We start from the raw sequence: 1,153,433 nt of genomic DNA on the forward strand, positions 1-1,153,433 counted from the left end.
TCATTAACAGGAGGTAACCAGCTACTTCTGAACCTCTCCTTGGGGGATACCCATTCAGTACAACAAATCACCTAGGAGCATTAGATACGCCCCTCTTTATAAATACACGGGTGGTATGCCCTTCTCTCTTTGTGTTAATATACCTTGCTTGGGCATAACCCAGTTCTAATGACGGACAAGCGTTTGAAACAATCAACCCCTTATTCTTTGTAACCCTCTCTTCACTTACAACCACATCACTTTTCCTCTTACTCCACAGAGTAGTGTCTGGATCACCCTGGTAGATCCCCAATAAGATAACTTTTAGAAAGGCCCCCATGCTCTGAACCACCACAGTTTTTATTTGGCCTAGTACACGAAAGCATGGTTAGTCAAAAGTGCTTTCCACGTTAGCTGAGGTAGAGCAAACTGCACATTAACTGAAAAGGCATCATACAAAAACAAACATGATGCTGCTTCAACATGTGCACTCTGGGCTCCCCTGAAAGGAAAATAATGGAGAAGTTCTGTGCTGGCCCCTTTTCGTCCTCTACGTTTTCTAGTGGACTCTCCCATTCTTGCTTCGTCTTTATCATCCCTCCCAGATGACTTAATTGGAATTGTCAAATGTTTTCTCAAATATTTGCTAATCTTCTGGAGCCCTTCAGCATTGAAAGTAAATTAATGTTCACTCATGGTAAATGCTGTGACCTGCAAAGACTCATTTTAGTGGGAATATAATTTGAGAAACTTGCCTTTGGGTGCTAAACGATGCTAGGTTTTAAAATGAGATAATGTGGCTGGTACAGAAGGGCGAGTACAACACCTTGTTAATACACACTTGTTTATGCTTTCCTCATTTCTTAGTACAGATATACTGAACAAAAGAGACTGGATAATTGTAATTTTTCAATCTATTTTTGTGTTGCTGTGTGTGCCGTGTTGTTGCAGTCCCGGGCCACGGCTAAGTGCTTAGTGTTGCTTAGGCCAGGTTCAGATGCAGCACAGTGGAGACATGCACTGGAGAAATACTGTAGGTCTGTAGTCCCTATTCCAACATGAGCTTGTCCCTTTTATCCCCTGCTTGCCAATATCACGACTGCATTGTGTGTGACAAAGTCTGGCAAACGAGAGGTTGTGGCTCAGATTGTACATGGCACACCTCGTCTGGATCTGGCTGCACTCCTTGTCTTCACCACCTGTGTATTGCGTTCCCTTATTCCCCTGTTCTGCCTTGTTTTGCCCCTCCCACCTACTATGTACTGCAGGTGCAAAGGTGGGATTGGTGTAACCTGCGGCTGCTCTTAATTCCCTTGAGGGGTAGGATCCATGGGCCACGCTGCTGCTCATTCACTCTCTGTTTGACGTGGAGGAGGGGCGGCCGAGGGCAATTCACTTTCTGACTCTCACTGGCTCAGCATCTATTGTTGCCATGCCAGGTACCCTTCCTCGTCCTGAAACATCTTCCATAACTCTAATATGGCCATTCATTTGCTTAACTTGTTCCCCTTGTAAGCCTTGTGTATATATGTGTGCAATTGTTGCTGCACACATTTGGAGAAGCTCTCCTCTTTTGGCCAGGGCTTTGCCAATTTGCCCTCTGTGCTGATCGTTCATTCCATGCTATATTTACAGATGATGTGCTTATATCACGGGACAGACTTGCACATATGTTATAGGGGTGTGACCCTCATGATTTCACCTGATTACATTATATATCAATACTTACTTTGTCCCAAATCGGATTTCAACACATTCACTATTCAAATATACTAAATTTCGTCCACCTCAATATCAGGTAACAAATACCTCTCATGACCATAAAATCACCACTTTCTCAGGCTTCTCTGGCTCTTGACCAAAAACACAGGTCTGCTCAGCGCACCGCCATCTGCAGCTCTCCGCCCCAAAGGCTCCACTGACAACTCTACGCATGCTCTTTCCACGCTCCTGCCCAAAGACACAACCACTGTTTCAGAACTCTCTTATCGTTCCCTGTCCACCTAAAAGGTTCTGCACCTCCCGTGCACTTTAAGTCCTATACAACAACCTCACTGGTGACGTCACCTCTACAGTAAGGAAGAAAAAGACATTACTGATACCTGTCATCCCAATATGCCCACCTACACACTCCTCAAACTCAATTACAAACCTGACAGAACATAAATAACATATACACAGCCATCTTCCTGCCCTCCTAACACGGAAAACCAATAAACCACGTGATCTGCCTGTACCTACAGCGTCGCCTTGTAGATAAAACGCCTCCTTGAGACTTAACCAGGAGAACACCTCCCATGACATTAGCCTATTCACAGGTATACCTTAAGTCATGATGCGAGCTACAATGCTCACTCCACTGGAAATCTGATGTTTACATATCTTCTGTCATCTATACCCTTAAGTCAATCATCTAAGCTGACTGCCGAAAATGATCGCCCCAAGACCGAATATTCCATAACCAAGAACAAAAGTTAAACAACAACACTCCTTACAACTCCCAAAACTCCAACCCAAACATCAACCAACACCTATCCACCCCCTCACCTGTTTGCCATATAGCTGAACCTATGCTTACACTGTGTGGTCCACTGACGTCGTTCATACACCAACTCCACCCCCTACCTGCCACTCTGCCTTTCCAGTCTGCTGGGTGTCCCACGGAAATCAGGCAGGAATTTCTCCAAGGTGGTTCCTGAGGACCTCTTCACGGCGTGCACCTTTCATGTGATGCTCGATATCCGTGGGTCACCTCACAGCCCTCCAGGCATGCAGCGGGATGAGACGGCCTCCAGCCGAGCGATCATAGCATACATCCTCTGCTGCCATCTGAAGTACACCAGAGAAATTGGGGATTTACAGCAATAAAGTCCAAAATTAGCAGAGTGTCTCGAGCCCATCAGAACTCCCCAATGATCAAATGGAAGAATCAGCCATGGGCAAGGTTTACTGTCCTTATTTCTACAATACACAGGGCTCATTCAGAAAACTGCAATTGTCTAGCAATCTCAGCTCGAAAATGTTTGTCACCAGTTTTTATGCCCTAGCGATGTTACAAAAATCCAGTCCACCCCAAAAACCTATGAGGTATCCCCATTGGTCAGTTCAGGTTCATCACCTATAGAAATTCCAAATGTTAGTTATCGCATTGGCTTACCAAGTCTTTGACTAACATGTACATTGTCATAGAGGTGAGATACGGGAGATGTGTACATCCATATTTTCTGTATGTAAAAGACGAGTCGTATTGCTCGCAACCGTGCCCGTATGATTCAGCGTTGAAATGGTTAGTCTGAATATCTCCATCCATCCAGTAAATAGGTGAGACCTTTCCACATAATTAGTTCTTGGAAGTGCTTCAAAGAAGCCTAAGCAATATGGGCAGGGTACATATAAAGATGACACTCGCACTCTAGAAAGAAGACAGTCCTGAAGAAGGTGGCACAAACAAATAAGCACACCAAAACCGGTTGACAAAACACTGGTAGACATTGGACAGGTTGCCACTGCATTTCTTGCTTTTCAGCACCCGGGATATCCTCTAACAAACGGATCTGCCCTTAGTTGCTGAGTTTTCATATATTTCCTTTTTAAATTGCTCTATTGAGATGGCCTTTTCCTCCTTTTTTTTATCATGGCACAGTCAGCCACAGTATAGGCTAATAAAACAATAATTGCCAAAATACCTGTGTGGGTCTCTGCCCTGTTTTTGTTGCTATGTACCTATCTCATGGTCACATGATCAACACTGGCCCTCTCCTGGCTACACCTGTCAGAGTCTTGTACCACACCACAGCTACAAGAAGACTATTAAGAGATTAGATAATCAACATCTACAGTTTAAACATTTTGATTAAGAAAATAAAGCAAATTGACGTACTTCTTTGCACCTCTTCTTCTATCCACTTTTAGATAAGCGACCCACCAGGGCTGCCTAGGGAAAGTGGCATAGAGACGTACGGCCAGATAGAAGCTTCTTTGTCCCCTCTGTATCCTTCTTCTCTTCTCAACACTAATCGTTGCAAAAATATGTATAAATACATATCTGAGGGACTGACTCTGTGATGTCATTAACAGGAGGTAACCAGCTACTTCTGAACCTCTCCTTGGGGGAGACCCATTCAGTACAACAAATCACCTAGGAGCATGAGATATGCCCCTCTTTTTAAATACATGGGTGGTATGCCCTTCTCTCTTTGTGTTAATATACCTTGCTTGGGCAAACCCAGTTCTAATGACTGACAAGCGTTTGAAACAATCAACCCCTTATTGTGTGTAACCCTCTCTTCACTTACAACCCTGTCACTTTTCCTCTTACTCCACAGAGTAGTGTCTGGATCACCCTAGCAGATCCCCAATAAGCTAACTTCGAGACAGGCCTCCATGCTCTGAACACCACAATTTTTATTTGGCCTAGTACACGAAAGCATGGTTAGTCAAACGTGCTTTCCAGGTGAGCTGAGGTAGAGCAAACTGCACATTAACTGAAAAGGCATCATAAATAAACAAACATGATGCTGCTTCAACATGTGCACTCTGGGCTCCCCCGAAAGGAACATTATGGAGAAGTTCTGTGTTGGCCCCTTTTCGTCCTCTGGGTTTTCTAGTGGACTCTCCCATTCTTGCTTCATCTTTTTCATCCCTCCAAGATGACTTAATTGGAATTGTCAAATGGTTTCTCAAATATTTGATAATCTTCTGGAGCCCTTCAGCATTGAAAGTAAATACATTTTCACTCATGGTAAATGCTGTGACCTGCACAGACTCATTTTTGTTGGAATTTAATTTGAGAAATTTGCTTTTGGGTGCTAAACGATGCCAGGTTTTAAAATGAGATAATGTGGCTGGTACAGTAGGGCGTGAGGACAACACCTTGTTAATACACACTTGTTTATGAATTCATCATTTTTTAGTACAGATATATTGAACCAAAGTGACTGGATAATTGTCGTTTTTCAACCTCTTTTTTGTGTTGCTGTGTGTGCCCTGTTGTGGCAGTCCCTGGCCACGGCACTTAGTGCTGCTTAGGCCATGTTCAGATGCAGCACAGTGGAGACATGCTCTGGAGACATACTGTGGGTCTGTAGTCTCTATTCCAACATGAGCTTGTCCCTTTTATCCACTGCTTACCAGCATCACGACTGCATTGTGTGTGACAAAGTCTGGCAAACGAGAGGTTGTGGCTCAGATTGTACATGGCACACCTCGCCTGGATCTGGCTGCACTCCTTGTATCCACCGCCTGTGCTCTGCATTCCCTTATTCACCTGTTCAGAATTGCTTTACCCCTCCCTCCTACTATATGCTAGATGTGCAAAGGTGGGATCGGTGTAACCTGCTGCTTCTCTTAATTCCCTTGCAGGGTTTGATCCATGGGCCAGGCTGCTGCTCATTTGCTCTCTGTTTGACGTGGAGGAGGGGCTCCGAGGGCGAATCACTTTCTGCCTCTCACTGGCTCAGCATTTATTGTTGCCATGCCAGGTCCCTTCCTCATCCTGAAAAATCGTCCATAACTCTAACATGGCCATTCGTTTGCCTAACTTGTTCCCCTTGTAAGCCTTGTGTATATATGTGTGGAATTGTTGATGCACACATTTGGAGAAGCTCTCCTCTTTTGGCCAGGACTTTGCCAATTTGCCCTCTGTGCTGATCGTCCATTCCATGCTATATTTACAGATGGTGTCCTTATATCACGGGACGGACTTGCACATATGTTTGGCGGGGTGTGCCCCTCATGATTTCACCTGAATACATTATACATCAACACTTACTTGACCCCAAATAGGGATTTTACCACATTCACCATTCAAATATACTAAATTTCTTCCACCTCAACATCAGGTAACAAATACTTCTTATGACCATAAAATCATTACTTTCTCAGGCTTCTCTGGCTCTTGACCAAAAACACGGACCTGCTCATCGCACCACCCATCTGCAGCTCTCCTCCCCAAAGGCTCCACTGACAACTCTACTCATGCGCTTTCCATGCCCCGACCCAAAGGCATAACCACTGTTTCAAAACTCTCTTATCGTTCCCTGACCACGTAAAAAGTTCTGCACCTCTCTTGTACTTTAAGTCCTATACAAGAACCTGACTGGTAACGTCACCTCTACAGTAAGGAAGAAAAATAAATTACTGATACCTGTCCTCTCAATATGCTCCTCTACACACTCCCCAAACTCAATGACAATCTTGACAGAACATAAATAACATATACACAGCCATCTTCCTGCCCTCCTAACGTGGAAAACCAGTAAACCATGTGATCTGCCTATACCTACAGCGTCGCCCTGTAGATAAAACGCCTCCTCGAGACTTAACCAGGAGAACACCTTCCACGACATGAGCCTATACACAGGCATACCTTAATCCATGACGCGAGCTACAATGCTCAATCCACGCGAAATCTGATATTTACATATCTTCTGTCATCTATACCCTTAAGTCAATCATCTAAGCTGAATGCCAAAACTGATCGCCCCAAGACCAAATGTTCCCTAACCAAGAACAAAGGTTAACCAACAACGCTCTTTACCACCCCTGAAACTCCAACCCAAACATCAACCAACACCTATCCACCCCCTCACCTGTTTGCTATATAGCTGAGTCTATACTTACACTGAGTGGTCCACTGACGTCGTTCATACATCAACTCCACCCCCCAACCTGCCAGTCTGCCTTTCCAGTCTGCTGGGTGTTCCACGGAAATCAGGCAGGAATTTCTCCAAGGTGGTTCCTGAGGAACTCTTCACAGCATGCACCTTTTATGTGATCCTCGATTTCCGTGGGTCACCTCACAGCCCTCTAGGCATGTAGCGGGATGAGACGGCCTCCAGCCGAGCAATCGTAGTAACCATCCTCTGCTGCCATCTGAAGTACACTAGAGAAATTGGGGTTTTACAGCAACAAAGTCCAAAATTTGCAGAGTATCTCGAGCCCATCAGAACTCACCAATGCTGAAATGGAAGAATCAGCCATGGGCAAGGTTTACTGTCCTTATTGCTCCAATACACAGGGCTCAGTCAGAAAACTGCAATTCTCTAGCAATCTCAGCTCGCAAATCTTTGTCACAAGGTTTTATGCCATAGTGATGTTACAAATATCCAGTCCACCCCAAAAACCTACGAGGTATCCCCATTGGTCTGTTCAGGTTGATCACCTATAGAAATTCCAAATGTTAGTTATGGCATTGGCTTACAAGTCTGTTACTCACATGTATATTGTCATAGAGGTGAGATACGGGAGATGTGTACATCCATATTTTCCGTATATAAAAGACGAGTCGTATTGATTGCAACCGTGCCGTTTGATTCAGCATTGAAATGGTTAGTCTGAATATGTCCATCCATCCAGTACAGAGGTCAGACCTTTCCATATATTTAGTTCTTGGAGTGCTTCAAAGAAGCCTAAGCAATATGGGCAGGGTACATATACAGATGACAGTCGCAACCTAGATAGAAGACAGTCCTGAAGAAGGTGGCACAAACAAATAATCACACCAAAACCGGTTGACAAAACACGGGTAGGCATCGGACAGGTTACCACTGCATTTCTCGCTTTTCAGCACCCGCGATATCCTCTAACAAACAGATCTGCCCTTAGTTGCTGAGTCTTCATATATTTCCTTTTTAAATTGCTCTATTAAGAGGGCCTTTTCCTCCTTTTTTTCTCATGGCACAGTCAGCCACAGTATAGGCTAATAAAACAATAATTGCCAAAATACCTGTGTGGGTCTCTGCCCTGTTTTTGTTGCTATGTACCTATCTCATGGACACATGATCAACACTGGCCCTCCCCTGGGCTACTCCTGTCAAAGTCTTGTACCCCACCACAGTTACAAGAAGACTATTAAGAGATTAGATAATCAACATCTACAGTTTAAACATTTTGATTAAGAAAATAAAGCAAATTGAAGTACTTCTTTGCACCTCTTCTTCTATCCACTTTTAGATAAGCGGCCCACCGGGGCTGCCTAGGAAAAGTGGTGTAGAGAGGTGGGGCCAGATAGAAGCTTCTTTGTCCCCTCTGTATCCTTCTTCTCTTCTCAACACTAATCGTTGTAAAAATATGTATAGATATTTATCTTTGGGACTGACTCTGTGGTGTCATTAACAGGAGGTAACCAGCTACTTCTGAACCTCTCCTTGGGGGATACCCATTCAGTACAACAAATCACCTAGGAGCATTAGATACGCCCCTCTTTATAAATACACGGGTGGTATGCCCTTCTCTCTTTGTGTTAATATACCTTGCTTGGGCATAACCCAGTTCTAATGACGGACAAGCGTTTGAAACAATCAACCCCTTATTCTTTGTAACCCTCTCTTCACTTACAACCACATCACTTTTCCTCTTACTCCACAGAGTAGTGTCTGGATCACCCTGGTAGATCCCCAATAAGATAACTTTTAGAAAGGCCCCCATGCTCTGAACCACCACAGTTTTTATTTGGCCTAGTACACGAAAGCATGGTTAGTCAAAAGTGCTTTCCACGTTAGCTGAGGTAGAGCAAACTGCACATTAACTGAAAAGGCATCATGCATCATACAAAAACAAACATGATGCTGCTTCAACATGTGCACTCTGGGCTCCCCTGAAAGGAAAATAATGGAGAAGTTCTGTGCTGGCCCCTTTTCGTCCTCTACGTTTTCTAGTGGACTCTCCCATTCTTGCTTCGTCTTTATCATCCCTCCCAGATGACTTAATTGGAATTGTCAAATGTTTTCTCAAATATTTGCTAATCTTCTGGAGCCCTTCAGCATTGAAAGTAAATTAATGTTCACTCATGGTAAATGCTGTGACCTGCAAAGACTCATTTTAGTGGGAATTTAATTTGAGAAACTTGCCTTTGGGTGCTAAACGATGCTAGGTTTTAAAATGAGATAATGTGGCTGGTACAGAAGGGCGAGTACAACACCTTGTTAATACACACTTGTTTATGCTTTCCTCATTTCTTAGTACAGATATACTGAACAAAAGAGACTGGATAATTGTAATTTTTCAATCTATTTTTGTGTTGCTGTGTGTGCCGTGTTGTTGCAGTCCCGGGCCACGGCTAAGTGCTTAGTGTTGCTTAGGCCAGGTTCAGATGCAGCACAGTGGAGACATGCACTGGAGAAATACTGTAGGTCTGTAGTCCCTATTCCAACATGAGCTTGTCCCTTTTATCCCCTGCTTGCCAATATCACGACTGCATTGTGTGTGACAAAGTCTGGCAAACGAGAGGTTGTGGCTCAGATTGTACATGGCACACCTCGTCTGGATCTGGCTGCACTCCTTGTCTTCACCACCTGTGTATTGCGTTCCCTTATTCCCCTGTTCTGCCTTGTTTTGCCCCTCCCACCTACTATGTACTGCAGGTGCAAAGGTGGGATTGGTGTAACCTGCGGCTGCTCTTAATTCCCTTGAGGGGTAGGATCCATGGGCCACGCTGCTGCTCATTCACTCTCTGTTTGACGTGGAGGAGGGGCGGCCGAGGGCAATTCACTTTCTGACTCTCACTGGCTCAGCATCTATTGTTGCCATGCCAGGTACCCTTCCTCGTCCTGAAACATCTTCCATAACTCTAATATGGCCATTCATTTGCTTAACTTGTTCCCCTTGTAAGCCTTGTGTATATATGTGTGCAATTGTTGCTGCACACATTTGGAGAAGCTCTCCTCTTTTGGCCAGGGCTTTGCCAATTTGCCCTCTGTGCTGATCGTTCATTCCATGCTATATTTACAGATGATGTGCTTATATCACGGGACAGACTTGCACATATGTTATAGGGGTGTGACCCTCATGATTTCACCTGATTACATTATAGATCAATACTTACTTTGTCCCAAATCGGATTTCAACACATTCACTATTCAAATATACTAAATTTCGTCCACCTCAATATCAGGTAACAAATACCTCTCATGACCATAAAATCACCACTTTCTCAGGCTTCTCTGGCTCTTGACCAAAAACACAGGTCTGCTCAGCGCACCGCCATCTGCAGCTCTCCGCCCCAAAGGCTCCACTGACAACTCTACGCATGCGCTTTCCACGCTCCTGCCCAAAGACACAACCACTGTTTCAGAACTCTCTTATCGTTCCCTGTCCACCTAAAAGGTTCTGCACCTCACGTGCACTTTAAGTCCTATACAACAACCTCTCTGGTGACGTCACCTCTACAGTAAGGAAGAAAAAGACATTACTGATACCTGTCATCCCAATATGCCCACCTACACACTCCTCAAACTCAATTACAAACATGACAGAACATAAATAACATATACACAGCCATCTTCCTGCCCTCCTAACACGGAAAACCAATAAACCACGTGATCTGCCTGTACCTACAGCGTCGCCTTGTAGATAAAACGCCTCCTTGAGACTTAACCAGGAGAACACCTCCCATGACATTAGCCTATTCACAGGTATACCTTAAGTCATGATGCGAGCTACAATGCTCACTCCACTGGAAATCTGATGTTTACATATCTTCTGTCATCTATACCCTTAAGTCAATCATCTAAGCTGACTGCCGAAAATGATCGCCCCAAGACCGAATATTCCATAACCAAGAACAAAAGTTAAACAACAACACTCCTTACAACTCCCAAAACTCCAACCCAAACATCAACCAACACCTATCCACCCCCTCACCTGTTTGCCATATAGCTGAACCTATGCTTACACTGCGTGGTCCACTGACGTCGTTCATACACCAACTCCACCCCCTACCTGCCACTCTGCCTTTCCAGTCTGCTGGGTGTCCCACGGAAATCAGGCAGGAATTTCTCCAAGGTGGTTCCTGAGGACCTCTTCACGGCGTGCACCTTTCATGTGATGCTCGATATCCGTGGGTCACCTCACAGCCCTCCAGGCATGCAGCGGGATGAGACAGCCTCCAGCCGAGCGATCATAGCATACATCCTCTGCTGCCATCTGAAGTACACCAGAGAAATTGGGGATTTACAGCAATAAAGTCCAAAATTAGCAGAGTGTCTCGAGCCCATCAGAACTCCCCAATGCTCAAATGGAAGAATCAGCCATGGGCAAGGTTTACTGTCCTTATTTCTACAATACACAGGGCTCATTTAGAAAAATGCAATTCTCTAGCAATCTCAGCTCCAAAACGTTTGTGACAAGATTTTATGCCCTATTGATGTTACAAAAATCCAGTCCACCCCAAAAACCTATGAGGTATCCCCATTGGTCAGTTCAGGTTGATCACCTATAGAAATTCCAGAATGTTAGTTATCGCATTGGCTTACCAAGTCTTTGACTAACATGTATATTGTCATAGAGGTGAGATACGGGAGATGTGTACATCCATATTTTCAGTATATAAAAGACAAGTCATATTGCTCGCAACCGTGCCCGTTTGATTCAGCGTTGAAATTGTCAGTCTGAATATCTCCATCCATCCCGTTCAGAGGTGAAATCTTTCCATATAATTAGTTCTTGGAAGTGCTTCAAAGAAGACTAAGCAATATGGGCAGGGTACATATACAGATGACAGTCGCTACCTACGTAGAAGACACTCCTGAAGAAAGTGGCACAAATAAATAAGCAAACCAAAACTGGTTGACAAAACACAGGTAGAGATCGGACAGGTTTCCACTGCATTTCTCGTTTTTCAGCACCCGGGAGATCCTCTAACAAACGGATCTGCCCTTACTTGCTGAGTCTTCATATATTTCCTTTTTAAATTGCTCTATTAATAGGGCCTTTTCCTCCTTTTTTTTATCATGGAACAGTCAGGCACAGTATAGGCTTATAAAGCAATAATTGCCAAAATACCTGTGTGGGTCTCTGCCCTGTTTTTTGTTGCTACGTACCGAGCTCATGGTTACATGATCAACAAAGGCCCACTCCTGGGCTACACCTGTCAGAGCCTTGTACCCCACCACAGTTACCAAAAGAGTATTAAGAGATTAGACAATCAACATCTACAGTTTAAACATTCATTTTGATTAAGAAAATTAAGCAAATTGAAATACTTCTTTGCACCTCTTCTTCTATCCACTTTTAGATAAGCGGCCCACAAGAGCTGCCTAGGGAAAGTGGAATAGAGAGGTAGGGCCCGATAGAAGCTTCTTTGCCCCTCTGTATCCTTCTTCTCTTCTCAACACTAATCGTTACAAAAATATGTATAAATACTTATCTGAGGAACTGACTCTGTGGTGTCATTAACAGGCGGTAACCAGCTACTTCTGAACCTCTCCTTGGGGGAGAACCATTCAGTACAACAAATCACATAGGAGCATTAGATATGCCCCTCTTTTTAAATACACGGGTGGTATGCCCTTCTCTCTTTGTGTTAATATACCTTGCTTGGGCATAACCCAGTTCTAATGACTGACAAGCATTTGAAACAATCAACCCCTTATTGTGTGTAGCCCTCTCTTCACTTACAACCCCATCGCTTGTCCTCTTACTCCACAGAGTAGTGTCTGGATCCCCATGGTAGATCCCCAATAAGCTAACTTCCAGACAGGCCTCCATGCTCTGAACCACCACACTTTTGATTTGGCATAGTACACGAAAGCATGGTTAGTCACAAGTGCTTTCCAGGTGAGCTGAAGTAGAGCAAACTGCACATCAACTGAAAAGGCATCATACAAAAACAAACATGATGCTGCTTCAACATGTGCACTCTGGGCTCCCCTGAAAGGAAAATAATGGAGAAGTTCTGTGTTGGCCCCTTTTCGTCCTCTGGGTTTTCTAGTGGACTCTTCCATTCTTGCTTCGTCTTTATCATCCCTCCCAGATGACTTAATTGGAATTGTCAAATGTTTTCTCAAATATTTGCTAATAATCTGGAGACCTTCAGCATTGAAAGCAAATTAATGTTCACTCATGGTAAATGCTGTGACCTGCAAAGACTCATTTTAGTGGGGATTTAATTTGTGAAACTTGCCTTTGGGTGCTAAACAATGCTAGGTTTTAAAATGATATAATGTGACTGGTACGGAAGGGCGAGATGACACACCTTGTTAATACACACTTGTTTATGGTTTACTCATTTCTTAGTACAGATGTATGGAACCAAAGTGACTGGATAATTGTCGTTTTTCAACCTCCTTTTGTGTTGCTGTGTGTGCCATGTTTTGGCAATCCCGGACCACGGCTAAAAGCTTAGTGCTGCTTAGGCCAGGTTCAGATGCAACACAGTGTAGACATGCACTGGAGACATACTGTGGGTCTGTCGTCCCTATTCCAACATGAGCTTGTCCCTTTTATCGCCTGCTTGCCAGCATCACCACTGCATTGTGTGTGACAAAGTCTGGCAAACAAATGGTTGTGGCTAAGATTGTACATGGCACACCTCGGCTCGATCTGGCTTCCCTCCTTGTCTTTGCAGCCTGTGCTCTGCGTTCCCTTAGTCACCTGTTCAGCCTTCCTTTGCCCCTTCCTCCTACTATATGCTGGAAGTGCAAAGGTGGGATTGGTGTAACCTGCCGCTGCTCTGAATTCCCTTGCGGGGTATGGTCCATGGGGCAACGTTGCTGCTCCTTCGCTCCCTGTTTGACGTGGATGAGGGGCAGCCAAGGGTGATTCACTTTCTGCCTCTCACTGGCTCAGCATCTATTGTTGCCATGCCAGGTCCCCTTCCTCATCCTGAAACATTGTCCATAACTCTAACATGGCCATTTGTTTGCTTAACTTGTTCCCCTTGTCAGCCTTGTGTATGTATGTGTGTAATTGTTGCTGCACACATTTGGAGAAGCTCTCCTCTTTTAGCCAGGGCTTTGCCAATTTGCCCTCTGTGCTGATGGTCCATGCTATGCTATATTTACAGATGTTGTCCTTTTATCACGGGACAGACTTGCACATATGTTGTAGAGGTGTGCCCCTCATATTAGCCACCACTAGCCCCTAGCTGCCCTGCCAGACCTACAGCTGCCACTGCACATGCCACAACCTGCCCCTAGCACCAGCCCTGTACCGCATAGCACCACCCAGCTCAGTGCTCTAATGCATCCCCCTGCCACCCACCTCACAGCGCCCACACCCCTCCTCTCCTTCTCCTCTATCTCACTCACTACTCTCTCTCTCTGGGCCATCAGCAGCTTGCTCCCTGCATACCCAGACCTCCCTCCACCGTCCTCCATCATGCCTCACTCCTCCCTATCCACATCACCACACACCACTCTCAACCACTGCATTAAAAACCCTCCTGGACACCTTCTTAGGCGTTAGACTAAGAACCTGCACCAAACCCTCATTTTTGCTTCACAGCTCCCCACCGTCTACCCTCAGTAGGAACCAAAAGCTCAGCTATCGCACCCACACAACATCTTTACGCTCACACCCTCCAGCCCACGTACATTCCCACCACCCCCATGCGCTCATACATGCACCCCTCCCTCCATCACTCACAACTGCTCCCACCACCTCGCTCTCACCGAACACCAGCGCTCAGGACCCACCACCTACCAACCGCATCCTAAAATGCGCACTCATTAATGCACGCTCCATCCATGCCCATGCCATAGAGATCAATGACCTCATCACCACCCACAAACTAGACATGTTAGCAGTATCCGAAACTTGGCTCCATGAGGCATCCAACCCATCCCTACACCTTGCCCTCCCACAGGATTACACCATCCTTAGGCAGGACCGCAAAACCTCTAAAGGTGGGGGCGTTGCCCTCATCTATAGAAACTCACTTGCCATTAGGCAGTGTAACCAACATTGGGACAACAACGCTGACCTTCTCTACGCAAAACTAGCTCTCTCCCCTAATTGCACCATCAAACTCTTAGTCACATACAGACCACCAGGCTCTCCTCTGGACGTCCAAAGCATCTCCTCCAAATCATTAGCAACAACCTGAAAAGCTCCACCAAAACCATTCTACTTGGTGACCTTAACCTTGGCTTAGATGACCCCAAGGACAAATCTGCCACACACCTGGCCAACGATCTTTCCAACATGGGCTTCATCCACAAAATCACCAAACCTACTCACTGCAAAGGCCGGTCCATCGACTGGGTAGCAGAACATAACTGTTCATCATCCATCACCTCCATCTCAGCCCTCCCCTGGACAGATCACCATCTCATCCAATTCTCCATCCCCACCACACCCACCCGTAAAATCCTTACTTATGCACCCCCCGCCAAAGTCAGAAGCTCCAAAAAGCTCACAGCGACCAATCTCGCTCCTCTTCTTGATATCCCTGAACTCAAGCATCCCTTTATCCAAGATCCCACCTCTCTTGCTAACATCTACAACAACGCCCTCACCCAAGCCTTTGACTCTATTGCCCCGCTGGAAGACAAAAAAGGAAAAAAATCCATGCACTCCAACTCTTGGTTCTCTATCTATCTGTCTTGCGCACCTTGAAGTGCAAAGCCTTATCCAACTGGCAGTCTACGCCCAACCAATCCTCTCTCAACAAGTTCAAAGAAATCTCACGGACCTACAAAAATGCCATCTTCGAAGCTAAATCTGAATCATACAATCAAAGAATAAACAAATCCAGTTCCAAAACCAGAGAAATATTCTCTATTTTCAAAGAACTCACCACTCCTGAGTCCAGCCCAGACGAAATCATCAAGGATGAAGCTTGGTGCACAGGCATCCAGACAGCCCTCCTAAATAAAGTCAAAACGCTTCAAGACAAAATTGCATCCCAACGTAAAGCACTCAATACCTCTGCCACGCCTCCCTCTTTCCCCCCTCACAACCCTCACCCGCAAATACCCCTCTTTGCCTTCAGAGAAGTTACAGAACTAGAAACCGCTGCTCCACTCAAAAACATCAAACCTTCCACTTGCAAGGGAGACATATGCCCTCCCACTATCATCAAAGAGTGCTCAGAAGCCCACACCCCCATCATCACAGCTTTCATCAATGCCTCCTTCTCCTCAGCAACCGTACCTCATTGCCTGAAAGAAGCTTGGGTTCGCCCACTCTTAAAAAAAACCTCCTTAGAACCTACCTCCCCCAGCAACTATCACCTCATCACCACCGTCCCCTTCCTCCTCCAAATCCTTGATAAAGCAGCCCACAACCAAATTCAGCAATACATAGAGACCCATTCTATCCTAGGCAGAAGACAATCGGGCTTTCGCAAAGGCCATGGGACCGAAACTGCCCTACTAGATTTAAAAAATCAAATCACCAGAATAATGGACACAGGCAAACCTGCTCTCCTCCTGCTACTCGACCTCTCCACAGCATTTGACTTAGTGGACCATGACATCCTCACATCTCACCTTTTTAATGCAGCCCACTTCTCCCTTAGAGCAACCTCTTGGATCACCTCCTTTCTAGAAGGCCGAGCTATGAAGGTGTATTCTGACCAGGCCAATGCTCCTCCGACCACCATAAATTGTGGAGTCCCACAAGGGTCATGCACTGCACCGACTCTATACAACCTCTTCACTAAACCCCTCTTCGACCTACTGGACTCCCTCGGCATAGCTTACACTAACTAGGCCGATGACACACAAGTCCTCCTCCCCTTCACTGGATACTATGCCCAAGACACAGAAGCCCTCCTTAACATTTACTCCACGATCCAAGCATGGATGGCAATCAACGGCCTCTGCCTTAACGGAGACAAAACAGAGATCATCATCCTGGCCCCCAGCGAAATCCTTTCCAAGCTCAGCCAAGACTACTCACACATAACCATCGACAACACCAACATACCTGTCTCCACTGCTGTGAAGACCCTAGGAGTATACTTAGACGCTACTCTCTCCATGACAAGACAGGTTAACGCCACCTCCTCCTCCTCCGCACTGACTCCCAACTCATCTTCGCCATAAAACCCTATCTTACCACTCCCAACTGCCTCTCCATCGCTAGAGCCACCATAGGAGCCAGGCTAGACTATTGCAACGCCCTCTTAGCTGGCACTTCAACTAAAAATCTAAATAAGCTCCAAACAGTGCAAAACAATGCGCTCTGCGCTGCCCTGCACATCCCCAAATTCAACCATGTGTCGCAGGCCAGAAGAAATGCTCACTGGCTCCCAGTTAAAGAAAGAATTAACTTCAAAGTACTCTCCCTCACACACAAATGTATCAATCATACCGCTCCCTCCTACCTAGCAGAAACCATCACCAGGAAATCCTCCCTTCGTCCTATAAGAACCCCCCATGACAACCAACTCCGAGTTCCCACCATAAGAAGAGCTAAAGCTCGAGGCATTGGCCTCCCACCCATAGCACCTAAGCTCGGGAACAACCTCCCTAACTTTCTCAGAGCGGAACCTTCACTGTTTTCCTCTCGGAAATCCCTCAAAACCATGCTCTTCACATAATCACCTCCAACCCTTCCCTTCCGACATGAACGACACATATTTTAAACGCCATGATGTCTGCACTGCTAAGTTTGTAACTAAAACATGATACTGTAAATCTAATGCCTTGTAAACGTATATATCTAAAACATGATACCGTAATTCAAAATGCCTGTAAACTTTAACAACCTTCCTTCTGTAACCAGCCAAATGCTTATATGTAACAGTGCCACGATGCCCACGGGCTGAGCGTGCGCTTTAAAAATATGAATAAATAAATGAATAAATAAATATTTTCACCTGGATACATTATAAATCAATACTTACTTGACCCCAAATCGGGATTTTAACATATTCACCATTCAAATACACCCAATTTCTTCCACCTCAATATCAGGTTACAAATACCTCTTATAACCATAAAATCACCACTTTCTCAGGCTTCTCTAGCTCTAGACCAAAAACACGGGTCTGCTCAGCGCACCGCCATCTGCAGCTCTCTGCTCCAAAGGCTCCAATGACAACTCTACACACGCGCTTTCCACGCTCCGGCCCAAAGGCATAACCACTGTTTCAAAACTCTCTTATCGTTCCACCTAAAAAGTTCTGCACCTCTCGTGCACTTTAAGTCCTATACAAGAACCTGACTGGTGACGTCACCGGTACAGTAATGAAAAAGAAATTACTCATACCTGTCCTCCCAATATGCCCCCCTACACACTCCCCAAACTCAATGACAATCTTGACAGAACATAAATAACATATACACGACCATCTTCCTGCCCTCCTAACATGGAAAACCAATAAAACACGTGATCTGCCTGCACCTACAGAGCCGCCTTGTAGATGAAACGCCTCCTTGAGACTTAATCAGGAGAACACCTTCCATGACATAAGCCTATACAGAGGGATACCTTAATCCATGATGCGAGCTACAATGCTCAGAACAAGGGAAATATGATATATACATATCTTCTGTCATCTATACCCTTAAGTCAATCATCTAAGCTGACTGCCAAAACTGATCATCCCAAGACTGAATGTTCCCTAACCAAGAACATAAGTTAACCAACAACATGCCTTACCACCCCCAAAACTCCAACCCAAACATCAACCAACACCTATCCACCCCCTTACTTGTTTGCCATGTAGCTGAGTCCATACTTACACTGCGTGGTCCACTGACGTCGTTCATACACCAACTGCACCCCCAACCTACCACTCTGCCTTTCCAGTCTGCTGGGTGTCTCACGCAAATCAGGCAGGAATTTCTCCAAGGTGGTTCCTGAGCACCTCTTCACGGCGTGCACCTTTCACGTTATGCTCTATTTCCGTGGGTCATCTCACAGCCCTCCAGGCATGCAGCGGGATGAGACGTCCTCCAGCTGAGCGATCGTAGCAACCATCCTCCGCTGCCATCTGAAGTACACTAGAGAAATTGGGGATTTGCAGCAATAAAGTCCAAAATTAGCAGAGTATCTCGAGCCCATCAGAACTCCCCAATGCTCAAAAGAAAGAATCAGCCATGGGCAAGGTTTACTGTCCTTATTTCTCCAATACACAGGGCTCATTCAGAAAACTGCAATTCCCTAGCAATCTCAGCTCCAAAACGTTTGTGACAAGGCTTTATGCCCTAGTGATGTTACAAAAATCCAGTGCACCCCAAAAACCTACGAGGTATCCCCATTGGTCAGTTCAGGTTGATCATCCCTAGAAATTCTAAATGTTAGTTATCGCATTGGCTTACCAAGTCTTTGACTAACATGTATATTGTCATAGAGGTGAGATACGGGAGATTAGTACATCCATATTTTCCATACATAAAAGATGAGTCGTATTGCTCCTAACCATGCCCGGTTGATTCAGCGTTGAAATGGTCAGTCTGAATATCTTCATCCATCCAGTACAGAGGTGAGACCTTTCCATATAATTAGTTCTTGGAAGTGCTTCAAAGAAGCCTAAGCAATATGGGCAGGGTACATATACAGATGACAGTCGCAACTTAGATAGAAGACAGTGCTGAAGAATGTGGCACAAATAAATAAGCAAACCAAAACCGGTTGACAAAACACGGGTAGACATCTGACAGGTTTCCACTGCATTTCTCATTTTTCAGCACACAGGAGATCTTCTAACAAATGGATCTGCCCTTAGTCTCTGAGTCTTCATATATTTCCTTTTTAAATTGCTCTATTGAGATGGCCTTTTCCTCCTTTTTTTATCATGGCACAGTCAGCCACAGTATAGGCTAATAAAGCTATAATTGCAAAATTAACCGTGCGGGTCTCTGCCCTGTTTTTTTTGTTGCTACGTACCTAGCTCATGGTTACATGATCAACGCTGACCCTATCCTGGGCTACACCTGTCAGAGCCTTGTACCCCACCACAGTTACAAAAAGAGTATTAAGAGATTAGACAATCAACATCTACAGTTTAAACATTCATTTTGATTAAGAAAATTAAGCAAATTGAAGTACTTCTTTGCACCTCTTCTTCTATCTACTTTTAGATAAGCGGTCCACCAGAGCTGCCTAGGGAAAGTGGAATAGAGAGGTAGGGCCCGATAGAAGCTTCTTTGCCCCTCTGTATCCTTCTTCTCTTCTCAACACTAATCGTTACAAAAATATGTATAAATACTTATCTGAGGAACTGACTCTGTGGTGTCATTAACAGGAGGTAACCAGCTACTTCTGAACCTCTCCTTGGGGGAGAACCATTCAGTACAACAAATCACCTAGGAGCATTAGATATGCCCCTCTTTTTAAATACCCGGGTGGTATGCCCTTCTCTCTTTGTGTTAATATACCTTGCTTGGGCATAACCCAGTTCTAATGACTGACAAGCATTTGAAACAATCAACCCCTTATTGTGTGTAGCCCTCCCTCTCTTCACTTAAAACCCCATCGCTTGTCCTCTTACTCCACAGAGTAGTGTCTGGATCACCATGGTAGATCCCCAATAAGCTAACTTCCAGACAGGCCTCCATGCTCTGAACCACCACACTTTTGATTTGGCATAGTACACGAAAGCATGGTTAGTCACAAGTGCTTTCCAGGTGAGCTGAAGTAGAGCAAACTGCACATCAACTGAAAAGGCATCATACAAAAACAAACATGATGCTGCTTCAACATGTGCACTCTGGGCTCCCCTGAAAGGAAAATAATGGAGAAGTTCTGTGTTGGCCCCTTTTCGTCCTCTGGGTTTTCTAGTGGACTCTCCCATTCTTGCTTCATCTTTTCCATCCCTCCCAGATGACTTAATTGGAATTGTCAAATGTTTTCTCAAATATTTGCTAATCTTCTGGAGCCCTTCAGCATCGAAAGTAAATTAATGTTCACTCATGGTAAATGCTGTGACCTGCAAAGATTCATTTTTGTGGGAATTTAATTTGCGAAAATTGCCTTTGGGTGCTAAACGATGCTAGGTTTTAAAATGAGATAATGTGGCTGGTACACAAGGGCGAGAAGACAGCACCTTGTTAATACACACTTGATTATGCTTTCCTAATTTTTTAGTACCGATATATTGAACCAAAGTGACTGGATAATTGACGTTTTTCAACCTCTTTTTGTGTTGCTGTGTGTGCCTTTTCTGGCAGTCCCGGTCCACGGCTAAGTGTGCTTAGTTAGGCCAGGTTCAGATGCAGCACAGTGGAGACGTGCACTGGAGACATAGGGCCTCATTACGACCCTGGCGGTAAGTTACCGCCAGGGCCGTGACTTTACCGCCATGGTGCTAACTACGTTAACGCCATGGCGGTAAGGGGATTTACCGCCCCATTCCGACCTTGGCGGGGCGGTAAATCCCCAATCCCCATTTACCCTTCCCCATTCCCATTTTTGCCCCATAGGGCATAATGGGAGTGGGGAAGGCGTTAATTACGCCACCGTAAATTACGGTGGCGTAATTAACACCAAGTTCCCTTACCGCCATGGTTTTTTACACCCGCTAAAAGCAGGTGTAAAAACCGCCATGGCGGAAAGGGAACTCGTGATTGGCGGTAAGGGGTCGGCGCAGCTAACGATGGCGCTAACCCCTTACCGCCAGGGTCGTAATGAGGCCCATACTGTGGTCCTGTAGTCCCTATTCCAACATGAGCTTGTCCCTTTTATCCCCAGCTTGCCAGCATCACAACTGCATTGTGTGTGACAAAATCTGGCAAATGAGAGGTTGTGGCTCAGATTGTACATGGCACACCTCACCTGGATCTGGCTGCACTCCTTGTCTTCACCACCTGTGCATTGCGTTCCCTTATTCACCTGTTCAGACTTGCTTTGCGACTCCCTCCTACTAAATTCTGGAGGTGCAAAGGTGGGACTGGTGTAACCTGCTGCTGCTCTTAATTCCCTTGTGGGGGTATGATCCATGGGCCACGCTGCTGCTCATTCGCTCTCTGTTTGACGTGGAGGAGGGGCAGCCGAGGGCAATTCACTTTCTGCCTTTCACTGGCTGAGCATCTATTGTTGCCATGCCAGGTCCCCTTCCTCGTCTTGAAACATCTTCCATAATTCTAATATGTCCTTTGGTTTGCATAACCTGATCCCCTTGTAAGGCTTGTGTATATACGCGTGTAATTGTTGCTGCACACATTTAGAGAAGCTCTCCTCTTTTGGCCAAGGCTTTGCCAATTTGCCCTCTCTGCTGCACGTCTATTCCATGCTATATTTACAGATGTTGTCCTTATATCACGGGAGGGACTTGCACTTATGTTATATGGGTGTGCCCTCATGATTTCAACTGAATACATTATACATCAATACTTACTTGACCACAAATCGGGATTTCCACACATTCACCATTCAGATATATCCAATTTCTTCCACCCCAATATCAGGTAACAAATACCTCTTATGACCATAATATCCCCACTTTCTCAGGCTTCTCTGGCTCTTGACCAAAAACCTGGGTGTGCTCAGTGCTCCGCCCATCTGCAGCTCACCGCCCCAAAGGCTGCACTGACAACTCTACTCATGCGCTTTCCACGCTCCGACCCAAAGGCACAACCACTGTTTCAAAACTCTCTTATCGTTCCCTGACCACCTAAAAAGTTCTGCACCTCTCGTCCACTATAAGTCCTATCCAACAACCTGACTGTCCTCCCAATATGCCCACCTACACACTCCCCAAACTCAATGACAAACCTGACAGAACATAAATAACACATACACATCTGCCCTCCTAACACGGAAAACCAATAAACCACGTGATCTGCCTGTACCTACAGCGTCGCCTTGTAGATAAAACACCTCCGTGTGACTTAACCAGGAGAATTCCTCCCATGACATAAGCCAATTCACGGGTATACCTTAATCCATGACGCAAGCTGCAATGCACTCTCCACTGGAAATCCGATATTTACATATCTTCTTTCATCTGTACCCTTAAGTCAATCACCTAAGCTGATTCCCAAAACTGATCGCCCCAAGACCGAATGTTCCCTAACCAAGAACAAAAGTTAACCAACAACACTCCTTACCAACCCCAAAACTCCAACCCAAACATCATCCAACACCTATCCCCCCCTCCCTGCCATGTAGCTGAGTCCATGCTTACACTGCGTGGTCTGCTGATGTCGTTCATACATCAACTCCACCCCCCTAACCTGCCACTCTGCCTTTCCCGTCTGCTGGGCGTCCCATGGAAAACAGGCAGGAATTTCTCCAACGTGGTTCCTGAGGACCTCTTCACGGCATGCACTTTTCATGTGACGCTCGACTTCCGTGGGTCACTTCACAGCCCTCCAGGCGTGCAGCGGGATTAGACGTCTCCAGCCGAGCGATCGTAGCAACCATTCTCTGCTGCCAGCTGAAGTACACTAAAAGAAATCGGTATTTACGGCTATAATGTCCAAATTGAGCAGAGTATCTTGAGCCCATCAGAACTCCCCAATGCTCAAATGGAAAACTCATCCATGGGCAAGGATTACTGTCTTTATTCCTCCAATATACAGGGATCATCCAGGAAAATGAAATTCTGAGCATTCTCAGCTCCCAAACCTTTATCAAAAGGGTTTATGCCCTAGTGATGTTACAAAAATCCGGTCCACCCCAAAAATCCTACGAGGTATCCCCATTGGTGAGTTCAGGTTTATCACCTATAGAAATTCCAAATGTTAGTTATAGCATTTGCTTACCAAATCTGTGACTCACATGTATATTGTCATAGAGGTGAGAAACGGTAGATGTGTACATCCATATTTTCCGTATATACAAGACGAGTTGTATTGCTTGCAACCGTGCCCATTTGATTCAGTGTTGAAATGGTCAGTCTGAATATCTCCATCTCTCCAGTACAGAGGTGAGTCCTTTCCATATCATTAGTTCTTGGAAGCACTTCAAAGAAGCCTAAGAAATATGGGCAGGGTAAATATACAGAAGACACCAGCAACCTAGATAGAAGACAGTCCTGAAGAAGGTGGCACAAATAAATAAGCACACCAAAACCGGTTGACGAAACACGGGTAGACCGTGGACAGGTTTCCACTGCATTTCTAGTTTTTCAGCACTAGGGAGATACTCTAAAAAATGGATCTGCCCTTATTTGCTGATTCTTCATATATATCCTTTTTAAATTGCTCTATTAATAGGGCCTTTTCCTCCTTTTTTTATCATGGCACACTCAGTACAGTATAGGCTAATAAAGCAATAATAGCCAAAATACCTGTGTGGGTCTCTGCCCTGTTTTTTGTTGCTGTGTACCTAGCTCATGGTTGCATGATCAACACTGGCACTCTCCTGGGCTACACCTGTCAGAGTCTTGTACCCCACCACATTTACAAGAAGACTAGTATTCCTGACTTCTCATATGTTGCACACCCCATCACAGCACTTTTGCGAAAAAACAAACGCTTCTTGTGGATCGAAGAGGCTGAAAAAGCCTTCCAAGAACTGAAATTGAAATTCACATCGGCACCTGTCTTAAAGCATCCACGCCCCGAGCTCCCATACATAGTTGAAACGGATGCATCCAGTTTAGCCATGGGGGCTGTCATGTCCCAGAAGGATCCAGAAACCGGTCAACTTCATCCAGTAGCATTTTGGTCCAGAAAATTCTCGGCCCCCGAATTAAACAATGCGGTTACCGATAAAGAGTTGTTAGCCATCAAATCCGCCTTCAAGGCTTGGCGGCATTATCTTCTCGGTGCCAGGCATACCATTACTGTAATCACCGATCACAGGAACTTGCAGTATTTAAAAACAGCCAAGGCCCAATCATCGCGTCAACTTCGATGGGCCTTATTCCTTGCCGAATTCAATTTCGTGATCACTTACCGACCAGGTTGTAAGAATGATAAGGCAGACGTTTTATCCTAAATCGGGATGGGAGAAGCATATTAGAACCCGGAACCGGTGCCTATAATTCCTGAACAAAGAATTCTTGGGATAACTACTCTACAGACCTTAGAAGATATTCATCTAAAGATCCAACAACTTTTCGATTCAGCAGCCCTGCAGGACTGGGTTAAAAAGGGCCAAGATTATTCAGTTTTCAATGACCTACCTTACTATCAAGGGCGTCTATTTCTACCACACAAGGAACTACAAGAACAAGTCATCTCCAATTACCATGAAGCTCTGATGGAAGGGCACCCAGGTATTGCAAAAACTGAAGCTAAAATTAAAAGACAATTCTACAACCTTTAGATATTCCACCCACACCATGGCACACTTTGTCTTTAGACTTTATTACAGATCTACCGCCATGTAATGGATTCAACACCATTCTAGTTATTGCAGATCTTTTTTCCAAGTTGGCCCACTTTATTCCTTTAAAAGGATTACCTTCTGATTCAATCTTGGCCAAGGAATTTCTCAAAAATATTGTTCAAATACATGGATTTCCTTCCGTATTGATCTCTGACCGAGGTAGTCAGTTCATTTCACAATTTTGGCAGAAGTGTTGTCAATTGGCACAAATCGACGTAAGGTTTATCAACCAGTCACCATCCCCAAACCGATGGTCAGACGGAGAGAACCAACCAGACTCTTGAACAATACCTACGTTGTATGCTCCACCAAATCGAAGGTAATTGGAAGGACATTTTATGGATTTCTGAATATGCATACAATAACTCTGTACATTCAGGAACCGGACAAAGCCCCTTTTATACCATATATGGACATCATCCTCGAACCTCAGAACTCGATTCGCCCCAGCATTTAGAAATGCTGGCAGTAACTCATCTGCATTCTACTATTAAACAAGCCTTTAAAGAGGCAACAAAACATTTGAAACAAGCAAAAGAGAAATACAAGAAAAATGCTAATCAACATAAAAGTGAGACCCCACCATATCGAATCGGAGACCAAGTTTGGCTGGCTACAAGACATATTCCTCTGAAAGGAACTCAGAATTTTAATTCTAGATATTTGGGACCTTACACCATTAAGGCCATTATCAACCCGGTGGCCGTCAAATTAGAATTACCCTCTAATATGCGGATTCATCCTGTCTTTCATGTTTCACTTCTAAAACCAGTTCAACCCGGGACAAGATAAACCAAACCACCTGACCCCATCCATTCTTGGGGTTACCTGTGTTTTAGGCTTTCGCCTTGGCGCCTAGGTAGGTGCACCCACACATGTGAGGTACTGTTTTCATCGGGACGCCTGTGGGAATGCGGCACGGTAGACTATGTGTTGTTGGCGGCATGTTTCGGTGGGTGAGCCGAATGAAATGTGCAGAAAATGCATTTTTTTCCCCACATTTTGGAATTTGCGGGGTGTCTCTGTAATAAATTCTGGGCTGATTTGCGCAAGTCAGACCTCTGCAGATTCCCACGGGTGTCCTCTTTTTGGAAATGCATGGGGTTTCCTGTTTTCCTTGTTGGCTTGGACACCCGAGGCCCATATCTGTATGGTGTGCCCATCTGGGTAAAGTGTGAAATTCAGGTGTCAGAACAGACTTGGAGTTACCTGTGTTTTAGGCTTTCCCCTTGGCGCCCAGGTAGGTACACCCACACATGTGAGGTACCGTTTTCATCGGGACACGTGTGGGAATGTGGGACATTAGGCCATGTGTTGCTGGCAGCATGTTTTGGTGGGTGAGCCGAGTGAAATGTGCGGAAAATGCATTTTTTCCCCAACATTTCGGACTTGCGGGGTTGTCTGGGTAATACATTCTGGGCCGATTTGTGCAAGTCAGACCTCTGCGGATTCCCACGGGTGTCCTCTTTTCGGAAATGCATGGGTTTCCCTGTTTTCCTTGGTGGATTGGACACCCGAGGCCCATATCTGTATGGTGTGCCCATCTGGAAAAAGTGTGAAATTCAGCAATCAGAACAGACTTGGGGTTACCAGTGTTTTAGGCGTTCGCCTTGGCACACAGGTAGGTGCACCCACACATGTGAGGTACCGTTTTCATCGGGACACCTGTGGGAACGGGGGCATCCAGGCTAAACACACAGAGCAACAAATATTTCAGTTGGCGACTAGATCCGACTGCAGAGGGAGTGGATGTCTTCCTCCATGTCTGGAAGGGAATCCGTACACTATGCGTTTCCCCCGTTCATAATGATGAGCAGAGTACTAGCAAAAGTTTGCAGGGAGACAGCGAACCTGGCCGTAGTGGCTCCGATATGGTAGTCACAGGTATGGCTCCGGATATTGATGGAGCTACTGACAGACAACCCGAGAATACTACCAGCAGGAGAACACTTGCTCATGGACCCAATTGGGTCATTTCATCCTCTGAGTGTGAGAGGGACTCTCCCGCTGATGGCGTGCAAGATAGCCAGAGATGCTGGTTGCTCCCAGTCATTTCTATGCAAGCTGCGCAACTCATCGCGGAATAATGGTCCCCATCCACTAGATGGAGCTACGACACAACTTGTAGTAGATGGTCATGGTGGTTTAAGAATCAACATTTTCCTCCCATTTAGTAGCGGTCCTGATCTTCCTAGCAGAACTGCTGCAGGACAGGAAAGCGTTCCGAACAATAGGTGTATACAGACCTGCCATATCAGCAAGGCACCTCCCTGTTGACAGAATTCCCATTGGAGAAAACCCTGCAGTGGTTAGATTCATTAAGGGAGTCTGTTCAGGAAACCCCCTGAGCCGAAATAGGTACACTTAAGGGACATGACAATAGTACTAAAACTCCTCACCAGCTGGCCAGGAAATAAGTATCTATCCTTGAAACAGCCGTCAGGGAATCTCACAATGTTGCTATGTCTGATATCATGCAGAAGAGTAGCGGACATTAAAGCACTCGACGTTCACAGAAAGATGTACAGACCAGAAGGGGTTACCTTCACATGGGCCAGGAGGACCAAGACGTGTTCCACCTCAACATCTTATCCCTACCTGCACAACCACCCCAAATGGTGCTTAGCAGCATGCATAAGAGAATACGAGAATAGGACAGCTGAAATGCAAACAATTATTAATAGCGGGTAGCAAACCGTGTAAAGCAGTCGCGTCAGCTACCATAGCCAGATGGGTGCATGAAGTAATGCAATTAGCAGTAATAGATATGTCGATATTTGGAGCACATTCAGTGAGAGGAGCAATGGCATAAATAGCGCTAGCGCAGGGAGCAAAGCTGCAAGACTTCATGCAAGCGGCTGACTGGGCCAGCGATAACACCTTTAAAACATTTTATTTCAAGCCTATCCAGTCAATGGCAGCGACAGTAATGAGAAGCTTTGAACAAACATAATGCTCACCTCCAGTCTTGAGATAGAATGAAGATTACCCCTGTTAATAGCGCAAGGAGTCTTGATTCTATTAAAGACAAGGAGGCGAGCATTACTTTCCAGCCCGGGATACACTGGAGTGAGGGGGAAGTGTTCTCAATTGTAATAACTTTTACTCCTGATGTCGAATAGGGTAGTGTATCCCCCTTCCTAATGCATTCTTTCTATCTTGGTAGGTGATGACCAGAAGAATAATTGAGCCAGCATAGCAAGGGCACATTATGAGCGACAGAGTCCATCGTTAATAACGGGGGAAAAACAGAACAGACCAGAAGGAAAAAGGCTGAGCCTCCATAGTTCTACAAGTTGAAAGTTCTGTTACAAATCAGTGAGCAGTTCCGAGCACTCAAAGAAGATGAGGAAGGAAGGAACAGGAAGGACTAAGAGCACGTTATAGGGAGCCGAAATGACTACAGAAAGGACTAGATTTGAAGGGAAATGTAGTTAAATAATTGTGTTTGAACATGAAAAATGTGGAATTTGTTACATTTATTGAAACATCTGGAGACAGGAATAAATAAGAAGTTGAAGCATAATGCTTACTTCCTTGGGCCTCATTACACGGAAGGCGGTGAGCCATGGCGCTATTAGCGCCATGGCTCATGCCGGTAAAATACCGGCACCGCCTTGGCGGAAAGGGGATTTACCGCCCCATTCCAAGGTTGGTGGGGCGGTAAATCCCCCTTCCGCCATTGCCCTTCCCCATTCCCATTTCTGCCCCATAGGGCTCTATGGGAATGGAGAAGGCGCTAATTACGGCACCGCAATTTTGCGGTGCCGTAATTAGCTCTGAGGTCCTTTAGCCGGTTGGTTTTTAATGCCTGCAAAAAGCAGGCGTTAAAGCACCAACCCGCTAAGGGACCTCGTAGTACGGCGGTAAGGGTTAACGGTCACCGTTGCCATTAACGGTGACCGTTAACCCTTACCGCCGTCCGTGTAATGAGGCCCCTTGTCTTTAATAGAATCAAGACTCCATGCGCTATTAGCAAAGGGAACCTTCATTGTACTATTACACCGCACACAATTCCTGATATCTTAGCCGTAGGATTCAGCTACATACTTTGATTGTGTATGCCCAGATCTAGATTTAAGTGCCTTTTCTCTGTTCACAATATTGGGTGGTGTGATGATTCACCCAGTATCGTCACTTCTCCCCATGTGGGAGGCCTTTACCATGAGGCTAAGGAGGTGTAGCTGCTAACCAATAGTTCCCCTAAGGTTGATTAAATGTGAGAGGACAATGTTGGGATGAACGTCCAATATTCCACCCGTGAGAGAAAATATAAATGAAGAAAACCCATAAAACACAAGTCTGAACCTTCACCAAAGGCCAGAGGCCCAGACCACACAAAGATCACATTGTCAATCCCTCTGTATCCCTTCACCGTGATCTAAACAGTACAAGCACTATAGATATGTTTCCACTTCGAGTTAAGATTCGAAGAATGAAGCAAGACATATCTAGCAATAAAAATACATATAGAATTAACATAGCACAAAGCCATTCACACATTTAAGAAGAATAGACCCCAAGAGACAGGGAGCACATTAGGCAATAAGGTGAGTATTAATGAAGATAGAGTAAGCAGTAACAGGTCCAGGCAACATGTAAAATATCACCTAGGTTATACCATGAAGACTTAATGGGAAACATTGCCCCGCCCATCAGGACCCTTCAAAGAACTCCATGTTGACGTTACGGACATGGTGAACAAGTGCAGTACTTATAGGTACATGATTATTGTTATATGCCCATGTTCCCGTCGGATTGAGGCTGGTCCCTGTGTGAACGCTGATGCAAAATATGCAGCCAAATATTTGATCAGGGAGGTATTTCCAAGGTGAGGAATATGCAGTGTCCTGAAGGCCGACAACGGCCCTCATTTTTCAAATTAATACTTCAATGAGATAATAAAATTGCTGGGTATCAGGCTCAAGCTATGCACAGCGTACTACCTACAGGCCAGCTTTATTGTCGAAATATTGAATGGCTTATTGAAAAATAAGCTTGCAAAAATGTGTGGCACATTAAAAAAGAGCTGGCTTTACTGCCTACCATTGGCACTGCTCAGTTTACGCAAGGACGACCACTTGTCAACGCATGAGGTGGTGTCAGGTAGGCCAATGCACACGCCGGTCACTCCGATGCAACAACGACAGACGCTTACAGGGTGGATGTTCTTGGTCCAGAATTCAATGCATATTTTAGGAATCTGTCAACATACGCAAAGGTTTTGTCTCATCAGGTAACCTTAAAGACACAGCAAAGAGCCCCAGCAAACTCAAATGACAAAGAAGCAGCACAGCCAACACAGCTACGTCCAGGAGGCCAGGTCTACAAGCGATAGCACAATCGCAAATGGCACCAACACAAATTGACCAGATAGTATTAGATCGTTCAGTCAACTTTCACCTAGTAAAGTTGAAGAATTACAAGATGTGGGTCCACCTTTCGGATGTCAAAAAAGATACTAGCACAGCAACAGAGCTCCAATGAGACCAAGATGCTGAAACCAATACCATTAATCAAAATTGAGTAGCAAAAGAATATGAGATTATTTTTCAGGAGAGCACAACCATTTGGGCGAACAGGAATTCGAGAGGTTGACTTGAGTAACAAAAACAAATTGAATGAAACAGCTCTTCATAGGGATTTGTTATTTGTTTTTCTCTCTTCTCTCTCACTCTATTATGAAACTAATGACTGTAAGGAATATACATAATAATAGTAATGAAATTGAAAGCATAAATGTAACAGAATTTAGAGGTAACCTCGTGACCAGATACAAAAAAAGTTTTCAAAAAGAAGGAAATATAAATGGCAATATAATAGATGAACATCATTCAGAAGGTAACAATGTTTGGTATAGTGCCATGAAAGCAATTGGTACAGCTCAGTAGAATGATATGACATGCAATTTATAACGCTGTTGTACAAAATTGCTTCTAGGCGCGACAAGACAAGGAGGGGGAAACAAAGGTAGGACAAAACAACGATCTTACTAGGCCTTGTGTCATTCACATCGCACAAGTGTAGCAAAACCGGACGAGGAGATGTGCAAGGGGGGGAGGGAGAAGTGCAGTTAAATCAATAAGTGCATAGAGCAGGTGGCTCATAAGTGCAGAGAGAAGGGACTGCAGGGTTGCAGGAACAGACCCTTACGTGCTGGGGGATCCCGGAGGCAGTGCGAGGGCAGCTGGACATGTAGGAGATAGAGTAGCAGTTAGAGACGATGGGAGAAACAGCAAGCACCATAGAGGCTGTGAATGAGGTAGGAGGAAAGAGACGGACCTGAAGGAAAGAGAGAGCTGCACAGCCCTATGGCACGAAACTCAGGATGCACAGTGGTGGGGGAGGTAGCAGTCACAACAACGGAAGACACAGGGGGAGAACAAGTAACACATAACAGTGCACGGCATGCCTTGCTGGGAGTCTAGGGCGAAAGGGAACCTAAAGAGATCAAGTGACAGTGCCACAGTTACCAGAATGCAAAACACCTAGACTGGTCTGTGCTTTTGAGGGGCCAGTAGGGCTAGAGGAAGAGTACATGTAGGGAGTGACTGACTCTGACTGGTACCACTGTCCAGACTAGTAGACTACACTCATCTCAGAGACACTGACCTGTTTCTAAATGGCCTCCCTCTAGGCCAGTCGTCACTGTATTAGGCAAAGGACAGCTGTACAAAATGATGCCATTCAGAGGTCATGACCCTGCTGCAGGAGCTTTTAGGGTGTTTTTCTGCCACGGGAAGGGGCGGACAGATGGCAAATTCTGTCAGTCAGTTTGGGGTGTGAGGTGGCTGCGCACTCAGGATTCACACAATATTCAGTGAATTCTCACCAACACAAACCTTTCAAATTTCAAAGGCACTTGAACAAATTATCAAACATATACATATAGGACAAATATGAAAAAATAACCATGCAGAAAGAAACTAATAGGCCCATGTTCCTTACCCATGTCATAAATCACCAGCTTTCGCCTTACTTATATACCCCAGGGGACAAGCTGTGCTGCCCTAGCTCTTCCTAAATTCTGCAGACAGCCCACCCAAGAAATACGCACACCCCACCTCCCCCCTCTCTCTAGATTGCTGGTCTTCAAATTGGGGGGCTGGCTCCCCTAGGGGGGCCCGAAGGATTTCCAGTTGGACCCAGAAGACTCTTTGAAAAATGATTAAGATGACTGCTTTTATTAGCATTTATAAGAGGACAATCTGCTTATATTTTAAAAATCCTGATGGGGCCTGGACATCCATTGGGCCCTCTTGGGGAACAAACCCCTAGTGGAGGGCCAGACACGATATCACTTTATCACTTAATAGGGTGTTGCGGGAGGGCTTCCAGGCTAGTCAGTGCGGTATGTTATCATCAGGAGAGTACATGTGATTTAAGCCCCCTGGCACCGTATATGTAGCAGATAAAGGATGTGCCTTCATTGAATTCAGGCCCATACATGAATTGAGAAGGCAAAAATGCTTCAGTAGATAATTGGAACTCTAGCACCCCAAGTCAAGTACTTAAGTGCCAGTAAATCATTCTAGATCTTTACTCCCAAATAGCCTGTGGTGAAATGCACCCCTTTCCCCCACGTGTTGGGAAGATACTAGACACCCACAACATAGAATGCGTATTCGTCACACACTCCATTCACCCAGGTCCCACCCACAGGCGTACCCACAACATATGGTCATTGAGCAGGCTCCAGCCAGTCTGGTCAGCTCTTCCCTACACTACCATATATGGAACTTCCACCCAACAGCCAGTCAGGGGGTAGGGACAGAGGCAGGGCTTCCCGGGACTTCGGGAAGATCAAGGTAACAGGTGATGTAAGGCAAGAGGCCATGTGGGCCATTTTGTCTCCATCAGAAATCTACCGATTCCAATGACAGTGCCTGGTCATCCCAAAATGGGGGACGCACAGGGCATCAGTCATTTCAGCACGGAGCTGCCACCAGCCCGTACCCTGCTCTGTGGGTCACTCACAGGTGCCCAAAAACATCCACTAGGGGCACAGGGTTGCACCCCTACCGATGGGTGCCATAAGGGTATCCCATGGGTCTTTTCACCAAACCAAAAGAGAGACCTGCACCGCCAGGAGTGTCATGATGCCTACCTCCAAGGAGCCAGGTCCGACCCAGCGACCCCAGAGGCAGCCATCATTCCCCCCAGGGAAGTGCCAGCGGGCCCAAGCTGGGGCCCTTTGGACACAGTCCTGGCGCCTTAGGCGCCAGGCTCATGTTAGACCCCTGTCCTGGCGCCTTAGGCGCCAGGCTCATAAAGCTAGACATGTGTTCAAGTGTTTTAATGTGCACTTACCTGATGCAGACCATGCTGCTACATCCAGGCACTCTTGAGGCCTGAATGGAACTACTTTACCTGTGGGACTACTTTCCACCTGGGTGTGGTCAGGGAAGGATACATACCTGATCGGTGGAAGGATACATACCTGGAACTTCTTCCAAAGCTATTTAAACCACGCCCGATCAGCAACTCACGCTTCGCGTTGTTCTGCTCCTCGCAGCTGGACGCTCACCGTGTCAACTCCTGCATCTGGACTTCAGCCACGCCTGTCAGCATCCTGGGTCGCCTGCAAAGGGAGATAAGAGAGAATTGGGGAGAAAGAAGACCTTACCAGCTAAAGCTGCATCACGGAGACATCACACCGACGATCCTGAAAGGGAAGACATCATTTTACAAGCATTTCGCTTCGATCGCTGCAGCGCTGCATTTCACTCACCTTTCCTGAGCGCCTCCATCTTCAGCAGCGATCATCCGGATCCGCACCCACTTCCCAGAGCCTAGAGAGAAAAAAACAAGAAGACAAGGTGAGAGAAGGAAGGGAATAGGAAAGGCTCAGTTTCCTTCTAAGACTTACCTGTTTGGTCATTCCCATTTCATTTCGGGTCCTGCCGCTTCCTGGCATTCCGGACCCCGGCCCCTATGGGGAAAAAAGACAAAGACATTGAGTGAGCGAATGCAAAGACATTACCAGAACGCTCATCCAGAACTTACCTGTCATTTACTGGAACTGCACGTTTCATTTCGGGTCGGCGCCATATCTCCGACATTCCGAACCCCAGCCCCAAAGGGGAAAAAGACATAAGCATTAGCGCTTGCTGCAATAAGACAATGAACATTATTATAAGCTTGAACTTTTGAACTTGCAACAGAACTCTTACAGTGCCTCACCTGAATAGTCAAGCTTATTTTGAACTCCCATCAAACCTCAATCCAGTGAAGTAACTGGGTTTCAACGCGCCCCTGCATCAGAAGCAGGATGGAGAACTCATCCTTCCAGACCCTAAGGGGAATATTCCTGCGAGCCAGAAAAGCCAGAGTAGAGGGGCCCTTCCTGTCCATCTTCTGAGTCCTGCGCTTCACCATTGAAGAAGCATCAGCACTCGTAGCCGGACCTGCGCCTCCGTGGGAATTAGGTGAGAGTGACAGAACGCGAAGCCTACCCACAATTTCCCACCCGGGCGCTAAGGAGACTTCCGAGACAGATCAGCTGGCCCAGCTTTTGGGGGAATTACAGGCAGAGGTGCACTCAGCCCGCCAGGAGACTAACGCTCTCAAAAGAGAACTGATCCTATCAAAGGAAAGAACAGATGACCTGGCCAAAAGGTTACTGCAGGCCCAGGCAGGGCACACTCCTTTACCTAATCCCGGAGGTACTTCCACATCAATGGGTTTGAATAACCCGGTACAAATCAATCTACCTGGACACATGCCTTTGGCCTTGCATGAACGTTTTGCGGGGGATCCCAAGAAATATGCCGTCTTTATGAACCAATGTCGTTTACACTTTCGATGCAGACCCGGGGCCTTCCCTAACGACCAGACCAAGGTAGCCTTTATACTATCTTACCTCAGTGGCAGTGCTGCCGATTGGTCTATTCCATTGGTAAATCAGGATGATCCCATTCTCCAGGATTTTCAGGGCTTCCAGGCCAGCATGGAAAGATTGTTTGCTCGACACTCTCAAGGACAGGCCCTTGATAACGAACTGTTATCCTTACGACAAGGTAATCAGGATCTCCTGTCCTAAGTTGCCACCTTTAATAGACTGGTTGTGGAAACTGGATGGCCAGAAAACAAAAGGATTACATTGTTTCATCGAGGTTTGCGCGGAGAGCTTAAGGATGTTCTAGCTCAGATTGTAAATCTACCCCAGGTCTGCGCAGACTACATAGACTTGGTGGTTCAACTTGATCACAGACTTCAAAATAGAAAAGCAGATCGGTTCAAGTACGAAACCCGAGTACCGATCAAAACCCACGCTAACTCCAAGAGTACCGACGTATCCGAACCTATGCAAATCGGCGGTGTTAAAAGGACCATTAACGCAGAAGGAACGAGAGAGAAGGCGGCAAATGCAACTTTGTCTGTATTGCGGGACTTCCGGTAACTTTCTTCGAAATTGTCCGGTTAAACCACCTAAGAAGGTGGTTGGAGCCACTGATAACGATTTATTGACACCTGATTCGGGAAACGACCTAGCCCGACAAGCGTAGGGGTCCGCTTGCCGAGCTTGAAAACAAACTCTTTGACCTCGCATTTTGTCATGCCAATGGTGCTCGTGGACCCAAAAAAGCCTCAGCAGTTGCATGTTATAAAAGCATACATCGACAGTGGAGCTATTGGAAATTACATAGACCGTGAATTGGCTTCCAGGATTAAGCTCCCTCTCTGCCCGAAAGTAACCCAAGATGTCATTACTACAGTAGATGGAACCGAAATAGCCTCAGGGCCTGTAACGCATTCCACTGTTGAAATGACACTGGTGGGTCAGGATGGACATCGGGAAGCAATTGTGTTTGATGTGATCAAGGCCCCACAATTTCAAGTAATTCTTGGAATTCCTTGGTTAGAAACACATAATCCCAGAATTGACTGGCGAGCAAAGAAGATAAGTTTTCCTGATTGTGAACCAACTTGTTATCCAAGAAATCCAGTTATGGGTCTAGCCTCAGCAACTTCCACCACTGTACAGCTACCGTCAGAATACCAAGAATTCCAAGACGTTTTTCAGAAGGAACAGGCTAACACGTTACCTCCCCATCGGTCTTATGATTGCCAAATCGATCTGGTACCCAATGCTCAACTACCTTGTAGTAGGATTTATGCTCTTACGGAACCTGAGAACCTGCATTTGCGTCAGTATTTATATCAGTACCTAGCCAATGGTTTTATTCGCCCGTCCAAGTCTCTTGCCTCCTCAGCTCTGTTCTTCGTGCCGAAAAAAGAGGGCGACCTTAGAACATGTATAGACTATCGCGCCCTAAATCAAATAACGATTAAAAATCGTTATCCTCTGCCCCTGATCCCTGAGCTTATCGACCAGGTGAAAGACACTTGTGTGTACACCAAGTTAGATCTCCGAGGAGCTTATCACCTGGTGCGTATAAAAGAAGGCGACAAATGGAAGACTGCATTCCGCACCAAATTTGGGCTCTTCGAATATCAGGTGATGCCCTTCGGTTTGTGCAATGCACCTGCCGCCTTTCAGTACTTTATGAATGATGTTCTTCGGGAACTTATCGATGTCTGTGTCATTGTTTATATTGACGACATCCTTGTGTACTCTTCTTCAGAATCCGATCACAGAAAAGATGTTATGGCAGTTCTTGAGAAATTGCACCAGACCAGACTATTTGCAAAGTTCGAAAAATGCGTTTTTCATACCACAGAAGTTGAGTTTCTCGGATTCATCCTGACACCTCAAGGAGTCCGAATGGACTCGCGAAAGGTGGACGCCATCCTCAAATGGCCATCTCCTAGCTCGGTGAAGGGAGTTCAGAGCATGCTCGGCTTCGCCAATTTCTATCGAAGATTCATCCCGGAATTTTCCCGAACAGTCCAACCCATCACAGCTCACCTAAAGAAAAACAAACGGTTTGAATGGACTCTTGAGGCCGAACAAGCCTTTCAGGACCTGAAAACCAAATTCACCTCTGCACCTGTATTGAAGCACCCGCACCCAGATCTCCCTTACATTGTGGAAACCGACGCATCCAGTTCAGCCATGGGAGCTGTCCTGTCGCAAAGAGACCCAGAAACTAACCAACTACACCCTGTGGCCTTTTGGTCCAGGAAATTTTCTCCTCCTGAAATCAACTACGCAATTACCGACAATGAGTTACTTGCTATTAAATCTGCTTTCAAGGCTTGGCGTCACTACCTTCTCAGGGCAAGACACACCATCACCGTAATTACGGACCACAGAAATTTACAGTATTTAAAGACGGCCAAAGCTCAATCTTCACGACAACTCTGATGGGCTCTATTCTTTGCGGAATTTGATTTTGTAATTACCTATCGCCCTGGCTGCAAGAATGGTAAAGCGGACGTCTTATCCCGGATTGGCATGGAAGAACCCAATTCGAGTTTAGAACCTGTGCCAATCATACCTGAACAAAGAATCTTAGGCCTAACTTGATTGCAAACTATTGAGGACATCCAAACGCAAGTAAAACAACTTCTAGACTCTTCAGCCTTACTGGAATGGAGTCAAAAGGGTCCTCATTACACCGTTAAGGATGATTTACCCTACTTCCAGGAGCGGTTGTTTCTGCCAAGTAAAGAATTGCAAGAACTTGTTATTGCCCATCATCATGAATCATTAATGGAAGGACACCCTGTTATCGCTAAAACGGAGGAAAAAATCAAACGCCACTTCTGGTGGCCTTCTTGGAGAAAAGACATAAAGTCTTTTGTATTGTCTTGCGGAATTTGCGCCCAAAACAAGGGTCAAAAGAAAAGGCCAGCCGGCCTACTTCAACCCTTGGATATTCCACCGGCACCATGGCAAACCTTGTCAATGGACTTTATAACTGACCTGCCTCCTTGTGCTGGTTACAACACTATCTTTGTAATTGTGGATCTATTCTCCAAAATGGCCCACTTTATCCCTTTAAAAGGCTTGCCTTCAGCTTCCACCTTGGCCAAGGAATTTCTGGAGAATATAGTTTGCATACATGGTTTCCCTTCCATATTAGTCTCGGATCGTGGAAGTCAATTTATCTCCCATTTTTGGAAGAAGTGTTGCCAACTAGCACAAATAGATGTGCGGTTATCCACTAGTCACCACCCCCAGACCGACGGACAAACCGAGAGAACCAATCAGACTGTCGAGCAATATCTTCGGTGCATGTTACACCAATCCGAGTTAAATTGGAAAGACATCCTTTGGATCGCAGAATATGCATACAACAATTCAGTGCATTCTGGAACCGGACAAACTCCTTTTTATACTTTGTATGGTCACCATCCTCGGACCTCTGACCTATAGATCCACCTCTGACCCTGGAAATGCCTGCAGTAAATCATCTGCATTCCACAATAACCCGAGCCTTCAAAGAAGCTGCAACTCATTTACAGCAAGCCAAGAAAAAGTATAAAGAAAACGCTGATTTGCACTGAAGTAAAACTCCTCCTTACCAAGTAGGAGACCAGGTATGGCTAGCAACGAAACATTTACCCCTCAAGGGCCCTCGAACCTTCAATCCCAGATTCATAGGACCTTATCCCATCAAGGCTATAATCAATCCCGTGGCCTTTAAACTGGATTTACCGTCTAACATGCGTATTCATCCAGTTTTTCATGCATCACTTTTGAAGCCAGTACAACCAGGGACCCGACTGTCCAAGCCTCCAGACCCAGTTCAAATTGAAGGGGAATTAGAATTCGAAGTTAAAGACATTTTAGACTCCAAGGTGTTAAAGTCAAAACTCTTCTATCTTGTTGACTGGAAGGGATATGGACCTCAGGAGAGATCGTGGGAGCCTAGTAACTATGTTCACGCACCTCGATTAATACAAAGGTTCCACCGGAGATTTACAAACAAGCCAAAACCCCAGGAGGGAACAACCTTGGGAGGGGCCTTGAGGGGGGGTACTGTCATGATGCCTACCTCCAAGGAGCCAGGTCCGACCCAGCGACCCCAGAGGCAGGCATCATTCCCCCCACGGAAGTGCCAGCGGGCCCAAGCTGGGGCCCTTTGGGCACAGTCCTGGCGCCTTAGGCGCCAGGCTCATGTTAGACCCCTGTCCTGGTGCCTTAGGCGCCAGGCTCATAAAGCTAGACATGTGTTCAAGTGTTTTAATGTGCACTTACCTGATGCAGACCATGCTGCTACATCCAGGCCCTCTTGAGGCCTGAATGGAACTACTTTACCTGTGGGACTACTTTCCACCTGCGTGTGGTCAGGGAAGGATACATACCTGATCGGTGGAAGGATACATACCTGGAACTTCTTCCAAAGCTATTTAAACCACGCCCGATCAGCAACTCACGCTTCGCGTTGTTCTGCTCCTCGCAGCTGGACGCTCACCGTGTCAGCTCCTGCATCTGGACTTCAGCCACACCTGTCAGCATCCTGGGTCGCCTGCAAAGGGAGATAAGAGAGAATTGGAGAGAAAGAAGACCTTACCAGCTAAAGCTGCATCACGGAGACATCACACCGACGATCCTGAAAGGGAAGACATCATTTTAAAAGCATTTCGCTTCGATCGCTGCAGCGCTGCATTTCACTCACCTTTCCTGAGCGCCTACATCTTCAGCAGCGATCATCCGGATCCGCACCCACTTCTCTGAGCCTAGAGAGAAAAAGACAAGAAGACAAGGTGAGAGAAGGAAGGGAATAGGTAAGGCTCAGTTTCCTTCTAAGACTTACCTGTTGGGTCATTCCCATTTCATTTCGGGTCCTGCCGCTTCCTGGCATTCCGGACCCCGGCCCCTATGGGGAAAAAAGACAAAGACATTGAGTGAGCGAATGCAAAGACATTACCAGAACGCTCATCCAGAACTTACCTGTCATTTACTGGAACTGCACGTTTCATTTCGGGTCGGCGCCATATCTCCGGCATTCCGAACCCCGGCCCCAAAGGGGAAAAAGACATAAACATTAGCGCTTGCTGCATTAAGACAATGAACATTATTATAAGCTTGAACTTTTGAACTTGCAACAGAACTCTTACAGCGCCTCACCTGAATAGTCAAGCTTATTTTGAACTCCCATCAAACCTCAATCCAGTGAAGTAACTGGGTTTCAACGCGCCCCTGCATCAGAAGAAGGATGGAGAACTCATCCTTCCAGACCCTAAGGGGAATATTCCTGCGAGCCAGAAAAGCCAGAGTAGAGGGGCCCTTCCTGTCCATCTTCTGAGTCCTGCGCTTCACCATTGAAGAAGCATCAGCACTCGTAGCCGGACCTGCGCCTCCGTGGGAATCAGGTGAGCGTGACAAGGAGTCCCACATGAACTCCTGCGTGGAAAACACGACAAAACACACGATAAAAAGCAGTAAAGGACAAGGATACGGAGGCCCTGTCTCTCTGATGCATTTCAAGCATCACAGTCGACCCCCCCTCCCCCAGACTGAGGTTAGGGTGCCTATTCTCCCACAAGAAAGACACCCTCATCCAGATGATCAATATACCTTCTGTAAAGGCCATTTGCATTATCGTGACTCTTCCCTGGTCTGTGCTCTATGGTGAAGTCTAGTCCTTGCAGGCTAATGGACAACCTGAGCAGTTTCAGATTTTCACCCTTCATTTGCGTAAGACACTTAAGGGGCTTATGATCTGTTTGGACCTTGAAGGCAGACCCGGTAAGGTAGGGTCTAAAACACCCAAGGCTCCAAACTATACTAAAACATTCCTTTTCAACAGTAGCCCACCTAAGTTCCCTACCCTTAAGTTGTCTACTGATGAATATGATTGGATGTTCTCTTCCTTTGTCATCTAACTGGGACAAGACAGTTCCAATTCCGGTGTCACAGGCATCAGTTTGAACGATAAAAGGCTTGCTGTAATCAGGCGCACACAGCACAGGTGCCCTACACAGACTTTCTTTCAAGCCATCAAAGGCCCTCCTACAGTCTTCAGTCCAATTAACCTTCCTAGGCTGTTTGGGCGAAGTCAGAGCTGTCAGGGGTGCACCAGCTGGCCAGGAAATAAGTATCTATCCTTGAAACAGCTGTCAGGGAAGCTCACAATGTTGCTATGTCTGATATCATGCAGAAGAGTAGCGGACATTAAAGCACTTGACGTGCACAGAAAGACGTACAGACCAGAAGGGGTTACCTTCACATGGGCCAGGAGGACCAAGATGTGTTCCACCTCAACATCTTATCCCTACCTTGCCAACCACCCCAAATGGTGCTTAGTAGCATGCATAAGAGAATACGAGAATAGGACAGCTGAAATGCAAACAATTATTAATAGCGGGTAGCAAACCGTGTAAAGCAGTCGCGTCAGCTACCATAGCCAGATGGGTGCATGAAGTAATGCAATTAGCAGGAATAGATATGTCGATATTTGGAGCACATTCAGTGATAGGAGCAATGGCATCAATTGTGCTAGCGCAGGGAGCAAAGCTGCAAGACTTCATGCAAGGGGCTGACTGGGCCAGCGATAACACCTTTAAAACATTTTATTTCAAGCCTATCCAGTCAATGGCAGCGACAGTAATGAGAAGCTTTGAACAAACATAATGCTCACCTCCAGTCTTGAGATAGAATGAAGATTACCCCTGCTAATAGCGCAAGGAGTCTTGATTCTATTAAAGACAAGGAGGCGAGCATTACTTTCCCGCCCGGGATACACTGGAGTGAAGGGGAAGTGTTATCAATTGTAATAACTTTTACTCCTGATGTTGAATAGGGTAGTGTATCCCCCTTCCTAATGCATTCTTTCTATCTTGGTAGGTGATGACCAGAAGAATAATTGATCCAGCATAGCAAGGGCACAGTATAAGTGACAGAGTCTATCGTTAATAACGGAGGAAAAACAGAGCAAACCAGAAGGAAAAAGGCTGAGCCTCCATAGTTCTACAAGTTGAAAGTGCAGTTACAAATCAGTGAGCAGTTCCGAGCACTCAAAGAAGATGAGGAAGGAAGGAAGAGGAAGGACTAAGAGCATGTTATAGGGATCCGAAAGGACTACAGAAAGGACTAGATTTGAAGGGAAATTTAGTTAAATAATTGTGTTTGAACATGAAAAATGTGGAATTTGTTACATTTATTGAAACATCTGGAGACAGGAATAAATAAGAAGTTGAAGCATAATGCTTACTTCCTTGTCTTTAATAGAATCAAGACTCCATGCGCTATTAGCAAAGGGAACCTTCATTGTACTATTACACCGCACACAATTACTGATATCTTAGCCGTAGGATTCAGCTACCTACTTTGATTGTGTATGCCCAGATCTAGATTTAAGTGCCTTTTCTCTGTTCACAATATTGGGTGGTGTGATGATTCACCCAGTATCGTCTCTTCTCCCCATGTGTGAAGCCTTTACCATGAGGCTAAGGAGGTGTAGCTGTCTCAGTACTTAAGTGCCAGTAAATCATTCTAGATCTTTACTCCCAAATAGCCTGCGGTGAAATGCACCCATTTTCCCCCATGTGTTGGTGGGGGTGGCGGATTTCCTCAAAAAGGCTGGTGCTCGGCCTAGTATGTTTTAATTGCAGTTCAGTGAAGACACACAGTAACAATAGAGGTATTTGTGACAGCAACATCTAGGCAACTGCCCTGAATTTAAATAATTACCATAAACATAAGATGATAAATATGAATTCCTGTTTTCCTGTTTCTAATACTGCCCTCTTTCAAGTACAAATCAAGAAAACATTATTTAAATTGCAGGAGGAGTAGCAGTATGAGAGGGAGCAATGTGAGGCGGGTGCCTATTCTGGTGTTTTGCCATGGGCAATATGGTCTAGAAACTGACCTGGAAACGACGGTACAGCTATTAAAAGATTTGTTGTGGGCCTATGGGCTTGGTATGAAAATGTTTGACTACCACTGCATAGATAATGAAATAGCTCAGGTAGTAGAGTGCGAGTGCCTGCTGGCTGCAACGATCTGTGTGGAACCTGCATGTGGCCATTTCAATGCACCATTACCAAGTGCCTAGGCTAGAGGCTGATCAGCTTTGTTGCACAAAGCATTTATTTGGGCATTTTCTAATGTGCCACCTATGATGGCAGGAAGCGGGCACGTCATGGGCAGTGAGCGAGCGGTGGTTAGTAGTAGTATAGCGCATAGCGAGCAGGCAAGGTTGGGTCCATTTTCTTTTTCTCAAAGTGTGCCACTTTTTTGACCAATGTGAGAAGTTACTTCGCCATCACCGTGCTGCTAATAGTTTTGAGGAAGAGGCTGTGGCAGTAGCCCAACCTGGAGGAAACCTGGGATCTGGAGACGTTGAACTTCTTGGGGAAGGTGAGGAAAGGTATAATGGCTCTAAGGAGGTGGAGCTGAAAGTTAGACTTCTTGGCATGGTCTGTGATATGTGGAGATAAAGAGAGAGAGAGGAGTAAAAGGTGATCCCAGGGTTTTTTGCCTTATATGTGGGAGAGGGGAGGGGGGCCCAGGAGGGGGGACAGAGAGTGGCAAGGAAACAAGGAGCAGGCGACCCAATGAGTAGGATCTCTCTCTTACTGGGATCAAGGCAGAGAACATTGACAGATCACCATAACTGAATAGCAGTCAGGCAGTCAAGTATGAGAGAGGAGGGGAGCAGGTAGAGCATGGCAGCTTAAAGGAGAGCTGTGTGTCATCTGCATTACACTGGAAATGAAGGGAGAAGGAGGAGATCAAGTGGGCCAGAGGGGCCAGTTAGATGTTGAAGAGGCATGGCGATCGGATAGAGCTCTGAGGGAAGCCACAGGTAGAGAGTGAGGTGGAGGAGAGAAAAGGAACATTTTATACTTGGAAGTGCCCGGCCCGGGATGCCAAAGGTAGGTGTCGGAAGGGGCCATAAAGTTGTCTCAGCACCAATGAAAAAGTGGTCCACAGTTGCAAATGGCTATTCATTCCTTTTGTGACACTACTTGAATAGTAACTAAGGGTGACATTTTTTTGATAAAGTGTGATGGAAATTGTGCATTTTAAAGAACATTTACTCCGCAACACTGGTCGAAACTGGTGGGGAGTCATAATGTCGAAAAATAAATGTCGACAGACAAAAATGTCGACAAAATAATGTCGAAAAAAAAAATGTCGACTTTCGTTTTTTTTAATTATATATTTATTTTAGGGGTTCGGGAGTAAAAAAAAGGGAAAAATAAAAAAAAAAATTAAAAAAGGGGGGCTGGGGGGGAACCCCCCCATTTCGAAAAAAAAATGCATTGAAAAAAAAGTCGACATTTTTTTTTTCGACATTTTTTTTTCGACTTTTTGACTGTCGACATTTTTGTTGTCGACATTATGACTATAAACCGTCGAAACTACTAGCTGCAGAGTGAATTAACTCATCAAACTGGCTCAAATTCGCCAACAAAGTAAGTGGCCCACTTTGATCAAAATAAGTTGCCCCATTGTAGAGGTTTGTGTTTTTGGTTTGGCCACGAGCCTATTGCCCTAAAGGCCAGTCTGAGGATGACCAAGGGTATCATGGAGACGAGTTATGAGGATGGAGTGGTTGACTGTGTCAAAGGCAGAAGAAAGATCGAGGAGAATCAGAACAGAGCGAGTGTGTGAGTCTAGGTTTGAAAGCGGGTCTTCACAGGTGTTCAGGAGAGCAGTTTATGTGCCTCTGAATGCCCTGAGGCAGTACTGGTTGTCATGGAGGCAGCCAGCTGTTTTGGTGTGGAGGGTCAGTTGGAGGATGACCAGCCTCTCCATGTGTTTGCCCAAGAATGGAGTGATAGAGATAGGATGATAGTTAGACGGGCAAGAAGAGTCAGATGTTTTTTTTTAGGAGAGAGTGTACAAGAGAGAGTTTAAGGGTTTGTGGAAAGAATCCAGCGGCAAAAGAATGGTTGCAGAAGTTAGCCAAGGCTGGGTCAATAGAGGCAACGTTGTCCTTGATGGTTCTGGACGAGCAGGGAAACACCTGTTTAGATGAGACTTTTATAGAGCGGACAACTCTAGAGACCTTGTCTGGTGCAATGGGAGAGAAGGAGTAGAGTGTGGGTAGGGGAAGAGGAGGGCCATGGGAGGCAAGAGAAGGGGTGCAATGGGGCAGAGATGACAGTGAGGACAGGATGTCCAGAGTTTTGGAGAAGTGTGCGGCCAGTGCAGTGCAGAGGGCCTGACAGGGAGGAGGAGAGGAGGAGACTGCAGTAGGATTGGCAAGTTCCTTGTTTATTAAACACTACAAATTGAATGTTGATGGGTGCAGGTCAACTCCCTTTGGGGTAGTGGTATTGCAATATGGGTTTCACTGTGTTATGACACACAATAACATTTAGTGATGGGAAGGTTATGCATCATATTCTGTGTATGAATGTTTTTTCTCATAAGTCCCTTCCCAGCTGGATTGCTTTGATACATCTCAAAGGTAAGTGAGGGGATGAGGAAGAAGGACATGGAGGGAATGAACGGAATACTTAATATTAATCTTCATTACTCCTAGTCCAATTCTTCCTCCTCTCGCTACATGAGTCCCTCATCTCCCTCTCTTGGAGTGGAAGGGTTCCGGTCCCATGACTTGTCTGCTGGGCAAAAACTGGAGCCCCATCGGTATGCATCACAAGTAGGGATGCACCAAACAAAAAGGAAAGATTGGAATAGGGTTTCCTGAAATGGAGGTGGACCTCGTAAAGTTAAGTACTGGGACGAGTAAGCATATCTTTCGGAGTAATGACGATTGCCGGTAAGTAATCTGACCATTACCTATGTTGTAGGTGCAAAGGCAGAGCAGGAGGAGGACACCACAAATTGTGTAAAGCAGAAGACCCTTACGGTGCCTCCCGGCTGCCAGCTGCATATATGTATATTTATATGGCAAGCTCGAAAGTGCCAGGAGGAGCAGGAAGAAGAGCGAGGCACAGAGCAGTCTCTGCGGCAGAATTCAGCACTGCGCAGTTCGGAAGAGCGTCAGAGAGCAGAGATGGATGTGGCGGCAGATCGCTGATTCAGCACCTGCACTTAACAGCTCTATTAACTGCTGACCCAGTAGAATCAATAACCGACGCCGTGTGCCAGCGCCAGGTCAAACTCTGCACTGCATCTGCAGCGAACGTGTCGGACAGAAAACGGAATCTTGCACCAGCTGTGAGCACGCCCAAGTGGGAGTGGAACAGGGATAGGGTGCGCGTTCAAAGGGGGGGGGGGCATGCGTTAGTAGCGAGTGAGAGTCATTGAGGGATCGTTTGTGCTAGGGAGTGGTGGTTGCACATGTTCATGAAGTTGCGGCATGTAGATCCGGCTGAAGCTCTGTCATAGCGCGTGGAGGTTATTGCAACATGGTGCTTACCCCTCCCTTGCCTTACAGTCCGTACTGGAAATGTACAACATGTACTGGAGGAACTGTCCGCACCCATTCTCCTTGGCTCGCTCGCGCGCTCGCTCGCTCGCTTGTCGGTGGTATAGTGTAATGTGGGTGGCCAGAAGATAGGAGGCTGCCTGCTTGCATTTCCGGAACATACGAATGGCCACCACGAGCATTCCTTCTGAGCATGCAATGCATACTGGGTATGGCGCTCATTTTATCTTTCAGAAAAGTCACCATGACAGTAAAATGTGTGCAAAGCATGTGGCATATGTACAGCTTCTGACCATTTAGGGCAGTTTTAGTGGCTTCACTAGGAAGCAGTGTTATGTGGTGTAAACTAGGGGGCATGTATACAACAAGGGAGTGTCGGGGTGGGTGCACATCAACCAATGGTTAACAGGCCAAACCAGTGTAGGTGTACCTATATCTTACCAACCTGGTTAAAAATAAACGTCATTAAGCATGTACAGAGTTGGCTTAAGACAATAAAATTGTTGCATCAAGTTAATATACATCCTAAAACGTGAACTCATGTTCAACAGTTGCAAAAATGCCCTATGCGCTCAGCAAGAGAATGCATGCTTCAGCAGACATCACTCCCAGCACAGCTTCAAATAATGTGCAATTAGAGGTGGAATTTAGCAGAAGACACATTGCTTCCAGATCAGTTTTAAATAATAGCCAGTCAAAAAGAGTCTAACAGAAGAGATACAACTCGTACCTCAGCAGTTTCAAACGATAGTGAAGGATAGTCTAACAGATGAAATATCACCTACAGGGGGAAATGAGGTAACTGCTCTCTTGATTCTTTAGCAATGGTTGCAGGAATCTCACTTTGCGCCCATAGAATCGTTTACAGTTTTCAGTTTCTGGCTGTACACCTCAGTGGCGATTGGTTAATTTTTTTATTGCAGGGTCATAAATATTTCCACCAAATATGCCAGCGCGACCAATCGTAGCGAGGGAGCCACAACCAATTGAGAGGTTTGGAGCTGTACACCCCCTTCACCCTCCAAAAGAGAAAAGTTTTAAAATGTTGGCTTAAATGGTGCATTTTACAGCACAGCTTTAAAGAAAACAAATTGGGTAAAAAGCTAAATAGTTTGCAATTGGTTTTGTAGAATATCTCAGGAAAAAATAAAATAGATGTAAGTCACCAACAGTGCACAAGAGCATTTCCCCAACACATTTTCATGGTGCCCTTGACCACAAAATATGCCAGTATGAAAACATTTCCATGCTGGCTGTGCCACTTTGTGGGCCTCATCACAAGTTGGGTGGTAGCCCTTAAATGCAGCGGTGACGCTATTACCGCCCCATTTAAGGGTCTGCCCAATGACGAGTCTGGCAGAATTTACCCCCAGCTTACAGCTGGGGGTAGATGCACCAACTTAAAGGCCATTTTTGGCCGCAATTAGCATGGCGCTATTAGCAATGGACCCAATGGGCAATGGGGAATACCCATTACCGTCCAATCCTTGATCCAGTGCTAATAGCGCCGGACTGGGTGGCAGTAACGCTATTATCCTGGGTGGTATCGATACCCCCCAACTCGTGATGAGGCCCTGTGCCGGTATTCCCATAGAAGAACATACACATTTTGATTTGCACATTTTAAGAAGGCATGTTCATGCTTGTTCTGCCAATGTATGGCAGTTTCCCCATGTAAGAAAATACTCTGGTTGGCGTAACCATTAAAATGCCATGCCACAGTATGAAAAAATGTCCAAACTAGCTGCATCAAAACAGCCAGTCTAGCCACGTAATAACACGTATCATGCTTGCTTTATCAAAGATGCCCAATCCAAAATGTCACGCCGCATGAAAAAATGGCTAGACTGGCTGTATTAAAATTCTAGTCCAGCTACATAATAGCACTTATCATGCGTTGTTTACAAACGTTGCTCATGACAAAATAGCATGCAACAGTAAGAAATGGCTGGACTGAATGCACCAAAATGCAACATCTAGCTACACAATAACAATTATCATGCTTGCTTTATCTAAGATGGCTGCACCAAAGTGCTGTTCTAGCTACATAATAACACTTATCTTGCTTGCATTATTAAAGATGCCCCATACAAGATACCATACCACAATAAGAAATGGCTAGACTGAGTGAACCAAAATGCCAGATTAACCATGTATTAACACCTATTATGCTTGATTTATCAAGGATGCCCAATACAAAATGTCATGCCACAGTAAGAAATGACTAGACTGGTTGCATTAAAATGACAGTCTAGCTACAGCTCCATAATAACACTTATCATGCTTTCTCTATCAAAGATGCCCAGTAAAAAATGGCATGCCTGCCACCTGTGCCCCTAGCACCTTGCAAACACACAATGTGATTATGAGTGTGTTATGAGTGCATGCAAGGGTCTGGGTGGCCCAAGGGGCAGGAATGGTATTTTTTACTCCCCATATCTCGTAGATGGCAAATAGAAACATACCATGCCTGCCCACGGTCCCCCAAGCACCTTGCATGGATAGTTGATCTTGGCCAGTGGGTGTGATGCTGGAAAAGCATCGGAGGGACAGGGCTTCCGTATCCTTGTCCTTTACTGCCTTTTTATCGTGTGTTCGTTTGTGTTTTCCGTGCAGGAGTTCATGTGGGACTCCTGGCAGTGCAGCTCTGTCATGAACTTCAGATCACGCCCCTTTTGGACCTCCTGGTCCTTGTCTCAATGGGCTTACATTCCGTACTACTTCCAATATGGCCGTCCAGAGCTGAAGCCCTTGCTCGCTTCATGCGCTGAACGCTGAATCTATAGACCACGCCTTCCGCGGCTCCGCGCGTCTCAATGCTATTGCAGAGTAGCCCAGACGTGTGATCGTAGCTCGCGGTATTGTTTCCTTTGTCCCAGTGCTATTACCCGCTCCTGTCCCTTTCACCCTTCCTGGCTCAGAGCATTTCTAGCCTTTTCCAGAATCCCGGATTCCTGGACTACGCGCTCCCGGAACTAAACGCAACCTGGAACCAGACGAGACTCGAGCAGCGCTGTTCAAGACCAGGAGCGTTCGCAAGAAGGCTGCGATCAAAGACACCGGAAAACTCTGGACCCAGGTGAGAAGGGGGGAACTCCTTGACAGTTTGAGACGCCACCTGATCGAACCTAAAAACGAGATGGAAGCTGCCGTACAGGACTTAATGCGGCGCATGCAAGAATTATCAACCGAGGTTCAAAACCTTAAGGCGGAAAACACAGCGCTCAAACAATTGGTCTTATCCCGGGATTCTGCTACAAAGGAGGGCGTCCTGTTGGGCGGTATTGTTGACAAGTATGATGGTTCGGCAAAAACACTTCACGGATTCCTGGATTCATGCCTGGTCCACTTTACCTTAAAGCCCTATTATTTCTCGACTCCTAGGGCTAAAGTGGGTTTCATTATAACCCACCTTTCCGGCAACGCCTTTACTTGGGCAACACCCCTTGTTAACTCCCTTGATGCTCTCCTAGACGACTATGATGGGTTCATATAGACCCTTAAAGGCATGTTTGACCGTCCAGAGCAGGTCTATACTGCCCAAGAACGCTTGCTGGACTTTCAACAGGGCTCCCAAGATATGCTCACTTATGTGACCAGATTTAAACAATTGGCTAAGGAAGCAGACTGGTCCTCTGAGGCTAGTTTTACCCTGTTCAGGAGAGGCCTAAACGATGAGATCAAGGATGAACTAGCCAGGGTGGCCAGACCAAATTCATTCCAGGCACTAATGGACCTGGCCTTGCAAATAGACTTCCGCATACAGGAAAGGAAGGCTGAAAGGAAGAAATCCAAGGGAAACCCACCCAAGACCTCTTTTGAGAGTACAGCCAGAATGGACGCAAACCCAAGTCCAGCCCCAGAACCTGAACCCATGCAAATTGGAGCCTTTCGTGGACCCATATCACCTCAAGAAAGATTGAGAAGGATCCATACGGGTTTGTGTATGTATTGTGCTTCAGACAAACATTTGGTCAGGGAATGTCCTCTGGCACCTCCTCAGCGTTCGGGAAACGCCGGCTCCCGATCTTAAATGGAGCAGAGATTCGGGAGAGAGATGTTTGCTCCACATCAATTCCATCCTCGAACGCTCCTGGATAAAACAGTTTGGTGATACTACAGGCCTTCCTGTCGCCCTCCAAAGCCAAGACCTATCCCATTCTGGCCTTGGTGGACTGCGGAGCTATGGGAATTTTCATTGATCAAGACTCGGTGGTTAGTCATCATATTCCATACGAGACACGAAACACCATGCAGCCGGTGGATGCAATTGACGTAAGACCCCTCTCTTCAGGGCCCATAAGCCTGCAGACTAAAGAGATCCAACTTTCCCTAAACCATCATCAAGAGCGGATTACATTCGACATCATTAAGTCAGCCCATTACTCCATGGTATTGGGAATGCCCTGGTTACAAAAGCACAATCCGTATATCAATTGGACAGCAGGATCATTATTCCTGGGATCAGAGTTCTGTATGTCCCACTGCCTAACCCTGGACCCCTCCTCGGTAACTTCTAAAGAACCACCAAGAGACCAAGAAACACCACTCATGGTTTCCAATATTATACAAGTTCCGGAGGCCTATCAGGGATATGCTGATGTATTTTCTATTGCCATAGTCCAAGTCCTACCCCCTCACAGGCCCAAAGACTGTGCCATAGATACGGATCCCTCAGCTGTAATTCCCTTCGGCAGAGTATTCATTCTTTCCGAACCCGAGAAAAAGGCCCATCGGGAATACCTAGATACTAATCTTGAAAACGGCACCATAAGATCCTCGAAATCTCCAGCGGGTGCTTCGTTGTTCTTCGTTCCCAAGAAGGATACAAAGGAACTCAGACCATGCCTCGACTATAGAGGCTTAAATCAATGCACCCTCAAGGATCGGTACCCACTGCCCCTGATCTCGGATATCCTGGAAGCTGTTAGAGGAGCCGTAATATTCACCAGATTGGATCTCAGGGGTGCCTACCATTTGATCCGTATCCGGGAAGGAGACGAGTGGAAGACCGCCTTTAGAACACCCTTTGGCAACTGTGAGTACCTGGTCATGCCCTTTGGACTAGCCAATGCCCCAGCAGTATTCCAACGTTTTGTGGATAGGGTGTTCTCTGATATGTTGTTTCTCTTCGTCATTGTCTATCTGAACGACATATTGATTTTTTCCAAAGACCCTCTGAAGCATGAAGGACATTTTAAGGCAGTTCTACAAAGACTCCGGGAACATCACCTCTTAGCCAAGCCTGAGAAATGTTTGTTTCACGTTACCTCTGTGCACTATCTGGGATTTATCCTTAGTCCAGAGGGGATTGGCATGGACCCTTCAAAAGTAAAGGCCATTCTCGCCTGGCCTACTCCCACATCGGTGAAACACATCCAATCCTTCCTAGGACTAGCCAATTTCTACCGAAAGTTCATAGCCACCTTTTCCGAGATTGCACAACCCATAGTGGCTCTGCTAAAGAAGGACACCCCATTTGTCTGGTCAACATTACAAGAAACTGCATTTCAGCTTTTAAAGACCGAGTTCACACAAGCTCCCATTTTGGCTCAACCCGATACAAGTCGACCCTTTTTAGTGGAAACGGATGCCTCTAATTACGCTATAGGAGCAGTGTTGAAGCAGAAGATGGAGGACGATTTAGAACACCCCGTTGCTTATCTTTCAAGAACCTTAACTCCTTCGACGCTTCTTCGAAGAACTCTGCTCCACCAGGTACATTGGGGGGGTAAAAACATTATAGGAGAAAGTAAGACTATTGAGCAATATATGGACTGGGCTTGTGCTATATCTTTGTTTTACAGGTTGCCCAGGTGGGGGGGGGGTCTCCACACAGAACTGTGTTTAGGTAACTGACTCAGTATTCTGCCTATTGTCTCAACCATCTTGCTTTCCCTCGTCTCTCTGTTGCTGGTTTCCTTGTTATTGATCTGTGTGACATTCTAACAGTATAGTTGATGTACTTTAATGAGATCTGATAACATTGGTGGTACCACTATAGAATTGTATATATTTACCATTGTTGATTTCTGAGTACAAAGTGCGTTATTGTGATAGTGTACATACCTTTGAATATTAATTATATAAAGACTGTGTTTTCAGTAATACAGTGTGTGGACATTCCTTTGTGGGGGCTTGGGGACTACACTGTACTTAAGAACCAGCCTACATCACCTCCTGAGAAGCTAGGCCTTGATTGCTCGTCCATTGCTACCTTATAGAGAATCTTGGCTGGGTCCTCTGTGCCTCTCCTCTACCATATAGAGAGCAGAAGTACAGACCCCCCCTCCAGTCTTTACAATGGTGGTAGGGGTGGGATGCTTATGGTTTTAAGAATCAGTGTATAACCGTGCCACTTACAAAATATCTGCACTTTATTAAATTAATGTTTGGTTGTGTACAAAATAACTGCATTACAAGCAATGGAGTCTATTGCAAATGGTAGATTGACTAGGATGAACATAGAGGCTCTCCAGAGTGCTTGTGAAGCCAGGGAGTTAGACTTTGTGGATAAGTCTAGGGCTGAGCTGATAGCTGCCCTGGTTGACTACCAGACTGATGGTGAAACTCTTGATGAGGGGGGAATGCAACCAATGAGGACTCTGCCCCTGGGCTTTCTGCTGAATCTGTTTCTGGGAATGCCACCATTCCTGCTGCCTCTGTTCCAAACCCCAGCACTGCTCTTCAAATTGGAGCTACAACGGGAACAGTTAGCCCTTCAATACAAAAAGTTGGCAACAGAAGCTGAGTTGAAGAAAGAGGAGTTGGCACAGCAAGTGATACTCAAAGATAGGGACACTGAGCACCAAAGAATCCAGCTGGAGAAAGCTAGAGTGGAGACTTCAGCTAAACCAGTTGAGAGTGGCATGTCCCCAGCCACCAAGTTTATGAAAGATTTGGTTGGTGTGTTTGTAGAGGGTTCTGATATCCTCCAATGGATTGAAGCATTTGAAATGGCTTGTGCAATTCATGATGTTGACAAAAGAGATTGGGATAAGTGTTTGTTAAGCAGAGTGCCTCAAATTGGGTATGACTGTATTCTGAAGCTGAGTGTGGAAGACAGGGGTCAGTATGAGTGTATGAAGTCTGCTTTGATTGCCAAGTTTGGCAAGACACCTACCCAATACCTTAAAAGTTTCAGGGAATTTAAGAAAAGAGAGACTGTGTCTTGGGTTGACTGGGTGAGTGCTGCGCACATGAACATGATGGGGTGGATTGATGGTTACAAGGAGAAAACCTTTGTTGAATTGTCCCACCTGTTGTTTTTTGAGCATTTTTCTGAAGCCTGTTCACCAGAGCTGCGTCAGTATGTTGCTGACCAGAACATTTTGGATCCCTTTAAGATGGCTAGGTTGGCTGACAAGTGGGTCTCCCACCGGGTGTCCCCTAAGGACTCCAGTGGGAATGACAAGGACAAAGAGAAGGGGGCTTGTTAGAAAGCTGTGGAGCCCCAAAAGCAGTCACAGTCGGGTAAACCTAAACCCACCTCTCCTAAGACCCAAAAATCTGGTGGGGATAAGTCATCTGTGGGTGGGAATAAGAGTAGTGGTCTAACTGCTGCAAAGCAGGCTCCCAGTGGTTCCAGTACCGTACTGTGCACTCCCGGCACTTTCTGGGATTGTGGGGCTCTGGATCACAAAACTGGTGACTCCAAGTGTAAAGGTAAGGCACCTGAAGTACAGGCTGTCAGCCTGACCTACCCTTACCCCATGTCTGAGGTGGAGGCCACTGTCCTCCCCTCCTCTACAGTGATCACATTTTGTGCTGCTGTAGAGATTTCCTTAGTGTCCCTTGGGGCCTGGGACCAGTACGTGGAAGTACTGGCGACTATCCCACAGAACACCCGCAGATTTTTGAGAAGTTTCCTCTTGAATGGCCAGCCTTCTACTGGTTTGAGATACACTGGGGCAAGCATGACAGTGGTGGACAGGACCCTGCTCAAGCCGGAGGACTATGAAGGAGCTCCTCTGAGAACCACCAGGTTAGCTGGTGGGCCTCCCAAATCATCGCCTGTAGCCTTAGTCACGCTCATAATTGGAGACTAGACAGCAAAGCTTCCTGTCCTGGTTCAGGACAATGTCCCTGCTAACATTCTGTTAGGAAATGATCTAGTAGAGTTAGGGTTGATCTTGGATGGTCTTCCCATGACTGCTGCTGCAGTCACTAGGTCACAGGTGACACAGGGTTTGGCTGTGAGTCAGGTACCTGAGCCAAAAGCGAGGCCTAAGGCAAGACGAAGGAAGAACAAGAAGGCAACCTCTGTGCCAGGGGCTCCTTCTCTTCCTGCTGTTCCGACAGCACCCATTGGGATCCATGCTCCGGACGGGCTGGATCCAGTGGTAAACCCCATCTCAAATCCTGTGGGAGAAGAGCCAGAAGACTCTCCTGTGGGAGAGCTTCTCACCCCGGAGTATCATCCCGACTTTCAATTCTTGTTAGTTGAAGGGGGACCCTCCCGGGCAGACTTCTGTAAGGGACAGAGAGAGTGCCACTCTCTCGAGGGTCTGAGGAAACAGGCCCTGTCCCACGCACAAGGAGAAGTGCCTAGGACCTTCCGGATATATTGGGAGGGTGAGCTCCTTGTTAGTGAGCCCAATAAGCCTGAACCTGGTGCCCTCAAGAGGTTGGTGGTACCCCAGGTTTACAGGCCCTTCCTACTGCAGTTGGCGCATGAAGTGCCCTTGGCTGGTCATCTTGGTACCAAGAAGACTAAGCAGAGGCTCTCTGCCCATTTCTACTGGCCTCGGATGGGAGTAGAAGTGGAGTCCCACTGCAGGACCTTCCCAACTTGTCAGCTGTCTGGCAAGACTGGAGGCAGTGTCATCGCCCCACTGCAGCCATTGCCAGTGGTTGGCACACCGTTTGAGAGGGTGGGCATCAACATTGTCGGTCCCCTGGACCCTCCCACTTCAGGTGGACATCGGTTCATCCTGGTCTTGGTAGATCATGCCACCAGGTACCCTGAGGATATACCCCTTCGGACTGTTACTGCCAAGGTGGTTGCCAGGGCTCTCCTGGGCATTTTCACCTGTGTTGGATTCCCTAAGGAGGTTGTCTCTAACAGAGGATCCAACTTCATGTCTAATTACATGAAGACCATGTGGAAAGAGTGCAGAGTAACCTACAAGTTCTCCACCTCTTAACATCCCCAGACCGCTGGTCTGGTTGAGAGATTTAATAAAACTCTCAAGGGCATGATAGGTGCTTTGGAAGAGCCCCTAAGGAGGAAATGGGATCTCCTCCGGCCATGCCTGCTGTTTGCTTACCGAGAGGTACCTCAAGAGGGTGTTGATTACAGCCCCTTTGAGTTACTCTTTGAACATCCCGTGAGGGGGCCCCTTGCTTTGATCAGAGAAGGTTGGGAGGCCACCCCTCCAGGTCCCGCCAAGCAAGTGGGGGACTATGTGTTAGGCCTCATATGGAGGATGACACAGATGATGGGTCAGGCAACAGCGAATCTCAAGGCCAGCCAGGAATTGAACAAGTACTGGCATGACCTTAAAGCCTCGCAAGTGGATTGGACTCCGGGACAGGAGGTCCTCGTGATGGAGCCTACCAAGCCTCGGCATTGGCAGATAAATGGACTGGACCCTTCAGGATCATCTCCAAGATGGGCAAAGTCAATTATCTGGTTGACAAGGGAATCCCAGGGGTAGCCCCTCAGGTATTCCATGTTAACAGGCTCAAGCCTTTCCAAGGGGGAGCAGAAGTCTCATGTTTCTTGTTAGCATCAGAGCAAGAAGACGATGAGAGAGAGCCCCTTCCTGATTTGCTGCATAGCAACCCTCAGGATGGCTCAGTGGAGGGAGTGCATCTCTCTCCAGATTTGACAACAGAGCAACAGAGGGCCTGCAGGACTTTGCTCCAGTAGTATGCCTCTCTGTTTTCCCTGACGCCAGGCATTACACCGTGGAGTAAGCACGAGATTGACACTGGTGACTGCGTGCCTGTCAAAAGCAGGAGCTACCGTATGTCAGATACTGTTAAGAACCACATCCAGGCTGAGGTCGCCAAGATGTTGGATCTGGGTGTTATTGAACTCTCAACCAGTCCCTGGTCCAGTCCCGTGGTCCTTGTCCCCAAGGCAAGTTCCCAGGCAGGTACCAAGGATTGGAGGTTCTGTGTGTACTACACAGGAGTCAATGCCGTCACCAAGACTGATGCGCACCCATTGCCCAGGGCTGATGAGCTTGTGGACACCATAGGTGCTGACAAATTTGTGAACACCTTTGACGTTACCTCAGGCTATTGGCAAATAGCTCTGATGGACCATGCCAAGGAAAAGACGGCGTTCTCAACACCAGAGGGACACTACCAGTTTAGGGTCATGCCTTTTGGGTTGAAGAATGCCCCTGCCACCTTCCAGAGATTGGTCAACTATGCGCTCAGTGGGCTGGAAGCCTTTTGTGTGGCTTACTTAGATGGCATTGCCGTCTACAGTTCCACCTGGGAAGAGCATTTGACACATCTGGATAAGGTGTTGCAGGCCTTTAAAAGGGCTAACCTCACTATCAAAGCCACCAAATGCCAGATAGCTCAGGGGAAAGTTACCTATCTTGGTCATGAGGTAGGAGGGGGTCAAATCCAACCTCTCCCCAGTAAGGTACATGATGTACAGGACTAGGAGACTCCCACTGCTCAAACCAAGGTTAGAGCCTTTTTGGGCCTCACTGGGTATTATTGCAATTTCATGGCAGACTATGGAACCATAGCTGCACCCCTGACAGCTCTGACTTCACCCAAACAACCTAGGAAGGTTAATTGGATTGAAGACTGTCAGAAGGCCTTTGATGACATGAAAGAAAGTCTGTGTAGGTCACCTGTGTTGTGTGCGCCTGACTACAGCCGACCCTTTATCGTCCAGACGGATGCCTGCGACACCGGAATTGAAGCTGTCTTGTCCCAGTTAGATGACAAAGGGAGGGAACACCCTATCATCTTCATCAGTAGACAACTCAAGGGTAGAGAATTTAGGTGGGCTCCTGTTGAGAAGGAATGTTTCAGTATAGTTTGGAGCCTTAGGCGTTTTAGGCCCTACCTTACGGGGACTACCTTCAAGGTCCAAACAGATCATAAGCCCCTGAAGTGGCTTATGCAGATGAAGCGTGAAAACTCAAAACTGGTCAGGTGGTCCATTAGCCTGCAAGGGCTAGTCTTCAACATAGAGCACAGACCAGGGAAGAGTCACGATAATGCAGATGGCCTTTCCAGAAGGTACGTTGACAGTCTGGATGAGGGTGTCTATCCCGTGGGAGATTAGGCACCCTCCACCTCAGTCTGGGGGGGGGGCGACTGTGATGCTGGAAAAGCATCGGAGGGACAGGGCCTCCGTTTCCTTGTCCTTTACTGCCTTTTTATCATGTGTTCTGTCGTGCTTTCCACGCAGGAGTTCATGTGGGACTCCTGGCAGTGCAGCTCTTCCTGTTTTTGGTTTGGTGTACAGACCCATGGATACCCTTATGGCACCCATGGGTGGGGGTACAACCCTGTGCCCCTAGTGTATGTTTCTGGGCACCTGTGGGTGGCCCACAGAGCAGGATATGTGCTGGTGGCAGCTCCATGCTGAATTTGACTGGTGCTCTGAGTATCCTTCATTTTGGGATACCCAGACCCTGCCATTGGAATCAGCTGATTCCAGATAGAAAACAAGATGGCCCTGGTGGCCTCTTGCTTTCGATTATCTGTTACCTTGTTTTCCCAAAGTCCTGGGAAGCCCTGACTCTGTCCCTTCCCCCTGACTGGCTGTTTGGTGGAAGTTCCATATATGGTGTTGTTGTGAAGTTCAGTCCAGACTGGCTGGAGCCTTCCCAGTGACTGTATGTTGGGGGTACACCCTGTGGGTGGGACCTGGGTGAATGGAGTGTGTGACCAATATGCACTTCTTGTTGTGGCTGTCTGGTTTCTGGTATGAGAGATAAAGACTGAGACAGCCCTGCCCATGTAACGCTCACCTGGTATCCCCGGGGATGTCACTCAGCCGGTCCTGGCCTCCTATGACCTCATACCCTTCCCTGGAGGCTATTCGACTGGGCCTGAAACACAGGATTGGTAGAGTGTAACTCCCTATTGTCTCTGTGTGCTTGAACCCCTTCCTCCCCGGGGTCCAACCCTTCCCTTTGATCCACAGCTCACCTTGTTTTCATGGATGGTCTGCTCTCCGTCCTGCTTTCAGCGCAGGGGCACGTTGATTGATGCAGGCTCGTTGGTGCCTAGTTACTTCACTGGCGAGAGTCCGACTGGTAAGTATAATGTGTCTTTGAACAGTTCTCTAACTTCGTTCCTTTCCTTCTTAGATGATGGCTGGCGTCCGGGGATGGCGGCGTGCTGCTGAGATGAGTGGCGCTGAAGGTGAGTGAGAGCGCGATCCGCGATGCACCCTTTTCGTATTTGTATTGAACTGAGTTCTTTTTCTGTGTCTTTTAGGTGCTGCAACGTTGTCAGCGTGGATGCCGGTTATGAAGAACAAATGCGGTGAGTAAGCGCGGTATGCGGTGCCTCTAGATGTTTCCACGCTAACCTGGAGTGTCTTTTCCCCCTTGCAGATGGATGAGAAGTTCCGGAGACACAGTTCCCCCAGAGCGGCTGGGATTCAGTTAAGCGTTTGAAGCTCGTACTGTATTAAAAAAAAGCGAAGAGCTGTAAAATGCTTACTAATGCCTTTTCTCTGTTCTTTTCCTCTTCGTTAGGAAGCGGCGTGCCGGGATGGGAATGACACCACTGAAGATGCCCGCAGAACAGAAGGAGCGCTGAATGATGGGCAGAAGGGCTGCAAGGTAAGGCTGTTCCTAACTGTGTTCTTGTTCTTGCAGGAGCTGAGCGCATAAGAAAGATGCAGGCCCACTGGAGACCGATCCGAACATGCTGAGTGTCACGCTGCAGGTGCAGAAAACGCAAAGCATGCTTCTCAGCCTGGGTGTGGCTTAAATAGTCTCTGGGTATCCCAGGTGCCTCTGGGCTGAACCACACCCAAAACACTAGACCGCACATGCAGTTCTGGGAACCGAAATATGTAGGGGCATCCATCTTGTCCCCTTCAATGCATTAAAGTCCAATCCCCAATGTTATCCTATGGGAGTGAGTGAGTCTGGTGCCACAAGCGCCAAGTCTGACTCCAAGTGAGTCTTTGGAGGGATGGAGAGGCCCTTGAGGGCGATGTAGGTGATCGTGGCCTGGCTCCAGCCTGACATCTTGGAGGGCTGGGGACAAGAGGGGCAGGAATCATGACAGCACTGCCCCCCAAGGCCCCTCTCAAGGTGGCTCTTCTGTCTGTTACTGGTTTGGTTGGATGCTTTTGATGAAACCGTCTAAGCAGGCGAGGTTAATAGATGTACTCACAAGGCTCCCATGTCCTGTCTTGTGGACCATTTCACTTCCAGTCTACTAAGTAGTATAATCTGGATCTGACGTACTTTGAATCTAAGATGTCTTTGACTTCGAATTCTGGCTCCCCAGCAACTACTTCTGGCTGCGGTGGTGTTGCTACCCTGGTCCCAGGTTGAACAGGTTTAAGGAGAGACACGTGGAACACAGGATGAATCTGCATGTTTGACGGCAAAGCTAGTTTGACCGCCACAGGATTTATCACGGAGGTGAATGGACCCAGGTATCTTGGACAGAAAGTTCGGGGTCCTTTAATGGACACGTGTTTAGACTCCAGCCAGACTTTGTCTCCCACTTGGTAGTTGGGGACCTTTGCTCGTTGTTGATCAGCAAACTTCTTTTGGTGATTCTTCGCTTGAAGTAGGTGTTCAGCTGCCCTTTAAAGGTTTGAGAAATGGCCGTGTGCAAGGTTTTGACTGCTGGCATTTCCAGGGTTGTAGGAATGTCCAACTCAGAAGTACGCGGGTGCCTGCCATACATGGTATAAAAGGGCGTCTGCCCGCTGCTGGTGTGTAGGGAATTATTTTAAGCATATTCAGCAATCCATAATAGGTCGAACCAGCTTCCTTCAGCTTGGTGTAACAAGCAACGCAGATACTGCTCGAGCATCTGATTTGTCCTCTCAGTTTGACCATCCGTTTGGGGATGGTGACTGGTGGAAAGATGGATGTCAATCTGGGCCATAGAGCAGCATTTTCTCCAGACGTTTGATACGAATTTAGTACTTCGGTCTGAGATCAAAACTGAAGGGAACCAATGGAGCCGTACGATGCCTTCAAGAAACACCTTTGCCAGAGTGGAAGCATTTGGGAGCCCCTTAAGAGGAATGAAATGTGCCATTTTTGAAAACAGGTCCACGACCACAAGAATAGTGTTAAACCCTTGACTGGGTGGTAAGTCAGTAATAAAATCGAGGGACAACGTGTGCCAGGGTGCTGGTGGGATTTCCAATGGTTGTAATAGCCCAGCCGGTTTCTGCTTGGATGACTTGTTTTGAGCACACACTCCACAAGACAGGATGAATTGGATAATGTATTTACGCCACGTGGGCCACCAATAATTTCATTTTACCTTGGCTAGGGTTTTAGCGATTCCGGGGTGGCCCTCGATCAAGGAATCATGATAACCGGACATGACTTGTTCTCGTAGTTCTTTGTAATCACGTAGTCATATTCAGCAAAAAAAAGAGCCCAACGCAGTTGTCGTGAGGATTGGGCCTTTGCCATTTTTAGGTACTGGAGTTTCCGGTGGTCAGTCATTACGGTGATTGTGTGTCTGGCACCCAAGAGATAGTGCCTACATGCCTTAAAGGCTGACTTAATGGCTAGGAGTTCTTTGTCTGTAATAGCGTAATTGTGTTCAGGGTGTGTGAATTTACGCGAACAGAAGGCAACAGGGTGTAACTGGCCCGTTTCGGGGTCCTTTTGTGAGAGGACGGCTCCCATAGCCATGCTTGAGGCGTCAGTTTCCACTAGGTATGGGAGATCAGGGCGAGGGTGGCGTAAGATTGAGGCAGATGTTAATCTTGCTTTGAGTTCCTGGAAAGCCTCCTCGGCTTCAGTTGTCCACTGGAACTTTTTCTTGCTTTTCCTTAGTAATGACGTAATGGGATGCACAATTTGCGAAAATCCTGGGATGAACCGGCGGTAGAAGTTTGCAAAACCCAGCATACTTTGAACCCCCTTGAATGAAGTTGGGGATGGCCAGTTCAGTATGGCATCTACCTTGTGTACTTCCATTCGGATTCCATTCGGGCTGAGAATAAAGCCCAGGAATTGCACCTCGGAGACGTGGAATGAGCACTTTTCGAGCTTGGCGTAGAGCTGGTTTTGACAGAGTTTCTCCAATACGGATCGGACGTGTTTAACGTGGTCCTGCTTTGATGTGGAATACACTAGGATATCGTCGATGTACACTAGAGCGCAGACATTAATCAATTCCCGTAGGACATCGTTCATGAAGTTTTGAAATGCAGCAGGCCTGGACTGCCCTTGTGGGCGGGACAAAGACTGATATGCAAATGGATATTTCCCATCTGTGAAGGTACAGTGAGCAAAAAGCAATGGCTGCGAACTCTCAATGTGGTTAATAACCACTGAACAGGTTATCATGCCTTGTTCTTTCGAGAGAGGGGCGCCTGCTACCTTTTTTTGTATTTTTGAAAGGAACTTGGGGTTGGTCACCCTAGATTACCTGGGGGCAACCAGACGGTGGACTCCCTGCTCACTGTGCTTAGAGAGGCTCAGCTTCACCTCACTGATGATGCCCAACAAGGCTGAAACACGTGTATGGGGTTGCTGATGGTACTCTTGTTCAGAGAGGAATTGCCATAGCATTTTGGTGCTGGACTGCCCTTGTGGGCGGGACAAAGACTGATATGCAAATGGATATTTCCCATCTGTGAAGGTACAGTGAGCAAAAAGCAATGGCTGCGAACTCTCAATGTGGTTAATAACCACTGAACAGGTTATCATGCCTTGTTCTTTCGAGAGAGGGGCGCCTGCTACCTTTTTTTTGTATTTTTGAAAGGAACTTGGGGTTGGTCACCCTAGGTTACCTGGAGGCAACCAGACGTGGACTCCCTGCTCACTGTGCTTAGAGAGGCTCAGCTTCACCTCACTGATGATGCCCAACAAGGCTGAAACACGTGTATGGGGTTGCTGATGGTACTCTTGTTCAGAGAGGAATTGCCATAGCATTTCGGTGCTGGACTGCCCTTGTGGGCGGGACAAAGACTGATATGCAAATGGTTATTTCCCATCTGTGAAGGTACAGTGAGCAAAAAGCAATGGCTGCGAACTCTCAATGTGGTTAATAACCACTGAACAGGTTATCATGCCTTGTTCTTTCGAGAGAGGGGCGCCTGCTACCTTTTTTTTTGTATTTTTGAAAGGAACTTGGGGTTGGTCACCCTAGGTTACCTGGGGGCAACCAGACGTGGACTCCCTGCTCACTGTGCTTAGAGAGGCTCAGCTTCACCTCACTGATGATGCCCAACAAGGCTGAAACACGTGTATGGGGTTGCTGACGGTACTCTTGTTCAGAGAGGAATTGCCATAGCATTTTGGTGCTGGACTGCCCTTGTGGGCGGGACAAAGACTGATATGCAAATGGAAATTTCCCATCTGTGAAGGTACAGTGAGCAAAAAGCAATGGCTGCGAACTCTCAATGTGGTTAATAACCACTGAACAGGTTATCATGCCTTGTTCTTTCGAGAGAGGGGCGCCTGCTACCTTTTTTTTGTATTTTTGAAAGGAACTTGGGGTTGGTCACCCTAGGTTACCTGGAGGCAACCAGACGTGGACTCCCTGCTCACTGTGCTTAGAGAGGCTCAGCTTCACCTCACTGATGATGCCCAACAAGGCTGAAACACGTGTATGGGGTTGCTGATGGTACTCTTGTTCAGAGAGGAATTGCCATAGCATTTTGGTGCTGGACTGCCCTTGTGGGCGGGACAAAGACTGATATGCAAATGGATATTTCCCATCTGTGAAGGTACAGTGAGCAAAAAGCAATGGCTGCGAACTCTCAATGTGGTTAATAACCACTGAACAGGTTATCATGCCTTGTTCTTTCGAGAGAGGGGCGCCTGCTACCTTTTTTTTGTATTTTTGAAAGGAACTTGGGGTTGGTCACCCTAGGTTACCTGGGGGCAACCAGACGTGGACTCCCTGCTCACTGTGCTTAGAGAGGCTCAGCTTCACCTCACTGATGATGCCCAACAAGGCTAAAACACATGTATGGGGTTGCTGATGGTACTCTTGTTCAGAGAGGAATTGCCATAGCATTTCGGTGCTGGACTGCCCTTGTGGGCGGGACAAAGACTGATATGCAAATGGATATTTTCCATCTGTGAAGGTACAGTGAGCAAAAAGCAATGGCTGCGAACTCTCAATGTGGTTAATAACCACTGAACAGGTTATCATGCCTTGTTCTTTCGAGAGAGGGGCGCCTGCTACCTTTTTTTTGTATTTTTGAAAGGAACTTGGGGTTGGTCACCCTAGGTTACCTGGGGGCAACCAGACGTGGACTCCCTGCTCACTGTGCTTAGAGAGGCTCAGCTTCACCTCACTGATGATGCCCAACAAGGCTGGAACACGTGTACGGGGTTGCTGATGGTACTCTTGTTCAGAGAGGAATTGCCATAGCATTTCGGTGCTGGACTGCCCTTGTGGGCGGGACAAAGACTGATATGCAAATGGATATTTCCCATCTGTGAAGGTACAGTGAGCAAAAAGCAATGGCTGCGAACTCTCAATGTGGTTAATAACCACTGAACAGGTTATCATGCCTTGTTCTTTCGAGAGAGGGGCGCCTGCTACCTTTTTTTTGTATTTTTGCCAAAGGGCATTACTTGATATTCGTACAAGCCGTATTTGGTGCAAAAAGCGTTTTTCCATTTGTCCCCCTGTTTTACGCGAACAAGGTGATATGCTCCCCTCAGGTCAAGTTTCGTGTAGATTTGGGCATCTTTGACTTGATCAAGCAATTCAGGGATCCGTGGCAGGGGGTAGCGGTTTTTTATGGTAATCTGGTTCAGTGCACGATAGTCGATGCACGTTCTCAAGTACCCTCCTTTTTCGGTACGAAGAATAGAGGACTGGCTGCTGGAGACTTCGAGATACGGATGAACCCGTTGGCCAGGTATTGATCAAGATAGGCCTTCAGGTGGTGGTTTTCTGGTTCTGTGAGTGCGTAAATTCGCCCACAAGGGATTTGTGCGCCGGGTATCAGATCGATTTGGCAATCGTATGGTCTATGCGGTGGCAGGGTATTAGCCCGTTCTTTCTGAAAGACATCTTGAAAATCCTGGTATTCACTTGGGAGGGTGCCGATTGCCACTGTCGCAAGCGTGGAGGTTCTGGTGTCTATTGGTTGTTTCTCTTGGCGATAACATGTGTGGGTGCAAGTCTTGGGAAAGGCCAATTCTTTTGCTCGCCAATCGATTCGAGGATTGTGAGCTACCAACCATGGCATTCCCAAAATCAACCGGAACTGTGGTGCCTTAATGAGGTCGAAAACGCTAGATTCTTGGTGTCCATCCTGGCACTGAAGGGTTAGAGCTGCAGTGCATTGGGATACTGGACCAGAAGCTATTTCCGTGCCATTGACAGTGGTAACAGTGTCGGTGGTTGATTTAGGGCATAACGGAAGCCCCATCTTTGCTGCAAGATCCTGGTCGATGTAATTCCCAACGGCCCACTGTCTATGTACGCTCTTACTGCGTGCATCCGAGATGGTTGTTGGGGATTGATCAAGACCACAGGTAGTGCAAAATGGGAGGTCAGTAGTTCACTTTCTTTGCTCGACAAGTGGACCCCTACACTTGCCGTGCTGGGGAGTTTTCCAATTCCTTGATGCTATCTTCCTTGTCTGTGGCCCCTACCGTCCTCTTCGGTGGCTTCACAGGGCACTCTTTAAGGAAATTATCTGACCTTCCACAGTACAGACATAACTGCTGCTGTCTCCTTTTATCCCTTTCCGCTTTAGTCAAGGGGGACCTGACCCCCCCCATTTGCATGGGTTCTCCTGAACCTTCCGCTGTTTGGGTAGTATTGTCCTTTGAACACACATACATAGGGCGAGTGTCCGGTCTGGTTCGGTCTGCTCTTCGGTCCTGCAACCTATGATCCAGTTGAACAACAAGGTCAATGAATTCTGAGCAGTCTTTCGGGGGTTCACTACTTGTGCGAGAACAATGTGGTTCTCTTTGCCACTGGCCATTCTGCTTCAACTACAAGTCTATTGAACGTGGCTATGTATGTTAATAAGTCTTGATTCCCCTGGCGTAGGGACAGAAGTTCATTGTCTAATGCCTGCCCATGAGCACGCCGGGTGAACAGCTTTTCAATCTCCTGCTGAAAGCTCCTGAAGTCATGCAGCATAGGATCGTCTTGGGCCACAAAGGGTACAGACCAATCCGTGGCGCTACCACTCAGGTAGGATAGCACAAAAGCGACCCGTGATTGGTCATCGGAAAGGCCCCTGGCCTACAAAGCTAGTGCAGGCGGCACTGGTTCATGAACGTTGCAAACCTCTTGGGATGCCCCGTAAATTGTTCAGCGGGGCCAAGGGAACTGCCCCAGGAAGGGTTATCTGAACGGGATTGGCTGATGGCGCTGGCATCGAGGGCACGCTTCCCGGCAATGGTGCATGCCCTGCTTGTGACTGGAGAAGTTGTCGGCTTAAATCATCAGTACGTTCTTTGGCTACTATCAGCTCCCTTCTCAGGGTGTTGGTCTCCTGCCTAGCTGCATGTACTTTCGGAACGTAGCTGTCCCAACATTTGAGCTAACTGGTCGGTTTCTGACGTTTCCATGACGCCCAGGTGGATTTTGATGTGAGGCTTTGCGTTCTGTAATGCTCACCTGGTATCCACGGCGATGTCACTCAGCCGGTGCTGGCCCCTTACGACCTCGAACCCGTCTCTGGAGGCTATTCGACTGGCAACTGGGCCTGAAACACAGGATTGGTAGAGTTTAATTCCCTATTGTCTCTGTGTGCTTGAACCCCTTCCTCCCCAGGGTCCAACCCTTTCCTTTGATCCACAGCTCACCTTGTTTTCTTGGATGGTGTGCTCTCCGTCCTGCTTTCAGCGCAGGGGCGCATTGATTGATGCGGGCTCGTTGGTGCCTAGTTACTTCACTGGCGAGAGTCCGACTGGTAAGTATAATGAGTCTTTGAACAGTTCTCTAACTTCGTTCCTTTCCTTCTTAGATGATGGCCGGCGTCCGTGGATGGCGGCATGCTGCTGAGATGAGTGGCACTGAAGGTGATTGAGAGCGCGATCCATGATGCACCCTTTTCGTATTTGTTTTGAACTGAGTTCTCTTTCTGTGTTTTTTAGGTACCGCAACGTTGTCTGCGTGGATGCCGGTTATGAAGAACAAATGCGGTGAGCAAGCGCGGTATGCAGCGCCTCTAGATGTTTCCACGCTAACCTGGAGTGTCTTTTCCCCCTTGCAGATAGATGAGAAGTTCCGCAGACACAGTTCCCCCAGAGCGGCTGGGATTCAGGTAAGCGTTTGAAGCTCGTACTGTATTTTTAAAAAAAAGCGAAGAGCTGTAAAATGCTTACTAATGCCTTTTCTCTGTTCTTTTCCTCTTCATTAGGAAGCGGCGTGCCGGGATGGGAATGACACCACTGAAGATGCCCGCAGAACAGAAGGAGCGTTGAATGATGGGCAGAAGGGCTGCAAGGTAAGGCTGTTCCTAACAGTGTTCTTGTTCTTGCAGGAGCTGAGCGCAGAAAAAAGATGCAGGCCCACTGGAGACTGATCCGAACACGGTGAGTGTCACGCTGCAGGTACAGAAAATGCAAAGCATGCTTCTCAGCCTGGGTGTGGCTTAAATAGTCTCTGGGTTTCCCAGGTGCCTCTGGGCTGAACCACACCCAAAAGACTAGACAGCACATGCAGTTCTGGGAACCGAAATATGTGGGGGTATCCATCTTGTCCCCATCAATGCATTACAAGTCCAATCCCCAATGTTATCCTATGGGAGTGAGTGAGCCTGGTGCCACAAGCGCCAAGTCTGACTCCAAGTGAGTCTTTGGAGGGATGGAGAGGCCCTTGAGGGCCATGTAGGTGATCGTGGCCTGGCTCCAGCCTGACATCTTGGAGGGCTGGGGACAAGAGGGGCAGGAATCATGACAGCCCGAAACTGGCCTGAATGCAGTGTGTAGTGTTGAATGACTGGGCACTTGTCCCTATCCACATTCCTTGTTGTGAGTGTCTGAGAGGGAAGAGGATGGCCTGAATGCACTGTGTGCCTGATTGGCTGACTGACTGCATGAATGCCCTTCTGTATGATTGGCTGCTGAGTGTGAGCCAGCAGTGTGGATGAGAGACAGGATAGTATATCTGGGGACCTCTCACCACTGGAAATTGTTCAGAAGCTGTGTCTACACTTGAAGAGTAACTGGAACTGCTGATCCTCGACGCCCAGCTGGAAGAAGAAGACTTGCTGTTGCATTTGCTTCGACCTGATCTGAAAGCTGCCGAATTCGTCGAAGACTGATCCGAGAGAGGACCTCGTAAGGCTCCCTCTTCCTGTGCTGCCGAGGGACCATCGAGCACCGCTGACCTTCGCCGAAGCTCCCTGGAATTCAGACCCTCGTAAGGCTGCCGACCCGAGACAGGACCGCTGAGGAGAACGAAGTGAAGCACCAGGACTTTGCTGCTGTCGAAGTCCATTGCCGTCGACCAGGGTTCGCAGGTTTGTGTAACCACTGGAGGCCCGTCGAAGTTGTGTTGCCCCAGAAGAGGGGACCGCTTGATGCCGTGCGGCCAATGACCGGAGCCGCCCGCTCCTTTGCCTAAGTACTGAATCGAAGGACTCCCTTGTCCACACCGATGACCGCTTTATCCTGCCAGAGAGAGTCAAGGCCGCTGATGCGCCGAGGGGAATCCGCCGGTGGGTTTCCCGCCACTTGAAGGCCACAAAGACTCCGACGGCTCGATGCCCTTGCTGGGCCACAGTTCTTCTGAAACTCTTTGTGGTCCAGAACTATCACACGCCGAGGTGCCCCGCACACCTCATCCTCGCAGGACGTCGCCGACAAGCACCGCCTGGATCGACGCTGTGGTCTCGGTACCCTCAAACTTCTTATCGACGCCGTCGATGCCAAGTTCACTTTCTTCGACGCCTCTCGACGATCCGTGACTCCTGCTTGAAAGGGGGTCACTCAAGAAGGATTCGTCGATGCTTCTTCGAAGAACTCTGCTTCACCAGGTACATTGGGGCGGTAAAAACATTATAGGAGAAAGTAAGACTATTGAGCAATATATGGACTGGGCTTATGCTACATCTTTATTTTACAGGTTTCCCAGGTGGGGGGGGGGGTCTCCACACAGAACTGTGTTTAGGTAACTGACTCAGTATTCTGCCTATTGTCTCAACCATCTTGCTTTCCCTCCTCTCTCTATTGCTAGTTTCCTTGTTATTGATCTGTGTGACATTCTAACAGTATAGTTGATGCACTTTAAAGAGATCTGATAATATTGGTGCTACCACTATAGAATTGTATATATTTACCATTGTTGATTTCTGAGTACAAAGTGCATTGTGATAGTGTACATACCTTTGAATATTAATTATATAAAGACTGTGTTTTCAGTAATACATTGTGTGGACATTCCTTTGTGGAGGTTCGGGGACTACACTATACTTAAGAACCAGCCTGCATCACCTCCCGAGAAGCTAGGCCTTGATTGCTCGTCCATTGCTACCTTATAGAGAATCTTGGCCTGGGTCCTCTGTGCCTCTCCTCTACCATATAGAGAGCAGAAGTACAGACCCCCCCTCCAGTCTTTACAGTGGGGAGGGTAGTTGTGCAATAAACTCCCTCCTTCCAAAATCAGCTCCATAACCCAGCACAAACACACATGCGCACACACATGAACACACATTGACACATAGCATGTACTTCTTCATTGCCGCGCGCACCCATCATGAAACACTCATTATGCACAATAAAAGCATACATGCATAGATACACATATTTAAATGAACTTACCTTCTGCGCAGGCCCTGAAATTTCCTCCCAGTGCTCCAGCTCCTGCATAGCACAAACAGGAACCATGAGGTAAAGAGCCCCCCGTTCTGTATGTATGGAACACCTCCTCGCACATGCAGTTCTCCAGCTAGCATCCCCAAAGAGCCATGTAAGGTTGCACCCTCAATAAATCTATGCACAGGGTCAGTGTGGCTGGAGATGAAATATTGCTGACTTTGAAGTCATGTAAATGAACTTAACTGTTGGTAATGCAGTGATGTATTAGCACATTAATAGACCCATGGACTCACTCTACAGTAGAAGGCTACAAAATTAGCTCAGCATGTTGAATAACAGTGTCTGAGATGTTATATATTTAAAACTGGTTGAATTACCCGTTCCATCGCAAATACGAAGAAGTGTCATATAACACTACTCAAGACATATCATCTGTATCATAACCACCAACAACAAACAAACTCCACTGGTCGCTATGTACCTGGAACACAAGGGGTAATATCCATCTATTCAACCAGCCAGCCCAGGATCTAGAAGCAATAAACATAGACTGCCTACAAGAAACGTGGCTGATGAAACCACCAAGCTGCGACAGCTTCATTACTTTTTTGAGCCCTGAAATAAAAGGAACAAATGGCAGACCTGCATCAGGCCTTCTGACACTAATCAAAATTTTGCTGCAATGGTCAATTGTAAGCAGTAAAAACCTTAACCCATGGACACAAAACACCATAGTCCAAATTCAATCCACTGGCAAAAACAAATGTGATCGACTTATATCCATTATGAATGTATATTGGAATCCTGCAAGTCTAAACGATAACACATTCCTAGATGGAGTATTTTTAACCATAGATGAAACAATCACAGAACACCAGCATGTCGAATTCCTCATATGTAGTGACTTAAACATACACCTCTACAACAAGCTTGGTCATCGAATGGAGCATGCTGAGCTGTCTCTGTGTGCAAAAAAGTGGCAGAAAGAAATCTTCATAAGAAACCTCAAAGAAGTAGAACAAGCTAAAGATCATATGAACATAATCTTACCGACGTGGGTCAGTGGCAAAGCAACAGCTATAATAGACTATGTATACCTATCAGTTGAACTAATGGAAACCATCACAGAAACTTTAAGTAACCCCACGACAAGAAGTGACCATCATCAAGTAATAGTCAAAGGCACCGTTCTGCCCCAAACTAGGAAGACAGACCCGAGCATACAGTTAGAAGTCATTGGCAAAAACTGTAGATCGCGCCTGACCTCTGAACAAATAAGGGATCTTACAAACCGCATCCAATTACCAACAATGCAAGATACAGACAAACTCAATTATGAAACCTCTCTGATTTCTTTTTTAAAGCCAAACAAGAGGAGGGAAATGAAGGTACATCACCACCACTATAATCTTGAACTTGCACAGAAAAAAAAGAGATGCGCAAGGCCATACGCACCCTAAAACCCACAAATGGTATTTCACCAGTTTACAGAAGAAAAAAGTAAAACAAGCCTATGTGAACTGGAGAAAATCCTACCGGGCAATACTACTACAAGATGATGCAAAAGCCACCATGAAGTCATGTAAGAATCACAATTCAAGAGTGCTGTGGAATCTTCTAAATAATAACGACAGTAACCAACAACTGCAGATAGCAAATGTTACGAAACAAAACTGGATAGACCATTTCACAACTATACATAACGACCAGCCTATTGCCACATCTTCTGTTGAACAAACTCTGAGTAAAACGTGGAAAATAAGTTACGACAAAGAAGACCTGTCTCAGATTTTCCACAAATTGAACACCTCACGAGCCCCGGGAACTGATTGTCTTTCAAACGCGATTCTAAAACAAAATGTTGAGTTATGGATCTTCTTTATGATACAACTGTTAGAAATCATAAACAAAGTGAATAAAATGTCTCCATCGTGACGAACAGTGACTATCGTCCCAATATACAAACAAGGCTCACGCAACAATCCGCAGAATTTTAGACCAATTGCATTACTGGACCCATTAGGTAAAGTCCTTGCCGTATTACTCCTTAAAAAACTAAAGGAGTGGGCCACGAAAACAAAGCGATTTTCAGTGAGGCAAACTGTTTTTGCGCCTAATGTTGTAACAAATGTAAACCTCCTCATAATTAACCTGATTAAGAACGAAGCCATAGAAAAGAAAACATCGATCTACGCGGCATTTATAGATCTACATATGGCTTTTGATTCCATATTGAGAACAAAGTTATGAGAAAAGTTATCAGCATGGAACTGCCCGCCTGAGATCTTAGAACCAATAAAAATATTATACTCTTAACACCACAATTGCAGTGAGACTTGCAAAGGATGGCACAACTACCCCCTTGATAAATACATTGAAAGGTTTTAAACAGGGATGCCCCTTGGCAGCCACCTTGTACAACCTATACACAGCAGACTGCGAACATCTAAACAACTTGCTCTAAACCCTCCGAAACTGAACTCCGTCTCAGTGCCAGCATTGTACTATGCCGACGACATCATTTTATTGGACAAAACTATTTCAGGTCTACAACAGAGTCTACACCTTATGGTGGACTACATAAAGGCCAACGAATTGCGTATCAATACTACAAAGACCAAAGTCATGGCTCTAGTCAAACTCGCCTTCAAGAAGCAAAGACCATTGAAATTGACAATTGACGACATCTGTCTAGAAGAAGTGTCAACTTTTAAATACCTTGGCATCACGTTAAATGAGTCGAAAATTGAAAAGCAATGGTTTAACACTCTAGAAAGGAAAACTCAATCGCTAGACAGACAAGGATGTGTCCAACATCGGAAATATGGCAAATTTTAATTCAAGCCTATCATATCTTTCTATAGACAGAAAGTAATTCCGGGAATCACTCATGGTAGTGACACAATGATCCATTCACAACCAATAATCTAAACCAAACTGGAGTCAATGTTCTGGAGGAAAATCTTAAAACTGCCGGATTCATATGCAATAACAAGAATACACTATGAAGTCGCAACACAATCGCTATCATCAATAGTTACATGGATATCATCAATAGTTACATGGAAACAAATAGACCTCTTGCGAAAACCTCTGATGAAAGACGACATACCAGCTATAGAAATCTTGAAATACAATCCAAACGCCATGAACAATACAGTTCTGCGGACCCGGAAAGAACAACTACTGCAACACTTAAAGGACGTAGAAATATCAATCGAAATGCTTACGAATAGACTACAGCATGCAAAAATCAAACTGGCAAGCAATGATTGGATTAGAACTTGCAATATCAAAACCCTATATGCCAGAAATCTTCAATGTTAAACAGACATACGGGCATTAAATGAAATTCCAAAATACATGGAAATATTCTCGGACTATAAGGTCTGCGCAATCTACATGGAGATTCGACTAAACAACCTACCTGCAAGAGAAAAACTGGCGTCCATACGTCAAATTCCAAAAACAGATCAATACTGCTGTTTCTGCAAAAATAACAAAGTCCCAGAAACAATTCACCATTTATTAATGATATGCCAAGAACTAATGCATAAAATGCTGATCTTTGGCAAATATTTTAACATATCGGCTCATCAGATGGACAAAGATATGTGGTGGTCATTAATAATGAATGGTCGAGAAAATAAACTTATCTTTACGATAGTGCAATTCTTACAAAATGTCTTGGGACTTGACTACAGACCATTAACAAATTATAAGGGAAGCTCCTGATGACTAGACATTTTCTGTGCACTGAGACTAACATCAAGAAAGTTTTCCTTTTTATTTTGCGTGATTATTTGCATTACTTGGTTGACATATTTGTGTTTTATTTTATCATCTAAGTTTCCATTTCTTTGCTTAATTTAAGAAACTTCAATTGTAAATATCTATAAATGAAAAGTTTGTAACAAACTATATCATTTTAATAATAATGATTAAAAAAACTAGTTGGTAATCTTATGGCTTTTTGCAATTCCTTAAATTAACAAGTGCTATAAAATGTGCCTGGCCAGGGGATAGATTGGGCTGGTCACTTGCTTATATTCAGGGTGGGTGTGGGGGAATTATTGAAAATCCATAGTTGGCATATATGAACTCACATTTTAATTTCCTAATACCTGATATCAGCACAATAGAAGAATTTATTTGTGATTAAGCAGTTTGAGAATCATATCAAATGTTTGTAAATATATCATGTGATAAAACACAAAAGAAGGTGTACAAAAATCACAAGTATTCCGGTGGCAGGCCGACAAAAAAAACACATTTTAAAGGAATGGTTCGCCCAAAAAAATGATTTGCAAAAAAAGATGGCCAATAATAAAAAAAATAGATTGGCATTTTTTTTTAAAGTCCCTATGTAAAATTTTGAAATCGATGCCCGCCTGTGCTTGCTTTTGTGGCACTAATAAAGGAAAAGCCAGCCAGCTGTAGTAAACCAAAGACTACAGGCAGAAAAGATTCCTTTTCTGCCTGTAGTCTCCGGTCTGCGTCCTCCGAGTCCCGGCGCCAATGAAGGAACAGCCACACAGTGGTAGCTTTTGTTTACTACAGCTGGTTGGCCTTTCCTTCGTTAGTGCCGCAAAAGCAAGTACAGGCGGGCATCGATTTCACAAAATGGATGCCCCCATGTGCTTCCTTTTGTACATTTTGAGCTTCATTTGCTTAAAATTTTACATAGGGACTTAAAAAAAAAATGCCAATCTATTTTTTTTATTATTGCCCATCTTTTTTTGCAATAACATTTTTTGGGCGAACCATTCCTTTAAAGAAACCCAGTGAATGTGAGTTTAAGGAGCGTGTTTCATTTTGGAAATGTATTTTGTTTTTTCTTAGACAAGTGTATGATTCACATTTGGAAAAAAAATAGTGAGCCCTGCATGTAGGAATCCTGCTTTTAACAGTGATGCCTCCACCCCAGTAATATTCATGGCCTATTGATTCCCATGGTGTCACTTTCAGGCCAGAAGAAAGGGCACAGGCTAAGCAAATAGAGCCAGAAAACGTGCAAATGACATCTGATCAGAGGAACACTTTTAAGACTCCTGCAAATAGTTATTTGCCAGGGGGTAGCCGGGGGGCAGTGCAGGCCACCAATTAGGGGGGCAAAGTAGCAAATGTGGGGGGCAATTGCTCCCTTTGCCTCCCTCTAGGTACGGCTATGGGCAGTTTGTCAACTCGTTGCACATCGCCACTGGCATTGAGACTACAAAAAGTTTAGATTTACAGCAGACTTCAAATGCAAAACATTGAAGAGATTTGTGGCAGTTAGGTGCAGAGAGCTTCCTCAACAATTGGGGTCGAGGGAGCTCCGGCAAACAAGTTTTGCAGGAGCAGAGCTCTGGCTTGTTGCTGGCCAATTCCTTCCCCGCTTACAGCAGCAGACAACAGCAAACAACAGTTTGAGGCCTAAATTATAATGAAATAAGAATACAGTGAGGTAGTTAATTGCTGCAGATTATAACAGGACAGACAGCCAGAAGAGGGCTGAAACAATAAATGTCAGCTGAAAAGCTTTTAATTGCTGTTTGACAGCAGGTTGCTAATGTTGGGAAAGCTTAGTAAAAAGGCAACTTGATAATAAGAAATTGCTGAAAACTCTAAGAGGAAGGTGATGGCTGTAATGTATGCGCAATGCAAGTTTAATGCCCTGAATTAAAGGATTTTGTTTCTGTGTCACGAGACTGCCAACATTGGGCAGCTGCGCAGGACCACTCAGAGTCCCACAGCCCATTTCAACTGTAAATGTTGAAATGCCCTGCCACAGTCCCTGGACTTAAGTTTGTTTTAAGCATCATGTCTGATGTATATTGGTTCTGAGGCTGTGCTGCAAGCTGAGGAAGTGAGGATTCAAAAGATAAAGGGTCAAGAAAAGTAACCTGGTACATTGCAAGATGCTTGAGAATTTATGCTAAAATTCAAGGGAACTGCACTGCATTCAGCTTGACAGATTTCAAGGGCACTCCAAGGTTCAGCCTAGAATCACTTCTCCAACTAATATAAAACATGGCCTAAAAGCAAAGGAATAGAAATCATCAACATGGCACTATGTGTGTGGTGGCATAAATGCTTCCTTTGGCAGAGAGGATACCAACTGATGCTCCATTTACATTTTTCATCATGAAAGAACCTCTAACTAACCATCAGACTGGAAATGTTCCACTTTCCCTTCTTGAGACACTTACTTCAGCCGCTATTATAGAGCAGGCAGCCTGTGTTTCAAACTTTGTCAGGTTTGAGTAATTGAAAGCGGACCTAAGCATTTCCAGAAAATAAACTATTGCGTGTTCTGGGCACAGCAAAACAGTGCACTGTTTCTCTGTGTGTAGAATCATCTCTTATTACAGGAGTAGTAGAGTGAGATACTTTTCATCAAGCGTTTCAAGTGACAGGTGGCCATGCCCTTTTACCACACCCCTGATCCATTATACATTTGATTGAACCCCTATGAATCAAATGCCCTACAAAAAATGTTATATACATTTTATGTAAACTGAGTAAGAGCCCACTGTAGTGAATATGACATTTGATAGAGATGTATCTGAACCCCTATTCATTTGACTGAACCCCAATAAATGTAGTCACCCCAGAAATGTAATAAAGGTTTTATATGAATTTGATGTATATAACATGAGATAGAATTATATCTGAACCCCTCTACATTTGACTTACTCCAATAAATGTGATGACCTCCAGTAAAAACAGTGTATATGAATTGTATATAAATTTGATGAGAATCCCAATGAATTTGATATAGATTTGCCTGAACCACTTTAAATGTAATTGAACCCCAATAAATGTCATGACCCTCCAACATGTTTTATATATATATTATATACATTTGGTAAAACCCCCAATGGGCTTGATATAAAAATACAACTTTGATAGCAGCGCTATGGTTTGATTGGGTCTATGTGTTAAACAGTCATGTGTCTTTGGTCAGCTCTAAGGCTATGATACTATTAGGGGTGAGGTCTCACAATACAGATATATCATGCGCTTTTCAGACTTCTTTGGGGCTATTCAGAGTGATGTCAAGGAGACTGTAATAATGATCAGATACACTTGTGATGAGGAGGAAACAGCCACCGGCAACCCCAGTGATCCCAATGATAGTTATTTAGATTATTGCCTTAGAAGAAGATACAACAGTCTTGATGCAATGGATGACTCATATGCTTTGATGGTTGACCGTTTAGATCGGGAGCTCAGTGGGAACATGTCTACACTTTCTGTGGGCAGTCAGCCACCTCTCATCACCATTGTCATGGTTCGGTCTGTTGAAGATGTCATTCAAAACACTCAGGCTATGGCTAATTTGCAAAAGGCTAATAATGCTGACGGCTCTGTTCTCGAGCAGCCCATGGGTGTAGAGCCTGTGCTATCATGTTTATACATCCAACATGCTGAAATGGAGCTTAAAGACAATGGACATGAGTCTTTGATCATGCAGAATGACAGGTTTGAGGAGGGGGAGCGTGACCCCAAACCCCTCAACATTTGTAGAATACAGGACATGGATTGTCGATATCAGATGTCGTGCCAGCCAGTGGGTATATTTTTAAAGAAAACACATGTACATTTTCTAGGGGTGTGACACCTAATCCAGTGTTAAAACCGTGCATTTCTGTTTCTGTTTTTGCATCTAGCTGACAAAATGGATGGCAATGAGGAGAGCCTTGGTGTAGCAGATACTGTCGATATTTGCTGTGTTTGCTGCTCAAATCAAATTGAAAACCCAGGGAATCTCAATAATATAATGTATCTCGATAATGAAGACTGATAGTGTTATAGGCGATATGGTCACAACCGTTGGATCCTGGGCTGATATTATAGCCATTCAGGGCTTCACAGCCAAAGTGGTGAAAACATGTTTAAAACAATGGTATGGCAGGCAAAAGAATTGACAATACGCAGCAGGAGGCTCATGAGTGTTTGCAAATAACCTATACAGATATATCAATACCTAAAATGTGCTAGATGTTGAGCCCTAAATGTCTTGTAAAAAGTATGCATCTAAGACAGCCATCACCCCAGCTAAAGATTGGGAAAGGGGTGGAACAATGCATGTCTAAAATGTTGTGGGCTACACAAGTGGTAGATAAGCTGCTTTTGAAAATGAAGCAGTTTAGACGGGGGTGTATCATGTGTGCTAGAAGTATAATTGAGAAAACTGCAAGCCATCACAACAGGGAAATGTGCATGGTGCCTCATACACTGACTTTTCAAGATTGAGAATGTAGATAATTTACATGTATTTACGCTTATTTATAGGAAATAAAAAAGAGCACCTGTTGGGAAACTGCCATTTTGATGTGAAACCCCCTAGGGGATGTGTACAGCAATTAATGTTGGATTTACTTGAAGGGCATTTTGGCAGTATATCCCCAAGAATGTTGTGTTATCTGCAAACACCACCAAAGGCATACAAAGGAGAATGTAACAATGTTCTATGTATCACAAACATATGTTTCTACAGATGCCACCCTCCAATGGACATCTACTGGCAAAATCACTGCAAAGGGGATTTCAACGATTTAAGGCTGCCGGTGGACTTTCATTGAAGCTGGCGGTGTACGACATGCAACATATTTTCCTAGCCGTTAAAGGATATTGGCTGTTTGATAGGGATCTTTATGAATTAATGTCCACCACCACTATACTATGTATGTTTGCTTATCAATGTGGTGAACGGCAGAGTGTGTATGAAGTAATTGAGCATACTGCAGAATGTGTAGACTGATTGATAACCGTACAGCAACAAACAACCCCAGGTATTCAATGTGAATAAAAACCTGATGTTGTAAATCTGAATACAAATCTGATGTTCTAAATGCCAATACAAATCTGTTGTTTGTAAAATATAGTTGTATGTTTATGTCCAAAGGCTATGGGGTGAACATGTCTGGTGTAAAGCTGTCCAAAATATATTATGGTGCAGATGGTGTTTGTTAGGCAGAATCATATGCAGTGCCCTTAGGGACCACTGCACACAATTAAGACTACAAGTGGTAATACAATTTCACCTTTGGTACAAGCCCGTACTACACAGTAAAGAGGTAGCAATGGCTGAGCAGCCAGACTTATCTCAAGAGCAAATGAGCAGTAGTAGAGAATACACCAAGGTCTACAATTACTGTGACTCAAACAAACACTGACTCAAGGTTTCTGGTTAAAAAATATAAGTGTATTTATTTTGAAACCATCTGTTCACAAAACACTTCACTTCTATTAAATAAAACCACACTAAAAATATACTACACACAACCAATTCCTCTAGTTCAGGTCAATTCAAGGTGGTAAGTACATTAGACTCTGATAGACAAGTGTTTCGAAAGAAAGACATTACCGGGGGTTAAAAACGCTATAACTTTTTGACAGTAATGACAGTTTGGTCTTACGAAAAATAAAGCGTACCTGCGGAAAGTACTACACCCAAAGTTAAACACACTTAGCACAAAGAATGAAAACAAGGGAATAGGGAACAAAAATCATAGGCAATACTTGTGTCAAGGCAAATGGAATCAGAGGACATGTTCTAAAAAGTAGATAAAAGTCAATAGGTCTGCGCCAGTGTCAAAATGGGACAGGAATCCTGTTGTCGAGGATCACAAGGTTAGAACAGTTCACAATTTGAGATTGACAGGAGTACTTGGATATTGTCAAAGGGAAGCAAAGTTATAAGAGGGAAGAAAGCAAAGGACAAGCCTTTGGCAAGGAAAAAGGGTTCAACCCGATTCCTCAAGGTCGGAAACAGTACCTTATTGATTTGAAGAAAGCTGGTTCTACGGCAGTTGTTCCTGGTAGTTTCTATAGACTCACGGTTCCTGGAGCTTCAGTTGTGGGGACAAGAAGGAGGACGTCTGGAGCGATCTGCACTACCCAGGGATGAAGCCAGCAGCAGCGAAGCAATGGTGTATAAAAGGTGCGCTCCTTTAAAGCAGGAGAGGGCTCTTCAGATGGCTATCCGGACCACCACAGCTGTTTGCAGTGATTTCAACCAAGAAGAGGATTCTTTGGCTGTTGAAGATGATCTGGTTGATCTCACCAGGCTCAAGGGAAGAAGACTCCAGACTGGATCTTCTCTGTCGTCGAAGGGTAGATAGCTCAGGACTGTAGCAGGGCTTCATCGGGACTCGAGAGTTGCAGCAGCCGTCTTCTTCTCTGCTTCTCTTCGTTTCTTCCAGTTCCAGTGGCGACTCTGACTTCCAGCCCAAGAGTCCTGCCTCATCCAATCGATGCAAAGTGCAACCTGGGTCTCCAAGGAGACCCTGTGCAGGGGGTTACTAAACCCCTCCCTCACATTCAGCCCTCCTAGACACCCAGATGCCAAAGGAGGGTTTCTGGGCAGAAGCCCAACAAAGGATGGCGAACAAAGAAGGCAAACCTGGTTTGGAGCGAAAAGTAAAACACAAGAAGGATTTTAACAAAAAGAAATGGCGACTAAACCCAACCGGAGCCAAAAGAAAATGTTTTTGGTCAAGCGGGTTTATGTTCGAGGCTAATACAATAGCCTAAAACAGTACCACGTTTATATACTATAATCGGGGTAGAAAGGTTAGGGTAGATACCACTGCCACCAGCCAAGTCTTAATGTTAAGGGAGCGAAACAAGGCTCCAAGAGGCAAACACTAAAATAGATAGGAATTAACCCTTTCCAATACTCCATGTAAGATGGGGTGTACTGGGTCTGCAGTTTAAAGAGAGTACATAAAGTTAATGGCAACTTTATCTGTTTCTGGGGGACAGTAGTCAGCCCCAGAAAAATGGAGTCAGGGGGAAGTCTCAAAAGACAACCCTTTGTCACTGCACTGAAGGTGCTGTGTAACACACACAAACAGTGGGGCCCATGGAGTGGTGTGGCTCCAGAGCCCAAGATCACACAAAAAAGTAGAAATACACATGGCAAAACACAAGTAAGGGTGTGAAACAAGGCACACACTCTTACCAGGTGGAAAAAATAAACCCCAGAAATCCAGCAAAGCTGCTGAGGGACTCACTAGGTGAGGGAAATTAGCCATAAATGAGAATTCTCCCTAACACCCCCCGCCCCAGAGTAAGGGACAGGAATATCTAATCCACTCCTGGATGGATCTCATACCTCTAGTCAGTTATAAACATCCTAGAGAGACCGTCCACAATTTAGTGGTGACTTCCTGCTCTGCGCTCTATGGTAAAATCAAACCCGTGCAGGCTGATTGACCATCTTAGTAGTTAAGGGTTTCCCACTTTCATTTCCATCAGCCATCTCAAGGGTTGGTGGTCAGTCTGAATAACAAAAGTAGATCCACACAAGTATGGTCTAAACTTTTTCACTGCCCACACAATAGCAAAACATTCACGTTCTATTGTTGCCCACCTTGTCTCAGGATCCTTTAACTTCCTGCTGATGATACAAATGGGATGTGCCCTACCTTTCTCATCCAGTTGACTAAGGTCTGCACCTATACCTGCATTTGAAGCATCTGTTTGTACAATGAAGGGTTGGTGGTAGTCAGGAGCTCTTAGGACTGGAGCTTGACAAAGGGCTTTCTTCAGGCCTTCAGAGGCTTGAGTGCACTCCTCATTCCATCTGACCTTTTTTAGGAAATTTGGGAGAGGAGATAACATTCAGGGGAGAATCTTTGGTCCCAGAGTTCTCTATGAAGTTCCTGTAGTACCCAGTGAGACCTTGGAAGGCTCTCACTTGGGTTTGAGTAGTAGGGGTGGCCCAGTTTTGTGCAGCCTGTACTTTGCTAGGCAATGGCCTTATTTCACCCCCACCTACCTTCTGTCCAAGGTAGACCACTTTGCTCTGACCAATTTGACATTCACGTGCCTTTATGGTCAGATGGGCCTGTTCAAGAGCCTGCAAAACATATCCTTGGTGATCAAGATGTTCTTTCCAAATAGGGCTGAACACTGCAATGTCATCCTAGTATGCCATGCAGAAGTCCTCCATCCCATTCAGAACTTGATTGACCATCCTCTGAAATGTAGCATGTGAATTCTTTAGTCCAAAAGGCATTAACTTAAACTGGTAGAGGCCTGCTGGGGTGGAGAATGCAGTTTTGTCCTTGACATGGTCTGTCAGAGCTATTTGCCAATAGCCTGAGTTTAGGTCAAATGTGCTGAGGTACTTGGCTGCACCAAGTTTGTCCACCAGCTCATCTGTCCTATGGAAAGGATGGGCATCAGTCTTTGTGACTGCATTTAGAGCTCTATAGTCCACACATAATCTCATCTCTTTGGATCATGCCTTTGGTACAAGTACAACTGGGCTAGACCATGGGCTAGTAGAGGGCTCTATAACCCCGAGATCAAGCATCTTGTTGACCTCAGCCCTTATATGGGTCCTGACATTGTTTGACATTCTGTACCCCCTGCTTTTCACAGGCAAACAGTCACTAGTCAGGATATCATGCTGGCCCCAGGGGGTCAAGCCTGGTGAAAGTGAGAACAGGGAGGCAAACTGATTTAACAGTAATTTGCACTCCTCCTGCTGGTCAGATGTTAGACTTGAAGAGAGATTAACTCCTTCCACTTTCTCATCTAAAGGTAAGCCTCTGAGGAGATCAGGTAGAGGTTCACTCTCCTCCTCCTCCTGAGCTGAAGCTAGAAGCAAAGCTCCCATTTCAGGTATGGAGACATAAGCCTTCAAACGGTTGGTGTGAAGAGCCTCCTTAGGATTGCCTAAATCCACCAGATAGTTCACCTCTCCAAGTTTACCCACAACTTTGAAGGGTCCTATCCATGTGTCCTGCAAGGCCCTCTGCCTTGTGGGCACCATAACAAGAACAAGCTGGTCTTAAGTAAACTCAACCATGTTAGCCTTCTGGTCGTGCCAATGTTCAACCAGAGCTTGACCAGCCCTCAAGTTATCACTTTCCTCTTCCATCATGTGTGACATTCTCCTCCGGAGACCTATCACATAGTCAGTCACTCTGACTGGCTTGAGGGAAGGAGCACTCCCCAACCCCTACTTAATCAGGGCCAATGGACGTCTGACTGGATGGCCATAGAGAAGTTCAAAGGGACTGTAACCTACTCCCTCCTGAGGGACTTCTCTATATGCAAAGAGAAGGCATGGCAGTAAAAGGTCCCACTTTCTTTTAAGGGGTTCTTCTAAAGCACCTATCATGGTCTTCATAGTTCTATAAAACCTCTCAGCCAATTCATTTGTTTGTGGATGGTAGGCAGTAGAGAACCTGTAAGTGACTCAACAGGTTTTCCACATGGCTTGCATGTAGTGGGACATACAATGTGATCCCCTGTCAGATATCACTTCCTTAGGAAAACCTACTCTAGTAAAAATAGCAAGTAGGGCCTTAGCCACAGCCTGAGCCGTAACAGTTCTCGTAGGTATGGCTTCAGGATACCTAGTAGCATGGTCTACTACAACCAGGATAAACCTGTTACCTGAAGATGTGGGAGGATCAAGAGGACCAACAATGTCAATCCCTACCCTCTCAAAAGAAACTCCCACCACTGAGAGAGGCACCAAGGGTGCCACATTCTTGGCTGCACTCTTGCCAGAAGTTTGGCAAGTGTGACAGCTCCTGCAGAATTGATCTTCTTCTGAACCCATCTTAGGTCAGTCTTCTTAAAACTTAAGTGACCAGCCAAAGGTATCTCGTGGGCTAACTGTAGGAACTGGAGTCGGTTCACTAGAGGTACTACAAGTCTTTTGTAGTCTCCAGGAGTTGACTCAGTCGGTTCACTGTAGAAGAGGCCATCTTCCCAGTGCAACCTATATTTCCTATGCTCTTCCCCATCGAGTTGAGAAGCTGCCTGTAGGCGAAGACCTTCAAGAGTAGGTCACTCTCTTTGTCCTCTGCTGAAGTCTGCCCTGTTGCGTCCACCTTCTGCCAGTAAAGACTGCAGCTCAGGATGTCCAACAGGGTCTAGATCTCCGACTAGAGTAAGATCTTCTTCCAGATCTGAGCCCTCAGTATCTGGTGGAACCACACAGGGTTGGACCTCACACTGAGCCTCAGCTGGTGGAGTAGTCACAGGTCTCAGGGATGACCTTGTAGGCACAGGGGTGCTTGCTGTTTTCTTGCTGGTAGACTTGGGTTTTCCCTTTGTCTCTTTCTGTCCTGCAATAGCAGTAAGTAAGTCCTGTGGACTTGGGGTGATAGCTTCTTCTATCAATTCCTCAGGGGAGCCTCTCAAGGTTCTCTCCCTAGAAGAATTGTGTTAGTAATTGCCAATTAGGAGCTTTACAATTGATGGGGTACAACGCATAGCTGGGACCAATGACCTGGCATCGCAAATGGAGAAGGCTGCCTACGTATAGGGTCGCACCAACCAGGTACTTGGATTTGTAACCTATGTGATGTACGTCGCTTTTTACCTTTAACAACTATTGCTCATGATGATTTTGTTAGAACTCTCTGGCAGCAGAGTTCTTTGCTGGTGCGTACTTGTCTTTTTTATGAGAATACATATTGTTCTCCTTGCAAGAGGTGTGCTGGCCTTTTTCCTTAGCTGCTTGTATGTTTTCTTTTGTGAACATTGAGGGGCTTCTCTACACAAGCAAAACAATCAAATGGAGACCACATTCTTTAATAATAATAAGACATTACACAGCATGTATAGATCTCTCAGACTTTTTATCTTGTGAAAGAAATGCAGATGTGTGTGTTCTATTTAGTGTTATCGTGTATGAATAAAATAACGTTTTGTTTTTAAATCAACGAATGTCATGTGTGCCATACATAGATACATACATAGATGTGGTAACGTAATAAACAGCCAATCCATTTATTACTTGTAAAAATATTTATTTATAAAAGACATATTTAATACAGGAGAAAAGGCATCAGTTATACTTGTAACAATCATTTTATAATAGAGCTAAACAATGATTTGTTCGCATGAATCAGACAACAAACTGGTACTGCGAGGCATAGGCACTTCAGAGCTATAGATGGTAGGGTCATCATAGCATATTGAGGTGATAGGTAAAGTCTTTAAAGCCCAAGTTATACCACCTCATTCAAGACTGGGTGATTGGATCTGCTTATGGAGGGGATTGGCCAGGGTGTATTGACAGGACTGTGCTGGTGTGGGGTATCGTAGTCTGCAGCTTTTTACCTCTCCAGAAGGCATTGTTGGGTAACATTACCTACAATGGATGTTGGGATATTTAAATCAGCAACCACCTTCACGAACTCATTCCACCCATTGGGGGCATTTTGTATGGAAATGGGGTGTCGACATATAATACCCTGTACAAGATCATACAGGTTTGAGCGCATTACAACCATACCTCTGTAGATAAATTCTCCTGTATCGGTCCATGCCACCACATCCTTTTCAAACTCCATTTTATGCAGCAGTACTTCTGTTTTGGTCAATAGCGATGACTAAGCGTGTTCATCATGTTCGCCACAGCCGTATCTACTGCCTGTGGAACATTCATACTGTTAGATTCAACGGGCGGCACATATAATGTTAGTTTGTTCTTTTCTGCTTCGCCATGCCGACTGTGAATTAAGTATTTAAGCAGAATATTTGTGTATAAGGCTGCTTTATGATGAGCCATTAAATCAGGATATCTGTGAAAATCTTGGAAAAAAAACAAATGGAGAAATGACTTAATTTCTTTGACCGAAAAATGAAAATTACTTTTCTTTTTTTTAATAATGGTTGGAACCCCTACTATAACTAATACCTTACCCCACCCCCACCTATTATTCACTGTACATATACAAAAATACCTACCATTTTTGATAAAATAAATTTGGTCATCTCTCCTTCATTCGTTTTTTTCTACATATTCGGTTAAATCAGGCCTGTTTAAAATATCCTTCATTTCAGGTTTGAGCCGCATGATTGCAACTTTTCCGTATATTCCAAACCTCTGGGGGTGCCAGGGTTTCTAACTGGTGTTTGTCCACCAAATATATTTTGTGTGCTTGCTCCATCACTGGCCCTCAGCAATCTGGTGATTAGAGGTAGGGCTATGCCTATGAGAAATTTTATGACTCCACCGGTCTGAGAGACTATTTTTCTTTTAGCGCTTATGGATAGCCGCTTATTGACCAGTTTCTTGAAGATGCCCTTTTTTTCAAACACTAACTTAGTGTTGTGTTAAGGGGACGTGTCCCTTTAATGTGTTCTAGGAATTCTCCAAGATAGCTTCCACCCGATCATCAGAGGCCATAGATAGAATGGACTTGCGTTGCTGGATGGTGGTGTATACAAGCATTTTGAGCAGCGCAATGTTTCTCTGTATGCGTGCCAACATGATGAAAGATGTAACAGCTAGTGATGCAGTATTGTAACAAAGGGTATTTACTAGCTGTTTTAGTTGTTTTTTAGGAGTATAGACAGCAGGTAGATGGGGTTGGAATATATAAGTGTGCACTCTATCCTCTATAGTGGTTGTTTTTAAATCAACCAAAAGATATCTGTATAGTTTACTGGTAGCGTCTTCAAAAGCCTCCATGAAGAAATGCATTTTGGATGGACACATCTGTTGAGTTATCACAGCTAGTTGTTGTTTACCATGGGGGTTTTAAATAACACTATGTAGCATTTAGTGTTTATCATTTAATGTTATAGATCTGTTACTCCTACCCTTGTTAAACAGGTAATGCATAATATAGCAAATGCTTAAACTGTGGTGATGTGAATACTGAATAAAGGCTTTTTCTAATTCAGCACTCTGGCCACCCTCTTTCATCAAATCATCGATGAGGACCATATTCACCCTGCTCGGTGGTAGTACATGATCATCATTGAGACTGTCCAGCATACCTACTACAAATCAGAGGTGTTTAAACCGGTGCTGTAAAGTTGTATAGAGAGGCTGCCAATGTTTGCAAAGCCAATCAATTTGTGTTGGCATGTGTGAGATTGCTGTGTGTTAATTTTCTCAATGTTTTCTGACAAAACAACTCTCGCCACAACTGGCAGGTCCTGCCAGCAGATGCTCAAACTGATGTTTTGGTCTGGCATCCATAACACCTGGTAATCAATAGCTGTAGGGATGTGTCAAGCCTCCTGCTGCTAATGTCTTGGACCATTTTAAGCACTTTTGGGGCCCATAGCATGGACACCCTTGGGGCCCCCACTCTACCGAACCAAAGGAATTTAGAGATCTGAATACCTGGTTGCGCCCCATTCATCTCGATCACCACCAATAGCTTGTTATGGTGCCTCACAGAGTTCAAAATAAGCATGGGTACTCTCTTCCAAATCCCTCATTCCTGCTGCAATCAGAATGATAAACAAGGAGCATTTCGATGGCAACATTACCTGTCCACAATAAGGATACTTGTGTTCTAGTATAAGTACAGGACACTTTCATCAATAGACACAAGGAATGTATACTAGCTATTGTATTAAAGACGGACACAGATAGTATGAAAAAGGTGCACATAAACCACATTAGACAGATGACTCAGGACCTCATTACACTGAAGGCGGTGAGCCATGGTGCTATTAGCGCCATGGCTCATGCCGGTAAAATACCGGCACCGCCTTGGCGGAAAGGGGATTTACCGCCCCATTCCAAGGTTGGTGGGGCGGTAAATCCCCCTTCCGCCATTGCCCTTCCCCATTCCTATTTCTGCCCCATAGGGCTCTATGGGAATGGGGAAGGCGCTAATTACGGCACCGCAATTTTGCGGTGCCGTAATTAGCTCCGAGGTCCCTTAGCGGGTTGGTTTTTAACGCCTGCAAAAAGCAGGCGTTAAAGCACCAACCCGCTAAGGGACCTCGTAGTAAGGCGGTAATGGTTAACGGTCACCTTTACCATTAACGGTGGCCGTTAACCATTACCACCTTCCGTGTAATGAGGCCCTCAGACTAGCTGCCTCACAGAATGCAACAGTGTTGAAGCATTGATAACAGAGACCAATTGGAAGCAAGGATAAAGCGACACATACCAGAGCATACATAGTGGATGAAGATTAGAAGCTACCAGGGAGGTGTCCTTATCCAGACAAAATGAGATTAGAATTGGGACATGGTTTTCAAGTACAGTTGCCATTAGTGAACAAAGAAACTGGTGGCTTGTCTCTGCAATTTACCAATGTTCACAATTATTATAAAGGAAGAAACACAATAGCCAATGACACCAGGAGTGAGGCTTTTTTGAATATCAAACCCTGAGAACTGAATCACTCTGAAGAGCTGAACATTTTCAAAGGTTTAGAGACTGGTAGTTTTGACAGATTAGGCAATGCAAGATTAAATCAGATGAGGATCACACATTGGTTAAGAGGTTGCACTGGGATTTGATCCCACTGTGCAATTTCTGCACGTTTCCACTTTTTTTGCAGTTCTTACCATTAACTAAAATAATAACATTTTATAGAACTGACTTGGAAGGAACACAATCACGTAACCCAAGATGACAATTTGTAAAAACAAAATGTTATAGAAGCATATTAGCCAAAACGGGAATGATTCTAGCTTCATTGTCTCCATCATCAAGTGACGTTTATAAGTATCACCATTCTAATTAATGTGATCTTAAAAGCTTTTGTATTTCAAAGCTTTAAATATGTCCAAAGCACAGGCTTGTGAAATTGTTATTTTTAAACGTGCAGATACGCCTTTGAATTGTACCAAAAAGTTTAACTTTTTTGTGTCAAATTAACAAACCTTAAAATATGCCTACAACCCCCTCTGCTCGAATAGCCTATATAAAAAAAAGGAAGATCAGGTAATGGGCTAAACAATGCCAGCAGAGTGAGAAGGCTAACATTTTCACAGAAGACAGCACAGTAATGGCATTGATGTAAGATGATTTGTCCAGGTTCACTGTACCGTCTGCTGGAAAAGCCAGGATGCGAGAATGAATGCTTTGGTTCTGAAGCTCTTGATTTTGTTTATCTAATCACCTCTCCAGACTAACAATTTATGCTGATCATTAGGGGTGGATTCCTAGGTTTTAAAACTATTCGTCTGAAGAAACTGATTTCTAGAGCTTCACCATACTGATGCTATGTTTTTTTTTTGTTTTAGCAAACATATCTGGTGCAGGTACTTGCTGATGTGCTACAAAATAAAGTACATATACATGCAAGTTTATCAACTTCAGACATAGGAAAGACTGAGTCGGCCTTGATGTTATTTGTTTTTCTAACATTGCATATGAACACAGATTTCAGCAATGAGTGCTTAACACACTGAGCTAGCTTCTGAACCGTTGCAGCACTCACATTCATCGATATATGCATTTCAACTTTGGCTATCACACATGATCAATATAATCCCCACAGAAACATGAGCTGCTATGAATGTGGCTGTGAATATATTGGTTTTGGGAGATGTTTCTGGGTATTTCTCAGTGTACCGCCAGCACAAACGAGCTGTAAACACGCAGCCACTCACATCATAAGAATTATTGAATAAATAAGCATGAAGCTCAGTGGGGTCAGTGATGATGACTGTGTTTGACAAATCAACTCTTTGTGCAAACTTGCCCCACAAAGAATTACTTGTGCTTACTGCTGCCAAGCGGGGTTGTCCTAGCTGTGTTCCATATGCAAGCGTATGCCCTGATGTTTGTAATAATCATCCTGGTCAGCCTGTTTAGTGGCATTGTCCACAAACCATGTTGGAAAGCCACAGGCCCCTTGTTTATGCTGCAGAAACATTTGAATGTACTCGCAAAAGAGTGATAGGGTGATTGTTTTAAAATGCCATATCTTGTATATGCGCCCCAGCCGATAGCCACGCTTTAAACCGGCCTGTAACTTGATCATACACCAAGTGCCTGTCAGCACCCGCTCTTCATTCATGTGTTTACACCCGGCCTGTTTTTTCTTAACACATGTACAAGAAAGTAGGAACATTATCGGTAGTGTAACACAGGTAAGTAAAGACCTCAGGGTGGATAGACCTCCCACCGGATCAAACCAAAGTACTTTACTAAATCTCCAAAATTGTCACAGATGATCTATGGGTGTCCAAGAGGATGTGGTTTTTCATTGTTCACCGCCGGGCATAGACTGGTGAAATCAAAATAGTGTATTTACTCTCCCTACGAGATGCGATGGTGTAACTTCAAAGCATTCATACAGCCTCTGAACAATGCATCTCTGGGTTATATGGGGTCTGGCAGTTTCTTATTTTTAAGAAACCTACCCACTTTTGTGTTGCTTGTACCATTACTCGCCACTCATGTTCCCAAATACTGACAACACAAACCCCTTGACTGGATAGAAACATTTGATTCCGCAGGGTGCGTCTTTGCAACTGATCATAAGTAGTATTGATAATGCAGGCAGGGTCAAATACAGGACACGCGTGATAAAAACAACTGTTGAATTCATTTCCACACCCTGAACTAAAGCATATTCGTCCAGCAAGTTTTACTGTAGTGTTTCTCACTGCTACCAGTCAGTGTATGTTCCATCACAATGTTTTCGGTCTCTGTTATGTATAAGAGCCATTGACTAGCCACTGTGGAATAATGTTTTTGGCACTTGTGGTGTAAATCGTGGGGCTGCAGCACAATCGTTTCAGGTTTTATAGGTGTTTCCTGATGGGTTTGAATGATCACTTCCCTAAACAAATGACATGCCTGTCTTAAAATGTTGATGTCTTCTTTACAGTAAACCTTTAAATCCTGCTGAAAGCCAAATAGGCTGTGCTCACTTGCCTTATGCCATGTCATGAATTGGTCTTTTTCGCTAGGCACCATGTACCGAATGATATAGTGATCACGGGCCGGGAATCGGGCCTACTGAGTTTTGATTAACCGCTGTGTTGAAAAGATGTGGAAAGAAGCCCTTTGAACCAGGAAAACTAAAAGATTTTGGGAGTTTACTGATTTTTATGGGTAGGAAGTTCAAGGCATCGATAAAAACACCTTTTCAATGTTACCACAAACATTGCCATGATGTTAGCACCTTGTGTGATAAATTTCATTGTAATTCACTCCTTCACCAATTGTTTAAGTATAAAGTAGCAATCGTACCCTTTGTTGTTGTTACAAAAGTGCTAACAAAATCATTCACATATGAGTCACTATAAAAAAAACTATCACATGTTAGATGTCTGGCATAAATGTAGTTTGGCTGGTGTGTTATATTTTCTTGCAAGGCTTCAGTGTCATACAGAATATAATCCTTACTTTTCTTTTGAGGGCTAACACGTGTCATATAACTAAGGTGCTCAGCCATGTTGACAACAGGCGGTATGCACACCGGATAAATGAACCCATTTTATCTATGACTCTTGGGTGTAAATTTCACCCGACATGAGACAGTCAAAATGAGGATCACACACAACAGCCCCCGTGGCCTCTTTATCAATGCGAATGGTTAGGCAAACATGCACAATCGCAAAGGTGTGACATTGCAGACATTTTGATGGTCTCTCCTTGAGCACTTTGGACTCATCTCTTAAATCCACGCAACACTCATAATAACAGCCATATTTATTTTTGTTGTTGAAAATATGGTGACCATGCAAGATTTTTAGCAGCTGCAGATTTGTTATACCATAGAGATAGTCATTATGATGTAAACAAATACAACATATTTTTGCTATTTAGCCATTAGAGGGAAGTATCTCCATACACCTCTGTTGAAGTACAGCATTTTAATGGCTCTAACGAAATACCGCTCAAATAGAGCCAACTGTCCAAAGGTTACAGATGTGTCTGTTGGAATACACAGCTATCTATGGGCTTTCAATTCTTTGTCACATATATCTGCATCTGTATAACTCTGCGGTTTGACTATACCTATGAGACTAGATGCCAGACACACATTTAATGGCCTGTGATTGAAAAGTAATAGCCATCTGCTTTTAGATTTTATAATATGATTGTGAATGAGTGTGTTCAAAGTTTGTAAATACCTCTGGAACAGGGCCTGACAACTATCGCAATGATTCTTAATGATGCAAAACACATAACTCCACATGGGCCCCTCAGATTGTCCAGAAATTGTAAAATGCAGAAGACATTGTGCGTGGATCTCCTTGTAAATAAGGGCCTATCTAGTTAAACCATTAGCATCCATATGTATCTGTAGTAAATTGCTGGTTCCAACAGCTAGTCCATGTCCCAATGACCGTAACTGAGCCGAGTTTACAAATGGGAATTCTCGTAATACTTGACAAATGCAAATTACTTTAGACGCCCGTTGATATGTCTGGGCCCTTTCTAAGTACACAGCAGCATCAGGATGTGGGGCCTGGGGTTTGGGCGTATTAGGACGATCACTTCTGGATATAACCAACGTGGCCTTTTTGAAGATTTTAAATAACCAACACCACAGGCTTAGGATCTATACCATTTTAAGGATCGTTCAGTGACTTTACTGTCCCTCTGAACTGGGTATCCACCACCACCATGTAAAGACTTTTTCCGAATGTAACAGTGCATGTGCTTTAAAATTCACATGCTGAATCTCTCCTGCTGCTTCGGTTGCTGTCTTAAATGCAAGACTGCTTTAGAGGTCTGCTGGCTTTTTAAAGACATTACTGCTTTGTAATGTGGCATTTCATTTTCAGGTGTGAGCTATTTACTACTCACAAGTGTTTGCTGTTATTAGACCCTGGTACAAATGGTGATTGTGATGTCGCTTGAGTGGGTATCGGTGGATTAGCAACTGCACTAAGGCTGGGTGTCATTTTCAGTGTGTATCAGCGATGGAGAAGAGGTGTTATGGATTTCTAACTGAACAGGCCCCTCTTTCACTAGTATGCTATATTCTACATTTTGAGCATTGCATGTTGCGCAATTAGGGTAGTTGAGTTGGCTTACCATGGATGTCCCATAAATCCCCGCCGCTAAGTCTGTAGTGCGATCATCCAGCCATTGTTATTAATGTGCAAACTACTTGCTCCACATATTGAAAAGAACCCCTGATATCAGGTTCCCTCAATTTACTTTTACAATAGGGCTTCAAAGTTCTCATGACAACCAGCATTTTGTTTATAGCTCTGTTTTAAGGTGGGGTGTCTACATGTTTCGTTCTGTTCCGTTTTGCTAGAGTTGGGTGGTTTCTCACCCTACTGGGGCCTGCACATATGATGGGTATATACCCACATACCTAAGATGTGTCATCTATTCTGATCATGCTAGGGTTAAGGCCATTTTGAATGTTAGTGGGTCCACTGGGTGAGCATCACACACACACTCCGAGACATTAACACTGTTCTTCTGAGTTTCAGCAGCATGATTAATGTATGAATTTGTGTAATTTATAATGGTAATACTGACAACGCCACAATCTTGAACGTCAGTGGGGGCAGCATGAGTGTTATCACACACATTATCTGAATCATCGACACAGTTCTTTGAGTTTCAACAGTGTGATCGTTATCCGTAATAGTGTTTTTAGTGCTTGTACTACGGTCATCAACAAATGTCCCAGGGGTAATTTGGAAGAGATTGTAAGTCATTTCACAAACCTCCTGAGTGGACATATTAATACAGGGTTGTAACTCATCAATCCTGCACCCAGCGCTGCATCTGTACAATCCATCTGCATACTCTCATTAACTGGCCTATCACAAGCCCCCACAAACAAATCCTCATCCTCCCAAGGACTGATGATTTCATACAGAGGGAGATCTGGCTCATACTAGTAAATAGATCCTATATGTGCTGGCGAATGATCGTCCCGGGGTCTGGTGGTGTTGTTGAATGGGTTAACTGGGGCTTTGACTACAGTATTTGCAATCATTTGATCTTTACAGTTACCTATACTATTTTCAAATGCATAACCAATACCTAATACACTTTGCCAATTAGTTAGCAGAGAAGACAGTGTTATTTCAATCAAACTGTTACTTGCTATAGTGGCGTCACCATTGTCATTGATTACCACAGCTTGGGCTGTCTCATCGCTCTGTTGAACATATTTGTGTTGCACCCACATATAGCGGTTGCCTGTTGTTGCAGTAGCCTGAAGACCAGGTGCATATCAATGCCGATTGTCAGCGTATCACCCACTGCTAGGTGCACATTTATTTATTTTATGGCTCAAGCATGTACCTTTAGACCTTGGCCCAACTTCAGCAACATGTTAATTTGTAAGATCAATCTGTACCAGGGTTTGAGGCTTTTTCTTTTGTGAGAGTGGGCAGTTAAAACAGCTTTTTTATTCACAGACCCCAGCTCTTTCTTAAATTGCATTCTCACATGAGGCTGTTGAATGCTCTTCAAGGGTCGTTTCAAGCCCAAATGATCCACTGTCCTGCATGATGGCATAGGACTTTCAAGTTGTCCCAACCTCATTCCTACACATCAGTAACGGGCTAAACATCTAAAGGAACTGTCGATCTACAAAGATTGGGTACTTTGATCTTAGCCCATCGATTAGTGCTTGACATAAAGACATTTTCTGGCAATGTATGGGTCCCAGTTCAAGGGCTCTTGGTGAAACAAGATAGCAACCTGCAGCAGGCCCAAGATGCAGATCGTCCCCATGGAAAAGGCACTCTGATCTGTTGTAGGGGCCCCAGCTACAGGGTCCCTAGGTAAAAGAAGATTGCAACCTGCATCACCCCTGTGATGCAGATCAGCACCCATGAAAAAGGCACTCGGATCTGTTGAAGGGACCCAGGTTCCAGGGACCATTGGTATATCAATAAAGAAATGATGTTCAGCTGTAGCATTCTCCCCACTGCAGCTGTAACCAAGAGGCATCATAGGTGCTTGACTTCTTTTAATGTATCTAGGATTGCTTTTGATTGGCAGGCTCCGTTTCTTGTTGTTAGCCCCAGTCTGTGGACCCCCACTGATGGCCGTGCAGCGTCACAAATGGAATCCGTTTTAACTTTAGACAGAGTCAATAAAACAGGTGTTTTTAAAAGGTTAAAATAGCTATAGACTAATAACATAAGGCATGACATCTAGCTATTTTAAGGAACGTTCGATTACCCACGCTTATAAAAGGGCTGTGCAGTAGATATGAGTTCCCGTGTCATGCAATTATATCCAGTAACATGAGCAGCTTGCAAGCCTTCTCTGTACGCGTGCACCAACGCTTCATCGTGTACAGTGGTCAAAGGCTCTTAAGACTTGTTATCTTCAGAGACCCAACCCGGCTGCTATCTCCATATGGCAACAGCAATGCCTAAAGAGAAAAAGAAGGTTTGGATTTAAAAATACGATCTCAACAGAGGTTTAAAATAGCTATAGATTAAGAGCACACCGCCGGCCTGTGGCTATTTTAAGGATTATTGGTTTACCTGTTCTAACAGGAGGGTTTGGCACCGGTCAAGTCTTGTAGGGCTGTCCTGTAGAGGAGATGACAATCATGTTGTAACTCTACATGTGCTCCAGCACGTAGTTATGTCCTCAGCATAGATAAGGCGTTACTCCATAAAGGGGCCAGCTCATCATTATAACCGTGGAGCAGCTCAACTGCTTTTTCATTGTGCCATCCCATGATCCAAAGTCATCTTTTAAAGGCTATGTTAACACCCTGTTAAAGGTTATCAGAATGTGCCCAGATGCTATGCAAGGGGTAGCAATTGTGCTGTTTCATGTGACCCTCCAATGACCCGCTGCCGTTGCTTGAGCTGTTTTTCATTTTGAAGTGGGCCCCACCCTGTAAAACGTAAGGACTGTTGTTCCTTTCTCAGGAAGTTGGAGGCTGTCTCATCTTCCTCAACCAATACTGCAACCACACAGGCTACTCCTGTGGGGCAGGAAATCCCACTAGCTACCTTGCAAGCCATAAAAGAGGCTGTTGGTCGATATCTTTCAAAGACAACAGAGGACGTTGCTATTTTCCAAAGAACGTTCGCTATCCTGCACCATAATCTATTGGCACTGCATGTCTTGGAGGACTCTTGCCACTAAGTCGTGCTCGCTTCCTGGAGGAGGCGGAGCCCATCGGCGGTCACGCGTGCAGTCACGTGACCTGATTCCACCTGAAAAAGCAGCCTCAACCACCCTTGCAGCGTTAAGCCCGGCTGCGGAGTAAAGGGCGGTGCATTTTATTTTTGCAAGAACTGTTATGCTGCTGTTTGGCTCTGAGAGGCGCTGATTCCGGGACCTGGCAGTCAGACGATTTGCTGCAGGTCTTACACCTTGGACTCGTCTCCCCCCTCCTTTCCTCAGAAGCGGAGCAGCAGACAACGCCGTAGGAGAGAGAGAGCGAGAGAGTGGGTGTGAAATCACAGGCTCTGGCGTTCTGACGCGCTCGCTCAGAAACAGAAACTATAAGTAAGTGTTCAAACTAGCAAATGAGCAAATTACTGAGTGTGAAGACATAGAAGTAACAAGAGGAGAACTGGTGTTTGGTAGCGTGAGCCTCTTGATAACAGATATGTCAAACACCTTTTTACCGTGCTATTGCAAATCACCATAGCAGATTTCTAATCAATAACTGGAGTGTAGTGGAAAATCAGAGCGAGTTCCGAGGCAACAAGGATGACGGCCAAACAAGGCCACAGACAACGACAAAGACTATACAACAATGACATCAAACAAATCCATGGTCGGTAGCAAAGGCAGGTGCAGAATACCAAAACCCCACGACTCGAGTACATGGGGGGACGGCAGTAGATACTGAAATAGTCTCTACGGAGATCGGTGACGAGAACACAGGACGTACTCAGCAATCACCTTTGCCTTCTCAAGCAGAACTTGCTCCACTGGGCGACGTGGCAAACATTGAAGCTACCTCACCTAATGAACATTTACAACAGAGCAAAACGAATGAAAGAGAAACCAACACAAAACAGCAAAGAATGCAAGAAAAAAAGTCTCAATCGGAGAGTGTTACTGAACTTGACACACCAAAAGAAACATCAAAGTAAAGAGTGAACAAATCCAAGGCATTACTATTACTGACGGACTTGGTGCAGATCTCACAAGATGCCAGTGGGGTAGACAAAGTTCAAAGTACAGATTGCATGGAGGAGTTCTTTACCCCCTTTGAAATCACTGATGTAGACTTACTAGGAGTGTTACATACTAAGTTAATAATGGAGACCACTGAAAGCACACAAGTAACAAACACAAAGCAAACAGTACAAACTTCAGACATCCTAGACCCAAACTCAGAATGCATCAATTACAACACTCAAACGGTACTTGAAAAACGTATCAATCGACCAAGTGGAAAACTAGCACAAACTGTAAAAGATACCCTTACACAAGGAGCACTTACCTGAAAAGTGGCTTGATAAATGGTTCCGAACAGGCATCAGCAATTCTTGATGAAGCAACAGTGGAAGCAATTTCACAACTTGCAGCACGTCTAGGGAAAACAAGTTCCCAAAGGCCGAGCCCATCGGGGACAAAAAACATAACAAATAAGGATATCTCTACGCCTAACGGAACATCACAAAAAACAAAACAGTATCTAACCATCAAAGAAAATAGCGAGAAACTAGGAAATAAAGTGAGTACACCAAGATGGCACGCGAGGACACCTGTGCTGGAAAAACCGAAACAACGACAACCTATCGAATTGAATTCTCCCATGGCGCACATGAATGAAGAATCACCGAACCTACAAACAACGGTGAGGAGGGACTCACGTGAGGCAGCAACGAAATCAAGCCTTTCAGCAGCCGCTGCCATGCAATTACATAATAATGTATTAGCAGCGTCATCCCTAGCCATGATCCCCTTTGTTAAATTATATGAAATCCTCAATGAAAACATTAAAGATCAAGGAGCGATGCTAACCAACTTAATGGAAAGGATGGAAAAACTGAACGCATTCACAACTTTTCTCAAGAGTCAACTGGAGAAAGAAGCAGACGTATCTGCCAACTGGCAAATGTGTCTTGGTGACTTAGCAGCAAGGTACCACTGTGACAATGACAACTTGTCTACAGGCTTACTAGAAGTGGTGAAATGGATGAGACACGAGGGGCGACATCCTGCTTCAGCAAACCTACAAGAAGGACATGGAAACATCCAGGCAATAAGGGCCAAAAATGACAAGTTACAACAAAACTCATGTGCACCAGGTCTTGAGAGCCTGACTCTAGAATCAACTCAGAATGGGTATAATGGTCGCCAAATGAACAAAAAGAAGAAAAAACATGCTGAGGAAACTAGAGCAAACCAAGCCATTACACAAGAATTATCTGAGAAGCAAACACCCGTTCAGAAGACACAAGAACAAGAAAAGGCTGAAAAAACACAGACACAAACCACAGTCAGACCATCGCGATGCCGTGAGGAACTGATGGCAGAAACATCCTCAGCTTTCTCTCAAACCAACTCAGGAGAAGTTGCCAAGCAAACAGCTTTTAAAATCTTCACTGGTGGAAGTGAAGAAAAAGCAAAAGCTCCAAAAAGCAAACCTAAAGAAAGTATAATAAATGACGGTCCTAAGGAACCACTCTTCTCCGCAACTGGCTTGCGTAAGAATAAGCGGAAAAGAACGTTGCATGCAAAATAATTCATAAGGAACCTGCCACTACCAACTCGACCAGCAATGTTTATACGAACGGAGAAACTAAATCAAAAATCAACAATCTCAGAAAATCAAGCTCGTGGCAAAAACACTGAAATTAAGAAACCAAGCAGGAAACGAATGAGGGGAGATACCTCGGGAACAAGCTCAGTGCAAACTATCTCAACCTCATCAATAGAGTTTTGCAATCTGACAACATACTCGCATAACAGTGACAAATACGAAGACGAGGCAGTGTTTGACAGTGAACGGCAAGAAGAGGCTCAACAAAAACAACACTCACCAATGAGCGTTCCCAACCGAAGGCCGAACGAAAGCAACAGAAAGTATCAAACAATGCAAAACTCAAACTCAGAGAAAGAAAGGAACCAAGCACAAGCTGCAACAAATTTAAATCCAAAATTAACAACAAATCAAAGGAAACAAGCGGTTCATTATATGTCCAAAACACAACAGTACCAGAAAAAGAAAATTGCAACACAAACCATAAAGCTTCGCCTTCAAAACATCCACACAGACGAACACGAGATGAATCTAAATCGGTCAAATGTGTTGAAGCTATTTAAATGCATACCTTCTTTATGGACTATCCACACGGATGATATCAAAATAGTGGAATATGCTTCTGAAAACACCACCGACCAGGTGCTATTGCACATAACTTCAAACGCGGTGCGATCCACAATTTTACATGCTCTAGACGAATTACTGGCATACGGCTTCGACCTGATGGTAGAACCTCCAGAAAGATCCAAAGCCGAAAGAGCCCAACATGATGATTTGGTCACTGAATCAACAGAGTCCAAAATCAACGCATTGCGTCATTCGCTGGCCAACATTCAAACAAAGCAAGGAATACAAGGACGGCCCAATTAGCAATGACTGAGAAGACAAGAAGGACAAGGCAATCTCTTATCTTGGAACACGCATAGTTTCTCACACTTGTTCAAAGAATTCCCTGTCCCGTCCGAAAACACACTACTCATCTGCTTACAAGAAACCTGGCTATGCAAAAAACCATCAAAAGATGTCTTTATTGTATTCCTCAATCCCGCTGGTAAAAATAGAACTGGTCGCCCCTTTTCGGGACTTCTAATGATGATCAGAATTAACGAAGGGTGGACACCAGTACAATCACAAAATCCAAACCCCTTTGTGCAAGGAACACTAATAAAATATCATCAGCCAAACAAAGGGCATTGTGAACACATGCTAATAATCAATTGTTACTGGAATCCAGCTGAGATCGCAACTGACAAATTCATAAAATCTGTGATGGAGCTCATAGATAACGTCATCCTAAACTATAAGAACGTATGGATCGCCTGCTGTGGAGACCTAAACTGTGCATGGTTTAAACGGGACCCAATCTCAGAAATAAATCAAAGAATCCCAAAAAAACAGCTATGTAGAAGAGCAAACGCCTGGCAAGTCATGATCGAAATTGGCGCATGATTAACGGAAACATCAAAGGAGACATCCCGGCAAAATGTAATTGGAGAGGTACTTGCAAAGGGGCAGCCAAAATACTAGACTACGTCTGGATGTCTGGAGAGATGTATGGGAAATTAATCGACATGGAAGTGATCACAACAGAAAACAGTGATCACGAGTTGATTCGTCTGAATCGGCGGGTTTATTGGAACAAGAGTGATCTAAGTACAACAGCTCTGGTAACAGCAAACTCTGCTGGAAACAGACTGAGAATAAACGGTCCGCAGATACAGCAAATTACAGCAAATTTCTGTGGAAATGAGGATCAAAGAACATGCGAATATGTCCCATTGCTATCGAATCTCGTAAAAAACCATTCATGCACAGCCAGTAAAGCACACAAACACAGCTATAGCAAGGTGCTTCAAGATGCAAAAAAAGCACTAAGAAGAGATGTGAGACATCTGAAAAAAAATGACAAAGCGGATGACGCCCAAGGAAGGGTAAAAACACGGCGCCAACAATGTAGGAACTGGGCAAAATCACAGAAGGATATTATTGAGCAAGATCGTGCGGAAAACATGATGAAACTCATGATAAAGAAAAATTCCAGAGACATATGGACAATACTAAATGCTGGAAACTCGAAATGCCAGCCAATAATTGTAAATGGCTTAGCAGGTAACAGTTGGGTCAAACATTTTGCAAATGTATATAAAAAACCCCACTGGGAAACACCAATAAAACTCAAAACTAGAATGATGGACTGGGACATAAAAACAGATGCACACGAGATTGCCCACGCAATAACCCAATTAAAAAACTCACGAGCGCCGGGCCCAGACTTGATCACAAACATAATGCTAAAACAAAATGTTGTGGAGTGGTCAGTCTTTATCGAAATTCTCTTCACTTGACTGGCCTCAACTAAGCAAATACCCGAATCATGGCGGAAAGCCATAGTGGTGCCGATCTACAAGAAGGGCGATCAGGACGATCCAAACAACTATCGACCGATTGCCCTCGTAGACACCATAGGCAAAGTCTGTGGATCCTTCTTGAGGAAGAAACGTGCGAAATGGGCAAGCGCAGAAATGATCGCAGATCCAAGACAAACGGGATTCACCGCTGGCGTTGGAGTCGACGTAAACCTTTGCATCATAAGTATATTAAAAATGGAAACCATCAAAGCAGGTCAACGGATGTTTCTAGCCTTTATAGACATGAAACAGGCCTTTGACGGAATAAATCGTGGTAGGCTATGGCAGAAACTAACATCTTGGCGATGTCCGGCAAACCTACTCGAACCCATCATAGCCCTCCACACTAATACATCAAAACGTGTGCGACTCAGTAATAATGGAGAACTGTCTGAAATTATTCAAACCGAGAAAGGAGTAAAACAAGGGTGCCCTCTTGCATCAGAACTATTTAAACTGTTTATAGCTGACTTGCCAACTCACTTGAGAGATGTTAATTCATTTCCACCAAACTGAACAACACACCAATTTCCTGCATAACATACGCCGATGACTTGGTAATATTAGATCGTACACAAGTCGGACTTCAACGACTGTTAAGTAAATTGTATGAATACTTGACAGCTAATGACCTCGAAATAAACACGGCTAAAACAAAGATACTAGCAATAGGCTCTAAAGGAAACAAGAAAGATTGAGCCTTTTCATGGTCAATAAATGGTGAAAAGATAGAAAGGGTAACTTCTATAAAATATCTAGGTATCCACTATAATAACTCCATCAGCGAAGGACCCTGGATTGAAGAGCTAAAAAACCGGATGAAAAAGCTGGCGCTTCAAGGACCAAAAATAGAGAAAGAACATGGCAAATTCTCGCGGGCTCCTGTCCTACTGTTTTATGTCCAAAAAGTTGTACCAACAATAACGTTCGGCGCAGAAGCTGGGTGGAATATCCCAGAAACAACATGCCATTTTCTGGAAGGTATCTTCTGGTGTGGAGTGTTGAACCTACCCAGACATGTCCCAGCTGCTGCAGTGAGGCATGAACTATCACTGAATTCGCTACACTCTAAAGTCACATGGAAATCGCTCATAACATGGAGGAAAATTAACCTAATTCCTCCAATTCCAGCATATGAGATCTCCAAGAAAAAATCTGGAACTCAAATGAATCTACTAACTGAATGGAACTCCAAACTAATGGAAATACTGGCAACAGCTGACATCAAAGAATCAGAACTGCAAAATACACCTCAAATTGCGAAAAAAAAGTTTGAACGATGGTCCTGGATTATTAACAAAGGAACATGAGACACATTTAAATCATTGGCAAGTCTAGGGTAAAAAAACAGACTAAATACGCCAGCGTGATTTAAGACACAATGCTCTTCAAAGCACCACCGTATGCAGTTTTTGAGATTGAAATTAAACGCACTAAGAACAAAAGAAATATTATGGAGACAAAAAGACACAACAATAAAGGACAGGTTCTGTAGATTTTGTAACAACGTGATCGAAACCAGTAAACATCTAATTACAGAATGTACAGGAACAATCTCTCAGTGTAAAATACATTTGGTAAAGTTCGCTCCATTGAACAATGACATCGAAAGATGGTGGAAAAACCTGTTATCAGGTGAAAATATACAACTAGTCTGCGCAGTAATAGATTATATGGATATGCTGCTAAATTAGGAATCTCGAAAATGAACTAGAGAGTTGGCAAAACGCAACCATAGGCAAAAACAGGAACAAGGACATGAAGAGTGATGGACAAAATTGGAAACTGTAACAAAAGTTTTGACATAAAATATGTATAAAACAGTAGTTTTACAATAAAAAAAAAGACAACAGTACTCTGTATATAGTGCAACACACCACTCTGCATGGGCGAGCAGTTTCGAAGTGCTTTTGCGGCTGCGATCAAGGAGCATGAAAAACACTGCCCCCTACTTTACATGTAATGAACACCCAAACTCTTCCCTGTTCACCTGACCCTCCATAGCTGTGCTTGCTGCCCCTTCCCTTAGTTCCCTCCCCACCTTACTTCCTGGTCTCTCCTGCAACAACAAAAAAAGGTTCCTTTTAGGAACCACTTTTCACAGTAAAAAAATAAGCTTTTAGACTCCATCTACTTTACATTTTCAGTAAAATAGGGAGACTTAATAAGATTCTCCAACATTCCCATTCACATTTTGTACTATGCTAATGCGAATAATGGACAATTGTATACTAGAGAAAAAGAAAAGAAAAAAGCACAGAAACTATTTTCTGTTCCAAATACTTTTCTTTAGCATACAATTAGGACCATAATCCATGACCGTCCATGACTATCCACGCTTTCCACAGTCTCCTCTCTAGGCCAGGCATTATTTAAAAAAAACAGATTGCACGTGTAAACCATTGCACAAGACAGCCCTTCTGCCTTTTTACTGTTATGTTTGTAGCACTCCCTTATAGCCTGCTTTGAAACAGTCACACTTATATCCACTAATCAGTTAAAAAAACCTCTACATATAACCCTATCAACATATTAAACTTCAACACATCAACTGGCACTTAAAAATGTTTTACAAATATTTTGCATATGCATTTTACTTGCTTATCCAAAAGAATTGTACACACTGCTGCTATAAATGCATATATGGATTCTGCAGTAAAATAAGTGCATGAATGGAAAGAGTAGTAGGGATTGCCAAGTGCTTATACAAGCCCAGGAGGAAAGTGCCAAGACATGTCAAACTGGGAGAGCACTAACTACCTGCTGGAGCAGAGGAGGCCCAAGGGTGTGGTACACATCCGCCAGACATTAGACCTGCAAGGACAGTGCTGAAGGGGTAGGTTTGTACTGGTGTCAACAAGAAATGGAGCCTGGAACATGTGAGGTTCATGAGGGACCAGGCCACTAATCTCAGTGACAGTGGCATGAGTTATCAGGGAAGGGATTAAGTAAAACAGGAACACAAAAGTAGAGTTTTCCTAAGTTTCCGCAACTTAAGGAAGTCCAGCTCAAGTATCACAGGAGCAGAGAGGCTTCTCCAAAGACAATCGTCGTCAGAAGACAGACACATGCCTCCCGCTTTCTGTTTCAAAAAGTGTTTGACAAGCAGACTATTGGAGTTACAGCAGCGGAGAGCTCTATTCAGGGAAACAAAGCTGGACATAGTGTAGTCCTTGCAATTAGCAAGAGCCAATGTACACATTTTAGGGCTGCAGCAATACGATTCCTAGGCTTGAGGCCAACCATAAGACTTGTAGCCTTACTCTAAATTAGCCGAAGGGGGTATAGACAACAAAGGGGGAGGTTAAGGAAGAGGCTGTTGCAGTAGTCCAGCCTACACAGTCCAGGGTTTACATACGTTCAGCTTTTGGGTGAAGGTGAGCAACAGTGCAATGCCTGTAAGTAGGTCAAGCTGAAAGCATGGGCTTTCTTTACAAGTTCCAAAATGCAAGGAATAAAAATGCAAGGAATATAGGAGAGAGAGGACTTACATATAGCCCCAAGATTTTAGGCCTTACATGATGGTAAGCGTAGAGGGCTCAAAGACAGCGGTCACAGGGTAGGAGAAAAACAGGGCACAGGTGGCACAGTAAAAAATATCTCTGTCTTACTGGCATTAAGACACAGATTGTTAGTCGCACACAATGCCTCGATGGCGGTCAGACAATTAGAGATAAAAAACAAGGACAACAATTTAGTTCAGAGAAGTTTTAAAAACCTGGCTGTCAATAACATAACACTGGAAATGAGAAAAGAACAATGACATCAGGTTAGCTAGAGGGATGAAATAAATATGATAGAGCCACAGTTATAGTCTAAAACCCTAGGGTACTCTACAGGTAAACTGTGAGGTAGTGGAGTACAAACAGCTCAGTTGCAACTGCTAAAGGCGGCTGGTGAGGAAAACAAATCAACCAGTCCAGCGCTTGCTCCAGGATGCTAATGGTATCATATAACCGTTTAATGAGGATACAATTTTTGACTGTGTGAAATGTGCAGGACACATCAAGAACCACTGTCCTCAATTGTACTGCAATTAGTGGTTGAAGCAAAGAGGAGTGATTGGGAGCAGTGCGCCTCTGCTTTTTTAATAAAGTTTGACTGTTCCTATACTTTGATTTTAAAAAGAAAACGTTCTGGGAATGTTTTCGTTTTAAAACTAAAGTGTAAGAAGAAGCTGAAACTTGCACTTTCAGTATACTACACTCAGCGTTCCCTTAAACAGCAGGTGCATGTGTTTGGGGGTTTGTATTGTGTGTTGGGAGGTGGTGATGGAGTTTGTGGGGAGTGGGTGCAGGCCAGCAGGGAAAATAGTGCTACTACTTCTTTTCGTACACTTTGACCACTGACTACAATTATAAATACCATATACACTTTAATTATATAATTCTACCATATTACCAATACTGTATACTCCCACTTCATTGCCTATAATTACTATACACAGTACTGTTGTGGTGGTTGTGGTCAGGGGGCAGATTTTTGGGGGTGTGGCCTATAGCCTATAGCCACACCCCCAAGAATCTGTCCAGCGGCCACAACCACCGAAATAGAATTAAACCATATAACAAGTATGTACAATACACCTTCAAATAACAAAACTCGCCCTGAACCACTGGCAATCGAAATTATGTCTGTGGACACTAAAAAGGATGTTAGCCTCGGCGGCATCTGCAAACCCTTTTTTCACCTATAAAAACAGCTCCATATCATCTTTATTCCACTCCTCCATTCTTTCCAAGCCCTCTTTCAGCCATCAAATAACCTCAAATGTGTTTACGCCGCTATTCGCGGACTACCACATTGTCTGTGAAGCGGGCAGTATGCACGCCCACTGTATTCACTTGGAAAAACAGCTCCATATCATCTTTATTCCAGCCCCTCTTTCAGCCACTAAATAACCCCAAATGTGTTTTCAAAACTTTTACCCCACACTGGCCGCTGTCTGTGGATCCAATATGGCGACCGTTTAAAAAAATATGACGTACCTCACGCTTTTCTCCATCCAATCATGTCCGCGGAATTGTGCTGCCCCCTAATTGGTCCAGGGGGGTGTCTGTGGAGCAAATAGGGACGTGAGTCTGCAGATCGAACCCAGATATCGCTAATGCTTTTTACATACTTTTTGGCAGTTTAAAAAAACTGGGCGGATTTACACCAAATTTACAAAAGCATGCCTTTGGTACAAAGCCGCCACTCCTACCACAGATTTGGTGAAAATCCATCCAGCTGTTCGGGCTATAGGCATGAGCAAAACTCTTTCTGCCCTGCCTCTATGAGGATTTCCACAGATTTGGGACCCTCTCTATAACTTTGCCCCCACTTGACAAAACTGCACTAAACTTTACAGAAGCATTCCGAGTGGGCGTTACCCATATACTCTTGTTTGCATTGTTTGGTGCAGATTTGAACAGGCAGGGCAAAGTTATGAGCCACCCAATAAGTGCTCTTTCTATGAGTTGGGCAACTTAACCATAACTACACAGCCGCTTCTGCAGGCGGTGTAATATATATATAATACAGGGCCTGTGGTAGCAGCCCTGAAGTTATGGTCAATTTGCTGAACCCATAGGAAGAACACTTTTTTGGGTGGCTTATAACTTTGCCCCTCCTGGATGAATCCTCCCGAAACTTTGTATAGGGCCCGTCATATCGATCCTGCAAAGTTTGCCGAGGTTTCGTGCTGTGGGGAAAATCTATAGGGGGGTCCCAAAATGTGAGGTTTTCCCCTTAGATGCAATGGTAAAACAATGTTGCTCACACCTACAGCCCAAACCGCTGGATGCATTTTCACCAAATTTGTGGCAGGAGTGGCGGCTTGGTGTTGAAAGTGTGCTTTTGTAAATTTGGTGTAAATACATCCAGTCGTTTTTTATTTAAACAGCCAAAAAGTAGCTACAAAAAAAGTGTGATATCTGGATTCAGTCTGCGGACTTACTTCCAAGTTTGGTCCGCGGACGGACCTCCGATTGGCCCGGAGGATGGTGTGATGTCTGCAGGCATCAGATGCACCCGCTGATTGGGTGGTGAAAAGCGTGAGATGCGTCAGAATTTCAGAAACGCCTGCCATGTTGGATTCTCAGACAGTGTCCGTTGTGCGGGAACATCGCAGTAAAAACAGATAAAAAAACACAGCATTGCACTTGCCAACTAAAATAACAATCTCTGTAGAGGTGAGGGGTGATGAGGATGGTATGGAATATGGCCTTAAAAAGCCAGAAAACTGGCGTTTTTGTTCTCCCGTGTCCACGAACACTCCGGGGAAGTCCTTAGATGTTTGAGAACATCTGAGATGTTCGGGTACGTATATGCCTAAATCTGCATTACAGGGTTGGTGAAAAGCAGTTTTTGGATGGTTTATAACTTTGGTGGAACAGCATGAACAGCATGAACATTTGGAATACCTTTGTAGACCTGATTCTGAATGGACTTTCAAGGTGTGGTGCTGTTTTGTCAAGCGGGAACAAAATTAGAGTGGGTTCCAAAAATATCGTAAAGGCTTATAAATGTGGTGGCATTTGATGATTCTGCACAACAGTTTGCATAAAGATTTTTGATCTAGATATGAACGTCTTTGCAAAGTTTGTTGCGATTTTGTCAAGAGGGGGCAAAGTTAGAGGGGGCTCTCAACATTTTTAGATGGCTTATAACTTTGCTGCCATTTGACAAATGTGGACGTAGGTGTTCAGAGAGGTTATTGACCCAACCTTGAATGTTTGTGTAAAGTCTGAATGTATTTTGTGAAGTGGGGGATAACTCATATGACTATTGCATGCACGTACATTTTGAAAACAAAACATGGGCGGATTTGCATCAAACTCGTGTAAAGATCATTAGCAAGCACCTGAAAGCATGGTTTTGCAAATGTGTCTGTGTTATATTTTTTGAAAAGTGTCATAATATAGGTACAAAAAATAGTGATACACATTTGGTGAGTGAGGTATAGCCTATGGCCATGTCCAGCGGCCAGATTGTCTGAGCCATGAGCCGTACAATTCGTCTACTGCCCATGACCAAGAGGGAACAGCAATTGGGTTAAAGTGGGCATGGCTACCAGGGACAATGTGGTCACATTTTTCAAAATTGCGATAGGTTTGAAAGGGAAAAAATTTGCTTGTAGGTACAGGTTGAAGTGCTGTATGGGATTGCAGCAAATATGCACGCAGTGAGCCAGGAAGAACTGGAAAAGCATGGTTTTGCAAATATGTGCAGTGTTTTATTTTTTTTGAAGTGTAAATACACAACAATTTGCTTACTGGGGCATGCAGCATAGCCGAAGCAGTAGGTTGGATTGGGAAAAAATATTCTGCTTGCTGTTACAGCCTGAGGTGGTGGATACTACATTACAACAAACTTGCTCGACGTGCATTAGCAAGGACCTGAAACCATGTTTTTTTTAAATATATATTGTGTTTTATTTTTTGAAAGTGTAAGAATGTAAGTGGAAAACCTAGTGATATACATTTGGTGCCTGGGTAGTGGGCCTGGCCCTCGGCAAACGCAAATGTGTACTCTGATTTGCTCATTGGGGAATGCGGCATGGCTGAAGCCTATGCCACATGAATTTGGTTACATAATTAGGGTATAGTGGAAGGACACTGAGGCTGGGTAGGTGCAGTGAATAATAGGGTGGTTTGGTTGGGCTGGGTTTATGGTTGAGCCTTATGACATAGGCAAATGAATGATGATTTGCATCCCCAGCATGCACTGTTGATAACGGCAGACATAAGTATGTGGTGCAAAAAATATGTTTCTTAAAGGAGGTTTATACTTGTTTAATATATATGACAAGATGAATTATTAATGTTTTATATATAGTGATGTAACATAATGCAACATTTTCATTTATGAAAACCTATTAAATTGACAGAAAAAACATTGTTAAAGGGATGTTATGGTTAAGATGCATCCCACCCTTGGGACGGCTGTGCTCCAGTAGTTACACAGTGGCGTCCCACCTTGGCATACCTTGGCATTTCCTCCTGGGTTCTCATGTGCACTTGTCCATCCATACTGCCCCTTCTATTCATGAACTTCTCTCACTGCACAATACATATGTGCATTTATAGGAGCATTGTAAAAGATTGTTAACTGGCAGTTGGTGTGTGGAAGCTTAATATAGTCATAGGGTTGTATGTACAGTTTTTGGGAGTGATTGGTGGATGGATGTGTAATTATTTGAAAGCAGGCATTGAGGGAGTGTTGCAGATATAAAATGAAGGGCTGCCCTGTGCAATGGTGTGCACGTGCCACCTGGGTGTTTTAAGGATCCATAACATGGAAAGGGGACATTGGAGACTGTTGATAGTTATAAAGGTCCATCGATTATGGCCCTTATTGTATGCTAGAAAAAAGTATTTAGGACAGAAAATTGTTTCTGTCATTTTATATTTTCCTCGATTGTACAAATGCACATTAGCAACCTGGGTGGTGGAGCCAAGCAATGATGTAGCTAGGAACGCTTGCTTGAACCGCGGGTACAAGCCCATGTTCCAGGACACCTGACAGCTGGCTCTTCCCGCCGCCAACTTCCTCCCCACCCTCTGTCCCATTTTTCTTTCTTCCCTACTTACCCTATTTTGCTCCTTCTCTTCGCCCACCACAGGCCGACATGGAAAGGGAATAGGGGCTTCGTATGAAGTCCCACCTTCCCTTTCCGCGGTGGACATCTTGGAAAAGGATTTTCCTTTCTACAGCGGCACACTGTGCGTGTTCCACTGTAGGAAGGTAAATCCTTCTTTTTAGCACCCCGGGTTACCGCCTTGGCAACCTGGGGTGAAAAGTGGCCTTCATCCCTCGTTGCAGGGGCTGGAACAGGGTATAGCGGTCCAGAGTCCTCGTAATCTGCCCTTGCTTCCCTTGGCCCGATAACTCGGGCTGCCAGGCCGTTATCCCCCGTTCCAGTCCCTGGAATGTGAGATAAACGCCACAACATTTCCATTAGCATAAAACAAAATGCTAATGGACATGTTGGAAAATCTTATTGAGTCTGTGCACTTTACTGAGAAATGTAAAGTAGATTGAGTCTATAAGATTATTTATTTTAGTTCTATTTTTTAACTGTGAAAGGTGGTTCCTAATGGAACCTTTGTTTGTGTTATTTTTTTATTTTTTTGCAGAAGAGGTCAGAAAGTAAGGTGGTGAGGGAAATGAGGGAAGAGGCACGAACCACAAATATAGAGGGGCATGTGGACAGGGCAAGATGTTGCGTGTGTGTTACATCTAAGGTAGGGAGCAGTGTTTCTCATGCTGCTTGATTACAGCTTCAAAAGCACTTTGAAATTGCTTCCCCCTGCAGAGTGGTGTGTTGCAGTATTTACAGAGTACTGTTGTCTTCGAAAGATATGGATCAACAGCCTCTTTTATCACTTACAAGGTAACTGGTGGGTTTTTGTGTCCTACAGAAGTAGGCTTTGTTGTTACCGTATCGGTTGAGTAAAATGAGATGGAGGAAGACAGCCTACTACTTCCTAAGAAAGCACAGCCTTTCTGAGAGCATTGCAGTGGTTGGATTTGGTGTGGCGGCGCATGGAGGTGGTCCTGTACGAGTACTGTCCAGGTACTATGCGACTGGGTACAATGTAGCACTCAGTGCATTTTACTTTGGTAGCTTTAGCCTTTGATACATTCCCAATGGTGGTAAAGATCTACCACACCCATGATTCTCTCCGGTTGCTAGAGGTAGGCTCTTCATCAACCTCATCTTCTTGGTCCTCTTCATTGTCTTTTCGAGTAATGTGCTTTTTTTTCTTGTGTAGGTCCTCCAGCTGGTGGCGGTGTTGGCTCTTGGGGTGGAGGGATGGCAATAGCTGATGCCATTTTTAAGATAAATAGCAGTTTTGCTAATATTCTTCCAAGTATGTGCTGTGTGCTAAATTGTTGATGGATAATGAGTAAGCATAGGTGTAGAAGCTGTGCAAGGGTACATTTTGAGCTTCAAAGTTCATACATCAGCTGAAAATGCAATTTCAAAACTGTTTGCGAAGCACGGACCCGTTCAGGAAGTGCGGACGCATTCGCGAAAATGTCATCATGCCACAAACGTGGCCATGTGACACTGTCTGGAAAGTCTGTGATGACGTCAAATGTTCGCTGACGTCGACGTACACAAAAACAGTGGAAAAAGTTGCAAAAAGTGTATAGAGGTGTTAAAAATTATGCTAAAAGCTGGGGAATGGCAGTTTTAAGGTGAAACTTTGTAAATTGGGCATACATGTTGCTATATTGGAGTAAGTATGATATTAGTAAGTTGTACGAAATTAGCGTGCACTGGTAAAAACCCATGAAATTCACTAAATAACATTTGTTAAAAGGACCTTATGACACTAATAAGAAACTATGATATTCATTGAAAAAACGTTGTTAAAGGGATATTATGGTTAAGTTACACTAATAAAAACCTCAGAAATTCAATGAGAACTTTGTTAAAGGGTCGTTATGGTTACAAGTAAAACTGGAAAACCTCAGAAATTCGCCAGTTATGGTAAGCTAAGCAACCATAACTCGTGCCATCACCATGCACTGCTAAGACTAACACCCAGAAAATGCAAGATTACATCACAAATATCATTGATGACAACACTGATAACATCACATATGAAATACATGTTAATATACTATCCCTAAAAGGGCCTGAGTTTATAATGTTGGAAACACAATGTTAGGGGTTAATGGGAGAACTATTATGAACTAAATAATGTACTAAAGAATGTTCTCTTGTGAAAAAAAATCCTTATATTCTAGTGTTGTTAGAAGAGGGACCTAATGATACATATATATATAGGCAATGGTTGAAGCATACACTATAGAAGTACAATATTTTTTAACTGGTAATTTTCGGTAGTAAAATAATGAATGCTACCTTAGGAGGGTTTTGAGTAATGTTAAACATGGAATACATCGGTAACAATTGAAAAGGTACCACACACTTGCATTAGTCCAAAAACAAATTAATATAAAAACGCACAATGCATACAAATTAGAGGCACAAACAGGGAAACTAAAGTAAGGAAGAAAGAAACAACAGCACCAGAAACATTGCAGTTAATAATAATGTACACAAATTAATTGTGTGTTTGAGGCATGCTTATCCCCCATGTATGTGCACTATGAGCTCAGATGATTAAACTCTTTAAGAACGTATAAAAAGGTGAATGTGCAGAAATATAGCACCTTTTACATTTTGGAAATTCTCATTTTCAATAAAAACAAAAAAGTAGCCTAATCATGTCAGTAAACAAAAACAAGTGGCCCAGTTATTTGATGTCATCAGTGATGCCATCAATGTGTGATGTCATATTTCATGTCCTGGGTGTTAGTCGTAAACACACAAATCATTTGAGTATTTGATGATGAACTGTAATGTTATTGACATTTTGTATGGATGTTGTTTCTGTCTTCTATCCTGTAGTTTGCCCATATAAGCCTCTAATTTGTATGCATTGTGGGTCTTTATATGTATTGTTTGTACTAACACACGTATGTAATAAGTCTTGACTTATTACCTATGACTTATTACCTATGGTTTCCATGCTTAACATTTCGGAAAACTCTCCAAGGATATCTTTATTTTACAAAGCAAAATTCCCACAATACAAATATTCTACTTCAAAAGTGTATGCTGCAGACATTTCTTATGTGCATGTATGATTAGCTTCCTCTATTAACAACAACACTGTAATATAATGTTTTGTCTAGACAAGTACATTCGTTCATACATTAAGTAATTTCTCATAGATCTCCCGATCACCCTGAACACTGTGTTACCAATATTATAAACAGAACCCCTTTTAAGGACTTGAAAATTGTGATGTCATCTTTGATGTCCTGGGTGTTAGTCTTTGCAGTGCATGGTGGTGGCACAAGTTATTGTTGCTTACCTTACCATAACTGGTGAATTTCTGGGGGTTTTCAATTTTACTTGTAACCATAATATCCCTTTAACAAAGTTTTTCCACTGAATTTGTTAGGTTGTTATTAGTGCAACTTAAACATAACGTCTCTTTAACAATGTTTTTTCACTGAATTTCATGGGTTTTTCCAGGCTACCCTTAATTTTTTTAAGTGTTGCATACATCATCTCTTTCCCAATTGGATGTATGTTTTTATTTTCAATAAATATGTGTGTGTGTATTTCTTTTTAAAAGCCCAATTTGGAGTCTGCAAACTGTGCATCTGTCCGGGCTGTAATTAACCAAAATGCAGGTGCCCCCAGACACTGCGCCTGTCCGGACATGTCCACTCAATTGTGTTGCACTTTTAATTCGTTTGGGGACTCTGCCCCTGTCTTGCGAACACTGGCACGCATGCGCACCTGATCTCACTGTGCCCCTAGACACTACGCCTGTCCGGGCATGTCCGCTCACACGTGTCGCACTTTTAATTAGTTCGGGGACTCTGCCCATGTCCTGGGAACACTGGCATGCATGCGCACATGATCTCACTGTGCCACCGAACACCGCGGCTGTCCGAGCATGTCCACTCGCATGTTTTCAACTTTTAATTACTGTGGGGGCTCTGCCCCTGTCCTGCAGACACTGGCATGCATGCATACCTGATCTCATTGTCTGGACATGTCTGCTCGCACATATTGCACTTTTAATGAGTTTGGGGACTCCGCCCCTGTCCTGCCGACAATGGCACGAAAGCACACACATCTACACCCAATAGGTGTCCGCAGGTCAGCTGTCATGTCCTTGGATGTCCATGGACGTCATCATGTGACCGCACCAACACAGATCTATCCGCAGACAGTGTCAATACCCCCGGACACTTTTGAACTGCATTTGAGCCAATCTAGGGAGTTTCAAAGTGAAACGTTATCTTGAACAGCTCCTAGACTGTGTCTTTGTTGATCTGCCAACTTGTCATAACTTTGTAAGTGCTATTTGTGCCTCAATAGACCTGTTGGTTCTTCTGTGCTTCTTGATGACCACAATGGCATCTTCTATTGCCACTGCATCACCCTCACCACCACCACTACCGCCACCATCTGGAAGACCTGGAGAGGGGAACAGGCATGGTGATGCAGACGTGGATCAAGAGGAAGATAAGGAACGGGTACTAGAAGTGCCTCTCTCCCGCTCCCATCGTGAATTCTGGGTGTGGCAGCTTTGTACTGCTGTTGGCTTTGTACCAAAGGCTCGGGCGACAAGTTTCGATGCACTGAGTGCAAGGTTTTACTCAGTCGCAGAGAACCAGGTCTGCACACCTAGGGGACCACCTCTATGTGGTGCCACCTCAGGTCCAATCACAAGGCAGAAGTTCAAAAGGTCGTAACTTTCAAAGAGACGAGTAGGCCGACCACCACTACCTCCTCCTCATCAACCGCTCCTGTCACCACAAGGGACACTACTGTGGAGCAGAGGATCCCCACGGAAGCCTTGCAGGCCATCCATAGCCCAGTCGACCCTTTGAGTGTGACAGCAATGGGCATGTACTGTGACACGCCACTCTGTGGGGGGAGCAGATTTGGAGTGATTTCGAAGCCGTGGTCAGGAGCACGAGAAACACTGTCTCCTACCTGATTAAGGGCCACCCACCATCTTCCTCTCTCCACCTGCCTCTTTGTCCCTGTGATTGGTGCCCTTTCCCTCCTGCCCTCCCTTGTCTCTCCCACAAAAAAAGCCAAAAAATATAAAACACAAAAAATACAAAAGAATTATCTTTTCAGAGACACATTTCACAGTTGAAAAATAGAAGCACCCCATAAAGTTACAAGCACCTACACAGCCTGTGGAGTCTGTGGACAGCGCGGTAGTCTGTGGACATTAGAAAATGTTTATGGTGGTGGCATCAAAAACGATTAATTCTTTTGTGTGGCAAAGTGGTGGCTCTGAAAATAACCTTTTTTTGTATTTTTTGTTTTTAAACATTTTTTTCAATTTTTAAAGTAAACTAAACAATATTCTATTTAACAGAACTTTTTCTTTCAACTTGCAAAGAAGTAGGTGTTTTGTTTTTCCTGTGTGTCCATGTATTTTTTTTTCCTATTGGAAAATTATTTCTTTATTTACAAAAAGTGCTTCAAAGCATTTGAAATGTTTTGCAGAAAAGCAGATTACTGGCATAGGTAAGATGTTCTCCATCTCTGTGGAAAATATTTGCAATGTCAAATTTAATATTTTCATTATGGAAAGACATAATGCAATATCTCCCAAAAATGCACACACAGTCTTGTTGACATTGCGCCTCGCTTTCTCCAATTGTGGATCAGATGAACTTGAGCACATCCACATCTGTCTCTGGGCAATGTGAAAAACATCAATCTAGAATTCAGGAACATTTCCTTCAATTTGCCAAATGTGTCCTTATTTGAAAATGGCAGTGAAATTCCAGTGACATACCCTAAACTGTTCCCTCCACAATGAACAGGTCCGGATGTTGCAGTGTGACTATATCTACACAAAATGGAAGCAAGACCACTCACTTAATGCAGCACACTCCATACCATTGCACATGAACATCATTAAATCCAGGATTTTCAGCCACTCCACAGTGCTCTGCATACACCTTTAGCCAATGGATCCACGAGTCCCCAAAATCCACACACTCTGCCTCCTGTAAGACATAGCCACAGCAATCTGCACTTGTCTCAGCAAACATACCTTCTGCCAGACTCTCTCCTTGCATACCACACACAGGAAACCTGATTGGCTATTACTCTGGGCTTCACAGTCCAATTTCCATTCCTGGCATCCCCAAAAGACCCGGATGTGGCATGTGCCTTCTGAAGACCACCGCAGTGTCCTCAGACAGATCATCCAATTGAAGGGGTGGGGGGAGAATTTAAACGCAATGTAAGTTATTTACTCTTTAGTGGTGGCTCTGAAAAGAACCTTTATTTCTTTTCCATTTTTTGTGGCTTTTCAGATTAGTTTTCCTACAACTACTCACATGCACTCAGCATAATTTTCATAGGAACCTTCTGAGTGCATTTTGAATGTTTTCAATAAAGGTTGCGTTACCACAATCAGTAAAAGGCATGCCATCACTGAACAAATTATGTCCACCTTCCAGCAGAATGTTCTCATTTGGGAAGGAAGTCATCCAAACACCATTCAAAAATGAACATAACCCTTTGTTCACAAGGCACATTCCTGCATCTTGTTGAGGACAAAACACATTGGTGCATCACCATAGTGCCCTAAGAGCCATGTGTGAAAAGATCATATTTCTATGTGGGAATAGTTCCATTAGTGCTTTCAGCATATGTTTCAATGCAATCTGCAAAGATATTGCACTGATGTAGCCCAAACTATGTCCTCCACAATGGACCACAATGATATCTGGAAATTGGAAATGAGACATGTTTTTACTTTGTGCAAATAAAGTCTCCCAGTTTTGGCCAGGCACACCATACCATGAAACCTCCACTCCCTCCAATCCAATGTTAGCAGAAATGCCATACATTTCTGTGTACCTTTTCAGATTCACCATCCAAGAATCTCCCACCATCCACACAGTAAACCTTCTCTTCTCAAAAACCACAGCCATCTTCCCTACATGCAGCAATGAAAATAACTGCTACCCACTCTTTCTATAAACCACAACCAGAAGACCTCATTGGCTAATCCCCACAGTCCCCTTGCCATGCCATGCATCCTTAAAAGACCTGGATGTGGTATGCCCTCTTCGCGGACTACCACACTGTCTGTGGACCCCGTAACACAGAGCAGCCCTTCTTCCCTTTCCACTTTAATCTTTGTAGCACTCCCTCATTGGCTACTTTCAAGCAGTCACACACCCATCCACCAATCAGATCCAAAAATTGTACATCTAACCCTGTCATCTCAGTTCAACATTTCAGATGTAGCGTTAAACTCTCCGATTACATGTCTCCTGTTATTCACAAGCACCTGAATCAAACACTACTATATAAATCTCCAAGATCTCTATTTGCAGATTCAACCACATCTGCACCTATCACCACAAAGTACAGGTATGCTTACATTTAAAAAAATATATTTCCAATTCTTTTACAAATGTATATAAACGGGGGTACTGCCACTTACCCCGCATTAACCTACTCAATAATCATACTCTCATTTGTCCCACCTCCTGGCATAAAATGGCAGTTACTAGCAATGCTTTTGGGTTGCAAAGTTTTCTATTAATGAGCATTTTCATAACAGTTTAAAAATACATATTTGCAATTTCAGTAGCACTGTCTCTGTCCTTTTTGTTAAAGAAAAGAAAACCACATTTAAAACATTTCTACAGCATGTTTAAGTGACAGATCCTGTGAGAAAGTACAATATATAAACAGTACATGCATACTTGACAATATCACCCATTCTAATCTACCAAGTGTTATTTTTGTCTTTTATTTTGTCACTTTTAATACCATTTCTCCCACTAACAAAGTTACACTAAAAATCCCAGATTGCAAAGTCAAAACGAAAACTGCATGTATGTTACTAAAGCATGGCATGTACATGGAATGAAAAATGGCAAAATGCAATGTGTTTAAAAATATTTATTTTGGCACCATTTCAAGTCCAACAAATAAATGCATGTATACATTTACAACAGTACTGTGCGTAATTTTTTTTAAATAAATGGAAGAAAATGGAAACGATTTCACCAACATTTTGAAATAACACTCAATGTGCCTCATTACAAGTTTGACAGTAGCCATGCCGGTAAAACCGCAGGCTGCCTCCAAACTTGCGATTTTTTCTGGCACCCGTGAATGGCCAATTACCAGGTCATTACAGCCCCGCCGGACCCTGAAATCGCCCATTCACGGGATAAAGAAAAAAATGCTCCCCATTCCCATTTGAGCCCTATAGAGCCCTATAGGGCTGAAATGGGAATGGGGAGGTCGGATGCACCAGCACCATTCATAATGATGCCGGTGCAGCCGACATGCTCTGCTCGCGGGTGCCAGTATGCCTGCCAGGTCAGACCTGGTGGGTGGAAAGGCACCTGCGAGCAGAACTCGTAGTTTGCCGGTCCGGTAACAACTGTACCGGTAACCTTACTGGTACCGTTGTGACCGGACGACAAACTTATAATGAGGCCCAGTGTGTGCAATGTTATTAACTTTCAGGCACATGAATACTTACTAACATTATCCTTTCTAATCTGCTCATGCCTATTGGCTCCTCAATTTTTCTCTGCATTCTGGGACTTGTAGTGCACCTTTTCTAATGCAAATAGTGCAACCACAACTCCCACAATACAAACAAAAGAACCATCATTTAATACGCAACTACACATTAGAATGCATCACATTTGCAAGTATGCGTGTACTAACAACATGATAAACCTTCACACAAGTGCCACTTAAACGTGTTCTACAAATATTTTCCATCTCCATTACTTTTTTAAATAAAAATGTTATGCACAGTGCTGCTATAAATTCACAAAACCATTTTTTTTACTTTCATGTACAGCGTCCCAAAAAGGACAGCTTTTTAAAAGCTCAGAATTTTCCATGTTGCATTGTATAAAAATGTGACTCTTTCCTGCTGCAGCCCTGTTAGGCATACTTATCACGAGACCACTGGCCGCATTAGCAATGGTGCCAGTGCTGCCATGTCCCCATTCCCATAGAGTCCTATGCAACTCCACAGTATTAGGGATTAAAATTTTCCAGCACTTGATTTTCCATGCCAACAGGACTTGAAGTGTCCTGTTGGCACCGGGAAAATAGGTGATGAAAAATGATTTTTGGAATCTGGTGGCAGCATGGGAAGGGTTACCTCCATACTCAGGGCCAATGTTATTAACTGTTCTTCCCAATAACTCCTCCTACATTCATAAATAGTGGGCCTCATTACAAATCAGGCGGTCCGGAAATAACGGTGGCGGTAAACCTGCCGACACCGTTGTTTCGGGACCGCCTGATCCCGACTCCTGCAGGCGGCCGAGGAAACACCGGCTGCATTACGAGATGCTGCCGGTGTTTCCATGATCCCCATTCCCATTGAGTCCCATAGGACTCAATGGGAATGGGGATTAACACCATTCCGCCTCTGTGATTCCCGGGAAACCGGGGTTGTAATGCCCCGGTAATTCCAGGAATCACGGAGGCGGAATGGTAATACGAGTCTGGCGGTAACCAGGCGGTTTTACCGCCTCGGTTACCGCCGGACTCGTAATGAGGCCCAATGTCTTTTTGTACTAAAATTACTTCACCATTACCATACATAGCCACTAATATACTTCTTTCGCAATTGCAGTGAACAGCAACCTCCTGGAAGACACCAACCTGAAGAAAACTACTCTTCACATCTTACAAAGTAAGGGCAGTACTGTAGTAGTATTCTTTCTATTACTCATACAGTATAGTTCAGCTGCATAATAGCCTACAACATTCCTTTCAAATCAATGTGTGTTTCACTCTTATTCATTACACATCAACATGTACACTCTTTGTATTCTCATTTAAACACCATTATTATAACACCCACTATTATCCTGAAAACATTGTAATGTTCTTAATTATTCATTGACACTACCACTCTGTTACACATTAACCAAAGCCCTTCACACATCTACACACACAGCTACTCTTACAACCTTCCCAACCACAACTAGCAGCCCATTGCACAATCACACAGCCCTCTATGTATGCCTGCCATCATATTCACACACTCATTCACAATACACGCAAATATATTCCACAACTTTCAAACCCACACTTTCCTTTTTTCGTCAACAGACAGAACAGAATGCCTACTAGAAAGCAACTCTGTAGAACACAAAGATAATATAGAGCAGATGCAAATATAAGCATGCCAAATACTCATCCACCTCTAGCACAATTTATAGTAAATATTCAAACAAAACTGCTAATACAGTCAGTCAACAAAACTAAACCAGCAACCACCAAAAAAACAAGGGCCCTTTTTCCAAAAACAAAAAATTAAAATAAATGTATAGAGAAGAAGAAAACTGCTAATGACCCTACCACTATATCTAACAATGTTAACATAGCCAGAGTTAAGCATTCCAAACAATTAATTTGATAAAAGATGTTCCACTGTAGAGTACTTCACAATCTTATGAAAACAGCTGAAAAGTCACACACTACCCTTAAAAATTACTGCAGAAGACTAATCCTGGAAGCTCTCATTCACAACGCAATTCTCATCAAAAGAAAACTGTCTACATTATTATTAAACAGAATTAAACCATTAACAAAATGAATCAGTAAATTACAAAAAGTACCTCTAAACATGCGCAAAGTCAACAAAGATACCTTTTCAAACTTCTGTGAAGGTTAATGGATTCACACAAGCAGCACAGAACCATATTTCAATGAAGAGGTTTATAAACAAGAACACAAAAACCTAATTGCCATAAATAGTAAATGCCGAGGGTATGAAATGCTTGTTAACACCATTATGGCACAAGAAACCCTTATCGATGAAACATTCCCAACTAATTTTCAATGAACTGTTCCTTTCACCCAACCAATCCGTCCAGTCTACAAATGGCCATGCAGTTCAATGTGTAATGTACAGCAAAAATCCTTCAAATACTTATGACAATTCCTCAATCACTATGTGAAAGTAAAAGACACAATTTAAATACAAACTTTACAAACCATGGACTTCTGTCCAGTGTGCAACTATTATGGACTGCAAGGACATTCAATAGCCTGCATTTCGGGAACTGTTTGCAAAAGCACTCACCACATCAAAATGTTAGGAACACACCATTCCACTATAAGGAATCTTCTGGAGAGACTGCACTATGCAAAAAGTCCTGCTATACAGCTGTAACATTTTAATAACATTATCCTGCATAGAACAGCCAAAGAACTCCTTCAACAAATAGAACACATCCAAAGTAAATCTTTTGTAAGTGAGGATGATTTAGGAAATTCAGCGGAAACCTTACAAACACCAATCTTCTAAAAAACACATACAAAAAAGAAAGTGCAAAGTTTAAAAGCACATCTATCTGCTCAAGTACCAAACCAAGTATGTGTGTGTTGTCACAGAACTTTTTATAAAAACAGCAGAAAAGAGGAATACCAATGGTTCCAATTAGCTTTATATCTTATAACAGAAAATAAATACAAAATAAGTGACCCCTCTATACTTTGCACATAATGCAAAACAAAGTTGGATAATAAACAAATGCCATCACATGCTGTCACTAATAACTTGGAAATACTCCAAAACCTCTCCAACAGCTTAATTTGTATGAGAGCATTATAGTCCAAACAGTACATTTGTGGCAAAGTGGTATATTTGCAATTAAAACTTAACGAAAATGTAGAAACTCTTGGAGGGCAACGGCCAATAGATCAATCTTTGATTATCCTAGTTAATGGTGTACCAACAAAAGACAAATAAATTTGACAACAACTAGTAGACTTAAACAAAGTTAGAAAAGCCCTACAATGTCTAAAAGAAATCAATGAGTACTACAAAGATAAAAACATTGAACATAATTTAAGAGAAACCACCCAAATAATTCAGGATTCATCACAAACTGGCCAACTTGATCTTGTAGATCCAATTACTTCATTCAATATTTTAGAACAGTATACAATTCACCCACTACACTCCAAAGGCACCATAAACGATGCATTAGAAACATATCAGACGCGTCAAGCCAAAGGATCTCCAATCAGCATATGGGAGAAAAGTGTAGAAGCACGTGCCTTTCCTCTACTCGTTCCCAATGGAAAATGGGGAAGATATGATGAAAGATCCACACGAATAACAGCATCAGAATATCTCTCTTTACAAATGTATTCTGGAGACCACAGATTCAGACAAAATGTAGAATACATTTTCCATCTCCTGTTCAAAAGTGAACTAGCAACTCTATGTTACAAAGTTGCACACACATTAAAAACAGGCTCCATTTTTTTAAAAACATATCTGCCACCCAACTACTTCAAAATATAAAAGACAAAATGAAGTTTTGCAGTCAAGTATCACAAATCTCTTGGCAAACATGTGTGGTACAAAAGAATACTGGTTCCGATGTCACACTGATATGCGGTGTATGCTAAGGAACCTTGGCCCACCCACATTGTATGTCACTTTAAGTTGTGCAGAATATGCATGGGATGACTTGCATGACTTCTTACACATAGCAAACCAAAAGAAAGAAGCAATAAACATAAAAACACCAGAAGAACTCTGATCTCTTGACCCTGTAAATGTATCAAGATACTTTCACCACCTCTTTATTGCCATGCTGCACTTCATGCTGCACTTCATCTGTAATAAAAATATCCCTCCGTTCGGAGAAGTGGAACACTTCTTTTGGAGAAATCAAAAGCACCACACATCCACATGCTTTTATAGATACAAGATGCTGCTGAATTTGGTCATGACAGGGATGCCAATGTTTTGCAGTTTATTCACAAATACATATCCTGTGACATCCTTTCAGAAACCACACATACTGAGGTACGTACACAAATGTTACGTTTCCAAGAATATAAGTGTGGCAAATACTGCTGACGCAGATATAAAAGCAAAGGTAAATACTACACCAAATACTGCTTTGGTTTAGGTAACCATTACTCATTTGTTTCAATGCAAATTAAAGCAGTAAAACAAATGTCAATTTCAAGCAATACAAAAACATGTTGCATAATGAATGCTAATAAGAGGAAGAAGTTAAAGCACAACTAAATGAAGACACTCCTGGGGGCAGTCAACCTTCTGTTACAGGAAGCCAAGCCACACATTATAAATGAAGCAGAAATAGCCATGACTCAAGTAGAGAACACCATTTATCAATGTGAACAATCAGAATAAAATGTGTCAGTGCTGAAATCATAGCTAAATGATGAGCAACTTAGCGCTTACATAGAAGAGACTAAAGAAATTGAGCATGGGTTGAAGCATGAAGTAAAACCTGTAACTGTTTAAATCATAAACCTCTACTCCTCTATGTAAGTGGTGACGCTTGTTCTGGAAAAACATTCTTAATTAAAATCATCAGTATGGTTTCCAACCTAATGTTGGCTTTAATTCACCTCAAATTGCAAGAGGTCCATAAAACGGACTCTGAAGAACTCTTTCGTGGAAAACACGTCACTGTTTTTGGAGATCTCCTACAATTAACACCAGTGAACGGTGAACCTATTTTTAAAACCTTAGCACACAAACAGTACCGCAACTCACTTGGCAGCATAGGAAATGTAAATCTCTGGCAACATTTCCAATACAAAGAACTAAATCAAAGCATGCGTCAGTCTGCAGACCTCACCTATGCTAACATTTTAAAATGCATTTGGACCAGTCTTCTTTCTAAAGCTGCACAATCCGTCTTAAATAGTAGACTCATCCATGAGCTATATGGGCATGACACATCTGCTCCTGATGTCATGGAACAATTAGCACAATAAAATGTTAATGTATGTCTAAATGCCAACCCTTGCAAGCTGTATGTAATCCAATGAGACAATGTTAAAAAAAGAAATGCAAACAATAGTGCATATTAGCTCCACAAACAAACTGGAAGTGCACAGCATGACACTACCTATCTGTCAATAGGCAACACCATGACTAAATTGCTTCAAAAAATGCATCTCCAACACAGCTCGTTTGGAGAAAATGTTAATATTGTGTTTAAACTGCAGAGTAATTCTAAATTCTAAAACGTAATCTTGACGTGGAACAAGGTTTAGTCAATGGAGCAATTGGTACAGTTGTTGGCTTGCAAACGTATCCACATGACAACAACATTCAGTTTGTCAACATCCGCTTTGACAAACGTTCAGAAGTTAAAAGGATAGGACGCTCAACATCACAATTCCTTCTTTTCAAAGACAAGTATGTACACAGATAACAATTCTCTCTGTCTCTTGCATATGCAGTCACTATTCACAAATTGCAAGGTCTAACACTAGATCCGGCATTGATTGACATTGGCAGCACAGTATTTAAAGAAGGTATGAGTTGTGTAGCACTTTCACGTCTAAATACACTCGAAGAACTATTTCTAGTCAATTTTTATGCAAACCAAGTCAAGGCTGACATTCCTTGCATCCTAGAGTACAACATACTACGTGCACTATACACATCCCATATTGATATGTACCCTGTTCCTGAAAAAGGTAAAGTTTTGAAAAGACAATTAATGCAAACAGAACTTATAAGAGAGCTCCCAACAATACCACTAAAGAAACTAAAAACAACTGCTACTCCATCAAGTAGTACAACCACAAAACTATCTAGTGCAAACACAACTGCACATCCATTAGCAGATATGAAGAGAAATATTTCTTATAAGAAAACAAGTGGAGGTCCAGCAAATGACACAGAGACAGAACTCTCTGGTCCATTTACATTTTGGTGTAAATTGCTATGCAAATTTAGCAATCAATCTTCTGTTCAAAACATTTACTTGAACGGCTCAGACCAGTTGTGTTTACAAATGCTTGTCTTTCATAGAAATGTCACAAATAATCCTGACAACACTTACAGTGTCTCCGGAATAAGGCAAGATTTGGACTACTGTGCAGGCATGGTAAAATTCACCATAAACACACGGGACGATGCACAAGAATTTCTAATGTACTTACTGCAAGTAATAGAAACCAAAAACATACCTATAAATGAAATCTTGCAGATTGCATACACGTGGAAACATAGATGCAGTTTCTGCAGCCATGTTGCACAGGAGCACATCCCTAAGGAACGATTTGTTTATGTATCTATACCAAATTGTGAATCCATTCCATTTCATCAGCTGGTGCAAAATACAAATCATGCCATATTATGCACTTTTTGCAATTCAGACAATCGTTCCACCTTGTACATAAACTCACATAGCCAAAATGTAATACTACTGCTTTTAAGGTCCAACACAGATGGTACCAAAAACAACTGCAAGTGTACTTGCTTCACACACGGCCAAGTATCTCTTGCCAAGAAAACCATCACAACAGTAGGCATGATCTACCACACTGGTGCCACAACCACTGCAGGTCACTATACTGCATACATTAAAAAAAATATGGTTGGTTTGAATGCAACACTTCCATTACACTAAAAAAGAGATTACCGGCAAATCTAACAAATACCTACTTAATATTTCTTAAATCTAAATTTTGTTACTGGCCTCTGAAACTATCAACAGTTAGTGTACTTTAAACATTCCCTTAAGTACTGCACATTTCAAACAAACATACTGTGAAAGTTAAACTCATATAAATCTAGTATGTTTTTTTAATGATGTATAGATCTTTTTCCCAAAGACCCAATGATTATGCAAACAGAAACAACAACTGTGCAGAACACACAATAAAGTTGTTTCAAACATAGTACTTAAAATGTACTGATTATGAGGGTCTACAAAGTTTAGTCACTGAACTGGAGAACAGTTAGAATATGCCAGCTGGTACCTAACTGCATCCATAGAACTGCAATGCTACTTTTGAATAGCAAACTAGTTCGAATACACCAACAGGTATCTAACCACTTCAAAAAATATCCTTCAGAATTGTAAAACTATCAACAGTTACAATACACCAAATGGTTATCTAACTACATCTACATTACTGCAATGCTGCATTTGAAATGAAAAACAGTTTCAATACGTCAACAGCTATCTAAGTACTTCAAAAATACCTTTAAACAAAGAGCACCACAGCACTTTTGAAAAGCAAAGCCGTTAGAATAATACCCTTCATTGCACTTCATTGCAAATACACCATTACGATTCTTCCTACTGCAACACTGCTTGTAACAAATAAACTCATTTGTGCACCTTAAACATTCCCTTAAGTACTGCACACTTCAAACAAACATACTGTGACACGTAATGTCAAAGAAATGGAGTAGATTTCTTTTTTTGGCCTGTATGGATTTTATTCCCAATGTCCCAATGATTATGCAAACAGAAACAGCAACTGTGCAGTACACACAGTAATGTGGTTTCAAAGGTAGTGCTTAGAATGAACTCATTATGAGGGCCTAAAAAGTACATGAACATGTGAGATTGTATGCCTAACATATTATACTGTGTTTTCTTTACAGAAAAAGAAGCAAAGTTGTCTCCTTCATTACCATATACAGCACACTCGACCTGTACCCCCAATGATACAGCAATCATAAGTACAACTGTATTATGTCACCATGTTACAAATACTAAATACTACCCACACGCTATCTATAATTACTATACACATAGTATTATAATGGTTGTATCTAATGGCCGGATTCAGTTTCTGTAGACATATTATTATAATGGTTTTGGCCAGTGGCCAGTTATTTGGGTGCATGGCCTATGGCTTACAGTCATGCACCCAAGAATCTAGCTGCTGGCCACAACCAACACAGCATAATACACCCATGCACCCAATAATCTGGCCACTGGCCACAACCACCACATCACAACTTGCCCTAAACCTCCCAATTCAAATGACATTTGCAGACTTCGAAATGGAGCGCCAACCCTATTTTTCACCTATGAAAATATCCCATATCACCGAGATTACACTCCCCTACTCTGACCAAGCCCTCTTGCCATCACAAAATACATCCAAATGTGTGCCTTAAGCTGTCCACCCAAGCCATCTTTCAGTCACTAAAAAATACTCGCTGTCTGCCCAAGCCCTCTTTCAGTCACCAAGTAACCCCAAATGTATGTCTCAAGCTGCGAGCCCAAGCCCCCTTTCAGTCACCAAATAACCCAAGCTGTCTGCGCAAGCCCTCTTTTAGTCACCAAATAACCCAATATTTGTGTCTCAAGCTGTCCGGCCAAGACTCTGCCTGTGGACTACCGCGGTGTATGCAAACTACCAAACCCGTATGCTCTTTTTCCACCTAAACAAAGAGCCCCATATGATCTTTTTTCCACTCTCTCACCCTTCCCAGCCCCTCTTTCCAACATCAAATGACCCAAAATATGTTTTCCAGACTTTGGCCCCACAGATCCGTCCGTGGTCAGTTGCGGCTGTCCGCAGATCCAACATGGTGGGCATTTTGGAAAATATGACGCACCTCATGCTTTTCACTATTCAATCAGCGGGCACGTCAGATGTCCGCGGACACATCGCTCCCTGGACCAAGCGGGGGCCCATCCATGGAGTGAACAGGGAAGTGAGTCCACGGACCGAACCCAGATATCAACATTTCTTTTTACCTACTTTTGGGCTGCTTAAAAAAAACTACGGGACGGATTTACACCAAATTTATAAAAGCACACTTTTGGGACCAAGCCGCCGCTCCTGCGGCAAATTTGGTGAAAATCCATCCAGCACATTATTTTCCATTGCATCTATGGTAAAAACCTACATTTTGGGACTCTCCCTACAACTTTGACCCCCCTTGATGAAACCTCACCGACCTTTACAGGATCAATCTGACAGGGCCCTATACTTATTTTGCAAAGTTTGGTGAGGATTCGTCTAGGGAGGGCAAAGTTATAAGCCGCCCAAAAAGTGCTAATCATATGCAACTGCTAAGACTAACACCCAGGACATCAAAGATGACATTACAAATGCCATTGATGGCATCACTGATGCCATCACATTTCCAGGTCAGGTGTTTTTGTTCACTAACAGTCAGAATATGAAAATTCAAAATGGTGTTATATATCTAGACGTTAACCTTGTTGTATGTTCTCAAATACTTCCCTTAGGGTTCGATCTCAGCAATTAGCAGGCCACAAGCACACAATTTATTTGTATACATGAAGGTGAACTTTAATGTTATTGTAATTTTCTGGTGACGTTTTTTATTTCTTTCTTACTTTAGTTTCCTTGTATGTGCCTCTGATGTGTCTGCATTGTTGGTCTTCATATGCATTGTTTGTAATAACACAAGTGTAAGTGTTGAATTGTTAGCTATGTATTCCATTTTTAAGATTACTTAGCCATGCCCCCAAGAATCTGGCAACGGGCCGCACACCCTATAGTAATATGTATATAGAAATTATAGGTACTGTAGGTACTGTAGGGGGATTATACAGTATTTGTAATATGGTGGAATTATATAAATGAAGTGTATATGGTATTTATGATTGTAGTACAATTGAGGATAGTGTTTATGGAATATATATTTGTTTATGAAGATAATGCATAGGATAATACTTTGCCTGGTTGCTTAGTTGCATATGGTAATAAAGCTGGAATCTCGGATCCATTTCTGTGAAAAAAACAGTATGATTTGTTGAACAAGCTATTTTAAAACCTCTTAATGCATACAATTGTACATATAGATTTACTTTTTTGACCGTCATAAATAGTACATACTACGTACTATGTTTGGTACACCATTAGTGCACACTATACTGTTGTTGTATTGACATGAAATACTCATTGGGTCATTGGGAAAGAAATCCATAGTGTATTAAAAAACCCTACTGTAATTAAAAACAGTTTTTGGCATTTACATAGTTTTAAAGAATGTACATGTTACCGAATAGTTGTGTGTGGTAGCATGGATATATTATGTGAGTGTAAGTGTGATAGTATGTTTGTATGAAGTGTGTTTTAATTAATGGAATGTTTAACACCTTAAGTGCCAAGGACCAGTACTCGTCCTACGTGCATGGGAATGTCCATTCTGAGCAGACTCCTTAGCAGTTAAGTGGTTAAAGTGGTTAGACACTCATTGGCGTATTCTAACTATATTGGATTTTGCAAGATGTTTGGCAGTAACAATAACTGTGATGGCATATTTGAAGTGTATTACATTGAAGGGTGTTTTAATGTAGTTAGATACCCATTGGCGTATTCTGTCTTGGATTTTGAAAATATTATTATAGTATTTTAGATATAGTAGAATACCTGTTGGCATATTCTAACCGTTAATTGTACTATGCTTTAGTGAGTACATTTGGTGTGAAGGGATATTAGGTAGGTATTTGTAGGATTTGTTGGTAATGTACGCGTATTGTAATTATATTTGATTTTATAAGAAGTATTGCTCTCACAAGAACTATGATGGCATATTTGAAGTGAATTTCAATGGAGGGTAGTTTACCTGTTGGTGTATTCTATTTGTCCTGGGTTTTAAAAGTACTATTGTAGTTTCATGGATATAGTTAGATACCTGTTGGTGAATTCTGTTGATTGTACAAAACTTTTAGTGACTAAATTCGGGTTGAGGTAATATTAAGTAGGCATTTGTTAGATTTAATGGCAACCTATGTTTTGCAGTAATGGTAGTGTGGTGTTACATTCAAACCAACAACTTCAGTTTTTGACAAATGCAGTATAGTGACCTAAAGTGGTTGTGGCACCAGTGTGGTAGATTATGCCCACTGTTGTGCAGGTTTTCCTTCCAAGAGATACTCGTATGTGAAGCTAGTAATCTTACAGCTTGTTTTGGTACCATCTTCACTGTACCTTAGAAGCGTTAGTATCACATACTGGCCATGCGAGTTTATGTGTACGATAGGACGATTGTTTGAATTACAAAAAGGGTACAATATGCCATGATTTGCATTCTGTAGAAGCTGGTGAAATGGAATGGATTCACAATGTTGAATGGATACATCAACAAATCATTTTCTAGGATGTGCACTTGGGAAACATGGTTGCAGAGAGTGCATGTATGCTTCCACATGTATCTGGAAGATTCCATTTATAGGGATGTTTTTGGTTTCTAGTACTTGCAGTAAGTACATTAGAAATTATTTTTGATCTAACTGTGTGTTTATGGTGAATTTTACCATTCCTGTACAGTAGACCAATTCTTGCCTGTCAGGATTATTTGTGGCATTTCTATGAAGGACGAGCATTTGCAAACACATCTGTTCTGAGCAGTTTAAGTAAATGTTTTGAACAATTGGTGGCAAGTGGAAGAGAAGATTGATTGTGACATTTGCATAGCAATTTGCTCCAGTTGTGTTGCTGAATTTAAATAGACCACATAGTTGTGCCTCTGTATCCTTTAAGTGGCATGTAGTTGTTTTTTGAGAAGAGACATTTGTCTGTTTGTCTTCTGATGGAGGTGCAGTTGTTTTTGGACTAGAGATTTTTGTGGTGGTTTTATTTGATGGCGCATCAGTTCTTTTTTGTTTCTTTAGCTTTATTGCTGGGAGATTCTGTATAGCTTCTGTTTGTATTTGATATCTTTTTTAAAGTTTTTTTTAGGCCAGGGTACGTATCTAGATGGGGGTGACCAGTGCACGTGGCCTGTTGTAGTGTACGATGCAAGGAATGTCAGCATGGACTTTGTTTGCATCAAAGCTAACTAGGAATAGACCATTGAGTGTGTGCAAATATGAAAGTGCTATGTAACTCATACTTTCTTCAAAGACTATGCTGCCAATGTCAATCAATGCATGATCTAGGGTTAGACCTTGCAATTTGTGAATAGTGACAGCATATGTAAGAAATAAAGAGAATGGTTCTCTGTCTACGTACATGTCTTTATAAAGAAGGAAACCTGGTATTTTGTGGCCTATTTATTTTAACTACTGCAAGTTTGTCAAATTGGATGTTGACAGACTGAATGTTGTTATGTGGATTTGTTTGGAAGCCAACAACTGTACCAATTGCTCCATTGTTTAAACCTTGTTCTACGTCAAGGTTACGTTTTAGAATTACTCTGCAGTTTAGACACCGAGTTAATCGTTTTTCTCATCTAGCTGCGTTGGAGATACATTTTTTTAAGCTATTTAGTTGTGCTGTTGCTTGTTGACACATAGGAAGTGTCATGCCGTGCACTTCTACTTTCTCTGTGGAGCTAATATGCAGAATGGGTTGCATTTCTTTTTTCAACATTGTATCGTTGAATTGACTATAGCTTGCAAGGGTTGGCATTAAGGACATGCATTTTATATTTTGTTGAGTTAATTGTTAATTGATATCAGGAGCAGATATGTTTCACCCACAAAACTCATTGATTGGTATACTATTTAAGTTGGATTTTTAATCTTTAGTAAGCAGACCAGTTCTAAGTTTTTTTCAAAATGTTAGAATAGGTGATATCTGCAGACTGACACATGTTTAGAGTATGTTCTCTGTAGCGAAAATGTTTACAGAGATTTGCATTTGCAATGCTGCCAAGTGTCCTAGCGCATTGTTTGTATCCTAATGTTTTGAAAATATGTTGAATTTACTGGTGTTAACTGTAGGAGGTCTCCAAAAACAATAATGTGATTTATTCCGAACAGTTCTCTGTAGTCGGTTTTTAGGACTGCTTTCATTCTTAGATTAATTAAATCCAACATGAGGTTGAAAAACATGCCTACTTCATCTATCAGAAGTACTTTCATTTGTTTTAGAATTCTCCGTACTTCAGTAGCAGCTTCTGCTGATAATTTTAAGTATTCTAATTTGTTTTGGTGTTAGTCGGTATAAAGTGACATCTCCTATGTTGTAGGCAACTAAACCTGTGGTGTCTGTTACAACAGCTGAAAGTTTGTTGTTTGTTAAGTCTTGTAGAAATGCGCTGATTATTTTAATGAAGAAAGATTTGCCAGATCCAGCTTCACCATTTACATACAGAAGCAGAAATGTATAATTTTTACAGCTACAAGTTCTCGTTTCATGTTTAAAACCATGTTCACTTTCTTCAGTGACTTCTAGATAAATAGTGAGTTTTTCAGCATTTATCTGTGATTTGAGCACTGACAAGTCTTCTTCAGATTGTTTAGATTGACACATGGTATTTTCTACCTCAGTCATGGCTATTTCTGCTTCATTTAGAATGAGTGGTTCTCCAAGTAATTTTTGACTTCCTGTAAGAGAAGGTTGACTGCTTTCAGGAGTGTCTTTATCAAGTAGAGCATTAATTTCTTCCTCTTATTGGCATTCACTGTGCAACATTTGTTTGTATTGTATGAAATTGACATTTGTTGTACTACTTTCATTTGCATTGAATATAGCTGGTCAGCTAATCATTCTTCTTATCTCCAAGGTTTAAAAAGTTTCAGTAGGGTCATTTAATAAAGTTCTCTATGTTGTGGAGATTTAAATGATAACTTTGTATGATTAATTAGACTTACATTTTGTTAGGCTTTCTTTACAAGTTGAGACTGTATATTTGCCAGTTGTCTCATCTGGTGTGACATTGCTTTGTAGTAGTAGTAGTTTTGGGCTATGTCATACAGGCACATGCTTTGCAAAGCAGTATTTCTGTTTGGGTAATATGTGTCAATTACATTGTTTTTTAAATGTCCTGGCTGTTGGAATCAATTGTTGCAATTGTTTCTATTTCCTGGTAGGATTTTAGTACTCTTTTGTGGGGGGAAGCAGGACCAAGGTTTAGCCAGACAATGTTTTCAGATTTGCCATATAAGGCTTTATCTGTTAAACGGTTTGCAGCTTCTTCGTACACCCACATTCTCTATTGGTGAGCATTTTTATGCCAAAACTGTACAATTTTTGGGACAGTGTTTTGTCAAATGATATGTCATCCTAGGTCTTTTAGCTCTGTTTTCTCAGCCTTGGTTAGATAGGCTGTGACATACCTTGCAACCGCAATGGAATTGTCTGCAATGTATTGTATGTCTATATTTTCATTCCACAAGAGGGCAGTGATTGCTTTGGAATCATTGATGTACTTGGAAGCTTCGTCCCTTTTAATGTTGTATGTGTTTTTAGGGGATTTGCCTTTTAAATTGTGTCTAACTGAAGACATCAAGCTATTTACATGTGTTTTTGCGCAAACTGGTCTAGGGAAGCCAAAGCGGCATTTAATAATAATAATAATAATAATAATAATAATGGAGGGTTCGTTTTATTGCAGATGAAGTGCAGAATGGCAATAAAGCGATGATGAAAGTACAATGATACATTGATAGGGTGAAGAGAACAGAGTTCTCCTGCTGTTTTTGTGTCTATTCCCTCTTTATATAGTTTGTATTGCGTAAGAAGTTGAGCAAGTCATCCCATGTGTATTCTGCACAACTTAAATTAACAAACCATGTTGGTGGACTTAGGTTCCTTAGCATACAACGTACATCAGCCTAACATCAGAACTAGTATTCTTTTGTACCACGCATGTTTGTCAAGAGAATTGTGATACTTAACTGCAACACCTCATCTTGTGTCTTTTGAAGCTTTTGGGTAGCAGACATGTTTAAAGAAATTAGAGCCTATTTTTTTTTTATCTATGTGCAACTCCATAGCATAAAGTTGCTAATTCACTTTCACAATGGAGGTGGAAAATGTATTCTAAATTTTGTCTGAATCTGGGGTCTTCAGAATACATTCCCAAAGAGCGATATTCTGATGTTCTAATTTGTGTGGATGGTTCATCCTATCTTCCTCCTTTTCCTATAGGGAAGAGTATGCTCAGAGGGGATCCTTTGGCTTGACGCAGTTCATATGTTTCTAATGGATCTTCTATAGTGTCTTTGGAGTGTAGTGGATGAATTGTATACAGGTCTAAAATGTTGGCTGCAGTAACATACACATTCAAATTGGCCAGTTTGTAGTGAAGCTTGAATTATTTCAGTGGTTTCTCTTCGGTTTTCCTCTATGTTTCTATCTTTGTTGTGTTCATTGTTTTCTTTGAGATATTGTAGGACCTGTCTAACTTTGTTTAAGTCGACTAGTTGTTGCCATATGGTTTTGTCTTTTATTGGTACACCATTAACTATTACTATCAAAGATGGATCTATTGGCCTTTGTACTCCTAAAGCTTCTACATGTTCTTTAAGATCTATTGGCAAATATACTACTTTGCCACAAATTCCTTTTAGTAATTAAGGAGGAAATTTGGCTGTTTTTGGTTGGAAGCATATTATAGCATGAAATGTGTATACTGTTGATAATAATGCTCTCATATAAGTTACGTTGTTGGAGAACCTTTGGAAGTGGGAATATTTCTAAGTTGATTGTGATAGCACGTGATGGCATTTGGTTATTGTCAAGCTTTGTATTGCAGTACATGTAAACTATTGAGGGGTCAGTTATTTTGTATTTATTTTTTGTTGTTAGATGTAAAGCTAATTGGAACCATTTGGAGTCCTTATTGTCCTCTATTTTGTAGGCCGTATCTACTATTTTTGTGCTCTTTTTATAACAAGTTCTGTGACAACAGACACATACTTGGTCTGGTATTTCAGCAGATTGGTTTTAAAACATAATGATTTATTTTTTCTATGTGTTTGTTCAGTATTGAGTATTTTGCTAATGTTTTCTGTTACTGAATGTTCTAAGTCAATTTCAGATCCAAAATATTTACTTTTGGTGTGCTCTATTTCTCAAAGGAGTTCTGTGGCTCTTTCATATAGGACAATGTTATAAAACTTTTGCAGTTATAGAGCATGCATTTTTTCATAGTACAGTCTATGCACAAGATTTCGTATAGCGGAATGGTGTATTGCTAACATTTTGATGTGGTGGAAGGTGCTTTTGCAAGCAGTTGCCGAAATGCAGGATAATGAACCTCCTCGCAGTCCAGTATGGCTGCGAACTGGGCAGGAGGAGCACATGGTTGGTAAAGTTTTAATTCTACTTTTGTCTTTTAGTTTCACATAGTGATTGAGGAATTGTCGGAAAGATTTTAAGGATTGTTGGCGTATGTTACATATTGAGCTGCATGTCCATTTGTACATAGGACAATTTGTTTGGGAGAGGTTTTGTCTATCAGGGTTTCTTTTACCATAATGGGGTCTCCTACCATTTCATACCCTCAGCCATTACTGTCTATGGCAATTGTTTTTTGTTCTTGTTTAAAAGCTTCTTCATTTAAAATGGTTCTCTGCTGCTTGTGTGAAGCCATTCACTTTCACAGAAGTTTGAAAATGTGACTATGTTGACATTGAGCAAGTTTAGAAGTACCAATTTAGTTAGTGGTTTCTTTCTGTTTAAAATTAATATAAACAACGTTGTCTTTAGTCGAAATGAGCTGTCAATTAGAGCTTCGAGGATTAGTCTTATGCAGTAGTTTTGGAGGGTAGATTGTGATGTTTTAGCTGTCTTTACAAGATTGTGAAGAACTCTGTGGTGGACTTTTTTTAATAAAATTAATTTCTTGGAATGCTTTACTGTGGCTACATTAACATTGGTAGATATGGTGGTAGGTTAATTAGATGGTATGCTTTTGTTTTTATATCTTTTTTACTATTAGTTTTTGCAAGGGGGGACCTTACTTTTTTAGTGCTGGCTAGTTTATTTTTGTTGAGTGATGTTACTAGCTGCTTTGTTTTAATGTTTTCTATACATTGTTTTAGAGGCAGATGACCATATGGCTTGCTTTTATTTTTTATCCACTTTATATTTCTTTGTTTTCTATGGAATTGGTTTTTAGTAGGCATTCTGTTCTGTCTGTTGGGAAAAAAAGAAAGTGTGGGTTTGAAAGTTGTGGAATGTATATGCATTTATTATGCATGGGTGTGTGGGTTTGATTGCAGAGGTGAATAGAGTGCTGTGTGATTGTGTAGTTGGATGATAGCTGTGGTTGGGAAAGATGTAAGAGTAAGAGTTTGTACATGTGTGATGGGCTTGAGTTAGTAGTAAGGGAGTAGTGGTGTGGTTGAATGAGTTGGGACATTATGATGTTTTGAGGAAAAAAGTGGTTGTCATAATGGTGTGATTTAGTGCATAGGTATGTGGTTTGTGTGGGTGTAATGGAAAATGGGTGAGAAAGTGTGTGTGCCTGTGGTAATGTGAGATAGTGATTTGGAAAGCAATGAGTTTGAAAGTTGTTGGGTTGGAATTAGGACCTTATGTGCATAGGGGTAATAATATTAAGGAAGTGAAATTGTGGTATAGAAGTTGTTGAAAGATAGATGTTTTGTTAGGCAGTAAGTAATGGGCAGTGTATTGAATAAAGAACAGTGTTTAGATGGGAATCAGAAGAGTGTGAATGTTGCAATGTAATGAGTAAGTAATTCAGTGTTGTTGACTGAAACATAATATTCTAGGCTAATATAGTGAAATGACATTGTTCAAATTAGAGAAATGTACATGCTATATTAATCCACTTACCTACTAGGATGTGAAGAGTGTTCTTTCTTTGGTAGCTGTTTTCTTCAACCTTTTTTTCCCTGTAATTGTAAAAGAAAGTTAGTGGATACATGTGGTAATAGCGAAGTACTTTTAGTAAGAGTGTTTGTAATTTATTAAGGTAGTATGAGTTGTTGGGAAAGAGAGTAAATAATGTTGGGTTATGGGTAGTGTAGTAAAGTATGTTAACTTTGTTGTTAGAACAATTGGACTCTGGCTCTCATTTTGAAGGAGCTGGTCTCTAAATAAAGGCACCTTTTATGGAGTGGCTCAATCTAGTCCCATCAGGTCTGACTTGCTGGGAGTTCAGGATGCTGCCAGCAGGCTTTACACTGAAGCATTGGTACCAATGGTGCCGGTTCTTTATGGTTCCCATTCCCATGGAGCCTATGGCACTCCATGGGAATGGGAACTTGGTGTACCAATGTCGCTTGTGATATTTCGATATCACTGGGATGTCAGGCGGCAGTAACGGTACTACAGGGTTGCTGACTAGTGTTGTTTGGCACATTATAAGGTGCAGGGCAAAAATGGGTGTGTAACAAAGATGCATATCTAGGTTATTTTTGTGCTGATGATTTTAATAAGAGAGATGCTGTGCTGTGGTGCAATGTATTTGGAATGTGCTGCAGTGTTTTTAAAGAATATTGAAACTGTGGTCTAGTGGTAATGCAATGGCAGACTGTAGTTGGAGCAGTGATTGGTGTGTTTGGAAAATAACAATAGTTTATATGTAAGGTGTAGTGTTTTATATAGGTACGTTGGGCTCGATTCATCAAATTATTTGCTCGGTCAAAGTGACTATGCACTGCTGAAAAGTGAGTTTTTGCAGTACAAAGTGACTTTGCACTGACTTTGAACTGCAGTAATACACTTTGCACAGTTCCATGAATCAGGGTTTGTGTCGGCAGTGCAAAGTCACTTTTCAGCAGTGCAAAGCCACTGTGCACTGTGCAAAATATTCCATGAATCCGGCACTTTGGTAGTATACACATATGTGAGAACAGGTGGAGAATGGTGGCACTATAAGGGGTGTGATGAGAAAGGTTGGAAAGTACAACGTTTATATTTAATGAAAAATTTAAAATACTGTACATTTAAAAGTTTTCTTTTTTGGAGCATTTTGTTGAAAGTTAAAAAATGCATATGTGCATTTACAGCAGCGCTGTGTCTAAGTATTTCGTAAAAGAAAGGCAAAGCTGATGTGAAAGATTTGTAGAACATTTGTAAGGGCACTTGGTGAGTGGAAGTTTAATATGCTAGCAGTACATGTAAGTATCTGCCACTTGATGTGAGCAGGTGCTGAATGCTGCAATACATGGGATTTGCTAGAGTGGTCAAAAACAGAACATGCTTATTGAGCAGCCTATTGCAGTGTACTATATACATTTTAAAAAGTGCTAAAATAATAATTACAAAAGTATAAGCACACCTAAACTATGGGCCTCATTACTGGTTCAGCAGTAACCCTTACTGGCGGGTTGCCAACGGACCCGCAAATATTTACTGTTGTTCAACTTCCCGATGCCACTGGGAGATTATAACCCAGCTGGCCCGGAAAGTCAGGCGCCAGTAAATTGTAAGTCCCCATGGAGTTAACAACGGTGCTGGTGCTTCCATGAAGGCTTTGCGTATTGTGACCACTGTGCCCGGCAGAGTCAGACCTGTCAAGCACACCAGTCACCGCATGCAAAGCCATACTTTGCCGGTCTGGAAACAAGGGTGCCAGTGAGCTTACCGGCAGCCTAATTTCCAGTCCAGAGCGGCAAAGTCAGCATGAGGCTCTGTGTCTTGTTAGATGCAGATGTTCTTAAATCTGCAAATAGAAATATTGAAGAGTTTCACAGTAGTTTTTGATGCAGGTGGCTGTGAGTAACAGGAGATATGTACTCTGAGAGTTGAAGAGTACATTTGAAGTGTTGAACTGATATGACAGGATTACATGTAGAGTTTTTGGATGTGATTGGTGGATTGATGTGTGACTGTTTGAAAGCAGCACATGAGGGAGTCTTACAAACATGAAAGTAAAAATGTTTAGAAGGGAAGCCTTGTGCTACGACCTCCACGGACACTGTGGTAGTCTGTGAACATCAGACGTACCATCCGGGTCCTTTAAGGATGCATGGCATGGAAAGAGGACTGTGGGAATTAGACATTCAGGTTTTGTGGTTGTGGTTTACAGGAAGACAGGGTAGCTGGTGTTTTCTTTGTTGTGTGCACTGAAGATGTCTGTGGCTATTGCTATTACGAAGAAAAGTGTATAGATGGTGGAGATTGTTGGATCCATTCATTGAAGGTTTATACTGAATCTTGTGGCATCTCTGCTACTATTGGATTGTAAGAAGTCAAAGTTTTGTTGTATGCAGTCTGTGAGTTAAACTGGGTGACATTATTATCATTTTGTGAGAGTATGGCCTATTTTAAATGTCCTGATATTATTATTATTATTATTATTATTATTGTGCATTGTGGAGGCAAAGGTTTGGGCTATGTGACTCCAGTATCTTTGCAGTTTGCAATGAAGGATATGCTTAATAGAACTATTTCCGGCTGTGAAGATTATTTTTTCTGAAATCAATCACAGGCAAATATGGAGGTCTCCAAATTTCATTTGCTCATAAATGGAAGAAGCTAGGCAGCCTGTGAATATAATTGTATGTGCATTTTTGTTTGGTTTAGGGATGGCATCTTTTGACAGTGAAAATATCAAGTTGAGTGGTGTATACTTTTTCGGAGCGATGGAATGCATTTGAATGATGTTGAAAATCAGATTGTTCTTTTGAATGTTCAAAATGCATTGAAAAGGTTTTGGTGAACAAGTTAAAAGGGAAGATGGAATATATAGCAAATAATTTGTTAGTAGGTGTTGGACATAAAAATGAGAAAAACAAAAAAAAAATGGAATCAGTTTTTGTTGAAGTTTTGAAAAACAGCATGTGTTACTATACTAGATACAGCAAAAAAAGGAAAAAACAGTATTTTGAAAGAAACCCAAACTTTAATTGGCCATGCCGTCCACAGATGAGACGTTAGTTCACGGACACTGCACATGACAATCCGGGTCTTTAAAGGATGCCAGGCATGGAAATGGGACTGTGGAGACCGCGGACGGTGATGGATATCCGTAGACATCGGGGCATCAGCCAATCAGGTTTTGTGTGGGTGTGGTGTACAGGAAGATTGAGTAGCAAGATTTATCTTTGTTGTGTGCAGTGAAGATGGCTATGGCTTTGAGGAAGCAGAGTGTCTAGTTGGTGGGTGATGTTTGGGTCCATTGGCTAAAGGTGTACTGTGAGCTGTGTGGATTATGTGTGGATTATGTGTGGATTATGTGGGAATATTGGATTTCAAGAATGTCAAGGTTCCTGGTATTGAGTCACAGAATGAAATGGGAGGAATGGCTCACATTTTGTGAGAATATGGTTCATTTCAAGCATCTGGACATCATTGTTGTTCACTGTGGAGGCAACAGTTTGGGCTATGTCACCGGATTTCCTTACAGTTTGCCATGAAGGATGCATTCGCAGAGTTAATGGAACTGTTCCCACATTCCAAGATTGTTTTTTCTCGGATAGCTCAAAGACAAATGTGGAATCATTCTAATTTATTTTGTCCACAAATCGAGAAAAGCAAGGCGCAATGTAAACAAATCTAAATGTGATTTTTTGCAGGATGTTGGCATGACATCTTTTCACAATGAAAATATAAAATTTGACATTGTCAACATTTTTCAAAGAGATTGGGGCCGATTCATGGAATTTTGTGCACGGTTGAAGTGACTTTGCACTGCTGAAAGAGTGAGTTTGCACTGCAGACATAAACCCTGATTCATGGAACTGTGCAAAGTGTATTTTTGCAGGGCAAAGTCAGTTCAAAGCCAGTGCATAGTCATTTTTGCAGTACAAAATGACTTTGCACTGCATAAATACGCTTTACACAGTTTTGTGAATCATAGTTTTTGTCGGCAGTGCAAAGTCACTTTTCAGCAGTGCAAATAATTACATGAATCAGGCCTATGGGGTGCATTTCACTGATGTTGACAATGAGATTTTTCTTGAAAATGTTCAAAATACATTGAAATTGTTTCTGTGAATACACAAAATATGGATTGAAGTATTTTTTAGTAGTTGAAGTAAACAAAAAGGAAAAACAGAAACAAATCAGAAGCACTTTTTGTGAAAATTAGAAAAAAATTAACTTCATAGAACATCAGTATTATAAAACCAAATAATCTGAAAAAATATAAAAGCCAGAAAGAAAAAAAAGGATTATTTAAAAGTTAGTTTTTTAAGTTAATTGATATTCATCCCCCTACCCCACGCCTGGAAAATTCCAGATGTCTGCAGACTTTCGTACTGTCTGCTAACTATGCAGACTGCAAAAGGTCCTGTGATTTTTATTGTGAAATGTGGCTACTAAAGGAACCTTTATTTTAGGATTTTGTTTTTTTTGTGGGAGAGGCAAAGTGATGTGGGGTAGGGAAGAGAGAAAAGGGAGGGAAGGGGTACCAACCACCGATACCTAGGGGCAGGTAAACAGGGGAACATTTTGGGCATGCCTTAATTTTAAGGTACGTGGCAGTGTTTCTCGTGCTCCTTAACTGCGGTCTCAAAAGCACTTTGAAACTGCTTCCGCCTGCAGATGGGGGTGTCACAGAGTACTATAACCCTCAAAATGTAAGGGTCAACAGCGTTTCGTATGGCCGGTGTGGCCGGTGAGACGGCTGACGGGATCCTCTGCCCCAGAGGAGTAGCCTGTGTGGTGGCAGAAGTGGTCAAGGAAGATGGGGTAGAGGACGTTAACCTGCTTCTCACTGAGAAAGAAACAGCCTTTCTCAGAGCATCCTGGTGATTGGATCTGGTGTGCTGGCGCATTAAAGTGGTCCCATTGGAGTACTGGCCAGGTTGCCTGTGACTGAGTACAACATTTCACTCGCTGCATTTCAATTTGGCCCCTTGAGCCTTCGATACACCCCCAATGGGTGGGAGATGCTAGGCGTATGCAGAGGGATGTCTGCAAACAGGCAGGCTGTCCACGGACCAATTAAAAATACGCCATGCGAGATTGGACATGTCTGGGCATGGCGCAAAGTTTGCGGACAACACATTTAATAAACTGGCTCCCCAGGCAGCCTAAAAGTCTGCAGAACATTAATTAGGGTTTAAAAAAAATGATCACATAATAATATACAAGATATATAAAGCAACAAAAATAAATGTATTTATGAAAGGGGTGGGGTATCAGAATTGGAAACATAAATGGTAGAATTTGAAATTTCTAGAAAGTCATCATCGGGGAGGGAGAGAAGTTTCATCAAACTGTCTTTCATTTATCAAACTGTCTTTCATTTATAATTTGTGAATTTGATTGGAGTGATTGCTGGGGGCAAGGGAGAGAGGTGCAAGTAGGAAAGTGATAATTAAAATGTTTAATAACATGATTTTTTACATAGTTTATATGTTCTTTAAAGTGATTACTAAGTACATCCAATTGTGCAAAGAATATCATGATTTCATTGTATACAGTTGGGGATTGGGATTGTCTTTGTGATTGTTGAGATTCTTCATGATTAATTTGTGATGCAGTTTATTTAAGTAAAATATGTACTATAAGAAAAGAAGAAATTATTATTTCAATGAGCTGTATACAAATTACATTATTTGATTATTTACCACTAGAGATGTCATCATCACTCATTTCTTCTTTGAGAAAGTTTTCTTCTAGCCACTCAAGTTTGTTTGCCATTTCTGTCAAAATAAAAAAATGCTATATATGGTTATGAGAAATGTTTATATAATGGATGGTTATAATACAGAAATAAATACACTGTACTCACTATTTGGTGAGAGGTTGTTTAGCTAGGAGCTGCTGGTGCATCTCAGTCTGAATGACGAGTTGAACTGAATTGATAATTTGAGGTGTACAGTTATGGTTTGTGCTTGGTGCATTGCATAATATGGTGTGCTAAATGAAAAAATAGTTTGTACATTCTGACATGTTGAATTGTACAAATAGGTATATTTGGGTGTAGTAAATATAAGTACTGTTGTCTTATGTATATGTTTATGTTGTCTCCTGTGCTTTTGGGTTCTGTAGATACTACCGCTCTCAGAAGACCTTCGTACTGACCATGGACTCAAGATTTGCTACATTGGGCGTGAGTATAATATAATGAACTTGTAACAAATGAAGGGTGCACTGGTAAACCCTATGAAATTCAGAGCAAAAACTTTGAAAAGGGACGTTATGGTTAAGTGCAGCCTTGTGCTGTACTTGTAACTTTAACTTGTCCGCAACACTCCTGATTGACCTTTCTCAATACAACGAGCGCTTAGATCCCCTTGGGTTATGTGTGCTTCTATAAATACAAAAAATAAATTAAATAAATAAATAGTCCAATATAGACCACCTAATTGTAAGAGTATTGGCACACCTGCTATTTAACTTCAGAAATGGAATCAGTCATGGTCATCCCTCCTCCCCAGGGGCCACCACCAGCAAAACCACCACCAGCTGGAGGGCCTGGACAGGGGAACAGGTGCAATGATGCAGAGGAGAATCAAGAGGACCAGGAATATGAGATAGAGGAAATGCCTACCTCCAACACCCAGAGAGAATCATGGGTTTGGCGGTTCTTTAAGACTGTACGAGAGGTAGCAAATGTTCAATGTATTGTATGTGGAAACATACTCATTTGTCGACAACATGGGCAGTCCTCATTTGGTACCACTTCAATGTGCCAGCACACCCACTCAAACTACCTGGGTGCTCTGAGAAAGGCTGTTCCTTTCTCAGGGACTAGTAGACTGTCTTCCTCTATCTCATCTTCCCCAACTGCTCCTGCCACCACACAGGCTACTCCTCAGGGGCGGAGAATCCCACCAGCTGCTCGACAAGCAATAAAAGAGGCTGTTGATCCAAGACAAAAGTACTCTGTATATACATTCATGAAAATATACAGAAAGATACCAATAAGCAAAGAAAAAATAATATTTTGTTTTCAATACTGTCAATTTGCTAATGACAACTGTCAAGCTTTCACAGACGTCAATGAGACTATGGTTAAAATCAAAGATTTTATTAATTGCAAAACATGCCATGTAGTTTATGCCATTATTTGTGTCTGTGGTAAGCTATATATAGGGAGCACCATTAGACAGCTGAGAATACGAATAAGAGAACATTTGGCGAGTTTGAGGAGTTTAGAACCAAAATCTCCACTGGCAATTCCCTGGCAAAAAGAACATCAGATGAACAATAAAGAAGATATCAGATTTATTGGTTTGATGAAAGCTAAGAGGGGCAAACAAGGTGGTAACCTGGAACTGAAACTGAGACAAATGGAGAGTAAACTTATATGTTTCATGCGAAGTACGGAAATCGGACTTAATTGTGATCATGAGATGCACGTTTTTCTGTAGAAATTTGACTAACAAATGTAATGAATGGGGTAACTACATGAAGTAAATCGAATGACGATTGTGAAGCCATCCAGTCAGTACTTTGAATCACCAATAACTTTTAATCATTCATTTTTTAAATAGAGTGGACCGGGATTCATTGGCAATATGTGGGTCTCAACAAAATACAAGGAAGGTTCACAGGATTCTGCATGTTCTTATTTACAATTTATTAGACAGCACGTGAAAATATTATGGGTAGACTCACTTTTATTTTTGGTTAATGGATAATGTTCCAGATAGCGCTTTTCGCTTTAAAGATTTTAATACTCTATCCATCGAATGAACTCCAGTAAATATGGCACACGCTTTCTATTTTAGTTTTCGAAGGCTTTACTTACCTAACAAAGCAGAGTGTTTACATTTACATCATACGTAATACATCATACTTTTACCTCATACGTCACGCGCAACAGTGTGTGACATCATCACGCAACAACATGATTTTCCTGCGACTACTTGTCAGTAGGACGAACGATTCTGAAGGAAACGGTTTACACGGGATCAACCCCACCATTTCAGTGACGGTACCTAAGGTAATGATGATCAGGGGTTTCCTGTTTTTTTGGGCAACACAAATATAATTAGTGGATGTGTTAAAAGGTCCACAATAGAATATCAGACTCCACTTTTACCAATTTGTCCTGATGCCGCGATTAACATTCTGCACTTGGAATTGGCTTACATTACTATGCCATAGTTAATCACATTTAATATAGTGCTATAAATTGTGTGAGGATTTTTTCATATGATAAAGAGAATTCTTTAATAACGGTCTAATCATTACTATTTATATAGGTACTACATATCATTTTCGTTTAATATGACAGTAATTTTAACAAAACATTATAAGGATAGTACCAACATATCCTATTATATACATAGGTGTCAAGCTATTGGAAGCAGTGACTTTCATTTTGGGCATTTCTAAGCCACAGAACATTTGGCTCCAAAGAGAAGAACAGACTTGTTCCTGAACATTCACAACACTTTGGTAGGCTATAAATCAATCTTCTTTGACATTTTTTTAATGTCTATAGTAATCCCTTTCCCTTTAGGGACTTAGAATTATATTTATTTTGGTCTTTTTCCATAAAGGATGTATATAATCTATACCTTAAGAACAAAAAGACTTAAAGAATTGATGATCAACAGTTATTTACTTATCTCATATTGGGACCAATGATTTAATCTTTCGACAACAAGACTTTTGCCCATTTCAACAATTGGCTGGTAAACTCTAAATTATATTCATTGACATCACCATTGGGTGTATCTAAGAACATGTTTTTCAGAAAGCACACATAGAGGTGATGTTAATAGATAAACTGTATCACATGAATATGTGATTGAGTGGCTTCACATTTTCTGGTACATTTCAAATCATTGTGTGATCATATTATTACATAAGAAAATGAGACTTCGATAGTCTAAGGTATAAATGAATACTTTTAAAGGGTTTGTTCCAACCACGATCACTTATCATATATGTATCATTTTTCTTCCCCTCCACCCCGAACCCACCCGTTTCATCTTGTCTCGATGGTGTGACTCAAATATGGTATGTTTTTTAACCTTTTCTTATGTCCATCCAACCTTCGATTCATATTTGATACATGTACTTATGAATAATTCATATATGCTCTTTAATTTTTGGAACCAATGTATTGAAAACAAAATATTCTTTTTTCTTTGCTTATTGGTATCTTTCTGTATATTTTCATGAATGAATTACTATGAAAAACAGCCTTGAAAACGAGCAGGGGTCGAAACACGTGTCGGCTGTATAGCATATTAAAAATAATTTCTGGAACTTTTGGATTTTTTTCTCTTGAATGATTTTGGCAACATTGCCTTTTCCTTTGGACTTTGTAACTTATAGGGTTTGAGCGTGGGACTTGATAATCCTCCCATTCTTTCAACGAATCAAGTATCAAGTACAGAGCTTTGTGGGAAGCTCTGTGGGAGGTGTTTTTTCTGCAGCCACCCATCTTCTCACCTTAATTTTGTCATTTCAATTTGAGGAAAATATTATATTGCTGAGTTATCATATGAGTGGTCACTAGCGCACATTCCATATACGATCCCACATCACACAGATACTACTCTGTATATACTGCAACAATCCACTCTGCAGGGGCAAAGTGCTTTTGGGGCTGTGGTCAAGGAGGATGCAAAACACTGCCCCCTACCTTAGACATAAGGCACGCCCAACATCTTCCGGTCTATCTGCCCATGCATATCTGTGGTTGGTGCCCCTTCTCTCCTTTCACTTCCCTCCCTTCCCTACCTTATATCCTTGCCTTTCCTACCAAAAAAAAATGCCCCAAAGATTTGAAAGCCAGAATTACCAAAAAACAAGGTTCCTTTTGGAGCCACCTTTCACAGCTAAAATAAGGAACTAAAAAAGAAAATCACAGGACCTTTAGCAGCCTGCATAGTCTGCGGAAACTATATTAGTCTGCGGACACCTGGAAAATTCCAGGCGCGGGTGGCATTAAAATCAATTAAATTGTTTTTTGTTCAAAAATGGCTCTAAAAGAAAAAGATTTGAATTTTTTTTTTCGGGTTTTAAATACTGAATGTTCGACTGAATTTAATTATTGTTTCTAACTTTCACAAACACTGCTCATAATTATTTTTCTGTTTTTGCATTTTATTTACTACAATATTTCACATGTTCATGAAAACTGTTTCAATTCATTTTGGATATTGAAAAGAAAAATCTGATTTCCAACATGAGTTAAATGCACTCCATTTCCTCCAAAAATATTCACAACATCAAACTTGATGTTTTCATTGTGAAAAGCTGTAATTCCAACATCCTGTAAAAAAACACATACAGCTTTGTTTACATTGTGCCTTGCTGTCTCGATTTGTGGACAATATTAATTACAACGTTTCCACATTTGTCTTTGACCTATCTGAGAAAAAAACTATCTTTGAACGTGAGAACAATTCCATTAACTTTGCAAATGTATTCTTCATGGCAAACTGTAAGGGAATTCCGGTAACATAGCCCAAACTGTTGCCTCCATATGATGTCTGGATGCTTCAAAGTAACCATATTCTCGCAAAATGGGAGCAATACCGGCCACTTCATTCCTCAAATCCAAGATTCACAGGTAATTCACACTGCTCTTAGTACACCTTTAGGCAGTGGATCCAATAATCACCCACCATCCAGACACTCTTATTCCTCAAAAACATAGCCATAGCATTCTTCACTGCACACAACAAAGATAACTCTTGCTACCCTGCCTTCCGGTACACCACAACCAGGAAACCTGCTTGGATAATCCCCTGAAACATGATTGGCTAATCCCCCAATGTCCTCGGACATCCTTGGCACAAGGCAGCCCTTTTACCGATTTTCCTTGTATGTTTGTTACACTCCCTTATTGGCTGCTTTCAAAGTTTATCTCCATATCAACTTTTTTCAAGTCCCCACCCTTTTCAAACTCTCTTTCGGCCACAAAATAACCCCAAATGCATTTTTGCATACTTTTCTCTGAGTGCTCTGTCCATGAACTATGCCGTAGTCCACAGATCAAATATGGCCAATATGGCGACCATTATGATGCACCTCATTTTTTGAACATCTAATCAGCATGTGTCATTGGTGTACGCGGACACCAACCCACCCCTGATTCGTCTAGAGGTCGTCCACGGACTATGAATCAGGAAATTAGTCCGCGTCTGGACCCAGATATCACAAATGTTGTTTGACCAACTTTTTGGCCATTTTTTAAAAAAACAACTTGATGGATTTACATAAAAATTGCAAAAGCATGCTTTCGGACCAAGTTTCACACTGGTTTGGTGAAAATCCATACAGCAGTTTGGGCTGTAGGCACAAGCAACATTTTTTTCCATTGTGCATATGAGGATTTTCAAAAATGTTGGGACCCCGGTATAACTTTGCCCCCCTGGACGAAACTGCACTAATCTACGCGAACTAATTTCAAAGTGGCCATATGCTTTGTTTGCAAAGTTTATTGAGGATTCGTTGAATGTCGCCTAAGTTTTAAGCTGCCCAAAAAGTAACATAACCACCACTACAGGGATACTACCGCAGGCCCTGAAATATATATATGTATATATATTACAGGCGGTAGCGGGCGTGTAGTTATGGTTAAGTTGCTAAATCCATAGGAAAAGCACTTTTTGGGTGACTTATAACTTTGTTCTCCCTGGACGAATTCTCACCAAACTTTGCAAAGTTATAGGGGGCTCCCATAATGTTTGTTTTTTTCTATAGACCGAATGGAGAAAAACATTTGCTCACGACTACAGCCGTTGGATGGATTTTCACCAAATTTGCAGCAGGAGCAGCGGTTTGGTCCCAAAATCGTGCTTTTTCAAATTTGGTGGAAATCTGTCCAGTAATTTTTTTTAAAACAACCAAAAACAGGTCCAAAAAAATGTGTGATATTTGGGTCCGCTACACGGACACATTTCCCTATTCGCTCTGCGGACAGGTCACTGATTGGTCAATGGCTTACATCATGTCTGCGGACAAGCAACGTGTTCGCTGATTGGTTGGAATGAAGCGTGCGGTGCGTCACATTTTCCTGATGCGCCCGCCATGTTGGATCTGCGGATATCCGTGGACAGCGCGGCGTGGAACAGAGCAGAAATCTACTTTTGGGGAGTGTGTTGGTGTGGAAGAGTGGCTGGATAGGGCGAGGGAGTGAGAGATGGGTCAATTGATGTATTTCTTTAGGTGGAAGAAAGCTGTGATGTGATTGCAGTGTCCACGGTCACTGCGGTTGTCCGTGGACACACCAACCACTGACCGCACTACTGGGTATTTTACTATGCTCTGATGTATTGGTTTTGGGTATTAAGTAGAGTATTGGGTGGAGAGAGCATGCATTGAAGAGCCTGTGCATTGGCTGCAACTACTGTGTCAGAATGTCAAGTGAAGTGGATAGGGCTTGAGGTGGTTGTGTTATGTTTTTGGGTTGTGGTCAGTTGGCAGGTGTTTTCTTGCATGGGTTTGTTATGCTGCGGTGGTTGTGGCCAGGGCCTAGAGTCTTGGTTACATGGCAAAGGCCGTGGCCACAACCACTGCAGCATAACACACCCATGCAAGCAAACATTTTGACTGTGGTATGTGAGCTGCATAATGGGTATGTTTTCAAAAGTGTGTGTACTGGTTGCCAGTAGTATAGTAGTATTTATAGGACAGTGGACATGGTGTGTGTTAGTTGGTTTGTTGGACTGTGTTCAGAATGTTGGTATCTAAGACTGTAGGCATTTTGGGTTGTAGTTAGTGGTCAGGTGTTCGCTTTCATGGGTGTGTTATGTTGCAGTGGTTGTGACTCCAATCATTGTATGCTTACTGTTTGCTTTGTCGAGGCTGTTTGCAGTGTGTTGGCCAGGCCATGCACCCATGACTGTAGGCCCTGGCCACAACAACCACAGCATAACACACCCATGCAAGCAAACATTTTGGGTTGTATTCGGTGGTCAGGTGTGTCCTTGCATGGGTGTGTTATGTTGCAGTGTTTGTGACTCCAATCATTGTATACTTATTGTTTGCTTTGTTAAGGCTGTGTGCAGTTTTTTCATGGTATGGGAAATTGGAGCAGACATTGGACCTCATTACAGGTTGGGCGGTCCGGAAATAACAGTGGCGGTAAACCTGCCGCCACTGTTAATTCCGGACTGCTCGATCCCGAGTCCTGCATGCAGGAGGTGGCGTTCCCGCCAGGTCTGACCTGGCGGGTTTACCACCGCCCGCCTGCAGGCGGACAAGGAAATACCAGCACCATCACGAGATGGTGCCGGTGTTTCCATGATCCCCATTCCCATTGAGTCCAATAGGACTCAATGGGAATGGGGATTTACACCATTCCGCCTCCGGAATTCCTGGGACACCGGGTTTGTAATGCCCCGGTAATTCCGGGAATCACTGAGGCGGAATGGTAATGGTAATGGTAATGGTATATAGAGTGCACGTATTGTACTCCACAATGCAAGTAATATCAGCGTTTACTTTACTTGCATCAAAGTTGGTTAGAAATAGTCCTTCAAGTGTACGTAGGCGTGATAGTGCTACATAGCTCATGCCTTCTTTAAACACTGTGCTGCGAATATCTATCAATTCTTGATCTAGTGTAAGACCTTGTGATTTAAGAATGGTGACTGTGTATGCTAGAGAGAGAGAACATTGTTTTCTGCGTGCATACATGTCTTTGAAAAGAAGGAATCAGGCTGTTGAGCATCCTATCCTTTTAACTTCTGACAGTTTGTCAAAGTGAATATTGACAAACTGAATGTTGTTGTCATGTGGGTATGTTTGAAAGCCAACAACTGTACCAAGTGCTCCATTAACTAGTCCTTGCTCCACGTCAAGGTTCCGTTTGAACATTACTCTACAGTTTAAAGATAACTTTAATATTTTCTCTAAACCAGCTGTGTTAGATAGAGTTTTCTGAGGTATTTAGTCGTGCTGTGGCTTGTTCACACATGAGTAGTGTCATACCGTACACGTCCAGTAAATTTGAGCTACTGGTTGCATTTCTTTTTTCAACATTGTTTCATTGAATTGTGCACAGCTTGCAAGAGTTGGCATCAAGGACATACAGTTTATATTTTTATGAGTTAATTGTTCCATGACATCAGTAGCATATGAGTTATGCCCGTAGAGTGCATGGATGTGCCTGGTATGTATTATAGATTGTGCTTCTTTAGATAGTACACCAACTCTAACACTTTTTAAAATGTTGGCGTAAGTGAGGTCTACAGACTGAAACATGTTTTTCAGTTAATTCTTTGTATTGGAAATGTTGCCAAAGATTGACATTTCCTATGTTGCCAAGAGTTTTACGGCATCGTTGGTGCGCTGAGGTTTTAAAAATAGGTTCACCTTTAACTGGTGTTAATTGAAGAAGACCTCTGAAAACAATAATGTGTTTTCCTCCAAAGAGTTCTTTGTAGTCTGTTTTGAGGACCTCTTGTAATTTGAGGTGAATCAAAGCCAACATTAGGTTGGAGACCATGCTCACCTCATCTATTAGCAGCATTTGCATTTGTTTCAAAACTCTGAGTAGTTCCATTGCAGCTTCTGGAGAAAGTTTGTAGTAGTCTCATTTGTTTTGGTATTCTACTGGAAGGAGTAATAATCGGTGTAAAATGACACCACCTATGTTGTATGCAGCTAAATCTGTGGGGGCAGTTACAAAAGCTGACAGTTTGTTGTTTGTCAATTGTTGGAGGATCTTGCTGATGATTTTTATTAAGAATGTTTTCCCTGAAGCAGCTTGAACACTCACATATAGCAGTATATGTTTGTAGTCTTGACAGGTACAAGTTTTAGTTTCGTGCTGCATACCATGTTCAATTTGTTTTGTTATTTCTTGGAAAATGCTACGCTGTTCATTGTTTAATTGTGATTTGAGTATAGCAAAGTCTTCTGTAGACCCTTCACATTGGTACTGGTGTGTTCTACTTCAATCATGGCTAATTCAGCCTCATTTGCTATGAGTGGCTGTCCAAGTGGTTATTGGCTTCCTGTTGGAGAAGGTTGACTGCTGTCAGGAGTGTCTATATTTAGTTGTGTCTGGAGTTCTTCTTATTGCTGTTCATTGTCTAACATTGTTTTGTATTGCGTAATGTTTATATCTGTTATAGTGCTTTCATTTGCTTTGAAAGCATCTTCATAAGAGACAGAAGTTTCTAATAAATCTTCTTCTTTTCTCCATGGTTTAAAAAGTTGAATTAGGGATATGTAATACGGTTCTTTATGTTGAGGAGTTTTATTGACAATTTCATATGATTAATTAGGCTGCCTTTGGTAAGTTTCACTAGGTTGCCTTCACAATTTTCGACTCTGTATCTACCTTTCTTCTCATCTGTTTTAATATTATTTTTGTATGTGAAGTTTTGGGCTACGTGGTATAGACACATGGGGCCTCATTACGAGTTTGGAGGCAGCCATGCCCTTACTAAGGGCATGGCTGCCTCCAAACTCAGGTCTGTGGTCCCTGAATGGGGTAATACCTGGCCATTCCGACCTTGGAGGGCCCGGTATTTCCCCATTCAGGGAACCCAGACCCGGACCATCCCCGTTACCATTTGAGCCCCCATAGGGCTCAATGGGAATGGGGAGCATGCTAATAACAGGCCGTTAATGACGGGCCCGTTGTTAGCATGCTGGCCCCCTTGCGGGACACGCTAAGGATGTCTGGTAAAACCAGACGTCAAGAGTGGGTCCCGCAAGGGGACTTCATAATAGAGTGGTATGGGATTAACGGCTCTGGCGTCTTAACAAGCGCCGTTAACCCCTTACCACCCACCTCATAATGAGGCCCATGGTTTCCAAAGCGGTACTCCTGTTTGGGTAGTATGTGTCTATTGAGTTGTTTTTCAAAATGTCTTTGCTGTTGAGATCATTTTTGGCAAATGTTTCTATGTCTTCATATGATTTGAGAAGTATTTTTCTGTATTTAGCAGGACCAAGGCTTAGCCATACTATGTTTTCAGATTTTCCACACAAGGCAGTACCGGTTAAATGGTCTGCGGCTTCCTAGCAGCCACATTCTCAATGGGAGAGCATTTTTATGCCTAAGGTGTACAATTTCTGTGACAGTGTTTTGTCAGATGATATGTCATCCCAGTGGTCTTTGAGGTCTGTTTTTTCTGCTTTGGTTATGTAGGCTGTGACATATCATGCCAGGGAATTGTCTGCAATGTATTGCACATCTATATGTGCATTACATAGAAGGGCAATGATTGCATTGTAATCATTGATGTACTTTGATCATACTGTTCTTTTTATGCAGTATGGGGGTCATTATGACCTTGGCGGTAAGGGGTTAACGGCACCGGTAATGGTGCCGGAGCTGTCAACCCCTTACTGCCTCATTACTAGTCTACTCAGGGACCCGCAAAGGCGCCCTTAGCGGGTCCCGCTAGCAGACCAGGGAGCTAACAACGGGCCCGTTACTAACGGGCCCGTTACTAACGGGCCCGTTGTTAGTTCCCTCCCTATTCCCATTGAGCACTATGGGGGCTCGAATGGGAATAGGGATGTACCGGGTCCAGGTTCCTTGAATGAGGAATTACCGTGTCCTCCAAGGTTGGAATGGCCTGGTAATTCCTCTTGCAAGGATCCCGGACCCAATACCCACTAAGGGGGTAACCATGCCGCAAATTGTGGTATGGTTACCTCTAAGGTCATAATGACCCCCTATGTGTTCTTAGGTGATTTACCTTTGACACTATGGGGCTCAATACAAGGTTGGAGGTAGCCATGCCACTATTTGCGGCATGTCTACCCTCATACCGCATACCGGGCCCTGGTTCCCTAAAGGGGAAAATACCGGGCCATTCCAACCTTGGATGACCCGGTATTTCCCCATTCAGGGAACACATCCCCAATCCTATTTGAACACCCATAGGGCTCAATGGGAATGGGCACCATGCTAACAATGGGCCCGTTAATAACGTACCCATTGTTAGCATGCTCGTCCTTTAGCGGGACCCGCTAAAGGACCTCGTAATGCAGCGGTAAGGGGTTGACAGAACTGGCACCTTACCGGCGCCGTTAACCGTTTACCGCCAACCTTGTAATGGCCCCCAATGCCTAACTGAAGACATGAAGTTGTTCACTTTTCTGTTGTTGAAACTGGTCTAGGGAAACCAAAGCAGCATTTGGTGTAGTATTTCTCTTTGTTGATATATTTACGCCAACAATACTTCCCACACTTGTGTTTTTGAAATTGTAAAATGTGTGCTTGTAGGTCACAATGTGTAATTTGTGAAGGGATTTCACAAGTGACATATTGCTGAATGAACTGCAAAACAGTGTCATCACTGTCCTGACCAAATCTAGGAGCATCTTAAATCCACAAAAGCATGTGGATGTGTGCTGCCCCTCTGGCTTGGTATTCTTTTCTCCAAAAGAAGTGTTGCACTTCTCCGAGGGGAGGAACTGTTTTATTACAAATGAAGTGTAGCATGGCAATAAAGAGATGATGGAAATATCTTGATACATTTACAGGATCTAGAGAGCAGAGTTCTCCTGGTGTTTTATATCTACATTTGTTTTGTTTTTTTTTGCCATGCGTAGGAAATCGTGGAAATCTTCCCATGCATACTCTGCTCAAATTAATGTCACGAACCATGTGGTGGGCCAAGGTTTCTTATCATACAGCATACTTCTGTGTGTCATTGGAACCAGTGTTCTTTTGTACCACGCATGTTTGCTAAAAGATTTGTAATGCTTGACTGTAAAACTTCATCTTTTTCTTGCACTTTTTGTAGTAATTGCATAGCAGACATATTTTGAAAATTGGTACCTGATTTCAATGTGTGTGCAACTCTATAGCATAGCGTTGCTAATTCACTTTCAAAGAGAAAGTGGAACATGTATTCAACGTTTTGTCTGAATCTGGGGTCTTCAGAATACATTTGTATAGAGCGGTATTCTGATTCTGTTATTTGTGTGGGTCTTTCATCGTACCTTCCTCCTTTCTCAGTAGGAAAGAGTAGAGGAAAGGCTCGTGCTTCTACAATTTTTTCCCATATGCTGATTGGAGATCGTTGGCTTGGGGCTCTGGGTAAGTTTCCAGTGCATCATCTATGGTGTCTTTAGAGTGTAATGGGTGAATTGTGTAACGGTCTAAAATAGTGGCTTCTGTTTTAGGATCTAGAAGTTGAAATTGGCCAGTTCCTTATGAGTCTTGAATTATTTCGGTGGTTTCCCTCAGGTTTTCTTCAATGTCTATTTCTTAGTAGTATTTATTGTTGTCTTTTAGATATTGCAGGGCTTCTCTAACTTTATGTAAGTCCACTAGTTGCTGCCAAATCGTTCTGTCTTTTGTAGGTACGCCATTTACTAGGTAAATCAAAGATTGATCTATTGGACATTGCACTACCAGAGTGTGTACATTTTCTTTGAGATCTAATGGCAAATAAACTACTTTGCCACAAATGCCTTTCAGTAATTCAGAGGGAGGTAGTTTTGCTGTTTTTGGTTGAAGATGTATTATTGCTTGAAATTGGTGCACTGTTTGAATTATAATGCTCTCATACAAGTTAAGGTGTTGCAGCGGTTTTGGTAGTGAGAATATTTCCAAGTTATTAGTGATAGCACGTGAAGGTATGTGGTTGTTGTCAAGTTTTGCAGTGCAGTATCTACAAAGTACTGAGGGGTTAGTAATTTCATATTTGTTTTCTGCTATAAGATAGAGATCTAATTTGAACCACTTGGAATCTTCATTTTCTTCTATTTTGTACCTTATGTATACAGTTTTTTTCAAATGTTTGTAAAAAGTCCTGCGGCAACACACACCCACATGGTTTGGCACTCCAGAAGATGTGCTTTTAAACTTTAGTATTTCTTTTTTGTATGTGTGTATTAAAAGGTTGTCATCTGTAAAGTAGTTGCTACTCTCTTCTAAAGATATTGCATTCTGTAAGTGGGTTTCACTTCCAAAATATTTTCTCTGGTTATGCTCTATTTCTTCGAGTAGTTTTTTGGCTGTACCATGTAGAAGAATGTTATTTAAATTGGCCAGTGCTAAAGCAGGACTTTTGGCATAGTACAGCTTATGAATGCGATTTCTTACAGTTGAATGCTGTGTTCCTATCATTTTGATATGGTGGAAGGTGATTTTGCAAATAGGTCCAGAAATTCAGGCTAATGAATGTCCTTGTACTCTGTGTATTTTCGCACTGGACAGGTGTCCATAGTTTGTAATAGTTTTATTTTCAATTTGTCTTTGCCTTTCACATACTGATTGAGGAACTGGCGTAAAGATGTGAAAGATTTTTTGCCTATGTTACACATTGATGTGCACAGCCGTTTGTATACTGGACGTATTGGTTCAGTGGAATGGAGAGTTGATGCTAAGTTTGCTGGAGATATTTGTGTGAGCAGCATTTCTTGTTGCATGATGGTATTATTAACCTTTTCATACCCTCGTCCACTGCTATGTATGGCAATTGGGTTTGTTCGCTTTTGTTTGTATGCTTCTTCATTGAAATATGGTTCTGTGCTGGTGGTGTGACTCCACTCACCTGCACAGATGTTTGCGAAGCTATCTTTGTTGAAATTCCATTTGTTGAGAAGTACTTGTTGTAGTCCAGTACTTTTGTTAGTGGTTTCATTCACTTTAAGACACATATAAATAATTTCCTTTTGAGAAGGATTGCACTGTCTATGAGTGCTTCAGGATTACTTTTCTGCAGTAGGTTTTAAGGATTGAGCATGATTTCTCTGCTGTTTTTATAAGGTGCTGAAGGACTCTGTGGCAGAATATTTTTTGTAAAATAATTTTTTTAGTATGCTTACTTGTGGCTACATCAAGATTTATAGGTGCTGTGTTTGCACTAGTGGTAGCTGTAGTCTTTGTAATAACTTTCAGTTTGGTTTTACATTTTGAAAAAGGAGTCAAAGTTGCTTTACTGCAAGCTGCTTTAGTTTCCGTTAGTGACTGTATAAGCTGTTTTTTAAAACATTTTTGTATAAATTCTGCTAGAGGCGGATGCCTATTTTGTACACTTTTATTTTGATTTGCTCTATTTCTGCGTTGCTTTCTACAGAGTTTCTTTTTGAGAGGCATTCTTTGGAGTCTGTTGTAGAAAAATAGAAAGTGTGGGTTGGGACATTGTGCAATGTTTGTTTGTTGGTTTTATTACTTGTATTGCTCACCAGACCTGTGAGTATTAGGGTGGATTGCATAAGATCGCTCACAGCTTGGTTACAAATAGAGATATACTTTTACATCAGGCAATTAGATTACATACGGCCAAATTATATATATACAGAATGTATACATACATAGGGTGCAGGCTATTGGCTCAGAGCAGGACAAGGATCCAGGGGGTGGTTTGTATGTGGTAGTCTAAGAGAGAATAAACAGTAAGGTGGCCAGTGTTAGCATATATACAATGTAGTGGGCCAGTAGTCTAGGTGCCATGGGTCAATTTATTGATCAGCGTCTTTAAACCGCATTATAAGGCTCCAACGGAATTTTTGGTATGAATGTTCAACTCTTAGTAGGGCGGGTAGCAAATTCCATAGTTGGGCCGCCTTGACCTGGAAACTGCTGCCTCCCACTCTGGTCAACTTAAATGTGGGGATCAAGAGGCAGGCCGAATTAGAGAGTCTGGTTGTTCCGGTCTCAGGTTTTGTTGTGATTCTATCTGAGATGCAGAGAGTAGCTGTATTGTTCATGCATATATGTGTGCATAGTGCATGACTGTCTGAGTATGAAGGTAGGCATGTATGTAGAGATGTGTGATTGTGGAATGGGCAGTTACTTCAGGTTGGGAAGACTGTTCTCGTATTTGTGTGTTACTATATTTGTGTTCAGATGACAATACAAAGTGTGCACCTGCTGAGATGCAATCAGTAATACTGAATCTAAGGCTGTAGGGTTGATACAATTGTTTGTTCTACAATACTAGAATACTACAGTGTTTGAGTAACAGTTAGAATATAATGACAGTATTGCACTTACTTTGTTGGATGCAAAGAGTAGGTTTATTTTGGGTTCTATCTTGTACTTCAGACGCCACTGGTTATCAGGAGTGTGGTCTTCACTGCAATTGTGAAAGAAGGAAGTTAGTACATATGTGTATCAATGTCACAGTAATTTCACTTGAAAAATAGATTAGCTACATTTGCAAAATAAATTCTTCCTAGGAAGAGGTACTGTATTTGTTAAATTGCATAGCTTTGTATATGAATGGGGATTTTGGAGAATCAGCTTTATTGCTAAGAGGGTTAGTGGAGTATTTATAGGTGTGTCCTATTAGGTGCACCTTTGAAAGTATGTGTTGCTGTTGCACTGTTTAATGTGGTGATAGATTAGTGGAAGTTGAAGTAGGGCGAGAAAAAAAGCTTGGAAAAATGTACAGATTTAAATGGGAATATTTTTGTGTATGTAATTCCATTAATTATTATGTGCACAGATGTTTCCGACATGAGTGCTGGAAACCTTTCAGTTCTTTGACTTTGTTATCCACATTCCTATTAGCACTGTTCTGAATGTACACTTGTATTTGTTTGGTTTTGCAAGTATGGCAAGTGTCAGGCATTCTGTTTAAATGAATGCATTTTATGTACTTGCAATGCTTTTGTAGGATACAAGCTGGTCTCCTGATTTGTGTGCATTCTAGGAATTTATAATAGTGTGTTAAGGGGTAAGTGGTTTTGAAAATGACAGAAGGAAATAAGATAATTATCGGTTGGACATTGAAATGAGTAATATGGGTAAATACAAATTTGGAAAGCAGACAGATTTGTAAATGAACTTGATAATAGGAGATGGGAGAAATAATAGTATGCTTTATTTGCAGATTATGCAGGGTCAATGGCAGGTGCATTTATAAAAGAGTTGCACATTTAGTGTAGACACAATATTCATAACTGTAGTTTGTATTTCTATATGTAGATGTAGTTGAATCTGGAAGGAGAAATCTTGAAGCGTTTTACTGTAGATTTAGCTCTAGGTGCTTTGCAGTCACACAACACTTGCACTCAGAGTGATGAACAGTTCATCTAAAGTGCTGAATTGTGATTACAGAGTTAGATGTAGAGTTCTTGGATGAGATTGGTGGATGTTTGTGTGACTGCTTATGTGTATTCAATGAGAGAGTGGTGCAGACAATGATGTGGAAAGTGGAAAGGGCTGCCCCTGTGTTGATCACATCTGGGGTTTCTCAGCATATCTAGCATGGAAAGGGGACTGTGGGGATTAGCCAATCAGGTGTTGAAGTTGTTCTTTGCACGAAGAGAGGCTGTGTGTGTAGTGAGGATGGAAGAGGTGAAGAAAGTGAGGGTGTTGGTAGTTGGAGATCTGTTTGTAAATGTTTTAGAGAGGTATGCTATGTCTAAACATATCGTTGCCAGTTTTGGTTTTGAAGGAGTGGAGGTTTTGTGGTCAACTGTGCCTGGTTCCAATATGCAGACAGTGGTTGGAGTTTGGAAGAGTTTCTCCATGTGGAAAGGTCCAGATGTAGTGGTACTGCACTGGGGTGCTGTCCATTTGGGATACATCAGTGTTCCTAGTTTTTTGAGTGCTTTTATAAACCTGGTTCAGGCATTGATGGTGGTTCTTCCAAATGCCAAGGTGATTTTCTGAAATATTGGCTAGGGTAGTATGGGACAATTGTTAAGTTTTTTGTCCCCAGAAAAATGGTGCAAGGTGTTTGGTTAACAAAGGGATGTCTGTTTTCTTGTTTAGAGCTTGGATGTTGTCTTGTAAACATGACAATATTGATTTGATTAATGGTGATTATTTCGGAGCAGATGGCATTTCTTTATCTATATTGGGAAATGCTATGGTATTTCAAAAGATAAGAAATGCTTTGCAGAGGATAACGTGAAGACATCAGGAAGAAAATAAGTGAAAAGAAATAACAAAATGAAAGCTGTTTTTAGAAGCATTTTCAAAAAACCAAAAAAAGGCTCTTTTCAGAGCCACCATCAAAGGGAAAGTGGATTACACTTTTGAACTTTTTATTCCCCACTCTCAGATTTCACCATTCGTCCGCGAAGACTGTGGCTGTCTGCGGATGGTGCGTGTTACATACAGGGATTGTGAGGCTGAAAGGCATGCAAATGAGACTGTGCAGGCCAAGGGATTGGTCAATAAGGTTTACGGGGTGTGATGTGTAAGGAGAGACTTTGGCAGAAAGTCTGTTTCCTGAGAGGACAGCAGATAGTATGGCTGTGTCTTTCAGAAGGCAGATTGTCTGGATTTTTTAGGTGACTCGTGGATAAATTGGTTGGAGGTGAAAGCAGATCGCTGTGGAGTGGCTGCACATCTTGGATTCCCTCATGTGATTGTGCAGTGGCATGGAGTACGCGGAAGGAAGTTGTTAGATATGGTTCTTGTTTGTGCCACTTTGATGACACACTGTCCTCCAGACATTATTATTATTCATTGTGGAGGGAACAGTTTAGGACATGTCTCTGGAATCTCCTTGCAATTTGCAATGACAGAAGAACTGTGGACATGTTTCCAGTCTCCAGAGTAATTTTTTCTCGTATTGCGCAGAGACAAATGTGGCTGTGTTCTTCTTCATTTGGTCCACAACTGGAGAAAGCGAGATGCAATGTCAACAAGGCTTTTGTGCTTTTTTGAGGGATGTTGGTATGTCCTCTTTTCACAATGAAAATATTATGTTTCGTAGCATACACATTTTTCACAGAGATGGAGTCCATCTTACTCATGCTGGGAATCTGATTTTTCTGCAAAATATACAAAATCCACTGCGATCCTTTTTGGAAATATAGCAATCCTTTTTCCAGTAGGTGTTGACCACTTGAACATTTCGAACCCTAAAAAACACCACAAGGCTCTTTTCAGAGCCACCACTTCCTCCCGGACAAGAGTGGAATTGTTTTGATAGCACAGAACCCCAAAAATGTAAATGTCCATGGACTTCTAAAAATGCACAGGGCCCTGGAGCGTTTCATTGGGACTTCTATTTTTAGGAAGATGTTGGGGGGGCTTATTCAGGTAGGTGGCAGACGTTCTCATGCTCCCGGACTGTAGCCTCAAAAGCACTTCGAAGTGTCTCCCCCTGCAGAGTATGGAACAGAGACAACCCTTCTGGACTTAAAAATTCAGATGGATGAGGCGAAGGACAAGGGCAATCACGCCATTCTCCTGCTGCTTGACCTCTTGACAGCCTTCGACCTCGTTGACCACAAGATCTTCATGGAACATCTGACGGCTTCAGCTGCATTCTCCAGTCAGGTGACCGCCTGGATCCAATCCTTACTAGCCGACCGAACCACCCAGGTCTTTTCGCCGGGGGCTTCAGCCCACCCCATCCCCATCCTCTGTGGCAACCCACAAGGTTTGTGCGTCTCGCCGACCTTATACAATATCTTCACAAAGCTATTGTTCGACCACCTTGATAACCTGTGTGTCACATACACAAACTATGCTGATGATACCCAGGTGCTTATCACCCTATCAGGTTGCTATGAAGAGGACTCCATACGGATCAACAACCTCTACCTAGAGATCCAAGCCTGGATGGCAGAACACGGCTTATGCCTCAACAACGAGAAAACTGTGCTCCTTCTCTTCGGCTCCCATCCACGGCTAAACAAACCGGACCCCCATTATGCTTCTATCAACAGAGACGGTAACCTAATCACAGTGACCAAAGAAATTAAAACCCTAGCAGTTTATTTAGATTCCACACTCTTGCTCAAAAAACAGGTAAATGCAATAAGCTCATCAATGCCTCCAAAGCCTACCTATCTCCTTCCAGCTGCATTACACTAGCCAGAGCGGTAGTGCTCTCAAAAATCGACTACTGCAACACTCTCTTCCTTGGCACCTCAGAGCGCAATTTGAACAAACTGCAGGTGCTGCAGAATAATGCCCTCAGAGCGGCTCTAAACATCCCGTGGCACTCGCACATCTCCAGCTTCAGACAAGATGCCCATTGGCTCCCTGTACGAGACAGAATTACCCTTAAATCACTCATCACCGTCCACAAATGCCTCTCTAATGACGCCCTCAAATATCTGGCCGACAAGTTCAACAAACACATATCAACCAGACCAACCAGAACGTTGTATTCTCACTGCCTATCCATCCCCAAATTCTCACTTAAAAAACGCAGGTGGCTCCAGCTTCCTGGTCTTGTGTCTGCCATTTGACCACCATGTAACTCGGTCATTTGCAATTAATGTTATTATCTTGTATGTCTATAATCTGTTGTAACCTGCTCTAAGTCTCTCATGCCCAGTTACCTCAGGGTTTGGCGTGCGGTACAAATAAAGAAACTAAACTAACTAAACTAATGCATCACATTACATACACAATACAGTGATCCTCAAAAGGTAAGGGTCTAATGCGTCGCATATGGCCTGCAAGGCTGGTTCAGGGATGCGCTGCCCCACAGGAGTGTCTCTTGTGGTGGCAGAAGCAGAAACAGTGGATGTTGTATAGGAACTCAACCTACTACTTTGATCCAAGGGGAAGACCCTCCGAATTGCCGACCTGTGGAATGACCTTAGGTGTCACTGCATGGAAGTGGTCCTGTAACTGTACGAACCAGGTTTGCCATGACTGAGCACAGTGTTGCACTCAGTGAAGCGCACCATGTGTGCACGTGCCTCGGGTACCCCTCCAACGGTGGCAAAGAGCCACCCAAGACTCACAGTGGCTGACAGTAGTAGGGACTTCCACTACCTCATTCTCATCATCCTCTTCATCACTCTCTACATCTCCACGCCTGTTCCCCTCTCCAGACCCTTGGGAAGGTGGTGGTGATGATGCTGAGACAGAAGTAGCACCAGCAGCAGCAGCAGCCAGGGATGCCATCAGAAAATGCTGTCAGGAATGAGGAATAGCCAAAATAATTCCTGGTATTTTGCAAAAGGAATTAAGGCAGGAGCAAAAGCAGGTCCAGCAAGGATCAATCTGCAGTAGTGCTCTGTCACAGAATGAGGAGCAGCTCTGGGTTGTGGCCTTTTATAGGGGTGTTTCTGGGGAGCACTCCGCGAACAGCCGCACTGTCTGCGGGCAAATCGAACACCAAAAAGGGCTCAAAAAGTTCCAAAAAGTATCGAGATCATTAGGGCCATAGTCTGGGACCTCTACAAGGGTGAATTTTCATTGAAAAACATCTTGAATTGTTCAAAAAAGTGCTTTTTCAGTGTATGGGGGCACAGACTCTGTCCACGGTCAAGGGCCTACGTTAAGCGATGGGTGCGGTGACATGATGACGTCGTGGATATGTTTGTGAATGGGACAGGTGTCCGTATGACACCTAATGCGCGGGAACGGTTGTATGCATGCGCATGGGTGTTTGGGTCCCCAAACTAATTAAAAGTGCAACACATGTGTGGTGGACAGTTACGGACAGGCGCGATGTTCGTAGAACCCCGAGGATGGGATGCTCATGCGCACAAGTGTCCGTCAGACAGGGTTGGGGTCCCCAAACTAATTAAAGGTGAGTCACAACTTTGCAGACATGAGGAGGGGTTATGTGTTCTATGGACACCTCCATTTTGATTGTGGACAATACGAACAGGGAGAGTGTCCTTAGGACACCCCCATTTTGGTTAATTGCGGACAGGCAGACAGGTTATGTGTCCTACAGACACTCCCGTTTTGATTGCGGACAGTACAAACAGGCATAGTATCCTCAGGACACCCCCATTTTGGTTCATTGCAGACATCCCGGAGAGTTGCGTCATCCTCAGACTCCCAAGCAGCCTTTTAAAAAAAAAAAAACACAGACACATATAGGAACAGTAAACAAAATACTTTATTAATATACAAAAATATAGAAGTTATGAAAGAGAGGGGGAAGCAGAAATGGAGACATATACAGTGGAGTTAGGGTTTTCTCCATGTAGGATAGTAGGCGAGGAAGGGATTGAGGTCTCATCATAACGTTTTTGGTGATGGGTAATTTTTGAGGATGGTTGACTGGGACATGGAGAAGGGGTACAGGTGCATGTGGGACAGTGATATTTTTTTTCCATGATATGCTTTTCTACAAAGTTCTTCAAAATAATGAAATTGGTCATTCATTGATCCATTTTTTGTTCTAAATGCTGTAGATGATTTCCCACAGAGTCTGTTTGTTGTTCCATTAGTAAATGATGCACTGTTTGAATATTATTCTTATTTTTTGTATGCACTGTTGAAGAAAAAAGAAATGTGTTAGGTGCATGTGAAATAATGTGTATTACTTGGCTTACTTTGAAAACTGTAGTGTCTAAAATTAGTATCACTGTTTTCACTAATTTCATCCCTGGGAACATTTTCTTCAAGCCACTTCTGTGTAAAAAAAAGAAAAAAATATTTTTTAGTGTATCCTACTAAAGAATGTGTATCCTACTAAAGAATGTTTAAAACTAGGAATTACCAGTTTGTTTTTCAGTTTTGCTGTTACTGCTTTGCAGGTGTGCTGTTGATACTTGCTGTGCAGTTTCTGTATTAAGCATCAGTGAGGTAATTGTGCTGGAGGCATATGTTATTTTGTTTTGGTATGTTCCATTATGTTTTATATGCTATGTAATTGGACTGTTGGTGTCTTACATATACAGTTTGTACGTCTTATTTATTTTTTAATGTAATTTATTTATATGGTGCTCTTTGAACATGTTCAGTGTGTTTGTTTATAAAACAACAATGTAAGATACCCCCTGAGCTTTTGAACAGTGTTGATGTTGACTTAGTCCATCTGCAGAGATTTGCATGGTCCGCGGACATTGCAGCCACTAGCATGGGACAGGGGGTGGTCAGTATGTTGTATGGTTTATCTATATAAACTCAAATTCATAAAATATATATCTATATTCAGTGAAAATAATTGTTTAAGGGATGTTATGGTTAAGTTGCGCTACTAAAAACCTATGAAATCCAGTGAAAATACTTTGTTAAAGGGACATTATGGTTAAGCAGTGCACGGTTGTGGCGCGAGTTATGGCTGCTTAGCTTACCATAACGGCAAATTTCAGGGTTTTTTTGGTTTTACTTGTAACCATAAAGTCCCTTAAACAAAGTTTTTTCACTGAATTTGAGAGGTTTTTAGTAGAGCAACTTAACCATAACGTCCCTTTAACAAAGTTTTTTTCCACTGAATATATATATATATAGGGTTAAGATAAGCTAAGGTGAGTCAGACTCCCATAGTAAACCCCAAAAAATGAATTGCTAATAACCTTTCACTTGTGCAACGGATGTGGGTGAAAATCAGGAGACAATTTGTGATGTGCACCTGCGCCGCTCCTCCCCATGCCCCACCTCCTCCAGACTGCAATGTTTGTTAAAGATTAGTTAAAAAATGTTTTTAAGAAAACTAAAAAATATGAACCAAATGTTCAGCCTACTTCCCATTCATGTTGTCATGGACAAAAAATGTCAATTTTTCGCCGGACCGTACAGTACAAAACTCTGGAAGGATTTGGACCAGGTCTGAAACAACTTGAGCACGAAGCGTTGACTTGAGGCCTTTTTGTCTTTTGGGGTTATTCTGTGCAGTAGTTTTTCAAATATTTGATGGAGAAGGTGGTACCCCCTTCTCCAAAATAGAAAGCTATATCTCGGGTAAATTGCCAAGATGCCGGGTGTTTATAAATGAAACAGTCAGCATCTTTTTTTTTCTCAATGCGAGAGTTAGCCGCAGCTATATATCAGAAACTGAACGCAGAAAAAAGCCATTTGCAGGTAAAACAACTATGCAAATGCAATCAGGCTCGAGGTGGGGTGTTGCAAGTGAAATTTGGGAGTTTTGTGGGGGTCTAGAGACTGAGTTTGCAACACAAAGCTTTTCAGTAGCCTCGGCACTAGTCGCAAATTGCCGATTAATTCATAGGAAACAGCATGTGTTGTGAGGTAACTGGGAGAAGGCAGGGGAGGTGTGCAGGCCTTCATGGGTGTGTGGCAAGCAGGCACAGAGGAGGGGTACACTTGGTGAGGGCACGGGGGCAGTGAAGAATGTTTTTGTTTCTGCCATTTTTCCAATTTTTACAGCTATAAGAAGGACTAAAGACAGCCAAGGGTATCTGTAGTTTTGTACCCACATCTATAGAATTATTTATTTATTTTAAAGCTATTTTTACAGCTACAGTGATATCAGGGGTGAAAAATCATTGCCATGGCCAATAACACGATAGGCATATGGGACTCCCATCCAAGCAGAAACCTGGACTGATCCTGCCTACCTTCAAAACAAGAATATTGTATCTTCATCCTGTATGCTGCACACAATGCCTATGTTTCTGCATGAGTAGCTTAGTATACTGGATAGAACTTCATAATAGAATGCTATTTATATCAATGCATTGCTTAATGCACTAATTAGCTCATGATATTTATTCCAATGATCCTTGACACTTTTTTCTCAACATTATAAGAATCCCTTGTACAGATATTTCATGAAAAGTAAATGCACATATGATTTCATCAGTGATGTCATCAATGACATTTGTGATGTCATCTTTGATGTCCTGGGTGTTAGTCTTAGCAGTGCACGGTGGTGGCGCGAGTTATGGTTGCTTAGTTTACCATAACTGGCGAATTTCAGGGGTTTTTCGGTTTTACTTGGAACCATAACGCCCCTTTAACAATGTTTTTTACTGAATTTCATAGGTTTTTAGTTGCACAACTTAACCATAACGTCCCTTTAACAAAGTTTTTTTCACTGATTTTCATAGATTTTTAGTAGCGCAACTTAACAATAATAACTTTGACTTTATGTACATGTAATATGAACATACTGAACCCCTTCTACTGAATTTGATGTCCGCAAACTTTTTTGATGTCCGCGGATATGTTCGGACAACAGTACCACTACCTAAAAACTCTGGGGGGTATGTTTAATTGTTATATCATAACATAGGAACATTTAACAAATTCACAAAGCAGCACACATACACATTATATGTAGTAATACATAAGAAATGTAACCCATATATGTAACACACTAACCATTCATTTAAATACAATATGTTCTAAAATGGAATATACCAAAAGAAGATAAATTGGCTTCCAACATAATTACCTCACAAACACTCCACAACTAAAAGCAAGACCAGACCTACAGAGTACTCAGAACATATCTTACCTGAAATAGTAAGTGCACTTAATTTTACTCATATATTTATAAACTTTCTGTATTAGATAAAAAAAAATATATTATCTTTTTTTTCTCACAGAAATGTCTAGTACTCTGGAATGGCTAGAGGAGCATTTCCCACATGAGGAAGATAGTGAAACTAATGGTAGACACGTTACAATATAAACCATGTAATTATTATTATTTTATATACATTTAACATATATATATTTGTTTTTTGTACAGAGCATACCAAAATAGAAAATACCTCTGAAGAAACTGTTACGGATAACACTCTTGACAGCATAAAAGAAAAAATGGATTTATTGTTGACAAATTTTAATAATTTTAAAACTTTTGTTGAGGATCATTTTAAAACAACCTCATACTATTGTCCCACATGTACTTGTCCCCCCTCACCATATCCCAGTCAATTATCCCCAAACCCTCTCCATACCCCAAAATGTTTTGATGAGACTTCCATCCCTTCTTCACCTGATACCAATCATGTTGAAACCCCTAATTCTCCTGTTTTTGTTTCAGTTTGTGCCTCACCTTCTCTGTCATAAATTGTTAATATATGTTAAATAAAGTTACATTTTTATATTTTGTTGTAATTAGTTTCAGTTTAAAAAAAAAACAAGAATTTAGGTGTCTGCGGACAGCACAGTTGTTCTGAAATGTTCGTAAATAAACAAAAATGGAGGTGTCCTGAAGAACACTATACCTGTCCGTACTGTTCGCTAGCAAGTTGAAACTGTTCTAGAACACACGCGATGTCCTGAAATGTTCATAAATAAACAAAATGGGGGTGTCCCAAAGAACACTATACCTGTCCGTAGTGTTCGCTAGCACGTTGAAACTCTTCTAAGAACACAAGTGGTGTCCTGAAATGTTCGTAAATAAACGAAAATAGAGGTGTCCTGAAGAACACTATACCTGTCCATAATGTTCGCTACCAAGTTGAAACTGTTCTAAGAACACAAGCGGTGTCCTGAAATGTTCGTAAATAAACGAAAATGTAGGTGTCCTGAAGAACAGTATACCTGTCTGTACTGTTCGCTAGCAAGTTGAAACTGTTCTAAGAACACAAGCGGTGTTCTGAAATGTTCGTAAATAAATGAAAATGAAAGTCTCCTGAGGACGCTATGTCTGTCCGTATTGTTCGCAAGGAAGTTAAACTGTTCTAAGAAGAAACGGCTGTCTGTAACTGTTTGTTTGACGTGTGACGCACTTTTAATTAGTTCAGGACCCGAACAGTGTCCATAGAACATCTACGCGCATGCGCAAACCAATGTCCGTGCATTTGGTGTCCTGTGGACAGCCGCTTCCTTCACGAACATGTTCGCAAAGCGATCATATGACCGCGCCCACACTGATCGCGTGTTCTGAATGCGGACACTGTTTGTGTCCCTGAACAATGTAAAAGTACTTTTTCAAGTAATCCACAATATTTCTCAATAAAACTTCACCATAGCACAAGTCCCACATACTAATCCTGAGTTTCTACATACTTTTTGAAACTTTTTGAACCTTTTTTCGTGTTCGATCTGTCCACGGACAGCGCGCATGTCTGTGAACCGCGTACAAGCACCCCTATAAAAGAACACGCCCTAGAGCTTATTCTCATTGTGTTTCTGGCTATTCCTCAGAGCACAGCTATTTTTCCTGCAACTTGCAGATTATACCATCATCGAGATGGCATCCATGGCTGCACTACTGCCACCTGGTGATGCACCTGCTTCAGCACCACCCTCAACCCCTCCACCACCACCACCTCCCCAAGGGCCTGAAGAGGGGAACAGGAGTGAGGATGCAGAGGAGGAAGAAGAGGATGATGAGAATGAGGTAGTGGAAATCCCTACTACCCGCACTCGGCGTGAGTCTTGGATGTTGCGGTTATTTACCATTCATGGGAATGGTCCTAAGGCTCGTGCGAACCGAGTCACCTGCAATGAGTGCAAAATGGTACTCAGTCGCGGGAGGCATGGTTCGTATAGCTTTGGGACCACCACCATGAAGCGACACCTCAAGTCATTCCACACTGGGGCCGTTTGCAAGGTTGTACCTTGTGAGGACCGTAGCAGGTTGATTTCCTCTACTTCATCCTCCGTTTATGATCCTGTCACCACAAGGAACACTCCTGTGGGACAGCGTCTTCCTCAAGCTGCCTCACAGGCCATACGCAATGCTGATGACCCTTACCTTTCGAGAGTCACAGTTGTGTGTATGTACTGCAATGCAGTACTCTGCAGGGGGGAGCGACTTCGCAGTGCTTTTGAGACTATCGTCTCAGAGCACGAGAAGACCTGCTCACTACCGAAATAAAACCCACTCTACATCTTCCTCTCTCAGCTCGCCCTTTCTTATCCCTGTGGTTGGTGTCCCCCCCTTTACCCTCATTTCCCCTCCTCTCCTAGTGTGTCGTGTATAAAAAAAACAAAAGAAATATAAAATAACAAAAATCAAAAAGAAATAAGGCTCTTTTCAGAGCCGCCTTTCACAGTTAAAAAATAGAAGTGAAAATAAATGAAGCAGGGCCCTTTGTATTTTTTAGAAGTCCGCGGACAGTCCGCAGACATCTAAAATTTTGGGGTGCTACCCTATCATAACCATTGCAATTTTCTCTGGGAGGAAGTGGTGGCTCTGAAAAGAGCCTTTGGGAGGTGTTTGTGTTTCAAAAATTATAAATACTCAACATCTACTTCAAAATGGATGCTGTAATTCTAAAAAAGGTCGCAATGCATTTTGTATGTTTCTTAGAAAAATCTGATTGCCAGCATAAGTTAGATGTACTCCATCTCGGCGAAAAATATATGTAGTACGAAATATAATATTTTCATTGTGAAAAGAGGACATGCCAAAATCTCTTAGAAAGGCACAAACAGCCTTATTGACATTGCGCCATGCTTTCTCCATTTGTGGACCAAATGAAGAAGAACAAAGCCACATTTGTCTTTGCGCAATCCGTGAAATAATTACTTGAGAATTTGGAAACATGTCCATGACCTTCCCAGTCCTTCTTTCATTGCAAATTGCAAAGAAATTCCGGACACATGTCGTAAACTGTTCCCTCCACATTGAATTATAATTATATCTGGATGTTGCTCTATCTCCAAAGTAGCACAGAGCGGTAACACTTCATTCCACGTACTCCATGCCAGTGTACTTCCACATGTGGGAATCCAAGATCTACAGCTACTCCACAGCTTTCTGCATGCACCTTCAACCAATGTATCCCAAAATCCAAACAATCTGTTTTCTGAAACACACAGCCATAGCTATCTGTTCTTCTCTCAGAAAAAAGAGTATCTGAGAAACTCTCTCCTGGCACAACACACCCACTAAACTTTCCTAACCAATCCCTTTCTGTGCTCATTCTCATTTGCATGACTTCCCAACCCAAAAATCCCCAGATGCAACACCCGATGTCCGCGAACTACTGCCATGTCCGCGGACATATCGTAACATGGACAGCCCTTCTACCATTTCCACTTCACTCTCTGTGCCATTCCCTCATTGGATGTAGCTAAGAAGTCACATGACCATCCGCCAATCACATTCAAGACCTCTACCTCTAACTGCATCACTATAGCTCAGCACTGCAAATGTACTGTGAATCTCTCTGAGTACAAGTGTTATATCATTGGCAAGCACCATCTACAAGAAATACTGTACAAGTCTCCAAGATTTCTACTTGCAGCTCCATGCATATCCATATGCATGAACACAAACTACAGGTATGCATATTTCCTATACAGTACATGAACACATTTTCTAACTGACTTTTAGCTTGTCTAATCTGTAAAATGAATCTACTGTTTTTTTTCAATCTCCTAAAATCAACTGTCACTTACAAACCTTTATACTATTTAATTTCTTTATACACACACACACTCAAATCATGTTAAACTAACATTTTTGAAATAAAATATATAGACTACATATAGTCAAACAAAATTGCATGCACACTCTATGTTCATATCTCAAACAATAATACTTGTACATATTTTTTTTTAATTTCTATATTTATTTAATTACTTACATTTATATAGGAAAAGCAGCCCGTGACAATGAGGCACTATTACTTGGAAGACCTTAGTAACAAGAATAGTGGTATTCAGTGGTACATTATGAATTTCACAAGGCATAGTAAAAATATTTTGTTTTCTACAGTTAGTCATTGCAATACAATTTATTCATTAAGAACATATCATATGTATTCAACTGGTGCGACGTATCTTATGTAAACGAGATAGTTTTAATGGTTTTGAGGAAGGAGCTGAGGATTTCAATTAAGAAAATCAATGTCTAAATTAAAAACAGTGCTATATACAAACAAAATTACTAATTTGTTTCTTTTACAATTGCAGTGAAGACCATTCTGCTGAAAAGAAGCAGCCGAATTTGAAGTACAAAGAACAACTAAGAAGTAACCTGCTCAGTTTAGAAAAAAAGTAAGTAGAATATCACCATAATATTTGTATTATTACTCAAACACACTGTAAGGTTAATTCATGCTATTTCTGTGCCTAAAAATAGAGATTCTGCACCATTCTGTCGAAAAATCCCCATGTCTTAAACAGTGATTTACAGCCAGAATGGCCCACAAATTCCTATTTTTCGACACACAAATTACCCAACTCGGCTGCTAGAATTTAGATGTTATAGAACAAACAATTGTTTTAATTGCATAGCATTAGATATACTATTTATACTTCTCCACACCACTAGCTTACTTTTTCTGTCATCTGAACCCCAGTTTAGTAACACATTAATTCAAGAACCCCCATCCCTACTAGTTGAAGTTCCCAATGCACAATCACAAACCATTACATACATCTTTATCATCTTACTAAAACACTCATGCACATAGCACACATACATTGCAGAACACCCCAACCCATACCTTCTTTATTTTTTTCAACAGACCCTAAAGAATGCCTACCAAAAATCAAGTCCGTAGAAAGCAACGCAGACGTAGAGCAAATGAAAATAAAAGTGTCCAACATAAGCATCCATCTCTAGCAGAATTTGTAAAAAAAAAGTTGAAACAAAACAGATAATACAGTCATTTAGTGAAACAAAAGAAGTTTCAAGTACACAAACTTTGCCTCCACTATCAAAATGTAAAACAAACCAAAAAACAATTAACAGAAAATCAGCTATCACTGCAGATAAAACTCCTTCTTTAAATCTTGATATAGTGCAAAGTAAGCATACCAAGAAAAGTATTTTAGCCAAAATGTTCCATCACAAAGTCCTTCAAAATCTTATAAAAGCTGGAGAGAAACCAGGTTCAACGCTTAAACCCTATCGTAAGAAATTAATCTTAGAAGTGTTGATAGACAGTGCAATTCTTCTCAAAAGAAATGTATTTATTTTAGTGTTAAACAAAATGAAACCACTAACAAAACTAATAACTAAATATAAAAAAAGACTTCTCAATAAACGAAATGTCAACAGAAAGAACTTCTTAAGTATCTGCGGAGGTGAATGGAGTCACACTACGAGCACAGAACCATACTTTAATGAAGAAGCATACAAACAAAAGCAAACAAATACAATTGCCATACATAGCAGTGGTCGAGGTTATGAAAAAGTTAATAATACCATAATGGAACAAGAAGTACTCCTTACAAAAATATGCACTGAAAACTTAGAATTACCCCTCCATTCAACTGAATCAGAGCGTCTAGTGTACAAATGGCCATGCACGTCAATGTGTAACATTCCCAAACAAGTTTTCAAGTCTTTACGCCAATTCCTCAATCAATATGTGAAAAGCAAAGACAAAATCAAAATTAAACTACTGCAAAATATGGATGCCTGTCCAGTACGCAAGTACACAGGACTACACGGACATTCATTGGCCTTCATTACAGGACCTACTTGCAAAACCACCTTCCATGATATCAAAAGGATATCAACACATCATTCAACTATAGGAAATCTAGTTTATAAACTGTACTATGCTAAAAGTCCTGCTTTGGCACTAGCCAATTTAAATAACATCCTTCTACGTGGTACAGCAAAAGACCTACTAGAAGAAATCGACTATATCCAGAAAAAATATTTTGGAAGTGAAACCCACTTACAGAATGAAATAGCTGTAAACCAAATTAGTAACTATTCTGCACATGGCAACCTTTTACTACACACATACAAAAAATAAATACTAAAATTTAAAAGTACATCAGCTGTGTGTGTATGTTGCCGCAGAACTTTTTATAAAAGTAACACAAAAACTGTAGACATATCATACAAAATAGAAGACAATGAATATTCTAAATGGTTTGAATTAGCTCTCTACCTTATAGCAAAACACAAATACGAAATGACTGACCCCGTGATACTTTGCAGTTACTGCACTACAAAACTTGACAACAACCAAACTCCTTCACGTGCTATCACAAATAATTTGGAATTATATCCACTACCAAAACCCCTTCAACAACTTAATTTATATGAGAGCATCATAATTCAAACAGTGCACCCATTTCAAGCAATAATATGCCTTCAACCAAAAACTGCAAAATTACCTCCCTCTGAATTAGTGAGAGGTATTCGTGGGCAAGTAATGTATTTACCATTAGATTTAAAAGAAAATGTGCACACTCTAGGAGTGCAACGTCCAATGCAACAATCTTTAATTATCTTGGTAAATAAATTACCCACAAAAGACAAAAAAATTGGCAACAGCTGGTAGATTTACATAAAGTTAGAGAAGCCTTGCAATATCTTAAATAGAATAATGAATATTACAAAGAAATTAATATTGAAGAAAACTTGAAGGATACAACTGAAATAATTCAAGAGAGACAAGAAGCTGGTCAATTTGAGCTCCTAGTTCCTGCTACAATATCAAACACTTTAGACTATTATACAATTCATCCATTGCACTCTAATGATACCATAGAAGATGCACTGGAAACGTAACAAATGCGTCAAACAAAAGGATCACCAATCAGCATATGGGAAAAAAATATAGAAGCACATGCTTTTCCTCTACTCTTTCCTACTGGCAAAGGAGGAAGGTACGATTATAGACCTATTCAAATATCAGCATCAGAATAACGCTCATTACGGATGTATTCTGAAGATCCCAGATTTAGACAAAATGTGGAATACATATTCCACCTACTCTTTGAAAGTGAACTAACAACTTTATGTTACGGAGTTGCACACATATTAAAATCAGGATCGCACTTTCAAAATATGACAGCACACAATTATTACAAAAGGTTAAACAAAAAGATGAGGTTTTACAATCAAATATTACAAATCTATTAGCAAATATGTGTGGTACTAAAGAGTACTGGTTTCGACATGATGGAGATGTACGTTGTATGATCAGAAACCTTGGCCCACTCACTTGGTTTGTTACTTTAAGTTGTGCAGAATATGCATGGGAAGATTTTAATGATTTCCTACGCATATCAAACAAAAACAAAACAAACATAGATATACTAACACCTGGAGAACTTTGTTCTCTGGATCCTGTTAATGTTTAAAGATATTTTCACCATCTCTTCATTGCTATGCTACATTTTATTTGTAATAAAACTGTTCCTCCCCTTGGAGAAGTGCAACACTTCTTTTGGAGAAAAGAATACCAAGCCAGAGGAGCACCACATATCCACATGCTTTTATGGATTAAATTTGGTCAAGACAGTGATGCCACTGTTTTACAGTTTATTGCAAAATATGTCACTTGTGAAATTCCATCAGAATCCACAAATAGTGATCTTCATGCACAAATTTTACAATTTCAAAGACACAAATGTGGCAAATATTGTCGTCGCAAATACAAAAACAAAGGGAAATACTACACCAAATGCCGATTTGGTTTCCCTAGACCAGTTACAAATACAGGTCAAGTGAACAACCTCGTGTCTTCAGTAAGACATAGTGTTAAAGGTAAGTCACCTAAAAATACATATTACATAAAAAGAAAAGAAGAAGAAAAATATATCAATAATTACAATGCAATCATTGCCCGCTTATGGAATGCAAACATAGATGTGCAGTACATTGCAGACAATTCTACTGCAGTTGCACGATATGTCACAGCATACTTAACCAAAGCAGAAAAGACAGAGCTGCAAGACCTCTGGTATGACCTGTCATCAGATAAAACAGTGTCTCAGAAATTATACAGCTTGGGCATAAAAATGCTGTACCATAGAGAATCTGGATCCTATAAAGCAGCTGATCGTTTAACTGGTGCTGCATTGTATGGTAAATCTGAAAATATAGTATGGCTAAGTCTTGGTCTAGCTAAATCTAGAAAAAGAGTTCTAAAATCATACGAAGATATAGAAACAATAGCCAAACATGATCCCAACATCTAAGACATTTTAAAAAACAATTTATTGAATGCATACTACCCAAACAGGAGTACCACTTTGGAAACCATGTGTCTATACCACATAGCCCAAAACTACACATACAAAAATAATATAAAACCTGATGAAAAAAACGGTAAATACAGAGTGACAAATTGTGAAGGCAATTTAGTAAAACTCACCAAACCAAATTTAATTAATCATATTAAATTGTCATTAAAGACTCCTCAACATAAAGAAGTATATTACATGTCCCTGCTACAACTCTTTAAACCATGGAGAAAAGAAGAAGAAATACTAGATAACTATGACTCAATAAGCATGCACACAGTGTCCACGATCTTATTTTAGAAAGGGATCTGGACATTATGTGCATCACGGAAACGTGGCTCAAAGACCCAATTGGCCCAACTGGCATTAATGCCACACCAGAAGGATATATCTTATATAATAAAAACAGAGAGTTGGGGCAAGGTGGAGGCGTAGCAGTTATAGCAAAAGACATGCTGCATCTCTTTAAAGCAAATTTTGACTGTTGTGGTTGTGATACCCTGCAGTTAAAACTGACCCATACACCCAACGACTGCCTAAACATTATTGTGGTTTATAGACCCCCCTCCTTGACCTCCGACTTTGAGAGTGAATTAGGTTCACAGCTAAGTAAACTGGTCTCTGATAATTCATCCTCCCTGTTAGTTGGGGACATGAACAGATGGAGAGGAAACCCTAATGACAAAGAAGCTATTGCCCTGGAAAATGCCTTGCACAACTTGGCCTTCCAAACAGTAAATAATGAACCCACTACGCCACAGGGGAACCAATTAGACTGGGTCTGTACCAATAATCTACTCTCCTCTGAGATAAAGACAGAGATTTGGTCTGACCACAGTTTGGTGACCCTGGAAATAAATTTAATTTCCCCAATTAAGTTTTCAGAGAACCCACATGTGAAAGTCGCAAATAGAAACTTCAAAGTAATCGGTCCTGAGCAGTTAAAACCGTGCCTGCGTCAGATTCAGGAATCCTTTTCAGTAGATGATGACTGTGAACACATGTTAGCTAAATACACCAAATCCATACAAGGGATGATGGATAAATATGCACCTCTTAAAAATAAGTTGGTAAGGGAAAACAGCTGTAAAGCAAAATGGTATAACGAACACACAAATGCCCTCAAACAACTCAAACGTGCCAAAGAACGAGTATGGCTTAAGTCCCACACTTCGGAGGACAGAGAGAATTGGAAATGCGCTGATCTAGCGTATCGGAAGGCAATCAGGGAGGCTAAGTCCAATTACTACAATAAGGAAATTGAGGCAGCCCCAAATTCGACTAAAAAAACTTTCGACATTCTTAAAGATATGGAAAAGCCTAAAATCCTCTCCCCCCCTCACATCCGCACGAAAGAGGATTGCGAATGGGTCCAAGAGGGATTTGCAGCCAAAATAACCAAAGCCAGGAACAACATAATCCTGGCCAGAGACAACATCAGCATAGAGTTCCCTGTTGGGGAAAAACCCATATCAGTAGAAAGGGAAAGTTTCAGTTTCGTAGAGGTTTCAGAGGAAGAGCTATGCAGGGTAATGTCAGGCATGAAACCCACCTCTTGCGCTGAAAATATCCTCCCCACGAAGATCATTCTGGGAAATAAAGAACTCTTTGCCCCTGTACTGACAAGGCTAGTCAATGCCTCATTTTTAGAAGGGGTAGTCCCTAAGCACTTAAAAAAAGTGACCATTACGCCGCTTGTCAAAAAGGCAGGCTTGGATCCTAAGGACCCTAATAACCTCCGTCCGATTACAAATTCCAATTTTATCCTAAAAATTCTTGATAAAATTGCCACTAATCAGCTGCAGAAACATGTGGAATCTGCAGACGTGTTACACGACCAACAATCTGGCTTCAGAGCCGCGCACAGCACTGAATCCGCCATGCTAGACCTACAGACGCATATGTTAGAATTGACAGAGAAAGCTAAAACGGGGTTACTTATGCTGCAGGTCCTCAGCGCTGCCTTCGACCTAGTAGACCATCAATTGTTACAATCAGCACTGGATAAACTTGTAGGGTGCTCAACAAAAGCACAGGCCTGGTTGGCCTCTTTCTTGAAAGACAGGATGGCAAGAATACATTGGGGCAAAAACTTCTCCGAAGCAACCCCGATTCTATTTGGAGTTCCCCAAGGCGCTAGTTTGTCCCCTCTCCTTTTTAATCTTTACATAAGAAGTGTATGCTCGCTGTTAGAAAACATTGAAACATTGGCGTGATCTTCACCAATTACGCTGACGATACGCAGCTAATTTTTGGGTTAACTGGGGACCATGCAGTGGACAGCGCCATGATCGAGAAAATATATAATATCATTGACAACTGGATGCAGAGGCACTGGATGTGCTTAAACAACACGAAGACGGAATTAATTATATTTAGATCCAATCAGGCCATATCCAAGTTAGAGCCGCAATACAAGACATTCCGTATCAAAGATGCTGTCATACCAGTGGTACCCAAGGTAAAAACCTTGGGCATGATGGTTGAAGCCTCATTAGGATCAGGAGCACAGGTTAGTTACCTATATAAAAACAACCTGTAATACCTGCGTCTCCTGAGAGCTATTAGACCATACATTAACGAGATCAATGCAGCCTCGGTAGCCAGAGCTATCCTGCTATCACGCCTGGACTACGGAAATGCGCTGTTATTAGGAGCCTCAAAAAAGGAGTTAGCCAAATGTCAAGTTATGCAAAATGATGCAGTTCGCATCATTAAAAAGAAAAAACAAAGGGACCACATATCAGATAGCAGGAAGGAACTACATTGGCTCAAAATAGAGGACAGAGTCAAGTTCAAAGCACTGACGATTGTCCACAGATGCCTATTCGGAAAGGCGCCAGCCTACTTCAAGAAGCATTTTTCTTGGTATGTCCCCCGAAGAGGCCTAAGATCGGCAGATACTGGCCTCTTAAACATCCCAGAAGCCAAGAGGGCAACGGGAAGGGGCAAGTCCTTCCCCTTCAAGGCAATCAAATATTGGAATGAGCTCCCTGCGCACCTAAGACAACAAGAAAACTACGCTAGTTTTAGAAAAGCACTGAAAACCAGACTTTTTCAATAGCTGAAGATAACCTTGGCTCCCTCTCACCCAGCGTAGTCATACTCTCAGCTAATCTACCAGAGTAATACTAAATGCAAGTAGTCTTTTTGCGCTCCACCGCGCCCTGATGCCTGTGGGCTTTCGGCGCGTAACAAGCATAGAGTAAAGTAGAGTAAATATGAAGACGCTTTGAAAGCAAATGAAAGCACTATAACTGATGCAAACTTTACACAGTACAAAACAATGTTGCACAATGAACAGCAACACTAAGAAGAACTCCAGGCCCAACTAGATAAGGACACTCCTGACAGTAGTCAACCTTCTGTAACAGGAAGCCAAGAACCACTGGGAGAACCACTAATAACAAATGAGGCAGAATTAGCTATGATAGAAGTAGAAAACACCATGTGTCAGTATGAAGATAAAGAAGACTTAACTATACAACAATCAAAACTAAACAATGAGCAACGTAGCATTTTTCAAGAAGTAACAAAAGAAATTGCACATGGTGTACAACATGAAAACAAAGAATGCACCTGCCAAAATTACAAACCTATACTATTGTACGTCAGTGGTGAAGCTGGTTCTGGCAAAACATTCCTAATCAAAATCATCAGTACGTTCCTTCAACAATTGACAACCAACAAACTGTCAGCTGTTGTCACTGCCCCCACAGGTTTAGCTGCCTACAACATAGGTGGTGTCACTTTACACTGATTACTACTCCTGCCAGTAGAACACCAAAACAAATTAGACTATTACAAACGTTCTACAGAAGTTGCAATGGAACTACGCAGAGTACTGAAACAAATGAAAATGCTACTAATAGATGAAGTGAGCATGGTGTCCAACCTAATGTTGGCTTTGATTCAACTCAGATTAAAAGAAGTACTCAAAACAAACTATGAAGAGCTCTTTGCAGAAAAACACATTATTGTTTTCGGAGATCTTCTTCAATTGACACCAGTAAAAGGTGAGCCTATTTTTAAAACATTAGGACACAAACTTTGCCGTAAAACTGTTGGCAGTATTGGAAATGTCCACCTTTGGCAACATTTCCAATACAGAGAATTAACAGAAAACATGCGGCAATCTGCAGATCTCACTTATGCCAACATCTTAAAAAGTATCAGAGTTGGTATACTTTCTAAAGAAGCAGAAGCAATATTGAAAACCCAGCACATTCATGCACTTTATGGTGATAATGCATGTGCTACAAATGTTATGGAACAATTAGCCCACAAAAATGTCAATTGTATGGCCTTAATGCCAACTCTTGCAAGCTGTTTCAAATTCAATGAAATAATGTTAAGTAAAGGAATGCAACCAATAATGGAAATTAGCGCCGCAGACAAACTTGATGTACATGGTATGACACTACCCATGTGTGACCAAGCCACAACAAGACTAAATAGTTTAGAAAAATTAATCTCAAACACAGCAGGCTTGGAAAAGATATTAAAATTATCCTTAAATTGCAGAGTAATGCTTAAACGTAACCTTGACGTGGACCAAGGACTAGTTAATGGAGCACTGGGTACAGTTGTTGGCTTTCAAACATACCCACGTGACAACAAAATGCAGTTTGTCAATATTCTCTTTGACAAACTTTCAGAAGTAAAAAGGATAGGACGCTCAACAGCTTGATTCCTTCTCTTCAAAGACATGTATGTACGCAGAGAACAATTTTCTCTAACTCTTGCATACGCAGTCACCATTCATAAATCACAAGGTCTTACCCTAGACAAAGCAATGATAGACATTGGTAACACAGTCTTTAAAGAAGGCATGAACTACGTAGCACTATCACGCTTACGTACACTTGACGGTCTATTTCTAATCAACTTTGATGCAAGTAAAGTAAACGCTGATATTCCTTGCATTTTAGAATACAATAGACTTCGCTCACTATACACCCCCACACTAAACACATATTCTGTACCACAAAAAGTAAAATGTTGTAAAAGAAAACTAAATCAAACAGAAATGCAACAGGATGTCACTGCAAATCCTCCAAAGAGAGTAAAAGAAACTAACACTTCATCAAGTACCACAGACATAAAAGAACCCATTAGGGAAAGTAAACCAGGTACTTCATCAAAGAAGGAAGACAAACTAAAACGAAATCAATCAGATACAGAACTACCTGGACCATTTAAACTCTCAAATATAGTTGGAGTAAGTTGCTACGCAAATGTAGCAATGAATATTCTATTTCAATTGCCACCAATTGTTGACAACATTTACTTACACAATACAGACCAATTGTGTTTGCAAATGTTAGTACTTCACAGAAATGCAACAAACAATCCTACTGTGCTGGAATGGTTAAATTCACTGTAAACTCACAGGAAGATCCACAAGAATTTCTAATGTACTTAATACAAGTACTGGAAAACAGAAACATACTTATAAATGAAATCTTCCAGATTTCATACATGTGGAAACATACATGCACTCTCTACAACAATGTGACACAAGAAGAAATCCCCAATGAACGCTTCATATATATATCAATACCTAATTGTGAATCCATGTTAGTAATACAAACACATAGTAAATATGTAATACTAATGCTTCTACATTACAATGCAGATGGTACCAAAAACAACTGCAAGCTCATTGGATTCACACATGGTCAAATAACACTTGGTAAGAAAACCTTCACAACAATAGGTATAATCTACCAAACAGGAGCCACAGCCAATTCAGGTCACTACACTGCATATATAAAAAAGAAATGTGGATGGTTTCAATGTAATGATAGTACCATTACTCTAAAGCAGAGATTACCAGCAAATCTTACAAACGCTTATTTAATGTTCTTAAAACCAAAATTTGATAACGAAACTGTACTTAAACCTTTAGTTAACTTGTAGTAAAAAAATATAAACTGTTAGAATAGTCCAAAAGCTATCTAACTGGCCAAAGATTCTACAACAACTAATCAGATAAATGAATACCACTAAATTAGAGCAAAAATAGACAGTTAGAATACGCCAATTGGTATCTAACTGTCCCAAAATTTAACAATATCCAAACAGATAAATCAATACAACTAAAATATATAAAAGAATAGACAGTTAGAATATGCCTACTGGTATCTAACTGCTTCAAAATTTACAATATCCAAACAAATAAATAATATGTTACTGCTCCAAAAAACTGCAACAAGCCAATGTATAAAGCATTAGCCGGAAACAACAAGTGAACACTGAAAACAAACAAACAAATAAACTGTAGCATAACAGAAAAAGTTTTTTTTTTTAATCCAACATGGATTTTTTTTTCTCCCACAGACCCAATAATTTTAGCAACAAACACAGAAACTGAGCAAATTGCACAGTACTCTGGTTTGTAATCTACTAAATATGAGGGTCCAAAAAAAGAAATGTTGATTATACAATGTAATAAGTCATTACAAAATACTAAGACTAACATGCTATTTTCTTTTATCACAGAAATGAACAAGAAATACATGTACTCCAGTTACTAAACCAATCAGTAAGTATATTATAATAAGTACAACCATTGCAGCATATTACATATCAGTAAGTATATTATAATAAGTACAACCATTGCAGCATTTCACACCCATAGTGGCTTACAACTTTGCTCCTTATAAATTTGTTTTTGACCCAAAGTTATAAGCCACTATGAGTGTGATATGCTGCGGTGGTTGTGGCCAGGGCATAGAGTCGTGAGTGCATGGCCAAATGGCCATGCACCCAAGACTCTATGCCCTGGCCACAACCACCGCAGCATATCACACCCATAGGGTCAAACATTTCAACTATGGCCTGTGGAAACTTTTAATGTCAGCGGACATAATGAGTGTTCTTAGAACACTTTCAACTTGCCAGCGAACAATACGGACAGCGTCCTCAGAACACCCCCATTTTCTTTATTTACGAACATTTCAGGACACTGCAAGTGTTCTTAGAACAGTTTCAGCTTGCTTGCGAACAAAACAGACACATATTGCGTCCTCAGAACACCCCCCATTTAGTTTATTTAGAACATTTCAGAACAGCTGTGTTGTCTGCAGACAAATCGAACACAACAAGAGCGTCTACCACTTTAAAAAACACAACATTTAACCTATCTCATACTATCCCACCCTCCCTAAACACTCTTACACACCAACACACTCTACTAAATACAAATTTTAAACCAAGTTTCACCACGCTGTCCGCGGACATCCGCAAATCCAAGATAGCGGGCGCTACCGAAAATCTGACGCGCTTCACGCTCCACGCCGTCCAATCAGCGAACATGTCGCATGTCTGCGGACATCACGCAAGCCTATTGGCCAATCAGGACACTGTCCGCGGAGCGAATAGGGAAGTGTGTCCGCAGACCGAACACAGATATCACTAATTTTTTATGACCTACTTTTTGGTCATTTTTTAAAAAACTACTGGACGGCTTTTCACCAAATCTGCAAATGCACGCTTTCAGGACCAAGCCGATACTCCTGGTCCAAATATGGTGAAAATCAGTCCAGCGGTTTGGGCTGTAGGCGCGAGCAAAGTTTTTTCCACATTCAGTCTATGGAAAAAAAAAAGTTTTGGGACCCCCCCTATAAATTTGCCCACCCTGGACGAATCCTCACCAAAAATTCAGAGTGGGCCATATACTTTTTTTGCAAAGTTTGGTGTGGATTCGTCCAGGGGGAGCGAAGTTATAAGCTGCGCAAAAAAGTGCTCTTCCTATGGAAACAGCAACTTAACCATAACTACATGGCCACTACTGTGGCCATGTAATATATATATATATATTCAATGAAAAAACTTTGTTAATGGGACGTTATGGTTAAGTTAGCTACTAAAAACCTTTGAAATTCAGTGAAAAAACTTTGTTAAAGGGACGTTATGGTTCCAAGTAAAACCGAAAAACCCTTGAAATTTGCAAGTTATGGTAAGCTAAGCAACCATAACTCGCGCCACCATCGTGCACTGCTAAGCCTAACACTCAGGTCATCAAAGATGACATCACAAATGTCATTGATGACATCACTGATGGTGCACGGATGAGCAGGTGGCTTAATTTAGGTGCACTTGAATATGGTTTTAATTTTGTTTTTAAGTTGTTTCAGTTTAGTTCGTTTAGTTGGTGTTCATATATGTGTTTTGGCATTTTAGAGTTCTTCAATCACACCATTTTGCTAACGACTGCAGGAGTCTCTGCAGGGATCCTGGTTTCTGTGCATGTTATGCAGGGACGTACATTTAATATTCTTTGGCAATACTTTCTATACAAGGTACATAATAATGTTTTTTTACTTGGGCATACTCTTTTTGAGGTTTACTTTTGGAGTCACACCAGTTGCATTACTGTGATTAAACATCCACATGAACATGTATAACTTCTTTGGATATGTGTGTAGACATGACATTTAATGAATAGCTTTTGTAGAATTTGTTTAGGCAGGTGAAACTTTGAGTGAATCATGAGATGAGTGTTAACTCTGTATATATCTGTATTTTGCAGATCTTCTGCTCCTGAAGAAGGGGTTATTCCCCGAAACGTGTAGAGCTTGAAGCTGTATTCTAAAGTTGGGAGTACTTTTCCTTATCTGTTTTGTTCTGTTTTCCATGCTGGCCATATGTGAAGCCATATGATATCTGTTTTTCTTGATTCTAGCGAATATATGCTGTTATTTACGTTTTAACCTGATATTTCTGTATATAAAAGTTTAAATGTTCTGAAAATAAACTGATTTATTTCAGTATGTAAGGTGTGCAGGGGACGGGAGTGTCTTCAAGTTTAGACACTTTTTATATTATATTTAACACAGGCTCCAGTGTCAGGGCGTGTATTCCTCCCCAGCACCGATAATTGTTTACATTTATTTCTCAAACTGTGTATCTATCTTTTGTGAAATAGATGTGCTCCGATTGATATTACTTTCATCACTGATGACATCACATGTGCATTTACCTTTCATGAAAAGTCTGTATAAGGGATTCTTAGTGTAATGTTAATTAAAAAATGTCAAGGATTTTTGGAATAAATATCAAGTGCTAATTAGTGCATTAAGCTATGCATTGATATAATAGCATTCTATTATTAAGTTCAATCCAGTATACTAAGGTACTCATGTAGAAACATAGGCATTGTGTGCAGCATACATGATGGAGGTGCAATATTCATAAGCTTGCCATGTTGAATAGTGAAATTATAATTGTTTTCTTATTAGAGTTTTGCGTACTGTGAAACATGTGATAAGTAGGTAATAAAACCCACTTACTACATAATTGCATTATTATAGACGAAACACAAAGAGACAACACCACATACAAATATGAATATATACAAGGAATTAGAAGTAAAAAAAACAGCAGTAGTAGCAGAAAGTGTTCATAACCTAACTGATTATCTTTATGCAGAGAAATGATTGCTCTGTTTCTAAGCTGTTACTTACCCTATGTATATATATCACATGATGTGCTTGGACCCTAAGGTAAATAGGGGTACAACATATAAAAATAGGAGCATAGACAGGGAAAGTACAGGGAAAGTACAGTAAGAAAAAAACATCAGAACTATCAGAAAATGCTGATAACTCTACTAATTATTTTAATGTACAAAAAGGATTGCTGTCTTTCAAGGTTGTGTCTTCCCCTATGTATATGTTTCATATGATATAACTGGACCATAAGGGAATTATTGTAACAACATACTTGAAGGATAAGTGTACAAATATAGTATGTTTACAATTCTTAGTTCCTAACTGTTACTGAAGAAAAACATGTGGCCTAGATATGTCAGTAAAGAAAAAGGGGGAGCCAGACATGTGATGTCATCAGTGATGTCATCAATGACATTTGTGATGTCATCTTTGATGTCCTGGGTGTTAGGTTTAGCAGTGCCCGATGGTGGCGCGAGTTATGGTTGCTTAGCTTACCATGACTTGCGAATTTCAAGGGTTTTTTTATTTTACTTGGAACCATAACGTCCCTTTAACAAAGTTTTTTCACTGAATTTCATAGGTTTTTAGTAGCGCAACTTAACCATAACGTACCTTTAACAAAGTTTTTTCATTGAATTTCATAGGTTTTAATTAGTGCAACTTAACCATAACGTTCCTTTAACAAAGTTTTTTAATTGAATTTCATAGTTTTTTATTAGTTCAACTTAACCATAACGTCCCTTTAACACATTTTCTTTTACTGAAGTTCATAGGTTTTTATTAGTGCAACGTAATTACAACGCCCTTTTCAATGGATGAAGATCACTAGCATCCTAGGTTCTCAAAGTGGGTACCCATGGTGGTAAAAAAAAAAGATTTTTCTTCCCAAACCGGAATGCCTGCGGCGTCCCAGTGTAGGAAGGAAAATCTTTTACCAAGATGGACACCATGGAAAGGGAAGGCGGGGTGTATAAAGAGAACACAACAGGGCATCAGCGGGGGGTGGGGGACCAGGATAGAGACACGGGGCATGATCTGGGGGTGGGGGGGAAAAGGGGAGACACGGGGCATGAGCAGGGGATGGGGGAACAGGGGAGAGACAGGGGGCATGAGCAGGGGGTGGGGGGAACAGGGGAGACACGGGAAAAGAGCGGGGGGTGGGCGGAACAGGGGAGAGACACGGGGCATGACTGGGGGGTGGGGGGCAACAGCAGAGATACACGGGGCATGACCGGGGTGTGGAGGGAACAGGAGAGAGACACAGGGCATGAGCGGGGGTGGGGGAACAGGGGAAAGACACGGGGCATGATCGGGGGTGGGGGAAACAGGGAGAGACACGGGGTATGAGCAGGGGTTGGGGGCAACAGGAGAGAGACACGGGGCATGAGCGGGAGGTGGGGGTACACGAGGGAGACATGGGGCATGAGCAGGGGGTGGGGGTAACATGAGGGAGACACGGGGCATGAGCGGGGGGTGGGAGAACACGAGGGAGACACGGGGCATGAGTGGGGGTGGGGGGAACACGAGGGAGACACGGCGCATGAGCGTGGGGTGGGGGTAACACGAGGGAGAAACGGGGCATGAGCGGGGGGTTGGGGGAACAGGAGGGAGACACGGGGTATGAGCGGGGGTGGGGGAACAGGAGGGAGACAAAGGGCATGAGCGGGGGTGGGGGTACAGGAGGGAGACACGGGGCATGAGCAGGGGGTGAATAGAACAAGAGAGACACGGAGCATAAGCAGGGGGTGAGGGCACACAAGCGAGACATGGGGCATGAGCGGGGGTGGGTGTATAGGAGGGAGACACGGTGCATGAGCGGGGGCTGGGGGTAACACGAGGGAGACACGGGGCATGAGCGGGGGGTGGGGGAATGGGAGGGAGACACGGGGCATGAGCGGGGGGTGGGGGGTAACACAAGTGAGACGCGGGGGGTGGGGGGTAACACGAGGGAGACACAGGGCATGAGCGGGGGGGTGGAGGGAACAGGGCAGACACGGGGCATGAGCGGGGGGTGGGGGGTACAGGAGGGAGACACAGGGCATGAGCGGGGGGTGGCGGGGAACAAGAGAGAGACACGGGGCTAGAGCGGGGGTGGGGGAACAGGAGGGAGACACGGGGCATGAGCGGGGGGTGGGGATACAGGAGGGAGAAACGGGGCATGAGCAGGGGGTAACACGAGGGAAACACGGGGCATGAGTGGGGGGTGGGGGGAAAACGAGTGAGACACGGGGGAAGAGCGGGTGGGTGGGGGTCAACAGGAGAGACACGGGGCATTAGCGGGGGGTGGGGGGTACACGAGGTAGACAAGGGGCATGAGCGTGAGGTGGGGGTACACGAGGTAGACACGGGGCATGAGCGGGGGGCGGGGGCACCATGAGGTAGACACGGGGCATGAGCAGGGGTGGGGGGTACAGGAGGGAGACACAGGGCATGAGCAAGGGGCGTAACACGAGGGAGACACAGGGCATGAGCGGAGGGTGGGTGAACACGAGGGAGACACGGGGCATGAGCGGGGGGTGGAGGGAACACGAGGGAGACACGGGGCATGAGCGCGGGGGGGGTAACACAAGGGAGACAAGTGGCATGAGTGGGGGGTTGGGGGAACAGGAGGGAGACATGGGGCATGAGCGGGGGGTGGGGGAACAGGGGAAAGACACGGGCATGAGCGGGTGGCGGGGGAACAGGGGAGAGACACAGGGCATGAGCAGGGGGTGGGGGCAACAGGAGAGAGACATGGGGCATGAGCGAGGGGTGGGGGGCAACACGAGGTAGACACGGGGCATGAGCGGGAGGTGGGGGGTACAGGAGGGAGACACGGGGCATGAGCAGGGGGTGGGGGGTAACACGAGGGAGACATGGGGCATGAGCGGGGGTGGGGGAACACGGGGCATGAGCGTGGGTGGGGGCAACAGGAGAGAGACATGGGGCATGAGTGAGGGGTGGGGGGCAACACGAGGTAGACACGGGGCATGAGCGGGAGGTGGGGGGTACAGGACGGAGACACGGGGCATGAGCGGGGGTGGGGGGAACACGAGGGAGACATGGGGCATGAGCGTGGGGTGGGGGGTAACACGAAGGAGACACGGGGCATGAGTGGGGGGTTGGGGAAACAGGAGGGGGGCATGAGCAGAGGGGGGTACAGGAGGGACACACGGGGCATGAGCGGAGGGTGAGGGGAACAGGAGGGAGAAACGGGGCATGAGCGGGGGATGGGGGGTAACACAAGGGAGACAAGGGGCATGAGCAGGGGGTGGGGGAACAGGGCAGACACGGGGCATGGGTGGGGAGTGGGGGGTACAGGAGGGAGACACAGGGCATGGGCGGGGAACAAGAGAGAGACACGGGCTAGAGCAGGTGGTGGGGGAACAGGAGGGAGACACGGGGCATGAGCGGGGGGTTGGGGGCAACACGAGGCAGACACAGGGCATGAGCAGGGGGGTGGGGGGAACATGAGGGAGACACGGGGCATGAGCGGGGGGTGGGGGACAACAGGAGAGACACAAGGCATGAGCGGGGGGTGGGGGGTACACGAGGTAGACTCGGGGCATGAGCAGGGGGTGGGGGTACAGGAGGGAGACACGGGGCATGAGCAGGGGGTGGGGGGTAACACGAGGTAGTCACAGGGCATGAGCAGGGGGGTGGGGGGTACACGAGGAAGACACGAGGCATGAGCGGGGGGTGGGTGAACACGAGGGAGACACGGGGCATGGGGGGTGGGGGGAACACGAGGGAGACACAGGCATGATCGCGGGGTGGGGGGTAACACGAGGGAGACACAGGGCATGAACGGGGAGTGGGGGGACAGGAGAGAGACACGGGGCATGAGCAGGGGGTGGGGGGAACAAGAGAGAGACACAGAGCATGAGCGGGGGGTGGGGGGAACAGGAGGGAGACACGGGGCATGAGCAGGGGGTGGGGGGCAACATGAGGGAGACACGACAAATGAGTGGGGGGTACAGGAGGTAGACACGGGGCATGAGCAGGGGGTGGGGCGTAACACAAGGGAGACATGGGGCATGAGCGGGGGTGGGGGGTACAGGAGGGAGACACGGGGCATGAGCAGGGGGTGGGGGGCAACATGAGGGAGACACGACAAATGAGTGGGGGGTACAGGAGGGAGACACGGGGCATGAGCAGGGGGTGGGGCGTAACACAAGGGAGACACGGGGCATGAGCAGGTGGGGGGAACAAGAGAGAGACACGGAGCATGAGTGGGGGTTGGGGGGCACACGAGAGAGACACGGGGCATGAGCGGGAGGTGGGGGGTACATGAGGTAGACATGGGGCATGAGCGGGGGGTGGGGGGAACACGAGGGAGACACTGGCCATGAGCAGGGGGTGGGGCGTAACACGAGGGAGACACGGGCATGAGCGGGGGATGGGGGAACAGGGGAGACACGGGGCATGATCGGGGAGTGGGGGGAACAGGGGAAACACGGGGCATGAGTGGGGGGTAGGTGGGAACGGGAGGGAGACACGGGCATGAGCGGGGGATGGGGAGGAACAGGGGAGACACTGGGCATGAGCGGGGGATGGGGGAACAGGGGAACACGGGGCATGAGAAGGGGGTGGGGGAACGGGAGGGAGACACAGGGCATGAGCGGGGGTGGGGGGAACAGGGCACACATGGGGCATGAGTGGGGGGTGGGGGAGAACAGGGGAGACACGTGGCATGAGTGGGGGGTGGGGAAAAGGAGGGAGTCACGGGGCATGAGCAGGAAGAGGGGGGTAACACGAGGGAGACACGGGGCATGAGCGGGGGGTGGGGGGTGCAGGAGGGATACATGGGGCATGAGCGGGGGGTGGGGGGAACACAAGGGAAACACGGGGCATGAGCGGGGGGTGGGGGGAACATGAGGGAGACACGGGGCATGAGTGGGAGGTGGGGGCAACAGGAGAGACACGGGGCATGAGCGGGGGGTGGGGGATACACGAGGTAGACACGGGGCATGAGCGGGAGGTGGGGGTACACGAGGTAGACATGGGGCATAAGCGGGGGTGGGGGAACACGAGGGAGACACGGGGCATGAGCAGGGGGTGGGGGAACAGGGGAGACACGGGGCATGAGCGGGGGGTGGGGGAACGGGAAAAACGGGGCATGAGTAGGGGTGGGGGGAACGGGAGGGAGACACGGGGCATGAGCGGGGGGGTGGGGGGAACAGGGCACACATGGGGCATGAGTGGGGGGTGGGGGAGAACAGGGGAGACACGTGGCATGAGTGGGGGGGTGGGGAAAAGGAGGGAGTCACGGGGCATGAGCAGGGGGGGTAACATGAGGGAGACACAGGGCATGAGCGGGGGGTGGGGGGTACAGGAGGGATACATGGGGCATGAGCGGGGGGTGGGGGTGACACAAGGGAAACACGGGGCATGAGCGGGGGGTGGGGGGAACATGAGGGAGACACGGGGCATGAGTGGGAGGTGGGGGGCAACAGGCGAGACACGGGGCATGAGCGGGGGGTGGGGGGTACACGAGGTAGACACGGGGCATGAGCGGGAGGTGGGGGGTCACGAGGTAGACATGGGGCATGAGCGGGGGTGGGGGGAACACGAGGGAAACACGGGGCATGAGCGGGGGGTGGGGGAACACGAGGGAGACACGGGGCATGAGCAGGGGGTGGGGCGTAACACGAGGGAGCCACGGGCATGAGCGGGGGTGGAGGGTAACACAAGGGAGACACGGGGCATGAGCAGGGGGTGGGGGAACAGGGGAGACATGGGGCATGAGCGGGGGTGGGGGGAACGGGAAACACGGGGCATAAGTGGAGGGTGGGGGGAACGGGAGGGAGACACGGGGCATGAGCGGGGAATGGGATGGAACAGGGGAGACACGGGGCATGAGTGGGGGGTGGGGGGAACAGGGGAAACACAGGGCATGAGTGGGGGTGGGGGGGAATGGGAGGGAGACATGGGGCATGAGCGGGGGGTGGGGGGAACAGGGCACACATGGGGCATGAGCGGGGGTGGGGGGAACAGGGGAGACACGTGGCATGAGCGGGGGGGTGGGGAAAAGGAGGGAGACACAGGGCATGAGCGGGGGGTAGGGAGGAACAGGGGAGACACGGGGCATGAGCGGGGGGTGCGGGGTACAGGAGGGAGACACAGGGCATGAGCGGGGGGTGGGGGGAATGGGAGGTAGACATAAGGCATGAGCAGGGGGTGGGGGAAGAGGAGGGAAACACGGGGCATGAGTGGGGGTAGGGGGGAATGGGAGGGAGACACGGGGCATGAGCGGGGGATGTGGTGGAACAGGGGAGACACGGGGCATGAGCGGGGGTGGGGGGAACAGGGGAAACACGGGGCATGAGTGGGGGTGGGGGGATTGGGAGGGAGACACGAGGCATGAGCGGGGGGTGGGGGTACAGGAGGGATACATGGGGCATGAGCGGGGGGTGGGGGGTAACACAAGGGAAACACGGGGCATGAGCGGGGGGTGGGGGGAACATCAGGGAGACACGGGGCATGAGTGGGAGGTGGGGGGCAACAGGAGAGACACGGGGCATGAGCGGGGGTGGGGGGTACACGAGGTAGACACGGGGCATGAGCGGGAGGTGGTGGGGGGTACACGAGGTAGACATGGGGCATTAGCAGGGGGGGGGGAAATGAGGGAGACACGGGGCATGAGCGGGGGGCAGGGGAACAGGGGAGACACGGGGCATTAGCGGGGGGTGGGGCGTAACACGAGGGAGACACGGGCATGAGCGGGGGTGGGGGGTAACACAAGGGAGACACGGGGCATGAGCGGGGGGTGGGGGGAACGAGAGGGACACACGAGGCATGAGCAGGGGTGGGGGGGAACAGGGAAGACACAGGCCATAAGCGGGGGGTGGGGGGAACGGGAGGGAGACACGGGCCATGAGCGGGAGGTGGGGGGAATGTGAGAGAGACACAGCGCATGAGCGGGGGATGGGGGGAATGGGAGAGAACATGGGCCATGAGCGGGGGGTGGGGGGGAACGGGAGAAAGAGACAAGGGGCTTGAGCGGGGGGTGGGGGGAGCGGGAGGGAGACACGGGGTTTAAGCGGGAGATGGGGGAACAGGAGGGAGACACGGGGCATGAGAAAAGGGTGGGGGGAGCAGGAGGGAGACACAGGGCTTGAGCGGGGGGTGGGGGAACAGCTGGGTGACACGGGTCATGAGCAGCGGCGGGGGGAACGGGAGGAAGACACAGACCTTACTATGCAGTGCTCTGATGCAAACGGTAAACATAGATGATGGGCGTCTCTCACAATGCGACGCACTGCACGCTTCACCACAGCCAATAGGAAAGCACGTCAGATCTCCACGGACGTCACGCAAGCCGCTTGCCCAATCCCCGTCCTGTCCGCGGACAGGGAAGTGTGTCCGCGAAGCTACTGGATGGACGAAGCTACTGTGAACTACTGGACGGATTTACACCAAGTAAAAATAGCACGCTTTCGGGACCACGCCGCTGCTCCTGCTGCAAATTTGGTGTAAATCCGTCCAGCGATTTGGGCTGTAGGCGTGAGCAAAGTTTTTTCCCATTATGTCTACGGGAAAAAAAGAAGTTTTGGGACACCCCTATAACTTTGCCCCCTCTGGACCAAACCTCAACAAACTTTGCAAAACAATTCAGAGTGGGCCATATACTCTGTTTGGTCCAGGGGGAGCGAAGTTATAAGCTGCCCAAAAAGTGCTCTTCCTATAGAAACAGCAACTTAACCATAACTACATGGACCGTGGCCATGTAATATATATATAGATGTATATATTTATTACAAGGCCTGCGGTAGCAGCCGTGTAGTTATGATTAAGTTGCTAAACCCATAGGAAGACCACTTATTCGGCGGCTTATAACTTTGCTCCCCCTGGAGGAATACTCACCAAACTTTGCAAAAAAGTATATGGCCTGCTCTCTTTTTTTTCAGCAAGTTTGGTGAGGTTTCGTGCAGTGGGGAAAAGTTATAGGGGGGTGCCAAATTAATTTCTTTTCCATAGACTGAATGGGTGAAAACTTTGTGCATGGCTACAGGATGAATTGCCGGACGGATTGCCACCAAATTTTCAGCAGTAGTGGGGGCTTGGGTCAGAAAGCGTGCTTTTATGTGTTTGGCGTGAATCCGACCAGTACTTTTGTAACAAAGAACTCAAATGTATGTCTAAAAAAATGAATATCTGGCTCCGCTCCGCTGACCCATTTCCCGGTTCGCTCGCGGAGAGAATGCTCATTGGCTTGCAGTACGCTGTGCTGGCGGCGAACTTTGGACGCAGCAGTGATTGGCTGAAGGGAAGCATGCTGTGCATCAAAGTTTTTGGGAAACGCCGACATGGTGTATCAGAGGACAGTGCGGTGTGGAAAGGGACTGACAAACATAATGTGCGGCATGTGGTGGTGGAGAGATGGGATGGAAAGGGTGGGGAATAGAGAAGTGGTTCAAATTTGTTCATCAGAGATATGTGATAATTAGGTGTACAAAGATGGTTGTGTGCCTGCAGTATCTGTGCGTACTGCACCAATTCACTGGTCCCTTCACAGGCAAATACCATGTGTGGTGAATACAGGCAGCCTTCGTTACGGCATGATAGATTGTGCCGCAATCTCTTACCGTGCTGACTGATGGTACCTGAATAGCAGATGGGGATGGCATTACAAAACATATATTACGCCATGTGGTGGTGGGATGAAGGGATGGAAAGGGTGGGGGAGTGAGAAGTGAATCATCTGAGATATGTCAATAGTTAGACGAATACATTGAAGTGCCTGCAGAGTCCTTGCGTGCAGCGCCAATTCGCGGGTCTCTGCACAGCTGCATGCAGGCCGGCTTCATTACGCACAATAGCTGGTGTGGAGAAATCTTTCCATGGTGACTGGTGGAAGCTCAATTGCAGAAGGGCAGTGCATTGCACATGACATGCACATTGTAAGATAGCGTGTACTCCTGTGTTGCATGGATAAAGGCCTTGCAGCGACAACTATGTGCCATGGTTGGAATTAGGTTTCACATTGTTCCCTTCTGTTTGTGGTTCGTCAGCATTGCATAGATGGTTGATTCCATGGGTGCAGTTCTTCCCGCACATCCTACAGTGTTTACTCCATGGCTGCAGCTACTGGAGTGAACAGTTGTGCAGTGAGTCCACTGAGTGCAGTGTTGTAATACTGACAGTATCGAAGAGGGTAGGGTGGAAGTGCACCTTCTATGTGCATTGATACTGCAGTGTGTGAAGTGGCCGCAATTCTTCAATAGTGTGTGCATAGAAGTGGATACGGAATAGACGGCATATCACATAGGAGAACGTAGTGTTCATTGTGCCGATTGGTGACTACTGTACTGCAGTATGACAAATTGCTTTTGTGTACGGAATAGAGAGCTTGAAGACGTACTATTTGAATGAAAGAGGGTATGGATGCCAGGGGCTGTGTTATGTTTCCATGCATAGCTGTATTATAGTGTGGAGGATGGGTAGTAGTGGCGGAGGCTGTGATACGTGTGTGCAGTATGATTCCATGCATGGCTGCATTACGTGGCAGTGGGGGTGGCCAAGGCCTAGACTATTGGATGCATGGCCAAAGGCCGTAGGCCGTAGGCCGTAGGCCATGCACCCGAAAGCCAAGGCCTTCACCATGCCCACCGCTGCAATGCAGTTTTGACTGCATCTCTTAGAGGGTGATCACCTTCGCAGAATGGTTGTGAAGCAAATGTTACTCTTCATAGAGCAGCAGGGGTGCGCTGACATGCATACATTGTTGGTTCCATGGGTTCTGTCATTACTAGAACATCCTACGGTTTTCACCGTATGGCTGGAGATTGTGCAGTGAAAAGTCTTGCAGTGTGCCCACTGGATGCAGTGTTGGAACACTGTCAGTATAGAAGAGGGTAACGTTGAAGTGAATCTTCTATGTGCTTGGACATTCTGGTTTATGTAGCTTCCTGGGAGTAGGCCCAATGTTGTGAGGATTGTGCGGTTTGGTTGCCAGTGACATAATACTTTGTGAATGGAAGTGGTTAGGGGTGACGGAGGCAGTGGTATGTTTGTGGAATCTGCTAACTGGTACATGTTTCCATGCATCGCTGTGTTATGGTGCTGGGGTTGGGTAGAAGTGCCGCTGGCTATGTTACATTTGTGGATTGTGGTTTATGGCCACATGTTCTCATGCATGGCTCCATTATGTTGTGATGGGTGTCGGCAAGCAGTAGACTCTTGTGTACATGGTCAAAGGCGTGATGGGTGCCACTCTGGACGATTTTGGATGCTGAAATTGTGCTTTTTTCCCATACTGTTGTACGGAAGGTGCTTTGGAAGCATATGTGACGTGTATTCAGAGTGCTGAACGGCAAATTAGGAGTGCTGTACAGAAATTATAGTGTTGGATGCAGACTTCTTGGATGTGATTGCTACATGCATGCGTGAATATTTCACAGTCCTCAATCAGAGAGTGCTGGAAGAAGAACAGTGGCGAGGGGAGAAGGACTGTCCCTGCTTTACTTGAGTGTAGTTCTTGCTGTAGCTGGGAAAGCGTATGATCCACATCCTGCCATTCTCAGCATGGTGGGCATGCGAATGGAACTGTGGGCATTATGGAATCAGGTGTCAAAGGTGTGGTTCACAGGAAGGTGTGGCACTCCTTTCTCCCAATACTCTCTGTGTAATGAGGTTGGTGGACATGGAGAGACGCACAGTGCTGATTGTGGTTGATACATTTGTGCAAGATCTAGACAGGTATGCCGTGCAAAGAGGCGTTGTTGCTAATTTCAGGTTGGAAGGAGTTGACGCCTTGTGGGCCACTCTCGATGCATGCAGTTTTAGCAGGATGGTTCGCCTTTGCAGATATGTGGCCTCTATCGTTACTTGTGAAGTTGTCGTGGTGCATTATGGAGGTCTACATTTGGGTTTTATGCCGTGTGGACGTTTGCCCCGTCACCTGAAGAAGTTGATGAATGTAGTGATGCAGAAATCCTCCACTGCCAATGTCGTTTTCTCACCCATTCTCCCAAGAGGAGTATTGGACCATGCTGGTGTAATTTGTCCCCAGCGACAGCTCGAAAGGTATCTTATGTACAGAGGCATGTGTGCATTTATGTTCACTGATGGGATTTTCTCCACCCACTGTGAGAGCATGAATTTCCAAAACATACACTGCTTCCATGCAAATGCCATTTTTTGAACGCCATTGGCAATACAATTTTCTTGTACACTGTGCACGAAACGTTGCCCATAATTCGGTAGAAAATGAAGGGGGAGAAGCAAACAGAAAGTCGTACAAAGAGAAAAAACAAAAAAGGTGGTTTGAAAGCACGTAAATAACATTAAAAAACAAAGGAAAAAAATACTTTTCAGAGTGACCACTAAAGACCCAATCGCCTAACCTGTTTCCCACCCCCCCCTTCCTAGCACGAAAACTCTGTGGATTACACTGTAGTTTCAGGATTACACGTGCCGCATCCAGCCATTTTCAGGATGGGAGCCATGGAAATGGGACTGTGGAGCAAAAGACACTGCTCAATAAGGTTTGTGGTTGTAGTGTGTACACATAAACTGTGGCAGAAAATCTTTTTGTACAAAGAAGTGCAGAAGGCTATGATGGAAGTGTGCAAGGTAATGGACAGGCATCCTGGGTATATGCATGAACTGTATGTACTTGTTTGAAGTTCGTAACATGCATGCAGTGCTGTTTTTGAGCGATCATTTTTGAAAAGTGTGAAGTGGGGTACTGCAGAAAAAAATAAACCTGTGTACATCCTACTTTTATGAATGCAATCTGTGTATGATATCAAATGATGTGCAATTGTATGCTACGGCATGCGGAATGCACCTATACACACATTTAGCAAAGCACAACAAGGCAAGGGAGGGGGCAGAGAGTGGAGACAGAAACAACGACCCTACTAGGCCAGATGTGACTTAGATCGCCCAAATGCATGGGTGGGGGGAGGGAAAGGTGCAGTACATGGGAAGAAGAAGAAATGACAATAATTAAAAATACGGGCTGATTGTGTCAAGTACAAAGATGAGTGCACAAATCAGGTGGTGGAGGAACTGTTAGGGATACAAAAAACAGTCCCCAAGTGCAGGGTTTGCTAGAAAGGCAGTGCAGGGTTTCCCCTGGTGGGGGGAGGTGGCGTGGGCCCGACATCATAGAGTCACCAGGTATCCAGTGCAGAATCAGTTTACGCCAGGCAGTCAGCTGGGGAGAGGAGGAGAAAAAGCAGACGCCAAGAGAAAGGCTTTGAGTTGCTTCCAGAGCCGGCGATGGTTCTCCTCAAGTTTCAGGGAGGCAGGGAGGCTGTTGCAGAGTGGGGGGCCAGCAGAAAAAAAACATCTACCACCAACTGGTTGCTTGCAGAAGCGACTGACCCTGAGCGAGTTGGAGGTGGATGAGGGAAGAGCTCGAGCACGGCGATATATAGGAAGTGAGAGTTGATGGTATTGAGGTCCCAGGGCCCAGAAGGCATTGTGCATAATGCAGAGGGTTTTCACCTTATTCCTCACAGCCACTGGGAGCTATTGCAGACATTTCAGTGCAGGAGAGATATAATCCAATCAGGTACTGTGGGTGTGGTTCACAGCAAGGGGCAGTCATACTGTTGTACAACACTCTGCATAGTGAGGCTGGCTGACATGGCTGGCGAAACGCACTGTGTTGACTTTGGGTGATGCCTTTCTGATATATCTGCACAAGTGTGCCCTGGAAAGACACTTTGATGCCACTTTTGGTTTGGAAGGAGTGGATGCATTGTGAAATGCTTTCTATGACTGCAGTTTTGGCAACATTCATGCACTTTTCAAAGACCTGGCCACTTTTGCTACTGCCGATGTTATCGTCATCCACTACGGTGGCATGTACATGGGTTACGACTCTTGTTTACATTTGTTCTGTTGACTGAAAAGATTGGTAAATGTAGTGAAGAGGCGTTTCCCCAATGCCAAGGTGCTTTTCTCATCCATAACAGCACAAAGAGTATGGGACAATGCACCTGGATGTTTTTCAGAGCCAGATGCAGGAAGGTGTCTCATCAACAGAAGCATGTTTACTTTTTTGTCCGCTGGTGGGATGTACTACTGCAACAATTACCTCATTAGTTGTGGAAATGCTTCTGTTTTCAGCATGCTACCCATGAGATTGGCACAGTGGGGACTGTCGCACTTGCAGGTGTGGGTCACAGGAAGGGCCGTTCATAATTTTCTCCATTACTGTGCATACTGAGCCGGACTGACATGGTTGCTATTAGTTGCAAATGCAATGTAGCACAGCTGATTTGGTCCACCACCAGTTACCAGGCAAACTTATGTGGCCTGCTACTCTGTTCTGAAAAGCTGCAAACAGATTGGGGATCAGTTCTGGGGTGTGGCCTTTTGTAGGGTTCCTGTAGAGAACCTGCACCTGGAAAACAGGACTATATTGTTCAAAAACATACATACATGTGCAACGGCACATTGTAAAGTGTTTGTAAGCATGTCATTTCCAAAAAAACACTCTGTACATTGCTGAAAAGTGTACTTTGCGGCTGTCCGAGGGTCCGGGTCGTGTCCCCCAAATAAGGGCCTGTGCGCAGCGTGGGTGCGTTCCTATGGTGATGTTGCCACTGTTTTCATTTGGGGTGGCTGTCTGCAGGACGCGGTTTGGGCGTAATACTTTGTGCGCATGTGCATAGATGTCATATGCACACTGTTACCACTTCTCTACTGAATAATAGTGCACCACACGTGCACAGACCATTTTGGGAGACGGTGGCTGTTTATAGGGTATAGCAGGTGCAATGTGTATCTGTATAGCTACCTGTAAGACGTGGGTGGGCACCTCCACCTAATTAACATTCCTTTGCATAACAGATACACAAGTGTGCACTTGCACAACCAACAAACGTCCGCTCCCATGCGTAATCATAGGTGGTGGACAACATGCGGACATGCAGAGCGTGCTGGCATCGTACGGATGCCTCCATTGTCATTGTGGATAGGCCGGGCTGCTGCGGTGTCGGTAGGACATCTACCTTTTCCTTAATTGAGGTCATTCCAACGAGGACTGTGTGCCGCTGAATCAGAATGGCATTTAAAAAAAACAATGCCACATATACACACAGCTACATTTTTTTTAAATATTAACGTTTACTTATACACATTCATACACACTATTAGGAAAGGGAAGGGGTAGCAGAAGTGGATACTTATTGTGGGGAATTGGGGATTTGCACAAGTTGGTTGTGAGGGGAGGATGAGATTGCGGTATCAACGTAACGCCTCACCTCACACAGATTTTGAGGGGATACCAAGCTCTGACATGGGGAAGAGGTACATGTGCAGGTCTACCAGTGCTATTTTATTTTGTCCGTAATATACGCTTGTATGCTACCTTTACGGCAGCACAATTTTTCACCAATTTTTCTGCTTTGGGTTCCAGGCTGTCCATTTTCCTATGCTTTCCTTTCCACTATGTTCTCTTACAGAAAAGAAAATGTGTTTGGTGTACATGCAGCTATATATATATTACATAATGTATGCTTTACACTACTGTGAGTACCAATGGGGTTAGGACGATAAGTCATTGCGTCATGAGGGAAATTTTTTTCCAGCCACTCTAAGGTGCTTGCCATTGCTGCGTAAAACAAGAAACGTTATGCTTCTCTACTATTGTATACTGCAGCACCTGTGAAATTATCAGACAAACTTTAGTGTGCTTACTACATTGTAGTGATGTTCTGGTCTTACTACTTTCCAGTCCTTACTCTGGCAGTTCATTCTTTGTTCCTATGTACAGTAGCAGTGCGGTAAGATTGTTGAAGGCAGACGTCACTTCCCTTGTTGGTGCATTCCGTTATGGTGTACTCCCGATGCCTTTGTCTTGTTTGCTTCATAAGTACACAATTTGCACACCTACTCTATTTTCCCTTGTAATTCTTGTACATGGGCTGTTTGTATATGTTCTTTGTGTTTGGAGATTTGTACCACTATGCACCTACATTCCTGAGCAGGTTGGATGCCACCCGATGTCCGCAACCAGACACATAGTCAGCGACTACTGTGCACATTAACATGGAGCCAGCAGCTTCACAATGAAGCACAGTACATCTTTACAAACTAAGGGTATCCTGCTAAAACCAATGAAATTCACGGACAAAACGTTGTTAAAGGGACATTATGGTTAAGTTGTGCTACTAAAAACCTATGCAATTCAATGGAAAAACATTTGCTACAGGGACATTATGGTTACAGGTAAAACCGAAAACCCCAATAAATTTGCAAGTTATGGTAAGCTAAGCAACCATAACTCCTGCATCCATTGTGCACTGCAAGGACTATCACCCATGTCAAGGACTAACACCCATGACATCAAAGATGACATCACAAATGTCATTTGTGATGTCATCTTTGATGTCATGGGTGTCAGTCTTAGCAGTGTACAGTGGTGGAGCGAGTTATGGTTGCTTAGCTTACATAACTGTTTTTTTTTTTGGTTTTACTTGTAACCATAATATGGATAGGTTGTTATTAGTGCAAAGTAACTATAACGTCCCTTTAATAAAGTTTTTGCACCGAATTTGATAGGTTTTTATTAGGGCAACTGAACCATAATGTCCCTTTAACAACGTTTTTTCACTGAATTTGATAGATTTTTAGTAGCACAGCTTAACCATAATGTCCCTTTAACAACTTTTTTTCACTGAATTTGATAGGTTGTTAGTAGCGTAACTTAACCATAATTTCCCTTTAACAAAGTTTTTTCACGGAATTTCATAGGTTTTCACCCCAAGCCTGTCCGGCAGACACTTGGGGGCATGTGCATCTCTCCCCCGAGTCCTACGAACATCCTGCTATCCGACATGTCCGCAAAATAGTGACATACTTTAATTCGTTCAGGGAACCCACCCATGTCCGGCGGACACCTGAGCACGTGCCCATCTTATTCCCTACGGCCTTGGTGTTCGGAACTGTTTGTTGCACGTGTGTCACACTTTTAATTAGTTTTTGGACCCCAACCCTGTCCGTCGGACACCTATGAGGATGCGCACATGGATCCCGCACTATAGGTGTCCTGCGGACAGCGGTCCCATTCATGAATGTCCGTGACGTCCCCATGTAACTGCACCCATGCTGAGCATCGGTCCTTATTCGCAGACAGGGTCTGGGTCACCGGATACCAAAAAAGTGATTTTTGAGCAATCCAAAGTGTTCTACTGTGAAACTTCACCCTTGCAGAGGTCCCAGACCATGCCTCTGAAGATCTGGTCACTTTTTGGAACTTGGGATTCGAAGGGTCAGTGGACCGTGCAACTGTCTGTGAAGCACTCCCCAGCAACCCTATCAAAGGCCACATACCAGTGCTGCTCCTCATTCTGTTTTTGGATTTCCAGAACAGGGCACTTGCTGTCATTGGCATTGCTGCATTACTTGGCATTACTGTTGGTTGTGGCTGTCCAGGACTATTGCTGCAGATTGCTGTTCAGCTATTTAGCACATTGCTGTATTCCTGCTGTTCCTGGTTCCAGACAACTTTATTCCTGAAAATGGCAGTCATGGCTACCCCTCCTGCTGCCTCTGCCTCAGCAGCACCCCTACCCCCACCAACACCACCACCACCTCCCCAATGGCCTGGAGAGGGGAACAGGCATGATGATGCAGAGAAGGAAGAAGAAAATGAGGTAATTGAAGTCCCCACTACCGGCTGCCCACGTGAATTTTGGGCGTGGAGACTTTTTACCACTGTTGGAGATAAGCCCAAAGCTAGTGTGGTCAAGGTTTGCTGCACTGAGTGCGGCATCGTACTCAGTCACAGCAAACCTGGGCTATACAGTTATGGGACTACCTCCATGCGGTAACACCTGAGATCCAGCCACAAAGCAGCAGTTTGTAGGTTCCTCCCCTTCGAACAGGGTAGTAGGTTGAATTCCAGTACAGCATCCTCTATATCTGCTCCTGTCACCTCAAGGCATACTCCTGTGGGACAGAGGATTTCTCAAGCAGCCTCACAGGCCATACACACTGCAGTAGATCCTTACCTTTCAAAGGTCAATGTTTTGTGTATGTACTGTGACACGGTACTTTGCAGGGGTGAGCAGCTCAGGAGTGCTTTTGAGGCTGTGGTCAGGGACCATGATGAACAATGTCCCCTACCTCAATGACGTGCACCCAACCTCTTCCTCTCTCCATCTGCCCTTTGTCATCCCTGTGTTTGGGGCCCCTTCGCTACCCACCCTACCCATCCCTCCCTTGTGTGTCGTGTTTAAAAAATCCCCAAAAATACAAAAAACTGAAAAATCAACCAAACAAAAGGCTCTTTTCAGAGCCACCTTTCACAGTCTAAAAATAGAAGTGCCAATGAGATGGTGCAGGGCCCTGGGCATCCCGAGAAGTCAGCGGACAGCGCAGTAGTGCACGGACTTCTCAGATATGTAGGGGGTGACGCCATGAAAAACATTGCATTATTTTCCAAAGAGAAAGTGGTGGCTCTGAAAAAAGCCTTTTTGGGGTTCCCTTGTTGTTTGTGAAAGGTTTGATGTGGACAACACCAACTGCAAAAATGCTTGCTATAGTTGTAAAAAGGGCTGCAATGCATTTTGGATATTTCGCTAAAAAAGCTGATTACCAGCATCAGTAAGATGGAATCCATCTCTGTGAAAAATGTTGGTGCTAGGAAATGTAATATTTTCATTGTGGAAGGAGGACATGCCAACATCTCTCAAAAAGGCGCAAACAGCGTTCTTGACATTGTGCCTCGCTTTTTCCATTTGTGGACCAAATGAAGAAGAGCGCAGCCACATCTGTCTCTGGGCAATGCGAGAAAAAATTACTCAGGAGTTTGGAAACATGTCCATGACTTTCCCAAGTGCCTCCTTCATCGCAAACTGCAATGAGATTCCGGTAAAATGTCCTAAACTGTTCCCTCTACAATGAATAATAATAATGTCTGGATGATGCTGTGTCACCAAAGTCGCACGAAGAGGAAGCAAATCTAGCCACCTCATGCCATGCACTCCATACCAGTGTACATCCACATGAGGTAATCCAAGATGTGCACCCACTCTACAGTGCTCTGCATACACCTGCAACCAATGTATCTACGAGTCCCCCAAAATCCATACACTCTGCCTTCTGAAAGACACATGCATAGCCGTAGCCATCTGCACTCCTCTCAGCAAACAGACCTTCGTCCACAGTCTCTCCTTGCAAACCACACCCAGGAACACATATTGACCAATTACCTGGCCTCCACAGTCCCATTTCCATGCCTGCCATCCTCAAAAGCCCCAGATGTGGCAGGTGCGATCTGCAAACTACCATAGTGATCGTGGACATATCGTGCTATGCCCGAGGGTGTGCAAAGAAATTTCAACCAAGGTAGGGAATTTCCTCTTTAGTGGTGGCTCTGAAAAGAGGCTTTTTTTGTAAAGGTGTCTGAAAACAAACACCTTTTATTTAGTATTTTATTCTCTCCTTTTCCTCCTTACTGCCTAACAGCAACCTCTATAAAGCATTCCTTAGATTCTGAAAAAAATGAGTGTTTCCAAGAACAGACAATGACACGCCATCTGCAGTAAAATAGTGCACACTAAGGGAGCCAATGTTGTTGTTGGAGAAAACAGATATCTCAGCACGCCGCAGAACTATACCCATGCCTCTATTCACAAAGCACCTTGCAACATTTTGCTGAGGATTGAAGACATTGGGGTTGTTCCATTGTGCTCTGGGTAGCATTTCAGAAAAAAACACCTTTGCACTTGGGAAAAGCAGCATTAGTTCCTCCACCAACACCTTCAATACAGGAATCAAACTTGGGGCACTGATGTACCCCAAATGCTCTCCTCCACAGTGCACCACCAAAACATCAGGACTACCAAAAGCCATGTTTATACAAAGAGCAAGCAGTGCCTGCAAATTGCAGCCCGGCACACTTCACCATAAAGCCTCCAGGCCTGGAAAACCAAGATCTGTAGAAACACCTCTTGCCTTTGCATAACTCTCCAGATCAGAAACAAAGCAATCTCCCACTATCCATACAATAACTCCAGCCATCTTCACCACACAACCAACACAGCAATGAAAAAAGTATTACCCTTCCTTCCTGTAGAGCACACCCTTAACACTTAATTGGCTAGGCCCCATAGTACACTGCCATTTCCATGGCTATGCTGAGAAGCCCCGGATGTAGAATGTGTGATCTGCGGACTACCACAGTGTCTGGTAGTCCGCAGGGGACGCCCTTCTTCTCTTTCCACTTCAGACTTTGCAGCACTCTCTCATTGGCTACTGGTAAGCAATCCCACACCCATCCATCAATGGCAACTTTTTATAACTTTTTAAGCCCTGTCTGTGGATCGACTGTTCACTACAGTCGCGCCATCCACGGACAGCCCTGCTAAAGGGACCCACCCACTGCTGCTCCTCATTGTGTTTATGGCTGTCCAGGAGAGAGCACCTGCTACTGATTTTGGCTGTTTTGGTATCTCTACTTTGTACTTCTTGGAAACAATGGCACCCATGGCCACTGCAGCTGCCCCACCGCCACCACCATTTGGAGGGCCTGGAGAAGGGAACAGGTGTGGTGATACAGGGGTGGATCAGGTGATGAGATACTGGAAGTCCCTCTCTAAATCTCCTGATGTGAATCTTGGGTGTGGCAGCTTTTTACCACCATTGGGGATGCACCTAAGGCTCAGGTGGACAAGGTTAGATGCAATGTGTGCAAGGTTGTACTCAGTCATGGAAAACCGGGTCTGTACAGCTATGGGACCACCTCTATGTGGTGCCACCTCAGGTCCAATCACAAGGTAGCAGTTTGGAAGGTTGTACCTTTCGAAGGGACAAGTAGGCTGATGGCCAGTACTGCACCCTCATCATCCGCTCCTGACACCACAAGGGGCACTCCTGTTGGGCAGATTATCCGTGCGGAAACCTCACAGGCCCTAGATGACACAGTCAACCCTTATCTTTTGAGGGTGACCGTGTTCTGTATGTACTGTGACACACCGCTCTGTAGGGGGGAGCAGTTAAAAAAGTGCTTTCAAGGCTGTGGTCAAGGAGCATGAGAAACACTGTCCCCTACATGATTAAGGCCCACTCAATATCTTCCTCTCTCCACCTGCCCCTTCGTCCCTGTGGTTGGTGCCCCTTCCCTTCCCTCCCCTCCTTTGTCTCTCCTGCAAAAAAAGCCACAAAAAATACAAAACACAAAAAGTAAAAAAGGTTCTTTTAAGAGCCACCTTTTACAGTTAAAAAATAGAAGTACCCAAAAGAGTTACAGGCCTCTGCGCAGCCTGCGAAGTCCGTGGACATCTGAAAAATGTGGGTGGTGGTGCCATCAAAAACAGTGCACCCTTTTGCATGGGAAAGTGGTGGCTCTGAAAAGAGCCTTTTTATTTTAGTTTTTAAACGTTTTTTCAAGTTTTAAAGTAAGCTAATAAACATTCTACTGAACTAAACTTTTTCTTCTAACTCGCAAAACAGTAGTCATTTTGTTTTCGCCATGCTTCCATGTATTTTTTTTCAACTACTGGAAAATGCTTTCCATATTTACAAAAAGTGCTTCAAAGCATTTTGATTATTTTTCAGAAAAAGCTGATTACCTTGATCAGTTAGATGTATTCCATCTCTGCGAATAATATTGGCAGTACCAAATTTAATATTTTCATTATGGAAAGACATCATGCAAACATCTCCCAAAAATGCACACACAGCCTTGTTGACATTGCACCTCGCTTTCTCTATTTGCAGACCAAATGAACTGCAGCTTATCTGTCTCTGTGTAATCCGAGAAGAAATTAGTCGAGAGTTTCCTTAATTTTGCCAAATGTCTCCTTCATTGCAAACTGCCGAGAAATTCCAGTTACATACCCTAAACTGTTCCCTCCACAATGAACAATGATAATGTACGGATGTTGCAGTGTGACCAAATTGTCACAAAATGGGAGCAAGTCCACCCACTTCATGTCACGCACTACATACCATTGCACATTAACATCATGAAATCCAAGATTTTCCGCCACTCCACACTACTCAACCAATGGATCCATGAGTCCCCCAAAATCCACACACTCGGCCTTCTGAAAGTCATAGCCATAGCCATTTGCACTCCTCTTAGCAAATACACCTTCTGCCAAACTCTTTTCTCACATACCACACCCAGGAAACCTTATTGGCTAATCCCCTGGGCTGCACACACTCATTTCCATACCTGGCATCCTCAAAATACCTGGATGTGGCACGTGCTGTCCGCAGATTACCGCAGTGTCCGCGGACAGATCGTCCAATTCAATGGTCTGGGGCGAGAAATTAAATGCAATGTAAGTTATTTACTCATTAGTAGTGGCTCGGAAAAGAACCCTTTTTCTTTTGTATTTTGATTTTTATGGGGGCTTTTCTGATTTTGTTTCCTACACCTACTCACATGCACTGTACCTCATTTTCACAAGAACCTTCTGAGTGCATTATGAATATTGTCAATTAAGTTTGCATTGCATTGTCACAATCAGTAAAAGTGATGCCATCACTGAACAAAGTATGTTCACCATCCACCAGAATGTTCTAATTTGGGAAGGTTGTCATCCCAACACCATACAAAAATTAACATACCCCTTTACTCACAATGCACCTTCCTCTGTCTTGTTGAGGACAAAAGGCATTGGGGCATCTTCATAGTGCCCTAGGAGGTATATGTGAAAAGATTACCTTTCCACATAGAAACAGTTCCCTTAGTGCCTCAGCAATTCTTTCACTGCAATCTGCAAACCTATTGCACTGATGTACCCCAACTATGTCCTCCACAATGCACCACGATGACATCTGGACATTGGAAAAGAGACATATTTTTGCAATGTGCAAATAAACTCTTCCAGTTTTGCCCAGGCACACCACACCAAAAAGCCTCCACTACTTCCAATCCAAGGTTAACAGAAATGCCACACATTTCAGTGTATATTTTCAAATTCACCATGAAAGAATCTCCCAGCATCCACACAGTAATCCTTCTCATCTGTACAACCACAATCATCTTCCCTACACACTGCAATTAAAATAACTGTCACCCCCTCTTCCTATGAAGCACAACTACAATATCTCATTTTCTAATGCCCACAGTCCCCTTTTTTGCAATTTAAGAAGCACTCTCTGTGTCTTGTTTGGGGAATAAAACCACATTTAAAACATTTCACAGCATGTTTAAGAGCCAGATCCTGTGTCAAAGTTCAATATATTACCAGTACATGCATACTTGCCAATATGACCCATATACCAAGTGTTATATTTTGCATTCATTCTGTCACTTTCAATACCACTTCTCTCACTAACAAAGTGACACTAAAACTCCAAAAATGCAAACTCAAAAAACGAAAACTGCATGTATGTTATCAAAGCATGGCATATAGCATGGAATGAAAAATGGCAAAATGCAATGTGTTTACAAATATTTATTTCAGCACCATTTCAAGTAAAAAAAATGCATGTATACATTTACAGCAGTGCTGTGTGTAATTGTTAATAAATAAATGAAAGAAAATGTAAACAAGTTCTCCAACGTATTACACTAACACTCAGTGTGTGCAATGTCATTAACTTTCCCACACATACATACTTGCTAACATTCCCCTTTGTAATCTGTACATGCTTATTCGTTTCTCGATTTTTGTCTGCATTATGAGACTTTCAGAGCACTTTTCTAATGCAAATAATGCAACCACAACTCCCACAATACAATCAAAAGAACCATCATTTAATAAGCAACTACACATTACAATGTATCCCATTCGCAAATATGCATGTACTGACAGCATAACAAACCTTCACACAAGTGCCACTTGAAAGTGTTCGACAAATATTTTCCATCTCCATTTCTTTTTATTTTTTAATGTTACGCCCAGTACTGCTATAAGTCCACTAAACCATGTTATAACCTTTATGTAAAGCCTCCCAAAAAGGACAGCTTTTTAAATGCTCAGCATTTTCCATTTTGAATTGTATAAAATGTCACTCTTGCTACAACCCCATTGGGCAAACTTATCACAGGACCACAGGCCCCATTAGAAACACTGCGAGTGCTCCTGTGTCCCCACTCCTGAGGAGTCCTATGTAATTCCACAGAACTAGAGACTAACATTTTCGGGCACCTGACTTTTCAGGCCAACAGGACCTGTAATGTCCTGGTGCCACTCGGGAGCTAGCTACCAAACAATTATTAGGAATCTGGTGGCAACCCATTTGCTACAATGGCAGGGTTACCACCATACTCGTAATGAGGTCCAATGTTACTAGCTCTTCCCAAAAACTCCTCCTAAATTCCAAAATTATGTCTTCTTGTACTAAAACTACTTCACTATTATCATACATACCAAGTAATTATCTTCTTTCCCAATTGCAGTGAAGAACAACCTCCTGGAAGACAACAACCTGAAGAAAACTATTCTTCACATCCTACAAAGTAAGTGTACTAGTGTAGTAGTATTATTTCTGTTACTCATACAGTAAAGCTGCATAGTAGCCTACAAAATTACTTTCAAACCAATATTTACTTCACTCTTATTTATTGCACCTCAGCAGGTACACTCTTTATATTCTCATCTGAATGCCATTATCATAACACCCACTATTATCATGAAAACATTGTAATGTCCCCACTTATTCATTCACACTAGCACTCTCTTATGCACTAACCCAAGCCCTTCGCACATATACACACACAGCTAATCTTACAACCTTCCCAACCAGCACTAGCAGCTCATTGCACATTCACACAGCCATCTGTTTATGTTGGCCCTCATATTCACATACTCATTCACAATGCACACAAATATATTTCACAACTTTCAAACCCACAATTTCCTTTTTTCTCCAAACAAACAGAACAGAATGCCTACTAAAAAGCAACTCTGTATAAAACAAATAAAAAATAGGGCAGATGAAAATAAATGCATGCAAAATACTCATCCACCTCTGGCAGAATTTAAAGCAAATATTCAAACAAAACCGATAATACAGTCAGTCAACAAAACTGAACCAGCTAGCACTAAAAATACTAGTGCCCCTCTTCCAAAAAGTAAAAATAAAATAAATGCATAAAGAAGAATAAAACTGTGAGCAACCCTACCACTATATCTACCAATGTTAATGTAGCCACAGTTAAGCATTCCAAAAAATGTATTTTACCAAAACATTTCCACCATAGAGTACTTCACAATCTTATGAAAACAGCGGAAAGGTCATGATCGACCTTTAAAAATTACCACAGAAGACTAATCCTGGAAGCTCTCATTGACACCGCAATTCTCCTCAAAAGACAATTGTTTATATTCATTTTAAACAGAATGAAACCACTAACAAAATGAATCAGTAAACTACAAAAAGTACTTCTAAACATGCGCAATGTCAACATAGATACCTTTGAGAACTTCTCTCAAGGTGAATGGATTCGCACAAGCAGCACAGAAACATATTTCAATGAAAAGGCTTATAAACAAGAACAGAAAAACCCAATTTCCATACATAGTAGTGGCCGGGGCTGTGAAATGCTAGAAAACACCATTATGGCACAAGAAACCCTTATAGAAGAAACTGATGTATATGTTTTGGCTGTGGCACAATTATTCGTGGCTGAATTGACCATGGTCAATTCGGCCACAAAGCCAATTTTGCTGCAGCCAAAACGGCCCTAATCAAAATCCTGCAAATCTTTTGGACAATTCCTCAATCACTATGTGAAAGTTAAAGACAAAATTAGAACAAAAACTTTAGAAACCATGGACTCCTGCCCTTTGAGCAATTACACTGGACTGCGAGGACATTTATTAGCCTGCATTTCGGGACCTTCTTGCAAAAGCACCTTCCACCACATCAAAATGTAAGCAACATACCATTCCACTATACAGAATCTTCTCCAGAGAATGTACCATGCACAAAGTCCTGCTTTACATCTGCAACTTTTTAATAACATTCTCCTACATGGGATAGCCAAAGAACTCCTTCAACAAAGTAAATATTTTGGAAGTGAAGATGACTAAGAAAATTCAGTATCTTTAGAGAACATTAGTGAAAACCTTACAAACGGCAATCTTCTAATAAACACGTACACAAAGGAAATAGCAAAGTTTAAAGGCACATCTGCTGAAGTATCAAACCAAGTATGTGTGTGTTGTCACAGAAGCTTTTATAAAAATAGCACAAAAATTGTAGCTATGACTTACAAAATAGAAGACAATGAAGAATCGTAATGGTTTCAATTAGCTCTATATGTTATAATAGAAAACAAATACAATTTAAGTGACCCCTCAATACTTTACACATACTGGAATACAAGGCTTCATAATAACCAAATGCCTTCACGGGCTGTCACCAGTAACTTGGAAATATTGCTACTTCCCAAACCTCTCCAGCAGCTTAATTTGTATGAGAGCATTATAGTCCAAAGAGTACACCCTTTCAAGCTATAATACGGCTTCAACCCAAAACAGCCAAATTGCCTCCTTCTGATTTACTAAAAGGCATTTGTGGCAAAGTAGTTTATTTGCCATTAGATCTTAATGAAAATGTAGAAACTCTAGGAGTGCAACGGCCAATAGGTCAATCTTTGATTATCCTAGTTAATGGTGCACCAATGAAAGACAAAGCAAATTGGCAACAACTGATAGACTTAACCCCTTAAGTGCCAAGGACGTGTTATCTCGTCATTGACATTGCCTCTGTGTTGCCAAGGACGAGATAGCTCGTCCTTTTTGGCACCTTGTTTTGAGCAATCCCTGCAGAGCAGGGATTGCTCAAAACTGTAATCCAACCCCCGGGCTATGTGAGGGGGAGGTCCCTGCTCACTGCCCAGGGGCTGGATTACTTTCAGTTTCATGTCAGCATGCGTAATGCACACCAACATGAAAGTGAAAGCATTATCACTGCGGCAGCCATTGTCAGCTGCCGTCGTGAAAACACAAGGTGAGTCTCCACCTTGCTCTGCCTTGATCTCCGGCTGTATTTCAAGCCGGAGATCAAGGCAGGTGTCGTTGGAAAGGGGAGATTCTGCCCTTTCCAACGACACCTTGTGTGACAGCATTGCTGGTCACTGATCGGGCGCAGAACGCTTGATCCGTGGCTAGCAATGCCACTAGACACCAGGGATGTCTTTTGAATGCGATGGGACGGGGGCTGCTTACTAGGTATGCAGCCCTCCCCCCCGAGGCCCCAAAGCATGGGACCACATGTATGAAGACCCCTGGGGGCAGATGGGTGACCATCTGCCCACAGGGGTTGGCATATGAAAACATAAAATAAAAAAAAATAAAAAAAGGAATGCAATGGGAAGGGGGCAGGGGTTTGGGGATCCTAGCCACCATGGATTTTTGTTTGCATGGTTTCGTCGGAAAGGGGAGAATCCAACAACACCTTGTGTGACAGCATTGCTGGCCTCCCGTGGCTAGCAATGGCCACTAGACCACCAGGGATCTGTTTTACAAGCGGGGGGAGGTGGGGGCTGCTTACAGTAAGCAGTCCTCTCCGCCTGGCCCCCAAAGAATGGGGGCACATATGGATAACCCTGGGGCAGATGGCTGATCATCTGCCCCCAGGGAAGGGGCAAATAAAATAAAAAATGCAACAGGGATGGGGCTGGAGGGGCCACTAGGCACCAGGGATATTTCTGACACACGAAAGGGTGGTGGCCCTCCCCCTCCCACACCAACTGGAAAGGGGGCCACCCCTTGCAGCCCTCCCTGGGGGCAGATTTCTGCCCCCAGGCAGGAGTACATGAGGTGGCCCCCATCCAAGGGGGGGCACCAGGAATAAGTGTGCAGGCCCCCCAAAGGATGGGGCCTGCAGTTTAGGGCCCCCAAGGCCCCTAGGGAATGGGACTTAGTGGGAAAAAACAAGGGAAATAAATGGATTGTGTTGGGGGAGTGCCCCCCCACTAGACCACCAGGGAATTGTTTTTATGGAAAGGGGGTGCCCCCCACCCAAAATAGACTGGGAGCCATGGTATGCACCACTCCCTGGGGGCAGTTATCTGCTCATAGAAAGGGGCATCTGACCCCAGGGAGGGCTGCATGAGATGCCCCCTCTTATCTGCCCCCTGGGAGGTCTGATTGAGATGCCCCCCTTTCATTTGGTGTGGGGGGAAAGGGACACTCCCCATTATAGTGTAAAATTCCCCAGAGGTTTAGGGTGCCCCTCAGCCCCCCCTAAAGTGTTGTGCACCATATTCAATGATTTTCTTTGTATACCAAACTTCCCTTGGCACAGATGGGCACATTAGTGTGCCAATCTACCCCCAGGGTGCCAAAACCTTACTGCCCCACCCATTGGGGGGCCTGTTCCACATTTGTTGGTGGCCCTCTCCCCCCACCTCAAATGGAGGTGGGTGTACCTCATGCAGCCGTTTGTAGGAGGCACATGGAGGCAAACACCCAATCAAACCAACCATTTTTTTCCTGCCTAAGGTGCATAAGACTTTCCTGACTATTCCAGAGGGAGGTCCTATACTTAGTGGCATAGGGTGGACCATAGAAAAAATATCCGAATGCATATTCAAATGGAACATGGGTATTTTTGATTCATTTGATTTCATTAATTTCTTAAAATACAAACTCTTCAAAATTAATATCGTGTGGTGCAGTTATTATGTGTGAAAACAATAAACTCTTTGCGTATCCACAGTGGTAGGGGTTTTGGTCCTCCGAAACTCTTTCACACTAACGCAACACATCTGAACAAAAAGGTTAACTTGGTTGCTAGGCATAAGGAGTTGTACTCCCACAGCAAAACCCCTCACAAGAGATTATGTACTCCATAAACATGAACTGCGTGTTTCCTATCCCTGCACCCCACCAGTGTTTCCTTGTCTGGACGTAAGGCAATGGATAGGACTGGACACACAAGGGATCTCTGTGGGCTGTCTTAATCTGGGTGGGTGTTTGTTCCCTGGCAAGAGAAAAAAATGTCACTTAGCACACACGTTCCTTGATACGGTGCTGGAGTACTGTTAGCAGTGGTGGCAAATGGGTTTGCATGTATGTGTATGATGTGATTTTACTGTATTGGACGCGTTTGTACAGTGTCCCCTTGTGTGGGCCTATTGTCGTGCAGCTCATCCTGTGTGAAGGGGCCCATGGAGTCCATACTGGCTACCTGGGTGTGGGTGCCCATACTGCTGTTTGCTGCTATACCTCTGGGTGTTCTGGTAATTTGCTACAGGTTGGATACGACATTCCCTTGCAAAGTGTTCTCACCTCCCAAATGACCAGCATGGTCCTGGTCCACTCCCCCTTGGCCTCCATATGCGTATACTCCCCCTCCTCCTCAGGCCCTCGATACCCACCTCTTCCTCTCGCCAGTCTCCCCTGCCATTGAGGTCCTCTGTACCGTTCCTCTCCACCCCATTGCTCTTGACCATTGTCCACCCATGTAGATGCCATCCTAGCCTGTAGCAATAGCGGCCCCTCCCCTTCTTCTCCCTGCCGTTCCAAGGAAGGTGCAGCAGTTACTGCTGCAACCTTCACTAACTTACTCTGTACCAGCTTTGCTTCAACAGCTAATCTCCTCTGAACTATTTATTTTTCCCTCTCTTTGTTCCTCCTGCAATGGTGCACTATAATGCTCTCTATTTCTGGACACCCCTTGGCCTCTATCCCAGAGATTTTATCAAGGGCCTTCTGTACCTCCTTTGGGAGGCCCCACTTTATGATAAAATAGGAAAGGGAGGTAGATGTGTCCCAGGCCGTGCCCGTGTCCGCCCGCCAAAGCTCCTGCACCCAAAGAATGAACTGCGCAGCATCCTCCTTTCCCCCATGGTACATTGCATTACCGAGTGTAAATCTGGGGTGCCGGAGAAGGTCCTCCGCAGTGCATCCCATACTCACGTCCGCACATGGTTAAAGGACGTCCCGTCATGCATGTCATTCCCCATAATCAATCCCACGAACCCTGCCTTCACTCACACCGAGTCTGCCGTATCTTCCACTGTGGAATCTGATAAAATGAGGAGCCTGGAATTGTTATCATTAGAGAATCATAAGAGAATCAGTACTCTTTGTTACAGAACCACTAACCATTAGTACCCATTGTTAGAGAACCATTACTCATTGTTACCCAGTATTTTCCCTTTAGGCATGATTGCATCATGTTTAGTAGTACAATGAAGAAGTAGCATCATTATATTATCCACATATTAAACTGCCACTTTTGTATGCATTAGCCATATGCCTTATGCATTTGAAGAGAGAAATAGGCCCTGTTTTATGAAGGGTTTGCTAGTTATGACATTGCCATATATGACAGAGAGAGATGCTTTTAGAATGATATGTTTGCATTATAGCGCTCGCTATTAGGAGAGAAACATGCTAGACACTAGAGTTTGCAATGGAATGACACTTGCACTGTTGTATTTGAAGTGCCATGTAGTGCTTTAGAGACACGGTATATTTGCATCATGACATGTAGAGATGATTTTATGTATTATGCATTAGAAATAGTGCTTAGGCTGAGAGAAACGTATTGCTTGCTGGAGCGAGAACGAAGTAGGCCTGAAATGACACACTGTGACATTTGAAAATGACATGAAGAGCCATTTAATATAATGACACATTGTTATGCTTTGTAGAGACACATGGAGAGACTGTCATGTACGTATGTATGCATGTTGAGTCTGCACTTAGAATGAGTTTGCATATAGCTAGCGCTTGTATTGCGAGAAGAAAGCGTAAACGTTAGAAAGCATTTGGCTGGCATTTGAATCCATTTCTGATGGAGACACAGAAGCGCCACTGGGCTCTGTGCGGAGAGATATTATGGTACAGTGAAAGAAGGAATTTGTAAAGAGTTGCTTGGCAGGCAGACAGAGACAGCGAAGGAGGCTTATCAGCATCCGCTTCAGCTCTGTGCCGCGGAGACAAAGGTGGAGGGGGGCGACATGGGGAGATGGGAAAAGTGCTTTTTGCATGAGGAGAGATGTGTTATTCTCTGACAGAGAGAGGGATTTCATGATGCCAACAGTGGAGTGAATGGAGAAATAGACAGAATTAGATGGTGTTTTGCACTGCAGACACAGAAGGCCAAGGCAGAGATATGATGTCCTATGTCAGATTGACACAGCACACGTAGTGACCAGAACACGAGACAGAACATAACACAGACTGGCAAGCACTCCCTGAATATAGAATGCTGAAGAGACATTATTAGTAGAGAATGTTTAAAGTAACCATGGGAATGAGTGCGTCATTGGAAAGTATACCCAGAAGCCGAGAGAAGAAAGAGCAGTTAGTTGCTGTGAGAGAGTTGCAGTAGTTCTTGGTAGTTCCTGGTAGTTGTGGTTGGAGAATGGGGTTAGATACAGATGGAGTTCGTTCGAGTTAATTGCTGATGGAGTTTTGGATGGATGCATTCCTGAGAATGAGGGAGAGATGTCTTGGTGCAGCAGAATCCGTTGGCTTGGCAGAGCTTGGCAGAAGCAGTTCGAGTGACCAGATCTTGGGGCATGCCACTGACTTGTTGATTGTAGAATTGTGCATAGTGGAGAGACTGACAAGGACAGAGCTGGAGACAGAGAGATGCACAAACAAATGGGAAGTATGGTTCAACCAGTGGAGTGGCTTTGCTGATGGGTTTGGAAAGGACATGGCATCTGAAAGGGAGGTGACTGAGCCAAAAATGAATGGGAACAGAATGGTGTGCCATGGAGGTTGGGGGGTCCACCCCCCTAGAATTATTCCCATGATTAGAATGTGACACCATCTAGTTGTTGGACAGACAATCACACAAAGAGCATTGGGTTGGGAGAAAGGGGAGATCAGACAGAGATTGTCTTAAGAGAGTGAGTGTGAAGCATGGTGTGGATTGGATTGGAGAGGTTTGATTCTGCATGAAGGAGAGGATGGCTGGATGATTGACGCTTGCATTTAGACTGCATTAGAATCACAGGCTTGCATCACAGGCTTGCATTAGGAACCTGTAAGGCTTATAGTTATTGCATGGCAGATTTGCACCAGAAGCATCAAAGGTGCAAATTCGATATTGGCTAGAGTTTTAGCATTGTCTGCATTATGCTTTGCTGTGCATAAATAAATGTATTCCATTGTTATAATTGAATCGATTCATGTGTTTTATTTGTGTCTTGTGTTTTGTGTCCACAGTAGTAAGATAGGAGTATGTTGGTATGTTGTTTGAAATAATCTAGGAGTAACACAGTGTACATCAGGCCTGAGATACGAGAGCAGGGGGGTGTAGGGATCCACACACCCCCCAGGGCGATTGTCTAAGACTGGCGCATGGTTGCCCAGGGGGGCAAGACCATGATAGGATTTTGTTTTCCAGACTAACACCGCTGCAGATATTAACAGGCTCTTTATGTCCCCTATTGCTAGTGGCACACCCGCTGCATTTTTTTCAAATGCATATATCCATGTTCCCGCACCCCTGAAAGCGGTGGGAGTGCCTTGAGAAGATTGCTCTTGTCCATCAGTGCCTAAGGTATATAATGAGGTCATCCCGCTCCCTTGTGGATGAGGGGCATCTGTAATTTTGATCTCACCTTCCCCTTACTCATCTTCAGTACTTTGTTTGCCAATGCCATTCTTCCTAGCCTGTTTCACAGCCTTCCCTCCCATCCTTCCTCTGTTGCCGTTACTTGTGGGGTAGCGCATTGTATTGGCTGTACGCCCACCCACTGCCCCTTCTTCGGCCTCATCAAAGTCACTCCAACATTCCTCGTCCCTTTCTGATGCTACTGAATCGTATCCCAAACTTTCTGCCTCGCCTTCTCATTCCACCCGTACTGCTTTTATTGGGGGACTGTTTATTCTGAAAAGGAAATCCATGCATTTCCATTCATTTTTGGGTAATGCAGAGGTACTTATTGGCATGTGTGGTAATGGTGACTGCCCACCCCTGGACAAGGGCTGTGTTGTTTCGCATTGTGTTCATAATCGGGCCAGCTCTGCTTGGGTGGATGTTAATACTACCTCTACATCTCGGCTGGTGGGCCCGGTGGGGGGCGGAGTAGTGTTTGATGGGACGTATGGAGGAGGTGGTGTAGTGGCCGGAGTCAAAGGCATAGTGGCCCCTGGTACATATGCCAGGTTTGTATACCCTTCTGCGGGTCTTGTAAGCAATGGGTATTTTTTCTTGGGTTCTTCCCTTTCTCTCCCCTTATCCTCACCTTCATCGTTTGGCAATACTGTGTGCTCTACTTCCTTTTCCTGTTTATTTGTAGGGGGCATTTCCTCAAACATCCTCCACAAATCTAACACATCTCGTATATTTTGAAGTGGTTTCCCTTTGTATTTTGCCATCAAATAGGTCACTACATGGTCCAATATCCTTTTGTCAAAAGACCCTCCTTCTGGCCAAGTATGAGGTGACCCCTCCCCTTTTATTTCAGCTACCCACTGGACATGGTATTTTTTTTTATCCAATCACTATACAAGGGGAGATGCTTGCAAATATGTGTAAGTGGGGTATCCAGAGCCATATTTATCAAAAAGAGTCTTTTCCCTCTCCCCTATTTTGTCTGTGCTGTAACACCTCAAACTCTAATGCATGAATCTTAGTCTCAAATTATTTACCTTTCAAAACATTAGTTATGCATTTTCATGTCACTTACACAGAACACGATCCAGTAAACATTTATACAAGACAAACCAACAATTGCATCGACAACATTGAACAAAGAACATAAAACACTCTAAAATAAACCCCTACGCCTCTAGTCCCCTTTTCATCACAACCTTGAGTTTTCCTTCCCCACACTCAACACTCACATCATCCTTGCCCCTCAAAGGCATGACTCCACAAGAGTTATAGAACAATATAGATGGTAAATACTACTAATTTCCGAGCCCGCTAAATATATGAGGCTCCTACTTTATTCCATGTTGTCACTTATTTCCAGCACTGGTCGGGACAGTGCTACATGGCGCCGCCTTCCACTCCCTTTCAGAGCTAGGTTCCCGTATCTCCTCTTATTTTCTCACTGTACTCTTTTATATAAAAACCTAATGGCCATGAAAAAGAAAAAGCACTTGGTTCTCAACAATCACTCCATCCAGTCACACTAAACCCAATTCTCGAGTGTTCCCCTTTTTAATCTGCTCCATACCTTCCCTTTCACTCATTTACTTCCCCTTGCAATCAATACTCAAGGACCCATGGTATTCTGAGAGCCTCCATTAGTGGTCTATCCACAAGTGAGGGCCTCCCAGTCATGGCCCTGCCCGGGGAGCAGTTGGGTATTCGCAAAGCCGGGACCCACAAAACCTGCCTTTTTGCATACGCATTTTTGTTTGAATCTGGTCAGCCGTAGGTGGGGGTCGGCCTTTCTAGGGAAGCCTTGGAACTCAACGCAGTACGGGACATCAGGGAATATCACATTGGATGGTCACTAAATGAAGGCTCCCACTGCCTGACACAATATCCAACAATCAGAATAATGGACACACTACAGAAGGGAATGAGACCAGGAGATAGATTGCAAGTTGAACAAAGTTTATATAAGGTACATTGTGCACGCAGAGAACTCTGCTGCCCGTAGAGCGCTTTGCCAATCATTACATTGGCAGCACATTAAAATGGTCAGTCGAGTCGTCAGTGCAGTATGGATCCATAAGTGTTGACCACATGGGATTGGTGGGTGCTTAGGCGTAACTGATCTTGCACTAACAGCATTTGAGAGCATGAGACAAATGACACTCGTAAAGTCAGGTAGGAATGTGGATGCTGCCCAGAGTTCATAGACAAGTTATAGGCAGGCAGTGTACCTTCTGCACCCCGGTACCCATAAACCCAGAAACTCCGACCCAAGTGCCCACCATGGAGGTTTTTGATCTACCTGATGCCTCATGATACAAATAGACAAGTGTTAGCATTAGAAAGAATATATGAGTGTCTGGGGTCTGGGACCTCAGCGGTTCCTTGATTTGGCCTCTACAGAAGGTCAGATGTGTATCTGTATCAAAGAGCAAAGGGGCATGGGTCTGGTTTTTAACAGCTTAGCAGGGTGGGGGTCGAAAGGGACATGAGTAGGTTAGTGGAGATGGATGGGCCCTCAGGCGGGGGCCTGTTCTGGTCTCACACAGTGCAGTGAGCTCATCTGCTCTGGGACAGGAATGAAGGTTGCACCAATGAATAGCTAGACTTCCGTGAGAATTAAGGTGTGTGCGAAGCTGGCAGGAGGCAGTGGGGTGGGGGCCTGGGCTGGTGGTGTGAGTCGCAGGACAGAGGGAGAAACAAGCTTTTAGAGATAATTGTTGGGCCTAGTAAAAGATGGAGTCTGGTGAACTATCTAAAATTGAGTCTTTGCACGTTTGTAAAGCCATTTTACATGATTTCTTTGTTAGTAATTAATAGGTGATTAACACAGATTACAGTTGGGAGGAAGGGGGGATGCCTACCACCTTCAGCACAAGTGAGATCCATGATGCGGGAGTGGTGAGAGGAGAAGGATAGACCACCTCTCTCCCAACATTTGTTATTATTGGTATGATCGTACATTAGTCATGCTCATTGTGTATGGCTCGCTGTTTATACAGGTAGGAACCAGGTCATTACACGTGGGCCATCTGTCACTTTCATCATGAGGCATCTGTTACTTTCATTATGTCATAAATGCAGCCAATCTAGTCTCTTTTTCTCTCTTGGGGTGTCGTGACTCAATTTATTGCATTTATGCACAGGTTGCTATCGGGGACATTTGTGTTCTGTCATGGTTATGGTGCCCTCTCCACATGCTCAACATGTTTGTCAGGGATAGGCATATGTGATGTTGCAGCCTATGAGGTATAAAGGCATTCATCAAGATGTGTTCCCTGTTGATGGGTGCTCCATCTTACTCAGGCCTTGTTGTTAGTGTGTCATTGTAGCTGGATTCTGTATGTCTGACAGGAATGTTTTTGAGGCATGGGAGGATGTCAATTGCCCAGCATAATGCAATCAAGCATCATTTCTTTCAGAAGTGCCAGTCTGGTTTCTTCATGTCTTAGGCATGCATGTGTGGGAGATGACATGCTATTGTAGTGTATTGTATTGTATTGTAGTCGTCATTTATATAGTGCTATTTTCCAATTCGTATGGCTTCAATGCGCTTTGTGTTTGGGATGCCCTCGGGTACCGAAGTACAGGTGTGGGGATAGTGTTCTAACTGTAGACTTTATGATGCATGTGTGCATTTGGCCGAGATTACGACTTAGTAGGGCAGGCTAGGCTCTAGTTAGCAACCCAAGAGGTCAGGTATGTGGACAGTGCTGTGGGTGGTTATGACAGAGCACTAGTGCAGGAGACTCGATGTATACCCAGCTAGACCAAATTTGTCATAGGTTTTCGCTACATAATAATGGCAGAGGTGTTGAGGCAAGCCTAGGGTTTCAGTGCGATAATTTCTGTCACCAGCTAGACCGAATTTGTCATAGCCATAGATGCATTCTAGAGTGCGTGGATGGAGAGCCATGCCAGCGGCAGATGTCCACAGAAGTGCTGCATTTATACATACCTGTAACTCGGATGGAGTTCATCTTTGATGTCGCTGTGACAGATCTTTCTGGAGCTATGGGTCGGCTACCCCTAACTCTCCCAAGGTGATATGCTAGCTGTCCGACAGCATCTTCTAGTAGGGATAGAATGCTACCATGGAAAGAACCAGGCTAATCGGGTTCTTTGAGTCCAATAGTCAAATAAATTAAATAGACATGCCGACTATATGTCTTCCACGTTCTAAGGAAACTAGCCAGGTAATCTAATAAGTGCAATACCAAGGGATACTTGCATATAACCAGTGTGCGTATCAACGGCTAACCTAAGCAGTTATAAATGCATGGCGGGTTGCTAGTAAGTAACTTGGAGTGTCATGGGTTAGGGTGAAACCTTGTGGGTGTAATGCTCTTAGTGGGGGCACATTTGTTAATTTAGATGCAGTGTCAGGCCACCCACATATCTTGGCCCAGCCCTATGGCTTGTCATTGCCGGTTTTGTAAGGGTCTCACCTATGACCTATGAAATATTTCCTGTCCCCAAAACATCCATCCAAGTGCTTAGTTTTTTTGCCCCCAGAATCATCTTATTGCATCACTCTCCAAATCCATCACTCCACAAAATCCAAGTGCACACTATGATATGGCATTTATGACAAACCTATACACAAGTGTTTCAAGGCGCAGCGAGGTAAAGGAGTGGAAAAAGAAGGAGGACAAAAACAACGATCTTACTAGGCCATGTGACATTGAGGTCACGCACGTACAGGGGAGAGGGGAGGGGAAAAGTGCTAAGGGCATGATGATGACGGGCAAGTGCCGTACAAGGGATAAAAAAAACAACAAGATGTGCTGCCAGCAGATGGCAAGTGTGAGGGTTAAGTGCAGACAGCAGGTGTCCAATAAGTACAGGTAAGGGGACTGTATGGTTGCAGATACAGACCCAAGTGCAGGGGTTCCCAGGAGGCAGTGCTGGTGTGCAACTGGGCAGGCAGGGACCTGGGCCTGAATTCAGAAGGTGGCCAGGTGACCAGTGCAGTGTCAGAAAAGAGATCAGCAGGAGAGAGGAAAAGAGAAGCCAGAAGTAAAGAGGAAGGTCTTGAGGTGCTTCTGTAACCAGAGATGGTTCTGCTCAAGTTTCAGAGAGGCAGGGAGGCTGTTCCAGAGGGAGGCACCAGCTGAAGAAAGAGATCTACCCCAACTTGTTGCTTGGAGAAGCGACTGACCCTGAGGGATTTGGAGGTAGATGAGCGAAGAGGTTGAGTAGGAAGATATTTCCAAAGAGAGAGTTAAATGTATTTCGGTCCCAGGCCCCAGATGGCCTTGTGGACAATGCAGAGGGTCTTGAACTTGGTCCTTGCAGCAACTGGGAGCCAATGGAGAGATTTCAGGGCTGGATAGATACAATCCCTGGGCTTGAGACCAAGGACAAATCTTGCAGTCCAGTTTGGGATGAGTTGTAGAGGGCGAGTAGAGAGGAGAGTAGAGACAGGCAGATTAAGAATGAGGCTGTTGCAATAGCCCAGCCTATAGAGAACCAGAGCACTGGAGACAGTGAGCTTCTGGGGGAAGGTGTGGAAAGGAATAATACCTCTGAGAAGTTGCAGTTGATAGTTTGACTTCTTAGAGATGTCAGTGATGTGAGGAGAGAAGGAGAGTATGGAGTCGAAGATGACCCTTAGGTTCTTAGATTAACAGGTGGCAGCCAGAGAGTGACAGGAAAGGAAGGGGCAGGTGTGCCAATGAGGAGTATGTCAGTTATACTTGCATTAAGCCAGAGATCAATGGGAGCACACCACTCCTGGATTGCAGACAGACAATCCAAGATGAGAGATGGAGTAGAAGCAGCAGAGGGGATCCTGAAAACAAGCTGAGTGTCATCCACAAAGCACTGAAAGTGGGGGCAAAGTGGTGGGTGAGAGGTGCCAGGTATTGGTTGAATAGCCAAGGAGAAAGGTGAGACCCCTGGGGAACACCACAGTTAGAGAAAGAGATAAAGGAGTGGAAGGACCCAAGTTGGACCTGTGAGGGTCGGTCTGAGAGTAAAGAGGTCAGCCAGGCCAAAATCGAATTCAGCTATACACAACTTCAACAATGCACACTTCATTTCTACCTCCAGTGAACCCATGAATCGAGTGATCAGAGTGCTTGGACAAGCCCCTTTGATAATTAAGTAGGGCAATCCATCTAAGTACATAATATGTTTTATTCCCATACTCTAACTAGGTGTGCTTTATTTGTTACCTCCCGTTATTAATCTAATAAAGCATTCTGAGTGTTTGGGCAACCCCCTTTTGATATTAGATAGGACAGGATCTGCCGGTGCAGGGTCTTTAAGTGTTCGCCTGAGGCGGGAGTTTGGATAAGACCCCATTGCATATATCAAGGCCTGATCAGCTGTCCAGACACTTTCCAGTGGTAACGTACAAGCTACTATCAGATTGTCAGGTGTTCTCCGGTAACCAGAGTGTACCAGTTGGAGTGCAGGAAATCCCTGGGGCTGATGTGTGATCGTGTGTGGGATGGTCTGAGTTTAGCAGGGTGGGTCGCTGAGAAAGCAGCCAGCATCTGCTGTAATGGGAACTGCTTATGTTTTGGTGAGTCTGGCCGGTATTTGTGTCCAAGGGTAGTCAAAGAAAAGTGGTGGGAGGGGATTCAAGAAGAGGAAGGGAATAGTCTAGTTTTTAAGGCTTTTTGTAAATGTGAGGGTGTTGTCAGTGCAGCAGATATCGAGAGGTAGAGAGTTCCTGATGGTGGGAGGTCAGATGGAGAATAAGGATCCTCCCAATCTGATGGAGTTGCTATGGGAGATGATGAGAAGTGCTGCGCCCGATCTAAGGATCCTGGTGGGTTGGTAGCATATATGTTTATTGTGGAGGAATTCGGGACTGGTGCTGTGGATGGCACAGTGAGTGATGCACATGGCCTTAAAGGTAGTCCGTTCACCAATAGGGAGCCAGTGTAGGACTCTTGAGTGCGGGCCTGATGTGTTCTATAGGCAGGAGGCCAATTAGGAGACTGGCTGCAGCATTTTGGATTCTTTGGAGTTTCTTAATTTGGAAAGCTGGTGCACCTAGATAAAGGCAGTGTGCTTAATATAAGCAGGAGAGGATGATTGTGAGGATTGCAGCGATTCGGTTTGGGTTGGTGAAGTACGGAAAGATTTGTCTGAGGATGCGTACGTAGAAGAAGCAGGTTCTGGATACGGAGTATATGTGTTGGGAGAAGGATTCATTTGAGGTTTCTCACCGAAGTGGAAGTTGTCGGGTGGGGGCTGGAGCCCTAGAGAGTGAGGCCAAGGGATAGGTTGGGGAAGGAAACGGTTCTATTGAATACTAGGATTGGTGTTTTTTATGGGTTGAGGGGGAGTTAGTTGGTCATCATCCAGTGGTCAATATCAGAGAGGCATGATGCAAGCTCTGGACGGGCGACACGTGGCGATTTGGGGATTTTGAGGTTGATCTGAGTGTCATCTGAGTAGTTGTAACAGATGAGATTGTATGAGCGAATGAGTGCAGAGAGGGGTTGCAACATTTTGTGTACTCTCCCCTCTTGCTTCTCCACTCTTTTGACTGCTAACTCTCTGTTCTCTCCTCCTTTCCCTTCTCCCTTTTCCTATCTCCTCCCCTTACTTTCTTCTATGCACTTACTCTATCAGAATTATCCCTGGACCTAGTATGATAGCAACCTCGTCTGTCTGCTCCCCCCTCCCCTTACTTGTTTTTTCCTCCCCACACCCCCTCCAGCACTATCTGAAATGTTGTCAGGCTGAGTACGATAGTTAATTTCACATCCTTAATGTTCATGACCTGCAAGAATGTTATTGTATTTTGCCTTGTTCCCTCCCTTGCCTTGAAGCGCTTTGAAACACAGTGTGTATAGGTGCTATATAAATAAACTATCATATCATATATCATATCATATCATATCAGGAGGATAAGATAGACATTTAAGAGGAGGTGAGATAGGGATGCTCCCTGCGTAACCCTGAGTGTAGGCTGTCTAGGAGTATGGTGTGGTCAATGGTATCAAAGGCAGCTGAGAGGTCAAGAAGGATGAGCACTGCGCATTCTTCCGCATCTGCTGTTCTTTTTAGGTCATTCCAAATGGACACCATGGGGGACTCAGTTCCTCAGGGTGTCTGAAGCCTAATTGGGCTGGGTCAATAAGGTTGTTGGCTTCTTTGAAATGGCAAAGCTGCTTCTATGCTGTGTGATTCAGGAGTTTTTCAATGAAGCGGCTGCTGGAAATGGGCCAGTAGTTCTGGGGAATGAGTGGGTCGAGCAAGGGTTTTTTGCGGAGGGATTTGATATAGGAGGTTTTGAAGACTTTGGGGAATATCTGAGGTGAGGGATTGTTTACGGATTGACCATGAAATGCTGCCTGTGCAGGAAGATGTTAGGATGATCTTGAGGAGTGATGGCGAGCATGGGTCTCCAGGAGAGCCTGAAAGGCATCTTTGCAGTAGGAGTGTGAGGAGCTATTGGTGTGAGATTGGGTGAGAGGAGAAGACTTGTAATGGGAGAGAATTGGGACAGTGAACGAGTAGAGGGCAGGAAGGGGCATCATTGATATGGTGGATGGAGAGGGACCAATGAATGAGTGTACACTTTAGGGTAGTGGTGCTTCATGTCAATGTCAGGTTTCCAATGTGTCATGCCTGCTATATCTTAGTGCAGGATCCATATGGATGTGATCTCCTTTGGGCCCCGATAGAGGGGATGACTATATTGATTTTGTACATTGTGCATTTGCATTCCCTGTTCCAAAGTCAACAGGATTTCAGACAGTGCATGGTTTCCATTTGTACAGCATATGTCATTGTCAAATGGACAGTTGTCTATTCTCCACAGTCTGTCTGGGTGCAAGCCCCAACCTCAGCTAATGCAACAACTTCCAGCCCAGCCCTCTACAGTATGGTGTTGACATTCTACTCCCATGTTTTATTCCCTGGCATGCTTTTAGCCTCCTTGCACAGGGGATGGCAGCAGGAAGTGCTTGATTTAAACTGGATTCTGATTTCAAAGATGGCCACTGCTCAACTTCTTGTTTTGGTTCTGATGCTATTTCTGGTCAGTGCTAATTCCACTGGCAGAATTACTGTTCAGTAAAGCCTCCAATGTTCCAGCATGAACTCTAATCCTGACAGAAATTGTCGGATTTAGCGATCAGTGTTGGTTTCTATTGCTAATTCTGCTGAACAAAATTGCTGCTACCGCTGGCTGTGTCAAGCACACATGCACTCATAATTTTGTCGTAATTTCACCGAACACTGTGTTGGTAATGGTAATCCCGTTGGTATTAGTGCAATCACTACTGCCAAACTCATAATGAGGCCCACTATTATTTAGTCTGTCTGTTCTATTACTGAAGCAGACTTGCCATATGCACGTTATTTTTGGTCGTGCAACCAGTATTCTATGCAAGGGTATACCAGCAACACTGGGCCTGTTTCAGACTTGCGTCATCAGTGCATTGCAGCTGGGTTCTTCTTCTTCTTAAAGATTTCACAGGGGACCTTTCCATCAGGATGTTTGATGGTTTGCACCATCTGCATTGTGATTTAAATGTCGACTTTATCTTCCCCCACAGAAGATGATCTGGTTTTTCCAGTGTAATTGTTTGCTTCCATCTTCTCTCAAAATGTCTCCTACTCACCTGATCCTTCATTTCCCCTGTAGATGTATTCACTAAGAACAGTGAAAAATGTCTGAGCATACCTCCTCTCACTTAGGAGGCACAATAGATGCCAAAAAGGGATAAAAGGAAGACCTTGAATTAAAGGCAACCACTGCCATTGATGTGCGTGATGTTCAATTCTTTGGGTGTAGCCGTTCTGTCGGTTTGCAGAAGGGGGGCAGCCATATACAAATCCATCTGTGGCCTGCCATCAGTAGGTGCGGCCCAGTGCAACCTGCAGACCACACCTCTTCTGCACACGTTTTTATCTTGCTGGGGGTCATTTGATATAGCTACTGTGTGTGTGTGAAGCTAGAAAGTCTGCTATCTCTGCATTCGGTGAATAGTGAGTAGTGTGTTGCTGCTCCTTGTGATAAATGAACTGAGCTATGTATGTGTGTGTGGTGCTTGCAATGCCTGTAGAACATGAGTGCACAACTTAAGGCCCTCAGGCCAACTGTAGCCCACCATGAAGGGTTCGGTGGCTCACCCAGGCTTAAAGACTTTCCTAATAGAGGGTGGCCCACAAACAACATCATAACAAAACGAAGGCTGCCATCCGTTAGCAAAGTCTTCAGTGCTTGGAAACACTACTCGTCCTCTATTGGCTCAGTACATTCACTAAGTTGTTGTATGTCTTATGAGCCACCTAGTTCCATAGTCGCCACTTCTTGGAGGAGGCCGCCTGCCTGCTGTCTTGACTTGAGGCATTTGCTGCGCAGGCGTACTCACATACCACCCTTAGTTGCTTACCTACCCATGAGAGCTCACCACTTAACTTGAGAAATTCACCCTCTCCTTTCACAGTAAGTGGTTGGGACTTGGCCTGCGGACACAAGGCCATGCTGGTTTGCGGTGTGGGGCAGGAACAGGGAAGTGTTGTTCTGTGGGTGTGGGAAATGGAGCCATGTTGTTGGGGCGGGATGGGAAGGGAAGGAAACAGGGCCATGTTTTTGAGGGGTTGGGAAGAAGGCCATGTTGTTGGGGGTCGGGTTGGTGGGAACAGGAGCATGTTGGGGGTGGGATGGTGGTGAAGTATTGGCGGGAACAGTCACATGCTGGGAGTGGGATGGTGGTGGGAACAGACCCATGTTTCTGGGGGTGGGAACAGGAACATGCTGTTGGGGATCTGGGGGATGGGAACAAAGTCATGGTGGGGGTAGGAGGTTGTGGGAACAATGCCGTGTTGCTAGGGGGCTGGGAGAGTGAGAACAGTGACCTGCTGGTGGGGGTTGTAGAAACACGGAGAAGTTATTGTGGGTTGAAAGGGGTTGTGGGTATGCCATGTTGTTGAGGGGTGGGATCAGGGACATGTTGCTGAGGGCTAGGTAGTGAGAACATGGCCATGACGTTTGTGAAGTGGAATAGGCCATGCCATTGGGGGTTGGGGAGGTTGGGAACAAGGCCATGTTGCTTACAGCAGATAGACAAATGCCAAAAACAGCTGCTCCACCACCAGCACCACACCTCTCATGTCCAACATTTACAGTCTGTCCCACTGTGGGTAGCAGGAAAGGTGCATTAGCCCAACACCACAGCAAAACCAATTGTGCACCCCTGCTCTAGGTTGAGTGAGAGTAAGGATTGGAGCTCTTTTTGCTGTCCTACCTTTCCAATGGATTGCAAATGTGTTTTCATAACTAGGTGGCTGGCCTCTGATTTGAGCACACATTAGTAATAACCCCTGAAATGATAGAGCCACGCAGAAAGGCAGTGGAATCGTCATTATCTATGAAAACACACTCTCCATCTGTGGCCTACCCTCCATCCCTCTCCCAAACTGGCAATCACTTATAGCGAGCTAACACTGATTCCCCCCTCCACCATCACACTACATATCAACTATCACCCACCTGGACCCACCACCACTTTTGAGGACAGCCTCACTCAGCTCCTGTTGTGTATTCTGAAACCTAACTCCAAAATCATCACACTGGGTGACCTCAAACTCGGCTATGCTGACCCCCTCGTCAAGGATGCTGCATATCTTGTCAGCACCACCTCCACCTTGAACTACTCCAAAATATTTCTCAACCCCAGACACACTCTTGGATGCACACTTGATTTGCTACTTGACTACAATTGTGACACTGTGGTCCTTTCCCTGTGCATGGTCAGATCATCATGTACCCCCCCCCAAAAGTAAACCCATCTCCCTTCCTACCCGACCCCCCTATCATCTCAAGATGCACCTGTAACCTTGCCAGTGACCGTTTCTGGCTACTTCTTGCTAACAACCCCCCACTCAACACCTCTGATGTAGATGTCAAAGTTAACCACTGCAACACCTCTCTTGCATCAGCCATCAACACACTTGGCCCCCCTCAAAGAACATACCCTAAATGGTCCAAGCACACTAGCCCATGGTTCCACCCCATCTACACATGCTGCACTCTGAGAAAAGCGCCATTGAGGCCATTTGGTGTAAAACACCTCTCAGCAGAAAACAAATCCCGTTTTACAGTCCTGTCTAGGAACTACAAAAATAATATACAAGCTGCAAAAGCATCTGCTTAGAACACTCGGATCGTGAATGCTGGGTCAAACACGACATCTGGTGCAACAATGTCCAGAATGCTCTTCTAAGCAGAATCACCCTACTAAAAAACAAAATCCAGCTCAAACTGTCCACCATCAACTCTACAACCCCCTCAATCCCCCTTCTGCCCCAGCATACTCCCCTCTTCTGTACTGTTCCTCTAAAACTCTCAAGGACCACATTGATACCCTCGCTCCGGCCCTTGCCGACTTCTGCAACCACTCCTTTGCCTCAGGATCCTTCCCCTCCATTTTAAGCACTCCCTTGTGCATCCTCTCCTCAAGAAACCCACAGTGGATCCCTCTTGTCCGGCCAACTATCACCCAATTTCCATTACCCCCTTCTTAGGCAAACTCCTTGAAAAGCTGGCCATCTCTCAGCTAAACCTTCTTTCTGATTCTGTTGGCTGTCTCCATGACCATCAGTCTGGCTTCAGATCTGGCAGAAGCAAGGAAACTGCTCTCCTGAACATCCGAGAAGATCTGCTTTCCAACCTTCACTCTAGCATTCCCTTTGTTGTCATCCTACTTGATCTCTCCTCTGCCTTCAACACGGTCAACCATACCATGCTGCTCAACCGTCTCCGGGATAACTTGGGCATCACCGATCAGGCTCTGGCCTGGCTGACCTCTTTCCACTCTGATCGATCCTCCCAGGTCCAACTTGGGTCCTTCCTATCATCTGTCTTCCTCTCCACCTGTGGTGTTCCCCAGGGGTCTAACCTCTCGCCCTGGCTTTTCAACCAATACCTGGCAGCTCTTGCCCGCTGTATTGCCATTTTCTGCTCAAACTTCCAGTGCTACGCAGACGACACTCAACTCATTTTCAGGCTGCCCTCAGCCACCTCCTCCACCTCTCTCATCACTGATTGCTTAACCGCCATCCAAGATTGGTGTGCCGCCAACGATCTTTGTCTTAATTCCAGCAAGACAGAGATCCTCCTCAATGGCACACCATCACCTTCCTTTCCCTCACTCTCTGGCCGGCATCCCTTGGCCCTCCTCCTATCCCCACCTGCGAGGCCAAGAACCTTGGTGTCACCTTTGATTCCACACTCGCCTTCTCCGCCCACATTGCTGATGTATCAAAAAAGTCAAACCTCCTACTGCACCTCCTCAGAGGTATTCTTCCTTTCCTCTCATTCCCCCAGAAGCTCACTGTCTCCCAAGCTATGGTTCTCTCTAAGTTGGACTATTGCAACAGACTCTTTCTAAATCTACCTGCCTCTGATCTCCGCCCTTTACAACTTATCCAGAACAGGACTGCGAGATTTGTCCTTGGCCTCAAGCCCTGGGATCATATCTCTCCAGCTCTGAAATCTCTCCATTGGCTCCCAGTGGATGCAAGGATTAAATTCAAAACCCTCTGTATTGTCCACAAGGCTTTCTGGGGCCTGGGTACAACATACCTTCAGCTATCCCTCGGCAAATACCTCCCATCTCGAGCACTCCGCTCCTCTACCTCTAACTCCCTCAGGGTCAGTCGTTTCTCACAGAGATGAGCTGGGGGTAGATCTCTGTCTTCGGCTGGGGCCTCGCCCTGGACCAGCCTCCCTGCCACTCTAAAACTTGAGGAGAACCATCTCCTGTTCCAGAAGCTCCTCAAAACCTTCCTCTTTGCTTCTGCCTTCTCCTCCCCTCTCCCGTGTTGATTCTACTCTCCCTCTGCACCATGTACCTGGCCATCCTCTGTCCTCTGGGCCCAGGTACCTGCTCATCTTGCCACCCTCACGCACTGCCCCGGGCCATCCCCTGCACTGGGGTCTGTATCTGTACCCATACAGCCCCCCCTTTTCTTCCTGCACTTTCAGACCTACATGGCCTGCTGCCATAAACCCAGCACTTGCCACTTGCCACTTGCTGGCTGCACTCCCATTGTTTGTTGCCTTTTTATTTATTATTTTATTATTTTTGTTTTTTCCTTCTCGCTCCGCACTCTCCTTTTGTTACCCCTTCCCTGCACTTCTCCCCCTTCTCCCTCTACCCTGCACTTGCACGTTCTCAATGTCACTGGGCCTAGTAAGATCGTTGTTTTTGTTCTCCCCTGTTCCCTTTCCCTTGCCTTGTCGCGCTCTGAAACACTTGTGTATGAACGCGATAGAAATAAAATATCAATCAATCAATCTTCAATTTCCACCCAGTTACTGAAGCCGACATCGCCAACATCCTAAAAGGCCTCAAACCCTCCCGATGCAAAGGAGACACCTGTCCCACAATACTCATCATTGAATGTGGTGACCTCCTACTACCACAAATCACCTCCATTATCAATGCCTCCTTTGCCTCCGGCTCAGTCCCCACATCGCTAAAAGAATCCTGGATCTCACCCCTCCTCAAGAAGCCTTCACTTGACCCAGCTATTGCAACCAACTACTGGCCCATCACCACAGTTGCCTTCCGGTTAAAAATCACTAACGAAGCTACCTCCATCCAAATCCAGCAACACCTCGAGCAAAACCATATTTTTAGCCCTTGCCAGTCCATCTACTGCCCCAGACATGGCACGGAAACAGCACTACTCGATCTCAAAAACTAGCTCAATGATTCTAGTGACTCTGGCAACTTCACCTTGTTCATGCGCCTTGACCTATCCACTAAATTCGATTTTTGTGACCACTACACCCTCTGCCACCACCTCACCATTTGCCTCCTTCATGACAGCTGCCACTGAGTGGATTGCTTCCTTCCTTGCCGACCACACTTCCAGAGCCTCCTCTGACAGCCACTCCTCAACCCCCAAACATCTACATGTGGAGTTCCCCAAGGTTCCTACGTTTCACCAACGCTCTACAATGTATATACCAAACCTCTTTTTGACCACCTTGACTCACTCAAAATCAAGTACATAAACTAGCTGATGACACTCAGATTCTCATGCCACTTTCTGGCGACCACCACCTGGACTCTCAGAAAGTCAACTCAATCTATGAAACCATTCAAACCTGGATGGCCACCCACCTCCTGGGCATTAACAATGAGCAAATGGAACTCCTTCTCCTAGCCAACCCAGCCCACTTTTTCAAACTGAGCCGGGCCTACCAATCATTTACAATTGACGTCCATACCATCCACATCTCTCCTGTTGTCAAAATGCTTCCACCTAGACACCACCTTGAGAATGTCAAGCCACATCAATGCTATTGCTTCTTCAGTCTTGTACACCACAAAACTCTTCAATGCTAGCAGACCCTTTTATCAACCAAATTGCATGTGCTATTATCGGCTCAAAGCAGGACTACTGTAATGCGTCACTTGGGGGTACCACTTAGAAAACCTAAACAAGCTGCAAACCATACAGAACAATGCTCTCCAAGCTGTCCTCAGCCTCAACAAGCGCAACCATGTCTCCATGGCAAGAAAAGAGGCACACTGGCTCGCACGTCAGAGAAAGAATGCCTCACCATCACACACCGCTGCCTCCCTGATACTGCCCCCAGCTACCTGGCCCATAGGTTATCAAGACCCACCTCCACCAGACTGATATGTGCCATCTATTGCAACTGCCTGTCCGTTCCCAGATTCAAGCGATCCAAACTCGTGGTTCCAGCTTCTCAGTCTCTGCTACTACACTTTGGAACTAGCTCTCTCCTTCCTTGAGGGCAGAACCACCTTACAGATTGTTCCGGAAACAACTAAAGACTTACCTGTTCAATTAGCATCCCTACTGCTTGCTGTTTTTTTATTTATGCACATTTGCTAACTGCCTGTAACTAGACCCTAGACACCCATGGATTCATTGTGCTCCAACAAATGTAAAAAAAAAAAAAAATAAACAATGTTGGATACAGCGCTTCATGCCACATTCACCCCAATGGTAGTAATAGATGTTATTCTTACCCAATGTAATGGTCCTCAATTGCCCATGGAAGAATGAACAGCCTTGTTGCCCCCGACCCCGACCACCACATACCCCACAAGATTCATGCATTCATCCTCAATGCTGGACACTGAAGTCCAGGCAAGTGCTTAAATCACTGAGCTCTCTTGATGGCTTGACAGGATGTTGTCACTTCAAACGAGTAGACTCCCCTGTGTAACTCCACACGTAAAAGAAAGTTCCACTGCACAGACTGTGATGTTAGAATCTCTTTATTTCATAAAACGTACAGTGATTTCTCAAGTTACAGCATAGAGCAGCAACATCCTCGGATCGACGCTCCGAGTGTAGAGTGGCAATGAGGGATGATCGTGCTGGCTGAGGTGGATGCTGGGCTGGCAGCACTGCATGCCCATGCCATCTGCTGCCAGTGTTTTCCAAGCAGAAATCTCACAAAAGAGTAAATCCACCCATTGGCTCGTCTTAGAAAATCTTGAAGGCGTCCATTTTACATAAGGATTTGACTTCCATATTTAACTAGGAAGTGTTCAAAATTGAGGCTTTGGTGGAAGGAGCGGGCTGTAGAAGCAGTAGAGACCAAGACAGGAAAGTCTCACAACCCGTATCCCGGCCTTGTATCTTGCAGTGACTGATGATGAGATATCAGTCCCCTTGAACTAGGGTTCGCAGGAAAGTGCTGAAAGCTTATTGGGCAATTAAGAGAAGCAAGGGAGCGATGCTTTGGTGAGCTGGAGCTCTAAACCCCTCTTGAAATGAGGTCTTGGCAATGATCGAAGTGAGCCGGAATAGTCGGGAGTGGTGTTCCACTACTTTTATTTTTTTATTTTTACCACTTCTCTACTTTTTACAACCATATTCAGCATTCTATACAGAGGATTTGTCCAGTCATATCCTTGTGCAAGTGGAAAGTTGTGACAGGAGCCTTAGTTACTAGTCACTTAGTCTATTGCAATGCTCTGGCTGCAACACCTTGTCACATGTTGCACTATGCTTCCTCCTACACTCTCCCCTGTCGAGACTACAGTGCCACTACTTTTTTCGGTACACTTCTACCTACCACTGGGTCTTGGTATTGCTTGCAGGCGGCAGCTGTACAGAGTGAGCCATGTCAGGGCCAATCCCATATCAGTCATCAGCTTATCTGTGGAAGGTGAAACTGATGGCTATTTTGTAGATTGTGGTAGACTGCAGCCTTCAAGGTGACCCACTTCGAATGTGAACCTGCCTGGCCAATTGTATGCAGTCCAAAAGGCTCTCTTTAAATAGTTACAGTGTCCCATTCCTTTGGATTTAGCACATTATGTTAAGTAATGACTGCACTAAAGATACTGCACTAAAAAGAGAGCTAGAACTGATTGTATACTTCTCTTTCTACACAAATGGGCACTACTCCCTTAAATACAGGGTTCGGTCTATGGCTGCCAGTGTAGGAACTACGATTCATGACCTATAACACATTTCCACCCATAAGATGTCCTTTTCATTTTAACTGATAACCGCAAAAATCATTTCTAAATCACCTCAAACCACAAAGGACAAGTCAGGGGAAAGTTCCAGAACACGCGGTCAGGTAACCATGGCACTGCAACCTCTTTGCCGTAAGGAGAATGTGAAGCTAAAGAAACATCGCTGGACACACTCCCAGGAAAACCACAATCTATTCCTTACACCTGCCTGCAACCGCTAATTATTTGTACACAACTCCATCCTTTTAAACATGTTTCCGGGGCACAACCATTTTCCATTCTTTCATCATCACTAGTAACCACTATCACCCTACTGCAAAATGGCAATCCTTCCTTCCAGCTGGCACAGCCCCAACCCACATCGGAGGCCGGGAAGCTGTGAGACAACAATTTGGGTGGTGGCCGTGGGATTGACAAATGGTGGGATCTAGGTAGTCACAGTCCAGGAACTCTCTTCTAATCCTGCATAGTCAGACAGATGGTTTATCTTGTAATCCTTTGTTTCCCTTCTATCCCCCATTTCTTACATGGATGGTTTGTCTGGAGCATTGGTCAGTTTTGCATGACCTGATGTAGAACCTAGGGACCTTTCAAATATGTATTTATTTGTTCATTTATAACATGCTTATTACCGGAGAGTGGTTTCTAAACCAGGATCGGGATTGGAACCTGTGTTGTACTGCTTTGTCTTGCTTCCAAGACAAACACGTTGCCTCTGAGATATCCTTCCTCCCCAGCACGGGATTGGGATTCGAATATGTGTATGTCTAGTTTTCGCTGGTGTGACTGGTCATCCCTTGGAGTTTCTAAAGGAATGGGACATGTTAGATTGTTATTGTTTAGTTCTTTACGTAATCATGGAGTTAGGCTGTGATTTTAAGTTAGGTTTAGTTAATTTGCTTTTGGAAACGTCGAGAATGTTTGGTTTGCAGTTTTCGGAATATCAGGCTAACCTAGAAATAAGTTCCTGGGCCAAGGTCACAGGCATATTAGCCGACTCCACTCAAAAAGGACCAGTCCCAACTGAACTGCCAGGCCACAGTTGATGTCCAAAGAACAATATGAACTAATAAGTGATACCAATCACGTTTCTGTCTCTTGAGATGTTATTGGTAAGGGTAGCTGGATTGCTGTATGTGCCTTGCTTAGGTAGTGCAATAGATCCTCTTGGAGAGCTTGACATGGCATTGTGGGAAAGGAAGTAACTAATTTCCCTAGCTGGAAAATGAAAGAGAATAGATTTGTTTGGACGTCAAAACACTTCCATGCTCAAAACTTTGAAGGTAAATAACACGCATGAGGACAACATGGGTCCCAATATTTAGTATAAGGAGCCAGTGAAATCATGACTTATTTTTAGTCGAGTCGAGACAAAATATGAGATAGAACGAACGGGCAGTTGAATTTGTAGTAGTCCCAGTCAATCTATGGACACGGAATGGAGGGAAGGGGCTTTGTGAGATATTCAAGGCTTAACACTTGGCCATTAGCAGTTTTCAGAATACTGCTGAAACTATGCGGCTAGAAGCTATACTTTAGCTGGTGTGCAATATAAGGAAACCATAAAGTTTCTGACTCGTGTGTCTGGAGGTATTTTGTCTTTGTCTAGATATAAGAACATCTAAAAAGGGCTTTACTGAAGCACAGTGTGTGTCTAGCCCCCTGTTTAGCACCGAGCTTAAGCTAAACCGCAATGGTGAAGCCCAGGGCACTTGGCCAGCACCCCGATCTATACAGCTTCAGGCAAAGTGAACCTTTGGTGACCCATCCTTGCATTGGGGCCGGATTCAATGCTTTCATTCAATATGGGGATGTCTGTAGCCCCTTCTGCCTGCCAGCTTCTGAGCTGGCTGGAACCACCTGATTGGAGAAAGGGCCCTGCCAAGGTAACAGAGCAACACCTGGGCTTGCTGGTTCCATTCGAAGAGGTTTGGCCATAGGAAATGGCTTAATTCGAGGGAGTTCAGATCCTTTGCATAAATGACTAGTTCACTCTCTTGAGAGCAAGTCAGAACATAGGAATACATGATAAAATGTAGTGCCTAGGGGATATCCCCAGGAGTTGGCAAGGGGGAGATCCAAGAGCTCCCATTTCAACGTTGTTATATTATTGAGCACCACAATGTACGGTTCTATGTCTATTGGCAACGCACAAAGTTTTGCACCTGTGATTGCAGAACAAAATGCTGCATTCTGCAGGTGATAACTTTTGTGCGCAGCCCTCGACCGGTCCCTGTCGGGGGTCCCCTACAAACCCTCAGCGGCTATGTGGCACCCTCCATCCTCATAGATCCGGCTGCAGGCTTCTCTGTTTCTGGTATGTGCTCTGCATACCGCAGCCCCAAAGGCCCAGGGCACAGCACGGTGCACTTTTGTGCAAGGCCTGTTGTGCAACGGGCTTGCTGGGCCACGGTATGCCTACTGCATTTCCGATGGTAATCACAGCTTGCAGTCAGCACTGCATACAAATCCCAAATAAAATTAAGCAAGAATGTCACGTCACCAAATTCTGCTTTTCACTTGGTTTACACCTCAAAATGGTTCACTCCGTATTCTTATTGGGAGCTTAATCTGTAAGACTATGGCAATGGATGAATTGCCCCTGAAAGCCAGTGTTGACTTTGTGCCTTCCATATCAGGGCAGTTATTGGCTACTAAATAGAAAAACACTTGCTGATTTTAAGCGTGTTGACCTTTTGACATCAGCCACCCAGCCCGAAATGCATTCTCTTTGTGTACTTTGTTCATAATTTTTAAGGATTATTGTGGCAATGTTGGTCTTTACTGACACTGCTATTCTTTCAATGTTTAACTTAGATCAATTTCATGGATCGTCAATTTCAGGAAGACTTTAAATCAAGCAGAGGTATTTGGCTTTCTGGTTATTTATAGCATCAAGAGAAAGATCATAATTCCAAAGAAATGCTTCATCTGTCCTATTCCCATGTCTTTTTCTGCAATTTGGGTTACAAAACATGAAAACCCCCTTAATTCTGCAGCTGTCACCACAGCAAATTCAATGCCGTCTAGATGCTTTCTCTCTGCACCCTCTACCAACACGTAATTCACAGGTGGGAATAAAAGGCGAGGTGGACTTTTGGGACACTGGAAGATTTGCAGGCATGCGCATCGGGTTGACAAGGCTCCCTGGAGAGCTCACAAAATATTTCCGAACTAGTCCGTGTTTTTGCTACCAAGGTCATTGTCAAGGACTCTGGGGAAAGAATTAAGCACTGTTCACAGAAACACTGTGTACGTGGGATGAAGACCCTAAACTGAGACCAAACACCCTTCAAAAGCAACTTCTGTAATATCAAATGTGTGAGTAAACTGAAGGTGGCTGGGGCTTTCTACTCAATGGTGTTGATCACCCATTGCGGGCCTAAGGTCACTTTCCTTCCCCATAACTTTAATACTTTCTGTTACACACCTGGGATTGCAGCGCCTACCAACAGATATTGTCCTAGATGGCAACTAATAGAAAATGCAGGCCACTTACCTCACCCAATGCCCCAAAGCTCAGGACAATAAGAGACCATGAGGAAATCAAAGATAAAACATGTACAATCTGTTTACAAGGAACACCAGAGGCCTGGGCGTTTCCAGTAGATGACATCACCGGTATTGTGCCTGTCCATTCCAAGCATCTGTCTGGTGAGGTTGGTCATGCTACACTCAGGTGTGGGTACGAGGGTAGTTTCCCTTTACCACAGAACATTGTACACCTGACCTAGAGAGTATTGCCTTCTTGGATAGTCTGTTCATGCGGATGAAGCTTCTTTACCTGTGGGGCACCTTACATGGTCATGGTGGGGGGCAGGTAGACGCTCTTCCTTGTGCAGTTGAGTTCACCTCCATCTGGCCCGTGTTCATGACCTTCACCAACGTGAGAGTAGTAGACGCGTCTCTCACTTCTCTGCCTCATGTAGACTACCCTATCCACATAGGCCTGTCTAGTGGTGTCATCTGGTGGGATGGAATCCAACACCTCATTTCGGAGAGGGTTCCCTGGGAAGCAGTCTGCTTGAGGCAGCGTAGGAGCTCAGTTCACCAGAGCTTTCCCCCCTTGTTCCCAGTCGGAAGATGCTGATGAAAAGAAATGTATGGATGATGTCAATAATCAATCCTGCGTCTTGAGGAACCCATAAAGTATACAACGTAATCATCAACATAAAATACGACCAAAAAAAAGCTTGCATTGCAAGGCAGCAGCAGCCATATTGCTATATACCATCATGCATTGCACTGAGGTCGGCTACGTGGTAGCCTAACAAATAAAGGTACTAAGGGCAGAAGCAAATGCACTGGCTCCCCTTGATAAGGCTCCCTGGTATGTCCGAGTTTAGGCCGAGCTTTCACTGTGGGGTGGGCACCGAGGCCTGGATGGGTAGAGTTAAAGCAAAGATTGCTTGCAGGAGGTCCTGAGATCAAGCTTGGCTCTGCTGCTGACACAGTGTGTGATATTGGGCATATCCTAAAGGTTATGTGCAAGTCAGTTTACTCAAGAGTGCCCGGGTAGTAATGAAGGCGTCATTCCTCCGTTACTTCCTACAACATGCGAGTGTTTATTAAATGACATAAGGAAGAATAGGTCCATGATCATTCCACCCCCTAGTTGCCTTGAACACAGTTTTCAGGAGGAGAAGCTGAGCGGTGCAGTGGCTTTCTGACTGGATGAAAGGCAGGCATTAAATGTGAGCTCTTAGCAGTGTCCTTCATTCAGAATCAGGCAGGGCTTCTTAGAAAATTTGCTCAATTAAACCAAAAAAAACGTGCGTAAAAGTTTTAGAAAGAACACATAGAAGAGCTCTGCTGGTGAAGGTTTGGGGTTAATTAGGCAGCGGGCATAGAGTACTAGAGTAGGATGCGTAGAAGCGAAATGCATTCACAGAGAGCCAGTCCATGGCCAAGGGAATGCTGCTAAATACTTGGGACAGGAAAAGGCTCTTGGCTACAGAGAGTGTGTCAGCACCACTCTTGATCCTAACTACAAGAAGTGATCTAATGTTGCCCCACGTGTCTAGATCGGTCGGACCCTGCATGTCTCGTTGCATGCTGATATTTGGAAGTGTTCAGGTTCCCTTGATAGATGCAACGGTGCAGGTGCCAGGCTGCAGTGTGTGAAAAGGAAGGGGAGTTGAAGCTGCCAACAGAACACCACTCCTCTCACTATCCTACTCCCTCTTCACCCTACTAACCCATCCCACCTTCTCGTTTGCAGATCTGCCAGAGCGCCTGGGGACCAACGCCATTGGTGATGGTGCGCGGTACAAATATCTTTAACATTTAACATTTATTTGCTATTCAGAGATGCATGTTAATGATGAATTACAAGCTGTTGGAGAGCAAACAAGATCGGACCTCCTTAAATCAAGGACGACCTTAAGGAGGAGAAGCAAGAACTGGATCCCGAGGGTTGAGGGAGGAAGAGGAGGGGCTGCAAGGGCCCAGAGTTAAGTGATGTGGAGGACAATAAAGGAGGTTGCACTGTAAACTGGCTCCCGTGTATTTGCACACAATGCCCCCCACGGGGCCCGCGGATGCAGGTAGGCCTGCTGACACACTACCGTGGTCCAGACGAAGGCCACAACACAAGCAGGGATAATTTTTAATTGGAAAATAGAAAGGAAGTATTTCCAACGCTAATACCTTTGATTCTTCATTTCAAAATGCTTGGGATTTTTGTGTCTAAATTATTCGCATGAACAGATCCAGCTCTGGCAGCGGAAGGTCACAGGACTGGGGGTAAAACAGTCATGAATCCAGTCTCGCTGTTTACTGCAGCGCTACAGAAAAAGCAAGCAAAATCGCAATTAAAACCAGCGCAAATATGGGCACAGGGCGAAATGATTCGGTAAGCTGTAAACGTGCCATTGCCCCCTTGGTTGAGATATGAAAGAGTACGCAATCGTGGCAACATTACTGGGTACACGAATCTGCAGTTTGGCTCTGGTGTTTACAAAAAAGCGCATCCGCTGAAAGTGGTAAACGCCTGTCACGAGGAGCATTTCAATTCACACTTTTCAGCTGCCCCGCCATGGCCACTGGGTGGAAAGTGTCAGTGGAGATTTTCATCGCAAGTGTCATCGAGCTAGGTGGCTATTTATTAGGAGTGATAGTTTGGAACAATGCCTGGCCGTGGAACCATACAACTGGGAGAGTCTCAGGGATGGTGCTTAAAGATTGTACCTTATTGCAGCGTGCCACTCATTTTAGTGGGAGGAGCATGAGCACCCTTGCATCACTGTGACCTTACAGCAACCTTTCTGTTGTATTTCTGGTGCACAGGGACCCCCTGTCCTGTTTTCCTCTTTTTCTATGTCCGCCTGGTTATTTGCAACGCAGCAGAGCTAGTATCGATGTCAAACAGCATGGCACAGAATCGCGATTGGCTTGTGGTCCAGGATGCGACGCCTGAATGCCTGAACGATTTCAGGCACGCTGGCGACAGGACCCTGAAGCAGTCATCATGACTACATTCCTAGACGACCAATTTAAGAACGCGGATCGGAGTGTGGTGTACGGCCGGGAGTGAGGCTTAGCCTCATAGGCCTCTCATTGCATAGCTTTATGGACAAGCCTTATCAGGGGGAGTGAGCACACCTCTTCACATTCATTCATATTCAGTGTAGTCCATATTTAGATTTTTTTTGTTCATTATTAAAAACTACATGCTCATTTAAGACATGTCCTCCAACATTCTCTCGGAGTGATGTCGGTGGGGCTGACGGCAGCAGTGGACGCAGGATCCAACACCGTCCTCCGCTTGTGGCATGGTTTTGCGTGTGTGCGGTGAGTGGCTTCAGTTCATTGCGGGAATATGAGGAAGCCTCGAAGGAGTCTCTCTGATGTCCTCTCTTCTTACTCGTCCTGTTTCCCACAATTCATGACCTGCAATGTGAGCAAAACCGCATTAGTTTTGGAAAAGTTCTACCAAGCTCTATGTGCTGCCCTTCTCACAGACATGCAATCATACAGATATGTTCACCAATAATTTAAATAGATGAAGCAATGAAGAATGTAGTTTTTGGTCATCAGTTTTGTAAAGAATGGAGGGGGTATTTGTACTTCTGCCCTCTATATGGTTCGGACAAAGGCACAGAGCACCCCAGCCAAGGTTCTCTATATGGGAGCTTGGATGAGCAACCAAGGCCTAAGCACGCAGGCGGTGATGGTGGCACAGTGAGTCACCAAGCCCCACAAAGGAATGACCACACACTATGTTAAGTGATAACACAGCTTCTTTATATAAATAAGGTTCAGTAAAACACACACATATACATAATCACACTTTGTACTCAGGCAGTTCTATTCAACAAATGACAAATACATACACTCTATGTGGTACCACACACTACTTCAGTAATAAATGCACCAACAGATGATAGTTGAAATAGACATGTGAATTCTTAAGTGAGGTGTAACAGCAGAGCTCTGGTCCTCTCCAGGTTGGACTACTGCAGGGCCCTCCACCATCTTGTGAGACCAAAAACCTCAGAGTCATGTTTGACTCCACACTCTCCTTCACCCCTCACATCATGGACCTCACCAAGAAGTCCCACTTCCAGCTCCACCTCCTTAGAGGGATTCTTCCTTTTCTCACCTTCCCCCAGAAGATCCTTGTCTCCAGAGCTCTGGTCGTCTCCAGGTTGGACTACTGTGCCAGTCTCTTTCTCAATCTCCCTCTTTCCTCCCTTTGACCCCTCCAGCTAATCCAGAACAGTATCCTTGGTCTCAAGCTCAGGGACCATATCTCTCCATCCCTAAAATCTCTCCACTGGCTCCCGGTGGCTGCAAGGATCAAATTCAAGACACTCTGCATCATCCACAAGGCCTTCTGGTGCCTGGGACACGCTAGCGCCAACTTTCTCTCCCTAAATATTCCCATCCTAGAGCCCTACGCTGCTCTAATTCCAACTCTCTGACTCTCAAACGCTTCTCCAAGCAAAGAGTGGGAGGCAGGTCTCTCTCCTAGGCTGGTGCCTCCCTTTTGAACAGCCTTCCTGCCCCTCTCAGACTTGAGCCGGACCTCTTTAAGTTCCGGAAACTGCTAAATACTCTGCACTTCTCTACCTCTTTCCCTTCCCTGCTAATCACCCCAATGCCGCTGTGACTGGTGGCCTGATCCCCATGAATCGCACAGGATCCCAGGCCCTACCTCCCAGTCAATACCAGCACCCCTCCCCCGCTGCACTGCCCTGCAGGCCCCTCTCGGTGGCGCCACATCCCAACTTTGAGAGTCACCTGTACCAGCACTTATCCTGAGGTTATCCTCCTCAGCTCCCCTTAGCACTTCCCTTCTGGGCCCTCCTAGAGCACTTGTCCACTCCTCTGTACCACGTTCCATCCCCTTCCCCTGCACTTCTCCTCAATGCACTTGCTTGGCCGAATGATACAAAGCCTAGTAGAACCATGACTGCATATTACTGTTTCGCCATTGTTTTTATTTCCCCTGTTCCCTTCTCACTTAGCTTTGTGGTGCTATGAAACACAATTCTGTTGTAGAAAGTGCCTTACTAATGCACAGTAAAATTAAAATAAATGTAAGAAAAGCTCACAGAAGAAAGGCAGGTTCATTATGAATAGTGACAGAATGCTTTCTTTAAACTAGATACACAATTCTGTGTGCGGGTCCCTCTACCTGGGCAACCTTTAATGGAAAAGTTAGGAAGTAACTTATCTTATCTTTTACAGCCCAGTCCAAAAATGGTCAATAACACTCTACTTTCTTTTTACAGGTTTGACCACCCCAAAGTACCTGAGAGGCCACGGGGGATCGGGATCCAAGACGAATCTGGGACCCCTGGACGACTCCTGAGGCTAGAAGATGCTGTTCCTTGTCACAGTACCTTTTGTACCGTGGCAGGTGAAGTGGCAGAGTTTCTCAGTTTCACTCAATGATTCCCTTCGAGGATGGCCACCCTTGGAAGAAGGAGCCACTGGGATGTTGAGTCCAAGAATAAAAATGAAACCAAAGTCTTTCTGAAGGTCAACAGTTTTGCTCTTCTTAGTGCTCTCCGCTGGTTGACGATTACTCTGACTGTAGGAGTCCTGGTAAGATGAAACTTGTGGGCTCCTCAAAGGCTTGGCAGGTGAGAGTAGGACCGATGGGGACCTTTGATGACTTCTGGCTGCGACGGATGCAAAGGTCACTTTTGGTTGTCAGGTTTTGGGATTCGCAAAAAGGATATCTGGATGGCTTCTGGTGACCTGGACTCGACCACTGGAGCGAACCACAGACAATCACCAAGCCTGGACCCTGGGGACATCTTTGTTGGAATCTGGTAGCAAGAAACCCACCAGCAGACCTTGCTATGCACTCAGTGCACCTTCTCCGGTGGGATAAAGTGGTCAGTGATGATGGCAAAAATGTCCCGTAAAGTATTCTTCAGTAGTTTGGAACTTTTGCAGCTCTGGGTGTCAAGCAGCACTATGCCAGGGTACCCCCTCTTCTGGGTGCTACACTGCAACAGGCTTCCAGTGGTCACCCACGCTCCGCGAGACTCTGGGTGACACCACTGGACTTCTTCGATTCGATATGTCCAGGCACTCCTCTTCTGGATTCACGAAGACCCCTTCTCCGGATGGCAGGAACACAGTACTGGCTTCCAGGGTACTTCTGGTGAAGAGCAGCAGTTTTTACGATGGTCCCTCGTAGCTCGGGGAGAGGTCTCCTATCCAGGTCCTCTCTTGAATCAGTCCATGGAGCGGCACAGCAGCTTTTGGGTTTCCATGAAGAGAAGCAGCCGCAATCTTCTTCGTCCAGCTGGACTTCAGTGATCAGCTTCGGTTTTGACTTCAGCTTCTGAACAAATTGGTGAGTGCAGGGACAATAGCTATACACATTTGTTCCCAGTCTCAGTCAACAGACCACACAGAAGGGCATTCATGCAGGCAGGCAGCCAATCAGACTTACAGGCATTCAGGCCATTCACTCCACCCAAACACCCATATGACAGAATATGGATTGGGGTAAGCACCCAGCCTTTCAGCACACCCCACTGCATTCATGCCAGCTTCAGTCAGGGCTATCTCAGCATTGTGTCACACACAGAACCCAGACACTCACAACACAGAATGGGAGTTCGCCTAAGACTCCATTCACACAGGTCCCACCCCAAGGGTGTTCCCACAACACACAGCCCCCTGGAAGCCTCCAGCCAGTCTGACAGGAGGCACCTCCAGAACCACAAATTTAAAATTTCCACCCAACAGCCAGTCAGGGAGAAAGGGACAGAGGCAGGGCTTCCCAGGACTTTGGCAAACAAGGTAAAAGGCAATAGAAACCAAGAGGCCACAATGGCCATCTTGCATTTCTTCAGGAATCCATTGTTTCCTATGGCAAGGCCTGGGTGTCCCAAAAATGGAGGACACTCAGAGCCACTTCCAAGTTGACATGTAGCTGGCTCCACCCCATTCCCTGCTCTGCGGGCAACACACAGGTGCCCAAAAACACACATAAGGGATATAAGGGTGTACCCCTACCCATAAGGGTATCCCATGAATGCTGTTCTCCCAAATGAAAACATGAAGAGCTGCACTGCCAGAGGGCCAGGCTGGACCGCAGTGTCAGAAAACAAAGAATACACACACAGGGAAGTGGCAGGACAGGGACTAGGAGGCATTTCCAGCATCACAAGTTTGATCTGGTCTGCACAGTTCCTTGCCTGATTCAAGCTATGCAGATCTTACCAGGGTTCCAGTTTGCTACCTTGGTCTCCAGCCAAAATCTTGTTCGGGGGCCACTGCATGTCCAGAATGCAAGAGGGTCCTCAAAGTCATTCTTCTTGTCAAAAACCTTTATTTCTCTTCCAGCCAACTGGAATCTTGCCCTTGGACCACTTCCACATCCAGATGACCATTGCTAGGACCTCTTTGTACCCGTCCAAATTTAGCCCATCCCACTACTCTATCCTCAAATACATGTAAGATTCTATCCCATCCTACCTCTCTTGTAGCCACCAGATTCCTGCTGCTAGTCCTACCTCTCCTAACCTACTTTGCCAAATCTTTTGATTCCGGGTTTATATGGCTCCCATCGCAATGCAAGATATCTAATGTGAGATGTCCAATGCACAACAGCAAGATGTGTAAACATTTCTGATATTGTATCCACACTGCCCTAGGAAGCCCTCCAAACCAAACCCCCATATGTCCATTTTGGTGCAAAATATAACACATCACTGCTAGAAGGCAAACCTCACTCAAAAAAGGAATGACAAATTCTGAACCATACACAGCTTCCAAACACACCTTGCCCTAAATGTCCCATCCCAATTTCCTATCCGACTCACTCAACCTTTTTTGCACTGGAAATGTTCTCTTCATTCAAAATGGCTTTGCAATCCAATAGTCGGTGTTGCTGCCCCCAGCTTTAACCCAGAGCAGAACAAAACCCCTTTTCCCACAGGTAATTTATATGATCCCAATCTGCTCTGGGCAGATTTACGAATGGATCCCCACCTCCTGAAAGGCTACCATCTGCTCAAGAACTGTGCCAACTTCTTCTAATAAGAAATCCACCCACCCTCTAAAAAGCATTCTCTAGGTGCACAATAGGTGACTATTGCACCTCACTGGCATATTATGGAGCTAAAAAGTAGAATGATCACTCTGGTACAACTGTTGCCCTAAAGTATTATATTCTGAACAAATGCCTGTCCTACATTCAAATCAAATCAGCAACCACCCTCATTTTAGTATTGAATGACTTCATCGATTGAACTGTTTACAACTCCTTACCTAATGTTTACTATAGTTTTGAAGTGAAGTTCCTTAACACTAATGCTGTTTAAGGAAGTCCAAAAGTTTAGCATTCTTGAATGAAAAGCTATATTTTCTTAAAGACCCAGTAGAGTTTATGTTAATTTTTGGAGAAGGCTGGCAGGTGAATAGACACAACACTCTTTACATATTCTGCTTGGATTTGTTGAGCAATCTCCTACTTCCTCTTCTCAAACCCAACACCAAATTTCTGATGATGGGTGATCTTAATGTTTGGCTTGGATGCGATACCAACACCACAGCCACTGTTCTAGAGGATGCACTGGGTCTTCTTGGGTTTCAGCAAATGGTTTGAGATCCCAGTCATGTCAAGGGACATATGCTGGATTACATGGCTTCCCACAATGTTAATATCACTGCACTTGAAGTTCTTCCGAGTCCATGGTCGGACCACTCATTCATTCACTTTCAGATCAATAAAGTAATGCCTGTAAGGAAGATATGTAAAGGCTGGGATTGCATTCGAGCAAGAAATGTTAAGAAACTTACATCAGAGACATTAGAACCATGGGTTTCCACCCTAGCTCCAGAGATTCTAAATACTGTTGCATTGCAAGATATGACCACTCTTTTTCTCTATTCCTTTCACGAGATCTCTGAGACCCTAGCACCACTAAAGAAAGAACAATTTTCTGATGACAGGAAAGTTAATATGTGGTTTATTGCAGATTTACAAAAACTTATATCAACTAATCTAAAATAGTTCTATGCCTGGAGAAAAACTCAAGATAATTCTAGCCTGGAATTATATTGGAATGCGGTCAAGGCATACAAAACCGCCATCTTGCTTGCAAAAAAAGAGATGCTTAATGTTAGAATTGGAGATTCAAGCTCAGAAAGTAAGGAATTGTTTAAAATCCTTAGAGTACAAGAATCTCCCAAGGGTCCGAGTAAGGACTCCTTCTTGAAAGATGACGCCTGGTGTATCTCAATTCAGGATGCCATGATGGGCAAATTAGATAAAATCAAAAAAGGCTCGAGGCTAAAAAGCTCACTTTAAATAAGCTGCTTGAGATAGACAATTTAGATACTTTATGTGGGTCTATTTCTCAGCAGTGCTTTAACGTCTCAATCATTTATGAATCAGATCTGGCGAAGATCATCACGCAGCTTAAAGCCACCAGATGCAAAGGGACCCTTGCACATCCTTGATCATTAAAGCATATTCGCCTATACTAGTTTCTGCCCTGTGCAAATTTGTAAATTTCTGGAAAATCACATTCCCGGGGGGTAAAAAAAGCATGGATTACTCCCCTTCTAAAGAAACCAGGGCTTTGTCCACTCACAGCAACAAATTATAGGCCCATCACGAGATATTGGATAGGGTGGCATGCAATCAAATTTCCTCCCATCTCAATCACCACCAGATTTTGAATAAATTCCAATCAGGTTTCTGACAAAGTCATGGTACTGAAACCACACTTCTTGGCTTGAAATGCAAGTTACTTGAGGCCATGGACAATGGCCAAGCCTCGCTCCTTATGATATTGGATCTCTCCGTGGCCTTCGACCTAGTGGATCATTCCATTCTGACCACTAGATTGAAGGATGTGCCTAATTTCTCAGAGAACGCCGCCCAGTGGGTCGCATCATTCTTGAGCGATAGACAGTGCAGACTTTCTAGTGGAGAAGCTGATTCTAGGTCAGTTACATTATCATATATCGTGCCTCAATGAGCATGTGTCTCCCCGTCCCATTATAATATTTTCACAGTCCCTTTCGATGAGCTATTGGAGCTCAAATGTATTACTTTTGCCAATTACGCAGATGACACACAATGTGTCATCCCGCTAACAGGTTCCCATAGTGAGGATGAATCAACAAGTTTATGACATCATTCAAACCTGTATGGAGCAGAGTGGACTGGCTCTTAATAAGGAAAAGAATGAATTCATGCTTGTGGGCACTCGGAAGAAGATCTTGAAGTTGGGTCTATTGTATAAATGTTTCTCTATCACAGATTGTAAAATTGAGGCCAAAAAGAAAGTCAAAACCTTAGGTATAATTTTGGACCAGAACCGTAATATGAAAGCACAGGTCAGTAGTTTGGTTTCCTCTTCGACGTACTGTATAAAACTAGTAGCTCACCTTAGGCCCCTCATCTCCCAGAAAAATGCTGAGTTTGTTGCAAGGGCCATAGTAGGCTCGAAGATTGATTATTGCTGCAGTGTTCTCATCTGTATTCCGCAATCAGAGTGTAAGCGTTTACAGGTTATTCAAAATAGTGCAGTTAGGATGGTCAAAGGCCTAAAGTGGAGAGACCGTGGGCCTCATCATGAGTTGGGCGGTAGCCCTGGTGCTACTACCGCTGGGGCTATTAGCGCTACCGCCAAACCACCCGGCGCAATTAGCGCCGGATCACAGGTTTGGCGGGACGGTTGGTTCCCATTGCCCATTGGGCCCATTCGGCAATTCCTCATTCTCCATTGGGCCCAATGGGGAATGTTCACGCTATTACCACCAGTGGATTTCCCGCCAGCGGTAATAGCACCGAAAATCAGCAGATTTGCAGCGGATTTGCCCCCAGCTCAGAGTAGGGGGAAAATCCGCCAAGCCCATGATCTGGTGGACCCTTAAATGCGGGGATAATAGCGCTACTGCTGCATTTAAGGGTTACCGCCAGACTCGTAATGAAGCCCCATGTGTCGGATACAAGGCAGAGCCTGCACTGACTCCCGGTGAGGGTAAGAGTTCAGTACTGGATACTATTAGTCACGCATAAATGTTGCATGGGATTTATGCCAACCTACCTGAAGGATCGTCTGGTGAAGAAACAGAGTCTCAGAGCTCTAAGATCGAATAATACCAATCAATTGATGACTCCTCATTGTAATACCAGCTTAGTCCTAAAAGGAGCATTTTTTACAGCTGCCCCGAGAGCCTGGAATTCCCTCCCTGCGGATTTAAGGGAAGTTAAGTCTACTGATCTCTTTAAAAATAGAACCCTGCTATTTTGTCAGGACTCTTTTGCTTGGACCTTCCTCTTTGACTTCCCATGGATAATCTGTTGTCTCTCTTACTGTGGGGTTGTACTGTGTTGTGTCTTTATGTGCGCCCTTAAGCCCTTGGGTCCATGGTGCGCGGTACAAATGTATTGTAAAGTAAAGTAAACTGAGAAGAGCATTGCTCTTCAGTTGAAGCTGTCAGAAGGCCTAGGCCATTAGGTGGTCGCTGGTGATTTCAGCCACTAGAGGTGAACCTGCACACAGATGCAACATGTTCTCAATTTTTTTTTTTGTATAACAACAGCACCAAGCCTTTTAAAGAGATACCTGGAGCAATGTTTTTTCTGAAAAATACCGTCATGTGTTTCATAAAAATCTATGTGCAACGAGCAACTTTCAATGACTCACTCGTTACACAAAAAAATGTATGTAGAAAATTAGCTGAATGCTCCTGCCACTGCACCTCTAGTAACTGAAATCACCTTATAGACATTGTTTTTTAAAAAAAACAATGTCATGTCGTGTTAAAAATCAAAATATGTATGAATTAGACAAACAGTGACTAAATGAAACTTTGGTAGTTCAATTAAAGAAGATGATTAGACTTAGGCGCTTAAACAATTAGGTACAATTAGCTCTCCTTAATACCGACTTGAAATGGCTACAGGTGATAGAAGGACAATTTGGGCGTTCTATCTTGGGTCTACCACCAGAAATTCCCATGGCAATAATAAGACTAGAACTGCGATTGATCTCACTGAAAGCTCAAGTCCTAAAAAAGCGAGGCTTACTATATCTGAGAATGTGTGGTGAATCAAATAATGGGCTGCTAAAGGCCGTCTACCAAGAGATCTCTAAGGAGAACCCCAAATGTCCTGCGAAAGAGCAAATGTCCAAATTGTTGTTGGACATTGGTTGGCAAACCGGGGTGGGAAGTATTACAGAGGAAGCACAGAGGGCCCTGAGTAAACGGATAGATCTCTGGGATTGGCTTGAGAACTATGCCCATCTCTGGAAACTGAAAAGCTAACAGTTTGTCCAGTATAGACTTTACAATTTTAAAAAACCTCAGAGCTACCTCAATTTGTGCCCTGATGTGAGACTTAGACGGTTCATCTTACTTCTAAGGCTCGAACAACTACCCACATTAACGATCACCGGGAGAAGAGATAGGATCGCTCCTGAACTACGACTTTGCCGTTTATGCAAGGAGAGGAATCAGTCTGAGACGGCCAGACATTTGTTGACTGAATGCCACCAGATGCTAACTGCCATAAACCTTGGCTTGGGCAATTTTGTACATAATCATGGATATATCAAAGAGGAATTATTCTGGCATCATTGCATCAATTCTAACAGCATGAGATTTCTGATGGCATTATATAATATTTGGCTAAAGGTGGAAAAAAGTCTTAATATAACCATATAGGAGGACATAAATATAATCTATTGAACATTTACTGTTTAAGCCTATTGGGCTCTGACATTTATCATGGGAATGCATTTATGCAAAAACTATTATAACAGAAAACTACTATTATTGCCATGTTAACCATATGCTGGAAGCTCGCCCTGAAGATTAGCTGCCATTATGAGGCATTACATGCTTTTTTTTTTTTTTAAACTGTAACTATTGCTCTCCTAAAGCTATGAGATGAAGACATGAAGGCTTGATTGTTTAGGGAATTTGATATAGATTTAATGATAATTTTTACTTTATATATGTTCTTTTTCTTGTTCCTTTTATGTAAAAGTTATATTAATGTGTAAAGTATCAACGTAAACTATATCACAATAAAAAAAAAATATTATTAGGTACATCCTCAGAGATGAGTGTAGGCACTCACTTCCTTTTTGTAAAAAGAAAACAGAAACGCAATGCTCATCAGACTGGAACGCTAAAAAATTACTTCTCACCATTTGGGGCTCTGCATATTCACTGCCCGGCAATCTATCGATTGGGGGCAATTCAAAATAACAGTTTCTATCCACAATCAGTCACCCAACCAAAATCTCGACAAGATCAAATTTGCAAATCATCCATTAAGTCACTACGAACCCCAGAGCAACCTCCAGGGATCTGCAGGTTAAATTTGTGTTGGCTAATGTGGACGGGCATGACGTAACTATCAGAAAAAATGAATAAGTATGAGATTAATGGACAGATAGCAAGAGGGAACTGCTGCTCTCTCAAAGAAGCATTGCTGCCTGCCCGAAGGTTGCCACAGAGAACATAAATGATAGACGCAAAATACAAAAGTAGAACTATTTTGTGAAATCTCAAACATGGCTTTTGACACAAGATCCTTGTTGCAATGGTAAAGCATGGTGGTTCGAATGTGATGGTTTGGACCTGCCTCGGGACCTGGTAGCTGGCCACCATAGTCGAAACCAAGAGTTTTTAATTGTATCAGAAGATTCTAGAAGAGAATGCCAGATCACTCTGTTGGTGAGCTGACCTTGCACTTGTGCAGATAAAGACCTTTCACATTTTAGGATGCCCTCATTACAGTCTGGAAATACACCCCATTAAAATCATGTGGCAGGACCTGAAATGAGCTCTGCATGGAAGGAACTCTTCAAATGTTAAGCGTTGGAGCAGGTGTGGAGAGAGGAATGGGTCAAATGTCCTGAGAACCACAGTGAGCAATTGCCTAAAGGTAATAGTAAACCTATAGTTGGTGTGATTTCTGCTCTTGTTGGGGATAGGGGGGTTGTAAACAAGTAAAACTTCACTTACTTTTTCTGCTGAATCCTTTGTTGATCAATAGATTTTATTTATTTTCTGTGGGTTTTTTTCAGGTTGGGATACAGTATTTATTTTTAAAAAAACTGTACATAAGTACAACACGTTATCAAAAAACTTTTGACGTTAGAAGGGGCTGCATTAAACTAACCAAAAGTTTGCAGAAGTCAACAACTACATTTTTTAAAAGTTAAACCCCCTTTCAGTTTAACTGCATGATGGCGTCTATATGTACCATCAACAAGAACATTGGGTCAAAAGCAGACTTAAAACCTCAGTCACATTGGAAACGGGCAAATAACCATACAATAAAATGAAATAGTGCTGCTTCTTGGGGGCAGACTGAGTGGTGGCTGCTGCAATGTCTGTTCGGAATGATGAAGGCATTGGGATCACTACATTCAGGCTGGACAGGCAAAAAGCTCTGCACAGACCCAATTTGCACAAAGCTGTTCACTTTAAATAAAACCTCTATGTGATAAATGACTGCTGTGCAGCTAACTTGCAGCTTTGCCCACAATACAAAAGCATGAAAAAAAGAAACTCTGGCATATATGCAATGCCCTTCCCAACAACGAGAAGGGGACAAGATCTAATATCTACAACGCTTATTGGGTCTAAAATCTCCACCAGGGGGTCCTCTGTTGAAACCAGGTGGTGCCTGGCTTGCTGCCAGGGCTCCGGCAAGTCCTTCATTGCACTGTTCTGACTAAAGCGGTCCGCAGGGAGCGATGTCCTATCGTAATGGTTGGTTCCTGACCAACACTTCTTTTATTGTTGGTATGTTCTAACAGCTTGTATTGCTTTTAACAAAATCATTCCCATGGTGGAGCCCTCAGGCATCAGTGCCTGAGTCATTGCTGCACTTGGTGTTCCGGTCCCTGCAGCTGCAGCTGCACTTGCTGGAACACTTGGAGCACTTCTCATCGCACTGCGATTGTTCATCTGCATTGCACCTGCCATTCCCATCTGTCCCATCCGCATCTCCTGCGCCCTCTCTCATCCTGAACTGCTTCTCTGGATATCCGTGCCAAGTGCATGACCTTGCCTTTAAATGTAAGCTGCCACCTCCTAGACCACTTTGAGCATTTGAGTAGCCGGATTCCGAGTTAGCAAAGCTGGCCTTGAAACCTTCTTGTTGACACCTGATCATCTCCTCTTGCTGTCTGCGTGCTTCATCCTCACGCCGTTTATGCTCTTCTTCAATCCTGAGCTTGTACTGTTTCCTTTTCTGCATCTCTGCGTTGTGGGTTTCCTCCATTCTCCTGAGTTCCTCTTCATGCCACATCAGATCTTGCCCAATAAGCATGACCTGGTGCCGGTGACGTGCAGCCTCCATCTCAATCTCCATCTTCTCATGTGCTTCCTTGATGTTCCTGTCCACCTGCTCCTGCTGCTGCTTTTCCATTTCAATGAGAGCTTTCCAGCACATGGCATACTCGTGCTCAAAGGAGCCAGGCTGAGCAAAGCCAGGAGTCTGCTCTCGCTCCTTATGATACATTTGGTCTCAGGCAATCCTTCCTCATTGTCATACTGATCCATTGGTTCGACTGTCACTGGGTTGGGAGAAGTAGTTAATAGAAGAGAGCCATCGCAGCATCTGTCCAGGGCCTTTCTGGCAGCCGACTTCCCCGAAAACTCGACAATGCCTTTGACCGTGGCACTTCCCCGGTAGTCCACAATTACCACTGCTTGTTCAACCAGGCCAAATATTGAGAAAGCTTCCTCCAGGAGCTCATTGGAGACAATGGGAGGCAAATTGCGGACCTGGAGGGCAGCGCTGAGACAGGCAAAGTGAACACGAAGCTGCTTCCCATGCAATGGCAGGTTATCAAGCTTAACCTCGGCGATCTCAGCCAATGTGCGAGTTTCCAGTCGAATGAAGCCAAATCCCTTGTCCTTGTGAATGAAGACTTCCCCAGGCTTGCCATATTTCTCAAACAGCTTCCTCAATTCTTCCTCTGTGATATCCTGGGGAAGGTTGCCCACAAAGAGGTGACTGCATTGCTTGTAGGTCTTCTCTCCTGGTTTCCTGAAGTTGGTTAAATCTATGGTGAGCCCATCATTGACGCTGGGGACGGGCTCCTCCTCTTCCTCCCCGTTGGTGGGGGACAGCGGCTCGTCCTCCATGATGTAGTGCTGCAGGAAGGGGTTTATCTGGTACTGGGGGTGCCTTCGGGGGGCATGAATCTGCCTCTCCATGCGCCTGCCGCCGTAACCGCGGTTGCCGCCTTGCATCATCTTGATGGTGTGGCATCAACTGTTTCCGTGCAAGGTGCTTTGGGCACTGCCCCAGAGGGGGACGGGGCGCAGGGAGGGTAAAGCCGCGTTCGGGGGAGGGAAAGCCAGGCCTGGGCTCAGGCCGTCGTTTCCTCAGCAGCATGCAAGTGTCATGCTTGTGTCATTTGTAAGTCTGGGTAAACCTCTGCCTTGCTAAACTGGGCAAACCGAGTGCCATATTCATGATGTGGTGCACCCGCCAACAGTCTGGATTCTCACCCAAATCACCTACATTTCAGCTCCATAAATCACATCACATTGATTTACCTGCTGCACATTGAGTGACAGTCACTCACATGCAAACTCCTTCCTCCATTCAGCTGTGGGGCGTTCTCCTTCCTAGCAGTCACTAACCACAAATATCATATAGACATGTAAGGTGTGGGGGTCACCAGTATTCTCTCCTTCCTAGTAAAACATCTGTCCCTCTAAGCTACAGCCGCTGCCTCTAACAAACTCTGGTATTTTCAAATATGTACCCATCCAGTTTTCTACCTCTCCCTCAGCTAAATTCTATTTACTTTTTGTCTCACTCTGCATCAACTACCCTAGTGTCGCTCAAAGTAAAGGTCCATCCTTCCTACCTACGCTAGCCAAGCCACTAGCACGCTTTTGCCTATGCCATTGCTTGCAATACTGATTAGGAACACCAACCATGCCGACCTCACATATAAGCGCAGGAAAAGCTCAGTCAAATCTCCCCATCCAAACCCAGAGGGTGATTTGGAAAAGTTTGGATTGGCGGAATCGGTGCACTCTAATAACATTTTAGATTTGTAAATTGATAAATATGTTAAAATCCTAAGAGGTTCACAATCGTCTTCACAATATAGAGTCTAATTCACAGAAGCGCACAGGTACTCCTACTGAAAGAATGCAGGATGACACAAGATTCTACACCACCCAAAGAACTGGTGGGCATGTGTGTTCTGTGCGGCTGGTCAATTAATGAAAATGGCCTTTTCATCTCAAAATCCACTTGAGTTACACTGGACATGATCTCCTGTCCCTCATCCTAACTTTTCACCCATACTCCAACACCTTCATGATCTATTTTAAAGACACTAAGGCAACTAGCAAGCAGCACTTAAGTATATCTAAAGTAGCAGGCTCACGCTATGTGGTAATGAGCTGGGTTCTTTTTCGTGGTCCCTAGCACATTCCCCCCTCCCAAACACACCTCCCCCTCCCAATCAGGGGTATTGCCTTGAGTAGATAGTCTTTGATATTCACTCTGTTCCTCCACTTATAGCCCCTGCACTTCAAATCCATCTGGTTATTTAAGGAATACTGCCAGGTCAAGTGCTTCATTGTTCGTTTGGGCCCCACTCTTATTCTTCTGCTCTGACCTTTCAAGCCTAATCGCACAATTTACACGCCTCCTCCGTCTGTCTTTATTCTTTCTCACTCTTTCCAATTTGCCCACATAGATTTTATTTTATTCAGTTTTTTCCGTTTAGTGCTGAACACCACCATAAGGTTGTTTCTAAGTGCTGTGAGAAAAGCAAAAACATGAGGTCAGAATGAAGAGACAGCAAGTAATACAGTCTAAGCCCCTCATTACGAGTCTGATGGTAACCTGCTGGTGCTACTGGTGGGTTACCGGCATGCTTGCCTTACCATTACTGGCCCCGATATCCTATGACGGCAACAGCGGTAAATTCTCATTGCATGGTGTCCCCACCCTATCGCCAGCACTGGTAGTACTGGTCCCGGTGATAGGGACAATTCTTTGCTGGTAGGTAGTTCACTGCCCCTACCGGCAAAGTCGAAATGTGTCGGTCTGTGAAAATTGCCAGATCCGGTATTAGCGGCTGTTTTGCAGCCATTTTTCCCAGACCGGCACACTCATAATGAGACTCAAATCTAAATTCAGTTCTAATTTGTTCTCTCATCATGTGTGTCCATCTCAATATGAATGTGCTTGCTGACTCATTTCTGCCCATTATGTGCCCTAAACTATTGCCCAGTCGTTCATCATTGCCTTTGCTCCAGCTCCCAATTAGGAGCCCCCCCCCCAATTGAGCATTGATTAATCCTGACCCCTTGTGAAGTATTACAATATGGCAAGTGTGTTAAAGCAGTACATTGTATGATTTTTAATAATAAAATTATGCGGGTAATCCATCTCAGAAAGAGGGGTCTGATAACGAACCCCCTTTCACCAAACTCTATGCAAAAACATAGTGTACACCTTTGTTTACTGTACTCGTATTCTGATCTGCAGACCCTGCTCTCCCGTGGCAGAGCAGTTTGAGGAGTTACAGGTACAATATTTGGCAGCTGCTGTCATAGGAAAGGCATTCCAGTACTAAGGAAGCATTTAAATTTGCACTTCTGTCCCAGACCCCATGAGTATAATAAATGATCAACCGAGTGGCTGGATAATCTGTGAATATAAAACCATGTCTAGGTTTGGGCATGGTGTCTGGGAGTTCACATAATTATTAAACCCACCTCTGATTTGCAGCATACCAGTCTCATCCCTCTGAGCTCAGACCAATCATGGGAGGCTATATGGATTTCAAGCACTTGCCTGTCTGCATTCTAGTGAATGAGACACAATGAATGATGCATGCCTCTGTGGATTCTCTGGTAGGAAAGGTAACTACTCGCTTGCCAGGTGTGGAATCTACCAGCCGGAGGTGTTCTGAAAGCCTGGCTTCAAAGAGAGAATTCCATGACAAAGGCCTTCCCTACACTAGGGGGCTGTGCATCAGAGAAACTTTGAAGCTGCAGGCTGAGAAACAGGCAGCGTTATGGCAGTCAAAACGAACAACTGGTTTTGAGGAAGGTTGCCTACATCTTACTTTTCTTTGGCTATTTCTTTTGTTCCTGCCCAATACACTACCTGCGGAACAAGGCACTATAGGAATGACATTAAGAGACAAGGGTCACTTGTCTGTCTCAGGGATGGGGACTGTAATCCTTAAAGCAGGCTTGCTTTCCTCCATCCCATGTGACATTGTACCTAACAATAGGGTGGTCTCCCGCACCTTCTTTTATTCACATTTATACCTTCAATGACATCATGAGGAATTCATCTGGACCCTGTTGTGAAAGCAGTCCTTCCAAGGTCCTTTGCCAGAGATGCAGACAGGTGTTTCAAGGGAGAGGAAAGCTCTCCCCCCCCACCCATCCCCAAGGAACATTGGTGGTGACTTTGCTGAGGAACAAGACCTACCACTCTGTTAGAAAACAAACCTCCCTATGGCAGAGCAGAGACTGAAAGGACTCACCTTTCCTGAGAAACCCCTGCAGTGGGACACACAGAACTGAGAGTGCTGAAACAGCCATGTCTCCTATTTGTCATTGCTGAAACCAACTCAAACTGCATTGGAACCCTGTTTATCATTCTTGAACATTCAGGACCCATAGTGCTGTCTTTGGCCCTCACCTTTAAACTTTGAAACAGTGCTGCTGTATAATCTAACCAGCTCTATGCCACCTTGCCCCAGGAGAGCACTGTCACCACTTCACTACAGCAACACCGTACTGTGCAGATGAATTTGAAGCACTGTATCAAACCAAGCATCGAACCAGCAGGAATATGCAATGCACTTCAACTCAATTTGCTGGATCATTGCATCAGTCATCGATCTGATCCTGTGGTACTCATCATTCAGTCTTTGATTTGCTCAGACCACCATTTAAACCAATGTGATGCTGATGCACCACTTGGGATCAATACGACCCCCACAGTTGAACCCAGATCTACAGCACGTCGAAGCCTGGTTCAACAATGCCAAACCCCGTAACATTGGAATCAGGTACTTTCAAATTACCCTGTCCCCCTCTGGTCCACCTTTCGGGGACCTAGAGACTGGTGGAGTCTCATTTGCACCAAGAAATATAAATTTTGTATAAACATTGCTGCATTGCCTGTCTGTATACTCTTTGACAAAGTATCTTGAGTGCTGTAAAGACCGGAGGGGGGTCTGTACTTCCGCTCTCTATATATTAGAGGAGAGGCACAGAGGACCCCTGCCAAGATTCTCTATTATTGGTACGTGGTCGAGCAATCAAGTCCTAGCTTCTCAAGAGGTGATGCGAGCTGGTTCTTAAGTACAGTGTAGTCCCCAAGCACCCACAAAGGAATGTCCACACACTGTATCAGTTAAAACACAGTCTTTATATAATTAATATTCAAGGTCACGTACACTATCACGATAACTCACTTTGCACTCCGAAAATTAACATTGGTAAATATATACAGTTCTAAAGTGGTACCACTAACGTTATCAGATGTCATTAAAGTGCTTACGGTCAGAATGACACACAGATCAAAGTAAAGAGGAAACCAGCAGTAGAGAGAGGAAGGAAAGCAAGATGGTGGAGCAATTGGCAGAATACTGGCCCCGTTTACCTAGACAAAGTTCTGTGTGGAGATCCCCCCACCTGGGCAACCTGTAGAAGAAAGATACAAGCCCAGTCCATATATCGTTCACACTAGACTTTCCAATAGTTCTGCAGCCCCAAAGCACCTGGCGTTGTAGCGTTCCTCGTCGGGGAATCGACGGCCCTTCTTGAGTGTCCTCCCTTTCAGGCAGGAGTCACAGGTCATTGAACGTCCGACGGTGAACAGATGGAGCTATGACGGTGAAGTGGCCGCGTCATTCCTAGCGGTGCTTGTTGACGGGGAAGCATAAATGTCCTGCAAGGAAGAGGCGTGCGGGGCACCTCGGTGTCGATAGTTCTGGACCGCAAAGAGTTTGAAGAACTATGGCCCAGCAAGGGTGTCGAGTCGTCAGTGTCGCTGTGGTCTTTGGGTGGCGAGAAACCCACCGGAGGATCCTCCTCGGCGCGTCGACGGTCAGGCCTTCTCCAGCAGGATACAGCAGCGACGATGCGGACGAGAGCGTCATTGGATCAATGAAGTTCTTAGGCAAAACGGGAGCACGGCAGCTCCAGTTGGCGACAGTGGCGGACAACAGTCCGGGCGCTTCTCCTTGGAGATCCGCAGCAGTCCCCGTATCGGGTCCGCAGCCTGTCGAAGGTTTTTCAGCACGGAGCTGCCACCAGCCTGTACCCTGCTCTGTGGGTCACACACAGGTCCCAAAAACATACACTAGAGGCACAGGGTTGTACCCCTACCCATGGGTTCTATAGCGGTATCCCATGGGTCTGTTCACCAAACCAAAAGAGAGAGCTGCACTGTCAGGAGTCCCACATGAACTCCTGCGCGGAAAACACAACAGAACACACGATAAAAAGCAGTAAAGGACAAGGATACAGAGGCCCTGTCCCTCCGATGCATTTCCAGTATCACAAGTGCCTATACATTTCTCTTTTTAGTGTATGTCTTCTTTTTATGGGGTGGGTTTTGATAGTGTTTTAAATAGTCAGGTGAATCTAGTGATATCATCACTGCATCCTGGAAGGAAGCTTCCTTACATGGCCAGAGAAAGACAGAAGCAACCTGTCTCTGACCCTGTGGGTGGCTATCTGCGGGAGGACAACATGAGGAAGGACACATTACAGGGGAACAGAGTGAACTCACAGGGTCAGAACAGACCATTACCTGATTTTTACTTGGTAACCACCATTTGTATTTTTCCCATTCTTGTATGGCATACTGTAGCATGGAGAATGAATCTCCATTAGTTACTGATCACCAAACTCATTTCCATCCTTCCTACTTCTATAATAATGAGACACCAAGTAATGGGACTTATGGACATTTCCCTACCTTTAACAACACTAAAACAACAAGCACTGAGACGTATGTACGCCTTTGATACCAGTGAGAGGAGTAAGAGGGATGGAGTAATGAAGATTGCTATGGACGGCAAGCCAACGCCGCGGTCAACACATTGGAGGCTGCTAACAGGTGCTGGGACATTCAAAAATAGAGCACCTGAGCAGACCAAGAGACTCGAGCCTCCAAACACTGCTGGGGACACGTGAGGAACAAAAACTGCAGAGCAAGGAGATGGGAGAATACAGCATCCAGAGAGGTCGGGCCAAAGAGTGTTCGCCGCCCTGTCAACAGGAGCAGCAGGAACTGCCAAGTGAAGGAGAAGGCAAGATGGACACTGAGAGGCCGATGAGACATGCTCCCTGTCAGCAGACAGACCGCACAGGAAACAGAGAGATGCGAGGGACACTGAAGCTGCCAAAGACAATTGGTAAGTCCAGATAAGGAGATTGGGATATCGAGGTGCTTCAGGCTGAATGCCACTTACTGTTGACAACAACCAAAAGCCCACTGAAGGGAAGTGGACCATTAAGCGCATAACTGGTGAAGGTTCAGGTACCAAAATATAAGAAATATAATTACTTGTATAGAAAAGCAAGCAAATGGAAGTGAAGAGAACAAACATGGCATTTGCACTTGTAGAGGAGCAGCTGAATGCCTCTGCAAGAAGCCTTGCCCACCTACTACTTATATGCTGGAAGCCTGAAATTGTGCCATGTGTGACACTAGCAGTTGTGACTATTCCGTGTCAAAACTTCCGTGACATCACAGGAAATGAGCATGGCACACAGAGAAGACTGGCTGAAGAAGAGGATGTATGGACCTTATAGAAGCTGTTGACGAAGTAAAGAATCGAGTAAACGTTCATGTGCGGAACGAAAATTGCACGTGTGAAGAGCACTGTAGAAAATGCAAATCATTTGAATAATTGTACAGATGCAGCAACGCAAGTAGCTCAAGAAATCATAGAAGCTTGCTATAAGTGGTGAATAGACTGCAGGCGAAGCTGCCATTATATATAAGCTGGACATTGGTGTCACCATTTTTGTAAGTTCAGACAAAGAAGAGAAGGGCTGAAGACTGTGTCGCAGCAAAACATTTGCTGGGATCATGTAAGAAACGAGAAGGGCTGTCTGGCCTGGTGTCAAGACTGGAAGCAGCCAAGACCGGTTATATATTCTTGAAGGCAGAGAACGTGAGAAGCTGATTCATCCCTTTTTTAAGGTGCAAAGAAAGAATACCATGAGTGCCAAGTTTATTAATTCAAGACAATTAAATGCTATAAAATGGGCCGAATTGCGGTCTCCTGTCTCATGAGCCCAGAATGGAAATAGAGTCATGCACGCAGTGCTAGAACTTTGATACAAATGTGCTCATACTCCCTTATATTCCCAGAGATGAGAATACATTGCAAGGCCAAGTTCAAAGACAGTCTTCATGGCAGAAGGCATCGGTGATGAGAGATGCTGGGCTAACTGGCTGCGGAGGTACAGTCCAGTTCACCTCCCGGCACCTAGGTCTGAGCTCACATGTTGCTAATTGAACCGAATGTTCCAGACATGGCATGGGAGTACCAACCAATTGTAGAGGGCCATATAACGAAGGGCCTTATAGTTTGAGAGCCAATGGAGTACCGTGTTTCTAATAACTGTTGAAGATGACTTGCACTAGGGGTGGGCATGAGATGTCCACCTGACCGTATAGACCCAAACACAACCCAACCCCTTATAGAACGTATTCTTAGATATTCCCCTTGAGGCAACCACAATCCTCTGTAGGTTTTCCTTATTTGCCACGTAGAATGACATCACGTATGAGGAGTTTTTGCTATAAAAGTGTTGTTTTTTATTAGATGCTTTGAGAGAGAACACTGTGCAACATCCGTTGATATGCGTTGTAACTCCCTGTTTTAGACAATTGATAATAAAACAGAAAAAAAAGAACTTTGCCATCTTCCTGAATGGTCTGATTATTGGTATACAGAGTTATTCTGTTTCCCATCCACCGGCATGACATGTTATCTAAAAAGGGCCATAAGCTCATGTGGTAGCAGTGGCGGGATGGTTAAGACCCATCGCCCTGTTAGCTCCAGATTTTCAGACAATCGGACATTCTCCGCCATTTAGCTGAAAGATTGCAGGGTTTCCTATGGAGAGCAGCCGAAGAGAAATCTTGCAAGAAAACTGAGACGGTGGGTAGGGTCCCTCTTTGAGGAAATCCCTAGCTGGTTTTCACAGGCGCTTTGTGGACAGAAGGCGAAGGTGGTCTGTTGGAGGAGGAGACAATACCGAAGGCCATGAGGCAAATGACTGAATGGTGAGTCGACTGAGGGAAATGGCAAACTAAGTGGACAGGATTGTAATAATTTAAAAGTAGCGGGAAATGTTTTGTGGAGATAGAGATAATAATCACCCAGAAACCTGACCTAAGGGGGTCCAGAAGAGGTTGTCTCACACTTCAGTCAGAGTAACCAGACTACGTACAAACAGGTTCATATAAGGAGACAAGCTAAATCCTGTGACAGGATATTTGATTAGGGCTGAGAAGGAAAAAGGGGATCACAGAGTATTTTTTAAGTAAATGTGTAAAGTCGACTAGTCTGTCTATTTTATGTGTTGGGTTAAGGTGTTGAAGAAGTGACAAAAGTTGTGAAAAAATTGAAACGAAGTTAAGGAGCTAAAAAGACTACCTAGGAAAGTGGTTGGTACCAATCCGGTGATAGACAGAGATCATTGAAAAAGTAAGAGGCTTGAGCGGCGATTGTTGGAAGGCGCTCATATTTGTTGTTTTGAGAAATTGAAAAGTGGTGAAAGTGTTTTACAAAACCTGGTAAATATTGACAGTCAATTGAGACAATGAGAGATACACCTCTGATGCATTTATGTAAGACATTGGCAACATATATGCCCAAGCTCAAACAGTATAGTGCAGAATGGGTGAAAGGCACAGCAGATACGATGTTCATGCCGTGGCCACAAGGGGGATCATTGTCAAAAGCTGTATTGCAACACATGATCACATACTTGCACGCTGTTTACAAGGGGAAAAATTAGAGAAAGGGTTAGCTATTCTAGAGCTCTGGAAAATGTACCAGGAAGAAAGAGAAGATCTGCCACCTGAGCAGTGGATGCTTAATCAATGTAAGGAGGAAGGTGCTGAGCCCTCAGCTCCCCTTGCCTCGCCTGAAGTAAAAGGCAGTAGTGCGGAAGAAGAAGGGTTGTATCCTTTAAAGGAACTGAAAACTGTGACAGGGTATAGTAATCCAATATACAAACCGCCCGCTTATAGCAGTGATGATAATCCAGAGGAGGGTAAGAGAAAAGAAGAGATCTTTAAGATCATGCATATTAAAGAAGGGAATAGTGAGCGGTCAAATATATTGAGAGAAATAGAAAGAGAGATTAAGAGATGTAAAGGGGAAAATGACAAATCTGACGAGGTAACACTTGTGCAAAACAAATAGATGGGAGGACAGATATTACTCAAGCTAGATGGGAAAAGCATTGAGGAGGTAAGGCAAAGAGAAAATAAGGATGAACAAGATAGAAGGGATAAGGAACAAGAAAAGTGGCTGAAGGAAGATGACCACAAAAGAAAGAGCAAGGAGCGACGAGAACATGTGTATCAGGAGGAGCAAGAGAAAAAACAGGAACAGGCAGAGGAGCAAAGAAAGTATGACAATAGACAGAGAGCAATAGAAGACAGGAATAGAAAAGAAAGGAAGAGAGAGGAGGTGGAAGCGCAGAAAATAGGGGACAAAAGGATACATGGATGAAGAGAAGAGGAGGAAAGGAGAGCAGAAGTGAGGAGAGAAGAGTGAATACAAGAAGAGGAGAGAATTAGAAGGGAAACAAGAAAACGAAGATAATTAGATGAAGAGATAGTACAAAGAAGGAGACAGCAGGACTTTGACATTATCATTGTTCGAAAGTCAAGCCCAGCAATACGATGGTACAGAATAGAAGTGTTCCTTCCGTTAAAGGGAGCGACATCAGGGGCATCTAGAGTAGCATTAGAAGAAGAAAACATTGATATAGGAAGTATCGGAGACAGGATCGATAAAGCCTGTCACAAGTTAAAAGAAGGTAGCAAATCTGGAAGCAGAGAGAAGGAAGATCATTCCCTAGTATTCCAATCACGAAGCGAAGAAGCAAAAATACATTTAGCCTCGAGCACAGAGCCTTATCCTTAAGCAGACTGGACTTAGATAAGAGTGAAGGGGATGAGAGTCACACTAGTTGGGGACTAGACATGTCAGATGAGGAAAGAGAATCCTTCCTTGGGGAAGAAGGAGGGAGAGCGTGAGCCCCAGAGGAATGTCTGCAGATGGACAAAGAAGTAAGATCTAGAGCAACCTAAGGATAGAATGCCAGATCCTTTTGCATCTCCAAAGCATCCCAAAGGATGATCGTATAGTGAGAGGGGAGAATCACCGCCATATGTGAGTAGGTGAAGATTGCTACCGGCGAGGAGAGGGACAAAGACAATTGTCCCTGCCATGAATAGGCAGAGGATGTGAGCCAACTGCGGGTTGGGGTTTACGCAGTTTCCCTTATTGGAAAAAGGGGGAGCAAGACCACATTATATTCCATGGCCACAAATGGATAAGTACAATTTAAGGTGCAAGCTCCCAGGTTTGACTTTGGGTGCCCGAAAATGGATATATGAGTTAGAAAAAATGAAAGGAGGAAATATGGTGGCCATAGGGGACATTAAGTGTCTCTTGGCAGCTATTGTTGAGGAAAGAGCTGATGACATGTGGAGGAGAGTAGGCTATTCAAATGTGACAGCACAAAACACAGCGGACGAAAGAGCACCATTTAATAATTGCAGAGCAAATGTTTGGAGGGTCCTCAAGGTGCAATATCCAGACACATCAGATGTGGGTGCAATCATGACATATAAGATGAAAGAAGAAGAAGACCCTATTGCTTACATTCAGGACATTCAAGAGTGTTGGCAACTTGAAACTCGCGATCTATGGGTAAAAACAGTGGCATTATTTTACCACATTTTACGTCAGGGGTTACCTGAGCAAGTACAGTGGCAAATGAAAAAAACAAGTGAAAAAAGTTAAACCGTGGGCTGAAATACAGTTGACGATAGTACATCACTGTCGGCTTTTGCAGGAGAAAAACAAGAATGAAGATGAGGCTAGGAAAATTGAGGAAGTCAAATTGGTACAGAAAAAATTGTCAAAATGTACCATGGAAGGGGCAGTATTGACAAGCAGAGAAAGATTGGGAATGCAGCAAGCTGTGGGTGCATCGCAGGTGAATAAAACATGCCCGATGGACCAAGGAGAGAATGGGTTCATGCCACAAGGCAGAGGTATGGGCTATAGAGGAAGGGTTGGATTCCAAATCATTCAAGGTGGGTTTCAAAATGTGCAGAATGTGAATCAGAATGTGAGAGGAGAATTCAACCCAGGAGGACTAGTTAGGCAGCCTCCCCCTGTATGTTGGACTTGCGGGATGAGAGGACACATTGCACGCGTATGTGGGAGTCAAGGGAATGTACAGAATGGCCAATTCTCAAGAGGGGGGACATCTTATTCTCCACCATATAGCACACACGCTAGGGAAGGGTTTGCCAAAAATCAGACAGTGTATCAGACACAAGCACCGCAAATGCAACACACACAGCAACCAGAGCAAGTGCAAATGAATCCGCCACAAGGGCAGTTGCAACATGCCCCTATACAGACATAACAGTATGCAAACACGGGACAGTTATTGACACCTAGTATAAGAGGTGCCACTGTGGTAGGGGGAAATCCCTTTACAGGTACATGGGTATGTATGTACCCACAATAGAATAGCTCACAGGGCAACTTGATGTAACCAATGTCGGGAATTGCCATGAATGCTCAAGGGTTCTCTGGAGCTACGAGTCGAGTTCCTTTCACTGATAAATTACCAGTCTCTTTAGGAGAGTGTGACATGTCTGTTACATTGTTGTATAGACACCAGTTAACATTTTCGGATGATATTTGATGACAAAACGTAACATGACGATTTCCTTTACTGATGAAGGAATAGTTTGTCCCACTCCTGGAATACACTACTTAAATGTGGGCGAATTCATACTGGTGATAACAGGGCAAATGGTGATGCGTTCCAGTAGAGCCAGAGGTTTTCTTTTATGGGGTGAGCATTCTATTAACATGGCTACCTGCTTTAATGGGAAGGCTGTGAGAAAACCTGACAAATTCTTTTTCAGACCACAGATACCAATGGACGAAGAGGGGGGGACAGACTATCCCTCCAGAGTTAGAAGCAGTCATAGTACAAAGGGAAATAGTGATGCTCAAAAAAACAGATGATGAGGGTAGACCATGGAGGACTATAGTAGCTCTCGAAGAAGGGTGTAGGTTGACGGATATTACTGACGGTGATATTTTTAGAGAAGACCCAACAGATGAAGTAGTGTTCTTTATGAGCATTACATACTGGATAAGAATAGAGAAGAGGGAAATCCCACAGAGAATGGCAATAATGCGGCAGAGTTTGGCATTTTTTTTAAAAGACTTAGAGAAGATGTCAAGTGTCCTATTGACTACAGTCCTTCATGACGTAGGACTGTTAAAGGGAATAGGGAAAGTTAAAATAAAGTTGAAGCCAGGAGCAATTTTACCTCGAGCAAAACAGTACCCCATGTCTCTAGAGGCTGATGAGGGTATGTTCAAGACCATTTTAGCACTGATGAAACAAAGTATTCTGGTGCCATCAGAATCATTGTGCAACACCGCAGTGTATCCTATCAAGAAATCAAAGGGATGGTCGGGAATATTCATACAAGATATGAGACCGATTAACCAGATTGTAGAGGCAGGTTTTCCTGTAGTTACTTACCCAGCCACGATACTATGCAGTATCCCTGTAGAAGCACCATATTTCACAGTGATCGATTTGAAAAATGCGTTTTTCTCAATCCCGTTGTACAAGGTCTCACAAGACTTGACTTCATTTACGTTTCAACAAACTCGTCTGAAACACACTTGTTTGCCACAGAGATACTGTGAGTCTCCATCAATCTTTAACAGGGTCCTCCAGATGGACTTAGGCAATGTTGATTGGAAAAGCACAGTGATACAATACATAGATGGCATTTTCATTTGAAACACTACAGATGATGAGTGTAGGCAGGGCTCAATTGAGTTGATGACTATCTCAGCAGACAAAGGATACAAGGTAGACAAGGAAAAGCTACAATATTGTCAAGAAGAGGTGTTATACGTAGGTCAGTAGATTTCACATAAGGGAAAAAAGGTGACACCAGTACAAGTAATTACACAGAAGACTTTCAATCACAGTGGTTCAAGTAGACACTTATGCTCAAGGTGTCTTGCTAAAAGACTTATTAATTTATTGCACAATCATTTAGAAAACATTTCACTAGAAGGAGGCAACTTACTATTATATACATATACACTTCAATACAAAACTCTAAGATTTTGAGACAGTTTGAACTCCCCTGAAATAGGAGCCAAATGGCAGTCCAGTTACTTAGACGTGAGCAAAAGGGAAAAGGTAAGTAGAATAGATCACATATACTTTTTATACAGTGCAAATAGTTTCAGTTCACCAGAAGAGTTCAATTCAAGTCAATAGGCCCGGCCAAAGTCAATGGGATAGTTTTCTGGATAGGAAAGAGCAGTTCTGGTATCAAACGGTAAAGTTTTTGCAAAAGTTCTCAGAAGTAGCTTAGGCGAAAGAGAATCATATGTCGGGTCACAAGCTGATTAGGCCTGCAAGTTGGGAAAGTTTCACAAACTTTCACCACGAAAGTGGTGTTTCTCGAAGAATCAAATGCAGCTGAACTTGTTGGTTCCTGGTAGTTCCTGCAGATCCCACTGTTCCTGAGCCTCAGTCGTGGGGACAAGAGGGAGGATGTTGCAGGACTTCTGCACTGCACAGGATCATCGAAAAAGCAAACAAGATGGAGTGACTTCAGTTCCAGTAGCTGTAGATTCAAACACACAAGCTGGTATCCCTCTCCCTGGTTAATCCTAACCAGCCTTGAGAGTGTTATCCAGGTGGATTACGAGTTGATTGGTCCCACCAACTCAAAGGAAGAAGTCGTCCTTGAAGGGGCTTCTCTGTCGAGATGAACTTGGAAATTTGGACCTGCAGCAGGGCTTTCCCGGGCAAACCAATGGTCCAGGAGTTGCAGTAGCCGTCCTCTTCCAGCTCTTCTTTGGTTCTTTCGTTCCAGTGTTCGACTCTGCTTTTCAGTCCACGCGACTCTCCTTTTAAACAGTTCTCTCCCTTTCATTCCAGCCTAGCTGTCACTCACCCAGCAGGGTGGCTGTTCTTGCCATACAGTCAGCCAGCCAATCACGCCAGAGTGCATTTGGGTCTCCTAGGAGACTAAGCACAGGGAGTTTTGGGCACCTCCCTCACTTCCTGCCCACCCCAGACACTCAGCCGCCAGAGGTGGTCTTCAGTCCTGAAGCCCGCCAAATGCACACAAACAAAGGGACCAAACCTGGTTTGGCGCGCAAAGACAGACACTATAAGGAACTTTTCCAAAAAGAAACAGTGAAAAAAGAAGACCGGGACCTGTTTAAACAAAGGGCTTAAGGCGCCATCTTGAAAAACATGGCTCACGTGATTTTTAGCTATCGGTATTCGCGGTCGGGAAAAATCATGGTAGTTCATTGTAAAACCACTGCCACCAGCCTTTTCAGTAGGAAAGGGTAGCATTTGACTGCTACATGAGTACTTAGACACAGGGGATACTATTTAACCCCTCTAGCACTCCATTGTAAGATGGTGTGTGCTTGGTCTAGGAATTTGGAAAGACTAGTAAAGTCAATTTCACTTTACATTCTCTGGGAAACAGTAGTTTATGCCAGAGAAGGTAGTTAAACCTTTCGGAAGTCTTAAAGACATTCCTGCGTTACTGCACTGAGGGTGCTGTGTAACACACATGAAAACATGATGCCTATGGAGTTATCCAAAACGCCATAATCTAAGAACACTAGTGTAAAACACACATCAAAATACATGAAAGAGTGTGAAAAAAGGCTCACACACTTTCAGGTAAAAAAATCGGGTCTTCAAAATCCAGTAAATTTGCTGGGGTCTCTAAGGCGAAGGGAATTAGCACATTCATGAGAATTCTCCCTAACAGGAGGGGAAATTGTTTTTATTGATGGTTCTTCGAATATTGATCAGACTAGTGGAGAAAAGCGTTCTGGCGGAGCTGTGGTGAGGCATATTGCGAATAGTGAGTTTGACATTGTCGCAAGTGCAAGGCTACATCTCACTTTTCAACACAAGTGGCAAAACTGGTAGTGCTCATTGTCGCGCTCGAGAAACACAAAGGGCAGGAAGTGGCAGTGTACAGTGACTCCACCTATGTGATGTCATCCGTACACGCAGGTCTAGCACGTTAGAAAAGGAGGGGCTACCCCTGAGTGAACGGCACTCCAGTGCAGCGCGCATCTTTATTGGACAAGCTTATTAAGGCACTACAACTCCCAGTAACCATAGCGGTTGTTAAATGCACTGCTCACACTAAACAAACAGATTTTATTTCTTGCGGGAACAAAGCTGCAGACACAGAAGCCAAAAGGGTTGCATATTCCTCAGATATTTCAAATTTTGACACTCCACATGTCAAAGAGAAAGTAGTCATGATTATGGTAATACAAGAAGTGTTTAATCACTAACCAAAGACCCAATTAATGGAGATTCAAGGGAGTGCACCACAGGAAGAGCAGGAGCTATGGAAATGAAGGAGGTGTTCTTTATCCCTCATGGAAGCATTATGGTGACAGGAAAGCACTGGAAAGCCGGTGTTGCCATTAGCACTGTTAAAGGTAGCACTTGGACAGCTGTACTACCCCACGCATGTAACTAGGGAAAGTCTTTCTGCAATGATTGCGGATTTCATTCCAAATTTGTTAGAACATGTTGCATTCTTTGTAGTGAATTGCATCGTGTGTCAAAAGTTTACAGCCGGGCATACACTGGGAACGTTTAGAGGAGTAATACTTTGACCGAATGGTCTTTTTCAGCATTTACATATTGATTATGTTGATATGTTGCAAGCATGTAATAGATACAGATATCTGATAGTGGTGGTGTGTCCCTTCTCTAGGTGGATTGAGGAAGGTCCGTGTACACACTCAAATGCCACTAGTGCAGTGAAGATGGGGTGTGTGTAAAGTGCTGAGATCCGATAATGGGCCACATTTTGGTAATGAAGTGTTCAAATAGATAGGACTATTATTGTGTATTAAGCATACCTTTTCTTCAGCTTATCACCCACAAGCAAACAGAATATGTGACAGACTCAACAGCCTCCTTAAAGAAAGGATTGCCAAGATCAAGCTAACTTTGAAGAAGAGATGGCTATGTTGCTTTATATGCCCTAAGGAATCAACGCAATACGGACCACCACCTCACCCTGCACGAACTAGTGACAGGGAGACGAATGAGAATGCCTCTTATACCTCCATCAAGGAGTAGAAGTGATGCCCAGAGTACATCAAAACTGTTAGTTGATGAACTGCACAATTATTTGACATGTATGACCTCTAGCATCTCTCTCATTTTAGATTAACTCAAGCGTCAGGGGGGTCGGTACCAGAACACACATGAAGACAATCCAACAACTGGATCAAGTGAACTATTATCGACACCCAAACTGTTTATTGGTGACACTGCTCTGATCAGGAACTTCACCCGAAAGTGTCACAAGCCACAATTCAATGGCCCCTTTATCATTGAAAATATAACCCTTTCAGCAGTAAAAGTCCAAGGCAGACGTGCTTGGTTTCATTTGAATGACATAAAAAAATATAAATGTGAGACCTCCCACCATTGCCGATCCAGAAGCAAGGCAAGAAGAAGAATTTCAGTGTGTGCAGACTCGATCGATGATGAAGAAGAAGGACGATACAGCAAGCAACTGATAATACAGATTTTGCATTTGGACTAAAGCTCGATCAGACACTCCTTATGGGTATTATAGCAGGAGTACAAACCCTCGCTGAGAGCTTTAAGAATCATATGAAAAATGAAATTTAGAGATTTTTTGACATATCAAAGCTATGCCTAAATGACAGTTCCTCGTTAAAAACTGGAAAAGAGCACTGTATCCAGACTAATTTCTTGGTGCATATTTGTTCTAAGAAATCGAATTTCATGGTGTTGACCTCTAGCGATGTGGATTGACTTGTGCTTGCTGTTTTTGTATTTATCCTTCAAGCTTATTCTGCTCTTGTCAGAAGAGACGTTGATGTTCACACTTTTTTGCAGGATCCTAACAATGGCCCTGTAATCAGGAGACTGCTCATTGCAATAATAGAAGAGATATTGCAATTGCAGGAGTAAAAAAGTGTTTCTTTTTCCTTAAATGATCACAGCAGAAATGAGGAATGATGGGGCAAACACGATTTTAGGGAATAAACAAGTACGACTAGTACCAGTACCAGGATGGGGAGAAAGGTGGATGTCAAAGTTCTATGCATATTGTATGCATTTTCAATTTCTATTTTTGTCTTCCTGTTTCTCCTGATTCACACTCTCTATTTCATTGATCCAAATAAGGCAGATATCCCTTTGATCCTCCCCACTACGGGAACTACTTCTGATTTGTTTATTTCCACTGAGGCAGAGGCACCTATGATACCCCCCGCTGTGAGAACTGTTTTTGGCTTGCTTCTTGAGTAATACACACCAAAGCATACATTTGGGAGATACAAGAGTAATGCAGATGAAGATAATGAAGGGATAAACACTTATCTAAATATTGAGGCACACTTGGTTATTAACATTTGGTATCCGCACATGAACAAGGTGGGAGAGAGAAACTCTAAGGAGGGTTGCTTCGTGTGTTCCATCAGAGCTTATGCTTTGGAAACCTCCAAAATATTCATAGCCAGAGAAGTATCAGTGAAAAAAGCCCATTGCCTGACACATCTCACACTTGGTATGACTAGAGGACAGTTCCAAGCAGAACAGCTTCCATGGTGTGAATGAGTAAAGCGTCATCTCAAACAGAAGACAATTATGTGCAGGATTTAAAGACAAGGGAGAAGCCAGAAACAAGTCATCAAATAATAAAATATGACCAGTCTGGAATGAATGGAGCTGGAATCAAGATTGAAGAAAATGCGAGGATAAGAATGGGAAGGAAATACGTGAATGTTCGGAAAGAGGTCAACTACGTATTAAAGGAACAGTGCTCACTCACGAAGGATGGGTTGATGGACTGGTTGTGTGCAAAGCAGCAGCATTAACCAGACAGTGGGTATCAGTTGTTGAATGGTACAAGGAAAGTTGGAGGGGATCGCCAAAGCAGCTGAATTTTTGATGTGCCAGGTATGAAGGAAGGAACAGCTGTCCTGATGGATCATTATTGGGCTTGTGCATCTAGAACCTTCATGAAGCTGCACAAGTACTGGGAAGGGACGTGTTCCTTAGTGCTCATCCATGTTTCATTGTTAGTGATTCCTCAGAGTGAACTGAACATTGGTGAATTTGCGAAAACAGATGCCCTTTTAAGAAGGAGAATATCACTTGCATTTCTCAATCGAACAAGGAGGGAGAATTATTTATCAGCAAAATCAATACAAGCCTTTGATGCTTTCCCGTATGAGCACAGGTTGTACAGCAAAAAAGCCTCAATATTCACGATTATCTTTATGCCTGGGATCCAGACGATGGCCTATGACAAAAGGTTACAGATTACCAGATCGGAACCTCTGCATACCATCAACACCACCATAAAGGGATTCAATGCCATCAGGGAAGAGCTGTGAGTCATAAGACTAATGACCCTACAGAATAGATAGGTCCTTGACATGATTACAGTGATGGATGGAAAAGTTTGAGCCAAAATTGTGCCATCATGTAGCACGTTCATACCTTCTCACAATGAAGAGAATGGGTCCTTGACGGAGGCCATAACGTTGCTAACTAACCTCCATACCAAGATGGGAGACGAGACAGAAGACATCACAGATGACAGATGGTTTGCATCTATTTTCTCATGGGTTCCACAGTGGATGGCGAACATCTTCAAGTTTCTTGGAGAAATATTGGTGATGGTGATGTTTGGATTCTGTGTGATCAGGATAACAATTACACAGTGCAAGAAAACAGTACGAAGGCAGTAGAAATGAAGATCATGATCAATGTCGAATCAGGGTTAAGATCCAAGGATTTGACAGATGAAGATATCAGAAAATACATAAAGGCCAGCATCGTAGCACCCGAGGGAACAAAGTTCCTGTAACTGAAAAAAAACAAGAAGTACGTGGGACGATGGGTCTATTGTAATCCAAATGGACAGTGCAGTAACGTGACCTAGAGTGTGGATGAACATGTTAAATCAGTCGGATCCCTAAAAGGACTGATGAAGATTTGGACCTGAAAAAGCACTTCTTCAAGAGAAGAAATCAAGATGTGGAGACAGGTGAAGGTGTGGTTGATGAATCAACCAGAGGGGAGAGTGCAGAGGAGCAGCCAAATGCCTCTGCAGGAAGTCTTGCGCCCCTACTTATATGCTGGCAGCCTGAAATTGTGCATTGTGTGACACCAGCAGTTTTCACTATTCCACGTCTAAACTTCGAGAAAAGGTATCCATTAAGAAACCCTATCAGATGTATCCCTGAAGAGATGACAATCTCTAAGAGGAGATTACTAAAGGAATATGAAAAAGACAGAAAGAGAAGTTGGTGACATTACAAGAAATGAGCATGACGGACAAAGAAGACTGGCTGAAGAAAATAATGTATGGACCTTAAAGAAGCTGGTGACCAAGTAAAGAATTGAGTAAACTTTCATGTGCAGAACAAAGATTGCACATGTGAAGAGTACTGTAGAAAATGCAAGTCGTTCGATAATTGGTACAGATGAAGCAACGCAAGTAGATCAAGCAATTATAGAAGCTGGCTATAAGTAGTGAATAGACTGCAGGTGAAGCCGCCATTATATAGAAGCTGGACATCGGTGTCACAATTTTAGTAAGTTCAGACCATGAAGAGAAGGCCTGAAGTTGCAGCAAAGAATTAGCTGGGAGCATGGAAGAAACAAGAAGTGCTGTCTGCCCCGGTGTCAATATTGGAGGCAGCCAAGACCGGTTATCTATTATTGAAGGCAGAGAATGTTAGAATCTGATTTATCCCTTGTTAAGGTGCAAAGAAAGAACACCATGAGTGCCAAGTTTATTCATTCAAGACAATTAAATGCTATAAAATGGGCCGAATTGTGATCTCCTTTCAACTGGGCCCAGGATGGAAATAGAGTCAGAAAGCATGTGCTCATACTCCCTTATATTCCCAGAGACAAGAATACATAGCAAGGCCAAGTTCAAATACAGTCTTCATGGCAGAAGGCATGGGTGATTAGAGATGCTGGGCTAATTGGCTGCGGAGGTACAGTCCAGTCCACCTCCCGGCACCTGCATATGAGCTCACATGCTGCTAAGTGAACCGAATATTCCAGACATGTCTCGAGCGTGCCAACCAATTGTAGAGGGCCATATAACGAAGGGCCTTATAGTTTGAGAGCCAATAGAGTACCTTATATTTAATAACTGTTGAAGATGACTTGCACTAGGGGTGTGCATGAGTTGCACACCTGACTGTAGAGACCCAATCACAACCCCACCCCTTATAGAAAGTATACTTAGATATTCCCCTTGAGCCAACCACAATCTTCTGTGGTTTTCCTTATTTGCCATGTAGGATGATGTCACGTATGATGAGTTTTTGCTATAAAAGTGTTGTTTTTTTATGAAATGTTTTGAGGTAGAACGCTGTGCGATGTCCATTGATGTCTGCTGTAACTCCCTGTTTTAGACAATTGATAATACAACTGAAAAAAAGAACTTCCTGAGTGGTCTGATTATTGGTGCACAGAGTTATTCTGTTTCCCATCCACCTGCATGACGTTACCTAAAAAAAGTCCATAAACTCAAACTGGTATATTGATAGGACTTAAAAAGCCCTGGCAGGAGAGTAAACCAGGTATTCAGCGAGTCTGGGACTCACACTCAAGTAAAAAAGCAGAAAACCCTGACAGGAGAGTAAAGCAGGCACACAGCGAGTCTGAGAATCAACCATGTAGAAAAGTAAAAACCCCTGGCAGGAGAGTAAACCAGGGATTGGAGAACCGGGATAGACATCTTCCAGAAATCATGGAAAGCTGAAAAAAGCAGCAAAGCTACCTGCCATTTTGTATTGTGGATCAAAAGAGAAGATCTGTACCCCTTTTCTGTAAAGGCCAGAGCAAGAACTGTAAAGTATTTGTGTAAACAGAGAAAACCCAAGGGAAGAACCATACTGCTTGGGTATTGTGAACTATACAAAAAAGAGTGACATTGTGACCAGAGAAAGAACTGTAAATACTTGTGTAAAATGAGAAAACCCAAGGGAAGAACACTCCTCCTTGGATCTATAAAATATAAGTAAGTGACATTCTAAATACTTAGGAAAACACAGAGAGAGTCCAAGAAGACACACCTAAGGGAAAAGCCATATTCCTTGGGATTGGGAAATATCAGAAAAGCAACATTTTAGCTAACAATAAAAATCTTAGGGGAACCTTTTCAAATTTTCTTCACGTTCTAGACTTTATGTTTGGAAATTTTGAATGAAGCTGTAGGTGTTCATACTAAAGGCATTCCCATTTCACATTATTTTGAGTTTAGTGTGTGAGGGTCGGCTCAGAGGACGAAGAACCCTTTTGATTTAGACATCCTGAGACAGGCGTTCATTAGGTTTGTTGAGGCAGGGAAACCCCTCTGAGTTAAGGACTGAGAGGAGTTCCCAACCCCTTTTTTTGATTGGATAATAAAAGCCATCTTTCAACGTGAACCATCTTACTGTGTCCGAGTCTTACTCTAGATGCCTCACATATGGTGTCAGGGGTGGGATCTATTTTAGCTGTCACAAACCGGGGAACCCACATGAATAGTAAGCTAGATAGTATAAGATCTAGCCTCACAATTGTTACATCTGGAAAAGAGCGGTCTACCATCATCTTTTCCAACAGTGTGTCATCTTCCTGCGAAACAGAGGTCGCAAAACCCCACTTCATTGGGTCAAAATCACAAGGTCAAATCTGATCAAGAGACCATCAACCCCTATGCACCTAAGCTATAGGATAGAGGTTAGTTTCCATCTGTTAACCTCACAGGCCATTCTCCCCTGAGGAAGGCCGTGGAGGGGAACACTTATGACCTTTTTTGTCCCCAAGATCATCTGGTACAAGAGAGAGAAAAGGTAATAGTCTCTTTAAACTTAAAGTTAAGCTTCCCCAGTGGCTTTGCCATCCATACTATGTCCCACAGGAAAGGAAAGTTAAGGATACTCCCCCTCCTCTCCTGTGGAGACAAAGTAAAATCTGTTCTTTTGAATTTTTCTTCAACTCCAGTCAAGCTCAGAAGGGGTGATTGATGGGAAGCTTGGTGTGTGAAAATGTGTGGGAATCTCCCTCCAATAAGACCCACAGAGAAGCAGAAGAGGGCGCTGAATCCGATCCTAACTGTGATCGTGATCAGGCTGATGGTGAGTCCTTGTGGATACTTAACAACCTTCCCAGCTCATTAACAACTTGGAAACATTTGGTCCCCTTCAGAATAGCAAGTCATGAGTTAGGAGCCTCAACATCCTTCTACAAGTGTGACATTAATATGGGATTTGTAGAAGATGAAAATACAACTGTATAACCTGAATCAAAAGAGAAAGCCCAGCCCGCTCTCCAGACCCTATTGGTGATACCTGCCAGGGAAAGTCTTAGCCAGCCAATTCCCCTAGTATAATCAATATCCTGCACTGGGGGATCCATAGAAATTCCCAGGCCCGAATTAGGACAGAAAAATAAGCCTTGCACTTTAATCACACCATATACACAAATACCAGTCTCCATATTGCAGGGAGGAGATCCTGAATTGTCCCTCCCCACTAATGAACAGAACTCTCTTGAAGTGCCTTCTGTTGGAACTTTCCATCAATCCAACTTCCTGATGAGACAGGAGAAGAAAGGACAACCACCTGTCCAATTAAAACTCCCTTATAAACCTAAAAAAAACTGCAGAACCCCAAATATCTCATCAATAGAGACCCACATATGGACATTCCTATAGTGGAAGGAGAAGATGAAAATATACCATCCTCTGGACCCACATCTCCTACAAGAGATTGTAATTGTTTATTTGTACAGCGCTTATACACAAGTGAAGTGCTTCAGAGCGCTTCAGGTCAGGAAAGAAGCAAGGGAATACAGTAGTCAATCTTAGGCCTTGAGGTTTCCAAACTAGATCTTCCATGGGAAGAATTTGGATCCCCTCCAAGATAATGGGCCCCATCACGAGTTGGGCGGTAACGCCGGGGCTATTAGCGCCGGCACTAATAGCCCTACCTCCAAACTCCCCGGCACTATTAGCGCCGGATCACGGGTTTGGCGGAACGGTTAGGGCCCATTCGGGAATTCCTCATTCCCCATTGGGCCCTATGGGCCCAATGTGGAAAATGTGTGCTATTACTGCCGGCAGATTTCCCGCCGGCAGTAATCACAGCAAAAATCGGCAAATTTGCCACGGATTTCCCCCCAGCTCTGAGCTGGGGGGGAATCCGCCATAGCCATGATCTGACGGACCCTTAAATGCGGCGGTAATAGTGCTACCGCCGCATTTAAGGGTTACTGCCAAACTCGTGATGAGGCCCATTGTCCTTTAGACCAGGAGGAGCAAGAAACATATACCCTAGGAATACCCGTTAGTAATTCACAGAAACCGGAACCACCTGAAAGGCCTAAAGGCAGAGAACCAGGTTTGAATGCTAGGGTGATATAGAGGGAAAAGGGAGACATACCATCTGTTATACCCCTATCTCCTACCTTAGACCAGAAGTTATGTTTCTCTTGTGGAGAGTATGGTCATCTAGCGAGGCATTGCACCTCGAATACGGTTGATCTCCAAACCGTAGCATTGTTAAAAGCACCATGTCAGAGTGGGCGGAGTAAGGAATCAGGAATTAAGTCATCTTATGTGGGTATCCTCTACACTCAATCTAGTGAGCTAATGGAACATTGGGAAAAGAACCCAGAGAGGTACCTCAGAGAGAGAAGAAAAAATAAGAGCAGGAGACAATCCAACAATTTCCTGTTTTTAGGCAATAAGACTAAATATTGAGTCCCCGCACATTAAATGAAAGGAAGGTTAGGGCCCAGCTTGACAACTGGAGCAAAGGGTTTTCCATAAAATTGGAATTACTTCCCCAAGGGTGGAAGAGGTTAGGAGACAGAATAGAAGGTTGTGTTCATGGCCAAGTTAAAAATCACCCGCAGACATAAATCTTCATCACCATCATAGGAAAGGAATTACATCTGGCTGTGCAGCAATTCCCAACTTTCCAGCCCAAATAGTTATAGGGAGTAGCATGCCCCAGTTTTATTGGTGGGTTTCACAGGTTATACAAAATAAATATGAACCAAAAGGGTGGGCCTACCTGTTTGAAAGAACACTCTAACCCACAGGTGGGAGAAACCATATCCTGTTTTCTTGAGGGAAAGAACAGCAGGATAAGACACTGGTCTCTTGACCTTCAAGAATTTCATAGATAGGAAAGAGCCAGGAAGACTGAACCTCTTGGAATATGTCCCTTGAAGGACAAAGAGATCAGTGTTTTAAGGGGAAGGCTGTGTGGCTAATCTAGTGATATCATCACTGCTTCCCCAGAGGCACGCTTCCCTTTCATAGGCAGGGAAAGGCAGAAGTAGGCTGACTCTGACTCTGGGGGTGCCTATCTGCGGGAGGACAAACTCCAGTGGAAAAGAGTGAACCTACTAGGTCAGAACAAATCTCTACCTGATTTCCTTCATAACACCCATTTGTCTTCTTCCCATTCTTGTATGGCATGCTAGCGTGTGGAGAAAGAATCACCATTAGTTGCTGATCACCAAACTCATGTCCATCCTCCCCCCTTCTATAATACTGAGAAACCAGTTGATGGGGTTTATGGACTTTCCCCTCCCTTTAACAGCACTAAGAGAACAAGTACTGAGACTTATGTTCTCGTGCAGATTTTTATACCACTGAGACAAGGAAGAGGAATGGAGTAATGAAGATCACCAGGTGCAGCAAGCCAATGCTGCGGTCTTGTCGTTGGAGGTTGCTAACAAGTGCTAGGACATTAAAAAAAGAGCACCTAAGCAGAACGAGGGACTTGAGCCTCCCAATGCTGCTTGGGACACAGGAGACTGAGAGCTGCAGACCAGAGCGAGGGGATGGGAGAAGACGGCATCCAGAGAGGTTGGGCAGAACAGTGTTCACTGTACTGCCAACAGCAGCAGCAGGAATCGCTGAGTGAAGGAGAAGGCAAGAAGGGAACAGAGAGGCTGACGAGAGGCGCTCCTAGTCAGCAAACGGACCGCAGAGGAAACCGAGAGATGCGAGGGGCCCCAAAGCTATCAAAGACAACAGGTAAGCCCAGAGAAGGAGATTGGGATACCCACACAAATGAAGTGGGACATTAAGCATAACTGGTGAAGGGTTGGTTGTCCGAAATATAAGAAATATAACTATATGGATACAAAAGCAAGAAAATGCAAGTGAAGACACTAAACATGGCATTTGCACTCGTATATTGAATGGACTTAGAAATCCCTGGCAGGAGAGTAAACCAGGTAGTCAGTGAGTCTGGGAGTTGCAATCAAGTAAAATGGCAGAAAGCCCTGGCAGGAGAATAAACCAGACACACAGCAAGTTTGGGACTCACACACAAGTAAAAAGGCAGACAGCCCTGACAGAGAATAAACCAAGCACACAGCAAGTTTGGGACCCACAGCCAAGTATCAAAGTAAAAACCTCTGTGGCAGGAGAATAGACCAGGGATTGGAGAACCAGCAGTAGAGAGCCCCCCAGAAATTGTGGAAAGCTGAGAAAACGGGACGAGATTCCTCCCATTTTGTATTGTGGATCAACAGGGAAGATCCATACCCCTTTGCTGTAAAAGCAGGAGAAAGAACTGTAAAGTGTTTGTGTAAACAGAGAAAACCCTATGGAAGAAGCATCCCCCTTAGGGATTGTGAAATATACAATAAAGAGTGACATTGTGACCAGAGAAAAAACTGTAAAATAGTTGTGTTAACAGAGAAAACCCAAGGGAAAAACCATCCTCCTTGGATATTTGAAATTTATACATACAGGACTTTGTAAATACTTAGAAAAACACAGAGTCCAATGAAGGCAACCCCAAGGGAAAAGCCATCTTCTATTGGATTGTGAAATATCAGAAAAATAATCTTTTTAGATAATAATAAGAATCCTAGTGGAAGGGAAGACCCGTTCTCTAGTGGAATGTTTCCCCTTTTCTTTTCTTAACATTCACGATTTTATGTTTGGACCTGTAGAAGGGAGCTGCAGGTGTTCAGCTTAAAGGCATTCCCATTTCACATTATATTGAGTTTAGTGTGTGAGGGTCAGCTTAGGATTTTTGGACACAGGATGGAGAACTGTTATGTTTTAGACATCCTGACAAGAGGTTCATTAGTTTTGTTGAGGGAGGGAAACCCCTCATAGGGTTAGAGATAAGATAAGATTTCCCCAAACCCTCTTTTTTTTATAATAAAATCCTTCTTTCAACTTGAAACCCGTTACTGTGTCTGAGTCATACTCTTGATCCCTCATAATAGTTAGATATATAATTGATTTCAATAATTAAAGGATAGAACCTTCCTTGATTGGACATTCTTTTATATTGGAACATTTGCACTATTGCTGTTGGTGTTGCTATGGTGTCACATTCACACCCCTTCTAAGAGTATAGCCTTCCCTCTGCCCAGGTTACCACGAAAGCAACAGAGGTATGTGTCTTGACTGTGCATGTTTGCCTTTAAGATGTGTCTTGACTTGTTTTAGCTTTAAGATTGAGATCAATGTTGGTTTGTGTAAGTGTGAGAGCTGAGTAGGCGGTTTAGCCACTACCCTTCCTTTTCATCCTGCAGAACAGAAGTAATTTCATCACACCCCTTATACAAATGAAATTCAGAAGTTCATCTAATGAGACTGCATAATATAATCCCTAATGTGTGTTGGGATGCACGTACAGCGTTCCAAATAGCAACACGTTTCAGGCTGAGAAAAAAATATTAGCACGTATCATTGTGAGAGCAGGGCGAGGTTGGTGTGCCAGAAGGCGCATGTATAGTTTGAAGATAGTTTTGACACATATTAGATACCCACATATATCAAAACAGAAGGAGCAACAAACGTATTAATGTTGCGGTTGGAGAGATTATGGATAGGGCAGTATTATAGGTCCTTTGTTTAGTTGCTGTATCCAAAGTTATGTTTTGTAGTGAGGCATGCGGAAAGATTTGAAACAGGTGGAAAATGGAATCAGAAAAGTTCTGTCGTGTAAGTGAGGTCAGCATGTTAACATGGCAGAAATGTCACCATATTGGATGTTAAGGCCTAGTACATGATGAACAGAATAGAATGCAGGCCCTGATGTGGAGCTGCATCTCTGTTTAGCTCATTTCTAAAAAACAAATCCTCTTTCCCGTTCCCCAGGAGAGAAGTAAAAGTCAGAGGCAATGTTATTTATATCCAGCTGCAGGGCCTGAACTGGTGGGAATGGAATGTTAGTTGCTGAAAGAGCTGGAACGGATGTACCCTTCGTAGAACACATTCATGGGAATAGGGCATGAGGTTTTGTGATACCACGGGGCATGGAGAAATTTAGTGCACTACTGCCCTCACCTAAGAGCGATCATCCCATTTGAAGTAGACACTCAACTGAAGTAAATAAATCCCTGAAATTCAGACACAAGTGCGATGCCCCAGTCACATCAGTACTGGGCACCAGGGGTTTGAAGGAGATAAGGGGGGCTGTGTCTGGAATGTTCCATGAATTGGGATAGGAGGAGCATAGGTGATGCCAATACATTGAGTACAAGATCGAGGAGGCATCTTGTGTGCGCTGCTGCATATGGTATAATCAATAGGCCTATTGTCTTACCGAAGCAGAGTTGGCCTTGAAGGTTTACTTTGATTGTGTCTGGATCAGAGGGGTGCACATCACGTGATGGTCACTATTTATAAATGTTTCAATATGTTCAAACAACCAATCCCATACCAGATTCAATAGTGGCAATGTAGTAGACCACATGTTTAGGTGAAGGGGGTTAGATAAGTTGTGGCCAATCAATCCAGGCACTATAGGGGGATATTGACATGTTTTATAGGTGGTAGCCAATGAGGGTGGTAGGATAACATTGTAACCTATGTATTCAGATTTTGCGGTTTTTCACAATATAACCTGTAACTTCTTGGAAAGTGATGAGCTGCGTCAGTTTGGTTCTACGGGACCATCTGAGAAATGTTTGCATATAATGAACACTGTTTTACCTTTCAAATAGGTGCACTGATTATTTGGCCTTTCGGAATATTTTTACTGCTCCGATTTTGGGTTGCCTTCCTCTTTACAAATTGGTGACCCTGATATGCTCCCAGATTCTCTGTGAAGTCTGGGAGGTCCCAGACGTGCATCCTGGGGTGCCGTGCCCATTTGCAGTGACCAGTTCCCAGTGCAAGATCGGAAGAGGTTTGCAGGTGCTGTTTTGCCAGAAGGCCTGTCTGCTTTTGGAGTGTGATGCTGCTCCCAGAGTTATGGACCCTCTGGTCCCCTGCACACCCAAGAACTGAAAACAGTCAAAATGTCAACTTATATTCTACATAGAGTTCATAATACATATAGTGCCCGATTCAAGTACTGTGTTATTGAAAACATCTTTTATTCAATTGTGATTCATTGAGGAGGCCAATAAGTGAATTTCATGCTCGACGCGTTTCAGGGATATCATCCCCTTCTTCAAGAGCAATTCACACTATAAAAAAGAAAATCCAAATGAGCTGATAAGAGAAAGGACTCTAAAGTAATCATATATATAAAATTCTAAATGCATTTCTGCTCTCGAAAAATTATGAGACTGGCCACCGTCCAAGATACATATTTGGTATAATGGTGAACCAAAGGTAGTCACGGAGGGTGACTACTCTCATAGTTTTTCGAGAGCAGAAATGCATTTAGAATTTTATATGTACAATGACTTTAGAGTCCTTTCTCTTATCAACTCATTTGTTTTTTTTTTTATAGTGTCAATTACTCTTGAATAAGGGGAGGTTATCCCCAAAATGCGTCGAACACGAATTTCGTTCATTGGCCTCCTCAATGAATGACAATTGAATACAACATTTGTTGAATATCACAGTTCTTGAATCATGCACTATATGTATTATGAACACTCTATGTAGAATATAAATTGAAATTATGGCTGTTTTCATTACTTGGGTGTGCAGGGGATGGGAGGGTCCTTAGATTGGACTCTTGTTTCTCCTTGTTGATATTACAATCTCGTGGCAGGGTCAGTATTTCTCCCCAGCACCCAAATTAAATACAATTTCTTCTCAAAAACTTAGGATCCATTGTAATTTGGGTGGATGTCACTAACGACTTGTTTCACTTTGTTGCTCCCAGATTTTTCAGGCCGTGGACGAGACCCCATATCGGAGGCACTCGGGAGAACTCATACATGTAGATGCACCTTTGCGTGAGGAAACAACAAGAAAAGAGTGTGTATATGTGGAGTCAGTTGATGGTGAGTGTGTGGTTTTTAAAAGACCATGTGGCAATATATATATTGCTTTTATATGTAGAAGGGGCCAGAGGGATCGTCTCTGCTGAGAGGAAAGTTGCAATCACATCATATATTGTGAGGAAAAGAGAAGACAAGAGAAACGGGATCTCCTCCATTGCGGAGGAAAGGCAGCTCTGCAAGTAAAATAGAGGTGAGGTCCAGTAAATGGAGGACCTGGGATCCCTTCACTGGGAAAAAAATAGTGTGAGGAGGTTAATTCCCTCTTCCTGATAAAAGTGGGTAGAAGTAGGGTCTAAACCATTGTGTAAATAAGTGATTTTATTGTGTAGGCTCATTATATGACAGGCCTTGGATCCCTTAGCCCGGCATAAGAGGGTTGTAAGGAGGTAAATTCCCTCTTCTCGAAGAGGAGACTGAGGGTGGGTCTACACCATTGTGTATAACTGTGTTATTATTGATTTGTGATTTAAGGTGTTTTGGGAGTTGTTACAGTGTGGATTAGTGGTGTTTGATTTGTGTGAAGAGAGGTGTGGTGTGATAGGTGTGTTGTGTGTGGGGAAAAGATAATGTGGAGGGGTGGGGTAGATCAGTGCTGCTGGATCGGTGTTTAGGAAGCAAAAGATTACTAGAGGTACAGGATTAGACATAACCCTGAGTTCCCTTACCCCACTCGAATACACTGCTGTGCCAGGAGAAAATTGTGAAGTACCATAGGGAGTGGGTCACCGGTACAAACGGAGGGATGTACAAGACATGGCCAGAAGAGGGAATGAATAATAAAGATGTTCTGGGCTGCATGTACACATATTTAGCTAGAAAGTATAAGGAAAGGAAGCTGAAGAATAGAATGGGTAGTTTGAAACTTTGGAGAATGGTTGAGGATTTGGAAGATATTTCTGAGGACCCTAAAAGAGCAGACATAATACAATCGCCCTCTGTTACCCCCTCAACTAGTGTAGCTCCTGCGTCCTGTTATACACCTATATCACCCACAGCCCAGCTAACCCCACAGAGGTGTTACCTACGCATCAGCATGTTATGCCAATCATGGGTTTGTGCCCCGCGAAAGGGAGCCCGCGCAACCTATGAAAATGTGCCCCAGCAGTGGATGTCACGTGGAAGCCTATTAGTTATGGAGATAGAGAACAGGGCACAAAGAGACTTAGAAACAGCATTGTGGAGGACAGAGACAGAGCTTGCGTGAGTACATCTAGAAAGGGAAGACTGGTGAAGAGCACCAATAGGCACTGATGAATGGAGAGCGGATGATATTTTATTTAGAACTGATAGTACTGTGATTAGGGATTTACATGTTGAAAAGAAAGATGATGGCCACATCAATGAGAGGTATTTAGAGGGATTACCACGGGCAGGCAGTTTAGACTATGAGCCTCATCATGAGTTGGGCGGTAACGCCGGCGCTATTAGCGCCGGTGCTAAGAGCCCTACCGCCAAACCCCCCGGCGCTATTAGCGCCGGATCACGGGTTTGGTGGAAGGGTTATTGCCCATTCCCCTTTGGGCCCATTCGGGAATTCCTCATTCCCCATTGGGCCCAATGGGGAATATTTGCACTATTACCGCCGGCGGATTTCCCACCGGCGGTAATTGCGCTGAAAATCGGCAATTTTGTCGCAGATTTCCTCCCAGCTCAGAGGGAGAAAATCCACCAAAGCCATGATCTGGCAGACCCTTAAATGTGCGGTAATAGCACTACTGCCGCATTTAAGGGTTACCACCAGACTCGTGATGAGGCCCTATGAGTTGATTTGATCAGATGCCAATGCAGGAGCAACAGAGAACCAGGAATGGGGCCCAGATAGGAGGAGGGAGATGAGATGCCTCCTAGGGTAACACTGAGAGTAGAACGTTTGTGGGGTTCAAGACTGCGAGTGCGACCAGGTCGCATAGTGGTGGTAACGGGGAAGATAGTTGGTAAAAAGGCATCAGCTATGCAGGTGGGAAGGCATTTTCCATTGTTACATAAAGGTCCTGGCAGGGCACAGCATGTGCCCTGGCCAAAGGTGGATAGAAGGCACTGAATTGCTCACAGCAGGAGCAGGCAAAAGGGTATATGCACTTGAAAAACAGACCACAGGTATTAAAGTTGCGGTAGGAGACTTGAAATGTTTGTTTGCTACATTAGTAGGAGATCAGGCGGATGCTAAAAAGTTAGGGGTACAAATAGGCAATGACAATCATGATGGGGAGCATTTTAACAATTGTTGGGCTAAAATGTGGGCTGCCCTAAGAGCAGCATATTCCGATACATGGACATACATTCAATAAATCCACAAACTATGAAAGAAGACAAAGACCTGGCACAATGCATACTACAGATTCATGAGATGTGATGGGCTGAGACAGAGGAACCATGGGATAAGACAATAGCAATATTTGATCATATGTCAAAGAAAGCACTTCCAAAAGAGGTGCAGAAAGATTTGGACAAGGTAGTGGGGATCGAGGCTAAGGATTGGGCAGAGCTTCAGGCGATTACAGTACATCACTGCAAGCAAAGGCAGGAGAAAGAGAAGGAAGTGGTGGACAATGCATAGAAGGCTGAAGCAAAGTAAGTACAGAATATATTAGTGAAATTGAGCATTGAAGGATCACTGATTATGGTCCACCTGTATGGTAGGTGAATCTGCTAATAGCACCAGTGGAAACAAAAATAGTACCGGAGTGGACAAAAGGGTATGAAAGCTATCCATACAACAGAAGTTATCAGGGAGGTTACCAGGGAGGGCACCATGGAGGGTGTCAAAGAGTGCCAGGGGGATTCCAAGGAGGGTGAGGAGGTAGAGGAGGACGATCTGGTGGGATGGGGCCGAGATTTGGTGGACCAGGACTGTGTTGGTCATGTGGGAGAATGGGCCATTTTAGCAGAGAGTGTACTAGCAGGCAGGCATCTGCGTATGATCCCAGCAGCACCGGTCACAAATCAACAGCAGTATGGAATAATGGCTCCAAGCGCCCCGTATGGTCCAGGGCCTGTACAGGTGCCCCAGCAGGGGCAACAACCCCATTATCAATATGAGGCACCAATGCCACAACAGATGCAACCCCCAATGCGCAATAGCATGCCAGTGTATGGGCAGCAACAGCCAGCACAACAAGTATGGGACATAAATGCTTTGCCGCATGGCACAGTGTCACAATATACATGGGCGAGTTTAGTGGGTGTTAACCAGTTTGTATTCTCGGGGTTGAACACATACACAGATCAGGAAGCCCACATATTACTCTGATGTACCCAACTCTATCAATCACTGCTGACCTGGAAGAGGAACCCCTGGTAGGTGTAGAGATAGGCAACAATTCATTTGTTTTCATGGTTGACAAAGGGACAACAAAATCCTGCATAAAGGAAGGGTGCTTCCCCTTATCAGGAAAGGTAATGGACATGCAAAGGTGCTCTGGGACAATAAATTCAGTTCCATTTACAGAACACTTTCCCATCAAGGTAGATAACCAAGAAGTATTCTCTCATCTATTGTTTTCAACTGCAACACCAGTGAACTTGTTAGGTGGGGATCTGTTAAGCAAACTACATATGACAATTTTGTTCATGGAAGAAGGTGAAGTATGTTCTACACCATGAATTTGTTATGCCAGGGTTCTGGTGATAACCCAAGCATTGTACAGTGATGGTGCCTCGAAAGGAACAGCATTGCAGCCTGATGTGTTCATGTATGGAGCAACCATGTTGGTAAATTGGGTGCCAGGCATCAGAAAGAAACCATTGAGAGTGCCCTCTGAATTTTTGTTTAGGCCAGCAGCTTCCCAAGATCGTGCTCCGGGTACCAATATTAGACGAGATTTGGAGGGTTACTAATTGCAGAATACAGGCTAGTGTTGATATGGACCAACAAAGAGGGAGATGAGTGGCATGCAGTTGTTTGTATTAACCCAGCTCAAACACTGCATGGGGTGACAGATGGGCAGTTCTTTGGGGATGCTGATAATGATGGTAAAATTATACTGGAGGTTTGTATCCCATGTAAAATAATGATCCCGCATAGGAATGCCCCTTGCCCTATACTTATTGTCAAACTCATGCCTGCACACCTACAGTTAGACCTGTTACAGGACGCATGCACTTTATGGGCCAACAGCCCCCATTATGTAGTGCTCCTGAAGAGTATAGAAGTGGTGCATATCAAGCTGAAGCAAGGCACAGTGTTACCCAGAGTGTGATAGTATCCATTGTCAAGGGAAGCAGATGAAGGAACACATGAGACAATTGTGGTGTTATGGCAGCAGAGCATTATAGTACCCTCACAATCTCCATGCAACACAGCAATATATCCTCTCAGAAAGGGGTCAAGTTGGAGGATAATACAGGACCTATGTCCATTGAATAATATTGTTGAAGTAGAGTTTCCAGTAGAACCAAATCCTGCCATAGGTCTTTACAATATACCCATTGAGTCCACACATTTTACTGTCATTGATTTGAAAAATGCATTCTTCTCCATTCCGCTCCACTACATCCCAATTCTCAATATCTCACTGCATTTACCTATCAAGGGCAAACGTTCCAACACATCACACTGGGTTCATGTGAGTCCCCAAGCATTTTTAATAGAGTACTTCATATGGATTTGGGCAACATACATGTACACAGTATGGTCATTCAGTATGTAGATGATCTCTGAGTGTTGTAAGGAACTCAGTGTGGCAACAGTAAAGACAGACACAAGTAATCACAGTTCAGGGGTATTTATTAAACTGTAAATGCAGGGTGGAAAAAGCCTAACCTAAATCTAGGATGGGGCCACGCGTCACCATCAAATGAAAAATAAGTCAATCCTTGTGGCGTTGTGTCAAAATAAAAGGCACTATACTAAGAAAAACCGTTTGCCAATTTCTTGCAACTAATTACACAGAGTGTGGGATAAGGGCTCAATATAGAAAGAAGTGTTCCCAAAAAATAAGTCAGGATGTGATTGCCAGGGGCCTCCTTTCCCCACGTTTTTAGCACAGGACAAGGTGGGACCTTGGAGTACAACACACGCTTGAGCTTTCTCAGCATGAGCCAACAATTCCATTCTAGCTATCAGGTTCTTCGATGGTTAAGTCTCCTTTCAAACAAAAGTATCTTGCCTTCGAGGGCCTGAGGCATTCAACAAATAAACAAACAAAGTTCTGTTCCCCAATACTTTGGGGGATGGCTTCACCCGTTGGTCCCCCTCTTCCAGGCGCAGACCCCTCACCAGTCGTATTCCGCAAAAAAGACTAAACATTTCCTTTTCTCAATGAACTTTGGGTGATGACTTTTCACCACTGGATCTCCCTAGGTCAGGCTCGGACCCCAAATGACAAGGTGGACACTGCCCTTCCCCTTGTCTTGTAATATTTCCTGTTTGCACAAATTTTGATATCTTTTCAAACAATGCAATGTGACTTTCCTTCAATGCGGTTCACTTCTGTTAACACACTGTTCACTGGGACTTCAGGCCTCACCCCTTTTGCATTAGTATCCTTATTCCGGGGTCACTCCTGCAAACTTTAAGAAACCAGGTTCATTATGGGACTTTAGAATTTGCCCTTCTCGTTAGCATCCCTCCACCGGGTTCATTCCTGCCAACTTTATGAAACACAGTTCATTGCGCTTTGCCTTTGGTTGTCGGCTTTCCTCTGCCTGGTTCACTCTCATCGACTTTTACCAAACAGCTCACTATGGGACTTTAGTCTTCGTCCCTTCTCGTAAGCATCCCTCCACCGGGTTCACTCTTGCCAACTTTCACCATGTGGGATTCTCTTCCCCTTCTTCACAATCATCTGTCAGTCAAAGACTTTTGACAGTACAGAGGATTTTACCACTTTGACCACTCTTCACCTCTTCCCGGGGCCTTCTAGTTATGGTAGTCTCTACCTTCATGTAATTGCTCATTCAAGTTTTCTGTGTTAGCACCCACGTGGTGCCAGACACCTCTATTGCAGGCTTTCCCCCCACGTTCTCAATAGTTCCTTTGTTTACTCAAAGTTCTATTAGCTGCTTGCTACTTTCGTTCAACACAGTTCGGTTGTGTTATTGCCTTTACCCTCGACTCACCAATTGTGATGTACTGCTCTCTTTTCTTGTCTGTAGAGTCATGGTCTGTACCATTGGGTCATTCATCTCTCCACGGCTTGGCTCTCAGGGGAGGAGGCGCCAGGGCACCATTGGCATCTGCTACAGCACATGCTGGCTATTATTCACAGTCTTACAATTTCTTCTCTTGAGGCTTCACAGGCCTCTGTCGATAAGGGCAAGGTCACTTTTCCCCTTGGTATCCTCTCGACTTGCATTGTTTTTTGCCTCCTCTAGAACTGCCGTGCTGAGTTAGCTCTCATGTTGTGCGGTCTGCCTTGCTCTCCCTGTGCTTTCCTGTTCCACCTTGTAACCCTGTGGGTAAAGGAAAGGGTCATCAGTTGTGTGTGATTCAGGTTAATTGCCTGACTCTGTCAGGTAAACAGTTTTAGGGTTAGTCCGTTGTTTTCTATGGTGTGAATAAGTATTTAGGTCGTAAAAGGGGGGGTTTGGAGAGTTAACATATCCTATGGGGTAAGATGGGGAAGAAGTGTCATAGGGAATTACAACCCTCATATCTGGTGGGTTGATGACCTTAGAAGGGGGAGATTAATAGTAACTGGTGGACCCATATGCAGGTAGAAATGTACATTTGTTATATATGGGTGTCTGTGTGTCACTTACTCCCACCCTCCGCAAATATCACACCACACGTTTGTTCCGGTGTTGGCAAGAAAAGGCTGTGGGCTTTTATTTGTACAGATATGGTCATAAAAAAACATAGTAATAATCACATATTATAGTATCTTGTACTTTTGGGCACCGGGTCCTAAGGTTAGCCCCTCTGGCCCATGCCGCCTTCTTTGTCCAATGACTTGTGTGTGGTCACTCTACGGTGTCCTGTCTTTTCTTCCATTAGTTCTCTCCCTTTTTCTAGGGTGGGAGAGTTTTGTGGAGAAGAAAAATTAAAACGAGACTCTGTGTGCACAGTGTACTCGCTTGTGTTTGGGTCCTCGTGCAGGGTCCCAAACTGTTTGTGTCTTTCTTGCTACATGCAGCTCCTATATATGGGACCCAGGGATAACCCTGGGTCCTTGTTGTGTATGCATGGGGGCTGTGAAGGCCAGCCGCCAGACTGGCATGGCGCTGACTGTCTGGGCACCCAGGGGGTGCCTACCTTTGTTGTTTCCCTGGTTCCCTGCTTCCCCCATTATGGGTGCTTAGTGCCTACTATGGGAAGGAAGGGCGAGGTTTTGCTTCACACCTCGCCCTTCCTTTGTGCCCTGCCACGTTGTGACTGCGTGTCGCCTGGCCCTGGTGGGGGGAGAGAAGTGAGCCAGCCCTGTTTGTGGGCTGCTTCCCTTCTCCCCTGTCTGTCTGCCGTGGGGCACGAGTTACCAGGCCTCGCTTGGTTCCTGTCAGCATTGCCCAGAATGACCGGGATGGTTATTTTGAAAAGAACAGGGGGGAATTGTGGGAACAGTAGTGTTTAGTCCAAGTAGAGTTTGTGTTTGGGCAGAATAACCAGAGGCATGTGGCGGAGAATGATTGTGAGTATTCGGATAGGGAACAGGAAAGCAGGAATTCTGAGAGAGATGGTTTCTGGTGTGTTCGATCCTAGCCGATTTGTTATATACGGAAGGGTTGGTAGATTTGGGTAGGATATTTTTAATGGGAGAAAGGGGGGTAGATGTGGTACAGCTCACAAAAGCCTCAGGGAATTCACCCTCCTCTCATTCTTCCTCAGTACAATACTGCGTCTCACCTGGGCTATTCCCCCAAGCATAACCCTGAGTTCCCTTACCCAGGTGATTGTCCCTCACTCGTCCACCCCCAGGGTTTGGATCTGAAAGCATCAGCCCATCCCTGGCCACCTGAATAAGGCATTCTCAAGGTCTTCCTGCGGGAATACCCTCCGGTTTCTCACAGTGTGCAGCACAACAGAAGACCTATGCAGAGCAGATTCAATTGCATTGCTAAAACTGCTTGCGGACAAAGGACACAAATTAGACAAAGATAAAATGCAATATTGCCAGAAATAAGTGGCGTATTTGGGACAAATAATATCAGCAGGGAAAAGAGTAACTTCAGAAAGAGCAGCTGCAGTACAGAACCCACCACAGCCCACTATAGTTAATAGTTAAAGAAATTCAACAGTTTTGGGGTTTGTGTAATTATTGCAGAGCATGGATTTCTGACTATGCTAGTTATACATGAAACATCTACTTCAGGGAGCACAAAGGAGCAAAGGGTCATCACATGGACAGAAGAAATTATATTATGTTTCCAGTAACTTAAAAATGCAATTGGTAATGCACCAGTACTAGCAACCCCTGATTACATTAAATAATTGCATTTGTTCTCACATCACATTCCAATGGTCAAGTAATGACTGCTGTGTTGGCTCAGCAAACACTCTAAGGACACAAGCCCAAACCCTATGATAGTGGCATAATAGATTCAGTGATGCAGGGCCAGTTCCCTTGTGAAAAGATACTGGCCGCTGCAGCCTTTGCCATTGAAAAGTGCTCATCCATAACTATGGGTTGTTCAGTGATATTATATGTAGGGCACGCAGTGTTGGCAATTCTTGAGTGATCCAAATCCACCTTAATCACACATCGTGCCTTGGCATACGAGGTTATTGTGTCAAGCCTTTCCATTCTTATGGTGTTGCCCAATGACCCCCGCCACATTTATTGCAATGCCTGTTGGAGAAGGGGAGGAAGGGAAGAGAAAGGGAAGATGCACTTGAAGAGGGAGAGGTAGGTCCTCTTCATTAATGGGTCATTGGGAATTGACCAGAACATGAGCTAGAGATACACAGGTGAAGCAGTGGTGCACCTTGTAGATGGGGAATATGAGATTGTAGTTCAGAAAAGGTTACCAACACATTATTCGGCCCAGGCAGCAGAACTGATTGCTTTAATTGAAGCTATAGAAGCATCCCAAGGTGCTAGTGACCATCTATTCTGATTTTCATTTACGTGACCCCCACTGTACATTTAGGATTGTCCAGATGGAAAAGGAGGGGATTTCTGATGTCGGACAGCACGCCTATAAAGCATGCAGCATTGTTGGAAAGACTGATTTATGCCCTGTCCCACCAGACACTAGTAGCTGTGGTTAAATAAACTGGCCACACTCAAAATACAGACCCTATTTCACTTGGAAATGATGCAGCAGATAAGGCTGCCAAAGAAGCAGCATATCACAAAGAACCACATGTCAATGCATATCCTGAGGTGGCCAATCGACAGTTACAGTTGGACATTGCATACACTGCACTAGCACTCACACTACCATTCACACAAATAATTGAGTTACAGGGTCAGGTACCCCAGGAAGAGAACGAGGTATGGGTAAGAAGGGGGTGCTCATAGTCACTGACCAATTTGATATGGAGGCAAAACATTACAGGTAAAGTAGTAATGCCTCATGTTTCGAAACAGCATGTTGCAGCAGATGTTCAGGAGGACTGGTTTCTCCCCAATCTGCAGGAATACATGAACCAGTGTGTGGCAAATTGCATGACATGTCATCTTTACAGCACTGGACACACCCTTGGGATGCTGTGTGGCACATTGCCCCACTCAACTGGACAATTCCACATTGATTATGTGGACATGCTTAAAAGGTTCAGTAATTATGTCTATATTATTGTTGTAATTGTAATTGGCTATTTACAACACGCTTCATACCCGGAGATTTCTAAGTATGGACCCGAGGATCAAACCTGTATTGCTCTGCCTCGTCTTGCTTCCAAGGCGAATGTGTTGCCCCTGAGCTATCCTCCCGAGACATGTCTGTATTATGTTCGTTATCCCATTGGGTTGAGGCTGGTCGTTGCATACAACCTGATGCGAAATCAGCAGCAGAATTTCTGGTACGCAAGGTCTTTCCTCACTGGTCGGTATGTGAGGTCCTAAAATCTGATAATGGAACTCAATTGTTTAACAAATTGTTTAAGGCGATTGCATGCCTATTAGGAATAAGGCAAGCACTGTGTTCAATATATCAGCCTCAGGCCAATGGCATTGTAGAAAAAATGAAAAGTCTATTGAAGAGTACATTCTTGATGATATGCACTATGTCAGGGAGGAACTGGCTGCACTGTCTCCCTTTGGCTTTGTTTAGACTGAGAACGCAGCCCAGTAAAGACCACCACTTGTCCCCACATGAAATAGTGATGGGGAGAAGAATGCACATACCTCTCACTCCTACACACACAGCATCAGATGCTCACAGGGCAACAGGAATTTTAGGGGAGGAGTTTAAGGGGTATTTGAGGGAGCTAACAAAAATTATAAAAGTTTTTGTCTCGCCAGATTGCTCCTAGAAGAGAAGACACAGCTGAAGCATCGCCAACAGATTTACTGAACTTGCCAGTCCCACAACTATACCCTGGAGATCAAGTATACTTCAGGAATTTAGTTCAGTGCTGGAATGACCAACATTTCCAGGGCTCTTTCAGTGTTGTGTTTGCTACTCCATTTGCAGTTCAGATGAAGGAGTTGTCATTTTGGGTCCACTTATCCGATGTTCGGAAAGCACCCAGGATCACTCCACCTTCTTCCCAGAATGACCAACTCTCTGGGTAGTATTAAAAAATACACGGCTGCACATTTCTTTATGATACTATAATTGGTCAATCCTTATAATATGATGAACAGTATAGATTTGTATGCATGTTTCCCTGATTTTACTATCCCTCTGAAGGTTCAACATTACAAGCTTATAATACATATGTTATGTTGTATGTGTTCTTTTCTTTTTGGAGTAGGCCTAGTGCTTCTGTGTGGTTATTTTTTATGGTTGGGGCATTGAAAGGGGGATATGGAAATGAAAATGACACATTTTGGGGATGACACACACCAGGAGGGAAACAGATAGAGATAGAGTATAATCCATATAAGGGGGTAATATTGAATACTGTGGTGGGTGTGCACTATCCCGAATTGGATAAAATGTGGTATGTTGACATGTGCGAAGTGGGGAGGGAGTGGTCAAACGAGAGCTGCTATGTATGCTCTTTGATACCTCATGTAATAGGTGAATCCAAGTTGTTTACACCTCAAGAAATGATGCCTCTAATAGCCCAATGTCTCATACACCTGACCCTGTGTCGAGTATGCAGTCTTTTACAAATTCACACAGTCCAAGCAGTAATAATGGACTGAAATGATAAAGAATGTGCCATGAAAAAAGAACATGCCAATTGTAAAATAAAACCATTACTGAAGATGGAAGGAGCATTGTTTTCTAATGGCAGATGGGGAGTGTAGAAGATGTAGTGGCACGTGTCAATTGGCAGAACATGGGGAAATTATGCACAGAAATTGAGGTAGATGGAGCTAAGCGAGATGCCAGCAACAGTACGGAGGCCAGAACAGTATGCCGTTTGGTTTTGGGAGGAATGATGCTATACCTGTAGGAATGAACATTCATTGTAACAAGACCCTTTTTATCTCCGATATGACTGAAGGCACAGTGGCGTTAATTTAATGTGTATGTCATGCCGCGAGGCGGGTGGAGCCTGTGGAGCCGCTGGCGGCGTAGATACTAGCACTTCACACGCCCCGCTCACTCGTCACGTACTCCTGAAGCTCCGTTCTAGTGTTGCGCGCTGACGCGACTCGGAAGCTTAAAAGCCTTCCGCTTCCGGTTCGCAGACGCGTTGCAACACTTCCGATTTCCTTGATCCCCGAGAGTGCTCTACGCTCTGTGCTTTTCGCAGCTTTCTAGCTCGTGTATTTTCTCCGTTCGGTCCCCGATCCCTATTCGGGTTCCGTTCCTACTCTCCTACTAGCCTGTTCCTTTTTTTTCACTGAGCTCGTTGTTCCCCCTGTTTTTCTTTTCTGTTCCTCTCATTTTCCCCTTACTCTCCCTCCAGTCTTCTAGCCCACCCCCGTCCCATCTTACTAACTCCGATTTCTTTACCACTGCTCTGTTCTGCCTTCTGTTTCCGTCTCCTCCTTTGCCTCCTCTCATCTTTCTGCTGGATTCCCTGTGTACCAGACGTCGGCCTGTTATTTTCGGATTGTCTACTCTTCTGCTTGGGTAACTTCTACAGTTGCTTTCTGTGTACCAGGTCCTGGCCCACTATTGGACTGCCGGCTACTCCTGATTCTTTTTCCTTGGATTGGGTTTCCACCTAGTGATCATCCTTTCTCTTTGGACTGCCTTCCTCCGGAGCTCCTCCAGTATTTCTTCGCCGACCATCTTATCTGACTGACCCCGTCTCAAGACGACATCTCAGGGGTCGCTCAGGGGTTTTTTGTGCCTTAGGGCTTTTTCCCCTTGTTGGCATTCCCGGAGGGGGGCCCCGGGCACCCTTTCTTGGGTAGCACGGTGGCTTCCTTCCGTGGCCGTCCATATCTTCACAAAAAAAAGGAGCGACCTAGAAAAAGAGGAGAGAAGGGTACGGAAAGGAAAGAAGAAGGTGAGGAGCTAGGGGAGGGTGGAGAATCTGAAACAGCGTACTCTGACGAGGATTTCGCAGACCCCAGTGACAGTGTAGTAGGTGTGTGGACAATATGCATACCTAAACCTCCTGACATCATGGGGGGTGTATTTTCACTGACCACCTAGCACTCAGAAGTTCTGGCAATTCATGATGTCCATTTGCCTGGTGTCAATGCGCCGCCCCCAGAACCAAACAAGCCTCCATCTGACAAGTGTGACCATCACACACTAAGGCTTCGCCGTCAGAAAAGATTGAACTATCTGTCCAAAGACTCCTAGGATAAATTAAAGGCGATCCCAGGTCAGGACACATTATTTACTAAAACTGAAATTTGTTTCACCTCCCTCTTGATGATAGGTATCCAGACTACAGCCAATACCAAGTTGATGCGGATCACCAGGTGGGATATGCTCCATTCGGCGAACCAAACGAAGCAGCGTCTTACTTCCATAAAGACTGAATTATGGACCATCATGCCTATGAACCTCCAGAACAGATATGTTCTGGATCTGCTCACAGATATAGATGGACGGGGTTGTAAAACCAGGGATGTTGAAAATAGAGCAGGCCTTTGGATTCCTGGGTACCTTGACCACACCCCCACCAGACCCAGAGATTTCCAAAGAGCACTGGGTGGATGTAGCAGGGGATGGAGTGTGTTGCTTTATGATGGGTACCCCTGGAGAATATGCCTGAGAGGGGTGTTACATCATGCGTGTAGGGCGTGGATACCCAAGGAGGATGATGATTATCGAAGGAAGGAGGCAGCAGGGTTAGTTAATGGAGTATGAACTAAATGGGGGAATGTTGGGATGCATGTTCATCATCCCAGCCAGGCAAAAAGATACAGGTTGAGCAAGGCCTATTAGCAAGTATCATCATGTGAGCAGGGCAAGGTTGGCAAGCATGTATCATTTGTAGATAGTTTTGACACATATTTGATACCCACAAATAGCAACACAGAAGGAGTAACAAACTCATTAATGTTGCAGTTGCAGAGGTTATTAATTGGGCAGTATTGTAGGCCCTATGTTTAGTTGTTGTATCCAAAGTTATGTTTTGTAGTGAGGCATGCGGAAAGAGTTGAAACAGGTGGAACATGGAGTCAGAAAGGTGCTATAGTAGAAGTGAGGTCAGCCTGTTAACAAGGCAAAATTGTCACCCTATTGGACACGATAAAAGGAATAGAATGCAGGCCTTTATGTGTAGCTGCGGCTCAGTTTAGGTCATTTAAAAAAAACAAATCCCCTTTCCCATTTCCCAGGAGAGAATTTGTGGTCAGAGGCACCCACAGTGCACAAATAAACGCTAATTATATCCAATTGCAGGGCCTGAATAGTTGCTGGGAGAGCTGGTAGGGGTGCGCCCTACAAAGGCCAAATTCATGAGAGTAGGGCATGAGGTTTTGTGAGGCCAGGGGCCAAGGAGAAAGGTTAGTGCACTACTCCCCTCACCCAAGAACAGTCATCCAATTAGAATAAGAAGTAGACACACAACTAAAGCAAACCAATCCCTGAAATTCAGAGTCAAGAGCAGTGCCCCGGGCACCTGGGGTTTGAAGGAGATAAGGGGGAGCTGTGTCTGGAAAGTTCTGTGATTTGGGATAGGAGGAGCAAAGGTGATGCCAATAAATTGAGTACAATGTCAGGGAGGCAGCTTGTGCGCTGCAGGGTCTGGTATAATGAGAAGGCCTGTTGTCTTATCAAAGCAGAGTTGACCCCGCCAGTTTACTTTGATTGTGTCTGGGGGTCGAAGGGTGCACATCATGTGACGGTCACGATTTATTAATGTATCAATATATTCAAAGAACAATCAATTCTGTACCTGGATTCAATAGTGACGATATAGTAAACCATGCGTTTAGGGCAAGAGGCTTATAATAAGGTGTGGCCAATCACTAGAGGGCCTATAGGGGGAAATTAGTAGTGTTCTATAGTTGATAGCCGTTGAGGGTGTTAGGATAACATTGTAACCTCTGTATTCAGATTTTGTGGTTTTCCGCTCTATAACTTGTAACTTCTTGAAGTGACAAGCTCCATGTCAGTTCAGTTCTACGCGACCTTCTGAGAACTTTTTGAATGTAATAAACTTTGTTTTCCCTTGCAAAGAGGTGCAGTGATTATTTGGCATTTTGGATTATTTTTACCGCTCGGGTTTGAGTTGCCTTCCTCTTCACTTGTGAAAAAACCAGTGGTCGAAGTGGGCGGGAGCGGTTTGGGAGCGGTGCTCTTCTACTTTTTTTAATTAAGTTTTACCATTCCTATACTTTTATTTGAAAAAGAAACCGTTCCGTGTAGGAAGAAGTTGAAACTTGCACTTCAGTGCACTGAACGTTGCCTTAAATAGCAGGTGCATTTGTTTTGGGGGTTTTGATTGGGCATGGGAGTGGTTGTGGTGATGGTGTTTGGGGGAGCAGGGCAGACTAGCAGGGAACATAGCTCCATTACTTCTTTTCGTACACTGGAAAAAAAACACATTTGTGCTGCATTCTACTGCACTGACTTGTATCAGTTTGTACAGTTCTAATGTTCAGAGTTAAGATGTCTCTTGTTTTGTTAAATGTTGTTGTGCCCTGGTGCAAAGTACAGAAGCTGAATCAGCACGTCCATCCCACATGTCAGCATTCAGTTACCTGCAAACAGAGATGACTCCTCTTTCCTCGGACTCCCAACGCTAGGGCTCCTCCTGGACACCTGTGCAGTTCTCTTTACTCTCCGAGGTAATGGCTAGGTAGTCAGACCTGCAAATAATTAGAGAAGTAAAATAGCCAGCATTATTATGCAAATCTGTCCTTCCCGGGTTTTAATGCTGACATTTCAATGCTAAATTTCACATCTGTGCATGTTTTTGCGTTTTCCACCACCGAGTGCAAAAGTGAAGAGTACAACATAGGCAAAATCTCTTTTACTCCTACCTTTTCCACTACGGTGGTGGAAACGTGTAAATGCCTTCTACAATGAACCGTTGTGGGAGTCTTTTGTAATGGAACCCTATGAAATCTGTCTGCTTTTAACAGGTCCTTTTTTTTACCAGACGGATATCATAGGAATCCATAGCATTACTGCCTGCATGAAAATCCACGCTGGCTTTAAGAGAGCTCTATTTTTCTTGCAAAGTAGGAAAAGGAGACAGACATGGGGGGGTAATTATGAGGTTGGAGGTAGACATGGCGCCATGGCTACCCCCTTACCGCATACCGGGTCTGGGTTCCCTGAATGGGGAATTACCGGGCCATTCCAACCTTGGAGGACCCGGTATTTCCCCATTCAGGGAACCCAGTCCCATCCGAGCCCCCATAGGGCTCAATGGGAATGGTGACCATGCAAACAACGGGCCCGTTGTTAGCATGCTGGTGCTTTAGCGGCTCCCACTAAGGGCGCCTGGAAAAACCAGCCATACTTAGCGGGACCCGATTAAGGACTTCGTAATGCGGCGATAAGTGGTTAACGGCACCGGCACCTTTACCGGTGCCGTTAACCCCTTACCGCCTAACTGATAATGACTCCCATGGTGTGTTTGACCACTCCCCAACTCTGCCGTGCAAATGCTGGACCATGAGACGGATCTGTAGAAATGAAGGTTAATACTTTAACTGCATTTGTACGATCTGCTGCCCAGCAAAGCATACCCCCTTTATCTTTCAATGGGTTTAATGCAGCCTGCACTAATACCACGTTCTATCCATGAAGATTATAACGCTGACATAGCTGATACAATCTGTGCTGAAATGTACATGCGATCCTTTCAGGTTATTGTTCAGGCTAGCAATGCATTACTCATAACATGTGTTTTATCGTTGCAGATGTTACTGCTGACCGTGGTAATACAGGCTGCACTTATACCACGTGTTCTATCCATGAAGATTATAATGAGCGTGATACAATCTGTGCAGAAATGTACGTCATTCTTGCAGGATATTGTCCAGCTAGTAATGCATTACTGATAGCATGTGAGTTATCCTTGAATAATATAGTGCTGACACTGCTGATACAATCTGTGCTGAAATGCATGCCGTCCTTTCAGGATATAGTTTAGACTAGTAATGCATTACTGATAGCATGTGTTTTATCCTTGCAGTGGTTGATGCTGACCGTAGAACCACTGTCTGTACTAATAGCACATGTTCTCTCTTTGAATATCAAAATGCTGACACTGCTGATACAATCTGTGCAGAAATGCACAAGCCATCCTTGAAGGTTATTGTTCATGCTAGTAATGCCTTACTGATATTATGCGTTTCATCCCTGCAGATTCTAATGCTGACCATGGTAACATAGTCTGCACTAATACCACGTGTTCTATCCATGACGATTATAATGCTGACATTGCTGACTCTGTGCTGACATGAACATCCCAACCTTGCAGGTTATTGCTCCGGCTAGTAATGCATTACTCATAGCATGTGTTCTATCTTTGCAGATGTTAATGCTGACCGTGCTACCACCGTCTGTACTAATAGCACGTGTTCTATTTTGATACCGTGTTTACTGATAGCACGTGGTGGAACCTCTCCACAGTGTCACATGGCCACCGGTAATGGAGTGTGCACTAAGCACAAATGATTTATGTTCTCATCACTGTTTAATGCTAATAGGGCAATCTGTACTAATAGTACATGCAATATATCAAACATTAGGGATGCCATCAGTTTGTTATTAATAATTAATGTGAAGTTTATGTTCCACTTTTAACTGCAGATGCAAAAGAAATTTCTGTCCCATATTTTCCAGATCACAATTGTATCATTTAAACAAGAGCTCAAATGGAATATACTATAAACCACCTGGCATGATTACAATTTAGAGTATTATCCTTCTATAGTCAAAGGCCTGGCATGACCAAATAGTAACAGTGTAGGACTAAAAATATTTTTGGGAATAATGTACCCATCTGCCAGTGTTTTTGTAATGCATAGTAACTGCTCTAGTCTAAAAAAAGATGACTCTAGAGGCCATCCTGGAGTCATTTAATGGTCATCGAACTACATTAGAAGGTATTCGCTCATTATCAGAAGTCATCAGCAAATCTTCAGAATTGTGTGTGATGATTTGGGGATGATTTTAGGATGACTTACTAAATACACCAACAGTATCCCCATTTTAGGAAGCGCTTTTTTCCTGATGATTTTAGGGTGACCTGCTGATTACTTCAAGGTTGTTGCCATTTTGTTCATGATGATTTGGGGATGATTTCAGGATCCCTTGCTGATTACTTCAAGGGCTTGCCATTTTAGAAAACTGTTCCTGATGATTTGGGGATCATTGTGGTAAGCCTTGGTGATTACTTCAAGAGCATCACTAAATGTGTTCATGATGATTTCAGGATGACTTGCTAATTACTTCAAGAGCATCGCTCAGCTTGTTCCTGATGATTTTAGGATGATGTGCTGATTACTACAGATTGTCCAGCAGTTCTGCTTAGCCTTTATTACGTTGCACTCGTGCTGGTTCATTTTAGAATTCTCTGCTAAAAAATACGTTGCAACGGACATTGGGCCTCATTCCGGGTTTGGAGCTAACCATGGAGTAATTAGCTCCATGGTTGCCTCCGAAACCGTCCCAAATCCGGCATGGTGAATGGAGTAATTACCGGTCCATTCCAGGGTTGGAGGGACCGGTAATTTCCCATTCACCTTTTGCCCTTCCCCATTCCCATTTCTGCCCCATAGGCCTCAATGGGAATGGGGAAGGAGGTAATTACGGCACCGTAAATTACGGTACCGTAATTACCTCCGAAGTACCTTTGAAGATCCGGTACTTTACTCCTGCTAAAAGCAGGAGGTAAGGAAGGACCCGCAAAGGGACCTCAGAATACGGAGGTAAGGGATTACCGGCATCGGCACCCTTACCGGTACCGGTAATTCCTTACCTCCAACCTCGGAATGACCCCCATTGCCATTTAAATTGGATCAGAGAATGTGTTAAATTATTCAAAAGGAGTCACATTTAAAAAGCACATATGTCTCAGAAATAGTGTTCGTTCAGTGATAAGTGACTGATGCACGTGTAGGGGAATGCACTGCTAAGTACATTCTGTAGCCAACATTATTAATTAGTTCATGCACACAGCCAAATCAAAACATTGTGTTTCAAGGCACATATTTGGTATAGCCTGCCATGCCATTCATGTCAAGCAGCTACCCATTAAGCCATAATTATTCAACCGTAACATTTCTTATATAGTAGCCAGAGCACTCATTTCCCACTGGGTCTGTGACAAAACGACTGCTGGACTGCAGGAGTATTGGAATGAGTAGTATCTAAAATGGCTACTCACCCCCACACTACTATGAAATCAGCAGTGATCTCCATCACAAGGTAAACAAGGCTGTCAATGGCAGTCTGCATTCCTCCAGACGGCAATGTGAGCTAGTAAGAGTTGTAACCCAAACAAAATGACTTTAATCAATTCAAAATAAAAGAATGTCAATCCAAAGTTCTATAACAAAATAGGATTTTTAATGAAACAACGCACACATCTAATACAAAATACGAAACACCCACCACATTGAAGGAGATTGCAGACTTTAGAAAAAAAGGGGGCACTCTGGGTGAAGACAGGGTTGCAGGCCAGGCAAGGTTCAGTAGCAATGTCATAGAAAATGATCGATAAGTATTTTCAAACGGTAGCGAGTAGGATCTTAACGGTCGCTGTGGCCTTCAAAGCCAGACATGGGGGAAGGACCAGTAACAGTACATTTAAAGTCTTCCCTGAAGCCCACATGCCTCACACAGACTGTTTGCTATCAACCGGGAGTCTGGGCACTCTTGGCACCTTGCCAGAGCAGAGTCAGGGAGTGGCATTGAAGGCATTGTGTGGCACAGTGCAGTACCACAGCTGCACTTGTGTGCAAGTGGAAGACCCTGGATGCGGCTGGCAGTGTCAGGGAGGTAGCACTGAAGACTCTGTGGTCTTGGGTGCCTTCAGCTGGGAGTGGAGGTGAGTAATCATTGCATATAGAGGCTAGTAAGCAAGCAGTGTCGAGTTGGGGCACTAGAAGACTCAGCCGATCTCAGATGTGGAGACGGCAGAGCATCTGCATCGAGCAACACTTGGAAATGGCACAAGCAGTTAAAGTCGAATGCCAGCCCTGTGCCTGCTTGGTTTTTCTCATTAAAAACTCAATCCCAGTTTTGTGGAAAGCGAGCGTGGCGACTGACACATTCCGGACATGATTGCAATGAGAGATTACATCTTCAAAAACTACAAAAATGTAACCTTATATATAAGCCATATGAACATTAGAATAGTTTCATAATTGGGCGCAATCGCTTAAGTCAGAGCCCTGCCCCAGGCATTGGGCTCGAACCACCAACCTTTCATGTATCATCCACATGCAGAGGGGCTCAGTTGAGAAGGACTGTCCTTGCCAGAGGGAGCACAATGTGCCCACTGATGTGCAAGCCTAGTCCTGACATGTGCAGCTACGTTTTGCAGTGCAAACTGGTAAGGTGCAGTGTGTTGAGCGTAAGGGCAGTTACTGAACAGCAAGGGTGATAGTGACTAAGGAATGGTTTTAGCAGTGCATTGTGGTTTGTGTGGTGATTGCACCAGCCATCTTGGTGATTGGGTGTATACTAGGACGAGGAAGAAGGATGTGGAGGTAATGTGGGAATAACTCGCCAGTAATCCTCATCACTCCTAGTCCTGATTTTGCTCATCACAGTATTTATTTATTTATTTTATTATTTCTAGGAGCGTGCATAGCCCATGGGGATCTAGGCACTGGTTACAAGAGAAAAAATCTATAGGGAAAGGTGCAAGTTACAGGAGGACAGTATTTGTTCAAGTGATGGCAGAGTCATTGCCAGGTGTACATTTCCTGAACTGAACAGGTGGTTCTATACAACCTGCAACCCACCGCGCCCAGTTCAGTAGAGATGTCTGGGTACATGTGATTATGAAGTATGGAACTGTAGGCATATGGGCGGTCACAATAATGTACGTGATGACAGAAAGTGGCAGAACAAAAAAGAGATGGCAGAAGGGTCCTGCTAATGGATGTAGGGCCTCAATGAGCAAATACTTTGACAAGGAAGAACATGATTAGGAGTAATGAAGATTACCAGTAAGTAGGGGTGCACCAGAATACAGCTTTGAGTAAGTATTCAGGTGAATTCTGGCTGAAATTTAGATATTCAGATTTGGCCAAATAATTCAATTACTGCTTTGACTATGTGTCTGCAATAATTCTGGCATGTGGTATTTATACTTTGAAAGCATCATTAAACAAATGCTGCTGTCACTTTCTTGATTGAGAGCAGGTAGAGCAGAATGTTTAACTGCAAAGTCCCTGTCCTTCATGTGCACAGACAGACTTTCATCAGTTGGTTTGCTGGGGGACGAGAGCTCAAGCAAAGCTCTAAATATTTTTAATGTGTCTCTGATCTCCCGTGTAGTTTTCAACTGAACACTATTGAGCTGGAACAATATTTTGTGAAGTCGCTATTGGAAAATGGTTGTTTGTTTAGTTTCTTATCGATTTTCTTAGGACATGTGTGAGACATCTGAAAGTTATATGTTCCAGTGCCATCAATTCCAAACCCACATAATATAATTAAGTGGATTAATGTAGCTGCGGCAGAGATCTCAGTAAGTTCCAAAGCCTGAGGTAAATAGCTCAGGAGGTAGCGTGCCTGTAGCAAAGAACTGTATTCCACCTGCAGGCCAAGGTTATAAAGCAGGTAAGATAGCTCAGTGGGAAGTGTTCCTGCTGCCGAAATGTGCTTGTTATATAGAAACATGAATCACAGTTCCCGGCCTCCAATTTTCTCATGTTGACAAAATTAGTCCTTTGAATTGAGTAAATGTGACAGATGTCACTAAACAACATGGTAAAAGATTTTGTAACCAAAATTCCCCAGTCTGTGGCAGAAATATTCCTCCCAACAGTAGGGTTAAAAAAGAGGGATATTTGTGTAATAAAGTAAAGGAAATACAAGTTTGCAACTTAGAAACATTGGGCCAAAAGAATTTACGTGCAAATCAAATTAGTAAAATAAATAAGCAAATGCAAATTAAAGAACTGAAAACGAGCCCTGCCCCTTCTTTGTAGGGTCAGCCGAGAGCCATGGAGGACTCAGCATTCCCTCTATGTTTTTTCTGGTGTCTTTTAACATGCCCCAAAACATCACAAACATGCCCCACCAAAAAAAGAATGCGAAATAATAGGTTCTAATAATAAGGCATTTTTCAAGTGCCTCATCCCCATTCAGTACCACGGGTATGTTTGTATGCAGTAACACTTCAGCAGTCAGCAGGTTGCTAACTGATGTAATCACTCCTTTTGTGTTTCAGTACATTGCTGGAGCCAGAAGGCTCAAGATGGCCGGGAAGAAGGACTAGAAGTATATCCACTACAAGAGACACAAGGATTGCATGATTTTCTGACTAATGCTGCCTATTGAGGAACTCATTCTAGATTTTGCTGGTGTGCCGCTTATCTGAAAGTGGATAGAATGAGAAGAGAAGAGAAGAGTACTATCTTCTATGTTCTTTAAAAGTCACTATCTTGTGACTATTTACCAAATCCCCCTTTTAGACCTCTCTCTGTCATTCGTGCCTGCAAAGTAAACAGCCATGGCATAGTTCTGCTGTGTATTTTAGGTACAATTCAATGTATTAGCCTGTAGACATACTGAACGTTTTCCCTAGAATCTCTAAAGTTAAAAAAGTGTTCAATGTAACAGTAGCTTTATTTTGCTATAATGAAGACACTGGCTCTGGGCTCTCTCTGGGTCCGTGAGGAGATCAGAGTGAGAACTGCTTCAATGGATGAGGATGCTAACACCCCTTTTGCAGCCTCTGCTGCCTACCGGTTTCATTGGTGTTTGTTTGTTAGAACCACTTTTCTCAGGACAGTCTTCAGTATGAGCAGTGATATACTCACTGGTATCTGGAAAAGTGGACAAATGTCCTCTATTGCCATACTTGAGAAACTGAAGTCGGAACCCTGCAAAGAAAAGAATGCGCAATAATGGCTTTGCTGCAAAACTAAATAAATTAGATAGGGCAAATGCGCATTTATTCACATTCCCTAGTCGCACAATCTGTCTCATGAACACCATACACTTACTACCCAGCGTCTTATACATGTAAATAATTCAAAATCACCTTCTATTCCATAGTGATACTTAGAACTCATGCAACGCATAAGTGCTCATAGCTTTCTAAGTAAGTGAAAGTCGCTAACCTGAGTCGCATCCGCATCCGTGTGCCAGGCCACTAGGTTAGTAGTAGATCAGGTTTCCCACACAACTTGAGCGCTGAGCAAGAAGTGGGTCTAGATGACACAGAAACAGAAAGGGCGAGACGTAGGTTTCAAAGCATGTTTATTTGCTCAGACTCTCTGTCCATCGCAAAGTCTCTTTCCAGTGCGCTCGACAGTGATTTCACGCTTTATTTTTCTGTGCTAACTTTTCAAATAATAAAATGAAGGTGTGGCCCACTATTTACTTCATGAGTGGGTCTCCTGATTGCCATATGCCTATGAAGCCGACCAGCGTTTCGAGCAGAGAGGACTGCTGCTTTTCCATACTAGACCTAAAGAAGGTCATATGATTCTCTGCATGGGTGCAACACGTCAGTTACATCTCGCGTCGGAACGCACGTTGTAGTCAAGCCAGTCAGGCATTGACAGGTGCCGGTATAGTATCGCTGTACGGTAACGGATATTGCCACTTTGTAGACAGACAGTTGTAATGTCTCTTGGGTAGGACAGTATGTCTGCACAGTCTCTAAAATGTGCCCCTCCAATATGATTGAATTATGGATTCATTGTGGAATGTACTGTCGTTTGGAAAATTCTATTGTTAATTGATTCAACCAAACCTAATGCCCATGTTCGGCTCGTAGATGGCAGTGCCATGTTTCTTGCCAGAAAACACCAGCTAGCAACGCCACATCCATGATGCACGCAGGAGAGTAATATATGCACCTGTTATAATTCATCCTGGAAGCACACATCTCTTTGTTCGTACCACTTCCTCTCATGTGGTATCTTTCTCCCCTCGGTCACATGAATACCACATGGGAAAAGGTGTAGATGCCAGATTAAAGCTCCATTTGAATGGAGCGTGGCTAATGTCTGCCAGGGTATTGCTTTGTTGAGACCCACACGGTCGGTATGCAGGTGGAATATCCAGTTCTGCTCTCATTTCAGTAGCAAGGACTGGATATCCCCTTCAATTACTGTCCATTGGATATCAGCAGCTGCATGTTGTTGTTGGAAGTGGGCCACCATGGGCGCGTGTTGTCAGCCAGGTCTGATACATGACGTATGTTCTTGGATACATTTTTCTAATGGGCCTGCTTGTCCAGTATATTTCAATTGAAAAAGGCACTTAATTAGATATATCACATTTGAAGTGCTGCAATTTGTAAAAAATGTCTGTTTTCATGGCGTTTTAAGGGCAAGATCTAACGTTTTGGAGCGTGTTGTCAACTAACAAACATTTCATTGCCCACACGGTGAATGTCCCGAGGATGGTTCAACATCAGATAAAGTACCCTGTTGTACAGTCAGATCTGGTGGTTGGTATGATTGTACTAATGTGTCCCATAGATTTTTTTTTTCTCTTTTTGATCGCAAATCTCTGTGTCTGTAAATTGACAGACCCCACATTGAGTATTGGCCATAGTTTCAGAATTTCTCTTTTGACTCTATTTATCTTATTGGAGTGACTGAATACTGCTGTAATAAGCTGTGGTCCCTGTGGGTCATATACCTGGAGTGTTTCTATCCGAAAAGCCTGTAAGATAATCTACCGTTTGGCCAGTTCCAGGCACGCATGAGTGGTTAGTGTGTTCAATGATTCAGAGTCCATAAGAAAGATTTGTTGTACAAAGCCTTGCTGGACCATTCTTTTTAGCTACCTAGCTCACTGTTGTTTTATTGGAAGCATCACTGCTGATTGGCATCTCTGAAGAGTATATAGCTTGCACAATGCTGTGAGTATAGAAGGGAAGGGGTATTCTATTTACTTTCTATTTGTTTACCGTTACCATTGAAACACAACTAAGTTGAGGTGTCCCCGAATTCAGGCATAGCCCTTAAATGTGTTTGCTCTCTCTTATACTTCTTGTGACCAGCTTCGGATTAGATCACACTTTCAGAGAGGAGTGCGTGAAATGTGTGTGTGAAGGTTAGAGTGCCAGAGAACCTCCTTTGTGCCTGTTTTAAGGTCTGCCAAGTGCACTGGATGAGTGATAAGGTTGCTGTATGGTAAGAGTATAATTAATTTGTTTTCTGACCTTCAAAGCGAGAAGATGATCACCACAGTCCCCACGTGACGGAAGATGGATGGATAGGGCTGGAACCAAAGGCCTGGCATCCCTTATGGGGCAGGTGGATCCTGTATAGGTGCACAACAATCAGCCGTGCAGGATTTTACCCTATGTATTGCATCATATATGATGATGTTTCACTTTATAAGATTCTGCTTGTACTATTTTTCGGGCACAACGTTCTTAGCAGAAGAGTTCTTTGTTGTTGCTCTCATCTGCGTGGGAGATGAAAACTTGTTATCCTTACAAGATCAACTTGGGCCTTTTTCCCCTAGCAGGTTGTATTCTCTCTGCTTTGAGCGTTTATGGGCGTGCCTTCAATTAATGACTCCAATGTGATCCAAGCACCCCCATACTTGTGGAGGCTTCCAGGCCGCTTCTCCAGAAGGTGCCGCACCCACCTACAGTGACCAGTCCCAAAGAAAAACATGTGTCGAGTGATTTAGCAGGAGACATTTTAAGAGAAGTCCTTTCTGCACTTTGAAGCGAGCCGTGGCATGAAGGAGAGTGTTGGAACCCTGTGACGGAAGAGTTCGAGTGAGCATGCACATGTGAGTAGACACTTGTAAGCAATACAAAGTAAGGGAAAAGAAGGAAGGGGAAGTGTGAAAGGTGTGAGTATGTGGAGAGAGAGGTCATCGATGTGGGTGAGGTCATAGTTATTTGTTGTTAAAATGTGTACTATGAGGAGAGTGTTTTGGTAAGGCATTATAAGGTAAGGCAGGGAGCCCCTCCTCGGAGTGGAGGGAATGTGGTACCACAAGACAATATATTATTTAAAGGAGGAATATGGAAATAAAACTAGTGGTGTCATAACAGGCTTGGAATAAATAGTGATTGTACATTAGCTTGTTATTTTATCATATTATACTTGTGATTTATTGAATAAAGAACAGACCCTAGATGGAGCGGTAATAGTGTGCGTCGTGGTCTGGTTGGTATTGGATGGCTGCGGGGTCAGCAAGAGATAGCAATAACTAGCATGGGGGTTTAAACACCAATAGAACATATGTATTAGGACCTTCCACTGTATCATGGCAGGGAGGAGAAATATCATAAGCAGTGGATTGTGGAGACAGGAGGAGGGGGGATGCTCTGCACATGGCCAGGGCAGGGCTCACATAACAAGAGCATCTTGGAACATATGTCCACATTTTTAGTAGTAAAATACAAGGGGAAGCAGCTACAGAAGAGAAAAGAAATTCTAGATCTTTGGTGGATGTTAGAAGATGCTTAAGATCAAGGGAACAGAGTAGAGGTGCAGAGACTGAAAGATGGGAAGTGCAGGAAAGGAGAAGGAGCGGGTAGGTTGCCAGTGGAGTACAGAGGATTATATCCCTTGGTAGCATATGCCGCAGAAGGGTACACCAATCCAACCTATGTATCCGTTGGTAGGGTCCCCTTCAGCACCAGTAATACCACAGGATACTGTTGCCCCACCCCCGTATACTAACCCGCCTGAAGTATCGGCATCGGTGGGTTTCAGGTCAAGGGAGTTCGAAGATAGGATGACAGGATTTCTAACAGAACTAAGAAGGATACAGACATCCCCAAGAGCAGTAAGGGATATAGCGGCATTGACAGAAGGGGCAGGAGAATGGAAATCAGGGGAAATGCTGCTTAGGATTGATACTGAAGGAAGAAGACATGTAGGTGTTGAGAAGGAAAGAAGGCCGGGTGGGTGGGTAATCCTGTTAGAGGAGAATACGGTGTTGGTAGAGAATGTGAAGGAAGAGAACAATGATACGTTTGCTGGTGATCAGAACAAAGAAGAAACAAGGGGTGAGGAGGCAGCTGACAGTACCCCCAAGTAGGAGGTTTGTGGTGGGGGCAGGTTGAGGAATAGGGCCAGCTGGATGGTGTTGGTAAAGAGAAGAAGAGTCATGAAGAAGGATGTGGGGAGTAGGGTGAAGATGCAGATGCCACTCATACATAAAGGGGCAGGGAGGACACAGTATGTGCCCTGGCCCAGATGGATAAGAATAATTTAATTAAGGCCCTCCTGCAGCTCACAGCAGGGACGAGCAAGTGGATATATGAATTTGAAAAGCAAACATCAGGGGTCCCCTTGGCAACAGGAGTCCTTAAGAGTTTGATGGTAACTGTAATTGGGGACCAGGCTATGGATGTGTGGGTTAAGGCCGGATACCCAGGAATAACCCTGGGGGACAATGCACACATGATGCACCATTTAATGGAGTTAGAGGTATGGGATGCACTATGGAGGGCTTTCCCTTTACAGTCCCTTATGCAGTACACTATGGGTGATGATGAGGAGCAAGCTAGATGTATTCTTAAAATGCAAGCGATGTGGAGAGCTGAAATGGAAGAGCTGTGGGATCAGTCAATACCATTTTTCTATTCTATTGTAGAGAGGGGCTTGCCAAAGGAAGTGCAGAAGGTGTTGGATAAGATTGTGGGTATTGTAGCTTCTCGCATAACAATGCAAATAGGCATTAAACCCCAACTCGGTTAGCCTCCAGGCATCACTAAACCCGGTAATACCCCGACCGGGTGAGGTTTATGGCTACTACTATTCTGGAATGCTTTTCTGGGAAGCTAATAGTTGTTTTTTGTTAAGTTGAGAAATGGCATGGTTGCTGGTTCTCAACTTAAAGAAAAATACAAAATAAGATAGCAGCCATGGACAAAGGAGACGGGAACTACACATAGTCCTCTCTTCCTTTCCATGGTGGCCGTTGCAGTGACAGGAAAGCGCCGGGTTCACTAACTGTTCCTGGTGCTGGTGAGGGGTGGGAAAACTGAAGGTAAGGGGTGGTGGGAGGGTTGATGGTGGAGGAGTTGAGGGAGGTGGAAATTGGGGACGGGGCAAAGAGGAGCACTTACGTTCATCCCGGCAGGGAAGATGGCAGCATCCCATTTCTAAGGTGGCTCAGAATGGGGGCTTTACCATGAGTTAAAGTTGTGTTATGAAGTGCAATTTATTCAATTTTTGCTGGACTCTTGGCATAGGGTTCTGGAAGAAATGGGGGGAGCTGGAGGGGAGGCAGAAGTTCTTAGGTGCTGATACCTAATTTTTGCATTCCACACTTTCTCCAGGTGGTTTATGGTGGTGCCACTAAGCGGTCTTTCCTTGAGTCACAAGCCTTTTCGTCGTTGTAACAAGGGTTCCACCCTTAATGTGAGGGTCTGCTTGTGACTCAATTTTTTTCCCTCAACCTCTTTGTGTTTATCTGTGGTGCCACTAAGGTGCCTGTCTATCTAGAGGGAAATGTTCAGCACAGATTAGCTACAAGCACTGAAAAACTAGAAGTGCCAATAGCCTATAAGAAGGGGTAGCTGGACAGTGCAGAGAGATTTGTCCCTGACCACATTTTTTAGCTTTATCCTTGATTTTTATCACTCTCCTCTCCTATTTGCCTGATGGTGCTTGTTTGAGGTGTGAATGGAGAATCATGTTTTCAGAGAAAGGTCAGAAAAGATTGAAACATTGAGTAGAAAGAAGGAAGTGCAAGTAAAAAGGAAGAGCTAACCTGGTGCATTGATCAGAATGGGTGGGGTCCTCACTGTCCCTGGTCTCGTTTTGAAGTTGATTGTTGGGTTGGGACATTTTGGTTGTGTTTCAATTACTCTGTCCTGACCCGGTGGGTGCTTGTGAAATGGATCTTAAAAATTCCTGTGTTTGTGGCAGATGGGTGGGACCCAGTATTGTTTCATCCAGCAGGCATAATGCGAGAGAGTGATGTTTGAGAAGAAGAGGGGGTTTCAACTTCTGTGTCCAAGGTGGAAGCTGCTTGATGGACACCCACTGGATTGGAATAGTCTTTGTCTTACAGTCAACATAGTTCTTGCTAGGTCCTGTTTTTCTGCTTTCTGGGCTGGTGTTGATGTCATGGGCCTGTTAAAGGGTTGTGCGAACTGTTATGGTTGTCCTAGACCTAGGGTACCATTAAAGTCTCATGTCTGTAATCGAGGGCACATGGGCAAGTCCAAAATGAACGAGTTTGAACTCGGAAGCACTTCTGTTTTCAGCACTTACGTTTTATTTCTTGCTGTCTTGAATCTGGGATGGTTTCTAAACTGAAACGGTGCATAGGAGGCACATCCTCGCCAACCACCCCTTTTTTCATGTATTATTGAACTATTTTATTTAAACCTAAAAGCACATCACTACGGGGGTCATTTTCCAAACCCCTGGATTTTAGTAAAAGGTTACGATAAACGTGGCAGTCATGGTTACACCACTTTATCTGCCACTTTTACAGATCCGGGGGATTTTGTAGTATTTGTCAGGTTGTGTTGGGGAGGAGGGCAGACTTGACATTTCTGCCCCATTTTCGGCTATGCATGACGGATCCACCTGGTTTACCAGCATCATGGAATTTTCCTGCTGGCAGTAAACCAATCTATTCTTATGGAATCTACCTCCATTTACAACTGTTGAAAGCAGATGGACGCCAAAGGTTTTAATTGTAATTGCCACCTGTAGGCCTTTACATATGTCTAAACATGTAGTGCAAAATTCAAGAGCAAATTCCCTTTTTCCTATGTTTTACTCTTCACTTTTCCACTACGTGGTGGAAAGGATTATAAGGGCATGGAAGGAACTTGTGTTGCATAAAACTGCAAAAGAACCCAGTCTAATACATGAAATTTCCACTTTGTGGTACATGGCCCCCTTTCTCTTACATGATGGATCCAAGGCAATGAAGAACACTCCCAGTGAAATTGCAGAAGCACAATTCCTTTACTAGCTTCCAGTAAAAGACATCATCTATCTTTTCCAAAGAATATCCAGCAAGATAATGTATAATCTTAATGAGAAACATAGTACTTCTGCAGTCATCCATAACTTCATGAGCTGTAACCAAACAAGGGTGTGTAGGATGTTCCTTCTATTATTAATGTATTGTGTGTTGTACTCCTAAGCAGAGGAAATACTATTTGGTCAGACAAATCACCCATAAAACTACACCTTTTTCCAGCATCTGGAACATGAGTGAAGAGTCACAGAAAGGGAAAATAATTATGCCTGTACAAATCTATTATCAAACAAGCAAGACAAACTATGATCTTTCCCACCAAATAAACAAGAGACCACTCTTTCTTATCAGGCCTTGATGCAGGCACGTCAGTTTACCCAAATGCCGGGGTAGAGGAACTGACATCATGTAGCTGATTAGATCACTGGGAGTACCTTCACATGTCCTTTGATGTTCAAAACATCACCGGCATTGATGCCATATGGCCTTTGTCACCAGCTAATTGGCAAGAATTGGCATCACAAACGTGTTTTAAAACTGCAATAAGTGAACAATGCATGACATTGGAGAAAGGGCGAATTGTAATTTTCAAGCATACACTGCAGTGCTGCCTCGATGAGTAAGTGATACAGTCATGCAATGCGGGGCACATCTTGCAGACCCAGCATAGGTCAGGAGCACTGCTTTCTTGTGCCAGACGACCTCATATGACCAATTCTTGACATCTTACATCTATAAAATTCTCACATGCCAGGTATAGTCATAACTTGTTAAATGATGACTCAGATGTCAGGCACTGTTTTAATAAGCACAAATTCATATACCCAGGTGGTGCCATATTCTATTTGATTAAGCCTCACAAGTCTATGTTCTGTCATCATATGTACAGCGAGCACCTGGTAAGGAGGTTGGTGTCTATTTGGAGGGATCTATCTTTGTTTTTAGTGTGATTTACAATCGTTTTTTGTGCTGTACTGCTTCTAAAGGGCACTGCCTTTGTGGTCCAGTCCTTTGTTTGTCTCTGTCCCTTCCCTCCTTCCTCCCACTCTCCATTTCTTACCAATAGCACCCAGGGCAGCCATGTCCAGGCAGCTGGCGAAGGGCACAGGCTCACAGCGCCTCCTCAAGGTGCCAACCATCCCTGTTTGCCTGTTCACCAGGCTCCCTAGCCCTGCCAGACACCTCAGTATCCATCTACCGCTACTTCCAGGTAAGGGAAGTCTTCATTGAATCTCACCACTACTGTATTGTGCCACACCTGCATTGAGCTTTCCAAGGTGTTATAACAGGGGGATTGTTCCATTAAATCTCACCACTTTTTGCATTGCAGCCACCAGGGTGTACAAAAAGTAACCAACCTCATTTTCAATTATGCCGCTGTGTGGTTTGTACCACAGTTGAATTTTTCTTCTGCCTAAGATGGTTAACATTGCTTCTGAATTCAGAAGCACTAGGATTGCAGCACTGTACTTTGAATTTAGCCACACTAGAACTGAACTGAATTGCTTAATGCTGCTTTTGAACTTAGCCACACTAGAATTGCAAACTGCTTCTTTTGTATTTAGCCACACTAGAACTGTACTTAGTTAGTTTACACTGCTTCTTAATTCAGCCACACTAGGAATGCAACCCACTGCTTTTGAATTTAACCACACTAGAATTTGAGTTGGTTAATGTTGCTTTTGAATTTAGCCACACTCACTATATTGTAACCCACTGCTTTTGAATGTAGCCACACTACAACTGCAACCAGCTACTTTGGCATTTAGCCACACTAGAATTCAACATTGAACTGAGTTGGTCAATGCTACTTTTGAATTTAGCCACACTACAATTGCAACCCACTGCTTTTAAATTCAGCCACACTAGAATTGTAACGCACTGCTTTTGAATTTAGGCACACTAGACTCATTTAGATTTAGTTTAGACACGTCACTCTGCAAACCATATGCCAGGACCAAAGCAAACAGACAATATAGAAGGAAGAACTGACAATAAAACTACTCAACACCCAGTGATCACCTCAAACCAACTTTTCATCTCCACTCCCTTACACTTCTCACATGCTGCACACGCCCAAAGGGTTAGTGAAACAACCCACCCAAAAACATGAAAACCGCACGCCCCTCTCTAATCATACTACAAACCCAACACCTGCAAAAAATATAGAAATCAGATACTGGACGCCACCCTTATGGACACAATAATTCCAGTGCACATAAGAAAGCACACCCAGAAAGATCACACACACAGATGCCAGTTCCTCCTGGTTCTGCATGCATCAACAGATGAGCGCAAATTCTATCATATCCCTCTCTCCCCACTAACCCACTTTTCCTACAGAGCCACGTGAGCACCTGCAGAAATTTGCAAATGGCAGTGGCGCACAGTATAAATCAACATGACATAACATATCATCTTGAAGATCCCCAAGACCTCTTCAATTCTCCATCCTGAACTTGCCTCACAGCTAACTACCTCCTTCTCAACCCTAGAATAACCAAAATCATGATCTGTGGGAAGATGGTATTCTTCCCCAACCCACCCCTTGGCCCTCATCCCTAGGGCCTCCTTCCACCAAATCCAATGCAACCTCGGATGCACCATGGATGCTGATCTGACACTTTCACACCACATCAACTCTGTCTAAATCTTGCTACCTATATCTCTACAAAGCTGCATTTTGAGATGCATGTTCCCTTCCCTCTCCTACCCTCACAGAGTCACAGCAATCATGGCAATTGTCATCTGATGCTTAGACAACGCCAATTCTCTTTACCTGGACATTCCTGCATAGCAACTCATTAAGCTCCAATGGGTACAAAATACTGCAGTCAGGCACCTCCTGGCCCATGGCCCCAGAGAGCACATCATACCCGCCATCCGTGTCCTGCCAATGCGCCCTATCGGATGTCACGTTCAAAGCCATATGCATTACCCACAGTGCCCTCCACCAGACAGGCACAGAATACCTTCAACATAAACTCATCCGTTACCAACCCAATAGAAACCTGCAATCAGGCATGCACTTCTCCTTGTGTCCCGCCCCACAAATTGACACGAATAGGGCGATCCTCCTTCTCCGTCCAAGCGCCCTCAATCTGGAATGCCTTGCCTTGCAGAGGGCCATCAAGACCTGGCTCCTCTCCACCCCCACCCCCGCATCCTGACAAACCGATGCCTCTCTTCAGGCTATTTAACCACCTCACAGGTAGGCCGAGGCAGCAATGAACCCACCATGAAATGTCCTGCGGGATGGAGAGAATAAAAGTCAGCAGACCACAGGACAGAATCCAAATTACAAACCAAGAAATCAGCCAGCACATACAGGTACGTATCCAACCCAATGCTTATAGAAGATAGCCGAAGGCATGGCCATCCACCCACACGCATCTGCTATCATGCAATACTTAAGACACATCTTGCAACACCTCTGCTATATGAATGCCGCTATCCCCAAAAACCAATGTTTGTTCTAACTCGACACATAATGAGTCTCCTACACTTGCATACTCTCCAGACTGCCTCACAGCACTAATCCATATGCCCTCTAGACATGGGTAGCTAATAGGTACTTGGCCACCTCTACCTACTTACTGTAAGTGATTTCAATCCGGCACACCCCCCAAGTCACGCCCAGCATGTAGTGCGCAAATGAAACCCTTATTTATTTGTATCTATAAGTTCAATATTCTGAACGATATACCGCTCATATCACACCCTTCTGCTGAGACCCCCCAGTCACACTGAACCAGGAATCAGGCTAGTTTGCAAAGGTAAATATTTATTTATGTATTTAAAATGTAATCACAATATATTTTAATAGGTAACAACTATCACCAATGGGTGACGAACATTGAATAATATCTTTAATACACTAGGAATCAAGTAATGAGCACAAGAACAAATGCAGCATAGAAAAGAATACTGTTGAGTTGGTTTAGAACAGATGGCACTATGGTTAGGGGTTCCCCCTGCAACACCCTTCAATTCCCCAATAGGCAATTAAATAGATGTGAGGAGAGAGCAGGTATTCAGGAATAGCACAAATCAAACAGAATATCACTCCCACCTTTCCCTTCAAACACAATAGAAAAACGGAATTGACTTTTCAGCTGTCAGGATGGCTTTGAAATTGTCTTTTGAATTGACTGAGCAAAAACACCAAATGTGGTCAAAAATACTTAAATTATTATTAATTCCTATGGGAGCTGATTTGAACAGTTGCACAAATCACAAACAATGTTTTAGTCAAAAGAAAACATTTGAAATCTCGAAGCCAAATGGGAAACAATTTAATGCTAATTCACATGTGTAAAACCTTTCAGAATTTCTATTTGCAGCAAACTTTTCCTTATGCGGTTTTTGCTATAACGGGACAACCACACTGTTTTGTACTGTGTTATTGGGTTCTATGGATAGCTAAGGGTGTTAGGTACAAGGAGGAGTTGAAATTGCACTTCTATCATGAAAACGGAGGGAGTTACAGAGGTTTTCGTAAGAGACATTTTTGCAAAATAGGCGCAAGAATGGAAAACAGAAATGCACTTTTGAAGATGACAGATGGGTTTGATTACACTAGATTATGACCATGAAAAAGCAAATGCCACAGATGGATCCTACAGTCACGTGATCAGTGTAACCTGCCTGTTGTGGATACTCTACTTCTTCCTGGGATTTACTTTTCTTAATCAAATCACTAAGAATTTAGAGTTTAATAACACAGATGAGAAACGAGTCAGCGCAAAGATAGTTCTAATAATACTATAGTTCTGAATTAAAGATGGGATGGGTTTCAGATTGGGATCATACAATGCAGATATATTATGGGTCACTGTTCTTCCTATTAATACTCACAGAATAAGTTATTAAATTGGATCGTCAGTTCTGGTCATGGGTTGGATCTGTCAAGGAAGAACAGAACATCAGGTGTGGGACTGGATAAGCTAGGCCGGTCACCGGATTTGCACAAGATCTGCCCTTCTTGGTTCTGGGTATTTCAAACCAGCGGGATAGCGAGTTCCTCAGGTAAACCTTGTGGTTGCAAGCCAGAGAGTTTCAGGATACTGGTTCAAAAGGCCTTCTCACACCACAGCGCTTCACTGGGTTGCGAGAATAAGTTTGAGATTTAGGCCTTGCTGAAAATAAATAGTTCTCTACTGCTTGGAAGAGTTTTGGCCTCTTGATCTGGAAGGATGTTAAAGCTGGATGCAGAATGCTGGATCAGATTGCTTTGCCAGAATCAGGAAGGTGAGTGAATCAGTCAGTCCCTATGTGTTGTCCGCTGTCTCTATTTATCCTTTGAAATGACATCACAAAATGGGTGTATGGGCCGGCTTAACTAAGCTTGTCCCTGTGAGTTGGAATTGGATCAAAACCTCATCTCCACCTTGCATCTAAGTGATTGGATGAAGGCCGGATGATGTCACATTTTATGGTTTGCTTTACAGTCCTTAGAAACCTCTGTTTAGCCACTGGTCTCAAAATCGGATTTCATCCTAAATACATATTTCTACATTGGTCACCTCTACACAAATCACACACAAAGATTCCATATTTTATGTAACATCTGTTCCTCAAACTCCCACAACTGTGGGATCTTGTTTCACCTTTCTACAGAATGTTGTCCTTTTCGCCATGAACACAATTTTCAAACTTTCTGCAACTTTCCACAAATGTGTGTGTTTACCATAGGGATGTGTGTGTAAAGCTTCACAATTTTAGCATTAACCCAGTTCACATAAAACCACATATATTGCCTTCCCTGTCCAGAATATGTTACACAGTTCTACCGCCTCTTGAAATGTGCATCCAAAAATTAGACTAGCAGATCTGTCCTTTTTATATTTTTCATCACTTTGAATCACAAGTTATGAGTCTTTAAAAATTGTTCATTGTTCATGCTTAACAGCAAATGGTCCTGCCCCTTTGTCTCTCCCTGCAGTCCAGAAGCAGCCCCTTCCCTTAGGAGTTCCTTCCAGGAGCAGTTTATGACCCCTTTCACACCTCTATTTCCTGGGCTGAAGGCTCTGCTATTGTTCATTCTCTTTCTGTAGATAAAAGTCTGGGTTAACCCACAATTATCATCTACCAGTGAGTTTCTGCTGAGAGGATTTTCCCCTCCCTTTGGAAGAAACCTGTCTGTTTTTCCACTTCCAAAGGGTTGCAGCTCAGCCAGGCTAATTTATTCTGAATTATAAATCCAGCAAAAACCAAACATGTTGCATCAAAACACATAAATATATTACTTTCTTAGCTGTACATCTGTGGGATCAAAAACACAACTAAGATCTGTTTTCCTTTTAGCAACAATCCTTTTATGTTTGCTAATCCGGCAGAATTTTAGTTTAGATACTTTGAAGTTTCATCAGGAACTCATCAGACAGCTGTCATTCACAGGTAGCCCAGGGTACTGCATTGAATGGGGCTATCAGTTTACAGACAATCTGTTTTTCTGAAGAAATGCTTTACTCTTTACACTTTAGGGCTTTATATATTCACCATGCTTCATTGCATTACATAAATGTTAGCGCCAAGCAAGATTTTGAATGTTTGAGAAATGTTGTCTATAGACATTTTGGAGTTTTTCGCAACAAAGCAAATGTCATTTATGGGCACATTTTGGAGTTTCATTTGCAAAGTGCTGCTTCTCTCTCTGCACTCTGTTTGCTGGTCATGGAGCACATTGGCACATTTTCTGTAATGTGTGCTCTGTCCCATCACACATGCACCATGGGTGGCAGGTTGTGCATCCATCTTTTTGTTGTGTTGCAGAACACGGTTTTTGTAGGTTTTTGGCTCGCACAAGGGTTTTGCCACCATTGTTGCAGTTTCTTGCACCATAACTATCAGAGTGGTGCCGCATAGCACAGTGGAGTGGGTCAATACATCCCACATTACATATTTGCTAAAATGCACACACACATTCTAAACTCATCTGAATTTCCCATACCTTCGACTTTAGCCCCCGAGGGTGTTCCCCTACAGCGCTTTGAGGCCATACCAATGGGAAAGGGCACTATGAAAAGACAAGTTCCATTACATTACACATGTCAAGTGCAGAATCAATTGCCAAAGCACTGTAATCTTATGCAAAGAAAACATATTATGCTAGATCAATGGTATAGTGTGTTTGTTTTATATAGTGCAAACTGAACTAAATCGCTTTAATGTGATTTCAATTTGAAATGGTAATGAAAATTAGGCTCCATCAGGTAAAGTGATTTAGTCAGGATCACACATGTTGGCCAAGTGGAGTAGCCAAGATTTGTGCCAGGTTATGTCCAAACCTATTTTATTGTCTCTAAATTACCCAGCAGACAAAATGTCCTATCATCTGTAAAAGCTTTACTTTTATACCAACATATTAAGATTTCTGCAGTGTGCTTTTCAATGAACAGAACCAGTATTTTGGTTTAAAGTCAGTATGTCAAGCACCAAACCACATTTGAAGTCAATCTGTAAACATGAAAGAAATATTTATTGAGTCCTATTGGGTAAAACTAGTGTGAATTGATGGGATGAAGAAGGTTAAATACAAAGTTTAATTTCCAAACGTATGTAGAGATATGTGTCTACACATTTCAAAATGAAGTGTAATAAAACGTCATACTTTAGCAAACTGCAAGCACAGAGATGAGGTTGGCGCAGGACCCCCTCCCAGCTACCCACCTACACACATTTCCCTACACAATAATAATTCTAAAGATGTCATGGCAAGTGCTACTGTGGAAAATGTTTGTTTTTCATGTGCCAATGGACAAAGCTTGCACGCCTCCGGGAATTTTTTGTGGAGTTGGCTCTCCCTATATCTGTAGTTATAATTGTGTAAAGGTGAATGGGAACAAACACACTTAGAGCACCAAAATCAAAGTAATGTATTTTAGGCCAACAGTTTTTTTTTTCAGTGATCCATTAGTCACCTTTTCACATGTAAGTGTGAGAGCCAATAGGCCAGGTGTCTCGAAGGCAGTAGCAGGGGTAGCAAAATAATTGCCAGCAGTAATGATATGATTGGTTATTTATAACACGGTTAATACTAAGAGGTTTCTAAGTGTGGATCAAACCAGTGTTGTTCCATGTCGTCTTGCTTCCAAGGCGAGCATGTTGCCCCTGAGCTATCCTCTCGAAACAATCCTTGCTATCTGTAAATGACAGCCAGGACTTGGTCACAAACAGGGCAACATCTTTTAAGGATGACTTTAATGTGACTACTGCATGTCACCAGCAGGGTGCGAGCATGGGTCAAGTGTAAAGTATTAATAAACGAGGCAGCCAGCTTCATGCCTGCGAGTTGCCTCCCAGAGCACCCTCATCACAGAGGGCTGTATTGGCCGGCCCCATAAAAACTGGCATTGAGGGATGGGATCCGTCACCCCCGATGATCCCGAAGGAAGGGGCCACAGCCTTGCCCTTGCCGCACCATTCGGGCACAGCAAGGCTTGCTCCTGAAGTCACGCAACTCAGAGGGGGAGCCAGGGCCCAGAGTCCTCGCCACCCTCAGCCTCCTCGAAGTGGTCTGCATCGCCGGCCTCCCTGGCATGCAACCCGGTCTCCTACCAGATACGGGAGCCCTGATAGTGCACTGCCCAAACCGCTGCACACATGGTCAGCTCACAATGGACGCAGCCAAATGGAAGGCTTGATTAAGACCACTGCTAAATGGAGCAAGATGGTGCTGCCACATGGTCGGCACGGCAGAGGCTGCTGCCACATAGAATGTGCAACTCAGACCGCTGAAATGGTCTTCTCTCACCTGGGGAGCTCTGGCCTGGCTGGCATTGAACTACTGCGCCCCATACCAATGCCAAATGGAACAAGATGGTGCTCCTGCATGGTCGGCATGGCAGAGGCTGCTGCCAAATAGAATGCGTGTTTCAGACCACTGCAATGGCCTACAACCGCAAGGGGGAGCACTGGCCTGGCGCAGCCTGAACTTCTGCTGCTGCCGCTCCTGCCTGGGGAGCATGGATTTTGGTGTAGATAACTCCTGCCTGGAGGAGCCTGAATGTGGCGCGGCCGGGACCCCTGCCTTTGCATACTCCTGCCTGGGGGAGCCTCCACGTGTCGCGGCCCAGACCACTGCCTGTGAATACTCCCGCCTGGTGTGCCCTGAATGTGTCGTGCCCTGGACCACTGCCTGCAGCCCTTCCCCCACACCAATGGATCCTGGATTGCCGCTGCCAGGATCCACAACATGACCGCTGGCCCCAGATGCTCCGCAGGGCCTGCCTCCTGGCCTGCTAGTAATCCGTTCCCCTGAACTGCTCACTTCTGCTTGTGGTCCCAGACCACATGGCGCTGCCTCCCGCCTTGTGCGTGGAAATGGGCGCTCATTGTCAGAGCTATGGGCTGGTGCTCCTTATACCCAAGAAGCCCAGGGAGACTCGTCAGCCATAGATGGCAGACGTACCCCACCCAAACAGGATGTGGGTTTGTACGTGGTAGCATCACAAGGACTCACCATCACCGCCATGGGCTACAGCGTTGGCTCCATATGCAACCCCAGAGAACCAATGATTATCGCAACCCTTCATGTATGAACTGTAGAATAAAACATTCAATGTACACTTGACAATGATAATGCTGAGCAATGAGATGCATTTGAAACTGTGATCCTGCACATGGCGCAATGCTTAAAATGGACCCAGAAAACATGCAGTAAACATATGATGTTGTTTTGTACTGACATGTATTTGAAACTGTGATCCTGCACATGGCGCAATGCTTAAAATGGACCCAGAAAACATGCAGTAAACATATGATGTTGTTTTGTACTGACATGTATTTGAAACTGTGATCCTGCACATGGCGCAATGCTTAAAATGGACCCAGAAAACATGCAGTAAACATATGATGTTGTTTTGTACTGACATGTATTTGAAACTGTGATCCTGCACATGGCGCAATGCTTAAAATGGACCCAGAAAACATGCAGTAAACATATGATGTTGTTTTGTACTGACATGCATTTGAAACTGTGACGCTGCACATGGCGCAATGCTTAAAATGGACCCAGAAAACATGCAATAAACATATGATGTTGTTTTGTACTGACATGTATTTGAAACTGTGACGCTGCACATGGAGTAATGCTTAACATAGATTCAGTAATAATATATGTTGTCATTGTCTTATCATTTACCTTTGGCATGGGATCTTGTGACTACAGCATGTCGCCACTATGGTGCGTGCCTGGGTCACGTGTAAGGTATTAATAAACAAGGCGGATGGCTTCCCGCCCGCCAGTTGCCTCCCAGAGCATCCTCGTCACAGCGCGCCATCTTTGCGCCTCTCTCTGCCGTCTGCGTGCGCTAACACTGCTTTTCTGAATAACAGGACCCCCTCCTGTCAATCCATGAATAGGAGTGTCCGTGTCGCAGCGCAGTCCTTTCTCCTCGCTCTGTGTCGCAGTACCATTGATCTTTTGCTCACACCTCCTTTCTCTTTTGTCTGCCTATCCCACAGACTCCCTGCTTTTCCGGCTAATTCTTCCCCTCAGCACTTCCTTTGTGTATTCTGTATGCAGAGGAGAGAAGACTGCTCTGACCACCGGTGTCCCCCATGGACTCTAGGAAAATAGTTGCTCATTTTCAATGAATAAGCACAAACACAAATGCAAAATGCAACATGCAAGTCACACTCATAGGATAGCTCCTTAGCAGCACCAACGCAGACTTTCATATGCCCAAGAATGCCCAAATTCGTGCAACTGGGTTGGGGGAAAATGTTTTGCACCACACTTAAGTGATGTTGGAGTGAGACCATTGGGAGTTCATTGGCACTGCCATTGGCATCAGCTATTATTAGTACTATACTCTGTCTCCTAAATATTGTTATGTTAATATTAACATTATAATGTTCATTATAGTTGTTCGCACCACTTCTCTCAAACCTTCTCCTCTGCTTCGCATCCCCTCCGCCCCCCGTTCTCCATCATCGCCTGTAAGATCAGTTAACTAAGGGAGGTGTCTTTCAACCTGCGAAAGCCCCATGGGTACGAGTACCAGCCACGATCATCTTTTAAATGCCAATGCCATATTTGTCACTTGTTAATTTGATCGATGATATGGGAAACCTGTTCCGTTGGGTAACATGTATATATGTAAACGTATATTCTGTTCCCTATATTCACCAAACATTTTAATTATTCTTCCTCTTGCCTGTCTAGATTACCAGCACCTATATTTCCCCCTCCCCGACCTCTCCAGTGTCATGTTTTTCTGCCATGTCCCATTTCACTCGCTCGACACTCCCCTCCCCTTTCTTTGTCCATGCACTGCACCATTCACCTTCTAAAGTAATTTTCTTGCTCGTTGCCTTTCCCTTTCTCTCCGCTGCTGCATTGCACCTCACTCCCACCTCACCCCAAACCCCGCTCTCCAGCCCCATCTTCCCTTCCTTTCTCCAATATCTCCTCCCCCTTTTCAGCGTGTGTTTGTCACGGGCTGCCGCCACTCTCAGGAGCCGGATCCAATGATTCAAGGAAGCTTTCGCAAGCACGGAGAGGTCAGGCTGACCCAGCAGAGAACGTAAATCACTGGCTCAGTGTGATTGGATGAGCCGTAAGATTTAATGACCAATGATTGGCAGTGCCCAATGACCTCACTCAACAACCCCCTCCACATCGGATGGTAGCTCCCTAGCCCACACAGAAAAATGCCTTCTGAAATCATTCTTTTATTGGCAGGCAGCCGGATCCCTGCAGCTGTTCCTTTTTGATTCCCCCGTTATGGTAAAATGTGTGTGCTGCAGTGAAACTAGCTGGCACCTAACTCTATACATGAGAATGTGTACGTGGAAGTGTGTGATGCATTGTATTGTGTTAATAATAGAAGCACAAAGGTGGTAGAGTTCATGAGCGTTCATCAATTATAATAATAATTGTTCATTTATAACGCGCTTAACACCAACGAGCGTTTCTAAGCGCGGGATCGGGTTTCGAACCCGTGTTCCGCTGCGTTGTCTTGCTCTCATGACAAATGCGTTGCCCCTGAGTAGCTCATAGGTCCCTTGTTCAGATGTATATTTTGCCTTTATATGCATTAGCAGTGATGGGCTTCTAGCAGAGACACTGCACAATAGGTCATATTGGCAGCATTGTGGATCCCATCACTAGATGCGTTACAAATGGGACCCAGTTAGCGGCAACTCCTGTGTACTGTGGCGTTGCCCCTTTAAGGGTACGCACGCGACGGAGTGACGTCAACTCCGTCGCGTGCCAGTTTAAATAAACGGGGCGGCTCCTGGTGACGTCAGTTCACCGGGGAGCCCACACCGACAACATCTCCGTCTCTGTGTCTCATTACCACAGGGGGTGGGGGGCTCACGGAGGCGGCCCATCGGAGACCGCTAACAGTGGCGACGAGACCGGGATCGCTTCCTGGGACACGCGGGGGAGTTCCGCCGCAGCGCAGATGATCGTATGTGAGCGCGCGACGAACTCCGACCGCAGAGAAGGAAGCGACGCACGCGGCCGGCGGCCATTTTGATGAACAGGCCTCGGAGACTCACGGCTTCATAACGAAGCGTCGGTGAGCCATCCGGGCTTAATTTTTGGAAATTTCAGCGGCGGATGGTCGCTGAACACAGCACATGTCAATTTCGTGAGGAAATTTTGACAATTTTCACGATTATTGTCGAGCAGAGGCAGGGAGACTCCATGGGGAGCCTGCTGTTGCAATAGGAGTCTGTCTCTTCCTCTACTCAATTTTTGGACACATCATTGTCTGCATGCTGGCTGGAGTGACACCTTCACGAAGATCACGGCTGGTGGTGAGTTGCGGCCCCTTTCTTGCCAATCTTGTGGGGTGCCTGTGCGCTTTCCACCATGAACCAGGATGCTGCTGCTGCTGCTGCTCCTGCTGTTGTGGGTCCGGCACCGCCTGTGCTTCCACCTGCCCCTCCGCCGAAACCACCGGGGTCCCTACAGCCAATGCCTGAGTTTGATATCTCGGGTGCTCCATCGGGCCTGGGACAGAGGTGGAAGATGTGGATGGATAGGCTGGAGATGTACTTCAGGGCCACAATGGAAACAACGGATGATGGCAAGCTGGCCACCCTCCTGTACTCTGCTGGTCCGGCGGTGCATGAGGTATTTATGTCCCTGCAGCCGGTGGACGGATCGTTTGCTGCGGCAAAGGAGGCACTCCATAATCATTTTCTGCCAATGGCCAATGCGGACTATGAACGTTTTCTTATGGAAACGGCTCGCCAAAAAGATGATGAGACTCTGGATGTATTCTTTGGGCGGCTGCGGCGTCTGGCAGCACCGTGTGCCTGGAATGACCCCGAGGTCATGATTAGGAACCAACTCATTCAGGGGTGCAGCAACATGTACTGTCGTCCATTGGTCTGGGTGTTTGCTGTGTGGCCACGGCCTGGAGTATTGCCTCGACCTGTGAGCCCGAGGTCAAAGTGTGCTGGGTACCCCCCCCCCCACTGTAAACTCAGCGGGTGATTAAGCTGCCAGAGGGTGCTTCCTCTGCTGCAATGGACTGCGTGCCCGCAGTAAATCCAGGTGACCCTGGAACCCGTGTCCCGCTTCGGTGCCCCGGAAGCGGGACATAACACCCACTAAACCTATGTAGCTAGAAAAAAAGTGGTAGGTGTGAAATATATTGAAGTGTTTGGGTTTTGTAACATGTTTTGTTTTCATTCATGTGTTTACCTAAAGCATTGATATAACACCACGTCCAAGTAAGTACCGACGGGCTACTCATTGAGCACGAAATCAAACTCCTTAATCACTGTTGAAAGGCTTTCTAATATGTCCGTTATCTTAGTGCTCCCTTAAAACCCTTTTGGAAGACAATCCGTAATCCACTGTGGTAGCTACGGTAGCGCCATAGCGCTTGCCACAATATCCTTAGCACACTGTAACCAAAAAACATGCATGCAAAGGGCAACTTGCAGAGTAGTTTTGTATGTGCCGAGATGTCTGTATGCTTGCTGGCTGCACTCAAATTTCAAATGCCACTGTTGTTTTAACCAATTCTGTAACAGGTCAAAAAAAGTGCCTTTTTGCCCGCTGTTTTATCTGGTGGCACATATATAAGGCCTGAGATGCACTTCGGGGTAAGAGGGTTGCAGGGGCACAGAGGTAATGATGGGGACACCTAAACATGTGTGGCTGGGCCTTCCATGAGTCCTATAGAAGCCCTATGAAACCATAACTAGCCTCAGAGGCCATCACTGCGGCATCTGACGCTGCGCTTAGCATATGATGGCATCACGTAGACATTTGAGGCTGCAAGTTATATATGGCAACTATACCTGGTATGCAAGACCTTAACTGGCATTGCATCACATTACTGGGGCATTGGCCAGTTAACCTGGCACATGGCAGAACACCAGGACATATAAGGATATCCCTTACATATGATAACTGTAGAAAGGTAAATGAAGGGCTAACTGCCATTACATGGCAGTACTGGGGAATTTTAGGCTACACTTCGTATATAATAGCAGTACCTGAACATATAAAGACGTAACTTACTTGTGATGACTATGCTCAACACAGGAGGCTTTATTCGTCATTGGATACCACTCCCCAGAAATCTGATTTCTCGCTTGAAATATGATGGTAGAACTTGGACATGTTAGGCTGCACATGGTGTCATCTTACACATGGCAACTATGCCAGGTATATGAGGCCTTAACTGACATAAAGTGTTGGTCCTGGGTATTTGAGACTGCACCTGAAACATGGCGTTATCACTTGGACATGTGAGGCTCTCCCTGCAATTTATGACAGTACCTGGCATCAGGGACGTCATTTCGCCAAAACGCCAGGGGTAGCGGATGTGACATCACACAACCCTTGACCTCTGATGACATCACAGGAAGTGATGTAATTTCACCCCACCCTGAAGTGATATCGCAGGTAGCGATGGAACACGACCTTTCACCCCTTGACAAAACGGGAAGTGGCATCACATAGCATTGATCCTTAGTACACTACGAAAAATATGGTTACTATATCTTTATAATGTGATATGCATTTCATACAAGAATGGATAACCATGTGTATCATTAAGATCAATGTGTATCGGCCCATATTACCAAATTACTGTGAATGCAATCAGGTGTCCATGGCAAAATGATATTGATGTGTTATTATATAGCACTTATGCTTAAGCGCTTTATATAGAAAAGATATACATACAACATCATCCAACCTGTGTTGGTACTCATTTATCGACCTCAGAAGAATGAAAGGCTGAGTTGAGGTGTTTAAGAACAGACTAAATCAGTGACTCACCCCCTGAAGTGTGCCTGGAATAAACCTTTAATGAGTCTAGCAATTATTGCATAGAATTCCAGAAAGACACATTATTTGGTTTTCCTATTCTTTCTTATTTAGGGTCACTGCTGAAAGTGTTAGACCTGTGGAACCCCTGTTCATTTTTTTCCCCATTTTTTTTTTTAATAAGAGGCCTGAACAATAAAGCCAGCCACTTCAGAAGCAGACCAGGAGCTTGCATTAAAAAAAAGACACATTTTCTTTTTTTTAGGGGTAGCAAGAGATACCTCAGGGGTCGCATTTGGCGGCCCCTAAATGACGTCCTTGCTTGGCATGTCTGGCATGAGTAGCATAAGCTGACAGTATATACACACTGAAGACTAAATGCACCTTATTAAGGCAGCACTTAAGTATGTGGGGCTCAATTAATCATGTAATGAGTATACCTGGTGTGTGTGAGGTTATCACCGGCATAACATGTTCATTTAGTACTGTACAGGCATCTGAAAGTGCCCCTGGCCTGAGGCGATATTAATGTGTGTGGACCCTTTTCCTTCCATAAACACTATCCAGGGCACACCAAGGCAGTTCCCTGCTTAAAATGTGGTGTTACTGTATCAGTTTTGTCACCTTTGTCATCTGTCATGTCGCCTCCTGCAATGTCATTGTGGACAAAAGGTGTTTGATATGACTGCATATGTGATGTCACCAGAGGCAAAGGGCATGTGTTGTCACATCCGGTTACATCATCAGGCGAGTGATGTCACTTCCTCTGATCCTGCAAATTTGATTAATCAACACTGCTGAGGTCGGGTAGCCATACTGGCCAGATAATGGTGCTGGGGGACACTTTAATACCCTTGCCTTTATCGGGGGTCATTGCTTAAATATCACACATGCCTACAACCAATTATTGAGTTGAGCTTCATGGAACCTTTGTGATGGCACATGGTGGCAAATGAAGAGGGGTAGGATCGTGTATGTTCAAGGCCAAAGAGTCTGGGCCAATCTCTTTCTAGCCATGAGAGCTGGAAGGAACCAGCATCTGCAAGTTTTTTTAAACATTTTTTTTTTTACAAAGAATGGATGGAGCAAAGTGCTGCAATTGTCCTGTAATTGTTAACATCACAATGCATTTATCGCTTTATGCCAGATGCCTTCCACTTATGAGCATAGTAATAGTATATTGTATCAATGTCTAATTTAATGGCTCACACAAGAAGGAAGGGCTGAGTCGACAAGATATGCATTTTCAAACTGCCTACTTAACCCACATGTGAGGCAAGCAGTTATCTTGCTGAGCTATTTTCCATTCGACTGTTGATACTGGCCCTCTTGTACCACAGCTACAGAACTTGAAATATCTGCCAAGATGGAGGACAGAAGACAGAGGATCCCACACACATGCTGCTGCCGCTACCTGCCCCTGATCATCAGTACCATTATATATACACAACACCCCAACATACTTCTCCTCTCCAGTTTTCAAACGGATACTGTAGCGTTGTATAGGTACACCAATATCCACAGCATATCGCATTAATATATATTAGCATGTGGAAGTTTTAATTAACCTCCTCTCAGCCAATCAGAATTGTCGGAATGATTCAATAACTACTGATAGTGACTGTACTCCGAGTTTTTTGACTTCAGAATCAGACAGGGAAACATCAATACTCGTTTTCTCTGCATTCAAGAAACAGCTATGCAGTTTCCCAGCAATACTTCTTTAAACGAGACACTCCATTTTAACACACATAAATAAAAGTTAAAACTAAACAAATACGAATAATGCAAGTTTATGTTCCGGTACAACCCAGTCTACAATTAAAATGCTTGCTCTTTAAAATAAAACGTGTTATATAAGTATTACAAATTAAAACCACATATACTTTACTAACACGCTTTGTGTATTTGCTTTACTCACTAATATGTTTAACTGCCCTACTACATCTCCAAAACGTAAACTGCTATTGCCACTACCTGGTATACGGCTCCTTGACTTTGGAGGGGTAGTTATCTCTTGGGATAATGACCCCCTACCAACTAATGACCTAGGGTGATCCCACGATACAAACGCACCTCCTGCTCACCGCCTATAAGACTGTAGTACCTGTGGATACATTTCAAAATACTAACATGCTACACAGGCTAAATTATATAGAGTTCAGAAACATTCCCAGGAAGTGAAAATTAAGATTGCTTTAAAATAAATTAATGTTATTTTGCTGTATAAGTGATAACTTGCACTCGTTGAATATACATGTTGCTGGGTGACATATTCCATAATTTGATTTTGATATTTCAAATGTGCAATCAATGTGATTTTTAATAAATGTAAATACAATCTGAGCACACATCAATTACACGTTACGAAACGGAAAACGTAGAGGGAAACTATGTAAATATTGTACAGAGTAATTTTATTATTATTATTTTAAAATTTGTATAAAACACTGGCATCAGATACAGTGGGATCAAAGGAGTAAGAACAATAAGGTTAACACAGTGCAAGAAGCACATTCCTTATTTTGTTGAACAACAGATACTCTGGGTGGGTTGAGGGCATGTGGAGAGCGACAGAAGGTAAGTGCCTCAAAGGACAGTTCACACATGCAAACAGTCCTGCACAGTGCACAGATCAGATAAAGTTCAGTCTACAACGATCTTCAGTCAAAAGTACTGAGAGGATGAAAGCTCCACCCGTAAACAGACGCAAGGAAGGTAAGTGTGGGGAGAGACATGTATATGGTGTAATGGTTTATTGAGAGACCACCCTCAACACAGGGAGTTCCTTCCCTTCCCAAGCTAAGTGTCACACAATAAATGGTTACTGTTAATTCTTTTATTCAGACCTATCTCCACTTCATCTAATACCCCTTGGATGCCTCCCCCTGAGATACCAATGAGCCAAGAACCGGGCCGGTGTACAGTAAAAATATTTATGTTTATTTGAATGAGATGTTAAGAAAATCACACAAAAATATCAAACACCACTTTATCCATGGCACAACACAAACTCCTCTCAACATAAATAAATCACACAAGTGCGTTGAAAAAATAGAACACATATCACAATTCTTTACTTTCTACAAAATTTCTTTCAAGAAATAATTAGCGCTGGCAAGTGAACAGAATTTATAAACGGAATGCTGTGCAATTTCAATTTTCCTGCGTGCTTAAAAGGCTAGCAGTTTGGTTTTTCAGATTTGGGCAAACGCATATGACAATTGATTGCACCCATGCAGTTTGTTTTAAGGCTCCCCTCACTGAAAGGTCTGTGTTGGGGAAGTTGGACAGTAAAAACTGGTATGATTTGAGGATTTTGGATTTCAGAACCTCCTGCACTTACAGGCCTATGGTGGGGAAGTTGGATGGTAACAATTGGGATGATTCAAGGATTTAGGATTTTCAGCCCCCCTGCCCACTTAAAGGCCTGTGTTAGGGGAAGTTGAACAAAAAGATTGGACTGATTTAAGAACAAAGACAACCCTCTTCCTTAAAGAAGTTGGGGTGACCAGGATGAAAAAATGATTGCCCGAATTCAGAAAACATTGGGAAGTGATCTTTAATTTCGAAATTTATCAAAAATCACTAAGGATCTACAACGCCCTCCCCCCCGCCCGCTGTAAAGGGAGAGGATTTAAGGCCAGCAGATTCCCCCCCTTTTGTTGCAAAGGGTTCACTTCTGCTTATATAGAAAACCTCTATTTAAAATTCAGGAACGCCAGTTGCATGTCAGGACCCACTGGAAAAATAGGGCAGGGGTCTGGTCACTCCAGTCTCAAGGATGGCCTCCTGCTCTCCACCATAGGGTCAAGTCAGCTTTCAGGCCTTCCCAGAAATAGACAGCTCATCCCAAAGAGCCAATCTCTGCAAGATCTCCTTTTGTTGTTTCCGGGCAGCTGTCAGATGGTAATTTTCATCAGCTCTCCCCGATGGTAATTTTCATCAGCTCTCCCTGATGGTAAATTTCAGCAGCTCTGTTTGATAGTAATTTTTAGAAGTCCAGTCTTCCTCATAGTGCATCTCTTTAATATTGCAGTGATGACACCATCAAGTTTACAATCCTGGGGAGTACCCTGCAAGAGTTCTCGCAAATAGGATTGGTCAGTTACACTTCTCTCTCTGCCCAACTCCAGCCTATCTCTAAGGATTGGTTTAGGAGTTTGGATCAGACATATGGCAATTCCCATGTGTAATCGCCATTTGTTCTCATGTCACAATTTTGGCAAAAACTAGTTATGTATCAAAAACATTGTGATTTACTAGTAACTGCCATCATATAAATATTTTCAACTTCAGCTAATCAGGGGGTATTTAATCAAACAACTGTCAGGACCGCACCATGTTGCACAGCCGTGTGGCAATTTTCTGCCATTTATACAACAGGCATAATTGTTAGGAACAGGCCATTTATTATCCATATTTCTAATTTCACCCACCACTAGTTTGCCAATTCTTAAGTTAGAGACAATTTAAAATCAGCCAGGAACCTAGTTTAACTGACCATTACAGTTCCCTAAATTGCAGGTGGATGAATTATATATCACCAAAATTGCCTGGAAATTATCTAAAAATGACATATAAAGAAAATCTGAGTTATGGTTGCTGGGAAAATGCCTAAATGATAATTGTACTTTTAAACAAAGGTAATCGTCATATCTGCAAATATGAGCTTCCCTTCCTTCATGCCATTTGCCTTTCTGAGGCAGCCTGTAACTAGAGTTTTTATTAGTTTCTTTGTGTTTGGAGTTTGCTATTTGAAGTTGTTGTTTCAGCCTCCATTAATTGTAGTCCCTGTTTTCACACCTCTTTCTTACATTGTGGGCGTGCATCAGCCAAAGCAGTTTTCCTGCATTTAACTGCTGTTAGAGACAGTAAGTCTAAAGGACACTTGGTTTCCACCCCTTTCAGGCAAGCCACATGTTAGTGTTGTTGTAAACCACTGGAAAGCGAGCCAGTCTTTCCATTTGGGGGAGTCCTTTGTGACATTTGTCCAACAGCAAGCAAACAGGGTCGGCTTTGGGCCTGAATGAACATTTCATGGCAATAAAGTGGGGTTTTCTTTTCAAATGTTTTCTGGTATTTTGCATGTGAAGCATAATCTACCTTACTTTTTGTCAACACACACCATGTCTTTTCCCTGACATGTTTATATTGGCAGGGGGACATTTCTCTAATATCTTGCTTTAACTTGCAAACACACATGCAAACACGCATGCACAGCTGTTTTTGTGTTTACAAATCCTGTTTTTCATGTGAAAGGGACCTTTGAATTTCTTCTACCTTTTGTAATGACAGGTAGGCCTTTTCACATGGCCCTTACTTGTGTTAGATGCAGAAACCCCACAGTCTGCCTTAATAGGTCAATATCTGGTGTGAAGAGTTTTGATATATTTGTTTGCAGGTCAGTTTCCAAGTAGGCCCTTCATTCAGTTAGTTTGAGCCTTTGATTACACTCCACAAAAGAAAACAATGTTTAAAAGTCAAGGGCTCTTGTACACCCTACACTGTGGTTGTCGGGTTTGGAAATGCTACTGAACAAAAGCCTGCGGGAGAAGCTAAGCTTTCAGTTTCATTTGTAATCTCTTGAATATTTAGTTGGATCAGATGTCAAGGGGAAGCTTTTTCCAATTCTTGGAGTGGACAGCAGCCAACATCTCTTCACCAAGTCACTTCCTCTTGATCTTGGGGTGGTAATTAGTTGAAGTGTTGATCAGCTGAGGTCCTTCCAGGGATGTGCCTGTTGATACTTGTGTTGGGAATGCTTGGACCGTTATTCACTAATCCTACCCATCTACCAAAATAAATGTCACTTATCGTTTCTCATTCAAATGCTACTCTCTATCTTCCTAGATCCACTTTTCCAGAAAACCAAGTCCTGTTTATTATGATTTGTAATATAAATGTGCGGAGTGCGCATTCACCAGGAGATACCTTAGCACTTATTGTATTGATGTTCAGCAAAAAGAAACTCTGCAACATCTGCTAGTAGACTCTCCATCACTATTGTTGGTGAGAGAAAGATATTTTCAGAATATTATCACCTTTCACACTCGCACTTCAAGTGACTACAAATGGCAAATTATGTTTTCGACCTCAAGAGAAAAATTACAGATCGTTATTGTCCAATATCTAAGAATGATTTTGCCTGTTGTAGCCGCCTGAAATTAAGGTTGTATGGGGTCCCAATGGTCCATGAGAGGTGTTCAGTTTGGTTATTTATTATCCTTTGATATTGTATTTAAATTATCTGGAAGGTATATGAAATGTAAAGTACTTTGTTTTTATCTATTGATTTTGTTTAATATATTTATCTTTTGTACCCTTGGTATTTTATTTCCTTTTTCCTTTTTTGTTGCCTTTGTATTAATGTGGATTTTTGTATATATTTGAAAAGTTGTGTATCAACTAAATCAAATAAAAAAAAAGATACTTTAGCACTCTTTCCTACTGAGTTTAGCCGGTAATATGGCTCAGCGCATTAAGCGCTCGTTGATGTGATCTATGTTTGATCTGCAGGTTGCAGTTTCAAATCCCGGCAAGGTCATCTCAGTCTTCCATCCTTCAGAAGTCGATAAAGTGAGTACCAATTTCGATTGTGTAATAATAATAATGTATGTAAACATGTGCTACGTAGAGTGCTTTGGTTCAAAGCACTATATAAATATCAAATTATTATTATTAAATTATTACTGACAGAAAGACAAAGTGCGGAAAGTCTAGCAAGCACAGGAAAAAATATAGGTTTTGAGATGGTGGTGGAAAGACCTTAGATTAGACACAGAATGACGTTTGAATGAAATCCTTTTCCAATCTTGGGCAGCAAGCACGGAAAAGATTGCCTACCAGCCCAATAGCAGTGGAATTTAGGCACGTGAAAAAGGAGAATCTGAGGGGAGTGAAGGAACTATGAAGGCATGCATTTAAAAAAAAAAAAAGAGATGTCAACAAAATATGTCCGGTTTGATAGAATCATCCGTGAGCTGCTCAAAGAATCTTGGAAAGAATTCTGGAGTGGATGGTGTGCCAGTGGAGGGAAGGAGCAAAGAAATGGTGTGATTTTGACAATCAATTAGGATGCTATGTGCATTTTTGTGTGTGTGTGTTTGTGTGTGTGTGTGTGTATACACGCATGTGTTTGTGGAGCCCTATTCTCTCACACTGTTCTGACCTCCAATTATGTCCTTTTTTGCAAGTTAAATACAAAAGGTATACCTAAAGTGCCTCCCCTCAGCCATGAGTTCTTTTAACCTCACACCCCTGTGACTATCTTTAAAATGCAGAGGTCAAAGTGAGGTCGAAGTTCCACTACTTTTCATTTTTACTGTTAACAATTTACCTACTGTTTACAATATTTTTCACACTTCTGAAACTGTACATGTTGCAGTAAAAGCATATGACCGCTCTTAATTTCACATGATAGGCCTTTTTAATCTCATCACTACACTTGGGCTCCTGCTAAGGTGGTTAACAGTATAACAAAGCATGCAACTTTTTAAAGTGCTTCTTTCTGTTTCCTGTGTGGGGTGCAAGTGAGCCTGCTATGCTTGAAGAGACACATTTTGGGATAATGATAATAATGTGTTATTTATATAGCGCTTAATCCAAAGCGCTTTACAGAGCACATATTTACATGCAATATCACCCAACCAAAATTGGTACTCATTTATCGACTTTGGAAGGATGAAAGGCTGAGTTAGCCTTGCTGGGATTCGAACCTGTAACCTGCAGATCACACTCAGATTGCATCAGTGAGCGCTCAACCCGCTGAGTTATCTTACCAATGTACAAGTGGAGAACTGAACACTCATCATATTATGTATCTATATTGATGTTATATATATATGTATATATATATATATATATATATTCAGTGAAAAAAACTTTGTTAAAGGGACGTTATGGTTAAGTTGCGCTACTAAAAACCTATGAAATTCAGAACTTTGTTAAAGGGACGTTATGGTTCCAAGTAAAACCGAAAAACCCTTGAAATTCACCAGTTATGGTAAACTAAGCAACCATAACTTACGTCATTGTCATGACATCACTGATGACATCACATGTCTTGCTCACTATTTTTTCTTTTGCTGACATATCTAGGCCAAATGGTTTTCTTCAGTAACAGTCAGAAACTAAGAATTTTATTTTATTTGTAGACATATCCTTCTAGTAGGTTCTTACAGTAATTCCCTTAGAGTACAGTCACATCATATGAAACATATACATATGGGAAAACACAAGCTTGAAAGACAGCAATCCTTTTTGTGCATAAAGATAATCATTAGACTTATGAGCACTTTCTGATAGTTCTGTTTTTTTTTATGGCTGTACTTTCCCTGTATATGGTCATATTTGTATACATTGTACTCACACTACTTTCCTTAGGGTCCGATCACATCAAGTGATACATATACATAGGGTAAATAGCAGCTTTGAAACAGGGCAATCAGTTATTTGCATGAAACTAATCAGTTAAGTTATGAATTGTTTCTGCTACTACTTGTGCTTTTTTGCTAACTTCACTCTCCCTTCATATACCCATATTGGTATGTGTTCTTGTGTCTTTTTGTTTTGTCTATAGTAATGCAATTATGTAATACATGGGTTTTATTAGCTACTTATTACATATTTCACAGTACACAAAAATCTATTAAGAAAACAATTATCATTTCATTATTCAACATATTAACATTACGAATATCATACCTTCATCTTGTACGCTGCACACATTGTTATGTTTCTGTATGAGTAGCTTAGTATACTAGATAGAACCCCATAATAGGATGCTATTTATATCAATGCATCGTTCAATGCACTTATGAGGGTATATTTCTTGCAATGATTCTTGACACTTTTTTCCAAACATAATAAGAATCCCTTCTACACATATTTCATGAGAAGTACATACACATGTGATGTCATCAGTGATGTCATCAATGACATTTGTGATGTCATCTTTGATGTCCTGGGTGTTAGTCTTAGCAGTGCACGGTGGTGGCACGAGTTATGGTTGCTTAGCTTACCATAACTGGCGAATTTCAAGGGTTTTTTGGTTTTACTTGGAACCATAACGTCCCTTTAACAAAGTTTTTTCACTGAATTTCATAGGTTTTTAGTAGCGCAACTTAACCATAACGTCCCTTTAACAAAGATTTTTCACTGAATTTCATAGTTTTTTAGTTGAACAACTTAACAATAATGACTTTGACTTTATATACATGTCATATGGAACTGACTAGATCTCTTCTTATGAACTTGATGTCCGCAAACTTATTTAATGTTTGCGGACATGTTCGGAGAACAGTACCACTACCTAAAAACTGTGGGGGGGGTGGGGTAACTTTGATTGTTATATCATAATATAGGAACATTTAACAAATTCAAAAAGCAGCACACAAACACATTATATATAGTAATACATAAGAAATGTAACCCATATATGTAACACAATAACCATTCATTTAAATACAATATGTTCTGAAATGGAATATACCACAAGAAGATAAATTGGCTTCCAACATAATTACCTCACAGACACAACAGAACTGAGAACAAGACCTGACCCACTGAATACATAGGACTTATTTTACCAGAAATAGTAAGTGTACTTCATTTTACTCATATATTTATAAACTTTCTGTATTAGATTAAAAAATATATTATCTTTTTTTTTTCTCACAGAAATTTCTAGTACTCTGGAATGGCTAGAGGACAATTTCCCACATGAAGAAATGTCACAAGATAGTGAAACTAATGGTAAACACTTTATAATATAAACCATTTATTTATTATTTTTTTATATACATTTAACATATATATTATTTTTTTGTACAGAGCATACCAAAATAGAAAAAACTTCAGAAAACCCTGTTATAGATAACAGTCTTCACAATATAGAAGAAAAAATGGATGTATTGTTGGCTAATTTTAATAATTTAAAAACTTTTGTAGAAAATCATTTCAAACCAAAAACCTCGTACCATTGCCCCACATGTACTTGTCCCTCCTCACAATATCCCAGTCAATTATCCCCAAACTCTCTCCATAATCCAAAACATTTTGATGAGACTTCCATCCCTTCTTCACCTAATACCAATCATGTTGAAACCCCAAATTCTCCTGTTTTTGTTTCTGTTTCTGCCTCACCTTCTCTGTCATAAATTATTAATATATGTTAAATAAAGTTTAATTTTTATATTGTATTGTGAATAGTTTCCGTTTTTTTTTTAAAAACAATAAAAGTGTCCGCGGACAGTGCGAGTATTCTGAAATGTTTGTACATAAACGAAAATGGAGGTGTCCTGAATAACACCACACCTGTTCGTACAGTTCGCTAGCAAGTTGAAACTGTTCTAAGAACACACGCGGTGTCCTGAAATGTTCGCAAAGAAACAAAAATTAAAGTGTTCTAAAGAACACTATATCTATCCGTAATGTTCGCTATCAACTTAAAACTGTCCTAAGAACACAATTGGTGTCCTGAAATGTTCGTAAATAAACGAAAATGATGTGTCCTGAACAACAGTACAACTGTTCGTAGTGTTCGCTAGCAACATGAAACTGTAATAAGAACACACGCGGTGTCCTGAATTGTTCGTAAACAAACAAAAATTAAAGTGTCATAAAGAACACTATACCTGTCCGGTACTGTTCGCTAGCAAGTTCAAACTGTTCTAAGAATGCTATTGGTGTCCTGAAATGTTCGTACGTAAACGAAAATGGAAGTGTCCTGAAGAACACTATACCTGTTCGCAGTGCTCGCTACCCAATTGAAACTGTTCTAAGAACACAATTGGTGTCCTGAAATGATCGTACATAAACGAAATTACACGTGTCCTGAAGAACACTATATCTGTCCTTACTGTTCACTACCAAGTTTAAACTGTTCTAAGAACACACACAGTGTCCTGAAATGTTCGTTTCACGTGTGACGCACTTTTAATTACTTCAGAACCCGAACAGTGTCCGCAGGACATTAATGCGCATGCGCTAACCAATCTCTGTGCACTTGGTGTCCTGCGGACAGGCGCTTCCTTCGCGGACTAGTTCGCGAACGGATCATATGACCGCGCCCACGCTCATCGTGTGTCCTGAAATGCGGACACTGTTCTTGTCCCCGAACAATTTAAAAGTACATTTTCAGTTAATCCATAATATTTTTCAATAAAATCTCACCATGGCACAAGTCCCACATAGCAATCTTGAGTTTCTATATACCTTTTGAAACTTTCCGATCCTTTTTTTTGTGTTCGATCTGTCCGCGGACAGTGCGCATGTCCGGGAAACGCGCACAAGCACCCCTATAAAAGACCACGCCCAAGAGCTTATTCCCATTGTGTTTCTGGCTATTCTTCAGAACACAGTGATTTTTGCTGCCACCTGCAGACTACACCATCATCGAGATGGCATCCTTGGCTGCTGAACTGCCACTTGGTGCTGCACCTGCTTCAGCACCACCCCCACCCCCTCCACCACCACCACCTCCACAAGGGCCTGAAGAGAGGAACAGGAGTGAGGATGCGGAGGAGGAAGAAGAGGATGATGAGAATGAGGTAGAGGAAAACCCTACTACCCGCACTAGGCGTGACTCTTGGGTGTGGCGGTTATTTACCATTCATGGTAATGTTCCTAAGGCTTGTGCGAACCGTGTTACCTGCAATGAGTGCAAAATGAAACTCAGTCGCGGGAAGCACGGTAAGTACAGCTTTGGGACCACTACTATGAAGCGATACCTGAGGTCATTTCACTCTGGGGCTATTCGGAGGGTTGTACCTTGCGAAGAACGTAGCAGGTTGATTTCCTCTACTTCATCCTCTGTTTCTGATCCTGTCACCACAAGGACCACCTCTGTGGGACAGCGTCTTCCTCAAGCTGCCTCACAGGCCATACAGAATGCTGATGACCCTTACCTTTCGAGGGTCACAGTTGTATGTATGTACTGTGACACAATACTCTGCAGGGGGGAGCGACTTAGGAGTGCTTTTGAGACTATCGTCTCAGAGCACGAGAAGACCTGCTCACTACCCAAATAAAACCCACTCTACATCTTCCTCTCTCAGCTCGCCCTTTGTTATCCCTGTGGTTGGTATCCCTCCCTTTACCCTCCTTTACCCTCCTGTCCTAGTGTGTCGTGTCTGAAAAACCAAAAAAAATACAAAATTACAAAAATCAAAAAAAAATAAGGCTCTTTTCAGAGCCGCCTTTCCCAGTTAAAAAATAGAAGTGAAAATAAATGAAGCAGGGCTCTTTGTATTTTTTAGAAGTCCGCGGACAGTTCGCCAACATTAAAAAAATTGGGTTGCTACTCCATCACAAACATTGTAATTTTCTCTGGAAAGAAGTGGTGGCTCTGAAAAGAGCCTTTGGGTGGTGTTTGTAAGTCAAAAATTGTAAATGCTTAACATCTACTTCAAAATCGTTGTTGTAATTCCAAAAAAGGTTGCAATGCATTTTGTACATTTCTCAGAAAAATCTGATTGCCAGCATAAGTAAGATGGACTCCATCTCTGCGAAAAATGTATGTACTACAAAACATAATATTCTCATTGTGAAAAGAAGACATGCCAAAATCTCTTAAAAAGGCACAAACAGCCTTATTAACATTGTGCCTTGCTTTTTCCATTTGTGGACCAAATGAAGAAGAACGAATCCACATTTGTCTCTGCGCAATCCGTGAAAATATCACTTGAGAATTAGGAAACATGTCCATAACCTTCATAAATCCTTCTTTCATAGCAAATTGCAAAAAAATTCCAGTCACATGTCCTAAACTGTTCCCTCTACAATGAATTACAATTATGTCTGGATGTTGCTCTGTCTCCAAAGTAGCACAGAGAGGTAGCAAGTCCAACCACTCCATTCCATGTACTCCATGCCAGTGTACTTCCACATGTGGGAATCCAAGATCTACAGCTGCTCCACAGCTTTCTGCATGCACCTTCAACCAATGTATCCACAAATCTCCTAAAATCCAAACAATCTGTTTTCTGAAACACACAGCCATAGCTATCTTTTGTTCTCTCAGCAAAAAGAGTATCTGAGAAAATCTCTCCTGGCACAACACACCCACCAAACTTTCCTGACCAATCCCTTTCAGTGCTTATTCTCATTTGCATGACTTCTGAACCCAAAAATCCCTGGATGTAACTCCCGATGTCCGCGCACTACCGCCATGTCCGCGGACATATCGTAACATGAACAGCCCTTCTACCATTTCCACTACACTCTCTCTGCCATTCCCTCATTGGATGTACCTCAAAAATCACATGACCATGCACCAATCACATTCAAGACCTCTACCTCTAACTGCATAATCATAGATTAGCACTGCAAATGTACTCTGAATCTCTCTGAGTACAAGTGTCATATCATTGGCAAGCAGCATCTACCAGAAATACTGTACAAGTCTTCAAGATTTCTGCTTGCAGCTACATGCATATCCATATGCATGGACACAAACTTCAGGTATGCATATTTTCTGTATAGTAGATGAACACATTTTCAAACAGACTTTTACCTTGTAAAATCTGTAAAATGAATTTACTGTACTTTTTTCAATTTCCTAAAATCAACTATCACTTATAAACCTTCATACTATTTACTTTCTTTATACACACACACTCAAATCATGTTAAACTAACATTTTTTAAATGAAATATATAGACTACATATATTCAAACAAAATTGCATGCAAACACAATCTATGTTTAAACCTTTATAAAAATACTTATACAATTTCATATTTTTTGTTTTTATTTATTTATTTACTTAATTACTTTAAATTAGACATGACATTGAGGCGCTATTACCTAGAACAGTTTACTTACAGAAATAGTGGTATTCACTAATATATTATAAATTTCACAAGACATAGTAAAGATTTTTTTTTTGCTACAGTTAGTCATTCAATACAATTTGTTCATTAAGAACATATCATATGTACTGAACTGATGCAATGTATCTTATGTAAATAAATTAGTTTAATGGTTTTACAGAAGGCACTGAGGATTTCAATTAAAAAAATCAATATCTAAATTAAAAACAGTGCTATATACAAACAAAGTTACTAATTTGAAGCTTTTACAATTGCAGTGAAGACCAGTTTCCTGAAAAGAAGCAGCCGAATTCGAAGAAGAAAGAAAAACTAAGAAGTTACCTGCTAATTTAAAAAAAAAGTAAGTAAAATATCACCATAATATTTGTATTATTAATCAAATACACTATAACGTTAATACGAGCTTTTTCGGTTTCTAAAAATAGAGATTTTGTACCATTTTGTCCAAAAATTTCCATGTCTTAAACAGCGATTTACAGCCAGAATGGCCCACAAATTTCTATTTTTGGACACACAAATTATCCAACTGAACCACGAACCACTACAATTTTCATATTATAGAACAAACAACTGTTTTAATTCTATACATTAGATTTACTATTTGTACTTTTCCACACCACTAGCTTACTTTTTTTTGTCATCTGAACCCCAGTTTAGTAACACAAATTCAAGAATACGTATCCCTACTAGTTTTAGTTCCCAATGCACAATCACACACCATTACATACATCTTTATCATCTTACTCACACTCATGCACACATACATTCCAGAACACCCCAACCCATATCTTCTTTATATTTTTGAACATACCCTAAAGAATGCCTACCAAAAGTCAAGTCCGTAGAAAGCAACGCAAAAGTAGAGCAAATGAAAATAAAGGTGTCCAACATAAGCATCCATCTCTAGCAGAATTTGTAAAAAAAATTGAAACAAAACAGCTAATACAATCATTTAGTGAAACACAAGAAGTTTCAAGTACAACAACTTCGCTTCCTCTATCAAAATGTAAAACAAACCAAAAAACAATTAACAGAAAATCAGCTATCAGTACAGATAAAACTACTTCTTCAAATTTTAATATAGTGCAAAGTAAGCATACCAAGAAAAGTATTTTAGCCAAAATATACCGTCACAAAGTCCTTCAAAATCTTATAAAAACTGGAGAGAAATCAGGTTCAAAGCTTAAAACCTATCGTAGGAAATTAATCTTAGAAGCATTGATGGACAGTGCAATTCTTCTCAAAAGAAATTTATTTATTTTACTGTTAAACAAAATGAAACCACTAACAAAACTAATAACTAAAAGACTTCGCAATAAGCGAAATATCAACAGAAAGAACTTCTTAAGTATCAGCGGAGGTGAATGGAATCACACTACAAGCACAGAACCATATTTTAATGAAGAAGCGTACAAACAAAAGCAAACAAATACAATTGCCATACATAGCAGTCGTCGAGGTTATGAAAAATTGAATAATACCATAATGGAACAAGAAGTACCTCTTACAAAAATATGCCCTGAAAACTTAGAATTACCCCTCCATTCAACTGAATCAGAACGTCTAGTGTACAAATGGCCATGCACGTCAATGTGTAACATTCCCAAACAATGATTCAAATCTTTACGCCAATTCCTCAATAAATATGTAAAAAAGCAAAGACAAAATCAAAATTAAATTACTGCAAAATATAGATACCTGTCCAGTGCGCACATACACAGGACTACAAGGACATTCATTGGCCTGCATTACAGGACCTACTTGTAAAACCACTTTCCATGATGTCAAAAGGATATCAACACATCATTCAACTATAAGAAACCTAGACTATAAACTGTACTATGCTAAAAGTCCTGCTTTAGCACTAGCAAAGTTAAATAACATCCTTCTACATGGTACAGCAAAAGACCTACTTGAAGAAATTCACTATATCCAGAAAAAATATTTTGGAAGTGAAAGCCATTTACAGAATGAAATAGCTTTAAACCAATTAAGCAACAATTCTACACATGGCAACGTTTTGCTAAACACATACAAAAAAGAAATACTAAAATTTAAAAGTACATCAGCTGAAGTACCAAACCATGTATGTGTATGTTGCCGTAGAAATTTTTATAAAAGTAACACAAAAACTGTGGACCTATCATACAAAATAGAAGACAATGAAGATTCTGAATGGTTTGAATTAACTCTCTACCTTGTAGCAGAAAACAAATATGAAATAACTGAGCCCTTAATACTTTGCAGATATTGCACTACAAAACTTGACAACAACCAAACTCCTTCACGTTCTATCACAAATAATTTGGAATTATACCCAGTACCAAAACCTCTACAACAACTTAATTTATATGAGAGCATCATAATTCAAACAGTACACCCATTTCAAGCAATAATACGCCTTCAACCAAAAACAGCAAAATTACCTCCCTCTGAATTGGTAAAAGGCATTCGTGGAAAAGTAGTTTATTTACCATTAAATCTAAAAGAAAATGTGCATACTCTAGGAGTGCAACGTCCAATGCAGCAATCTTTAATTATATTAGTAAATGGAGTACCTACAAAAGACAAAAAAATATGGCAACAGCTGGTAGATTTATATAAAGTTAAGCAAGCCTTCCAATATCTTAAAGAGAATAATGAATATTACAAAGAAATTCATATTGAAGAAAACTTGAAAGATACAACTGAAATAATTCAAGAAACACAAGAAGCTGGTCAATTTGAGCTACTAGATCCTGCTACAATATCAAATACTTTAGACCATTATACAATTCATCCTTTGCACTGCAATAACACCGTACAAGATGTACTGGAAACTTACCAAATGCGTCAAACAAAAGGATCGCCAATCAGTATATGGGAAAAAAGTATAGAAGCACTTGCTTTTCCTCTACTCTTTCCTACTGGCAAAGGAGGAAGGTATGATGATAGACCTATTCAAATATCAGCTTCAGAATACCGCTCATTACGGATGTATTCTGAAGATCCCAGATTTAGACAAAATGTGGAATACATATTCCACCTACTCTTTGAAAGTGAACTAGCAACTTTATGTTACGGAGTTGCACACATATTAAAATCAGGATCACACTTTCAAAATATGACAGCTACACAATTATTAGAGAAACTGCAACAAAAGGATGAGGTTTTACAATCAAATATTACAGATCTATTAGCCAATATGCGTGTTACTAAAGAGTACTGGTTTCGACGTCATGGAGATGTACGTTGTGTGATCAGAAACCTTGGCCCACCCACTTGGTTTGTTATATTAAGTTGTGCAGAATATGCATGGGAAGATTTACATGAGTTCCTACGCATATCAAATAAAAACAAAACAAACACTTTGTTATTTGGATCCTGTTAATGTTTCAAGATATTTTCACCATCGCTTCATTGCTATGCTACATTTTATTTCTAATAAAACTGTTCCTCCCCTTGGAGAAGTGCAACACTTCTTTTGGAGAAAAGAATACCAAGCCAGAGGAGCACCACATATCCACATGCTTTTATGGATTAAAGATGCTCCTAAATTTGGTCAAGACAGTGATGCCACTGTTTTTCAGTTTATTGAAAAATATGTCACTTGTGAAATTCTATCAGAAGCCACAAATAGTGATCTTCATGCACAAATTTTACAATTTCAAAGACACAAATGTGGAAAATATTGTCGTTGCAAATACAAAAACAAAGGCAAATACTACACCAAATGCCGATTTGGTTTCCCTAGACCAATTACAAATACAGGTCAAGTAAACAACCTCATTTCTTCAGTTAGACATAGTGTTAAAGGTAAGTCACCTAAAAATACATATTACATAAAAAGAAAAGAAGAAGAAAAATATATCAATGGGTATGATGCAATCATTGCCCACTTATGGAATGCAAACATAGATGTGCAGTACATTGCAGACAATTCTACTGCAGTTGCACGATATGCCACAGCATACTTAACTAAAGCAGAAAAGACAGAGCTCCAAGACCTCTGGAATGACCTGCCATCAGATAAAACAGTATCTCAGAAATTATACAGCTTGGGCATAAAAATGCTCCACCCAAAGAAAATGTGGATCTTATGAAGCAGCTGATCGTTTAACTGGTACTTCATTGTATGGTAAATCTGAAAATATAGTATGGCTAAGTCTTGGTCCAGCTAAATCTAGAAAAAGAGTTCTAAAATCATATGATGATATAGAAACAATAGCCAAACATGCTCCCAACAGCCAAGACACTTTAAAAAACAATTTATTGGACACATACTACCCAAACAGAAGTAATACTTTGGAAAACATGTGTCTATACCAAATAGCCCAAAACTACACATACAAAATAATATGAAACCTGATGAAAAAAAGGTAAATATAGAGTGACAGACTGTGAAGGCAGCTTAGTTAAACTCTCTAAACCATATTTAATTAATCATATCAAATTGTCATTGAAGACTCCTCAACATAAAGAAGTATATTACATGTCCCTGCTACAACTCTTCAAACCATGGAGAAAAGAAGAACAATTACTAGATAACTATGACTCATATATGGATGCTTTCAAAGCAAATGAAAGCACTATAACTGATGTAAACTTTACACAGTACACAACAATGTTGCACAATGAACAGCAACATAAAGAAGAACTCCAAGCCCAACTAGATAAGGATACTCCTGACAGTAGTCAACCTTCTGTAACAGGAAGCCAAGAACCACTGGGAGAACCACTAATAACAAATGAGGCAGAATTAGCTATGATAGAAGTAGAAAACACCATGTGTCAGTATGAAGATAAGGAAGACTTAACTATACTACAATCAAAACTAAACAATGAGCAAAGTAGCATTTTTCAAGAAGTAACAAAACAAATTGCACATGGTGTAAAACATGAAAATAAATAATGTTCCTGCCATAATTATAAACCTATACTACTGTACGTCAGTGGTGAAGCTGGTTCTGGCAAAACATTCCTAATCAAAATCATTAGTAAGTTCCTTCAACAATTGACAAACAACAAACTGTCAGCTGTTGTCACTGCCCCCACAGGTTTAGCTGCCTACAACATAGGTGGTGTTACATTACACCGATTACTACTATTACCAGTAGAACACCAGAACAAATTAAACTATTACAAACTTTCTGCAGAAGCTGCAATGGAATTACGCAGAGTATTGAAACAAATGAAAATGCTACTAATAGATGAAGTGAGCATGGTCTCCAACCTGATGTTAGCTTTGATTCACCTCAGATTACAAGAAGTACTCAAAACAGACTATGAAGAGCTCTTTGCAGGAAAACACATTATTGTTTTTGGAGATCTGCTTCAATTAACACCAGTAAAAGGTGAACCTATTTTTAAAAAAATTAGGGCACAAACTCTGCCGTAAAACTGTTGGCAGCATTGAAAATGTCAACCTTTGGCAACATTTCCAATACAGAGAATTAACAGAAAACATGCGCCAATCTGCAGATCTAACTTATGCCAACATTTTAAAAAGTTTGAGAGTTCGTATACTTTCTAAAGAAGCAGAAGCAACATTGAAAACCCGGCACATTAATGCACTTTATGGCGATAATGCATGTGCTACAGATGTTATGGAACAATTAGCCCGCAAAAATGTCAATTGTATGGCCTTAATGCCAACTCTTGCAAGCTGTCTCAAATTCAATGAAATAATGTTAAGTAAAGAAATGCAACCAATAATGGAAATTAGCGCCACAGACAAACTAGATGTACATGGTATGGCACTACCCATGTGTGACCAAGCCACAACAAGACTAAATAATTTAGAAAAATCAATCTCAAACACAATAGGCTTAGAAAAGATGTTAAAATTGTCCTTAAATTGCAGAGTAATGCTTAAACGTAACCTTGACGTGGACCAAGGACTAGTTAATGGAGCACTGGGTACAGTTGTTGGCTTTCAAACATACCCACGTGACAACAAAATTCAGTTTGTCAATATACTCTTTGACAAACTTTCAGAAGTAAAACGGATAGGACGCTCAACAGCTAGATTCCTTCTCTTCAAAGATATGTATGTACGCAGAGAACAATTTTCTCTAACTCTTGCATACGCAGTCACGATTCATAAATCACAAGGTCTTACCCTAGACAAAGCAATGATAGATATTGGTAACACAGTCTTTAAAGAAGGCATGTGCTACGTAGCACTATCACGCTTAAGTACACTTGACGGTCTATTTCTAATCAACTTTGATGCAAGTATAGTAAACGCTGATATTCCTTGCATTTTAGAATATAATAGAATTCGCTCACTATACGCTCCCCATCTAAACACATATTCTGTTGCACAAAAACTAAAATGTTGTAAAAGAAAACTAAATCAAACAGAAATGCAACAGGACGTCACTGCAAATCCTCCAAAGAGAGTAAAAGAAACTAATACTTAATCAAGTACCACAAAGTACCACAAACAAAAAAGAATCAATTAGAGAAAGTAAACCAGGTACTTCTTTAAAGAAGGAAGACAAACTCCAAAAAAAGCAGTTAGATACAGAACTACCTGGACCATTTAAATTCTCAAATATAGTTGGTGTAAGTTGCTATGCAAATGTAGCAATGAATATTCTATTTCAATTACCACCAATTATTGACAACATTTACACAGTACAGACCCTTTGTGTTTGCAAATGTTAGTACTTCACAGAAATGCAGCAAACAATCCTGACAACACATATAGTGTTTTTGGAATAAGACGACAATTGGACTACTGTGCTGGAATGGTGAAATTCACTATAAACTCACAGGAGGATCCACAAGAATTTCTAATGTACTTACTATTAGTACTGGAAAACAAAAACATACCTATAAATGAAATCTTCCAGATTTCATACATGTGGAAACATACATGCACTCTGTGCAACAATGTGACACAAGAAGACATTCCCAATGAACGCTTCATATATATATCAATACCAAATTGTATATCCATTCCATTTCAGGAACTTGTACAAAATGCAAACCATGGTAGATTATGCTCTACCTGCAATTCAGATAATCGCTCCACGTTAGTAATACAAACACATAGTAAATACGTAATACTAATGCTTCTACGTTACAATGCAGATGGTACCAAAAACAACTGCAAGCTGACTGGATTCACACATAGTCAAATATCACTTGGTAAGAAAACCTTCACAACAATAGGTATAATCTACCACGCAGGAGCCACAACCAATTCAGGGCACTACACGGCATATATAAAAAAGAAATGTGGATGGTTTGAATGTAATGATAGTACCATTACTCTAAAGCAGAGATTACCAGCAAATCTTACAAACGCTTATTTGATGTTCTTAAAACCAAAATTTGATGAATAAACTGTATTTAAACCTTTAAGTAAATTTGTGTTAAAAAAAATATAAACTGTTAGAATACTCCAAAAGCTATCTAACAGCTCAAAGATTCTACAACAACTAATCAGATAAATGAATTCCACTAAATTAGGCCAAAAAATACACAGTTAGAATACGCCAATTGGTATCTAACTGTCCCAAAATTTAACAATATCCAAATAGATAAATCAAAACCACTAAAATATATTAAAAAAATAGACAGTTAGAATACGCCAATTGGTATCTAACTGCTCCAAAATTTTATAATATCAAAACAAATGAAGAATCTGTTACTGCTCCAAAAAAAATACAACAAAGCAAAATATAAAGCATTAGCCAGAAACAAGTGAACACTGAAAACAAACAAACAAATAAACTGTAGCATAACAGAAAAAGGTATTTTTTAATCCAACATGGATTTTTTTTTCTCCCACAGACCCAATGATTTTAGCAACAAATACAGAAACTGAGCAAATTGCATAGTACAATACGGACAGCGTCCTCAGGACCCCCCCTTCGAACACTCCCCGGACACCGCAAGTGTTCTTAGAAGCGTCTTCAGAACACCCCCATTTTGTTTATTTGCGAACATTTCAGGACACCGCGGGTGTTCTTAGAACACATTCAACTTGACAGAGAACAATACGGACAGCTTCCTCAGGACACCCCCTACGAACATTTCAGGACACCGGGAGGGTTCTCAAAAACGTCTTCAGAACACCCCCATTTTGTTTATTTGCGAAAATTTCAGGACACCGCGGGTGTTCTTAGAACACATTCAACTTGACAGAGAACAATACGGACAGCGTCCTCAGGACACCCCCTACGAACACTCCCCGGACACCGCGAGTGTTCTTAGAACAGTTTCACTTTGCTTGCGAACAAAACAGACACATATTGAGTCCTTAGAACACCCCCCAGTCAGTTTATTTAGAACATTTCAGAACACCCGTGATGTCCGCAAACAAATCGAACACAAAAAGAACGTCTAACACATAAAAAACACAACTTTCATCCTATCTCATACACTCCCACCGTCCCCAAACACTCCTACACACCAACACACTCTACAAAATACACATTTTGAACAAAGTTTCACCACGCTGTCCGCGGACGTCCGCGAATCCAAGATGGCGGGCGCTACCGAAAAATCTGACACGCTTCACGCTCCATGCCGTCCAATCAGCGAACACGTTGCATGTCCGCGAACATCACGCAAGACGATTGGCCAATCAGGACACTGTCTGCGGAGCGAACAGGGAAGTGTGTCCGCGAACCGAACACAGATATCACTATTTTTTTTTACCTACTTTTTGGTCATTTTAAAAAAAACTACTGGACGGATTTTCACCAAATTTGCAAACGCATGCTTTCGGGACCAAGCCGCTGCTCCTGGTCCAAATTTGGTGGAAATCCGTCCAGCGGTTTGGGCTGTAGGCGCGGGCAATTTTTCTTTCCCATTCAGTCTATGGGAAAAAAAAAAGTTATGGGACCCCCCTATAACTTTGCCCCTCCTGGACGAATCCTCACCAAACTTTGCAAAAGGATTCAGAGTGACCCAAATATTTTCTTTGCAAAGTTTGGTGAGGATCCGTCCAGGGAGAGCGAAGTTATAAGCCACCCAAAAAGTGCTCTTCCTATGGAAACAGCAACTTAACCATAACTACATGGCCACTACCGTGGCCATGTAATATATGTTTTTTTTTTAAACAAGCAGATTCCCAATGGCCAAAATATTTTATGGATCTATGTCTCTTTCTAGTATTTTCCATGTTTGCTAACTCAAAGGTGTGTACATTTATTGGTCAACATAACTGTCCCTGGACCACTTTGGGGTAATTATCAACAACTCCGACAGCATCTGTGATATCCTGTACAGAGGAAGAGGGCAGGATTCTAATTTTGTATTTAGTTATTGTCTAGAATATAGGTTATTTCACTACTAGTTTTTCTTACAATTTAACTATTATATATAGAGAGTGTTTTGAACTGTTGGAAAAACAAAATAAAATGACATACAATGTTCAATAATTCAATACAAATCTAAATAGACAGATTCTTTACACATTTTCTAGACTGTCTACAACTTTCAGGAGAAAAAACGTCCAACCCCACCTATAGCAGTTAACTAAATTCTGAAATATTGCTTTACTAAAGAACAAAATGAAAAACAATCTAAAAAGTACCCATCTTTTGCATACCTTTAACAAGGATCCATTGGAGGGCAAGTCTGGTGCCATCTGGTGCCATCAGCCTGTCCCAACCCCTGCCTCTTGGCGCCCTCTTGATGCTGTTGCCTGAGTGTCCTGGCGGTCCGAAGCGTTTACTTGAGAAACAGCTTTAGGGGCTGGTTAAAACTCTGTGAGTAGTTGTACATTCATTGTAATCCATTTCTGGCCTGTTTCATGTGCCCTGTGAAGGGGGGTTGAGTGTTTCTTTCAATCGTTTTTTGACCAGTTTGTGGTATTCTGGTGGGTTTCTTTTGTGTTTGTGTTTATGTGGCTTCTCATCCTGTTTTTCTGAGTTGGGTGCACCTAGAGTGTGCAGTCCCTGGGATGTAGTCCTTTGTTTGTCTCTGGCTTTCTCCCAGTCCACACCCTCCCCCCTTGCAATTGGTTAGAATAGTCAGGTGTGTCTCTGCCTAGCTCCTGCCAGCCATTTCCACTTGCCTTCTGGACTTTATCCATTTCTCTGCTGCACCTATGTGACCTCTCCTTGTCAGTGATTGGCTGTCTACCTCCAGGAGGCTGGCTCATAACCACACCAAGGGGCAGTTCCCAAAGAAGCAGCTCCAGACCGTGTTTGCCATGTTCGCCTGAGAAGCCAGTACCCAGCCATCAACCAGCAGCGACTGACAAGATAAGTGTGATCTGGGTGGAGAGTACAGAACTCACTGTATTCCAAAATGACCTGCCTCTCTTATAACCTACACAACATAAGCATACCAAAATCAGCCAAAAAACCTGCAATAATTGCACCAATCACACACGCATTCCTGTGATATCTTCTGGGAAGACCAGTGGGAATCCAGGCAAACTTAAATGCCCTCAGTATTTTGAAGCCTAGGCCTTTCTCCCACTGTTTAGGAATCTCAAACATAGCTGTGTTTGTATCTGTCATTCTTTGAAAACTAGGCCTTTCTCCCACTATCTAGGAATCTCAAATGTAGGTGTGTTCATATCTGCCATTCTGTGAAAACAAGGCCTTTCTCCCACTGTCTAGGAATCTCAAATTTAGCTGCATTTAGGTCTGCCTTTTTGTGAAAACTAGCCTTTTCTCCTGTTGTCTAGGAATCTCAAACATAGCAGTGTTTAGATCTGCCACTCTGTGAAAACTAGGCCTTTCTCCCACTATCTAGGAATCTCAAACATCGGTGTGTTCATATCCGCCACACTGTGAAAACGAGGCCTTTCTCCCACTATCTAAGAATCTCAAATTCAACTGTGTTTATGTCTCCTTTTCTGTGAAACCCAGGCCTTTCTCCCACTGTCGAGGAGTCTCAACCTCTTCACCCCAGAATCAGAAGGGAACGAGTAGGAATCATATATTCTGGCAGAAACAGGAAGGCCAGGAAGGGACCTACAATCTATTGCCTAACCATCCCCAACTGGTGGGTGTAGGGAAGACATTTTGGACCTCTCATACACACACACCTCAATCTAACAGCGGAATTCCACATTAGGCAGGGACCCCGCACTAGAAGTCAAGGGAGTGACCCAAACCCTTCCTAACCTAACCATCTCTAACCCTAGGGCGGGGGGAACACACCTCCACGACCCATGTCCATATACCGCTAGACTTCTACAGAAGATAATTACCATACCGCAGTGTACCTACCGACTAGGATGCCAAATAATATCAAAGCACACAGGATGGTCATAGATGCCGACCGCAGAAACCAAAGCATAGAGGCAATGAAAACAAAAACCTGCTTACCCAATACTAAAACCACATTTTTCTGCAAACTCTTCTCCTACAGAAACTCAGACGACCACATCTCTGCACAGCAAACCGCACGTACTTCACCACACTGCAACAACATACAAACGACTCATAACTATGGGCAACAGCACATGTGATCGCTCAAACTCGAAAATCGCACCTAAGCTCAGCGAACGGTGCAAGCCGAACTGAAGCTGCCAACAGAACATCATATCTCACTTTCCTATTCCCACTGCACCCTACTAACCACTCCCACAGCCACCCTGTTTCACAATGTCCCTTTTCAGATCCTCCCAGAGCAGCAGGGGACCACTCCAGTTGTGATAGTGCGTGGTACAAGTAACCTTTAACATTAACATTAACATCTTATTTGCATGCCTAGTGGTGGCTGGTGAATTTGGAAACTGGGGTGGTATAAATGTCTGAATATGTGCGTGCGACTGAGTGGAGTGAGGGAGCCTACACCAAACAAGGGTAGGGTCGGGGGTGGGGGATTCTCTCCCTCAGAAAATATTTAAAATAATAGGCTGAAATGGTGTATTTTAAAGCACGTTCTGTGAAAGATTTGGTAAAAAGCCAAAATGTTTGAAACAGTTTTGGATGGTCGCCCATGAAAAATAGATGCAATTCACCAGCAGTGCACAGAAGCATTTTTCAACACATGTTCAAGATACCTTTGGCCACAACATATGCCTGTGTATAAAAACATTCTTTATGCTGTTTGTACCCATACATGCAAATGCAGGCTGCAGCAATATGTGCCAATATTATTGTATAAGGACTCCCAGTCAAAACAAATGCCATGCCACAGAAAGCTCTAACAACATAGGCCAGTGTACCATGTTTGTTTTTACCCTTGATGGCCAATACAAAAATGCAATGACACACTAAGAATAGATGGCCACCAATGTAAGCCAGTCAAGTTGTCTAATAACACTCATCATCTTGGCTTTGCCCTGGTTGGCAAGTAGAAAATGTCATGCATAATAAGAAAGAATATGGAGACTGGCATCACTAATGTTGGCCAGTCTAGCCATGTAATAACACTTATCATGCTTGCTTTACACTTGATACCAAGTACAGAATGCCATGCCAAATTAAGAGGATATATGCAGACTGACACTATTAGCAGTTCCAGTTTGTATATACACTCTTAATGTGGCATGACATGTTTTGCTATGCATCAAGGGTAAAGCAAACTTAAGTGTTATTACATGGTGAAATTGGCTTATAGTCAATGTAAGCCAATCTAGCCGCACAATAACACGTATTATGATTGCTTTGCCCTTTATGCACAATACTGTGCATGAATGGTAAAGCAAACATATGTGTTATTAGCCACATAATAGCATGAATTATGTTTGATTTACCCTTGATGCCAAGTAGAAAATACCAAGCCACAAAAGAAAGTAAATGCAGACTGGCATTATTATTAGTGCCAGTCTGAATATACCGTCTTAATGTAGCATGGTATTTGTTACTGTGCTTTAAAAGAAAAGCAACATTAAGTGTTATTACCCACATAAAAACACGTGTTAGAGACTTTGAAGTGAAAGACCATTCCCCTGGAGTAAACTGAGAACAGAGAACAGAAAGTGTTCAGTATGGTCAATGAGGTGCTGTTCACAAAATTATATTCTGTGTATGTGATTTCTGCCTGTTGCTCGCTACAGGGCTTGCGGGGCACATGTGAAAAGCAAATAGTTGTCTGCACACCCGAGGAATATTTTTCAGCAAAGTAAAATAAACCTTCACACACTGTAACCATTTCTTTTTAAATACAGATCATTGTCAGTGCTAAGGACATGCAGAGAAATGCTTCTGGAGTATGATTATCAGCAAAAGAACTCAGTCCAGGCCCCAGAACACTTATTTTTGTAGACCTGAAGCGTAAAAAGAACTTGATTTCTCAGCATTTTCCTATAATATTTATATAATTCAGATGCCAGGTGTAGAGAATATAAATGTGTACTTTTAAAATGCATTATTTTCCTTTCAGTGTTGAACTCATGGTAAAATGCAATTATAAATGAACAATTCCAGGATTTCATCACCGTGCCATGGTCCTAATATTGTTAACAGAAGGTGTTCTTGTGAATTCTCATAGAAAATCACATTTTATTCACATCCTTTTTTATTTTAATGACATTTTCATGTGTTTTTGTTTTCATGTACTTTTCACATTTTATTGTAAACATTATTTAGTTTTACAAAATTACCAAATTGCTATTATTTTAATACATTAGTTTGTTAATACAAATCATAAAATGGTTCAAAATCATCCATTTAAAAACATATTAAACGCATTTTAAATATATCATATAATAAAAAACAATATAAAAATATAAAAATATCCCCTTTCTGATCAATCTATTTAAAATAAACCCATCAAATATCTTTCCGATTACTCTATCCACTTAGTAACAACTAACCACACATTATAAACTGCTATGTGGAGCAAATTTTTTCCTGTATTCAAACAGTAGCCCGAGAATGCATCATTCATTATTCCTTCATAGTTCCTCAAAAAAGTCTGCAACATAATCATTATTATTATTTATTCACATTTGTTGAGCGTACAGCAGTGGTGGTGCATATTACAGTGGGTGATCGTGGCTTAGTTATATACAAAGATACAGACAAGCATACTCGGAATAGATAGTATGCCTAGTAGAGGAAATACACAGATAGTGGGTATATGAGTGTAGACAGTTGAAGAGAGCAGTTTTAAGATTTTTGCGGAAGGCATAGATAGACATTTCGGCTCTGAGTACAGTAGGGAGCGCGTTCCATAGTTTGGGGGCAAGATAAGGGAAGCTGATTTTCTCCTGCCTTGGCCCTGTTGATGCGTGGTACCGTGAGTTGGTTCGTGTAGCATAGTCTAGTAGGCCTTGTTGAGTGTGATCTGGATAGTGTGTCTGATAGGTATGAGGGTGCTGAGAGGTTGATGCATTTCTGTGTGGTTGTGAGAATTTTGAATGTAATGAGGTCTTTGACTGGAAGCCAATGAACCGTCTTTCTTGCTTGTGTGCTGTGGTCTCTTTTGGATATACTCAGAGCTGCTCTGATTGAGTTATTTTGGGTAGTTTGGAGTCTAGCTATGTTATTTTGGAGCTGCCAGCTAGGAGTGCATGGCAGTAATCCAACTTGGCTCCTATAGTAGCTCTGGCAATGGAGAGGCAGTTTTCCTTGGTTAGAAACGGCTTAATAGCATTAATAAGTTTAGTTCTCAGGGCGGAGGCAGAGACAATGGCGCTGACTTGTTTATCCATAGATAATGTAGCATCAATGTGGACTCCTAGACTTTTAACAGAGGATAAGACTGGGATGACACAGTTGTTGACACAGAAGTTGAAGTAGAGCGAGTCAAGATTAGCTAATGTGGACTTTTGACCAAGAATGAGGATTACTTTCTTGTCCCCATTGAGGCAAAGGCCGTTAGTGGCCATCCAAGCTTGGATGGTGGTGTAAATTTGCTGTAGGGTTGTAGCGTCTTGGTGATAGACCCCTGTAAGGGGAAGGAGCACCTGGGTGTCATCAGCATAGTTTGTGTATGTGATCCCAAGTGCACCCAGTTTATCAAAGAGTGGCTTAGTGAAAAGATTTTCAAGAGTGGGGGCAGTACATGATCCCTGGGGGACACCACAGTGAATGATAGTGGGCTCTGCATTTGCTATATTAGAGAACACTTTCATAGCTCTGCCTTCTAGGAAGGAGGTGACCCAGGTCGCTGCATGATTGGAGAAGTGCGCAGCATGCGTGAGATGATTGGTGAGGGTATTATGATCAACCAAATTAAATGTCGCTGAGAGGTCTAAGAGGAGGAGGAGGGCAGGCTTGCTCTTGTCAAAGATGTGGGTGATTTGGTTTTTTAAGTCTAATAAGGCGGTTTCAGTTCTGTGCCCTTTGTGAAAATCAGACTGTCTTTCTCCTAAAATAGAGTTAGTTTCAAGGTACAGTTGGATTTGCCTGTGGGCAGTTTGATCTAGTATTTTAAGGAGAAACGGGACGGTCGTTATGGGTGGGTCGGTAGTTATTAGGTTGAGAGGGGTCTACGTAGGTTTTTTTAAGAGCGGGCGCTCCCAGGCCTCCTTAAGGCTGTCAGGGACTGAGCCTGTATTGGATGAGGCATTGATGAAGGCGGTAAGGAGAGGAGCAAGTGCCTCCACACATTCCTTGATGGTTTTGGGCGGGCACACATCGCCCTTGCATTGTGATGGTTTCAGATGTTTAAGGAGTCTATGACATCTGCTTCTGTGATTTCTGTAAATGTAAATTTTGGAAAGTTGCTGTTTTTGGAATTAGGCAGGGTCTGGGTTGGATGGTTCTGCTTAGGCAATGCCTTGTAATGTTCTAAGATTTTGTTTTGGAGGAGGTCTATTTTTTTAGCATAGCAGACTGTATGGTGGTGCACCATGCTTCATCTTTAACAATCTCGTCAATGCAGATGGGAGGAACTGTTAGTTCTTTAAAGATAGTAAAGAGTTCTTTGGTTTGGGAGTTAGCATCAGTGATTCAATATTTGTAAGCTTCGGATTTAGCATTGAAGATGGATTCTTTGTATTTTTTAGCAATGGTTTGGAAGTTTTCTTTAGTGATGCCACAGGGGTTGATCTGCCAAGTTTTGAACGCCTGGCGCTTGCTTTTGCGCAGGGTATGGAGCTCCTCTGTGAACCAGGAATTGGAATGAAATGATTTTTTCTCTTTTTTATTTTCAAATGGGGCAACAGTGTTAATTGCCCGGGTAAAGGTGTCTTTGCATATCTCTGCTAGGATGTTAGGGTCTGGTGAGAATGGCGGTGCCAGGCATGGAAGGTCATGGAAGGCACGGTTATTATCCGCGGTGAGTTTTTTAGCTCTTCTAGCTAAGGTAGCAGGTGCTGTAGTAGTAGATTTGGTACAGAGCGTTAATCGGACAGTGAATTGTATGCAGTTGTGGTCTGACCATGGGAGGACAGTGTTATAAACGATGGCTGAATCACAATTATGGTTGATCACCCAATCTAGGATGAGACCTTTGGAGTGAGTAGGAGAAGTGATTTTCTGTGAGAAGCCCAAATTGAGGAGGTCCTTGGTGAGATAAGTGCCAGTTTTTTCATTCTGGTAGTTGAATCCTAAGTTGAGGTCACCTAGGAGTAGTGTTTTGGTCAATGTTTTAATATTGTCTCTGAGAAGGTGGATGACTTGACCTTGGAAGTCAGCAGGGGGTCCCGGTGGTCGATAAATGACATGCATGTTTATAGTGTCTTTTGGAGAGAGTGATCATTTGGCTGATAGGATGTCTACCTTCTCTTCCCCTTGGTGAGGTATGAGTCTAATAGATATGGCCTCTTTGAAGATTAGAGCTACCCTCCCTCCTGTTTTGGAAAGCCTGTCCTGTCTGAGGATTGAGTAAACTACAGGTAGGGTTAACGTAATGGTGGGGCCGGAAGTCTTGTGAAGCCATATTTCCATGATGGCTAATATATCTAGGTCTTCACTAGTGATTAGTTCATTAACTTCTAGCGCATGGGAATTAAGAGAGCGTACATTGAGTAGGGCGCATTTGTACTACAGAGGTTGTCAGTTCTTTTTTGATAGAGGTGGGGAGCCTATTTTAGTTGAGAAGGTATGTTGTTTAGTGGTGTTGTGGCTGGGCATTAAGTGGGTCACCTTAGTATTACTGAATTTGCGGGCAATTAAGCAGTGGTGACTGGTGTTTGCTCTGAGGGTGGTGCGTGAACCCAGTCGGGTGTTTCTGAGTGCTACCAGTGTGGGAATGGCAGAGATGTTCATGGGGTGGGTGCGTGTTCTGAGTCTGTGTAGTCTGTACGGATGGTTAGGTGCTTGCGTGACTACATGCGTAGTGTGGTGAGTAAGGTGGATAGGCCTAGGCAGGATGTCCATCATGTGAGAATTGAGGCTGATGGAGTTAAAATGGTTGGCGGGCTCTAACCTGTGATGATTCAGTATGCTCTTAAAGGTGAGCAAGATGCCTAGCATGCATAGGTAAAGTGGCAAGGCGTACATGCTGAAATAGAGGTTACAATGCATTTAATAGGTTTAATATTAGAGCTTGACTAGCGATTGCTGTCTAATACTGGTATGGATAGCTGTTGGCGAATCTTGTAGTCTGTGGCAGGATATGTCTGGCACTGGTAGAAAATACTATTTGGGACCCTAATGTATGCAAATAGTACTACATGCAATATTAACTAAACAAGGGAAGCTATGTAAAAACATGCATGAACAACATGAGTGAGCTATTCCGAACATTTCCTAGATATAAGTAAGAGATAGCACAGCTTTGAGCAGCATTTGTTCAAAACACATATACTTGTTACAGGGCGCATGAGGCTGCAGCATATGGGAGCTAACAGAGCATTCACTGCTTTGAGAGACAAGCTATGTCATTAGCATTGAATCGACATCAACAATATTTCACCGGACATGTGGGAAGAGAACATTCTGGTGAAGCGGCGTGCATGATTGAGGCAAAATAAACTTTTAAGAGGCAAGCTTTACATTGTATAGCGTTCTGCTTTATGTCCTGTACGCCTAGCGTTGGTCGGACGAGTATGCTGCTGCGTAGTTACCATAATGGCAATGTCATAATTGTGGTATGCATTCCAGTTCCCAAGAGTATGCTGGTAGGCAGGGAGAGCGTACCTTATCCTGTATGGGCGTATAGTACTATGGGGTCAAGGTGTGTCTCTAAGGGGGTAATTTGGCAATCGCTTACCTGGAAGCTGATCTCGGGCAGCGTTCTATGGCCCCAGGCTCCTAAGGCTCTGACAGGCTTGATACAGGGGTAGCCTTTGTGTGTAGTGCCTTTGTGGGGAGGGCCGACTCTCGCCTGCTGGTTTTGATTGGGCACTAAAAACGGGGCAGCAGCCAATCGGCAACAACATTGGTGTAGCTGAGGCAACAAAGGGTTCTGATGGTCGTTAGATTCGGCGGGCGGCCATATTTGAAAAAGCCTCATAGTAGGCAATGGAGGTTCGCTTCTCATGCAGAAGTAGCTTGATGCAGGCGATCTACTGCACAGTTGCAGTTACTGGCAGTACAATACCAATAAATTCACGGCGATCCCGGCGTCAGGAAAAAATTATTACTTTGCTTGTAATTATATGTGGAATGAAGCCATCCGGCTTACCTTGCAACAGGCATTTGCAGTGGGCATTTTCTTCTCAGTAGCACTGCTCCTGCAGTGTAAAGGGGAGAGCTCCTGCTCCTTCACGGGTTAGAGAGTGGGCCATGTTCCCAACATTCTGTGAGTACATGATGAGCTGTTTCTTCTTTGCCTCTAATCCCACACATACAACATATCCTGTCCTCTTTCTCTGTAATGAATACAATTCCTGTATTTGACAACAGTGGGAGCTTATCTATAGTCTTAACAATAGTATAAACCAGCGCAGTGAGGGTGAGGAACACAACTTCAGGTAACCTTGGGGATTCTTATAGGTGTGAATTTAGTTTTTAGTTTCAGAATGGCTTTTCAGTTTTTCCAGATGTATATAGTTCTGTGCCCAATCCCACCTTTTTAGTTTGGATATTGTTATTGTTTTGTAATGTATAGTAATCAACTTCCCAGTTAAGGTCTTCATGCGATTTTCACCAAACGCTGTGTTCATCAACTGATCATATTAATCTCCCGGGCTAGTATTGTCTCCCAATAATTTTAACAACTGACATTAAGATCCAGTCCTAGATTTTATGTATAGGAGATACCCAGCTCTTCAGGGCTTGTGTAGGCAAAGAGATAAGCCCCAGTTCCAATCTTATCAGTTCTGTTGGTGTACTCCGCTCCAGGACTAGGATCCACCTTCATTTTATTTATTTAATTGCATTTTTAAAGCACTCACACAGCCTGCGGGCATTGAGGCGCTGTTACGTGAATATGGGCCTCATTACGACCCAGGCGTTAAGGGTTAACACCATTGTTAACCCTTAACGCCTATTCTGATTTTAACAGTGCTCTTAGCAGCCATTAAAATCCATGGCGCTAACCTGCCATGATGCTAATTACGCCACCGTAATTTACGGTGGCGTAATTAGCGCCTTCCCCACTCCCATTATGCCCTATGGGGCAAAAATGGGAATGGGGACGGGAAAATGGGAAATGGGGATTTACCGCCCCACTCACCTTGGAATGGGGTGGTAAATCCGCCATCCACCATGGTGTAAACATGGTTTACACCATGGTGGTAAAGTTGGCGCAATTAGCGCCTGGGTCGTAATGACCCCCTATGTCTTAGTTGCATATTTATAACGCTGTTAATACCCAGAGGTTACTAAGTGCGGACCCGGGGAATGAACCTGCGTTGCTTTGGGTTGTCTTGTTTCCAAGGCGAGCACGTTGCTGCTGAGCTATCCTCCCAGGACAGAAATGTCAGAAATTTCAGAAATGTCCCTCTATCACCTTCAGCCATGTGAGGTCGTGCATGCACAAGGCCTCTAATCCATACAACATAGTGGCACAGAAGCACATTTTATATAACAGCAATATCCCCTTTAAGCTATAGCCTGAGTAATCTCTAGTAAATTTCTCAGCTATAATCTCAGAGTAAACACCTTTAGTCATTATCTCTATTCCTAAATATCTAAAATGTCTTACATTTTCAATATGGCTCCCTGCAATCATAACTTTTGGAAATTTCATTTCTCGGTTCTCGATATGCATCATCTGTGTTTTATCGTAATTTATCTGCAATCCACTGATCTTTGCGTACCTCTATAGTTCTAACAAGGATCTTTAAATACCAGAAAATGTCAGATCGCATTATACCAGATCACCCGCATATGAAATGCAGAGGACCCGTTCACCATGAATCTGCAATTATGCACTTTCCCCAGTATAACCGGGAGATCAGCAATATATATGCTCAGCAACAGAGGCGCAAGCATGCAACCATGCTTCACACCTCTAGAGGTATGAATGGGACGTGTGATGGATCCCCCGCTGTCCAATCTCACCTGCACAGTTGTATTCTCGTAAAGTCCACACACTTCCCTGAAAATTTGACCATAATCTATCTCTTTTGACTGTGTCGAATGCTGCTAGACCCAGGTCTGAATCCCATTTGAAATGTGTCTAGCAAATTAATCGAATTTCCCCATCTTGTCAAATCATACAGGAATTATGATGCAAACATTTTCCATGTAATTTCTAACATCACTACCAATCTAAAATTTACCGGGTCAGTACGTTTTGCCTTTTTATACAAATGGCACTAACAAAGACTTCCTCCATGAATTTGGTATATTACCTTCAACACACACTTTTGTGTATAATATTGGCAACAGTTTTGACAATGTTCAAGGGCCTTCTTTAACACAATATTAGCAAGTCTGTTTGGACCCGGAGTCTTTTAACGTAGCTATTTTTTTCTTGATTACCTCAGTGTCAAGGTGTATTTCAAAGCTGTTTATTGTACTATTTGTCTCTTTGTCTCAATATTGCTGCTAATGTATGTGGCTCATTCATGTGCCCTGATAACACTAGTAACTTGTTTTTCTTTATTGTTTTTTATGCACCCTAACAATTGCCCAATCTTCCTTGGATCTTTGGTTTTAGCAATGGCTACCAAATTCTGGCACTGGGCATTTTTACAGGAGAATGTATTATCGCTCGTATTACCTTATACACATTTTGGCTAGGGAGCAGAACCTTTTTTCTCGGCATTTCACTTCTCATCTCTCTTTTTACATCTCTAATCTTTCCATCATAATATAGTTTGTTGTTTTTTCTGGAGGTATGACCATAAATTCCCTTTTGGTTGCCCGACATGGTCTTTTTTATCCAGGCTTCGATCTCTCCGCAGTCGAGCCCTTAAAATAATTCAACTGTACCTGGAAGTTCCTAGCTATATAACTACCGGCCTTTTCAATGTTCTTCTGTGTCCAAGCTATTCTATTACCACCAGAATTTATATTCAGATGCCCAACTCCTGTGAGTTCCTCCTGCACCTCTTGATTCTGTAAGGAGAGAGTTAGAACTGCGTGATCACTAAAGTCATTTTCTCTCACTGTTGGTTTTCTTATAAATGGTTTCACAGTGTCATTTGAAAATACATAATCTAATGTTGCCATTTTAGTGCCATGCTTCCAGTTTTTTTCCCCCTGGTTGATCACCAATTACTCAGCAATTCAACATATGACAGACCCAATCTGCAAGGAAATCACAGCATAAGGTGCCTTCCTGATTAACCAAGATTTGCTCCATTGTACACACACTGCACACATAGTCTGTTTCTAGATTTTTACTCTGACATTTGCAACAAGCTTTCAAGTCTCCGCCAATGACCACTGCTTTCCTGTCCACTGGGACATCCATCCAACCAATCATCTCAGACACTGTTTCCATAATGTTATCTGTGTGTGAACTCCCCAGGGGTCGTAGACATGTATTATTATCGTGTTTGTTTCAATATTAGGAAAGTTGACTTTCATCGCTAATGCAGATGAAACATCACGGATGTTTTTACTCTTTTTTCAACTTTTATATTGCATCTTACTCCAATTACCAGATCCCTGTAGGGGCACCCCCGCCCCCTTTAAGCCAAAATTAGAAATATTTAATATCCATCTATGTGAACAGCAGTGGTAAGTCACCTTTCCTGCAAGGGGTAACTTCTTCCAAAATTTTTAAACGGCTTAAGCAGCACTTTCATTGCAAACTGGACTGATGCGAGCTGAGCATGCACTTCATTTTTGATTTCATTTGTTTCTACTGTATCATGTGTCTCTCTTGAGCCTCCATTATCCACACACAAGTGGTGAAGCAGAGAGTCTTTGGCTATTAAGAAAAATTGCATTAGGAGTTGGCTCTTGTACTACAGCTTTCCTCGATTTCACACTGGCTTCTGATCTTATTACTTCTGCACCTGTGCAAACAATTGTTTGCCTTTCATCTCCGATCGTTTTCTTGAATGTGTTACATAACTGAAGTAAAGAGTTGTTATTATCTAATGCAACCAACCGTGGATCCAAAATGACTTCAGTGTTGTTTCTCTCTAAGCATGTTTTCAGCTGTTCATTATGAACTTCAACTCGTGTGGTTTATTTTGCAAATGTTGCAGGCTCAATTGGAAATAATGCAGTTATTCTCCCAATTTCATTTCTTTTTGGGTCTTTGTCACGTGGTGAGCTTGTCACTGGATGTTTTCATTTCTGCCTGTGACCGCTGGTTGCACTAGCTACTTAATTTTTCTCGTATGGGGCACTATTCCATAAATTATAGTTGTTAGGTCTCGTTCTTAATTTACCTGGCATGATTTCCCTTTGCTTTTTCTCACCACCCCTTTTCTTATCATGATGTTCCTATGAGCTCTTCAGGTTTTTACAAGAACACTGATAGGTGGGTAGCGCCAGCCGCCTGGTGGAGTGTCAAGCCGTATTATATGTCAGGGCTGTAAATTATATGCAGTCTATGCGTATGTTATAATTACCGCTCCCACTGTGCTTTAAGATCTATAGTGCACTACAAGTCAGAGATTTTTCGAAAAGCAAGGTTCCCACACAGTCATACAAGCTTAGTGTTTCTTCAATAATGCACACTGCTTACCATCTAACTGTAGTAGCAGTTCCTGACGGCTCTGAGCAATCAGGCTGCCTCTTTGGGTGCCAAGCTATGACGGATTATGTTTGGCGGTATTTCTGGACATAATTCATTCAGCATTAGTGAGTTAGAGAACCTCACTCAAATTGGGGGACAGGCTGTCCAGCCAGCACCGCAACACACAGGTCCTCTATGGCAAACTCTGCATGCTTACCAGTACTCCCCCCACCCTGCCTACCGCTTAATGCTGTAAACACTTCTGCAACACTTTGCTGCACTTCACGGTCTCGCAAGGTTTTTGGGTAAAGAGATTAACGGGATTTTAAAGTGACAAGCTCTGTTTCATTTTCCAGGAATAGCAAAGCCGAAGTGGTGAAATGCGTCCTTCTCCTAAAAGACCATAAACACTTCTGCAGCACTTTGCTGTGATTCACAGTCTTGCGAGGGTTTTGGGTAAAGAGATGAAAGGCATTTTAGTGGCAAGCTCTGTTTAATTTTCCAGGAATAGAAAACCAAAGTGGTGAATTGCGTCCTTCTCCTACACCACCGTAAACATTTCTGCAGCACTTAGCCGCAATCATTATATCTTGCTATACATTTCATTTAATTTTGACTAATACTGCCTGTTATTTAACTTGGAGTGGATTATGACTAATTCTGCCTGTTATTTAACTTGGAATGGATCATGCTTGAACAAGTAACTGGATTATGGTTGGATCAGCAGCCCCAACCTCAGTAATTTGTCATAGGGCTTCAGATCACTTGCCACAGCTTTATTTACTTCAAGAAAAAATCACATGGCAAGCAAGGCCTGTTAAAACTGTTTTCAGCCTCTATTCATAAGACAATATTCAATTTGAACAGTCATTTTGAACATGCTATGTCAGTAAAATAGAGAGGAATCAATTTCCCATACACCACCAGTGACATCTGCTGGCTGAAATCAGCATGTATTTGTGGGCATTTCAAGCTAAAAAAAAATGTAATTTGAAAATTGGTATCTCCATCATGGAATTTCTTACCAACTTAAAACAAATTGCTAATCATAGATAAACATCATATCTTGAAAGTTATATAAAATTGTCTGGTGCATAAAAAATGTAAAAAGTAGGAACAATAATTATCTCTACAAATACATATCATAAGGGAACATTCAGCACCTTCACGTGTGCATTATCTACAGAATATAATGATCTGTATTTTTTTAAACTAGCACATTTTAATCAAAGGTTATTACAATTGAACAAAATTCCTCTCCTTAACATTAGGGGTGACATCCCCTCCTACCCTTTCAGCCATAGGACTTGGAGGAAAGAGTATCTTCTGTAAAGTGACAAGAGGAGGGGAGGAGTTGATGAATATATAATAGCTGAGACAAAGTTTGGAATTTTGGGAGGTTATTATTGAAGAATATTTCTGGATACAGCTGGGAGGAGGTAGAGTGAGGGCACAGCTGAATCAATCTGGATGACTGGTTACCAGACAAGCAAGATAAAGGAGCCCTATGAGGAATTGGCGAGTAAGCCTTGCTGGAAACTGGGTTCCAGACAGTCAGCTGAATAGTACCTTGCTTGGGACGTAACTCCAGATTGAGGGTCCAAGAGGATTTCCCAGAAACGAGAAGCCACATTTAAAATCTAAGTTTAGAAACCCCATTATTTAACTCCAAATTGCCTATAGTGTGGTTTGTGGTACAATTATGTCAATAAAGGGGGCTGGGAGCAAAAGAGGATGCTAATCTGACAGGGATACAGGTGCAGTATTAAATACAATGCCATGTGTCTTCTATTTGAAATTGAATGCAAGTGATATTTAATTACGCAAAAAACCCAAAGCATTTTTGTATTGAGAGGCACAGTTTAAAACTGACTGCATTTCTGCAACTGAACAGCAGAGTGGTTTTGCAAAATCAGGCATGATTTAAAATAGAATCCACTGCTCATGGCAGCATAGAATCATGCAGGCCATAGTATCCTCAAGAAAAGCCATTACCTAATGTGATATTATGCACATTTGTGGCCAGTGGGGAGCCTTGTCATAAACTAGAAATGTGATCAACACAAATTGATACTGAGAAATAATGCCATTCACAGAAAATGATTTGCAGTATTAAACCCCTGTAGTACCTTTTCTTGAAATTCACAGGTTGACCTGTGCGAATGTGAAAGGGCAAGGGTGCTTTCACATGGTACCTTTTAGTGAAGAAAATTACTTCTACAGCCCAAACTTGTAGGGCTGAAGGTAAATGAATAGGAATAGATGGAATGTTGCATACACATGTGCACTGAAAGTTGCACACACATATTCAGAGAAGATTGAATACACATGTACATATCCCCTGTGCCACATTTAATGTAGAGAAAGCATTTTGATCTGTAAAAGGTGGGTGTCATTGGGGAAAATTATGACTGCATTTTGATTCTATTAAACATCAATTTTATGCCTCATGTTGAAATGCTATGACTGAAGTATATTGCGTTGTTTAGATAGAAACAATCATAAAAGGAATGCATTTAGAAGGGCTAGTATCTTTTAGAATACAACATATATATATAATTGATTATGGAAACTGATGCTTGTGTACATTGATATTAGTGAGATTCATGTAGCAGTTCAAATTGCTCTTTACTGAACAATTGTTTTTCTACCTATAACATTGTAGTGAATTCATTGGTACAAAGTTGGAGACCACCTTTGTTTAGATTAACTTTAGTATTTTCCTACATTTTGAGGACTTATTTAAACATATATGCACACATATTTCTACACACTTATCATGTTTGCTTTACCCTTGATGCACAATGCTGCACTGTGCATCAAGGGTAAAGCAAACATGATAATTGTACTGTGGACTTGGAATCCGCTAAGGGAGGGTGGCCGTGATGAGAGAAACAGACTGTGCCAAAGTAGCCTAGCCACAGATAGTACTCTCTTGCATTGTGTTCCAGTGTCGTGCACCCTCTAGCAAGGAGTGTTCCAGTGAGCACGCGAGAAGAAAGCATTGAGTCCTTGTATATGGGTCAGTTACTGTTGCAGGTTTACTCAAGTGACCCCAGGGTTACAGGTTCTTGCAGGTTACAAACAGGATATTTCAGGGTGACTGCGTTCTGAGGGTATACCGGGTATCAGAACAGACTGGGTCCCTGTGTGTGCAAGGCTTCAGGGTGTAAGTATTTTCAGGGTGTGCTGGTGTACTCCGGTATGCTGGGTTCCTCAGGGGCCACTGAGTTCCCAGGGTGTACCAGGTCTGAGAGGTTACTCAGGGTCTCAGGCTAATTCAGGATCTTGGGATCTCAGGGTGGGGCACTGGGTTTCATGGTGCCAGTGGAACCTTGAGGATGATGTGTTTGATGGTGAAAGAGAGGGGGTAAAGATAAAAGAAAGTGAGGGAGAGAGAAACAGCGAAGGGGACGAAAGCGAGGGGAGAGAGAGGGGAAAGGGGAAGACAGACAGAGAGAGAAAGTGAGAAAAAGTATGCGAGATACAAAATAGGACAAAGATCCAGCAGAACTTCACCTCAGCAGCATGACCAAGCAGTTTTCCCCTGACTATGGGCTGAGGGGCACTATTTATCCCCCCTCTGCGCTCTGCAACCACTGCTGAAAGTACATTTCCATATGGGGTTTTGCTTTTGGGGTGATTCTTATTAGTACAATGAAATTACCCCTTAGTTAGTTATATAACTTTTGCGAGGGGTGCTGCAGCCACAGTATCAAAGACCACGGCCCCTAGAGATCTTTGGTCAGGCTTCTGCAGCTTTTTGGACAGGATGCAGGTGTGGTGGACATCCCCAAACATACCGGTTCACAGGGAGCGGGCTCTGGGATCAATACTGAAGGTGAGGAAGGGGATAAACATGGCTGAAGCATGACAAGATGGCTGCAGAGAGTCTTGGGCTTAACTGGGCAGAGGAGGCTGGTCAAGTGCACAGGGGCCACCAAGGACAACCAGGGACCGCCACTAGACTGGCAGACGGGGCAGGGGTGACCTGAGCACACCAGACCGTACATAGATAATACTGTGATACAGACAATCATAGCAATATACACAATCCATAACAATGAAGAATCAATACATCTAGTGCAGCCAACAATACTCCATAATACCAGGTATAAATATTATGCGTACCAAGGTACAGGCGAATACATGCATAGACACAGTGGGCCTGAGTCATGGATGTGATTTATAATGGCGCAATGCCATAGGAAAACGTTCTGCGAATCAGGCCCAGAGTGTCAGTCATTCGTTAGTAAGACAGGCATTTCCACAATCACCCCTCTGGTCCTAAGAGGGACCATATTACAGCTCGATCTTATTCAGTCTCTGAAGTTCATATTTAAAGTCCAAGCTGACAGTGGAAAAAGTGTAGCCCCTGGCAGTTAGGGGAGACGTTGGTCATGATCAGCAATTTCTTCTTGGTCCGAAAGCATCTAATAATAACAATTCTGAAAGCTACTAAACCCACAACCAAAATGAACACACCACACATTATATATGATGCTATTTCCCATCCTACAGATCCAAGGAAGTTTCTGATAATCTGGATCCAGGACACAGAATTTTCTTGAGGCCTAGAGCCTTAGGAGGCAATAAAGGAGGCATAATTGAACGTGGAATCGAAAATGTCTGGTAAAAAAAGGTAGAGCATTCAGTTCCTATCAGGGCACATGCACTCAGTGTGATGCGAGCAACATGTCCAATGTGAGGCGGTTCTGCAGAGCCAACTTTCAACCTTGCGTTGTTCAGTGGCCAGGGTCTTGAAGGTGGCAGCAGTTTCATTAGCCAATAGATCTATTAGGGCTTGCAGTCTGTAGACGGCCCAGCCTACTTGGACAACACCCATCTGGGGGAACAGAGTGGCACTACTATACAGCTCACCATTGGTCAAGGACAGGTAAGTGTTCACAATGCCCATGAAGTGGGCAAGGTCTATGGTGTTCCTGATGCAGCCAAGCGGCAGCCCCATTGTCACTCTGATGGCAGAAACAACACAGCCCAGTGCACAGACTCCAGTCCAGATTCTGGATAATTGCTTGCAGGTGGTGTTGCCACATACCCACTAGAGACCTTCTTTGGCTAGCCAAGTGATGACTGGCTGGAATCCAGGCACAGGCAGTCCCAAGATGCTGCAGTACATGGTTGAAAGTGAGAGGTCCAGAGGCTTGGTACTGTTGGCGGTTGCTGATGGAGAGTAGATGAATTTGCAAGGTGAATACAAGGGTTTGCTGGTGACAGTTGGGCTGATGGCTGTCTTTTTCTGACAGTCTGACCTAGGACCGCCATTCCTGGCAATCCTTCTTCTTTGTAGTCACTGTGAGGATCATGTGTGGTCCTGGGACCTGTGCACAGTGGAGCTGCACTGCCTGGTGGTGCCAATGTTGTGGGCACCTTATTCTCCTTGCTGGGCAAATCATACTGTGAATGAAGTAAAGTGCCTAACTTTTATGACATCATTGTCTTAGTGGGCAGGCAGGGGTTCACTGGAAGCTTGCACTTGCAGTGACACATTAAGAGGCACTGACTGGAAATGGAATTCTTCTCCGTAGCTGGGTTGGCATGTTCGCGCAGACCGAGCAGTTGGTCTGGTTCAGTTCCTGTGCTGCTAGGTGACAGGTTTGCACAAAGGTGTTCTCTTGGTAGCTGGCAGATGCCTTCAACATCAGGGTGATGGCCAGTCAAAAGAGGAAGCAAGCCTGACTTTTGAGCATAAATTCTTCCCCTTCGTTTGCGGTGGTGCTCTAGCACTGTCAGTTCCACAGTGTAACTGGTGTGGCAGTACTTCTTCCAGAGGTGTGTTAGTACAAATCTCTCTTGACAGTGTACCAGTTTTTTACTCTTCCTACTATTCAGATATTCAGAGTAGTTCAAGTTCAGTGAACAGATTGGTTTCAAGGAACCAGTTGCTTTACGAGAACAATATCGAGTTCAGGATGCTTCAGTTTCAGAGCAGTTTCAGATTCAGAGCCATTCCTTTCTGGACAAATGAGGGTTCAGGGCACCACTCAGTTTCTCCAAGCAATGTTCACTTTCAGAGCAAGGACAGTTGGTCAAAGCGGCTTCAGGTTCAGTGCAAGTTCAGCTGTCGATTCAGGACAACTTCAAGTTCAGATCAAAGTCCAATTTTCGGAGCAATTTTAGAGACAGTACCTGCGCAGGGTCACACTGAAGTTCAATTTTCAGAGCCGGGTTGAGTGTCAGGACAGTTAAGGTTCAAGGCACAGTTCAATCTTGACCTTTCAGGGCAGGGTGTGGGGGGTACCCAGGGACCAAACAGCTGAGTAGGCAGTTGAGCTGGGCCAAGTTCAGGTTCTGGGGTAGGCCTCACCTTTTTAGCATGTAATGTATGTACCCAGATCTTACCGCCTAGCACCCTGAGAGCATTGTCTATTGTCAGTAATACAGTAAAAAGGTAATTTCAAGCGAGGTTTCAGGCAGGAGTTGCGGGTGAAGTCTTTCACCTGATCTCCTTCTTGGACGTTGTGCAATTTATTCTGACAGCGGACAGGCTCACCGCACTACAAATCTAATTTCCTCATGATCAAGGTTAAGGTTTTAAAATAAACAAGAAAAATGTCATCTGTCAGAGCCAGCAGTATCCTATTGACTGTGGGCAGTGCTGCAGCTGGGAGAGAGATAGGTCTGGCCATGATGATTTCAAAGTGAGAGACCTGCAAATAGAATGGGCATTCCACTCATCTACACCAAAGCAAGAGGTAGTTCATCTCTCCAATAGATACCTGCCTGGGCACAATTCTTCACTAGCTTTCCCTCCTGTTTCCCATTCTTCCTATCTATTTTTTCAAGAACTCTGTGGCTGGTATGGGACATGCAGTTTTTGGATCAATGCCTAGGACCTCAGAAATCAGTGTCATAACCTGTTTGTTAAAATGTACTCCTCTATCATGACACTAAATTTGAGAGGGAATCCCATCCAAACCACCATTAGGTGGCAGCTCTATCTTATAATGGGTGATAGACTAAATTTTAAACAAGAGATAGAAAGCTTGTATCAACAGTTACAAACATTAAACTCCAACTTTTAATATTGACATATAAAAATATTACTTTATTCAAACATAAAAAACACTGTATGTAAAATTACTCTTAACTTGATCTAGGAACTTTCTTCAGGAGTAATTGTCACATGCTATTCATAAAAACCTAAGACTTCTGCACTTATTGCACCGCGCTGGAGTTTTTTCTCTCCCGCGTCTTGTAAACAGTGTGAAGTCTTATGTTTTTATGAATAGCATATGACAATTGCTCCTGAAGAAAGTTCCTAGATCAAGTTAAGAGAACTGAAACATGTCGAGTGTATAACAATGGTATATGCCTGATCCATTGAAATTCCAGAGTGATTTCGATAATGACATTTTCAATTTAGAGAGATAGTTTAGTTTCTCTATAGACAATATCATAAAGGTTGATTTAGATCCTAGCCTATCTTAGTAGGCACTGCTTGTCACAGTTTCTTTTATTGGTAATTTTACATACAGTGTTTTTTATGTTTGAATAAAGTAATATTTTTATATGTCAATATTAACAGTTGGAGTTTAATGTTTGTAACTGTTGATACAAGCTTTCTATCTCTTGTTTAAAATGTAGTCTATCATGAGACATAACCAAATCCACCCCCCATCTAGTACAAATGTTTTTTAGAAGTCTTCTTGCTACAGTGATAGCATCATAATGAATGCAGGGAAATACTTCAATGTACCCACTGTAGAGGTCGACAATCGCCAAGATGTAACTATACTTGGCCACTGCTGGCATGTGAACAAAGTCAAGTTGAACGTTGAAAAATGGTGCTGGCGGGGGAACATGGGCCAAACCTGGTGTTATCCTAATTGCTTTCCCTTATGTGTATCTGACAAATGTGGCACTGCTGTACACATCTCGTTGCTCTTTCTCCTAACCCAGGGGCAAACCATGTGCTTTTGACATAACTGGTCATGGCATCCCCTCCTATATGTGCAGTGCTGTGTGCAAGGCGGATCAAGTATTCCTGAGCAAATGCTGGAGCAACTGGTTTCCCATCTACACTACACCAAATCCTTTTGAATCCATGGTAGAACCTTTCTTTTTCCATTTCTCTGGCTCAAGGGGTTCGTGGGTGGCCTGCGGGATACAGAGCAGTCGGGCAGTTTCTGTGCTGGGTCTGGCATGGGTTGGGATTGTAACACCGTGGCGGTATTCTGATGAACGTCAGGGATGGTCTGTGCTGCCTGTTTGGATGCTTTGTCTGACATAAAATGTCCTTCTACCTGCCAGGACACACCAGTCAGATGTGCCTTTCAGTGCATGAGGGAAACTTTCAGCTTTCAGGGCATTAACAGGGCATCAAGGAGGGAAGCTACATGAGCGACATTACGGAATGTGGTCCATGCTGAAGTCAGGTATCCACTTTCCTTCCAGATGATAACAAAATATTGGCAGACTCCCAGGGCCTACCGGCTATCAGTCAGAATTGTGACTTCTTTCCCAGTCATGAGAGTGCAGGTATGGGTCAGCTCAATCAGTTTGGCTAACTGGGCAGAACACGGGGGTACAATGGGGGATGCCTCAACTACAGAGAAGACATTGGTACTTTCCTCCTAGGACACAACAGCATAGGCAAAGACCAAGGAACCATCTTCTACCCATCTTTGGACTGAACCATCCACAAACAACTCTGGGGCGCCAAGGTTAATAGTGTCAGTAATGGCTGTGCGGACAGTTGTCTGCGAGTTTACTACTTGTGAACAGTCATGCATATTCAAGTATTCACCACAGACAGGTGCTAGAGATGCTAAATTAAAGTCAGGGGCTCTTTCAAATCTAATGTTATCATTGTTAAACAGAGCTTCCTCATACCTCACGTTTCACGCTGGGGACAGGTGTTGGGTTCTACTGTGGGTAAGAATGGCATGGACAGAATGGGGCACTTTCACAATCAGCTTACAGTCAAGCACAATATTGCAACTTTTCTGGACTAACAACATAGAACTGGCAATCGCCTGCGTATAGGAGGGCAGGGCTAAACCAACCTGGTCTAGCAGGGTTACAAGTGGAATCACTCTTTCATGGCACTGGTATGTTAAATACAGTGGTATTTATTAAACCAAATCGAGTTATAAAAAGAACACAGCCGACACGTGTTTAGACCCGCTGGGTTGTATTCTAGGCGCGTTGATTCAAGACTACTAGAATAGCAAAATATGCAGCAAGAGAGTAATAATCTCTTGGGTCTATATCCTTGGTGCAGTGACTTATCCGAACAATAAAGGGGGCAAATAGCAGCATCTGGATCCAAAACGAATCAATTGAATCTCAAACAAGCCTCTACGGCTGAATGAGGGAAGTAGCCGACAATGCAGAAATGGATGGTTGAACCGTGTTGAGCGACCGCTGAGCAGTGTTTGCCTTTGCAGAAAGGCTGCTTGCGGTTGCTGGACATGGCAAACCCAACATGACTGGTTGGGCACCAGATCTCTTTCATTCACTATCAACTGCAGCAGGCAGTTTTAGCATTTTGTGTCTAGCGAGTACTGTTATAAGCACATGGGATGCTGTTTCTAGTGCCCACGCTTCTTTTTCAGGGATGTAACGGGGTTCTGAAGTATACAAGGGGATGCACAGCTCCACTGTGGTCCTGCAACAGAACATCTGAAGCAACTCCTTTCCTTTCATGGCAGTACAGGACAGAGTCGTTATCATAGTCTGGGAGACCTAATGCAGTGTGCTACAGAATGCTGCCTTTACATTCTCAAAAGCTAACTTCTAACCGGGGTCCAGGAAACAATGGGCCTCATTCCGAGTATGGCGGTAAGGGATAGCGGCCACCGGTAACGAGACCGGTGGCGGTAATCCCTTACCGCCATACTCCGAGTTCCCTTTGCGCCCTCGCCCTTAACGCCTGCTTTGAGCAGGTGTTAAAGTCGAGGGCGCAAAGGGGCCTCCAAGCCAATAACGGTGACCGTAATGAACGGTCACCGTTATTTGCATCTTCCCCATTCCCATTGAGCCCTATGGGGGCTCATTTGGGAATGGGGAAGAGCCTTGGTGAATGGGGAATTACCGCCCCGCCAACCTTGGAATGGGGCGGTAATTCCGCCATCCACCAAGGCGCTGCCGGTCCGGGTACGGCGTCAACCAAGGCGTTAATAGCGCCATTGGTTAGCGCCGTACTCGGAATGAGGCCCAATATCTGGTTTTCCAGTCAGTACTGCTTCTCGCAAGGGTCTCATTGCCAGGGCATAATCACAGATCCACTGTCTGCGCTATCCTACTAATCCCAGGAATTATCTCAATTCACTCTGTGTCACTAGGGGAGGCAGAGCGACTATTGCTTTCACTCAGTCAGGGTCCAAGGATCGACTACCTTCCTTAATGATGTGCCCTAGGTATTTGACCTCAGACTGCTACAACTGCAGCTTAGCTTTGGGGGCCGTGTGGGCATTCTCAGCCAGTGCAATGAGCAGTGCACAGTGTCCAGAACACACAGCACTTCACTCTTTGAACACACTAGCAGATAATTCACATAAACCAGGAGCTCACTTTTCCCAGGCAACACTATTCCTAGCAAATCTGCGAGAAAACGGTCAGTGTATGCGCATACTCCATTGGCATTCTCATCCAAAACATTTGCACTCCTTTGAAGTTGAAGATGAACAGATTCCAGGAATCAGGGTACAGGGGACGCTGAAAAATGCACTACACCGATCCACCACACTGAAGAAAGTAGCATCAATGGGGATAGATAACATAGCGTGGCTGGGTTTGGCGTTACGCCAGCTAGGGGCTCAAAAATGACATTAATGGGCCGAAGGTCCACCAACAATGGTACACATTAGAATGGGGTGTCTGGACAGCAATAATAACAGTGTTGGCAGGCGACTGAGCTACTACACAAATCCCCTGGAAAAACAGAGAATTGATAACAAGGACAAGTCCTTTCTCTGCTTCTGGATTAATAGGGTACTGGAGGATTCTGGGCAAAACATTTCCTGGATAAATCCAGACATGCAGAAGCTGGGCAGACCGGACGAGAGCAGCTTCAGTGTTCTGTGTGGCCCATAAGCAGACAAGTACTGTATCTAACTTCTTCAAGTCCTCTTCAGTCCAGGAAGTAGCAACCAGGACAAGAGAGAGGTCCCTGACAGCATGTAACCTGGACATGGGAATTAGGCCTTTGCATATAGAACTCATTAGGCCTATCTGGGATAGTACACAGTGTACCTTGACCTTCTTGGCAAAAGATGACAGCAGCTACTTTTCCCAGAGGAAAAATCAATCCTAGCAAGTTTGCCAGGGAAGGGGCACTCAAAAGGAATGTTTGGGATCTCCTTAGTGGACCCAGGTTGATCCTGGGTGGGACAGTGATAGGCACCCTTGAGGGCCTACCTTCCACACCTTGAGCAGTTGCAGTGTGGCAGACGGTGGTGCATCCAGGAGCTCCCTCAGTCTCAGAGCCCTGGATGTTGCTCCTGTGTCCACTAACATCTCAGTGGTTCGCCCTGCTACCCGGGCGGTAACATAGTGACCAGATTCAGGAAAGGGGATGCTCAAGGCCAGGGGGTCAGGTGCTGGATCACAGTCAGGATTGGTGTCCTGTCATGCCTGGGGAAACTGCAATGGTTCTTGATCTGACTGGAGGTACCAAGACTGCAGGGTAGAGCTAGGTGCGGCATTCTGGTGGGACAGATTACCATCAGGTGGTCACATGGACATGGCTGGGATTCCTGAGGCAGAGGGCACTGGAAATAACCAGGAAGGGTGGGCTTTTCTAGGGTCAGGTTGCTGGGCTGTGGGCCCATAACAGGTAGGTGCAGAGTGCAGCACCTAGGGCTGTTACTGGGTTGGAGCAGTATGTGGTACAGAGTTAACCAGCACCAGATATGCCTCACCTCCTGGCCTCAATCTCTGGGGGTACTCTGATTTACTTTGGCCTATTTCCTTACAATAGGCACACTGGTCTGGGTGCATCTGAGGACCGGACTGGGACACAAATGGTTGGGGTCCTGGCTGGGGCATAGAATGGTGGGCCGCAAGGGCCCTGGCTCTAATGCGACCACCTCAACTGCTCTGACCTCTAAAGTTACCATACTGCATTTGAGAGGGCACGTATCATCTGCAAGGCAGGGCCCCCCAAAGTCTACTGGAACTCACAGGGCAGTGGCATTTGCTTCAGTCTGATGTTCAAGACTGGTGGCCTGTAGGTGCATCAGTCTATCCTTAGTTTCCTGCTGCTCTTTCTGGTGCAGATTACAATAATGTTTGGCCTGAGCTATGATTGCATGATATGATCTGTTATCCCAACCAACACACAAACTTTTAATATCTGCGCTAGCCTGTGGGTGATTTCCCTCCACAAACTGGGTCACAATCAGGGGTCTGGCAGACTTGGCAGGATCTGTCATGCCAGAATACTGCTGCAATGCTTGTTTAACTCTTTCTAAGTAATCAGCTACATCCTCTGATCTCATTTGTATACAAGATTTTATTCACTCAAAGTTTGTAACAGGCGGGTACAGAGCAATCACTGCATTGGCTATTTCTTCAAGCTTGGCAGACAGGGCAGGGTTAGGAGAGACTACCTCAACATTATAATGTTTCCTTTCTGGTATGTTCCTAAAGTCCATCTCAGTAGTCCAGTTTGGTTTAGCCATGACAGTGGCAAGCTGGTCAGAAGACAGTAGACCCCTGAGTAACTGCCTCATGCCTGCTAGGGATGGGGCTTAAGTAGCAATCACATCTCGCAGGAACACCACAAATCCCTGTGGGCTCTTCCTGACCCTGGGGAACTGACTTTTCAGGCTCATCACTTCTGCTGATGACCAGGGCTGGTGCAACGTAGCCAAAGTGAAAGCCTTAGAGGCTGCAATCAAGAGCAGGGTTGACACTATTTGGATCTCTGTGTCGCTTTCATCAACAAAGGACAGATCACTATCCCTGTCCTGGGACTAAGCCTGATCATGGAGATAATTCAGGACATCATCTTCACTGGGCTGGGAACAGGACAGGGTTTGGGCTAGGAAATCCTGTGCCTGCCCGATGTCTTCAGCCTTTTCAGAACATTATTGTACAATGGGATGATCTATTGCACAGTTCTTGATGACAACCTTGGTCCTACTCTGGTTGGTGCCGGCAAGGAGCGTGTCTGGCATATGGGTGGCTGGGTGCTGAAGGGCGAGCACTTGCTTAGGAGTGGGTGCAGGTGACCCAGGAGCATTGGGGGCGGCTGGTGCAGGTGGCGCAGTATGGGTTGGGTACAGAGTCAGTGTACAGGCACATGGGGGGCAGAGGGTTGGAAGCAACTTCAGGAGCTGAGGGCAGTACGGGGTACAGGTGAACTGCTGATTTAGGAATGGGCGTTTCCCTAAGTGTCTTTATCTCTATATTAGATTCTAACTTTCTCTCCAAAGACTTCTGAGTTTTAAGCATTCTTTGCTTCACTTCAGTGGCACTTTGTTGAGACCATAGGACAATGGCCTCCCATTGCTTGACTATGGATTTACCACTACTCTTCTGCTTCAGAACAGTGTGGACAGCTTCGATATGGTCAGGATTAGAAGAGACCTCTAGGAGCCACACAGACACTTTCTTAAGCTTTGTCCGTTTTTGCCACAATGGCGGCCACTGTTTAATCTCAAGACAACGCTGAGAAGCCATGACAGAAGCTGATGAATTGAGGGAGAAATCATCTACCTTACAGGAGAGTCTGACAGAATTTCCCATACTGACTGACAGATTCAACTAAAACTATTAGCCAAAAATAAACTACTATCTCCTGGGTAATACCGCCAACCCACTAGGGGAGCAGTCAACCTGCTGAGAATCAGGGGTTAAGCAGGCGTTTCAAGATAGGTCACTCACAGCAGCAAATCACACAAGAACACCTTCTCACACCCAAACACAAGAGCATGGTGCACTGGGCAGGTTTCAAAAGGCACAGTTTTAGGCATTATCCTGTTCACAAAATTGCAAGCGCTACATCCTTGGTGTCCCCAGACCAACTAATGAGGCAGGTACACGTCCAGGCAGGTAACAGGTCAGGCAGGTACAATTGGTCAGGCATCAACTACAAACGTAATCAAGCGGATAGAGTCTGCTACTAGTGTCCTCTTACCAGGTCATTAAATTGGCATTGCAGATGCGCTCTATAAGCTTACTCTACAAGAGCACAGGCATGCCGTGAAACCTAGTACTGCAGAAATCAAATATCTACAATAGCTAGCATGTTAAAACAGGTCAAACAGATGAATCAGAACAACTTTCCTTAACAAGCTAAAAGTGTGTTACTGTCTACCCTGAGACAGGGTATCCAGTGTCTCACCCCCCTCAAGAGGCTAAAATAGGTGGGGAGGCTGGGACTCTGACTTGTGGAACGATTCTAACCTCCTGACCCAGAAGTTGGTGGTGGCAGAAAGCATCAGTCAGCGGGATGCAGCAGATAGACAGCTGCGGGGCAGTCAGCGAGATGCAGGCAGGCGAATGTAGGTTATCCTCGGTTCTTGGTCTGAGTCACGCCACCCATATTGTGGACTTGGAAATATGCCACGAGAGGGTGGCCATGATGGGAGACATGGACCGGGCCACAGTAGCCCACACACAGATAGTACTCTCTTGCGTTGTGTTCCAGAGTGTCCGCTCCTCTAGCAAGAGAGTGCGCCAGCGAGCACACAAGAAAGCAGCACTGAATCCCGTATATGTGTCAGTTACAAGTTCAGGTTGATTCGAGTGACCTCAGGGTTGTAGGTGCTTGCATGTTACAAACAGGAGATTTCAGGGTGTTTGGCTTCTCCGTGTATACTGGGTTTCAGAACGGATGGGGTCTCTGGGTGTGCGAGGCTTCACGGTGTACATAGTATCAGGATGTGCTCACTTATACGGGGATGCTGGGTTCCTCGGGAGCCGCTGGCTTCCAAGGGTGTACCGGGTCTGAGGGGGCCGTCAGGGCCTCAGGCGAGTTTGGTATCTTGTGATCTCAGGATGGAGCACCAGGTCTCAGGGTGCTAGTGGAGCGGTGAGACTGATGTGTTCGATAGGGAAAGAGAGTGGAGAAAGAGAGAGAGGGAAGAGAGAAAAAGAGAGAGAGAAGAGAGAGCGAGAGAGAGAGAGGGAGAGAGAAAGAGAGAGAGAGCGAGAGCGAGAGCGAGAGAGAGAGAGAGAGAGAGAGAGAGATGCAATGGGACAAAGATCTAGCAGAGCTTTGCCTTTGCAGAATGACCCAACAATTTTCCCCTGACCACAGACTATCTCCCTTTGCGTTCCGCACCCACTGCTGGAAGTACATCTGCATATGGGGTATCACCTTAGGAGTGATTCTTCTTGCTACAATCAAATTACCCCTTGGTTATCTATATAACCTTTATGAGGGGTGCCCCAGCCACATGCTCAAAGACCAGGACCTACAGTTGGGGCTTGTGCAGTTGTTTGGTCACGAAGCAGGTGTGGTGGACATTCCCAAACCCCCCAGTTCGCGGGGAGGGTGCTCTGGCATCCCTACTGAAGGTGAGGAAGGGGACAACGATGGCTGGAACATGGCAAGAGGGCTGCACAGAGGCTTGGGCTTCACTGGGGAGGGCAGGTTGGTCAAGTGCACAGGGGCCAACCACGGGCAACCAGTGATTGACACCAGACTGGGAAATGGGGCGAAGGTGACCTGAGCATGCCAGACCAAGGATCATAATGTGATATAGACAATCATAGCAATGTAAACAATCCATATCAATGACAAGTCAAAGCATCCAGTTCTGAAAGGAACATTCCATACTACCACAATTAAACATTGTGTAGACACAGAAAGTCAGCCATTCTTTAGTAAGGCAGGCATTTGCACAGTTATTATATGCCTAGTAATAATGATCATGTTTGCTTTACCATTGATGCACAGTACTGTGCAAATGAGCTGAGAAGGGTGACTTCTTCATTGATTCAGTCGCATGAGTTTCTGTGAAATGCTCAAAGTTATTCACCTATTGTGCTGCCCCACTGTTAGAATGTGGGAGACCTAACCAAGGTCAAGTCTGCCACACTGTATGTCATGACATACAACATAATATGATGGGCTATCACCATAATAAAAGGGTACTGTATAAAGCATCTGTAAGTATGTAGGTCAAACCTTTGGACATAACAGAGCTATAAAAAACTCCACTTACCAAGCAATCAGTGAAAATGGATTCCCATTGACAGCAGCACTACATTGAACACCAGCATTTGTATTATACATCTCTCGCTATATATTACATATAGCTTTTGGTGCGTTTTGGTATACTTTTACTTTGGCCCCTGGATCAGATTGGGGGAGCAAAGCCATAGCGCATACCAATATTCTAGACTACTTTTTCCATCTGGCACAGTCCCTCTCTCTCTGCCACTGTCTCTCCCTTCCGCTCACACACTTCATCTCTGTGTGTCTCTCTTTATCACAGTCACTATCTCTCCCATTCATTGTGCTTCTCTCCTCCTCTCGCCTCACTCTCTGTGTGTTTGTGTGTCTCCCTCACCCTGTCCCACTAGCACACGCGCGCGCACGCGCTGTCCCTGCTCTTTTTCCGGATTTCTGTCTTTGATAGGCGCGCTGGGATGCTTCTCGCTGTTTGCGCAGTCATCAGAACCGCGGTAATTAAATCCTGGCCAGTCGAGCATTTCTGTTTCACGTGCTTTGCCCAGGGGAGCGGGGCTGGAGCCGATGAGCGGTCCATCGGATTTACCGAGGCACCCACCGTACCCTCCTAGTGTGATCTGTGCAGGTACTGCATAGCCTTCAAGATTAGCACCGAGTCGTTGTTTTACCCACAAGCACCGAACGTTCGCACATCTCCATATACGACATACTGCACTGCACACCCTGAGGAAGATGATAGCACCTTTAGAAGATACCTTATGACGAATAGCCGATTTAAATATAGCCTAACATTGATAGCAGCAACAGGTTTTCATGCAAGGATTCCCCCAGCTTCTAGGCACTATAATAGGTGTTATTAAATTCCAATTAAATGGTACCCCATGTGTTGTTTTCTGAATGATGAAGGGGTGGGGATTTGAACTCGTGAAGTGCAGGTTTGCCCACTGTCAGGGAGCGAGCTAACTGTGAGCTGTCCATCTGGGGATTTCCAGAAGGACACGACTCAGCAATGAATCCTTTGAGTAGGAGAGAGATGCCATGTCCTGCTCCTTCACAGAAATGCAACTAGTTATTACAGCACAAATTCGCTTTAAGCAACACGGGATGACAACACACTCGTCTTCTTCTGCCTTGTGAGCAGTGTACAGTAGGGTGGCAGATGTATAAAAAAGCCATAGTTATAGCAGAGTGTTGTCTTTGCATCACTTTCCTGTAAACAAGCCAGTACCTTGTCCGTCACTAAATGCGGCACAGGGTGAAGGCTCTGTGTTCATCAAGCCGTCATGGGCTGGAGCTGCCTAACCTCTGGGATTACCCCGGAAACTAACCTCTGGGATTACCCCGGAAACTAACCTCTGGGATTGCCCCGGAAACTAACCTCTGGGTTTACCCCGGAAACTAACCTCTGGGATTGCCCTGGAAATTAACCTCTGGGATTTCTCCGGAAACTAACCTCTGGGATTGCCCCAGAAACTAACCTTTGGGATTGCCCTGGAAACTAACCTCTGGGATTGCCCTGGAAACTAACCTCTGGGATTGCTCCGGAAACTAACCTCTGGGATTGCCCTGGAAACTAACCTCTGGGATTGCCCTGGAAACTAACCTCTGGGATTGCTCCGGAAACTAACCTCTGGGATTGCCCTGGAAACTAACCTCTGGGATTGCCCTGGAAACTAGTCTCTGGGATTGCTTTGGAAACTAACCTCTGGGATTGCCCCGGAAACTAACCTCTGGGATTGCCCTGGAAACTAACTTCTGGGATTGCTCCGGAAACTAACCTCTGGGATTTCCCCAGAAACTAACCTCTGGGATTGCCCCGGAAGCTCTGGGTTTTCTAGCTTTTCCCCCGGTTCCCACAGAAGAGAGTAGAGAGGGCGACGTGAAACAAGACTGACCCACCCTAAGGGGAGTGCATGAGTGGTGCAAACCTGAACAATAAATCAATATTAAAAGAACAAGCTGGTATTGGGCACCAGCCATGCCCGCCCTCCCTCGAGGATCTGGGGAGGGGCGCCAAGGAGGAAAGACAGGATACATCCGCTGTCCAACAAAGGTGGTGGGCTGGCCTGCTTAGTAAAGGAAGACAGGCAGACCACGCTGATGGCGAAGAAGCGGGCAGTCCGAATGGGACGCGCAAAGTCCACCAACACAAAGAGGGCCAAGAAACACCTAAAGGAGACAGTAGGGCACTGAAGGAAGGATGAGTGGAGAAGGGTCAAAAGGGGATCGAACAAAATGCCACCACAAAGGAAGGAGAACAACCACAAGGAAGGACCCGGGACCAAGGTGACAAAAGAAGAACGGCGGAAGCACCTCCCGAGTGTGCAAAGACCATAGCAGAGTACAAGGTTCACAAAGAGGAAATGAAACAGAGCAAGACGAGGATAAAAGAAGTGGATGAGCAAGTGCATCGGGCGGAGGCCGTGCATGAAGTAGGACTCACACAAGCGGACGAGGCAAAGGATGGGTTGAAGACTTCAAGGAAATGGGACTGGGCGATGAAACCAGAGAAATATCACTTCTGGTGGGACATAGAGTGAGTGAAGAAGGTGGAAGGACAACAGAGAGCAAGGAATAAGGATGGAGGAAAGAAGAAAAGGAAAGCCAGTTGAGCAGTAATTGTTTTGGGGAAATGGCCGCAGCAGGAAGCGATCCTCTTTGCCAAGGTAGAAGAGGAATACAGTGAGTGGATACAACAGAGTGGACAACAGGATGAAGATCCCACCTCAGAAAGTATCCCTGAGCTACCACGCAGGTCTCTGGGTGGCGTGAAAGATGGGGAGCAGCGAAAGGAAACAAGGAGAACACCACGCCGGCCACCAGAAAACAGGAGAAGAAAGACCAATCCCTGCAAAGATGATGAGCAGGGGGGAGGTGTGGTGACGTGAAACGAGATTGGGCCACCTAAGTGGAGAACCATCTTAAGGAACAAGAGAGGAAGTTAAGCACGCAGGGGAAGTAGGGAGAAAGAGGAGGGGCGACTGGAGCCCGGGAAAGAAACTTGGAGAGGGGAATAAAGAGTGGTTCTGGGGTACCCTGGCTCTGTGTGTCTCCAAGTATGGTGTGTGAAGTTTGAAGGAAGCGTGGCTGAGAAGTAGCTGTCTCCAGTGTAACACCGGACATAACAGCGACCTTAGGGGTTTCAGGCCTGCGGTAAAAAAAGGAGCAGTCTTGCATGCACTAATGGCATTCGAACCCGTGTGTTTCAACATGTTGACAAACGGATTTAACTCACTGAGCTAAATTGCTGGAATGACATTTTGTGACTACTGACTTGTCAACTGATACCTGTCCCTCCCCTTCATATAAATTCAAAGTAGTACAGACATGACAGGCATATTATGCAAAGCGAAGATTGGGAGGGGAAGAACGCTTCAATTCTACTATTTTTGCTAAAGCAATTTGCATACGGGGATTAACATAATTGGTAAGCTGTTTATGATTTGTGTACTTTTCAAGTACTCGCTATACAACAGTGTTTGTTCTGTTTGGGTTGTAAACTGTCACTTGCAGCCCACCAGTGTGCACATCAGTGAGTGCGGGGACAAAAAATTCGCCCGTTTTCGGCCATTTGCAATGTGCATGCATTGTGACACCAGTCCTTTGAATGGACCAGCGTTACATAGCACATTTGACGATAGCTTCTAGTGGTGCAGGGGGTGTTTGTGGGGATCTATTCCCAGGACCCCCGACGGCTGCAGGCCCTGAGAGTAAAATGCACGGCGGTGCAAGGGATTTGCCGCCCGGCTTGAAAGGTCCGTCTTCCCCCACCTCCATACCTCCACATGTCTGCCGTACCTCTCAACGTCAGGGTGTTGACTCCACTTAACAATGAACGCATCAGTTCGAATTAGAAATAAACAAGCATTGGCAAAGCCAATGTTTTTGGTGTTTGGTTCTGTGCAGTGATTTTGTTTTCACAGGCAAGAAGGGGAGAGCGAAGGTGTGATGGAGGAAGCAGGGGTGAGGGAATGAGAGAGTGGGCATTGGAGAGCAAGATCGTGTTAGCAATGGTGGCCAGGAGGGGCTGCTAGATGTATGATAGGAGGGAGGCTGTGGGGAAAGTATGCGCGAGAACGTGGAGGTAAAAGGAGAGGTGGGATCAAGGGAAGGGTGCCCACAAGGGTGCTAGTGAGAGGGTCAGAGTGTGAGGCTGCACGTGAGTGAGAAGAGGAGGAAAATATGCGACAGCCATGGAGGCTCGGAGGGGAGCGAACACATTTGAGAAAAGTGAAAGAGAAAACGCAACAACAAGGAGAAAGAATGAGAAAGAGGGATTACGGGAAAAGGGCGAAAAGGGGGGAGAGAAAATGAGGAAGAGAGAAAAAGACACTGTGCCCAAAAGAACAATCAAGGCCTGTCGCAAAATATATGTCAAAATCACCCTGAGTGGAAAGTCAATCATTTATAGTAATTAATATTAGCAATGCATTTGAACGTTCTAGTTAACATTAAATATTTTCCCACCAGCGCTGATATATGGATAGGCCTTAAGGCCTGGCAGCTGGAAAACCCTTCCCTCTCCACCACTCTGTGTGGGGCTGTTTAGCTGTTAGTACTCATAATCCTATACTGGCACACTTCAATATCCACATTTCAGGAGCTCGGAGTAATACGGGGCTGTTACCAAGCACCTTTTATGCGCCATTTTATATTTCTAACAAACCACAGCCTGGAATTACAATGTTGGCTTTCCACAGCATAATACAGTATAGCCAGATGCACCCCAGAATGTGGAAGAAGCACACCACCCTATCTACTGTGCTAGACCCTGATCAGAAACCAGGGTACTCATTGTGCGAGTGCTTCTGTTCCATATTTTATATTAGTACCCAGCGAGGGTCAATGAGCTTGTTAGAAGCAAGCTCATTGGCCCTTGCTGGGGCATTAACCAACCAGGAATCCCTCTCCCCACAGTGTTCCGTCCCGAGTAGGGGGTGGCATCCACTCAGCCAATGAGGGGGCTCAGAACGGGGTAATACCCGCTCCGAGCCACCCCATGGCTGGAGACTGCCATCTCCCCCTGATGGGGATCGAGATAAGTGTTTCCCCCTCACCCTTCCGCTCTCCCCAATACAAAGAATTCCCTTCCTGCCCTCCCAACCTTATACCTTCTTTTTTGTCCATTTCTGTAGCGGACGCGCTGGGAAACCTTCTATCCCCAGTGCATCCGCTCCTGATCCGTGAAAGGCCGTCATGGAAAGGAAGAAGGGACTACACATAGTCCCTGCTCCCTTTCCATGGTGGCCCATTTTGTTTGTTTAGCTTTTTACATTAATTTTCAATGGCAACCATGGAAAGGGAAAACAGACGTCCCCAATGGCCATTCTTTAAAAACATTTTTTTTTCTGTTCCGAAATGCTAGAGCATTTCGGAAGAGAAACATAATGTTCTTAGTACTCCGGTCTTACGGGCCGGGATACTAATAGCAATAGACCCTTCGCCGGGGGGGCATTACCACGTCAGGTAATGCCTCAGGGCTTTCATTAAGGTCTTCCCTTCACTTGGGCCTGTATCGATGGGCCCCAAAGCATTATCTGAAGTGGTAATGGACCCCCCCTGCTCAGGGGCCTATTGCTTAATTATAAACTACATGGCGCGGCTCACAATGCCCTAGCCACCCACTTTTCGCCCCTTGCATAGAGGAGGACTCTCAAACCTGTGGCCTCCATGCATCACATATTTCTGCTGGTCATATTGCCGGAAGAGGTTACGCCCTGCCACCCCATCTAGCATAGCACAACCACCTATTCCACCTGCATCTGGCATTACCTTCCAACCGATCCCTTGGAAACTTTACACCAAGCCACAATTCCTCAAGCCGTGACCGTGCCCCAATAATATATACATTTTGCATTTTTATTTGTTTATTTTTTAAGAAGTGTGACTTAGTTTAAGAATAAAACATTCCACACTAAATAACTTCATATCAGCAAATTAACACATTTGAAAACATAATGGCCCTCATTACGAGTTTGGCGGTAGCCATGAGGCTATTAGCCCCATGGCTGCCACCAAACCGGGCATGTTTACCGGGTTCCTGCAATGAGGAATAACCGGGTCATTCCAACATTGGAGGACCCAGTAATTCCTCCTTACAGGAACCATTCCCCATTCCCATTTGAGCCCCGATAGGGCTCAATGGGAATGGGGAGGGAGGTAACAACGGGCACATTACAGGTGTCCCGTTGTTACCTCCTTCTTCCCCTCGCGGGACCCTTTTACCAGGCGTGCGATCCGGGTTCCGCGATGGGAAGCTTGTAATCGGCCCTGACGGAATGAGGGGGGCCGGTCCCGTACCAGCCCCCTTCATTCCGTCAGCGCCAGCCTTAATGAGGCCCATAATGTGAATAAAACACATATCCAAATCCTGCTGTCTGAAGGAAGGCCAAGTGTAGACCCCACAGGAGCTAAGCATGGCAACATGTTCAGGCATAATAATAAAAACAAACGTCTAATATGCGGGGAGGGACATTTCAATAGATATGGTTGCAACTGTCCCAGAAGATAGGTTAAAAGCAACACGTTCCTGCATGGTCTTCTTCTTTAAGGCCAGAGGTTCCTAAAGAGGGGCCATTTTTTTTTTTTTACCAATAATGCTTTTAATTGCTCGTAATTTAAGTGCCAATCAACTTGCAACTCAATTTTTGTGAAGAAGGCTTCAACTCTATCACGTGATGTTTTTAATCATTCATATGTGTGTCTGTCTTTATTACTTGAGATATCAAAGACCGAACAGGATTGCTTGTATCTACCTATCTTTAAATATACTGCAGAAGCTTCATTAATTAATCTATAACGATGTAAGGGGATATTCCCCAGTTCTGGTCTTGTATCGGACACTGGTACGCAATTTGGAAATCCTAAAATGTTTTTCACTCAAGTGTTTCAAACCTGCTTTTCGGATGTTCAAAGCCAACTTCCTTACCGTAGGTGACGGATAAGATAATACAGGTGTTTTACAAACTTGAAGAATATATCCACTGCAGTGGCTGATATGACTACGGATCGCAGCCATCCTCATTTCATTATGGCTTTATTTACACATCTTTCCCAAATGACATCTTCATTGTGAGGATTTATGAACACGACCATCCAGGTAAACATAGGCATCAATAATTAGCGTGGAATTATTGAAGGGCCAATATTTACATGGACTATGGGCCTCATTACGACCCAGGCGGTAAGTTACCGCCTGGGTCGTACCTTTACCGCCATGGCGTAATTACGCCATGGTGGTTGGCGGACTTACCGCCCCATTCCGAGGTTGGCGGGGCGGTAAGTCCCCAATCCCCATTTACCCTTCCACATTCCCATTTTTGCCCCATAGGGCATAATGGGAGTGGGGAAGGTGTTAATTACGCCACCGTAAATTACGGTGGCGTAATTAACAGCAAGGTCCCTTAGCGCCATGGATTTTAACACCTGCTAAAAGCAGGTGTTAAATCCTCCATGGCGCTAAGGGACCTCTGAATCAGGCGGTAAGGGTCGGTGCTGTTTACGCCGCCGTAAACCCCTTACTGCCTAGGTCCTAATGAGGCCCTATGTTTTTTCCTTCTGAAATACATGACTTTGGTCTTTCCCACATGAATACTCAATTCTTATATTTCACAATATTTCAAGGTCACGTTCAAAGATCGCTTAAGACCACAGGCAGTGTGCCGCCATCTGAGTATAAAGTTGAATAATCATATTTAACAGTAACAACGTGATCCCTAATGTGTATGCTTGGTCCAAAGAAGGGGTCTGTTCACACTATCAAAGGCGGCAGCATAATCATTAAATGCCACAAAGAAGGATGCTTCATCTTGTATGGCCTGGTTAGTAAGTCATTTTAACATCAGCATATAGGATACTTTGCAGGGGGCTACACAGTTAAAGCCTGCCTGATTTCTATGTAATAGAGAAAGTTGCTCTGACCATTCAGTGAATTCCCTAAATCAGATATTAGCACATATTTTGCTTGGGAGTCTAAAAGGTCAAGGAGCTGATAAATAGGGGGATTCGCGCGGTGATTCTCCCTAAAATCAGGGACCAACAGAGATTCCTTCCAAGGGGTCGGAAGGAAATTGGAGCTGAAGTAATGCTGTAATATCTTGGCTCAGCTGACTGGGTTCGTCTTTGGGGTCCTCTTTGCCAGGCCGCGAGTTCTTAAGCGTTTAAGCATAAGAGGGAATAACCCCTTCTGTTTAGCATCCAATATCAAAAGCAATCCCAGAATTCTCCAAGTAAACAGGCACTTGTCCTGCGCTTTATAGACGGTTTCTCAATATGTCTACACCATGTCATCTAGAAGAAGATCTATATTTATTGACTAAATGGCAAAATGTGTTGGTAGCTAAGGTTCAAATCATTATTTGCCACTGTGCATTTCTTTTTAATAGAGTGTGCGTTTTAATCCAGTTATTATAACACTCTTTGCAGAACCTTAACACTTTGTCGTTTCCTTCAACTTAAAGAAGGACATTTCTTGCATCAGAATGAGGCCACACCTCATTCCTCATTTATTTCTGGCAATCACTGCATCATAGGGCTCTTGCCTTATGGAATTATTCCAACCTATACCCAAACAATTCCCTATTGGGCAAAAGGAATATGTTAAGCTATCGATCCATCCAGAAAAGTCCTCTTAATTATTGTTGTTCAGTACATCTACTGTGGTGTGCCTTAATTTATCAACATGCTTATTGATTGGCAAAATATTGTGCTCAATCCAACAAATTCTATTACGTTACCAATTACATGTACTGGCCAGATATTACGCTTCCTTGGCACTATTGTATCTATCGCTAGTGTTTGGGTTACTATAGCATGGTCAAATAAATTATTGGGATCGATTCCCAGCTTCTTAGCCCTACTTAAGGAAATCCTTCCAGCTAATAGAAAAGTCATCTGACGTGGACCTCTTCTTATCCACTGACTAGGTGTAGTTTCCAGGCATGTCTCCTGGAATAAAACCATTGCGTGTGCAGACAGAACGCTCTCTCATACATGTTAACCATCTAGTGCCCCGTTTATCATTCCTTTCACTGGAGGTATTTGCTTTGGGGACGGGTGGAGTCAATAGACCAATTACTCTTTCCTCATCATTTAATTTGCAGCATTGTGGGTTAAAGCCCCCACCTATGCTGATTGTACAATCTCATCTATTTTGCCGACAAACATTTACAATTTCTTCCAGAGTGCACATAATTTCACTAGTGGCCCGCCCACCAGGAGATTCGTGTACATTGATCAATCATACTGTCAGATCATAATTGATCTTGGCCTCTGCGGGCATTAAAAATGGGATTGGTTCATTTATCATGATTTCATTTGATTCGTAGTAACATGCAATCCCGGTAAACAGTGCGCCCGAGGGTCGGCTTTAACTCACTTTAGTGGCTAAGCGGGAATATATTTTATTACCGTCTAAAATACTTTTTCCCTAAGCCAGCATACTTAAAAAAGGAACATATCACTATCTAAAACGACTCCAACTCCCTTTTCTTTGTTAGCCAAGTGTCCAAAGCTCTGGGTAGTCCATGTGCGAATTATAAGATGATTGATATTTTATTTCTATCGCGCTCGTACACAAGTGTTTCAGAGCGCGACAAGGCAAGGGAGGGGAACAGGGGAGAGCAAAACAGCGATCTTACTAGGCCCAGTGACATTGAGAACGCACAAGTGCATGGGAGAGGGGGGAGGGGAAAAGTGCATGGAAGGGGGGGAGAGGTGGAAAGTGAAAAGCAGAGGAGAAACAGATAAATAACAATAAATAAATAAAAAGGCAACAAACAGTGGTAATGCAGCCAGCAATTTGCAAGTGCTAGGTTTAAGGCAGCAGACAGGGTAGGTCCGATAAGTGCAGGAAGAAAAAGGGGGGGCTGTATGGGTACAGATACAGACCCCAGTGCAAGGGGTGGCCCGGAGGCAGTGCAGGAGGGTAACAGGATGAGCAGGTACCTGGGCACAAAAGACAGAGGGTAGCCAGGTGCACGGTGCCAAGAGAGAACATATCAACAGGGGAGAGGGGGAGTGAAAGCAGAATAAAAGAGGAAGGTCTTGAGGTGCTTCCGGAATCGGAGATGGTTCTCCTCAAGTTTTAGAGTGGCAGGGAGGCTGTTCCAGAGGGAGGCCCCAGCCGAAGACAGAGATCTACCCCCAGCTCGTTTCTTAGAAAAACGACTGACCCTGAGTGAGTTGGAGGTAGAGGAGCGAAGAGCTCAAGAGGGGAGGTATTTGCGGAGGGATAGCTGAAGGTATTTTGGACCCAGGCCCCAGAATGCCTTGTGGACAATGCAGAGCGTTTTGAGTTTAATCCTTGCATCCACTGGGAGCCAGTGAAGAGATTTCAGAGCTGGAGAGATACCATCCCAGGGCTTGAGGCCAAGGACAAGTCTTGCAGTCCTGTTCTGGATTAGTTGCAGAGGGTGGAGAGTAGAGGCAGGTAGATTTAGAAAGAGGCTGTTACAATAGTCCAAGCTAGAGAGAACCAGAGCTTGAGATACCATGAGCTTCTGGGAGAAGGAGAGGAAAGGCAGAGTACCTCTGAGGAGGTGCAGTCGGAAATTTGACTTTTTAGAGACCTCAGAGATGTGGGCGGAGAAGGAAAGGGTGGAGTCAAAGATGACCCCGAGGTTTGTAGCCTCGCAGGTGGGGGTAGGAGGAGGGCCAAGGGAGGCCGGCCAGATAGTGAGGGGAAAGGATTGTGAAGGTGTGCCGATGAGGAGGGTCTCTGTCTTGCTGGCATTCTGTCATGATGCCTACCCCCGAAGCACCAGGCCAGGCCCAACACCCCCGGAAGCAGGCATCATGCCCTCGGGTAAAAGCCCAGCGGCCCCTTATAGGGGTTCTTTGGACTCAGTCCTGGCGCCTTTGGCGCCAGGCTCATGTTGGACATCAGTCCTGGCGCCATAGGCGCCAGGCTCATAAAGGGAGGTGTTTTGTGCACTTACCTGATGCAGACCATGCTGCACGCTTCAGGCCTCCCTGAGACCTGAAAGGGACTATTTTTTCATAGGCACTATTTTTTCACTCGGGCGTGGCCAGGGAAGGATACATACCTAGTTGGGGAAGGATACATACCTGGGACTTCTTTGGAGGCTATTTAAGCCACGCCCAGACAGCAGCTCATGCTTCGCGTTGTTCTGCTTCCTGCAGCTTAACGCTCACCATGTCTGCTCCTGCTCCTGGACTCCAGCCACGCCCGCCTTGAACCTGGAAGACCTGCAAGGAAGGAAGAGAAGAGAAAGGTGAAAACGAAGGACTATTTCAAACTTCTTACCTGCATCCGGAATCTTCTCGCCAGCATCCCTGAAGAAAGACTTCCATTTAAAAGCATTGCGTTGCTCGCTGCAGTGCCACGCTTCACTCACCTGTCCTCGAGACATCTCCCGGCTCCATCGCGGCTGTCAGCATCGGACGCCACATCTCTGCACCTAGGGGAGAGAGGAAGAAACAAAAGGTGAGCAGAAGGAACACAGAAGGAAAGCCTGATTAACAGCCATAATACTTACCGGCTTTTCTTCCACATTTCAGGTTGGCGCCGCCCCGTTGGCAGGTACCGTACCCCGGCCCCTATGGGGAAAGGACAAGAGACATTTCTGGGGAATGATAAGGACATTTAGAGGGATCGCCCTCATCACTACTCACCTCGGCAGTTTAACCCCTCGACGCATCGCCTTCATTCTGCACCTGAAATAAAGGACAGATCACAGGTTAGAAAGACAACATAAAGGGGGCCTCACTTGAACTTTGAACTTTCATACTTACGGCGCATCGCTCAGGACAGTCAAGTGGATTTTGCCAGCGCCATTCTGAAAACCAGTGAAGTAACTGGACGAACACGCGCCCCTGCACCAGAAGCAGGATGGAGAGTTCATCCTTCCAAACCATAAGGTGAGCTTAAACCGGGGTTTGGAGGAAGGTAGAGAGGAACGAAGGGGGAAGGGGGGGCTAGCACACTATTCTGCAGACTGTTAATCCCCTTTCTCATCTGCAGAAGGATATTCCTAGGGGCCAGGCAAGCACGATTTGGAGGTCCTGTCCAATCAGTGTTCCGGGTCCTGCGCATCACGCTAGAAGAGGCCACAGCAATCCAGACTAGACCAGTGCCCCCGTGGGAACCAGGTGAGCGTTACACATTCAGACAAAGATCATTGGCGGCACACCAATCTTGAATGGCAGTTAGGCAATCAGAGATGAGAGATGGAGAGGAGGTGGCAGAGGGTAGCCTGAAAATGAGTTCAGTGTCGTCAGCGTAGCACTGGAAATTTGAGCAGAAAATGGCAATGCAGTGGGCGAGAGTTGCCAGCTATTGGTTGAAAAGCCAGGGCGAGAGGTTAGACCCCTGGGGAACACCACAGGTAGAGAGGAAGATAGATGAAAGGAAGGACCCAAGTTGGACCTGGGAGGGTCGATCGGAGAGGAAAGAGGTCAGCCAGGCCAGAGCCTGATCAGTGATACCCAAGTTTTCACTGAGACGGTTGAGCAGGATGGTATGGTTGACCGTGTCGAAGGCAGAAGAGAGCTCGAGGAGGATGAGGACAGAGGGAATGTTAGAGTCAAGGTTGGTGAGCAGATCTTCACGGATGTTTAGCAGAGTAGTTTCCGTGCTTCTAGCAGCTCTGAAGCCAGACTGGTGGTCATGGAGACAGCCAACAGAATTGGAATGAAGGTTAAGCTGAGAGATGGCCAACTTTTCCAGGAGTTTGCCAAGAAAGGGAGTAATGGAAATTGGGCGATAGTTAGCTGGACAAGAAGGATCAGCTGTGGGTTTCTTGAGAAGAGGATGCACAAAGGAGTGCTTCAGAGGGGAGGGAAGGATCCAGAGGAAAAGGAGTGGTTGCAAAAATCAGCAAGGGCCGGAGAGAGGGTGTCAATGTGGTCCTTGATGGTTTTAGAGGAACAGGGATGAACCTGTTTTGAAGAGGCTTTCATAGACCGGACTTGTCTAGCAACCTCGTCAGGGGTGAAAAGAGGAAAGGACGAGAAGGATGTTGAGAGGGTGGCTAAAGGAGGGTCAGCAAGCGCAGATGGAGAGGCAAGAGGAGGAGTGTGGGTGGAGAGGGTGGACAGGATGTCCTGGGTTTTTGAAATGAAGTGAGAGGCAAGGACATTGCAAAGAGCCTGGGAGGCAACAGGAGGGGTAGAGACTGCCGCAGGGTTGGCCAGCTCCTTGCAGATTTTAAAGAGTTCAGCTGAGTTGTTAGATGCCGCAGAGACACGAGCTTGAATGTGGACTCTCTTCTTGGTGAGGACAGAGAGTCGGTATTGCCTTTGTAGCAGGCGACAGGCTAGTTTGTCAGAGGATGAACAGGAAGTCCTCCATTTCCTCTCAGCTGCCATACACTTACGTTTAAGTGTAGCTAGGTCAGATTCATACCAGGAATTGCACTTGGCTTTGGACTTCAAACGGATCATTATAAAACTAACAATATGCCGTGATCCCCAGGGCATCATCGAGCTACGTAATGGTGTGCGATCAAACAGCTCCACCCAAGTTATGTCCGAAGAGGTCACAACCCTCAAAGTAGGATTCACATGGAAAGTCAGAACGATCTATTCAGAGGTTGACAAGCCTTAGATTTAAATAATGTGTGCATAGTAACACTAGTGGGTTGATATTCTTCCTTCGATGTTTCCATTGCACTTTTGGGGTTGTCAAAAACTGGCTCTTCAGTACGTTTAACCACTAATAACGATGAGGAAGTTGCTAATGAGCAGCGTGACTTCATAGCGGAAGTGGATTTGATACCCCTTTGAGCCTCTCAGAACACATTTCTAACAATAGAGATGATTGATCTAAATCTTCCAATCCACTCCTGCAGTCCTCCGCAGGTTTCTTTATGATCCAACTATCGAGATTCAAATTAAGGGCTGTGCCCATTCCTTTTAGTTGATAGCTTTTTTTTTTTAAGTTTCCTCGACTATGAAGTGAGAGTCTGTTTCCTTTAATGGAGGTTTCGACCAAAATGAATGACCAAATCTAAATGACGTACACCACCAGAAGTTCGAAAATAGATACTACTAAATGTCCTACTGACGAAATGTTCATAGAACAATTTTTAGTATCTATTTGGTGGTGTAGGTAAAAAAAAAGGTTGCAGGGGATACATGGGTGTGCCCCGCAACATCCCACTCACTATGGACACCCCCTCAGCTGACCCGACCAAAAAAAGGCTGCAGGGGTTGCGGGGGTGTCCCCCACAACACCCCACTTACTATACTATACAGCTTAGTGAGCGGGAGTTGCGGCGGACAACCCTGCAGCTGACCCGACCAAAGAAAAAAAAAAAAAAGAGAAAAGGACCCTGCCGCGCCGGTTCCCGATCACGGAAGTGAAAGGGAACCAGCGTCGCAGGGACACAGCGCGTCACAATTAAAGCTAAGTAGGGAGTGGGGATCGGTGTGTGGGTGGTGATTAGTGTTTGTATGGATTTGGGGTTGTTTTACCATGGATGTCCGCATGGAAAATGTACGAACAATTTTGTATAACGTACATTTCTCATGCAGTCATTTCCGTCGCAGACATTTCAGCCATGGTAAAACAACCCCAAATTTTAATTGAGGCTGTGCATTCGCGTTACGAGATCTTTTAAAGTTTTTCCTTTTTTTGTTGTTGGGTTGTTTTTCTTATTATGTTTTCTTTTAGTAGTTAGAGACGGACCACAATTCTCAGCCTGATAGGCAATAGGGATAGAGCCAGAAACTGGTGAAGGTATGTGTAGGGTTGTTGGGGTGATTACACTGCCAGCCTGAGAATCCTTGCCAAACCGGTTTGGCGTAATGCCAATATTCTCGTCTTGATTGATAATTCCATTGCCACGTGTGTTGGAGTCATCCATATCTGCTTCTTGGTTCGTTTTAACATCTCCTCTGCATATGGCCTCATTCTATTGTCCATAGCAGAAGCCCAAGAGTCAGCTTTTGTCGATTAGAGGCGCCCCGGATGAAGTAAAAATTGGGTCATTGCTTTGCACCTCTGCACCCGTGTTAACAACGTATGTGCCAAATTAATCAGTCATTTTGTGGTTGGCGGGAACGGCTTTTATATTTGCCGGTGAAGATTCACATATATTCCTCAATTTTAGGGCTGGTCTTAGGGCATGGTCGCTCATGCGACCACACAGGGCGCCATTAGCCCCCTGCTACGCCAGTTCAGGGGAGTCTTTCAAGGTCTCCCTCGAGCTGCCATGGTGGGAGAAGGTGCGGCAGGCACCCATTGAAATTAAATGCGGGGCACATTTTATAACAATATGGCGCTGATGCTTTGGCTTCGGCACCTATTGAAAAATGTGGTGCCCTCCCGCATGATCAGGAGAGTGCGGGAGGAGAAGTGAGGGTGCCACATTTGTTTTTTCCTGTCTAGGGCACTGCTGCCGCTAAGGCCAGCCCTCCTCGCTTTAATGGGCTTCATATATGTCTCCATGTCGGTATTATCCTTGCTACGAAGATTATAAGCCATAAAGACGACCTTACAAAGCAGTTTAGCAGCAATAACCGGAAGAGGAAAGCGACTGCCCATTGCAGTACACTTGGCGTTCACCACCAACTTATATAGCACAACCCAGAGGTAGGAGTAGTGTAATAGTCAGGCCCATCAAAAAAAAGTGCACGTCTCGTACTTTGTGGATCTAGGTTTACCAGAACAAATACTGAATGCACTTTAGCATACAATAATGTTGCCATATTCTCCAACAATGAATGTCTTAATGTGAGAAAAACTATTTAAATGTACACTTTGCACCACATTGCCCCATTATCAATCCAAGTAGAAGGTCACTTACCTTGCGTTCCTGGTCACCTAAATTGTGCACATCCTATGCATCCACAAAAGCCCCCTTGTTTCCACTACACTTCCTCAAGAAGCAAGATTGACACAAACCTCGCTGCAGAGCTCGTCTTTATCTGCCCAGAGAGCGGAGGGCTCCGCAACCATTTTGCCGAGTCTGAGCTGCTGGCCAGTCCAGCATGTCACTGCGTTTGAGCCTGTCCGAAAACCACCTCGTTAACTTGCAGAACCCAATATGGTCAAATGAAATCACTCCCCTGCGCATAAAAGCGTGCTTATTTCTCACTTATCTGGGACAGCAGAACATTACCGTGGCCAGGGATGTCATTTAGGGGGTCGCCAGGGGTTGCACCTGCGACCCCTGAGGTTTCCCTTGTTACCCCTGTGGTCTCCCTTGCTACCACTAAAAAAATAAAAATGTAAAAAAATATTTTTTTTAATGATTATTTTTTTTATAAAATGAGGCTCCTGGGCTGTGGGCAGCAGCACGTGGCTCTTTGTTTCTGGAGTGGCTGATTTTCTGATAGCTATAGCTGTTAAAATAACTCCGTGGTTTGAGCGCTCGCTGCTGCAATGTTTGTTTGATCTGCACGTTGCAGGTTCTGCTCCTGGCAAGGTCAACTCAGCCTTTCATCCTGCGCAGGTTGATAAATGATTTACCAACACAGGTTGGGCAATATTGTATGTATATTTGTTCTATACAATTTGGGGTGGGGTCCAATGACATCACTTGCTGTGATGTCATCAGAGGTCGAGGGCCATGTAATGTCACTTCCGCTACTCCTGGCATTTTGGTGAAATGACGTCCCTGCCCTCTTCTCAGCCAATTGAAGATGGCGGGATCTCCAAAATTCGCATTCCTTTCCTCGACACAGGTCGCCATTTCACTTTTGAAGGCTCCTCGACCATATTGCTGAGTCTTGGGCCTGCTTTGATTGTAGCTTTACAGGAACCTGCCAGAAGTACTCTTCTCACCGATCTAACTGAGCGAATAATTGAAACCCTCACGCTTTACCGTCCGAATACTTTGCAATGCTCGTGGTTGTGCATTCCTACCTCCCTCCATAACAAATGGCATGAGTCAGCAAACGGAAGTCGCGAGACAGGCATCCGTTGCTGCTGCTTAACGTATTGCCTTTCAGAGGGATTTGGCACTGCATGCATTGCGTGTTGGTGCTGCGCAACAGTAAATAGCATGCAGCCACCCTTATCCAGACATTACTATTAATCATTAAGCCATTCCCTGCCTGGCTCAAAAGGCAGCCTGGCAACTGAAATTATAAATCGAACAGACCACGCTACCTTTAAATGTCATGCCAATGTACCGTCCATGCCATGCTCATGCCTCAGTTACACTGGACAGCAAAGCATGACCGTGCACCCGATCAGCCCACCCTGCGCCACGCACAATTTCTGAATTCTTGTCCCTTTCGTTGAAACTCTTCCCCTTTTAAATGTCCTTTCCCAACTTGTCTGGCCCCTTAAAGCAAGACTTTTATCGGCACCAGCAAATGTGTCTAGGCCATTGAAATACTGCCTGCAATAAACCATGTGCAATATTGCAATGTCCTAAGCAGGACTTTAAGTGGGTTAAGAAATTGAGGGGGGCCCCTCATTGGGGGCCTGATTTATGGGATGGGAGTGGCCTAAAAAGTACACAGACCATAGTAAGGTACGCAAACAAATATATATAAATTATTACATTTATATATTTGTTTGCGTGACTTATGGTTTGCATACTTTCAAGCCATCTTTTTAAAAGATTTCTATGTTTATAAAAGATGGCTTGAAAAGTGCACAATTCAAGCCATATTTTATAAAGCTTTGATGATGGACAAAGCCCGAGGCGTCTTTGTATGTCGGCAAAGCTTTCTAAAGGATGGCTTGAATAGAGTACTTTTCAAGTCATCTGTGATAAAACTCGAAATATTTAATGGAATCACGAGGTTCGCTGAGAGTTAAAATATCTCGGCGACCTGGGGAATCAAAGGCACAGTAACTTCCTCTGGTGACCTCTTGACGCTGATGCTGGCTGGCACTTCGATCAGCACGTCATTCATCTCGCCTCAATTAATGCCGGCCGCATCTCCCGTCGCAGCTGCGGCGGGATAATGCGTCCTGCCCTGGCTCAGCCCCACTTTCTGGAGACTGACAGGGCCCAGCCTTGGCTTGCCCCGGCCCTCTTAAAGAACTGGTCCTAGGTACCAGCTGGAAGAATAGGCCCACCAACACTACGCTAACTTTGTCAATGGGAGGCAGATGAAAGGCTGAGTAACCTTCGGCGGTGTTACCAATACTGTTTTAAATAAGTAAGCCACAATACAGAGCACAGAAAAGGAGGGCGGTGAAGGTGTGTGCAGGGAAATTTGGTGGCCGCAGGCAATAAAGACATAAAGCTGAGAGGAGAGGGTGAAACGGAAAAAAAATAACAGCTAAAGCCAGGAGACAGTTAATACCTACATCACAGAGGCTGAAGAACGGAAGACGGGTTAGCGTGCTGGGCTTTAAGAGTAGTTCGGGAGTAGAGGGAGCATGCAAAACAAGGCGGAGTGGGCAAGAGTGGGAATATGTCGGGGAGCAGGGCCGGCCTTAGGGCAGGGCTGCTCGGGCTATCACCCGGGGTGCCATCAGCCCCACATCATGCCAGCTCTGGGGAGTCTCTGAAGGTCTCCCCAGAGCTGGGGTGGTGGGAGAAGGCTCAGCAGGTGCCCTATTGTAATTAAATGCGCCCTGCGCTTGTGCTGGCAACAGGCTTTCCTGCATGGGTGCTGGGCACATTAAATAACAAATTAGGGTGCTGATCTTTTCATATCGGCACCCTATTGAGGTTATTACCTCCCCGCTCCAGAGCAAGAGGGGGGCAGTTTTCATTAAAATAGGGTGCTGACCAGGGGCGAGTGGGGTGGGGCACCACATTTATCTTTCACTGCCCAGGGCGATGTCGCCGCTAAGGTCGACACTGTCTGGAAGGTTAAGAGGGCAGAGATTGTTGTGTGGGAGGTGAGCAAGGGTGACTTGCCAGGCGGATGTTCAGAAAACCACATTGAAAAGCAGCATCGGACCTCGGAGGGTGGTGCTGTACAAAGAGAGGGGAGTACAGTCTGGCGGCGAAGGTTGCAGTGTGGTAGGGGAGGACCAGCGAGTGGAGGGACCACAAGAAGGTACAGCAGTAGCATGCCTGGAAACCAAAGACCACAGGAGAGGGGTCAGCCAAGGTGGAGGATCCCACCACCATGATACAAACAAGGGAGAACCCAGAGGAATGGTGGAACATGACAGGACTTTTTTTTACTGCGTAATCAAGGATCAATATCACCTCAAGTGAGAGTCGGAGAGCGGTGCTCACAAAAGAGAAGCCGTGCTGGAAGAAGCTGGTATTTAAGGAGGGAGGCTGAGCACCAGCAATGGAAGGATCACTATGGGGTCTGGACAAAACGAAAAGCACGTGATTTGTAACGAAACTCCTGATTGCGACAATAACCCTAAAAAACGCTTGGGTTGGATTAAAGGGCGTATGGATACAAAAATGAACACTTAATGATGAACCAAATTCCTGCCTAGAATTTTCAGTTACCATGGCAACCAGATATCCTGCTTCTCAACATAAAATCTTCTCTCTTTTGTGTCAGCAATGCTTTGGCACATAGGTGGCCCCACTGCCACGAAATGCTCCAAAACCAAACATGCCCATCTGGGGTTGGATTCAAAGCAGCTACAACATCATTTAGGATTAAAACATTAAAACATTAAACAAAGCAGGCAGTAATATAGCAATCACCCCCCGGGTCTGGGAGTGGGGCATAATACAGGGCTGGTAACGGCCCACTAGCCCAATCCATTATCGCCCTGTACGCCGCCCAACAAGGGTGTGATAGCTATTCGAACCCGAGGCTTTGGCTAGGGATGTGTGAATAGTATAATATATATATATATATATATTTTTTGTTACTGGAGACAGGCGTCGGAATCTTGTGTGTACCCAATATCCCATCAGAAAAAGAAAAACTAGATGGATGTCACCATAGAGAAAAGAAGAGAGTAAGTCCCTTTTTAATTTTTATTGTGACAGCCAAGTGCAGACAGGAAGAAGCGTGGGAATCGAAGCCGGGCCTGAAAGTAAGTAGGAGAGTAGGAGTGTAGATGGCGTGTTGGGGATGACATTGGAGTTGGCGGCACAGGTAATGGGTTGGGAAAGGGAATGATGATGGGTAAGGGTGTGGCTGGTAGAGTGTGGGAGGTCACTGGTAGTCTCCGCCCATGTTTCCAGACACCTGATTGGATAAGTCATCTTCCTTGTGTGCCAATAATAAATAGCTACATAAGGCAGAATTTGAAATAAAAATATAAGACAGAATTTGGATAGAATGGTATTATCACAAATAAAAACTTTCATGCACAACCACCCCACAGAACCACGGGAAAACTGTATTTTTAGCAACAAGGCACGCTTTCCTAATGCCTGTACGGTTCTCTACCTTTTCTCTATGCATATCAATGTTGCTCTGCTGCTGGCAGTGCCATACTAGTTAAATGTTACTAGTATGGCAGTGCCAGCAGCAGGGCACCATTTATATACATAGAGAAAAGGTAGAGAACGGACTTCAGCCTAACAAACCGAAGAGTACAGTTTGGTCAGTACAAGCCCCCCATGCAAACATGATGGCTACAGTATGGGCAGGGCAAACGCAAGCTTTCTCCACACATCGACTAAGTACTGCATGGGATGGGACACTAGGGTCATATATTATAAACAAAACAAGAACAGAATGGACAGATTCGGATTCCACCTGCCTTGCAAACAGACCAGCTAGATCATTTCCATTTTCTACACACAAGTAGCACGTTCAGGATCAGCATGACAAGTGAGAGCCTTCCTCACGCAGAAGAGACATCCATTGCATGGGCAGACACACAGTAAGCGTCTCTAGCTGGCCAGTGTTATTCAAGCTCAAAAACAGAGCATGCACAGCACTGGGCAGCCACTGTAAACGTTCCTCACAAAACAAGCTATATACAGTAGGACCATGATCAAGTGAATCTTTCTTCACACAAAGAAGTGGGGCAGTAAGGGCAGGGCCATTTCAATCTTCCATCACATGCCAACGGGTACAACATGAGCAATGCCAGTCCAGGTTTCACTAATACAGAACCACTCAGCAGGATACCTGGGCGTCTGAGCAGCAGAGGCACAGGGAGGACCAGTGATATTCCCAAGAGCACACAGTGCATACACGGGTGTGTAATTAACTCACAACTCTGCTGCAAAATACAGGGCTTTAATCACTAGCTGTTACCTCTTTCCACACCACAAAATTACTAAAGCCCGCACAGCTTATACAGCAGCATCGCAGAGATCAAGAACTATTGTTCAGTTATGCGTATATTACACAGTATGTCATAATTAGGCAATATATCCCGAGGAGGGGGGACATTACTGGCAGGATAATGCCCCCGGGCCATAGTTAGAAGCCCGAGAGCCAATGGGCTTTGGGGAGTCCAAGAGCCACGGACCTGTTATCAAGAGACTTGTATCCAGAGGTAACAAGAAAAATCTTTTGTTTTTAACATCAACATCTGCCAAGAAGAAGTGATCTGTTGGAAGAAATGGAAGAACTATTTTTCCAAATCCTGGGCCAGGCAGAAGCCACAGACAGAGGCTTTTTCTTCGGCCTCCCTTTTTCTCTTAGGTATTTTCTATAGTAGTTTGGCCAGTTAGTCTGTTAGGATTTGGATGAAAAATCATTGCTTTTGGACTTAGTTTTAGTTTTCATAGGTAGGGAACTTCCCTACTAGAAACAGGTCAAGTTAGGAGTTTTTCTTTTCATTTGAATAAATCCCTTGAAACATGTAATTAACTAGTCCCACTTGTTCTTATGGTTCACCACAGTGGAGAGACCGTATGAATGGGGTGCCCCATGGTTACATTTGCTGAGATGTAGGGGTGAAACTTAGCAGTGGGAAGTGAGCAGAGAATGAGTCATATAGTAGGCATTGGAAGCAGTAGAAGGTAGTGTTGGTGGAAGAGGTATCAGGTTTGAAGAAGGAGAGTGAGAACTGTAGGTCAAAGAGAAAGGGAAGAATGGTAGAAGGTTTACATTTTCACCTCTGCCAGTCAGTTGAGGAGAGTGAATGAAGGATAGTTTGGAGACACGTAGCGCTGCCAGAGCGGCAGTGTCAGATGGAGAAATCCAGGTATCAGTGATAGCAAGAAGGTCTAGTGGAGGAGAGCTGGAGTGAAAGTAGTCAGTGATAAAGGGCTTTTTGTTGCATACAGACTGAGCGTTCCAGAGTGCCATGTTCAATTGATGCTGTAAGGAAGAGTAGAGAAGTTGAATCTCAGCGGAAGAGAGGTGAGATAGATATGTGTTAGGGGATGTATGGTTATCCCATTGGCTTTGCTTGTTGGAAGTAGGTGGAAGAGAAATGGAGAAGTGGGAGTTTCGAGATGTGAGTTTTTTATAATAGGTGTAGGAAAGTAGGAAGATGTTGAGTGATTGGAGAAAGCAGAGGGAGAGCTGAGTAGCAGGGGCACCAGGAGGAGCAGGAGTGATTTCATTATAGGTAAGTACCACAGTATGTAGAGACAGCACAGTAATCAGGAAACTTGGTGTACTCACAGGTGCAGCATGGAGGAAGGCAAAAGGAGAGGCTCACAGGTAAAGAGTCAAAGAGGCTAGTCAATGGCTGGTATTCAGCCTTAATTGTAACGCCCTTAACTGGGATGCCCCTAAGGAGTTAAGAAGGGGTGACACACAGCCCTGTCACCTGATCGCCTAGTCCACCAGTGGTTGCTCTCACTGATTGTGTCCCTGGTGTTACCGGGATGAGGTGATTACATCCTTATTGGTGTTCCCAGAGGAGTCTCTTGTGACCTTCAGCTGGAGAGTGGGCCAACGCAAGATGGTCACAGGAAGTGATGTCACTGATCCAATATGGTGGCAGGAAGTGATGTCACTGATCCAAGATGGACAAAGGAAGTGATGTCATTTATTCAAGATAGCGGCAGGAAGTGATGTCACTGATCCAAGGTGGCCACTGTAAGTGATGTTACAGACAAAATGGGAAGCCACAAACCAGAAGTGATGACACATGGTCTCTTCACCTGATTGCCTAGCTCATCAGTTGCTATCTCTGATTTTGTCCTGGTGTTGCCGGGATGAGGCTATTACTTCCTGATTGGTGTTCAAAGCAAAGTCACTTGTAGCCTTTAGCTGGAGAGTGTGCCATTAGAGCAGAGGAGAGTGACAGTGTAGGAAAGAAGGAAAGGAGTTCCATGAGAGAACGAGAGGGAGAGTACTTGGTTGCAGAGGAGGATGCATCGGGCTGTAACCACCTAATAAATCCCTTTGTGGAGAAGGGTGAATTCTGAAACAAACAAGGGGCAGGCTCGGATGGGGGGATAAATGACCATATGACAAATGTTGAAGCGGTCATAATGACGGACAAGAATAAAGGGGTGGGGTATGGGAGAATGCAGCAAAACCTTCAGAAGAAGATATAGTGTGTGTTTGTGTCCACAGATCCAGGGCCTAGTAAGAAAACAGTGGAAAGTATAAGGTGGCTTCCTTTCCACTTATGGCTCTATGACATGCTGAGGAACCAGCTTTGATTCAATATTTGCTAGCGAATCCGCTGCCAACTAGCACTGCAGTCCTGAAAGCCCGGGAGGAGTTGTCCCCAATGTATACAATGTATCCAAAAGACTCCAGCCAAGAATGCAGGAACTTCAAGAGAGACAGAGATAATTCGTGCAGAGACTGTAAGTTAAGGGGTGAGGCCCTGCAAATCCATGAGAGGTATTGAGAGAGAAGAAGTTCTAGTTTAACCTCTGTATGTCCTTTTTTTTGGTCACCAGTTTAAATAACCCTTGCTTAACTACCTTTCTGACGGTGTTCCTTTTTATAGAAACCACTTGGCTTTGAGACACCTGGAAGTATGCTCTGAAATCTGTGCAAAGTACCTGTATCAATGAGTGGCCAGGAAATGCATACCTGAATTTGCTACAGCAACTCCATTTGTATAAACATATGCAATTGTTTTGGGAAAAGCTTATTTGAGAAAGGATTAAAATGGGTAAGGTGTATCCTTTCCAACTCCTTTCCTGTCTCGGGAGGATAGCTTAGAGGTAATGTGCTCGCCTTCGAAGCAATACGACGCGCAGCAACACAGATTTGACCCCCGGGTCTGCGATTAGAAACCTCTGGGTATTAAGCACGTTATAAATAACCAATTATAATTATAGCAGACAATATTTGCTATTTGATTTGATAAGAATCTAATTTCAACATCAGAATGAGGATCTATTAAGCTACCTGGAACTTTGTGCAGTGTTCCTACTTGTGAGCTGACATCAACAAATGAAGTAACTTTTAACTTTCAGCATGGCGATGTGTATCAAGTGAGAGCTCAGTTCCTAAGGCTAAACAGCAAGTAGGCTGAGACGTTTATACAATTACCAGAGATTAAGAGCCACATACCCAATGAATGAAGGTCTACAAGCAAAAGCACGATGACCATCAACACGAACCCGATGACAAAGTGTGAAGGTCAATCTGGTTAACGGTTCTCCCAATACCTGCACATCTTACTCTATATTGCTCTTGATATCTTGGTCAAGCTACATTTAATGATGTGCTGAAGTTGCTGACTCATGCTGGTTATATATGAACTCACCTCTTTCCTTAATTCATATGTTCTTTCTTTGTCTCTTTGTAGGGAGGCTCTGGAATACTATTTGGAACAGGTTGTGTTCTGCTATTGTCTGCAGCTTCTCCTCATACCGACTGAATGCAAAGCTGGATGGCTTACAGATATAGGAATCAAAGGGGAACAGGCCGCTTGACCTAGTGATGATCCTCATATACTGATTAATGTGCCAAACATTAACTATCAATTCTAATGCCATCTAATCTAATAATATTAATAGTTGTGATGTTTCATACAGTGCTACTATTACTGTGAGTCCAGTTTAATACTGTTTGCTAACCGATGTTACTTTTTGCTGTCATTATTACCCATAAACTGGTGTACTCATTTTATCAACCAGGTGGTATTGCATTCTGGATATCGAACCCATGATGCATGGCGTTATCCTGTTACCCGGGTGAGTGTGTTGAACTTGAGCTATGCACAAGGCTAGATATTATTCACAAACCCTCAGGATTAAAATCTGGAAGATCACCCCAGATGGTTAGAAAATATCGGAGTGTGTGGGATCGTTTGCTGTAAACATCTTGAAGACAAGTGGATCAAGCTACATTGAGCGTGACACAAGCACAGAATGTGAGGTGCCACATCCTCCTCCCTCATTTGTGATTCCTCTGTCTCAATTGTTTTGCTTGTTTAACCTATTACATAATAAGGGTGTTAATATAGTGTTGCCATTTAGCAGAATTTGCAGCATCTGCAGATCTTTCCAAGTAGCAAAACCTAACAATGCACCTTGCTATGTTATTTCTCAGTAGATCTCTGATGGTAGCATGTGCAGGCTTTGGACCTCTGTTCCCTGTGTATATAGCTCTATATCTATTCCTTGTTCTGCTGACTTAATTCCTAGTTCCTTGCTGGATGTTTGGGATTACAAGAATGTTTCATGATTGCTACCCACACTTATATGGAGTTATATAATGCACGTATAGCGTAAACATAGTTGTGTATATTCAATAGTCTGTAACACCGCTTACTTATGGGCTTCTGAAAGTAACATAATTCCAGTTAAGTGATGCATTGGAAAGGGTGAAATGTACTTTCTATCAATGCCAGATAGATAAGGAAGGCCGTGGGAAGGCACTCACAAAGTTAATTTAAAAAGGTACGTTGGTCCCCCTAAATTATGTTAATTATCTGCCACCTCATATGCTACCTCATTTGCCAAAGACATAGAAACAGACTGATCTACTAGTAGCGAGTGCTGTATAAAGAAATGGACCCTGAACTCTGGATTGGAGCAAACAGCATGTAGTGTTATGAAATAAAAGTACCTCAGCAGTGGTTTAGTAATTACGTTGTGAGTTGTGCAGCTAGGAATAATACCTTGTAAACCCTGCATTCCCACTTTACCAAAGTGCATGATTTTGGCCACTCCCTTTTTTGGGCTTCATCAATTGACCCAATTGTGTGAATTTGATATGGATAGTCTTGGGAGGATACCTCAGAGGCAAAGTGCTTGCCTTGGAAACAAGACAACACGGAGCAACACAGGTTCGATCCCCGGTTCCACACTTAGAAACCTCTGGGTATTAAATGCGTTATAAATAACCTATCATATGATCCTGTGTCTTTATCTTTAAAACAAAATGACACTCAGCAAATAGTGAGATGCAGGCACAAGTGCCATATCAATGCCAAAGAAGTCCCCATACAAAAAGAACATTATCCCAGCCACCCTTCAGTTAATCTTATCCAAACTAGACACGTTGAACTGTGAACAACACAATAGTGCCTAGGGTGAAGACAGGCGGCTAACAGGTCTCGTCCCTTACCTCCCACAAAGATTTCCAATAGAGTCAAGTGCTCACTGGATCTCTAATATGCTCCCATACAGGGTCAAATTCCACGGCAGGTTTACATTTAATATTACAGTCCCTTGTTAGGTTGGATGGCACAATAAAAGAAGATGTTTAGAAAAATTGAGGCTCCCCATCATGAGCTGAAGGGAATGATTTGTGAAATCTGGTGGAAGAGCTGCATTTAGTTTCCAAAGCTGCACCAATAGCAACGAGTGTGCATACGGCAAAAGGGAAAAAAATGATCAATTAGAAGCTCTAAGGAAAAAGGGAACATACAGAAAATAAATATAAGAAGCTTGTGCAAATTCCTTAGTAACCTGGATATTGCGGCCAATTAATGGTAATTCCAGGGGAGCAGGCCAAGGAAATCACTAAGGGCAAGGAGAAGGAGCTAACTAAGAAAAAAAAAAGACTGGTTCTAAGAAATCTAATGTGGGATCATCGTTGGCACTCAAAAATGGAAAGTCGCAATCCATCCTGCCAATTTTAATACGTGAACCAGTGGAAGAACACATAAAAACTCTAGAAAAATGATATCTTTCTTCCAGCCCACAGCCAGTCAGAAGGAAAAATGTGGTTGTACTACATCAAGGAAGGTAATCAACATTCACACGGATGGAATTGACATGAATGGCCCATGATGGAATTGCTAAAAAATCAAACATTGGTAAATTATGTTCACACTTCCAAAACTCTGCATTCAAAACCTTATCCAATGTGCTTGAATGGGTATTTAGAGTTCAATGTGATCTAACACTCCATTGTTCCACTTTATTTAGACTATTTGCAATGATACCAGCTTTGAGAGTTTTTCAATCTAGTGATGCGACTGAAGTGGAATTGTTAAGGAAAGAATGACTGGACTTGGTGGCAGCTCATATGATCTCTAAAATTATTTTTAATTTAATAATGAAGAATGCCACCACATTTTTATCTTTGGGCTTTGACATTTAACCTTTTACGCCTTCAATGTTGGCAAAAAAAGATGCAGTGGCACGTGGGACTTAAAACAGTGTGATCATGGGAAGGAGGTGGGGTGTAAAAGGCAAGTGCTGAAAGAAAATATAGTTTGTGTTGTTGGATGGAATGGATTAAGAAATGTACAGTGGGAGGAGACCAAAGAATTTGGGCACAATTTAACAGAGTACTGTAAGTGGATACCTGCTACCTCTAAAACAGATACATTTGTTTGCCAAATAAATATTTAACACTGAGAAATGTAAAATCTTATGTTGGAATTTCAGAGGATTCAATAGCTTACTACAGCTCAATTATTCCCACTTGGGGTTCTGTAACAAAAGAATGGCACTCAGATTTGTGAGTCTATTCTGGTGGTAAGCCTTTGAGTGGGACCAGCAACAATCACGGTTGATTATTGTTTATTGGGTTACGGTAAAAGTGGGTTGCTGGAAGCACTGTCTTCTCTTTTGTTAGAGTGCTATACAGAAACCTCCTCAAATTGGACAGTTATTGGCAGTGATCTAATTGTTGGTGTCCAGATACTCTGAGGGTATAGGAAGGCAGATTAAGAATGTTATGTTATGTTAAAAGACTTTTATACTGTGCATATCCCCACCGTAGGGGTCTTAAAGCACTGAAACCTGGTACGAAAGGTCGAAATGTGACCCCACTCCAGAGGCATAGCCAGGATTGTCTAACACGTGGGGTCTGAAGCTAATGTAGTGGGGCCCAGTGCAGTGACATTAACATCTGTAAATGCACACAAATGGCGCTGCTGAGTGGGCATTTCAAGATTTTGGGTGGGCCTTGCCCGCGCAGACCCTACCCTGTATACGCCTCTGCCCCACCCAGGCTGTAAACCAGATTGAGGGGTGAAAAAGAAACAGGGGAAACAAGTAAGCAGGGAATGGCAAAGGGGGAGAAAGACTGAGAACAAAACAGGCATGGATGACAACAATAGGGAAAGATAGCATATGGTTGAGTGATAATGATCACAGGGATGTATGTATAGAAGTATGTGCTTAGACCAAAAAGGTCACAAAAAGAATAAAAAGGTCCTTGTTGTAAACATTGGATTATTTTACCACTCAGCAATGCAATGTGTTGTTGATATTTAAATCAATTATGGTTGTGTGATAGCCTTGAGATGTGCTCAAGAGTTCCTGTGAGATGTGGGGCTTACAAAACAGGTATTCGGAATGAGTTCCCTTATGAGGGCTACTCAAGGGCCCTGGTAATACTGAGCCCGCTTACAGAGGTGTCAGAGCTAAGAGTTGGCTGTGCGCTGAATTAAAGTTTGGAGAGACAAAAGGCAATAAGACAAAGAATCTACCCACCCTCATCTAACAATGATAACTAGGTATGTATCCCCTTTTCTAAGCTCCAGTGTCAAAAGTGAAGTCATGTGCTTTTATATTGAGATTGTGTGGTAGGCTTGTGAGCAGCTTGAATGATAGAAAGGTTCTCTTCAGAAAGCTCAACATGACAGACTGCCCGTATTTCAGGAACCACACCACCAAGTAGAACTATCATTGGGAGAGACGCAATATTAGACAGTGGTTCTGATTAAGCAGATTCAGTAGATCCAGCAGACATATTTTCTGATGAAACAAAAGGCTCACCAGAACTGAAAACCAGAACATGGCCAGCCGCCAAGGGGCAAGGAAAGGTAGAATGCAATTGGTTACCCTTTTGCGTTTTAATAAAACTCAATATATTAGAGGTAGAGGAGGAAACACCAATGCAGACAGGTTCAAAGACATCTCCAAGTGATTTGGGGCCTATACATCCCGAGGTATACATTGAAAGTTTCTTGTTGTCATATGTTGTAAATAAATAGATTGTCATGGAGTACACAGCTCTGAAGGTCTGATCTAGGGCATCAATGTGCAATTCCCTCTTGTGGTTCACCGTTGCCATGCAATTGAGTCCACAGTCGAATTCTACAATCCGGGAATGAGAACTGCTTGCAGCCATATTCTGCTCTGTATCTCTGTACTGCACATTCACAAATCTGTACCTCCAGTAGTATTAGTGGGTAAGACTTGGTGCCTCATTCTTTGTTCACTTATAACATGATACTGCATTGTCGGTTCAAATGCAAACTGTTTTGTTCATGATGTTTTGATGGAAGGCTATGAAAGTCAAGAAAATTGCCATTAAATGAAAATATTTCCTACGCTGGAAGGATACCAAAGATCGAATACCTCCAGGTGATCTAGAGTCGCTCCCCATCCCAAAGATGAGTCTGCTGTAATGGGAACCTGAGGGACAGGCTTCGAAAAGTGAGCTGTCACTAGGTTGACTGGGTTAGGCCACCAAGCCAGTTTGCCTCATCGTGGATGGAATTGGAACTAAGGGACTGAGGAGCTGATGCTTGAGACCATTCCTGTCTCAATGCTACCTGGGTTCTTCTCATTTTGAGCCTCGCTAAAAAAGGTACTGCAAGGACACAGGAAGCCATTAGCCTTAACAGCCTCTGAAACCACAAGGCGGTCATGTAGGCACAATATAGGAAAAAGAAGAAAGTGTGATGCAGGTTTAATATACTATCTGTCATAACGAAGAGCCTGCCAATCATTATATTCCAATGAAACTCTGTATAACTCAGGTCCTGGGAGACAATCATGGATGGTTTCGATCAGTTTGCTGAAAGGCCTAGGCAATAAAGCAGCTGAAGCAAGATTGAGGTGGAGGCTGATTAAGATGTGACAGTGGGGCCTCAGGAACCAATTGTCCAAATATGGACATAGATGATTCCAGAACCTCATGAGCTACGTAATGCATGCCAAGAAGAGGAAGGTTCATCCTCATAGACCTGAACATGTATGTCATTTATCTGCAATTTTGCAGAGAAGGCCTCTTCAGAGGATTGCGGCGGTTGAGGGGATCATACTGGAAAAAGGTTTTGTGTCTATGAATCAATGGACGCCACTTGCTACTAAATCCCTCCTAACCACAGATGCACATACTTTAAAGGGGACGACATGGGATTAGATACTGTAGATGGGAACGACATTTTGGTATGTGTTGACCACTCCACCCTAGGCCCAATGGAATCTCTGCCCAAAGATGCACCAGGCACAGCTCTAGGTCTGGTATCAACAAGTATACATTCTGAAGAGCTAGACGAAATAGCCACCACCAATATGTCTTATGGTGGGTCACCATTTTGAAAGCCGAAATGAAGTACTTTGCAGCATTAACTAGGGTTGGGGGCTTGCGCAGTTGACTTCAAACCTTTTGGTTGAACCCTTTGAGGATTCCAAGAATGTAGGGGTTTTCCTCTGAGTTTTTAGCCCCATTGATGGGATCTTCGGCAATTATGGTCTTCGGGCAAACTTCCAGTGTTTTAGGATCCTCAGCGTAGCCAGAAATCTATTTTGACCCTTTGCAAAAAACAAAAAAAAAGAACAAAAAGGGTGTGTTGAGGGGTCGAGCCTGGGTGAGATTTATGGAGTGCTGGCACCTATACACAATTATTCACAATTTGAAGGGAAACATTGAGGCGTGGGCAAAGTACTTTCTTGTTAGATTACTTTTTTGGCTAACAGCAAGTGTTTATATTACTGGGCTCCTTGCAGATCAGGGATTCTTCTGGGAGCGGCCATGCTAAATGCTAGCGCTAAATGCTAGCTGTCTTTGTCTTGGCCGTTATGCTGCGTTTTGTTAAACAAAATACAGTAAGGAAGGATACTGACCTCCGGAACTATTTAGGTAAACGGGAATTGACATCAGAAATAAGGAGATCTGTGCGCAGGCCTGCTTGCGCCAAAGTAGGTCTCAGACATCATAGCTGAGGCTTGACAATTAAAACATTGACAGACATTATGTGAATTTGGATAAGTATTAGACGTGTAAACATACATAAGTGAGATAAGAGAAGCTTCTGGACAACAAAGGATAACACATAAATGATAGCACGCGCGCAGTGGAGCTGCAAAGGCTCTACAAGGCTCTACAAGGGAAACGTCTTAAGGAAAGAAGTCGGAGTCAGAAGTCTGACCATTATCCATGCTTTGCTTACACGAGTGCTGGCGGAATGGAGCTGGGATGTAATTATCACGTAAAACTGGCTATAAACATCGATGAATTATGCAAGCTGTTGCCGAAGAGCAGACAGTTTGTCCCCATACGGCAGTCGCTGAAACCACCATGTCAGCAGCATGAAGAGAGTAAGAGCGACATAAAATGAGCCTTATTTCACCATACAACTTCACAAAGAGCATTCGGAAATCCTGTGACAAACCGATAAAAGAACCGGAAGTCCGATATGTTAAGAAATAAGACCTTCCGAGACATTTTTAATGTGATGAAGGTACTTTCCATTTACCAGCATGATCTCCCTTTCCCTGTCACGCTCTGATCAATACGTTATCTTACATTGATAACAACATTAAGTCGATTCATGGCAATATTGTGATTCCCTGGGATAAAAAGCCTGCTTCTTTTTGTTCTGTCCTTCTCCCCGACGGATCTGGTTTGAGTTCCTTCTCTTTTTCGGGAGGAGGTCTCACTGCTTCTGTCCCATCTTAAAACCACGTTCCTGTTGGATACCATCCCGGTGAAACATTCTTAAATTCGATTTGGAAGCAATAACCGGTCAGATTATTCTCTTAATGCCTCTCTTGGTGAGGTATGGCTTCCTACACTGTTTACATCTGGTGCATTGGTGCCTCGTCTAAAGAAAACATGCTCTGGACCCTTTTGCCGCTAAACCCATTGATTGTTGTTGTGGGCCTTCTTCTCCTTGGAGGCACCTGCACCCTCCACCCGGGTCAGGCATGGGTTTTGTGCTGGTACCTGCCCTGGATGACCTCCGCAGGGCCTCTGATGTCAACCGTGTCAGAGCCTTCAAAGCCTTGGTCATGTTCGACTTATCGGCAACCTTTGGCACTGTTGACCACATCATTCCTCTAGATAGGCTTGCATTGGCAGGTGCTTGGGATTGTACTTTCCTGGCTTATATGCTTTCTAACTGTACATATGTGGTAGCCTCTGTGGGTATGAAGACGCCTGCGCACACCATCAATACAAGTAAGTTTATTTTCCACCAGGTAAGTGTCATACAGGTAAATCCAGAGGGCAGTAACACTGGCAGATCCACCCCAGCCAGCTTCCAGGTCTAACTGACACTTTACAGAACTTTTACAACAGTTGCACAGCCAGCATTCCATGTGACATCACCACATTCCACTCACCTACCCCTACATCCAGAACCCAGGCTACAACAGAATACGTAGTCAGTGACCTTGACGTCTTTTTACTAGCCCGCTTTTCCCCTGCTCTGCTGAGCCCCGGGGTATTTCTGCTGTCCCCCTCCATGTTAACATGTACCTCTCTTCTTTGATCCAACTAACCAGTGACGATTCTGATGGTCCCTTCTATACCATGATGACGCTCAGATCCTTTTCTGGTTGGATCTGGGCACTTTGTAGAGTGTAGACTTGCCATACAGCAATGCCTTGCGTGTTTTTTTAATAATGTTTAAACTATTCATGTGTGCAAGTAACTGAACAGTCACCTAATTTCTAATTACTATTTGCATGCAATGTAATGCTCTATTATTGCCATATTTGCACAGCCTATGTTCTTCCAAAGGGCCTTCCACCCAAGAGAACTTCAAAGCCATAGTAATAGTAGTAGGCGCTATACAAATATCAAATAATATAGCATACAGCAGTTAATGGCTCATGATTGGTTAATCAGTGGCCGAAGCTCAACACTTACAAGGCCGAGGTGTGGATTTCTAGGGGTGGCATGAAGCTATTGGTCTCTCACTCGTACAACCACCCCCCGCCCCCGCCCCACGAGATGGATCATGCATTGATCGCTGCCTCCTCATTTTACAATTTGAGCAACCACTTTCATAGCTTCTGCATCTTAAGGTGGTAACGAGTAATTGTTTTACGCAATGAAGTTCCTTTAAAAAATACTTTTCATTCTGCCTCTGGTTCTCAGAGCCTGACCTGTCTCAGCTTTAGCATCTTCCTGGGTGGATTATGGGACTGCCCTGTGTGACTTTGTGGTGTGTCATCTCCGGCTTATTCAGAGTGTGTCTGCTTGATGGACTCTTAAGACAAATGTGTTCACCGTTGTCAAGTCTTCAGTGGTTGCAACTGCACCCGAGGGTCTTGTTTCACTGCCTGTTCATAGCCTTTCCGGCCATCCTCTACATTGGCCCTTTCTTTTAGACTCTCTTGGCCTCATTACGAGTCAGGCGTTAAGGGGTTAACTTAACGCCTGATTCCGAGGTCCCTTTTCGCCATGGTGAGTTTAACGCCTGCTTTTTTCAGGCATTAAAATCCATGGCGCTAAGGGACCATGGTGCTAATTACGCCACCGTAATTTACGGTGGCGTAATTAGCGCCTTCCCCACTCCCATTATGCCCTATGGGGCAAAAAATGGAATGGGGAAGGGTAAATGGGAAATGGGGATTTACCGCCCCACTCACCTTGGAATGGGGCGGTAAATCCGCCATCCACCATGGTGTAAACGTAGTTTACACCATGGTGGTAAGAGTACGACCCAGGCGGTAACTTACCGCCTGGGTCGTAATGAGGCCCTCACTATTCTTGTTTATTCTCCTGGGCACTCTCTCTTGCTTCTAAAGACTTGCATATTATTTGAATATAAAAATCAGTGCATTGTTATGCAAATTAATATTCTGGCATGAAATTATGAAATATTGTTACGCAAGTTTAAAAAGCTACATTTTGAACTTCACAAACTGTGATTTCTCCCTAAATTCAAGTTTTAGTACATTATATTCTGCACATCTCCCGCACAACTCACACCTAAAACAGAAACTCTGCACAGTCCTAGACAAAGGCTCAGAGGCTCATATTGCAAGCTAGGCCTCATTATATATGAATGGTGAGGTCATGGGATAACCTGCAATATTTGCCAAATACCATTGGTTTCATCACCCTCCCCATGATATGTTACGAGGGATATATCGCACGCTGCATTTTAAAGAAATATCTCCAGTAACACATACAGCCCTACAGGTTGGATTATTTCACACAGATGAAGAAGGTAATTGCAACTGTTTCTCTTAAATAAAGCTGCCAAAGTTTTAAATGGGGATTTGGGAGGACGGTGAAAATATTGACCTCCTTCACCATGAAATTCTGAAAATGGTCATTGTAAAGACTGGAGGGGGGTATCTATATTTCTGCACACTATATAGTTTGGGTAGAGGCACAGAGTACCCCAGCCAAGGTTGTCTAATGTTAGCAATGAGCGCCCAACCGAGGCTGAGACTGAAGGGATCTGATCCAGGCAGGTTCATAGGTACAGTGAATCCACAAGCCCCCACAAAGGAATGCCCACACACAACAGACACTATGTTATGGGCTAACACAGTACTTTAATATAAAAGTAGGTTTAGGTAAATATATACATCAACAAATAACACACTTTCTACGTACGCAACAATATCCTAATAATGGCAAATATTTACACCTATATGTGGTACCACAATATACTTAGATTCAGGTAGAATGCACCAACTACTGACAGTTATTAAAAAGCATAAGAACTACTAAGCAATGTGTAACTTCAGAGATATTACTCTAGAAAGGCAAGTTAGATTAGGAACATTGGCAGAATGCTTTCTCTATGATAGACAATGCAATGCTGTGTGAGGATCCCCCACCTGGGCAACCTGTAAAGAAAAGGTAAGGTGCACTTTATCTTGTATATTAAAGCTCAGTCCAAATATGTTCAATAATAGTCTTTCCACTACCCCAAGGTACCTGAGAAGTCACAGGAGAACAGGATCCAAAACAAGTCTGGGACCCCGTGATGAATCCTCAGGATGGAAGGTGCTCTTCCTTGGTGTCAAAAAGAAGGGAATCAAGCAGTATCAGAAAGGCTGCACTTTCAGTCTTCACAGTGGTCTCCGTTGGTGGATCATTACTCTGGCTGTGAATGTCCCATGAAGGTGAAACCTACTGTGACCCCTGATAAGGCTTGTCTGAAGAAGATTCAACCCTTGGTAACTTTGGATGAAATTCGATGGCGACGGGAGCAGTGGCAGAAGTAGGTGCATTTTACCAACTTTTGGTTCTTTGGTGCTGCTGCAACACGGACCTCAGGATAGCTTCCGGTGGCCTGGACATGACCGCTTCACTGGACTGCATCTCGCACCAAGTTTGGGCACTCAGGACATCTTCTTCAGATTTTGGTGGAGGGAAACCCACCGGCAGACACTTGACTGCAGGCAGTGGCCCTGGACCTTCTCCGGCATGGACAAGTGGACAGATATCATGGCAGGGATGTCCCATGAGGGGTCCTTCAGTTATATGGAAGTTTTACAGCTCTGGGTGTCAAGCAGCCTTATGTCTGTTTACTCCATCTTCTTGGTGATACTCAGCAACCTGACCACTCCTCCGGACCCTGGGTGACACATATGCACTTCTTTTCTTAAAGATGTACAGGAACTCCTCCTCTGGACCCAGATCCTTTCTCCAGATGGCAGGCACACAGGACTGACTTCCTGAACACTTCAGGTGAAGAGCAGCAGTTGCACAATGTTCCCTCATAGCTACGGGTAGAGGTTGCCTATCCAGATCTCTCTGGTTCAGTCCTTGAATCAGCAAACCAGCCTTTGGATTTGATGGAGAGACTTCTTCATCCAGCTGAATTCCAAGATGCAAGCTTAAGATGACTTCAGCTTCTGCTTCAGGTTTCTTGTTCCAGATTGTGACTTCAGTTTCAACTTCAAACTTCTGACAAGGAGGTGAGTGTGAAACCCCTGTTATGCAAAACACTCCCCATGCACTTAGGCTGAGCCAGGCACAGCCAGCCAATCACCCACAAGTGCATTCATGCAGGCAGAACCTAATCAGGCTCACAGGCATTCAGGTATACCAGAAACCACACACCCACCTCACAGGATGTGGATTGGGGGCAAACACTCCAGTCTTTCAGTGCACCACACTGCATTCATTCCAGTTTCAGTCTGTGCTGGCTCAGACATTGTGTCACACAACCAAAACAAGACACCCACAACACAGAATGCAAATTGACTTCTCATACCATTCAGGTAGGCTCCACCGCAAGAGTGTACCCACAACAATCAGCCCCTGGGAAGTCTCCAGCCAGTCTGGCAGGAGGCAATCCCTGAGACATATGTCGTCCTTCCACCAAACAACCATTTAGGGGAAGGGAACAGAGCCACAACTTCTCAGGACTTTGAGAAACAAGGGGTTACGGCAAAGGATACCAAGAGGCAACCAGATTCCTATGGCATGGCCAAGGTATCCCAAACATGGAGGATACCTAGAGTCACTGACACATCTGCATTTATCTACCATCAGCCCTACCCTGCTCTGTGGTCAACACACACGTGCCGAAAAACATACATTAGGGGTACAACGGTGTACCTCTACCCATGAGTGCTCTAAGGGTATTCCATGGGTACTGTTCACCAAAAGGTAACAATAAAGAGCTGCACTGCCAGGGGTCCAAACTGTACTCCTGTGTATAAGATTACACATAAAACACCAACAAAGAAGTGGTAGGACAAGGACGAGGAGGCCTTGTCCCTCCAACAGCATTTCCAGCATCATAGTTGTAAAATAGAACCTTTTGTGAAATAACAAAATGTACAATAGTAGTATAAAGCACTACTGTATACTAGCCAATTCCAGCATCAAACTGAGGGTGGAAATTAATTGAAACCAAGATCTAACATATGATATTGCTGGAATACAACACGTGGTATTCCAGTAAATCCATTGCCATTATCACTAGGGCAGTGGTAGTCATGTAATTGGGTGGTGCTCAGGAATACAGACAGCAATAATGGCATTTACCTCTGGTTGTGTTCATGCTAAAGCACACAACTCGCAGTGTGGCACAAAATGAGGGCTGTGAATTAAAAAAGAAGGATTCTTGTGGCAAGCTGAGGAATTATAAGGGTGCTCCATCATGTGCCACCGTTTCTATAATTATTTGGCTTTTAAATAAGAATTTACTTTTTTTAAATTAAAACTCAACTGTACACTGACTGTTTCATCAACGAAGGAGCAAATTAATCATTCACAGTGGAATCTGCAAGTCAGGAAGGAGGCTACTATTCTAATGCCAAAGAGAAAATGAATCCATCCTCGCTGCACAGTAGTCTCCAGGATAATGTGAGCCTGTATATGCCAAATTATGCTCTAGGTATAATGGTTTATGGTCATAAAACCGAAAAAATTAATCTAAAAAAAACCTTTTTTTTTAATGACGTTTTTTATTCGAAATGGGGGGTTCCCCCCCAAGCCCCCTTTTTTAATTATTGTTAGTCGAGATTTTTTTTTTGAGATTTTGACTGACCACCAGGTATAATAGATCCAGAAGTCACATTTGACACATTTTTCACAACCTAATAAATATTACCCATACTACACAAATATCATCTATTTCTGCTCTGTTACTGGCCCATAGTGTTATGTTCACTCCCTGCAGCGGATCGAACCATCAGACAATCTGAGGGCAATCTGAAGGCAAGGCGAGCTGGTGTAGCCCGGAAAGTCTTGCAGAGCCCACAGATCCTTCCATACTTTCACACACACTCGCACTCTCTGCTGTCCCCACCCTCATTAAACACAGTGCTCTCCGGCAGGCCCACGTACATGAACTGCAGTGCTGTATGTACTGGCATCCTCCGTCAGGTCCTCAAACTCCCTGCTCCGCCCCGATGCCTCCTCCTCACAGGCCCAGTCAGATGAAAGAAGGTGCTGCTCTCCAAGAGAGCTAGAGCCATTTCTTTGAATCTTTCCAGGCGGATCATATTTACAAACAGGACGTACGGCTCAGAAAATTCCCCTCAACCGCCCAGGCAGAATCACCTTCAATTGCACTAGCTATTGTATTTGGCCATTTGAAACAGATTATGATATCTTAATAGACCTGGGCCAAGGGCTGTAGAGCAAGTTATGGGCCTCTAGACCGTGTTACACTTCTTTGCTTTCTCAGATCTTCCTGGCACATAACTTGCAGTATGGCCCTTGTGCTGGGTCTTTATAGCTATATTAGCACATGTATGCCATTGCAGACCGCTTCCCAGACAATCAGAAATGCTCAGAATTCTGAATATAATCTTTGCTATAGACCTCATTCCAGACATTCTGACTTCAGCAGCAGCCTGGCAAGCAGCCCAGAAACAGTTGTCTTCAGCTGTGTGATGGCAGAGGGTGGTATGCAAGACCTTGGCATGAGTTATAATCGCTCCAAGCCCACTGTTAGTGCAGTCTTTCTGACAATTCTTTGCAACCACGCTGACAGATGTATGTACTAAGAAGCCATATTTGTATATAGCCTATATTCTTTCAAGGCGTGACAAAATTGCTCCAAAGCGCCCACTATTGGAATGCACCTGGCATTATGGGCCCATCAATCTTATAACATGCCCTTAGAAAGCTGGAGCATGTATTCCGGTCTTCAGTGCCCATAATGTCTGGTAGGGCTCTCAGTTCGGTTCTGTAAAGCTGCATAAGCACACCGAAGTATTAACAGAACAGGGTACAGGAAATCAGAATGTGGTCTATGACAACCGATACAGACTGCACCCTGAGCATTATGCGCCCTCTAGTGTTAACTATCTGCCCTAAATTCCTCCGCTTTGCCTGTTTTTACTCTTCGATTGTAAACTAATTGGTCTCATTAGTGCTAATGTTGTGGGCAGTCTCCTGCATGCAAATCACACGTCCTATAGAATTACCTTCACAACCTTAAGTAAAGAATAAAAAGGGGATAAATCACCTTACCCTTTGGTTTTCCTATCCGTTTTGTAAAAAATAGAAATGTTGCCTGCACATTACACTTTCCGTGTGGCATTTAGAATATATTCCTATGTAATCCTCCTGCTTTTAGCAGGTGCTAAATGGTAACAGATTCCACAGGAATCCATTTGTTTTGTGCCTGCATGAAAATCTCATGCAGGTGCACAAGGAATTGCACTTTGGACAAGGAGGAGGAAAGCACATTGGAAAGGTTAAAGGGACTGCATGTCACTTCTCTTTGTTCAAAGGGGATTAAAACAGGCCGGCCAAATCGGTCAATCAAGGCGTAAAAGCATTGCACCTTGCTTTTATGTTTGTTTACCTATCCTCCGTTACACAATTACCTCCTTAATCACCTTTCCATTTAAAAAGTGTAAGACAAAACTGCTCAAAGAAACTATTGATATGCTATCCCAAGAACAAGTAACATTCACCTGGAAAAGCAGAGAGGATGGGTGATCAATGAAAGCCTACTCGCTGTGATCTACTCTAATTGCATTACTCTTAGCTTGGACCCCCAATGTCAGCACTTGCGTGCTTGTGAGTCCGCTCCATGCATTTCCCAACCTTTACATAGAGCAGTGTAAAGGTAAAAAGCACGAAAAGCCATAATTGCATGAATTATTTGCTTTTACTCTTCGTTTTGTAAAACATGAAAATGCTGCCTGCAAATTACACTTTGCCGATGGCATTTACAATGGATTGTTCTGGAATCCACTTGATTTTAGCAGGTGTTAAAAACAAGTAGGTTCTATACATTCCTCCTATGCCTGCATGGATATCTCATGCAGGCTTAAATGTATGAGCCCTTTGAAGTTGGAAGAGACATTCATGGCAGTAGCGTTAATTCCATGTTGTGCTCCTACTCTGCCTCCAAATGGTTAGAACATGCCCTGGAGTGCAAAAGTTAGACGGGCATGGCTTAGGTCTTGCTTTCACAGCTTCTGTTTGCACTCTGTGGCTAAAACAATGAAACTCTTAGCAACATTGACATTTTAGTTCCTAAGAAATAGCAACAATAGAAGGGAGAGTTTTGGGAAGTATTTTGAGGTAAGGGTGGTCCCTTTGTCTTTCCTGAGATTCCGTGGAGAAGAGTGTGTCAATATGGTCCTGGTCACCGTACAAGGGAATGCCCTCCCCGGTGCCTTCTCTGGCAATGAGTGCTCCAAACCCAAAGGGTTATGGCTCTGTCGGAATTTTAATGGTGCTTCTAATTCTCGAAGAACGTTAGCCCATGATTATGGAGAAGATGGACTGGTCTCCGTATCAAGCATCTCCTTGTTTCTGGTGTCACCTCTGTCCTTCTTCCAGCAAAGGTAAGCTACTACATGGGCTTCAGCCTGAAACCACTCTAGTCCTGGTGCCAGGGTGCAGAGGTCTTTGTGAGAGCAGGATACCAAGGTCCTCACTAACACCAGGCACAGGATCTTGACATCCTGTCCAAGTTAAGACATTGACTTGCCTGGGCTCTTTTGAGTGTTCCAGCTCAAGCCTTCTTCTGGCTCAGGGGTAAAAGGTCACCACAGATAAAAGTCATCTTGCTTTGCAAAGACCAGGATCCACATCCGACATTCAGAGATGGGCATGGGTCTCAAATGAACTGACTGCCCTGCAACCAATCCTTCCCAGCATAGTTGTGATTTTTTACATTTCATTGGGGAAGTCTATGACGCCAAGTATGTGAAGTAACTCACTTCAGGGTGCACAAATGTAAGAGACAAGGGTAAGTGGCGAGGAAGGAGATGCATGGAAGGAGGGAGGTAAGGGTTAAAACACTCACAACACAAAAACAGTTAAACAGTCTAGACTAACGTAGTGTTGCAGTTAGTGTAGCGCTTTGAATTCCCTGTGGTTAAGGAATGGAAATGTCTTTTGTCTGAGCACAGAGGTTAGGAGCCTGGTGAGAGGGAAAGGGAGCCAGTATAGGCAAAGGCCACCTGGCAGCACACCAAAACCTTTCCTTATATGTGTGTTTGTTATATCTTCTTCCAAAGGAACTTTTAGGACTGACTTGTGTTATAATAACGGACCTGAAAGAACAACGCATTTGCAAAACTGAATGTGTGTTTGGTTTTCTAAACGTACACTCCCTAACCAAGAACTACAATACTATCTACCTGATTGGCTGCTTTCCATGATGACCATTAAGCGCCCACCAATTCTTCGAGTTTGCTGTAGTGACCTATGTTCTCTCGGACTCGCAGATTCCATATCAGAAATTGCACACCTGCACCAAAGCATCCACTGCCCTCATTAAGCCTTGGGCCTCCACTAACTGCTCCCTGTAACGGATGACAGTCCATAAGGGACTATTCATTAAGCTGGTTTGGGGCATCTCAGCTTCAACCCATGAATCACTCAGAGTATGATCAGGAAATGATACCGAAGCATTCATTCTATTGATCAAGTAATAATTGGATTGAGACTCACGCATTCTCCTGTATCACCTCCTCCCCGGCCGCCGCTATCTTCTTGTAGCAGTAGATCATTTCCACGACCAGCCAGATGGTCAGGACCACAATTAGCACGTACATCATGATCTCCGACACAATGGAGGCTGCGTCTCTGTTTGCTAGTTTAGAAAAAAACAGCACATTAACCTCGACAGCACATCACCCTGCACATAATCAACAGTCACCTGGTGAGGTCTACAATTGCATCATGACAGCACGACGCTAAACAAGACCACTGTGACTCCCATCACATTACATTCATGCAACAAATAATTTCAGCCAAGAACCTCAGCTGATCTGAGTTGGTCACAAGAGATACTGAGGCAGAAATAATAAAATGCCATTTTATAGCAAACAATGAGCACATAAATTGAGGTTAATTTATGTTCAATTTCTTTTTTTTTGGCCATACTGCTAAATGGGTTCCTCCAACTGGATATACTCAGCAATCAATATTCAACACCTTATCCTAAGGCCTGCAGAAAAGCATCGGTACCCCAAGAAATGTTAATGCCTTCCTTCCAGCACTTTCATGATAAAACTACTAGGTGAGTTAGCCCGGCTTACTCTCATCTCTGACTATGCTCACTCAGCTCTTGTGACCACAGGTGTGCCAACTGTTCGAATGACTGCCCTTTCCTGATCTGAATCTTCTCCTCTAGCTCTTCGCTTTTCTCAGGAAGCGCTGAATGCTTTTCCACTAGCGCGCAACAAATCAACAATAAGAACAAATCCAGGCTGATGATCCTTCATGGGCAGCATCTTGAGAGTGAGGCAGCTGGCAATCCACCACTTGCCTCACCTGATCTGGAGATGTCTGTGGGGACTTGGTAGAAGCGCAGCCACGACCTAGCGTTGGAAGGCTGGGCTCGGCAGGAACCTGGCAATGTTATGATCTTCGACACGGAGAGGAAATACCCGAAAGCAGGGGGGTATGCTTAGAGTGCTCCAGGCTCTAGAATTAGCGGTAGAATTGAGGGCCTCAATATTACTGTGCATGAGAGCAAGTGTCTTGCACTACATTCGAGACTTTCTGTGCAAGGAGCTACAATAGATAAGGTCCCAACCTGGACTGCCTAGATGAGCGTTTTAGCCAGGCTGGCTCATAGCACCTTTGATTCAGCAAAACTGACAATGTTCTTTCGGTCAGCGAGGTGGTACAACTGTAACCTTCTTAAAAAAATGTTTGCTGAAAGCCTTGGTTGCTTCACTGCAGTGGATGAGAGGCGGAAGGGCCGTGACTAGGACGTGGAGCTTGATTGTATTTATTTATTTATTTTGTTGCTTATATAGCGTGCCAAGCCCAAGGGCATCTGGGCGCTTGCTTGCATAAAAGAATCTTATAGTTGTTGCACAGGTTTGATTGATTGATTGATTGATTGATTGTTTATTTATATAGCGCCTATACACAAAGGTTACAGGCATACAGACATATTTACATTTATTTTACAATTTATGCAATTTTATATATTTTCACATTTTATAATATACACATTTGTGTAGGCTGATTAAAGTACATGCGTTGGAACTGTTTGTACTTCAGAAATACAGTTTATTTGTGAAGAGGTGAGTTTTGAGCTGTTTATGGAAAATCCAAAAGGATCCCTGGGCTCTAATATGGCGTTCCAGAGTTTGCAGGCCATAGTGGGGAAGCTGCAGCCCCCTGCTTTTTGTAGCTTGAATTTGGGGGTGACAAGGCGGTGCTTGTAGGCTGCTCTTGTGGGTCTGGTGGATTGAGGTTTTGAAATGATGTTTGCCAGGTAGGCCGGGGCTACCCGGTGAAGACATTTGTGAGTCAGCCTGAGAGTTTTAAACCAAATCCGTTCTTGGATGGTAAAGTTTCAGTCTATTTTCTGAGATGTGTGCTGACCTGGGAATGTTCAGCGCTGCTGTGATGGCATTGTTTTGAAGGATCTGGAGTGTATGTATGTTGTAAGTAGAGGTGCCGGTGTTGAAGGCGTTGCAGTAGTCTAAACGGATAATTTTGGATAACCCAAATATGAGTAATTCTTCTACTAAAGCAGCAGTGAAAATAGCTTTCAAGGAGTGGTCGTTGGTCAGACTGGTGTATATTTGCGCATAAAAGGCCTGATTCACAAAGCCCTTTTAAACAGGATTTTTACATTGGAAAACGCTCTGAAAATCAGAGCCCAAGTGTCTTATCCTTGGAATATTTGCCACATAAAGAACCTGTGGGATTTGAGACTTATTTGGAAGATGTTCAACCTTTTTTACTTTCAAATATGTAAGTAGGAGTGGAGTTACTGCCTATAGCAACCTTCCCGTCTTCTTGGAATTATTTTAATTGTCTGTTCAGTTGACCTCTCTACGTGTCAATTAGAACAGCCTGCCTAAGGCCCGCTCTAAAACTATTAGGAGTTAGAAGCACCTCATCGACACAGAAAATATATGTAATATTTTTGTGACCCTTTGCCCAAATTGGGCCCGGCTGGGCAAGGCTACATGCTTGTCCCCTATGGGAAATCTAGAAACAAAGACACACACCCCAGAGTGTATGCCTAAAATACTTTATTTAGTGTTTATGTAGTGTGTACGTAACGTTACTGCTTTGGTGGACTCTCCTGGACTGATCCATCCAGCCCAGCAAGGGGAAAGATGGAATGTTGAAGGATCAATGGAAACGAAAGAACAATAAAGAACAGACCTCCCCTGCCCCAAAGTGGGCTGTATAGAGGATAAGAAAATAGAGAAGAAAGAAAAGAAGAAAGGCAGAGAGGAATGAACAGTCAGCTGTCTGGTAAGCATTGCACTTGAGCAGTCCCCCAGGGCCTAATCATTACTGTGAGCCCATGCTGCATGCCCAGGGCATCCCAGGTACCCATGGTGCAGTGATGCTTGTCGGCCTGCTCGGAGTCCAGACTGGACAGGCTCATCAATAAAGGCCTGGACTGTATGGGCGGGGCAGTCTGCCTCGAAGACTGAGGAGACACCAAGTCCGGGCCAGGTTAATGGGGCGGACAACCCGGCCATGTGCCCGGACAGTTCGCCCTGTGGCAAGTTGGGGGGGGGGGTAGAAGATAAGTCCTCCCGGGCTGCATATGCCAGGGCGGGCCAGGAGGTGAAGATGAAGGAGGGGGCAGACGCCCTCCCTACCCTGGTCCACCGGAGTGGGCCAGGAGAAGAAAAGCCAATATCCGCTTATGAGATGTCCCAGGCCGTTCTGTCATCATGGCCCGGGTGGAGACAAGGCCTGGGCTGCTTTTTCATTGCGGCCTGGGTGAAGATAACACCTGGGTGAAGACAAGTCCCAGACTGCCAGGATGCGGGTGACAATGTGGCCCTCCAGCACACCACCTGGAGCCCAGGTGAGTATGGGGAACACCCCCTGCATCACTCCGATAGAACAGAGTGGGGGCGGGGCAGCGAGGCCATAACCAGTGCCACGGGTGCAGTGGTTGTTGACGGCAGTGTCCCCATAGCAACAGGTACACCACCTGAAGAATGAAAGGCACTGGGGTGCAGCATTGATTGTGGCCAGTGCCCCAATCACAGGGCCGCCCAAGAAGGTGAAAATGTGCCACTGGCTTCGGCATTGATCATGGTAGGTCCTACAGGGCATGGGGACCCTAAAAAAGCTGAACATGGACTGCTGGCTGTGCACAAGGGGCTCACAGTGAGCTTGGGTGGCCCGACATGCTGGACGGGGCCACCCAAGAACAACAGTCTGGGGACATCCTCCTATAGACAGATCCCACAGGTACTGAAAGTCGGTGGCTGACTGTAGCTAAGGAAGGGTAGGCTGATGGGGCAGATTTCTTTAGGACGCAAATGAGAGGAACCTAGAAGTAGGATTAGTGTAAGGTAAGGACTCAGGGTGTCGCCCATGTCCTGTTAATTAGTGATATTATATGCAGGTGCACAGCCTCTCCCTATCCAGCTGGCCTGGGGGTGTGGGAGTGGTTGGTTCTTGTGGCTCTGTCCCTGGCCTAGAGTGAGGTAAAGTGCAATACAAGTGGCAGCCTCAATCGTTCATCACCAAGCATCAGTTAGGAGAGACTCCTGTCTATAGACTGCAAGAGAAAGGACGGCCAAGGAGAATCAAGACCTTGCACCAGAACCACTGGGGGTGAGGTTGAGCTGAACTGGCAGTAGCAGAAGAGGAATCAGCCAAGGGGTCAATAACTAGACAGCAGGGACTCTGTCCTGATAAGCCCAAAATGGAAGACCGCAAAGGACTGTTTGCTGTGCTCTGCTGCTCGCTGTCTACACGCCTGGGCTTCGTCTTTCAGCTTTCAGCTTTCAACTCCTGTTATACTTGGGCTGCTTTCCGTGCCTGGAGCAAGTCTTTACGAGTGACACCGCTCCTTGCCTGACTCTCAGCAGAATCAGGTGACCTGTGGACTCTGCTCTCCGCCCCCTGGCCGTGCAACGCCCTTTTTTCTGCCTCTATTTAGTCGCGGCCCTCCAGCGCACCCGCGCTGTGCACCGCGAAGCACTGCAAAGGACTGTTTGCTGTGCTGTGCTGCTCGCTGTCTACACGCCTGGACTTCGTCTTTCAGCTTTCAGCTTTCAACTCCTGTTATACTTGGGCTGCTTTCCGTGCCTGGAGGAAGTCTTTACGAGTGGCACCGCTCCTTGCCTGACTCTCAGCAGAATCAGGTGACTGTGCATTCTTCCTGCATCCGTCTCAGAGTCTCAAGACGCAAGGCTTAAGGACTGTGTGCCGAGGGGACTATGTGCGGTGGGTTTTGTAACTCGAATATTACCCGATATACTTATCTATCTTTTATTGTATATTTTTCCCAAAAAGGTGACCTGTGGACTCTGCTCTCCGCCCCCTGGCCGTGGACGCTCTTTTTTCTGCCTCTATTTAGTCGTGGCCCTCCAGCGCACCCGCACTGCGCACCGCAAAGCACTGCAAAGGACTGTTTGCTGTTCGCGGTGCGCGGCGCGTGGTGTCTGGATCTCCGTGCGTTTTTGTGGACATTGTGTGTCTAGCTTGGGTTGAGGTGTGATTCCTTGACCACCGAGGCTATTGGGGGGTTCATAGGGTATTTTTGCCTGCTGCTTATTCTGGTTGTTGCCTTATTTTTCTGAGTCCACTTGATTCAGGCTTAGTTCCGGATGGATTCCACCTTTAGCACCCTTAGGAATGGAAAATGCCTGAAAGAGTCAGTAAAAACACCTCTGATTATGAAGCCACTTAAACCAAAAACGGTGGTTATTCCTCCCTCAGAAGTTAGCCAACAAGCCCCTCCTTCGAGCTCCACACATGTTGCTGTCCTTCAAAATTCTACAATGAACCCTGATTCGCAGATCCTTGAGCCTCTGCCCAATAGTTTACAATTGCCTGAGCTAGCGTTGGCTGAAAAAGTAAAACAGCTAATGATGAAGACCTCAATGCAGAGGTCTTTTCAGGAGAGATTGGTAAAGCTCCGCTTCCCATTTCTGATACCTCAATGCTTGCTCCTGGCATAATTGCTGCCCTAGAAAGACATATTAGTCTGTCTTTGGGGCCTTCCACCCCAGCTGGAGCCTCATGTGGGACGCGCGAACAGGTTCATTTTCATACCATTCCTCTTCCCAATCCAGTTACCTCTCACATAAATGTCCAGACTCATTGTGCACCTAGCAATTTAGTTAGCTAACCCACAAGTGAGCTCCTATTACATAGGAAACTACAATTTGAAGAACCTTCCATTCATGACTCTACATTCAAACAGTTACCACAGGAATTTAATACTGTGCCACTTTATCCGCAATCTTCAATTTCTCCTATTCCAATCGATGGGAATTCTTCCCATCTCGTGGAACAGGAACTTCACTCTTTCCCAGTTCTTACCCGAATTCTAAACCTATTAGATAAAGGTCATGAATTCACACATGTACTTTTAAAAGATCTGAAAGATTCGATGCTTTCCAATTCACTTCAACTTGCTAAGATCGAGGGATTTATGTTGGCTCAAGAAGTCTGCCACAAATTTCATGCAACCTGTCCTGAATGGATGGCCGAAATTGTAAGAAGGAGTCTGCCTGTGTCCACCTCAATGCAAGCTTCTATATCTCAAACCACTCAAACGATTGATGCCCCCCTATTGTTGAACGGCATGCCTACTTCATTTACAAATGCAGTTGTTAAACCCGAAGTAATGGCACACTCACACTCTATCTCTCCTCCAATACAACATGATAGAATTCTACAAATCGAACAAATCATGTATAACTCCAAATTATTTAATTTGGAAATGCTTGAATCTTTGAGTATTTCTCCGCCGATTACCACGGCTGCCTCCGCTCCTGATAGTCCGTCTGCTCTCACAAACTTATTGGACTTGGCTGACTCACACGAGATCTCCCAAGGTATTGAGGGGCCTAATCACATGTATCATCCTTCTCGTAAAATGAAAAAAGCGTATCAGAGAGCGGTAAAACGCAAAAACAAGGCAAAACAGAATAAGAACTGCTTAGCTACCAACACGAATGCAGCCTCCTCCTTCCAAAAGTCAGCCTCAAATTGTGTAACAATAAATGCTTCTTTGAACACTTCACATATTGGAAATTAAGATCTTCAGCTGAATTCTAGTCAATTAACTGAAGAGAGTCAAATTGCACTGCAACTGAAATCCTCCAAAAAACGCAAAAAGGTAAGAAGAAAGGCTCCTGTACCTCCCTTCTTCCACCAATTTCGGAAAATACTTTTGAAGATCAAGGTGCATTGCGTGCGTCCTTTTGTGATGCAGGCACTCTGCCACCTGCTGCCATGAGTTAGGCAAATTTGAATACGTTCTTTCTTCCTATGGAGAACAAAAGAACAACTTGCTACGCAGGCATAAGTAATCTTAAGAAAGTTGTTGTTGCTACTGATGCCTCGAACTCGACTTTAGTTCAAGCAATAATTCATCAATCTTTGCCTGGCGCCGCACTGTTAGATGCGCAGGGGTCTCCTCTGCAAAACCGCGAAATGCGCGCTTCCACGTCTGACGTATCTGAACAAAGGCCTAATTTGCCTAGACTGGAGCCCGAAGTACCTCTTGCTCAGGCTGGGAACATAATAACTCCCTTAAGTTCTGGCTCAATGCTGGCGACAGTAACCCAGGGGGAAAGACAGGATGTCTCTGTGCAGCCTGCTGCAATTCGTTCTTCTGCATCTCCTTCAATAATAATTAACAGCAGTGTTGCTTCCTTTAATGACATCCCTGAGGAAACTCAAACATTAATTGGATGGTCGAGCAATCCCCAAATTAATGGTATGGCATCCATCAATCGCACTTTCCTGATGACCACTCTTTACACAATCCGTCCTTGCGTAATTTAATCTCACAAGATATGGATTGGATAAAGTTGCCTTTGATCAATAACAATTGGATGCTCTGCAAAGTATTATCGCCCATTATTGCGAAACTTATTTGGGAGCATAAAACCGACTTTCTTTTTCTGGGACTCGAATTACAAGCTTTCCCCTCCATTGAAAAGGCCATGCAATTTTTGGAATTTATACCCCCTGTGTTGATAAAACAAAATAATACCACAAAGGATGCCTTAACTGATCCATCAGAGAATGCAAAAATGTTAGCACAACTCGCTTCTCTAACTTTAGCTCTGAATGGTTTAATGGGGGTACTACCTAAATTAAATTCTCCTGTTCAGGCAACTGCTTCAGTCTCTATTCCTCCTACAAAGTCTTAATGTAAAAACCTCATCATCCAATCTTGGAACTGTTGTGGCTTTAATAATCTTTTAACATGGTTCTCAAATATCGACATAGCAAGCCTACCATCGATTTTCTTTTTACAAGAGACCATGTGTGTCCATAACTTTCAATTAGATGTCTTTACTGCCATTCACAATGCAGCCTCACAACCTCTAGTTGGTCGCCCAATAGGTGGAATTAGTATTTTACTTAACAATGATCATAGATTTGTAATAAATCACAGTGTTTCTACTCAACTGTTTCTATTGTTAGATGTCACCATAAACATTGTTGAGCCAAGGGGAGTGGTGTTGATATCACTCTATTGGAATTCTCATACTCTGCCTATTGTCGATGCCATGAACTTATTAAACGATTCTATTATGGATACTCTATACACACAACCACCGGCAGAGCTAGTGATTGGTGGTGATTTCAATGCATATTTATATGCATCTCCTAATGCTGCTCTACCTACTTAATCCTCCTACCATTTTAAAACTGCTTCTGCAAATGGCCTGAGATGGATTAATTTCTTTTCCAATTGGGATCTATGTATAAGCAAAACATCTTGTTCAAAGTCTCCTTTCACTTGGCATAGGGGGAATGCTTTTTCGACCATTGATTACATAATTACCTCAAAATACCTCTCCGGACTTTTATCTATGATTAAGCCTTGTTTTTCTCCGTTTGGAGATCATGCCATCTTAGAGGGCACTCTGTTGATACAGACAGAATCCTTTGATAGGGTCCAAGTGCTAGCCTTGGCCCACTCTGACAGACCGTTTCTTTCTATTTGTTGGAATATGTACACTTGTCAACGTCTGACATTTTTAGTCAATCGAGACTGGTGGCCTGATTCCTATACGGCTGAGAAACACTCTCAGGTCATTCTCTCTTGGAACATCCACATGATACAGCATCATTTTAAGGCTTTAGCTGACTCCTCGCTGAGCCAGCATAAGACTTATCAACCGTCCAACATCTTACCAACTATCCTTGCTAAATTAAAAAAGGAAAAAAAATCTGAATTACGTATGGGGAGGAGGAACTTTGGTATCATGAATTGGAACAGTTGGCTGATAGCCAAAAAGGCTATTCAAAGAAAATATAAAAACAAGTTAAAAGCGGCTCGTTCAGCGTTTTATCTTATTGGTAATCAGAATATGGTCCGCTTAATTTGTACGCGCAACATTCGGGATATTTGGAAAATTCTGAGGGGGTCACATAATTCTTCACAGCCTCTTTTGGAATCTGCAATAGATGGTACCTCCTGGTTTAGATTCTTTGAACAAAAATACCTACTTCCAGAGAGATTTAATCAAGTGAACATCCCTGATCTAGTGGCACATATTCCAGAGACTTGTCCTTGGGTTGTAGAAGATATTCTTGTCGCAATAGCAAAGTTAAAATCTTCAAAGTGTGCAGGCCCTGACGGACTACCACCGTGCGTAATAAAAGATGAGCCGGTATTTGGGGCTAATGTATTTTTGAACATTTTTCATTCGATTTTCAAAACTAAATCGCTCCCCCTTCTTGGGTTAGTTCGATTATCATTCCTCTTCATAAAAAAGGCCCCTTGAACAATCCTCACAATTTTAGGCCAATCGCCCTTATTGATGTTGCTGCCAAGATCTTCGCTTTTCTTTTACTTAAAGAGGTGGAGAAACATATCAAAGCGAGGAACATTCTGAACAAAGTCCAGACAGGCTTTAGAAAAAACATGGGGACGCAACTGAATGCTACCATACTAGCGCATTTAATTGCCGTAGCCCATAATCCAGTACATGGACCGATCTTCATTGCCTCCCTGGACCTATCTTCTGCATTTGACTGTGTAATCCGTGGTAGACTCTGGGACAAAATGCCAAAACTCAATTTCTCCCCTGGTTTGGTGGCGCTGATTGCGCTTTTACATCACAACACGTCTTTCAGAGTACGCATTAACAATAAAGGCCTCTTGACACAAGCTATTCCGACAGCAACTGGTGTTAAACAGGGCTGCAATCTTGCAGCAGTTCTGTTTAATTTATACCTCTCTGACATTGAAGGTATTTGGGTGAAGGTATTTGGGATCCCTCTAAATCTAATGTAGTTAAGCTGGGTAAGCTTCATCTGTCTTGGCTTGTATATGCTGACGATGTGCTGTTATTTGACAGCACTCACTCGGGTCTCCAAAATAAATTAGAAGTATTCAATTCATTTTGTAGAGGAAACAACCTTACCATAAATTCTTCCAAATCAAACATTCTTGTACTTTCTTCCAAAAAAAAGTTCCGTAAGTTTCGTTGGCATTTAGATTCCAAATACCTTCAAATTGTCTCTCAGACAACTTATCTAGGGTATAACCTTGCAAATAACTCTTCTGCAGTCTTTTGGCAACAAGCCATTGCTGAAAAAGTATTTCCTTTGCAAAATCAAATGAGAATCATTTTCCGCAAATATTGTAAATTCTCCCTAGTACCTCTGCTAGAATTTTATTCCAAAAAGGTAGAGGCCATCATCTTATATGGACTTGATTTGAATCTATTAGATCTATCAATGTTCTTAAATAAATTGCAAGCCAAGTTGTGGAAAGTAACTTTATGCCTTCCGGCATATCTTCCAAATGCAATTTTACGCCATGAACTAGGCTTAAACTCTTTGGCTTCGCGCCACACCTGGCGACTCCTGAAAACTTACCTCAATATGAGTTTCCCTGTGGAAAACTCATTATATGAAGACTTCCTCACTATGTTGAGAGAATCCCATCCTAGGTCTATTGCATGTTTTCAACAGCGCATATGGATTATTTTATCTAACATCAATATTCCTGCAGAAGATTTACAAAACAAACTCAATATTGCTCACAGGTGCTTATTTTTGAACGATTGGGCGACCACTTGTCTACAAATATCGCAATCTCCCTCCTTCGCGGAATACGCGACATATAGACATGCTCAGGTACCCCTCTTGCAATACCTTATGCTCTCCCCTAGCGCTGAAACTTGCGCATTGTATATGCGTTTTCATTTAGATTTGCTACATACTAAAATGAGAATCAAACATTGGTTTAACAGGGGCATCAACTCAGACGATACCATTTGTAGATTCTGTAAAATGCCAGAATTCAATGAAACCTTAAAACACCTTTTCCTCATATGTCCAACTTTCGAAGCTGAGAGACTAAAAATTATTACTTCATTTAATTGCACCAACACTTTAAATGCAAGAGAATTAATTTGGACTTGTTGTATGTGGGGATCTTGTAATGCGATCATTTTGGCAACTGTCCGATTAGTGAAAATCATTGATGAAGCAATCACTCGGCAGGTGGAGAACTAGTGAACATGTGAAGCGTTGAGGTTTTGCTCTTTTTTCTCTCTAATGTTTTGTTTCATTTTATAAGTAAAACATGTTGATCGGTATGGTAAAAAAATGTTATTTCTGAATAGATTTGCAGTCCTATGCGCGTTACGCGCTGCTCCTTGTTCATTTTGGTAACTGTTTTTCCTGTTTGAGGAACTTTTATGAATTTATAAGTTAACCTTTGTTGTATTTGTATATACAATTGATATGTTGGATAAGCTTTGTCTTTTTTAATCTTAAGTGGAGGAAAAACACAAAAACATACTAGGATGAATGTAAAAAGTATTATATAACCATGTAAATATTTGTTTTTTTAAATGATGCACCAATAACAAAAAACAATTTTTTTCTGTATGTAAGGATGTGAAACGATGTATGTTGTAAAGAAGAGAAAAATAATTTTGTAAAGATGCGTATGCGTCAAAAAACAAAACAATTTAATAAACTTTAAAAATAAAAAAAAAGTGGAAGACCTTTCACTGGCTCAATCCCCAGAAACCTCTCAAGCTACTTAGACCATTAGACCAGTCGAAGGCCAAACAGAAGCCAGCGATGATGATAAGGGTGATCAGTTTGGCATTTACCATGACCCTTTCGTAGATCAGACGCTAGTATGGGTTCCTAGGCCCATCGTGCCAAATCCCACTCCTAGGGAACTTGACCCCCAAAATGAAAATGCTCCTTCGGAGTGTAATCCTGACCCTGTTCCCATCGCTCCTGCTACGCTGGACTTGGCAGGGGAACCATCTCCATTCATCCAATGTTAGATGGACCCTGACTCAGTACAGTGCATGCCGCTGGATTGGGGGAAACCCTAGATGAGTCCCGGCCACTCTCCTTCATTCCACTAGGTAGAGCATTCCTGTGATGGAATTAATATGCAATTCACCAGGGGTCCAGCATAAGGTTCCCATTGTCTGGTACTCACAGTTTTCCGTTCCTCCCTTAGAGGAGGTACCTGGGAGTTCAGGGTACTGTGGGAGGTGCCTCCGTTTCAGAGTACTGGAAAGCAACCGTTTGCCTCTAGATCAGAAATCATGGCTAGACAGATCTCTAGATCAGGCAAAGGCTATCCTCAGGGCTGGTGATAGTTCAAAGGGGAGATCATGTAGCCCCATGCAGGGGGGAGAAACAGAAGGAAGGAAACTCTGGCACATAATGGCATGTGGGGGGCCATTCATTCAAAAAGAAAAAAGAATGGAGTGAGCGGCGCAAGCAGAGCGCCGTTAGAAGAGTTCACATTGGAAGATGGGGCAGGCACTCCACTTAGTCCTTAGTCACTTAGTCAAACTGCTTACCTGGTTGACCCTGCCATTGCATTCACTGAGCAGTGTGGGCTTGAAGTGTGGGGCTCCCCATGAGAAGGAGGGGTCTGCCTAAAGCCACTGCCACCTCCTGGAAGTTCCTTCACCGCTGCGGCCCAACTTACCAAAAAGAGCTGGGTTTTGTATCACCTCAAACAGCTTTAACCAAAAATGTAGAAACTCTTTTAACGAGGAAGACTGTTTCTGGAAAATATCTCTGAAAACACTAATTGCTGAAAAGATGACCCGCAGATCATTAACAATTACTTCCAGGTCAAAGGGGTAAACGAGACTGATGAACATTCCATGGACTGCAGGCAGCCACCTGGCTTGGGAATGTATCACTTCCTCAGTTTCCCTCAGGTCTGGGCAGTGTTCAATAGGACATCCTCATGACTGGAGGAATGTTTTGACCCATTGCTTCTGCTGTTTTCTGTTCCTTGAATTTCTCAAGCTAATAAACCAGTTTGTTCTTTTCGGTAAATTCTGTTAACCTTTTATCGGAGGTTGTGGATAAAGAAGTGCGCCACATGTTTTAATTGTTTTAATAATGTTAGCTCCTCCTTGGCATATCCAATTTGTTTTGTGATCTCGTGTTCTCTTTCTATCAGAACGTCTTAAGCTAGGAAACGTGCTCACGCATGCGCGTTTCAACCTCCGCACATTCATGTTTTTGAGGATTGTTGGCAGCAATGATAGGGGGCGCGAGATTTCATCCAAAAATAGTTCAGCAGTCAAATACCTTCATTCAAATGTAAAAGTGAATCTTTGCAACTGTGCCCAGCTTTATAGTCGGGAACTTCGCACAATTCTGCAGGCAGAAACAAAACTCTTCACCCCCATATTAAAAACCAGGATTCATGTAGACATTTTGCAATCCCTCCTCTCCAGTCCACCCTAGAGAAATGTTTATTCCTCTATAGCTTGCTGTGTTTGCATCCTGGCAATACTGTATGGGACTATTGCATACTGCAAGGATGACCTCCAGTGCACTTCCATTTTCCCAGGAGGATAGCTCAGGGGCAACATGCTCCCCTTGGAAGCAAGCCGACACGGAGCACCACAGGTTCGATCCCCGGCTCCGCGCTTAGAAACCTCTGGGTATTAAGCGCGTTGTGAATAACCCATCATATTCATGTTTATTTTCACAACTATATTGTCTAGAAATCACCCCCAGGCTCTATGGGAGCTCTTCCCTGATGTCCCATGATGTTTCGCTTGCTGCCTCGCTTCCCTGTACCTTTCCACCCAAGGACTCGAGAGGACGTTGCTTCCATGGAATGTGTTGCCTTCCCTTACCTGAGGGAGGGAAAGGAACCACCAGAGAGGGGTGATTTCCGTCTATGAGGCCAGCTGGCTTGGTCGTTCTCCGTTAAGCGAGCAATGAGGATATTATCACTCCTCGAGCGACGGAAATTCTTCCGATGGTGGCAGGGTAAAAATGCCCACGTGGACAATTACATGTTAGGCCTGAAAAGGTCTCAACGCAACGTACAGACCAATAGAAGATGAGTATTGGAGTATTCGGGTTAAGTGTCTTCTGTAGGTGAGGGCAGTAGCAGATGCCCCCTGTGATGGAGCAAAATGTGCTGCTCAAGTGAAGGTTAGATTAAATATATCTCCTGCAAAACATGGAATGCTCCATATGTAAAGTATGGGGAGGAATTGTGCAGTTTAGATGTTAGAGCGGACATACTGCCCTAATCGGGGGAATGAAGCAACCATCCAATTGGTGGAAATGTTCAGGATTTTCCATGAGTAGACTGGCTTGGAAACTGCTAAAACTACAGGTGCACCACTTAACAATGAAGAGACAAAAAACAGCACCAAGTTTCTCAATCCTGGGGGAAGAAGTATAGCTCCGGGGCAGCGCGTTTGTCTTGGGACACAGCACAACACAGGTACGAATCCCGATCCCACACTTTGAAACCACTGGTTGGTATAAAACACATATTTAAAAGAACAGTTATAATTATAATCATGGGTATTACTCCATGAAGGTAACTGTCTCTGTTTTAAGAGCCTGAAAGCAATGGCTTTAGTACTGGTGATGCCGAGTATAGAATAACACAATCAACTTGAATCGCAATCCTTTAAATAACCCCAGCTACATAAAAAAAAACAAAGGGCTTAGATGTAAAATATGACCCTGATGTAACCTTTCCTCTCAGTTCAAAATAGTGGTCACTGGTAACAACAAATTGCACTGGCCCATACTCTTATAGTCAACTGACCCCTAAAGGCCATTTCAAGCCATGGCGCATCTAGCCTACCTCTGTATTGTCTCCATGGACCTCCCAGTCCAAGCAGTGATTCCCCCAGCAGCCATACTGTGCCCTAATAAACAAAGCACACTGAAACCTACCCTACAGGAGCTCCATAACCAGTGGTGGAGCACCAGATGGAATTCCAATCCTTCTGCGCCATGTCTAAGGATGGCTCAACATGTGTCCTGCATACCTGTGGCAAGTGACGGACACTAGAGATCATCCGCGTCCTGCAGGGGGAGTATTACTCCTATCTGCCAACCAATGTTCAAGAGCAACGCTAGGGCTACAGGACCCCCAGGCTCATGGAAGACCATATGTCAGCCATATGGCCATCATAAAGGCCTCTACCGTTCAGAAAATCCTAAAATAAAAAAATAAAAACTGTTTGTTCAATTAAGGCTCTTGGAAATAATTAAAAATACAGATTTCAGCAGTTGTATTATCTGCAGGGAGCCCCTCTTTCTGCAGGGTAGACATAACTGCCCAATTCATGGTTCATAGAAGGTTTCCCACTGATTTATAAAATACCACCTCTTAGTAACATTTGTCTGATCTTAAACCCATTGACATTCTATTGGACCCACCTATGCCTATTGACCCAGTGTTTATTTTTATCAAAGTGTCGGGAAGGGGCCACAAAGTGACATGCTCAGTTATTCATGAAATAAATTAAACACAATAAATTACATAAAGAACATGTGTTAGGAGCATATGTGATTAAAGGAAAATGCTAATGTTTGGCCCAATTCTCATACCTTTGTTGGGTGCAACTGATGGGGTGCGCTAGCGCACCCCTACACCTGTGCCCAAGAATGTTGTCCATAATTCAAAAAAGACAACTGACTGTGCACATCATTGGTAGCCTAGATGTTTGAAACAGGCACGGGGGGTTGTGCAATGTATGAGAGGATCATTTTGGACCTGTTCATTCATTTCTTGAAGTGGTGAAGCAGCGGAAAGAAACCCTGTGATCCCACCTCTATTTCTGTCCCTCAAGCAGGGATATGCCTTTGTCTTTTTTTGATATTTCACTAAGACATTTGTCACTGTGAAGCCTTCTGCCATCACTCACATGTGTGGTGGGTATGAAAGGAGGCTGACCGGTGCATCATGCGTAGTGCTACACAGCCCCCTGGGAATCCACAGACGACATTTGTGAAAAAGCTGATCCGTGCTATTCCGGAAAATTGAGCATCTTATAAAGCTCATTGGCTATGCTCAGTGTGTGTCATTATGGCCAGAGTAAACAGACATCTGAACTTGCGCCGCATAGCAAAGGAACTCACCTTTGGGCACTACGTTAAGGTGAATACGTTTGGTGACATTCACATTGTAGTCGTAGGTCTCAAAGAGGAGCGTCCGGTTCACCCGGCATATGTACTCCCCAGAATGGTTGAAGGTGACATTGGTGATGAAGATGGACATGTCCTGAAGGTCTTCCGTCTTTTTGCTTCCGTTCCACACCAGCCTGTCCTCAAAGCGTTCGTCCAGGACCTCTTCCGTCAGGTCCATGTAGCGGTAAATCTGAGGTGGACAGGAAATAAAAGTAACAGGGTTTCAGAGGAAGAAATACCAGAAGCACTGGCGTGTAATTAGTTATACGACTCTTCAAGGATCTTGAAGCTCTCATCATCATCAGCAACCAAAAACGTACATAACACAATCACAGTGCATTATCATCTATGCGTTTGAGCTATTATAAGAACCATCCAGCATTAAACTTCTAAAATTGTAAAAGTAATTTCGCATTAAAATGCTAAAGTAAGCCGCTATCATGGCCGCACACTCATTTTATATTAAAATATTCTTGCACATGCTACGAGGTTAAAAAGGACTATAAACAGTCCATACATTTGAGCATGGTACATGCCCTTGAAGTGAGATAAGATAGTGAACGATCCCATATCTTGCAAGTGCAGTACTACGTTGAGATCGCTTCCATATGGTTCCATGCGCCCCTCTCTCCAATTCCCATATCGCTCTTAAGGTGCAGATCTTTACTGTGACTTCATTTCCCATGATTCTTCTGGGCTCCTGCACCGCTCGATCTGCTCAAACGAGGGTCTGCCCCTTTCATCCCCATCTCACCACCTTTTGAAAGGGTGTTTCCTTTCTTCACTCCCCTGGTTGCTTTGACTTCCCCTCCCCACTAACCTTCCCTTTTGCCTCTGGTACTTTGTCCTTCTTCTCTCTCCACGCCACTCTTTTGCAGCCTTTCTTCCATTTCCTCCCTGCCTTGATCCTTCCCTTTCCCAACCTCTCCCCACTCCAGATTCACCATTGAGTCGACTCTGCCATTAGCAATGCGTTAAATACGCGCTCGCCAAGGGTGGTGGGGTAAATTCTGTGCTGCTAATGGCAGCATGGTGAAGACAGTAAACACGACCATGTTTTCATCTCCTACGTCAACGGCAAGCAGTTTTTGTGTCTCCAAATGTGTTGGACTACAACTCCCATAATCAACACCCAGCATATTTAATTATGAGGGATCATGTAACTCGTAGTCCAAAATATTTGAAACGCCGAATGTTGCAGACCTCTGACCTAGACAATATATTTGCATTTATAGGAAAATACTAAACATGGCTTAAACCCAATGCAGGAAATGTAATATTCTGATCCAGATCCTAAAATGTGTAACACAATACTTGAAACAGTTGTGCATTTCACAGAAATTGTGCATTTCCTCTGTTGCTAACTTCAGAAGATGAAGTGGGACAGACCAAATATATATGCAACATTTCAATACTTATGTTATGACAAAATGGATGTGTAGGGTGAGTGTCAAGAGCAGAAGGAAACATGCATTTGAATGTCTATGAAATAAGCGCCATCCCCACAACCACACGACGACAATCAACCACTTAACAGCCTTTATGGGGGGAACCAAATTAATATAATGGTGGGTCTGTGGTTTTGTGTTTAAGGCGGGGCCTTGGGTGAGCTCTTTCGAGTATGAAGTTCCAAGTCTGTTGGCAATTTTAGCAACGCGGCTAGTAAATGAGGTATAGGCGCGTGGTAGTATTTTAGCGTGTTTAGCCCTTCAGGCGTAGTGGTGGCAAATGCCTTCACTGTGTAACACTTTGGTGTATTGGTTGCCTATGTCTGCAGATGACTGTCCTTAGGGTGTATTGAGGAGGTGCCCTGGGCCAGCAAGAATACAACTGTGAGATAGACGCCACCTGCAAAAGGAAGGTTGTGAGTTAAACTACCAGCAAAAGAAGGAATAGTTGATGGACCACACAAGCACCATGAAGAGACTTTAGTAGCCCCATTGAGCAGGTACAGAACCGAATGAGAAAAACATGTCAATCAATGGCCGGCAGATAAACGTGCCTCCGCTTGGAATGAGAGGAGAAAAAAACAGGACCCTCTTGTAACTGAAAAGTAAGTCAGAAATGTGCAAATGTAAACAAAATAACAGAAACGTTATATTTCATCAGCAAAATAAAAATAAAAAACACACATGTCGATGAAATGTAAAACCGTCAAAAAGACGTGCTTGTATTAAACTCAGGGATGCACTGGGTGTGTGTGTGCAGAGTGCAAGGCGACCTTTCTTTTCTTGGATTTCAGATAGCAAGCAGGTCAGTCAGATCAGCCCATCTCAAAAAACACATACATGCATATAATGGATGCACCTACCCGGAAATGGCAAACACAGACAGAAATATATTAAAAGGTCTACCTTCCCACCCAATAAATATGGCTATACAAAACAATATTAATAGCTGTCACAGAAGCATCTCCTTGACTCTCTTTCCAGATTAAATATCCAGAAGCAGGTCTATTGGAACTCACCAAGAACACTGGCCTACGTTTACTATATTTGATCACTGCCCCTTTTTACAAACAAATGAACCCTGACTGGAAGAAAAAACATAGCAACTGCGGCATACAATTTTGGGAAATCAGTATGTGGCCAATTAAAACACATATACTGGCTTCCTTGTTCCCCGTGGAGTCAATGTTTTTCTTCATCAATGGTATAACGCTATGGCAAGGGTCCCTCATCAGTACCTTCTTTTTCCAATTTGCACCCCGCACATGCAGGCCGCTGGGAAGACTGCATGTGATTTGTGTGGCCTGCGAGGCTGCGATGAAACAAACCCTGGCTCAGAAGCGCACGGGGGAGCACATCACAGAGAGGCAGGCATGGCCCTGGAGTGAGGGTGAACGTATCTTGTCATTTATTCTTGTCATTACTGTTGTATGTCTCCGCTCACGGTGTACCTTGAGCCCCTCCCCCAGCTGACAAAGGCACCCGGACACACTCGCTGCTGATTCGGGGTCCCTGGTCGCATTGCCGCGGCCAGGAATGCCCACTTTATTTATAGTGCACGCAGCGGAGTGCAACGTCACTTTGCCGCGTGTGTGTGCCCTTGAAGGGGGAGCACCACACTCCTCCTTTTTCATAACAAAACAGAGAACAAAGTATGGCTATCTACAAACCATCAAACCACACAACACACTTCAATAACGGACCCCTTTAATCACAGCCACCCCCGTCCCGCATGTAAATTCCAGTCCACGGGGTATTCCCGCCAGTTCTGGGGTCCAAAACATAGTCATTCAGGTGGCCAGGCTTCCCCATCCCGACCTTTTGGGGATAGCTCCTGCCCGCCACCCGGATCGGGCCCTCCTCACCTGAGCTCCCCCAAGCCGGGGAGCTTGCCTGATCTACCCCATCCAGGTCAGCAAGGGCACAGCGGATGATCTTCTGGAAGACCTCAGCTGCCGATGACATACCAAAACTTTTGTAGCGATAGACGCCATGGTGCGTGGTGAATTTTGTGATGTACCGCGACTCAGGGTGCAGCACCACCTGATGGTATCTAGCTCTCAAGTCCAGTTTTGAGAAGACAGAATAGCGTAGTTGGTGGAATAGAATCGAAGAATCTGTGCGCTTTTGTTCGCTCTAAGATTTAATCTTAAATTAACAATAAGAAGTTGCGCAATGGCAGCAATCACACTAGTCCCTCCAACTCATCCACCAGGGTTGGAATATGAAAATATAAGGATTCGGAGTGTGGGACGGTGATACGTGCTCAAAACCAAATTGAATATAAGTGAGAACTAATTTCAATGCACAATCACTATCAGTTACAAAGTTGAGAAATCATCCTTAATTTAATTCAAGTTGCAAACAGCCGACACATGTTTCGACACACTGGTCGTTTTCAAGGCCTGAATCTTGGGTACAGTAGACACATTATTTAGTAGTCCTGAATGGCCAAAATTCTTCTCATAACGATAGAGTATCCATAATATATAAGCTGTCAAGATCCAGATTTTTGATTTATGCAAATTGCATCCTTGACTGGATAGCTGACCTCAACTGCAACACTACCATCCGTTCCAACACTCCATGCACTTGGACTGATCACCACCTTATTACCTTCACCATCAACAAAGGCACTCAAACACCAGGGCCTTCCTCCAATGCCCCACCCACACTCACAAGAAACAACAAAAATATCACACTAGAGAAACTCCTCCCGTTACTCCAACCCATCATCGACTTCTCACCCACCATGACCAACCCTACTGAACTAGTAGAGTTATACAACACAACTATCCTTAAGACCATAAACACCATAGCACCACTCAAGCTTCGGAAAGCCAAACCACAAGCACACCTCAATTCTTGGTTCACCCCCAAACTAAAAACACTCCGCAAATCCAAAAGACAAGCTGAATTAGCATGGAAACAGTCACCATCCACTATTAATAAGACATCTTACGCACTGGCATCGAACATCTATAAATCAGCCATCATCCAGTCTAAAAAAAACATGTACAATGAAAGAATCAGCAACGCCAAATCTAATACCAAAGAGCTCTTCAATATCCTGAGAGAACTCGAATCACCCTCCCCCACTCCAGACACTTGTAACAAAGACATCCACTGGTGCACGAGCATCCAGGAAGCACTCCTAGGCAAAATTGCCACAGTACAAGCCAAAATCCTGACAAAGAAAGAAAGCCTCACCCTCACTGATAACATCACCCCCTCTACACACACCCACACCACCCCCCAAAATGATGACAATAACCTCTTTGAGTTTTCCACCATAACCATCAAAGAGGTTGAAGAAATAATCTACTCTCTTAAACCGTCCAAATGCCAAGGCGATACCTGCCCAGCCCCAGTCATTAAAGATGCAGCCAAACAACTTGCTCCCTTCATCACTTCCCTCATCAACTCATCTTTCACCTCCAACATAGTGCCCAACAACCTCAAGGACTCCTGGGTTCTTCCTTTACTTAAGAAGCCCACCCTTGACCCTAATGTCCCCACCAACTACAGACCCATTACGACCGTACCCTTCCTACTAAAAATCCTCGACAGAGCTGCCTATCTTCAGATACAGAACCACCTTGAGAAAAATAACTTACTAGGACTCAGACAATCAGGATTCCGCCCCAAACACGGCACTGAGACCGCCCTGATTGACCTTAAGATACAGATGGACAATATTAAAGACAATGGTAAACTAGCCATCCTTCTCCTTCTTGACTTATCGGCCGCCTTCGACCTGGTCAACCACGACATCCTCTGCAAACATCTATCCTCAGCAGCCAAATTTTCAGATAACGCCAACGCATGGATCCATTCCTTCCTTAACAACAGATCCATGAGAGTCTACACACCCACAGCCTCTGCCATCCCAGCCCCAGTCACTTGCGGTGTCCCCCAGGGCTCCTGCCTCTCCCCCACTCTGTATAATGTGTTCACGAAACCCCTCTTTGACATATTGGACCGCTTGGGTGTCATCTACACCAACTACGCAGATGACACCCAAATACTGATCCCTTTAACAGGCGACTACTCCACCGACCTCACTGCTCTCAACAACATTTATTCCATTATCCAAGAATGGATGGCCAAGCATGGCCTATGCCTCAATGACGACAAGACCGAGCTTCTTCTCCTAGGTTCCCAACCCAGACTTAATAAACTCGACAAACTCTATCAAGCATTCACTATAGACGGCAATAACATCATCGTCTCTAACAGCGTCAAAACCCTAGGAATCTACCTCGACTCCTCCCTCACACTGACAAGACAGATCAATTCCATCTCATCAGCCACTGCTTACACCTGTAAACTCATCAATGCCAGCAGACCTTACCTCTCACCATCCAACTGCATCACCTTAGCCAGAGCGCTAGTCCTTTCCAAAGTTGACTACTGCAATGCGTTATACTTGGGAACCAGTCAGAAAAACATCAACAAACTACAAGTCATACAAAACAACGCCTTGCGAGCAGCCCTGAACATACCCAAACATGAACACATTTCGGACGCCAGACGCACCTGCCATTGGCTATCCATACCACAAAGAATTGAATATAAAACCATCTCACTCACACACAAATGCCTAGCTAACCAAGCACCCAGATACCTATCCGACAATCTCAATCACCACACCCCAGCGCGCCCTACCAGATCAGCTCAAACACATTGCTTAAATATCCCAAGATTTAAGCTCCAAAAAGCAGGTGGCTCCAGCTTCCCCGTGCTTGCTTCCAAACTTTGGAATTCACTTCCACTCGAGCTGAGATCAGAACCTTCCTTTCACAGATTTAGACACAACACCAAAACTTGGCTTCTATCCAAAGAAACGTAAACTGCCTAGCCCTACCTTACTAGCATGCACCAAGACTGTAAATTTGTAAATATGTAATCGGTTTGTACATTTCTGTTGTATTATTCTTGTTGTATTCATCGCAAGCGCCTGGATGCCCTAGGGCCAGGCGGCGCTATACAAATAATAAACTAAACTAAACTAAGCCAAGAATTCACAGAGACCCAAATGGTAGTTATTGGGAGTCTGTGCACGGCACAGTGTGAGAAATTCATACATTCCCCTTGAGGGAAACAGTATCTAATGTAGCTAGTCGCTGTGAGCACTTTAAATCCCAAAAATGGGAGAATTGATATATAAGCGGGACAAATCCCCAGAGCAGAGTCCACTTATATTCAATTTGGTTTTGAGCGTGTATCACCGTCCCAAACCCCAAATCCTTACAGTTTTGAGAAGAACCTGGCTCCTTGCAGTTCGGTGATGATGTCGTCTATGATAGGGTGCAAATGGCATTCCCTTTTAACGGCTGTGTTTGGAAGCCTCATGTCCACACCTGTCCGCATGGGGTCTGGTTGCTTAGGTTCCGGCAATGACAATGAGCGAGGCCTATGGTGTTGGGCCTTCCACCTTCTCAATGATGTCCAACGTGACGAGATTGTCCAACTCTTTGTCAAGCAAGTCCCGCAGATGAAATGGGACTCAGCGAATTTTGAGAGCAAGCAGTTGAATGGACTAGTCGATGTGGAGCCTCACAGGGTTACCTGCCATGCGCCCAATGCTCTCGAACAGACGGCTGTACTTCACCAGTAGCTCCTGCACATCCTCCATGTACACCGAGTAGGCAAATCTGACAATACCTAGCACCACTGCCGCTGCGTAGCTCAGCAAAGTGTTACTGCTGACAGTCATCATGTAGAAGCGGGCTTTGATCGATGCTCCTCCACGATCCACTTTGGCAAGGAATTCCCCATCCAGCAGGATGGGTTGTGCCCCACCAAATATAAAAAAAGCAAGCTTTTGGAGTCAATAGCTTTGGCGGGCATTCCATGGCGTCATAGTGTTCCAGTGCCATGACGTTCACCGAGGCCCCTGTGTGTACCAGCAATGGAACAGATGAAACATTGACCTTCACCAGGCACCTTGGCTGCCTCCTGGTCTTGGATCGCAACATGCTTACGGTGGACACGAAGAACACATTCTCCTCCTCTTCCTTGCCATCGCCCTCCTGAATCCCGCCCTAACGAACCCCCTTGGGAAAACGACAGGCAGCTGAGCCCTGCACATTTGAGCGTAATGGTCTGACGCTCCACAGCGGCCACATGATTTCCCGTGCGCAGGTAACTCTGCAGGGTGCGGGAGATCATATCCTCATTTCCTTCTTCCGACTTCCCTGGGCGCACACCCGCCTCCATTCTGGATGCTCTCACCTCCAACATTTCTTGACACCTTCCTAGCTCCAAGATGCAAGGCAGCGTGATCCCTGGCTCACGCAGCACCTCCCTGCGTAACTTGCATGACGCGCACCCTTGGATCAGTTGGTTATGGATCATTACATCTGGATTGTCCCAAGCGCATGGCAGAGCCAACCGGCGCAGCCTGCCATAGAAAGTGTCCAAAGTCTCATCATCCTTCTGGCGAGTGGGGCCCATGACAAAACGCTCATAGACAGTGTTTGCCAGTGGCAAAAATGTTTCCTGCAGAGCGGCCTTCGCGGCATCATAGGAAGCATTAGGAGGTTGCAAGGACTGGAACACCTCATGCACCGCAGGCCACGCAGAATACTTCAGCGTCGTCACCTTGCTGTCATCATCGGTCTCCTTTGTGGATCTAAAGTAGATATCAATCTGGTCAATCCACATCCTCCAGTGTGGCCCCAGACTGGAGGGGGCACCTGAGATGTCAAATTCAGGCATTGACTGGAGTGCCCCTTGATGTCTCATCCCAGGTGGTGCCACGGGCACCGGAGCCTGGGGCACCAGAGATGCCCCCGCTGCTTGATCAGCCTGCATAATGGCGAGCACAGGCACCCCACCCAAATCAGATGGGGCCGCAACTCACCATCCAGTAAATAGAGGATGTGTGGCGATATCCGTCAGGCAGAGAAGAAGTTGCCCACAAGGATGAGTGTGACAATGATCATGAGCCTCTGCTCCTGTGATCTTCAGATGACTCCTTCCACCATCAAACAACCAGCAGGCCTGTGCATCTGGCAAAGCCCCCAAATGTCCAGAAAGATGAAAAATTGGGGCACCAGGAATACACTATTACCATAAGTGCACAGGGTGGGCAGATGTTGCTGCCAAGGGACCACCTAGCCACTCCAGTGACTCCAAAAATTGAGTAGAGTAAGGCCAGGGAAACAAACAAAGGAAATTGCAGTCCTCCCCCAGCTCCTCACCTAAAAAGTGATGTAAAAACTGAAGGAAATGACTTCAAAAGCACCATATGTGCATAATCAGCTGTTCCGCTAATAGGATGTCCAAAAGTTAAGCCCAGATGGCGCACAAGCACTCTAACAAAGAGCAGCGACTATCACAAGCGTGTGATATAAAATGACGGCCAAACCGCATGGCTCTCTCTCTCTCCACGGGATTCGGAACGCTGAAGTTAAGATCAGAGCATCAAAACAAAAAAAATTACCTCCCCATCCTCACCGCCATGCCCGGGTCAAAGATTACCTGCCACGTCGCCACTGTTGTATGTCTCCACTCATAGAGTATTGTGAGCCCCTATCCCAGTTGACAAAGGCACCCGGACACACTTGCTGCTGGTTTGGGCTCCTACTTTATTTAGAGTGCACGCAGCGGAGTGCAACTTCTCTCTGCCGCGTGCGTGTGCCCTTAAAGGGGCAGAACCACAATTACCTCGTCATGTGCTCAAAGAGCATGGCAGTAAGGGAAAGGATCCCTCTCATTCGAGTGTGCAGTAGGGCTTCAGCAGGAATGTGGGAGGGAGCAGCTGCACTTCAGCGTCTTCTTTTTCTCACTCCCACTCACAGCACCATGGCGGCCTAGGCCGGCGAGTGGCTCAGAAGCGGTTTGGCTAGCACTGAGGGGATGCAGACCCTCTGGTCATCTCTCACCGCCACAGTGGCAGAGGGTATGCTCGACAGGCTTCAGTTGGGGTTAACTTTCAGTGTCAACCAGCACAAGAAGTGCAAGATTCCCGTTATCTTCTCTCTTTGCTAGGGGTTGATTGGGCAGCGTCAACGAGGTAAAGTAGTGGCACTCCTTATCAGTGGTGCGTGTCCTATCCAGGTTTCTTTCTCGTTTGTTTTGGCAGCAGAGTAGTGTGGTCTCAAAAGGCTGGGGGTCTGCTGTGTAAGGGCCCAAGAAGTGGGCACACCCCATCTTTCTTTTCCTTTGAAGTGTGGGTGTCCTTGGAATAACAGAAGCGTGGCTACTACACTGACTTCAGTGAGATGTGGGCAGCTTTTTGGGGTCACAGGAGCGAGGTGTGTAAGCGAGGTGTTTAAAGGCCAATGCCAGAGTAGGAAGCCTCCCGTTAGACGGGCCATGTTGTGAGGTCCCTTCTATCTTCCGCACTCCCCTGAGGAAACCCACAAAATTCGTTAATAGCATCGGTGCCCACACAGAAGTTGGTTAATGCAGTGTTGGAGTGCCCAGGTGTCCCCTAAGAAGGGGATGAACCAAGGGCATCCATTTATTTTCTTGGCCCTTAAGAGAGGCACTATTGGCACAAAATTAAGCCCTGTATGTTATTTCTTTCTCTCAAAAGGCATAATTCCATTAGTACAAATGCAACCAGATAAAACTGTCCATTTGTACAGATAACAAAATGCAGTGAAAGCACAATGACATGACCACCCAACTGTATACCCCCTTATGTGTTATAATAAAGAATTGTTTTCCTAAACTGTGTGTTTGTGTTTGTACTTGTTAATGTGAGTGTGCATCTCTATGACCAAAAGCCTTAGCCTTAGTTGACAATTTTAACAACATAAGTCCCAGGGACATCATTTCACCAAAATGCCAGGGTATTGGAATCAGCATCACCCGACCCTTGACATCTGATGCCATCACAGGAAGTGACATCATTTGACACAAGCCTGAGGTGACATCACGGGAAGCGATGGAACACAACCTTTCACTCCTTGACAAAACAGGAAGTGGCATCACATAGCATTGTTTCTAAGTACAATAAAAAACATATTGTTACGATATCACTGTAATGTGATATACATTTCATACAAGAATGGATCACCATATGTATCGTTAATATCAGTGTGTATTGGCACATATTTCCAAATTTCTGTGAATGCAAGCAGACGTCTAAGGCCAAATGATCACGATGTCTTATCATATGGCACTTACACTTAAGCGATTTATATACAACAAATATACATACAATATCACCCAACCTGTGTTGGTACTCATTTATTAACCTTAGAAGGATGTAAGGCTGAGTTGGCCTTGCTGGTATTCGAACCTGCAACCTGCAGATCACACACACATCACAGCAGCAGAGTGCTGTGGTCTTAAAATGCTGGGGTATGCTGTGTAAGGGCCCAAGAAGTGGGCACACACCATCTTTCTTTTCCTTTGAAGTGGCGGTGTCCTTTGAATAAAAGAAGTGTAGCTACTACACTGACTGCGGTGAGATGTGGGCAGCTTGTTTAGGGTCACAGGAGAGGGGTGTGTAAAGGCCAAGGCCAGAGCGGGAAGCCTCCCATTTGATGGGCCATGTTGTGAGGTCCCTTCTCTCTTCTGCCTCCCCCGAGGAAACCCACAAAAATCGTTTATAGCATCGGTGCCCACACAGGAGTTGGTAAATGCGGTGTGGAGTGTCCAGGTGTCCCCTAAGCAGGTGATGTACCAAGTGCATCCATTTATAGTCCTGTGCCCTAAGCGAGGCACTATTGGAACAAAATTGAGCCCTGCTTGTTATTTTTTATCTCAAAGGGCATAATACCATTAATACAAATGTAACTAGATAAAACTCTCCATTTGTACAGATAACAAAATGCAGTTAAAGCACAATGACATTTCTCCCCCATGTTATACCCCCTTATGCGTTATAATAAAGAATTGTTTTCCTAAACTGTGTGTTTGTGTGTTTCCACTGAGCTATTTTACCGGCTAGAGCTATTTTACCGGCTATAGTAAAATGAGCAATTACATGTCTGAATGTTCTCAAAGTCAAAAATCAAATTACACTCTGTAGTGCATACCATTAATCTGGTAACTGAGATTTAGCAACAGGTAAATTCATCTGCTGCTCTAGTGCAAAGGTGGCCACGTGTCAAGCTTGCATGGATCTATTTTTCATGCTTCAAAGGCTCTCAAAATACATATCATCAGGAGGGTTCATAACTGTGTATTAAAGAATTTATAGTAGCGCAGGGAAAGAAGCACACTCACACGGCATCCTGTACTCTGGGCACTCGTTACCTCATGCATTCAAACACTCATCCTGAACAGAATGCCATGGAGATAGGAAAGATAGACACATTACAACAAAGCATTAATTGTAGTACAATGAAATCAGGGGCCACTTGATGTGCTATGGTCAAACATGTCTACACTGTACACAATCCTTTAGGCACAAGGATTTTGTCAAGTGACCGAGGACACATAAATGGAATGTTTTGTGATGATGGTAACAGAGACAACAGCAGAAAAACACATGCTAGAACTGCAACTTGTGAAAGGCAAAATACATAGATCGAAATGGATGCTTAGTCTACTCTAAATGCTTTTGGGAAGTTTTTGTCTGCATTGTGAATTTGAGGTGTTTAAGAATTGACTAAATCAGTGACTTAATCCGTGCAGTGTGCCTGAAATAAACCTTTAATGAGTCCAACAATTAATGCATAGAATTCCAGAACGACAAATTATTTGCCATTGCTATTCTTTCTTATTTAGGGGCACTGCTCTAAGTGTTACACTTGTGGAAACCCCTGTCTTTTTTGTTTTTTCTAAGAGGCTTGAACAAGAAAACCAGCCACTCCAGAAACAAAGACCCACATGGAGCTGGCCACAGCCCAGGAGCTTCCATTATTATTATTTTTTTTTTAATTTTGTTTAGATGTAGCAAGGAAGACCACAGGGGTAGCAAGGAAGGCCTCGGGGTCACCTGGCTACCCCCAAATTACATCCCTACTAGGTCCTGACAAATGTTTTTAGGGATATGCAAAGCTCCTGTATGTGCAAACTAAGATCTGAGCGTAGTCCAGCGTAGTCAGAATACTGACGACGCAGAACAACTGATTAGTTCTTAGATTGAAGGATTTTGAATGAGGGGAAGGTTTTCCAGCACTGAATATGCCCTTGGGTTATGATTTCCTGGCCGTTTACATTACAGTGATGTTATGAAGTGTGGGTTCATTATGCCACCCCAACCTCAGCTTCCTAAGCGGGATGTTTTTAAGTCAGCAGTTGGATCATGGTTGGATTTTGGGTTAGTCATTATTTCTTGAATCATGATTGACAAGCAACCAGCTCCCTACGTAGGAGGTCCAAAATGTACTATGTTGTGAGAAAGGTAAATTAACAACAAGGCCCTGTTCTTACATTCCTTGATATTTGGAATATATTGGAAAAAACAGGGGCTACCAAACAGATAAAACAGATAAAAGTTACTTAGATCTGGGGAATGTTTCCCCTTGAAGGGTAATATGGATATCATGGCAAAGTGAAATAGCTGCTTTAATTTGACAGGCCAGTGAAGAGGCTGGAAATCTCCCCATTGCTATATGAAGGCTTGACAAATAACCTAGTGGTCACCTTGGATTGGTTTGTAGACATTGACTTTTTTGATATGCAGAAAGGACAAACAAATCAACGTATTATATGTTCACTGTTGAATTTTCATGTGCATGTGTATATATTGTGATTGTATTGTTGAATTTACATTTGTATGTACATTTTTAAATTGTTCAGGGTAAAACCCTCAATCAGCTGAATGTAAAAAAGTATCTTTTTTATATTTGTTAATTGTGCAAATTATACGAATGTAGATAATTTTTCACAGAAACGTTGCCCCTCAGTAATTCCTATATCCTAGCATCCATGCCGGATTGGCTGATATTCTGATATGGGAATAGAATATTTGTGTGAAAGTATCAAAGAATATAAAGCAAGAATCTGTCACACAGACATCACATGTCATGCTGAGCTACGAATAGTATCATTTGATTCAACTGAGTGAGAGCAATTTGCAAAACTAATTAGTAACTTAATCACATGGCCGGAACATACTGTTTAAGGAAATCACAAATGTTTAATATAAAACCCCCCAAGACGACATCACATCAAATGGGAGGAATACTGTGTTTAGAATTTACTCCCATTAGACAGTCCTCCCCATTAATATGCCCAATGAGTACAAAGGGGTTCGTTCGGGGGGTTGTGTGATGTCACGTTTTGAACACTGTCCAATGTCATAGAATGACCAATCAAAATAGAGAAATGGTACGCACCTCAACAGTGAATGGTTTCTAATCTATAAAAATCCAAACCCATAGATTGAACAGTACTCACTCACTCACTGATGGGGTCACTGACAGACTGACTGGGAGAAGGAGATAGAAAGAAGGATTGGCAACAACAGGAAGGAGGATAGAATGGTTGTGGAGGGAAGCTGACTTGTCTTGCTGACTGAAGTTCACCTGATACTAGAATGGTAGACTTAAACCAATCCTTGACAGGATATATCCACTGTCTGTGAGACAGACAGGAGAAATTCCTATGTAAGCATAATGCCGAGTGGAAATATAATTCAATAGTTCTTAGCTACATCTATCCATACGACAGTTAAAGCTAATATTATTGTGTCGACAATCGGGAGATATTGTTGCAGTTCATTCAATGTATAATTACCTCTGCTGCTCTAATTGTTTGCATTTCTGTTTTGGTTGTGTTCATTCTTCTTCCTTATATGGAGTGATATGTGTTGTGATTTACCTTTTCCCCATCCTCTATGCTTAGTATGTATGTGAATTCATGAATGCCTAGAAGTGGCATGTTGTGTGAGTGCTCTCTGATGGATGTTCCTTGAATGACAGTTGGTGAGAGGCTGGCTCAGAGAGAGGGTGGCCGGTGAAGGGTTACCTATGCACCAGAGTCTTGTAACTTGTAAATGAATCTATCCATCTTGTGACTTAATTAAACAAGTTTCCTTTTGTACATGGGACACAGAGTACACAAGAACTTTGCAGCACGGACCAGGAGCTTAGAAAGCTGCACGTACCAGGTCAAATCAAAGAAGCAGATGGAATAGGGGAGAGGAATGCATCCGCAGAGGTCCAAAGAAGCAGGAAGCTTCCCTGAGAGGAGGACATGGTCTTGCAGGGAGCAGAGACCGTCGAAGCTCACAAGACCCACCGTCGGGCTGCTGGAGAGGCTCCTGGAAACCCGGAGAAGGCTACGGACAGATGTAGAGGTCATGGAAGACCCTGGTAGACCCAAAGGCAACTGGGGAGCAACCGTCAAGACCCTGCAGGTATTGGGGTGGCCAAGCCTGAGATTGGAGACACCCAGAGAACACAAGAAGTCTTGAAGAGCAAGACAGCAGAACATTTATGGATGCACAGCAGCACGGTAAAGGGGTTTGAGGACCCTCGTTAGGAGAGCACATCCCAAGACACAATAAAAAGCAGGACAGACTTTACACTGGCGACAGTGTTCCCAGGCCTTGGCAGGAGAGTACACCAAGGCAATGGCACAGAGAGGACTGTGGAAAAAAGCTATGTGAGGAGGGACTGTGTCGGACATTGGGAGGTGCACCCCTGATAGTGGTCTAAAGAAACACAAACACTGCATGCAGGATTGAATACCGTACTTGGCAGGAGAGTGGATCAAGGAGGGGTACTGACCAGGAATCTGCTCACAGTTGTCTAGAACCCCAACAGAACTGGAAGAGGAATCAAGGTTGTTCATCTTTGTCACAGTACCTGGACATCGGGTCTACTCACAGGAGTCTGGGACCCCAAAATAACTTGGAAGAAGAATCCAGGTAGTTGTTTGTCATTGAAGTACCAGGAATCTGGTTCTGCTCACAGGCGTCTAGGACCACAACAGAACTTGGAAAAGGTATCCATGTGGATCTTCTTTGTCACAGTACCTGGAAGTCGGGTCTGCTCACAAGGGTCTGGGACCCCAGCAGAAATTGGAAAAGGCATCTAGGTTGAACTTCTTCATCGCAGTACCCAGAGATGACTTGGTAGAGACATCCAGACCATCTTACCTTCTTACAAGACCGGGGAGTCAGTTCTACCAAGATGGTTGGAAAGACTCTGGGAAAGGGAAACAATCCCTTGAGTCTTGACAAACTTTAATCTGCAAAGATGGCTGGGGGGGAAGATATCCAGGACATTCTACTTCTTACCCAGCCTGGTAGACAGGTCTACCAAGAAGAGTGAAATGACTCAGTGGAAAGGGAATTAACCCCTTGAGTCTTGCGGAACCTTTGTTTGCATTCTACACATTTTGGAAATGTTGTGTGGGACTGCAGAGCTGGGCTGCAGGCGGACAACCAAGAGACATTTCCCTAGCATGTTATACTTAGTTTAGTTTGTGAGGGATAGGTTAGGATTTAGACACATGGCAGTGAACCTTACTTTGGGACATTCTGAAACACACTGCTTTCATTAGCTGTTTTCTTAAGGCAGGGAAACCCCTCTTAGAGATAGGGTCAGTTAGGTTTTCCTCCAACTTTTCCCCATTTTAGGATTTAATAACAATCTTTGTCAATCAATATGCCACCTGTGTGCCCATCTCTTACTGCTAGACCCTCACAAATTCCTGGATTGAGGAGAATATGCTGACGCGAGGAAGAAAGCAATGCTGTTAAACAACTTGGCTGTGGAAGGACACCGAATATTAGAAAGTCTCCCAGTTTACCCAGCGCCAACAGCAGATGCAGCCCTAGATGAATTCACGGAAGCCAAACAGCTCATGAACTAAAGATTTGCAGAAGCGCCAAATATATTACTGCACCAAACCAGATTATATAGCAGAAAACAAGGTTTGACAGGGTCAGTAAATTATTTTGTGCTCCTATTGCGAGAATTGCAGACTCGCTGCAACATCAGCAACATGAATGACGAAAGGGTCAAGATATGCTGATAACAAACTGTAGAAACCTGTAAGTGCACGTAACAATGATAAACGCAAAGTATCCAACAGTACAAGAGGCAATTCCGATAGCGCAGACAGCGGAGGAGATAGTGGTCCGAAAAATACTGATGAAAAACAGGAGCAGACGGAAGTTGGGCTTGTATCGAGATCAAGCGAGTATAATAAGAATGCAGCGACAAGAAGCAATACATATTCCTACCAGGGCAAAAAAATGGCAAGAACCTTTGAAAGTTTTAATGTGGTGACGACCGATGTTTAGCTAATTATGAGAAATGTCCTGGAATACAGTAAACATGCATGAGTTGCAAAAAAAAGGCTGTATGTTCAGAAAAAGGCAGAAAGTCAGTGTAATTGATGTGTCATCAACTGATTCAGGAGAAGCGCCGAAAGGCGCATCTGTGCTATTTGAGTGACCAAAATGGAAACCCAAGCATTAAACCGTTCTGTGAGGTGATGGTCCATAACGTGAAGGTCTACATGTTGGCAGACTCAAGGTCAGATCTTACTATACTTCCCTTAGAACTTTTAATACAATGTGTGGGTAATGAAAATATACAGCTCAAGCTGTCAGTCATGGATCAGGGCATTTACGGCTAGAACAAGGTCCGGCTGACGGGGTATACTTAATGAATGTTGATGTTCAAAGGAAGTAATACAAAAATACAGGTAAATGCGACAGATGTCAGCTACCTGAGTTTAGGATGGCATGAGCAGAGGAGCCTTAAGATAAAACTTGATCCTTGTAAGTGAGAACACGTGTACTCAAAAACCACGAGAGCATCAGATAAAATAATGAACGTACACAATGAGCACTCGTCACAAGAAAAAATATGCCTATGTGATTGTGCGAAAGAAGGACGCAGAACCTGTGAAGCACAAAGTAAGGGCAGTTCCCATTAGGGCAAGAAAGGAACTACAAACCTTGTTGGATGATATGGTTGTTGAAGGCAAAGCTGAAGCCATTGAGGTGACCAGCTGCCTCAGCCCACTGGTTCTCATGAAGAAGAAATATATTTAGAGACTTTATCTTTGCATTGATCTCTGGAGTCTTAATAACAATATTGTAATGGACAGCTACCCATTGCTGAAAATGTCAGAACTAGAACATGTCATAGGCGATGCAAAAGTGTTCTCGAAACTCTACATGAGAAATTCATACCACCAGGCTCCTCTCCATGATAAGTCCAAGAAAAGAACTGCGTTCCTTACGTCTCTGGGAGTGTACCAGTGTACCTGCATGCCCTTTGGCCTGCCATCGGCAGCGTCAGTCTTTCAACGCCTTATGGACAAGATACTGAAAAAAGTCGATAATGTGACACACTTTCAAGTTGACATGTTGTTGTTCGGCGTCAATCTGGGAGACCACAATCAAACACTGCACGAGGTGTTCACAAAACTGAGCAAAGCAGGCGTGTGTCTACAGAAAGAGAAATGCTGTTTTGCTGTACCTATGTTGGAATACTTAGGATATGTGATCGCGGGTGAAGGTTTCACCCCAAACGAAGACATGGTGAGAGCCATTAATGAAGCACTATCGCCTGACGATATAGATCGGATAAAATAATTCATGGGTCTATCCGAATATCACACTAAGTTAGTCAAAAAGCTTTCGAGCAAAACGCAACCTACGAGAAACCTTCTAAAAAAAGGAGTTACATTCCTGTGGACATGTGAATGACAATGCTCATTCGATTGCATCAAGAATGACAAAATGGCAGCACCATGCATTAGGCTATTCAACGACCTTCTGGAAACAAGTGTCACAGTGTATGTCAGCGCTTATGGAATAGGGTCAACCCTCAAACAGCAGAACAGTCAGTATTAAAGAGTCATTCATCTAATGCATTGAAAGCTCTAACGACAGTGGAGTCAAACTACTCAGTGAAAGAGAGAAACATGCTTGCTTCTGTGTGGGCTGTGCAGCACTTACTTCTGTTACAAGACCAGCTACACGTCAGACATGCTGCATAATACATAAGATATCATAGCTGTACATTCCAAGTAAAGAGGCTGCCAGTTTCATTTGCAAGGGAGGCCATTGTCCATGTGTTGAGGCAAGCATTAGACAGCAGCCAGTTAGGTGACCAGAAGTGTTTTGAGCTATTTGCGAAAACGTCCAGTAGGAATGCTCAGCTCTCATGGAAGGAGGGAGAAGGTTCCAATGTTCGGCAAAAATGTGGGGGAAGCTGGAGCCTCCCACTTTGGCTCGTTGGATTTTAGGTTGGGTGAGACGATGAGCGTAGTCAACTCTCATTGGTCTAGAGGAGACAGGTTTTGCAAATGTTTGTGCAAGGTAAAGTGGGACATCATTGGAAAGGCATCTGTGAGTGATGGAGAGTGTTTTAAAGAGAATCCGCTCGCACAAAGGGAGCCAATGGGCTTGTTTTCTTGCTGCTGTGATATGCTTCAATTTGGGGATGTTCAAGGCTGCTCTTAGTGTGTTATTTTGTATAACCTGCAGCTTTTTTGATGTTGTTTGCTGAGGTGCCTGCAAAAAGGGCATTGCAGTAGTCAAGTCTTGATCCTATTGTGGCCCTGGCTATAGTGAGGCAGCTATCTGGGGAGAGGACGGGTCTGGCTGAATTGATTCATTTGGTTTTGTAGGGGGGCTGAGTAGTCACTAGCACTTACTTGCTGTGAGAAGGGTAGTGCATAATACAGGTATACTCCTAGCGTTTTGACAGAAGGTGAAGCTGGTATTGTGGTGCCATCAATATTAAAGGAAGAGTATTGTGGTTCAGGCTTCTTGATCATAGATGGGGTCCCCACCAGTAGGATTTCTGTTTTGTCATCATTTAAACTCAAGCGGTGGGTTGCCATCCATGCCTGGATAGATGTGTAGATGGGGTTTAGGGTAGTAGATTCTTGAATATAATTGCCAGAGAGAGGGGGTAGTATTTGTGTGTCGTCTGCATAATTTGTGTAAGATATGCTGATTGAGTCTAGGAGGATGAAGAGTGGTTTCATAAAAGTGTTGTACAAAGTGGGGGATACACATGATCCTTGTGGTACACCACATGTGATGGGTGCTGCAGGGGTGCTGGCATTCTCTCTAAGTACTCAGATGACTCTGTCGCTTACCAAGGAGTCAATCCAGGTCGAGGCCTCAGGGGAAAAGTTCACTACAGATGAGAGGTGAAGACCTAGGATTTTGTCGTCCACCAAGTAAAAAGCAGCAGCCAAGTCTAGGAGTAGCAATAGTGCCAGCTTTCCATTATCCCTCATCTCACCAATCTGAATTTTTAGATCAAGTAGTACTGATTCAGTCCCATGGCCAGGGTGGAAACCCGAGTGGTGCAGGCCTAGGATGTGGTTTGCTTCCAGATAATTTTAGATTTACAAATAGGCTGCTCAGACCAGAATATTTAGTGAAAAGGGGATGGTAGTGATTGGGCAGTAGTTGGTGGGAATCATGGGGTCCAGCAAGGGTTTTCTGGTGAGGGGGAGAACCCAGGATTTTTTAAGGCTAGTGGGGACCATTGATATTGATATTGATATATTATTCCTATCGCGCTCGTGCACAAGTGTTTCAGTGGTGAATCAGGCATTAATGAAGGAGGCCAAGATCTCATCGCAGTCTTTGATGAGGCTTGCAGGGCAGATGTCACCTTTACAACAAGAAGGTTTAAGGCCTTTTAAAATCAATTTAACATCAGCTTCTGAGACGTCAGTGAAGCGGAACATCTGTAGATCTTTTTAGCACTAACTATTGCGGAAGATGGCGAGAGTTTGAGCACGGCTTGCTTAGTATCAATCTTTCTGTGTACAGTTTGAATTTTAGAGAGCATGGCATTCTGAATATTGGTCCACCAGGCATCATCTTTCAAGATGGTGATTGGGGGGTTAGTGTGGGTTTCCAAATCCCTCAGGATAAACAGACCAATTGCCTTTCTCGACTCACTGCATTTTCCAGGAGTGATCCTACCAATGTTTTGAATGATGAATGCATTGTAGCATCTATCCATGATTTAAGTGAGTGTGGGGACTTCACCATTGACCAATGCACCTGAATGCCTCACGACGCAGAGGACTCAGACATGGATAATTTAAGAACATTCTCAACCTCAAGGTGACCTGATGAGAGAAGCCTGCACCACTGACTGCAGCCCTAATGAAAAGTTGCAGTCCAAATATATGTGGAAGGCAACTTTGTTAAGAGAGTGGACACATTCATTCCACCCAACGGTATATGTACTCATGTAGATGCAAAGGCCCCTGAGGGACATCTGATGGCCACGCCCTCAAAGAAGAGGGTCATAGAAAACTATTGGTGTGCTGCCATTGACATTGATATTGATCAACTGATACTACATTGCCAAGCTTGCAGGGTCAGTAATAAGCGACTGAGGAACTTTGAGAATCTAGATCAGGCATGCAAGAAGTTGGGTCTCGATTTCATAGGTCCCCTGTATAGGATGGATGATGTTAACTGCATATCCAAGTTGATTGAACTGAAATGTGTGCATGACAATACCACACAGATGACCTTCATCTTTCTTTCTAGAGTCTTCAGAAGAGAGGGATGTCCCTCGAACTGGTCATGGACAATGGTATTCAGCTTGTCAGCCATGACAGGAACACATTTCTAAAACTAAACAACAAACGACAATGCAAGGCAGCATACTGTCATCTGCAAACTGGCAAGTCGAAAGGGCCAACAGATGAATTAATTTAAGTCTGCAACTGGCAGCTGCCTCTGGTATGGATGGCAAGGGAACAGCCCAGGCAATAGCGTCTCACAGAGCCACTCCCAACGGCATCAAAGGTGTTTCACATTTCAAGATCATGCGAGGGAGAAAAATGAATAACATAAAGCCAAATTGGCTGTCAGAGATCAGGGATCGTCCATATGGCCTCTACGAGCAAATCAGTTAGAGAGCTGTCAAGAAACAAGCCGAAAGAAATGAGAGACATGACTCTTACAAGGTAATGTGTGCTCCTGGAATAACTCCTGGTTATTTGGTTAAGATAAGGCTCAATCACAAGGACAAACAGATGCTATCCAAATAAAGCTAGTAGGTGTGAATAGAAAAAGCAGGCATGAATGATACACTCACTGAAGAAGAAATTAGTTGGAACATAGAAATGGGAGAACTATTCCAACGCGAACTCGATTTGAGACACAACAGCAATACAGATAGGACAAACACAGAAAGTGTGAGTCAAGCAGGATCAACCACGTTGGGAGATGCGAGACAGATATCCCCACTAAAAGAGACACAACATCATCAAGGCGTGGACACAACCGGCAGTAGTAAATAAATGGGAAAATTCGAGACAGTGAGAGACGAGTATCAGCAGAGGATCAAGCGGCGAGAGAATATAATCGACCCCAAAGAAGCTGAACAGCTCCAGCAAAGTTATGCAACCAAAGAGAGTTGTGTGGTGTGAGGCTTCCCTCTCGCATTGTGTTGAATGACATACTGACATAATCATGGAGTGTGGGGAGTGAAGCCAAGGATGACAGCACGAGTAAGGAGCACACAAGCGGCAGAGGAACCCCAGAGAGAGCACAGCGGATCTCGCACTGCTCTCTTGCCGCTAATAATGCTGTCTCCTCCATAAAATGAATATATCCTAATGCTCGTCAAGAGAAACCAAGCAATATAGAAGAATTTAATTAAAACAAATCCAGAGTTTTGCCCTTCAATGAAAAGTGGATATATATCTAATCACACTGAAGAGACAGGTAGGAGCACCAGGCACTGCTCACATTAAATGGCAGCCCCCTTCTGCACAATCCCTGTGGAAATGTCTGTATTTCATATGTTTGCCTGATTGGAGTTCTGGGTAGTCCATTCCATTAGCTCTCAACTGCAAATGGCACAGCACCTCTGAATTCACTACTCGCTCCTCCTTCACTGTAAACAACCTCCTAGTGGTGCCCTGTGCTCCACCCTCTCTCATGCCAGCAGTTCAGGGTTCCCAAGGAAAATATGTCCATCAGGTTATGAGCCAACAACTAGGGAAGCTTGTCTACTGGCACTATTTTGGGAAGACGGGGTGAGCTGCATGTCTCGGTCCTCTCAAGCAAATCCACTTCACACTTTTCACTGTTTATTTTTTACTCCAACCTGTCTTCCCCCTTCCTTCTTATTCTGTACCTCCACCAACTCCCACCTTAAGCTGAGTAAAGGCAGCATTAAGAGCCTTGCACAAAAAATACATACATAACAGAATGATGGTGCATATGTCCCTCCTTTCCTCTAACTACCTTTCTCCTTTCTCACCTTTGCTCCCAGTACTCAGCAGGTGCATTAGAAAAGCCTAAGCACCACAATAACAAACAACTTATTCACACTTGTAGTTTGAATAAAACACTCTGGTGATCAGGGCCAAAATTACAGCATTAGCATAAAATACAATACTCAATACTGGAGTACTCAAAGTGCACGGTAAAATCAACTTTTTTCAAAACACAGAATAAATGGCTGGGACAGGATAAAAATAGCTCTCAATTAGTACAATGAGTATGAACATCTTTTATATCTAAAATACATCATCAATGGTGTCATACTACAATTTGTTTACAAAACTTATGAATGCTTTTAATTGGTTAGTATCCCAAGCTACATAAAGAAGACATAAGGCTAAGTTTTATGACAGGTTCAAACATATCTGATGGCTCCACATAGACCCAGCTCCTTACAGATACTAGTTTCACTACATAACTACATTAGCCCTAATTGGCTGGCATCATTCCTCATGAGCGGTATGGAAAGAGAGGATTCTATTGGTTGGTCATTTGCTCACCAACCTTGGACACCTTGACAAGGCGTCAAGATATAATAGAGACATATTGTGGGCGGTGAGAAGTCCATGGTTGGCACTAATGTCAATAAAACATAATATTATCATTCCCAGGCCATATGCCCTATCTCTTTTCTTTGTATTTAGCCTTGTGTATCATTGTGTGTCTGTCTGTGTGTTAGGGAGTACAGCAGGTGTCATATCTGTATTTGGCTCATAATGAAAAGCTAGTGTTCTCTATGTCTTGATGACATATTAGGGGGCCATGATGGATAATGATTGTTCTTCTTATTTATTGAGTTTTAGCTCGTTCTAACGTGCATGTTATATTTCTTGTGGCCCCTTGGAACATGGTTAACCTTTTCTCTACAGAGTTTTTTGGTATGATATTCTCATGCACCTGGACATCAATGGCTGTCTGTGTTTCTATCAATTCAATGAACCTGGGAACTGTTATCTAGTTGCCGTGTTCTGCATGCCCACTACTGCCTTCTGTGATCGACTTTGGAACATGCTACAACCTTTGATTGGGGCAATTTCACAGCTTCTAAAATAAATGTGTTTTTGTAAATTCAGCATCTCATCTGAGACCTTACTAACTTCTAACTTCTAGGCCTGCTGTGGCCTCTGTGCTGGGAAAAGGGCTGTACTCTTGCACTCCTGTTGCTTCCATGTTGGTGATCTATATTTGCATATATTCATTTTACACTTGTCTTTTATGTATGCCATACGTTGGGTTCCCGACAATGTATTCAGCATCTAAACTGTCAATACTTTCTCCTGCCCTATCGATGTAGTGAGTCCCACTCTTGGCATTCCAGAATCCTCCTCCCTCGTGTGAGATATACAGCACACCACTTGTGTTTTCTATAATTTAACTACAATCCCTACTTAGTGTTGCACAACCTAAACATAATCTTTATGGGAGAAGTGACAATATTGATTGTTTAAGGCATTGTTTCTTGAGTCTATCCTAGTTTGTTTCGTCTTCCAACCCTAGAGTCTTGGCCGGGTAGAGCTGTCTCAGCTGGTATAATTTGTCACCTGGCATGAAGCAGTACTTGCATACTCATCTGAGTAGGGGCAGTAGGAGTTACCTGCATATTCATCTATCTTATTACAACTCAATAGCAGGTGTACAAAGCTGCTTAGAGAGTAATAGAGAAGGCATACTTTTTTAGCAAGCTATGATTGGCCTACAGGCAATAGGGCAATTCCAGAAGTGTCAGCTCAACATTCTCGTTTGGATCAATTTTTGGGGTTAAGCTGCGCCAGTTTTTCTGATCAATATCGGCCAGTGAGACTTACTGCACTACTTTCAACCAATGTTACTTACATGTTCATTCTGGAGAGGAGTGCCTGCTACTTTCTTTTTAATTACTTACCAAATATGCTTTGAAATGCATCATTTACAACACATTTTACCAAACAAGTCCCTTGGGGTAGTACTAAAACAAAATAGGGACTAACCAGGTCATTCCAACCTTGGAGGACCCGATAAATCCCCATTCCGGGAATCATTCTCCATTCCCATTCGAGCCCCCATAGGGCTCAATGGGAATGGGGATGGAGCTAATAACGGTACCGCAATTTGCGGTACCGTTATTAGCTCTGAAGTCCCTTGACGGGTCCCATCCTTAACACCTGGTCAGACCAGGCGTTAAGGAAGGGACCCGCTAAGGGACCTCGGAATAGGGTGGTAAGGGATTACCGCCACCGGTGTCCTTACCGGTGCCGGTAATCCCTTACCACTTACCTCGTAATGAGGCCCATTGTGTCCCAAAAATTGCATTGGTCCCCAGGATGAATTTATGTCCCAGTCCGACCTTGCTTAGAATAGGGGTCAGTGTGGAGGAACCTCAGAAAATGGTCCTGTGTCAGAGATACAAAACTTTCTTCATTTTGCTGCTGTCCCCTTACAGTGGTGGCACATAAGGTCACTCGTAGCTCCTGCCCCAAAGAGGTCAAGCCTGAACCAGCAACCAACATGTGGACACCCACAGATCGCATGGAACACACTGTGGCCGTATTTGCAAATTGAAACAACAGCAGACTGGTTAATTCGATTCACTTGCATTTCTAGGAAACAATAGTCTACTTGGGCAAGGGGCTCATCCAAAACACTGAAATTTGGAGCACAATTTCCAGACCCAAGGACTAACTCTGATGATTGCCTTGTAGTGTGAATATGCCTTGAACAGGTACCCACCACACGCTCCCCTTTCAAATCCCAGCAAGGCTGTTCTAATTGACAACCCATTGCCCACATGCAACACAAAGCAACTTCACCTGCTCCGCCTGCCTTTTGAGATGCATGTTGTCTGGCTCCACCTCGCACACCTTGCCTAACTATTATCATGGCAAAGGCATAGAGCGCTGTTTTGAAACCCATCATCCCTGCCCACGTCAGTATCTTGTCTCACAGAGATGACAATTAAAAAGCAAACCGCGCCCTCAGGCACTCTCCTTGTGGAAGTGTAGACACCCATACTCTCCCAGGTTTTACTGTCCAGGTCACGTGCCCACAAGGGGGCACTGCTGCAGTGGCTGTTGTGCCTGGGGAATTGTCAAAGTGCAGAGTGGCAATGCAGGCGAGTTGCATGTTTGGTTTTTGTATTTAATTACAAAATAAATATCTAATTCAAAACGTTCTCTAGTGTTGTAATATAATAAAGTAAGTTTAAAAAGACCTTACAAGTTACCAGGAAGATCTTTACTTGAAGTGTTGTTATTACAACACAAAAGCTAAAAACACTGAAATTCAAATGTTAGGATTAGCGTTTTAACCGAAACCCCCCAGACCCCCGCTATGCACTGCTCACATCTTCCCTAATGGCACCACGTATGGTATCACTAATGAAATCATCAAAGATATCACTATGGTCACATATCATGGTTACTGAGCAAAGGGATTGCCATGCAACCATACCCAATGCACACAACCCATACCCACAGTACTCTCATGGCAAAAGCTATGGCACAGCCTGAGCAGTGCCTGGCGGGGTGGCAAGTTGTGGTTAAGTTCCCAGCCACAAGAGCAGAATTTCCGTGGTTTTCGTGGTTTGATAAAGCGGTAGATAGATAGATTATTTAAGAGTTTTGAAGAAAAAGCAGTTCTCTCCAGTGCTTTGCTAATCAGCTGCACCTGTTGAGAATGCTGCAACCGTGATTTAAACAATAATTGCACGAGGGTCGTCTTTTTTTCTATTGGTCCTCACCTTGACTCTGAAGAAGATGTAATAAAAAAAAATCAATTTGCTGTATCCCCTTATGGAGAATCATGATTAGTATGGTAGTAACACCAACAACATGTGGGACTTTGAAATCTTCTGTTTTTTAGACGTCGACGTCATTATGAGGTGTGATTGCTTGGGATGTCTACTGCAAGTGGCACGTAGAAAGTACGGCATGGAGGCTACGGCATGGAGGCACGTAGAAAGTACGGCATGGAGACATGTAGAAAGTACGGCATGGAGGCACGTAGAAAGTACGGCATGGAGGCACGTAGAAAGTACGGCATGTGGCACTTCCTACGTGTTAGGCCGTGGTTCCAACCACCTAAATCAGGTCCTTTACTATTTTGTTCGTTCATTCATATGTATGTTAGGGTTAGGGCTGTATATAGGTGGCGGGCGGAAGGGGACAGCGAGAGAGGCGGCAGGGTGCAGAAGCAACCAAATGAGGGTCGTTGTACCCACTTAAAGACGTCATACGTAGCATGTGCAGTACATGGTTCATTTCATCCCACCTCATAACAACGTGTTTTTAAAAACACGTGGTATTTAAATTGCCAGGTGTTCGTAGCCTTTGAGCCATGCTCCTAACGTGACCTACAGATTACAAAATGATGCTGACCTCCCTTTCAGGAGGCACAAGCCCTTCCAGGTCAACGGATGGGGAGCAGGTGCAAGTGGATCGAGGTCACATGGCCTAAGCCCTGCCCAGCTGGTGCCTTCCTGGTTGCCACTCTTTATCCCTACTTAAGGAGCCCTCCAGCCACTTTTCCTTTGAAGATGGGGAGCTGGTGCAAGTGGATCAAGGTCACATGACCTAAGCACCATCCACCTTCTTAGCCCTGCCTGTTCCTTCCTGCTCTTAACTCTTAGATTAAGGGCATCTCTCGCCCGGGCGTCCAAAGCGAAGGGCAGCCAAAGAAAGGTCAGGCCAGGAGGATCCAGGGCCTGACCCCCTGCTCAGATAGCAGGTAAGCATCCACCAACATGTGTTTACGCCCTCTGTCCCCACAGGCCATCCCCACCTCCTCTGGTCCCCCGTGATGTTCCCTTGTGCCCCCCTTCTCGCACACAGGTGTTGCCTGTTTTGCTTGATTCTTCTACCCTGCTCCCCCTCCCTCCCCTGTCCCTCCATCCTACTTCTGCAGGACTCTGCCTGATATATTCTGGTTTCACCATCACCATCTTGTGGCCAATGCTGAATTTGACTTTTATTGACTTCATTGATTCGCGATGTGTCACCCTTTCTCAACTCTCATGCAGGACTTCCTTTGCATCTTGTACTCACGGTGGTCCCGAATCATGCTGTTCCCATCTTCATCTTGTATATTGGCAAATCATGTGTTATTACTGACTTCTGCAATTGTGTTCACTCTCCCATCTTGCTTCTCCACTCTTTTTTGACTGCTTACTCTCTGTTTTCGTCTGTCTCCTCCCCCCTCCCCTTACTTGTTTTCCCTCCACCTTTCTCCGGCTCTACCAGAAATGTCGTCAGACCTAGTACGGTAGTTGCCTGTCTGTTTCCATTTCCTTCCCACTCTCCCCCTCCCTTCCTTAGCTATGTCTTAGCTCTTGCACTATCTGAAATGTCGTCAGGCCGAGTACGATAGTTAATTTCACATCCTTACTGTTCATGGCCTCTAAGAATGTCATTGTATTTTCCCTTGTTCCCTCCCTTGCCTTGAAGCGCTTTCAAACATATTGGGTGTATGCCCTACATAAATAAACTCTCATATCATATCATAACGCGCCGCACCTGATAGAGTCGGTTGCTACCTCACTTCTTGGATCCGTCGGCTCGCGGCACGGTTACTCTGGCTTAACTAACAAAGAATCAGCACTGCATTAATACTTGGCAGGCTCCTTCTAACATTCCTCCCTTGCACCCCTGGTGACCATTCTTTCTACTATAGTTATGCGCAAACCTAACATTTTCTCCTTTTATACCTTTTTAATACCTAATAATTTACTAAACAACAGGGTTCTTGCCACTATAAAGTCTCAGTTTATGCCAATTTTCGTGCCTGAACGTCTGCGTGCGCGGGAGTCCTATTTGGGATTTGTAACATTGTATTTGTCAACGGATGTCTATACACCAAGCCGTTCAGCAGACATATTTTCATGCTGTGACTTAACTTTGAAAATGAAAACCCCCTAATGATTGTAATTCACACTCTGAATTGTATTTCATGTTTTGTTTTCATTTTTTTGTCTATGGTTCTGAAATCTGCAGCTCAAGCTTTCGGCCAATCCCATCTGCCTGGTTTTGTTTATTTTTAATTACTGAAAAGGGGGATGGATATCAGAGTTGTGTGTTTTTTAGGTTGTCACACTGCTTTCCTGTTTGCATTGTGATTGCTATTTTTGCTTGCCATTCCCTGGGAATGACACAAGAAGTTTGTTTTGTGTTTGTGTGTACAAAGAAAATGTTTGCTTATCATGCAGATCTTTTTTTTTTTTAAAATGGTCGATTCGGCCACCTCGAAAACACATCTCAGCACTTGTTTGGACCAATTGATTTCTGATACACGCTGGAAACAGCCTATCAAAATTGTATTTATCATTTCAACACTCGGGGGCTCCTGGCGTTGAACGAGCTGGAAGGGCATGCGCCTTCATGTGCTGTCCCTGCCCACAGGTGACCTGCCAGGAGGAGGAGGAGGAGGCGAGTGGGACATAGGAGTCCTGTCAAGCACATAGGCGTCCAGATACTCACCACTCTCTTTAACTGCGGTGGATACAGGGTTCAGTGCATAGCTGGTGTGTTCATGATAGTGGGTGACCAGTGTTCAATCCTGGTGCACACCTCATGAACTGGATTGAACACCACATACACTTGGTGATCCCTAATCTAATTGCCTCCAAGATCCAACATTGTTGTTTTGAATGCCTTTGGTCAGTAAATAGTGCACGTAATACTTGTTTCATTTATTCAATTAATACAGACTGAAACACCTGACCTACCCCTACACCTCTGCCACTAGCATACAGCGACCCCCCGCCCGAAAGGAACCCGGTATAGCTGGCCTCACATAGACTCTCTTGACAACAGCAATCTATCTCTAACCCTCAAGAGCACCCTCCCACATGTCTGACGTCTACCTGGGCGGCTTAGTCGAGCCTTGCCAGCCACCCAAGTCTTAGAGTGGCAAACATGCACACACGCATCTAAGCTAATCCCCCTAGAATCTCTGACCGTTCCGACTACGGTCACCAAGGGCTGTCCAACCAAGGAAAAAGCGCATTGAGGCCACACAAGTGGGGAAAGAACGCCATATAAATAACGAATACAATACAATACAATACAATTGTGCCCGTGAATGTGTGCAGTGTTCATTGTTACTTCTTTATCATTTATTCTTTTTATCCTCTATTTCTACAGTATATATTGTTGTGTTATTGGTGTGCTTTATGCCTTAGACTCTCACAGCTGCATTCTGTGTTTACCATTATAGGGCACATGCTTCAGGATGGATGGGGCATGTTGTTATGCATTACCCACAGAAGGCGTGTTCTGAACTAAGCTTGCAGAGGCATTTGGAAAGGTGTGCCATACTATACACAGAAACAATATCCACTTCTCGGTGACCCGCCCCTTCCTCATACCGCCAGCTTGCTCAAAACCATTCGTGTTCATGCTCAAAGTTGACTGACTGAGTTAGGAGTGCAGAGGCTTACATTTGTTTGCCATGGCACTACAATGCCATCCTTCAAGAGTGCAATGTAGGCAGGCTTTTCAGACACATAGCTGTTCGTAATGCAATTTTAATGGTAAGCATTGCCACTAGTGTGTTTATTAATTGTCCTTTTTATGAGCTATGGACTCACAGATACATTTATATGTTTTACCATTAAAGAACTACTTGGTATAGAATACATGGGGCAGATTGGTATGTAGTACAGGCAAAGCCTGCATCCTTAGCTTGCTTCATTTCCCGATGAACTCCCATTCCCAAGTTCAAAAGTGCTCTTCAGCTGAAGCTGCCCTTCTCCCACTCGCCTTGATTTTCCTACCCATTCCCACCTGCCAGTGTGGTGAGGGCTGAGGACTACAGTTTTAGGCCATTAAACCCACAGTACGTTTGCACAGCAAGTGGGTGCATTGTTTCAATTCGTTTCGCCATGGTTATTTTAGTGTGTTCAGCAAGTAACACGTTTACTTCCTGAAGAATGATAGGATAGGTTATTTATAAGGCCTTAATACCCAGAGGTTCCTAAGGGCGTACCCGGGGATTGAACCTGCCTTGCTCCGTGTTGTCTTACTTCCAAGGTGGGCGTGTTGCCCCTGAGCTATCCTCCCGAGCCTGAAGGTAACACTTGCAGTATGTATTTATTTATTGGTTTGATGTATTGCATCCTTTTTATTCGATGTATCCTTTGGGTGCTGTTTACAATAAGCATAAAGAGACGATCACAGCAACCCATGGGATGCCAGTGAGTCTGTGCAGTATTTGCTGTTACTTGTTTATGTAAAGGGTGTATATCAGAAGGGCTGCTTTAAGAGTACATATTGTCATTTGTTAGTGTGCTCATAATTTCTTGTTTTTTATGAGGCACAGACTCTATCAGGTGCCTTTCAGTTTGTATGATTAGAGCGCTAGATGTCCCAGAATGCATGCAGCGTGTTGGTATGTGCCACACATAAGAGAGAAACACACAGACACAATGTTTACCTTTTTGTTTTATTTTTTATTTACATCAAATATATTGACACGACCAGCAAGTCATCATATAATATGTAATTACATACTGCACAGAGCGCTCTACTGTGTGAAGAGCACGGGCATTGGTATGTGAGGGTACAAAGGTTGAAGTCAAGGAAGACAGGGAATCTTCAGAAGCAAACCATGGGCACGGTGTCGAGCAGAGGCAGGTGGGCACTGGCATGATGGCTTGACATGTGAGGGTGCTGGGTTTTTCGGCATGAAAGACTGGGTGAGAAGTCATTGATTATTCAGAAGAAGTGCCTCACTTCAAGATGCCTTTGATTGTACAGTTCCTGAAAAGTCTCACTAATGTGTACCCTCCAGTTCCTTTTCAGGTACACGTGTGGGATTTAAATTTAGTTTTAAAGTTCCTTACATGCATTCCTTTTGATGGCCTGTTCTTCCAAAAATTGAAATCATTGGACCACAAAACAGCAAACAGTACTGTCATCCCATATAAAAGTCTCACAATGCCAGTGTAAAAGGAATAACTCCCCTACAAATGAAGAACGCAGCACACAGAACTTTACCCTCATAGACAAAACCTCCAGGGTCCTTATGACAGAAAAAGATTGGGGAAGTATCCTAGCTAATACTGTGCTATAAGAAGGAAAGATGTGGATAGGGAAAGTGAACACAATACAGAGTAACTTACCCTCCGTGATCAAGAGGTCCTCTTCTTTGCCTACGCCTTTTGATGGGCGTTCTCCTTGCTGTTTGACTTCCATTCAGTGATCATTTCAGTTAAAAGATCAGGTCTGGTCAAATACTGTACTGTGTTCTCACATAAACCAGCTGGAATGGTGCCACTTAGAATCTCTCCCTCTCTTTTAAGTGGCACCAGGACCATTGTCAAACAGCAGAAGTTCCCTCATGTAAATCCCTGACAATCAATGCCCATCTCCCACACATCCAGTACCAGCTTCTGAAAAAACACTTTTGACCCGTGCCTGCCCTCCCCAAGCTGCCCTCCCCTCCACTACCCGTTCACACGGAGCTTAGTGCTGAGTTTACTGAGACCCATAGTAGCTTTGTCTTAGTGTTAGGAGCAGTATGGGGGGGCTCACTCTGGATTTCTATCCAGGTCTCATGAGTACTTTCTTGCCAGCTCTCTATTCATGACTCTGCCCCTGGTTTTGTCTCCATTTCCTTTTGTTTTTTTAATTCAAGACTGGAGCATCAATATTCTATCCTCTTTCCTGTCTCAATTTGGGACTCAGGACAGGGATGTCATTTAATGGTCACCAGAGGTCGCAACTGCGACCTCTGCCTTAAAACAAATGGAAAAAAAATCTTTTTTTTTCTTTTTTTTGGTAATGCAAGCTTCTGGGCTGTGGCCAGCACCATGTGGCTCTTTACTTTCTGCAGTGGCTGGCTTTCTTGTTCAGGCCCCTTTAAAAAAAAGAAGACAAATGAGAACAGGAGTGCCACAAGTCTAACATTTTCAGCACTGACCCTAAATAAGAAAGAATAGGAAAACCAAATAATACGTCTTTCTGGAATTCTATACAATAATTGCTAGACTCATCAAAGGTTTATGTCAGGCACACTTCAGGGGGTGAGTCACTGATTTAGTATGTTCTTAAATGCCTCAACTCAGTCTTTCATCCTTCTGAGGTCGATAAATGAGTACCAACACAGGTTGGGTGATATTGGGTGTACATTTGTTCTATATAAAGCGCTGAAAGGTCGTGTTCCATCGCTTCCCGCAATATCACTTTGGGGCGGGGTCAAATGACATCACTTCCTGTGATGTCATCAGGGGTCAATGATCGTGTGATGTCACTTCCGCTACCCCTGGCATTTTGGTGAAATGACGTCCCTGACTCAGGACAAATTTGCATGATAGTTTAAGGAAATGCTTCACTATTGTTTTTATGTATTCCCTGTATTTTGTCTTTAAGGCTGAAATTGATTTGTGTGACGTCCCACCAGCTTCTTCTGAATCGCTTTTCAGCAGCACTCCCCTCCCTTTGCTGTGTTTCCGTCCTATATGTTTCCATCATTGTTGAGCTGGGAGTAAGACCAAGAAACAATGCCCAAAGTGAGAATGAGAAAAGGTCATATTTTGTATTACCTCCAAGTTCCCAGCAAAGAGCAACATAAATACAGGCTTTCTAATAATCCTGCAGCAGAGGAACTTTGAGGTTGTTTTCGTGCATTAGTCTTAATTGTACAGTGCCATGGGAATATTATATATTCACATGTGGTTCTACCTCTCCTGATACAATGCACTACGTATAGAAGTCAGTGACAATTATGCCCTTATAGCTGATGAAGGGACCTAAACTATTCTTGGAGATTCTTCTGGGATAGATACCTTCACTCAGTGCTTCAGCTGTGGTTTAGTTGACAGGTACCCTGTCTTCTGAGCCATCAACCAGTTGAAAATCCCTAGAGAGTCAGATGTCTCATCTGTGCACTGTATGTCAATGAAGTTCTCACTTGTCTCAAGCCACTGTTGTGTATGCACCCATTTCTCCTTAACATCACAGATCATATGAGAGAGTCTAAAACATCATAGAGACACACCATTACTGAGCGCTGTAGCATTGAGGAAGCACGGGACTGACGAAGAAGAGAAGGCAGGTTTTCCAATTTTATTTGTTGCACAAAAAGAAAAGGCCTATCAGTGCCTATTCGAAGGTGGTTTCCCTACCTAACAAAAGACAAACTGGGGCGGTCTGGTCAGTCGAGGCAGAAAAAAACTTAACATAAATATAAGTTCTCCTATGCTCCAAGGGATGACTCCCTCCCCCTTGGCAAAATGGACAGTTTATCGGGATAAAGGAAAAAGTCTCAAACCAAACTTCCGATAAACCTGGGAGGATGACTCCCTCCTCCCAGCAGACTCCTCATAGAGACAAACGGTGTTCCTTGTGACCAAAGGAAAAAAGTTCCAAAGGAATGTAAGGCTCAAAGTGTTCTTGTGTACCAAAAAAGTTCAACGAAAAATGTTCCAAAGCAAACCATCTCAAAAGTCTATGTGGGCCCACCTGCGACAATAAGGATTTTAGTAGTAGTGGAGTATCCTCCAGTCCCTCAAGTATAACCTCTTTGTGGTATTGGCCAGGTACTTGATACCGAAAGTGATCTACACTATGGGTTATTTGATGGCTAGGATCCCAACCCCCCCCCAAACCAAACTTTAGCGTACCCAACGTCCTTTGATTTCAGTGAGTTTTCACTGGTTCTTCCTTGAGTTTTGGGAACTGCAATACTATTTGCCTCTTTGCCGTCTTTAACAATTCGGCACTCAACATCAGGAGCCCGATGTTGGTTATAGGTTGACGGTCTGCTTTCAACCCTGGCTCCCTTTCCTGCTGCTACTCAAAGTTGGAAGACCAGCTTCAGCAGTGATTGCGGACCGCATGGTCCACCCTCTACCTTTCGTTGTGGTAGGCCTCTCTTCCAGTGTCCCGGCTTTACCAAGGTGCTCTATTATCACAACTGTACACCGCAGGTTCGGAAGGGTCGGTCACCATATCTTGCATCTCCCGGCTGTCCCCTCCTGCCCAGACCTCCTTCCTTGGGTCAGGCAGTATTGCGGTTCAGCGTGATACCAGTTCCATGGTATCCTGTTGCTTGCACCCCAGATCGGACTGCAGCTTCGGGATAGAGAAGGGAGTGCAGGCTCTCTCTCCCTGCTTCCCTGTACTCTCCTCTCCCAACCGTTGGTTGCCTACCTGGACCCACGCATCCCTCCTGGATTTTTCTCACACTTTTGCTGGCCTGTGTTGGCTTACCAGGTCGGGATCTACTGGCTGTATTTTCTCATTGCCGGTCTTGCCGTCGATGGATATTGGCTCACCAGCCAGATTGCGGTATAGGACCTTTCGATATTACGTAGGCGTCACTACTGCTCCTGCTACTATGACTTCCACTCATCGTCTTCTCCTTTGCCGCCATCTGCTCTTTCTTTTTGACTTATATAGGGAGCTCTGACGTGGCCTATCATTACATTCTTGACCTTTGGTTTGTAAACGTTCTTTCGTTAATCCTTTACTTTTTCTCTATGAGTGGTCAGTGATATGAAGGGAAAGGATATGATGAGCCAAAACATAATTGCATGTTCGGTTATCAGCTAAGGTATGATACTGAATCTTTTTACAACAGGGCACGATCACGTGACCATGGTTCTTAAAGGGCCCATACCCTGGGTTAGCGTCACTCTTTTTAAGTGGGTTTCTCCATCCCATGGGTTCCTTCTACGTTGTAAGATCGTCACAGTGCCAAAACACAAAAATGACATATAAACACTGGACAAAATGTAGGTCTGTCTTTTTATTCTCTCCATTTACAGCCCCACCCCCTAGGTTACATATTTTCCCATTAAACATAAAACTCCAAGTCTCAGAATGCAAGACACATGCCTGCACTGGATGTATCAATAGATTTGAATGGGCTGGAGCATGTTGGCACGTACAGTACGTCACTGTATGTCTATGTATGTGTACTGTAGAATCCCCTAACATAAACACAGCACAACCCGGTCCTACACTCCACCCAGCCCAGGGAAACATTTCCAAATGAGAGCTTGCTGATCATGGAAGATGACTCGATCCATACGTTTAATCTGCTGATGAAAGAACAGTAGAGATTTGAGCTGGGTCATGGCTTGCTCATCATGTTCATGAATCATGCTGTCCTTGATCTCACAGAGCCACCCACCAGCACAGAAAAACATTACTGTATAGGCATGTTAGTGTTCAAAAGCATGTAAAGTGTTTTTTTTAGGTTTTCAGAGGGTTACTGTAAGAACTAAAATATATACTTTGACTTACGTTGGGTTTAGTGTCATTTTGGAGTCTATACAGTTGGAATGGTTAGGGTGAATGGGCATGTCAGCTCCTACAGTGTGCAATGTAGCACTGCACCTGTCACAGTATACAATGAAACACTCACTTGTCCTGATGGTTAATTGTTCTCTTCTGCGGGTGCACTCTTACAGTAGTGTGGTAGTTAATGACAGACCTTATAAGGGATATCCTAGGAGTGAACAGCCATTGATGGAGTTTGGTAATGAATACAAAGTGCCTAAAATCTCTCCCAGCTTGTCCCTTATTTCTGCACCAATTAATGTAGGCAGTGCATGTCGGCCAGGTACACAAGGTGAAGTAGCATAATTGTAAAACAATAGAAATAACTAAACAGTCTTCTTCAAAAGGTCATGCTTTAAATTGGGTAAGAAGGCAGGAAGAGTAGGACACAAAGTTTGTAAAGGTCTTCAGTTTAATTGCTTCATAGAGTACACTTGGAAGTTGATTTTTGCACCAGGCCGTAATTTTGCGGCGGGGAGCCGTTATGTTCGCATTGTAATGTAAACGAGTCGCTGCTGCTGACATATTTTGGACATTTACATGGAGAGTGCAAATTGAGTAAACACTGCCTCCCAAGTAGGCAAGGCAGACAGCATTTAGAATGGATCCCTTTGGGTCTACTTGCTTTTTGTTGGCAGATAAAGTCGGCAGACCCCGTAGGGATTCACTGCGTTTGAGCCGGCATAAAAATCCATGCCAGTGCAAATGCTGCTGGATTTGAATAGCAAAGAAGAAGGGAGGTGGCAGAAATGCAAGTTGTGTTCCACCGCTCTCTTTCCGCCATACAAATCATTGCAAATATGTTGTGACATAAGAAACATGTCTAAAAGCCTTACGCAGGGCTTTTACGCATTTCTTCTTAGGTTACGGCTCATTGAAAATAATCGCATTGGTGTCTTTTTCAGGGACTACTGACATTATTCATCTTAGGTACATAGAACTCACCAGCCTGAAAAGGTGCAATCACGTTACAAATGCAAACACTTTGTCTATGGTTAACATCTCCATATCGGTGAGGTCCCTTCACCCTGCAGCCACCCAAAAATAAAATTCAAAGATGAGAAAATAATAAAGGTGGACCAAACCATGGCACATATTTCAATAAAAACCATTATTAGTATATACAAAAGTGTAATATGCTTACAAAATAATGAATTTGAAAGTGGCATTCATTGCCAGTCAGTGCTGAATCTGTGCTATTTGAGCCTTGGATGGAATAGCTGGACCCGTCCTTGGGCTTTTGACAGATAGAGTGATTATCGCCAATAGACATTAGGTGCAGAATACTTCTTGGCAAACCAAACTGTGATGCTCATTTATTTATTTATATCAGGTTATTTTGTAAGGTGCAGTCTGGGGCCTCGTCACTTTGTAGTGCCCCAAGTAGAATTAACTGGGTGAAAGGGAACCTGATCTTGAAAGCCTTGGAATATTCTGAACTTCAAAGCCTTGGAATATTCTGATCAGAAAGAGAGTGTACAAGTGAAGCATTTCAGATTTAAACAAAACACAGAAAAAAAGTGTAAAGGTTCATAGTTGGACCAGGCAGCCCCTGGCAAATATTGCAAGACAAAGGCGACTGAGGAGACCCAAAAGCCAAGATCAAGACCAAACTGAAATGAACTGCCTCAACCAGTTTCTCAATGGAATTACAGTAGACCAAGGTCCACCAAGGGAAACAGGCATAGGGTCCACCGGTCATAGTTTCTTCAAGACAAAATACTTTAGAGTTATTCTAAAACAAATATGCTCCTCTTACAACCTGAGGCTGGTCGGGAGATTGTTACACGGGTTACCTGGCACAGCACCCACAGCACCCAGAGTCCTGCCAATGATTCTCCTCCTCTTAGGCCGTCAGACAATCGGGGATATGGAGGAAGCACAGTCTAAGGGCTTGGTGGTGCAGCACCTGGCCCTTTCCTTCTGAATACATGCAGGGCGTGAATCACAGTAGGCCAGAAGTATTAAGAAAAGGGATTTGCAGGTGACACTAGCTTCAACAGGGAACCACTGATGAATTTATGGTCCAGAGTGATGTTTTTTCTAGGCTTCAGTTCAAAATAAGTCTGATTGCCTTGACTTCAGGATCTCTAGAAGTTGGAGGAGAACGTTAGGGAGGGTGAACTTACAACTGTTGATACAGTCATTTCTCAAGAGGACCAGAGTATTCGTTACTTCAACCCTGAGAAAGAAATTCATGAAAGGGATGATGTTTTTCAAAGCATTGCAGCTGGAAATTGATTTTTTTGGTAGGTTTGAGATACTGTGTGGTCAAGGAAATAGAGTTTTTGTAAATGACCTTCCAGGTTTTTACCATGCTGGGACAATGAGAGAGGGGCATCTGAAAGAGCCAGCTAAAAGGTAGAAAAGACAATATAAACGGCCCTTTATAGATGATTTAAGTTTTTCCAGCATTGTGGTAGAGTCTGTACACATCATCCAGATTTGGACACATGAGAGGCTCATGTTCAGTCTGGATGCCAGCGGTCTGGAAGGACCAGGAAAAAAAGGCAATCAGCATGGCCTACAGATAATTGTTAAAAAGCCCTGGGTTGTTCATGGAGCCCTGCTGAAGTCTTAAATTCTGGTTTCTGTTTGAAAATGGCCAGAACTAGTTTGTACCTCTCTATCCTAGAGGGAGTATGGAGGATGCAACCAATCCAATGTCACTGTTGCTGTTGCCAAAGGTGTTCCTTCATGCAGGGTGGCATGGTCAACAGTATCAGAAGCTGCAGATAGATCTAGTAGAATGAAGGCAGCTAGGGAATCACTATCTAGAGACCTGGGGCCAGATTACAGAAACGTTGCACTGGTGCAAGTGCAAAGTTGCACAGTATTAGCACCAGGGCAAAGTTTGTCCTATTTTTAAACACACTGGGACACATTTGAAAACTATTGCACCATGACAAGTGCAGTTTGACATATTAAAAGCACCAGGGCAAAAATTGACCAAGAACAAAAAAGGTACCTTTTTGATGCATTTTTGCATGTATGAATACCATTCCGTATTAGCACTAGGGCAAACTTTGCCCTGGTGCAAAAATGCAGTAGAAATATATCTTTTTTGCACTAGGGCAATATTTGCCCTGGTGATTTTAATATGCCAAACTGCCCTTGTTATGGTGCAGTAGTTTTCTAGTGGGTGCCACTGTTTTTAAAAATATGGCAAACTTTGCCCGAGTGCTAATACCGTGCAACTTTGCCCTTGCATTGGCGCTGCAAAGTTTCTGTAATCTGGCCCCTGAAGGGTTTATCCCTCATAAAGAGGTGGGCAGATTCAACGCCTATGGCTGTACGCAACCATGTTGGAGTTTATGAAGAAGGATTTTAGAATCAAAGATGTTCTGGAGTTTGGTGATGGCCATTTTCTCATGCATCGTGCCAATGAATGGTGTCATGGCCATGGGACTTGACAGATAATTGGATCATGATAGTTCCTTGAGCAGTGTATGAACACGTGCAATTTTCACTTCCAGTCAGAAGGTTCCTGTCTTGGAACGAGGCAGGGGAGTTGCTAGGTCTGGAAAAGACCCGGGGCTACGCTGATGTCGGAACTGTTGGGACTGGGGGCTAGCTAGCCTTTTGGCTGTAGCTCCCGATATTCTATCCGGGGCTACAACCAAAAGATCAGGGGCTATAGCCCCCTTAGCCCCCCCCTAGCAACGCCCCTGGAACAAGCTATGAAACAGGGCCTCTGTACAACAGCTAAATTACAGGTGAGGATGGTGATGCTGCCTATCACCGTGATGGAGGGACTAGGAAATACATGCTTGCATAGGCTCTCATCTGATTGACGTCTTTGGTGACTTCCAAGCGAGAGATCAGTAAGAAATATGGATATGGATTTGGTAATAGAGGCCATAGGGAAGATAGGGATAGAGTTATACTGGTTAGAAATGTTTAACTGAAAATGCCAAATCTTTCAGGAGAAGAAAAGCTGACAGGTGTTCCACTAAAGCTTGGGAACAGATGGGCTCGGAATTGCATTCAGAGGGTGAGTGCATCTCCTAAAATTCTTGAATACCTCTGATGACTTGATAGAGTTGTGATCGATGTTGTTGTGCAGTAAAGCCCTTTTATTTTGTTTTGTGGTTGCATAATAAGTAATTATGTAGCTGTGGCATGCCAGCTTGTCATTCTTTCACATAGTGTTATGCCAGCGGCATTCAAGGGCTCTGTTCTTCCTCATCAAGAGTGCAGGATTAGTATAAAACCATGAGTTGCATTTTGCTTTGTTCTTTCTACTTATTGATGAATATTTGTACATTATTGTTTGACGCATGGACCTAGATGATGGGAGCAAGGATATCAAGGTAATTAGTGAGCTCACTGAAGAAGTTGAATGATTAGGAGTCTGGGTGGATAGACAAGATGGCAGTGCCAGAGACAGGGATGGTGAACTTTGCAGCAAAGTCAGCCCTGGATACCAACCCCATTAATAAAGTGTCATCAGCATTAGAGACAAGAATAGAGTTTTGTTCACTGTCCATTTTTTTCAGGCGGACTGCCAGCAGGTTATGGTAAATCCATGAAAATGATGTGGTGCAGATGCTGGAAATCAGGAAGGAAGTATAAAGGAAGGCATCAATGGTGTCCCCACCACTGTGGGTGATAGCTGAGGGCAACGCCCTGACAGAGAAGCTTTCACATGTGTTCAGAAAGAGAGTTTTGGACTTGCTCTCAGCGGAATCCAACCAGAGATTAAAATCCCCAACAACAAGGATTTTAACGGCCACACATTGAATGCAATTTGGCCATTCATTAAGGAAGAGAGTGGAATCAACTGGTGGCTGGTAGGTGGTGACGACTGTGACACATGTCATTATTCAGTAAGCATTTGTACACTGGAGCTTCTGGGCACACTCCTCAAAGGTCAGGATATAGCCATCCACCACTATGCAGATGATACTCAGTTGTACATGCAAGAAAAAAGCCCACAGGACATCGTTCATCTCAACAATTACCTGGGCATAATCCAGTGCTGGATGTTGACTGCCTACCCCACACTTAAACCGTTGAAGACAGAATTTGTCCTCATTCCTCCCCTCGATGAACAAAAGCTTGTCCAACAAATGGCTCAATGGTGTGGACTGAGATGGATTTGATCCATCGCTCTCTGATTCAGCAAAATCATTAGGCTTCACCCTTAATAAGAGCATGTCCTTCCAGAAACACATAGCCAAATAATACTCAACCAGCCTCGCTCCAGATCTCCACCCATTGCAAAATCAAACCCTTCATCCAGCCGCAGGACTTCTGGACCGTAGTACAGGCCCTTGAGGTCTAGCAGATCGATGGGGAAAACACCCTCCAAATGGGGCTGCCAGGCACACACTTGGCTTACTTAAAATCAGTCCATCACACCACAGCATGCATTATAAAGGGTGCGTGGAAATTTGCCGGAATCACCCTGTCACATTGGCTTCCCTTTCAAGACAGAAATACTGCTCATGAATGCATGTATCTACAAAGCAGTAACAAGTAGCACACTAGTGTACCTGGCGGCTAATCTCTACATATCTTGTGACACATGCTCCACATGCAGCAAATCATCCAAGCATCTCCAATCTCAACTCATCCACAAAGAGTATGTGCAAGAAATTCTTCTCTTGTCACGCAGCCACCCCTGGAACTCGCTCCCAGTATCAGCTCCGAATGCCCCCACAATTCTCCAACTTAGCAAATCTCTCAGAACGTGGCTTTTTCAACAACACCTGACCAAAGACTAATTCAATGGAAACACAGACCACAATGCACAGTACTGCACTCCTGTTAAAGGACACTAGTCAATTTCTGGATACCACTACCCAGTGGAGCACTGTATTGCTCTAGACCTTGTCCTTGCTTTAAATAATAAAATACAATGAAAATAAGTTCTCAAAGAAAATTGTGCCACCATAGAGATCGTAGCCATTGTCATACGAAAAGGAAAAATAAGGCCAACACCCCCAACTTCTGTATTGGGTAGTTTGTTCACGAGAATGTTGAGACCCTCCCAAAGCACAGTGTCAACAATGTTTGTGTAGTTTCTGGTGTACCAAATCTTCATAAGGCCAAGAAAGTTGATGTCATGCTCCACCCGCAGGTCGTGGATCCTAGAGTCATGCTTGTTAGAGTATCTTTCATCAAAGGTTTTGATTTTAAAGACATTCATATTCTCAAACAAGGTTCAATCTATTCTTTCATGGCCTGCTTCCACATCAGTTAAACAAATACAATCCTTCCTGGTACTTGCAATTTTGTATAGGAAGTTTATTCCTACATTCTCTGCTCTGCTATAGTTCAACCTATAGTTTCATTGCTAAAGAAAGACAAACCCTTCAATTGGTCGGTTGATCAGGAAACCGCCTTCCAAGAACTAAAACAAAGGTTTACTCAAGGACCCATCATGGATCAACCCAACATTACTAAACCCTTCCTGGTAGAAACAGATGCTTCAGAGTATGCTATTGGGGCTGTGCTAAAGCAAGAATCCGAGGATAATAAAGAACATCCCATTGCATACCTATCTCGAACATTGAATCCCAGTGAGACACATTACTCACTACTGGAGAAAGAATTACTTGCCATCCGACAGGCTTTTACAGAGTGGCGTCATCTACTTTTGGGTGCCAAGTTCCCTGTACAAGTACTAACTGATCATCGGAACCTACAGGTCCTATATATATATATATATATATATATATATATATATATATATATATATATATATATATATATATATATATGTCCAATATCAGTTTCGCATTCAACATGTACCTGGGACAACCAATATAAAATCTGATGCATTATCCAGACGTCCTGATTACGAAGCGGATGAAGACCACACCTTTCCCAAGATGTTTCCCGACACTGTATTCATAGCCCAGGCCTCCCCCCACTTACCTTTCACCGTCCTCTTCACATCTGACCCTGCAGCGTCAGTTCCTCCCCTGCAACGTGGGTTGGAACCAATGCTGCAGGGTCCCTTACTCTGTTTTTTACAATGTCCTGGAAGCGGGGGAACCCCCCCGGAACCCCTTTTGTCATTATAGCGAGCAAGAGGAGCAGGGACACCACCACAACCTCCATTCCCCGTGTTCGCTATAATGGAACTGTATGGCCCATTTGACCAAATTTATTGTTGTACAATCATTTTGTACAGCCTAAATTCGGTCAAATTGGCCATACGGTCAAAGAAATTCTGTCAAATTGGCCAAAGCCAGATAGGGCAGGGGAGACAAGGATTGTGGGTGAGAGAGGATGGAGACATGTATAGTAGAGGGTAAAAAAGGACAAAATGACTGTTGTTGTGTCAGGATGGTCAGTTTATGCACTTGGGCCGCACAGCCCTGGAAAAGGGGACAGATACCCCCAGGACACCATGTACAAGGGTAGGAGAACAAGGTTAGGGAAAAAGGAGGGGAGAAATAGATCAAATGTTAAATGGTTCTTCTCGTTGCCCTGAACCTTGATTGCCTCATATTGAAAGATGTTAATAAAGAGCTTCACATCTGTAGACGGAATAATGAGGATGTCCCATTTGGTGCCCCCATTGATTTCAGTGGACCAAGAGGTTGAAAGCTTAGATAACAAGGATGGCTGCCAGGCAACTGGTCATACTTGACGATGGGAATGTCTTCTGTATGCGTCTCTGACAGGCAGACAAGGGAGGCCTGCTAGCAATTACTGTAAATTCTGCCAAAAGCCATAAGGAAAACTGGGTCAGGGTGTCACTCTGATCAAGCTTGGGCTGATCATAGCAACTCCTCTCTAGTGCTCATTTATGAAATTGTTGTTTTAGTAAATATCAAAGAAATCAATGTGAGTCTGTTCAGAAAATAAGAATGTATCTTTAATGAGCCGTATCAATTTAAATGAGTTAAGCATTCCACCTAAACATTATTAGACTTAATTGAGCGACCAATTGCAATGATTCGGGATGTATCCCTCCATCAGGTCAGGTTATAAATAAATATGTAAACAGTCATTGCTATCACTTCTATGTCTATCCACTCATTAAGCTTTTCACCAGGACTTGGGGTTTTCCACCCCATGTTACCACCGAAATAGAAAAGGTGATGCCATGTAATGTCCCACCTGAGATGTGTCATAACATTTAAAAATTAAAAAGGCATACTGCAAATAAAAAGGTAAATAAAGTCAATTATTAAAATACATCCCAAGAAATGTCACATTTAAACCTGAAGAAGTCTGTGTTATTAAAAAGATAACCCAGAACACTTTCTTCTTTTGAATTGTGCTTCATGGTCTAAATATTTCACGTGTGGTAAAATGAGTACCAATATCCATTAGCGGGCTTAAGGATAAATGCTTGACGACTAAAGACTTAAGGCATCCTTATGAGTTTCGAGACATTTCTAGTGGAAGTAACACCAACCCTGTTTACTATTACAGCAACTTGGTAAAATATCTGCCAAGTTACAAGCAGCAGTAGTGTTGTTTTACGAGCAGCAGTAGTGTCGTTTTACGAGCAGCAGTAGTGTTGTTTTACGAGCAGCAGTAGAGTTGTTTTACGAGCAGCAGTAGTGTCGTTTTACGAGCAGCAGTAGTGTTGTTTTACGAGCAGCAGTAGTGTTGTTTTAAGAGCAGCAGTAGTGTCGTTTTAGTTCACATTCATGAAGTTCCGTGGACTCCACTTGGTATTTGGAGCACTTACCACAGACGGTAATGTTCCTCCCAGTAAATCCTCAATTATTTGGCAGTAATGTGGAAGACAACTTCTAGCAAACTGCTGGTGGTTTTCCGTCCTTATTATTATTATTATTATTATTATTATTATTATTATTATTATTATTATTATTATTATTATTATTATCAGGGTAGTTACTGAGTGCAGACGTAGCTTCGGGAAGCAGCAGAGTGCTATACAAATACAGGGGGAATAACACATTGAGGGAAGCAGAGAGAAAGGGAGCAGGGAGCTAACAGGGGAGGGTGACGGTGGGAAATTGGCTGCAAGGGATCTACAAGCAAACAGGGGAGGGCACAGTGGGGAGCAGAGCACTGAGTCTCAGGTAGAGTGGGGAGTGCAGGGTGTGTGGACATAGGTGTTAGGGAGGAGCCATTCCTTGAAGAGGAAGGTCTTGAGCTGTTCCCTGAACTGTAGAAGTGAGGGCAAATTTGATGTGGATGGGAGGAGGTTCCAGAGTCCTTGAGCGTAGACAGAGAAGGACTGTGTTTTGGTTCTTTCCTTCATGCACCGTCAGAGTTCAAGTCTACATATTTCCTTACTTCTGGTGGATCGTAGGTCTCCAAAGATACTAAGTTTCTCAGTAAAACATTAACACTAAATGTGCAATTTGGCAGTGAGGCTAAAACAGCAGTAATACGGTTTTGAACACTTTTTACCCACATTGCCAAACTCAGAACAAGCCCCTTACTATGCATCCTAATGTCTGGTATTTGTGTTCAATTATGGGTGCTTTGGTTAGGCGAGTAGTTTCTTGCATGAGTCACCAGTATCAAGGACAAAGAATGGCATACCGAGTGAAAGATGGTAAACTGATGGTTTAAAGCTTGATGTTGCTTAAAGTCTTTTGGTGAGTAAAAGATGAACCTTTAATCAATTTATGACATGTTATGTTATGTTATAAAGTCTTATAAATCGCAAGCGTACACGCAAGGCCATCACAGTGATGCAAAAACCCAGCTGAAGCAGAGCAAGCTACACAGGAGAGACCAGGTCACTAAAAGATTAAGGGTTTCAGAGATCTTCGAAATTGGGGATCCTCAGTAGCCCAAAGTGGAAAGGAAAGAGAATTCCTCCATTTAGCCACAGCTACTGAGAAAAAATGGCCACCCACTCGAGAGAGTCTGAAATGGGACACGTTAATGAGAAGTGCCTAATGAGAGCTAAGTTATTTTATGTTATGTTAACAGATTTTATAAAGCGCACAGTCGCCCAGAGGCCTCATGGCGCTGAGGGAGAAGAGACCAGAGGCAGAGAAGAATTAGAACAGATTTTAAACTCCAAATAGTTGGAAGTTGTTTTGATAACAAGCGGGAGGCCATTCCACAGGACAGCAGCAGAAATGGAAAACACCCGGCCACCCACCCAGTCACGGGAGTACTTAGGCACGATGAGCTGCTCCATCGTGGCCGAGCGAAGACTCCGGGCGGGGAGATAACGGGGGAATTTAGCTTGGAGATATTCCGCTACTAAACCATGAAGGGCCCGGTAAACAATACACAGGGCCTTAAATTCCACCCGCTGAGCCACAGGGAGCCAATGGAGTGACCGCAGAACAGGAGAAATATGCGAGCCATACGGAATGTCAGTGTCCACCCGTGCAGCCTGATTTTGGAGCCGTTGTAGTCATTTAATCAGGTTCTTAGGTTGGGCTAGATATAAGGAGTTGCAGTAGTCTATGCGTGAGAGTACTAAAGCTGCAACCACTGGCGGACGCAGAGACGCCGGAATCAAAGGCAGTACCTTCCTCAGCATTTTCAACTGGAAATGACCAGCCTGACATTGACAGTGAGGCCCACAGAACGACGCCCAGATCTTTTACCTTTTTTACCGGGCACGGCAGTGGTCCCAAGGAAGAAGGCCAGAAGGAGGACACCCAAAGAGTGAGATCAGGAGGGTAACCCACCACCATCACCTCAGTCTTATCACCGTTCAGCTTGAGCCAGTTGTAGTTCATCCAATCTCCAACTGCAGCCATGCAACCCCGCAGGCTCGATGACACTTCAGAGCGATCCAGGTCTAAGCGGATCAGTATCTGAGTGTCGTCGGCGTACGAGTAGTAACTGACGCCGAAGGAGCAGATGAGACACACAAGGGCCCAAATATAGATATTAAACAGAATCGGCGACAGGGATGAGCCCTGAGGAACTCCACAGCTGAAGTGACACAGGGGGACAGAAAGGGAGGCATGGAGAGGGTCTGCGTCCAATCTGCAAGGAACGACTGAAACCAGGCTAGCACCTGCCCAGAGATGCCAAATTGTGCCAGGCGGGACAGCAGGATGGAGTGGTCGACCGTATCAAAAGCCGCTGAGAGATCTAGCAGGATAAGGGCTCCAACTGCCCCAGTATCCACCAGCCTGGTCATTTCGTCCGAGACGGCAACCAATACACTCTCTGTGCCTCGACCAGGACGAAATCCAGATTGAACAGGGTCTAAAAGATTAGTGGATTCAAGGAAAGTAGATAGCAGAGGAGACACCAGTGATTCTAGGAGTTTAGCCAGGAAGGGGAGAAGAGAAATAGGGCGGAAATTAGATTGGACAGCCGGGTCCAAAGTAGGCTTCTTTAAGAGAGGGATCACCCTGGCTGACTTCAATTCACACGGAATAAAGCCTGTCTGAAGAGAGTTGTTAATAGCTCTCGTAATCTCAGAAGAGAGAGTAGGGGCAATCCCCTTTATGACCCGCAGAGGGATCGCATCTGAGGGGGAGCATGATTTGATTTTCTCAATAGCTGACATTACCTTTTCCTCTGAAAAGACTGGAAAGCTTGCCCAGGTATTGGCTGTACTGGCATCAACCTTGACTGGGGGGGAAGAGAGACAGTCTAATTACAAGGTACCTGTAGTAGTGGACAAGATCTTTAGCCTGATATTATCAATCTTAGTGATAAAGAAGTGAGACAGGGTATCACAAAGATCTTGAGTGGGTGTGACAATAGGAGTGAGTCTTTCTAACGAGGCCAGGGCCTTGACTGCAGAGAAAAGAGCCCTAGGTTGATATAGAGAAGTCTTAATGTTGGTGGTAAAGTAGAGCCTTTTAGTGGCTTTAATTTTAGCAGAATAAGCGACCAGGCAAGTGTTATACTCTATTTTGCAGATGGAATCATAGGCTCTGCGCCATTTACGTTCAGCCTGGCGGAGTATAAGATGTTCCTTTTTCAGGAGGTCGGTAAACCATGGCTCTGGTGGAAGACTGCGTGGTTGAATCAGACGAAGGGGGGCAGCGGAATTAGCTACCTCCAGAAATGTTTCTGACAGTGAAGACAGTGACACAGCAGACTCCTTACCACATTTGGCTTGGATTGCGGTCGCCACATTTAGTGTGTTCACTGTGCACCAAGAGCGCTGCCAGATTTTCTCGGTGGTGCTTTTGGTGGGTTTACCAAATGGGTGCTTAGGGACATAAGGACAGAATTTAGCTTGTAGATATTCTGCTCCGGTACCATAAAAGAATGTGATGAACACATCGATTTGAATTGAATCTGTTTACATATGGGAAATCTGTGTAATTTCCAGAGAATGGGAGAAATATGTGCTGTAATAGGAGTTTGTCATCACTCTGGCTGGTGAGTTTAGGAGGATTTTCAGATGCACGGGTTGGGCTAAAAATAAAGAGTTACAGTAATCAACTGTACTCATAACCAGGAAGGCAACCACGGGAGCATGGCACTGTGGAGGAAGAAATTAAAAAACTTTCTCCAATATTCTTTGGTAGAAATGTCCAGCTTGACAAATAGAAGAAACCTGAGTTTCATTAGAAAGAGAGGATGTCATTTTAAACCCTAAATCCCTAATTACCTAAACTGGAGTAGTGGAAATGCTCAAGAACAGAGGGCTGGAATGCATGGGTCCAGAGAGAAGAGGCAGAAGGGGGGCCAACCACCAGTACCTCCGTCTTGTGCCCATTCAACGTAAGCTAGTTGTCGCCCATCCAACAACCCACCTCCTCCAGGCACCCCCTAAGCTGAGAAGCAGTGTCCAGCTGGGATAGATCAAGCCGCACAATAATCTACATATAATCAGCATATGAGTAGCACCGGAGGCCACGGGAGTGGGTGAGCTCAACTAAAGGTTGAATTTAAACATTGAATGGAATGGGTAACAAGGGAGAGCAATGAGGAACGCCACACAGAAGAGAAACAGATTCTGAATGAAAAGTAGATAATGAGGTGGATTGGACCCGTTCCGTCAAGAACGACTTAAACCAGGATAAAACCCAGCCAGATGGACCCGCTATGGCACGGCGGTCTAGCAGAATAGAGTAGTCCATGGTATTGAATGCTGCTGACAATCTAGTAATATCAACGCACCCACTCCACAGTGATCGGATAGCCCGGCAACATCATCCATAACAAATACCAGGACACACTCTGTACCACGGCCAGTGCCAAAGCTAAACTGAAACAGATTAACAAAACTGAATTTTCAAGATAAGAATAAATGAAAGGAGTGATCAGTGACTCAAAGAGCTTCATAAGAAAAGGTAGTAGTGATATGGGGATGACATTTGTCAGAATAAATGGATCTAAGGACAGCTTTTTCAAAAGTGGAATGACTAAGGCATGTTTCAAATCTGTAGGAATAATCCCAGATGAAGAAGCATAGTCTGCTGCATGAGCTACCCAGAGGGCGATGTCAGGCACAACATCTTTCAAGATGGATAGAGGGATAGAATCCAGCGGTAAAGCAGATTTCATTTTCCTCGTGGCCAGTATTATATCCTCAGGCGAAAAAGAGGGGAAAAGTGACCAAGAATGGACTGCCACTGCCATTGAAATGGCTGAATCATATTTTCCAGTCTGCAGGCCAGATAAAGCAATTGTATCACGAATGTCCTCAATTTTTCAGACAATATATTTTGAGAGAGAATCGCATAAAACCTGGCAGGGAGAAACCCCGGCTTGCATAGAGGCTGCTGATGAAATGGAGGGAACAAGGCCAAATAGCTCCATTGGCTGATTAAGGGCTGTTTCCACTTTATTTGTGTAATAAGTACGCTTGGCTACTCAAATTGCATTGTGATATATATTAGTAGCTTGCCGCAGTCGGATGGGGATATATCCTGCTGAGAATATGTTCTCTGCCATTGCCGCTCAGCCTGCCTGTGTTCATTCAGAGTGTTTTAAGGTCCTCACTGAAACAAGGTTCAGACGGAAGACCCCGTTGTTTGCAATATTTAAGTGGGTCAAGGCAATCAGCAGTGGAGGTTAAAGTCTGAGTGAGAGTAGACAACTCTACATGTTGAGAGGAGGCACAAGAAATATCAATTTGAGCAGAAATAACAGCAGCAGAAAACTGACTACCACTTGCGCTTCATCACATTAGGCACCATGAGGCAGTGGAGCAGGACTTTTACACCTGATAACAAAGGGAACAATAAAATGATCTTTCCAAGCTACCCTAAAGCTGGTAAAGATGGTAGTTAAAGATTTGGATGCAAAAAAAAAATCAAGTGTATTACCCAACTGGCATTTTGGTGAAATGGCGTGCCTGCGATAGGAACGCTAACAGGGTGCTGGGTCCTTGGGAGGAGGCACTATTTCTTTCCCTAGATATATGCTACTTATGATAATAGCACTGAGAGAAAGTAACCTCTTCCCCCATTGGTTTAGGGGACACCACAGGTGAGGTGGTACCACTTGGTGGCATACCGTGCCTATACTTGGTGGATGCTTGGTCGACGTGGACGTGTAGTGCATTGATTGATCCCAGCCAGTGGTGTGCATGCGATCTCTGAAGCGGTCTCAGGAGTTCTCAAAAGATTGAATCAGAGTGCAGCGGATAACATTTAAAATATAAAGCATCTCGGCGTGCACTACGAGTGCTGTCAGCTGTCTCAGCTGGTCTCCCTGCTCGCCGCTTTCCTCCTCGCTGTGCTACTGCAGCGCACCTTCAATCAGCAATTGACTGCCTTTCACCCTATTCTCAACTGACCCACGTCCTGGTATATGGACTTACATACCGGACTTTGAACTATAATTCAACTATTAGCTTCAACTAATTCTGTTAATTTCTTTTATAGATTAAGCCACGCACCCTGAACTCTCCCTCACTACAAAAACAGGAATCTGTCCGCTGCGCTGTGTGCCTCCTCCTCTCTTTTTCTCCTTCTAACCACGCTTCTAATATAGCTACCCCACTATCTTACTCGCATGGCCTCATACCGCCTCACATTAGCAATGCCTCGCTTATCCTAAATCCCCCTAAGCTACAAAGCATGCAATCTTTCATTCCTCGCACTAATCTTACCTCGCGAGCAGCTGGGCACAAGCAAGTCCAAATTTTGTAAGCAGATATACATCAATTCTGCCTGATGAATAAAGTCAATGCTGTTATACAGCAAAGCCAACACGCAGATCTTACCAGCTCCCACCAAGCCACTTCTACGCAACTGCACGGTGTCACGGACCGACCTTGCTATCAAGCTGCCTAAACCACAACATTTCTGATACAACGTTGCAAGCATACATTACTCCCTCTGCATTAAACCAAGACAATGATGCCTTTTTCACCCCCTCCGCAAAAATAGACCCCATCTCACAACCCAGAGCAGCTGCCACAATTCATTCAACAGACTCCAGTCAGATTCCTCCTCTTTACTCTCAAATTGTCCAGGGCTCTGTGACTCTAAAAACGCTGGGAGGGCAACCTCAAGTAGGATTGCACCCAGGTTAACAACGTCTGATTTTCTCTCCATTCATACTAGGATCTCTCCCACTATTCCACCTGATCTTGACCCTTCTAACCAACACATATTTACTCCAACTATTCCATCACAAGACTCTCAATTTCACCTTTGCTATATACTGGTGAAGTAATTCCAGAAACAAATAATACATCCTTCTCTGAAAATTCCTCTGTTGAAACTTTTTCTAAACCAACTCTGAGGCTGTCCTTTGGCTTACCCCCTTCTACTTCAGTTTCACTAGAAACCACCCTACTGGCTCTTAATACAAGCATACTATTGCTAGCAGGACTATATGAAACCATGGATCGTAAAACTGCTGCACACAATTTGGTTGTACAATCCCTTAAAGCCAAAATTGATTGGATTGCATGGGAACTATCACGCCAATCTGGCACTATAAAACCTGCACCCTGTCAATCACATGTAACATAGGATGCAGCCAGTCAAGTTAACTTGAGCCTGCCAGCAACTCGAAGAGAGAGTGCCTCCTTCGCTCTTAGCACTGTTCCTGATCACCCTGATTTATCCATTCCCTTCACAAATGCCCTCCCTCAAGGATTACATTCAGTGAGAATCAACAGCATGGGAAGCCCTAAAGCCCCTGAAATCGATACCGCTGAACCCCCTACCTTTGAGGTCTTTCAGTGAAATGTTCCGAAGAAGAAGAAACTTAAAAAGCAGAACTCCTCAAACCTTATTCATCCACAAAAGAAACCAAAAAACCAATCCTCGCAAAGCAATAACAATAGAAAACAAAAATCAAAAAGCTTCATGGAAGGGCTCACCCTACCTAACAAATCCAACTCAGTCCAAGCCACATCTGCCACTCTCCCTGAATAAATCGATCTCAATCTTGATCTACCATCGCCTGCAGCCGAACATGCACCTCCTCTGGTGAGTTTGTTCCCAGTACCTCAAGGTAACTCATCCAATTCTGCTTCTAGGGCAGACATTAATACTGTTGATACAAAGGCTGTCAATATAAATATGCCAAACCCAGAAACCATTGATCTAGATCTTATGAATTTGTCTGTATATTCTGTCTCCTATTTGCCACAAATCGATATTATTCAGCAAAGCCTACATTATGCACACACTTTAACGAATAAACCCCGGCAAATTATATGTGTCAACCTTGATATAGATTACCCCAACTACAGAACATTAGAGCTGAAAAGGACTCACGTTGTTGCAACAAATAGTGCTTCGGACTCCAATCGCACCTCACCTACAGAAAGTTTAGTTCATCCTATGGTACTGGCCCAAACCTCTATACCATCCCAAGAAACTAGAGAATCTACAAGTGATCTTAATCCAGTTGCTTCTATCCCCGACAAAACTTTGATATTTCGGAATCTGACACTCTCACAATAACAATGTTGGATAGGCTTCCTTCAGATCCCTTTCCAAATAGATCCACTCTACTTATAGCTTTCCACTCAATTGCAGACCTTGAATCTATAAGTTCCAATGACATTAAATCCATTAGCTTCACAAACACATCAAAACATGATACAGTAGAATTAATCATCCCCTCACAGATTGTCAAAAATCTAATATGGCAAACCAGAATCAAACTAGAAAACGGTGGACTTCTTCTCCAAATCAAGAAACAATTGGCACCGGTTATCCCAGACTTACCATATTCTAGTAGAGAACTCGAGAAAACAAATCAGAAACACAATGACAAACAGCAAACTTGTCACCAAAACTCACAAGAATATCCCAACAATCGACCAACTTGTTCTTGCTGCAAATGCAACTGAAATCCAAATCCATTTTTACAACAAAATCATTCGAAATCCAATCCATCTTTTCAAGCAGCTTCAAGATGGTCATGGCTCTCTAAAGCTGTTATGAATAATACTCATTCTTAGACCCACTATGAATCACTTCCTCACACATGCCCAATGGCTCTCTGGAGCACGAGAGGTTTCTCTCATATGCTTACACCCAAAGCTACATTTCTAACTGCATACCATATTATTTTACTCCAAAAACCTAGATTACTACCCAACCGGTGTGGCCAAACTACCAAATTGAATGGACTTCTGCAATAAAATCTCCCAAAGGTCGCCCGGCAGCTGGTCTTTTAATAGGAAATAAAATCCAGACTCAGATAGAACTCACACCCCGGGCCTCCCCCTCCCCAGGCATACAACTAGCCAAGAGATCACATCTCAACCCTCTTCATCCATTATTTCCACACTCAGCTCTGTTGAACATATACTGAAATCCAGCTGGAATAAGCGAAGACCTCTTTTAGCCCATCTTGAAACTATGATAGACCTCATTCTTTTTGATATATCGATACAGCCGACCATAATAGCAGGTGACTTGAATACCAACGGTCTCTCAACAAATACAAAGTCCTGCCCTATGAGGGCCGACAAGTGGATGATGCTAATGAGATTACTCAATTTCACCTTGCTTAATGGGACTACCTTAGATGACTCCCCCCCAGCACCAACATGGTCTAGAGGAAACTCTTTTTCAACTCTCGATTACATCTTCATCTCTTCTAGCACCATCGATCATATTGCATCAGTCAAAGTAATTCCCAACTCAGCAGGTGATCACGACATCTTACAACTGACATGGATTCCCTAAGTTAAAATTACTAAACACAGAATTGACACGAATGAACCATCATGGCACCCCACTAGATACCTCACTGACAGCCTAAATCTCATCCCTCAATCCACCTCTACTTTACACTGCCCCCTGTTTAAACACAAATACAAATATGATACCCATATTCAAACATTACATTCAAGTTTATGGCAAGCCCTGAGAAAGCTGCCTGTGCTTACACACTTCCACCAAAGACGCAGGCTAAAAACCCATCTATACGAATACTATCAAACACATTAATTTAAATAAGATCCAAACAAATGCAAAAGCAATGCTAAAAGCAATAGTAACTAAATCTGTCACACAGATATGGAATCTCCTAAATCAAGAGCATAGATCTGCCACACAGTCCATTTTAACAAACACGATAAGTGCACAGACATGGACTGATCACTTTTCATCTTTGCTCAATGTGCAGCACAAGATATGCCAACTCAAAATATCCTCATTCCCAAACTCACAAAATTGAATTTACACAAACTTGATATCAGTATTTTGATAAGAAAATTAAGCTCATTCAGGGCTTCAGGCCCAGATACTCTATCAAACTTCTCCTTGAAAGCACACCCGAATGAGTGGGCCGCTATACTAGAAATCATCTATACCAAGATCATCAAAACAGGAGTGATACCATCTTCCTGGAAGCAATCGATCATATTACCTATTTTAAAAAAAGGGAATAGCAATGACCCCACTAACTATAGACCAATTGAGCTTTTAGACATTCCTGGAAATGTTTTTGTGCGACTTATTCTACAAAACCTTACCCATTGGATGCACTCTGCCAATCTTTTTCACGAATGCCAATCGGGTTTTGTCAAATCTAAGCATTTTAACTGCTATTATGAAACAAGCCATATCAAACAAACAGACAGTCTTTTTATCTTTCATCCATTTTAAAAAGGCTTTTGATTTGGTGTTGCAAGAGATTTTATGGACACAACTTTTTAATGCCAAATGTCCTACTCACACCCTCTACTTAATACGTCATTTCTATTCTGACACTTCCATCAGAGTGAAACTGACAAAGGACGGCATACTTACTCATTCTATTGCAACATATTCAGGCCTAAAACAGGGCTTTATTTTAGCTTCCATTTTATTTAACTTTTATATTAACAACATTAATAAAGCCCTTTTATCTGTTCGCTCCTTTCCACCAAAATTTGGTTCGAAAGAAATATTGTGGCTCTTATACGCTGACAATCTCATCTTATTCGACAGAACTCCTTTGATTTGCAAAGAAAACTCTCAGCTTTGGACACATATGCCCATGCTAATGATCTAGTTATAAATATACAGAAATCAAATGTGATGGTATTTACTCAGAAAACCTCTAAGGATAAATTTAAATTTAACTGGTCCTTTCCAAAAACTTCCCTAGGTCAAGTGCATCAGTATAAATTCCTTGGCCTAAATCTCAATACACACATATCCGACCTACCGTACAAATTAGAATGAAAAACAAGAATCAAACTCCTAGCAGCCCATGGCAAAGCCATCCAGAACAAATATGGCAAATTATCGTATACACCCTCGGTACTATTTTACAAACAAAAAGTAACACCAATCATTACGTATGGTGCACAATCACAGCTTCCTTCTAACTGTCCAAAGTGGAACCTTTTAAAAGGGATTTATTGGAAAAAATCCTATCCCTTCCATCTAGTACCCCTATTACAATTATGAGGTTTGAACTAGGACTGGTCTCTCTCTCATCCATAGTTGCCTGGCAAATGCTTTCATGCTATAGAAAGTGTATTTCCAATCTGACTTCTCCTAACACCTTAATACCTGCAATCAAGTTGACTCTTCAAAACAATAAGAACAGTCCATAACACCTATGGGAGGCAGGTTGCATCACAATACTAAATAATGCAGACATTACGCAAGCTCTACAAGTTGAGTTTCCACGCAAAGCAAAAACTAAATTGTGGCATTGGGACTGGTGCACAATTTGGCAAACGTGTAACTCGTACTCATCATTTAAACGAGGTGCCTTTCTGCTTAAACCACTCCACGAAATTTCAATATATCTGAAGAAATTCCCAGACTCCAAATATGCTCACTCGATTCTAAGGCTGCGCTTAAATATATGGCCAACCAAGACTGAATTAGCCCGCTATAACAAAACGCAGAACCTAACACTACATGCAGATTCTGTTGCATTATCGAGCATGAAGAAACCCCTTCAACATCTTCTAACGGAATGCTCTGAACTATCAGAACTAAGGAGAGAGATATTCTTTAAACATCTTTGTGATTTTAGACTTTTGACTAAAGACACAATGTGGCTAGACATCTTCAACGGTTAGATTTCTACTAGCTTTAAATCTACATAATGATTCAGCTCATACCAATTTTGCATTATCTTGCAAAATTCTGTCTTAATGTTAAATCGTTAAGTCCTTGAAAGAATGTCATACTCACAATCAGTGAATCTGCATGGTTTTAATATTATGATTTGTAATGTTTAGACTGACTGTTTTTAGCAATTTGTATTAAAATTGATAGATTTGTTTTTAATCATCATAATAACTTATTTTGTCTAATCTAATTATGCAATCTACATCAGGGCACAGTTTTTAGTGTATGTCATTATCTATTTTTTTATGAGTGAATCTTATCTCTAATTGTTTAACAACTGCCTTTTAGCAACCTAATAACAGAATCCTTGTGAATATGCTCTTAATCCACTATGTACTACTAATCTTTAGCGTCTTCTTATCTATTTTATGAGTGAATCTAATCTTAATTGTTTTAATCACTGAATTTATCTGACCGAATCATAGAATTCTTGTGAATATTGCATTGAATCTATTAAGTGTTAATAATCATTGTTTTGAATACCATTGAAGAAGCTTGTATAACTGAAAAAGTTGTATTACAACTAAACCAATAAATAATATAAACTTCATTACCCAACTGGTATGTAGGTTCACAGACCATCTGAGTAAGACCTAAATCGGCCCATGCCACTGAAAAGTGAAAAACAGATTAATCATTGCTATTGTTGAATTCAAAATTAAAATCAGGAACTATCACTTGGTTAGAAAACATAGTCTGCAACTCGGTAGCTAATTCTAAAAAGGAGACAACAAAAGACGAGTCATAATGTGGAGGACAATAGATTATTAAGATGAGAAATGTCAAAGAGCCTGTAATGGCTAACCTGACTAGTAACGCTTCCATTTGGATATTATGACTAATCAAAGCAATCCCTCCTCCAGGGTGCTCAGCGCACCGGTCGCAATGGATGATGTCATCTGGGCCACAGCAGGTCCAGATGGCTCACAGAGCCAGGTTATCATCACACAGACACACCGAGCATGTTAAACAAAGGTAGATACCGTTTTTGGGGTTGCCCAGAAATCAGTTATTAGATCACAGAGATAAAATGTGTCAATTTACAACATGCTCCAATAATTTCAATTAATCTGTTTACATTGGGAGCTTGGACATCTAAAGGTCTTTTGTATACATAATGTCTTCACCTTGAACTTAGCCCCCTTCTTTCTCTCTCTCTCTCTCTCTCTCTCTCTCTTTCTCTCTCTCTCTCTCTCTCTCTCTCTCTCTCTGCAAATTGAGACATTTTTTAGAGTAGCAGTGTGCCTTAAATGATTCAAAAGCTTTCTGTGAGGTTCTAGTTAACACTGTATCTCCTTTTGTGATCCCAGGGGTCCGGAATAACTGGCTGAATATTAAAGAATCAATCATAGGGTTTGGGTGGCAGGATGATGCCGATGACAGAGTGTCATGTTCCATACATTTATGATATGGCCAATGAGATGGATGTTCAAGTCCAGGAGGTTGACAGATTTATTGGACCGATTCATAGTAGACAGAAATGTGGCCTGTACTGAATCGAGCCACCTCAAGAATACTAGCCAATTCACTAGTGAACTGTGTCAAACCAAAAAAGCACCACATATGTATCGAGTCCAATATAATGAGCTCTGTTGCCATGCAGGATGTATAACAATTTTTGCCTTTACCAAATGGGCAGTGCAAATGGTTGCTATGCTAGGTGCAAACCGATCACCCTGTCACAGGTCAGGCAAGCCTCCCGAATATCTACATGAACTGGGTGAACTCATTACATATGTTAGGCCGGTGCTTCTGACATACATGAAAAAAGAACCCCCAAAGGGGAAAATATAAAATAACGCAGCCTGGTATATTTGTATTCTGTAGAAAGTACAACTTGTGACTGTTTGTGGGAAAGGTAACAACAAGTTGTGTTGCATTGGGTTTGGTATTAGTGTTCCGAGTCTGTACAGTTTGATCTGTAAAGGCACAACTTAAACCTCTCTGGCATCATTGCACTAGCCATTTAAAAAAAGAATCTGAAGAAATTATCGACTACAAAATAACGAATGTGAAAATTACCGAATTTATGGAACAATTAATTTCGAATTTTGGAGACAGTTTAGTAAAATATAGGGGTGTGGTGTGGTAAGGGTAATAGTTAAGGTAGGGAGGGAAAGAGGGTGGGGGTCTCCCCCGCATTAAATACACAAATTTAAAATAATTTGGTAATTTCTCACATTTGTTCATTTCTCTTACGGTGGTGGTATTCAAGCCCAGCCCTCATCACTTGGCCTAATTTGGAGGCCAGTGCATGTGCAATAACTCGTTATTTTTAAAAGAAATGCAAGAATAGCTCTTGTTTGACAAAAAATAAAAACATATGTGCTGTATATTTCCTCAAGTGTAAAGAATATTCATGTTACCTGTGCATTAAGAGCTGCACTGATCACTAAATCAGGTCATTCAAATAACTGCACATAAAGATCTGGAGGTCGAAAACAACTTATGTATAAGAACTGCATTTGTAGAAATTCAAAATGTATTACCTTGAGATAAGCTGTAAAGGATACCACCATCCTTATTTGGATGGCGGTTATCCGAATGGAGATTCAATAGTTAAACAATGGACAATAAGCTTCCGAATAACTTCACCATACAAGAAAAAAGGACCTTTTCACATGTGTTCACACAGCATGCAAGCCAATTGAAACTTGTGTTGCCCAACACCATGAACGACGTTTTGCAGAGGATGTTGAGGCTCTGGTTGCACAAGGAACAATGGTAAAGTACATGTGGGGAGAAAACTAAACAAACAATACACATATATTGCACGAACACATAATTAGAAATCAGAAAAATCACTTGAAATAAAAGATGCAGTCTATCACTGTTCATCCAACAGAATGTTTTTTTCAGACCCAGGGGAACCTGCCATTTCTTGGGTAGAGTGGAAAGGGTATTGGAGGAACTACTTAGGAGTAATGTATTATAAGGCTTAACAGCAGAAAATAGAAGGGACCTACTTTTGAAAACATTGGGCCCAGAATGTCAAAGGAAATTTAGAGAAATACCACTGTTGTCTGACATGGAAAAAAGCGGTGGAGACTTTAACATATACAAACCAGCTCTACAGCAGTTGGATAATTACTATTCACCCAAAACCAACATGGCAATTAGTAGATTTAATTTCTATTCAAGAAGACAAGCACTGCAGAGATAGTGGAAGACGATGTTTCAGCTCTGTGTATTTATTCAGTTTCTTGTAAATTTGGTAATGGATTAACTACAGATGAATTGATTAGAGACTTAATTATAATTAACTTCAACAGCTTGATAATCCAAGAAAGACTGTGGGTGTGTGGAAACCCTTCACTAGTAGAAACGCTAGTGAGTGCAAAAAAGGTAGAACATACAGAATTGTGTGCCAAGACTATTAAAGAAGGAAAGAATAAAAGCTGATACAACACCAGTGCAGCCTCCAGAAATCAAGTGAGCCTTCTTAGTAAGACAAAAACAAATCAAGAATTTAAACATAGAAACTCCAAGGCAAACAGAGCAAAGTCTACAGTATTGTGGAGTACAATCCAAAACAGAAGAGAAGCAATTTATGCGGCAAGTGAAAAAAACAAATGTTTCTGGTGTGGGAGATTTGGCCATGATGCTAATTCACAACTATGTCCAGTGTTAATTCAAAGGTGTGCTAGCCGCAACATGAGCTGGAATTTCGCAGAAGTGTGCCATAAGAGAAAGGTTGCATTTATCCAAGAAGATGAAAACTCTGACAAAGAGAGAGTAATGATGATAAATACAACTGGAAGCTCAACTGAAGACTTTCACAGGATGATATGCCCCGGTTGTGTAGTGCAGACTGGTGGCCTTCTAGTATATATGATGCGTTCCCATTATTCAATCTTAACAGAGGGGAAATTGAGGTATTTGAAAGGAGCAGGTCTCAATAATCATCTTCAAAATCTGAAATTCTAAAACCTGTTAGATTTGAAGAAACAGGTATTACCATTATAGGATACTTCCATGTGTTGATTGAATTGAGAGACAGAATTGCCACTGTGAAGGACAACATGGAATTGAAAATCAAATTAGATCCCACAAGTAGAAAAACCTGCGTATCAAGTACCCTGATATATTCACCAGTGCCCTTGCATATCTAAAGGGTTATTCTCACAGGAATCATGATCAGGCAAGGAACTTGCCCAGTTCCACACAAAGTGCAGAACATTCCCATTGCATTGAAGGATGAGGTAGAGCAGGAACTGGAGCGGTTAGTACAAGAAGGAGTGCAGAGAGGATCAGTCCTATTGTTGCCACCCCCATGAAGACAGGAAAAATCAGATTGTGTGTAGAATTAATAGATCTTAATAAACACATGATGCATTTATTTATTTGTATAGCGCACCAAACCCATAGGCATCAGGGCGCTGTTACAGGCATTCATAGGCATTCTTCGGTTACATTAGGAGTAGTACAATGCATGCTCATCAGTTGCAGAAAGCAGGCTAGTATTTCTAGTATTGTTGACAAATTCCCTTTACCCATCATCACAGGCATGTTGATCTGTATAGGCAAAGGTGACTCTCTTACAAAACTGGACCAGTCAGCAACGTACCATCAGATCATATTGACTGAAGGTTGCAAACACCTCACTTCATTTATGACACCATTTGGTTTGTTCAGATCCTGGAAAACTCCATTCGGACTAGCATCAGCAGCAGCAGTGTTTTAGGGGACAATGAACTAACTACATGTTGAAGGGGTTTGAAGGAGCAATACTATAACAGAATAATATTTTGGTACATGTAAATTGTAACATGGAACATGACCTCCAGTTACATGCTTTCCTATTAAACTCAAGGAGAAAAGATTGACCATTGAGATGTCAAGGTGTAGGTTTATTGAAAGAGATGTAGTGTACCCAGGACATGTCTTAAAATGACAGAGGTATAAACCAAATGAAGATGCCATGAGAGCAATTAGAGAATGCCATTCCTGTCAAACAGGATTGTTCTTTTTTAGGTTTAGCCAAATATTGCAACAAATACTTAAGAGGCTTTACTCAGACTAACACACAGACTATACGCCTTATTGAGAAAGGGGGTACATTTTGAGTGGAATAAGAAATATGAGGAAACAGTCGAATTGGTAAAGAAAGTATTTGTGGCACTTCCAAGTTAGATAAGTTTGTTTTGGGAGAGCCTACAATCTTGCTAGGATGGTAGTGCCAAAGGGTTGGGGGCAGTACATTCCCAAAACAGGCAAGGGAAAGAAAAAGTGATCAGTCGCATATCAACTTCTGTTTCCGACACAGGGGGGAAGTACTTGGGCATAGAAAGGGAAAGTTTTGCTTGTGTATGGGGAAGGCAGTGTTTCCATCAATTACCTGTGGGACAGATCAATCCTAATATGCATAGATCACAAACCCCTGGTTGAAATATTGTCTGTCAAGAGGATGTCCAGGCAACCCTTTGTATTGCATATTAAAGCTTTAAGGCTCAAGTGCTTGATTTGCATATAAAGTATGCACCAGGGTTTCAAAATCAGCTGGTATGTTTCCTCTCACATATGCCAATCGAGGTTGGGACGGAATGTGAGATGGATATTGAGGAGGCATTGGAAAGTGTACTATTAATGTCAAAGGGGGAAATAGCCAGGCAAGAATGGAATGTGGAGTTAGTGAAAGATACCACACTATTCAAAGTCAGGCACTGGACAAGTGAGGAATGACCTGAAAAAAGGAGTCTGGGGGTGAATTGGCTGTGGTGGACAATCTGCTGCTCAGGGGACATCAGCTGATCCCTCCTGGCTCATTGTATCACTGGTACTAAGATGAAAGTGTGTGGGGGGGGAATACTGGTGGCCTGGTTCTTATATATTTAAAGAAAGACAGTTTAGAAATAGTTGGCTGTGTTGTAACTCAGAAGAGTATTAATGTTCCCAAGCAAAGGTAGTCAGCGATTTCCCCCCATGTTGGGGCATGAAAATGTCTAGTAATCAATGTATTGGGTACATACCAAAAATTGGGACAGAAGGTACATTGTGTCCTTGTGTTGATGGATTTGTTTTTGTTTTCAAAGTGGCCGAGATATAACTTTGAGTGTAACATCGGAATATATTAGGAATTTACTAGAACGAAAGTTCAGGAGAGAGGGATAACCAGCAGAAATATAAGTGACAATGGGCCCCAATTCAGGAGTCAAATTTAATGGAATATGCCAAGGGTGCAGGTGTAAAGTGGAAGTTCAGCACCAATGATCACCTGGAAACCAATGTGTTCGTGGAAAGATGTAACCATGTGGTGGTTGAAACTATTGAATAAGTGTCCAGGAATGGTTGACTAGTTCGAAGTGATGATCTGAAGTGTTAGGGCTTCCCCAAACAGGATTACCAAGGTTCCTCAATTTTCCGTTATGAGAGGTAGGAAACATAACTCAGTGCTTAATCCTCAATGTGTTCATTATGCTCATGCCAAGAACAGAGTAGGCAGTGTTGAACCAATGAAGGTAGTAGAAGTCTTCTCAACAGCAGTTAGAGTGGAGGATTGGAGCATAAGAACCTGGATAGAGCTTACAGGTGCCACTTCACAAGAGAGCAAAGTATGGGAGGTTGAGCGTGAACTTGGAGAGCCAATAAAGTAGATGATAACAGTGGTAAATTGTTGAATTAGGGGTAAGGTGCATTGGCAGTGGCATCTCTTGGCTAGGGCCAGGGGGGACACTTGCCTCCCTTACAAAATGTTGCTTCCCCCTTGATAGCCACAGCTACAATAAATACCAGGCTGGATTATTGTAACGGGCTGCTAGTTCAAACTTCACAAGCCAATGTGAAAAAGTTGCAGACTATCCAGAATGGGGCAGTCAGAGTTGTTTGTGACATCGGACGCAGAGATTGTGTATCTGCTGCTCGTAGGAAGCCGCACTGGCTCCCCGTTCATCAGAGGATTCATTTCAAGACATCTTGCTTGGTTTATAAATGCCTTGCAGTTGACGCCCCAGGCTATCTCAGCTCGCAAATAAGGTGATTGCCATATAGGCGATCGCTACGGTCCAACAACAAGGACCTATTAACACAGGCGCGCTTTAAACTCAAGAGATTTGGAGGCCTGAGTTTTAATGCCTGGGCCCCAAGGGTCTGGAATAATCTCCCTCACTCCATCAGGCAATTGCCGTCAACTGCCAGGTTTAGGAAGGCTTTGAAAATGTACTTGTTTGATGGAGGAGGCATTTAGGCTTTCCCTCTGTCCTGTTTTTTGACTCCAGCTTGCTGCTCTTGGCCTCTCTGTTTGTGTTTTTTGTCTGTTTTGTCTGTAAGCGCCCTGAGGCCTGCAGGCGTGTTGGCGCTATAATGAAACTCCTGAGAATAGAATGGAATGTGCACCCCAGGCAGCAAGTGTGGACCTGGATTGCTGTGTATGGAGAAAGCCAGCACAGAACAGAAAAGCAATGCACTTTTGGACTGGCGCCTCAGGACCAAGATCTAAGGATGTTCAGCCAGCGCTGCTCTTGAAGTGGCTTGTTTTAGAGGGGGTGTTGCTATGGGCTGGATGGTGTGCAGTTTCTGTTGTGGGAATGAGAGTAGGGGGCCAGGTATGGGGCTTCTTCTCTGGCTGTTTGGAGACAGGTGGCCAGGTATAGTGCTTGCAATCTTGGTTTCGTGACCAGGGTGCCAAGTATGGAGCTTGTGCTTTGGGTGGTGGAGGGATGGATGCTATGTATGGGGATTGCAATCATGGTGGTCGGGGGAAGGATGCCAAGTATGGAGCTTGTGCTCTGGGTGGGAGGGGGCAGTAGGACAGGTATGGTGCTTGTGCTCTCGGTGGTGGGTGGCATACCAGGTGTAGGGCTTGTGCTCTGGGTGGGAGGGGACAAGGTTGCCAGGTATGGGGCTTGCAATCTTGATTTGGGGGGGGTTAGGATGCCCGGTATGGGGCTTGTGTATGGTGGTGCAGGGGTGCAGGGTGGCAGGTATGGGACTTGCAGCCTAGGTGTTAGGGGGCAGGATGCCGGGCATGGGGCTTGTGCTCTGGATGTTGGAGGCAAGGATGCCAGGTATGGGGCTTATGCTTTTATGGGGTAGGATACCAGGAATGTGACTTGCACTCTGGGAGGTGGCGGCAGGAGACCAGCTATGGGGTGTGTGCTCTGGGTGTTGGTGGGCAGGATGCCAGGTATAGGGCTTGTTCTCGGGGTATTGGGGTGCAGGATGCCAGGTATAGGACTTGTGCTTGGGGGGCAGGATGCCAGGTATAGGGCATGTTCACTGAGTGGTGTGCAGCAGGAAGTCGGGTATCAGGCTTGTGCTCTGGGTGGCAGGATGCAAGGTATGGGGCTTGTGCTCAGGGTGGTTTGGAGGTAGGATGCCAGGTATAGGGCCTGTGATATGAGGTGTGGGGGGTAAGATGCCAGGTATGGGGCTTGTGCTCTCAATGGTGGTGGTGGTGTTGGGTCATTTGAGTTTGGACGTGTGGGACTCTAACCTACATATGGCAACTCTACCAACTATACAATGGCATTATTGGGGCTCTTGGAGCTGCACTTGCCATATTATTGCAGCCCAAGCAAGGCTATACTTTGCATATGATGACTGGCCAGGCAAATGTTGGCCTTATTGGTGGATTTCAGACTGCATCTACATCAGAACAGGGGCAAGCTCAGGCAAGGCTGACATGCCACTGTTAGAACTGGCATTATGCTGACTGTTATTAAGTAGAGTTGTGTGAAACTGGCAAGGCTATGCTTAACCGGCAGCTGGCGCACTGAGCTGAACATTGCTGTGTTTAAGAGAACCATGGTGTAGTTAAACAGTACCGTAGGCAGGTTGGCATCTTTATTAGCAACTCCCTGTAATTGAGCAACATGGGTCCCTCTGAACTGATAGCGCCATGCACCATTTGAGCAACACTACGGTATACTTTAAAGTAACCTAGAATTTTGGTGGTTAATTATGTTATATTCTAGCACTGCTGACCCTAATGCTGCGTACTGCATTATATCCTGGCAAGATATTAAAACTTGTGTCATTTATACTGACCTATGATGCATAGTTGGCATTGTATGTACAGTTGATGCCCTGGCATCAGAAATATTAGAACATTTAATGTTTCCTACAGAATTGTAATCATTTTGTTGTCCAATTTTCCCAGAATATTATGCTGTAGAAATGCACCATTTTTACCTCCCCATTGTCACTTTGGGCTACTTGGCCCACGTCAATATCAGAAAAGCATTCACATCGCCCATTTATAGGTGGCCACCCTAGTTTTGATTGTGACCCCTTCGGCGCCCCCCTTAAATCTGATTCCTGGAGACGCTGCTGAGCATGGAAGGATGGAAATGTCGGCATAAGATCCTCTATTTCCAGTGGAGTGAGTCTGATGTTGTATGATGCTGGTAATTGAGAAAGGGATAGGCATAGGCAGTGGCAGAGGCATCTTTTGGTGCCTGTGGGGTGGATAATAGGGCATCCTTGGGAGGGTGGAGGCACACTGGGCACCAGGGGAGAGCCAGTGTGGGAAGCCGCCCTCTGTGCCCCCGCCACCTCCACCACTGAGGGAACTCTGCTTGAAACACAGGCAAAGGGAACTCCAGAAGGAGTGAGAGAAATACTATCAGCCAAACGGTTCAGTAAACTTCACGGACGTTTCCAAGATTATGTGATGCAACTTTGAGGCATACTGTAATAAGAGTTTTGTTCTATGTTATCTGTTTATTTTTCTTACCAATTACCATTGTAGTATCGCATACAGATGAAAATTGGAAAAATTATTGTTGCTGTAGATATATATTCACTGAAACAACTTTGTTAAATGGACAACATTATGGTTAAGTTGCACTAATAAAAACCTATGAAATTCAATGAAAAAACATTGTTAAAGGGACGTTATGGTTACAAGTAAAACCGAAAATCCCCAGAAATTCCCCAGTTATGGTAAGCTAAGCAATCATAACTCGCACCACCACTGTGTACTGCGAAAAACTAACACCCTAGACATGAAAAGTGACATCACAAATGTAATTGATGACATCACTGATGACATCACATATCTGGGCCACATGTTTTTGTTTACTAACATGATTGGGCTGATGTTTTGTTTTTACTTACGATGAGAATTTCTAAAATGCAAAAGGTGCTATATATCTACACTTTAACGTTTTTATATGTTCTTAAAGTACTTTCCTTAGAGTTTAATCTGAGCGCACAGTGCACATGCATGGGGCAATAAGCTTGCCTCTAATACACAATTAATTTGTGTACATGATGATTAAGTCTAATGTTATTTTTCATTTTTTGGTGCTGTTGTTTCTTTTTTCCTTACTTTAGTTTCCCTGTATGTGCATCTAATTTGTATGCATTGTGCTTTTTCATACGTATCTTTTCCACTAACACAAATGTGTGGGATTTTTTTGGTTGTTACCTATTTATTCCAGGTTTAACATTACTCAAAACTCTCATAAAATAGCATTTATTATGTTACTATAATAGATGATTGGATTAAAGATATTGTACTTCTATGGTGCATGCTGCAACCATTGCCTATATGTGTGTATGTTTATGTTCCTCTATTAACAACAACACTAGAATATAAGGCTTTGTTTACATGAATACATGTACATTCTTTAATACATTAAGTAGTTCATGATAGTTCTCCCAATGAACCCTAACATCTTGATAGCAACATTATAAACTCAACCGCTTGTGGCGATTGTTTATGAAAATGTATGTAATATGTGATGTCATCAGTGATGTCATCAATTACATTTGTGATATCATCTTTCGTGTCCTAAGTGTTAGTTTTAGAAGTGTCATTGTAAGTCATTGAATTTCATAGATTTGTTATTAGTGCAACTTAACCATAATGTCACTTCAACACATTTTTCTGAGTGAATTTCAGAGGTTATTAGTGCAACTTAAACATAGCGTCCTTTTAATAATGTTTTTTTTCGCTGAATTTCATGGGTTTTTACCAGTGCATGCTAATTTCCTACAACTTACTAATATCATATTTACCCCAATATAGCAACATTTATGTCCAATTTACAAAGTTTCACCTTAAAACTCTGCCAGTTCCCACCTTCTAAGGTCATTTTTAACACTTTTATACACTTTTTGCAGCTTTTTCCACTGTTTTTGTGTTTGTCGATGTCTGTGGACATCTGACGTCATCGTGGACTTTTTTGGACAGTGTCACATGACCGCGTGCAGTATGATGACGTGTCCGCAAATGCATCCGCATTTTGTGAATGGGTCTGTGCTTCACGAACAGTTCAGATCTGCATTTTTCCTGCTCATCTAGGAACCTTCAAGCTCAAAATGTACCCTTCCACAGCTCCTACACCTATCTTTACACATTATCCATTAACAATCTATCACAGAGCACATACTTGGAACAATATCAGCAAAAGTGCTAATGGTCTTAGTTACACTTGTGTTGTTTTGAAATCAATAAAAATATTATTTAAAAAAATGGCATCAACAATTGCCATCCCTCCTCCCCAAGAGCCCCACCACCACCACCACCTCCAGCTGGAGGACCTACACACCAAAAAAAAGCCAATGAAGATGACCAAGAAAATGAGGTACAATCATGGGTGTGGCAATTCTTTACCACTGTTGGGAAGGTACCAAAGGCCAAACCTACCAAAGTGAAATGAACTGAGTGCACTCCGTCCCAGACTACCTGGGCAGTACTTCTATGGGACCACCTCCAAGAGGCACCACACCAGCTCCAACCACTCCAATGCTCTCAGAAAGGTTGTTCCTTTCTTAGCAAGTAGAAGGTTGTCGTTCTCCACCTCATCTTCCTCAACCAATACTGTAACCACACAGCCTACTTCTGTGAGACACAAAATCCAACCAGCTACTTTACAAGTGATAAAAGCGGCTGTTGATCCATATCTTTCGAAGACAACAGTTCTCTGTATATACTGCAACACACCACTCTGCAGGGGGTAGTAATTTCGAAGTGCTTTTGAAGCTGTAATCAAGGAGCATGAGAAACACTGCCCCCGACCTTATATGTAACACACATGCACCATCTCCGCCTGTCCACCTGCCCCTCCATATTTGTGGTTGGTGCCTTTCCCCTCATTTCCCTTCCCACCATACTTTCTGATATCTCCTGCAAATAAAATCAAAACACACCAAAAAAAGGTTCATTTAGGATCCACCTTCCACAGTTAAAAACTAGAACTAAAAAAATAATGTTACATTTCTCAGTAAAGTAGTTAGACTCAATAAGATTCTCCAACATTTCCATTATCATTTTGCGTTATGGAAATAATGGACAATTGTATACTAGAGAAAAATATAAAAGGACAGGAACACTTTTCTGTCCCAAATACTTTTCTCTAGCATACATTAATGACCATAATTGATGGACCTTTATAACTATCCGTGGTCTGCACAGTCCACTTTCCAGGCCATGGATCATTAAAATACCCGGATGGCACGTGCAGACCATCGCACAGGGCAGCCCTTCCACCTTTTTTAATTTTATATTTGTAACACTCTCTCAATGCCTGCTTTCAAACAGTCACAAATCCATCCACCAATCACTTCCAAAAACTGCACATACAACCCTATGACCATATTAAGCTTCCACACATGAACTGCCACTTAACAATCTTCTTCAAATCTTTTGCATCTGCATTTCCCTTACGTATACAACTAAATTGTACATAGTGCTCCTATAAATGCACATATGCATTGTGCAGTGAGATAAGTGCATAAATAAAAGGTGCAGTATGGATGGGCAAGTGCTCATGAGAACCCAGGAGGGAAATGCCAAGGTGGGACGCCACTGGCTAACTACTGGAGCAGAGGAGTTCCAATCGTGGATGCATCTTAACTCTAACATCTCTTTAACAACGTTTTTACTGTCACTGTAATAGGTTTTTATAAGTGAAAATGTTTTGTGGTGTTACATAACTGTATATAAGTTATTAATAATTTCTCTTTTCACATATATGAAAGAACCATAAACCTCCATTAAGAAATTAATTGTTTGCAACATCTACTTATGTCTGTCATTATTAGCAACGCATGCTGGGGATGCAAATCATCGTTCAATTTGCTTATGGCATAAGGCTCAACCATAACCCCAGCCCAACCAAACCACCTCTATTATTCACAACACCTACCCTGCATCCTAGCTCAGTGTCCACTATACCGTAATAATGTAACCAATGGGCAGTGCTCATGGCTTTCAGCCATGGCCTATCTCCAAATCCATGGAACATGGGCTTCGGTCATGCTGCATTCCCCAATAAGCAAATCAGAGTACACATTTTCATTTGCCGAGGGACAGGCCCATTACCCTGACACGAAATGTATATCACTAGTGTTTCTTCTCACATTCTTACACTTTGGAAAAATAAAACACAAGACATATTTCCAAAAACATGCTTTCAGGTCCTTGCTAATGCTCGTCGTGCAAGTTTCTTGTAATGTAGTCAAACACTTCATGCTGTAACCGCAAGTAAAATATTTTTTCCCATTCAAACCTACCACTTTGGCCATGCAACAAGCCGCTATAAGCAAATTACAGTACACATTTCTCCTTGCTGCTGGTCAGGGCCATTGCCCAGACACCAATGTTATATCACTTAGTCACCGAAACATGGCTGCATGAAGCCTCAGGCCCGGTGCTCTCCCTTGCACTCCCACCTGGCTACACCGTCATTAGGCAAGACCGCCCCACCAAAGGTGGAGGAGTAGCAATCATAGCCAAAGACTCAATCAACATCAGAAAAAATGATAAAACTACGAACGACATCAGTGACTACCTCCAAATTAAACTCTCCACCTCCCACCACTGCACCATTACACTCCACCTGGTCTACCGGCCACCCGGCCCCATAGGAGACTTCCAGTCCACTATCACTCACCTTTTGGCAGACAACCTAAAGAAATCTACCAAAGCGATGATGTCAACCTTGGTCTTAATGACGCCAAGGACCCTGCCTCCAAAGCACTCAACTCAGCCCTTGAAAACCTGGGCTTCTCCAACACTGTCACAGACCCTACCCACTCATTGGGCAGGACACTTGACTGGATCTCTCAGCATAACTGCCCTCTAACAATCACTGGCAACTCCCCCAACCCATGGTCTGACCACCACATCATTACCTTCAACATCCCCACCTCCACCTCCCTACCCCACCCCCCCATCCTCTACCACCTGCCCTCACCAGAAGCGCTCGCCTCCTCACCAAAGATAGACTTCTACCATTCCTCCAGGGTCCTGCCTTCAGACCTCCCTTCTCCAATGACCCAGAAACCCTGGCGCAAAATTACAACAGGGCTATATCAGCAGCAATCAATTCCATTGCTCCTCTCAAACCTCGGAAGTCCAAACCCACAAGCCACACCAACACCTGGTTCACCCCAGACCTACTCAAACTCCGGACAGACAAACGCTCTGCCCTTGCGCGTTGGCAAACCTCCCAAGATGACAAAGACAAACTTGACTTCAAAACCCGCTCGAAGGAATACAAAAAAGCCATCATTCAAGCAAAAGCCAAATCATTCAAAGCCAGAATCACTGAAGCCAATTCCAACACCAAATAAATGTTCACCATATTCAGGGAACTTGAAACCCCTACCCCTACACCCCAGAACTTCACTAAAGACAAAGCCTGGTGCGACGGCATCCAAACTGCCATGCGCAACAAACTAGACCTCCTTCAAGCCAAAATCTTGAACTCCACACTCTCTCTCCCCAGCCCCCCCACTCCTGCCCCCCTCTCTCTAGAGGCCTCCCCCACCTTCTCCTTCAAAACCATCCAGGAGAAAGACATCATTACCCTAATGAAAGGCATCAAACCCTCCAACTGCAAAGGAGACCCCTGCCCCGCCACCATTATCAAGGACTGTGCTGAGTCCCTCGCCCCATTTCTCACAGCCTTTGTAAACGCATCCTTCACTACAGGCATAGTACCCTCCTCCCTCAAGGAAGCATGGGTCAGGCCTCTCATAAAGAAACCCACACTTGACCCCACCTCACCCAATAACTACAGACCCATCACCACCGTCCCCTTCCTTCTTAAAATTCTGGACAAAGCAGCCTACCTGCAAGTCCAACAGTTCATCGAAGAGAACCAACTCCTAGGCCTGAGACAATCTGGGTTCCACCCAAAACACGGAACCGAGACCGCCTTATTGGATTTAAAAAACCAGATGAATGATGCCAGAGACCTGGGCAAACCTGTCCTGCTCCTCCTCCTCGATCTCTCTGCTGCGTTTGACCTCGTGGATCACGACGTTTTATGCCACCACCTAACCTCTACTGCAAATTTTTCAGCCCATGCTAGTGCACGGATCACTTCTTTCCTACAGGGAAGGACCATGCAGGTCTTCTCTGATCTAGCTACGGCATCCCCAACCATTATGCTGTGTGGGGTCCCACAATGCGCCTGCCTCTCTCCCACCCTCTACAATATATTCACTCGCCCCCTCTTCCTGATCCTTGACGCCATGGGGATCTCATACACTAATTACGCGGACGACACACAGATCCTCGTGACCCTGACAGGCGACTATGAGACTGACTCCAAGACCCTCAACACCATCTATAACGCAATCCAAACCTGGATGGCTGCCAACAGCCTCTGTCTCAACTCTGACAAAACTGAGCTCCCCCAACACCCTAAAAAAACTTGATGCGCAGTTCTCCCACTTCACCATTGACTCTATCATAATTCCAGTATCTGAGTCAGTGAAAACCCTAGGCGCCTACCTGGACTCCAATCTGTCCATGACCAGACAGGTGAACGCCATTGCCTCCTCAGCTGCCTACCAGGCCAAACTCCTCAATGCAGTTAGACACTACCTCTCCAGCGACACCTGCACAAACATAGCTAGGGCTATCACTGGATCACGGCTGGACTACTGCAATGTTCTCTTCATAGGGACCTCCACAAAAAACCTTGAGAAACTCAAAAACAACGCCTTACGCGCAGCACAAGCATCTCCAAAAGAGAGCATATATCTACTGCGAGAAGAGCCTCCCACTGGCTACCTATAAAAGAGAGGATCATCTTCAAAACCTTGACCCTCACCCACAAATGCATCCACTCGGCAGCACCAGCCTACCTGGCACATGGGATCCACCCGGCCATGTCCTCAAGACCAACCAGGACCCCCTATACCAACCTACTCACTGTACCCATGGTGAAAAAAACAAGAGCAGGGGGTACCAGCTTCCCCTACCTTGTGGCTCTACACTGGAATACCCTCCCCACTGCCCTGCGAGCTGAACCTTCTCTGACCACCTTCCGCAAAACCTTGAAAACCACCCTGTTTGCTTGATTCTCTACCGTTTCTCATGTACACCTGCCATATGTATATCTGACCTGTGTACGCCTCCGTACATAATATGTGTTACACCTATGTGCCCAATGCTGTAACTTATGCATAATGTAACTAAGATTTTCTGCAAGTAACAGCGCCACAATGCCCTTGGGCTGCCTACACGCTATACAAATGAAAAAAATTAAAAAAAATAAAAATAAACTGTGTTGTGCACTTACATTTTCACACTTTCAAAAAAATAAAACACAGAACAGATTTGCAAAACCATGCATTTTTGCTTCAATCCCATCCAGCACTTCAACCTGTACCCACGAGCAGATATTTTCTTCCCATTCAAACCTATCCCAATTTTGAAAAACATTACCATACAGTGGCTATTCCCACTTTAATCCCATTGCTGGTTCCTCGTGGTCATGACCAGTATCCCGTTTGTCCGAGTCCAATCTGGCCACTGCCCATGGCCACAGGCTATTTATACCTCAGTCACCAAAGGTATATCACTATTTTTTGTACCTACATTATGACACTTCAAAACATAAAACAGAGACACATTTGAAAAACCATGCTTTCAGGTCCTTGCCAATGCTCCTTGCATGAGTTTGCTGCAAATCTGCCCAGGTTTTCTTTTTTTTTAAGTGTCAAAACGTATGTACATAAAATAGCCATATAACTTAGCCCCCACTTGACAAAACCCATTCAGGCTTTGCACAAACATTCAAGGTTGGGTCTATAATCTTCCTGAAAACATTTGTCCACATTTGTCAAACAGCACTACATTTATAAGCCTTTTAGATGCCAATTTAATTTTGCCCCCTCTTGAAAAAATCACACCAAACTTTGCAAAAACATTCATATCTAGGTCTAAAATCCTTTTGCAAACTTTAGTTAAGATTCTTCAAATGGCCCCACATTTATAAGCCTTTAAAAAACTTTGGGACCCCCTCTAATTGTGTTCCCTCTTGACAAAACAGCACCACCACACTTTGCAGAACCATTCAGAGTAAGGTCTAGAATGAAATTCCATAATTATATGCTGTTTCATTGAGTGGTGCCAAAGTTAAAAGTCATCCAAAAACTGCGCTTCACCAACCCTGTAATACAGAAAAAGGCAAAGATATCCTCTCAGATGTTCGTGAACATCACAGGACCGCCCCGAAACATCAATGTTTTGGGCTTTTTAAGGCCATATCCCATCCCCTCCCCATAGCCCATCACCTCCCCAGAGAATGTTTCATTAGTTTGACAAGTGCAATGTTGTGTTTTTTAATATGCTTTCAATGTGGTATCTGTGGACAACGGGCGCTATCCGCTAATCCAAAATTCTGACACACCTCACGCTTTTCACCATCCAATCAACGGGCGCGTCCGATGTCCGCGGACATCATGCCTCCCTTTGGACCAATCAGAGGCCTATCCATGGACCGAACAGGGAAGTGAGTCTGTGAACCAAACCCAGATATCACTAATATTTTTTGTACCTACTTTATGGCTGTTTTAAAATAAACTACTGGACTGATTTACATCAAATTTACAACAGCATGCTTTCGGGACCAAGACACCACTTCTGCCGCAAATTTGGTGAAAGTTCGTCCTGCGGTATGGGCTGTAGGCATGAGCAAAATGATTTTTCCATTGCATCTATGGGAAAAACCACACATTTTGGGACACCCCTATAACTTTGCCACCTCTGCACAAAACGTCACCAATCCTCGCAGAATCCATATAACAGGCCATATACTTATTCTGCAAAGTTTTGTGAGGAATCGTCCAGAGACGGCAAAGTTATAAGCCACCCAAAATGTGCTCTTACTATGCGTTGAGCAACTTAACCATAACTAGACAGCTGCTACCGCAGGCCGTGTAATATATATTATAGAGTGGCGATAGCCACCCCATAGTTAAGGTGAGTCAGAGACACATAAGAACCCCTCAAAATTCTATTGTTAATAACTTTTGATTTGAGTAACAGAATTGACTGAAATTTCTAAACTGATTAAAAGTCTGCGGACCCCCCAAGACTGCAAAGTTTCATAAAGATTTGTTAGAAAATAAGAATGTTATTAAGCGTCAACAATATTTTCTTTTTCCAAAAGTGCGGTCTACTTCCCATTAATCTGCCCAAAGGCAAAAAAGCTACATTTTTTCCAAAACGCAGAGTCCAAACCGCTATACAGATTTGGACCAGGTCTGAAACAACTTCGACACGAAGTGTTCAAATGAGTGCTTTGCTTGGTTTGAAGTTATTCTGTGCAGTAGTTATTTAAATATTTGTGGAGAAGGGGATGCCCCTCCCCCCCAAAAAAATAGAGATTTCTCCCATGGTGCATTGGAGGATCATTGTTTTCAGAAATGAAACAACCGCATTCTTGTTTTTCTCTCGATGCAAGAGATATTCGCGGCTGTAGCCGAGGTTATGGGAGAATGAAGCTCAGTAAAAAGCTATTAGCCGGTCAGAAAACATACAAATGCTATCAGAGTAGAGGTGGGGGGATGACTAGAGGCCACTGAGTGAAATTTGGGAGTTGGAGGGGGTCTAGGGACTGAGTTTGCAGCATAAAGCTTTCCGTAGCCTCGGCTATAGCTACAAATTGCCGACATCGGAAAACAAATGGCATCACAGAAGCAGCATGTGTAGTGGGAGGAAAGGGAGAGGGAAGGGGAGGTGACAAGGGCATCGGGGAAGTGGGGGGAGCTGGCGCAGATGAGGGGGACACTTGGTGAGGTGCAGAAAAGCATTTTTTCCAAGCCATTTGCCGAAGGACTATGAATCGCGGGGACATTTATTTATTTTTCAGATATTTTTCCAGGTATAGCGACGTAGGGGGTGAAAAATTAATGGCCAGTGACTTGATTGCCACCCAGGTCACCCATCCATGCACTAACCAAGACAGACTCAGCTTAGCTTCATAGTGAGAAAGAGGCCAGCCTCAGCAGGCACATTTGCCAGATAAATGAACCAAATTTACAGGACCACTTACAGGAACAGGCTGGCACTTTCATTGCATTGAAGATAAGTAGGGTCACATCTGCTTTGAAGCTAAGCAGGCTCAGTCCTGGTTACTGCATGGATGGGTGACCAAATGGGCATTTGAATTACTTTATTTTTTTTAAATCATTCTGCTTGAAAGTTTTGCACTCAGAGACCATTTTATGCCTTTTGCTGAATTGCATTCTGGTATTTGTAGTCTCCCAGTCAATCATAGATATTTTTACAGCAACCATGTGGTTTCCATCCCTGAAGTAACTGGGACGAACCCTGCTTAGCTTCAAAGTGAGGAAAGGGTTATACCCCTAAGGCCACATTGCCTAATGTATGAGCCTCCCTTACAAGACCACTTAGAGAAACATGGCCTAAGGGGGCTGGATCCTTCCTCACTTTGAAACAAAGCAGGGAGCCTGGCTACTGCATTGATGGCAGACAGTCCACAGTCCAGAATGACGTGTGCTTTCTTAGTTTTAGATATCACATAACACACGGCATCCACATTATTTTTTTTAAAACCTTGCTACTGTCAGTACTTGAATGCTTTACACTCAGCGACCATTTCCTTTGCCTTTTGTTGAATTACATTCTGGTATGTGAAGTCTCACAGTGACGATGGGGGGGGTATAATGCCTACATTTTACACTTTTGTCTAACATAGTTCTATACGGATTTATATAGTTGGCTGACTCTATGATATGTGTACTTTTAAAGTTAGCTGCATAAAGCAGAGTATTGTTGAAAGCCAGACATGGGACTGAGGAGGGGAAATGATGAGAGGGCAAGTAAGACATGAGTATTTGCTCATGATGTGGCAAGATAGTTTGTAATCCTGTACACTGGTGCAGTCATTTTCTCCTGATTGTGGCTGTTTTTCAGGGCACCAGTAAAGGACACATGTGGGTGGACAGGGTAACTTTGTTTCAGAGGGCGGATGCAACCCCTTGTTTTTTTTTTTAGGTTGGTAAGCTCGCTCAAGTATTTGGATAACAGGATTTTACTCAGGATGTCATGTTCCCAGTTCAGACTCTTACCCACAAGACCACAACCACTTGCTTCATATTGGGATTTTGTTTTCCATGGAATATTTACCTACAGATTGCTGAGTTTAAAAGGTGAGCACCGTTCATACTTTGCCAGCATATTTATTGGACAATTTCCTCTCTCAGGATATCTTTATGGTGTTATCTCAGGAAGATAGCTAAGGGGCAATGTGCTTGCGTTGAAAACAAGACGACATGGAGCAACACAGGTTCAATCCCCGGGTCTGAGTATTAAGCGCATTATAAATAACCTATCATATCACTATAATTACTTTTTTTTGTTACGTCCAATGCTATTTTGTCTTGCACACTTTCTTCTAAGGAGAAGGTCAATTGAATATTTACCTATAAAACATGGTCACTTACTGTGCATAAATTCATAGGTGCCAGCTTTTGATCTTCGCTATGGGGGCAAAAGCACCCAGGCATATGTTATTCTTGCAGCTGATCATTTTTTACCCTTTTCTGTGCTGCTTAACTGCGGTTAGTTGGGGTTGTGCGATGTATCACAACAGTCACCAAGAGACCCGCCATAAAACAAGGGGCATGTAGCACGCTGCTTAACCAAAGTGTATGATCTTCTGCAAATAATTTCATCACACAGGTACATTAACTAAGACCATTGGGAGTTCTCAATGCTTGCAATCTTTTGTACACAATAAAAAAATAGATATTTTTACAGCTAGAGTGACATTGAGGGTGAAAAGTCACTGGGGACTCGGGTTTCCCATCCATGTGGTACCAATGATTGAAACTGCGTAGCTTTAAAGTGAGGAAACGGCCAGTCCTGAAGAGGGAAAATTGGACTATGCCTTCTGTCCTGAAAGACCCCCCAATTGGAAGAAGCACCAACGACAATATGGCCGCCGATCATACGAGCTTACATCAATTCCCACTGCCCCCACAATTAATAACTACCATGAAAGGTACCCTGCCAGCAGGCCCTACAACCCAGCAGTAATACAACCCTTATCCAGAGTGGATGAAGATACACAAGACCAAGCTGGAAACGGATACATTGACAGAATAGACTAAAACACCAAGAAGCCATGCCTCATAGCCATGTTAGACAGGAAGCACACGCACAATCCACACTTCCGGGACACTCACACACCCAACCTACACAAAGAACACATATGAACAGCTATATGAGTTAGAGGACAATGACATATTCATATTATCTGCACGTTTATTATTTTTGCAACTTTGGCTTATCGCTGGAATGGAAGAAGCAAGAAGAGCTCATGTACATGCTTGCTGATGCATACATGCAACTAACCCTATGGCATGGCAGGAGCACTCAAGGGACCTGGCAGCTATGACACACTAACCTATGGACCCTATGGGAAGCATGCATTAGAAGCCAGAATATGGTTTAGGAAATTTAGCAGGCCATGATTGTCTTAGAGAAATCCCAAGCCTCACAAGATGCTGTGCAAGCAGAACTACCGTGGCAGGAATGAGGGTACTGCCAAGGCCATAATGTTGCATGTGACATTCCACACACTGAACCAAGGTGACACCAGCTGCAGCACAGGATATTCCCTGCAAAGACAAATTAATTTGAAGCAAATGAGTTCGCAAGCGTGGTCTCCAAACACGTGACCTGACAGAGCTGATACTGGACCAGGACTCGGAGGCTGGGAAGGAACAGCCGTCCCAAGGTCAGACAGCTGTCCGCAACAAAATCGCTACGCTCCAGCTACTGTTGTACGATGGGAATGGAACGCTCTCATGGCATTAGTCTTCTACACACCATTGTAAACACTGCTACATATTTGCATCTTGCTGACACATAGTATACATGTATCTTTACCAGGTGTCTCGCGTGCTGGGAACAGAGTTTGTACCAGGCTTGGGGAGCCCGCGACCTGACCAATCAGAACCCTTGAGTCTAGGGGCAGATAGCGGGAGCTACTGACCAACCACAGGGCTTGCTCACTGTAACATTTTCAGAGTAGCAACTTTTGGAGATGATCCAAGCACACCACCCGACACAGCATTGTCCAATTACCTCATACTTCTATAGGTTCCTATGCGGGACCTACCACTCAGTGGCATATCGTGAGTGGCAATAGGTTTTGGAAAAGAGCCTAGCAAGTGTCGCAGGTTGTGATGTCACACCGTATGAAAACTGGCCTGCGAGCCAGAGTTCTCTGAGATGTGCCTGGACTTCCCTCCACGCATGTGACCCCTGTGTGTTTGTTGGCTGTAATAAACTGCAGTGAGACTTTGCTACTTGTGTGGACCTCTAGTTATTTGGGACAAAGGAAGAAGTTAGGGTCTTCTGTGAGCTGGTTGTCCGTGGACACCTAGCACAGCGCTGCCTGCTTGGGGGTCCCCCTAGCAGTGCCTAAGAAGTGAGGACAAGTTACAAGAGCAACATGGCCTAAAGGGGCTGGCCCCTTCCTCACTTTGAAGCTAAGCAGTACTGTGTGTATATTCATGAGTGCCAACTTTTGATTTTCACTATGGGTGTAAAAAGTACCTGGGCATATGGTATTCTTGCAGGCGGTTGCAATTGGTGCAGTATGAACCTGCAGGCACTTTGCATTTTGTAACTCTCAGCGCAAGGATGTTTTGGCACGAGAGGTTGCAATTGGCATGGACCTGCAGGCACTTTGCATTTTGAAATATGGATTAAACATGAAAAACATTTATTTACTACGACATTATGAAACAGTATGAAACATGTGTTACACCATCTCTGGGCTACATTATAAAACTGAAAAAAACTAAATAAAAACACATTTATGCTGAACACAGCCTTCGAGAACCCTGGCTTGCAGGAGTTTGAAACACAGCACTTAGCCATTATGCTACAAATATGTCACTGTTGGGATTCTCACAAGTTTCATACCTAGCCTTTTATCATTGAACATGTTAAATTATAGGTTAAGTATGAAATGTATTCCCCATGAAGCTCCAAGCCATTGTGGCCTAGTGGTTAAATGCTGGTTCTTGAAAATTAGCAGACCCCGGTTCCATGCTGTATGTTTTTTTTTTTTAAATTTAACTAATTTAATTTAATTAAAAGAATAGCAACGCAACTGGGCGCTGGCAAGGTTTTTTGCAGTGCAGTCCTTTGATCTTATTTGGCATGATGGCGTTTAGATTTGGCTGCAATGTCAGCCACGTCCAAACATCCCTTGCACCAAAATAACAGCGCAGGAATGGCTTTTGCTCTGAAAAGGGCATGCTGAAATGGGCACTCTGGCAGAATTGCAGTGCAAAATCTTCCCGCACCAAAATGATGGCACCGAAAAGGGGTGTACCGCTTGCAGCATTCTGGTTAAACAAAGTGTGTGCTCCATGGCAAATAATTTAATCTCACTGCGCATTGCCTAAAAACATTGTGAGTTCTCAAAGCCTGCAATCCGAAGGCCTTGGCTAGTGGTCTGGTAGCATTTTAAAATGGACAGTAGGCACGGCCAAAGGCTGTGCCGACTGCCATGACCGAAGACCATGCTAGTGGTCTGGAAGCGTTCTAATAATCTATAGAATAACAAAACTATTGAAAATCAAGGAAAAAACTTTAGTTGTAGGGACGTTGAGGTGAGAACTTAACACAACGAAACCCCTGAAATTCAGCTAAAGCCCCCTTAACTTTGCGCCCCCTGTTGCACAGCCTGTGAGCACAAAGTTATAACTTTGGCGCCACTCAATGAAACTGCTGACATTCTGTAATTTCATTTTAGACCTCATTCTGAATGGTTTTGGAAAGTGTGGTGATGTTTTGCCAATAGGGAACAAAGTTAGAGGGGGGACTCAAAATATTGTAAAGGCTTATCAATGTGGTGCCATTTGATGGATCTGCACAAACGTTTACAATAAGATTTTAGATCTACATAAAAATGTTATTGTAAAGTTTGATTTTGTCAAGTGGAGGCTAAATTTGAGAAGGCATCTCAACATTTTTAGATGGCTTATAACTCTGTTGCCGTTTGACATATGTGGACAAAAGTTTTCAGAAATAATCTGGACCCATCCTTGAATGTTTGGGCCGGTCTGAATGGATTTTGTCAAGTTGGGGCTAAGTTTTATGACTATTTTATGTATGTACATTTTTGCCACTTTTGAAAAAATAACACATGGGTGGATTTCCAGCAAACTAGTGTAAGGAGCATTGGCAAGGACCTGAAAACATGGTTTTGCAAATGTGTCTGTGTTTTATTTTATGACAAGTGTCATAATGTAGGTACAAAAAATAGTGATATAACTTTGGTGACTGAGGTATAGCCTGTGGCCATGGGCAGTGGGCGGATTGTCTGGTCATGGCATAAGGTCATGACCTCAAAAATCTGGCTACTGGCCATGACCAGGAGGGTCGACCAATGGGGTTAACATGGCCATTCCACCAGAGACCGGCTATGTGGTAATGTTTTTCGAAATTGGGATAGGTTTGAAAGGGAAAAGAAAATATGCTTGTGGTAATATGGTCATAGGGTTCTCTCTTTGCCTTCTGCAGGCCGTTCATGCTTTTTTTGTTTTTTGTTCACTATTAAGGCAGACTATTCAACAGTGTTTATACCCTGTTGTGTCCTTTCAATTGTTCACGTGATACTTTGCCCGCTTGGAATCTGATCAGACAATGTTAATTGGTGAGTGGGGAACAGAGGAGAGAAGCAAAGGGAGGCTATCAAAGAGGATACCGTAGGAAAAGGTGCTGCAGGACTGATTTACTAACACATAAAATACCTCCAACTTAAAAGCGTGTTCGGCCTGCATACTTCTGCTTTATCTAGGATTTTTCCACAAAAGGAAGTGTCAAGAAGGGGTTGATTGATTGATTGAGGAATTTGTATAGCGCTTGTATCACAAAATAAAATGAATCACAGCGCAGATGTAGCAAACCTCAGAGTGATAGCTCAATCAATATGAGTGCTTTATGGTTCCACTACCCGTTCCAAAAAATACATCTCAAATCTATTTAAACAGGTAGGTTTTTAGTACTAGCAGGGATACCGTTCTTCTTAGGTCAAGTGGAAGACTGTTCCAAAATTTTGGTCGGAAAACAGATAGTCTACAATCTCCTCCAGACACACACCGGGCTGGTGGAACAATTAGCTGATGTTTATCTTTTGATCTTAGAGACCGAGTTGGTTGATAACGATCTTTTCCATGGGATAGCTAGGAGCCAGATTGTTCAAACACTTGAAAATGATACATCCTGTTTTGAATATAATCCAATCTTCTACTGTCAGCCAGTGAAGTGATCGGCGCAATCCTGATATAGGTGTTGACTTCCCTACTGCAAGCACCACTCTGGCTGCTGCATTTTGTACCTTTTGCAGTCAATGTATTTGTTTGGCAGGAGCCTCCATCAAGAGGCTATTGCAATAGTCCAACGTGGAATTTATTAGGGCTGTGAGATGGTCCTTTTTAGGGACATAGGGAAGTGCCAGTCGAAGCAGCCTTAGGTTGACTGTATGCACATACCTCCAGTATAATCTATGCACCCCATAACTTCCTGAGATGGGTTTTCCCAGCTGTGGGCAACGGGGCCCCCAAAATTATTTTGAACTGGGCCCCTGTGATCCCCCACGTTTCGTCAGGTGTTCCTGGTTATGAACCAAGGCTATAAAGGCCAATCCAGCTCCAGAGGAAGAATGGAAATAGACATGTGATTTATGGCAGACATTGAGATTCTGTGATCTGAGGAAGTACTAGTCATAGGAACACACTTCTAGCCTAGGCATGAACCTATATGGAGGGTGATCAGCATCCACACAAGAACTGGGCGTTTTTGTATGATTGTAAGTTACAGGTGTATATCCTGCACCCTCTTTCTTCCCCTCACTCTGGCAACCCCCTATGGGCTCTTCCCCTTCTCCTTCATCTGAAGCCCGAAACCTTAGAGTCATCTTTGACTCCTCTCTTTCCTTCTCCCTCACATCCAGGATGTTGCCAAGAAGGCCCACTTTCAACTGCATCTCCTCAAAGGACTCCTTCCTTTCCTCACTTTCCCCCAAAAGCTCAATGACTCTAGAGCTCTAGTACTCTCTAGGCTGGAATACTGCAACAGCCTCTTCCTTAATCTACCCTCTTCCTCTCTATGTCCCCCTCCAGCTTATCCAGAATAGGGCTGCAAGACTTATCCTTGGGCTCAAGCACAGGGAACTCATCTCTCCAGCCCTAAAATCTCTCCACTGGCTCCCGGTTGCCTCAAGGATCAAATTCAAATCCCTCTGCATCATCCATAAGCTGTCTGGGGCCAGGGACCGTGCTATCGACAACTGGTCTCATTCGCACCTACAAACCGGCAACGCCCGCCCCAATCTACTATTTTGCTAACATTAGTGGCATATGCCATTTTAACACAACAACAGAAGTAAAACTACAGGGTCATTGCAGATGTAGGAAACTCATTTATAGAGGGCTCTGTCCACACGCTCTGGGGCAAAATACATGCAAACCTCCTAATTTGCAAAATCGATTGCACCAACTGAAGTGACTTCACAGAAAAGGACCTTGCAAAGAGCATCATCTTTGATAATTGGAGGCACCATGGAAATTATTTTCGAATATGTTGCCATAAGTAAGCCAATTGGCAAATAACCCAGTGGTGCAAAATATCTAAATTGCACTATTATTATAATATATGGAGCAACTCTATAGTCATTATGCTTTTTTATAATAGCATGATATATTAACATAAGCTATGAAGTGAACCAGAATCACTTATAGAGCTGCAGATAAGACAGAGTGTGATTAAATGATTTTCCCAGGATCACATACTTTGGTTAAATGGTGACACCGGGATGTGGACAATTTAAGCAACTGAGCACATCTTCACTGGCTTAGTTGATATACGTGTTTATTAAAGTTTTGCTTTGCATTTTATGTGCTTAAATAATACTTTATTTATAGCACTGCCATAGAAGCAAACCACATTACATAATAAACTACCTTTTTATATTAAACTAACTATACACTATATACATTTCCATAGAAATAAGTTGAGCAAAACAAGTATGGTTTTAGTTTTATTTTCCCCATCCTGCATTGAAAATGAGCCTAACAAATCTCCTTTGGGTTTTAAAGCCTTATTGTCATTATTTCATAAAGCATGCAACATTATGCACACTTATCACTCCATCCCATTCACATTTCTAAAGATTAAAGTCCATGCTAATAGGTCCCCCCTCCCTCCCATCAGTGTCTAATGGCTCACATTCTAATGCTCCGTTTGCACGGAGCAACGTGACAGCCCTTCTGCTGGGACATTGTCCTGGAGGCAGGATACCTCTCCCGCTCTGAAAGGGTGAGGTGTCCTGCTGCCAAGACAATGAACGTACTGTGCAGGAATTTCTCAGCATACATTCTCCTTCCAGCGGGACACCCTTCCCATTGGGCACCCTCATTGAGAAACCAAACAGCAGAAGTGTCCCACTGACAAATGTCCTGCAGCTGCTCCCCCTCGCTCAGTATGCCACTGGGCCTCAGTGAGCTAATGTGCTCTGTGCAAGCGCACTGTGCACACAGTGAGCTCGCATAGAGCAGATTAGATCACGTGCAAGTGCACTGTGCACAGTTGTTTGCCGGGGCTGGGAAAGAGGCAAGCCGGATGATGATATCCAGCTAGAGATCTGATGCCGGATCTCAGATCCGGCAAGAGCCGGCCCATTAGCCAGCTCTGCACTACCCCCTTCAGGGGTTGGATATATGGTATGTCCCTTCTGTCTGCAGAGTTCGCACTTCGCTCTGTGAGAGGATTCGGAGGAGGGGATTGACAGTCAGAGGGTGCTCGTGCTTTTTGCCAATTCCTGTCAATTTTCCAGACAGTCCTGCCCAGCCTGTTTATATTTTAACTTTCCCCCAGGGAAGGGTGGTGCAGTGCCAGTGAAGTCCATTAATAAAGAAGTGAAGGTGGACTGCCAGCTGAGTTGGTGTCAAGCTCAGCTTTAACTGCCGGTGAGAGTGTTGTCGCAGCTCCACATTGGGGTGAGGAGGCTGGTTCCCCTCTGAACTGCTGTGAGGTAGGAGGGTGGAAGACCCATTAGGGAGGAGAGGCTGCAGTCAAGAGCAGTCCGGTGTCAAAGTATCTGAGGCCAGCTCAGCGGAGCGACACCCTGGGAATGGCCAATGTTTATGTAATGTCCCTATACTTCACATGGGACTTTTTTTTGCCGCCACCCCCTCCTTTTCCCCACCAAGCAAACCAAAAGTCTAGTCCCCTTGCTCGGAGTGAGATCACGTCAGGTTTTACTTTCAAATGAAGTGAAGAGAGAGTTGGAAACAGAATAATACATATATTTCCTTTTTGTCCCTCGAACAGACAGTTTTAGGTCATTGTTCTGTCAGATGGGGAAAGAACTTTGAAGTGAAGTTGTGTTCCTGCTCACATTACTAGCACATAAGGAGGTCTGCATGGTAACTGCATCAAGCTGCCAGTGTGTTGGCCTGACAGAATTATTGCGCTTGTAGTTTCTGTGAAGAAGAGGGCAGTGTTTTGTGTTTCTCATGAATATGTTTCAAGAGAGCATGTGAGGGCAATTGCTGCTATTAAGGCAGTTGAACAGCTGCTCGTGAACGAAAAGTTCAGAGAAACCCGTGGCTATTCCACTTTATCAGTCACTGTGCTGTGTTGGGTTGCCTTGTCCCCTGTGGGCCCAAAAATATCTGTGGCCACGTTGCGGGTTGCCCCTAGGCCCAGCATTTTACCTCGCTTCCCGGCTCCTTTCCATCCCTTTCCCCTCCATCTGCCCTTCTCCCAACCCTCCCTCCATCCGTGATTGGCTGTGTGCCCCCTTGGGAGCTCTGTCGTACTGCTGCACTGTGGGAGAATGCCACTTCCATCCGGCGTCCCACAGGTGATCAGTGTTGGGTGCCTTGACCCCTGTGGGCCTAAAAATATATGTGGCTGCTTTGCAGGTTGCCCCCAGGCTCTGTGTGGTACCTCTCTTCCCGACTCCTTTCTGTCCCTTTCCCCTCCCTCCGCCCACCTCCCAATACTCCCTCAACCTGTGATTGGCTGTGTGCCTCCTTGGGAGCTCCGTCATATTGCTGCACCGTGGAAGAATGCCACTTCCATCCGGCGTGCACCTGGTGAGCAGTGTTGGGTGCCTTGACTCCTGTGGCCCCAAAATATCTGTGGTTGCGTTGCGGGTTGCCCCCAGGCCCTGCATGTTACATCGCTTCCCAGCTCCTTTCCGCCCATTCGCCTCCCTCCACCCGCCTCCCAAACCTCCCTCCACCCGTGATTGGCTGTGTGCCTTTCTGTGAGCTCCTCCACCTGTGATTGGTTAGCTCTCTGGCCTTAATGGACCCTCCCAGGGCAGCCCTCTGCCCGGCAGCCCCTGCGGCGAAGGGCGGCTCCAACATTGGCAGCTCCAGAAAGTCTCTGTAGGTGTCAGCAGGGGAAGCCATCTAAGCCTGCCACTAACCGACAGCGCAAAAATAAGTAAGTGTGGCATGGGTGGGGAGTAAAGCAATCACTCTACTCCAAAAAGCTCTGCCACTCTACATTACCTTACCAAGTATAGACCGCCAGGCAAACATCACTTGCAACACTCTTACTTACATAGAATTGTGACCATTAGCCTAAGTCTATCCGAGACAGGATTGTAATTTTGCCTTACATCGCATCCAGACATATTTGTGCATGCTAGCAAGTTCCACACTTACATAGAATTTTGAGGGTTATTAAGTACAACATCAGACAAAGTGTGAACATTAGCCCGAGTCGCATCTAGATAGAAATGTAAAGGTTAGCATGCGCTACACTTAGATGAAGTTGTGAATGTCATCATGTGCCTCACTTAGATGGAAGTGTGAATGCTATCATGTGACACACTTAGATAGAATTCAGAATGTTAGCAAATGCCGCACTTAGACCTGTGAATTCTAGCTTGTGACACACTTAGATAGAAATCGGAATGTTAGCAAATGCCACACTTAGACCTGTGAATTCTAGCTTGTGACACACTTAGATAGAAATCGGAATGTTAGCAAATGCCACACTTAGACCTGTGAATTCTAGCTTGTGACACACTTAGATAGAAATCGGAATGTTAGCATTTGCCACACTTAGATGGAATCATGAACATTAGCCTGCATAGCAACTAGATAGAAACGTAAAGGCTAGCATGCACCACACTCAGATGGAATTGGGAATGATAACATGTGCCATCCTTAGATGCAATTGTCAACATTAGCCAGAGTCCCATCTAGATAGAAATGTAAAGGTTACCATGCGTTACACTTAGATGACATTGTGAACGTTAGCCCATGTCGCACCTAGATAGAAATGTAAAGGTCAGCATGCGCTACACCTAGATACAATTGTAAATGATAGCAGGTTTCACACTTAGAGGGAATCGTCAACATTAGCCACTATCACCTGCGTGGTGTCAAAAGTGTTTTGCATAGCATCAAAGGGAGACCAGCCTGTTCTGGGCTCAGATAATCGTCACGTCTGTGGATGAGTGACCTCGAAGATTTTTTTTTTTATGGTGGAGGAGTTTATCATCTACGCGAAAGCGTGTATTCCTTGCCCTTGTGTTGCTAGACACAAATGGAGTAACAGAGCATGTGTTATAAAAAAAAGTCGCTTTTGCCGCAAAGTGAAATGAATATAATTTATCTTTGTTTAAAAGTGTTTGAACTCCACCAGGCAGTTAATACAGGAGCTCTGTGGGTTTTACTTTCTCACCCACTGTTAGGCAGAATCCTGTGCAGTGCCCTTAGGGACCACTACACACAATTAAGACTACAGGTCGCAATACCAGTTTTACCTTTGGTACAAGCCTGTACTACTATGTCAGAGTGGTAGCAGTGGCGGAGCAGCCAGGCTTATCTCAAGAGTAGATGAGCAGTAGCAGAGATTACACAAAGGGACCACAATTACTGTGACTCAAGCAAACACTGACTCAAGGTTTCAGGTAAAAAAATATAAGTACATTTATTTTTAAACCATTCGTTATTAAAACAGCACTTCTATTAAACTCAAATAAAAACCACACGTTAAATATACTACAACTAACCAATTCGCTTTGTACAGTAAGTCTCAAGGTAAGTACCCTGTGTTTGAATGAACCGGTGTTAGGGACAAAACACGTTACCGCAAATACGATTGCGATCACTTTTTGACAGTTCGGTCTACTAAATGAACGCGTATCTGTGACATGGAATGCTACCGGGGCAAAAACACACTTAGCACCGAGATACCCAGAGGGAGTTGGAGGCAAAAATCATAGGCAATATTTTGGTTAGGCAGGCAGAATCAAGAAACACTCAGAGACAGGAGTTCAAAAGTCAAAGGGCCGGAGCAAGGGTCGGAAGACACCGGGGCCTGTTGCCGAAGATCACACAGTCAGACAGTTCACGTTTCCACGTAGCCAAAAGCACTTCAATATTGTCAATGTTCGGAAGCAAAAGTTATAAGAAGGAGGGAAGACAAGGGCAAGCCTTGGAAAATGAAGAAAAGGGATTCACCCAGTTTCCTGAAGGAGAACACAGTACCTTGTTCCAGTGGTGCAGCTGGTGCCCTGGCAGTTGTTCCTGTTAGTTTCCCGCAGACCCACGATTCCTGGAGCTTAGTTGTGAAGGAGGACGTCTGAAGGGGGTCTGCCCCACAAAGGGATGAAGCCTGCAGTAGCGACGAGGACTAAAAGGTGCACTCCTTAAAAACAGGAGAGGATCTTCAGGTGGCTATCCGGACCACTACAGTAGTGTGCAGCGATTTCGACCAAGGAAGACGATCCTCTGGCTGTAGAAGATGAGCCGGTTATCCCCACCAGGCTCAAGGGAAGAAGACTCCGGACTGGATCTTCTCTAGCAGGGCTTCACCGGGATGGGGTAGTTGCAGCAGCCGTCGTTCTCTCCGCTTCTCTTCAGTTCCTGATAATTCCAGTGGCGACTCCCTGACTTCTAGCCCAAGAGACCTGCCTTTTATGCGAAAACCCCCCATTCACACAGCCTAGCTGTCAATCACCCAGCAGAGGGGTTGTCCAGCAGGACAACTACCCTGGCCAATCATGACAAAGTGCGACTTGGGTTTCCTAGGATAACCTGTGCAGGGGGTGACTACACCCCTCCCTCACATTCAGCCCACCTAGGCACCCAGGCGCCTTGAGGAGGGCTTCCGAGCAGAAGCCCGCCAAAAAACAGTGAAAATAGAAGGCAAACCTAGTTTGCCGCACAAAGTAAGACACAAGAAGGACTTTAACAAAAAGAAATGGCGAATAAATCCAACTGGAGCCAAAAGAAAGACGATTTGGTCAAGCAGGTTTATGTTCGAGGCTAATATAATAGCCAAGAACAGTACCACGTTTATCTAATATAATTGTGGTAGAAAAGTTAGGGTAGATACCACTGCCACCAGCCAAGTCTAAATGTTAAAAGAGCGAAACAATGCTCTAGGAGGTACAGATAAAAAGGGATAAAAGTTAACCCTTGCCAGTTCTCCATGGAAGATGGGGTGTACTGGATCTGTGGTAGATTGACTAAGTAAAGTTAATGGTAACTTTACCCTTTTCTGGGGGACGGTAGTTGCCTCAGAAATGGAGTCGAGGGAAATCTCAAAGACAACCCTGTGTCATGGCACTGAAGGTGCTGTGTGGCACACAAAAATAAGAGGGCTACTGAAGTGGTGTACTTCAGAGTCCATAATCACAAAAACAGGTAGAAACACATAGAAAAACACAGGTAAGAGTGGGGGAAAAGCTCTCACTCTTACCAAGTGGAAAAAAAAATAAACTCCAGAAGTCCAGCAAAGCTGCTGGGGGACTCACTGGGTGAGGGAAATTAGCCATAGATGAGAATTCTCCCTAACACCCACCCCCTTTCCTGCAGTCTACCAGAGGGGGAGCCTCAGGGCCATCTTAAGCATTTTGGGGCCCTGGGCATGGACACCTTTGGGGCCCTCCTCCACCAAACCACAGAAATTAAGTGATCAAGAATTTGTGGTGGCACCCTCCACCCACTGTTATCCCCCACAGTAAGGTGTTTGCCCATTGCTTGTCACTTACAGGTCGCTGCTTAGCCATTCAATCATCCATTTTACTTACCAGTTCTTTCACATCACACTTCACTAGCAAGGATCATTACACCATACATACGTAAGAGATAACAGAGTATTGTTGGGTAGAGTACAAGAAATAAAGGAGCAAAAGAAAAGGGTTCAGAGAGGAGGAATTAAGTACAGATTGCGATCATGGTGCATAGGCGTAGAAGAATGGGGTTATGGGTAGTGGGCCGGAAAAACACCAGGTAACGCTACAAGGCCATTCGTTTGATGGCTTAACGCCTTTTTTGACTTCAGAGTCAAATCAGACCCCCTGGCTTGGTTCTGGCTCTGTCCCATCTTCCAATTGTCTGGCTCCCTAACCTCTGCCCTGCGGTAAGCCCACATGCGACACGTTATGTTGCCATGAAAATGTAGTGTCAGATAGCAGAGACCAGTTGGCTACTCACTGTGCAAAAAGGTTAGGGCGTTCACAACCATAGACTCATGCGCAGGAAACTTTGATTTTAAAGGCTGTGTGAATGTGTGTCTCTAGATAGGTGTGATGCATGAATTGAAAGCCTTTCTACTTATTGGGCCGAATTCCCCATCAGGCACCCAAACAGGAAATACAAAAAGCTGAGATTGAGGCAAGCAGAGGCTCTGCGCACTTCACAAAGACAATAATGAGGACATCAAGGCACGGACACAACAGGCAGCGGGCAGTGCGACCTATTTCCTGCTCTGGGTAGTTCTACCTTTTTGTGTCCTACCAAGCAGTAACTAAACCAGCTCCTAATAGTTAATGGGATATCTAAAACGTTGTTAGAATAACGACAAAAAAGCAGAACTCATAAGAAACGTGAACCCCAAAATAACAGTAAGCAGGAAATATTACCTCTTATTTCGGATGCACTAGACGCGACCATTGTGGGTTGTTTCATTATCTGTACTTTTATTTTTTTAAACCGCCTGCCCTCTACCCTGGGAGCCAATTCTTTAATAGTTCCCCTCTGCCCGTTACTTCAACAGTCGGTGATCCGTGTTGTTGAACTTCATTGCAAAAGCATTGACCGATCTTGTTCTGTGCTTCCCTCTGTTATCATAATGAGGAAAGGTTACACGCTGACTGGGACGGTAGCCAACAACCTTATCAATGAGGTAAAAGGGCAGCTCCACGGCTGTGCTCATGACAGACTCGTGTTTGCAGCTCTAAACACTTGCCATTAACTCGAGTGCTTATGTTTCCAAATATGGTCCTGGTGTTGTCCCGCTCTTCTCTGCTGCTGATAATGTGAGCACATTCCAGTACATTCCAGCAGGTCTGCTAACTTACCGCCTTTGTGGACATGTTACTATTAAAATCAGTCCTGTAGACAGTTATAGTTTTAGAACTACCCAGCCACTGGCAAGCCCTTGCGACTTACCCATGCCAGGTCGAGCAATGCTAAAAGGATCACGAGGTCCCCTCTGGAGGAGTTGAAGTGGTTGGTAGACATTATTTCGGCAGTACGACACTATCCATGTCCCCGCCATAACAGTAGCCAATCACTGCCACTACCTTACAACTTGCCTACTAGTAAGACTACATGGCAGTGAGTGACAGCAGGCATGGCTATGCTGTCATTTATGGAAACTTAGTTCGTCTATTGTCCCCCCTAAGACAGCTCTCTTGGGAGTTCCCATTCCCATTGCATTCTTCCTAATCTTCATGGCGAACTTGAAACTTGACAGATCTCCTCTGCAGACTTGTCATCACGCTTTTAAGGACCCAATCTTGTGAGGCCGGCACTCCTTACCAAAGGTTCTGAGGAGTTTGCAGTCCAGACCCTTCCATAAGAAAGTCAGGGCGGGGATGAATTGACCTAAGATGTTCTGGCGTCTTGTCTGAAGAAAGTGAAGCATGATAAAGGTGGACTATGTGCACAAGATATCCAAATGCTTGTTTGCTACCTCTTCCAGACTGAACTCCAGGGCAGGAGAACTGCTGCAGCGTTTACGCCTCAGAAAGAACCCGTCATCAGCCCCAAAATATTCCCCGGGTCAACCCCAGTCAGTACTTTGGATGAGCAAAGACAACAGGTTGTGAGAACTAAATGGCAAAGGTCATGGGTCTTGTATCGCGTCTAGGCGTAGTGTTGATCAAATAGTAGGCCCTAGACCAGTCACCTGGGCTTGGCTTGCAGCCTGGTGTTGAGTAACCGGATGGATCAAAATTCTTCACATTGTTTTGTACGACATAGAAAATCGTATTCACCAAAAAGAAAAATGTGTAAGCAGTCTGTATTTCCCCAGTTGGAGAAACTGTAAAGTAATCTCCTCTTTTTAACAGTCAGAAGTGAGGAGTCAGGGAGCATCTTCTTCGGCTTAAGGCCTAGCTGGGAGTGGGGCACTTGCTTCCCTCATGGCGACTGTGAGGCCCCCAGGGGGACAGCTACCTCAAGACTTTTCATGTGGGGGCCAGAAACCTCAGGCACCATAGAAGTGGCACCTGTAAAATGTAAGACTTTGAGCAGCCATCAATATTAGATACTTCTAGCCAAGGCCCCTATAGACATATCTAGTTGTGCAACTACCAGGATCTATTGCCCTAACATACAGAGCACCAGGCAACCTACTATCTAAGCACAGTCTAGAATTACTGCATTTTAAGCATAGATTATCTGGCAAGAGCAGGATGCCATCTAGCTTTCATAAACACAACACAATATTTGAACTCACAATGTCTGGGCCTACAAGACTTAATTAAATGTTTTTGTTATAATGTGCTTAAAACCAGAGACCAGTATCTAAGTACAGGACCAGAATTCGAACCTGTGTTGCTCTGTATTGTCTTGCTTCCAAGACAACCTTGTTGCCCCTGAGCTGTCCTTGCTGCCCTTATCTTAGCAAAACTATAGGGAGGACTTGTAAATGAACCTGTGATGCACAGTGTAGGCACCAGAGGGTCCATTTACTGCGCTACCACCCTTTTTTTCCAGACACAAACTGTGTTTCATATTGACCACATGAGGCAGTTAAAAAACAACAAAATATCCACTATTCCGATTTTTGCAACTGTAAATGTTAGGTTTAAGAGGGTTCTTACATTTGCTGAAACCAATAGCGTTCAGCGCACACGTAGACTGTATTGGCATGCAACAGTAAGGTGCCCTCCCAAATAACAACGTTGTGCCAGATTCTCAACATCTTTGGGGGCAAATGATGGGATGTGCAAGCACATCTCATTGACTGCACCAAAAACAGATGAGCCTTATGAACAAAGGGCATTTGAATGTGCACATCATGGATGCACATGTTCAATGCCCTTTAAACTCAGATTGTGCATTTCCACAAACACATTTTGAATGCACATCCCAAATTAAAAATCAGGATGTGCCTTGGAATGTGCAAAAAAGAGACATTTTCTCCTGCTTCTGATTGGACCAGGCACAGGGGGAGGCACAATACATGACAGGGTCATTTATGATCATATCATATACTTTGTTTTGTAAGTCTGAGAGCAGCGGTTTGAACCCGTTACTGTGAAATGTGCTCCCAGCACCCATATGGGTAGAGAGAGCGAGACATGCATTAGGGTTGCGAGCGCATGCTTCCAACACTGAAATGTACCCGTCACACTTGTGTTATTACATAGGCGATCTGGGCATTTATCAAACAAGCGCAAATAAAAAAAGGTGCAGCCTCTCCACCGAATCTTGCCCAATAGTGTAACTCATATATACTAAGGCTGCACCTCAAAATATCATTTTAAAGGACTGTCCCTCTGTGGCACTTCTAATAGAGAGAATGCTGCACTGCTCCATGTTCACCACTACCTGATTCTGCCCTTCCGAATCCAGCGCCTCAGTAAAATCTATATCCAGACTGGCCAACCAATGTAGGCCACCCTTGCCACGTAATAACAAAAATGGGCATCAAGAACAGAGCAAAGCAAACATGAACCATGTTGGCTTTACACTTGGTGACCATTAAAAACATGCAATGACATGTCCTGGTATAACAACCTCACCCTCACTGTTAGGATAATGAGTGAGTTTGCCTCACTAGCAAGCCCCTCCAGTACCCCCCTTACACGTGCAGACCCAGGACCGCTCTCCAGAACACACGTACGCATTCATTCATCCATATATCTTGTTCAAACACTCATTCATACATCCATTCGCTCTCAACTCTTGCTTCTCCACTCTTTTTGACTGCTTACTCTCTTTTCTCTCCTCCTTTCCCCTCTCCCTTTTCCTATCTCCTCCCCTTACTTTCTTCTATACACTTACTCTATCAGAATTGTCCCTGGACCTAATATGATAGCAACCTCGTCTGTTTCCTCCACCCTCCCATTACTGTTTTTTTCCTCCCCACCACCCCTTCAGCACTATCTGAAATGTCGTCAGGCCTAGTATGATAGTCGCTTGTTTTGTTCCTCCCCTCCCTTTCTGCACCCCTCTCCCTCACCTTTTGTTTTTCTCCAGCTCTACCAGAAATGTCTTCAGGCCTAGTACGGTAGTCGCCTGTCTGTTTCCATTTCCTTCCCACTCTCCCCCTCCCTTCCTTATCTATGTCTTAGCTCTTGCACTATCTGAAATGTCGCCAGGCCGAGTATGATAGTTAATTTCACATCCTTACTGTTCATGGCCTGTAAGAATATGGTTGTATTTTCCCTTGTTCCCTCCCTTGCCTTGAAGCGCTTTGAAACACATTGTGTATAGGTGCTATATAAATAAACAATCATATCATATCATATATTCACCATTCACTTGCGCACCTATGAAACTGACATTCATGCACATATTCATACATACATAAAATAAATCTCCTTACCTGCAGCCTCTGTCCTGACGCCGCCTCACATGGAGGCCCTCCTACTCCCGCGCAGCATTACCAGGAACCAGGAAGCTGAGAGGGCTTCCTGGTTCCTGAGGCGAGGCATGGGGGAGCTGGAGTGCCTCCTAAACAATGCCCAGGAAGACCTAAATGTGCAGAGAGGCACGGGAGCACCCCCTAGGCACATTTAGACCAGCAGTCCCCCAGCCCATATCCCTAATGCAAGACTTCGGAAGCAAAACGCCACCACCCTAACATGGTCCATTTGGGCATGCGTGCTGGGGACCATAAACTATTACAGGGAACCAACATTTCCTATGACAGTGAAAGTCAGCCCAGAAACACTTGGGAGCACTTTCCCTGGGCCCGATGTGCCTCTTCCATTATGGGTGATGGGCGCGTCTGCACCCCACCGCTCATTATGGAGGAGCTGCCCGTGGTATCATCACTGCTCGCCTGGCCCTGGTCACCAATCACAGAGACAGTGAGTTTAGCAGGGGAGGGAAGAGGGGTGAAGGGGGTAAAAAGGAAAGTCTTCAGTGGCTTCCGGAATTTGAGGAGGTCCGGCTCAAGACAAAGAGGAAGGGGGAGGCTGTTCGATAAGAGGGAGCCAGCTGAGGAAAGAGATTGGCCTCCGGCCCTCTGTTTAGCGAAACGTTTGACACAACAAGAGTTGGTACCAGAGGAACGTAGAGGTCTGGAAGGAGAGTATATAGTAAGAGCGATTTGCAGATAGTGTGGCTCTTGGCCTCAGACAGCCTTGTGGATGATGCAGAGGGATATGAACTTGATCCTTGCAGCAACCAGGAGCCAGTGGAGAGATTTTAGCGCTGGAGAGATACAGTCCCTGGGCTTGAAGCCAAGAATAAGTCTTGCTGCCCTATTCTCGTTTAGTTGGAGGGGTCGTAGAGAGGAGGAAGGTAGATTCAAGAGAAGGCTATTGCAGTAGTATAGCCTAAATAGAACCAGGCCTCTGGTAACATTGAACTTCTGGAGGAAAGTGAGAAAAGGGATAATTAATTTGAGAAGGAACAGTTGAAAGTTGGACTTCTTAGCAATGTCCTGATTGTGAGGGAGAAAGAAGAGAGAGGAGTCGAAGACGTCTCCAAGGTTTCTGGCTTGAGTTGAAGGAGAAAGGAGAGAGCCCAAAGAGGATGGCTAGAGTGAGGGGAAGAGAGAGAGAGAGCAGGGGACCCAATTAGAAGGATCTCAGCCTTGCTGGCATTGAGGCAGAGATCATTGGAAGTGCATGAGAACTGAATGGCATCCTGGGATGATCGAAGATGCAAGGAGGTCTGCAGGAAGTTTGAAAAGGGTTATGTGTCATAAGCATAACACTGGCAGTTGGGGGTGAAGGAGGAAATGAGGGGTGCCAGCTGAGCAAGGTAAGTGTTAAAGGTGGAGAGGTTGAAGCCCTGTGGGTCCCCACAGGTGGAGAAAGAGGTAGGTGAGGAGAAGGTGCCCAGAATAACCTGGGATGAGCTGTCAGTAAGAAAGGAGATCAGCCAGTCCTGTGCCCACTCTGAGATACTCAGAGTATCATGGAACCGTTTTATAAGGATGGAGTGGTTGACCATGCAAAAGGCAGAGGAAAGATTGAGTAGAATGAGGACATCTGGAGAGTTAGAGTCAAGAGATATGAGCAGTTCTTCACGGGTGTTCAGAAGAGCAGTTTTGTCCCTCTGGATGCTCACAATCCTGATTGAAGTACATGGAGCACGCCAACAAATTCAGTCTGTGAAGTAAGTTGGGGAAGGCCAACTTCTCCAGGAGTTTCCCAAGGAATGGGGTGATAGAAATAGGACGGTAGTTAGCTGGACAGGTGGGGTCTGCTGAAGGTTGTTTCAGGAGGGAGCACACAAGGCAGTGCTTGAGGGAGGAGGGAATGAACCACTGGCAAAGAAATGGTGCAGAAATCAGAAAGTGCAAGAGAAAGAGAGCCAATGTTCTCCTTGATGGTTCTGGATGAGCAAAGGGAAACATGTTTGGATGAGACCTTCATAGAGCATACAACTCTGGTGACCTCATCAGGTGTGACATGGGAGAAGATGGAGTGAAGGGCAGAGGGGGGTGTGAGGCCATAGGTGGCAAGGGGGTGTGGGAGGGATTGGGGGAGAGTGTATCAAGGGTACTCAGGATGTCCAGAGTTTTAGTGGTGAAGTGTGTGGCAATTGCGTTGCAAAGGGCCTGGGAAGGAAGAGGGGAGTAGGAGACTGTGGAAGGGTTGGCTAGTTTCCTGCAGATTTTAAAGAGTTCAGCCATGTTGTTGGATGCACCCGAATGAACATAGGAGGTTCTTGCACTCTCTAGATGACTTCCTGTTTGTAAACTGTGAGGGGGAGGATGTGTGCTTCGGGCTTCTTGAATGTTTTGAAAAATGACAGAGAGGCTGGGTGTCCCTTTGATGCAGTGCAGGTGTGAAGGACCAATCACCTGCCTCTCCTTTCTGAGAATAGAGCTGGACGTGGGTGTGGGGTTACAGGAATTATGTCTACTGGTGTCCAAGGTAGGTGCTTTCAGAGGGGCAGTGAAAGTTTGCCTAAAGAGCAAGAAAGTAATGTTTGAACAGTTGCAGTTCCTCAAAGGGCAACAGGCCTTGTTTGCCAAGGCTGTCTAGGGCCATGCTTGGGCCAAAGCACATGCGTCACTTCATCAGATTGAGGGATGGGGTGACGGATGAGCCGATGGAATGAGATGAGTTCTTGGTTAAGTACAACATGGTTTCCCTCTGGAGGGAGCCCAAGAATTACAGAGTTCCTTTGGAACTTCTCATGGTTGTATCAGGGAGTACTGGCTTTGGTGCCAATTTGGGAAGACATTTATTTATTTATTTTACATTTTTAAAGTGCTCAAACAGCCCACAGGCATCGCGGCGCTCTTACAGGAATTGTTTGTTTTTTGGATGCGTAATTGTTTTTTTTTTGTCTTAGTTGCGTATTTATAACGCGCTTAAACACCCAGAGGTTTCTAAGCGCGGACCCGGGGATCAAACCTGTGTTGTTTCGTGTCGTCTTCCTTCCAAGGCGTGCATGTTGCCCCTGAGCTATCCTCCCGGGACGGAGGAGAAATGGTGTGCCATGGATGGCCAAGGTGCTGGAAGGGTGGCAAATTGGCTTATAACATAATATTCCTCAAGCCTTTCCTCATAGTGAAAGGTGCTGCCATTTGGGGGTACAGTTCTGGTGGTGCTGTCTAAAACTGTGTTAATGCAACAACTCCATTACTGCTGCACTCGATTACTGCTGCATTACCACACTGCCAAACTATGGGTTCAGAGGTAAGGTGGAGGAAATAATTCTTCTGCTTTACCGCCAAAAAACAACAATTTCAGGAGAATTACCAGCGCGTTTGGCTCCCCGCGCCATTCTTAATACGGGCCGTGCTGGAAGCACCAGCACCCGGCGCTCCTCACAAGAAGACTTCAGAACATACCAGAACCAAAATAAGCATAAATACCATTGAGCCATGGACAACTCCTTTTACTATTGTTGAAGCACTGTCACAGTGAAGCAACTGTGTTCAGTCTAAATCTGTATTTTACGAGGTGTATAAAGATACTAACCTCACAAACGCCTAGCGTGCTCATTCATACCACAACATAACGAGGAGAGGGACTCAAACCCGCCGCAAACATGAGGCAAGGTGCAATGCCACCCCCAACTTTCTTGCGATCTCCAGGTAGGCCCACAATACCATGGCAGCGATAGGAACCAATATTTTAAACATATTTGGAAGCAGTGGGAGGTGCCGGCTATGCCACAGTAAGGAAAGGGGCAATGCTGCTGAACACACTGAGCGTCGAATGTCAGAGAATTGTTGCTGGGTTGATGCCCGAAGTTGTAGAACATGATTCTGATGATGTATAGAAATAGGTTGTGAGGAGGAACATTTAGAGGTTCTCTAGCAAAGAGAACACAGTGCTACACAAAATCAGATTCTACAGCAGGAAGCACGAACCCACAGAGCCAGTGGATAACTATAACAAAGATGAGGGAATTGGCTGTGTTGTGCACCTTTGGGGATACCACTGAAGACAGGATTTGTGATATGCTAACGGTGCACACTGACAGGAAAGTGCAAGATAAATTCATACTGGAGAAAGAGTTACAACTCAACAAAGCGATTCCTGAAGGTCTGAGGCCATACTGGAAAGTGGCTGATGAGATATTTGAGACGGAAGGTTTGTTGATGAGAATCGATCAAGTAATTCTGCCTGTAGGTATCGCCTGTAGGTATGAGAGAAAGCATCCTATTCAGAGCTCATGTGGGGCACCTAGCAAGCAATCCGACGAGGCAACATGTGAGAGAATACTACTGGTGGCCAAGCATGGACCAGGAGATATGGGTCATGTTGGATAGGCGTCATGAGTGCCTAAAACGCGATAAGAAGTTGAAGATCAGACAAGCTCTGCTGATCCCAACAGAGATACCGGAAGGAGTGTGGCATACGCTGGGACTGGATTTCATCAGTCCTCTTGAAGTGATGTCGCCAGGACACAGGTACAGGATAGACATGATCAACTATCTTTCCAAATGGGTAGAAGTGAAATGTGTGCCTGACATCACAACATGCACTATTGTTGGTGTGCTCAGGGCAATATTCCAGAGGGAGGGTTTCCCAGTCAAATTGTCACAGACAACTGCGTTCAATTAGTCTCCAGCGAAATGGGAAAATTCATGAGGGACAACATTACATAAGTGAAAGAATCACTATATCCTCCCCAGGCCCATGGGCTTGTCAAGAGAACCAATAGGTTCATCAAATTGGCGCTGCAACTAGCCATAGCATCCAGAATGGATCCTTACGGGCCAGTCAAGGAAGCCATAGCTGCCCATCATTTGACTCCCCAACTGGACCACCAACGTGTCCCTGTTTCTCATGCTGTGGGTGAGAAGAGCAGCATCCACAATGGTTCCTCTGGGGCTGTCAAGAGGATTACACCGTAGATATGGAGGATATGATATGGTGGTTAAGGAAAAGTAAGGCGCAAATGAAGGCCTGGAATGATGTCCAAAGGAATGAAGTTAAAGATGGTGACTTATTCAAAATAAAGTTGCCTAGCAAAGAGAACATAGTGCTACACAAGATCAGATTCTACAGCAGGAAGCAAGAACCCACAGAGCCAGTGGATGACTATAACAAAGATGAGGGATTTGGCTGTGTTGTGCGCCTTTGGGGATAACGCTGAAGACAGGATTTGTGATATGCTAATGGAGCACACCTACAGGAAAGTGCAAGATAAATTCATACTGGAGAAAGAGTTGCAACTCAACAAAGCAATTCAAATTGGCTGGGCAGTGGAAGAAACCTTGTGCAGGCGCAAGGAATTGGTGGAAAGTCTACCAGTCCCGCATGTGCACGCTGTGCAGTTCAAAAGAAGACATAAGTGGCAGCCAGAGACAGAAGAAGAGAAAGGGGGAAAGCATGACCCCTGAAATGTCATAGATGAGCCTGCCATCTTACGGATGACAGAGTGTCCAACCAGGAATAAGAGGTCTTCGAACTGAAGAAGATTTGGCCACATAGCAATAGCTTGCAAATCGCAAAGGGTAAGAAAGTGGCCGTGTTGGTAATGAATGAAGACACCAAGGGCGCTGAGTCATCATATGAAGATGGGAGTCCCACCATAATAATGGTGAACTGCAAGACCACCATAAGGGTGACACCACACTGCGTCATCAAGGTTGATGGCAATGAGATGAGAGGGATGGCTGACTCAGTTTCAAACCTAAGAATACTACTGATTTGCACATTCAAAGGCATGTTCGGCAAAGACATGCTAGGGGTGAAAAGGAAAAAGCACAAACCCAAAGTCTTTGGAGAAGCCACCGTGTGCCTGTTGGGGAACATCCATAGCATGATCGAATTCAAAGGCAGAGTGACAAAGACCAGAGTCTAATTTTCTGAAAAGAGCCTGGCTTTGCTAGGTTGGGGGGACCAAGGCAAATTAAACATCAGGTTAGATCCCAGCACAGAGAACAAGCTACTATCAGTGAATACAGGAGGAGCATCGATGACCAGAGAAGAATTTCCCCATTTACTTTCTGAAATTCCAGGAAAAATTAAGAATAATATGCACACGATTGTGCTGAAACAAAATGTGGTTCCAGTAAAACACAAAGTGAGACAGTTGCCAGCAATGACAAAAGTAGCTCTACAGGCGCAATTTGAAAGAATGTTAAAGGAAGGCACAATATAGAGAGTGGAGTCATCCGAATGTCTGAGCCCGGTGGTCCTGATAAAAAAGCAGCACTCAGAAGACATCAGGTTTTGCATTGATTTGCGCAGTTTGAATTTGGAGGTGATCACAGAAAGCTGCCCCCCCCCTGCACCCCAGTGTAAATGAGTTAATCCAAATGAGTAAGGCGGCCAAAGTGTTTTCTAAACTCAATATGAGAAACGCACATCATCAGATCAGCCACCATAAAGAATCAAGGATCAAGGCCTTTGACGGCATTCATAACCCTGTTTGGCACATACCAATTTACCTGCATGACTTTCGGCATATCATCGGCTGCATCAGCATAGCAGCATATAATGGACACCCTGCTACGCAATATTGGCAATGTGTTTTATTTTCAAGATGACATCTTAATACATGCTGAGGATGTAGAAACTCATGAAATGGAACTCCGGAAAGTTCCCACCAAACTACAAGAAGCTGGAGTGAGTTTGCGCTTTGACATGCGCGTAATCAAAGCCAAAGAAGTGGAGTACATAGGCTACAATATTCATTACAGGCCATTTTGAAAGCACCGGCCAACAAAGAAGATCTCTGGTTGTTTTTGGGCCTGGCGGAATATTATGTCAAATTTCTTCAGACGTTTTCAGAGACGACCGCACCAATGAGGGAATTGCTAAAGAAAGGTGCTGAGTACAGCTGGCACCAAGAGCAGGCAAATGTGGTCGATGAAGTCAAGGAGCGAATCGTAGATGCCCCATGCGTCCAACCCTTTAATCCAATGTGAAAGACCATCATAACAACCAATGCCACTGCACATGGCCCTGGGGTGACACTTACTAAGAAGGGTGATACAAAATATATTCTCGGGACGATAGCTCTGGGGCAACACTCTCGCCTTGGAAGCAAGACGACGTGCATCAAAACAAGTTCGATCCCCAGGTCTGCGCTTAGAAACCTGTGGGTATTAAGCATTATAAATAACCAATTAAGATTACGATTACGAACATGTAGTAGCGTTTACATCCAAAGCGTTTCCCCAGGCTGAAAATAACTATTCCACCATGAAGAAGGAAATGTTAGCATGCACCTGGGCTGTTGAATATTTCAGGACATGTGTGGGGCATGACATTTCAGTTATAGATAGACCACAAACCATTAATTCACATATTGAGCCGGGAACGGATGAAAACATCCACGCCTCGTCTAGCCCACATTGCTGCTAAACTACAGGCGTACACCGTTGAAATGTTGCATATTGCTGGATGGAAAAATGACCAAACATGTCCCGGCTACCTGAAATAAGAGACCCACTGACCAACTTCCTCAAGGACGAGTGCGTAGTGGCATCCTTAGGAGATCTCAGAAGTAAAGAGTTTCTAGGAATGAGCGAGGAACATTTGAAAGAAGAATCAGCAAGCGATGCAACAATTGCAAATCTCACAGAATGGGTCAGGAAAGAATGGCACAAGGAAAGAGCGATTCCTTAAGGTCTGAGGCCATACTGGAAAGTGGCTGATGAGATATTTGAGACGGAAGGTTTGTTGATGAGAATCGATCAAGTAATTCTGCCTGTAGGTATCGCCTGTAGGTATGAGAGAAAGCATCCTATTCAGAGCTCATGTGGGGCACCTAGCAAGCAATCCGACAAGGCAACATGTGAGAGAATAATACTGGTGGCCAAGCATGGACCAGGAGATATGGGTCATGTTGGATAGGCGTCATGAGTGCCTAAAAAGCGATAAGAAGTTGAAGATCAGACAAGCTCTGATGATCCCAACAGAGATACCAGAAGGAGTGTGGCATACGCTGGGACTGGATTTCATCAGTCCTCTTGAAGCGATGTCGCCAGGATACAGGTACGGGATAGCCATGATCAACTATCTTTCCAAATGGGTAGAAGTGAAATTTGTGCCTGACATCACAACATCCACTATTGTTGGTGTGCTCAGGGCAATATTCCAGAGGGAGGGTTTCCCAATTAAATTGTCACAGACAACTGCGTTCCATTAGTCTCCAGCGACGAAATGGGAAAATTCATGAGGGACAACATTACACAAGTGAAAGAATCACTATATCCTCCCCAGGCCAATGGGCTTGTCAAGAGAACCAATAGGTTCATCAAATGGGTGCTGCAACTAGCCATAGCGTCCAGAATGGATCCTTACGGGCCAGTCAAGGAAGCCATAGCTGCCCATCATTTGACCCCCCAACGGGACCACCAAAGTGTCCCTGTTTCTCATGCTGTGGGTGAGAAGAGCAGCATCCACAATGATTCCTCTGGGACTGTCAAGAGGATAGTAAGGTGCAAATGAAGGCCTGAAAATAAAGTTGCCTCATAAGGATCCTGTGACAGGATCTATGTACAGAATGCCCATCAGAGTAACACAAAAGAGACTCTAAGCATGTATGCACCCAACATGGGAGAAAATGGAACATGGAGCGAATTGCCCTGTTTGAGAGGAGAGCCATGGAGTCCAATGAGTTGGAATGCCGAGAATAGGAGCCCAAAGCAAGAGAGAGACCTACTGAAAAAGAGGTTCTTGATATGTGAAACATGGATGGACTAGAGCAAGAGAGGGGTGAGATTTTCGAGATCCTGAGAGAAGGTTACATACAGATGACAGAACCCTATACACCCCGAGGGCAAAAAGGATAAAGGTAAATTTGAGAAATGGAGTAAGTGGCACTGATACATGCAGACTGAAAGATTGCCACTGGGGGGGAAAAACCTGGCATTCAACTGATTTAGAAGATTACTCCCAGTAATAACTTCTGGCAAGAAATAGACAGCGTTCAGATCTAGCATTCTCTGCCCAAACTGTTTTAGGAACACACGTTGTTGTAATTGGCATCAATCACATCACTTCAGTGAACGTACATTAAGACTAATAAACTGAATAGTGTACTGTAGGCACTAACATTTCTTTTCAAAGTGCAATTTAGCATTCTGGTGAGGACAACCGAGTGATATGTCCCAAGCGGATTCAGGCATCGATTTTCAAGATGGCTAAAGACAAAACAGACAAAGCTGCGCTGGGAGGATAGATCAGAGACAATGAAGGTTTGAATCCCGGTCCTGAGCTTAGAGACTGGTCTCTGGTATTAAGTGCAGTATGTGGAGCCAGCTACTTGACAGATCACAACTGGAGGACCTGATATCACGTAGATATCACGTAGAGCAGTGATCAAGATCAAACACAAGCCATCTCACTAAGTGATGTGATGAAAGCTGTAAACCACTCCACAATCACAATGGAAAACACAATTGACCCCTGGTCTTGGATGTGGCTTTCTCTCTTGTGACAGAATCTACATAAAATGTCCACCCCTGCGGTAGATATTCATCTGAGAAAGACATCTTACCAATGTCAAGAAAGAACTTAACAAGATGCCGGGTAGAACAAAGGTCCTGCAGAAAAGGGTAGAAGACTCAGAAGAAAGATCATGAAGAAGTCGGGTTGGGTGATATGCCTTGCTGAAAGAGCGGAGGGTCCCTCTGCAGATTTGTTTCCAGAGAAGTGATTTAAGAACATTGTGGGCCCCAATGGGCTCTCCAACCTCCTTAGAAAGTTCATTGTGTTCTGACCAAATTTCCACACCCCAGTGTACATCCTATCTTAATTGGAGCCAAAATCCATTATTATTGAGACTGGGATGATATTCGTCAGGTCACAAAAATCAAAGGGACCCTGAACTGGAAGTTAGCAAGGTTGCAGATTTCCCAGATTTTACGCTGAATGTACAAAAGGCTCGATAATCTTTTGAAGCTGTAAAGAAAAACAATTTGCCATAAATATGAAATAGGCATGCTAATTCCTGGCAAATCTCCAAATGCATTACAACGGTAAGTGCTCTTTTACACCACGGCCAACCAAGTATGGGAATGGATAGAACTGAACCAAGATGAACAAACGGACTATTAGCAACAGAAAAATCACAAGATGGTTACGGAAAATAATCAGATCTCCACCATACCCTTGACACCCCAGTTTAAATGGATACAAGATACTGAAGATAAAACTACACATCCTTCTGAACGTACGTGAATAATGGGTGAAATATACAGGGCACTGGAAAGTATAACCAGGCCTTGAATGTTCAGTTTCCCTTTCTCATATCACCACAGCAATGTGCTATAATCTGTTTAAGTATTAGGTATTATTTATTAGTATTTATATTTACTCCACACTTTTCACCCCCCGCACTTTTCCCCTTTCCCTTTCCCATGCACTTGCACGTTCTCAATGTCACTGGGCCTACTAAGGTCGTTGTTTGTTCTCCCCTGTTACCCTTCCATGCCTTGTCGCGCTCTGAAACACTTGTGTACGAACGCGATACAAATAAAATATCATATCAATATCATATCATACTTAGGGTGCTTACACTTAAGCACTTGATTACTAAACACAGCCTCATTCAACCATTCAGTTTAGTTCAGTCCTTCAATTTGGGTGACAGATACTCAGAGTTCATGTGTAGTATAGGGCGGAGGGAGTTGGGATGTTTTTGGGAGTTCTAGTTAATGTAATGGTAATTGTTAGGAAGCATTTCACTTACTGCTAATTTACCTCTATACTTGTGGAACCCCCCAACCCTTTAGCTTTTTTTGGCAACCTCCTGTTCTAACTTTTCCCAGTGAGCACAGCCTTTAGCTGCACTCCAAAGGGCGTTCGCTCATCGTTTTGGGGACACTAACAGACAGTCAGTACTGAGAAACTTTGTTTCTCTTAGTCTTATGACTTTGTTGCCACTTTTGGGAACTGCATTTCATGCGCAAAGTATATTACAGTACCCTGCAATGGGGTACTTGCATTTTCGGGCCCCTGACATCCACTAAGGATTTCTTTGGTAACTGGACAATGTGCCTTGGACTAGACTGGTGGCAGCAGAAGCTTTCTGGCTTCTCCAGTGGTCATTTTATTTCCGTTGGCCTTCCCCCTCATCTTTGTGACCCAGGGAGTCCTTAATTGGGCATGCATTCAAGCACGAAAGTCAGCGCTTTGCATGTCATGTGTGTAGGTACCCAGGAAGAGGGCTGGGACTGTCTTGTCTCAATCCACACTACTGGTGCCAGGATGTCTTGTGTGCACAAGGGCATGAGAGCCACAGTGATCCCTGATTGGGCCACTGCTGAAGTGCATGAGTGGGGCAGATTACCTCATTTGCCAGCTGGTTGCTAGCACTCACTGGACTTGTGGATATGAGGAGGGGGCCTGTTGCAGATCAACAATAGGTCTGTTTTGATCTATACACAGCGCCTAGTATCCAAAAGAGCGGAGCAGACCCAAGGACGATCCGGAACTGCGCAGAAGAAGGCTGGCATCCTGAGCCAACTATTGTCCCAGTAGAGCCCTCCTTTGTGCTCAACCTCCAAAGTCCTGCAAAGGTGATTCAACCCCTTGAAGTGGTGGGCCCTGCAAGCAAGCATTCTCTGAAGAGTCCCTGGCCCCTGCAGTGGACTAACTAGCTTGAACCTTGGCACCTGGAATGAGTGTTGTGTTATTGAGTTTTGCCTAAAGCTATGGGGGAATACTAGGTCACATTGCAAAGCATCTCCTTGCCAAATTTCGGTGTCCCAGCTGCTTTGGGCCATGAGAGAGAACCGTGCATCAGACCACGAGCCTTAGGTGCCCCTGCATTACTGTGCAACCGTGACGGTCACTGTAGTTGACTTTCTTCCCTTTCTTCAAGTGTCCTGAGACCAGCTGCATCAGTGCTTTCTTTGTCCTGCAATCGAGACGAGCGATACAGGTCCTGTTGTAAACAGACCTGCATCTGCATCCGCAGCACCTGCCCACTTTAAAGCTAAACCAAACGTGTGATATTGTACTCCAGGCAACCCTCTCCAGACTTGCCAAGTTTGGACCCGAAGTGAGGTAAGGGCGGTGAGTTATCATCCCACTTACCAGTGGCCCCTAGCTCATCCATTGCATTTTTCTTACGTGCAAAGGATCCCTTGCGGTCCTTGCCTTGGCTTGGGTGACCTCAGCTTCCTAAAGTCATCCGAATGTTGGGAATAGCTTAGGTCTCTGCAGCAGATCCTCCCTTGACTCTCACAACCTGTTTTCTACACTTCAGAATCCTCTCTCTAACTTTTCCACCCCATTGAATATTGTACTTTGTGTCTGTATGCACAACTGTGTGAATCTGACATTTAGCCCAAGGCTCTAATCTTCATAAGACTGGACTTAGAAAGTTAGGGTTATCCATCTCTAAAGTTTGCCAATGTAATAATGTTTGTCTTCTTTCCCTCCTTTCAGGTTTTTATGGGATTCCACACTTTACTGCATTGACCAAATGTGCCTGTGCATATATTTCACATTGAGTGTGTTTAAGTAGTGAAAATAAAATGGGTCCCTAGGATTGGAACCGTCCTTGCTAAGCTCTGTCTATTTTTGTGATGCCCTTATTATTAGTGCAAGTTCACAGGATGCGTTTTGAGGTGAAGCCCACACCTCATTTTTGGTATGATAGATGTTTTTATCCCAGATTCCTTGCAATTTATTGTTTTTGAAAAAGTCGTTTTTCCACGCTTTTTGCATTAAGTGATAATTGCAGGTTTTATTCATCAATTGTGTGGGCTCATGGTCCCAATTGTGGTCAGCCAACACATGTTTCGACCTTGAAGGTCTTTATCAAGGCTATTGGTGGTTGTCCTTTGCCCCCTGTGTGGTCCTGTGTTGATTTTGGATCGGTCCTGTGTGTTACAGCTGGGCTCCTCGAAGGCCCTGGTTAGTGAAATGTTGTGGCGTGAATGCGTCCTTGGTCTGTTGACCAGAATTGATAGAGGGCCCCACAGGGCGCAAAGGTAACCACCAATAGGCTTGATAAAGACTGACAAGGTCGAAACACGTGTCGGCTGAACACAATTAGGACCATAAGCCCACACCACAATTGATGAATAAAACCTGCACTTATCACTAAACGCAAAAAGCGTGGAAAATCTACTTTTTCGAAAACAACAAATTGCGTGGTATCCGGAAAAAAAAACTCTGCTGTTTAAGTAGTGTTATTACTCTGTTTTCCATTATTCACTTGTGTCTGGGCGTAACACATTTTATATTTTTTATATACTACTGTCTAAGGGTAATTCTTGTCTTCCTACTTTGTGTGTGCATCCAAAACCTCAGTTCACCCCTACTACTCCTGAGACTTAGCCTTGATTGCTCTCCTAGCTTCCTTGAATTGTCGTGGCTTACTTCACAGACGTGTTCCCTGTTTCACTACCAAGTGTGGCCTCCTAAACTTCTGTTCACCAGAGCAGAGTTTAGAAATCCCTTCTAACAAATTGGTGTACGACGGTGGGATAAGAACTGAGGTACTTGGTTGTTGCATACTGTTGTGGCACTGGATAACATTTACACAGTAACACAGTGACTCTTGTTAGCCAGTAGTTGTAAACCACTTAACTAAACTTATTTAATAGAATTTGTCACTGCTATTACTTTGGGTGCTTCTAAATCTGAAACACTATGAAGGCTATTTGCAGAAAGAGGCATCACTACCACTGGCACACAAACTGAGCTAATCTAAAAGATTGTTAATTGGCAGGAAAGTAGGATTGTACCTCTTATGATAGTGCAGAACGTGATGGGGCTGCTCCCAGTCAAGTCATGATATGCCTGTTGCTGCCATCATAGAGAGGAAGGATGGGGATGCTGATGCCCAATCCCATGTCCCCTCTATTTCCTCTGAAGCTGAGGCTGTGCTAGATCTCAAGAGACAGAAGCTTAGGCTGAGAGAAGGGAAACTTGTTGTAAACATGGCTAAGCTGGGGATGGAAACATTGGAAAAACAAAAGGATAGGGAACATCAGTTGGAGCTTGCTCAGCTTCAAGCTGCCAACATCTCCTCCATAGGGTCTGGGAATGGTGCTGGTCCTTACTCACATCCTAGATTTCCTAAAGCTTTGCTCAGTTTGTATGATGAGAAAAATCATAGACTGGCTGACTGCATTTGAGGATGCATATGAAGTGCAAGAAGAAGTAGATGCTGACAAGATTGAATGGTTCTCAATAGACTGCCCCGCTCTGGCTGCAGTGCCATTGTGGAAATGTCAAAGACTGAGAGAAATGATTTTGCAAAAACGAAGCAAACCCTGATCTTGATGTTTGGGCAGATTCCTGCCACATACTTGAAAAGATTCAGGGAGTACAAGAAAAGATAAGGTACTACTTGGGTCGCATATGTTACTGAACCTTTCAAGAACTTGACTGGTTGGGTGTAAGGTTATACATTTACCACTTTTGAAGGCATGATCCATTTGGTTACGCTGGAACATATATTTGCCTCATGTTCCCCGGAGCTTAAGCAGCATCTGGCTGACTCTACGGGGATAGATACTAAGAGGTTAGCCACTGGAGCAGATTTATGGGTATCCCACAGAGTTCCCCATCTGTTAAGCAGGCAGAGCGAAAGAATCAAAAAGAGAAAGAGGGTCGATCATCTGAGAATTTGTCATCCCAACAGTGCCATCAAAAGTTTAAAAAGGGTAAGGCACATGAGCATGTACAGGCTGGTAGATCTAATCACCCCAAGCACAACTCTAGTTATTCTAAGCCTCCTTATGTCCCAATACCCAGGGGTTCTTGTGTAGTTTGTGGAGCAAATGACCATGTGAAGGGGGACTTCAAATGTAAGGTCAAACCTTGGGGGTCCACTCTGTGAATCTGGCCTTCTCATATGGTGAGGAAGAAATATTCACAGGGGCATCCTCCTCTTCGGATTCCTTACCCTGTGGGATAGGATCAGAAGTATCGGAAAAGTATTACAGGGAATAACGGTGCAAAGTGCAATGGTCCTGTTATTTAGAGTTTTAATGGTCTACTAGCTGCAATTATCAGCACGTGCGGTCTCCCTAAACCAACACACTCATAATAAACATAGGATACGTAGTGCTGTCTTGCGCTGAGACCTAAACATTAGATCATGACCAAGTAAAATTGACAAATAATGCTCATGCTCAGAGGGTATTTGGACCCACGGACTGTAGCAGCACTCAGGACAATTAATTCACTTTTTTCACTATCATCAAGCATCTAGCTTTAACTTCCAGTTCGGCCTTGAGAACGACACGTAGGTCGAAACACGTGTTGGCTGTTTCAATTACATGGACACATTGGACACAAGCATTATTTGTCAATTTTACTTGGTCATGTTCTAATGTTTAGGTCTCAGCGCAAGACAGCACTACATATGCTAGGATCAGAAGTAGCCTTAGTTTTCCTGGGATCCGGGGAACCTAGAGTAGCTGAGGCATATGCCTCCATCCCTGATAACACAAAGCATTAAGGATTGTGTCTTGGTAGATGGTGTAGACACCTCTGCCATTAGGGACACTGGGGACAGCAGAACTGTAGCGGATTCTACTTTTGTAAACCCATAGGACCTAGCCAGAACCCCTCTGATGACGACTAAGTTGGCTGATGGACTCCCTCTCACATATCCAGTTATTCCTGTAACTCTAGGTGTGAATGGTGGAATAGTAAGGATACCTGTATGTGTTCAAAGGTGTGCCCCTGGGAGAGTACTGCTGGGAAATGATCTCGGAGACTTAGATATTGTGGGAGATACAGCAGAACGACCCTGCACTAAGTCTCAGAGTAAGGCTGCCCTGGCCAAATCCAAGGCTGAGCCAAAGCCAAAGGGGAAACCAAAGTCTAAAGGAGTCAAAAAGTAAAACAGAGGGCAAGAGAATATTCCCCCCAACTCACTGACCACTGAGGTGGAGGCAGTTGGCCAAGCCCCTGAACATGATGAGGAAGAGGGGCTGCCTACAATACTTATCCCCCATGACTATCCTGCATTGCAGAGTTTACTTGCAGAAGGTGGTCCTGGTAGGGAAGAGTTCAGTAAGGGCCAGCGTGAGTGACCGTCTTTGGAAGGCCACTTTAAGAGACCATAGGAGGTTGGTGGTCCCCTTCAAGTGAGACCCTTCCTCCTGCAGTTGACACATGAGGTCCCCCTTGCAGGTTATCTTGGTATCAAGAAGACTAAGGAGAGGTTGTCTGTGCACTTACAGTGGCCCAAGATGTGTGCCCAGGTAGAAGGTCACTTCAGGAGTTCCGCCACTTGCCAAATCTCTGGTAAAAGTGGTGCAACAATTCAGGCACCATTGATACCACTCCCTGTAGTGCGTGTACCATTTGAGAGGGTAGGGATAATAATTGTTGGTCTCCTTGACACTCCAACATCCTCTGGCAGCAGGTTTATTCTGGTGTTGCTAGACCATGCTATGTACACTTGGAGCTACTTGGTGAGGTGAATTATTAAGTGGACATTGGCAGGACTGGTCACGCCCCAGTGTTCCATATAAATAGACTGAAGGCATTCATCCCTAGGGTTGAAATGTCTGCTCTGCTCTTGGCATCAGACAGAGAGGAAGAGGAATCTGAACCCCTTCCTTACCTGTTCCAAGGCAGTCCTTCAGATGGCTCCATTGACAGTGTCAAATTGGCTCCTCAACTGTCTCCTCAGCAGCAGGGTGAGGTGAGAACTGGGGAACTAGGGATCCTAGTATGCACTGCAAAGCACCTTCTTGCCAAATTCTGTTCCCCCAGCTGCTTTGGGCCACGAAAGAGAAGCGTACGTCAGACCATGAGACTTGGGTTCCCCTGTGTCACTGTGAGACAGTGACGGTCGCTGTAGACGACTTTCCCGCCTTTCTTCAAGTGTCTTGAGACCAGCTGCATCAGTGCTTTCTTTGTCTTGCAATCGAGAGGAGAGATACAGCTCATGTTGTAAACTGGACCCCAATCTGGACCTGCTGTGCCTTTGCACTTTGAAGCTAAATCAAGGATGGAATTTCGTGCACTCGACGACCCTCTCCAGACCTGCCAAGTTTGGACCCAGAGTGAGCTAATGGCGGTGAGTAATCATACCACATACCAGTGGCTGCTAGTTCATCCATTGCATTTTTATATGCAAAGGATGCTTTGTGGTCCAAGCCTTGGCTTGGGTGGCCTCTGCTTCCTAAAGTCATCCATAAGTTAGGAATAGCTTTGTTCTCCGCAGCAGATCCTCCCCTGACTCTCGGAACCTGTTTCTACACTTCAGAATCCTCTCTCTAACTTTTTCAACCCATTGAATATTGTACTTTGTGTCTTTACGCATGACGAGCGGTTTTACACGCAAATCTGACACTGAGCACAAGCCTCCAATGTTCACAGTGCTGGACTTATCAAGTTAAGGTTATCCATCTCTGAAATTTGCCAATGTGATAAAGTTTGTCTGTTTTCTCTCCTTACAGGTTTTGTCTGGATTACGCACTTTACCGTTTTGACCAAAAGTGACTGTACATATATTTTGCATAGTGTGCGTTTAAGTACTGATATTACTGTATTTTCCATTCGCTTGTGTTTGTTCTGGTCCTAATAAACTGTATATGTTTTATATACTACTGTCTAAGGGTAATTCTTGTTGTCCTCTGTGTGTGCTCAGATTACCCCTACTACTCCTGAGACTTAGCCTTGACTGCTCTCCTACCTACTTTGAATTGTCCTGGCTTACTTCGCAGAAGTGTTCCCTGTTTCACTAACAATGGTCGCCTTCTAAGCTTCTGTTCACCAGAGCAGAGTTTAGAAATCCATTCTAACAATAATCATGCATTATTTGATCAAAAAGGGTTGGGATAAGTCTGGCACTCATGTTTGTACACTTTCCTTAATGAATATTAAAATGGACAAATGAGTGGTTGTAATGAAGTAGGGTTCTCATTTAGGGTGAAGCGAGTTACAGTACTACAATTCTTTAATAGACACAAACTGACCTTTGTACTTCTCCAGGAGATACACCTGATGGGTGATGACTGTAAATTCTTCTGAAAAACGAATTATGATACTACAATCCATACTGGTTTTACTAGAGGATCGAGTAGGGTGATGACACTAAGAAGAGAGGACATGTAATTTATATTAAGGACAACAAATTAAGGTATTACTTGGTTCCGGAAATGCTTAAAGGAGAGTGTGTGGGTATCCTTAAAATATATTGCCCCCACACCAACTGGTATGGATTGTTGCAAGAAATTCAGGGCTTTTACTAAAACATACTATGGACCTATGGATCATGGGTGAGGTCTTTGATGACATTATGGATTATACAATGGATTCCTTAAGAAAATCAGGGGAGGTTAGAGGAATCACACAAAGTTATTTACATTTGTGAAGGCAATGTTTGGTTAATGTTTGGGGGGCACAGAATCCCCAGCAAAAATCTTCACTTTCCCTCTTCCATGCCCTGAATTGCCGATTTCTCTATATTACAGGAAGAGTTATATAAAGCATCTAACATACACTTTGCTCCATTTTGGATATCTGATTATTCCCCCCTGTTGCTCTCTGTTGATCTAAATTGTTCAAAGCAAAGCAATGCATGGCATCTGAACTCATACTATTTAGGGTTCCCGAACGTTATAGAGAAATTAGAAGATAAAAAGACGGAATATTACAAGTTGTATACGTTATCTGTAGACAACTCAAGGGTATTATGCTAAGCATATAAGTCAGTACTCAGAGGGGAAGCAATCTTAGTTCTTAAAGCAAGTGGGACAGATGTGAAAATCTTGTCCAACTAGAAATAGAGCTTCAAATACTTGAAAGGCAATTTGTCTCCCGTCACTCAGTCACTAAAAGATTACTGTTACAGAATAAAGAAAAATACTGTAACTATACAAATAATACAGCCATTGGGCTTGCTTAGACACTAGGGGCAGGATATAAGAGGCAAGTGACAAGGCTGGGAAAATGTTGGCCAGGCTTGCAATAAGAAATTAAACCTCCCTCTTTGTGTGAGAAACAGTTACAAAGGATGGCAGAAAAGTGTCAGGGGATGCTGAGATTGTTAATGCTGTTGCCGATTGCTGCGAACAACTCTACAAAATGGCCGCTGTTGGTGGGAAAACAAATCATGAGAACCTCCTCAAAGAATTTCAAATGGGAATTGAGAACACAGTGTGGCCTTAGATCTATCATCTAAGAGGAACTCACAGCGACAATTTCTGATTTACAATCAGGCAAAGCCATGGGTCCCAAAAGATTCCCTATAGAATTTTGGAAAGACTTAGGTAGGAAAGTGACTAGGCCTATGCTCTCAATGTTTCTGAGTGAGCAGGGAGAGAGAAAAAGAGAGAACTACCACCAGATTTAAGATGGGCTCGCTAAAATATTAGGCAGAAGATTGTTGGATGTAGTGCATCACTTGGTCCCTACAGATCAATGTTGTTTGCTCCAAGAAAGATCTACCAGAATGAATATCTGCAGACTTCATATGGCCATAGTCAAAGCAAAAACGATGAATAATCGTTTGGCTATCTTAGCGATAGATTTCAAAAAAGTATTTGATTCATTCCAATGGCTTTTTTGTTGGCCGTCTTAACCAAAATAGGATTTGGTCACAACTTCTAGACAACTTCTAACGACTTTATAAGGAAACACTGGCAGCAATACTGGTAAACAGGCTTCCTTCCACTACATTTCCTTAGAGAGAGGAACGAGTCAAGGTGTCCTCCTTTCCACGCTACTTTTTCTCCTGGCTATTAAACCACTACCAATCTGGCTCAGAAAACATTGTATACTGAGTGTTTTTTTGTGGCCAACAGGGCATAGACATTGAGTAGCATTATATGAGGATGGCCTCTCGCTGTTCCTAAAGGGAACCTCAACGTTCTCTCCCTTAGGCCACACAGATACTACACAATTTTGGAAACACAGTGGCCTTCCTGTTAACTAGAATACATCAGTTATATTCCAATTTTAGAGGGGAGCACAAGCAATTTCATCCAATTGTAAATTCGAGATTGCCTTGGAGACCTTTAAATATCTTGTTATTCACATTAGCAGAGACTCAGTTTCCTTTTTCAACTGTTCACTGGTACAAATTACAAAAATATGTCAAGCTGATGCACAATTTTGGGCAGCTCGATGCCTTCCTCTGCACGGTAGGGCCTCATTATTGAAAATAATGATGCTCCCTAGATACCTGTATGTTCTCCAGAATATGCTATTCAAAACTCCTAAAATTTAATTTGAAAAAGTAGAACAAACCCGTAGACAAAAATTGTGCCATAGCTCTCACTCCAGAACAGCACTGAGCATCTTCTACAGCTCGGTTTTGGAAGGTGTAATTGGGCTCCCGGATAGTAAACAATATTATGTGCATCTCAACTTGCGGTACCTAATTAATGGCTAATGAATGGATCCTCAGTGAACCTTTCTCTCCATACATTGAATCGGAACATGCTTAGATGGGCCAAGGGTACCCCCACGCCTCCGAGGCGTCATGGTTTGGGGAATACTAAAGAGCTACCCATTGCCACATAGCAGGTCACCCATGCCAACCATGCAGCTACTAGGGCTATGGGATTGATTGAGAAAATCACCCTGAGTTCTCCACTATGGAATAAAAGAGATCTACTCAATATTGATAAACTTGGCATATTTAAGATATGGGTTGACAACAATATTATTTTGGTGAATGATCTTATGTTGGATAGGATGCTTATGTTGTTCAATGATCTGAGACAGAAATGTGCACTGACAAATACAGGACAATATCACTATGTTTAATTCAGAAATGCATTGTACACACAGCTTAACGCAAGTTACGATCTCCCACTCAAAACTCTGCTGATAGCTAATCTAAATGAGGAATGAATCCCTAAAAATCCATCGCCACCCTCTCTAAAGTTATACTTACCTTCACCTTATGCTTCTCATCAGGGCTTAAACAAATATGGATATCAACCGTATTGATCCAGAAGAATGGAAGGAGGCCTTGAAATCCCCTTGTGAAGTAGCTACTGCAGACACATTTAGGTTGGTTCAACTTGAGGACCTTCATATGTGGCCATAGATCGAGCTCTCAATGTCTGCATTGCAATAATGCTTGTGGTATCATTTTCCACCTAATCTGGCCAGCTCTGCTGAGCCAATGATCAGAGGTAATTGCCCATGAAATGCTGGTTGAGTCCAAGATCTCATTGTTGGATATTTGGAGTGATAATGCATTTTCCAGGAACGAAAGGCAGTTTTTCTACAACGCTAGTGGTGGCAAAATGTAATATTGCAATTCAATGGGGGTGTTAACGAATCTCCTAGACTAATGAAATGGAAACAAGATGCAGATAATTGCATGCTGATGGAGGAGAGGGTCTAGATCACGAGGGCCCCCCAAAAAACACCAAGATTTGGAATAAAGGGTAGGTGGATCGTTGGGAGCTGTAACATCAGTTTGTATTATCCAACAGTTGATGTGGTTACTGCTTACTCTGGTAAAATCCACATGTGTTACTGGTCAGTTTAACATTTGTTATTTACTGTTTTTGTTTTCCTACTTTAAAAACTAAATAAAATGTATTATGAAAAAATAATAACTGCTCTTTGCAACCCAGTTTAAACCCAAGCCAAGGTGCAGTGTATTCTTTGTCTATGAGTCTAATTATGTATGGATCCATATGTCTTTGTGTCTGTGTTCTAGTGTGTGTTTGGGGTACTGAAGGTGGAGAGACAACCATGCTGTGGGGTCTTGCCACTCCCCCCCCGCAGTGTACCCCAGATCTGGGCGACTGGTCTAGGGGTTGACTACTGGGGACACAGGCCACCAAACAAGACATATGACATGGCCTGGCGTGATGGCATCATAGCCATCTGATTGGCCAGTATATCCAGCTGATGCAGTTTGCTGCCGTGTTCTAATTGGTGAGGCTCATGCGAAGAAGGGATCATTTTTGACCCATCCACCTCCATTAGATGGAGCTAGAGTCCACTGGAGTGTTCACTCATTGTAATCAGAAGGAGGAGAGGCGGTACCAGTCAAGGTACCTGGTAACACCAACTCCTTTGCTGTCTATAAGCTCTTATTTGTCTAACTACCAGAGTATGCACAATGAGCTAACATAGAGGTCCAGCTATCATCTATTGTCTGTCAACATTTGGAAGATTGGTCTGTAACCTCTTGTTGTGTTACATAATGTGACATTAGGCACCCGTTCCAGGGGCTGCAATGGGTGTTAACGGCCCAGCAGTCCAAGTTAAAAGCCCGAGCAAAGCCCAGAACGGGTGCTTAACACCATTAGCACCTTGGGTGATCGAAACAATAACTCAGGGTGCAAAAAAAGAAAGGATTTCATTCACTGAAAGGGACACACAAGGTTTCCTGTTCAATGAATGAAATCTTTTTACAAGATGGCCACCAATGACAGGGATGGCAGGGCTCTTCAGAGCCCCTCTTCCCTTTCCATGGCGGCCGGAGATACGGAGAAGCAGCTGCAGCCTGCGCCACCCCAACAAACAGGTAAGTGGGGGTGGGAAAAGGGCAAAAAATACAAGAAATATGGGAAGAGAGGGTGGGGGGAAGATGGTGGCGGGGGAGCCGGCCGTCAGGCGGCGTGGAACAAGAGCTTTCACAATCGGTTCAAGCCTGTGTTCCTAGCCACTTGATTGCCTGGCTCCTCCGCCAGGGTGCTAATGGTTCATTGAACATTCTGAACTTTTATATAAGGTTCAAACTAAACCTGAGGTGGGCCCTCGGAGAAGGATGACCAGCCCATGAAGCAAAGGGTTATGCCACAGATGGAACAGGATGTACCCCAAAATGTGATAATCGCCCCCCCCCCAGTGTCACCTTAAGGCGGCTGCCATTTTGACGGTAGGTATAAAACAGGGGTAGGCCTCTGATGGGGATGTTTTCCCCTCCCATATGAATTCACCCTGTATTGTTTACTAATAGCTGGCTGGTTTGGGGATTTTTCAAAACAAAGCCAATTTATATTGCCTTTCAGTCTAAATACTCTGTATGCTCACTCACCATGACAAAGGCCTCCTCTCCTTTCTCCTTGAAGTACCACTCCACGAAGGTCCTCGCCGACGTTTCGCTACGCTTTTTGCAGGAGATGCACTGGATCTTAAAGGTTTGCCCGTAGACGGCCTCAGTCTCTGAATCCACCTCTACGCAGCCTGCCCAGCAGGCCGGAACTGAAGGGAACAAAAAGTGAAAAGGCTGTAAGACTGCAGTGCAAAAACAGGCAAGAGCCTACCAGATCATAAACATGGAAAATACATCAGTGAACCATGCCAAACTGCCTAACTGCATTATAGTCATGGACATTATTGGCAAGGGGATTGATGATGGTTTGCTGGGAGGGTGTTCTCACAGAAGTCTCTCTGAGTCGTTTGGCTTTTGGGAGACCCAACTAGGCGAACTTAGCAGTGATGGCCCAAATTCTCAAAATCAAGCATAAATAAGAAAAAGCGCTGAGAGTGCTACTTTATCATTTGCGCTTGTTTGAGAAATGCGCAAATCACCTTACGCTCAAAGGTGACCTGTCCTTTTAATGGGGTTTGTGCGACAGATCGAAAAAATGTGCTAGCCAGCCCACTTTCATACCTTAGTGTTGAGAGTGCACTCCGGACACCAATGTACGACAAGCTCCCAGCAACCAGGAGTACATATCACAGTGTCAGGCTACATGAAAAGAAGTTCTGCTGCTGTTTGGTGGATGGAAAAGGAAGTGTGACAACAGTTTAATCTGCTGCTGCCACACGGAAAAAGAAATACATGACACGGTCAGGCCTTTCGTATCCGCCTGTTCCAAACAGGTGCAGCGGAAAGTGTATCTTTTCTGAACTATTAATGGTGCATCCTATTTTTGGATCTGGGATGCGCATTGAAAGGTGCATAAAGGCCCTCTTGTTTCCGAAAGGGATGGAAAACACCATGTGAATGTGCGCATACATCAAAGGGCACATCTTTTTTTGTTGCATCTCTTCGCTTGCAAAAAAAAAGATATTTTGAGAATCTGACCAGTCATTGCGCAGTCACCCCTCTTTCAGCCCAATGCCTTTAACGCCAGTAATGTTGCAGCAGCAGTGTAATGTGTCTGCATGCACTCACACATACTCACACACACACTTTCTTAGGTTAGGGTCCTGGCGTGTGGTCCGTGCTGTACAGGGCCATCTTAAGCACTTTGGGGGCCTGGGGCATGGACACCTCTGGGGCCCCCCTCCAACAGACCAAAGGAATTAAGGGTTATAGAATATCTAGTGCACCGCACCCCATGTCACGATAACAACCAATAGCTTGATATGCTTCCTCGCAGAGATCAAAATAAGCATGGTAAACCTCCTTTCAGATACCTTACACTCTTCATTCATGTTGTAATCAGAGTGATAAACTAGTAGCATTTCAAGGGTACATTAGCAGTCCACGATGAGGGTACTTGTGTTCTAGCACAGGTACAGAAAACATGTCATCAATAGCAGCCATGTGGAAGGTATACTGGACATAGTATAACTGCAGAAGACATATTTTCTGACAAAGGTACACATAATCCAGAATAGTCAAGTGACACAGATTAGCTGCCTCAGAAACAGCAAAAGTGCTCAAGCATGTTTACAGCCGACCAATGGGAAGCAAGGATAAAACTACACATACCATAGCATAGAGAGAGGATGGTGATTTGAAGATACCAGGAAGGTGTCCGTATCCAGACAGATTGAGATTAGAAGTGGGACATGATTTTCAACAGTGCTGCCATTCAAAAGCAAAGAAACAGGTGGCTGTGGTGTGTAATATATCAATGCTCACTATCATTATAGAGGAAACAACACTATATGCAGCCAGTGAAACCATGACCGAGTCTTTTCATACCCTGAGAACGAAATCACTCTAAAAGGTTGACAATTTTTAAAGGTTTAGGGACTTGCAATTTTGACAGGTGAGGAAATACAAGGTTAAATGAGATACCCAGGATCACACCTTGATTAAGAGGTGAAGCTGGAATTCGTACCCACCCTGCAATTTCGGCTCTTTACTAATTTCTTTTCTAGTTTTTACCCTGAACTAAAACAATCCCATTTTACAGAACTGGCTTGGAAAATATGAAAATCACACAACCCAATAGAAACATTGTAAAAAACAAAACGTTATAGAAACATATTATCATCAAGGAAAGTGTATGAATACCAGCATACTAATGAGTGTGATCTTAAAAGATTTCAGATAGATTTCTCTTTTGTATTTTAAAGCTTTAAATACACCCCAAACCCATGCTTGGCCAATGGTATTTAAAAACGTGCAGAAAAACCTTTGAATTGTACAAAAAAGCAAACCATTTGGTTGTCACGTAAGCAGACCTTAAAATATGCTTGTAAGAAGCCTGCAATTCCTGGTCTGCTCTCTTCTGTCTAGAACTCCTTCCTCTGAAATGGCCTGCATGATAGGAAATCAGGTAATTGGCCAAACAATGCCACCAGTATGTGAGAAGCAAACCTTTTCCCATGCACTTGCACGTTCTCAATGTCACTGGGCCTAGTAAGATTGTTGTTTTGTTCTCCCCTGTTCCCCTCCTTTGCCTGGTCACGCTCTGAAACACTTGCGTACGAGCGCGATAGAAATAAAATATCAATATAAAATTGAAGGCAGTGCAGTACTGTCTGTGATATAAGATTTGTCTAGGATCACTGGATCATCTGCTGGCAAAGCCAGCATGCAAGCATGAACACTTTGGTTCCACAGTCTGGAATTTAGATACATAAACACCTCTAACACTTTATTGTCATCATTGGAGGTGCTTGCCTAGGTTTTACAACTCTGCATCTAAACAAACCAATTTCTAGACCTTCACCATACTGACGCTATGTTAGTTTCTATAGCAACCGCTATCTGTTGCGGGTACATTGGTGATGATAACACCTTGAGTGCTATAAAACAAAGTACATATAAATGCAGGTTTAACAACTTCATACATTCGAAACGCTGAAGCGGCCTTCCTGGAATTTGGTATTGTAATCTTGTATATGAATTCATATCCCTGCAATGAATGCTTAACACACTGAGCTATCCTCTGAACCTTCGGGCACTCAAATTTATCAATATATATTTCAACTTTGGCTATTGCACATGATCAGTATTATCCCCACCGAAAGGTGAGAATCCTACAGGTGTTGTGCCACGTAAACTATGTATACCACATTGAACATAGCATTACAGGATGAAAAGATCAGAACAAAATGTACTTGTCAACAACAAACAGAAAATAGGTTTAGCCTTAGCATCAAACCATAGAAAATCATGATGTGAGATACTTCATTTTGTTGACTTAGGGAAACTGACTTTTTATTTTAATAATCCTCCTTGTTGGGGCCCCCTCCAGGTTGGGGGCTCGAGGCAAGTGCCCCTTTTGTCCTCCCATAAAGACGTCTCTGGTGCTGTATCAATAACTTTGCTTAAACAAAGAAACGATATAGGTGTGTTGCCAAGGGAAGATCACATAGAACACACACATACACAAACAAACGCAATACCCAGATGTCAAGAGCTCTGGTTCTCACCAGGATGGACTACTGCAACAGCCTCTTTCTCAATCTTCCTAACTCTACTCTTTGCCCTCTTGAACTAATCCAGAACAGGACTGCAAGACTTATCCTTGGCCTCATTTCCAGGGACCGCATCTCTCCAGCTCTGAAATCCCTCCACTGGCTCCATGTGGCCGCAAGGATCAAGTTCAAGACTCTCTGCATCTTCCACAAGGCTTTCTGGGGCCATGATCATCTCTATATCCAACACTGTTCTGAAATACCTCTCTTCTAGAGCTCTCCGCTCAGCTACCTCAAACTCTCTATGGGTTAGACACTTCTCCAAGCTGAGAGTGTGTTAGGCAGAAACCTGTGCAGTTCCCTCTGGGACCACTGCAAAAGATTTAAGACTACATGTGTTTGGCAGTAAACCCACTTGGTAGCAGTCTGTACCACACAGGTTCACTTGGTAGCTGTGGCTGGGCAGTCAGACTTCCCTCAAGAAGAGTAAGGCAGTATACAGAGTATTCACAATAGGTCAGAAGAACACAGTAGAACAAGTAAACACTGACCAGAGCTTGGTGTAAAAGAGATATAATTATTTATTTAAAAACCACATCTAGAAAAACACATAGGCACTAATAGTAAGCAGTTCAAAAACACGGTCACTAAATGATATACACTCCCTTAGAAGATTATTAGACAAGTCTTAAGTAAAGCCCCACTTATTTTCAGACAGTGGTGAGCGCTTAACGGAGATGGCACTCTAATAATTTGTTTTAAAAGGGAGAGAAAAGCAGAGTATAATTTGAAACAGATCCCAACACTTTCATAAGAACAAAACAAGAGAGGAAGGCAAGTAAAACCGTGAAGTTAGAGTTCAGAAAGCCGGATCCACTTTAAAAGGATCAGAACGAAATGTGTCCAAGGTCACACGGTTGAAGTGCACAAGAGTCTTGCAAAGGTTTAAAAAGAGTTGGACCAAAAGAAAGGGACCAATTAGAAGGTCAAGGCGGCCAGCCCAGTCCAGAAGGTTAAGGGATTAGTATTACCTTGTAGCAATTTTTAGAAAGGGAGGCCTGGCGGACACGGTACCTTAAAGTGGTGAGAATACTCCAGCGGGGGCAGTTGTTCCTGGCAGCGGATGCTAGTCGGTGCTTTGTCCGGGGGAAGAGAGGATCTCGTCGGGGAGGAAGACAGGAGTCTGTTGCACTGCCAGGGAAGAAACCAGCCGCGGAGTTCTCAGGTAAAAGGAGCGGTCCTTTTATTCGCGGTCCAGTGGTAAGTGGCTATCCGGTTGCCGGGGTGCTTGGCACGGGAAATTCGACCACAAGACGTCCTGGGATGCGAAGATAAGAAGGTAAACTGGTTGTGCCCACCAGTCAGGGGAAGAAGCCTCTCCAGCCGGGAGATCTTCTCTGTCGTCGGGAAGTGGTGAGTCGGTTCTGCAGGGCTCCACCGGTGGTGTCGTTGTGGTAGGTCAGCTCAGCTTCTCCCTCGTCGGATTCTCAGGTCCTGTGACGACTTCTGAAGTTCCAGTCCCCAAAGCCCTGCTTTTATGCAGCACACCCCCATTCACTCAGCCTAGCTGTCAATCAAACATGTTAAGTGGTGAGCCGGCCGGCTCACCACTTGGGCCAATCAACCAAGAGTGCGACTTGAGTTACCAAGGTAACTCAGTCCAGGGTGCCTAAACCCCCTCCCACACCCCCTGTGGTACCCAGACAGAGTGGCACCACTTTTGGAGGCTTCTGTGGAGAAGCCTGCCAAAAAGTGGAACAAAGGGATCGACTTGGGTTGGAGTCACAGAAGAGAACACAAACGCCATTCTAGAATCGAGTCCTGGCAAAAAATACCAACCGGTGAATTAATATTAAATAAATAAACCGGCAGGATGTTCGAGGCTATGAGAATTAAATAATTAAAGTTGGTAGCCTCGAACAATGGGAAAATCCCATAGGGATATATTCGCGGTCGAATATAAAAAGTAGTATCCACTGCCACCAGCCAAAACTCGATCAGGGGGGACGGAGACGTGCCCTTCGACTAACAGACCCCGGGGCAATCGAATTGCCCAGACCAGTACGTCCACAATATGATGGTTTGTGCTGGTTTCTGTTCATAATTTGGGACTAGTAAAGCCAATGGTGACTTTACATGCCCTGGGAGACAGTAGTCAGTACCAGGGTATGGAGTCTATGGTGGGGTGTCACTATAACACCCCTATGTTACTGCACAGAGGGTGCTGTGTAACACACATAGTAAAAACACATGAGACTATGGAGTAAAGGACCCCATAACCCATAAAACACATTAACAGTCAAAGGAACACCATAAATCATGTCCAAGAGTGGGAGAAAAAGAGTCTCACTCTTGGCAGGAGAAAAAAACAAACTCCAGAAATCAGCAAAGCTGCTGGGGGACTCACTAGATTAGAAAATTCAGCCTAACCTAAAGAGAGAATTCTCCCTAACATAGTGGGGGGAGGTAGATCTCTCTCCTCTGCAGGTGCCTCCCGATGGAATGGCCTCCTTGCGCCTCTCAGACGTGAACCATATTACCTGAAGTTCCGGAAGCTACTCAAGACAGTCCTCTTCTCTTCTCCCTTGTCTCTCCCCTGCTAATCTACCGTCTGCTGTCCTGACTGGTGGCGTGGTTGCCCTCAGATTCACACAGGGTACCACGCCCCTGCCTCTCTACCCCTTGACCAGTTACCCTGCACTGCCTTCTGGGCTACCCAGCACTCGGGTCTGGGACTGGAACCGTGTAGTCCTCTGCCGTCCTCGCATTTACTCAGAGCCCTTCTGCCCTGACTGCACTTCCCCCGTACCGCTTCCCTGCACTTCTCGTTACACTTGCACAATCTGAATGTCACATGGCCTAGTAAGATCGTTTGTCTTGTCATCCCTCTGTCTCCCGTCCTCTTTTTGTGGCGCCTAGAAGCACTTACGTAAAGGCGCATTATAAATTCCAAATCATATCATGCCCATACACAGACTCACACATAAACCTACCTACACACTTTGTTTCACTGCAACACAGTCTTGCACTTCCCCAAATATGTGTGCAGAAGACACACTGCAAGGTTGATGCAAACGACTGCTGTCATTTATTCATACATCACTACTTTGATAGTACATTAACAAATATAGTGTTTCAGTTCTCTCAGTGGGCACTTTTTACACAATGACTACCTACACATCACAGATCATTTAAGGTTTTTGGTTTCTTTGTGCTTTTCTGATGTCTGATCCATCTCCTGGGCTGACCACTTTCAGAAGAACTTCCCTTTTCCCACACACCCTGGACCAGATTCTCTTTGCATCTTCTATTCCCAACCCCACATCCCCCCCACCCCCAGGAGAAGCAACAATGTGAGCTGTGCTTCACTGTGTCCATTTAGACAGCACTCCCATAAAGCTCCCTCACTAGCACGTCTCCAAGAGTAGAGTGAATATTAGTTCCTCCATCCGGTCCAGGTTTCAGGGAGAACAGGAAGCAAAGTAGAACACTTGATACATCTGTTCACAAATGCACCTCAAGTTCTCAGAGAGTGCAGGTATCTTCTGTTTGCAGTAGGGTGATGAATGCACGTATCGTCTAGTATTTATATATATAAATTTGTTTACATATCAATGGTCTCAACAACACATCAGTTTTTATGCAATCCGCTATTGCTTGAAAAACAACCTGAGAACTGCTGGATTTAGCCCGAAAATGGATGGTCATCAATGCATCACAAAGGTCAGATACCTGCGGACCCCAATTCCTGCAAACCTTTGAAGAACTACATATGGTACAATAATATAAACTCTTTGGTGCTTGGACCTCCTTTCAGAACAGTGTTCAGTGATTCTTGTGAGCTGTGCAATTGATTTTTTTAAAACAAAGCAAATATGGCTTTTCAAGATTTGTTTCACTCTGTCTGTACTGTATTTGATTTCTTATCTACAGGACTGTGACGTGACCACACCCCTTAAGCACAGCCCTCTGTCCAATGGTGCCTCTACGCTGCAGTCCTGCACCCCAAGATCCGGTCCCACAATCTGGAGCCTGGACGTGACTGACTTGGCTCAGAGAGTATCACAGACTGTCCCCTGATCCCCCTGGGAGAGTGGCCACTCTTGGCCTCTGGTGTACTTGCCTTCCCAGAATCCCTGTATGGCTTGGGGAAATGCCATGGTGTGCACTTGCTAGTTCCACCACATGTCTCCCGCCCTCCCACCCACTGCAGCTTTCCACCCAAGGGTGCTACTTAACTAAGCTCTCTTTGTCAGGCCCCTGTTTCTTTTCACTGCCACCCCACCTCCAATGTCTCTTCCAATCTAATTCATAAACGCGCATATACCAATGTTCACCGCCACAACCTTCCTCCGGCGGGCATTTTTTAACCACACGAATCCACTCTACTGGGAACTCGCACACCCACGCGCAGTTCCCAAAGCGCCTTCCACCATGCTGAAATTCATGATTTCATTTTTGCTAAAGTAATTGGCATGAAAAGCCCTCATCGATCAACTTTAGCACAGGGCAGAATCTAGCCAGATCACAATTTATTATACTCTCCACGTGGCCCTGTTTCAATTCTATACTCATAGTTTTCTGCAGCATTTTAATACAGAAAACAAACTCTTCTCTTGAGTTTTCTGCAAGGCCAAACCACGCGAGACGTGTGAGAAATGTAATTCGGTTTGGTGAGATGCTGAAAGGTGCTGAAGCTGATATACAACAATGAATTGTGTGCCTTTAAAATTGAAAATATATATATTTGGTATCAAGTCAGCAAGAAAGACTTCCTTTCCTTTTGAGAAAATATGTACATTTCCACTCCCATGTTTCTTGAGTTTGTGATCCGTTCATTATAGAATGTCTTTTTTTCTTTCAGTATTTTGGCTTTGTGTAGTTTGATTTGTCTTTGGTATGTGTTTTTTGCCTTGGTTGTAGCTTTTCCTCCTTTCTTGTTCCAGTTTTCTGTTCGTTTTTTTCAGTGCTATGAGGTGGGGTATGACCCCATCTTGCCATTGATTTCTTTAGTGAGGCTGAGAATGTTTTGACTGGCACAATCTTGTCTAGTGTTTTTGTGATCCATTTTTTCGATAGCGCCTATTCTTTCTTCTCTGTTGGTTGAGTCCAGAACAGTGATTGATGGTTTTGTGGATTCTATTCTCATGTTTAAGTCCGCACTATTAATCGATTTACAGTTTCTTTTCAGAATTGGAGGATTCTTTAGGAGGTTTTCCTGTATCTGTGTTGGCGGTTGGATCTCTAAGGGTAGATGGAGGTTGTCCCTCCAGAGGATATGCATTGGAGGTACAGTTGTGACCAGGTTTTTGTTGCAGAAGATTGCATCTTGTGTGTGGCCTGCTGCATATGTTTCTCCTTTCACCAATTGTTGTAGATGAATTGTTGCTAGTTGACGTTTTGCGTGAGTTGATGCTCTCTCCTTCAAACCAGATGTTGAAATCTCTGAGTATGATCAGGTGATCATGTTTAATGGCGATGTTGGTGATGGCGTCCACGAAAGTGTCTATTAAGGTAGGTTTGTAAGTCAGTAGCCTGTAGGTAAGTAGGAACGTTAAGGTTGGTCTGAGGATCTAAATCTGGGGCAGGAGGAGTGGTTCTGAGTTTGGGATATTTGGCAGTAGTTCTGTTATTCTTAGCTGGTTCTTGCATGCTACAGTGAGACCTCTTCAACTTTTCCCTTCTCTGTTGACTTGTTTAGGTTTCAAATGGTTGCGTAGGCAGTCGTTTATTATTACCTTGGTATGGTAAATGAAGGTGTTAAGTTAAGGTGTGGTGATTGTACACCTTGACTTACCATTCTAGTTAGGATCTCCCCTGTGCCTTCCTCCTCTGTCATGTAAGTGTACTACATTTTAGGTGTGCATGTGATTTTCATGCAGAAACTAAACTAATGGATTCTTACTTTTCGGTGCTGGACTGTCCTTGTGGGTGGGAACAGACTTATATGTAAAATGATTATTTCTGCTCTGTGAAGAGTGCTGTGAGCTAAAACATGTTTGTAGACCCTCCCGAGTGGGAGAGATCCCATAGAACAGGATACTTGACCCATGTTCGTTCTCAGTAGAGGGGCTCTCAGACCCTTGTTTTCTTACAGAATCCGTCTCCATTTCACAGCTGCTAATGGAATAGATTAGTAAAAGCCTGGCTACAAAGTGGAATTCACAGGCAGAACCTAATTTCTGATAAGATTAATAGAAAACGTGATTTTGGCTGGTTTTAAACTTTAGTTTTTGCCTCTGCCTTGCAAATATGTAAAATTGCATACAGTTGTGCCCTTCACGCAATCAACACTTCTAATAAAAGGACCCCTATTGGGGGATTCTCTTTTCTTGGTTTTTGTACCCATATAAACACACAACGATATAGGTCCACTGCAATACTATGTTGTGTGTCTTTAAAAAAAAAAGTGACCCCTTATTTGTTAACAAAATCAAAGTATTAGGCAGCATCTTGAAAAATAAATGCATTTCCCTCCTAGAATATATGTTTATGATTATGCCCTGGACAGTAATTCGAGGATTATTGCTTACATATTTAAAAAGAAAATTTGATTTTCTCGCAGTCTTAGCTATAAATGAGCAAGCGAGTCATGAAAAGACCTTGCAAGGAGCTATGCGCGGGAGAAAGCAAGTGTGTAGGTTGTCTTTGCATGTATTTAAATAAAGGCATGCCTTAGTGGGATCAAAGCTGACATCATCAGATATTGTATATCATCGAATTTACATAATGACACTAGAATGTTGACAGTTCCATTGTGCTCTGTGAGGGGCGAGTGGGTGTAAACCAAAGTGCAATGTCTGCTCCTGCCTCACAGTCAACGTCCCAACATGTCTGACTCATAAACACGGGCTAACTTTCAGCAGATGCTGTGGAGGTGCGACTGACAGTTTCCCATCACAAGGGCTGGATTAATCATGATTTCTGGTGGGTGGTTCTTCTGGCAGCGCTCGTGAAGTATTATCCCCAGTGGCCTTTCCTGAAAACTTGATTTGACTCCTATTTCCGTGTTTAGTGGGTATGCTGGATTACTTTGTTTCCCGTTCTTTAGCATAATATAATGCAGTGGTGTAACACAAAATGTGCCCCCCGCCCCCTCCAGCCTCACTACCCTTAAGCTCCTCAATAAAGCACGGGACACACCACACTCCGGGCTGGTCTGGACCACCAAGCGTGTGCAATGACCATGATGATGATTCTACTGCAGGGGCACGTGCGCACTCTGCTAGGTGAAAGATGTATGCTTTTTAAGCTAAGCATAACTCTTTAACCTAGCATACAAACAAGGGGTGGTGCCTTGCTCCTGGTGCCCAAATTTATCAGCCAACAGTTACTGTTGATGAATTTTTTTTATTGGAAGGCTTAAATATTTGCCACAATTATGCGATAACGACTCAGTGTAGCAAGGAGCCCGAACCAATGAAAGGAATTTTATGGGGGATCTCCCCCCCCCCCAGAACATTTTTTGAACAATGCATTAAAATGGTTCATTATACAGAACACTTTCTGTGTAAACCCTGAGTAAAAAGCTAACAGTTTGCAATCAGTTTTGTTGAGTTACTCATGAAAAGATCCAACAGATTGAAGACACCAGCACTGCATAGGAACATTTCTCAATACACTTTCATGCCTTTCCCCACAATATATGCCAGTAAACAAAAAAAATGTTCAACCTTACTGTGCCCATACATTTCCATGCTGGCTGCACCAATATATACCAATATTTCCGAATAAGAACATACTCATGTCTGCTTTGCGCATAATGCCAGTAATGATACTATAAGAAACATGTACAAGCTAGTTCTGCCAACATACGCAAATACTCCCACATATAAAAATACTCCTATTGGCTTTGCCATTAAAAATGCCATACCAAAATAATAAAATGTGTCCAAACGGGCTCGAATGTGGGCCAGTCTAGACACGTAAATACACTTATCATGCTTTATTAGTAAAACATGTCATGCCACAGTTAGTAATAGCTAGACTGGGTGTAAATAAATGCCAGTCTAGTCATGTAACAAAACGTATCATGCTTGCTTTTTCACAGATGCACAGTACAAATGTCCAGACACAGTAAGAAATAGCTAGACAGGCTGCCCCAAAATGGCAGTTTAGCCAAGTAATAATACATATCATGCTTCCTTTATCATTGATGCACAGAAAAAAGTAATACCACAGTAAGCAATGGCTAGACTGGCTGCACCAAAATGCCAGTTTAGCCACATAATAACACACATCTCTACACATGCACCCACCCACCCAGACCTTTCACAATCACATTCATACCCATTCACTGACTTGCCACTCACCCATGTACCTTCTCTAATAGTCACTCAAACTGGTGTCTCCACATGGGTATCCAACCACTGAGAACATTCAAAATCACATTCATACCCATTCACCCACCTGTCACTCAGCCATACACCTTTCACATTCGCTCACACTGAATTCGACACACAGGCATCCCCCAGAATATTCACACAGCCATAATCACATTCACACCTATTCACTCACCCTCACAGCTTTTCCCACATCCACTCAAACTGTATTCTCCACATGAGCACCCACCCAAACCATTCACACAATCACACCCATGCACTCACCAGTTACTCTCCCATAAACCTTCTCTCAAATTTACTCACAGTGCATTCTCCACACAGGCACCCATCCACCCTGAGCATTCACATTTACATTCAAACCCATGAATTTACCTGTCACTCATCCATACACCTTTCACATTCACCTGCATTGCATTCTACACACAGGCACCCACCCAGAACACAGAACATTCACAAACAAACACACACACACACACACACACACAAACATAATTACAGTCATACCCATTCACCATCCCCCACACACCTTCTCTCAAACCCACTCAAACTGCGTTTGCCACACGCGCACCCACCCAAAACATTAACACAATGAAATTCAGCCATCAGTAACTCACCCATAAACCTTCTCTCACATCCATTCGCACTGCATTCTCCTCCTGGGCAGCAACCCAGAACATTAACACACACATAATCACATGCATACCCAATCATCCACCCATCACTCACCTATAAACCTTCTCTCACATTCACTTACACTGCACTCTCCACACGGGCAGCCACCCAGAACATGCACACACTATCACATTCATACCATTCACCCACCAGTCACTCACCCATACACCTTTTCACACTACATTCTCCACAGTAGCACCTACTCAGAATATTCACACACATAATCACATTCATATTCATTACCCCAACTGTCACTCACCCATGCACCTTCTCACACTCACTCAAACTGCATTCTCCACACGAGCACACAAAACATTCATACACAAACTGCATTTTCAATCACATGACAGGCACACTCACAACCCATACATACATGCACCATTCACTTGCACACATACATGAACATACATACATCCATAAAGTAACATACGTACAAACACAATCACAACATACATGCACTCAAGCACACACTCTCACACATACACATTTTCTATTTAAAGTTTCCTTGCCTGTTCCGGCATGCAGACATGAAGCAGTGCACAGCGAGGTAGAGGAACTCCTTCTCGCACCAGCTGCATGTGGCCCCAGCACAGGCCTGACCCTGACTTGAAGTCAGGGTCAGGCCTGGGCCGGGGCCCCCATTACAGCCCTTTTGCGCAGGTGATTTTAGCCCATTCCCTAAATCGGAAGCAGGCTGATAATAATACCTGTTACTGCCCCCACCAGTGACATCTAAAGCCACAATTAATCAAATTGCACCATTGCCCATGTCTCAATTAAGCCTCTTTTTGCTTATGCAACGTAAGCATCTGAGTAGTACTGGGGAGTATATTGGCCACCTCGACCGAAGATTAGGTCACAATTAGAGACTAGTGTTCATACTCCCATTTAAGGTAGGACATTTTTTGTTTAGTGCTTTAAAATTCTCTAATCAGTTTCATAGTTTCCAATCCGACCCGTTCCAATCTGTAGGTGGTTATCCAGTCCTGGTTTTGTCTTCGCTATCTGGGATTTGTAGTCTGAGTTTTATAACGGGAACTACAAGTCCCAGAATGCAAGAAAAACGGGACTGTTATGCACCTACAGATTGGAATGGGTCACGGTGGCAAGTATGCAATTTGACCGAGATGATCTCCAGAAGTCCATTATCATACAACTTCCAGAATGGTGCAGTAGTGTATTCATTTTACCCAGGGTGATCTATTTGTTTGGGACCAGGATAATTTGTGTGAATGGGGGTACTGGCTCTTCCAGTTTATAAACAGGTGCACTTAAATGACACAGGCTGTCATTAATTGCTAGCATATTTTGATACTTGTGCCGAAGTCTTGCTTAAGAGTACTTTAGCCACGCGGCTTGGTGGAGGGCTGCCTTGAAAAAGTCAATCAGGGTAATTCATAGAATTTCGCAGAAAAGTGTCGCAAGCGGCTGGCGCAGAGTGTCCGCGTGCGATTGACTGCGCCAGGCACGTGCGCTAAAACCGATTTCCGCGCACAGCGTATTCATGGATTTTAGGCTCCCAAACCAGCCGTGGCGCAGAGAATCGCAGCAACCCTGCAGCTGCGCCAGTTACGCCCCCAAGAACGCCCTCGCGCAAGGAAAAGCCATCAAAATCGCTAAATCATCGCAAAGGGCTGCGCTAACCCTGGACCAGTTCACCGGGCTGGCAAACAGCAAACGCCAAGCGGGGAACGTGTATTTCAGGGGTGCGCGGGAAGTTCCACATGCGATTGGCCCAGTGCGAGCAAGGTATGTGTATTTCAGGGGTGCGCGGGAAGTTCCACACGCGATCGGGCCTGGGGGAGCGGGCTACGTGTATTTCAGGGGTTCGCGTGAAGTTTCTCACGCGATCGGGCCTGGGGGTGCGGGCTACGTGTATTACAGGGGTTCGCGTGAAGTTTCTCACGCGATCGGGCCTGGGGGAGCGGGCTACGTGTATTTCAGGGGTTCGCGTGAAGTTTCTCACGCGATCGGGCCTGGGGGAGCGGGCTACGTGTATTTCAGGGGTTCGCGTGAAGTTTCTCACGCGATCGGGCTTGGGGGAGCGGGCTACGTGTATTACAGGGGTTCGCGTGAAGTTTCTCACGCGATCGGGCCTGGGGGAGCGGGCTACGTGTATTTCAGGGGTTCGCGTGAAGTTTCTCACGCGATCGGGCCTGGGGGAGCGGGCTACGTGTATTACAGGGGTTCGCGTGAACTTTCTCACGCGATCGGGCCGGGGGAGCGGGCTACGTGTATTTCAGGGGTTCGCGTGAAGTCTCTCATGTGATTGGCCCCGTGCAAGCAGGGTACGTGTATTCCAGGGGTGCGCGGGAAGTTCCACACGCGATTGGCCCCGTGCAAGCAGGGTACGTGTATTCCAGGGGTGCGCGGGAAGTTCCACACGCGATTTCAGCAGGGTATGTGTATTCCAGGGGTGCGCGGGAAGTTCCACACGCGATTTCTGCAGGGTATGTATTTCAGGGGTTCTGGGGAGTACTACACGTGAATTGGCCGTGTGGGTCCTCCCAGGTGTATGCTCCACAACCTCCACGGCCCCTGCAGGCAGCCCACACCACGGGGGACTACCCTGCACCCCTGCTCATGTCCCGCAGGCAGCCCATCCACCATGGGCATGCCCCCCAGCCAACCCACATGTCACCTTGCACTACTGATCAACAATGCATGTCTCCCACCACCCCCACCCCCCAGCAGTGCAGGGGCAGCCTCCACCAGGCCCCCACTCATGTCTCGCACCACCCCCACCCCCCAGCCACCAGGGTCACCCTCCACCAGGCCCCCACTCATGTCTCCCACCACCCCCACCCCCCAGCAGTGCAGGGGCACCCTCCACCAGGCCCCCACACATGTCTCCCACCACCCCCACCCCCCAGCCACCAGGGGCACCCTCCACCAGGCCCCCACTCATGTCTCCCACCACCCCCACCCCCCAGCCACCAGGGGCACCCTCCACCAGGCCCCCACCCATGTCCCCCTGCACCCCCACCCCCCAGCAGTGCAGGGGCACCCTCCACCAGGCCCCCACTCATGTCTCCCACCACCCCCACCCCCCAGCCACCAGGGGCATCCTCCACCAGGCCCCCAATCATTTCTCCCACCACCCCCCACTGCCCTGCCACCATGGGCAGCCCCCACCAGGTCCTCACAATCCCCAATCATGTGCGTAATGGTCAGCCTCCACAGCCAAAAAGCCCTACCAAGTAACCCATTCACCCACATGGAAATGGAAATCACATGTTACACCCCCAATGTTCATGAAGCTAATGAAGCCATGTCCGTCACACACAATGGTTGCAAATGAATGGGAAAACACACAACATGACATGCATGAAACCAATGAGATGATACCACACAGTGAAGTATGCAAACAAAATTGTATTGAAAAAAAATAAGAATGCTAAAGAAAGAAAACTAACTACAATGTGAATGAGAAAAAAGTAAGCTGCATGTCCGTATGAAAAAATGAAACTTGAAATCCAAATAGAAAAAAATTTTGTCCAAAGTCAAATGTAAAAAAATCTCCATGCAATAAAGAACTATGTACAAAAATAACAAGGGTCCATGAGCCCAACTGAACAAAGGAAACCTACTAAAAAATCTACCTAAAAATCAACTATATACAAAAAGTGGAGCAGTGTCCGTCGACTCCAAATCATAATACGAAAGAAAGGAAACCTAAAACTAAAGAACTATATACAAAGGCGGCGGGCAAGTCCAGCGGCTCACTCTGTGGTGTCCCGGGCCAGGGCATCATCGAACTCCTGTTCGATGTCCCGGAGGCGGTCCAGTTCCATGGCCCCGAGGGTCCGCAGGGACGACGCTGTGTCCTCCTCCAACCCCCTGCGGATTGCCTTGAGGCACTCGGCCCGCCTCAGGGCCCTCCGCATGGAGTTCTCCGCCCTGACCATTGTGAGCCGCGCCTCTTCCGCCCGCCGCCGCTCCGCACCTATGGCGTGGCCCAACCGCTGCCACACGGAAGACACTCTCTGTCCTGGGTCCCCCTGCCCTCCGGCCGATGCCTGCCCCTCCGATGTCGAAAGCCCCGAGCCTTCATGGCTCCCACCATGTTGCTGCTGCTGCTGCTCTGCCTCTGCCCGTGCACTGCCTCCTGCTGCCTGCACATCCTCCGCCGGCTGGGGTGCACTTGTTGATGTGGCCACCCCTGCTGGACCACCGACTCCCGACTGTGGCAGGGATGCCTCCTCCACCAGCCTGGCCGCACCGTCAGAGGCAGCTCCACAGGGCACCCAGGTGACTGATGGGTGGGAAGATGGCACAGAGGACGACTGGCGCGTAGGGGGTCCAGTTGAGGAGGGGGTCGGAGCAAGCCCCATCAGACGGAGGAATCCGGCCTGGGTGACCTGTCCCAGCAGGCTGACGTGGTCAACGAGCCATTCGAGATGACGTGCAGTCTCTCCATGAAAAGACTGCAGGTCACCTCGCATGGCCCGTTGACGCAACGCCACACCAGCCAGGACAGGCTCAACCCGGACCTGGATAGCCACGTCCGCAGGCAGAGGAAGGCCAGTTGACGTCAGCTCATCCCCTGCCTGGAAACGGGTCTGGACGTAGGCATCCCTGCTGGTGCAAGATGATGCAGGGACAGGATCGGGGACAGGATTGCACACAGGCACCTCAGCGGCGGCCTGTGCTGCCTCCTGTCCCTGGTCCTGGACTGCACCACTAGCACCAGTGGGATCCCCACCTCCAGACCCCGTCTCTGGTGCTTGCACGGCCTCCTTCTCCACCAGACCCCCCACCAACCTGGATGACTCCGTGCCACCTTCCCCTGTTGGGCCCTGTGGGGTCCCAGCTGCCCCTTCTGCTGCCGAGGAGTCCAACTCCAACCTCTGCCTCTTGGACCTCCCCCCGGCAGCTGCGGCCTGGGACGCGGCACCGGACTCCTCACTCCCCGACGAGATGACAACACGGGAGGGGAGCCGGGCCTTGCGTCTCCGGCTGGCGGTCGGATCCCCGCCGCTGTGCTCCACAGCACCTTCTCCGCCCTCTTCATCAGTTGACGCTGCACACAGGGAGAAACAAAACACAGGCATCAGGGCACTGTACAATGGACACATACACACATGACAGTTGCACATGAGTGGCATTGGCAAACCTCAGACATGTCATCACAATCCCCAACACACATGTCATTGCAACTCGCACACATGAGCCATACCACAGGCATATCGCAACTGCCACCACCATCCATACACATACAACAGCATGAGCAGCCAAAGGTGACCCAGACATCACATGCAACACAGGAAGTGCACCACACATGTACACACACCACCACACTTGCATGCATGTGTACACCTCGGCCAAGTGTCGCACTGTTCAGACGGGCATCCATGTCACATCTGCCAATCAGGCTTACACATACCGCAGTCACATGCATCCATGTTGCATCACTGTTGCACCCTTGTCAAATACACACACATGCACATGTACACAGTGCTCATACATGCATCCCAATACAACATACATGCGTGACATCACGGACATGTCTACTTACATACACATACATACAAACATGTGTGCACGCACAACTGCATTTGCCATGCAAGCCTACACACACAAGCACCATCCATGTCTCACACATTACAGCCCTCGCATGTGTCAGCCCCACGGCCATGTACACCCCCACCCATACTCGACCCCATACAAACAGATGTGCAACCTGCACAATACCGAATAATCACCACACGCACTGCTCACAATCAGGATGCATGTACACTCACCGCTCGACTCCAGACGGGTCTGCTTCTCCAGGACCTGGACGTGGAGCGCTGGGGATATGCGTTCCAGGACCCCCATCTGTTCTTCCGACAAGTGGCCCCGGCGCCCCTTGGCATCCGCTGCCTTCAAGAGGCGCCGGGCCTTGTTCAGGGTCCTGGACCTGAAGTCCTCCCAGCGCTTCCTGACATGTTGTAAGTCCCGGACTGCCACCCCCTCCGCGTTGATGGCAGTCACGATGTCAGTCCAGATCCGAGTCCGTCCTTCCTTGTCGGCGCGGGAACTTCCGAAGAGGGCATCATACTGCCCCAGGACTTGCTCCACCAGGACACCAACTTCGGTGGCACTGAAGCTGGTGCCCCTCTGCCTCTCTGGTCGGGGGTTGTCAGTGGTCACAGATGGTGTTTGCCCCGACATGACAACCCCAGAGGCAGGAGTGGGTGGGCAACTGGGTCCTGGGGCTGGGCTGTGGAGCGATGGAATTCCAGTCGGGAGTCTTCAGTACCAGCAGGGGTGGTCACAGCAACAGCACCCCTGGCTGATGTGCAGGCAGCAAATGGCAGTGCACGTGGGCAGCAGGCAGTCAGGCAGCAGCAGATGGTAGGTGGGAGCGTGCTCGGGGCTCTGGGGGGCAGTAGTTCGGCCTTCTGGGCAGGAGCGTGGTCTTCCGTGTGCTTACGCGTGGCCAGCTTGGTACGGAGTGATTTGGCACGTGAAAATCCTGCACGTCAGCGTGAAAATCGAGGAAAGGCCCTTAGCGCGTAAGCGGGTCAGCACGCATACGCGATTCTATTGGACCAAAGGCCCTCAGCGCGTAAGCGCGTCTGTGACGTGACCCGCACGCGTGTTTCCCACACAGCACGTGATGACAGAGCACACGTGGAAAGACTGCACGTCAGAGTCTCATCGCGTGTGATTGGTGGAAATGGCCCTACACGCAGAAGTGACAAAGCGTGTAATAGGAGGAAATGTCGCTACACGCAGAAGTGACAAAGCGTGTAATTGGAGGAAATGTCCCTACACGCAGAAGTGACAAAGCGTGTAATTGGAGGAAATGTCCGTACACGCAGAAGTGACAAAGCGTGTAATTGGTGGAAATGGCCCTAGCGCGTACACGCCGCGTAAGTGACGCTGGACGTGTGGGCCTGTATAAAAGGTACGCGTAGAACACCACTTCCTTGTACGTGCTTTTCGTGGAGAGCGAGTGGGTGAATTCTGTACTTCTTGTCGTTTCACACGCGATTTACTTCACGGCGTTTCAAGTTCGTATTCCCTGTTACCTCTGACAGATTTTTCACTTCTTTCGCTTTTACTGGTTTACCTGGGCCTGTTCCCTCAAACAGTGTTCCCTTCTACTGTTGTCCTGTCTCCTCAGACAGCGTACAAATCTTCTTTTGGCGGGGGTGTTGCCAACCAAACGTGCTCCTTTTACACGCTCGTTTACCAGGCAGACGGTGAGTCACGCACGTATCTAACATCTGTGCTTCATTCTAGGCTGCGTGTGACACGCATACGTTCATTCTTGTGTTTCTGGGTGCCACAGCGTAGTGCAGGTGTTTCTTTCTGCACACGTGGTCTAGGAGGGGTTGCGTGCACGTCATCTCCCTTTTTTGGGCCTCCTGTGCGTTGCGTGACCCGTCATCTTTCCCCAGGGGTTACATTCAGCCTTGCTAGAGCACTAGGGTACAATTACCATCTGGTACCCAACCCCTTTGACCCCCAATTGCCCAGGACAATAGTCTACATCCACTCCCATACGCACATTAACATCAGTGCCATGGCTGGGAGGCGAGGATTCCGTAAGGGTGGCAAAGGTGGAAGAGCCACAAGTGGTGGCCGTGGTGGATCCGGTAGGGGACGTGGTCGTAACTTGCAGGGTGAGCCTGTCCCCCCATGTGTGGAGGACCAGTCACGGGCACCCATAATCCTCCCCCCTCCCCCCCTCCCATTGAGGCTGATGTGGCTGACACCATCCATGCTCAGCCCTTGTTGGACCAGCCCATTGTGGCACCAGACCTGGCTGACTCCATGGCTGACTTCCAGGTCAGCAGGGCTACGACACGTGCGCTGGTGCACGTTGATGCCATCATGCCACGTGGATCTGGGGCAGCAAGGTCATCTGCTGCACCAAGGAGGCAGGGCGGAGAGGCTGCAGGGGCAGCTGCGGCTCCATCCACCCCAGCCCTCACACACCCAGCCAGGACAGTGTCGGTCCTAGTCCATGCTGCTGACATTCCCCCTGACACCATCACACTAGAGCCAATGCCTGCACCAACTCCCATGCTGAGTGTGCAATCCCACACTCCTGATACAGAGTCCACCAGGGCTCCTGCCCCTAGTGTCCAGAGCGGCGCAGGACACTCAGGATCACCACCACCTTCCAAGCGGAAGAGGAAGAGTGCTCGTCCGGCACAGGCTGATGCCCCAGACACGGCTACACAGTCCGGCCCGTCCAGGAAGCCCAGCTTCACGGATGACGAACTGAATGCACTTGTCGAGTATGTGTCCGGACATGACAACGAGATGGTCATTGTTGCAGGATCCAAGACCACACCTGCACAACGCCAGGCACACTGGCAGACCGTTGCGGACATCGTAAGTGCCCTTGGAATTGTGAGGCGCACAGCCAATGATTGCTATGAGCGCTGGAATGACCTAAAGCGCAGGGCAAAGAGTAAGCTGGCCTCAAGTCATGCCGCAACTCTAGTGACTGGAGGTGGGTCTCCAGTAGTAGACATGGAACTCACTCCACATGAGTCCGTCGCTGGGACCTACGTCACGGAGGAACAGATCCAAGGCGTGGGAGATCTGGCTGATTACGAGGCATTGTCCGGTGAGTGCTCATGCATGTGTGTGTCATCCATGTGCATGGTGTGTTTGTGAGGGCTTCTGTTTGTGTGCCAGGTGAGAGTGTGTGTGCCTGAGTCGTATGGGTCAGCCATGTGCTTCATGCAATCCTTCCTGCGCAGCTGCATTTGGCCATAGCAGTATCCCTTCTGCCAACAGTAGACATCTAGCCCAACTGCACGCCAGTTGCCCTTGAAGTGTCACCTTGCCACAACATATTTGGTTATTTTTCACTGTTCATTCAGTCAGTTTGTTTGCATTCCACCACTTTCACTAGGCATGTCGCTGTCCACTAGTCACATGTCTGACATGGGTATGGTAAAGTGGAGTGACTTTGTTACCTGGATATCATTTGTACACACATGTCCCTGTGCAATTGGACCATTTCAGACTGGCAGCTCCAGGTGAAAAATCTGACCTGTTAGAATTAGAAAAGCAATTACATGGGGGAACTGGACTGAATGAATAGGTGCTGCCCTCCTCTCCATCTTCACTCAATTGCAATGGTACATGCCATCTGTGTGATGGCATGTGTGTTTCACCTGGCAATCACAGGCCAATGTGTGATGCCACTGCCAGGCAGCATGCAGAAAATGTGTTCATCTTCCATCTTGGTGTCATCAGTGTGTGCCTTTTGCCTGCACTTCATACGCAGTGAGGGTGCATGCATGGGAGGGTTTTAGTCATGTGGGACATGTGTCAATCAAGTACTGGTTCTCTTGCTTCTCAGCCCTCATTGTGTGCCATGGTGCTAATGCCTGTTTCCATTTCTTTGTTTTCATGTCTTTGCAGGGGAAGACGCACCTGATACTGCTGGGGTTGTGGAGATGGTGCAGACCTAGGAGGGGTCTGAGGGCCGACCAACCACCAGTGAGGGACGTGGTGTGGTGGTGGGGGAGAACCCACAAGTGCTGCAGGTCGTGCTCTCAAGGGGTGTCTCTGGCTGCACCTCCCCGAGCTGTACTCATGTGTTGATTCGGATGAGACCTACGTGCCGTCGCAGGTGAGTGTTCCAGGGAGGGATTCTGTTCTGTCTCACCCACCTGCACCAGGGTCAGGACCCTCCATGGGGATGTCAGTGTTGGCAGCTACGCCTTCGGTGGTTACGGATGCAGGGTCACACTCCGCGACATCTGATCCTGTTCCTGGGCCAGCAGATCAGAGGGGGAATGCAGTCCTGCAGCCTCAGGCAGTGCCGGCACAGCAAGGCGCAGTTCGCCTTGCCCCAGACAGGTGTGGTGCCCGCCGACGTGGTGGCCGTACGCCACCCGGCAATACCGCATGGGAGCAATCCATTTACGGTATGGCAACCCAACAGGCTGCATCATCCGAGATGATGGCTCAGGCCATGGATAGGGTGGCCACTTCCATTGTCCCCCCAGAAAGGCTGATGGAGCGACTAGAGCAGGCAACCGACTCCATCTGCCAGTCACACAGGGAGGACATGTTGGGGTCCAACAGGGACAGGCGGGCGGCACTGGCGACTCTGCAGGAGGCCATCTCCATTGAGTCCCAGGGCCACAGGGAAGCCCTGAGGCAGGAGCTCCTTCACCTCAGGACGAATCTTGTTGAGCTTGAGGCTTCAACACACCAAAGGACAGAACAGCAGCTGGAGCGTCTCACCCGTACGCTCTCAGCTGAGATGCAGGCAACGAGGGCGGAGGTCCGGGCATCCCGTGAGTTGTTGCATGGGGACCTCCGCACACTCATCCTCCAGAACCAGACCTACCACACCCGCATGCTTGCAGCCATGGAGGAGCAGACTAGGGCCTTGCGTGGGCTGCCTCCCATAGTGCAACCACCTCCGGATGCAGCTGCACAGGGTGATAATAGCGACAGCAGTGATACTCCCACAATAGGGTAGCCGTGTGGGCCATGAGCCCATGGAGGTGTTTTATCTTCCCAGGATCCACGCAGGTGGGTTCTGGTGTGCATCCTGTCCTCGGACCTCCTGGGTGGCCTCCCCAACCCCCCCGGGCCCATCAATGGCCATTTTTGATTGTTTCTTATTTTTATTTTTATTTTGATTTCTGTTATTCCCAATTTTTTTGGGACGATCTGTTGGCTTCCGTGGTTCCTGTGGGCATACGCTGCATTGTGGCTGGGCACATGCAGGCTTGTAATGTATTTGGTTCAGATGCTTGGGTTTGAGTCACACACACCCCTCCTGCTTCCCGTTTCCATGGGCTTGCAAAGGGTGTGCCCAAGTGACAGTGAATTACACAGTGACGTTGGACTCCCATGAGCTGTGTGGCCAGTCTGTAGTCAATACTGTGTATACATTCATAGTGCATATTGCTGTTGTGTTGTACACTGCATGTTGCATTGATGTGTAACTCTTCTTCTGTGTCTACCTCCCAATTTGCAGGTCCCTTCCTCATGTCCACACAAGGACCTCTAGTCTGGAGATGGGGACCATGTTGGCAGCAGTGCACCTACAACTCTACATGGCGACAACACTGCACAGTTGGTAGTGGTGGGAGTGCAGGCATTTCCAGGTGGTGAGACTACTAATATGTAACATTTGTGATGTCATGTTAATGGTACTACGTGCTCAAGTATGTTGTTGGTCCGGCATTGCTGTGAGCATTTCAGGTGTTGCAGGTTTCTAATAGTGCCACTGTACATAGTGAGACTGATGTCATGTTGTGGGGATTACTTTGTTTACCTGCAATTAGCATGACATGGCACGGTGTGTCGTGTGGCGGTGCTGGGGTTGGGTTGGCTGACATGGCACTGTCCTCTTGTTGCATTTTGCAAGTGGGTATTCATTTTAGCTGCTTCAATGTGTAACTTCACAAAACTGCATTGGTGGTGTCTGTGTGGGTAGGGATGCACACATTGTGACACTTCCAGGTGAACAATCTCAGGCTGACATGGTATTCCCGGTTCATTCTCCAGACATTCAGGATCAGTGTCAGGTTGAGTCATCATTGATTGTCAGATGGAATGTGCCAGGGCAGTGTGCACTCCACAGGGGTGTGATTTCTATGTGAAGTAATTAGCCACTAGCTGTGTACGGGCTGCCTCCCCCGTGCCATTTCCCCTCCCATGCACAGCGGCTGTGCATGTGGTTGGGGATGTGGGGCCACCACCATGTCCACGGCCAGGCCCCGGCGTGTTGCAACGTTGTGCAGGACACATGCTGCCACTATGATCCTGCACACTACTGGGGGAGCGTATAACAGCTGCCCGCCAGAACGGTCAAGGGAGCGAAAGCGTGACTTTAGCACTCCGAATGTGCGCTCCACTATGCCCCTGGTTGTAATGTGGGCTGTGTTATATCTTACCTGGGGTGGCGTGGTGGGGTTCCGAATTGGCGTCATCATGTGGGGGCTGAGAGGGTAGGCACTGTCCCCTGTGGAGGTGGTGATTGGTATCATTGGTGGGGTTGTGACCTTGCTCAGTATCCAACATGCATGCATGTGCAGTGGCATACATACTCACCAAGCAGCCATGTATCGCCATGCCGCCCAGCTTCTAGGTCCCGGCTTAGGGTGGACATTCGGTAAATGAAGCTGTCGTGGGTGGAGCCGGGATAGTTGGCATATACTGAGGTGATGATTCCCTTGGCATTACATGCTACCTGCACGTTGATGGAATGCCAGTGCTTGCGGTTCCTATAGATGTGCTCAGATGCCCTGGGGGGACGTAGAGCCACATGGGTGCAGTCGATGGCACCTAGCACTTTGGGGAATCGTGCCACATCGTAAAAATCCAGGGCGGCAGCATGCCTTTCTGCAGGTGTTCTGGGCAGGTATATGTGCCTGCGGACTGATGGGCGTGCAGTGATGATGTTCAAGACCTGGTGTAGGCAGCGTGACTGGGTGGCCTGTGACACCCCACCCACTATGGCACTTGTCCGCTGAAATGATCCAGTGGCTAAGAAGTGCAGTACATTGAGGACCTTCTCCAGGGGGCTAAGTGCTTGGGAGCACAGGGTGGGTGATGTGAGGTCATCCTCCCACTCACTCACCAGGTCCAGTATGATGTGTGGTGGAAACCTGTACCTCCCATACACCTGGTCATCAGGCATCCCGAAAAGGCTGGTTCTGGGTGTGAATATTCTGGCCCTGACTATCCTCCTCCTCCTCCTTTGGTAGCCCACTGCCACTGCTGCTAGGAACGGTATGTTCATCCTGCCGTCTGAGCTTGTTATTGTTAAAGTCCGCAAATTTATGCTTTGCGCGTGTTCTAGGCGAGCGTGTGACCCGCGCACCCCTGGAATCCAGTTCCCAGTCCAATAGCGTGTGGAAATTCACACGCACCACGGGATACAGCGTGTGACCCGCGCACCCCTGGAATCCAGTTCCCAGTCCAATAGCGTGTGGAAATTCACACGCACCACGGGATACAGCGTGTGACCCGCGCACCCCTGGAATCCAGTTCCCAGTCCAATAGCGTGTGGAAATTCACACGCACCACGGGATACAGGTTCGCTGACGTACTTGCGTGTGTAAGTGCCCGCGCACCCATTAAATACACGTACATAGGCCAATCGCGTGTACGCGCACTTTTGTCCAATTACACGCGATGACACTCTGACGTGCAGTATCTCCACGTGTGCCCCGTCATCACGTGCTGAGTGGGGAACACCCGTGCGGGTCACGTCACAGACGCGCTTACGCGCTGAGGGACTCTGGTCCAATAGAATTGCGTATGCGTGCTGACGCGCTTACGCGCTAAGGGCCTTTCCTCGGATTTCACGCTGACGTGCAGGATTTTCACGTGCCAAATCACTCCGTATCAAGCTGGCCACGCGAAAACACACGGAAGCCCACTCTCCTGCCCAGAAGGCCGAGTTACTGCCCCCCAGTGCCCCGAGCAGCCTCCCACGTGCCATCTGCTGCTGCCTGCCTGCCTGCCTGCCTGCTGCCACCGTGCCCTGCCATTTGGTGCCTGCACATCAGCCATCTGCAGGGGTCCAGTTGCTGTGTCCACCCCTGCTGGAACTGAAGACTCCCGACTGGGATTACATCGCTCCACAGCCCAGCCCCAGGACCCAGTTGCCCACCCACACCTGCCTCTGGGGTTGCCATGTCGGGCACTTCCACATCTGGCACCAGTGGCAACCCCAGGCCAGAGGGGCAGAGGGGCACCAGCTTCACTGTCACCGAAGTTGGTGTCCTGGTGGAGCATGTCCTGGGGCAGTATGATGCCCTCTTTGGATCGTCCCGCGCCAGCAAGGAAGGACGGCAGAGGATCTGGGCCGACTGTGTGGTTGCCATCAACGCGGAGGGGGTGGCAACCCGCGACGTCCTGAAGATCAAGAAGCGCTGGGAGGACTTGAGGTCCAGGACCCTTGTGAAGGCCCGGCGCCTCGTGGAGGGGGGCCGGGGCCGCATGAGTTCCATCCAGATGAGGGTCCTGGAACGCGTACGCCCAGCGCTCCACGCCCAGATCCTTGAGAGGGAGGCCCGTCTGGAGTTGAGCGGTAAGTGTCCATGCATTACTGTGTGAGACAGGGCATGTTGCGGTGTGCTGGTTCTATGATACTTGCCTGTATGTGTGCCATAGGCCATGTATGCATGTATGTGTGCAGGGACATCATGGTAATGCATGTGCGACCAGTGATGTGTGATGCACATGGTTGTTGCATGTGTTGAAATGCCACATGGGGAGCCCTATGCAGATTTTGAACATGAGAGCATGACAGTCTCTGTACCTGGACATGGGTGGGGGTGAGGGATGGGTGCTGATGCCAGGTACATATATGGTAGCCATGTCTGTGTGCCTGACCTGCGTGTCTGTGACTTGTGCATGCCATGGATGCATGACACATGTGTGTGACAATGCACAGATTCAGTAAAGCAGCCAAATTACCCTTGTATCCGCTGTGTTTGGTGTGTTTGGGGCCAGATGGATGTGACTGAGGTGAAGTGTGTGCATGTGATGGGCATGAGCCATGATGCATGTGAGTTACATATCATTGAATGTTTCAAGAGTCCATTGGACATGCATGGAAATGTCCATGGCATGCACCATGCCTGTTACTGTGTGTGTTTTGCCTGGACTGACCCATGTGTTGTGGAGGGACATGATGGAAGTGTACTTTGACAGTGGTGCTCATCTGCTATTGCTTCCTGTCTAGGGGACCATTGTACAGTGCCCTGATGCTTGTGTTCTTTGTCTCCCTCTACGCAGCGGCTAGTGAAGAAGAGGGCGGAGACGGCGCTGTGGAGCAAGGCGGCGGGGATGCCCCCACGGCTGCAGCGGAAGGGGTGGGTGAGCCCCCACAGGGGCCTGCTACGGTGGGAGACGGTGAGGAGCCATCCAGGTTGGTGGTTTGCACAGAGGAGGAGGAGGCCGCCACTGGGGCACACATGGGGCCTGGTGGGGGCATCCCTGCTGGTGCAAGTGGTGCAGTCCAGGGCCAGGGGCAGGAGGCAGCACAGGTCACCCTGGAGGGGCCTGTGCATGTCGCTGTCCCTGACCCTGTGAGTGCACCACCATGCACCAGCAGGGATGCCCCGTCCCAGGCCTGTCCGCAGGTAGAGGGGATGTCCATGTCACCTGACTCCCCTCCACCTGCGGACGTGGGAACCCCTGGCCGTGCGGAGAAGGTCCTGATTGGGGTCGCGATGCGCACGGCTGTGATTCGTGATGCCGTGCGTGCTTCCCGGGAGGAGCACGCACGTCATCACGAAGTGCACCGTGCCGACGTGGCCCAATTGGGATCGGCCATGTTCGGGGGTTTCCTGCATGTGTTGGCCAATGTGGCGGCCCTCTCCTCCTCTGTGCAGGCTATCCACCAGTCGTTCTCCTTGCCGTCTTCCAGCCCAGATGCCACCAGGGCCCCCTGTGGACCTGCCCCGACCAATGCAGCCAGCTCGGTGGGGATCCCATCCCTGCCACAGTCGGGAGTCAGAGATCCAGCAGGGGTGGACACCAGAGCAACTGGACCCCAGCAGATGGAGGATGTGACGGCATCATCGGGCAGGGCACGTGCACGACGGCGTCGGTGGTTTCCATCAGCCTGGATGCCGTCGTGCTGGCACAGGCAGTTGCGTCGGAGGCAGCAGCAGGCTCAACGTGGGAGGCATCATGGCTCCGGGCCATCAAAATCAGGGGGGCAGGCATCGGCCGGAGGGCAGGAGAACCCTGGAATGGGAGTGGCTTCCGTGTGGGAGCGGTTGTGCCAGCGGATAGGTGCGGAGCGGCAGCGGGCAGAGGAGGAACGGCTCACGATGGTCAGGGCGGAGGACTCCATGCGGAGGGCGCTGAGGCGGGCTGAGTGCCTCGAGGGTCTTCGCAGGGAGTTTGAGCTTGACACTGCGTTATCCCTGCGGGACCTCGGGGCCAGGGAACATGCCCGCCTCCAAGCCATTGACCAGGAGTTCGATGATGCCCTGGCCCATGACAACAACCAGTGAGCCGTCCGAATAGCCCGCTGCCTTTGTATATAGTTGTATAGTTAGGGTTAGGTTTCCTTTGTTTTTTTGATTTTTCTTTTGGTTGCGATTGGACAATGCACCACTTTTTTGTATATTGTTCAGTTTTTAGTTAGTAGTCATAGTTAGGTTTAATTTGGTTGGGCTCATGGACCCAGGATGATCTTCTTCATGGTTCTTCATTGGCTTATTTTAATTTTTCAGATTATTTTCTTGGACATTCATCTTGTTTTGTTTGATTTGCTTTATGTTTTTTCTTATTTCATTTCCATTCTACTTGCTGTTCAATACATATAATTTTTTTAATCTTCAATGTGTCGTATCATCTCATTGCTTTCAGGCATGTCATGTTGGGTGTTTTGTCATTCACTTGCAGCCATTGTGTGTGACAGACATGTGTTGAATTGCATTATTTAAATTGGGGTTGTAACATGTAATTGCCTTTGATATGTGGGTGGGTGTGAAAGTTGGTTGGGCCTTTTGGCAGGGGAGGATGGGCATTACGGACATGATTGGGGAATGTTGGGACCCAGGTGCAGGGGGGCATGGATTGGACATGGGTGGGGGCCTGCTGGCAGGTGCCCCACAGTGCTGGGGGGGTGGGGGTGGTGGGAGACATGAGTGGGGGCCTGGTGGAGGGTGCCCCTGGTGGCTGGGGTGTGGGGGTGGTGGGAGACATGAGTGGGGGCCTGGTGGAGGGTGTCCCTGCACTGCTGGGGTGTGGGGGTGGTGGGTGACATGAGTGGGGGCCTGGTGGAGGGTGCCCCTGCACTGCTGGGGGGGTGGGGGTGGTGGGTGACATGAGTGGGGGCCTGGTGGAGGGTGCCCCTGGTGGCTGGGGGGTGGGGGTGGTGGGAGACATGAGTGGGGGCCTGGTGGAGGGTGCCCCTGCACTGCTGGGGTGTGGGGGTGGTGGGTGACATGAGTGGGGGCCTGGTGGAGGGTGACCCTGCACTGCTGGGGTGTGGGGGTGGTGGGAGACATGAGTGGGGGCCTGATGGAGGGTGACCCTGCACTGCTGGGGTGTGGGGGTGGTGGGAGACATGAGTGGGGGCCTGGTGGAGGGTGCCCCTGCACTGCTGGGGTGTGGGGGTGGTGGGTGACATGAGTGGGGGCCTGGTGGAGGGTGCCCCTGGTGGCTGGGGGGTGGGGGTGGTGGGAGACATGAGTTGGGGCCTGGTGGAGGGTGACCCTGCACTGCTGAGGTGTGGGGAGATGGGAGACATGGGTGGGGGCCTGGTGGAGGGTGCCCCTGCACTGCTGGGGTGTGGGGGTGGTGGGTGACATGAGTGGGGGCCTGGTGGAGGGTGCCCCTGCACTGCTGGGATGTGGGGGTGGTGGGTGACATGAGTGGGGGCCTGGTGGAGGGTGCCCCTGGTGGCTGGGGGGTGGGGGTGGTGGGAGACATGAGTGGGGGCCTGGTGGAGGGTGACCCTGGTGGCTGGGGGGTGGGGGTGGTGGGAGACATGAGTGGGGGCCTGGTGGAGGGTGCCCCTGGTGGCTGGGGGGTGGGGGATGGTGGGTGACATGAGTGGGGGCCTGGTGGAGGGTGACCCTGGTGGCTGGGGGGTGGGGGTGGTGGGAGACATGAGTGGAGGCCTGGTGGAGGGTGACCCTGGTGGCTGGGGGGTGGGGGTGGTGGGAGACATGAGTGGGGGCCTGGTGGAGGGTGACCCTGCACTGCTGGGGTGTGGGGGGTGATGGGAGACATGAGTGGGGGCCTGGTGGAGGGTGCCCCTGGTGGCTGGGGGGTGGGGGTGGTGGGAGACATGAGTGGGGGCCTGGTGGAGGGTGCCCCTGCACTGCTGGGGTGTGGGGGTGATGGGAGACATGAGTGGGGGCCTGGTGGAGGGTGCCCCTGGTGGCTGGGGGTTGGGGGTGGTGGGAGACATGAGTGGGGGCCTGGTGGAGGGTGACCCTGGTGGCTGGGGGGTGGGGGTGGTGGGAGACATGAGTTGGACATGGGTGGGGGCCTGCTGGCAGGTGCCCCACAGTGCTGGGGGTGGGGGTGGTGGGGACATGAGTTGGACATGGGTGGGGGCCTGCTGGCAGGTGCCCCACAGTGCTGGGGGGTGGGGGTGCAAGGGGACATGAGTTGGTGGTCATTAGTTCAAGGAGACATGTGCCTTTGCTGGGGGGCATGCCCATGGTGGGTGGGCTGCCTGCGGGACATGACCAGGGATGCAGGGTAGTCCCCTGTGGTGTGGGCTGCCTGCAGGGGCCGTGGAGGGTGTACAGGGTACACCTGGGAGGACCCACACTGTCAAATCACATGTGGAACTTCCTGCGCACCCCTGATATACACGCGCCCAGGCTATTCGCGTGTGGAACTTCCCGCGCACCCCTGAAATACACGCGCCCCCAGGCTATTCGCGTGTGGAACTTCCCGCGCACCCCTGAAATACACGCGCCCAGGCTATTCGCGTGTGGAACTTCCCGCGCACCCCTGAAATACACGCGCCCCCAGGCTATTCGCGTGTGGAACTTCCCGCGCACCCCTGAAATACACGCGCCCAGGCTATTCGCGTGTGGAACTTCCCGCGCACCCCTGAAATACACGCGCCCAGGCTATTCGCGTGTGGAACTTCCCGCGCACCCCTGGAATACACACGCCCCCAGGCTATTCGCGTGTGGAACTTCCCGCGCACCCCTGAAATACACGCGCCCAGGCTATTCGCGTGAGGAACTTCCCGCGCACCCCTGAAATACACGCGCCCAGGCTATTCGCGTGTGGAACTTCCCGCGCACCCCTGGAATACACGCGCCCCCAGGCTATTCGCGTGTGGAACTTCCCGCGCACCCCTGGAATACACGTAGCCCGCTCCCCCAGGCCCGATCGCGTGAGGAACTTCACGCGAACCCCTGTAATACACGTAGCCCGCTCCCCCAGGCCCGATCGCGTGTGAAACTTCACGCGAACCCCTGATATACACGTAGCCTGCTCCCCCAGGCCCGATCGCGTGAGGAACTTCACGCGAACCTCTGTAATACACGTAGCCCGCTCCCCCAGGCCCAATCGCGTGTGAAACTTCACGCGAACCCCTGATATACACGTAGCACGCTCCCCCAGGCCCGATCGCATGAGGAACTTCACGCGAACCCCTGATATACACGTAGCCCGCTCCCCCAGGCCGGATCGCGTGTGAAACTTCACGCGAACCCCTGATATACACGTAGCCTGCTCCCCCAGGCCCGATCGCGTGAGGAACTTCACGCGAACCCCTGTAATACACGTAGCACGCTCCACCAGACCCGATCGCGTGTGAAACTTCACGCGAACCCCTGAAATACACGTAGCCCGCTCCCCCAGGCCCGATCGCGTGAATAACTTCACGCGAACCCCTGTGATGCACGTACCCTGCTGAAATCGCGTGTTAGACTTCCCGCGCACCCCGGTATACACGCACACGTATTTTTTGTCAGCGGGTGTCCGTGTTTGTGGGTACCCCTTTGCACGTCATTTTTCCTGGAGGGCCACAGTATGGGACATTCATCATGGCAGTATATAGGTGCTATTTGTTTGCGCACCTTTTGGCGCACATTTCTTACAGCCGCAGAGACGCTACCGCCTGCTTTCTTGTGGCGGTCGTGTTTGTGCCTGTGCGCTGGTTTGAGCGTGCGCTTTTTTGCCCTATTCTATTCCATGAATACGTGTTGTAGGCGAGCGTGTGGGCGTTCCGCGCACTTGTGCCCTGTACTTCCCCCGTGACGCCCACGTTTTGGCAAGTTGTTCCCCATTCCGAGTGTTACGCCCGTGTTCCGCCTACTTTTGTTGCGTGCGCCACGCTATGTGCGAATTTCGCTGTGGCCTGTGCGATTTTCGCTGTGACCTGGCGCACGCTGTTAGATGGCCTGTGCGCCAACGTGCGCCGCGCACTTTTTTATCGCACATCCGCTGGTTTTCTCGCGCACGGCCTTCCATGAATCGACGTGCGCTGCTTTTCGTGCGATTTTCGCAATTGCACTGCGATTCGCACGTTTTTGCCCACTTGCGCCGCGCTAATTATTCCATGAATCGGCCAGAATGTCTTCACTCAATGGAAGTAGTAATGCAATGCGAATTCCTAATATTTAGGTTGGGCCAAAATCCTGAATGTTGGTGTAATGGGCACCTGGGTCAGTGTAGGTGTGCTCCCAAAACATCCAGGTGCGCACATGCAATAAGGCCTAATTTGATTTGGTAGAGGATGGGATGCTTGTGATTCCTGTGAGCAGAGATCTCCTCATCACCGCGCTACACCCAATATGTAGCGATTTACACATTGATGCATTGCAGTCGCATACACCGCGTTTTACTTGGCGTGTGCCCTGTGACACTTTAGGCCAACGCCACATTTTCACTCAAAGTAAATAGATAGTTTGGGAGATCTGCTGCTAATGGGTGTAATTGATGTAATTGCTGTTTCAATGTAGCCTCTTTTTTATTATGCAACCTAAGCAGCTGAGTAGAATTGGGGAGTGTACTGGTCTCAGGCCACCTCGACTCAAGTTCAGGTCACAGTTAGGGACTAGTGTTGATAATCTGATTTCGGGCAGGACATGGTTTGATTAGTGCTTTCAAGTCCTCTAATCCATTTGGCCGAGATGATCTCCAGAAGTCCCTTAGTGTTCATGACAGTAATTGCCTGCAAAGGGAGCCAGACATCCTGTGTCGAAAGGAGAGGAAGGAGGGACAGCAATGCTAAGTGTGCTGCAAAGGACACACGGGGCTGTGAAAGTGGCTGGGTGCCTGTGGTGCAAAGGAGAGGTGTGAGAAGGAGTGGAGCGGGAAATGTATGTGCGCATGGGTGGATGAGAAGACAGTAACGGGGAGTTAGAATGTGGCGTGCGTGTGCTTAGGTAATGAGAACACGTTATGGTGGGGTGGGTGGTGCGGTATGGCAGAACCGTGTTCAAACACTGCCGAAGAGCCTTTGGAAACAAGGACACGTTTGACTCGCTGTCACACACGGCGTGCGTTGAGAAAAACAGGTTTCTTTTTTCACATATGAAGCGCAAACAAGGTGGGCGGTGACATGAATCTATAAATAGCTTTTTTTCCATGTCCAGTTCGCTAGGGGTTGATGGGCGGCAGCCCTCGGCGACACTCTCGCCCTTCTCGTGGGTGCAGTAACCACACCAACCAGTTCAGGTATCCGCGCGTGCCCACGAAATAAACCAAGGATGCTTTTCGGCAAGAGGTGGCCAAGTCACGCTGACAGGAACGTGCTTGTGGGGTTCTAGCTCCCTCCTAACACCTTTTGGAAGGTCTCCAAGCACCTGGCCAGCCATGGCGTTTTTGTAAATGAACTCCTTCCGCTCTAACAGAACTTAATGGCAATTAGAATTCAGGAAACTAGCTGCGCTGGAAACATCACATAGACTCTCTGAATTGTCAACGAGCCTCTCCACGGACATTTGCGCACTAAGGGCCCGATTCGTGGAACTTTTTGCACCGTGCAAAGCGACTTTGCACTACCAACAAACACCTTGATTCACAGCGTGGTGCAAAGGTGTCTTTTGAAGTGCAAAGTGACTTTGCACTGCAGAAATACCGGTTGTACCGCTCTGGGAATCCTGCTGTTTGTTGGCAGTGCACTGTGCTAAAAGTCCCATGAATCGGGTCCCAGGAGGCTTAACTTGCAGGCTCAACCACTATACAGAGATCAAGAAGTCATCCCCACACAGTCATTTAATATCTCACCCAACAGGCATCAATCAACAGAATACTACACCCCTACAACCACCTTACACACTTGCTACAGCCCTGGCCACAGCATCTTTCACTACGGGCTCATAGGGCTGTGCTCTGAACACAAATGTCCCTGTGCACCTGATCCAGAAAACCTAGAAACAGACCCTCACAGAGAACTTATGCTGATTTCTGGTCTGCGCGCATCAACACATCAGCAAAGATATCTTTCATTCCCCTCTCTCCCCACTACCCGTCTCTCTTCCAGATGTGCCGGAGCACCTGGAAACTGTGCACATCCCTGTAGCATAACATATGAATGTTCATGTTAGTGGAAGACATCAAGGGAAGGGCATTAGGATGCCCTGCCTCGTCCCATCGGGATTGTGGGATGAAAGAAGCATGGGTTCCATGGACTGCACGTTCCAGGGATCAGAGCATTCTCGCTGTTCTTCAACAAGGGGCATGGTACTGATAGTCACACCGAGAGGATCCACAGTACAACCAGCTGTACCAGTGCTGAAAGAGCCAGAACAGCCTGGTCTGCAGGCAGCTTATGGTGGGGGCATCACCTGGAGCAGCCGCAAGCTTTAGAGAATGCCGCCTGCGTGTGTGGCCGCCTGGTAGCTGTCCTGACCTGCAGTCTGCACCGAGAGTGGCGGCGAGGGAAAGCAGAGGGTAAAGAGAAAGGTGACATTGAAACGACTTGGTATAAAGGCCCAAAGGAGATATCTACGTATTGGGAGAAAGAACAACATTGGAAAGTTAACAGTGTGCAGAGGGAGTGATACATAAAAAAGTGACGGGGGACGCGGAGGAGGAGGAGGAGTGGAACAGAGCGGCAGGTAGGAGAAGCAAGGAATCCCTTTTGGAACTGGAGTCAAGAGCAAACCAGACACCTAGAGGTGATTGGGATATGAAAGAGCAGGAAAAGGCCGCCGGGTATGTTAACAGAGGGCATGGGGGTTGGCAACAGACAACAAACAACAAAATGAAGGAGCAAGATTTCTATGCACCATCTTCCCGACCACAGTGTAACATTATCCGCCTAGGAGTGGCATATCATACTGTTAGAATGGAAGAAATGGCCAAAGAATGCGCAGGGCGTAGGATCCAGTAAATAAGTCCAACTTTATTATGATTCTAACAGGTATCTCTGCTACAAAGAAGTATAAGGATCGTATTGTACACATTCACTGACATACATCCACCCCACGCGTCTGACAGGTTCAATACCTCAAACATTCCACATGGCATCCTACTAGACTTCCATGCATCCTGCACCCATTCTCACATACAATATATGAGGTAGAGTAGGACATGTCGAACCTCTTTTATACCTTGAAGAAGAAATGCATAGATGCACGACTACACGACTCACTCCTTACTGAGGAAGGTCAACGGCGTGGAAGATATACAAGAATGGCAAAATGTAATAAGACAATGATCCATAAACTCACATCTGCTCTAACCAAACATTGTACCCACAGAAGGAGGAACACAGCAGAGGGGTGAACAGGGAGAAGCAGCCGCACTCTCCCTCCATGAGAAGACCGTACAAGATGAAGCCTTAAGATGCCACAAAGTGTCACTGAAACAAGCCCGATGACAACATAATGATTAGAAGGACAACAACAAGCAGCAGTATTCCCCTGGCAGAACAAAATGGCGGACACAAGAAAAAGCAGTGAAATCACAAGCATGCCTCATGAATTGGAGGTTGCCACTGACATGGTCCCTTTCCAATGTGAACTACCTAAGAGCAGGCCCCCCACAGCTCAGGGCCCAAGAAGTCATAAAAGCACATGAACAAGGTGGACAACATTTAAGGGAGGGTCGCGCAAGAAAGAGTAGAGGCATGGAACATAACTGCAGGTAAACAACCCAACAAACAGATGAGAAGATCTTGATACAAAGGATGATACCCAGAGAAAATCAATCTGCACGTACATAATACACCAAGGATGCCATGTCTGACAGGTGTGGCCAACAAAAGAGAGTGCCACAGAACAGGTGAGCAGATGACGGAACAGAGGATGTTACCATACAAAATCAGTCAGTCACTGCATGGATTATGGACACAGTAGGTCATGCCAGACAGGTGCAGTCAGCATGCAAGCGTAACCACCAACCTGATGACTCGATCAAAATACAAAAGCTGCTGCCCACAAAAAACAGTTAACCCATGAATGATTCACATAGTTTCACACACACACACACACAAACAGGTGAAACCAACAAAAGAGTCAACCACAAGAGTTGAGTAGATCATGGCTCAACGGGTGCGACCCACAGAACATAAGTCAGTGCATGCATAATGCATTGATTATTTATGGTAATTACCATCACTACAAGTCCTACTCATACTCATCACATCACTTGCTCTCTGAAGGATGTCTGCATCCCCCCAGGTATCTTCCTTTTATGGAAAGAACCTCTTCCAAAACTCCTTCCTTATCGCCTATAAATTGGCTTTTCTGTGCCACGGATCCTTTTCTGTGCCACAGATCTTCCTGACCATAGGAAGTCTCGACTTGGCAGATTGATCCTATAGTGGGAGGGTGGATGGGTCATAAGTAATGAGATGGGAAAGAGTAAGACTGGAAGTAATGGGGCTTACCATCAGTACTTGCCCAACCTTTTCCCGCCCGCCTTAGTGTGAGTTTGAAGGAATACCAAAGCGCAGCTGACACCAATATGAATCACCAACTGGGGTGAAAATATCAGTCAATCGGATACAGGTACTAGATCATACAAATAGCGTACACAATTCATCAGTGTATGTCATTGCAAAATTACAATTTCTCAGCTCACACCCTCATTCGCAGTATATCAAAATCAAGTAATCACCGAGTTCTACACTTGTCTCCTAAAGTTTGCATCCAAATCTGCAACGACATTCACATGTGTGATGATACATTTTGAGATTTGGGCCAAGTGGCTGCTCTGCATACATCCAAAAGTGGACCCGCCCTCTTGCCTCACGCCAGGAGAAAGCTTCATTTCTGGTAGATATACCATTTATCAAGGGTTGAAGGGGAACATCTACAAATCCATCAGACACTGTAATGGCTGGAGGCAACCATCTACTTCAGGATGCAGTGTAACGTCTCATGCCATGTTGGACAAAAACACAGCAATAAAGAGCCTGATTGGTGAAAAGAAGTGACCTTATCCAAATAAATCAATCCTGCATCTCTGACAAAATGTAAGGGTAATCTAGAGTCCCCGCCTCCCGCCCCAAGAGGACACCAACAAGGTCCAGCTTTCAACACAAGTGTTACTGGGCGCTACGGAGATGTGAAAATTAAATATCTAAGCAAAAAATCAAGGACCGATGCTCAAAACCAGTTTGGCTAGGATATGTTCTTAAATATGGCTCAAAACAGGTTGCAGTTCCCAATGTTCCCAACCTTTGGGCAGAAGTAATGGCAACTAAAATGATGACAACACAGGATCCCACGAGAAAGAATGATAGCGCTCTGACCCTGGAAGTCAGTTCTTCAGAAATGGTGGAAAGTAAAATTTCCTCTGCATTCAACCGACCCCTTTTTTCGCCAGGACAACATTGTAGACCCCAACCCAGATGCCTCACATCTGACTTAAGAACGCGTGGAGCAGGAGGAGAATGAAGGCAGTCCTTTTTCAGAGCCTTTTCACCTCTCTGTGGTTAGTTGTTTTGTGGAGACACTGGTATTTTCTACTTCAGGGTTTGCAATGTAGGTATCTAGTGTTGAAGAATACGTGCTTTGACTGGATGAAGATGGAGAAGCGCCCACACTACTTCAAAGAGGCAGGCTGCTGTGTTCCCTTGAACCCATAACCAAATCCTCATGGTTCCCTGTGGCTTGGTCATCAGCTGCTTCAACTGTGACTCAAGTCTTGGGTTTCCCGTCTCTTCCTGTGATTTTACACCTACTTTTGTCTCGAAACTCATCCCTAGGAATTGGAGATCTTGCAACGGAACAAGATTAGATTCAGGAGAAGAGCGAATTTCCTCAGGGCTATGAACCACCATCTCTGTATCCTGCTCCGTGTTTTCTTTTTACATTTTATTGGAGCTTGTCACGTTGCAAATCTTGAAAATAACTGCATACAGGGCTGCAATTGATAGCAATTCTTACAAAAAAAGAAGCATCACACCAATCACACCAATCAGACTGAATGCCAACGTTGACGTGTCAGACATTAGGGCAGACATGACTGGGGTCGGTGGAGGTTGACCATGAGGAGATTTCCATGGGCTGTTCACAGAATAATATGTATCCATGTCCAAGCAAAATGGAAAGCCTGTTCATAGAGGGACATTTCTCTCACCTTTAGAGATAAATATGCGGGATAATAAAGCCAAGCCATGTAGCAGAGGCAGCATTAGCTAGCCAGTCATCTCAACATGGGTGGCAGAGTGTCCCTCTCACAAGGATCAGATCCACCGATGGCGCAATAACTTTCAAAAACACCCTGCAGGCAGGTTGTAGCTTAAAACGTCTGATACTGGTCTGATACTGATGGTTTTGGCATGCAAAATTCAGGAATCTTTGATGATCCTTCCAGCTGGGGATGTCCAGGCACGCATCTCACATGTCCATTGGGCAGAGGGAGGCCCCTATTTTGACCAGTGGAATTACTTACTGGAGTAATTTCATGTTTACTCGACTTACTTGTAAGAATCTATTCAGTCCCTTTAAGTCATCACCGGCCTGCACTCTCCAGACACTTTTGCAAACAAGAACAGAACTGAATTATAAGCGCTGTCTTCTCCATAATCAATTCCCGAAACGCCTGAACCAGGGCCTGTCTCCTGGCCTTGTTTCTGGGAGCAGGAGATGACTGCACTCACAAACCTGAGAGAAGAAAGCCAGGAGTCGAGTAACTGGACATTCCTCTCCCTCTTGCTCAGCATAGTCATGATCTTTGCGGAAGGTGGTTATCTCCATTTATTCTGGGTCAATGTCTGGGATATTCTAATTGACCATGGCTTTCCTCATGGTTTGAATGAGTGATGAAAAGAAATGTGTATCATCAGTACCTGTTGACCTGGTGAATTGGACATTTGCTGAAAGATCTGTGCCCTCTGGCAACCTTCATAAGCCCTCATTACTTCATCAGATGGTTTTCTAAATTCGTGTTTACCCAGAAATGGCCTTTTCAAGAGAATCCATTTCTGTGAGCCTTCAGTCTTTGATCTACAGTTTAGTTCATGCTTTGCAGCTATTGCTCCTCATGAGTCTAACACTAATACCCTTTTGTTGTCAAATGCCATATCTGACACCACTCAGCTTTTGGATCATTTCTAAGTATAGTACGTAGCCAGACTATTCATCTATTGCTTGGCACAGCACCCCCCCCCCGGACATCCTTCAGGCCCCCACTGGTATAGTGTGCATCAGTCTTTTAAGTAGGAATTAGCAGTGTTGGCCATATAGGCAGTAAAGCAGTACATCTAAATGCTGGGCTGTGGCCACCTTTTTGCCACTAGGATCCATGAAGGTCACATTACCTGCGTATGCTGATGTGTGGCAAAGGAGACCTAACAGCATCCACTCTACTTGCACTGAGTCATAAATTGTTCTTCGGGGCCCAGCAGATCATTCCTCTTCATAATACATTTTGGAATGGGTTCTTTCTCCAATTCTGCCCAAACCATGAGGGTGCAATTGGATTCCGCTAGAAGTTGCCCTCAAGCGTTGTGAGTTTTGAAACTGTGCTGTATTTCTTCAAACAAGGATTCCAATAACATATGGAATAGGGTGCACTCCTGAGACATAGACAAGTGGTACATGCGCAAGTTTGAGTTGTTTCAAAAATATTACTTCACACTTTGATCAATGATTAAGGAGCACAGGAGAACAATGGCTGATTGTTTGTTACCACCCAACCCAGAGGATTCTGAGAAGGCGGGCACAGCACAAGTGACAGCCACCTGACGAAGAGCTCGAGATTGACATGTTGCTGGAACCTGGTATTGGTGGTCAATGTGGCATTTACGCAATGTGCAATCTATAATAGCATCATTATAAATAAACTAATATATAATAGCTCTTCACTGTTCCTTAAATCATGTATCAGAGCGTGAAGCAACAATATTGAAATGACTCTGAATTGTTTGAATAGCTCATGTCTAGGTTACAGGCATGAGCGCAATGGGTAAGTTGTTCTTCAATAATTAGACATTCCGTGGGGATCACAGCACCATACACTCAGGGGTGTCTCTTAAATGTTGCATGATGTGGCTGATCATATCTTTAGACACATCTCTGGCCCTTATTCCTTTAAGCTGTCTTGGACGCCTCATCTGAGGATAGTGGGCATGGGAAACATGAAGATGATATTGAAGAAGACTCTCCCTCTTTGCACACTTTTTCTGATGGGCCAGGATTTCAGCAATCTGCTTCAATTGTAATTTCAAGATCTTAGGGGAACCCCTCTACAGTCTGGAAGAGCTTCTGGACTTGTTACCCCTCTGCCTTACAGGCTACAGTTATTTGGACTTCTTTGTCCTCTTTCTACCTACATGATTTGGCGACAATACAAGTATGTGTAGCATGCACTATAGACAAAGGCAGCTCCCCATCAAAGTGAATTTAATAATGACTTAGCCCCGAAGTCACTGCCTCCCTGCCATCTCCCGCCTCGCCCCTTGCATGGGAGAGAAAAAGCTGGCTTCTGTGACTTGAGCCCTACCCTCCTGGCACCGTGCCCAGAAATATTCCTGATGCCCAGACCACCCTGCTGGTAATCCCTTAGTTGCTCTGTGCCCTACTCAGGAGCTTCCAACGTGCCTCCCTGACATTTCACATCAAGGGTGATCTACAGGATCACAGTCCTGCCACAGCGTGAAGGACAGCAACCTCTAAATGCTGGCTTTTCTGCGTGCATATCTCTCGTGACCGATTGCATTAATCATTAACGCGATATTGCCACCTTCATCACATATAAGAGCGCCTGGAGACTGCCCCTGCGTGGTAGCGGTGCACGGTATAAATCAACATAACATAACATAGAACTCCGAAGCACCCACATATATTCCCAATGAACTGGCCCAGCCCGATCTCACACAATATGTGTGTGAGGAGACACAAAAAGAAGCAGGAAGATGGGCGAGACTAGGGAGCCAATCGTAGGAGGTCAAGGAGGAGCTGTGAAAGAGATCTTTTTCCATAAAAGAAACACAGTATGCATGATGGGGTGTGGGCATCCTTTAAAGTGGGATCATGAAGAGGGTCGAGGAGGCAATACCCTAAGAATGCCACATGCTGACAAGTGGAACCATGAACAGAGGAAACCACCCAACAGACTGGGAGAAAGGAATTCCATGACTTACTTAGATGATCACATAACCTCTGTGAGTATTTGGCACCATTCAGTTAAATTGACAGAAGGTGTAACTGTAGTATGAAATTGCACAAGAATTACAAACTACATAGAAAAGAAAACTTTTACAATGGGAGGTGTTAAGTTCCATATCCTGTCTGCCTTCATGTGAGGGCTGTGTTCTCGAACCTTGAGCGCTGATGGCAGGTGGAATTCTTTGTTCGATAGTTGCTTTGCTGTCCTGGGGACAGGCATTTGTACCTTACTTGTGCTCATAAAAGGCTTCATTCCTCACTAGCCCTGTTGTGCCGTTCTTTCCACACCTGTCACAAATCCCTTTGTTACGAGTTGCTCTGTATTCTGGTGGAAAATCTGCCGAAATACCACCAAACGGATATAGATTTGGTGTAAGTCCCCATTTTATGGAGTCCATACTTTTGGTGGGATTACCACTGGCTAAATTACCAAGTGGTAATTCTGCTGATTTTTTAAGGAAAAATGAAGAATTTACCTCCAGCAAAAAGCTGACGGTAAATCCTTCATTTTTACTCCAAAAATCGGTGGAATTAAAACTCGTTAATTCCGCTAGAGGTAATTCTGCCAAACTTGTAATTTGGCTGTGCGGGAAAAGTGTTTGTCACAGAATTACCACCACTTCTTGCTGGCAGTGCCAAACTCGTAATGAGTACTTTGGCAGAGGGAAAGCGCCAGCCCACTCGTTCCTGTCACTCTGCACGCACTCTTTTAGGCAGAAAGCCCACTATTTACCGGAAGTGGTAGCCACCTGTGCTTTTTACTGCCTTTTCTCTCTGTTTTGGACTTTGTTTTCTACCAGCCAGGCTTATTCCAAAGGGAATGGGGGCGCGGGGGGAGGCACTGAGGGTATGGGGGTTTCAGGGCTATGCCCGGCATTAGGGAACTTTGGGGAAGGGGCGCCACAAAGCTAAAATTGATTCCCTGCAGCCCCAACTTCGTACACGGGCAACAGGGTTACAATGAAACTGGCCTGCGTGGAATCAGCGTAGAACCAGACTTTACGCCTGCTTGATATAGTACCACAGGGTGGAATCCATTTTATCTGGCAGGGTCAAACCAAAATCAGCTTTTATTTGGGTGCACACCCATAAAAGCACAAGCAGTAATGTAGAGGTAAAACAATTCCTCTGTCAAACTACACAATGGGCCTCATTACGACCCAGGCGGTAAGTTACCGCCTGGGCCGTGACTTTACCACCATGGCGTAAACTACGTTTACGCCATGGTGGTTGGCGGACTTACCGCCCCATTCCGACCTTGGCGGGGCGGTAAGCCCCCAATCCCCATTTACCCTTCCCCATTCCCATTTTTGCCCCATAGGGCATAATGGGAGTGGGGAAGGCGTTAATTACGCCACCGTAAATTACGGTGGCGTAATTAACTCCATGGTCCCTTAGCGCCATGGATTTTAACACCTGCTAAAAGCAGGTGTTAAATCCGCCATGGCGCTAAGGGACCTCGTACTCAGGCGGTAATGGTCGGCGCTGTTTACGCCGGCGTAAACCCCTTACCGCCTGAGTCGTAATGAGGCCCAATATATGTAAATGCACATTTTTACTTAGATTGGAAAAGGTTTAGACCTTCAAATATGTATGCCCCCTGGCCCAATCATTATTACTAAAACTGGCAACTGCAAATATAACCTCAAGAAAGCGTATCATCTTACATAAACACATAAGCATCACTTGCAGAGCTTGCATCGTATTTAATGAAAAATGGGATCACCCATTCCTTTCTGGCTCACTGCCTCCAGAACATAATGAGAGAAGGTGAATCGCGCTTTTGGATTTAGACAAACCGTAAGGACAAGCTCGGGAGGATTTTTGGATCGACCACCCAGATGTACATTTGGACAAAGGAAGAATACTTAACCTGGGGCCTCAGCTTAGGTGGAATAATCCCTTCTAGATAGTGTTGCAGGCAAAGTGAGGCCTTATCGGCTATGTAGCTAGGGACGCTTTTTGAGAAAACAACTACTTTCAAACTGTTTTTATAATCAGAATAATTTGAATTTGTCCTTAAATTCTCTAATTTCATTATTCCTGTTATGTCATCATATCGTGTGAAGGGGCATTTGTAAAGACCGGTGGGGGGGGGGTTGTATTTCCGCTCTCTATATGGTAAAGGAGAGACACAGAGACCCCTGCCAAGATTCTCTAGTATTGGTAGACATATTGGTAGACGTAGTCGAGCAATCAAGGCCTAGCTTCTCAAGAGGTGAAGCAGGCTGGTTCTTAAGTACAGTGTAGTCCCCAAGCACCCATGTAGGAATGTCTACACACTGTATCGGTTAAAACACAGTCTTTATATAATTAATATTCAAGGTCATATACACGATCACGATAACTCACTTTGTACTCCGAAAATCAACAATGGTAAATATGTACAATTCTAAAGTGGTACCACTAATGTTATTAGATCTCCTTAAAGTGCATACGGTCAGATTGACACACCGATCAAAATAAAGAGGAAACCAGCAGTAGAGAGAGGAAGGAAAGCAAGATGGTTGAGCAATAGGTAGAATACTGGTAACTACCGTTAAACACAGCTCTGTGTGGATATCCCCCCACCTGGGCAACCTGTAGAAGAAAGATACAAGCCCAGTCCATATATTGTTCACACTAGACTTTCTAATAGTTCTGCAACCCCAAAGTACCTTGGCGTTGTAGTTTTCCTTGTCGGGGAATCGACGGCCCTTCTTGAGTGTCCTCCCTTTCAGGCAGGAGTCACGGGTCGTCGAATGTCCGACGGAGAACAGGTCGAGCTACGACGGTGAGGTGGCCGCGTCGTTCCTAGCGGTGCTCGTTGACGGGGAAGCGTAAATGTCCTGCAAGGAAGGGGCGTGCGGGGCACCTCGGTGTCGATAGTTCTGGACCGCAAAGAGTTGAAGAACTGTGGCCCAGCAAGGGCGTCGAGTCGTCGGCGTCTCTGTGGTCTGTGGGTGGCAGGAAACCCACCGGTGGATGTCCCTTGCCGCGTCGATGGTCAGGCCTTCTCTGGCAGGATACAGCGGTGATGATGTGGACGAGAGTGTCCTTGGATCAATGAAGTTCTTAGGCAACGGGAGCACGGCGGCTCCTGTCGGCGACGGCGGTCGGCGACAGTGGTGGACAACAGTCCGGGCGCTTCTCCTTGGAATTCCGCGGCAATCCCCGTATCGGGTCGGCAGCCTGTCGAAGGGCTGTCTACCAGGGAGCTTAGGCAAAGATCCGCTGTGCACGATGGTCCCTCATAGCTCAGGAAGAGGGCGCATTACCAGGTCCTCTCTGGGTCAGTTCTTGAAGCATGGCAGCTTTCAGATTGTGAAAGAGAGCAACAGCAATTCTTCTCTTCCAGTAGAGTTTCAAGATCAAGCTTCAGTTACTCCAGTTACTCGTCATAGTGCACTTCAGCTTCTGAACACGATTTCTAGCAGTGAGAGGTCCCCAGATATACTGTTGATCTCCCATTCATTCCGCTGGGTCACACTCAAGCATCCAATCATGACTACGGTCATTCATGCAGGCAGGCAGCCAATCAGGCACATGGAGCATTCAGGCCATTCACTTCTCTCCAGACACTCACAACAAGTTATGTGTATTGGGACAAGTACCGAGCCATTCAACACTCCAAGCTGCATTCATACCAGTTTCGGGCAGGGCTGTCTCAACTATTGTGTCAAATACCAGATACTAGACAGCCACCACATAGAATGCATATTCTTCACACACTCCATTTACCCAGGTCCCACCCACAGGCGTACCCACAACATACGGTCGTTGAGAAGGCTCCAGCCAGACTGGTCGGCACTTTCCCACACTACCATATATGGAACATCCACCCATCAGCCAGTCAGGGGGAAGGGACAGAGGCAGGGCTTCCCGGGACTTCGGGAAGATCAAGGTAACAGGTGATGGAAGGCAAGAGGCCATGGTGGCCATTTTGTCTCCATCCGGAATCTACCGATTCCAAATGACAGGGCCTGGGCATCCCAAAATGGAGGACGCTCAGGGCACCAGGCATTTCAGCACAGAGCTACCACCAGCCCGTACCCTGCTCTGTGGGTCACACACAGGTTTTTTTTATTTCTATTGCGCTCGTACACAAGTGTTTCAGAGCGCGACAAGGCAAGGGAGGGGAACAGGGGAGAACAAAACAGCAATCTTACTAGGCCCAGTGACATTGAGAACGATCAAGTGCATTGGAGAGGGCGGAGGGGAAAAGTGCATGGAAGGGGGGAGAGGTGGAAAGTGTGAAGCAGAGGAGAAACAGATAAATAACAATACATAAATAATAAAGGCAACAAACAGTGGTAATGCAGCCAGCAATTTGCAAGTGCTAGGTTTAAGGCAGCAGACAGGGTAGGTCTGCTAAGTGCAGGAAGAAAAAGGGGGGGCTGTATGGGTACAGATACAGACCCCAGTGCAAGTGATGGCCCGGAGGCAGTGCGGGAGGGTGGCAGGATGAGCAGGTACCTGGGCCCAAAAGTCAGAGGGTGGCCAGGTGCATGGTGTCAAGATGGAACAGATCAGCAGGGGAGAGGGGGAGCGAAGGCAGAAGAAATGAGGAAGGTCTTGAGGTGTTTCTGGAACCGGAGATGGTTCTCCTCAAGTTTTAGAGTGGCAGGGAGGCTGTTCCAGAGCGAGGCCCCAGCCGAAGACAGAGATCTACCCCCAGCTCGTTTCTTAGAAAAACGACTGACCCTGAGTGAGTTGGAGGTAGAGGAGCGAAGAGCTCGAGAGGGGAGGTATTTGCGAAGGATAGCTGAAGGTATTTTGGACCCAGGCCCCAGAAAGCCTTGTGGACAATGCAGAGGGTTTTGAATTTAATCCTTGCATCCACTGGGAGCCAGTGGAGAGATTTCAGAGCTGGAGAGATACGATCCCAGAGTTGAGGCCAAGGACAAGTCTTGCAGTCCTGCCCAAAAACATACACTTGGGGCACAGGGTTGCACCCCTACCAATAGGTGCCATAACGGTATCCCATGGGTCTGTTCACCAAAACAAAAGAGAGAGAGCTGCACTGCCAGGAGTCCCACATGAGCTCCTGCACGGAAAACACGATAGAACACACGGTAAAAAGCAGTAAAGGACAAGGATACGGAGGCCCTGTCCCTCCGATGCATTTCCAGCATCACAGCATCTTAGCCAAAAACCTCTAGGATATTCTTCACATGTTTATCAAACCCCGAGGATTTGCCCCCTTCCATACGGATAACATCCAAGGCAGCTTCTTTATATAAAGATAATTCAATGACTGAATGGATGCACAGCCAATAAAGCACAGGTTTGAAAGCAATGTCAAGATGTATAATTATTATTTATTTTTTATATCGCGACACATGCCAATGGGTCTCAGGATGCACAAGTGATAATCAGGACACAAACGAGACAGAGATAAATCGGGATCAGGGGGTCAAGGCAGGGGGAGGAGGACTGTGAGATCATGTTCTCCTCAACCTGGTTTAAGGTTGAACAAATGGGTTTTAAGAGATCTCTCGAATTCTATCAGAGATCGAGAGGATCTCAACACAAGAGGGAGAGCCTTGCACTCTTTTGGTGCCTGCACATCAAAGCTGTCTCCCCCAAATGTGGTCAGCTTGAAGCATGGTTGCATCAGTTTGTGACTATCATTGGAGCGCAGGTTCCGACTTGGCTAGTTTACAATCAGGCGGTCTATGAAATATTGGGGGTGGTTCCAGTTTCCAGGCACAATGGGAATGAGGGGGTTATTGACAGGTAGGCAGAAAGTCTGTTTTATACTTTCATTTTCTACTCTTGTTGAGTTTTGCAGCCTGTTGGAAACCCCAGATGTCGCTCCCATAAACAGCCGCACAGCAACCTGAGCTTTAGTCACTTTCAAATCAGACAGGGGAGGATTATTCCCCAATTTAGAATTCAAAGACCTCACAGCGCTTGCTTGGCTTGTTAAGGTGCCTTTGCTTTTAGCCAGTTGTTAGAGCCAGGCAAGGTTACTTTTAAGGCAAACCTCTAAGTACTGATAGTTGTCAAGCTGCCTCAGCATTAGACTATCAAGGGATATACTCAATTTTATATTTTTCCGAGACTGATGGCAAGCCATAACTACTCGTGTTCATTATGAGCTTCCTTTCTTCACAAAAAGCAGATTTTCCTAAATGGATTCTTCAGACCAGCTGGTATTTTGGAGATGATTACAGCATCATCAGCATAAAAGGGGACCCCCAATTTTCTCCCTGCTACATTTGGAGCATCCACATTCAGATTCACTATTCTGACTGCTAAATCATTTATGTAAAGAAGGAATAATAGAGGAGCCAAGACACACTCATATCTTACATCTCACAAAACTGAGAACCAATCAATGGTCTCTCCTGCCTGTCCACAGTGTACCGTAGAGGTATTATCTTCCTATAATCTCATAGTGAGGCTGGGCATTTCGCTACGCACATTCAGACTTTTCAGCACCCCCATAAAATGTGATGATCTACTCTGTCAAACGCTGTTCTAAAATAAATAAAAGCAATGTACAGGACCCCCTTTTTAAGAATTACATATTTACTTAAAATCACATATAAAAGGAAGACCTGATCCCCTGTGCTCTGTGATTTTTAGAAGCCAGCTCGTGCATCAACTTGGAAGCCTTCTTTTTCTAACCAGTCCACTAGATGGCTCAGTACGATTTTACCATATACTTGTGACAGGCCAGAAGATGACCTGTCGCCCTTTTTAAAGATTGGCACCATTGCTGGCTTTTTCCAGCTACTAGTCACACAATTAATTTTATTTAATTTATTTTAAAAGGCAGTTAGAAATGGGGCCAAAACAGATACATAGGGCCTCAATACATGGTTCATGCCGGTAAAAACGTGAAGGTAAAGTGAATTCTCCACAGAGCAGATCACAATGATTGGTTTCAATTAGTTTTGTTGTTACATTGAGTTGTGTACTGATCCATATCAATAACCCCCCCCCCCCACTTGCACAAACTTTAGGGCTATGTTGGCTTGGTTTGGCAAGATTCAGATAACCAGCCTTGTAACTATCAGTAGTGGCTCCCATTTCCTGGGCACATATCATATCTGAGCTCTCAATAAAAGAGTGCCAATCAGGGTCATCCAATTTCCTGTTAATGCCGGCAATGTTCCAGGTCGTTACTTTGGACAGGCCTTTTGGGTTATAAATTGCTAATGAAGGTGTTTGCCTTATATCTGCCATAAGAGTGGGATTAACTCATCAATCGTTGAGCTTTTCAGCAACGAACCTTGGGGGCTCTGTACTTTTCATCTGTACATACAGAGTCGAAACTTGCCTAGATGAAGATTTAAGATTTGGCTTTGGGTTTCTAGAGATTTTGTCTGGATAAAACCATTAAAGGTTTGCTTTATGGGAAGTGTTGTAGAAATCTCGGCAATGTGTGTTACCATGGTGGAGAATTGTGGGAAGGGATGAACAATGTTCTTAATGACAATCTGCGGCCCTGAAGAGGGAAAGGCTCTAAAATCAATTGGGATGAGGTCCCCAACCATTAACAAAAGAACAATTATAAGGGTGACAATAATCATGTTTCTAATTGGTTCAGATGGGTCAGGGATACTCAAGATCTAAGACGTCGTCCCGAATGATAGACAAACAGCCTGTGACATAGATAGTGCGAGACAAAATTTAAAAGCGAGATCTTGCTTTCCCACATATTGGTTCCTAGCTTATAAACTTTGATCAAAATAAACATATCGGGGCACAAAGTATTTAATTTTTGGATAGGGCAAGCATATTTGCACTAAGTCACCCTGTTTTTGCAAGCATGTGTTATCAGGGTAGCTGGGCATAACACTTGGGAGTAACCCAGGCTTGCCACAAGGTTTACAGGTCTAGTCATGAGTCGGTCTAACACAGGAGGTAAAATCCATTGGCTTGGTCCTTTTGGAACCCCTCATCCATTTCACCAACATAGGGGTTGTCTTTGCCTCGAAGTCCTAGGGTCCACATGACTAGACCTTGTCCCTCTTTGTGCTTGTGAGAGGATGTGGCCTGCTTTGTGGCCTGTATTCTAGGAATGGGAGCTTTGGTGATTTTGAAACCAGTCTGACGGGCACACGTAGATGCCTCTCTAGGATGGTGTGGATTTATTCCTCTGTGTGTGGGCCTTTCTTGTATGCCAGTGCTTTCGTAAGGATCGCTAGCCATTGGCTGACGACCCTTTGGTTTGAATGATGCTTAGTTTGTGAGTGCGGGTTTTGTTCACTCACTGCCTCCAAAGGGCAATAAAAACGGACCCCCTTGCCCACTGACCTAGTCAACAGCTAGAACTCTGTATCTGGACTCTGGAAGGCCTGCTGCTCAAGTAAGGACCGAAGCTCTACACTAACATCCTTTCACACTCCGAATAATCCAACGGCAAACCTCTTCCTCTTCAGGATGGCATAGTGGCCCACATTTCCTCATATCCAGTGGGGACAACTGGATCACAGTCCCTGCTTGAAGGCATTGTGTAGCCTGTGATCCCAAGGGGCCTGGCTAGTAGGTTGAGCATTAGAGACCTTTCGGAAGCACGCATGCAATGGATGGATTACAGAATAACTCTGACACCAAATAATCGAACCAACTCAGGAAGATGGCAAAGTATTTTCTGTTTTAATATCAATTATCTAAAACAGGGACTTACAACAGACATCAACGGACGTTGCACAAGCATTCTGGAAGTATTTAATAACAAATCACACCTTTATACCTAAAACTCATCATAAGTGACATCATACTTCGTGGCAACTAAGAAAATCCTATGGGGGATTGTGATATGCTTAAAGGGAATATCTAAGTATACTTTCTATAAGGGGTTGGGCTGTGATTGGGTCTCTACTTTCAGCTGGACAACTTGTGCCCTTCTCTAGTGCAAGTCATCTTCAACACTATTAAGAATACAACTTATCATTGGCTCTCAAACTATAAGGCCCTTTGTTATATGGTGCTCTATAATTGGCTGTCATGTTTGTTCCATGTCTGGAACATTTTCTATACAGTGACGGCTCTGCCTGCAATCTATTCACTACGTATAGCCAGCTTCTATGATCACTTAATCTACTTGCGTTACTGCACCTGTACATTTATGGAGCTGCTTGTATTTTCTGCAGTGCTCTTCACATCTTCACACATGCAATCTTCTCTTCACATATGGACGCTTACTCAATTCTTAAGTTCATCATCAGTTTCAATGCGATCCTTTTCAGCCGACCTTCTTAGTGCGCCACTTTATGTCTCTCTTGATGTCACTAGCTTCTCTTTCACTCTTTCTTATATTCCTTTGAGGAGTTCCTCCCTTAGATTATCATCTCTTCGAGCATACATCTGATATGGTTTTCTCAGTGGATGCCTTTTCTCAAACACTCGCTGTGGAATGGTCACAACTGCTGGTGTCAAGCATGGCACAATCCCAGGCTCCCAGCATATAGCTAGTAGGGGGCGGGACCTCCTTCAGAGGCATGTGGCTGCTTTGCTACAAGGGGCTAGATACTTGTCCCCTAATGGACCCTAGAAATAAAGATGCAGGGTAATAAAAGTTTTTTTATTAAATGTAGTGTGTTTTATTAAATGTAGTGTGTTTTATGTATGTGTGTATAATGTGTCTTTTTTTGGAAAGAAAAGAACAATGAAACAGAACTGCCCTGCTCAAGAACAGGCAGGGCAGGGCAGAAGAGGAATCCCAAGGAAATGTAAAAAGAAAACAGAATAACATTGGCAGTTAGAAAAAGAGCAGAAAGAAGAAGAAGAAGTAGAGAACAGAGCAGCTCCCCAGGGCACAAAGACAATTGAAGCGCTGTATGGAGTTTGAGGGGGGCCCCCTGTGAAAAGCAAAGTCCTCGACTGGCTCGCCAGCCATCCCCGGTGACGAGTGGAAGTACCAGGGCACTCTTTAAGGCTGCCGGGTGAAAAAAAGCCCCAGGCTGCCTCGTGAAGCAGCCCGGGTGAAGAACAGGGCCTGCCCCCCTGAATCTCATGATGCATTGCATAGGGGGGGTCACAAAGAGCTGTGGATGCGCAGCAGTCAGTGTTGGGTTGCCCCCATTTCATGGGGACACTACCCGAATCCAAGATAGCACCCAGGAGCATGCTGGTAATTGATTTAAAGCTAGCCGCAGAGCAACAGTGACTGCGGGTGGGAGTGGCAGTATGCAGCATTGACTGGAGGTGGGGGCCCAACCTATGGGGCCCACCCTGAAGATGGGAAAAGGCCATGGGTGTAACATTGACTGTGGGTGGTCCCCCACACATGCAGGTGACTGTGCCCAGAAGACTTGTTGGAAGTGCAGGCCATGCATGGTGATCCTGTTTTGCCCCATGTGGTGGATGAGGCCGCCCAGAAGAAACAACAGAAGTGGGGCCAGGCCCATGATAACACCAAGGGACAGGCCCTATCTCTGCATCTGCCAGAGACAGCCCACAGGGTACTGTGAAGGTGGTGACTGACTGCATCAGTCACCCCCATTGTGGCATGTTGTATATATGTTGAATGTCATTTTATATATGTATGCATATTTATATGTATACATTTAATTATTAGATGTTAAGTAGTGTTGGGTAAATATTAACATATATTTAGTAAAATGGTAAGTAGGGGAGAGTAGAGCTTGGGAAAAGTGTTAGGGGAATATTAAGCAGGTGTAAGGTAGTAAATAGGCAAATGGGGGGGGTAGATGGTAGGAATGCTGGTGTTAGGTAATGGGAGAATGTGGTGGCCTGTCTGAGGCTGCCTACGGGGATGGGACCACCCACAGAGGACATCCCCTGGCCTCACACCCCATGTGGGTGGTACCTGAAGTTAGGGAAGGGGTCTGTTTCATCAGACTCACCTTATAGGTCCCTGGGACCCCTCCAAGGAATGTTCAGCTGACATAGCAGGCCCCTGTCTAGCTGGTACTCCCAGGGGAAAGGTAGGATGGGGAAAAGGAATGTTTTAAAATGAATATGTGTTTTTATGTATAAAGACGTGTCTTTATAGAAGATATAAAGATTGGGATCCCTATAAAATCCACTCTGGTGTCTGTCTCCATTTAGTAATCTAAAAACTCATGGTATAGCCCATCTCCTGTTATCAGCAATTTTATTTTGAGGTGCAGCACCCTCCCTACTGGCTCCCACAGCGGTGGTGGTGGTGGTTCCCATGGGAACTGTCCCCGGTCTGAGGCGAGGGTGGTGGATGTGTTTGCCTGGACCAGAAAACAAGGACCACAACTGTTCCCCTCAATCTTCTGACCATGCCTGTATTGCCAGACCCCCAAAGCATGTGCCCCTTTGCCTTCAAAGACTCTGCTGGTTAGTCTCCCAAGAGAATCTTCATCCCACAACACTAGGCACGGTACGTGGTTTCATATCTCCTAACTGTGAAGCTCCTGGGACCTGTGCAGCCTCCAATCCTGCATCCAAACCACCAGACTCACCTTCCTGGTACTTCATCTGTGGTGTAACTTCAATCTTTCAACATTTGGTCTTTCTTGGGGTATCTCTGAGCTGACCCCAACCTCAGAAGCTAAAACCTGTGTCTGAGGATGACAAGGGAACCTTTCATCACCAGCAACCACTGACTGCAACTGATTTGCCTAACCCCTCTCTTAGCCCAAATTCCTGACCAGGGAATCAACATATTGGGCCTCATTATAACCCAGGCGGTACGGGGTTAACGGCGCCGGTAAAGGTGCCGGCGCCGTCAACCCTGTACTGCCTGATTACGAGGTCCCCTCGCAGGACCCGGACCGAGGTCCCCTCACCAGACGTGCAGACCGAGTCCCGCGAGGGGAGGAGGGAGCAAAGAACGGGCTGCTCGTAATCGGCCTGTTGTTTGCTCCCTCTCCCATTCCCATTTAGCCCTATCGTGCTGAAATGGGAATGGGGAAGGTCCGGGCCCGGGTTCCTAGAAGGATGAATTACCGGGCCCTCCGAACTCGGAATGGCCCGGTAATTCCTCATTCTGGGAACCCAGACCCAGACGCGATTTCGGCGGCAGCCATGCCGCCAATAGCGGCATGGCTACCGCCGAGATCGTAATGAGGCCCATTGATTTTAATGGCTCTTCTGAAGGGTCTTGGGGTTCCTCCTGAACTTCTGACTCATCGAGGTCACCATTTCAGGGGGGACCCCACATCAAGGGGGTGGGGTTGCAGGAGGCATGGGGGAGCAAAGGTGGGGGTATGAGGAGCTTGCTCCATAAGAAACTTAGCGGACAATTCTGAAAAAAGAACACTGCAACGACATGAGCCATATCTGACACGTGCCGGGCCACAATAGAAACACACACACGTAGACCTGCTGGCGAAAATCATGCAGCAGTCACACATGCCTGGCCTCCATTCCCTGGCAGTGATGGAAGGCTCAGTTGCTTGTTTGTTTAGAGGCTTGCGATGGGGACCTTCACTTCAAAAGATAAAGAATGCTGCTTTGATCAGTTGTCTTGTATAAAGGTCCAGGAGGTTCTGTCTACTGCTAATAAAGTGTTGATTGTGAGCATATAATTTCTGATTGACAGATACATGCATTTCTGCATAAATGCTCCTGTATACCGTTGGTGACCTGCCATCTGAAGTAGTTGAATATTTCGTGTGTGCCCCTACAGAGATACCTGTAAAGGCTGATTGTATTAATTTCACCAACAAAAGTTAACTTTTAATTGCACAGTGTGAAGCTATTTTAAAAGAAAAATACATTGCAGGGACAGTCTTCTCCTCCCCCACTAAATACGCTGAGCGGATACGGGATAGCTCCCTATGCTTGGTTGGTCATGCTAATTCGGAGGAAATATGGTATGCCGCCCTCCTGCCCCAACCCACTTAAAAAATATACCAACCGCCGCTGGTACATTTTCTTCCAAATGAGTTGTTATCTGCACATGAGTCACGCTCAAATGTAGATACGGTACAGTAAGTGGGTAGCTCTTACGCCGAGTGCCTGCGCGCATGCGCGCCTCAGCGAAATGGACGCAGGAAGACAGAGCTCTCTGGAAAGCTGCATTGTGTGCAGAATCGAGGTCAGCAGATCCGGGGGAAATCCGTGCAAAGACTCTGAAAGAGTGAGGGAAAGTGCAGGGGACGTCTGGGTTCTGTTTAATAATAACAAGCGCATCAATAACACGGCGAACCTACAACGGAGAGGTACAATTAAAGGCCTGATTCACAGAAGCGTTTTTTATGGCGTAATTCCACAGGAAAATGCTCTGTGAATCCAGCCCATACAATCAAAAACATTTGAAATACATTTATTTGTTCATGATATGTTCTGACGAGGACTTTATGTCCAAATTTATGTTTTTGCATTAAACATGTTTTATTGTGCTGTAATTGACGTAGTTGTATGAGAGAACCCAACCACAACTCGGAGCCTTTGCAATCAGCTATTTCCACCCTTGATTAGTTTCAAAATAAGGGGGGACTTGCAATATCCTCAGGTCCCTGCTGGCCCCTCTTTGCCATTGGAAGCCATGCTGCTATCCGTCAGAAGTGTACCATTTTCTTGTGATCTATTTTTGGTCTGATTGTTAAAAGGCAATGGTAGGCTATATGTTCACAATATTGTCAATGTCGTTTTGCTTTCTTCATGTTTATCCTGGTTTCTTCCAGTGTCCTTATATTTACCTGATTTCCAGAGCCCTTCCTGTTTGTGCTTTCTTTGGATGCCTTGTTAATGCTTGATATTTGGAGCAGGGGGTGAGGCACTCACCTGCTCTGAACGGCAATGACGCTGCAGAAGGTCGCAGTGACGCTGCAGAAGGTCGCTGCTGCCTCTGCTTCCTTTCATTGTGCATTGCAGAAGGTGCATTCCAGTACCAGTTAAATGGTGCATTTGGCTAATGCACTGTTTCCATAGATATGCTGGTACCCTGTATGTATAAGGAACAAAACTGGGTAGATCTGCCACATCCCTTTATCTGTCTGAGGTTAACCAACTTTTGGGGCTAGTAGTTATTATTGGCATTGTAACATATGTGGTAGCAAGCGTTATGTAAAAACACAAGCGATGATTATCCTATTTCTAATGGTGGCCATATCCAAGATTCTGAGATGGGAACTAATGACTTCTTAGAAAATAATATTGCTTTCTCTCCAAATTTCAGTTAATTCTGTTTTCAAATATATATTTCTGGGATTTGCAGCTTTCACACAATTTGGCATCCAATATTCCTCTCTTTGGTTTAATTGTAAAGTTGCATTTTAAATCAAGCTTCAATATAATTTTGTTTTCGCTTATTCTTTAAAGTTACATTCATTTCAGAACTCAGCATGCAGTGGTTTTACTTGAATTTAAAGTGCCGTTCCTTCTGGGTTCAACACGTAATAGTTCTCTTTGTTTGTAAAGCTTTTATTCACTTCGGTATTCAATATATATGGGTTTTGCCCTTGACTCCGCTTTAATCCAATCTGCTGCTTAATATTCGTTTCACTTATATATTAACTTTTAAATGACTTGCCCAGCACTCTAGACATTTTCAAAAACGTGTTTCCTTAAACACGTGACCACTCCAATATAAATTGTTCCTGGCAGTTTAACAATTGACAGTGGTTTACACCGGAGACTTTAGAAAACGTGCTCTTCTGAGACATGCGACCACTCGGATCCAAAGTATTCCTCATCAATAGAACTGTTCAAACACTCACGCACCGGATTTCGAATTCGCCAAAAACACACTGGTCACTTTAACAGTTCTCATAGCAGCGTGGATCACACAGTCTTATGCTTTTGACGAATGGGTCCCAGCTCCTGCCCCTCCGACACTCCTGTGTGGGCCTCTCAATACAGGAGAATGAGCACCTTGCACATAAGGGAAACCTTCCTGTGCGGCTCCCATTTCCATGTTCAGTCCTCTCCATGCTCCCACACCATGCTTCCACACACCGCCTATCTCTGCAGTCCCCAGCGTCTCAGTGTGCGGCACATGGCGGACCATGGCGGACCAACCCATAGCAGTTTTCCTCAGCTGTCGGTCTCTCCTCAGACAAGATTCCCTGCCGCTTGCACCGGCCTCCCTGCTGCTCCTCTCTGTGTTGTTTTTTCCATCTCATTTTATACACTTGCAACCCTCCAACAAGTTGCAGGTATGCTCTTCCAATTTGACTTGCCTGACCATGATTAAGGGGCCAATGCTTGACCTTCCCAACACTTAACAGGCATTTACTTTGTCCAAGTTCCAAAATGGTGAAATGAATAGTGCTCACTGCTCTCAGCTGCCTCTTCCTCTGCTCAGTACTGTCAAGTGTCACATGAAGGGAAATAAGGGGAGCTGACGTACAAAAACCCATAATGGTCGGGCAACGGTTAGGGTGATGGTCAATGGGAAAAGGGGGATACCATGTCTCGCCTGGTTACACCCTGCTCCCAATCCCCAAGGACTCTCCACCCAGGTGATCCTCCCTTAGTTCTCCACCCTCAGGGTCAGAATCCAAGAGTGATGGCCTTTTCCATGCCACCTGAGAAGAGAATCCAGGGGGTTTTGGAGTGAGGATACCCTCAGGTTTCTCACAGGATCCAGACAGTGTAACATAGGCTTTGCAACTGACCAGTATCAGACTGCTACAATAAATGAAAACCTAATATACAAAGAAAAACATGTACATATTTTCCTCTTGAAGGTCTAGTTCTGCTGTGACATCTCTGTACACCTGTAATAATAATGAATTAATCTTTTGTAATACACTTAAGACGAGGATTCAACCCCGTGTTGCTCTGCGTTGTCTTGCTTTTAAGACGAACACATTGCCCCTGAGCTATCCTCCCGGCCAATTTGTCACCATTACTCAGTGGCAAAATTCAAGTTGCCACTGACACACTTAATCAAAGGGAAGTCTAGCTTTTTGAGATTCCTTTCCTTATGGAAGACAATCTCAGACAAGGTCTAGTCCTTATTTGGAAACATTTATAGTACATGATCATTTGGTGCTCACCATTAGTTTAAGAGAGCTGGGGACTATTTTCATGTTATCACTTATTTTCTATGTTTTTAAAGGCCCTTTATCCAGCTGATTAACAGATTTGTGTACAGCATATTAAAAGTGGTGTATTTGTGACTTTTTTCCAGGAGTGCCGATTCTACGTGTATTTTACATATCAGAACTGCAAGCACCCTTGTATCAGAGTGAGCAAGACTCCCAGTATTAAAGGGGAAGATGAAGGGATCATTCATTATAGGGAATAAAATACACCAAAGTATATGTAAAAATGCTATTGCAAGTCACTTATGAGTTCTGCAATTTTAAGAAGTAACTTGGTCTAGTTGGTCACTAAGCACCTCAGTGACTCCAAATATCCTCATGTTACTGGGGAAGACGTGATCTCATACACGCTGCTTGGACGGCGAAGAGGCCAAGATGTTGGCTAATAATAGATTTTCCAAATGCCACCTAATGCAACATTTGTTTAGGACAAATTACATTTCACCTGCACTGTACACATTTCAAATATGATTTTATGGTTTTTGTTACATTGGGCTCCATGCGGATGCGGGGGGCGTGGACCCTCTTGGACATCAAGTGCTTTACATATAACAATATTGTATGTGGGGTCCGCTTAAGACTGGATTATAGAAACCAGGATGTCATGAGGAAGGGAGCTTTGTAGTTGTAATGGGGAAATACTTGATGGCATGTTATATAGTTGATTTTTTAGCATATTTACAGAGCATTCCACATAATAACAATTTGAGGTACAGGAAGTTAATGATACAGTTCTGTTTTTTCAAGTGTGAAAGCAGGATTAAGATGCCTGGTTTTCTAGGTTCCCAAATGAGCATTTGGGGAAACTCGACCTTCAGAAGTACTGTCGCCAAGGGTTTAGGTTGATTGCTTTCTCCAGGTGCAAAACTCCAGAGGTCCCTAAAGACAGGTGCCTAGATCATGTGCTGTATCGCTTTTACTCCTATGTCCCATATCCTAGGATGGGTAGTGTGTGGGGAGTGGGATCCGCAGGCTTCACTTTGATTTAAACAGGTTCCCCGCAAGAGGGTGATAGCTGGGCCTCTATTGCTACAGAGCCACAACCGCCGCCTAGGAAGCTCAAAGTCATAAGGTCTTCCACTCCCAGGTCAGGCCCCGTTCCACCCATCCAACTGAACAGCAGGACCTCCTGCTTTGAGAGTATTTCTATGCCGTTCCTGGTGACACAACTACTGTTAGAATAGGCCTGGAATTTGGAAAGCCTGGAAGCAAGCAACATGGTGGGAAAAAGAAACAGATCAGTGACTTGTTCAGCTGCTGCAGAGATGTGTATGCACTTTGTAGGTTATGGTTTTGAATCATGGTAAAAGTAGTTCAGTGGGCTGCTTTGTACACTGCAGCGGTCTTTCAATGAATTACACCTCTACTATCAAATTACATATCACAATCCCGGCCAATGCATCTTAGTGCCATGGGCAGTCAGGCATCCCCTATGGGCATACATCTATCTGTGCTCTCAATGCAGTTGAAGTGGCAATACACCTGCATGCTGACCTCAGAGTACATCCAGGCTGCACACATCAACACACCAACAAAGCTACCTTGCATGTTCCCACTCTGCTCAGAACCTAACCCAAACCCTCCCTTTCGGATCCACCATAGAGCTTGGAGGCCATCAAAATAGTAGTGATATGTGGTATATATCCCAGTAACCAAATGTCATACATACAAATTACACATTTTATTAAACATATAGAATTTTAGCACTCTTAAAATGATCACATTACATAAAATTCTTTTTCTTATTTCTAAAAGTTATTATTCTCTAAGAGAATTTAGAGACTAATAACTTTTCGAAATAAGAAAAATAATTCCAGTGTGAAGTATCACACAGAGTTTTGATAAGAAAAATCAACCCACATTTCTGGATTCCATGTGTTCTCTGGTACATATGTTTTATATGTTTTTTATCTAGTTTTATGTCATGTGATCATTTTAAGAGTGCTAAAATTCTATATGTTCAATACAATTTGTAATATTTATGTATGAAATTTGGTTATCAGATATACCCTTTATTATTTACCCTTGGGTTCAGACACCTTTTAGTACATCTTTTTGTAGAAAATATATCTTATCCATGTGGTAAGAAGTGTACGATCCCCATAGCAGCATGGTACATGCCGTTTGAGAATAATGTATATATATATCCCAGTAACATAACTAACATGCCAGATGTGGGTTTACAGACTATAGGGCTAACTGATCACTTGAAGGTCAATAACTTAAGTGCTGTTCATCTACGATGAAACAACACATATATTTTCAAATTCCAAGAAAAACAATGTGTTAGCCATTCACACATATTGAGCTTTCTGCTCGCACAAAGCAGGCATTCTTCACACTTATAAGAGAGTCCATTGGGGTAAAACCCTACCTCGTGAGCAGGGGCCAAATTATTCATCTAAATACCAAATCGCCTGAACTTCCATCATATTTTGGATCTGCTAAACTTCGTGATACATGCAAATGAGATTGGGCACGCCCCTGGTTTATACATGGGGGGAAGGGGGGGCTGCGGGCACTCTTCAGCAGCCACCTGCACTCTTTCAGAGATGGGGAATATTTTACTTACTTTTTCAACGTAATGCACTCTGGGCTTGTAAAGAAAACATCATTGAAAGTTGTGTGTTTCAAATATTTACAAAGAGCGACAGAAAAAATGAAAGTTTAAAAAAATGAAAGTTTTATAAATCTGTTGCTGTTTGAGGGATCGAATATTTACTTTCATTCACAGTTTTGGCTTTTTTCGACTTTTTAACAAAACACTGTTGCGCCAGAGAACGTGGGTAGAGAGATTTTAAGCAGTGCTCTACAGAATATAATTTGATATACTATATCAAAGCAATCTGCATTTCACAGAATGCAGAATGGATTTTTTGAGAGGTTTTTTGAGAGGTTTCACTTTTTCTGCCTGGTGCCTGAACAATGTACCTCGCATATATGCACTGGGGAAGCTTGACTGGACACATGCTGTCACACAAGCAGTCGCATTTAATGTTTTTTGCCACAACTTTGGGGGAACACAATTAGTGGCAGGTTTATTGACTATGTGGTGCAGCACACCACCTGCGTGAGCACTGAGCAGTAGAAATGAGGAATTTGCACTCGACCGGCTTGATTGGACGGAACACTCACATAAAGCACCAGCAGTTGAATTTCACTGAGGGGAACACAAAACATTTACAGTGCTGTGATCAGGAGTCGTAGGGTTTAGTGACAAGTTGATTCACTTGAGAGCAGTAGGATTCAAGGGGAACTTGATTTAACATGTGTGAACATTTACCCTACTTTTAGCAGTTGAGTTAATGTCAGGTGCAAGACCATACAGCACTGCCTCCTTTTGAAAAATGGCTCAACCAGGGATGTCAGGTATGTAGGTTATGAGACAAAACGCAACACCAGTTAAGATGTCACCTGTGGCCATATGTGGGAGGGGGAGAGGAATGCACTTTGGGCATGTTGCACGGTTCACTGCAGAAACAGTAGCTGCTACAACAGCTGTGGATCCATGAATATTGAGTAGTAGAACAGTACAACATCTGCCAATGTCCACAAGTTGAACATTAAGCCCTGCTACAGGTGCTGCAAGCACTCAATCTCTAGCTGTGGTGCCTACCAATGCTTCTAATGTCATCCCTAGATTAGCTGTTTCTTCCATATCACTGGAGCCATCCCAAACCCCAACTTCACTAAGATCAGAGTCTGGCACAATTGGGAATGTGTTCAATGCTCCCTAATTGCAACACATTAGCTTTCATGTCCATGTTTTACAGTGCTCTGTTGTGGTGTTGGCTGAAGAGACTGTCATTGAATCTGAGACAGAGAGGGCAGATGTTCTTGAGGGTACCTCAACAGTAGGTCAGTGGAAGCAGAGCTTGGGCCAATTTCCATTGTTGCGGGAGCATGATGCTTCTCAGCCTACTACACTCTCTGCATCTCCCACCCCTTTCACACAATTGGCCTCTGGTTTTGACGAGGAAAGTGGTGGCAGTGATGATGATAAGAGGGATGATGATGACCAGGACAGTGTCTTCACCCCATCTTCTCATCAGAGCACACTAGGAGAGGTGTCTATGGCTGCACGCACTGCTACTGGGTCCAACCCCAGCAGTAGCCCAGAGGGAGGGTTGAAGGAACAAACGTTCTGAAAGGGCACGTAATGCCACCGCAAACCCCAAATTGGTTCTGAGTGTTGAAATAGCATCACAAAGCACTCATTCAGAGTACATTCTCTTTGTGAGACCTCCGGGATCCAGACGTGGCCATGGTTTACGTCAGTCAACAACAGAACCTAGTAGACCATCACAGCAACCAGTAAGACCTATTGCACCTGTGCTCCTTATGGATCATCATTTCTCTTCTTCTGACTCTTTCGATAGCCAATGACACCTATTGCGAATCCATGTAGCATATCTACAGTTTGGAATTTCTATGTGCAGGGGCGGGATCAGCATCTTACCACCTGCACTCTTTACAGAAACGTTGTGTCTCGTAGGCAGGCAGGGGCAAAGCTGGTTTGTCATTGTTGCTGTGCCATATGAAGTGACATCATGAACAAAAGTGGGACCAACAAGTTACATAGCATAAACCTAGGAGCCAGGGAAAACTCAGCAGCATGATGTCACTACTCTGTGTGCTAAACCCGGACTCGGAGGTGTCAGACCTGCAGCAAATGAGTGGGGCTGCCAGTGCCATCCGAAACATTCATTCAAATTAGTGGTAGGAGAACAAGGTCTTTTCAGCAACTGTACCTCAGTGAGTCATTTTAGCACAGCCAGAAATATCATTGTTACCACCCACATGTGCAGCTGCTCAATGCTAAATTGGTGATAACGTTGGCAGTAGACCTTCTGCCACTGGAGTAACGGGGGCCCCTGCACCAACTGTAGTATGGGGTCCCCACCACCACATGTCCTGGGAGGGGGGCACCGTTTGACTAAAAACATTTTTAAACAAATGTGTCACTCTGCCTTCATAAAGAAATTATTTCTGTTACAGCGTAACAGAAATAATTTCTTTATGAAGGCAGAGTGACTACAAAAATAAACTATTTATTTTTGTAGTCTGAGGGCGCCCCCAACCCCATGACATGGAAGCCTCTAGGCTGGAGGCCTTCATGTCATGGGGTGATTGAGCTCTATGACTTCAAAAAGAAATTGTTTATTTTTGAAGTCACTCTGCCTTTATAAAGAAATTATTTCGATTATGGTCCACTCCTTAACGGAAATAATTTATTTATGAAGTCGGAGTGACTTCAAAAAGAAACCATTTCTTTTTGAAGTAATATGGCTCCCCTCAACCCCATAATGTGTGCATGTGTGAGTGTATGGTGAAAGGGTGCAAACTTAAATGTATAGGTGGCTGCCTGGGTGAGTGTATGGTGAAAGGGTGAACAATCAAATGTATGGGTGGCTGGGTCTGCATGTCGAGTATATGGTGAAAGGGTGCACACTTAAATGCATGGGTTGCTGCCTGGGTGTGTCTGTATGTTGAAAGGGCGCACACTTAAATGTATAGGTGGCTGTCTGTGTGAGTGTATGGTGAAAGGGTGCACACTTAAATATATAGAGGGCTGCTTTGGTGAGTGTATGGTGAAAGGGTGCACAATTAAGTATATGGGTGGCTGGGTGTGTGTCAAGTGTATGATGAAAGGGTGCATACTTAAATGTATAAGTGGCTGCCTGTGTGTGCCTGAATGATGAAAGGGTGCACACTTAAATGTATAGGTGGCTGCCTGTGTGAGTGTATGGTGAACGGGTGCACAATTAATTATATGGGTGGCTGGGTATGCATGTCGAGTATATGCTGAAAGGGTACATACTTAAAAGTATGGGTGGCTGCCTGGGTGTGCCTGAATGATGAAAGGGTGCACACTTAAATGTATAGGTGGCTGCCTGTGTGAGTGTATGGTGAAACGGTGCACACTTAAATGTATGGGTGGCTGCCTGGGTGTATGTGCCTGTATGGTGAAATGGTGCACACTTAAATGTATGGGTGGCTGTCTGGGTGTGCCTGTATGGTGAAAGGGTACACAGTTATATGTATCATTGGCTGGGTGTGCGTGGGTGTGTATGTTGAATGGTGTGTGTGCTTGTGTTCATAGACACAACAAAACCTTAATGTAGTCCCAAAACTGTTGCCTGTTAAGCAGGTTTCTCCCCATTCATGCACAGCCTAGGCTGTCAATCAAACAGCAGGATGGCTGTCCTGAAAGGACAGCAAGCCAATCAGGACTAATTTTGTCAGGCATTCCTAGAGACAAAGTACAGGGGAGTCTTGGGACCCTCCCTTACATCCTGTCTTTCCAGACACACTGGAGCCAGGGGCGGGCTTCAGGGCTGAAGCCCACCACCGGCAAGACAAACAAAGAGCACAAACCTGTCTCAACACACAGAGTAAAAGCCAAGAAAGACCTCACAAACAGAAACTTGTAAAAAAAAGAAGACAGGGGCCATTTTGACAAAATGGTCATCCATGGGTGCTGTACTGCAACTAAGGGTTCAGCCTGCGGTAGAAAAGCAAAATGATAGGAAAAATTAAACCACTGCCACCAGCCATTTAAAGTAGTGAGGCTAACATAAAAATGGTACATGAGAAAGTAGGTTAAGGGGCTACTAGGTAACCCCCCCAACACTCCACATAAAATGGTGTGTGCTGGACCTACAAAGAGAAAAGGTAAGTAAAGTCAATTTCACTTTACTAATCTTGGGAACTGTAATTCACACAAGAAAACAGTATTTAAACCTTATGAGAAATTTAAAGGATTTCTCAGTGACACTGCACTGAAGGTGCTGTGTGTCACCACACAAAAAGCAGATGCCTATGGAGTTTGTCAGACTCCAAATACAGTGAAAACACACAATCCAAATCAGGTAGAAACACATGATAGAGGGCGAAAAAATGTCCCACTCACTCAAGGGTTAAAATTAAAATGTCCCAACTCCAGCAAAAGAGCTGGGGGTCTCTATGGTTGAAGGGAATATGCACAGAAATGTTGGGTTTGCGCTTTCCAAAATGATACTCTGCATTGTCCATCATCGCCTCATACACCCAGTTCTCCTAAGGTGAAGCTGTGTCTGCACACTTGGCACAATGTCCTGATCTGCTGGGCAATGTTGTCCAAGGATATGACCTCCAGTAGATTGAGACTGACTCAAACAGATTATGGAATGTCAGCTGGCAATGGCCTAGGCCTTTTGTGTGTAGGTACCACCTCATCACTGAGTGTGCAGGTCTTGCTCACTGCTTCGAAAAAGTCTGCACTAACAACAGTATCAATAATCCCCTATGCAGCCTGGGAAGACCCTCATGCAGTCTCATCATTGTCACTGTTATGCCCTTGGGGTGGGTGGTGCATGGTGCCAGAACCTTGATTCCATGCACAAGGTGGACTCCACAGATTCTGCTGCTGCTTTCGAAACTCTATCCACCACTTTAAAGTAAATCAAGGCTAAGAGGATGGTGGCAAGGGGCAGTGTCTTCTTATCCTCCCTGTATTTTTTGGGTACCACTGGTATCTTCTTTGAACTACCACTGGGCTACTGGTTCTCCTCCTCCAGGCCCCTGCTGTAATGGTTCATCTCCTGACCCCCGTGGTATTGACTGTGCCACCGGCCCATGCTATTCCAAGGCCTCCATGTTACCACCACTCCCCCCAGCAACTTCTGTAGGATGATCATCTGAAGAACATTTTGTGCCTCAGCCAGAGTATTTTCAAGAAATCTCCCTTGCCTCTTCAGATTGCAAGTAGGGGGATAATAGATCACGTGCACCTGTGTATTCGGAAAGAACTCTGCACTCTTTCTGCACAGACAGCTCCACACACGATTCATACCCTTGAGCCCCTGCTATTTTGCTCTGTAAAAAAATAATGTAATTAATGTTTTTCAATTAAAATAGCAAAGGTTGATCTAAAAAGACTGTCCTCAAAAATAAACTGGCTTCAAAGGTAATACAGAAACAAAGGAGACCAGGTTTTGTAGCAAAGGTTTCAAATTTAAATCACACACAACAAATTCAAACACAACATAAAATGATTCCCTAACAAAAACATGGATTCTCAAACAAACTAAACAAGTGGCTGTCTCCCAGATTGAGAAAAATGGAAAGGTTTATGAATCTCAAATAACACACGCAGTCCCAAAAGAAATAAAAAGGCTGCCTAAACCTTAAAAAGGCTCTCTCTTTCTCTAACTACGGACGGTCCACGAAACCGTTTACAGGCTTCCCAGTCTCATGTGAACTCATGAGAAAAATTCACGTTTCACATTCACGTCTTTCTTTTTTTTTAGACACCAATAAAAAGAAAGAAATTCACATGTCACATTTCTTCTTCCGGATCCTTCGGGTTCAACTCAATCCAGCAAATGAGCCCATGGTGATTCGTGGGTGGGCATGGGGAGATTTGCCAAGGATTACACACGTACAAATTCAAAACCACAACACAAAGGGGCTGATTTACAAAAATGTTTTAACATGGGAAAGTACCATTGAAAACATTTCAACTTTCAAAAGTCTGACACGCGAAGATGAAAAGAATGGCCATCTAACTGCACCTTTTAGGCCTTGCCTCCTAATACAAATTCTGACATCACACTTTCGGCACACCCTACCTTTCTAAACCCCCATTGCAGTATTGACTGCGACACAAAACGTGTTAAAGGGCTGGGGTGCGTTTGTGGGAGCATGTATAACATTTTGAATTTCTGCCTTTCATTAAAAAAAGCGTATTGGAATTCATCTTAAAGCTCTATGACCTTTTTGGGTATAAGGTCACAAAAATCACTTGGTAGCTTTCCATAAAATTCGGACATATGGTAAGGGGGATTTTATCCCATATATTCAATTACTCTCACGTGAATTGAAAAAATAGCAGCGGCCAAGGACAGGCCTGGGGTGAAGCGAATCTCATTGCCTGCATCCACTCTCTTTGCTGCCTTGTGCTAATTGCTCTGTATCCCAAGACCCCTCATCCATCAGAGTGAGACAGGTGCATTCACCTGGGGCACGCAGACAGTGAGAGTGAACGCCCTCCTCTTACGACCTTCCTGGCGGAGGGGGGGAGAGGGGGAGGGCTGAAGGAGGGAATGGCGCGCATAGGCTCTGAGCCAGTGCAGAACATGTAACCATCAATTGGACGGGACTAGGCAGGGCTGCAATTCTGGCAACACTGCACGTCTTCAGCAGCGCCGTTTGCACATATCAAGTGTGGGAATTAGCTTTGAGCTGCAGAAGGTTGCACAGACAACATATATGTCTTGAATATTTAGATTTATGGAAGAGTCTTATAATGGTGCAATCCCATAGGAAAACATTCCATGAATCAGGCCCTATAGGATTTCTGCAGCATGCACCTCGGAGTGCATTGCCTCTGAGCACCATTAATAGGTGTTATTAGACAACGGGGCAGTGTTCATTTTATTGATCTCCAACCCACAAATCCCATCGAAGAAGCCTGGGTCTGCCAGGATTAAAACCTTTACCCTAAGTATTAAGCGCAAGGTTCTGCGGCGGGCTTTCAGCCATCTGAGTCATGTTACCAGCTAACTGCAATACTTACTGGGCACACTGGCGCAAAGGGGGCCTTTGCAAACCCCTTGTTGGGGGTGGGGGGGCACCATACCGTGACCCGTGGGGCACCGTGTTGCCAGCTTCAGAAAGAAAACATTTCTTTCAGAAGCGAGAGTGTACCGCGGATGATCTTTCTGCAGTCCAGAACATTGTATGTGTATGTTGGGTGTGTGCACTCTGACTTCAGAAAGGAGTGAAAGCAATTCTTTATTTTTGACGTCAGGGGCACACACTCCGAGTTAAAAAATAAATGCTCTGCTTCCGGCGTGGGGTGGAGGTGCTCCACCTACACCTCCACTGAGCAACCCGGGACCAGGAATAGTGGTGGTTCTGAGCAGATTTCAAAGGGATCGAGGTTTTTCAGAGCATTAGGTGAAGTGCCTGGGATTAGATCCCTCTCTTAAACCCACTTGCGTAAACGTACATGTATGGGTTTTTTTAATTTTCCTTGTAGAATCCAAAGCAGCTGTCAAGTGATAATTCCCAGGTTTTGACCCATACCTTTTATTTTGAACAGGGGGAAAATATTGCATTTCTGTGACTTTGGAATACGACTCTGACATTTTATATGAATGGGACAGAGAATGGCTCATCAGTGTATGGTTTGTTTTCAATCTCATATTTGACAGGCCATCCAGTCCTTCCACCGGTTATATGTGATTTGACCGACCTCAATTGCAGAGTGGTACATTTCGTCGCAGCCATAATACCGAAAAACATCATATCAATGTTTTTTATTTGGGGTGTCCCCCCTCCAACGCCCCAATATTTCCATCCTTATAACGCCCCCAACCACATCCCGACTCATTTTAAGCCCTTACCCCACTACCCCATATATATTTGATTTATATTTTCGGTGTTTTACAGTGTTATGTACTGCAGTGAAATGTACCACTCTGTTATGTTTTCGGTAAAATGAATGGGTACCCTTCCACCCTGCAACTCTTTACCTTCTTGTAAGAATCAGTAAGGAGACTTCTAGTTTGTAATTGTATATGGAATGTGGGCGACCATATAAAGGTATCTGTAGGCAAACTACCTTTATATGAAGTTGCAACATATTTTATTTTAAAACATGTTTTTATTGATTGTCCAACAAGAACATTTAACAACATCCCCCCCCATTCCCTCCTCCCCCGGGTTCAGCCCAGAGCCGGCTTCTTGTCCTTATCGCCCTTGATGGTGTGTCCAGTTCCATCTTTTTCCCAATGTATTTCCAAGTTGCCCACCATCCGCGTAGTCCACTTGGTCTCCTAAATTAAGTCCGATAGTCTCATTCTCTTCGGGCACCAAACCATTCTTGACCGCTTCTGGAGGTATCCCATCACCCGTGACCTGTCTGCGAGGAAGCCTTGGTGATCCCCCTGTCGCGAGTATGTTACACATTCAAATGCTCCGAAGTTCGACATCTTTCCCACCCACTCGTGCTCCTGCGAGGTTCTCTCGATTTCCACTTCTGAGCCAAGGTGAGTGACCCCGCCAACAGCATTATTGCGTACACTTTCCATTTGGCACCTGTGGATAGTTCCTCTAAGTTAGCCCCCACCCCAACAACACCAGTCCTTTGTCTCCCCTTACTGTTATCCCCAGGGAGTCTCTAGAGCTTCATAAATTGTACCACAGAACTTCTCAATCCGTGGGCTTTCCCACTAAATGTGGCCCCACATCCCTTCCCTGCCACAGTACCTCCAGCACATCTTCGAGACCGAGTTGTAGCTCTTATTCAGCCTCAACAGGGTCAGATGCCATTGCACCATCAGCTTCTCCCACAGTTCCTGGGTTTAAAGGCATCTTGTTAGTTTAGGGATGTGTCTCCAAAGTTGGGGCCAATCTGCCTCCTCAATTGTCTGAGCTGTTGACTCCTCCCATTTGCTCATGTATCTTCTTGCCCCTGCCACCTCTCCCTGTTTGGCCTGTGAGTAAATTGCCCCGACTATGTGGGCATTCCCTGTTTCTGGCCTCTTGCGGGGGAGGGTCATCTTTTTCGGCCCGATACTAGTCTATTTCCCCCTGCAGGGGGGGACACTGTTTCCCGACCCCACATCTTTTGGAGTTTAGAGTCCAGGAGCTTCTTGGTCCCTTTTGCTGACAAGATGGGGTCCTTCCCCCTTAACTTGGACATACTGGCCGTTCCCCCACCAATTAAGTCTCTCTATTTGCGTCCTTTTCACCTTATAAGTCCCCGGTACCTGCGGTCGAGGCCCCTCCTTTGTGTCGGCTGGGTGCACCGCCACCTTCATCTAGAGCAGGGGTGCACAACTGATTTTGACAGAGGGCCGGAAGTACCTTACATGAGGGCTATAGTGGGCCGAAAAGTAAATGTGGGCGGGGCGGTAGGCAGGGCGTGGCAGGAGGCTTTTTCAACCCCCAATTTGTATTAAACACATGGAAAAAGAATATGTTTTTGATGGGTAACGATTTTTATTTGCATTTCAAACTTACATTTTGTACTACACATTTTCCATTGTTATAATGTATTTCTATTTAGTTATTGTATCTCGTCTGTTTAATTAAATTATATACATTTTATTGACCCTAGATTGGACATTCCGTTATTTTGGACTGCTATAGTTTGCTGTTTGGGTTGCCCAAGAGGAGTATGGCCTTCGTTGTGTCAGGTTTCCTCAAAAAGCAAAGGATGTATATCTCCTAACTGTGCCTGTTTTTGCTTTATTATTACGTTCACTCTTGGAGTGCGACACCATGCCCCATGGCTCCCACCCCCAACCAAACACTATGACCCATGTCCCCCTCACCCCCAACCAAACACTATGCCCCAGGGCCCCCTTACCCCCAACCAAACACTATGCCCCAGGGCCCCCTTACCCCCAACCAAACACTATGCCCCATGGCTCCCACCCCCAACCAAACACTATGACCCATGTCCCCCTCACCCCCAACCAAACACTATGCCCCAGGGCCCCCTTACCCCCAACCAAACACTATGCCCCAGGGCCCCCTTACCCCCAACCAAACACTATGCCCCATGGCTCCCACCCCCAACCAAACACTATGCTCCATGTCCCTCACCCCCAACCAAACACTATGCCCCATGCCCCTCACCCCCAACCAAGCACTATGCCCCATGTTCCCCTCACCTCAACCAAACACTATGCCCCATGTCCCCCTCACTCCCAACCAAACACTATGCCCCATGTCCCCCTCACCCCCAACCAAACACTATGCCCCAGGGCCCCCTTAGCCCCAACCAAACACTATGCCCCATGTCCCTGACCTCCAACAAAACACGATGCCCCATGGCCCCCTCACGCCCAACCGAATACTATGCCCCATGGCCCCCTCACCCCCAACCAAACACTATGCCCCATGTCCCCCTCACCCCCAACCAAACACTATGCCCCAGGGCCCCCTCACCCCCAACCAAACACTATGCCCCATGACCCTCACCCCCAACCACACCCCCACCAGTAACATTCCTCACTGGGTGCATGCTTTCTTAATTTTAAGGCCATGATCTTACTATGTACAAAATGACGTTATGACCAATGTATATGTTTTACGTTTTTATGTTTTAAATGGTCTGTGGTTTGTAATTGCTCATGCATCAGAAACTGAATGATGTGTTATTTATATAACGCCTTAATCCAAAGCAATGTGTCCAGCATGATGCGTCCATCTCACTAGTTGCTGCCTGCACCTTTTGTTTCATGTGTTGCCCTGCTAAATGCCACCTTGCCGAGGCCCTCCAAGATGGCCGTTCTTTCGTTTTGTTTGCCATTTTGAGGAATATGTGATTTGTTTCCTGCTTTGGTGGGCCAGCCCCTGCCCCCTCTCCCATTGGTTGCAATTGGCCCCTTTAGCCAATGGCTGCAACCGGGAGGCGGGAGCCGGCCGCACCACCTAAGGCCCACAACGAAGGCCCTGTCTACCGCTGTACGCTGGATTGCAGGCCCCTCCGTGAGTGCCTGTGTGCCCCCCTGCCCCTCCGTGAGTGCCTGTGTGCCCCCCGGCCCCTCCGTGAGTGCCTGTGTGCCCCCCGCCCCTCCGTGAGTGCCTGTGTGCCCCCCTGCCCCTCCGTGAGTGCCTGTGTGCCCCCCGCCCCTCCGTGAGTGCCTGTGTGCCCCCCTCCCCCTCCGTGAGTGCCTGTGTGCCCCCCTGCCCCTCCGTGAGTGCCTGTGTGCCCCCCTGCCCCTCCGTGAGTGCCTGTGTGCCCCCCGCCCCTCCGTGAGTGCCTGTGTGCCCCCCTCCCCCTCCGTGAGTGCCTGTGTGCCCCCCTGCCCCTCCGTGAGTGCCTGTGTGCCCCCCGCCCCTCCGTGAGTGCCTGTGTGCCCCCCGCCCCTCCGTGAGTGCCTGTGTGCCCCCCTGCCCCTCCGTGAGTGCCTGTGTGCCCCCCGCCCCTCCGTGAGTGCCTGTGTGCCCCCCTCCCCCTCCGTGAGTGCCTGTGTGCCCCCCTGCCCCTCCGTGAGTGCCTGTGTGCCCCCCTCCCCCTCCGTGAGTGCCTTTGTGCCCCCCCGCCCCCTGCCCCTCCGTGAGTGCCCGTGTGCCCCCTGCCCCTCCGTGAGTGCCCGTGTGCCCCCCTTGCCCCTCCGTGAGTGCCTGTGTGCCCCTGCCCCTCCGTGAGTGCCCGTGTGCCCCCTGCCCCTCCGTGAGTGCCTGTGTGCCCCTGCCCCTCCGTGAGTGCCCGTGTGCCCCCCTCCGTGAGTGCCTGTGTGCCCCCCTGCCCCTCCGTGAGTGCCTGTGTGCCCCCCTGCCCCTTCCGTGAGTGCCTGTGTGCCCCCCGCCCCTCCGTGAGTGCCTGTGTGCCCCCCTGCCCCTCCGTGAGTGCCCGTGTGCCCCCTGCCCCTCCGTGAGTGCCTGTGTGCCCCCCGCCCCTCCGTGAGTGCCTGTGTGCCCCCCCACCCCTCCGTGAGTGCCTGTGTGCCCCTGCCCCTCCGTGTGTGCCCATGTGCCCCCCCCTCTGTGAGTGCCTGTGTGCCCCCCTGCCCCTCCGTGAGTGCCTTTGTGCCCCCCCGTCCCCTGCCCCTCCGTGAGTGCCTGTGTGCCCCCCTGCCCCTCCGTGAGTGCCTGTTTGCCCCCCTGCCCCTCCGTGAGTGCCTGTGTGCCCCCCTGCCCCTCCGTGAGTGCCTGTGTGCCCCCCGCCCCTCCGTGAGTGCCTGTGTGCCCCCCTCCCCCTCCGTGAGTGCCTGTGTGCCCCCCGCCCCTCCGTGAGTGCCTGTGTGCCCCCCTGCCCCTCCGTGAGTGCCTGTGTGCCCCCCTGCCCCTCCGTGAGTGCCTGTGTGCCCCCCGCCCCTCCGTGAGTGCCTTTGTGCCCCCCCGCCCCCTGCCCCTCCGTGAGTGCCCGTGTGCCCCCTGCCCCTCCGTGAGTGCCCGTGTGCCCCCTTGCCCCTCCGTGAGTGCCTGTGTGCCCCTGCCCCTCCGTGAGTGCCTGTGTGCCCCCTGCCCCTCCGTGAGTGCCTGTGTGCCCCTGCCCCTCCGTGAGTGCCCGTGTGCCCCCCCTCCGTGAGTGCCTGTGTGCCCCCCTGCCCCTCTGTGAGTGCCTGTGTGCCCCCCCGCCCCTTCCGTGAGTGCCTGTGTGCCCCCCGCCCCTCCGTGAGTGCCTGTGTGCCCCCCCGCCCCTCCGTGAGTGCCCGTGTGCCCCCTGCCCCTCCGTGAGTGCCTGTGTGCCCCCCGCCCCTCCGTGAGTGCCTGTGTGCCCCCCCGCCCCTCCGTGAGTGCCCGTGTGCCCCCTGCCCCTCCGTGAGTGCCCGTGTGCCCCCTGCCCCTCCGTGAGTGCCTGTGTGCCCCTGCCCCTCCGTGTGTGCCCATGTGCCCCCCCTCCGTGAGTGCCTGTGTGCCCCCCTGCCCCTCCGTGAGTGCCTGTGTGCCCCCCCGCCTCCTGCCCCTCCGTGAGTGCCTGTGTGCCCCCCTGCCCCTCCGTGAGTGCCTGTGTGCCCCCCGCCCCTCCGTGAGTGCCCATGTGCCCCCTTGCCCCTCTGTGAGTGCCTGTGTGCCCCCTGCCCCTCTGTAAGTGCCCGTGTGCCCCCCTCCCTCCGTGAGTGCCCGTGGGCCCCCCTGCCCCTCTGTGAGTGCCCGTGTGCCCCCCTGCCCCTCTGTGAGTGCCCGTGTGCCCCCCTGCCCCTCCGTGAGTGCCTGTGTGCCCCCCTGCCCCTCCGTGAGTGCCCGTGTTCCCCCCTGGCCCTCTGTGAGTGCCTGTGTGCCCCCCTTCTCCCCCTGAGTGCCTGCTCCACCCTCTTTGCTCTGCGTTCCACCCCCCTTCCTGCCTCCTTCCCTTCCCAACTCCCCACTTCCATCCTCTCCTACTACCTTTCCTACTCCCCACTCCTCCTCCCTCCTCTCAGACTTCCCCCTCCTAGCACTTACTCCTATCTTTTGTTCCGTGACTCTCGATAGCAGCTTGTCTGTCCCCCCTCCTCCCCCCTTGTTCTCTTCCTCCCCCCTCCCCTTCTTTCAAATTTGTCACCGACATTTTTGTTCAGTATCGTGCCTTGTTCTCCTTTCCCCTCCGTACCCTTGCCCCCCTCCCACCCCTCCTCTTGTTACCACCTGCACTGCGTAAATTGTCGTCAGACATAGTAATGTTACTGCTTGCTTTGTTCTCCTCCTATCCATTACCTCTTGCCTTACTTGTTCTATGCACTTGCACTATCAGAAATGTCGACAGGCCTATTATGATAGTTATTTTTACATTCTGTACTGCTTCAAGGACTTTGCTGAATGTAACTGTATTTTCCTTTGCTCCCCTCCCTCCTTGAAGCGCTTTGAAACACGTTGTGTTTCGGCGCTATATAAATAAACTATCATATCATATCATATCATATCAATTATTTGTTGGTCAATATTGTTTGTATCTGTGCCCGTTTGCCTATGAGCCTAAGGCGCAATATAAATGAGTAAATAAATAGATAGGCAGATAGATAGATAGATAGATAGATAGATAGATAGATACACACAAACAAGCACCCATACAGACCCGAACCCCTCACCCCCCAACTCCGAACCCCTGACCCCCCAAATCAGCACACTCTCAAACAAACACCCATACAGACCCGAACCCCCCACCCCTCAACTCAGCACACACACTCAAGCATGCACCCATACAGACCCGAACCCCCCACCCCCAACTCAGCACACTCTTAAACAAGCACCCATACAGACCCGAACCCCCAAATCAGCACACACTCAAGCATGCACCCATACAGACCCAAACCCCCAACCCCCAACTCAGCACACGCTCAAACAAGCACCCATACGGACCCGAACCCCCCAAATCAGCACACTCTCAAACAAGCACCCATACAGACCCGAACCCCCCACCCCCCAACTCAGCACACACACAAACATGCACCCATACAGACCCGAACCCCCCAAACCCCAACTCAGCACACACACTCAAGCATGCACCCATACAGACCCGAACCCCATACCCCCAACTCAGCACACACTCAAGCATGCACCATACAGACCCGAACCCCCCACCCCCAACTCAGCACATTCTCAATCAAGCACCCATACAGACCCGAACCCCCAAATCAGCACACTCTCCAACAAGCACCCATACAGACCCGAACCCCCCACCCCCCAACTCAGCACACACACAAACATGCACCCATACAGACCCAAACCCCCAACTCCAAACTCCCCACCCCCCAAATCAGCACACTCTCAAACAAGCACCCATACAGACCCGAACCCCCCACCCCTCAACTCAGCACACACACTCAAGCATGCACCAATATAGAGCCGAACCCCCACCCCACAAATCAGCACACTCTCAAACATGCAAACATACAGACCCAAACCCCCCACCCCCAAATCAGCACTCTCAAACAAGCACCCATACAGACCCGAACCCCCACCCTCCAAATCAGCACACTCAAACATGCACCCATACAGACCAGAACCCCCACCCCCAAATCAGCACACTCTCAAACAAGCACCCATACAGACCCGAACCCCCCACCTCTGAACCCCCACCCCCAAATCAGCACACTCTCAAACATGCAAACATACAGACCCAAAAACGTTCGAAACCAAACATTCATAGACATCCGACACCCCCCACCCCCGCATCTCAACATACACAACACGAACATCCAAACATTCATACACATCCGACACCCCCCCACCCCGTATCTCAACATACACAACACAAACATTCAAAACCAAACATTCATACACATCCGACACCCCCCCACCCCCGCATCTCAACATACACAACACAAACATCCAAAACCAAACATTCATACACATCCGACACCCCCCACCCCCGCATCTCAACATACACAAAAAAACATTCAAAACCAAACATTCATACACATCCGACACCCCCCCACCCCCGCATCTCAACATACACAAAAACACATTCAAAACCAAACATTCATACACACCCGACACCCCCCTCGACCCCCGCCTCTCAACATACACAACACAAACATCCAAAATCAAACATTCATACACATCCGACACCCCCCCACCCCCGCATCTCAACATACACACAAAAAAGCATTCAAAAACAAACATTCATACACATCCGACGCCCCCCCACCCCGCATCTCAACATACACAAAAACACGTTCAAAACCAAACATTCATACACATCCGACACCCCCTCACCCCCGCAGCTCAACATACACAAGAAAACCATTAAAAACCAAACATTCATACACATCCGACACCCCCACCCCGCATCTCAACATACACAAAAACACATTCAAAACCAAACATTGATACAAACCCGACACCCCCCCACCCACGCATCTCAACATACACAAAAAAACATTCAAAACCAAACATTCATACACATCCACACCCCCCACCCCGCATCTCAACATACACAAAAACACATTCAAAACCAAACATTCATACACATCCGACACCCCCCCACCCCTGCATTTCAACATACACAAAAACACATTCAAAACCAAACATTCTTACACACCCGACACCCCCCCACCCCAACATACACAACACAAACATACAGAGAAACAGACCCGACACACAAACATAAACAGACCACTTACCGGAGACGTGCTGGAAGGCAGATAAGCTGGAACGCTGGCGAGGTAACTGGAATCGTGCAACGGCTGGCGCGGTCCAAGGCTGAAATGCCTTCCGGCATCAAGCCTTATGGACCACGCCAGCCGTAGTGCTGGCCCTCCATTGGTGCAGCACACACGCACTACGTGGCTCGTAGGAGCGACGTGGTGCATGTGTGCTGAGCCAATGAGGGCCAGTGTTTTGTCCGGCCCGGAAGACAACAAAGACTTTCCTAATGGAGAGCGGCCGATGCTGCTTGCGGGCCACCCTCCATTAGGAAAGTCTTCATGCCTTGTGGGCTGGACAAAAGAGCATGGCGGGCCGCAACTGGCCCGCGGGCCGTATGTTGTGCACCCATGATCTAGAGGGTCTGTTGTCCAAGCTTTTGTCCCAGTGCTAACTATTCTCCAGGTCTGTTTGCTTCCCTCTCCAGCCGCTGTTTCTAGCATTTTTATATCTGTGCGCATGTGCGCTTGCCCACCTGTTGATTGCTGGCTTTGCCCCATGCCTTGTGGCCCTCAGTCGTCTTGGGCAGCAGCGCTGCCTGGATGTTGGGCAAGGCACCGCTCTGGGCAATAGTGACTTTGCCCAGCAGCTTGTTGAGCACCTTGTTGTTTCGGGTGGCGAACAGCTTGTGTCTGGGGATGATGCAGGTCTTCTTGTGCTGGACGGCGTTGCCGACCCACTTGAGGAACTCAACAGTCAGATACTCGAGCACAGCAGCAAGATAGACGGGTGCTCCAGCTCCCTCCCGCTCAGCGTAGCTCCCCCTCCAAAGCTGCCGGTGCCCACAGCCTGCTGGGACCTTAAGCTCTGCGGGCCCCTTTGCGGTCCCTGTTATGGGATGCCAAGTCCGTATTCTTGTTGTTTCTCAGGGGTTGTTTGTAATGCAAAAATATGCACCGGATACGCCCGAGCATCTGAGATGTTCGCAAACATTACAGGGCTGTCCCCAGAATGTTCCCAAACTTCGAAGGTGGAAAACCACCAGTTTTTTATTTTTTTATGGCCATATCCCATCCTCATCACCCCTCAGCTCCCCAGAGATTGTTTCATTATATTCACAAGTGAATGTTGTGTATAATATGTTTTTACCGCAATGTCCATTGACACCGGCGGCAGTTCGTAAATCCAACAGGGTGACCATTTCAAAATATCTGATGCAGCTCACGTTTTTCACCATCCAATCACTGTGCGCGTATGATGTTCGCGGACATCATGCCGCCCTCTGATTGGTCCAGGAGGGTGCTACGGACCGAATACGGAAATGAGTCAGCAGACCGAACCCAGATATCACTAATTTATTTTGACCCACTTTTTGTCCATCTTTACAAAAACTTCCAGATGGATTTAAACCAAATTTACAAAAGCACGCTTTTGGGACCAAGCCACCGCTCCTGGTGCAAATTTGGTGAAAATCTGTCCAGCGGTTTGGGCTACAGGTGTGAGCAAATTTGTTTTTTCCATTTTGTCTGTGAGGAAAAGCACACATTTGCCCCCCCCCTATAAGTTTGCCCCCCGGTGGACGAAACCTCAACAAACTCAAGGTGGTCATAAAGTTGTTTTGCAAAGTTTGGTGAGGATTCGTCTAGGCGATCCAAAGTTATAAACCGCCCAAAAAGTGTTCTTCCTGTGAGTTGAGCAACTTAACCACAACTAAAGGGCAGCTACCACAGGCACTGTAATACATTATATTATATTATACTATATTATATTATAGGGCGGCAGTCACCACCCAAAATTTAAGGTTAGTCGGACTGCCATAGGAACCACAGGTAATGGATTTGGCCACAATCTTGAAGTTGGTTGGGGATGCACAGGCGACTTCCAGACTGCTAAATTTCGTAAAGATTTGTTATTCAGAAGACAAAAATAAAATCCAAAGTTGCAGCCTACTTCCCATTAATTTTCCCTTCGACAAACAAGGTTAATTTATGTCGGACTGCACAGCCCAAACCGCTGGATGGATTTGGACCAGGTCCAAAACAAATTGGGCACAAAGAGGCCTATTTGTGGTTTGGGATTTTTCCGTGGAGTTGTTTTTTTAATATTTGATGGTGAAGGGGATGCCCCCTTCTCAAAAATAGATAACTATATCTTGGGTAAATTGCCAAAACCAGTGGTTTTTAGAAATGGAACTGCCGCCATCTTTGTTTTTGCTGAATGCGAGAGATTGCCGAGGTTATAGTTGTGGTTATCAGAAAACAAAATGCATGAAAAATGCCATTTGCAGGTCAAAAAACATGCAAATGCCATCAGAGGGGGTCTAGGGACTGAGTTTGCAACACAAAGCTTTTCTGTAACCTCGGCTATATCCACTAATAGCCGAGCTCCCAAAGCAAACTGCGTCACAGAAATAGTGTGCGATGTGGGAGGAACGGGAGAGGGCAGGGGATGTGAGAAGGCCATCTGGGGAGTGGTGGGAGCTGGCACAGATGATGAGGGCATTTAGTGAGCGACTGGGATGGCAAGAAAGCATTTTTTTCTGGACTTTTTTTTCTCCAACATTTGCGGTTATAATAAACTAGAAATAACTCTGGTTGTCTGTACTTCATATATAAAATGACTGCAGATAGCCGAGGTTATCTGTAGTTCTGTACCCACGGCTATAGAAAAAAAGTTACAAAAAATAAAACAAGATATTTTGACAGGTACAGTGATGTCAGGGGTGAGAACTCACAGGCACAGTAAGAATCCAGGACTCCCATTCAGGCAGTAACCAGGATTGACTTTGTGTTGCTTCAAAGCAAGGTAGTATTTGGGATCCTCAGGCCATGTTTCCTAATAAATGAGCACAACTTAAATGACCACTTAGAGCAACGTGGCCTGAGGGGACAGTCACCTTCCTTGCTTTGACGCTTCACAGGGCCCAACCAGATACTGCATGGATCGGAGACAGTTCACAGTTCTGGATGCCATGTGTTTTCTTAGTTTTAAATATCTCATAACACATGAAGAAGACACACAGCATCCGCATTATTATTTTTAAAATGTGCTGATGCCAGTCCATGAAATAATTGCACTTAGAGGCAATTATTTTGTCTTTTGCTGAATTGCATTCTGGTATTTGTAGTTTCCCAGTCAAGGTGGGAGAATAATGCCACAATTGTACACTTTTTGTCTAAAAAAGTTCAATAATGATTATATATTTGAGTGACAATATAATATATGTGTACTTTTCAAGTTATCTTTATAAAGCAGTATATTGTTGAAAGTCACCCATGTGAGTGAGGAGGGGAAATGAGAGGGCAGGTAAGTCATGAGTATTTGTCAATGATGTGGCAAGAGAGTTTGCAATCCTGGACACTGGTGAAGTTATTTGCCCCTGATTATGGACACATTTGAGTGGACAGCAGACACTTACCCACAAGACCACAAACACTTGTTTCATACTGGGATTTTGTTTTCCAGGGAACATTTCCACGACAGAGTGCTGGGTTTAAAAGTGAGCACCTTTAATACTTTGCCAGCATATTTATTTGAACATTTCCTCTCTCAGGTTTTTTTTCTGTTGTTCATTTCTAAAGAGTCCAATGCTATTTATTTTGCACACTTTCTTCTAAGGGGAAGGCCAATTGAACTATATTTGTCTATTTCAATTAAAGATATATGTTCACTTACTGAGCGTATATTCATGGGTGCCGGCTTTGGGTTTTCGCTATGGGGGCAAAAGTACCCGGGAATATTTTATTTAAACAGCCGGCCATGTTTTTCCCTTTTCTGTGATACTTAACCCTTTAACTGCCATGGGTTTTTCCCCCCAGTGCCAAGGCCTTTTTGGTGATTTCGGTATTTGGCCATTCAAATCCTTGTAACTTTTTTGTTACATAATATATCTCGGCCAAATCTGGCTCCTTTTTTCCCACATGTAGGCGGTCGTAACGCCACCCAGGAATCCTAGGTTGCTGTAGGGGGGTGAGAAAAAATAAGCAAAAAAGGGCAGAAATTTGGGGGGTTTTCAATAAATGCCAATAAAATGATGTACAAAGAAGCCTGTGGTTTTTGCCTTGTAAGAGCTAGGAACAAATGGTTTGCTGTGCTGAATTCCCCAATTTCCTGGCTTTCAAGAACAGGTTGAGTGGAAACAAAATATTTTGATGTGGTTATCAACTGTTTTGTGAGAGGTAGGCGATTTTGGCCATTTTTGCCAATTGGACATGCATGGACGGAATGGAAGAAAAGGGTAGGAAAGCCGAATTGGAGGACAGAAAGGCATATATTTCTGAAAAGTAGACAAAATTCCAAGTTTAGGAAGGGGTGATTTGCGTAGGTCAGGCAACAACTAGGTAGGGGAAAATGCCATAGATTAGGGGGAAGCGTGAAAATGACCGAAAAAAAAGGTATGTGTTGGATGTGGTTGTCTTGGTACAGCAATGGCTTCTATGAATTTTGAGAAAAGCAATGCTCCGCTACATTCCCCCGACTCTTGCAGTTAGGAAAGCACACATTTTGTGTAGTGTTTTACAAAACAAGCAATACCACAAGCCAAACACTGAGCCATGGTACACAGGAATTTTATGCTCATGGCCTGAACAGGCGCACTTAGCATGTGTAAATCGGGAAAACCAATGTGGTGAGGAACGGCAAGCATCAATTTTTTGAAATAGCACAGGCACACCTTTTCAAGGCTAGGTGACTTGTGCAGGTTACAAAAGTGTATGGTGCCTAAAGCAGCGACTAAATGTAGGTGACATTTGGGAAATGAACGGGTTGTGTGACAAAGGGCACCAGCAAATGGGTCAAAACATTATGAAAACCACACAAACACAACAAATGTTATACCTTCCTGCGTTCCCACAGGTGCCCAGATGAAAATGGTACCTCACATGTGTGGGTGCACCTACCTGGGCGCCAAGGGGAAAGCCTAAAACACAAGTAACCCCAAGTCTGTTTCGACACCTGAATTTCACACTTTCTCCAGACAAGCTCAACATACAGATATGTGCCTCGGGTGTCCAACCACCAAGGAAAACAGGGAACCCCATGCATTTCCGAAAAAAGGACACCCGTGCGAATCTGCAGAGGTATGATTTGCACAAATCGGCCCAGAATTTATTACCCAGACACCCCCGCAAAGTCCGAAATGTGAGGGAAAAAACGCTATTTCCGCACATTTCACTTGGCACACCCATCGAAACACGCAGCCAACAACACATGGCCTACCATCCTGTGTTCCCACAGGTGTCCTGATGAAAACGGTACCTCACATGTGTGGGTGCACCTACCTGGGCGCCAAGGGGAAAGCCTAAAACACAGGTAACCCCAAGTCTGTTTTCGACACCTGAATTTGACACTTTCTCCAGACAAGCACAACATACAGATATGGGCCTCGGGTGTCCAAGCCACCAAGGAAAACAGGGAACCCCATGCATTTCCAAAAAGAGGAAACCCGTGGGAATCCGCAGAGGTATGATTTGCGCAAATCGGCCCAGAATGTATTACCAAGAAGCCCCAGCAAAGTCTGAAATGCGCCGAAAAAACCCAAATTTTTCACTTTGTCAGGGGATCTGGGTAAAACATTCTGGTCCGCTTCGCGCAAGTTGGACCTCTGTGGACTCCTACTGGTGCCCTCTTTTCAGAAATGCATGGGGTTCCCAGTTTTCCTTGGTGGCTTGGACACCCTATGCCCAAATCTGTAGGTTATCTCCCCAAACCCTTTTGTGGTTATCAGTGGGTTAGCCTTTTCCCTTTGCGGCTAGATTGGTGAACCCACACATGTGAGGTACCGTTTTCGTTGGGACACCTGTGGGAACGCGGGAAGGTATGACATCTGTTGTTGGCAGCGTGTTTCGGTGGTTGAGCAGAGTGAAATGTCTGGAAATTGTGTTTTTTACCCCCAAATTTGGAATTTGCTGGGGGTTCTGGGTAGTAGATTCTGGGCTGCTTCGCTCAAGTGGGAACGCGAGAAGGTATGACATCTGTTGTTGGCGTCATGTTTCGGTGAGTGGTCACAGGGAAACGTCTCTGAAATTGGCTGGAAATGAAGACAATTCTCAGACATTTCGCTCTGGCCACCCACCGAAACACAGCGCCAACAACACATGGCCTACCTTCCCGCATCCCCACACGTGTCCCGATGAAAACGGTACCTCAAATGTGTGGGTGCATCTACCGGGGGCGCAAAAGGAACAGGGTAACCCACTGGGAACTCCAAGCCTTTCGCCACTGACCATTTTGTTCATGTGGGCAACCTACAGATTTGGGCATAGGGTGTCGAAACCAGCAAGGAAAACAGGGAACCCCATGCATTTCCCAAAAGAGGACACCCCTGGGAATCCACGGAGGTCTGCCTTGTGCAAATTGCCCCAGTATTTATTAGCCACAATCCCTGACAAAGTGTGATATTTGGTGGGGAAAAAACACAATGTTCACTTTGTCTGGGGTTCTGGGTAAGAAATTCTGGGCCGCTTCGCGCAATTCAGACCTCTGTGCATTCCCATGGGTGACCTCTTTTGGGAAATGCATGGGGTTCCCTGTTTTCCTTGCTGGCTTCGACACCCTAAGCCCAAATCTGTAGGTTTCCCACATGAACACATTGTGCTGTGGCGAAAGGCTTGGGGTTACCAGCGGGTTACCCTTTTCCTTTTGTGCCCCCAGTAGGTGCACCCACACATGTGAGGTACCTTTTTCATCGGGACACCTGTGGGAACGCGAGAAGGTATGACATCTGTTGTTGGCGACGTTTTTCGGTGAGTGGACTCAGGGAAATGTCTCTGAAATTGGCTGGAAATGAAGACAATTCTCAGATATTTCGCTCTGGCCACCCACCGAAACACACCACCAACAGCACATGGCCTACCTTTCCGTGTCCCCCATGTGTCCCGATGAAAATGGTACCTCACATGTGGGGGTGCACCTACCGGGTGCACAAACGGAAAAGGGTAACCCACTGGGAATCCCAAGCCTTTCGCCACTGACCATTTTGTTCATGTGGCAACCTACAGATTTGGGCCTAGGGTGTCAAAGCCAGCAAGGAAAACAGGGAATCCCATGCATTTCCCAAAAGAGGACACCCCTGGGAATCCACAGAGGTCTGCCTTGCGCAAATTGCCCCAGTTTTTATTAGCCACAATCCCCGACAAAGTGTGATATTTGGTAGGGAAAAAACACAATGTTCACTTTGTCTGGGGTTCTGGGTAAGAAATTCTGGGCCGCTTCGCGCAATTCAGACCTCTGTGCATTCCCATGGGTGACCTCTTTTGGGAAATGCATGGGGTTCCCTGTTTTCCTTGCTGGCTTCGACACCCTAGGCCCAAATCTGTAGGTTGCCCACATGAACAAATTGTGCTGTGGCGAAAGGCTTGGGGTTACCAGAGGGTTACCCTTTTCCTTTTGCGCCCCCATTAGGTGCACCCACACACGTGAGGTACCATTTTCATCGGGACACCTGTTGGAACGCGAGAAAGTATGACATCTGTTTTTGGCGACGTGTTTCAGTGAGTGGACACAGGGAAATGTCTCTGAAATTGGCTGGAAATGAAGACAATTCTCAGACATTTCACTCTGGCTAACCACCGAAACACACCGCCAACAACACATGGCCTACCTTCCCATGTCCCCATACGTGTCCCGATGAAAACGGTACCTCACATGTGTGGGCGCACCTACCGGGGGCGCAAAAGGAAAAGGGTAACCCACTGGTAACCACAAGCCTTTTGCCAGTGACCATTTTGTTCATGTGGGCAACCTACAGATTTAGGCCTAGGGTGTTGAAGCCAGCAAGGAATCCAGGGAACCCCATGCATTTCCCAAAAGAGGACACCTGTGGGAATCCACACATGGCCAAATTGGTGGGGCGGCCCATCTCATGTAGCCCACCCAGGGGGAAGATAAAGGGGGGCTGTCCTGCACTCCTCCCTGGGCTCAGGCGTCCGTTCCTAGGAGCAGATATCTGGTCCCAGGGAGGGCTGCATGACATGGCACCCACTCCATTGCGGCTGGGGGGGTCAATGCCCCATCCTATTAGAAAATTCCCAGACCCTATGGGGTTCCCCATAGCCCCCCTAAAAAGCGTTCCACCTTTTTTCCTTTGGTAACCCAACTCCCCTTGGTGCAGAGAGGCACATTGATGTGCCAATCTGGCCCCGGGGTGCCCAAACCTTACTGCCCCACCCACTGGGGGCCTGTCCCACCATTTTTGGGGGCCCTCTCCTCCCTCACCCCAAATGGGTGGCGGGGGAACGTCATGCAGGCATCCCTGGGCCTCCTACAAACGGCTGCATGAGGTACACCCCCCCTCCATTTGGGGTGGAGAGGGCCCCCAAAAGTGGTGGGACAGGCCCCCCAGTGGGTGGGGCAGTAAGGTTTGGGCACCCTGGCGCCAGATTGGCACACCAATGTGCCTCTCTGCGCCAAGGCACGTATAGTAAACAAAGAAAATAATTCAAAATGGCAGGCTGCCCTTTACCCCGGACGGAGGGGCCCCCTTCACCGCCGTGGAATTTTCTAATGTGAAGGGGGGTGCACCTCTCCACCTCCACCCCAATTGGAGGGGCGGCCCATCTCATGTAGCCCTCCCCAGGGGCAGATAAGTTGGGGGGCTGTCCTGCACTCCTCCCTGGGCTCAGGCGTCCCTTCCTAGGAGCAGATATCTGGTCCCAGGGAGGGCTGCATGACATGGGACCCACTCCATTGCGGTCGGGGGAGATGGGGTCACTACCCCGTCCCATTAGAAAATTCCCCGTCCCTTTGGGGTGCCCCACAGCCCCCCCTAAAATGCGTTCCACCATTTTTCATTTTTTTCTTTGTTTACGAAACTTGCCTTGGCGCAGAGGGGCACATTGGTGTGACAATCTGGCCCCGGGGTGCCCAAACCTTACTACTCCACCCACTGGGGGGCCTGTCCCACAATTTTTGGGGGCCCTCTTCCCCCACACCCCAAATGTGTGGCGGGGCACCTCATGCAGGCCTTCCTGGGCCTCCTACAAACGGCTGCGTGAGGTACACCCCCCCTCCATTTGGGGTGGGGGGGAGAGGGCCCCCAAAAATGGTGGACAGGCCCCCCAGTGGGTGGGGCAGTAAGGTTTGGGCACCCTGGCGCCAGATTGGCACACCAATGTGCCTCTCTGCGCCAAGGCACGTATAGTAAACAAAGAAAATAATTCAAAATGGCAGGCTGCCCTTTACCCCGGACGGAGGGGCCCCCTTCACCGCCGTGGAATTTTCTAATGTGAAGGGGGGTGCACCTCTCCACCTCCACCCCAATTGGAGGGGCGGCCCATCTCATGTAGCCCTCCCCAGGGGCAGATAAGTTGGGGGGCTGTCCTGCACTCCTCCCTGGGCTCAGGCGTCCCTTCCTAGGAGCAGATATCTGGTCCCAGGGAGGGCTGCATGACATGGGACCCACTCCATTGCGGTCGGGGGAGATGGGGTCACTACCCCGTCCCATTAGAAAATTCCCCGTCCCTTTGGGGTGCCCCACAGCCCCCCCTAAAATGCGTTCCACCATTTTTCATTTTTTTCTTTGTTTACGAAACTTGCCTTGGCGCAGAGGGGCACATTGGTGTGACAATCTGGCCCCGGGGTGCCCAAACCTTACTACTCCACCCACTGGGGGGCCTGTCCCACAATTTTTGGGGGCCCTCTTCCCCGCACCCCAAATGTGTGGCGGGGCACCTCATGCAGGCCTTCCTGGGCCTCCTACAAACGGCTGCGTGAGGTACACCCCCCCTCCATTTGGGGTGGGGGGGAGAGGGCCCCCAAAAATGGTGGACAGGCCCCCCAGTGGGTGGAGCAGTAAGGTTTGGGAACCCCGGGGCCAGGTTGGCACACCAATGTGCCCCTCTGTGCCAAGGCAAGTTTAGTAAACAAAGACAATAATTCAAAATAGCAGGCTGCCCTTTAGCGGGGGCAGAGGGGCCCCATACACTGCCAGGTAATTTTCTATTGTGAAGGGGGGTGCACCTCTCCACCCCCACCCCAATTGGAGGGGTGGCGCATCTCATGTAGCCCTCCCCAGGGGCAGATAAGGGGGGACTGTCCGGCACTCCTCCCTGGGCTCAGGCGTCCCTTCCTAGGAGCAGATATCTGGTCCCAGGGAGGGCTGCATGACATGGCACCCACTCCATTGCGGGTGGGGGAGACAGGGTCACCACCCCGTCCCATAAGAAAATTCCCCGTCCCTTTAGGGTGCCCCACAGCCCCCCTAAAATGCGTTCCACCATTTTCCATTTTTTCTTCGTTTACGAAACTTGCCTTGGCGCAGAGGGGCACATTGGTGTTGCAATCTGGCCCCAGGGTGCCCAAACCTTACTGCTCCACCCACTGGGGGCCTACTCCACCATTTTTGGGGGCCCTCCTCCCCCTCACCATAAATGGGAGGCGGGGGCACCTCATGCAGGCCTCCCTGGGCCTCCTACAAACGGCTGCGTCAGTTACACCCCCCCATTTGGGTTGGGGGGAGAGGGCCCCCAAAAAAAAAAATGGTGGGGCAGTAAGGTTTGGGCACCCCGGTGCCAGATTGGCACACCAATGGGCCACTCTGTGCCAAGGCAAGTTTCATAAACAAACAAAAAATGGAAAAGGTACACTACACTTTAGGGCGGGTTGAGGGGCACCCTAAACCGCCAGGTAATTTTCTAATGTACTGGGGGCTGACCCTCTACCCCCCCACACCAAATTCAGGGGGGGCATCTCATTCAGCCCTCCCTGGGGGCAGATAAGAGGGGGGCATCTCATGCAGCCCTCCCTGGAGTCAGATGCCCCTTCCTAGGAGCAGATATCTGCCCCTATGGAGGGCTACAAGGGGTGCCCCCATTTCCCCTTGGGGTGAGGGGGAGAGGGCTACCCCCATTTCTGTAAAATATATCCCTGGTGGCTAGTGCCCCCCCATCCCACCCAAAATTCCCTTTTCTTATTTTCATTTATTTTTTATTTTTTTGCCCCTTCCCTGGGGGCAGATGATCAGCCATCTGCCCCCAGGGGGGCCTAACCTGCAGGCTCCATCCTTTGGGGGGCCTGCACACTAATTCCTGGTATCCCTCCCCCCCACCCCCCAATTGGATGGGGGGCCACCTCATGTACTCCTGCCTGGGGCCATAAATCTGCCCCCAGGGAGGGCTACAAGGGGTGCCCCCCCCTTTCCACTTGGTGTGGGCGGGGGAGGGCCACCACCATTTCATGGGGGCAAAGAAATCCCAGGCCCCCACCCCCACCCCGTTCTATTTTTTTTTGTTTTTGCCCCCCTTCCCTGGAGGCCGATGATCAGCCATCTGCCCCCAGGGTTGTGCACATATGTGCCCCCATGCTTTGGGGGCCGGGGGGGAGAGCTGCTTACTTGAAGCAGTCTCCCTCCCCCCCACATCACAAATGTTTCCATGGTGGTCCAGTGGGTTGCTGGTCACGGATCGAGCGCTCTGCAGTAATGGCCCGCAGTCTCAGGGCTTATTGCCATTAGTACCCCGGCCCGTTAGATAGGTGTACTAAAGGCATTTATTTTTTCTGTTCCAAAAAAAATGCTCCAGTGTCTCAGAACAGAAAAAAAAAATTCAAAAAATGGCTGGCCTGGAAGGGAAACAAAGTCTGTCTTCACTTTCCATGACGTGCAATGAAAAAAGATAGGAAAAAACTAAACAAACAAAATGGCCGCCATGGTAAGGGAGAAGGGACTACGCGTATCCCCTTCTTCCTTTCCATGACGGCCTGCCGCAGATCGGGAGCGGACGCGCTGGTGGCTGAAGTGTTCCCAGTGAGTCTGCTAACGAAATGGACAAAAAGTGGGGGTGGGAGGGCAGAAAGGGAATTCTCTGGATGGGAGAGGGAGTGTGGGTGGGAGAAGGCTTACCTGATTCCCTGGCGAGGCGAGATGGCAGCCGCCAGCTGTGAGGAGGATCAGGGCAACGGGATTACCATGTGGTAATGCCCGCATTCTGAGCCTCCCCATTGGCTGGGAGGCCACCACACACCCCTCGCCGGGTACTAATGTGTTATATACGTTAGAAACACAGGGTCTGGTTTTGGTATAAATGTAAGAAAATAAATCAAGGGAAGCAGCTGCTTGGAATTAGAGAGTTGTCATAATAGGGAGTAGCAGTAGCTACTGTAAGCATCGATCGAATAAGTCTTGTGACACAAACATGTTACTCAGCGGATTGGTGGCTAATAACAAGATGTTACTACAAAACAGACAGACGCAGTATTGTAGAGCTCTTTAACATACACGTATTTGCTCTGCAGCGTAACCCTTAAGACAAACATGTTTCTCACCAGATCTGTTGCTCAGTAACTTTCAGTTACTAGAAAATAAACAGCTGCAGTATTGCATCGCTCCATCACGTGCATGTAAGTACTCAGTAGTGTAGCCCTGATATGATGTCATGTATTTGCTCATGGGCTGAGTAATGGGGGGGAAACCTGGAGTTAAGATGATCATTACTTCCCACACCTGCTGAATTTCATGGGTTTTGTTGCGATAAATCAGACTATCTTAACTCTGTACTAACTAACATTTTAAAATACATTTCAAGGATTTTGTTATGCAACCTCTTCTCCAGGGCCTGCTGGCAATGGCCTTCAGCTGTGGCCACTGACTGTTTAGCACCAATTATTACAAATGATGGAGGTACACTCCAGCCATGGCCTTTGACCATGGCTAGTAGCGGCATCCTTCAGCCCTGTCTACTGTCCACATTGCAACAATAAGGCAGAGAGACCATTGCTTGTGGCCTACCATCATGACCCATATCCTACTGTCCATAGTCAGTGGTCTGGTACTCCTGCTGAGGCCAATATCACCCTCAATCAGCCGTGACCCATATCCGCTGCCTAGTTACTTACCAGATCCCATTGGCCATGGCTTGTGGTCGTGGCCTTCAGTCATGTCCACTGTACATATTGCAAACATTGGCCAAAAAGAGCATTGGCCAAAGTCATGGTCAGAGGCCACAGCGTTTGGCGATGTCTACGCTCGTAATTGCACCATGCAGGCTTAAACACTGTGACTGTGGACAGTGGGCCAGCCTACAGCAAATCCAACTGGAGATGGTGCTGTACTAATGTTGGTGGCCCATGGCAAACATTTTGAAATTCGTTTTTTTGGACACTCGGTTCGTTCCCCCATAAACTTACAATGAAATAACCACAAAATGACCACAAAATTACTGATAAATTACTGGGAAAATACAATAAAAAAGGTTCTCAGCAATGGAAAATAAGATGGCAAGTTACCACAGATATGGGAGAAAGAAGGGTTTTCCCAAGGTATAATGAAACGGTCTGGAACAAACAGGCTCACAAGCACACCCCTAACTCTCCCACTAATGTTCTTCCTTCAAATATTATTTTGAGCACTTTCCTTTTTCAGTTTCCTCTGGAATTATCATGGTTATCATTTGAAAAAAGAAAAGAAATGGCAGATTTTCACTCCGGAAAAGCCTCAACATTGATTTACACCATGGGAGATATACAAGAGCACCCCCCTTCTCCGTCAAATTATTTCAAAACTACTCCATAGGTTTACCCCAAACAAACAAGAGACAGATCTACAACGCTTTGTGCCCAAGTTGTTTTTTATTTGGTGCAAATCCGATCAAGTGTTTTGCACGACATGTGATCAATGAAGGCACATTTGCCTCTATTTGGAAATGAATGGGAGAAGCCCAAAAACAACTTTTGTTTTCCTAATTACTTTTCAACCGTTGAAGACATTTTTCCATAATATAGAATTTGGAGGTATCCATGGCAGGCATTTTGTTTGGCAAATTTCATCCAAATCCATTGTGATGAAACTCAGGAATTCGTCCCTTCTCCTCAAAGAGGCTAGAGTGTGCCCACTCCGCATTACCCTCCCTAGGGGTAGAGACAAGTGTGACCTCACCAGGAGAAACTCCCCCTTTTGGGAGAAGGACTCCCGTTCCGATGAGGAACTCCCTAATAACCATCTCAATAATACCTCTGAAAGCATTTACTATGGATTCATGTGTGAAGAAGAAACCAGTATTTGCTACTGTCATCCAGAAACTGTAAATATCTCTTTAAACAAAATGTCCCATTCAACTGGGATGAGGTGGATGATATATAGAGGACGAGAGAAGCCATGGAAGTTGAAAAGAGGAAGCCCTGCACAAACGTCGGGGAAGTCCCAAGCATACGTCATGCATGAAGGTGTCACAGGTTTCCCCCTTTCTCACCTGTTTTCGCTGCTTGATGGACTCTTTAGGAGGAGTTTTCTTCCGTACGGTACAGGTCTTGTACAAGCCCGCTCGGCCGTCTTCGGCTTCCAGTGTTCGTTCAGCTTCGTTGTCCGGGATCAATAGGAAACTCCAGGAAGTCCAGGATAAGGAGAAGGTGCACTCGGAGACGGGTGCATGGAATCCAGGAAGAAGGCTGAATAAGAAGGAGAAAGGATAGTAGGGGAAAGTGAAGGATCCGGGAACCAGGAAACAACAGAGTTCCGCGAAGGCGAACTACGTAGCACACGTCTAGCCACAGCTAACAGTAGCATTGAGACGCGCGGGGCCGCAGGGATGTGGCTAATTTATAGAACGTGCTGCATCGGACGTGAAGGCTGGTAAGCAGCGTTCTTGTGCTTACGGCCATGTTGGAAGTACAACAGAGTGTAAGCCCCGACGTGTCAAGGACCAGGAGGCCCAGAAGGGGCGTGTCCGATGGTTCATGACAGCATGCCTCCTCCGAAAACCCGTCCCGCCGGGTTTGCCCGGGTGTATGAGATGGAACCTTCTGAGTAACCTGGGGGAATTTAAGTTTGAGATAAGTTCCCACGTGCGTTCACTGGGAGGGTATCCTTTCCACTCCACCAAGTACTGGAGCTGACCACGTTTATATCTGGAGTCACATATTCTGGAGACTTCATATTCCAGTTGGTCATTGACAAGTACAGCATTGGGTTTGAGGTTGGTCCAAGAGGTCTGAATGTATGGTTTCAGTAGAGATGTATGAAAAACTGGGTGAATTTTCTTCCAGGAGTCTGGTAATTTGAGCCGAAAGGCCACTGGGTTAATGATTTCTTTTATGGGAAAAGGCCCATAATACCGGGGGGCCAGTTTATTTGGCCGTTGATGTCAGGGTAGGAGTTTCAAGGATAGCCATACTTTATCTCCTAGTGCGTAGGAGGGCCCTGGTCTTCTCTTGGAATCCGCATAATGCTTGGTATGAGTCAGTGCCCTTTCTAATAGTTCTTTTGCTTCTCTTTGAATATTGATGAGTGTTTCAATCCAGGAATTCACTGTAGGAACAGGTGTAGGGTGTGGAAGGGTGGAAGGTAGCACTGAGGGATGAAATCCTTGACTGCTGAAAAAAGGGCTAGTCTTGACAGCCGAATGATCCGAATTGTTATTGGAGAATTCCGCCAGAGGTATCAGAAGCGACCAATCATCCTGCACTTTTGTAGTGAAACAACGAAGATATTGTTCCAGGGTTTGATTCACACGTTCGGTAGCCCCATTAGTCTGTGGATGATACCCTGAAGAGAGGGCACGTTGTATACCTAGTATTCGGCAAATGTTTTTCCAAAATTGAGATAAGTATTGCGGTCCTCTGTCTGATATGATCTTGGAAGGGAGTCCATGGAGTCTAAATATGTGTTCCAGGAAGATTCCAGCAAGTTCTGAGGAAGAAGGGTATCGTGACAAAGGTTTATTATCCTTTGCTGTAGTTTCTGTGTGGGTATGACTAAACCTTTATCCTTGAAACGAAATCCATCCTTAGTTCTGAGATTCCATTGGTCCTTTCCTGAAAATTCTTTCCAAAGTTCAGAGGACTATGTTTGTATCCGAACCTCGTCCAGGAGAGTGATTGCTTGAGCTACGAATATCGTATGTGGAAACATTTTAGGGAATGACCAGTCTTCAAGGGTTTCGTAGTCAGGACGTAGAGATAGGGCGTCAGCAATTATATTCTGTGTTCCAGGGACATGATGAATCTGAAACTGGTATTGGGCGAAGAAGAAGGCCCAACGGGCTTGACAGCTATTCCTACATTCCAAGGCCTGTAATACTTGAAGATTTTGATGGTGTAACGCTCACCTAATTCCCGTAGAGGCGCCGGTCTTGACTGGGCGTATACCGTATCTTCAAAGGTGATGTGTAACACACGGCTGGCTCTTTGGGCTGGACCTCTGTGCACTGTATGTCTGACTCGAAGGGTAAGATGTCTGCAGATAGAAAATATGGGATTAAGGAACTGGGTTATTGAATGTCTCTCTCTTCTTCCCTTTCTCTTCTCCTGTAGAACCCCAAAGGTTAACGCTCTCACCTTAGGTATGTGAACGCTGTGCTCTCCATCTGCCTCGGGGCAGGGTGCTGTAACCAGTTTCTTCACTGGATAAGGGGAGCAGGCCTCTTGACTTCAGAGGACGGCTGTCCGTCGTTTACTGCACGAACGGTAAGTTTCGAGTAATTCTAATGTCTTTAAAGTCTTTAGTGATGATGTCTCTTGTTTTGCAGGGTTCCGGCGATGGCGGATGACGGGCTGAAGTGAGTTGAAGATGGAGCCCGTGTGATGAATAGAAGCGCCTGGAAGCACGTAAGTAAGCGCTTGTTGCCTGCTTCACGATGCGCTCTAACTGTCTTTTTATTTTGCAGGTACAAGTTCGGAGCGGCTGCAGGGTGCCGGAATACCCACTGGGTTAGATGTGGAAAGGAGTAATGGCACGTGAGTATTAAAGTTCCCCAATGTCTTTAAACGCACCTTGTTTTGTCTTTCAGATGCGGGATGCAGCGCCGAAGGCCTCTGGAGCGTGCAAAGAGTTGGTAAGCTTTTGTCTTTCAGATGCCGGAATGCAGTGTGAAGACCTCCGGAGCGCACGAAGAGTAGGTAAGCCTTTGTCTTTCAGATGCTGGAATGCAGCGTGAGGTGTTGGTGACAGCCGATGGACCAGGTAAGTGAAGAGCTGTCACTGAAGACCGTAATGCTAACCTGTTCTTTCTTGTCTTTATAGGTGTTGCTGAAGACTGGATTCAGGATGGTAAGCCTTTTTCCTTAGGCCCAGGATCAGATGCAGAAGACACGATGAGCGTTCTGCTGCAGAGGATGCAGAATAACGCAAAGCAAGATTCATCCATCAGGTGTGGTTTAAATAGCCTCCTGTAGTGCTTAGGTGTCTCCTTCCACAGCCACGCCTAGGTAAGAAAAGAGTTCCTGCTTTCCAGAAGAGTTCCAGTGTTCTGAATCTAGGGAGTGGCTCCTGCCCCACCCAACAGGAAAAGTAGTTCCAAACAGAAGAGGATCAGAGGCACAACTGGCAGGCAAGTAAGCAGCATGGTCTGCTGCAGGTAAGTCCACCCAAGCATTATGAGCCCGGCGCTTCCAGCGCTGGGACTGGGCATATTTATGAGCCTGGTGCCACTGGTGCCAGGACTGGGTCCAAAAGGTCCCAATTGGGACTGGTTGGCACTCGGAACCTGGGTTATGGATCTGCTTCCAAGGGAGTTGGGAAAACCCTGACCTTTTGGAAGCAGAGATCATGACAGTACCCCCCCTCAAGGCCCCTCCCAATCCGGGCTTCTCCGGGTGTTTTGGCTTGTCAGGAAATGTTCGGTGAAATCTTTTGATTAGGCGAGGAGCGTGGACATATTCAGCAGGTTCCCAGGATCTCTCTTGGGGGCCGTAGCCTTTCCAGTCAATTAGGTAAAATAGTTTAGATTTGGAGATCTTGGAGTCCAGAATGCTTTTGACTTCAAACTCGAGTTCTCCATCAACTAGGATAGGTTTTGGAGATTTAGTTAGTCGGGTTTGAGGTTGCACGGGTTTTAATAGAGAGACGTGGAAGACCGGATGTATCTTCATGTGCGGGGGCAAGTCCAACTTGACCGCTACTGGGTTTACTATGGTAGTGATGGAATAGGGGCCAAGGTATCTTGGGTTGAATGTGCGTGGCCCTTTTAGAGGTAGATATTTGGTGGATAACCAGACTTGATCCCCTACTTGATATTGAGGGGCTTCCTTCCGATGTTGATCTGCTCCTTTCTTGTATTGTTCTTTAGCCCTTTGAAGGTGAGAAACAGCTTCCTTAAAGGATTGGGTGATTGTAGAATGCAGGTAGTCTACTGCTGGTGTTTCAAGATCTTGGAGGGGATCCAACTCCGAGGTTCGAGGGTGACTGCCGTACAAAAGAAAAAACGGGGTTTTCCCAGTTCCCGAATGGACAGAGTTATTGTAGGCATATTCGGCTATCCAAAGGATGTCTTTCCAAGTTTTTTCAGTTTGTTGCAGCATGCAGCGTAAATACTGTTCCAGAGTTTGATTGGTCCTCTCGGTTTGTCCGTCGGTCTGAGGGTGGTGACTGGTCGATAGTCTCACATCAATTTGAGCCGACCGACAGCAACTTCGCCAAAAATGAGAAATAAATTGACTACCTCGATCCGAAATTAGAACCGAAGGAAAACCGTGCAGTCGGACGATGTTTTCGAGAAATTCTCAGGCCAGAGTTGCTGCTGTTGGCAAACCTTTGAGCGGAATGAAATGCGCCATCTTGGAGAATAAGTCCACGATTACTAGAATCGTATTGTATCCGGAGCATGGAGGTAGATCGGTGATGAAGTCCATAGAAAGCGTGTGCCAAGGGCGAGGTGGGATGTCAATAGGGCGTAAGAGGCCTGCTGGTCTTTCCTTTTGACTCTTGTTTTGGGCGCATACTCCACAGGACATTATAAAGTCTCTGATATCTTTTTTCCAAGACGGCCACCAGAAGTAGCGCTTGATCTTTTCTGTGGTCTTGGCCATACCGGGATGTCCTTCCATTAAAGAATCGTGATAACAAGAGATTACTTTTTTCTGTAAATCTGTGCTGGGTAGGTATAATCGTTCTTGGAAATACAATAAGTTGTCCTTTACTGCAAAGTCCTTTCCGTGCAGATGCCAATTCTGTATGTCTGCTGGAGTTACAAGTTGCCTGGCTTTATCCTTAACTTCCTCTATGGATTCTGTGGTGATTACACCCAGAATTCTTTGTTCGGGAATGATTGGTACAGGTTTAGGGTTGATCAAGTGTTCTTCCACTCCCATTCGAGAAAGGGCATCAGCTTTACCGTTCTTTGTACCAGGTCGATAGGTAATTATGAAGTCAAACTCGGCAAAGAATAATGCCCAACGGAGTTGTCTAGAGGATTGGGCTTTTGCAGTTTTCAAATATTGCAGGTTTCGGTGATCCGTAATCACAGTAACGGTGTGTCGGGCCCCCAGCAGATAATGCCGCCAAGCCTTAAAGGCAGACTTGATAGCCAGAAGTTCCTTGTCAGTAATCGTGTAATTGATTTCAGGAGGCGAGAATTTGCGGGACCAAAATGCCACGGGATGCAACTGATTGGTTACCGGGTCCTTTTGTGATAGAACTGCCCCCATGGCAAGGCTTGAAGCATCAGTTTCCACGATGTAGGGAAGTTCGGGGCGAGGGTGTTTTAAGATTGGTGCAGAGATAAATTTAGTCTTCAAATCCTGGAAAGCTTGTTCCGCCTCGGTAAACCATTCAAAACGTGTGTTTTTCTTTAACAAGGCAGTGATGGGCTGGACTATTCGAGAGAATTCGGGGATAAACCTGCGGTAAAAGTTAGCGAAGCCTAACATGCTTTGCACACCTTTTACGGAGGATGGTGATGGCCATTTGAGAACTGCATCGACCTTCTTTGAATCCATACGCACTCCGCAAGGTGATAATATGAATCCCAAGAATTCAACTTCAGTCACGTTGAAAACACATTTTTCCAACTTAGCGAAAAGTTTGTGTTGACGCAATCTTTCGAGGACCATTTTCACGTGTTTCCGATGTTCAGATTCCGATGAAGAATAAACGAGGATGTCGTCAATGTAAACAACAACACACACATCTATGAGCTCTCTGAGGACATCGTTCATAAAATATTGAAAGGCGGCCGGGGCATTGCAAAGTCCGAAGGGCATGACCTGATATTCAAATAACCCATACTTGGTGCGGAAGGCCGTCTTCCATTCATCGCCCTCTTTTACTCGTACCAAGTGGTAAGCTCCTCTAAGATCCAGCTTTGTATATATGCATGCTTTTCTGACTTGGTCCAGGAGTTCAGGGATCAAAGGTAACGGATATCTATTCTTAACGGTGATCTGGTTCAGGGAGTGATAATCTATACAAGTTCTAAGGTCTCCTTCCTTTTTTGGAACGAAGAAAAAGCTGAATAAGCAGGGGACTTGGAAGGACGAATAAACCCATTTGCCAGGTATTGATCCAGGTATTGTCAAAGGTGAAGGTTCTCAGGCTCGGTGAGGGCATAAATTCTACTACAAGGAGGAGTAGATCCAGGTATCATGTCTATCTGGCAGTCATAAGACCTATGAGGAGGTAGAGAGTTAGCCTGATCCTTCCGGAAAACATCTTGGTATTCTAGGTATTCGGGAGGTAACTGGGGAGTCTCTGAAGAAATTGCTGCCAGTGCAACACCAGGTGGAGGGTGACAAATAGAGACACATTCTGGAAACTGGACCGTTCTTGCTCGCAAATCGATCAGAGGATTGTGTTTCTCTAACCAAGGTATTCCTAGAATAATCTGAAACTGAGGGGCCTTGATCACATCGAACACGATCTTCTCATGGTGTCCATCTTGACTTACTAGCGTCACCTCTTGAGTGGTATGCGTTACTGGCCCGGAGGCTATCTCCGTACCATCCACCGTAGTAATGACGTCCTTTACAGCCTTGGGACAAAGAGTTAGATTCATCCTCAAAACCATTTCATGATCCACATAATTGCCGATGGCACCGCTGTCGACGTAAGCTTCAATTGCATGTAATCGATCCGGATTATCAGGGCTAATGAGGACCATAGGTATCACGAAATGCGAGGTCACGGAACTGGTTTTCACGCTCGGCAAGAGGACCTCTATTCTTGTCGGGCGAGGTCGTTTCCCTGCTCAGAGTTTGTAACTTTGGTAACTGCAGCTCCTACTGCCTTCTTGGCAGGTTTCACCGGACAGTCTCGAAGAAAGTGCCCTGAGTTTCCGCAATAGAGGCATAATTGCAACTGTTTTCTCCTTTCCCGCTCCTTTTGTGTTAGAGGACCTTTCAGACCCCCTATTTGCATGGGTTCCCCGGAGTCTACTCCTTTGGAAGGAGTTGGCGGTTTGGAAAATACTCGAGCATCAAACTTGGAACGATCGGCCTTCCTGTTCTGCAGTCTGTGATCTATTTGAACGACTAAGTCTATATAGTCCGAACAATCTTGTGGGGGATTCACTACTTGGGCTAACACATCTTTGAGCTCTCCACGTAGACCTCTATAAAACAGCGTAATCCTTTTGTCCTCAGGCCATTGAGTTTCCACTATCAGTCTGTTGAAAGACGCAATATAAGCCAAAAGGTCTTGATTACCTTGTCGCAACGAAAGAAGCTCATTGTCCAAGGCCTGCCCCTGTGAATGTCTTGCGAACAGTTTTTCCATACTGAGCTGAAAAGCTTGAAAATCATGGAGGACCGGATCATCTTGATTTACTAGAGGGATCGACCAGTCTGCCGCATTGCCACTAAGGTACGAAAGCACGAAAGCTACTTTAGCTTGATCAGTTGGAAAGGCTGCTGGCCGGCATAAGAAATGCAACCGGCACTGATTGATAAATACTGCAAACCTCTTTGGGTCACCAGAAAATCGTTCGGGCGGAGCCAGAGGTACATTCCCAGGTAGGTTGATCTGCACTGGATTCATAGAGGATGTAGAAGGAAGATTTCCCCCAGATGCGGGTAACGGGGTCTGTCCAGCTTCTGACTGTAGCAATTGTCTAGCGAGATCATCTGTTCGCTCCTTGGAAATAATCAGTTCCCTTCTTAGAGCGTTCGTTTCCTGACGGGCTGCATGCACTTCTGCCCTTAGTTCCCCAAGTAACTGGGCTAGCTGGTCGGTATCCGAGGTTTCCATAGCGCCTTGACGGGAGTTTTGTGGTAGGCTTTGCGTTCTGTAACGCTCACCTGATTCCCGTAGAGGCGCCGGTCTTGACTGGGCGTATACCGTATCTTCAAAGGTGATGTGTAACACACGGCTGGCTCTTTGGGCTGGACCTCTGTGCACTGTATGTCTGACTCGAAGGGTAAGATGTCTGCAGATAGAAAATATGGGATTAAGGAACTGGGTTATTGAATGTCTCTCTCTTCTTCCCTTTCTCTTCTCCTGTAGAACCCCAAAGGTTAACGCTCTCACCTTAGGTAAGTGAACGCTGTGCTCTCCATCTGCCTCGGGGCAGGGTGCTGTAACCAGTTTCTTCACTGGATAAGGGGAGCAGGCCTCTTGACTTCAGAGGACGGCTGTCCATCGTTTACTGCACGAACGGTAAGTTTCGAGTAATTCTAATGTCTTTAAAGTCTTTAGTAATGATGTCTCTTGTTTTGCAGGGTTCCGGCGATGGCGGATGACGGGCTGAAGTGAGTTGAAGATGGAGCCCGTGTGATGAATAGAAGCGCCTGGAAGCACGTAAGTAAGCGCTTGTTGCCTGCTTCACGATGCGCTCTAACTGTCTTTTTATTTTGCAGGTACAAGTTCGGAGCGGCTGCAGGGTGCCGGAATACCCACTGGGTTAGATGTGGAAAGGAGTAATGGCATGTGAGTATTAAAGTTCCCCAATGTCTTTAAACGCACCTTGTTTTGTCTTTCAGATGCGGGATGCAGCGCCGAAGGCCTCCGGAGCGTGCAAAGAGTTGGTAAGCTTTTGTCTTTCAGATGCCGGAATGCAGTGTGAAGACCTCCGGAGCGCACGAAGAGTAGGTAAGCCTTTGTCTTTCAGATGCCGGAATGCAGCGCGAGGCGTTGGTGACAGCCGATGGACCAGGTAAGTGAAGAGCTGTCACTGAAGACCGTAATGCTAACCTGTTCTTTCTTGTCTTTATAGGTGTTGCTGAAGACTGGATTCAGGATGGTAAGCCTTTTTCCTTAGGCCCAGGATCAGATGCAGAAGACACGATGAGCGTTCTGCTGCAGAGGATGCAGAATAACGCAAAGCAAGATTCATCCATCGGGTGTGGTTTAAATAGCCTCCTGGAGTGCTTAGGTGTCTCCTTCCACAGCCACGCCTAGGTAAGAAAAGAGTTCCTGCTTTCCAGAAGAGTTCCAGTGTTCTGAATCTAGGGAGTGGCTCCTGCCCCACCCAACAGGAAAAGTAGTTCCAAACAGAAGAGGATCAGAGGCTCAACTGGCAGGCAAGTAAGCAGCATGGTCTGCTGCAGGTAAGTCCACCCAAGCATTATGAGCCCGGCGCTTCCAGCGCTGGGACTGGGCATATTTATGAGCCTGGTGCCACTGGTGCCAGGACTGGGTCCAAAAGGTCCCAATTGGGACTGGTTGGCACTCGGAACCTGGGTTATGGATCTGCTTCCAAGGGAGTTGGGAAAACCCTGACCTTTTGGAAGCAGAGATCATGACAGTACCCCCCCTCAAGGCCCCTCCCAAACCGGGCTTCTCCGGGTGTTTTGGCTTGTCAGGAAATGTTCGGTGAAATCTTTTGATTAGGCGAGGAGCGTGGACATATTCAGCAGGTTCCCAGGATCTCTCTTGGGGGCCGTAGCCTTTCCAGTCAATTAGGTAAAATAGTTTAGATTTGGAGATCTTGGAGTCCAGAATGCTTTTGACTTCAAACTCGAGTTCTCCATCAACTAGGATAGGTTTTGGAGATTTAGTTAGTCGGGTTTGAGGTTGCACGGGTTTTAATAGAGAGACGTGGAAGACCGGATGTATCTTCATGTGCGGGGGCAAGTCCAACTTGACAGCTACTGGGTTTACTATGGTAGTGATGGAATAGGGGCCAAGGTATCTTGGGTTGAATGTGCGTGGCCCTTTTAGAGGTAGATATTTGGTGGATAACCAGACTTGATCCCCTACTTGATATTGAGGGGCTTCCTTCCGATGTTGATCTGCTCCTTTCTTGTATTGTTCTTTAGCCCTTTGAAGGTGAGAAACAGCTTCCTTAAAGGATTGGGTGATTGTAGAATGCAGGTAGTCTACTGCTGGTGTTTCAAGATCTTGGAGGGGATCCAACTCCGAGGTTCGAGGGTGACTGCCGTACAAAAGAAAAAACGGGGTTTTCCCAGTTCCCGAATAGACAGAGTTATTGTAGGCATATTCGGCTATCCAAAGGATGTCTTTCCAAGTTTTTTCAGTTTGTTGCAGCATGCAGCGTAAATACTGTTCCAGAGTTTGATTGGTCCTCTCGGTTTGTCCGTCGGTCTGAGGGTGGTGACTGGTCGATAGTCTCACATCAATTTGAGCCGACCGACAGCAACTTCGCCAAAATTGAGAAATAAATTGACTACCTCGATCCGAAATTAGAACCGAAGGAAAACCCTGCAGTCGGACGATGTTTTCGAGAAATTCTCGGGCCAGAGTTGCTGCTGTTGGCAAGCCTTTGAGCGGAATGAAATGCGCAATCTTGGAGAATAAGTCCACGATTACAAGAATCGTATTGTATCCGGAGCATGGAGGTAGATCGGTGATGAAGTCCATAGAAAGCGTATGCCAAGGGCGAGGTGGGATGTCAATAGGGCGTAAGAGGCCTGCTGGTCTTTCCTTTTGACTCTTGTTTTGGGCGCATACTCCACAGGACATTATAAAGTCTCTGATATCTTTTTTCCAAGACGGCCACCAGAAGTAGCGCTTGATCTTTTCTGTGGTCTTGGCCATACCGGGATGTCCTTCCATTAAAGAATCGTGATAACAAGAGATTACTTTTTTCTGTAAATCTGTGCTGGGTAGGTATAATCGTTCTTGGAAATACAATAAGTTGTCCTTTACTGCAAAGTCCTTTCCCTGCAGATGCCAATTCTGTATGTCTGCTGGAGTTACAAGTTGCCTGGCTTTATCCTTAACTTCCTCTATGGATTCTGTGGTGATTACACCCAGAATTCTTTGTTCGGGAATGATTGGTACAGGTTTAGGGTTGATCAAGTGTTCTTCCACTCCCATCCGAGAAAGGGCATCAGCTTTACCGTTCTTTGTACCAGGTCGATAGGTAATTATGAAGTCAAACTCGGCAAAGAATAATGCCCAACGGAGTTGTCTAGAGGATTGGGCTTTTGCAGTTTTCAAATATTGCAGGTTTCGGTGATCCGTAATCACAGTAACGGTGTGTCGGGCCCCCAGCAGATAATGCCGCCAAGCCTTAAAGGCAGACTTGATAGCCAGAAGTTCCTTGTCAGTAATCGTGTAATTGATTTCAGGAGGCGAGAATTTGCGGGACCAAAATGCCACGGGATGCAACTGATTGGTTACCGGGTCCTTTTGTGATAGAACTGCCCCCATGGCAAGGCTTGAAGCATCAGTTTCCACGATGTAGGGGAGTTCGGGGCGAGGGTGTTTTAAGATTGGTGCAGAGATAAATTTAGTCTTCAAATCCTGGAAAGCTTGTTCTGCCTCGGTAAACCATTCAAAACGTTTGTTTTTCTTTAACAAGGCAGTGATGGGCTGGACTATTCGAGAGAATTCGGGGATAAACCTGCGGTAAAAGTTAGCGAAGCCTAACATGCTTTGCACACCTTTTACGGAGGATGGTGATGGCCATTTGAGAACTGCATCGACCTTCTTTGAATCCATACGCACTCCGCCAGGTGATAATATGAATCCCAAGAATTCAACTTCAGTCACGTTGAAAACACATTTTTCCAACTTAGCGAAAAGTTTGTGTTGACGCAATCTTTCGAGGACCATTTTCACGTGTTTCCGATGTTCAGATTCCGATGAAGAATAAACGAGGATGTCGTCAATGTAAACAACAACACACACATCTATGAGCTCTCTGAGGACATCGTTCATAAAATATTGAAAGGCGGCCGGGGCATTGCAAAGTCCGAAGGGCATGACCTGATATTCAAATAACCCATACTTGGTGCGGAAGGCCGTCTTCCATTCATCGCCCTCTTTTACTCGTACCAAGTGGTAAGCTCCTCTAAGATCCAGCTTTGTATATATGCATGCTTTTCTGACTTGGTCCAGGAGTTCAGGGATCAAAGGTAACGGATATCTATTCTTAACGGTGATCTGGTTCAGGGAGTGATAATCTATACAAGTTCTAAGGTCTCCTTCCTTTTTTGGAACGAAGAACAAAGCTGAAGAAGCAGGGGACTTGGAAGGACGAATAAACCCATTTGCCAGGTATTGATCCAGGTATTGTCGAAGGTGAAGGTTCTCAGGCTCGGTGAGGGCATAAATTCTACTACAAGGAGGAGTAGATCCAGGTATCAGGTCTATCTGGCAGTCATAAGACCTATGAGGAGGTAGAGAGTTAGCCTGATCCTTCCGGAAAACATCTTGGTATTCTAGGTATTCGGGAGGTAACTGGGGAGTCTCTGAAGAAATTGCTGCCAGTGCAACACCAGGTGGAGGGTGACAAGTAGAGACACATTCTGGAAACTGGACCGTTCTTGCTCGCCAATCGATCAGAGGATTGTGTTTCTCTAACCAAGGTATTCCTAGAATAATCTGAAACTGAGGGGCCTTGATCACATCGAACACGATCTTCTCATGGTGTCCATCTTGACTTACTAGCGTCACCTCTTGAGTGGTATGCGTTACTGGCCCGGAGGCTATCTCCGTACCATCCACCGTAGTAATGACGTCCTTTACAGCCTTGGGACAAAGAGTTAGATTCATCCTCAAAACCATTTCATGATCCACATAATTGCCGATGGCACCGCTGTCGACGTAAGCTTCAATTGCATGTAATCGATCCGGATTATCAGGGCTAATGAGGACCATAGGTATCACGAAATGCGAGGTCACGGAACTGGTTTTCACGCTCGGCAAGAGGACCTCTATTCTTGTCGGGCGAGGTCGTTTCCCTGCTCAGAGTTTGTAACTTTGGTAACTGCAGCTCCTACTGCCTTCTTGGCAGGTTTCACCGGACAGTCTCGAAGAAAGTGCCCTGAGTTTCCGCAATAGAGGCATAATTGCAACTCTTTTCTCCTTTCCCGCTCCTTTTGTGTTAGAGGACCTTTCAGACCCCCTATTTGCATGGGTTCCCCGGAGTCTACTCCTTTGGAAGGAGTTGGCGGTTTGGAAAATACTCGAGCATCAAACTTGGAACGATCGGCCTTCCTGTTCTGCAGTCTGTGATCTATTTGAACGACTAAGTCTATATAGTCCGAACAATCTTGTGGGGGATTCACTACTTGGGCTAACACATCTTTGAGCTCTCCACGTAGACCTCTATAAAACAGCGTAATCCTTTTGTCCTCAGGCCATTGAGTTTCCACTATCAGTCTGTTGAAAGACGCAATATAAGCCAAAAGGTCTTGATTACCTTGTCGCAACGAAAGAAGCTCATTGTCCAAGGCCTGCCCCTGTGAATGTCTTGCGAACAGTTTTTCCATACTGAGCTGAAAAGCTTGAAAATCATGGAGGACCGGATCATCTTGATTTACTAGAGGGATCGACCAGTCTGCCGCATTGCCACTAAGGTACGAAAGCACGAAAGCTACTTTAGCTTGATCAGTTGGAAAGGCTGCTGGCCGGCATAAGAAATGCAACCGCCACTGATTGATAAATACTGCAAACCTCTTTGGGTCACCAGAAAATCGTTCGGGCGGAGCCAGAGGTACATTCCCAGGTAGGTTGATCTGCACTGGATTCATAGAGGATGTAGAAGGAAGATTTCCCCCAGATGCGGGTAACGGGGTCTGTCCGGCTTCTGACTGTAGCAATTGTCTAGCGAGATCATCTGTTCGCTCCTTGGAAATAATCAGTTCCCTTCTTAGAGCGTTCGTTTCCTGACGGGCTGCATGCACTTCTGCCCTTAGTTCCCCAAGTAACTGGGCTAGCTGGTCGGTATCCGAGGTTTCCATAGCGCCTGGACGGGAGTTTTGTGGTAGGCTTTGCGTTCTGTAACGCTCACCTGATTCCCGTAGAGGCGCCGGTCTTGACTGGGCGTATACCGTATCTTCAAAGGTGATGTGTAACACACGGCTGGCTCTTTGGGCTGGACCTCTGTGCACTGTATGTCTGACTCGAAGGGTAAGATGTCTGCAGATAGAAAATATGGGATTAAGGAACTGGGTTATTGAATGTCTCTCTCTTCTTCCCTTTCTCTTCTCCTGTAGAACCCCAAAGGTTAACGCTCTCACCTTAGGTAAGTGAACGCTGTGCTCTCCATCTGCCTCGGGGCAGGGTGCTGTAACCAGTTTCTTCACTGGATAAGGGGAGCAGGCCTCTTGACTTCAGAGGACGGCTGTCCGTCGTTTACTGCACGAACGGTAAGTTTCGAGTAATTCTAATGTCTTTAAAGTCTTTAGTAATGATGCCTCTTGTTTTGCAGGGTTCCGGCGATGGCGGATGACGGGCTGAAGTGAGTTGAAGATGGAGCCCGTGTGATGAATAGAAGCGCCTGGAAGCACGTAAGTAAGCGCTTGTTGCCTGCTTCACGATGCGCTCTAACTGTCTTTTTATTTTGCAGGTACAAGTTCGGAGCGGCTGCAGGGTGCCAGAATACCCACTGGGTTAGATGTGGAAAGGAGTAATGGCACGTGAGTATTAAAGTTCCCCAATGTCTTTAAACGCACCTTGTTTTGTCTTTCAGATGCGGGATGCAGCGCCGAAGGCCTCCGGAGCGTGCGAAGAGTTGGTAAGCTTTTGTCTTTCAGATGCCGGAATGCAGTGTGAAGACCTCCGGAGCGCACGAAGAGTAGGTAAGCCTTTGTCTTTCAGATGCCGGAATGCAGCGCGAGGCGTTGGTGACAGCCGATGGACCAGGTAAGTGAAGAGCTGTCACTGAAGACCGTAATGCTAACCTGTTCTTTCTTGTCTTTATAGGTGTTGCTGAAGACTGGATTCAGGATGGTAAGCCTTTTTCCTTAGGCCCAGGATCAGATGCAGAAGACACGATGAGCGTTCTGCTGCAGAGGATGCAGAATAACGCAAAGCAAGATTCATCCATCGGGTGTGGTTTAAATAGCCTCCTGTAGTGCTTAGGTGTCTCCTTCCACAGCCACGCCTAGGTAAGAAAAGAGTTCCTGCTTTCCAGAAGAGTTCCAGTGTTCTGAATCTAGGGAGTGGCTCCTGCCCCACCCAACAGGAAAAGTAGTTCCAAACAGAAGAGGATCAGAGGCTCAACTGGCAGGCAAGTAAGCAGCATGGTCTGCTGCAGGTAAATCCACCCAAGCATTATGAGCCCGGCGCTTCCAGCGCTGGGACTGGGCATATTTATGAGCCTGGTGCCACTGGCGCCAGGACTGGGTCCAAAAGGTCCCAATTGGGACTGGTTGGCACTCGGAACCTGGGTTATGGATCTGCTTCCAAGGGAGTTGGGAAAACCCTGACCTTTTGGAAGCAGAGATCATGACAGATGGTCCATGCGAACATGGACAGGATGTTTTGCTCCTAGAAGTAAATGACACCAATCTGTGAAGGCTTGACGGATGGCTAGCAGTTCCTTCTCTAAAACAGAGTAATGGGTTTCACTGGGAGTTAATGTCCGTGAAAGATAAGCAATAGGATGTTCCAGCTTGTGGTCGAATTCCTGTTTTAGGACTGCTCCAATGGCATAGTTAGAGGCGTCTGTCTCCACTAGGAATGGCCGGTGATGTCAGGTTGAGTCAAGATGGGAGCTTGTGTAAACTCTGTTTTTAACCGTTGGAAAGCCTTCTCTTGGGGCTGATGTCCAATGAAAGGGAGTGTCTTTCTTCAACAGGGCAATGATTGGTTGGACTATCTCGGAAAAGGAAGGTAGGAATTTCCTATAGAAGTTAGCCAAGCCCAGGAAAGACTGGATCTGTTTCACGGTGGTCGGACATGGCCAAGATAGTATGGCCTTAACCTTAGATTGATCCATTCCAATACCTTCTGGGTAAGGACGAATCCTAGATAGTGAACAGTAGCGACATGGAAAAGGCACTTCTCGGGTTTTGCCAGGAGCTTGTTTTCACATAGTCGCTGTAATACTGCCTTAACATGTTCTTCATGCTTAAGAGGGTCCTTAGAGAATATTAAGATATCGTCCAGATACATGATGACGAAGAGGAACAGCATGTCTGAAAACACCCGATCCATGAAGCGTTGGAAGACCACCGGGGCTTTTGCAAGTCCAAAGGGCATGACCAAGCATTCAAAATGACCAAAGGCTGTTCTAAAGGCTGTCTTCCATTCGTCACCTTCTCTAATACGGATCAGATGGTAGGCACCTCTGAGATCCAATTTGGTGAATATTACGGCTCCTCTTACTGCTTCCAGGATATCTGAGATCAAGGGCAATGGATAGCGATCCTTAGGGTGCACTGATTTAAGCATCGATAATCAAGACAAGGTCAGAGCTCATTGGTGTCTTTCTTAGGAACAAAACAGTGAGGCTCTGGCTGGGGATTTGGATGGTCGTATGGTGCCATTTTCAAGGTTAGTATCCAGATATTCACGGAGGGCCTTTTTCTCTGGTTCAGATAAAATGAACATCCTTCCAAAGGGAATCACAGCTGAAGGTTTGGTTTCAATAGCACAGTCTTCTGGTCTATGAGGGGGTAAGGCTTGAACAATAGCAGAAGAGAACACATCAGAGTATTCCTGATAGAATTTAGGAACCTGGATGATGTTTGAAACTGTGAGTGGGCCTTGATGGTTTGCAGAAAGTCCTTCAGATGGTGTCGGAGCGTGGTCCAGGAGTAGGCAATGAGACATGCAATGCTCGGAACCCAGGAACAAGGAACCTGCTGCCCAATTGATGTATGGATTGTGTCTTTGTAGCCAGGGCATTCCCAAAACCATTGGGTAACGGGCGGACTTTATGATGTCAAACTTTATCTTCTCTCGATGGTGGTTTATTGCGAGCTCAACTTCCTTGGTCTGAAGGATATGGGTCCTGAAGAAAGAGGACTCCCTTCAATTGCTTCTACAGGTTGCATAATATCCCAGGATTCGAAAGGAATATGGTGTTTAAAGACCCATTCTTGATCTATGAATATTCCCATGGCCCCACAGTCCACCAACGCCAGAATGGGGTAGGTTTCCTTCTTGGATGGCGATAGAAAGGCCTGTAAAATGACCAGATTTGTTTGTCCAGGAGAGTTCAAGGATGGAATAGATGTGGCGCAAACATCTCTCTCCCGGCACTGTGCTCCATCTAGGATCGGGAGCTGGCGTTTCCCGAACGCCGTGGAGGGGCTATAGGACACTCTCTCACTAAATGTTTGTCCGAGGCACAATACATGCACAAGCCGGTATGGATCCTTCGCAACCTTTCATGGGGGGATATGGGTCCATGGAAGGCCCCTAGTTGCATAGGTTCGGGTTTGTTACTAGGAACAGAAGCACATTCAGGTTTCGAGGAGGTCTCAATGGGGTTCTTCTGGAAGGGTAACTTGGTCTTCTTTTTCTCTGCCTTCCTTTCCTGGATGTGGAAGTCAATCTGTAGAGCGAGATCCATAAGGGCTTTGTATGAACTTGGGCGTGTCACTCTGGCTAGTTCATCCTTGATGTCTTCATTTAGTCCTCTTCGAAATAGAGTGAAGCAGGCTTCAAAGGACCAGTCCGCTTCTTTAGCCAATTGCTTGAATCGTGTTACATACGTGAGCATGTCCTGGGAGCCCTGCTGGAAATCGAGTAAACATTCCTGAGCAGTATAGACCTGTTCTGGGTGGTCAAACATGGTCTTAAGGGCTTGAATGAATCCATCAAAATCATCCAGGAGGGCATCTCTTGGCATTAACTAATGGTGTGGCCTAGGTTAATGCATTCCCGGAAAGGTGCGAAATAATAAAGCCCAACTTAGCCCTGGGGGTAGAGAAATAATAGGGCTTAAAAGTAAAGTGGACCAAACAGGAATCAAGGAATCCACAAAGGTTTTTTGCTGTCCCATCGTATTTGTGTACAATGCCGCCCAATAGTACACTTTCCTTCGTGGCAGAGTCGCAGGATATGACTAATTGTTTTAACACAGCATTCTCTGCCTTTAGGTTTTGTACTTCGGTCGTTAGTTCTTGCATGCCGTGCATAAGATCTTAAATCTTATCATGGAGGCCCATGTCTGTATCAACTTCAGTTAGGTGGCGTCTCAATCTCACAGGTTTCCCCCTTTCTAACCTGTTTTCGTTGCTTGATGACTCTTTAGGAGGAGTTTTCTTCCGTACAGTATGGTTCTTGTACAAGCCCGCTCGGCCGTCTTCGGCTTCCAGTGTTCGTTCAGCTTTGATGTCCGGGATCAATAGGAAACTCCAGGAAGTCCAGGATAAGGAGAAGGTGCACTCGGGGCGGGTGCACGGAATCCGGGAAGAAGGCTGAATAAGAAGGAGAAAGGATAGTAGGGGAAAGCGAAGGATCCGGGAACCAAGAAACAACAGAGTTCCGCGAAGGCGAACAGCGTAGCACACGTCTAGCCACAGCTAACAGTAGCGTTGAGATGCACGGGGCCACCGGGGTGTGGTTAATTTATAGAACGTGCTGCATCGGACGTGAAGGCTGGTAAGCAGCGTTCTGTGCTTACGGCCATGTTGGAAGAACAACAGAGTGTAAGCCCCGACGTGTCAAGGACCAGGAGGCCCAGAAAGGGCGTGTCCGATGGTTCATGACAGAAGGGGGAGGAGACTGGCAAAGAGAAAAACCTGCGAGTTGAAATGCAAAGCTGCTTCCTGTTGCAGGGAGAGAGTTGGACGTGCAGGTTCTAGTGACCAGGGAGAAGTGTGAAGCTGAATCAGACATGCAGCATCCCACCTGAAGGAGAATGAGCAAAGCAGTCTGATGCGGCGCGTCCTGGAGTCCAGAGAGAGAGAGAGACACTGAAGGTGGTGGCATGACCACGAGAGACTCGTGGACCAGGAGTACCCCAAACAATGCCGAAATGACTCCGCAGGCAGAGACACCAAACCTAACAGTATGGGAAGTAACATACGACCATCCTCAACAATGGCATGAAAAAGGGAGCATTATAGAAGCAAGAGACCAAATGTTGACTATGCAGAGGACCGACACCAAGCAGCTAGAAGTCCCAGTGACATTATTCCCAGGTAAGAGGGAGAATGGGAGACCCAGGAGGGGAACAGAGAATATTTATGGGACCAATCATACTCGTCCCATTCAAAGTAAAGAAACTGTGAATAAGTATCGGTATGAGGGCAATGACTCGTCCAAGTCAGAATAAAGATACTGTGAGAATGAAACCCAGGGGAGTGATAGAGAATCATTATGAGACCAATCTTACTCGTCTCAGTCAAGATAAAGAAATCCAAATATTAAAGTCTCCAGAAGTGAGTAAGAATCAATACTGGAATACTGTTGTATCTGTAAAGTACAAGGAAATAAAGTAGAAGGCAAGGCTTTTAGAGGTTACATAACTTTACCATTGGAAGAAAGAAGAACACGCCTCTACAGAGAGAATCAAGAGGAGAGTAATAGGACCCAAAAGGGTATCCATCAAGGAAAGGCGGAGCCAAGCACAGTCTTGACCGAATTGTATGAACTGATCAAAATAGTCACCAGAGACTGTCTGAAAATGTACTATTGAAATACAAGTTTGCAAGAATCGAATAGACTACAGGAGAAGGGAGTCATTCTCCTGTCTTTACTTGTTACTATAGTGGGAGGGTCGGTTAGGCTAGTTTTGATGGTGGGCAGGTACTGATAAAACATTCACTGATGACTGACGAGCACCTTAGTAAGTTTTCTTGGGCAGGGATGCCTTATGGCAAAGGGAAAGTTAGGCATTTTTCCTTTTCTTTAAAAACCTTATAGTGAAATAGACTAATCGGAGTCTGCATTCTTCTTCTGACCTTCTGACCCCACACACCATTCAGAGAGCCAAAGGTAATTAGCAATAGAATGTTTGAAATAAATGCAGCAACCCCCACCCAAAATAAAAAATGATACATTATTTTATATATTTATTATAGTGCAGCGGTTATCGCCCTATAGTTGTTGAGTATCAAGTTCCATAGGAAACCTGAACGTTGAATTGCTAATAACATTTGACTTACATGACCGATTTGGTTGATATTTTACGAACAGAAAGTTTGCCAAAGGCCATGGCTAGTGACCCATTAGTGTTATAAATATACAGTGGGCAAGGCCCAAGGCTGTGCTCAGTTTCCTTGTCTCCCATAATGTTATGTACCCCATTATGCCATTTTGTATTTCATTATAAATCCCTTAGTGCTCAAGGGTTTTGCAACAGGAACGCACAGAGTTAAGCTGGTCATGACTTCCCACATCCGCTTAATTTCATGGTTTTTTGTGTTACATCTGCACAACTGAACTGCACCTTAACTAAGGTTTTTTCAATGAATACATATTTATATATACACACGCATGCACGCATATACACACAAATATATATCATCCATAATCGGGCATTGGATAGCATGGCTATCTCTTTTGCTCCACAGCTGTTAAAGGATGAGCCGTTAGATGGCACACGCGTTTATTGTAACTACCTCCGGGACACTGCAGTGGGAATCCATGAACATGATGAATGTATGAAACAGCGCACTCCAGTTCCTCACATGATTAATTACTCTCCCACATGATTTGGAGTTCTCCAAATTGGAGATGTAATTTCTCTCTATGCCAGTGCCTGGCTGTTTCCAAGGAATTTTTCCACGGTATGAGCCTGAGGCCTGAGCTATGTGGCAATGAGGTACCTCGGGAGACCTCACTTATTCATATAAAAATAATTAGACATGAGTGTTGATGGTGTTAGAATAAGGGACTAGAAAGAGCAGATATGACGCAGGAAATGCCATGATGCCTTCAGAAGAACAGCCTCTGCTGCAATAATGAAGATTGCATCAGAGCCTTCAGGCCAGTGACTCTGAAATGGTACTAGCTCTGGAAGCGGTCACTATGGCGATCTCCAGACAGGTCACCAGTCACTTTGAAAAGATGATGGTCTCAGCATTAGTATTTTTTTAAAAACATCTTTTTATTAAGATTCAGTAAACAAAACATACAGGCAAGAAGCCGATGACCAACCCCAAACCCCCCAAACTCCCTCCAATCTAAATATCGCAATATAGTGCATCGGCTAAACACATTGGAGATTTCCACAGTAGTACATAAAACAAAAAGCCAGCGTTACATTTGCATTTTCACTAATATCTAGCCTACGTGCCAGTATCTCAATGTTCAACTTCTTGTGGCATAACAGTCTGTCTACCATCAACACTGGACAGACCAATAGGCCAGCGGTCAGCTGCCAGTCGGAAGGGTAGCCGCATATTGTGTCTCTCTATTTTTGCACATAGTCATGAAGGTTAAACATTCTTGGAATTTTGGGGGCAGTGGGTTTCCCCCCACGTTTTTGCCACAATACACCTAGCAACAACAGATGCCATGCTTGCCAACCGTTTCTCTGTAATAGAGCCGGAATCCATAGCCGATAGCACCCAGAATTCCAGAGAGTATTGCCAGGAGTCACACAGCATGGTAGCCGTAGCTGCCTCAAGCTCTATCTAGAAGGGCCGCGAACGAGGGCAAGACCAGGCAACATGCAAAAAGTCTGCCATATCTTGAGCACATCTGTTACACTCAGATAGCCTTTCAGGGTAGAATCTGTGCAGCCTTGCAGGAGAATAGTACACCTGGTGTATGAACTTGTAATGAATTAAGTGCAGACGATTATTCAAGGACACAGATTTTGTTTGTTGGCAAATCTCTTTCCATTGGGCAGCTGTTATTACTGTCTCCAGCCCCGATTCCCACCTGGTCCTAGATCTATTAATCAACAGAGGCCTCTGTAGTCTAATGTCTTTCTATAATGTGGATACCAGTGACTTAGCAGTGGAGGATGCCGTGATGTACTCTAACAGTGAAGAGGTCACAGGAGCATGCGGGTAGTTAGGCCAGAGAGTCTTGAGTACCTCCCGAAGGCAGAAGTACATAAACATAGTCACCATGTTCCATTCACCTCTAGTCTTCAGGACCTCCCAGGTGATCAAGCAACCGTCTACCACAAGGTCCTCCAGAGATTGACCCCCCAGAGACTCAAATTGTGTACAAAAAATATTTTTGTGTGATAGTGGAATTCCCCAGACTTACATGTTGCAAATGCCGGAGAGTAAAGGCTAATGTCACCAAGTATACCTGCCTGTTTTTCACACGTCCTGCATGTTACCTCAATTGGCTGTATCTCTGGCTGATTTCCAGTGGCGTGATCCTGCCATAGCAGTCCTCTCGGGTCCTCCGGAAACATAAACACTTTTTCCAATGAAACGTGAGGGAGATCGCCGAGGGAGACCACCACCACTATGAGTACTGAAGTTGTATAGCCAAAATGTCTAAGTATAAATCTGGGTATTCCAGCTCGCCCATCTGGTGGGGTGCCGTTATCACATCATATGAAATTCTTGCCTGTTTCCCTGCCCATATCAAACATATTATTAATTTACGTACCCTGGAACAAAAGCTGGGTGAAGGCCAAATTAGGGCATTGTTAAAAATGTACAAGAATTTCGTTAGGATAACCATTTTAGCCAAAGACATACCAGCGGCCTGTGACATGGGGAGGAGGATCCATGATTCCACTCTGTGTTCCAGTTTTGTTAAAACAGTCATATAGTTATTCTCAAATAGATCTGATCGGGATGTGGTTACATCATATAGATATTCTCAAATAGATCTGATGGGGATGTGGTTATGTTACCCAGATAGCGAATGCCCAGCGGGCACCATTTAAAATCTATACCAACAACGCCTTGACATACCAGATGGGTCAGGGGCAGTGACTCCGATTTGGACTAATTGATCTTTAGTCCAGAGATGTTCCCAAATTGTTGGATGGCACTAATGACTGGTATTAGGTTTTCCCTAGGGGGTTTTATTTACAACATATCATCCACGTACAGCGATATAATGGAGACATGAGAGCGGACTCTGACCCTGCAGTGAAACATGCAAGTGGTTTAATGGTGAGGGCAAAGGGGATAGGTGACAAGGGGCATCCTTGTCTCGTACCCCGGGATGGAGTGATATATTCTGACAGAATTTTGTTTGTATTTATCCCCGCCTGAGGCGACACATATAGCAGTCACACCCACCCGAGGTAGAACAGGCCCAATCCAAAGCATCTCAGAACTTCAAATAGGAAGGGCCACTCCACTGAGTCGAAAGCTTTTTCGGCATCCAGAGCAGCAGCCACTATATTTCCGGGTTCACATTATGCATGTGCGTAAATAACTGTCTCAAGTTATTTTGTGTGGACCTACCAGGGATGAAGCCTGCCTGGTCTGGAAGTATCACCTCGGGCATATATGGGAGGAGACTGTCAGCTAAGATTTTGGCTAAAATGTCATTATCTGCATTAACTAAGGGTAGGGGTCTATATACGGAGCACCTTATTAGGTTCTTACCCTGTTTCAACAGCACCATCACAATAGCCGTCCTCTTGGATTTGGGTAGAACTCCCTGGGCAAATGCTTCGCCGTACATGCTACTTATGTGTGGGACAAGGAGATCCACATATTCTTTATGTAGTTCTATAGTGATCCCATCCTGTCCAGGTGCCTTACTGTAGGGGAGAGAAAGGATAGTTTTGCAAATTTCTGCCTCTGACGGAGGTACATAAATCTTTCCCCCTGTGCTGGGTCTAGCCAACCCAGGTCTACTTGGTACAAATATCGGGATATAGAGTCTCACCTCACTTGTTGATGTGATGTGTATAGCTGGCTGTAGCAGCTGGTGAATATCTCATTAATCTGCAATGGGTCCCTACTTGAGTTCCCATCAGGGCATTCTAGCTCTCCAATATCCTCTGAGAGGTGTTCCCGTTTAATCGCCATGCTAACGTGCAGCTGGGACAGTCCCCCTCCCCATATGCAGCCACCCTAATAGGGTGCCCCAGGAATCTCTCCTCCTGCTCCATAAGAAGACGCAATTCATCCTGTTTGATCCGAATAGTCTCCTGAGTCAATTGGGAATCCTCTACCCCAGCTGTACCTCAAGGTCTTTTATTTCCCGTTCTTTGCTGGTGATGGATCTATGGATAGATTTCAATACCCTTCCTTCTCTAGACATGCAGCACCCCCTAATAAACACGTTGAAGGCCTCCCACACAATCATGGTATCAGGGACAGACCCCACATTGGCCTCAGAAAAGGTGTGAATATCCTGCCTGATGTTCTCCTGGAAGAGAGTATCCTCAAGTGCCCGTTCCCTGAAGAGCCATTGCATGAATTTCTTGGGCTGTGGGGGACAAGTGACTAGGACCTGCACTGGCAAATAATCTGAGAGGGAACGAGACAGGATCTGGGCTTCAGTGGCAGTGCGTAGCAAATTTGATGTAACCATAACATAGTCGATACTTGATGAGATACCATGAAGCCCAGAACCCACCAAATGTCATACAGTCTGTGCTATTCTGCAATGTCATGCCATGTTGTCGCTGCTTTGGGCAGTATATATTCAGGTGTGTCGTTAATCTATCCAAGTGTAGTGACAGTGCTAAGTTCAAGTCACCTGCCCATATGATGTCATAGCCTGCAAATCTATGTAGCTGGTTAGAACAGCTCTGAAATAAACCTAGAGAGTCCATGGTCGGGGCACATATGTTTATTATAAGAAATACAAAACTCAGGACCTCCCACACCAGAAGCAGAAATCGACCCACAGGGTCAACAACTTTTTCATGAAGTTTAATAGCAATTGTTTCATGTATATATATTATGGATCCCTGTGAGTGTGTGGAAAAGGAAGAGCCATATCTGTGCACACCCCACCCTGGCATATTAGGAGCCTCACTATCTGTAGCTAAATATGTCTCTTGTAAACCCATAACATTTATACCGTGATTCCTGGCATAGTTAGCTATGAGTCGGGGCTACTTATGGTTCGTGAAACCCTGTATGTTCCAAGATAACAGAGATGCTGTCTCCTACTTTCGTGCTATGTGAAGACATTGATACCCTTTGATTATAAACCAGGATCATTTCATGCAACCCCTCAATAGCTCATCGCCCCGTAGAGACCTAGCCATTACATACTGATGGATTGATGCATTCAAATTGCCACCTCCCCCTTCATACCGCTCCAACTTCACTCCAACTTCACCATCCAAACCCCCATCAACACAGACCCAACACAACCCCCCACCAACGTCAGAAACCAGAGCATACCGACCTAACCCTCCCCAATTAACTAACCAGAACCGGAGAAACTACAACACCCACAGAAACTGCAGAAACAGGGTGGTGTTGGCAGCCGATTGGATCCATGCAGCTTAGGCTCATGACCAAGCCAAATGACACTTTCCTGATAAGAACAAGATCCAACATCAGAAATTGATCACTCTTAGAAAGCATGGCCGTTAGGTCCAATGGGGGTCAATGAGAGTGGGGTGGTGAGTCACGAGGGTACGGTAATTCCATTGTGAAGTGTTCCGCCACCTCTGGAGTTGTAAAGAAGGTGGCTTTGTCCATGTGGAGCACACAGAGGTTGGCTGGGAATATCATTGCATAAAAAACATTCTTCCGCCTTAGGATGTTCTTTGCTGATGGAAAGGTCCTCTGCTGCTCCTGTACCTGAGGACTTAAATCTGGAAATAGTCTGATCGGAGCAGACCCACAGCAGAGTTCATCCTTTCCCCTGGCCGGCCGGAACAGAACATCCCTGTCGTGGTAATGAAAAATGTGCACAATAATGGGACGCTCAGGGGTACCAGGTGGAGGTCTGGATGCTAGGGAGCAGTGCATTCTCTCCACGAGAAACATCCAGGACAGAGGGGGGGGTTGGCCAGCACCTCCATGAGAGTTTTCTCAAGAAATTCTCCCATATTTGTATTAGGGGTGGACTCCGGTATGACAAGGATACAAACATTATATTGTCCCAACCGCTCTTCTAGGTCATCATTTTTTGCAATGATTTTCTTGACAGTTTGTTGTAGAAGCGAGACCTCCCACTGCAAGCCCGAAACCTTGTCCACCCCATCACTGACTCTGTTCTCTGCTTCAGTCATGTGCCCACATAATTTGTCTATTTGCAACGCAGATATCTCAATGTGTCGAATTTAGTGCCAAGGGAGTCAATGTTATTTTTAAGAGCCAATGAAGTATGGTTAAAGGCAGCAATAACCAGCTGGTAGGGGCAGGCAGTTGCGGAGGCACTGGTGCATCCATTTTGGTAAATTGGTCCAGATTAGATTGTTTCTTGAGGTTCACCATCACGCCCTGCACTTCAAGATGTCAAGAAATCCAGAAGTTCAACAAAAGGTTATTCTTGCCGTACCTTTTGTTGCCAGCATGCCTGTCAGTGTGTCGCTCGCATTAAAATCAGGCAGCCCCACACACTTTCAGAGCTCTCCCCGCTCCACCTCTGTACAACATTCTCAGCGTGTTAAGGTAGTTCTGTTATGCCACTGTCAAAAAAAGAAATGCCTGCCTGTAACCATGGGATATGGCAGCGCTCCAGCGAATCCAGCAGCCAGGCCAGTGGCATTACCAAGTGAGGGATAACAGCTTGTTGAACACGCAAACCACTGGGAAGCCTTCAGGGCTTGAGCGACACCCGCATTCACCAAGTGTTGGCCTACCGGCAGATCACCAGGCAAAGCTGGATGTAGTAGGCGGCGGTGCTGGGTCATAAGAATGTTCTCAATTCAACTCAGGGATCCACAGGCATTGCTGCAGGGGGAGAGGAGATACCAGCAGCTTCTGCTGAGCCGCCGGATCCCCTGCACGGGACAGGCCTCTGCTCACGCAGCTCAATGGCCAGATCCTGGAGGAGCCTCTGCCCGGACCGGTAAGCCTAGTACGGCAGCCTTAAGCGCAAACTCACTCACTTCACCATAGCTTGGGGGGTGGGGTAAACCCAATGCCCACCAGAATCTTCTTTAGGCCAGGACTAGGGTATACAAAGGACGTACCACTAGTCTGTTGGCTCCTCAATTCATCTGACTGGAAGTTTGCCACAGGATGCTGCGATCCGGAAGCTCCACCGTGCCCGCCATCCGCTCTCTCATAGGCCACACAATGAGCCTCAGACCCCGCCCGGCCGCAGTTTACCTCGATTCACTGGCTTTTCTTTGCACCAGTACTAGCAACCCCAACTTGAGACTTTTACTGGTTATTCATGTGCAGGAAGTCAAGGAATTGTGAAAGGATGGTTGAGACATAGCCGGAGCTCTTTCAGTCAGCAGTCATCTTCAGCGTCGCACAGCAGCACCCCCCAGCATTTGTTATTTTTACATTTATCAAGATGTCACAATCTCAGAATTTAGGGTAATGCTGGTGAAAAGCCAGTTATATTGAAATGTCCAGTTAGGCTAGAGACTTCAAAACGACACCAGGCTGGGACAGAGTCAGTTATCTTTAGATCAAAATGGAGGTGACTGACTCTGTTCCTGGTCAATTACATGGAGAGTTCCCTGACAGACTGATGTGTCTAAAAGGATGGTATGAGGCCTATGAGAGAGTGAATGACGGGCACGGTGGAGCTTCCGGATCGCTAGATTCTGTGGCAAACTTCCTTTCAGAAGAAGTGAGGAGCCAAAAGACTGGTGGTACATCCTTTGTATACCCTCGTCCTGGCCTAATGAAGATTCTGGTGGGCATCGGGTTTACCCCAGCCCCCCGCCGAGCTGTGGTGCAGTGGGTGAGTTTGTGCCTAAGGCCGCCGTACTAGGCTCGCTGGTCTGGGCAGAGGCTCCTCCCCACCTGAGAACAATACACTTCTACTCCACAAGGGTAAGTGGAATCACTCAAAGACAATTTCTGGTTGATGACTAATGATTGTACGCAACCCTTTTTCACTTATATTTATAGCAGGTATACCCGTGCTTCCCACAGTGATCTTGGCTGCCCAAGTGCAGGCTCTTCAATCTGCGCAGCGGCTGGTTCTCTGTGCGGGTACCGGCAGATAATATATCCACCATGATCTCTAGCAGTTTAAATAAACAGCAGGATTAGAGCTTTTGAGGAACTTGACTGGTGAACCACTGACATTAAAGCACAAAATCCTGCAACTATCTATACCATTCAACAACCAGTTATCCAACTGCCTTAATAAAGACTGGTACGTTGATATACGTGTTGGCTGTTCTGCTGCTTCGCTAATGCACTACCTTGTCTATGATTATAATTGTAACCTGTCACAAAGACAAGTCAGACACTGATGCATAGCTACGTGTATTCACTGAATGTGTGTGCTGTCACATTACCCTCAAATAAAGCACAAGAGAAGAACTCCTTGAGAAACACTGCAAGTGAAAAGTTGCCTTTGGTCCTTTTTTTCTCAAAGTTAACCTCCCGGGGCACTTAGGGTGTGGCCCCAGACCAAGGCACATGCAGCATGTGTTCTTGAACCCCTCATCAATATAATAAACATACGCCCAGTGAAGGTGATTACGCGTTTCATCGCCCACCTTGTTCTCTATTCCTCTGTTAGTCTCCCTCTGTAAGAGCTTCCTGACTGACAGTAAACAATACAATTGCAGATTTTAAAGGCATATTTGCATTGATGTGGTCAAAGGTAAAGAGAGGACGCCCTGGTAGTTATGATAAAGAAAGTCCTGCTCTTGGACGTTTAGGATTGATAATGCAAGCTATTCCCAAAGGTTCCTCATGTCACCCATGCCCAAAATGTGGAACCCCTTGACATTGGGAGCTAAGACAATGTGATGCCCTTCGTCGAGTTACTGAGGCTAATTTTCTAAGTCTCTCTCCCTCTCTTTTAAGAGAGTGGGTGAGGGGTTCCCCTCAATGTTTTAAGTCGCTATCGTAAGTAAGATTGCTACAACACAACATCACATGAAGTAATTCAGGCGAATTTAGATTGATCTTCTGGAGGGATTTCAAAAAGGTGCTGTCACTTTGGAGCCTTTAATGAAGGAAGCCTCATTAACATTTATGGAGCTTCAACCCCATGTCTTCATTAAACACACGTTTTGAATGTTGCCTTCCCCAACCATGTTCTCATGTCAAGGTGGGGGTAGGGGCGAGGGCGTATTGACATTCACAGAGTCAACACACTCACATTCTTTCAAGCTTTAGGGAAGGGCAGGCATGTCAATTCCTTCTGTATCTTGTTGGCAGAGCACGTGACTTGAAAGGTTTGTAATCCTCCGCTATTGATCCCAAGGCATCCTCTTCCATTACAAGAGGCTGAACTGGAGAAAAGAGCTGTGTAAGCTTTTGCTCGCTATATTTTCACTGATGCTCATTGATTATTGCTGACTCCAGGAGATGTCAGGTCCCGGGTTCACATCCGGGAAGAAGACATGTTGTATTTACTGGAAGGCAACCAAATCCTTTCCATAGGAGATGCAGAGGGGCCTAATATGCATGGAGGTTATGCTTGTACTGAGAATATACTCAGCTATGTTAAAATAAGAAAATAAAATGGATTTGGCACACATGACACATTCATAAAAAAGCAAAACAGTCTGGGGTTATAGCAAGCAACTCACCCTTAACAGCACATTAGCTCACTAATTGCCCCCTACTCATTCACTTAGCGCAGCCATGCAACGTCGTCATGATTTTCAATTCATGCTGAAAGTAGCTGGCATCAGAAACGGCAATTTAATTCTGCTAAGTTTTTTCCCTCAAAACAGCTCTAATCCCATTTCCTCTTGGATGGTGACGACCTACAGGCACGCTGACTATAGACCACAATCCAATTTCAAGCTGAGCAGACGGCCTAAAATGGCGGATCACATTGCGCCCGCACTGCGTGGACTCGGCATGCTTTCCAGCAGAACCCGCTTCAAATGCAATGACTGTTATATTATACACAAAGCGTTCTGCACAAAGAAACTCGCATGCTTATCCAACAAGTTGATAGCATTAGACCTAGCCTAGCTGGCACCGGTATATTTACTTAAGCAGGGCATCAGATCTCGTTTCTAAACCTTGCTGAGGAGTGGAACAACGTGAACACATTACACGGAATAGAAAACACATTGGTATCGGAAAGAAATAGTGAGGTGCCACTGTTAGGAACCCCAGGAGTATCCGTGATTGGGAGGGGCTATGAGGGGATGTGATGGAGGAGAAGGGCAATCGGGTGAAAAAAGGCTCTGTGCTAATGTAATTTCTTATTTATTGGCTATTTTATGGTTATACAGTAGTTAAACCTAATGCTAACGTAATGCTCATTCCAACACTGCAATAAAGTCTGTGCTGGAGAACAGAAAAATAAGGTTCTGCAACTTGTAAAGGGTCGAGAAAGAGGGAGCAAAATTGGTCCTGAATCTGACAATGACATACCACATCACAGTGACGTTAAAAACCTACAATTGGTCCCAGAGTAACAAAGCATAAATCCATGTGCACGCACCCCAAAGCTTTAGCATGGCACCAGCTTAAGTACTTGGCAAACTGGCCCCTATTACTCCCATTGGCCAGACCATAATGGTCAAGGAAGACACATTTAGGAAAAAGCACAGAGGTTGAAGAATCAGGTTACAGGGCTCATTCCTCTGGAATGCCCTGGTTCACCTTCAAAGGGTGCTGCTCAGAATCCGAGGCTTCAAGGGAGACTTCGTGAGGACTACGTTCAAAGAGGACTTTCCCACTCAGTCCCTACAAGGCATAGGCTGGCCCTACCGTCTGTAGAGAGCTCTGTGAAGCCTATGACTGGCCAGAATGGAGCACCAGGTCTCAAACTGGATAGGCGAGCATCCAGTATTGCAAGAGTGGGGGGGGGTGGGCGAGCCATGGGGAAAGCCCTGCTATTTTCCCCCCAAATGCACCCTGGAAAAATAATGCTAAACTGACACACAATTGTCACAGCATATGCAAAAAAACACATTAAACACAACCTGCTCCTCCACTGCCAGCCCAGCACAAACTGTACATTACTGTGGTATGCCAATTTTTCCTGGGCATCTAGGACAAGCCAGCAGTGCCTCCAAATTTTAAGATAGGTCCAAATACACCAATGAAGAGAAAATACTCAATAACGGAGTAACGACAAGTGCACAAGAAAAAACAGCTACAGATACAAAAGGCGCTGAGAGTGCATACAAAAAACAATCTCAAAATGGTGTTAGGAACCACAAGATTTTTAAACCAAATATAATTTCATAAATGATGTCATACCTACTAATCATAAGAAACCTCTACTCTAGCACTGTATTGGTTATTGGAATATAGAACATATAGTTACCTATAGGTGAACCTTTTACTGTTGGTTCTTTCACAACTAATAACTGTTTCTAGATACATCCTTCTACAAATGATACTTTTCAATCTCCCCATGCCATTGGTTGGCCCTCTACTGCAGTCATTGATAAGAAGAATGTTATTTGATTGGTTGGTTGTTTGCTCATCCGACCTGGAGCACTTTTATGCTGCACATAGGTACATGGTAGGGAAGGAGAGGTGGGTGAACTCCTATGATCACGTTTAAAGAAGTTACTCTCTTTTCGTTCCTAGGCCCGAGGCCTTATCTGCCAGTTTGTTTGTGGCCTTGGCATGTCGTCACTGAGTCTGGATGTTCTAACAAAGTGGCCGGTGTACTATCTAATTGGGTCTCGAATGAACAACCATTGTTTTGGTTACGTGCTAGAGGACCACTCTTCAGAGCTCAATTAAATCTGTTTATTGGACTTTGGTGTTCTATAGTGTATGTGCTTTCCTTCAGCAGTCACTTGGGGTGCTGTGTACTAATTCATTATGGGATCAATTGATGTGGTAACTGCTTGCACCTGGCATTCACGGATATGTGTATTTCTCACTGCTACCAAACGAAACAAATGAACTTAATAATTGGATGCTGTGTGCCCTGAGAGATTTTCTGGTGCGTTTTTAGCTTCTGAGCCGAAATACCCTCTCGAACGCTGACCTTGGTGCTTGGAGCTGCTGTCTGAGCCTTGCAAGGCTTGGAACTTTGTGTTAAGCGATTTTATGTCTATGTGCAATATTTCAGAATTGGGGCATTGCAGGGGTCGCGCTGAGTAATGGTGTTACTTCAGCTCTTTCTCCAGCATTGTTAGTGTTCTTCATGTCTTGCATGCTGCCATTTATATATTCCCTGGCTGTGTATGCTGCAACCTCTCCCTACCTGCTCATCTCTATACTACTTATAAAACCCTGTCTGGTTAGTCTACAACCCTCCAACATATGTGAATGCAAACTATTGTGCACCCTATTTTTGTTGCATAACCTATTCTACTCTTATTGGCAGCTGAGTAGCCACTAGTGTTTTACTAACAGTTTACTGAACCTTTCTAAGCGTAGATCTTCGTTCAGTATTGATTTATTTATTTATTGAGCATTTGTGAGCTGCCTATACAACATAATGGTGTTTTGAGGTGCCACAAGACTAAGTGGGGAAAAACAGGGGAGTAAATAACAGTAGCAAAAACAGTAAATGTACAATTGTGGTCCTACTAGGCCTTTTAACATTCAGACATGCAAGTGCAGTGAAGAGAAGTGTGAGAAATAGGAAAGGGAGGGGGACGTGGATGGTGGGTAGAGGGAGCAGGGTAAGGATAAGTGCTGGTGAGAGCCCGGGAGGGAAGTGCCAAGGGGAGCCAGGGAGGAGGTCAATGGCTAAGTGCGAGGGTGGAGGAATCCTATGGGTGGTATGCACAGCCGCCAGGCATGGGGCCCGTAAGGCCAGTGCTGATGGAAGTGGGATGTTAGTCTTGACTAGATAGAGCGCCTGGTAACCTGTGAGATTCATGAAGGACCAGGTCACCTGTCTCAGCAGCAGTGGGGTGATTGGAAGGGATAGAGGGCAAAAGGAAGAGAAAAGCATCGTTTTGAGAAGTTTCTGGAACTTAGGAAGGTCTGGCTCAAGTCTGAGAGGGGCAGGGAGGCTGTTCCAAAGAGAGGTGACTGCCGAGGAGAGAGACCTGCTCCCCTCTCTCTGCTTGGAGAAGGGCTCGATAAGCAAAGAGTTGGAGTTAGAGGGGCAGAGGACTCTAGCAAGGAGGTATTTAGTAAAGGACAGTTGGAGATAGCGTAGTCCCAGGCCCCAGAAAGCTTTGTGGATGACGCAGAGGGTCTTGAATTTGTTCATTGCTGCCACCAGGAGCCAGTGGAGAGATTTTAGGGCTGGAGATATGCAGTCAATGGACTTGAGGCCAAGGATAAGTCGTGCAGCCCTATTCTGGATTAGCTGAAGGGGCATAGAGTGGAAATGAGGAGATTAAGGAAAAGGCTGTTGCAGTAGTCCAGCCTAGAGAGGACCAGCGCTCTGGAGACATTGAGCTTCTGGGGGAAAGTGAGGATAGGGAGAATGCCTCTAAGGAGGTGAAGCTGGAAGTGGGCTTTATTGGACATGTCCAAAATGTGAGGGATGAAGTAGAGAGCGGAGTCAAAGATGACCCCGGGTTTTTTGGCCTCACAGGTTGGGGAAGGTAGGGAGCCCAAGGAGGGCGGCTAAAGAATAGGAGGGAAACATGGTGCAAGTGTCCCAATGAGAAGGTTATCTGAATTACTGGCATTAAGACAGAGATCATTAGCCGCACACCATGGCTGGATGACGGTCAGACAAGCGGGGATGAGAGAGGAGGAGGTAGTGGAGGGAAGTTTGAAGGAAAGCTGAGTCACCAGCAAAACACTGGAAATGAGGGGAGAAGGAGTAGATCAGGTGAGCAAGACGGGCGAGACAGTTATTGAAGATCCATGGTGAAAGGATAGAGCCATGGGGGATGCCGCAGGTAGAGAGTGATGTGGTGGAGGAGAGAGGGCCCAGTTGCAGCTGTGAAGGATGGTTAGTGAGGAAAGAGGTCAGCCAATCCAGTGCCAAATCTGTGATGCCTAGGGTGTTGCAGTGCCATTTTATGAGGATAGATTGGTTGACTGTGTCAAAGGCAGAGGAGAGATCGAGAAGAATGGTAACAGAGGGAAAGTTAGAGTCAGGATTTGCAAGCATGTCTTCATGGGTGTTATGTTTCTGTGCCTCTAGATGCTCGTAATCCAGATTGGTGGTCATGGAGGCAACCAACAAGTTCAGTATGAAGGTTCAGTTGCGGGAGAAATGACTTCTGCAAGAGTTTACCCAGGAAGGGGGTAATAGAGATAGGGTGATAGTTAGCCGGGCAGGATGGATCATCCTACAGCTTTTTTTAGGAGAGGGTGCACAAGGGAGTGCCTGAGGGAAGGAGCCAGTGACGAGGGAGTGGTTGTAGACATCGGCAGGAGTCGGGGCAAAAGAGAAAATGTTGTCCTTAATGGTTCTAGAAGAATGGTGGTGGACCTGTTTGGATGAGACCTTCAAAGAGCGGACAACTTTAGAGACCTAATCAGGTGTTATGGGTAGGTGTGGGGTGGTGGAGAGAGGGGAGCCAGAGGAAGCTGGCGGGCTATAGCGGGATTGGAGGTGGCGGTGGTGGAGAGTGACGACAGGATGTTCTGAGTTTTAGATGAGAAGTGGTTGGCCAGTATGGTGCAGAGAGTCTGGGAAGGAAGGAAAGAGGTGGAGACTGCAGATGGAATGTCGAGTTCCTAACAGATTTTTAAGAATTCAGCCGTGTTGTTAGTAGCTCCAGAGATGCATGCTTGGATGTGCGCCGGCTTCTTGGACTGGATGGAGAAACAATATTGCCTTTGGAGCACGCGACAGGCCAGTTTGTCAGAGGGTGAACCCGAGGTCGGACACTTCTGTTCAGCAGGTCTGCACTTGCGTTTCAGAGTCATACCAGCTGTTACACTTGGAGGCAGGTTTCTGGCGGAACCTCATGACAGGGGAAAGAATGTCAATGGTGTTGGAGATTGAGAGGTAAAGGTTAGCAAGGACAGACTCAGACAGGGAGTCAGAAGTGCAGGAGGGAAGGGGGCTGAGGTTGGAAGTGAAGACAGCAACTGACACTCGCTTCATCGGTCGAATAATAGCGAAGGAGTCTGGCAGTGCAAGGGGAGGCTCGGACAGAGGGCCAAGGGGCTCGAAGAGGGAGGTCATGAGAGAGTGGTTGGACCAGGAGAGGGGGGTGTGATGTGATGACTGGGTTAGAGATAGGGATTTCTCCAGTGATTAAGGCTTTCAGAGTGTGTCTGGCTGAGTGGGTCGGACCGGAAGGAGGAATAGTGAGAGAGAGGGAGTCACAGAGGTCATGGGACTGTGAGGTGGCTGATTCTGGGGAGTCGAGGTGGATAATGATGTCCCTGATGAGGAGTTTGAAAGAAGAGATCAAGAGGCTGGGTGCGGTCAGCCCATTCAGATAGGAAGGGAGAGATATGGCCTGCGGGGGGCCTGTAGATGGTAGTGAAGGTAAGTGATAGAGTAGGAGAGACCCCAAGCCTGCAGATGAGGCATTCAAAAAAGGAGTTTGATTGAGTAGGTATGATAGAGTCAGGAACCGACTCAGGGAAAATAAGGGCTACTCCACCTCCGGGCCGGTTTGAGCTGGGTTTGGAGAGGATTTTGTAACACTCAGGGAGGAGAGTGTCAAGAGCAGTAATACAGCTGGCATTGAACCACGTCTCAGTAAGGGCAAGGACGTTGAGATCAAAGTCTTCACGCAGATAACAGATGTCAGAAGAGTGTTTGACAGCAGAACAGAAAGAGTAGCTAAGTGAAGCTGATTGCCACCTTTGAAAGTTTTCTAAGGAGGGGGTACCAGGACGTGGGCAGGCGCCGATTGAGAAGGAGAAGAGTAGGTTGAGAACCTTGTGCCATGATAGTGCCTTTGTGATAGCTATTAATGATGCACATAGAGAATGAGTACTATGCCAGGGGTACCTCCCACCTAGTGCTACCATTAATTGGGTGAGATGGAGAAAGTGGAGAGAGTGGAGACAAGCTGGGTGGTCCATAGGTCAGGATAGGGGACAGAAAAGAGGATGTCAGTAATAGTGTGCCTAGAAGTAGCATTGACGTAGGTGTCAGCAATAGGTAGGCCTGGAATAGAGGCAAGTAGAGCTTTTTAAAGCTTTTTTCTTCCAGACTTCGTGGGATAGAATAGGCGATAGAGAAGCAGTTGGAATATATATGGGAGATAGAGCCTGCCATGGGAGAAGCAGAGTAGAGAGAGAGAGACAGACAGGGGAGCTGCACAAAGCACAAATCACTCGCCAGGTGGCCTAGCAACCAGGCAGGCACACATGAAGGAGATGTGCAGTGGAAGGCAGTCAATGTGCAGATATACAAAACACACCTAAGTTCGAATTTCCAGCAAAGTACTAAAAAGCAGCACAAAATGGAAAATGCACAGATTTAAAAGTAAACCTGAATTCGACTTTCTAGCAAGGCACTAATAAGCAGTAGAAAATGGTAAATGCACAGATTTAAAAGCACACCTGAATTCGACTTTCAAGCAAGGCACAAGAAAGCAGCAGAAAGCAATCCATGTAATGGTTTGAAACACAGCCGGATACACATTTTGAGTAGTGCATGAATACAGTAGAGAGGCTTCGTGAGTCCGAGCCACGAGACAGAAAATACACTGAAATTTGCAGTTAAGATAGAGGGGAAGGGAGGCATGAAGATTACACATTGGAGTGTTAATGGCGAGAAAGACACCCAGGTGGCAATTACTATGAAGTGGGCTGGTGGCCAGTCCAGTGGCCACAAGACTTGAATGAATGATTCACATGGAGGAGCATGATGGACGGAGTTGCTTAGCGGTGCAGGGAAAATGCAGATCTTACATGGTAATAATATGCCGGGTCACTGCCATTCTGATTCAGTTTGATTCTTTGACGAGCGTGTCCTGGGGATGAGCCGGTTGCACAGCGACATGGAAGGGAGGCTCCCGGCCAACACTGTAAAGGGCCAGACAGGGGCCTTGGTGTGGGCCTTAGTGCTGGGAGCCGGCTCAAGCCTGCTGGCTCCCCGTATTGGTCAAAAGCACTGAGCTGCTCAATCGGAGATCAGAGGGCAGGCTCCCCAGACCTCAGGCTTTAGGCACTGATGTGCCCCAAATGGAGGCAGATATTTTAACGTGTGAAAATGCCAATGCAAGGGAAATCTGAAGGCGCGGGCTTACTTTCTAGCCTCTTGTGGTGGCATCCCTCATGGACATACACCAGCTCAAGCTGCTGGATGGACGTGAGCAGCCTGCTGGATCTTCGGTGCAGGCGAACAGAGTGATTGGGAATAGGTGGGGGCATGGTTAAACCCGGTCCAACTCTCATCTCCATGATCACAAGATTGTATAGGGGAGTAGATTAACCAGGGAGACGTTTTGGTAGACAAACAAGGGATACCTGTAGTGGCGGGGGAAGTGTCAGGTTTCATCTGGGTGTGAGGTAATTGATACTATTTGTGGAACTGTTAAGCAGTCTGTCTGCTATTTGTTCTAGTGAGCATTAGATTTAATTTTGGTTGTGTGGAATGGCACAAAACAGTCCATATCTAAAGTAGTATTTGGTAGAGTTGTGCGTGGGTTGCAGTTTCGTTTTCATAATTTAGGAGGCGATGTTTCTTAGAGTGCGTGTACAGATGAATGAGATTTCGGTGCTGGTCTCATGTTGGTGTTAGTTGAAAGGCTAGGTGTTTAGCTCTTCTCTGAATGAGAGGTGGTTTTATTCTATGTAAAGGTATTTGGGCAGGAGAAGGAACATAGTTGGACATTTCCAGTTGAAGCTTGGCACCGTTACTAATGCATTGTAGCTGCATTGTGGTGTTCTCAATGATGGGAAGCGGTGGGTTTTCTTGTGATGGATTCAGGGCTCCTGCCATGGAAGGTGCAGTGAGTGATGTTGAAGTGAATCATTTGGGTTTGAGCATTTGTGGAATAGCACAATGAGATGCATAAAGTTATGGTCTGTAGTTTGCATACATTAGAGGTCATATTATCCCATACTCCTGTCCCATAACATGCAACCAATACCAATCTTGCCTTCTAAATGCATATGGCAGGTTCTTTTAGGAGGTCACATAAATGATTTCCCGAATTGCCAATGGCACGCTTCATGTGGGCCTGTTTTTTTTGTTATTTGTGTTTTTTAGTACAAGCCATCAGAGGCGTTGCTAGAGGGTGGCTGAGAGGGCTATAACTCCAGATCTTTTGGTTGTAGGCTCAGATAGATGTTCAGTGTCTACAAGCAAAAGGCTTTGCTAGCCCCGAGTCCCGCCAGTCCTGACATTAGCATAGCCCCTGATCTTTTGCAGACCTGGTAATACCCCTGCAAGCCATTAAGGTTCAATTGTTGGAAACCGAACTACAAGATAACAAAACTTCGTAACCCATTCCAATTATTTCCCCAGACCAAAATTGGTCAAATGTTCTTTGGTGGTTTATACACAAACAGATTCGCTTCAAGGTCATGCTGGTCCATCACGTCGATATAAGCTGCTACGTGCCACTGGCAGGTTTGCAGCGTTAATGCCATTAACACCAGGACATTGGGATAGGCAAACACATCGCACATTCCTCTTGCCAGTGGTGATGACATCTGCTAAGGTTTACTTACGTCTGAGGACGGACAGACTCATTTTTATTAAACATCGTTAGTTGCATGGAGGAGAACACCAATGTTAGGATTTATCGGCCATTGGGTCTCGCGCAAGCAATTATACAAGGACGAGAGGGAAAAGCAAAGAGTAAAGCGAAGCAAACTCGTCTTTGCTCCTTCCTTGTCCTCTCCGTCGACAAATTATGCTTTGAAGGCAGCATTTTTTAATGGATTCCTTTGGAATTCGCCTGCTCTTGCACAGGTGTAAAACTGACTTGGATTCCATAGGAGTCCATTTGTTTTACGTCTGCATGAAAATGTCATGCAAGGGTAAGATGGAACCCAATGAGGAAATGGGGGGGGGGGTTTCCACACGGCAGAGATGGTATCACTGTTCCATGCCCCTCCTCTGCCTTTTCAATAGTGGAACATGGCCCAGAGAGTAAAATCAAGGCATGAAAGCATGACGCTTTGCTTTTACGCCAAGATTTCCCACTTCCGTCCCGTTTCACATAAGTGTGGGAGTTTACCTAGAGATTCAAAGAGAAGTGTGCTAAAGTGCTCTTTGGCCCATCCCAAAGGTTTGCTTCAAGATCACAGTAGATTTTAGTTATAATTGACATTAGACAATGTGGTTCGGATGACTGAATCGAACGCAACCCTTAAATACATCTGTCCAAGGAAAGGGGGCCCCTCGTTACCAGGAACATACTCACCAGAATAAGTCAGATGTGTCCAGTTATTTCTAAACTGTTTAGAAAGCCTTACTGCAGGCCAGAGGTTCTTTTATTTTCCTCAGTTGAGCCATTCAATGGAACTCTTTGCAGGTAAATGGCGGCCAATCTCATTGTGCACTGTTCAATGTGTCTGGCTGGTTGGTTTTAGGCGACCGTGTTTTATGTTTTATACCAGTGAGAGAGACCCCAGGAGAGACGGACACCCTTTGAGGGAGGGAGGCTGCCTAGGATATGGCATGTGCAAGTGTGCATGAGAACGCACGAGTGAGCAGATTTGTTAGCGCATGCATGCGTCTCGGGCCGAAAGAACGACTCCCCAAGCCGCCTCCACCGCAGTGCCTGCAGAGTCTATACCATGTCATCAGGTCTCTCTGGTCATAAAAGAAAGCAACTGAACCTGGATGACCTGATGCCAAGAGAGCCCGCGGTTCTGTAAGATCAAGAGTAGAGGGTGCAGCAGACACAGTGAGCAGAAGAGTAGCTTCGGAGAGAGTGGAGGAAAAACGAAGCAGAAAGAAAGCAAAAGGGAAAGAGTGACGATGAGTGTAGGGGAAAAGCAATAGGAAGGGACAGTTGAAAGAGAGTGTCAGTAAGGTTTTTGGGAGAAAAAGTCGTAGCATTTCTAGCGTAGCAATGTGGAAGCACTATAAGCCGTAACAGGCTTTATTAATGCCTCTCCCAATAAAGGGATAGCGCCCCTACTTAGTTCACTGCCTTGCATTAGAAACCTTTGTTGGCTTTTAGCTCCTCATTCAACTTTAAGACTATTTCACATCTACCTTCCAAAGCCAAAATTGAGTACCAGTTCATCAACTTCTCTCTCAGAGGTTTTCTTGAATCAACCAGTGTTCTCCCCAATTAACAGGCACGTTTTCACCCAACAAGGGTATGGCATGAGTACTACCATCAGTCCTGGATGACCAGTGGATGGCAGCAGGTGGCAACTGTATCATGCTCAGGGGTGCGCAAAATGGCTAATTCTGTTCTGTGGAAAAATTGGCAGATTCCTGGTGATTTTCACTGAATCTGCGAATTTCACTCAAGGAGCGGAATTGGCAGTTTGGGGCCTTTTCTGGCAGAAATGTCTTTTTTTTAATTTTGTTTTTTTTTAAAACTACATTTTGGGTGGGAACGGGGTGTTTTTCTCATTACATAAGTTTTTTTTGCTGAAATTTCGTTTCTCTGTGTGTGTTGGACCGCACTAAAAGTGAAATTTCATCTAAAAACTACATTTCTATCACAAATAAAAAATAACGGCCTCAATTGAGTTACAAAAGGTAATTCGCCTAGACTGTAAAACTGAATCGTTGGCAAATTTTGCCAATTTGTTTTCACCGGCAGGATTTTTGCTCACCCCTACACACACCTCTGATTCCTTTAGACCTGCTTGCAGACTTTGATATCATCGCCCATGTGTCATCACTTTATGAATTAAAAGTGGCAAGAGTAACGGGCATCACTTTGAAAGGCTCCGTTTTGCGTTGCTTGTTATTCTGAATCTGTCTCCCGTCTTATTTAGTATCCAGGGTCAGCCACTGGCAGCAGTCAAAAAGTATAACAAAAGAGGTGATGACTGGAAGGTTTTGAATTAATCTTAACCTCTGGCATTGCTCTGGGCAACCCTCCAGACCATCGTTCTATGCCTGCCAAACCATGACAAAAGAAGAAAGACCATATGCAAATCAGGCTTGGTTCCACCCCCAAAAGGACCAGTCCAGCCCAAACTGCTTGGTCACATGCCTTCTGCGCGAGACCAGAACCCCCAAACATGTTGGCAGGAGTCATACCATCATTTTGTCTCCTGTTTGGCTGTAATGATATGATAGGTTATTTAGAATGCGCTCAATACCCAGAGGTTTCCAAGTGCGGACCCGGAGGTCGCACCTGTGTTGCTCTGTGTCGTCTTGCTTTCAAGGCCAGCACGTTGCCCCTGAGCTATCCTCCCGAGACGATCTGGAGGACGTGCAGATTCTGCTGGGACTGGGGCGTGGAGGGATAGGGCGTCGACGGGAGATAACTTTTACCCCTGCCTCACTGACATTGACAGCTGGATGGCTAATAATTAGCTGATGCTAATTTAGGACAAGACTGAAGTCTTTACTCGTCGCAGGTACCCAATATCTATGGGGTTCCAGACTTGAGTTGCCACCATGGGCCTACATTCCTCCTCAGCCTCATTTGTAAAGAATTTGGCATGCAAATCTGATTCCCACGGTTGGTTGGCCCAACAGGTCGATGCAGCTTCGAGGTCTTCCGCGTTCATCATTGTTCATATCTCTCTCTTTACAATTAAGCATTTATTGTTACTGGCACTATAACTTTGAGATTGCAATATGACCACTGACTGTACTTGGGCTTCGCTGCTTATCTGATGAGGGGCCTCCAGGGGATTCAAAATACCACTTCTCGTTTGATTACCAGTGCCCACAAACGAGACTATGCTACACCCCTGCGTCAACATCTTCACTGGCTGACAGTACAAAAATACATGGGCCTTAAGACTCTTCCTGGGGCACATGAATTCTACTATGGAAAGTGTCCCGCATTTCCCATGAACACATGATATGGTTCATTGTCGTCACTTCCAGTGTAGCCTTACCTGTGCTAGTAACCACATGTTGTGGGAAAGTAAAGGTGAGTTAGGCTTCTCTGTGCTGGCTCCGCAACTATGGAACTCATTTGCTCTCCGGGCTGTTGCTGTCCACGTGGCTTTCAGGAAACACCCCTAAACGTATTGTTTAAATATTATTCCCTCCTTTTCTCTCCTCTGTCAGCGACATGAAGCTTTTGGGGGTTTTGCAGGGTAGTAACATAAGTCATTTAATTTATACGGAAAGCCACAGTCCGCCGTGGTTAATATTTTGGCATCAAGCAATGCCCAGGACAAAACAAATGGAAGTCAATTGCTCGGAAAAAAAGTAAGACATGTAGAAAATCCCCTGCCTTCTGTTTTTCTAGCCTGAGAACAGAGTAAAAGACAGGCTAGCATTGCATTTGTAAAAGTTCCAATCTTACCGTTTAGCGCTGGAAATGGAGGGCGGAACATGTAAGGAAAAAAATGCCACCAGAGTAGTAACACTTTTTAATGACCACGACTTTGACTTCCAGACTCTATTTTTGGGAGTTGTACTGCTTTCTCTGGCCATGCCATTTTTTAAAAATGTTGAAAAAGGGATTGACTGAACTGAAGCACTGGCATTGAGTGGGAGTGAGCGTGAACACGACGGTGGTGAAACGGGGCGGGAGCACTGGAACGGTGCGGGGTGTGACGCAGTGGGTCCCACGCGAGGCATGCGAGAGGTCTTCCTGCGTAAAGAGGGCCTCGGAGGATTGCTGGGCGCTCCCAAAGCCGGCTATTTTCCTCTCAGAAAGTGCACATAGTTTCCCGTCTCATACGCTGAAATGAAAACGGTGCGTTCTGTTCGGGCTCTCTGCTCATTACAGTTCATGAATCTTTAAAGATGCAGCCCATGGTCAATACCATTTCTTTCTACAGAGCGAATCGAAATGTGTTGACGCCACTACATACTCAACCCCCCTCTCTTTTGCGTCCTAATGGGATCCCGGCCTGAGCACGCACTTGGAGGGACGGAGACTCCGGCGCAGGGAATTCTCTGGAGTCGCCCTTGCCATCTATCCAGTGGCTCCAGCCAGAGGACAAGCTCAACTATTTGGGAAGCGTGGGGACCCCCAACTCTGGCGGCGTTCACGTCAGCAATCAGTGGCTCACAGAGTTGGTGAAAGGAGCACTTTTCCTGAGACCCTAGAAGCTGAAAGCTGCCTGTTCTAACACTAATTTGCGGCAGTCTGGACCACTGAAGCGTGCAGCTGAATTGAGCGAAGGAAGCAGGCTCTCTGCATTGTGGGACGCAGGAAGGTGCCAACTCGCTGGTGCAGTCCTTGAGTATTTGTGATTACAATGAATAAAGTCCCTCTCTCCCTCCCTTTCTCTTTCTCCTTACCTCCCGCTCCACCACACCGGGTGAAGGATAAAGGGCTTGGAACCAGGCCAGCCTTTGAGGCAGCAGCGCACTGGTGGAATTGGCGCCCCCCCACGCACTGGTCAACAGGGGGAGGAGAGGTGCAGGATGCGCCCATTTTTTTATACCTCCTCGCTCCGGCGCCTCGCAGGGGATTAATCAATGGAATAGGACTCTCATGATAATGGCTGAGCGCCCTATTTTAATGCAAACCACCTCGGTCTCGCATCAGAGGGAGGAGGTAATCATGTGAATACTATTGTTATTAAATGCACCCGCCGCCGCAGGTGAATTTAATAACAAAAGGGCACCTGCCGCACCTTCTCCCACTACGCCAGCTTGGGCGAGCCCTTGAAAGACTCCCCCGAGCTGACATGTTGGGGCTATAATGGCATCATGGGGGGAGCATGGTGCCCCCGGGTGGTCACCCTACTTGCCCTTCCCTAAGGCCCACCCTGCTTCGAACTGCAACAGTTCCCATTTATTAGGGGGACAGACATTCTTCGTCATCAGGCGATGCCTATACGAGGGGAGGACAGGGCGTAGGAAAGACACATCGTACGAAAACTCAGGGGCATCCAAAATGGCAAGTAGCCATACCCATGTGAATGTCCCTTCTTCCCTCAGAGCTGGGGCCGAACTGTCCAAACAAAAAGTAGCAGCACTATGTTTTCCTTTGCCCCGTGCCCCCACACAGCTCCCCACTAGCCCATACACACACACACACTCCCCACCCCGATACAAACCCCATATCTGGATCCTGACTTTCCTCCATTGAACCCCCCAAACATTGTGTATAACAATTGTACTAACAACACTAAATCAAACAGTGAAAATTACTTTTAGCCATTGTCCCCCAAAGCGTGCAGCTTTATGCACCCTCCCCCTTCCAATCACCCGCCATTTGCGCCCCCCCCGCCCAACACCTCATTATCTGCTCATGCAGCTGTGCCTCATGTTATTTGTGCATAATTGCAGAAGAAAAACGCGGGCTATGTGGATGCTCGGGAGTAGGCTATTCAAATAAACAAAAGCAAACTACTGCTTGTGAGAGAGCTCAGCAACATGTGACCCTAGCGTATTACCAGCAGGACCAAGGTTCAAATCCCTAAAACAACAGTGATGTCCCTGGCATCCAGGAACAGTTCTTTGGATAACAAAAAGTAAGGGTGTGTCAAATTGACTTCACGTAGAGGCTAACAGAATCATTGGGGTAAAAACAGGCACTAAAAGATAAACCTTCTTCGCCTTTTGTGGTAACGTGGGCAGAGGGAAGGCTTTCCTCTTAAGGGGGGTGTGAATGTGGTAGAGTAATTGTAGTTGTTTATTTATAAAGCACTTATACACAGGTGGAGTGCTTCAAAGCACTTCAAGGTGGCAAGGGAATATAGTAGTCATTCTTAGACTTTCAGGTTTCCGAATTATCTAACAGTAAAAACTAGCATACTAGGCCTGACGGTATTTCTCCTAGTACAAGTGCATAGATGTTACAGTCATGACCATGCTAGGGGGACAAAAAGGAGGTGGAGGGGCAGGATAATGAACTTAATAGTCTAGTCCTAGTACATTCAAGTCATGCATACGTACAGACAGAGGTGCGAGGAAGGGAGGGAGGGTGGAGTGGAGGAATCGCGTCCAGTCAAACAGGGTTCCCCGGTTAAGTGCAGTGAGGTTGCCCGGCTCATGTAGCGTAAGCTGAAGGTGCATTAGTGCTGAGCAAGTACAGTGGGCCGAAGGAAAGTGCAAAAGACTGGAGGGGGAGCCTGAGAGCTGTAAGACTCTGGAGGTGAACCAGGCAGCCAGTCAGCAAAAACTGAACAGACCTAGGGAGGAGGAAGGAGGGTGGAGAGAAAAAAATACAAAGGTTAGCAGGGGAGAGGGAGAGAGAAGCGGGAAGAGAAGAGGAAGGTCTTGGGGAGTTTCCGGAACTTAAGGTGTTCCGGCTCAAGGCGTATAGAGGCAGGGAGGCTGTTCCAGAGGGAGGCACCTTCAGAGGATAACAATCTACCCCCAAATCTCTGTTTGGAAAAACGGCTCACCCTCAGAGACTTGGAGGAGGCCGAGCCGAGGGCTCTAAAGGGAGATTATTTAGCAATTCATAACAAAGGGAGTGATGGTGGATTGTGCTGATAATTAGAGGAACATCATACCCTGCATCTCATACCCACTATGACCTCTGTCTGATAGGCAATCATGCCAACCAGCCTCACACATATAAATGCTCTTTGTTCCAATGTTGGTCTAAATGACAACCTCTCACATGCATGAATATGCCATCTGTACTCAAATCTGACGAAATGACAATCCCATGTAACTGCCCTCTAGTCCCACATAAACTGAAATGACAAGCAGCCACACACATGTAAATGTCTTCTGTTTCCACATAGGCCGAAATAGCAACCAGCCACACACATGAAAGTGCCCTCTGTTCCTGCATAGTCTGAAATGACACACTCTCCCTCAGGGCAAAAAGTCACCCAGCCACTCACATGTAAATGTAATCTGTTCCCACATAGGGCAAACTGCCAACCAACCACACACATGTAAATGGCCTCTGTGGCAGCAAGTCACTCACATGTAAATGCCCTCTGTTCCTACATAGGCCAAAAGGGCAACCAACCACATGCATGAAAGTGCCCTTGTTCCTGTACAGGCTGAAATGGCAACCATTCACACACATGTAAATGCCCTCGCTTCCCAGATAGGGCAACATGACAACCAACCACGCACACACACGTACATTCCCTCTTTTCCTTGCAAAATTACCACACGAATGATGCCGTATACATCATCATGCTTATTACATCTTTACAGCACACACGTAAATGAATATAAAAGTATTGTCATTGACAGCCTTACACATGCCTTTTTACATCTATCTCGTTACTTGCAACTCGAGAGAATTCTGGCTTAATGAAATAGTACTTCTGTTGCCCACAGTGGCCCAGTCCATACCGTCAGCGACTCTGTGTAGGTACATATTGCATGCGAGCTCCTCGCCGTCTTCACTAATGTATGTGTTCTAGAACATCTGAGGTGAAGGGTACCCTCAACGCTGACACGATGGGTCTCTAACACAGAGATTCCAATGGGGGCTTCATAAACCAAAGTATGTGAATAACTCGATTTGTCTCTATGCAGATGGCAATCATTTTTCGCTAAAGTAGATCCTAATGTAGGTCTTTCACTCCTTTTATGTTCATAGATTGGCTAAACATGAGCAGCCATTCACAACAAACTATTGGGATGATTTAATTAAGGAATATAATATCCCTCATGGGATTAATGTGCCAGTTTTCTCAAAAGGGCAGGTGCTGATAAGGCAGAGCACCTACCGTCTGGTCCTGATAAAGGGATTTGAATAAGAAATTGTCGAAACGTCACTGCATCATTTGTTAGTTGCCACGTCACTATTGGAATCACTTTTCTAATCACGGATTCTCTATAAAATGAAAGTATGAACCTGTGTTCTTTTGCCAAGTATTTAAGTAATATTATTTATTTTACGAAGAATCAAGTGTGCATGACTAATTAACCTGTCTTCTACATCTCTGGTACGTTCAACAAATATTTTTAAGCATTGGTTTCGTCAATCTTTTTCATTGTTTGCATTTGTTTCAAGCCTCTATTTGTATGTTTGATTAACTGGTTGCTCCCAGCAGTAGAGATCTTTTTTAATATTTATTTATATTTGCACTTGTTAAGGAAACCTTGCTAAAATCTTTCTATTTTTTGATAACGACTACTTAATAAATTATTTTTTTTAATAATAACTTCACTTGTCTACATTCCTTTGCACTTTATTTCACTCACAGGGCCTCATTACGACCTCGGAGGTAGCCATGCCGCTATTGGCGGCATGGCTGCCGTCGAAATCGGGTTCGGGTTCGTGTTCCCAGAATGGGCCCGGACCTTCCCCATTCCCATTTCAGCCCCCATAGGGCTGAATGGGAATGGGAGAGGGAGCAAACAACGGGCCGATTACGCGTGGCCCGTTGTTTGCTCCCTCTTCCCCTCGCGGGACCCGGTAACGACGCCTGGTTTTACCAGGCGTCCTTACCGGGTCCCGCAAGGGGACCTCGTAATGTGGTGGAACGGGTTTACGGGTCTGCCTCCTTTTGTGGAGCCCGTTAACCCGTTCCGCCAGGGTCGTAATGAGGCCCACACTGTTAGTACTTTAAGTGTAATCTTTCTCTATTTGGAAAATAGTAATTTCCAACAAAGACTGTATAATATAGAGGCACGCCCATGATTTGTCTCAGGAATGGATTTTTACTGACCTGGGCTGCCTATGTCAGATGGCAACCACACACAGCTGCACCATAGGTTAACAATGGTGCTGATTTGGCCGAGTAAATACGAACAATGTGCTCTAATGGCAGCTCGCCCAGTCTTGAGCCATATCTCAGAATTGAACTATTGACTTGCAAGGCTTTCAGTGTTTGTTCCTTCTTGTGTGGGGACCGTCTCGGTTCACAGGAAATTGTGATGGCCAAATAAGTACAGTAGTGACCCATTCCAGGTTCTTACCTTCTATGGATATTGCATTTCTCCAGGGTTTGCTATTACCCACATACTTGATCTTTGATTTCCCCACATGTATTTTCAAGTCTTTCTGTCCCATATAATTATTAAACCCATTAACCAATGTTTGCAGAGCCTTCTTTTTTCTGGCTATCAGGACTGCTTTTGGCGGCCCATCCTGGGGACATCACTCCTCAAGTCAAGCAGTGCCTTACGCAGTGAGTTTATAGAAAGGTTGAAAAGGAGCGGCGCTATTACACACCCCTACCTCAGTCCTCAAATGATTCGGAATGCCTGGTTTGTTTTATCCCAGGTCCCCACTCCTGCCGATAAATTTGAGTGCATTTAAACTAGGACTTGCAAGATGTCCTCTGGCATGCCTAGTCCATGCAGTACTTCCCAAAGCTTGACATGGTTAATGCAATCAAATGTGGTAGATTGTTCCTTTATAACCATGGACATACTTATCCATGACCAGGCTCAAGTTCAGTATTTCATCGACTCTGCCATTTCATCGACTGTGCCAATTCCCTCACAAAAGCCATACTGTAACTGTGAGAGGATTCGGTTTTCTGTGACTTAGTCCATGATCTTTCTATACAGCTCATGTTCAAACCATTTTTCTGAGGTGTCAATTAGGGAGATTGGACAGTAGCATTCTGGACCACATCTGTCACCCTTCTTAAAGATCGGTAGTATGATCGCCTCCCTCCAAGAGTCCGATATGGCCTTCAGATGTGGTATCACATTAAAGATCAGAGTAGCTATTGGTACCCACACCACCATCTCATCTTTGAAAAACTCGATCAGGATTGAGATTGTTCCAGCTGATTTGCCATTGGCCATTCCTGTGAGGGCTTTGGCGACTTCATTCGTCGACACAACCAAACTGGGACCAGTAGTCTGGCAAGTATTTCAAACAACATTGTGTCGGGCAACTATATCTAAGATGCTCTGGCCACTCTCATCGCGTGAGTTATCATATAGTCTTGACAAATGTTTGATCCATTTGACCTCCCACATCAAGTCTGTGTGATTATTCGAGTTTTTTTCATTAGAACATAATCGATTAAAGATGGTTCTCCAGTATTCCCTTAGGTTGACTGAAGTTGCGGCCCACTCTAGTTTTAACCAGGCTTGCTCTGCCAGTTCCTGTTTCCTAATTTTCAGGGTCTTCTTATAAAGAGCCCTGGCTTTGGCTATTTCCTCTTGGTCTCTAGTTTGCTGCCTAAATGCAGATAGGAGTGTTTATTTTACCAACCTACATTTAGCATTAAACCGCTGTGCATTGTCTGGTACCATTTTTGATGCTGTAGGGATTTTCCTGAATGCCTATGGTGTGGTTGGTATTATATCATTCCAGACCAGCCATTTGGCCTGGTCAGTGAGACCAGGTTGTCGACATTTCTCAAAGTTATCTAAAATTGCATGCATTACCCTAACAACCAGCAGGCCTGAGTCCACATTCCCCCAGTGCAGCCGTGCCCTTATCAACCTCATTTTTCCCCAATGAGGGCGAGTTGTCCCCAGACCATACAGTCAAGACAAGGGTGCCCTGGTCACATTCGACCAAACAGACCACGTCAAAATCCAGGGTTAATTTTCAGCAACCAGAATAAAGTAGTCGACAGTTGAACAGTATCTGGTGTTTACAAAGGTATGCTTGCCCGGGACATCAGATGGGAATCTTCCATTTACTGCTCTAAGCCCCTGTACCCTGTAGTTAGTCATTTTTGTAAGTAATGTTGTGATTAATAGTGCCAATGAAGTCATGCTACTTTCTGTTCCTTCTCTCCGCTCAGCAATATGGCAACATTTGAAATTAACATGCACTACATAAGTAAGTATTATAGTTGGTCCTAAATAAATCCAATGGGAACACTTGTTATCCACATTCCAAAATTGCCATAGTTTGGTTGTGGGCTTAAGGTACATTTATGACCTGACTATAATGATGAATACTTAACAGTTCAATTTCTCCACACAACTCTTCCTTTGTCCTCTCGTGTTTCCTGCATTCTCAATTTGTGCCCAGAATTCCCCTGCCAGCACTTTTTTGTTAAATGGCCCAGGAATTCTTTGGCCAGGTCAGAATGTCTCAGTTCATGACTTCTGCCAGGGTTGACCAGCCACTTACATTCTACTGGACTAGCCACACAAGAGAACAGAGATGCGTTACATTGATCCCTTCTCAGTACCACAAGCTTTTGGACAAACTCTCCAGGCATGTGCTGTACCTCAGACCATGCATTCTTTTCCTAGCATCATTGATACCGGGCCACGAAGGTATCATGGTAATGTCAGATTTGTGCGGTATGCATCACAGTAACATAACATAACATAGCCTACTCTGAACTGCACTTAGCATACACAAATGAAGGAAATGTCAACTTGGCTGCTGATGAATTTATTGGATTCCCAGAGATTGCCTATCTGAGTTTCACTGGAAACCGTGATGAATCTTTAGAATGCAGACTATGAAAAAGAGAGACACTGGTCTGGATTTTTAGGATAACTACATCTACATAGCTCATGTTACTTAAGCGGTAATACCTGCGGTCATGGGCAGTACCAGGATTATGGGGCCTGACGCGCAATTGATAGGCTCAATCGGAAAGGTGGCCCCTGAGCAAATGCCTATTGGTGGCTGTGGGTCAGCTGCCCCCTGTTTCTTTTGTCACCTCACCAATGGATGGTCGATGGGCAACAGAAGCCGGCGGGGTAGAAAGAAGTGGAGGATTGTTAGGGTGGTATGATGATAGGGTAGGTAAGTATGGGGGCAGGCGGAGGGAAAGGATTTCATGGTGATACTGAGAATGATAGGATTCTAGTGGTTACAAATGTAATTCAAATGTTGTAATCGGAAGCCCGCCAGACTTTATCAAGCCAATTCCAATTTTACACATTACATAGGTTATGAAAAATGAATTTTATTATTATTTTGCCATATCCATCTCCTAATGTCTGATCCCTAATGAATTATACCACACAGAAGAAAGAATCCTTTGAATTTCAGAGTGCTCCAGAGTCACTATCTTACCTATAGAAATAAGTCCACTTCCCCGCGTGATTACATCCTCTCCTTAGGTGTTGGTGATGGGCTGCCTAACTAGGAAAGGGGATAGCAAGAGATTAGCTCTATGTTTCTGTGCACTCTCTTTGAAAGGAAGACACCCTTAATGCTCTGATCACCACACACTCTCTTTAAAATTAATACAAAGATGAGGACTACAACCTTATTCTTTCCACATCTTAGTGACAATAGTGAGAATAGCGACCAAACCATTTAAATGAATGGTGCCAAGTATTCCCTGCTTCAGAGACCAAATGGTCTAATTGTGCTGAATAGAGCAGCACAAAGTAGTTCTTGTGGGGGAAACCACTATTCTTTAATTGTATCCCCCAAATGTAAGTCGTCCGATTTCAGCTCTATCCAAATGCCAGGCTGCCTTCTTCAGGACTGATGTGGAAACAAATACATGTGTTCATGAGGTCCAGTATTTGCAGAGTTTTTTGTTTCAGGAACACTTCAAGAATCTTTGTTTTGTTTCAGGAACACTTTGAAAATCATTGGTCTATAGGGAAAAATAAAAGAGAACAATCAATAATTCTCTTACTATTCATAATTTATTTTCTAACATTTAAATTATGTTACTATATGCAGCTATATTTTGTAAGCGGGAGGAAACAAATGGGTACTCACCCATTCCATACTGAATATGGGATCAGTGCCCCATTAGTGACACTGGGTATTCAATATTGCTTGCTGCATAGAATACACAAGCAGATGGAATATTTTAAAATGCACCAGCCTACTGCTGTAGCATCTGTTTGTGTTATGTTCACCAGTGCAGGCAGTAGAATTCTATGAGGTTGCCTGGAACCTTACAGGTCATCAGGGTTCCAAGACTGTCCGTTAGGATTCAGGATGGGATATCTGAGTTGAGAGGATGCTTGTTACTTAGCTCCTGCCTCCCTTACCCCAACTTGCCCTGTAACTCAAATAAAGCAATTTACTTTTATATACACCAGCCTCCAGCATCATCTCTGCCTTCCTGTGACTCCGCCAGTATCCCCAACACTACAAGTGGCGACGAGGAAGGGATCAAAATCAAGTCTGCTGAGCCCAGAGATGAGGAGGAATCATTCAAGAGTGGCTGTAATCCGTGAAGAGCTCATATTAAATGAGGCCACAGAAGCGGAGCGAAGCAGCTGTCTGGACAAGTGCTTCCATGAGCCCTGCGCCGACGTGAAAGTTCCTGCAGGGCTGCATCATGGTATTAGCCCTGCATGATCCTAGTGCAGGCAGCCAGAAGACAGCGCGCTGTGATTGTGCACATATGGTAGCTGGGAGAAGCATACATGCCAACCCGCCTGATTTAGGCGGGAGGCTCCCGATTTTGTTCATTAAAAACAGTACTATTTGTTACTGTCTCCCGCCTATAATAACAATATCCCCAATGCATTCCTATGGGGAAAATGCATTCTCCCGATTTCGGTGCTGAAATCTCCCTCTCAGGGGCTCCAGAATGTTGGCATGTCTGGAGAAGTCCTGATTATTAAGGTTCATGTTTATATCCGAAGGCGGCTGGAGGAAACGTTTGAGGAAGGGCCGTATCAACGTTGGCCCGACGTAAATAACGTACTCCAGGGAAGGACGCGTCGCATCGCAGAGTAAGACAGGCAGTCTTTCATGATGTACCCCGGTATCCTTGAAAAGGAAAGGAAATGAATTATTATGCGGCGGCGTTGCTGTTGACGTTATTGGAAGATGTGGATATACTATTTTTGTGCTCAGGAGCTGCTGATGAGAACAATGCTATCGACAGCAGTCACACGAATGCTTCCCATTTCCATTCATTTGACTGGAAAAAAAATAAAAGGTACTGTTTCTATTTGTGTTTGTCCACCGCCACTGTCACTGTCAACGTGAAATATATGGACTAGTTTTTTTGGGCGGTGGTGTTGATTTCATTATTTTTGCTTTGGAAATTAAATACGAGTTTTATACAATTTTGTGCTTTGAAAAATGAAATATATGTATTCCCATTTCATTCTAGAATGAAAATTGGGCGTAGTTTTGCAAGTTCACATCATACAAGCATTTTAGTAATGTATGTTCTTTTCATTTTTATACCGAATGATTATTTTGATATATGAGGAGTTTGATGTGGACTTGACAGTGTGCATGTTTGCCTGTGTGCTGTGCCTGGCGAGGAAGGTGCAGAGTGAATGGTAATGAATGCACAGTGGTTCGTGCAATGCATGACTGTTAGATGCATTATTATTTTAGAATGCATAGATATGTTGTTTAAAACCAGCATAAGTGGTTAATGCACACATATGATATTTTAATGAAACCCATATCAAAATTGTAAACATTTTCTAGGATTTGCAGGATTTGAATCTATGGACTGCACCTATGGACTAGGAGCTGTTTTAGGAAATGTTTTGCTCTGATATATTTATCATTATGAAATCGGTTACAAGGGCATTGATAAACGATGAAGGATTATATATATTTATATGTGAAATATTTTTGGAAATGCTGTTTTGATATCCAGTTATAATGTAGTGAGGCCCGGATGAATCTTGTGATGTTATGAGGTGAATGTAATGCAAGGGGTGCGATAGATTGGTGTTATGCAGCCATTATACGAATAAATGAGTGCATATGTGTGCACAAAATGGTGGCATGCAACCAATAGATGAATCACATGGTGCATATGGGTGCAGGATTATCTTGATGGATATACGTGCACAGTTATTTTAATGGTTTGGTGTTATGCAATCAACAGATGGGTCAATTAGAGCATATGGTGCACAATTATATTGATGGGTTCAAAGTCAAAATTGAAGGGAAGTCCTAGTGTGTGTTTACGTGTAAAAAAAAAAATGTCATCCATTGAGTAGAGTAGATATGGATGTATATGAATACGTGGAGTGTTTGATGAACCCAAGAATATGGGGAGTCCTGAGTACAGTATATGATGCAAGGGCTCTGTGTGTTGGGTTACTAGCACATTTATGGAATACACATTTATGGAATACAGATTATATTACATTCTGAGAGCACAAAATGTTGATGGAATGCTTTTATGTTGTGCAATGAGCGCATGTTTATTGTTTCCGGATGAATTTTGTGATGCCCGAACAAATTTTATGATGCCCGGGTGAATTTTGTGATGACAGGGTAAAAGTACTGAATGAAGTACAGGGATTCACTGCATTAAGAGTACATTAACAGAAGAGTGAGGCCCTTCAGAAATCAGGAGGGGACTTCTGGAAGGAACACATCAATCACCTATAGACAAATGGTTCACAACGTAATTGTTACACTTGGGATCAGTCTCCACGCGATGCAGCATTCTGAGATTCACCTCACTGCCGTTCACACCAGTGATATTTTTTTGAGGTTTTCAATTTAACAAAAGCAATATCACTGCATAGTATGTGTACGATTCCCATAAAGTGGTAAAATATAGAGAAAACAGATTCATTCTTTCATACCGTGAATATGATAAATGACTGGCCATTTCATTAACCACTCTCATGCCCCAAACAAAACACGGGATGGGGATTCTCAGGAGCCATGCTAGCTAAGTATGACTGCTTACTCCAATAAAGCTAGAGACCAGAAGTTGCTGGATCTGCTTCAAAAGCAGGCTCTGCAGATGGTCTTAGATAGTATTGAGCTTTTCCAGCTCACTATATAGCCTGCAATGGTCTTGAAGTTAACATCTGCAAAGAAAAAGTACTAGTTTGCTAGTATCAAACGATCACAAGTACCTATAATCATCCCTGGCCGTTCCCGGATAACATAGCAATCTTTTCAAAGGATACCCCGACATCTAAGTTTCAAAAGTGTCTGAGTGATATGCAGATGTTTTGACATGATAAGAATGATCCCTCATCATTGGCAGTGCCAGCTAGGCCTGACGGGAATAGTCGTCCAAAACATCTGGAGGACTGCAGCTGTCCTATCACTGGAATAGGAGATGTTGTGTGCCAAGAACAGCTTTGCCCTATGCTAATTGAAGTGTGTGCACGCCAGAAAATAATGATCCAGGATAGATAGACTGAGATGAGGAAGAATAGGAACGATTTAATACTGACGACCACTGTGATGAGGGAGAAGCGCAGAAGCATGAGGATGACCTTTGAGAACCATTAGGAACAATTTAGTGGTTACTGGCTTCCGATTAGTCCAACTAAAGTAGAAATAGAGGAGGGAAATCAGGAAGTGTTGTCAAGCCCCCATGGAGGAGCAAGGAGTAGGGAAGTTTAGATGCAAGAGAAGGGGCTGTGGACCAGAAGCCCTGCCAAAGAGAGAGGGGTAACCTTGGCACCCTGGTGAAGTACTAAGGACTGGGAGAAGTCCAGGAAAATCTTTCCCTAAAGGAATTGACCAAGAGTTTTCGCCCTTCCTGGAGGAACCAAAAGCGAAGCCAGTTCAGGAGCAGAGACAGAGCAAGCCAGCCCTGGAGGAGTGAGGAACCAAGCGCTAGTTCTGCGGCAATAGACCCGACAAGAAGGGAACAAGATGCCAACAAGGAAGCTAGAGTGTCTTTAGAGGCCCATGGAAAGGGATCCTGTCCGGTGATTGGGAAAGAAGACCCGACCGGTGACGCCGAAGCAAGAAGGAGATGCACAACAGGGTATGCGAGAGAAAACTTACTACTGTGCAGCCGCTGAAGACTGGATGCTGAAATAAGCGGTACAGAAGTCCTGCACTACTTCCAGGACAGAACAGAGACTGCAACAGCATTTCTCAAAGGAGAGAAAGGGCCATGCCGGCTGGTGGGAAGCAGAGGGCATAGAACAAGTTAAAGAGAATCACAAGTTTCACAGTTAAGTCTGGCAGGATAGTGCACCAGGCTTGATGCTGCAAGTTTAAGTTGGAGAAAGAAACAAGAGGAAGGGTCTTTCTCACTTGATAAAAGGAAAGGCTATTTTGTCATAAGAATTTCTACCATTAAGTCTGGCAGGAGAGTAAACCAGGCTTAATATAACATGTGTAAACTGAAGAGAAGAGCAAGGCGACTAGGATCCGCTTTATATTTGGAATTTGTGTTTGAAGAATCAGTCATAGCATATTTTCATTATGAACTGAACACTATATCCAGAACAAGAGAAGTCTTCTTTTGAATCAAGTTGATGTCCAGTTTTCCTTAGCTTGTTTAAGTGTAAGGGACGGAAATAAGTTTTCCCATAGAATGGTGGCCACTTTATGTTACAAGACATCCTGACAGTCATTAGTGTTTTTGTTGAGGTAAGGCAACCCCTCATAGAAATAGGGCAAGATAGATTTTTCCTTTTCTTTATTTTAATAATAAAAGTCTTTGCCAACAAACATGCCACCACTGTGTCAGACTCGTACTTCTGCCCCCTTACACTTTATACTCTCAAAGCCCTCTTTTCTCATAAAATGCATTTCCCTCCGATCCAGCCCAACTCTTTTGCTCATCTTCGTCCCGTTGAATCCAATCAGCAACCTTGTCTACATCGGCAACCGTTCCACTTCATGCTTGACTTGCTTGGATATATATATACAGATGTCCCTGAGCACCTATAGTTTCATCAATAAAAATGAACTGGATGTCCTTGATCAACATCAACCTGCTTCTTCCAATGTTCACTACTAGTGATTTTAGCACCAGGAAGTTTCATTGGAAGTGATGGTTGTGATGGACAAATATGCACTATGCAGGTTCAAATTATATGATTATCCTTTTTAGTGCATTTGAATAGGTGACGGATCACTACATTCCCTCCCATTTCCCCATTTTTGAAGATAATAAGGAATTATGTATAATGTGCTCTATATTTGTACCTTTATCAGAGGAGTCACCTTAATAGAATTAAAGCAACAATCCAGAAATGTTTACAAGGATGAGGATCAGAATATTTGTATCCAGAAGACCTATGAAGAGAGTAGCAAATCTGTCCTATTACTGATCCGAGAGGAAAAAACCTGCCATGAGTGAAATTAGTAAAAGTATTACAAGAAACCTAAGTAGGGAGCATTAAGTTACTGGGTCAATGGGCGTAGTTTTCGAACACTGATCAAGCTAAAAATATGGACATTGTATCAAGATTGCATGTAGTACATTAGCATTTTGTGAAAAATTTGGTTAAGGCAGGGTGCCAGAAGAGCACATTAAATTGTTAGTGACTGAAGCCTTAATAATAAAGGACCTACTGAATATGGTCTTTCAACTGAGGGCATCATTGAGATGCCTGTGTGCAGCCCGTTGGGAAGAGGCCAACTACTATGGATTCCCCGGTGTGGGCTCTTTGTCAGATTATCTCCATCATGGGCCAATGCACACATTACAGAGATTGGTAATGGTGGCTGCCATGAAAGAAAAGGGTGGCCGGATCCTACAGAGTGCCTTCTCGTTGTGGAAGCAAAAAAGTGGTTTGAGTCTGCGAGGACTCCATGCTCTCCCCTCGCATCAAAATAGTTTTGCCGGTGGAAGTGCGGGGGCTGCCCTGCACTTAGCTAGGAAACTCTTAGAGTGGATTTGGCATCCTACCTCTGACTTTATGTGAGGAATCATGCTATAAATCGCATAGGTTTTGGGAATTGTGGCTTGTTGCCCGCAAAATAGCTGATTAATTAAGGAGCTCCCTTTGCTCACCACATTCCCCCTAATATGTGTGCCTTGCCAAACCCTGATTTGAGCTCAACAAACAGATACAGAGGTTTGCAAAGATCTAGTGATCGCAATGTTGCCAAGGAACGCAGCGAGCGCGCCACCAATATGGTGGGTGGAGACCCTCGGGGAGAAGAGCGGGCTGAGCAGCAGTGCGGATTGGAGCAGCTTGAACGGGCCATGGTGGCAGAAGAGCGCAAATGACTGTGTGGAACGCCAATCGGTCAGCCGCAGAGACAAAAGGTGAGCAGGACTCCCTCGGAGGGGAGACAGAGAGAGGAGCGGCAAATGGCAGGATTGGCAGTTAAGGGGCAGAGCCAGACTGTGAGCAAGCAGATGGTTGAGTAGATGGTGGAATCTCTGCCTTCACCCACCGTGCAGCATACTATTGCACGGAGAAAAGCATGGTGAAGAGACAGGGGCGCTTCCATAGCGGTGCAGCAGTGATCATTAAAGGTCCTCAGAGCTGGAACTAATGCAGAAGAGGAAGAACATGGGAGAATGAGGATTAAAAGTATATGCAAATACAAACTGCTGGAGGAAGAGGCAGCAAAAATGTGAAATGTATTGAGAAATTGGATCGATTACAGAAAACACGCCTTCTTTAATAAGCAGGAAAGGACAAAAGAGATAAGCATATTATACCAGAGCAGAAAGCAACCGAACAGCTAGTTAACAAAATTGCTGCAGAACTGGTGGCGTGCTCCTAGAAGGGATGTGACATAAGCGCGAGGAAATAATATCAGCGGTTTATGGAGGGTCAACAACAGAACATGGAATCCTCAAAGCTAAACCTTTTATTGTAGCAGTTTGCCAGACTCAATGACATTATCATTTGCATAGATGCAAGGGTGAGGGACCCTCACGTGGAGGTGCTGTCAGTAAAGGCGGACATGAGAAAATTCATGAGCATATTATCAGAAGTGGAAGACAGGGTAGAGGAGGTGGCAGACAAAGTGTTTTCACTCCGAACGCTGCTTGATGAAGTACGAGCGGCAAGGAATGAACTAGAAGACTGTAGTGGGAGGTGCAGTATTGGATTTTTTCCCTTCCCAGAAATTTGAAGGTGGGAGACTGTGATGCTGGAAATGCATTGGAGGGACAGGGCCTGCGTATCCTTGTCCTTTACTGCTTTTTATCGTGTGTTCTGTCGTGTTTTCTGCACAGGAGTTCATGTGGGACTCCTGGCGGTGCAGCTCTCTCTCTTTTGGTTTGGTGAACAGACCCATGGGATACCCTTATGGCACCCATGGGTAGGGGTGCAACCCTGTGCCCCTAGTGTATGTTTTTGGGCACCTGTGTGTGACCACAGAGCAGGGTACGGGCTATTGGCAGCTATGTGCTGAAATGACTGGTGCCCTGAGCGTCCTCCATTTTGGGATGCCCAGGCCCTGTCATTGGAATCAGTAGATTCCGGATGGAGACAAAATGGCCCCCATGGCCTCTTGCCTTCCATCACCTGTTACCTTGATCTTCCCGAAGTCCCGGGAAGCCCTGCCTCTGTCCCTTCCCCCTGACTGGCTGTTGGGTGGAAGTTCGGTATATGGTAGTGTGGGGAAGTGCCGACCAGACTGGCTGGAGCCTTCTCAACGAACGTATGTTGTGGGTCCGCTTGTGGGTGGGACCTGGGTGAATGGAGTATGTGACGAATACGCATTCTATGGTGTGGGTGTCTAGTATCTGGTGGTTGACACAATGACTGAGACAGTTTAGCCCGAAACCAGTATGAATGCAGCTTGGAGTGTTGAATGGCTCGGTACTTGTCCCAATACACATAACTTGTTGTGAGTATCTGGAGAGAAGTGAATGGCCTGAATGCCCCATGTGCCTGATTGGCTGCCTGCCTGCATGAATTACCGTAGTCGTGATTGGATGCTTGAGTGTGACCCAGCGGAATGAATGGGAGATCAACAGTATATCTGAGGATCTCGCACTGCTAGGAATTGTGTTCAGAAGCTGAAGTCCACTACGACGAGTAACTGGAATAACTGAAGCTTGATCTTGAAACCCTGCTGGACGAGAAGAATTGCTGTTGCTCTCCTTCGCAATCTGAAAGCTGCTGTGCTTCAAAAACTGACCCAGAGAGGACCTGGTAAGGCGCCCTCTTCCCGGGCTACGAGGGACCATCATGCACAGCTGATCTTTGCCTAAGCTCCCTGGTAGACAGACCTTCGACAGGCTGCCGACCCGATACAGGGATTGCTGCGGAACTCCAAGGAGAAGTGCCTGCCGTCGCCAACCGAGCTGTCGTGCTCCTGTTTGCCTAAGAATTTCATTGATCCAAGGACGCTCTCATCCGCATCGTCACCGCTGTATCCTGCTGGAGAAGGCCTGACCGTCAATGCGCTGAGTAGCATCCACCGGTTGTTTCCCGCCACCCAAAGACCACAGAGACGCCGACAACTCGACGCCCTTGCTGGGCCACAGTTCTTCAAACTCTTTGCGGTCCAGAACTATCGACACCGAGGTGCCCCGCACGCCTCTTCCCTGCAGGACGTTTACGCTTCCCCGTCAACGAGCAGCGCTAGGAACGACGCGGCCCCTTCACCGTCGTAGCTCGACCTGTTCTCTGTCGGACGTTCGACGACCCGTGACTCCTGCCTGAAATGGAGGACGCTCAAGAAGGGCAGTTGATTCCCCGACACGGAACCCTACAACACCAAGGTACTTTGGGGTTGCAGAACTATTGGAAAGTCTAGTGGGAACAATATATGGACTGGGCTTGTATCTTTCTTCTACAGGTTGCCCATGTGGGGGGATCTCCACACAGAACTGTATCTAGTGGTATGGGGCCAGTATTCTGCCAATTGCTCAACCATCTTGCTTTCCTTCCTCTCTCTACTGCTGGTTTCCTCTTTATTCTGATCTGTGTGTCATTCTGACAGTATGCACTTAAATGCGATCTAATAACGTTAGTGTTACCACTTTAGAAACTGTATATATTTACCATTGCTTATTTTCAGAGTACAAAGTGAGTCATCATGATATTGTATATACCTTTGAACATTAATTATATAAAGACTGTGTTGTTACCGATACAGTGTTTGGACATTCCTTTGTGGGTGCTTGGGGACTACACTGTACTTAAGAACCAGCTTGCATCACCTCCTGAGAAGCTAGGCCTCGATTGCTCGACCACAACTACCAATATTAGAGTATCTTGGCAGGGGTCTCTGTGCCTCCCCTCTACCATATAGAGAGCGGAAGTGCTGACCCCCCCTCCGGTCTTTACAGAGACCGGGTGGCATTTCTGGAGAAGTTGATACGCTCCGTGATGAAGATTGACTTGCCCGACCTCTGGTGATCCAAAGAGCACACAGGGTTAGAAGGAGGGCTGGTGCCATTGTAAAGGCACCTTGGCCCATCATTGCATGTTCCTTGAGGTACCAGCATGTGCAGCAAATATTGGCGCTGGCCCAAAAGGGAAACCCAGGGCTCTAAAATGGGTATAAGATTTACATTTCGTTGGGGGTGGGGCTGATAGAAAATTCTAGATCTCTGATAAAATGAACTCCCTGAACATGATCAAGGGGAGAGCTTGCTAAGCAAAGAAGGAGTATGAGGGTATATGCAAAAGGGACTGAATGTATATATGTATATATGTATGTATATATATATATATATATATATATATATGTATATATATATATATATATAGTACATGTTCAGGGAATAGGCTAATGATCATTTGAAGGAGAATGCATAAGAAGGGGGCGAGGAAAGGGGGAACGGGACAGGCTTCTCACACTATCTGTGAAAAGAAGGGGGAGGGCTCAGAGTGGTGAGCCATTGTTGTATCCCCATGGCACCAGCTTGGGCGGAGGGAGTAGAAGGGAGGGGGGAAAAGGAAATGGGGGCTTCTGGTTTACTCTGAATAGTTACTCAGCAAGTTTATCATTGCTTGTGGACTGTGTCAACCATGAAGGGCAAGAGCTGTAACACCGGAGGGTGGTCAAATAGGGTCAGTCAGAATAGTAGAATGTAGACAAGTGGGGTACGATATGCAGGATGACATAAATTATTGTTGGAGGGACCATATGTTTTGGGGATGTAATGGGGAATAGAACCGTTACATAGTATCCCTGAATGTCAATGGCCTAAATCATTGCATTAAGCAGAAGAACGTTCTACACTATCTGGGCTCTAAGGGAAGAGGTATAGTGCTATTACAAGAGACACACCTGCTGAAGCTGGAGGCAGAGAAACTAAGGAGGTGATGGGTGTGGAAGGTATATCATAGCTGCCGTGAGAAAGGGAAGACATGCTGGGTGGCCATCCTTATTAGTAAGTCGTTATCCGTCAGGGTAAACCAATTCTGTAAAGATGGTGAGGGAAGATGGTGGTCAGGATACATATAGGAGAAAAGACGCTAGTGATTGTTTTGTTATATGCGCCAATTACTATCAAATAAGCACTCTTTTCCTATCTTACGGGGGGGGGTTGGGGGGGATGATTGGCATTTGGTACTAGACCCATTCCAGGATAAGTCAGACAAGCACAATGATGGACACAAGAGAGATAGGGAAATACTGAAGCAACTGATGGCAGACCGGGATCTGGAGCACCCATGGAGACTATTTAATCTAGTAACCAGAGAATATACTTTCACGTCCTGTGCCCATGGTACGTAAATGAGAAATGATTATTTTATAGCGTCGAGACCACTTCTGTCTAATATTATGCAAAGTGAAATGTTACCGGGGCATTTCAGATTATGACCCACTATAGTTCCTATAGACACACTCTTAACTTGATTGATGAATATTTTGACCTCAATGAGGTATCTGTGGGCTGCAGGGAAAGTCTACTTTAGCAGGGCGCTAAATCAAGGGAGTGCCAGGAAGAAGAAAGGAGATAAAGAGACCCTGGAGTGAACGGAGAAGGATGTGAAGGGCTTAACGCAGCAATATGAGAGATGTCCCAGTAAAGCTACTTTCTTTGGCGCTTAGGAGGGTGAAATGTGAAATAAACAATTATTTTACAAAGAAGGCAGAATACCCTCTATTCCGCTCACACAGTATGAGCAGGGGGGTAATACAGGGCGCCTCCTTCAGGCCAAACTTAAACAGAGGGAGGAGCAGTGTGGAATAGCGAAGATCCAATGGAAGGACACGGTACACGTGTGACAGATGCGGGCGATATCATGCAGGAATTTCGCGCTTTTTATAAAGCCTTATAAACTGCAGACCTGACAATAGAGCAGGCAGCGGAAGCATTGTTCAAGGACGCACTTCCAATTCCACATCTGGAAATAGAGGATCAGCTGATGCTGGGTGCTCCAATACGACTAGAGGAGGTGTGGGAGAGTTTTATAAGACAGGGCGTGTTAAAGTCGCTACAGTGATGGCGAGGATGTTTAATGAGGCTGTAGCTGTAGGTGCACTTAGGGTGAAATTCAATGCAGCACTGTTGTCAGCTATCCCGAAACCAGGTAGCGATCTGCTTTTTTTGTAGCAGTTATCGGCCAATATCACTGATTATTACAGATATGAAGATCCTAGCAAAGGTGTTAGCTGCAAGACTTAAAAGTTCATCCCAAAACTGATTCATGGGATGCAGGTTGGCTTTGTGCCTGACAGATCAGCAAGTTATAGTATGCAACTTCTATTGCACTTGCTGTGGCAGGCAATAGAGGGGACAGAGCCAAAAATAGCACTGGCACCGGATGCTGAGAAAGCGTTTGACCGAGTGGAGTGGGATTATTTGTTCCGGACACTAGAAAGATATCGTCTGGGTCAAGGCTTTATTAGGAAAGGTTTCCTTCTCTGCAACCAACCGAGTGCTAGAGTGGGGGTGGGTAGTGGCCACTTGTCTGACACATTCACTATTAGCAGGGGGGGCAAGGCAAGGTTGCCCCCTCTCACCTCTGCTGTTCATACTAGCACTTGAACCCCTCTCCATGTCTTTAAGGCTAAATCCCGCAATTAGAGGGATTGAAACGCTGGTGCTCTTTTATGCTGACGATGTAGTGTTGACCTTGGCGGACCCGGACTCCTCAGTGGCTGAGTTGATGCAGGTAATAGGTACTTTCTCTTCTTTCTCAGTATATAAAATAAATTGGGATAAATGCGAGGGAGGCCATGTCATTAAAGGAAAGAACTTACAAAGACTGTATCAAGGGCGCCCAACTGGGCTGGGTGGTTGAGCGTCTGAAGTACTCAAGAATCTTTCTGAACACTGGCCTAGTTAATATTATTAAGGATAATGTAGAGCCAACATGGGTGAAGACGCAGTTGGAGTTTACAAGATGGTCATCGCTGAATTTGTCCATCTGGGGTCAAATCCAAATAGTCAAAATGGTGGTGGCAGTTCGACTGAACTACATATTTAGTATGCTGCCTCTAAGGACACTTAAGGACCAAGGTTGAAGGCTGAGAAACAATTTGTGCCAACACCTGCAGGTGGTCTTAGACTACCTAACATGAGGTGTTATCTTGCCCAGCAGCTCTGGCAGGTGGCAGAGCACATTAGAGATAGCGAACATTCGCCGTTCTCAGTGATGCGTAAGCAGATAATCAGCCAGAAATTGGGGTTACCCACAATCTTTAACAAGGACAGAGGGGAAAGTGCACACCCCATAACTGGGGCAAATATTGCAGCATGAGAAAGAACCAACACGCTTCTTATGGTAGATGGACATTAGCCATTAGAGACGCCCAAATGCTATATTAAAAAGATAAAAATAGAGGGTGCCCACCTGTTGGGGGAATTGGGCCAGTGTGGGCCATAAAGAGGTGAAGGATCTCCTTGTTGGAAAGCGTGGTATGACTTTTGGTGAAGCCAAAGACCTATGGGGGTTAGCAGCAAACGAGGAGTGGGGGCATACGCAACTGGCACACTGCTTGCAAAAGACTCTTGGTGCTCAACAAGGCGTGCTTTAAAGCTCGCCGATTAGTGCTTAATTAGAATGGTGGAAACATGATCAGAGTTTGGTGAAAGTGCAGGCCGAGGTTCGTGAATAGATGGCAAAAGCTCCTGGCAGAACAATTCACAGAGCACACGTTGAATAGTGTTTTCCAAAATGTTAAGAGGGGGGGCTAGTGAGGTGAGGCTTAAATAGACGCAGTATAAAATATTGCAAGGATGGTACTGGACCCCAGAGAGACTTAGGGCTGCTGAACTCATGCAGTCTACAAGATGTTGGAGGTGGTGTAATGACACAGGGGATAATGCACACATTCTATGGTCCTGTTTGAAAGTGCAAGGATACTGGGTGGGAGTGTGGGGAGTGATCCAAGACACAATGGGATGGGGTGCCCAGCGGAACCCCAGGATTTGCACTCTGCATGATATGTCAGAGCTACCAAAGATAGCTAGGACAGATGAAAGATGGTTGAACACAGCGTTCCTGGTGGCAAAGCAGGTTATCCGAAGGCTTTTGAAGTCTAGAACAGCCCCAGTGATGAGTACATGGGAACATGAGATGGTTACAATAGCCTCATATGAATGATTGATACACAGAGTGAGAGGCAAGGAGGTGGACTTCCTTCTAACCTTGGAGAAATTCCTACAAGGTAGCTAGCAGAGGGAGGGGATGACGGATATTGGTCAACTAGAAGAGATTATCCGGGTGCTAGGTAGATGGGAGTAGGAAGAGGTATTTTAAATCACATGTTGGGCCTGCAATACCTCTGTGTTGACTGACTGAGGAAGAATGCTAAGTTAGTAATCTAAATTTAGCAATGGTTAGGTTTATTGCAGAGGTTTGTTTTTGATGTTTTTGATGTTTGCTTTCTGTATCGCTACACTCTTTCTAAATATCTTTCCGGTGGGGGTAGTAGCTCTATCATTCGAGAATCAGAAACGATATAGGGTATGTAGCAGTGGAACTTTACGGTGGAAGGGAGTCCTTCCTTTCTACATGGAAGGAGGGTGAGGGTTAGGGGAAAGGTGGAGGGCTGAATTTGAAGGGATGAATGCAAGGACATTGCACAGATGCTAATCATGGGGCAATTAATTGGGAAAAGCTGAGTGGTTGACTTGGGGTGTGGGTAAGGTTCCTATAGACTGTTAATAAACTCTGAATTGTGATTAATTGTAATGTTTTCTTTTTTTATAATTTTATTAAAAATTCTAATGCAAAAGAAAATGCGTAGGTGGTCTCTGCAGTTTTTTGTGCATGCCAGTCATTTCTCAGCTTGTGCAAAATGAGCAAAAACAAAGAAGTGATGGCTGGAATGAATCTTAACCTCTGGCATTGCTCTGGGCAACCCTCCAGACCACCGGTCTTCGCCTGCCAAACAATTACAGAAGGGGAAAGACCATATGCAAATCAGGCTTGCCCAAACTGCTAGGTCACATCCCTTCTGCACGAGACCACAAGCATCCCCAAACATATCTCGGCCTTGTTGGGCCTCATCAGTGAGGAGTAGCTTGGGTCTCAGTAATCTTTTTTTGTAATCCAAATCAGAGAAATTGACCGTAAAAGTGGCCAATATCTTCACTTTGAATAGATAATAAACAAAGGGCCGAGACAGTATTAATGTCCCAAACCAGATGGGATCTTTGTTATCTTATATTATCTTATGTTATGTTACGGACACTTGTAACGCGCACATACACCTGAAGGCACCTTGGCGCGGCATGCTTTGACATTCTCTCCAACCTAACATATACATTATACATTATGCAAGAAGGTATGAAACATGCAACTCAATCCAATAAACATATGGATATTTTATTAATTTAATTGAGAGTATATTCTGTTATCGCCAGCAAGAATACAATGTCTGTTCCAATTGATTTCACGCGGAATGCCTTATATTGCACATCCAGTGCTCAAATCATAATGAGTTTATCAGCAGGAGGGGCGATTTAAATCCCAAAAGATGTCTATGCAGAACAATTAGCACCGAGTAGCAGACCTTGCAAGAGGTTCTGGAGATGCTTGCAGGATAACCCCACGATGCAATATGGACTGTGTGCTATTGCTGTGTACCCATGAATAACAGTTGACAGGAAGAACAATAAGGAGCCATTGCCACACATGCAGGCATTCACAGGACTGGGCAGAGGGCATTAAATGAATCCCAGCAAAGCAGAAGCTACTTTTGTAGAGAAGTAGAAAGGTGCTACAAATGAGCTTTAAATCCATACCTGGATGGGAGTAAGCGCATCTTGTGATGCATGCTCCAAACGGGGGTGGGGGGGTGGGGGGGGGGTCGGGTGTGTGTGTGTGCGTGCGTGCGTGCGCGCGCGCGCAGTCTGAGCACATAGGCACTGCTGTGGACATGGACTGGGTGGTGTTTGCATGTGTGCTTCATTGCAAACAGAAGCTAATGCAGGAACAGAGGTCTGCAACAGAGAGCAGGGCTCCATCCTTTACACAATGTGGCGCTTGCATTGCAACTCATGGAGGCAGAAGTCAAGATGCCCACACTTATGGCTTTTGTTTGGAAATGGGATAGGCATTTGCTAGGCACTGTCATAATGGTACTACCTGGCCATAAAATGGCACCATCTAAAACATATGTGTGCACCTAGGCATATCATAGCAGTGTGTGGCAAATCTAAAAACTAAAGCTAAACATAAGCCAAAACGTTTGGCTTTGCCAATGCATATTTTTAACAGGACTTCAGTGCAAGGAACGGATGCCAGATTGTCACACTGCTCATAAATCAAGTGGCTGAAGGCACACTTCGATAAAACATTGTTTTCACAAAACGAGTTCTTTTAAAGCTGCAAGTAGTCCATTAACTCTCCGAGGACTGCTTAGAAAAAAAACACTGGCAGAATCAATACAACATAAAGTTTGATGTTACTGATTGATGGAGCTGACTCAAAGAGATCCAAAGTAGATGTGTTTTGGCGGACAGGGGCAGGTAGTGGGTGGTAATGGCCATAGGGATTAACATTGCCATGGGCAGTCAACAGCTGGGTAAATACCACACAACACGCGTAAGATGTGTGTCGCTCCATACATCTGATGTCATTCATACCAGTACTCCCTTGCAATACTCCCAACACAACACATCTTGAAGGACTGTTGCCTGCCTGCACCTGAACGCATGACATGGGCAGTTACTCAATGCCTTGCAACCACATGAGCAGTTGCAGGGCAACAATACATCCCCTTATGAGTGCCATCCCCCTTCCTTATACAACTTGCAAGTTAGCACAATGTAAACATTGCAGTTGGCAATCATAAGTGACAAGATGGCACGGCTATACATTGAAAACGTGGCTTTTATGATCCCAAAATCAGCACATTTGTGTGGCAACGGTTTTGTGACACAAATCCTCTTCATACATTTGGCTGCAAAGGTTAATGGTACCTCCATGTGGTAGGAGTTAATTAACGTTTTGAGGAAAAAATATGTTTACGAGATATATGACGCTTACCTCAACCAAAGCTCATTTTCAACCTCTTCCTTGTTATCTGACATTGTGTTATTTTCATAGCTACTGTATAACTTCCTGCATATATTGCAAGGTTCAAGTGAAACAAAGGTTGCTCCCACCCGATCTAGACGAGAGAGTTCTTTATTAGCGCGATGATGCATTTATTGGCGTAAATTGCGCTCTACAAATTCAGATTAACATAACATAACATAACAATCGATTAGATAGCTTGATTCAATAAGATCATTTCTTGATGGGAACTTCTCTTTTCTTTTAAAACTCAAATACTCCAAGAACACTTCCTTCAAAAGAAGGAACACGTATTACAGGCCCTTGTTTTAACCACAATACACAACTGATACATTGAGACCCACACACAAAAGTACCCGATCTGCTGTCATAATGCTGCTTTGCTTTGGAGCTATGCTTTCAGGGGGACAGGAGACCTGATTGACTGGCAGCTGCAGATCAAAAATAAAAACAAATGGCCAGACCTTACCCAGATGATAAACCTTTGAAAATATATTATAAGGCTTAAGTATTCATCCGTGGAGTTCAAGTCTCCCAAGACAGAGGGAGGGCCAGCAATTTAATAAAGAGGCTCCTCTGTTGATATAGGGCTAGAACAGGAAGTACTTAGGAGGTTCGTGCAACGCTGAAGAGCGATGTATGGAAAGCTTTGAATTAATCATGGCCACTGGCAATTGCAATGGGATGCCTTCCAAACCATTGTTTTTTCACATTGTTGTTCCATTATACGTGCCCTGGAAGTGCAGGCTCCACTAATGCCTATGGTGGCACAACCAAGACCGATTTCCATTTGACTGGTCACATTGTGCAATGGCAAAAACTTGTAAAAATCAATCACATTTTAATTTAACTTAATAGTATAGTGTCTGAGCATTGAATTGCTGCCCTGAGCTCTCCTTGGTGTTGATCAGTCACATGCCAGATGCAGTACTCTTCTGGACATAATCAGAATATGTAAACAGAGTTTAGCCTTCCAAGTTTCACACTTGCTTCACAAGCTTAGAGGCTGACTCAATCCTTCTTCCTTCCCAGGTTGATGAAGAGAGTATAATAACATTGCATAACAACAGCTGGTATTGTAGCACTTATATGACAAAGGAAACCTGCATGAAACACTATGTGAAAATGGGTATTATTATTATTATTATTATTATTATTATTATTATTATTATTATTATTATTATTATTATTATTATTTCATTATGTTATATGGTTATACCTTTAACATTGAAGAACAATAACATATTAAAGTACATATTACAATTCCATAAAAACAGGAAACCTATACAATGTCCACATTTGATCAAGATAAAACAGAATATTAAGAATGTATCAGACTACTGTAAAAAAGATGAAGAAAATAGTACATTCTCTAAAGTGCATTATCCGTATCATTTGTCTCCAGCTGCAGAGATTGGAAAACAGCTGTTACAGCTAACACGGTTGGGGTTCTCCAAGCAGCTAAACAACAATGCCAGAGTGTCTTATCTATATCACCCATTTCAAATACATTTTAAAATCTTTTAAAATTGATGAATCCTGCCTTACACAGCCATACAAAAAGTCAGCAGATATTTCACAGTCTCATTTGGTTTTCCCCTTTACAGAATCGTCAGGTGGCAAATTCTCCGTATTTTAGCAAGATTTCCCTTGTCAATATCAGTTTCCCCATGAATAGCAGGATGCAATGCCTAGATTTTCTATCTGGTATATGCCAAGTTATGCAGCGAGGGTGTCAGCTTTCCTATGCTCATGAGACAGATGGTTCAAAGATTCATAGGCGTGCATTCCCTCCAGGGTAGCAATCTAGTCTAACCTGTACAATGTCTGTTTCACTTTCCCTGGATTAGAAACCAAGTTGCAATCCGATAATCCAATTTCACTAAGCAGACTGACGCAAACTTTGGAAAACTCATTAACATATCAGTCCCCTTTCATAGCCGATATGTTCCATAGATCCAAGTGTAACGAATCCTTCGTTGGGCATAACATTTTATGATAAAAGGATAAAAATGTCCAGCAAGCCCTAGATTTTAAAGGGTATGTGCCAAGTGCATACATAATAGCTACAAGCAGCACACAACTCAGGATCTAAAAGGCTTTCCTTCAAATTAATCCTTCTAAGACTGATAAAAAATCTAAAATCCAAGGTGCTCAAATTTCAGCGCCATATACAATTTTTGGGAAAATGTTCCCCTCATGAAACCTCAATGTTAGGACTATTTTGAATTTGCCATACTTAGCGTCAGTTCTGCACAACTGATTCGAAAGTGCAATTGTGCAGGTCTTTAACCATTCCATAATTTGATTTTTATGCAATTTTGCAGAAATTCAAAATCCTAGATAAACAAAGCTATCGACTTGCTCAATCAAGTCCGTATCAACACGCAATTGATTTTTGTATTATTTTATCCCGGCTGCATAACCTTGTTTTTTGGGGGTTTACCAAAAGAGTATGGGCCTTTGCAAAGTCGGGGACGGCAGTAATCAAGCGCTGCAGACCTAGCTGTGAGCAGTCAAATAAAAGATAATCATCTGTGAAGGCTAATCACATCGCTTTCATGTTACCAATTTTTGGGGTGGCGAATGCCGCTGGTGATTAGAAATCACCAATACCGGACATATAAAGGTAGAACACTCCTCTAAATATTGCAATCTTATGTAATAAGGTTCCATGCTGGTTCAACCTCGCGCTCTGAAACACTTGTGTATGAGCGCGATATAAATAAAATATCATTTAATTTCATAATTTGCACGTTTGACTCAGTGTATAATCCAATGATTAGGTGCAATTTCCTATCAGGGATCCCACATTTCTTTAGTTTGGCCCATAGTAGTCTCTGATCGACCACACCGAATGCGGCCGAGAGATCGATGGTTGTGAACTACACAGAATCATACTTCTTATACCATGGAATGCACTTTAAAATTAATACGTTAAGCGAGGTGCCTAGATGTTTCTGGAAACCCATCTGCATTTTTTAAAACTACCTGAATTAGTTTGCCATTGCTCTAGATGCGCCAACAGCAGGCCCGCAAAGACCTTGCTGTCGGTGTCCAGGATGGCTATAGGTTGATAATTCAGTGGATCTTGCCGTGAGCATTTTTTTTATATTAGCAGGATATAGGCGCTTGACCAAGATTTAGGGAATCTGTCCGAAGCTGCAATGCATTGGAATAGAACAGACAAGGTAAGAGCCCAAGCCCCTGGATTCCCTTTAAAGGGTAAATTATATAATTGATTCGGTCCTAGCGCCCGAGTGGTACTAATTTACATAATTATCTCCTCAATATGATCATGATCTACACGCAGATTCCAATCTTTGACGAACAGAGGCGTTACCTTAGATGCACTATCCCTCCGTCGATCTGGAGGTGCAAACAGGGTTTTATATTGTGCCTCCCAAGCCTGCTCAGATACAGGATTCAGCTGGATTGCCAACTGTTCCTTCGCAAGATTGTCTATTAATTTTCAGAATGCCTGAGAGTTTTTATTATGCATTGTTAGCAGCTCATGCTCGGCATCCCGCTGGCTCCTTAAGGCCAGATGTCACCAATTATTATGGGTATGCTACACTATCTTTATACAAATGTGCTTTACTGTTGCTACCAATTCCCTAGACCTAGAAATGGCTCTAATCTGGGCTCTCATATCCCTTTTCCTTGCTGCGACATCAGGGTCAAAAGGATGCACGTGTTTCTTTCCCTGGCCCAGCATTCGAATTTTATCAGTTGAAAAGCTGTAGTCTATTAGATCATCTATGAATCCATCATAGTTATCCACAGATAATGTATTGTACTGCCATTCGGAAGAGGTAAGGCTTAAATAAGTGGCAGAAATTGTGTTCACACGATCGACTGTGCAGGTATTCTATGGCACTCTATTTTCAGCTGCATTAATACGAAGACCACTGGAGACGCATATGGAATCCATGAGTTTGGCCCTCCAATCTCAAACTTAGCAGTCAAATTACAATAGTCACTAGAATCACATAGATTTATATGAAGAGACTTATATTTCTCAAAGAGGCTTCTACTTGCAAACATGTAGTCTAGTGTTGACTAATGAGAACGATTAGATCAGGTGAACTTACTACTGATGGCACCCTCTACAGCACCGTTTAACATGGTGAGGCCCATTCCTCTTTGGTTTTTTGGCCATACATGTCAGTAAAACTCTTCTCCCAACATCTTCAGGTGTAATCCCAACTCAATGTCTGAACACAAACACAAGAATGTAAATCACCAGAAAAGACTATATGTCACCCTGCACATCTGGCCAGCCAATCATTTGCACACCTCAGAATAAGATCAATAAACACATTCTGGTTGCTCATTCAGGTTGCTAAGGCCAGCATGCCAATAGACATTAAACATGAAAATGTCTAGAGTTTGCTCTATAGCACATCTGATATGAGTGGCCCAGATGCCAAAGCTAACATTTAAGCATTCAACCACATACAAATGTCTACATGATTTCACCAAGGTTAGTAGACCACCGGAGGGATAGCCTTGATCGCCATTTTTAGTAGGCGGAAAATTTGAGAAAAAGTCGTCCATTACCGGCACATTTGTGAGCCAAAGTTCCCGTAGGGATACAATGAAGTGAGTCATTAGAAATTGTCCTACTATCTGATTAGTCAACAAATGAATGTGGCCTTGAGTATTCCAAGAAAGGAATGCTAGCAAACAAGTACTGTTAGGAGGAATAAGGAACCCTGTCCTGGTTACCAGTGCATAATGCACCGGTTATCCATGACCAGTCCCTTATCTGTTTTACAGCATTCACGTTCTTCTTAGAAACCTGAATCATCTGATCCAGACCCCTATTGGAATCCAAGGAGATTACTGTCTCATTGGGCAAGGGCATGCCCTCAGTCCCATATTTCATTCTACCCCAAGAGTAACCCCTTTCGCTGAATTTGCAAACGGTAGGTACTTCATTCATGACAATGCCAAAAATCATCTTAGATTGAAAATATATGACTGCCCTGTCAGTTCTAAAATGATCTACAAAATCAGTCCGGTCTATGTCTCCAGAATCGATTGCCTTCAAATTCGGAATCATATTAAGGAGACCAGAGTATTGGAACGATTCAGCACCACATTTTTCTTTTTAGAAAACACTTTTGTGGGTTGCGCTTCTGGTAAAGACAGTGTAAATCACACCAACAAAATGATTCCTTATGTGATATTTATTCTTTGCATTAATATCATGCAACTTCCATTTTCATTCATTGATTCACATATTGATATTTATTTCCTCTCAACACGTGTTTCCCCAAGTTTTGTACACGTGGTTCTTCAGAAGAGATAATAAATTTAGATTCTTTAAAGAACAGTGATCTCTCTAATTTCTTATTCCTTTTTCATTTTTCATTTTTATGTCTCTCATTTATTTTTATAATATAATTCTCAAGTTCTTCTAAGTACGATTGCCAGTAGTCCACCACATGCTTGTTTTCAGACATTACACTTTCTATTAGAACTTTACAAATCTGGTCACTGCTTTGAGTATTCACTGGCCAATAGGGGCCATCAGAACCCATATTCTGTATCCTATCAGTACCCACTAGGAGGCATGAGTCATGGTATTCAGGCTTAGATTCCCTTCCCCTAGATGCCTTTACAAGACTATGAACCTGAATGTGCTGCTTCCGGGACATCACCTCTCCCAGTTCACAGACATTACTAACAATGTTGATGGTACAACTCTTTACGTGATTTCCCTGATGATCAGGACGAATCGGATCCAATCAAGTTCAGCTCCCTCACTTAATTTAGAGGGGACAAAAAATGGTTTCTACAGGAGATTGGAGGAACTATGACCTTGTTAGTAAAATCAATCACCTGATTGACATCAACAGTTTGGTGTTTGAACAAGGACCCACAAACATTGATCCAGGATCTATATGTGTCACATGAGATACTAATGTAGTCACAGTACAAGACGAGGAATCCTCATTTACAACAATACAATCAGGCTCACTCACAATGGGTTCATCAGCCATAGAACTCTCTTCCCCAATACAATGAACCCTAACAACATCTATCACCAGGGCCATTTTAACCATTGGCCGTTTCAAAGGCGTCTTTACAAACTTTCTTGTGGCTTGTTTGTTAAAGTTACTCAATGACATGTTTTTAGTTTTCTTAAGCTATTTACGCTGTTTAGCCCCTTTTTTCCCATTGCTTTACGGTTCTTTTGCCAGTTCATGGCGTTAAGTTATCTAAATCACCTGCACTCAAGTCCTCAGTAGCCTGCATGTGATTTTCTGGAGTCGTGATGACATTCTGGGAAGTAATAGTATGAACCATAACAGAATCATGAGTCACAGTTGGAATCTGTACAGCAGATGGTGAGAGGTAACTAGCCTTATAAGATCCACTTCCACGACCGGGCACACTCTAACAGGGGCGCCTTCCCAGTAGTATCTGTGCAGATCGTGGGCACACCCGTGACACCGGGATTCCTATTTTGTACAGCTCATGTACAGCTCGTGACACATGGATACAGTCATCTTTACTGGAGTCCAGAACTTTTACCAAAGGTGCTATGCGATGTTGCTGATTAAATAAAAAATCCTTTACGGTACTATGCGCTTTAATCTTTTCATACTTGAAAAGGTGAGATTCAAGCATGACTGAGTGAGACTTGGTTTCACCCATTATCCCTTCATAAAGAGAGACCGTTATGCAGAGAACTTGATTAATTTCCGTTAGGATGTCAGATTGACCAGCCTCAAGTCTATGGTCCATATGTCTGAACATTGCTGAAAGTCTGCACGGTGGGAGTAGATGTATTAGATGAAGATGATGAATCAACATTTGGATGGCCCATTGAGGATAGGTCCAAAGGAGAATCCAGCATGAAAGAGGCATTACCATGGTCACGCGTCAGACTTAACAAAATATCAGCTGGACAAGCCGACTGGACCTCGTCCGAGGTAAGTGAGCAGGAGTCGTTCCGGAGCAGGGGACTGGCATCCAGAAATTAATCATATATCTCCTGATAAACTGTGAGAGCATTTTGAGATACAGGCAAGATAGGGGAAAAATAAGCTGTCATCTTTTCCTGTGGAACAATGACGGCAGACTTGTTCAAGAAACCCACTGCGCATGAAGGGCCTGTACAGGCACCTTGTGGACATGAAGAATCAGAAGGGCTCTCTGCCAGTGAAAGAGGCCATGCCATGTTAACGGCTAAGAGGATTTCTTGATCCGACTTCGGGGAGTTGTTCGAATTGGCGAATGTAGGAAAAAGGAGTAACAACTTACTGCTGCCCAAGATGCAGTGTATTCTTTAAATACATAATACGACATACAAAAGGATCACCTGTTTTCACGATTTGTTGCCAGAGAATATAACTTCACGGAAGCTCCTGACTACAGAACTGCAAAACTGCACACGGTGCTTACACCACACGCGCACCGCGTTGAAAGCAGTTTTTAAGAGTGAGTTTCTAAAGCTGATTCAAAAGTGGTGTCTTTTGAAAGGATTGTTTAGCAAGCAGTCTTTGTTGTTTTTGGCAATAGCTCTCTGGCCAACACTGTGGGCACATGACCCAGTCTGAATTAACAACATTACAAGCAAGTGACAGAACAGAGAAGATAAAAGCCCTTGGGGGCACTGCAGGGAGATAGCTTGCCCGGATTGCATCAAATGAAGCTATGCCTGTGCACATAAAATAAGAGCCTGGCTTCCAATTCTCCTTCAAGAGCCCTATCGAAAATACCTACAAAGGCTCACTATGATCTTACTATCAGCAAAGATTTCAGCCAATCATGACCTTTTCTACCATGTGAGCATGGTTCATCTTCGGCCAACTGAGCAGCATCTTGTGTTGCCATAAGAATGTTGGTCTACATTATTGACCCTTACTCAGAGGTATACTGGGAACCAAAAGAGGTCCAGGAAAATAATTGTTCAAAGTGGCCCCAAATTCCACATTTTCAGCAAGCCCAATTCTGTTCCTATGAGAATATTGGGAAAGAAAATAGATTACCACACAAAAGAGGCCCAGGATGTAAAGGTTTACTGGGAATTCTCCAGAGTTCCTTAAAGGCCAGCCCACTCCTGCCCTTACTGACCTCCATGGTCCCAATGCGAATGGACAAGAAAGCAGTTGCAAATGAAACTGCTCATAGCATATGGCTTGGGGAGTCACTAATGCAGCTGAGGGCCACCTGTTGGGATTCAAACCCCATGCTTTATAATAGGGGGAATCCCGTGGCACACCCAACAGGCTCCAGATGGAGCAACTCCATTTGAAGCACCGTTATGCTGGGCCGCAGCCATGATGCAAATCCCCATCCTCTCAGTCCCCGAGTATGCTCAGGGTAAGCAGTGGAAAACATGACCTTAAAAATGATGCACCCGCAGCTTTTTCAGAAATCTCAGTGTTTTAATGTGTTGACAGCCAAAGTTATGATGGGTTTGAAAAGGTGTTTTGTCAAGCCCTTTTAAACCCACCGTACCATTGCTGATGTTTGCCACACATGCTTCAAAGCTCCAACCACAGTGATGTCAGACTATACTTCTCTAATGATCCCTAATAAACGTAAAACAAGAATTCACTTGTCTCTATCTGTAAAGCTGCCTGTCTTAGGTTGAAGAAACTGAATAAAATAGAAATGCTCTGTAAGGCAAAGCCAACAGTCTGGCGCAAAAGGCTTGATTTGGGGCTAATATGTATACCCAGAATGCTTTGCTCATGCAGCTCTGAACTGATGGTGAACTTCCATGATTACTAGTGAGTGGAGCTGTGGCATGTGCGACTTCTACTTTAACATTTCAGATTAATCACACAGACTACACTTGCACTATGGACTGAGAAAGCAGTCGCTCATTAAGCCACTTTTTAAAAAAAGTTTTTTTTCCTCCAGTTTGGGAGTGTCGCCTAAAACGCCCTAAGGGGAAAGTCACCCCTTGTATAATAACTGTGGACCATGAGAATAGAGGAGACATAAAGAACTCACCAAGAGGTTTGAAATGGAAAATATGAAGCTGAGACTTTCACTTTAATCTTGACTGAGAATGATAATTAACAATTTCTGATCAAGTTGCAACACTAGGTTTTACCAGTAAAATCTAGGGCCAGAAATCTATATCCAGATGTATGCCCTGTCACCCACCACCCTTAGCTTGGCGTATAGAAAAGTGTAGCTAGGAAATGCTGGCATGTGCCTGCTCACTACAGGCGAGGACCACACTGATGAAGGGTCCAATCTGCAACGGTGACAGTCCCTCAGACCTCCCTCCTACTGTCTCAGCGGACCCACTGATATCATGTAAAGTCCCGCTGACGACACGTCCGGAAGAGTTTGGAGGTTTTAGTCTTAGGCATCTTGTGACTATTGCAAGATCTGAAAACCTTTATATATCTAAGTGTGTGGATGTTCCAAATGGGGCATTTAAAAATATCTTTGGCCTATTCAATTGAGGAAAACTGAATACTATGGAGTGAGGGCAACTCAGTGCCCGATTGCCTAAATAACACAGGTCTGTGCTGCCAGGGATAACACATCAGTGCAACCCAGGCAGTTCTTGCGAATTATACCTTTTATCGGTTTGCAGCTCTGGAATGATTATAAGAATACTTGACTAGGGTGTCGAGGCAACTGAGGGCTCAGGACAGCCACTATGCCAGTGATCCTAGCAAACGATTTAACAAACATTTCAGAAAGTTGTGCCAAATGCTGCATTTAAAAGCAATGGTGTCTACCTGTATTGGCCAGTGAGCTATAGACTTGAGTCACTTATGAAGGGGAGCTCCCCCATTAGTATGATATTTTGAAATGTGCCACATTAGCTAGAAACAATATTACAATAATTACACTGAAGAAAAAATGTAATTGATGTACCCATTAAACACATTCAACTGTGCCTCCAAAAATGAAGCTTTGGTGGGGGCGAGTTTGGATGAAGTCAGCACTACTTGCAGCAAAGCAAGCATGGCATACAGCAGCACTGAAAGTGCCGGTGCTTAGCCCAGGACACAAAACAAGTCCCGGGGATAAGCACCCAACAGACCTGGCACAAATTAGGCAGTGGTCAAAATGTGAAAGTAACACTGTCTGTATCTTGATAAAAAAAAAGTGACAGTGTGGCTTCAGCCTTCTTGTACACAAAGGGACAAGTACCAGTTTCTTATACTCATTTGGACAATATTTCAGGATTTATGGCCTACCCACTCATATACTCCCCATTCCTTGTGTCTCCTGTGCTGTGGTAAGTGTGCATGCGTGTCCCTGAGGCACACATTAATTTAAATTGAATTGTCAATGTATGGCACCGCGGCAGATTGTCCACCCTCTCCCCTTCTCTTATTGGGCCCCCTTCCTGGTTGTGCCCTTCCCTTCCTCCCTCCCACCGACCCGCCGCACTCCCATTGGACAGCAGGCCCCTTATAAGACACCTACGCTAGGCAGCCCCTGCCATGGCAGCCCTCCGCTAAGGACCCAGAGGAAAAGAGCGGCTCCTGCAGTAGCAGCTACAGATTGTGTTTGTCAGTGTTCGCCGGTGGAGCCTGCAGCGCATCCATCAGCCAGCAGTGAAAGAAATGGATTTAGGGGGCACAGCCATTACTGCTCCATATTTAACTGTCCCTCCTCTCTTATTACTCCTATTATCAAAGCTTGCAGCCAGCAGAACGTTGCCCACAGTTTATGTTATCCATATCTGGCATTTTAGGCAAATTGTCTTAGTTAGCCATATTGTTTTTTTTCCCTCTATCTTGGAAAGTCGAATCTGGGTGTTTTGCATTTGTTGTTGTATTTGAAACAGAGGCTTTTCCCTCTATCTAGGAATGTCGAATCTGGGTGTTTTGCATTTGCTGTTGTGTTTGAAATGTAGGATTTTTTCCCTCTAGCTAGGAAAGTCGAATCTGGGTGTTTTGCATTTGTTGCGTGTTTGAAATTTAGGCTTTTTACCTCTATCTGGGAAAGTTGAATCTGTGTGTTTTTCAATTTGCTGTTGTGTTTGAAATGTAGGCTCTTTTGCTTCTATCTAAGAAAGTCCAATGTGGGTGTTTTGCATTTGATGTGTGTTTGAAATTTAGAAGTTACTCCCTCTATCCCTCTATCGAGGCTTTCTCTCTGTGCTCTCCCTCCATGGTGCTTTCAATCTTCCCTATCTTCTCTAACTGCTACTCTATCATCTATCCTATCTCTCTTTCGAAGTCTGGAAGGAAAGAATTAAGAAGGATATCCTGGTCTCCAATCCAGGCCTGCCCATCACTGACACCTATGTCAATACTTTTTCCAGGCAGACTGTCACTGATATCCTCTTTGTCGTTCCCTCTCTGGACCTTTGGATTCCCCATATGGTCTCTGTGCTCTCCCCTTTCTCCTCCTCAACCATTAATGGTGGCACCTGGTGGGAAGTACTCTTGGCATATTTCCCATCCTCTATGAGCATTATTTATGACTACCTGAATGGCGTGTCATGGTCCAGGGCTCTCAGACCAATCTCCTCCTTCTTGATAGGCATCTTCCATCTCTTATCAAGTTCCTCCCTTCTCATGCTACTCCTCCTTCTGCCACCCCTCTGGCCCCTCTGCCACCACTGACAGGTGTACCATATTCCTGTACTCCTCCTCGGAAGACCTTCAAAAGTGGCAAACAGCTCCAGCTACCCTCAGCTCTCACTCTGCCGTTAACGCTCCTCAACCTTGACATCCTCGCTCTCACCTAAATGTGGCTCACGGCCAGCTCAGTCATGAGTTTTGACACTCTCCACCATGAAGGATACAAGATCATCTCCAACCCCAAACTAACCGGTCTGTGGGTGGAGGGGCCCTGATCTTCCCTGAATGGGACCCTGCTATTATCATACCCACGCAGTCCTGCTCCTCCTTCAAATGCCTCATCGGCAGGCTTGGTGTCTCTCCTTTCCTCTCGCTGACTCTTGCCACCATCTACAGGCCCCCTGGTTTGGTCTCCCTCTTACTCTCAGAATAGCCTACCTAACGTCTTCTCTCCTGGCCTCCACCTCCAAGCCTTTCCTCCTCACAGACTTCAATTTTCACCTTGACTCCCCTGATGCAGCCTCTGGGCTCTTCCGCAACCTATGAGACTCACTTCCCCTCTTCATTCTTCCCTCCGGTCTGACACACTCATCTGGACACACCTTGGATGCTCTTATCTCAGCAGCTATCCCCATCTCCAACCCTCTCACTACACCTTTCTCCTGGTCTGATCGTGCTCACCTGTCCTCTCACCTGGACCTCCTGGGTCCCTCAGCTAAACCCCCACCCTTGCATGCCAGTCTCCTTCTCCGTCATTCAACTGATGAAGTGAGTGTCAGTTGCGGCTTTTGCCGCCACCTTCATTCCCCCTCCCACTCCTGCCACTGACTCTTACACTGGCACAGCCCTTACTAACCTTCAACTCTCCATCTCCAACACTCTTGTAGAGAAGCAGTTGCATGCCTCTGCATGAAATCCCACCCCCTACCTCCTATATGTTGGAAGCCTGAGATTGTGCAATGTTTGACACCAGCAGTTGTGCCAATACTGCAGCAATTTTTTTAAGAAGGTACCCACTGAGAAAACCCTATCAAATGTATTCCCGGAGAGACGACAATCTGAGGGAGCAACTCCCTGAACTAATGTGAAAAGGAGCAAAGAGAGAAGCTAGTGACGTCACAAGAAACATGTGTGACGCCACGAGAATACTGGCTGAAGAGAATGCATGGATCTTACAGAAACTGAAGATGAAGTTAAGAATCGAGTAAACTTTCATATGCGAGAAGAAGATTGCACATGTGCAAAGTGTTGCAGAAAATCAACCGTTCAATAATTGTACAGATGCTGAAACGCAAGCAGACTAAGTAATCATAGAAGCTGGCTATATGTAGTCAATAGACTGCAGGCAAAGCTGCCATTGTATAGGAGCTGGACATCGGTGTTGTGAATTTAGTAAGCCAGTACCCATGGAGAGGAAAGGCCGAGAATTGGGTCGCAGCAACAATAGGCTGAAAATCGTGGCGCTGCACGGCAAGATGGTCTGGCCTGGTTTCAAAACTGAAGCAGCCAAGATCGGTTATCTATTCTTAAAAGCAGTGGACGTGCAAGGATGAATCATCCCTTGTTAAGGTGCAAAGAAAAAACACCAAGGGTGTCAAGTTTTATTAATTTAAGACATTTAAATGCTGCAAAATGGACCAAATTGTGGTCTCCTGTCACATGAGCCAAGGATGGAAACAGAGTTGAGTTTGGAGTCCTAGAACAACGATAGTGAGTGCCTCCACTCCCATATATTACCAGAGACAAGAGTACTTTGCAAAGCCCAGTTCAAAGACAATCTTCATGGCAGAAGGTATGGGTGATCGGAGATGTTGGGCTAATTGGGTAGGGAGGTAAAGTCAAGTCCACCTCCTGGCACCTGGGTCTGGGCTTACGTGCTGCTAAGTGAACTGCATGTTCCAGACATGACACGAGCATGTCAACCAATTGTAGAGGGCTGTATAATGAAGGGCCTTATAGTTTGAAGACCAATGATAAACTGTTTACTTAATAGTGTTGAAGATGGCATGTTTTAGAGGTAGGCATAAATTGTCCACCTGACAGTGGGCAGCCAATCACAATCCTAGTCCCTATAGAAAGTATATTTAGATGTCTTCCTTAACCAATCCCAACCCTTAATAGGTTTTCTATTATTTGCCACATAGTTTGACGTCCCTTCTGTTGTATTTTTTGCATATGAGGATGTTTTTATGAGAAAATCATTGAGAGCCTGAGCGAACGTCCTTTGATGTCCATTGTAACTCCCTGTTTTAGATAATTGTTAATACAACAGTATCTTTGCCATCTTCCTGAGTTGGTTCGTTTATTTGGAGTTATAGTTGTTCTGCAACCCCATCCATTGCATGCACGTTACTTAAGGGCCATAAGCTCACTCTGGATATCCTTGCCCCTGTCATGAAGATGCGCATGAAGCCTGCCTCCAAGTGCAACACTTGGTATGACTTTGACCTAGCCTCTCTGAAACACGAGTGCAGAGCTGCTGAGTGGAAATGGCAGGCTTCGCGCACATCCTCTGACAGACTGGCCTGCCCCCTACTCCAAGGCAATAAAGACTATCCATTCACCCGAAGAAGAAGGCCTATATCCAAGCCTGCATCTATGGGACAACTAACAAAATGGCTGAGCTATTCTAAATCTGCAAGGAACTCACCAATCCTACTACATTTCTAATCTTCCTTCCCTGACCCTCTGTACTGCACTGGCATCTCACTTCATTACTAAAACTTAGGACATCCTGTCCTCACTCTTCTCTACACCACTCACTTCTCCCTCACCAGCTCTCAGGCCTCCCTCGGCCCCCCTATACCTTTACCTCCTTCTCTCCTCTTTCTCTCCCATATCACCTGATGAGGTCTCTAGACAAGTCCACTCTATGAAAGTCTCATCCAAACAGGTATCAGCCTATTTTCTGCAATCACTCCTTTGCCACTGGTTCCTTCCTGCTACTCCTCAAGCACTCCCTTGTGCACCCTATCCTCAGAAAGCCTTCTGCCAGCCCCTCATGTCCGTGTTACTACAGCCCTATCTCCCTTACCCCCTTCCTGGGCGAACTCTTGGAGAAGCTGGGCAAATGCCAGCTTATCCACCACACTGAATCTGTTGGTTGTCTCCACAATCACCAGTCTGGCCTCAGAGCAGCCAGAAGCACGGAAACTCCACTCCTGAACACCTGTGAAGACTTGCTCTCTAATATCGATTCCAACTCTCCTTCCATTCTCATCTTTCTTGACCTCTCCTCTGCCTTTGATATGGTCAATCATGACAACCTTATAAATCAACTCTGTGATACCCTTGGCATCACAGACCTGGCCCTGGACTGGTTGACCTCCTTCTTCTCTGACCGACCTTCCCAGGTTCAACTGGGCCCTTTTCTCTCCTCCACCACACTCTCCACCTGTGGTGTGCCTCGGGCCTCTATCCTCTTGCCCTGCTCTTTAACATCTACCTTGCCCCTCTAGCCCATTTGATCTCTGCCTTCTCTCCTAACTTCCAATGTTATACAGAAGACACACAGTTCTCCGTCAAGCTTCCTTCTACTGCCTCCTCATTCCTGACTGTGCTATTCAGGCTCAGTGCATTGCTAACAATCTCTGCCTTAATGTCAATAAGAGTGAGATCCTTCTTGTTGGGACCTCAGCTCCATCCTTCCTCCTACTCTCTGGCTTCCCTCCAGGGGCCCGCTCCCCTCACCCTCCTTTGAGGCAAAAAACCTTGGTGTCATCTTCCACTCTTTTCTCTCCTTCTCTGCTTGCCAAGACTGCACACTTTCAGCTTCACCTCCTCAGAGGCATTCTCACTTTTCTCACCTTCCCCCAGAAACTCAATGTCCCCATAGCTCTGGTCCTCCCCAGGCTGGACTACTGCAACAGCCTCTTCCTCAATCTGCCTAATTCCTCCCTTTGCCCCCTTCAACTAATCCAGAATGGGACTGCAAAACGTATCCTTGGCCTCAAGCCAAGGGGCCGAATCTCTCCAGCCCTAAAATCTCTCCGCTGGCTCCCAGTTGCTGAGAGGATCAAGTTGAAGGCACTCTGCATTATTCACAAGGCTTTCTGGGCCTGGGACCCCGCTACATCCAACTCTCTCTCCCCAAATACATCCCCCTCAATCTTCTAGCTCAAACTCTCTGCAGATCAGAGTGGGGGGGGGTAGACTGCTCTCCTCCTCAGGTGCCTCCCTCTGGAATGGCCTCCCTGCCCCTCTCAGACTTGAGCCTGAACTCCTTAAATTCCAGAAGCTTCTTAAGGCCCTCCTTTTCTCTTCTCCTTATCTTTCCCCCTCCCCTGCTAATGTCCCCCTCTGCCTCTTTTTGACTGTCCTTCTTGTTCCTTCATATTCTTACAGCGCACCATGTCCTCCACCTGGATCAGTCTACCCATGCAATTGATCTCCACTTACACCCCCTCAGCTCCTAATCTGCACTTGCCCTTACGGGCTCTCTCCCCCTGCACTAGCTTATCTGGGCCTGCACCCACTGAACCCGTCTAGCCCCGTCCCCCGCACTTAGCACCTTCTTTCCCTTGCATTCTCTGCATTCCCCTGGCACTTGTCCACCTGGTCCACCCCCTGCACTTATTTTACTGAACTTGCACGATCCAAATGACAGAATGCCTAGTAGGACCATTTTTGTCTTCTTCATCCCTGTCCACCTCCCCCCTCCCTTTTTTCTTGTTACACCTTGAAACACCTTTTGCTATATAGACGCATTATAAATACCCAATAAATAAAATAAATAAAGAAGTAAATACATGTTAAGGAAATTGCAACACAGCAATGGCATTAATGAGCTTTTTAAAGTGAAATGTTATTTGCATGGGGCATTGAGTGCTGACATTTCCTCCATACAGGAATGAGAGTTGAAATTACTATTCTATGGGATAACCAAAAATATCAGGTGACCAAACCCTTAGCACAGGGCCACGAAGAAACAAATGCTGCACCCAACACCGTCCTGGTGTGGAGCTTGCATATGCTCCTCCACATCTTCCACCATCGAGAAATGGGGTAGAATGTGTATCACTCCCACGTGGACATCAAATAGCCAATCGCCTACTTCCTATTTAGCCATGGGCCAAAGCCTATAGGACTCTCAAGGAGACATGGAATACAGTCAGCAGTCCTTCCAAAGAGCTCTGGAACATCAGCAGAAGTCCTCCGATGTTCTTCCCTGGTGGCCACAAAGGGCTGAAATTGAGTATGAGCCCTACTTGCATCCAATGTGGAAGAGCTAGTACCCATCACACAGAGTCATGGGAAACAACATCAAGCCGCTCAAGGAACCATGTAAAGAGCATACAAGCCTTACTCCCATGAGGCAATGCCTAAAGTCCCCACGTAGGGGCGCAACTCACAACCCTGAACAGAGCTCCCAGCATCCTAGAGAAACATGTGGCAGAATCTGCAGCTCTCACGGACACCCCTATGAATGGGTCTGCATCTGTGTCACAAAGGAAAACAACAGAATCTACACCCTTCCCATAGAGACATAGAGTGGGGCCTGTAGCCCACCAACTGTGCTATTAGAGAGACTGCAGCGTTCTCACAGAGCCAAGACGGCGGCAGGCAGGCAGGCCAATCACAAAGCCATTGGGGGGAGACTACAGTCCATTTGCAAGTTTCTGGGCAGATAATTCAGCCCTCCCAAAGAGTAGTGAGGGAGAATGAGCAATTCTGAAAGAGAGCCATGGGCCACAGCCACACACACAGGCGGCAGAGCCTACTGGGCACACCCAGAGCAAAGGGAGAAAGACTGAGGATCCTGCACAAAGCCAAGGGAAAGGGAAGTCCTCTCGGAAGATATATTGTGGAGAATGGAGACTTCCAATAGGCCCACACAGCAGACTGTGTGGCTCTCCCATAAGCTTCTGGCCCATAATCTTCAGACCATCCAGAGAACATCAGGAGTGACAGCCTTAGGACCCTCTGTTGCACCATTGGGTGGCTCCTGCTGTACTCCCAACAAGTCATGGCATAGAGCCTACGAATCTCACACAGAGCAAAGAGTCAGAACCATTAATCCTCTACCTCATTCGACTCTCTCTACCTATCCCAAAGACACGTGGTGTGTACAGAACCTGCAGTCCTCCCAGGCTGAGCCTGCAGATTCCCTGCTAGACGTTGTCTAGGGAGGATAGCTCAGGGGCAACGTGCTCGCCTTGAAAACAAGACGACATGGAACCACACAGGTTCGGTCCCCGGGTCTGCGCTAAGGAACCTCCTGGTATTAAGCGCTGTGGTATAAATAACCAATTACTGTTAATGTTACGTATCACTATGTAAAGGGTAATAGGAAATAACCTGGAAACTAATTTCCTGGCCTGACATTACGAGAAAGATCTTTGGAAAAGATGCTTCAGAGCCCTTTGGATATATGTGCAAAAATGAATAATATACTTGCCCATTTCCAGGTGTGATTTAGACCGGATGTGGGACGGTAAAGCAAGCCCTCTTTTTGGATTTATTGATTCAGAAATATCCAATGGCGAGAAAGGAACCACTGCCTGCAACATTTGTAGACCTAAGATTTGCAGTTGACAGCGTCTGCAATAGTTACTTGTAGGAGGATAGTGTTACGAGTCCCCCTTCCTTTGTTGTCAGCTATAATGGATTTATATGCAAACAAGTATGCCCAGGAAAGATAGGAACAAGGATGAGACCTGACTAGCTCTTTCCTGATGGAAAAGGGGATACATTCAGAGTGCATTTTGGCATACATGCTATTCTTACTCTAAATAAATCGTATCGGGGAAGAATTGATACATTTAGAAGCAGATGCCACAAAATTAGGAGGCGTGTCCACCAGATTTCTTCTTTGGTAGTTAATGCAATACTTTTATCAAGAACACTAGTATGTGTGGGGGGAGCTAGAAAGTCCCATTGATAGTACCAGAAAGGGTCTTCAATTAACATTGATACGACACGTGCATTTGTTTTCCACCCTAGGAGAGGATGAAGGTTGATTTTGAGATAGAGTAAAGGGAAAATAACTCTGGTTGACCATTTTGAGTAACATGGTTTGCATTCTGATTATATGGGCTCTTGGCAACAGCATTTCACTAAATGAGAGAAAAATGTAAAAAGATGTGTGGAATTGCATAATATGATCTCTTCCAACAAGCACACCTAATGATATTGCAATCCTTTGAATAAGGGTAAGGGGATTGGACTATGGGGCCAATAGTAAACCAGTGTGTTACTGGCTAAAGCTTCGGCTATTCAAGAATATCAATAATTAGCTATTTATAAGGACAGTTCATCGGTTGTTATCGCGATCAAGGGCGGTTCCTCCTGGTGATGAATTTGCCAAGTGAGACGAATGCTATTGAACTGGGCCTACGAAACCTGATGGACAATTCCACTGTGATGTACAAGTCATCCCCAAGAGGGGGCTAAGAAAAGAGGAAGTTAATGGGAAATTACTGATCATATTTGGAGAAGCCCAGCCTCACCACATTTTTGGAATTATTTCTAAATGCATAAATATCGGGGAGAAGATGAGTATCTTGATGAGATCAGACCATACTAAAAGAAGTTGCTCTTTGTAAAATTATATTTGAGCATTCTCCCCAGAACCTTTGTAACTAGTAAATCGATTCTCAGGTCTGAAGGATGCCACAACTGTTCCACCCCCAAAGAAAATTAAATACAAATTATGATTTTCTGCCTGATATATCGTAATATAAGGAAAAATTGTGTAAGCAGATTTCAAGGGAGTATCGGATTTGCACTTGTGGTAAAGCCGCATTACTGCAAGCAAGCAGTCTACAAGCGTGGTGCATATGCGATGGCAATCTTTCTACCGTCGGCATTAAGAAAGAGAAAGATGCATATAAAGAACCTACAAAGAACAAGCAAGCTAAAGCTGCCTGCTTGGAGGATATTATGTTGCTGATTAGTTGTTAATTACAGTGTTTTCTGTTTAGATGTATTAGCTTATTTCATTATTATGATGAATGAGTTTAACAACCTTACACTTTATGCCAGCGTCAATGAAACGGATGGGAGTACCACACCCCTGTTAACCACCTCAGAAAACCTTCAAAGGTGGTAACCAGCTTCACTTAGCTCCTCTGAATGCCCGCTCTGCTATCAAACACTATGCTGACATCTGTCTCCTTCTCGAAGACTTTAACCTGGAAGTCCTCGCTCTTATCGAGACGTGCTTCAATGCCACCTATGTCACTGCTCTTGACATTCTCTTTTCCGAGGGCTACAAAATCCTCTCCAAAGACAGACCCAACGGGACTAGAGGTGGAGTGGCTCTGATGTTCCCTGCATGCATCCTGGCTTCCATCATTCTGACCTAATCCTACTCCTCTTTCAAATGCCTCGTCTATAGGCTGGTATTCTCCCATACTGTCTCTCTCACCCTGGCCACTATCTACAGACCCCCTTGGCCCTATCTCTCTCTTCCTCTCGGAATGCCCCGAGTCCTTACCTCATCTCTTTCACCTTCTTCTTCCAAGCTCCTCCTCCTCCTTGGTGATTTCAACATCCATCTTGAGCCTCCTGAATCAACCATCTCTATGTTCCGGCTCCTTTGTGACTCCTTCTCTGTCACTGTACTTCCTTCTGGCCCGACTCACGCTGCTGGCCACACTCTTGATGCCCTCTTCTCTCGTGACATCCCTATCTCTAATCCTGCCACCACTCCCCTCTCCTGATCACTCTCGACTTTCCTCCTATCTAGGGCCACTTGGCCCACTATCCCAGCCACCCCCTGCACTGCCTGCCTCCTTCCCTATCATTCAACCAATGCAGCAAGTGTCAGCTGCTGTTTTCGCCTCCACCTTCCTCACCCCTCGCACCTCAGCTCCTGACTCTCCCTCTGACCCTGTCCTTGCTAATATGCATCTTGCCATCTCCAACAGTCTCAACATCATTGGCACTGCCATGAGGATCTGCCTAAAACCTGCCACCAAGAACAATAGTTGGTACGACTCTGATCTAGCATCTCTGAAATGCAAGTGCAGAATTGCTCAATGTAAGGCGCAGTCCTTGGGCTCATCCTCTGACAAACTGGCCTGCCGCCTGCTCCAAAGTCAATAGTGCTTCTCTATCTGCTCCAAGAAGCGGGCCCACATCATCGCTTGCATCACTTGAGCCTCTAACAACATGCCCAAGCTTTTCAAAATCTGCAAGGAACTTGCCAATCCACCTACAGTCTCCACTTCTCTCCCTCCTTCTCAGGCCCTCTGCACTGCCTTGGTCTCCCACTTCACATCCAAAACTCAAGACATACTGTCCTCATTCTCTCCCACCCTCATCTCATCTCCTCTCCACTCCTACTCCCTTGCCACACTCGCCCCCCTCACTCTCCTCCTTCCTGCCCATAACACCAGAGGAGGTATCTAAAGTGGTCTGCTCTATGAAGGTCTCCTCAAAACAGGTGTTCCCCAGCTCCTCCACAACCGTTAAGGACAACATCTCCTCTCTTGTCCTGGCCATTGCAGACTTCTGTAACCGCTCCTTCACCTCTGGCTCTTTTCTGCTATCCCTCAAGCACTCCCTTGTGCACCCCCTCTTAAAAAAGCTGTCTGCTGACCCCTCCTGTCCAACTAACTATTGCCCTATCTCTACTACCCCCTTCCTGGGTAAACTCTTGGAAAAGATGGCCCTCACCCAACTGACCCTCCACACTGATCTTGCTGACTGCCTTCATGACCACCATTCTGGATTCAGGGCATCCAGAGGCATGGAAACTGCTCTCCCGAACACCCATGAAACCATGCTTGCAAATCTTGACTCCAACTCTCCTGCTGTTCTCATTCTCCTCGATCTCTCCTCTGCTTTTGACACAGTCAGCCATTCCATCCTCTTAAAACGACACTGACACCCTTGGCATCACTGACCAGGCACTAGACTGGCTGGCCTCTTTCCTCACTAACTGCCCCTCCCAGGTGCAATTGGGCCCTTTCTCCTCCTCCACCACCCTTTGTACCTGTGGTGTTCCCAGGGATCTATCCTATCACCCTGGCTCTTCAATATCTATCTCGCCCTTCTTGCTCATCTGATCTCCTCATTCTGTCCTCATTTCTATTGCTATGCCGATTACACACAGCTTTCCTTCAAACTTTCTTCTTCCTCCCCTCTTCCTCCTCCCTCATCCCTCACTGTCTGTCCACCATGCAGGCATGGTGTTCAGTGAATGATCTCTGTCTTAATGCCAGTAATATGGAGATCCTCCTCATCGGGACACCTGTGCCCCTCTTTCCGCCTACCCTTTGGCCACCCTCCTTGGGACCTCTATCCTCACCATCCTGTGAGGCCAAAAACCATGGGGTCATCTTCGACTCTGCTCTCTCCTTCACCCCTCACATCATGGACCTCACCAAAAAGTCCAGCTTCCAGCTCCACCTCCACCTCCTCAGGAGCATTCTGCCTTTTCTCACCTTCCCTCAGAAGCTAAATGTCTCCAGAGCTCTGGTCCTCTCGAGGCTGGACTATTGCAACAGCCTCTTTCTCAATCTCCCTCTATCATCGTTTTGCCCCCTCCAGCTAATCCATAATAAGGCTGCAAGACTTATTGTTGGCCTCAAACCTAGGGACAGTATCTCTCCAGCCCTAAAATCTCTCCAATAGCTCCCAGTGGCTGCAAGGATCAAATTCAAGACCATCCGCATCATCCACAAGGCCTTCTGGGGCCTGGGACCACACTATCTCCAACTTTCCCTCCCTAAATACTCCTCTGCCAAAGCCCTACGCTCCTCTAATTCCAATTATCTGACTGTCAAACGTTTCTCTATGCAGAGAGTGGGGAGCAATCTCTCTCCATGGCTGGTGCCTCCCTTTGGGACAGCCTCCCTGCCTCTCTCAGATTTGAGCCGGACCTCCTTACGTTCTGGAAATGGCTCAATACTCTGCTCTAATGACCCCACTTCTGCTGTGACCGGTGGCCTGATCCTCATGAATACCACAGGGTCTGGGGCCCTTCCTCCCAGTCATTGCCAGCAGCCCCCCGCCACCGTATTGCCTGCACTTCCCTCTTGGGCTCTCCTCCAGCAGTTGTCCACTCCTCTGCTCCTCCTTTCCTTCCCCTACACTTTTCATCAATGCACTTGCACGGCCGAATGCCACAAGGCATTACCTGTAATTACCTGTTGGACCATACCTGTAAATATATCACTGTTGCTCTTTTTTCTTGCCACTGTCATTATTTTCCCTGCTCTCTTCCCCTTTTGCCTTGTGGCGCTTTGAAACACAATTCTGCTGTATAAAGCACTTTACAAACGACCAATAAAAAAAGTTACATTCAAAATAATTGAATTAGAAAGGCTGCTGATAGTCTACATGCTACATTTTTAGGATTGTTTGGATACATGTACATTGGTTTTAATTAGTATCTACAGTTTTAAGCAAATTATTTAATTGGCAATTAAGCCTTTTGAGCATCTGGGTTTTAATGATTATATATACATATATATTTTACATGATTAATTGAGTGTTTGTTAAATCAAAAACATACTTGAGTGAGCACTGCTTCTGCTACTGCTGCTTATATTTATCCATTTATGATCTACCAGCTCTGGTCCATCAGTGTTTCATCATTAAGATCTGACACAGTGTCCATCATGTGACTCTTTACTGTGCCAACATTCAGAAGCCTCTACAACTGCACTATTTACCATCCAACTCTACCAATCCACCATCTATGATCAAGCTCTCCACTGATATGCAATCAGTCATGCAGCTCAACCACTATTTCAGTTGTCACATAGCTCTATCAATGTAGCATGATGCGTTCCTATCATATTCTCTACCACCAGTGACTGGCTCTACCACAGAGGCCCACCAGTCATGAACCTTTACCACTGCACCGTCAGGGAAAGTATGCTGACATTGAGCAATCACCCAGTCAGCTGACTTTTTCCTATATTAAATAGACCTACTACTCATCAGCAGGGCCACCCTAGCTATGGGCAGTGTGTGCCGTTGCTCAGGACCCTGGATTTATGGGGGGCCGTGAGACATTAGCTGCCGCGTGCTTACCAAGTAATAGAGAATGTATCTTAGAGTTGCTGTGCTAATGCCAAGTGCCAGGATGTAGTTTCTGCCTGTTGCAGTGCGACCGTGCTTTCATCTCCCTCCCCCTTTGACAATCTGGAGACAAATACACGCCACCTCCCCACGGCCCAGTAGACACTGCGCAGCAGTTCCCACTGGGCCTCACAAATACTTTACTACTTATCACTCTCTTTGTTTGGCAGATCATTCAAAGTAAGTGCAGGCTATTTATAATTGGTGCTTCATTTAATTACCCATTCATTTTTACAAGACTTTTGATGAAAAGAACTACAAATATCTGTATGCTGAAAGAACACAGAAACAACCACTAAGCTGCCTAAATGCATGTTTTCTTTCAATACAATTAACATTTTTCTCATTAAAAAAAGTGTTCAATTATTTCCTTTATTTTCATCTGTTCTTTTTTGACACACCAACAAACGTTTGGTTTTTGTATAATGGCACATTTTGTTCACCACATACATGAATCATGCCTTTGTCAAACAACCAGAGTAACTTTTCACACGTTACCTTTTGTTCTGAGCCTAAGTCTTGAAAGCACTTTTACAAAACCCACAGGCCATGTATGTGGGCTTTCTGAACTGCATTCTGGGAATTTCAGTCTTAAATTACAAGATGCTCGAAAGAAACATTACAGTCATAGTGTTGTTGCTTAACATGTTTCTATAAGGATTTACATATTTGACCAAGTATTCATCATGATTTCAAGTCATCTTTATAAAACTGTTCTTTTGAAAGCCAAACATAGGGTTGAAAAGAGGGGATGGAGGAGGGGAGGACAAGTGGGCCATGATGATTTGCCAGGTCCAGGGATGTGGGAAGAAAAGCTGCTGCCATGGAGACTGGAGAGGATGTATTCCCTCAACCCAGTCACATGCTGATTTTGTTCACATTTGAAGAACTGTGAAATTGCTTACTCTCACTGTCTGAAGACCTCCCTGGGAAATAGGCTTTGCTTCGATCACACTAGAATACGATCTTGCAGTACAGGCAGCCCATGCCCAATCTCTGCCCTCAAGTCCTTGGAACCTGTGGTCACAGCAGAAGACATTCGCTAGGGATGTCGCTTGCCTTATCTTTTAAAAATCAAACCATTTTTGCTTAGCGATTAATTTCTTTTGAAAGTCAAGATAATCCTCATCCAGATCTTCGAAATTAAAAGCATATTGCTTGTTTGGACAATATGGCCAGTATTTACACCATAAAGGTGTACCTAATCATGAAACTGATGCAAAAACAAATCTACTTGAGATAGCTAAACACAATCACAATTTATTGCAACACATTGCACAGTATGACGGTGTTTTCAACCCCAAGTTGCAAAACGACCAGTGGCAAACAACATTTCTACCAACTACAGGTGTGAAGATATGTGTGAAAGTGCCTGAGTTGCAGACTTCTCTCAAATCCCAGCTTTGGCACTTAACCCAAATGTGTGATCCCAAGAAAATAATTGTATTTGACTCTTATCTGTGATGCCGTTCAAATGCCTGCAACTAAAAAAGGCTATTTGAATAATAGTGTCCATTCACACACTGGAAATCACAAAGTGTATTTGTGACATGGCTTTCACCTGGCAACTTCTTTTAATGTCCCTTCTCCTGATGCCCTCAAGTATTAAAGTCTCATTCAGTGACCTCATTTTCTGTGATATCACTGGTATCACTGCGTATGCAACTCTAGGGGCCTCACACATCTTTTGTCACCCAGGCAAATCCTATCATCATCCCTGGTCATCAGTCTCAGAACTTTACATCGATTCCAAGACTGAGCCATCTCTACCACTGTGGCACCAGCCATCCAACTCTGCCCATGTGCCATCATAACTCTATCAATGAGTCACTAGCCACCTAGCCATGTGGCACCAATTACCCCGTGTTACAAAAGGCAACTGTACGGTAAATCAATGGAGGATCGCTGGAGAGTTTATAATAGTGTCCTGGTGTTGACAAGAGTCGATACACTTCTTTATCATATTTGTCAATATCTAATACCACACTAGTCCACCCCCTTTGTCTGCTGGTTTGATAAAAATAGATGAAACGTGTTTTCATGAGTCGATTGCTTCAAACTCAGATCTTTTGAGATTGGGTTTGTGTGACCTAAATTAAGTTTATAAACTTCTCTATTTCTAGGAGACTAACATTTTCAAAAGTCACTGCCTCCAGTGGTAAATCTGAGGTATAGGAATAAAAGTGGTGGTAGGTCTTAATCTTGTGACGTCAGAACTTATTTGTTGATCAATTTTAGAGAAGAACGTTTTCAGTCTGGCTTTGCAAAAAAACTGTTTTACCTCTGGTGGTAACTGCATCTTACTAGGTGTTTGCGTGGGAACAAATGTCAATCCTCAGCATTAGTATTAGTGTTATGACGCCTCTGTAAGATGTCAGTCAACTTATCGATCGTTGTTTGGCCGGTGATTAGTCCTATTTCTATCCCCTTTGCCGTTTGACAATTGCAAACGTATTAAGCAAATCTGTGTCCGCACCAGGGCTGATTCTCCCACCTCAGAGAAAGTGCTTCTAACGTGAGCGTTTGTTGTTCACACGGTGGTCCCTGTACTTCTCCAGCTTGGAGGATGCTGCTAAATAAACACGCATGTGATTTTGCTTTGGATTACTGTTCTTCAAGCTATCTTCATGAGTGACTTGTTTTGCACCATTGACAGTGTTTCGCAGAAAAAGAGTCTTTATCATAGTATGACAGTAATTGGCATATTGAATAAAGCTTTGTGTTTTGCTTCTCAAAGTTGAAAAATGTCTTGCAATTTTGCTGCCATGGTGATGTGAGTATTTTGGTGATATGTGATGCATGTGGTGGCGGTCAAATGTGGTGGTTTGGGATGGCTTAAGTGACTTTTGTTATCCTATAACGTCTTAAGGTTAGGCAAAAATGGGCACCTTGGATTAATTGAGTATAAACTGGCTTGAAAAAAACAGTTGTTGAATGAGTAAGCAGCCCAATGAGAATAATCTGTAACATAGAATAAAAACATCTTTTGAAGCTCGATCATCCTGAAGACGAGGCATCAATTGGCCTATACACCGAAACCTGTTGGTGTTGGTGGTAATGATGATTGTCCCCCTAGGATTCTGCAACAATGATGAACTTTAAGAAAACTTCATGCAATGGAATAGGAAAACATTGCTTTATGTCCAGTTGAACGTATGTCTCCAATGTGTGTATATTCTGATGGTGTTATGTGATTATATTTAGGCACTTGTGTGCATGCATTGTAAACAATCACTCTTTATGCTTGATCTTTTCATTTTTTTTAGTGTTTAAACTCTCAGTGCTGTTTATTGAAATAGGTTTTTGAATCGGTTGTACCAATTTCTTTTTTAAATGTCTATATATATATGTTCTACTTTCATCCGTGTAAACAGTTTTCTGCATATATGGGGTGACTTCCGGTTTTGACCTGGGTGAAGGGAAACCTGCTATTCTGTATACTGTGAGATTCAGTAAGTGACAGGTCTGCCACAGTGTCATTGGGCCATGTAGATTAGGATCTGACAAGGCACAGGTTCTCTGATGGCAGGTCAGTCGCTGCCCTTCCCCAGACCTAGGTTCGATGAATGGAAAACTATAAAATTGGGTAGTACTGTACCCGCACAAGTGAGGGACACGGCATGACATTCTGTATGCAGGGATGCCGTCAGACCTAGAGTTGGTTGCAAGATTACAGGAAAAGGCGGCCATTTTGCATAATATTTGACATTCACTTTCTTGCTGGAAGTGCCGCCCTAACAGCAGAAAGGTTGAGAGGTTTTTCAAGCGCTGGTATACTATGACCTAAAGCAAAGGAACAGAAAGGGGCACCAAGTTTTGAAGGGCCCCAAGCATCTTCTCATGACCCTCCAAAGGATCTTAATTGTTTGTGAAGCTAACGTCGTGGTTTTGTGGCTCAGAACAGGCTCTTTGAGGGCTACTCCAGTAGCCTTCATCTTTCTTTCTATTTCACAATATTTGGAAATTGTGAAGTTTATATTAGACAAACTCATGATTGATAGATGTCAGGAGAGCCTCATACTTTCAGGGAACATATGCCATGCTGAGTGGTCAGAATTCATAATTGGAGAACGGTTTTAGTAGCTGTGCAGTTTTGCATAAGCTGCTGGCTGAGGCCCACACCGCACAGGGTGGGTGATTGCCAGGTTAGAAAGATATCCACCCATCTGCCCTAATTCCATGGTTGGACTGCTAAAGTGGCTCAAACATTGTTGCCCTCCCGGAGGAGCTCCTCCAAAAAACACCAGGGCCAATCCGAAGGTTATCTGGCTCTGTCAGCCATGGAAGATAAAGGCTCAGCTATCTGCAGTGTTTCACTGCATAGAAAGAGAGATGCTCAACGCAGGTAACAGGAAACAGGATAATGGAAGACCTTACCATACAGCGTGGCAGCGGAGGCCCTTTTCGAGGATCAGAGGTTGTGTGTCGAATTAGGAGGATGAACTGCAGAAGGTCTACCTAAACAGCAAAGGCTGGGTATATGTTATTAAAAGCAGAAACAATACTGTTATGGGGTACCTCATATCTATGATCTCGGTTACGAGATTACACAGTGGTGCAGAGGTGCACAGGATGGCAGCTCATATGCAGAAGGAAAGGGTAGTGCTGGTGTTGCCCATATCATGGGGAAGGCATTACAATATGGAGCTATAACAAGTGAGATTAGGATGTTATAGGACTGTGGCTAGCACTGCTGTCCTAGCACTGCCGAAAGTTCTGGAGCCAGCGGTCAAAGTAGCACAATGGTCTTGGGTGGAGCTCACAACCCATTGGGGGTTGCAGAGGAATTCCCCCCCAATCCCCATTCATCTTTATCTCTGCAATGGAGTTGTTTTTAGGTTGCTGGGTTGTTTGGGGTGGATATGGAACTTTCAGACCGACCCTGGTGGCAAGGATGTAGGGCACGGTTTCCCCTCAATGATTGGGTTTTGTCCAAAATGCTCCAGTAAGTTAGCCAAAACCTCTGGCTGCAGGCAGGGAGTTAGTGAATCTCAGTGCTTGGCTTGGTAATTGCATGTTGTAAGTTGCTTCTGTTTAATTGCTAGTGGTTAGTGAAATGTATTGTAGGAATATCACAAGTAGTTGTTGGGGTGCCATTCAACCACGAGTCATGACTGTGGCATTACCAGTTGAGACACCTAGTGCCCTCAACTTATCCACTGTTGCGTACATTCTAGCTTGGCAACCTCCTATGGATGGAATGGTTGAGCAACCCAAATAACGAGGTATGCAAGCATACACCATTGGGCGGTATGCGTATATGGTGAATACTATCCACAACTGATAACACGGGGTTGTCTTCCCCTCTATTAAAAAGCCCACACATCTCTCTTAGGGGGGTGCCACCATTTTGGTGGCTGATAAAAGCAGATGTTTTCTTCATTGGAAGGATTTCCCCCCCAGGTTTACCACTATCAAGTGAAAACTGTCTGGTTGCTGCCTTTTAATTCAAAGACAATTTTTAGTGCCTTTTTTGTCTTTGTGTTCAAAAGGTTATGGGTCAAATTTCTGTTTCTGCATATGTATCTGTGATATTTGTAAATGAGGAGAGGTGCATCCCAGGTGGGGGACCTCCATGACACACTCGATAAAGTCCATCGGATGTTTGGGAGAGGTGGGAGGTAGGGTGGCCACCAGGAGATGCAAGTATCAGCACTCCTCTCCAGATCATACATGGGAAATGTCACTGTGACTGTTCTGCGTGACATGCATGATGGCTCTACATCAGCTGACCCAGTGAGATGATGTTGTACTGGTGTGTTGCGTGTTTTAAAGGCCAACCACATTCCATTAGGCTTATTTTGGTCTACTGATGCATCCAGGCCCTGTTTCACCACCCACCTCCCTTAGATTGAGCTAGGGCTAAGCAGTGTGCCTGTCATGCAGGTCGACTGTCGTAAAAAAGGCAGAGGATAAACAGCACTAGTTGAGGCACTTTAGGGTTCCAACTTCTCCGCTGTTGGGTAAGCTATAGTTTGGCCACTGTTAGGAAGTATCCTTAAGCCCTATAGTCATGGTCTTTAGGTGTGTCTTCCTCCCTTAGGTACCAGGGATGTTACATTTGACCAGGTTCTTTAAATGGCAGTGTGGTAGAGCAGACCATAAATAACACTTGGGAGGTCGGAGGGATAGTTGACAGGTACAGTGCACAATTTTCACAAATAACAAATGGGATCTTGGTCACATTTCCACTTATATAAAACAATATTATTTATATACGAAAAGGCAAGAAATCAAGCACTGCAAAAACAAATAAGCTAACTTTTTTAAAAAAAATGTATCTGGCGGTTGGTTTGAAAATCAACCCTTTCGTCTTCGATATAAAAAAGTGCAATACATCATCATAATAGTTCAACACATACAAAATTCATTTTGCAAAGGTAGCGGGCGCCCCTCTCTCGACAGAACAAGGCCTGATAACCTGTTCAGTGGTTATTAACCACTTGAGAGTTCGCAGCCACTGCTTTTACTCACTGTGCCTTTCACAGATGGGAAATATCCATTTGCCTATCAATCTTTGTCCTGCCCAGGGGCAGTCCAGCACCGAAATGCAATGGCAATTCCAACCTGAACGAGAGTACCATCAGCAACCCCATACACGTGTTTCACCCTTGTTGGGGATCATCAGTGAGGTGAAGCTGATGCCTCTCTAAGCACAGTGAGAGGGAGACCACGTCTGGTTGCCCCCAGGAGACAGTCCCAGGTTCCTTGAAATTTAGTTTGCAAAGGTAGCGGGCGCCCCTCTCTCGACAGAACAAGGCCTGATAACCTGTTCATCATCATAAAACAAGTTCTAATAAATACAATCTTCCATCGGATAAAATGTAAGCAATTTTAAATGATCACATTTTAACTACCTTTTCTATTATAATTCTAAAGCCTCGCTATCCGACTTTATGGGGGAAGCAGACACAATATTTGTCATGCCATTCGCCAATATTTTTACATCAAAACTTCTTAAGGACTAGGGTCAATACTTTCTTAACTTAACATTCCAAAATGTAAAATGTTAACGGAATTCAACTAGTCTGCAAGACCTATTCTTTTTAGGTATCGCAAAAGCTGCAATTGTGGCACATGCCCACTTTGCAACAGCAACCACATTTCGTCATCATTATATGGTGGAAATTGATTCAAGATATTACCTAAACGATTAGCTCTCGCCTCAGACAATTTAGGACATCCTTCCAGGATGTGAAAAACATTTCTAACCGAAAAGATGATTCACAGTATTCCCTATCTATTTTGGTCCTGATACCCAGCACTACCTTGGCGGGAAAAATGTTATCCTGGAACCTTAAAAAAACATTTCTATAAATGGAATCCGGGAATTTTTTAAGATACTTTGGAAGATGACCAATTGCCTTGCTCTCACCATTTAAAATCACACAAGATGTATAACCCAGTCCATTTCCAAAATCTTTGTTTTTGCTTTACCAGGGTTATGGAGCAGAAAGTCCAGCTCTAAATCTGCTTTTTTACCAAGCCCACTGCTATCTTTTGCCCATCTGGCCACTGCATGATCAAGGTGCACCACAACAGTATCTTTTAAAAGTACAAATAACGACTTATCGTCAAGCAGCCATTTTCTAAACAGTGACAATGATTTCCAGTGAACGCTAGCATGCAGCGAAAGTAAGCCAAATTCACTGTGAATAAACTGGATTGGGATGCTTCTTGGAAGCGCTAAAAACTTTTTCCAGAATATACCTCAAAGAAAGTTCCATAGAGTTTTTAGAGCAGAAAAGGCTACTTCAGATCCATACATTAAGGTGGAAATCACCTTTAATCTATAAAAATGGAGAGCCGGATAAAGGGGAAGAGCAACCATATTTTTTATGAATCACCAGTCCCTGCACAGCCAAAGCCTCCGCTTTCATTTGTAATGCTGCTACATTATACGAGTCGCTTGGACCCGTATTCATGTTGAACCCTAGATGTCAATAGGACTCGACACAGGACACCCGATCGTTATATATCTTCCATTGTAGCTTGATGGTTTACTTTGTTCAAGCTGCCTTCCAAATCATAATATTGGATTGGATTTCAGATTTATTTTCAAATCATTTTCCTCTGCGTAACACTGCAAGGCAGTCAATAGTCTCAGAAGTCCAATTGGGGTTTGGTCGAATGGAACTAAACAATCGGCATATAGGACCCACCGCAGAGGATACCCATTAAAGCCACGCACATGGGAGTAGCGTCTCCGCACCAGGGACTACACTCTCCGTCCCGGAGCTGTAACGCTGACTCCCTACGCATGCGCACAGGTGCACGCATCTCCCTCTCTGCCGCGCACACTACTCTACATGACATGCGCACAGCAGTTTACTCTCTGTCGAGCCTGTTCCAGCCCAGACACATACGTGCAGACGGCAGCAGCATTGGATTCGAGCCCTCTTCCTGACACTCACGCAGCTAGGCTATAGGTCCCAGCAGGCTAGCCCCGGTCTGCACTGCTCATTTTACGCAGTCTGGCTCCACAACAGAGCTCCCTCCTAACGGATGCCCTTTTCCTCGTTTCAGATGCACTATGTAACGAACGTGCACATGGCATCTGACCAGGAGAGTCAACTATCCTTACAGCTACACGGATTCTCCTCTGTTACACCCACTCAGCAGCCCGCCCCCATGTCGGACTAACACTGGAGGTATGCCATTATTTTCTACACCTTTAGCCTTATGTCTGCTGCCCACCAGACCACACACCCAGAGGTTCCTTCACAAATCTCCTCTCCCCCTTTTTCCTGTTTTTCTTGTCTGGTGTGACAGTATTGCAGCCTCTCCAGCGGAAATTACTGCAACCCACCGCGCCATCCTGAATGCCTTAACAAGGTGTCACACACACCCAGTCACTGGATCCCACCCACCACGGTCCAGTCCAAGTCTGTTCCGCACCTGTTCCTCCTCAGCCCGGACTTACCACAGGTCAGTTATTTTAATCCCCTTTACACCAGAACACACATTCTCATGTGTTTCTGAGCTTTGTATTTTAACTGTTGACCCAACACTACCTGCCGTGTACACAATTCCTATATCTAAAATAGGTTTTCTTTTCTTCTCTTCTCTTACACATTATTTTAGGCTACGACAATCCTTTTGGCCCAGAAGAAGGCTGTCAATTTCAAAGCCGAAACGTCACTGCAGCAGGCCTCCGCCTGCCTTCAGTCAAACATCAGGGATTTTTTATTTTCCCGACGTAGACCAAGGATTGGCCATCACCTTACTAATGTGAAAGACTTTCCCACAAATAACAGAGCCTGGTTTCATTAACCTAACTCAGAAAATTAGGCTCTGTACTCTCTTAGAAATGGGGCACTAGAGATGTGTGCTCCCTTCTGCTTAACTACAATGTTTTGTATACAGTTACCTATTGGTGCTTACAGAACATAATGTACTGAATTTTGGATATAATTTCTGCTTGGTATAATTGCACTATACTCTACCGATTGCATTACAGACTAGTCCAGTTTTGTTAGAAGACTACAGTAGTAGCACATTTGCTTATAATTACTTGTGCATTTCCCGGTTCAAATATTAAGAACTAATTGTTTCCCAGACAGATTTCTGTAAAGGAAAGATCCTCTTTACTACTGTAACTCTGTGGTCTTCATTCTCTAATCCAGAACTTATGTCTGATTTTAAATGTGGTGGAATCTGGTTTTCAACAATGTTTACTTTCTTTGATTACACACTATGGCAATTAATTTTTTGTCTTGTTTAAATATGTTTATTTCACTTTCATCAATATTACATGTAAATAAATACATGTCCACTGAATTAAGGGCGGTATAATAATTGTTATGATTTAATCAAATACCTTTTGCTTTTTCTTAAAAATGTGAGTTCAAGTTGGGAAAAGGGTGATTACTCTTAACACCATTACAGTTCCCTTGAAATAAAACATTCCGAAATTTGAGAGTGCTTTAACTTTATCGGCGGTTACCACCCCCCCAGTTATACACAAGCTGCCTTCCAAACCATGATATTGGATGGATTTCACATTTATTTTCAAATCGTTTTCCTCTGCGTAACACTGCAAGGCAGTCAATAGTCTCAGAAGTCCAATTGGGGTTTGGTCGAATGGAACTAAACAATCGGCATATAGGACCCACCGCAGGGGATACCCATTAAAGCCAGGAGGAAAACTGTGTACGATATCCAGCTTTAAATTCAAATCTCTGATATACAGGTTGAATAAAGCAGGGGCCAAAACACACCCCTGCGTCAAACCTCTTCAAGTGAGTATCTTGGCGGATAGGGCACCCCGAAGATTCAGCCTAACCCTAAATGAAGTTTCGGAGTATAATTCATTAGTAATTGCAGATAAGTGTGGAAGTCCAATTACTCAATTTATGCCATAATCGCCAGCGGCCAACCCAGTCAAATGCCAGTTCGAATTCAATGAAGGCAATATATAACATTTTGCCACTTAACAGTGCATTACTCTTGCATACATTTAAAACTATCCCATTAAGGAAGGTTTCTATCCCTTTAATAATTCCTGCCTGGTGAGTATCCAACATCCCACAATCTCTAGACCATTGACCCCATTGCTTTTTAAAGGATTGAGCCAAACATTTTGCCAGGGGCATTTAATAGGGCGAAAGGCCTGTAGTTTTGAGGGTGAGACCTACCAACATTTTAAAAAATATGGCTTGAAATCGCTTCTTATCAAGAATCCGGAAGATGCAGTAACTTTAGGATCTGTGATAAAATTGTAAGCAGAACCTCCACTCAGGCATCAACATGTTTTTTTAGCATCACATTAGAAAGCCCATTTGGGACTGAGGCTCCTGAGTTGCTACTTTTATTAATCAGCCATTTCATTTCATTTTTCTCCCAATCCAGAGGCCAAGAGTCAACTTCCACATTAATCTTAGTGATATATCCACTTGGCTACTGGAGAAAATGGTTGTAAAATGTTCAGCTGGCTTCTCTTTGGGAACAGGATTCTCTAGTAGTGCTTCATCAGCATAAACACAATTTTTGATTAACTTCCACAGTTCAGCTGGCCTACATGAAGAAAGGGCACCTAGCATTGCTTCCAGATAATTCTGCATCTTTTGCGCTTTGTACCACGTAAGCCAGTTCTTATGTCTCATTGTCAATTTCCTGCATATAACATAAGTGTTCTGCTGCCTTTTATTTCCCTAATAGCTTTGCACAACTGGCTTTTTCTCTCACGTACTTCCATGTCGGAGGTGTGCTTATAATTATAGACCAATTTTAAGCCCTCTTTCCTCACTACTGCAAAATATTTCAGAAGCGGGACAGCATGCACTATGTTGCCAGTCTTTCAGTATATAGTACTAAGGCAGCAATTTAATTTCACCACCGCTGGTACTTCCCAAATCAGTCGATTTCTCCCATTATTACAAATCAATCTCAGGGCATATGTTGCTCTTACTAAGGAACCTACAGAAATAGCCCAAGTGGTTTGCAAAGTTTTGTGATCACTAGATGGAGAGTGGATCATTTCCAGAGTGGTAACCAAGGAAGCGATGTTAGCTGACATGAACACAAAATCAATAATTGATGATTCGGGTACTCAACCCCATGTTGCATTGGCAGGAAATTGTCGCTTTACTTTACCATTAATCAGTGTAAGCCCCCACTGACCAATTGTCTGAGGAGGAAAATGGGAATCCAATTCCATGCACGTAATGTTTAAATCACCACAGAGTATTATGCCCATATTAGAATCATCTGACACACATTCATCTAAAATAGCAACCACACCCTCAACAAAATTACACACAGGGATTGCGGGGGAATTCTAATAAGCGTTTGACAATGCATAAATTCCCAACCATGGATATACATGCTTATCCCAACTCAATTTAGCCTCTTGGATAAACGTATTGGGAGAGATCCAATCCTGTAAATACGTTCCTAGGTTATTGCGTGCCACTAACAATAAACTGCGGTAGGTCATCCTTTATCAATCATCTGGGCTGGGTTAAGCAAGACCGTAAAAACATCCTGCACAAGGGGAGCAGAAAGACCCTCCTGTCGGGAGCAAACCCTCTGGTGTTCCAGGACCAATGTTCCCTCTAAGCTGTGCGCATGTGCGCTTGCCCAGCTTCCTTCTGGGTGCCGCTCAGAAGATTTTTAGCAGCGCACACAGACAACTCTCACCTATACAAAAAGATTTAATAAGGCACAAGCCACAGCAATTACCTGACAGTTTCTTTCTCTTAAAATAAGCAACTAGTTTTCATATTCTGCTAATTTGAATTACCCTACTATGGCACCTACAATCCCTAACAGCAAAATACCACACAAGAGGTTACAAACTAATATGAAAACTGGCTCCACGAATAGAAGAATCTAACCAAGATATGCCTGCACACATTAACCGAAGATTTTCCCTCCCCACCTATGACTCCTAAACCTGACTCTACCACACCCTTATGACTCTAACTTCTGCCCCAGAGTACATTAAGATACTACTGGACAACCTTGACTCTTCCTCTCTTGGCTCTGCGAATGGTTAGCAGACGCATACCTATCTCCACTTGTTTTATGTTTGTTGTAACATGAATAACGTTCACGTGCCAGAATGTCTGGTAGTCATTGTGCCTTATGAAAAGCGTCACCCCCACTACATAATTGAACTACCAGCTCAAATATCGGATACTGGGTGTAAGTAAGCAGGCTACTTGGATCTGTAACCAAATCTCATACTTCCTCTTCTTTGTACATCTGTCACGCAACTGCTTTGAAGTGGTCCCCTTGTAAGTTAACACATTATAAAACTCAAATATTATTTTGCCCTATAAAGATTTTGAAAAGACAAATGTGTTGCTCACTGTCTCCTACTTCCGCATTACTACCATTACCCTATAAGTAGAGAGCGACATTGCAATATCATTTACTTACCCTACAAGGGATAATGGGTATGGACTATGCCTGGGATTACTCGACCATATTATCAGTGCACCGGATATTTAGACAGAAGAATGCTTTTAAAAAAATCTGCTTCATTTCCAGGTGTTCATAGTTCTTTGGGCATAGACCGTAACACATTATATGCTAACTTGCTTCTATACAAAAATAGTTTCAACTGAGCCATTGTGTAATCCTACACAATGATATAAGGGTGGGTTGGGGTATGTTGCAAATAATCTTGTATGCGCTGCAAAAGAATTGTGTACATGCAGAGTCATGATATTGTTAAAATTCACATCATATGTTGTCATTTAAATATGCCTTGCTTGCAAAGTATGGTGGGTCTGTCAATATCCCAGTGAATGTTTACTGCTACAATCCTTTACTTTTTACAGTTCTCTATAATAATAATAATTTTGCATTTATATAGCACTACGAACTCTCAGGCATCGGAGCGCTGCTTATTATTACCCATGGTGTGTGGTGCTCATTTATTGACCTCAGAAGGATGAAAGGCTGAGTTTGGCACTGCCAGGATTCAAACCTGCATCAGCAGCCTCTGCACAGATGGCAAAGCGACCGCTCTACTCACTGTGCTATCGGACCAACTGGTCTATCAACTAGTATTGGAGGCAAGCACAGGGGCCGGTGAAGGGTATGAGTGGATGCATCACTCCTTGCGGGGGATGAACAAAGCGGCAAATTCCAATGACCAAGTCAGACGTTTCAGCAATACACTGAAGGAAATGTGCTGCATGTTTGCTAAAGGATAGGGAATTCTAGTACCAATCTAGACAACAGCGCCTTCTTTTTCTTTCTATGCTCAACTGCTGTGGGCTTTTCAATATAGCCATGCGGTCTGTTTTTGCAGTTTCTAGCATATCCCTGCATCTTATCTAACTGATCAAAAAGAATTACAGATGAGGGATCCATAGTTACAGAAGAAGGCACTAAATCGGTTGTATCTCTGATGAATTGATGCAATTACCTTAAAAAGCATATATATGTGATTTTCTTCAACATGGCTCCAGAATAAACCTCAAAAAGGCTCTTGTTTAATTTTATCTAGGCTTATGGTGCGGAAGGGTGGGAAAAACTATACACTTTATTATGTGCCTTGTCATTTCACTCCCTATGTCAGGGTTACAAGCAGGACTCTAATCAGCTTTTGCTCCCTACTTGGAGTCAAATGATTTTTATGGGAGTAAAAAAGTTATTAGTTTTGCCAATAGGGATACTTTATGCTTATTAAAAAGATGTTCTTTCCCCATAAAATTCCTCTTGAGATTGGGCATTAATATTATTAGAGTTCCTTCCTTCCTATGCCACTGCTCTACTGTTCACTAATTCGAAAAAATATCAGTGGAGCTTTGTGGATTGAAGCAATGATATGTTCATTGTTTCTCTTTTTTGTTAGGCACATTTTGCTTTTTAGGGAGTAAAAATGCATGGTGCATATGTCTTACCTCTAAGGATGGTGTTATCACTATCTACAGGAGAGCGTAATGTGGATAAGTAAGCAGAGGCACAGGAATTTTGGATCATCATTTTCTAAGGTGAAGTTATTCTGATACAATTATCATCCTTACACAAATTATTAGAAGCATGTTCTCCTGGTGCTTTTAACTGCTATTAATCCATCGACAAATGTATTCTGAGTTTTTTGATAGCCACATCAGTTATGACAAGAGATATTTGTGTTTTGTAATACAAATGAGTGATTTTCCAGTGGCATAAAGCATACACATTTTTCTCCGCACAGAAGTATGTTTGCAAGGTACTGTGGCAGATATTGAAGGCTTGGACTGGTTGATGAGTTTTCTGTATAATCACATATGATATATTTGATTTTAGTTTATGTGTTTGGAAAAAGTGTTGTAAGTTTTTTTAAGAATTGCAGTGGCTGGGAAGAGGAATTCCTTTCGAAACTCTGTTCTGCGACGGTAGCTCATAAAGTGTCTTTCCTCATTAGTCAGTTTCGCACATGGAAAATAATGTGCGCACAACAGCCAACCGGTTCCGCACATAAAGAAAAATAATTAGAGGGAACATTGTCCAGGACCCCACAACAATCTCTGCCTAGAGGTCTTTTGAGTTAGCTAATGGTTAGAACAGTTCTTAGACAAGGCCCTCGGCAGCCACAACCAACTCTCATTCTCCCGATAGTCAGCAAGGTCCATCTTGGATGTAGTCGTGACTTTCCTCGTTAAGTTCTCATCCTGAATGCTTGTTATTTTCATCGGGGGAAGAGTAGCCCTATCAGCAAACCCCAGTGACACTATGTGACTCCACTGCACGCAAATATAACACTCCTACATACATCAAAACCCATTGGCCGTAAATAAGACACAGTATCCATAATGGTATTTCTGATCAGTTTTGAATGGATATGTTAATGCACTCTATTTAAATGCAGATCATTATAAAATTCAACCTGGACAAGGCCTCTTGAGGCAATTGCTCTTAATTGAGGCACCACATCAAAAGGACTAAGCACATTACCCCTTTTTAAAATGATAGTTTCATTAGATATAGGAACCTGTTCTAATAACAGGCAGTTGTAGCCGTCCGAATATGAATTGGATTCCGCAATTTCCTGCGGGTGAGATGACCTGTTAGATGGCAGTGTAGCCTGATTAATTTGAACTTTCCTTGGTTCTAATGTATAGAACTTTAGTGGAGCTCAGTACATATGGACTTATTAACAGGCACTAGATCAGCTTTAACAGAGGACCCCGTGGGTGCGTTCCCTACTGCTGATGCAGTCACCCCATCCAAGACCTGGTTGTCTACAATGGAAGTACAGTATAAAGGGGATAGTGAGGAGTATACAGAAAGATCCAACACATCCTCACCCACCAGCTCCTTCTCACTTTCCTCTTCTACGGCCGATGATACAGCAGGCATAGACTTTTTAGCAGGGCCCTTGCTTCGTTTGTTAACTGGCATCCTAATCGAACTTACCTATTTATTCGCTGGTGGAGCCGGGTTAGATATAGCTCATACAAATGTTCTATAGCCCACATTTCTTGACTTAGACAGAGCTTGATGATTTTTAGATTTCTTCGATTGATTAGCCGGTCAGGTGCCACAGCGAGTAGAGCGCCCGCTTGACATCCTAGCAGAGCCTGATGCTCAGCCTTTCATCCTTCCGAGGTCGATAAATGAGCACCACACACCGTGGGTAATATAAGCAGCGCTCAGATACCTGAGGGTTCGTAGCGCTATATAAATGACAAATTATTATTATTATTATTAAAAGACTTGCCCGTCTATCTTATTCTTTTCGGTTCATAAATTATTGGGTAGTTAGGCTCTAACTCTGCACCTTGGATCTTCTGTTGATCACCATTTGACATACCAAAGGGGCTCAGAGCCTGATCCTGGGCTATCTGACGAACAATTATTGACCCCTGATGTAATCGATTAACTGGGGAAGTATTCGACACTGGCGGGACAAAATTACCACTGATTGTTCTAAAATTCTACAAGGCGGCAAACTGGCCTCAAGAACCAGATCTTCCCGCTGCATTTGGATTTTGTCACCCATTGGTAAAAGCTGATTGGTGGCAACTTTAGAGGCCATCAGAAAACCCTCAATCCATGAACACTTTAGTTGTCAATGAGGTTAATGTCACATGATCCTGAATTTTACAGTTCAAATATTCATACATTTTGACCAAGGAATCAAGGCAAAATGAAGTGTTGGTATAGATGTGGTAGTAGATAAATTGTTGGCACACAAAGCATGAATGTCCACCTCACAAGAAACTTTAGGAACTTGATAAGAGGGCAGCAAGGCTGAATAACTCGAGGAAGAGCTGGGATACAAGGCTGCAGAGGCATCCAAGATACGTGACTGCTCATTTCTCTCTGACTGCTCCATACCCAGAATGCCTGCTCTCCCCTACACAGTTATCATGCAATCAGCAAGAATGTCTGCAATCACAATCTCAGAAGGGTCTTCCTTCTGATCTTCCGCAGACCCTGGTGGGGCTCTAAATTGAGAAGCTAATAAGCATTCTTCCGGCATTATTGTAATGTTCTGAGACATAGCCTTCTCTATTAATACAGCCTCTGCACCAATCGCTATAGGTGACAAATTCAAATTGCCAAAAGCAATAATTTCTAAATCTAGAATTCCAGCTAAAAGCACCACATCAGGTATATCCTCGCCAGCCTCCAAGATTGGCCCCCACACCCCACAGGAGAGGGATGGATCATTTTCTGAAAGTATGAGGTGATTTTAGTGGCCGTAGTCTTCAATGCACACAGGGTTGAACAGGCTGTTTTTCCACCCTCCCCCTGTTAAGTGTATGATGTGTGTGTTGGAGTGGAGTATTTCACTGGTCACCTGAATGATTTAAATGGGTTCAATACATTGACCATAATTCCTAGAGACTGCAACTGCATTTATATTGGTTTCACCTGAATTGAATGGCAACTCAGCCTCCCTGATGAGTATTGCAGATACGAAAGCGCTTGGAGGAGTACAACAGTTCAAGAAGGGAATTTAACCCTGTGAACTATTGGGCAGCAAATTGGGATTTAACCCTGGGAATTATTTGGACACTTGGAAGAGCACAACAGTGCAAAAAAGGAATCAGCCCAGTGAACTAGTGGGCAGTAATTGAGATTTAACCCTGTGAATATTTTGGACACTTTGGGATTTAACCCTGTGATTGTTTTTGGAAACTTGTTTCGTTAATATATTGGCCAGGAATTGGAGTGCGCACCTCGCCCCTGCTTTTTTTGGTCAAAATAATGCTATTTGTAAATCTGATAAAAAAGGACGTACTGATTTAGAGTCACGCCCCCCTTATTATAATCGGGCTGGCCAACTGCCACGACTCCAATCACTTCTCCAAGGGTCACCGATGGGCCATCTAGCGGCTTATCTGTGTTTGAAGGAGGCAGCGCTTTACCTCTTAATGCATAGGCATATCACATGGCAGCAGCCTTTTAAATTATGCACCCAAGTAAAGGCAAATAAAAAAGAAATGAAAGTGTCAGCAGTCCCAATAGCAATAGCAAGTCTAGCATGTGCTTGAGAGGCCAAGTAACCTCTTGCCCACAGCATGGCCCTAGTCTGATGACACTTCCGCTGTTGCAGTTCTGCAGTTCTGCAGTATACAATTCTGTCCCCCGACGCCCAGAGGCCCCAGGACGACGTTGATTAAGCCACTAAACACCGGCTCACGGGACAGGTCTCTCTGCTCGCTCCAGTCAAAATGGCCTTCACTGCACTGCAAACCGAAAGAGAAAGCTGGAGGAGCAGACCTTGCAACATCGTCATAACACGGATTGTCAAGCCGCACCAGACACCAGTCAAGGATGCACACTGGATAAGCATACTTTACAAAACAAATATGCAGTAGTATCAGGTAAGCAGCACTTTTTCAAGAGTTATCAATGCTTGGTAAAGAGTCTTTCCTAGATAAGAAAATGAAGTTATAATAAAGTAAAATGTTTTTCAGATCATGGGCAGTAAAGAGTTTTTAAAGAACCAATGTCAACCAGTTTTTGCGGATTTGGGAAGTCTTTTCAGAACGAATTACCTTTTGCACACGTGTCCAAGGGAGGTGTTTTTGGTGTTCTGGTGGAGTTTCGGGCAAAGAAGAGCTTTGGAGTGGAGGAGTGAATGCACCGATGGATTTGCATATGAAGAAAGTACTTTTCAGCAGCAGCCGAGAGTCGGGAGACAATACCCTGGGTCAACAAAGCAGATCTGCAGCATGCAGTTTTGCCATTTTCAGGAGTGGTCACTGTGCATGTTGTTTGGCAACCACTGAGGGTTCCAGCAATGACACAACAGGGTGGATGGGGACCAAAGATCCTTGCCAAGAATGATTATTGAGGGTTCAGAACCTCCCAGGTTAAGAGTCTGAGCCAAAGGAACAGAGAGACAAAGATAATTAGGTCAGCAGATGTCAGAGATGCAGGGTTCTACCATCCTCCTCAAGCTCAGGATTTGGCTTCTGAGGGTGGGGTCAGCTTGCGTATGCCAGTCAAAACTGGATTCAGTCCTGGGATACAGGCAGATTATCAAGTATGGCCACTATATCCCATACACACATAAAGCGAAACATGATAGACATGTGGACCCACAGATATTCAGGGGAAACAAAGACTACTGGCATTTTGTGAATGGAGCAGTGGGTTAAAATAACCCCAGCAGAGCAAAATGGCTTCCTGAGGTGGAAGCAAATTTAAGCAAAGTAAAAGCAACCCCAAGCCTAGCCACATGAATAATAGAGAGGGGGTACCCAATCTTTGACACTATGGCGTAGCTCTGGGGTACCCTTGCCTGAGAATTCATAAGGACTCGTAAGGCAAAGCCTGGCTGAGAAGATAAATTGTCACAAACCCAGAAAAGACGGAAAAAGTAAAGGGGGCTACCATATCATGTAAGATGTACCATCTACTATGGATGGACTAATGGAGGTCCATTCCCAAGGTATGAAAGACTACAGCATGGGCAGGTCTGGGATTGGGGGAGGTGATGGCATGTACTTTACATCACCATTAAAAATGAACTTGGGGGTTACTTGCCCCTTGTTAAAAATCTGCTGCACCACCCTCATGTGTTACCACTATATTGCTTTGGTCCTTTCTCGTGGCAGTAGGACTTCTAGGAGTGCAGGTACATCAGGTGAGTGGATATGTGGGATTGTCTGTTATCCCCCTTTGGGAGGTAGTGAGTGAACATAGCACCAAAACACACACCATGGAAGACTCAAATAAATAGAGAGGTGGTCAGCCCCCCCTCTAACAACACCAAGGTACTCAGGAAGGGCTCACACAAACACAATGAAGGGGAATTCTGTTTAAACCAGACAGGCATCTGCATATGCCAGTCAGAACTGGATTCAGGGGAGGGAACATACGTCACTTCCTCCCACAAAGAGTGACGATGGATGGTTGTGTGACCCCTCAGGTTTTTGAAGCAAACAAAGGGTATTTCCATTTAGTGAATGAAGGAGTGAGTGAAAAGGAACTCAAGACAGTTAAAATGGTTTCTATTGGTAGAAGCAATACTACACACAAAAAAGCCACCAGCAACCTAGCTTCATGACTAACATCATCAGGTTGCCATCTCTGGGTCACTGAGGAAAATACTTGGGATACCCTAACTGAACATCATATGATATGATAGGTTATTTATAACGCAAATAATTCCCAGAGGTTTCTAAGCGCTGACCCGGGGATCGAACCTGTGGTGCTCCGTGAAGTCTTGCTTCCAAGGTGAGCATGTTGTCCCTGAGCTATCCTCCCGAGAGAGGGGACTTCTAAGGCACAGCACAAAAAAGAGCCTAACTGAGGGAAAATGCAGTCCAAATCCCAGAAAACCATCAAAAAGTAAAGGGGGCTACCACATCAGCTATAAGGTGCCAGCTACTGTGGCTCAAAAAATGGTACAAACCCCAATCCTGATGTACGAAAGAATACACCATATCCAGGTCCTTTGTTAATGGAAGGTTATGTCAGGTACTCTCCATCGCCGGAAACAATGGACATTCTGTTCCCTTGCCCCATGTGAATAAAGCGCTGGACCTCCCTCAGGTGTTACCGACATCTTGCTGTCAAGTGAACCAGTTGTCTTCATAGGGGAATGTTCTCCTCAAATATTCCCACTGAGTCATCTATAGACTGGTTGTAGTCTTTTGTTCCAACACAAATTGTAGCTTATTTAGTGTCTATGGGGCTGATTTATGGAATTATTTGGTTTAGAATCAGGGATTTGCGTGACATTCTGCACGCAAACGCTGTTTATTGATCCATAGAATCGACTGTGCGGGGCATTTCCTGGACTTGCATGGAGTTCACGCAGGCTCGGCACATCTCTGCGAGCCATGAAGCACCTTGCACATTACACCATGGCTACACAAATCCCTCGATCTCTACGCCACCCGAAGGCAGGCACAAGTACACTTGCGCATAGGAATCACATAGGTGGGTTTGCATGTCGGATATAGGGGTGCGTGTACACAACCGGGGTTCCGATCTAATTTAGGGGGCACATACACAGTGTAGCAGAGTGCACAAATGGTTTACGGGGTTCGCACGCAGATTTTCCAAGTTCTTACCGACTTACAATTTTTCATACGCATGTTGTCGGGGTGCCGGCAACAGTTACGGGGGACCCTGCGCATGGTCCATGAGATGCAGGCGTACTTGTGGGTGACCCAACGCACTGTTTGAAGGGTGCATGTATTCGCGCCCAGGGGAGCATGCAAAGGTAGCTGTTCTGGCTGTTTATGCTTATGCGTGGTGGCTTGTCGGGGGCGTTCCGGGCTCGAATTGCGAATACAGTTACTTTACGCAGTGAATTACATGAATACGCCGGGCTGGCATTTTTTCTTCTGAGCACGGGGTCGAACAGTGTGCTTCTCGACGTACGGCCCATGCAGGATTTCTGAGGATATTTCCATGAATCAGGCCCTACGTGTGCAGGTTTTTATGGCTCGAGTGTCTGTGCGTACCTATGTTAAATTCTTTTGCATATGCCAAGGGGGTTGGATGCCACCAGATGGGGGTGAGTGCTCTGCAACTCACGTCACAACACGGGAGCAAAGGTCCGTTAACACGCATGCTGTTGATAACCTGGCATTCTGTGCCCTTTGCGCATGGCCCCGAGAATTCATCCAGAGCTGCTTTCTGTTCTAGCCTTGCGGGATGCGTTGACAACTTGAGCTGATAGAGAAGCGTTCCATGCCCATCACCATAGAAACAGCCATCAATGCCCCAACTCATACGGAAGAATAACGCTCGTTACCAACATCCTGTTAACAAGGTCTCTGAGGGGAAGCGAGCAGGAGCGCTCTCGTTAATTGCTATGTCATTCTATAACGCAGGCCTTGGTAAGGAGCTACCAAATCAGGCACTCGGGACCCTCGCTCCTCCCCCAGCCCTGCTGTGAACAGGTGTCACTGTCTTCACAAGTCCCCGGACGCAGCCTTAAGAGGAGAGGATTAGTGAAGCATCTGTCATGTAACATAGGCAGCGATGAATGGGGCGGAGAAAAGACTAGTAGGTGCCACAAGTGGCTTATTGTACATTATTGGCAGGAAACGCAGGAAGGATGGACAGTTATGAGCCGAGTGAAGCAAGTCCCTTCTCCCTTTCCATGGTGGCCAATCCCGGGAAAAGGACCCGGGCCGCTACGGTGAGCAGAGCCTTGTCGGCCAGGTGGGAATACTTGTGGTGTCATGTAAAATGGATGTGACCTAGCAGTTTGGGCTGGACTGCCCCTTTGGGGGTGGGACCATGCCTGATTTGCATACAGTCTTTCCCGTTTTGTAATGGCTTGGCAGGCAAAGAACGATGGTCTGGAGAGTTGCCCAGAGCAATGCCAGAGGTTAAGATGTATTATAAACCTTCCAGCCATCACCTCTTTTTTTTTTTTTTTAAGGTCATGGATGTGGAAAGATTTGGCACAGGTGTGCGCTTGACAATCAGGAAGAGCAAGATGGACAAGAGATGCAGAGAATCTGTGCAGGTGTTGGAGTGGTCAGTGGAGGAGCAGATGCTCCTGATGGCGGCCCAAAGTGTTTTAGGGAGCAGTGAGACAAGATCAAAAGAAGCAGTATTTTCTGCACAAAGATGGGTCTGGTGTTAGAGGGACACTAACACAATCAGAGTGGCAAAAATGTCTTGAGGCAGCGGTGGGAAAACCAAAAAATTTGGAACACACTCATTGCACATGGGGGGGAGCCATGTTGGGCATGACTGGCGTGGAGTTGAAGGCGCAGGGCAGTTGGAGGTTGTCGGGGCATGGGGATATATGTGATTTAGCATGAAGGTGAAGATCATGACTGTCTTTGTTTTAGAGTTGGGCCCAGCGGAAGGAAATCTCTATATGTAGCCACTCGATTGTCAAGCGTTCTTATAGCGAAGCCGGTCGGATACGGTCAGGGATCAGGAGGAATGCAATACAGTAACTATCGCTAAAGCTATTTCACCCAAGGGCAAAGAGGAACGGGGCAGACATAACAAGTATGCACCGGGTGACGAATGAATTGGAGATAAGACATTCATAGCCAGACACAAAGGCCATGTGGTCCCAGGTACTTCCATGGAGAGCGTGGCATGGTACAGAAAGCAGCAGCCATTGACGGGACCCGGAAGGAGAGTAACAGAGAGATGGCAGGTTTTGCAAGACACGAGGCATAGGTGGTCTGACAAATTAAGACATCAAATGTGAGCGCCCAGCTTATTTCTACCAGGATGACGTAGGTCTGTCATTTCTAGGAGCAGTTCTTTGATTAACTTAAAGGATGTAAAAAGCAGCAGCTGTTGCAGTAGGGGGCACAGTAGAACACTATATGGGGGTGATTCTGATTGTCATATGGAAACAGTAAATTAAAGTCGTACAATAAAATGCTATGGTAAGCACAGTTTTTTTCGTTTTTGTTTCAAGTTGAAGCAAAACTGGTGATAGGTGAGGGTAGCTGGTCCTCGAGTAGAAACGCATGCCATAGAGAGAATGGGGGCATGGGAAGAAGGGTTGGGCGATGGAAGGGCAGAAGCATGGGAATAGAAAGCAGTAGGCTGGCGAGACCAGCAGGGAAACAGGAAGGAGGAGGCAATGCATTTGGGATAGACTATATAGAGAAGGGGACATGGTGTATGCAAATGGGACCCAGAATTTGCAGCATGCAAGGCAACCCCAGAAGGTTCCTTTTGTGCATAAATGGACCTGCCTTGAGATAAAGCAGCCTTTTAGCAAATCTGGAATTAATTGTCATGGCATCACTGGCTTTAGTCCCCTGGCACTGCAAGTGACTTTGCAGCATCTTTGGAGGGTGAGTGAGGCTCCGCCTCTCCCCACACCAGGCAAGGGAGGGAGCTAGGGAGGTGGGGGCTATACGCGGGCCAGTAATTCAAGGCTCCTCGGGGACCTGACAGTACAGAAACATTACCCCTCTGCAGGAAGGCGAGAGTTTAATTATAAACCTCCACTGCAGTGCTCCAAACCCTGCAAAATCAATTAGAAGGGTTTTGTGCACTGTAGTCAGACCTAGGGGAGTTCCAGAAGACCCCACTGAACCCCACACCGCTACTACCCCGGGCACCTCCCCCATACCATGTTATCGACAGGAAATAAGTATGCCCCGAATTCTAAAAAGCCTGTGCCTCCCATTCTCTGATTGCAATTGCAGCAGGCGGAATGGCACCCTTTTGCTTTTTTTCTATATGACAGAGTAATGCAGGGGAACTCTTTTTATCCTTGGGAAGGGTAATTGTCTATTGTGCTTCTTATGCGGGGGCTATGATCATTCACATACCAGCGCCTCTAGAAGACGTGGTAGAGAGTAAGATACAGTAACTGGGAGGCCGAAAAGTGCTGAAACAGTGCTGACACCAAGGACGCACAGGCAGGACCCGGGGGCCATAGCCACATCGGCCCCGAGGACAAACAAGCATTGGCAATGCCAGCAGTTTGGGTTTTTGTGTAGATATGGCATAGGTATTTGGCTGGCATTGGCATACTGCTACTAACCGGCACTTCATGGTAGCAGCTTGAAAATGTTGCACATACCTGGGCATAAGATTGCAGTGCCTTGCGGATGCCCATCTAATATACACAAGCTGAAACTGTTCACTTGGCTAATGCTTGTTTTTAAAAGGAGCTCAATGAAGGACACACATACTGTTAATAAATCAAGTGGCTAAATGTAGACCTGGTTAGGATATTGTTATTACACCAGCAGCGCATTTACAGTACCAATGAAACCATTAGCTCTAAGAAGACTGCTTTGAAAAAGTCCTGGCAGGTACTTTGAGTGTAAAGTTTGATTTTAAGGCTTGACAAAGGAGGGTGTGTTTTGGGCAGGGAGGGGCAGGACGTGGGTGGGAGTAGCCATAGGGATTAGCATGGCCATGGGCAGCCAATAGATGGGAAAATAACCAAACAACACCTACACACACTATATGCCACCTCGGCCTAGCTGTACTCCAAAGAATTCGTTTTGACTAATAAGTCACACTAAAGCACCGCCTTATAGGCAAAACTATAAAGGCTACAGCAAGTACATGCACCAGGGGAAGAGGAGAACCTAACTAAATTGTACCAAATTAAACTGTGTTTAATATTTAATGAAAGTTTAATATTTCACAGATTTCCAAGTATACCGGATCTGTGTGATCACTGCGCCACCCATAATGTCGACTTTCAAAAAGCCAACTTCCATTTTGGCGTGGCGCAGTGATCAAATAGATCACTGCGCACTGCATCCCCCTGCCCGCCTCCCCCCTACCCACTTACCTTTTCGGCAGCACACACAGAAGTGCTATACCAGTCCATCAACCCAGGCTCTCTTTATTTTGGGGTAGAACTAATGCTTAAAGAGGATGGCCTTCCAAAGTAATGAGACATTGGCTGCAAGATTTTAGAACATTTCATTTGAATATTGGATTTATAATGCAGCACCATGTTAATGTTGGTGGTGATAATAAATCAATTAAAAATAAAGCAGTAATTTGGGACTGTATATAGAATGTGGACTGTCTAACCAGCAAATCGTCCCTGAAAGAATATGTGAAACCAGGCCTCACAATGAGAACTCCTTTTAAATATTTAAACACGATATGCAACTCCAAAGTACATCATTTCATGAAGAGATTACAACTGGACCAACTTCCAATATATGAACGTCGAGCAGCCTAGATTAAAATATTTTACAAAGCGAGATTATGTGGAATCTATCATGAAGCGATTGAATCCACACAACATCTACTCATAACGCGCTGCAAACTAAGGGGACATTACACTAGATATGGGAAGGGAAGCGGCGAGAGCATTCGTGGAATGATGGACCCCTGCGCTGATCTTGTACAAGCTTTGATGGTGTCTCCTGCTGCCTGATCAGAGGTTCCTGCGGGACAAAGCTCCAATTGGTCCCATGCGGTAGGAAATGTATGAAAGAGAGGGATGGGGAACCCTGCTTGTACTGGCGCTGGACTTCAAGTATTCATACCAGTTTATGGTAGTGTGTATAGCATAGTCAAGAATTAATATAGTTTGTGCTGCTTGGTAATTGTTTACAGTGTTGTTTTTATTTGCATTAGGTTGCTAGAGTTTTGAGTGAGCACCAGTGGTGATGCTCGCAAAGCTAACATGTTGTTTCGATCAAAGGTCTTTATCAAAGCTGTGTGGTGGCACCATGGTGACGTTAATAATTGGTGATGTGGTGGGTGGCAGGGTGCTGTGAGTGATTATGTGAGTTGTGACATAGACATTAGTTGGGTTACATATATAAAAACTACACACCATGTGCCTGTTATTTGCCTGCATCGTGTGCCTCAGCGTGCCTATCCTGACCCTGGGGATCCTTACCCCTTATTCTTCTCCCACCCCACACATTTAGTACTAACCACTGAATTAGGTACTTTGCTAATATGCGCAGTACACTGACTGAGCATTATGACTACAGGACCCACTGTGCACCATGTGCCTGTCAGCTGCCTGCATCGTGTGCTTCCAGCACCGTCAGGCTTCCAATGATCCAAGATCCTCTCTAACCTCATCCTTTCGCTATGGTATGTCCTTGAGGATGCTACCCATCCTTCTCTCTCCCACCTCAGATAGTCGCCACCAGGGGTGTTGCTAGGCCTGGAAAAGATCAGGGCCCCTTAGCCCCCCCCTAGCGACGCCTCTGGTCGCCACCCTTACCCCCATAGTCTAGCACTCACCAGATCTTGCCCAACTCATCACGCGTGAATCCCCATGGTAACGCCTTGGCCTATCACATGTTGCCACACATGGGCCTGATTGGCCAATAGGCAACCAGATTATATTTATACTGAGAATCAAGATGGCGGACGGAATCGAAAAATCTTGAGACCACTCAGTGTTTATCCAGAGACCTCGCTGGCCTGAACAGGTAAGCAACCAACCTCTGCACTCCGACTCCATCAGAGATCCCTCTCTTCTGCTGCCAAAACCCGACCCTCCACCCTGATGGTCCAAGGGGACACTCACACCAGCGTAACAGCTTGTAGCAGCCTGGCATACCATGCTTGGTCAGCAACATGATTACACGCTTTCAACCCGAACACATGCCATGCCCAACTCATAGGCACCCCCGGGTCAGCACGGTTCTGCACCTTGGGCCCCCACGGCATGTCAACATATGCGCACAAGAACATTCAGTTTCACCTTCCACCAGGGACACAACCTCGCACTCGCCGTCCCTACCTGCAACATGCACCACCCGGTCACATGTTGCTCGCAGCGCTCCCACAGCCACCCCCCAACGCCAGCACATACTATGCCATCACCCTCGGCACAGCTGAGAAACACATTAAATGAACCAGCTCTATATGCTATGTGCTTGGCCCTTTGTCAGCCCAGACTTATTCACCTATTTTTGGCATCAGTGCCTCACCCCCGCACTTCAGACCCTCACTGATAGAGACCATCCACCCAACTCCAATCCAGCCACTTATAGCACGAACTGTGCAGACTCTCATACTTCTCATCACCCACTGGACACTGGGCCCTGACCCAACCCGTCTGGCCCATGCACAGCCCTGATAGCACTGCCAACCACATAAATCCCCCCGCCTCCCCCGGGGGCCTCTGGATAGGTATAATTGCCTGCACTCGCATTGGCCACTGACCAATCTCCCCGCTCTCAAGGTGCATACCTTGATCATGCACCCCCCCCTCGGAGCCCTTGGACGTGTCTAATTGCTTGCACTCACAATAGCCACCCACGACCCCTCACCCCCTCCTACCACCTTCCAACATACCCAGGGATTCACCGCCACATCTAATGTCATTCTATTTTTACAATTGCTATCCAGCGTCCTTTTCTCAACATTAAGAAACCCCTCTCAGCTACTCTAAATTGACTCCATACGTGGCCTTAATATACCTAACCAGTATTTCTCTTCCCCCCTCTTTCGCCCCTTGGTGCACCTCTTGCCCATTACGAACTGTGCCATTTCATTATGTCAATTACTTATGTTGTGTGTTAATTGACATATATATATGTCACTTCATACCTACTGTGTCACCAACTACACTTATGGAACATGTATGTATATATGTAATCCAACTAATGTCTATGTCGCATCTCACATCATCACTCTTGGCACCCCGCCACCCACCACATCACCAATTTATTAACATTACCATGGTGCCACTACACAGCCCTGATAAAGACCTTTGGTCGAACCACGTGTCGGCTTTGTGCTATGCGAGCAGCTCAGTGAAAACTCTAGCAACCTAATGCAAATAAAAACAACACTGCAAACAATTACCAAGCAGCACAAACTATATTCATTCGTGACTATGCTATACACACTACTGTAAACTGGTATGAATACTTGAAGTCCAGCGCCAATACAAACAGGGGTCCCCATCCCTCTCTTTCAAACATTATACCAGAGGTTATCTTAATTATGCGACAAGAATCGAAAATATACAAAGTGATCAGTTTTGGTCATACATTTACTCCGGATATAACCGGAAATAAATGTTTGCTACAAATCATGTTTGCCAGCAGATTATAAAAGACTATCCTATGATAGTTCACAGTTTACTTGCCAACATGTCCCATTCCAATCTGTAGGTGCTTATAAAGTCCTGTTATTTTTCTTGGCATTCTGGGACATATAGTTAATCTTTTCCCATTATAAAACTTGGACTACAAGTCTCGGAATGCTAAGAAAAACTAGGACTGGATACACACGTACAGATTGGAATGGGCTATGTTGGCAAATAGGCTTAATGAATTCATGTTTTAAATGTGTATGAATGAGAGATTGATAATATGTGTAATATTGTTCTTAACATAGCATTTATTTTAGTAGAATGTGAGGTAAAGATTTTAAATTAGAATGGATTTTGTTAATGATTTTATATGATGTTGTTTATGTCTATTAAGATGAGGTTTTTTGGCTTAATTGTAATAACCAAGAAATCTATAGTTAAACAATACCCTTTTTTTTAAAGGGTACAGGAAGGTGGTGGTTCCGCTGGCATGGTCTGGCCCCCTGTGCTGTAACAGCGAGACCAGCAAGGCAGTGTCCATCACAGGCGCGAGGGCCCAGACACAACAACAGTACCTGACCTGTTATTAAAACATTCTTGTAGAAATCTGTGCTATGATTGAAAACGCAGCCTTACCCAGCGCACAGCCTGCAACCCTCACAATCACCTGCTGGAAAGGCCCTTGACTACCCTGACCTCTACATATCATGTCATTCTTTTTAAGGGAAATTACCAAATGATCTGTACAATTTTCTCCCACTTATGTTGCCTAGCTATATGTGACTTGATTGCGCCCCTTGCTAACCTGCCCACCATTCGACTTTCAACCTTATGCTATGCTCCTCCGAGATGCTGCACTAGGATTCTCCCCATTAGGTTTGTCTCCCATGTGTCCCACTGTACATTTGCTCCTGGGTGTTGCACTGCCCCTTGGTGTCCAAGTTAATTATTGCCCTGCGGTGCCCAATGTAATTCAAGTGACTGGCTACTGTATAACACAGCATGACCTTGTAGCAGGTTGCGCTTTTTCCAGCATCCCTACCAAGGCTCTGCACTCCCTGGAATCCCTACTCTAAGCTCCGCACAGAGACTATTCTCTACCATTGTCTAGCCAGTACACACTGCTGCATGCTCCCTATGCCTTCTGCTACTCCCCTTCTTCCACTCCACTTGTTGACCATACTCTGCACACTGTCTACTGCCAGAGATACCAACCCACTCCAGGGTGCCTAGGGCCATCTCCTCACAAATACCTTACCTGAAGGGCACCACTACCGAGACATTACAATGACACAGCTTGCTGCACCACCAACCTCCCACCTATTAACCTTCTCAAACTCTCCGCTGAAGTATAGCCGCTATCAGGGGCGTTGCTAGGGGGGGCTAAAGGGGCTATAGCCCATGATCTTTTGGTTGTAGCCCCGGATAGAATCTCAGGAGCTACAGCCAAAAGACTAGCTAGCCCCCAGTCCCAACAGTTCTGACATCAGCGTAGCCCCGGGTCTTTTCCAGACCTAGCAACTCCCCTGGCCGCTATGCCACCCACACACAGCCATTGAATATCCCTTGGAGCCAACATTAAACGACAGAATTATACACTGCTACAATCAACTTAAATGTCACAGTAACGGCCAATGTATCCAAGCACCATGGGCATGCAAGGCTCCCGTGTGGACACAAATGTCTCACAGGAGTCCAAGAAACAGACCCACACGTGGCACCCAGGGCACTTCAGGTCTGCACGCATCAACACCACAACAAAGCTGTCATGCATTTGACCTCTCTCCACACTTACCTAACTTACTGCCCCTCCCCCCACTCCCTCAGCCTCTCTTTTAGATCTGCCAGAGTGTTTGGAGAGCATTCAAAGGAAAGATGAACGCCATATGAAATCTAATAACATATGTTTTGCAATGTTCGCCTTGTTCTCGTTTATTTAAGCATGTTCTGCACATCAACTAAACACTTGCTTTAACGATGTAGCAATTATTTTATTCGGCCTGAGCATTTAGAACCACTCTCGCTGGCCTGAGAACCTGTGGCCAGTCCTGACATCCAGGGTCCTTCATCCCTTACTGCCCCCTCCCGAAGGAATGGAGCAGATTGAGATCTCCTAGAGCCCGTGCCTGGCTCATAGTGAACCCAGACTCTCCATCATCCTCCAGCGGCATTTTCATTCCTTCACATGGACAGACGCCATCTCTCTTGGAGCAAGTGTGGGGGGTGTCTTTCTTCAGTACCCCCGCTGGATAATGCCCTGCCCAGCTGCTCCTGTGCTACCCTGACCGTCCCCTGCACAGGCAAAGCAGTCACTCCAGGGGCGTTGCTAAGGGGGGGGGGGGGCAAGGGGGCTATAGCCCCTGATCTTTTGGTTATAGCCCCAGATAGAATCTCAGGAGCTACAGCCAAAAAACTAGCTAGCCCCCAGTCCCAACAGTTCCAACATCAGCGTAGCCGCGGGTCTTTTCCCTGAGTCACTCTCTAATTTCTCCAACACTGCACACACCACACCATTACCAAAGTTTGGCTCAGATCACTCCACTAAACACACATGCACTTAAGATTCTGTGCTGCAGAACATGACTTTGCACTGACTTTGCACTGCAAAAATACACTTTGTACAGTTCCATGAATCAGGGTTTGTGTCGGCAGTGAAAAGTCACTTTGAACCGTGCAAGGAATTCCATGAATCGGGCGGGACTTGAGTTTGTCCAGGTAGCATGATGCCCAAATGCATCAATGCCTGCTAGTAGTCAGATGGTCAGGTTAAATAAAAAAAACGTTTACTCTAATAGTGACTACTTACCTTTGCAACTCAGGTCACTCCATGCCTGACCGGTGACAACAGCAACAAAGAACATTATAGCATGAATTCTCGACGCATAAATGCTACAACCTGTTACACCTATTTGAAGACACAATTAAAACTAGATTAGGGGTGGATGGGTGGCCAGAATGCAATAGGGCAAAATATTGGCCACTTCCAGAACTTTCCCTACTTTAAATCTTACTCTCCTGTTTCCCAGCACATCCTTGGGGAGGTGCCTGGTTGGTGCCGCTCACACAAACACCCTCTCTTCTCGGACAGTACCAGGACATTTCTTTATGACTGCTAGGGTGAGTGGCATAGTCTGGAACCGCTTTGCTAGGCTGTTAAAGTTAATGGCACAGTACCCGTACTTCTTAGCAGTGCCACCCGGTGTAAAGCGACAGTGCTTCTTCTTCGCATTACGGCTGCCAAATGCACAGGTACAGGACTGGTAGTATGGACGCTGCAAGCAGCAGGATAGTGCTGACACTTATCATCATGGCTCCCACTGCTAAAGACACAGTTATGCGGCAGTGCCGGCCCTGACTTGCACTTAGTAGCTAAGCTGTAAGGTAGCGCAGGAATACTATTACTTCTGTCGCAGGTAATCGGGGAGTAATGGCACTCATAAGCATGGCTTCAATACTTTGAGAATTGTCCTTTTTTGCTTCAAGCATGGCAGACATCCTTCTCCATTTTATTTTGATTTGGTGATTGGTAGCACAGCCCCTCATTGTCACATGGTCAGCTGTTGTCTTAACATGGAAGTCCATTGAAAAGATCAACTAGGCCAGGGCTCTGCAGCTTTGGCCTCTAGATGCTTTGGACTACAACTACCATCAACCCTACTGAGAATAGTCAATGGTGAGGGATCATGGGAATTATAGTCCAAAACATCTGTCGTGCTGCAGGTTGCAGACCCATGAACTACACTTAGAACTGCAGAACAAAATGTCAGTGCAGTCTGGACCCTTACGCATGTAAACATAGGGCCTCATTACGAGTTTGGAGGCAGCCATGCCCTTAAAAAGGGCATGGCTGCCTCCAACCTTGGGTCTGGGTCCCCTGAATGGGGAAATGCCGGGCCATTCTGACCTTGGAGGGCCCGGTATTTCCCCTTTCAGGGAACCCAGACCTTCCCCATTACCATTCGAGCCCCCAAAGGCCTCAATGGGAATGGGGAGGGAGCTAACAACTGGCCCATTAATAACGGGCCCGTTGTTAGATCTCTGGTCCCCTCGCGGGTCCCGCTATGGACATCTAGTAAAACCAGACGTCCAAAGCGGGTCCCGCAAGGGAACCTCGTAATACGGCGGAATGGGTTTACCGGCACCGGCACCATTACCGGCACCGTTAAACCCATTCCGCCAGCCTCGTAATGAGGCCCATAATTTGCTGGGGAAGGATAGACACAATACAGATGGCTGTGCCGCATCTGCTTTGGGGTGCAAGCAGAGAGCAGGGTAGGATTGTACACTCTAAATGGTGGATGCGCTCTGCAGCTGTGAAATCATTTGTTCACCTCCGATCCAACCCTCACAAAACGTGCCGATGATGAGAGTAAGTGGGACGGTGATGCCAAGCCCTGGTAATGAAGTGAGTACCTGGGCATTTGATATCAATAGCTGATATATGATAGCAATTACGTGTTTTTATGAGTGTTAGAGCAAATGATGGTAGCACATTAGCATATGATATCCATCGATTGGTAAATGGCAAATCTCTGGCAAATGTGTGCACGACACATACATAAAGCCAAACATATTGACTTTGCTGAGCGTGTTTAAATGTTATTTTTGACCTATAGCAAATAAAAAGTAACCAGAAGTAGAGTTAGAATGTATACATTCGAACTTTGAACAACCCAAATTTAAGGTGGACCAAAAGGTTTGAACGAAGGTTGAACTGATGACATGCTTTCGTTAGAGCCTGCTGGCTATATAAGCAAAGATGTGGTCAAACGTCAAACTGCGTGACGTCTTGGCTTGCGGCGAAGCAGGAGCTTGTTGTGCACCAGGCGTTGGACATTTGGGAAAAAGGGAGTGCAACTGCCGTTAGTGTTGTTGAGAAGGAGGAAGGGTTGGGACAGATGGTTATGGATGGGCGCACTTTAAAGTTCTCTAAAGTAAATCTCTCAAATCAGCTTGGTTCCGTCGAGCGACCAATGGACTTGCCAGCCGATTCGCTAAAGGCACGACTTAACTCAAACCTGGATCGAATCCGCTTTTTCATCAGAAACAGAGTAAGAGGTATGTTATCCAGGAACTACACTAGCATGAGCGGATTCAACACTCTTCCAGCCAATAGTCACCAACTAGTTTGAAGATCGGCTCTGATAATGAAGGACCTCATCCCATAGCGACTGCGCATCCTGATTAGACTCACACTTCAAGCCAAATGCCATGAATAGACTCAAAGCCTGCCGAGTCAATTCAATCATATAAAGTTCGTTTTTAATTAGGCTTTAAAGTGCCTGGATAAACTACTTTCTGTGGTCTGTGTGGGTGCTTCTGGGAGCTGAGCGGGAGGACGAAGGAGCGTGTACTGGTTGTGGAAGACAGGGAGAGATACAGTGGGAGACGGGGATTGCTGGAGTATCAGACCTGCAGAGCAATACAATGAGGAGGGATATAGGAAAGGAAGGAGCAGTAGAGAAGTGCAGAACATGCAGGATTGGGAGGGAAAAGCCATTTTATTCTCCAACCCAAGAGCAGGCCCAGGGAAAAGAGCAGCAGCCCAAAGCAATTTAGGCTGCACAGAGGCTGCACCCCATTGTGTCTGCTCAGCAATTCTCGACCAGTGCCACCAGCCCAGGTTCCAACTCCTTTCACTGAACAGCAGGACAATCCAGTGGGCTCTGCCAAAAAAAGTCTGAGGCTGCAACATTTTGCTGCCTTGCCAGGGGATCCTGCTGCAGACAAATAAATCCATTCCAGGTCCTGTGCACCATTTGTGGGGACATTGTGGGCGGAGACAGAGGGCACTGCTTCATGACCACGGGGATGCTGAAGCACCTGGGGAGAAAACATGCCTCCAGCTGCCCACCCTCTTGCCCTGTCAGTAGCAAAAGGAGATGGCAGCCAGAAGAGGAGCTCTCAAGGACTGCAGGGAGTAGCCGTATGTCCTGGGATTTTTCCCCCCAGGTTGGCAGCATGTTCCGTGCTGTGGTAAGTGGGGGCAGTGGTACTGCACTGCGAGACAGCGGAGACGCTAGAGTGGCACTTCTGCGGCAGCAGAAAGCTAACCGGAAGAATGCAGAGGGAGACAAGCATGTTCATACCTGTTGTTTTCCCCAGTTACAATTGCATGTCCAAGTTTTCATCTCCCAGTTCCCACCATAAAAGAAATACAAAAGAAATCCTAAAATAGTGTAAAACAAAAAAACCCATAAAAACGTTCATGTTTCCTTGTTGGGAATCCGTTCCTTGAAACATGTTTAAGGGACTCTTTGTAAAATTAAGGGCAATCCACGTATAAAAGCTGCTCTTTGACTAATCATTAAAGGATGTCTGCTTCTATGAAAGTTGCTTCTTGAAAAACTAAAGGTTATCCCTTGAATACTGCTCTTTGAATCCTTGTTAAGGCACATCCCTTGTACACACAAAATCTGCTCCTTGAAAAATTAAGAGTCATTAATTCCTTGTACGAAAGCTTTTCCTTGATTAATCACTTTTGTTTGTTCTATGTTCTGATCTCAGAAACAAAATAATGTATGTTTTTTTTATTTTTGGAAGTTTTATATTTTTTGGCTTTCTCTTATTTTTAGATATTTTTCAAAACTAAGAGTAATGGTGTAAGTAGACTGAGCGGGCAGGGGGATTTAGAACTTGGAGTGAATTTAATAGTTAAATCCGATCCAAGACTCTTCGAACCTATAAACGCCTATGCACACAGAGTCTCGAACAAGACCAAGCCACATCACTAGACAAAATGTACTACCCTCAGTGTAAATGCTTGAGCCAATTCACAGCACTCCAACCCCATTTATGGTGCTGTTGATTTCAAGCGTTTCGAGTTGGCTTGAGATTGAAGCTGTGGCTTAACTCAATGGAAAAACTGGTGTTACAAGTCTTGTGACACTTCAAATCCATCTGAAGTGATTAAAAAATCTGGCAAGAGGCTTTCAAAAAGCTCGGCCGGGACAATTAACCCGACAGAAAAATAATGTGTATAAATTAACTTACGTAAATTGATTTTGGCCTGAGATGGTCTTTGTGCCTGGCTCTCTCTGGGACTTCATGCACTGGGCAGCCTAGGTGCTTGTTTCACTGTGGGTCCATCTGAGTCCATCAGCCAATGCCTACTCCAAACATCATGGCAGGGAGCCATGCCATCAATGATCACTGACAGCCTGCACAGTGCTAAAATGCCCTCCTAGCAAGACCCATGATACCCCAATGGTGTCACCTCATTGGACAGCTGTCATCCTATATGATGCTATTTGTCGCTGCGTGCAACTGCTGAATCCTTCCTCTTCCATCTACACCAATCCTTCATGATATTGCTCATAACATAAAAGATCATTGACACTTTGTGAGCCGCTCATGGATCCTCCCTACAAGATCAATGGCACCCCGGCTGAAGTTGCTTCATGTGTTTGCCCCAGCCCCACTGATTACCCAGATCAGTCAAGAAAGAAGTCTTCATTATGGGCCGGGAGTGTCATTGTGCGCTCTCATCTTCATCTGGGCCTTGATGTACCGGGCCGCCAACCTAGTGGCCAAGTGCCACCCTGGATGAAGTAGCCCAATTGAGCCACAATGTTAACTTGTGACGAGCCAAGTACCAGGGTCCAAGTGACCCACCTTGGTCCATCATGAGTCCCTCATTGTGGCCTAAGATTGTCTTTGTTGTGTGGCTCATCTTCATCTGGGTTTTGCGGCTTCGAGCCCCCCCCACCTGTCTATGTGGGTCCCTGTCAAATCCATCAGCTGTTGCATATACCAATCCATCATGGTGGTCACCCATACCATCAATGACAAACTGCAAGAATCCCAAGAATACCAGTGCCATACTGGATGAAGTCAATCCATGGGACGACCACCACCAGATACGACCAGCCTCACTTCTGATATAAACTTATGACCAGGTCACCTTCACCCAGGTGGTATGCAAAGGGTGCATGGACAATGGTATGACTGTTTGACCTTTTGACTTGCTCGCCCTCTGCTCATATTTGAACCAGGGCTTCTGTCAAGATGGCATTAAGCTACCAACTCTGGTGTGTGACACCTGACATGCTGCTCTGATTGGTCCTGGTAGCCCCTTCATCCCCCTCTGTCTGTTTATAGTTGTCCTACTGCCCCCTTCTCTTCTAGTCCAGTTTGTTGTCCTCGCGCTCTTCTACCCTTCTTTTTGTCCCATCCCCAGGAAGGTCTGGGTTCCACCCATGCCCCTCCCCTGCCCTGGAGGGAACTGGCTGCCTGACCACTCCTCTGCCCTGAATGCCCTCACCCCCTCGTTCCTCAACTACATCCTTACCCTGAGGATCCTTGTTGCCCCCATCTCCTACATCCACCCTGGCGGGTCCTGGTTACCTCAAAACCTTCCCGCTCAGTTTGTCCTGCTTTCCCATCCACTGGATGCTTATGAATTCCCCTGTCCTTCATCCCCCTGCCCTGGAAGATCCTGGATGCCCCCAACACCATCTGTCCCACCCACCACTTCCTTATTTGCCTGGTCCTGTTTACCCCAGACCCCCCCCTCCCCTCTCTGGGTCATATTTTCGACCACCTACTCCTCAAGCACTGGCAGTTTGGCAGATCATAGCTGCCCCCTCCTTTTTGGGTACTGCCAGTCCCCCCAACCTCCACCGCTCCACGCTAGCTGGGCATTGTTGACTCCACTTCCACGTTCCAATCCTCGTCTGGATAGTCGTGTTTGCCATCCCTACTCGACTGGCAGGTCTTGGCTCCTTCTTCCATGGTTTGTCCTTGGTGCCCAAACCCCTCCTCCCCCTGCTGGCATGTCCTTGATGCCCTCAACCCTTCTGCCACCATTTCGTTTTTCCCAGGTGAATCATGGTTGTCCTCTCTTCCCCTGGCAAGTCCTTACTGTCCCCATAACATCCTCCCTCTCTAGTAGATGATGGGTTCCCAACCTCCATATCCCACTTGGTTTGTTCTGGTTAGCCCTCTCACACTGGCTGGTCCTAAAAGTCCCTATCCCTGAAGCCCCCTCACCATGTGTAGTTCCTGGTGGCCCCCACCCACACCTGGCCCGCTCTGCCTCGCCTTCCCTTGCTGAACCTGGTTGTCCTTTCCCTTCAACCCTTTGCCGGATGGGTCCTGATTTCCCCCGCTACCTCTTCCCCTCTACAGAGTGCCCTCTGTTATACCCCTTTTGTCTGGCTCTTTTTACCCCATCATGCTCTATCCCATCAGATGATTCTAATCCCATCCCCTCCTCACCCCTTGGCTCATCTTGGTTGACCCCACTCCTTCCTTTTCGTCCTCTTCTTTCATGGGCCCAGTTGCCATCATCCACTCCTCCCCAGGCCAGCTTCGGTTTTTTGACCAGACTCTTCCCCTTCCTTGATGGCCGCTAGTTGCTCCACCCCCTCCTGCCCTGTTTGGTCCTGGATGCCCTGCCCTATCCCCCCTTGGCTGGTTCTGGTTTCCCTATCTCTTCCTCCCTCTCCTCTGTTGGCAGGTGATGGTTTTCCATACCCTCTCATACCTCCCAGTGGGTCCCAGTTTCCCCACTCCTTCATCCTCTGGTGGGGCCTGGATGCCCCAACCCAGCCCACTCTCCTGCCTGGGAGGGGTTAATTTCCCCATCCCCTCCTCCGCCTCTTTCTAGTTTCCCTGAGTTTTCTGGCGGATCTGCAGTGGAAGGAGGATTGCACGGTCTGTGTGTAGGGTTGAGAAGGAGAAGCGCAGGAGAGCTCTGATGTGCTGCTAGCAGCTTCAGTTATAGTTGCTAAACCGCATCCACACCACTGCTGCTCACTGGTTTTTGTTTACTTTAGCACCATTACTTCATCAAACTCTTGAGCACCCTGAAAAGGGATTACTATTGTTATTATTTGCCCTACGTATAGCAGTTTTGCTCAAAACACATATTTTCTACTTTTTCCCAAAAATACAAAAATGCTAAATCAATTAATTGTAAGCTAAATGCACTGCATTACATGATTATCAAAAATTGTATAGGAATCTGCACATTAGTAAATCCTTATGCTACTATGTCATCAGTCTCACAGGTCCAGCCCACTGCCATTATCCTGAGCAAAGAAGCAATTTCTCACAAATTCCCAAAAAATACGATATATAATTGATGTGATACGATTGGTTAATTATAACGCGCTTAATACCCAGAGGTTTCTAAGCACGGACCCGGGATTGAACCTCTGTTGCTCTATGTGTGAAAGCGCAACACCACTCCATCAATGGATTTGACATGTATTTTATTAATGAAATACAAGTCATAAGCCAGAGACCCCCAACCCTCTCCACAACATCAATCAACTGACAGTACTCAAAGGATAACATTCTAAATGAGACATGCCATAACATTCCACATGGATCTAACAATGATGTCATGGCATTCTTCACACTAAGCATTCTACTAACATTATATACAGTTTCAGTGTAAGCTGAGACATTATCATAACACACCCCCCTCCCTTAACAAAATAAACTATATCCACATGGACCTTAAATTTAGTAAGCAAAGAAATTGCAAAAAGGAATTGGCAACTAGTAAATTACTAACAGTGGACTGACAGTGCCCTATGTTATTTTCTCACCTTGGCAACTCGTGATAAATTCCACACTTGTCCACTCTCCAATTTCACAGAACCATCAAAAACCTGAGCTACTTTAAGGGGATCCGAATACAGTGGGTCCCCCTTTCTTGCTATGACAGCTTTTCTTATTCTGATCATGTCTCCTACCTCAACACTCGTTTTCCTCCTGGGAAATTTCTTGTTGATTTTTTCAACCCATCTATTTTTCCGCTCGTCCACCCTTTTTTTTACTTCTTCCACAACTTTATCTGTCTCTCTCGCCCGGCCTAACCAAGCTGGTGACAGTACTGTGTTGCCCTTCCGCCCTCTCATCAACTCAAACGGACTGACTCCAGTCTCAGTGTTGGGAGCCATTCTCAGAGCATACATTTGTTCTTTTACAGTTACTTTCCTATCCAGACCCATAGCACTACCTCTCCTGATACCCTCCATATTGTAACGATTGACCCTCTCAATCATTCCGTTGGCCTGAGGATAATATAATGCAGTTTTTTTTGTGTTTAATACCACACTTGTACATGTATTCTTGAAAAATACTTCCCGTGAACTGTGGGCCATTATCCGTCAACATACTTCTAGGCAAACCCTCCCTTTCAAACACATCTTCCAGGAATGCCACTATGGACACTCCTGTCACATCCCTCATGAGTTTAAACTCCGTCCACCTCAAGAACATGTCCACCAGTGCAACAATAAAGTTACCCCTGCCCCTACCCATATCTACCGGTCCTAAAATGTCCATTGCCAAATCCTGCCAAACGCCTTTGGGACTTTCAACACCCTTCATTGGCTGTGCAACTGCAGATATGTTCTTTCCTGACTTGGTACAATCAATACAACAACCAATTACCCTCTCAACCTCTCTGTCTAGTCCCGGCCACCAGTAATCAGCCTTGATCACCTCCTTAGTCTTATACGTACCAATATGACCCTGGTGTGCTATATCAATGATCTTTCTCCTCAGACAACTAGGCACAACTAACTTGTCCCATCGATATACCAAACCACCCTTCACGGATAGTTCAAACCTCACCTCCCGGTAGGCCCTTTCATCACTAGATAACAACCTCTTTTTAGGCCAATCACCTCCAATGAATGACATTTTGCGTTTCCACATATCGTTCACAGCAAACGCATTGATCCATTCCTCTTTGTGTATTACACTACCTCCAGTGGTAAACACCACAGCCTCAATTTCATCATGTCCATCGATACCATATTCATCCTCAACTCTTAACCTTGAAGCATGATCAGCTTGTATGTTGTCCTTCCCTGGAACAACTTCTATGCTAAACTTGTGACATTGTAGTCTCGTGACCCAACACGCAACTCTTCTTGACACTTTGTCCAGTCCCTTACTTTCGAATATAGCCTTCAATGGTTTGTGATCAGTTCTCAATATAAAGTCTTGGCCCCACACAAAGTTTTTTAACTTTTCAATTCCCCAATGACACGCTAATGCCTCTTTTTCCAAAACTGAGTAATTGAGTTCAGCTCCCCTCAACATTCATGAGGCATGTAATACCACCATCTCCAATCCATCCCTTCCAACCTTTCCAACCTGAGACATCACCACCCCAATTTCACTCTCACTCGCATCCACCGCTAGAATAGTCCTTTTTTTAGTGTCGTACATAGCCAAAGGTTTAGCCATGTCAATTTCGGCCTTAATTTCTTGAAATTCTCTTTCACATTTCAAACTCCAATTCAAACTTCTTCTCAAAAGTGCCCTCAGTGCAGTAACTTTGTAGGCATAATTCTCTATGAAGCGATGATAGAATTCTATTGTCCCCAGGAATGAGCGTAGTTCTGCCTTATTCCTGGGGGATTGCATTTTCTTTATACCATCAACTAGCTCTCTTTTTGGTTTCAAACCCTCCTCAGATATTTGATGGCCTAAATATTCCACTACCCGAGTGGAAAACACACACTTCTCACCTCTCAAAGTAATACCACGGGCCTTACATATTTCCAACACAGTTTTCACTTTTTTCTTTAGATCTTCTTCAGTATTACCACAGATTAATACATCATCCTGAAAACACCACACATTGGCAATACCTTTGAACAATCCATCCATCACCTTTTGGAAAACAGAAGATGCTGAGATTAAACCAAACGGCATGCGTCTAAACTGGTAAATACCATCATACGTAATGAAGGCTGTCAATTTGCGTGACTCCACATCTAGATTGATTTGGTGATAGGCACTCACCAAATCTAACTTAGCAAAATACTTAGCATTGCCAATCCTGCTTAACAGCTCCCCCATGTTGGGTAGAGGATGTCGGTCTGCTACCACACAACGATTTAATTCTCTCAGGTCAATGCACATCCTCAACTCTCCACTTGGCTTTTTAACGACAACTACCGGGGATATCCATTCAACAGCCTTAGCTGGCTCGATGATACCTGCTTTCATTAATTTCTCCAACTCTACTCTCACCGCATTACGCATGGATAACGGTAATGGTCTAAGTTTAGCCGCTACTGGTTTACTACCATCCTTTAGAGTTATTTTATGGACCATACCTTTGAGACAACCAACACCTTTATTAAAAACATCAGGATATTCAGCAATGAAACTATTGGGCAACACATCCAGACCATCACGCTCAGATTCCTTCCCTACATTTAAAACTTGTTCTTCGCTATTGGGGTCTAACTTGATGCATAAACCCCTTTGTTCCTTCCATCCCAACAACGTCTCACCATGCTTTGTGACATACAATTTGCCACATGTAACTCGGTCTTTGAACTTAAACCTTGCCATACAACATCCCAAAACCTCAATTTTGCTTCCATTATACCCACCTGGTGTCTTATCTGACGGACTCAATTCATTCATCCTCCCACCAACCACATTTTCATATACCGCTTTAGACATCAAAGTAATCTTTGAGCACGAATCAGCAAGCATTCTAACCTGACTCCCATTAACCTCAACCCATGCTGAGGGGTGCTCGCACTCATCCATCTCTTTACATTGAACCAAATTCACTGTCACAATTTCACTATCGGAAACTTCATATTCCTCTGATGATGGTCCATCAACTTCCTCAATTACCATCGTATTTCTCCCTGTACCAATGTTATAGTTACAACAACAAATCTCAAAATGCCCCCATCTCTTACAAATGGTACATTTACTTTTCCTTCCCGGACATATCGGTGATGAAGATAGGTGGCGGGAACTCCCGCACCGAAAACATAAACGTTCATCCTTCTTTTTCCCAAGTTTCTGTACAACCTCCCTTTGGGGCAATCTATTGGATATCTGTGACATCTGGGATGCATTGCCATTTTTTCCTTGGGTCATATCCCCGGATTTTGGGTTTTTCCCTTTCTGCCTTCTCTGTGTTCTAGTCACATCCCTTTTTCTTTCATTCACTTTCAGAACTTCAACCTGTTGCTCCGCTCTGGTACCCTTTGTCCCTAATTTTGCGACACACTGTAAAGTATGTTCAATTCTTTTGGCAATGGCAACCACCTCATCTAAACCGGGATCATCCTTCAGCCAAACTTCCTCCCTAATCTTGTCATTAGAGCAATGTAGCATGAACTGATCCCTAATGTGTTCATCCAGGCTCTCGCCAAACTTACAGTTCAGGGATAAATGTCGTAGAGAAGTGACATAGTCTTCTACTGATTCACCATCATGTTGTGATCTCATCCCGAAAAGATATCGTTCCAACACAGTACTTATCTTCAATTCGAAATGTTTATCCAGTTTAGCTAGTGCAAGATCAAAATCATTCATGCCTTCCTCAGCATCCAACTCACTAATATTAGGTAAGGTTTCAAAAATCCTCTGCCCTTCACATCCCAATAAGTGCATGAGCATGGACACCTTTCTTTCTACGGACATGCCGTTCCCACATGTGGCTTTCACATAGTGAAGAAAGCCCTTCTTCCATGGTCCCCATTTGATCCTTGGTGGACCCGGCGATGGCAAAAATATCTGTGGGCCCGGTATCCCTGACAAGGCCATAAGTGCACAATACAATGCCTTAAAATACCCACAACTATTGATGCCGCTCAACCCTGGCTCCTTAGGAAGGCAATCTTCCAACGTCAATGGTGCTGCAGCTCTGCTGGGAGGCACTCCTGAGGTGTCTAATGGCCCCCTCTCCTTCACTTGGCCACTGTTCACCCCAAAACAAGTCTCTCACCTTTATTTGGTTGCTCGCTCTCCAATGTCCTCCTGCTAGTAGGAGAAAGCAACCCGCGCCTCACTCGCCCTGCGTGCTGCAACAGAGAAGCGTTCCCGCTTGCACACAGCGGCTCCGCACCGGAGAGCAAATTCCCCGTCCTCAATGCTGCTAGGACGTACGTGTACGCTTCTTCCGGACACGTGACTAGACGGCGTAGGGTCGTTTACTCAAAACCCGTCCTCGATGCTGCTAGGACGTACGTGCACTCATCTTCCGGACACGTGACTAGACGGCGTTGGGTCCTTTACTCGAAACGCGATGCGCAAGCCCTCCCAAATGAACGTATCCTGGGCTCGCGCCGGCTCCGCTCACCTCCTTGTCCAAAAAAAAATAAAATGCCGCCAGCGAGTCCAGGAATGCGGCGCTGCCGAATGCTGCCCCAGCCGATGCCTTTCGAAGCGGGGGGGGCCCGGGCGGCTTCCTCCACAGATGGGGAGGCACTCCTGTTCGCCGCTCCTGTTCGCCCGCAGCCTTTGCAGCGACAGGCCAAAGGTTCGTTTCTCCAGGTACGGGGCTTTGCAGGGAGGAATGAGGTAGCTCCTCCTCAGACCGGCGCCTGGTTGGGGGTCTCAGATCCACGACGTTGCTTTCAATGTCGGATCGATCAGCAGGCATCAGTGTGCTGACATCCCATCCTCGTCGCCATATGTGAAAGCGCAACACCACTCCATCAATGGATTTGACATGTATTTTATTAATGATATACAAGTCATAAGCCATAGACCCCCAACCCTCTCCACAACATCAATCAACTGACAGTACTCAAAGGATAACATTCTAAATGAGACATGCCATAACATTCCACATGGATCTAACAATGATGTCATGGCATTCTTCACACTAAGCATTCTACTAACATTATGCACAGTCTCAGTGTAAACTGAGACATTATCATAACACTATGTTGTCTTGTTTCCAAGGCGAGCATGTTGCAGCTGAGCTATCCTTCCAAGACTCCGGCCCAATACTTCTTGTTTTGTTTTTTATACATGACTATTATCTGTTTTTTTCTATTCCACTTGTCTGGCATCTAGTAATCTCAATCTATTGATATTTACCAGTCATGTTAATGATGAAGTCCTATTCGAAGAGATAGATGTCCCTTCTCTGGTTCTCTTTTGTCTGTCCCAGCGTTTTAGTTCCTTTGTTGGCGGCCTTTCTTCAGCTTGGACTAGCCGGCCTTCAGATGTGGACCAAGTAGGCCTCTCCCAAGAAGCCATCCCAGATTATGTGGAGCAAAGTCTGCGGGACAGCCCATGCACGATTACTATGGTGTCTCCTCCTCTAACCTTCGGGGTGCAAAGCGAGGGGCCCAGCCCTTTCAAGAATGAAGTAGGGGTTGTAATGAATAGTGTGTTCATTATTTGGCATAATGCAAAATAGTTGAAAAAGTTTGCACATAGCGCCAAATAATTTTTTTTAACACAAAAAAATTAAGTTGTAAATTAGATAAACTTCATAAATTAAAACCAACCTTTCAAATGTAAGTACTGATGCAGTTTTTTGTTCTTTTATTTCATTGTCATCTACAGAGTGTGTTTGCTTGAAGGTCTACACGTAAGAAAGTATGTTCCATATTTGTGCAGTTTGCCTTGTTATGCATTAATGGATGTTACTACCACTGAGAAGAAAGAGTAACTGAGATGAGTCCAAAGGGAGAGAAAACATGTGGGCATCTTCTGGGGAGGGGAATAGCTGGGATGTGCTTCTCATACTTTCAAATGTTCCTTTTGGCTCTGCAGGGCTTTTGACCTCTGCCTTCTTCGGGGCTCTGACGCACAATGCAGGCGATCACGTCTAATGGCGCCCTACTGACTGGCAAGTGCTGCCGCGTGCACAGGCGTGCAATCCTGGAGGGGCCAGGCACGTGTATTTCTTTTTATGAACTGCTCGTTAAATCACACACAAAAACTCGGTAAACATGTCATTCACGTGTTTCCATGCGAATTGGAAAGGGTCGACCTTTCGGGGCTCGAGGCTGAGGTTAAGGCAATAATTGGCGCGCAGAGTAATAGAGTTATGTGGCTCTCCATTTACTTTCTCTTACCTCTCATGTGATGCTCTTTTGGGGTGACAATCCTGAATTTCAGACCAACAATAATAACGCATGCGTGTTTTACTTAAAGTTCTAACGTATAATCATTGCAATGCGTTAAAATATTAATCTGGAAAGTGTTATTTTCCTTGTGGTTTAATTTTGGAAAGGTTTATTTTATTGTTTATTTACGCTTAATACCAGGGAGTGCTTTCTAAGCCGGATCGGGATTCGAACCTGTGTTGTTGCTTTGCTTCCAGGACAAACAAACGCGTTGCCCCCGAGCTATCATTCCTTTCTGTTTTTAGCAGGGCATTTAGGGTTGCATATAATGATAATATATGTTTTCATAGGTTGTTCAGCGTACTCGTTTTGCTAATTTAAGAATATGGAAATATGAACAGGCATTATAGGTCTATTAACCATTATTGGGCAGTTGGATACACCTCTCTGCACTGCAGGCACGTTATCCCACCGAGTTGCCTAACCTGATTTGGAACTTTTGGCCTGCAAGTTGAAACCTCAGTTTCACGGGGCACATCACCCACTAAACTGTTTTGGTGGGATTGTACCATGCGGGACCCAGAGGGATCTCTACAGTATACACACCAGATCCCATGATTGCTTTACTGGGATTGGGGAACCCTGTAGATGTTACTATGAAACATGCCTTGAAAGGGGCTATTTTCCTGATGAGAGTATACAGCAGTCCTCTAGCTCCCTTTCACCCACTCTCTTTACTGCAGGCGTGCAATCCCAGTGTCGCCGACTGCAGCCTGGGTCTAATTGCCTTTTTTATAGCCGTTTTCTCTCTCAAGTCCTCTGTGTCTGCTCGCAGTTCTCCAGGGATACTCACTGCTTCATGAGACGCGATTCGGCTGACAGAATGATAAATGACAAGAAAGTCTCTTTTTCATCATAAGGAATTCACTCCTAATTTGAAATAAGTCTAGGTTCGCTGACCAACCCAAAAGTTAGCTTTTCAGAAAACCACAATAAATACGCGCGGAAACGTTTGACCTATAAAACATCGCAAATCACACCACATATGTATGTTTTGGTCGACCTGAACATTGACTTTGACGGTTCAACGAGTGCATGCCTTGGCCCCAGTAAAAAGAGCTTTCCCGTGCATCATAACCTGGTCATTGTATAGACCATTATCCAGTCAATATCAAGTGCAGACCTAAAGTGCAGCTCCCATCTACCCAGCGCTTGCTTTGCATTCCTCTCCCCAGGAAACAACAAGAAATGTCTAAAAGAAAAACAATGTTGTGGGAAAATGAAATGATGGGCCGTGTCCATGCTGGTGTTATGTAGGCCACCGAGAACAAGTTTGGACAAACCCCAAATTAACCGAAATGTTCAAGGTTTTTGAAGTTCGCCGAATTTGTGTATCTGTTTTAATGGACAGGCGATTGCTTGGGGCGAATGAGATTTCTTTGCTAAAGCCAGACGCAGGCGGTAGGGAACGTGGGTGGCAGTGCAGTTTTTTTAATTATTCATATTTTTTGTAATTTAATGGTTTTTGGTTAAAACAATAACCTTTAACGTCCATATTTAACAAGAATTTTACACATGTCATACAAGAAAATAAATCACACTAAATTCATTCACAAAGTTAAAAGGGAGTAATTTCAACAACTGCATCTTTTTTAGTTAAGCCCCGTGAACAAGAGCAAGGTCCTCAAACTATTGCACCTGCTTTCTTGTGTGCAGAATAGGGCACGACCATGTGTAAAGTACCTCCTCACTAGACATAGTAGAAAGCCTGTATTCTAAGATGCCCATAGCAAGGACAGCTTAAGGCAGTTTTTCATCTATGCTCACCTAGAAGAAAGACTAAGTTCTTCGGCTTTTGCTATCGAACTGGCAGAATGTAGACATTTTAAAATGTATAGACTGGGCAGGGGTCAAAGTGTAGAAACAGGAATAGTGTGACTATGTTACCCTCTGCCCACCCGTGCTCCCCAACGACCCCATGCCCACTCTCACGCTCCAATACAAACACAATACCTGGAACCTGCCTTTCCTTCATTTCACCCCCAACACTGTGTTTTATTACTGTACCAACAACACTGAAAGAAACAGTAAAATAAATGCACTCTTAAAAGATCCATTACTTTCAGTCGTTGTTCCCCACAGGATGTAGCTTTCTGCACCCTCCCCTTGCCAATCACCCACCACAATGGCAGATTTCCCCCAAAAGTAGAGGAGCACAGTAGCCTTAATTACCTATGAAATTGGGTAAAGGGGTTCAAGGGAACTGGAAAAGTGGAGAAGCAGTGCATAGGTGTCTGCAGAACTGGGACACAAAGGCTTTTTTTTTAAGTTTGGCTGAGCTCTCAAATTCTAGCACAGGTTAGTGGTGGAATTTGGGCGTTGTGCAGTGTCCTACAAATGTGCTTGGGATTCAGAAACAGACGTGGGAAATGTGTGCCTAGTACTATGCTGTTTCCATACAGAGGAGCACCATGGCCAAACTTCATTGGTTCCCTGTCAAAAGCCAGACTAAATTCAAGGTACTTTGCTTTACACATCATGTTGTTTGCCGCATTGGGCCCTCCGTCTTTCAAACCAAGCTGACTTGCTATCTCCCTAGATGCTTGTTGCAGTCAGCTTGAACTAACTTGCTGGAGGTACCTCGTTTCCATAAGGCCCAAGCCGAAGGCTGTTCTTCTCTCCCTGAGAGGGATCCCCGGATCATTTGGGCTTCCGTAGGGCTGACCTTTCTCTGTGTTAGCTCCCATCCTGTGGAACACCCTTCTGGCGTCCCTGAGAGAGATCGCCAGATCATTTGGGCTTCCGTAGGGCTGTTCATTCTCAGCGTTAGCTCCCACCCTGTGGAACACCCTATTGGCATCCCAGAGAAAGATCCTCGGATCATTTGGGGTTCCGTAGGGTCCTTAAGACCTTCTTGTTTTGAGAAGGGTGGGGGTCTAGCTGATCCTTCTTGCTTGGTGGCTAGTGCCCAGATGCCTTTTGGCCTTGGTTCCTGCACTTAACAAATTGTTTCACATTACGTTACCATTATTGATATCCTGTTACTTAATGGAAATTTGATGCAGCAATATCACCATTTTAGGGTGTAAGAAGAAGACTGTGAGAAGCCCCTATTTCTCTGAAACCAGATACTATGTCAACCATACAGTGTATTACATCCGTTGTGCTTAGTTCCTTAAGTATTTCTGGAAAAAAGGGTATTTCTACAGAGGGGTTATTGGTGCAAAATTAAAAATGCCCATCATTACATGAATCTCATAGAATGTGTCAATACAAATGTAAAAAAAAGAGTCACTTGGTGTAGTTGCTATTAATGGCCTTATTTACAGACCGTTGTCCTATGGGATTGCACCATTATAAAATACATCTGTGAATCAGGCCTTAAGAGTTTTCTCCTGACAATGAAGGCACAGGGAGCAGATGAAGGTACTATGACAAGGTCACATGTTTTGGGCTGAGTGATGAGGTTGGGATGTCTGTGGGAGCCGGGTGATGCCACTGCTCCATGATACATGGCAACCAAGGAGGCACATGTGGGAACCTCCAGGATCCACAGCCAGTGAACTGGCTTGGAAGTGACACCCTCTCACCAATGTCCAAAGGACCAAAAGACAGAAAGCGAAGAGACACTGCAAGTGAGAGGGAATCCCAGGCACTGGCATGAAAAGGACCATTTACTGATTGTAGGGGAGATGCACACCTGGCCAGGGCTAGGGGTACAAGAAAGGTATTTCTGGAGGCATCGTGACAATGAGTTCCAAAAACCTCAGAATCCCTACAGATCGAGGGATAGCTCCAACTGTTTTTAAAACAACTAATTAACTCGCCCATGCAGTCCTGCCTCCCGCCATCCTTGTGTTTGAGCCAAACCTGTGATCAATCAAGCATACCCAGAGAATGTGCTGCCACAATCTGCATGGTATGGATATTGCATGGGTGAAATTCAGAGGAGGGCAGCATGGACCCACCAGAGAGAAGAGCATTAGGTCCCAGAGGCCCAAGCAGGCAACTGTACAGGGATAGAAAAATCAAGGTACCACCAGGTGCTTTTCTGTATGAAACCACACACCTGAGAGGAGAACATATAAAGGTGTACAGGAGTGGGAAAGGGATCAGCTGCCATCAATACAGTGATGTTGTAGAACCAAAATGGCAGGTCACCTTCATAAGGGTTTGGTCTGCAGATCGATAGCTGGATGTGCAGACAAACCTTAAATTGCAGTGAAACACTATTCAAACTCAGGGAACCAAGCCCCACACTCAACCTCTGCACTAGCACAGCTGTGTGGGGTGTTATATTCGCATGGCCTGTGGGTGAGTGTGCTCTTCCATAAAAGCAGCCAGCATTCATTCCCAAATGTGAGTGTTTGCAGGCCGAAGGAAATGCCGTTACAGACAGAAGGTCGAAATAATGAGGAGAAAGGAGAGAAGTGTTAGCGTTACTAGGAGGGGTGTGGGTGTAGAAGAGCAGAGGAGGAGAGTGGAAAGACCAGGGGGGTAAGAAAGTAAGTGGAGAAGATGGAGAGTGGAATGTCCATGAGGATGTAAAATAAACAGAGGAGGTAGAGAGTGAAAAGATCAGGAGGGCAGTACAGTCAACACATGCGTGTGACATTGGAAAGTAAGGAGGAAGGAAGGAAGGAAGGAAGGAAGGAAGGAAGGAAGGAAGGAAGGAAGGAAGGAAGGAAGGAAGGAAGGAAGGAAGGAAGGAAGGAAGGAAGGAAGGAAGGAAGGAAGGAAGGAAGGAAGGAAGGAAGGAAGGAAGGAAGGAAGGAAGGAAGGAAGGAAGGAAGGAAGGAGCATAACATCAGAACAGGGAGGTGGGTTTGAACATGAGAAGCAGCATGAGAACAGGAGGGAGAAAAAGAAAGGAACAAAGTGCAGGGGAAATAAAGAGAAAACTTGAATGAGATGGGGTTGTGGAAAAAAGGCAAACAAGAACAATAAGCAAAGAAGGAAAACAGGAAAAGGAGAGCACAGTACATTACCTCCTGTAATGAACCAGCTAAATGTGGGTAGGGAGGTACAGAGAGAGAGAAGATGAGAAAACAGGAAGAATATGTCATGCGAGCTACAAGATTTGACCAAACAGAGGTCGAAGAAGAAGTGTTAGGACATATCAATGCGGCAACAATTAATACAGGACATTCTATCCCTCCCCAATCAATGGTGCCATATCAATATTCCTTTTATGTTCAATTTAGCACAGTCTCTGATTCATATAGAACCAAATAGGTCGCTCACCCATTAGCAAGTAAACCCCTTCCCTTTAATGAATTTTGGGGCTGGCAATGAGAAATAGGAGTACTCATTTACTTTAACAAACTATATTTTTATTCACACTGAAAGCGATGTTGATTTTGAATTTCAACAAAATCACCCCGTGTTAGATGACTATAGAGGGAGTTATTTAAATTATTATTTAGTAAAAATACTAAGGATCTACTTAGTTTATCTACCCAACCAATAAGGGAAGATATTACATCGAACAGAACCCCAAAAGTCTTGGGGCCTCATTACGAGGTGGGCGGTAAGGGATTACCGGCTCTCATGATCTCGATTGTGTGTCCCCTTATGAACCCATAATCACACCCCAATTATTAAAATTAGGATGTGCCGCCTTATTTGTTCTTGATTTGGATTGGACCTCTATTGTCCTCATCCCTTTGAATGATAACCACACTCTTTTGAAATTGAATTTTTCTTTACTACTTTGGTTATGCCTAAAAATGTCAATATGGCAACATTGTATAATTTACAAATAAGCATCATCTGACCATGCCGGGCTTAATGAAATGCATCCCATGACAGCATGAGGTTGCAGGTTTCAATGACAGTTTTTTGTGCATTACTCAAAAATGCTAAAAGTCAGTGTTGTAGGATGTATTTACCCATGCATCCGAGCCCTACCTCAAAACTGTGCAGTACTGACATGGAAAACATCATGATGGCCAGAGCTTCCCAGAAAATGCACAGGGAAATGCATGAAGAATAGGCTGCCACTCATTTTTGCCGATGTTATGGGCACAGAAGGACACTGCCTAAAACCACCATTGGACTACCCACACAGTAGTCTGAAACCATTGGGAATGGCAATGCTGATTGCCAAAAGCAAACCCATAACTGTGGAGAATTCATTTTCTTAAATCCCAAAAAGGGGTGCAGTACTAGTACTCACCACTATCCAAAAGCCGGCGTTTTAGAACCACCAGATTTTACTTTTTTGTAGAAAACTGAATAAATGAACCCAAAACATGCCAAAGAAAGACTTACTGAGAGGTGGATCCAATGTAAAGTTATATTCTGAAGTGACTTGAAGGTTTATAACAAGACTGGCTGAGCTGTGGATTTCAGCAGTTTAAGTAAATTTGGACTGAAAGACATTAAAAATCTCAATGTTTAAGAGAAATGAGTGACCTACTTTTGAGTGTCACATAGGTTGCAATTGTTTAAATGTCATAGTTTTAAACTTAGAATCAGCATTCTAGCTGCATATGTGAAATTGTTAGTTTATTTGAATGCAGAAACTGGGGAACAGAAATGACATGTAGCTAAAAACTGGCTTAAAGAGATTCCAATTTGCCTGGCAACTACCCCCATCAGGAGTGAAACTTGAGTCACAGCTGTGTTCCCAGGCCTAGCTGCCCTTTTGCTGCTCACACCAAAAGGGATATGACACTTCCCTGATTGAATTACCTGGGCTCTGCAGGAAATTGAACAAAGCCCTGTCTTGACTCAGGCAAATGTTTTATGGCGGGAGTCGTAAATGGAGATTTCTCCTGGAAGCACAGGGGAGGGGCACTGCCTGTGAGAGCAAGCTGGCTTGGCAGAACTTGAAAAACCCGAAATTCAACCTTGTGCTGGAGGAAAACCACACCCCTTTGGGGCCAGAACATAACTCTAAAAAGATGAATAACTCATAGATCGGACATGTGAAAATTGTCTAAATGACACCATAATTCTTGTGATTTTTCTGCCCACATTTTAAGAGGTTTTTAGAACCGGTGGCATGTTCAGGGGGGTTTTAGCGGAAAAGAGGATATTACTCAAAATGTGTGCATGTGAAAAATCTGACACTTCATCAACTAATGTCCATACTCCTTGCGCACATATGTGTACATTTGGGTTAATGTCCGAAATTGCGAAACCAGTTAAAAAGTGAAATATGTGCCATTTTTGAATGCAAGCCCCCAGGAAGAGCAGATTTGGACAGGGTATACCTCCTGTGATATGTGAAGGGTGCATGTAATTTTAAACAAATGTGTACCTGTGCAAATATGTTTTTTTGAGCAAATATAGATTGTGTGTAAAGTTGACAGGGGTGGGTTCTCTGTATCATAAACAGACCTCATCATGATGACACTTCATTTCATTCCCCCAATCAAGTGGAAGCGGATGAAGTGGCCAATGACAAGTGGAGAGGGGCTGGCTAGTGATGCTGCTCACACACACCCATTTTCAAAACACATAAAAGCAGAGAGACAGGACAGATAGGGACCTTCAAATCCATTTGCAGCTGGAAGCTCTGCCGGGAAAATCCATACTTTACCTCCATCAAACCTCCAGAGAGCCAAACTAGAGACTTCAATCTATCCAGAACTAGAGACCCAGACCAGAGAACCAGAGAGAGCTGACCCAGATCACTGTGAAGTGCAGAGACCAAAGGCGAGTCTAAAACCTGACCAGATCCGTGGCGTGGCCCATTTCATTCAAGAATATAGTGTGAGTACCTAGAAAACTGTGCAGAACCAATCTCTTAGTTAAAATAATATAATTCAATCCGATTTTAATCTAAGTAGAACTGTCTCCTAACTGTCACCTGTCATTTGTAAAGCTGTCACTTGTCATTTTCTATTTGCAAGCTGCACTTGTCTTTTTGAACTTTAACATTTCAAATCTGAAAAACGACCTTTATTTAATCGCTCATATCTCCGTGACCGTTTGTGCTAGAGACTTGCAGTAACTTTCATCTGGAAGCTGTGATCCTAGGCTTTCCTAGGACCCCAACAAGATAGTGATAGTCCTTGTAGTTCCTCTGTAATCGCGCTCGGCGCATTCGCAAATTTAGCCGCGATTTGACATTTTACCGCGATTTGCAAATTTCCCCACGTGTAAAAATCTGCAGTTTGCTTGCCTTCCATTTGCCAAAAATTCGTTTAACCTGCTAGTTACACCCTAGATCCTTGCTAAAGTGAGCCTGGACTAATATTAACTTGATTTCACTCACCCTGAACCTCTAGAGGGAATTAAAAGCATTTTAGCATATTTTTTTTCTTCATTTCCAGCACATTTAAAAGCATTTGGGCCTGTGTTTTCAACTTCCGTAGTCTAAGTTGCTGGGGTGAACTGAATTACATTTGAATTGCATTTCTGAGAATTGTGTGCCTTCCTTCCACTTCCTTGCATTGCATAAAAGGGGGGGGTGAATTGTCCAAGAAAGTGATTACATTGTCTTTTGCTGAAATCCTATCAAGTTATTTTCTGTACTGCATTTCATTCCACATTGCATCCATTTGAAACCATAAAAGTATTGTTGCTACCTTATCCATTTCATGTCAACTCCTTAGTGATTATCAAGAAGTGTGCTAGTGCCAGATTCTCCGTTGTTAATCTTTATCATACCAGATTAAGTGTGATATTCAATTATTAATTTATTATAAAGTGTGATAGATATATATTGCTTTACTTCTCAAATAAACCTTTTAATTTGCAAAACAGAACTACTTCTTGGCTCAGTGGGGTCAGGGGGATTCTGAGAGAGGGGTGTTATATAGGGGTAGTCATCCAGAACGCATGAACTGGACATAAAGATATATCAATAAGGGTTTTCATTCAGTATTATAGACTAGGCGTTGACTTAGCTGTAGTGTTGAATTGAATCCTCTTACAAATTGGGGGCTCGTCCGGGATTCTGGGTTAGAATACCACTTGTGCAGCTTAATACAGTGTGCTAACTGACGGGATACATACATCCAGTCGGATCACCACGCTGCATTACGCTGTGAAGCATTCCTTAAAAGGGACACTCCAAGAAAAGTTCTGTTCTGCAAAAATAAAATACTAACTTCTGTAAGTCAGGACAGAGACCAATCTCTAGAATGACGACCTTGGTAGATATGAAAATAGCCAGAGAGCACTTCTTACATAAACTATTTGTGAGAGGTGAATGGGCTGAGCAGGGCCAGGAGGCCTGGTTGCAGGCCATTACGCGACAGGCCACTGAAACAGGGTCAGACTATGGAGAGATCAGGGTCCATTACATGTGGCCCTGAGTGAACTATATATGGCTCCTAAGGCCAAAGATGAACACGACAAGATTGTTAGGATAGTGGCATATTTATATTTATATATGGGAGCCATACAGAATAAATGTGCTGAAGGCCATGATCTGGCAAAAAGGCAACAGATGGCGTTAGAGAAGGCCCAATCTGATCTGGACTCTTCTGAGCAAAGGCTGCACAGAAGCCAGGAGTCAGAAAATGAGACCAGACAGTACATCACTAAAATAAAGGAGGATATGGATGTGCTGCAAAAGGAAAAGTCAGAACAGGATACCAGATTTCGGGCCTTGCAGAAGGAACACCAAGAAGGTTTGGACTCCCTACTGCAAAGCCAGAAAAAGCTGGAGCAACAACTGGACTTCAACATGGTATGTGCTGAGCAGGTAGTCACCCTGCAAGGCCACCTAGATAGGGAAAAGGCAGAAAGAAATAAACTGATTCTGAAAGACCTGGATACCCAGGCAGAGTTTGATGAAGAGCGCCGGAAAGCTGGTGCCCTTCAAAGGCAGAGGGACGACCTGGCAGCACAGATGCAGGCTCTCAGTCAGGAAAGAGACACCTTAGGCCAGGAAGTCTGCCACTTAAAAAAGGAAATTGAAGAAAATCACCTGGCCCTCCAGGGGCTGGGTGACCTCCAAAAAGAAAACCAGAACTTGGTAGAGCACACCAGAAGGGTGGAAGATGCTCTGGCAAGAAAGGAGCAGGCCGGTAGGGATGGGACTCAGGAGGTAAACCTCCTGCAGCAAAGACTGGCCCAGTTCTCCAGGACCAACCAGGAAGCACAGAGGGAAAATGAGGCCCTCTGTCAACACAATGATAGGCTCCAACAACAGGTAGCGATGCAGGAGAGACTGATAGAGTCTAGCAAGGCCTTGACTGAGGAACTGAAAGCACAAATGCAGGCTCTTGCATTGCAACAGGGAGCAGGGGCGGATAGAGATGAGGTCCGCTGGGAAAGAGAGACTCCTGACCATAACCTCAGGAGCCCTAACACCAGGGGCCTTCATCTCTCCCAGTCCCTGGACTCTACACCCCCATGTCCCCTGGCGCACATGAGCACAGGGCCACAGGGATGGCAGATTACTATCCAGCTAAAAGTATGGGGCTCATAGGCCAGTACCACTCAGGAATGGAGGGGTGGGCATCCGGGTATGGGCAGCCAAGTACAGTACAGTTCAGTGGGGAACCCCAGGAGAGTAGGCCCATTAAGGGCATCCTGAAAACCTCTGCCCAGTTAGGTCAGAGGAGGGGGTACCCATCAAATCCTGGCAGCAAGGAGGAATCTGAAGACTCCTCTGAACTGTGCAGGACACAGGAGACCAGGTCCCCACATTCTGCCAGCCATTCCCAGGCTCGCAGAATCTGGGAAAACCTGGAAGAGCAGACAGGAACCTCTGGGAGCAGTGCCTCTGAGTCAGAGGACGAATGGACAAGGGTTACCCGAACCAAAAAGGCCATTAAGGCAAAAAGGGCCTTGCTTAAGGACCCCTTAAAGCAGATTAAGGCGATCAGGAGCATCATCACGCCTTACCATAAGAACGCTAAGTATTCTGTTTGGGAGCACTTAGAGTTGTTTGAGCAAATGATGGAGACTTTCCATTTGAAGGACAGCCAAAGCTGTATTCAATATGTAAAGTGGACCTTCTCCCCGGAATACTCCAGTTTCTTTGCGGGGCTGGAGGACCAAAATCATTTAAGATGGTCCACCTATAAGGCGGCCATCTTGAAACATTTTTCCATTCATAGAAATCCTCAAGAGGCTCGCAAGGCAGCCTACAATTTGCAATGTGGGGAGGATCAGGCCCCACAAGAATTTGTGCAAGAACTGAAACGTGCTTTTGCGCAGACCACCAGAAGGGTGCGCACAGACAGTAGAGAATTCATAAATACATTTTTTCATGCCTTGCCCAAATACATAATGACCCAGCTCGTGAGGGATTTTCACGAGAAAAGATCTTTAGACTGGGTCCTTGAACAGGCTACCCGGATCTATGAGGTGCAGAAACCGGTAGATAGCAAAAATAATGCTCAGAAAAACCCCAAAGCCAACAGCACCCCTGCTGCTGCCAAGGTGGCAGAGGTAAAGGTCACCTCCGTTTTAGAGTTGGAGATGGGGGGGCCTAAAAACCTACCTGCACCTAATAATGCTAGGCCCAGAAGGTCCTCGGGCCAGTCACAGACAGGGAGCCAGGGAGGCAACCCCACAAATGGGGTCCCTCGCTCTCCTGATTATGTAAGTCCCCGTTACAAGGGAAATCGACCCATCCTGGGTTATGTGTGGACTCCTCCAGCCCAAGGGGGGGATCCAGCCAAGCACCTAACCCAGGGAACTTCCCTCCCAACTTCCCACAGGAGGGCAGAAATTCTCCGAATCCTGGGCAGAACTTTTTCCCCAGGTATCCACCCAATTTCCAACCCCAAAATCATCCATCCTTCTTTCCCCAATTCCTTGAGCCCAGACAACCTAATCCGGGAGAGGGGAGGCCAAGGGTGGAGGGGTACCCAAATCTTCCCAACCCGGGGTATTACCAGAGGAGGGACAGCTACCCTTCCCGGGATCAGCCCAGGGGAGAAAACAGGGCCCCGTATCAGCCTGAGCGGGTTTCCCAGTTAGAGCGCCAGGTTCAAAACATGGCGCGGGATCTGGGTCACATACTGAGGGCTCAGCAGAACCCTCAGATCGGCATGCCGGCGCAGAACGCACCCAACTCTGGACCTGGTGCCCCAGAACAATGACGGGGGCAGCACCCCGATAACTCACCGGTTCCCAGGGAGGAGGCACAAAGGGAAGGGGGTGTAAAGCCTTGGAGGAAGCTTCCTTCCTCACTTGTAAACAGCCCCTGGAAACCCAGGAACTGGAAACAAAATCTCTTGCCCCTGAAAGTCTGCCTCCTAAGGAGCAGAGGGGGGGTAGGAGAAACAAAAGACCCAAACAGACTCAGTTTGAGGAGGAGGTACAGGTCTTCCAATTTGAGGGAGAGGGATCCTCAGAGGATCCTGGGAAAAGGATCTTCTCCTTCAGAGAGGGGGGAACTCCTCCCAAAGAAAAATGGGTCCCTAGGGATGCAAATCCAGACTGGGGAGATGTGGAGACTGAGCTACCGCCGCCCACCATCTCATCCCAGAACCAACCGCAAGAAAATCCCCTGGTTCAAACCCATCCTGGTGGCTGCCTCCAAAAGGGACTAGATTGATGTGTTATATGTCAGATAGGAGATATTTGCCCAGAACCGGAGCCAGGGGAACCCACAATGGCTCTGATCTCCAGTTGCCAAATTTTTCTTTCAGATTCCCAAGGCTCTCCACAGAATTCTGCCCAAATCTCTTCGCTAGCAATGTCCAAAACCAGAAAATTAGCCCACCAGTTGTCCAAAAATGTGCATTATCTGTGCCCCCTTGAGGAGAAGGAGGGAAGATATTATGCCCCGGTACAAGTACAGGGGCAGGGTACAATTTTGGCACTGGTGGACACGGGATCTCAAGCTACCCTTCTGTCCAGAAGGGCCTTTGATGAACTGAATGCAGGAAGAGGAGAGAATTACCAAATTCCTCTCACCTCTCTTCCTGGACAACTCCAGAACTTTGACGGGAAGGAAATTCCCGTCGAGGGGACGGCAGACTTGGACATTAAAATTGGGCGACACAAGTTGAAACACCCGGTCATAGTTGTGACCCCAGAGGGCACCCCTTGTTTACTAGGGAATGACCTCCTGAGAAGGTTGTCACCCCTAATAGATTGCGTAAACAAGGTCCCCTGGACCCAGACTAGCCGACCAATAAAATTAAAACGGAGTGTCAACCATGTTAGTTTAAACGGCACCTGCCACATGGTTGAACAAAAATCTGACCAAGTAGAATTTCACTTCCAGAATAGCCAAATTCCAGACGTGACAGTAATAGCAGTAGGACAACAGACTGGTGATGGAGGATCCTCTCTATTTCTGAAAATCAACCTGCCTTCCAGTCTAAAGTGGTACTCCACGCTGGAAGGAAACACTCTGAAATTCTATACTAATCCACAATCAGAAACTCCCACTCCTATAGTCCAGAAAGATGTGAAATCAGCTCAGAGCCTGGCTGATATTCAGCAAATTGGAGAGCAGTTGTTCATCCCTGTTCAGTTAAATGATGGGAAGGACTCTGTTCTCGCTCGAGTGTGTGTGAACAACGGTAAGAGCTTCATCAGCGAAGCCATGTTCCGCCAACTCCCAAAAGATCCAGCCATTCCCACATTCAAACTGATAGACAAATGGGAAATGGACCTGGAAGCACCTAATTCCAAACATCTCCTGCCAAGCAGGTGTATGCTCAAAATCTCCATTGGCAACAAGAGCATAGTCCATAATTGTTGGGTCGTGCGAGACGTCACTGCCGCCTTTTACTTAGGCAGTGACATTCTCAATCGCTTTGCCATTAGTTTGGACCTAATAAACTTCAAAGCTTGGTCCCGATTAGTGGTTTATCCCATGGGCTTTGATGATCCAGAAAAAGCATTTAGGTCAGCTCAATTGCTACCTCATGCAGGTGAAATCCAGATTAAAGAGGTTGTCACCATCCCAGAAAGGACCCGACAATTCTCCCTGGAAGTGAAAGTTAAAAGAGGACAACATTTGAAAAACCCTGATGCTTACATACATCTAAACGCTTCTCTCCAACAGCAAGGGTTGGGGGTAAACCCAACTCCATTAGTCAACATAGAACATGACACCATTCTAATAGAGGTGGATAACAGCGACTTAAAGAGTATTACTCTAGCCGCAGGCACCATTATTGGAATGGCGGTTGATGACCGACATTTTTCCATCGACTTAGTAAATGAACTGTTAGGACCAATCCCCAAGGACTGTTTTGACAGTGACAGTGATGACAATACAACACCAGACAGGATTTTTACCCGGCATGGGGGGAACTTCCTGGTGTACACTTCCTGCCCCTATGGTAAGGAAGATGTGACTTGTGACTTCAGGAGGGATGAGGTGATTTTCCAGGTCCATGAGGGCTGCCTTTCCCACCTGAAGCCTCCAGTCCAAATCAGCACTCTGACCAGGGACTTCTCCACCCAGCTGGAGGAGGCCGCTGAGATAGCCAAACCAGAAGTCTTTCCAGGCTTCAGGCAGATGGTGGAAGAGAGAGTCAACCTAGCTGATGCCTGTGTGACTCTGGAACAGAAGCAAAAGTTGAAACAAGTTTTCTTGGATTTCCAAGATCTCTTTGCGGTAGACTCATATGACTGTGGTCGCACTGACATCCACACAACAACAATCCCCACGGACCCTGGCATGACTCCAGTGTTTGTGAAGCAATATCGCTTACCTCTCGCATCAATGGAGTCCCTTACAGAAATAATTAAGAACCTTGAGTCCCGGGGAATAATCCGTCCAGTCCACAGCACCTTCAATAATCCGGTGCTGGGAATATTGAAGCCAAACGGCCAGTGGAGACTCTGCGCCGACCTCAGGGAGCTCAACAAACGGGTCCATACTTCCCGATGGCCTCTGCCCTACATTGACCAAGGGCTGGCCCAGATCCAGGGGTCACAGGTATTCACTGCAATAGACCTGACCAATGGATACTGGACCGTGCCGGTCAGTAGGGAGGACCAATACAAGCTGGCTTTTACCTTTGGGGGCCAGCAGTATACATGGACCCGGACTCCCTTCGGATACCTTAACTCCGGTAATGAGTTCAATATTTTCCTACATAAGGCCATGCCCGACTTGGGTGCGAGGGGTAACCTGGCTTATGTAGATGATGTCCTCATCAAAAGCTCAACTGTGGAGGAACACATAGCGGAGATCCGTTATGTTCTGACACAGTTGAGGGCCGCCGGAGCAAAACTTTCCTTTCAGAAAGCACAATGGTGTAGAACCCGTGTTAATTTCTTGGGGCATGAGATTACTCCTCAGGGTCTCTGTCCCCAGGAAAAGAAAGTGGAAGCACTTCAGAAACTGAAAGACCCCACAACTCTGCGGGAACTAAGGAGCCTCCTTGGACTGACTAATTACAGCAGAAAGTTCATTGAGGGCTACGCAGAGATCACCAGACCCCTGATTCATCTCCTGAAGGGGGGGGTCAAGTGGGAATGGGGTCCAGAACAAGCCGAGGCAGTAAGACAACTCAAAAGAAGCCTCTCACAAGCGCCCTGCCTAGCTTACCCTGTCAGAAACAAGGAGTTCTTCCTGGAGACGGGGTTCTCAAATACGTGCTTGACGGCAGTATTATACCAAAAGCATGACAAGGTCAATAAAGTAATCTCCTATGCGAGCAAAACTTTATCCTCTGTGGAGGAAAAATTTGACGATTGTGAGAAGGCACTCCTGGCAACGGTGTGGGCATTGAAGAATTACCACCCGTTTATCCAGGGGGAACACATCATAGTGGATACTCCACACCAGCCTCTGCAATATCTCCAAAGTGATAGAATCCGGACCGGAAATGTGAGTAATTCCCGAATTACTTCCTGGATTCTGTCAATGCAAGGCTTTCCTGTGGAGGTCAGATATGGCCAAAACAAGAAGAGTCCCCTCGCGCAAGGTCTGGCTGACTTGCATGATTGTGCCAGAGAAAACTGTCTCGAGGACGAAAGTCGGAAAATCAAGGACAACATGGAGGCATACCTTAATTCCCCACACAAAGTCTTTGAAGAAGACAAGTGTGAGGGAATGCCCACTGTCTATGTGGATGGATGCTCTTACCATGTTGACAACGACGGGGAGAAAGAACTGGTGGCCGGCGTAGGGAATGCATGGGTGAATGAGTCCCCAGAACCCTCTGCTGGATACAAAATTGGTCCCCGAAGTAGTCAGGTGGCAGAATTGATGGCTGTGCATCAAGCCATCCTCACTGCTGTCCAGCATCAACTCCACAAACTGGTCATAATCACAGATTCGGATTATGTACGGAATGGGTTCGTGGAGCACCTGGTTAATTGGAAAACCAGAGGCATGTTATGTGCTAACAACAAACCCTTGAAACATGGGAAGTTGATCCAAAACATTGATGATCTGGTCACCTCGAATGAGATGACCATCTATTGGAAAAAGATCAAGGGTCATTCCAAAGTAGAGGGACCAGACAAAACTGGAAATGACTTAGCTGATCAGCTGGCCAAAACCGGGGCCATCCAAGGGGATCTAATTGAGATTGAGTCCCTGTTGGGGGAAATCCAGGTCACTGCTATCACTAGGTCCCAGACAAATGGTCACAACGACCTTTCAATTGCACAATGGAGTAAGGAGACCCCTGATGCTGATTTGATAACAGCTCAGAAGGGGGATCCAGTTATTGGTAAGTTTTACCAACACCTTGAGGACCCTGAGAACTTTCCCCTGACGGATACCGATTACATTGGGAAAGAGGACCTAAGAGTGTTGATGAAATGTCCAAAAATGTTCCGGATCCAAGACAGTTTGCTGGTAAGGAAATCCAAAGCTGGCCACGATCAGTGGGTGGTTCCTACCTCATTCCAAAGCCTGATGTTAAGTCACGCCCATGATGCGGCTACTGCCGGTCATAGGGGGTTTCACACAACATTGGAAATCTTAAGAGAGGTTGCATACTGGCCACACATGGGGCAGGACCTCGACCAATACTTGAAGGGGTGTCTTGTGTGTGCACAATTTCAGCCATCATCCCTCACGCACCGTGCGCCTCTCCAAAAGAGGGGGATGACACTGCCATGGTCAGATTTACAAATTGACTTTGTAGGCCCCGTGATTCGCTCTGCTAGGGGGAATAAGTACATGTTGACTGTGACATGCTTGTTTACCAAGTGGGTGGAATGTCTCCGAGCCCCAAATTGCAAGGCAGAAACCGCAGCTGCCTTGATGATTAACCACATCTTTTCCCGTTTTGGTCTACCTCAAAGGATTGAGTCAGACAGAGGTAGCCACTTCACCAGTGAAGTGATGACAAAGATGTGGGAGATACTGGGGGTCAAGAGAAAGCTGCATATTGCTTATAGACCAGCTTCTTCTGGAGCAGTGGAACGCTACAACCGGACAATTGTGAGCATCTTAAAAAAGTTTGTGGCAGATTCTGGGCCAAGTTGGGATATCCGATTACCTCTGGTCCTAATGGCCATCAGATCTACCCCTTCATCTGCAACCAAAATGTCACCATTTGAGTTGATGACTGGACGCAAGATGGTGCTTCCGCAGCATTTGCTCTATAGGACCCAAGAGCAGACACTGATAAATGCCTCCACAACTCATGAGTATGTGGAGAATTTAAGGAAACACCTTCAACATGCTTTTGCTTATGCTCAGCGGAATCTAGAAAGATCGGCTGATAGCATGAAGACCCACTATGACCTGAAAACTTCCAGGAAGGAATATCAGGTGGGGGACAGGGTCTATCTATACAACTTCCAAAGAAACCAGGCAAAACAGCGGAAATTCTTGCCTACATGGAAGGGACCCTTTGAGATCATCAACAAGATCTCCCCTGTGGCCTACAAAATCCACATCCCCAAAGGTCCTTTGGCAGCGGGGGAAGACAAGTGGGTCCACATAAACCAGTTGAAATGTTGCCATCCCAGGCACACTCTGCAACAACTGGAGGAATCCTCTGGAATCCTAGCGGGTACTGTCTCAGATTAATTCAGTTCCAACCATAAAACATACCACATCTAGTCTCTAAAATATTGTGATTTGCATGAAACTGTCTCTTAGTTATACTGTTTTTTTTTTTCAAAATAAGAATGTAATGTTTGTTATGATGAAATGCATATGCTGCCCCACTATCTCAACAGTGGTGGAAAAATGTCTATGAATAGGTATTGCCGCTCTTCCTTTGTCGTCCTAGGAGAAAGAAAACCTGGAGACGGGCCAAGGAGGATGATCCGGAGACTGGGAGGATGACGCAAGGGGGCCCGGGGTACCGCCCAATATTCCCATCAGGACCGGCGAGGAGAACCGATCGACCAGTACCGGATGGAGGAAGAGATGCTGAACTGGCCATCCACCGGAAGAAGATGTGAACTACATCCCAGATCTTGCGGTTCCCACCAGTAAAGGATCAGATGGCCACCGCAAGAAGGGGGGCTTGTGGGATGTATTTACCCATGCATCCGAGCCCTACCTCAAAACTGTGCAGTACTGACATGGAAAACATCATGATGGCCAGAGCTTCCCAGAAAATGCACAGGGAAATGCATGAAGAATAGGCTGCCACTCATTTTTGCCGATGTTATGGGCACAGAAGGACACTGCCTAAAACCACCATTGGACTACCCACACAGTAGTCTGAAAGCATTGGGAATGGCAATGCTGATTGCCAAAAGCAAACCCATAACTGTGGAGAATTCATTTTCTTAAATCCCAAAAAGGGGTGCAGTACCAGTACTCACCACTATCCAAAAGCCGGCGTTTTAAAACCACCAGATTTTACTTTTTTGTAGAAAACTGAATAAATGAACCCAAAACATGCCAAAGAAAGACTTACTGAGAGGTGGATCCAATGTAAAGTTATATTCTGAAGTGACTTGAAGGTTTATAACAAGACTGGCTGAGCTGTGGATTTCAGCAGTTTAAGTAAATTTGGACTGAAAGACATTAAAAATCTCAATGTTTAAGAGAAATGAGTGACCTACTTTTGAGTGTCACATAGGTTGCAATTGTTTAAATGTCATAGTTTTAAACTTAGAATCAGCATTCTAGCTGCATATGTGAAATTGTTAGTTTATTTGAATGCAGAAACTGGGGAACAGAAATGACATGTAGCTAAAAACTGGCTTAAAGAGATTCCAATTTGCCTGGCAACTACCCCCATCAGGAGTGAAACTTGAGTCACAGCTGTGTTCCCAGGCCTAGCTGCCCTTTTGCTGCTCACACCAAAAGGGATATGACACTTCCCTGATTGAATTACCTGGGCTCTGCAGGAAATTGAACAAAGCCCTGTCTTGACTCAGGCAAATGTTTTATGGCGGGAGTCGTAAATGGAGATTTCTCCTGGAAGCACAGGGGAGGGGCACTGCCTGTGAGAGCAAGCTGGCTTGGCAGAACTGGAAAAACCAGAAACTCAACCTTGTGCTGGAGGAAAACCACACCCCTTTGGGGCCAGAACATAACTCTAAAAAGATGAATAACTCATAGAGCGGACATGTGAAAATTGTATAAATGACACCATAATTCTTGTGATTTTTCTGCCCACATTTTAAGAGGTTTTTAGAATCGGTGGCATGTTCAGGGGGGTTTTAGCGGAAAAGAGGATATTACTCAAAATGTGTGCATGTGAAAAATCTGACACTTCATCAACTAATGTCCATACTCCTTGCGCACATGTGTGTAAATTTGGGTTAATGTCCGAAATTGCGAAACCAGTTAAAAAGTGAAATATGTGCCATTTTTGAATGCAAGCCCCCAGGAAGAGCAGATTTGGACAGGGTATACCTCCTGTGATATGTGAAGGGTGCATGTAATTTTAAACAAATGTGTACCTGTGCAAATATGTTTTTTTGAGCAAATATAGATTGTGTGTAAAGTTGACAGGGGTGGGTTCTCTGTATCATAAACAGACCTCATCATGATGACACTTCATTTCATTCCCCCAATCAAGTGGAAACGGAGGAAGTGGCCAATGACAAGTGGAGAGGGGCTGGCTAGTGATGCTGCTCACACACACCCATTTTCAAAACACATAAAAGCAGAGAGACAGGACAGATAGGGACCTTCAAATCCATTTGCAGCTGGAAGCTCTGCCGGGAAAATCCATACTTTACCTCCATCAAACCTCCAGAGAGCCAAACTAGAGACTTCAATCTATCCAGAACTAGAGACCCAGACCAGAGAACCAGAGAGAGCTGACCCAGATCACTGTGAAGTGCAGAGACCAGAGGCGAGTCTAAAACCTGACCAGATCCGTGGCGTGGCCCATTTCATTCAAGAATATAGTGTGAGTACCTAGAAAACTGTGCAGAACCAATCTCTTAGTTAAAATAATATAATTCAATCCTATTTTAATCTAAGTAGAACTGTCTCCTAACTGTCACCTGTCATTTGTAAAGCTGTCACTTGTCATTTTCTATTTGCAAGCTGCACTTGTCTTTTTGAACTTTAACATTTCAAATCTGAAAAACGACCTTTATTTATTCGCTCATATCTCAGTGGCTGTTTGTGCTAGAGACTTGCAGTAACTTTCATCTGGAAGCTGTGATCCTAGGCTTTCCTAGGACCCCAAAACGATAGTGATAGTCCTTGTAGTTCCTCTGTAATCGCGCTCGGCGCATTCGCAAATTTAGCCGCGATTTGACATTTTACCGCGATTTGCAAATTTCCCCACGTGTAAAAATCTGCAGTTTGCTTGCCTTCCATTTGCCAAAAATTCGTTTAACCTGCTAGTTACACCCTAGATCCATGCTAAAGTGAGCCTGGACTAATATTAACTTGATTTCACTCACCCTGAACCTCTAGAGGGAATTAAAAGCATTTTAGCATATTTTTTTTCTTCATTTCCAGCACATTTAAAAGCATTTGGGCCTGTGTTTTCAACTTCCGTAGTCTAAGTTGCTGGGGTGAACTGAATTACATTTGAATTGCATTTCTGAGAATTGTGTGCCTTCCTTCCACTTCCTTGCATTGCATAAAAGGGGGGGTGAATTGTCCAAGAAAGTGATTACATTGTCTTTTGCTGAAATCCTATCAAGTTATTTTCTGTACTGCATTTCATTCCACATTGCATCCATTTGAAACCATAAAAGTATTGTTGCTACCTTATCCATTTCATGTCAACTCCTTAGTGATTATCAAGAAGTGTGCTAGTGCCAGATTCTCCGTTGTTAATCTTTATCATACCAAATTAAGTGTGATATTCAATTATTAATTTATTATAAAGTGTGATAGATATATATTGCTTTACTTCTCAAATAAACCTTTTAATTTGCAAAACAGAACTACTTCTTGGCTCAGTGGGGTCAGGGGGATTCTGAGAGAGGGGTGTTATATAGGGGTAGTCATCCAGAACGCATGAACTGGACATAAAGATATATCAATAAGGGTTTTCATTCAGTATTATAGACTAGGCGTTGACTTAGCTGTAGTGTTGAATTGAATCCTCTTACAGTGTCACATTATTTTGCATACAGTTAAATATTTCATGCTGCGATCTCCCAAAATCTCTGCTTCGTGACATTTTCTGAGAAGTTGTAATCACATTTCAGCTTGTAACTCTTGCTCTCAAGGTCACATTTTTAGGAGAGTTGTCACTACAGATAGGTCTGTTTGTATGCTTTTTAATGATACTTAAAGCATTACTGTGCTACTTATTGTTCCTGATAAAATGAAGAACATGCAATCATCTATGTACGCCAATGGCAATTTCTAGTCACAGATGCATATTTTGACTTCAATTACACCTCACATTTCACTTCCTCACTGGACACATGTTCCGGGCCATCTGATTTGCTGTTGATTCTGACAGAAATTAATCCAATAACATTCTGACTCCCAGGGGCGATGCCTTTTTGGGTCCATATCTTTGAGAGCCGAGAGGCAAGCTCCACTTTCATGCTCATGGGAAATCCCTCGGGGACAGGTTTGCTAACATTATCTCTGAGCAGAGCACGAGTTGAATTTTATTTTCAATGATTGTTCAGAGTTCAACCCATTAAGGGCTGACTTTATTTACACAGTTTAGCACCTGAACCCCCATACATTCCTTCCTGGTCACTGCTGTAGCTTCAAAAGGATTGACTTTCAGATAGAGATCTGAGCAGAGCTTTTAGCCTTGCCTCTCATGGTGAGCAGGGGTTTGAAAATATTTTATGACCTAATCCAGCATTTCTGTAGAAAAATATCAGAGCTAAGCACAGTTCTGCATTCCGTTCCTATAAACAGCTAAATAATTAGGTTTTACCTTCTAACTTTTTTTACAGGGGACTTGTATCAAGTTCTTGAAATCCAAAATATATTTTACTTTTCCATCTTCATTCTCGCAGGTACTTTAAAAACAGTTTTGATAAGCAACCCATTTCCTTAATATATGCCTCTAAATTTATTTCTGCTGTGTATTTTCATTTTCCATGTTCCTGGTTTCAAGCCGCAGAATGCAGACATTTCCATGGTCTCTCTGTTTTCCCAAAGGAAATGGCGTTTTCCTGTTTTGCAGTTTGAAAATGAATGGCTGGCCTTTTCTCTGCCAGTCCACAATGTGTTCAATAATCTGCACTTTTAGGGCCAACAAGGCCAGGGACAGTTCACTTACGTCTTGGGGCTGAATCTTCCCCACAGAAATAACTGTAGCTGAAATAAACAAGTAAATAATACAGTGTATGCAATATCTTGTCCATCCTTCCCTAACACTGAGCACAGCTCCATACATAAATGCATCACCACAGCGAACAAAACCATAGACGGAGGAGAGAGGTGGGAAAAGTCAGGATTGGTGCACAGAGAACTGGAACACAGAGGTGGATGTGCACAGAATGCATGTGCTTTCCACTTCATGCCTCAGGTTTATGACTCACGCAGTGTTTTATCTGTAAAACATCTATACTTATGTGAATGTTCATCTAGGGTTTATATATTCCTGGATGTTTTACATCTGTGATCCTGTTTACTCATGGATGTTATATTTGTTTGCTTCTTTTGTTACGTCATAATGATGTGCTATGCTATGTCACAAGTTCTTTTAAAGCAATTGAGATAGTGCTGAGATAGCAAAATAAATTCATAGTTTGAATTGATACGATTTATTCAGATTATGTCACTGTTTGGACATTTAAAATATAGTTCATTTGGGAAAACAATAATAATGGCTAAAAGCAACAATGGTTCTTACATGAATTCACAAGTGTGGCTGGCCTACAGTGTACAATGTTGTACATATCAAACTGTATGACTAAATAGATACTCAATATAATCTCATAGAAGATTATTTATGTAATACATGTTTCACGTCTAATATTTGAATGTCCAAAACGGTATAGTCCCGATTCACAGAAGTGTTTCATAATGGCACAATCCAATAGGAAAATGCTCTGTGAATTAGGGCCTAGTCTCTTCATAATCTCTCACTAAAATATTAAATGTTCTACTTGTTAGGCAAGAATTTGTAGAGTCCAACTGGTGTGGGACTTTACAACACTTATCTCTTGATATAAGGTAACCCACCTTTTCTATAGGACTCTACTACACAAGTTCATAGAGTGACTGAGCAGCCAGGTTTATCGTAAGAGGGGTAATGTGAGCTGTAGAGCTGTACAATGAAATCAGTAAATACAGGTATCCAAGTAAACTATTACACCCTTAAAGTTATAGTATAAATATGTATTTATATATACACAAGGATAATTAGACAATCTTTAAAAAGCACCAACTAATAGTAACATTAATATAAAAGTTAGGATTCAATTCAACAAGAGCAATAAAGTAGGTGAGTAAACTTTTCTTATCTTAAACATATTCCAGCACAATGAGTGACATTATTTGAGGTCAGTATTAGCACTTATTTGTGATCACCGTTACACTATTGAGTTCAAAGGAGGGAAAAGTTAAAGTAAGATCAGGACATACTTTGTAAGTAGTAAAACAGTTAGATTCTCCCAGAGGGATGTAGGCAGCCTTTTATCCCAGCAATAATAGGGTTCAACAATCAAAACTTGAAAGGGAACAAGCACTGCCAAAGCCAATAGGTTCAGAAGGGGGCATTTAAGGAGCCAGGACAGCCAAAATCAAAGGGACAGTTCAAAGTTATGATGCACTCTTCTTAGAACAATGTTTTAAAATAGTCATTAGTTCAGTAAACAGAAGCTCAAGAGGAGCCACCTTGAAGAAGCACAAGCTTCAAGGCCAGTGCAGGTGAGCTCAGCTCAAAAGGGTTTAAAATAGTACTCCCCAAGCTAAGAAGCACTACAAATGGCAAAAAGGTAGATGTACCCCAAGCCCCACAGTACCCAAGATTTGAAGAATTGGTTCCGGCTGGATACCTTCCTGTTGCAGTGTAGCAGACCCTTGCCCCTGGTCCTTGGTCTTGGTGATGAAAGGGAGGAGGTCTGGCGGGCTCCTGCAGCAACACTCAAGAGAGAGAGAGTCTGCAGCAATGGATTATCCTTGAATCAGCTGCCTTTTGTGGTTTGGCTCCTTTTTCTCAGAAGAACAAACAGCTCTGGTTCGAATTTACTTGATCCCTCGGTCCTGGACTCTGGTGAGGGTACTCTGGATAAAGATTTCCTGCTTCTGTATGGTCCTCTGGATGCCAACGAAGTGTTGGCCGGATTCACACTACCGAAGACAATGCACTTGATGTTAAGGGGTCCCCGGGCATTGGGATTCTGCAGCCCTGGAAAGTCACAAAACGTTGAGGGTTGTGTCAAAATGAAGCTTGTCTCAAGGTTAGTTGGTTCCATCAGCCCAAGGGAGGAAGTCGTCCCTTGAAGGTCTTCCTAGTCGAAACAAAAACATGGTCAGCACAGCTGCAGGGCTTCACTGGACATTTTGCGGTCCAGGAGGGTGCGGCTGGCATCTCTTCACATCTTCTTTGTTGGATGTTGTCCTCCAGTGGTTGACTCTGCCTCTAGTCCCAAAAACCTTGCCTTTTAAGCAAGTTCCCATTCATTAATAGCCCTAGGGCTGTCCTGTCAGACAGCCAGCTGGGTAATCAGGAATGGTTACACTCAGGCACACCTAGAGACAAAGGACAGGGAAGTTTTGGGACCCTTCTTCACTTCTGCCTTTCCAGACACACTGGAGCCTGGATGGGCTTCAGGGCTGTAGCCTGCCAAAGACAAAATGCACAAAGGACTAACACCTAATTCAAATAACAGAGTAAAAGCCCAGAAAGAACTATCAGTCAAGAAATGACGAAAAAAGAAGACAGGGGCCATTTCTGGAAAATGGTCACCATTGGGTGCTGTTTTGCTGCAGAGAAATCAGCCTGCAGATACATGGCACAAAGGTAGTAAGAAAGAAACCGCCGCCACCAGCCATTAAAGTCAGTGTAATGTTATATGAGAAGTGGGATAAAGGTGTTACTATGTAACCCACCAGCACTCCACCTAAGGTGGTGTGTGCTGGACCCACAAAAGAAAAGGTAAGACAAAAGTCATCTTACTATTCTTGGGAACAGTAGTTAACCCAAGAAAAAGAATTTAAACCTTAAGAGAAGTCCAAGACTTTTTAGTGGCACTGCATATAAGGTGGCGTGTCAACATACAAAAAGCAGATGCCTATGGAATTTACCAGACTCCATTAAACAGTAAGAAACCAACAATCCTAGTCAGAAAACACATGAGGGAGTGGGGGAACATATCCCACTCACTCAGGAGTAAACATTCAAAAGCCCTGAGTCCAGCAAAAGAGCTGGGGTCTCTAAGGTTTAAGTAATTGGCACAGACATGAAAACGTGCCCTAACACTACTCGTACCCCATCAGGTAGATTTTTAATTCAACCAGATTTACATGCACATGTGTGATGCATGGAGTGACTTGAGCCTTCCGAAAGGAGGTGAATATACTAAATTCAGTGATATTGGAAAGGAAGGAAATCACGAAATGTGTTGCATGCAAAAACAACAATTTTTTTTAGGGCTGGTGGTTTTTTGAGATGCAGGTGGTTGACAAAATGTCTATTGCAGAAACAATCTGCAACAAAGTATGAAATTAACCATATGCAAGAGACTTTGGTGAAATAATCAATCCTGTTGCAATTATTGAAGGTGAATCAGGTGAGCATCATGCAATAGACACATTGTTCTAATCGATAGGTTTTAGGGTGGCATTAAAGAAACTCTGCACCGGTGCAAGTGCCATTAGCACTTGGACAACAATTCTCCTTGTGCAAAAAAAACATATTTTTTCACTGCACTTATTTTTGCACCAGGGCAATATTTACCCTAGTCCTTTAGCTAAGTGCAAACATGCATTTAAAGAATATGTTTTTTGAACTAGGCCAATGTTTGTGCTGGTGCTGCTTGCACTTGCATCCGTGCAGGGCTTCTGCAATATGGCGCCCTATCTTATAATAATGGATTTACAGACGTATTTGAAACTAAAATTGAAAATAAACGTAGTTTATTCAAAAAAAATACCCAACGAAGAAAACCACTCAGAAAAGACTGATGGACAAAGGGTGCACTTCGGCGGGACGCTAGGGCGATTGTCCTACTGGGGGCAATGGCAATGTGAGCAGAGGGGGGCAGGTTGTAAGCAGGAGAAAACAACTTGGCCAGCGGCCTCAACCTGCAACGCATTTACTGGGGAAAGGGCTGGGTCTGAATAGGCTTCTTGGTATTCAGACCCCCCCCACCCCACCCCACCAGCAGGGCTGGCACATTTTGTGGATTTTAATTGGAGCAGTAGCCTGCAGGGGGAGACATATGAGTGTGAGCTTTCTTCCAATCGAGGGTACCATTCTCCCCCGCCCACCTGAGGGCACTCAGTGCCCGACTAGTAACAACCAATTCCACACCCTGTAATATTCACCTGATTTCACCCCCGCACCTCTCATTTGAATGCATCTCTCACCGGGTGCCCTAGTACCCACCTGATTACACTCCCGGCTCCATGCCATTCCGTGCACCCTTTTTCCTCTAACCTGATTACACACCCTGAGTGAAACCCCTGATTGCACTACTCACCTGCTTGCACTCCATGCCCCCCCTACCTGAGTGAGCCCCTGAACCCATCATCTGAGTGCATCCTAAACATGTACACCCCTACACCTTTATGCATCGGCCTGCATATTTACATCCCAGAAACTTCCACAAGTGAATCATCTGCACTGCTTGCTTCTCTATGCATCAACCATCACCTCTCACATGTGCATCCTCTGCACGGCTTGCTGTTCTATGCATCAACCATCACCTATCACACGTGCATCCGCTTCACTGCTTGCATCTCTATGCATCAACCATCACCTCTCACATGTGCATCCCCTGCACTGCTTGCACCTCACATGTGCATCCTCTGCACTGCTTGCTTCTCTATGCATCAACCATCACCTCTCATATGTGCATCCTCTGCACTGTGTGCTTCTCTATGCATCAACCATCACCTCTCACACGTGCATCCCCTGCACTGCTTGCTTCTCTATGCACCAACCATCACCTCTCACATGTGCATCCTCTGCACTGCTTGCACCTCTCACATGTGCATCCTATGCACTGCTTGCTTCTCTATGCATTAACCATCACCTCTCATATGTGCATCCTCTGCACTGTGTGCTTCTCTATGCATCAACCATCACCTCTCACATGTGCATCCTCTGCACTGTGTGCTTCTCTATGCATCAACCATCACCTCTCACACGTGCATCCCCTGCACTGCTTGCTTCTCTATGCACCAACCAGCACCTCCCACATGTGCATCCTCTGCAATGCTTGCACCTCTCACATGTGCATCTCTCTTCACTGCTTGCTTCTCTATGCATCAACCATCACCTCTCAAATGTGCCTCCTCTGCACTGCGTGCTACTCTATGCATCAACCATCACCTCTCACAAGTGCATCCCCTGCACTGCTTGCTTCTCTATGCAACAACCATCACCTCTCACACGTGCATCCTCTGCACTGCTTGCTTCTCTATGCATCAACCATCACCTCTCACATGTGCATCCCCTGCACTGCTTGCTTCTCTATGCATCAACCATCACCTCTCACATGTGTATTCCCTGCACTGCATATCAATATGCACTTCACACATGTATGTCCCCCTCATCCCTTCAGCTTCAACGTGTGTGCACCCTTTACCTATGTGCTCCCCTCACTTCACTTCTCCACTTGTGTGCTTCTGTGCACCTTTAGCATGTGTGCAAAGTCCTCTCGACTGTACGTGTGTGTCCTCAGCAGCCCACTTCACTTTGTGCACCCTGGTCTCTGGGCAACTCTCAAATCTACATATTCATCATCATTTGCACCAAAGCTGCTCTCACAAGTGCACCTCTCTCTGGTATGCAGGGCTTGGCTACATATCTAGGTCAACCTATCACCTGCCTTTCACTTACTCCACTCTCCACTGTTGTACCATTGTATCTAAGTGCACCTCTCACCTATCGCGGTCTGGCCCGCACTTGTGAAACTCTGATGTCCTCGGGCCATCTCTATTTTAGGCCCGCCCTCTCGTTTGCCTCTCTTAGCCGTGTATGCCCCTAATGTTGCCCTCTATGCCCAGTATGAAATATCTATCAGCGCCAACAATGTGCCCCTGTTTTCGTTGACTTGGGGATAACCGCCCCCATGGCACGCTTCAACTTTCTGTGACTTCATTCCCAGCAAGGTTCACTCAACCTTTCACCCAAACCAGGCACATACAAAAGTCGTTTTGAGTGACAGGTACACTTATCATCTTAAAAAGCTTCAAGGGACCCACACGTGTGTTTTCAGGAAAATTCAGTGCTTTAAGTGGGGTAAGAAATTGAGGGGGGGGGGGCGCGTTTGGGGGCGTGGCGTTCATTGTGGGCGTGGCCTAAAAGTGTACAAATCATAGTAAGGTGCGCAAACAAATATATAAATGTATGTGAGCATTTATATGTTTGTATGTGTACTACTATGGTTTTTGTACCTTTCAAGCCATCTTTTATAAACGTAGCAATGTTACATATTTCTATGTTTATAAAAGGTGGCTTGAAAAGTGCACAAACCATAGTAAGTTACGCACACTTGTGTGCTTACCTTACTATGGTTTGTGTACTTTTCAAGCCACCTTTTATAAACATAGACATGTGTAACATGTTTCTATTTTTCTAAAAGATGGCTTGACACGTTACAATTCAAGGTATCTTTTGTAAAGCGTTGATGACGGACAAAACCCAAGGTGGCTTTGGCCGTCGACAAAGCTTTATAAAAGATGCCTTGAATTGTATAGGTTTCAAGCCGTCTTTTATAAACATAGAAATATTTTTACGTTTATAAAAGACGGCTTGAAACGTACACAAATCAAGGCATCTTTTATAAAGCTTTGTCGACGTAGACAGACGCCTTGGCTCTGTGGTCTATCTGCTCTGAGCAGAGATCACGGAGCCCGAGGCGCCTTTCACCCTCTGCGAACCCGCGGGCTCCGTGATCTAATCTGCATATTAGATCATGGAGCCTGCGGGTTTGCGAGGGTCAGTGACGTGGGGAGGGCAAACAAAGGGAAAGTAACTTCCTCTGATGACCCTGATGAGGGGTCTTCAGAGGAAGTTACGCTGACTGACAGAAGTGCCGCCAGCCTCAGCGTTGCTGTGGCTGGCTGGCACTTCTGTGAGCTTGCCCAACATAATGGCGGGCGCATCGCCATCGCGGCTGCGGCGGGTTAATGCGTTCCGCCAATGTTGTGTGGGACTGGGGGCCCTGACAGAGTCCCGGCTCAGCCCCACTTTCTGGAGACTGCCGGGGCCCAGCCCCGGCAGGCCCCGGCCCACTTAAAGCACTGGGTAAATGGATAGTTGAGTCAAGCTGAAGGATGGCCACTCCCTCTCCTTCAACCTCAGAGACCCTCTTCCCTGCCTCTCTCCAAGGGGCATATCTCCATTAGCACCCGTGTGGTTCCCTACATGTGTACTAATGGTGTTTAAATGTTGATGACTGTGATGTCATCAGCATGAAAACAGACTTCTGCTGACAGCAGCACTGAACAGTGCATGGCCGTGAGTCAAAGGTAAGTTTCTTTTTCACACCATTGGCACCTGAGTAGGAAACTACACGGGTGCTAGGTGGGGAAGGGGCAGTGGGGACGGGACGGGAAGCACCCTAAACAAATGGAAAAGCTCGGAGAGGGGGCTTTCCTTGGTTAATACAGCCAGCGTTCTGAGCATTTTCATTGGTTTACGCCACTGCCCAGGGTGCTAATGAGGAATCGGGCAAGTATTCACTGCCTGCATCCAGTGGTCGAAGTGAGCGGGAGCGGTCGGGAGCGCTGCTCCTGTACTTTTTTAAATTACCTTTTACAGCTCCTATACTTTTATTTGAAAAAGAAACCGTTCCGGAATGGTTTTGTTTTAAAATAAAGGTTTAGGAAGAAGTTGAAACGTGCACTTTCAGTGCACTGCACTGAACGTTCCCTTAAACAGCAGGTGCAAGTGTTTGGGGGTGTGTATTGTGTGTGGGAGGGGACGAGGTGATGGGGTTTGTGGGGAGCGGAGCAGGCCAGCAGGGAACATAGTTCCACTACTTCTTTTCGTACACTTCGACCACTGCCTGCAACCTGATAAATGTAAAACGATATAAACAATGGCAAACGCCACAACGATTGACTTTGATAAATGTCTTTTTTTGGTTGCATTTGTGTGTACGTGCTTGTGTGGTTCTGTCTATCTAGCTGTTTGTCTACGTCTGTCTGTGTATTTGTTGTAGTCTTTCTCTATGTTTGTTTATGTCATGCATTCGATGTTTTCTACTATACCCACCCCTCTCCTCGCCGCCTGTCTTTCCCCCGTACATTTCTTTTAACTCTCCAGAGGCCTTATTAATAAAAAATGGAAAAAAGCGGTGTTGTCACCGCTGGTATGCAAAGCAACGCTGTTGCTACTTAGTGCCAATTATACAAGGGGGGTAGCACCTCACTTCACGCTTTTAATATGCGCAAAATATTGATAACACAATTCACCACGGTGCATATCTTGTGCTCAAAACCGAGAAACAAACGCTCCACAAATTTGCACCGTATGATATGTGTACATTTATGTAAATATGAAGAAAACAACCTGGATTGGACATTGGAGAAAACACCACGGCCTACAGCGTGGCTGAAATTAGGAGCCACTGTGCACGGCCTACAGCGTGGCTGCAATTAGGAGCCACTGTGCACGGCCTACAGCGTGGCTGAAATTAGGAGCCACTGTGCACGGCCTACAGCGTGGCTGCAATTAGGGGCCACTGTGCACAGCCTATGGTGTGGCTGCCATTAGGGGCTACGGTGCACGGCATACGGCGTGGCTGCAATTAGGAGCCACTGTGCACGGCCTACAGCGTGGCTGTAATTAGGAGCCACTGTGCACGGCCTACAGCGTGGCTGTAATTAGGAGCCACTGTGCATGGCCTACAGCGTGGCTGCAATTAGGGGTCACTGTGCACAGCCTATGGTGTGGCTGCCATTAGGGGCCACTGTGCACGGCCTATGGCGTGGCTGCAATTAGGCACCACCCAGCACAGCCTATAGTGTGGAGGCAATTAGGAACTACCCGACCCCAGCCTATGGCGTTGCAGCAATTAGGGGGCCACCGAGTACAGCCTATGGCGTGGCAAGGGCCACTGAGCATGGCCTATGACTTGGCAGCAATTATGGGCCACCTAGCACAGCAGATGGCATGGTGGCAATTAGGGTCCACCAAGCATGGCCTACGTATTGAAGCCAATTAGTGCCCACCAAGCATGGTGGCCATGAACATTGGTGTAAGTGAAGTAGAAAACACTATAGGAACATGTCACAGGAAGGAGCATAAGTACAGGAAGAAAGAGAGGAAGATGATGTTCAGGGCAGCTATGCCCTCATTGTGAGTGTGGTGGTAACAGCAGTTAAACAAGGATCTATGCACGTTGTCTGTTTTTACTGCCTGACACATTATGTCCGATCTACCACTGTTGGCACCCCTCAGGAATACCACACATCGTAACTAGGACCTTTTTATGGCCTGTTAGAGGCCAGCGAGCGTGGTCGGAGCGTCACCTGCATCATTGCTTTCCGGGGATTTGGGGGCATCTCCCCCCGTAATTGCACCACTGTAGAGAAGGACGTGTCTTTGCAGGGCACGCTCATATAAGGTCTTGGGCCTGGGGGCAACTTCTTTCTCATGCCCCGCTGCGCCCCGCAATGCCTGTTTTCGTCTCATACCCATCCCCTTAGCTTTGGATGTCTTACTGTAATAAATATTGCAAAGTGAATGCTTCTTTCAGTTTTGCGTGTGAAATGGGTTTACTTTAGGGTTTACTTTCATGAATTGCTCATCTGCCTAAAATATGAAATGAGTTGATTGTCGGTACCCTGAAATGGTTCATCTGCACATTGTGTTAATGGTAATTGATTAGTTGGACGCATTTATGGATTGTTGACGAGTGGTATTGACAGGGTCCCAGATAGTTTAGAGTAATTAATAGTGCCACCATATGTGGGATTTGTAATCCTGGTTAAGTGTTTCCCCTGGTTTGGGGTGAGGGTTAGTCTGCTGTCCTGCAGGTCAACAGGCCTGGACAGTTGGCTGGTATCCCTGGGCTGCCCACGGGGCATTTGGTGGTGCTCCGGGAACCACCCTTGTATGTTCCTTGGTTTGCTGGATCCCATAACGGAAGAATACCCATCTCAGTTACACCGACAGGTTCCAGAGCATGGAAAGTGCTTCCGGGTTATGCACAGCATTCTTCAATGACATGAAAAGGGGACCGTCAAGCCCACTAAATGTGTTTGATGGAATCAAATGGTAAATAAATTCCGCCATTTTTTGAGCAAAGGTCCATGCGAGTGTGTCCCCTGATGAGTTGCTCAGGAGCCTGTCGGGATGCTCGAGTGTGGTGGTCGTTGTAGATTGCTTCAGAGTATTGCTAGGGTTCAGGAAATGGATGGGGGGCAGCCAGGCTGTTGCAGTGCTCTGACCTCCCCCACTACTTAAACAAGGACTCTCAGACTAAGGCATTTCATACTGTCGCCCAAGTCCTTCCTGCATGGATCTTAGGAGCAAGCAATGGCAAGCAATGGAGACGAGACGGCATGTAAATGCAGGGAATACTTGAACGTCGGTGGTAGAGTAAGGCTTGGTCTACAGCACACACGCATTCCTGTGCCACTCTAGCTACACATTACTCTGCCACTCATTTTCCATGAGGCCTGGGAGACACTTTGAGTAATATGCACTGTGGCACACCTCATGCACTAGACTCAGGGCCAGATTCTCATACAACATTTCGGTAATGCTCAGGTCACCTAATTCACAAAGGTGAGCTGAGCATTTTAGGAGGGGCGAGACAGTAGCGCAAAGATGCACTGTCCAGTCCCTTTGCATACATTTGCGTCAGGAGCGCACCTCCGACAGCAATGCATGACAGGCTCTCAGCAGCCATGTGATTTTTTTCGGACCACATTTCACTGAGACGGGTCGTTAAATGGCCCGTCTTGGTGAAATTATAGGGAACAAAAGCACTTCCATTGTTTGTGGGATGGGAAGGCTAGTGTGATAGCTGTGGATTAACCCACGGGTGTCACACTTCAAAAACAAATCATGACAGGGTCAGAAATGACCCTGTCATGATCTGTGCCTCCCCTTGCATCTATTCTGAACAGTCGCTCATTTGGTGAAACGCCCCTTTTGCTGCATTTTTCACTGAGTGTCTTTAGGGGATAGGGTAAGGGCACATCGAATATAACTTTTACAGCAGTATGTGGAGGAGGGGAGCATGGAGAGCCTCCCCTCCCTAACAAAACGCAGTGAACATTGTGGCAAAAACACCAGCGCTATCAGATGTCCCTAATCTTATTCTGTGTGTATTTGTGTGTGCGTGCAGCATCTCTGGGTTTGCAGTTTGCTTAAGTGTGAAGTCTTATGTGTGTGTGTGACACTTCAATCGTAACTGTGCAAACCACGCATTTCTCTGTGCTTTTGGACATTTTTTTTAATGCAATATGTAGAGAAGGTTCTATGTTCTTACATCACCAGGTATTTTTCGCAGATTTTTTTTGCCAAATCATTTCCACAGGAACAGCTGATCAAATGTTTTATTTTATATTAGTGGGGGCTTCCTTCCCAAACACCCCCTTTTCTATTATTGAGCCCCTACTCCCCAGACCTCCTTATATCCCCCTAGTCCCACCCCCATATTTTTCAATGAGTTTTTTCAGCTGAACCTTTTCGGCAAAAAACTCTGCCAAAAAATACCTGGCGATTTAATAATGTCCTACCGTAGAGAGATGGGGATAGCTCAGTGAATTAAGTGCTCCCCACGTTATTATTTTCCTACAGTATACCATCACAATAAATCATACTTGTTTTTACCCAATGGGTTTCAGTAAAGATGTCCACGTTGTTTTCAGATTTATTGAGAATGTGGTGTGGTGCTTCACAAATATGCTTTATTACACACAACTGCTTCTTCTCATGAAAGAGCACAATGCAGCAATCTTAGTATGTGTGTAAACTGAAAGATTGGATGGTGGGAGTTGTGGACTATTATGCAAATTGGACAGAATAAAACAGGCGCTAATCCTGACTTGTCCACTTGACCAATATGTGTGGTACTGGGCAAATTCACTTGCGCTCAGGTCAGCAAAAATGATGTAGTTTAGTTTGCACTGTAAAAAAGGACCTAAATCCTTTATCTAGAATTTCAGGCTTTACCTGGTGTAAGATGTCAGCACTTGGTCAAATGAGGCCGCACTTGGCAATCATCACCACACTTGGGCTTGCGAGGCTTTAGTTTGCATATAATGACTACACATGGCATGTGAGTCATAACCTGGTATAAGATGCCACTATCAGGTGAATGAAAATGTGCTTTGGATACCACAGCAGTGCATGGCCTCTAAGGCAGTCATTAACATATGATAGCTATCATTAACATATCTCTCCATTCGTTCCAAGAAGAAGGCTCACATATAGGCTCACGTCTCTGGAGCATCCAACAACACGGCTGAACTCTGAAAATCTGCATTCTACTTGATCTCTCCTCTGCATTTGATATGGCAAACCACATACATGGCTCCATGATACCCCTCTATCTCGGGACGGGCACTGGACTGGCTGACCGCCTTCTTCACTGATCATCTCTCAACCTTTCACCCTGGCTCTTTAAGCTTGCTCACCTTATTTCCACTTTCTCCCCTCACTTCCAGTGTTATGCAGATTACACCCACAATTCCTGATGCCTATCTGCCATCCAGTCCTGGTGTGCCTTCAATATCTGCCTGAATGCCAGGAAGAGATATTTCCCATTCGGACGCCTGCTCCCTCATTCTTCCCCTCATTCTGGCCACCCTCTATGGGTTCTCCCCCTTCTCCTTCATCTGAAGCCAGAAACCTTTGGTCATCTTCGACCCCCCCCCCTCTCTGTTTTCCTCCCTCACATCCTGGCCCTTGCCAAGAAGGCCCATTTTCAGCTCCACCTCCTCAGTTGTATCCTCCCTTTCCTTACTTTTCCCCAGATGCTCATTGTCTTTAGAGCTCTGGTACTCTCTAGGCTGGACTAATTCAACAGCATCTCCCTTAATCTACCCTCTTCCTCTCTCTGCCCCCTCCAGCTTATCCAGAATAGAGCTGTGAGACTTATCCTTGGCCTCAAGGCCAGGGACCATATCACTCCAGCCCTAAAATCTCTCCACTGGCTGCCAGTTGCTGCAAGGATCAAATTCAAAACCATCTGTATCATCCATAAGACTGTCTGAGGCTGGGGACCATGCTATCTACAACTCACTCTCACCAAATACTCACCCTCCAGATCATTATCCTCCTCCATCTACAACTCTCTGCATGTCAAGCGCTTCTCTAGGCAGTCAGTTGGTGGTCGATCTCTTTCCTCGGCTGGTTCCCTCCTCTGGAACAGCCTACCCCTTCCTCTCCATCTTGAGCTGGATTTCCTCAAATTACCGAAGCCACTGTAGACTTTCCTCTTCACCTCCTCCTTCCCCCTCTGCCTCCCGTGCTAAACTCCACAGTCACTGAAATTGGTGGACTGGGCCCTTATGTGTCCTTCTGGGACCTGGCCTTCCGCCCAATCACCTTGAGCCTCTGCCCTCTCCCAGTACTTGCCTTTGGGCACCCACTGTCCTGTGTTGTCCCACAGGCCTGCACCTATCGTATTGGCAGGTGACCACTCTTACCAAGTTATCTCTGCCAGGCACTTACCAGTTGCCTGCAACTGACTCACTGGCATTTCCCCCTCTTTGGAACCCTGGCACTTACTGCTTCCTTTCTCCCTTCTCTCTCTCTCTGCACTTGTACGCTCCGAATGTCCATATGGCCTAGTAGGACTCTCTCTGTCTTGTTCATCTGTGTTATTGTATTTGCCTTTTGTTCCCTTGTTTCCTTTTGCCCGGTGGATGCTTTGAAATACAATTACTTGATGTATAAGCGCCTTACAAATGCACAATAAATAAATAAATACATACATATACCTTGTAGGTGTGGCTTATACAGAAATAGGATGTCAGTAACTAACCATACGAGACAGTACTGGCATAAGAAAGAAGTGTTCCTCGCCTATTGTGGTTCTGCATATGTTGACTGCTCCCATTACATACTGGAGAAGCAACATACATAATGTATGGTTTAAAACAAAATAATAGCCTTTTGTATTTATATTTATTCTTTTAACGATTGTACATCTGTTGCAGTTATGTTTACTTTTGCAATATAAATTCTGGTGATGTCACTAGGGCGAAGATCATATAGCATTACTTCCTGTGATGTTGGCAGGTCCAAATGTCATGTGATGTAATTCCCTGTGATGTGTTTGGGTATGTAATGTCACTTCTGCTAAGCCTGAATCAGAACCAATGGGCACCTCTGGGCTGCAAAGATTACAATGGAGAGTTAAGAATGGAGGGTGGGGATGGGTAGCTGCAGATTGTCAACGGACAGGTTTACTGTCCTCTGCACATTTCATGAAGGCAGCCAAAGGAGAGTTGAAACACTCAGGGACCGATTCATAGAACCGTACACATTCATCCCACAATGTCTGTGTGCCGAGAACGACCCTGTGCGAGCCGGCTTGCAGAAGTTACACTGTGTGCTCTGCATATTCATGGAATTATTCACGTAAATTAACTGTATTCGCAAGTCGCGGCAGGAGCGCCCCCAACACACCCCCATGCAAAGCCAAAACAGCCAGAAACAGCTAATTTGCGGGCTCCCCAGACGCGCATGTATGCACCCTCTAAACAGTGCGTAGGGTCCCCCGCAAGCAGGCCTGCACCTCGGGGACCATGCTCAGAGTCCCCAGCAACTGTGACTGGCACCCCGACAACATGCATACGTTTTCCGTAACTCGGTTATAACTTGGGAAAATCTGCGTGTGAACCCCCGTAAACCATTTCTGCACCCCGCTAAACTGCGTATGCGCACCCCTGAGTTGGATCGGAACCCCGGCTGTGTGCATGCACCCCCAAATCCAACATGCAAACCCACCTCTGCACAGTGATTCCTATGCGCAAGTTCTTCTACGCCTGCCTTTGGGTGGAGGATAGCATGAGGTTTTTGCATGGCCATTTCCCTGCTGAGAGGCTGCACGTATACATTTTGTTTCACGTAATTGTTGTTCAGCATTTTCTGTGTTCCACTCACAAATCCACCCTCTTTGAAGGCCTCGTCCATGCCCTGCATGATCTCTCGTGCACGGCTCTCGGACGCTTGCAGAGACGCGTGGAGCCTGCTGGTAATCCACACAAGTCACCAAAATATCCTGCGCAGTCAATTCCATGAATCGACAAACAGGATTCAGCACACATTTTGTCGCACAAATCCAATATTTTCTGCGCAAATAATTCCATCAATCAGGCCCTCAATGTCCCCCTAAAAGATATTAAGCTCTCTTTGTCAGCAAGATGCAAACATTTGATACAATCACTGCTGGATACTGCAAGGCCCCAGATTGGTGGCAGCCTGAGGGTGCCAGCAAAAGCAGGCTGTAACCAGCGCGCCGTAAAACACCCATTTAATGTACTGAATTAGATAGCTATTGTGTTTTCTGATAACACAGCTAACAACGGGTCAGCAGCTCGGAGCCTCCCTAAGGCTCGAGGCCAATTCCAACTTCAAATGTTAAAAGGCCCTGTCCCTGGACTGGTACAATGTGGTGTCATTCAAACGTCTAGTGGGTTTCTCTTGCAGGATGTCTTGGCTGAACACTAATGTGTATTCTGCTTATCATTTGAAGACCAATACCAATTCTGAAACAGACATGTCAGAGCAATGACTGTACAGAGACACGTCTGTAACTTCACAAAGTACATCACACCATGTCTTGATTTTCAGAGAGGTCACTGGTACCCATCATCAATGGCATCTGCCATGCCTCTTTACCCAAAAATGTATAGATTACTACCAACCAGGTACATACACACACGGCCAACCAGGTGAGGGTGATTGCCTGGTGGTAACAGGGAACTTGGTGCAATCTCGCCACCTGGTGTTTCCGCACTGCCAGGGACACAAATCATTATTTACAACGCAGTCAGGCTTCGACAATCAGATACACACATATCCCTGAAATTGGGTAACTAAGAGGAAAGTAGCGGGGCGTTAAGAAGGTCAGAAGAGAGAAATCATATGGATGCCGTCAGCTGCATGTCAGCTAAGGACCTTTGGTCTGACAGTCAACTTTAGGACAGTTTTCAATTCCCAATCATTGCAAGCCCCAGTTTGCAAGTAGCAGGCCACCCAGTTCGAGCACCAGGGTGCTCCAGCCTCAGCCTGAATGAGCTGTAGGGGCACTGGAGGACTAATGAAATGTCCCATGTATTAATGCATGTGTGTGTGCACTGGATTTATAAAGCACAAACCTAGCTGGACAGCAACTGCGTGATACACCTAGGCATCTAAGGTGGGTATCAGGAGGGTGTAGGGTTAGCAGAATTCTTTTAGAGTCCTATGGGGGAAAAGGGAATGTTGGGGTTCGAGGAGTTCTTTGAAGTGTCAGGTATTTGGGTCTTTCCTGAATGGAGAATGGAGATGCCAAACAAATCCACATTAGTAACTTGTTCCAGAACCAGGGTAGCAAGGAAAGGCCTGTTTCCTGTTGTTTTCCGCTCTTTGTCGTTCTTTATTTCCAGTTTGACGATGTGGTGGCTGCAAGCGTTTGCTTTTCTCTGGATTTGGTGAGCTGTTCGGCAAGGTAGAGTTGTATGTTGAATGTGACTGCTCTGTAGGTGATGCAGGCAACCGTGAACATGATACAAGGGAGGGCAGCCTCTTGAAAGTGAATTTGATATGGGTGAATTGTTTAGCTCGGCGATGAGGCATCCTGCATTGTGCTGGACAGCTTTCAGAGGGGCAATGGTTCCCTCTGGACCTCCTGCGGAGAGGGATTGGACACCAGGTGGAAGATAATCACGGCTTGGATGAGCTTTCTGAAAATGGGGTGTTTAGGCAGCGGGTGAGGGGATTGACTTTGTGAAGGAGTTGCAGTTGGTGCTGTGTGGGCCTTCTTGGCAATATGGACCTTGAATTAGAGGTCAGAGAAGATCTGTCCTGTTTTCAGTGTACCTGAGAAGGTGCCTTGTGTGTGGGGTTCACTGGTGGCGGTGAGGAGCGGTGTTACTGATTTTGCAGTGGTGGCCTCCAGTATGGAGGAGGGAATGATGTCTTTGCAGGTGGTGTTTCAAGGCATGCCAGAGTGTTGTCCAGGTCTGCTGGAGTTCAGATCACCTTGGTGTCATGCAGTCTGGGATGTGCAGGATGTCTGCGGTGTGTTTGGAGCTGTCAATGTGTTGCTTTATCTTGTTTTGCAGGTTCAGCCATGGTGTTAATGGCTTGAGATGTTTATCTGCTCTTGTTGGATGCTACCATGATAATTGTTGTAAATTATTTTCCTTGTGCTGTAGTGGTTAGGGCCTGGTGTGTTGCACGGTAGTGGGTTCTCAGGGTGAAGACAGGGACGTCATTTACGGGTTGCAAGGGGTCGCACTTGCGACCCCTGAGATCTCCCTTGCTACCCCATTGGTCTCCCTTGCTACTCCTAAAAAAAGTTTTTAAAAAACACTTTTTTAAATTTCTTTTTTACAAATTGAAGTTGCTGGCCAGTGGCCAATGCCATGTGGCTATTTGAGATATTTCTCTTTCTGGAATTCTATACAATAATTGCTAGACTCATTAAGGGTTCATTTCAGGCACACTTCAGGGGGTGAGTCACTGATTTAGTCTGTTCATAAATACCTCAAATTCACAATGCAGACAAAATCCTCCAAAAAGCATTTAGAGTAGAATAAGCATCAATTTCGGGCTATGTATTTTGCTTTTCGCAAGTTGCAGTTATAGTATGTTTTTTTTTCTGCCGATACATATGGTGAGCCATTCTTGTATGAAATGTATATCACGTTACAGTAATATCTATGTAACCATATTTTTCATAGTGTACTTAAAAACAATGCCATGCCGTTTCCTGTTTTGTGAAGGGATAAACTGTCGTGTTCCATCGCTTCTCGTGATGTCACTTTGTGGTGGGATCAAATGACACCACTTTCTGTGATGTCATCAGAGTTCAAGGGTCATGTGATGTTACTTCCGCTACCCCTGGCATTTTGGTGAAATGACGTGCCCGGGTGAAGAGGTCTTCTTTTTCATTGGATGTTAGAGCCTTGCATGAGGGAGGTTGGCACATGCTACTAAAGGGTCAACAGCACTCTTTTCTGGCGGGAAAGTCATATAGTGAGAAAGCACACACGAGGGCTTTACATTCAGGTGGTTCAATAGTGGATACTGGCTCAGAAACGGTGATATAAATTGTGGAGGACAAATGCGGATACTGCGGCAGCTACGGTGCTCATTTCCGCTAGGTACATGATTGTGAATAGTAAAAAGGCTAAAGTGGTGCATGCCCTGGCCAATACTGGTTTCTGTCAAGGTTGCAGTGCTTTAAGTGTGAGAGGCAATTGTGGATTTTCTGAACACTGCGGCACTTGACATGCTGTGGATACCGGAAAAGCTAGTGTGTGGGAAATATGTCGCTGCTGCCATGACAAAGTTCATTGGCATGGCAGGAGTTGTATTGGATGGTAATCAGCACTCTTGCAAGCCCAGTAGGGTCCCCCTATCCCAACGCCCTCTGTCTGAGGGTAGCGAGAAGCAACCTTACTCGTGTTTTTTCAGTATAATATAGTGCGACATATTTTTTTCTCACTGCCACGCCAAATTGTTTTATAGCCAGCACACAAAAAAATGTATGTTGGCTCTATGTGTAACATGGCACTTTGTGCTTGTATTCATAGTTTATTTGTGAACCCGACTGCAGGGAGTTTAAATACCCCGAGGCATAGTGTAAAGTTTCGTGCACCTATTTTTATCCCCGGTGTGTTCACTTGTATGATGTTGTTGCCAAACATGATTATGTTTTCATGGACCATGGAGCTGTTTTGCTTGGTTCGTTTCCGTGTTGTTGCCTGGGGCTCTTGATGTGTCTAGGCATCACCATCCTGATAGGTGTTCAGTCTTCCGTGTACTACCTTTATGCTTCTCGCTCTATGTGTGGGTGTCACTTTGTGCAAGTGGGTATATACTTATCTCTTGTGTCCTCGTGTGTCTCAGTTGGTATTTTTTCTTTTGAGGTGTCTTTATTTGACCTTATGCAGGGATGTATACCTTTCACCGTTTTTGTGTGTATGTGTGGATGCGGTGGAAGTCAGTGTCGGTATGCATTGATGCATCATTGTGTGTGCATGTGTTAATTGTTGCACTGTGTGCTTGCGTGTCACTTGCATGTATGAATGTCAAGTTGTGTGATTTTCTCTGTATGTGTGCAAATTTTTTTTCTAAGCCTATGTGTGCCCTGCCTGGCATCCCTCCACTGCCTCCAGGCGATTCCTCATGTGACCTGGAACTGAGCTCACACTTCTCGGCAGCTGCTCCAAGAGGCGTTTTCGACACAGAGCAAAGGGCTGAAGTTAGATACAACCAGCCCTATAAATAAGGGGTGTATCGTCCACTTTTACTCACTAAAAATAGGCAAATACTCCCAAAGAATAAAAATAGGGAGTAAACATACTCCCAACAAGAAATAGGAAACAGACACGTAGAGCCGTGTGCCCTTGCTTTTACCCACACAGCTCCATGGATATGTATGGACCAGCAGTGCATGTCGTACCACAGGTAGAAACCACTATAATAACTGCCTTATCCGAAGAAGCACCTGTGTATCTTTTCAAGTGCAGCTTATTTATTCTGTTCTCGCCTCTATTTCGCACTGTCCACTTCTCCCCCTTCCACGCACTTTCCCCCTTTTCCCTTTTCCATGTACTTGCTCGTTCAAAATGTCATTGGGCCAAGTAAGATCGTACTTTTTTCTCTCCCCTGTTCCCCTCCTTTTTGCCTGGTCACGCTCTGAAACACCTGTGTATGAGCGCGATATAAATAAAATATCATATCACATGATATCATAACTAGGTGCAAAGAAATAATCAACTCAAAAACATTTCTATTTTCCAGTTAAATCATTTTTACTCTATTATAACATACTCTCATTGGAAATTGGGCTTCCATTTTTACTCTCACAAAAATAAGTGTACTCCCAACTTTAAAAAATAGGGAGTTAACTACTCCCAATTCCTAATCGTATCTGGAGCACTGGCTACAACCAAAGCGAAGTTACTCCTGGTGTGGCCAAAACACACAGCCCTTACTGCATTGCAGAGTCTGGCCCTATTACTGAAGGTGTTTGGCTTACAATGAGTCCAGCATTTAATAGGTTTGGTGATAAGAGTGGTCTGTCAGCTGTGTGGGGATGGTGAGGTCAGTGCTGCCACCCTATCACCGTTCAGTGGCCAGAAGGATTGTTTACTCTGTGAACATATCACTTATTCTAACAGCTGTGCAAGGCAATCATACAGCCTTCAAAAGCAGTAGTAATATAAGAGAAGCTGAAGGCTTAACCTACAGCAACAGAGCTCCCACTGCAGGCCTAATGCAGCATTACATCCACAGAGGAGGACCAAGACTCCCTGATGCAACCTTCAACCTCCCTTTAGGTACATTTGGCTGTGCTGAATGCTGAAATCCACTAGAAAAGCTGGGCTATCCAAAGAACAACGAAAGCAAAGCACACACGTTAAGGACTAAAGCTTTTTAAGGTCCAGACCTGATGCCTCTAAGTGTGGCAGGGGCAGAAAATGAGATTGAGGCATTGCGTTACGCAATATGGCCAAAAACAAGTGCAGTATTAGGGTGACGAAATGACAACTGCTCTGCTGGAGTACAGGGATGAGTAGTGAATATTAGCTCCTACTCAGCCCCACAGTACTACCAAACCAGCAGTGATCCCAATAATAAAGGTGAAACAGGCACAGCCCAGCAGATATACCGCCTTCACCTCTTTGGGTAGTGCTGGCTGAGGGCAGGCTATACACTTTAGTAGGGGTGTGAACTAGTACAGAAGCAGACTAAATAAAAATAGTACTGTGATACCTAAATAAGAGAATGCCCAACCAAGGTTCTATAAAAATAGGGTACTTTCATTTAATGAACAATACAAACTCATCCAAAATGCTACATCCCACCCCTGTAAAGGAAGTCACAGAGAATGCAGACTTGGGAATAAAGGGGGCACTCTGGGTTTGATGGCAAAGGTGCACGTGCAATGATTTCAGCAAAGTTTCAAAGCTTCTGAAGATGTCTTTAAAAAGGTAGAGAGTGGGGTCTTACAATGCACTAGGACTCTTAAAAGTAGGCATGTGAGACAGAGCAACTACCAGTATTTTATTAATGTTTTGCAGGCAGTTCAGCATCAACCCGGGAGACAGGGTGCATTCAACACAGAGCGGGGTCAAGTCTCTGATCCAAATACCTGGTGAGTTCCAACAGTGGCGACGGCTTGCAGGTTAAAAACCCTGGGAAATGACATTGATGTCAGGCCGGCGGGAATGGAAGACTTGCACGCTGCGGATGTAGAGAAGCAAATGCTTGCCTTTGGTGCTGAGCAGGCTCTCCTTGCTCAGCACAGCGTTGTGGTACTGGAGTGGCCGGAGCTTGTGGCCTGAAGAAGCTGGTAACCAGGCAGGGGGTATTGATATGGGAAGGATGGAAGACTCAGCAGGACTCGGATTTGGGGATAGTGGACTTTCGGCCTCAAGCATAACTCAGATATGCATGAGGCAGTCGAGCGTCAAGGCTGACAATGACTCTGACACTTCCCTTGCTTGGGTGGTATTAATGGTGCTCAAACTGACATCAACGTGGTTTGAAAATGCGGCGAGAACAGGGGTCGCTTACTTGGTCCGTTGTTTGCTGGGGATCCCTGTTTAGGGTCACCAGGGGCAAAGTAAGGCCTTTTTTCAGCAATTTCTGGCAAGGGCGGTTTTGGAGAGCACTTACAGGGTTCTACAAACTCTAATGGGCAGGTTTCTGGGTATCAAAAGTCTAAATGAATGCAGTGGGGCTTGACCAGCCAACAGGTCACCCAATATATTCCCTTGCTTTAAGGGAAAGACCTTGCCTCCTAATTGGATATCGTGGTCTTCACCTCTATGGCAGAAGACGTTGGAGCAGACTCTACTCACAGCCAGGTTCCAGATGAATACTTCTTCTTCAAGTGTCCAAAGATGAGTCAACTAAGAGAAGGGCTCATTACAGAGGCAATGGTCACAGTGGATTGGTTCCCTTCGTTGAGGGGCCCAGTCCTGACTGTAGTTTCAGAATGTTCTTGTCTGGTGATGTAATACTTAGAGTGTCTTAGATGTAGGAAGTGGGGTGGGAACAGGATGTATGTGAGCTCCAGGAAACTCCAAGATGGTGGAATCACACTCTAACTGGAAAGACCACTCCTGGACTTCTATACTTCGCCTTCTTCCTCTTTCTACCTACATCAAAGGTCCCGTGTTAATTAATGCCCTGGTCTGACTACCTTTGGCCTGCTAGGGCATGCCTTTTGAATCACTGGACTTCACCCTGCCCTCTGGGGGCAGCCCCTGTTGAGGTGGGAGGTGACAACCCTTTTTCCATGGAAGACCACATCGTTTGCTTACAGCAAGTGCATATATTTTGTTTTGGGTGAATCTCATTCGCAAACACAGCAGCCCCTGACCAGGAACATCACAATTAACCAGGCTGACAATAAAATGTCACCAATAGGGTTTGGCCAATATCATTGCCGATTCCCAGACATCACAATGTAAAGGCCAGATCAGTAGTGAGTTACGCCTTCTGTCTCCCGGCTTTACCCTACATGAATCTTGTTTGCTCCCAGATATAAGTTTTGATTCCCCCTTGTGCCTATTTGTCTTAGTTTGTATCTTTGTTTGTTATTTTTGTGCCCACTGAAGCCTATGGACATGATGCGCATAAGACGTAATACATAATAATAAAAGATAGGGGGCTTTCATTTAGATTTGCCATCTGCCAATAGATCCTGGGGCAGGCAGTTATATTATTAAATGATGGCTCGGGATCGTCCACAGTTAAAGGCAGATACTGACATGCTGGATGTCTGGTTCCAACACTTGCTGGCAGGAATGCACATGTCACGTTGTGACTATCATCTTTGCAAAACCTGAGCGCACCAGCTGAGAGGTGGCAGTGTGCAAGCTCAGCAAAGTCACCTATGTGCACTGTTCTGTTCTAGCAGGAAGTATTGTGAAAGGGGGTGTGAGGTGATTAGCAGACCTCATTTTCAGAGAGAGAACGACTTTCCTCATTTTATTTGTAAAATACACAAAGCTAAGGCTTTTTAGCCCTCATGGATGGCATTCTCTCGCAATCAGACTGTACGAATAAAACTGTTTTTTAACAGCCTAATAATGCCTGTGGTTCTTGGAAAAGGTTCTTACAAATATTGGATGTGCCATTTTGGGTCAGGACCAGGATCAACAGACAGGCCAGGCTGTGAGTTGACCAGGCACGAGTGCTGAACCAAATTATATTTAGATAATGAGGTTTTTTCTGGAGATCAGCTCACTCCATCAAGAGCAGGCAGAAGTGGTGTCCAAAGTGGTGGTCGCAGAGTTCAGATCAACACGACTCGTCCTCGTGGCGACGATGACTCAAGAAGATAAGAAAGTAGGTGAACCGCTCAGATAAGATTGGTGGCCTGCTACAGCTTGGTTTATTTGGATGAAGGTCTTTCAAATGGTGGTGCTTTGGAGATGTTGCTGGTCCCAACTGGAGTTGAAGTAGATTCAAGGCTTTAAAATGCACTTGTTTGGAGCCCTCAATGAAGAACAATAATGTCCCATAATGCATGTGTACTAGCACTGACGTGTTTGCTGGTAAACTCCAGCTCCTACTATGCTTCATGCAAAAAACGTAGGGGGTAACCACTTTGAGCTTTAATGCAGACTTGCTCCTGGTTGGTGCTTGAGCTGGCAAATGGGTCTTTCCACCACAACCACCGCGTCTGGAGCAACACAGATACACAGTTAGACCAAGATATTATATAATTTCTCATCTACGCTTCTTGGCAATTGGTCTCCAGGAGCATGTCAGTGCCCAAATTCCAAAAAAAGCACAAACAGCCCACATGTCCCAGCGATAGGTTGAAGTATAGTCAGGCTTTCTCTTACACGATCTTCGGCCCTTCAGGATGTCAGCAAATAAGGAGTGCTTAAATCACTGGTACCCAGCTTTGCATTGTCAAGGCAAAACTCTATAAGCACCTGTGTGTATTTCAAGCTTCTGAAGAGTCTATTAGAAAGCTCTCTGAAATAAAGCCACCCTCCAAAAGCCATCACATTTAAGTCAATTCTACAAAGATTAACCTAATACGGTCTATATTTCGAGTACCACGTCCTCCTTTAAGGACTGGCCTATCTGCTGAGCCTTTTGGGGAAACATTGCACTGGCATTGGCCCTTTCTGCTAAAAATAAAAAAAGGACAAGTGGCACTTGTGTATCAAAGGCTGAATTGTCCCGTCTACTCTGTAGCTATCAGTGTGTTTTGGGGACCTGTGAAGTGCTCACTTCCATTTAATGTCACTCAGGTAACTACAGCGCTTACTCTCAGGGGCGCGCTGCCCTACCATAGCCAGAGCTATCATTGGCTCAAAAATAGCCTATTGTAATCAGTTATATGCCGGCTCGCCAAAATACTGAAGCAATCACCTCCAAATCCTTCAGAATATTGCAGCACGGACACTAACGAATACAGCAAGATAGATCCACCTCTCTCGATGGCTCCCTGTGATTTATCGATTCATGTTCAAGCGCATCCCTCTTATGCACAAATCTATCTGTGGCCTTAGTCCACTTAACATAATGAGCTTCTAAAAATACATACCCTGGAACATGCCCAAGGTCCAGCTTCGCCAACCCACTCGATAGTCTTAGGTTTGAACGAGGCCACAGTGTAGGGCAAATATTGGAATTATATATCAATACCCACTGCAAGGAGAATCTGCTTCCATTCCAAAACGACAGCAAATCACTGTTATTCTTAGCCAACGCCACTCCTTGTTAATATCTGATTCTACTACGTAGAGCGCCAAGATACCTATGGGGCGGAGCAGCATCCAGCAGCAATAACAATGAAAAGGGTACCCCTCCATCTACTTCCAAAAGGGGGTGCATTGATGTGGTGAGGAATATCCGCTCATGTCCCATTGACCACGATCTACAGATTATAAGTAAATCCCGAAATGTGGGAGGGGGTGGGTGGTCGCTGGGTGTGAGGGTGGAGGGCTCGGAGAATTAAAACCCCCCAAAATGGCCACTTTCCTGGGCGTTGAATGTCGTCTCAAATTGGCCTAATAAATGCAGACTTTTTGGTATGCGGCCTTCAACTGGCGGTATTTAGACATAGAACTGAAATATGCAGTGACCGCCCCATGTAGAAAGGACGTTCTATGTAAAACGTATGGCTACAAACGTTTATAAAATGATAGAACTACTTTAAATCGGACATTTTAAAAATCCCAAATGTATTCGCTTTCATTTAAATAAGCGAATTGGGTGTTCCAGTGCTCAAGCAGATACTAAGTAACAACAGCTAAGCAATATAATTAGGCAGTACTAGAGTATTAAGTGCAGAAGTAACTTAGATACTTTAAACCGGCTGGTGGTTGACTATGTGCAGTCTAGCAACACTTTACATGTTCACATTTTTTTTTTAAAAGGACTGTATTCACATTGTCTAAAAAAACTGTTCATACAACAAGATCTTCCCTTAGGGCAACAGTGCATGTAGATATGTAGTGGTCTTTTCATTCCGAGCACATGGTGGTACTAACAAAACTACAACCCCCAAAGGCCACTGTGGATCCAAAATGGAGGTAGAGGCAAGAAACATTGTCAGGTCTCAGCAGTTGGCAGATGCAACATTTCATTACTTACCTTTTTTTGTTTTGTTTTTTGAGTCATTTAGGTAATGCACCCAACAAACCAAATTGTATCTGGGCGCAGCTGGAATCTAAATACCCTCAAGCAACCATGTGGGAAAACGCACCTCTACCAGATTCCAGGCCGGAGTACTAAAAAGACTCCTACATTAGCACCAGCCTCCTACGGTTACTTAAACAGATGGGTCTTTAAAACTTTGCGAAAAGAGCTAAATGTTTCTATGGCCCGAATTTCGAATGGAAGCTGTTTCCATAACTTCGGGCCATACATTGCAAACCTATCATGACCCCTAAATACACAATTTGAGGGGGCAGGAAGTTGCAACAACAATTTATTGTAACACCGCAACTGTCGGGATGGCTGGTACTGAGTTATTTTGTCTGAGAGAAAGCTGGGGCCAACATGTTTACACATTTGAACACCAGGCAGGGAGTTTTTAAATCAACACGATCCTTCACCGTAGGCCAGTGCAAAGATCGGTGCAGGCTTGAGATGGGGGGCGATTTTGTTACTGTAAATATAAGTCTACCAGCTGCATTTTGGGCTTGTTGCAGACTCTGGATTTGTGTAGAAGGGATGCCTGCCAGCAGCGCAATACAATAAACCAGGTGCAAACTCACCAGGGTTCCCCCCACCATTGCGTGATCCTTGGGTGGGAGAAATGGAAGAGCTTGTCTCAAAAGGGGCAGGGTATTGAAAACGGACTGTACCTTGGGACTAACCTGGACTTTGCTCCCCAGGTCCTCCGGCCAGATAAATCCTAGATTTTCTATTTTTGGGGCAAATACCAGGTATGAGCACAAAAAGCAAGGCGACCCTGGATGCCTGCTACCCTCCAAGAGACGTTTTGGGCTGAAAAAATGCTACCTCTGTTTTCCCAGAATTCAGGAGAAGCCAATGGAAGACATCCACCTTTTCACTTCCTCCAAGCATCGTTCGACCATCTGAAAGGTTCCCTCCACCTTCCCTATTTTGATGAACACTTTGGTATCATCAGTATATTCATGAAATTTCACTTCGTGCGTCCTCAAGATGTCCAACAATGGTCTAAAATATAGATTAAAGAGAAGGGGGCAGAGTGAAGATCCCTGCTTGACACCACAAACCTGTGGGAGGGAGTTTGAAAGAAACCCACGCAGTCTAACCCGTTGTTCCCGGCCTGACAGAATGGAGTGGAACCATCTCAGTGTCTGGTCAGAAATGCACTCCTTTATTCTCCCAAAGCAAGTCAACCCACTTCCTGGACAATCCATTCAGCCTTGAAATTGGCAGTCAACATTGCTACTCAAGGCTCGGAACGTGTCAGGCATGAGTGATCCATCAGCTGTGTATCGATGCACAAGTTAAGGCCGCAGTCTTACCTTTACCAGTATCGCTTTTCGAGGTCTTTCTTCATTTTTTGCACAGGTTTCTTCCAGGCTCTCTTCCTGTCACCCAAATAGAACCCAAATGTGTCAACGTAGGTAATGTAATTAAAAATATTGTTCCAAGCACGCCTAGGGAGGACATCACAGTTCTTTTGTTAAGGCAAAACATCTCATACAACTGAGACGCTCACCGTTGAACGAGATGGTGTAAAAATGAGAGACAGGCCCACGGTTGAGGCCTGGCAGAACATTGAGGTAAGTAGTTGCACTCCAGGCAGTGGTAATTTACGGCTAATGTCAACGTGTCCCAGAATCAATACTGAATGTGACTTACTACAGGGGCTAACAGTGTAGATTACTGGTGCAGTGACCCGTTGCAAATTCTTCATAATTGCCACCATGGCACTGAATACCCCATTACGATAGGTTGGCTATCATCATAGAGTACGTCTATTTCTCCTTGTCTTTGTGGATTGCAAATAGTGGGCACTCCCTCCCCACATCTACCCACAAAGTGCCACCAGGCAAGACACTTTCTTGCTGTCTTTTCCTCTCAGCCCACGAGGTGCCCAGCAGAAACCATCTGTGCATGAATGAAAGGAGCAGAGACCATTTCCTCAATGGTGTACCTTTGTTTACCACATTGCTGCTACCCCGTCTATTCTACCTGCCCTTCCACAGCTGATTCTGTAACACTAACAGCAGTCTGACCCTCACTGCAGGGTTTATTTTATTGAGCATTTGTAAGGCGCTTAGACGGCATGTAAATTGTGTTTCAAAGGTTCATTTCTATCAGTGCATCTGATGCAGAAGGGTGGAACCTGGGAGTTCCAGGATTCTATGATGCTCATGCATTGTCAGTCCGGCTTGCCTGCATTTGCTGCCTTTGACAGGAGTCGTTTAGTCGCTATCTAAGGGTTATTGTTAGGGCTTTGATGGGATAGGAAGATCCCACCGTAGGAGAATTCATCAAATACGAATTTGTTGATTTTTTAAAAACAAATTTGGCTGCAAATGTATGTGGAGAGGGGGTGGGGGTGGAGTGCCGGTCCTCCACATATATTTGTGGCCAAATTGAGTAAAATAAAAAATAAATTTGATGAAATCGGATTTAATGTTTTCTCCTCGACGAAATGATATTGAACCGCTTTGATCGCGCTTGCCCGTGCCTAAGTGTCCGAAATGGCGCAGTAAGTGCACACTCGCTGGAGGAATGGGCAGAGATGGAAGGAGATGAAAGCTCACGGAATACTCGAGTCACCCACTGCACATGGATCCTATTATGCCTCATGAATAACCTCACAAAAATATTCAGAGGTGTCCACTTTTATTTCAAGGTAACAAAGCATTTCATATTGCTCGCCAGTCCAAGCTTACACTCCTATGCAATGTGCAATTGTGTTTGAAATACTACCCCAAAAAGATTGTACCTGTATCTGGCCCACTCTGCAGCAGAGCTGGGCAGTTGTTACCTCTGGCAAAGAAACCTCGGTGGTCTTAAAGGCTAGTCTACCATTTCATTGTGTACTTACTTTGTCAATCAAATGAAAGTCTTCACCGCGTGCAGTATGTGGAATTGAGGGCAAAGACGAATGCATGGTTAAAGTGGGTAAGTGAGAAGCAAAGTCATAATAAGATTCGGGATTTACAACAAAACCATCCAGGTTACAAGACCAAAGGGTTCCAATGACTTAGGGAACCACTGCAAAATGGAAGCCCTCCCTGTTTCACGCTGCTTCGGAGCTCCTTCGGAGGGCGGCCATGTCATTGACAGGGCTTGGCAATAAAAGATCCTCACTAGACTTTCACAGCCCTCTGAATGGCCCGTGCAGTCTATCATGTGTAGTGGGTTGCTCATGATTGGTGAGCTGTACTGTTGTACTGTCCACCTTTCACACGTCAGCTTCCTCCAGCCATCTGAAGTCATTCTTTATCCCAAGCCAATTTGCCCAACCTTTGAGGTTGTTTCTACTACAAGAAAATCCTTTTTTCCGCAGGGCAATTCCCAAATCTCAAGTCATCCCTCCTTCTCCCAGCTACTGTGATACTGGATTCTCCCAAAGCAAGCCCTCCTTTTCCCCATATGCCTGTATCCTTTCTCAAAGGTTATCCTTTCTTTTCCTAAGACAATCCTTCCATCCAAGAAGGTGTACATAACCAAAAGTAGTCCTTCTGCCACCAAGAGAAGGCGACCATTCTCCCAGTGCACTTCATCCTTCTCAAATGGAATCTATTCCTCCTGATCGGGTTGTAATTCTTTCTTCTATGGAAATCTTTCTTTAACCAGGACAATCCTTGTTTCTCCCAAGACGCCCCCCACACTCTTACGTTGTTCTATACTCCTCCTAAAACAATCACTTTGTATTTAAGGGCAATACTGCCTTCTTCCAGGGCAATCCCTAGACCTCTCAAGTAAGTAATGTCTTCACCCATTACAAAACGTCCATTAATCCTTCATTTTCCCCATGGAATTCCTCTCTCCTCCTATGGCATAGCACTTCTCCCTTAGTTGTCGAACACTCTACCAATTAAATATGTATTTCTCCTAAGACAAACATTGCTTTGCATGGGGCAATAGTTTATTTCCCCTAAAGCAAATCATCCTCCTCCCGACTAAATTCGGTTTACTCCACTGCAATATTTCCTTATCCAATGGCATTACCGCCTTCACTCTGGGTAATTCTGTATCCTCCAAGACATTCCTTATATTCTCCAAAAGCAATCCTCCTTCTTCTGAAGCAATATTCTTTCTCCCAAGGTAATCTTCTGTTTTCACAAATCAATCCGTCTACCAAAGTAAACATTTTCTCTCAAACAACAATCCTACCTTCTCCAAAAGCATAATTTCCTGCTGTCGGTAGCATATTCCTATTAACCAAAATAACCCTTCTTCCCCTCAGTGAAATACTTCCTTCTCCCGGGACAATTATTCTTTCTAGCAAACATTTTTTCTGCCACAACAATCCCCTTCTAGAGAGGCATTATTTCTTTCTCTCAGTACAAACTTCCCATTGACCAATGCAATCTCCTTCATTCCCCTAATGAATCCTTCCTTCTCGCAACCATCTTCCTTCCTTGTTATCCAGTTAAAAGATGGCCCTAAAATCAAAACCACTGAGTTATGGGGGATCATCTGCTTTCTTTATCAAAGATTACTCTTTCATGAGCAGTGGCTTAACATTGCGAATTTACCTTTGTACAAAGGGACATGCCCTAGAAAGTGGGGTACAGGACCAGAGTGTCTAAACAACCGTAGATTAGTTACTTCCTTGACCTGCTTGGTAATGTGTCTAGAACAATTGGTTTCAAAACAGCTACACAACTTTTTTTTGCAGGCCCAAATCATTGTAACCTTTTAGTCCGGGTTCAGGGACGGATACATTATAGAGACGGTGCAAGTGCTGGACAATATACACCTCCTGCGGGATGATGCGAGGGCCTTATTTGTGCTTCTGGATCTCTAAACAGAGTTTGACAAGATGATTGATAGGGTCCTGCACAACCTTATTCTCCAACGGTAGGAGGTGGGCATATCATTTACGGGTTTTGATCCTTTCTGGCTGGATATTTCCCTTTGTACAAGAGTAGGGGCAGTGGGTTGGCTCACCCCCTATGGCTTCTGGCATATCCCATGGGTCTCTCCTGTATGCAGACTTTTCAACCTCTACATACATGGAGATGTTGGGGATCTACCGGAGGGAACTCCATGTATCAGTATGACATCATACTCAGAGGAAGCTGTGTGACTCATCAACCTGAAATATTAATTTCTTGTGTGCCTGCCTTTAGAGGACTGAGAACCTATGTTTCTTGTAATTAAACATCTCTAAATCAAAGCTTCTCCTTTTTCCCACACAGGCCCTTCTCTTCCTTACATAAGTTATTTAAGTGAGCTTCGCTATCCTCTCCTTCTTGCCTCTTTTCCCAAATCTTTGATTTTTATGTAAGATCCTGATTTGTCTCTTACTCTTCGCTTTAAATCTCTACTCAAATCTTCAGATGTCCATCTACTTTCCTTTAAATCTGATAAAATGCTGTTTATTTTAATGGTGTTTGTCTTTTGGTTCAATCACTGATTCTGTTCAGGATTCACAATAGTAATTCTATTCTTGAAGGTCTTCCCAAATCATCTCTTGCTTCTCTGAGGCCTTTCTTCCACACTACACTCAGGTTGGTATTTGCAGCCAGGAAATGCGACAGGATTCCTTTCATATTGAAGTAGCTACATTGGTTGTCCCTCGAGGAGAGGGTCACATTTAAGAACATTTGACAAATGCATAAGACTGTTCATGTAAAATCCCTTGTTCATCTTGCAAAGGAACTTTGGATTTCTGAGGGTTCCTGAGATCTCAGGACCAGGGCACAGTTTGAACCATTCAATTTCTGGAAATGTTGGTATCATTTGGCACCACCTCCCAAGTGCAAAAATATTGAACTGCTTTTCTTGAAATGCTTAAAAACGTGGTTATGCAGACAGGTCTAGGTTCAGTCATTGCCACTGGCTGCTGTGCACTCTTCTGCTATCCTGGAACTATTTGTATTCAGTATCTAGACTTTTAGTTTGTTGGCTGTTTGTATTTCTCATTCTCTTCTGTATTTTTATATTTTGTGAATTTTAACATGTATGTATTGCCCAGTGGTGTTCTTTTGTAAAGCACTCGGTTGCATTGTATGTTGTCTGGATTAAACTACGTGAAAATGCACATCAAATACATTATAATCCGTATTTCTTCCAGGGCAATCATTGCTCTTCCATGGCAATCCTTTTTTACAAATGCAATCATGCTGTCTCTCAAGACAATATTTTATTTTTAATCAATCCTTACTAGTTCACAGGTAATGGATATTTTTTCTCCAAATCATTTCATTTTCCACTAGAGCAGTGGTAGGCCATCTGCCATCCTCCAGATGGTTTGGTGTTAAGCTCCCATCAGCCCCAGTCGGCATTGTCTGCGGCGAGGGATCATCCGAGATGTAGGACGAAACCTCTGGAGTGTGACTGGTTGGCTACGCATGCCTTAGTGTAATCCTTTGTTGTCCTAAATGAAACCTTCTTAGTCCCAAGCAATCATTACTTCTTGGAGAGCACTCCTTTCTTCTTCCAAGGAAATCACTCCTTCTCCTTATACATGCCTTCTTCTTTGAGTAGTCCTGATTACCCTAAGGCATTACGTTCGTCTCCCAGCCCAATATTTCTTAATATATCAAGGAAAACTATTATTTTCAAAACTCCTCCCAGAGGCAGGCACAGGCAGCCCCAAATATCATCAAGAATATGAGCAAAGGGAATAAGGACAGCCACATAAACATGAAGTTTGCCCGAGCAACACCGTCCTGCAAGTTGACACAAGTACACAAAGTACAATGCTCTGAGGAGATACCCATAATGGTAGACGTTAGGGGCTAACAGAGATTGATCAGAGACCTATGACTACACAATGAAAGGGGACTGGGATGCTGTCCATGGAAGGAGCGGAACCCAGTAGTAGCAAAGGTATAAGTCAATCAATGGAAGTACATAATAGGAACATCTGGGCTCCTGATTGTAAGGATGTCGAGGAAACCGATCTGCTGGAAGGATGGACGAGGATGAACTTAATCTGCATATTTAAGGGAAAAAAGCATGGTTATAACAACTTGTATAAGAGAATTTTGGTAAATGAACTATCCTCCATATTACAAGTATATGATATCGCCTGTAAAATGTTATCGAAAGTGAGGAAATTATCCTCACTTTGTGATTGTATGTTTTGTGGATGCTGCAGCTTCGGAAATCCTGCCATAAGATTGTGTATTCGAAATTGTAAAGAGGCACTTTCAGCTAGAGGGTTATTAAAACATGATGATTGCCACTTAAAGATATGTCATCTGTATGATAGCTGACATACCACACTAACAAGACCAGTGACATGCCAAGTAGACCCGGAGGACTGTGTACAACTCAGCCAGCATTCTGGTTAGAGATGTCATTATTTGACTACTCAAGGAGTGAACTGGAGCGGTTTCTAAAGGAGAAAAAATAGGTAGGTTTTTTATTTCACGACAGGCTTTAGAGACAGTTGACTATGTTTGACCGAATAATTCCTAATACTGTATGTTAGTTGGGTGGCAAGGAATCACAATCCCCAGCCCAGAAGAAACAGCAAAGGAGCAACATGTTTATCATTTGGAAGGACCACTCGATTCCATCAGGAATTGGGGGAAGGGCAGTAAGGCAAACCCCGAAGATAATTAGTTGGAATATAGCAGGGGTAAGGAATAAAGCTTTGGATGTGAACTGGGTCCAGTGGCTAGGCTCTTTCGACATCATCTGCTTGCAAGAAACATGGTTAGAGAACTCCAGGTTGCTCAGGGACCTCTTCCCAGTATTTGATATTTTTGTAGTGGATGCGTGCACATCCCAGAAAGGGAGATGGAGATGGGCCTAGCTACATTGGTGCGCTCTTCGCTACCATGGCTGTATGCAAAATGTATCCAGTCAGATGACCTTGTATTGAGGATTGGTATACGGCTCAAAGGGATAAGCAGATTCTTTCTATTTTAAATGTATATATTCCTCTTAAAGCTCTGGAGTTTAGCATCTTGGGGAATGGAAGCTCCCTGAGAAAATCTATTGAATTAGCTCTGCAGGGCAGCCTGTTGTTTCTGGGGGATCTTAATGCCACGCTAGGGTGCAACCTGGTAGACAGAGACGATGAGCCCTCAGTAGAGGATATTTTAGGTATCCCGAGAAGGAAGTAGAGTAATCAAGTGCAGGATGCTAGAGGGAAGGCCATTGTTCAGTTGATATACTCTGATTTACTAGTTGAATTGAATGGCTGCTGTAATGGGGATATACCAGCAAACCTCATGCTTAAGCTTGTTGGTAGAAAATTGATTATTGATTATGCCATAGTGGAAGCACTCTCTTTTAATAAAGTGAAATTATTCAAAGTTGTTGAGAGGTGGGAGAGTGAGCATAATCCTATGACAGTCATATGCCAAATAAATGATTCACAAGGGATAGGTCCAAATCAACAACCTGGGCTAATTGGGACAGAAAGTACAAAGAAAGTTGGGTGAGACAAATTGCTGCTGCTTATGGAGGGCCCGAAGATACAAAGGTTAAGGGCAATAATATATAATGATAAGGATTATAGAAGGGCTACTTTATACTTCGAAGACATCATGTGATATAATTGTGATAAACTAGCTGTTCCCAGGCACAGGTGTATATTAGGGGGAAAAAAGGAAAATAAGGCATGGGATGCCCCTTGGTTCGATGTAGAGTGTAGATAGCGGAAATTGAGGTTGAACCAGGAAATAAGGGGAGGCATCACTCAGGCCAAGATTCTCCACGAAGAAAAATGGGTCTACAATAAATTGCTAGAAGAGAAGAAACATCAGTTTATAGAAGAACAGTGGGATTTCCTATATGGGGTAGTCCAAGGAAATAACACTAAAATGTTATAGGGATTAATAGGTATATCTACTCTATTCCCCCAGAAAGGTGGATTACACATTTTGAACGAGTGCTAAATAATGTAGCGAGCGATAAAATGGCCACCATAATTGTAGGGCAGAAGTATGCAGAGAAATTAACCTTCACCCAAGAGGAAATAAAGATGTATATCTCTCGTCTAAAAACAGGCAAAGCCACATGCCTGGATAGGATAAAACCAGAGATTTTTGTCTGGATTACAGAATGGTGGGTGCCTGTATTGACTCAGGGTTTTAATGCAGTAGTGGCTATTCGGAAATGCCCAAAGTCTTGGAAACCAAACTTACTAGTACCGATTTTTAAAAAAAGCAAAATAATGGACCCCCAACTCTATTGCCCCATTTCCCTCCTTGACACCTCAAATAAAGTTTTTACAGGGTGTCTGGTGTCTCGTCTGCAGATTCGGGCATTGAATAACAGGAAATTGACCACACTTAGGATGTACAGTGGGAAGCTGTAAATCTCCCTATGAGGGCAAAGCAAGGACCACACCCTCATTGCTAAAGACCTACTGAGAGGGCATTTGCCCACTCTGCCCCCTGTACAGGGCACCCAAGTCCTTTAGGGCAGTAGGACAATGCCCCACTTGCTGCACCCAAAAAATTGCATCAGAAACTTTTGTGTGGGACAGTGTCGGCCAGTTTGATGAGCTAGTGCTCTGGACAGCTGGTAGTTTGTATCAATGTTTTTATACCGATATGCATTCAAATTCTCAATTTGCCACGAAGAGTATCAAAAAAGTACATTTGGCCACTTTTCACATAGTTGTGTCAAAAAGTAATGAAAAGTTATAAAAGTTATTTGCGATTGTGGACAACATTTCTATTAGAACCCGGGGCTATTTTTTGTCCCACTCTGATGCTGAATACAGGGGGGCGGGGAGTGTGGAGGCAATATTTTGCTGGAACAATTCTCCAGACAGTCTTCTTAAACATTGGGCATGCTACCATCTGTTCATGTCAATGCTCAACCTGCCATAACAACCGAAATATCCCTCGGAGCATGGCGCCTAGAATGAAACGTGCCGTCTATTTCTAAGTGCTCCCAATTGTTGGTGGGTAATGGGAGCATGGCGCACTGAGATGACGTCACACGATCAGGCAAATGCTGGGGTAGGATTAAAAGCTGGGCCGACATGTTTCAAGAACAGTAGTTTATCCCTCGTTCTATATGCCTCGGGTTCTGCAGAGACTTTCGCAGATGTAACTTTGCAGGGTTTCATTTATACTTAAACATTCAGATTTACTGGGGATGCTATAAAAATAACTGTATTCATAGTTAATGCTTAATACAGGATTCTCCCATCTTCTAATCACTTTTATAACAGTTTTTATTACTACCCAATGTCGTATTACCCGAAATATCTGCCTTGGAAGAGTGAAGGGCTGAGTCGGCCTTGCCGGCATTCAAATTGTGTGAGGTGTATATGGTGACTCCATTTCACAGGTGAACGCTTAACCAGTGACCTTCCACCCGGATATCAGTCAAGTGTAAACTCTGGATGTGTGCCGGCCCGGGTTACAATAATGCACGTGTGATTTTTTTTCAAGTGCAAAATTTCGATTCATGACCACACCACCCCTCTAGACAGGACTTTAAGTGGGCCAGGGCTAGCCAGGATTTAGACCGGGCAGTCTCCAATTATTGTTTTACAAAGGTAGCGGGCGCCCCTCTCTCGCAAGAACAGACATGATAACCTGTTCAGTGGTTATTAACCACTTGAGAGTTCGCAGCCACTGCTTTTACTCACTGTGCCTTTCACAGATGCGAAATATCCATTTGCATATCAGTCTTTGTCCTGCCCAGGGGCAGTCCAGCACCGAAATACAATGGCAATTCCAATCTGAACGAGAGTACCACCAGCAACCCCATACACGTGTTTCACCCTTGTTGGGGATCATCAGTGAGGTGAAGCTGATGCCTCTCTAAGCACAGTGAGAGGGAGACCACGTCTGGTTGCCCCCAGGAGACCTAGGGTTACCAATCCCAGGTTCCTTAAATAATAGTTTTACAAAGGTAGCGGGCGCCCCTCTCTCGCAAGAACAGACATGATAACCTGTTCAGTGGTTATTAACCACTTGAGAGTTTGCAGCCACTGCTTTTACTCACTGTGCCTTTCACAGATGGGAAATATCCATTTGCATATCAGTCTTTGTCCTGCCCAGGGGCAGTCCAGCACCGAAAAACAATGGCAATTCCAATCTGAACGAGAGTACCACCAGCAACCCCATACACGTGTTTCACCCTTGTTGGGGATCATCAGTGAGGTGAAGCTGATGCCTCTCTAAGCACAGTGAGAGGGAGACCACGTCTGGTTGCCCCCAGGAGACCTAGGGTTACCAATCCCAGGTTCCTTAAATAATAGTTTTACAAAGGTAGCGGGCGCCCCTCTCTCGCAAGAACAGACATGATAACCTGTTCAGTGGTTATTAACCACTTGAGAGTTCGCAGCCACTGCTTTTACTCACTGTGCCTTTCACAGATGGGAAATATCCATTTGCATATCAGTCTTTGTCCTGCCCAGGGGCAGTCCAGCACCGAAATACAATGGCAATTCCAATCTGAACGAGAGTACCACCAGCAACCCCATACACGTGTTTCACCCTTGTTGGGGATCATCAGTGAGGTGAAGCTGATGCCTCTCTAAGCACAGTGAGAGGGAGACCACGTCTGGTTGCCCCCAGGAGACCTAGGGTTACCAATCCCAGGTTCCTTAAATAATAGTTTTACAAAGGTAGCGGGCGCCCCTCTCTCGCAAGAACAGACATGATAACCTGTTCAGTGGTTATTAACCACTTGAGAGTTCGCAGCCACTGCTTTTACTCACTGTGCCTTTCACAGATGGGAAATATCCATTTGCATATCAGTCTTTGTCCTGCCCAGGGGCAGTCCAGCACCGAAATACAATGGCAATTCCAATCTGAACGAGAGTACCACCAGCAACCCCATACACGTGTTTCACCCTTGTTGGGGATCATCAGTGAGGTGAAGCTGATGCCTCTCTAAGCACAGTGAGAGGGAGACCACGTCTGGTTGCCCCCAGGAGACCTAGGGTTACCAATCCCAGGTTCCTTAAATAATAGTTTTACAAAGGTAGCGGGCGCCCCTCTCTCGCAAGAACAGACATGATAACCTGTTCAGTGGTTATTAACCACTTGAGAGTTCGCAGCCACTGCTTTTACTCACTGTGCCTTTCACAGATGGGAAATATCCATTTGCATATCAGTCTTTGTCCTGCCCAGGGGCAGTCCAGCACCGAAATACAGTGGCAATTCCAATCTGAACGAGAGTACCACCAGCAACCCCATACACGTGTTCACCCTTGTTGGGGATCATCAGTGAGGTGAAGCTGATGCCTCTCTAAGCACAGTGAGAGGGAGACCACGTCTGGTTGCCCCCAGGAGACCTAGGGTTACCAATCCCAGGTTCCTTAAATAATAGTTTTACAAAGGTAGCGGGCGCCCCTCTCTCGCAAGAACAGACATGATAACCTGTTCAGTGGTTATTAACCACTTGAGAGTTCGCAGCCACTGCTTTTACTCACTGTGCCTTTCACAGATGGGAAATATCCATTTGCATATCAGTCTTTGTCCTGCCCAGGGGCAGTCCAGCACCGAAATACAATGGCAATTCCAATCTGAACGAGAGTACCACCAGCAACCCCATACACGTGTTTCACCCTTGTTGGGGATCATCAGTGAGGTGAAGCTGATGCTTATTAACCACTGAACAGGTTATCATGTCTGTTCTTGCGAGAGAGGGGCGCCCGCTACCTTTGTAAAACTATTTGTTAAGGAACCTGGGATTGGTAACCCTAGGTCTCCTGGGGGCAACCAGACGTGGTCTCCCTCTCACTGTGCTTAGAGAGGCATCAGCTTCACCTCACTGATGATCCCCAACAAGGGTGAAACACGTGTATGGGGTTGCTGGTGGTACTCTCGTTCAGATTGAAATTGCCATTGTATTTCGGTGCTGGACTGCCCCTGGGCAGGACAAAGACTGATATGCAAATGGATATTTCCCATCTGTGAAAGGCACAGTGAGTAAAAGCAGTGGCTGCGAACTCTCAAGTGGTTAATAACCACTGAACAGGTTATCATGTCTGTTCTTGCGAGAGAGGGGCGCCCGCTACCTTTGTAAAACTATTTGTTAAGGAACCTGGGATTGGTAACCCTAGGTCTCCTGGGGGCAACCAGACGTGGTCTCCCTCTCACTGTGCTTAGGGAGGCATCAGCTTCACCTCACTGATGATCCCCAACAAGGGTGAAACACGTGTATGGGGTTGCTGGTGGTACTCTCGTTCAGATTGAAATTGCCATTGTATTTCGGTGCTGGACTGCCCCTGGGCAGGACAAAGACTGATATGCAAATGGATATTTCCCATCTGTGAAAGGCACAGTGAGTAAAAGCAGTGGCTGCGAACTCTCAAGTGGTTAATAACCACTGAACAGGTTATCATGTCTGTTCTTGCGAGAGAGGGGCGCCCGCTACCTTTGTAAAACTATTTGTTAAGGAACCTGGGATTGGTAACCCTAGGTCTCCTGGGGGCAACCAGACGTGGTCTCCCTCTCACTGTGCTTAGAGAGGCATCAGCTTCACCTCACTGATGATCCCCAACAAGGGTGAAACACGTGTATGGGGTTGCTGGTGGTACTCTCGTTCAGATTGAAATTGCCATTGTATTTCGGTGCTGGACTGCCCCTGGGCAGGACAAAGACTGATATGCAAATGGATATTTCCCATCTGTGAAAGGCACAGTGAGTAAAAGCAGTGGCTGCGAACTCTCAAGTGGTTAATAACCACTGAACAGGATATCATGTCTGTTCTTGCGAGAGAGGGGCGCCCGCTACCTTTGTAAAACAGTCTCCAATTATTGCCTGTGAGCCAGGGCTCTGCCAGGTCTCTCCAAAATAACCTCCTTCATAAAAATGTCTTTTTAAAAATAAGTGGCAATACTGCTCTTTGCCAGTAGATGTCACCTTCAGTAATGCTTAGAATCACAGCATCAGTTAAAGGAATGTGAAATTCTGTACTTTTCAAACAGGAGAGGGAAATTATAGGAGAATATATTGTTTGATTTTTGCCCACCATTGTATTAAAATATTATCATTAGAATGACTTTCATTGGGATGTATCAATAATGGATTTCCTTCAGAAGAACTTTGGGATTACGTGTTTTACTGACCCCTTTTGATTTGATGATCTGTTTCATATTTGAAAATATTGATTTTGGTCAAAGTTTTTACACACATTAACTAGCTACATTTAAACATATCCTTTGAAACAGAATGTGCTCGCTTTCATTGCAGATGTATAAACTCGATTGCCTCTGTTAAGTCACACCTTTAATTACACAGGCACTCCTCTTTTAAAGCTGTATCAGCTACTTGGTATTTGCGACTGTGCAAGAAACTTTTTAGGTGCCACCCCCAAATATTGCATCAGGACGCATTAGAGACCCCCCTCGATTTCTTATCCCACTTAAAGCACTGCCTGTGGTTGACAGTTTACTTGCAGTCTGCGTACCTTGCCTCCAACGCTCCCATATATGATATGATAGGTTATTTATAAAGCGCTTAATACCCAGAGGTTTCTAAGCACGGACCCGGGGATCGAACCTGTGTTGCTCTGTGTCGTCTTGCTTCCAAGGAGAGCACATTGCCCCTGAGCTATTATCCCAAGACAAAAAGTGCGAACATGCGCGTTACAAGTATCAATAACATAACATAACAATCCAAAAGAAATTGAGGTATTAGGAAAAAAGGCAAAACACATTGAAAAAAGGTTTATCCACATACATTTGAATAGATATTTTGAAAGTATCTGATGGGTGTGTAAAGCTTTTGGCACACAAGGTGAAGGTGCCAGCCCATATCCAGCAAAACCCATTTTCTGACATCACATTCCTTGCTGTCTCAGAATTCGCAGGTGCAATGCCATGCCAAGGGTCACACGGTGCGATGGAACAGCAGAAACGCATTAGACAAATTCCTCTGCCGCAGAGGCCACCAATTTCACCAAGAAGGGATTTGACTTCCAGTCCCACAACACAACTTCTCCGCCAGTCCCTTCACATGATCACACACACACACACACGCACAGCTCCCAGGCCCCCCACCACCCGTGTACATCTCGAACGCCCTTGCTTACGAAGAGACAGTAGAATTGGTCAATTAGAACAAGTCTTCCCAGTTACGTTGTTGCCACGGAGCATTCTGGCCGTGCGTTCGCGTCCCCCCACTCTACCCTCTTCGAGTTTCCGGCGCTGGCAGGTGGGCGCATGCAGTGGCAGGTCACACACTCACCCAAGAAGAGGCACAGCAGGATCCCTGTGGAGACAGCCATGTTCGTCCAGCCACCCGCGGGTCTGCGCACTCCCTGAAATCCTGCCATCCCCGAGACCTCGGACCTTGTCATTGACAGTGCCATGCAGCTGCCCTCGGGAGTGCTGGGGCGGCGAGTTGCTGATTTTTTTTGGTGGGGTTCGCCCTGTCACCCTCCAGTCACTTTCCTCGTCCCCTTTAATCGCCTGTGTACAGAAGTGACAGTTGATCCCTCGCAGGAGGGATCCTCAAGACAGGTGTATTTATAGACACGAGGCCGGCACAGCTCCTCGGGCCCAGCCAGGAAGTCCTGGGACTTAATTCCCAGCCCGGCTCAGCTGGTCCTCTCCGTTTTCAAGTCCACTCCCAAGAGTAGGAGCGAGCGGGGAGGGACGGTGGGGGCGCAGGGTCAAACCTGGTGGAAGGGCCGCCTCAGATCCCAGGCCCGGTGAGACTTGGACTTCCACTGACGTCACAACGACGCAAAAGTCACCACAGTGAGGTAAAAAAAAACGGCAAATGGCCCTTGGGTTTGGCTGGGATGAGTTGTACGGTCTGCAAACATTCCTCTCACAATGTTTCAGATGCACCGGCTCAGCCGTTATCTTGTGAGTCAGGTTTGAGAGGAAGACGAGTCCGACATTCAGAAATAAGGCCCCTCTCTTCTGTTATTTTCTTTGGCTTCAATACTTTGGCACTTTTCTTTAGGGGAGGTCGGGGACGCCCCCGTCACATGCTGTGTGGCTTGGGGGTGAAGCAAGGAAACAAGCGCAGCTGTCGTGTGGTCTGGCAGAAACTGGCCCCGCCACCGCGGCGGTGGAGGCGGTGGACTTTCACTGCCTCTCGGGGGTCTGCCTGTCCATGCGGTATTGCCCCCGCGTCCGAGGGGTTCCTGGAGAGGACGCTCAGCTGGAGAACGCTAGACCCCCACCCCCACGGCAAGCAGGACGTTTGGAGGCACCTGTCATAAACGTGGCCCCGCGTGTTTTATTTCACAGCCCAGGGATGCTTGGCTAATACTGCGTCTCTCTTCACTGCCCATCTGCGTGCCGGGATGCAGGGGTGGGCCGGGGGGTCAGGCTCTGCAGGGGGTGATGTGGGGTTGGCGATGCGGGTTCTGTGTGGTCCTCGCAGGAGGGGGCGTGCGGACCTCGGTTGGGGGTGGGGTGTCCCTAACTAGCGCATCCCACCGATCGCCATTGCTGCCCGCCGCCGGTCTCACGGGAAGTCGGCAGCGGCACACACTTCTTTGCCGGGGAGATGCTGCGACAGGGGTGACGTGTCTCTCCCCTCCTCGCCCCCCTGACTCCGGGCTCCCCCACCCTGAGCTCAACAGGCAACAGAAAGGGAGGTCTAATGCGAGAATGAAAGGCTTTCTAGAAACCCGCAGGGGGTGCCGCGCTCCCCGGCCCCCCGCAGAGGCCGCCTACCCGCCCCCACGCACATCTCTCCTGCGCACCGCAGCAGCAGCAGCGCCCAGTCACTTTCCCTGGCTGTCACTTCTCCCGGCTCATTGGGGAGGGGGAGGGATGCACGCAGAGAGCCGCTAAGTGTCCTTGATGTGGCAAGCAGGCTCCGCACTGACGCTGCGCAGCCGACGATGCGCCGCGTCCCAAAGTTCACCGGTGCGCAGCCCTCCTCTGCGGGCGACCCCCGCGTTTGCCTTGGCCGGGGGCGGGAGGGGGCGAGATGGAAGGCACCCTCGACGCCTATTCCTGGCTGCTGTAGAAATCCAGTCAAGGGGGTGCGCTAGCACTGCAGCATGCGTGCTCTCTTCTGCTATCGCTGCTGTCACCTACTCGCTGCTACCTCAGCTCTCTGGGGTTCGCCGCTCGTCCCTTCTCCCCTGCCTTAGCCCCCTTCCGCTTGCTTTCAAGTCCCCGGCTTGCTGAAGCTCCCCCTGTCACACCGAGCCTTCTCCCCGTCTCCCCGGCTGTGCGTCCTGTCCCCTTTCTCTAATTCCTTCCTCGGCCACCTCGCTTATTGGCGCAGAGGCATCTCTGGTCGCTTCTGCCTGCTTTGCGAGCACCCACTGCGGGCCCAATGCGCAGGCTCTTGTGTGCGGTGCCTGCGCGTGTGGCTGTTTTCCGGTGCTCAACTGGGGTGTTTGTTTCGGATGTGGAATAATCCCCAGTGGGCAGCGGTGGCTACCCGAGGGGGGACAGGACACACTCCTGCCGACTGTGCGTGCTCAGGAGGAGAGGGGGAGGGGAAGAGAGAATGAGGCAGCGCGCGCGAGGGAGGACCTGATGCATTGCAGCATCGCTGCGCCCTCCCACAGCCTCAACGTGTAGCGAGATCTTGCAGCCAAGGGCACCCCGATCCCTGCATGCCCCCCAAGTGCAGTGGCTCCTGAGGGGAGAGGAGGAGGGAAGAGGACACCTCCTGGAATAGGAAGGCATCTTATTGGCCATCACTAAGAGACAGTCCTCCATCCCCCATCCCGGTCCACTGCAGCATCACGTCACCGAAACTTATCACTGCCCATAGAGGTTGCCACCTGTGGGTGCCGACAGCAGAGAGCTACCACGCAATATTGCTCACTATGGGAACCCGCTCACACACCTGCACCCAGTCACTGACGCTCAGTTATTCACTTTTGTAGTACACTTACTCATTCAACCACTGCAGATTTTCTGTTTCACAAACGCTCTCTCAAAATAGTCGCACCAAACTCGCTCTCCCGCTCACCCGACCACTCGTGCATGCATTCAAGAACATTGCCGGAAATTCAGCTACGCATTTGCTCGATGATTAAGAAATGCACCCAGGCATTCCCACACACATGCATTCATTCATTCATCCATTCATATATACATAGAGCCAAACACTCATTCAATAACACGCCAATTCACCGAGTCCAACGTCCAGTGACGGACTAATAAAATACCTATTCAGACACGTACAAGTTCATGTATGCACACACACAGCCACGTACAAAGGCCCGCCTCGGTGCGTTCACACATGCGCTCAGCTATCCCTACATTCAGACACTTACGCGTCAACTCTCTTGTACTCAACTCGCATTCACAGTAATTTTCTGACACATTTGTGTACGCCTTTCTGAATGCATGTATTCTTAATTCACTCCCTTTTTGTATTTATTCACTCACCTATTAAGCCAGTCACACATTCACTCACTGACACATGCATGCAGTCACATTTCCATTCATTCAGACTTTCCCCTGCGCACCTATTCACTTTTCTCTCACACCCATTAACCTACCTGAATATACAGCCACAGAGTGGAAGTGAGAGTGATTGGATGTTTGAGGGGCTTACTACGCACCTGGATGAAGGTGTGACTGCCTAATTGTATTTGTACACACATGCCCTGATTCATGGAAATGTTAGTGTGGAAAATCGGGGGATTTGCATCCCAATCTGCGTGCAGATCCCTGTTCGGCGATTCATGGAACAGAGTGTGGAGGACTTTTCCGGGACTTATGTGTATAACGCGCGGGACTTATGTGTATAACGCGCAGGCCTGGCATGTCTCTGCGAGTGGACGAGTGCGTGAGACTCCAAGCAGAGTGTGGGCCGGGCATAGGCAGCGACCCAAATTGGGGGCCGAACATGCAGAATGAGAAATCACACGCCCATACCCGCGCAAATACAACCCTATTCATGGATTTGAACTCAGAATGTTCCTACCCGAAAAATCACACGCAAACCACAGGACTCATACGCCACATGATAGCAGGCGTAAAGGCCAAAGGCCCATAGGCAGCAACCAATACGCAAAACGCTGATCATATGGGTGACGGTACGTACAATCACAGGGGTGCACGCAAGTTACAAACACTCGTAACTTGCATGCCCTCTGTGAATTACAATTAGCTCCACTCAACTTACGATCTGCACCACTGAACCTGCGTGCCCTCTGTAAGTTACGATCAGCACCTCGTAACTTGGGTTCACGCAAGTTGAGTGATGCTGATGGTAATTTGGGTGATGCTGACGGCAAGTTGAGTGATGCTGATGGTAAATTGGGTGATGCTGACGGCAAGTTGAGTGATGCTGATGGTAAGTTGAGTGTTGCTGATCGTAACTTGGGTGCACGCAAATTAATGGGTAATCACAAGCAGTTCTCAGGGGTGCTAGATGGTCAAGCAAAGATAGGCACTGACGTAACGGCCCCCCCCACAGCCCCTACAGTGCAGAGGGCCCCACCAGCACATGTCCTGGGAGGGGGCCCCACTTGGAGAAAAAAAAGGAAAAATATTTTTTTTCTCCAAAAAATATTTTTTTTTCTTTTTGATTTCACTTTGCATTCATAAAGATATTGGGCCTCATTACAAGTGAGGCGGTAAGGGGTTAACAGCACTGGTAAAGGTGCCGGCAACGTTAACCCTGTACCGCCTCATTACGAGGTCCCCTCGCGGGACCTGCTCTGGACGTCTGGTGAGACCAGATGTCCAGAATGGGGAAATACCGGGCCCTCCAAAGTCAGAATGGCCCGGTATTTCCCCATTCAGGGACCATGGACCCGGACCCGAGTTTGGAGGCAGCCATGCCCTTATTAAGGGCATGGCTGCCTCCAAACTCGTAATGAGGCCCATGGGGGTTATTATGACCCTGGTGGTAGCCGTGCCGGCAGGGGAGCCGACTTATGAATTTCCCAGGGGGGCGGGGGGGCCCAAATACAGGAAGTGACATCTCTGGCAGTTATATGACTGCAAATTTGCACGTAGTCGCCAACATGGTGCAACGGTGCGTGGGGGTGGGGGCGCGCGCAGCGCAGAACAGTGGAAACATTGGCTAACCTGTACTGCATATACTAAAGTCAAGTAAGAAGGAGATTTAAGCCTTCAAGTTGCATTCCGGTAAGCCATCACTGCCCCTACTCCACCCCAGGCTTGCACCCATACTATCGCCAAACATTCCCGTCCACCCCCTTACCATGGCCCACCTAACAGGACTGACATGCACCCCGGGCTTGCACCCATGCTATCCGAAAACATTCCCGCCCACCCCCTAACCATGGCCCACCTCACAGGACTGACATGCACCACGGGCTTGCACCCATTTGAAAAATAAATTAAAAGAACACATTACATTTAAATACATATCTACAATACATACAGGATAATACAAACACAAATACATTTAATTTCATAGGACTCATTTAATATCTTAAACAGACTCTATGCATAGGTACCTTAAAGTTTCAAAGGACCTACTTCATAGACCTGATCTACATATTCTTTTCATCTTAATCATACCCTGCCAGGCCCCCACCACTTCCCGGGTGTGCAGAAGATTGAAATGAACTCGTATGAAGACGCTACATAGAGAGGCAGCTGGCCAGCAGCAGGCAAGACTTTCCAGCACTCCACAAGCGATGGACATTCTATTAAAGTGACATAACTTTTGATATTATTCATAGATGAGTATTTCACTTATATTTCTCTCATCAACGAGTAATATAACCACCCTGATCAGCATGTGCCCTTGAAGGGTGGACGGGGAATGCTCAGCGCAAATGTTAATTCCGTTTCATGCTCTTTCTCGGCCTCCAAATGGCTGTAAAATGCCCGGGAGGGTGAAAGTAAACACACCCGGCTTATACACCTTACTTTTGCACTTGGGGGCTTTGGTAAAGGCCCAAATGTTTGCAGAATTAGATTGGCGGTCACCCTGGCCTAGTTCCAAACTGAGCCACTCCCTGGACCCAACAGGAGATTGGCCAACTCACTGTGTCCAACTCCATGCTGGAAACACCCTGTGCCACTACTTGGTATAACAGCACCTTCTGCCAGCACCAGACTGAGCAACATTTTGCCCAGTAACAGACTAAACAACTCCCTGTGCCAAACAACAGACTGAACAACAGCCTGTGCCCAGCACCACAAAGGGCATGGAGGTATGCCCAGAAGCAGGTCGAGCCGCGCCATGCGAGTCTCTCTCTCTTTCTCTCCTCCCTCTCCCTCTTCATTTCCCTCTCCCTCTCTCCATCTCCCCTTCCCTCTCCCTCGCCCTCTCCCCTCTTTCTCCCACCTCCCTCTCCCTCACCCTCCCGCTCCCTTTCCCCCTTCCTCTCCCTCTCCCCCTCTCCCTCTCCCCTTTCTCCTTATCCCTCTCCCCCTCCATCTCTCTCTCCCTCTCCACTTCCTCCTTCCTCTCCCTCTACAGTCCCTTTTATCATTGGGCAATAATTGTATTTTCGCCGTGTTGCAACTAATCAACGATCCGCGACCTTGCGGAGATAAGCCTGCCATTCAGTCCACGTTACCTAAATTGGACAAGGAGGTGTATAATATACTTGTGTTTCCAATCTGTTTGGATCCATTCTGGTTTACTAGAGGTGTGGGGCCGATTGATTATTAGAAACCGATATTCATTCCTGGACCACTGGTGCCCCGGAAGTTGATTTGCCACAAGGGAACTCTGGAGATTTCCCGGTAGGCCTCAGCACTCTGGACCTCTTTTGTTTTGCATTTCCAAATTTTCCCATAGGAAAATGGTGGGGCTTCTTGAAAATGTGTGATATGGGGCCACTTTGAAAATTATTTCCAGGTCCTCTTTTGTTTCCCAGTCCACCCCTGTTTGGATGCACGGTTTGCAGATTATTTGTCATAGGAACGTAAAAAAAATATGTTAACATATATTTTTCATTATGATCAATATTTTAAACAATAACATTTTTGAGTGAGGGTGCGATGGGAGGTCCATAAATGAAGAATAGTAATAACTATACATGCATATATAACTCATTTGTCTGGGCTCTGGATAAACACATCTTGGCTGGCTTGGTTTTCAAGATGGCTGACAATTTTAAACGCACAGTGGGGCGATTTTCTTTTCACAGGAAAAGAAAAACATTGCACACATTTTAAAGTTCAAAATGTGGAAAGGAAAGCCTAATTTCAGCACCAAATTGATTTCTAGCTATTATTAGACCAATATTTGTAACATAAATAAGTGATCAAAAAGGTGCAATACAACTATCAAGACAACAATTGAGTTAAGCACTCAATGCGGGTTTGAATCCCAGGGAGCTCACACATGCGTGCACCTTTCTGTCAATACATTGGTGTGCACACTGGTCTAAAAGTCATTTGTACAAAATATGCATTGATAAACGCACCCATACTGAGCTGTTGCTGTTTGTGGCTCGGTCATGTTGTAATCGCAGACTCTCAAAGTCCGGTCCACAGAAGACAGGCATTTTTAAGCGGTTGCCTGAAAAGCTTTGATTTTGGCTGATTTAAAAAAAATCAGGGACATAAGCGAAGCCAGGAGTCCAGAAGGCATAACTAAATAAAATATTAGGTAGACCATTCTTTTTGTGGTCATCGTAAACTGCTAATCAGAGCATTCGTTTTAAAATCCCTCCCAGAGTGGTTAGAAACTCCCTTGCATGATACTGCTTTGCTGTGCACTGTAGCAGCAATCACGCCGTTTCCCTTTAAACAAAAGAGGACCTGGCTTAATCCGACATTCTCGTGCTTTTACCCGACCGCTCAGCCCTGACTTGATTTTGCTGGGGGGGCCCGGGCTCCAGAGCCCCCCGTACTCGGCGCCCCTGCCTGCCGGTAAATAACGGTACAGCTGCCGCCAGAGTCATGAATTTTCTGGTGCCTGGGAATCGGCAATTCCCGGTGCATTACAGCCCTGGCGGACCCGGTAATTGCCCATTCCCGGGCGCCGGAAAAAAATGTTACTCCCCATTCCCATTTGAGTCCCATTGGACTCAATGGGAATGGGGAGGCCGGATGCACCGGCACCATTCATGAATGGTGCCGGTGCATCCGTTGAGTTCTGCGCGCTGGTGCTGTTCCGCCCGCCAGGTCAGACCCGCTCGCAGAACTCGTAGTTTGCCGGTCCGGAAACAACGGTACCGGCAAGCTTACCGGAACTGTTGTTTCCGGACCGGCAAACTCATAATGAGGCCCACTGTTTATTTTTGAAGTCGTAGGGTTTCCCCACTCCATGACATGTAGACCTCCAGCCAAGGGTATTCCATTGCATGGGGGGGGGATCCCTCGGACTTGAAAAAGAACATTTCTTTTTGTAGTCACTCTGCCTTCATAAAGACATCTTTTTGAAGTCACTCTGCATTTATAGAGAAATTATTTCCATTATGGTTCAGTCCTTAAAGGGAATCATTTCTTTATCAAAAAGAACAATTTCTGTTTGAAGTAATAGGGCTCCCCTTAACCCCATGATGGGTGTGTGAGTGTATAGTGAAAGGGTGCACACTTAAATGGATGGGTGGCTGCCTCGGTGTCCCTGCATGGTGAAAGGGTTCACATTTAAATGTATAGGTGGCTGCCTGTGTGAGTGTATGGTGAAAGGGTGCACACTTAAATGTATGGGTGGGTTCCTGGGTGTGTGTTCCTGTATGGTGAAAGGGTGCACACTTAAATGTACGGGTGGCTGCCTGTGTGTGCCTGTATGGTGAAAGAGTGCACACTTAAATGTATCGATGGCTGGGTGTGCATGTGTGTATATGGTGTGTATATGGTTTCTTACAGGCCATGAACAGTAAGGATGTGAAATTAACTATTGTACTCGGCCTGACGACATTTCAGATAGTGCAAGAGCTAAGACATAGATAAGGAAGGGAGGGGGAGAGTGGGAAGGAAATGGAAACAGACAGGCGACTACCGTACTAGGCCTGACAACATTTCTGGTAGAGCCGGAGAAAAATAAAAAAAAGGTGAGGGATGAGGGCAACGGAGGCCATCGCCCATCCCTTCCGAACGGGTGGGAGGGAAAAGGGTTGTTTATGGGGGGGGGCGGGATTGTGTGACAAATCATAATGGTTGTCCATGTCCAGTCTAAGCAGGCATGATATGTGGTATTAGTGGCTAGAGAGTCATTTTGGTGCAGCCAGTCTAGTCATTCCTCAGTTTGGTATGCCTATTTTTAAATAACTGGGCATTTCTTATAAAGCAGTCCTGCTAAGTGTAATTACCTGGCTAGACTGGCATTTCGGTGCTGCTAGACTAGTTGTTTCTTCCTGGGGCATTGTATATTTTATTGGGAATCTGTGATAAAATGATATGATATAAGTCAATTATAATGCGCCTGTACACAAGTGTTTCTAGGTGCGACAAGACACGGGAGGGAAGATAGAGGGAGGACAAGACAAATGATCTTACTAGGCATTGTGTCATTCAGATCGTGCAGGTGTGAGAACGTGAAATGCAAGGGGAAAGGGATGAGGGAAGTGCAAGGGAGAGGGGAGGGAAAAACAGGGCAGCAATTCTCTGAGTAAGTGCAGCCAGAGCAGTGTAGCTCTGAGTAGTGCAAGGAGAACAAGGGATTGTGGGGTTACAGTTACAGCCCCTAAGTGCGTGGTAGGCCCAGAGGCAGTGCAGGGGTGACTGATCAAGAAAGAGTCTGGACATAGTGAGACTCTGAGGGTAGCCCAGCAACCAGTCGGTACAGCAGACAGGTAGGTCAGGTAGGCCAGCAGGGGAGGGAGAGAGAGATAGCAGAGGAGAAGAGAAAAGTTTTGAGCTGCTTCCGGATCTTCTGGTGGTCCGGCTCAAGTTTGAAAGGAGCATGGAGGCCTTTCCAGAGGGAGGCACCCGCATAGGAGAGAGATCTACCCCCCGCCACACCCGCTCAATCTCTGCCTGTGGAAGTGTCTAACCCTTAGAGAGTTGGAGGAAGCTGAGCAAAGGGCTTGAGAAGGAAGGTATTTTGGAAGAGAGCTGTAGTCTGGGCCCGGGCCCAGAAAGCTTTGTGGACAATGCAAAGGGTCTTGAAATTGATCCTTGCAGCAACCGGGAGCCAGTGGAGAGATTTCAGGACTGGAGAGATATGATCCCTGGGCTTGAGGCCAAGGATAAGTCTTGCAGTCCTGTTCTGGATTAGTTGCAAAGGGCAGAGAGTAGAGGAAGGCAGGTTGAGAAAGAGGCTGTTGCAATAGTCCAGCCTAGAGAGAACCAGGGCTCTGGAGACAGTGAGCTTCTGGGGGAAAGTGAGAAAGGGAAGAGTCCCTTTGAGGAGGAGCAGCTGGTAGTGGGACTTCTTGGCAATGTCCGAGATGTGAGGAGAGAAAAAGAGAGTGGAGTCAAAGATGACAACCAAGTTTTTTGAAGGAAGGCGAAAGAAGGGGGCCCAAGGTGGGCGGAGAGAGTACGAGAGGGAAAGCAGGGGCAGGGGTCCCAATGAGAAGGATCTCCATCTCACTGGCATTAAGGGAGAGATTGGTGGATGCACACCAATCCTGAATTGGTGAGAGAGGAGAGGAGTCTGAGGGGAGCCTGAAGGAAAGCTGAGTGTCATCTGCATAAGAGGAGAAGGTCGAGATCAGGTGAGGCAAAGGGGCCAAGAAAAGGTTGAAAAACCAGGGTGAGAGGATGGAGCCCTGGGGAACACCACAGGTATGGAGAGATGTGGCAGAGAGAAAGGGACCAAGGTGCACCTGGGAGGGACAGTCCAAGAGGAACGAGGTCAGCCACTCAAGGGCCTGATCTGTGTTGCCCAGGTTTTCATGGAGTTGATTAATCAGGATGGCGTGGTTGTTCAGGAGAACAGTTTCCATGCCTCTGGCAGCTCTGAAGCCAGACTGATGGTGATGGAGACAACCAACAGATTCAGTGTGGAGAATAAGCTGGAAGATGGCCAGTTTTTTTCCAACAGTTTTCCCAGGAAAGGGGTGATGGATATTGGATGATAGTTTTCCAGGCAGGCAGGAATGGCAGATGGCTTCTTGAGGAGTGGGTGAACAAGGGAGTGCTTAAGGGGAGAGGGGAAGATTCCAGTGGTGAAAGAGTGATTACAGAAATCAGCCAAGGCTGGAGTGAGCGTGTCAATATGGTCCTTGATAATGCAATATACAGAAGACTATCTTAGAAAGATTGGCTAAAATTGGTTCTAGAGGAGCAGGGGAGCACCTGTTTGGACAACACATTCAAAGATCGGACCTGTCTAGAAACATCATCAGGTATTGTCAAAGAGAAACAGGAGAAAGGAGGAAGAGAAGCAGAGCTGGCCATTCGTGGGTCAAGAGAGAAAGAGGGAGAGGAAGAGGAGATGGGTACTGGATGTCCTGAGTTTTAGCGGGGAAGTGAGAGAACAGAGCCATACAGAGGGACTGGGAGGTAACAGGAGAGGTAAAGACTACAACAGGATTGACCAGTTACTTACAGATTTTAAAGAGTTTGGCCGTGTTGTTAGAGGCCACGGAGACACAGGCTCGAATGTGTGTTCTCTTCTTGATGAGTGTTTCTTGCTTCGACTGGCATTTTGGTGCAACCAGTCTAGGTGTGTCTAAATGTGGCCTGGCATGATTTACTGTAATGTTATTACACTGGTCTACATTGTGTAGCCAGTTGGACATGTTTTCATTGTGGCATGGCATTTTGAATAGCAAAGCATTAATGTTCCTATGCACTGTTGGTGACTTGCATGTATTGGATTAGTGTTAGCCTACAAAACCATTGCAAACACTCTGGCTTTTTAGCCAATTTTTCTAAGATAGTCTGCTGTATATTGCATTAAAACACATTTTTATATCTTTCTCCTGGTGCAGTGTGTGGCATACCCCTTCAACAGCACATTTGTGCGTATTACGCAAGCCTGATAATCTAGGCCGGCCCAGAGTGTGACACGACCCGTGATTTGTTGCTGAGTTGAGGGGGCCCCCTCAGCATGGCTCGCAGGGGGGCCCCCACATTTTGTGTTACGCCACTGAAGATAGGCACAAAGGTTGTTGTGTGATTTGCGTGGAGGCGTGTTGTGGGCGTATATGGTTACTTTGTGGGAATAACTACATGAATACGCCAAGTACGCAGAAAAACATCTGCGCACAGGGTCGTACAGAGTCATTCTCGGCACGCAGGATCGATTTGCCCATTTCCATGAATTGGGCCCACACACATTTAATTGCAAATCCACTCAATCTTGTATTTTCATTTGCATACGCATTCAAGCCACACATTTACCCAGAGCTCTGTGTCAGGCAGTTTCTAGATAATATTGTGACTAGGGAAAAATACCAGAATACGCCCCCTCTCCCACTTTGCCCCTCTGCTGCGACGCTGCACTGCACCCTCTCTCCAAAATCATTATATTTTTCGAATTGAAATGCTGTTTTATTGACTTTTTACTTTCAATGAATATGTAGACAATGTATAAAACAATGTTTCAAACAGCAATTGATTTTCTATCACGTTTTTATTTGTTGTATGAAATGAAGGCCACTCACCTCGATCCTGCCTCAAAAGCATCTACTGTGGCTGTTGTTATCCATTTTCCAACAATTTTGCTCTCAATTGAATGTGTACCAAAAGCTAATAGCTCTTATATAAAGTGAAACAGTTGGCTAGTGGTGTAAAAGAAGGCAGTTCCCCGCTATATTAAGTAAGGTTAGGTTATGCAGAATACCTTGCAACTACCTCAAAGCGCTAAAGGGGAAGACCAGAGAAGTAGAAAGGCTACAATGTGAAGTAGTCTTGTTGCCATTTGATCTACGTACCTAAACAAAATATAACAATACCTTCCAAATGTTTGTGAGTGCATGAGCCTTCAATAGGAAAACTTGGCATATTGTGAGAGTACCTGAGTATAGGATGGACATATTTAGAAAATGGCATGAGTACTTTCCACTGGCCAGGGACGTGGCGCACAACAAAAACGCATTCAAGTTTGTTAATTCAGATTCAGCTTTGATAAGGCAGCCAACCCGTCTCACATCCCCCTTGACGTACACCCAGTGTCGCAATGGAACATGAACCAGGCCGGTGTGCAATAATGAAATATTTATTTATTTTTGAATTCAAATGAAAATCAAACAGATTCAATGTAGGGCAGCAATCACCAGTGTGGTTATAATTACACAGCAAAATGATAGGCTATGCTTAATTTAACTTTTCTAACATCGATACATCAATGTAAAAATGAATGAAAGCAAGATGGGTAATACTTTTAGATGGCAAAACTGTTGTGCATTCCCCCTGCAACACTCCCCCACATCCCTGTTACAAAGTTTTGGGTGGGTGGAGAGGAGCAGCAAGGAGTCAGATCTAATAGGCAAAGATCAGATTGGAAATCCGACCTACCACACCTGAATGGGAGGCCAAAATCGGATTGAACCCTTGAAAAATGAGCAAAATGGCACTCAGAATTCACTGAATAGTAATTTTGCATGTGCAGTTAAATTAATAAGACAGGAATTTGTGTGGCGGTACTAAACAAGCAAGAAAACGTACAAGCTAGAAGGCAAAGTACTAAACAATAGGCATATAGGTGAGAAAAACGACTTTGGGAAGGAAAACCAGGGCAGCCAAAATCACACGTGGCAGAATTGCAATTTCTTAGTTTTCACGGGTTTAAAACAAGCAAACAGCTTAGAAAATGAGCTAAACAGTCAAAATCGGAAATCTGTTATACTGAAGAGGCACAAAGGCACATAACAGGTATGATACTAAAGTGAAAGAGTGACTTTTTGATGAGTGACAGCATGGATTTGTTATAGGATAGTAAAATCAGATTTTTTCAAAAGGAAACACTTTCACTGGCAAACTCGGTTTTGTTAGCACAATGATTTGTTTTACTGCAACTATATTTTAGTGGCTATATTATTAAAGAAAGACACGGTACGCAAGGAGGTTAATTAGCACGGTCAACCTATTCACACTGCGTTCATCTCTATGGGAAATTAATTTATTTATTCAAAATAGTACTAAGGACTTACACAACAGACTGAAATGATTTGGAAAGAATTGCGCTAACACATGGAGAATAAAACAGATTCTTTGAAGGATAGGATGCACACAGGATTCTGACAATTTAAGAAGATACTAGGGTACTTATAGGATTTCCATAGGGTTGGACTGAATGCAAGGTAACAGAACGGTATATGCAGTCTTTGGTACTGGGGATACTTACAAAAGGCACTTTAGTTGGGTAGTTTGGACAGCTAACCGGGTCTCTGGACAGCGGGACACAGATCATATCCCTGCGCAGTGGCTGGACTCTCCTTTAAGGGAACAGCGGGGAAACCGGGGTCTGGTCACAGTGGACAGCAGGGTGCATCAGCTGGGCAAGGACATGTCTGGTCACTGGATTTTCCCAAAAGGGTCAGTAGCCTTTCCCCCTTTCTCCCTGAATTATTGGGATTTTTGTAGGGTTTAGTTCTAGATAGTGGTTCTGTCTGGATAAGAGGTTCTGCCTGGATATGAATCAGCTACATCTGGCCTGGCTCTGGAGTCTGGAGTCTTGCAGGGTGAATGTTGAAGGTTTGAAGGTCTGGATACTGGATGTCCTGAATTTTGAATGTTGGGTATTTGAATCTCCTGACTCTCCCTATGCCTCCTCCTTTTATAGGCAGGATGACATAAGAGGATTTTTACTATGTAGGCAGAATTAACCTGGACATACCTCTTGGATGGGATAGGTCGGGCTATTCCTGTCACCACCTCCCTCTGAGCTGATCAGTTTAAGTGTGGGTGTTTTATGGTGTGCTTTGTTTCACCAGTTATTTTGCCAAAATTAGTTATGAAACAAAACCCTTATATTTACAATTGTTATCCTCCTGAAAATCAGATAGGCAGACCCCATACTTCACACGGAATATGCCTGTCCAAACATCAAGTCTGTGCGATATTGCTTCACCCTTCTGGCACTCTTTCACAATTTCTATGGAAAATATTTTACCTAACATTCTATAAATGGCTACACATAAGCCTAACAGTGTCGGGCATATTTCCATCAAATCTTACATCTGTGTCATGTACGCTTTCCCCAGGAATGCCTCTTTGATGCCGTTTGCATCCCCCACATGCTAGGAAGACTCAATAGTCTCATCTTGCTGATACAAAAATTACATTAAAAAACATAACTTCACATTACTGCTTATTCAGATTACTGAAATAAATGTCTTCCTGTAAAAAGTCTTTTGACATCAAATGGTCTGGCTTTGTTCCCAAAAGTGGGCAGTCTTTCCAACCCCCCAGCCAAATGTCATTGCCTGGTCAGCTTGCCCAGGTATTGTCATGACTCCTCCCTTGAAGTCTTCCAGTTTGAATGCAGAGGATGTCACACTTCCACGGCAACACATGGGTTGGAATCCCCCCTTTGTTCTTGGGAATATCTCTGCCATGCAGTCTGAGGCACCCTGTAATTATCACACTTGGCAGTCCATAGCGCAAGGTCCCTGCGCTAGCAGTATCAAATCACGAGGAGTTGCAACATTTGGCCTTTAAGCCAAACTGGTCTAACAGGAATGCCTGCCTCAGCTTGTCTGTTGAAGTTCTTTTTGTGAGGAAAAATAAAATAACACAAAGTAAAATATACCTATATTTTTGCAGCTTTTCTTCCCCAAATGTACAGTGGTGTTTCTGGGCATTTGACAGTATTCTTTCCCATTCAGCTTCCATAATGTCATTTCATTTCTTTGCAAAGCAGTGCAACACGTGCTCATTTTATTTTCATGTTCATTTAACATAATGCAGTTTTCTTCGCATTTTACTTTCTGAGATCAATTTCCATACACAGCGATATATTCAAGAAATGGTTTCTTTGAAACTGACACTAGGTAAAGGGAGGGAGAGAGCTTCTTTGAAGAGCTTTGCATGTGTTAATTTGTTGCAAAAGTGAATGTTCGCCATGCGGCCTGAAATGAATTTCTCTGCTCTTCACAGATTTTACTTCATAAACACTGCCATTCTGGGCAGGATAGCCTTATTTGATGATGTTAAATTGAAATATATGGACAGGGTTGTGTTGAATTAGAAGAAACTGTGTGAGGTTTGCAATGAGAGTAACACCAGTGTGATGCCATTTTAAATGCAGGTCCTTGAGATTTCAAGATGACAGGACAGCAGCGCAGAACCATTCTGCATTTAATTTATTTTCTTTGGATTGAAATGAAGAAACAAAATGCAGCCATTCTTAGGGGGCTATGTTCAATCTCGCCCCATATGTGATCAGAAGACACAGCGCAGCCATTATCCTTGTAACTGCTGAAAATGCAGTATTGTGATGCAGGGGATTTCTGTTGGCCTGGTAAATGTACCCCACAGTATCCCCCCCTGCTTTCCTGGGACTTCTTGTTAAGGGATCGTATGGCAAAGTGGGGTTCATCTGGTGGAGTTCTTTCATCAGGGAGCGGTACGCCAAGATCTTCCGTCCGTCTTTCGTTGGAGAGTGTGGAGCGACACCCCCTTTCCTTCCTTCTCTTTCCTTCCTTCTCTTTCCTCATCGGTCTAGGAGGGAATGGAATTAGTAATCTAATAGGAGATAGATAAAAACAGGTTTTAGAATCTTTCACTGACAGTCTTCCCAGAAGGTTGACATCAGTGGAACAAGGCATACATTTACAATGATCAGGGGTATTTGAACAATATCAGCAAACAAATTACTTAACAAGGCAAAGACTTGATTGAACTTTTACCCCATGGTTTCGTTACACATTTTTGCAATGACAATGAAGAAAAGTACTTCCTGTAAGATAGATATACCTATATACCTACCGATTCCCATCTGCTTTTTCTTTTTATTTCTCTCATTCTCCCAGTCTCTCCTCTATTTGATTTTCCTTTGGCTACTCAATATGCTGCAAAGTAAAACCCTAAATACCTCCCCTACCTCACTCAAGACAGCAACTGAACAAGTCAGCAACATCAGCTGACAACAACTACAGACAGAACCCACATTTATAGCAGACAATTCTCTACACCCAGTACTACACCACAAGACAGCAAGACCAAAGCAAAACATCAACTTGTCATCAACAACCAAAATAAAGACCAAAACAACTCTCAAACTAAAAATGCAGCGCAAACAACCTGTACCGACGGATAGGGAAAGAAAAGAAAGAACAAACACACCAGAACAGCAACTAAGACTCACAACCTCAGAACACACTCCCACAGACAGGAACGAAAACCGAACCAACGCTGAAAGAAGAGACAAATCCCTCTACTTAACTCCATACCTTGAAAACTACCGGTTAGCAGAAGAAACCAACCCAACACTAGAATCAGCAACAGCAGACAACCAAACACAACCACGCAGAAGAAGGATGGACAACAGTAGAAACAACAAAAACATAATCAATGCAATAACACCTTACATCACCAAAACAAGAGGAACCTCAACTCGACACCCACAATTCTTGGAAGAAGAACCTGATGAAAACAAAAACCCAAGACAGAAGCTAGAAGAACGTTTCGACGACAAAGACTCAAACCGTACCAACACCTCAACTAGAGATCGACCAGAAAGGAAACCTCAACACCGATCAGAAGATGACCCCAACAATAAAGCCCAAACCAAACTACACCTCCAAACTCCACTGCAATCTAATAAATACAAGATCCATGTCAAAACACTCAACAGAGATCTTTGACCTACTCGATGACAACGGCATTGACATCCTATTCATCACAGAAACATGGCTGGACGACAACTACAAAATCACACTCCAAAGCTGCCTCCCAACCAACTTCAAATGCCTTCAAGTAAACAGAGAAAATAAAAAAGGAGGAGGCAACCCAATAGCATTCAAAGGACACCTGAAAATAAAAACAGACAAACCTCTCAACGCCAGCAACTGTGAAACCATGACACCTAACAGCAAACCCAAAAACCCACATCACATTCATCCTGGTGTACAAACCACCGACATGTGATGCAACCTTTGTCGATAACTTCATAGAAGCCATCGCCAACATAGCCCTCAAGAACAAACATCTAATCATCCTGGGGGATTTCAACATCTGGTTTGAAGAAAGTCACGCCAACTCCCAAAACTCACTGATTGGACAACTTACAACCCTGAAACTATGACAGCTTGTCAAAGGGGCAACACACTCGGCAGGACACACCCTCGACACAATCTTCGCCAAGGAAAAACTTATCACCACGGCACCACTGATACAAATACTACTTAGTGACCATCTCATCATCCCATTTGTGATCAGACTACCAACTCAAGTCTGCATCCAACCCCCCAAACTCACAACCACCACAAAATGACTCTGGAAAAGCGTCAAAGCAAGCAACCTATTTGAACAACTAGAGATGACCAAACCCTCAACTATAGAACTAGAGCTGGCTGACCTAGACGGGAAAGCGGAGAAACAACACAAATGGATTGCTAACACAATTGACAAGATCGCCCCTGAAAAACCATTTACCCCATCAAAAAAAGAGCAATGGCAAAATGGTTCACCCCACTACTACTTAACTATAAGGAAGAAAACCCAACAGAACCACATATGTGGTAGATCTACCTTATTTTGGGAAATCGTATTCAGATAAACAGAAGGTAGTTAGCACTTAACAGTCACAGTAAATACACATATGGATGCCGATTCATGGAATAATTAGCGCGGCGCAAGTGGGCAAAAACGTGCGAATCGCAGTGGAATAGCGAAAATCGCAGTGCAAGTGCGAAAATCGCACAAAAAGCAGCGCACGTCGATTCATGGAAGTCCGTGCGCGAGAAAACCAGCGGATGTGCGATAAAAAAGTTCGCGGCGCACGTTGGCGCACAGGCCATCTAACAGCGTGCGCCAGGTCACAGCGAAAATCGCACAGGCCACAGCGAAATTCGCACATAGCGCGGCGCACGCAACAAAAGTAGGCGGAACACGGGCGTAACACTCGGAATGGGGAACAACTTGCCAAAACGTGGGCGTCACGGGGGAAGTACAGGGCACAAGTGCGCGGAACGCCCACACGCTCGCCTACAACACGTATTCATGGAATAGAATAGGGCAAAAAAGCGCACGCTCAAACCAGCGCACAGGCACAAACACGACCGCCACAAGAAAGCAGGCGGTAGCGTCTCTGCGGCTGTAAGAAATGTGCGCCAAAAGGTGCGCCAACAAATAGCACCTATATACTGCCATGATGAATGTCCTATACTGTGGCCCTCCAGGACAAATGACGTGCAAAGGGGTACCCACAAACACGGACACCCGCTGACAAAAAATACGTGTGCGTGTATACCGGGGTGCGTGGGAAGTCTCACACGCGATTTCAGCAGGGTACGTGTATTTCAGGGGTGCGCGGGAAGTTCCACACGCGATTGGCCCAGTGCGAGCAGGGTACGTGTATTTCAGGGGTGCGCGGGAATTTCCACACGCGATTTCAGCAGGGTACGTGTATTTCAGGGGTGCGCGGGAAGTTCCACACGCGATTGGCCCAGTGCGAGCAGGGTACGTGTATTTCAGGGGTGCGCGGGAATTTCCTCACGCGATTTCAGCAGGGTACGTGTATTTCAGGGGTGCGCGGGAAGTTCCACACGCGATTTCAGCAGGGTACGTGTATTTCCGGGGTGCGCGGGAAGTTCCACACGCGATTTCAGCAGGGTACGTGTATTTCAGGGATGCGCGGGAAGTTCCACACGCGATTGGCCCAGTGCGAGCAGGGTACGTGTATTTCAGGGGTGCGCGGGAATTTCCACACGCAATTTCAGCAGGGTACGTGTATTTCAGGGGTGCGCGGGAAGTTCCACACGCAATTTCATCAGGGTACGTGTATTTCAGGGGTGCGTGGGAAGTTCCACACGCGATTGGTCCAGTGCGAGCAGGGTACGTGTATTTCAGGGGTGCGCAGGAATTTCCACACGTGATTTCAGCAGGGTACGTGTATTTCAGGGGTGCGCGGGAAGTTCCACACGCGATTTCATCAGGGTACGTGTATTTCAGGGGTGCGCGGGAAGTTCCACACGTGATTGGCCCAGTGCGAGCAGGGTACGTGTATTTCAGGGGTGCGCAGGAATTTCCACATGCGATTTCAGCAGGGTATGTGTATTTCAGGGGCGCGCGGGAAGTTCCACACGCGATTTCAGCAGGGTACGTGTATTTCAGGGGTGCGCGGGAAGTTCCACACGCGATTTCAGCAGGGTACGTATATTTCAGGGGTGCGCGGGAAGTTCCACACGCGATTGGCCCAGTGCGAGCAGGGTACGTGTATTTCAGGGGTGCGCGGGAAGTTCCACACGCGATTTCAGCAGGGTACGTGTATTTCAGGGGTGCGCGGGAAGTTCCACACGCGATTTCATCAGGGTACGTGTATTTCAGGGGTTCTGGGGAGTACCACACGTGAATTGGCCGTGTGGGCCCTCCCAGGTGTACGCTCCACAACCTCGGGGGACTACCCTGCACCCATGCTCATGTCCCGCAGGCAGCCCATCCACCATGGGCATGCCCCCCAGCCAACCCACATGTCACCTTGCACTACTGATCAACAATGCATGTCTCCCACCACCCCCACCCCCCTGCCACCATGGGCAGCCTCCACCAGGCCCCCACTCATGTCTCCCACCACCCCCACCCCCCAGCCACCAGGGGCAGCCTCCACCAGGCCCCCACTCATGTCTCCCACCACCCCCACCCCCCAGCATCCAGGGTCACCCTCCACCAGGCCCCCACTCATGTCTCCCACCACCCCCACCCCCCTGCCACCATGGGCAGCCTCCACCAGGCCCCCACTCATGTCTCCCACCACCCCCACACCCCAGCAGTGCAGGGGCAGCCTCCACCAGGCCCCCACTCATGTCTCCCACCACCCCCACCCCCCAGCATCCAGGGTCACACTCCACCAGGCCCCCACTCATGTCTCCCACCACCCCCACCCCCTGCCACCATGGGCAGCCTCCACCAGGCCCCCACTCATGTCTTCCACCACCCCCACCCCCCAGCATCCAGGGTCACCCTCCACCAGGCCCCCACTCATGTCTCCCACCACCCCCACACCCCAGTAGTGCAGGGGCAGCCTCCACCAGGCCCCCACTCATGTCTACCACCACCCCCACCCCCCAGCATCCAGGGTCACCCTCCACCAGGCCCCCTACTCATGTCTACCACCACCCCCACCCCCCTGCCACCATGGGCAGCCTCCACCAGGCCCCCACTCATGTCTCCCACCATCCCCAAACCCCAGCAGTGCAGGGGCAGCCTCCACCAGGCCCCCACTCATGTCTACCACCACCCCCACCCCCCAGCATCCACGGTCACCCTCCACCAGGCCCCCACTCATGTCTACCACCACCCCCACCCCCCTGCCACCATGGGCAGCCTCCACCAGGCCCCCACTCATGTCTCCCACCACCCCCACCCCCCTGCCACCATGGGCAGCCTCCACCAGGCCCCCACTCATGTCTCCCACCACCCCCACCCCCCAGCATCCAGGGTCACCCTCCACCAGGCCCCCACTCATGTCTACCACCACCCCCACCCCCCAGCAGTGCAGGGGCAGCCTCCACCAGGCCCCCACTCATGTCTACCACCACCCCCACCCCCCCAGCATCCAGGGTCACCCTCCACCAGGCCCCCACTCATGTCTCCCACCACCCCCACCCCCCAGCAGTGCAGGGGCAGCCTCCACCAGGCCCCCACTCATGCCTACCACCACACCCACCCCCCAGCATCCAGGGTCACCCTCCCCCAGGCCCCCACTCATGTCTACCACCACCCCACCCCCCTGCCACCATGGGAAGCCTCCACCAGGCCCCCACTCATGTCTCCCACCACCCCCACACCCTAGCAGTGCAGGGGCAGCCTCCACCAGGCCCCCACCCATGTCTACCACCACCCCCAACCCCCTGCCACCATGGGCAGCCTCCACCAGGCCCCCACTCATGTCTCCCACCACCCCCAACCCCCTGCCACCATGGGCAGCCTCCACCAGGCCCCCACTCATGTCTCCCACCACCCCCACACTCCAGCAGTGCAGGGGCAGCCTCCACCAGGCCCCCACTCATGTCTACCACCACCCCCACCCCCGAGCATCCAGGGTCCCCCTCCACCAGGCCCCCACTCATGTCTACCACCACCCCCACCCCCCTGCCACCATGGGCAGCCTCCACCAGGCCCCCACTCATGTCTCCCACCACCCCCACACCCCAGCAGTGCAGGGGCAGCCTCCACCAGGCCCCCACTCATGTCTACCACCACCCCCACCCCCCAGCATCCAGGGTCACCCTCCACCAGGCACCCACACATGTCTACCACCACCCCCACCCCCCTGCCACCATGGGCAGCCTCCACCAGGCCCCCACTCATGTCTCCCACCACCCCCACCCCCCGGCCACCATGGGCAGCCTCCACCAGGCCCCCACTCATGTCTCCCACCACCCCCACCCCCCTGCCACCATGGGCAGCCTCCACCAGGCCCCAACCATGTCTCCCACCACCCCCACACCCCAGCAGTGCAGGGGCAGCCTCCACCAGGCCCCCACTCATGTCTACCACCACCCCCACCCCCCTGCCACCATGGGCAGCCTCCACCAGGCCCCCACTCATGTCTCCCACCACCCCCACCCCCCTGCCACCAGGGGCAGCCTCCACCAGGCCCCCACTCATGTCTCCCACCACCCCCACACCCCAGCAGTGCAGGGGCAGCCTCCACCAGGCCCCCACTCATGTCTACCACCACCCCACCCCCCAGCATCCAGGGTCACCCTCCACCAGGCCCCCACTCATGTCTACCACTACCCCCACCCCCCGGCCACCATGGGCAGCCTCCACCAGGCCCCCACTCATGTCTCCCACCACCCCCACACCCCAGCAGTGCAGGGGCAGCCTCCACCAGGCCCCCACTCATGTCTACCACCACCCCCACCCCCCAGCATCCAGGGTCACCCTCCACCAGGCCCCCACTCATGTCTACCACCACCCCCACCCCCTGCCACCATGGGCAGCCTCCACCAGGCCCCCACTCATGTCTCCCACCACCCCCACCCCCCTGCCACCATGGGCAGCCTCCACCAGGCCCCCACTCATGTCTCCCACCACCCCACCCCCCTGCCACCATGGGCAGCCTCCACCAGGCCCCCACTCATGTCTCCCACCACCCCCACCCCCCAGCATCCAGGGTCACCCTCCACCAGACCCCCACTCATGTCTACCACCACCCCCACCCCCCAGCAGTGCAGGGGCAGCCTCCACCAGGCCCCCATTCATGTCTCCCACCACCCCCACACCCCAGCAGTGCAGGGGCAGCCTCCACCAGGCCCCCACTCATGTCTCCCACCACCCCCACCCCCCTGCCACCATGGGCAGCCTCCACCAGGCCCCCACTCATGTCTCCCACCACCCCCACACCCCAGTAGTGCAGGGGCAGCCTCCACCAGGCCCCCACTCATGTATACCACCACCCCCAACCCCCAGCATCCAGGGTCACCCTCCACCAGGCCCCCACTCATGTCTACCACCACCCCCACCCCCCTGCCACCATGGGCAGCCTCCACCAGGCCCCCACTCATTTCTCCCACCACCCCCACACCGCAGCAGTGCAGGGGCAGCCTCCACCAGGCCCCCACTCATGTCTACCACCACCCCCACCCCCCAGCATCCACGGTCACCCTCCACCAGGCCCCCACTCATGTCTACCACCACCCCCACCCCCCTGCCACCATGGGCAGCCTCCACCAGGCCCCCACTCATGTCTCCCACCACCCCCACCCCCCTGCCACCATGGGCAGCCTCCACCAGGCCCCCACTCATGTCTCCCACCACCCCCACCCCCCAGCATCCAGGGTCACCCTCCACCAGGCCCCCACTCATGTCTACCACCACCCCCACCCCCCAGCAGTGCAGGGGCAGCCTCCACCAGGCCCCCACTCATGTCTACCACCACCCCCACCCCCCAGCATCCAGGGTCACCCTCCACCAGGCCCCCACTCATGTCTCCCACCACCCCCACCCCCCAGCAGTGCAGGGGCAGCCTCCACCAGGCCCCCACTCATGTCTACCACCACCCCCACCCCCCAGCATCCAGGGTCACCCTCCCCCAGGCCCCCACTCATGTCTACCACCACCCCCACCCCCCTGCCACCATGGGAAGCCTCCACAAGGCCCCCACTCATGTCTCCCACCACCCCCACACCCTAGCAGTGCAGGGGCAGCCTCCACCAGGCCCCCACTCATGTCTACCACCACCCCCACCCCCCTGCCACCATGGGCAGCCTCCACCAGGCCCCCACTCATGTCTCCCACCACCCCCACCCCCCTGCCACCATGGGCAGCCTCCACCAGGCCCCCACTCATGTCTCCCACCACCCCCACACCCCAGCAGTGCAGGGGCAGCCTCCACCAGGCCCCCACTCATGTCTACCACCACCCCCACCCCCGAGCATCCAGGGTCCCCCTCCACCAGGCCCCCACTCATGTCTACCCCCACCCCCCTGCCACCATGGGCAGCCTCCACCAGGCCCCCACTCATGTCTCCCACCACCCCCACACCCCAGCAGTGCAGGGGCAGCCTCCACCAGGCCCCCACTCATGTCTACCACTACCCCACCCCCCGGCATCCAGGGTCACCCTCCACCAGGCACCCACTCATGTCTATCACCACCCCCACCCCCCTGCCACCATTGGCAGCCTCCACCAGGCCCCCACTCATGTCTCCCACCACCCCCACCCCCCTGCCACCATGGGCAGCCTCCACCAGGCCCCCACTCATGTCTCCCACCACCCCCACCCCCCTGCCACCATGGGCAGCCTCCACCAGGCCCCCACTCATGTCTCCCACCACCCCCACACCCCAGCAGTGCAGGGGCAGCCTCCACCAGGCCCCCATTCATGTCTACCACCACCCCCACCACCCTGCCACCATGGGCAGCCTCCACCAGGCCCCCACTCATGTCTCCCTCCACCCCCACCCCCCTGCCACCATGGGCAGCCTCCACCAGGCCCCCACTCATGTCTCCCACCACCCCCACACCCCAGCAGTGCAGGGGCAGCCTCCACCAGGCCCCCACTCATGTCTACCACCACCCCACCCCCCAGCATCAAGGGTCACCCTCCACCAGGCCCCCACTCATGTCTACCACCACCCCCACCCCCCTGCCACCATGGGCAGCCTCCACCAGGCCCCCACTCATGTCTCCCACCACCCCCACACCCCAGCAGTGCAGGGGCAGCCTCCACCAGGCCCCCACTCATGTCTACCACCACCCCCACCCCCCAGCATCCAGGGTCACCCTCCACCAGGCCCCCACTCATGTCTACCACCACCCCCACCCCCTGCCACCATGGGCAGCCTCCACCAGGCCCCCACTCATGTCTCCCACCACCCCCACCCCCCTGCCACCATGGGCAGCCTCCACCAGGCCCCCACTCATGTTTCCCACCACCCCCACCCCCCTGCCACCATGGGCAGCCTCCACCAGGCCCCCACTCATGTCTCCCACCACCCCCACCCCCCAGCATCCAGGGTCACCCTCCACCAAACCCCCACTCATGTCTACCACCACCCCCACACCCCAGCAGTGCAGGGGCAGCCTCCACCAGGCCCCACTCATGTCTACCACCACCCCCACCCCCCAGCATCCACGGTCACCCTCCACCAGGCCCCCACTCATGTCTACCACCACCCCCACCCCCCTGCCACCATGGGCAGCCTCCACCAGGCCCCCACTCATGTCTCCCACCACCCCCACCCCCCTGCCACCATGGGCAGCCTCCACCAGGCCCCCACTCATGTCTCCCACCACCCCCACCCCCCAGCATCCAGGGTCACCCTCCACCAGGCCCCCACTCATGTCTACCACCACCCCCACCCCCCAGCAGTGCAGGGGCAGCCTCCACCAGGCCCCCACCCATGTCTACCACCACCCCCACCCCCCAGCATCCAGGGTCACCCTCCACCAGGCCCCCACTCATGTCTCCCACCACCCCCACCACCCAGCAGTGCAGGGGCAGCCTCCACCAGGCCCCCACTCATGTCTACCACCACCCCCACCCCCCAGCATCCAGGGTCACCCTCCCCCAGGCCCCACTCATGTCTACCACCACCCCCACCCCCCTGCCACCATGGGAAGCCTCCACAAGGCCCCCACTCATGTCTCCCACCACCCCCACACCCTAGCAGTGCAGGGGCAGCCTCCACCAGGCCCCCACTCATGTCTACCACCACCCCCACCCCCCTGCCACCATGGGCAGCCTCCACCAGGCACCCACTCATGTCTCCCACCACCCCCACCCCCCTGCCACCATGGGCAGCCTCCACCAGGCCCCCACTCATGTCTCCCACCACCCCCACACCCCAGCAGTGCAGGGGCAGCCTCCACCAGGCCCCCACTCATGTCTACCACCACCCCCACCCCCGAGCATCCAGGGTCCCCCTCCACCAGGCCCCCACTCATGTCTACCCCCACCCCCCTGCCACCATGGGCAGCCTCCACCAGGCCCCCACTCATGTCTCCCACCACCCCCACACCCCAGCAGTGCAGGGGCAGCCTCCACCAGGCCCCCACTCATGTCTACCACCACCCCACCCCCCAGCATCCAGGGTCACCCTCCACCAGGCACCCACTCATGTCTACCATCACCCCCACCCCCCTGCCACCATGGGCAGCCTCCACCAGGCCCCCACTCATGTCTCCCACCACCCCCACCCCCCTGCCACCATGGGCAGCCTCCACCAGGCCCCCACTCATGTCTCCCACCACCCCCACCCCCCTGCCACCATGGGCAGCCTCCACCAGGCCCCCACTCATGTCTCCCACCACCCCCACACCCCAGCAGTGCAGGGGCAGCCTCCACCAGGCCCCCACTCATGTCTACCACCACCCCCACCACCCTGCCACCATGGGCAGCCTCCACCAGGCCCCCACTCATGTCTCCCACCACCCCCACCCCCCTGCCACCATGGGCAGCCTCCACCAGGCCCCCACTCATGTCTCCCACCACCCCCACACCCCAGCAGTGCAGGGGCAGCCTCCACCAGGCCCCCACTCATGTCTACCACCACCCCACCCCCCAGCATCCAGGGTCACCCTCCACCAGGCCCCCACTCATGTCTACCACCACCCCCACCCCCCAGCCACCATGGGCAGCCTCCACCAGGCCCCCACTCATGTCTCCCACCACCCCCACACCCCAGCAGTGCAGGGGCAGCCTCCACCAGGCCCCCACTCATGTCTACCACCACCCCCACCCCCCAGCATCCAGGGTCACCCTCCACCAGGCCCCCACTCATGTCTACCACCACCCCCACCCCCCTGCCACCATGGGCAGCCTCCACCAGGCCCCCACTCATGTCTCCCACCACCCCCACCCCCCTGCCACCATGGGCAGCCTCCACCAGGCCCCCACTCATGTCTCCCACCACCCCCACCCCCCTGCCACATGGGCAGCCTCCACCAGGCCCCCACTCATGTCTCCCACCACCCCCACCCCCCAGCATCCAGGGTCACCCTCCACCAGACCCCCACTCATGTCTACCACCACCCCCACCCCCCAGCAGTGCAGGGGCAGCCTCCACCAGGCCCCCACTCATGTCTACCACCATCCCCACCCCCCAGCATCCAGGGTCACCCTCCACCAGGCCCCCACTCATGTCTCCCACCACCCCCACCCCCCAGCAGTGCAGGGGCAGCCTCCACCAGGCCCCCACTCATGTCTACCACCACCCCCACCCCCCAGCATCCAGGGTCACCCTCCCCCAGGCCCCCACTCATGTCTACCACCACCCCCACCCCCCTGCCACCATGGGAAGCCTCCACCAGGCCCCCACTCATGTCTCCCACCACCCCCACACCCCAGCAGTGCAGGGGCAGCCTCCACCAGGCCCCCACTCATGTCTACCACCACCCCCACCCCCCTGCCACCATGGGCAGCCTCCACCAGGCCCCCACTCATGTCTCCCACCACCCCCACCCCCCTGCCACCATGGGCAGCCTCCACCAGGCACCCACTCATGTCTCCCACCACCCCCACCCCCCAGCCACCAGGGGCAGCCTCCACCAGGCCCCCACTCATGTTTCCCACCACCCCCACACCCCAGCAGTGCAGGGGCAGCCTCCACCAGGCCCCCACTCATGTCTCCCACCACCCCCACCCCCCAGCATCCAGGGTCACCCTCCCCCAGTCCCCCACTCATGTCTACAACCACCCCCACCCCCCAGCAGTGCAGGGGCAGCCTCCACCAGGCCCCCACTCATGTCTACCACCACCCCCACCCCCCCAGCATCCAGGGTCACCCTCCACCAGGCCCCCACTCATGTCTCCCACCACCCCCACCCCCCAGCAGTGCAGGGGCAGCCTCCTCCAGGCCCCCACTCATGTCTACCACCACCCCCACCCCCCAGCCACCAGGGTCACCCTCCACCAGGCCCCCACTCATGTCTACCACCACCCCCACCCCCCAGCCACCATGGGCAGCCCCCACCAGGTCCTCACAAACCCCAATCATGTGCGTAATGGACAGCCTCCACAGCCAAAAAGCCCTACCAAGTAACCCATTCACCCACATGGAAATGGAAATCACATGTTACACCCCCAATGTTCATTAAGCTAATGAACCCATGTCCGTCACACACAATGGTTGCAATTGAATGGGAAAACACACAACATGACATGCATGAAACCAATGAGATGATACCACACAGTGAAGTATGGAAACAAAATTGTATTGAATAAAATAAAGAATGCTAAAGAAAGAAAACAAACTACAATGTGAATGAGAAAAAAAAGCTGCATGTCCGTATAAAAACACAAAACTGCAAATCAGAATCCAAAAAATATTTGCCCAAAGTCAAAAGTTAAAAAATCTCCATGCAATAAAGAACTATGTAAAAAACTACCAAGGGTCCATGAGCCCAACTGAACAAAGGAAACCTACTAAAAAACCTACCTAAAAATCAACTATATACAAAAAGTGGAGCAGTGTCCGTCGACTCCAAATCATAATAAGAAAGAAAGGAAACCTAAAACTAAAGAACTATATACAAAGGCGGCGGGCAGGTCCAGCGGCTCACTCCATGGTGTCCCGGGCCAGGGCATCATCGAACTCCTGTTCGATGTCCCGGAGGCGGTCCAGTTCCATGGCCCCGAGGGTCCGCAGGGACGATGCCGTGTCCTCCTCCAACCCCCTGCGGATTGCCTCGAGGCCCTCGGCCCGCCTCAGGGCCCTCCGCATGGAGTTCTCCGCCCTGACCATTGTGAGCCGCGCCTCTTCCGCCCGCAGCCGCTCCGCACCTAAGGCGTGGCCCAACCGCTGCCACACGGAAGACACTCTCTGTCCTGGGTCTCCCTGCCCTCCGGCCGATGCCTGCCCCTCCGATGTCGAAAGCCCCGAGCCTTCATGTCTCCCACCATGTTGCTGCTGCTGCTGCTCTGCCTCTGCCCGTGCACTGCCTCCTGCTGCCTGCACATCCTCCGCCGGCTGGGGTGCAGTTGTTGATGTTGCCACCCCTGCTGGACCTCTGACTCCCGACTGTGGCAGGGATGCCTCCTCCACCAGCCTGGCCGCACCGTCAGAGGCAGCTCCACAGGGCACCCAGGTGACTGATGGGTGGGAAGATGGCACAGAGGACGACTGGCGCGTAGGGGGTCCAGTTGAGGAGGGGGTCGGAGCAAGCCCCATCAGATGGGGGAATCCGGCCTGGGTGACCTGTCCCAGCAGGCTGACGTGGTCAACGAGCCATTCGAGATGACGTGCAGTCTCTCCATGAAAAGACTGCAGGTCACCTCGCATGGCCCGTTGACGCAACGCCACACCAGCCAGGACAGGCTCAACCCGGACCTGGATGGCCACGTCCGCAGGCAGAGGAAGGCCAGTTGACATCAGCTCATCCCCTGCCTGAAAACGGGTCTGGACGTAGGCATCCCTGCTGGTGCAAGATGATGCAGGGACAGGATCGGGGACAGGATTGCACACAGGCATCTCCGCGGCCGCCTGTGCTGCCTCCTGTCCCTGGTCCTGCACTGCACCACTAGCACCAGTGGGATCCCCACCTCCAGACCCCGTCTCTGGTGCTTGCACGGCCCCCTCCTCCACCAAACCCCCCACCAACCTGGATGACTCCGTGCCATCTTCCCCTGTTGGGCCCTGTGGGGTCCCAGCTGCCTCTTCTGCTGCTGAGGAGTCCAACTGCAACCTCCGCCTCTTGGACCTCCTCCCGGCAGCTGCGGCCTGGGACGCGGCACCAGACTCCTCACTCCCCGACGAGATGACAACACGGGAGGGGAGCCGGGCCTTGCGTCTCCGGCTGGCGGTCGGATCCCCGCCGCTGTGCTCCACAGCACCTTCTCCGCCCTCTTCATCAGTTGACGCTGCAGACAGGGAGAAACAAAACACAGGCATCAGGGCACTGTACAATGGACACATACACGCATGACAGTTGCACATGAGTGGCATTGGCAAACCTCAGACATGTCATCACAATCCCCAACACACATGTCATTGCAACTCACACACATGAGCCATACCACAGCCATATCGCAATTGCCACCACCATCCCTACACATACAACAGCATCAGCAGCCAAAGGGGAGCCAGACATCACATGCAACACAGGAAGTGCACCACACATGTACACACAGCACCACACTTGCATGCATGTCTACACCTCTGCCAAGTGTTGCACTGTTCAGACGGGCATCCATGTCACATCTGCCAATCAGGCTTCCACATACCGCTGTCACATGCATCCATGTTGCATCACTGTTGCACCCTTGACAAATACACACACATGCACATGTACACAGTGCTCATACATGCAGCCGAAAACAACATACATGCCTGACATCACGGACATGTCTACTTACATACACATTCATCCAAACATGTGTGCACGCACAACTGCATTTGCCATGCAAGCCCATACACACAAGCACCATCCATGTCTCACACATTACAGCCCTCGCATGTGTCAGACCCACGGCCCTGTACACCCCCACCCATACTGGACCCCATACAAACAGATGTGCAACCGGCACAATGCCGAATAATCACCACACGCACTGCTCACAATCAGGATGCATGTACACTCACCGCTCGACTCCAGACGGGTCTGCTTCTCTAGGACCTGGACGTGGAGCGCTGGGGATATGCGTTCCAGGACCCCCATCTGTTCTTCCGACAAGTGGCCCCGGCGCCCCTTGGCATCCGCTGCCTTCAAGAGGTGCCGGGCCTTGTTCAGGGTCCTGGACCTGAAGTCCTCCCAGCGCTTCCTGACATGTTGTAAGTCCCGGACTGCCACCCCCTCCGCGTTGATGGCAGTCACGATGTCAGTCCAGATCCGAGTCCGTCCTTCCTTGTCGGCGCGGGAACTTCCGAAGAGGGCATCATACTGCCCCAGGACTTGCTCCACCAGGACACCAACTTCGGTGGCACTGAAGCTGGTGCACCTCTGCCTCTCTGGCCGGGGGTTGTCAGTGGTCACAGATGGTGTTTGCCCCGACATGACAACCCCAGAGGCAGGAGTGGGTGGGCAACTGGGTCCTAGGGCTGGGCTGTGGATCGATGGAATTCCAGTCGGGAGTCTTCGGTTCCAGCAGGGGTGGTCACAGCAACAGCACCCCTGGCTGATGTTCAGGCAGCAAATGGCAGTGCACGTGGGCAGCAGGCAGTCAGGCAGCAGCAGATGGCAGGTGGGAGCGTGCTCGGGGCTCTGGGGGGCAGTAGTTCGGCCTTCTGGGCAGGAGCGTGGTCTTCCGTGTGCTTACGCGTGGCCAGCTTGGTACGGAGTGATTTGGCACGTGAAAATCCTGCACGTCAGCGTGAAAACTGAGGAAAGGCCCTTAGCGCGTAAGCGCGTCAGCACGCATACGCAAATCTATTGGACCAAAGGCCCTCAGCGCGTAAGCGCGTCTGTGACGTGACCCGCACGGGTGTTTCCCACACAGCACGTGATGACAGAGCACACGTGGAAAGACTCCACGTCAGAGTGTCATCGCGTGTAATTGGACAGCACGTCAGAGTCTCATCGCGTGTAATTGGACAGCACGGCAGAGTCTCATTGCGTGTAATTGGACAGCACGTCAGGGTGTCATCGCGTGTAATTGGACAAAAGTGCACGTACACGCGATTGGCCTATGTACGTGTATATCAGGTGTGCACGGACACTTACACACGCAAGTACGTCAGCGCACCTGTATCCCGGTGTGCGCGGGAATTTCCACACGCTATTGGACTGGGTACTGGATTTCAGGGGTGCGCGGGTCACACGCTCGCCTACAACACGCGCAACGCATTAATTTGCGCGCTAAAAAAATAACAAGCTCAGACCCAGGATGAACATACCGTTCCTAGCAGCAGTGGGCGTGGCCTACCAAAGGAGGAGGAGGAGGAGGGTAGTCAGGGCCAGAATATTCACACCCAGAACCAGCCTTTTCGGGATGCCTGATGACCAGGTGCATGGGTGGTACAGGTTTCCACCACACATCATACTGGACCTGGTGAGTGAGTGGGAGGATGACCTCACATCACCCACCCTGTGCTCCCACGCACTCAGCCCCCTGGAGAAGGTCCTCAATGTACTGCACTTCTTAGCCACTGGATCATTTCAGCGGACAAGTGCCATTGTGGGTGGTGTATCACAGGCCACCCAGTCACGCTGCCTACACCAGGTCTTGAACATCATCACTGCACGCCCATTAGTCCGCAGGCACATATACCTGCCCAGAACCCCTGCAGTAAGGCATGCTGCCGCCCTGGATTTCTACGCTGTGGCACGATTCCCCAAAGTGCTAGGTGCCATCGACTGCACCCATGTGGCACTACGTCCCCCCAGGGCATCTGAGCACATCTATAGGAACCGCAAGCACTGGCATTCCATCAACGTGCAGGTAGTATGCAATGCCAAGGGAATCATCACCTCAGTATATGCCAACTATCCCGGGTCCACCCACGACAGCTTCATTTACCGAATGTCCACCCTAAGCCGGGACCTAGAAGCTGGGCGGCATGGCGATACATGGCTGCTTGGTGAGTATGAATGCCACTGCACATGCATGCATGTCAGATACTGAGCAAGGTCACAACCCCACCAATGATACCAATCACCACCTCCACAGGGGACAGTGCCTACCCTCTCAGCCCCCACATGATGACGCCAATTCGGAACCCCACCACGCCACCCCAGGTAAGATATAACGCAGGCCACATTACAACCCGGGGCATAGTGGAGCGCACATTCGGAGTGCTGAAGTCACGCTTTCGCTCCCTTGACCGTTCTGGCGGGCAGCTGTTGTACGCTCCCCCAGTAGTGTGCAGGATCATAGTGGCAGCATGTGTCCTGCACAATGTTGCAACACTCCGGGGCCTGGCCGTGGACATGGTGGTGCCCCCCCATCCCCAACCACATGCACAGCCGCTGCGCATGGGAGGGGAAAGGGCACGGGGGGAGGCAGCCCGTACACAGCTAGTGGCTAATTACTTCACATAGAAATCACACCTCTGTGGAGTGCACACTGCCCTGGCACATTCCATCTGACAATCAATGATGACTCAACCTGACACTGACCCTGAATGTCTGGAGAAAGAACCGTGAAAACCATATCAGCCTGAGATTGTTCACCTGGAAGTGTCACAATGTGTGCATCCCTACCCACACAGACACCACCAATGCAGTTTTGTGAAGTTACACATTCAAGCAGCTAAAATGAATACCCACTTGCAAAATGCAACAAGAGGACAGTGCCATGTCAGCCAACCCAACCCCAGCACCGCCACACCACACACCGTGCCATGTCATGCTATTTGCAGGTAAACAAAGTAATCCCCACAACATGACACTAGTGTCACAATGTACAGTGTCCCTATTAGAAACTTGCAACACCTGAAATGCTCACAGTAATGCCGGACCAACAACAAACTTGAGCACGTACTACCATTAACATGACATCACTAATGTTAAATATTAGTAGTCTCACCACCTGGAAATGCCTGCACTCCCACCACTACCAACTGTGCAGTGTTGGCGCCATGTAGAGTTGTAGGTGCACTGCTGCCAACATGGACCACATCTCCAGACTAGAGGTCCTTGTGTAGACATGAGGAAGGGACCTGCAAATTGGGAGGTAGACACAGAAGATGAGTTACACATCAATGCAACATGCAGTGTACAACACAACAGCAATATGCACTAGGAATGTATACACAGTATTGACTACAGACTGCCCACACAGCTCATGGGAGTCCAACATCACTGTGTAATTCACTGTCACTTAGGCACACCCTTTGCAAGCCCATGGAAACGGGAAGCAGGAGGGGCGTGTGTGACTCAAACCCAAGCATCTGAACCAAATACATTACAAGCCTGCATGTGCCCAGCCACAATGCAGCGTATGCCCACAGGAACCACGGAAGCCAACAAATCGTCCCAAAAAAATTGGGAATAAAATAAATAAAAATGAAAATAAAAATAAAAATAAAAAAAAATAAAAAATGGCCATTGAAGGGCCCGGGGGGGTTGGGGAGGCCACCCAGGAGGTCCGAGGACAGGATGCACACCAGAACCCACCTGCGTGGATCCTGGGAAAAAAAAACACCTCCATGGGCTCATGGCCCACACGGCTACCCTATTGTGGGAGTATCACTGCTGTCGCTATTATCACCCTGTGCAGCTGCATCCGGAGGTGGTTGCACTATGGGAGGCAGCCCACGCAAGGCCCTAGTCTGCTCCTCCATGGCTGCAAGCATGCGGGTGTGGTAGGTCTGGTTCTGGAGGATGAGTGTGCGGAGGTCCCCATGCAACAACTCACGGGATGCCCGGACCTCCGCCCTCGTTGCCTGCATCTCAGCTGAGAGCGTACGGGTGAGACGCTCCAGCTGCTGTTCTGTCCTTTGGTGTGTTGAAGCCTCAAGCTCAACAAGAGTCGTCCTGAGGTGAAGGAGCTCCTGCCTCAGGGCTTCCCTGTGGCCCTGGGACTCAATGGAGATGGCCTCCTGCAGTATTGCCAGTGCCGCCCGCCTGTCCCTGTTGGACCCCAACATGTCCTCCCTGTGTGACTGGCAGATGGAGTCGGTTGCCTGCTCTAGTCGCTCCATCAGCCTTTCAGGGGGGACAATGGAAGTGGCCACCCTATCCATGGCCTGAGCCTTCATCTCGGATGATGCTGCCTGTTGGGTTGCCATACCGTAAATGGATTGCTCCCATGCGGTATTGCCAGGTGGCGTACGGCCACCACGTCGGCGGGCACCACACCTGTCTGGGGCAAGGCGAACTGCGCCTTGCTGTGCCGGCACTGCCTGAGGCTGCAGGACTGCATTCCCCCTCTGATCTGCTGGCACAGGTACAGGATCAGATGTCGCGGAGTGTGACCCTGCATCCGTAACCACCAAAGGCGTAGCTGCCAACACTGACATCCCCATTGAGGGTTCTGACCCTGGTGCAGGTGGGTGAGACAGAACAGAATCCCTCCCCGGAACACTCACCTGCGACGGCACGTAGGTCTCATCCGAATCAACACCTGAGTACAGCTCGGGGGAAGTGCAGCCAGAGACACCCCTTGAGAGCAGGACCTGCAGCACTTGTGGGTTCTCACCCACCACCACACCACGTCCCTCACTGGTGGTTGGTCGGCCCTCTGACCCCTCCTGGGTCTGCACCATCTCCACAACCCCAGCAGTATCAGGTGCGTCTTCCCCTGCAAAGACATAAAAACAAAGAAATGGAAACAGGCATTAGCACCATGGCACACAATGAGGGCTGAGAAGCAAGAGAACCAGTACTTGTTTGACACATGTCCCACATGACTAAAACCCTCCCATGCATGCACCCTCACTGCGTATGAAGGGCAGGCAAATGGCACACACTGATGACACCAAGATGGAAGATGAACACATTTTCTGCATGCTGCCTGGCAGTGGCATCACACATTGGCCTGTGATTGGCAGGTGAAACACACATGCCATCACACAGATGGCATGTACCATTGCTATTGAGTGAAGATGGAGAGGAGGGCAGCACCTATTCATTCAGTCTAGTTCCCGCATGTAATAGCTTTTCTAATTCAAACAGGTCAGATTCTTCACCTGGAGCTGCCAGTCCGAAATGGTGCAATTGCACAGGGACATGTTTGAACAAATGATATCCAGGTAACAAAGTCACTCCACTTTACCATAGCCATGTCAGACATGTGACTAGAGGACTGCGACATGCCTAGTAATAGTGGTGTAATGCAAACAATCTGACTAAATGAACAGTGAAAAATCAAGCAACAATGTTGTGGCAAGGTGACACTTCAAGGGCAACTGGCGTGCAGTTGGGCTAGATGTCTACTGTTGGCAGAAGGGATACTGCTATGGCCAAATGCAGCTGCGCAGGATGTATTGCATGAAGCACATGGCTGACCCATACGACTCAGGCGCACACACTCTCACCTGTCACACAAACAGAAGCCCTCACACACACCATGCACATGGATGACACACACATGCATGTGCACTCACCGGACAATGCCTCGTAATCAGCCAAATCTCCCACGCCTTGGATCTGTTCCTCCGTGACGTAGGTCCCAGCGACTGACTCATGTGGTGTGAGTTCCATGTCTACTACTGGAGACCCACCTCCAGTCACTAGAGTTGCGGCATGACTTGAGGCCAGCTTACTCTTTGCCCTGCGCTTTAGGTCATTCCAGCGCTTATAGCAATCATTGGCTGTGCCCCTCACGATTCCAAGGGCACTTACGATGTCCGCAACGGTCTGCCAGTGTGCCTGGCGTTGTGCAGGTGTGGTCTTGGATCCTGCAACAATGACCATCTCGTTGTCATGTGCGGACACATACTCGACAAGTGCATTCAGTTCGTCATCCGTGAAGCTGGGCTTCCTGGTTGGGCCGGACTGTGTAGCCGTGTCTGTGGCATCAGCCTGTGCCGGACGAGCACTCTTCCTCTTCCGCTTGGAAGGTGGTGGTGATCGTGAGTGTCCTGCGCCGCTCTGGACACTAGGGGCAGGAGCCCTGGTGGACTCTGTATCAGGAGTGTGGGATTGCACACTCAGCATGGGAGTTGGTGCAGGCATTGGCTCTAGTGTGATGGTGTCAGGGGGAATGTCAGCAGCATGGACTAGGACCGACACTGTCCGGGCTGGGTGTGTGAGGGCTGGGGTGGATGGAGCCGCAGCTGCCCCTGCAGCCTCTCCGCCCTGCCTACTTGGTGCAGCAGATGACCTTGCTGCCCCAGATGCACGTGGCATGGTGACATCAACGTGCACCAGCGCACGTGTCATAGGCCTGCTGACCTGGAAGTCAGCCATGGAGTCAGCCAGGTCTGGTGCCACAATGGGCTGGTCCAACAAGGGCTGAGCATGGATGGTGTCAGCCACATCAGCCTCAACGGGAGGGGGGGGGATTATGGGTGCCCTTGACTGGTCCTCCACACATGGGGGGACAGGCTCACCCTGCAAGTAACGACCACGTCCCCTACCGGATCCACCACGGCCACCACTTGTGGCTCTTCCACCTTTGCCACCCTTACGGAATCCTCGCCTCCCAGCCATGGCACTGATGTTAATGTGCGTATGGGAGTGGCTGTAAAATATTGTCCTGGGCAATTGGGGGTCAAAGGGGTTGGGTACCAGATGGTAATTGTACCCTAGTGCTCTTGCAAGGCTGATTGTAACCCCTGGGGAAAGATGACGGGTCACGCTACGCACAGGAGCCCCAAAAAAGGGAGTTGACGTGCACGCAACCCCTCCTAGACCACGTGTGCAGAAAGAAAAACCTGCACTACGCTGTGGCACCCAGTAACACAAGAATGAACGTATGCGTGTCACACGCAGCCTAGAATGACCTCTGAAGGGGTAGGCTACACACGGGGCAAGCACAAATATTATATACGTACGTGACTCACCGCCTGCCCGGTAAAAGAGTGTGAAAAAGGAGGGCGTTTGGTTGGCAACACCCCCGCCAAAAGAAGATTTGTACGCTGTCTGAGGAGACAGGACAACAGTAGAAGGGAACACTGTTTGAGGGAACAGGCCCAGGTAAACCAGTAAAAGAGAAAAAAGAGAAAAAGCTGTCAGAGGTAACAGGGAATACGAACTTGAAACGCCGTGAAGTAAATCGCGTGTGAAACGACAAGAAGTACAGAATTCACCCACTCGCTCTCCACGAAAAGCACGTACAAGGAAATGGTGTTCTACGCGTACCTTTTATACAGGCCCACACGTCCAGCGTCACTTACGCGGCGTGTACGCGCTAGGGCCATTTCCACCAATTACACGCTTTGTCACTTATGCGTGTAGGGCCATTTCCACCAATTACACGCTTTGTCACTTCTGCGTGTAGGGCCATTTCCACCAATTACACGCTTTGTCACTTCTGCGTGTAGGGCCATTTCCACCAATCACACGCGATTACACTCTGACGTGCAGTCTTTCCACGTGTGCTCTCTCATCACGTGCTGTGTGGGAAACACCCGTGCGGGTCACGTCACAGACGCGCTTACGCGCTGAGGGCCTTTGGTCCAATAGAATCGCGTATGCGTGCTGACGCGCTTACACGCTAAGGGCCTTTCCTCGGTTTTCACGCTGACGTGCAGGATTTTCACGTGCCAAATCACTCCGTACCAAGCTGGCCACGCGTAAGCACACGGAAGACCACGCTCCTGCCCGGAAGGCCGAACTACTGCCCCCCAGAGCCCCGAGCACGCTCCCACCTGCCATCTGCTGCTGCCTGACTGCCTGCTGCCCCTGCACTGCTGGGGGGTGGGGGTGGTGGGAGACATGAGTGGGGGCCTGGTGGAGGCTGCCCCTGCACTGCTGGGGGGTGGGGGTGGTGGGAGACATGGGTGGGGGCCTGGTGGAGGCTGCCCCTGCACTGCTGGGGGGTGGGGGTGGTGGGAGACATGAGTGGGGGCCTGGTGGAGGGTGACCCTGGATGCTGGGGGGTGGGGGTGGTGGGAGACATGAGTGGGGGCCTGGTGGAGGGTGACCCTGGATGCTGGGGGGTGGGGGTGGTGGGAGACATGAGTGGGTGCCTGGTGGAGGCTGCCCCTGCACTGCTGGGGGTGGTGGGAGACATGAGTGGGGGCCTGGTGGAGGCTGCCCCAGCACTGCTGGGGGGTGGGGTGGTGGGAGACATGCATTGTTGATCAGTAGTGCAAGGTGACATGTGGGTTGGCTGGGGGGCATGCCCATGGTGGATAGGCTGCCTGCGGGACATGAGCAGGGGTGCAGGGTAGTCCCCCGTGGTGTGGGCTGCCTGCAGGGGCCGTGGAGGTTGTGGAGCGTACACCTGGGAGGACCCACACGGCCAATTCACGTGTAGTACTCCCCAGAACCCCTGAAATACACATTCCCTGCTGGTATCGCGTGTGCAACTTCCCGCGCACCCCTGAAATACACGTACCCTGCTCGCACTGGGCCAATCGCGTGTGGAACTTCCCGCGCACCCCTGAAATGCACGTACCCTGCAGAAATCGCGTGTGGAACTTGCCGCGCACCCCTGAAATACACGTACCCTGCTGAAATCGCGTGTGCAACTTCCCGCGCACCCCTGAAATTCACGTACCCTGCTCGCACTGGGCCAATCGCGTGTGGAACTTCCCGCGCACCCCTGAAATACACGTACCCTGATGAAATCGCGTGTGGAACTTCCCGCGCACCCCTGAAATACATGTACCCTGCTGAAATCGCGTGTGCAACTTCCCGCGCACCCCTGAAATTCACGTACCCTGCTCGCACTGGGCCAATCGCGTGTGGAACTTCCCGCGCACCCCTGAAATACACGTACCCTGATGAAATCACGTGTGGAACTTCCCGCGCACCCATGTAATACACGTACCATGCTCGCACTGGCCCATCCGCGTGTGGAACTTCCCGCGCACCCCTGAAATGCACGTACCCTGCAGAAATCGCGTGTGGAACTTGCCGCGCACCCCTGAAATACATGTACCCTGCTGAAATCGCGTGTGAACTTCCCGCGCACCCATGGAATACACGTACCCGGCTCGCACTGGCCCATTCGCGTGTGTGACTTCCCGCGCACCCCTGAAATACACGTACCCTGATGAAATTGCGTGTGGAACTTCCCGCGCACCCATGTAATACACGTACCATGCTCGCACTGGCCCATTCGCGTGTGTGACTTCCCGCGCACCCCTGAAATACACGTACCCTGATGAAATCGCGTGCGGAACTTCCCGCGCACCCCTGAAATGCACGTACCCTGCAGAAATCGCGTGTGGAACTTGCCGCGCACCCCTGAAATACACGTACCCTGCTGAAATCGCGTGTGCAACTTCCCGCGCACCCCTGAAATTCACGTACCCTGCTTGCACAGGGCCAGTCGCGTGTGGAACTTCCCGCGCACCCCTGCAATACACGTTCCCCGCTTGGCGTTTGCTGTTTGCCAGCCCGGTGAACTGGTCCAGGGTTAGCGCAGCCCTTTGCGATGTTTTAGCGATTTTGATGGCTTTTCCTTGCGCGAGGGCGTTCTTGGGGGCGTTACTGGTGCTGCTGCAGGGTCGCTGCGATTCTCTGCGCCACGGCTGGTTTGGAAGCCTGAAATCCATGAATACGCTGTGCGCGGAAATCGGTTTTAGCGCACGTGCCTGGCGCAGTCAATCGCACGCGGACACTCTGCGCCAGCCGCTTGCGACACTTTTCTGCGAAATTCTATGAATTACCCTGTAAATCTATACTGTTACATAATACAAAATTGATCATGTAGTCAACATATTAATAATAAAAAAGTGAAAAACATCAGTAGCTATTTGGTGTTATACAAAGTTTTAAATACTGAAAACACTGTCTGTAAAACAGGAAATTAGATTGTGACACAAATACCTAAATTGGATGAGGTAGTATATATAGTGCATAGTGTTTACATCATTTAATTAGTACCTATTCTAGAAACATTTGCCATTTTTGAATAGTTAGAGCCCTACTATTGGGGTGTATACTTTAGCTGGTTATTTTATGCCAGGGTAGATGGACTCGACATGTTTCAGTTCTCATGCATTGTTCTCGGAACTTTCTTCAGGAGGTATGTCACTATATAGTTAGTGGTACACTAAAAAACAAGACCCATTCATCATAAGACAAGGATTTGACTAGGACTAGGTTTTCCAAATCATTCGAGATGTGTTCGTCCACCGCCCCTATCAACACTTCCGTTGTCATGCAGCAGACCAGTATCCACACAGGTTTGGACCGGCAGAATCCATAAGACGCGAATTAGGATCCTTGCTCCAGTAACCCCAAGAGGGGACGGAGCAGGATAGTCCTATCAACCATGCATACATAACTGTCCAGCGATGCCTTCAACCAAAAGGGAGAAGGTAGGTCTAGTAAATGTCTGCTAAAAGAAAAAACTAGGAACACGCAGAACATGACATCATAGGAAGTGGGCATTCAGAGTTGAAGTTCGTATAACTGTGTTTTCATGTGTATACATGTGAGTGAACAAGCATGTTTAAATAGTTGTTTGAGTACAAATGTGATGTATAAACCATAAAGAGGCCAGATGTGGTTTTGTAATGCACAGGGATGTTCTATGATATTTGACAATTATACTCATTTAGTGATCAATGGTTAGTGGTGAACAGTCAATAATGTATGTTGTGGTGACTAAATAGCTCCCCAAGGTTCTTAGCATAGTGAGGGTGCCCCAGAAAATGAAGGGTAATTCAGGAGTGTTATCTCTACAAGAAAGTTTTTGAAAGTATGGGTTGAAATAGTGCATTTTATAGCACGATTTTTGGGAAGAACAGAAAAATTCCATGCAATTTGCAATTGCTCCTGTGGGGTAGCATATGAATAAATTAAATATTTGCTATATGATCAAAAGCACAGAGGAGCACTGTACAATATTTTCATGGTGCCTATGTCCACAATTTAAATCACCTTCTTGAAACAGCACCTGCAATATATGCCATGTTTGCCACTGTAAATCTCTTTCATGATGTCTCACTCACAATATATGCCAGCATTGCCACTGTCAATGGATGCCCCTTCAAAATCCTTACATTGCCACTGCATATCACATTCATGATGTCTCCCTCACAATATATGTCAGCATTCATGCTGCAAATCACTTTGATGGCCTTGCACATACATTATATACCAACATTGCTACATTGTATCACGTTCATGACATTGCATTCATAATATATGCTAGCCTTGCCCCTGTTCATCACTTTAATGATACAGCCAGAATATAAATATGGGCTTGCCTTTCTGTAATGACATCACAGGCTGGCTGAGAAACGAAAGACTAGAGCGTTGTACAGAGCTTTGCATGACTGTGGTTGATTGTGGTCTCTTGCAGAAGGGAGAGGACATTGCGTCTTGGGCTGGACTACTTCCTTTGGGGTGGGACCAATCCTGATTTGATATGGCCTTTACCATTCTGTACTGGCATAGCAAGCTTAAAAACAATGGTCTGGAGGTTTGCCAAGAGCTTTCTCAGTGGTGTTTAATTAATTCAGAACTCTCGAGTCCTGTGCCTACTGTGTTGCAGTGGTCAATATATATATCAACATTGCACGACAAGTCACCTTCATGATGCAGCACCCACAGCATATGCTGCTATTTCTACTGTAAATCACTTTTACAATGTCACACCCACAACAAATTCCAGCATTGCAACTATAAATTACTTTAATGATGCTGCACACCCAATATGCTAGTGCTAGCACTGTAAATCCCTTTTATGATTTATCACCCACAATATCTGCTGGCATTGACATTATAATTCACTTTCATGAAGCTGTGTACATAATATATGCCAATATATCGGCTGTACATCATGTTTATTTATTATTTATTTATTGGTTTTTTTATAGCATTTTACCCAAAGCACTTCACCATTAAGGCAATTATGGTCGAAAATCAAGGAGGAAATGCAAAGCAAAAATGATAAAACAAAAAACAATTTAGTAAATATGATGAAAAGCAATACACGAGAAACTCTGTTTTAGAAGTTTCTTGAAAATAGATAGGCTAGAGGAAATACACAATGTAGGAGCCAAATATTGAAAAGAATGAAAAAGGGTGAGAGTGCAGAGTGGACAAGGAGTAATGAGAAAGAAATAAGAAGCAGACCAAAGAGAACAGGATGTTGATACAACAACATAAAACCAGAAACATTGTTAGGCTCAAGAGCTTAAAGTCATTTAAAACAAGACATAGAAAGTGAAAGTGAAAAATGAGCAGCAATAGGAAGTCAATGAAGATGGGCTATTTGTAAACAGATGTTAGTTCATATACATGAATTCAATAATAGGTCTGTGTCTTTCATAGAGACAGTTTGGCTTTATTTATGTGTCATTGTTTACCATTCAGTATGAATGTATGCATGTTCTTTACATTTTGAGGCACCCCCTGCTTCAGTAATCTAGCAGGTGGCAGCCCTATATTATCATTTAAGATAGTACTCTTCTTAGACTCTGCTGAACACACATTTTTCCCCAGTGAGTCCTGTCCACTCCGTTACCCAAGGACTCGGGTACTGGTGCCCCGTCCTGCCATCCATTTAGATCTCTATATCCTCTCCTTTGTAGAAGTACTTTCTTTCATATAGTCTCACATAAGGGGGAAAAGGTTTCACTATAACACGCTCTGTCCCTTATAACTAGCTATCATAACTAGGTTAAGTTCCACAGAGTTGCTCTGCCACCAAACTATTGATCTAAAAGATAGACCCTAACTTGGCACCAGGGACGTCATTTCACCAAAATGCCAGGGGTATCGGAAGTGATATCACATGACCCTTGACCCCCTGATGACATCACAGGAAGTGATTTCATTTGACCCCACCCCAAAGTGATATCGTGGGAAGGGATGAACACAACCTTTCACCCGTTGACAAAACAGGGAGTGGCATCACATAGCAAAGTTTTTTTTCGTTTTTTTAGAGGTCGCAAGGGAGACCACAGAGGTCGCAAGGGAGACCTCAGTGGTTGCAGTTGGGACCTCTGGCGACCCCTAAATGACGTCCCTGCTTGGCACGCTACTGAAATGTGTTCTCCCGTCTATGAAACCACTTGGAGCATGCTCTAATGAAATTAGTAATTTGGTGGTGGAGAGCCGTTACGTGTTGACATACACATGGGCGGCTCACCATCTTCAAATTTTCATCCTTTGCAAAGCAGAGTGCAAAACTGCAGGTCAAAAAGCAGCATATGCACATGCAAGAAAGCCAGGCAGACTTTACTTTTAATTGTGAGCAGCACTTGATATGCTCGCATGGCAAGCGGCTCTCATAATTACAATTAAACGTTGCCTGACATGCTCGCATGTTGGTCAGCGTTTAATTTTCATTGTGAACACTGCCTAGCAGTGTTCACAATCTATATTTATAAAAGTGAAAATGGATTGTTTTGTGGCTTGGCGAATCATTGTTCCTTATGCAATTCCACACTGTTTCACCAATCGGCACCAAATTTTGCATATTTACCTGTTAGGACCCTCTGATCATTACTGTCTGCATGACATTTGGATGCCCCACCCCTTCCCCTGGATTTCAGCAAAACTCTACATTTATTTGTGGGTTAGTGGCTTGAAGAAGCGTTGTTCTTATTACAATTCCACACAGTTTCACCATTCTGCACCACATTTTGCATAGATATCTGTTAGGACCCTCTGGACATTACTGGCTACATGAAATGTGGACACCCCACCCCTTTCCCCAGATTTCAGCACAAGCCAACATTTGTTTGTGGTTTTGTGGCTTGGTGCATAAGGCAGGCAGACTCCCTAGGGAGCTCCAGCAATTGTGCTGACACTATAATCAATGCTGGCGTAAATGCTGGAGCATTTGTATGGCTGAGAGGAGGGAAGGCAGCAGAAACACAAGTTGTGTTCCACCCTTGATTGAATATGTGGTGTGCTGTGCTGTGATTGAAAGGCTTTAAAGCCTTACTCAATGCTTTTACGCCTTTCAATCATGTTGCCACTATGGAACATGAGCTCCTTCGTGTTTTCCTGGTACTTTTCCTCCTACTGCTCCCCTCCCCAATGTGCCTTAAAGCGGCCGCTGGGCAGTGTGTGCACTTTACAAAAGCAATAAATAAACAACAAGGAAATGAATAAAATATCAGTGCATGATGTGCTTGAGTGGAATGGCACGTGTGTATTTGCCTTTACTGGTCACAGAGGAACACCGATGTGTTTGACTGGGTTACAGATCTGGATCAGACAAGGTGACGAGGAGAACCCTCAAATCTCAATCATTTGTTGGAGGGAGGAGGCGCACCATGTCCTGCTAAAAACACAGCGGCCCCAGTGACCTTACATCAGTCTTGCACCTACCAAGCCCAATGCATTCTTAAAATAGCCTTGTTTGGCTACAGAGTCAAAATCAAAATCGCATGTCTTTGGAATTCATGATTTCTTAAGGGGGTGTAAATATGAATTATGCATCGCTCTAGGAAACAGGCATCTCAATAATTCAAAAGCGGATCCTGAGAGCGAAGAAGAAGCAGGAGGAAAAATGCTGATGTGGAGCAGCTGAGTCAGCGACTGTCAGACAGTGTAGGACACAGAGGGCCAGGCAACGCTGCTGAGGCACGTGCAGCAGCTCGCCTCCAGCTATCTACCAGCACACCCTCCGAGGGCAGCAGAACATCTCACTACCAGCCGTCGCGCACCAGTGACACCCTCTCAGGAGAGCAGCTCATTCAACATAGGGCTACACAGGTACAGTGTCCGCGGCTACACAGGTACAGTGTCCGCGTCCTGAGGGAAGCAAGCAGAAGGCTTCTCTGTCCGCCATTTTGATCTCACATGCCTTGTAACATGGAGTAAGATCGCATTTCGTAGAGGTTTACGGTGTGATGAATGAAGCTGTTGTGAGTGGCACGTGCAAAAACGCTGTTCTGAAAGGACTTCAGACAAACAAGGAGCAAAAGCACTGCTGCAACAGTGGCTTGCTGCTCTTAGTAAGGCATGACGTAAGATTTATGTAAGAAAGCAGGAGCCCATCTTTGCCACCTTTAAGATCGGTATGGATAGGGGACCAACAGGCAGGCCTGCCTAGAATGTCTCTTATAGACAGTGCTTTAAATGGAGGTAGTCAGTGACGAATCAACTTCCAGGGCACCACTGGTCCAGGGATGAATATCAGTTTCTAAACCATCAATCAGACCCACACCTCTAGTACACCAGAGGGGACCGGAACAGATTGGAAACACAAGCAAATTATAAACCTCCTTGTCCAATTTTGGTAGCGAAGATGGAATGGCAGGCCTACCTCTGAAAGGTCGTGGATCATTGATTAGTTGCATCACAGGAAAAATACAATTAATCACGATAGTTCAAGGATGCTTGGTTTCAACACAAAGGGAGCAATGGGTAGTAAAATGTCACTAGGAGCCTTCGGAGTAGGACCACGGGGACAGAACCACAATCTACCTTGTGCTGTAGTAGTTATTTGTGCTCAACAGATCGAGTTGGTTTCAGGGCGCTTTGCAGGGCGCTTTGCAGCTTCTGCGACAGAGTTGAAGATGGGAGACAACTGCAGGTATCAGGCGACAGGCAGTTCGGCAAGCGACGCTGGACAGCTGCAGGCTGGCCTACTAGGTGGCACTGGGTCAGGAATCTGCGTCTCATTGCTGATCATCAGTTTTGAAGCACCGATCGAGGCGTCTTGGATGGCTTTAGCAACTGCAGTGTAACAACAGTCAGCGGACAGTTGGTTACAGCTTCAGGGGTTCGATTGGCTCAAAAAATGTCCTTTAAGGTAGGGGTAGATAGATGCTTGGTGATGCCCTTTGACGGAATAGTATGCCAGAGGACAGGGAGCAATATCACAAGTTAGCAGAGTATCTAGGGCCCATCCAAAACCTTCCCCCAAGCAATAACAGAAGACTCAGCCATGGCCAAGTAGTACTGTCTTTTATTCTCCAATAGACAGGGATCATACAGGAAACAACAAATCTCCGACAATCTCAGCTTCTGAGCTTGTGTCACCCAATTTTGTGTCGTGGTGATATTGCAAACACTAACACAATCCCCAAAAACCGACGGGAACACCCTATTGGTTACCTTGGGCTTACTAACTATGGAACCCACGTACAACTGGATTCCCACTGGTCTTCCCATGTCAGGTTGCTTCACCTCAGACTTCCCCACAAAACTATCTATTACTTTGTTGCAGGATCGCACGAAGACCATTGGTCCATGCAACATTCTTCACCACCCGATGATCTTAGCGTCCGGATTGGCAGAAGGCCCGGCTGCAGGAATTTTCATCTGGGTGGACCAATGTTGTGAATCAGGGGGGGGGTCACTTTCCATTGGACATGGGCTAGGAGTACCCTAAACAAAGTGCTGGCATTGATCCAGATTTCCCAGATCCGTGATCTAGTAAATAATATCTTCCCAGATTTGCAAAAAAACATTTGCACCCCTCTATAAAAAAAACTGTACATAGCAAAAGAGAAGCAAGGGGTATAGTGTTGCAACATCAATCTACCTATCTTCCCTTCCCATCGGCTCTCCCCTTTCTGTTATATTTGATTCTCCTTCACCTTTCACGTCCAGTCACCTTCCTTCTGCTGCCCTAAACATGTTCCCATGCCTTTCCTGGACTGGCTTGGGAGAATTGAGGGCGATGCCTCCTACTCCTCCCCTGAGAGGGCTGAGTATTGAGGCGCCCAGGCTTTGTACCATCTCAGATGGTGTCTGCCCAACAATACCTTCCTGAGCACTGTGGCTACTCCCAGCAGGCCCCGGAGAAGACGATTGTGGTCCCTCCATCTTGTGAAAGATAGGCACCCCACTCCCAGAATAATGAAGCAAGAAATAGGAGATTTTGTTCCCTACAAAATTACATTGTTTTCAAACGTCTTTAAATTTCAAGGACAGAACATACCATGTCCAATCAATACAGGTAGTCTTGTTGATCTTAACAATATTTCGAGCACAACAATATATCCTCCAATAACATAAACATGTATACAATCCTCCCTATCACCCACCCATACCACAACCTCCACCCCTTCCTTTCGAACTGAACCCCTACAGTAGTCCCATTCTGAATGTCTCCCATCAATGTTTCAAGTCCAAAATTACATTTTAAACACAGAATGTAACTTTGTGTTACATTTTTGCAGTACATTTGAATGTAGTTGAGAGTGCAAGCTGTAAGGGCTGCATTAGAAAGCAGACACTGCTGGTTGAGGGGTTTGCGGCCTCCTGATATTGCTCCTGGTGGGGCGTGCCCCTGTATATCATTGTCTGGTACATACTGTTTACATACTGTTTATAATATGCAATTGTCCATGATGACTCTCTGTTTGATGTGTTTACTTGGATTTGCTATTGAATGACACAATTGTGTTCAATAAATGTGGGCCGGATATTTTCAAAGTTAGATGTGTGTGTTCTAATCCCTATGCTGACCATCCATTAAACCATGAGTGCGGATTTTTTAAATAGCTTATAATGCAAACTGAATCACTTCTAGGGGCACCTAATTTTAACAGGTAAGGCATAATGAAGTTGACAAATATGCCCAGGATCACACACTTTGGTCAAGTGGTAAAGTCATAATTTGAGCATAGCCTGGAATTTAGATACTTGACCACACATCTTCTGAGCTCAAGTTGGTACAAATATGTGTTGCAGTTTGGATCTGAATACCTAAAATAATACTAAATTGTATACAAATTACTTTAAAAATGCACAAGTCACATAATAAACCAACCTGACAATGTATTCATCATTTATGATGAAACATGTTGATGAAAAGATTAGGGGGGGGGAATTTTGTTTTGAATCCTAAACTGCACAGATCGGAATTCTCACCTTTGTTCTTTACTTTATCACTATCTGCCTGGAAAAGTGTAAATCACTTCCACAAGTAACGATTGTGGGAGCCATCCACAATGGATTCCTTTGGACTCTGGCCACCTTTTCCAGCTGTAAAAGTCAGGCAAGTCCCATAGGAATCTATTGGGTTTTCCACCACCATATAAATACATACTGGTGGAATACCAATCGGATTTGTTAAATCCGGTCTGCTCTCCAACTTCACCTGTCAAATCATGCAAAATCCTGCAGCTCATAAAAAGTGGAGCTACATGCATTTAGCACCACTTCTTCCACTCCGCCTAACCTGGAAATCGATCCCCTATGACTGTAGCTTTATTTCCCCACCCTGAATGGAAGCCTACAAGCTCCAGCATAGCAATTAATGAGAACTTATAAAAAATCTCATACAGACACAAAGTGAAATGAAATGCATGACAAGGTTATTGTTTCACACAGCTTGTTCTGTATCCCCTTACGTACTAATCACCATACAATCACACTTAAATAGCTTCTTAAAACCATATATATATTTTTTTAAAGTGCCACAGCAATGATCACTGCCTTTTTACCTTTTCTCATCTCTAATCACTTCCTGTTGTAAATAACCTCCCTCTGAGAAACGTTAAAAAGATAAGATCTCACTGGTAGGGCCTGGTCGGCCGTGCTGTTTGTATTTGAGGTGGGCGAGTAGAGCAGGGGGGCATTGGCATTAGTCCCTTATCCAATTGTTAAATCCACCTCTGATTGCACTCTTTAGAAAATATTTGAATACTTCTTTTTAGGGTATCACATAATATTATCCCCAACAAAAATATTGCCAGATATATGGTCGTCAGGAACGGCCATAGGCAATTTTTTATTGGGGATAATATTTGGGGTTTTTGGGAGCAGGAGTTGTGGGAGTGTCCCCCACTCCCTTTAAAATAATGCAGGGGTTGCGGGGGTGTCCCCCCGCAGGTTCCATGCCTTAATAAATATCACCGCAAAAATATGGCGATATATGTTTGTATGGTGATATTTTTGCTGGGATATTAACACATGGAACCCTTTTTAGTTATAAAAGATGTACACCTTTTATACTTTGCCCGCAACATTATAGAAAATGCTCTTCTTTTTTGTTATTTTACGGGTGTTCATGTTTCATTTCCGGCACTGCCTTAACACCCAGCATCCAGGATTTACATCCTACTTTACAAACAAATCCCACAACACACATGACATATTCTGTTTGCATGCAAACTCTGTAAAGTTACTCAAACAGAATGAGGTTATCAAGTCAGTACTTATCAGTTTGAATCATGAAACGTTCTGTCAGAGTAGACTAGGCGTCCAAACAAAGATATATTCTATTTAGGTCGGAGCTCCTCTGGTAAATGTGCATGAGAAGATATGAAACTGGTCAATACTTGCCAACCTAGCTGTATCATTTTCAGGTAGGGCCTTGTTGGACCAGCTCAGGGTGGTGCAGCTTGATTTCCTAGGCATAGCAAGCAAGACACCCACATCTGGGCATATACACATTCACTCAGGGAGACAAATGGAAGCCAACATGCATTGACAAAGCCAAAAGCTTGAGCTTTTGATTAGGCATGTATAGGCATTTTCCAGGCACTTGCCATAAGATGGTAACAGCTGGAAAATGGTGCCAATGATGGCATTGCCTGGCAAATGTCTGCTTATACCTATATGCAAGCCAAAACAGCTGGCTTTGTGATTGCTTGTTTAAGACAGGACTTCAGTGCAAGTCACAGAGGCATTGACAAAGATGTTGCTTATAAAATCAACTGGCTGAAGACACACATTAAGAGAATTGTACTACGCAGGAGCTCATTTAAAGAGGCATTTAAAGAGGCAATTAAGTAATTAAACACTCAAAATAATACTCAGATATAACACTGGCAGGCCCTATACAGCAACGCGTTTGGTGTTACTTTCTGATAGAGCTTACTCAAAGAGTTCTAGAAAGGTTAGGTTTTGATGATGAGGCATTAACGTAGCAATGGCTAGTCATTAGGTTGGTAAATGACCGGACACACCCATAGGATGTGTTTCTCCTCACATTTTATTGCCATACTATCTGTGTTCCACAGCATGTGTTCTGGTTGTACCTAATAGGTAAAATGTCTCTGAATCAATTAGAACTGCCGTCATTGCTCTGGCCAGCCTTCCATAACATTGTTTGCATATCAGCCTCGGTCCTGTCACTGATGTCAGAAGCCCTTCTCAAACTGCTAGCCCACAGGGCCTAAACATTCATATGGTTGCTTGTGTTCCAGTGCAGATGGAACACGGCCTAGCAATTGATATTGAACTGCACCTTTTGGTGGCAGCACCAAAAGCCATTTGCTAATGGCTTGACCCTTCTCTAATCGCACAGACATACTACAGAATTATGGCATGTAATGTCGCGTAGAGCAATGGTCATGGTAATGTTTAATTCAAAGACTTGCATTTCTCACTTTTTGATTTTACTACACTCTCCCCTCCAGAATTACATTTTTGTTACTACCAACCTCATCTTTTCTTTCACTTATACTCAAGTAGTTAATGCAGCAGAATATATACTTTGAATGTTACTTGTAAGAGCCCCCATTCATTTGATGCACCTTCTGCAGAAATCTGTGTTCAAGCAACTTTACCTGACATTTCTTGTGGCAATAAGCCCTGAGCCAGCCGGCCATTACCGCCTAAGGTAATGTCCCCTGGCCCATAGTTAATGGAGGACCCGGGGTGGGCATTACCATTAGGCGGTGATGGCCCACCGGCCATTAGTCCCATTAGTATTCCGGGTTTTTTAGCCCCGGGATACTAATGGCTTTGTTATTTCTTTCTATCGTCTTTTGTTTTACCGGTTGAAAAAAACAGCACTGCAGTACGCGCTCGTTCTCCAAAGACTAGAACATGCATACTGCTTTATTACTACGGATCAACAGGGCGCCATTTTGGGCAAAGTTGATCCGTGGTAATGATTGGAGAGGTGAGTGAGGAAGCTTTCAGACCCAGCATGCAATGCACGCAAATGCGTACAAAGGATTACACTGTGGTATGGCTCGGAATTGGCCCAATCCATGTTCAGTGTATCCCCTGGCATCGGCGCGCCGGGAACTAATATTTGATATAGTTAACCATTTTATTAAGCATGATGTGAAAAACCACTATATTCCCACAAAAAATAAACATACTTTAAATTACACAAGCCAATATTGTGATTTTAGTTTTGAGAAAATTGTTGTAGGCAGCCTGCTTGAATAAGTGTGCTACCTCACTTTGAGGTGTGAATCGTCCTCCATCTCCCTGGTCATATGTTCTTTTATGGCTGTGGGGCATAAATCATTGTCTAGGGCAAGAAAACAAATCCTGCAATTCAGCCCCTCAGAATGATGTCTCTGAGGTTGCTGTTGAATGTTTACAGTGACATCCACCCCCCACTCCCTCGGTTACCAGTGGTGTATACAGCACTGACATGGCCTTCTTTCTAGGGGGGCCACAGGATGGTTCTGGGGGGGCCTGGCCCCCGCGGTCTCTCTGCTGGAGCCGGGCCTGATTGGCAGGAGCGGGTCTCCCCAGGCATGTGGCCCTGTTTCATTCACAGCGCTTGGTGTACCTTTTTATGGTTATGAGAAAGACTATGCGTTCCCATTGTTGCCACTTGTCTGATCACCTAACCTGAGAGAGTGCAGGCAGGTTGCAGTTTTTGGTGGACAACACATGTATCAATCTTGTCTGCTTCGCTGAGAACCGCTCCTCTTCTCACCATGAGTAAATAGCTGTTGTTCAGCTCTGCTGGGTCACGTGTGCGAGGACCACAAAACTGAGCTTTTCTGTCTACAATTATGCGGATTTTATTCTGTATTTTGCAGGTGGTTCATCGCCCCAGGAATCAGGAATTTTCCACCGTCCTTGTCCTTGGCTGCGAACATCGTCTCTGAGCTTCGTGCTGCATGGACTGCACTTCTCCCTCCATGTATTTGAGGCCTGTTGTTTCACGTGTATTCACTACAGTCATTCTATGGTTTCCCTATGCGTTCTAATATCTTTTTAGAGGTTAGTTGTGATAGAGCCCTAAATGTTCCTTATAAGTCCCTGTAGCTCCTTATGGTTAGTTGCGATAAAGCGATTGGAAGGTCAGTCCACATATGTTTGGCTTTCTTGTGTTTCTGCATTTGGCTAAGGAAAGGAAAAATAACTTGATAGTATGTACATGTATCTGTCCTCTATCTATAGAAGGTGTGATCATGTTCTTCGTGTATATGTGTGTGTGTGTCTGTATATCTTGGTGCAGGGATGAACATTTGCTTTGTGACTCACAATGCTATGTTGTGTTGTCACTAGTGATGTCATCACAGCTGGACTTTGTAATCAGTCAATCTGATCCATCGATGAGGTACCTGTCCCCTGAAAGCCGTGAACTGGATACGTTTCAAAAGGTTATCTGAAGGAATATCTCTTTGCATATGTGAGATACACTGGCACGACAGGTGATTGGTTGAACAGCGAGTTGCACCTTTTCTTTCTTATTCTTTGGGTTGACATTCACATTGGGGACAAGAGGGCCATTCCAGGAACTCCCTCTTCAGTCCCCCCTGTGGTCGACCTGTCAACCATTTCTCCAAACCTGTTCACCTTCAACTTCGGGAGCCAAATATTTGTCACTCCCCCTGGGTGTCCATAAAAACTTGCATGGTCATCCAAACTCCATAACAGGTAACAACAATCTCCTCCAGGGTTGCACCAAACCCATTTTCCGCAATAGTCTCTGGAGTCATCAGGGTCATCGAATACTACTCCATTCAGTAACAGAGGACAACCTGTTACCTGTGCTCTTGGGGTGTCTTGAGTTACTATTATCTTGTAATCTTCAGAAGTCGTTTCTACCAGTACTTTCATGCCTACAGTCTTTTCGGTCATTTGTGTGATGCATGTTCGAATGACACAGAATGTTACCAACACTTGTACTAATGGTGCAAGTAATACCTTCAGACCATTGGCCATCCATGTTGGTATCCATAAGAAGATGTATGATAGCCAACCTTCATCTTTTCTTGCATTGTTTGTTTCTGCTTCCATTTTGGCATGCATTTGTAATAACCCGGTAATTGCTTCAGTGAGTGTCCTGTTGTCTTCATAATTTGTTGGAATGAATGTACAGAAAGAAGACACGATTTTGGCACACACTCTTCACTCCATAGATGTCAGGAGGTCCAGAACATATCTACTCTGGAGAGCCATAAACCGTACTGCTCGGAGCTCTTCCTTGATAGCATTGAAGACCTTAACAGTCGAGCTTATTTTCTTCATCAGCTCCCACCTCGTGATCTGGAGCCATTTTGCATTTGTGTTGGTCTGTACTGCAGGAACAATGAATGTGAAGATCTTTTCCGTCCTGATGAACAATCTATGCTGAGGTGGTATCTCATCTAGAGAGTCATCCATTGCTGATGATATATTGTTTCCTCTTTTGACTCTTGTTAGCTCTACGGGTCACTTTTTCCTTCTGTTAGAGTCCATATTAGGAAACTCATCCATGTTGATGTCCTTCTGTGGTACTACCAGCACTGTTGTGTTGATGTGCACCAGTGAGCACACTCCTCCCCAGTTGGTTGGTAGCTTCTCATACACATTTGTAGAGGAGGAGCTAAGTACCCACACTCCAACTGCCCCGCCTACAGTACCTGAAAAATATTAACCAAAGTATGTGACGTACACAGAACAGTTAAACCAACAAAGAGAAAAGAGTGTGGACTCTGTGCAGTACCCATAAGAGTACCTACACCTAAGAGAATATGGGAGGTAAAGTACCCATTAAGGAAACCATACCTGCATACAAGACAGTATGATGGCCATTTGAACGAGATTCCTGAAGAAGCAGAGAAACTAAAAGGCAAAAATAAATGGTGACATCATACAACATCGAATTGACACCCGTAGAAGAGATAAACAGACCAGAGGATGCAGACGATTTATAAACCATCAAGAAAATATCAAGGATAAGTGACATCTTGGGATAAAGGTGAAGAAACGTATGCCACAGACCTGATGAAGATACTTAGTTTAATCATGTACAGATGAAACGCAAGCAGCTAAGCAATCATGAAGCTAGCCACATGCTTTTGAATAGTTAGACCGCGGCAAGCGCCAACATCAAATATATATATATATATATATATATATATATATATATATATATATATATATATATATAGATCCATATTGACAAGTAAAGGATAGATGTTTCCACTATGCATATAAGCACTACTGAACAAAGCAAGAAGGCCTCATTTTAATGTCGCAGTTAAGAAAAGCAATTGAATTAAACAGAATAAAAGCTCAGCTAAGGAGTTGACTGAACCAAGAAGGCCAAGGTCTTATCAAACTGGAATTGGCTGAAATTGGATACAATTACCGTGAAAGAACAGAGGCTCTTGTTCAGAGAGGTCAAGCAAAAACAAAAGATGTCAGAGGACTATTCGAAAATAAAACCAAATACACTAAAAGCTCAATTTCATGGTGTCCAGTCACGTGGCAGAGGGAAGGTGGACGAGCAAGATGGTCACACCTATGCACGAAGTCCGGCTGGTGCCCACACTCCCTAAAAATTCTCAGAGCAAAATACAGACTCAAAGCCAAATTTCAAACATTAATTGACACTGGACCATTGAAGTGATGATGGATGATATGGTAATTGGTGAGAAGGTGGTGCTAAAACGAGCTCACCCACACCTGGTTGTTCAGTCTGCATGCTGTTAGGCGTAGGTAGAAAAGTACTAACAGGGGCTAGGAGCTAACCAATTGTAGGGGACCACGTAATTAAGGGTCCTATAGTTTGTGTAGCCAATTTGACGTTGTACATTTAGTGACGTCGATGGTGGCCAATTTGAGGGGAGGGTTTAGTTTCCCCACCTGATGTTAAGTATACCATCACCTTCCACCACTGCTCTATACAGATATAGAGCCTATACTTAGAAATACACTTAGACCCAATCACACCCTCTGTTAGGTTTTTGTAGTTTGCCACATAGGATGATGTTGCTAATGACGGAGGTCAAACGTCAATGATGACCAATTGTTGGAATAAAAGCCTTGTTTTTTTATGAAATAAGTAGAGTCAGAGGATCGAGCGATTACTGATATTCATTGTACTCCCTGTTTTAATACTTGATATTAAAACAGATGAACTTTGCCAAACTATTTGTGTTGTCTTGATTATTGATGTATGAATAAAATCTGCATCCCCGTCCATCTCCAGGGTATCGTCACTTATATTAAAGGGCTGTCTGAGAGAACACCCAGCTCACTTGGTAGCAGAGATAGGATGGATTGATAAGATAACCATCGGCCGTCAACATAAGTAGCTTTAGATTCTCTGCAATATCGCACAACCTTTGCCATTCGGCTGACAGGACGTGAAGCTCCCCGTAGATAGTGGATAGTGTAAACAACTCCTTCCGAAGGGACGGTTTGACAGTACCCCTATTTTCAGATAGAAACCTCTCCCAGATCTACGAGAAGTGTATCGAAAAGCAGCTCGGAGAGGCGGTAACGAAGGTGGTGATTCCAAGGATCTGAAGAAGAAAACCATGTGAACGGTGAGTAGATAGACCCAAGAGTGTGGCAAAGGAATGCATGTATAGTAAATGACAGAGAGTAACGGAGGGAGGTGGGATAAAATATAACGTTAGAGTAAGAGTGTAATATATATGTATATGGGAAGAAAATAGTGTCTTGAGAGTGTCTTGAGAGTGGCCAAGCAATATATAAAGAAGAATAGTCGTGAGTGAGGCCACGATAAGAGGATACTCCCTGTTCCTCAGCTTCAAAGAGTGTTAGCAGAAATCTTAATTCAGAGCCCCTTAGCGGGACATATATAAGACGGGACTGGTTAAACACGGTCCTAAAGGAATTAGTTTAAGTTCCAATCGGAGCAGATTTTTAGAGGGCAAGATGAGTCTTAAGGAAAGGATTGTGAATAGTATATGTGGCCGGTCAAGTCTGTGTTTGTTTTATGTGATTGAAAGGAGTGATGACGTCAGAGTTGAAAGAAGAATGTTTATGTAATAGAGAAGTGTGAAGTTGAGATATGGAAATTGATTGTTTTAAATTTGTATTCTGATGGTTGTTTTTTAACAAGATTAAAGTAAAAAGTGAAAGGTTAAAAATGGAAGAGGTTACTCCATTGGTGCATCTTTGCAAGCAGCTGCCGAAACATGCGCCCAAACTTTGACAGTACTGTGCAGAATGGGTTAAAGGAACCACAGATAAAATGTTTATGCCATGGCCCCAAGGCAGATCATTATCGAAGGCAGTCCTGCAGCATATGACGACATAATTGCATGCAGCGTACACAGGAAATAAGCTAGAAAAGCACCTAACGAGTCTAGAACTTTGGAAAGTGTGCCAACCTGAAAAGGAGGAGGAGCCTCCTTTAGATTCTATACTCAATGTATGCAAAGAGGGGGGTCAAGAGCCTTCTGCTCCGCCCGCACCGTCTGAAATGAAAGAAGAAGTTAAGAAAGACGATGGGTTATACCCATTAAGGGAACTTAAACTGTCACCTATGCAAAGTAGTGACGAGGGCCCAGAGAAAGATACCGGGAAACATGTAACCTCCAAAGTCCTGAGAGACAAGGAGCAACGCGACCAAGAGAGAAGTGATCGAGCAAGCACATCTCTAGATATAAGGAGAGAAATAAAGAGATGAAAATGAGACACAGATAAAACTGATGAGATAGCGCTCTTACAGAACGAATGGATGGGAGGTCAGATTTTATTTAAACTCGATGGTAAAGGCATTGAGGATGTAAGACAAAGGGAAGATCAAGACAGACAGGATAAAAAAGACAGGTAAAGAGAAGAACAATTGAAAGATGAAGGAGCAAAAAGAAAAGATAGATAAAGACAAGAACAGTTATATCAAGATACACAAGCAAAAGAACAGGAGAGGGCAGAGGAACAAAGAAAGCATGACAATAGACAAAGAATGGCTGATGAGCAGGATAGGATAGGAAGACAAAGAATCGATGATGAACAGGAAAGGATACAAAAGAAAAGAATACAGTGACAAAGGGATGAGGACATACGAAGGGCATATGAACAAAGGGATATGAAAAAGAAAGAGGAAGAGAGTAGGAGAGGAAGCAAGAAAGCGCAGAGAAGTCGATGACGACATGGAACATAAAAGAAGACAGAGAGCATGTGATCTCGAGTATTTAGAAAGGGAGGTAAGAAATCCCGATCCATTGGTACAATGGGAAGATATAGAGGAATCTTTTCCTGAATCCGAGTTATTACGAGGCACGTCTAGAGCAAATCTAGAAGACGAGTTTGACTGAAGAAGTATTGGGGAAGCGATTGATAAAGTATACCATGACATGAGAGCTCAGAAGGAAGCTCAAGGGAAAGGAAAAAATGATCGTCTCGAGAGCACTCAGTTGTATGACACGGAGGAAGCCTCATGTAGCACGAGACACAAGGAGCTGTCTTTAGACAGACTAACTCTGAATAGAAATGATGACGAGAGAAGTTGTGTCATGATGCCTACCCCCGGAGCACCAGGACAGGCCCAGCACCCCCGGGAGCAGGCATCATGCCCTCGGGTAAAAGCCCAGCGGCCCCTAATAGGGGCTCTTTGGACTTTGTCCTGGCGCCTTTGGCGCCAGCTTCATGTTGGACATCAGGCTCATAAAAGAGGGTGTTTGGTGCACTTACCTGACGCAGACCATGCTGCATGAAGCCTCAAGCCAAATGAGGCTTAGGAGGGACTATTTTATCAAAGGAACTATTTTACTTGGGTGGGGACTGTGGAAGAATACTTACCTGGAACTTCTTCCAAGGCTATTTAAACCACGCCAGGACTGCCACACGTGCTTCGCGTTGCTCTGCATCGAGCAGCTGAACGCTCACCATGCCTGCTCCTGCATTTTGCCTCCAGCCACGCCCGCCTCGATCTTGGGATACCTGAAAGGAAGGAATGGAAGAGAAAATGTGAAAACCAAGAACTTAATCTAACTTCCTACCTGTGTCCGGAACCATCACGCCAACGACCCTGATGATAGACATTCTTTAAAAGCATCGCGCTACTTGTTGCAGCGCCGCGCATCACTCACCTGCCTCGTGGGCTCTTCACTATCCACCACGACCTTCTGGGCATTCCGCCACATCTCTGCACCTGCAGGGGAGAAGAAGAGACAAAAGGTGAGCAGGAGGAACAAATGAGGGAAGCCTGATTTTCCGTCACAAGACTTACCTGACCATATTTGACGGAACCACTCCTCATTTCGGGTCGGCGCCACTTCTTGGCCTGGTACCGCACCCCGGCCCCTAAGGGGAAAAAAGAAAGACATTACTAGAGGGATTCAAAGACATTTAAAGGGATCATTTTACCACGAACTCACCTGAGTTTATCTCCGGCAATATCCCTCGAAGCATCACTTCCACTCTGCACCTGAAAATAAGGACAGATCGTAGGTTAAGAAAAGCAAACAAAGAGAAGACTCTACTCTGGAACTTTTTAAACTGCATACTTACGGCATTTCGCCTTCCGAAACCAGTGAAGTAGCTGGTCAAATACGCGGCCCTGCACCAGAAGCAGGATGGAGAGCTCATCCATTCAAACATTAAGGTGAGCCTTGATTGGGGATTTTGGAGGTGGTCAGAGAAGAGCAAAGGGGAGGTGGGAAGCAATCACAATACTCTGCAGACAGTTAATCCCCTTTCTCCACCTACAGAAAGATTTTTCTATGGGCCAGACAAGCCAGATTTGGGGGTCCAGTTCAGTCGGTGTTTCGAATCCTGCGCATCACGCTTGAAGAGGTCACAGAAATCCAGACCAGGTCAGCGCCTCCGTGGGAGCCAGGTGAGCGTTACAGAACATGAAGCCTTCCTACAAATTCCCACCCAGGTGCTATGGAAACTTCTGAGACTGATATGTTGGCCCAATTACTGGGGCAATTACGGGCCGAAGTACATGCCGCTCGTCAAGAGACTAATGCCCTCAGGAGGGAAATAATCGTATCTAAGGAACGAACTGATGAGCTGGCTAGGCAGGTATTGCAAGGTCAAGCTGGGCAAACCCCTCTACCTGGTTCCGGGGGGAATTCTGTTCTTGTGGCTTCAAGTAACCCTGTGCAAATCAATATACCTGGAAATATGCCGCTGGCCCCACCTGAACGCTTTGCTGGGGACCCCAAACGGTTCGCCGTATTTATGAATCAATGTCGTTTGCACTTCCTATGCAGACCTGGGGCCTTCCCTAATGGCCAGACCAAGATAGCTTTTGTGTTGTCATACCTTAGCGGCTGTGCTGCCGATTGGTCAGTACCACTGGTTACTCAAGATGACCCAATCCTCCGGGATTTCCAAGGATTTCAAGCAAGCATGGAGAGATTATTTGCTCGACATTCTCAGGGACAAGCCCTGGATGATGAACTTCTATCCCTGCGACAGGGCAACAAAGACCTCCTCTCCTACATAGCAACCTTTAACAGACTAATCGTGGAAACTGGGTGGCCAGAGGATAAAAGAATCACATTATTCTATCGGGGTCTACGCGGAGAACTTAAAGATGTCTTGGCCCAAGTTGTAAATCCGCCCTAAGAATGCACAGAATATATAGACTTAGTGGTCCAATTGGATCACAGGCTCCAAAACCGAAAAGCGGATCGGTCCATTTTTGAAACCCGGGTTTTGGTCAAGACCCACGTCACTCCCAAGGGTGCCGATGTCTCCGAGCCTATGCAAATTGGAGGGGTTAGAGGACCTTTAACCCAAAAGGAACGTGAAAGGAGGCGGCAGTTCAAATTATGTCTTTATTGTGGGAACTCTGGACACTTTCTACGAGATTGCCCGGCAAAACCGCCCAAGAAGGTGGTAGGAGCCGCTGATAAAAACCATGAAGACATCTTTTTCTCGGGAAACGACTCCGCCCGACAAGCGTAGGGGTCCGCTTGCCGAGCTTGAAAACTAACTCTCATACCTCGCCAATGGTTCTTGTAGATCCGGAACAGCCTAAGCGGTTGCATGCAATAAAGGCATACATCGATAGTGGAGCTATAGGAAACTATGTGGATCGTGAATTGGTCTCTAGGATTAACCTCCCTCTGCGTCCAAAAAGCAGCAAAGATGTCATCACCACAGTCGATGGAACTGAAATTGCCTCAGGACCGGTAACACATTCCACTACTGAGGTGACTCTTATTGGTCCGGACGGCCATCGGGAGGCAGTTGTGTTTGACGTAATCAAGGCCCCACAGTTTCAGGTTATTCTTGGAATTCCTTGGTTAGAGACACATAATCCTCGAATTGATTGGCGAGCAAAGAGAATAACCTTCCCGGATTGTGCACAAACCTGCTACCCAGAAAATCTGAAGATTAGTCTAGCATCTGTAACCTCTGTCTCCATGCAACTACCTCCGGAATACCAAGACTTTCAGGACGTCTTCCAAAAGGAACAGGCCAACACGTTACCCCCCCACAGATCATACGATTGCCAAATCGATCTGGTGCCCGGTGCACAACCCCCTTGTAGCAGGATTTATGCCCTTACTCAACCTGAGAACCGGCATTTGAAACAATATTTAGATCAATAGCTAGCCAATGGTTTCATTCGCCCATCAAAGTCCCCGGCATCCTCGGCTTTGTTCTTCGTGCCCAAAAAAGAAGGCGACCTTAGAACTTGTATCGACTACAGCGCATTGAACCAGATAACGGTTAAAAAACGTTACCCTCTGCCTTTGATCCCTGAACTCCTTGACCAGGTGAAGGACGCTTGCGTATACACCAAGTTAGATCTCCGGGGGGCTTATCATCTGGTGCGAGTAAAAGAAGGCGACGAATGGAAAACGGCCTTCCGTACAAAATATGGTTTATTCGAATACCAGGTGATGCCTTTTGGGTTGTGCAACGCGCCTGCTGCCTTCCAATTCTTCATGAATGATGTCCTTCGGGAACGTATCGATGTTTGTGTTTTCGTATATATCGATGACATTCTTGTGTACTCCACTTCGGAATCTGATCACAGAAAGCATGTCTGGGCCGTCCTTGAGAAATTGCGCCAGCACAAACTGTTTGCAAAGCTGGAAAAGTGTGTTTTCCATACCACCGAGGTGGAGTTTCTTGGAATTATCCTGACACCTAATGGGGTCCGAATGGACTCACGGAAAGTGGAGGCCATCCTCAAATGGCCATCTCCTAGCTCGGTAAAAGGGGTCCAAAGCATGCTTGGTTTTGCCAATTTTTATCGCAGATTTATTCCGGAATTTTCACTTGTAGTACAACCCATCACTGCACTCTTGCGGAAAAATAAACGTTTCGAATGGACCAAGGAAGCCGAACAAGCCTTTCAGGAATTTAAAGCTAAATTCACGTCTGCACCTATTTTGAAGCACCAGCGTCCCGATCTCCCATACATAGTCGAAACTGACACGTCCAGTTTAGCCATGGGAGCTGTCCTATCTCAGAGAGACCCTGAAACCAACCAACTACATCCTGTAGCATTTTGGTCCAGAAAGTTCTCACCGCCTGAGGTAAATTATGCAATTACCGATAAGGAATTATTAGCCATTAAGTCCGCCTTTAAGGCTTGGCGGCATTATCTTCTTGGCGCCAGGCACACCATCACCGTGATCACTGATCACCGAAATTTACAATATTTAAAGACTGCCAAGGCTCAATCATCACGTCAGCTCCGATGGGCTTTGTTCTTTGCTGAGTTTGATTTCGTAATCACTTACCGTCCCGGCTGTAAGAATGGCAAAGCAGACGCACTATCTAGAATAGGAATGGGAGAAATAGACACTAATTCAGAACCTTTTCCGATCATTCCCGAACAAAGAATTTTGGGATTAACCTCCTTACAAACCTTTGAAGACATTCAAGCACGAGTAAAACAACTCCTGGACTCTACCGCCTTTGCAGGATTGGATCCAAAGGGGGTCTTACTTTTCGGTCAACAATGGCCTACCTTACTTCCAAGGACGCTTATTTCTGCCAGAAAAGGAATTACAAGAACTGGTTATTTCCCGTCATCATGATACCCTGATGGAAGGACATCCTGGCATTGCCAAAACTGAGGAAAAAATTAAACGACAATTCTGGTGGCCTTCCTGGCAAAAGGATATTAAATCTTTCGTGATGTCCTGTGGAGTTTGCGCCCAAAACAAAGGCCAAAAGACAAAACCCGCCGGTCTTCTTCAGCCTTTAGACATTCCACCAGCGCCTTGGCACACCTTGTCACTAGATTTTATCACGGACCTGCCCCCTTGTAATGGATACAATACTATTCTGGTTGTGGTGGATCTATTTTCTAAAATGGCTCATTTTATTCGGTTGAAAGGATTACCTTCAGCTTCTGTCCTTGCTAAGGAATTCCTCGAAAATATCATCCGCTTGCATATATTCCCGTCCACATTAGTCTCCGACCGGGGAAGCCAGTTTATTTCACATTTTTGGAAAAGGTGTTGTCAACTGGCACAAATCGACGTAAGACTCTCAACCAGCCATCACCCACAGACCGATGGTCAGACGGAGAGAACGAACCAGGCCCTTGAACAATACCTACGGTGTATGTTGCACCAATCGGAGGGTAATTGGAAGGATTTGTTATGGGTGGCCGAATATGCATACAATAACTCGGTGCACTCTGGAACTGGACAAAGCCCAGTATATGGACATCACCCTCGTACTTCAGACCTGGACTCTCCTCTGAGCCTTGAAATGCCCGCAGTAGACCATTTGCATTCCACTATAACTCAAGCATTCAAGAATGCAAGTGCCCATTTGCAACAAGCGAAAGAGAAATACAAGAAAAATGCAGATCTGCATCGGAAGGAGGCGCCTTCATACCAAATAGGAGACCAAGTATGGTTGGCTACCAAACATTTATTGCTCAAGGGACCTCGAACTTTTAATCCAAGGTATTTGGGCCCTTATTCGATCAAAGCTATCATTAATCCAGTGGCAGTCAAGCTCGATCTGCCAGCTAACATGCGGATTCATCCAGTTTTTCATGTGTCACTTTTGAAACCAGTGCAACCAGGAACCAGATTAATAGAGCCACCAGAACCAATTCAGATAGATGGGGAGCCTGAATTCGAGGTGAAGAACATTTTGGATTCTAAAATTTCAAAATCAAAACTTTTCTATCTAATTGATTGGAAAGGGCACGGGCCTCAGGAAAGGTCTTGGGAACCCAGTGACCACGTACATGCACCTCGTCTGGTAAAAAAGTTTCATCGGGATTTCCCAAACAAACGGAAACCTCCAGAGGGAACGACCATGGGAGGGGCCTTGTGGGGGAGTGCTGTCATGATGCCTACCCCCGGAGCACTAGGACAGGCCCAGCACCCCCGGGAGCAGGCATCATGCCCTCGGGTAAAAGCCCAGCGGCCCCTAATAGGGGCTCTTTGGACTTTGTCCTGGCGCCTTTGGCACCAGGCTCATGTTGGACATCAGTCCTGGTGCCATAGGCGCCAGGCTCATAAAAGAGGGTGTTTGGTGCACTTACCTGACGCAGACCATGCTGCATGAAGCCTCAAGCCAAATGAGGCTTAGGAGGGACTATTTTATCAAAGGAACTATTTTACTTGGGTGGGGACTTTGGAAGAATACTTACCTGGAACCTCTTCCAAGGCTATTTAAACCACGCCCGGACTGCCACACGTGCTTCGCGTTGCTCTGCATCTAGCAGCTGAACGCTCACCGTGCCTGCTCCTGCATCTTGCCTCCAGCCACGCCCGCCTCGATCTTGGGATACCTGAAAGGAAGGAAGGGAAGAGAAAAGGTGAAAACCAAGAACTTAATCTAACTTCCTACCTGTGTCCGGAACCATCACGCCAACGACCCTGATGATAGACATTCTTTAAAAGCATTGCGCTACTTGTTGCAGCGCCGCGCATCACTCACCTGCCTCGTGGGCTCTTCACTATCCACCACGACCTTCTGGGCATTCCGCCACATCTCTGCACCTGCAGGGGAGAAGAAGAGACAAAAGGTGAGCAGGAGGAACAAATGAGGAAAGCCTGATTTTCCGTCACAAGACTTACCTGACCATATTTGACGGAACCACTCCTCATTTTGGGTGGGCGCCACTTCTTGGCCTGGTACCGCACCCCGGCCCCTAAGGGGAAAAAAGAAAGACATTACTAGAGGGATTCAAAGACATTTAAAGGGATCATTTTATCACAAACTCGCCTGAGTTTATCTCCGGCAATATCCCTAGAAGCATCACTTCCACTCTGCACCTGAAAATAAGGACAGATCGCAGGTTAAGAAAAGCAAACAAAGAGAAGACTCTACTCTGGAACTTTTTAAACTGCATACTTACGGCATTTTGCCTTCCGAAACCAGTGAAGTAACTGGTCAAATGCGCGCCCCTGCACCAGAAGCAGGATGGAGAGCTCATCCATTCAAACATTAAGGTGAGCCTTTATTGGGGATTTTGGAGGTGGTCAGAGAAGAGCAAAGGGGAGGTGGGAAGCAATCACAATACTCTGCAGACAGTTAATACCCTTTCTCCACCTACAGAAATATTTTTCTATGGGCCAGACAAGCCAGATTTGGGGGTCCAGTTCAGTCGGTGTTTCGAATCCTGCGCATCACGCTTGAAGAGGTCACAGCAATCCAGACCAGGTCAGCGCCTCCGTGGGAGCCAGGTGAGCGTTACAAGTTGCACGAGTTGGGCACAGGAAGTGTCAGATGAAGAAAGGGAAACCTTCCAGGGGGAAGAGAGAAGTAATCTGTGTTGGCCAGAGGGATGTTCGCCTATGGATGAGGGAGTAAGATGGTCGGATATAAAATTACCCATGTCTAAGGCATCAGAGCCAATGACACTGTCAGACCGACATAAGGGACAACCCAACGGTCAGAGGGGTGAGTCCTTGCCTTATGTAAGCAGGTTAAGATCATTGCCAGGCAGACGGCGATGTGGGAATATCACCCCGGCGGTAGATAGACAAATGATGAGAGATGAGAACGAGTTTGGCGCGTCACAGTTCCCTTTGCTAGAGAAAGGAGGATTATCTAGGGTGTAAACTCCCGATTTTGGCTTCGGGTGCTGGGAAATGGATACATGAGCTAGAAAAGAGAACAGGAGGAAATACTTTGGCTATAGGGGACATTAAAGGTCTTTTGATTGCCATACATGGTGAGAGAGCTGACAATGTATGGACATGGGCAGGCTACCTTGGTGTGACTACAGTCAACACTGTGCATGATGGAGCACCATTTAACAATTGCAGAGCAGTAGTTTAGAAAGCGCTTCGAGTCCTATATCTGGACACATCCAATATGGGAGCTATAATGACAAAAAAGATGAAAGAAGGAGAGGATCCTTTGCTGTACATTTAAAATTTCCAAGATGCTTGAGCACTCGAAACTCAGGAATCTTGGGGGAAATCTATACCTGTGTTCTGTGATATATTATGTCAAGGGCTGCCAGAGCAAGTGCAGAAGCAGCTAATGCAATTAGTGGGTATAGAAGCTAAACCATTGTCGGAAATCCAGTTGACCATTGCACATTACTCCAGACTTCTGCAGGAAAAGAATCGCAAAAAAGATGATACTCGAAAAGGCGAGGATGCAAAATTGGTTCAGAAAAAACTGTCCAAGTACGCCATTGAAGGGGCAATGTTAACTAGTACAGACGGATCCAATTCACAACAGATAGCGAACATGCCACAGGCGAATAACCAAAGGCAGTTTGATCAAATCAACAATGGATATAACTCACGATGAAGGGGATTCCAAGGAAGAGTTTGGCAAGGTAATGAGGGCAATTGACATAATAATAGGGGAGGTTTTCAAAGCAATCAAGGTGGATTTCAAAATATGCAAAATGGGCAAATGGGAAGGCCACCACCTATGTGTTGGACGTGTTGAATGACAGGAAATTTTTCTCGTACATGTAGAAGTCAAAGCTTGGTACAGAATGATCCGTTTTCAAGAGGGGGGGATGTCAAATCCACCTGCGTACTCGCAGCAGAATAGAGATGGGTTTACGCAAAATCAAACAGTGCAGCAGCAAGTGCCGAGAGTGCAGCAGGGATTGCAACCACAGCAAATGATAGGTGACCCACTGCAGGGACAATCACAGCAGGCCACTATGCAGCTCCAGCAGAACACAGTTACAGGGCAGGCATTGAATCCTAGAGTGGGGAGCGCCACTGTTTTTGATGGAGGAAATCCTTTTACAAATAAGGGGACAAGGCTGTACATGGAAAAGGACAGCTCACTGGGAGACCTAATGTGTTCCATACGATCCGTGACACCAAACCCTCATGAGGAGACAAGGGTGGATGTCAGTATAGGAAGCAAACATTTTTCGTTCTTAGTAGACACGGGTGCAATGCGCTCATGTATACGAGAGGGCACTTTTCAATGTCTGGCAATGCCATGAATACTCAGGGATTTACAGGAGCTACAAGTCGTGTTACTTTCACAGAAGAACTACCAGTCTCTATAGGAAAATGTGACATGAGTGTGCCACTACTTTATTCGAGACAAACACCTGTCAATATATTAGGACGAGATCTGATGACTAAGTTAAATATGACAATCTTGTTCACTGATGAAGGCATAATATGCTCAACATCAGGAATGCATTATTTAAACATGTGCAAAATAATTATGGCATATGCAGGACAAATGGCTATGAGAGCAATCCCATTAGAACCAGAGATTTTTCAATATGGGGTGCGCATATTGTTGTCCTGGCTGCCAGGAATAGCAGGCAAAACATTGAGAACTCCTTATGAATTTCTGTTTAGACCAAGGATACCCATGGTTGAAGAAAAGGGATGAGTATTTCCCTTAATGATACAAGCAGCCATAGTGCGAGGAAAAATAGCATTGCTTGGTGGCTGTGATGATGTGGGCAGGCAATGGTGTGCAGTAATCGCCATTGGAGAAGGCTACAGATTGATAGACGTCACGGATGAGGATCTGTTTGAAGATAACCCATCTGATGACAAAGTAATATTTGAAATGAACACCACTTACTGGGTAAAAGCAATTAAAAGAGAAGTGCCTCAGAGAATGATCTTAGCACAGAAACGCCCTAAATATTTTAACGAAGACATGGCGAAAGTGCCAGTCTCATTGTGGACCACTGGCCCCTATGACGTATGCCTGCTAAAGGGGGTCACAGAAATGAAGATTAAATTGAAACCAAAAGCAATTTTACCTCGAGCACGGCAGTATCCCATGTCTCGAAAGGCATATGAAGGAATTTTCAAGACAATTTCCGCCATGATGGAGCAAGGTATCTTAGTGGCATCATAGTTACCATGTAATACATCAGTATATCCTATCAAGAAATCTATGGGGGGATGTGGCATTTAATACAAGATTTGAGACCAATAAACCAAATTGTAGAGGCCGAGTTCCCTTTAATCCCAAACCTGTCTACAATTCTATGTAATATACCTGTTGATGCACAATATTTCACGGTGATTGACTTGAAGAATGCGTTATTCTCAATCCCATTGCACAAAGACTCACAAGATTTGACTTTCTTTACCTTCAGACAAGTCTGCCTGAAAATCACACGGCTGCCCCAGGGGTACTGTGAGTCCCCATCGATTTTCAATAGAGTCCTTCAGATGGACTTAAGCAATATTGCCTTAGAATGTGTTGTGCTGCAATACGCAGATGGCATTTTAGTTTTCAGCACCACAACTCAGAGTGCAGACGCGATTGTGTTCAGTTGATAATTATACTTGCTGACAAAGGATATAAGGTTGACAAGGAAAAGTTGAGATATTGTGAAGAAGAAATGATGTACATAGGCCAATTGATCTCGCATTGAGGAAAAAAAATACTCCTGAAAGAGCTGAGGCCATTTTAAAAACAGCTAAGCCACACATGATAAAAAAGATGCAGAGCTTTTTGGGACTGTGTAATTATGTCAGAGCATGGATCTTTGACTACAGTTCATATACAAAGCCTCTCTTACAAGCCTTGAGAAAGCACAGGCAATGCAAGAAAACATTGTGTGGACTGAGGCTATGGAAGAAGGGTTTGATGAATTGAAAAAAGCCATTTGCACGGCTCCAGTTTTAGGGATCCCCAATTATGCAGAGGAATTCTTTTTATTCTTGCATACAGATGGTACTGTTATGACAGCAGTGCTCATGCAGAGAACCACTTTGGGGTACAAGCCCCTTGCATATTACAGTGGAATCTTAGACCCAGTGTTGAGAGATCATTTTCTGTGCAAACAAGATTCGGCAGCCGCCACGTTCGCCATAGAAAAGGCTACAAGCATAGTGACGGGATGCTCTATGACGTTATTTGTTGAACACGCATTATTTGCCATTTTATTAAAACCAAAAGGCACGTTGACTTCTCAAAGGGCTTCTGCCTATGAGGTAGTTATATCAATTCTGACAATCAAAATAGTTTGATGTAAAATAGTGAATCCAGCTATGTTTCTTGCTGAGCCAATCACAGAAGAAGAGCCCATACACGATTGTGCAAACTATGAAGAGTTCTATGATGAAATCCCTAGAGTAAAGGAGAATGTACTAGCAGGGGGAGAGATTGTGTTAATTGTTGGGTCTTCGGGAATCAATCAAAATGATAGACAAAGATACACAGGCGCTGTTCTGGTGATGCACCTGGCAAATGGGGAGTTTCAAGTGATCGTTAGTACTCAACTACATCTCATTATTCAGCGCAAGCTGCAGAATTATTGGCGTTGATGCTCGCGCTCGAGAATCACGCAGACCAGGAAGGAACAGTGTACAGCGACTCCGCCTATGTGACGTCGAGGGTGCACGCAGGATTACCGCGCTGGAAAAGGAAGGGCTACCTCTGAGCGGAAGGCACGTCAGTGCAGAACGCAGCCTTATTGGACAGGCTTATTAAGGCACTACAGCTCCCAGTGGACATAGCAGTCATTAAATGCGCAGCTCACATGAAAGCGACAGATTTTATCTCACGTGGAAATCAAGCAGCAGACGATGAAGCCAAGCGCATAGCAAATACAGATATAGGAATGATGAACATTGAAATATGTAATTTGAATGAAAGAATGACTGTAATGATGACTGTAGTTGAAGGATATAATCATATGTCCAAAGCACAGATACTGGAACTCCAAGGGGAGGCACCTCAAGAGGAAAAGATTTTATGGACGCAACAAGGGTGTTCTTTAAATCCCTCTGAAGCATTGTGGTGGCAAGACAGCACTGGTAAACCAGTGATGCCTATAGCCTTATTAAGGGTGGCGCTGGAACAGCTACACTAGCCCGTGCACAAAACTAGGGAGGATCTTGCTGTAACTATTGCTGAGGAATGGTTCGTACCAAACCTAATGGAGCATGTTGCATGTTCTATGGTGAACTGTATAGTTTGTCAACAGTTCACGGCTGGGCATACACTGCACACAGTTAGGGGAGTCATTCCGAGACCAATGGCCCTTTTCAGCACTTGCATATCGACTATGTCGACATGATACAAGTATGTAAGGGATACAGATATTTAATTGTTGTCGTGTGTCCTTTCTCAAGATGGATAGAGGCAGGTCCATGTACACACCCAGACTCCACTTGTGCGTCCATATTTCTAGTACAGGAAGTATTTCCTAGATGGGGAGTATGTGAAGTCATGAGGTCAGATAATGGTCCTGATTTTGTTAACACAGTGTTTGAACAGATCAGCTTGTTGCTTGGTATAAAGCACAGGTTTTCTTCGGCTTATCATCTGCAAGGAAATGGGATTGTGAAAGGCTCAACGGCTTGCTTAAGGAAAGGATAGCCAAGTTGGAGCTTACTCTGAAGAAGGGGTGGTTGTATTGCCTACCACTGGCATTATATGCATTAAGGAACCAACCAGGTTCTGACCACCATCTTACGCCTCACGAAGTTGTGACAGGAAGGCGAATGAGAAAACCCATAATGCCTCCATCGGAAGTTAGAAATGATGCTCGGCCGACAGCGGAAGTGCTGGGATTGGAACTGCATAACTATTTGAACTGTATGACTTCCAGTTTTTCTGTCATTTCAGGACAGTTGCAGAGACAAGGGTGCAGGGCAGTACAGAACACAAAAGGAGATGCTTCAACAATCCAACCTCTGGAATTTCGTCTTCCCCCTCTTTACCCCATAGATGCGGTCCTAGTGCGTAACCACACAAGGAAAAAGTAGGAGGAGCCCCATTTCACTGGTCCATTTGTTGTTGAGGATGTAACGCTGTCTGCTGTCAAATTGAAGGGCAGGCGCGTTTGGATCTTCTTTGGGGACGTAAAGATCTACTCTGGAGAAACTCCTCTACCTACACCCCTCTGCGAAAAAGCTGTAATCATCGGGGAAGAACCACAGCACGCGCAGATTAGATCTTGGACGAGGAAGAAGGACGCATAACCTGACAATTGGAAAGAGTAAAGAACCTTGTAGTTGGACTGTGGCTTGGCTTTGGACACTCCCTTTTGAGATATTCATAAAAGAGTCAAAGAAAACATTCAAACACTCTGTGCACTTAGTTGCAGGGTTAAGGGAATGTCTGCACTCGTAAAGCCAGAGTAGCTTATTGACTTTGGAATGAGGCATGCTTAAAGCCTTGATGAAAGGAAAGTAATAAAGGTTTATTGATTTTGGACTGAGGCATATTTAAAGCCTTGAGAAGAAGAGGAGTATGCCAGACTATAATCGTGAATACAGCAATTGGAAGAGGGGACAATACCCCGATTCATTCCATACTGAGTTCTTGTTTGGATCTACTTATGGTGTTACCCAGTGATGACCTTTCTAGGAACATACTCACATATTTTGAGTTGGTGTTGTGTTCTTATCCTTCACTGATGGTGAGAACTTGCTGCATTCCAGCTTTCATTCCAGTACCTGACAATGAGAAAATTATAAGAAGATTGCTCAAAGTAATTACTGAACAATTCTTGAAATTGCCTGAGTACAGTGAAGAAAATACAAATGCCCTTATCAGCCGATGCAGCACATAGACTAGTCAGTGTGGTGTCTTTTCGTCTAATTGAGGACTACTCGCATCTTGTTGTGAGACACACTGATGTGGTAACCTTTCTGAGAGATCCAATAAACACTGCAAATTTAAATGTGATGTTGGAGGGGATTATAATCCAAGTGAGCATCTATTCGGAAAGAAATCACAGAGCGGTGTAGAAACTTTCCTCCTGTCACGACTCGCAGGGATCACAACAGGTTTCCCAGTCCCCCCTCTACGGTGCCTAACCCCTTCCGATCTCATGCCCAGCTCCGGGATTTACCAGCATCCTCCTCGTTTAGGTTGCCACCACATGGTCCCCAGCGTTTTGGAACCCACCCGTTACGGTGCCCGCTTCACTGGCGTCTCCCATGGAGATTGAGGGATCGACTCCGTGCAGCTGCACTTCCGCATTCCAGGAATGCTTCACGTCCCCAAGACATGGCTGTTGGTCATGTGACCCGGAAGGTACGTACGCGTGCGGCAGCAGATCACGTGACCGGAGGCTGCGGGTCACATGTCCAGATGGGGAGCGAAGCGCCAGTATTTAAACGGCTGCATCGGTGCAACCGGCGCTTCACAGCTGTTTAAATCCTTGGACACTGTTTGGGGCTACGTACCTGATCTCTTCAATACCCGGATACCGACCTTGGACTGCTTCACGGAATTGCTTTTGGATCTCCTTGGCTTTGTCTTTTTGGAACTACTGGCCACGAACCACGGACTGCTTTTGGACTTCGTCTTCTTTATCCCTGGCACTACGATCACTGGTCCTTGTTCTGAACTATGACAACGGGTGGGCCTGTTCCATCTCAAGTACGTTGGACCTTCTGCAATACTTCCCTGATAGGGAGGGTTCTGGAGAATCCCTGAAAAACCCCATAGGTATACGGGAGTACCTCACCGCTCCACTGGGTAAGACTGTTCCAACTTGTTATTGTATTGACTAGTGGTGGTTGTTGGGCGCATAACTTACCCGGTGCTTTCTTTGTAGTGGTCCGGGGTTTCTGAGGGTCTATGGTTCTGGAGGAAGAAGATCTCCCACCTGTGGCCTCAAGGGTTGCACAGGGAGTCTTTTTGCTCCTTCCTGTGCGGCACTTGTGGACAGCGGTCTCTCCTGACTACACGACAGTCAAGTCACAACACCTCTGAGGGACAGATTAAGAAAGTGTATAAAGGACAAACTTTGCTCATGCTGACAGGGAAGCAACATGTCGTCTGGACTGAAGCAGATTTGAGGCATTGATTGGGAGCTGATATATGAAGCAGAGCTTGCATAGACTTGCAGATCATTTTTTCTTTGCAATAAAGAAACATTTGCATTGTGAATGGTGAAATAACTGGTTCAGACATAACAGAGTAAGGTTATTCTTGTTATTCTTGTCATCCAGTGAGCACACACCTGATAAAAGACGAGGCCCTGAATCTAGACAGCGGCTTCCAGAAGCAAGTCATCATGCAGACCTATTAAAATATTTTTTTACTTCCTTGGCATCAAATGATCGAGATGGGGAATTTTAATAGCACGTTGTGTTGCCCCACGAGAACAGGCACTCACATTGTCCAAGAAGTAGATGTTGTAAAATAACTTAACACTGCATAATATACACTGCATATATGCATTGTGTTTATACTCATATTGCTTTCACTGACTGTGAGAACTACATTTTACATAGGTGCACATGGAGCTAATACTCCTGTGTATCTTCCTGAGCATAGGAAGATGTACGTGTGGCTACTACAAAACAGCCTAGACCCTACATAGTTATTCCTGTCCCAAGAAAAGATGGCAGGATACCTGAACTTGAAATTGATGTTGTTAGTAATCAGTCACACACAACACTTGTTTCAGAGAATGCTTTTAAACGCTGGTGACAGGGTCAGGGGATCAGGCAAAGTAAGGGTTTAATAGAGGCTGGGCCTACCCAATGAATACATGCCAGTACACCTGGTCCAGTGGCAAGTGACCCAAGAACAAATCCCAAAGGAAAATCCCAGATGAAGATTATGAGAGATATATCTATACCTAAAGGATTTGATGAGAGAATAAAACTTGCAAAAAAGAAGAGACCTGCTGAACTTTCTTCTACACAGGGAACCTGGATGGACGTTCCTATAATTAAGCCAACAAGAAGGAGTTATGTTGATACATTTAGAGACATAGGGCCTGATCACGACTTTGGCGGTAACCCTTAAATCCGGCAGTAGCGCTAATACCGCCGGATTTAAGGGTCCGCCAAATCAGGACTTCGGCGGATTTTGCCCCAGCTCTTAGCTGGGGGGAAATCTGCCAAAAATGTGCGCTATTACCACCGGCGGGAAATCCGCCGGCGATAAGAGTGCAAATTTTCCCCATTGAGCCCAATGGGGAATGGGGCATTCCCGAATTGGCACAATGGGGAATGGGGAATTACTTTACCGCCAAACTCGTGATCCGGTGCTATTAATGCCGGCGAGTAGGGTTATTACCGCCGGCAGTAGTACCACCGGCGGTAATGCCCAAGTCGTGATCATGCCCATAGTCATAGAAAACTACATGAAGATTTTGAGAACCAAAAGAAGCACCCAAGAAGATAATTATGAACTAAATGATTATCTGGACAGCACAGCACACTTGGGAAATAACATATGGTACCAACACATGAAAGAAGTTGGAAGAAGAACGTCAAATGAAGAATGCTTTGTATGTGCACTCCTGCCCAAGTCGAAGATCTTCATAGCTATTGAGATATATGTCCTAACTGCGCACTGCATAGTGCACCTAGCTTTCTGTATTACAAGAGGCCAGTTTGTGGGTCGAACTGCCTCTCTGAAATGGGCAACTGAATGGACAGATCCAGGTGAAGAAGACTATATCCAAGACATAAAGACAAGGAACAACGCCAAGACTAAGAATCTTGTGATCAGATACGAGAAACCTGGAGTAAAAGGAACTAGAATAGTAAGAGAATTATATAAAAAAATGAAAGTTCCAGGAAAATCTGCAGAAGAAATTCGTAGATGTAAAAACAGAGGTCAGATGCAGATGTGGGGCACTGTTCTATCACCAGATGGCTGGGAGGAAGGTGTAGTGATCTGCAGAGACTGGGTAATAATGGGTCAATACCAACCAATAATTGAGAATGCACAAATGTTATATACACCATTATGGCCAAAACTTGCTAAATTACTGACCCGGGTCAAAGACAGAGGAGGACCCCTGCAGATAGTACCATTTGAGAGTTCTAAACTGTGCTTCAGAGACAATGGTACAAGAAAAATGGGGGGAATCATAACTGTGGGCGAATCTTCGATGCACCAGGAATGAATATCGGAACAGCAGTAAGCACGGATCATTATTGGGCCTGTGGATCCAGGGCCTATATCAGAATGCCTAAAGATTGGGGAGGAATCTGCACATTAGTAAATGTTCATGTTCCTGCATTTGTGATTCCTAAAGGTGACATGAACATTAATCGTTTCCCAAAAGCAGATGCTCACCTGAGGAAGAAGAGATCTGTGGAGCTGATAAAGAGGATGAAGAGAGAGAACTACTTTTCAGCCAAATCAATAGAAGCTTTTGACTCTATCCCATATGAACACAGACTGTTCAGCCAGACCTCTTCAGTGTTCACATTGATCTTCATGCCAAGGATCCAGGTTGGAGCAAATACCAAGTGGCTTCAGATCACCAGATGGGAATTGCTGCAGACAATTAACACTACCATAAAAGGATTCAATGCAATCAGAGAAGAACTGAAAGCTGTAAGATTGACGACTCTCCAGAACAGATATGTCCTGGATATGATCACAGCTATAGATGGAGATGTTTGTGCAAAAATTGGAGAATCATGTTGCACGTTCATACCTTGTCACAATGACGAGAATTGTACCTTGACAGAGGCCATAGACATGCTGACGAAACTCCATGGCCAGATGATAGACGAAGTAGAAGACATTGCTGATGATAGCTGGTTTGGAAATCTTTTCTCTTGGGTTCCACAATGGATGGCAGACCTGTTCACATTTCTTGGCGCCCTGCTATTGTTAGTGATACTTGGATTCTGTGTGATCAAGCTAATAATCTCACAGTGCAAGAAAACAGCAAAGAAAGCCATATGGATGAAAATCATGATTGATGTTGAACCAGGATGGAAGCCTAAAGATCCGACTGACAAAGACATCAGAGACTTTATGAAGGCCAATATCCATGCACCTGAGGGAAGGAATGAAGTTCCTGTATCCAAAGGACTATGAAAAGTATGTGGGAAAATTGATCTATTGCAGTCCAAGTGGACAGTGCATGCACATTACATGGAATAACGATGAGCATGTGAAATCAGCTGGGTGCATGAAGGGAGTCATAAAAATATGGATCCCGAAGAAGCATCTCTTTAAATCAGGATGTCTAGATGCAGAAAATTATGTGAGAGTAGTTGATAAATCGCCCAGAGGTGGGAGTGTAGAGGAGGAGCCAAGTACCCCACTCCAACTACCCCGCCTACAGTACCTGAAAAATATGAACCAAAGAATGTGACGAACACAGAACAGTTAAACCAACAAAGAGAAGAATGTGGACTCTTTGCAGTACCCATAAGAGTACCTATACCTAAAAGAATATGGGAGGTCAAGTACCCATTTAAGGAAACCATACCGGCATACAAGACAATATGATGGCCATTTGAACGAGATTCCTGAAGAAGCAGAGAAACTAAAAGGCAAAGATTAATGGTGACATCATACAAAATCGAATTGCCACCCATAGAAGAGATAAACAGACCAGAGGATGCAGACGATTTATAAACCATCAAGAAAATATCAAGGATAAATGACATCTTGGGATACAGGAGAAGAAACATATGCCACAGACCTGATGAAGATACTTAGTTTAAACATGTACAGATGCAATGAAAGGCAAGCAACAAAGCAATCATGAAGCTAGCCACATGCTTTTGAATAGTTAGACAGTGGCAAGCGCCAACATATATATGTATACATGTATATATATATCGATACATATGGACAAATAAAGGATGGATGTTTCCACTATGCATATAAGCAGTACTGAACAAAGCAAGAAAGCCTAATTTTAGTGTTGCAGTTATGAAAAGCAATTGAATTAAACAGAATAAAAGCTCAGCTAAGGTGTTGACTGAGCCAAGAAAGCCGAGGTCTTATCAAAGTGGAATTGGCTGACATTGGATACAATGAACGTGAAAGAACAGAGGCTCCTGTTCAGAGAGGTCAAGCAAAAAAAAAGATGTTAGAGGACTATTGGAGAATAAAATCAAATACATGAAAAGTGAGATTTCATGATGTCCAGTGACGTGGTAGAGGGTAGTTTGATGAGCAAGATGGTCACAACTACACACGAAGGCCGGATGGTGCCCACACTCCCTAAAAATTCTCAGAGCAAAATACAGACTCAAGGCCAAACTTCAAATACTAATTGACACTGGACCATTGAGGTGATGATGGATGATATGCTAATTCTGGAAACATAATGCTGCTCCTTTGAGTGGTTCTATGGGCATGGGCCCAGCCTCATTGTCTACCCATGTTAGAAGCTTCGCACTTGCTTCCCTTTCTTTTACGCATTTGTCATTTTCTTCTTGTACTACATGAACTGGAACTGTTAAGAGCTTATGTGCCTTGCTCCCCATCACTCCTTCTGTCCATCCTTCAGCTGTGTATACTTTACCATACACAAGCATCTGCGGTCTTTCCCAGCATCCTGATTCTCCCTCTATTTCTGCTGGTCGCCTCTTGGGACAGGGTAGCTGCATTAATTTGATGGTTCTTGTCTCTCCCTTTTGTGGCGCTTCAGTTATGTATTACATAACCTGGTCCTTTTTACGGTAGTTGTCCATCATGTCTAGGATTTCTACTTTGCTGCCTTCATACCAGAAAGTCGTCTTAGACATCCACCTTAAGGTTGCTTTCTTCCCTTGGAACCTTCCTCTGGTGGTACACATTGATAAGAACATAAAACACTGTGCTCTTGCTGCTGGAATCCCAGTTGCCACAAACATTCTGGAGGCACTCATGGCATAGGGGATGAGGGGGCAGACATAGCAGCTCTCTCCAGTGGCTTGATTGCCTACTTTGATCATGTGCTTGTACCACATATTAGATACTAGAGCTGTATCATGTGGGATACATCTACCAGCCCAGCAGAACCCCCTACATCACCAAACCACATCTCAGTGGTGCCCAGCAGAATGGCTGTGCTGGCTCGGTTGAGCACACCCAACCGCTATACCCCCTCCCACACCAAGATGATACCAATAGTAGTAGCATTACCAGAGCTGGAGGACCTGTTTGCAATGCCTCAACATCAACAACAACAACAGCCGCCACCACAGAGGAGATGCAGGAGGAGAAGGAGGGTGAGACAGGCCCAGCATACCCCACCAGTGCAACCACCGTTACAACGCCGGCAGCCCCCAATCCCTCGCATCAGAGCCACTCCCTTCAACCTAACCCCTGAGCAGATCCACACCCTGTACCGTGTGGACCGGGACACCATCACCACCATAGTGGACCTGATACACGATGACATAGTGAGCTTCATTGAAATATGCACCGCCATCCCCCCTCTACTGAAGATAGTGTCTGTGCTCCACTTCCTTGCCACAGGCACGTACCAGCACACAGTGGGGCAAATGCATGGCATATCACAACCCTTATTTTCCCGGATCCTGAACCAAGTGCTGGATGCCCTCCTCAAGCACACAAGGGACTACATATCCCTACCAAGAATTCCCCAGGAGATGTTTGATACAAAAGTTGCCTTCCATGTACTGGCAGGCATGCCAAATTGTGTAGGTGCCCTCAACTGAACCCACGTGGAGCTGGTGGTCCTGCATGCCATGGAGGTGGTGTACCGTAACCGCAAGCAATACCACTCCATCAATGTGCAGATGGTATGCGACGCCAGCAAGATCATCACACATTGTTGTGCCCGATATCCCAGATCAACTCATGACTCTTTGGTCCTGCGGAACTCCACACTACCAGGCTTCATGGAGCGACATGCTGGATGACGTGCTTGGCTGTTTGGTAATTAGCAGGACTGGCACATGGCATTGAAAAGGGGAGAGAGATGCACACACTACCATGCTGCCAATGTTGATGAGACTGCACGATATACACATCACCAAACATTGTGCCCCAAACCATCACATACCGTACAAGACACACAAATCCAATATGAATGAAGTAAGGTCCACACCTACCACGACATGACTAACAGGAAACCACCCCACATCCCACAACATGTGCACCACCCATCAGCGACCCTCACCCTCCATAACGCCATCCTGCACCATGCAGTGCATACGCATCATGTTGATGTCTCCAGCATATGACCACACATGACAAGCATCCCTGGGAGTGCATCATACTGAACCTACTACGGAATCCACAATCCGGCACAGGGCCGGCACAATCACAGGTGTGCTGCATGTCACCATGGGAATGCCAATGCTGATTGCACAATATTGCACAGACTACTGTCAATTCTCACAGGACACAACACCTCACTATTGTGACATTCATATAGCTGTATGCATACACCATGCAACTGCAACTAGACGTCAGTGCACACCATAATCTTGAACATGAAACCCACAACATTAGAACATGGCACAGGACACATGGAGGGACAGTAAATGGCGGCAATCCATCCAGGGACATGTGCATATGGGCAACCATAAACTGCAGGCATGTGTGACTAGTACAGCTGTCCTTCATGATTACCCTGACATTTACCTTCATTTTTCTCTCATACAGGTGATAGTGGCTATCCCTTGAAGTCGTGGCTCCTCACCCCTGTCCGAAACCCACAGAACAGGCACAAGGAGGACTACAATTGTTCCCATACCTGTACACGTGTGGTCATCGAGCAGACCTTTGGCCTGTTGAAGGTACGATTTTGCTGCCTCAGCCGATCGGGTGGGGCACTCCTCTACAGGCATGAGAAGGTGGCCAAGATCATCATGGAATGTGTCATGCTGCACAATATGTGCATCCGCCGGTATGTGCCCCTGCCCCCTGACATGGAACTGCTACCACCTGATGAAGATGAAGGGGAGGAGGAAGATGTGGCAGTACCTCATCACGGTGCCGATGCACAGAAGGGACGTGCTGTGCGGCAGTCATTGATTGCACAATATTTCTGACACACATGTCAGCAGAGGGTGACATAATGTTTGGGCATAGGGCACTGGGTTTGGGGGTACATGTACAGTATGCACTGTGAATGATTGAATGACACATGCGCAATGATTAATGTCCACTCAGGTCTCTTGTTTTCACACAACTGGTTTGAATGTAACAATATTAACGTAAGTGTCAAAACCCTCCACCACCCTCACCTCCCTCCCCCTCCCCCCACAAGTCCCCCACACACCCTCACCCCCTCCCACTTCCCCTACAACTCCCCCACACACCCTCACCCTCCTCCCTCTCCCCCCCACAACTCCCCCACACAAGTCCCATTGAGTCCACGAAGCCTACAGGAGGCTGCCATAACATTCACTTTGCGCTCCCAGAGCCAGGGGGTGGCATGTCCCATTAGCGCAGTGCAAGGACCGACCGCCAGAGCGGGCTGGTTTGGGTTGAACTGCTGGAGGATGGTGTGGCTCCTGGCTGAGGTGGTGGGGTGGGATGACCTGCCTCCAAGGCATCAGCGATGTGCCCTTGCACCTGCCAGAGGCCCGAGACCTCCTCACAGAGGCGGTTGGTGTTGTTTGTAAAGGACCAGCCCAGTGCTGACAACTCTGTACGCCACTCAACTCTGGCCTGACGGTTGTCCTCTACAAATTCTCGGATGAGTGCAGTGAGCACGTCAGCACGCTGTGGTCCTGCGGCTGCACCTGTGGGTATGCTGGGTATGTGGCTGGCATGCCCAGCCTGCTCATCCTCCCCAACACTGGATACTGGACTGATATGTCCCTGGGTGTCGTCATGGGCAAACTGCTCTGGGGTGTTGGTGTTAACGGTATCGCTCATAGATACCTGGGGGGATGCAATTTGGGTTGTGGTACGGGCAACATCCATTGTATCATCCTCAATGGTGCCCCAGATGTCATCCTGGCTGTCTTCCACTGTGAGGGGTGCCGTGGCTGCCACCTCCCCAGCCACACTGGACTCCTCCGAATGGGGTGTCTGACAGGTGACTACAGCCAGAACAGTGGGTGGGGGAGTGCGGGTGGTGTGCCCTCCACGGGCCTTGGTGGTACAGGTGCTATGTGTCCTTGCAGCGGCTTGCTTGCTGGGACACGGCGCCCCCTGACTTGTCCCCTGGAAGTTGACGGACGGCTGATGTCCTCCTGGGACCTCTTACTGGGTGTGGTCTGTGCAGAGGTGGTGTCCTGCTCTTCGCTGTCATGCTCACTGCCTGTGGGGGTGGAAGAGAGGGACGGCATGAGTGATGTTTGGATAGGCATCATACATACATTGGGACAATTGCTCATCCACACAATTTTGGGTAAGAGGCATTTGTGTTGGGAAAGGCACGTCATTTTATACATGGGTGGTAAATGCAGCCATATGTCGGAGTCACTCATGTTGGCCAGGAACAGTGCTTTCTGACATGCTCACTATTTTGGTCATGCACGCTGTGTGCCTCGTGGAATTTCCTACTTTGTGTGGTATGTGTTATGTACGATATGGCCTTGCAGCAGGCATCAGCATGTGTCTCACTTGCTTCAGCCTACTTTACAGGGAGTGTGTGTGGGGCCGACCATGGTGTGACTCTTTGGACAGACATTGGCATTGACTTTCATTAGATTTGGCTTAGCAGTGTTTACTTTGGACACTCACCTCCATCAGCAGATGTCGTGGCGCCACACTCCATCTCACCTATGCCTTCAATCGATTCAGACCCAATCATGCATGCACAACTGTCCTCCCACGGGGTGAGCTTTATGGGTGAACAAGGTCCCCCTCCAGTTTCCATGGCCTGGGTGCGATTTAGAGATAAAATGTTGCACACCCTTAGGCGCAGATCATCCCACCGATTACAGTAGTCCTTCACCGTGCGGGGTGTGTTGCCCACTGCGCTAACCTTCTGGGCAACAAGTGCCCAGATCTCTTTTTTACGCAGCACTGCCTCTCTCCTCATGTTGCTGCTGAAGACCGTGGCTGCATGCTCATGCAAAGTGTCTACAAGCATCTGCAGTTTGTCCTGGTTTAATCTCTCCTTTCGGAGGTGGGCAGATCCCTTTTTCAGAGCTTTAGGCCTTCTTGGCTTGTAGGGGGTACTTTTCAGTCAATCAGCAGTGTCCCAGGGGTCTTGTGTGCTGAGGATGGCAATGGATTGTGTTTTTAAAAATGGCCGCCATGCTCCTTCCCGTTCCTGTGCGATGATGCTATTTCCGGTTCCGTTATTTAGCGGTGACCATAAATAGCGGTGTTCACTTATTACGGTCACCGCTATTTACGGTCACTGCTAATGTCAGATTGCACTATGTCGGAAGTGTAATCTGTGCCTAGCATCATGCCGGTAAGGGCTTTTTGGGAGCCTTTTGTGGCATGGCGCTTGCTACCTTACCGTTATGGCGCAAAGCTCATGCCCGCAAAGTTGTAATAGTCCTTAATTAGCGGACTGGTGTCAGCACGGACACGGTATTTGCGCCATGCCGGTAATGGGCGTTACTTACCTCCAAACTCGGAATGAGGGCCAATGCTGGCCATTTGGGGCAAAAGACTGTTCTGAATTAATAAACTTGAAGACTTTTATTTCTGCAATCGGGACACACAAGTAATGCGACAGTTTAACAGTTTAAATGTAAGTTTTTGTGGCATTAAAACAAGACATTGTAGCTTTCTCTAGCTTGTGGGGGGCGAAAACGGCAGAAACATGTAAATCATGGTAAAAGTATACATGGTATGCAAACATGCTCTGTGATAATAGGTACACATATACAACATTGTAGAATTTTAAGTGAAATATTTCCCACCAAAACATGTGAAAGATTATTAGTTGACCTAACTACATTGTACAGCTGTGGGAGTTGGAATACCATGCTCTGTGTGAAATATGTAATCTGAAAATGTGATTTTCAAAAGTGCCACCACTGTAAAAAGGTGCATTTTTGTGTCATAACTGATTTTGGCAAAAGTGACTGTGGGATGGCTCTGTACCTCATAAAACCATACCCAATAAAACAGTCCCGTCCTTCAGTCCAATCTGCTTCTAGGGAGGAGGTGACATACATAGGCTGACCTATCCAGTTGTTAGAGGTAGGTCTAGCTTAGGTCTGCCCCCAGAGTAAATCCTGTGATGTCACCCACCTTATAATAGGTAGAGGCTCAGAGAGACAAAAAACACACTCGCTTCTGAATTTTCCAGCTCCTGTGTATCCAGACATTCCATATTCATCCTGCAAGATTTCAGATTCCACTGCCAAGCCAGAGCATAGCTGACCCTATCCAGGCAGGATCATTGATCCAGAGAAACCCCACTAAAAATCCCAATAACTCAGGGAGAAAGGGGAAAGATGGCTGAATCCTCATTGGGATTATCCAGTACTACCCGCTTCCCCTGCTACCCGCTCTACCCAGCTGAGGTGCCACTGTGCCGTGACCAGACCTTTGCTCAGCAGTTTTTTTGGAGGAGAACACGCTGGTGTGACCAGTGACTAGATATTGCCTTGCTGTCCAGAAACTCGGTCCGCTGTCCAAAATACCCCATTCAAGTGCTTGTTGTGAGTATTTCCCTTCCCCAACAACCACAAACTGCATCCTTTGCTCTGTTACATTGTATTAGGTCCAATCCCATAGAAATCACATAACTGCCTTAACAGAAATCCTTAAAACTGTCAGAATCCTCTGTGCATCCTGTCCTTGATCTCCAAGTGTTAGTGCCATTCTTCCACTCAATTCTGTCCTTGTGTAAATCCTTAGTACTATTTTGATTAAATAAATTAATTCTCCCTAAAAGAGGCACACAGCGTGAAGTGGTTACAACTGCAGGTTAACCTTCATATTCACGGGTGGTGTTTCTCTTTTCTAGCAACAAAAATCTAGTTTAAGTGAAACTTGTCCGTTCCTTTCCAAACCGATTTTTCCCAGTCCACTGCTTTCATTTTTAAAACCGAATTTCCGTTCCCATTGAGAATCTCATCCTGTCAGTAATTTAGGGGCCGATTCATGGAACAAACGTGCGCCGAAAATCTTCGAGCAAGCAGGCGCAAGCAGGCGCACGTGCGATTCATGGAAGTCCCTGCGCGTGTACACCTCGGGATGTGCGCCAAACCTGTGCATGGCACACAAGTCACTGCAACATCCCGAAAGGCGTGCGCGACGCGCACAGTGAAAGCGCACAACCTCGGCGCATACACCAGAAAGTGGGCAGGACACGGGGCGTAACGCGTGGAATGGGGAACTACGCGCGAAAATAAGGGCGTAACTGGGGATGTGCTGCAGGGAAGCAGACGGAACACCCACACGCACTCGAACCACACGTATTCATGGAATCGAATAGGGCAAAGCCACGCACAGCCAAAGACACGCAGAAGCTGAAACACGTCCGCCACACGAAGACAGGCGGTAGAGTCCCAGCGCATCACAAAAGTGGCAACATACAGCAATTGGGCCTGTGCGAGCGGGGTACGTGTATTTCGGGGGCGCACAGGAAGTTACACACTCGATTGAGTGGGGTACGTGTATTTCGGGGGCGCGCGGGAAGTCACACATGCGATTGAGAGGGGTACGTGTATTTCGGGGGCGCGCAGGAAGTTACACACGCGATTGAGCGGGGTACGTGTATTTCGGGGGCGCGCGGGAAGTTACACACGCGATTGAGCGGGGTACGTGTATTCCAGGGGTGCGCGGGAAGTTCCACACGCGATCTCATCAGGGTACGTGTATTACAGGGGTGCGCCGGGAGCAGCACACGTGAATTGCACGTGTGGGTCCTCCCAGGTGTTCCCTCTACACCCTCCACGGCCCCTGCAGGTTGCTCACACCACAGGGGCCTACCCAGCACATGTCCTGCAGGCACCCCATCCACCATGGCCATGCCCACCAGCCAACCCACATGTCAACTTGCACTACTGCCCACCAACGCATGTCCCCCTGCACCCCCAGCCACCAGGGACACCCACCACCAGGCCCCCACCCATGTCCAACTCATGTTCCCCACCACCCCCGCCCCCCAGCAGTGCAGGGGCACCCACCACCAGGCCCCCACCCATGTCTCCCAGCACCCCCACCCCCCAGCCACCAGGGGCAGCCTCCACCAGGCCCCCACCCATGTCTCACACCACCCCCACCCCCCAGCAGTGCAGGGGCAGCCTCCACCAGGACCCCACCCATGTCTCCCACCACCCCCACCCCCCAGCCACCAGGGGCAGCCTCCACCAGGCCCCCACCCATGTCCAACTCATGTTCCCCACCACCCCCACCCCCCAGCACTGTGGGGCACCTGCCAGCAGGCCCCCACCCATGTCCAACTCATGTTCCCAACCACCCCCACCCCCCAGCACTGTGGGGCACCTGCCAGCAGGCCCCCACCCATGTCCAACTCATGTCCCCCACCAACCCCACCCCCCAGCACTGTGGGGCACCTGCCAGCAGGCCCCCACCCATGTGCAACTCATGTTCCCCACCACCCCAACCCCCCAGCACTGTGGGGCACCTGCCACCAGGCCCCCACCCATGTCTCCCAGCACCCCCACCCACCAGCCACCAGGGGCAGCCTCCACCAGGCCCCCACCCATGTCTCCCACCACCCCCACCCCCCCAGTCACCAGGGGCAGCCTCCAACAGGCCCCCACCCATGTCTCCCACCACCCCCACCCCCCAGCACTGTGGGGCACCTGCCAGCAGGCCCCCACCCATGTCCAACTCATGTTCCCCACCACCCCCACCCCCCAGCACTGTGGGGCACCTGCCAGCAGGCCCCACCCATGTCCAACGCATGTCCCCAACCACCCCCACCCCCCAGCACTGTGGGGCACCTGCCAGCAGGCCCCCACCCATGTCCAACTCATGTTCCCCACCACCCCCACCCCCCCCACCCCCCAGCACTGTGGGGCACCTGCCACCAGGCCCCCACCCATGTCCAACTCATGTTCCCCACCACCCCCACCCCCCAGCACTGTGGGGCACCTGCCACCAGGCCCCCACCCATGTCTCCCACCACCCCCACCCCCCAGTCACCAGGGGCAGCCTCCACCAGGCCCCCACCCATGTCTCCCACCACGCCCACCCCCCAGCAGTGCAGGGGCACCCACCACCAGGCCCCCACCCATGTCTCCCACCACCCCCACCCCCCAGCCACCAGGGGCAGCCTCCACCAGGCCCCCACCCATGTCTCCCAGCACCCCCACCCCCACAATCACCAGGGGCAGCCTCCACCAGGCCTCCATCCATGTCTCCCACCACCCCCACCCCCCCAGTCACCAGGGGCAGCCTCCACCAGGCCCCCACCCATTTCTCCCACCACCCCCACCCCCCAGTCACCAGGGGCAGCCTCCACCTGGCCCCCACCCATGTCTCCCACCACCCCCACCCCCCCAGTCACCAGGGGCAGCCTCCACTAGGCCCTCACCCATGTCTCCCAGCACCCCCACCCCCCAGCCACCAGGGGCAGCCTCCACCAGGCCCCCACCCATGTCTCCCACCACCCCCACCCCCCCAGTCACCAGGGGCAGCCTCCACCAGGCCCCCACCCATGTCTCCCAGCACCCCCACCCCCCAGCCACCAGGGGCAGCCTCCACCAGGCCCCCACCCAAGTCTCACACCACCCCCACCCCCCAGCAGTGCAGGGGCAGCCTCCACCAGGCCCCCACCCATGTCTCCCACCACCCCCACCCCCCAGCCACCAGGAGCAGCCTCCACCAGGCCCCCACCCATGTCCAACTCATGTTCCACACCACCCCCACCCCCCAGCACTGTGGGGAACCTGCCACCAGGCCCCCACCCATGTCCAACTCATGTTCCCCACCACACCCACCCCCCCCCCAGTCACCAGGGGCAGCCTCCACCAGGCCCCCACCGATGTCTCCCATCACCCCCACCCCCCAGCAGTGCAGGGGCACCCTCCACCAGGCCCCCACCCATGTTGATCCAGCCACCAGGGGCAGCCTCCACCAGGCCCCCACCCATGTCTCCCAGCACCCCCACCCCCCAGCCACCAGGGGCAACCTCCACCAGGCCCCCACCCATGTCTCCCAGCACCCCCACCCCCCAGCCACCAGGGACAGCCTCCACCAGGCCCCCACCCATGTCTCCCAGCACCCCCAGCCACCAGGGGCAACCTCCACCAGGCCCCCACCCATTTCTCCCAGCACCCCCACCCCCCAGCCACCAGGGGCAGCCTCCACCAGGCCCCCACCCATGTCTCCCAGCACCCCCACCCCCACAGTCACCAGGGGCAGCCTCCACCAGGCCCCCACTCATGTCTCCCACCACTCCCACCCCCCAGCCACCAGGGGCAGCCTCCACCAGGCCCCCACCCATGTCTCCCAGCACCCCCACCCCCACAGTCACCAGGGGCAGCCTCCACCAGGCCTCCACCCATGTCTCCCACCACCCCCACCCCCCAGCCACCAGGGGCAGCCTCCACCAGGCCCCCACCGATGTCTCCCAGCACCCCCACCCCCCAGCCACCAGGGGCAACCTCCACCAGGCCCCCACCCATGTCTCCCAGCACCCCCACCCCCCAGCCACCAGGGGCAGCCTCCACCAGGCCCCCACCCAAGTCTCCCAGCACCCCCACCCCCCAGTCACCAGGGGCAGCCTCCAACAGGCCCACATCCATGTCTCCCACCACCCCCACCCCCCAGTCACCAGGGGCAGCCTCCACCAGGCCCTCACCCATGTCTCCCAGCACCCGCACCCGCCAGCAGTGCAGGGGCAGCCTCCACCAGGCCCCCACCCCTGTCTCCCACCACCCCCACCCCCCAGTCACCAGGGGCAGCCTCCACCAGGCCCCCACCCATGTCTCCCACCACCCCCACCCCCCAGCGCTGTGGGGCACCTGCCAGCAGGCCCCCACCCATGTCCAACTCATGTTCCCTACCACCCCCACCCCCCAGCACTGTGGGGCACCTGCCAGCAGGCCCCACCCATGTCCAGCGCATGTTCCCCACCACCCCAACCCCCCAGCACTGTGGGGCACCTGCCACCAGGCCCCCACCCATGTCTCCCAGCACCCCCACCCACGAGCCACCAGGGGCAGCCTCCACCAGGCCCCCACCCATGTCTCCCACCACCCCCACCCCCCCAGTCACCAGGGGCAGCCTCCAACAGGCCCCCACCCATGTCTCCCACCACCCCCACCCCCCAGCACTGTGGGGCACCTGCCAGCAGGCCCCCACCCATGTCCAACTCATGTTCCCCACCACCCCCACCCCCCAGCACTGTGGGGCACCTGCCAGCAGGCCCCACCCATGTCCAACGCATGTCCCCAACCACCCCCACCCCCCAGCACTGTGGGGCACCTGCCAGCAGGCCCCCACCCATGTCCAACTCATGTTCCCCACCACCCCCACCCCCCCCACCCCCAGCACTGTGGGGCACCTGCCACCAGGCCCCCACCCATGTCCAACTCATGTTCCCCACCACCCCCACCCCCCAGCACTGTGGGGCACCTGCCACCAGGCCCCCACCCATGTCTCCCACCACCCCCACCCCCCAGTCACCAGGGGCAGCCTCCACCAGGCCCCCACCCATGTCTCCCACCACGCCCACCCCCCAGCAGTGCAGGGGCACCCACCACCAGGCCCCCACCCATGTCTCCCACCACCCCCACCCCCCAGCCACCAGGGGCAGCCTCCACCAGGCCCCCACCCATGTCTCCCAGCACCCCCACCCCCACAATCACCAGGGGCAGCCTCCACCAGGCCTCCATCCATGTCTCCCACCACCCCCACCCCCCCAGTCACCAGGGGCAGCCTCCACCAGGCCCCCACCCATTTCTCCCACCACCCCCACCCCCCAGTCACCAGGGGCAGCCTCCACCTGGCCCCCACCCATGTCTCCCACCACCCCCACCCCCCCAGTCACCAGGGGCAGCCTCCACTAGGCCCTCACCCATGTCTCCCAGCACCCCCACCCCCCAGCCACCAGGGGCAGCCTCCACCAGGCCCCCACCCATGTCTCCCACCACCCCCACCCCCCCAGTCACCAGGGGCAGCCTCCACCAGGCCCCCACCCATGTCTCCCAGCACCCCCACCCCCCAGCCACCAGGGGCAGCCTCCACCAGGCCCCCACCCAAGTCTCACACCACCCCCACCCCCCAGCAGTGCAGGGGCAGCCTCCACCAGGCCCCCACCCATGTCTCCCACCACCCCCACCCCCCAGCCACCAGGAGCAGCCTCCACCAGGCCCCCACCCATGTCCAACTCATGTTCCACACCACCCCCACCCCCCAGCACTGTGGGGAACCTGCCACCAGGCCCCCACCCATGTCCAACTCATGTTCCCCACCACACCCACCCCCCCCCCAGTCACCAGGGGCAGCCTCCACCAGGCCCCCACCGATGTCTCCCATCACCCCCACCCCCCAGCAGTGCAGGGGCACCCTCCACCAGGCCCCCACCCATGTTGATCCAGCCACCAGGGGCAGCCTCCACCAGGCCCCCACCCATGTCTCCCAGCACCCCCACCCCCCAGCCACCAGGGGCAACCTCCACCAGGCCCCCACCCATGTCTCCCAGCACCCCCACCCCCCAGCCACCAGGGACAGCCTCCACCAGGCCCCCACCCATGTCTCCCAGCACCCCCAGCCACCAGGGGCAACCTCCACCAGGCCCCCACCCATTTCTCCCAGCACCCCCACCCCCCAGCCACCAGGGGCAGCCTCCACCAGGCCCCCACCCATGTCTCCCAGCACCCCCACCCCCACAGTCACCAGGGGCAGCCTCCACCAGGCCCCCACTCATGTCTCCCACCACTCCCACCCCCCAGCCACCAGGGGCAGCCTCCACCAGGCCCCCACCCATGTCTCCCAGCACCCCCACCCCCACAGTCACCAGGGGCAGCCTCCACCAGGCCTCCACCCATGTCTCCCACCACCCCCACCCCCCAGCCACCAGGGGCAGCCTCCACCAGGCCCCCACCCATGTCTCCCAGCACCCCCACCCCCCAGCCACCAGGGGCAACCTCCACCAGGCCCCCACCCATGTCTCCCAGCACCCCCACCCCCCAGCCACCAGGGGCAGCCTCCACCAGGCCCCCACCCAAGTCTCCCAGCACCCCCACCCCCCAGTCACCAGGGGCAGCCTCCAACAGGCCCACATCCATGTCTCCCACCACCCCCACCCCCCAGTCACCAGGGGCAGCCTCCACCAGGCCCTCACCCATGTCTCCCAGCACCCGCACCCGCCAGCAGTGCAGGGGCAGCCTCCACCAGGCCCCCACCCCTGTCTCCCACCACCCCCACCCCCCAGTCACCAGGGGCAGCCTCCACCAGGCCCCCACCCATGTCTCCCACCACCCCCACCCCCCAGCGCTGTGGGGCACCTGCCAGCAGGCCCCCACCCATGTCCAACTCATGTTCCCTACCACCCCCACCCCCCAGCACTGTGGGGCACCTGCCAGCAGGCCCCACCCATGTCCAGCGCATGTTCCCCACCACCCCAACCCCCCAGCACTGTGGGGCACCTGCCACCAGGCCCCCACCCATGTCTCCCAGCACCCCCACCCACGAGCCACCAGGGGCAGCCTCCACCAGGCCCCCACCCATGTCCAACTCATGTTCCACACCACCCCCACCCCCCAGCATTGTGGGGCACCTGCCACCAGGCCCCCACCCATGTCCAACTCATGTTCCCCACCACCCCTCCCCCCCAGTCACCAGGGGCAGCCTCCACCAGGCCCCCACCCCTGTCTCCCACCACCCCCACCCCCCAGTCACCAGGGGCAGCCTCCAGCAGGCCCCCACCCATGTCTCCCACCACCCCCACCCCCCAGCGCTGTGGGGCACCTGCCAGAATGCCCCCACCCATGTCCAACTCATGTTCCCTACCACCCCCACCCCCCAGCACTGTGGGGCACCTGCCAGCAGGCCCCACCCATGTCCAGCGCATGTTCCCCACCACCCCACCCCCCAGCACTGTGGGGCACCTGCCACCAGGCCCCCACCCATGTCCAACTCATGTTCCCCACCACCCCCACCCCCCCAGTCACCAGGGGCAGCCTCCACCAGGCCCCCACCCATATCTCCCACCACCCCCACCCCCCAGCAGTGCAGGGGCACCCACCACCAGGCCCCCACCCATGTCTCCCACCACCCCCACCCCCCAGCCACCAGGGGCAGCCTCCACCAGGCCCCCACCCATGTCCAACTCATGTTCCACACCACCCCCACCCCCCAGCACTGTGGGGCACCTGCCACCAGGCCCCCACCCATGTCCAACTCATGTTCGCCACCACCCCCACCCCCCCAGTCACCAGGGGCAGCCTCCACCAGGCCCCCACCCATGTCTCCCTCCACCCCCACCCCCCAGCAGTGCAGGGGCACCCACCACCAGGCCCCCACCCATGTCTCCCACCACCCCCACCCCCCAGCCACCAGGGGCAGCTTCCACCAGGCCCCCACCCATGTCTCCCAGCACCCCCACCCCCCAGCCACCAGGGGCAACCTCAACCAGGCCCCCACCCATGTCTCCAAGCACCCCCAGCCACCAGGGGCAGCCTCCACCAGGCCCCCACCCATGTCTCCCAGCACCCCCACCCCCACAGTCACCAGGGGCAGCCTCCACCAGGCCCCCACTCATGTCTCCCACCACTCCCACCCCCCAGCCACCAGGGGCAGCCTCCACCAGGCCCCCACCCATGTCTCCCAGCACCCCCACCCCCAGAGTCACCAGGGGCAGCCTCCACCAGGCCTCCACCCATGTCTCCCACCACCCCCACCCCCCAGTCACCAGGGGCAGCCTCCACCAGGCCCCCACCCATGTCTCCCACCACCCCCACCCCCCCAGTCACCAGGGGAAGCCTCCACCAGGCCCCCACCCATGTCTCCCAACACCCCCACCCCCAGTCACCAGGGGCATCCTCCACCAGGCCCTCACCCATGTCTCCCAGCACCCCCACCCCCAAGCAGTGCAGGGGCAGCCTCCACCAGGCCCCCACCCATGTCTCCCACCACCCCCACCCCCCAGTCACCAGGGGCAGCCTCCACCAGGCCCCCACCCATGTCTCCCACCACCCCCACCCCCCAGCACTGTGGGGCACCTGCCAGCAGGCCCCCACCCATGTCCAACTCATGTTGCCCACCACCCCCACCCCCCAGCACTGTGGGGCACCTGCCAGCAGGCCCCACCCATGTCCAACGCATGTTCCCCACCACCCCCACCCCCCAGCACTGTGGGGCACCTGCCAGCAGGCCCCCACCCATGTCCAACTCATGTTCCCCACCACCCCCACCCCCCAGCACTGTGGGGCACCTGCCACCAGGCCCCCACCCATGTCCAACTCATGTTCCCCACCACCCCCACCCCCCCAGTCACCAGGGGCAGCCTCCACCAGGCCCCCACCCATATCTCCCACCACCCCCACCCCCCAGCCACCAGGGGCAGCCTCCACCAGGCCCCCAACCATGTCTCCCACCACCCCCACCCCCCAGCCACCAGGGGCAGCCTCCACCAGGCCCCCACCCATGTCTCCCAGCACCCCCACCCCCCAGCAGTGCAGGGGCACCCACCACCAGGCCCCCACCCATGACTCCCACCACCGCCACCCCCCAGCCACCAGGGGCAGCCTCCACCAGGCCCCCACCCATGTCTCCCAGCACCCCCACCCCCCAGCCACCAGGGGCAACCTCCACCAGGCCCCCACCCATGTCTCCCAGCACCCCCACCCCCCAGCCACCAGGGGCAGCCTCCACCAGGCCCCCACCCATGTCTCCCAGAACCCCCAGCCACCAGGGGCAACCTCCACCAGGCCCCCACCCATGTCTCCCAGCACCCCCACCCCCCAGCCACCAGGGGCAGCCTCCACCAGGCCCCCACCCATGTCTCCCAGCACCCCCACCCCCACAGTCACCAGGCGCAGCCTCCACCAGGCCCCCACTCATGTCTCCCACCACTCCCACCTCCCAGCCACCAGGGGCAGCCTCCACCGGGCCCCCACCCATGTCTCCCAGCACCCCCACCCCCACAGTCAACAGGGGCAGCCTCCACCAGGCCTCCACCCATGTCTCCCACCACCCCCACCCCCCCAGTCACCAGGGGCAGCCTCCACCAGGCCCCCACCCATGTCTCCCACCACCCCCACCCCCCCAGTCACCAGGGGCAGCCTCCACCAGGCCCCCACCCATGTCTCCCACCACCCCCACCCCCTAGTCACCAGGGGCAGCCTCCACCAGGCTCTCACCCATGTCTCCCAACACCCCCACCCCCCAGCAGTGCAGGGGCAGCCTCCAACAGGCCCCCACCCATGTCTCCCACCACCCCCACCCCCCAGTCACCAGGGGCAGCCTCCACCAGGCCCCCACCCATGTCTCCCACCACCCCATCCCCCAGCACTGTGGGGCACCTGCCAGCAGGCCCCCACCCATGTCCAACTCATGTTCCCTACCACCCCCACCCCCCAGCACTGTGGGGCACCTGCCAGCAGGCCCCACCCATGTCCAAAGCATGTTCCCCACCACCCCCACCCCCCAGCACTGTGGGGCACCTACCAGCAGGCCCCCACCCATGTCCAACTCATGTTCCCCACCACCCCCACCCCCCAGCACTGTGGGGCACCTGCCACCAGGCCCCCACCCATGTCCAACTCATGTTCCCCACCACCCCCACCACCCCAGTCACCAGGGGCAGCCTCCACAAGGCCCCCACCCATATCTCCCACCACCCCCACCCCCTAGCAGTGCAGGGGCACCCACCACCAGGCCCCCACCCATGTCGACCACCACCCCCACCCCCCAGCCACGCGGGGCAGCCTCCACCAGGCCCCCACCCATGTCCAACTCATGTTCCACACCACCCCCACCCCCCAGCATTGTGGGGCACCTGCCACCAGGCCCCCACCCATGTCCAACTCATGTTCCCCACCACCCCTCCCCCCCAGTCACCAGGGGCAGCCTCCACCAGGCCCCCACCCCTGTCTCCCACCACCCCCACCCCCCAGTCACCAGGGGCAGCCTCCAGCAGGCCCCCACCCATGTCTCCCACCACCCCCACCCCCCAGCGCTGTGGGGCACCTGCCAGCAGGCCCCCACCCATGTCCAACTCATGTTCCCTACCACCCCCACCCCCCAGCACTGTGGGGCACCTGCCAGCAGGCCCCACCCATGTCCAGCGCATGTTCCCCACCACCCCACCCCCCAGCACTGTGGGGCACCTGCCACCAGGCCCCCACCCATGTCCAACTCATGTTCCCCACCACCCCCACCCCCCCAGTCACCAGGGGCAGCCTCCACCAGGCCCCCACCCATATCTCCCACCACCCCCACCCCCCAGCAGTGCAGGGGCACCCACCACCAGGCCCCCACCCATGTCTCCCACCACCCCCACCCCCCAGCCACCAGGGGCAGCCTCCACCAGGCCCCCACCCATATCTCCCACCACCCCACCCCCCAGCAGTGCAGGGGCACCCACCACCAGGCCCCCACCCATGTCTCCCACCACCCCCACCCCCCAGCCACCAGGGGCAGCCTCCACCAGGCCCCCACCCATGTCCAACTCATGTTCCACACCACCCCCACCCCCCAGCACTGTGGGGCACCTGCCACCAGGCCCCCACCCATGTCCAACTCATGTTCGCCACCACCCCCACCCCCCCCAGTCACCAGGGGCAGCCTCCACCAGGCCCCCACCCATGTCTCCCTCCACCCCCACCCCCCAGCAGTGCAGGGGCACCCACCACCAGGCCCCCACCCATGTCTCCCACCACCCCACCCCCCAGCCACCAGGGGCAGCTTCCACCAGGCCCCCACCCATGTCTCCCAGCACCCCCACCCCCCAGCCACCAGGGGCAACCTCCACCAGGCCCCCACCCATGTCTCCCAGCACCCCCACCCCCCAGCCACCAGGGGCAGCCTCCACCAGGCCCCCACCCATGTCTCCCAGCACCCCCACCCCCCAGCCACCAGGGGCAACCTCAACCAGACCCCCACCCATGTCTCCAAGCACCCCCACCCCCCAGCCACCAGGGGCAGCCTCCACCAGGCCCCCACCCATGTCTCCCAGCACCCCCACCCCCACAGTCACCAGGGGCAGCCTCCACCAGGCCCCCACTCATGTCTCCCACCACTCCCACCCCCAGGCCACCAGGGGCAGCCTCCACCAGGCCCCCACCCATGTCTCCCAGCACCCCCACCCCCAGAGTCACCAGGGGCAGCCTCCGCCAGGCCTCCACCCATGTCTCCCACCACCCCCACCCCCCAGTCACCAGGGGCAGCCTCCACCAGGCCCCCACCCATGTCTCCCACCACCCCCACCCCCCCAGTCACCAGGGGAAGCCTCCACCAGGCCCCCACCCATGTCTCCCACCACCCCCACCCCCAGTCACCAGGAGCATCCTCCACCAGGCCCTCACCCATGTCTCCCAGCACCCCCACCCCCAAGCAGTGCAGGGGCAGCCTCCACCAGGCCCCCACCCATGTCTCCCACCACCCCCACCCCCCAGTCACCAGGGGCAGCCTCCACCAGGCCCCCACCCATGTCTCCCACCACCCCCACCTCCCAGCACTGTGGGGCACCTGCCAGCAGGCCCCCACCCATGTCCAACTCATGTTGCCCACCACCCCCACCCCCCAGCACTGTGGGGCACCTGCCAGCAGGCCCCACCCATGTCCAACGCATGTTCCCCACCACCCCCACCCCCCAGCACTGTGGGGCACCTGCCAGCAGGCCCCCACCCATGTCCAACTCATGTTCCCCACCACCCCCACCCCCCAGCACTGTGGGGCACCTGCCACCAGGCCCCCACCCATGTCCAACTCATATTCCCCACCACCCCCACCCCCCCAGTCACCAGGGGCAGCCTCCACCAGGCCCCCACCCATATCTCCCACCACCCCCACCCCCCAGCCACCAGGGGCAGCCTCCACCAGGCCCCCACCCATGTCTCCCACCACCCCCACCCCCCAGCCACCAGGGGCAGCCTCCACCAGGCCCCCACCCATGTCTCCCAGCACCCCCACCCCCCAGCAGTGCAGGGGCACCCACCACCAGGCCCCCACCCATGACTCCCACCACCGCCACCCCCCAGCCACCACGGGCAGCCTCCACCAGGCCCCCACCCATGTCTCCCAGCACCCCACCCCCCAGCCACCAGGGGCAACCTCCACCAGGCCCCCACCCATGTCTCCCAGCACCCCCACCCCCCAGCCACCAGGGGCAGCCTCCACCAGGCCCCCACCCATGTCTCCCAGAACCCCCAGCCACCAGGGGCAACCGCCACCAGGCCCCCACCCATGTCTCCCAGCACCCCCACCCCCCAGCCACCAGGGGCAGCCTCCACCAGGCCCCCACCCATGTCTCCCAGCACCCCCACCCCCACAGTCACCAGGGGCAGCCTCCACCAGGCCCCCACTCATGTCTCCCACCACTCCCACCTCCCAGCCACCAGGGGCAGCCTCCACCAGGCCCCCACCCATGTCTCCCAGCACCCCCACCCCCACAGTCAACAGGGGCAGCCTCCACCAGGCCTCCACCCATGTCTCCCACCACCCCCACCCCCCCAGTCACCAGGGGCAGCCTCCACCAGGCCCCCACCCATGTCTCCCACCACCCCCACCCCCCCAGTCACCAGGGGCAGCCTCCACCAGGCCCCCACCCATGTCTCCCACCACCCCCACCCCCCCAGTCACCAGGGGCAGCCTCCACCAGGCCCCCACCCATGTCTCCCAGAACCCCCAGCCACCAGGGGCAACTGCCACCAGGCCCCCACCCATGTCTCCCAGCACCCCCACCCCCCAGCCACCAGGGGCAGCCTCCACCAGGCCCCCACCCATGTCTCCCAGCACCCCCACCCCCACAGTCACCAGGGGCAGCCTCCACCAGGCCCCCACTCATGTCTCCCACCACTCCCACCTCCCAGCCACCAGGGGCAGCCTCCACCAGGCCCCCACCCATGTCTCCCAGCACCCCCACCCCCACAGTCAACAGGGGCAGCCTCCACCAGGCCTCCACCCATGTCTCCCACCACCCCCACCCCCCCAGTCACCAGGGGCAGCCTCCACCAGGCCCCCACCCATGTCTCCCACCACCCCCACCCCCCCAGTCACCAGGGGCAGCCTCCACCAGGCCCCCACCCATGTCTCCCACCACCCCCACCCCCCCAGTCACCAGGGGCAGCCTCCAACAGGCCCCCACCCATGTCTCCCACCACCCCACCCCCCAGTCACCAGGGGCAGCCTCCACCAGGCCCCCACCCATGTCTCCCACCACCCCATCCCCCAGCACTGTGGGGCACCTGCCAGCAGGCCCCCACCCATGTCCAACTCATGTTCCCCACCACCCCCACCCCCCAGCACTGTGGGGCACCTGCCAGCAGGCCCCACCCATGTCCAAAGCATGTTCCCCACCACCCCCACCCCCAGCACTGTGGGGCACCTACCAGCAGGCCCCCACCCATGTCCAACTCATGTTCCCCACCACCCCCACCCCCCAGCACTGTGGGGCACCTGCCACCAGGCCCCCACCCATGTCCAACTCATGTTCCCCACCACCCCCACCACCCCAGTCACCAGGGGCAGCCTCCACAAGGCCCCCACCCATATCTCCCACCACCCCCACCCCCTAGCAGTGCAGGGGCACCCACCACCAGGCCCCCACCCATGTCGACCACCACCCCCACCCCCCAGCCACGCGGGGCAGCCTCCACCAGGCCCCCACCCATGTCCAACTCATGTTCCACACCACCCCCACCCCCCAGCATTGTGGGGCACCTGCCACCAGGCCCCCACCCATGTCCAACTCATGTTCCCCACCACCCCTCCCCCCAGTCACCAGGGGCAGCCTCCACCAGGCCCCCACCCATGTCTCCCACCACCCCCACCCCCCAGAAGTGCAGGGGCACCCACCACCAGGCCCCCACCCATGTCTCCCACCACCCCCACCCCCCAGCCACCAGGGGCAGCCTCCACCAGGCCCCCACCCATGTCTCCCACCACCCCCACCCCCCAGCCACCAGGGGCAGCCTCCACCAGGCCCCCACCCATGTCTCCCACCACCCCCACCCCCCAGCCACCAGGGGCAGCCTCCACCAGGCCCCCACCCATGTCTCCCAGCACCCCCACCCCCCAGCCACCAGGGGCAACCTCCACCAGGCCCCCACCCATGTCTCCCAGCACCCCCACCCCCCAGCCACCAGGGGCAGCCTCCACCAGGCCCCCACCCATGTCTCCCAGCACCCCCACCCCCCCAGTCACCAGGGGCAGCCTCCACCAGGCCCACACCCATGTCTCCCACCACCCCCACCCCCCAGTCACCAGGGGCAGCCTCCACCAGGCCCTCACCCATGTCTCCCAGCACCCCCACCCCCCAGCAGTGCAGGGGCAGCCTCCACCAGGCCCCCACCCATGTCTCCCACCACCCCCACCCCCCAGTCACCAGGGGCAGCCTCCACCAGGCCCCCACCCATGTCCAACTCATGTTCCACACCACCCCCACCCCCCAGCATTGTGGGGCACCTGCCACCAGGCCCCCACCCATGTCCAACTCATGTTCCCCACCACCCCCACCCCCCAGTCACCAGGGGCAGCCTCCACCAGGCCCCCACCCATGTCTCCCACCACCCCCACCCCCCAGAAGTGCAGGGGCACCCACCACCAGGCCCCCACCCATGTCTCCCACCACCCCCACCCCCCAGCCACCAGGGGCAGCCTCCACCAGGCCCCCACCCATGTCTCCCACCACCCCCACCCCCCAGCCACCAGGGGCAGCCTCCACCAGGCCCCCACCCATGTCTCCCAGCACCCCCACCCCCCAGCCATCAGGGGCAACCTCCACCATGTCCCCACCCATGTCTCCCAGCACCCCCACCCCCCAGCCACCAGGGGCAGCCTCCACCAGGCCCCCACCATGTCTCCCAGCACCCCCACCCCCCCAGTCACCAGGGGCAGCCTCCACCAGGCCCACACCCATGTCTCCCACCACCCCCACCCCCCAGTCACCAGGGTCAGCCTCCACCAGGCCCTCACCCATGTCTCCCAGCACCCCCACCCCCCAGCAGTGCAGATGCAGCCTCCACCAGGCCCCCACCCATGTCTCCCACCACCCCCACCCCCCAGTCACCAGGGGCAGCCTCCACCAGGCCCCCACCCATGTCTCCCACCACCCCCACCCCCCAGCGCTGTGGGGCACCTGCCAGCAGGCCCCCACCCATGTCCAACTCATGTTCCCTACCACCCCCACCCCCCAGCACTGTGGGGCACCTGCCAGCAGGCCCCACCCATGTCCAGCGCATGTTCCCCACCACCCCACCCCCCAGCACTGTGGGGCACCTGCCACCAGGCCCCCACCCATGTCCAACTCATGTTCCCCACCACCCCCACCCCCCCAGTCACCAGGGGCAGCCTCCACCAGGCCCCCACCCATATCTCCCACCACCCCCACCCCCCAGCAGTGCAGGGGCACCCACCACCAGGCCCCCACCCATGTCTCCCACCACCCCCACCCCCCAGCCACCAGGGGCAGCCTCCACCAGGCCCCCACCCATGTCCAACTCATGTTCCACACCACCCCCAACCCCCAGCACTGTGGGGCACCTGCCACCAGGCCCCCACCCATGTCCAACTCATGTTCGCCACCACCCCCACCCCCCCCAGTCACCAGGGGCAGCCTCCACCAGGCCCCCACCCATGTCTCCCTCCACCCCCACCCCCCAGCAGTGCAGGGGCACCCACCACCAGGCCCCCACCCATGTCTCCCACCACCCCCACCCCCCAGCCACCAGGGGCAGCTTCCACCAGGCCCCCACCCATGTCTCCCAGCACCCCCACCCCCCAGCCACCAGGGGCAACCTCCACCAGGCCCCCACCCATGTCTCCCAGCACCCCCACCCCCCAGCCACCAGGGGCAGCCTCCACCAGGCCCCCACCCATGTCTCCCAGCACCCCCACCCCCCAGCCACCAGGGGCAACCTCAACCAGGCCCCCACCCATGTCTCCAAGCACTCCCACCCCCCAGCCACCAGGGGCAGCCTCCACCAGGCCCCCACCCATGTCTCCCAGCACCCCCACCCCCACAGTCACCAGGGGCAGCCTCCACCAGGCCCCCACTCATGTCTCCCACCACTCCCACCCCCCAGCCACCAGGGGCAGCCTCCACCAGGCCCCCACCCATGTCTCCCAGCACCCCCACCCCATCAGTCACCAGGGGCAGCCTCCACCAGGCCCCCACCCATGTCTCCCACCACCCCCACCCCCCCAGTCACCAGGGGAAGCCTCCACCAGGCCCCCACCCATGTCTCCCACCACCCCCACCCCCAGTCACCAGGGGCAGCCTCCACCAGGCCTTCACCCATGTCTCCCAGCACCCCCACCCCCAAGCAGTGCAGGGGCAGCCTCCACCAGGCCCCCACCCATGTCTCCCACCACCCCCACCCTCCAGTCACCAGGGGCAGCCTCCACCAAGCCCCCACCCATGTCTCCCACCACCCCCACCCCCCAGCACTGTGGGGCACCTGCCAGCAGGCCCCCCCCCCATGTCCAACTCATGTTGCCCACCACCCCCACCCCCCAGCACTGTGGGGCACCTGCCAGCAGGCCCCACCCATGTCCAACGCATGTTCCCCACCACCCCCACCCCCCAGCACTGTGGGGCACCTGCCAGCAGGCCCCCACCCATGTCCAACTCATGTTCCCCACCACCCCCACCCCCCAGCACTGTGGAGCACCTGCCACCAGGCCCCCACCCATGTCCAACTCATGTTCCCCACCACCCCCACCCCCCCAGTCACCAGGGGCAGCCTCCACCAGGCCCCCACCCATATCTCCCACCACCCCCACCCCCCAGCAGTGCAGGGACACCCACCACCAGGCCCCCACCCATGTCTCCCACCACCCCCACCCAAACAGCCACCAGGGGCAGCCTCCACCAGGCCCCCACCCATGTCTCCCAGCATCCCCACCCCCTAGCCACCAGGGGCACCCTCCACCAGGCCCCCACCCATGTCTCTCAGCACCCCCACCCCCCAGCCACCAGGGGCAGCCTCCACCAGGCCCCCATCCATGTCTCCCAGCACCCCCACCCCCCCAGTCACCAGGGGCAGCCTCCACCAGGCCCCCACACATGTCTCCCAGCACCCCCACCCCCACAGTCACCAGGGGCAGCCTCCACCAGGCCCCCACCCATGTTTCCCAGCACCCCCACCCCCCAGCACTGTGGGGCACCTGCCAGCAGGCCCCCACCCATGTGCAACTCATGTTCCCCAGCCAACATGTCATCACAATCTAGATCCCTAGTCCCTAGTCCCTATGGTCAGCCTCCAAATGCAAAACACCCACCCGAGTATTGCATCCACCCACTCATAATTTGCAATTACATCACAGAACACCAATTGCAAGTTCCGAAACAAACACATTTCCCTCACATACACCCAATGGGTGTCAGTGAATCTCAAAACACATATCATGAAATGCATGAAACCAATGAGATACCACACATTGAAGTTCACCAAAAAAAAATATGTATTAAAGGAAACAAATAAAATAAAAAATGAAGAAACAAAAACGTGAATGTACAAAAATAAAAAGAAGCATGTCCGTTAAAAAAAGCAAAACCAAAAATAAAATTCCAAAGTAATGTCCAAAGTCGATGTCCACAATACAAAATCCAATGGGAAATAAAAAAGAAAGCCATTGCTCCATGGTTAAAAAGTAAAAAAAAAAATACAATCCAACTGTGAACTATGTACATGGGAACAAGCGAGGGTCCATTATCCCAACAAAATAAAGGAAACCTATCTAACTACACTAACTAATAAAATAAACTATATACAAAAATGTGGCCAATGTCCGAAAGGTCCAAATAAAATAAAAACAAAAATGAAACCTAACACTACCTGCATAACTATGTACAAGGGCAGCGGGCTAGTTTCACGGCTCACTTGTGGATGTCCCGTGCCAGGGCATCATCGAACTCCTCCTCAATGTCCCGGAGGCAGTCCTCCTCCATGGCCCCGAGGGTCCGCAGGGCCGTTGACGTCTCCACCTCCAAACCCCTGCGGATTGCCTCGAGGCACTCGGCCCGCCTAAGGGCCCTCCGCATGGCGTTCTCCGCCCTGACCATTGTGAGCCGTGCCTCTTCCGCCCGCTGCCGCTCCGCATCTATGGCGTGGCCCAACCGCTGCCACACGGAAGACACTCTCTGTCCTGGGTCCTCCTGCCCTCCGGCCGATGCCTGACCCTCCGATGTTGAAGGCCCCGAGCCTTCATGGCTCCCATCACGTTGCTGCTGCTGCTCTGCCTCTGCCCGTACACTGCCTCCTGCTGCCTGCACATCCTCCGCCGGCTGGGGTGCAGTCGTTGATGTGGCCACCCCTGCTGGACGTCCGACTCCCGACTGTGGCAGGGATGCCTCCTCCACCAGCCTGGCCGCACCGTCAGAGGCAGCTCCACAGGGCACCCAGGTGACTGATGGGTGGGAAGATGGCACAGAGGACGACTGGCGCGTAGGGGGTCCAGTTGAGGAGGGGGTCGGAGCAAGCCCCATCAGACGGAGGAATCCGGCCTGGGTGACCTGTCCCAGCAGGCTGACGTGGTCAACGAGCCATTCGAGATGACTTGCAGTTGTGATGCTGGAAATGCATCTGAGGGACAGGGCCTCTGAATCCTTGTCCTTTTTCTGTTTTTACCGTGTGTTCTGTTATGTTTTCTGCCCCGGAGTCCATGTGGGACTCCTGGCAGTGCAGCTCTCTCTTTTGGTTTGGTGAACAGACCCATGGGATACCCTTATGGCACCCATGGGTAGGGGTACAACCCTGTGCCCCTAGTGTATGTTTTTGGGCACCTGTGGGTGGCCCCAGAGCAGGGTATGGGCTGGTGGCAGCTCCGTGCTGAATTTGACAGGTGCTCCGGGTGTCCTCCATTTTGGGATACCCAGGCCCTGCCATTGGGATCCGTTGATTCCTAATAGAAAACAAGATGGCCCCTGTGGCCTCTTGCTTTCTATTGCCTGTTATCTTGTTTTCCCAAAGTCCTGGGAAGCCCTGTCTCTGTCCCTTCCCCCTGACTGGCTGTTGGATGGAAGTTCCATGTATGGTATTGTTGTGAAGGCCCAGCTAGACTGGCTGGAGCCTTCTCAGTGACTGTATGTTGTGGGTACCTCCTGTGGGTGGGACCTGGGTGAATGGAGTGTGTGACCAATATACACTCCTTGTTGTGGTTGTCTGGTTTCTGGCATGAGAGACAAAGACTGAGACAGCCCTGCCCGAAACTGGCCTGAATGCAGTGTGTAGTGTTGAATGGCTGGGTACTTGTCCCAATCCACATTCCCTGTTGTGAGTGTCTGGAAGGGAGGAGTGTGGCCTGAATACACTGTGTGCCTGATTGGCTGACTGACTGCATGAATGCCCTGCAGTATGATTGGCTGCTGAGTGTGTGCCAGCAGCGTGGATGAGAGAGAGGATAGTATATCTGGGGACCTCTCACCACTGGAAAAGTGTTCAGAAGGAACCATTGGCTCAGAAGCGACCATTGTGTTCAGAAGGGACCTTTGGTTGAGAAGCGACCATTGTGCTCCTAAAGCAGCCAGGGAGCTGAGTCTCCACTCTACGAGTAACTGGAACTGCTGATCCTCGACGTCCAGCTGGAAGAAGAAGACTTGCTGTGGCATTTGCTTCGACCGATCCGAAGGCTGACAAATTCGTCGAGGGCTGACCCGAGAGAGGACCTGGTAAGGCGCCCTCTTCCCGTGCTCCGAGGGACCATCGAGCACTGCTCCATCTTCGCCGAAGCGCCCTGGAAGACAGACCCTCGAAAGGCTGTCGACCCGAGACGGGACCGCCGAGGAGATCGAAGTGAAGCACCCGGACATCGACGCCGTCGAAGTCCATTGCCGTCGACCAGGGTTCGCAGGTTTGTGTAACCGCTGGAGGCCCGTCGAAGTTGTGTTGCCCAGCCGTGGGAACTACTTGACGCCGTGCCGCCGACGACCGGAGCCGCGTTGCTCCTTTGCCTAAGAACATTCAATCGAAGGACTCTCTCGACCGATTCGTCGACCGCTTATCCTGCCGGAGAAAGTCGAGGACGACCAACGCGCCGAGGAGAAACCTGCCGGTGGGTTTCCCGCCACCCGACGACCTCAAAGACTCGGACGACTCGACGCCCTTGCTGGGCCTCCGTCTCTACAATCTTTGCGGTCCAGAACTATTGTCATCGAGGTGCCCCGCACACCTCCGCCTTGCAGGACGCCGACGCTCCGACGCCGACGAGCACCGCTCGGACGAAGCTGCCGCCTCATCGACATCGTTGTACCTCGTTTGTCGACGGACGTTCGACGCCCGTGCCTCCTGCTTGAAAGGGAAGGCATTCAAGAAGGGCCATCGATTCCCCGTCGCCGAACAGCGAGTTCCTCGACGTTTGTCTAAGCCTCTTCGAGGAGCTCAACTCCACCAGGTACATTGGGGGGGTAAAAACATTATAGGAGAGAATAAGACTTGCAGAGCAATATATGGACTGGGCTTGTGCTATATCTTTATTTACAGGTTGCCCAGGTGGGGGGATCTCCACACAGAACTGTGTCCAGTGGTAGGGGCCAGTATTCTGCCTATTGCTCAACCATCTTATTTTCTCTCCTCTCTCTATTGCTGGTTTCCCTCTATTGGTCTGTGTGACATTGTACAGTATTGTTAATGCACTGTAATGAGATCTAGGGTGGTACCACTTTAGGATTGTAAATATTTGCCATTGTAGATTTTGCCGGAGTACAAAGTGAGTTATTATGATAAATGTACATAACCTTAAATATTGATTATATAAAGACTGTGTTCTAACCAATACAGAGTGTGGATATTCCTTTGTGGGGGCTTGGGGAATACACTGTACTTAAGAACCAGCCTGCATCACCTCCTGAGAAGCTAGGCCTTGATTGCTCGACCATTGCTACTGAATAGAGAATCTTGGCTGGGGTCTCATGTGCCTCTCCTCCACCATATAGGGAGCGGAAGTACAGACACCCCCCACCGGTCGTTGAGGCCCGTCTCTCACAGCAGTCTCTTCATGAAAAGACTGCAGGTCACCTCGCATGGCCCGTTGACGCAACTCCACACCAGCCAGGACAGGCTCAACCCGGACCTGGATAGCCACGTCTGCAGGCAGAGGAAGGCCAGTTGACGTGAGCTCATCCCCTGCCTGAAAACGGGTCTGGACGTAGGCATCCCTGCTGGTGCAAGATGATGCAGGGACAGGATCAGGGACAGGATTGCACACAGGCACCTCCGCGGCAGCCTGTGCTGCCTCCTGTCCCCGGTCCTGCACTGCACCACTAGCACCAGTGGGATCCCCATCTCCAGACCCCGTCTCTGGTGCTTGCACAGCCTCCTCCTCCACCAAACCCCCCACCAACCTGGATGACTCCGTGCCATCTTCCCCTGTTGGGCCCTGTGGGGTCCCAGCTGCCCCTTCTGCTGCCGAGGAGTCCAACTCCAACCTCCGCCTCTTGGACCTCCCCCCGGCAGCTGCGGCCTGGGACGCGGCACCGGACTACTCACTCCCCGACGAGATGACAACATGGGAGGGGAGCCGGGCCTTGCGTCTCCGGCTGGCGGTGGGATCCCCGCCGCTGTGCTCCACAGCACCTTCTCCGCCCTCTTCATCAGTTGACGCTGCAGACAGGGAGAAACAAAACACAGGCATCAGGGCACTGTACAATGGACACATACACACATGACAGTTGTACATGAGTGGCATTGGCAAACCTCAGACATGTCATCACAATCCCCAACACACGTCATTACAACTCGCACACATGAGCCATACCACAGCCATATCGCAACTGCCACCACCATCCATACACATACAACAGCATGAGCAGCCAAAGGTGAGCCGGACATCACATGAAACATAGGAAGTGCACCACACATGTACACACACCACCACACATGCATGCATGTGTACACCTCTGCCAAGTGTCGCAGTGTTCAGACGGGCATCCATGTCACATCTGCCAATCAGGCTTCCACATACCGCTGTCACATGCATCCATGTTGCATCACTGTTGCACCCTTGTCAAATACACACACATGCACATGTACACAGTGCTGATACATGCAGCCAAAAACAACATACATGCATGACATCACGGACATGTCTACTTACATACACATTCATCCAAACATGTGTGCCCACACAACTGCATTTGGCATGCAAGTCTACACACACAAGCACCATCCATGTCTCACACATTACAGCCCTCGCATGTGTCAGCCCCATGGCCCTGTACACCCCCACCCATACTCAACCCCATACAAACAGATGTGCAACCTGCACACTACTGAATAATCACCACACGCACTGCTCACAACCAGGATGCATGTACACTCACCGCTCGACTCCAGACAGGTCTGCTTCTCAAGGACCTGGACGTGGAGCGCTGGGGATATGTGTTCCAGGACCCTCATCTGTTCTTCCGACAAGTGGCCCCGGCGCCCCTTGGCATCCGCTGCCTTCAAGAGGCACCGGGCCTTGTTCAGGGTCTGGACCTGAAGTCCTCCCAGCGCTTCTTGACATGTTGTAAGTCGCGGACTGCCACCCCCTCCGCGTTGATGGCAGTCACGATGTCAGTCCAGATCCGAGTCCGTCCTTCCTTGTCGGCGCGGGAACTTCTGAAGAGGGCATCATACTGCCCCAGGACTTGCTCCACCAGGACACCAACTTCGGTGGCACTGAAGCTGGTGCCCCTCTGCCTCTCTGGCCGGGGGTTGTCAGTGGTCCCAGATGGTGTTTGCCCCGACATGACAACCCCAGAGGCAGGAGTGGGTGGGCAACTGGGTCCTGGGGCTGGGCTGTGGAGCGATGGAATCCCAGTCGGGTGTTTTCGGTTCCAGCAGGGGTGGTCACAGCAACAGCACCCCTGGTTGATGTGCAGGCAGCAAATGGCAGGGCACGTGGGCAGCAGGCAGTCAGGCAGCAGCAGATGGCAGGTGGGAGCGTGCTCAGGGCTCTGGGGGGCAGTAGTTTGGCCTTCTGGGCAGGAGCGTGGTCTTCCGTGTTCTTACGCGTGGCCAGCTTGATACGGAGTGATTTGGCACGTGAAAAATCTGCACGTCAGCGTGTAATTCGAGGAAAGGCCGTTAGCGCGTAAGCGCGTCTGCACGCATACACATTTTCATTGGACAGAAGGCCCCTCAAGCGCAAGCGCCCCTGTGACGTGACGCGTACAGACGTGCATGGGCATTTCAGCGTGCGTGAAAAACTGCACGTCCGCGTGTAATACGAGGAAAGGGCCCATGCGCGTAAGCGCGCGTGGAAAACTGCACGTCCGCGTGTAATACGAGGAAAGGCCCTTAGCGCGTATGCACGGCAGCACGCATATGCGATTTCATTGGACCAAAGGCCCTTAGCGCGTGAGCGCGTCTGTGACGTGATGCGCGCAGGTGTTTCCCTCATTGCACGTGATGACAGAACACATGTGGATTTCCGCCAATCGCGTGTGAAAGTTCCCGGCACCCCAGAACACACGTACCCAGGCTAATCGCGTGTGGAACTTCCCGCGCACCCCGAAACACACGTACCCAGGCCAGTTGCGTGTACGCTCACTCCCCTTCGATCACACGTGATGACACTCGGACCGTATCCGAATACGGGAAACCCGCGCACGGCAAAAGACGTGCACAGGCGTCAACGCGTCCGCCCACACGAAGGCAGGCGGAGCCCTCCCCGCGCACAGCATAAAAGTGCGCGCAAACAACAAACGCGTATATACAGCTACGATGAATGCCCCATTTGTCGCTGCACTGATCGTGGGACACCGCATGAGGAGGAGAATAGCCAGGGCACGCATTTTCGCACCACGGACAAGCCTTTTTGGGATGCCTGACGACCAGGTCTATGGCAGGTATAGGTTTCCACCCCATATCATCCTAGACCTGGTCAGGGAGTGGGAAGATGACCTCACATCCCCCACCCTTTGCTCCCAAGCATTGAGCCCCTTGGAGAAGCGGCTCAATGTCCTGCATTTTTTGGCCACTGGGTCATTTCAGCGGACCACTGCCATAGTGGGGGGGGTCTCAAAGGCCACGCAGTCACGCTGCCTACACCAGGTACTGGCAATCATGCCAGCGCGCCCCTCAGTCCGCAGGCACATATACATGCCCAGAACACCCGCAGAAAGGCAGGCCGTTGTCCTGGATTTTTTCAGGGTGGCACACTTCCCCAAAGTGCTCGGTGCCATAGATTGCACCCATGTGGCCCTACGTCCACCTAGGGCCATTGAGCACATCTACCGAAACCGCAAGCACTGGCATTCCATCAATGTACAGGTGGTATGTGATGCAAAGAGAATCATCACCTCTGTCTATGCAAACTACCCTGGCTCCACCCGTGACAGTTTCATATACAGAATGCCCGCCCTGAGCCGGGCCCTGGAAGCTGGGCAGCATGGCGACACATGGCTCCTAGGTCAGTACAAATGCCCTTGCACATGCATGCAAGTCACACACAGACAAATATCCAAACCCTAATAATCTCAACTATTATCACCTCCCCAGGGGACAGTGCCTACCCTCTGAGCAACCACATAATGACGCCAATCCGGAACCCCACCACACCACCCAAGGTAAGATACAACGCCGCCCATATTGCAACCAGGGGCATAGTGGAGCGCACATTCGGAGTGCTCAAGTCACGTTTCCGCTCCCTTGACCGCTCTGGTGGGCAACTACTCTATGCACCACCAGTAGTGTGCAGGATCATTGTGGCAGCATGTGTCCTGCACAATGTTGCAACACGGCAGGGCGTCCCGGTGGACACGGTGGTGCCCCCACATCCCCAACCACAGGCACAGGCGCTGCCCATGGTAGGGGACAGGGCACGTGGTGAGGAAGCCCGGACCCAGCTTGTGGCCACATTTTTCACCTAAACTCCCAACCCTGCGGAGTGCACACAGGCCTGGCACATACCAGGTGACAATCGATGATGACAAAGAGACAGTCAGCTGTCACAACCCTACCACCCTGAGATAGTTGCCATGGAAGTGCCACATCGTCTGCATCCCTAGCTACTTAAACACAAGCTATCCCGTGTGACCAAAAGGCACACGTATGACATATGACATGATATGGCCTATACACAAGTATTTCAAGGTGCGATGAGGCAGGGAGGGGGGAACAAGGGAAGACAGACAACGGTACTGCTAGGCCAGGTGTCATTTAGATTGTGCAAGTGCAGGGGTAGGGGGAAGGGAAAAGTGCAAGGGGAAGGGGGGGAGTGCAGTACAGGGGAAGTAGACCAAAAAACAAATACATAGGTCGGCTGGTGGCAACTGCAAAGGTAAGTGCAGACAAGAGTGGGAAGGGTGGGCTGTAGGGATAGAGAGACAGTACCGCAGTGCAGGGTTTGCCAGGGAGGCAGTGCAAGTGGAGAGTGCCTGGGCCAGGGACCGAGGTTGGTGAGAGTGGCCCAGTTGCAGCTCCAGTGCAGTTCCAGTGAAGAATTCCGCAAGGGAGAGGCAGAGAGAAAGCAGAAGCAAAGAGGAAGGTCTTGAGGTGCTTCCAGAACTGGAGATGGTTCCCCTCAAGTTCAAGTGAGGCAGGAAGGCTGTTCCAGAGGGAGGGCCCTGCCGCGGAGAGAGATCTACCCCCAGCTAGTTGCTCTGAGAAGCGGATGACCCTGACATGCAAGGTGTGCATCACACACACCTGCAAAACAGGCCATGGCCATCACTGTCATGTCACTCAAACCCTCCCAAACCACAACATGACATGGCAAGCAATACCCATACACCAACACAGTAACGATAATGTCCATGCCATGCCATGTCCTAAATCTACAGTGGCATCAGACAATGATGCCTGACCCGGAATCAGATGAAATGACAGACCAACAAAATCTCCCACCCAAAATAAGTCATTTCCAAATGCATTACAAGAGTTGTAGACGTAACATAACAATGAATGCTTGTCTACATGCACATCGTGCATTGCAAAATCAACACTGCAGCTCATGTGTGCTGTGTCCTACTCCTGCAACACACTGCTCAGCGCACAGCACAGTGAACAGCCATTGTGTGTGATGCACACCCTGAGCATCACATCTAAGTGACAACCACGTCAAACATCAAATTAGGCATGTGCTGGATCCATGATCGGTCACAGAACATGTGCTGCCGGGACACAGTGGGCACCAGAAGGCAAACAGTGCACACGTGGATATGCAAGGGTGGGAGTACATGTAGTGCATCAGAGTGCAAGTGTGTGGTTCTGCAAGGACATGCACTCCACATATGCATGTGCACTCAAGTGACCATCAGTGTTCCCTACACATCACATGTGAACATCCACCATGTGTACACCCCAGCATGTCAAACCACAACTATCCCCTCGCACCTGAAAGGAAAACACAACACATGAACAGGCATTGATCAGCAGAACACAACATGTACATAGGATACCACCATTACTATGACAGAGTTCCCATCACACTGCAGGGCAAGGCAACTATCAACAACAACCCCCCCCTCCCTCACAAATGACCATGACCCACTGCACAACTGCACCTGGGTCATGGAGCCTCCAAACCTCAATTCCACCTGGCCACGGGATCACCTTTACCCTTTGTCACCATCTCCCACCTTGTGTGTAAAAAGATGCCTGAACCCTCAGAATCCACACTCATTTCCAAAATCACAAAATCCAAGGCATAAAAACGAACCCGAACACCCTCCAGTAGATGACTTGACGTAGCAGTACCTCACAAAGGCCAAGTATTACCACAATGATGCAACAACCAAGGTAGCACAGCAAAACAATGTCACCACAGGATGTGAGACATGTGTGGTACATGACATAGGATGATGCACCATGAATGGATGTGTACTGTCACAGGTCCCCTGTACAGGCGCGGGAGTGTCACGAAACAACCACCCCCACCATGTCCCTGGTGCCTGCAAGGTCAAACTCACACAGGCCCCTGAGACCCTGGTGGGGAATGAGGTTCAGGGATATGCAGTCGGGACAGGTGTTGACACACTGGATGACTGGAATGAGTGGCAGGTGAGGGGAGGAGGAATGACACATGAAACTAGGGAATGCACAAAAATGTACAACCTGCATGAACACATACACAATCCAAACAAACTTGGACATCATTGTCATGGCCTTCTGTAGTCCAGGCTCAGGAGTGGTACGAACCAACCACCCCCTCTAGGGTTTTGGCGCCTGCAAGTTCGGGGCTTACACAGGCATCCGCAACCCCAGTGGGGAAAGAGGGTCAGGGAACGTTGCTTGGATAGGCACGGGAAGCAGGAACACCGGGTAAAGGGTACAGGTTTCAAAATTGCATAGGATCACGGGTGATTAGGGAGAAAAAAACATACCAAATTGAACCACACAGACATCCATGCATCAGTACACTCCCCAGCAAGCCTATGCAGAGCAGTTCGTAAGAAAAACAACAAGACACTTAGCTCTGGTTTTGAGTGCTGGCCTCCTGCCTGCGCACTCTCAGGTCCGGTTACAGGAGCACTGCAATGCTGCAAAGAGAGCCACTTTCAACAACCTGTACGTGCCAATTATACAAAAACACAACACCAAACATGCCCCATAGCAACAAACTACTCTACAAACAGACAATCTGTGGTTGATGCTTCGTACCCATATATAACATCACCCCTGTGACGGGTCATACACAGTCAATGCAGTAAGGCAGCCGCTGGTGGGTGCGTGGCAAATGGAACACCAATGTGTCACAATTCACACAACATGCAATGTTCCCTGGGTAAGCAGACAGACCCATATAGCAAGCCATGACTACAGAGCAAGTTGCGTACCACCATGACCGAAACAAAGTTGGCAGTGCATTTATCATGAAGTACGTGGAAAAGACATGCACTGCACCCGAGTATGTCCCTTGCTGTATGTCCCTGTGAGCTGCCCCTTTCCATGTCTCGGAAGGCTACATGGTTGATACAAGTGCCTCAATGGACCTTGGTGTACCGGAGGGTATGTGCCACTGCCCCTGCATGTGTCCCAGACAACCCTACTATCAACAGCCATCAGTCCACAAACACATCTGAGCTGCATTGTGTGCTTCAACACCAATATTCGTCTAAGCTCACCCTCAGTGCTGTGACTAAGCCTGCATGTGCAACTCTCCTGATGCAAGCATTGCTGTGTCGTGGCCCCCCTGTGATGCTCACCTTGCCTGGAGTTCCCTGGAACATGTCAGCAGTTCTAGGATGTGGGTCTGCAATCACTGTGCCTCTGCTTGTGCACACATGTGCATGTGGGCACCAACAAACGGGTCCAGAATTCCGTCGTCCAATGGGCCATGTCTGCTGGCAAAGGTGCTCTGGAGGCTCATCCCCCTGCAGAAAGGGCATGAAACACATGATTAATGCTTCAAAGTCATCTGTGTGTGTCTCATCAGGCATCTCATTACTTGACCATGTCAGAGAGTCACATCACAAATCACACCATCAGTCCGTCTTTCACCTCCAAAGTGTGGAACACTATCTACAGCATGAATTGCAACAAACACATGTACAGGAAAGATATGAAACATACTACACAATGCATAGCAATCAATGTCCACATTAATCATGACACACCCCATCTAGCAAAAGCTGAACAGTGGACAATGACACCTAAATCATCCCCACTAGGGGTGTCAACACAAGTCACACAGCACCAGACATGCCACAGATATGACAGTCCAATGCCCTTGTGTAAAATGCTTTAACACCGAACCATCCTTGCGAGCCCATGGATAAGGGAGGCAGGAGTGGCATATGTGAGTCAAGCACCCCAAGCAGCAAACACATACACAAGACAACCATGAAGGGCCCAGCTGGAACAGATAGTGGATGCCTTCAAAAGCCACAAAGCACCTCACCGTCACATGAAAGCACAATAGACTAGCAATTTTAAACTAAATCAACTATTAACTAATTACACTAACTATGGAAAACCTACATTACCTATTTAAACTAACTATCAAACAGAAACTTAACTAACTAAACTAAAAGAAAAATCAAAAATGGCCACATACGACCTGGGGGGGAGGGGAGGCACCCAGGAGGGGGGAGGTACAGGGTGCTGCTCAACATCCACATGCGATGATGCTGAGCCAAAAAAAAATCCTCCATGGGCTCAACGCCTGCACAGCACGACCTATGTGGGAGATAGATGGTCGTCTGAGTCTGGCTCATCCTGGAAAGGAGGATGTGGCACAGTAGCCTGGCCACGCCTAGCCGCAGCTTGCCCCTCATCGGCAGCAAGTCTGCCGGATGGGTGAGCCTGGTTCTGTGTGGCGATGTGACGTAGGTCTGCATGCAGAACCTCACGTGATACACGTGCTTCCTCTTGCAAGGTATCACGTGTAACACGGAGTTCCTCCTGCAAGGCCTGGCTGGACAACCGCTGCACCTCCCGGCAAGCCTGTAGCTCAGCCGAGATGGTACGCTCAAGGTGTGCAAACCTCTCCTCTGCCTGCTGCCTCTGGGACATCATAAGGACACCCAGAGTGGATCTGAGGGAAGCATACTCCTCCCTCAGGGCATCCATGTGCGCCTCTGCGTGAGCAGCAATTGCTTGATGCAGAGACGACATTTCAGCCTGGCATGCCCTGTCTGAGGCCTCCATGCCCAGCCTGAGCGAGCGGGCCGTGGACCGTGCTGCCTGCTGCTGGAGAAGCACCTGCCTAGCAGTGGGGAGCACAGATCGGGCCACACGCTCCATGCTCTAAGCGATGTTCTCCATTGCTGCCCCCTGCCGTTCGGAATTGGCAGTCATGTCTTGCTCCCACTCAGTATACAGCGGTTGCGCGCGGCGACCGCGTTGCCGGGCTTGACCCCTGCGGGACCCAAGGACCGGGGGTCCTCGCTGTGTTGGCACCGCCTGCGGCTGCACGACTACATGCCCCCGTCGACGTGATGTCCCAGGCACATCAGTGACTGGTGTGGAGGGTGACTCTGCGTCCCGATCCACCACGGGCGGAGGAACCAAGACTGTCTGATCCCTCAGTGCAGGTGTCGCAGACAGAGGAGTGTCCACATCAGAATCACTCACCCCTGACACATGGACTTGATGCTCATCCAACTCAACATGGACGTCAGAGTCGTCATCAAGGCTGGACTCATAGGCAGCCAGAGACAAGATGGACTGCAGCACTTGGGGGTTTCCGTGGCCTACCACCCCACGACCCCCACTAGTGCTGGGTTGATGTGGTGTTATCAACCCTGTGTCTGGCATGACAACACCATCCTCCGCCTCCATTGCGTCATCACCTGACAAATAGAGAGAAAAAGGTCAATACACATGTCAGAAGCACACGACACACACACACACCGACAGCAAAGGCATCCGGCAGACATGTGACACACAACATATGACCTGGCATGCATGCTGGGTATACTTTGAATAGCTTCTGTGATCAGACCTGTTGAAAGGTGGCAGTTTCCATGGAAGTGGGTCTATGCAGTGCAGAAAATGTGTACGCCACTCACTCCCTACATGTACAAGCACTACATGGTGTGTGCCAGGAAATGTGAAGGCAGTGCAATGTCAAATTCAGACATCACGTGCATTGTGCATTCAATGTGTACCATGTCTAGAAGCCAAGCACCCCTCCACCCCAGTACCAAAGCAGGGATGCCTAGCATGGTATCAAAAGGCTGACCATACACCTGTGTATTGACAGGCAGTGTTGACTGGAATCAACAGCTTAATGTGATTTAAATTACAACACTGCAAATGATGCTGGGACAGTGGGCAGGACACATGATGGAAACTCTGGAGGCCGCCCACGTGTGAAGAAGACACAACAAGAGTTGGACAGAGTCATTGACCATTGAACAGGCTGAGGCCTGTGAGCCACACAGATTGTCAGAGCCTAAACATGTTTGCAACGCAGGACTGAGCCACAGTTGACATGGGAAGGCTGATGAGATGGCAGGCAATGTATGTAACCAAGGACTTATATTACAGTGATCATCCAGTCAAGGACACATAGGGGCATGCGTGCAATGCACATGGAGCATGAATGGGCACTCATGTCCCTGCGGGACATCTGACCCATGCACAGTACAAGTGATATACCCTGCATCGAGTACTAAGGCTGTACCACACGGCATATGTCTGGAAGTTAGCATCTACACAGGACACATGAACAAGAAAGTACACATTGGCAAGATTGAAGCAGACCAGTGCAAAGGTGGAACTGGGATGCAGAGTGGCGGAGGAGGGGCAAGGGAGCATGCCTACATGGAGTCCCGCATGCAGGCAGAGGAGACATGCATGACGGTAGCATTGCATTACTTACACATCAGAACCATGTACACGTCACATGTAGCAGCAATCATGCACAACACATCCCACAAGTGAAACACACACATCCTCAACAAACACGCATCAACACTCACTGGACTGGGCATCAAAGTCCGGCTTCTCTCCCACTCCTTCGACCAATTCAGGTGGTTTGAACTCCGCAACGAGAGCCTCATGCGGAGTGAGTTCTTCCTCCTCTGGTGCAGGCCCACCGCCAGTTACCAGAATCAAGTTGTAATTTGAGGCACGCTTGGCCTTAGTGCTGCGCTTGATGTCATTCCAACGCTTTTTGCACTCCTGCGCCGTGCGCACCTCATGGCCGAATGAACTGACATGTTCCGCAACATGCTTCCAGTGGGTGTCACGTTGGGCAGCCGTAGTCTGACTATTGGCACCCACTAGCATGTCACGGCTGTGGCCCCGCACGTAGTCCACGAGGAAGTCCAGTTCCTGCTTACAGAAAGGCTTCTTCCTCGACGTGCAGGAGGTCGTGGCTGTGTGTGGGGTCCCAGCCTGTGCTGCAGGTGCAACCTTCCTCCTCTTGGACTGTGGCGCAGACCCTGGCTGGCTAATACCGCCCTGACCAGTATGGCCAGTGGGTTCGGTGGACTGAGCCAAGGGAGTGGCAGGTGGAGGGATGACCAAAGGCCTGACTTGTGTTAGTGGCAGCTGGGTGCCCACTAATGGACCCTGCGCAGCAACATCAGCTGTGGCAGGGTCATTGACCGCAACGGTCCTGGTTGGCAGACTCACAACCGGGGTGCTGTTGGGGTGCATCTGCCCCTGCACTTGCCAACACCCGGCTGTTCGGGGCAGCAGATGACATGACTGCCCCAGGGACACGTGTCTTGGTCTGAGCAGCCCGGCCTGCCCCTATGGTTTTCCCCCTGGCCTGTTGGAGATCTACCAAGGGCTCTTCAAGTGCCAACGCAGCCTGCGCTGGCAGATCCTGAGCCTGGGTGGCGGTGTCCACAGCTGCACCTGCAGCTACCACTATCCTTGGGCCCGTGGCAGTCGATGGAACGGACTGCCGGGTCATATGGGTGCCAGTGCCAGATGCAGGAGCTGCATCCCCCGGAACCACAGGGGGTGGTGGCATGGCTGCACCGACACATGGCACAACATTGTGCTCAAGTGGCGCACCCCTGCCTCTTCCCTCTCTGTGGCTGCCCTGGACACCCTAGAGTCCCCCTACTCCCTGGTCACCACGGCCACGTCCCCGACCACGCCCGCCACGAGGAGTACGCCCAGCTGAGGCGCCCCTCACCTTTTGTGGCCTCCCAACCATGGCACAGATGTAGTAGTGCTGGCACAGATGGAGTGGTGCCAATGGGAGGTGTACACCACAATTGACCTGGGCAATTGGGGTGAAGGGGGTGGGAAGCAAGATGTTAACAGCCCCCCTTGCACCTGCAAGGCTGTATGTGACCCCGGTGATGTGGTGACGGGTCACGCAACGCTCAGGCACCCCAAAACTGCAGTAAAACAGTGCACGCAACCCTTCAGCCTACGTGCGTGGATTCAACCTCCCGCAGTACGCGCTGGCACCCAGTAACACGAATAACGCGTACGCGTGGGACACGCAGGCTACTATGACATCGAAAATGGGTGCGATACACAGGGGCACCCGCAGTGGGAAAAAGAGCGTGTGCGACTCACCGTCTGACTAGCGCGATGCAGAAAAACACGCGTAGCCAATACCCCGCCAAAAGAAGAGATAGGTCCTTGATAGCTGTGAAGTTGTGATGGCGCGCGAAACAACAGGAAGCAGCAACACACGTCGGTCTCCACGAAAGGCACGTACAGCGAACTGCTGGGCCCGCTCACCTTTAACCCGTGCTGTGGGAAACACACGCGCATCACGTCACTTACGCGCATGGGCCCTTTCCTCGTATTATATGCGGACGTGCAGTTTTTCACGCGTCCTCACGCGCTAAGGGCCTTTGGTCCAATGAAATCGCATATGCGTGCTGCCGTGCATACGCGCTAAGGGCCTTTCCTCGTATTACACGCGGACGTGCAGTTTTCCACGCGCGCTTACGCGCATGGGCCCTTTCCTCGTATTACACGCGGACGTGCAGTTTTTCACGCGCGCTGAAATGCCCATGCACGTCTGTACGCGTCACGTCACAGGGGCGCTTGCGCTTGACGGGCCTTCTGTCCAATGAAAATGCGAATGCGTGCAGACGCGCTTACGCGCTAAGGGCCTTTCCTCGAATTACACGCTGACGTGCAGATTTTTCACGTGCCAAATCACTCCGTATCAAGCTGGCCACGCGTAAGCACACGGAAGACCACGCTCCTGCCCAGAAGGCCGAACTACTGCCCCCCAGAGCCTGAGCACGCTCCCACCTGCCATCTGCTGCTGCCTGACTGCCTGCTGCCCACGTGCCCTGCCATTTGCTGCCTGCACATCAGCCAGGGGTGCTGTTGCTGTGACCACCTCTGCTGGAACCGAAGACTCCCGACTGGGATTCCATCGCTCCACAGCCCAGCCCCAGGACCCAGTTGCCCACCCACTCCTGCCTCTGGGGTTGTCATGTCGGGGCAAACACCATCTGGGACCACTGACAACCCCCGGCCAGAGAGGCAGAGGGGCACCAGCTTCAGTGCAGAGCAAGTCCTGGGGCAGTATGATGCCCTCTTCGGAAGTTCCCGCGCCGACAAGGAAGGACGGACTCGGATCTGGACTGACATCGTGACTGCCATCAACGCGGAGGGGGTGGCAGTCCGCGACTTACAACATGTCAAGAAGTGCTGGGAGGACTTCAGGTCCAGGACCTTGAACAGGGCCCGGCGCCTCTTGAAGGCAGCGGATGCCAAGGGGTGCCGGGGCCACTTGTCGGAAGAACAGATGAGGGTCCTGGAACGCATATCCCCAGCGCTCCACGTCCAGGTCCTTGAGAAGCAGACCCGCCTGGAGTCGAGCGGTGAGTGTACATGCATCCTGATTGTGAGCAGTGCGTGTGGTGATTATTCAGTAGTGTGCAGGTTGCACATATGTTTGTATGGGGTCGAGTATGGGTGGGGGTGTACAGGGCCGTGGGGCTGACATATGAGAGGGCTGTAATGTGTGAGACATGGATGGTGCTTGTGTGTGTAGGCTTGCATGCCAAATGCAGTTTGGGTGGGCACACATGTTTGGATGAATGTGTATGTAAGTAGACATGTCCGTGATGTCACGCATGTATGTTGTTTTTGGCTGCATGTATCAGCACTGTGTACATGTGCATGTGTGTGTATTTGACAAGAGTGCAACAGTGATGCAACATGGATGCATGTGACAGCGGTATGTGGAAGCCTGATTGGCAGATGTGACATGGATGCCCGTCTGAACACTGCGACACTTGGCAGAGGTGTACACATGCATGCAAGTGTGGTGGTGTGTGTACATGTATGGTGCACTTCCTGTGTTGCATGTGATGTCTGGCTCACCTTTGGCTGCTCATGCTGTTGTATGTGTATGGATGGTGGTGGCAGTTGCGATATGGCTGTGGTATGGCTCTTGTGTGCGAGTTGTAATGACATGTGTGTTGGGGATTGTGATGACATGTCTGAGGTTTGCCAATGCCACTCATGTACAACTGTCATGTGCGTATGTGTCCATTGTACAGTGCCCTGATGCCTGTGTTTTGTTTCTCACTGTCTGCAGCGTCAACTGATGAAGAGGGTGGAGAAGGTGCTGTGGAGCACAGCGGCGGGGATCCCACCGCCAGCCGGAGACGCAAGGCCCGGCTCCCCTCCCATGTTGTCATCTCGTCGGGGAGTGAGGAGTTCGGTGCCGTGTCCCAGGCCGCAGCTGCCGGGGGGAGGTCCAAGAGGCGGAGGTTGGAGTTGGACTCCTCGGCAGCAGAAGGGGCAGCTGGGACCCCACAGGGCCTAACAGGGGAAGATGCCACGGAGTCATCCAGGTTGGTGGGGGGTTTGGTGGAGGAGGAGGCCGTGCAAGCACCAGAGACAGGGTCTGGAGGTGGGGATCCCACTGGTGCTGGTGGTGCAGTGCAGGACCAGGGACAGGAGGCAGCACAGGCCGCCGCGGAGGTGCCTGTGTGCAATCCTGTCCCTGATCCTGTCCCTGCATCATCTTGCACCAGCAGGGATGCCTACGTCCAGACCCGTTTTCAGGCAGGGGATGAGCTCACGTCAACTGGCCTTCCTCTGCCTGCGGACGTGGCTATCCAGGTCCGGGTTGAGCCTGTCCTGGCTGGTGTGGCGTTGCGTCAACGGGCCATGAGAGGTGACCTGCAGTCTTTTCATGAAGAGACTGCACGTCATCTCGAATGGCTCGTTGACCACGTCAGCCTGCTGGGACAGGTCACCCAGGCCGGATTCCTCCGTCTGATGGGGCTTGCTCCGACCCCCTCCTCAACTGGACCCCCTACGCGCCAGTCGTCCTCTGTGCCATCTTCCCACCCATCAGTCACCTGGGTGCCCTGTGGAGCTGCCTCTGACGGTGCGAACAGGCTGGTGGAGGAGGCATCCCTGCCACAGTCGGGAGTCGGACGTCCAGCAGGGGTGGCCACATCTACGACTGCACCCCAGCCGGCGGAGGATGTGCAGGCAGCAGGAGGCAGTGCACGGGCAGAGGCACAGCAGCAGCAGCAACGTGGTGTGAGCCATGAAGGCTCGGGGCCTTCAACATCGGAGGGGCAGGCATCGGCTGGAGGGCAGGAGGACCCAGGACAGAGAGTGTCTTCCGTGTGGCAGCGGTTGGGCCACGCCATAGATGCGGAGCGGCAGCGGGCGGAAGAGGCACGGCTCACAATGGTCAGGGCGGAGAACTCCATGCGGAGGGCCCTGAGGCGGGCCGAGTGCCTCGAGGCAATCCGCAGGGGTTTGGAGGTGGAGACGTCGACGGCCCTGCGGACCCTTGGGGCCAAGGAGGAGGACCGCCTCCGGGATATTGAGGAGGAGTTCGATGATGCCCTGGCCCGGGACATCCACAAGTGAGCCGTGAAACTAGCCCGCTGCCCTTGTACATAGTTATGTAGGTAGTGTTAGGTTTCATTTTTGTTTTTATTTTATTTGGACCTTTCAGACATTGGCCACATTTTTGTATATAGTTTATTTTATTAGTTAGTGTAGTTAGATAGGTTTCCTTTATTTTGTTGGGATAATGGACCCTCGCTTGTTCCCATGTACATAGTTCACAGTTGGATTGTATTTTTTTTTACTTTTTAACCATGAAGCAATGGCTTTCTTTTTTATTTCCCATTGGATTTTGTTTTGTGGACATTGACTTTGGACAACATTACTTTGGAATTTTATTTTTGGTTTTGCTTTTTTTAACGGACATGCTTCTTTTAATTTTTGTACATTCACGTTTCTATTTCTTCATTTTTTATTCTATTTATGTTTCCTTTAATACATATTTATTTTTGGTGAACTTCAATGTGTGGTATCTCATTGGTTTCATGCATTTCATGATATGTGTTTTGATATTCACTGACACCCATTGGGTGTATGTGAGGGAAATGTGTTTGTTTCGGAACTTGCAATTGGTGTTCTGTGATGTAATTGCAAATTATGAGTGTGTGGATGCAATACTCGGGTGGGTGTTTTGCATTTGGAGGCTGACCATAGGGACCAGGGATCTAGATTGTGATGACATGTTGGCTGGGGAACATGAGTTGCACATGGGTGGGGGCATGCTGGCAGGTGCCCCACAGTGCTGGGGGGTGGGGGTGCTGGGAAACATGGGTGGGGGCCTGGTGGAGGCTGCCCCTGGTGACTGGGGGGGGTGGGGGTGGTGGGAGACATGGGTTGGGGCCTGGTGGAGGCTGCCCCTGGTGACTGTGGGGGTGGGGGTGCTGGGAGACATGGGTGGGGGCCTGGTGGAGGCTGCCCCTGGTGACTGGGGGGGGTGGGGGTGGTGGGAGATATGGGTTGGGGCCTGGTGGAGGCTGCCCCTGGTGACTGTGGGGGTGGGGGTGCTGGGAGACATGGGTGGGGGCCTGGTGGAGGCTGCCCCTGGTGACTGGGGGGGTGGGGGTGGTGGGAGACATGGGTGGGGGCCTGGTGGAGGCTGCCCCTTGTGACTGTGGGGGTGGGGGTGCTGGGAGACATGGGTGGGGGCCTGGTGGAGGCTGCCCCTGGTGACTGGGGGGTGGGGGTGGTGGGAGACATGGGTGGGGGCCTGGTGGAGGCTGCCCCTGGTGACTGGGAGGGTGTGGGCGGTGGGAGACATGGGTGGGGGCCTTGTGGCAGGTGCCCCACAGTGCTGGGGGGTGGGGGTGGTGGGGAACATGAGTTGGACATGGGTGGGGGCCTGCTGGCAGGTGCCCCACAGTGCTGGGGGGTCGGGGTGCTGCGGAACATGAGTTGGACATGGGTGGGGGCCTGCTGGCAGGTGCCCCACAGTGCTGGGGGTGTGGGTGGTGGGAGACATGGGTGGGGGCCTGGTGGAGGCTGCCCCTGGTGGCTGGGGGGTGGGGGTGGTGGGTGACATGGGTGGGGGCCTGGTGGTGGGTGCCCCTGCACTGCTGGGGGGTGGGGGTGGTGGGAGACATGGGTGGGGGCCTGGTGGAGGCTGCCCCTGGTGACTGGGGGGGTGGGGGTGGTGGGAGACATGGGTGGGGGCCTGGTGGAGGCTGCCCCTTGTGACTGGGGGGGTGGGGGGTGGGAGACATGGGTGGGGGCCTGGTGGAGGCTGCCCCTGGTGACTGGGTGGTGGGGGTGCTGGGAGACATGGGTGGGGGCCTGGTGGAGGCTGCCCCTGGTGACTGTGGGGGTGGGGGTGGTGGGAGACATGGGTGGGGGCCTGGTGGCGGCTGCCCCTGGTGGCTGGGGGGTGGGGTGGTGTGAGACATGGGTGGGGGCCTGGTGGAGGCTGCCCCTGGTGGCTGGGGGTGGTGGGAGACATGGGTGGGGGCCTGGTGGTGGGTGCCCCTGCACTGCTGGGGGGTAGGGGTGGTGGGAGACATGGGTGGGGGCCTGGTGGCAGGTGCCCCACAGTGCTGGGGGGTGGGGTGGTGGGGAACCTGAGTTGGACATGGGTGGGGGCCTGGTGGCAGGTGCCCCACAGTGCTGGGGATGGGGGTGGTGGGGAACATGAGTTGGACATGGGTGGGCGCCTGCTGGCAGGTGCCCCACAGTGCTGGGGGGTGGGGGTGGTGGGGAACATGAGTTGGACATGGGTGGGGGCCTGCTGGCAGGTGCCCCACAGTGCTGGGGGGTGGGGGTGCTGGGAGACATGGGTGGGGGCCTGGTGGAGGCTGCCCCTGGTGGCTGGGGGTGGGGGTGGTGGGAGACATGGGTGGGGGCCTGGTGGTGGGTGCCCCTGCACTGCTGGGGGGTGGGGGTGGTGGGAGACATGGGTGGGGCCTGGTGGAGGCTGCCCCTGGTGACTGGAGGGGTGGGGGTGGTGGGAGACATGGGTGGGGGCCTGCTGGCAGGTGCCCCACAGTGCTGGGGGTGGGGGTGGTGGGAGACATGGGTGGGGGCCTGGTGGAGGCTGCCCCTGGTGGCTGGGGGGTGGGGGTGGTGGGAGACATGGGTGGGGGCCTGGTGGTGGGTGCCCCTGCACTGCTGGGGGGTGGGGGTGGTGGGAGACATGGGTGGGGGCCTGGTGGAGGCTGCCCCTGGTGACTGGGGGGGTGGGGGTGGTGGGAGACATGGGTGGGGGCCTGGTGGCAGGTGCCCCACAGTGCTGGGGGGTGGGGGTGGTGGGGAACATGAGTTGGACATGGGTGGGGGCCTGCTGGCAGGTGCCCCTGCACTGCTGGGGGGTGGGGGGGGTGGGAGACATGGGTGGGGGCCTGGTGGAGGCTGCCCCTGGTGACTGGGGGGGTAGGGGTGCTGGGAGACATGGGTGGGGGCCTGGTGGAGGCTGCCCCTGGTGACTGTGGGGGTGGGGGTGGTGGGAGACATGGGTGGGGCCTGGTGGTGGGTGCCCCTGCACTGCTGGGGGGTGGGGGTGGTGGGAGACATGGGTGGGGGCCTGGTGGCAGGTGCCCCACAGTGCTGGGGGGTGGGTGTGGTGGGAAAAATGAGTTGGACATGGGTGGGGGCCTGGTGGCAGGTGCCCCACAGTGCTGGGGGGTGGGGGTGGTGGGGAACATGAGTTGGACATGGGTGGGGGCCTGCTGGCAGGTGCCCCAGAGTGCTGGGGGGTGGGGTGGTGGGGAACATGAGTTGGACATGGGTGGGGACCTGCTGGCAGGTGCCCCACAGTGCTGGGGGGTGGGGGTGCTGGGAGACATGGGTGGGGGCCTGGTGGAGGCTGCCCCTGGTGGCTGGGGGGTGGGGGTGGTGGGAGACATGGGTGGGGGCCTGGTGGTGGGTGCCCCTGCACTGCTGGGGGGTGGGGGTGGTGGGAGACATGGGTGGGGGCCTGGTGGAGGCTGCCCCTGGTGACTGGGGGGGTGGGGGTGGTGGGAGACATGGGTGGGGGCCTGCTGGCAGGTTCCCCACAGTGCTGGGGGGTGGGGGTGGTGGGAGACATGGGTGGGGGCCTGGTGGAGGCTGCCCCTGGTGGCTGGGGGCTGGGGGTGGTGGGAGACATGGGTGGGGGCTTGGTGGTGGGTGCCCCTGCACTGCTGGGGGGTGGGGGTGGTGGGAGACATGGGTGGGGGCCTGGTGAAGGCTGCCCCTGGTGACTGGGGGGTGGGGGTGGTGGGAGACATGGGTGGGGGCCTGGTGGCAGGTGCCCCACAGTGCTGGGGGGTGGGGGTGGTGGGGAACATGAGTTGGACATGGGTGGGGGCCTGCTGGCAGGTGCCCCTGCACTGCTGGGGGGTGGGGGTGGTGGGAGACATGGGTGGGGGCCTGGTGGAGGCTGCCCCTGGTGGCTAGGGGGTGGGGGTGGTGGGAGACATGGGTGGGGGCCTGCTGGTGGGTGCCCCTGCACTGCTGGGGGGTGGGGGTGGTGGGAGACATGGGTGGGGGCCTGGTGGAGGCTGCCCCTGGTGACTGGGGGGTGGGGGTGGTGGGAGACATGGGTGGGGGCCTGGTGGCAGGTGCCCCACAGTGCTGGTGGGTGGGGGTGGTGGGGAACATGAGTTGGACATGGGTGGGGGCCTGCTGGCAGGTGCCCCTGCACTGCTGTGGGGTGGGGGTGGTGGGAGACATGGGTGGGGGCCTGGTGGAGGCTGCCCCTGGTGACTGGGGGGTGGGGGTGGTGGGAGACATGGGTGGGGGCCTGGTGGCAGGTGCCCCACAGTGCCGGGGGGTGGAGGTGGTGGGGAACATGAGTTGGACATGGGTGGGGGCCTGGTGGAGGGTGCCCCTGTACTGCTGGGGGTTGGGGGTGGTGGGAGACATGGGTGGGGGCCTGGTGGAGGGTGCCCCTGGTGGCTGGGGGTGCAGGGGGACATGCGTTAGTGGTCAGTAGTGCAAGTTGACATTTGGGTTGGCTGGGGGGCGTGGCCATGGTGGATGGGGTGCCTGCAGGACATGTGCAGGGTAGGCCCCTGTGCAATTCACGTGTGGTGCTCCCCGCGCACCCCTGTAATACACGTAGCCTAATGGAATCGCGTGTGGAACTTCCCGCGCACCCCTGAAATACGCGTACCCTGCTCGCACGGGCCCAATTGCGTGTGGAAATTCCCACGCACCCCTGAAATACACGTACCCTGATGGAATCGCGTGTGGAACTTCCCGCGCACCCCTGGAATACACGTACCCTGCTGAAATCGCGTGTGAAACTTGCCCCGCACCCTGAAATACACGTACCCTGCTGAAATCGCGTGTGGCACTTCCCGCGCACCCCTGAGATACGCGTACCCTGCTCGCACGGGCCCAATCACGTGTGGAAATTCCCGCGCACCCCTGAAATGCACGTACCATGCTGAAATCGCGTGTGGAACTTCCCCCGCACCCTGAAATACACGTACCCTGCTGAAATCGCGTGTGGCACTTCCCGCGCACCCCTGAGATATGCGTACCCTGCTCGTACGGGCCCAATCGCGTGTGGAAATTCCCGCGCACCCCTGAAATGCACGTACCATGCTGAAATCGCGTGTGGAACTTCCCCCGCACCCCGAAATACACGTACCCTGCTGAAATCGCGTGTGGCACTTCCCGCGCACCCTTGAGATACGCGTACCCTGCTCGCACTGGCCCAAACGCGTGTGGAAATTCCCGCGCACCCCTGAAATGCACGTACCATGCTGAAATCGTGTGTGGAACTTCCCCCACACCCTGAAATACACATACCCTGCTAGAATCGCGTGTGGCACTTCCCGCGCACCCCTGATATACGCGTACCCTGCTCGCACAGGCCCAATCGCGTGTGGAAATTCCCGCGCACCCCTGAAATGCACGTACCATGCTGAAATCGCATTTGGAACGTCCCCCGTACCCTGAAATACACGTACCCTGCGGAAATCGCGTGTGGAACTTCCCGCGCACCCCTGAAATACGCGTACCCTGCTCGCACAGGGCCAATCGCGTGAGGTACTTCCCGCGCACCCCAGTGATACACGTAGCCCGCTTGCCGTGCTGGTACAGGGTTAGCGCAGCCCTTTGCGCTGGATTGGGTATATTGATGGCTTTTCCCTGCGCGAGAGGTGTTCTTGGGGGCGTAACTGGCGCTGCTGCAGGGTCGCTGCGCCACTGTGCGCCACGGCTGGTTTTGGTGGCTGGAATCCATGAATACGCTGTGCGCGGAAATGGATTTTAGCGCACACAGTTGGCGCAGGGATTCGCACGCGCACACTGTGCACCAGCCGCGTGCGCCACTTGTGCGCTGAATTCTATGAATTACCCCCTTAGAGTCACTCTATCACTTTCATATCATCCCTATGATGTACATCTGTCACTCAGCATAAAAACCGCATTCCGATTTGGTCAGTTTCACCCGTTTTTCAAACCGTTTTGACATTTAAACCCGTTTAAATTAGCAAATGCAATTTCTATGCGTGTGATTTGGCTGCACTGTGTTTTTCACTTTCAAGTTGATTTTCTGAATTGTATGCCCGTTGTTAGGACATTGCTTGAAGTCTGCTAGTGTTCTTACATCTGTGATAGTGCTATACCTCATTTATTCAACCACACATGTAAAACAAATATTTACTAATTCCGAGTGCTATTTTGTGCAATTGCAAAGGTTTTTAAATCTCCCATTTCGTGGGGGGGAGGTCGGATTTTAATTCTGTTTACTGCACAGTATACCTGACTCCTTGCTGCTCCTTTCTATCCACTCAAAATTCAGTTAATAGGGGTTTGAGGGAGTATTGCAGGGTGAAATCTTAACTGGGTTGCTATCTACCCGAAAAGTAATATTGCTCCTATTCATTTGTGCTTTGTGAATGTGATATTAGGAGGTCAAACTTAGTGTATTCCATCATTCTACAGTGTAATTATCACCCCATTAGTGATTGCTTCCCAATATTAAATTTGTGTGATTGGATTTGGATTTTCAAAATAAATCAATATTGTATTACCACCCACCGGCCTGGTTCATGGTCCATTGTGGCCCGGGGTATTTGTAACAGGGGTGTGAGACAGGTTGGGTGCCAGCTCAATCTGAATTCTTATGAAATAAGGTAAAACTATTTTAATTGTGCGCTGCATCTTAGGCTAGTGGCAAGAGTCCTGGTCTGGTGTGTGACACCCAATTAGAATACTTAACAATCAGCTAGAGAGGAATCAACACCTCCTACATCTACATAAGCACTGCGCCTACCTCTCTTTACTACCTTGGCAGTGCTTATCGCCTGACCTGACATGGTAGCCATACCTGCCGGAAATGGGGTTGTGTAAGTAGGGGTCACAGATTGTTTTTCTGCAACAAATGATATTCGCCCAAAAATTAGGGTAAAGCTGGAGAGAGAGAAAAGAACACAAATCATCATTATCGCACTTTTAATAATGGCACCCACAACTTCCTCTGCTTCAGAATCTTGTATAGCTCCAAATGTAATGATGAACCACCTAGAATGTATTATGTTGTTAAGACGTATTAGTTCAAGCTCTGCTGGCATAATATTGTGTGAGTGCAACAAACAATAATTGTTAACACACAATGTATATTCCAGGGTCACAGAGTATCTTAATTACTGAGGTACTTCCTCTGTGAAGTCGTGGGTATGTTTTGGCCAAGTGGATATGAAAGCATGAACGAACAAACTGGGAGATGGGCTTCTTTCTCGCTCAGACCTTCTAACAAAATGGACAAATTGGCCCTGGTAGGTCATAGGGTAAGGATCCTGAGGGACACTGGAGAAATCACAGTCGCTACTTTCACAATGAATAACTATGTGTAAAAAATGGACAGTGTGCCCTCACTCTGGATGCATAGGAAGTCCTTTCCCTATCTCTCTGACTCTACAGCGTGTAATCATCGGTTGGCCCCTGCTGAGCTGTGATAGTCTTTGCTGACCTTCTTGTTCTTCTTCTTGGGCAATGTTGTTCCCCTCCTCATCGCTGATAGGGGAGGCCGCTGCTCAACAGGGTTTCATGTCCCCAAGGAAGTTCTAGGCTTTCTTAACACAAATGTTGACTGCCCTATCAGTTACTTCCGCGACAGTGTGAGGTCCCGTGAACCTGGGTTTGTACCAGATTCAGGTGAAGTTCCATAACAGCACTGAGTCTCCTGGGTAGGGTTGTGGTGGCTTGAGATGATTTTCACTGATCTCTGTGTTGTTATCTTCCTCGTTCTTCTTAGACCTCTCCCGTCGTGCCCGCAGTTGGCGAGAAATAAAAGAGGCACTAGCCATCAAGGCAGCAGTGAAATCATACATTTCCTTCCCCAATACATTAGACCTTGAGTCTGCATCTGTTAAAGCCCTAGTGGGAGGAGCCAGGGGGAGTTGCATGTGCCATCTGGTTTCCACCTTGTATGGGATTAAGTGGTGGTCAGACTCTGGTTTGTTGTGCAATGGGAACAAAGCTAAAGGCAAACAGTGGAGCCAACTTGTATTCATGGTTACTTTTATTTTGGCACTGGTCTCCTTAAGCAGCTCATTAAAGGGCTTGCAAACTCCATTTGCTTGTGGGTGATACGCACAGGAGAATTTGTGTTGAATCCCTAGCAATGTTGCAATATGTTGAAACATCTCGATGGCAAAGTAAGGACCATTGTCAGACCGCATGACCTCACACATGCCCCATCTTGGGAACATTTCTCTAACAAGGAAATGTGCTGCTCTAAGGGTATCAGGATGGGAAGAGGGGTCAGCTTCGATCCACCAGAAAAATGGGCACACAACCACTAACATGTAGCAACATAGTCAACATGAAGGTGTTGGAATGGACCCGTTGGATGGGGTATGGCTCCTCTTACTATCCTCAATGTATGGCCTGCTGTGAAACTCCTGCAGAAAATGCAATTGGTCATAAACACTTCCACATGTTCCGCCAGGTTTGGACAAAACCAGTCTTTTCCAATGTGTACAGCAAGTACATCCTTCTCCATATGGGCAGGATGATGTAGTTGTGTCAGTTCCGTGTTTAATAATGATAATGGCATCACTACTTTACACATGTTTTCCCGTCGTCATAGGGCATCTGAAGGGGATATAGAACACCCCCTTTTCACCCATCACTTATTTTCCTACCTTGCCGCATTCCCTTGTAACTCCATTATTTGTGTCAATGGTAACGCATGGTGCCCTTCCTTCAGTACCATAGTTTGTGCATAATTCCACGCTTGGGATTGTGTAAACATATCTAGGATATCCTTGAAATATGCTGTGTGCTTCACTTCCGCATCTGCTGCTTCGTTTCCCATTGAGACCAGATCCTCCCCCATTGTGTGGGCCTGACACTTTGCAATCGCTATGCCTATTGGGAATCAGAGACCCACTATAACTCTACACAATAAGAGCGTGTGCTGCAATGGCGTGCCGTCAGCACATCGGAAGCCCCTCCTCAACCAGAGTATGTAGACGTCACATAGTCTGAATCCAAATATACTGTCACTTTCTGGTTTTTGCTCTGCTACAATGTCACCATAAGAGCCACTAATTCTGCAGCCTGTGCTGAAAAATGTGACAGTAAGCGTGCACTTACTACCACTTCACTTGTCCCATCCGCTTTTAGCCTCACCACCGCCATCCCAGTATGTCTTTCTCCCATGGTCTGGTCTATTGTTGATGAACCATCAATATAAAGTACTTCCCCCCCCCCAAGTGGCTTATCCCACACTCTCGGGATGTTGTTGCAGCTTTCTATGTTTGTGGTACAATTGTCTACATAGTCTCCCTCCTCTATGGGCTCAGTGACGAATGTCGCCAGGTTCACACTTGGCATCTCACTATCTTTATAGCTGGATTGGATAATATTATCTCGTACCCTGAAGCCCTTTGTGCAGTCAGTGTGCTCTTGGGTTGTTCTAATCTTGCGAAGAGAGCATGCTCCACAACGAGAGTGGTGCTGCATCCCATGGTAATACTTGCTGGCTTCTCTACTGCAAATGTGGCAGCAGCCAGTGCCTGCTCACAAGAGTAGTGCCCTCTCATTACTGGATCTAATTTTCCACTGCAGTAAGTTAATGGTTTGTGACACATCATTGTTTATTGTGTGAGTACTGTGGCCACTACTACTCCATTGGAGTGCAAGAACAAATACAATTCCTCTTGACAGTCTGGGATCCGTAACACTGGAGCTGTGCATATTGCTGTCTTCAACTCCTCAAATGCACCGGTCATTTTTTCTGTCCACTGTATTGTACCCTCGCCTCTTTGTGCTACCTTCAGTGCGCTTAACAAAGGCCTTGTACATGTGCTGTAATCAAATACCCATGCTCTTCAATAATTGCAGAAACCTAAAAACTGTCATAGGATTTGGTGTCTTGCGGATTGCCTGTGCGCGTTCTGGTGTAACTTTCTGGCCGTCTTGCGATATCAACTGTCCAATGTATAACACTTCTTTCTAGCGATACTGTAATTCAGCTTTGTCTACCTTGTAACCCTTTTCTGCGAGTACGGTCAACATGTGCACTGAGTCATTTCTACACTGCACTTCAGATTTGCTGCTAATCAAAATGGTGCAATGTCCACATTCTGTATAACAACACTTTTCAATTGTACGTTACCTAATTCCATTTGCAGGAACCTATTGAATATGGAAGGGAACTCACAGTACCCTTGTGGGAGCCGGGTATATTTCCACTTCTTATTACAATTTCTATATACAAATTAAGTTAAATGTTGTGAATCTGGGTGGAGTGGTATAGAGAAGAAGGCATTCTTCAAATCTATAACCATGAAGTGGGTAGCTTCCGTAGGAATACTACACACAATTGTTGCTGGATTTGGGAATAAAGGAAATTCTGCCTTGATAATGTAGTACAGAGGGCTTAAATCCTGTAAATCCTGTACAAAATGATCCAATCTTCCTGTGGCCTTTTCACAGGGCACACTCAGGTATTGCACTATGATTCTGATGGCTCCAGAATGCCTTGTTTAACTAGCACCACAATTGTCTCATAAATGCTCTCATCTGCCTCCCTCAACAGGGGATATTGCCTTGCTCTCAGTAAAATTCCTCCTGGTATGAGCTTTATCTTCACTGCCCCTATTCCTTCAAGGGCCCCACGTCATAGGGACTCCTGGTCCATAAAACAGTTGGGACCTTTGCCAAGTCTTCCTTGAGAAATGGCGGCGGTCTTTGCAGCATCATCGACGTTCTCTGTGGTACGTCCCTGTAGTGTATTACACCCAGTATGTGATGCTAATGTCAAATACAATTCTGTAATCTGAACGATTGTCCTGAAACAGTTCCTCATCCGTCACAGTAGTCAACCTGTACCCTTCCCCAATTCAATTACTGTCCTCCAAGCTCCTCTCATGTCATCTGTCCCATGCAATGTTATTCTCTCTTCTCCCACTATCACTTCCTCTAGTTCTAGCGAGAACACTGTCCCTTCTGACTCATCTGGTGGTAGTTCTGGTCTGAATATGTACTCATTGGGAAGATGCAATAGTTTTCCCTGAATCCACGAGAGCCATGCTATCATCACTTCTACTCCATATTGAAATAGCTCCATATCTGCTGGAACCCCCCCTCTGTACCGTGTGTCCACAATAGGCCTGAATAATCTCGCTTACATTCAGAAGCTGGATCCCAGGTGTGCAACACACAATCCCTTGGTCTGTGAATGAGGTTGCCATGCTAAGTTTACTCATGGGGCCTCATTACGAGTCCAGCGGTAACCGAGGTGGTAAAACCGCCTGGTTACCGCCGGACTCGTATTACCATTCCGCCTCCATGATTCCCGGAATTACCTGGGCATTACAACCACGGTTTCCCTGGAATCACAGAGGCGGAATGGTGTTAATCCCCATTCCCATTGAGTCCTATTGGACTCAATGGGAATGGGGATCATGGAAACACCGGCAGCATCTCGTAATGCTGCTGGTGTTTCCTCGGCCACCTGCAGGCGGGCGGTGTTAAACCCGGCAGGACAAACCTGGCGGGAACATCACCTCCCGCCTGCAGGAGTCGGGATCAGGCGGTCCGGAAACAACGGTGGCGGCGGGTTTACCGCCACCGTTATTTCCGGACCGCCTGATTTGTAATGAGGCCCATGATGTCCCTTCCTATTATGTTTACTGGTGTCTGTAGGGAATACAATAATGATAGGTCTAAGTCATGCTCCCCTATAGAAAGTGTAAGATAGGAAAAGTCCTCCCAGGACAAAGCCACAGTGTTGTGTGACACAGGTATTTGGCGACAAAGGGGCAGCGGCGCAGACTGCGTCCGTAAGGTAAGAAGGGGCAGGGAGGGAGAGTAGCGACTGCTGCACTCCACGTAACTCCCCTGCCTTGCGCGTCCGTCCCCTCTTTGCCCGTATCCATGTGTGTTTCCCCCGCGCAACTAAGGCTCTGCTTCTCCCTCCCTTGCATGCCTGTCCCCTCTCTGTCCATCTCAACGTGCGCTCTCCCCATGCTAGTTAGGCCCCTCTTCTCCCGGCCTTGCACGTTTGTCCCCTCTCTGCCCAGCTCCACATGCGCTCTTCCCATGCTACTTAGGCCCCTCTTCTTCTGGACTTGTGCATCCGTCCCCTCTCTGCCGTCTCCACATGCACTTCCCATGCGAACTTAGGCTCTGCTTCTCCTGGACTTGCACGTCCATCCCTTCGCTGCCCTTCTCCATGTGCACTTCTCCCCAACAATTCAAGCTCTGCTTCTCCCAGCCTTGTGCGTCCGTCCCCTGTCTGCCTGTCTCCACATGCGCTTTCCCAAAATAACTTAGGCCCCTTCCTCCCAGCCTTGCACATCAGTCCCCTCTCTGCCCATCTCCACATGCGCTTCCCCCCGCAACGTAGGCTCTGCTTCTCCCGGCCTTACAGGTCTGTCCCCTCTCTGCCCATCTCCACATGTGCTTTCCCCACGCTACATGGGTTCTCTCCCTTCTCTTCTTTCTCTTCTTGTCCCTCCTAGCTGTGATATTGTATTGTATATTTTGTTGCATTGTTTTGCAGTGTCCCCCTAGCTGGGACTATTGTATTGTTTACTTGTTGCATTGAACACACCTTACTCCTCTAAGTCCCCAAAGGATTACTATAGTCCTGTGTTTTTTGTATTGTACTGCTGCATTTCTCCTCTCACTTTTCTTGTCCCCCCGCGCCAGGGCTTTCTATTTTATGATTGCACATTATTTCACTGTCTCCTCTCTCTAGGTCTTCCCTCCTAACTGTGATTACTGTTGTTACTGTTCTCTGTGCTGATTGTACCCATCCTCCTCATGTGCTTTCCCCCTTTATATGCCGCTAGTGTGTGACCCCCAAGACCCACTGCATGGGCTGCCTCCTCTTTTGCTCTCCTCCTCTCACCCCTCAATGGTGTTCTCAGTCGCTCCTATCTTCTCTAACCGCTATTCTATCTCCTGTCCTATCCCTCTCACTAAGTTTGGTAGGAAGAAGCTCAAAAGGGACATCCTGGTCTCCAACCCAGCCCTCCCTATCGCTGATACCTACACCAGTGCTTCCTCCAAACAAACCCTCACCGACACCCTCTTTGTCGTTCCCTCTCCAATCCAATGGACACCCCATATGGTCTCTGTTCTCTCTCCTTTTTCCTTCTCTCCCATTACTAGTGGCACTTGGTGGGAAGTCCTCCTGGTCCCCTTCCACTCCTCCAAGACCATCACTAATTTCTGTCTTAATGGAACCATCTTGGTCCAGGGTCCTCAGCCCAATCTCCTCCTTTTTGATATAGGCTTCCCACGTCTTATAACTTCCTTCCTTCTCCTGCTACTCCGACCTACACCTCTTTGGCTCCTCCGCCACCATCCGCTTCCGCCACTGCTCTGGCACCCTCCACATCTTCTCTGGCTGCTCTGCAACCTCCTTCCTCTGCCACCTCCCTGGCACCCTCTTCCATCTCCTTCTTCCTCCTCCGACGACACTTGGGCATACCTGTAACACCTCTGCAGGACGTACCTCATGCCTGTACTCCTCCACAGAAGTCTTTCAAATGTGGCAATCTACACCATATCTCTACTCTTAACTCTCGCTCTGCTGTCAAACACTCGTCTGACATCTGCTGACTCGAAGAACTTGATCTGGATGTCCTTGGTCTCACTGAGACATGGTTCATGGCCAGCTCTGTCATGTGTTTTGATACTCTCCTCCCTGATGGCTACAAGATCCTCTTAGAACCCAGAACCAACCATCCATGAAGTGGAGTAGCCTTGATCTTCCTGGAGTGGATCCCTGCTTCTGTCATTCATATGTAGGCATACTCCTCCTTTGAATGCCTGATCTGCAGGCTCTCTATCTCTCCTGACCTCTCTCTTACTGTGGCCACAATCTACAGACCACTTGGCCAGGTCGTCCTCTTCCTCTCCGAGTGATCTGACTTCTTCTCCTCTCTCCTTGCCTCTACCTCTTAACTTCTCCTGCTTAGAGACCTCAACATCCACCTGGATGCTTATAACCCCTCCTCGGGACTATTTCGCAATCTCTGCGACTCTCTCTCTCTTTCTATTCTTCCGTCTGGCCCGACACACTCTGCCGGCCACATACTGGATGTTCTCATCTTGTCTGACATCTCAAACCCTCTCACCACTCCTCTGTCTTGGACTGCACTCTCTGCACTATCAGAAATGTCATCAGGCCTAGTTTCGATAGTCACCGTTTGTTCCTCTCCTTCCTCCCCTCCCTCACCTATTGTCTATGCCCTTACACTATCGGAAATGTCATCAGGCCTAGTACAATAGTCACTGTTTGTTCCTCTCCTTTCTCCCCCCCTTACCTCCCTTCCCTCACCTTTTTGTCAATGCACCTACATTATCAGAAATGTTTTCAGGCCTAGTTTCAATAGTCACCGTTTGTTCCTCTCCTTCCTCCCCTCCCTCACCTATTGTCTATGCCCTTGCACTATCGGAAATGTCATCAGGCCTAGTACAATAGTCACTGTTTGTTCCTCTCCTTCCTCCCCCCTTCCCTCCCTTCCCTCCCTTCCCTCACCTTTTTGTCAATGCACTTACATTATCAGAAATGTTTTCAGGCCTAGTACAATAGTCACTGTTTGTGCCTCTCCTTCCTCCCCCTAACCCCACCTCCCTTCCCTCACCTATTATCTATGCCCTTGCACTATCAGAAATGTCATCAGGCCTAGTACAATAGTCACTGTTTGTTCATCGCCTCCCCCCCTCCCTTCCCTCACCTTGTGTCAATGCTCTTGCACTATCTGAAATGTCTTCAGGCCTAATACTATAGTAAATTACCCATTCTTGTTGTCTCAAGGCCTTGTGAGAATGTTATTGTATTTTTCCCTTGCTCCCTCCCCTGCCTTGAAGCGCTTTGAAACACATGTGTATAAGCGCTATACAAATAAATGATCTTATCATATCATACCACTTTCTTCTCTCCTCTCACCTGTTGCTCTCTAGCCCTAGATAGACTCCAGCACTGCCACCCACCTTCTCGGTCATTCGGCCCATGAAGCGTGTGTCAGTGGAGGCTTTTGCCGCTACTTTCTGTCCTCCTTCTACACCTGCGGCTGACTCACACTCTGACACAGCCCTCTCCAACCTGCATCTCTCTATTACTATAAAACTCTTGATTTCCTTGCCCCTGTCATGAAGATTTGTTTGAAGCCCACTTCCAAGTGCAAATCTTGGTATGATTCTGACCTTGCCAACTTTAAACGCAAGTGTAGTTGTGGCAGAGAGCAAGTGGAGGGCATCAGGCTCATCCTCTGACAAACTGACCTGCTGCCTGCTTCAAAGGCAATACAGGCTTTCTGTCCTGTCCAAGAAGAGAGCTCACATCCAAGCCCGTGTCTCTGCGGCCTCTAACAACACGGCCAAACTTTTCAAAATCTGCAAGGAGCTGGCCAATCTTGCTGCAGTCGCTACCTGTCCTGTTCCCTCCCAGGCCCTCTGCACAGTACTTGCTTCTCATTTCACCACTAAACCTTAGGACATCCTGTCCTCTCTCTCCTCTTACTCTCCATCTACCTAATCTGGCCCCTCTCCATCCGTCTCACCTCCTCCTTTCTCCTCCTTCTCTGTGTTCAATCCAGACAAGATTTCTAGACAAGTCAATCTATGAAAGTCTCCTCCAAGCAGGTGCTCCGCTGCTCCTCCAGAACCATAACGGATCACATCGACTCCCTCGCTCTAGCCTTGGCCGATTTCTGAAATCACTCTTTTGCCACTCAAACCTTCCCTTCGCCCCTTAGCCACTCCCTTGTGCAGCCCCTCCTTAAGAAGCCCTCTGCCGATGCTGCCTGCCAGGCAAACTACTGCCCGATCTCTATCACACCTTTCCCAGACAAACTCCTGGCAAAGCTGGCCATCTCCCAGCTTGCTCTCCATGCTGACTCTGTTGGTTGTCTCCATGACCACCAGTCAGGCTTTAGAGCAGCCAGAAGCACAGAAACTGCTCACCTGTGAAGTCTTGCTCTACCTTCTCTTCTAGGTTTTAGTGTTATGCGGATGACACTCAGCTCTCCTTCAGGCTCCCCTCAAACTCCTCTACTCACTCGCTCATTCCTGACTGTCTATCCACGATCCAGAAATGGTGGGCCTCCAATTATCTCTGCCTTAATGCCTTAATGCCAGTAAGACTGAGATCCTTCTCATTGGGACACCTTCGACCGCTATCCCTCTTTCACTCTGGCTGCCCACCATAGGCCCTCTACCTGCACTTTCCTGAAAATCAAAAACCTTGGTGTCATCTTCGACTCCACCCTCTCCTTCTCTCCTCAAATCTCTGACATCTCTAAGAAGTCCCACTACCTGCTGCACCTCCTTTGGGTATTCTTCCTTTTCTCACTTTCCCCAGAAGCTCACTGTCTCCAGGGCCCTGGTTCTCTCTGAGCTGGACTACTGCAACAGCCTCTTTCTAAATCTGCATGCCTCTACTTGTCACCCTTTACAACTAATCCAGAACAGGACTGCAAGACTTGTCCTTGATCTCAAGCCCAGGGATCGTATCTCTCCATCCCTGAAATATCTCCACTGGCTCCCAGTCGCAGCAAATATCAAGTTCAAACCCTTCTGCATTGTCCACAAGGCTTTCTGGGGCCGGGGACTGCACTACCTCCAACTCTCTCTTCCTAAGCATCTTCCTTCTTGAGCTGTCCGTTCATCTACCTCCAACTCTCTGAGGGTCAGATGCTTTTCCAGGCAGAGTGTGGGAGATAGATCTCTGTCTTTGGCTGGGGTATCCCTCTGGAACAGCCTCCCTGCCTCCCTCAAACTTGAGCAGGGCCACCTAAGGTTCAGGAAGCAACTGAAGACCTTCCTCTTTGCTTCTGCTTTCTCTCTCTCTTTCTCTCTCTCTCTCTCTCTCTCTCTCTCTCTCTCTCTCTCTCTCTCTCTCTCCTTCTAATGCTTCTGTCTGCTGCACTAACTGGTTGCCTGGCTACCCTGTGAACCTCTCAGGCACCAGGCTCCTGCACAACCAGTAGCCCCTTGCATTGCCTCCAGGCCTCCCACACACTTAGGGACTGTATCTGCAACCCTACAGTAACCTGCCGCCCTGCACTTACTAGAGCCTCCACCCAGGCAGCACATACTGCACTTCTGCCACTGCACTCTCCGCCCTCACCCGGGCACTCCTCCTCTTCCTTCCCCCTCGCACTTGCACAATCTGAAAGGCACAAGGCCTAGTAAGATCGTTTGTTTTGTCCTCTCTTTTTCTCCCCTTCCTTGTTTTGTCGCGCATAGATATACTTGTGTACAGACGCATTATAAATGACTCATCATATCAAGATTGTCTGTAAAAGGAACCAAATCCGTTGCCCCAGAAAATCCCTGCGCATTCATAGCGTTGCCTGACATTGAATGCCTTCCCTCCCTGATACGGGACCTAGTCGTGCATGTGTCTACAAGGAAGGAGAAAGTCTTGTCACCTATCGCCACACCTATAAGTGGTTCCTCTGCCGGGTTGGGTATAATTGATAGGATAGAACATATCATGTTTGTCTGTGGGCTGTCCTATTGTGGGTATAACGACATTCCATTCCCTTTGAATGGGTTGCCCCCCAACTACAGTCACCTCTCCCAACTTCTGAATGGGAGCTACTCCCATTGAATCTGCACGTGTCAGTGTCCCGTCATTCTGCTGTGTTGCGTGAGGTGACTGCATGTTACTCTGCATCTGTGATGTAGGTCGTGCCAGTGAATATGATTGTGCATGCCCCTGCATCTGTGGTGTCTGCCCCATAGACTGGGATGCCTGTGCGTCTGGTGTTCGTACCTGTCGATGTGTTTGGTCTTGGGCATAATAGTCAGTCTGTTCTCCCTGATATGAGGGCTGGTATTGCATTCGCCGGTTCTGTTGCATCCCTCGCCTGCTTCTCAACACTCAAGAAATATGCCTTATCTGTCCACACACCCAACAATGGGGTGGTCCTCCCATTGGTCTCTGATAGCCCCCTGAAAATCCCTCTTGACCTTGCTGCATCTGATGTCCATACCCCCTTCGCCTAGGTGGCCCTCCTCTCCCTCTAAACCTGTGGTGCATGTCACCCTGTCCCATGAAACATCCTCCCGCAGGTGGCGGTCTGTACTGCGCATGAGCAATACCTGATCCTTCTCTGCATGTTAACATCGCCACTTACACAGTGTATCCTGACAATTTCTTCTGCACTAACTTCGCCTTTTCCTGCTTTCTTTCTGTGCGCTTCTTTCTGGCATTTTCCTGCATTAACCTACAATAGTGAGTGGAATTTTGGACCACAATTTAGCCTCCATCCCCACTAACTTCTTGAGCTGTTTTTGCACCTTTGCACCTGCTCAGGTAACCCATGACATAATATATGATAGAACAATCCCACTGTTTTATCCCACGGTTCCTGCGTCTGAAGTGTCAGTTTCTCTTTACTAGCCTGTATATACTGAAGTGGGTCTTTGTCTCCCCCCATTTTTCAGGCCATAATCGAACTGATGTCCGAAGTGTCTGGGTACTGCACCCTTAGAGCGTGCCACAAAGCCGTTCTGCAGTTGTTAAATGGCAAACCATTGTGCGTTGTATTCTGTGTGGTTGCTCCTAGGTAGCAGGCCCTTTTCCACACATCGTCCACCACGTCCCAGAGAATGCCCAAAAGTAAGCTTTTCATATCAGCCACTGCTAATGTCGTCCCTGCTGTCAACCTTTCTATCTCATATATCCATTTCCCAGCTCCCATGGTCAACAGGTCAACAAAGGTAACTGACACCTCAAGTTATCATGTCAATCTGTTGCCATGGTAAATATTGAGGTCGCCACCTCCCTTCTCTAATAGTGGACACTGCGTGAGTCCTGCCTTTCCACCTTGTCTTCCTGTGTCTTTAGTGGTGGTGAATGCCCTTGCCAATTCTCCCCTGCTTCGTGCAGGGACATTTCTGAGCTTTTGAATGTATGGGGTAATGCTGTCGGTGCTGCGCGATATATCCCTAGAATGCAGCAATCTTTTCCCTCTGTCCCCCTTAGTCTGTCTGCACATTTATCATCTCCCCACATTGTGTCTCGGTCCGGGCTCTTCCCTTGAAAACAATGGAAGGACCACCCTACCCCCTCATCCTCGCTCCCCACTAAGTCCTGTGTCCCCTTATGCACTGTCAAAGTTCTCCTGGAAGCTGAGCCTCCTCATCTCTGTGCCTTCCTGCAGCCAGGGGCGTTGCTAGGGGGGGGACTAAGGGAACTATAGCCCCTGATCTTTTGGTTGTAGCCCCGGATAGAATCTCAGGAGCTACAGCCAAAAGACTAGCTAGCCCCCAGTCCCCACAGTTCCAACATCAGCTTAGCCCCGGGTCTTTTCCAGACCTAGCAACTCCCCTGCCTGCAGCCTCTCTTGTAAGTTAGTCATGCTTCTGCACTCTCCTCTCATGGAGGAAGCAATGTCGTCTCTGTCTATTCGCGGGGTAGCCCTGCTATGTCTCCCACCTTGGTCTCGCTCTCGCCTCCTTTGTACCTCTCCCTCTTTGTCGACACTAAAACATACTAAACCCATCTTCACTTGTACTTCCCTCACATCATGCCTATCCTCCTGCCTGTGCCGTTGCTCTCTAAGAGCCGCTCCACTTCCAACTTTCTCTTGTCCTTCTTTACTTGCACTTGCCTTTCCCTCTCTTCTTCTGCCCTCCTTCTTGCCATGTCCTCAAGCCCTCTCTGTCTCTGTGCTTCCCACCCCTCTCACTCTTGAGCTTCTGCCTTCTTCTGCCTGCATACTCTTTGGTTCTCTTCCTTCTCCTCTTTCTCGCATCTCTCTACTTCTTCCATTACTGCTGCCCATTCTCCTGCTTCATCTACATCCTTGCACCATACTGCTTCTTGGTTAGGGCCTCCCGTCCCTCTTGCTACCTTCCCATCTAATTTAAGCAGTATCTGTCCGCCTACCCACTCATTCAGAAATATGTGCTTTGGTCCCTCAAGTCTTCCTTCTATCCCTGTGTCATTCTCTCTTACTTGTGTCTGGATCTCGCTGCATTCCTTGCTTTCACCGCCTGCACTTTGCGCTCCCTTTATTGCTTGTCCAGTCTCGTCTTGCCCCTCCCTTTTGCTATATGCTGGAGGTGCAAATGTCGTATTGGTATACCCTGCCATCGCTCTTAATTCCCTCAATGGATATAATACCTGGGTCCCCCCTGTTGTGCCTTTGCTTTCGTGTTCAGGAGGAGGGGCAGTGGGCGAAGGCTTTTCCCCACCAGCCTCTTGCAGGTTCAGCATCCAGTGATGCCGTGCCACGCCCCCCCATTGTCCTGAAACATTTTCCACAACTCATATATAGCCATTCGTTTGCTCAACTTCTTCCCCTTGTAAACCTTGTGTATATGTGTGTGTAATGGTTGCTGCACACATTTGGAGAAGCTCCCTGCTTTTGGCCATGGCTTAGGCAGCTTTCCCCTCTGTGCCTCGTGTCCATTCTGCGCTATATTTACAAATCTTGTCCTTATAGGGGGGATGGGACTTGCACAGGTGCTGTAGGGGTGTATCCCCCATATCCTTGCCTGAATACATAACTTGAATACTTACTTGACCCCAAGTTGGGGTTTTCAACACTTTCACTGTTACCACCCAAACTCACTTTATTTTACCTTAACACCAAACGTTCAAATAGCTCTCCGAGCCACAAAAATCACCAGCCTCTCTGGCTTTCAACCAATACCCTAAGAGTGTTCCACGGACCACCCCTCTGTGATTCTCTGTCACAAATGGCACACCCACCAATCCTGCGCATGCGCCCTTCCATGCATCACCACAAAAAACACAACTCTTTTAACCCTCGATTGTCATTTAAAACAACTGAAAATGTCTGCACCCCTCGTGCGCTCTAAGTCCTACACACAAACCTGTTTGGTGACGTCACCTCTACAATACAGGAGAGAAAGAAAGACACATTCCTGACACCCACCTCTTCACTGAATGTATCTCAACATTTCCCAACTGCACCAACACCCCAACAAGGACAAACAGCATATAGATGGCTGTCTAACTACTGCCTAACAGGGGATACCAATATTTCACGTGTTCAATCTGTACCTTCAGTGTCGCCTTGAAGATAAAACCCCTCTGCAAGACTTAACCAGAAAACACATTCTGCGATTCAAGCTAACTTCACCTGCTAAGCCAATATTTACATAACATGTTATCTGTACCCTTGAGCCAATCACGAAACTGGTCCCCCCAAGATCGAATGTTTCCTGGTCACAAACCATTAACATCCACCACTGCTTCTTACCAACCTCAGGTATTCAACACCACCTAAAATCTGTTCACCCTTTCCCCTATTTGCTGTATGGCTGAGTCTATACTTACACTCCGTGATCAACTGATGTTGCTTGGCCACCGGCTCTCCCTCAACCTGACACACGACACTTCTGGTCTGCTGGGTATCCCACGGTAAGCGGGCAGGAATTTCTCAAAAGCAGTACATGAGGACTTCTTCACTGTGTGCAGCTCCCGTGTCTCTCTCGGTCTCTGTGGGTCACCTCACAGACCTCCAGGCGTTGCAATGTGATGAGACGGCTTTGTGCCAATTAATCGTAGTCAACCATTCTCTGCTACCACTTTGTAATAGTATCCCAGAGGACGGGGGTGTTCGTATCAACAATATCACAAGTTGTCAGAGTATCTAGGGCCAATCCTAATAATAACGCAAGACTCAGCCATGGGGCAAGATGTACTGACTTTAATTCTCCAATAGATAGGGATCATACAAGAACCACAAATCTCCAGCAATCTCAGCTTCTGAGTCTGTGTCACCCAGTTTTGTGTGGTGGTGATGTTGCAAACACCAACACCACCCCCAAAACCAATGGGAACCCCTATTGGTTAGCTCGGGTTTACTGCCTATGGAACCCATATAGAACAGGATTCCCACTGGTGTTCCCATGTCAGGTGGCTTCGCCTAAGACTTCCCCACAAAACTATCTATTACTTTGTTGCAGGGTCACACGAAGACCATTGGTATGTGCAACATTCTACAGCACCCCATGAGCTGAGCGTCTGGATTGGCTGGAACGTATCCCCCCAGGCCTGGGATCCTGTTTCGCCCACAGCGCTCAGTGTATCTTTTCAAGGTAATGACAAAGACTATGCATTCCCATTGTTGCCACTAGTCTGATCACCTAGCCTGAGAGTGCCTGAAGGTTGCAGTTTTTTGCAGACAACGCATGCATCAATCTTGTCTGCATTGCTGGGAACAGCTCCACTTCTCACCATGAGTAAATAGCTACTGTTTGTCTCTGCTGGGTCATGTGTGCGAGGACCGCAAAACTGAGCCTTTCTGTCTATGATTATGAGGATTTTATTCTGTATTTCACAGGGGGATCAACGCCTCAGGAATCCAGAATTTTTCACTTGCCCTTGTCCTTGGCTGAGAACATCGTCTTTGTGCATCGTGATGCAGGGACTGCACTTCTCCCTCCATGTATTCGAGGCATGTGATTTTACATGTATTCACTACAGTCATTCTATGGTTTCCCTATGCATTCTAATATATTCTTAGAGGTTAGTTGCGATAGAGCCCTATAGGTTCCTTATACGTCTCCGTAGCTCAGACCTGCTAGGCAGGGCGGCACCCGATCGCAGAGTTCTCACGGGAGCACCGGCACTGTTGTTAACGGTGCTGGCGCTCCTGTGTCCCCATTCCCATGGAGTCCTACGGGACTTCATGGGAATTGGGACTAACAAAATTACTGGTGCCTGACTTCCCGGCCACCGGACTTGGAATAGCCCGGTGGCACCGAGAAGTCAGGCGTCGGACCGGTAATGAGGCCCAATATCTCCTTACTTATGTGGCATACACTAGCGTGCCTGGTGATTGGTCAAACAGCGAGTTGCATATTTTATTTCTCATTCTTTTGGTTGCAATTCACATAGGACACATGAGGGCCATTCCAGGGACCTTCTGTTCACCCTCCTAGCTTCTTTGCTGGGCTCATGTCATCCTTTAAGGAGGATGGCCAAATCTAAGGAGAGTGTTGCAGGCAGCTGCACTGCCCTTGGCTTGGTTCAGAGATTCTCTGGCACTTCCCACCTAGGAAGCTTGTTGCAGAGCCTAGCAGGGCACATTGTGTGACCTTCTGCTGGAAGGTCCTCTGGATTCAGTATCACCCTCTGTTCCATAGGAGATGATTAGGAGAGGGATCTTGCTTAACCTTTTGGAGGTCCTGGCCTTCCTTCAAAGGTGGAAGATGTAAGGCAGACTGTACCTCCAGCTGGGGTCCAATGCTGAATTCTTCTGGTTACTCCTTGTAAAGCCTTCAGATGATCTGCCAAAAGAGGGGCTTGGCCCTCTTTTAAAGCTAAATAGACCACAGGGATTTGTTTAGGCTAAGCCTACCTTAATGAACCAATCCTGGGTCCCCACCAACAATCTCCTGTACATGTGAGGTCATAACCAGAGTGCTTTACAACATAAAAGGTAAAGGGGTGAAAACATGTAATTCTAAGTCCCAACCATCTTCCAGTCTGTTGTGGATCAAAGTTCCCCTCTGATTAATGGAGCACTCTGTGGTTCCTAATTAAAGCAGCCGGTCTCCCTTGAAGCTGTAGGGGGACCAGATTTTCTGCCTCTGTTAAACCACATACTCGTACCATCTGAATGGGGTCTCGCTGCCAGGATGACTACTTTAAACACGCAGTCCCAGACATGACATTTCACTGCCAATCGATACTTAGGGCGGGAGCTGGCATCATGTGGACACAGTTGCATATGAAAGGGTGTTGGGGTTTCCTGTCTCCTTTGTTAGCCTCTGCATCTAGGGAACATGTGGGCCTGTTTGAAATAAACTCTGATTAGTATGTTAATGCTCCACCAGCTACTTGGCTCAGACATGGTGGATCCCTGGAACCAGTTATTTAGCCTGGCCATGGCAGGGGGGGAGGTTTGGCCCTCCCCCTTCTGGAGAGGCATCTAGAGTACGCAACATGTCTGATCGTAAATAAATGTGACAGGGGGGAGTGCACCTGTAGGCTGTGTCCTCCCAGAGCACACGGGTCGATGTGTATGCCGTGCGGTGAGCATAGGAACATGTGTGCAGATTAGCCCCACACATTTTCCGGAGGTTTATCTACCATCATTCCATTTCATATAAAAAATTTCAAAAGCCCAGGAGAGCGCGCACCCACAGTGCGGATTGGTCGAATTCCTCACATGCCCCCCCAGCAATAACATGTGAACAACCACCCTCCTGAGGGCCTGGTTTGTCATCAAGGCGAAAGTACCGGCTAAGGCCATCTGCATTTCCATGCTGGGAGCTTGGCTTTTGCTGGATGTCAATATCTAATCCCTGTAGGGATATGGGCCAACGCAAAAAGCTTAGTGTTCTCCCCTTGCATGGCCATTAACCATCGAAGAGGCCGGTGGTCTGTCTGGATCGTAAAATGCAACCCAAAGATTTAGGGTTTCAGCTTCTTTAGAGCCCATATGACTGCGTAAGCCTCTTTTTCAACAACAGCCCAGTTTCTTTCCCTTTTTGTGAATCGCCTGGTAATGTAAGCAACAAGTTGGTCTACCTATTGCGAATTCAGCTGAGCTAACACTGCTCCAATCACATAATCATAGGCAACTGTCTGGATAATGCACTCCTGACCATAGTCTGGAACTTTCAGAACTGGGGCCCTGCACAAAATGTCCTTTAATTCCTGAAAGGAGGTTTGACAGGCGGGGGTCCAAGTTACCTTCTTCTGCATTTTCTTGGATGTTACATCATTCAGGGTCCTGGCCATGGTCCCATACCTCTTGATGAATGACTGGTGGTACCCAGTGAGATCTAGAGAGGCTCTCACCTGCATCTGTGTGGTGGGGATGTCCCAATCCTTCACAGCATGTACCTTCACTTCGAGAGGTTGTTTCTTACCTCCACTGACCAGTTGGCCTAGGTAAGTCACTGTGCCATGCACTATCTGGCACTTCATGGCTTTGATAGTCAGATCTGCATTCTGCAATGCCTGAAGCACTTTTTTCAAGTGGGATAATTTATCCTCTGAGGTGTGGCTGAACACAAATTCTAAATAGGCAACACTGACGTTTTCCAGCCCAGACAAAGCCTGATAAGCCATCCGCTGAAAGGTGGCAGGGGCATTCTTCAATCCAAAGGGCATCACAGTGAACTGATGATGTCCTTCGGGGGTTGAGAATGCTGACCCCTCTCTTGTTCCACCCGTCAAACCGACCTGCCAGTACCCTGCCATGAGGTGAAAGGTACTCATGTACTTGGCAACACCGAGCTTGTCAATGAGCTCATCTGCCCAAGGAATGGGGTGGGAATCTGCCTTTGTGACAGAACTAAGCCCCCTGTAGTCCACACAAAAGCAAACTTCAGTCTTCCCACCACTGGTCTTTTTAGAGACCAGAAACCATTGAGCTAGTGTAGGGGCTTTGGGATGGCTCTATCACTCCTAGGGACAGAATCTTGGAAATTCCCTCCTTGATGGTGTCCCTGACATTATCGGACATTCAGTGAGTCCTTCTCTTCACCGGCTTACTATCTCCAGTGTCCATACGTGGGTGGACCAATCTGTGCGACTTGGAGTCAGCGGAAACAGACCGGAAAACTCTCCCAGTAAATGGTGACAGTGTGTCAGTTGCTGTTCTGACAGGTCTGTTGCAAGGTTGACACCTTCAAATGACCCATATGTGGCTTCAGTGTGCAGTTGGTCTCGGAGGGGATCAGTCTCCTCCTCGGTCTCTCCATCAGTCACTAATGCCATGACCAAGTCATTCCAGCTATAATGGGGTTTTAGCCAGTTTGATGTGAAAGACCCGGCACACCTGTTTAGGTGCTTTCACGTCAATTGGATAGTTCACCTCACTGACTTTTTCCAGCACACAGTAACATCCAGTCCACTTATCCTGAAGGGTACTGGGTTTGACAGGCTCCAGAATCCAAACCCACTGGCTTGGAGAACAGACTGTCACTGTCGCCTTCTAGTCATGCCAGAGCTTTATCAGCTTCTGACTGGCCTTTTGGTTTTTCACTGAGTGTTCCATGTACTTTGCCATTCTAGACCGAAGGCCAAGTACATAGTCAACCACATCTCACATAGGAGATTAGGGGGTGCCCTCCCATCTCTCTTTCACTAGACTGAGGGGATCTCGTAGTGGGTGTCCAAACAAAATCTCAAAGGGGCTAAACCCTTCTCAATTCCGTGGCACCTCCCTGGCCTGGCTATACTGTAAGGAAGACATGGTATCGGAAACAAGGCAGACACAAGTGACCCCAGTTCAAGGGTTTTTATTCAACTTATCCAGGGTGTGATAAACACCTATCTAAACCTAAATATAAAATGAGAGCAAGCTTCGACCATCAAATAATAATAATGCAGTCCTTGTGGTGTCTTGTCAAAATAAAAGGGCTTATGCTAAAAAACCTATTGCCAATCCTTACTGCTATTTTACAAATATTGTGGGATAATGTTCATGAAAAATAAGTGTTCACCAAATAATAAGTCCGGATGTTCAGACCGTGGGCCTCCCTTCCCCACGGTTTCAGCACGGGAGAAGGCAGTTCACTCAAGCATAGCACACTCTTGGGCTTCTTCGGCACAAGGACACAGTTACAATACCAATATCAGGACCTTCTATATCCCCAAGCCTTTGATAACTAAGAGTCTCTTTGCTCAGAGAGCCTGATGTGTCAAACAAACGAAAAGGTTCCAAACGAAAAGTTCCTTTACAAGTATTCAAGTAGGGCGATTCACTCTTCTCCATGGATCACCCTCAGCAGGGCTCATATCCCCTTTGGTTGCTACAATCTTCTTTTGGGTGACACACGGTTCACCCCAGATCCCGGTCTGTCAGGCTCAGATCCCCTTTGGTGATTAGTCTCCCTCAAACAGGCTAAGACCAATCTCAACTTCACTTTTGCTATCAAAGACTTTTGACTGTGCACATGATTTGGCTTGACCCATTGCAGGACCACTTAGACTTTATAATTTACAATTTTGACATCCCTCCGTCGGGTTCACCTTTGCCTTTTACATTCACAGTTCGTAACCTTTTTCACTCTCAGGTGAATACCTAGCAGAGAGTTTCGAATGAGCACCCACGTGGTGCCGGACCACTCTGTTCGGTATTTGTTTCAAAGGTACACTAACTTCAATTACTTTTGTGTCACTCGTCACATTTGCTTTATGCTTTTTTCTTTACAGATTTCTTTGCACAACATTGTCGCCTGCAACTTTGGGTCTAACAGAGTCCGGACTGGTATTGGTTTCCCCAGACTCTCCGGCTGTGCTGACCTTATTGGAGCGGCTTTGTTGCAGGAGCCAAGGACAGTACCACGACAGCAATCTCTCTTCCCTGCCTCGTAACCTTGAGGATTCTTGAAAGTAACGGTTTCCCTATTTCGATGGAAAGGCCAAGGGCAATTCCCTCCTTACAATCCTTTCTGGTCTCGCCATCGTTCTCCTCATAATAAACCGCCATTTTGGAACTGGTGCTTGGTGTTCCACCCCGTCCTTTTCTTGCAGCAAAGCGGCTCCCACTGCTCCTGTTGAGTTGTCAGCTTTGACTATGAAGGGTCTAGTTTGATCTGGCTGACATAGGATGGGTGCTGAACAGAACAGGGATTGGAGACGACTAAAGGCTTCTTCTGCTTGCTCAGTCCAACTAAAGGGAAAAGCCTCCTTTTTGAGTAGCGCAGTCATTGGTAAGACCACCTCCGAAAGGTTAGAATGAACTTTCGATAAAAGTTGGGCAGTACCAGGAATCTCTGGACCTCTTTCACCGTAGTTTGAGTCGGCCATACTAGGATGACTGATACCTTTTTAGGGTCCATCTTAATGCCATGCCCAGAGCTCAAATAGTATGAAACTTAAGTAACGCATGGTGGTCACCTCGAAAAGGCATTTGTCTGGTTGAACCAGCAATTTATTAGACTGTAGACGATGTATCATGGTTCCAGATGTTTCGTATGTTCTTGCTGATTGCGAGAGAATACCAGGATATCATCCAAGTACACTATGGTGAAAGGAACGGGCCATCAGAGAAGATTCGGTCCATAAACTGCTGAAATATAGTGGGGCGTTTACCAGCCCAAAGGGCATAACCCTGTACTCGTCTTCCACTTGTCCCCACTTCGCATGCGGAGCAGATGGTAGGCGCTCCACAGGTCTAGCTTGGTAAAGACAGTGGCTCCCTGGAAAGCCTCCAGAATGTCAGAAATGAGAGGCATTGGATACCTGTACCTGATCATAACCTTATTGAGTCCTCTGTAGTCTATACATGGCCTGGGATCCTTTGAATCTCGTTTGGGGATGAAGAATAACGATGTCCCAGCCGGTGACTTGGAAGGTTGGAAGGTTGAATGAAACCATTCTCTAAGTGTGCATCCAAATACACCCTTAAGGCTTTCTTTTCTGTGAGGGACAAAGCAAAAATGCATCTGAAGGGAACCAGCGCCTCCGGAACGAGGTCTATGGAGCAATCCTCCAGTCGGTGAGGGGATAAGTCCAAGATGTCCTTGTTTACGAACACTTCCTCAAAGTCTCCATATTTGACAGGAACACAACAGATTTCTCTGGAAGACATCTGTGCAGTTGGCAGGATGTGTATGGTCTCTTTCGGCAAGTGCAACAGGCAATTCCTCTGACAGAACTGAGAGTGGAAGGCCATGGTGTTCTTCTCCCAGTCGATAGTGAGGTTGTGCCTCCTGAGCCAGGTGATTCCAAGGATGACAGGGAAATGTGCTGCTCGGATGATGTCGAATGAGAGGTTTTCCATGTGATGCAAGACTTTAACCAAAAGGGGTTCGGATGTGTGAGTAATGGGTCCGGAAGTTAGGGGTGTACCATCCACACCCTGGACCTTCTGGTCCTCTTCACGTCTTATGATGCCCAGGCTGACCTTGTATGCCCAATGAGTGTCTATGAAATTGGCTGCAGCACCACAGCTGATCAGTGCCAGAGTGTTAATGGGCCGCTGATTGATCAACAATAATCTGTACTGAGACTACCATCAGGATCCTCTTTGCCAAGAGAGGTTGCCACAGAAAGGGAGACATAGGGACTGCTGGTTGAGCCTCGGTTACTTGTCCCTGCTAGTTCCAAGGCCGGGCGTTTCCCAAACACCTTGGTGGTACTTCAGGAGAGGCACGCAGGAGGTGACTGTCCGAAACGCAATACATACATAGTCTGGAGTCTCTTCTGTGTTTTCTTTCTTCTGGGGTCAGCGGGGCTCTGGTCACCCCAATCTGCATGAGTTCCTCCCTTGAGGGACGGACAGCAGAGAGAGGAGGAGATTGGAGTGCTGTAAAGTGTGCCATGGGGGTCTTGCTCTTCCTTCGTTCTGACCTCTGTTCTCTGAGTCGAAACTCAATCTGGAGTATTGTAGAAAGGAGATTGGAAAACATGGCCGTTCCAGTGCTCCTTGCTAACTCATCCGTGAGTTCTTCCTTCAACCCTCGACTGAAGATGGCATATTGTTTGTTCGTTTGTTTGTTTGTTTATTATTTGTATGGCACACCGAGCCCGAAGGTAACTGGGCGCAAGTGGTACAAGAGAACGTTAGGCTTAGGGTACATGGGTTACATAATACAACGTGACAAAAAGGTGGTTTACATAGTGCAAGGTATCAGGTATGCATTATCACAGAGTTCACACGGTGGGAGGGTGTCAAGGTTGGTAGCGCAAACAAGATGATGAATACGCAAATACAATCGGCAAGTTACTTGTTGGGTAGTGAGACTGTTACATGTAGTTTAACTGTCACATTATTCTCTGTAGTTAGGCGACAGTATGAGTATCATTAGTTCTCAGCCATTTCACAATGTTACACCTGAAGCTGAAGTAGGTTTGATCAACTCGTAGTGTAAGAGGGAGTGAGTTCCAAGTTTGTGCAGCCTTAACTGGGAAGCTGCTACTGCCAGATTTAGTTAAGTTGAATCGTGGTATATTAAGGTAGAACGAGTTTGTAGTCCTAGATGGGTGACTAGAAATTTTCCTGACTATGCAATTGGTAAGGTAAGGTGGGGCTGTATTGTTAAGGCATTTGAAGATCAAGGATGCTGATTTGAGCAGGATTCTGTCATTGATTGTCAGCCAGTGATTTTTTCTCCTAAACTCGGATATGTGCTCTTTATTTGGAATATTTAGCGCCGTTCTTGGAGCATTATTCTGTAGGGTTTGGATCTTATTTAGGATGTACTTGTTAGCACCCATGTAAATGACATTACAATAGTTCCCTTTTGACAGTATGAAGGCGTTAGCTAGGGTAATACAGCTAGTTGTTGATAGGTATGGCCTGCAAGCCCTGATTAATTTACATGTACAGGCTGTTGCCGATGCCATAGAATTTACTTGTTTGCTCAAGGTTAGGGTAGAGTCGAGGTAAGTTTTTTACTTCCTTTACGACCTTGATGGTGTTGCTGTCAATGTTAAAGGTAGAGTAGTCAGTGTTGCGTTTTTTAACGTTGGTGTAGTTCCGAGGATCAGGAGTTCTGTTTTGTCGTCATTCAGGCAGAGGCCATGGGTTGCGATCCATGCCTGTATGAGGAGGTAAATCTTATTCACAAGACCCATGTCACAGAGGTAATTGCCCGAAAGATGGATGGGGATCTGGGTGTCATCTGCATAGTTAGTGTAGGTGACACCCAGATTATCCAATTTGTCAAACAGCGGCTTTGTAAATATGTTATACGTAGTAGGCGAAACACAGGAGCCTTGTGGTACGCCACAAGTTATGGGGATAGGGTCTGCTGAGGCTGAGGGGGAGAAGACTCTCATAGTCCTGTTATTTAAGAAAGATTGGACCCATGCTATTGCGTCCTTGGAGAAGTGAGCCGCCAGGGCAAGGTGTTTACATAAAACTTCATGATCCACCAAGTCAAAGGCGGCTCAAGGAGGTCAAGGAGGAGTAGTATGGTGGTTTTCTCTTTGTCCTTAAGCTCCTCAATTTGAGTCTTTAGGTCGAATAGTGCTGTTTCAGTGCCATGTTGTGGCCTGAAACCTGAAAGGCGCATGCCTAAGAGGTGGTTGGTTTCGAGGTACAGCTGTATTTGGAGATACGCTACTTTGTCAAGTATCTTGAGTAAGAAAGGCACAGTTTAATTGGCCTGTAGTTAGTTGGAATGGAAGGGTCCAATGTTTGCTTTTTGAGTAGGGGTAGGACCCATGATTCTTTTAAGTTACATGGGACAGTGTTGGTTGAGGACGCGTTGATGACTTTGGAAATGAATGGTGCCAGGTCTGTGGTTACCTCTTTAATTAATTGTGCTGGGCAGTTGTCGCCTTGGCACCTTGATGGGTTCAGCGAGGAGATCATTTTCTCAACTTCAAGAGTAGAGACTTTAAAGAAGTTGATTTGGTCTGGTTCATTAGTCAATCGCTCAGGGATTAGGACTTGCGTGTCCTGTTTAGGTAGGGTGAATTTCTTGTTGGCTATCTTATTTTGGAGATGTATTATTTTGTTTGCTAGAGCTTTCTGTATGTTGGTACACCAGAGTTTGTCTTTAACAATGTTACCAGCCAGTGGGATTGGAGCTTCCATTTCCCGTAGGATTGTGAATAACTCCTTGGTGTTTGATATTGCTTTGGAGATCCTGCCATTGTATAAATCTTTCTTTGTACGGATTATTTCTTTTTTATAGTTATCAGAGAAGTTAGTCAAGATAGTTTTATTTTCTTCTGAGGGGGTATGTCACCATATAGCTTCTACTTTTCATTTTTCCAGTCTGAGGGCTTTTAAATGTGGTCTGAACCAGGCATTCAAGTGCGCCCGTTGTTTACTTTTATGCAGTTTGATGGGTGCAATGGCGTCTAAGGCTTTAGACACAGTACTGTTATAAGCATCGTTTCGGATGTTAGGGTCCGAAGTAGTCTAGAGTAAGTTCAGAGATGGGAGGATATACGATAGTAACCTGTCAGCTGTGATATTTTTTTTGTTCCTTGTAGGCTGGGGAGGAGCTATGTCCTTATCAATGTGTAGTTGTTTGTTTATTGCCACTGTAAAGGCAATCAGAAGGTGGTCTGTCCAAGGTTGTGGTGTTAACGAGTTAATAGATGATTCACAGTTCATGTCAGCCAACCAGTCAAGGGTCATGCCTTTGGCATGGGTCGGCTGAGTCAAAGTTTTGGGTAAGTCCCTGTTCTGAGAGCATGTTGGATATTGCCAGAGCATTTCTGTCTGCTGGATCGTTAAAGCTAAGGTTAAAGTCTCCCAATAGTAGTACCTGTGAGGTTTCCTTAGTATTGTTAGCGAGAATACTCGAGATGTCCTCTTCAAAGGAGCTAATGGGTCCAGGCAGTCTATACACTAGAAAGATTGTTGAGGTGCTGGAGTTGGAGATTAGTACTTTGGCTGTAATAATTTCACTAAATGTAATTGATGGCGATGGTACTAATCTGATTGCTAAATGTGATTTAGCGATAAGGGCGATGCCGCCTCCTCTAGCGTCAACTCTGTCAGCTCTGAGGATTTGGACGTTTTCTGGGACTGCTAGTGCAAGGACTGGGCCCGCTGCTACATGTAGCCTTGACTCTGTAACTGCTAATATGTCAAGGTTGTTCATAGTAATCAAGTCGGCTATTTCTGGGGCATGTGCCACAAAGATCTAGCATTTATTAGTGCAGTATTGATTTTAGTGAAGCTATCAGAGTTATGGGAGTTGGTATGTTTTGAATGAAATTTAGTCTTTAATGGATTATTAGGAGTTGGTTGCTGTGTTTTGGAGGAAGCCACCTTATTTAGGTAATAAGGCAGTTTATCCTTGGAATGGTTATTATTGGGGTAATGATCAAGATTAGATAGATGACTGATTCGTGGTTCATAAAGGCAAGGTAATCTAGCTCAGAGTCTATTGTTTCTTGCAGCAAGCGGGCAACATTAGGATGTCATGTTAGCCATAGTTAGAGGTGATGAGCCTGCGGTATAGCAGCTTAAACCTTTGGTCTGTTGGATAATCGTTACAACGATAATCTATAGTATAGCATGTTGGGCAGTCTTAGTAGTTATATTTCAACGCACGTCTTAGGAGACAGGGTTATCTAACTAAGAAGTCTTTTACTTCTTTGGCTTCTTGGGCAGTAGTTAGCGTGTAGAATATGCTATAAGGTCATGGTAAGGTCACAGCATGTACAGTAGTCACTAGTGTTACTCAATTTTGCCATTCTGGAGGACCACATATACTGTAGGACTCTGGTGAGGTAACAGTGTGTACAGCAAGTACTAGTTTAAGCAATAAGCAGGTATTTTATACTGTAAAGCACTAGAGGGAAAGTGTGGGGCATCAATTTACCAAGATAGGCAGGGGTTAATTATAGAGATTCGGCAGCAGTTGTCTAGGCAGGGAAGGTCGCTGTCAGTTCTAACAAGATATCTAGCAATCTATTCTAACACAAAGGCATCAATAAATTCAAGAGTCCAGTATGCAGAAATCAAGAATTGGCAAAGGTGAATAAAAGTACTTAGTAGTGGTATGGTTGGTGCAATAGGTGACATGAGCAGAGTGTGTAAGGCCTGCGAGTGCATAAGATTGGCGGCCAAAGTCATGCGAGTGCAGACAGATCCCATGTACTGTACTTCCCCTCCCCGCCCCCCGCACTTTTCCCTTTCCCCCTTCCCTTGCACTTGCGCATCTGAATAACACCTGGCCTAGTAAGATCGCTGTCTGTCTTCCCTCTGTTCCCCCTCCCTTGCCTCGTCACGCCTTGAAACACTTGTGTACGGGCACATTATAAATACCATATCACATCATATCATATCATATAGAATGCAAATATAACGCTTATGGCCAGTACACATATGCAAAGAGGTCAGCGTTCATTGTTCAGCCACAGTCATACAAATGCATATATGAAACAAATACAGTGCATATAAAATACGAATCAGATAGACAACAAGATCTACGTTCAGTGTTCAAATATGTTCGTGTGGCTCAGTCTGTTCAAAGGTAGGGGATGAGCACGCTTGTAGATTAGGCAGATAAGACGTGTTTCAGTAGACTATGGCCGTGGCGTCAGCTTCCACGTTTGTCTGAGTGTACACCTGGATTGTTGTGCACAGGGTTGGGTTTCGGCCATTAGAGAACAAACGTTAGAAGCGGTGTGCTCTGGGGCAGTGAGGCACTGGTAAAGGTAGCATGCGCAGGCGACTATGAATCGTTGGGAATGCACTCGGCCACATGCGGCTACTGGAATATGTGGCATAGGTAATTGACGGGTGAATAGCAGTAGGCTGCTAAGGTGCTGAATTGAGCCACATTATTGAGCTGGCTCTGGCCACTCAGCTTTGGTAGCTAAGCATTTGAAGGTGGTTATGTAGGATAATAAGTCACTAGATCCCTGGTGGACATCCAGGAGCTCTTTGTAAGCCCCATACGTGGATTCTGGGTGTTCAAATGCTTGGTTAAGCTCATTAAGGAATCCGCCGTAGTCCCGAAGGACCGGATTATTACAGGTAACCAGTGGGGTGGCCCAGGCCAAGGCGTTACCTGTCATGTTAGACACCATGAAACCAACCTTGGAATGTTCTGCTGCATAGGTGTGTGGTCTGAAAGCAAAGTATACCATACAGGCTTCGATACATTTCTTGAGCCTTTTGGGCGACCCATCGAACTTGCCTGAAGAGAGAGCCTTGGGGGGCAGGTCAGCAGGATGAGGATCTCGACCGCATATCAGCTGTCTTAATACTGTGTGTCCCGCCTTTAAGTTTTGGACCTCCATGGTTAGGCTTTGTACAGCCACCACCAGTTCCTGGACTTGTTCCGCTGTAGCCATAGGAATTACTTGGCATTGCAATCGGTCACTTGGAATGTCTTCCTCCTCAGATTTCCCTAACTCCTCCTCACCTAAGCTTGTGTCTTCTGAAAGAATCTTCTTTTTTTTTCTCCACAGGCTTACTTTTTTTGTATGCTGCTATGGCCTGCCATGAGAGGAAGCCACCGTGGATGCTTAGTGATAAAGCAACCAGATGGTACCCTCACGGGAGGGCCCGGTTCAGGGGTAAAAGCTGGAAAGCACAAAAAAAATTTTGCCTGGTCTAAGTATGCTTTTTATCTGACAATCTCGTGTTTGATGATTACACAGGTAAACCAAGTCATCTTGCGGAAGATACCGGCAGGTTGCAGGATTGGTCCAGTGGAATATGAGTTCCTGGTTGGAACTACCGGAAGGAAGGGAAATGTAGGTAGTAGATCTCCCTGGGAGTCCAGTGGAAAGATCGAGCAGAGAAAAGAAGCGGGACCGCACAGCAAAGCCGTGCGTATGGAGGTGAGCCCGAATGGAAGGGAAGCCAGGGAGAAGAGCCGGCGCACCGGCAGAAGCAAGGCGCAGAAGGCCGCGAGAAGTGGAAGCCAGAGAGGACAGAGAAACTGAACAGAGGGCTGAGAACCCGTGCAAAGGTGGTAAGCAACGGAACAACGTGAGAAGGGGGCAATAGAAAGAGAGAGAGAAAAGCAAAGGAAGGAACCAGGGAGGAGGCCTGGAGAGGGAGAAAGGGCGAACATAGGACAGAAGAAGCTTTGCAGTGAGACACGGAAGCAGAAGGAAAATGTCAAAACCCAACAAGGAAGCAAACGCTAAAGCAAGGGTTGCAACGCGTCGACCGCCGGGAGGAAGGAAAGCAAATACCTCCCGGTGGCGGCCATATTGAAATCAACTAGACCTCAGCAGAACGTGGCGCAGAAACACAGCGGCACACTCAATGGCCGCTCCAGCGCCAGCAGCTCCACATGCGTCTGCCCACGCGGTGCATGACAGTATGAGAATGGCGAATCCCGACAAGAGGATGAGGAGTATTGAAGTAAATTTGATGTCACAAAAGAAGGCACAGAGGGTGGGGCCGAGCACGCACCCACGACCACACCAAGAGTAGAAAGCCTATGCAGGATGACCCCATTATGTCCCCTGGGCACAAATGGAGAAAAACAACCTCCTCAAGGCCCAACTCACCGCAGGAGCGGGGAAATGGATTTATGCTTTTGAGAAACACACTGCAGTGGTGCCCTTACCCATAGGGGACATTAAGAGCTTGTTAGTAGCGACAGTGGGAGATCGGGCACAGACAGTTGGCCTCATTACGACCTTCGCGGAACGGGTTAGCGGGCTCCACTAATGGAGGCAGACCCGTTAAATCAGTTCCACGAAATTCCAAGGTCCCCTCGCGGGACCCGGTAACGACGCCTGGTTCAGTCGTAATTGGCCCATTGTTAGCTCCCTCTCCCATCCCCATTGAGCCCTATGGGGGCTCAGATGGGAATGGGGAAGGTCTGGGCCCGGGTTCCCAGAGGGAGGAATTAACAGGCCCTCCGAACTCAGAATGGCCCGGTAATTCCCCATTCTGGGAACCCGGTAAAGGAGCCCAGTTTGGCGACAGCCATGGAGCTAATAGCTCCATGTCTGCCGCCAAACTCGTAATGAGGCCCATTGTGTATTAAAGCAGGGTACCCGAGAGTAACACTAAGTAATGATGCCCATGATGAGGCATCATTCAATAAGATCAGAGCACGGGTATGGGATGCACTGCGGCGGATGTTCCCTGACACCCCCGATTTACAATCAATAATGCAATGCACAATGCTGGATGAGCAATACGTGGGGCAGTACATTCTTAGGGTCTGAGAGATGTGGAGAGCAAAAACGGGCAGCGCCTGTGACCAATCAATGTCTTCGTTTTACTTTATTGTGAAAAGGGAATTGCCCAAGGAGGTGCAGAAGGCACTCGATAAGATAGCTGGGATGGAAGCAAAGTGATGACCTGAGATTCAAAGCATCATAGTGCACCATTGTAGAAGGATCATAGAGCGTGAAAAAGAAAACTATTCAGAGAAGACAGGCGGAGGAAGCAAAACTAGTTCAAAATCAGGTAGTGAAAGTAGCAGCAGGATCTGCAGAACCGCCGCCAGAACAGATGGGAGTGGAAGGATGTGTCTCTATCGAACACAGGCAAGGATGGCAGCGGTATGGGCAGACAATGGACAAGGACAGTGGCCAGGAAACCAATACTTTTCTGGGCCCCTGTGGCAAGGGGGGCCACAACAAAGATGAGGTGGGTTCCGAGGGCAGTGAGGAGGGGGATTTGGTGGACAGGGGCCAAAGGGTGGCATACCAGGGCAGTGTTAGTCGTGCGGGAGGTGTGGGCACTTCTCGAGAGAATGTCGCAGTAGACAGGGAGGGAACGACAATTACCATCAAAAACCTTATGGATAACCCACCCAGGGAGCCCCCAACGGCCATTCAGGGGACGTCCTTAATCCCACATGAAATACATCAGGCATATACGCAGTTTCCTCCACAAACTCCTGGCCCTTACCACCCACCACACCAGCAACATACCATGCTGACACTGTAACCCCACCCAACCAACAGTCCGTGGGAAGCAGGCACCCCTTTGTTACTGTGTCCAATGGTGCAGCTTCCCCAGACCAGGGAGTGACAGTGGTAGGAGGGGAACCCCTTCTTGTTCCCAGGGACTGACACCTACCCCAACTAGGACAACCCACAGAGAGCATTTGCCTCTCCAGTACTGTTAATTACCTTACATCCAGAAGAGGAACCACTGGTGGTGGCAGAGATAGGAAATAAGCAATTCATCTTTATGGTAGACTTGGGAGCGGAGAAGTCGTGCATTAGTGAAGGAAACTTCCCGTTATCAGGAAAAAATCTCGACATGCAGGGATTATCTGGGGCTGTAGTAACGGTTCCATACATAAATGATTTAGATGTCAAATTGGGAGGGAAGGTTGTACGAGCACGTCTCCTCTATTCTCAGAGTTCCCCCATCAACTTACTGGGCAGGGACATGCCCAGCAAACTGAACATGATAATACCTTTCACAGACTGAGGGATTGCTTGTGCCACCCCTAGCATGTGCTCCCAGACAGAGCTGCCACTTTGCGTGCCACTCTTAAACCACTCACAGTGAAATACATGCACAAATTCTGAGGGCTCTGTAACTATTGTAGGGCATGAATTTTAGACTATGTGGCGTACACCAGGCCACTCCATAAGGCCTCAAGAGGCCCAAAAAGAGGTTGCCCCAATTCAGTGGACAACAGAGATGGTGACCAATTTTAATGACCCAAAAGAAGTAATATCGACAGCTCCTATCTTAGCCACCCTGATTACACAAAGGAATTTTACATTGTTTCCCACTCAAAAAGTTCCCTCATGACAGCGGTGCTCATGCAGAAAAGTTCAATGGGCCACAAGCCTCTTGCTTACCACAGTGGCACACTTGATTCTGTCATGCAGGGACAATTCACTTGCGAACAAGCCCTTGCTGCTGCAGCCTTCACCATTGAAAAGAGATCTACAATTGTTATGGGATGTTTAGTAACATTGTACATTGAGCCATCACTGTTTGCAATATTAGATCCATCAAAATCCACCTTCACCACACAAAGAGCATCTGCATATGAGATAATACTGGTCAGCCCTCATTTCCACGTGGTACGGGGTAGAGCAGTAAATCCTGCCACATTTCTCACAGAGCCATGCACGGCTGAGGACATGCAACAGCACGACTGTGCATCATATGAAGGGGAAGGTGACAATATCCCCAAAGCCAAAGACAGCCCCTTAGAGGAAGGAGAAGTACTTTTCATTGATGGGTCAGCATCCATTGACCAGGACACGGGGGAAAAACACGTTGGGGCAGTAGTGGTGCGTCTAGAAGAGGAAGAATATGAAGCGCTAGTCATGAAAAGGTTGCCCAGGCATTATTCTGCACACGCAGCAGAACTTGTCACACTCATAGAAGCCCTGCAGGCTTCAAAGGGGTGTTATGTAACCATTTATTCAGACTCTGCCTACATCACCACAACGGTGCATGCAGGTCTCTCACGCTGGAGAAGGAGGGGGTTCAGGCGAGCAGATGGCTCACCAGTGCACATGCTGACTTATTCAATGCATTGATTTCGGCCCTCACAGAGCCTTCTGTGGTGGTGGTTGTCAAATGCATAGGCCACACCCACAACACAGACAAAATATCATTAGAAAACACAGCTGCTGATGCAGCAGCTAAGGAGGTGGCATACTGCCCAGTCCGTATTTTGGCAGAATATGTCGTGGCCACATCTACTACAGAACAACATGCAGATGCATACACAGCCCTCCCTATAGGCCAAAATATCGAACTGTATCACAGGGCATCCACAGAAGAGCAGAATCTATGGCTCAAACATGGATGCATCCAATCACTCACTGATCTTTTGTGGAGACAGCAAGCCACAGGAAGAGTAGTGATGCCCGTGGAGTTACTCTACACAGCATTTGACCAGCTAAAGCTTCTGTCTCACAGTTCCAAGCAACACATTGCAGAAGACCTTCAGGAAGATTGGTTTATCCCAAATCTACACTAACACCTGGCCAAGATGGTGGCCCAATGTACAACTTGTCAAGTGTGAGTATAGGAATGACATTGAGAACTCTGAGGGTGTCAGGGGCAGACCCAGGAAAGGGACAAACTTGCAGGGAAAACATAAAAACACTGCCATGACAGGTGGGTGTGTGGGTACTGTACGTTGTGTCCCTTTTAAAAACACGGTTAAATCCTTGAAAACTACAAAGAAGAGTATACTGCCTTATGGGAGGCTACTCTGTCCTCTCTGTAGGCACCAAGCGCTAAAGAATTACATTACCCAGCATGCTGGGAACATGGGCGGCTAATCAGGAAGCAGATTGGGTGTGGCACGAGTCATCACGCATGCGCGAGCTACAAAGCACAGAGCTTGTGCTCGAGAACTCAATGGAGGAGGACGTACGCAGAGGAGCTCAGGCGAAAACTTCACCCAAACACTTCACCCGAGGGACCCAGACCCACCAGATCAAAGATCCGGCCCCTCGCCCATTGGAAGATAAATTGGAGAGGCGCTGCTGAGGGAGTGGAGAGGCTAAATCTAACGACACGGGAAGCGTTGCAGTGGGAGCTGGGAAGCGCAGGAGGCACTGTCATCTGCCCATACCAATCGCCCCTGCGCCAGCATTAAAAGATAAGTAGCTGTATTCCAAGCGACTCCTGTTACGTTTACTACTTGAGATTCCAAGGCAGAATATTACTAGGAACACGAGTAAAGGCGCATGCCACGTGTCACGGGGAGCATATCTCCGGCACCGCGGAACTAAGGGGAATCTTAGGAGCTGCAAGCCACGCACGGCGACGCTCGTGCTGGCACTTTAGGAAAAACTAGCCTTGGGGGTCATTTAGTGAGGACAATGTGCAGAGACCACGTGCGGTGCTGTGCACCATTGGAACTGTGTGTGTGAATGCACGTGTGTCATGTGGGGAGAGAATGACTGTATGATACTACAATACAGGCAATAACAATGTGTTCTTTCCTTGTAGCATGAACCCTGCCTGGACAACCTCCAAGACGGCGCCAGAGACTGACAGCTCCGACTGGGGACGTTAAGGACCCTGTTACCAGACTTGGACAATTGAAAAGCTAAGTGTGCATGTGTAGATTTTAGTTAGTGTCAGTGACAAGCTAACTGACAACTTGTATTTGATGCCCAGTTATATGTGAATTGTAACATAATTGTTAGAACTGTGTGGGGGCATAAAGTGGTAATGTTGTGAGCCAGTCAGGAGGCTCCATGGAAGCTGCCTTGAGGAGCTGAAGATAAAAGTGTGCAGCAATCACAACCCTTCCCAATCTCCCCAGTCCTGTCCATAACCTCTACCTAACCCTTTTTCCGGTTACCCTAATTCCCCCTTCCTATCCAATCAACGAGACCCTAACCCTTTTTCCCTGCTCTGGTCGTGATAGCCTGTGTAAGCACTGACTTGCAGGCATATAGACCATTGCAGGGGTGGTTGGTTATTTCCACTCCTGCGCCAGGAACCTGGGAGACCCCTGACAGAGGGGGACATTACCCCGCCCTGTGGCTCCCTCCCGTGAGCTTAACATTGACTATGCGGACATGGGAGAGAGATGCAATGGGGCACAATATCTAATTGTGGTATTGTTTCCATTTTCCCAGGCAGTTAAGGCCAGCCCATGTGCCCACCCAGATGCCAAGTGTGCTGCAAAATGTATTGTCAGAGACGTTTTCCCCCGATGGGGAGTGTGCGATGTGATCGGACAATGGGATGCATTTCTTCAATGAACAGTTCAAAGAAGTGACTACCCTATTAAGGATTAAACACCAAATGTGTTCCATTAAGCACCCACAAGCAAACGGAATGCTGGAGAAAATAAATTAACTCCTTAAAAGCAGACTTTCCAAATTATGAAACACCCTAAAAAAGAATCAGGTGTACTGCCTGCCCCTGACACTTTTTCATTTGCATACACAACACAGTAAGGGCCACCACCTGTCTCCCCATGAAATATTAATTGGTCGGCGCATGCAAACACCCCTGTCACCAGTAAGAAGAGCATCAGATGCTCATAGAACAGCCACGATTCTGGGTGAAGAATATAAACAATACCTAACCCAACTCAAACCTGCAATCAAATGCATTTCAAGACAAATCACACCACCGCACACGGAGGACAGAGAAACTACAAATGCCCTACTGGCACACGCCATCCAGCCCAACCATTGTTTCTCGGGGAATGGGTATATGTCAGAGGTTTTGTCCGAAAATGGAACACCCCCAGGTTCCATGGACCCTATGAAGTGGTTTTCTCCACCCCTTTTGCTGTGAAGCTAACGGGGCTGACATATTGCATACACCTCTCTGATTTTAATAGGGCACCACACCAGACACCCAGACTGAAAACAACAACAGTACCTCAAATCAGTAGCTTTACTCTGACCATATCTGTGCATGTGAAAATTAGTACAGTACATGCATTGATGCTAGAGCATAAGCTACAGAAACTAAAAATCTCTCCTCCTCTTCTTCTCTCTCTCTCTCTCTCTCTCTCTCTCTCTTCCTCTTTTCTACATCTCTTACCCTCTGCCGTGTTTTCCTATTCCCGCAGGTGCTATGATGATGGAGATGACACCATTAAGAGATTCTTCAAATATAAACAGTAGTAGGAGTAGAAATGTATCACTAGGGCCTACAGCTATGACTGTGGCCTCCACTTTACATCTATTTTGTTTATAATTTGTATGTTTGTATTAGGTGATTACTGGGGGGTGTCTTTTATCTGGGCTGGCCATCTAAAAAAAGGTGGTGAGCGGAACAAGAGTACACTCTCGAATGCTATAGGATGAGTTTTCAATGGAACTGAAATACCTGTCAAGACTTGATCGTCATGTAGATTAAAGAGGCCTCCGTCCCCAAGTACCACACACGGAGAGAAATAATAACTCTCTGTGCAATCCTTGAGGCCACAGGTGTGAGATGCTGGATCGCCGGAACCACGAAACACTGGAAACCCAAGGCCGCTGTAAGGCAAGAATTATTAGCACAAACAATCATGGTAACGGTCTGTGACAATGAACTGGTAGTGTCAGAGAAATGGATTACCTAAATGTAGTAGTCAAGTTACTGTTAACCACACAGGGGCCTGAGACACGCTTGCGTGGGGGCATGTGGGCAGCACCCTCAGCGAATAGCAATGGTGACCTCAGAAGAGTAACAGAGGAGGTCACCGCTGTGTGCTTGAAGTACCAGTGACTGGGCACACCTGTAGTTGATTGTGTTGTACTTGGCGAAACAAAAGCAACAGGAGGAATGTTCTGGGCTTAATCGTAAATCCAGGTAAGTTCGTGAGAGGACAACAATGACCAAATCCAGGGAATGAGCAAAGAGCTCCGGTATAGCAGTCCGTGGGTCAAAACAGCCAGAGATCCATGCGAGAGGCGCAGAAACAGAAGGAGAAGACAAAGGAAGTCCGTAGGTCAAGGTCCTTGTTCAAGATATGCCGTGAATCAAGGTTTGATTAGAGCGTGCCAAACAGTGTCAGTAAAGAACAGCTGTGAAGCAATGTGCGAGCGCGAGAACTCAGCTTTTATCCCGTTGCCACAGGAACCTTGTCACGTGAGCGCTGTTTCCATGTCACGTGACCCAAGGAATGGTCGCGTGAGCGGGCCTTTATTGACACGTGGTCCGGAAATGAACGTGACTGCCTGGTTCTGCCTGACCCAATGCACCAAGGAAGCTGGCAATACAGGTATGGATACAATCGGGCCCGATGATGACTTCTCCTGTAATGATTGGTACCATACCACAAACGAGGATTGCGGGCCCCACGCTGCCCACGCTGCCCCTGTCCTGCGCATGACTACAATTGGAAATGGTTGGACGTGCTGCAGGGACTCGAGCAGGTGTGGGGACATGATGCATGACAATACCCTCCAATATTACTGCATCCTTTTCAAATGTAACTGAAGTGCCATACTTCTATCCTTATGCAGTCCATGATGACCAAAATCACCCAGACCCCTACCTCCTTCCCTGATATAATAATACATTCCAGCCCAAACCTGAACACGAATGAAAGGATGAATGAGAGTACCCCAGTAACAGTATTTGAGCTACCCACCATGCTAACCAATGGAACAATGTATAACAACACCAATACAACCTGTTGCAGCTCCCAAACCACAATATGCAACAGTATAATGTTTGAATTACTAATGACAGGTGTAAAATGATCCCTATGCAATATCAACATCACTAGAGATGCAATGTCAGTGGAAGAAAGCACACGTTGCGCAGTAACAGAAAGAAAAGGCAAATGCGCCAACATAAATAGAATGCATATCATTGGTTAGGATTAAATGCAGTGGAAGACATTCGTCATCCAGAACACTCGAACAGTTGGTACGCCGACATTAGTGCAATGGGAAGGTGAATGACTAATGGGAGTTGCTATGTCTGTTTCTTAATACTGCACGCATATTGGGCACCCAAGGTCTTAGTACCACAAGAAGTACCCATAATAATGAGATTTATGATTTTGAGATTATGATTATGATAGCGATCCATGATTTTTCTGCTGGTAGGGGCCTGAAACAACGGGAGGTCAGGCTTGCAGATTGTTCACTGCCCTTTCCGGCAGTAAACCGGTCTGCTATTTCCACATGCCACGTCACCCTGCCTATTTTTGGAAACCCACAATTCATGTACTACTGCTCCCAGAACTGTGCTCCAGAACTCTCTCTAGTCACAATGCTATCATTCCTCAAAGGACCTTTTATGCACCTCTCCTCTGACTCCACATCCTTGACATCTCACTACATGCTTGTATTTCCGTTTCTCCTTTGCTTGCATTTCTCCAAATTAGGGTGTTTTAGCTCCTGCCGTACAAACTGATGGTCTCCTTCTCCAAACTCCTCCTTCTATTTTCTTTCAATAATGTTCTCCACTTTTTCTTGAATGTGCTATTCCTCTACTACCTTGGTGTTTCCTCAAGTTCTTCTCCACCTCTGCCTGAATCCTCCTGATATTCCTCCTCACCACTTCTTGGTTATCCTTCACTTCCTCTGCCTCGCTATTCTTGATACTCCTCTCTACCTCATTGTTCACCATCAGCTCCCCCTCAATCCTCCTGATATTCCTCTTCTCCACCTCATTGTTCATCTTAACCTCATTCTCAATCCTCACCACCTCTAAAATCCTCTCCTGTCCCTGGAATTGCTCTCTCCAGTCCACTATCTTAAGCAGGTGTGTTTCTGCAAGCACAAAGAACCCTCACTTGACCCGTCCTTACTGTCGAACTATCGCCCCATTTGACTTCTTCCTTTCCTTTCCTTTCTAAACTTCTTTAGCGCTTTCTTTACACTCAAGTCTTTGCTTACAGAAATCTGTAGCCCGTGACCCACGGGCCTGGCTAGTGGGCTACATTCTTGTCCCTGCAATACATAGGAAGAAAGACTCAGACACCAGTGTAGTAAACGGTTTTATTATTTAAAAAGTAGTGTAGTGAGTGTTTTATTCATTTGTATGTGCTGTGTGGGAGAGACCATACAGCCCACCATGGGGCTGGATGGAATGTTAAAAGAGAAGAAGAAAATAACAATAGGAAAGAACTCAGAACTCCCCTGCCAAAGAATGGGCTGGGCAGGGGAGAGAGAAAGAATCCCGAAGGATTTGAAAAAAGACAGTTGAGAAAAGGACAGTTGGAGAAGAGAGGAAAGGAGAGAGACTTATCTGTGGTGTTCACTACCTCGAGGGCCCTCCCCAGGACCTTAAGGCATCCAGCAGCGCTGCGTGGCACATGGGGGAGCCCCACAGAGACTGTTAGCAGGGGGCCGAGCTGCTATGCAAGGCACAGTGCACCTGCCCCTGTGCTGTGGTGCCTGCTGGCCTGTCCGGGGGCAAGACCGAACGGCTCAGTGACATTCAGGGCCCAGGCAGCCTGATGGGGGCTGTCTGGCCCCACAAAAAACAGCCCAGACAGGACTGGGCGTGAGGTACGGCTGACATCGGGCTGCCTGGCTGTGCCTCCAAAGGCCTGTCTCGAGGCCAGTGAAGCGGCCCCATTGTCATCAAAGTCCTCCTGGAATGCATATGCCAGGAGCAGCCGGGAGGTGAAGCAGAGGAGCGCAGCGAAGCCCGCTAAGATGTAAGTCCTGGGTTGGCCTCAGCATCCAACACAGGTGAAGAGAGGAGGCAGTGAAGTCCTGGGCTTCTCCGTTGTGGGGCCCGGGTGAAGAAAGCCCTGGGCTGCTCGGAAGAGCAGCCGAGGTGAAAACGCAGCCCGCCCCTGCATGCAGGGGTGTTGTTAGGTCTGGAAAAGACCCGGGGCTACTCTAATGTCGGAACTGTTGGGACTGGGGGCTAGCTAGCCTTTTGGCTGTAGCTCCTGAGATTCTATCCGGGGCTACAACCAAAAGACCAGGGGCTATAGCCCCCTTAGCCCCCCCCTAGCAACGCCTATGCCTGCATGCAACAAAACATTCCTGAGGGGGGGAGCTAGGATGAGTCTGTGGGATCGCGGTGAGCATGGCGGTGTCCCCAATGCAACGGGCACACCGCCGACAACAAAAATGGCACATGGGTCACAGCAGTGATGTCGGTTGGGCCCCACAGCCAAGGGTTCCCACGCATTGTACTTAAAGCATGCAGTGGGTTGCAGCAGTGATGTTGTGTGGGTCCCCAGCCAATGGAGCCCATGCTGAAATATTATAAATGCTGCGTGTGCTGCAGTGAGTGTGGGCTGTTCCCCCTTGCACACAGGGGACCACCCAGGACAGTTTTGAAGAGCGGCAGCATGGTGGATGGAGCCACCATGATGCATGAAGAGGGCCTAGGACCCATCAGGCATGCTTAGGGGGTCACCCTCCTAGAGGATGAAGAAGCCACAGCATCCCAGTAGGAGTCACCTGGGGAGAAACCCAGCTTGCAGCCAGCTCTTTCCACCATCCACCATCAAGAGCAGCCTAGCATTCACCTGTCCAGAGACAGTGCCCCAAGGACAGACCCCAAGGTACTCTGAAGGGGTGGCTGTCTGCATCAGTTACCTCATTGTGACATTAGGCCTCATTACGGGTCGGGCGGTCCGGAATTAACAGTGGCGGTAAACCCGCCGCCACTGTTAATTCCAGACCGCCCGATCCCGAGTCCTGCAGGCGGGAGGTGATCTTCCCGCCAGGTCTGACCTGGCGGGTTGAACACCTCCCGCCTGCAGGTGGACGTGGAAACACCAGCACCATCACGAGATGGTGCCGGTGTTTCCACTTCCCCATTCCCATTGAGTCCTATTGGACTCAATGGGAATGGGGATTTACACCATTCCGCCTCCGTGACTCCCGGGACACCGGGGCTGTAATGCCCTGGTAATTCCAGGAGTCACGGAGGCGGAATGGTAATACCAGTCCGGCGGTAACCAGGCGTAAAACCGCCTGGTTACCGCCGGACTCGTAATGAGGCCCATAGTGTCTTTTGTGTTTATGTAGTATGTGAATATATTTATGGATGCTATGTGTATAGTTATTTACCGCTAAGTAAGTAAAATGTTAAGAAGGGGCAGTTAGGGTAATTATTAGGGGGTGTGTTAAGTAGGGTAATGGTTATGTAGGGGAACGATGCAAAGATGCCCATGGTTTTGAATAGGGGTTAGAGGGGAGGTACTCTGGCATGAGGTGATGGAATAGGTTGGTGGCCTGCCTGAGGTCGCCCAGCAAGAAGGGATCACCCACGGAGGCCAACCTTTGGCCTCACACTCCATGTGGGTGGTACCGGCAGTTAGGAAGGGGATCGGTTACAACAGGCTCATCCTGAAGGTCCATTAAACTCCTCCAAGGAAGGATGAGATGACGTAGCCAGTCCCCGCTTAGATGGAGCTCACACCAGGGGAATCCTGGGGTATGGTTTAAAATATCAAGAGTGTTTTCATAAAGATGGGTCCCCCTTGGATGCTCTCATCTCCTCAGACATCCCCCCCTCGAACCCTTTCACCATTTCTCTCTCTTGGACTGACCACTTTCTGCTCTGCTCTCACCTTAAACGCTCTGTCCGCCAAGCTAGGCCCACCCCAGCACTGCCACCTACCTTCTTGGTAATTTGGCCCATGAAGCGTGTGTCAGTGGATGCCTTTGCCTCTCTAACTGGATCTTTCTATCTCCAACACTCTGGATGTCCTTGCCCCTGTCCTGAGAATCCGTTTGAAGCCGACCTCCAAGTGCAACTCTTGGTGTGACGCTGACCTTGATTCCCTGAAACGCGAGTGCAGGGTGGCTGAGAGGAAGTGGAGGGCATCGGACGCATCCTCTGACAAACTGGCCTGCTGCCTGCTCCGAAGGCAATACAGACTGTCCAGTCCAGCAAGAGAGTCCACATTCAAGCCCGCATCCCTGCGGCCTCTAACAACACGGCCGAACTCTCCTCAAGCATTCCCTTATGCACCCCCTCCTTAAAAAGAATTCTGCCGATTGTACCTGTCCAGCAAACTAATGCCCAATCTCTATTTCTGGGTAAACTCCTGGAAACCTGGCCATCTCCCAGCTTACTCTCCACACTGCATCTGTTGGTTGTCTCCATGACCATCAGTCTGGCATCAGAGACGCCAGAGACACAGAAACTGCTCTCCTGAACCCCTGTGAAGATCTGCTCACTGATCCTGATTCAAGCCTCCCTTCTGTCCTCCTCCTTATTCTACTATCTATCTATCTATCTATCTATCTATCTATCTATCTATCTATCTATCTATCTATCTGTGTTCTTGTATTGCACCACTAACTCAAATGCCTCAGTGTTCACACATGAGGCAGGGAAAAGAAGACAGACAACAACAAAAACAAGTAATCCCGAAAGAACAATGGAAGGAGCAGAAATCATCCTACAAGCCAAACAGAAGAAAAATCAATAGATGTTGCAAGAAATGGCAGTTTAGAGATGAATGATAAAAACAGATTTAAGGGATTACCCACGACCTATATCAAATAGGAAGGTTTTTAGTTGTTTCTTGAAAGCAGTTAATGAGCTGCATTAAGCCAAATGTTTTGGCATTGAGTTCCATAGGGCATAGTTCTTGACCGTTCCTCTTCTTTTCACATGGTCAATCACATCATCCTGATCAATCGACTCCATGAGAACCTGGGCTTCACAAATCAGGCCCTGGAGTGGTTGACCTCCTTCCTCCTGGACAGACCCTCCCAGTTCCAACTTTCTCTCCACCACCTCTCTCCTCATGTGGTGTTCCCCAGAGCCCTAACCTCTCACACTGGCTCCTTCAATGTCTACTTTGCCCATTTGGCCTACCTGATCTCTACCTTCTTCTATACCTTTCAGTGTTATTCAGATGACACTCTGCTGTCATTCAGGCTCCCCTCAGGCACCTCTCCTCTCTCGGTCATTCCTGGCTGTGTATCTGCTATTCAGGATTGGTGCACCTTCAACGATCTCTGCCTTAATCCTAATAAGACTGACATCCTTCTCATAGGAACCCCTGCTCCTGCTTTCCACCTTTCACTCTGGCTGACCTCCTTGGGACCTCTTCCTTCTCCTTCCTGTGAGGCAAAAAACATTGGTGTCATTTTCGACTCCACTCTCTCTTTCTCTCCTCACATCACAGACTTTGCCAAGAAGGCCCACTATCAGCTGCACCTCCTCAGAGGTATTCTTCCTTTTCTCATTTTCCCCCAGAAGCTCACTGTCTCGAGAGACCTGGTTCTCTACAGGCCAGACTACTGCAACAGCCTCTTTCTCAATCTGACTTCCTCTACACTCCGCCCTCTGCAACTAATCCAGAACAGGACTGCAAGACTTGTCCTTGGCCTCAAGCCCAAGGACTGTATCTCTCCAGCCCTGAAATCCCCCCACTGGCTCCCAGTGGCTGCAAGGATCAAGTCCAATACCCTCTGCATTGTCTGCAAGGCTTTCTGGGGCCGGGGATTGCACTACACTCAACTCTCTCTTTAAAAACACCTTCACTCAGCCACCTCCAACTCTCTGAGGGTCAGGTGCTTCTCCAGGCAGAGAGTGGGGGGTAGATCACTCTCCTCTGCAGGTGCCTCCCTCTGGAATGGCCTCCCTGCCCCTCTCAAATTCGAGCCAGACCACCTGAAATTCCAGAAGCAGCTCAAGACCTTCCTTTTCACCTCTCTCTCTCTCTCTCTCTCTCTCTCTCGCTCTCTCTCTCTTTCTCTACCCTTCTCTCTCTCCCCCTCTCTCTCTTTGCCTCCACTTACCCAGAGCCACATTTCCTTGGCTGCTCGTCCTCAGAGGAATGCTGCCCAGATGGCACTTCCTCCTTCCCTCTCTCTAGCCCTTCCCCCTCCTCCCTCCCTCTGCACTTACTTTGCATTGTTTGCAATTGCACAATATGAATGACACAAGGCCTAGTAAGATCGTTTGTTTTGTCCTCCCTCTGCCTTCCCCCCTTGTCTTGTCGCACTTAGAAACACTTGCATACAGGCGCTTTATAAATGACTTATCCTATCCATATCATATAAAAATATACTTTGGTGTCGGTGTCCAATACTCATCCAAGAACTCGGGGTGTAGATCATCTCTTGTTAATAGCGATTTTATTTTAGCCGGTGCTGCGCCTCTCCCTACCGAGTGGGCTGGGGGCTGGTGCTGTGGTATCTTTTAGATCTGTCCCTGCTGCGGGGAAGAGAAGAGTACACCCTTGCATGGACCAGGACCGGGAAACAGGGCTACAAATCAATCTGCTCTTCTCCCACTCTATCAGTCTGGTTTCCATCCCTTTCACTCTAATGAAACTGTTCTTCTTTCTGTTTCTTTATTTTCCACTGAGAACAATAAACAGTCTTCCCTACTTATTTTGCTCGATTTGTCAGGAGCTTTTACTCTGTTGACCACTCTATTCTTCTGCACCGAATTTCTCATATTGGCTTTCAGGTTCTGTAGTTGATTGGTTTTGTTCTTATCTTGCTAAACTTAATAATTCTGCACTTGAGCAGGATAATCTTCTTCTGGTTCTCCTGTCCAAGACGGTGTTCTACAAAGCTCAGTTTCAGGTCCTCTTCTCTTTTCTCTATATGCCATTTCTCTTGGTTCTGTCATTTCTTTCGTTGGTCTTTTTCACCACTTCTATACAGATGTGAGGAACTGCCATCTAGCAAGAGTGTAGAATCCCTGACTTTTTTATGTTTATTAACTAATAAAATGATTCAGGGTAATTACTTCTAAAAAAGGGAGACCTTCTAATCAGGTCCCCCTTCCCTAAAGCTACATGCCAAAAGCATAGTACGTCTTTGCCCAGCTGAATCAGTAGTCTGATCTGCAGCAACTGCTCTCCAGTGGTACATAGCAAGTCCAGGGTCACAGGTGCCCTGTTGACAGCTGCAGTGACAACCAAGGGCACTACAGCACATGTGCTGTATTTAAGATATGCACCCATTTCCCCAAAACTACACAACTATGAGAATGCTGTCCTGGTGGCACATTAAACTGGAAATATAAGCCATACCTGCATTTAGGTTATGGTGGCCAGTATTTCCCATAGTTATCCAAGCAACATCAATTTGGTATCGCGTGTGTCAGCCCTGTGAAGGCAGTTCAGCTGTGCCAGTGTTATGTGTATTCCCCTAGCTGGGCTGTCCTTGCTGCATTCAGCAGGACTGTAGCCCTGGGGGTTGCTTCTGTTTGTTCCTTTGTTAGGGCAGGTAACACCCTCCCCAGAGAGGCAGTGACCCCAGAGAAGCTGTTCTTGTAACAGGAACCAAAGGCCACACTGTTAAGTAGAATTTCATTGTTGTGCAATATTCTCCCCACTTGTGAACCCCCAGCACTTTTTGCTGGACTCTTGGATTTATCATCAGTTTTCCTGAGTGAGTGGGAACCTTTCCCCACACTCACTCGGTCTTCTTCTCTACCTTTGGGAACCTTTTTCAACACCTTTGGTTGTACCTTTTTTGAGTCATGCTTTCCTCAAACCTTTAACACATCTGCAATTTATTATTGCAGCATGCAGCACTTTCTGTGCTGTGTTGCTGGGAGCTCTTTGAGCTGGTCTTTTTATTCTTCTTGTGATAACTACTGTTTACCTATGTGGATTGCTTAGGGGGGACAGAATGTATACCTTTTCCACTTCTCCTATACCTTTCTAGTTACTGTGACAAGTTCATCTGAGAGGCTGGTGACAGTGGATATGTTCAACCGATTGTTATGAATTCTACACTCAGGCTACTGTTGCAGCTGTGGTAAAGGACACATGAGTCACCATTGACCTAAAATGGTGCCTGTCTTCTCTTTCCACCAACTCTTAATGACTTGTCCTTTCTTGAGCCTTCTTCTACAGTTCTGGGTGGGAGAGGTCCCGCTCACTCTTTTGTCTTTGCCGGGCTCCCATTGGGAAGACCTCCCGAGGGCGTCAGCGTGTCAGGGAGGACAGAAAACTGGGATTACACTGAAACTCTGCATGTTTTTGTCCTCCAGTATGTCTTATTGATTCCAGTTCTGACTGGGAGGCTGGCTGTCCCTATGGGACAGCTACCCTGCAAAGTTTGAATGTGGCACGACTGCTTATTGGCTGTGTTCCTGCATAAAGGAGAGGTTCCTGAAGCTGAACAAGAGAGTCGACCCTTTGAATGAAGAATCCAAGGAAGAAGGATATCTGCAGCCACTTTGAGTGACTGCCAGTGACTGCTGAGTAACCACTGCTGCTCCAGTCTCTTCTTCTGATCGACAGGGAAGATCCAGACCAGATGACTTCCTCCCTTGGACTGCTGGGCCTAACCAGCATTGAAACAACCTGCATTTTGAGCCATAGCTCGAAGATCTACATCCGTCCTGGGCTGCAATTCCCCAATACCCTGCTGTGCATCATGTCCTGAAGTACGGTTTCAGCTCAAACTTTGTGGGCATCCTTTTGGGCCCACAGTGATTCTTTCCTGCTCTGAGATGTCTCCCCCTCTAACTATGGTACCAAGAAATGGAGAAAGCCTGCTGTGTGACAACCGAAGCTGACCAAAGTCTGTGTCAAGTCCCAACGAGCCAGTATCATGAAGATGGTCTGCTGGGCATCCCATTCAAAGAAGCTGACCATTTGCTCCCACCAAAAATGATTTCTTCAGTCTCCATCCAGAATCCGAACAGGAGCTGCTGTCGCCTCACCTGGGCACCCGTCAGTGCCACTGTCTTCTTTCTTCAAGAAAAAGTACTGTCCCGCTCCTAGGTACTCACCTGTGTGCTTGATGTGTTGAAACAGACTCCTCGTAGGCTTTCTGAGACACATTGGGGTGGGCAAACCAACTGTGTTCTCCCAGGGCTATGGCCACTGGTCCTTTGGTCTACAGTCCTCCAGGGGGTCTGCCTGATCTCCCTGAACCACCTTTTACCTCAACATTTTACCTACCAGCAATATAAAAGAAACCTATTATGACAACTTTGACAGAGCCTGTCTTTCTTTGTTCTTCTGTCCATGGGCCCTGCGCACGCAGTGTCCCAACTGACTTTGAGACTGTCATTTCCAGAAAGGGCTGGACTTTCTAAAGTATAGGTTGCCTAAACGTACTTACCAGTATCTGTGTTGCTTACTTTAAATGTTGCTTATAGTGTGGAAAAAATTAGAGGGGCATATCTGGAAGTGCACATTAAACCTTCAGCTATCCATCCCTACGTCATCATTACACTTCAAACTGGGTCTTCTCTCATTGCAAGCGTGGTTTGAAAGGCGGCTGTTAACCCTCTATGTCAAAATAATCACTCCTATGCCTGGCTCATTATATGAGGGTTTGCGAAAAAATATCAGCAAGTAAGTCTTCTAACCTCCAAATCGTTTAATTTATAGAGCTGACACTATTCTGGCTAAATGTGGAGGAAGTACGCAGGTTCTAAACTCTAACCCATTATGCGTGAAAAGCTGGCTCCACAAAATTGACTGCATATAAACAGCGGACAAGACCAAATGAAAATAAAGGAATAGAGGTGTTGCCAAAATATCTGGAAATGTTTCCACATGTTTGTTATCGAGAACAATTTGTTCGTTTTCGTTTAAAAATATATTACCAATTGGGGAGGTTTTGTCGGCACGAACCTCCGATCTTAAATTGGAACTTGCCTCATGTAGAATTGGTAAAACCCCAGCTACTGTCCAGATATTCAGGCCTTGACTGGTTGAATGTCTGCCCCCAATTGAGACGAGAACAACATATTTGGGCCGTTTCTCTGTAAGGAGCACCTTTTCCTCCATTGATAATGTCTGGGACAGGCTAAATGCAGGTAGGGAAACGTTTTTAGCCACATAACTATTGAGCATGTTGGAGGATCTAGGTTTTTTAATTAATATGTTTGAAAGAATTAATTGATTTCTTAATTCTGGTCTCTTCACTGATGATTTAACATTTTCTACTGATTGTATCATCTATGAATTTGTCTTCTTTGTTATTGTTATTGTTATTTTGCATTTATATAGCGCCTTATATACCATTGGTATGGTCTGAAGGCGCTGGTAGGTTGAACGCCCTTGGGAACCGAAGTTCAGATCAGTAGAGGGAGTAGAGAGAGTCAAAGATGCGTGTGGGCACCATGTATGTGTGCAGCTTGTGTGGTATTCGTGTAATAGCTGCTTCTTAGCGGTAGGTGTGGTGGTTGAGGGGTCAGGAGTATGTGTTCGTTCTGGCAGGATTTATCCAGACCGGATGTGGCTGCGTTAGGCCTGAGGAGAACGCCTGGCTGGGGGTGTGTAACCAGCAGTGTTTACATAGAGTGATGTGGAGTATGTGACGGATGTTGGTATGAGAACAGTTATACCGAATGGTGTCATAGTATCTCTGTGTTCTAGTTGAGTGGTGGTGTAAGGATAGAGTAAGCATAAGGTGGGTTATATGGTCATTCGAGTGTTTTCTAGAATCTTCTACCGAGGCTATTGGGAACATTTCTAAATTCAACTTTCACAAAGAGGCTATTGGGCACATTTCTAAAGTCAGTTTTCACAAAAGGCTATTGGGGACACTTCTAGGTTCAACTTTTCACAGAGGCTATTGGGCACATTTCTAAGTTCAACTTTCACAGGGGCTACTGGGCAACTTGGCAATTGGGCACACTTCTAATTATACTTTCCACAGACGCTATTGGGCACTCTTCTAGGTTCAACTTTCCACAGAGGCTATTGGGCACATTTCTAAGTTCAACTTTCGCAGGGGCTACTGGGCAACTTGGCTATTGGGCAAACTTCTAATTCAGCTTTCCACAGAGGCTATTGGGCACATTTCTAAATTCAACTTTTCATAGAGGCTATCGGGGACACTTCTAAATGCGACTTTCACAGGGGGTATTGGACACACATCTAAATTCAACTTTCTCAGAGAGGCTATTGGGCACACTTCTAAATTCAACTTTTCACAGAGGCTATTGGGCACACTTCTAAAGTCAGTTTTCACAAAAGGCTATTGGGAACACTTCTAGGTTCAACCTTTCACAGAGGCTATTGGGTACATTTCTAAGTTCAACTTTCACAGGGGCTACTGGGCAACTTGGCTATTGGGCACTCTACTAATTCTACTTTTCACAGAGGCTAATGGGCACATTTCTAAATTCAACTTTTCATAGAGGCTATTGGGGACACTTCTAAATTCAACTTTAACAGAGAGGTTATTGAGGACACTTCTAAGTTCAACTTTCACAGAGGCTATTGGGCACACTTCTGAATTCAACTTTAACAAAGAGGCTATTGGGCACACTTCCAAGTTCAACTTTCCACAGAGGCTATTGGGCACATTTCTAAATTCAACTTTAACAAAGAGGCTATTGGGCACACTTCTAAATTCTACTTTCTCAGAGAGACTATTGGGGACACTTCTAATTCTACTTTCACAGAGAGGCTATTGGGCACACTTCTAAATTCAACTTTTCATAGAGGCTATTGGGGACACTTCTAATTCTACTTTCACAGAGAGGCTATTGGGCACACTTCTAAATTCAACTTTCACAGAGAGGCTATTGGGCACACTTCTAGGTTCAACTTTAATAAAGAGGCTATTGGACACACTTCTAAATTCAACTTTCACAGAGGCTATTGGGCACACTTCTAAATTCAACTTCCCACAGATGCTATTGGGCACACTTCTAAATTCAACTTTAACAAAGAGGCTATTGGGCACACTTCCAAATTCTACTTTCTCAGAGAGACTATTGGGGACATTTCTAATTCTACTTTCACAGAGGCTATTGGGCACACTTCTAAATTCAACTTCCCACAGAGGCTATTGGGGACACTTCTAATTCTACTTTCACAGAGAGGCTATTGGGCACACTTCTAAATTCAACTTTCACAGAGAGGCTATTGGGCACACTTCTAAATTCAACTTTAACAAAGAGGCTATTGGGCACACTTCTAAATTCAGCTTTTCATAGAGGCTAGTGGGGACACTTCTAAATTCTTACTGATGATTTCATGTTTTCTATAAATTGTGGCATATATGAGTTTGCTATATATGAACAGATGTATTTTAACAATGATTTATAAACTTTAATTGCAAGGTTAATGGATTTTCCTTCCTTTTCTGAAAATGCTACCTATGATTTGGCTCTGCAGATATCCGCACATTTTAATCACGATTTGTTCATTGCAGTTGCATTTTCTTGTTTGATTGTAATGGTTTGAAAGATCAGATTTTGATCAAAGCAAATTAAATAAAAAAATTAAAAAATGTTGGTTATAAGAATTTATTTGCTAAACCTGAATGCTACTCTAACTACTTACCTGTATATCATCTAAGAGTTTACTATTGAACTGAGTAATGCTTAACAAATGTCTTACTGTATATACATGTACTTACCTGTAATTCTCATTCTGTGTTAGAAGCCTTAGAGATTCCAATACATAAATACATAAGACTATTTTTCTAAAACAAACGACTGTGTATAAGTGTATTCTTGACTGTAGGTGTGCCCTGAGGTTTTTGTTCTTACCTACAGCCCTTCCTAGATGACGCCTAGCTGATCGTCCATTGTTACCAAACCTTTGGGTAGTTCAAGCCAAACCTAAGAGATGGAGCCCTATACTCCTAAGAGTGAGCCTTCTATAGTTCTACCATTGGTGGACTTTAGTAAAACTCCCTAACACACACCCATGCACAAAAGGAGTATACACACATTAGGGTTCTGCTCTCCAAATCGGTCTTTGATTCTATTGAGACAGCAAGGTGAATTTAGTGTAGACAGAGGGAGCACTTTACATCTTGCTTCTCTCTGCCTCTATCTTCCCTTGCTGTCCCCTCCACATCCTGTAGCACAAAACAAAACACTTTGGAGCTGATGTTAGAAGGCAAAATCCACTTGTTCCCAGGATAGGGATTGGACCTTTAAAGCAGGCTTGCTTTTGTCCAATCAACTGTAGACTGTTGACTTTAAAAGAAGGCATCTCCTGACACTTCTTTAAATCATCTCTGGACTTCAAACCTTCAATAGGATTTCCAAGGGGCTCCAGTTTTGAGGTGAAGGCAGGTGTTCCAAGACACAGGCATGCTCTGCGCCCTACCCATCCCCAGGCACCATTGGGAGTGAATCTACTGCTGCTTCAAAACCTACATGTCTGGCATCCACACTGCCTCCCAGGACGCACCGTACTGAAGAACCCCTGGCATTGTGTGCCATCCTCAAATGTGTTGGAAGCCTGAGAAAAGTACTAATCTTTTCCTTGAGAATCTGGAATGGGGCTTTCAGTTCCAGAGAGCTAGGAAAACCAGGATTCCTGTCATTTTGCTGTCATACCGCTGCATGCCATGATTCAAGAGTGTTTAACCCAGATCTAACCAACAGGACACGCCAGAGCCCCTTTGGCAGTCTGCCACATCCGGATCCTAGTTCTGCCCATTCAAACCTGTTTGCGGCTGCACCGCACCAGCTGTAGCATGTCGTTGCCTCAGCTTGAACAGAGAAGTGCCACTGCACTTGCATTGATCAAAAGGCCATTCGGACCACCAGCCTCTTCATCGCCAATGATTAAACTGACACTAATGTTCTTCCCGTACTGCATCCTCGAGCCCCCTCATCAAACCAGCTTGTCTGCATATCCTGTCATCAGCCCAGCCCCCATTAAACCTCAACCGTTGAAGTGAACTTGGAGACACCCACATTACACATTGTGCAAGCTCGCTTCGAAGCAGAGGCATCTTCCTGTTTAACCCAGACTTGACATATGCTCATCACTGGAACACTTCGACTACCACATCTCGAACTCACTCGAACCTCTGAACAGTGCCGAGAGGCCTGGTTCCCCATTGTCAAACCACCTAGTCACTGCAAAGGTATTATTGCCTGATAACTGTCCCCTTGACCCATGTTGGGCCCTAGAATCTGCCTAGGTAGCATGAATTCCTTTTTGTAACTCAAGAACAAATTCTTTTTGAACATTGCGGTTTTTACTGCCTTTTCTACGCCCGTCTCATTACCGAGAGTGCTGCATCTTGATATGTTGCATTTCCTGTGTTCTTTTTTATTGGGGTGGAATTAAAAGTATAGATATATTTTGTATAGAAGCTTGATTAGACATTCCTTTATGTTGGAATGTTATACTTCACTGTTTGTAATGTTTGTGTTACTACTGAACCACATTCACACCCCTCTTAGAGTATAGCCTTCCTCCGGCTGACATTACTACACCAGGCAAAGGAGGTATTTCTCTTAACTGTGCTTGTTTTTCCTTTATGATTGTGTTGGCTCTTGGTTTGTGAAGTGTTAGGGCTGAGTAGGTACTGTAGTCTCTGCTTATCCTTGTACTCCTGCAGAGCAGAAGTCAATTCGTCACATCGGACGACTCTCAAACCTCTCTCTCCATCTCCTCCCTTTCTGGTGCCATCCTACCTACTTTTTCATTTGGTGTCTTGGCCATTAAATCCTGGATGTCTGATCACTATTTAAATGTTCATCCATGAAAAACATAAGTTCTTTTCTTCCCTGGTACTACTATTCCTATGTCTTTTCCTCCTTCTATGTCTACCCTCTCATCCTCATCCTCTCTTCCTCTTGGAGTTATTCTTGACTGTATCCTTTTTCTCTCATATCTCCACTGTTGCCCACTACTGTCATTTTTTTCTCTACAATTTTTGATTAGCTTGCCCCTTTCTCTCCTTTCATGGCACTTTTTGTTTCATCCCTAATCTTCTCTCGGCTTTTCTATTACTCTACTCTTCTCTTCACTCTCCCAGCCTATCAGCTTGCTCTCCTCTACTCCATGTACAACTCTTTAATTATTATTATTATTATTATTATTATTATTATTATGAATAATATTATTACAGACCTACGAGACTAAGCAACACCAATAGCCTCATTATCCCAAGATTCAAGCTTTCTAAAATGGGTGGATGTTGTTTCCCCGTCAAAGCGGCCCAACTATGGAACTCCCTGCCACCCCTTCTCAGAGAAGACCAATCTTACCCAAACCTCAGACTTAGCTACATCAACTGGCTTAAGTCTAGCGATCTTTAGACTCGCTCACGCATTACTCACATTTTGTACCTTACCTGCATGTATGTACATTGTATACTGTATATCTTTCTCGTTGTACTCATTGACCTTTCCATTGCCTTTCATGTATTACACCTGTCTTCCCTTTGTAACCCCTGAACTTACGCCTCGCATATCCTTGTAGCTGCTGCGCCCTGATACCGTTGGGTCTGGTGCGCATTATAAATGATTAAACAAACAAACAAACATTATGATTAGTATGGTTATTATTGGGCACTAACCTAGCTTTGGGAAGCAACAGTGTGCTTTTCAATCATAGGGGAAAGAACACAGTGAGAGAAGCAGAGCAAAAGGGAGAGGGGAGCTAATAGGGGAGAGCGCGTGTGGGCAATTGGAAGAAAGGGATCTACAAGCGCCCCGGGAGGAGAAAGTGGGGAGCAGATCACCAAGTTTCAGGTAGGGTGGGGAGTGCAGGGTGTGTGGACCTAGATCTAGTCATCTTCTTTTTCATCTGTCCCCTCGGGATTCTAGATTTCCTATGCTGATAGCTCTTTGCTGGCTTCCTTTCAAATCTCAATCCTTTTTCCACTTCCTTGTTGTTATCTTTAAAAGCCTCCACACCACTGCACCTTCTAATCTGTCTTCGCTGATCCGTTTCTGTTCTCTTCAGGTGCTCTTCGCATGTAGTCTCAATCTCTTTTCTCAGTTCACTATTTTGCATGTGCCAATAACCATAACTCCAACCAACCCCACAAACATCGATCTGCCTCCTATTTCTGACGTTGCAGATATAAGAGATCATGAATCAAGCATGTATGAAGTAGGGCGTGTCTTTTTCTCATATCCTTCAAGTGACATGGATCGGAAATCAGGTCTCCCCTGAAGTAAGGAGGTAGCCCCCACCAGGTATCCATTCATATGCCCACAGGACCAAACCACGCATGCAGAACACTCTCACTATTGACATGCCCAGGTATACATGCATCACCCCATGTGCAAGATCATTCACTCTCAGTAATTCCCTCAGCAAACACTGGCCTACTGTGATGATATGATATGCTATGTTATTTATAACAAGCTTAAAACCCAGAGGTTTCTAAGCGTGGACCCGGGGATCGAACGTGTGTTGCTCCGTGTCATCTTGCTTCCAGGTCGAGCACGTTGTCCCTGAGCTATCCTCCCGAGAGTAGGATGCACATCACTGGCTCCCCATTGCAGCCGTCATGAGTGCTTAACAGCTATAATCCATACAATGTCCTGATAACACCCACCAGTCTCCAAAACATGATGTTATGCCCTTCGCCCTACCCTGTGCCCCAACTATATCATACAGATGTCTCTTGCCACCTAAAAAGTAAGTACTAAGGAGGAGTCATCTTAGGTTTCCATTTGTGATGTTCCTGGCCTGCTTGCCGCATCTTCCTTGGTGCTTGCCTGATCTTGGATGCAGCACTCGGACTCCTTCGTATAACTAAGTCTAGCATCTCTGCCACACCCAATTTGTAATTATAGGCTGGTCTGTTCAGTTCCGGATAAAGGATGGACTGAACGGGAATGTCCCTCTTATGTCTTTTGTTTGCAATTTGCCATTCACTTCTATTGCAATACTAGAATAAATCTCTTTTCCACTCCTGTCTAGGACAGGTCCAAAGAAATTCCTTACCCAAGTTTCTGTTGTATGTGGTGGCTTGCAGGCACCTGTAGTTCTTTAGATTATTTCTTCTTGCTATACGTGTGCCATTTGACCACACTGTTTCTTGGTCATCGCCTATATGTTATTCTCTGGAACCTGCTCTGTGATCTTGGTCAATCTCAATTGTAATAGGCTCTGGACAATTTGTCAGGTGAGTTACAACTTCCGGAAAGAAGGCCACCAATCCATCACCTTCAAACTCACTGTTCAAATGATAAAACTGTAAAATCCTCGACATCATCCCACTTCCAGCATCTTCCTTACTTCACTTCATCAGAGTTCTCTTTTTCCCTTCTTTATTTTCTGAAGCATTCACTCTAGCACCAATTTCTTCCACATCCTTTTCAGTTTAGTAGCTGCTACAAACAAACATTTGAACAATGATATCACCTACGCTTTTCAAACTGTTAAGCTTTTCGACTTTAAACAAGTCCTACAAATTGTGTCATTTTAGTGACAAGTACATCAAAAGTTAGAGACCATATCTGTAACCCACATGACAAGTGGTCATTTAAGGGCCAATGTCTACCAGGCAATAATGGCCTTGGCATACAATGTGTACATACAATCCTCCTTCATTTAATATTATTTACAGTGGGATGTAACAATTTGATTTCAATTCTGTCCTTGAAGATCTGCTGATTGTAATTGAGTCTGGCTCTCTTTATGATAGCAATACATAAGATTGGGGTTAGATTGAGAGTTTGAATAACACCTTATCTGTGCCTGGAGCACACCAACGTAGGATCACGTGAGAAGCAAGAGATAAGGGAGAATTACAGTAAAGTCAGTGTGTTTTGGAATGAAATGTTGAGCAAAATCATATCACTTCTAGAAAGTCCTGTCCATACCTAGTAATTCCTACGGAACCATAGACTGTCCTCAGTGTACAATGCTATCATCCAAGTTGTCTGGTCTATACTTTGCAGTAAAGCGGAATGCTGCTCCATCTGCAAATTAAGCAATATACGTTACCTGAATGTTTTCTTTGTCGCTGTGTGCATCACTATATTCTGTTGTATTCGTTATTTATATAGCGCTCTTTCCCCATTTGTATGGCCTCAATGCGCTTTGTGGTTGGAACACCCTCAGTGACTGCAGTTAATGTGTAGGAGGTTCTACGAGTTTAGATTAAGAGATGCTTGTGTGCATTTTTTACCAGTTTAGGATTTAGGTGGCTGGCTAGGCTGCAGGAAGCATTGACTAAATGGCTTGGCACCCATATTCCCTGGGAAAACTGCAATGCCACTCAGAGGTGAGAGGCTGTCATGCTTAGTGTGAGATGCAGGGGACTTGGTATTATTTTCATCCATGTTGGTGCAAATACAAATAAAGGTTTGTTGACTCTCTCTCCCAAATTAGTCTTCTGTGCATCCTACTTACGAGTCCCAAAAGGTGGTGTCAGAATTGGAATATGCCACTATGATCAGTGAAGTCAGACTCACTCCTAAAGACAGCCAGATTGGTATGCGCTAGAAACAGGACCCGACTAGCTTCCCATCCACCCCAGCCTCAGCCAGATAAGATCCATACAGTGTAAACAACCTGGAGCTAGCACAGAGGTGACACACACCTATCGCTAAGGGATTAATATTGCACTACTAGAGGGAACCAATGGGCTTTTGCCACCCATGTCAGGTCTGGCCATTAGATATGGTATACACATGGGTGTTGGGGCTATTTATCCAGACCAAGGGACATGGTTATAGTCTTTCTCTTTAATCATGGGGCAGAGAGATTCAGGGAGAAGGACGGAGACTTGATTGCTTAACTAATCTGTGAATAGTATACTCCTGATGACACATAGGAGACTCTTGAGTTGTACAGGACAGCGAAGAGTAATTTAGGGTTAATCCTTTCATACTTTCCAGGGAGGCAAATGGACACAGAGGCCCCTATTCTCATCCAGGTGTTAAGTACTGAAAGGACGTTAAAAGGGTTAACAACCTTTTCGGTACTTAAGAACTATTCTGAAGGTGGCGCATTCTTCCGAAGTCGGAAGGAATGCACCACTTTCGGAATACATGTGGCGGTTGCTAGGATGGGCTGGAAACCAACCTAGCAACCGCCACATTCGTTAACTGCCTTTTTTTAAGGCTATTCATGTGGTACTCAGCCACTTTAATATGTGCGCTACAATATCGCAAATATACAGTATCATTTTGATGCCGTTAAACTGGAGGAGCACCACAAGAAGCCGGCGCCAGTGCAGGTGTGCAGCTTCATGATGGCAGAAAATATGCACTGCTGTCCATCCATGCACACCTATGTTAAGGAATTGCAGATGTCTCCATTAGGATACATTTAAATATTGAAACGTATCCTAATGGAGACATTTCTCCACCCAATGTTTAATGCAATGGGATTCCTAAACATCGCTTTGTATGGGTGGACTGAGGCCTTTAAAAAAATGGAACATGGGCCAATATTGAAGAATAATTGCTAGCATAGGCAGAAAGTTCTGCTTTGCGTACATGTGTGGGCAAAAATAGGTTGCCACAAAGAAGAGGGCCAGGTATCAGAGCCCTATGGGGAAATTTCCATACTTCCCTTTTGGAGAGTACACCTTGGTTTTTAGCCTAGGCCCGCTAGTACAGCATCCTCCCTCCGCAACTACGAGCCAGCGCAGGCTTTGCGCTGCTGCAGGCAAGCAATGCAGATGGGCCCTTCAAGAGGCAACCATGGGTTCAAATGCCACACGGCAAACACACAGGGCAGCAGAAAAAGAAAAGCTTCCAGCACAACCTCACGTGTAGCAAGGGCAAAGGTGGGAGTTGAATGTGGGAAGAGATGGTGTACTGCATTGTCTGAGGGCGGGAGGCAGTAATTGGAAAGACAATGCACTGGGTATGGGTGTTTGGAATGCACATTTCAGTGCAGCGGGCAACAGGAGTATTTGGGGGTACAGCAGTACTGTCTTGGACGGAGGCAGTACATCCCTCTGACTGTCAAAGTAGTGCAGCATGGCGGAAAGGCAGGCACTGCAGGGTAGGATGGGGTGAAGGGAGGCATAACAACACAATAGTTGTGTAAGGGAGTGATGTGGGTGCTTACACAGTGAGGTGTTGTATGTGTGTGTGTTTTGTGTAGACCAGAATGGGTTCAGACGTTGGAAAGTGGTGTCTTGGTAAACCTGTTGCTGAAAATACCTGCACACCTTCTAAAACCAACTTTTCTGTTCTGTGTACCTCCAATTTTGTTTTTCTCCTCTGCAGGTGCTACATGAACAGCGACAGTTGGGCAACACCAATCAATAGTGTGTTCACCTTCAAGCAATTGCAGTGGTTCGTGCAGTTTCAGCAATTATGCCAACTGCTGCCGTAGCATATGCTTTAGCTCGTCGTAAGCGTGCCAATGGTCAGGAACCTGTGCACCCACCAGTGGAGAATGCGCAGGATGAGCTTCCACCTCCCAGGCAACTCAGAAGGCGGACAAATAAAGAGCATATATATCACATTAGGGTCAAAATGTTCAACATGTGAGTCGAACATATTATTCAGCTATACCGTTTGGATGCTGATGCTATATTATATTTGATGGCGCTCATAAAAGGGGACTTGGAAGGAAGCACCAACAACAGTACTGCAATACCACCTTTAGTGAAATTACTGGCTGTGCTCCACTTCTGTGCTAGTGGATTGTTCCAAGGCAGCTGGTTTCTCGTAGGCATGTTTCAGCAAAACGTTGCAGGTGGTATTGACGGCACTGTTGTGGCACATAAGCAAGTTCATCGCTTTCCCACTTACGCCAGTTTTATTTGCTGCTGTAAAATGTGTTTTTTTTTCCTAGCTGGCTTCCCAAATGTTGTAGGGGCCATAGATTGCACTCGTGTGCGCATAGTTCCCCCCCATGAAAGGGAGCAAATATTCAGGAACCGCAAAATGCACTATTCACTGGACATTCAAATGACCTGTCGTGTGGATTTGCAAATCACGCACTGCTATGCCAACTTCCCTGGAACCGCAAATGATGCATTCATTCTGCGTAGTAGCAATTTGCCATTGGTAATGAGTGGATTGTCTGTTGACAGAAACAGGCTACTTGGAGACACCACTCTTGAATGCAAGCACTAATTCTGAGCAAAAGTACAATGCTGCACATTGAAGGACGAGGACAAGGAACACAATTGAACAGACTTTTGGCCTCCTGAAAAGTCGATTTAGGTGTTTGCATGTTTCTGTAGAGGATCTAATGTATGCCCTTGACAAAGTTTGCAAAATTGTAGTGCTGTGCTGCATGCTGCATAGTTTGGCCATTCGGCGCTGACTGACGGACGCAGAGGATGCAGTCTCAGAGGAGGAGGAAGAAGACGAGGACGAATTCCACATCCACAATGACGACCTTGAAGAAGATGGACGGAAATTTTGCACTGAAGTCATTGACAATTTCTTCATGTGACTTTGTGCTTGCCACCGAATGCAAATTTACAACGTATGCATGGTTATGCACATGTTATGTGTGAATGTTGAACACGTGTATTAAGTGAAAACCAGACTTTAACGCCATGCTTTTAAAACGTTTATTCACCACTGTTAACACACTTAACTTCCCTGAATAAAAGTTTCAACATGTACTTCACATTTGTTTCCTCAATTGCTTCAACTGCACAGTAAATGAACTGTAATGTACAAACCAGAAATTCGTTTTTGGCTTACAAATAGCCCAATTCCTATAAATGTGCATTGGGGAATGTTCAATGTGGCTGCGTCCACTTGTTCACATAGGACCGCAGATGATAATTAGTGTTCGTCCTCATTTCCCACTTCTGCAACTATGGTCAACATGACCGAAACTTCCAATGTGAAATGTTCACCTGTAAACAAACAACTCAACCATTAGAATATTTCTCAAGATGCACTTACTTTTTGGTTTGTTCATGCTTACGTTACATTGTCTCTGAGGCCGACTGGCCTGTGCAGGCACATTACTTCACTCCTGTTGGAAGTGCTTGTGTGACTGATGGATTTATCTTCTGTGTTGGCCTCCAGTGCAACTGGCTCAGCCATGTTGGCCGACAACAGGGAGTACTCCTATTCCTGCACTCTCAATAGATTTGTCAATGTTTGCAAGCACAATGCATTGCCCTTCACTGTGTCAGTGCAAGTTTCCACTGCCTGCGTCAACGCCTGCATAATTTCCCCGTTCTGCTTCTGCAATTCAATGCTAATTTCCACACTTTTTGCCAACACTACCACCACACTATCGATGTGCACAAGGTGTTTACGTTCATTTAAATGTCATTTAGGGCACCAGTTTACACATGCCATATCCGCATGTGCAACTGCATTCCCCTTCTTAAGAATGCTCACCTGCGTCTTCAAGTGAGTGCCACAGTGTGCTTCTCTGTGGCAGCAAGGAGACGACAGTCATCATCCACAGGCTGACCTGTTATTACACTTGGCTCATCAACCATCAGTGGTGGATGGGTGAACTGGGTGTCTGCAACAAAAGAGTACTCAGTGCCTACATCATCCACTACAGTAGGCATGTCCACTGCAGTAGCGTCGCCCCCAAAGTACTCGTAAAGTGTAATTTCAGTTTCCCCTTCTAGCTCAGTTGATGGTGCCAAATTGTGATCCTCCTCAGGTTCTTCATGCATAGACTGTTGTACGGCGTCAACAGTCCCTGACGACGGACTTCCTGCCCACATAAAGACAATATGACAAAAACGATTTAACAAAGGGCCTTATGTGCATGCTCAAAATCTACAAAAATGCATGGTATTTGCAAACTTATGCTGTCCTGGCACACCGAACATGCCCTAATAGTACTCTCTTCCACACCTTAATTTCCTTCATAAAACTATAGAGGTTGATGAGTGGTCGTCTTGACCTGCATTAGATTGGACAGTATGTAGAAGCAGTGAACCTCTGCTACCCCCCTCTGTCTTCTCACTGTAGCACATTCTTGGACCAGCACATATACCTGTGGCCTACCATCCAAGTTACTATATTCTGAGGTTTCGATGCCACATGCAAGCCCTCTCCAATTTTCCCATCATGAGCACCTGTGCTGAACTGCACCTTCATAGACCTGCTACGCAAGTAAACAATAACAATCTCAATTACCCAACATTGTGGCGGATCCATGCAATTCAAAGGAACACGTACGCACACCCACCTCACATGCCCAGGTGTCACAAGACTTTCCACTTACCGGTGGTCAGTATATCCATGCCTCCTACGCTATCAAGGCTCCCAGAGTCCAAGACTGCAAGCACCTTCACTTCAATGGCCGAATAATTTGGATCTAAGGGAGATCCTCCCCCAGTGCCCTTGCTATGTTCTTTACTCTGTATGTACTTTTCACGAGCTCTGCGCCGCACATCATACCAACGTTTCTTCATTTCATCCACTGTTCGCAGCGTATTGGACACAGCATTGCCTTTGTTTGCTATGCTTTCCCAAAGGCTATTCTTCACAGAAAGTGGTTTCCGGTGTGCCATTGCTCCAAAAAGTACCCTTTCATTGGCAAGTACATAGTCCACTAGTACCCCCAGGGCTGCATCTGTAAACTTCTTCTTATGTTTACGGCCGCCAATGTGCTCATCACATGTTGCTCAACCATTATGAAAGTGTCCAATTGCACAACTTAACAGTTGACTGACCCCTTCCTTTGCAACTCCTTGCTCTACCCTTATTGCAACAATGCAAAAAAATGCAGTGCTGGGCTGTACAGGTTGGACACAAACTACGATGTGTACATACAGTACACATGTAATATGCATGATATGTCCCCAAAATATGTAAGCTGAAAGCAGAAAAAACTGCAGCAAGAAATGGTGCCCTTCACACGTTCCACTAGCTGCCCCGTGCTTCCTCCTGTGTGTGTTCTCTAAAGAGAAGCACTTGATTTTCCATGTGCTTCCCTAGCATATGGCCATGTGTTCACAGCAGCACTTCCATTCACTACAATTGACCTTGCTGCTGAAATTCCTTTTATGACCCACTGCAGTATAATTTTTATGGTTCTGACTTTCTTTTGCCATCTCCCATGCTGTTGCAAATTACAGAATTTTATAAACATTATCACGTGTTTCTCAGCAGCATTTTCATAAAAAACGATTCAGTCGTTATTTTACAAAAATGCTGCCGAGATTGGATTGCGTCTGTTACAACTAAAAACAGGCGCAACCCACACAGTGCACTGCCGTGCTCTATGAGGACGCCTAGGCCCACTTGAGAATACTAGTGGAGCCTGGGCGTCCTCTTTTGGCGCAGTGAACTTGCTGTTTAGCACCTGAACTGCGCCAAGTTCAGAATAGGGGCAAGAGAGTGCTATGATGCTGAATTCCTACCCATTCTCTCTTCTGAGTCCCTGGATCAACATCCATCCATGACGAGTGAAGAATTCACTGCAGCCCAATATGATCTTTTGATGTAGCCATCTCCATAGGGGGATTCACCAAACTGGGAGACTTCACTTCTTAGAAAAGAGTGGGTTGCTGTATCGGATCAATGTAAGTTAGCAGTTGATGGTTTTGCTCCTACTTCTGGAAGCTGAGTGAGGACTCAAATGTTAATGCCTAACTGATGCCCTGTATGAAACAGAAGATTGAGTGGATCGGGCCTGCAAAATACTTCTCTATTTTCAATCTCAAAAAAGGGTATGGGAAAATCCCATTGGCCTGCGAATATGAGGAACCCCTGGGACTATTTCACTTCACAGTACGTCTCTTTGAACTTCCTGGTACCCCTGCTACCTTACAGAGAGTGATGGATGTGATGCGTCAGCCCTACCACCTTTTTTCAAGGCCCTTTATGGGCGACATTGTCAATTACAGTACCAGCTGGGACGAGTGTGTGAAACACCTTTATTTGGTGGCCTGAAGATCCTGAAAAGCTGGACTTTCATCTAATCCCCAAATTGCAAACTCACTCTGTCTCTAATTAAACAATTGGTCTTTGAAGTCAGGAAAGGGACTATCCAGCCCCAAACAGCAAGTTAAGAAGCACTCTAGACCTTTCTGTTCCATACCCCAACAAAGCCCTTTGAGCCTTTTTGGGCCTGGTCAGCTATTATCAGTGGGTCATACCAAGTTTTTCAAATATCACCAGCGTGCTGATGGAGCTAAAGGGATAAAAACTCAATTGAATTCAATGGTTCAAAACTATGGAGAAGGCCTTTAATCTATTGAAGCACTCATTATGTCACCCTCCCCTCCTAATTATGCCAAAGTTTGAGGAACATTTATCCTCCAGATGGATGTCTAACAAGTCAGTCTGGGTGCAGTACTTTCCCAAACTAGGAATATTGTTGACCATCCAATATTGTTAATTAGTAGCAAGCTTTAACCCAGAAAGAGAAACTATGCCACATTTGAGTTGGAATGTTTACTTAAATGCTGGACACTTGAGTACTATCTCACCAGATAACCTTTTACAATAATTACTGATTATACCTCTCTGACTTGGTTATGTAGAACCAACAAAATCAATCAGAAGACCCTTTACCGCTTCGATTTTCCATTAGTCCCCCAGAACAACGTAGACTACCTAAGCAGATACTCCCTTGATGAGCCTTGGGGCCTGTCGGAAGAGGAGGATACATGTGACAAAAGTCTCCTGTCTGGCACTCGGGCTGGCAAGTTGGTGACTCAAGGGCCTGAGTGCCAAACTTTGGCAGTCTATGTTCAGCCCCTGGATGGTAGGGGGAAGAGCCTCTGGTCATCACATCTTGGTCCCTGACACATTGCTGGGTAGTGCCACAGTACCACACTTAAGGAAAGCCTGGTGAATATATACCAACCTTACCCCACTTGTCCTGTGGGGCAGCCCAATCCTGACAGCTCTTGCTGTAACAAAACTCCTTGGCCCTCATTACGACCCTGGCGGATTTTTTCCGCCATCGACGGACTTTTCCGCCATGGCGTAAAGTCCGTTTACGCCATGGCGGATGGCGGACTTACCGCCCCATTCCGAGGTTGGCGGGGCGGTAAGTCCCCATTGACCCATTTACCCTTCCCCATTCCCATTTCGGCCCCATAGGGCTCAATGGGAGTGGGGAAGGCGTGAATTACGCCACCGTACATTACGGTGGCGTAATTAACACCAAGGTCCCATAGCGCCATGGATTTTTACGCCCGCAAAAAGCGGGCGTAAAAGTGACCATGGCGCTTTGGGAACTCGTAGTTGGCGGTAAGGGGTCGGCGCAGCTAACGCTGGCGTAAACCCCTTACCGCCAGGGTCCTAATGAGGGCCCTTGTGTGACCCTGCAGGCTAACCTTAGTACAACTCCACCCCAACTGAGAGAGCTTAAGGCTCTCCCTTAGCATGCCCAAATTCTTAGGTTTGCAAAAAAGAAGCTTTACCTTTAAGGAGAGTTTTCTGCACTCACCGAAGGTAGTGAGTGTTTAGGCATTAAAACAAAACCTCCCTGACCACATCAAATAACTCTTCGATAGAAGTTTGTGGGACATGCAGAGAACCGTGTAGAACCACGGATAGAACGTTGGGCGTTGGCAACTTCAAAAGTGCTGAGATTGTAGCTTGGGTAGGTGTGTTTCAGTGACATTGTTCCTTAGCACAGGATTCTTCCTCTGGTTATAATGTGTCCTATTCCCTGTGGGTTCCCCAAGCTTACCCTTTGTGCTCGGAGTCAGTAAAACAAACACTGTAAATACCAAAGAAATCAACTGGAGGCAGTACCTGGGAGGGTCAGCAGAGAAGTAGTAAAATAAAAGATGGCACAGAGGCCAGTTATAGACTTGGCCAAGCCCCTTAAACTGAAATCATATAAAGGTGCACTCTGGAAAGAAAGCCGTTCGCAGTTCAAGCTGTGCTTCACAGGGTTGGGGAACTTCCCAGGAGGTTGGAAAGGCTTGCAAGCAGTTTTTGAGATGAGTTGTAGAATCGAGGGGTATTGTAGTGTATGTGGGTTTCCTCATTGACTGTATTATTCAGAAATGGAAATCTCCCCCTATAGAAATTGGAGGGAAGAATCTAGAGTCTGCCTCATTGGAACTTTCAGGCAGTGTAGAACCTTACTTAGGGGTTCTAAACTGCCTTTCATCCATCTGTGAGCCGGTCCTGCTTTCCTCTTCAGGCCCCAAGTTGGGCCCTGGCCAGTGACAGCCAAAGGGAAGGACATTTGACCTGGAAGCTTTGTGGGACACTTCCTGTCAATTGTGTGGGAGTACAGTGATGTAGATAGTGGAGAATAAAAATAAAATCATGAGTTGGGTGAAGAGACTGTTATAACAGATAGCTGGGTGCATAGTAAAATGATCACAACTATGACACAGGCCCGTCTACTAGAGTCAGCTTCCCCTCCATAATCAGAGCTTTCAGAGTTCCTTCTGAGCGGTGCACAAGCCTATACTCTGGCCCATTCATGGAGCTACATTTGTCTCAGAGTCACATGTAGGCCTACGGCTCCAACCACATGTGCAACTCCATAATGCAACATTACTCTCTTTGAGAGAGATTGGTGTTCCTTCAATTTCTGAATCAGTGCACTGTCACAGAGAAATAGTTGCTAAAAGCGTTGAAACCCTGGTGGCATCTCAATGTAGGAAGTCCAACCCCCAAACAACTTCTGGGTGGGTGTACAGTAGGACCTATACTCCTAAGAAGGAGAAGAATTAACTTGAATAAAGTTCTCAAGCTACGCCTCAGTTGGTGCTCCAACTACTAATTTTCAAGCAAATTAAACTCCACTAACGCACAGTCGTCAGTTTCTCCGAACTGAAGCTGACAACAGCACATCATAAGCTCACTTGCTCTTCTCCCTCTCAACCCCACTAACAATTCCCCAAACCCCTCCAATTGCAGATCCACCAGAGCACTAACAGACCACGCAAGTGGCAACAGTGCGTAGTACAAGATCCTTTAACATAACATACCAATTCACCCAAGCTCCACAATGAACAGTAGAATGAAAACATCTACTCTGTGCTTGGGAGAGACGAGGGTCTTGTAAATAAAGCAGAATTCGTATTTTAAAGTTTGTCTTAAACTTCAGGACATTGAAATCACTTAAGAAGCTCAGAGATTACCTTCAAGTCTTTCTGCAGACTTAAGGCTTTTATTATTAGTTACTGGAACCAATCTGGAATAGTTTGGTATTGATAATTATATTGGCACTATAGCTCTGTGGAAACATCTAAAGAAACATGGAGTCTACTTCACGTTTAAAGTAAAGAAGCACCAAAGTAATGTATTCCTTCATTCAGAAATGTTTCGTTCAATTACCATGAACATTGTGTACCTGGAAGATGCAGGCAGTTACTTACTTCCATTAGAGACGGCATCCAACAAATGGCATACATTTTGCCACACATCAGGAACATTACCAAATTGCAAGTCACAAACAGAAGCTTGAAAAATGTGTTGTGCAACAAAGCATGTGGGAAAAACTGATAAGCACTGAAGGAAATTTCGTTTGCATTATTGAAATGGACTACAAAACCAACTGTGAATGTAACTGCAAATTAAATAGTATTTATAAAAGCAAACCCTCTTTTCTTTTTATACACTAAAATGTTGGTATGTATTAAAATGAACATTAGTATTGTGTACATCTTTCTGTTTTATTAGCAGTGTTTAAATTGCAAAATTATTCCTATTTGGGATATGTTCAACACAAAGGAGTAAAAAGAAAGGCAATGGTAATTGTTTTTTTTATAATGCACTTCATGTCAGATTATGAATTCTAAGCAAGGGACGAAGAATGCTGCTCGGAGTGGTCTTGTTTCCAAGAAAAGTATATTGCCCCTGATCGATCTCCCTGAGATGACAAAGGAGTGAAGTTACTGAAAAGTATTTAATAAGTATGACATACACGTTGTCAATATAAGAGAAGTGAATAAGCCTTTCATGCATACCAAAGTCATATGATGGTTTGAGTTGGTTTGGGCAATGCAGGTCAGCTTCAGTGAAATCTCTGACAAAATACTTTCTTATGTTAGACGTACATGCATGTTCCAGTGTGGAGAAGTTTTATGTTTCCCTGGAGGTTTGGCTGGGCGATCTTCAATCAATAAACATTGCTTTCCTTTTATCATGGAATCCCATTAGCTTCACAGAGCACAAGGCTCTCTGGAATAGGCTTCTTAGTTAATGAGAGGCCCCTTGTGAGCTCATGTGAAGGGAATATTTCTAATAATACATTGGAATACATTACACAAAGACTAAATCCTTGGTGTGCTGACCTAATACGACTCAGAACTGTTGAGGAAATAAACACAACCAGATGATACACCTGAAACACTTGTGTACAGGTGCATTAAAATGCCATATCATATCAATGGAAACTCAAACAAAAGAAGATCCTGTCAGCAGATCCAGGATAATTAGTAACTGAAAGATGTGCTAGCATCAGGATTTCAAAAATCTAAGAACTGAAACTTAAAGCTGAGCTATAAGGGGCTATTTGCATCAACACACCTCATGCATTCAAATACTGTTTTGCTTATGACATCTCAACTATATCACCTAGAAACAAAGGCATTATGAACATTCAAGTCCAAATTCAAATTGTCTGCTTTTTCAAAACTATGAATATTAATAACTTTAAGAAAAATGTTGACACACATTTATACTGCATAAGTACATATCGATCTAGGTTGGGGATCCAGGAAATCCATATTTCATTGAGGTGGCATGTTACTATGTTATTGGGCATTTGTATAGCACCTTTTACCATTAGTATGATTCCAAAGCGCTGTGGCTTTAACGCCCAAGGGAACCGCAGTCTAGGTCAGTGGAGAGAGTAATGTAGTAAATCGTACTTGGGTGCCCTCACTGTTCAGCCAGTGTGGAATAAGTGGTATGTAGCTGCATGATGGTGCTAGGTGTGGTGCAGTGGTTGTGTGAGATCAGTAGAATGGGTGCAGCAAAATCAATGGACTTGGGTATCTGCATTATGGCAGTGCTGGTGTTTGTAAATGAGAATATGTGTGCAGCTAGTCTGATTTCGAGGGGTATAGCTGCATTCTAAAGACTGTTGAAGTGAACGTGGAGGTGTATAAGTATGTGTGCAGCTAGGCCCAATTAATTTTGGGGTGTAGCTGCATTCTATTGTTTGTTGATGCAGAGGAAAGAGTTAGCGTGATGGTGTGTCTGAGTGTCTGTGTGCTTTCCAGGGAGCCCTGTTCCTGTTGAGCTTCCAGTGTCTGCTGAGCAGTGGTATCTTCCTTTGGGTTTGGGCTGTTAGGCTAAGGTCCTCCCTCTGTCTTGTTGGGTCGAATTGCTTTGGCGAAGACTGATGGTTGGTGAGAGGCAGATCTGTCCCAACTTATATCGTTTCTGTATAGGTGCTAGAGATGTCTTTGGTAAGTAGTTCTGCTAAATAGATTCCCTGATAGGTAGTGCTCCTAAATACATACCCAGATAGTTGGGATTAGCAAAGGATAAGTGCTAGAACGGTCTTCGGTATATAGTTCTGCTCAAGGATTCTAGATGTTTAGGGTTAGCAAGAAAGGACATTCCTTGGACTGATAGCGTAATGCATATTTGCAGGACAATGATCAAGTTCGTAAGTGCTATTAGTGCTTGGGTTGGTAGTTCTGCTAGATCGATCCCTGGTCGGTTGTTCTGCTAAATACATTCCCATATAGGTGCAATTAGCAAAATAAGGGCAAGAAGGTCCCCCAGGATCTAGTTCTGCTCATGGATTCCAGATGAATAGGATTAGCGAGCATGTGCAATTCTTGGACTGATAGGGTAGTGCATAATTGAATGGCACTGATCAAGCTCATGAGTGCTATTAGTGCTTGGGTTACGAGTCTACCACAATCGGTCCAGATTATTGGAGATCAATATCTCTAGGCCTCAGATCATACAATATTCCTGGCAGAAGAGTGCAATGATTCAATTCCGTCATGTACATGGGTGCTACTACGATTTGGGTTTAAAGTCTGGGGCAAAGGCTCTAGGTAATGGGGTAGTTATCATCTGGCCTGAGAGTCTATGAAAAGGGCCTGTATTGAGTGGGATACCACACCATTTGTTGGTCGTGGTGGTAAGTCAAGTGTTTATGGCATTCCCTTATGTGTTTTTAGCAGAAGAGCCAGGTTTTGAGTGCCTTCCAGAAAGCCATGTGGTCTTTGCTGAGTCTACTGCGAGGAGCAGTGAGTTCCACAAAGGTGGCATCAGGGTTGAGTAGGTGGACCCCCGGTCCTGGTCGAATTGGATGTGGAGGCTACTAGGAGGAGGGCAGTGCTTGACCTTAGGGTGCTAGTTGCGGGGTAAGGTGTAATCCTTTCTTGCAGAAGTTTTTAGGGCCTGCTTGGTGGGTAATACGTAGGACTTTAAAGGTGGCCCTGCGTCCAGTTGGGAGCCAGTGTGGAGAGCAGGTGAGATGGGGTCCCTTTGTCTCAATGTGAGAAGCAGTCTGGAAGCCGAGTTTGTACTCTTTGGAGTTTGTTTAGCTGGTAGGTCGGTGCACCCAGGTAGAGGGAGTTTGCATAATCAAGTCTGGACATGACAATGGAATATTTTCAGCCGGTCTGTCGAGGTAGGTGAGGTAAGGGAAGATGCGCTCCAGGGGCCTAAGATGGAATGACAGGATTTGGATGCATTGTTGATATGTTGAGACAGAGTTTGGTATGAGTACATTGTGCAGCTGAGGTTTTTTTTACAGTGCTGGTGGTCCGGGGTGGAGGGACCGAGTGGCGGTGGTAAGGAGTTGGTTGGGGAAATAGAACAGTTTTGGTGCATACCATGAATTCCATTTTACATGGGTTCAGAAGCAGATGGTTAGTTGTCATCCACTGGTCAATGTCTGTGACACATGCTGCTCAGTCCGGGGAGGGTAGGTTGTCGATTTAGGAATTCTTAAGATGATTTGTGTGTCATCCACATAGTTATAGCCGGTGAGGTTGTGTGAGGGAGGAAGCTAGGCGGGGGGTCATGTAAAGGTTGAAGAGAAGGAGAGAGAGGCAGGTGCCTTGGGGTACTCCAGTGTTTACTGTTGGTGCAGAGGAGAGAAAATGGGGAAGATGGGTGATTTGCTGTCTATTAGTAATATGGCGATCCAGGTGAGTGCTGAATCTCGTATTCCTAGGAGTGCAGTCTGTCAAGGAGGATAATGTGGTTAATGGTGTCAAATGCTGCAGAGAGGTCAAGAAGAATAAGTGCTGCGCATCCTTCTAAGTCTGTTGTGTCTTTGAGGTCATCCCAGATAGAGATCAGTGTGGCTTCCTTTCCGTGGCCGGACGGAAACCTGATTGCATGGGGTCTAGGAGATTGTTGGATTCCACATAACCATTGAGCTGCAAGGATGCAGTGCGGTCGATGAGTTTTGCCAGGAATCGGTTGTTGGAGATTGGCCTGTAGTTGATTGGTAGGAGAGGGTTGAGGGATACTTTTTAAAGAAGATGTTTGACCTGCAGTTTTAAAGGATTCTGGAAAGTTTCCGCAGGTCAGGGGGTCGTTAAGAATGGGCCTCGCCAATTCTCCTCCAGGTAGAGATGAAGATTTCTTTGAGGAGAGAGGCGAGGCAAGGGTCCTGCGTGATTGACAGCCTAGGGCTGTGAATGAATGGGAACTTGCATACAAAGCAAGGTTTTTGGGACTAAAAGCAGAGTCGACCACTGGAGGACAACATCCGAAGAAGAACAGAGAAGACACCATAAGCACCCTCCTGGACCGCAAAGTGCCCAGTGAAGCACTGCAGCTGTGCTGAGCCTGTTTTCGAATCGACAATGAAGACCTGTTTGGGGCAACTTCCTCCCTTAGGCTGGTGGGACCAACTAGCCGCAAGACAAACTCTATTCTGGTGCATCCCCTGACTTACTGTGACTTTCCAAGGCTGCAGAAGGCCAATAGCCCGGGTACCTCAACCATCTGTGAGTGCATTGTCTTCCCAAGTCTGAATCCAGCCAAATCTACCTGGGCATCCAGAGGACCCTACAGAAGCAAGAAATATGCATCCAGATTCCCCTCACTAGAGTGCAGGACCGAGGGATCAAGGAACCTCTAACCTGAGCTTTTCATTCTTCTTTGGTGCTGAGAAAAAGGCACCCATTCCCCAAAGAGCTGCTGAATCGACAGAAATCCATTGCTGCCGAGTCCCTCTCTCTCCAGTTCTCCCGCAGGAGCCCGCCAGACATCCTCCCTTCCGTTGCCACGACCAAAGACCAGGAACAAGGGTCTGCAGCACTGCATCCAGAAGGCATCCAGCTGGAACAACCTCTTCATTTCAAAGGTACTGTGGGGCTTAGGGTATACTCTCCTTTTGCCATTTGGGGCGTTTCCAACCTTTGGTTTTGCAATATAACCCTACACTAAGTTGACCTCAACTTACCTGCACTGGCCTGACAGCTTTTGCTTTCTAGTCACCCCTCTTGACTTACTGTGATTTCTCTTTCGAACACTGACTATTTAAGAAGATTTTTTTAAGAAGAAGAGCATTGACTTTGGCTGTCCTGGCTCCCAAAAGGCCCCCTTCTGAACCTATTGGCTTTGGCAGTGCGTGTTCCCTTACAGGTTTTAAATGTTGAACACTTTAATGCTGGGATAATAAACTGCCTGCATCATTTTGGGAGAATCTACTTGTTCTTATATCCTAACAATCTATTCTGATCTAACCCTAATCTTTCCTCCTTAAATAACAATACAGCAAAGGTGATACCAATATAAATGTTATACTGACCTCAACTGACATCACCTCTGGGTGCTGGAACATGTGTAACATCTCAATGAATTACTGACCTGCTTTATTGTTCACTTTTTGAATAGAACCCTAACTTGGGAGTAATGTTACAAATAATTGCTGCTTTTTAACGAATGCTTTAAATATCTTTGTGTATAAATGAATAATTAATTTATTATAACTTTAAGTGTGTAAGTGTTTACTTGTGTTTACTGATTTCATTGTACAGCTCCACAGCTCACACTACCCCTCTTAAAATAAGCCTGGCTGCTCAGTCACACTACCAACTTGTGTAGTACAGGCCTATATCAAAAGGTGGGTTACCTAAAACCAAGAAAAAAGTCTTGTGTAGTCCCACACCAGTTGGACTGCACTAATTCTTGCCTAACAGAGGTCCCTCCTACCCACTGACAGAAGTCAACACTGCGTTCACCATCCAGTGTCTGCAACAGCTAGGATTCTCTATAAACTTCCCAAAGTCACGCCTAGTTCCATCAAGGCAGGTGCTCGATCCCAGAGCGAGACTCAACACCCAAACCTGCACCGGCAGGCCCTCGGATGTGAGGGGGACGGCTCTTCTGGCAATGGTGAGCTGCCTCAGCAGTGCCCAGATGACCCCGGGCCGCAATTACAAGTGTCTGCTGGGGATGATGTTATTGTGCATCCCTTTGATCACACACTGCAGGCTGTGCATGCAGACGGTGCAGTAATTTCTGGACGCCCGAAGGGATACAGGCGTCCGGGTCTTGGGAAGATCGCATCATTGACACAACCTTTCAGGCGGAGCCTTCACTGATGGTCGGTGAGGGAACATCTGGTGAAGAGTGCTCCATTTAGGCTGCCGAACCATCAGGCCACCATCACAATGGATGCCTCGATGGAGGGCTGGGGGGGCCACTGTCAGGACTAGCACATGATTCGCCTCTGGCCCAAAGAGGATGCACATCAACCTGCTGTAGTTGCGGGCGATTTTCTGGGCCCTGAAGTCTTTCCTCCCCCTACTAGCGGGTAAGGTGGTATGTGCCTACACCGAAAATGCAACATCAATGTTTTATGTTCGCAAGCAAGGGGGTACCAGATCCCCACAACTATGCAAGGAAGCTCACGCTCTCTGGCATTGGTCATTGCAACACTGAATGATCCTCATTCCCCTTCATCTGCAGGGGATTCAGAATACCCTAGCGGACTCCCTCAGCAGGGAGTTGGGCTCTTGCCAAGAGTGGGAGCTGCACCGGGATCAACTTCATCTGTTGTTCCAGACGTGGGGCACACTGGAGATCAACCTTTTTCCCACCTACAAGTCGGTGCAAGAGTTTCGCCAGCCGATTCCCCCATATGGAGAGTTTGGGGAACGCCTGTGCGTTCCAATGGGAGGGGAAGTTACTGTATGCATTTCTCCCCGATCCCGCTGGGTCATCCCCAACTTCAGACTATATCGGTGCAAACTGATATTAGTGGCCCCTGCCTGGCTGAACAGTTTTGGTACTCCAACCTCCTCGCCCTCTCGTTAGCAGCTCCTCTGAAGATTAATCCACACCAGGCTCTCCTATCCAGGAACCAAGAGGGTAGTTCTACACCACGACCCAGTCTCACTGAATTTGACAGCCTGACTCCTGTGTTATTAGCATTTGGATCCTTGTCTCTTCCACAAGACTGCCAAGAAGTCCTGGCCCGAGCGAGAGCTCTGTCCACAGTTGCAGCCTCTGCCCGTCCGGCCAGAAGACATTTTGTCTGATTTGTTATCTCTGGCCCGGTTGGGCTTGGCGCATTCTTCAATCAAGGTACACCTGGCTGCAATCTCCAGGTACAACCGTTCAGCAGTTGTGCCATCCCTGTGGTCCCACTGGCTAGTGAAGGAGTTCCTACGTGGGCTGTTCCGATCCTTTCCACTCATCCGTCGCCCATCTCGTGTGGGAACTGAATGTACTGAAACACTTGTGTACGAGCGCGATATAAATAAAATATCAATACTGCTCGCAAAGCTCATGAAGCTGCCCTTCGAGCCTATGCACCACCCATCCATCAAGCATCTTTCCTGGAAAACCGCTTTCTTGGTGGCCGGAATACCTGCCAGGCGAGTGGGTAAAATCCAGGTATTTTCCTGCAAACTGCATTCTTTGATGTTTCACAAGGAGCAGTCTATCCTGCATACTAACCCCACATGCATGCCTAAGGTGGTGTTGCCAGTGTACTTCGGCACACAGATCTCTCCAGCAGAGCAAGCACTGCCCATCCTCAAGTACTATGTGGCATGTACTGAGTCATTCCGTTGTATGGATCGATTGTTTGTGTTTTTTGAACCAACAGGGCTGTGGAAGGCTCTGTCGAAGTTTCCATTTCTCATTGGATTGCGGCCTGCATTTCTTTCTGCCATCAACATGCTGGTAGGCCTCCTGCAGGCAGGCCCTTGGCTCACTCCACCATAGCGGTGGCTGCTACCACTGCCTTCTTGGATCCCGCTCCCTGACATCTGCCTTGCAGCCACTTGGAGATGGGTGCATACATTCACCAGGTTCTACTGTGTCGACAGAGATTCTGCAGAAGAATATAGAGTTGGCAAATCTGTTCTGCAGAAGCTTTTTGAGTGATGTTAGCAAGTCTCCAGTGGTAAGTTGTGCTGGGAGCTTGCCTGCACCCGTATGTATTGTTTATTAATATTGCTTTGTAATCTATTCACAGCCTACGAATCTAAGAAAGATCCAATACTGGAGAAGGAATAAGTTACTTACCTGCAACTCTGCTTCTCCAGCATTGGAATCTTTCATAGATTTACATGCAACCCTCGCACCTACCCCGCATGGCTCATCTTTAAGCACTTACTGCCACTAACGTGCGCTTGCCAAATCTGAAGATGGATGACCGGGGAGGAGTTAAGGGAGGTGTTCCTATTGGCTTTGAGCAGTATGACCCAAAATGACTGTACTAGAGCACAAAAGTGACTGAAAGTTTTCAGTTTAAGTTTAAACTGCTCTCTGTTACTGAGGATTGCCAGCCTGACGACTGGGAATATTCACAGCATGTGAATCTATGAAAGATCCAATGCTGGAGAAAACTGCAAAAAAACTAAAGTTACGAACACTTGTTCTTTTTCTTTTCCTTGTCATATCTGCAGACATAAATCCAAGGTGAAGAAGATGAGTCAGAGTCTAGTTTGTTATTTTATCCACTTCCCCTTTTCTCTCGGCAGCGTTTAGGGTTCAGCCAAGATTTAGACTAAGTGCCTAGGGGACATCTGCATAGTCCAGCCGCTCCTGCTGATTTTCCATCAGCAGGACTTGACAAAACTAGGTGAAGAGTGGCTGGGCTCAAGCTGTGAAATGGTGCCCGGGGCACTGTGGTGCATACCTTTACATATACATTTAATTCTTCTGTTATTAATGTTTTAAACCACTTAACTGTGGCAGTGGCCGGAGACTACAATGATTCCTTATGGGCAATCAGGGCGAACATACACGGCCTTAGCACTTAAGGGTTAAAAAGAATAAAGCTATACTTTGAGCACCAAATTTTGAGTTAGATACACATTGCAATTTTCCTCAACTACAAAAGGAGAGGACCTGTAATTGTGATATTGTTTCATATCCTTTATGAGGCAATGTGAGGCAGCACTTTCTGCTTTATAGAGGAAGAGCATAACATGTACAAGAAAACAGATAAACATTGTATACATATTCTTGGTGGTGCATGCAATTTTCTGCTCTACCAAATCTTTCTCCTGGTGATTTTAATGGCTTTTTCCGCCTTGGCAATTCTGTGCGTGATTGAATCCAATGGATGGAAACACATAAGAACCTGATGGTGGCTTCGGATCAGAGGCAAGCTGGGCTTTGGGATTACACATTAAGAAGCAAATCCATAAAGGCACATGCTTGATACGTATGATATTCATTTTGGTAAAAGCAGGATGCAATTTCTGAATCCACACACTAGAATCTAAGGTTATTAAAGTATGTGAAGGGGTTTGAAATGGGACTACAGTAACATTTAGTTCCTTGGGGGCATAAGGGAGCTAGCTGGTCCTAGCCTAAAGAATACGAGTGAAGGTAGCTGAAAGACACAATTGAGCAGGACAAACCATCAATCAATAACCAATGACACATTCATTTTGCTCCTTTTCCTTTTTAATAAGACAATAAAACCTCTAATAAATATTAGCGGACATTGTCGTGGAACAGAACATTCACATTTCGGATCCTAATACTGCATTCTTTCGCGTTACAGAATCACATAAAATGTTTGAAAACAAGGAAATCAGTAAAGGAAAGAATACAAAGTGGTGTGAGTGTGTGTGTGTGGCTGGAGAAGAATTCCTAGCCAAAAAAAAAAAAAAAAACACAAACAAGACTGAACAGATTCAATACAGCACTAGCAAGGCCTGGAGGGTCTGCTCACAGGTAAAGTGACAGTACATTAACATTGTGCAAAAATGACGGGAACAAGAAGATCCTGGCCCACATGCCTGGAACAGGCAATAGTTCGCCAGCTCTGGTGCTTGCAGATCCAGATAAAAAAATATGTCTGAACGTCAAATCATAAGTCATAAATAAACTGAGAGCCTGGAAGTCCATGGCAGCCCTGCCGCCATATCAGAAATTCCGCCAGCCCCACACACACGTATCACTGTGCAGTTGTATCACCTCCCTTTGTCCCAAAATGCCCAATTAAATAAGAAATATCTTCCCTCGGAGTCACATGGCCGCACAATCGTGGATTTGTGAGACACTCACCAAAGGACTCCACCTACCACCAGGCCTGGCACTAGTTCTCGATAACAACAAAATCTGATCATCTATTTTCAAGATTTTTTTTAAGTCAACTATGCCCCCCATAGTCCATTTGGTAACCCCATGCGCTGTGAACACTTTTGTTGCCATCTTGTGGTTTAGATTCTACAACTCAAAATATACTGTAATGCCTCTGAGACAGAAAGTTGATACCATCCTTTCAGGCTGAGCCTGCCATGTGACTAGCTGCCACAGCACTATGGGCTTTCAGAAGGACTGGCCTTCAGAGGATATGTACATTCCCCTGGAAGCTAGTCCACATCTGCATATGTATGGCTGGTGTTGCAATGTCTACCGCTAGCAGCTCCCATCAAACCCACTCTTGCACAACCTGCAGTCGGCAATATGAACCTGACTGTGAAAAGCAGAAACCTGAAGATGTCTTGAGTTGCAGCTGATTTTAGCCTCTGATGATAGATTGGTTTATAAAGGTGATACATTACTCCTAAGCATAAAGGTTACAATGCATAGAGATGTGAGAAAGAAGCTTGATGGGTGACTGAAAAGCTTGCTTGCATTTGGCTCCGAGTAACTGCACCTCATCCATATTCAATGTTGGCTTGAAAGGTTACCAAATAACTTACTGGAACATAATCCCTGAATGTATAGATCTGCATAACAACTATTCAGATCATGAAAAGTTATCTACGGCAAATGGCCACTACACCAAACCTGCCAGTAGCGGTTTGGTGAGGGGCTGCAGTCTACAACAATGGAATGATGTCTTGGTTGCAACCCATTGGCCCCTTATCAGGGCCACAACTTCGGGGTAGCAGAGAAGAGCTGTCCTAGGGCTGATATTACAAGGAGCACAAAGCAACGCTGACTCCATAGTCGTAGCAGGTGGCAAAGCCTCATGGCAGATTATCAGAAACATGATCTGTATCTCCCAGAGGTCATCAGATCCAGATGAGGCAATCAGTTTGCATTCAGACCAGAACACGAAGCAGAATGAGAGGCTGCATTGACCCTTTGGACCGGGGGTCTGCCTGGTGGCTCTCCTGATGTTTTGGACTACGACGTCCATGATCTTATGCCATTGGCTATGCTGGCTAATGCTGAAGGGAGTTGCCGTCCAAAGAATCTGGAATGCCACATGTTGCAGACCACTGCAGAGTGCCACATTGATGTAAACTCAAGAGGTGCTTAGGCCCACCTCAACAGCAGCCAAAATAACATTCAAGTGGATGACAATATGCATTACAGTGCCCTGAGGCATCATTTAGAAGGCACAGGCATCCATCATAAGGATCAACTGGAAGAAAAACGAGTTAAAAAACTAAAACAAGAAAAGCAAGACAATTGAAATTTCTGTAAAACGATACTGATCCGAACATTTTCATTCAGACTGGGACCAGCCCAGTAACTGTGAACCCACTTGGGGGGCCTGCTTGTTACCACTGTTGACAGAATCAAGAAAGCAAAAGAGAGATTGGAAAAGGAACCTAAGCCCATTACAACTACCAACACCACTGATGAGCAAATAATTTGTGATTTTCATCTACAACTCTGGAATGCATTATGGGAGACTTACTACAGTGGCACTGAAATGTAGAATTTCTGTTGTGTCATATTTTACTTTTTTCCTGGGCAATCGCACTGCGGAAATACCTAGCTACAAATCCATGTCCTATGCATTTGGCTATGAGGGAAATGAGATGGCCTTAAAATGGAACTCAAACCTTTAATAATAAGATTGGCCTAAATTGGAAGGATTCGGGGATCCCACAGCACAGGTAAGTACCACGGTATGTATTAATGTGAAAATTAGATTTTCTGTCTACTGAAATGACATGAGCTTTGTTGTGCATGTCAGAATCAGATACAAATGAGCTAAACTAGGACTTTGATGTACCAATGCGCATCACCCCATTCATGTTTATGTTGCCATTGACTTGTCCATGGGTCACTGGGAAAGAAGACGCTGATAAAGTGGGTTGGCCAATGAGAAAGATGAATGAAACCACAATGATGCGAATACGACCAATAACGTGGCATGAGGAGGAATACAATATGCATCAGACAATAGCATGGACACGAGTAACACTTCCAACGAGGTGCTGGCAGTGATCTGGAAGCCAGTGAGACTTCAGTGTGTACGAGGAGAGGTATGTGAGGTCCATATAAATGGGGGAGAGACTTTTGATGAGATTGAAGGCAGTGATTTAGAAGTAAATGAGGATCTGACCGAGGTTATCGGGCACTGATGTTAGAATGAATAAAGGCAGGCATGTTGCAAACAGTGATGTTGCATGCGTATGAGTGTTGCTGTGTAGGGATTAATGAGTCCTCAATGTGTATGAAGGCAGTGATGCAGAAATGATTGAGGCTTCATTGATTTGTGTGAGGGCTGTGGCATAGAAATCAGACGTGCTGCCTTGTGTAGGAAGGCAGAGACACAGGGGCAAGCATGTTATAATGAGATATATGAAGTCTGTTGTTAAGGTAGTAAGTGAGCCTCAACATTTACTAGCGCGTCGTTGTTGTATTTGCTGATGCACCTCCATGTGTATGTGGGTAGTGATTGGAAATCAGTGTGGATCCTATGTGTTCAACAGCTTGATGTGGGAAAGAAAGAGCCTTCCTCGACATGAGGCTCAGTTAGACTCTGGCATGTTTGAGAGGAGCGAGTAAGGAATCCCATTGTATCCTTCAATGATGTGGGTCATGCAAGGGGCATTATGAATGTGAGGTGCATTTGGACAGTACCAAAGGAAAGTTCATGCAACTGACACCTGGCAGAACTGAGGTCAGAGGTGTAGGAGTCAATGCAAGATCAGTGAAATGCATACAGAAGCATTTTGAGCAACTTAAATGTAACCATCTTGATTTAGATTGTCGGATGATTGGCCGTCGAACCACCCCCCCCCCTTATTCAGTTGGCCACTCTGGATAGCCACAACATGTTAGCAAGAATTGAAAACAAATATTCCAAGTCTTTCAGGAGCAGAGACACAAACAGAAGATTGTGGAAGGGCAAGAAAAAGATAGAGAAACATTTCTCCAGGTGGTGGAAACGAACCATGATTGAAAGGTCAAACCCGCCGGCACCTTGACGAGAACCATGAACATGCCTACCTGTGTACAGGTGAGAGTTGCTTAGTAAGCACATTATTCTGTATACTGTAGATGCAAGCCGCATTCTACCTTAGAAGACCCAAACCTTTTGCTCTAATGTCTGCAAGGAATATCTGGAAAGAGACATGGAGGACCGGCTTTTTCAACGCAAGCCCAGCTTTCTGGATGTACAGACAGAACTTAGTATTTCCTGAATTTCCATCCTTCTTAACGTGTTACAGTTGCCCACACAATGTTAGGGTCCCTTAGATGGAAGAAAACTATTAACAAAGGACTTAGAATTTGATGGATGAGGACTTCCAAGCTTGCTCCAGAAGAACATCTACCACTCTAGTCTGCCCATTTAGCCATTTTCTAAATGCCCTTTACACCGAAAACCATAATTTACTTTATATCAGTCAAATTCATGGAAAGGATACACAAGTGTGATTAAAAGGAACTACTGTTCGGAATCTGTAGGGGAAGGAAAACCCACAACTAAGCAGGTAATATAGGGCCAAATGATGACGTCTTCAGCTACTCGCGGCTAGATTAGTCATGGAGTGCAGTGCACCCAGGACTCTGTGGGCACTGGGAATGGTCAAAAATGCTGATTTTAAAAAGGCCACTGGCTTTGGAGTTGTAAACAGAGGTCATGTACAGCAAATGAATTAAGGAGCAGCGAGAGGGGCTATATCTCGCAGTGCTCATATCTGAAGGTGGGTCTGGGTTTGCCACAAAAACGTGCAAAATATTTCTCGTGTGACATCCCAAGGTCCAATCGTGGATGCGGGGAGAGAAGATTACACCGTAACTACCAGTACTGGGTTGCATTTCATTGCCCTTTCAGGGCATAACCGTGTATCACCTCCATATAAAAACCTACTTAAATAAAATTGAAAAAATAATGCCCACTCTTTCCCCAACTAGAGGATCCTGAATGCAGCCTACTCTACTTCTGCATATCTCACGCCAGTCCATCAGTGTTATGTGAACTTTGTCTCCCATTTACAGCACCATACACCCTCCCTAGCGCAGCGGGTTTCCTGAAGCATAGCTCCCACCATATTGGAATCCACTAATTCAGTAGTACGATTAGACTAGGGCTTGGCTATCCAAGTCTCACTGTCCACTGGGAGCGCGGGGGTGCAGACTTACAGTATCAAAAAGAAGAGCAATTGCAAGCCATAAAATCAGTCACATCAGACAAAATAAATATTGATTAATAAGTTATTTCTTATATACTCCCAAATCCTAGTGCACCCCCCGCCCCCAACATAACCAACACACCTGCCTTCCACTGGCTTCAACCTATTTTGAAAGTCCCCTTATCACAGTGCAACAGGACCAGCAAGCAGTAAACAGTTCTACACCCTGTTACTACCACATCTGCTCTGCAAGGAAGTCCTGTCCAATGGTGACATTAGTACAGTAAAGTGTCTGTGCTGCGTTCGGAGCAGCAGTAAAGGCATAACCAGAGCTCCACTTATTAAATAGGAACTTACTTATTAAATATTATGAGTTGGTTGGTTGAGGCTTGGTTCACAGAACCAATGTGGTGCTCAAATCAGGGCACTGCAAAGAAGCATGGAATCCCTGATTTCTGCCAGTGTCCTCATTCATAACAGAATTAGGACAGGGTCCAAGTGGATCCGGTTCCAGCATACAAAGTGGCTTCCAGACGCATCAAAGGAGCTGGCTTTCAGAGTTCAGACACTCTAAGCCTACCATAACTTTCTTTCCAGGGTGAACGCGCAAGTGGTACCCTGGCGGGAAAATTCTCTTCCAATAAAAAACAAAAAAATTCAAACTATTTATATGGTTTTGCTTCTGTCTCAAAGCTTAACAGAAGCTTATGAACTGGCCAGTCCATGTGTTTACATGTCTGACTAATCTATGCTTGGAAGACCAGCGGCTGAGCGGCAACCCAACTAGTCAACGGTAAAACCAAGTTTCAAGAGCAACAAAGACTCAAGACTTGGATCGTTGAATTCGTGCCCACTTCATAACCACAGAGCAGCTCTTTGAAATGAGTCCACCAAAGGTAAAACAGATTTGTGACGCTACCTCAGTTGGCTAGGGTGGCCGGTAATTTTTAACATTGACACACAGTAGACACAAAGTAATAACACTTTCTTTCCAGTTGCAATAACAAAGACACAACATGGTCTGTGACTATTGTCTAACTTATAAACAGCTATGAATTTCTCCTGTCCCCTTTAACTTGAATATCAACTGGACCGACTACCTACGTTGGGCGTTTTGTTTCACTCACCATCCTGGCATTATATTTTAGTCTCCCTTCCCACATTCTTTCCCTCATCCGGAGCCCTAACATTTATTCAACAATGGTCCACTTACTCACACGGGTGTGGGACCTGCGGGCAAAACCAGGAAACATCCAAAGGTTAAGCTACAGAGAGGAGAGCTAAGAAGACAAAGATAGAGGTTAAAGAGAGGGGAAAGATCAGAAGGAGGAGTATCAATAGTTCTATTTATAACTAAACCAAGTCTCCCAACTTGCGTTCTGAATTTGGCCCCAGAGCTCTGCAAAAGTTTACCAGGGAACTCACAATCTCCCCCAAACATTGCTGCCATAACAGTAGAGGACTAGTGCTTAATACACTCTTATTCTGGGCTTGATTATCCCCGGGACTCAGGCTTTCCCTCACAGATGGCTACAGCATCCTGATCCTCTCCCAGCATGGTGCATTCAAGTCATTGGAAATAAAATCCACTGGTAACACAACAAGAAACTGAGACAAGTCCCCATCTTCCATTCTCTCATCTACAGTCATGATTCATTCCAACACAAGCACGCACGCGGTCCCCTTCACAAAGTGCTGTGCAGTTCCAATGCAGGGCCTCTGACATGTCCTTAAATTAAGTCGCAGCCTCTTGTCTTTGATTTCAAGTCTGCATCCTTGGATGCCACCTCTTCTCTTGGTTTGGGCTCAGTTGAACTCATCAGAATGCCATGTCCTGCGGACGAGGGGAGGAGTGTTCCTAGAACACAAACCCATCACAATTTCATCCAGGTTTAAAAAAAAAAAAAACATAGTATGCAGGCCATGTTCCTGCACACAGTGAAATATGAAACACTGTCTATGGGCATCTTTGTGTGATGACCCCTGAAATGAAGCAGTACAAATCAGTTCATTTGGAGAACCTTGTGGAATAGCTGCATCATGGCATACCAGAGAATACACGAAGGAAATCTCTCCTCTCACTTGCAGCCACCATTCAGCTATGACATGAGAAATAGTAACGCCAAACCTATAACAAAACAGACTGCAAATGAAGGCCTGAACGTCCCAGCTCCTCCATCCCATCGGTCCAAGTGCTTACAGGATCTCCAAAGAACAGGAAGTGGACAAGGAGGGGTTCATGGGTGTTTAGTCTCCAAGGAACCTTTTTCCCCAATGTTTGTCGAATTGGCCTTACAAGCACTGCTCCAAATCCAATCTGGCATGTGGGAAACGTATGATCCCACTCCCCAACACCACCAACTCCTCAAGTTGCACGTCGCTCAGTTACGCAAACTGGTGGAGGAGACACTCAGGATAAAGAGTCAGATTCCAACGGGGGCTCCGTCACCACTGCAATGCCTTGATGTAGCTTCTCCAAGGACAGCTTCATCTGTAAGAAGAGAGACTGTTACAGATTAGAAATTCTTTCTCTGGCATTTCCTCTGACTTTTCCCACGTGATCTCTCTATGTATTTCTATCCACAATCTCCTCTGCCCCAGCACTCTTATCTCCCTGTCCATTATTATTATTGGTTATTTATAACGCGCTTAATACCCAGAGGTTTCTAAACGCAAACCCGGGGATCTAACCTGTGTTGCTCTGCGTCGTCTTGCGTGTTGCCCCAGAGCTATCCTCCCGAGCTATCCATTGCCCTCTGCAGTCAACATGCCTCCACCACAGACAATATCCTGCTCGATGAGAGATACGCCCCTCTATCTCCTTGTCAGACACCAGAAAACACAAAGAAAATGACCCTCAACTGTATGTCCATGTCAAAATTTTCAACCACTAGCTAACTATATGTACCCCCACTAGACTAGTTTGTTCCTCCTCTAGGTTTGGCATATTCTGCCCATTATTTGAATCTATCCTGCCACTTCAAAGAGAGAAACTATCACGGTTGCACTGGGGCATATCATTCTCTCAGGCAACAATGAAAATATGACCCACGGTCAGAAATGGCGATTTTTTACTTTTGTGGGCGACGGTTTCAGTAGAATTTTGAGAAAATGTTTACCAAATTATGCATTTTTAAAGAATATTTATTTAGCAAACTGATCAAAGCTACAGCATGGTGAAGTAACTCACCAAACGTGGCCACTTTGGCCAAACATCTGGCCCACACTAACTCTAAAGCAATAATTGATGTAGTAACCCTGTGGGAGACTACACCATCTTTGTCCTCTTGGTATTAGGTAACCCACCTTTTGGTATAGGCCTGTACTACACAAGATGGTAGTGTGACTGAGCAGCCAGGCTTATTGCAAGAGGGGCCAGGCTTATCTCAAGGGGGGCAAATATGAACTGTAGCAACGAAATCCACAAATACAAGTATCCAAGTAACACTTACACTCAAGGCTTTAGTTATGAAAAAATGTTTTTTTTTATTTAACAGCAGTTTTTAAATAAGCATTCTTTAAAAAGGGGCGATATATGTAACAATTAAATATGCTTTAAAATATTTTTCCAGAATCAACACTAAGCTAGTAGATACTCTTTAGAGATGATTTTTACACACTTCCTACACTGTGAGGTGACTTCACTAACTAGGCCAGTAATGGCATTTATATATCACTAGTACACTTTGTAGATTCTGAGGTTTGTATAAAGAAAAGGTTAAGGGAAGGAAAAAGCTTAAACAGGTTCTCAGAGCATGTGAGCACTTACATCTTCCAATGAAGTCTAGACAAAAACCTTTCCCAGCAATAATAGTTTAAAACCAAGTTATCTCCTCTGAGGGACAGTAAGTATCAAAGTCAAATGGACTAGAAGATTCTGCAGGGAGCCAGGACAGCCAAAGTCAATTTGAGCACAGTCTATGGAGCTGAGGCACTTCTTAGATAACAAAGTCTTGCACAAAGTTAAGAGAGTTTGTTGAAGTAAAATCACTGTAGGGTGACAAGCTGTTACACTTGTGAAGGGTAGAGCTGAAATGAACTCTAGCAAAGTAGCTACTGCAAGTCTCAACTGAGAGGAGCAAAGCTTAAGACACTGAGATACACTCCACGCCAGAACAGTACCTTTGGTTAGATGAAGAGTGGTCCAGCTGGCTTCTATCTGGTTGCAGTGAGGCATATCCTGGGTTCCTGAACCTCCCTCACATTCTGCCCTTCCATACACACTGGTGCCAGAGGCGGGTTTCAGTACAGAAATCTGCCAAAGGCAAAACTAACAAAGGGCTCAAACTTGGCTTGGCGCGCAGAGTAAAACCCAAGAAAGACCTCACAAACAGAAAATGGCGAAAAAAGACTGGGGCCATTTTCATAAAATGGGTCACCCTTGGGTGCTATACTGCAGCGGAGGATTCAGCCTGCGGTAGAAAAGCACAATGATAGGAAAAATTAAACCACTGCCACCAGCCATTTTATGTAGTGAGGGTAACATAACAAACAAGTTACTTACCTGTAACTGTTCTCCAGCATGGGTCCGGCATGGATTCCCGTCATCAGGCTGGGAATCCTTGGTAAAAGAAAAAACTGTTTCAGTTTCGTTTCTAAATTGTCTTTCTCCTATAAACCAATCACTGAGCTCTGGATCATACTGCCCCCAACCAATGACTGCCCTCTACCTAAGCCCCTCATCAGGCAGCCATCTTCAGATTTGGTAGCACGTTAAGTGGCAGTAGGACCAAGAGAAGAGATGCAGAGGGGCAGGCGGGAGCTCCGACGCACGGGCGATCATGGAATAAAAGGATCCCACTTCTATCCGGTGGAGAAGCTTTCGGCGGCAGTGATGCACGATCTCCTATCCGGCCGTCGTCGTCTCTGTCCGCTGTAGCTGTGTCCGTTCCCCTAGGGGAGGGGGCAGCGACGGTTGGAATGGAGGTGTAGGATGGCTCCTCCTACTCTTTAACGGTGGTTGCCCCGGTGTCAAAGGAGTTACCGCTGGTGGCATTGTTGGCATTCTCCTCTGGATCTCCGATACCACCATGTGGAGGGTCGAGAGGATATCCTGCTATATGTCTCTCAGAGGCACCTGGAGGACAGGGTCGCTGGGCTCAGTGCCCATGTCGTCATCCCAGTCGACATTCTCGTCGTCACCTCTGGCGGGCGCCTACTCGACGTTACCATTGTCGTTACCACCATGGGCGGTGTGGACTAAAAGTATCTCCTCATCGTCGGATGAACAAATGTCCGTACCTTGGTGTTCTGCCCCCGCCCCCCCCTGTTTCGGGTCCTAAGCGGTCGGTCCCGGGCTACGTTCCAGCATCCTCTTATCCTGAGTCTTCTCCACAGGCTTTGCCTCAGCCTCCCTCCTAGGTGGAAGCGGGAGAGGGCGGCAGCAACCATCTCGATGGAAGAATGACGTCTTGTTCAGGACCGCATGGGTCTTTGCTGCAAGGATGGACACTTTGTCCTGCACTTTCTCTTGGACGGAGAGTTGGAACAGTGGCTGGAGATGGAGGCAGACGGAGACAATGAACACGCCCTGACCATTGCGGGACATGCTGATGCGTTGAGCCCAACGGAAGCGGATGCGCGGTGCTTGGCCTTGTGTTGGGCCCCCACAGATGGAGCACCCTTAAAGGAATTAGATGGCTGCTCTGGTTGGCTGGATCCGGAAGAGGCATTCCCCCGTGAATCACCCACGGTAGAAGCCCTGGTCTTGAGCCACGCCGCCAACCGACGTGTCAAGCCTTCATTGTGCGCTTGGTGAAGCCACGGCAGATTTCACAATCTTCTTCTTTATGCGTTGGGTGTAGACAATACAGTCACTGGGAATGCTCATCATCCCTGAAAACACTCCGCAAACCGCAGCCGGTGCACAGCTTGAAGAGGGAAGCTCTGTCCTGAGGGGCGATGAAAGATGGTGAAAAACGGGTCCCTATTTATCTGAAGGATAATCGATGGAGCACACAGGCTCGAATGAACCGAAAACAGAGTTTTCCTACCGAAAATCCGAAAACGCGAAAAAACACAGAAAGCTTGAAGAGTGAAACATGAGGACTCCCAACACTTGAACGTGCAGAAAGAATCTGAAGATAGCTGTCTGAGGAGGGGCTTAGGGAGAGGACAGTCATTGGCTGGGGACAGTATGACCCAGAGCTCAGTGATTGGTTTATAGGAAAAAGACAGTTTAGAAACGAAACTGAAACAGTTTTTTCTTTTACCGAGGATTCCCAGCTTAACGACGGGGAACATTCATGAGCATGTGAATCCATGCCAGAGCCAATGCCGGAGAAAAAATGTTACATGAGTAGGTAAGAAAATGGGCTACTAAGCAACCTGCCAGCACTCCACATACGATGGTGTGTGCAGGACCTACAGAGAAAAGGTAAGTAAAGTCAAATTAATTTCACTATTCTTGGGAACAGTAGCTTACCCAAAAAAAGCTATTTAAACCTTGTAAGAAATCTAAAAAGATTTCTCTGTAACACTGCACTGAAGGTGCTCTGTGTCACCATACAAAAAGTAGATGCCTATGGAGTTTGTCAGATTTAAAAAACAAAGGAAACAATCCAAATCAGGTCAAAACACATGAGAGAGAAAAAGGGCTCACTCACTCCAGGGTTAAAATTAAAACATCCTAAAGACCGGCAGAAGAGCTAGGGGTCTCCAAGGTGGGAGGAATTAAGCAGAATTCTCCCTAACAGAGGTATAGAGAAAAAATAAAGGGTCCCAAGACAGTGACTTGGTGAACAGCATGCAAGGTGTCAGAGTACTTCCCTGCCCAAGATACCGAATATTTATGGTTAGACAGATAGGAACGGAACTAAGCTAGAACAGATCTGTAAATCCAAAAAGAAGAGAGCTGCCAAAAGTAAAGTATGATCCACAGTGGATGTGATTGCAATTAGGAATGCTACTTTGTAAGAGAGCTCTTTCGTTATTTGCGGCATGGCTACCCCCATTCCGGGTACTGGGTCCGGGTTCCTGGAATGGGGAAATGCCGACCATTCCGACCTTGGAGGGCCTGGTATTTCCCCATTCCAGGAACCCATCCCCATTCGAACCCTCATAGGGCTCAATGGGAATGGGGAGCATACTAACAACGGGCCTGTTAATGAAAGGCCCGTTGTTAGCATGCTGGACCAGGCGTCCTTAGCGGGTCCCGCAAGCGGACCTCGTAATGAGGCGGTACGGGGTTAATGGAGCCGGCAGCTCTACCGGCCCCGTTAACCCCCTACTGCCAGAGTTGTAATGACCCCCTTAGTCTTTTACTCATTTTATGGTTGACCTTTGTATGTCTCTCTATCGTGAATGGTTGAAGTTAGTTTCCTAAAGCTGTTGGGCTTGGGCTGCCCCTTTGGGCTCCCCTGTTATTTCTCTTTCCTATACTTGGGTGAACTACAGTTCCCAAGTAGTAAAGAGGGATTTTCATCCCCTTTACATTTTATATAAGTGAGCCAGCACATCCTACCTTATGTGGAGGGCTGTCTTACTTACCTGGTAACATTTTGTTACAATTGAGAGTTTTACATGAATGGCTGGTGGCAGTAGTTTTACTTTTTGTCTTTATTACCCGCACAGAAGGGACGCCATTTTTCTAAAATCTTTCTTCGCCATTTCTTGTGTGCTTGCTGTTTCTGAGGTATCCCCCTGCCATTCTAGGTGGGAAGGACCTCAGTGGAAGTGTTGTCTTCAGCGGGAATACTTTGGATTCCCTACCTAGGCTCCAGTGTGTCTGGGAAGGCAACAAGCGAGGGAGGAGTCCAAAACTCTGCAGCCCTTTGTCTTTCACCTTGCTTGAAGGAAACCAACTTCCAGTTCTGGGCTGGCTGTCCCAACTGGACAGCCAGACAGCCCCTTGCTGTAAAATCCAGGGGGAGAATGCAGAAGTTGTGCTGTAGTTCCTGTTAAATACTCAGAACCTGGAAGCTGCTGACAAGTCGACCACTGGAGCTGAAACGAAGAGGAAGATGAAAAAAACGACGACCAGAACGATTTCCAGCCACCGCAGAGTCTGCTGTGTATCCGGAGCCTACCTGAACCCTTCCTTCCAATCGACCTGGGGGTCCTGAACGTGACGATTTCTGCCCAGAGGCTAGTGAGATCCACTAGTATCAAGAGGACCTGCATTTTGAGCCATCCCGCGAGGAGCTATGGCCTTACTGAGCTGCAATACTCCAATACTCCCGCGAACTCAAGCCAGTGTGCCGTGCATGGTCTTCCGAAGTTCAAATCCATCCGAAACTTTGGTGAACTCCTCTCGGCTCTCCAGAGACACCATTTGAATCCCGAATCCCTGAGGTCCCCTCACCAGAGTGCAGGACAGAGAGAGGGATGAGAATCCCACCGGCAAAATGTGTTCATCTGGCTGCTGATAAGGGTGCCAAAACCACAGAGCCGCATCCATCTGCAAAGAAACCCTTGCCTGGAGTATTCGACGTTGTTCCCTGCTGCAAATTCCCTTCCAGTGTCCTGCCTTCAGTCTTCATGACAAGGAATTAATCAACTGGGTTTTTTAAGTGAACTACTTGTTTTGAAGAGACTTCTACAGGAACTCTTTTCTGCAACTGAACCCTATCTCACCCTGCCTACAGCTGGCACCTAGACCACTAGGGTCCCTCTTCTGCCTTCGAGAGAACTCATGCAATACCCCAAGCCTGGTGCAACTCTGGGGCCTTCCTTCTCCTGTTTCTGTCTATGGATAACTGTTTGCACATTCTTAATGTCTTGTAACTAAGCAACTTTGGCAGCTTTTTTGTAACCCTTAATCAAGCTCACGTTCATTTTCCTGTGACAGCGCCTCAATGCCCCTGGGCTGTAATGCGCTATACAAATCCCAACCAACCAATAAATAAATAAATAAATAAATAAATAAATAAATAAATGCTATACACTAGGGAAGGACTGGATAAGAAAAGGATTCTGTTTGAAAAATATAACAAGTGTTTAAAAGTTACTTACTTGTAAAAAAGTTGGTTTGGTAACTGTCCCTCTGAAATGAGCAGTTACTAAAGTTCTTACTTTCTTTGAATGTGTTTTACCCTTCTAAAACGTATATATATATACACGATTATTGTTCTTACCTGGGAATTGGTATACCCACTTCCCAAAAGTAATGCTGTTGGCTTCACCTATTTCTTAAAAAATATAAGTGTATAATAGGTTTTTCAATTGCTTCTTGCTTCCCCTGACCATATATATATATATATATATATATATATATATATATATACATATATATATATATATATATATATATATATATGATACCTTACTCACCATAATCGTATTTCTGATGCTTGTATCTGCTTAGATTCGCATGCTGTGCATAGGCCGACATCTAGTAGAAGCTGCGGAGTATTACAATTTGTTTTTCGAAACTCGAAAATGGGCGTCGACATAGGCGTGCCAGTAATACTATCCCTAGTGTGACGTCCACTGTACCCATGATCCCTCACGTGTCTAGGACCCTCAGATTGTATTTTTTCTGACATGAGGTAGCATGAGGAGTAGCGGGAGTACAGATAATCCAAGCAGGTAGAAGATAGATAAGACTACAAGCATCCATGCGCCTTCTCTCAGAGGGGAGGGAGGGTGGGTCGCATGTGAATCTAAGCAGATACAAGCATCAGAAATACGATTACAGTGAGTAATGTATCTCTTCTGAGGCTTTTTGAATCTGCTTAAATCACATGCTGTGCATAGATTAGCGAGCAGTGTTAGAAGAAGGAGGTGGGATGTGAGAAGGGTCATGAGCAAATAAATGTCTTAAAACCGCTTGTCCCACTTGAGTATCTGTCTTGGAATGGGGGTCAATGCAGTAGTGCTGAGTAAAAGTGTGAATAAAGCTCCAAGTAGCTGCTTTGCAAATGGTGTCAAGGGGTACATTTGCAATGAAAGCCAGAGTGGCCCCAATGCCTCTAGTAGAGTGGGCTCTTGACGTGAAAGGCAGAGTTCTTTCAGAAAGAGGGTAACACAGCTGGATACAGTTAACAATCCACTTAGAGATGGCACCTTTAGAGACGCGATCTCCCTGTCTGCCTGTAGCTACGGAGACAAACAGCTGATCTGTTTTGCTTAGCGGTCTGGTCTTGTTTACATAGTAGAGGACCGCCCTAAGCACATCTAGGGTGTGTGGTTTCACCTCAGCTGAGCTTTGTGGGTCTTAGAAGAAAGCCGGAAGCTCGATGGACTGGTTCACGTGGAATTTAGAAATAAACTTATGTGAGAACCTAGGGTGTGTACGTAAAACCAGTCTATCTTTATGAACTGTAAAGAATGGATCCTGCACTGACAGAGACTGAATTTCACTGACCCTTCTTATAGATGTTATTGCTACTAAGAAGGCCGTCTTATAAGTCAGGTGTTTGAGACTGCTTTTATGCATGGATTCGAAAGGGGGGCCCATGAGTTTAGATAGCACCAGGTTAAGGTCCCATCCTGGTGGTGGGTTAGAAATAGGAGGGTGAAGTCTCTTTACACCTTCCATGAAAGCTTTAACCACTAGTATCTTCCACCACGACACCTTGTTATGGGATGTGGTGTATGCTGACAGCGCTGCCAGGTGTACCTTCAGTGAGTTAAATACCAGTCCTGCATCCAGCAGGTGGAGCATGTATGTGACAAGTGTGGAAGGAGTGCAATCAACTGGGTTGACTTGCTTATTCTGGCACCAGATAACAAATCGTTTCCATTTGTCAAAGTAGCAGTGCCTCGTGTTTGGCTTCCTAGATTCCTTTAGGATGTCCATACACCTCTGAGATAATTTGAGATGTCCCAACTCTATGACCTCAGGAGCCATGCTGCTAGGTTCATTGAGTTGGGTTGACGATGCACTGTCTGACCTTGGTGCTGGGACAGTAGGTTGTACCAGCCCGGGAGTCTGATGGGTTTGCATACCGCTAGTCTGCGTAGGTGTGGAAACCACGGTTGTCTCGCCCACATGGGAGCAACTAGGACGAGCGTCATTGACTCTCTGTTCATCTTGTTGACCATCTTCCTGATGAGGGGTGTTGGTGGAAAAGCGTACGCAAACATCCCTGACCAGTTCATCCACAGGGCGTTGCCCTGGGAGTCAGGCTGGGGGAACCTGGATGCAAATCCTGGGCACTGTCTGTTTTCGCTTGTGGCGAATAGGTCTATAGTGGGGAAACCCCACTGAGAGAAAATATCTTCTACGATTTCTCTGTGTAGACACCATTTGTGTTCCTCTGGGAGGGGATCTCTGCTCAAAGCGTCCGCCAGAGAATTGAGATCCCCTGGAACATGTTGAGATGACAGGAAGATCTTCCGTCTGAGTGCCCATATCCAAATGTTCTGAGCAAGCTTGGACAGATTTGGCGAACGAGTCCCTCCCTGCTTGTTTATGTAAAACATGGCTGTAGTGCTGTCCGTCCGGATATGCATTGACAGATTCAGCAGGTAGGGCTCTAACGCTTGAAGCGCTCTGAATACTGCCAGAAGCTCTAGCAGGTTGATGTGATTCTTGGCTACTGAGTGAGACCAGAGACCCCGAGCTGTGTGGTGGAGGAGGTGAGCCGTTATCTGGCGGCCGGCCTGATATTTCGGAATTTGCAGCAGTATATTCCGAATTCTTTCCTCTGATGGAAAGGTCAACCCCTCTTGCGTGTCTAGGATAGCTCCTAGGCACTGTTTGGAGGTGCTTGGCACCAGACTTGACTTCTTCTTGTTTATTGAGAAGCCTAATTCGAAGGGGAGGTCGATCGTCCTTTGAATGTTTGTTCTGCAAATTACTGGGGTCTCCCCCGTGATGAGCCAGTCGCCCAGGTAAGGGTACACCGGGATTGCCTCTCTGCGTAGGTGTGCCGCCGCCACCGCCAGTACCTTGGTGAATACCCTTGGAGCCGAGGCTATCCCGAAGGGCAGTACATTGAACTGGTAGTGCCGACTGTCCACCTTGAAGCGCAAGTACTTTCTGTGCGCTGGGAACATGGAAATATGAAAATAGGCATCTTTCATGTCCAATGTTGCCATGTAATCCCCCTTTTTTAGGAGGGGGATTACCTCTTGGAGAGTAGTCATGCAAAATTTTTGTGGCTTGACATACTTGTTTGCAGGCCGTAAGTCCAATACTGGGCGTATTGTCAAATCTTTTTTTGGCACAAGGAAGTAAGCTGAATAAATACCCTTGTTTACCTGGTGTCCCGGGAAGAGTTCTATCGCGTCCTTTGCTAGAAGATTGACGATCTCCTTGAGGAGGATCTTCTGGTGGTCCAAAGAATGGATTCTTTGTCGTGGAGGGTAGTTTTGGGGATGCTCTAACAGTTCTATGCAGTATCCTGCGGACACTGTGGACAGCACACATCTGTCTGAAGTGATCCCTTCCCAAGCTTAGGTGAAGTTGGAAATGCACCCCCCTACTGGGGATGTGTGAGAAGGGACCCTGAACGGAACGTCACTGTTTTGGTGGAGGCGTGCCGCCGCATCTACTGGGGCTGCCTCTACCCTTACCACGCCCTCTCTTATTACCCCTGCCATAACCCTGGTTAGACTGCTGGCTGTTGTTGTTCCATTGTGTACCCTGCCCCTGGGAATAGTTAGACCATCTCTGGGAATTTTGTCCGCTTGGGCGACTAAAATTGCCATTTCCTCTCTGGTTAGGGGGTTTATTGGTTAGTTGGCCTAGGGATTTGAGTGTCTCATACTCGTCCTTGGCATTTTTCAGCGCGTCCTCGACCGCCTTACCAAACAATAGATCCGGCTCCACCGGTCTATCAATGAAGCCTGGGTTTCGGCTTTGAACCCAGACTGTCGCAACCAAGCATGCCTTTTGATAACAGTACCTTCTGCTATCAATCTGCCGGCGTTATCCGCGGCATCAAAGGTTGCTTTTAATATGCAACCGGACACGGCTCTTCCTTCTGCCGAAACTCGTGCCAATTGGCTTGTTAAGGGTTCTGGGGCGGAATCTATGAGTGCCGCGACTTCTTCCCACTGGTGGCAGTTGTAACTCGCCAGCAGGGTGGTGGAGTTGGCAATCCTTGCCTGGTAGGCGGAAGTGGAGGCTACTTTCCTGCCCAAGCCATAAATCTACTTGCTCTCCTTGTCGGGAGGAGCTTCCGACGATGACAAGGGTGCTCCCGCCCTCTTACGGGTGTTAGTAACTACCAGGGAGTCCAGTTTCAGATGCCCTCTTAAGTACAGTGGGTCTGTTTGGGCTGCCCTGAAAAGCTTCTCAACTCTGGGGTTTACGGCCCTAGTGGGATAGGGATTAACAATGGAAGGGTCTATCCTCCTTTGAATAGACTTAAGGATAGGGATTGCCTGGCAACAGGTCTCCTTTCTCCCACTAACTCCTCGGCAAAATCCCTCTCTTCCTGAGCACCCTGGGTGTCAATGTGCAAGTGTTCTGCCGCTCTGGACAGCACTTCATTCAAAAGAGGCTGGTTATCGACAGGGGAGTCGGTAACTGGGGGTTCTTTATCTACCGTGGAATCTAGCCTGTAGGTTTCTGGGTTGTCCTCCTCCTCCTCTTGGTCCTCGTCATCCCCATAGTAGCCTGTCCCAGTTTGTTCTTCCAACATGCCCAAATCTGGATCCTCATAAAAGGATATTGAGAATAGGGCTGTATACTGAAGGGGTCTGAAGTAGGAGCTTCAACCCGGGACTTCTTACTTGGCGGTATAGGATCCTTAGAGCCTGACGGAGTTGACCCGTCGGGGGTAAATAGAGAAAGTGTTCAGGGTTTTTGGCGTAGAAATCTGCCAATGATGACATCCTTGACATGACTGTCTATGTCATCAGTAGACCACTCTCTTGAACTGGGAATGATTCTCTCTTGAAGGCCTTTCCCTGTCTTATCTGGACTAGACCTACTGGTTTGAACCGGGGTCTTTGGGATAACAGAAGACTGAGACTTGTCCATCTGTTTAAGTGGGGTAGAACATTTTTGAGGTGTGGAAGTAGGCTGAGACTGCTTCCTCTGTTGTTTTTCACCTTCCCCGTGTGTGGAATAGTGTTTACCCTGTTTTTTCGCCCCCCCCCCGGAGACTTTCGACGCCTGGCGCCGAGGTTCGGGGGTAGTGTCCCTAGCTCTGTATAGTGGAGTTTGGGGCTCGGGAGCAGCTGTTGCGCGGCCTGTTGACACCGACTCCTGGAGTGCGGACTGGAGATAGAGGTCAGTTTCGTCTTCCGACGATCGAACCTCCGTTACCTTGGGGAGCGAGTCACTTCTGGCAACAGTGGATGGTTGCCTGGAGTCATGCGGCGATCTAGATCGAGAACGTCCAGAGGACACCGAATCGGACCGTTCTGTATGTGCCTCTTTCCGAGTACTCGGTGTGCGCGTCGAGTCTCGGTTGGACTTCATGTGTTTTGTGGAAGTGCTGTGGGTAGCGCTAGTGTCGCCGGGGGTCTTCCCCATAGCTGCCCTGCCGGATGACCTTCCGAGGTCGGGGACTCGCGCTTGGCTGTCAATTGACGACACGTTGCCCTCGCTGTCCGAAAGCACAGCGTCGCTGCCATCGCTGAAGGCGCCTTCTGCTGCCATGGCCTCTTGACGCCTGGCCTGGTGGGCCCAACGCTTGATCGAACGGTCCTTGAGTGCCTTTGGTTTGAACCTACTACACGCTCTGCAGTTAGCCTCGGGGTGGCCCCTCGGTAAGCAGAGATTGCACGTGGCGTGTCTGTCAACCCAAGGGTACTTGCGGTTGCACTTGGGGCAGAATTGGAAAGGGGTACCCTCCATATGCACCTTGTGGCAGCGGGTAATAAGTGTAGGAATATATAAGAATGTACCTATATACTAAAAGAGTGTAGAGTATGTCCACCCCCCACTCTCCCTACTTGCAGGGCCGAGGCCAGAGGCCTTCCGAGGCCCAAATCCGTCGTGCAGCTGTCGACGGTCGATTCTTTCTCCGTGCCGGCATCGAGTGTGGATGTTCGGTGACTCGACGTTGGGGTGGAGAAATGGGGAAATATAACAATATTTTAGCAAAAGTATGGCTAAGCCCAGGGAACTCTGTGGAATGCTTCCAACCAGTATGGCGGAAAAAAACAATCTGAGGGTCCTAGACGCATGAGGGATCATGGGTACAGTGGATGTCACAAAAGGGATAGTATTACTGGCACGCCCTGTGTCAACGCCCATTTTCGAGTTTCGAAAAACAAACTGTAATACTCCGCAGCTTCCACTAGATGTCGGCCTATGCACAGCATATGATCTAAGCAGATTCAACAAGCCTCAGAAATATATATATAACAGTGTGTCATTCTTAAAGTGTAACACTGGGTTTTGCTTTCCATGGTCTGCTTTATACAGATTCTAAAACAGTCTTAGGCGGTCATTACAACCTTGGTGCTAAGTGCACCAACTTTACCACCATGGTGTAAACTACGTTTACACCATGGTGGATGGCGGATTTACCGCCCCATTCCAAGGTGAGTGGGGCGGTAAATCCCCATTTCCCATTTTCCCTTCCCCATTCCCATTTTTGCCCCATAGGGCATAATAGGAGTGGGGAAGGCGCTAATTACGCCGCCGTAAACTACGGCGGCGTAATTAGCACCATGGCGGATAGCGCCATGGATTTTAACGCCTGCTAAAAGCAGGCGTTAAAATCAGAATCAGGCGTTAAGGGTTAACGGTGGCGTTAACCCTTAACGCCTGAGTTGTAATGAGGGCCTTAGCTTTATACATACCTTTAAGTTGCTAGTAGCTCCTTTAAAAAGTATATATCTCTTACTCCCCTCGATTAGCTGCTGCTCATCTAAACATGTAACCCTGGGTTGTGCCTCCCCTGAAACTGCCTTGAGAATGTTCAGAATAGTCAGAGGGTCCATTACTTAGCTTGAATAGCTGTGTGCCATTCTTAATAAGTGTATTGTCTGTTTTCTAAGCTTGGTCTGCCTTGTGCCATATTAAAATAAGTTAAAGAGTAATTGTTGCTTACCTTAGTCTGTGTTCTACTGATAGGAAAAGCAACCATAACAGTTTATTACACCATTGGGTCTTACTCACCTAGTATAACTGAGGGTTATCCAGAATGTAATTATCCTGCCCCAACAGTAGTTATATGTATTTGTGTACTTTCGACTTGATTCTCAAGAATGTTGTGGGGTTCTATGGATGACGGTATTGTACAAAAATGTCACCCTTATTTGTGCGCCCCCGCAGTCACTGCAACTTTGGAGGCGCACAAAATGAGGGTGACATTTACTGCGCCCAAGCAGAGCAGGGGTTGCGGGGGTGTCCCCCTCTCTACCTGGGCGCAGTAACAGGGGTCGGGGGTTGTGGGGGTGTCCCCGCTTACCATTTCAGAAAGCGGGGGACACCTAAGAAAAAAAAAAAGAAAACAAAAAAAAGCACCCTGCAACGTCAGCTCTAAACCATGTTAGTGGGAAGAGCTGACGCTGCAGGGATCGCAGGGGGCAGGCGGCACACTTCTGCGTGTGCCCCCCTAAAGGTGAGTGGGGTGGGGGGGTTGGGAGGGGTAATGTAGGCCGGGGGAAGCAGGCACAGTGATCCATATGATCACTGCGCCATGCCGTAACTGGTGCCAGCATTTTCGGCCGTCGCAGTTACGGGCGCGCAGTGATCACATAGATCCTGGATGACTACTGATGTGGCACTTTTGATTCTTAAACAATCTGATTTGAAGGTAATATTTCCAAAATATCCTTCTAGATGGCCAACATGGATCATGTTTAACATGAATATATTATTTTTTCTAGGTACTACAATATGTTCATGTGTTCACCGTGTTCACCCTGGAGAAGGCGGACCAAATTGGAAAGAGTTGCTGAAACTAGTTAGGCTGTTGTAGAATGTAATAAGGGGGATTGTATTTAAAGCCTGGATATTATATATTCATTTAGTCCCTGTTTTCTGGTGTCTGGTGGTGGATTATGTGTGTCACATTGGTGTGTTGATTTTTTTATTATAATAAATCATGTAAAAATATTTTTTCTTGTGGCCACATGCGGCATATTTTGGACACAGCACAATTTCATTCAAATTATAACTTGACCCGTCAGATAAGGCTAAATAATTTGTATTATTGCTTCAATATTTTGTTTTGCTTAAGCGTATCATTCCCTTTTGCTTTTTTGCTCTAACAGTAGTCATAGCTGGTTCACTCGAGAACTGAAGCTTGCGATGGCAGCTACAAAGGGGATGATATCCTGATAAGTGTAACTAAAACCAAGCTCTTTAACTACAAAAGTCAAGCAAGAAGCACTAGGGCACTTGAATCCCAAAGACTGTGAAGGACATTTGACGTCTGGCAGATGAAGCAGAAGAGAGAGAGGGAAGGACTTAAGGACTATGGTCCTCTAGGAGGTTTGATTAAGTCACTAACCCTGAGCTTTCCTTTTCCTTTCTTCAGTTTCATCCAATCCCTGGGCATTTTTTGGTTATACAATAGAAATATTTAAACTTCATAATATGGATTCTGAGTCGTTTCGTCACCTGTCCCAACCAAGATGCTCAGGTCACCACCTTCTAAGCGATCTAATGGACTCTCAGATAGTGTGGTAGAAGAACCTCATAACAACAGCATGAGGTCTTTCCCAGGCAACGCATAGTCGTCTCTCTCTGTGCCATGCTATTAAAAAAAGACAGACATGTAAAGGCAACACCTAATAGACGAGCCGCAGATGTCGTTTGCCGTTTTAAAAGAATGATTAGTTAAATATTTGCTTCCAGTTGCCAAACATGTTTTTTTTAACTGCCTCAGGAAATTGTGGCATCAGTTCCAAGCTGATCCGTTTACATACTCTATAGAGGTAAGTGATGAGGAGCTGCTCTTAGAGTGATAATAAAAGTGGATAAGAGTGGTCATTCCAAGTACAGAGCCCAAAGCTAGTTTGGCTAGGAAATGTTTATCAGGTTGAAAAAAGACCCTAGCTACAGGATTGGTCTGGATTACTTTTAAACATTGCAGGCCAAGGTCATGGAGGTCAACCACTCAATGCCCCACCAACAAAGGGTTAGAACAATGCAATGTATGAGAATCTATAAACTATCCAGGTGACTGATTCAGAGGATTTATATGTTATGTTGATTTATACCACGCAATCGTATGCTGCTTATGCAAACCAGCTCATTCAGATAATCAGAAATTCCTAGTCCTAGTCCCAAATACTCACCCCTTTCCCCCAGCCCCAAGATCACCTTTTCCTTTCATGTTAGACAGAAAAGTGACTACCCCTTTATAGTTTCAGGTCCCTCACTATTTAGCCCTCTAACTTCCTTTGCTTGGTGCCTCACCTCATCAAGCAGCTCCACTGATGCCTTCAATATTTGCTTCCACTTCTGCACCTCCACGCTATGGAATTGCTTCTGCAGCTCCAGCATTTCAGCCCATTCTGCAGATGTCTGTGGAAACTTCCTGCAATAAATGAAAAGAAACCAGTGCTCACATTAAGTTGACACACATCTCTGAATGTTGATTTTAGGACTGAATTTCATTTTTGCGATTCTTTGTTCCGCTTTGTGAGATCCCTAACCTTTCGTGGCTAGAGGGACTCCTACCAAAGCCTACCGGCCACATCAATCAATTTTTGTGATGTGCTACCATAGTAGTTCATATAGCTATCATGGCAGAGAAGAGTCTATACTAGGTCATTCTACTTTTTCCTACACTGTTCTATTGTGTGTTGTGTCCTAATCTGATAGTATGTGTTTGACATTATAGGGACTTCTACATAGCCTTGTAATAAAGTGTATATTATTCAGTATACATGTGTAATGCATTCTCTTGGGCTGCCTAACTGTACCAGCCTACTCCCCTACATTGGGTGAAACCTGGCTGTTGTTTCTAGGTACACATAGGGAGTTGGTCTAGCTTTTGGTTAAAAACCTGGCTTACCATTAGGGCAGATGGTTTCATGCCCAATGCCAAGAGGGCTGTGGAAAACTACATTGGCATGTTCATCTTTCAACAAAAAGCCTCCTTGAAGGGGTTTGGCTGGATTCTCTGCCAGGTCCTGCAAATATGGCAGAGCAGTGTTGCAGAAGCCATTTGGAATTGTGCAAATTACTTTAACCTTGATTGTGTATCCCTCCACCAGAGCTCGGAAGGTTCCACTGTGGTTCCCTCGACTCTGCTACCCATGGCCAAGACACATCCCCTGCACATCGCTGCACCCCCCTCGATTTGCAGTCTGTGGAAAGAAGCAGCACCTGGAATTATCCACATAGCTACAGCTGGCTCAATGCCACTATGCCCTGTATTCTCTGCAGGTGAAGCAAGGTAGACACCAGTCCATGGGCACATGGCACACCATTGTCCAGCTATACTCACAGTCCCCACCAGGTGGGGACTCGCTGCCCTAACAGGGCCCCCCGTGACCTATGCAGCCAAAGAGAGGCACCTATAGCTTAGCCACATCTCACTGAAGATGCCTGGGGAGGCAGGGACAGGTGCCTGAGGTTTATGTTCGTACTCATGCTCGGAGGAAATCACCCTCATATTTTGGGCTGGGATGTCATTATGGGCAGAATCAGACAAATGACAATGCATTACTTACCGTAAAAGCATTTCTGATGGTTGTATCTGCTTAGATTCACATGCTGTGCATAGGTCCGACATCCAGTGGTCACTGCGGAGTATTGCATTTTGTTTTTCGTAGTCTAAAAGGGGACGTCGACAAGGCGTGTCTGTAACACTATCCTTATAGTGACGTGCGTTGTACCCACAATCCCTCACGCGTCGAGGTCCCTCTGTTTGTATTTTTTCTGCCCTGAGGGAGCCTTCTATACGTGAGTGAGTACAGAAAAGAGAGAGATGTAGAAGATGTCTATGTTCCTTCCATCCGAGCGGGGAGGAAGGGTGGGCGCATGTGAATCTAAGCAGATACAACCATCAGAAATGCTTTTACGGTAAGTAATGCATTGTCTTCTGATGTTTGTTAATCTGCTTAGAATCACATGCTGTGCATAGACTAGCGAGCAGTACCCGGAGTTGGCGGAGGGTTATGAGAAGGAACAGTAGAGAAAAGATGTCTTAATACTGCCTGTCCCACCTGGGAGTCAGATCTAGAGTGTGCATCTAGACAGTAGTGTTTTGTAAAGGTGTGCACAGAACTCCAGGTAGCCGCTTTGCAGATGGACTCAAGGGACATTTGCAATGAAAGCTATGGAAGCCCCAGTGCCTCGAGTAGAATGTGCTCTTGGCTTGAAGGGTAGTTCTCTCTTAGCAAGAGTGTAACAGAGAGTGATGCATTGAACAATCCATCTAGAAATAGTGGACTTTGAGACTGCATCTCCTTCTCTTCCTGCTGCCACCGAGACAAAGAACTGATTAGTCTTTCTCAGTGGCCTGGTTCTTTCCATGTAGAACATGACAGCTCTGCGTACATCTAGTGTATGCAGACTTTTTTCTCCCAAGCTGGAAGAATTTTGAAAGAACGTTGGTAGTTCTATTGACTGGTTTACATGAAATTTCAAGATGAATTTTTCGTGCAAACCTTGGGTGTGTGCGTAGAACCACCTTATCCTTGTGAACTGTTACGAAGGGGTCTAGAACAGAAAGAGCCCGTAGTTCACTTACTCTCCTAATGGAGGTAATAGCTATTAGGAAAGCAGTCTTAAGAGTGAGGTCCTTAAGAGTTGCTTTGTGCATGGGTTCAAAGGGAGGGCCCATGAGTCTAGAAAGTAACACATAAGTCCCATCCGGGAGCTGGGTTAGCTATCGGAGGGTGTATTCTCTTTACCCCCTCCATGAAGGCTTTGATAACTGGTATCTTCCACCACGACACTTTAAGTTGGGAAGTGGTGTATGCAGAAAGTGCCGCTGGGTGGACTTTAATGGAATTGAACACTAGACCTGAATCCAGTAAATGGGTCAGGTACAGAACAATGTTCGTGGGAGAGCAGTCAACCGGGTTGATGCTCTTACCTCTACACCAGATGACAAATCTTTTCCACTTGCTAGAATAGCAGTGGCGAGTATTAGGTTTTCTGGCTTCCCTGAGGATGTCCATACATCTCTGCGGGAGTTGTAGATGTCCAAATTCTATGATCTCAGGAGCCAGGCTGCTAAGTTCATGGTCTGAGGGCATGGATGCAGTGTCCTGCCCTTGTCCTGTGACAGCATGTTGTACGGGCAGGGAAGTCTCACTGGGGGAGATAGGGACATCTCCATCAAGTGAGCGAACCATGGCTGCCGGGCCCACATTGGGGCCACTAGTATCATGGTAACCTGTTCCTGGTGCATCTTGTGCACCACCTTGTTGAGGAGGGGAGTCGGGGGAAAGGCGTAAACAAATTTCCCTGACTATTGAATCGACAGACCGTTCCCCTTGGACTGGTTTTGGGGGTACCTGGAGGCGTAACTTTGGCATTGTGAGTTCTCCAGTGTTGCGAACAGGTCTATTTCCGGGAATCCCCATTGCGTGAAGACGTCTAAGACGATGTCTTCGTGCAATTGCCATTCGTACTCTTCGGGCAGGGGGAAGTCTCTGCTGAGTTCGTCTGCTAGCAGATTGAGTTCCCCTGGTACGTGTTGTGACAGTAGGAACATGTTGTGTTTGAGAGCCCACTTCCATATATTCTGGGACAGCTTGGACAGTCCTGGAGAGTGGGTTCCCCCCTGCTTGTTGATTTAGTACATGGCTGTGGTGCTGTCTGTAAGGACCATCACTGTCTTCCCTTGAAGGTGTTCCTGGAAGGCTTTTAGTGCTTTGAACACCGCTAGTAGCTCCAGAAGGTTTATATGCTTGGATGCTACGTTCGGAGTCCAGACTCCGTGAGCAGTCTGATGGGATAGGTGAGCCCCCCATCCTGTGAGGGATGCGTCCGTGGTTAGAGTGGCCTCCACCGCGGGTGTGGCAAAGGTTTCCCTATTATCAGGTTTTCCTTTGTCCACCACCGTAGCGAGAGAACCAAGGCCTGCGAGACCACCACTAGATCGTCCCATTGTCCGCTGGCCTGACACCACTGGCTGTTGAGCCACTCTTGCATTGGGCGCATGCGCAGGCGCGCGTGAGGTACCAAATAAATACACGACGCCATCATACCTAGCAAACGCATCGCTTTGCGCACCGTCACCTCTCGACCTGCCACATATTGGGGGATCTGAAACAGCATGTTTTGGACCCTTTCGTTGGAGGGGAAGACGAGGCCGTCCTTTGTTCGAATTAGAGCCCCTAGGAATTGTTTGACTTGGCTGGGGTCTAAGCTGGACTTCTTCTCGTTGATGGAGAAGCCCAGTTGGAACAAAAGGTCTACAGTCTTTTGGGTGCTTGAGAAGCATGTCTTGTAAGAATCCCCTCTTATGAGCCAGTCGTCGAGGTAAGGGTATACTGGGATGGATAACCTGCGCAGGTGGGCCGCTGCCACTGCCAGTACTTTTGCGAATACCCTTGGTGCAGATGCTATGCCGAAGGGTAGCACTCTGAACTGGTAGTGTTTGTCCTCTATCATGAACCTGAGGTATTTTCTGAGCGCTGGCAACATTAAAATATGAAAGTATGCATCTTTCATGTCTAGTGTTGTCATGTAATCTCCCTGTGATAGCAGTGGGATTACTTCCTGTAAGGTCACCAGTACACTGAATAAATACCTTCCATTACCTGAGATAGAGGCACGACCTCTATGGCTCCTTTTTCCAGCAGTTGATCCACTTCTTGGAGAGGGATGGCGAGGTGTTCTGGTGTCATGCGGCGTCCCCTCGGGGGTCTGTATGTTGGGGAACTGTTGAACTCTATACAGTAGCCGCGGGCTACGGTGGAAAGTACCCAGCGGTCTGATGTTATTCCCTCCCATGCTGGAAGAAAGGATGTTAACCGGCCCCCGACCGGCGTTGCATGGGAGGGGACGCGAATTTTCGCGTCACTTGGTGGTGTTGTTGGCTTGGGAGCCTCTGGGGGTGGAACCCTGGCCTCTTCCCTTGCCACGACGTTGACCCCTCTGATTGTACTGGCCGCTAATACTCTGGTAGTTGCTGGCAGAGTACTGTTGTTGTTGATTTTGTTGCTGGCGTTGTCCACGAAAAAAGCGCTTATTACCAAATCCCCGCCTATTAGGGGGCTTAGAAATTTGGTCTAAGGTCTTTAAAGTATCAAATTCTTTCTCTCGCGTTCTCCAGCGCGTCATCCACTGCTCTCCCAAAGAGGTTGGATTCCTCTATGGGTTTATTAATAAGGGATGCTTGTGTTTCTGCCTTAAATCCGGAATTGCGAAGCCAGACGTGACGCTTCAGTAAAATTCCTTGTACCAAAGTGCGGCCAGCCGTCTCTGCTGCATCGAGGGTATTCTTGACGATGCTTTGATTGACCAGAGAGCCCTCGTTAACTGTAGCCAGTAAACGAGTCCTTAGGGGTTCGGGGACTTCTTCGATGTCCTGTCTGAGCTTAGCCCATTGAGCATCGGCGTAGCTTGCCAATAGGGTATTATTATTGGCGATTCTGATAGAGAATGCTGCAGAGGTGGTGATTCTCTTGGCTAGGGCATACAGCTTCTTCCCCTCTTTATCTGGGGGCGCCTCGCTAGTAGATAGTGGGACTCCTGCCCTTTTTCTGGTGTTGGTCACGACCAGGGAGTCCGGGATTGAGTGACCCTTAATGTATAATGGGTCTGATTGAGAGGGACAGAACAGTTTCTCAATCCTCGGATTGACCCCTCTCACCAATGCAGGAGTTTAAAGAGAAGGTGTAATGCGTCTCTTAACTGAGACGAGGATAGGTATAACCTGGCTAGTGGAGGGTTTTTCTTTGATAATCCTCTCCACAAAATCGGTGTCTGGGGTGACGTCTCCTATTTCGATTTCTAAATGTGCTGCTGCCTTCTTCAGCAGTGCATTGAAGGTGGGTTGATCATCGACAGGCAAAGGGTTCCTGACTGGTGTAGTTTCAGTAGACCTGATGACTATACTGCTACTGCCTGTGTCAGTCGACCTAGCCGGTGACTGCCAGGGATTTTGGTCGAACTCGCCTGTGTCTTCCTGGAATCCTTCCTCACATAGGTTAGTTTCCTCGTGAAAACCTTCCTCTTCTTGTTGGTTTTCAACATAGGTGAACTCATCTTCCTCTTGGAAGAAGGTGTCTTCCTCAGTGGGATTGTAAGAGTTTATGTCCTCCTGTATGGGGCTATAAAACTTCTGGTATTTAGCCCTTGGACTCTCAAGGGGTGCCTCCCTTGGTCTCTTGGGTGCCCTGTCTTCTGGGATGGACATGAACCTATCTAGTTTGTCCATACAGGTCTGGAACCTTTCAAGGGTCCACTGAGGTCGGCCAAGACGGTCTGGGAAAGAAAAGGGGGTTTCTTCCTCCTGTAATTGTCTGGTTCTGTCCCATAACGTCGAAGAAAGAGAGCCTTCGCCTTCTGAGTAGCCTTCTTGCTGGCTAGGGCCTTCCGACGGCGTCGGGAACTGACCTGATCTGTTCTCCGGCGCCTTCGGCGTATCTTTAGCCTTGTGCGCGGTTTTCGGCGTTTCACTCGCCGTACGTCTTTGGCCGTCCTTAGATGCTATGCGCGCGAGGCTTTCGGCGATCATTCTCTCTTCCGAGGGATCGGTCGCCGTCGCGCTATGGAGCGTCGAGCCTTTGCTCGTCGAGTCCTTGGTCGTCGAGTCATTGGTTGTCGAGTCCTTGTTGGCAACGTGAGCGCTCTTGCGATGCGTGTCGCCGGAAATTTTGGTGTTAGCGCCCTTATTTTTAGAGTGCCCAGTCGCCTGTCGCGGAAGCGGGGAGGGCTGCCGGCCCTTACGGTTGGTGGAAGACGTCGGTGGGCCCGGCGTCCCCGTTGGCGCTAAGGCTGTCTTCGACGAATGTGTGCCTGGGGGTATGTGCTTTGGTGTTTTTCTGTGTGCGTCCTTGTCGCCGGGGTGTTCATCCCCATAAGCTGGGCGTGAGCCGGGCTTGTCGGGGCCGGGGACGGACGACGAGGAGCGAGAGCGCTCCTTTGAGAGGTCTACAGCCTCCGTTACGGGGGCCGTGTAATCACTGTCCTCGTCACACTCGGCGGCGGCGGCAGCGGGCGAGGAGTCAGGCCTAGACATGGCGTAGGCTGTCCACCTTTTGACCCTGCGGTCCTTTAGAGTTTTGGGCTTTAGTAATTTACAGGCCGCACAGCCGTCCTCCTGGTGATCGAGGGGTAAGCAACGGTTGCACCGTTTATGCTTTTCCTTCCAGGTATATTTACCCTTGCAAAGCGGGCAAAACCTAAATGGCGTCCTCTTCATAGCTGAGGGTAATAGGTGTGACTACGACCTCGAAAGAGAGGGAGGGGAAAGAGAAAGGCATACTTAAAGAAAAGAAAGAAAGACCACAAAGCCCCACTCTCCCTACTGTGTATGGCTGGCGAGGCCAGGCCACGTGTTCGGCAGCGCCGAAGGATCTCCTCCGCTTGTCCTTCCGTCGAAGATCTTGCTCGGCGGAGAAACGGCTCTGCGTCGAGGGAGGGATCTATCGTTATTGATATTAATAACTAACGACCAAAGGTCGAAGAAACTATTTGGCAATGTCTCTCGAGGAGCTCCGCATAAAGGCGACCAGTAGCTGGGCGGAAAAAAACAATCTGAGGGACCTCGACGCGTGAGGGATTGTGGGTACAACGCACGTCACTATAGGGATAGTGTTACAGACACGCCTTGTCGACGTCCCCTTTTCGACTACGAAAAACAAAATGCAATACTCCGCAGTGACCACTGGATGTCGGACCTATGCACAGCATGTGATTCTAAGCAGATTAACAAACATCAGAAATGTAAATTACTATTTGCTTCCTGTATAGAGATCTAACATGACTGGGGTCCACCTACTTAGGTTACAGCCCATGAAATAAGCAATCTGGATTGTTTTCCCTTACACCATGGGATTTTTCACACTGCTGGAAAATGTTCATGTGGGTATGACTGGATAGCTCCTTCGGGACGGGCATTTGTTCCGGTGTGCCACACTCTCGGGGAGGTCTGTACTAGCTGGTCATTCCCATTGACTGTCGCGGCCACTTTGGAATTCGTTTTTAACTGTGGACTCTTATTAGCAGAGACATGTGTGGAGACACCTTACCCTTTGGAGAGCGCGTACGACTGCCATGACTCGAAGGTGCGGGCCGTGTGCTCCAGAGACCAGAGCCGGTACAGCAGCATCATGTTCAGCACCACTAGGACCACAAGGCTGCAAAGGGAGAGAAGGGATAGCATGTCAGGAAGAGCTATGCAAGGCAGCAAGAGAGAGGGGCCCTATGATCAAAATGGCCCTGAAATTTAAAAGCTGAACAGCTGTCAAAGGCGTCAGAAGTGACCACGGACCCCTGCTTCCTGCACAGTACTGCTTACTAGAACGAAATATAGTCATGCAATATACTGGCACTCGGTTTAGTGAGATGAGAAAAATGAAACCCATGACTGGATAAGCTGTGGCCTAATGTTAGACAAAGGTTCTGGCCTCAGGTGCATAACATCACTGAACAAACTTGAATGTTTACCTTTCCTAGCAATTCTCCAAAGGAATACTGCTGATTAAGACCTATATTTTAGCATGCCACGTTAACAAGATCAATTTAACCTCTCTGCCCTTTCAAGACCATGGTCAGTTCAAGGCATTGCATTGATCCCTCCACTCAATATCATCCGCCCACATTTCCCAGGGACATTCCCAATTACAACAGAACTCCCCCCTCTCTCTCTCTGTGCATCTCCTTCACAACGTTAATCATCTACCCGCCTTTTGTGGGATATACCCGCTTCAAAGACCATCCCCCCATCGTCTACACTCAATCACCAACAACACCTACCCTCCTTCCTGGGCTAATCCTAAGCACCCCCTTCTCCCCTGATCAACCACAGTTTAGGCACAACTTCAACCTCATCAGCCATCTGAACCCCAAGACAATCCAATCTGAAAAGAAATAACCAGCACACTTCCTTTGCAACCCCTACCCTCATTACCTTGCCCAACCTTTGCATAGCTTCATGAAAAAATACACTTTTCTCCTCTTCTTAACAAGCCATCCACACCCAAGACTGATTACATTGCATGCAGTCTCACAAACACTTAAACAACATATGTGAATGCACCACTAATTGCAAAACTGGACTTTAAGTCTAAATTTCCCTGTATCTGTGCATGGACACAGCCAAAAGGAATACTCACTACATGCATCAGACCAGAACCAGTTTGGGGAGCTGAAGCCTGAGGATGGCTTTCTAACTTGGGCTGATTTGTGCAGTGAGGACGATCAGCTAATGTGAGAGCCAGAAAATACAAGGGACTTACCACAGTGACTCTTGACTCTTACCTCCCTGCATACCAATAGGTGTCATACCAAGCAAAGGGAAAGGAGAGAAGCATTTTTGTACAGCAGAAAAAGACAGCAATATTGGAAACCTTTGCGCATGCATGGTCACCTGTGTGCCGGAACTCTACAGCTCATCAAACATGCAGGCTTTTGCAAGGTGTTAGTTCCTTTCCCTTCCCTGCATCAATTTAAACTATAGATGGAATACGTAGAAAACATGGTGCGAACGTGGGGTTAGGGTAGGTGGATGGCTGTAGGACAAAGAGTGCCCCAAAGTCACAACTTGACATTTACCAGAATAGTGTTTCATTTCTGAGCACCAAATGGGGAAGATGAAGCAATCAAATAGAGAGCTGATTAAACTGAGCTTTGACACTGCTGACAAATTTAAGTGCATAGTGTTTATAAAAGGCCGGGAGACTAGCCCCGGTGTCTCTCAAAGGCCAACGACACAGACTTGGCCCTTGCTGTACATCGATGAATGCCATTTTGAGATCCTGAATTGTGTCATGCTTGGAGATGCTGAAGCAAGCAGTTACAATCTCGGCCGTCACTTTGCTTGCTTTAAGGGGACTATATGTGCAAAAAAGGTTGTTTGCGATTAGACTAGATTTTGTCCTTTTCATTTACAGATGGAAGTCACTCTAATATTCAGATTTTAGAGAGACCTCTTGTCATCCCAAGCGTGAGTCATGTATGGAAGTTAAAATTATAGAAGGTTTACCGAAAAGGCAATTCATTTTTTGTTTCACAACAGGGTGTTGCAGTTAGAAACACTAATTACAATAGATAGTAATTTCTATATGTGCTACTCCTTGCTAGACAGGATCTGCATGACTCCAACTGAATAGCTGTGAGGGTGAAGGAGTAAGACTTGGATACAGGGGAGGCATGTTCATTGCCAAAGACTTTTTATTAATAACAAAAACAGGGGTTTTGGAGGAATCCTTGCTAGCCCTATCTCTATGAGGGACTCCCGTGCCTCAACAAATGTAACAAATGAAATTGTCTGTGTTAGAATGTCCAATGTAAAGTACACCGGTTTGTGTCCAGATCCTATCCGATCCCTCCCCAACTAAACTTAATATAAGGTGAAAAGGGAAAATGTCTTTTGGCTGGCCACCTGCAGCCCTGCTTTGTAGTTCTCCACTAAAGTGAAAAAAAGGTGCTCCAAGCAAATAAAGTTCTGCAAAGTTCAAAGGGGCCGTTTCCCTTCCGTTTAGGGTTCATAACATGTCTATCTTCTCTTGGTTGCAATGAAATCTGTCCCAGACCCTGTTGAGCCAACCTAACTTCCCTTTGCAGTGGCGAATAGGGACAGCCTGGATACACTTTTCCAAGCCAAGCTGTATCGAGGGTCCAAGACACTTGTGAGCAGATTGCCAGGTACTGCGATGAAGATGAATAGGCTGGATGTCTTTCCCATGCTGTGTTGAGAGTCCCAGACCCTTGTGAGGAGACCCGGCTTCCAGGTAGTGCGACGAAGAACAGCCTGGATGCCTTTCCAAAACTGCAGATTGCCAGGTACTGCGATGAAGACGAACAGACTGGATGTCTTTCCCAAGCTGTGTTGAGGGCCCAGAGCCTTGTGAGGAGACCCGGCTTCCAGGTAGTGCGACGAAGAACAGCCTGGATGCCTTTCCAAAACTGTGTTGACGTCCCAGACCCTTGTGAGCACATCCGGCTGCTGGGTACTACCATGGAGGAAGGGATTTGGATCTCCCTCCTATTTTGCAATGTGTCCCAGACTCTGCTTTCGGTACCCACTTGGTCCACTCTCCTGCCAAATGGCGTACTCAATACTTTTACTCTCGCAGTTCTCTTTAACGGCTTTAACCCGACCCACAGCCTTGGTTTGCTCTAATGCCAAGGTCTATGTGTCTAACTCGTATGTATAAAGTTTGTATTCCTTTTTAGTGATGTTCGGTACGTATTCCCCCAGTGTGGATCCTAGACCCCCTTCACCTTGTTTCTTTGTCTTCTTGAATATTCACGTAGGTCAGTCCATACTTTTCTTAATGTTTCTTGCAAACTTTGGGTCCCCCCCATCCTGGGCTTAGCCACCCTAGTACCTGCCTCGTCTTGGCTTTTGCCCTCCGGTTGTTCGCGTTTCTCCCAGGATCTTCTGTGGCTTCTCCGGCTTACTGAGGCCTTCTCCGATCTCTGGTGGTTCTTTCCAGCAGTTCTATAGTTACTGCTCTGCATTCCATGACCCCCAGTTGCCGGCGAGAGTATTTCTTTCTCTTCGGTAAACTTCCTGCTTCGCAAGGTTCTCACGCACGTGCTTCTCTGCCCTGCTATGTCTGCTCCAATGGTTTCATCTTCTGTGCATAGTAGCTCTTGGTCCTTGTCGAGATGAACACACCATTTTCCCCTTCACTTGCTCATTTTGAATGACAGCTGCTCAATCGGATTGCTCGAGAGACTAGAGCATGTTCTTTGGCTCGCATCATTGACCTTCGGTACTCTTGGCCTCTTCCTAGTCTCGGTATTGCTATCACACACCATATGGATCTTTTCCTTCCCAGTGGTCCCTACTTGGGATGGATAGCAAAAATGCATGGGTTTACCGGATAGGGCGGGAGGGAAGAGTTGATAAGCAGAGGTAGTCTGACAATAATTCATAGAGGCATGGGATGAAGGCGAGTCCCACAAACGGTAGAAAGGATGGGAGGAAGAAGGTGAAAGGATTGGGAATACCACATTTTCTCCAGGTAGTTCCAAGCCCCATAGGGGGGATCCCCAACCATGTGATCCTCCCACTGAGTACCAATCCCACGGGGGCTACCATGGAGCGGTCTCCGCTCCCTGGCCACGTGGGAAGGGGACCCCCCAAGGGGAGAAGGGACAACATCCAAAGATTTGTCACAAACCCTTTGCATTATGATGGTTGCTTCGCCATCTAAAGAAAATGCCGGGGTCTTTGGTGTTTCTCAGGGAAATGCTCTAGTCGGGGTGAGAATACCTCCATTATGTACCTCAGCAATTTGGGTCATCCACTGGTGAAAGTGTGGGGCGTTACTGCCTGTGGCGAACTGTGTTGGTAGGTTCGGGATCACTGCTACTTTCAACCATATTTTTTCTCCAATAATGGTAACGGGAAGCTGGGTCTGTGGATGTTTTGATATATGGCGATGGATACAGCACACATTTTCCATGTGGAAGTAGCTCTGATTTTAAGGCTGATCGCTTACTTTCACTATCCATATTTGCTTACCTAGAACAGTGACGGGTGTTATGAAAGATTTCTCTTTACAGCACCTTTTCCTCGATTTTTATGGACCCCCAAACATTTTGTTTTTTATTTTTGAATCTGACCTGAACTTTCTACAGTTCAGGGAATCCTTCAGCTTCACTAAACTGGCTTGTGATGGTTTGTCATGGGGAAACTGACATGTCCGTCAGGCTTTCAGTACTGGGAAACATTGTTTCCCTTAGACTTGTTACTTTGTTGCCACTTTTGGTAACTTTTCATCATTATATAATGGATCTTACAGTACAGTACAATGGGGCTAACATCTGGTTTTGCCGTAGTCTAACACTCAGAGGATTTTTGGTTACTTCACATGTGCCTAAGGGACAAGCTGGTGGTAGTGGTTACTTTCTGCTATTTTATGGTGTATTTTGAATTAGCCTTACCGCGTTTGGCTACCTGCTGTGGCTAGTGTCCACACATGGCCGTGGTACAATGTTTTTTGTTTGTCCCATGGCCATCTTTTTTTCTAACCCTTCTTCCTGAACTGTGAGGACAGGAATATCCTTATATGAACTTCCAGTGCCTTGGAAAGCTGAGGCTTTTGGCGGGCTAATGCAGGGCCATGTGTGTTTGCCACTAGGAAGTGGGTTGGGACTGTCTGGTCCCAATCCACAAACTGGTTTTAGTGTCTCTGAATGGTATGCATGAGCTGTGCCACCAGTGGTCCTGAATAGACCACTGCTGGGTTGTGCGTGTGAGCCAGATCTTAGATTGGCTAGTGGGAGTTTCGGCTCTTACCTGCCTTTTGGATAAGAAGAGGACCCCTGCACCATTCCAGAGAGATCCTGGAAGAAACCTGAAGGAGCAAGTATCCTGTCTAGCTGCAAGACGTGTAAGGAGACCGCGGACCCATCAGAAGAAGGCCTGGCAACCAGATGTCCTGCAAAGGAGTTTCATCCCTTGGAGTGGAGGAAACATCCTTTCTCGACATCGGTTCCTGCGAAGAAGAGCTCTCGGAAATGTCCCTGTATCACCCAGTGACTACCCAGCTGAGAGTTTGGGGTACCCTGCTGAGGACGTTGCCGTTCTGCGTTGAGGCCTGGTACTTTGGGGATCAGCAGATTGTGCAAACGGAAATTTTGCAGTTCCAGCTTCGAGGGGACGGGAGATAGAAGGTGAAGTCCGACAGTGACAAGTGTGTTCCCCTGCATTGGTGGACGTGCATCGCCGTGCATCGGTGGATGTCCTCCAAAACAGCTTTCCTGCATCCAGTCCTGTGCTGAGAGGGGCCCTGCATCGAATTAGTTTGCATTCTGCACCCTGAACACCTTGTACCAGCATTTGTCGCTGACCGGATAAGTGCTCGAACCTACAACCAATGGGCATCAAGGACCAGAGCTGGCGGCGGGAAAGGAGGCCTTGGACCCTCTTCTGAAGACCTGCCAAGTTGTAACAGTACTTAACTGAACCCCTAATTCCCCTTTAACAGTTTGGTAACTTTTGGAAACTTTTATAACAGTTTGGCTTTGCCATTGCTTGCTTGCACAAGCATTCCAAAGTGGGGAATACTTTTATTCACTAGAACAACTTGACCTTTACCCCTTGCCACTTTATGGGACCCCAGAATCCTTCCACAAACTTTTTTCCATCTCACAAAACTGTGTGAAACTTTGGTGAATTTTGGGCACAAGGCCCCATCCATCTTAGCGATGAACTCAAGTTAGTGCTCTATCTCTGTGAACTTGTAGTGCTGCATTCTAATACTTACCTTCCAGTGCATGGGTTTGTTATGTATTTTCAGTGATTGTATATATGTTACTTTTATTTAGTGTTATGTGATAATATTACATGCTGTTAGTTGTTTTCCATAATGTTATATGGCCATAGATAAATACATATTTTTATAACTGTCTGAGTGTGTTCCTTGACTTTTCACTGTGTGTGCTCATTGAGGACCCCTTACCAGGCTCACTCCTCTTGAGACTTAGCCTTGACCACTCGCCTAGCTAGCTTGCACTGGTTTGGCTACAGCTCCCTGAATGCGCACAGACGTTAGGTCTGGGTGAATGTGTATGGGTGAACACCCAAACACTGGAATCACTACTCCAGCAATAAAGGAGCGACAGAAGGACTCATGGTAAGTATTACCATGAGTCCCACAGTATCTGAGGAGTACCTCCGGCTGGGTGACTTCATGATGTAGCAGCTGCAGACCCGGTCTCCGGTTCCTTGGTCGTGGTGATGAAAGGAGGGACTCTTGAAGGGATGTTGCAGCATCAGTCGAGAGAGGGGACCACCAGCAAAGGATTCTTCATGCTCCAATGCAAATCCGTGGGTTTGGCGCCTTTTCACAGACCAATGAAGAACGCTTATTGACCGATTGATTCACCTCGCTTGCTTGGTTCTGCACTCTGGTGAGGGGGCTTTGAGGAGTGGAATGCAATATTGCTTTTGGAGGTCCGGAAAGAGTCCCGCTTTCAGGACAGCCAGCCTCCCAGTTTTGGATGCTCCCTTGCTTCCTGTCCTCACAGACACTCTGGCACCTTAACAAGTTTCTCAAAGGATTCCAGCTGAAGAAAAATGTCAAACCAGGACCTCCCCCAAACAGCACGTCAGACGAAGGAACAAGAAAGGACAAACAACCAAGAAATGGTGAAAAAAGAAAGCAGTCACCATTTTGGGTCAATGGTGACTCTTCTGTGCATTACAGCGGCTGTGAACACAGCCTTCAAGTACAAATGACACAAAAGTCGGTAGAACAAGTCCACTGCCACCAGCCATTTGGGTATGCTTGTTACAGTAACATACATATTACAGGAACAGTGAGAAAGGGGATACAGTGTAACCCCTCAGCACTCCACTTCAGGTGGTGTGTGCTGATCTCACAAAAGGTAAGAAGGATACATGTGTTCTCACAAGGAAAATAAAGGGAAAGACAAGGGGAAGCCCAAGGGGCTCCCAGCAACACTGCACAAAAGGTGTTGTGTGCTGCAAAAATAAATTACAGATGCCTTAGAAAATATGGCGGAAAGCATGACTCCATAAAATAAAAGTACAAAAATAATGTAGAAGGGTTCCCATAGACAGAGCAAAAGAATGAATGCGTGCGAAAAAGGCTCCCACTGACCCATGAAAGGGTCCAGCAAAAAGTGCTGGGGGTCTCACAGGTGTATACGATTTGACATAAAAATGAAAGACCTCCCTAACATTCGAGACAAAGACACCCACCATTTTGATGAATAGTGGAGGGGGTCAAAAATTACCAGGCCAGAACACATTTTGCACAGACGTAAAAGCCACCACCAGTCAAGTAACATGACTAACAGAGAGAGGATGCGCTCTCTGGGAGACTAAGTGGTACCCCTCCCTTAGGAATCATAAGGACAGTTAAGGAGGACCACATAAAACCCAGAGCCAGATTCTTAGTGAAACGTTGGATTAGGCACGGCTGGGAGACAAACAAACAAACAAACAAACAAATCAAAGCCCCCAGTAAAGTTAGCAAAATGTACGGTGGACTAAAACGTGGGCCTTCTATTTAACTGTTACAACCTTTGTTTTCTTTTTTTTTTTTTTTTTTTTTTTTTTTTGTGTTTAACCTGTTTAAGGTTTTTTACAAATCTGTGCTGTGTTGAATTGGGTTTGTGCTGCTTCCAAGAAGTTTTTGCCCAGAACTTACGACACCACTCTCGAATTTCCTCCTTTGTTTTCTTTCCACATGAGCAGGTGAGGGTACAATAGACAAAATGCCGCCCACTTGGAATTCTCTGGCATTCTACTGTACATGCGACAGTAGTTGAAAGAACACAGCCCTTCTCGTCATTCTTTCTCCTCATGGTGATGCCGACTTCAGATTAAAAAAATAATTTAAAAAATCAAGAGCGCTGTGATGTGGATCATTGAGGAACTGCGCCCAAGATTGACAAACTTCAACAAGATACGTTCATAGACGTCACACATTTTTTCTATTTGAGACTACTAAATACATTACTGAATGTAACAACTAGATGGCAGGACAGCGCAGAGCATGTGAAAAGATAACCAATTCAAGCTGCCTTCTAGCTTATAGTGCAGAACCAGTTTCTGATTTAAAAAACCAGAGAAGGTCCAATACATAGTCACAATTCTCAGGGATGCTTTGGTGGGCAAAGCACTGGTGAGTTGTGAGATAGGAAGTCCTGAACAGCTTCATAAATGTGTCATGCTGGTCCCAGGGAACTGGATGTGGGAGAGACTGGGACGGGACCCAGAGAGGAACCCGCACAATAAAGAGGAACCTGGCTGGCACAGGGGAGAAAAGCAGATCGCTGCTGTACCATTGGTAGGCCATGGTGCGAAAGAGGACATTGGCTGGTTGCGGTGGCTTATAAAGTCCAAATGCCACACTGAGCAGATTACCTTTCTGACGCTATCACAACACTCAAGAGCGGGCTTCTACCCTGGGGCAAAAGAAACGGCCTCTGCAAGCTTGGAAACTTGAAGATACCAACACATCTACCAAATCACTTCTCCCAGAGAAATCTGCAGAGTCTACTCAGGGCACAAGTTGGACACTATGCTCACTTCAGTGACTCCTCATGCCACAATGCTATCCTTCCTACAGAGCAGTGTACAGGTGGCCTTCAGGCCCTTGCGCAGGGTGCCCGAGTCCCTGCTCCTAGCACACCCCTTATGGTGCACTAATGTCCACTCGGTTTACTGCAGGTGTATCAATCTTTGGTTGGTACTGCAGCATTCCGAAGGATCTCACAGGATTCAGAATTAGTTGGGAGGAAGCATGCTAGCTCTCTGAAAAACACCAACACAGAACAATGAGCGTGAACCGCTGTGGAATCCTGTTCCAACACTATTTGACATGGGGAACGTCCAAGGGCTCCCTTCTGCTACATGACATTGCAAACACCCAATAGGAACCGAATATTCCCATTGGCACAAACCTGAGCCATCATTTTCGGGTCCATTGATGTCAACAGCCAACTTTACTGGAGTGTGAAGTGTGGTGAATTGCCATGTGGCAAGGGTCTTAAAGCCCTGGAATTTTTGATTGCCATTGATTAATTAAATTATGTGGGTAATTCCATCTCTGAAAGGATAATCCGCTGATCAGATTCGCCCTTCATTAGATCTGTGCCAAAAGCATAGTGTGTTCTTTTGTCTTTCCCATCAGTATCCTGGTCTGCAGCACCTGCTCCATCAGTGGCACAGAGAAAGTTGAGATGTTAAATGTCACATTTGACGGCTGCAGCGACAGCCACGTCCCTGCACTTCAGATATGCACCCCTGTACCAAAACTATGTGATCATACGTAGTCCATGCTGGTGGCAGGGTCAACTCTAAAATAAGCTATGTCTGAGATAGAGCACGATGCATGGTAATGGGTCAGTACCATTGCGAAGCTACATGCTCACTGTATCCTAGAGCCAAGTATCCCTATGTAACTAAAAACATTCCATGTAACTAAGACAATTTCATGCAATAGCGCCTCGATGCCCTTGGGCTGCTAGTGTGCTTTACAAATCCAAATAAAAAAATAAATAAATAAAATAATGTTCATATTAATTGCAGCCACATCAAATCGATATCACATGCGTCAGCCCTGTATGCCCAGTTCATATGTGGAAGGGGTAGGTTCATTCCCTCCATACAGGCTGTACCTTGCCCTACTGGCATGAACGTGGCCTTGGAGGATTGTCTATTGTTAGGGAGAATTCTCATTTCTGTGTGATTTCCCTTCTACCTTAGACCCCCCAGCTCTTTTGCTGGACTTTAGGAATTTTTCATTTTAACCTGGAGTGAGTGAGACCTTTTTCTCACTCTCTCATCTATTTTTGTTTGATTTGAACACTGTGTTTCTTTTGGTTTTGGAGTCTGACAAACTCCACAGGCATCATATTTTTACATTGTGACACACATCACCTTCAGTGCAGTGTCACAGAAAAGTCCTTTGGATTTCTCCAAGGTTTAAATACCTTATCTTGGATAGACTAATGTTTCCAAGAGTAGTAAAGTGATGACAATGCATTACTTACCGTAAAAGCATTTCTGATGGTTGTATCTGCTTAGATTCACATGTTGTGCATAGGTCTGACATCCAGTGGTCACTGCGGAGTATTGCATCTTGTTTTTCGTAGTCGAAAAGGGGACATCGACAAGGCGTGTCTGTAACACTATCCCTATAGTGACGTGCGTTGTACCCACAATCCCTCACGCGTCGAGGTCCCTCTGTTTGTATTTTTTCTGCCCTGAGGGAGCCTTCTATACGTGAGTACAGAAGAGAGAGAGAGAGAGATGTAGAAAGGTGTCTATGTTCCTTCCATCCGAGCGGGGAGGAAGGGTGGGTGCATGTGAATCTAAGCAGATACAACCATCAGAAATGCTTTTACGGTAAGTAATGCATTGTCTTCTGATGTTTGTTAATCTGCTTAGAATCACATGCTGTGCATAGACTAGCGAGCAGTACCTGGAGTTGGCGGTGGGTTATGAGAAGGAACAGAAGAGAAAAGATGTCTTAATACTGCCTGTCCCACCTGGGAGTCAGATCTAGAGTGTGCATCTAGACAGTAGTGTTTTGTAAAGGTGTGCACAGAACTCCAGGTAGCCGCTTTGCAGATGGACTCAAGGGAACATTTGCAATGAACGCTATGGAAGCCCCAGTGCCTCGAGTGGAATGTGCTCTTGGCTTGAAGAGTAGTTCTCTCTTAGCAAGAGTGTAACAGAGAGTGATGCATTGAACAATCCATCTAGATATAGTGGACTTTGAGACTGCATCTCCTTCTCTTCCTGCGGCCACCGAGACAAAGAACTGATTAGTCTTTCTCAGTGGTCTGGTTCTTTCCATGTAGAACATGACAGCTCTGCGTACATCTAGTGTATGCAGACTTTTTTCTCCCAAGCTGGAAGGGTTTTGAAAGAACGTTGGTAGCTCTATTGACTGGTTTACATGGAATTTCGAGATGAATTTTGGTGCAAACCTTGGGTGTGTGCGTAGAACCACCTTATCCTTGTGAACTGTTACGAAGGGGTCTAGAACAGAAAGAGCCTGTAGTTCACTTACTCTCCTAATGGAGGTGATAACTATTAGGAAAGCAGTCTTAAGAGTGAGGTCTTTAAGAGTTGCCTTGTGCATGGGTTCAAAAGGAGGGCCCATGGGTCTAGAAAGTACCACATTTAAGTCCCATCCGGGAGCTGGGTTAGCTATCGGGGGGTGTATTCTCTTTACCCCCTCCATGAAGGCTTTGATAACTGGTATCTTCCACCAAGACACTTTAAGTTGGGAAGTGGTGTATGCAGAAAGTGCCGCCAGGTGGACTTTAATGGAATTGAACATTAGACCTGAATCCAGTAAATAGGTCAAGTACAGAACAATGTGTGTGGGAGAGCAGTCAACCAGGTTGATGCTCTTACCTCTACACCAGATGACAAATCTTTTCCACTTGCTAGAATAGCAGTGGCGAGTATTAGGTTTTCTGGCTTCCCTGAGGATGTCCATACATCTCTGCGGGAGTTGTAGATGTCCAAATTCTATGATCTCAGGAACCAGGCTGCTAAATTCATGGTCTGAGGGCATGGATGCAGTGTCCTGTCCTTGTCCTGTGACAGCATGTTGTACGGGCAGGGAAGTTTCACTGGGGGAGATAGGGACATCTCCATCAAGTGAGCGAACCATGGCTGCCGGGCCCACATTGGGGCCACTAGTATCATGGTAACCTGCTCCTGGTGCATCTTGTGCACCACTTTGTTGAGAAGGGGAGTCGGGGGAAAGGCGTAAACAAATTTCCCTGACCATTGAATCGACAGACCGTTCCCCTTGGACTGGTTCTGGGGGTACCTGGAGGCGTAACTTTGGCATTGTGAGTTCTCCAGAGTTGCGAACAGGCCTATTTCCGGGAATCCCCATTGCGTGAAGACGTCTAAGACGATGTCTTCGTGCAATTGCCATTCGTACTCTTCGGGCAGGGGTAAGTCTCTGCTGAGTCGTCTGCTAGCAGATTGAGTTCCCCTGGTACGTGTTGTGACAGTAGGAACATGTGTTTGAGAGCCCACTTCCATATATTCTGGGACAGCTTGGACAGTCCTGGAGAGTGGGTACCCCCCTGCTTGTTGATGTAGTACATGGCTGTGGTGCTGTCTGTAAGGACCATCACTGTCTTCCCTTGTAGGTGTTCCTGGAAAGCTTTTAGTGCTTTGAACACCGCCAGTAGCTCCAGTAGGTTTATGTGCTTGGATGCTACGTTCGGAGTCCACACTCAGTGAGCATGAGTGATGGGATAGGTGAGCCCCCCATCCTGTGAGGGATGCGTCCGTGGTTAGAGTGGCCTCCACCGCGGGTGGGGCAAAGGGTTTCCCTATTATCAGGTTTTCCTTTGTCCACCACCGTAGCGAGAGAATCAAGGCTTGCGAGACCACCACTAGATCGTCCCATTGTCCGCTGGCCTGACACCATTGGCTGTTGAGCCACTCTTGCATTGGGACTTGGCTGGAGTCTAAGCTGGACTTCTTCTCGTTGATGGAGAAGCCCAGTTGGAACAAAAGGTCTACAGTCTTTTGGGTGTTTGAGAAGCATGTCTCGTAAGAATCCCCTGTTATGAGCCAGTCGTCGAGGTAAGGGTATACTGGGATGGATAACCTGCGCAGGTGGGCCGCTGCCACTGCCAGTACTTTCGTGAATACCCTTGGTGCAGATGCTATGCCGAAGGGTAGCACTCTGAACTGGTAGTGTTGGCCCTCTATCATGAACCTGAGGTATTTTCTGTGCGCTGGCAACATTAAAATATGAAAGTATGCATCTTTCATGTCCAGTGTAGTCATGTAATCTCCCTGTGATAGCAGTGGGATCACTTCTTGTAAGATCACCATACGAAACTTTTGGGGTTTGACAAACTTGTTTGCTGGGCGCAGATCTAATACAGGGCGCATGGTTAGATCCTTTTTGGGTACAAGGAAGTACACTGAATAAATACCTTCCATTACCTGAGATAGAGGCACAACCTCTATGGCTCCTTTTTCCAGCAGTTGGTCTACTTCTTGGAGAAGGATGGCGAGGTGTTCTGGTGTCATGCGGCGTCCCCTCGGGGGTCTGTATGTTGGGGAACTGTTGAACTCTATACAGTAGACGCGGGCTACGGTGGAAAGTACCCAGCGGTCTGATGTTATTCCCTCCCATGCTGGAAGAAAGGATGTTAACCAGCCCCCGACCGGCGTTGCATGGGAGGGGACGCGAATCTTCGCGTCACTTGGTGGTGTTGTTGGCTTGGGAGCCTCTGGGGGCGGAACCCCGGCCTCTTCCCTTGCCACGACGTTGACCCCTCTGATTGTACTGGCCGCTATTACTCTGGTAGTTGCTGGCAGAGTATTGTTGTTGTTGGTTTTGTTCCTGGCGTTGTCCACGAAAAAAGAGCTTATTACCAAATCCCCGCCTGTTAGGGGGTTTTGAAATTTGGTCTAAGGCCTTTATTGTATCAAATTCTTTCTTCGCATTCTCCAGCGCGTCATCCACTGCTCTCCCAAAGAGGTTGGACTCCTCTATGGGTTTATTAATAAGGGACGCTTGTGTTTCCGCCTTGAATCCGGAATTGCGAAGCCAGACGTGACGCTTCAGTAAAATTCCTTGTACCAAAGTGCGGCCAGCCGTCTCTGCTGCATTGAGGGTATTCCTGACGATGCTTTGATTGACCAGAGAGCCCTCGTTAACTGTAGCCAGTAAATGAGTCCTTAGGGGTTCGGGAGCTTCTGCGATGTCCTGTCTGAGCTTAGCCCATTGAGCATCGGCGTAGGGTATTATTATTGGCGATTCTGGTAGAGAATGCTGCAGAGGTGGTGATTCTCTTGGCTAGGGCATACAGCTTCTTCCCCTCTTTATCTGGGGGTGCCTCGCTAGTAAATAGTGGGACTCCTGCCCTTTTCCTGGTGTTGGTCACGACCAGGGAGTCATATAATGGGACTGATAGAGAGGGAGAGAACAGTTTCTCAATCCTCGGATTGACCCCTCTCACCAATGCAGGAGTGGAAAGAGAAGGTGTAATACGTCTCTTAACTGAGGCGAGGATGGGTATAACCTGGCTAGTGGGGGTTTTTTCTTTGATAATCCTCTCCACAAAATCGGTGTCTGGGGTGACCTCCCCAGTTTTGATTTCGAAATGTGCTGCTGCCTTCTTCAGCAGTGCATTGAAGGTGGGTTGATCATCGACAGGCGAAGGGTTCCTGACTGGTGTAGTTTCAGTAGACCTGTTGACTATACTGCTACTGCCTGTGTCAGTCGACCTAGCCGGTGACTGCCAGGGATTTCGGTCACCCTCGCCTGTGTCTTCCTGGAATCCTTCCTCACATAGGTTAGGTTCCTCGTGAAAACCGTCCTCTTCTTGTTGGTCCTCAACATAGGTGAACTCATCTTCCTCTTGAAAGAAGGGGTCTTCCTCAGTGGGATTGTAAGAGTTTATGTCTTCCTGTATGGGGTTATAAAACTTCTGGTATTTAGCCCTTGGACTCTCCAGGGGTGCCTCCCTTGGTCTTTTGGGTGCCCTGTCTTCTGGGATGGACATGAACCTATCTAGTTTGTCCATACAGGTCTGGAACCTTTCAAAGGTCCACTAAGGTCGGCCAGGACGGTCTGGGAAAGACAAGGGGGTTTCTTCCTCCTGTAATTGTCTGGTTCTGTCCCATAACGTCGAAGAAAGAGAGCCCTTGCCTTCTGAGTAGCCTTCTTGCTGGCTAGGGCCTTCTGTCGGCGTCGGGAACTGGCCTGATCTGTTTTCCGGCCCCTTCGGCGTATCTTTGGCCTTGTGCGCGGTTTTCGGCGTTTCACTCGCCGTACGTCTTTGGCCGTCCTTAGATGCTATGCGCGCAAGGCTTTCGGCGATCATTCTCTCTTCCGAGGGATCGGTCGCCATCGCGCTATGAAACGTCGACCCTTTGCTCGTCGAGTCCTTGCTCGTCGAGTCCTTGCCCGTCGAGTCCTTGCCCGTCGAGTCCTTGCTCGTCGAGTCCTTGTTGGCAACGTGAGCGCTCTTGCGATGCGCGTCGCCGGAAATTTTGATGTTAGCGCCCTTATTTTTAGGGTGCCCAGTCGCCTGTCGCGGAAGCGGTGGTGGGGAGGGCTGACGACCCTTATGGTTGGAGGAAGACGTCGGTGGGCCCGGCGTCCCTGTGGCGCTATGGCTACCTTCGTCTTCGACGAATGTGTGCCTGGGGGTATGTGCTTTGGTGTTTTTCTGTGTGCGTCCTTGTCGCTGGGGTGTTCATCCCCATAAACTGGGCGTGAGCCGGGCTTGTCGGGGGCCGGGGATGGACGACGAGGAGCGTGAACGCTCCTTTGAGAGGTCTACAGCCTCCGTTACGGGGGCCGTGTAGTCACTGTCCTCGTCACACTCGGCGGCGGCGGCAGCGGGCGAGGAGTCAGGCCTAGACATGGCATAGGCCGCCCACCTTTTGACCCTGCGATCTTTTAGAGTTTTGGGCTTTAGTAATTTACAGGCCCGCACAGCCGTCCTCCTGGTGATCGAGGGGTAAGCAACGGTTGCACCGTTTGTGCTTATCCTTCCAGGTATATTTACCCTTGCAAAGCGGCCAAAACCTAAATGGCGTCCTCTCCATAGCTGAGGGTAATAAGTGTGACTACGACCTCGAAAGAGAGGGAGGGGAAAGAGAAAGGCATTCTTAAAGAAAAGAAAGAAAGACCAGAAAACCCCACTCTCCCTACTGTATATGGCCGGCGAGGCCAGGCCACGTGTTCGGCAGCGCCGAAGGATCCCCTCCGCTCGTCCTTCCGTCGAAGATCTTGCTCGGATGAGAAACGGCTCTGCGTCGAGGGAGGGATCTATGTTATTGATATTAATAACAAACGACCAAAGGTCGAAGAAACTATTTGGCAATGTCTCTCGAGGAGCTCCACATAAAGGCGACCAGTAGCTGGGCGGAAAAAAACAATCTGAGGGAACTCGACGCGTGAGGGATTGTGGGTACAACGCACGTCACTATAGGGATAGTGTTACAGACACGCCTTGTCGACGTCCCCTTTTCGACTACGAAAAACAAGATGCAATACTCTGCAGTGACCACTGGATGTCGGACCTATGCACAGCATGTGATTCTAAGCAGATAAACAAACATCAGAAATTGACTTATCTTTTTCTCTTTGTAGACCCAGCACACACCCTATTCATTCGGAGTGCTGGAGGGGTTACTTAGTATCCCCTTTTTCTACATTCTCAAGTAACAATTTTATGTCACCCTTTCTACAATTAATAACTGGTGGCAGTGATTAATTTTCCTACCATTGTGCGTATTTACAGCAGGCTGAACCCTCAGATGCAGTATTGCACCCATGGTTGTCCATTTTGTCAAAATATCCCCGTTCTTCTTTTTTTGCCATTTCTTGATGGAGAGATTTACTCTGCAAGCCAAACTAGGTTTGGCCCCTTTGTTCGATTCGACTTTGACGGCCTTCAGTGCTGAAACCCGCCTCTTGCTCCAGCGTGTCTGGCAGGGCAGGAAGCAAGGGAGGTTCCCGAAACTCCCTGTCCTTATTCTTCTTGGTTACAGAAATGCACCCAAATGTGATTGGCCGGCTGGCTGTCCTTGCAGGACAGCCACCCTGCTGCGTGATTGACAGCTAGGCTGCGGATGAATGGGAGAGACTTGCATAGAAAGGGAGGTCTTTTGCAAGAAAGGAGAGTCAACCACTGGTTGAAAGAACCAAAGAAGAAAACTGGGAGAAGCTTGCTACACCCTCCTGGACCATTGGTTTGCCCAGTGAAGCCCTGCTGCATTGCTGAAGCTCTGAATTTCTAATCGACTAGAGAAGCCCAGAAAGGACTTTTCCCCTTGGGTTGGTGGGACCATCAACCCCAAGACGAACTCGACTGGAACCCCTCCCTCCGCTGGCTGTACTTCTTCGCTTTGGCAGGAACCAAGTGTCAGGTGACAGGAACACCAGAATCGAGTGCATCGCCTTTAAGCCGGACCCGAGCTCCAGGAAGATCCTCCAGACTTCCTCGAAGCAGGACTTTCCAAGCCTGAGCCACCTCAACAGAGTGCTGTACCCCAGAAGCAAGGAGAACCCACAAGGTGTGTTATTTGCACTCGCTGAAACCGCAAAGTGACGCTGATCTGGATTGTGCCCATTGCTGCCGCCGACCATCGGACCGTAATGCAGGAGTACCCAGACGTCCTCCCTCTTGTCTCCATGACTGAGGCCCAGAAAGTATTTAACACACAAAACAGAAATTGGAGAACAGCTTCTCTCGAGCTAGTTAATTACTAAGCCATCAATGCATAGTCCTTACACTCTCCTTAGTCGCAAATATATCCTGTCCCTTTGTGGTGCTGCTGGCCCTAAAGAGCGCTGTGGCACTGGCTATCTTAAAGAGATGGAGGAAGAGAAACTGACCCTATTCTTTACATATAGTGAAGTAATTTACAGGCAAAATATTACCAAGGAACTCTTTATCAAAACCCTAATTTGAACACAAAGTGATTATAAAATTGCAGCTTAGGAATATATATCCCCTATCTGCACACTGTGGTCTATCGGACAGTTCATGTGGGACTAGGCGTCACAACTTTGGACAATTTATTTGCCCTCCGCGAAGTATGTCAGATTGTACCAAGTGTAATGTACTAAAACATTTAAGAATATAAATAACTATGTTGTTATACCCCCACACATTATCTCTCCCTTTGATGTATACACAAGGTTTGGTATTTTTGAGAGAACATAATGTTCACATAAAAACAATTAGAATGTCCACATCATTGATTCAAATATCCGAATTGCTCAGGTCCACTATGTGTCGTTCTTAATGAGGCGGCATCTAAAGATCTGGTCGACCGGTTTCAATGATTTTCTTTCGTGTATCATCTTCATCAGGACCAATTGCTTCTTTGTTTAGACCCAATCTGTGCGCCCCTCAGAAGCGTAATTTCGGCAAGTTCCGATTTTCTCGTTGTGCGTGCAATGTTGTAGCGCGCCTAACTTGGAGATTTTGGGCAGTTCTTCAGGTCGATGCACCTGTGTCGATGCTTGATCTAGCTGGAGTTTGATTGTCACACTTCAAAGCTGGTTGAGTCAGTAGTGTAGATATCGTAATCTGCTTTTGTTACATCTGGGACGGTCTTCGTAGGTTCCCAGCGAGTTCACTCAGCGTCTCACACGAACTTCACAGTCTCCTCACAGTGTTGAGGTACCTACTATGAGGCCCAGAAAGAACAGGATCTGCAGGTCTACAACAGGAACAGAAGCCAGCTGGAACCTTTTCTTCAGACTCAAGGTACTGTGAACTAAGGGGTACTTACCTTTTGTTGTGTGTAGCTTTCTCGTCTCGCTGCTTGAGCCCTACAGAGAATTTCTTTTGACAACAAAACTCTCTTTAACATTGTGCAAGACTTTTGTGCTAATCGTCAAGAAGTGCCTCAGCTCCCCTAGACTTTGCTCAAGTGATATTGACTATCTTGGTCCCTGTAGACTCTTCTGACCCTCTGACTTTGTGTTTAACTATCCCTCCAAACAGTCATACATTCCTTACTTGTATTTGTGGGAAAGGGTTGACCTACATTGCATTGTGAGGATCCAAAAGTGCTTACCTGTGTGAGAAACGTGTTAACCATTGTTTTCTCCCCTAACCTCATTTCCTTTTTGCTACAACTTCAGTAATACAATTTAAGTGTGAAAAGTGATATATTAATGTTCAAGGTGTCCTAGCTATTGAAGTCACCTGAGGGAGCAGGAGGTGTCTGTGTGCCATCCCAAAAGGGTATCTACTTTACTTGATTGAACTGAAGGAGCATTGATATCTTCTATAGAAGGCTTGGATTTAAACTGTTAAATTAATAAAACCTGCATTACTCACCGTATTAGCATTTATGATGATTGTATCTGCTTAGATTCACATGCTGTGCATATGGTCCGACATCCAATGGTAACCCGCAGAATATTGCATCTTGTCTTTTCGGGGACCGAAAGGGGACGTCGGCATAGGCGTGTTTGTAGTAACATTATCCCTATCGTGATGTGTAGTGTACCCAAAATCCCTCATGCGCCGAGGCCCCTCCGATTGTATTCTTTCTGCCATGAGGGAGCCCAAGGCTATTGTGAGTGAGTACATGAAGAGAGAAAGTAGTAAGACGTCTATGTTCCTTCCACCCCTAGCGGGGAGTTAGGGAGGGCGCATGTGAATCTAAGCAGATACAATCATCAGAAATGCTATTACGGTGGGTAATGCCTGTCTTCTGATGCTTGTTAATCTGCTTAGAATCACAAGCTGTGCATAAACTAGCGAGCAGTACACAGAGTTGGAGGTCGGTTGTGAGAAGGAACAGTAGAGAAAAGATGTCTTAGTACTGCTTGTCCCACCTGAAAATCAGAACTAGAATGAGTGTCTAGGCAATAGTGTTTTGTAAATGTGTGTACAGAACTCCAGGTTGCCGCTTTGCAAATGGACTCTAGGGGAACATTTGCAATGAATGCTATGGAAGCCCCAGTACCCCCGAGTAGAGTGTGCTCTAGGCTTGAAGGGCAGTTCTCTCTTAGCAAGAGCGTACATTTGGCAATCAACCTTGAGATAGCGGATTTAGAGACAGCATCCCTTTCTCTACTAGCTGCCATTGAAATGAAAAAAAATGGTTTGTTTTCCTCAGTGGTTTCGTTCTTTCCAGGTAAAACATGACTTTCCTGCGCACATCTAGTGTGTGTAGGCTTCTTTCGGCCATGCTAGTGGGATTCTGGAAAAAGGTAGGTAGTTCGATCGATTGGTTCACATGGAACTTCCGAGATGAATTTAGATGGAAATCTGGGATGAGTGTGCATTATTACCTTTTCCCTGTGGACTGTAACAAAAGGCTCTAGAACAGAAAGGGCCTGTAGTACGCCAATCCTTCTAATAGAAGTGATAGCCACTAGGAAGGCCGTCTTGTAAGTAAGTTCTTTTAGACTTGCTTTATGCACTGGCTCAAAGGGAGGTCCCATGAGTCTAGTTAAAACCACATTTAGATCTCATCTAGGAGCTGTGTGAGAAATGGGGGGGATGAATCCTCTTAACCCCTTCCATAAAAGCTTCAAGTACCGGTATTTTCCACCACAACACCTTCTGTTGTGACGTGGTGTAGGCTGAGAGAGCAGCAAGATGAACTTTTAGGGAATTGAAGACCAACCCTGTGTCTAACAAATGGGTTATGTACAGCACAATGTGTGTGGGTGAGCAATCGATGGGAGTGACGCCCTTGGTATTACACCAGATGACAAACTGTTTCCATTTGCTGGAATAGCAATAGCGGGTGTTAGGTTTCCTAGCTTCCCTGAGAATGTCCATGCATCTCTGCGGGAGCTGAAGGTGTCCAACCTCTATGACCTCAGGAGCCAGGCTGCTAAATTCAGAGTTTGTGGGCATGGGTGTAGGGTCTCCCCCTGTCCGGAGACAACATGTTGTACGGGCAGGGTAGTTTTACTGGTGGGGAGAGGGACATTTCCATTAGATGAGCGAACCAGGGTTGGCGGGCCCACATGGGGGCTACCAATATCATGGTGACTGGTTCCTGGTGCATCTTGTGTACTATCTTGTTGAGTAGGGGAGTCGGGGGGGATCGTAAACAAATTTCCCTGACCATGTTATCCAGAGTCCATTCCCCTTGGAGCGGTTCTGGGGGTACCTGGAGGCATAGTCTTGGCATTGGGCGTTCTCCTGAGTTGTGAACAGGTCGATCTCTGGGAAGCCCCATTCTGCGAAGACGTTGGACACAATGCCTTCATACAGACGCCATTAGTATTCTAGGGCAGTGGGAAATCTCTGCTGAGCACGTCTGCCAGAAGATTGAGTTCCCCTGGAACGTGTGGAGACAACAGAAACATCTTGTGTTTGAGAGCCCACATCCAAATGTTTTGGGACAGCTTGGATAGCCCCGGAGAGTGTATGCCCCCTTGTTTGTTCAGGTAATACATGGCTGCGGTGCTGTCTCTCAGAACCAGCACTGTCTTCCCTTGTAGTTGTGTCTGAAAGGCTTTCAGTGCCTTGAACACTGCTAATAGCTCTAGCAGATTTATATGGTTAGAAGCTACTTGTGGGGACCACACTCCATGCGCTGTCTGCTGAAGCAGGTGAGCACCCCACCCCGTGAGAGATGTGTCTGTCGTGAGAGTGGCTTCCACTGCAGGGGTGCTGAAGGTCTTCCCTTTCAGGAGGTTTTCCCTCGACCACCACTGCAGAGAGAGAACGAGGGCTGGCGAGAAAACTACCAGATCGTCCCATTGTCCGCTGGCCTGACACCACTGGCTGTTGAGCCACTCTTGCATGGGACGCATGCGCAGCCGCATGTGGGGAACCAGGTATATGCATGATGCCATCATACCTAGCAACCACATGGCTTTGCGTAAAGTCACCTCCCGACTGGCTACATATTGAGGGATCTGAAAAAGCATGTTCTGAACCCTCTAGGTGGAGGGGAAGACGAGGCCGTCCTTCGTCTGAATTAGAGCCCCCAGAAATGGTTTTACTTGACTGGGGACTAGACTGGATTTTTTCTCGTTGATGAAGAATCCCAGACTGAACAGAAGGTCTACGGTCTTCTGGGTGTTCAAAAAAGCATGTGTCGTAAGAGTCCCTGTTATGAACCAGTCATCGAGGTAAGGGTAAACCGGGACAGACAGTCTGCGCAGGTGTGCTGCCGCTACTGCGAGGACCTTTGTAAACACTCTTGGCCCCAAGGCGATGCCAAAGGGGAGCACTTTGAATTGGTAATGCCTGTCCTCTATCATGAACCTTAGATATTTCCTGTGCGCTGGCAACATTGAAATATGAAAGTATGCATCTTTCATGTCTAATGTGGCCATGTGGTCCCCCTGTTTCAACAGTGGGATCACCTCCTGTAGCGTTACCATACAAAACTTTTTTGGTTTTATAAATTGGTTCGCTGAGCGAAGGTCTAGAACAGGGCTCATGGTGAGGTCCTTTTTGGGTACAAGGAAGCACACTGAATAAATACCCTTGTTTACCTGAAGAATAGGGACGGCTTCTATGGCGTCCTTTCCCAGCAGCGCTTCCACCTCTTGATTCAGGATCTGCAGATGGTCTGGTGAGAGACGCCGTGAGCGTGGCGGTCTGAATGTGGTGGTCGGGGAATTCCACCTAGTACCCGTGGGCGACCGTCTTTATAACCCACTGGTCTGAAGTTATCCCCTCCCATGCTGTGAGGAAAGATGTTAAACGCCCTCCGACCGGGGTGACATGGGAGGGGATCTGGATCTGTTGGTCATTTCTGACCAGAGGCTGCAGCTCCTCTGGGATTGGGTCCTCTACCTCTGCCGCGTCGCTGACCCCTAGGTGGGTAGTAGGCAGGCTTCCTGATGTTTGTCCATAGTTATAGTTTCCCTTGCTGTAGTTGCCTGCCCTCGAAAGGACCAACAAGAACCTCTTCCCCTTTGGGGGGAAGCTTTCTGAGTTATTTGTTGCAAGGACTTACGAATATCATGCCCTTTCTTGGCCGTCTCCAGGGCATCGTCGACCGCTTTCCTGAAGAGATTGGTCTCTTCTATGGGTTTGTTTATAAGAGCGACCTGTGTTTCAGGCTTGAACCCCAAGTTGCGAAGCCAAGTGTGCCACTTGAGTAGAGTGCCCTGGGCCAGAGACCTGCCTGCTCTCTCAGCAGTGTCCAGAGTGTTCTTGATTATATTCTGATTTACCTGCCTGCCCTCGGCCACAATGGTGAGAAGCCTGGACCTAATGGGTTCAGGAACCTCCTGGAGACCTTCTTGTACAAGGTTCCATTGTGCGTCTGCATAACTGGCCAGTAGAGTGGTGTTATTTGCTATGCGTGTGGTGTATGCAGCTGCCGAGGTAACCTGCCTACCTAAGGCGTACAACCTCTTGGATTCCTTATCCGGAAATGCCTCCCCCATAGCAAGGGGTACTCCTGCCCGTTTCCGGGTGGTAGTGACTACCAAGGAGTCGGGGGTGGCGTGGCCTTTATTATATTGAGGGTCCGAAGGTGCTGGCCGAAATAGTTTTTCCACTCTTGGGTTCACTGCCCAGGTCTGAGCTGGTGTCACCAGGGAGGGGGCCAATCTTCTTTTAACAGAATTTAGGAGGGGAATGGCTTGGCTTGAGGGGGGTTTCTCCTTGAGAATGTCCTCCACAAAGTCTTGTTCGGGTACCGCCTCCTGAGTAGTGATCTGAAAGTGATCTGCTGCCTTCCTTAAGATGGCATTGAAGGCCATTTGGTCGTGTACAGGTGAGGCCTGCGCCAGCCAGGGTGGATGGAGGAGAATTCAGGCATAGAACATCAGTGTCTTGATCTTGCGTGGGGAGCGTCCATGGCTTTGTTTCCTCTTGCTGGGTTTCCTCCCAGTTGTCCATGGCATCCGCCTGGTCCTCAGTGTAGTCCTGTAGGAAGGAAGTGTATTCTTCTTCGCTGTAGATGTCCTGGTAAGTGTCCATCTGGACCTCCTCTTCATGGTGGACAGAAACCGAGGGCTGAGAGTCAAGATTTTCTTGGAAACGTGAAGCTGATCTTAAAATAGGGTCCTTACGAGATCTCTTATGGGAAAGATGTTCAGAAAGCGAGACAATCCTTTCAAGATGATCCATGCACCCTTCGAATTCCTCCCTTGTCCACTTAAGAGGAACCAGAAGGGCCTAAAGGTGGAAAAACGCAGTTTTCCGCCCTTTGGCGTCAAAATTTGTCTCCAAGGGTGTTGGACAGAGGCTCCTGACTGTCCTCGTAGGTTTCGCGAATATCGGGGCACCATGGCGTGTCTTTAGACTTGTCCGCGGCCTGCTCCATGCTTTTCGACGGTGTAGGTACCAGCCCAACTGCCGAAGTAATTCTCGTGATACTGTCTTCAATCTCTGCAGAATCGGCGTGAGTTGACGGGTTAGAAGGACGATCGGTAGATTTACCGCCTCCCGCAATTTTTTGCCTGGAGGCCTTGTAGTAGGTTTTGGGCCTACCGGGCCTTTAGGGGCCGTCGGAGCGTCAAATGACCACGCTTCGACGTGTAAGCCCGATTTAGAGGTAGCGCCCTTGTTTTTGGAGTGCCCAGTCGCAAGACGCTGCTGCCGATGTAGGGAAGGCTGCTGGTCTACCCGATCAGAGAAATCTGCTGAAATATTTGACTGTCCTGTTGGCGCTTTCACCTTTTCCGACGGAACCATTGAAATCGGTGGTGGGGTTGTGTGCTTAGTGTGATGTGCTTTTTGTACGCCCCTGTCGCCGGGTGTTGTCCCTGAAGCGAGACTTGCGTCAGGCCATTGAAGGGCAGGAAGTGTCTGCCTCAAGGTCTATGACATCCGATACGGATGTTTGGTCATCGGAGGTGCGCCTGACACTTTCGGCTGGTGTGGCAGTGGGGGAAAAAGGGTTCAGCTTGCGACATACCGTACGCGGCCAACCACTTTACACAGCGCTCCTTAAGGGTCTTAGGCCGAAGGAGCTTACAAGCTGCACACCGCTTCTCGTCGTGATCTAAGGGGAGACAAGAATTACACGTTCTGTGCTCGTCTTTCCACGGGTATCTGAACCTACACTTAAGGTAGAACCTAAATGGAGTTCTTTCCATAGCAAAAGGTATAAACAAAGATGACCGGACCTAGAGGGTAGAGAGGGGGAAAAAGGAAAGACATAACAAAAGATATGGTCACCTCGACCCCACTCTCCCTACTGTCTAGGCCGGCCAGAGGGCCTGGCCACGTGGATGCCTCAGCCGCTGGATCTTAGGCGCTGAAATCCACCGCTGTAGAAACTTCCTGCAGTCTTCGTCGAAGTTCTTAATAGCCGTAGAAGTGATTTATGGGGGAATAACCGACAAAGTCGGTTTTAAAGATAAACAATGTCTCTTATGTAAGAGCTTGGCTATAGGGCGACCAGTTATCTGGGCAGAAAAAAACAATCTGAGGGACCTCGGCACGTGAGGGATTTTGGGTACACTACACGTCATGATAGGGTTAGTCTTACAGACACGTGTGCCGACGTCCCCTTTTGGTCCCCGAAAGACAAGATGCAATACTCTGCGGGTTACCACAGATGGCGGACCATATGCACAGCATTTGATTCTAAGCAGATTAACAAACATCAGAAATAGTTATTTTATCAAGAAACCTTGAGAATAAGTGTTATTTGAATACCTGTCACTGTGAAGCTCTATTTTACATCCCCACAACTCACATTGAACCCTCTTGAGATACACCTGGCTGCTCAGTCACGCTACCAACCTGTGTAGTACAGGCCTATATCAAAGGTTAGGTTAACTATTGCCAAGAGGACGAGGCAGGTGTAGTCTCCTGCAGGGTTACTACAAACAAACTTGCCTAACACTAGGCTTTTCTGTATTGTTCCACAGAGATGGGGAGGAGGTCTCTCTTCCCCAGACCTTCTCAAGAGACTTGCTTATAGTTCCAAAAACAAGATTGGGAAGGTGTCTCCCTTCCCCATTTACTTAGGCTCTCTTTCAATATTGTCTAGATTTCTACCAAAGGATGAATCGCCCTTCCTCTGGTCTTCTCATAACTTGTGCCAAAGTGTCTTCTCTTGATTTTGGTTAGAGAATCTTTCTCTCCTCATTTGTTCTCTTTCAGTCTTTTGCCAAAGGATATCTTTCTCATCCCTTTGTCTTCTCTTCTCGTTATGTGGGTCCAAGACCCCTCTTCAGCTTCATAATGTCTCTTACTTAAGCCCGGTTCACTATCCTGCCAGGCATTATCTCGCATGTACAACGCTCTCAGCTTCTCAGTATTCGGGTCCCGGACCCCCTTCTTCGGTCCTGCCAGTCCTCTCTTTGGGTTTCTCTGGGGGGTTCCCTCACCCAATATGTCCTTACTTGATCTCTCTGTTTGGTTCCACTGGGGCGAGGAAGATGGTTCCGCACTTCCTCCCACCTACAGCCTCTAAGGTCTTCCAGTGCCTTCCCGGTCCCCCTCCTTGTACCTTCCAACTTGGTCTGCAAGGGTTCTGGTCTTCGGCAACACCAGTAAGCTTCTCCAGCTTCCATTGGGCTCCCGTGGTCTGCTCACGGGTTACGCCGCCTCCGCCACGCTGGCTTCTCCTCGCACACTAGGTCCTGCTTGGACCACTCGGATGGCTGCCTTCCTGCTGCCAGGTTCCCCAGCTTTCGGGTAAGTCTTGGGTCTTCTCTGCCTTCTCGATCCTCCGCATAGGGCTCTTCATTGCCCAGCTCTTCCTAATGTCAGTACTTTTGGAGTCTGTTAGGGAGAATTCTCATTTCTGTGCTAATTCCCTTCAACCTTACAGACCCCCAGCTCTTTTGCTGGACTTTAAGACTTTTAATTTCAACCCTGGAGTGAGAGTGAGACCTTTTTCTCACTCTCTCATGTGTTTCGACCTGATTTGGATTATGTGTTTTCACCGCTTTTGGAGTCTGACAAACTCCATAGGCATCTACTTTTTGTATTTTGACACACACCGCCTTCAGTGCAGCGTCACAGAGAAATACTTTAGATTCCTCATAAGGTTTAAATACCCTTTCTTGTGTGAACTACTGTTCCCAAGAATAGCAAAGTGAAATTGACTTTACTTATCTTTTTCTTTGTAGGTCCAGCACAAACCATCTTATGTGGAGTGCTGGGTGGTTACTTAGTAGCCCCTTATCCTACATTCTCATGTACCATTTTTTATGTTACCCTCACTACTTTAAATGGCTGGTGGCAGTGGTTTAATTTTCCTACCATTGTGCGTTTCTACCGCAAGCTGAACCCTTGGCTACAGTACAGCACCCATGGTGACCATTTTGTCAAAATGGCCCTGGTCTTCTTTCTTCAGCATTTTCTGTTTATGAGAACGTTCTCGGGTTTTACTCTGTGCTGTGAGCCAAATTTGAGCCCTAGTATGTTTTGCCTATGGCGGGCTTTCTACCCTGAAACCTGCCTCTGGCTCCAGTGTGTCTGGAAAGGCAGGATGTGAGGGAGGTTCCCGAAACTCCCCCGTCCTTTGTCTCTAGGAATGCCTGAATGCAACCAGTCCTGATTGGCTGGCTCGCTGTCCTTCCAGGACGACCAACCTGCTGTGTGACTGACAGCCTAGGCTGTGAATGAATGGGAGAAACCTGCTTAAAAGGCAAGGGTTTTGGGACAAGAGGCAGAGTCGACCACTGGAGGAAACATCCGATGACGAAACCATGAAAAGAAGCCTGCTGCAACCTTCTGGACTTTCAATTGCCCCCTGAAGCCCTGCTGCTGTGCTGACCTCCTTCATCTTGACAGAGAAACACAGATGGAACGACTTCTCCCCTTGGGTTAGTGGGACCAACTAACCCTGAGATGAACTCCACTTTGGGGCAATCCCCGACTTGTTGTGCCTCTCAGTTGCTGCAGAAGCCCACTGCCAGGGGTCGAGTGTCCATAGTCGAGTTCAACGTCTGCCATGGAACGAATCCGGCTAAAAGCTCCAGGGGCCTCCTAAGGACACTCCAGAAGCAGGAATTCCAGATCCAGAGTCCCTTCACCAGAGTCCAGGACCGAGGGAGCAAGGAAAGTCCAGTCAGAGATTTGTTCTGCATCAGTGCAGTTTGCAAAGCGCTGAAACCGTGAAGTGCCGTTGAATCGAAAAGAGCCCAAAGCTGCCGACTACCTTTCCGAGTACCGCCACAGGAGCCCTCCAGACATCCTCCCTCTTGTCCCCACGACAGAGGCTCAGGAACCAGGGTCTGCATAGCTGTAGCAAGACAGAGTCTCTTCTTCGAACCCGAGGTACTGTTTGGTCCTGGGGGTACTCTCCTTCTTGCCTTAAATCATGCTCTCTCACTTGCGATTTGTACTTGGTTAAGATTCTGAATTGTTTTCAACTCCCCTTTCCACAGGCCTAACAGCTTGTGTGTCCTTCAGTGATTTTCTTTTGAACAATCTGACTTTGTGAAAGACTTTGATCCAAGAAGTGCATCAGAACTACTGACCTTGTCCAAATAACTTTAGCTGTCCTGGCTCCCTAAAGGCACTCTTCTAAATCCATTGACTTTGGCATTTCTTGTCCCTCCTAGGTTGTAGCTTGTTGAATACTGTTACTGCTGGGAAAGGGTTGCGTAGACTTCATTGGAGGATTCAGTTGTCCTCACCTTTTTAAGAATCTGTTCTAACCGTTTTATTTCCCTTAACCCTTCCTTTCTACAACCCAGAGTCTACTAAGTGTATTGGTGTGATATATAAATGCAAGTACTATCCTTGTAATTGAAGTCGCCTCAGGGTGTAGGAGAATTGCATAGTGCATATCCAAAGATTATTCACCAGCTTTATTGATTCTGTAAAGTATTTCCAAAAGCTTACTTGAATTGTTACAACAAATTGCCTCTTTAAAGAATGCTTTTTTAAAACTGATGTAAAATAAATAAACAATTATTTACAACTGAAACCTTGAGTGTAAGTGTTACTTGGCTACTTGCATTTACGGATTTCATTTGTACGCATTTACGGATTTCATTTGTACAGCTCTAGAGCTCACATTTACCCCTCTTGAGATGGGCCTGGCAGCTCAGTCACACTACCAACGTGTATAGTACAGACCTATACCAAAAGGTGGGTTACCTAATACCAAGCAGATAGGTCTTGTTTAGTCTCACACAGTGTGACTGCACCAATTCCTACCTAACAAGTATCACCATGCATGTATTTTAAATAGTACAATGATCAGGTGTTGAATGGAGCACTAAACGAACGTTGTTTAGTTGTACGGGGCTCAATGTTGATGACAGTCTAACCTCACGTTAGAGAAATACGGTATGTGATCGGAATAGTGTGTGCTGCAGTGAAAACTGTCAAAAGCATCGAAAATGGGGAGGATGTGCAGCAGAGTTTCGTTTTTTGACTAGGGTTTCGTTTAACTTTACATGTGTGCAGGCTTTTTGTTTACAAAGCCGGACAAGATACTGAAACAAAATAATTGAGGCCAGTAAGGAAATAAAAACCCGAAGAGGTAATGGAGATTACATCTATCTGTGGATGCGGATACTATCAAGAGGTCCTGGGTGGCTCAATAAATTAAATTGATTCATTAGTTTGATTTAATTTCAATGTTAGCCAAGCGTCTACTGGCACGCTACTGATTTTTTATGCGCATGTACAGTGCAATTTTGAACAAGGTACGCGCCTTATTCAGTCTGAGAAGAAAAAAAAAGGTTGTGGCACTTTTGAACTAGGTAGAGGGTTTGTACACTTCCTGTTGTGGTGCATGCAGAGTGGGTCTAGCACGGTACTCTGATGTTATAATTAGACTTAACATGCATGCCAGTATTACACACACGGTGAGCATGCTTCACATTGGCACATTGTTTGCTTTGGAGAGAAAAAATCGTTAAAGTTTTAATTCAGTGTGCATGTACAATATTGATGTTATGGAAGTTAACATGGAGGTAAGGCTCTATTTAACCATTACTTGGTATACAGGCCCCAACTTCTAGTCTAAGTCTGTACTACCCAAAGGATTGGTAGAGTGGCAGGCAGCCAGGCTTATCCTATGAGGAGGATGGGACCTTTAGGTAAGTACAATGAACCCAGCCAATACAATAGCCCAAAGAAACTCTTACACACTGTAAATTATAATACAATATACATTTATTTTATATACTCAAGGCAGGTAGGTAAATTCTATATTAGACTAACCAATAGACATAGGAAACATCAACAATACTTTACAAAGGTGACTGCATCAATAGTAGTTGCTTACACTTACAATTGTTCCAGACAATGACAGTAATAACAGTTCTACTGTTTAAATATTAGTGTCGCACACCTGCACTTGTTACAGAACAATGAACGTTTAATTCATTTATAAAGTCACACAGACAGAGTCTGTAGGAAGGAAACGGAGGGTTATTCAACACTTTTAGTAATGCCTTGCTTTCCAGTAACACCACTTTTCAAGCCTCCTAATGTTTTAGAAGTCCAATCCTTAGCTATTCAAGAGTTCATCAAAGTCAGTGTAGGATGTGAGCAAAAGTCTTACGCAGTAGAAAAGCAAAGTTCCTCAGGACACTTTAGTTATTTAAATAAAATACTTTAAGTTATTGGGATCCTGCAAAGGACTCCCTAAAAGAGCACACGCTGCTAAGCCTGGGCCAGAGGTATATGGGTGGACACCCAAACACCTTGTAACGCACTCCAGTCACACTGGAGCAACTTTTCGGCTTGAGGCAAGTTCTACCTTGAGCACCACAGTATCTTAGGGTGGTTGATGAAAATGAAGCTGGATTCTTTCCTGTGCCTCAGCGGCCGACCCGGTGTCCTGATTCCTCGGTCTGGTGACGAAGGAAGGACTCTGAATGGGATATCACAGCTGAAGTCATGAGAAAGGACCCACAGTAAGGCTCCCACATCGGTTTTGGCGCCTTTTTATCAGCTCCAACAATTAATAGTTACCGCCAGGTCGATCTTCTTCGATTCTGCAGTCCTGCACTCTGGTGAGGGGACTTGGATGAGTGGATAGTGCCTCTGGATATCCACTTGGATCGCACCAGCGTTCTGGGAGGATTCTTTCACACAAAGACATTGCATTGAAAATGGGTCGGAGGTCCCCTGGTATTTGCGGTTTGCAACTCTGGTAGGTCACAGCACCTTGCTTGATTGTGCGATCTGCAATATGTGTCAGGGCAGGTTGGTCCCACCAGCTAAATGGAAGGAGTTGTCCTCTTCGGAGCTACTCTTTCAATAACAACACGGGTCAGAACAGCAGTGGTCGCTTCACAGTTACTGGAAGGGAATGCAGGCGTTTATGGCTGGATCTTCTGTTCCAGTGGTCGACTTGCCTTCTGCCACAGGAACCAGACCTTTTATTCGGATTTCTCATTCACTCCTTTGCAAACTCTCTCAGCAGTTTACAGAAAGGAGCGGGTGGCTATCCAATCAAGACAGCCAGCCACCCAGTGGGAACTGGTTCCATTCTGGGACTGTGGCAGACAAAGGACAGGGGAATGTTAAACTCCTCCCCTGCTTCCTGACTTCACAGACACACTGCAGCCTACGCGGGTACACCCAACGGTTCCTGCCAAAGGCAAAACTCGCATTCAGCCCTCCACCTCCCAGAATGGTATAAGGGTTAACAATGGACAACCACACAAGAAATGGCGAAAAAAGAAAGGAGCCACCATGTTAGAACATAGGTGACCTTTTTGGTACATAACCAAGGCTGTAATTACAGTCTGCAGTAGAAAATAGCACCACAGATGGTAGAACATGTCCACTACCACCAGCCATAACTGTAGGGTTGTCACTCTGACCAAAAAGTCCCAGAAGCAGAGAGAAGGGGGATACTAGGTATCTCCTTAGCACTCCACATAAGGTGGTGTGTGCTAATCTCTCCTATGTTTTAGGAAGGATACAAAGTATCCCTGTTTCCTTAAAAACAGTAGTTCTTGGGGGAAATTAAAGAACATGAAAAGGAGAACCCAAAGGGTCCCCAGCAACATTGCACAGAGGGTGCTGTATGCTGCAAAAGTGTAACACAGATGCCATTAAGAAACATGGAGGAAAAACAGACTCCATAATAATCAAGTAAAACATAAAGAACACAGTTCCCATAGATAGTAGCAGTAAGAACGAATGAGGAGGGAAAAGGCTCTCCTCATTCAGGAGAACAAGAAAAGGTCCAGATGTCGAGCAACAAGTGCTGGGGCTCTCACTAGGAGAGGGGATTAAGCATAAAACTGATACATCTCCCTAACAATTGCACACTGAGTATATACAGGAGTAATTTGATTACATTGTGTGTTATTTGTTGGTGTACAGTTCGGAGTACCCCCGATGAAGATGTGAAATGTGACCATTAAGACTGTCTTCATAAATGGTAGATGTGTTTAGTTGAGCTTGGACCCAAGTTAGTTTGAGGTCCTAACACACTAGTTTGTATGAGCGCTTTGCTGCTTTGTCTGCATAATCTTAATAGATTGACATTTTTACCTATGGATATATGCTTGTACATTGAAGAACGATAGAATGTATTTTTGTAATAAAGTATAAGTATACTAGAGACAGTGATTCCAGGTGTAGATTAGGGATTTATTCTTTGTTATTAAATAAAATCAATGCATCTCACATGTTACCACTTGTTGTAGCTGCTGATGTATGAGATAACTAGCAGGAGAAAGAGGGGACTGAGAGGGTGAGGGTGCTTGGGCCTTATCCATGTTGTTGGGTGAGCAGTGCCTGGTGGCATGGTGGTTAACATACCATGTTCTCCCTCGATAGTCTTCACCTCTCCCACAGAAGGGGGACTATCTCGTTGCAGCCTCACTTCCCTTGCCCCATGGCAAGGGTCCTCCTTATTATAAAAAATAATGCTGGTCGGCGAAAGCATCTTACTACAAGTGTGGGATAAGTGAGAACAGTGTCTCAACCTCTCAAGCAGAAAACCACTGGAGTAGATGTGGCCCATTGGTGTGCTCACTCATGGAATGTAAAATATGCTTTCAATGCTATGCAAAAATGCTCCAGTCTCCTCACCATACCAGCATGGATGCCCCATTGACCTGGAATAAAAGGCACTGGCATGCAGAAGGAAGAGGCTTTGACCACTTGCCAAAAGCACTATTGATTTGTTCTCACAATTAACTTGGAGGGCACAGAGGGCTGCGGATCAACCATGAATACATTTGTACATGGGCAAGGATAATATAGTGGAATGCTTTGTTTTTTGCATCTGATGCCAGCAGCAGTGTGATGGTCACAGCAACTCGAAGGAACCGGAAGGACCTATTAACCATTCACAAGGCAACAAGTCATTTGAGAAGAAGCCATGCACTGATATGGGAAACAGGAGGATGCAAAAGCAGGGGAGATGATGGGGAGGGATGCAGGGAAATAAGGATTTAGATAGCAGGGTGTGTGTGGATAATGCATTGGCCTGTCAGAATAGTGACTTGTACAATGTGAATTGCTAAGAAAGGCAGACAAATTGTGTATTTGGATCTAACAGGTTGTTGTTCTGCTGTCAACATTAGAGAATGATGGGAAAAGAAGAAATTGTGAAATTAGATCAGGAATACTGGCAGAGGAGTAGAGATTTGTGGGGGGTATGTCATAGGCAGTGTTAAAAGTAACAGGATGTTTTAGCTCCCAGGGTAGTGGAATGGCATTGGCAAAATGAGAGGCATAGTAGCCTATTGAATGCTGAAAGGATTACTGCTGCGTGAACAGGTTTACTCAACCACCTGAATTTTGGGTGGTTCCAAGTGCCAAAGCTTCTTGAACATTTCTGGAAATTCATCTAGTAAAGACTGAGGTTTATCAAGGCAGGGCCAAAAGGGTACTTTCCTGGAGGGGCAAACTGTTGCAGTCCCACACAGACGCCTATAAAATAAATACTACCTTTCTTGGGATGATGTGGAGGGAGGTGGTAAGGTCATGTAGTGTTGTGGTGGGGGGGGGGGCAGAGGAGTGCTTTACATGAGTGGGTTTGTTGGTTCATCCCCCCAAAAGGGACCTGCGAATACCCTAGGCCAATTCTGGAGATTTCACATTGCCCTATTATGAGAGTAAATATGCACATCCCTAAAGAGAAGCATTGCTTCTTCCCAGGCCCGTATATGATTGGAGAGTTGGAAGAAATGTCTGTGCTCTCAGTTCCACCAGTCACGGGGACCCCAGGACTCCCTACCTGTTTTTTCTAACTTTAGCATCAGAGGCTAGATTGGGAACTTAAATATAATGCTTTAGGACTCAAGAGGTATGACTGTATGGAATGACAGCCAGGCAATGTCAGAGGATTCTGTTGTGGTCACACACAGAGCAAATGCCATTGAAAGAAGTGAGTAGCAGATCTGAGGGGGAGAACTTAAATAGTATATTCATTTCCTGGACTCAGGTCACGGCTGAAGGTTTGGGTGATGGATCAAGGGAAAGGATTAAGATGCACGGGATAGATGGCTAAAAAATAAATTTGACTAAAAACAAAATCAGAGCAAGCATTAGATAATGTATCAATCATACAATACCTCACACAAATCCTGAGTCAGTGCCGCGGCAGAGAGAAGCAAAACACACAGGTAAGTTCCCCAGCTTTCGTCGCCAGAGAAAGATATAGCAAACTGGCCAACCCTGAAAACATGGCAGATGAACCTATGCCCACTGGTGTGAGGGGAGGAAATGTGGAACATTTGGTAATGGAATACAGGGCCTGGCCAGCGACCCCTTGTTGTAGCAGGAGTCTGTCTATGGAGTAGACAGGTTCCTCACTAGCTAAGGCATTCAAAGAGGAGCATACTTCTCATTAAGAAAGAGGTGTAACAAGTTCTTGCAGGTTGATGGAATGATAGTGACTTTCTCAGCTGGTTCTGTGAACGTATTACAGAATACTAGGGCAGCACTTTAATCGCAGATAAAGGCTGAGAGCTCATGCTATTCTTTTCCTAACAATACCACAGCGCATAGCTCCACATTTTCTCTCAAACTTATCACTCTCGTGTCAGTTAAAGGCCTTTTTATATAAAGTACACACAAAGCATATAACCTTGTTTCTTCTTCTTTTATGTGCATGCCCAGGTAAAACATGCATTACTCACCATAATAGCGTTTGTGATGATTGTATCTGCTTAGATTCACATGCTGTGCATATAGTCCGACATCCAGTGGTAACTGCGGAGTATTGCATCTTGTCTTTCGGGGAACGAAAGGGGACGTCCACATGGGTGTGCCTGTAACACTATCCCTAATGTGACGTGGAGTGTACCCAAAATCCCTCATGCATCGAGGTCCCTCTGATTGTATTTTTTCTGCCATGAGAGAGCCTAATGACTATCATGAGTACATAAAACAGAGAAAGCAGTAAAACGTCTATGTTCCTTCCACCTGAGCGGGGAGGAAGGGTGGGCGCACGTGAATCTAAGCAGATACAATTATCAGAAATGCTTTTACAGTGAGTAATGCGTGCCTTCTGATGCTTGTTAATCTGCTTAGAATCACAAGCTGTGCATCGACTATCGAGCAGCACCCAGAGTTGGAGGTGGGTTGTGAGAAGGAACAGTAGAGAAAAGATGTCTTAGTACTGCTTGTCCCATCTGAGAATCATCAGACCAAGAATGAGTGTCTAGGCAATAGTGTTTTGTAAAAGTGTGTATAGTACTCAAGGTTGCTGCTTTGCAAATGGATTCTAGGGGAACACTTGCAATGAATGCTATGGAAGCCCCAGTGCCTTGAGTAGAATGTGCTCTAAGCTTGAAGGGCAGCTCTCTTTTAGCAAGAGTGTAACAGAGTGTGATGCAATTGACAATCCACCTTGAGGTGGCCGATTTAGAGACAGGATCCCCTTCTCTACCAGCTGCTACTGAAACTAAATATGTATTTGTTTTCCTCAGTGGTCTAGTTCTTTCCAGGTAAAACATGACTGCCCTGCGCACATCTAATGTGTGTAGGCTCCCGTTAGTGGGGTTCTGGAAGAAAGTAGGCAGCTCTATTGATTGGTTCACATGGAACTTGGAAATAAATGTAGGCGCAAATCGAGGATGAGTGTGCAGAACTACCTTATCTCTATGGACTGTAACGAAAGGGTCTAGGACTGAAAGGGCCCGTAGTTCACTAACTCTTCTTATAGAGGTGATGGCCACTTGAAAGGCTGTCTTATATGTAAGATCCTTGAGACTTGCTTTATGCATCGGCTCAAAGGGAGACCCGATAATTCTAGTCAATACCACATTTAGGTCCCATCCGGGAGCCGGGTTAGAAATGGGGGGATGAATTCTTTTAACTGCTTACATTAAAGCCTTAATAACTGGTACTTCCCACCACAACACCTTCTGTTGTGATGTGGTGTAGCCTGAGAGGGCAGCCAGATGAACTTTCAGGGAATTAAAACCCAGACCTGAGTCCAGCAAGTGAGTCAGGTACAACACAATGTGTGTAGGAGAGCAGTCAATGGGATTGATTCCCTTGGAGTTGCACCAGACAACAAAGCGCTTCCATTTACTGGAGTAGCAATATCAGGTGTTAGGTTTCCTTGCCCCCCCTAAGTATGTCCATGCATCTTTGAGGGAGTTATAGGTTCCCAAACTCTATGACCTCAGGAGCCAGGCCGCTAAATTCAGGGTTTGCGGGCATGGGTGAAGTGTTTCTCCCTTGTCCTGAGATAACATGTTGTACGGACAAGGCAGTTTCATTGGAGGAGATAGGGACATCTCCATCAGATGAGAGAACCATGGTTGGCGGATCCACATGGGGGCCACCAATATCATGGTGACTGATTCCTGGTGCATCTTGTGCACAATCCTGTTGAGTAGGGGAGTCGGGGGGGGGGGGGGGGGGGGAGCGTAAACACATTTCCCTGACCATGCAATCCAGCGACCGTTTCCCTGTCGATCTCTGGGAAGCACCATAGCGCGATAATGTTGGAGACAATGTCTTTGTGTAATCGGCATCCGTACTCTGTGGGCAGTGGGAAGTCTCTGCTGAGAATGTCCACCAGAAGATTGAGTTACCCTGGAACGTGTTGGGACAACAAGAACATCCTGTGTTTGAGAGCCCATTTCCAAATGTTCTGGGACAGTTTGGATAGCCCTGGAGAGTGTGTGCCCCCTTGCTTGTTCAGGTAGTACATGACTGTGGTGCTGTCAGGATCAGGACTGTCTTCCCCTGTAACTGTGTCTGAAAGGCTTTCAGTGCTTTGAATACAGCTAATAGCTCCAACAGATTTATGTGGTTGGATGCTACTTCTGGGGACCAAACGCCTTGCGCCGTCTGCTGAAGCAGGTGAGCCCCCACCCCTTGAGAGATGCGTCTGTCGTGAGAGTGGCTTCTTCTGCGGGGCTGGTGAAAGCTTTTCCCTTCAAGAGGTTTTCCCTCGACCACCATTGCAGAGAGAGAATGAGGGCTGGCGAGACAACTACCGGATCTTCCCATTGTGCGCTGGCCTGACACCACTGGCTGTTGAGCCACTCTTGCATGGGATGCATTCGCAGACGCGTGTGAGGAACTAAGTAAATGCAGGACGCCATCATTCCTAACAGTTGCATGTCCTTGCATACCGCCACCTCTCGACTGGCTGCATACTGAGGGATCTGAAACAGCATGTTCTGAACCCTCTCATTGGCGGGGAAGACGAGGCCATCTTCTGTCTGAATTAGAGCCCCTAGAAACTGTTTGACTTGACTGGGGTCTAGGTTGGATTTCTTCTCGTTGATGGAGAATCCCAGGCTGAATAAGAGGTCTATCGTCTTTTGAGTGTTCTACAGGCATGTTCCGTAGGACTCCCCTGTTATGAGCCAGTCATCGAGGTAAGGGTAAACCGGGACAGATTCTCTGCACAGGTGCGCTGCTGCCACTGCCAGTACTTTCGTAAAACACCCTTGGCGCTGAGGCAATGCTGAAGGGGAGTACTTTGAACTGATTGTGGTTGTCCTCTATCATGAACCTTAGGTATTTTCTGTGTCCCGGCAACATTGCAATATGAAAGTATGCATCTTTCATATCCAATGTTGCCATGTAATTCCCCTGTTTCAGCAACGGGATTACTTCCTGTAATGTGACCATACAAAACCTCTGAGGTTTGACAAATTTGTTCGCTGGATGCAAGTCTAACACAGGGCGCATGGTGAGATCCTTTTTGGGTACAAGGAAGTACACTGAATAATTACCTTTGTTTACCTGTAGAATAGGGACGGCTCCTATGGCGCCCTTTCCTGCAGGATCGCAACCTCTTGCAGTAGGATGAGTAGGTGTTCCGGCGTCAGGCATCTTGATTTTGGCTGTCTGAATTGAGGTGGTCGGCAAAATTCTATGCAGTACCCGTGGGCGAAGATCTTAAGTACCCACTGGTCTGTTATTCCCTCCCATGCATGAAGGAATGATCTTAGACGCCCCCTGATAAGCGGTGGCATGGGAGGGGACCCTGATCGGAGGGACATTTCTGACCTGAGGCCGGGGAGCCTCTGGGGGTGGAACTCCGGCCTCTACCCTTTCCACGCCGCTGACCTCTAGGTGGATACGTGGTGGTGGTGTTAGATCATTGTCCTGAATTCCAGTTGTTTCCCGAACCATACAGGTTTTGAGGGAAGCGAGATTGCCCATGAAAGGAACTACGAGAGCCTCTAGTTCTTTTTTGGCTGTCTCAAGTGCTTCATCCATTGCCTTGCCGAACAAGTTTGTTTCCTAAAAGGGCTTGTTTATTAAGGATGTCTGGGTCTCCGGCTTAAACCCGAAGTTCCTCAGCCAGGCGTGTCACTTGAGTAAGGTACCCTCTGCCATGGTTCTTCCCGCTGTTTCAGCAGCGTCTAAGCACATTTTGATTCACTTACTTGCCTTCCATTACAATTGCGTGCAACTTAGCCCACATCGGTTCAGGTACCTCCTGAAGGCCTTCTTGCAGCAGGTTCCACTGGACGTCTGCATAGCTAGCAAACAGAGTGGCGTTATTGGCTATTCGGGTGGAGAACACAGCAGCAGTTGTGACCATCTTCCCCAGTGCAAACAACCTCTTGGATTCTTTTTCAGGCGGTACTTCACCTGTAGACAGGGGTACACCTGCCCTTTTTCTAGTGGTGGTAACTACCAGTGAATCCGGAGTGGCATCGTCCTTGATGTAAGCAGGGTCGGTAGGAGAAGGGCGAAACAACTTCTCTACCCTGGGGTTAACCGCTCTGGTCTAAGCTGGTGTCAACAATGAAGGCGGCAGTGCCCTCTTGATAGAATTCAACAAAGGCATGGCCTGGCTGGCAGGAGGCTTTTCTTTCAGTATGTTCTCTACAAAATCCGAATCCGGCAAAGCCTCCTTTTTGGCGATCTCAAAATGCTCAGCCGCCTTTTTCAAGATCATCCACAGGTGAAGCTTGACAGACTGGAGTGGAGGGGGAGGGGAGGAGAATGCATACCCAGGGCGTCAAGGTCTGGGGTAGGAGGAGGGAACGCCCAAGGTTGACAAGGTCGTCTTCCCAATTCTCCCTAGGATCTGCAGGATCATCAATATTATCCCCAAAGGGGGCATCATCTTATACATATGTGTCCACAGGGACCTCGTCATCAGCGAGGTCAGAAGTATATTCCTCATGCAGATGGTCAAAGATCTTCTGAAGCTTGGTCATAAGTGTAAAAGGAAGGTCCTCACGAGGCCTTTTGGGAGCAAACCTCTCAAAAAAAGAGACACATTTCTCTAGTCTGTCCATACACCCCTCAAACTTCTGCCTGGTTCATGAAGATGAACCAGAGGATCCAGAGGATCCAGGGGATGAAAGGGGTCATTTCGACCCACTTCTTTTGTAGAGCGTCGAGATGCTCGGGTAGTAGGGAGATGTGCCGGTTCAACCGGTGTCTGCGCGGTGGATTTCGGCATCACAAGGGCCGTAAGCCCTTGTCAGCACTTTCTTCTGTAGCGTCTCGATGGCCGCGTGTGTTTTGGTGCTAGCGCCCTTTACTTTAAATCGCCCAGACGCATGCCGCTGCTGTGGTTGCGGGGAAGGCTGCCGATCATAAATATCAGCGGATCCCATCGAAGTATCCGACAAACCCGTTGGCGCTTTGGAACGCTTCGACTGTACCGCCGAAGCAGAACCTTGGGTTTTGTGTTTAGTGTGGGAACCTTGTGCGTCCCTGTCACCTGGTGTTTTCCCCATAGCATGACTCACTTCGTGCCTATCGAGGTTGGGGACGGACGCTGCGGAACGAGAATTGTCCACCATCAGGTGAATGGCCTCCAAAACGGAGCCTTGGTCATCGCTAGTCCCTTCATCACACTCAGCGGCTCTGGCGGCGTGGGAATTACTTCTCGGCCTGGGACATACCGTAGGCCGCCCACCACTTCAAACGGCGCTCATTAAGCGTCTTTGGACGCAGGAGTTTCCAGGCTGCACAGGCCGCCTTGTTGTGGTTGAGGGGGAGACAATTATTGCACCAACGGTGCTCGTCTTTCCATGGATATTTGGCTTTACACAAATGACAAAATCGAAATGGAGTCCTGTTTATAGCAGAGGATAGATATAGCGACGGCAAAACCCAGGGAACAAAGAGGGTAAAAGAAAGGCATTCTTGAAAGAATATGACCACCCGACTCCACTCTCCCTACTGTACAGGCCGGCCAGAAGGCCCAGCCATGTGGTCGGCAGCACCGGCCAGATCAACAGGCATCAAAATTCCCATCGGTCTTTGCCAGTGCACAGGATTCAACCGTCGAAGTGACTAAACAGGAATAAACGACCAAAGGTCGATAAATATAACATTAATGCAATCTCTTATGAAGAGCTCTGCATTAGGCTGACCAGATAACTGGGCATAAAAAATTATCTGAGGGACCTCGATGCGTGAGGGATTTTGGGTACACTACATGCCACGTTAGGGATTGTGTTACAGGCACGCCCATATCGACGTCCCCTTTCGATCCTCGAAAGACAAGATTCAATACTCTGCGGGTTACCACTGGATGTCGGACCATATCCAGAGAATGTGATTCTAAGCAGATTAACAAGCATCAGAAATATGCTTCTCCTCCCTACTGCAGTCACATCTGAGGCATGCCATTGTCATATCACATCCTCCTCCTGTAGATTATGAAGATGTAGGTGATTGCATCTCTGTAAAGACTTTGATGGATGGTCTACCACCATCCTGCGGTCTCATGCCGGGACTGTCTGTAATCTAGCTTTATTTTTATGAAGACATGGCTTCCAGAACTCCTTAACCTACTTCATGTGTGTGTGCACCGTTGATGCATACAGATGATGTACAAAAGGGTAACAGAACTCTTATTTGCTAAACATCTCCCAATGCAATCCAACGTTCAACTGACTACCACCTATATCTTGATGAAATCTTTGAGACCATTGGTATGATACTCCAAGATGCCTGTACTGCATGACTCACCCTTAACATCCCCTGCCTATCATGTGCTCATCTAATCTGCATGAGCAAGCACTTGGTTGGACTCTATTTTAGTTGCTAACTATGATCACTCAACGTATTCTTACAATTTGTGTCCACTTCTCCGAGGGGATTGGGGACCCACCTTAGCAAAGTCAAATGTGTTTGCAGTACTTTTTACCACTTTGCCAGTTTCTAACCCAGTTTGCTACCTTATTATTATTATTATTATTATTGTGTCTGAGTCTTTTGGGTAGGTAGCAGAGTGACAAGGTCTTTGCTAAAAATCCAAATAGCCCATTTCTAATGCACCTCTTTATTACAATTCCATAATTAAACACATGCACACACACACATTGTAAAACAATCAGAGCAGGACCACTCTGCAGAAACACAAGGCTGTGGACCTTTCAGTTCAATGACTTTCCACCCAACCAATTAAATCTCACCCTCACACACACTGGCAGGATAAGAGTGGCCCGTAGTTGCCAACTTCCTCCTGGCTTTAAATTTGTAGGACAGGGCTATGCCCATTTCTTCTCAATCTCCTGAATAGCTGACAGCACTTTCTTTAGTGTCTGCTGAATTTTAAGCTTAATTTACAGTGAACCCAGTCAAATGCCCCACCATTGGCTTTGCCTGTTCAAGCTTTAAACTTTCAGCCATAATGTGACTTATATACATCTGTTCTGGTTTTGCTTCTGCAATCAACGTAGGTCATACATCAGAGTTTCCTATTGTAATAAATCCATAAATGATTTGTTTCAATTATTCACCCCTGTCCCGGTCCTCCTGCCCTTTCACGTATTTATCTCAAAATTAAAACATTATATGTCCTTGCTTGAGAGTCAAAGCGGATTTTCTTCCAGGTGTGTTTAAGGTCTCCCAGTGGACTCCTGTGCATGCTGCCAGTATGCCGTCCTGGCATGGTCCAGCCTTGTTTTTATGGCATTCCCATAATCGCCACGTTTGTGCACGTCATTTCAGCACTTGGTTACTAATTTTGTGGGTCTCTGGATATTTTGGACTTCAACTCCCATGCACCATAGCCAAATTAATCCTTGGTGAAGGATCATGGGCGTTACAGTCCAAAACATCTGGATGGCCACAAAACAAATGACTAACATGAATATTTATGTAGGTTGGGGTCCCAAGGTTTTCATTGCTATTCAACACTATTCTTTCCCACGTGTTTATTAAATATGTTTGAAGCATGTAGTCCTTTGGTCTGTTGAGTGTCAATTGGCTTTCAGGCCCTCTAAGCAGAACCCATCAGTTGAAGTGCAGCAGAAATATGGGGTTACTTGGCTGCCACACCATGAGCTGTATGATCAGCAAGTTAAACAGTATGATATTTGAATAGCCCTTTTCACAATCGACAACAGTTTTCATACAAGCAGAAACACTGAGTAAAAACCATAATCACAAGTGAGGAGCAACTTACACCAAGCTGATGATGAGGAGCACTGTGGACACATTGTGGCTTGATCCGCGATCCGATGGGAGATCAGAGAGTCTTGAGGATAAACTGCCTGAAAGGAAAAGAAATGTGAGATTCTATAAATGGGTTACAGCCCTACATTGTAGTTTGCATTCATATATTACATTGGATGTCAGTGTTTTAGGGGCCAACTCAGGCTGCTCTGAACTCCCTTATTGCTACAAGGTTCCTTGTTAAAGGTCACTGCCCTCAGTGTGGGTCAGAACTTGCACTTACTCTGTACTCCCTTTACATCCTTATTTTTACACTGAGCTGGTTAGAGTTACCCTGAGCTTTGTTCGATGCCCTTGATTTGGAGATGGGCTGAGATGTGCCTTTCTCTGCTCCTAGTCATGTTTTCCAGCTTGGTATCTGACATTGCACCTATTCAGAGGTTATCTCCTGTACCTGTCCCCATAACCAATCTCTGTTTGGAGGCTCGGGATTGCTCTAAGCATATGTCCTTGTGTTGTGCCTCCCTACTTGTATTGTCATAGGTCTTTGCTTGCCAACAAGCCCCCACCTGCTTTATAACTACATACTGGGTACTCATTTGGTTACAGCTGTTCTGGTTTCTTCTCTTTCTTCTCCTAGGCCTGTTCTCTTGCTTGATTGCCTTGGGATCAGAATTGTCAAAGATGCTCTTAGATTCATGGCTCCAGTTTCCACATTTCATATAGCTGCACTAAGATGGCCAGAGTAACTTTGAGCTCCTGGTCCTGATTTCCAACTTGACACTTCAATACTCCAAGATCTGGCAGAGTGGTTCTCAACTCCCTGTATTATTTTTTCCTTTGTTAGTATTTATATTCTTGAATGACCAGTGCAATTTGCCAAAAGCTCCAACACACTCATCAGTGGGCTAGGCTTTATCAGAACCTTCTCCGGATATCAGCAGAAGGCAATCCAGTCTGCACATGTTGTTCCCACAATTCGCAGGCACTCTTGAGCATATCTCAATGCCATCACTCATGCAGAACATACTACCACCACACTAGTAACTACCTCCATGAAGGTTCTGCTGGCAAATAAGGGAAGCCCTCGTCCCTTCTTTTAATTATATTTTCTTTTGGCCAAAACACTAAAAACTCTACATTCAAACCAAAAATCACTCGATGTTTCCCTGTCCCTTCGTGTTGTGTGTTAAGTCTGCTTGTTTTAGTCTCCCTGACATTTCCCTGTCTTCCCCTTTCCAGATCTCCTTGGTCCAATTTTTTTTGTCCCCACCTTATCTAGACTGAGCGCTGTCACAATTGCTTCGACACAGACAAGGATCAGGGCTTTAAGATCACTACATTGGTGATGAGCACAGTATAAATGACTGACAACATAACGTAGCTCCTGCCCTTCTCCTCTGAATGTTAGATGATTGCCATCTCTTAGCCCGGCACCGCAAGTGTAATGTCTCTGGGACAATTGGGCAAGTCCTTCATCCTTCAGAGGTTGATAAATCAAACTATTAATTTGGACAAAACCTATTATATTAGTCTGTAGAAACTGCAAGTATCTGGCATAACATGCTGCAAAAACTTGATATCATTATTATTGAATGTGTGGATAAAGGGATCTCCTGTTGACCATTCAAAAAGGCTGCTGATTCTCACTCCCAAAGAGAGCCTATGCTGGCAAAAGCATGTTGATTCAACTCTCTTCTTCATTTCTGAAGAGAGCTCTCTTGGGATATGATACGAGTCATTTATAATGTGCCTGTACACAAGTGTTCCTAGGCGCGACAAGACAAGATAGGGAGGACGAAACAAACAATCTTACTAGGCCATATGTCCTTCAGATCGTGAAGGTGCACGTGGTAGAGGAGAGGTGCCAGGGTGAGGGAGAAAGGGAAGTGCGGTCAAGGCAGCAATTGCTCTGAGTAAGTGCAGCCGGGGGAGCCAGCTATGGGAAGTGCAAAAATAAAAGGGGGCGGAGGGACTGTAGGGTTAACAGATACAGCCCCTAAAAGATGGCACAAAATGTTGTCCAAAGTAACAACTTTCTCCTGTCATTCCTTGATACTCTCACGTGAGTAAGGCCAGGGTTTTAAGCTATGGAGATTAATATGCTAGGATTTCAGTCATGCAGTAACACTCAGTCACCTCAAGTCCTGCTTTTAAAAATGAATAAACCGTGAGGGCACTGAGAAACTGAAAAGGGGTATTAGAAGCCTTTCGTGGGTGCCCTGGCAACAATCAATTGCAGTAGTAGCCTGTGATCAGGGTCTCATCAGTGTGTTAGAGGTGAGCAATGTACAATCAGCAATTCAGGGCCATGCAGAGAGGTTGGCTTAACGAAAGCATCTTTACAAGAAATAAAAAACATACAAAGTGCAAACCAGAAGAGTGAGCACTAACTGGCAAAGGTGTAGAAATAATCACAGCAAGGACACATAGAAAATTAGACAAGCTTTTATGCCAAAGGGCAAGACGCCTGAGGGAGGTTTGCCATTGAGCAAGAAGAAGCAAACATCAAGTCGAAGGATGATCTGATGTGTGTTCCCGCTAGATGGCCCTTCCTAGAGGTCTTCTTGGTGAGTCACTCCCTCTTTATTTCACTCATCCAAGCAGAATAGCAAGAGTTGCAGTGCACTTCATGTAACATTATCCAACTTCCCAAAGGCTGCCCTGGCCACAAAGTCCAACTGAATTGTTAACCAGCTACAGAGGGCAGAGGATGATGTGAGAAGGGCTTAGCAGTCTGACAATCTACTCTGATCCCCAGAGAAAACACACACAGCAGACAATGAAGCTAAAAGGAACCACTGCCTGACAGGGCAGTCCCAAATAGTTATAGGGTCAGTGAGTAAGTGGAGCTTTTCTCTCTGGGGAGTATCATCTTTGGGGGCCTGGACGGTGCAACAACAGAACACTTCTCACTTGGCCCCTGACGAGAAGGTTTCTTGGAACCCCTTAGAAACTTGAGGATAGAATTTGCAATCGTTCGAAATGATAAGCAAAACATGGCTCTACTTCACGATGATTCCTGGTGCCTTGGAGCGGAGGGAGAACAATGGGTAGGAAATCATATATGCAGCCCAGCCTTTTAAGCTAAGGTGGAACATGGGAGCAGAAATTAAGACTTCTTTAAGAAATGGGAAAGAAGAGGGTAGGGTTTGGTTGGCTTCCTAAGCGGCATGTAGAAATGCACAGAAGGGATCACAAAGAGGAGAGGGCCACTTTGCAGCATCTGCTGCATACAAATTCAGTCCAATCACACTGCATGCAGTTCCTTTAGTGCAGGTGTACAGTTACCAATACAATGTGAGGCGAGTTAGGACTGCACCAACAGATGGGGCCGAAAACACAGAAAGCATGTTCCTTGTGTAGAGCCTATCACTGAGCTGTCACGATTCTGTTAGCTAATGATGATGTCTGATAAGTTAAGTGGGATTTTGCATAGTGCTGTCATACCTGATGCTCGGAGGTTCCTGCCCCCCTTCTGCTCATCAGGCAGCGTGATAATTGGACTGTGCAGTTCCCCATGTGGTGCTTTCCAGCTCAAGGTTCTCTTCCTGCGCCGGAGTGTGGACAGCAAACCATGCTTCTCTTTTCCGCATGCCTCCTCCAACCAGTGCTTCTCCGCCTTGGACAACTCTCCCTCTGTGGTGGGTGTGAGGGTGGTGAATGTAAACAGAACCACGGGAGAGAAAGGGACAAGGATATGAATAGGAACAGCGAGTAAAGAGAGGAGACAAGAGCAGAGAAGGGGAAAAGAACATTAAAAACAGAGAAAAAGGCCAGAGGGGAAAGCACACAGGAAGTTCAAGGAAGGCAAAGGAATGAAATATAAATAATTACTAGATCACACAGTGATGTCCTATCCTCCCAGCATCTTATGTATTTCCATTGCCTAACTCCTGTCACTTCACAACATTCCTCCACCTCTCACCCTTTCCGCCTTCTGAATTATTCAGATTTCTACTGTTACTCCAGCACTTCACCTTGTTAGTTACTTCCATTTTCTCTTCCTCTGTTCGCCGACCCACTCTTTTCTGCATGTACTCCGTTGTACATTTCTCTTATTGTCGCCTGCTTTCCCATTCCCCTGGGAGTTCTAAGCCATCATCACACCATCTTCCCCCATGAGCATCTGGACTCGTTACCCTGCGTCCTTTAAGTGTCGGGAGGTCCACCCAGAGCTTCTGTGCTCCCTTCATGTATCGCTGCTTCCCTAGAGTCCTTCTCTATCTTCTCCTACGGCAAGTAGGACCGGGCTCATACTTTCGGCATGCCTGTCTTTGCGGGTCCCTTGCATTCTCACAATTCATCTTACACACGTGCATCAATCATCCCTCTTAACAAGCTGTCCTGTCCCTTACCTTTTCTAGTTCACCACTCTGACTTTTATCACAATTACTGTTTTGACTATCCTCTTAATTTTCCTTTCCTTGCATACGCTTATATTTCGCTATCTCCCTCGGACTCTCTGTTATTACGTTTTCAGCTTTCATGGCACAATTGTGGCATCTTACCGACGATGGACAGAGGCATATGGAACTACATTAGCAACTTGCATATTACCTCTGAATGTGGACCTTCAGATACCTGCACCATTTTTTCTTGCTTGCATTTATAGTGTTGCGGGCGGGTCGGGGTAGCCATGTATGACATATTCCCACTTCTTTGCACCTCTGCAAATCCTACTCTCATACTAAGAGCGCCAAGAGACCATGCAGATGGCAACAGTGTGCAGTATAAGAACCTATAACACTAGATACTCTTTCAATGCGTTTTAATATAAGCTTTAGCATTTTAAAGGCAGACCATGTTAAGCACATGACATAGCTTTAATGAGCCTGAACCCAAACACCATGTCCATGTTGCACCACTCTTTACTCATGATTTCTATGCCTTCAGTGAGGACCTGCAAGTACTTCAAAAAGTCTAGTTCCCTATGCAATACATGGTACAGCATACATATCCCACACACTCCTTTTCCTCGCACTATCACCTTCCTATTTTCTCTTTCACCTCACCATATCTTTAGCATTCTTCCCACCCTACCTTTGGTCTTCATGTTATCACCCCTCCATGCTACACTCCCCTTATCCCATTTCACCAGAATCATTCCACACTCCCAGGCCACAGGCCTCTTTCTAGACAGCTTCATTCCACTTGCACTCCTTTCACTTCCATCCTCTTATTTCTCCCTCCATCAATCCCTTCCACTGCAGTGAGTCCTACTTCTAACACTCTTATTTTGTTTTCCTCTCCCTTCTCCTAGTCACACTTCTTACATTTTTTATCATTTTCCTTTCTAGTTTCTCTCTCCCAGTCTCACCTCCATTATAGCCCTCCCCAGCCTCCATTCACCGTATCCACCCATATCCTCTCCACAAGCTCCTATTAAAACTCTTCCGCATACCCAGGTGGTGGAAGTAGTCCTCGATGCCGCTCCAAGTGTTCTTCTCGATCAAGGCTTTCACCAGGTTCCAGGGCTGCTTTCTGTATCGAATTTCAGATGAAACTCTGAGGAAGGCAAAGGTAACAGAATGTCAGAAACTGTTGGAATTTCAAAACGGACACCTTGGACAGTCAACACTGCACCAAACCGATGCCATTAAAAGATGCCCCAGAGCCAGACAAAGCATTGTAACTGAATTGTCTATACACACAGAGGAAGGAGGTCACTCCATGGACACTTCATGGATGCACTGTGGGCTTAAGGGTCTGAAAGGCAGTTTGTTGAGTAACGGAATTAAATGCCCCCAGATGTGTGTGGATCTCTTACAGATGTGAATGATGGAGACAGGGCTCCTCTATCCCAGCTAGAGCAGGGACAGGCCAAGGTGTCAATGTACACAGAGCACCTCCAGTGCGCAGTATTCCTCTCCACTTATAGCACCATTGTTAGGTGTGGGACTTTACAAGACTTATCTGCTTGATATTAGTGACCCACCGTTTAATATAAGCCTGCACTACACAAGTCAGTAGAGTGGCTCAGCAGCCAGTCTTATCTTAGAAGGGGTACTGTGAGCTGTGGAGCAGTACAATGAAATCAGTAATCACAAGTATTCAAGTAAACACTTACACCCTTAAAGTTTATATTAACATTTGTTATTTATATATATATACACAAAGCAAAAGAATCACACTAGGCTATAGAGCAACTAATAGTAACATCAAGGCAAATTTCAGAATCAAGTTATTCAAGTAGCAATAATGCAGGTAAGTAAATTCATTTTGTACTAAAACATTTCCAGCACACAAAGTGACATTAGCTAAGGTCAGTAGTTGCACTTACGGTTTACCATACAATATTGAGTTTGGAAAGGCAAAGTATTAGATTAGAACACTGAAGCACTGTAACAATAACCTTTTCTCCCAGAAAGATGTAGGCAGTCTTTCATCCCAGCAATAATAGTGTAAAACAATCTATAAGGCAACACGCACTGCCAAAGCAAATAGGGTTCAGGAGGGATGCCTTTAGGTAGCCAGGTCGACCAAAGTCAATATGACAGTCCCAGTTCTGATGCAATCTTCTTAGAAAGCGTTAGTGAGCAGTCAGTAGTTCATTGAAGAAAAATTCAGAAGCTCATGTGAGCCTACCCGATGTGCACAAGCTGTTAGGCCTTCACAAGTGAATTCCATTAATTCAAAAAGATAGAAAGGAGAACTCCCCAAGCTAGGAAGCACTAGATGTGGCTAAAGGTGGTTAAACTCAAAGCCCTACAGTACCTTAGACTTGAAACAGATGTTCCAGCTGACTTCCTTCTTGTTGATGCAGCGATGCAGACCCTTGTTCCTGGACCTTGGTCGTGGTGACGAAAGGAAGCACGTCTGGCGGGCTTCTGCGCCAGCACTCCTGAGAGGGACTCTGCAGCAATGGATTCCATTCGTTTCAGCGGCTTTTTGTGGTTTTGGCACCTTTTTGTTAGTGTTAGGGAGAATTCTCAGAAATGTGCCAATTCCTCTCTACCTTAAAGACCCCCAGCTCTTTTGTTGGACTTATCTAGAGAGAGTGAGACCCTTTTCAACACTCTCTCATGTATTTTAATGTGATTTGAACACTGTTTCTTTTGGTTTTTGGAGTCTGACAAACGCCATAGGCATTTATTTTACATTGCAGCACACAGCACCTGCAGTGTAGTGCTACAGGGAAGTCTTACAGATTTCCCCAAAGGCTTAGAACACCTTTCTCTTGGATAACTACTGTTTCCAAGAATAGTAAAGTGAAATTGACTTTACTTTACACTTTAAATTTGTAGACCCAGCACAAACTATCTTACAATAGGGTGCTGGAGGGGTTACATAGTATCCGCTTTGTCGAGCTTCTCATGTAACATTTTTATATGTTACCATTTTCACACTGAATGGCTGGTGGCATTGGTTTGATTTTAACTGCCATGGTGTGCATTTACCGCAGACTGTGTTCGCAGCTGCAGTAAAGCACCCTTGGGTGCCATTTTTGTCAAAATGGCCCTGATCTTTTTTCGCCATTTCTTTGTGGAAAGGTCCTTCTTGAGATTTACTCTGTGCACCAAACCAGGTTTGGTCCCTTTGTTCGTTTTGTCTTTGGCGGGATTCACGAGTGAAGCCAGCCTCTGGCTCCAGGGTGTCTGGTGGGGGCAGGAAGTGAGGGAGGTGCCCGAAACTCACTGTGCTTAGTCTCCTAGGAGACAGGAATGCAATCCTAGTTGATTGGCCGGCTGGCTGCCCGGCATGGACAGCCAGGCTGGAATGAATGGGAGAAACTTGCTTTAAAGGTGAGCCTTTTTGGCTTGGAAGGCAGAGACGACCACAGGACGAAGGAATCAGAAGAAGAACTTGAAGAGGACGTCTGCTGCAACTCCTGGACCGTTGGCTTGCCCTGTGAAGCCCTGCTGCTGTACTGAAACTCCAAATTCGTATCGACAGAGAAGCCCCTGCAAGGACAACTTCTCCCTTTGAGTCGGTGGGACCAATCAACTCCAAAGTAAGCCACCTGGACATCGCTCTCGAAGCTGGTTGCTGCTGGTACCCCGACACCAGGGATCGGAACACCAGTTTGTGTGCGTTGCTTTTAAGCTGCCCAAGAGACTCCAGGAAGATCCTCCGGACTCCCAGGAAGCAGGACTGACCGAGCCTGAGCCACCTCAACAGAGAGCTGGATCGCAGATGCAAGGAAAGTCCGCCTCGACATCCAGAAACCTTGGTGGTGCTGTTGGCGGTAGACCGATGCGAGAATCTGAAACACTGAATTGCCACTTGCTGGTAGATAGCCAGTTGCTGTCGTTAACCGTCCCATTGCAGTGCAGGAGTCCCCAGACATCCTCCCTCTTGTCCCCACGACTGAGGCCCTGGAACACCAGGATCTGCAGAGCTGCACAGGAGCAGAATTCATCTGCTGCTTTTCTTCTAACTAAAGGTACTGTAAAGTGTAAGAGAACTTACCTCTTGTTGTAGATTTGTTTCTACTCTTCACAAGCCTAACAGCTTGGGGCCCTACATTGATTCTTCTTCTTCACTAAAAACTTCTAAAAACATTGTGCAAATACTTTCTACTTATCCGGCAGAAGTGCTTCAGCTACATAGACTTTTGCCTATTGACTTTGGCCTAGTCGGTTTCCACTGAAAGACTGTTCTCTCCTCTGACACTGGGGAGGGTTGAAAAGTATTTGCCTGCTTACGAATAATTGTGATCCCTTGTTTGTTCTGAATTATCTTTTCTTTGCCACATCTCAATGCTATTCTAAATGCTAACACTAACATATCAATGTCCACAGTGTCCTAACAATTGATGTCACCTGAGGGTGTAGGAAGTGTCTGTGTGGCATCCCCAATGGGTGCTTGCTAATTGAGAAACTAATACTGTATTTTGGAGGTAATTGTGTGTTACTATACTATTGCTCCCTTCTAAAGAAGGGTTATATAAATGACTGGTAAATAAATAAATAATTGTTTTATCAAGAAACCTTGAGTTTAAGTGTCTGTTTGAATACTTGTCACTGTGAATCTTTGTTTAACCACTCTACTGCTCACATTGACCCCTCTTGAGATAAGCCTGGCTGCTCCACTGTGCTACCATCCTGTGTAGTTCACACTTATACCAAAGGTTGGGTCCTAGTGCCAGGAGGCTGAGATTGTTGTGGGGCTCCCTAAGAGTACTACCCCAAATCTGTACCTAACAGTCAGCACCAACGAAGAACGAATATTCCTCAGTCCTGAACTCTGGTGGGGGGACTCTGGGAGAAGATTTCCTGCTTCTGTAGACTCACACGGATGCCTGCAAAGTTTAAGCCGGATTCGTCCTTTCGGAAGACATTGAACTAGTCGATGGTCCAGGTGCCCTGGGTATTGGGCAATTGCAGGCCAGGAAAGTCACAATGACTCAGGGGTAGGCCCAGAACAAAGTAGGTCTTGAGGCTAGTTGGTCCCAGGTCGATGGTAAAACAGGCTCAGGACAGCTCCAAGGCTTCACCTGTGCTTTTGTGGTCCTGGAAGGTGCTGATGGAGTATCTCAGCGTCTTCTTTGGATTTGATGTTCCAGTGGTCGGCTCGGCCTGAAGTCCCAAAACCCTTTCCTCATAAATGAAATCCCATTCATTCACAGCACTAAGCTGTCAATCACACGGGGGGGGCGTCCTCTAGGACAGCCACTCGTCCAGTTGGAACTGGTTTCGTCCTGGCATGCCTACAAAGGTCAGTGAAGTTTCGGGCTCCTCCCTCACTTCCTGCCTTCCCAGACACACTGGAGCCTGGGCGGGCTTCAGGCCTGAAGCCTGCCAAAGGTAAAACACACAATGGACTCAAATCTGATCTAACCAACAGTGTAAAAGCCCAGAAGGAACTAACAAACAAGAAATAGCGAGAGAGAAAAAGACGGGGCCATTTTGGTAAAATTATGACCCATGGGTGCTGTACTGCAGCTGAGAAATCAGCCTGCAGATACATTGTACAAAAAGTAGTAAAAGAAACCACTGCCACCAGCCATTCAAGGGCGCTAGTGTAACAAAATGTTTCATGAGAAGTAGGATAAGGAGTTACTGTGTAACGCCATAGCACTCCACGTAAAGTGGTGTGTGCTGGACCCACAAAGGAAAAAGGTAAGTAAGACAAAACTTGACCTACTATTCTTGGGAGCTGTAGTTCACACATGAAAATGTATTTAAACATTTAGAGGAGTCCATGGGACTCCTCAGTGGTGACACTGCACAAAGGGTGCTGTGTGTAACTATATAAAAAAGCAGATGCCAATGGAGTTTACCAGACTGCATTAAAACATAGGAAACACAACTTCTTAGCCCCCAGGAAAAGGCATGAGTGAGTGGCAAAAAGGCCCACTCACTCAGGAGGTTAAAACAAAAAGGTCCCAGATTCCAACAAAGGGCTTGGGGTCTCGAAGGTTAAAGGGAATTAGTACAGAAACTGAACATTTTCTATCACAGACTCCTCCAAAGAAGCCAATGGAAAGCTAAACGTAGGTGTGTTGGGAAGGCTGAACGTTCTACCCAGACTGGCTCCAGGTGGTTCCATGTGTTAATATCACCGCAAAAATATCGCCGTACAAAAATATCACCATATTTCTGCAGGGATATTGAGGCATGGAAACTTCTGGGGACACCCCCGCAACCCCTGTATTATTTTAAAAGGAGCGGGGGACACCACAGCAACCCCCGCTCTTAATATTATTCCCACCAATAATATCGCCTATTGCCGTTCCCGTCGACCATATATACGGCAATATTTTTGGTGGGGATAATATTACCTGATACCCTCCAGGTTTGTGGCCTTTTCAATGATGCCAATCACATGATCATTGAACTAATTTCGTACTTCCCTTAAAGGAAGCTTCATAAAATTAGCACACCTTTGTCTAAAAAGAAACTGACCAATGAAAACAGTAGCAGGTTGGAATGCCAACAACTGCAGCACGGCAGACATCCAAGTGGAGTATCTTCCATACAGTCATCAAAGCGTTAATGATGAAAAAGAAGATATGAGGCTCTCATTGCCCAATCCCCATCTTAAAAGGACGTTGTTTCGGCCCCATGGGTGAAAAGTAGACTAAAATAAGGGGCTTAATGGAACGGTTATTATTCTGGTCATCCCAAATCCAATTTGAACATTTCCAAGTGAGTTAAAATTGCCTTTCAAGTTTCAATATGCATCATGCATATTAATAAATGCGCCCTCATTTTGTGTCACAGTATGTTATTTTTCTGGGCTAATGGGACCGGTGCAAATGTAATCCTAGGCAACAGAGGTTCATATAGTGCAGAGAATAGGCCGCAGAGCCCAGCAGATGAGAAAATACAATAAGGCGCTGCCCACGAGGAGGTGCTCTGCTCTGCAGTATGTGTAATGCAAGCAAACAGAAATCGTTTTTTAAGATGGGGTATGTGAAGATAAATAAAAAAGTACACGTTTTAGAGAATGGATTATCACATTGCAGTCACAGTTTAAGAAGCATCTTTGCCTGCCTGTAGAAAAAGACTTGAAGTGGGTCTCTATTTAAGACGCCAATTCACGTGTGAATGCATTTCAAGACCTGGGGATTATAATAGACTCAAGCTGCGACATTTACACCGCTCGGCACAAGTTTACCAAGTTCTGGTACGGGACAGGGTGTGAGCTGGATGGAGGTAAGAAATGTCGGGCGATTAGTAGGATTTTCTGCTGTTTCGAGTAAGTCTACCGGGAGGGATTAGTCTCAAGTACATGGGCAGACAATTCTCTAAGTTTGGGGGCCAAGTGATGGAGAAAGTATGTCTCCTGGTCTTCTGGTTAGGACTATGGGTCACCAAGAAAATAGCATTGGTGTATTACGTACATTTGGCTGCCAAATGGTTTCGTGTGCAAAAAGTCTGAAGAACAAAAAAGGGTAGCAAGCCACGTGCCAAGTATAAAACGAGAGAAAAAAACGAATTATTTTGGTAGTGGAGAGAGCAGGCAAAGCTAGGGTCAATTGGCTGGGCTATGAAGGAAGCTGAGGTCAAGTCATGAGAGGTATCAGAAAGGATTGGAAGCCTTGCAGCAAAAAACGGTGCTTCAATGGTGCATAGGAGAGGAAGGAGCAAATGAAATGGTGAAAGAGTGCACACTTGCCAGTATGCATTGAATGGGAGAGATGAAGGGAGCTCATTGCACGAGCCAGAGCAGACCTTGAGACGTGTATTGCGGAGGGGAGGATGGGTGCAGGGAAGCTAATCCCAGGGGAGACGGGGCAGGCTAGCAATGCTGGACTCACTATGGTCAGACTGGCCTGCTCAAGAGCCTGCAAAACATCTCCTAAGTGGTCAATATGTTCTTTCCAAATAGGGCTGAACACTGCAATGTCATCCAAGTATGCCATGCAGAAGTTCTCCATCCCATTCAGAACATGATTTACCATCTTACGGTCAATTGGCTGGGCTATGAAGGAAGCTGAGGTCAAGCGCTGAATGGAAGCTTTGCTGGGGTCAGAAGTAAATGGCGAGGGGCCTACCTGAGCCGTGCCTTGTTCTTGGCAATGCTGGTAATGCAGTATCGATGTGCAGTGTAGAAATAGTCCTGGTACGGGATGCCGTGCGTCACCACTTCAGAATCCATCACGCAGCCTGTGCTCTTTTGACTGGATTTAAACAGCGTCTGCAATAGGCGAGAAAAAGAAAAGGGGTAAACCAGAGTAAAGGAGAGACGAGACCAAGGAAATGAAAGCAGAGCATAGAGGGGAAGGGGGTAATGAAAGAAGGGTTGGGAAAGCTGGAATGGAAGGCAGACGATGCAAGGCATGAACACAAAGCAAAAGCAAAGGAGCAGGAAAAAGACAGAAAAACAGATTTGGGCAAGAAAGGAAGAAAAATAAAGAATGGTGGGAAGAAGAGAAAATATGGTGAGAGGAAGAGAAAAACAAGGTAAAGAGTGAGTGAAGAAAATAAAGAATAAATGACAGAATAAAGGCAAGTGAAATCGGACGTGAGCCGGAAAGAAATGAAGAGAGGATCAAGAAAAGCCAGGTAAGGAACGCAGAAGGAACATGGAAGATGAGGTATACAAATAAAAGAGGAAGAGAAGCAGAATGTGGGAAAGATAGCAGCAAAACAGGGATGAAGACAGGAAGAAGCAGAAGAGGCAACGGTTAGTGTTGGCAGCTGTTTCTTGCACCATTCCAAACATGGTTGCAAACATTTTTGCCCCCTCCCCCTGTTAACTGCAGTGATTTGTTCTCGGCACAGAGGTGAACTAAACCCCAGGACCCCTGCTATTGGCTACACCCGGGGTGTCAGCAATTTTGAATCTGGCTGCTTTGCTAATATAGCAAAGGCGCCAGGTGGGAACATCTGGCCAATGGGGAGGCGTCCTTGGAGTCCTCCATCTGGTCATTTCCTCCATGTTAAGGTTGCATTTCTCAGGACTTTGTTTATCACTTATTGCGCCTTCCTTCCTGGGTCCTAAACACTCTCCATATAAATTAAAATGTGCCTCGCAACCTTTGCAAACTCGCAAAGTGTCTATCCCCTGGGATTCAGTCCCATATTGACAATGAAACACACATTTAAATATGCTGTGGTCAAAATAACGTTTGAAAATAGAAGAAATGTTCATCTTCATCATCCAAAATACTAAATAAGTCCATATTGCACTTTGCCCGATATTTTTTTGGTTGTTTGGTTGGTGTTTACAAATCTAACTTCTGCCCACTGGAATGCTGTGGAAAAGTCAAGATTAGAAATGGACAATGGCTGTGGTCATTAAACAGGATCACAAAATAGTGGCCTAATATTGCAGCCAATCAGGCGGCTTCGAACCAGACCCAGAGAGCGACCCCCAAACCCCCCTAGCGACGCCCCTGCAGACAAGCAGCATCAGAATATACAGTTAAGGTGTCTATCTGAGAGAAATTCTACACAAAAATAATATCCTTATCATTCCTACAATAAAATACGCTCAATCGGAGGTCAGCGGTCCTGCAGAAAACAAATGGAAATTGACATATTTATGAGAATGTTTCGATACAATACGCGCTCTTGTTCTTCTCTCATTTTTCCTTCAGTGCCTTCTGCCCCTTTTTTGGGCAGGGCTAGTGTGACAGTGTATTGCTTCTATGGGTCCGGCGGCAACCCACCTGTAGCACCGGCAGGGTTACCGCCGGACGCGTAATGAGGCCCAGTGACTTTTGGGAAGGAAAAAGGCTTAGGTCCTAGAGGCAGTTTCTTCACACGGAGAGTCTTTTAGAGGTCCAATAGGCAACCCTAGTTAATGGCAGTTTGGAGAGGGCTTAAAGTCTTGACAAGCAGCAGAAAACTCCTGTGGATATTTTCTATAGTCTCTAAGATACAAGAGGACACAACCAACGTTGGAGACTATGTTAAAGGACTCGCTAAAGGGACACAAGATGCAGCTTGAGTCGGAGGTAAAGGGCGGGGGTTGCCCTGGACACCATTACGTGCACTCCAGCGCTCTGAAGCATCTTTTCAGATTAAGGTAAGCAATACATTTCCCCCCTCACAGTACATTAGGTTTGAAAAAAAGATTGTGGCTGGATTCTCCTTGATATAGCAGCGCTGGACCAGATCTCCGGATGACCTCCGTCCTCCTGGATCGACCCTCCCAGGTCCAACATGGGTCCTTTCTCTCCACCACCTCTCTCTCCACATGTAGCGTGCCCCACAGCTCTATCCTCTCACCCTGCCTCTTCAATGTCTCTCTGGCCCCTTTGGCCCACCTGATCTCCACCTTCTCTTCTAACTTTCAGTGTTATGCGGATGACACTGAGCTCTCTTTCAGGCTTCCCTCTGCCTGCTCGCCTCCCTTGCTCATTCCTTACTGTCTATCCATGATTCAGGACTGGTGCGCCTCCAACGATATCTGCCTTAATGCCATTAAAACAGAGATTCTTATCATCGAGACCCCTGATCCCACTTTCCCTCTCTGGCCGCCCTCCTTGGGCACCCTACCCGTGCCTTCCTGTGAGGCAAAAAACCTCAGTATCATCTGTGACTTCATTCTCTCCTTCTCTCCTCACATCACAGACCTTGCCAAGAACCAAGAAGGACTGCTCTCAGCTGCTCCTCCTCAGATGTATTCTACCTTTTCTCACTTTCCCCCAGAAGCTCACAGTCTCCAGAGCCCTGGTTCTCTCCAGGTTCGGCTACTGCAACAACCTCTTTCTCAATCTGCCTAACTCTACTCTTCGCCCCCTGAAATTAATCCAGAACAGGACTGCAAGACTTATCCTTGGCCTCAAGCCCAGGGACCGTATACCTCCCGCCCTGAAAACACTCCACTGGCTCCCGGTGGCTGCAAGGATCAAGTTCAGAATCCTTTGCATTGTCCACAAGGCCTTATGGTGCCGGGTACCTGACTACATCCAACTCTCTCTTCCGAAATACCTTCCTTCTAGAGCCCTTTGCTCAGATAGCTCCAACTCTCTGAGGGTCAGACGCTTCTCTAAGCAGAGAGTGGGGATAGATATCTCTCCTCTGCAAGGGCCTCCCTCTGGAACAGCCTCCTGCTGCTCTCAGACTTGAGCCGGACCACCTGAAGTTCCAGAAACGGTTCAAGACCTTCCCTTTCTCCTCTAACGTCTTTCTCTCGCTTCCTTGCTAACTTACCTGTCTGCCGCACCCACTGGTTGCTTGGTACCCTCAGAGTCTCACTGGGTACCAGGTTCCTCCATGTCCAGTCATCCTTGCACTGCAACCTGGCCTACCACGCACTTGGGGCTGTAACTGTTACCCCTACAACCCACCTGCCTCCTTGCACTTACCAAGAGCCGTTCTGCCCTGGCTGCACTTACTTAGAGCTATGCTGCACTTATCGCACTTCTCCCACCCTCCCCCTGCACTTCCCCCTCTTCCTTGCCCCTGCACTTCTCGTTATCGCACTTGCACAATCCGAATGACACAAAGCCTAGTAGGATTGTTTGTCTTGTCTTCCCTCCCTTGTCTTGTGGCGCCTTGAAACACTTGTGTGCAGGTGCGTTATAAATTCCATATCATAGCATTCCTTGGTCTGATGACGAGAGGCAGGACAATGGATGGGATCTCCCTGCAGCATTCTTGAGGGAGGACCTCTGGCACGGCTTGCAGTAACTTCTCTGGTCACTGTGGTTTTGGCGCCTTTTCTAAAGCACAAACAAAGGACGCAATTCGCCTGGACAATCTTCTTCAGTTCCTGAAGTCCTGCACTCTGTTGAGGGGGACTTGGACAGGTCAGATTGTGCCTCTGGAGGTTCACCTGGAGCTCAGCAAAGACTTGGACGGATACTGCCTTTCCAGGATGATGCACTTCAATTGGGTCAGAGGTCTCCTGGTATTGGGGTTCCGCAGCTCTAGAGAGGTACAGCACTTCGGGAGATGGCACAGATTAAAGTTCATCTTGGGACTGGTTGTTCCCATCAGTTAAAGGGAAGGAGTCGTCCTCTTCGGAGTTCTTCAGTCGCATAGAAAATGGGGTTAGGACAGCAGTGGACGCTTCACGGTGTTGCAAAGGGTCTGCAGGTGTCTCTGGTCATCTTCTTCGGTTACGTCAGTTTCCATTGGTCGACTTGCCTTTCACCTCAGGAGCCTCACACTTTATTCAGTTTCAGCACACACTCCTCTGGAATCCCTCTCAGAAATGTACAGAAAAGGGAAGGTGGCGGTCCAATCAGGACTGCCAGACGTCCAGAGGGAGCTGGTTCCATTCAGGCACTCGGGCAGACAAAGGGCAAGGGAGTGAAAAACTCCCCCCCACTACCTGCCTGCCCAGTCACACTGGAACTTAGGTGGGGACACGAAAGGGTTCCAGCCAAAGGCAAACCACACACACAGGCATCCCCTCCCAGGATGATAGAGGAAGGGCTGATAAAGAACAACCACGCAAGCAATGGACATATCCAGCGGTAGAAAAGTCAAACAATAGTTGGTAGAACACGTCCCCTGCCACCAGCGATAACTAGAAGGATACAAAATCACAGGTACAGGAAGAAGGGGGATACTAAGTATCCCTGGGGCACTCCACATAAGGTGGTGTGTGCCTATATCTATCCTTAAGAACTGTAGATACTCTAGGATATGAGAACGATTCTCAAAGGAGAACCCAAAGAGTTCCCAGCAACACTGCCCATAAGGAGCTGTGTGCTGCAAAAGTAAAATACAGATGCTTTTATAAGAGATAGAGGAAAGTAGACTCCATAGGACAGTAAAATACACAGAATAGAGTTCCAAAAGACAGAGCCCATAAGAATGAATGAGTGGAAAAAGGCTCCACTCATTCAGGATTAAAGAAAAAGGTCCAGAAAAGTTCAGCAAAAAAATGCTGGGCGTCTCACTAGGAGAGGGGATGAAGCATAACAATTATACATCTCCCCAACACAGGGTTCGTGGGAAAATATATTATAATAAATAATAAAGACAACTGGTAATTTACCTCTAAGACTCTTGGAATCACAACCAATGCCCTTATTATCCAGGGAACCCAGTCTATCAATTGTGGGGAACATACACTCAGTCAAGCCCCTTAAACTGAGGCCTGCATGTTACACATTGCATTCAGAGCAACAGTCTATTTATCACACTGACCTTTTGCATAATTTAATGTGCACGGTCCTGCCATATTACAACTCATGAACCCTGGAGGGTAGCAATTTCCACAAAAGCCAAGCAGAGCTGCTCCCTCTGCCCCAATCTACAGCCCTCTCGCCATCAAATTGTAAACACCATTGTGGGTGCTATAATGGTAAATAACTGACATATTTTTTCCCACGTTGTTCTTTTTCGCTGCAGATTCCACTAGTTTCTTTTCCTACCGCCTCTTTACACGCACACTGGGTACAGGTATTTTCTTCATGTCTCCTTGTCTGGGAAGAGTTACTTATCAGTAAAAGTATTTTCACAATCTCTTTTTTAAATGCATATGCCCTGCCATCTAGTGGTTGGTCTGGAATATTACAACCTAACCAATTATTCAGAATAGGACTAAAGATGAGCAAACAGTAACTAGAAGTCAGAATGACGTCCATGCTCCACTCACCCTGTGTTAGGGAGAATTCTCAAAAATGTGCTAATCCCTCCACCTTAGAGACCCCCATCAACTTCACTGGATTTTGAGGACTTGATTTTTTCTAACCTGGAGAGAGTGAGACCCTTTTTCCACTCTCTCATGTATTTTAATGTGATTTTATACACTGTGTTTCTTTTTGGTTATGGAGTCTAACCAACTCCATAGGCATCATCTTTTACAATTGTGTCACAAAGCACCTTCAGTGCAGTGACACAGGGAAGTCTTTCAGATTTCCCAAGTTTTAAATACCTTCTCTGGGATCAACTACTGTTTCCCAGAGCAGTGGGGTGAAATTGAATTCACGTAGTATCCCCTGTGGCTAGTAACTCATGTAGCATTTATGTTACCCTTTCCTCTAAGAATGGCTGGTGGCAGTGGTTTCGCAATAAACTATCATGATGTGCCCCGACCGCAAATTGTTTGCAGCTCCGGTAACGTTAAATCGTGTGAGCCATGTTTTTCAAAATGGTGCTGAGCCTCCTTTGTTAAAATGGTCCCCGGTCTTCTTTTTCCGCCATTTCTTTGTGGAAAAGTCCTTCTTGAGTTCTTCTCTGCGCGCCAAACCGGGCTTGGTCTCTTTGTTCAATCGCGTTTGGCGGGCTTCCGGAGTGTAACCCGCCTCTGGCTCCAGAGTGTCTGGGGTAGACAGGAAGTGATGGAGGTGCCCGAAACTCCCTGTGCTTAGTCTCCTAGGAGACCCAAATGCACTCTGTGACGATTGGCTGGCTGACTGTCCGGCAAGGACAGACACCCTGCTGGGTGAGGGGCAGCTAGGCTGAAATGAATGGGAGAGAACTGAACAAAAGGCGAGTCCCTAGCCTTGGAAGGCAGAGTCGACCACTGGACGAAGGAACCGAAGAAGAGCTTGAAGAGGACGGCTGCTGCAACTCCTGGACCATTGGGTTGCCCGGTCAAGCCCTAATGCAGGTCCGAATTGCCAAGTTTGCATCGACAGAGAAGCCCTACAAGGACAGCTTCTCCCTTTGAGTTGGTGGGACCAATCAACTCCCAAGTAAGCCACTTGGACACCCATCTCGGAGCTGGTTGCATTTCCTCAGAGTGATGCAGGAACCGTAGAGAGGGACACCAGATTGTGTGCGGTGCTTATAAGCTGGCCGAAAGCTTTTGGAAGATCCTCCGGACTCCCATGAAGCAGGAGTGACCAAGCCTGACCCCCCCTCAGTTGAGTGCGGGGCCACAGATGTGAGGAAAGTCCACCTTGACAGCCAGGAACCGTGCTTATTTCTATTTGCTGTACCGCAAGGAGCTGAAACGCAAAACAGCCACTGAAAGTAAAGTTTGCCGGTTGCCAGCTTTGACAGTGCCAATACAGTGCAGGAGTCCCCCGATATCCTCCCTCTTGTCCTCACGACTGAGGCCCAGCAACAGTGAGATCTGCAGAGCTGTACAGGAACAGACGTCTTCATCTGCATCGTTTTCTTCTGTACTAAGGTACTGTAAAACTAGCCTAAGAGAACTTACCTCTTACTGTGGAAGTGCTTGGAACTTCTGCAACTCACAAGTCTAATCACCTTGTGGCCCTACATTTTGTTCTTCTTTTTATCAAAGACGCCTAAGAACATGTGTAAAGACATTTCCATTTACTTACTTGAAGTGTTGCATCCTATACAAAGACTTTTGCCCATTGACTTTGGCTCAGCCTATTGAATTGAATGACTCTTCTCTTGCTATCTGAAAGTATTTGCCCAGCTTAAGGACATTTGTATTTCTTGTGTTCTAATAATCTTTGCCTTTTGCAAAATATTGAGAGTATTCTGTAAGCACAGTAAGCAACAGTAAGGCATTAATGTCCCCAGCACCCTTGTTACTGAATTCATCTGTGGGTGTAGGTTGTGTCTGAGGACCATCCCAAAAGGGCCTTGTCTGATCCGCCTTGTCTGATCCAGAAACTCAGAGTGTACAGTATTGAAGTATATTTGTGTGTTACTATTCTATTGCTCCCTTCTGAAGAAGGCTTTATGACTGACTGTAATTGTTTATGCAAGAAACCTTGAGTGTAAGAGTTTATTTGAATACCTGTAACTGCGAATCTTTGTGTAACTCCACTACAGCTCACATTTCCCATCTTGAGATAAGCCTGGCTGCTCAACACGCTACCAAAACTGTGCAGTACAAGCTTATACCAAAGGTTGGGTTGCCTATACCTGTAGTCATAGTTGTTTGTAGTGTTCCCAGAGGGTACTGCATACAAACCTTGCCTAACACCCTGCACCCAGTAGCAGCATCTTTACAGTGTACTACTACCTGTGTTATGCCTACTTTAAGTTTATGTCCTCTGCCTTTTCCCTTTTATCCACATACGCATTCTCGATGAGTCTGACATTTATTCAAATGAGAATCACATCAAACAATTATGAAAATAGCAAGAAAATCCATAAATAACTTGTACATTTCTTTCCAAAATGATGTCCTTCACATAGTGAAATAATATATAACTCATGTAAACATATTTCTCTGTATCTGTGCTATACCTGCTTCCCAACTAGTTTGGGCAGCCTGCATTCAGAGACTGGTCGGGAAAGATGGCTCTAAAAGACATGCTGCCGCTTTAAGAACTTGTTTTACACAAGCCGCGTATACCCGTGGGCATACCTCCACGTGCTGACCCCGCTCCCTCTATCCCCGCGTCATAATCTGCCACAGACCAGCTCCTGCTTTTGTTTTTTTGGTCGAAATTGGCTACTGCTCCGTGTGACCTCCCATTTCAGTTGGTGTTTCTTCACTTCTCACAACCGTTTTTGATGATTGTTCTCCTCCTTTCAATTTAGTTGGCTTTTTCGTGAAATATTTACATTTTTCCACAGCAGTGCTCCTCTTTGTCATATGCCTTCTGGACTGGCTTCAAGAAGTGAATGGAGGATAGCACAGGGGCAATGTGCTGGTCTTCGAAGCAAGACCATGCAGAGCAATAGAGGTTTGAATCCTGGATCCGCGCTTAGGAACCGTACTCCGGTATTAGGCACGTTATAAACAAAAACAAAACAATTATTTCTATTGGTTTTAGTAGACATTTCTTCTGCTGCTGGTGTGTGGCTGTGTCTTTTTCTATGATGCTGACTCCTACGCATCCCAGAAAGAATACCCCCTCTCTGTTAGCCATGTAGCTAGTCTGATAGTGTATTTTAGCCTGGGTAAAATGGTTTCATTGAATGGACTCCATTTTAACTGGCTGCATTATTTTTTGGCCCCCCTCCTCCAGTCATCAAAATGGAGGTTGTAATTAATTAATGCGGAGTCTGCTGCAGAGTCTTTTGGATAGTGACAGTGCAGGACTCCATTTGCTTTTTGCTCCAGGAACTCAGAAGACCCTACCAGTCCTCCATTTTTGCTAATTCCATTCAAAATACTCAGGAAGCCGCGGAGCGGCCGCGGAGTCTGCTGCAGTCTTTTGGATAGTGACAGTGCAGGACTCTATTTGCTTTTTGCTCCAGGAACTCAGAAGACCCTACCAGTCCTCTATTTTTGCTAATTCCATTCAAAATACCCAGGAAGCCGCGGAGCGGCCGCAGAGTCTGCTGCAGAGTCTTTTGGATAGTTACAGTGCAGGACTCTATTTGCTTTTTGCTCCAGGAACTCAGAAGACCTTACCAGTCCTCTTTCTATTTTTGCTAATTCCATTCAAAATACCCAGGAAGCCGTGGAGCGGCCGCGGAGTCTGCTATAGAGTCTTTTGGTCTTTAGGCTCTGCAGGCTCCGTGGCGCCGCTCCGCTCCCGAAAAAAAACAAGAAACTCCTGCAAAGAGAAATCCCTGAGACGGTTTTTTGCTCACTTTCTCATCCGAAACACTTGCTCTCCGGTGAGTGACAATACCTGCGCCGTCCAGCTTGCTTGTCCATAACTTTGCCACCTTTCTTGCACCCCCCATCTCATCTAGAAACTAATTCTCTGAATCATGAAGCCTGCCTTGCCTGTCGTTCACTCCCTCCCTTCTGTCGCTCTCACAACCCGATGTAACCAGTGACGAACTCTCCTCCTTGCAAGTTTCTGTCTCTATCTGCTGGAACTCCCTTGCTCGCAAAGGGAACCAGCGCCCGCCACCAGCTCTTACCGCCGTGAGAGGTCCTAGTCGCTTCGTGCCTCTGGAGCTCGACCCTTTTGCTTGCGCACGCCGACTCCGATAATTCAACCGTGAGCGGACAAGCCGCGAGCTGCGACTCACGCCCAGAGGCACTGCACGCCTGCCCCCCTCGAGCAGCTTGTGGCACGGGATACGTGACTACCAGCATGTCAGCTCTTCATTGGAACGGTCTGTAAGCTGCACTCTGGCATCCCACATTCACGAAAACGCCAGGCTCCATCTAGTGGCAACTCATTGCCATTCACCAGCTGGAAGATCCCAATTCTAAACGCTGCTCTGTGTTCACCCAAGCAGCGCTGCATCTTGCCTCAAGATAACTTGTCTCAAGCAGAGAAAACCAAAATAGTTGCGCAACAACGGACTCTGTCAGGACACCTCATACAGAAACCCACCTTCCTCAAAATTCTAGTTGTTGCACAAAGAACTTCGCTTCGTAACAAAAGAAGCATTGATTTTACAACTTACTCAAGAGATTGCTGGGGCATTCTCCCCCTCGACCCTGCACCCTGACACCCTCCTTGCGTTACAATAAGAAAATTACAAGCGCACACAAGACAAGATAACACAGGGAGCCATCTTCTCTCTGCTTTGCATCGAGTGCTCCCTGCGCCGCAAGAACATCGGAAATACTAACAGCACAGGAGACCTCCTTGCTGCAACAATATCATAAACATTAACAATACAAGAGACCTCCGTGTGGTGCTGAACTAAGAACTCTAGCAACTTACATAAGACAGGAGACTGCAGGGGCTTTCCTCCCTTTGATCCTGCCCACCTCACCCTGTACTAACGGAAACATCACCATCAATAGCACATCATAACAACAACGAAACTACTAAAAAACAGGAGACTGCAGGGGCTCTATCCCCTTTGATCCTAACCAGATCTTTGTGCCGCACCAAATAGCCTCCAGCGACCCTGAATTAACTGGAACACAGGAGCCTGCAGGGGCTTGCTCCCCTTTGATCCTGGCCTAGGCGCTGCATCAAGAAATTCTGACGTTCACATTACACAAGAGGTCTCATCCCCTTGTCCCTGCTCACCACCTTGTGTTACACTGAACCACCTAAAGTGCTCACCCGATCTTGAACCTACCGGAGCACAGGAGACTGCGGGGTCTACACCCCTTTGACCCTGTCCCGGGTGTTACAACATTGAAACCTTGACCAGTAACAACCCCTCTAGCGTCGCACTAAGAGACTCATCCACCCTGAGATGCAAACTGGGACATTCCCAATATCAAAAACGGCAAAAGCCCTAGAGACGAAAGAAACCCACCTGTCTGCTTTAATGCAAAAAAACAGACCATGAGGCCAAATACAAGGCTTAGAGGAAAGCTTCACGCAGACCCTTCACAAACAACAATGGAACAAGCATTCCAAAAGAAGAACCTAAACAAACATCTCACCGAAAATCAACCAATCCAAAACACCTCAGAACCACAAATCTCAGAACGATATACGCAAACAGTCTGAAGAATTGGAACAGACCTTCTCAGAAAGTCTTAGCGAACCCTCACCACAATCAGAATGTGGACATCCCAAAGACCCGACTCAAACAAACCAAGGAAACCAAAGCATTCAAGACTTACAAATCCCAACCACCTGGGACCAAACTGAAAATCAGCCAACAACGGGAAAAAATAATCAATCCAATCAATCATTCCGCAAAGCTCACACAGAAGATAACGGGATCATCCGAGCAGATAAACAACCAGAAATGCAATTCGAAATAAAAGACACAAACAAACGGAGCGAAAGAACTGCAGAACCAATTCTCGCAAAAATCCAGCCCAATCCGTCAACGGCCGCTGCCAATGATCTAACTAGAGACATACGTCCAAATAAAACGTCAGACCTCCCACCAGCTGAAACATCAACGACTACCCAGAACCAAACTGACAATGAAGAATCATTTAAACATCCAAGCCGAATGAAAACCCCGGGAGTGACGACGGCAGGGATGACAAAAAAATAAAAAGCGAAACAGGCAAAACTACAGTGGCTACAAACACATATTGCTAAAAAAACTACTAAATGAACCTCTCAACCACCCCTTGAACACAGCGACAGGGAAAGCAGCTCGTCTATCCTTAGACATCACCAAAATAGAATCTATTACGAACAGTGCAGAAAGAAGGAAAGAAATCTTCGGCGAGCCAACACATTTGGCAACTCCACCCTGCACTCTGACGCCGCTACTAAAAAATTCTAACCCACAGAACTGTGAATCCCACGAAAAACAAAGTCCACGCAGAGAAACAACACACCCTTTGCATCTCAAAATAAAAAAGGAACAAAAAACAACCCAATTTGAGTATGACATCGAAGAATCCTTTCATATGCCAGCGCAAGGAAACAATACAAACTATCCAACCCCAATACCAGGCGCCACAGGACAACAATTATCTCCAAATGACGACAACCAAAACCAGAGACTCCCGACATCAATGTTAGAACTACAAAACATGCTACTGGCAGTGGTATCCCAATCCATGGTACCTTTCCTCAAACTTCATGAAGCAATAAAAGATAATATAGGAGACCAAGCTACTCTCCTGGCAATGATCCACACCAAGCAAATACACACAGAAGATTTCATAAACACAATTGGGAAACATTTAGACTCTGAAGCAGAACAGTCTCACACCTGGCAACAAAGACTATTCGAGATAGCACGAGGTGATAAGGAAGAAAAGATTCAACTCACAAAAGAACTTATGACTCTCCTCAGAAACCAACAACAGCAAGTGCTCATACCGCAGAACACATCAAAAGAAAACACACTACCTTGCATGATACCAGAAAAACTGAACCTTGATCAACAAAGATCTACACCAAGCAAACCCTCAACATCTTCACCGACCCAAACAACAAATCCACCAAACGCGTGCAAAGAGAAAACAAAACCGATAAATTACCCAAAAAACATGATCGGCAACGATACTTTTGGGATCTTTGGTCCAGCAAAGAAAACCGACAAAGAATCAACAAGGAAACCCACCAAACAAACACAAAAGCAAACGGGCTCACAAGCATTTCTCCGAAACTTGTAAATACCAAAGCTGATCCCACAAAAAACATCCAAAAATCCAACCACAGAAAAAACTCCTAAAATCAACTTAAGAAAGCCACAATGAAACAACCGGACTCATCAGCACAAAATCTAAGTAAAAAACCAGTAGCTGCAACTGTGATAATACACAAGGACAAAAGCCCGGAATCAGACGATCTACTTAACCTAACAACGCATGAGGACCCACCTACACAAGAAAAATTGAAAACGAAAGGACAACTAAATGACTCAAGTCTAATAGTCATCGACGAATACCAACCAAACCACTCTGTTAGCTACACAATCTCGTGTGAAGAAATCACAGACAGATCAATGACCAACCTAACCGATGCTTCAAGCAAACAGTCAACATATGAGGAAAACTCTTCAACCTCACTCACTAACGAAACAAGCGGTAGCACCGGAACCAGTTACTCCCCAACTCGTCCAACACAAGAAAATTTTGGATCACAACACCCGAGAGAACACACAGATCCATTCGGACCAATTTTCTTGAATCCATTTCACTCAACAGAGAGCCACACGGTGCAAATAGAAAATATCATTACCAGGCCTACCAAACTGGTCCTAAACAGAGCGAACATCCTAATTCTCTTTCGAGCAATCCCAAACCTGACCCAAGTACGCTCCAGAGACATTGACTTAGTCATTTTTGTAGATGAAAATTCCAATGACAAAATATTAACACTACACAACAAAACAACCATGGAGCAAATCTTAATATCAAGAGACGCGCTACACAAGTTGGGTTTTAGCTGCACGTCCGACATCAAAGCAAAGTACAAACAAATGACCAGAAAGGAAAACCCTAGAAACGCTTTCACATCAAATCATAGTCAAGAACATCCAAGGAATAAGCCAAAGGAAAGACACAACAGCTCAAACAACTTTCCAACTGTGTCTGACCACTCCAAGAAGACCGCGGGCCATAACTCCAAACCTGAACATACTGACGCAACCAACAACAACGGCGATCGCCAAGTCAGACGACAGCATACCCTAGAAGACAGTATACACAACCAAGACGAAACAAGGATGAGCTATAACAACGATCGTCCGATCAGACGTCAGTATGCATCGGAAGATAGCCTAAACTATTCAGACATCACAGAGCTGAGCAATATCTCATAACCATCAATCGATACAATAAACAGTTGGACACTGTGCTCATGGAACACACGGGGAAACTCCCACTTGTTTAATGACCCATCACCCGAATTCGACTCATATCAGATCATTTGTTTTCAAGAAACTTGGCTCTCCAATACCCAATGCTGTGACGGCTTTCTAGCCTTCCTCAACCCAGCCCCATTAAGAACCAAAGGAAGACCCTCATCAGGTCTACTAACGTTAATCAAGATCGACCCTACATGATCTATACTGCACACCACAATCATCATCCCGTGGATACAAAACACAGTTATAAAAATAACGCAAAGAGAGGACTAGATTCTGATACATCGACAGCCAAGCACGTAAGAAAAATTTCAGTTATGAACCTTTACTGGAATCCAGCCGCAATCAACAATGAAGCGTTCTTGGACGGTGTCTTTCTAACAATCGACAAGCTCATTCTCAAATATACAAGAATTGAATTCATTTTTGCCATAGGTGGAGATTTAAACCTCCATCTATGGCAAAAAGACGGACAACCCACTCCTAATGAAAACCTAACAATCCGCGCCAAAAAATTGACTAAAGAAATCAATATTCGTAACCTATTACTTATTGACTTTCCTAAAGACGAAACAGGCAAGCCCCTTCCCACCTGGTCCCGAGGCAAATCATCCGCCATAATCGACTACATCCATCTCTCGAAAGAATTAAGAGCTGCAGTAGAAACGACAAGCATTATCGGAACAACAAAGAGCGACCATAACCAACTTGTCGTACATGGACAAAACATGCAGCGCCAACCTCAGCCCAATCGTCCTATTCCGCTAGAAGTCTATACATTTGGGAAAAAACTCTGTATAACCCACCAAGCAACAATCTCACTTACAAGACAATTCATGCAAACCACTCTATCAGACGACCAGAAATTAAATTATCAATGGCTACTTCAACCCTACTATAAACCAACCAAACAGTAAACCTCACAGACTCATCAATACTCCTACAACAAGTAGCTTGCCGAAAGGAAAAGGGCACTGAGAAACACAGTGCGGCAACTGATGAAAAAAAAAAACAAAGAATCATTCGTTAAAATAAAAGCGGCAAAACAAAACTACAAAAACTGGATCAAAACACACCACATGATGCTACTACAAGCAGACACAGAAGCAATCTTAGAAACTTACAAAACACACAATCTCCAAGACCTATGGAATCTTCTGAACAACAACGCAGCACACCAACAAAAACTGACAGGAAATGTGACAGAACAGCGATGGATTGAACACTACACAAAAATATACAAACTTCGTCACCAGAAACCCAAAAAAAACTACAAAGACAGAACATAAAGTGGAAAGTAACCTGCAGCTATCAAGACATTTTTGAGATGACTAAAAAAACTCAATATATCCCGTGCCCCAGGCCCTGACGGGACATCAAATGCAATGATAAAGAAAGATCCACACTCATGGGCCAATCTCATGAGAAACAGCATGACACTCATAAACAAGCTCAACCAGATACCTACGTCATGGAAAACTGCAACCATTGTACCCATTCACAAACAAGGTCCGAGGGACGACCCGACAAATTTCCGCCCAATTGCACTTTTGGATCCCTTAGGAAAGCTGTTTGCATCGATTCTTTTGAAAAAACTCAATCAGTGGGCAACCGAAACAAAGCGTTTTGTAACAAGACAAACTGGCTTCACCCCAAATGTCGGGACAAATATCAACTTACTATTGCTAAATCTGATAAAACACGAAGCAATCCAGCAATCCATAACAAAACAAAAATCTATGAGGCTTTCATAGACCTTCACATGGCCTTTGATGGGATATCCCGGCAAAAACTTTGGAACAAACTTGAAAAATTGGAATGCCCCAATGACATCCTAGGCCCGATCAAACAACTGTGTTCAAACATCTCTGTAACAATAAGACTTACAAGAGAAGGTCATACAACACCGAAAATAAAATTCGAAAATGGACTGAAACAAGGATGCCCTTTAGCGGCTACACTGTACAATATTTTTACTGCAGACATCGAGACCCACCTACAGTCCGATGCACTCAACCCCCCAAAGATCAACACAATACCGGTAAAGATCATGACATATGCGGACGATATCATCCTCCTAGACAAGACACCATCAGGTCTACAAAACAGCCTCAGTCAACTAAGCCTCTACATGAACCTTAACGAACTCGCCATCAATACAAAAAAAACAAAAATCATGCAACTGTCCAGATCGACTAATAACAACGGAAAACAACTAAAAATCTATCTTAATGACAATCAGCTTGAAGAAGTAACAACAAATACTTGGGCATCCAAATAAACCAATCCAAATCTGAAAAAGATTGGACTCTGAAACTGGAACAAAGGATCCAATCTTTGGCAAGACAAGGATGTGGGATCCAGCGCAAATTTGGCAAATACTCACTCAAACCCATAATCACATACTATAATCTAAAGGTGATTCACACAATAGTTTATGGAACAGAAGCCATGATAAATGCAACGGACTATGGCTGGACAAAACTAGAAGACGTCTTCTGGCGTAAGATTCTGCATTTGCCACCTTCTTTCCTTATGCCTAGGATCAGACATGAAATAGCAGTGCAGTCCATCAGCTCAATTGTCTTATGGAAACAACTAGACCTATATCGCAAGCTCTTTACCGACGAGAAAACACCGGCAATTCAAATCTTGAAGTCCCATGACGGAGTAATGAACAACACTATCCTCACTAAGTGGAAAGACAATCTGGAGCAACTTATGAAAACACAAGAAATCTCACATGAAATGCTTACGCTGCGCCCTCAACATGCAAAAATAAAAATAATGGAAAATGACTGGATAAAAACTCTCGAGGAAAAAACAAAATATACCCTCAATTTACAATGTGAGACAGACATCAGATCCATCAATGAATTACCAGCCTATCTGATCATCTTTCCTGATGCCAAAATGCGTGCAATATACCTGAAAATTCGAATGAATACAATACCAACACGCTTTCTGTTCAGACACCGAAAAGCCTGAAACGCTCTTCCACCTACTAATGGAATGCAACGGTCACATAGAACAAAGATCCAGATTCAGCAGCTACTATAATATCGGAGAACAGACGATGATGACAGAAGAGAGATGGATGGAGATGCTTAACGGCAGATTACAAACTCATCTTGACAATATGCCAATTTCTACAAGAAATTCTAAGTCTTGGCAAACCTGTTAAGAGTTAAAAAGAAACCCTGGAAAACTGGAGACAAATGAAAAGTTTAAAAAAATTAAACTATAACATTTTATAAAAAAAACAAAAACAAAAATGAATTACCTTGAAGACCTGTGGGATCACATGGCCATCTCTCTTCCCTCTTTGTGTATGTGAGAAAAGGTGTCTATCTTTAGCCACTGGGTACGTGTGCCCCAGGAATGACGACTGCAGTCAGCCTGAAATCAGTTTTGACTGGCATATTCAGATGCCTGCCCTGGACAGTGTAGATTCGCCCCTTTGTGTAAGAGACCTTAGACCTTGCCAGAATGCATTGGAGTGTTTGGATGGATAGTCTGCCATTGGCTGTCCAAACATCTGTTTGCATTATGCTCGCTTTTTGATTGGGTGCAGTGTTTGCTTACTTAAGCTGACCGTCTTGCCTGCTCACTTTCTCTACAGCCGCACCTCTGAACCTACGCTCTGAGATGCTTTCTGCTAGAGGAAGGACTGAAGCCCTATACGAGCACGTTTAGACGTCCTTTGACGGTATTACCCAAATTGACCTTTTACAATTGACCTTTTGCACCATTGACCTAATTATAGTGGTCCTAACTGACCTTCTGCACAATTGACCTTCATATTATTTTTGTTATTTTATATATGTATTGGGTTGGTTTTGGATTATAAATTATATAAGGGGATTGGGTGGGGGATTGCAGGGGGTTTTGGATTGGGTAGGGGGTGGCTGGGGGTTTCCCCCCGCTTATATGTCCTAATTGACCTTCTAAACTAGGTCAATTCTCCCGAGGTCAATTCTCCCAAGGTCAATTGTGAAAAGGTCAATTAGTATACAACCCCTTTGGCAACCACATGATCAAACTCCAAACTCACCTCCGGGTCCCTTTTCTATGGCTGGGTTCTCTCTGGTGTGACCTTGCAAAGCATTTCTTTAATATTCCGTTTTCCTTGGGGGGCTGACCCCCATCCTCAAAAGCCAAATCCTGCACCTGAGGACAAGGTGTTAACCTTGCATTGATCAGTACAGCCGACTGCAGCATCTCTGCCTTTTAGCTCCTCTGGCCCAGACCCTCGAGCAGGCAGTCACTGAATTGTGAGCAATCATCCTTCTCAAGGGTTGTGGGGTCCTTCCTGCACTGGTGTGTCAGCACCACAATCTAAGGTGGTCACAAAATAATGTGCCCAGAGACCTCCTCTGGACACCTGCTGCTGCTGCAGAGATACATTTCCGCTCACAGCGTATTGCTCTCCTGACTCTCAGGCACTGCTGACATGCTCTTCCTTCATCCTTGGACCCACTCTTCATCATCAAGGGTCTTCTGAGACTCTGACTCCACCAGACCTCCAAAAACTGCTCTTTGGGGCACTTTCAACGAAGATAAATCTTCCCGGGAAAAGACTGCCCCAAATCTGCACAGATGGTCTTCCTTGGTCTCCTATGGCCTAGATAGGAAAGGTGTACTGCTTTTCTGCTACTGCATTTTCTCTTCCAGGGAAGATGTGTTACTGAACTCGGAAAACACTTCTTGAAACTGTTTTACTTACTTCTTACATTTTGTTGTAATTATTCACACGATAGGAAGGGGCCTTACCAGAGATGCACCAACGTGGCTAGTTTGAAGGAAAGTCTGCCTGGCCTGTTTTACTCATAGTCCTCTGTCTTTATGTCCGCGCCCTGATGCCTGTGGGTTTTCGGTGCGTAACAAAAATAAATACAAAAGGCAACCAATGGAGTGAAGCAGGGATGGGGCAATGGTAGCATGATAGGGAATATTCAAAACTATCCGTGCAGTAATGTTCTGGAAAGATTGTAACTTGTGGCAAAGAGATTTGGGAACTCCAGCCAGAAGTAATTAGCTGACTTTGAGGCAATTATGGCTCGGACAATAACAAACATGTGAGCAGGGGTGAGAAAGGGACAGATCTGTTTAAATAATCTCAGGTGATAGGAAGTACTTACCACTCATGGTGTGATGGAACCGTGAGATGAAATCAAAATAGAAACCCAGTGTCTAGGCCGTGTTTAGTGTTGCAGGATTGTTAGGGAGAACTTTAATTTCTGTGCTAATTCCCTTCAACCCTAGAGACCACCAGCTCTGTTGGTGGACTTAGGACTTTTTAACTTTAACTCCTGAGTGGGACCTTTTTCACACTTTCTCATGTGTTTGGATTTTATGTTTTCAGAGTTTTTGGAGTCTGACAAACTCCATAGGCATCTGCTTTTTGCATAGTGACACACAGCACCTTCAGTGCAGTGTCACTGAGAAATCCTTTGGATTGCTCTTAAGGTGTAAATACATTTTCTTGGGTGAGCTACTGTTCCCAAGAATAGTAAAGTGAAATTGATCTTACTTGCCTTTTTACTATTTAGGTCCAGCACACACCATCTTTGCCTCGGGAGGATAGCTCAGCAGCAACGTGCTCGCCTTGGAAGCAAGACGACACAGAGCAACACTGGTTCGATCCCCCGGTCCGCGCTTAGACACCTCTGGGTATTAAGCGCGTTGTAAATAACCTATCATATCATGTGGAGTGCTGGGCGGTTACCTAGTAGCCCATTATCCTACTTTCTCATGTAACATTTTTTTTTACCCTCACTACTTCAAATGGCTGGTGGCAGTGGTTTAATTTTTACTACCAGTGTGTGTTTTTCCGGAGGCTGAACCCTCAGATGCAGTACAGCACCCATGGGGGACCATTTTGTCAAAATGGCTCCTGTCTTTTTTTGCCATTTTCTGTTTGTGAGGTCGTTCTTCGCTTTTACACTGTGCACGGAGACAGATTTGAGCCCTTTGTGTGTTTTGCCTTTGGCAGGCTTCAGCCCTCAAGCCCGCCCATGGCTCCAGTGAGTCTGGAAGGGCAGTACATGAGGGAGGGTCCCGAAACTCCCCTGTCCTTTGTCTCTAGGTATGCATGAATGAAACCAGTCCTGATTGGCCGGCTGGCTGTCCAGGAAGGACAGCCACCCTGCTGTGTGATTGACAGACTAAGCTGTAAATGAATGCGAAACTTGCTTATAAGGCGAGGGATTTGGGACTAGAGGCAGAGTCGACCACTGGAAGAAAGATCCGAAGAAGAAACTGAAGAGAAGCCCGCTGCAACCTCCTGGACCTCGAAGAGCCCGGTGAAGCTCTGCTGCTGTGCTGACCTCCTTTTTCACCTCGACAAAGAAGCTCCGGACGGGACGATTTCTCTCCTTGGGTTAGTGGGACCAACTAACCCTGAGACGAACTCCACTTTGGTGCAATCCCCGACTTGCTGTGCCTCTCCAGGGCTGCAGAAGCCCAATGCCAGGAGTCCAGTGTCCACAACTGAGTGGAACGTCTGCTTTGGAACAAATCTGGCGAAAAGCTTCAGGAGCCTCCTAAGGACCCCCAGAAGCAGGAAATACCAATCCAAAGTCCCCTTCCCAGAGTCAAGGACCGAGGGAGCAAGGAAAGTCCAACCAGAGATATTTGCTCTGCATCAGTGCTGTTTGCGAAGCGCTGAAACCGTAATGTGCCGCTGAATCAAAGCCCCTTGCTGCTGAAGCCTTTCCAGAGTACTGCGCAGGAGCCCTCCAGACGTCCTCCCTCTTGTCCCCACGACTGAGGCTCAGGAACCAGAGTCTGCTTGGCTGGACCACTTTCTTTTAAATCAGGTACATTTTGGGCTTGGGGTACTTACCTTCTTGCCTTAAGTTGTGTTTTCTCACTTGAGAATTGAACCCAACTTAACTTTTTTAGTTGAATTCAACTCCCCTTGCACAAGCCCAACAGCTTGTGTCCCTTCAGTGATCGTTTTTGAACAAACTATCTAACTTTGTGAAAGACATTTATCACAGAAGTGCATCAGAACTATAGACTCTCTCCCTCATAGGTTGTAATGTGTTGAATACTGTTACTGATGAGAAAGGCTTACCTAGATTTCATTGGAGGATTCCAACTGTCTTTTCTTGATAAGAAAGAATGTTCTAACCTTCCTATTGCCATAACCCTTCCTTTCTGAAACTCGGATCCTAAAGAGTATATTGGTGTTATATATAAATACAATGCTATCCTTGTTATTGAAGTCACTTCAGGGTGTAGGAGAAATATATCAGCATATCCAAAGAGTAGTCACCAACTTCATTGACTTTGAAAAGTGATTCCAAAGCTTACTTGCATTTCAGTGTCGACAAAGCCCTGGCCTTGGCAAGCACCTCCTTGCAGTCCGCCAGGAGATCGCATCCACCAAACTCTAGCGCTACAGGAGCCAGGCCTGCAAGACCCTGGGTCGTGGTGCAGAATCGCGCCTCCTTCCCTAGCGAGAAGATCTGTGTCCGCCGGAAGCTTGACTGGAGGGGACACTGAAATGTCCAGAAGGTTCGGGTACCATATCTAGCGATGACAGGAAATCCCCTTCCTCCAGTTGTCCCAGCATGTGTTGGAGGGTGACCATCCGAAACTTCTGGGACTTGATGTATTTGTTGAGGCGGAGGAGATCCAGGATGGGCCGCCACCCGCCAGTCTTTTTTCCTGACGAGGAAGTATCACGAGTACACTCAGGAGCCCCGGAGCCTCTTTGGGACGAGTTCTATAGCGCCCTTTCTCAGCATCCCTCATACCTCTAGAAGCAGTTGTAGGACATGGTTTTCCTGCCTGGCCACTGGTGGAGCGCAGGGACACTTCCTTTAGAACTCCAGGGTGTGTCCGTGGGCCAGGGCATCCCGCACCCAACGGTCGGTGGAATGGACTTCCACATGCCAACGAAGATCACCAGCCGGCCCCCACCAGGGTGCTCGCGTGGGGGCCCGACGTCACTGCCGGTTCAGTCCTGCTTCGTCGTGGACGACCCACTTTGGGGCCCTTCGGAGACAATGATGATTTCCTCTGGCTTTGCTGCTGCCCCTGTAGGCTTCCTGGGCAGAGGAACGAGATGGTTGACAGTACGAGGAGAAGTTGCCACTGAATCATTTGGAGGCACCATGGGACTTGCCTCCGGAGGCCCCGAAAGGACGGCCGTCGCTGTTGGAGTGTGCCCAACGCACGAGCCGTCTCAATGTCTGCCTTGATGGCTTGCAGAGATTCGTCCACTGTCTTGCCGAACAAGTTGTCCACGTCGAAGGGCATGTCCAATACCCTTGTATGGACGTCCTGACGGAAATTGGTGGCCTTAAGCTAACCACGCCGACGAAGGCAAACGCTGTAGCCCATCTGGCAGAAGCCGGTGTGGGCGATGTCCGTGGCCACCGTTATGGCATGGTGCGATGCCACCTCGCATTCTTGTTGGATTTCAAGGGCCTCCGCCCTCTTGTCATCCGGAAGGAATACAGGAGAGGGGCAATTTTAAACCAAAGCTCCCTGTCGTAGCGGGCCACGGTGGTGAGGGCGTTGGCTGCCTTGATGGTCGTTGCTGCCGATGTGATGACTCATCGTCCCATGGCGTCCAACTTCTTCCCCTCGTTGTCCGGGGGGCGGAGGTCGCTGACGCAGCAGAGCCAGAGGATTTCTTCCTTGCCGCCGCCGAGACTACTGAATCCGCGGAAGGCTGGGACCTCAAACACTTGGGTGCAGAGTCTGGCACCCCATACTTCTTTTCGTACCGGTCCCTCTTCGCCGGGGCCGAGGACGGGTTCTTCATAAGAGACAGCCCCTCGTCCCAAATGTCGTCCAACAGAGGAATCAATAGCACGGTCTTCCTCTTTGCCTCGCAGCGTTGGTACAGGAATCCCTCTTTCTTCTTTTCCTCGGGGGTTGGCTGAAACAGGTCCGAGGCCCTAGAGATCATGGCATGGAATGAGCCGATCTCGTTGGGCGGTGAGGCTCTGGGTGGCGGAGACGGGAGGTCTCCTAACCCGCCGTCATCTGTGCCCGTTCCCGGGTCTGTATCCTCCCTCGGTGTAGGGGGGGGCGACCGGTGAAAAGGCGGTGGAAGGTGAACTCTCCCCTTCTTGGTAGGGGGCACACCTGATGGCCCCGGTGCCGCAGGATCTTCCGGTGCCGCAAGGTTTTCCGTCGGCGAAAGGGGCATCCTCGTTTGAATCTCCGAACACAAGGTGGAGTGCCTGGAGAATGTCCACCGAAATGTCCGCTGGGGGTTGAGATGGTTGCTGAGGTGGCGGAGGTGGGAGCAACGGAGGCAGCGGTGTAGGGGCCTCCAACTTCTCTATGGCCTGATCCTACTCGTCGGTCTCGTCGCCACTCTCGACGTCTCCCTCATCGGGGTCCCTCCCGTAGGCCTTGGCCTCGACAAATTTCTTCTCCAAAATGGTCTGGAGAGTAGAAAGCTCCTCCTCAGAGGAGATGTCCATGCACTGCAGGACTACCGTACCACTCCCTCTTCTCGCCCAGGGGAGACGGTTTCGGGGAGATGATGGGCATCGTCTTCTCCTGTGTCTTCCCTATGGGCTGAAATGACGATTCCCTCCTGGCAGGCAGGGAAACTCTCACCTTGGGGACCGTACCCTGCAAACCCGCATCAGCGGCCTTCGCTAGGGACGCCACCACGCCTTCAATTAAAGGTTTTGCTGGGTGAATCCGGGCCTGCACGACCTTGGTCGAGCTATGGGGCCCTTCACCTTGGGGGGAGGGTCAGCGCCCTGCTCCCCCTTGTCCTTCTCTGATGGTCCGTCCGGGGCTTCTCCAGAAGCTTACCCGGGTGATCTGACTTCCTCTTCTTTGCCAAACTGGAGCGTTGGCTCATGGTCGAAGGTGAGACGCTGTGTCCGCCCTAGCTGCCTGGGAGCAAGTCGCAACGGTGCACACAGTGCCCGCGGACTCCCGGTGCTTGGCCTTATGTTGGGCACCCGTCGCTGGGGGGCCCTCAAAGGTCTTAAAAGAGCACTCAGACGTCTTGTGGCTGGGGGAGGCATGCTGCCGGGACCCACCCGTAGCGGGGGCCTTGGCCTGGAGCCACTTGGTGAGTCGCCTGCGCCGGTCCTTCATGGTGCGGGGCACCATATCCTGGCAAAATGCACAGTCATCTTCCACGTGCGTTTGGTCTGAATGCAGGCAGTAGAGGCAGACTGAGTGCCCATCGTCCAAGTAGATGTTCCGTAAGCCGCATCCTGGACAAATCCTGAACAAAGGCGTCGAGCCTTCCTTCTCCTCTGCCATCTCCACGCGGGGGAGGCCTTGAAGTAGCTTCTGGAATCCTCCAAGAAGAAACTCGACGAAAAATCGCCCTTGATGGGCGCTGAAGAATCCGAAGACGGGTCCCCGTTAATCGGAAGATGGATCGATGGAGCTTAAGGCTCCATCGACTGGAAAAATAGAGTAAACCTCTTAGAAAAATCACAAAACGCAGTAAAAGCTCGAGAGCTATAGAACGAGGACTCCCAGCACTTGAACGTGCGGTAAAAATCTGAAGATGGCTGCTAGAGGAGGTGCTTAGGTAGAGGGCAGTCATTGGCTGGGGGCAGTTTGACCCAGAGGCCAGTGATTGGTTGTTTGGAAGGGCAGTTCAGAAGTGAAACTGAAACTGATTTTTTTATTTACCAAGGATTCCCAGCCTGACGAATGGGAATATTCATGAGCATGTGAATGGGTATAATAATATTCAATGTTTAAATTCGCATTAATCAAATTTCCATACTCAATGTATACATAACCATATATGACTAATTTACACAAATATGGAATATCAGAAAGCTCCGTTCTC

General features: G+C 46.1%; 2 protein-coding genes and 1 pseudogene across 10 annotated transcripts in view; all 3 read right to left on the reverse strand.

The window, feature by feature from the left end:
- Window positions 1–234,731: 234,731 nt before the first annotated feature.
- On the reverse strand, window positions 234,732–844,529 carry SCN1B (sodium voltage-gated channel beta subunit 1). Its single transcript, XM_069604933.1, has 6 exons — window positions 842,200–844,529; window positions 552,703–552,869; window positions 435,357–435,594; window positions 419,475–419,616; window positions 295,619–295,726; window positions 234,732–238,316 (listed from the first exon to the last, which is right to left on the reverse strand). The coding sequence occupies exons 1-5, from the start codon at window positions 842,321–842,323 to the stop codon at window positions 295,660–295,662; spliced, it is 738 nt and encodes a 245-aa protein (XP_069461034.1). The 5' UTR covers window positions 842,324–844,529; the 3' UTR covers window positions 234,732–238,316; window positions 295,619–295,659.
- LOC138572176 (non-POU domain-containing octamer-binding protein-like) lies at window positions 249,657–251,138 on the reverse strand (annotated as a pseudogene).
- Window positions 844,530–1,042,835: 198,306 nt separating the features above from the next.
- Window positions 1,042,836–1,153,433, reverse strand: part of GRAMD1A (GRAM domain containing 1A) — a 1,703,145-nt gene continuing 1,592,547 nt past the window's right edge. For all 9 annotated transcript variants that reach the window (XM_069604938.1, XM_069604939.1, XM_069604941.1 and 6 more), the window contains 7 exons: window positions 1,128,742–1,128,884; window positions 1,121,701–1,121,804; window positions 1,119,747–1,119,935; window positions 1,116,307–1,116,394; window positions 1,073,687–1,073,794; window positions 1,065,942–1,066,062; window positions 1,042,836–1,050,212 (listed from right to left, as the gene is read on the reverse strand). In XM_069604938.1, coding sequence (XP_069461039.1) covers window positions 1,050,132–1,050,212; window positions 1,065,942–1,066,062; window positions 1,073,687–1,073,794; window positions 1,116,307–1,116,394; window positions 1,119,747–1,119,935; window positions 1,121,701–1,121,804; window positions 1,128,742–1,128,884 — 834 coding nt within the window. In that variant the 3' untranslated portion in view covers window positions 1,042,836–1,050,131. The remainder of the gene's footprint in view (window positions 1,050,213–1,065,941; window positions 1,066,063–1,073,686; window positions 1,073,795–1,116,306; window positions 1,116,395–1,119,746; window positions 1,119,936–1,121,700; window positions 1,121,805–1,128,741; window positions 1,128,885–1,153,433) is intronic.

The sequence above is a fragment of the Ambystoma mexicanum genome, chromosome 1p, assembly GCF_040938575.1.
Source record: "Ambystoma mexicanum isolate Mex_15411 chromosome 1p, UKY_AmexF1_1, whole genome shotgun sequence".
Lineage (NCBI taxonomy): Eukaryota > Metazoa > Chordata > Amphibia > Caudata > Ambystomatidae > Ambystoma > Ambystoma mexicanum.

What these genes read in the sequence shown, in the direction of transcription:
- SCN1B (XM_069604933.1), bottom strand. Translation starts at nt 842,323, where the DNA reads ATGGCACTGTCAATGACAAGGTCCGAGGTCTCGGGGATGGCAGGATTT. An exon ending in CCTGCTGTGCCTCTTCTTGG is followed by an intron (nt 552,870 to 842,199) that starts GTGAGTGTGTGA and finishes TGTTCCCTTCAG; the next exon opens with TTCCGGCCTGCTGGGCAGGC. An exon ending in GAGAGGAGGCCTTTGTCATG is followed by an intron (nt 435,595 to 552,702) that starts GTGAGTGAGCAT and finishes TGTCCACCTCAG; the next exon opens with ATTTACCGCTACATGGACCT.